The sequence below is a fragment of the Ambystoma mexicanum genome, chromosome 10, assembly GCF_040938575.1.
Source record: "Ambystoma mexicanum isolate Mex_15411 chromosome 10, UKY_AmexF1_1, whole genome shotgun sequence".
In the NCBI taxonomy this organism is placed as follows: domain Eukaryota; kingdom Metazoa; phylum Chordata; class Amphibia; order Caudata; family Ambystomatidae; genus Ambystoma; species Ambystoma mexicanum.
The window spans coordinates 185,340,884-186,494,316 of NC_090932.1; the positions used below are offsets into that span (position 1 = coordinate 185,340,884).

Here is a 1,153,433-nt window from a genome sequence, read left to right on the forward strand (position 1 = left end):
AAGAATCTAAGTTGAGTAAGCTGTTAGAATCACGCCTGTTTTGGATATTTTGCATAGTGAAAACATGATGCGAGTTTGATCCATTGGTGATGTACGACCTTTGTGTTGGTTTTAGATTACCTCCGGCAGGCTGTGTTGGGTGTTGCTCCAAAACAGAAGATTTATTTGTATTATTAGCCTGCCTACTGGTGTCGTTATCATCCATGTCGCCCATATACCTACACAATCGTAGGAAAGATTCACCCAAGATGATAGAGTCCTCCAGATTGTTATGAGTAGAGGTTTGTACACAAGGTACGCCTAGGGCAATCTCAGCTCTATGGTCAGCCATGTGTATGTTGTCAGTCGCGTGCACCATGACAGGAATAGTGGAAATAGCAGTAGGCAGTTCTGGAGCCAAATAAATACAGTCTGTCAGCTGCTTTCTATCATCAGGTAGGTGTATTATGTCCAGAAGCCCTCCAACTGTTGGATTGGGCAAGCCTGAGTTAAGCGGAGTTGATAAATCTGTGGGTGGCAAAGTACTTGTCTGCCCTACAGCAGAAGCATGTTCTGTCAATTTGATTGCAAATGTAATTTTAGATTGCTTTGTTGTGGTGGATTTTTTTGTGGTTGAATGACTTTGAGCAGATAAGGGCAAGCAAGTATCAGCTTTTTTGCATAGTTTTTATTTATATTCCGGTCTTGGATACTAGCAAGGTCTGTGCTCATTAATTGTTTGCTTCTTAAAGCTGCTGCCATAATATCAAAGCAGTAGGGTTGTGACGTAAGAGCACCAAGTCTCCCGATAGCCATTAAGATTTTCAGTAAAATAAAGAAGAATGCAAAGATTTCTGTGTATTTCCAGGTGTTTGCCTAACACATGTGCCCAGCAGAAATGTACCAGAATCTACCAACATTCTTTTAGAGTCTCCTGAAGTCCTTTGAAGCTCCCTTAAGAGCTCCCTGTGGTGTATGACCCTCCCAAGTGTGTTGCCCTTTTAAGGGAATGTGTCCATCCCCTGTGTATTACCCTTTTAACATGGGCCATGACTTTGTCATGGCCCAAGCTAATAAAAGGAGCCCTTACATCTGTGGGACTGGGTCATGAGAGACAAGTGTCATATGGGGGCCTGCTATGGACATCCAGCAGGCCCCAGGGTGCTATGGCTTATCAGCACCGTAGAGGGTTGTCGGGGGACACCCAGTCTTTATTGGGGGAAGGCCGGGCCATACCAATGAACATGCAGACCCTTGCTACCTTGCTGGCTCGAAGGTCCCACAGCATCATGGCCTGCAGGCCTGTGCTCACACGGTGTGGCCTGCAGGCCTAAATGAGAGACGGACCAGTCATTCCTCTTTGGGAGTCTGGTGCCTATTATCATCCAGACGACAGCGCGTCATATGCCAGTAAGTATTTTACTATTTTTGGGCATTTCACGGTCCGCAGTGGATGGTCCCGTGCCGCATTCATTTGGGGTGCAGCGCCACCGCAGAGTACTGCATAATACGCAGCATATTGCTGAGGAGCACGCCAGGCCAGGAGAGTGCTCCGCCCAACACCCTTGTGGAGGCAGAGTCGGAGACTCTCCGCAGCCGCATTCCCACACAGCGTAGAGAGGTGGCCTCTGGCCCCCACCTTTGGGAAGGAGGAGCCGGATCCCCTCCGAATTCAAATCTGTGTCGCATTTGGGACCTGCGACACGGAGAAAGAGGGAGCCGGGCCCGGCGGTGAGAGCCCTGCTCAGATCTTGAGCAAATAAAGGAGACATTAAGCATTGTACAACACGTCGAGGCAAGCATAATAGATCGTTTGCAGATTGACAGTCAGCTGATGTTGAGAAGCACAATCGGCCCCTCTCACAGCCAAAACAGCAGAGGGAATCTCAGACACAGGGCCTCGCCAGAGAGGCACATTGTGAACATACAGCCTAGTACATGCAGTGAAGACAAAGAAGTCCGGTGCAGCCACATAAAAGAAAAAAAAAAAGAAGAAGAATTAATAATATATATATAATATTAAATAATACAAGCATCAAACCAGCAGAGTGGGTGTGCCAGGACACCTTCACAGGTACCAGGCACACAGCATGCTGCAGAGCATGTCGGAGTTCGAATCGAGCGAGGAAGAGCAGCCTCTTGACCTCGCAGCCAGCTTTAAAGAGGTGCTGGGGAATTCGCTGGTCGATGCAGTGGCTCAAGGGGTGAGGGGCTGGAGACGCTGGAGGCGATACTGAATCAGCCCAAAGAGAGCACAAAAGAGACTGTACGCATGCCCACAGAACCCGCAGAGTCAAGGTCTAAGGGGAGTATGAAGGCCCGGAAAGGAAATCCTCTGATGACCCCCAGGGCCCAGCAGAAGGGGCGAAAGAGAAGGCCCCGGAGGTTGCTGACGCCTTCGCAAAGCTTAAGGAAGCCTATTTGCAGCGTCAGGCGGTGCCAAGCCTGGCGAACCCCTCTACAGGGGAAGACAATATCGGAGAAGATGACCCAGGCTCAGAAGAGGAGCTGATCGAGGGAGACCTCGCTTTTCAAGCAGAAGAAGACATAGTTGGAGAATTCTCATTCTATGGCTAATTTCCCTTACCTATAGAGTCCCCCAGCAGCTTTGCTGGATTTGAAGGGTTTGTTTCTTTTTACCTGCTAAGAGTGAGACTCATTTTTCCAATCTTAGGGATTTTTGCTATGTGTGTTCTAGGCTATTTTTGTGTTTAATGCCTATGGGATCGATCTCAACCCCATAGGAACCATCTTTATTCACATGTGTTACACAGCACCCTCAGTGCAGCGACACAGGGGTGTCGTAGTGACCCCCAAACATAGACTCCATACCCTGGGACTGACTACTGTCTCCCAGGGCATGTAAAGTCCCCATTGACTTTACTAGTCAAATCCTATGAACTAAACCAGTACAATTGATCTTACTATGGAGGTACTGGAAGGGGTTAATAGTTTTTCCCCTAGGTTCATTTTTGAGAGGATAACGTACAGTCCCTCTCTCAAAAGTTTCTGGCTGGTGGCAATGGATAGTACCATAAATATTCGACCGCAAATATTTCCCCATGGGATTTTCCCATTGTTCGAGGCTACCACTTTTTCTGACAGCCTCTAACATACCGCTGGTGCATTTTAATATTAACTTTACTCCGGTAGGTTTTATTTGCCAGAACTTTAATATAACTTCTTTCTCGTGTCTTTCTCTAAACTCCTAACCCAGGTCGGGGATCCTTTGTTCGTCCTTTTGGCGGGCATCTGCTGAGAAGCCCACCTTTCGGCACCACTTAGTCTGGGGAGGAGTAGGACCCCTGGACAGGGTTGCCTCAGCAACCCATGTCACACTCTATCCTGATACGCTGGAGGGTCTCCCGTCAAGATGACAACTCCACTGTGTGAGTGACAGCTAGGCTGTATGAATGTGGATCTTTTTGCATAAAAGCAGGGTCCTGAGGACTGGAAGAGCAAGACGTCACCACTGGAACTAAGAAGCCAAAGAGGAGAGAAGCCAAAGACATCTACAATGACTGAACCACCTGTGAAGCCCTGCTGCAGCGTCTCACCACTTTTCTCCACACGACGAGAGAAGATCTTCACCTGCAAGAGCCGCCTTCCCTTGAGCTGGTGTGGCCAACCAGTTTGCCCATCGCCTTCCCGGACCTGCCTTGGTCGAATCTTCCGTAGCCTGTACCCGGAGGCTGGATAGCCAGGCGCCAGTCCACCCGGACCGCGATTTAAAGAAGCGTACCTTTTATTCGTCGGGCAGTACCGCGGCTGGTTTCATCCCTGGGTAGTGCAGTAACTCGAACCTTCTTCCATGACGAGAGCCTCTCTTCCTCTGCTGGATCCCCCGAACTGCAGGAACTACCAGGAACAACCGCCACCGCAGGAGCCACTTCTTTGTTTAAAGGGTCATTGTTCCGCCAGGCCGCCCCTTCTTCGCGGTAGCACTAAAGGTGTTTTAAATCTTTTACCTACCTGTTGGGTTGGCCGCCCCTCTCTCTTAACATTGTCTTGTCAACTTCTGCAACCACCTTTTCAAATTCGCTAACCAAAGACTCAACTGCAGCTACAAGAACATTTTGCTCCTGGGCCTTTGCCCTGTACCACTGACTCTGGCACAGGCCTACTGACTCTGACTACTTTTGTTAGATCTGCCTTCGTTAGATTGATTCTCATCTAGAACTGTGTGGTGCACCTATTTCTTTAAACTACCATTTCCTTCCCACTTTTAAACCTTGTGAAATGCCATTTTGCTCAGTTTTCATTTAAGTATTGCTCATACTGATGCATTGCCTTGCTTAAACTGGTTCACAAACTGATGGAAAGTGTTACTAGGGTGTGCAAGAACCTATTTCTATATACTTTGTGCTTTCCCTCCTTTGGGGGGAATTGTTAGAGGAACCCTTGTGTGTCATTGTCACTGTTCCGTTTTGCTCAGTTTTCACTCTGGTTCACTTGGTCTACAATTTAACTTGGGAGTGTGTATATTTTCCCTTTGACTTAATTTAACTTGCTTGATGACTGTGATACATGTTTTTTATTCGAAGTGTATAAAATAAATATATCTACTTTTTAATACAAAGCTTTGGTCAGTGTTTCCTTGTACCATAGTCTTGTAGACCTATTGTGTAAACCCTGAATACTACTCATCTGCCTCTTGAGATAAGTCTGACTGCTCAGCCACAGCTACCAACTAAATCTTTGTGGTACAGACTGATACCAAAGGGGATTTATTGCTCTCACCTGTAGTCCTAATCTTGTGTAGTGCTCCCTAAGGGAACTGCACAGGATTCTGCCTAACACTAGTTGAGGAAGATTTGGCTAAGCCCAGCGGAGGAAAGAGGGCCTGCAAAGAGAAACACCTCGAAGAGGATCAGGAGGACATGTTCGATCCGGATAGCATCCGGAATCCAAGATCCTCAGACTGGCAGCCATCGCCCAGAGTGGCACAATACATGACAATGAGGTTAAGGAAGGCCCTAGACAAGGAAGTTAGGCAACGATTACGAGCGGAATGCCCTCGTCCAGACCTTCCTGGGAAGGTAGCAGAGACCCCGGAGCTGGACCCTAAAATGCTAACATTTGTATCCAAGGCCAGCAAGGATCCCCGTAAAGGAATTGACAGATCATGGAAGAGCTGTCAGGAGAAAGTGCTAGATTTAGCAGGCCCTCTCGCAAAGATTATGGACCTACCTGAAAGAGCTAGAGACACAGGAAAGGAAGTGGACTCCGACGCCCTAGCAGGATGGGGACAACGAGCTGTCTGTCTCCTGGGGAACGCTAACTGCGCTATTGCCTCAGAGAGAAGGAGAGGTCTCTTGCTCAAGATCGACCCAAAGCTGAGCGACCTCGCTTTGTATGAAGCAGGAGTAGCATAAGGCCTCCTTTTTGGAGAAACTTTTGGGAAAGAGATGGGCCGGTTCGTCGGCACCTACACATCGCTAGAGAAAGCGCAGGCCTCCATTCGGAAAATATTCCCAAACAGGGTTTTTGCCTGGACCGGTCGCTTCAGGGGTAGTGCGGCCGGTCGCAAGCAAGGAGGGAGAAGACCCCCAAATCCCAGAGCACAGTACTGGGAAAACAGACAGCAGGATGCATTCTTCCCAGCCAGGAGCTGTACCCCTAGAGGACGCAGAGGAAGAGGATTTGGCCGCAGACAAGTCTTTACACCAGGTGAGAACGACCAATTACCCTCCGGTGGGAGGGGGAGGACCAGTATGTTCTGGGAAAATTGGTGTGCGCTTTCCAGCTATGGCTGGATTTTAAAAACCGTAAGAGGTCTGCAGCTAGAGTTCAAACAGCCACCAGTGCAGGCACGCAGACCCCACCAGCAGCGCCTAGCGGTCGCAGAGCAAAGATGCCTAGATAACGAGCTATCTCAACTAGAGCAGAATGATGCTTTAGAAAGGTGCCCAGAGAACCCCAGTTTTGTAAGCAAAATGTTTCTAGTTCACAGGAAGGAGAAAGATCAGCCTGTGATAAATCTGAAAGAATTGAACGGTTGGATCGTATACCATCATTTCAAGATGGAAGGCATTCATAAACTCAGAGACTCCTTAAGAGAGGGGGACTGGCTGACGAGGTTAGACCTGAAGGATGCCTACCTGACTATCCCAGTGAAGAAGCGCTACAGAACATTCCTAGCTTTTTGCTGCAAAAAGCAGTTTTGGCAATTCAAGACGGATGCCCTTCGGGCTTGCGTCAGTGCCCTGGGCTTTCACCAAATTGATGTAACCAGGGGAGGCAGCAATACGAGAGAAAGGAATAAGGTTGATCATATATCTAGACCACCTATTGCTTCTGTCGGAAGACCTAGAAGCGCTAGAGTATCAGACGAGATGGGTACAGAACCTACTTCGATCCTTATTTCTAGTGAACGTGGAGAAGTCAGATACCACGCCAGCATAGAGGCTATATTTTCTGAGTTTCATCCTGGACACCAGGAAAGCTACTCTGGAGCTTCCAGCCTGGAAAATACGGGATATCAAGAGGGAGATCAGAGCATGCCTGAGGAAATAGGTGATTTCGCTCAGAGTTTTAGCAAGGATTGTAGGACTACTAGCAGCATATATTCAGTCATATTTCCAGGTCCTTTGCACTATCGAGCATTACAAAGATTGAAAATAAAATACTTGCAACAGGGCTTGAGGTATCACCAGCTGATACCATTGGACTCAGAGTTCATCACGGAACTGGAATGGTGGTTGTAGAATATGGACGCCTGGAATGGGCGTGCCATTTTCGGAGACCGGCCGGACCTGATCATAGAATCAGATGCCAGGCGTCTAGGCTGGTGAACAAGAGGCGGAGAGCTGCAGACAGGAGGTAAGTGGAGTGAAGAAGAGCTTCGGCTTCACATAAACTGCCGAGAGCTTCTAGCGGGGTCTTTCGCAATCAAAGCGTTCACGGGAGACAGGGTGAGGTCATGCGTACTGCTGAAGATGGACAACATCTCAGCAGTCAGATACATCAATCAACCAGGGGGAACAAGATCCAGGATGCTGGCCGAACTGGCGAAGGATTTTTGGCACTTTTGCCTTCAGTCAGGGATGTCAGCAGGGTATCTGCCAGGAGCACTGAATGTAGTGGCCGACTGGAACTCGTGTTACCTCATGGACTCCAGCGATTGGAAGCTGGAACCGACAGTATTTCAAATGCTGGATCGGAGATGGGGTCCAGTTCATATGAATCTATTTGCATCTCGCCTCAATACACAGACAACTGATTACTTCAGCTGGAGGCTAGACCCAAGCGCGCAAGGAACAGACGCGTTCCTACAGGACTGGTCGGGCAGCCTCCATTACGCTTTTCCTCCCTTCATGATGTTGAGCAGAGTTCTAGCGAAATGTTGGAGGGAGAGAGCAGAGCTCATTTTAGTAGCTGCGCTGTGGAAGTCGCAGGTGTGGTTCCCAGTGCTGATGGAGCTTGCAGTGGACCTGCCGAGAGTCCTTCCCGAAGGAGACCAGCTACTCACGGCCCCAGCTGGGTTGTGTTATCCCCTGAGAGTGAAGGTGACACTCCCGCTCATCGTTTGCAGGATATCAGGAGACGCTGGGCGCTGCCAGGCATTTCGATGCAGGCTGCAGAACTCATCGCAGAATCCTGAGCTCCATCCACTAGGAGGAGCTACGACCCGGCTTGGGCCAAATGGACTAGTTGGTGTAAAGGGAGAAGCCTTCATCCCATTTCAGCCCCTGTAGTGGCCATATTGAACTTTCTGGCAGAGCTGATGCAAGACGGGAAAGCCTTCCGTACCATAGGAGTATACAGGTCGGCGATCTCAGCAGGACACGACCAATTGAGGGATCCCCCGCGGGGCAACACCCGGCAGTAGCTAGACTAATAAGAGGAGCAAAGTTTAAACTACCGCCAGAGCCTATGTATAATACATTGTGGGATGTTACAGCAGTGCTGCGACTAGTGGAGAACTGGCCAGCAAACTGATACTTGTCCCTTAAGAAGCTGTCGGGGAAACTAGCTATGCTGCTTTGTCTAGTATCCTGTAAGCATGTGTCAGATGTCAGAGCGCTAGAGATTAATAGGAGAACCTTTGGTCCGAAAGGAGTGACCTTCCACGCTGTGAAGAGGACTAAAACAGGAACCTCATCAGTTCATTACCCATATTTCCCGAATAATATCAATTGGTGCATAGCGAGCTGCATTAAAGAGTATGAGTTTAGGACAGCAGAGAACAGAGCAGCAAGTAATACGCAATTGCTGATAGCACGTAGAAACCCGTTCCACGCAGTGAAAGCAGCTACCATTGCTAAATGGGTCAAAGTAGTGATGCAAGCAGCTGGGATTGACTTGAAGTATGGGACTCACTCCGTAAGAGGGGCCATGGCTTCCAAAGCGCGTATGGCGGGGGCATCATTGCAAGAGATCATTTTAGCGCCAGATTGGGCTAATTAGCGTATTTTTAAAGAGTTTTACTTTAAACCAACGGCGAGTAGAGCTGTTAAAATACTGGGAAAGCTTTGAACAAGCATAATGCTCACATCCAGTCTTGCCATAGAATAAAGATTACCCCTGCTAGCTGCGCAGGGAGTATTAATTCTTTTAAAGACTAGGAGGCGAGCATTAATTTCCCACCGAGCATGTATTGTTGATTATAATGTTTGTTGATAGGATAACAATGCATGGACGCCATCTTCCTTAGGAGAGGAGCAGAAGAATAATTGAGTAAGAAGGCTAGTTGCCAGAACGTGAGCAAGCAGCCGGAACAGTATCGGCACCCAGTTTGAGTGGATGAAGTCTTCACACTGTTGGCGGGACAGAGTTGCGGATCCTAAGTGACAGTTCTGAGCACGTAAAAGAGAGGAGAAGTTCAGGGACAGGATGTGGTCATAGCTGAGCTGGAGTGGTGAAGGACTACATAGACTATGGGAGTTGTAGTTCAAAGGAGGAAAAGTCACTTGGACATTTTCAAAAGATGTTAATTTGTTATAGTTTGTCGAAACTGCTGAAGAGTGGTAATAAAAGAAGTTGAAGCATAATGCTTGCCTCCTAGTCTTTAATAGAATGAATACTCCCTGCGCAGCTAGCAGGGGTAATCTTGATTATTACTGCAATGAGAAAGCATGGAAATAAGGTGAGCAGCGTCCACGGAAAACGTGGACCCCAATAGGACCAATACCCCAATAGGCAGCTGTAGACTATGATCCAAGTTCATGGTTCTTATGGGCTCCAGTCTAGTTTCTCTTCCTTTAACTCTTGGCAGAAGAGCTTATTTCAATATGGTCGTTTTCATGTTCGACTCCGTCAATAGTCCTTCCTTTGTCTTCATAGCCCTTTGCAGTTACATAGGGCAGCTCTCGACACTCGTCCAAACCCTTGTTGCTGTTGTTACGGATGAGCGTCGCTCGAATGGTATTCCTCATTTCACTGATCCAGAGCACGTAGGTATGCTTGAGCGGATCACATCAGCCCACCTCTACACTAGAGACTGCAGTGTTGACGATAATGTCTTTTTATGATTAATTTTTCTTATGATTCCACAGCTATCCCAGACCACAACCCTGTGCGTGCCAGACACAGGTCGTGTGGGGAAAGTTGTCGGACGCTTCTTTGGGTACCTGCAAGGTGTCTTGATTGCAGATCCGACTTACAGATATCGCCCTGAAAGGTACACTCTTTGTGCCTTAACCGGCACCTTGCACTGTAATCATGTTTTTTGCTTATTAAGTAGGCACACCGGCTTTTGTATAGACTTGCATATATTTGTTTAATTGTAGTATCCGCAGGACACAACAGACGTTTCGTGTTCATATGGGGACTTCAGCATCTACTTCACTTGTCAGTGTGCTGTCTTGAGTCAACTTTGGAAATCGTGAATTCTGAAAGGGTGAGTGGCCATGTTTGTAACAGTATTTTTTGCCATGTCCTTTATATAGATATCCCTTCACCGACACAAGCTTTCGCTATGTTCCCCTATTGTACCAAATTCAACAGCTCCAGTAGCGGGTCCGTAAGGAGAATTACTTACATGAGTCCACCAGTACACTGGCACTACACACATGTCTTGGCACCCTTTGTACGTGGACACAGGATATTGGAGCACCCGTTGGTGAGTCCATTACCTGGTTACAACTATGGTAAGCATTGGGGTAGAGTTGTCATGTGTCTATTATTCTTTCCTCTTTGAAGTGATCTTCGATCCAATTATGAAGTTTAGAAAGTGAATCTCGGGGCTCTTGGTAGATCGGTTTAACATGAATGAGTACACATTAGGAGTTTAATAGTTAGATTGCTTCTCTGAACTGGTGTAGTACGGGCCATTTTATCTTGAGCGATAACTCCATCCTGTATTAAAAGGTAGTTTACAGATGAGGCAACAGCATGTTAACATATTAATGGGTCAAACAGGGTACTGGACACATGGTTTCAAATTTGAGGATTTGAAGCTAGGTGAAAAGTCTAACTTGATACAGTCGGCCGCAAATATTTTATCATTTTATCTGGGCTATACAGTAGATCATTGTGATGTGCAGTCCATTTTCTGTGTGTGAGTAACCTAACCATTTTGGGAGAAGTTTAACAGACAGCTCTTTGTTTTGTTTCTTTTCCTTTATGAATGCTATCAACAGTCCTACTATGCTTCTGATGAAGAGGAAAACCTCGAAACGTGTTAAGCCATTAATATTGAACTTCTAGGATGTATTTTCGCCTATTGCTATATTGTGTTTTATTGTGATTAAAATGACCCTTGTTTTATACAAACTGGGTATATTGACTGTTCATTTGAATTGCCATATGAAATCAATGCTTTATTATATCAAATGAAAAAAAGTTGCTTGTTGTGATTTTCTCTTATAAATTGTTAACCACCTTTCTGGTGGATTTAGATACTGTGCAAGGGACGGGAGGATTCCTACTGTGGATCCTTGTCCTTTATTCGTGTGTATAGTGGGGTCTTGTGCCAAGGCCTTAATTCCTCCCTTGCACCTCCAATTTTTTTAAACCAGCCTTGCTGGAACTTTAGATTTTGAATTGTTTAAACAAGCACTTGGTGTGCACCAGATATCCCCCTTTTTGTTCTAAAGGGATAAAAGCACAGTATGGGTCCACAACCTAAAAGGGAAGGAAGCCAGCAATGCAAATAGTCTTTAGGCAGTTCTTCATAAAGTAAACCCTAACTGAGAGGCAGTCCAGTCCCTACGAAGAGAGGAGTTAAGCGCTCAATGTACTTTCAAATGCTGGTGCACGCGATAGTGCAGAAGGGCGAAAACAGGGTCTCTTAAAAGGGCTGTAGCAGCTCAGGAAGGTGGGTAAGGCAATGAAGAACAAGTTCCCACTTTTTTGTGGAGGATCTCCCCAAAAGGGCAGAGCAGGTTCCAGGTGTTGGGAAAGGTTCGATAGCACAGGCTATCTGTGGAAAGGAGATTGGCCCTCAGGGGACACTCATGCGTAAAAATGGATGGATGCGCTAGGGACCACCGGTAAGGGTTGCAGGTACTCATTGACCCCCGGCGCACTCCGGACCCAAAGTCGGCAGTCAAGTCAACTTCGGTTGCAGGTTGAAATGCGGCAGTTGTGCGGCTCTGCGGTTTTCAGTGGCGAAGTTACAGCAATGATTCCTTGGCGAGACAGTGGCGATTTCTCTGCTCCAGGTGGATGAATCAGGCCAGTTTCACTGTAGCAAACTTCAAGGCTCAGGGGGGCACAGCAGCAAGGCACCTGTGACATTTGTCACCATGGGTTGGCGACACGGTAACCGCGTGTACTTCAGTTTGGGCGTTCTCTCTTTATTCCAGACCTGGGAATGCCAAGTGTACGAAATTCGGTGTGAGAATGCCAGGGACAGAGAGCTTGGAATGTACCAAGTTTCAAGGGTCTCCTCAAAACTGCAGCGGTGTCAGAGCAAAGGTCCTGCGCAAGCTGTTCAGCACACTGGTCGCCCCAGGGACACTTCCACGAAGGCTTACTTGCAGGGTTTGATGAAGGTGCCGAGAGTAGTTGGTGCAACTATTCTAATGGGTCGAAGAGTCTTCGCAGACCTTCTAGTTCGATCAGATGCAAAGGGGTCCAGTGGGACGACAGCGGGCTCAGGGTGCAAAACCTTCCAGCGGGTCACCAGCTGTTCCTCGACTCAGCTTCTTAGTTTCAGGATACTTGGATCCTATCCTCGGTTCAGTGTGAACTCAAGAGATCGACCTGGTGTGGGTTTTTAGGGCCTTCTCGTATCCAGAATCTCCTTAGCGCCAAAACAAAGAGGACCCAATGGGAGATCTGCTCACATACAGGCACACCAGACGTGGACCTATCATGGACCATGGTGGTCCCTGTCATTCACAGCACACCAGACTCTCTGGCACCTATGATGTGTATTGGAACTAGACATTTCAACCCACATCTTGGAAGCACCCACACAAGGCATGCAGAAGCCTGCAAAAGCTTGGCGTTTTGTGGGGGAATGCATGCCCAAATAAGGACTGACCTGGGTCGGCTCGACTTGGGGTAGGCAAAGGGGCACGATGGCCAAAGGACAGGGCAAAGAACCTTGTGGCATGGCCATTTTGGAGCCAGGCCACCTTCCTATGCCAAATACAGTAAGCACGGTTTGCATAACAAGAAAGGGTTCAAAATATGCGAAAAGATAAGCTGCCGCCAGCCCTGTCCAAGGCACATCTGCACTTCTCCTGAAAAATCCTTTGAGGGAGTCTAGGGCCTTTGGAAATGAAAGGAAGACCCAAGCACACTCTACTGTAAGGTACATTGTGCACTTGTAACATGTTGCAGAAATGTTGCAACATTGGAAAGGACGTAGGGAAACAAAGTCTCCCAGTATGCGCAAAAGGTCAGTGGAGTGCAGCTGAAGGCTGTGCTTCATTGGCAAAGTCAAACTACGGTGTTTAATCAGCAGCAAAAAGTTGGGGGGGTGCACAACTGGAGGAAAAACTTCACATAAATGGGAATCTTTCCTAACATTGGTCACCCAAGGGCAAGTGCTGAACTGGTTTTACTGGCCTGGAGTGTATGCAGGGGTCACAAATGTTGTAAGTACATGCTCTCTGTGCCAGAAGACTACTTCATATCATCCACCACCTGCACCTCTACAGCCCTTACCAGTTATAGAAATCCCTTTTTCCCGAATAGAAATGGATATCGTGGGACCACTGAAACTTTCTAGACTTGTGAGTAGCTATATCTTGGTAATTTTGGATTATGCAACCTGTTATCCTGAAGCCTTCCATATGCGAGCAAACACCTCGCAAAAGATTTTAAAAAACCTGATACCCTTCTTATCCAGCGTAGGGTTCCCTAAAGAAATCCTGACAGACCAAGGAACAATTTTCATGAGTAAGATAAAGGCAGAGGTAAAGGACATTCTACAGGTAAAAGACCTTACAAACCTTTGTTTACCACCCTCAGATGGATGGTCTTGTTGAGTGTTTCAATAAGACCTTGAAGCATATTTATTTATTTATTTGGATTTGTAAAGCCCCCTTACAGCCCATAGGCATTGAGGCGCTGTTGCATGAGAGTGTCTTAGTTAAAGGAAGATTGCTTGACTCAGGGTTACAGTGAGCATGTAGCCTAACAGTGAGAATTTAGTAGGATACATACATAGGTGGTTACAGGTTTGGAACACCAGACAGTCACAATGAAGGTTACATCCCAGAGAGTAAAAACATGCAGCCCAAATGGAAGCATGGGTTTAGCAAAGGCACCCGTAGTACTTGTTTATACAAACAGCATAGTTTTTATCGATTTCCGGAAAACTATATGTGATTCAATACTTCTAATGTGGGGGAGGGGGAACTAGTGTGTTCCAATGGGTCGTGGCCATGACAGGGAAGCTGGAACCTTCTGCGCAAATTCTCTGGGTCTTGGGAGTGAAGATTCGGTTAGTGTAAGCCGATCTGATGGGTCTTGCTGATATGGGTTTGGCTATATTTTTAGAATGGTAGAGAGGTGCAAGGTTATGGACGCATTTGTGCATCAAGGCAAGAGTTTTAAAGACGATACACTCTTTTATGGGGAGCCAGTGAACCTGTTTCCTGGTCTCAGAGATATGGTACCTCTTGGAAATGCTGGTGGCGGCCCTGAGGGCATTATTTTGGACAGTTTGGAGTTTAGAGATATTTTTGGCGGACGTCCCTACAAAGAGGGCATTGCAATAATCAAACCGAGATCCAATTATTGCTCTTGCAATAGTGAGGCAGTTCTGTTCTGACAGAAAAGGTCTAGCTGCTTTGAGCAATTTAGAATGGTATGCCGATGTAGATGCAATGGCATTGACCTGCCTGCTCATAGAAAGGCTGGAGCCCAAATAGACACCCAAGGTCTTGACAGGCTGAGATACAGGGATCGGCATTTTATCAATCGTGAAAGAGCTGTATTGTTTGTCCAGTTTTCTGAGGGTGGCAGGTGATCCAATTAGCAGAAGGTCGGTTTTCTCACCGTTGAGGCACAACCAGTTTTCTGCCATCCAGGTTTGGATGGTTGAGTATATGGAGTTAAGGGTTTTCATGTCGGTCTCATAATCACCGGTAAGGGGGATGAGGACCTGCGTGTCATCAGCATAATTAGTGTATGTGATGCCCAGAGCATCCAGAATGTTGAACAGTGGCCTCGTAAATAGGTTATAAAGGGTAGGTGAGATGCAGGAGCCCTGTGGGACTTCACATTTTATGTCGCTTGGGTGGGCACAAGCTGAGTCAGAGAAGACTTACATAACCCTTTCCTGGAGAAACAAGGTGATCCAAGCACTGGCCTTCCGGGAGAAGTTGCCAGCGGAAGAGAGATGTTGGCAAAGAGTATTACGATCCACCAAGTCAAAAGCTGTGGACAAATCGAGGAGCAGAAGGAGAGAAGTTTGCCTACATCTCTGAAATCATCCATTCGATTTTTGAGATCTAAAAGTGCTGTCTCGGTACCGCGTCTTGGACGGAAGCCAGACTGCCGGAGGCCGAGAAGGTTGTTTGCCTCAAGGAATTTTTTGACTTGCAGATAAGATGCCTTGTCAAGGAATTTTAATAAAAATGGGATCGTGGTGATGGGTCTGTAGTTCCTTGGGACCGTTGGGTCAAGTGTGGGTTTCTTAAAGAGAGGGCATACCCATGCTTCTGTGAGACCAGTTGGGACATGGCCTGACTGGAAGGCGGCATTGATGAAGGCTGTAAGGAAAGGGGCCAGGGTAGGGGCACAGTCTTTGATGAGTTGAGCCGGGCAGGCATCCCCTTTACAGTAGGAAGGTTTAATGGATTTAAGGAGGGTGATGACTTCTTGTTCGCTCATTTCCTTGAAGGCGAAGGGAGGGGATTCACCAGACGTGCTACTGTGAAGGTTAGATATTTGGTGGCTAAGTGCCTGTTGGTGAGCGAGTATTTTGAGAGTGTTAAGTTTGTCAAGCATAGCAGATTGGATACTATTACACCAGTCTTCGTCCTTGTGGAGAGTCGGGGGGGGGCAGGGTGTTTCCAACTATCTGAAGATAGCCAACATTTCTTTGGTCCCTGATTTGACCTTTGCTATCCTAGTATTAAATGATTGTGGCTTTGGCTTTGATTATGGCAGCTTTGTATTCTTTGGAGATAGTGTTAAAAGCTGACTTGGAGTAGCCATTAGGGTTAGCTTTCCAGTGGGAGAGCGCTGTCCTTTCCCTGGAGCATAGCTCAAGAAGCTCTTGGGAGACCCAAGCATTAGAGTGCTTGGTACGCTTACCTTTCCTTAGGGCGAGTGGGGCGATGGCGTCAACCGCTTGGGTGATGATGGATTTGAAAGCACTAGCAAGAGTTTACGGATCACTATAGCAAGGGGGCCGAAGGGCAGGCACCAAGAGGTAAGGAGTGAGCTTTTCCTTGGTAAGCTGATGAGAGCTTCTGGTGAGTGCCAGAGGGAGTGGAGTCACTTGCTTAGGGGATCCCTTAATAGTAATGAGTTCAAATTGAATGGAGTGATGATCAGACCAAGGAATAGGAGAAATGGCTGTGTCCATGAGAGAGCAGTTGTGGTGGGCAACCCAGTCAAGGATTCAACCTTTAATGTGAGTAGGCTCCAAGATAGCTTGAGTGAACCCTAAGGTAGATAAAGCTTTGTTAAGGGTGGCTACTTGGGAGTCGTTAGGGTCGTTAAGGCCTAGGTTGAGATCTTCCAGGAGAATGGATTTGATGTGTTTTTTCAGGTTATCAGAGAAAGTGTGAATCAGGGCTTCTTGGAAGTCCGAGACTGACCCTGGTGGTCGATAGACAACATGGAGGTCAATGGTACAGTTAGGGGAGGGGTTAACTTTAAGAAGAAGATAGTCACTATTAAAAGCAAGTTCCCCTTCAACCCTTCTGATCAGGCTAATCTCTTTGGCAATAAAAGCTACCCCTCCACCTCTCTGTAGAGGGCTGTCCTGCCTAAAAATAGTGTAGCCTGATGGGATGGTGAGGGCCAGAGCTGGGTCGGACACTTCGTTAAGCCAGGTTTCACTGGTATCAATAGGTCAATGTTGCCACTGATGATGAGGTCATGAACGTCCAGGGCATGGCCTGGGACAGAACAGGCATTGATGAGGGCGCACCTAAGGGGGGCATTAGGTGAGGCCCTGTGGGTGAAGATTCAAGTCGGTGTGGCATTCATGGGAACACGAGGTGGTGAAGGAAGCAGAAGTGTGGTATCCTTTGTTGTGACAGGGACAGGCATGGCAGTCGTGGTGGCAGGTGTTTACATGTGAATATTCAAGGTGGCAGCAGAGGCATAATCAGTTACAGGGAATGTGGTGTTGGCTAGGGGTATGAGGACATGTACATGTACATTCAGTGCTTCAACATCGGCAGTATTTGACACAGGCGATGCAGAATCAGCAATATCTGGCACAGGTGAAGCAGAATTGGCAGTATTTGGCCTAAGCAGTGCAAGGTTATCAACATCTGGCACAAGCGAAGCAGAATTGGCAATATTTGGCCTATGTAGTGCAAAGTTATCAACATCTGGCACAGGCAAAGCGGAATTGGCATTATTTGGCATATATAGTGCAAGATTATAAACATCTGGCACAGGCGAAGCAGCATTGGCAGTATTTGGCATATGTAGTGCAAGCTTATCAACATCTGGCACAGGCAAAGCAGAACTGGTAGTACTTGGCATATGGAATACAGGAATAGCAGTATTTGCCATATGCAATGGAAAATTGTCCATATTTGGCATAGGGAAAGTAGGATTGGCATCCGGTAGTATCAGGGGGGAATACCACGAGGCATTCAAGGCAGATGGAGGCAGATGTGCATACATAATAGTATCAGGAGGGGCACCCAAGCTTACCAGGTTGGAGACGGGCAGAGTCTGTGTTGATAAGTTTGCCGCTGAGGATAACGACTGTAGGCAGGCTTGTGCCATAGTGAATGGTTCAGGAGACAGCACGCCAGGATTGGATAAGGGGGCAATGGAAGCACAACCTCTGGTTGAAGTGTTGGGTACTGGAAAGGGCTCTGGGTGAGTGGAGGGGGGACCTGACAGGGATCCCTGTACCAATGTGACATGGTATGCTGCAGCTTTGGCACTTTTTGAAAATGCCAGGCTACATGCTTTGGCTCATGATGGTTCTTTAGAGGGCATACACACCTGGCCCCTAGTTGCGCGTTCCTTATGTGAAGGGGCAGGTGCTGGGTGACAAAAGGGGCAAAGATGGTGCGCACACAGAGGCACTTACTTTTAACGCCTAATAGGGATGACATTGAAGTGTGCAGGGTAGGGGCAGGGCCCACCCAGACAGCACAGGTTTGGAATCGGGCAGTGCTTCTAATTGCAGCATGACCCTTACCTTAAACAGATGGGTGCACTTCATACGTAGCGGCACACAGCAACGCCAAGCAGCATCGAGCTACAGAGATGGAGATTGGCCTTTTCGCCTGGCCTTCGCTGCTCAGCGTTGCCTGCGGGTGCTCTTCCCCTCCATTTAAAGCAGGAGGGGAGGAGCGGGCAGGGTCGAGGAGCCAATCCAAGCTCATTGGGCATTCTTGATTGTTGATAGATGCCGTAGTAACCACGGCGGCCATCTTAGAGGCTGTTGTGGCCTCGTGGACTGCAGTAGACACCGCAAAGTCCATGGAACACTCCGGTGCTCCTTTTTCCGACGGATCAGTTTAGGAAGTTAGTGAAAGCGGACAGAAAGAACTGGGACACAATGGGCATCATTACGAGGAAGGAGGTAGCAATGCCGCTTTTAGCGGCATGGCTACTCCCAAACCGGGTACCGGGTCCGGGTTCCTGGAATGCGGGAATACCGGGCCATTCTGAATTAGTAGGGCCCGGTATTTCCCCACTCCAGTAACCCAGACCCGGTACATCCCCATTCCCATTTGAGCCCCCATAGGGCTCAATGGGAATGGGCAGGATGCTAACAACAGGCCCGTTATTACCAGCCCGTTGTTAGCATCCTGGTCTGCTAGCGGGTCCCGCTAAGGACGCCTGGTTTTACCAGACGTCCTTAGCAGGACCGGCGAGCAGACCTTGTAATGAGTCGGTAGAGGGTAAACGGCACCGGCAGCTCTACCGGCGCCGTTAACCCTCTACTGCCTTCCTCGTAATGAGGCCCAATGATTCCTTGGGCCCTGTTGACCATCCAGAAAGCACCCCAAGCCTCATAAGAGTTTTCACCATTTGACTTATTGTATGGACGAGACCCAAGAGATGTGTACGATATTTTACGGGAGACCTGGGAGGAAAGAGAAGAAGCTATCCTACCCTTGTCCCAAACCACACAGCGGATTAAACAACACATGCATGCGGTAAGGGGAATAGTCCACTCTCATCTTACCTTACAAACTCAGGAACATCAGAAGGTACAGTATGACAGTAAAGCTGTGACCAGGTCCTTTTCAATTGGGCAAAACGATCTGGTACTTCTGCCAACTTCCGAGCACAAGATGCTATCAAGGTGGTATGGACCATATGATATTATAGAGAAATGGGCCCATATAATTACTGAGTTGCCCAACCAGATAGAAGGACCAAGATACCAATTTATCATATTAATCTCTTGAAACAGAAGAGGGAGGACCCAGTTGAATCCTCCCCGGTAGTAAAGGCTAGACTCCTGGCAGAAGGAACAGATGAATTCAAACTAGTCAATTGACCTTCCAGCAAACCAAAGACGGGGCATCCAGGACCTTTTAGAACAATTTCCTGATGTCTTCAGTTGGGAACCTGGTAGAGTGAAGGAAATGTAGTGCAAGCTTATCAACATCTGGCACAGGCAAAGCAGAATTGGTAGTACTTGGCTTATGGAATACAGGAATAGCAGTATTTGTCATATGCAATGGGAAATTGTCCATATTTGGCATAGGGAAAGTAGGATTGGCATCCGGTAGTACCAGGGGGGAATACCATGAGGCATTCAAGGCAGATGGAAGCAGATGTGCATACATTATGGTATCAGGAGGGGCACCCAAGTTTACCAGGTGGAGACGGGCAGAGTCTGTGTTGATAAGTTTGGTGCTGAGGATGACGACTGTAGGCAGGCTTGTGTCATAGTGAATGGTTCAGGAGACAGCACGCCAGGATTGGATAAGGGGGCAATGGAAGCACAACCTCTGATTGAAGTGTTGGGTACTGGAAAGGGCTCTGGGTGAGAGAAGGGGGCGCCTGACAGGGATCCCTGTACCAATGTCACATGGTATGCTGCAGGTGCGGCACTTTTTGAAAATGCCAGGCTACGAGCTTCAGCTCATGACGGTTCTTTAGCGGGCATGCACACCTTGCCCCTAGTTGTGCGTTCCTCATGTAAAGAGGCAGGTGCTGGGTCACAAATGGGGCGAAGATGGTGCGCGCACAGAGGCACATACTTTTAACGCCTAATAGAGACCACATGGAAGTGTGCAGGGTAGCACCAGGGCCCACCCAGATAGCACAGGTTTGGAATCGGGCAGTGCTTCTAATTGCAGCATGGCCCTTACCTTAAACAGATGGGTGCACTTCATACGTAGCAGCACACGGCAACGTCGAGCAGCAGAGAGCTACAGAGATGGAGATTGGCCTCTTCTCCTGGCCTTCGCTGCTCAGCGTTGCCTGCCGGTGCTTTCCCCTCCATTTAAAGCAGGAGGGGAGGAGCAGGCAGGGAGGAGCCAATCCAAGCTCATTTGGCATTCTTGATTGTTGATAGTTGCCGTAGTAACCACAACGGCCATCTTAGAGGCTGTTGTGGCCTCGTGGACTGCAGTAGACACTGCAAAGTCCATGGAACACTCCGGTGCTCCTTTTTCCAACGGATCCCCTTAGGAAGGTAGTGGAAGCAGACAGAAAGAACTGGGACACAATGGGACTCATTACGAGGAAGGAGGTAGCAATGCCGCTTTTAGGGGCATGGCTACTCCCAAACCGGGTACCAGGTGCAGGTTCCTGGAATGGGGAAATACCGGGCCATTCCGAACTTGGAGGGCCCGGTATTTCCCCACTCCAGTAACCCGGACCCGGTACATCCCCATTCCCATTTGAGCCCCCATAGGGCTCAATGGGAATGGGGAGGATGCTAACAACGGGCCCGTTATTACCGGCCCGTTGTTAGCATCCTGGTCTGCTAGCGGGTCCCGCTAAGGACGCCTGGTTTTACCAGACGTCCTTAGCGGGACCGGCGAGCAGACCTCGTAATGAGTCAGTAGAGGGTTAACAGCGCCGGCAGCTCTACCGGCGCCGTTAACCCTCTACCGCCTTCCTCGTAATGAGGCCCAATGATTCTTTGGGCCCTGTTGGCCATCCAGAAAGCACCCCAAGCCTCATAAGAGTTTTCACCATTTGACTTATTGTATGGACGAGACCCAAGAGATGTGTACGATATTTTACGGGAGACCTGGGAGGAAAGAGAAGAAGCTATCCTACTCTTGTCCCAAACCACACAGCGGATTACACAACACATGCATGCGGTAAGGGGAATAGTCCACTCTCATTTTACCAAAACTCAGGAACATCAGAAGGTACAGTATGACCGTAAAGCTGTGACCAGGTCCTTTTCAATTGGGCAAAAAGTTCTACCAACTTCCGAGCACAAGATGCTATCAAAGTGGCATGGACCATATGAGATTATAGAGAAAACGGGCCCATATAATTACTGAGTTGCCCAACCAGATAGAAGGGCCAAGATACAAATTTATCATATTAATCTCTTGAAACAGAAGAGGGAGGACCCAGTTGAATCCTTCCCGGTAGTAAAGGCTAGACTCCTGGCAGAAGGAATGGATGAATTCAAACTAGTCAATTGACCTTCCAGCAAACCAAAGACGAGGCATCCAGGACCTTTAAGAACAATTTCCTGATGTCTTCAGTTGTGAACCTGGTAGAGTGAAGGGAATGTATCAACACATATGCACTCCCTCAAGGACCACCATTAACCTTAAACCCTATAGAATACCTGAGGCCAGAAAATAAATAGTAATCCAGGAGGTAGAGAAAACGTTAGAGAGCGACAATATCAAGCCCTCCCAGAGTCCATGATACTCGCCAATAGTTCTATTAGAACAACCTGATCAATCATGGAGGTTTTTCAGAGATTACAGGAAGTTGAATGCCATTTCCCAATTCGACAACTACCCAATGCCCTGTGTCGATGATCTCATTGACCAATTGGGCTCTGCAGTATACTTTTCCACTATTGATTTTACTAAGGGATATTGGCAGGTCCCTTTAAATTCCAAGGACAAAGATAAGACAGCTTTCTCAACCACCAGAGAACTATTTCAATGTAACTTTCTGCAATTTGGTCTGCATGGTGCTCCTTCAAACTTTCAACATTTGATGGATCAAATCCTATGCATAAACTCTAGCTTTAGTGGAGCATATCTAGACAAAATTGTCATATATAGTAAGAATTGGGGAGATCACATGTTCCATTTGTATCAAATCATCAAAGCTCTGAGACAAGCCAGTATAACTGCCACCCCAAGAAGTGTTGCCTAGCTCAGTCAGCCATACAATACTTGGGCTTCTTTGTGGGTAATGGATTAGGCCAACCGCAAACAGAAAAAGTTTGGGTAAATCAGGAAATCCCAGTACCCAAAACAAAACGTGACTAGAGGGTTTCTTTGGGACTTGTTGGTTATTACAGAAGGTTTATTCCTAATTATTCTTCCATCACCTCCCGTCTGACTGACAAACTAAAAAATGCCAAACCCAAAAAGTTACAGGGGGTAATTCATAGAAATCGGCGCACAAGTGGTGCACGCGACTGGCGCACAGTGTGCGCGTGCGGCAGTCTGCGCCAGCGGCGTGCGCCAAAAGCCATTTCAGCGCACAGCATATTCATGGATTTCAACATCCATAACCAGCCGTGGCGCAGCGACCCTGCAGCAGCGCCAGTTACGCCCCCAACCCCGCTCCGTGCACCACGAACAGCGCACAAATCCAGTACATGGCGCAAAGGCCAGTGGACCAGCATACAGCCCACCAACCACAAAAACATGTGTAAAACTCCCCGTGCACCCCTCAGAATACACGTACCCCTCTCGCGCTAGAGAAAACGCGTGTAAAACTCCCCGCGCACCCCTCAGAATACACATACCCCTCTTGCGCTAGCGGAATTGCATGTAAAACTCCCTGCGCACCCCTCAGAATAAATGCATGCAGCCCATCCACCCTCCCCATGCCCCACAGGCAGCCCATCCCCCCAGTGCATACCCCACAGGCAGCCCATCACCCCAGTTCATGCCCCACAGGCAGCCCACACCACAGGGGGGACTTTTCCCACGCGATTTCGGTAGTGCGAGCGGGGTACGTGTATTTGTGGGGTACGCAGGGAGTTTCACACGTGATAGGCCCTGTGCGAGAGGGGTAAGTGTATTTGTGGGGTATGCGGGGAGTTTCACACACGATAGGCCCCGTGCGAGCGGGGTACGTGTATTTGTGGGGTACGTGGGAAGTTTAACACGCGATAGGCCCTGTGCAAGCGCGAGTACCTGTATTTCGGGGGTGCGCAGGGAGTTTTGCACGCGATTTCGCTAGCACGAGAGGGGTACGTGTATTCTGAGGGGTGCGCAGGGAGTTTTACATGCGATTTCGCTAGCGCGAGAGGGGTACGTGTATTCTGAGGGGTGCGTGGGGAGTTTTACACATGTTTTCATTAGCGTGAGAGGGGTACGTGTATTCTGAGGGGTTCACGGGGAGTTTTACATGCGATTCACTAGCGCGAGAGGGGTACGTGTATTCTGAGGGGTGCGCAGGGTGTTTTACACGTCATTTCGCTAGCACGAGAGGGGTACTTGTATTCTGAGGGTTGTGCGGGGAGTTTTACATGCGTTTTCGCTAGCACAAGAGGGGTACGTGTATTCTGAGGGGGGCGCGGGGAGTTTTACACGTGATTCTGCTAGCATGAGAGGGGTACGTGTAGTCTGAGGGGTGCGCGGGGAGTTTTACATGCGATTTGGCAGTGTGAGTCCTCCCGGGTGTGCCCCTTCCCCAGGCCCTGCAGGCAGCCCACACCACAGGGGACTACCCTAAACCCCTGGCCATGCCCTGCAGGCAGCCCATCCACCCTGGCCATGTCCCGCAGGCAGCCCATCCACCCTGGGCATGCCACATGGCACCATGCATTTGTGAGCTCCAACACATGTCCCACCCACCATTGACGAGCACCTGCCAGCAGGCCCGACTCATGTCCCCTTGGACCCCAACCCACCCAGCATTGACGGGCACCTGCAGCAGGCCCCGACTCATTTCCCAACAAACAACATGCCCCAACAAAACAGAGCCATGTCCCTAAAGCCAAACCTAATCCCTCTTCCCCCAACCCAAGCATGCAACCATCCACAGAACCCACTCCCAAATTACCCATGCCATGATAGTCTAAATGAACCACCATGCCCATGCAGGAATGCACAACGGAGCCACACAGTGGCAACACATGACAGAGGAAATGTTCAATGAGACATGCACAAAACCAATGACCGAATACAACACCAATTTAGAAGTAATAAAAAATGTATTAAAAACATAATGAACTGAGTTGGAGGAATTGTAAACTGAAAACCAATGTGCAATGACAGATTTTGAAAAAAAATAATTTCAAATCCAATTGAGTCAAAAATAAGAAAAATCATGTCCAATAAAAAAGTGGTCCATTGCCAATGTCCATAATAAAAACATAATCCAAATAAAAAAAACATTGATCCATCGGAACATAGAAAAGGAAAGTATGTACAAGTCTGAAACTATATACAATGGAAGTCCAAATGGTCCATGATCCACAAACAAAAGGAAACCTACCAATATCGCCTATGAATAAAAAACTATATACACGAAGTGGAGCAATGTCCATTAACTCCAAAATAAAAGAAAACCAAAAGAAACCTAAGACCAATGAACTATATACAATGGCGGCGGGCAAGTCCTATGGCTCACCCTGTGATGTTCCGGGCCAGGGCATCATCGAACTCCATGTCAATGTCCCGGAGGTGGGCCTCTTCCCTGTCCCCGAGGTCTCGCAGGGATGCAGTCATGGCCTTTTCCAACTCCCTGCTAGTTGCCTCGAGGCACTCAGCCCGCCTCAATGCCTTGCGCATGGAGTGCTCCGCCCTGACCATAGTGAGCCGTGCCTCCTCCGCCCGCCGCCGCTCCGCATCTATCCGCTGGCTCACGACGGCATCCGGGCTGATGGAATCCACTGGCGCCGTTGTGCACATGCCCTGCCCGATGATGCCGACACATCCTCCATCTGCTGGGGTCCAGTTGCTGGGGTGTCCACCCCTGCTGGACCTCCGAATCCCGACTGTGGCAGGGATGGGATCTCCATCGAGTTGGCTGCGTTGGTCGGGGCAGGTCCACAAGGGGCTCTGGTGGCATCTGGGCCGGAAGATGGCATGGAGAATGACGGGCGCATAGTCTGCACAGAGAAGGAGAAGGCCGCCAGAGTGCCCGACACGTGTAGGAAACCCCCGACCATGGCCCCTCCCAACTGGGCCACGTTGGCACGCAGCTCTTCGTGATGACGTGTGCGGTCCCCCCAGGAAGCATGCACGTCATCACGAATGTCACGCGTGCGCAACGCGACACAAATCAGGACAGTCTCCACACGTTCACGAGTCACCTCGTCCGCAGGTAGAGGAGTGTCAGATGACATGGACCTCCCCCTACCTGTGGACGGGCCTGGGATGGGGCATCCCTGCTGGTGCATGGTGGTGCAGTCACAGTGTCAGGGACAGTGACATGCACAGGCCCCTCCACGGCGACCTGTGCTGCCTCCTGCCCCTGCCCATGGACTGCACCACTTGCACCAGTGGTACCACCCCCACCAGGCCCCATGTGCGGCTCAGTAGCGGCCTCCTCCTCCTCTGTGCACACCACCAACCTGGATGGCTCCACACCGTCTTCCGCCATCGCAAGCCCCTGTGGGGGCTCACCCACCCCTTCTGCTGCAGCCATAGTGGCAGACGCGGCACCAATCCCCTCGCTCCCGGATGATGGTAATTTCTGGGAAGGTGACTGGGCCTTGCGTCGCCAGCCGGTGGAGGCATCCCCGCCGCTTTGCTCCACAGTGCCGTCTCTGCCCTCTTCTTCTCTCGTCGCTGTGTAGAGGGAGACATAGAACACAAGCATCAGGGTACTGTACAATAGTCCCCTAGACAGGAAGCAATAGCACATGATTGGCACTGTCAAACGTCACTTCCATCATGTCCCTCCTCAACACATGGGTCAGTGCAGGCAACACACATGCGGAAACAGGCATGGCGCATGCAATCAACATTTGCATCCATGTCCAAGGAACTGTTGAAACATACAATGGTGGGTTGAAACTCGCATGCATCATGGTTCATACTGATCACATGCACGCACATCACCGTAGTTTCATGCATCTGGCCTCGTACACCCCAGACACAGTGGATACAAGGATGACTAGGCTGCATCAGTGAGTCAACACATTGTCACGGACATGAGTCATGCATCCATGGCGTTTACAAGTCCCACACATGCTACTCAGACACACAGACATGTTCACCATACATGTCCATGACAGCAGCACCCATCTCTCACACCCCACCCATGTCCAAGGACAGAGACAGGCATGCATTCATGTGTGCATTCCGCATGCTGCTCCACATGTTGCATTGTAATACATACACCATCCATGCGGTTCATGCATGACTGGTCTCACATGCAGCACCATCATGTCCCTGCACACACACATCCATACATGGCCCATACACACATAAAGGCAAGTAGCTAGCTACCAGCACACTGCAACATACCCTGTTTCACACAGCAATGCATGGCCACTTACCGCTCGACTCCAGACGAGCCTGCATCCTGAGGATCTGGTGGTGAAGCACTGGGCGAATGCGCTCCAGGACCCTCATCTGCTGGTTGGTAAGGTGGCCCCGGCGCCCCACTGCATCCGCTGCGTCTAAGAGGCGCCGGGCCTTCTTGAGGTTCCTGGACTTGTAGACCTCCCAGCACTTCTGGACGTGTTTGATGTCGCGGGGTGCCACCCCCTCCGCGTTGATGGCACCCACTATGTCTGTCCAGATCCTCCTCCGTCCTTCCTTGTCGGCGCGCAATGGTGTGAAGAGGGCATCATAATGCCCCAGAACTTGCTCCACCAGGATACCAACTTCCTTGTCACTGAAGCTGGTAGCCCTCTGCCTTTCTGGCTGGGGGTCACCAGTGGTCTCTGATGGTGTTTGCCCCGAGATGGCAACCCCCGAGGCAGGTGTGGGTGGGCAACTGGGTCCTGGGGCTGGGCTGTGGAGTGATGGAACACCAGTCGGGAGTCTTCTGTTCCAGCAGGGGTGCTCACAGCAACTGGACCCTTGAAGATGGCAGATGGGCAGGCATCAAATGGCAGGGTACGGTGGAAGCAGGCAGGCAGCAGCAGTTGGCTCGTGGGAGGCTGCTTGGGGCTCTGGGGGGCAGTAAATCGGCTTTCTGGCCAGGAGCATGGTCTTCCTTGTGTTGGTGCGTGGCCAGCTTGATACGGAGTGATTTGGCACGTGAAAAAACTGTGCGTCAGCGTGTAATTCGAGGAAAGGCCCTTAGCGCGTAAGTGCATATGTGACGTGATATGCACAGGCGTTTACCTCAGCACGGGTGCATCCGCACGTGGAAAAATAAACACGTACGAGTGTTAATGCGTGTAATTTGAGGAAAGGGCCTAAGCGCGTAAGTGACATGACGCGCGCAGGCGTTTCCCTCAGCACGGGTTAAAGGTGAGCATGGCCAGCAGTTCGTTGTACGTGCCTTTCGTGGAGACTGACGTGTGTGTTGATAATTCGTGTTGTTTCGCGCCCGATCACAACTTCACAGCGGATCAAGGACGTATCTCTTCTTTTGGCGGGGGTATTGGCTACGCGTGTTTTTCATTATCACGCTAGTCTGACAGTGAGTCACGCAAGCTATTTTTCCCACTGCGGGTGCCCCTGTGTATCGCTTACCCATTTTCGAGGTCATAGTAGCCTGCATGTCCCACGCGTATGTGTTTTTTGTGTCCCTGGGTGCCACTTTTCGCGCTCTGAAACACTTGTGTACGAGCGCGATAGAAATAAAATATCAATCAATCACTGCGTACTGCGGGAGGTTAATTCCACACACGTGGGCTACCGGGGGTTGCGTGCACGGCTTTACGGCAGTTTTGGGGTGCGTGAGCGTTGCGTGACCCGTCACTTTATCACCGGGGTCACGATACAGCCTTGTAGGTGCAGGGGTGCTGTTAACATCTTGTATCCCACCCCCTTCACCCCAATTGCCCAGGACAATTGTTGTGTACACCTCCCATTGGCACTCCTACATCTGTGCCGGCACTACTCCATCTGTGCCATGGCTGGGAAGTCACAAAAGGTGAGGGGAGCCTCAGCTGGGTGTATTCCATGTGGCGGACGTGGCCAGGGAAATGGCCAAGGTGACCAGGGAGTAGGAGGACTCCAGGGTGTCCAGGGTGGCTCCAGAGGGGGAAGAGGCAGGGGTGCGCCACATCGGCACGATGTTGTGCCATGTGTGGCTCCGGGAGATACAGTTCTTGCATCTGGCACTGGCACCCATGTGACCCAACAGTCCGTTTCATCAACTGCCACGGGCCCAAGGGTAGTGGTAGCTGCAGGTGTAGCTGTGGAAACCACCACCCAGGCTCAGGGTCTGCCAGCGCAGGCTCCGTTGGCACTTGAAGAGTCCATGGAAGATTTCCAGGAGGTCAGGAGGAACACCGTAGGTGCATGCAGGGCTGCCTGATCGAGGCACGTGTCCCTGGGGCAGTAATGTCATCTGCTGCCCCGACCAGCCGGGTGTTGGCAAGTACATGGGCAGATGCAGCCGACACTACCCCGGTTGTGAGTCTACCATCCAGAACAGTCCCGGTCAATGACCCTGGCACAGCGGATGTTGCTGCGCAGGGTCCATTCCAGGGCACCCAGCAGCCACTGACGCAAGTCAGGGCTTCCGTCCTTGTTCCACCTGCCACTCCCTCAGTTCAATCCACAGGCACCAGTGCCCATACTGATCAGGGCGGCATTTGCCAGCCAGGGTCCGGACCAGCGTCCAAGAGGAGGAAGGTTGCACCTGCAGTACAGGCTGGGACCTCAGACACAGCTACGGCCTCCAGCACGTCGAGGAAGAAGCCTTTCTGCGTGCAGGAACTGGACTTCCTTGTGGACTAAGTGCAGGAACAGAACCGTGATATGCTAGTGGGGCCAAATTGTCAAACTACGGCTGCCCATCGTAATACCCACTGGAAGTAAGTTGCGGATCATGTGAGTGCATTCGGCCATGAGGTGCGCACGGTTCAAGAGTGCAAAAAGCGTTGGGATGACCTCAAACGCAGCACTAAGGCGAAGCATGCCTCGAATTACAAGATGACTCCGGTGACTGGCAGTGGGCCACCACCTAAGGAGGAAGACCTCACTCCGCACGAGTCAGTCATTGCGGGGTTCAACCACCAGGAATGGTTGAAGGAGTGGGAGAGATGCTGGACTTTGATGCCCCGTTCAGTGGGTGTTGTTGCGTGTTTGTCGAGGCCATGTGTGTTTTGGTTGTATGATGTGTTGTGCTCGACTGCCACTACATGTCATGTGTACATGGTTCTCATGTGCAAGTCATGCAATGCTTCAATGATGCGTGCCTGCTGTGCAGGATAGTGGACATGTAGAGCAGACGGGGACTGTCCTCATCACCACACTTGCACCCTACTCACATGCTAGTCACCCAGCTACCCCTCCGGTCCATGTTCCAGCCTACTGGCCCTTCTGCATGTAGCCTGGGGTGTCTTTCCTCTCAGCACTGCGACTATGTCATTGCATGACTGACGTGCATGTGTCCTCTGCCTGCATGAGGGTACTCCACGTAGGCATGCTCCCTTGCCCCTCCACCCCCCTGCACCCCAATTTCACCATTGCACTGGTGTGCATCATGTTGGCGTACTGCAATGGCCTGTTCAAGACTCCTGTGTACATGCAAACCTCCACCAGCCAACCTGCCAGACACATGCAGTGTGGTACATCCTCTGTCCTTCATGCAGGGTGTCTCACCTGGACTGTGAAGATGCCAGATGCTCCGTAGGGACATGAGTGCCCATTCCTGCTCCATGTGCATTCCATGCATGCCCCTATGTGTCCTTGACTGGGTGATCATTGTAGTACGTGTCCAGGATGACCTACATTTCATGGCATTTGATCATCCATTCCATGCCCACTCTGGCTCAGTCCTGCATCACACACATGTTTAGGGTGTCACAGTCTGTGTGGGGCACAGGCCTCCCCCTGTTTCAGGCCCACTGACTCTGTTCAACTGGTGTAGTGGCTTCTGCACACATGGGTGTACTACTGAGGGTTCATCATGTGTCCTGCTTACTGGCCCATCATCATCTGCTGTGTTGTCAGTTGACTCAGATGATGCAATTGATGCTAGTCAACACTGTCTGCCAATACACAGGTCTCTGGTCATCCTTTCGCTGCCATGCAATGCATCCTTGCATTTTCACTTGGGGGGGGGGTTGCTTGTAGCCATGCAACCCATTGCATGCCTGAACTTGCCCTTGCACTGCCTTCACGTTTATTGATACACACCATGATGTACTTGTTCATGTAGATAGTGGGTAATGTACAAATGTTCTGCACTGCATCATCCCACTTCTGAGCCGTGTTACACCGTTCTACATGCCTACTCACTGATGCTATGTCAAAGTGACCTGGCATGCATGCCAGGTTCTCATTTGTGTGTGAAATGTCTGCTTCATGTGTTGGCTGTCTGTGTGATGTCTATGTGTGTGTGTATTATGTGCTTCTGACATGTGTGCTAATGTTATTTTTTCTCCACTTTTCAGATGATGACGCAATGGAGCCAGAGGATGGTGTTCGTCATGCCAGACACAGGTTTGCTATCACACCAGCAACCCGGCACAAGTGGGGGTCGTGGGGTGGTAGACCACCAGAACCCACATGTGTTACAGACCATCTTGTCTATGGCTGGCAATGAGTCTAGCCCGGATGATCACTCTGACAACTATGTTGAGTTGGATGTGCATCGGGTCCATTCGTCAGGGGTGAGTGATTCTGACGTGGATTCTACTCTGTCCGCGACACCTGCACTGAGGGGCCAGACGGTGGTGGGACCTCCGCCTGTGGTGGATCGGGATGCAGGGTCACCCTCCACACCAGTTGCTGATGTGCCTGCGGCATCACGTCAATGTGGGAATGTAGTCCTGCAGCCATGGGCGGTGCCAACCCAACAAGGACGGTGGGTCCTTGGGCCCCGCAGGTGTTAAGCCCAGCAACGTGGTGGCCACGCGCCACTGGGGTATACTGAGTGGGAGCAAGCCATGGTTGCCAGTTCAGAACACCTGGGGGCAGCAATTGATAACCTCGCTGTGAGCACGGAATGTGTGGCCCAATCCGTGCTCCCCCTGCTAGGCAGGTGGAACTCCAGCAGTGGGCGGAACAGTCCACAGCCCGCTAGCTCAGGCTGGGCATGGCAGCCTCTGACAGGGCACGCCGGGCTGAAATGGTGTCTTTGCGTCAAGCAATTGCTGCTCACGCAGAGGCACACATGGAGGCCATGAGAGTTGACTTTGAATCCCTCAAATCTACTCTGGCTGTGCTCATGATGACCCAGAGGAGGCGGTGAGGAGAGGTTAGAGCTGCTAGAGAGTACCATCTTGGCTGAGCTACGTGCTTGCCGGGAGGTTTACCAGTTGTCCAGCCAGGCCACGCAGGAAGATCTCTGTGTTACATGTGCTACCTTGCAAGAGGAAGCACGCGTATCACGCAAGGTTCTACATGCTGACCTACGTGTCATCGCCGCACAGAACCAGGCTCACCCGTCCCGCAGACTTGCTGCCGCCGAGGGGCAAGCTGCGCCTAGGCATGGTCATGGTACTGTGCCACGTCAACCTTTTCAGCCAGAGGGTGACTCGGACGATGAGCTATCTCCCACACAGGTCGTGCTGTGCAGGCATTGAGCCCATGGAGGTTTTTTTGTCTCAACATCATCGCATGTGGGTGTTGAGGTGCACCCTGTACCTCCCCCCTCCTGGGTGCCTCCCCCCCGGGTCGTATGTGGCCATTTTTGATTTTTCTTTTTAGTTTGGTTAGTTAATATGGCTTTTGATAGTTAGTTTTTTTTTGGATAGTTTAATTAGGTAATATAGTTTTTTTATAGATAGTTTAATTAGTTAATATAGTTTAAAATTGCTTTCATTGTGCATTCATGTGACGCTGTGGTGCTTTGTGGCTTTTGAAAGCATCCACTGTCTGTTCCAGCTGGGCCCTTCAGGCTTGTCTCGTGTATGTGTTTGCAGCATGGGGTCCTGACTCACATAGGCCACTCCTGCTTCCCTTATCCATGGGCTCACAAGGATGATTCGGTGTAACAGCCATTTACACAAGGGCTTTGGACTTTCGTCATATCTGTGGCCTGTCTGCGGCTGTACTACTTGTGTTAACAGCCCTAGTAGGGATTGGGTGGGTTGTACGCACGCCATGTCTCTAATCAATTTGTCTGTAATCAATTTGGGTAAGTACATGATTGATCTCTCCATTAATTGATGTGGATTGTGATGCATGTTCTTTTCTTGCCTGTATATGTGCTTGTTGCACTTCATGCTGTAGACAGTAGCCTGCACCCTTTGCATGTCAAAGTCACACTGATGGTGGGAGGAGTTAGGATGTAGGTTTCTTACATGGCCCAGTGACAACCAGCATGAAGACACACACAGGGCACTTTCCAGCCTTAATGACATCTTTTATGACCTTTCTGCAGGAAAATCAGCCTCCAGACTACCTTTGCAAGCAGACACAGGGCCACGTACTACTGAGACCTGGCCACGTTCAGTGGTGCAGACGTGCGCATGTTCGCACAACGAGAAGCACAGGGCTTGTGCTCAGACGTCCGACAGAAGCAGACGTGTTTCCTGGAGCTCCAAGCAAGGTGAGCAGGAGAAGGGGCCACGCCACAGCCAACCTTCCACCATTCCAATTGCACATACATGCTAAGTAGTGCCAGTGCTGGGGAGCTTGGCCAGGCATTGTACAGCTAAAATGTGTTGAGGGACAAATGGCAAGTAGCTTTACAAGTTGTCAGGGGCACACACAGGGGCCGTTGAACATATCCTGGAGTCCCCCCTGCTCCATTGAAACAGAGTTATTAGCGCAGTAGCGTTCCTAGCGAGAAACTGATACTGCACACAGGGACACCCAGCGAGGCACAGACATGTGTGCAGTGCATGTCATTTGCATGTGTAAATTGCCACGTGCAGTGCCTATTGAGATCCGCGACTGCCCGAACACGACTTGTACTGAAGTTGCACCTCGCTATACGCGTCTAGCAGCTCACCCATGTGTTATTCTTGACGCATTGGTCTTCCATTTCCCGTGCGCCCACGTGTGCCTGTCTTACTGCATTGACAGTGTATGAACCATCACGGGAGCAAGCTAACATATACATACAAAGCAGCAGACAAGAGTGTTTGTTTGGGGAGAAGTCACTTACTTTGGGGCATGAATGGTGTTGTGTGTGTGTGTTTTGAACACACACAGATTAGTAACTCACGCTCTCTTTGCAGCATTGAACTGCTCCTGTTACCGGACCTGAGAGTGCGCAGGCAGGAGGCCAGCACTCACCGCAGAGAAAAATCTCTCTTTGGCTTGCATTTGACTCATTTGGTACAATGTGCATGATGAATATGTTTTCTCTGATTGAGTATGTGTTATTGTCAATAGTTGTATTTTGTAGTTTGCATACTTTCCCTTGCCAATCCAACTCCCCTCTCCTGCCCCTCTTTCCGGTTATCCTGAACTCCAATGCCTGTCCAAACAACAAATCCCTGACCCTCCTTCCACGCCGGGGTCTCAGAGGCCTGTGTAAGTTTGACCTTGCAGGCGCTCAGACCACAGAGGGGGTGGTTGGTTCGTGCCACTCCTGCGCCTGGACACCGGAGCTGTGACACTACACATCAGTTTTTGCATCCTCATTGTATATTATGTTCAGAAAATGGTACCCACCCTGTTGAACCATTGTTGGACTGTGCTACCTTGGTTGTTCTATCATTCTGCTTGGACATGTGCTTTGACATTTTCTGCTACTTCAAGACATCTAATGGAGACTCTTCAAGGCTTTGTTGGTGCCTACAGGCTTTTTCCCTGGTTTGGGGGTTTGGCTCCTTGGAGTTCCCTGTGATTTCGTATTTTTACCAGTCAAGGTGGTCTATGAGGGGGCTGGACCCTAATTACACGCAAGGTGGAACATGGAGACCAAGGGGTGGGGTGATCCTGTAGCCAGGTAGACTAGAAGGAAGAAGGCTACATACCCCAGACACAGTTGTTCAGAAGGTCATGGTGATGTGTACATGAGGGAGGGCCTTTTGTTGTTGGACAGTTGGCTTGGGCTACAGTGTTTGGACACTCTCTGACATTGTAATTGTGGGGTACTATGTACATGATGTGTTCTGCTGGTCAATGCCTGTTCTTGTGTTTACTTTTCAGGTGTCAGGGGATTGTTGTGGTTTGACATACTGGGGTGTACACATGGGCAATGTTCAATGTGATGTGTACAGGACACTGAGGGTCACTTGATTTCACATGCATTTATTGAGTGCATGTCCCTACTGACACACACAGTTGCACAATGCTCCACCACGCATACAACCACCCTTCCATGACCACAGGTGCACACAGATTGCCTTCTCAGGCACACTGTGTCCCTACAGTGCATGATCTATTACCATTTGGGGATCCTGTACATGCGTCAATAGGTTGTTTATGTTGTTTGTCCTTTTCATGTGATGCTCAATGTGTAGCCCCAACACAATGGCTGCTTACTGTGCTGTGTGCTGAGCAGTGTGTTGCAGGAGACACACACAGCACACGGTTTCGGGAGTAGCGATTTTGCCTTTCCCAATGTGCATGTGAACAGGCATTCAGTGTTTTCTTCATGCTACCACTGGTGGACAGCATTTGTGTGTGACTTGGTATGTGTAGGAGGTTGTTGGTCAGTTATTAAATCTGATTCCACGTCAGGCGTCATTGTCTCGGGCCACATTCCATGTATCACAAGTCACTTCGTATCTTATTGGTCATGTGTTGGGCTTTTGCTATTGCAGCCATGTCATGGTGTGGCAGACAAGGGTGATGTGGGTTGGGAGGGTTTGGTTGACATACCAGGGATTGTCATTGGCTGTTTTGCGGGTGGGCGATGCGATACACACCTTGCATGTGTTCCTTTTGGTCACACGGGATTGGTTATGTTTAAGTAGCTAGGGATGCACACAATGTAGCACTTCCATGGCAACATTCTCAGGGTGGTAAGGTTGTGACAGTTGACTGTCTCTTTGTCATCATCGATTGTCACTTGGTATGTGCCAGACATGTGTACATTCCGCAGGGGTGTGAGTTTAGGTGATGAATGTGGCCACAAGCTGAGTCCAGGCTGCCTTGCCATGTGCCCTTTCCCCCCCATGGGCAGCAGCTGTGCATGTGGTTGGGGATGTGGGGGCACCACCATGTCCACCGGTACTTCCCGCCGTGTTGCAACATTGTGCAGGACACATGCTGCCACAATGATCCTGCACACTACTGGGGGTGCATATAGCAGCTGTCCGCCAGAGCGGAAGCGTGACTTGAGCACTCCAAATGTTCGCTCCACTATGCCCCTGGTTGCATTAAGGGCAGCATTGTATCTTACCTGGGGTGGTGTGGTGGGGTTCCGGATTGGCGTCAACATGTGGTTGCTCAGAGGGTAGGCACTGTCCCCTGGGGAGATGATAATGGTTGTGATTATTTGGGTTTGTGTATTTTTCTGTGTGTGACATGCATGCATGTGCACAGGCATTTGTACTCACCTAGGAGCCATGTGTCGCCATGCTTCCCAGTTTCCAGGTCCCGGCTCAGGGCGGACATTCTGTATATGAAACTGTCATGGGTAGACCCAGGGTAGTTTGCATAGACAGAGGTGATGATTCCCTTGGCATCGCATACAACCTGCACATTGATGGAATGCCAGTGCTTGCGGTTTCGATAGATGTGCTCAGTGGTCCTAGGTGGACGTAGGGCCACATGGGTGCAATCTATGGCAACGAGCACTTTGGGGAAGTGTGCCACCCTGTAAAAGTCCTGGATCACGGCCTGCCTTTCTGTGGGTGTTCTAGGCATGTATATGTGCCTGCGGACTCGGGGCACGCAGTCATGATTGCCAACACCTAGTGTAGGCAGCGTGATTGCATGGCCTGTGAGACCCCCCCCCCCACTATGGCAGTTGTCCGCTGAAATGACCCAGTGGCCAAAAAATGCAGGACATTGAGCACCTTCTCCAAGGGGCTCAATGCTTGGGAGCACAGGGTGGGTGATGTAAGGTCATCTTTCCACTCCCTGACCAGGTCTAGGATGATATGAGGTGGAAACCTATACCTGCCATAGACCTGGTCGTCAGGCATCCCAAAAAGGCTGGTCCGGGGCAAAAAAATGCGGGGCCTAGCTATTCTCCTCCTCCTGCGGTGTCCCACGATCAGTGCTGCGACAAATGGGGCATTCATCATAGCTGTATATACGTGTTTGTTGTGTGCCTGCCTTCGTGTGGTGGACGTGTTGACGCCTGTGCGTGTCTTTTAGCGTGCGTGGGTTTCCCGTATTCGATGCCATGAATACGTGTTGTTCGCATGCATGTGGGCGTTCCGTGCATTTCCCTGCAGTACTTCCCCAGTTACGCCTTCTTTTTCTCGCGTTGTTCCCCATTCCGCATGTTACACCCCGTGTCCCGCCCCCTTTTTGGTGTGTGCGCCGATGTTGTGCGCCATCATTGTGAGCGTCGCGCACGGCGTTCGGGATGTTGGAATGACGTGTGCGACTGTGTGCGCCACACAAGGATTTGGCACACATCCCGCAGTAAACACGCGCAGGCCCTCCCATGAATCGCACGCGTGCGCGTGCGCTTGCATGTTCACGCTTGCGCCAGCTTGCGCCAAGATATTCGGCGCACATTTGTTCCATGAATCGGCCCCACAGTGGAGAAAAGAAGAGCAAGCCTATTTTGATACCTTAAAAACAATCCTATGCAGTGAACCGATACTTAAAGTACACAACTTTAGTAAGGGGTTCACACTCCAAACTGCCATACTATCCCAGGTCTGCAACGGAAAAGAACACGCTGTGCTTTACATAAGCAGGAAACTATTTCCCAGGGAGCGTAACTACGCAACAATAGAATTAGAAGCATTAGCCATCAAATAGGCCATAGGGCATCTCAATTACTATTTGACAGGAAGGAAGTTTAGATTAGTGACTGACCATTCACCACTCACACGGTTAAGCCTCCGAAGGGACACTCACCCTACAATAATGCGCTGGTTACTTGACCTTCAGCCATTTTACTGTAGTGTAAAACATTGGAAGGGCAAAAAACAGGGAAACATAGACTTCATATCCCACTTCCCTGCTAATGACAAGGAAACCAGCAGCATTAGGGGAAGGGTATGTGACAAATCGCATGACGTCGTCCCTGCTTCCCGAGGGGGGAGACCATTTCCATGAGGCCAGGGAGGTGAGTCCGCTACTCGATACTCCCAAGGGTGGGGAGGGGGTACTCAGCGGGTGGATCAAATGGGGAGGGATTCCCCCTCTGGGAAGCAGGGAGGACAACAGGAGCCAATGTGGTACAACACACTTTCACCCCCCTTCTTTCCCCACCTTCTTTGCCTTACCCAGATCCTATAGGTTCTTCATGTGTATCTCTGTTATGGCAGTGATATCAGTACTGGGGCCGGGCAGAGTAGGGCTGACTCCACTGAGCTATCCCCTCAAAGAACTGGGACGGGGAAGATCAGAACTAACACTACTGAGTCATCCCCTCAAAGTACTGTGATGAAGAAGATGCACAGAGTACTAACCAACCCCTCTGAAAATCAGAGTGAACGGTCTAGTTATCCAGTCACAAGTAGCTTAAACATTTCTGTCAGTTCCTCCTCAGAGGCACTGCAAGTGGTGGTCCTTGCCCACACCAGGAAGAACTGACACTACAGCTGCCGACCAGGATGAGTGCCGACTTGCTTTGCCAGAGTGTGACATGCCAGGAACGAGCAATTAGAGGTAAGAGGTGCTCCAGCCCCTCAATCACATCAGTAACGCATGGCAGGGTCTCCCTAGCGCTCTCTGATTCCCACCTCAACCTAATCCTTCCTCCACATTCATGCAAGGCTTGTCACCGCTCTGCAAATCCACCTGTACTCCGCAACCTATTGTCTCTTACCCCCTGGGTGACCCACTTTGGCCCGCACTCAGCCGTGTGCTGCATAAGTACAGTATTTTACAGCAACTACCGATTTTGACCTGCTGTGCACTTTTTCATTCTGCCCGTCGAAAGCTGACCGTCCATCACCAACTAATCTAGTTGCTTTTAGACCTGTGTAGCAACACTCGTTGTGTGCTTTACAGTGCCTTGTTCAAAAATCAAAACTAGCTGCGTTTAGACCTATGTAACCATTCCTGTTTTGTGTTTTAGAGTGCCTTGTTCAAATATCTAGCTGCGTTTAGACCTGTGCAGCCATTCTTCTGTTGTGCTTTCCAGTGCCTTAGAGTGCCCCTCATGTGGGTGAGACATTGCCTCTATGCTCTCTGATTATGAGTCACTCACATGAGCAGCCCTTAATGTGTGGCTGCCTAATGAATGCTGCCCCTCACTCCTTGAGGTGTAACTTTGCCCGTCAATGTAATGGTACCTATGTGACTTGTATGCTGCCTGACTTAGACCCCAGTAACTTGAGGTGAGGCTTTGCCAGTCTGTGTAATGGTACCTATGTGAGTTATATGCTTCCTGATGTAGCCCCCTGTAACATGAGGTGAGGATTTTCCAGTCTGTGTAATCGTGCCAGTCCGTGTAATGGTACCTATATGACTTGTATGCTGCCTTAATTAGATCCCTGTAACTTGAGGTGAAGCTTTGCCAGTCTGTGTAATGGTACCTATGTGACTTGTATGCTGCCTGATGTAGCCCCCTGTAACACGAAGTGCGGCTTTGCCAGTCTCTGTAATCCTACCTATGTGACTTGTATGCTGCCTGATGTAGCCCCCTGTAACATGAGGGGAGGCTTTCCCAGTCTGTGTAATCCTACCTATGTGACTTATATGCTGCCTGGCGTAGACCCCTGTAACATGAGGTGAGGCTTTGCCAGTCTCTGTAATCGTACCTATGTGACTTGTATGCTGCCTGATGTAGCCCCCTGTAACACGAAGTGCGGCTTTGCCAGTCTCTGTAATCCTACCTATGTGACTTGTATGCTGCCTGATGTAGCCCCCTGTAACATGAGGGGAGGCTTTGCCAATCTGTGTAATTATATCTATGTGACTTATATGCTGCCTGATGTAGCCCCCTGTAACAGGAGGTGAGGCTTTGCCAGTCTGTGTAATCGTACCTATGTGACATATGCTGCCTGATGTAGCCCCCTGTAACAGGAGGTGAGGCTTTGCCAGTCTGTGTAATCGTACCTATGTGACATATGCTGCCTGACGCAGCCCCCTCTAACTTGAGGTGATGCTTTGCCAGTCTGTGTAATCATATCTATGTGACTTATATGCTGCCTGACGCAGCCCCCTCTAACTTGAAGTGATGGTTTGCCAGTCTGTGTAATCGTATCTATGTGACTTATATGCTGTCTTGCATAGCCCCCTGTAACACGGCGTGAGGCTTTGCCAGTATGTGTAATGATACCTATGTGAAATGGCAAAAAAACCTTCACAACAGTAGGCATAATATACCACACTGGTGCCACAACCACTTCAGATACTGCAAATGTCAAGAAAAGAAGTGGTTGGTTTGAATGTCCGTTACTCTCAAAACAGGTTACCAGCAAACCTAACAAATGCCTACTTAATAATCCTTCAACCCAAATATACCCACTGAACTGTAGCACAATTAAAAGTTAGAATATGCCAGCAGGTATCTAACTGCATCCATAAGTAAATGTATGTATATATAATTATATGCAATGAAAGCTCTCAAACTATCCTGCTTAACAACTTACACAGGTTTTTCCACAGAAAATGAACCAGAGATTCCAGCCTCATCACTATAAGCAACTAAGTAACCATACCAACAATAAACACATACACATTCCATAATCACAATCCTCAATTGTACTACAATCATAAATACCATATACAGTTCAATTATATCATTCCACCATATTACAAACACTGTATACTCCAACTATATTACCTATAATTACTATACACATATTACTACTGTGGTGGTTGTGGCCAGTGGGCAGATTCTTGGGGCCATACGGCCATGGCCCCAAGAATCCGTCCACTGGTCACAATCATCACAATAGAATTAAACCATATAACTCGTACGTACAATAGACCTTTAAATATCAAAACTCGCCCTGAACACCCTGCCATCCAAAATAATGTCCACGGACACCAAAATTGACCGCGGACTCGGCGGCATCTACAAACCCTTTTTTTCACCTAGAAAAACTGCTCCATATCATCTTCATTCCGCTCCGCTACCGTTTCTATGCCCTCTTTCAACCATCAAATACCCTAAAATGTGTTTTCCAAGCCACTCGTTCACAGCGTTGTCCGCTGACTACCACGCTGTCTGCGGAATGTTCAGCACCTGCACCCACTTTTTTCACCTAAAAAACAGCTCCAAATCATCTTTATTCCACCCCCCTCCCACCCTCTCCGGACCCTATTTCGACCACCAAACAACCACAAATATGTTTTCCAGACTTTTTCCCCACCGTACTATCCGCGGACCCCTGTGGCTGTCTGCGGATACAACATGGCAGCTGTTTCAAAAATATGACACACCTCATGCTTTTCACCATCCAATTAGCGGACGCGGCTGATTAGTCCAGGGGAGTGTCCGTGGAACGAATAGGGAAGTGAGTCTGCGGACCGAACCCAGATATCACAATTTTTTTGGGACCTAATTTTTGGGCGTTTAAAAAAAAAACTACTGGACAGATTTAAACACAATTTACAAAAGCACACTTTCAGGACCAAACCTCTGCTCCGACTGCAAATTTCGTGAAAATCCATCCAGTGGTTTGGGCTTTTTGGTGTGAGCAAAATGTTCTTTTCATTGCGCCTATTTGGATTTCCACACATTTTAGGACCCCCTATAACTTTAACCCCCTGCAACATTTCGTGAGGATTCGTCCGGGGGGTCGGGGGGGAGGAGCAAGTTACAACAAGCCACCCAAAAAGTGCTCTTTCTATGAGTTGAACAACTTAACCATAACTACAGGGCCACTACCACAGGGGAGGGAGGGTGTGTGTGTATATATATATATATATGTATCCCCATGTATCCTTAGAAAGAATCTGGCGGAAGAACCCCAATGCTGCCACCCTCTCAGCTTATTAACAAATCTGTATTGGAATTCAAAGCACTCATAGCTTCTGCTAAAGCTACTCACTACAACAAGAGAATTATCAATGCACAGTCCAATGTTGGAGAACTGTTCAAAATCTTGGCAGAATTCCAAGATTATCCAGCTCCTTCAAGCGAAGCTCCTAACAAGAAATCCACAATGGCTTCTTATCCAAAATCACAGCCCATAAGAAAAACATTAAAAACACCCTCAATCGTGAAGATCCTGTGCTATCTGACCACACCGCCTCTACGCCCACCAATAACACAAACAACTTTCCCTTGTTCTCCTTCTGTCACTACTCAGAGGAACAAGTGCTTAAGGTTATGCAAGATCGTAAAACCACCTCATGGCCAGATTACGACTGTCCAACTAATATCTTTAACGAATCAATAGATCTTCTCGTCCCCTGGCTCACCAAGCTGATTAATCTATCCTTTGACGAGTGCACAGTTCCGTCTGCTTTGAAATCAGCATGGATTACCCCAGTAATAAAAAAAGACAGCTTTGATCCATCTAACACACAACTATTGGCCTATCACTAATGTACCTTTATGTTAAAGGTTCTTTATAAGCTCGCCTACATCCAACTTCAAGCACATGTTGAAGAGCACAACATGTTAGGAACACGTCAATCAGGCTATCAGGTACAGCACGGCACAGAGACTGCCATGCTTGACCTTAGGTCCACCCTGGCTAGCATGGCAGATAAAAATCAATCTGCTCTGCTGATGCTCTTAGACCTCTCCACAGCCTTCAATCTTGTTGATCACACTCTTCTTGTGACTAGGCTCGGAGAGGTTGCCAACTGTTCCACCCTAGCGTCAAAATGGATTGCTTCTTTCTTGGGGCCGCGTACAGTGAGGTTTTGTGTTGGGAACAACCACTCTACTCCCATTCCTCAAACATGTGGTGATCCGCGGGGCTCCTGCCTGTCACCGCTTCTTTTTAACATCTATATTCGGCCACTGCTGGACCTATTGAACATCCTGGGTGTACAATACACAAACTACGCTGATGACACCCAGGTTCTCATTCAGCTCTGAGGACAATATAAGAAGGACTTAGCAACCCTTAATAACATCTAATGTGCCATCCTGAACTGGATGGCCTGTAACTCATTAGCTCTAAATAACAAAAAAAACAGAGCTTATGATTGTTGCCACCAAGAAAACTCGGAGCTACTCGAATCCTTGATCGCTGATCATATTACTACAGTTTCTAAAAAAGTAAAAACACTGGGTGTTATTCTACATGATGAACTATCAAGGAAGCCCCATGTATCCAACATTCGATCAGTCTGTGGATTCATTTACAAACGCATACAATACATACAACTCTTTATAACTAACGAAAAATGACGTCTTACTGTCTACAGCACTAATACATTCCAAGCTAGCTTATTGTAATAGCCTGATGACTGTTACCACTGCTATCAACATCCAAGCCCTTCAAGGCACACAGAAGAAGGCTGAGCGCACCATCTTCAAGCTTTCGCCTTGTGCACACATTTCCACTTTTAGAAAAACTTTGCACTGGCTCCTTGTGAGGCAGAGAATATCACACAAAGCCCTCACTCTGGCCCATGAGTGCGTGTCTCTTTCAAGCACAGTATATTTATCAGATTGCATCAAGATCAAAATAAACAACAGAAATCTTCGATCAGCCGCAGCTCCAGCACTTGTCCAGCCAAGATTTAAACTGGCTCGTTTTGGTGGCACCAGTTTTGACATTCAAGCCCCTATTCTTTGGAACTCTCTTCCTACTGCTATATGCCAAATAAAGAACTACCTATCCTTCAAAAAGGCTATCAAGACTCACCTCTTCAACCTCAGTCCTGATGAATAAGCTTCTCTCTGCTCATCTCTCTGCTGGCTTGACTTCTGCGTGTCTGTGTGTCTTGTCTCTGTTTTGTGTGCGCCCTGAGGCCTGCGGGCATGCGGCACAGTATACAAATTAAACTAAATAAAGACAGAGAGACCCGGTAGGGATGGGAATGTAATCAAACCCAAGAATGAAAGGCTTTTTAGGGTGGAATTTAGAAGGCGCTTCAGCAATAAACAGCTTAGAATATTATTAAAAATTGTAAAGCATTACAGCTCACTAGCCCAGCTCAGATTTGTAAAGGTACACGGAAGGCAGGTCCTTCATTGGGGTCTGCAATGCTGTCCCCCATCTTTCTTCGCATTATGGCGGGGTGCGTTATACAGGCTAGGCATGAGATTGTTTTGGTCATCAACAATAGTTATTGCTTTTGTATGGGTATTTGTCAGGCAATCACCATTTGCAAGCTGACTTTACATGCGTGGGTACTTTCGACCCTCACCTTTAATGTTTCTTATTTGTCACATGAACTGTTCGAGGTCTCTTAGTGCAAAAGCAGCGAGTTTATGTCACAAACAAGTATGTGTGTGTTTTCTGTGACAAGATGGTGGAGAGGCTTGTTTTGAGGAACACAAATATCCTCGTAAACGTGGTTGATATTATTTGTGAAAGAATTGCCAGTTGCTCCCATCATTCCTACACAGGAAGGGTTGTTGTACTCAGTGCTGGAGAAGAAGAGAGCTCACTCGTGATTTTAAAGGGTTATTTTTGTAGATTGTTAGCATTACACTGACCCGTCTCTGGATGTTTCTTTTTCTTTAAGTACACAGGTGGGAAGTGTCCTCTTTCTGGGTGATTCCTCTGACTTTTCTTCAGCCTCTTTCAAGCTGTCTCTTCTTCAGGTAACGTCTCATAATTTAGCAGTGCACCATTTTGCCTCTGTGTTCTTAGTTGCAGGTGTGAAATGTTTTTCCTGTTCCAAAAAAATCAATACATAGAGTGAGTCAGTCATTCAATTGCGTAGGGACCAGTTGGATTCCAGTTCAATGGGAGGCGGCGTGAATCGCAGTAATCCACCATTTCACGAAGCAGATCCTGTTTCTAAACACGTCCCATTGAGTGAAAGGTGTAGTGATCAGCCCATACTAGTGAAGACTGTACCGGTGGGATCCCATTGGTTATTAAGAGGATATGCTTTGGAAAACAATGCTACATAATGTGTGTCTTTTTATGTGTGAGGCCACGATTTAATTGTGTACATTGAAGAGTTTTTAATTTAAATCATCTAATAGGTGGTTCACTTTAAAGAATTGGGTCAGTCAATCCATAAATTAAGACCACCTAAAAGATCTTCGTAATCCCACATAAAATGAAGGGATCACTTGGCCAATCAGGCACCTGGTGCAGTGAGTAGAATATCAAGTGCTTCATGTGTTATGTAAATAAAGGCGCCGTGCTAGCTGTAAAACACACTTTATTATTGTAAAATGGAAATGTATCGCACTGTGTAATATGGAATGTATGTTGAAGTTTTTTACAGTATATGTGTATCTCCCACAGTGTTCTAACTGAAAATGTAAGTATTGTTTGTGAGGAGTAAAACATGCAAACAAGACACCATTTTAAAACCTGACTGACATACCCGATTAGCCAGCTCACCAAATGGCCAACATGGATTGTGTCCCAGCAGGCTGACACTTGTACCACCCAGAGATAAACCTACAATAAATATATAAATCAGACTGTTCCCTCCTGATGGAACTCTGGAAGTTGGTGCAGCCCCCTATTGCCTATAAATGATAAACGCCTGTCAATGGTGTGTGTGTGTGTGTTTGTGTGTGGGGGGGGGGGAGGAGGGTTGGGAGAGAAGATTGCTGGCTTGAGAAGTCCCTGTTAGTACTGTGAAGTCTGCCTCAGCTCCAGATCTTGCCCGCCCTGCCCCGCTCGACACAGGCTCTGACTAGCCTGTAGGGCGGGGTGCACAACTGATTTTGACAGAGGGCCGAAAGTACTGTACATGATGGCTATAGTGGGCCGAAAATTAAATGTGGGTGGGGCGGTAGGCGCGGTGGGTCGTGGCGTGGCAGGAGGCTTTTTCAACCACCAATTTTTGTTAAACACATGGAAAAAGAATACATTTTTGAGGTGTAATGATTTTTATTTGTATTTTGAACTTACATTTTGTACTACACATTATGCATTGTTATCATTTATTTCTATTTAGTTATTGCATATCGTCTGTTTAATTAAATTATATATATTTTATTGACCCTTGATTGGACATTCCATTATTTTGGACTGCTGTACTTTGCTGTTTGGGTTGCCCAAGAGGAGTATGGTCTTTGTTGAGTCGGGTTCCCACAAAAAGCAAAAGAAGTACATCTCCTAACTGTGCTTGTTTTAGCTTTAATTTTGGGTTCACTCTTGGAGTGTGACACTAAGCCCATGGCCCCCACCCCCAACCAAACACTATGCCCCATGGCTCCCACCCCCAACCAAACACTATGCCCTATGGCCCCCATCGCTCAAGCAAACACTATGGCCCATGACACCCACCCCTCAAGCAAACACTATGGCCCATGACACCCACCCCTCAAGCAAACACTATGCCCCAAGACACCCACCCCTCAAGCAATTACTATGCCCCATGGCTCCCACCCCCAACCAAACACTATGCCCCATGGCCCCCACCCCCAACCAAAAACTATGTCCCATGGCCCCCACCCCCAACCAAACACTATGCCCCATGGCCCCCACCCCCCATACAAACACTATGCCCCATGGCCCCCACCCTCAAGCAAACACTATGCCCCATGGCCCCCATCCCTCAAGCAAACACTATGCCCCATGACACCCACCCTTCAAGCAAACACTATGCCCCATGGCCCCCAGCCCTCAAGCAAACACTATGGGTCTTATTACGACCTCGGCGGTAGCCATGCCGCTACTGGCGCCATGGCTGCCGCCGAAATCGCATCTGGGTCCGGGTCCTCAGAATGAGGAATTACCGGGCCATTCCGAGTTCGGAAGGCCCGGTAATTCCTCCCTCTAAGGACCCGGTCCCGGTCCTTCCCCATTCCCATTTCAGCCCCCGTAGGGCTGAATGGGAATGGGAGAGGGAGCAAACAACGAGCCATTACGAGTTGGCCCCGTTGTTTGCTCCCTCTTCCCCTTGCATGACCCGGTAAGCATGCCTGGTTTGACCAGGCGTTACTTCCTGGGTCCCGCGAGGGGACCTCGTAATGGGCAGCATGGGGTAAACGGCGCCGGCACCTTTTACGGCGCTGTTTACCCCGTACCGCCAGGGTCGTAATGAGGCCCTATGACCCATGACACCCACCCCTCAAGCAAACACTATGCCCCAAGACACCCACCCCTCAAGCAAACACTATCCCCCAAGACACCCACCCCTCAAGCAAACACTATGCCCCATGACACCCACCCCACAACCAAACACTATGCCCCATGGCCCCCACCCCTCAACCAAACACTATGCCCCATGGCCCCCACCCCTCAACCAAACACCATGGTCCATGCCACCAAGCATGCACCATTCATACATACTCATACAGACCCCTACCCCCCTCCCCTGCATACAAACAAGTATACACCATGCAGAGCCGAACCCCCCACCCCCAACTCAGTACACAAACTTACAAGCATACACCATGCGCCCATACAGATATGAACCCCCACCCCTAACTCAGCACACAAACTCACAAGCATACACCAATGCACTATGCACCCATATAGACCCAAACCTCCACCCCCCAACTCAGCACACAAACTCACAAGCATACACCATGCACCCATACAGACCCAAAACCCCCACCCCCAACTCAGCACACAAACTCACAAGCATACACCCATACAAACCTGAGCCCCTAACTCAGCACACAAACGCACAAGCATACACCATGCACCCATACAGACCCGAACCCCCAACTCAGCACACAAACTAGCAAGTATACACCATGCACCCATACAGACCCGAACACCCCACCCCCAACTCAGCACACAAACTCACAAGCATACACCATGCACCCATACAGACTCGAACCCCACCCCCAACTCAGCACACAAACTCACAAGCATACACCAATACACTATGCACCCATACAGAACCGAACCCCCACCCCCGAACTCAGCACACAAAATCACAAGCATACACCATCCACCCATACAGACCCGAACCCCCAACTCAGCACACAAACTCACAAGCATACACCATGCACCCATACAAACCCGAACCTCCCACCCCCAACTCAGCACACAAACTCACAAGCATACACCAATACACTATGCACCCTTACAGGCACAAACCACCCCAACTCAGCACACAAACTAACAAGTATACACCATGCACACATACAGACCAGAACCCCCACCTCCAACTCACCAAACAAACTCACAAGCATGCACCCATACAGACCCGGACCTCCCAACTCCTGCATCTCAACATACACTGAACGTGCACACAACAACAAACATTCAGGCAGACCCGACCTCCCCCAAGCCCCCAGCATCTCAACATACACTGCACTTGAACACAAACACATTTAGGCAGACCCGACCCACCCCCCGCATCCCAACATACACTGAACTTGCACACAAACACATTCAGGCAGACCCGACACACCCCCCCCCTCCACATCTCAACACACACTGCACTTGCACACAAACACATTCAGGCAGACCTGAAACACACCCCACCCCCGCATCTCAACACACACTGCACTTGCACACAAACACATTTAGGCAGACCCGACACACACCTGCATCTCAACATACAGTGATTTGCACACAAACACATTCAGGCAGACCCGACACACACCCCCCCTCCGCATCTCAACACACACTGCACTTGCACACAAACACATTCAGGCAGACCTGAAACACACCCCACCCCCGCATCTCAACACACACTGCACTTGCACACAAACACATTTAGGCAGACCCGACACACACCTGCATCTCAACATACAGTGATTTGCACACAAACACATTCAGGCAGACTCGACACACACCCCACACCCGCATCTCAACATACAAGCAGCAGAAAGATCCAACACACACACACACACACACACACACAAACAGACGTCCCCCCTCCCAAAAAAAATCTGTACTTACAGGACGACATGCTGGAAGGCAGGCCAGCTGGAATGCTGGCGAGGTCCGGTACCACGGCTGGCGTGGCAAGGCTGAAATGCCTTTCCCGGCATCAAGCCTTACTGGCCACGCCAGCCGTAGTGCTGGCCCTCCATTGGTGCAGCACACACGCAAGACGTGGCTCGTAGGAGCTACGTGGTTCGTGTGCCCTGAGCCAATGAGGGCCAGTGTTTTGTCCGGCCTGCAAGACAACAAAAACTTTTCCTAATGGGGGGCGGCCAATGCTGCTTGCGGGCCACCCTCCATTAGGAAAGTGTTTGTTGCTGGCGGGCCAGACAAAATGGCATGGCGGGCCGCAAATGGCCCGCAGGCCGTATGTTGTGCACCCATGCTGTAGGGCAATGCCAGAACCAAAAATGCAAAACTCTAGTATGGACGACTTTTTTGGTCAAAGTGGGCCACCCCTTTGGCCAATGTGGGCTAGTTGGATGAGCTCCTTCACTATGTGGCTAGTTGCTCTGACCATTGTTGCTGAATAAATATTCTTTAAATTGCACAATTTACATCGCATTCAATCAAAAAACTCCCCCATGGATACTAATCAAACAGTTTGTCACAAACGGACTGAATTGCCATTTGCAACTGTGGGCCACTTTTTCATTCGTGCACGAGACAATTTTATGCCCCAGTCCGACCCTGTCTCTACAACAGGTAAATCAGCTGTGTTCCATGACCTGGCGCTATTCCAGGAGGAAAAGGATTTGTGGTTAGAAGAAGAAACAAATATCCACTGCTCCATGCTGAGAGACGCCATATCCCCAGGGAGTACTGCTACTTCCCTTCTCAGAGACTTAATATCCACTGCTCCATGCCGAGAGGCGCCATATCCTCAGGGAGTACTGCTACCTCCCTTCTCAGAGACTTAATATCCACTGCTCCATGCCGAGAGGCGCCATATCCCCAGGGAGTACTGCTACTTCCCTTTACAGAGACTTAATATTCACTGTTCCATGCGAGAGTCGCCATATACCCAGGGAGTACTGCTACTTCCCTTCTCAGAGACTTAATATTCACTGTTCCATGCCTAGAGGTGCCATATCCCCAACAAGTACTGCTTCTTCACTTGTTAGAGACTTAATATCCACTGCTCCATGCCGAGAGGTGCCATATCCCCAGCGAGTACTGCTACTTCCCTTCTCAGAGACTTAATATCCACTGCTCCATGCCGTGAGGCGCCATATCCCCAGGGACTACTGCTACTTCCCTTCTCAGAGACTTAATATCCACTGCTCCATGCCGTGAGGCGCCATCTCCCCCGGGAGTGCTGCTACTTCCCTTCTCAGAGACTTAATATCCACTGCTCCATGCCGAGAGGTGCCATATCCCCAGGGAGTACTGCTACTTCCCTTCTCAGAGACTTAATATCCACTGCTCCATGCCGTGAGGCGCCATATCCCCAGGGACTACTGCTACTTCCCTTCTCAGAGACTTAATATCCACTGCTCCATGCCGTGAGGCGCCATCTCCCCCGGGAGTACTGCTACTTCCCTTCTCAGAGACTTAATATCCACTGCTCCATGCCGAGAGGCACCATATCCCCAGGGAGTACTGCTACTTCCCTTCTCAGAGACTTAATATCTACTGCTCCATGCCGAGAGGCACCATATCCCCAGGGAGTACTGCTTCTTCACTTGTTAGAGACTTAATATCCACTGCTCCATGCTGAGAGGCGCCATATCCCAAGGAAGTACTGCTTCTTCGCTTGTTAGAGACTTAATATCCACTGCTCCATGCCGAGAGGTGCCATGTCCCCAGGGAGGGAGTACTACTACTTCCCTTCTCAGAGACTTAATATCCACTACTCCATGGCGTGAGGCACCATATCCCCAGAGAGCCCTGCTACTTCCCTTCTCAGAGACTTAATATTCACTGTTCCATGCCGAGAGTCGCCATATCCCCAGGGAGTACTGCTACTTCCCTTCTCAGAGACTTAATATCCACTGCTCCATGCCGTGAGGCGCCATATCCCCAGGGACTACTGCTACTTCCCTTCTCAGAGACTTAATATCCACTGCTCCATGCCGTGAGGCGCCATCTCCCCCGGGAGTACTGCTACTTCCCTTCTCAGAGACTTAATATCCACTGCTCCATGCCGAGAGGTGTCATGTCCCCAGGGAGTACTACTACTTCCCTTCTCAGAGACTTAATATCCACTACTCCATGGCGTGAGGCACCATATCCCCAGAGAGCCCTGCTACTTCCCTTCTCAGAGACTTAATATTCACTGTTCCATGCCGAGAGTCGCCATATCCCCAGGGAGTACTGCTACTTCCCTTCTCAGAGACTTAATATCCACTGCTCCATGCCGAGAGGCGCCATATCCCCAGGGAGTACTGCTACTTCCCTTCTCAGAGACTTAATATCTACTGCTCCATGCCGAGAGGTGCCATATCCCCAGGGAGTACTGCTTCTTCGCTTGTTAGAGACTTAATATCCACTGCTCCATGCCGAGAGGCGCCATATCCCAAGGAAGTACTGCTTCTTCGCTTGTTAGAGACTTAATATCCACTGCTCCATGCCGAGAGGTGCCATGTCCCCAGGGAGTACTACTACTTCCCTTCTCAGAGACTTAATATCCACTACTCCATGGCGTGAGGCACCATATCCCCAGAGAGCCCTGCTACTTCCCTTCTCAGAGACTTAATATTCACTGTTCCATGCCGAGATTCGCCATATCCCCAGGGAGTACTGCTACTTCCCTTCTCAGAGACTTAATATCCACTGCTCCATGCCGTGAGGCGCCATCTCCCACGGGAGTACTGCTACTTCCCTTCTCAGAGACTTAATATCCACTGCTCCATGCCGAGAGGCGCCATATCCCCAGGGAGTACTGCTACTTCCCTTCTCAGAGACTTAATATCTAGTGCTCCATGTCGAGAAGCGCCATATCCCCAGGGAGTACTGCTTCTTCGCTTGTTAGAGACTTAATATCCACTGCTCCATGCCGAGAGGCGCCATATCCCAAGGAAGTACTGCTTCTTCGCTTGTTAGAGACTTAATATCCACTGCTCCATGGCGTGAGGCACCATATCCCCAGAGAGCCCTGCTACTTCCCTTCTCAGAGACTTAATATCCACTGCTCCATGCCGTGAGGCGCCATATCCCCAGGGACTACTGCTACTTCCCTTCTCAGAGACTCAGTTGATAGGTGAGACTGTGCCTGCCATTCCCCCTCGTGCAAACTACTAATATTATTTAAAAAATGGGTGTGCTGAATAATATATTTAGAATTTGGCTGAATACCCAATAGTTCATCAAGTATTTAGCCGAAACCGAATATTTGTTTTATTTAATAAATCATGTTCCAAACTTGAAAAATACACTTTAAAAAAAATGAAAGCATTATTTTCAACGTGTCCCCATGTTGCATTTATTCCTCTTCCTTTTTATTGACATCTCCTTATTTAGAACACACCAGCCAGAAAAGAAAAGCTTAACAAAAAAGTATAAACCATGTCTACAGAAGGTTTCATTTGCATAAACTCAAAAAGTGGCAGATTTCACAAATGCAAAGTGCTAGGTTGCAATGAAGAAAATGGCTACTGCCATTTGCAATTTCTCCTGCAAATTGCATGCATTGCAATCTCTTATGAGTTGCAAGGTAGCTTAGATGGAACGTGAGTCACAAACCTTCCTTACAGAAAGAAATATTATCCTCTACATGCGCAGGAGAACATGCAAAGTCCATATTAAACGATTACCTCACCTCTGGCACCTTTCCAGAAGCCTTTAAAATAGTGCACGTCAAACCGCTTCTAAAAAAGGCATCCCTCGACCCCCTTGACCCTAAGAATTACAGGCCGATCTTCAACACCAGATTTCTCGCGAAACGTATTGACCGGGCTGCATACTCACAGCCCAACTGCTTCATAGAATCCAACAAACTACTCGACCCAGCACAATCAGGTTTCAGACAGCGTGCGCCATGGAACAGAAACCACTCGGATCTCGATCTGGGATGATCTTAAGGTGGCGGCAGACTCTGAGGGTTGCGCAGCGCTGATTCTCCTTGATCTGTCAGCAGTCTTTGACACGTTTTTGAGAAGTGTTTCTTTAGATTTGGACTGCCTCCACAAATGACCAAAGTGGAGGGTAACACATCTGCAACAAGCTTGGTGGTGAAACGTGTGAACACTCCAGAACGCGGTGGTTTGGACAGTGGGCGAGGGCTATTCCTCAGGTTGGAGTTAAGCAACATGAGTACACAGGATTGTGGTATTTCCTATAATTCACAGTGGTGGTGCCATGTTCAGAATGTTAGTGCAAAGGTCACGGCTGCTATGTTAGGGGATCCCTGCTTCAAACTATAGAAGCCTTTTGGAAATTCGTTTTTATGACCATATTGAGCTACACATTTTTCTCAGTATCATATGTATGCAGCAGACAATAGCAATCTCACAAACCACAATCCCCGGGATCTGCTGGAGTAAATACTGGAGAAGAGTGCAGGTGGGAAGTTTACCAACACCCTTACAGGAGATTATACGCAAATTGGTCCTTACAACACTAAGCACCAAAACAAAATGAGGAAGTGCGAAGTACCAACAGGTCCCTTACATCGTGACCTGTCGGGATTGCTGCATGCACGTTTTGTGCACTGAATAGAGTAAAACAGGAGAAATACAAGGTAAGTAGCGTGGGTGGAGGGAGGAGCGGTTTCCTATGGGGGAGCACACACAGGACTGGTGGTCGCGAGAGGTCGTGGTATGTTGGGGTGGCACGAGTGGGGCCTAGAGGATGATGTGGGGGTCCCCCTCTTTTCCCCGCACAAGACGGATGGGTGAGGAGAGCAGGAGAACATATGGACATTGCCAGCGGCACCAAAACGGGACAACAGAAACCGGCTAACGGTAAAAGTTACCTGTGGGCAATTTTCTTTGATCACAAAATGACTGCTCACCTAGCAAAAATTCCAGCCAAAGACAAGCTTTGGTGAAGCTCCATTCGCACCTGAGGAATGGCCATTAGCCAATCAGGTGGCTGGAACAGAGGGCGCAAATATACATTCTCTGCTTACTGTTGCAGCAACCCAAGGCTCTTTTCTCAGGTGGCACTATTTCTTTCTTTTATCTGGGGAGGCAACAGGAAGCCTCTCCCTGTTGCCGCCTCACAACCCCACCCCAAAATCAACCAAACCCATTCACTAAACCTTCCCAACCAACCACTGGAACAGAGCTTTGAGCTGCGTCCTGCACTCCTTTGATTCCAGCCACCGCCATAGAATGGGAAATAGGACTTGGTCCCTTTTCCCAATGGCGGCGGTCATCTTTTTACTGACCTTCCAAGCGGCATTATTCAAAATGCTCTAGTCTTGGGAAAGAGAAAGAAGCCCTTTAAATTGATGTTGATGTTTCAGATTAGGCCTACAGAGGTCCCTCTCATTCTGCGGGTTGTAGGTTGCAGGGGAGGGACTCCTCAAATAATATCTGGGCTGGTTATTGGAAAAAAATATCAACCAGTGTATATTAAAGCACATTGACAAGCAACATGGCTCAAAAATACCAAATGTACAGTGAACTTAGTCATTAAACTGGCCAAAATTGGCTCGCAAAATGGACCCACGCTGTGTTACTGCGTTACTGCGTTAGCCCCCAAAGCATTGCCCTACTGACCAATCCGAGTCTGGCTCTACGAGAACGCTACCCTGCACGGGTATCAGTTGGTCTGCACCTCTAAATTGAATATTAGCATCCAAGAAGTGTGGCGGAAGTGATGCTTCACTGACGAATCACTGGTAAAGCACAATTTAATAGGGGCTTGCGGCTGCAAGGTGCAGCAGTGCTATGGGGGTGTTCAAGGGAGCTGATATGATTCTGCACCCTGGGATCAAAAAAGAAAGGCCCTGAGGAAATCAGGAGGGAAGGTTGAACAAATACTGTCCTTGTATCGCCGCCCTGTTATCTGGAGGGAACACATCAAACCTAGGTTGGCACAGGCCCCGCTATGGACGGTGGCCCTAGGGTTTGGTATTACCCCAATGCTATGCATACTGGAAACTAAGGTTGGCGTCTTGCTCTTTTGCCCGGCATTCAAGAGAGGAAGAGGGCCTCTGTTGCAGCATACTTTTACAAGAACACTGTACATCATCCAAGGATGGTATGACATTGCGAAAAAAAAGGGAAACAGTAATGAAAAGTACTACAAAATTATGAAATTCTGCCAGGAAATGACATACTACAAGGACTGAGGAAATTGTGAGTTGTGGTAAACTGCACGAGCAGAGAAACCTCGCTCTGAACCCAAGAGGGTCAATTGTTATGGCAATTATACTGAGCAGGACTTGCTGGGAAACGTGTTGTGTTGATGGTCAATGTAGGGAACATTATGCAAGTGAAACTGAATACTGGCTATGCATGCTACCAACAGGAAGTACATTCATTAGAATGTCAGCTCTTAAATTAACTCTATGGGCTAACATTTTGAAGACAGGGATTTCAAAAAGGCTTATTTTAAAGTAGGACTACCACACAGGACATAAAATAATGTTTTTAATAGTTTTCATAAGTGATGTGTTTAACCTGAAGGATATCTTCATCATCTGAGGCCTGTTGAATGCTTGTAAGGTGTGTTTTTGTTTATGAAAGAGACATAGTACTTCAACAAGAAACACTTTTGAAAAGGTCAGGTGGCACCGCGAGCACTCCCACTGCTGGGCATTCTGTGTTAGTATTTATTGGGGACAAGGGGCCTCATTACAAGTGTGCCGGTCCGGTAACAATGGTGTGGGTGAGCCTACCGGCACCATTCTTACCGGACCGGCACACTACGAGTCTGCGGGCAGGTGCCATCCCGCCTGCCAGGCTCAGACCTGCCCGCAGAGTTTCACGGAAGCACCGGCACTGTTATTAACGGTGCCGGTGCTACCGTGGTCCCCATTCCCATGGGAATGGGGATTAACATTTGCCGGCACCTGACTTCCCGGAAGCCGGCGGCCATAATCCCCTGGTGATTCTGGCAAGCCAGACGCCGGTAAATATTGCAAGTCCAGCTGCAACCCGCCGGCAGCACCAGCAGGGTTATCGTAATGAGGCCCAAGGTCTCTCCCACAGAAACTGATCCATAAGTTATGCAGTCGAACATCAAGATGCATAGTGACGTAATAACAAGAACCTGGGTGTTAGGGGGGTAAGGTGCATTTAAAGGCACATCACAGTCAAACTTCGAAACACGACAGGTTTACAATCTCTGTAAAATGTGCAATAACAAGAGTGCAGTACCAGATTAACCAGAATGGGTTAAGGGATAATGGGAGTTTATGTTACCACTGTATATTGCGAGCTCTCGAGGACAAGGAGGTGTATTTCAGTGTGATTTTTAATACAACGAAGGCGTGGTCATTATTTTAGGGGTAATGAGTTCCAGTGGTGACGAGCAGTGGGGTAAAAGAGCATATATGTGCTGGGATGGCCGCTGATGGTGGTAACTGACCATAAGCCCCTGCTACCAATCATGGCTGGCTCGTCTTCCAAGCCTCCAGCCCGCATTGAGAGGTGGATGCTGGTGCTTCTCGAATAGGGGGTCTCGTTGGTATATCGGCTGGGCAGCAACGATGCTGGAGACTATCTGTCGAGGCACAAGGACGTGGGCACATCAGTGGTGAGGAGGCAGAGAAAGCAGACAAACATGTGAGGCTGTTATTGTAGGTGGCAACACCTAACTCTGTGCCCATCCAGGAGCTAGAACAGGCGGCGGCTGAGGACGAGTGTTTCATCATTCTAAAGGCAGCCCTTCAGCAAGGGGCGGTAGTGGACACGCTAGCCCAGAGGACCCAGGAGGCAAGATCAACTTTGGAATAACTGTGGAGAGTCAAAGATGAACTGACGTTTGTTGAATCAGGACTTTTACTCCGGTGTGACCGCAAAGTAATACTGATGTGCAAGGTACTTCAAGGAATAACCAAGGCTAAGGCCCAGCTGCGGCAGAAGCTATGGTTCCCGTATCTTGAGAGACGGGTGGAGGAGTTTGTATGTGTGCGGTGCCAGGGGACGGCCCCAGGACAGAAGGAGCCCCTGATCGAGACCATGCCCCGAGGAATGAGGCCCTGGGAGAATATCAATGCTGACTTTGGCTCCACAGGTCGTGACACTCCCTTCCTGGTAGTGGTCGACGAATGGTTGCTGTATCGTGAGGTCGAGTTCATCGACTCCATCTCTTTTGACAAGGTGGCTGTGGCCCTAGAGAAGATCTTTGCCACTCATGGCCTGCCTCAGACCCTGTGTTCCAATAATGGACCGCCATTCCAGTGGGACAGTTTTGCCCAGCTGTACAAGATACATCATCAGAAGATCACACCAGTTTGGCCCTGTGCAAATGGTGAAGCGGAAAGGTTTATTTATGAGAACATTAAACAAAGTATTTAGCATCGCCCATGGCCAAGGACAATGCCTGCAACGGTCTCTGTATCAATTCCTGCATGCGTCCGACGGAGCGGCACCAGCAGAGGTGATGTTTCAGCAATGTCCGAGCTGTCTGATCCCTGAAGTGCGGGAGCAGAACCAGCTGTCATTGACGATGCTCAGGTGGAGCGGGAGAGAGGAGGCTCAGGACAGAGGGCGAGAACATGAGAGGACTACGGCCCCAGCAGCTAGCTCGGGGGGAAGAAGTGCTTGTGAAGAACTGGCATCCTCAAGGCAAGCTGTCATTAACTTACATGCTCGGTCAATGAACGTAGTGGCGGTGCATTGGTCGATGGTAACTGCCTCGGACGGGACTGCCACTGTCACCCACAATGCCAGCTTCTTCAAGAAGGTGGGAGAGACCAGGCCGGAGGCGATTCTACGAAGGAACGATGATGATGTACCGGAGGAGGGCGGTGGCCTGGCCCATTCGCATAGTTTCCCAGGTCGGGGGGACGGATCTGTGAGGCGGGCAGGAAGCATCTGCAGGGGGTCGGGAGGGAGAAGCCTGCCCATCTCAAATACTATGTCTTGGACACCTGAACTGATGGGCCTGGCCCATGGGCGGTAAAGTGACTTGTGGGACTGGGAGGAATGTGATTAAAGGTGTGTTCGTTTTGGGTGCAGTGTAATGTTGTGAAGTGTTTGTAGTTTACCTCTTTTGTTTGATATGAAAAAGGAGGAGTGTGGTGACAGCCTCTTACGCCACGTGTGCCTATAATAAACGCGCCATTCCACAGCTGTGTCAGAGCGACCGTGGAGCCCAGACTGCGAGCACGTCTGTGTGTGTGCTCTGTGACAGGGGGCTTCACGGGGGCCAGTTGGGAAATCTGGCCAAACGCAACAGGGTTTTGCTGTGGTAGGGAGCAAGGAAGGTGAAGGAGCGACGGCAAGAGGCAGTCTTCGGTGGTAGGGCATAGAGATTAAATAGCAAAATGGAGCGAATGGTGAACAATAGTGAGTATTGGGGAAAAGAGGCAACCAGCTGGTGAAAGACCATGTGTACATTTGAAAACTAAGAGAAGATGGGGTTAATAATGATTGTGTTTAGAGAGGCAGCAGCATGGAGGTAGGAGAGAAGTGACAAGAGATCTGTTTACCAAAGGGAATAAATAGCCTTACAGTCTGTCGCCTGAGCCGGGCAGATTTTTCTAATCTAAAGATGAGTTCTGCTGTCCGAGGTCAGAAACTTTCATATCTTTTATGCCATGACAGATAACTTTATCAGGTCCGAGCGTGTAATTTCAGTGTCACTTGAGGTCATTCTGCCTTCTGACTCCTGGGACTGCAAATGGTTTTTGGCCATATAATTCAATGTCTATAACATTGGAACACACTGGAATGTAGATACTGGCAACAAGTTAGTCCCCCTCTGCCAGTTTCCCAGGCTTGTTGCAACAGTCTCAAGTATACATGCGGCTGCTATGGCAATTGTAAATAGCCCATTCCCTGCCGTATCTGGTTTGTCAGATATCTGCTGGGTCATTCTAATGTAGGATCAGCCAGCCATTGATGGAAACAGATGTACCGTCCCTCATGCCTTCACCACATCCCTACAGACAATATGCATGCATCACTGCAGACTATCATGTGGATTGTCCCTGTGAACATGGGATAAATGCATGCGTGATGTGAGCAATGCATCTTGTGTGGATTCAATGCCAGAAAGACCAGGAGAGTGCTCACACCCCAAGAAATCTACAGTGGGAGAAGTTACAGTTACTTGATAATAGAGGCCCCATTGATTAACTCCTGACCACAAAATTACAGCACCGCAACACAGAAGCTCAGGAGGAAGAACAACCTTGCTGAAACCCACAGCATCCTAGATTTTCCACCAGTACTGGAAGCACGCAGGGTGCCCACCTACTCCTGTAACAGAGACCATGTTTTTCTGCCTTCTAGACATTGTGCTGAAAGGAATCCTGCTCTGCCCCCAAAGTCAACTCTTGTGTGTCTCTCCAGACTGTAAGGCCCCTATGACCTACACCACCACCTGCTTTCTCCTGCTCCCATCTTCATTACTTTATCCCAGCTCTTATGGCTGAATGCCTTTGTCCAACTCCCAGACTGTGTCCCCACCACTGACTGCAAGGAAGGCATGGTATCAAACAGTAAGACAGACACAAGGGATCACAGCTCAAGGGTGTTTATTGAACTTCAATTTGGTTTGTAAAGATGGGAGCAAGCTATGACCATCATATAATATTAACGCAGTCCTAGTGGTGTCTTGTTAAAATAAAAGGGCCAAGAAAGGAAATCGACGTGCCCCTGGTCTTTACCTTTTCTCTGCTCCACAGTGAAACAGTAGGGTTGCAGGTCCACACTCCGTTACCAGAACAGCCTGCAAGCACGTTTTAGCTAACACAATATGGCATCATTTTGCTCCGAAGAATGCCTAGGCTTTCCACTAATTATGGCCTTTGGCTTTTTGCCTATCCCCACGGGAAAGGACACTATGGAGCATTTATAGCAGAACTGTCCTCTCTGATACATCGGAGACATTCTTCTACGCCAAAACAGGAAAGAAGGAACCATGATTTGCAGGTAATGGGGTCTTTGGCACTTGTTATGACGCATGTTGTTGCCCATGTGGTATGGGCTTCATGACAATACTCTGTGCAGCCACCACAATAAGCCTTTCATCACTGCCCCTCTGCAATCTAATCTCTTCCCTCATATGCATACACTTATCCACAGGTTGAACACGAACAAAACCTCGCCCGCCCTGTCCTTTGCAGAAACTGTAACAACTGGTTTCTGGCAACCCGTACCAAATCATCTCAACGACTACCACCAGGCTGACTGTGATGTCCCCTATTGTTGATCGGACTTGAATATTGAGATTTAAGCCCTGGTTGATAAGTCTTACGACCAGTGGTTTGAGAAATAATAAATTAACGCTCATGCCTAGTAATTGCAAGCATTCTATGAATTAATCCACTCATACTTCACATTTGCCCTCACTCCCAGGGTCCTCGACTAGGAGCCCTGAAGAAGGCGGCAGTTGCATAATTCACGCCCACCGAAACGTGAAGAACACAGGGAACCACCGCACAGGATAGGTTCCCCACCTTGAGATTTCCAACTATGGAGACCCGACATCACAGAATAAGGATAGTTTAAATAATAGAATCTATCCATTAAACTCATTGCTTCCTCTTTTAGAGAACACAGGGGTACACCTCTGTTGACGTTGCAGGTCTAGGAACCATCGCATGACTCAAGGGTTAGAGTCCTTTCATTGGCTTATCCACATTAGTGGAGAATGATCTGTGGCGAGTGTGAACTTCTTTCCTAGGAAATAGTATCTTAGATGGGTGATGGCCCATTTGATGGCAAGGGCCTCTAATTCTAACACATAGTTGTTTTTTCACGTGGGAAGAGTTTTCGCCCAGTGAATAGGATAGGGTGCTCTAATCCATCACAAACTTGTGACAAAACTGCTCCTAACCCTGTAAGAGAGGCGTCAGTTTCTAACAAAAACTCTTTTGAAAAATCTACTACCTTTAGGCGGGTTCGGGCACAGGGTTTGTTTTAAGTTGTTGTAACATACATCATCCTTGTAGTCCAATGAATCTTCTGGGTTTGGCGTTCTTTAATTTGTCTGTTAACCTAGCTGTTCTGTCTGAGAAATTAGGGATAAACCTACGGTAATAACCAATTAACCCTAAGAAAGCTCTGAGGTCTCTCTTGGTTTTAGGGATGGGGGCATCTAGGACAGCTTTCACTTTTTCTCGTTGAGGCTGGACACTGCCATTCCCTACAAAGAAGCCGAGGCATTTCACGTTCACGGCTGATTGAGCTAGCTTACATTTGGATGGCTTGGCAGTTAAGCCGGCTTCTCTGAGGGCTCTCATAATAGTAAAGAGATGGAAAAGATGGTCTTCCCAAGTTTTACTATAAATGACTATGTCGTCAATATAAGCCCCACAGAAATCGGAGTAGGGCTGTAATATCCTGTCCATAAGCTGTTGGAAAGTGGTGGGGGCCCGTGTAAGCCAAAAGGGAGGACTTTGAACCAGAATAGTCCCAGGGGCATCAAAAAAGCGGTGTTTTCCTTATCTGGTCCATGTACTGGGACCTGCCAGCACTCCTTGGTTAAGTCTAGGGTTGATAGGAAGGTGATATTTCTGAGTTTATCACTCAATTTGTCAATGCGCGGCATGGGATAGGCATCGAAGTCCGAGATGACATTGACCTGTCGGAAGTCTATGCAGAACCTCCATGAATGATCAGGTTTTGTGACCAATACTATAGGGGAGGACCATGGGCTTGAAGAAGGTTCGATAATATTTGCCCTTAGCATTTTGTTCACTTCCTAAACCACTATCTGTCTATGGGTTTACGGGAGTCTACATGCTTTCAAATGGACCACTTTTCCCTTTGGAGTTCTGATATAATGATAAGTGCCTTGCACCCTCCGTGGTTTCGCACAGAATACATTAGGAAATGTCGTGACTAAATCTTTTAAGTTTTCTTGTTGTCGACTAGATAGCTCTTGCAGAAAATCATTCAAAATTATCTATTTCTTCTGGTACCAAACAAAACAGTATCATGGCAGTGGCTGCAGATGGATTTTCTTTCTACTCTTTTAAGAGATTTGCATGGTAGAGGTTGGTCTTTTGTTTCTGGTCAAGTTCAGCTATTTTATAGATAAAGGTCCCTGTTTGCTCTAATATTTCGTATGGCCTATGCCACTTTGAGACACGTTTATTTTCAGAGGTAGGTAAGAGGACTAATACATTTTGTCCTATTGAAAAACATCTTAAGTTTACCTTTTTGTTGTAGGTGGACTTTTGTTGTGCTTGGGATTTTTCCATGTGAGTATAGACTAGATTTTGAACAAGTTTCATATGCTCTCGCAATCTGGGAGCTGTTTGTGAGAGGGTTATTGGTGCCTCTTCTTGTTCTTCCTAGGTCTTCCGGAAGATGTCTAGGACATCTCTTAATTCTCTACCATAAAGTAGTTCAAAAAGAGAGAATCCAGTGGACGACCGAGGGGTCTTCCTTACTGCAAATAGGGCCCAGGGAATCATGCAATCCCAGTCCTTCCCGTCCTTGTCTACCAACTTTCTTAGGATCATTTTAAGTGTTTTGTTAAAACTTTCTATCAGTCCGTCTGTTTGGGGTTGGTAAACTGAGGTTCTTAAGGTGGCAATATGGAGCAATTCTTTGACTTCACCTATGGGTTTGCCCATAAAATTGGATCCCTGATCCATTAGAATTTCCTTGGGAAAACCAACCTTGGAAGAATATGGCAATATATGTTATCAAATCTGTTAGGTTATGTTGTTCCGTATGGGGAATGCCTCTGGGTATCGGGTAGTGTAATCAACTATCACAAGGACATATTTGCTACCCAGTCTAGAGGTTTCCAACGGTCCAAAGATATCCATCCCAATCCGAGAAAAAGGGACTTCTATTACTGGTAAAGGGTTGAGAGGGGCAGGCAAGGGAATATGCATACTGGTTTTCTGACATATTTCACTTGTCTGAATGAAGATCTTTATATCAGCATGGATACCTGGCCAATAAAACTTCCCACTGATGTGCACCTTGGTCTTAGATTGTCCTAAGTGTCCCCCTGTCAAATGAGAATGTGCAATCTTGAGCACGATTTTGGGATGGGTTTTGGGGATTACTGAGTTTTACTTAGGCCTTCTGTGGAGGTTTACTTTCTGTACAGTAATCCTTGTTTTAGGAAGAAAAAAGGACTTCCAGTTTCTAATCCTTCCCTTCAGGAATCACCTGCGAGTGCTGGATCATTTCGCTGGGCGAAGGCTAGGTAGCAAAGGATGGTAGGTTCTTCTTCCATTTTTTTCTCTGTGATAAATGTTTCTTCAGCTTCCACAAAGCCTAAGGTACCTCTTTCCGTTTCTTCTGGTTCACTTTCTATAAAGCAGGGAAATAGAGCACTTTCAAGAATTCCCTGCGTAATTTTGTCCCCACAATGTACTACAAAAGGAATTTTGCCATCATTCTGTAGGAGAACCTTTATGTCTCCCCAGAAGTCAGGATCTAGGATGCCCGCTAGGACATCCAGACTGAACTTCCGGGCCAGGCCAGATTTTGGAGCCAATCTTATATAACACCCACGAGGGGTTATCAAGACTAACTCTGTGGGAATCATTCCTCTTTTCCCTGGAGGGATAGTAGCTTCTCTGCTGCTACAGATTTCAAAGCCTATGGATTCTTTCATGGCGATAGAGGGATCTGAGGCTCTATGACTAAGCTTCTGAAATTTTAGGGTTCCCCCATTTGTCTCAATTGAGTCGCATCCCACTCCTGCTACCATATGTAAGGAAGGCATATTATCAAACAGTAAGACAGACATAAGTGATCACAGTTCAAGGGTGTTTATTGAACTTCAATTGGGTTTGAATAACGCGTGTCTAATCCTAAATCTAAAGATGGGAGCAAGCCAGGAGCATCAAATAATATTAACCCAGTCCTAGTGGTGTCTTGTCAAAATAAAAGGCCCTATACTAAAAAAACCTATTGCCAATTCTTACTTCTAAATACAAATAGTGTGGAAAACAAGCATATGCAAAAGAAAAGTGTTCAAGAAATAATATGTCAGGATATTGAAGCCGTTGGCTTCCCGTCCCCATGTTTTCAGCACGGGACAATGCGACACACTTGAGTTTAGCACAGTGTCTGGCTTCTCTAGCACGAGAGTGCAGTTCAACCATCAACATCATGGCCTTCTGTGCCAAAGTCTCTTTGCCATTCAAAGTCTCTTTTGCAACAAGACAAACATCAAAGTTCCTTTCTTCTTAGGAATCCACATGTTCCAATTCTTGGGTGATTTTCTGTTCACCCTGAGTCCCCCTCTGCTAGGCTCAGACTCACTTTAACACAAAACCTTCTTGGGTAATTTTCACTTCATCCAGAGTCCCCCTCCACTGGGCTCAGACCCACTTTAACACAAAGCTATCAATTGATCTCCCTCTGCCGGGCTCGGACCAACTTTATCTACTTTGCCACAAACTTTCTTTACTGTATCAACATCGAAGACTTTTGATTGTGCGCAGGATTTAGCTTGACCCATTGCAGGACCAGTTTGATAACACATTCTCTACAACTCTTTCACTTTTCAGCTGGATAGCCTACAGAGACCTTCGATTGAGCACACACACTGTGCCGGCCCACTCTGTCCAAGGTATTTGCTCTTGGAGCCAAGGACTGTACCACGGCAGCTGGCTATTCTCCCTGCCTTGATTATTGATGCAGGAGGGCCCCAGATATCTCCGACACAACTTCAGCTTGTTATCCTGGTCTTTTGCTTTCCAATCTCGAGGGCTCCTGAAAGCAATGGTACTTGTTGAAAAGGTCAAGGGAACTTCCCTCCTTGTGATCCCCTTCTGTTTTGCTGCCTTTCTTCTCTCGTTAAACTGCCATCTTGGAACTGCTGTTTCCTCGTGCGTTATGTCTCGCTCTGAGTGTGCTCTCGTGCTCCGTCCTTTTATCTGTTTGGGGAAGTGTAATGGAAGCTAGGTGTGTGTGATGGTCAGTAATTGCATGACCTTGCATGACCATTGTATTGGGACAGGTAAGGTATACGGCTCGGGTGTTAGTCCATTTTCGCTGATATCGGGCTGTCCGTGAGAAAGTGATCATGTTGTAAAAGGGTGGGGTTAGAGTTCTTAAATATCATACTTGGTAAGAAGGGGTAAAGGTGTTCTAGGGAAGGGGATACCACGTTTCACCATCCGGTGTCCCACACCCCAAAGACCCCTCACCCAGGTGAACCTCCTGCACTGGTCCACCCCCAGGAACTGGATCCAAAAGTGATGTCTGTGTCCTGGCCATCTGGATGACAGATCCCCAGGGACCAGTGGGTGAGACACCTTCTGGTTTCTCACACCACCCACCATATCCCATGATCATCTGTAGCCACCAGGACCATGTCAGGGAAAGAACACCAAATCCGGTTCTCTGAAAAAGTGCTCACTGTCCTGATGAAAGGCATCCTGGAGAAGATCCAAGATTTAGGAGGCTGCCCTCATGAAAGTGAACAGTGGCACCGAAATCCCCCACATAGTAGTAGATTAGAACAATGCCATGACGAATCGGAACAATGACATGATGATGAGGACCCACAGCAAGATTTCAGAGTACTGCGCGAAGGAATGGAGGAAAAAGAAGTGAGAGAACGAAGAGAGCGTGATAACGCTGGGCAGGCATGTGGAAAGACACAATGTGGTTGCAGCAAGGGATCATGGTTGTGGTCCCATGGAAGAGTGTCTGGGCAATCTTGTTTGATCAGAGGGAGCACAGAGGGGAAAAGGGGCAGGCAATAAGATCCAGTCAGAAAACCAAGCATTTTCTTTGATGGCAGCTTCTACTTCATTGCTAAGGGTACTATAGTCAGTGGATGGCTGTTCTGATGGACTTCAGATGTGCTCAAGTGTGCCCTTCAAATTAACAGGTTTGCAAAATGTCCACCCTTTCACAGGTGGAAAAGTCTAAGAGTGCCAAGCCATCTGGCAGAAGTGTCAGCACCAAGAACTGGTCATGCATAGGTGAATTCAGGGAACACAAAACAGTAAGAAATGGCAGAGAGAACCAAAACATTTAAAGACCAAAACTGTGTTTGGTTCTTTAGTAAAAGAGGCAGTATAGAAGTACTTTATATCCATAAGCACAGTGATCAGAATGCATCACTATTCTCTGCTATTATAAAATTAAGGAAATGGGGAATAATTCCCCTGATATCTATCCTACATATGAGGTTAAGGGAGGGAGTGTGAAACCACAGAGTATAAGACACCTCACCCAGGCTCTCAGCGCTCGAGGAACACTAAATATTGAGTGAAAAAGCCTTATTGGACAGGGATTAACCGAGGTGAAGAAGTTGAGAAAAATGTAGATTGTTAAAGGCAACTTGTGTCTGTGTAATGAATATTATGAAATAATACCTCAGCAGCGAAGTAAACACAGAAGCCTCTAACTAACAGGTGGGGAGATAAAGGTTTATGGGCCACATTCTGAGTTTAGCATTGCAACAGCCCCCCTCCTCCAGTCCCCCCCGGATGCCCAGCAGTGGTCATGTGACTGTCACGTGACCGCATATAAGGAAGTAAGGTGCTGCACTCCATGCCTGAACCATTTGCCTGCCTTACCCCCTGAGGACACTACATCTCCACGGGTCCTGGACCAGGTGTCTTGTGCTCCGCTTGATAGTCTCTTCAACACCACCACTGCTGCTGCTGCTATTGTTGCAGCCCCTCCCTCCCACATGCACAGCAGCTGTCACGTGACCGCACATAAGTAAGGCGCTACACTCCATGCCTGCACCAACTGCATACCTTACCTCTCCAGGATGCTACATCTCCTCCACTGCTGGGCCTAGACCAGGAGCCTTGTGCTCCGTTTGAAGGCCTCTTCACTGCCGCTGCCATTGATGCAGCCCCACCCAGACACACAGCAGTGGTCACATGACTGTCACGTAACCACACATAAGGAAATGAGGCAAGGGCGTTCTTTCAAAAGGGCGCTGTCCTAACGGCACTATCCTTCCTGTTCGTGACTCTCTACTCCTAAGGGCACCATCCTTCCTGTTCGTGACTATCTACTTGGTCCTGCCACATTTCTCCACCTGTTATGTGCCACCCCCTCTGACCCTGGTGTTTTCCAGCAGCTCACGCCAGGCGCCCTTTTCTGGCAGCGGCTGCCTGCCTGTCAGAGATATGCCCCACAGTTCCAGCTACTGCTGGCTCGTTATTCCACCTTTATATCTGTTTTTCCTTAATGTTGCTGTTTCTCTCATCTTGGCCATGTCTGCATTCATACCACTCCACTGGCAATCTTACTCTTCACTGTGCATCTCCCACTGCTACCGGAATCCTGACAACTTAATTCCTATCACCCGCAATTGCAGCCCTGCGCCTGTCTCCATAAGTCTCCTTAATGCCCATTCTATCTGCAATAAAACTCATTCCATTCTTGACACTTTCCTTCGTTTGAATGTGCACTTTCTTTGTCTGACTGAAACCTGGATTTCCCTTTCCGACACGATTACTTCTGCTTCTTTTACAACAAGTGTTTCTAGTTTCTCTCACTGCCCTCATCAATTTGGGGGGGTTGAACAGGAATATTTCTCAATCTTTTACTGAAGTTCCTTTTTGGGGTTCATTCCCTCAGTTGCCCTCCTTTAAATAGCATTTCTCTCCTTGTCAAACCTTATACTATCTAATTTCTGATCATTTATCGCCCTCTTGGCACCCTCTCAACTTTCTGTTCAGACTGACATATTGCTCTCAGTCTTGTTACCTCTTCCAGCAACTCTATTTCTCCTTGTAGACTTTAATCTTTATCTTACTGTAGAGGAGGAGATAAGTACCCCCACCTCAACGTTCAGCCCCTTTTGCCTGTATGTTGGAAACCAGAGTATGTGACATACACGGAGCAGTTGAAACGACAAAGGCCAAAAGGAATCCTAGAAGCAAGATTCCCATTGAGTAAACCATACCTGCATACAAGGAAATATGAGGGTTGTTTAAATGAGATTCCTGAAGAAGCAGAGCAAATAAACGGCAAGGAAGAATGGTGACGTCACTGACCATCACCAAGTAACCGTCACACAGAGCTGTACTGACGTATCTAGAAGAGATGCAGAGTCCAGAGAATGTAGATATTATATAAGGCATCAAGAAAGTATCAAGAATAAGTGACATTTTGGGATTAAGGTGAAGAAACGTATGCCACAGAAACAGATGAAGACATCAAGCTATGTTACACGTGTACAGATGCAAAAGAAACGCAAGCAGACAAAGTAATCTTGAGGCAAGCTTTATAGTGAATAGATTGCGGCTATATATATATATATATATATATATAGACAAGGATGGATGTTTCCACTACGCATTATAGCAGTGCCAGACAGTAGCAAAAAGGCCTCATTTCTAGTATGTCGCAGTTGAAAAGCAAATTGAATTACAAAGTGAATCTCAGCAGACAAGGCTAGATGAGCCAAACAAGCCAAGGTCTCATCAAACTGGAAAAAACAGACATTGGATACAAATCGTGTGAAAGAAGAGAACTCCTGTTGAGAAGGCATGAACAAAACAAGGAAGACGTCAGAGGTCTATTAAAAAATAGTATTTTAAATACACTAGAAGCTCGATTTCATGGTCTCTAGTCACATGGAAGGATGAAGTTGGACAAACGAGATGGTCACACCTACGCACGAGGGCAGAGCGTGCTTTCACTCCCTGAATTTCTCAGAGCTAAGAACACTCTCAAGGCCAATCTTCAAGGCCTAATTGAGAGTAGACCACTGGGTGGGAAGCAATGGTTAAGGCGACCTCACCAGCAACTGGACGTCCAGCCTGCATACTGCTAGACGTAGGTGGAAAAGTACTGACAGAGTGCCAACCAATTGTAGAGGACCGCGTAATTAGGGATCCTATTGTTGTGTAAACCAATGGGACGTCATGCATTTAGTGACGTTCATAGTGGTCATTTTTAGGAGAAGGCTTAGTTGCCCCATCTGATGTTAAGTAAGACATCACATATTCGCACTTTTTTAGACTAGTATGGATCATATACTTAGATGTTCACTCAGAGCCAATCACCCATACTCATAGGTTTTTGTAGTTTGCCACATAGGATGATGTTAGTAAATGCGTAGGTTAACGTTATTGATGACAAGTTTTGTGTATAAAATCTCTGCTTTTACTAGAATGCATTGAGTAAGAGGATCGAGCAAATTAGTTGATGTTCGTTATGCTCCCTGTTTTAGTAATTGATACTAAAACAGTTTTCCTTTGGCCAACTACCCGAGTCGTTTCAATTATTGATGTATGAATAAAAAAAAATGTGCATCCCCGTCCATCTCCAGGGTAGTTGCTACTCATCTTAAAGGGCTGGGTTATCCAGTTCAATTGGTAGTGGAGAGGATGGTTCAGAGCCATCGACATAAGTAAACTTTAGAGTCCGGGCAATATCGAATGATCTTTGCCATTCGGCTGAAAGAACGTGAAGCTCCCGTAGATAGTGGTTAGTGTAATTTGAAAAAGCTTGCAAGCGCGGTGTGACAGGTCCCTGGTTACCACAGAATCCCCTTCCACGTCTACGAGAAGCTGATCAAACAGAAGGTTGAAGAGGCGGTAAAAGAGGCATACGATCTCAAGAGTCAGAAGACGAAAATGCAAGTGGTGAGTAAAAACTAAGAGAGTTGGCAAAACGTATGGGTGAAAAGTGAGTAACGGAGGGAGGCGGGATAAACGTAACGTGAGTGAGAATAAGAGTGTTATATGTATATAGTAAATAGATCTTGACTTGAGTGTGGCCAAGCAATAGTGGTATCGTGAGAGGCACCACGATAATAGAATACGCCCTGGCCTGCGTTTTAAAGAACGTATAAGATGAAATTTGAACCTAGAGTCCCGTTGCGGATGATGTAGAAGACAGATTTGATTAAAGACGAATCTAAAGAGGTTAATTTAAACTCTGTATGAAGTATTTTAGAGGGCAAGACAGATCTTAGAGGAGACTGGAGAGAATATATGTGACCGGTCGAGTTTGTCCGTTTGTTTTATGTGATTATGAAAATGATGACTCATAAGCGGGAAAACTAATTGATTGTTTTAAATTGAACTTGGTGGTTGTTTTTTTAGCAAGATTAAAGTAAAAAGTGTGATTAAAGGGATTGGAGTCTACGACGAGTGGTGCATGCTCATATTGTGTTATTTTTCTGAAACATACTTTTAAAATATGTGATTAAAGCAAGCGCGTGTCAAACAGGTTAAGAGTAACGAGTTGTGAATGGACGAGATTACTCCACTTGTGCATCTCTGCGAGCAATTGCCGAACCATACACCCAAGCTTAGACATTATAGTGCAGAATGGGTTAAAGGAACCGCAGACAAAATGTTTATGCCATGGCCACAAGGAGGGTCACTATCGAAGGCAGTTCTGCAGCATATGACGACATATCTGCATGCAGCATATGCAGGGAAAAAGCTAGTCAAGCGACTAGCTAGCTTAGAGCTTTGAAAATGTACCAGGAGGAACGAGATGAGCCGCCTCCTGTAGATTGGATACTTAATGTATGCAAAGAGGGGGGTGAGGAGCCATCTGCTCCCTCCTGCCCCAGCTGAAATAGAAGACGAAAATAAGAAAGACAATGGGTTATACCCATTGTGGGAGGTTAAGCCCGCAACAGGATATAGCAACCCGGCATATGAGTCGCCTACGCAAAGCATGAGTCGCCTACGCAAAGCAGTGACTAGGGTCCAGAGAAAAAAAATACTGAGAGAGATGTAATCTCTAATGTCACGAAGGACAAGGAGAGGCGCGATAAAGAGAGAAGTGATCGAGCAAGCACATCTCTAGATATAGGAAGATAAATAAGCACATCTCTAGATATAGGAAGAGAAATAAATAGATGGAAGGGAGAAAGAGACAAAGCTGATGAGTTAGAACTTCGACAGAACGAATGGATGGGTGGCCAGATTTTGCTTAAACTCGATGGTAAAGGAATCGAGGATGTAAGGCAAAGGGAAGATCAAGATGAGCAAGACAAAAAGGATAAAGAAAGAGAGGAACGATTGAAAGACGAAGGAGCAAAAAGGAAGGATAGGCAAAGACGAGAGCAGTTATATCAAGAGGAGCAATTAAGAAAACAAGAGAGCAGAAGAGCAAAGAAAACCTGATAATAGACAAACAGCAATTGATGAGCAGGAAAGGCTAGAACAAGAAGAATAGAAGAGGAGGAACAGAAGTTAAGGGATAAGAGAATACAGAGATGAAAGGATGAGGCGATATGCAGGGCAAACAAGAGAAGGGATATGAAGAAAAAAGAGGAAGACAGGGTAAGATAGGAAGCAGAGAGAATTTGACGATGAGATAGAACGTAAAAGACGGTAGAGAGCACGCGATCTTTATCGCTTGGAGAAGGAAGTAAGATATCCTAAGCCAGTAGTAGCATGGAAGGACATAGAGGAGTTCTTCCCAGAATACGAGTCATTACCAGGCCTGTCTAGAGTAAATCTAGAGGACGAGTATGACTCTAGGAGCATTGGGGAAGCGATAAATAAAGTATACTATGAAATGAAAGCCCAAAAAGAATCAAAGGGAAAGGGAAAAAATGATGTACTTGAGAGCACTCAGTTCTACGACACAGAGGGAGCCTCATGTAGTATGAAGCAGAAGGAGTTGTCTTTAGACTGACTCAGAACAGAGACAAAGGGCCTCATTACGACCCTGGCGGAAGACCATGGTGCTATTAGCACCATGGTCCATGCCGGTAAGTTACCGACTCCGCCATGGAGAAAGGGGGAATTACCACCCCATTACAAGGTTGGCGAGGCGGTAATTCCCCCTTCCTCCATGGCCCTTTCCCATTCCCATTTTTGCCCCACAGGGCTCAATGGGAATGGGGAAGGCGCTAAGTACGGTGCTGCAAATTGCGGCACCGTAATTAGCACCAAGGTCCCTTTGCGGGTCCCTACTTTAACGGCTGGTCTACACCAGCCGTTAAGGTCGGGTCCCGCAAAGGGACCTCGTAATTAGGCGCCAATAGGTTAACGGCGCCGCAACCTTTTACGGCGCTGTTAACCCATTAGCGCCTGGGTCATAATGAGGCCCAAAGAGAAGAGAAGTTGCACGAGTTGGGCACAAGAAATGTCAGACGAAGACAGAGACACCTTCCGTGGGGAAGAGAGAGGGGATGTATGTGGTCCTGAGGGATGTTTTTGAATGGATAAGAAAGTAAGATGATCAGATTTAAACGTACCTATACCTAAAGGGCAACTCCATGGTGAGAGGGGGGAGTCGCCACCTTATGTGAGCAGATTAAGATTGCTGCCAGGAAGGTGATGTGGGAATAGTGCCCCTGCGGTGGAAAGACAAATGATGAGAAATGAGACTGAGTTTGGGGCTTCACAGTTTCCCTTGCTAGAGAAAGGGGGGGCAGACCACAGTATATACCGTGGCCCCAGATAGACAGGGATAATTTAATGTGTAAACCTCAGAGTTTAACTTCTGGCACTGGGAAATGGATAGATGAGTTAGAGAAAATGACGGGAGGAAACATATTGGCTATAGAGGACAGTAAGAGTCTCCTGATCGCCATACTTGGTGAGAGAGCTGATGATGTTTGGCCAAGGGCAGGATATGCTGGTGTTACTACAGTTAACACTGGTCATTATGGAGCACTGTTCAATAACTGTAGAGCGGCAGTCTGGAAAACGCTTAGAGTACTGTATCCAGACACATCCGCTATGGGAGCTATAATGACAAAAAAGATGCAAGACGTGGATGATCTGCTTGTTTATTACATTCAGAATTTTAAGGAGTAGTGGAGCTTGGAGACGCGCGAAGCTTGGGGAAAATCTATACCTGTGTTCTATCATATATTGTGCCAAGGGCTGCCAGATCCTGTACAGACGCAGCTCAGGAGGTTAGTGGAAATGGAAGCCAAAACGTGGTTGGAGATTCAGCTGACTATTGCGCATTATTGTAGACTCTTGCAGGAAACTAATCGCAACAAAGATGATGCTAGGAAAAGCCAAGCAGCAAAATGAGTACAGATGAAATTGTGCAACTATGCCATTGAAGTGTCAATGTTGACTAGTGTAAACGGATCGAATTCACAGCAGACTGCAAATATGCCGCAGGTGAATAACAAAAGGCAGTTTGATCAGGGCAATAATGGATTTGCTCCGTGAGGTAGGGGAGGATTTCGAGGAAGAGGTTTTCAGAATAATCAAGGGAATTGGCAGTATAATCAGGGAAGCTTCCAGAATAAGCAAGGAGGGTTTCAAAATATGCAGAATGAGAGTCAAAATATGCAGGATGGGAAGATTAAGAGACCTCCTACATGTTGCACATGTGGTATGACAGGGCACTTTGCTCTTATGTGTAGAATTTAAGGGTTTGTGCAAAACGGCCAATTTTTAAGAGGGGGGATTTCAAACCTGCCTGCGTATTCACAGCAGAGAGGAGACAGGTTTGCTCAGAATCAAATGATGCAGCAGCAACAAGCACAGAGAGTGCCTGCAAACACAGCAAGAAGCAGTCAATCCTCCACAAGGGCAGTCGCAGCATTCGCCCATGCAGATTCAGCAGAGTACAAGTACAGGACAGCTAATGACTCCTAGAGTAGGGGGTGTCACTGTCGATGGAGGGAATCCTTTTACAGGTAACGGAATGAGGCTGTACCCGCAATAGGACAGCTCACTGGGAGACCTGATGTGTTCAATACTATCCGTGACGCCGAACCCTCACGAGGAACCGAGGGTAGACGTCAGTATAGGAGGCAAATCTTTTTCGTTTTTAGTAGACATGGGTGCAACGCGCTCATATATACAAAGGGAACATTTTCGATGTCTGCCAATACCTTGAATACTTAAGGTTTTACATGAGCTACACGTAGAGTTCCTTTCACTGAAGAATTACCAGTCTCTATAGGAGAGAGTGACATGTTGGTGCCATTGCTATATTCAAGGCAGACACCTGTCAACATATTGGGTCGAGATTTAATGACCAAGTTGAACATGAGAATTTCATTTACTGATGAAGGTATAGTGTGTTCAACACCAGGAATGCATTATTTAAATGTGAATTTATTATTTGCAGGACAAATGGCCATGCGGGCAACGCCTTTAGAACTAGAGGTTTTTCATTATGGAGTATGCATCCTGTTGAAATGGCTACCAGGCCTAGTAGGCAGAACTATGAGAATACCTGATGAATTTTTGTCCAGACCAAAAATACCTATGCTTGAAGAAGAGGGACAAGTTTTTCCCTTACAGCTGCAAGCAGCTATAGTGCCAGGTGAAATGGCTTTGCTTGATGGGAATGATGATGATGTTACTCACCGATATGGAGAGTGCGTAAACAGGCCGGACCTCTATTGCTGGGGAGTTGCTTGAAGGAGCTAGGGTTGGAGCCTCCTACCCAAGCCTCCTCTCTGTGAGGGAATGAGCTCTTTAAACCGATATGACCACTTGCTGAACTGTACAGACAAGGGGACCGATCGATCAAAAAAGCGGGGAGAACCGACCGTCTCAAACCCAGGCTGTAAAGGAAAGGATAACAAGTAAATAATCTGCCAATAATGAAACTGGTTTATTCCCAAGACTATTCCCCTTTAGTAGTACCTGGTTTAATCTCCCCTTAAGCCAAAGGAACCGGAGTAACCTATAAAGTAGAGAGGTCTTAGTATATGGCTAACGTATAATTCTGCAGTATGGAAAAACCAAGAAAAACTATACTTTACCCCTGATGGAAATAGGATTGAAGAAAGAGTCCTGGAAAACAACGAAAGTATAAAATAAAAAATAGGGAGGTTAGTAAGATAGCTATCCCCGAACGGAACGAGGGTCGCACTGGTTTCGGGATGGTGCACCACAGCAAAGCGTTCAGAAGATGCACTTAGGAAGTCGAATTCCACAGAAAAATGGTGTTCCAATTAGAGTCTCTCTTACCGGAGTAGTTACTGTCTCAGAGTCCAGGAAGCAGGCAGGGGTCTGGTACACGAGCGGTCACGAAACAGCAGAATCAGTGTTCAAGAGTTCCGAAAGCAGGCAAGGGGTCTGGTACACGAGCGGTCACGAAACACAGCAGAATCAGTGTCCAAGAGTTCCGAAAGCAGGCAAGGGGTCTGGTACACGGGTGGTCAGAAAACAGTTCAATCGGGGATTCAGAATAAGGAGTCCGTGTGCAGGCAGGGTCGGTACACGGGAAAACAAGGACTTCACAATTCAAGATACCTGGAGGGCACTTCAGAAAGTATGCCGGTTGTAACTTTAAACAGAAGCAGCGTTCTGTATGCCGCGGTGGAATAAATAACAACAAGAGGCGTATTGTTTGAAAATGAGGCTCCCCTCTCAACGCCGAGCACTACAACGTAGCAGGTTATCTGGATGTTGTAGTTCGTCTAGTTATTTGCCATGGCAGCTGCCAGCACGATAGGAAGGGCGCATGCCGGCGCCGTAACCCTTTATGAAGGGCGATCACTTTCCTGTCCCTTATTTTAGTGTTGCCCGAAATTCCCCGATTGTTCTTGCTCGTACGAGAGCAACGAGGCAGGACCCTGGAAACATGGCGCGGCCGAGGGCGAGGTGTAACAGATGAGGGCGGCGATGGTGTGCAGTACTTGCCATCGGGGAAGGTTACAGATTGACTGACGTCACTGATGAGGATCTATTTGGAGATTATCCATCTGATAACAAAGTGATATTTGACATGAGCATTACTTATTCGGTGAGAGCAATCAAATGAGAAGTGCCTCAGAAAATTATGTCAGCACAAAAACGTCCTGAGTATTTTGATAAAGACATGGCCAAAGTGCCAACTTCATTGTGGACCACAGGCCCCTATGACGTAGGCCTGTTAAAGGGGGTTGGAGAAGTAAAGATTAAATTGAAACCAGGAGCAATTTTACCTCAAGCACGACAGTATCCTATGTCTCGAGAGGCAGATGAAGGTATTTTTCAGACAATTTCCACCATGATGGGGGGGATCTTAGTAACGTCAGAGTCACGATGTAATACCGCAGTGTACCCTATCAAAAAATCTAAAGGGGGGTCGTGGAGACTAATTCAAGATTCAAGACCGATAAACCAGATTGTAGAGGCCGAGTTCCCTCTAGTTCCTAATCTTGCTACAATCTTATGTAATATACCTGTTAAAGCACGATATTTCACTGTGATTGATTTGAAAAATTGATTTCTCAGTCCCATTGCACAAACACTCGCAGGATCTGACGTCATTTACTTTCAGACAGACTAAGTTAAAAAGCAAAAGATTACCTGAAGGGTATTGTGAGTCTCCATCAATTTTTAATAAGGTCCTCCAGATGGATTAAGCAATATCGATTTAGAAAGTGTTGTGTTGCAATACGTAGAGGACATTTTAGTCTGCAGCACTTCAGAGGAAGAGTGCAGATGCGATTCTGTTCAGCTGATGATTACACTTGCTAACAAAGGATATAAGGTTGACAAAGAGAAGTTACAGTATTGTCAACAGGAGGTGCTGTACACAGGCCATTTGATTTCACATGAATGAAAGAAGGTCACACACGATAAAACACATGCAGAGATTTCTGGGATTATGTACCTATGTGAGAGAATGGGTCTTTGACTACGGCTCATATATAAGGCCTTTATTGCAGGCTGTAAAGAAGGCACACGCAATGCAGGAAAAATTTGTGTGGTCTAAGGACATTGAAGAAGGGTTTGAAGAATTGAAAAAAGGGAATTTGCACAGCTCCAGTTTTAGGAATTCCTAATTATGCTGAGGAATTCTTTTTGTTTTCACGCACAGACGGCACTGTTATGACAGCAGTCTTTACACAGAGAACCACATTGGGGTACAAGCCCCTTGCATATTACAGTGGGATTTTAGACCCAGTGATGAGAGGTCATTTTCTGTGTGAACAATCTTTGGCTGCCCCTACGTTCGCCATAGAGAAAGCTGCAAGCATAGTGATGGGATGCTCTATGATGTTATTTGTTGAACATGCACTGTTTGCCATTTTAGAGAAACCAAAGGGCACGTTGACTTCTCAAAGGGCTTCTGCCTATGAAGTAATCATATCTAATCCAGCGATCAAAATAGTTCGATGCAGAATAGTGAATCCTGCCATGTTTGTAGCTGAACCACTGGCAGAGGACGAGCATGCACATGACTGTTCTCACTATGAAGAGTTCTATCCCTAGGATAAAAGATAATGCTTTATGGTTCTTCAAGGATTCATCAGAATGATGGACAGAGATACACAGGTGCCGCTGTAGTAAAGCACACGGCCAATGTGGAGTTTCAGAAGATGGGAAGTGATCGACTACCGTCTCATTATTCAGCACAGGCTACAGAGTTAGTGGCTCTGATTGTCACGCTCGAGAATCATGCAGACCAGGAAGTAACAGTGTACAGCGATTCTGCCTATGTGACGTCAACAGTGCACGCAGGGTTAGCATGTTGGAAAAGGAGGGGCTACCTCCGAGCGGATGGCACACCAGTACAGCATGCCGCCTTATTGGATAGGCTTATTAAGGCACTGCAACTCCCAGTAACCATGGCAGTTGTTAAATGTGCAGCACATACTGAAAGGGAAGACTTTATCTCACGCGGAAACCAAGCAGCAGACGATGAAGCAAAACCCGCTGCATGTTCAGAAAATGTTATGTTATTTGATATGCCTGATGTAAATGAGAAAATAGTTGTAATGATGAATGTGTCTGAAGGATATAGTAATTTGACAAAGACACAATTAATAGAGGTCCAGGGGGAAGCACCTCAAGATGAGAAGGATTTGTGGACGCGAAGAGGGTGTTCTTTAAACCCCTCTGAAGCATTGTGGCGACAAGACAGCACTAGTAAACCGGTGATGCCTGTAGCCTTATTAAGAGTGGTGCTGGAACAGCTACACTACCCTGCGCACACAACTAGAGAGAACCTTGCTGCAACTATTGCAGAGGATTGGTTCGTACCAAATTTGTTACAACATCTTGCGTTCTATGTAGTGAACTGCATTGTGTGTCAAAATTCATGGCTGGGCATACACTGCGCACAGTTAGGGGAGTTATTCCGAGACCCATTTGTCCCTTTCAGCATTTGCATATAGACTATGTCGACATGCTGCAAGTACGTAATAGATATAGATACATGATTGTAGTAGTTTGTCCCTTTTCACGATGGATTGAGGCTGCTCCATGTACACACCCAGACTCTACCTGTGCAGCCAAATTCCTAGTCCCAGAAGTGTTTCCTAGATGGGGAGTATGTGAAGTAATGAGGTCAGACAATGGCCCACATTTTGTGAATCAAACATTTGAGCAGATCAGCTTGTTGCTTGGTATAAAGCACACTTTTTTTCAGCCTATCATCCACAAGGAAATGGGATCTGTGAACGGCTCAATGTTTTGCTTAAAGAAAGGATACCCAAGTTGAAGCTTACCTTGAAGAAAGGGTGGTTGCATTGCCTACCACTGGCATTATATGCATTGAGAAACCAACCAGGTTCAGACCACCATCTCACCCCCCATGAGATAGTGACAGGGAGGTGGATGAGGACACCCCTCACGCCTCCATCCAGAGTTAGAAGTGATGCTCAGCCTACATATGAACTTTTAGGAATGGAGCTATGTGATTATCTTATGTGTATGACTTCAAGTATCTCTGTCATTTCAGGTCAGCTATGTACGAAAAGGGTGTGGGGCAGTACAGAACACAGAAGGAGATGCTTCAACAAGTGGCGTTCAAGAATGAGGTCTTCCCAAACTATTCCCCGGAGATGCTGTCCTAATCTGCAATTTTCCAAGGAAGAGGCACGAGCCCACATTTAACTGCCCTTTCATTGTGGAAGCAGTCAGAGTGCAAGGCAGACAAACTTGGACTTTTCTAGTTGACATAAAAATCTATGCTTTAGAGACCCCCTGACCCCTGCATCCTTCAGAAGCAAGCATTGGGTAAGAACCTCAGCAAATGCAGACAAGGTCTATGACGAGGAAGAAGGATGCAGAGGCTGTTGAGTAAAAGAAAATATTTCATTGGACTGTGGCTTAGTTCAGGACACTCTTTCAGCCATTTATAAAAGAGTTAAGGGAAGCTGATTTGAACACTGTGCAGTCATTTCAAGGTTAAGGGAAGATCTTTTGTTCTTAAAGCCATAGGAGTTTGTTAACTTTGGACTGAGGCATGCTTAAGCCTTGATAAGAAGAAAAATATGCCAAGTTGTGGGCTCATTTTCAACAATTGGAAGAGAGTGCAGTACCTTGATTCATTTCTCACTGAGTTCCCGTTTGGATCTGCCCATGGTGATTCCATAACAACGTTTCACAGATTATATTCAAAGTTTTTCTCTTCATATTGCACGCATACCCTGCAATTGTGGGCAGAACTACTACTGTAAGTTTTTCTGCAAGATCCTAAGAATGGTCCAATCGTAAGGAGGGTACTCACTGCAATCATCGAGCAAGTTCTGCAGCTACCAGAGTATAGTGGGGGAAAGGACAAATGCCGCGATCAGCTGATGACGCACACAGATTGGTCAGTTTGGTCTTCTATCGTCTGATTGAAGAATAACTGCATATTGTTGGAAGACACACTGATGTGCGCACATTTCTAAGGGATCCGAGAAATAATGCAGCACTAAACGAAATCTTGAGAGGTATCATATTGCAAGTGAATACCTATTGAGAGGTTGCTGGTGAGACAGAACTTTTGTTTCATGCTGAAAGAAATTCATCATGTCATCTGGTTTAAGACAGATTCGAGGAATCAACTGGGAACTGGTGTATGTTGTTGAATTTACCTAGACTTACTGAAGTCGTTTTCCTTCTTGCTGGAGAGGCATCCACATTTCGTCTGGTTAAAGACTGATTCCAGGAATACATTGAGAGTTTGTTCTTGTTATCCAGTAAGCAGACAGCTGATCAAGGATAAGTTGCCAAGCCAGGATAGCAGCTTCAAGAAGCAGTACATAATGTTGATGTATTAAAGTTACTGTTTCCTTCCTTAGGCAATAAAGATGGGAAGTGTTAGTAGCAACATCAATATGCCAGATGCAGAGAGACGTCCACATTGGCTGCAAAGTCGATGCTGCAAAAGATCCTATCTGTGTATTATTTACACTTGCATTTTGTTCATAATTATACTGCTTTCACTCACAGTACGTACATTGTACTACACTGATGTACATGGAGCTAAGACTCCTGTGAATCTTCCTGAGCAGAAGGAAGGTACAATAGTGGCAACTACTAGGCAGCCAAGACCCTATGTAGTCATTCCTGTTCCAAAGAAAGATGACAAATTGCCTGAAATTGAGATAAATGTCACTAGCAATCATTCACATGTAAGAGGTGTCTTAGAGTCTCTCCTTGGATGCAAGAGACAGGCTTGGAAAGACAGGCATGAGAAATGGTTGATGGAAGGTGAACCTACACAGGTAATGCATGCAATTGCACCTGGTCCTGTGATAAATGACCCAAGGATGATTCCTAAAAGAAAGTCACACATGGAGATTATGCAAGACATTTTCATGCCTAAGAGGTATGCTGAGAGGATGAAACTTTCTGAACTTTCTCCTACTTAAATAGCACATGCAGATTTACCTATAATTGACCCAATTAGGAGTTAGGCTAACACACTTCGTGAAATGATTATGGAAGGTCACATAAGAAGAATGAGGTCTAAAGGAAGCACCAAAGAGGATGACTCCGAACTAAATAATTACCTGGACAGTACAGCTCACTTGGGAAATAAAGTATGGTATCAACATATGAAGGAAGTGGGAAGAAGTACTTCGAAGGAGGAATGATTTGTGTGTGCTCTCCTGCCTTACAGAAGGAGGAGGATCACCAACCTACGCAACACAATGTCCCGAAGAAAGCAACGCCAGACAGCCAAAACTGCTCGCCTGAAAGTGCTACCAGAACCTGACTCCTGGAGGGATAGAGGAGACCACACAGTGAGTCCGGAGAGGACGCTCGCTATCTAAAGAAAGTGTACTGATTCAGGAAAACATTAGCATCATTGAAGTCTGACCGCAGTGAGGGGAGGGGGATGGAACCTTGGGATGGGATTGGGAGATCCTGTGTTGTGCATATCTGGGAATGTCTTAGAGCTCAGCTCTTATCTTCACGGAACGAGAGGGGCAATAGCCAGCTGAGCTCACCCAGGGGGGAAAGGGGAATGAAGTGGGGGACTCTAAGAGGGGACGGGAGGTGTGAAAGGATCCAGGAGTTAGGAATCTATAAGTGGAAGTCCAGGGCTGACACTACAAATTCTGTGGCAAGGGGGGCAGGAAATTCAGGGCTCAACACACATAGGGGGCATTTAAAGAACTACCTCAATAGCTAACATGGAACCGCTGAAACTATTATCCTTGAACGTTAACGGGTTACATTCTCCGGTTAAAAGGAAGAATGTTAATGTTAATCTTAAAGGATATTTGTACCGCGCACTATCACCACCGGAGTGGTCCCCTGGCACTCTGGCGGCTCTGAAAAAGGGAGAGGGGGGTGTGGGTTTGTGGGAATGCGCTGGAAAAGTGCAAGATAGCAGTGATGTGCTGTTGGCAGCCTCAGCCCGCTGGGTCTGTTTGATTGATATTTTATTTCTATTGCGCTCGTACACAAGTGTTTCAGAGCGCGACAAGGCAAGGGAGGGGAACAGGGGAGAATAAAACAGTGATCTTACTAGGCCCAGTGACATTGAGAACGCGCAAGTGCATGGGAGAGGGGGGAGGGGAAAAGTGCAAAGCAGAGGAGAAACAGATAAATAACAATAAATAAATAATAAGCAACAAACAGTGGTAATGCAGCCAGCAATTTGCAAGTGCTAGGTTTAAGGCAGTAGACAGGATAGGTCTGATAATTGCAGGAAGAAAAAGGGGGGGCTGTATGGGTACAGATACAGACCCCAGTGCAAGGGGTGGCCCGGAGGAAGTGCAGGAGGGTGGCAGGATGAGCAGGTAACTGGGCCCAAAGGACAAAGGGTGGCCAGGTGCACGGTGCCAAGAGAAAACAGATCAGCAAGGGAGAGGGGGAGCAAAGGCAGAAGAAAAGAGGAAGGTCTTGAGGTGCTCGGGGTGTTTTACAATCTGTAGTCGTCGTGTGGTGTTGTGCAAGTCTATGTGCGGTTTGTTTTGTTGTTGCAGTGAAGTGAAGTTTGTGTGGTTTGCTGCGTTTAAGACTTGTGGTTGTGTTTGGTTCGAGTTTGAGAGGTGTATGCAGAGGAGTGGAATTGTTAGTGGGTTGGTTATTGGTTCATGATTGCATGCTTGGTCCAGGCTTGGAAGGAGAGTCTTATATCAATCATTGAATTACATTTCTATCTAGATGCGGCGCAAGCTACATTGAGGATTCCATCTAAGTGCGGCATATGCTAACATTTACAATTCTATCTAGATATGGCGCATGCTAAGCTTAGGAATTCCCTCAATGTGTGCTCATGCTAACTTTTGCAATTCTATCTCGATGCAACGCAGGCTAGGTTGAGGATTCCATCTAGGTATGGCATGTTAACATCCACAATTCCATCTAACTGTGGCGCATGTTAGGTTTAAGAGTTCCCTCTATGTGTGCACATGCTAACATTCACAATTCTATCTTGATGTGGAGCATGCTAAGCTTAGGAATTCCCTCTATGTGTGAACATGCTAACATTGGCAATTCTGTCTAGATGCGACGCAGGCTAGGTTGAGGATTCCGACTAAATGTGGCACATGTTAACATTTGCAATTCCATCTGGATGTGGCGCATGCTAACGATTATTAGATCTGTCTAAGGTGACATAGGCTGATCTTGACCGTTCTCTGTGAGTTAGTTAACATTGGCACTAGTTAACATTGGATTTGTGGACCTACCAATGGTATATAAAGCGTTATGTAAATGCCGAGTAGCATAACAAGACTGTTAGTGCGTAGTGCAGTGCAACATTTATAGTCAAGCTAAAAATGTATTTTGGTTGCGGTCACTAATCTCTTTAGTACGCGTGGTGTAATTCTATGGCAGTCAACGTTATGGAGGTGCAATGTAGAGTGGCAAGGGCTTTCTGGAGTAGAGTGATTGCTCTACGCCCCACCCATGCCACACTTACAGTTTTTGTTGGTGTCTGTTGGCTTCATCGGCTTCCCCTGCGGACACCTGCAGACAGACCTTGGAGCTGCCAATGTAGGAGCCGCCCTTAGCCGCAGGGCTGCCGGGCAGGGGGCTGTCCTGGGGTGTTCCTTACGATCTCGCAGGACACCAATCTGGTTGCAGGGGTGGTGCGGGAGGCGGGCACAGGGAGCCATGAAGTTGTGGCTCTGCGAGTGGGAGCAGGCGCCAAGGCGCTTCACGTGCTTTTGAAGCATTGTAAAGAAAAATTAGTATTGGGCTCTGGGGGTCGGGTCTCAGGGACCACTCACCGTGCCTGGGGAATTTTTAAATGACGCGGCAGCAATGCGCTAGCAGGGTCTGTAGGCCTCTGCTATTGGGTTCCATCCGGTCCAATCAGGTCGCAGGGGTGGTGCGGGAGGAGGGCACAGAGAGCCATGAAGTTGTGGCTCTGCGAGGGGGAGCAGGCGCCGAGGCGCTTCACGTGCTTTTGAAGCACTGTAAAGATAAATTTGTATTAGTATTAGAAGGTGGAGAGGTTCCTACGAAAGGAGCAATCACACATAGTGACGCTACAAGAGACCCACATTCAATCACGAGACTCACATAGGATTAAGATTTGGGTATACACTAGAGTCATCCAGGCCACACAAGCCTGCAAAAAAGGGGGGGGTAGCGATTGTTTTGAGAGATGGCTTAGATCTGGCAATTAAGGCAATGCAAAAAGACGACCAGGGAAGGTACCTAGCGGTGGTGCTCGAGGGGACGGGGGAGATTTATATGGTTGCAACAATCTATGCGCCAAATGCTGGCCAAGATGCCTTTATACAAAAATACCTCACCTGTCTGGAAAATTTCACCAGAGGTCGCATGATACTAACAGGGGATTTCAATATGGCTTGGGACCCGTCCATAGACAGGAGCAAGACCTCGTGGGGACCAATGGGTGGACCTTCCGGAGACCTCAAGAGGAAAATATATGACCTGGCCCCAGTAGATCTGTGGAGGGAGACCCAGGGAAACACGGTAGGGTACACATTCTAGTCACACGCACACAGATCCCACTCACGAATAGACTATATATGGGTGTCCAAATCACTGCTAGGCAACACCACAGACCGCGCCCCTGTGACCCAGACTATAAATATTTTCATTTTTAGATAACTTATCCCAAAAACAAAAACAAAAAAACACAAATTGACATTACGTCTACCCATACATTTTCCAGACACTTGACTTGCCTGTGATAAAGCCGCCTGGGAAAAGGTCAACAGGGGGCAACATTTGCCCACATTTGCACTCCCACGAAAATCAAGCACTTTCCCCAAATATTCTCGGACTGGAGTTAAAATGGTAATTAATATATGTCCCGGAATATGAGGGGGGGTGGGCTTTTAGGGGTGCAGGGGAAAAGAATTGCTTACCTGGCGACTTTTTCCTAGGGGACATTTTCACATGGAACAACAAAACATGCGTGCTTCTAAAAGATCCCTGGACTACTTATAATAAGAGTAAAAATATACAACATCGTTTTTTTTTTTACCCCAAAACAGTCAATCTAAAATCACAGATACATTCAATGAAGTGCATGGGGGTTAGGAAATGTTCAAAGCATACATATATTTCATCAACAGGTATCATTCAAGTCGAGGGTGCACAATCCCGTATTTTGATGCCTAACTTTCTGAGACCGAGTTATGTCCTTGGTGAACAGCTTTTTTTTTCCAGACATCAATTTCACCCAGAACAGCCACAGAGTAACATTCTTTGCAGTGGGGGCAATAGTCTCATCTCAGTGACATCAAATGTCATCAACCCTCCCTCTGCACAGGCAATATTATGGGCACACTCCGTCTGCGGCTGCGGCCCAGCGCCGCACAGACTCAAGGTGACTCGGCCCACTGTTGTTCTTGGCTCTTACCCAAAGAGGCCCACGCATGGCAGCACCACTCACTGTCTTTCCAACCAATGTAGGGCTCTTGTTTCCGGTCGCAGGTGCCTGGTGTGCAAAAGTGCAATGAGTGCATTCCCTGCAGGTAGTGGCTTTTAAGGATTCTTACAGTTTGGTAAGGAAAGAATCTCTGGGCGCCCTCTTGTGGTTCACCTAGCACCCGCTCCCTTTGATATATTTTTCTGCTGCCATATAAAAATGATCCAGTGCCCAGGCTTAGGTAAGGGCATCCCTTAAAGGCATGGTCTAGTAAAAATGTTTATTGTCCCAACGGGTCGGCCATGTTTTTTTAAGCCTAAGCGGCTCGATTTTAGAAAACTTTCCTATGGACCTTACCCGAGTTTTCGTCCATTAAACGCACGCGAAAACAAGCACCAGGGAGCCGCCATTTTCTGATAATCCTATCTTTTCCCCGATCGCCCTGGCGGCCCTGCTTTTGCGGCACTAAATCAATTCCCCCGCCCCTGAGCCTGTCATCAGCAGACTCGTACCGCCCATTTCCCAACGCCAAAGCACGTCTCGTGTCAACATTCGCTGCGCTTCAGCTAATGACGTGTCGCCATGGAAATGGCAGGACGCCTCTCTCCTCAATAAGTATAAACAGACCGTTTCACAACACACAGCAGCCGATTTCCGATTCCATTACTCTCTCTGTGTTACTTTGAGTATTCTGTGACTCGTTTCTGTGCTCTGGTCAGCTACCTTCGCCGCTTGTAGCCCGTGTGAACAGATATCAGTACCACCGCTATAAATTATTTTAGTTTGTTTAACACACAATGGCTACAATAATGCCCTACATGTACGAGCCTGAGTATACCGAGGAGGAACTACTGGAAAGGGAAGCACGCGAAAACGATGGGGATTCGGACGGCAGTTGGCAGGACGAATCAACAGATGAAGAGCCTGGGCCTAGTCGAATGGACGGCGTCTCCACCTGGTGCACATGCAATCGGTGCGAGCTAATGCCAACTGAGGACGAGAACTGCTGCTGCAGAGAAAACTCGGGATGCCTGGCCTACATTTCGGAAGGCGAGCCACGACCGCAATGCATCACCGAGCTGCCAGACTTCAGGGCCGCCTGCCTCACACGGGCCGTGTTGAGAATAATGATGGTGCTTATGCACGAACTTCGAGCAACTGTTCGTCCTCGTAATCCGAGTAACGAGTAAGTATACTCTGCTTGTCATGCCACTCCTATTTCATGTTCTTCTACTATATCCAAAATTACATCTACATATCATTGTAACGCATGTAAGTCATTCAATAGTGTGCATTGTCTAGATAGCATTTGTCCGTGTAAAATGCCATTAGTTACAAGAATTGTCATTGACAACAAACGTTTATTAAACTTATCTGGGTCATTTAAAATTAGTTTGTTTCATTCCTTTTCACAGGTGGTACAGGCTGGTGGCCTATCGTTCCTTTACATGGTGGCTTCACGGGAGGCTTGGACACCGCGTTCGAAGAGTGATACCCGCCTGTGCCGTTCGTGCCATTAGAGAAACGTTCCCGAGTGACAGCGGTCAGTACAGGGGATTTTCTCTCGCTGTGCTGCAACCTGACCTGTATAATCTTTAAAGTCTTCTATTTTTGTGTCATGAAAATAAGATACAAAATAAAACACCACATATATTTTAACAACGTTTGTCTCGATTTTTTAAATGAATCAAGTGTGTCTCCATTCAAGGATGGACGTCAGACACCTGTGCAGGGTGGTCACTATCTATCTAAGCTAACATAACATATTCTCGATAATGCATGCACTAAATAACACTTGTTCAAAGTCTTTCAGTAGGTTATGTCTCTATAAAAGTCACACATATATCTATACTAACAATTACCATTGGATTATACAGGCCCTAGGGTCTTGGCCACTATAATACACCGGTTGAAGTGTGGGTCTGTGCTCACAAGAATCTCCGGTATGTGGCATTTGTTATTGATAAGCAACGATATACTATCATTGATATAAAGGCGATATACTGTATATTGATATAAAGGCGGTTTGCGCCGGTGGATGCGCGCTGGCATGGGGGGCTGTGACGGGCGCGAAAGGCCAAGGTGCCAAACTGCATGTACACTTCAAAAGGTGTCCCACGCCAAGGGGCCATCGGTCACATGGCCTCCTCAGACCCCGTGTCTCCAGGCAGGCCTCCCCCGAGGCAGGCCGCCCCCCTAATACCACGACATACATACGTCATTCATTCACAAACACACCCCAGTTTCTAATACTTTAAAAACCACTCGATATGTCTCATGAGAACATCTTTGTGCTTTGCAACTCAACTCTTGAACGTGCTACCTGGGAACCACTGAGATCTATGCTAATCTGCTTGTCGTCGTGCTATCCGTGAACTCTGTGACCGACCGCTTCGAGCATACCCATCAGTGCGCTACCTGTGGCCATCCACCTATTCTCCCGCAACATACTGCTCTGCTTGCTGAACCCAACTGTTTGTTGGTCAAGGTAAGGCCATGTATCCTGGTTATATTTCGCAGATTTTTAAATTTCTATCTATTTTCCAGTAGAGTACAAAATAGTGCTATGTTCATTGGTCTCATTGGTATTCAGTTTCCATTGCTATGCTAGCAATAGATCTATTTATTTTCATCTGTGACTATTGTGATTGAATTGCATCCTTCGGGGGTCCAGTCAATAATGTTAGCATGTTTCCTTCTCGTGCAAGACAGAACATCCAAGGGACGAGTCACATGTTCAGATTTCAGACACATCAATTATACATTTCTGCAATTTATGCAAATACTAAGCAGCACATAATGAACTGGTATAGTTCCTGCGACCAAAACAAACCTTGCATTGATCATTGTATGATTCATTTACTTTTGTATCAAATCTTTACTCTTGAAGATTGTATAATAATGTCGATATTTACTTTTCAGATTCATCAACAATGCCTGCCTGTTCGATTAGCGGTTGCCCTTCGAAGACCCATGCAAAATCTGAAGGAACTACAATGCATGTATTCCCGAAAACTGTTGATCGAATAAGAGAATGGGTCAGACATTGCGGATATCCACTGGATGAGCTGGAAAGTAGAGTCCAACAAGTCTTAGAGGACAAGAGGGGTGATTGATACCGCATCTGCAGCCGGCACTTTTCCTTGGACATGTACACAACTTCTTGGGTAACAAAGAAGAATAAACGGCGAACGACACGGAAATAACCCACAAACGCAATGTATATATATATGGGGAGAGGGAACTGTGCTGTATTGAGCATTTTTCAGATATTCTGTCGGCTTACATGGCTATTTTTAATATTGGCATTTCATTATCAATCATTAATTGACCTTTACAACTTCTTGACTATCCCTTGAATCTGAAGCAAGAACATTCTACATCCTTGACGTGGTCGCAGTTATCAACCACTTCTAGCGCGTATCAGGTAATCTTACTAGGCTAATCCGCTACAGACTTGTTTTATGCATGTCAAGTAATAGTTTTATTCTATCGTGTAATTATTTTACAGAATGTTTGTTTACTGCTTTCCAGTTAATATACACCTTAGTTATCGTTCACTGGTGTTTGTTTTCAGTTATAATTAGTGTTATCCATACTAATGCAAGTACTGTCTTTCAGGGAGATGCTGAAGCGTCCGCCACATCTACAACGTTTCTAGATGTTCCTCACCAGCAGGAGGTATGGATACTGACAGCTCCATCGAGCGTCATCATAACAGCTGGAATTCTTGTCGTTTGATTGTTCTACACAATGTTTCATTCGTGGTTAGCCGTTGATATGTACCTGTGCTGTCGACCCCAGGTGTATTTTATGTTTTCGCAATTGTAATCCTCACTAATGCAAGTACTATGTTTCAGGCAGTTGATGGAGCGTCAACCCCTGCACTTGATGCAGAGCCTGACATTCAAGTATACGAATCGGCGCAACAGCTTTCGGAAGTGCGCACTACATTTGCAACATCCATAGATATTCTTCAGCAGCACGAGGTATGGATAATGACAGCTCCATCATGCGTGATCGTATAACGTGATTCCATTTTCTATACTTTCTTCCCTATTAACGCAAGTGCTGTGTTTCAGGGAGACGACGGAGCTTCCACCACAATCAAAACATCTCATTTAGATGATGCAGATGTAAAGGAATCGTTGAAATAAGTCGATGAAATGTGATCATATTTGGATTTTCCTTGATTCTTTTGGACAATGCATCTTTCGCGGTTATCTCCTTATATGTACCTGTGCGTTCGACCACAAGTGTGTGTTATGTTTCCAATATTGAAAACCATACTAATCCAAGTGCTGTGTTTCAGGGAGACGACGGAGCTTCCACCACAATCACATCTCATTTAGATGATGCAGATGTAAAGGAATCGTTGAAATAAGTCGATGAAATGTGATCATATTTGGATTTTCCTTCATTCTTTTGGACAATGCATCATTTGCGGGTATCTCTTTATATGTACCTGTGCCGTCGACCCCAAGTGTGTGTTGTGTTTCCAATATTGAAAAGCATACTAATGCAAGTACTGTGTTTCAGGGAGATGCAGATGCCTCCTCTCCAATACAACCATTCATGGCAGTCCATGCAGAGCCAGAGGTATGGATACTGACAGTTCCATCGAAATAGATCATCACTGGTCGAATACTTGTCCTTTGATTGTTGCACACAATGTTTAAATCGTATTTGGCTATTGAGATGTACCTGTGTGTTCGTCCTCACGTGTGTTTTATGCTAACAATATTTTGATACATAGTAATGAAAGTACTATGTTTCAGGGAGACGATGGAGCCTCATTCCGTGCTGTCTATGCGGATACAGAAAATATAGTCCTTGCAGCGCAAGAGGAAGGGAGGACATGCGGAAACGAATCGGAGCTACAGCGTGCAGATGTTGAAGGTCGAGTCAAAAAAGTTGCAAAGAAAAAAAAACAAAAAAAGGTTAGTTACAAACAGTTAATAACTTTAAAAAATGTTTTGTGGTGGGGACTATTTTATGTTTTTTTCCAGTCAATTCTACTACACTCCATCTTGTGTTTAAACTGAACATCCCTTTTCCAATCTCTCCTCCAGTTACCCGTGGGCGTCAGAACTATACACACACAGACAGTGAAGCGAATGAGAGATGTGGCTTGCCAGACCATGTACACTATGGAGGAACTATTAATTGAGGCGAGGCATGTTCAGGCTCGAGATGTTCATGTCCAATGGCCAGAACATGAATTAACTGTGTTTGGAGACTACAGCAAAGTTGCATTGGACCATAGCTACAGTGCGACCGGACCACCACAAGAAGATGTTATTGAATGTATTGAAGATAGCTCTGAAGTAGTTGCAGATCAATTTACACAATCTACACCCGCCAAAAAATTGCCACCAAAAAACATGTCGACATTGTTGTGTTCTCCCATCAATGTTGAATTAGCAGATGTTGAAATGAGAGAGAATGAACCAGCCGCAGCATCCATAGACGCAACAATACTTGATAGCAGTGATATTACTTTCCAATGTGTTGAAATCTCCACAACGTCAAAGGCCAAAACAACGTTGACGCAGGATGACAGTATAATGAAAGAGAGCAAATACATTGTATTCGACAGTTGTTTGATGGAAATTATAAGTATGCTGAAATGTATGCGTTCCATTAGAGGGAATGTATGTGGGAAGCCATTGATTAATGTGACTCGTCAAATAAAAGGCAGTAACGTCAAAATAAATGCCGCCTGTAGATTAAATCATAGGTTCTCATGGTCTGCACAACCAATGCTGGGGAAAATGCCAGCAGGCAATCTACTGTGTGCAGCTGCATCACTTTTTAGTGGCTCCAGTTTTAGAAAGTTAGAGGCTTTCTTTCAGTTTGTGGGACTCCATTTCATTTCTAAAGCGCTGTACTACACATACCAACGTGATTATCTGTTTCCGGCCATTAGTGATGCTTGGAAAATTGAACAATTGTCTCTAGCAAGTACATTCGAAGGCAAACGATTCAGGCTAGCCGACGATGGACAGTGCGATAGCCCCAGATTTTCTGCCAAGTACTGCACCTACCACTTTCAGGACATGGATAGTAAGAAAATTGTGAGTTCGGAGGTCGTGCAGGTAACACAATGTACATCCTCAGTGGCCATGGAGAAACTAGGATTTATAAAATCAGTGGAACATCTACAATCGAGGGGGATGCACATCGACCTGATAGCCACGGATAGACACGTTTCAATTGCCAAGACAATGAGAGAGCAGTTCCCACATATTAAACATCAATTTGACGTATGGCATCTTGCTAAATCAATCAATAAGAAAATCTCGGCTGCAGGAAAAAAAAAAGGTTTTGAAAGTATTTTGCAGTGGTCACATTCTATCACCAACCATCTTTGGTGGAGCTCAAAAACTTGTGAGGGGTCAGTGGAAATACTACTTGAAAAATGGCGGTCACTGATGCACCACTGTACCAACGTTCACCGCTGGACGGCAAATGAACATTTCCACCAAGTGAACATGGCCCTTTGTCCCCAGAGGAGGCACGGAAGAAGAAGTGGTTGATTCCATCTTCACCGACACACAAAGCCATTGAGAAGATTGTTTTCGACAAAACTCTATCAAGAGATTTGAGAGGACTGAAAGAATTCTGTCACACAGGAGATTTGGAGGTGTTCCACAATATGTGCCTAAAGTACAGGCCAAAGCGCTTGCATTTTAGCTTTCGGGGCATGAAACATCGCACTCTACTAGCGGTCTTGGCCCAGAACAGCAATGTCGGACGTGAACAATCTAGGACTAGGGGTAAAGTAAGGATGCCTCGCTACACTAAGGTGTTTTCAAAACGAAGTAAGCAATGGGTGATCAAACCAGTCTATGATGAAATGCAGTTCAACTTTGTGAAAGGCCTTATTGTTGCTGTGTTAGAGAAGCACAGATATGGAATTTTGGACGTTTCTGTACAGAGCAGTGATCCATTGCCACCAAACATTGCGACTGTGCCATGCCCACCCGATGCACAGCTGATTGTGAAGTACAAATCCCGGTTTAAATAATTGCAAAACGATTGTCTTTTTGTAAATAAATGTTATTGTACAGTGTACCTGTAAACCTAACCCCTAACTTCACCATCATGGGTGGCGAACAAGCTGGGTGTCATCTTTGAATTCTCTCTATTCACCTCACATATGTGTATGTATATATTTTTCTCATGTCTCATCTCATGTAAATGTAAATGTTGCGCACTGTTAACGGAGGGGAGGCTTGCATATTGCAAATAATAAAACAAACAAACAATAAATCTCACTTTTAACTCAACTCCTGTGGTACTTTATACTTTCCCTGACCTTCCGCCAATAATTAAATGTCTCAATTTGGGCTGCAAAGCTCGCAGACAACGGTGACAAAATTGGGGCACTTAGAACGCGCCAGCCAAGCGGGCCGTGGCATTTGGGAGAGAAGCCAGTTCCCATTTGCACATTGAGGCGCACTACATAGACGGATTCTAAACTTCAAGTTCTCATAGATGCCTATACTACGTGATGTTGCAAATAAAGAATGCGAAGGACAGCGCCCAGATGAGGCCCACAAGTCGCACTGGAAGTATAAGGGTCTATTGTTTTTTGACCTTGAGACAGGGACCATGCCGAAAGAACTACATTTGAAGGGAGTGCGCAATAACGTAAGAGACGATAAGGCAGAAAATTCAGAAACTAGACCGAGTTTCAGTTTTAGGTCAGTATACGAAAAATCATTGTTAAGAGCACGGTCCGTTTTACAGACTGCATTACGAAGAGACACAATGGAAATTTCAAATATAATGTAAGTAAATCTTTACACGCTTTTATACCGGAATGAAGATTTAATGAATGGATGCATGAATAAATGAATGAATGAAGAGATAGGAAAAGCAAGTAAAACTGTTCGTAGTGGGCACATGGGCATGCAGGTCCACTGGTCTCAACGATCTCGCTCCATGGCCCAGCCACTTTTCCTTGCACTACGGGACTGTCTCTGTATCCTTCAGCCCCTTCTCCCGGCATTTACCTTGCACTTGCCACCAGCTGGCCCTATTATTTAATTTGTATTCAACTAACCTTGTACAGCCCATCCCCATGCGCGATCAGAAAGACACCTGGCCTAGTAGGATCGTTGTCTGTCTGCCCTTGTTCCCCACCTGCCTCGTCACACCTAGAAACACTTGAGTATAGGCGCGTTACAAATGCCATATCATATATCATATCATTCCTCACGCATGTAGACTGTCGTTTATCATTGTGTGTTGGACTCGATTTATCTCGTTACTTTTCGCATTTATTTTAGAGACGAACATACTCCATTGAACTACCCTTGCAAGCAAATAGTTTCTGATCGGCCGTAATAAATAAAATGAGTAATATTAATGAAGTTCGGCTAGCGACACTAATTATCATTTTTTTGTTTTCATAACAGGTATTTGATCCCTTTCTGCCACTGCCATCTGTTTGAGACACCGGCGGATGGATTCTTCAGCAGACACCTGCAGCTTCGTGTCAACAACTGGAGCACGATCACCATATTATGGGACGATCGCCAAGGGCCCACATGCCCTTACGCTGTACTAGTGGCTAGAAGCAACATAACAACCTTTAGGCTGGACTAGTGCCTATTTGATGGAACAGCCTTGCGGTTCACCGCTCTTCCAAAGTGATTCTTTTTACGAAAATGAACACCCTGTGTACCATAAAGGAACACTGCGTGACTGAAGATGAAACGGAACAGTTATTGCGGATACAGATAAAAGAAAATAAATGGCTTCCGGAGTTCATATGGCAATTGCTGAATATTCTCTAAACATTTAATGTCAAATAAATGTACTTTACCAAATGTACCGTGTTGCTGTTTCATTGTAAAGTACAGTTTCATATTCCGAATTGTGGCGCGCTGTGTTGTGAGTTGATCTGTGTTGGTTTCCGGGTTCTGTGTGGAGTCGCGCAGAAGACGACTGGGAGCGTTTGCCTACGCAGCACAGTAACGTCACGGGGAGAGGCAGGGAATATGAATGTTTTGATAATGTCAGGCTCAGGGGCGGGGGAATTGATTTAGTGCCGCAAAAGCAGGTCAGCCAGGGCGATCGGGGAAAAGATAGGATTATCAGAAAATGGCGGCTCCCTGGTGCTTGTTTTCGCGTGCGTTTAATGGACGAAAACTCGGGTAAGGTCCATAGGAAAGTTTTCTAAAATCGAGCCACTTAGGCTTAAAAAAACATGGCCGACCCGTTGGGACAATAAAATGTTTTACTAGACCATGCCTTTAAGTCAGGAGGAATGTGTGCTGGATGTAGGAGTAAAAATGTGTTAACACTAAGGTTTCTAGCTGTACACATCGCATGCAATCAACACGCTCTTTCAATGGTGGCGCTGATGGCATTGTAATTGTAATTGGTTATTTATAACGCGCTTTGAACCCAGGGATCGAACCGGTGTTGCTCCGCGTCGTCTTGCTTCTAAGGCGAGCACGTTGCCCCTGAGCTATCCTCCAGAGACCATCCCTGACACACGTATGGGAGTCTCGGGAGGATAGTTTAGGGGCAACGTGCTCACCGTGGAAGCAAGACGACATGAAGCAACACAGGTTCGATCCCCGGTCTGCGCTTACAAACCTCTGGGTATTAAGCATGTTATAAATAACCTATCATATCATATATATCATTCCGCAATGGTTTTAGGGATATGCTATTAGATCCCTGAAACGCTAGAGTAGCTGGTCCTTGGATCAGTGGTGATCCGGCTTGAGACCTTCCACACCAGCGAGGAGGGGAGGAGGAGAGGGGGGGCAAGAGCCTTAGGGATGCTGATACAAAGCTCTAATGGAGTGTGTTATGTCTGAGTGATCTAATTGTGCAGGATGCGATTTGTGGCGGGGAGTGTTTAGCTTGGTGACAATGCAAGGTTGTGAAGTCAAGCAGGTTGATATGCAACAGTGTGGAGGTTGGAAGGTGGTTGTCTATATTGATCATTGATTGGGCTGACGAGTGGTTGGTTGGAAGGGTTTATGTTCGGCATTTGATGGGTGGCTGTGTGTTATTCAGAAGATGGGAAGTAGGTTAAGTGGCTGCGCGGGTTGCCAGGTAGCTATCCCAAGTACCGACAAACCATGCTGATTGCCTGTAAGGGTGACAGGTGCAAGTAAACTGGTGAGAGTGGAGGGGTGAGGCTGTTCAGGTGTACTGTGTTTCCGTTTAAGTGAGGAGGTGCAGTAACACCCTAGTACAGAAATGAGCGTAGAATAATGTATTAGAAGGAATTTAGCAGATTATGCAACACAAGATCGCATAGCATACCAATTGCAATACAGCGTAGCATACCAATCGCGATACAGCAAAGCATATCAATTGCAATACAGCATACCAATTTCGAAACAAGTTGTATCATAACCAGAAGAAGCGAAGCATACCAAACTAAGTTAAAATGTCATAATAGCACAGCGCAGGTGGCATGTGCCAAATAAAAGTGGGTGCCAAGCGGCATGGGAAACCTAAAATGAGAAGAGAAACACTGCCAGCACATATCCTTTCATTGCTTCCTTTCCTCCCCCCCTGTTCATCAGCACCCATTCCTTCACCGCCCATCCCAACACCATCCCTTCCATTAGTATGGACTGCTCCTCCGCAGGCTGGCTGGCTGGCTGGCAAAGTGAGAGGCAGAACTGCAATGGAGAATAACAGCCTAAGATATAAAGTGGCAAACCCATCCTGGCCACTTGTACTTCACTCTGCCCTTGGACAGGCGCCATGTCCCACCTAAAGGAAAACGTTCAGAGGCCCAATGTCTACACTGAGAGGAGAGCACCATCCCTATGGTGCATGCCTGTGCCATTGAAAACTACGGCTTCTAGAAAATATAATGATTTCTTTTGGGGTTTTATGCAGTGCCAACATGACATGCGGACCCTAAGGCTGATGCTGAGCACTTGAGACACTGCTGCATGCTGCATAACATTTAACAAGCTTCCCTGCACCACTAGAGCTAGGCTGTGACCAAAGGCCCTGGAAAGCCACCATGGAAAGGCCTGCCATCCCAAAGAATTCTAGTCTATAGACTGGGAGCTACAGAGGGAACCCAAGAGAGGGTGGGAATCCTTTTAAGTTCCAAAGGAAACTCCCCTGCCTTATACCTGCTCTACCAGCTGCCCTCGTTACCCCGTCACTTCCCTTTAGGGGTTCCATGCCGAGAGGATGGGCTCCCTCTAAAGCCATTGATAGCCTTTTCTGTGAATCGCCTGCACATACCACTCCTTTCCTAGACTCCCCCCCCCTAGACTGCAGGTACACCCTAGTGTTAAAGGGAAACAGCAGAGTTTTTCTTGAAAGTGACCCCCAGTTATTGAGAGCCCAGTTCTTCAAACAAACAGCTGCACAGTTGAGGTGGTTTGGAGTCTGCTGCAAGAAAGACCAGGCCAACTATGCAAGTATTGGCCGGCATTCCCAACAAACCGAAAATGCACTCTTTAGTGGGACCAAGAAATGCCTTTCCTTTTTAGGCAACATTTACAAGTCTACCTGTTAACATTAAGGCCTTTTTTGCCTGAATGTCACTAAAAGAGAACTGCTTAGTTGAGTGTTTGCAGTACATGTCACCTTGCCGCCACTTCGAAGTGCTTATCCGCACTGTAGTGGATGGTGTCAAGGTGGAAGGCTTAATAATGTTTAGTTTCTCCCATTATCTAATCACCCGGTGGGTTAAATTAATCTAATGCAGAACGGGCACAACTGAAGGCAGAACAGGCACAGCTGGTAGTCTTCCACAAATCGGCGTGGGCCCAGTGCCTCAGATGTTGTAGGAGAGGGAGTTCCTGTCTAGCCTGCTAGGAGACAACAGCTATGCTTTCGACTCCTCGCATGCAAAATTGGGAGGATTTCTAAATAGAAACATGACAGTGTCATGCCATGTTTGGTCAAACAATATTTCTGAAGGTACTTGTGAAAAGATGCTTCACATGGGCTCATACATCTAGACTGCAACCTATAAAAGTGCTAGAATTCCTGACAGTTCTTCACAAAGCCCGACGACATCCTAACTGGAAGTCTGGAAGCCACCTGGAGAACTGTGATCGGCTCCCAGGGGATCATGTGACTGACTGGATGTTAGTTTTGCAAGGTTTTCTTGGGCCACATCCTGCTTTGCCAGAGGATCCTGTGCACCAACTGAGGGCCCTGCCTGCAACACGGAGCTCCATGGGCCTACAACACGAAGGACCTGCTGGAAAGTCTGCAGCACTGATCGACTCCCAGAAGGTCATGCGACCCACTGCCTCCCTTATTGAGTCTCCCAGCCAAGGGCCAAAAGCAGTAACGGGTATCCCTGTTTGGGCTTTTTATGGTTAGAAAGGGCCTTGCGCCAGAACCCCTTGCTCAAGCTGAGCTCACCCTTTGCCAGACTCCTGCTTCCAGACATAGGGATCCTTCCACCCATTGAGTATCCATTCACTGATGGGCTTCTGTTACCTGACAGGACCAAGGAATATTACAGTCTTTGGGCTTCTTAACTCTCTCTAGAACTGAACCCTTTCCTCACTTGCCACCTCTTTCATGCACCTTGACTACACTTGATTCCTCCTTGTACTGACTCCTTCCCTTCTCTGGTAGCCTCAACTCGGTCTAACCGGTCACACACTGCATAATCTCCATCTCTCTCCTTCCCTACATGTACCTGCACTCCTCAAACACAACCCCCTCTTTAGCCCAGGATCCCCCAACCTCATCTATCCCCCTCATCCATTGCACATCATCTGCTCCTCTACCCCAACCCCCATCACTCTTCCACTTGGAACGCACAATCCCTCCGAACAAATCTTCCTAAATCACTGACCACTTCCGATTTATCAAACTTAACTTTTACTTCTTGCTATCACAGAAAACCAAATTCCCCTCTTTCTCTGCTACATCAGCAGCTTTCCACACTGGCTCTGTTAACTTCTCTGACTTTCCCAGACCTATTGGGAAGGATGCAGATGTAGGGTTATTCATCAATAAGGCCCTCGGAACTGCCCGCCAACCCTCACTGACATCAGCTCTTCTTCTTTTGAATTTGCCATTAGTTAATCCCTCCCTCCTACACCTCTCACTGTTCTGTCACTCTATCAACCCCTGGTCCTCAACTCCTTCCTTCATCTGAACTTGCTCATTCAGCGACTTCCTACCGACATCCCCATTGTCACACTGGGGGACTTTAACCTTCTCAAGCTCTCTGCAGCCACCCCCCTTGAAGCGACCTCCCCTCCTATCGGACCATTCCATTCACTCCCTGCACGACCAGCCTGCCCACTCTGGTGGGAACTCTATTGACCTCTTTCTCTCTAATTTACTCTTCTCCTCTGACTGCTCTATTGACCCCTCTTCCTCTGATCACTCCACTGTTCACTTCAACATCTCAGTCCCTCAAACCTCTACTCCTCCTCTCTCCTCTTCAATGACTAAGATGACATTTAGGCAGCACTCTCTTGCCCCTTACATTGAAGATGTGAGAACCTCCTTGTTTCACTGTCCCCTATTCATGCCTCTTCCATTGGCCATGCTTGTTCTAGATTAATTCATTATGCACTTATGACTCCCATTGATCAACATTATTCTCCTTCTTGCAGATTTGCACATTCAAGTCCTCAGCCCCGGATCACTTCAGTTTCAGACCCTCATAACAAACATGCACTGAGACCTACAACTCTCTGGCACAAATCACAGATCCCCCACCCTTCTTTTAGTCCACAAAAAGACTTTACTGCTGTCCCCTCGGCAATGGGCTCTGCAAAATCCTCCTACTTTATAAACTTGATTTCCTGCCTTTGCTATCACCCCTGCAAACTTTCATTTGCTCTCCAAACTTTGCTCACACTTGCGAAGCCAATATCCAGCACCTTCTTCCTTTTGGCTATACCTTTTGTCTAAAGGTTGTGACACTCTCACAGCTCTCCCCAACCTTCCTTCCGCCATCTCTCCATTCTACCTCTTCTACTGTCAAAAACGTCTCCCCTACCTCTCCTATCGAATTAGCATCCATCCTTTGCAGCACTAACCCATCTTGTGCTCTTATCGACCCATTTAGTCCACAAATGGTCAAAGACATAGGGCCTCATTACAAGTACTCCGGTCCGAATTAACACTGTCGGTAAAACCATACCGGCACCGTTTCCATGTCCGCCGAATCATGACCCGCGGCCCCAGTAATAGCACCACCCTCAACCGCCACCGCGGAAATAGGGGTCCCATTAAGTCCGTCTGCACGAAACCCCTCCGTTACCGTCAACACGAAACACCGTGAGCATCACAACTAGCGCGGACACGGAAATACCGGCAAAAAATGGCGTAAATACCGTGATCACGGTGGCGGAACCGCCGCCACCGCGAACATGGCGTTATACACTGCCTGCTGAACTGAATCAGGGCACAGGTGCACAAAATCAGCCCAGCTGGACCTAGCAGGCCACTGGGAGCCTACAAAAGGGCCACACCCATCCCAACACAACACAGAACCATGCAGGCAGCAGTTCTAGTAGCACTGGGACTGGGCCTACTCAACCAACAGGCAGCACTGCACATGGTGGCAGTAATGGCGCAGAGGAGGAGGCGTAGGCGGAGGAAGCGCAGGCGGCAACCAGCCAACCCTGCAGCTATGGCAAACCCCATTGCCCAGCCAGCCCGACCCCGCCGCCAGCCAGCAATACCACGCATCAGGGCCTCACCCTGGAACCTCACCCCAGGACAGATCCACACACTATACCGGCTGGACCGTGCAACAATCCTGCACATCACCGCCATGATTGAGGACAACATCAGCAGCCTAATTGACACCCCCACCGCCATCCCCCCTCTTGAAGGTTGTCTCAGTACTGCATTTCCTTGGCACTGGCATCTATCAACACACGGTTGGTGAGCTGCACGGCATATCACAACCCTGTTTCTCCAAAATCCTGGTACAGGTACTGGATGCCCTGTTGCGCCATGTGTCGGAACACATAGTCCTACCCCGCACCCTCCCCGAGGTCATTGCCACGAAGTTGGCCTTCCATGCCATAGCAGGCATGCCAAATTGCATAGGCGCAGTTGACTGCACTCACGTTGAGCTGACAGTACCACGTGCAATTGAGGCGGTGTTCCGCAATAGGAAACAGTATCACTCTTTGAATGTCCAGATGGTTTGTGATGCCATGCAACTGATTACACACTGCTGCACACGTTTCCCAGGCTCATCACATGACTCAATGGTACTGCGGAATTCCACGTTGCCACGGTACATGGAACGCTATGCCGGACAAAGCACATGGCTATTGGGTGAGTACAGCTGACGATGCTACAACCCTGTCGAAGTGGTGTGTGTGTGTGTGTGTGTGTCCAGGCCAATGAGCATTGTGAGTGTGCCGCTGTGACCGCACATGCATCACCCCCCTTCCATCTACCAAATACACAGCGGATGCCAAACATCATGAAGGAAGACATGACAGGGCACCACAATGTGCCCGTGCACACGCTGGCACAGCCAATCCCGTCACTGTCCCATGAACCTTGTGCCACTGCAGACACCCACCCTCAATTGAAACACTGCCTCAAAAGGCACGAGAGGCGTGTAAATGAGACGACGTGTATTTACTACTTCCGTACAGTGGAGTCACTCTGCCATGTGTGGACCGCACTGCACCGTGACATGCACACAATCAAATGTCACCCGCAGGGCACAGTAAACATGCAAGTTAATGTGTAGGCCCATATCCAGTTAGCGACATACATCGTGATGGCCAAAACATATCTCCATACACTGCATGGTACATATGCATGAATGAATGATGATACAAGAACGCACAGCAGCAGATGAGGACATGATGCCACAAACACTGACATGTTCCACCATCTACATCCCATGTAGGTGATGCAGGATATGCACTCACGCCGTGGATGATGACACCTGTACGGAGACCAAGGAACAGGCATGAAGAGGCATACAATAGGGCACATATCCGCACACGTGGAATGATTGAGAGGACATTTGGACTGCTGAAGGCCCGTTTCCGCTGTCTGAGAAGATCTGGCGGATCACTGCTGTACAGCCCAGTGAAGACGGGTAAAATCACGCTCGTATGTGCCATGCTGCACAATATATGCCTGGCAGGAACATCCCAATGCCACCAGACGCAGATGAGGAAGATGGGGATGGGGATGGGGATGGAGATGGGGATGGAGATGGGGATGGGATGACACCGCCTCCCCCTGGGGGCCACATGATGGCCAGAGAGCACGGGATGCCCTGATTCGCATTTACTTTTGAGTCACAGCACATTCACAGAAATGCACGAACATGGTGACGACAATGAATTAATAGTTGCACTGCAAAATAAATGATCAATGTCCACACATGTATGTCTTGATTGGAAATGGTGATGTATTGATGTAATAACAACAGGGAAGGAGGTGCATTGGTTAGGGAAGCTGTACACCCGGGGCCACCCACCACCCAAACGTGCCCACCCCCACCCAGGACCCATTGTTCAAACCCCCAAAACTGCCCACCCCTCTCACACCCTTGTAGTCCACATGTGTCCTGCACTGCCCCACACACATGCCATCACTTCCGTGTGCGCTTCAGTGCCTGTGCAACCTTGCCCGAGGGACCCGTTAGCCTACTCGAGCGCCTCCTTGGACTGGCCGTAGTGGAGCTGGATGGGGTGGTTGTGCTTGATTGGGCAGAATCTGTGATTGAGGGCATCCGTGCCAGATTTGCCTGTTGGCCAACCAACATGGCCTCTACAAGCTTGGAGGTGTGGTCGTTGCCCTCCCGCACATGGCATGCAAGGGTCACTATAGTGCTCGCAAAGCGTCCGATGGACCTCGACAGGCGACGCACCGAGGCGCTGTAGCTCTCCCTCTGCAGCCTGGATTCCTCTAGCTGCCTCTCCACCAGCTGGGTGAGGGTAGCCTGCTGATCCTCCATCCGCTGCATGCGGGCATTCAGTTCGGCCATGGATGGGGTGGGCGACCTCATGGGACTCCCCAGTGATGTGGGGCTGAACTCCAGCTCATGGAAGGAGCCCAGGTCTTCCAATGTGGGCATCTCCCCCTGTGGCCCCGTTTCCGAGTGCTCTTGCGGGGCACTGTTATCACTGCAGGCCGACCCTCTGCAGTGCTGCTGCCTTCGGTGTTGTGTTGGGTGGCCATGGTAGGTTCCCATGGCACCTGTCTAGACTCAGGCAGTGTGGAGACGGTGGGGATGTCGGTGGTGGTGGTGGGCCACACATCTGTAGTGGCTGGTAATGTGGCCAGAGGTGCAGAACTGCCGGCAGGATCCTCTGTGTGGTGGCGGTGGCTTGTGTACTTGCCGGTGCAGATTGGCTGGCCTGTTGTGCAGTATCACTGTCACTTGAAACGGCTGTGGGGACACAAAGGGCATGCAATTAGTGTTGTTGTGGTGGCAGATGGGTGCATCACATGCGTCATTAAGATTGTACATTGAATAGTGTTAGTCACATGCATCTGATTGCTGGTGTATGCATTCTGTGATATTGGTTTCCATACGGATCATGATGGGTCCTTTGGCCCACACATGCACTGCCTGGGGGTCGGGGGGTTGTTAATGGGTCCTTTGGCCCACACATGCACTGCCTGGGGGGGGGGTTGTTAATGGGTCCTTTGGCCCACACATGCACTGCCTGGGGGGGGTTGTTAATGGGTCCTTTGGCCCACACATGCACTGCCTGGGAGGGGGGGGGTTGTTAATGGGTCCTTTGGCACAGTACTCACAACTGCATATTTTCATGTGGCATTCATGTTTGGGCACTTACCGGCATCTGCAGGTGGGTTCACTCCTGCCTCAGCCTCCCCGATCCCATGGATTCCCTCTAGGTGGAGGACGCTGCTACAACGCTCCTCCCATGCTTGCAGCCTCAGTGGGGAAGGAGGTCCTCCGCCTGTCCCACTGCTGCATTGGCAGTGCGTGGAAATGAGGTTGCGTACCCTCAGCCTCAGGTCGTCCCACCGCTTGTGGCAGTCCTTCACACGCCTCGCTGTCACGCCCACAGCGGTGCACTTGTGTGCAGCTTCGGCCCACACCTCCTTCTTCCGCTGCTGTGTGGCACGCCGTTGGTCGGTGCTGAACAGCATCTCCGCATTGTCCACAATGTGCTCCACCAAGACGGTTAGCTCCGCCTCGCTGAAGCGCTGTTTGCGCTGCCTCTGAGCAGGAATCCTGGCAGACATGATGGTGGTCCCTTTTGGCTTCTCAGAGTTAGGATTGTGCTTGTGCTGGCTCTGGATGGCAATGGATTGTGCTTTTATATGATGGCCACCTCTCTGTTTCCTGTTTTGGCGATCATGGTATTTCCGGTTCCGTGTCCGTGGCGGCGGAGGCGGACACGGGTTTTGCGCCACTGGTGGCTGCGTTATTTCCATTTCCGTGGGGTTTTCCGTGACGGCGGTAACAACGTTTCCGAGTCCGTGTGGTGCGCGCGACCGACAGCGTGTAATCGGGCGGTTTTTCCGCAACCTTCCGGACACGGAAACGTTTTTACCACCGTCACGGATTTTGCACGGTCCCGGACTGGCAGGTTGTAATGAGGCCCATAGTCTCAATCTTCTGCCTTATCTCTCCGTCTTCACTGGACTCATCCCTGCCTCCTTAAAATCTGCAACAATCTTATGGGCCGGGAGGATAGCTCAGGGGCGTTGCGTTTGTCTTGGAAGCAAGACAACTCAGAGCTACACAATTTCAAATCCTGGTCCCGCGTTTGGAGACTGGCCTCGGGTATGAAGCATGCTATAAAAGTTCAACTAATGAATCCTACCCCTATTGAAGAAACCCTCTGCTGACCCAAGCGTCCCGGTAACTATTGCAAAGTGTATAGATGTGGCCAGGGCTCTCTAGCAGTCACCCCAATTATCAGCAGAGAACACTTGGGCCCATCAAAGACTCCACACCACAAGAACGGAAGACTCAGCCATGGGGCAAAGTTACTGTCTTTTTAGGAAACAAAAAATGACAGGGATCAGACCAGGAAAACAAGTATCTTTCGGAGCTCTTGTCTTCTAAGCATGTGCCACCCGGTTTTATCCTGTTGTGACATCACAAGTTCAGGTTCCATCCCAGAAACCTATCAGACATTCACATTGGTCATTTTGGGTGAGGTACATATAGGAACTATAAGAGTTATTTCTACTATTATATAGCCATATCAAGTGGCTCCTCATAGGACCACCTCTACTAGTGGCAATCTACAATGTTGCAGGGTTGCAGAGAGACCATTGGCCCTTGCAACAAATTATACCCCCATGTGAAAGGTGAATCTGGATTGGACAGAATCTGTCCTCCTATCCCTGGGACCCCAAAGGGTACCAGACTGAGACTACCTTTTCAAGGCAATGTGAATGAACATGGAGGTGCGAGGTGTTCTCCAATGTTGCCATCTCTGATCACCTAAGCCTGTGAGAGTGCATTCAGTTAGCAGTTCATGGGCAACACTTCTATCTTTCCTCCTCTGGTTCGATGGGAACAACCCTCTTCATCTACCTCGGTTGAATGAGCATCATGAAATTAAGCTGTCCTGCTTGTAATTATGAGGATTTTTGCCTGGTTTTCTGCAGGTGGCTCATTGTCTTGGTGACTGGAACTTTATGTCTCCACTTGTCCTTGGCTGGGTGCCTTGTTTCTGCATGCCTCTGGCTATGGAGATCATGTCAGCCTTTCCATGTCAGCCTTTCCATGACTCCTTTGTCATTCATTTCAGAGACCTATAGCTTCCATATCATTCCTTAAGGCTTATTTTTATTTATTTTTTATTTTTTACATTTATAAAGCGCTCACACAGCCCGCAGGCATCGAGGCGCTGTTTCAGGAATTGTTAGTTTTTCTTAGTTGTGATTTTTCTTTGTCTTAGTTACGTATTTATAACGCGCTTAAACACTCGGAGGTTTCTAAGCGCGGACCCGGGGATCGAACCTGTTGTTGTTTTGTGTCGTCTTGCTTCCAAGACGCGCACGCTGCCGCTGTGCTATCCTCCCGGGACCCGGCTTCTCCATGTTAGTAGCAGTCAAGCATGTGCAAGCTAAATATATGAATACTTTGCATCTTGCAGTTTCGGCTTTGGCAAAGGATGTGAATACAAAGATATGTATGTGTGTTCGTCCTCTACCTACGTGGGTCATAAGCATGTCCTTTTGTCTATATGCAATAAATGAGTGCATGTTTGTGTAACTTCATGAATGGATGGATATATTCTTCATGTGTAAGTGCAACTGTGTCGTGATGTCAGCAGTGATATCATTGATTTCTGTACTTGTAGTCAATACACTCGCTCGATCGATATTGTTTCCAGATCGTTCAAATCACTGATTGGGTATGGTCTGAACGGCTAAGAGAGTAACACTTCTCACACCTGCAATACATCGATGATTGCTGTGATGGACTTAAGAGTGAGACACATCTGTTGCTTCTCTGCCTTCATGTAGAGTTTTGTGGGAGGCATGAGGGTCAGATATGGTCCAGTCTACAACCTTCTCCCCTGGTCTGTCAAATGAGAAATTATATCGTGCCTCCTATTGCAATGCATATATGTATATTGGCCTACGCCAAGCTGCTTGTAAATCCGTTGCGAAAAATCGGCGCTGCAAGGTCCTGACCTTAAAATCAATGTAAGCCGCCATTTTAGGTCAATCCGCCATTTTAGGTTTGCTTTGTAAAGTCACCCTGTGAGTTAAAATGGTGGACGATGTCATTCCGAAATACAACATGGCCGTCTTGACCTCTGTGTGTAATTAATATATAACTTGCCTGCATGCCACTTGTTGAGGTCGTGAACTGAGACCTTGTCCTTGGTTGACTTGTGTGTAAAGGATTACTCGTGCAATGAAACTAATTTGCGAGCATATGTTAAGAACAATGTATTCAAATACTGAACTAAGAACACTTGTTTAACTACATTGTATTAATGTTTGAGAAGACCTGTATGGGAAATCCCAAAACACACAGTTGCCGTGTAGGCTTGTTGACGTATGTATTAAAGGCAAACTAGTTGCATGTGGATATGCGAACTCGGCATGAACCCTAGATCAGTAATGTATTAGAGGAATATTAACCCGAAGCAGGGTTGGACATCGTGTTCGCAAATAGTATAAAAGAGCAATGAATTCTAATGTACAGCGTCTCTCACTGAACACACTGAACCACGCTGGAGTTCGTTGTGTTGCACTGAGGGCCGATAGCTATCTGATTTTGCTTTGTTCTTTGTAACTGATTCAGTATAAAATAAAGATCTTCGTATGTTCCTTTGTAACCCGTGTTCAGTGTATTTCCTTTTGGGGTACTCAGCCTCGATATATTGATTTTGTTTTCACAGGTCCACCTGTCGACCACACTACCTACACCACTCTCTCTGTTCATCTGCTATTTCGGGAGCCAAACCTTTGTTATCCCTCTGAGATGTCCATAGTATTTTGCATGATCATCCAGGCTCCATTTCATGTAACTGCAGTCCCCATCAGGGTTGCACTAAACTCATTTTCCCCAATAATCACAGGTGTTGTATGGGTACTAAAACACTTTTCCTGTTGGAAACAGACAGTTGTGATTTCAGTGCATTCCGTGTTTTTGTTTCCTCATCTTCATTCCCTACATCTATCAGTACTTTCATCCCTAAAGTCTTTTTAGTAGTCTTTCTAGACTGCGCAATGATTATTCTGAAGACACAAAATGTCAGTAACACGAATATCAAAGCTGCTGCCAATATTTTCAGTCATTGGCCATCCATGTTGGTATCCATGAGAATAAGTAAGACAGCTAATCTTCGTCCTTTCCCACAGTTTTAATTTCTGGCTCCATCTTCGTCCTTTCCCACAGTTTTAATTTCTGGCTCCATCTTCGTGTGCAGTTCAGAGAGCCGGGTGATGGCCTCTGTCAGCGTCCCATTGTCTTCATCATTGGCAGGAACTAATGTAAAGCATGAAGACCCTACCTTGGGACAAACACCTCCCTCCAAGGCTCTGAGGAGATCTAGAACGTATCTATTCTGGTGGTCCATTAGCCTAACTGCTCTCAGCTCTTCTGTTGAATCCCTTGATGGTGGAGGTTATTGTCTGCATCCGCTCCCAATGCAGAATCTGGAGCCATTTGGCAATTGTGCTTTCTTGTACCGCTGGAACAATAGATGCAAAGAACATCCCAGGTCTGCTGAACAGCCTGTGCTATGGTGGTATTGCATTCAATGACTTTTCCATATCCGATGAGGCATAGTTACCGCTTTTCACTATGGTCAACCCTACAGATCTCTTCTTTCCATTTTAGGGAACCCTTCGATTTGTATGCCGTTCCGAGACACTAGCAATGCTGCAGTGTTCAGATGTACATGTGAACATATTCCTCCCCAGTTGGATGCCAGATTCAAGTATGCCTTTGACCCGCAGGCCCAATAGTCATCAATGAGCACTGCTGTTCCGACCTTCATGCCTGGTATCTTCTAAATCTGCTTACATCCTTGATTTTCCCCAACCTCTACTTCACCATCATTCTGGAAACATAAAGCTGCTCCCTTGAGCGGTACGATGGCCATGGGCCCTGCTTCATTTTCTACCCATTTGAACAGTTTGGCACTCGCTTCCCATTCCTTGAGCGTTATGTCATTTTCTTGCTGTACCCCTTCCACTGGAACCATTAGGAGAGCATGTGCTTTGCTCCCAACCACCCCTTCTTTCCAACACGTCTGTTGTCTATACTTGTCCATACACCAGCATCTGCTGTCTTTCCCAGCATCCTGGCATTCCTCCTATTTCTCAGAGTCCTGTCTTAAGGCACTTAATTCCTTCTGTTTCACTGTCTGTACTTCCTTCTTACGTGATCCCTCTGTTATATTCTATAGTTTTATTTGTATTCCAGTAATCGTCCAATATTTCCTGAGTCTTTATGTAGTTCTCTTTGTACAGGAACGTCTTCTTGGACATCCACCTTTGTGTGGCACGCTTCACTTGAAATCGCCCTCTTGTGGTGCAGACCGATAAATGCATGAGGCATTGTGCTTTTGCCACTGGGATTGCAGCTGCCACAAACGTTCTGGATGCACTAATGGCATAGGGGATGAGAGAGCAGACATAACAGCTCTCTTTTGTCGTTTGTTTGCCCACTTTGGCCATGTGGCTATACACATTCTGTTTGATATACGGGCCACATCATTTATATATGAATTTACCTTGCTAAAATCTACTTCTGCACTGCGCCTTAATCTCTTGACTTCCTTAGCAGTGCCTATTGCCTGCCCAGATATGGCTTCCGTAACAGCATGGATCGGGGTTACATCATTGAGAGTCAAAGCAGGACAACAAGTGTAAAGAAGTAGAGACAGTAGGAGGCACAACACATTATTACAAATTACATTTCGCATGTTGTTATTCTTAAGTGTTTCTTTGTGTTGGTCCAAAGGTTTGTGCGACTCACCTGAAAAGCCTGAGAAATGCGTTATGTTAGTATGTGTTAAATTAACCTCTATGCCTATAGTATTGGGTGAGTGCTGCGAAGAGCAATCACTCCCACAATTCTCGAATCACCAAGAAGGGTAATGATAGACAGATTTCCACGTGTCAGGTGTGGGCAACATATAACAGAAAAGCATGGAAAAAATAGCCTTGGAGGAATCGTTTGTTCAGTCTCCATCCGTATCACAAACCGGATAATACATTCTTGAAATGAGTTACGTTTATTAAAAAACATACGGCCTGGACAGTCTACTTTCTCAACAATTACTTGGATAAAGTAGTGGTTGTTTGACAAGTCCTTCACTTGCAGCTGGGATATCTTCCTCTCTGTTCTTCGACCTCTCGCCCTGCACCTGCCGTTGGCGAGAAACAAAAGACGCACTAGCCATCAAGGAAGCCACATATTCGCACATTTAATTTCCAAGAACATCAGAGGTTGCGTTTGCATCTGTCAATACCCTAGTAGGAGGAGTCAGGAGTAGTCGCATGCGCTGTCCTGTTACCACCTCATGGGCGTTAAGTGGTGGTTGGATCCAGGCTGACTGCACAATGCAAACAGCGCTAAGGGGAAAGAGCAGAGCCATCCTTTTTTAAAGTGGCTTTTAACTTTGCAATCTTTTCTTGGAGCTGGCTGTTGAGGCACTCGCAAACCCTGTTTACTTAAGGGTGATAAGTCACAGGAGTATATGTGCTGTATCCCCAGTAGGGTTATGATGTGCTCAAAAGTCTCATTCATGAAATGGGGCCCATTGTCTGACTGCAGGAGCTCATATACCCACCCCCCATCGTGGAAATACCTCTCTAACAAGGAGATTTGCTGTCCTGGGGGCATCGGGGCATGAACAGGGACCAGCTTCGATCCATCGGGAGAACAGGCATACAACCACCATCATGTAGCGGTAGCCCTACCACACCTGGATCATATGAACATAGTTGAAGTGGAGATGTTGGAAACGCCCAATTGGGCGGGGTATGGCTACTCTCACTACACGCAAGGCATGTCCTGCAGTAAACCTTACACAGATAACACAGTTTTCCATAAACGCAGCAATAATCTCCACCATATTCGGACAGAACCCATCTTACCCACTGTGAGCAGCAAGTACATGTTTACCCATGTGAGGAGGATAATGCAGTTGTGTGAGTGCAATCTACAATAATGCTGTTGGGAGTACTAGCTTGCCTGTGCTTTCCTGTCGGCACAAAGCAACATCCCCTTCTCACCCATACGTCGTTCTCCTCTGTCAAAGCTCTTCCCTGTAACTCCATTATCTGCGTGGCTGGTGACGTATTGTATCCTTCCTTTAGAATCATATTGCATACACGGATACGTGTGTTTGATGCAGCATTAAAGTCTGTTATTCCTGTAAAATATGCTGCCCACTTTACTTCCGCGTCTGCTGCTTTGGTGCCCCAGGAGATTGCGCCCCCCACCCCTCGTGTGGGCCTGACAATTTACTATTGCTATTTCTGCTGGGAGTTGAAGCACGTCTATGAGTCTGCCCAATAGGGGCATGTACTGCACTGGTGTGCAGTCAGCGCGTCTGAAGCCCTTCCTCTGCCATCGTGACAGCCCAGAATGTACTGTAGAAGTCACGTAAGCCGAATCGGAGTACACTGTAAATTCCTGGACTCTACAAGCTTCTAATATCATTATGAGAGCCACTAATTCTGCTGCTTGCACCGAAATATTTGAAGGCAATCCCGCGCTTGCTATTACTTCTGCTGTACTGTCTGCTTTGAGTCTCACCACTGCCGTCCCTTTATGTCTCTCCCCTGCTGCCTGGTCTATTGTTTAGGACCCATCAATATAAAGCACTTCTCCCCCCTTAAGTGGCTTCTCCCCCACTTTAGGAAGGTCATACTGTTCCATGTATGTAGTACAGTCATGTACATAGTGTCCCTCCTCTACTGGTTCAGCTAGAAATGTCACCGGGTTGACAGTTCTGCACCTCACTACCTTGATTGCTGGATTCAAGATAATTACCTTGTATCCAGAAGCTCTCTGTGTGGTCAACGTACTCTTGGATCTTTCGAGAATTGCAAAGAGGGCGTGCTCCACGTAAAGTGTGGTACCACACCCCATAGTAATACTCGCTGACTTCTCTACCGTGAATGTGGCAGCAGCCAGAGCTTGTTCGCAAGAGTAATGTCCACTCATTACTGGGTCTAAACTTCCACTATAATAAGCCAATGGCTTGAGCTCTGGGGTAGTCTTCTGTGTGAGCACTGCAGTCACCACTACTCCATCGGAGTGTGAGAATAAATAAAATTCATCGTGATAGTCTGGGATCCAGAGTACTGGAGCTTTGCATATTGCTTTCTTCAGCTCCTCAAATACTTCCATCATTTCATGTGTCCACAACAACTTACCATTCCCTTTCTGTGATTCCCTGATCCCGCTCAACAAGGGTCTTGTGTATGTGCTAGTCAAACAGCCAGGCTCTGCAATAATTACAAAGGCCCAAAAACTGCTGAATTTCTCTCACGGTCTTTGGCATCAGTGTTCTGCGGATTGCCACAGACTTTTCTGGAGTCACTTTTCACCCTTCTTGTGATATCAGCTGCCCTATATATAGCACTTCCCTTTGGCAATATTGTAATTTTGCCTTGTCTACCTTGTAACCCTTTTCTGCCAAGACTGCCAGCAAGTATATCGAGTCATTTCGACACTGTTCCTCTGATTTGCTACAAATTAAAATGTTGTCTGTGTATTGTATGTGTAACGCTCACCTGATTCCCGCAGAGGCGCCGGTCTTGACTGGGTGAATGCCGTATCTTCAAAGGTGATGTGTAACACACGGTTGGCTCTTTGGGCTGGACCTCTGTGCACTGTATGTCTGACTCGAAGAGTAAGATGTCTGCAGATAGAAAATATGGGATTAATGAACTGGGGTTATTGGGTGCCTCTCTCCTCTTCCCTTTCTCTTCTCCTGTAGAACCCCAAAGGTTAACGCCCTCACCTTAGGTAAGTAAACGCCGAGCTCTCCATCTGCCTCGGGGCAGGGTGCCGTAACCAGTTCCTTCACTGGATAAGGGTGCAGGCCTCTTTACCTCAGAGGACTGCTGTCCGTCGTTAACTGCACGAACGGTAAGTTCTGGGCGCTTCAAATGTCTTAAAAGTCTTTTGTAATGATATCTCTTGTTTTGCAGAGTTCTGGCGATGGCGGATGGCGGGCTGATGAGAGTTGAGGATCGAACCCGCGTGAGGAATAGAAGCGCCTGGAAGCACATAGGTAAGCGCTTGTAGCCTGCTTCACGATGCGCACTAACTGTCCCTTTTATCTTGCAGGTACAAGTTCGGAGCTTTAGAGAAGCTGAAGGGTGCTGGAATACCCACTGGATTCGGCGTGGGAAGGAGTAATGGCACGTGAGTAATAAAGTTGCCCAATGTCTTTAAACGCACCTTCTTTTGTCTTTCAGATGCGGGATGCAGCGCCAAAGGCCTCCGGAGCGTGCGAAGAGCTGGTAAGCTTTTGTCTTTCAGATGCCGGAATGCAGTGCGAAGACCTCCGGAACATGCGAAGAGTAGGTAAGCCTTTGTCTTTCAGATGCCGGAATGCAGCGCGAGGCGTTGGTGACAGCCGATGGACCAGGTAAGAGATGCGCTGCCACTGAAGACCGTAGTGCTAACCTGTTCTTTCTTTGTCTTTATAGGTGCTGCTGAAGACTGGATTCCAGGATGGTAAGCCTTTGTTTCCTTAGGCCCAGGATCAGAAGCAGAAGACAGGATGAGCGTTCTGCTGCAGAGAATGCAGAATAACACAAAGCAAGATTCATCCATCGGGTGTGGTTTAAATAGCCTCCTGTAGTGCTTAGGTCCCTCCTTCCACAGCCACGCCTAGGTAAGAAAAGAGTTCCTTCTTTCCAGAAGAGTTCCAGTGTTCTGAACCTAGGGAGTGGCTCCTGCCCCACCCAACAGGAAAAGTAGTCCCAAACAGAAGAGGATCCGGGGTTCAACTGGCAGGTAAGTAAGCAGCATGGTCTGCTGCAGGTAAATCCACCCAAGCATTATGAGCCCGGCGCTTCCAGCGCTGGGACTGGGCATCTTTATGAGCCTGGTGCCACTGGCGCCAGGACAGGGTCCAAAAGGTCCCAATTGGGACTGGCTGGCCCTCGGAACCGGGGTTATGGGTCTGCTTCCAAGGGAGTCGGGCAAGTCCTGATCTTTTGGAAGCAGAGATCATGACAGCACCCCCCCTCAAGGCCCCTCCCAAACCGGGCTTCTCCGGGGGTTTGGGTTTGTTAGGAAATGTTCGATGAAATCTTTTGATTAGACGAGGCGCGTGGACATATTCTGCAGGTTCCCAGGATCTTTCTTGGGGACCGTAGCCTTTCCAGTCAATCAGGTAAAATAGTTTAGATTTGGAGATCTTGGAATCCAGGATGCTTTTGACTTCAAACTCGAGTACTCCATCAACTAGAATAGGTTTTGGAGATGTAGTTAGTCGGGTTTGAGGTTGCACGGGTTTTAATAGAGAGACGTGGAAGACCGGATGTATCTTCATGTGAGGGGGCAAGTCCAACTTGACCGCTACTGGATTTACTATGGTAGTGATGGAATAGGGACCAAGGTATCTTGGGTTGAATGTGCGTGGTCCTTTTAGAGGTAGATATTTGGTGGATAACCAGACTTGATCTCCTACTTGATATTGGGGGGCTTCCTTCCGATGTTGGTCTGCTCCTTTCTTGTATTGTTCTTTAGCCCTTTGAAGGTGAGAAACGGCTTCCTTAAAGGCTTGGGTGATTGTAGAATGCAGGTGGTCTACTGCTGGTGTTCCAAGATCTTGGAGTGGATCCAACTCCGAGGTTCGAGGGTGACTACCGTATAAAAGAAAAAACGGGGTCTTACCAGTTCCCGAGTGGACAGAGTTATTGTAGGCATATTCGGCTATCCAAAGGATATCTTTCCAAGTTTTTTCAGTTTGTTGTAGCATGCAGCGCAAATACTGTTCCAGAGTTTGATTGGTCCTCTCGGTTTGTCCGTCGGTTTGAGGGTGGTGGCTGGTCGAAAGTCTCACATCAATTTGAGCCGACCGACAGCAACTTCGCCAAAAATGAGAAATAAATTGACTACCTCGATCCGAAATTAGAACTGAAGGAAAACCGTGCAGTCGGACGATGTTTTCGAGAAATTCTCGGGCCAGAGTCGCTGCTGTTGGTAAGCCTTTGAGTGGAATGAAATGCGCCATCTTGGAGAATAGGTCCACGATTACTAGGATCGTATTGTATCCGGAGCATGGAGGTAGATCGGTGATGAAGTCCATAGAAAGCGTATGCCAAGGGCGAGGCGGGATGTCAATAGGGCGTAAGAGGCCGGCTGGTTTTTCCTTTTGACTCTTGTTTTGGGCGCATACTCCACAGGACATTATAAAGTCTCTGATATCTTTTTTCCAAGACGGCCACCAGAAGTAGCGCTTGATCTTTTCCGAGGTCTTGGTCATACCGGGATGTCCTTCCATTAAAGAATTGTGATAACAAGAGATTACCTTTTTCTGTAAATCTGTGCTGGGCAGGTATAACCGTTCTTGGAAATATAATAGGTTGTCCTTCACCGTAAAGTCCTTTCCCTGCAGATGCCAATTCTGTATGTCTGCTGGAGTTACCAGTAGCCTGGCTTTATCCTTAACTTCCTCTATGGATTGTGTGGCGATTACACCTAGAATTCTTTGTTCGGGAATGATAGGTACAGGTTTAGGATTGATCAAATGTTCTTCCACTCCCATCCGAGAAAGGGCATCAGCTTTGCCGTTTTTTGTACCAGGTCGATAGGTAATTATGAAGTCAAACTCGGCAAAGAATAGTGCCCAACGGAGTTGCCTAGAGGATTGAGCTTTTGCGGTTTTCAAATATTGCAGGTTTCGGTGATCTGTAATCACAGTAACGGAGTGTCGGGCCCCCAGAAGATAATGCCGCCAAGCCTTAAAGGCGGACTTGATAGCTAGAAGTTCCTTATCAGTAATAGTGTAATTGATTTCAGGAGGCGAGAATTTGCGGGACCAAAATGCCACGGGATGCAACTGTTTGGTTACTGGGTCCTTTTGTGATAGAACTGCCCCCATGGCAAGGCTCGAAGCATCAGTTTCAACGATGTAGGGGAGTTCTGGGCGAGGATGTTTTAAGATCGGTGCAGAGATAAATCTAGTCTTCAAATTCTGGAAAGCTTGTTCCGCCTCGGTAGACCATTCAAAACGTTTGTTTTTCTTTAACAAGGCGGTGATGGGCTGGACTATTCGAGAGAATTCGGGGATAAACCTGCGGTAAAAGTTAGCGAAGCCTAACATGCTTTAAACACCTTTTACGGAGGATGGCGATGGCCATTTGAGAATTGCATCGACCTTCTTTGAATCCATACGCACTCCGCTAGGTGATAATATGAATCCCAAGAATTCAACTTCAGTCACGTTGAAAACACATTTTTCCAATTTAGCAAAAAGTTTGTGTTGACGCAATCTCTCGAGGACCATTTTCACGTGTTTCCGATGAAGAATAAAAGAGGATGTCGTCAATGTAAACAACAACACACACATCTATGAGCTCTCTGAGGACATTGTTCATAAAATATTGAAAGGCGGCCGGGGCATTGCAAAGTCCGAAGGGCATGACCTGATATTCAAATAGCCCATACTTGGTGCGGAAGGCCGTCTTCCATTCATCGCCCTCTTTTACTCGTACCAAGTGGTAGGCTCCTCTAAGATCCAGCTTTGTATATATGCATGCTTTTCTGACTTGGTCCAGGAGTTCAGGGATCAAAGGTAACAGATATCTATTCTTAACGGTGATCTGGTTCAGGGCGCGATAATCTATACAAGTTCTAAGGTCCCCTTCTTTTTTTGGAACGAAGAACAAAGCTGAGGAAGCAGGGGACTTGGAAGGACGAATAAACCCATTCGCTAGGTATTGATCCAGGTATTGTCGGAGGTGAAGGTTCTCAGGCTCGGTGAGGGCATACATTCTACTACAAGGAGGAGTAGATCCAGGTATCAGGTCTATCTGGCAGTCATAAGACCTATGAGGAGGTAGAGAGTTAGCCTGATCCTTCCGGAAAACATCTTGGAATTCTAGGTATTCGGGAGGTAACTGGGGAGTCTCCGAAGAAATTGCTGCCAGTGCAACACCAGGTGGAGGGTGACAAGTAGAGACACATTCTGGAAACTGAACCGTTCTTGCTCGCCAATCGATCTGAGGATTGTGTTTCTCTAACCAAGGTATTCCTAGAATAATCTGGAACTGAGGGGCCTTGATCACATCGAACACGATCTTCTCATGGTGTCCATCTTGACTTACTAGCGTCACTTCTTGAGTGGTATGCGTTACTGGTCCGGAGGCTATCTCCGTACCATCCACCGTAGTAATGACGTCCTTTACAGCCTTGGGGCAAAGAGTTAGATTCATCCTCAAAACCATTTCATGATCCACATAATTGCCGATGGCACCGCTGTCGACGTAAGCTTCAATCGCATGTAATCGATCCGGATGGTCAGGGTTAATGAGGACCATAGGTATCACGAAATGCGAGGTCACGGAACTGGTTTTAACGCTCGGCAAGAGGACCTCTATTCTTGTCGGGCGAGGTCGTTTCCCTGCTCAGAGTTTGTGACCTTGGTAACTGCAGCTCCTACTGCCTTCTTGGCTGGTTTCACCGGACAGTCTCGAAGAAAGTGCCCTGAGTTTCCGCAATAGAGGCATAATTGCAACTGTTTTCTCCTTTCCCGCTCCTTTTGTGTTAGTGGTCCTTTCAGGCCCCCTATTTGCATGGGTTCCCCGGAGTCTACTCCTTTGGAAGGAGTTGGTGGTTTGGAAAATACTCGAGCATCAAACTTGGAACGATCGGCCTTCCTGTTCTGCAGTCTGTGATCTATTTGAACGACTAAGTCAATATAGTCCGAACAGTCTTGCGGGGGATTCACTACTTGGGCTAACACATCTTTGAGCTCTCCACGTAGACCTCTATAAAACAGCGTAATCCTTTTGTCCTCAGGCCATCGAGTTTCCACTATCAGTCTGTTGAAAGACGCAATATAAGCCAAAAGGTCTTGATTACCCTGTCGCAATGAAAGGAGCTCATTGTCCAAGGCCTGCCCCTGTGAATGTCTTGCAAACAGTTTTTCCATACTGAGCTGAAAAGCTTGAAAATCATGGAGAACCGGATCATCTTGATTAACTAGAGGGATCGACCAGTCTGCCGCATTGCCACTAAGGTACGAAAGCACGAAAGCTACCTTAGCTTGATCAGTTGGAAAGGCTGCTGGCCGGCATAAGAAGTGCAACCGGCACTGATTAATGAATACTGCAAACCTCTTTGGGTCACCAGAAAATCGTTCGGGCGGAGCCAGAGGTACATTCCCAGGTAGGTTGATCTGCACTGGGTTCGTAGAGGATGTTGAAGAAAGATTTGCCCCTGATGCGGGTAACGGAGTTTGTCCATCTTGTGACTGTAGCAATTGTCTAGCGAGATCGTCTGTTCGCTCCTTGGAAATAATCAGTTCCCTTCTTAGAGCATTCGTTTCCTGACGGGCTGCATGCACTTCTGCTCTTAGTTCCCCAAGTAACTGGGCTAGTTGGTCGGTATCCGAGGTTTCCATAGCGCCTGGGTGGGAGTTTTGCGGTAAGCTTTGTGTTCTGTAACGCTCACCTGATTCCCGCAGAGGGGCCGGTCTTGACTGGGTGAATGCCGTATCTTCAAAGGTGATGTGTAACACACGGTTGGCTCTTTGGGCTGGACCTCTGTGCACTGTATGTCTGACTCGAAGAGTAAGATGTCTGCAGATAGAAAATATGGGATTAATGAACTGGGGTTATTGGGTGCCTCTCTCCTCTTCCCTTTCTCTTCTCCTGTAGAACCCCAAAGGTTAACGCCCTCACCTTAGGTAAGTGAACGCCGAGCTCTCCATCTGCCTCGGGGCAGGGTGCCATAACCAGTTCCTTCACTGGATAAGGGTGCAGGCCTCTTGACCTCAGAGGACTGCTGTCCGTCGTTAACTGCACGAACGGTAAGTTCTGGGCGCTTCAAATGTCTTAAAAGTCTTTTGTAATGATATCTCTTGTTTTGCAGAGTTCCGGCGATGGCGGATGGCGGGCTGATGAGAGTTGAGGATCGAACCCGCGTGAGGAATAGAAGCGCCTGGAAGCACGTAGGTAAGCGCTTGTAGCCTGCTTCACGATGCGCACTAACTGTCCCTTTTATCTTGCAGGTACAAGTTCGGAGCTTTAGAGAAGCTGAAGGGTGCTGGAATACCCACTGGATTCGGCGTGGGAAGGAGTAATGGCACGTGAGTAATAAAGTTGCCCAATGTCTTTAAACGCACCTTCTTTTGTCTTTCAGATGCGGGATGCAGCGCCGAAGGCCTCCGGAGCGTGCGAAGAGCTGGTAAGCTTTTGTCTTTCAGATGCCGGAATGCAGCGCGAGGCGTTGGTGACAGCCGATGGACCAGGTAAGAGATGCGCTGCCACTGAAGACCGTAGTGCTAACCTGTTCTTTCTTTGTCTTTACAGGTGCTGCTGAAGACTGGATTCCAGGATGGTAAGCCTTTGTTTCCATAGGCCCAGGATCAGAAGCAGAAGACACGATGAGCGTTCTGCTGCAGAGAATGCAGAATAACACAAAGCAAGATTCATCCATCGGGTGTGGTTTAAATAGCCTCCTGTAGTGCTTAGGTGTCTCCTTCCACAGCCACGCCTAGGTAAGAAAAGAGTTCCTTCTTTCCAGAAGAGTTCCAGTGTTCTGAACCTAGGGAGTGGCTCCTGCCCCACCCAACAGGAAAAGTAGTCCCAAACAGAAGAGGATCCGGGGTTCAACTGGCAGGTAAGTAAGCAGCATGGTCTGCTGCAGGTAAGTCCACCCAAGCATTATGAGCCCGGCGCTTCCAGCGCTGGGACTGGGCATCTTTATGAGCCTGGTGCCACTGGCGCCAGGACAGGGTCCAAAAGGTCCCAATTGGGACTGGCTGGCCCTCGGAACCGGGGTTATGGGCCTGCTTCCAAGGGAGTCGGGCAAGTCCTGATCTTTTGGAAGCAGAGATCATGACAGTATGACTGTGCTCGCTATCTGTATGTTGCCTAGATCTATCTGAAGGACCCTATTGAAGATGGAAGGTGACTTACAATACTTTTGTGGTAATCTTTTGGCTTCTATATAGAAATTAGATTAAGTCCTGCGACTCTTATAGAAAAGAAGGTGTTCTTCAAATTGATTAACGTAACGTGTGTAGCTTCCGTTGGGATGCTGGCCAGATTTGTCGCTGGATTCGGAACTAATGGAAATTCAGCTTCAACAATTTGGTTAAAAGGGTGCAAATCCTGAATGAACCGCCACAATCCCTGTCGCCTTTTTCACTGAATACACTGCAGTGTTACACTGCGATTCTGAAGGTACCAGAATGCATTGCTTCAATATAGTCTCATAAATGCCCTCATCTGCTTCCCATTATAAGGGATACTGTCTGGCCCTTGGTAAAATAGCCCCTGGTTTAAGCTTCATCTTGACCGCTCATATCCCTTTTAACAGACCCACGTCATAGGGACTATTGGTCCATAAGATACCGGGTACCCGCCCCAAGTCTTCCTTGAGGAATGGTGATGGCGGTTTTCCCAACACAGCCATTCTCTGTGGCCCTTCCCTGTAATGCATTTCCACCGAGTGTGCAAAGCTTATGTCAAACACTGCCTCGCTATCTGATCATCTTGGAATAACTCCTCATCTGTCACGTCAGTCAACCTGTATACTTCCCCCACTGCAATTACAGTCCTCCATGGTCGTCCTGTATAGTCAGTCCCATGCAATACTATTCTCTCGTCTCTCACTATAACTGCTTAAAGTTCTATTGGGATCACTTTTCCTTTTTTTCCATCTACGGAAATCTCTGGTCTGAATAGAAACTCACTGGGTATGCGTAACAGCCTACCCTATACATCCCTGGGAAACAATGCGATTAATACTTCCACCCCATAAGTAAACACTTCAATGTCTACTGGCACCCCCTCTGTACCGTCTGGCCATAATAAGCTTGGATGGGTTTGCTCACATTCATGGAACAAATCTGTGGTGTTGAATACACTATTCCTTTGTTTGTGAACGAAATGGTGATGTTAAGTCAGCTCATCATGTCTCTATTCATATTTAATGGCGTCTATCTGGAATCTAACAGTGGCATGTTCAAGTCATGATCTCCCACAGAAAGTGGTAATTAGTCAGTAAAAGGGACCAAATCCGTGGCACCAAAGAATCCCTGCACATTCATGGCAATGCCCGACATTGGATATCTCCCCTTCCAAATACAGGACCTCGCTCCCGTATCCACGAGAAAGAAAAAAAGTCTGGTCACCTATAGTCCCCCCTAAACGTGGTTCATCAGCCGGAATTGGGTGTAGTTTAGTTTATTAACTTGTATAGCGCACCAAACCTGTAGGTATCTGAGCGCTTTCAATTGAATATACATCAGTTGTTACAAACTGGCAGTAATATTACCAGGACAAATGAACATATACATTGACAGAAAACGTGCTGTGCAAAACCAGGAAGGCAGTTGACTTGTGTTACAGATCAAGTCGCGTATCTTCACTTTGAAAGGGGATTAATATCCAGTTCTATACATTATTCTAAGCAGTTATAGATAGAGTTCTAGGGTGAGACTTTCGGGGCCAGACGCCTAGTGGTACAGATCTAAGCCTAGGTCCTTTTGAAGCATGTAGTTCGAGCATCAGTATAGAGACTGAGGTGCCGTGGAGTCATTAATTACGCTGGGAAAAGAGACAAGATTTTACCTTGTTTCTGAAGGACGTAACAGATAGGATTGAACACATCAGGTTTGTCTGTGGGCTGAGCTATTGTGGATATAATGACATTCCGGACCTTGTGAATGGATTGCATCCTACAACAGTCGCTCCTCCCAGCTTTCGCACAGGAGTTGGCATCATGGAGTCTGCATGCGTCGTGGTTATGATGTTCTGTTGGACTGGTGCCTGCTGAGCTGGTTGTGACAGCTGCATGTGTCCCTGCATCTGTAAAGCATGCATCATGGGCTGGTACTGCTGCGTTTGCATGTCTTGTGTATACATCTGCGCTTGCGTGAGATCTTGAACACAATAGTCAGTCTGCTCTGTCTGGTATGTGGGCTGTTGCTCCATTCCCCCGTTCTGATGCATCCCGTCCCAGTATCTGCACAGTCGCGATATGTGGCCAATTTGTCCGCACCCAAAATTGTGCAGACACCCCCATCAGTCATTTTTGTCCCCCATGAAACCCTCCTGTGTTCTGCTGCATTGGGTGTCCGAACACTCTTCCCTGAGGTCTCCCTCATCGTCCCCTCGGCAACTGATTCATATCCCCTCATCCTACAAAACCTCCCCTTGGCATCTGTGATCGGTTCTGCACATGCTGGGCAACTTCTTTGCTTGTTAAAATCGCCCCTTCCATTGTATACTTAGATCATTTCTTTTGCACTAACTTTGCTGCTTGTTGGCTCTCCTCATGCTTCTTTCTCGCATCCCCTTGCATTAGACTGCAATAGTGCACTATGGTTAGCTGAATTGCTAACCATGGCTTAGCCTCCCATCCACACTAGCTTCTTAAGCTGCTTTTGCACTTGCTCAGGTAACCCCTGACATAATGTGTGATAAAATAACCCCACTGTTTTGCCCCACAGCTCTCTCGTCTCAAGGCATCACTTCTCTTGAATTTGTTGATTATAGAAGTGAGTTTTTGTCCTCACGTATTTTGCGTGCCATGATTGCGCTTATGTCCGAAGTGTCTGGGTATTGCACCCTTAGAGCTTGCCATGTGGCCGCTTGGCAGTTGTTGAATGGCGCACCATTGTGTGCCGTGTTTTGTGCTGTCACTGCGGGATACCCTGCTCTCTTCCATCCAGCGTCTGCTACCTCCCCAAGAATGGCCAAGAGTAGACCCTTCTTGTCCCCTGCCGCTGTCGTCCCTGCTGTCAGTCTTTCGATCTCATAAATCCACTTGCCAGCCCCAGAAGTTAATGAAGGCAGCTTGCATCTTAAATTGTCTTTGCCCATTACTTGCCAGGGGATATAATGAGGTTGCCCCCACCCTTTTCAAATAATGGGAACTGTGTCAGTCTCGCCCTCCGTCCAGTCTCCCCATTCCTTTAGTAGTGGTGAACACCCTTGCCATCTCAGTCCTTTTCTGTCCTGGCAGGGCACTGAGCCTCTGCGCATACAGTTTGTTATCGTCCATGCTCCGCGGCCCATCCTTGGAATGCAGCAGTCACCCTTTGATGTCCTCCTCTTCTCTACCCATATTTTCTTCACCTCCCCATATTATGTCTCTGTCTGGGCTTGCTTCCCTAGACTGCAAAAGTGTCTTCCCTCCTCATCATCCACACTCCCCAGGGAATCCTTGTATGATGCCATGGTCCCTATATTACTGTCACTGTCCCCTTCTCTGTCTTTATCAAAGCTAAGTCTCCTTAATGTTGTTTCTTCCTGCTGCTTTCCCTTTGTTCGGTCTGTAACTCCATGTTCCCTCCTCACCGAGGGTTCCCCAGCACTCCTGTCTGCCCGTGGGGCAGCCGTGCTGCTCCTCTCACTCCTATAGAGTTCGCCTATCTTCCTTCGGTACCGTCCCCATCCTCATCATCCAAACGCGTGGAAGTCCATCTTAACCTCTACCACTTTTGAAGAGCACCTTTCTCTGCTCTCGTCTGTCTCGCTCGCTTCTGCTCTCCTCCTGTTCCATGCGTCAGCGTTATTTAATGAGCCGCTTGACTTCTAATCGTTTCTCTTTATTTGCAAATGCCTTTCCTGCTCTGCTATGTCTTCTAGTTCTGTTTTCTGTTCCTCTCCTTGTGCTTCTATTCGCTCTCCTTTATGCAATGTTTCTTTCCTCCTTTTCTTCCCGTTCCCTTCTATGCACTTTCTCCATGATCTCCACCCATTCTTTAGCTTCCTCCTCTGCGTCTTTACTACTCGATAATTCCTTCCCCACGTGCCCTGTCTCATTTGCTGTTTTCCCATCCAGTTTGAGCAATATCTGTCTGCCTATCCATTCATTCAGTACTAACAATTTGCAGCCTTCACTAAGCCCTGTGTCCCCCCTGCAGTCATTAACCTTCAGCTTCGCTTGCATCTCCCTGCGCTCCTTACATTTGCTGTCACTGTCTCGCGCTACTTTATTTGCTCACTTTGCGCCATCAGGTGCACCTTCGTCACTATACAGTGGAGGTGCGAAAAGTGGGATTGGTGTATCCTGACGCTGCTTTTAATTCCATCATAGGGTAAAATCCCTTGCTTTCTGTTGCTGTGTCCACGTCCGCTGTTTGAGGGGCAGGGGAGCTGAGGGCTGTTCGTCTCCGTGTCCCGTTGGCTCAGCATCCAATGCTGCCATTCTTCGTCCTAAAATATTTTCCATAACGCTAACATGGCCAATCGTTTGCTTAGTTTATTCTCCTCCCCTTATAAGTTGACCGCAAATAAGTGGTCATTTGTTTCCACAAAAAAAAAGCTTCCGTCTTTGGGACATGGCTTTGCCAACTTGCCCTCTGTGTCGCGAGTCCATTCCGTGCTAAACTTGCGTATTTTGTTTGATACTGCAGGAGGGACTTTTATAAATGTTGAAGAGGTGTATCGCTCATTTTCGCCACTTTATGCAACACTTTATCAATAGATACTTGACCACAAGTCGGGATTTCGATAAGTTCAATTTTAATCAATACACTATAACACATCTTTTCTTAGCCGGCTCACCACCATAAACACAAGCAGGCATCCGCGCATTGCCCCTCTGCGGCTCTCCACCCTGAAGGCTCAAATCACAACTCCACTCATGAGCGTCTCGAACTCTGCCCAAATGGCACAACACTGGTTTTCAATCAGAATCTACAACTGCTGTCGGCATTTACAAATCTCAATGAATATTGCCCCGCCTCTTTACAACAAAATAACATTATTGTCCAGCAATACAAATGCACGTTCAAAACTAGCTGATCACGGCATCTGTTGTGATCCGACTTGCGCCTGCTATAAAGTTAGCAATTCGAATATATTGAATGTTGCTTACGTTGCTGCACAACCTTACCTGTGACACCAGAAGTTGACTGTATTCCACTTTAGCATTTATTGCTCTGTTGCTAATACATACAATTATCTAACCTCATCGCCACAAAGAACATGCCTAGGTCTAGCAATTCAATCCTGTGTTCATAAATTGCTGCTACAAAAATGCTCAGTTTACTGCGACTGTTCATAGCCTAGGCGCTATCCCGTGCTTAATTGGTCTTAAAGCAATATGTTTGCTACCATCTTAAACCTAATTGCCCTAGGCACTTTACTAGCATTAGGCCTTCTAGCTCGTGTCACAAGACCATCTACTTCTCCAATACCAGCTCATAACTAACATGGCTATGACTCCGGATACTACGCCTACCTCATCCCATCTTATCAACCTAGCCCATGAACAACTGCTCAGTAACTTGAACCTTCTACAGAAACCACCCTACTCTAATAGGCCATGTAATACAGCCTCCAGGAACATAAGGCTCCATTCTAGACTGGCTAAATTATTTAACCCCCCCTGCTAGGTCCTCGACCAACCTAGGCCCTGAGAGAAAAAGTACACCAAATAGACAATCCACTATTAGAGAAAAGCTTGCCTTTATCTCCTTATTCTCTCTCACCACACACATCCACTCCAACAAAATACCCAAACAGACTACACACCACTGCACCGTACAGGCCACTGGAGAGACTTCAAGCCCCTCACTCCCTCTATTACCAGACAACCATACCTCAGATCTCAAGAGGGCACTAATAAATGCCAGATCTCTGGTTGTGCATGCCACAGAGATTTCTGACCTGATTTTGGCAGAAAATTATTACTTTCTTGCAATCACGGAATCCTGGCTGCACGCTGCAGCAGGCCCTGCCCTCATGCTAGCAGTTCCTGACTACACCATGCTGAGAGCGGATAGACCAGAGGCTCGAGGAGGAGGCATAGCTCTCATTGCTAAATAAAATTTATTTATCCATGAGACTAGCCTCTTCCCCAGACATTCAATCCTGTGAAGTCCTCAAAGCTAAATTACCTACTGCCAACTCTCAGTCACTCACCATTCACCTCATAAACAGACCCCCAGGTCCCATTGGGTCATTTGAGGAGGATATTTCCACCATTCTCTCGGATAAATTAAAAAGCACCTCACAAGTACTAATGCTAGGTGACCTTAACTTAGGTTTTAATGACCTCAAAGATAAATAAGCAACCAGCATTGACAACATCTTGTCAGAAATGGGTCTTACCCAGAGAGTGAATCTTCCTACACATATCAAAGGCAGAACACTCGATTGGGTGGCGGATTATAACCGCAACGCCTCCATTACTACCATAACCCCTCAGGACTGGACAGACCACCACCTCTTGTCATTCACTCTAGCCACAAAAAGGCCTACCTCTAAATATACTCCATCTGCTCCCCCCAGTCTAACAAGGAATAAAAACAACATTACGGCAGATAATACCCTTATCCTTCCTACCCTTAACTCTCTACCGGACAGCCTGGATCCTAACTCGCTAGTCGATGAGTACAACTAAATCATGACAGCAACACTTGATTCCATTGCTCCTCTGAAAATGAGACAAAGCAAACCTAAATCCCACCTCAACTCATGGTTCACCCCAGAGTTAAAAACCTTGCGAATGGAAAAAAGATGCGAAGCTTCTTGGCGACTACTACCATTGGTAGAAAATAGAACCAATCTTAGTAACATATCATCTCATTACAAGAAAGAAATAATCCTGGCTAAACGAGAATCCTATAACAATAGAACTTCACAAGATAATTTGAGCATGAAGGAATTATTCGTAATTTATAAAGAATTAGAAACACCCATCCCAGTGCAAGATACCTGTACCAAGGACAAAACTTGGTGTTCCAATATTCAGCATGCTTTAGCAAATAAAATGACCACCCTTCAGGATAAAATTGCAACCAAAAAAAGCAGCCTTAATTACCATGACCTCTCCTAACAATAGCCCGATGCCCACTTACAACCCGTCAGCCCGCTCAGCTTTTCCAAAATCTCCATTGGTGACGTTGACGTTGAAAAATTCATACTTTCCCTCAAACCCACAAATTGTCAAGGTGCCCAATGTCCGGGCCAACTCATTAAGGATGCGGCGAGGGATCTGGCACCCTTCATATCGAAGCTTATCAATGCTTCATTCACCACGGGCACCATGCCAAGCAACCTCAACGAGTCTTGGGTACTCCCACTCCTTAAAAAACAAGCTCTTGATCCAACCATAGCGACCAATTACCGGCCCATCACTACAGTGCCATTCCTCCTCAAATTTTTAGACAAGGTTGCCTACCGAAAAATTCAGAAGTATCTGGAACTCAACCACCTTCTAGGAGCTTGCCAATCAGGCTTCCGGCCACAACATGGAACGGAAACGGCACTAATTGACCTCAAGGCTCAAATTGATGAGCTCAGGGACAAGGGGAAATCAGCTTTACTTCTCCTCCCCGACCTCTCAGCTGCATTTGACCTTGTCGACCACAAGGTCTTATGCAGCCACCTGCACTCAGCCGCGCATTTCTCCAAGGAGGCCATAGTCTGCATTGAATCATTTTTAAGTAATAGGACTATGAGTCTTCTCAAAGTCAGCAGCCGCTGACCCTACACCTATCACTTGTGGAGTGTCTGAGGGATCTTGTGTCTCACCCACTTTGTACAATATGTTCACCAAGCCCCTTTTCGATGATCTGGACCATCTCGGTATCACCTACACTAATTATGCAGATGATACCCAGATTCTCTTAACACTTACTGGGGATTATGATAAGGATTTGGCCTTGGTGAATAGAGTCTACCTCATCATTCAGGCATGGATGGCTACTCGCGGTCTATGCCTGAATGATGACAAAACTGAGCTCATCATCCTGGGCACCATCCCCAACCTAAAGAAACGAGGTTCCGAATACACTTCCTTTAACATCGACGGCAACTCTATCATAGTTGCCAAAGAGGTAAAAACCTTAGGCTTTTACCTCGACTCCACTCTCACTTTCACCAAATAAGTAAACTCTGTGGCTTCCACTACTGCATATACATGCAAGCTAATCAGTGCGGGCAAACCATTTTTATCTAAGAATAGTTGTATCATCCTTGCCAGAGCTCTCATCCTGTCTATGTTGGACTACTGGAACTCCCTTTACATCGGGGCTAATAAGTACATTACCAGTAGAATTTAAACACTCCAAAACAATGCCCTCAGAGCTGCCCTTGGCATAGCAAGGACAGAGCACATCTCCGAGATTAGGAGACAAAACAACTGGCTTTCTACCTGTGACAAAATCCGGCTGCAAACTGCCTCACTCACCTACAAATGTCTAAACAACGCTGCGCCTTGCTACCTTATTGAGACATTCTCAAGGAAATTCTCGACAAGGCTCACTAGAATAGCTAACACCAACTGCCTTACCATCCCAAGATTTAAACTATCCAAGGTCGGAGGCAGCAGCGTTCCAGTTGAAGCAGCTCAGCTTTGGAATTCCCTGCGTCCACCCTTACGAGCAGACCAATCATATATGATCTTCAGACACAATTTCATCAACTGGCTTAAAGACAATGACCAGTAATACCACTTCATTGTATTACATATTGATCTTAGAATGCTTGTTATCATGCTGCCTGTATAGTGTTTGTTCTTCTTGTATATTGTTCATTATATATATCTGTATTTTCTTGATTTGTATATATGTTATGTGTAAACTAAGTTGTAAGACTTCTTGTATCCTCTGCGCCCTGATACCTCAGGGTCTGGGGGGCAATATAAATAAATAAGCAAAACAATTGGCATACTACCCACTAAGTTGTACCGCGTTCTTGTACATCTCAAGTACAATTAAATAACCTCACATGTGATATCACCAACACTGTAGAGGAAGAATCTTCAATACTCGATCTTTCAATAGATATGTCAGCTTATGAACTACCCCAAACACAAAGATAAACACAACATAACATATACACAGCTGTCAACCTGCCACTCTGCCGTCCAGTCCGATAGGCGTCCCACAGGAAGCAGGCAGGAATTTCCTCCAAAAGGCAGCTCCCGTTGACCTCTTCTCTTTTCAGACATGTGTTTTTAGACATCGATTCCCGCCTGTGGCCACACAGCCCCTCAGACATGCAGCGGGACGAGACGGCCTCTCGCTGAGAAATCCTAGCGACCATCCTGTGCTACCACTTTGTACAGATGTGGCCGGGGTTCTCTCGCAGTCATCCCAATTATCAGCAGAGACCACTGGGACCCATCAAAGACTCCCTGCCATAAGAATAGAAGACTCAGCCATGGGGCAAAGCTACTGTCTTTTAATAGCATTACAAAATTGACAGGGATCACACCAGGAAAACAGTTATCTTCCAGAGCTCTCGTCTTCAAAGTATGTGCCACCCGGTTTTATCCCGGTGTTGCCGTCACAAGTTCAAGTTTCATCCCAGAAACCCATCAGACATTCACATTGGTCAGTTTGGGTGAGCTACATATAGGAGCTATAAGGGTTATTTCTACTGTTGGATAGTCATACCTAGTGCTCTTCATAGGACCACCTCTACTAGTGTCACTCTACAACGTTGCAGGGTCGCAGAGAGACTACTGGTTGCCTGTGCAACAAATTATACCCCCATGTGAAAGGTGAATCTGGATTGGGCAGACTCTGTCCTCCCATCCCTGGGACCCCAGACGGTTACCAGATACCAGACTGAGTGAACTTTTTCAAGGCAATGTGAATGAAAATGGAGGTGCGAAGTGTTCTCTAGGGTTGCCATCTCTGATCGCCTGTGAGAGTGCATTCAGCTAGCAGTTTGTGGGCAACACTTGCATCTTTCCTCTGGTTCAATGGGAACAGCCCTCTTCATCTACCTCGGTTGAATGGGCATTGTCCTGTTTGGCTGGGCCGCGTGCATTGAGAACATTAAATTATGCTGTCCTGCTTGTAATTATGAGGATTTTAGCCTGATTTTCTGCAAGTGGCCCATTGTCTTGGTAACTGGAACTTTCTTGTCCTTGGCTGGGTGCCTTGTTTCTGCACACCTCTGCTATGGAGATCAGGTCAGCCTTCCCATGTACCCAAAACCTGTCTCTCCTTTGTCATTCATTTCAGAGACCTATAGCTTCCATATCATTCCTCATGGTTTCTCCATGTTAGTAGCAGCCAAGCATGTGCAAGCTAAATATATGAATACTTTCCATCTTGAGGTTTTGGCGAAAGATGTGAATATAAAGATATGCATATGTTTCTGTCCTCTACCTACTTGGGTCATAAGCATGTGCTTCGTACCTATATGCAATAAACGAGTGCATGGTTGTGTAACTTCATGAATGAATGGATATGTAATTCATGTCTAAGTGTGGCTACGTCGGGAGGTCAGCAGTGACTTAATTTATTTCTTGCCTTGCAGTCAGTTGACTTGCTCGATCAATGTCATTTTCATATCATCCAAATCATCGATTGGGTATGGCCTGAACAGCTGTCTGAGGGAGTAACACGTCTCACACCTGCAATACATCGATGATTGCGGTGATGGGCCTAAGAGGCACCTCGGTTTCTCTCCCTTCGTGTTGAGTCATGTGGGGGGCATGTGGGTCAGATCTGGCCCCATTTGCAAAGGTTTCACTCCGTCTCCATTATTCAAAGGTCCTTGAGGGATACTGCAATCATGCACGTCTCTAACTTTCTCTTTGTTAACGATGCTCTGATGCGCTCCTCACTCTCCAGGACCATCGGTTTCGCAAATCTACTACTCTTGCCTGGGTCGCCTGCTACATAGGTCTAAATCTCCTGGAACTCAGAAACTTTTGACCCCACCCCTCTCCCTGTCAGCTTCCCCCAACGATCAGTGCTTGGATCTCTGCTCTTCATTCTCTATACCTCTGCCCCTAGGAAGCCTTCTCATCCTTTGGCTTTCATGATTACTGTTTTGCTGAGGACACCCAAACCGTTTTCTCTCCTTCACATTTCAGAACGGATTACCAACTGTCTCGTAGCAATTCGTCACTGCATGGCTCTCTGCTGCCTCATGCTGAATTCTTCAAAAATGTAAGTCCTCTTTCTCCCAGCTTCCAATGCCAACCCTGCCCTTCTCTCTATGACATTCCCGCCTGACCTTCTTGCTCCCTCACCCTAGGCTTTCCACCATGGGCCCACTTTGATAGCAACGTTTGATTGTCATAATGCATTACTACTACTGCCTCTGCTGCTTGTATTAATCTTCTCAACATTCATTAATTTCTTACAAAATACTGTACAAAATAGAGCAAGAGTTGGACACTTAGAAACTGAATCACCCGTGCCAACACCTATTCCAATATTACAGTAAGCTTTAACGGGAAGCCAAGACTGCTGCAGATTACAGTGCATGAGTGAGTTCCAAAGTTTCACACGCGCTGAAAGGCTGTTGCAATCAGCTTAAAACAGCGCTTGATTTCTCCCGCGTTGCCGGTCCATATATGGATCGCGGCTTAGCAGGGCCTTCGGAACACACTTTTATTCCTTTTTGCTAATTATTTCACCTTGCCTAATTATGTAATCAGAATATATCATTATACAAGTATATGGAATCATTCTGAGGAAACCATTGCATTTTGTACGACACTTCTATTGTAATTCCACCCATTTGGATTTTATGGACTAGAAGAAGACCCAGAGGGTCAAAACACGTTAGCTGTGTGTGGCTTTAAGCATTGTTTAGGGGTATTTTTATCCTCATTATGTATTTGTACTAAATAAAACAACAATAAGACAGCGCTGTGAGACAGTGTTATTTTCAATTGTGTTTACTCTACAAAACATCTAATCTCCACCCTTGTGCTCATCAAATTTGACTACTGCACAATCACACTCTATGGCCTTCCTCTCTACTCGCTCCTCCATCTAGAAAAAGTCCTCAACTTCGCTATCTGCGCATTTTACAACCCACCTAGCTCCTCCCACTACTACTACCTACTGACAACAAGCTAGTTGGCTCTCCATGTACAACCACTCCCTTTTGAAATTCCTTCTAGTCTATAAAGCCATCAATGATCTTACTCCTCAGTACTTGTATGATTGTATCTCTGTTTACTGTCACAGATGGCGAGAAAATACTGAGTAGCCAGTAACTTTCACTTTTATCATTGAAGTGTTGTGAATGTACTTTATTGGATGGATGCAGTTTGGAATGTGTGAAATCAGAGTAACTGGTGGAATGGTAGAATGTGTATGTGCGAGTTGGGGAGATGTAGCCTGGTTAATGGGAGCCAGCGGGCCCCTGTCCTCTAACTATCGTGGATTTATGTTGTAATTTACTAAAGGACTTAATGTGGACTTACCTCATGTGTCATGGAAGCATTACAACATTAGTGACGAGATGGCCTTTTCTAGGGGCCAAGAAAACAGACTTTGGCGTGCTGACTAAAAAGGAAAGGAATTGAAGTAAGTTGCAGTGGAGGTGCGGGGGTCAGCCACCCAGGACCCACTGCCCTCCAAAAGAGGTCCCACCACTCGGGGACACCAACAAGAGCAAGGTAAGTGATGGAATGTATCTTTAAGGAGTAATGGCTAAAATGATGCCCAGGAATGCCTGCAAGAGGAGTTAGGCTGTAGGAACTGAACACTGCAGTGGAGTACACAAGAAGGCCTGCAGAACACAAGTAGGCTGTGTATGGGTCGTAGTTGCTGTAAGCAGTGGTGGAAAGAAATGACAGAGAATCAGAGACCCCAATCCAGTTCAGAGAGTACACTGGGTGTGATAAACTGTTATGAAAATGGCACACTCGGGAATAGACTGGAATTATAAATATTGGATGATTTTTGTTTTAGACATGTGTTTATTGATGCTCTTGATACAAAATTACAAATAACAAAACAGGAACACGGTGTTCATATTGTTCACATCCCGGAGCCATCAGCCACATCACCCAACCTCAACCTGTTCTGCCATTCAAATGCTCCTGTACCATAGTCCGGGCGCCTTACAGCAACCATCGTCACCCTGCAGTGTACGCATCTAAAGGTGTAGCCCCAGATGCATTGTTCACTGCGTGTGCATCATGGTCAGGTGTCTCCTTGTCCATCGATACATATGCCCTCAATGGGGCCCATATGTCCAGCGGTCTACTCCTGGTTGGCAATGTTATCGCATACTGCGTTTCTCTCAATTCACACTCGCTCATGCAGTTCAGCCATTGGCGGAATCTGGGAGCCCTCTTCTTCCCCCATGTCTTTGCAATCAGGGTGTGGGATACAAATGAGGCCATGCTCAGCGGCCTTTTGGTGCACCACCTTTCCACTTCAAACATAGCTAATAGACACGCTTCCAGGGGCCTCTGGCAGTTGAGGTATGCCCATGTCACACATAGCAGTATTATCTGACCCCAGAATGGATGTAAATGACTACATTCCCACACCACGTGGATGAAACCGGCGGGTCTCGTGGACATCTGGTACATTGTGCTGTCCTATCTGGATAGTATCTTTGCAGTTGCTGTGGGGTATAATAAATTTGGTGGAGGCATTTAAACTGGGTCAGTCTAAACCTGTTGTTCAGCGATATCCATCGCACCTGCAGGCAAGCCACTCTCCATTGTTGATCTGCAAGGGGCACACCCCAATGCTACCTCCCATTTTCTCTAGCTCGGCAAGTCCCTTCTACTTTTGTTGCGTTTACTATACAGTGTAGAAACTATCTTGGTCTATCTGGGGGGTGCACCCCATATTGCCTTAACAGGAAAGTGATGGCATGCCATGGGTAACTCTGAGATCTTGTACGTAACACTTCCCTGAACCTACAATATAGTAACACGGTGAACGCATTGCATTCCTCTCTCTCTTTCATCTGTTCCCAAGTAAGAAACTGCCCTTCATGTACCCATATCCTTCAGTGTGTGGACCCCAGCCATTCAAAGTTCACACAGAAAATCTTTTCAAAGGTGATCTCAAGTCCATGAACCCTGTATATGTATACAGGCAATCCTCCCCAATCAGGGTGACCACTTTGTCCCACGCCCTAAGTGTGTTGACCATCAGCTGCACCCCAACCCCCCCCTCCGCTGTTGGTCTTGTCCTCCATGATATAGCGCTCAGTTAATCTGGATGTGATGTTGCCCTCTCCAGCCGAATATGTGGTAGTTCTGGCGTGGGAGACAACCACCATACACTGTATTGTAGTGGCCACCAGGTAATATACGTACTGCCCACACTACCCTGACCATTATACGCCTCACACAGGCCCAGAAGCTGGTTAGAGGTGCAATAGGGACTTTATTGAAAATATATTTAAGTTTTGGTACCACACCATCTTTGCCAGTGATATATTGCCCACATGTGACAGTGGCGGGAGAATCCAAGCCTCAAGTGTACTCTCCAAATGTTAAAGTACATTCAGGTAACTATCCCTATACAAAGAACTGCTTGCCAGCGTTACAGTTATGCCTAGGTATCAGATACCCTGGCTACACCAACAAAATGCCTCGCCTATGTTGTCATGGCGCACCGGAGGTGTCGGGGGTAAGACCTCGGATTTGTCCCAGTTTATGTTTAGCCCAGACATCTCTCCGAAGCGCTGGACCTCATGGACTATACAGAGCAGATTTTTCTGGGGATTTTACATTTAGCTAATGAGACCTTCTACAATTGGCATCTAGTCCATAAGGCGGTTCAGGTCCACCATGAATTAGAAATAGTTCATGAAACATTTCCTGATCAAAATCACCAAACATCCCTTTGGAACATGGTCAGTGGTGTGGCTAGTTACCAATATTTGCACATGTGGGGGGTTATCCAATGATTACTTGTTTGGCTGGGCCACACCATTTAATGTGTCATTAATCCTGCAGCTTTGCACTGGGAAATTCCAATAAAGTAGAGCCTGTATTAATTTCCAAAACATAGTTTTTTAACTCCCTTGGTCTTCGATAGTGGCAAGCAATATGGCATACATGACCTTGAATCCTAATAGTGGAATTATAGATTATCTGGTTGACTGGAAGACTAGTCATAGGAGCAGGCATGCTGAAAACAAGCTCCTTGTTTAGTGACTTGGTCTCATGCTTGCCACCTAACCAGTCTGGCGGCAGGGGTATTTCATGCAAGATGGGGATAGTTTAAGGTCAAAGGGTTGCATCACCATGGAAGTGCTGTCCTTTGAGTTCTTGTTGATCCAACTTCTTGGGGCACCCTAAGTCACTCTCGGAGCCAAGGGGTCTCGCTATAACAACAGGCATCTTACACCCAAAGTTTAATTGCCTTTGCTTGCACCCAGAGGGTTCCTGGTAGTGTAAATTATGCAAGTATTGCGCATGTGCTTTTTCAGACTATAGCCCCATCAGCTTCCACCACAGTTGTTAGGCAAGCCCTGTACAAACATTGTCTCAATGGTCCATAACAATGTTGCACCCTCTTGGCTTTGACTCCTTTTGCTTTCTGATGCTCGGTCTGTAAATCTATTGTGTACATTCTCTGACATTTGACACACTGTCTTTTTCTACCTTCTAATTCCTGAATATCAAATGGTTTCAGAACATGTGGGACCTTCCTTACATTAGCTTTCATAACAGTGGCCATAGCTATTGGGTTTTGGCTAGCCTGTGGTTCTCTCTACTCAAACACTCTGGCCCCAATGTCTATTGTCATATGTTGTGGACTTGCAGGCTGGTGGGGACAGCTTCGAAATCACCTGTCATTATTGCTCATTTCCAATTGTAATATTACATGTGGCCCGTGGCACCGCCTCTGGATGTCCTGTAGATAGAGTTATAGACAGAGTGATTTATCTTGCTTTTCCTTTTCGGCCCACAGTGTGACTCACAGTCTTCCTGTTGCAAATTTCAGGTTTTTGGATAGATCAATCTGAATTTCCTTGCTTAACTGAGCAATCCGGGAGAACATTCAGAGGTCTTTCTCCATGGATCAGTGGCTCTTTGTCAAATGTAGGTTCCCTTCTCCCAGTTTGCTTACAGTTATTCATACCTGTAGCTTAGCGTCTTACTAGCTGGAGATGGACAAGCTGCAGGGGAGTGTGCTGGAGCTGGCTGTATTTTCATGCTACATGCAATTTCTTTTGCCTGGAGCTGGGTATATTACCATGGCTTGCCTATAATTGTCCATGTCTAGAGATGGATGTAATGGAAAAGGTTCACTGCTGATGACCAGTTAGGTTCCTCAAGATATTGCAATGAATGTGCCTTAAAGAGCAGGTCTTTTGTGTCTGCATTTACAAACCCTTTAGCAATGGACAAACCGATTCAACCAACCTTCTCAACACAGATAAAATCACGTAGGTTCAGACAAACAGCAATAGGCATTTATTTCGATCGGTGGTGTTGCACTCAAGGGCAAGAATGCAACAAGGGCATGATCTTTATTTAGGGCAGTGCCTTTTTCTGTAGAAACAAACTTAAATAACAATGCTACAGCAGGCAGCATGCCCTCAACTAATGCTTACAGCAGCAGTGTGCCCTAAATCGATGCCCACCGTAGGTGGTGCACTCCACCATGGCAAGATGCGTGTCCACTTCCCAGCCCCCACCATTGCCACAAGATAAGGAGACCTCAACCAAGGCCCACAAAAAGACAATGCACTCTTGTGTAATAGGCTATTTACCAACTAGAAATCTCCTCAGCAGCAAGTATGCCCCACCAATGCTCACAGTAGGCAATATGGCCTTGCCTACTGTCCACAGGAGGAATTGTGCCCAGAACTAGTTTCCATAGAAAGCAATGTGTCCTTAAAATTGTGCACGTTATTACCAGTATTCACAGCAGGTTAACATGCCCTCAGTCAATGTCCACAGCAGCCACATTGCCCTCACTAAGGTCCCCCGCAATGGGCAGTAAAGACTGCTTGTGATCCATAATTAGCCCAAGAAAGAATGTCCCCCATCATTGTGTGAGTTTCCCACAGGAAGATGGAAAAGGAGCCTCAAAGCAGATACAGGGGAAGGGCCTCTCAGGCGAGACACAAAGAGTTCCAAGATGGACATGTGGAGGACCTTTTTAGAATTACCACATGAAAGGTGTTTCCGACTAGGCTAGTCTACAAGTCAGACCATGATTTGTCAGATGAGCTGCACTGCCCCGGAGGCCACCAGTGGGGCGATGGTTCTGTAGCGGATCAGGTGCTGGGATCCCTCTTCCAGGTCGATGGCGTATTCCCTGGAAAGAAGAAAAATCAGTTTGTAGTATAAGCCCTAACACACAGACAGCCGCAGAATTGTGCACAAAAGAAAATGGGATCCACTGATTTAGGGATGGTCTTTCAATCAAAGGTGTGCATTAGTCATTCAACCATCCCTGCCTCCAATCTTAAGTATAACACAGATTTTAAAAAGGGTGTGATTGAACGAGTATGTCTTTGAGTCAGTCAACCTCTGAGGAGTGACATGGTGAATCAGGGCTGTGTTGGCATTTTGGACATGAGGTAGACAGAGTGCAAGCTGTACTCTCAAAGGTTCTCATTTGCTTACTGGCTCCACATCACAGAATCTCTCTCCTCTCCATTTAATCCAGACTTTTTTGGACTTGTTAACAATCTCATAGACCCATGGCCAGGGGCTAAAACACACCCATTTTCATGCAGCTATTTATTGGCATACTCCGAAAATGATGCTGTGTAAGTCACAGTGGGCTCTCAAGCAAAAGAACTCTGGAATAAAGAGTTCAGAAATGAAACAAATGACCATGATAATAGACCTAGTACTCACAGTTTGGTTCCCTGGAATATTGGTAGTTACATCCCTCACCCGCTACAGAAGGCAGATCAGTCACCAAGGAAATGATTAATATACCATGGGTACATTATTCAGGTTCATCTTGAAACCCTACTTTTGCTCCATGAAGTGATTCATGGCACGTTATAATTATGAATAAAATGGCTTACATTTAGACCCATCCTTCTTTAAAGTGTCTCTAGGTATAATGGACTATTGGGTGTATTTTAAATTCCTGCTTTTAACATCGCGTCCCCCAGTGAGCAGGTGAGTCCTCTGGAGCCCCCAGCCCTCTGTTAAATCTTGGGCCTTGCCCATGCTGGCCCCATGCCCCTACGTGCTGCCTTGCAGCTGGGCTCCCTCTCCGTTGCTTCTCCGTCTGTAATGCCGCCTCCCAGCCCTCCCCCACCCGCAATTGGATAGTCCCCTGGACTTAATGGTTCCTCGTAGGGCATCCCTCTGCCCGTTGCAGCCCCTTCGGCTAAGGACCCAAGGCAAAGGGCGGCTTCTACACTGGTGGCTCCAAGACGCATCTGCAGGTGTCCGCAGGAGACCCCAACAAAGCCAGCAGTCAACAGACACGAACAAAAACTGTAAGTGTGGCATGGGTGGGGTGTGGAGCAATCACTCTACACCAGAAAGCTACTGCCACTCTTACTTACCTTTCCATAACCTAGACTTACACCATTCATCCTTAGAGAGATATGTGACCACCAGCCTAAACCTACTCATGGCTGGTCAGCAAATACTGCCTGCATTACAATGTTGACTAGCACCATACCTATAGAGAACTAAGAACTGTAAATGTTAGCATATACCACACTTGGATGTAATTCTTAAGTTTAGCGTGCGCCACATATAGATAGAATTGCAAATGTTAGCATGTGCCACACTTGGTCGGAATCCTCTACCCAGCCTGCATCGCATCTACAGAGAAATGTGATTGTTTGCATATACCTAACTTAGATGGAATTCTTAAGTTTAGTCTGCACAACATCTAGATAGAAATGTGATTCAATGATTGACATGCGATTCACTGAGCCTGGACCAAGTGTACAATCTTGAATCAATAACCAACCCACTAACAATCTCACCCCTCTGCATACACCTCTCAAACTCTAAACAAACACAACCACAACTCTATAGTACAACAAACGGCACAAACTTCACTACACCGCAACAACAAAACAAAACACACATAGACCTGCACAACAGTACACAACGTCTACCGAACGGAAAGCACCCCAAGCCCAGCAAACGGACCCACCGGGCTGAGGTTGCCAACAGCACATCACTGCTCTCTTGCGCTTTTCCAGCTTTTTCCCACTAACTCGCCCCCTTCGTTCCCTTTTTTCAGAGCCACCAGAGCACCAGCAGACCACTCCAGTGGTGATAGTGCGCTGTACAAATATCCTTTAACAGTAACATAGGTCTATTTTAGGATTCTGGCACACTTTTCACATACAAAAATCTAAATAATAAATTGAGTTTTGCACAGTATAAATATAATAAAGTAGAATCTAAAATCCTGAGAAATAGTTCATCCAAGTAAGGTGCATGGATTGTTTGGGATGACAATTAAAATAATCCATATCATCTCTGCTACTTGCTGTATTAAATTAAAAAAATAACCACAAAGCACAGCATTGACATGCATTTGGCATTCCTTTTCAATTTAACAAAATTAAAAGACTGCAGTGCAACTGAGGGATGCAATTATTTCATTCATATTGTGTCACAGGGGTTATAAATCGGTGAGTAACACAAATTAGTGTACCGTTCCGTTTGCCTCTTCTAGCCATTTATATATGGTCGGCTACACAGGGGCTTACACTTTGCTTCTCTATATTGAATTGTAACGCCTAGAGACTCTGTGGTCAGTGATATAACCAATAAATGGTGAAAAGTCCATTGTCCTGATAAATGCAACAAATTGAACGTTTTCAGAAACTGGTTGACATTTTTGGGAATAAGCCAGGTATTGAAATAAAAACGTCGCCCACTGACACTGATTGGTTTGAAAAGAACTTTGTTTTGGGTTAGCATAATACAAAATGAGTAGTCTCTCTTTGAATGTATAGACGCCATAACAACATTCAGTTTTGAATTTTTTTTTTTTTATCTCTAACTTTGTCACATTTATAGTGACCTAGTGTTGGGGGACAGGATTTACTAGCCCTATTAGATAGGCGCTGCACAAAATACTCCAGGGAAAATATTTCACAGAAGGGGCCGCAGAGACCAAGGCAGTAAGGCAGCCAAAACTGCAAGGGTCACATTTATCTATGGGCATTTCTTTAAAACATACATTACTTATTGCACAGAAGCACTTTTAGTGATTTAAAAAGAATCACAAGGTGCATTTATATAGATATTAAGCCATTGGGTTCACCCCCATTTCTACTGCTCTTTTAACGCTATTAGTTCATATAGTAACACTGGTTCCAGCCTTTATTTGTACCCATCACCTTTAATTGAAAAACACACAGCTATCAATGGATGCTTCAGAAATAAAATCTGCACCATCAAAAATAATAACAATTCGATATCCAAATAAATGACAGCAGCAAACAGTTGAAGACCCGACTAAAATCAACACACTTAATGCCAACACTTATTAAAATGAACAGCCGAACATCCTCCATTATTAAATCAGTCTGTACGTCAAAGCAATTCTCAAATTAGTTAGTGTGAAGGGTTGCGATCTGTCAAGGGTGTAAAAGCCCTGGCTTTTTTGATTTGTATTAATAATAAAATGATGCGGCTAATCCATCTCGGAAAGGGTGGTCTGGAAACCAGCCCTCCATCAGTAAACTCCATGCCAAAACACCTCTACACCTATGCCTTGATGTAACAGTAGCCCGAGCTGCAGCCCTTCGTCTCCCATGGGCAAGAGCAGATTCAGAGGGCACAGGTGCCCTATTTGACAGATGCTGGTAACAGCAAAATCACTGCAGTACAGAGGTTGCATTTAAGTCCACACCTCTGTTCCAAGTTGAATATAATTCTAATAAGTGACCCATATAGTGGCAGGATAATCTGAAAATAAAAGCCATAACTATGTAGGTTTGGGGGGTGGGTAGCTCACATTCCAGTGAATGGGACAAAGGGCAAGATGCATGCCTCTATAGACACTCTGGGATGGAAGACAACACCCTAACTTGCCATGCCTGGAGCCCACGGGAAGCCTGGCTTCAAATAGCTAAGTCCATAACAAAGGCCTGCTTCACACTAGTGGCCTGCACACCAGGCAGCCTTTGAAGCTCCGTCGCTGGGAAAAGGGCTGAGTTAGGACAGTCAGGGAACACAGGTGGTCTGGAAGAAGGGTCCTCCAGCTTACTTTTCTATGGGCATTTCTCTCCTTCCTAACCTCCGCCCCCCACTTCCTGTGGAACAAGGCACTCTGGTTATGACATAAGGCAGGGCTGCCCCCATTGGTGGCAGTACCTGACTGATTTGCATATGGATGGACCCCTTTTGCAATGGCGCAGACAGGCTAAAAAACGGTGGTGTGGAAGGTTGCCCAGGACAATGCCAGTGGCTTTGATTTATTCAAAACCTTCCACCCATCACTTTTTTGGTTTCAGTTTGTCCCCCTATGTGAGAAGGAACAAGTTACTTACCTGTAACTGTTGTTCTCCAGCATGGGTCTGGCATGGATTCACATGCTCATGAATATTCCCCATCAGGCTGGGAATCCTCGGTATAGAAAATCAGTATCAGTTTTGTTTCTGATCTGTCTTTCTTAGTAGTAATCAATCACTGGTCTCTGGGTCATACTGCCCCCAGCCAATGACTGCCCTCTCCCTAAGCCCCGCCTCTGGCAGCCATCCTCAGATTTGGTAGCACGTAAAGTGGCAGTATGACCAAGTGAAGAGCCGCAGAGGGGTAGGCAGGAGGGTTCGCATGTGAATCCATGCCAGACCCATGCTGGAGAACAACAGTTAAAGGTAAGTAACGTGTTCCTTCTCCAGCATGGGGTCTGGCATGGATTCACATGCTCATGAATAAGAGAATACATAGCAGTACACACATGCACAACCATGGGAGGTGGCAACAGGCTCAACATTAAGCAATACAACAACTCAACATTAAGCATCTCTTAACTCCTCACCAGGCTCACCTTAAGCGAACAGGTTGCGCAGCACTGCTTGGCCGACCCTGGACTCCTCCCTGGAGTCCCGATCGACGCAGTAGAATCTTGTGAAGGCGTGCGTCGACCTCCACGTCGCAGCCCTGCAGATGTCCAGCAGGGGCACACCAGACAGGAACACCGTGGTAGCAGCGATCGCTCTGGTCGAATGGGCTCTCGGACGGCCAGGCAGCGGTCGGTTTGCCAACCGGTAACATTGCATGATGCAGCCGGAGAGCCATCTGGAAATGGAAGTCTTCGAGAGAGGTCTTCCCTTGATTCACGGTCCCAAAGTTCACAAACAGCTGTGATGTCTTCCGAAAACTCTTTGTGTGGTCCACGTAGAACTTCAGCACTCTAGCTACGTCCAGCGAGTGCAGAGGCCTTTCAGCCGGCGACGAAGGAAACAGGAAGAAAACTGGCAACACCAAGGGTTCGTTGAGGTGGAAGTCCGACAGCACCTTGGGCATGAAGGAGGGGTGCGTCCTCAGCACCACCCTCATGCCGTGAAACGTCAAGTATGGCGGCTTGCAAGATAGGGCCTGGATCTCTCCCACTCGTGCGGAGGTGGAGGCCACGAGAAACGCTGTCTTCCACGACAGAAACTTCAACGGTGCCGAATGCATAGGCTCAAATGAGGGCCCCATGAGCCTGGTCAGCACCATGTTGAGCTCCCACGCCGGGGCAGGGGCGTTCACCGGCGGGAATGATCGGAACAATCCTTTCATAAATTCCTTCACCAGTCGAAGAGACCACAAGGACGCCCGTCCCGTAGTTCTGGTGTATCGTGAGATGCGGCCAGATGTATCTCGATGGAAGCGTGAGCTTATCCAGCCTTGGCCAATGACAGTAGGTACAGCAATACTTGAGGGGCCGTAATCTGCAGAGGGTTAATCTTCTGTGCACAGCACCAGACAGAGAACCTCTTCCATTTATGTCCGTAGCACTTGAGAGTTGAGGACACCCTGGCCTTTGCAAGAACCTCTCTGCAGTCAGCCGGGATGTCGTACCCTCCAAACTCTAGTGCTGCAGGAGCCAGGCCTGCAAGTTCAGCGACTCCGGGTTGTGGTGAAGAATGGCGCCTCCTTCTCTGGAGAGAAGATCTGCGTCCATTGGCAGCTTGACTGGTGTGGACGTTGACAAGCCCAGAAGGTCCGGAAACCAGATCTGTCTCGGCCACGCCGGTGCGACGAGGATTGTCCTGCACCGGGACCTCTTGAGCTGGTTGATGAGCCGGAGCAGCAAAGGCAGCGGAGGGAACGCATAAAGAAGCATCGCCCATGCTCCTCGGCTGGGGGAACCTGTTGGCAAACCTCCGGCACTTGGAATTTGTCGCCGTCGCGAAGAGATCGATTTGGGGTTCGCCCCATCGTCGGAAGAGTCGATCCACTTGATCCTGGCGTAGTTCCCACTCGTGGCACGAGCGCAGCTCTCTGCTGAGTGAGTCGGCGATTGTGTTTTTTATTCCTGCCAGATGAAGAGGCACCAGAAACATCCCTTGGGCGACGGCCCAATGCCACAGATCCAGGGCTTCCTTGGATAGGGCAGGGGATCTGGTTCCGCCCTGCTTCTGGATGTAGAACACCGTGGTGGTGTTGTCGGTGAAGATCCTCACCACCTTGCCCTTGAGGGACGGAAGAAAAGACCTGAGGGCCCAGAACACTGCACGGAGCTCCAAGATGTTGATGTGGAGTGACTTCTCCTCCGGGAGCCAAAGGCCTCTCGCGTGAAGATCTGCGGAGTGCGCTCCCCGACCTTCCAGAGAGGCGTCCGTCGTCACCTGGTGAGCTGGGGTCTGAAAGTCCGTGCCCGCCGACAGATGAGAGTGGGTACCCCACCACCGGATCGCCTGACGGAACGTCTCATTGAGAGGGATCCTGTCCTCGAAGCTGCCCCTCGACTGGACCCGGCGGGCGTCGAGGAACTCTTGTAAGGGGCGCATCCGAAGCCTGCAAAGGCACACCAGATAAATGCAGGAGGACATCATCCCGAGGAGGGACTTCATAGATCTTACCCTGGCCATGTCCGTGGCCAGCAGAGGCTGCACCTTGCCCAGAATAGTCCTGGTCCTTTCCTCCGACGGTGAGGCCAGCCACGCCACTGTGTCGAGCTTGGCTCCCAGAAACAGGGCGACTTGCGACGGAACCAGGTGGGATTTTGGAAAGTTGAGCTCCACGGCGAGCTCCCTTGTCCTTGCCCGGATGAGCCAGTCGTCCAGGTAGGGGTAGACGTGGATCCCCTGTAGGCGCAGCCGTGTCGCCACCGGTGCGAGGCACTTGGTGAACACCCTGGGTGCCGACTTCAATCCGAACGGGAGGGCCTTGAACTGGTAGTGCCGCCCTTGGACCACGAACCTGAGGAACTTTCGGTGTCTTTTTAGATTGGGGATGTGGAAGTACGCATCCTCCAAGTCCAACGACGACAGGAAATCGCCCTCCTGAAAGCTGTCCCAGCACGTGCTGGAGGGTGGCCATCCGGAACTTCTGTGCCTTGATGTACTTGTTCAGTCGTCGCAGGTCCAGGATGGGGCGCCATCCTCCTGTCTTCTTTTTTACAAGGAAGTACCTTGAGTAAACTCCGGAGCCCCGAAGCCTCTTTGGGACGAGCTTGATGGCACCCTTCTTGAGCATCGCCCTTACTTCCAACAGTAGTTGAGGGACGTGATTTTCCTTCCTGGCCACGGGTGGAACGCGAGGGCACTTCTTCTGAAACTCGAGGGCGTCCAGCACCCAACGGTCGGTGGAGATGGACTCCCACACGCTGACGAACCTCAGCAGCCGGCCTCCCACCGGGGTGCTTCGGCGGGGGCCCGACCCCACGGTCGGTTCAATCTTGTTTGGAGGCCCCTTGCCTCCTTGACCTCCCTGTCGACGACGACGGGCACCACCTGACTTGCCGCGTCCCCTGTAAGCTTCCTGGGACGAAGATCTTGCCGCTTGGCGGTACGTGGAGGAGCCACTGCCGGATCCCTTGGAGGCACCTTGTCTGCCTCCGGAGCTCCGAAAGGACGGCCGTTGTTGTTGGAGTACTCCCAGTGCCCGGGCAGTCTCCGTGTCTGTCTTGATGGCCTGAAGGGACTCATCAACCGCCTTCCCAAACAGGTTGTTCCCGTCGAAGGGCATGTCCAAAATCTTGGTTTGTACGTCCTGGCGGAAATCCGTCACCTTGAGCCATCCTTGTCGTCTCAGGCAAACGCCGTTGCCCAACTGACGGAAACCGGTGTCGGCGATGTCCGTTGCCACCGTGATGGCGTGGTCCGAAGCAATCTCACCTTCCTGTAGGATTTCAAGGGCCTCAGCCCTTTTGGCGTCCGGAAGGAAGTCCAACAGAGGGGCGATTTTGAACCACAACTCCCTGTCGTAGCGGGCTACGATAGCCAGGGCGTTGGCCGTCTTGATAGTCGTCGCTGCGGATGAGATGACCTGTCGTCCCATCGTGTCCAGCTTCCTGCCCTCGCCGTCCGGCAGGGAACTTCTCTTCTGGGCAGAGCTGGAAAAGCTTGGATGCCCTGGAAATCATGGCATGAAAGGATCCAATCTCGTCGGGCGGGGACGCCCGAGCAGGGGGCGACGGGGGACATGTCGCGTCGTCGCCTCTGTCGTCACCTGTACCTGTCGTAGCTGTGTCCGTGCCTGTATTATCCCTGTGACCATTGGGTCTGGCTCAGGTACCTCCATCGGGGGGAGGGGCAACCTTGTCCTTATCTCCGAGCATAAGGACTGAATCGCTGACAAAATGGCCGCCTAAGTGTCCTGCGGCGCCGGGAACTACGGGCGCGAGGGCTCTTGAGGAATCTCGTCGGCGACACCGTCGCTCTCGTCGTCGCCCTCGTCGGGATTCCACGACTTCGAAGAGCTCTTCTTCAGAGGTCGTGTCTGTATCCACGATGGCCACCTGCCCCTCCCCCACCTTTTCCAACGAGGACTTCGTGGGGATCTTCTCAATGGGCCTGAAAGACGACTCCCTCCGCGGTGGCAGGGAGTCTCTGGGTCCTGAGGTCGCCTCCACTGGCGTAGCCTCCACAGGCTGAGCCAGGGCTGCTGCGACATCCTCAATCGAGGTCTTAGCAGGGTGAATTAAGGCCATAGTCACCTTCTGTACGCCTGGGGCTTTCACCTTGGGGGGGGGAGGGTCCGAGCCTCGCAACCCCTCTGCCGGAATCTTCGAGATCGACCGGGGCTTCTCCAGAACCAGAAGCTTTGCCGGGTTCTCAGACTTCCTCTTACCCGAGCCAGAGCGTTGGCTCGTGGTTGATGACGCCGGGGAGGATGCGCCCTGCCTGGCAGCCAAAGAGCCCGACCGTTAGGCGCTCCCGGTGCCCGCGGACTCGCAGTGCTTGGCCTTATGTTGGGCCCCCATCGCCGGGGTGCCCTCACAGGACTTAGAAGACCGCCCGGACTTCTTTTTCTTCTTCTCCCTTGACGGGCTCTTCCCTTCCAGCCAGTTGGCGAGACAGAGGTGGCGATCCTTCATGGTCCGCTCCGACATGTTCCCACAAAACGCGCAGTCCTTCTCAGTGTGCGTCTTGTCCTCATGGAGACAGTAGAGGCATAACGAATGCTCGTCCTCCTTGAAAACATTCTGAAGCTGGCATCCAGGGCAGGTCCTGAACAGCTTCCCGGGCGTCGAGCTTCCCTTCTCCTGGGCCATGTCCGGGGTAGGCCTCGGAACTTCTGGAATCCTCCAAAAGCGTAACTCGATGAAATCTTCACTCTTGAGGGCCGTAGAAAACTCTGAAACGGATCCCTGTTGATCGGATGTAGAAACGGTGGAGCTTGAGGCTCTATTTAACCGAAAAATTAGAAAAATCTCCTGAAAAAGTGCAAAAACGCAGCAAAAGCTCGAGAGCTACAGCACGAGGACTCCCAACACTTGAACGTGCGGTAAAAATCTGAGGATGGCTGCCAGAGGCGGGGCTTAGGGAGAGGGCAGTCATTGGCTGGGTGCAGTATGACCCAGAGATCAGTGATTGGTTACTACTAAGAAAGACCGATCAGAAACGAAACTGATACTGATTTTTTTTCTATACCGAGGATTCCCGGCCTGACGACGGGGAATATTCATGAGCATGTGAATCCATGCCAGACCCCATGCTGGAGAAAGGGTATGCCCTGACATGGGTCCCTTGCTCGCTGCGCCATAGGAAACCATAGGAAACCAAGCTGCACCTCACTGAGGAGCCCCAACAAGACACATGTCTGGGGTTGCTTGTGTTTCTGTGCAGAGGGGACCTGGCCTAGCAGTTCGGGCAGGGTTGCTCCCATTGGTGGCAGTACCTGACTGATTTGCATATGGATGGACCCCTTTAGCAATGGCACAGACGGGCTTAAAAAAGGTGGTGTGGAAGGTTGCCCAGAGCAATGCCAGTGGCTTTGATTTATTCAAAACCTTCCACCCATCACTTTTTTGGTTGCACTTGTCACAAGGACAGGGATTGGACCCCTTAAAACAAGCTGTCTTGCCTCCAATGTCATGCAGCATTTTAGGTATAAAACAGGGGATCTCCCACTCAGCATTCTATTAACCTTTGGATCATCCAGACATCATGAATAATTCACTTGGACCTCTTTCGGAAGAGTTCATCTTCCCAAAGCCCTCATCCATAGATGTAAGGCACAGGTAGGCTCTGCTCTGTATCCCCATAGGGCATATTGAGGTGACTCTTGCTGAGGACCAAGACTTATCACTCTGCTTGCAAACCTTCCTAGGCTAGGAAAGTAGGGACTGTGGGTCTCGCAGCATCCTGAGAGCCAGAACAGTCACAATCCCAGTTTTCATCGCATCAAACCAATCAAACCGAATTGGAGTCTTGTTTGCAGCACTTGAACCAAATGGACTCACTGGTGCTGCTTTTGGCACTCTCTTGAACTTAAAACACTGTTTTGCATCCATTGAACCGGCTTGCCGCTGCATCACACCAAGCAGAGCATCTCAACTGTTTGGCTCGAGCAGCCAGTTCACTGCTTTGGAGGACTTCAAAGCCCCGCCTCTTCAAACATTGCATCAGACCATCAGGATCATGGCTTCGAACCGATGGATCTCAACTCCAATTGCTGGAGTATTCAGTCACTCGTTGACCCGAACAAGCGGGTACCAACGTCACAAACCAACTACCTTCAATCAGAGATGGTGAGTCATCCACATTGCATAGCTCTAACACAGCATCCTAACCACACCGATCACCCACTTCAAACTGACTAAACTCCAGCTCACTGCTTGAACCAGTACAACTTACCTTACCCAAACCTGGTACAACCCACATCTATAGGACCTCAAAGTGTGGTTCAACACTGTTGAACTGACTAACATTGGAATTCGGTACTTTCAAGTGACCCTGTCCTCCTGGTCTACATTCTGGGGCCCAAGTGACTGGTTACGTCTCTTTTGGACCTTTTCTCAGCGATGAATATCATTTTAAACACATTGTTGCATTACCAGCATGTTTTCCTCCCAGAAGTATCCAGAGTGCAGGGGTGCAGAGCAAGTGGGAGCTCTTGGGCTCAGGCAGCCTCCGGGAAAAGCAATTTGCACTAACAATAGACTTTCAATGGCACTTCACTCAAATGTAGCCAACGGCAGAATCCAGGAAATGCATACGTTGGCTCTCCTGCCAGAGTACTTAAACATTTCTGTTCTTCATCTTCTGGCTTATTTTGCAGGAGTGGGCTTTTGATAGTTGTATAACTTATTTGTTTAATGACAGTATATATTTTCATAGAACCTTGATGGGACTTTTTTTTATTTTGGAACTGTTGTACTACTGCATTTTGTGTTGCTTATGGCTTCTAGTCATAGAGAATAGCCTTCCCTCGGCCAACATTTTCACAAAAGGTGAAGGAGTTATATCTCTTGTACCAGTTTTACCTTTATGATTGGGATCACTAATCATTTGCAGATGTGCGGGGTCTGAGTAAGTGGTTTAGACACTACTCGCCTTGTACTCCTGCAGAGCAAAAGTCATTTTGTCACAGTCAGAATCTGCAACCTGACGGGCAGATGCATTTTAAATCTCCTGAGAAATATCACAACAGGTTAGTCCAATTACCTGCCAATTTTGCACCATCCAGTAATGCTCAAAATACTAGAAAGTGTTGTTGCTCTGTATAACTTACAGTTGCAAAACTATACCTCTATCAGGCGTCTTCTTCCAAAGCATCAAAACAACAAACACGCAGAAACATCCAAATAACAGAGTGCACATTAAATTTTAAGTATTAAAGAATAAGAGTCAGTTCTGTTTATCCTGTACAATGCCCATGCTTACAGAATAGGAGTTTCCCCAGAATCTGTGCCGCTCCAAAAGGCATAGGATTGTCCAATGGTGAGGCATGATGCAAACCAGTTGAAAAGCATGAAGTGAAGCAGGATCCACTTGCGCCACATCACACCAAATTCACCCTCTTCTAGAAATCCATATTTCATCAATGATTGGAAATCTCTGCATGGAACAAACACAGACCAAGGGCTCCAAAATAAGTGTCAACCCAAGCCTTTATTAAAAATAAAAGCTTGCAAATACGACACCTTTTATCTTTCTATGCGTACCATTTACGCATCAGTTGAGAGCAGAGGTCCCTGCAAAGGGCCGATGACTTGACAGAAAGCAGAACACAGGCTTTGATTCTTATCTGCATGGATGAAACTGCAGGCCACGAAGGAGCGGTTCAGAAATTTTACACTGAGCTGTGTGCTCTGAGCCGGTTAAATCACACAGTGAGATGAGAAATGGGCTCTTTCTGTTAACTGCGTCTGTGTTTTAAGACAGGCTTTTGCATGCATATTTATAGTCCTAGCTTTTCGAATGGTTGCAGTAATAAGATGGAAAACATAGTTACAATTGGGAAGTATCCTTTTACCAAACAAATGGTGCTTTTTCAGTGAATACTTGTTGCATTGCACAGAAGTATTTTTCGGAGTTCCTGTGTTGTGTGCATTTGTTATAAAGTTGCATCAATGTGGTGTGTTAATCACATTTTTCACAAATGTAATAATGTGTTTGAAGTCAGACATTTTTGCTACAGAACTGTTTTTGTTATGTGTATTATGAATTTTCAAGTTCAGTAATGTTCTGTTTGCTTGTCGCATACTATTTACGCTCTTACTGAAGCAAATTATTTTTACTCTTACAATTTAATTTTATTAAAACAGCGTGCAAAATCCTACCCATATTTAAACCTTATCTGGGGCCCGGATTAATATTCAATGTCTGGTTGTAACGTCCATTAAACCTTGACTCTGAGCCAATGTGGTAAAGGTAAATGGTACTATAAACTGTCAGTGGCAGCAGGGCCGTTGCTCAAGGGTGAGCGACTGCCATTACAACAACAAACACAGGTCACAGCCTTTTTCAAATCTTCAAGGCTACACTTAAAACACTCAAAATGTGACTCTCACTCATCCAGTGCAAGCACTATTACAAGACAACAATGAAAGGGTTGCATTTACAAATGAAATAGAATCAGCAAAACCTGTCCCTTTGCCCTGTAGTGGTAATCAAGATAGGCATTTACATTTTTATATAGCGCTTTATGCAGGATTCTCCAACTTCTAAGCACTGTGGTTATTAGCTTGGTCAATAGTAGTTTGCTGATTTCTGAAGGATGCAAGACTAGCTTTGGCCAGCCAACACTTGTCCATGAGACAATGTAGATTTTAGCATTGAGCACTTGTCTCTCTGCGCGATCACATCACAACACTGGCATACCATTAAGCACTCTTAAAGAAGCACAGTTGAGAAGAAGGCAGACCCCCCTCCCCCCATAACAAAAAAAGAGGGATATACCCAAACATTTTTTGTAATGTATCTTATACCATTAAGCACTACTACTTCCAGTAAATGATGGGTTTTCATTAATTCTCCACAGACAATCCTGCGATCAAACCTCAAAAACACAAAATACAGGTCATGTTTGCTCGACTATGAATGTGGCTACGTTTCTTTGTCTTAACATTTAAAATATACACAGAAGAGATCAAATGTGCAGACCTTTGTAGAGGAAAAATGAAAGGCATAGTGAGTGACATATCCTTCAGTAAAATTAATATCCCCCTTAGCAACATGCTTTAGGAAGCAGACCAGCTGTAGAGTGGCTCAGAAATGGTACACAAATCATTTGCTGTTCTAAGGTTGAATTCCTTCTAATTGCGGTTTACTAAATTCCCGCTATGTGGAGGTTTCTGATTTTGTAAGTATAGTTAGCCTTTCCATTGAACTAGTCGCTATCGAAGCTAGATTAGTTCTATGTGAGCAGAGCTTGAATCACTTACTCCCTTGCTGGGCAAGTTCTTTGTGAGGGGAATTATGCACTGCTAAAGCCTATGCTGTTCCAGTTCTATGAGAATGTTGCTTGCCTTTCTGATGCCTTTCTTTTACCTGTTCAGTGTGGTGGTGCTTGCACTGCTCCATCCCATGCAGTTTTTTCCTATAGGTCCATGGCATACCTTTTCTATAGGAGGAGTGTGTGCATTCCTAAAGCCTATTTTGCACCTGTTCTATAGACCCATCCTTATCTGTTCTCTTTGTGGGTATCTTCTACCCTTGCTTAACCTGAACAGATCCACTCCACCTGTTCTACAGGTTCTTGCATTGCTGTTGCCCTGATTCACCTTTTCTGTTTGTGTGAGGGAAGCCTGATAGGCTCCTACTCCAGATGACCTGTTCTGTGTGAGAGAAGTGTTTAAAGGTTTCTGCTACTGTTGAATCTATTATTTGCATGCAGGGGAAGCTCACAGTGTTAGTGCTCAACTGCTCAATTTGTAAGAGGGTGCTTGTTCTACTGCACACTGATTTATCTATTCATTTGAAAGAAACCAGCATTCTGTCGTGATGTGGACCACTTTCGTTGGCAGGTTTTGACATACATTTTATTTTACTCTTGTGGAGGACAAAACAAATATTTGCTCCTTAGAAATCCCATTTACTCTAAAAGTTTAAAATGAGTGAGTAAAATACTCCTACCTCAAAATCGTATCTGGAGCACTGCACACAACAATATGCTGATGATACACTGCTGTCCCTTTATGGTGTCAAAATATCCAATAGCTAAAATCCTTCACTTTAACTCGTGCAGCGGACGATGTGTCCATCTATCTAAATCCCAATCTCAACAAAAGGGTCCTCCTCAATAGCAGCACACTATAACTGGACAGGGGAGCAGGGGGTTTCCCTGCCCCCTAATCACTTGATACTCTGCACCAAATCCATCAGTTTCCATATATATCCATGGCTCACGTTCAAAACTTCCATCAATAAAAAGACGCAAACAGCATGGTATAAACCTAACTTGCACAGCACCTTAAAGCCCTATCTCCCTTTAAACTTCCAAACAATTGTGCAAGACTTCATTGTCCAAGCCACCGACTTAACTTTCAGACTACTCTTACTGGCTCAGATTGTTAACCAGGCATCAGTCCGACTAATTAAAGGGGGCAGAAAGTTTCACCTCATCACCCCTGGCCCCAACAGAATTTCAGAGGCATCCATTTGGAGATGTACTACATTTGCTTCAAAGCATTCACCAAATAGACATGGGATTCACTGTAGGGTAGCTGCTGATCTCAAGTCAATCCTTTGTCACTTGCAGCTACACCCTACCAAGATTTAAGATCCTGAAATGCAACAACGAAAATAGATGACATTTTCCAATGGGCGCTTTTATGCTCAATTGAAAAGGAGCCCCACTTGTCAAAGTAGGCATTCTTAAAGCTCAGGAAAGAAAGTGCTAATAACAATGAGGCTCAGAAAACAGACCACTAAAACTGTACTTACAAGCAGACGATGGGGTAGGTTTAGAAAATTTGACTAAAGGTGACAGTTCTAGCCAACCAATAAGCAGCCAGAGCCAGTTTAACATAGGTATTCATTAGCTAACCAGCATTAAAAGCAGCAGAAGACTGGTTTGATTTCAAGCAATGTATAGACCAGAAATGTTGATGATATGAAACCAAGGCAGACAGCTATTAAATATTGAATGGATTCTCCCATTCTATCAAACCTAGGTGTTTTTCCAAATATATTCTCCAGTGTTCGGAAAAACGGACTCCAATTATGGTGATAAAAGACAGAGCATATTTGTTCAAATGTTCCCAATCGGCACTTCGAATCAGGTGGATTTCTTTTCAGTCATTTCAGCTCTCTATTTGAGGAGTTGATGTGTTCTTATATCCGGAGTATTATCTGGTATGAAAAGTTGTAAACCAGAGTCTCTCGCCCGGGTGTCCGAACTGAAGGGAAGAAGAACAAAGGGGCAATTCCAGTCTGGACCAGGAGAGCCCAGGGACCGAACCCCTGCTCAGACAACTGGTAACCACGCGCTGATGTGCATTTTCTCTCCGTCCCCACAGGCAATATCAAAGCTCCTCCTTTAACGCATGGAGTCTGCAATACAGCAACCTCACCCACATCAGCCTCAAACCCATCAGCATCCCCTCACCGTCCACAACACAGAAGTTGATGCTCGCCAACATCCGCTCAGCTATCACCCATGCAGCAGACTTCACCAACCTCATCACTACACACAACCTTGATGCCATCATCATCACAAGACATGGCTGACACCCACCTCCACCCACATCCTAGATGTCCTTGTCCCAGACAGCTACAGCATCTAACACAGACACTGGCCAAAAAAGACAGGTAGAGGCCTTGCAGTCATCCACAAGACCTCTTGGTCCTGCACCAGACTTGATGTCGGCAACATTGGCTCCTTTGAAGTCCTCTCCTGCCACTTCCTGCTCTCCCCAACGTACACAGTCACCTTACATCTCATCTATAGACCACCCAAACCCAACACCACCTTGGTCACCACCATGACCCTCACGCACGCCAACAACATCTTCATAGGTGTCTTCAACCTCCCAGGCAACAAGGCCACCAAACCGATGAAGGAAGCTCTTCTCAGCCTTCGACACTCACAGGCTCACACAGCAGACGAAAGATCCAACGCATGAGAAAGGTAGCATCCTCGACCCAATCATCCCTGCACTGCTTTCCCTCCACTGCTGACTGGTGCAACCACCTTGGCATGCCTTTCAACATACTGTCCAACATACTGTACACCACCACAGTCAAGCACTCCCAGCATCAACACTGATGTGTATCTGATGACAAACCTTCAGGTCCTTCAAGAACTTCCCAGTGGAAGACTTTACGGAAGACCTTGCCAACCTCCACCTCACTTTGAGCGAAAACCCCTAACGGATCTGCGACTCTACTGGAAGCACTCAACGCCACGCTCTCAGCCTCCATCAACCGACATGTGCCTCTGAAACAACACACCTACAAACCGAAACCATCAGCACCCTGGTACATGCAAGAACTCAACCCCAGCAAGAGTCATCAGGAAACAAGAGAAAACCTGCCACCGCTCCAGGACCACATCCGACCTCGCGCTCAAGGAACTCCAAACAACCCGCCAACAAATCAACAGAGCCAAGGCTTCCTACTATCAGAACACCATAGCAGAAGCCGACAACAAAAGCAGAGTCCTCTTCAAAGCGGTCAAGCACTGCGTCAACCCCCTACCCAATCCTGCCATACCACACTCCATCAAATAATCCACAGCCAGCAACACCTTCATCATCGAAAAATCAGCAAGATTGACCAGCACAGACACCAGCTCTGCATACACAGACCCACCTCACGTCCCTTCTCGTGAAATCTCCACACCCTGGACAACATTCAAGATGCTCTATAAAGGACCTAGTAGAAACCCTGTCTGCTTCGAAGCCACATCAAATACAGACAACATCCTCCCAGCATCCATCCTCAAGACCCTCCCCGCAGAAGCTCTCCTTCCCTACCTGGAGATCATCAACAGCTCCCCAACACAAGGTGCCATCCCATCAACCCTAAAGAAATGACAAATACTCCCTCTACTAAAGAAACCCACTCTGGATCCGGACCTAGGTAACTATCGCCCCATCATCCATCTTTCCTTCCTAGAAAGCATTAAGCGCCCAACTGCAGAAACACATCAGCACCAACGATCTCCTCCAAACCTACCAATCCGGGCTCAGACCCAGATGCAGCAAAGAGACAGCAAGCATACAAGTGGTCAACAACGCCCTCAACATACGATAGCCACTCCCTGGCTCTACTCGACCCCTCAGGCCACTTTCGATACAGTAGACTACCAGGCGCTCACGGACGCCTTACATCAGCGCATGGGGATCAGTGACCTTATCCTACGCTGGTTCAAGCCCTACCTTGCCAATCGGCAGCCTTTTATTCAGATGGACTCCTCTAGATCACCAATGCTATCTGTCACCGGTGGAATCCCGCAGAGTTCCATCCTCTCCCCAGTGATCTGCAATCTATACTTGGAGTCACTGGGAGCCCTCCAAGCCACCCACAAAATCCACATCCACCAATACGCTGATGACACTGTTATACTTCAAGATCAACTCCATCAAGGACATCCATAGGCTCAACATCTGCTTCTCACTGATCCAGTCTTGGATGTCCAGTGCATACTTCAAGCTCAACTCCTCCAAGACAGAATTCCTACTCCTGATCAACAACACTGAACACCCAGACATACAGACCTGACTATAAACCATGAACCTTGAGGGCTTCACACCCAAGCTCACCTCCTTGGTGTCAGCTGTCCCTCCTGCGAAAAGTCAAGTTCTTCCTCCCTCCGAACAGCTTTAGATCCACCATTCAAGCACTAGTCCTATCCCACCTGGATGGGGGCAAAGCCCTCCTCAAAAGTCTCCCGTCTTCCTCCCTTGTGCCCCTGAGAAGTGTCCTACATGCAGCCACACGCCTCATCAAGGGTTTGTGCAGATGCGACCACATCACCCCGGCCCTCATCGACCTTCACTGGCTCCCACTGCACGCACAAATCACCTTAAAGTCTTGCTGCATCATCTATAAGGCAGTTGCCCTCAAGTCAACCAGCTATCTCGCAGAGAAGCTCCCCATCTTACATAGACAGCGCATTACAATAAGTCAGAACATATGAAGACTTGAAATCCGCTGCTCCAAAAAGGAAAAGAGCAGAAAACAAGCCTTCTCCGCCTACGCCCCAAAACTATGGAACCTCCTCCCCATCAGCATCAGACTTTCCCCCACGCTCCAACAATTCAGAAAGGAACTCAAGACCCACCTTTTCTCCTCCTCAACACCTAGGCCATCACTTTGCCCTCCCCGTGCCACCTGACTTGCTAGATGCTGTCCGCGCCTCTCCTCCTCACCACCCTGTAGAGATCTACCCCCTCTGTGTCCTTCTGTATCCTACCACCCGCTGTATATCTGTTCCATGGACTCTGAAAAGCGCTCCGTTATGAATTACTGTTCTATACCTCTAAATCGCTCTGCTGCTTCTTGAAGCTATGTCAGCACTCAATAAATAACATAATATTAGCATTAACTTGCATAACAACTGGAGGCGAGTGCCCATAGCGCCACACTAGTTCCCACCCCATCCTCTGTGTAGAAGTATCCGTTCATTGGGCATTTGTGCCTTAGGTTACGGCTCACTAACCTCTGCTCGTCAGTTTCTGGCTCCACCAAGATGTTCCTCTGTTCTTCCTTCACTCTCAGGAAGACGAATGAATCTAGGTTGGGCTTAGGGACTAGAAGATAAAAAAATGATGGTTAGTCGAATGCATTTATTAACAAAATGAGGCTATGAAGACTCAGAACAAGCCAATTTCAAACAAAAATAAAAAGATGCAGGTGTGGGAAGGGGGGTCTCTATTACCCTGAGACAAGAAAGGGGGGTCTCTATTACCCTGAGACAAGAAATGTGATCCTCCTGTATGGATAATTCTCTCCTACACCTTGCTTGAATTGTGCACATCCTCATTATTGGTGAACTCGGGGGTAAATCTAGCTCAAATTTACGATAAAAGGAGGACTCCAGCAGCCATTATTCAGATTGATGTTGGAGCCAAGACCCCTTCAAAGAGGAGCATCCTGCTGAAGACGTGTGGATCATTGTTGCAGACAACCAGCATTGCCTTCAGCAACCATCTCCCAAAGGCCTTCATTGGCCTTCATTGGTCTTCAACCTTTGGCCTGCTGGGAGCAACCAGTCTCTTACCCCACTATAGGATTCTGATCTTGGAAGTGTCCAGGGACAACCATTTGGTCTGACCAGCTACCCCGCTTGGGCTACCGCTACTCAGGTGGGAAAGGATCCATATTGTAATGTGCTGGTACACCTGAAGAAAATGGCTCGATTTTTGGGAGTAATAGATGGGGGACAAACAGCAACCTCCTGTCTGGAAAATAGTGGTTACCAGCGGCAGAAGTAGGTTCAACTGGGAGATACTTTTTGGGTCACTGATTCTGGGGTTATTATGAACTCCACTGCCAACTGTGCCCAGAACAAGTCTAGACAATTGTTATCACTGAGAGGCATGCCAGCAGGGGCAGTTATTAATGCAGGGGCAGGAGCATAGTACCCTAAATTAAGGAACACAGGGTGGTATTGGTTATGATGGAAATTAGCATTTAAAATATTGTCCAGGCACATGCACAATAGGAACATTACGTACAGCTAGGAGCATGTAGGCTGCGGTTAGCTGCCAGAAAAGGCCAACTAATTGTGAGTAACCGGAGGGCGTTTGCACCTCTACTCCCCTTGGATCCTCTATACAGCTGGTCAGGGAAAGGACATTGCTTTTGGGTCCTGCCCCTCGGGGTGGACAAGTGAGAGGACCACCAGGATGGGGGCTGGGGAGGGGGAGGCAGGGGATATGCTTGGGGATTGGAAGTGGGATGCCCTTAGGTAAGACGGGGTATTCCACACACTCCTTTCAGGCAGTAACCCCTGTCACAGAAGTGGTTATGGGATATTGTTCACCTGTCCCTGAGAAAGACAGGAGATATCACCACCACAGACGTGTTGGAAAGAGGAGAAGGATTGGGGATGAGGTACCTTGGTACAAAACACACTATCCCCCCTTATCCTCGTGACATCAGCATAACCCTCCCTGACCTTTATGGGTCATTATAGAAGAGTTCCCCTTTATTCCCTTCTTGGGATACCCGACAGTATCGAGACGAGGAAGAAGCAACAGAGTATTGGACACCACTTACTCTCACCACTTTGGTACTGGGTCGAAGAAGATGCATGAAGTTCAGGCATGTCCTTTTAATCACAGTCAGGCAGCATTGGATTGATGGAACACACCTGCAGCCCACTGAAGGTCCACAGGTGTATAAAAAGTGTAATGCTGAAGCACATGAGAGTAGCAGCGGAAGAAGAAGCAGCAGAAGGAGGAGAGACTTGGGGATCTTGGGCAGAGATAATTTTAATACCCAGGACCGTGCTGTAGAGTGAGAAGCAGAGACGCCGACAAAGATCCTGGGAGGGCTGCCGGTGGGACTGTGCAGGACAGGGAACCCTCATAAGGGCATGCAGCGGGCACTGTCACGGAGTCGAGGCAGATATGAGCATGCAGGCCGGTGTGTGCTGAACGAAGCACCCAGCAAAAAGGCTTTCCCGTTTGGGGAGAAGCTACCAAGGGGAGCTGCCGGGTCCTGGTAATTGTCGGCGACACTGGAACCGCCTGGGCATTCCAAGGGGCCGCAAATATAGCAGCGGTCTTCAAAAGTAAGAAACATTCACATTTATTGAACACCAAACTGAAGGAACTAAGCAAAACTACATTTATTGAATACCGAACTGAATGAAATAAGCAAAGCTTTATTTATTTAATACTGAACGGAACAAAATAAGCAAATCCCATGGGGATTTGCTTATTTTGTTCCATTCAGTACAGGCTCTTACGACCAGGACTGCACCACTGTAAATGCAATTCACGCAATCATCCAAACTTGGATGGGCCAACAGAGCCTGTGTTTTAATGACGAGAAGACTGAGCTGCTTTGGGTTGGCCCCTCATCCAGTCTCTCGAACCTTGACCCGGGCTTACCGGCTCTTCTCCATAGATGGCCACAATATCCCTGTCTCCACATCAGTATCTACCTTGATGCCTCTCTTAACATGATCCGCCAAATCAACAACATCGCTTCTACAACAGCCTACATGACAAAACTTGTACGATCAAGCAGACCTTTCTTATACACCACCAACCGCCTCTCAGTTGCCTGTGCGCTTTTGTGTTGTCCAAGTTAGACTACTGCAATGCCCTACTTTGTGGGACCTCAGACGAAAGCCTAAACAGGCTCCAGGTCATTCAAAACAATGCCTTCAGAGCCGCCCCGGACTTTAACAAATCTGATCACATCTCAGGGAAAGATTACCATTAAAAATCCTCACGACTGCACACCGCTGCCTCGCAAATAAAGCCCCGATTTACCTCGGCCAGAGGATCAAGAAATATTCGGCAGCGAGACCACTCAGATCTTCCAATAGCCAACAACTACTCACCACCAGATTCAGACGGAAACCAGCAGGTGGCTCAAGCTTCCCCACCATTGTGGCAACCTCTGGACCAATCCCCCCGCCAGATTTACGGTCTAAGGTGGCTTACCAACTTTTAAGAAATAAACTAAAGACCCACTTGTTTTTTAGTGGTTTGAACTGCTCCCACCTATGTAACTGTACCCATGCAACTAGAGCCCAGATGACCGAGGACTTGGTGCGCTGCTATAAAGGCTCAAATAAAATAAATAAAACTGAATGAAAAAAGCAAAGCGGCACATATGGAATAAGGAAGTGAAAGGAAAGGCAAAACTGCTCATTATGAAAGTTGAATTGCATGAAACTGCACAACTGCCAACACTGGATACTAAATTGAATGAAAAAAAACAACTTACTAATATTGAACTATGAACTGAAAGAAAATAGGAAATTAAGTTAGATGAAGAACTCTTGACTGCAGAGTTGAAGTCAATGCTGAGAAACTGTTGGTTGTAGAGCTGCATTTGAGAAACCACATGTTTAGCTGAATATTGAACTACTCAAAGAGAACTTTAAGTTCCTGGTTGCGTGACATGTAATGGGTGGACCGCTTGGGTCAACAACTGCGCCAAGACAATAGAACCCCTATATTCCAACAAGGAAGCTTGCTATTGTGTCAAAAGGCAAAACTACCATTGATGCAAATAAGACTTGGGGAAGGGAACCCCGAGCTGTAAAGAATGGTTGAAACTCAGTTTAAAGACAAAGCTTTGAGATACTACTTTTTTTTTAAACAGTTTTTATTATATTTTTAACAACACAGCAAACTTAACCAACATGTAGGACATTTCCATATACTAGCTTCTTGGTATTGCATCAACATGTTACACATTACAGTCCTCCCCCTTCCCTCCCCATTAACTCGAGCACCCACTTCAATGCCACAAAATACGTTTCTTAGGGTTTGTCTCCTTCACTATTACTAGCCGTATCATCTTCACTTGGTCCAACATTGGAAAGGGTCCCGACATTGTGGCCATCATTTGTCTCCATGCAATCAGGGGTTCCGCTTCCTCCTCCTCCCCCCCTGCTAACTGCTTCGTACCATGCCACCGTCTCTGCCCTTTTCAAGAGGTCATTCCACCACACCTCTAATCTAGGTCTTTGGGCTGCTTTCCAGCTCATAGCAATTCTCTGTTTGGCCAAGATGTAGGCCAAGTCTTTAAATTTACTGATATGCTTTAGGTTACGTGGTCTGGGGAATCCCCCCAGCATGCATGCCCATACTGAATCCACCCTTAACTTGATCCCCTTTTGGGACAGGCGTTGTTTGTGTTACGCTCACCTGGTATCCACGGGGACGCCACCCAGCCCTGGTTGGATGATTTGCACTCTCAAACCCTCTCCCGGACCCTTGGTAAGGCCTCTGGTTAAAGATGGGTCTATAATATAGGAGAGATCAATACCAGATTGTCTTTATGTTTTCCCACCTCCCTTGGCCTCAACATCTTCCTCCCCCTTCGGCCCTCTCCTCACCTTAATATTGTGAAAGGTGGATTCTCTGTCCTGCTCCTCGTGGCAGGGGCGCGTAGATGTGGGTGGCGAGCAGCGACCAAGTTACTTCACTGGCGCAAGCCCCCCAGTGGGAATCCAGGACTGCTACGACTCCGTAGGTTTGCGGCTTTACAGTCTTTATATGCAGTTCTTATGTTCCTCTTAGTTCGAATAATAATGTCTTGCTTCTTTCCTTTTAGGTATGGAAAGGTATTTTGGTGTTGTCATGCAGTTTGAAGATGAGCATGGGCCGGTAGGCAAGCGCGCGGTGTGTGCGATGCTGTCCGGTGAGTAATGTGTGATGCGCGGCGCTGTTTCACCTTTTATATTGCTAACCTGTGTCTTTTCTCTCCTTGCAGGTTGCGATTTTCCACGACGAGCGCCGTAATGTTCCAGCAATGATACTGACCAGGAGAGGACTACCCAGGTAAGAATTGTGTGGCTTTCTTCATTCGGGAGGAAATGTGAGTAAACGCTTACTAATGCTGTCTTTCTTTCTCCTCTTTCCAGGTTATGGTATTCCAGGATGCATGCGGTGCCGGATGATGGAGTTCATACCTTCAGGTGAGTGGAACTGAAGTTGGCGATGGATTAAAGACAGGATACTGTTCCAGGTAAGTTTCCTAGTGTTCCTTCTCTCTCTGCAGGTCCTTGGTTTCAGGTAAACTGGCATCAAAGAACTGGACACAGTGAGTGTTACGCTGCTCACAGCAGAATAACGCAAAGCATGTTCTGCTGTTTGGGTGCGGTTTAAATAGTCTCAGGTAAAGAAGTCCAGGTAAAATAGTCCCAGGCCTGCCACACCCAAAGTAGTCCAGGTAAAGTAGTCCCAGGCCTGCCACACCCAAAAGACTAGACTGTATAGCTTAGTTCCTTGTAACAGCTATATGTGTGCCTCCATATTGGCTGAACCCCCACCCCCTCAACCCCCCCCCTCCAAGTTAAATAGTCCCAAGTAAATAGTCCCATTCTAATGTTGGCCTTCATGATGGTTATGAGGCACCAGGACTGACTCAAAGAGAGTCTTGGATGAGGTTTTAAGGCCTTTGACCTGGCCCTAACTGGAAGGCTGACTTGCCAGTGAGGGCCAGGGGCAAGGGTCATGACAGTTTGACTTCCTCCCAGAATCTTCCCACCTCCGGGCACGCCCAGAACATGAGAATCATCCCGGCATCCACCTCCCCGCACTTGGGGCATTTCTGTGCCACTGTACTCCCAAAGCTTTGAGATACTTCTTTTTGTGACTTTTTCTTTATATTGAACTTGGGGAAGGGAACCCTGAGACGTGCTGCCCTCGAACAATATTGAACTAGAGGAAGGGCATCCTTACATTTATAAAGGTGTGGAAATTTTATTATTTCAAGTCCAAAAGAAGGTAAATTGAACATTGTGGTGAACTTGTTGATATTTGGGGAAAGAAGCTGAAGATTAAGCCAGAGTTGGAGATAGCTCAGAACTTTACATATGGAACACTGTTTAGTTTATGGCTGGCATCCCCATACATTATTTTGTCTTAGCTGTGAGGGCAAGCATAGGTTTTGGACACAGACTGACTTTTCAGTTGAAGATACTAACATAGACTATCATTAGTTTCTCTAGGTAGGGAAATCCCACCTTAGCATAGGGCAAGTTAGACATGTTCTTTAATAAAATACTTTTGGTACACATTGAATATGTTGTCTGTGTCTCCTTCCATGATGCCAACCTCACATAATCCACTGGTAGAAAGCAGTACTGGGTTCCATATATTTGTAAGAGCTCTTTTTTGTTGGTTAGGGAGTAATAGAGCTAGAAAACGCTCTGCTCAACATTTCTGCAGGTTTTGAGATATTTGCTGATTTGACAGTACAGACCCTGTTGTCATTGCAGGAAGAGATGAATCTGGGTCTGCGTACACCTTTCAGAACTGGATGGCTCTAGATTACCCGTTAGAGAAAGGAGGGTTATGCTACTTCATCAATACGACAGGTTTTTACTCGATACGTCAGGAGAAATAAATTACTGATGTGTTCCATATTCAGAAACAGGCAGCGTTATCTCAGGATAGCTCATTGGAGCAGGCAGTATCTCTGGATTCTATAAAATTATGGTTTACCTCCATTTGGCACCGATTGGGCCAACTGATAATAAAGGGGGTATTCATCTTTTTTTTTTATTTACATTTTATTGGTTTTGAAACATAAGGGTGTTATGCACAAGTACATTCGTGTTATAATCACATTATTAGAGCAATATAGTCTTGTGGGTAAACAATAACATTACAAACAACAAACTTAACTTTCCTTTCCATTATACGTTGGAGTGATTTAAATCCCTTACCCCCCTCCCTAACTAAGACGGCCTGGTGAGTTTTTACGGTTCGTTGACAAGAATTTAGACGATGATTGGTGCATGCAGGGACATTTACCTCGAAGGGGTTGCGTATGTTAATGTTGTGCAACAGGCCTTTTCTCCTAGGGATTGCTGAATGGTGTCTGGTCTTCGTTCTGGCGGGTTCGTTTACTCGGATTCTGGGTTTTCGTGTTGGCATGGGATATGTATATTGGCGAAGTAACACCAAGTTTCTTCGTGTCGTGCTGCCTTTCTGTGGAGGGCCGCTGTGATTTTCTCCATCGTGTATATGTTTGTTGCGATGTTGACCCATTCTTTTTTGCCTGGAAGGTGTGGGGAGTTTCTTTTAATGACTAGGCCGGCTCTCCCAGCTAATAACAGTGGGGATGCCAGACCTTTTATCCTGATTAGTTCGCCTTCTTCTTCTTCTAGGCCAAATAAGGTCAGGAGGGGAGAAGGATCCCTCTCAATGCCGTCTACTTGTTTGATCCATCCCAGCACTTTGTTCCAGTATATGCAGACTTTGGGGCAGTCCCACCACATGTGCCAATAATTAGCATCCGTTCCACATTGTCTCCAACATTTTGGGCTGTTGGTCTGGTACATTTTTGATAGCCTGTGAAGATCGTACTGTCATATGTGGAGTAATTTTATGGCGTGTAATTTGTAATGTGCGGCGATTGATATTCGGGATAGTGTTTTGCAAATTGTGTCCCAGGCCTGTTGATCAAATTCTCTGTTGAAATCCTTTTCCCATTTCTCTTTGAGGCGGAGGTTCGGATTTTGGTCTTTACTGATGAAAGCGCTGTACATGCGTGCTTTCAGGCCTTTATTCATGGAGGTTGTGTCGAGGATTTTCTCGAAAGGGGCGAGTTCTCTTCGTGTCTTGGCTTTCCATTCTCGTTTGGATAGGACACCCTTTAAGCGTAAGTAAAGGAAGATCGAGATAGGGTGCAGCTGGAGGGCTTCTTCCAGTTCTGTGATTGCAATGAATTTGTCTTCTCTCCATAGTTGTCCTACCCTTTCAAGTCCTGCATCGAACCAGGTTTGGTACCTAGAGTGTTCTGGGATTTCTTCTCTGATCCCTGGGGCCCAAAGGTGGCTCAGGGGGGATGGCCATGTGGTCACTCCCATCATCCCTTTTCCCTCTTTCCATATTGTCCCCAGTATTGGGTGGTTGCATAGTCTTCATGTGAGTTGTGGTCTGGGGACCCATAACCATTCTGAGAACGTCGCGGGCTTCAGGTTGTTGTCCAGCTGGAACCATTGCAGATCCTTCTTGTCTCTGAGATGGGGATGAGGACTCAACTGGGTGGGCTGCCTGATAATATCTCTCGATATCTGGGAGGCCGAGCCCTCCTTGGTCTTTGGGTAGTATGAGAGTTTTGTAGGGTATTCTGGGTTTCTTCCCTTCCCAAAGGAATTTGGTTATAGCCCTTTTTACTTGTTTGAAGTAGTCTGCTGGAACTGTTATGGGGAGTACTTGGAAGGGATATAGGAAGCGTGGGAGACTAACCATCTTGATGGCATTCAAGCGCCCCATCCAGGAGATCGTAAGGGGTCACCATTTTGCGAGGTCCACTTTGAAGGCGGTGAGGAGTTGGGGGAAGTTAGCCTTGTATATATCGGCTATGTTTCTCTTCAGGTTGATGCCCAGGTATTGAAGGGTCGGGCCTCCGATGGTAAGGCCCAGTTGCTCAAATTCTGCTTTTTGGTTCATGGTGGGTTCACTTAGTGGGAAAAGGATGGATTTAGTTCTATTGATTTTGAAGCCTGACAGTGCACCTTATTGTTCGATAAATTGAATTGCACGAGGGATTGATGTTATCGGGTTTTGTACATGGAGTAGAATATCGTCTGCGTACAAGGCCAGTTTGTATTCTCTTCCGTTCACCTTCAGGCCCTCGACGCCTTCATTTGTTCTAAGTGTTTGTGCCAATGGTTCCAGTGATAGCGCAAATAATATGGCCGATAGAGGGCATCCTTGTATGTGCTGTATAGCTGTCGTTTCCTGAGGCTTTTCCTGTTGGGAGCCTTTTGATTGCGTCTTCTATTTCTTCGCCTGTGATGGGGGCTTCGAGGGCTAGTGCTACATCTCCAGTTAGGCTTGGGATGGTTATCTTGTCCATGTATTCTGGAATTGCTCTCTCGTCCATTGTAGTATCTGAGGTGTACAGTTTCTCGTAAAAGTTAGCAAAGGCTTCGGGAATGGCAGGCGTGGCTCACGTGGGGATCGATCTCGTGGTCTATGGTTGACACCCATCTTTTTTTAAGTTGTCCTCGGAGCCTGGCTGCGAGCAGAGCCTCCGCTTTGTCCCCTTTCTCATAATGTTTCAGGCATTGGAGTTTGCTCACGATTTGGTCTGTTCCAGTTGCTGCAATTCCTCTCTTTTCTCTCTCGGCGGCCTCCTCTATTTTCTTGTCTCTATCAATGCTGGCAGATTGGGCACTGAGGTCCAATTGTGTTATTTCCTTTCTAAGCTTGTTTTCTATTAGTTGGCGCTCTCTTTTCTTTGCTGCTCCTTCTTTGATTAATATGCCTCTCCACGTGGCATCCCTGCCTCCTATACTGTATTTAACAAGATTTCGCCTGTATTATTCTGCTCGAAGTATTGGTCGATGTCCTTCGCAAGGTGTTCTTGGAATATCGGGTCCTTCCAGAGCGTTTCGTTGCAATGTCATTTCGAGCTTCTGTGGGGTAGCGTTGGCCGACTGAGGGTGGCCGTGACCATGTTGTGATCGGTTACCATGTTATCGGGGTTATTTTGTATGTGGACATCGCCTCCGTTAGTTCTGGTGTGAGATATATATATAGTCAATTCTGTTGTATTTTGGATGTGGACATCGCCTCCGTTAGTTCTGGTGTGAGATATATATGCAGTCAATTCTGCTGTCTGTGGCGTGTGGCGCAGAGTAGAATGTGAAGCTTTCCAAATCGTCCATTTTTAGTCGGAATTCCTCCTCTCTTTTCTCAATCTCTAGTATTCTGAGCTCCATTTGCGTTTCGAGGGCGTCTATGGTGGCTTGCTTATTCTCGACTCCTTCTAATCTTTCCTCAATGTTGTCCATTCTCTGTGTTATTTTATCTATTTTGCCGCCCAAGTTGGCGCCCATACTCTATTTCATTCAGGAGGGCTGCTATATCTCCTTTGGTGGCTGCTGCTCCCACCTCAGCGGCTTCCATTTTCTCTTTATCCTTGTACACTGGGGTTGGCTGGGGTGGATTATAGGCGTATCTGGCCAGTCTTCCCTTAATGCTCATGGGGTGTTTGCTGTGGCGGAGGAGGCACACGCCCCTGGTTCGGGGGCCCAACCCTCCGCACTACGGCGTGTCCGGATGGCTATAGAATGATTTCAGGTTATTGGCCAGGTATCAGCGCTACCGTGTGGGCAGAGGCCTGATGTGGGGTGGCTAGGTATCTGCGGTAGACCTTACGCACTGGCATGGTCTGCTTGTGGTCGTGGGTTGCTTTGGTCTTCTGTCGGGGCCTGGGTGGGTGGTGCTTGGCCTTCCTCTCAGGGCTTGGTGTAGTTGTCTATTCTGAGTAGCCTATTTTGCTTGTGGTCAGGAGGTACATTTCGCTATGGTGGTGGGTATCTCTCTGGTTTGCTTCGCTCTGTTGTTCTGCAGTCTTTATTGGGGGCCTCTATGGTTGCGAATGGACACAGACATAGGTGATCCTATCCCTTCTATCAGTTCTCCGCGCAGGGCTTGTGCTTGGCCGCGTTTCTTGGAGAATGGTTAGGTATTGTGCTCAGTTCAGTCGAGTCGATCTATGGCAGCCCAGTTCATGGAAGCATTGGTGGCCGCTTTAGTTCCGCTTCAATTTGGGGCATGCTCGTTTTCCATGTCTCTTTACTTTAAATGTGAGGTGCCAGACTCATTTATGGGGGCGTTCAGGGCTCGCTCCAAGTGGGTGCCTTGTTAGACTTATGGCACTAGGGACCTAGTGCGTGGAGGCAGATGCCTCAGGTCCTCTTCCCCCCTCTGTCTCCCACGGGGCGCCACCTGCGGGGAACCGGCGATGGTGCATAGATTCCTGGGGTTGGTGGACCTCCTGCAGAGGGCACTCTGCTGGGGACCCTCTGGCCTCTGGCAGGGACAGGGTTGTCTGGCGGCGGGGTACTGCGTGCGGGTGGCACGTGGGTGGCGTATCCTCTTGGGGGTTCCACATGCCCCACGTGCAGTGGGTGTTCCCTCACCTCTGATCCTTTGGAGGCTTCCTCCGGTCTGCGGTGACACACGGGCTGAGGTATGCTGCACCGGGCCCCTTTCACGTACTCCGCTCCTCATGTCTTTGCACCACGCTGCCCCCACAGATGGATGGAGCGTGGTGAGGTAGTTGCGGGGGGGGATGCGCTTCGGGCTGCTCGTCCAGGCAGCCGGTGTCTTGGAGGAACCGCCAACGGGCCGTTGCGTTGATTGCTCGGTGTTGGACTTTCACTGCTTGTCGGAGCGTGTGTTTTCGGACGACGATTTTTCAGCTTTTCCTCGTCTGTTTTTGCGCGCGAGACAGGGGCTCAGTTCGTATCGTGGACCTAGGGTGGAGGAGCTCACACAGAGTCAGAACTCATCCGTGCACCCCCTGGTGGCCAGTCTATCGGGGGTATTCATCTTTATAGCAACGTTAGTAGTAATACTTGCAACAATGCTGTGTATAAAATGCATATCTTATATGTTTAAAAATAACAAGCCCATCCCGCACTCAATACTTCTGAATGAGGAAGAAATCATTAAACTATCCCATATTGACATAAATGTTTGTAAATAAAACTAAGGGTTGAATGATGACTCCAAGGTATCATGTTCCAATTCTAAATTACAGCCATCTTATATGGAGTAGTAGACTTCGGTAGCTAAACAGTTAACCTTCTATCAGTGCAAAAGAAATCATCGTTTTATTCACGTGGAAGAGCCCTGCTTGCTGTACATGTGAAACCCTGCTGCCCTTGTAAGATATGCAAATGGAGGACGGAGACAATGATTTACTGTGATTTGCTGTGCAAATGTGGAAGGTGCTGTTGAAAATACATGTTATCTAAGGAATGTGGCTCTGCCTATCCCGAGAAGGAGCACGCAAGAAATCTTTACCATACCAGCTTCTGGGAAGGGATAGAAGAACAGTGCAGTACAGGACAATGTAAACCGGGTACAGAATGGCACCTTTTGACATAACCCATATTGTGATGTATATGTACCTACATGATGTCATCTGTGATGGGCATCTTATGTTAATGGCCAGTTGAATTATCTCTATAACTGCATTTGTATTGACTTTGTGAAGATTCACCAGGTCTCGTCACCTAAAATAAAAAGGTAAGACAAAAGCAGGGAATAACCTATGAGGCTAGGGAGGTGAGGTCGCTACCCAATAGTCCCCCTAGGGGTGGTAATATGTGGGAGGATCTCATAGTGAGGGTGATGAAGGACATCCACCTGGGGAAAAGCCTCCCTAAAAAACCTGCTCAAATGATCACCCTTTTCTCCCACCATTGATAGTGGAACCATGTGTTATTGTAAATGACTGTGACAAATTTAAAACATACTGGGACAAAGAAGATGAGAAGCATATGGACTAACCATATGCAAAGCCAGCAAAGTGCTGTAACGCGTTGGCTCACTGGAGGCATGACGAATGCCAAAGAGACTTTCCAAGATGGTGTTGACATTATGTCAGGGCGTAGTCAGCAATATCAAGTAGAAAGCAAGAACAGACTAAGGAGCATTCATTGTGGAGGCCAGCTGCACACAAGTCCTGCTTTGGCGATTCAAACCTGGAGGACCAGATACACGGTGAAGCTGTTCTTCCAGGCGGAGGCCAGAAAAGCACAAGACGCTGCTACAACGTCCCAGATGTCAGCTGGGAGCTCACTCCCTTGAAGGAAGAAGCAATCGAGGTGGTGGTGCGACTGCAGAAAGGTGGGCTGTGATGTCTGGAAACAGTGCCAAGACCACCAGCTGGATCCTGCCACGCAGGTGTCACAAATAGAGTAAGGAACCCGCGACCCTCGGAAGAACAAAAGCTGTGTCCCAACAGAGAACAAGTTACTGTTTATAGTGTCAGATTAGTTGGTTTCTGACAGAGAACATTTAACTTTGACTGACATTCCGACAGCTCACAAAAGTTTTCCTAGGTTGAGGCAGGGCAAGCCCCTTAGAAGTAGTGACAGATGGGTTTCTTTATTTAATAAATGTGTATAGCCCACAACATGACCCCTTCTTGTCAGTTTCCTTCTTCTACACCCTCACAGCTTGTAATAAGCAAGAAATTGTACCAGTACAGTCCTTGTCGTGGTGCGATTTCTACCAGCCCCTGCGTGCAGCGGGTTCCTGTGGAAGGTGGAGGGGGGCCAGAGGTGTTTATTCCTGGGTCCCACGACCTTTCACAGGTGGTGGGATAGGATTCCAGGACTACATTACTTCAATACTGGGTTATCTTGTTTCTTTTTCCCTAAGGTGTTTGCACCCGCTGGTGTTTATTTTCTGCTTAGCCTCTTGGTCTGGGGCAGCCTCTCATACATGTTGATGTCCGATCGATGAATGGTCTACCACCAACCAAGGGGTGATATACAGTTTGCCTCAAAATGTTCACCCTCCTCACTGGCTCCTACAGAATACTACTATGGTTTAAGTTTTAGAATAATTTCTTTGCTACATACAAACAGAAGAATATCATATGTGCATACTGCGACAAGGAACATTCTGTCCCATCCGCTTCTTATGTGCATCCAGGCAGGGCAACTCTTAGCTCTGACACATGTCGTTGGTTTCGGCACTACAAGATCCGCCCTTGTTTTCCCAGGGGGTATTTTATCATGATTATCTAGCTTAGAAGCATCCTCAACTTACAGGCACTCTTAAACACACCTCAAAGCCATAACACATCCAGATCATGCTAACTGTCCATCAGGCAGCCTTCTTTCTTCTGTTGATCAAATGCACCCTTTTGTTGTATTCCCCTGTATATTATAACTTACGTCCATCTGTCTTCTCCGCTGCCTTCGAATGCTTGCTCTTCCTGCTCATCCTTACCCAGTTTCCTTTTCACCCCAGACCACGGCCTTGCGGTTACCTTAAATAGGGCAACAATTTGCCTCTATTCGCACATGGTGTTCTGCACAGCAGAAAATACTATTAACATGACAGAATACTGGCCATAAAGCCCTTCCTTGCAGCTACCCTTGGCTTTCCTTCGATGGTGGAAGCTAGGTCTATGCATCCTGGCTGGTGTCCCTCTAGATGACCAGGATTGATAGCTGCCCCCTTTCTTTGCAGAAAACCCACTTTTTAGATATTTCTAAAAGTGTCGCTGACAAAAGCACTGCCTATTGCATTGCACCCTTTGCTTCCTATGGGACTACTTTGAAAAACGTAAGTAGCCAACACCTGGTTACTTTCCTTGAACACTATTGAACACTTTTCCTCTAGGGAGTTCTTTGGCATTAAGAAATGAAATGAAATGAAATATTTTATTTATATCGCGCTCATACACAAGTGTTTCAGAGCGTGACCAGGCAGAAAGGGAGGGGAACAAGGGAGATAAAAAAAAAAAAATAGAAAAACACCGATCTTACTAGGCACGGTGACATTTAAGAAAGCGCAAATGCAAGGGAAAGGAAAATGGGGAAAAGTGCAGGGTGGGGGGGGAGTGGAAAGTGCGAAGCAGAGGAGAGAAAAACATAAATAAATATTAAATAGAATAAATAATAAATACGTGCTTTAAACCATGGTAGTGCGGCCAGCAAGTGGCAGGTGATTAGTCAGAAAGGTATATCTGATAAGTGCAGAAGAAACGTGGGAGGAGGACTGTATGGGTACAGATACAGAAACCCTAGTGCAGATGGTGGCCTGGAGGCAGTGCAGGAGGGTGCAGGGTGAGCAGATACCTGGGGCCGAAAGAACAGAGGGTGGCCAGGTGCACAATGCCATGAGAAGAAACAGATCAACAGAGGAGAAGGGGGGCAAAGTCAGAGGCAAAGAGGAAGGTCTTGAGAAGTTTCCGGAACCGAAGATGTTTTTTCTCAAGTTTCAAGGTGGCCGGGAGGCTGTTTTTTTTTTTTTTTAAAAACACTTTATTAAGTTTGCAATGAACAACAACAACTACCAATAAAGTAAACAATGTCTCACAGTAAAGCGTCACAACTTAATTTACAGAATATAAGCATCATACATCTTCAATCTGTCAAAATAGCTTTATCCTGCGAAACATAACAGCAAACTGACAAATATACACAGAACAACACAAGAGACAACACAAGTGGGGCAAAGAGAAAAAATAAATACAAATAAAAATAAAAAAATAAAAATAAAAATAAAAAAAACACCATCACCTCTGCCTTATCCCCCTTTCCTCCTCAGATGACATATCCACCAGATCAGCTCCAATGTCACATTAATCATAAAGAGCCAAAAATGGGCCCCATAACTTTATGTATTCCTCACCTTTATCTTTATTTTCCAATGAAGCCTTATCATACTGTGATAGAATATGCAACTCCGTTAACCACTCCTCGACATTAGGCTTTTTCCTCTTTTTCCAAATTCTGAGAATTAATTTAATTGCTACCATCACTGCCCTATCAATCCAATAAGTACATTTTCTAGAACGCACACATCTATTTTTATGTGACAATAGAACTATATTAGCTGCAGACCTTTGTAAGTTTATTCCATAAATCAGATCAATCCTATCAATGACATCCCACCAATACAATTGCACTCTCGGACATTCCCACAGTAAATGTAACAGGGTGCCTCTACCAATGTCACAGCACCAGCATAAATCACAAGATTGAAGACCCAATTTAAACATCTTAACCGGTGTCCAATATAGCCTTCCAATGATCTTCTGTCGAATCAAACGCAAATCCATGTCTGCTCCCAAATGTAAATTCACCCTCAGTATGTCACTCCAGTCCTCATCAGTAATAACCCTCCCAATATCATGTGACCAACATTCCTTCAGTCCAGTCCATGCTGATTGAATATTTTCACCAATAGGCATAAATTGTATATAAGTCCGTACACAATATTCCTGACCTTCCAATAATTTGCTAAGTTCTGGTTTTCCCCCAACAGAACCCCCAGCCATACCTATCCTTAAATTAATCATGGAAGCTAGAGCCAAGTATCTATTCAATTCTCCCCGATTCAAACCATATCTACACTGTAGATCTTCAAATCCCAACAATTGGCTCCCATCCATCACATCCCCTAGCTTTAGAATTCCCTTATTAATTCAACTAATCCAGTTTAGACATTTATTATTTATTTGCAGAGCTTCATTATACCAAATAGAAGCATCCTGGCTGAAGCCATAGCCCTGCCCATTTTCTCGAAACCATGACCCTATCACCTGTCTAGTTGCCACCACGGGAATTAGCTTCAGTCGTTTATTCGGCAATTTACCCACACTGTAAATATTCCCCAGATCATAAGGTGCACATATACCCCTTTCCATACTCAGCCAAATCGGCTCCTTTTCATTCACTTCCCTAAAATAATATGAACTCTTTTTAAGTAAAAATGCTTTATAATACTTCAGTAAATCTGGATAACCAAATCCCCCTTTCTCCACACTTTGCATCATTATATATTTTGGAACCCGAGGCTTTTTCCCAGCACCCCACAAAAAGGATTGGAATAGTCTATCAACCTTTATCAATTGTTTTTTATAAATCATGAAAGGAATGGATTGCAAAACATATGAGTTTGGGTAAGAGAACCATTTTGATCGCATTAATCTTTGCCCATAAATTCAATTTCAATCTCTCCCATCTCTTTATTAGTAATGATATGCTCGCAGTTACCTGATCCAAATTATATTGTAACAATTTGTTTAAATCCCCAATAATATGTATTCCTAAATACGTCCCCCCCCTAGCGACCACTTACAATTCCATGAGCTTAAAATATTACTATCACATGTTCTAGACAACGGAAAAATCTCAGTTTCATCCCAATTTACTTTATGACCCGAAATGTCACCCACCTCCTTAAACATATCCTTAATTACATCTCCACACACTTCTGGATTCGACAACAAAAGCATCATATCATATCATCCGCATATGATAACATTTTTACTTCCACCCCCCCAATCACAATTCCCTTGATCAATTTACATTGTCTAATATATGCAGCAAGAGGCTCCAGCGCCAAGTAAAACAAAAATGGTGACAACGGGCACCCTTGCCGCGTACCTTTCAACAATGGAAATTAACCCGAAATAACTCTATTGACCAATACCTGAGCTCTAACATCATGATGTATACATTCTATCATTTTCATAAAAACCGGCCCAAATCCCATCCTTTTCAAAGTATAATCCATAAATTTCCAATTAACCCTGTCAAAGGCTTTCTCAGCATCGAAAAAACCAATAATTTTATTTGAGTTCTTACCATGATGTTCACCAATCATATTCAACACAGTCCTAATATTATCATAACCAAATCGACCAGGGATGAAACCCACCTGAGATTCATCAACCAGATCTCCCATACATGACTTTAATCTATTTGCCCATATTTTTGTAAAAATGTTTAAATCTACATTCAGCAATGAAATAGGCCTGTAATTTCCACAATTTCTATGATCTTTATTAGGTTTTGGAATCACTATAATCAATGCCTCTTTCATTGAATCACACATTAGTCCAGACATAAGAAAGTCATTGTAAAGGTCACATAAAATTGGTGCCAATTGAGTGTCATATTTTTTATAAAATTCTGAAACTATCCCATCTGGTCCAGGTGATTTCCCATCATTCATTTGAGATATGGCAGTACATACCTCAGTAACCTCGATAGAGTCAAGTAAGGCTTGTTTTTCTAGAGCTAATCTTGAAACCGAAATCTTTTCAAAGAACATCTCCAAACTATTTGTGTCAGGATTAATATCTTCCCTATATAGTGTCTCATAAAATTTCCTAAAATAATCACAGATATCTCATTTTCTGTACAAAGTATTACCCTCTTTGGTTTGAATAGAAGAAACGCATGTATCAGTTATCACCCCTTTAAGCTTATTAGCTAACAACTTGCCATTTCTGTCCCCAAACTCCCAAAACCGCTGTTTCGAATAAAACATGCCTTTACCTGCCAAGTTCTGTATTCGATTCTTCAGCTCCGCCTCTAACTGTTTCAATTTTGATTTATCACGGCTCAGATCATCACTAGCACAAACCTTTTGCATTTCTTTAACTTCCACTTCCAAATCTCTAATCTCTTCCTGATTTTTCTTTTTTGCATGAGTCGTTCTACTTATCAGCTCCCCCCGTAGTACCGCCTTAAAACAACCCCAGACTGATCTGATACCCGCAGAGTCTTTATTTTCTGCAAAATAATGAGTAATAATAATAATAGTAATAATCTCATCCAAACCCACCGTAACCAAGGGGAGAAGGGGAGTGAATGCAGAAATAAAGGGGAAGGTCTTGAGGTGCTTCCGGAACCAGAGGTGGTTCTCCTCAAGTTTTAGAGTGGCAGGGAGGCTGTTCTAAAGGGAGGCACTAGCCGAAGACAGGGAGCTACCCCCAGCTTGTTTTTTCGCAAAACGACTAACCCTGAGGGAGTTTGAAGTAGAGGAGCAAAGGGCTCGAGAGGGGAGGTATTTACGGAGGGATAGTTGAAGGTATTTTGGACCCAGGCGCCAGAAAGCCTTGTGGACAATGCAGAGGGTTTTAAATTTAATCTTTGCATCCACTGGGAGCCAATGAAGAGATTTCAAGGCTGGAGAGATACACTCCCAGGGCTTGAGGCCAAGGAAAAGTCTTGCAGTCCTGTTCTGGATTAGTTGTAGAGGGCGGAGAGTGGAGGCAGGTAGATTTAGGAAGAGGCTGTTACAGTAATCCAGTCTTGAAAGAACCAGAGCTTGGGAGGCAGTGAGCTTTTGAGGGAAGGAGAGGAAAGGTAGAGTACCTCTAAGGAGGTGGAGTAAAAAGTTAGATTTTTTGGAGACATCAGAGATGTGTGCGGAGAAGGAAAGTGTAGAGTCAAAGATAACCCCAAGGTTCTTAGCCACGCAAGTAGGGGTGGGAGGAGGGCCAAGGGAGGCCGGCCAGAAAGTAAGAGGAAAGGATGGATATGGTGTACCAATAAGGAGGATCTCAGTCTTGTTGGCATTTAGACATAGATCATTGGCGGCACACCAATTTTGAATGGCGATTAGACAATCAGAGATGAGGGAAGGAGAGGAGGCTGAAGGAAGCCTGAAAATGAGTTGGGTGTCATCAGCATTGCACTGGAAAGTTGAGCAGAACATTGAGATGCAGTAAGTGAGAGTTGCCAGGTATTGGTTAAAAAGCCTGGGAGAGAGGATACACCCCTGGGGAATACCACATGTGGAGAGGGAGATAGAAGATAGGAAGGACCCAAGTTGTACCTGGGAGGGTCGATCAGAGAGAAAAGAGGTCAACCAGGCCAGAGCCTGATCAGTGATACCGAAGTTGTCACGAAGACGAATGAGCAGGGTGGTATGGTTGACTGTGTCAAACACAGAGGAGAGGTCAAGTAGGATGAGGACAGAGGGAATGTTAGAATCGAGGTTGCAGAGCAGGTTTTTACGGATGTTCAGGAGAGCAGTTTCCGTACTTCTGGCAGCTCTAAAGCCAGATTGGTGGTCATGGAGGGAGCCAACAGAGTCAGAATGGAGATCAAGCTGAGAGATGGCCAGCTTTTCCAGGAGCTTGCCCAAAAAGGGAGTAATGGAAATTGGGCGGTAGTTTGACGGAAATGACAGATCAGCAGTGGATTTCTTGAGGAGTGGATGCACAAGGGAGTGTTTAGGAGAGGTGGGGAAAGAGTCAGAGGCAAAGGAGAGGTTGCAGAAATCAGCAAGGGCCGGTGCAAGGGTGTCAATGTAGTCCTTAATGGTTTTAGAGGAACAGGGATGGACCTGTTTTGATGAGGTTTTCATAGATCGGACTTGTCTAGATACCTCATCAGGGGAGCAAAGAGGAAAGGAGGAGAAATGGAGATGAGGGGTAGCTGAGGGAGGGTCAGCAGGCTGAGAAGGATAGGGAGCGGAGGAGAGGGTGGACAGGATGTCCTGGGTTTTAGAGATAAAGTGGGAGGCAAGGGCATTGCAAAGATCCTGTGAGGAGAGAGGAGGGGTGGAGACTGCAGCAGGGTTGGCCAGCTCCTTGCAGATTTTGAAAAGTTTGGCCGAGTTGTTAGATGCCGCAGAGACGCGGGCTTGTACGTGGACTCTCTTCTTAGTGTGGACAGCAAGTCAGTATTGCCTTTGGAGCAGGCGGCAGGCCAGTTTGTCAGAGGATGAGCAAGAAGCCCTCAATTTCCTTTCCGCCACCCTACACTTCCGTTTAGTGTAGCTAGGTCAGAGTCATACCAAGAATTGCATTTGGCTTTGGACTTCAAACAGATCCTCATGACGGGGGCAAGAGTATCAAGAGTAGCAGAAATAGAGGAGTAGAGAAGAGAGGGCAGTGTCAGGGTGTGAGTCAGCCTGGGGTGCAGGAGGGGGGGAGAAGGTTGCAGCAAAGGCCTCGACTGACATGCTTCATGGGCCGGATATATGAGAAGGTTGGTGGCAATTCAGGAATGGACTTGGCTTGGGGGGAGGGAATGGAGAGATGAGAGGAGAGGAGGCAGTGATCACTCCAGGAGAGAGGAGTGGTAAAGGGGGTAGAGAGGGGAAGACCGGATGAGATCAAGACATCCAAGTGTGTGGCCAGCCAAGTGAGTCGGGCCAGAAGGAAGAATGGAGAGGGAGAGTGAATCGCAGAGGTCGCGAAACAGTGAAGATGAGGGACAGGTAGAATCAAGATGAATGTTGGTCACCAATGAGGAGAAGTTGAGTGGTGGAGGCCAAGAGGGAAGAGGAGAGGTCAGCCCACTCAGAGAGAAAAGAGGTGATTTGACCAGGGGGTCGGTAGAGAGTAGCAACAGTAAGAGAGTGGCTAGGAGAGAGAGAGAGAGAGAGACAGAGAGCCTGCAGACTAGGCATTCAAACAAGGAGTAAGCTTGAGTGGGAATGAGAGAGGCTGGGATCCACTCAGGGAAGATAAGGGCTACACCCCCTCCAGGCTGATTGGATCTGGGAGTTGAGAGGATCTTGTAGCCTTCGGGGAGGAGAGTGTCAAAACTCGTGATAGAGCTGGCTGTGAACCATGTCTTGGTGAGACCGAGTACATCAAGGTCAAGTTCTTCTAGGAGGTGACAGATGTTAGACGAGTGTTTAACGGCCGAGCGAGAATTTAGAGTGGTGAGATGGAGAAGGTTGCCAGACTTAAAGACCTTCCGGGGAGGGATACAGATCGTAGGTACGCCCTGCTGAGGAGTGGAGGGAGGTTGAGATGGGGCAAAGGTGGAGGAGGGCAAGGTAGCCAGAGGAAGAGAGTAGGGGATAGCTGGAGATGAGAGGAGGTTGATGAGGCGAGGGAACTGCCTATCAAAGAGGAGGAGGTTAGCCTGAGGGCCTTGCACCAGGACAGTGCCATTTAGATAGATGTTAATAAAGACTCTGGAGGAGTCAAAGAGATCCATACGCACTTCCCAGCGGGTGCCACCATTAATGGGAGAGGAGGAGACGGGACAGAGCACAGAGATCATATGAGGGGTCCAGAGATCTTGTGAAGGAACTAAAAAGAGGATGTCAGTGAGGGTTTGTCTGGCAGAGGCGCTGGAATAGGTATCAGCGATGGGGAGACCAGGGTTAGAAACCAAGATATCCTTTTTGAATTTCTTCTTACCAGACTTAGTGAGAAGAGAAGGAAAGTTGATAGAGAAACAGTTGGAATAGATAGGAGAAACAGATAATGCCATGGGCATATAGAGAGAGGGGGCAGTAAGAGAAATATACAAGATAAGAGGTATGGAGCGGTCACTGAGCTAGCAGGAAGCAATGTAGGTGAACAAAACGCACCCAAAAATTGACTTTCCCAAGACACACCCAAATTTGACTTTCCCAAACACGCCCAAATTTGACTTTCCCAAACACGCCCAAATTTGACTTTCCCCAAACACACCCAGATTTGACTTTCCCAGACACACCCAGATATTGAAATACAAGGCATAGCTAAGGCACCAATTGGTAAAAGAACTGAGGTGGGATCATAGGTGAGTGCTCAGATGAGTGCATGAAGGGTAGAGTGAAGGTCTGTGAAGTGAAAAAAAGAAAGGGTAGGCAGAAAGAGGGAAACTAACCAATAGATGGGGAAACGGGACAGTTGTGGAAGTCCAGGTTAATAGTAGAAAAGAGATGGCAAACCCAGGTAGGGTGAGGCTTTTGTATTAGCATCCCGGAAAGCAGACAGGGAAGCTGAAGGGGCCTTAGAAGTGGGACTTTGAACAACAGGCCGGCTCACGCCTCCGATGCCACTGATAGGTAGATCAGAGGTGGCCAATGGACAAGTGACTAGGGTAGGCAAGTTGGGCTGTAATAAAATCAGGCATCCATCTTAGAAGCGGTTCGTGCAAATCAGGAGCGCACACACAGCTACATGCTGGGCAGAAAACACGTGCTTCACACACTCGCTTTCCAAAAGGCAGCTGAATCATACACGTGCTAAATACAAAACATTGCACAGACTTGACATTTTAGTCCCACAAAAATAATGTTCCTTTTTTTTCCTTTCAAATTTGTAAGCAAAATCAGAGGGGCCAGTGGCCGAGAAATGATGGCCACAAAGGCTAGCCAAGAGAATGAGGCGCCAGTGCTGGAATGAGGCAAGAGATTCACAGGAGAACAGCCGTTTTTCAATTAAATCGGTCCTCGCATGGGGCGCGAGGTTTGCAGGCAGTCAGAAATGAAGAGAACAGCTGTTTTCAATTCAATATTGAATATAACAGATATTCGAGTCTAGGTATCTGGTGGTAGCCCTGGGGGATCCACCACATATTACAAAACCGGACCACCATTGCAAAGCTGGTGGCTGTCCCCTGCCCCCAGGCACCCCCCCAGGCCTCCTACCGTAGTCTCTGCCATGTGACCTTATCAATAGCAAAGGGAGTATGTATGGATATATGAAATTTATATCAAGGTTTTATTCAGCGTAAGCCATAAAACCATCACTTACAAACAATTTGCAGTTATACAATTATAATGAATCTTAATTCATCATAAAAAAAGTATTACAAAAGCAGGCAATAACCTAAATATCTCATAAAAGCAGATCACAAGATAAATGCAATTAAATTCTCTGTTTAAGGGAAGCAAGTGCTTTATCAAGTGCAATTATGTACGTGTAATTCATAACCTACATATCAGTCTTAACTTATTCTATGGATTACTGAACCTCTATGTAGAAAGTGAATTTCAGAGGACAAATACACAGTGCAAAATAGGCAAAAAGTGCAATATCGTGTGCAGTTACATCTGTATTTGGGGTTTTTCCTATACGGTACACAGATACCCCGGCTCAAGCTATGGATGTACCACAGACCTTGGCCAAGCGGTGTCTACCCAGCCAGGCATGGTGTATATATTTAACTACCAGGTTCACCACCAGTATTTCAGTTGTGCATTTGCAGCATTCCATCGCGTCTACAATGCTAGCGATGCCTCTTGACCTGATGGTAGGTTTCAGGTATTGCGACCTAAGAGATGGTAATTTGTCGCAGAAAAACAAGAACTGTATAACAGTTTCTTCACCCATTTCACACAGTTGACGTATTTTCATTTTACCTGCCCTCCATGTACTTGTGAATCCTGCGAGCTTAAGAGTGCCCATTCTGAACTCTAAATATAGGGATTTCGCGAGAGCCGTGGTGATGGCATCCAGATACTCCTCGTACCCAAAGTCCCCCTTGGCTTCGATGTAGCATGGCCCCAGGCTTAACCGTTGATAGGTGTGTCCCATGGTTCTCCCAGAATCTTTTAAAATAGCATCTTTGAACCTTGTGTAACGCTCACCTGATTCCCGTAGAGGCGCCGGTCTTGACTGGGCGTAAACGACGGACTTCAGAGGACTGCTGTCCGTCGTTTACTCCACGAACGGTAAGTTTCGAGTAATTCTAATGTCTTTAAAGTCTTTAGTAATGATGTTTCTTGTTTTGCAGGGTTCCGGCGATGGCGGATGACGGGCTGAAGTGAGTTGAAGATGGAGCCCGTGTGATGAATAGAAGCGCCTGGAAGCACGTAAGTAAGCGCTTGTTGCCTGCTTCACGATGCGCTCTAACTGTCTTTTTATTTTGCAGGTACAAGTTCGGAGCGGCTGCAGGGTGCCGAAATACCCACTGGGTTAGATGTGGAAAGGAGTAATGGCCCGTGAGTATTAAAGTTCCCCAATGTCTTTAAACGCACCTTGTTTTGTCTTTCAGATGCGGGATGCAGCGCCGAAGGCCTCCGGAGCGTGTGCGAAGAGTTGGTAAGCTTTTGTCTTTCAGATGCCGGAATGCAGTGTGAAGACCTCCAGAGCGCACGATGAGTAGGTAAGCCTTTGTCTTTCAGATGCCGGAATGCAGCGCGAGGCGTTGGTGACAGCCGATGGACCAGGTAAGTGAAGTGCTGTCACTTAAGACCGTAATGCTAACCTGTTCTTTCTTGTCTTTATAGGTGTTGCTGAAGACTGGATTCAGGATGGTAAGCCTTTTTCCTTAGGCCCAGGATCAGATGCAGAAGACACGATGAGCGTTCTGCTGCAGAGGATGCAGAATAACGCAAAGCAAGATTCATCCATCGGGTGTGGTTTAAATAGCCTCCTGTAGTGCTTAGGTGTCTCCTTCCACAGCCACGCCTAGGTAAGAAAAGAGTTCCTGCTTTCCAGAAGAGTTCCAGTGTTCTGAATCTAGGGAGTGGCTCCTGCCCCACCCAACAGGAAAAGTAGTTCCAAACAGAAGAGGATCAGAGGCTCAACTGGCAGGCAAGTAAGCAGCATGGTCTGCTGCAGGTAAGTCCACCCAAGCATTATGAGCCCGGCGCTTCCAGCGCTGGGACTGGGCATATTTATGAGCCTGGTGCCACTGGCGCCAGGACTGGGTCCAAAAGGTCCCAATTGGGACTGGTTGGCACTCGGAACCTGGGTTATGGATCTGCTTCCAAGGGAGTTGGGAAAACCCTGACCTTTTGGAAGTAGAGATCATGACAGTACCCCCCTCAAGGCCCCTCCCAAACCGGGCTTCTCCGGGGGTTTTGGCTTGTCAGGAAATGTTCGGTGAAATCTTTTGATTAGGCGAGGAGCGTGGACATATTCAGCAGGTTCCCAGGATCTCTCTTGGGGGCTGTAGCCTTTCCAGTCAATTAGGTAAAATAGTTTAGATTTGGAGATCTTGGAGTCCAGAATGCTTTTGACTTCAAACTCGAGTTCTCCATCAACTAGGATAGGTTTTGGAGATTTAGTTAGTCGGGTTTGAGGTTGCACGGGTTTTAATAGAGAGATGTGGAAGACCGGATGTATCTTCATGTGCGGGGGCAAGTCCAACTTGACCGCTACTGGGTTTACTATGGTAGTGATGGAATAGGGACCAAGGTATCTTGGGTTGAATGTGCGTGGCCCTTTTAGAGGTAGATATTTGGTGGATAACCAGACTTGATCCCCTACTTGATATTGAGGGGCTTCCTTCCGATGTTGATCTGCTCCTTTCTTGTATTGTTCTTTAGCCCTTTGAAGGTGAGAAACAGCTTCCTTAAAGGCTTGGGTGATTGTAGAATGCAGGTAGTCTACTGCTGGTGTTTCAAGATCTTGGAGGGGATCCAACTCCGAGGTTCGAGGGTGACTGCCGTACAAAAGAAAAAACGGGGTTTTCCCAGTTCCCGAGTGGACAGAGTTATTGTAGGCATATTCGGCTATCCAAAGGATGTCTTTCCAAGTTTTTTCAGTTTGTTGCAGCATGCAGCGTAAATACTGTTCCAGAGTTTGATTGGTCCTCTCGGTTTGTCCGTCGGTCTGAGGGTGGTGACTGGTCGATAGTCTCACATCAATTTGAGCCGACCGACAGCAACTTCGCCAAAAATGAGAAATAAATTGACTACCTCGATCCGAAATTAGAACCGAAGGAAAACCGTGCAGTCGGACGATGTTTTCGAGAAATTCTCGGGCCAGAGTTGCTGCTGTTGGCAAGCCTTGAGCGGAATGAAATGCGCCATCTTGGAGAATAAGTCCAGGATTACTAGAATCGTATTGTATCCGGAGCATGGAGGTAGATCGGTGATGAAGTCCATAGAAAGCGTATGCCAAGGGCGAGGTGGGATGTCAATAGGGCGTAAGAGGCCTGCTGGTCTTTCCTTTTGACTCTTGTTTTGGGCGCATACTCCACAGGACATTATAAAGTCTCTGATATCTTTTTTCCAAGACGGCCACCAGAAGTAGCGCTTGATCTTTTCTGAGGTCTTGGCCATACCGGGATGTCCTTCCATTAAAGAATCGTGATAACAAGAGATTACTTTTTTCTGTAAATCTGTGCTGGGTAGGTATAATCGTTCTTGGAAATACAATAAGTTGTCCTTTACTGCAAAGTCCTTTCCCTGCAGATGCCAATTCTGTATGTCTGCTGGAGTTACAAGTTGCCTGCTTTATCCTTAACTTCCTCTATGGATTCTGTGGCAATTACACCCAGAATTCTTTGTTCGGGAATGATTGGTACAGGTTTAGGGTTGATCAAGTGTTCTTCCACTCCCATCCGAGAAAGGGCATCAGCTTTACCGTTCTTTGTACCAGGTCGATAGGTAATTATGAAGTCAAACTCGGCAAAGAATAATGCCCAACGGAGTTGTCTAGAGGATTGGGCTTTTGCGGTTTTCAAATATTGCAGGTTTCGGTGATCCGTAATCACAGTAACGGTGTGTCGGGCCCCCAGCAGATAATGCCGCCAAGCCTTAAAGGCAGACTTGATAGCCAGAAGTTCCTTGTCAGTAATCGTGTAATTGATTTCAGGAGGCGAGAATTTGCGGGACCAAAATGCCACGGGATGCAACTGATTGGTTACCGGGTCCTTTTGTGATAGAACTGCCCCCATGGCAAGGCTTGAAGCATCAGTTTCCACGATGTAGGGGAGTTCGGGGCGAGGGTGTTTTAAGATTGGTGCAGAGATAAATTTAGTCTTCAAATCCTGGAAAGCTTGTTCCGCCTCGGTAGACCATTCAAAACGTTTGTTTTTCTTTAACAAGGCAGTGATGGGCTGGACTATTCGAGAGAATTCGGGGATAAACCTGCGGTAAAAGTTAGCGAAGCCTAACATGCTTTGCACACCTTTTACGGAGGATGGTGATGGCCATTTGAGAACTGCATCGACCTTCTTTGAATCCATATGCACTCCGCCAGGTGATATGAATCGCAAGAATTCAACTTCAGTCACGTTGAAAACACATTTTTCCAACTTAGCGAAAAGTTTGTGTTGACGCAATCTTTCGAGGACCATTTTCACGTGTTTCTGATGTTCAGATTCCGATGAAGAATAAACGAGGATGTCGTCAATGTAAACAACAACACACACATCTATGAGCTCTCTGAGGACATCGTTCATAAAATATTGAAAGGCGGCCGGGGCATTGCAAAGTCCGAAGGGCATGACCTGATATTCAAATAGCCCATACTTGGTGCGGAAGGCCGTCTTCCATTCATCGCCCTCTTTTACTCGTACCAAGTGGTAAGCTCCTCTAAGATCCAGCTTTGTATATATGCATGCTTTTCTGACTTGGTCCAGGAGTTCAGGGATCAAAGGTAACGGATATCTATTCTTAACGGTGATCTGGTTCAGGGAGCTATAATCTATACAAGTTCTAAGGTCTCCTTCCTTTTTTGGAACGAAGAACAAAGCTGAAGAAGCAGGGGACTTGGAAGGACGAATAAACCCATTTGCCAGGTATTGATCCAGGTATTGTCGAAGGTGAAGGTTCTCAGGCTCGGTGAGGGCATAAATTCTACTACAAGGAGGAGTAGATCCAGGTATCAGGTCTATCTGGCAGTCATAAGACCTATGAGGAGGTAGAGAGTTAGCCTGATCCTTCCGGAAAACATCTTGGTATTCTAGGTATTCGGGAGGTAACTGGGGAGTCTCTGAAGAAATTGCTGCCAGTGCAACACCAGGTGGAGGGTGACAAGTAGAGACACATTCTGGAAACTGGACCGTTCTTGCTCGCCAATCGATCAGAGGATTGTGTTTCTCTAACCAAGGTATTCCTAGAATAATCTGAAACTGAGGGGCCTTGATCACATCGAACACAATCTTCTCATGGTGTCCATCTTGACTTACTAGCGTCACCTCTTGAGTGGTATGCGTTACTGGCCCGGAGGCTATCTCCGTACCATCCACCGTAGTAATGACGTCCTTTACAGCCTTGTGACAAAGAGTTAGATTCATCCTCAAAACCATTTCATGATCCACATAATTGCCGATGGCACCGCTGTCGACGTAAGCTTCAATTGCATGTAATCGATCCGGATTATCAGGGCTAATGAGGACCATAGGTATCACGAAATGCGAGGTCACGGAACTGGTTTTCACGCTCGGCAAGAGGACCTCTATTCTTGTCGGGCGAGGTCGTTTCCCTGCTCAGAGTTTGTAACTTTGGTAACTGCAGCTCCTACTGCCTTCTTGGCAGGTTTCACCGGACAGTCTCGAAGAAAGTGCCCTGAGTTTCCGCAATAGAGGCATAATTGCAACTGTTTTCTCCTTTCCCGCTCCTTTTGTGTTAGAGGACCTTTCAGACCTCCTATTTGCATGGGTTCCCCGGAGTCTACTCCTTTGGAAGGAGTTGGCGGTTTGGAAAATACTCGAGCATCAAACTTGGAATGATCGGCCTTCCTGTTCTGCAGTCTGTGATCTATTTGAACGACTAAGTCTATATAGTCCGAACAATCTTGTGGGGGATTCACTACTTGGGCTAACACATCTTTGAGCTCTCCACGTAGACCTCTATAAAACAGCGTAATCCTTTTGTCCTCAGGCCATTGAGTTTCCACTATCAGTCTGTTGAAAGACGCAATATAAGCCAAAAGGTCTTGATTACCTTGTCGCAACGAAAGAAGCTCATTGTCCAAGGCCTGCCCCTGTGAATGTCTTGCGAACAGTTTTTCCATACTGAGCTGAAAAGCTTGAAAATCATGGAGGACCGGATCATCTTGATTTACTAGAGGGATCGACCAGTCTGCTGCATTGCCACTAAGGTACGAAAGCACGAAAGCTACTTTAGCTTGATCAGTTGGAAAGGCTGCTGGCCGGCATAAGAAATGCAACCGGCACTGATTGATAAATACTGCAAACCTCTTTGGGTCACCAGAAAATCGTTCGGGCGGAGCCAGAGGTACATTCCCAGGTAGGTTGATCTGCACTGGATTCATAGAGGATGTAGAAGGAAGATTTCCCCCAGATGCGGGTAACGGGGTCTGTCCGGCTTGTGACTGTAGCAATTGTCTAGCGAGATCATCTGTTCGCTCCTTGGAAATAATCAGTTCCCTTCTTAGAGCGTTCGTTTCCTGACGGGCTGCATGCACTTCTGCCCTTAGTTCCCCAAGTAACTGGGCTAGCTGGTCGGTATCCGAGGTTTCCATAGCGCCTGGACGGGAGTTTTGTGGTAGGCTTTGCGTTCTGTAACGCTCACCTGATTCCCGTAGAGGCGCCGGTCTTGACTGGGCGTAAACGACGGACTTCAGAGGACTGCTGTCCGTCGTTTACTGCACGAACGGTAAGTTTCGAGTAATTCTAATGTCTTTAAAGTCTTTAGTAATGATGTTTCTTGTTTTGCAGGGTTCCGGCGATGGCGGATGACGGGCTGAAGTGAGTTGAAGATGGAGCCCGTGTGATGAATAGAAGCGCCTGGAAGCACGTAAGTAAGCGCTTGTTGCCTGCTTCACGATGCGCTCTAACTGTCTTTTTATTTTGCAGGTACAAGTTCGGAGCGGCTGCAGGGTGCCGAAATACCCACTGGGTTAGATGTGGAAAGGAGTAATGGCACGTGAGTATTAAAGTTCCCCAATGTCTTTAAACGCACCTTGTTTTGTCTTTCAGATGCGGGATGCAGCGCCGAAGGCCTCCGGAGCGTGCAAAGAGTTGGTAAGCTTTTGTCTTTCAGATGCCGGAATGCAGTGTGAAGACCTCCGGAGCGCACGATGAGTAGGTAAGCCTTTGTCTTTCAGATGCCGGAATGCAGCGCGAGGCGTTGGTGACAGCCGATGGACCAGGTAAGTGAAGTGCTGTCACTGAAGACCGTAATGCTAACCTGTTCTTTCTTGTCTTTATAGGTGTTGCTGAAGACTGGATTCAGGATGGTAAGCCTTTTTCCTTAGGCCCAGGATCAGATGCAGAAGACACGATGAGCGTTCTGCTGCAGAGGATGCAGAATAACGCAAAGCAAGATTCATCCATCGGGTGTGGTTTAAATAGCCTCCTGTAGTGCTTAGGTGTCTCATTCCACAGCCACGCCTAGGTAAGAAAAGAGTTCCTGCTTTCCAGAAGAGTTCCAGTGTTCTGAATCTAGGGAGTGGCTCCTGCCCCACCCAACAGGAAAAGTAGTTCCAAACAGAAGAGGATCAGAGGCTCAACTGGCAGGCAAGTAAGCAGCATGGTCTGCTGCAGGTAAGTCCACCCAAGCATTATGAGCCCGGCGCTTCCAGCGCTGGGACTGGGCATATTTATGAGCCTGGTGCCACTGGCGCCAGGACTGGGTCCAAAAGGTCCCAATTGGGACTGGTTGGCACTCGGAACCTGGGTTATGGATCTGCTTCCAAGGGAGTTGGGAAAACCCTGACCTTTTGGAAGCAGAGATCATGACACCTTGTCCTTGATGCTTTGACCAGTACATTAGGTTAGGCCCACATTCCCGGCAGCTGGAGCCTCCCGAAGGTTTCCTTTACATGCGAGCGGCTTCTCCTCACCTCCTGTGCCAGTAAATGATTCAAAGCATCCCTATAGCATTCAATGCCCTTTGTTGTCTACAACCTGAGCCAGTACAGGGCTGGTCTGGTTGTGACCTGGTCTGCTATTTGGCACAGGTCTACTTCCAAGTGGATAAAGGCATTGGGTGAGCCCTGGGGTAGCCTCAGCAACCTTTTTCAGACACATGTTCTGCTATCGTAAGTCTGGGAGCTTTAACGTGACCCCATACATCTGACGGTGTAGTGCAGAGGGGATGGCCTGTTTGTTATAAAGCTCAAGGGCAGCGGAACTGCTCCCCCAGCACATCGATTATGAAACACTTTGGCTGCACCACATTTTTTTAAATTAACGCAGGCCTTCGTTAGTTGTGCAGACCATGAGCAGTTGTCTTGGAATCACAGCCCTAAATAATCAAAGCATTCAACCTGCTCAAGCTTACGGCCATTTGGCATCACGTTCAGGATACATTGGTTTACTGATCTCGGTTTAAAGACCATCATTTATTGTTTTGTTCTAGTTCAATAGTTCACATTTCCTCACAAATGATGCCATTACACTCTGAATGCCTATTGGGGATGTTGCCAAAAGGACAGCATTGTCGACAAAGAAGAGTGCGGATACCTCATTACCTATCATTAGCGCATCTAAACATTTAACCACCAGTTTTGAAATAAACATGCAGAACAATAATGTGACAAGACACACCCCTGCCGGACGCCACGGATGACTCCAAAGGAGTTTGTAACTTTCCCGCCTAACCCAAAACGTACTACTGCTTTCATTTTCACAATACAGTCTTTTCATGATTTCAATCAAGAGCTGGGGAATTTCCCTTTTCCTAAGAACACTCCAAATTACATTTCTTATAGCTCCATCAAGGGACGTCTGGAGGCCCACAAAGACTGTATACAGTTTCATTTCCTTCTGTGTTACGTACTTTTGGGTTAGGACAAATAGTCGAAAACACGGATCAATAGTCCTTCTTTATTTCTAGAATCCAGCTTTAAATGTATGTATTGTACCGTGGCTTTCAACCCAGTCCTGGAGATGGCCCAATATTGCCTTACAAATGTTTTCTCCATGCTATCGCGCTGGGCTAGTAATTTGCAGGCTCAACCCTCCTGCCCTTTTTGTAAATCGGGATAACCGCTCTCCGCCAGGATCTGGGGACCGGCCCTGTATTAATCACAGCATTGAAGATTTTCGTCAGGATTGGTGCCCATGCGATCGGCTCATCTTTGAACAAGTCTATGGGGATCTCATCAGGGCCTGCCGCTTTGCCCCCTTTTTGATGTAGTATTGCCTCTAACACAATTCATTTGTAAACAAAAAAGGGGCTACTGGGCCATGATGGTTCTCCCAAGGGCTGTTTCTCACGGTATAACGTCCTTTCATCGTCAGTAATTACAACGCATGGCTTTTAAACGTGTACAGAAATCCGAAAATGCTAAATGAAATTTTTAGGGGGGTGGAAAAGGGCAGATAAGGGGTTGGGGGTAGGGAATAGGTAAAAATAGATGTGAGGGGTTGTGGGGGGGGGGTTCTGAAAAGTGGGATAACCATTTTTCCTCCTGGCTGATAGCACACTGGAGTAACCCCCCTCCCCTTCCCCTTGGACCTACCTGCAATCAACTTCCAAAACATTAGTTCGATGCATCTTGTCTACAGTCGGACCGCTTGCCAGGTTGTCTGATCTTTTGCTTTGCCACTTGGCACTCGTCATCAAACCATGCATTCTGCTTTAGTGCATGGTTTTTCACGGCTTGTTGGCGTTTGTCAAGTGCAAACCTAGCTGGGAAGCAACGGTCGCTGTACAAAGGGGATGCACTAGGGAGTTACTTGTAGGATGCTGGTGAAGCAGAGGAGCTAGGATGGGTAGGGGGAGCTAAACCCTTCCCAGATGGGAGAAATAGTGTTAAGCGAAGCGATCAACATGAGCAAGAGGCTCTTAGTACCTACCTTATGAGCATTGTCATAGCTCAGCTGAGCCCATTTAAGCCATCAGAGGGGATGATCGTTGTTAGAGAGATTTATCCGTTTTATGTTTAATCCCCTCTCCTAGTCAGACCCCCAGCACTTCTTCTGGACGTCTGGGCCCTTCTCTAGTTGTCCTGAATGAGGGAAGCCTTTTTTCCCCTCATTCATTCTTACTTGCTCTAACCATGGGGTCTTTGTTCGTTATGTTTCACCTCATAGTATGGAGTCTTGTTTTCCTCCATATCTCCCAAAGGCATCTGTTTTACACTTTTGCAGCACACAGCACCCTCAGTGCAGTGTTGCTGGGGACCCTTTGGGTTCGCCTTTGTATATTCTTTCATTTTCCCCAAAAACTACTGTTCTTAAGGAAAGAGGGATACTTTGCATCCTTCCTAAAACTTTAACTTATGAGAGATTAGCACACACCACCTTATGTGGCGTGCTAAGGGGATACCTAGTATCCCCCTTCTCTCAGCTCCGGTGACTGTTTGGTCACAGTGACAACTCTAAAGGTATGGCTGGTGGCAGTGGATATGTTCTACCAACGTTTGTGCTATTTTCTACTGCAGGCTTTATCCCCAGGGATCACCTATGCACAAAAGGGTCACCTATGTTCTAACATGGTGCCTTTCTTTTTTCGCCATTTCTTGTGTGGCTGTCCTTTGCGAGCCCTTCTATCGTTATGGAAGGAGGAGGTCTGAACGTTTGTTTTTCCTTTGGCATGAACCCTTTGTGTAGCCCGCCTTGGCTCCAGTGTGTTTGAGTACAGACAGGAAATGTAGGAGGAGCCAGATACTCCCCTGTCCTTTGTCTGCTGATGTGCCTGAATGGAACCAGTTCCTACTGGGGGCTGGCTGCCCTGATTGGACAGCCACCCGCCCCTTTTTGTAAACTGCAGCAAGAGTTTACAGAGGAGTGAATGGGAAATCCAAACAAAAGATGAGATTCCTGAGGCAGAAGGCAAGTCGACCACTGGAACAGAAGATCCAAAGCTGAAGACGAGTAGCGATACCTGCGGACCCATCCAGTAACTGAAGCGACCACTGCTGTGCAGACCCTGTTTTATCAAAGAGGAGCTCCGAAGAGGACGACTCCTTCCCTTGAGCTGGTGAGACCAACCAGCTCCAAGACGAAGCACAGATTGAGCCACTGCCCACTGCCCCCAAGACCCCCCCCCCCGGATCTCCCCCTCATCCCTGAGGTGCTGTGACCTTCCAGGGCTGCAAACCGCTAAGCCCTGTGAGCAAAGGGCTGTATTCAAATCACTGGCTGTTAGGCTGTGGCGAGCGTTTGGAAAAGGAAAGCTTGCCTGGAGAAGTACATTGAAGCACATCGAAGAAAGACCTTGCTCTCACGGAGGTGCGTGTGCCCTTAAGGGGGAGGAGCTATTGTGTCACCTGACCTCTCCCACCTACTTGTGGCCGCCTCCAGCGCCCTTGCGGCGCTAAGCCCTGTGAGCAAAGGGCTGTATTCAAATCACTGGCTGTTAGGCTGTGGCGAGCGTTTGGAAAAGGAAAGCTTGCCTGGAGAAGTACATTGAAGCACATCGAAGAAAGACCTTGCTCTCACGGAGGTGCGTGTGCCCTTAAGGGGGAGGAGCTATTGTGTCACCTGACCTCTCCCACCTACTTGTGGCCGCCTCCAGCGCCCTTGCGGCGCTAAGCCCTGTGAGCAAAGGGCTGTATTAAAATCACTGGCTGTTAGGCTGTGGCGAGCGTTTGGAAAAGGAAAGCTTGCCTGGAGAAGTACATTGAAGCACATCGAAGAAAGACCTTGCTCTCACGGAGGTGCGTGTGCCCTTAAGGGGGAGGAGCTATTGTGTCACCTGACCTCTCCCACCTACTTGTGGCCGCCTCCAGCGCCCTTGCGGCGCTAAGCCCTGTGAGCAAAGGGCTGTATTCAAATCACTGGCTGTTAGGCTGTGGCGAGCGTTTGGAAAAGGAAAGCTTGCCTGGAGAAGTACATTGAAGCACATCGAAGAAAGACCTTGCTCTCACGGAGGTGCGTGTGCCCTTAAGGGGGAGGAGCTATTGTGTCACCTGACCTCTCCCACCTACTTGTGGCCGCCTCCAGCGCCCTTGCGGCGCTAAGCCCTGTGAGCAAAGGGCTGTATTCAAATCACTGGCTGTTAGGCTGTGGCGAGCGTTTGGAAAAGGAAAGCTTGCCTGGAGAAGTACATTGAAGCACATCGAAGAAAGACCTTGCTCTCACGGAGGTGCGTGTGCCCTTAAGGGGGAGGAGCTATTGTGTCACCTGACCTCTCCCACCTACTTGTGGCCGCCTCCAGCGCCCTTGCGGCGCTAAGCCCTGTGAGCAAAGGGCTGTATTCAAATCACTGGCTGTTAGGCTGTGGCGAGCGTTTGGAAAAGGAAAGCTTGCCTGGAGAAGTACATTGAAGCACATCGAAGAAAGACCTTGCTCTCACGGAGGTGCGTGTGCCCTTAAGGGGGAGGAGCTATTGTGTCACCTGACCTCTCCCACCTACTTGTGGCCGCCTCCAGCGCCCTTGCGGCGCTAAGCCCTGTGAGCAAAGGGCTGTATTCAAATCACTGGCTGTTAGGCTGTGGCGAGCGTTTGGAAAAGGAAAGCTTGCCTGGAGAAGTACATTGAAGCACATCGAAGAAAGACCTTGCTCTCACGGAGGTGCGTGTGCCCTTAAGGGGGAGGAGCTATTGTGTCACCTGACCTCTCCCACCTACTTGTGGCCGCCTCCAGCGCCCTTGCGGCGCTAAGCCCTGTGAGCAAAGGGCTGTATTCAAATCACTGGCTGTTAGGCTGTGGCGAGCGTTTGGAAAAGGAAAGCTTGCCTGGAGAAGTACATTGAAGCACATCGAAGAAAGACCTTGCTCTCACGGAGGTGCGTGTGCCCTTAAGGGGGAGGAGCTATTGTGTCACCTGACCTCTCCCACCTACTTGTGGCCGCCTCCAGCGCCCTTGCGGCGCTAAGCCCTGTGAGCAAAGGGCTGTATTCAAATCACTGGCCGTTAGGCTGTGGCGAGCGTTTGGAAAAGGAAAGCTTGCCTGGAGAAGTACATTGAAGCACATCGAAGAAAGACCTTGCTCTCACGGAGGTGCGTGTGCCCTTAAGGGGGAGGAGCTATTGTGTCACCTGACCTCTCCCACCTACTTGTGGCCGCCTCCAGCGCCCTTGCGGCGCTAAGCCCTGTGAGCAAAGGGCTGTATTCAAATCACTGGCTGTTAGGCTGTGGCGAGCGTTTGGAAAAGGAAAGCTTGCCTGGAGAAGTACATTGAAGCACATCGAAGAAAGACCTTGCTCTCACGGAGGTGCGTGTGCCCTTAAGGGGGAGGAGCTATTGTGTCACCTGACCTCTCCCACCTACTTGTGGCCGCCTCCAGCGCCCTTGCGGCGCTAAGCCCTGTGAGCAAAGGGCTGTATTCAAATCACTGGCTGTTAGGCTGTGGCGAGCGTTTGGAAAAGGAAAGCTTGCCTGGAGAAGTACATTGAAGCACATCGAAGAAAGACCTTGCTCTCACGGAGGTGCGTGTGCCCTTAAGGGGGAGGAGCTATTGTGTCACCTGACCTCTCCCACCTACTTGTGGCCGCCTCCAGCGCCCTTGCGGCGCTAAGCCCTGTGAGCAAAGGGCTGTATTCAAATCACTGGCTGTTAGGCTGTTTGGCGAGCTGCGAGCCGCCGGGGATTATGCCTGGGTCAACACTTCCTTCACCGGCCCCATCAGCATCCAGGACACGAGCGCAAAGGAAACGCGAGGCACCCGGAGGGTCGGCGGTATCGAATACTAAGGGGCCGACGAACACAGTAAGTCGTTACTTCTCATGTGTTCCTAGCACAGAGGAGCCAGGATATCACACTGGCACTACTCCTCAAGAACCCACAATCTTATGTACGCAAGTGGTCGTGCTCAATCCATATACGCCACTTAGTACAACGGAGTCACAAACAAGTGAGCACGACATAGTCGAGCTGAGCGGAGCGAGTGCTATTAACTTACCCGACACATGTGCTGATGCAGAAAACGGCCAAACCTCACAAACCGTCGCCTCAAACTATAGAATTCAGGCCAAAATGGGAATCGATGACAGTACCCAAAATAGCTCTGACAGACATCCTGAGTTAACTCCCCTTGTTTCTTCTGAGGAGTTAGCGGCCACACTCACGGTACCGGCGCCCGCTAACATCATTCCAGGCGGAATTTCCGCATTAGGAAGTGGGATACAAACAGTGGCGTCTGTGACCGGTTCAGAACTGATGGTACAGCCAGAAGTGCCGGGTGTGTATAGGCGGTCTACTGAGGGGAGGGATAACGTTGTATCTGTATACCGTGACGGAGATCGCCTTGTGAGCGAGAAAAAGGCAAGCGCGTCGTCGAATAAGGCGCGGAGATCAGATCAACGAGCGATAGGCTCCAGGGGTGAGTGTACCGACTCACAGAAAGTTGGTCTTGATGAAGAGCCAGACGTGGAGATATCTCGTTATGAGACCTTGCCTAATCCCGCCCGGACAGCCGGATTGTGCTGCAGTCACCAAGGAGAAGAGTTGCACGATGAGGTGTTCGCGGCGCAGCCTCTTCTGGAAGACTGCGCGATAACCCAAAGCGCAAGTGAGCCTCCTAGAGTGGGCGTTTGTGCACACGACCCAAACAGGAGAGATTCCCTAGGAATTGCAGACAAAGTACTGGGAAACTTGATAGCACTTAACAAATTACATCGGCAACTGCCGAACAGAGGTTCCATACAACCTTCAAATCAAATGGAAAGACCCTTAGCCAAAAGACCAAACTGCCAGCTGTCAGGTGCAAATGAGGATATATGGCACAAAGTGTGTTATAAGCGCGCAAAATTCGACAGGTGCTGTGAATCCAATGCTAATGCTGATGATCCACCCACACAACTATTATCATCTCAAAAGAGGGTAGTTTCGACTCGACATAATACAAACACAGTACCTGACATACCCATAGCCATATCGGCATCTTCTGGATTAAATGGCACAAGCTTAGATGATTCTCAAGATTCTTCTTTTATGGAACGGCCATTCCCTAAAATACGCCACTGCAAAGTACCGTTAATGACGACCACGAGGGACTATCAAGTCAACGAGTCCTCGCCCATCGAAGACATTCGCCCATCACCGCAAGATTTGCAGGCTATTTTATTGTCATCAACAACAATTGCGTTGGCTCCGTTCATGAAATTATACGAAACTTTGCATGAGGCAACAAGGGATCTAACTACTACGGTGGCTTTAGCTTTGTCTAAGTTAATCCATTTAGAGCAAGTATGTGAGCAGACACAGCACAGTCAACAAGAAGGATTAAAGAGACTTGACTTATCCTTTAACCTCCTAAAGGAGCAAAAGCAAAATGACACCTTGGATAAAAAATTACTGGCTGATGTTGCTAGAGAAGCACTTGCGTTATTTAAATCTGAGGGTTGTTTCGCAACTAGAGAACGCAACCCCAAAGAAGGGGGTTGTTTTAAAACTCCGTTGGTCAAAAGTATCGAAGCAAGTTGTGCTCAAGGTCCGTCTGTGGTCAACTTAGGCAAAGAAGTCCACACGGACAGTGAAAGTTGCACTCTGCTAAAAGTAGCTAACAAGAGTGGAGAACAATCTGCACTGCTGTCTGCTGCATCTGTGCAATCGATGGAAACCTTGAGAGACCCAAACCAGAAACCTCCTGTACATCAAACTGAAAACTCTGATTCTCCTAGTGGTACAGGTTGTGAATTCTCCTTAGACATCTCGTTTAATACCGCCTTTGAACAAGCTCGGAGCACTTTGAATCAAGCGCAAACGGATATTCAGGAGTCAGCTTGTTCAAAGCAGCCTTTGACTGAAAACTCCTCTGCAGAGTCGTCTGCAAAAAACTTGGAAGGGGTTCACACTGCCACCTATCCGTTATTTAACGGAGGGCACCCACCAGTGGTAATGTTACCTCAAGCAAAAAGGTCAAACGGGAACTTGACAACTCAATTAAAAAAAACTAAGAATCAACCGAGCAGAAAACAAAAGTCCTTAAATGGAGCTCGCAAATTCTTGCGAAACATCAATGTGGTTCAAAACGCAGTCAGCTCTCTAAATAAACGCATATGTAGTTCGGCCTTGCAAAATAAGCCTTTACAACAAACATCTGCCTGCCAATCAACTTTCACACTTAACACTGACTCAGTCACTATAGATCAAACGCAAGAGACCTCAATAGAATTGTTGAATATGTCAACTTACGATGATGAGGACTGCATAGACCTTGGAAACGAACCGTTACTTTCTGGGAGTGAGCAACAAATTGCACTGGAGAATCCGATGAGCGTAACCACACAAGCTCGCACAAATGGTCACCAGGCACTCGTAACGGGAACCGTTACAACAAACATAGATCGAAATCAAGAAGAGCTTCCTCATGATATGGGTCGACCAACGATGCCAGGTAGCAGAATTTGCCAGATTGTCAACAAAAACAACCATGCCTTGTCATGTTCACAAGGTTCTGAGAGCCCTCCCTTTCTGACTTTACTAGAAAAGAGGCTGCGGTCTCTGGCAGCAAACCATCAAGAGCTCTTCAGTACATCAGAGGCATCTACATCGATGGTACGTAACCCTGTATATGTGGAAAGAAAAAAATCACACGACCAAAAAGGAGTCGACAGTACACAGCCTTCGACACGAAATATGGGTTGCCTTAGAGACACAAAGGAAGTGCCAAAACATGTGCAATTTAGCAAAAGATCTTCGCCAGGAAAAAATTCCTCGTCTATGCCGACCAATAAAATTATAATTGAGAGCCTTGAAATTACGGATAACTTAATACTGAACCGAGGAAACATCGTTAGATTGCTGCATTCGGTCCCCTCTCTACGATCGATAAGTTCAAACGACCTGAAGATTGTGGAATTTTACGATGAGACCAGAACCGACAAAGTAGTGCTGCATGTGGCGTCCTCTTTAATTGTAGCAACAATCATGGAAGCAAATGCAGCACTATTCTCTTTGGGCTTCGACGTATACGAATGGAATGGATTACAGCAAGTATCACCTAACACAGGTGACGTGGTTAATATGTATAAACCTGTAGCCCGAGTATCCATTCTGAAACCATCATTAGGGAATAGGGTGCTAGAGGACATTGGGAAAAAGAAAACCTGTGGTCTAGGAAATAATAAAAATTCATTGCGTGGTATAAACAATCCACGAGCAGTTGAGAAGGACGTATCGACTCATAAAACGGTTCTGGCGGATCAAAAAGACGAGATAACCATAACAATACACGGAAGCTCACCCCAGATCACCATTAAAGATGTTGGAGTGTAATCCGAGACATCCAGCACAGAAGATCTGGAGTGGGGCTGGCTACCAAAGGCCTTGGCAAACACCTCTCAGCAATAATGCCAGAACCCTACGGCTCGAAATACGTGTAGCATTGTATCTTGGAACACGCGGGGATTTATACATTTATTCAACTCAAACTGGATCAATGAAGGGCAGATAATCTGCCTTCAAGAAACATGGCTAACGGAAGTCCCGATTTCGAATGATTTTGAGGTGGTGATTAATCCCGCCATTAAATCTAGTAAAGGGCGTCCCATGGCGGGGCTGGCCACTATGATCAGAAGATCTTCGGGTTGGAGACTTGTAAGTTCAATGAACCACTCACCCTTCATTCAATCTACCCATTTAGAACGGGCCGGTATAGCAGGCTTGGCGGTGGACTGCTTAATAGTGGTCAACATCTACTGGAATCATAAAAAGGCCGGCGAACAAGTTTTCATGGACGAAACTATGGAGATATTGGACTCTTTGGTGTCAATTTCAGGATGGCCTAACATAATGCTATGTGGAGACCTTAATATTGACCTGCTGAAAACACCGAACTTGAGGTCAAAAACATACTTGAAGCAGGCATGGTTAGAAGAGATGGCCGTTCGTAACTTCCAAATGTTAAATGGTAATACCTGTAACGACATGCCCCCTGCTAATACCTGGCGCCGTGCAGACCAGGCTTCAACGATTGACTATATGTTTGTCTCCGAGCAGTTACACCCGCGTATAGTCTCATTTAAGATCATAAAGAAAAACGCTAGTGACCATGATATGCTGATAGCAGAACTCACCGCACTCGAAAAAATTCCATCTCAGAAGTGGCAATATAACATCCAGGCTACCTCGAACAGAGTGCGTTTATCCCTAAAGAAAGACGAGCTCGAAAAGCTTACAAGCGACTACTGTAAGGCTAGTCAGCAGTTGGAATATGAGCAGCTGCTACAGCAATTTAAACCTAAAAGGGTAGGTCTAAAAAATATGGGCCATGCGCGTGCTCACAGTTTTGACGTGGAGGTACTAAAGCATAAACGTACGCTACGCAGTAACTTAAGACATTCTAAATCCTTGGGTCAACTGGCCCGCATACAAGCAGTTAAGGTTGCAAAACAATCGTATAAGAACTGGTTAAAATCGCACAAACACATGTTACTACAAAAAGACGCCGAAGTCTTGATGAGGACATTACAAAATAAAAATACATCAGCCTTCTGGTCTCTCATTAACAATGTGCACGCGCCCCAAGAAGCAATTCAAACCTGTATGGTGTCAGAGGCTGATTGGACATCGCACTTTAGAAACTTATACATGTCAACTGAACACTCGGAGGTCGGAATTGAGGATTGCTCTAAACCATGGGATCTGGAATTTAGAAAAGAAGATATAATAGAAATCATTCAGAAAGCAAAAAACTCTCGGGCTCCAGGTCCAGACGGGCTTACAAACTTTACGATTAAGCAGTTCCCCGAGATATGGGCAAGCCTGTGCGAGACACTCTTCAATAGAATAGTACAGATTCGGCAATCCCCAAAATCGTGGAAGAGTGCGATCATCGTGCCTATTTTTAAGAAGGGTAACAGATCAGATCCGAAAAATTACAGGCCTGTGGCATTGTTAGACGTGTTAGGGAAAATTTACGCAACTATGTTACAGAAGAAACTATTAGCGTGGTCAATAAGCTCTCTACACGTCGACAAACGTCAATCAGGCTTTGTTAAACAAGTGGGCTGTTCATTAAACCTCCTACTGATAAACATAATCAAAATGGAGGCAATTAAAACGAACACAAAGGTGTACCTAGCCTTTATAGACTTTTCATACGCTTTCGACACCATTGATAGAGCGCTTTTGTGGGAGAAATTGAAGAACTGGGGTTGTCCAGCAGACTTAAGGGCAGCCATTAAGGAACTCCACTCAAAGACTTCCATTCGAGTGAGACTAGACCGTTCGGGTCTGCTATCTGCCCCCATTGACACTAATAGGGGTGTAAAGCAGGGCTGTCCATTAGCAGCAGCCATTTTTGGACTATTCATCTCCGACATTGGCGATTCGATCAATAATGCAAAATCCTTTTCCCCGAAAGTAGCTAACACACATCTAAGTTGGCTGCTTTATGCTGATGACTTGATTGTTTTGGACATGACACCAATTGGCCTGCAAAGGAAATTGAATGCTGTACAACATTATGTCGCGTCCAATAATCTTGTAATTAATATCAAGAAATGTGAAGTACTGGTATTGCAGAACTTGAACGGCGGCGGCGTAGGTAGAAGGAAAAGAATAGCCTGGTCACTGGGGCATGAAAAGTTGCAGGTCGCACAATGTGTCAAATATCTTGGGATGACAATCAGTTCTTCCATCAACGACGGGCCTTGGCTCGCGGAAACTAAAAGGAAGTGCATCCAACTCGCAAACCAAGCCCTGATACTTAACAAGAAGTTTGGCAAATTCTCACTACGTCCAGTCTTGGCCTTTTACCAACAGAAGGTGATACCGGTTGTGTCTTATGGTGCAGAAAATGCGCTGGGATGCCCTTACGAGACCTGGGCCAATCTTGAAATCTGCTTTTGGTCGAGAGTATTAACACTCCCTAGGGGGGTGAAATCATCTTGCATAAGATATGAACTGGCGCTAATATCCCTGCACGCAAGAATTTGTTGGAGCTTGTTGAGCTTGTATCGAAAAACCTGCAGTCGAGCGCAGATACCACAGTTCGAGATTCTTCACAATATCCAACCTGGAAACTCTAAAATTATCCAGATGTGGTTGAAAAGATGTGAGACAATTTTGAAAAAATATGATATAACGGCCGATTTGCTTCACGAGAACCCGGATGCAGCTAAACTAAAGATCTGGCGGACAGACTGGGACGAGACCTGTGCGGAAAGAGCGGCTGCTGGAAGTTCGAGTCATGCGCCATTGGAAGCACGTGCCTTTAACAGCCTTCAGAAGTATGTGTCTCTATTTCCCAACTCTCAGGCACGCAGACTGTTTATGCTGTTTAGGCTAAACATGTTCAAAACGAAGGATCGCCTCCGATCATGGAAGGGCTTTGCCCATTTAAGCCCGGAATGTAGGCTATGTGCTAAAGGTCCTGAATCACTAAAACATCTAGTTTTATTTTGCACCAAATTGAGATCTGAGAGGACCTTACACTTGGGTCCATGGAGCTTAGTCCACCCATCATTGTGTGCGGATGAGTGGTGGAGTTCAATGTATCAAGGAACCGACCTAAAATTAATCCTGCCTCTAACAAGACTGCTGGAAACCATAGAAGCACGTTTATTACCACTGGAGGAAAGCACTTCGGAGAACGGAGCCCGTGGCTGAAGGCCCAAACTTGAAAAGAGAGGAGGAAGCTGTAATGAGGGAAGGAACTTGAATGGGGCAGGGGAAACTTGGTGAAGATGTGTGAACGTTTTTGTGTTTGATTCTTTTTTTTAAAGGTTTGTAAAAACCAATAAAAATATAAAAAAAAAAAAAAAAAAAAAAAAATACCAGGGGACCTCCAACCCATTTGCAGTGCAATATCTTTGCGTGGATGAATCCTCCCAGAACTAACTTTAGTGAGCTACAGTTGGACCTCCAGAGGCACGCTCCCACCCATCCAAGTCCCTTCACCAGAGCTCAGGACTTCAGAACGAGGACAATCGACTGGGTGTTAACTGGGTAGTAACCGTTCACTGTTGGAGCTGATAAGAAGGCGCCAAAACCGCAGACTGGCGTGGGAGACCGAAGAAATACTTGGTGAGGGTCCTTTCTTTCGACTTCTGCTGTGACATCCCATTCAGAGTACTTCCTTTCGTCACCAGACCAAAGAATCAGGAGGCTGGGTCTGTCGCTGCTGCACAGGAAAGAATCCAGCTGCACTTTCTTCAACCACCCTAAGGTACTCTGGGGCTCAAGCTAGAACTAGTCGCTCAATTGTGACTGGAGTGCGATACCAGGTCTTTGGGTGCCCACCCATACCTCCTGCTCAGGTTTGACTGGAGTGCGATACCAGGTCTTTGGGTGCCCACCCATACCTCCTGCTCAGGTTTGACTGGAGTGCGATACCAGGTCTTTGGGTGCCCACCCATACCTCCTGCTCAGGTTTGACTGGAGTGCGATACCAGGTCTTTGGGTGCCCACCCATACCTCCTGCTCAGGTTTGACTGGAGTGCGATACCAGGTCTTTGGGTGCCCACCCATACCTCCTGCTTAGGTTTGACTGGAGTGCGATACCAGGTCTTTGGGTGCCCACCCATACCTCCTGCTCAGGTTTGACTGGAGTGCGATACCAGGTCTTTGGGTGCCCACCCATACCTCCTGCTCAGGTTTGACTGGAGTGCAATACCAGGTCTTTGGGTGCCCACCCATACCTCCTGCTCAGGTTTGACTGGAGTGCGATAGCAGGTCTTTTGGTGCCCACCCATACCTACTGCTCAGGTTTAACAGCTTGTGCTCTTTTAGGGAATCCTTTGCACAGTCCTTAATATCAACTGTGTTATCTTGCTAAAGCATTTTATTTAAGCAACTGAACTTTGCCCTTTCTGCTGATGTATAAGGCTTTTGCTCCCATCCTTCACCGACTTTGATGAACTCTTGACTAGTTGGGGATTAGACTGCTAAAGCATTATAAGCCTTGAAAAGTGTTGCTAAGAATTAAACTACTGCCAATACTGTTGAATGCCCATCCTTTTCCTTCCCACAGGCTTTGTCTGAGTGACTTCGTAAATTAATGAAACTGTCATTTGACTGTAACAAATGCGGGTGCACACCACTACTATTTAAACAGTGGAACTGTCATTTTCTGTGACAATTAAAAGCACAAGCAACTTCAATTGAAGCAGTCACCCTTGAAAAGTATTGTTGATATTTCCTAATGTGTATTGGTTAGTCTAAAATAGTATTTACTTACCTGACTTGTGTATATAAAATAAATGTATATTTTATTATAACTTTGATTGTGTAAGAGTTTATTTGGGCTATTGTATTGACTGGGTTCATTGTACTTGCCTACAGCTCACATCCTCCTCATAAAATAAGTCTGGCTGCTCTGCCATTCTACTAATCCTTTGGGGAGTACAGACGTATACTAAGAGTTGTGGACCTGTATTCCAAGGGACAGTCTTACCTCCAGGTGGACTTTTGGAAACCTCCCCTAACAATCTTCCTGGGCATGCATGGCACGTTTAAAGCAAATGTAACCTGTGGCCTGCCCTGAAAGTCTGGCCAGAGTACCAGAGAAATGTAACAGAAGAAACTATGGGTAGGAAAGCTCCCACACTGCATGCATTCTGCCTACGAAACTATACAATATGGTACTTGAACTTGGCTGCCACTGTTCAAAAGGTCCTAGTTTTTGCAGACAGCCAAACTGAAGAACAGTGCCCTCTCTTATCCCCCCAAGACCATACCTTCTGCCCTATGCTGAGTGACTGGGTAACACCAACATGTAACCACACCACTACTCTCTCCCCCTCCAGACAAAATAAGTAATAGAAGCTTGCTGTTCAAGCCTTGGTCCTCACCAAATTCGATGGAGGCAAAACTCTCCTAGAAGGTATTCCGGCAACTACTGTGGTACCCCTGAGATGTGTCCTACATGCTGCAGAATTATTCAAAGGACTCTGCAAATTTGACCACATCACGCTAACTCTCATCGAACTGCACTAGCATCCAATGCAAGCATGTATCCTCTTCAAATCCTGCTGCATCATCTATAAAGCTGTCGCCCTGAGGTCCCTAAGAGACCTCACTGAAAGATTAAGCATCTCAGGAGGCCCAAGCCTAAGATCCACCAGACGTAAGGATAAGTGCAGACTTAAACTCTGCCAGTGCAGGACGCAAAGAACCATAAGCCTGGCCTTCTCGGTCTACGCCCAGACTTGGGAACCTCATTCCCGTCAACACCAGACTTGCCCCTCTCACTTCTACGTTTCAGGAAAGGGCTCAAGACCCTCCCTCAAGGAATGTCCCTGCCCAACACCTACATCCACACACCCTACACTCCTCACCTAACCCGAGACTGGGTGATCTGTTCCCCACAGTTTCCTTCATTTGTAGCTCCCTTGCTGCTAAACTGTCTGCTGCCCCGTCCACCATTAGCTCCCTGCTCCCTTGTAGCTCTACTTTCCTCACCATGACTTGTAAAGCACTCTGTTGCCTCCCAAAGCTAGGTCTGCGCTCAATAACTACCCTAATAATTTGAATACTAGACGTCATCAGCCAATTATATAATCACAATGGCTGATCAACATCAGGGATGCATTTCTACCTTGACACAGCCGATCTTGAAAATACACACTTTAAAGTGGCTAGCACTTGAGAAAACACTTAGTTAGTCACTCTTCAATCCTTGATATTTCAACCACAGCACACCATTGCATGGTCAGTCAAGTCCCTAGGACTGTACCACACACTAGGCCCATAGCCTTCTTTGAATCAACTTCTTCTGTGTATATTTAGTGACCGAGCTGCTTCTGAAGGTACCTAGGAGGCAACTCTTACACGTTCTACACAACCTTAAATCTCATAGCCCACTCTGTAGCATTCTTAGGTCTCAGTCCCTCTTTATGTACCCCTCACAAGTGCCGAAAAGGTTTAGAACATTCCTCCACTTGCATAACCCTCACCCCACCAAACATCTGTCTTGCAGTTCCGACCCCACCCCCCTCATCATGCCTGCATCTCTCACCAGATTTAAGCATCTCCACTGCCTGCAGATTGGGAGGCATGTGCTTCAGTGCCACATTTTTCAGATGGTTTTCTGTGTTTGCCATGTACCTACAAGAAGGAGACAGTGTTACTTCAGCAAACACAGTTGAATGGGCCTCATCTTTTCTTCATTAGTGTGAATTTCAGTTTTTGATAAACTTCCAGCTTACTCAATATCTATAAAAACAAACATCTCTTCAAATATCAAGGTTTGAAAAAGTCAACACCCAGTAGAGTGGATGCATGCGAGAAAACCATATACTAGGAATAGTGGATGGGCTTGGGAGAACAGAATGCTAAACTGGGAACAAACTAACGTGAAAAGCCTTTGGGTGGCAAAAGCACTAAACACATTACAGGCCGAAGAAAAGAAAAAGTAAACAAAACTAAAACACAGTGCTTGCTCAACAGCGACACACTCTTGGGGGAAAAAATGAGTCACAGCCAGACCCACTGCATGCCAAATGCACAATACTTTCATGAAGCTCTGCACAGGGATAGGAGGACAGCTATAATAGATACTTTTATGTAGCATGTTTTTGAGGTAAGCATAAAGGGCCCTTTGTTAAATTCTCAAAAATCCTGATAAACCATTGGTACAAAGCAGCTGAGAAACCAAGGGCAAAACAGGCACAGACCTTGAATTCAATTATTTCCCTATGTTAAAGGGTGTAGACGCGTATGGGGTCTCTAGTGGAAGCTCACACTTCTTCTAGAGCATTCCTTCTTTCAATATCCTAAGGAACATTGTCCACCCACTAGCAACACCATTGACAGTGAGCATCTAGATAAATCCCCATGTCAAGGTTACGAAATGGGTATGTAAGCGGATACTGGCAACAAAAACTCAATCAAGAATGTGCCATTCTATTGATGAAAAGCATGAATATTATCCCTCTTCTAACCAATTAGGCTAGTTTACTTGGACAGCAGCGCGTTAACAAATATGTGAATAAAAGCATTCATTTGTGATTTTTACAGCACTATTTAAACAAATCACATTTTAATAACCAATATTCTATGCTAAAGACGGTTCCCAGCAAGGGAAGTTTAAATAACCTTAAAAAGACGACATAGTGGCCTTTAGCGAAAAAACACTTAACTCTAAAGCAAGCTTACCCAGGGCTTTTAAAGGAGAATTTAGTTAATGTTTGACGAACCCAGACCCAATCACACGGGCGATACGGGGAACAGCTGGTATCCAAGAATTATTTTTTGTCTACTTGGTGCTTATAGGACAAATTCTGGAATAAACCACCAAATGAGGCACATCCCAAGAGCGTGAAAACACACTTTCTGTGAGGTGCTAGCAACTCACTGAAGACTGTGTACTGGTTGGTTTGAAGTAAGATCTCCCTCTTTACAAAGTAACATGTACCTCCTTGAAGGCCGTTAACTTTGTATTCAACAAGGCATCGCTTTTTTTATACTAGTTCGTTATGTTGCTGGTTACTCAGCTGTCAGACAGTCATACTCTTGCAGCAAGTCAGCATTTCTGGACCGTTTCACATTGATTCATCCCCAGCAGTTTTTTAAAAATATTTTTTCGACAAAGAAATTATTTTTAAAAAAAAACATTTGAAATACATGGGGGGGTTGAGGTAAGGGGTTTCAAGTAGTGGGGAGGGGGTTGGAGTAGGTTTCATAATATTGGGAAGGGGGACCTGGGATCGGGGCCCAAATATAACAAATATAATTCATTGAGGTTTTTTTCTCGAAATAATGTTGAAATACATTATTTTGAAAAACGGTCAATGTAGGGACATAGAACATTTAAGGGCATCCCCAACCCTACCATCCAGGGATAACCAAGGTATTTGTCATGATGGAAAATAAGGATGCTACTTAGAATCACTATATGATGCATTTTTCTTTCATCAATATTGTGATTAGAATCAACCAGTTATGACACTGAGCTGTTGCAATAACCAGACTTAGCCAATCACACTCTGCGACTTCTCCCCTGCACCTTGAAAATCCTGGAGTTGAAAATGTCTTGGAAAGGTCACACCAACTTTGGAATGCACTTACAGGACAGTCATGGAATTTTGTTATTCTAGATTGTGGAACCTTAGGGGTTCCATGGTTGCCCGTTGAGAGGCTGTGTGGAAGAACTGCTTGGAGCCTGTGTGGTCATGTCTGTTATACTTGCACACCACCACACAAGCCAAATGCAACTAGACATTGGGATTTCCTAAATAAGCTTTTGGATTATCTACTTTTTTGTGCTTTTTGACAGTCCTTAAAAAAACACAACTAAGTAAGATTGTGAATGGCACCACAGAGCTGCTTAAAGTTAACTCAGGGAATTTAGTAAGAACTCGTTCAGTTTTTCTAATAAAAAATGCCTAATCAAAGGATTCAAGCTGCCCCTCAATGGCCTCTTCCGGTCCGATGCATACAGATAGCAGGATGTATTTATCATTCGACGTAAAGCATTTAAAAGAATACAAGGTAGAACTTAAGAACAATGCATACTTTCCTCTACAAAACAGAGAACCTGCTCTGCTGCACATCCCCATTTTAACAGTAACAAAACTCTACCGGCAAACTGTACAGAAGAGCTCTGTAAAACATATGGCGGTCCAGAGATCAAGGATCCTTTGCTCGACCTCCCTCCCTGCTCCATCCCCCAGGTCCACCAGTACTTACTCTTTAGCAAACGCAAACTCCTCTGCAGATAGGTCTGAGGGTGCCCCATCAGCCCGGGATTTCTCTTTTTCAAGAACATGTGGGAAGTACTTCTCAATCTGCCAATCAATAGAGGAAATATTAGCAAGCCACATTTTGGCCTAAAAGAACAAGCTACCAGTGTCTGCACAAGGATGGAAAGTATCAGATTAATTATTAGCAAACTTTGCAGAGAGGACTGAACCCGATAAATGCATTTGGTGGTATAAGAAACACTATTTTGTTTGCAGGCTTTCACTCTAGGTTTTTATACTGAAATGTGGTGCATCGGTGGGACTAATCTGAGATTGGGAGAATCTTTTAAAGAAAATGATACAATGTGATGCATTTTAGATTATATTTAGGGTTTCCTATTTTCAGTGTTTGTTTTTCCAGGTTTTTCAAAATGTTTCAAAATCTGTGTTTTGCAGTCTTTACCCATTGTTTGCCTCAAACAAATCACGTAAAACTGTGTTTTCAAGTGTAGGCAAACATTTCTAAATTTGCTGTGTGCATATGCTGCGTAATTCCTTTGATGCATATCAAAAATAAATTGCATATTAACCAGATGTAGTCCTTTTGATCGCTTTGCATTCTTGGACTTGTAGTCCTGAATTTATAATGCTAAAGGAACACTACACATACAAAAATGCAACAAATAAAATAACGAGTTGATGGGCTGCAGCTGCCCGACATGTGGCCAGGTAAGAGCATGAATAATTATTTTCTGTGAACCCCAAACATTCACTACCCAAAGATTTAAAAAAACATGGTGTTCAAGGGAGGATGAGAAGGCGCATGAGGGGTAAAGGCAGGTTTTTCTATATATGCTTTTTCAAGCTGCATGCAGGACAAAGACCTGAGCAACCTTTTTAAAAGGAAACACTTGTGGGGAAACAATCGTCCGATCACACCAATTATAAATCAAGCTCCTGACAAAAATATAAGTTTGCATATTTTCTAAGTGGTTGGTTAAATAGGTTCTAGGACTATATAAAACAAAGATGGATATTTAATTTGATGAGAATTAGAGATTCCAAATCACAGGCATAAATAACCCTGCTATTCTTTCACTGAACTGTACAATCAAATTTCAGATAGGGGAATAGAAGTGACCTTTCCTCTGTCTATTTCCCCCAAAAGAACTTGAATGGACTAGTGTTTTATCTAGGCTCTTTGGAATACAAGAAACCCTTTGATCAAGAAGGCCATTTGAATCTTCTCCGACAAGTCCAACAAATGAATTTCTTCAGTCTTGCAGCTTCAAGAATCCAATAATGAACTCGAAATTGCTACTTTGAAAAAGAAAATACATGGCCCATACCATAAATATATATTAAGGACAACAGGACCATATGGTTTATTTCAGTTGAGATTCTATTCAGTACGAAAATGTTGGCAAGATGGCAGCGCGGTCAGGAAACCCAGTGTAGCAAAGTCAGCGCTGCCATCTAGTGGACACATTCTGACTTTTTCAGATAAACCCCTGAAAGGGAAAACTATTTTCGTGGGGCAGACATCAGATTCAATCAGATTTTACTGAAATCCAAAAAGCCTACTTATATTATACAAAGCTAGCCCACTGCACAGTCTTAGTACCTGGTAATCATTCAAAGTTTACCACACATTTATTTTTAATTCTTAGTCAACCTAATAGCGGTCTAGTTAGCAGATGTTGTTTAGATTTATGCGTTAGGAAAGATCTCTCTTTAGCCAACTTTCCCTCCATATTCTATTGGCCCCCAAACATTTTGCTTTTGTTTTTTAACCTGTCCTGACTTTTTACAGAAGTGAAGCTTCTAACTTCACTACCCTGGCCTTTTGCTCATTTTGTCATGGGGAAAATAATCAGTACTTCAGAACATCAGTACTGTTTCCCTTTTGTTAGGTTACCTTTTTGGTAACTTTTTAACAGTGCTCACAGCATCTTACAAAAGTATCCCCACTGCAATGCATTGTATCACCCTAGTCTTTTGGAGTTTTGGCTACTTGCATATGTGCCTAGAGATGTGCTGGTGGCAGCAGATACATTTTTACAATGTTTGCATTACTGTTGGTGTGCACATTCGCGTTTTCTGCGTATGGCTACTAAACGTGGCTAGTGCCCTAAAATGGGCGTGCCACAAGATTATTTGCTTGTCCTTTGGCCATATTGTTGTTTGCCCTTCTTCCTGGCTTCTCACGTCAGGAAATCCCATATAAGGTCATGCACTTACCCGGGAAAGCTGCTGCTTTGGCAGGCTAGTGATGCCTTGTGTAGGTGTGGCCCAGGAAGTGGGTGGGACTGTCTGGTCCAACTCCATATACATGGTGCCAGAGAGTCTAGGTGTTGGGCACGAGTGAAACCCACAGTGGTCCCCGATTGGACCACTTCTGGCTGTTTGAATAGTAATAATCCTTTCCTCCAGGATTTAGGTTAAGAAAAGGACTCCTGCAGCCCTTTCTTCAGATCAGCATTAGAGCAAAGTATCCTGTGTAGAAGAAGAGCAGCCGACTGAAGATCCATGGACAACTCCTGAGAAGGCCCTGAGCGGTGCTTCAACCCTTGGACTGGTGGGGCCAACCAGTCACAACGCATCCTCAAGGTTCCACCCACCTTGAGCCTTTGGAAGTGCCCCTGGACCACACCTGGTGGACTGACTAGCTCTCCAGTGGGCTACCTTGGTAGAATTGTCGCCAGAAATGCGGTGGTCGCCAGCTCATGCCACAAGTCACCTTCCTGACAAGTTTCAGTTTCCCAACATCAAAAGATCCTGCTTTTGAAGGTCTTCAACCGCAACTGGAGAGACGTCTGGTTTTGTGTCGGTGTGCGGTAGCCGTTGCTGAAACTCGCCTTCCCCTGTCTGGTGAAGTGTCCCGAAGAATAAGAAGAAGAAGAAGAAGAAGAAGAAGAAGAAGGGTTGCACTCAGCACTTGGGACAGCCCGGAAGAATCCTTGCACCAGCAACTCCTGTGATTCTTCTACTGATCCAACAGCAGGAAAACCTACCTCCAGTCGACTTAGCTAATCAGTTGGGGAAATGGGAGTCAGTGAGGGGGTGGGGAGGTAAGTAATTGAATTGCGACACATTCACCTACCCCTGTTCCCTTTAGAATAAACGTTGGTTATCCCACTTAATCGCTTTTAGATTGTCTGATCTAGAAGCTGTTGTGAAAGATAGAAATACTATTTTACATACCTGTAACTTGTTGAATATTTTCTGGAACATTTTTACCACAAGAACTCTTCCTACATCTGTCCCCCTCTCCTAAGAAGAAGCTTTGTTGCTTTTGGGCAGAAGGCCCCATACATCATAGAGATTGGACTTCTCACGTTGGGGCATAATTATTGTGAAATGGGTTTCATTCTACTGCATCACTACTTACCTTCTTTTATTCAAGTTATTGCAAGCATTCCTAAAAGCCGAAAGGTGTTCCTATGTATGTTTGATAATTCAGTATTGTGTGATATTACTACCTGCTTGATTAATTTTTCTAGTGTGTTTTTGGGCCTATAATAAATACTACCTGCTCGATTCATTTTTCGAGTTTTATTTCGGGCCTATAATAGAGTAATGTTATGCTTACTTGTCTAAATTCAATTATGTGTGCTTCACTGTTTTGAACTCATTGTGAACCCCTGACCTCACTTTCTCCAGAGTCTAAGCCTTAGCCACTCCCCATGCATACCTTGATTGGGTTTGGCTATGTCTCACAATTCCCCTGTTCAATATAACTAAGATGGCCTCCTAAAATATGTCGACCAGGCCACATTCTAGAACTGCATCTCAACAGTATGTATTGTCACAAAACTCCACGAAAGTAAGAGTAATATTAATGGGCTCAAAATGGGGACCTTCATGCAGCATGACATTCACTAGAATGTATTTATTGGAGCTTTATAAAGCACCAAACGCGAGCAAACTCGTTTCACAGTGCTCCCAAAGCAAAGGAGGGGCGATCTTTCGAATGCATTAGGAACACTTAAATGCAGGTGGAAAGGGCAAAAGGTGCTATACAGAACACAACAAAACAGAGGATACAGTAGATGTGGTAAGTACATACGAGAGTAAGAACAATAAACAGTAAGAACTTGGAAGTGAAGTAAAGAGAAAGTGCAATCTTTCTCTTTATACATAGCCCAGCCATAAATATTTTGGAGGTCCTGAGAGATCCCCTAAGGCAATAGATTCTTTAAAGAGGTGGGGTTCCGTTTTTTTCCCAGAAATGGAGGTGGCATTTGGGAGGTTGTGCTAGTGGAGGCCCCTGCTAAGTCCAAATGTGCGCCTCCTAGTTTCTTCCTCTTAAAAGAAGGTGTCTCCCCTGTGATTGGTTTACATTGCATGGTTTGTCACCTCCTACTCCCTTCAACATCGCCCCTTGCGTACAATGTACCTGCCAATCCTGCTCCTGCTCCTCCTCCTCCTCCTCCCTTCTCCATCCAAGTCTCTCCCTTATGGCCTATGTCCATCCCTCCCCCTCTCTTTCCTCTACTCCCCTCACCGTCTTCCCCATTCCCATTCTTCACTCTCGCCCCAAAGGCCACTCATGCTGCTCCCCCATCTCATCCCAGTCATTTCAATCTCATCTATCCTACCTGCTTCTCTTAATTACTCCAGCAACTCCCTGCTACACCTGTGTTCCCCTATTAACCTCATACCAGGTCTCCGTAATGCCCAATCCATTTGCAAAAAAAACCTCTCACAAATAATTAGTATTCCCATCACCCACACTCTGCGATGGCTATAATCACCCCCTCCTGCTCACAACCTCAACTATGGATTTCCCCAGGGATCCAGCTGAGCAGAACACTTTGCTGCTTACGCCGCTTGTGCAAAGACTGATCCCATCCCACTCTTATCACTGCCGTCAAAGACCTCTTACTATACTAGCCCCAACAGGCCTCATGAGAGCCAAATCCACCGATTTCTCTAATAATGTTTCCTCTCTGCACCCACACTTAAACTACCCATGACGCCCAGAGGCCATGCTTCCCATCCCACCCAAGAACTCTTATTTCCTAATTTCCCTCCACCGACTTTGCCTGCTACTTATCCACTAAAATCACCAAATAAGATACCTTGTCAACCTTCTATCTCTACCACCCGCCCTTACTCTTCCCTCCTCCCCACACTATCTCACTACTCCCCACCATCTTCACTTAACTTTTACTCAGCCTTTGCTCAGCCAACTCATCTTCCACTCGAACTGACCACTTTGCACCACAAATGGTTAAGGAATTTGTCCCAGTCACCTCCACTCAACACTCCACCTTACTTCACCTCTCTCTACTGGAATCTTCCCAGCTGGTTACACAGCTGTATCTCTCCTACAGTCGTACCTCTCCTAAAGAAACCAAGTGCTGATACCAACAACCCCTACCACTCTGAAATACTCAAGATGGCTGTCTTGAGGTACACTCACTTGCTGACCCCAATCCAATTTGGATTTGTGTCCAAACACTCCACAGAGACTGCGCTCGTCCATGTTACCAGTACTATACCTATGCCTGTTAGTGTAGCCTCTCCTCCACGCTCATCCCTCTAGACCTTGGCTCACTTACTCTGGACCATCCCTCCCACCTAAATCCTTCCCGCCTTGGCTTCAAGGATAGCATCCATAAATGGCGGCTCCTTATACATCTCATGGGACCCCAACACCTCCACCATTACACACCTTCCCATGGGTGTTCAAGGATCAGTCCCTAAACCTACTCCTCTTCACCCTATACTCGACCTACCTATGCAAACTTATTTTCTCGTTTGGCTTTAACCTTCACCTCTTTGCTGACAACACTCAGATAGTATTCTCCTTCCTTTACTTCCCCACGGCAAGATTCGAACACATAGCCAACTGCCTAACCACCATCTGCCACAGGATGGCTCTATGCTATGTGACAAATCTGGTCAACTGTCCCTTTTCCAGAGAGGGGAGCCACCCCCTGTGAGGCTAGGGGTGAGCTCACTACGCAAGACCCTCCCTAGAGGTCTTGGCAAATGGGAACTCACTGAGAGGGACTCCCCTCTTGGGGACAAGGACTCCCAGTCCGGAATACATGGTCTACCTAAATGGGACTTGAAAAAACATTTTTACTCCTGTTTTGATTACACCAACCGGTGCCATACCTTCCATCTCATTGATTTCAGGCAATGTTAAATTTAGTCGGAGCGCCACAATCAAAGAAGGAAAACCCCTTTTGTTCGTGATGACGTACAAAACCCCCCTGAGGAACTGTGAGTGGAGAGAAGACTACTATGCAAGGAGACAAGCGATTCCTATGCAGAGGCGAGCCTCTGGAGAGGAGGCGTCTTGGAGGTTCAGAGCCATGCTGGACCACAGAGCTGGTGATAGCGTGGAGGGCAAGCCCAGCGCTAGCTGGACGCCTGAAGGCTTTCATCCCATCAGACCAAGAAATCTGGGAAGAGGCAGAGATGGGGGAAGCACCAGTTTCTGCTGGTGCCACGACCATAGAGACAGGACATTAGCTGCAGAGACAAGCAGCAACATGGAAGCAAATGCTCCCACAGAGACTACCACTGAGCGGTACTAACACTTTGAAGCAAGGCTAGGAAAGCCAACAAGGTTACAGGAGCCTGAGAAACCAGAGTGGGCAAGCACCCCAGGGTTCAAAACTGAGGGGAGCTGGGAGCAATTTAGCTCCTGATTATAGCCTAGAGGAGCCTGGTTAGCTTAAATCCAGTAGTTACCAGGAGCTGCTTTTGGCTCCCCAAGGAAACTGATGCCAAACAAACAACTATGTGAATGTAACTCTGTACATTTGGGACAATCCAGAAATGCACATTAGGACACATCTATCTGATATTTAAAGCATAATGGGTCATAAATAATGGATTCATTATAAGTTTGCATTTTATGTTGAAGATTGTGCCCAGAAGTGGTAGCTTCTGGGCACTGGTTACTGCTGGATACTCAGGAGCTGCTTTTAGCTCCTGCTTATCCAATTCCTAATTTCGAGCCCTGGCACCCTATGTGAATTACGTTGATTGAGAGAATGCCAGTTTGCCAGAGGGCTGCAGGACTTGGGGGAGTTTGAGAGCCGGGAAATTGTTAGAAAGAGAACTGTTTAAAAAGGAAACCTGGAGAGGTTCTGAAAAAACCTTTCTTTTACCAACGAAGAGGGAACCATAAGGAGGATATTTTCTTTTGACCTTCAAAGCCTACAGGAAAGCTGTGAATTGTTTAATCATATTGACAAACTTCAAATTAACTACATGCCATCCAAGTGATTGGGCCAGGTAGAAGCCTAAGATAAAGGCCATTGCTCCAGCCTCCCTTTTAGTTAAGCTTTCCAAAGTTGTAGGGCCAGATTAGTAGGATAGGATTTTGGACTAAGCACTGTTTTCTTTTGACAAGCACCATTAGGTTTAATTTCTAGGTAGGGAGCTTCACTCAAAGAGATTGCTTGCCCAAAGAGTTTTTGTTTATTTTTAATAAACATCCTTGAAACATGTCAATCACTGGTCCGAGGGCTCCCTCTGGTTCGTCACATGTGGTGTCAGAGTGGGATCTTAACGTCCTGATACAAAGTCAGACCCTCATCTCCAGCATATGAGCAATCCCATTGACTGCATCCCACCTATTGGCGATTTGGGTATAAAACCTTTGTTAGAGACAACTTCTAGGAGGTACTAACATGGAGAAACCAGAACATACTGCCCTCCCACCCCCAAACTCCCTGCTGATTCTGAGGAGGAAGAACTTGAATCTTCTCCCTCAGAAATTTCTTCCAAGGAAACTGTGAGCCCACAAGCAAGAGGTCATCTCTTGAGGCACCCCTAGAAAGGCTGGTTGACAACCAAGCCCGGGCCAAACATCAGGTGTCTCAAATATTTAGGTGTAGGACAACGCCAACGGGTTCACCCTCATGGGGGTCTTACAACTGTACCATGAAGGAGAAGACCCCTGAAAATTCTTTACCAACTTAGAGAGGCTAGCGACACAATTCCATTAGGATGAGGCCCTGAAAATTTGTTATGCGGCCCCTCTATTGAGGAGGGACCTACAGGTCTCATATCAAATGATCAAGCCGCTAGGAAATGCCCCCTTCTCCGAGGTAAAACAGGCCCCATTAGAGTGGGTGGGCCAAACTGAAACATTCTTTAAGCAAAAGTGCCAAAATACCCAGTTGCAACCCAACGAAAGCCCCCTGCAATTAGCCAGAAGAATTCAAAATGTCCTATGACAATGGTTAGGGAAGTAAAGTGTACCGGAGGTATTAGAAGCTACTGCCCTAGAGCAATTTATCCATGCCTTACCTCCATGCCGCCAAAAAGCTATACTCCAGCAGCCCCAACCTTCCCTGGAAACGGCTATACAAATAGCGCAAGCCCACTCAGAGGCGTTTAAGTACTTTATGTGAATCAGAGTGAAATCGTTACAAACACTTTGCATCAAGTTTGGGAAAGTCAACAAGGTTACAGGAGCCTGAGAAACCAGAGTGGGCAAGCATCCTATGTGAATTATATTAATTGAGAGAGCACAAGTTTGCCAGAAGGCCACAAGTCTTCGGGGAGTCCAAGAGCCACATAAATTGTTGTAAACAGAACTGCGTGAAAAGGGAACCTGGAGAGGTTCTGAAAAAGCTCTTGTTTTTCCGAGGAGGAGGGAACTATAAAGAGGATATTTTCTTTTGACCAGCAAAGTCTACAGAAAAGCTGTGAACTGTTTTTATCATACTGACGAACTTGAAACTAACGATAAACTATCCAAGTGATTGGGCCAGGCAGAAGCATAGGTAAGAGGCCATTGTTCCAGCTTCTCTTTTTTGTTACGTTTTCCAAAGTGGTAAGGCCAGATTAGTTGGATAGGATTTTGGACAATTAACTTTTCTTTTGACAAGTACCATTAGTTTATAGGCCGAAACCTCCCTCATAGAGATTAGGCAAGGTCAGAGTTTTCATTCGTTTTTAATAAACATCCTTAAAACATGTCAGTCACCTGTCTAAGTCCTCCTTTGTTTGTGTTCTCCCTTTAACAGTAACCTGAAACTGTAATTTCATCATTCTTACTGCCACCACAGCAAGTCTCCTAAACATTAGAAAATAAAATACTCACTCGCCACGCAATTAAAAGAAAATCTCTATTTTTGTGCTCAGCAAATTGGACCTCTTCTTGCTATTCCCCTCGATTATTGTGCTTCCCTCAACAAAGGCCTCAACTTTGCAACATGTGCCATTTTCAACCCCAATCCTTCCCACCTCTACCCATAGTCATCACATCAGATGGCTCTGCATGCAAAAATGCTTCTTTTAAATTGCTATGATTCATGTATCAATCCATTCATGGTCTTGACCGCTCGCCTGCCCCCCGCACAGGAACAAGGGCACAGAAGTGGTAACAACCCAGGTTCATGGCACCGATCCCCTTCAGGCCATGCTCACACAGATGTCTACAAAATCTGACCTGCCGGATTTGCTGGCCGAAATCCGGAAGGAGATACACAAGAGTACGGCAGAGCCCTCCCATAAAATCCTGGCATTGGACACAAGAGAAGCAGAGCACAGGGTGTCGGATGTGGAGGACCCACTTTGAACAATCTTACGTGGTGGGGGAATGTTCCAACTGTCTGGAGACCCTACAGGCACGCTGCACGGCCCTGTAGGATAAACAGGACGACGGGGAGAATCGCTCGCTCGGGAATAACATCTACATCCGGGGCCTCCCTGCAGCAATAAGGGTTGAGGAATTGCCGACCTTTGTGGCCGACCTCTTCCACTTCATTCTCGAACTGCCGGCAAACAGGACACCGAACTTGATAGAACGCACTACACCAGATCTCGCAACACATCGAATCAGGACAGGCCTGCGGATGTCCTGTCCGTGGTTCACTTTTTCCAACTTAAGGTACACATAATGGCCCCTCTATCACGACCTGTTGCCATATGAAGACACTGAGCCTCATTACAAGACAGCCGGTCTGGAAACAACGGTGGCGGTAAATACGCTGCCACCGTTGTTTCCGGACCGGCTGATTCCGAGTCCTGCAGGCGGGAGGTGTCGCTCCGCCTGCAGGCGGACATGGAAGCACTGGCTCGGTCATAGACGGAACCAGTGTTTCCATGGTCCCCATCCCCATGGAGTCCTGTGGGACTCCATGGAAATGGGGATTTACAGACTTCTGCCTCTAGAATTACCGGGTCACCGGGGTTGTAATGCCCTGGTGATTCCGGCAATCAAGGAGGCGGAATGGTATGACCGGTCCGGCGGCAGCCGGACGGTCTTTCCAGCAGGGCTACCGGCAGACTCGTAATGAGGCCCAATGTCAGATTTCAAAAGATGATGCATTTTGCATTACAGTATATTTCCAGTTAGACCAATAAAATCCATCAATACCCAACATTGTGTGGTCATTTTTAAAACTGGACTAACACAGTGAAAACATTGTTTTCACATTCTTGTAGGAATCAGAATGACAATTGCCATTTGTGAGCTGCCTCACAGAACAATGTTACTTACATTTTTGTTCGTTTTCAGTGATGTCCCAACAATGTTTACTCCAGTGAGTTCCAAACCGCACCGGGGATGCGACTAAATGTATGTTTGGCCATTTGGAGATAACGAAGGCCTACAAAAGTGGAGGATACTCCAAAGGTGTCACCTGGTCTCTCTTGGAAAGTATCCTTGCCCAGACAGTTGTTCTGGCCGTGGGTTGGTGGCAATTAATCTTAAAAGGGTGGTTGTACAGGTTGCAGCCATTTTCTCTGTGGAATTTTCCTTACTGGATGTTCTAGTGGTTTAGAAATATAGCATCTAGGCAATTGTACTCTTGCTCTTGTACCTCTTGCTATGATAACCATGTACCCTAACTTGTACCATTTGAAGTATATCCATGGAGTATATCCATGTGTTCTACACATGCACTGACATTTCCCACGTAGGTTTTGGTCTGACGATCAAAGGGACATGAGTTGGTGCGTCCGAGGTGGAGATATATGTGATTCTCTTGGAAGATGCCCAGGAAAGGTTGTGTCAGGCAACCAGCACTGACTGGCTGCCCGCCAAAATTAGAAATTGGATTGAATTGGATGTTGGGGTCAGAACATAATCTCGCCTCCCTTCCCACGGTTTAGAGATGTAAGCCAAGAATGAGCACAACTGCTCAGATTTGATTCCAAAGCACCCGGAAGGATAACTTGCTGGGAAGCAGCGGCAGAAACTTTGCACCAGCATTACTTGGATCCTGACAACCTTATAGTGAAGCTTTGCCTCTCATGCGGGCAAAAGGAAACTTGCATAAAGCTCCTTCCCCTTGACCCGGCTGGATCACTTAATTTTGACTTCAAGGACTGGCATGCCCTGTGGCTCTTTGTTCAGACTATTACCTGAGACCTATGACAGTATCACCATCATGCATGTTCAACCTGAAGCTGCTGCTGCTACATCTGATCATCTTGTATGAGTAGCCCCTTGTTTAGTTTGGGGCTGTGTGGCAGTATTTGGATGCGATTGATGTCCTCAAATTGCCGGCACCCCAAGTGGAATCCGACCCAATCGAGGAGTTCTCTGAGGCATGTGTGTACATCTTGCTGAAGTGGCATGTGAGCAGAGTACACAAGAGTTGAGGGTAGTTTATGCCAGCCCATTGTGTGTCAGTATGCTTTAGGAGGAGAACCACCTCAATTTTAAATCATAGCCCAGGCGCAGAGCACCATGAGCAGAGTGCACAAGAGGCAAGTGCAGTTGTTGGAAGTTGAAGGATGGGGAGGCTGTGGAGCTACATCTTGAGCGAGAGGTGAGGAGCTTCTCTTCTTTGCCTTACAAAGGCTTTAATGTATCAACTGTGTAGTAAAAACATGAATGCTGTGAGTGAGAATGTGCAAGCAGTCACACTGCCCTCCCCTGCTCAGGATGTGCCTGAGGACAGGCTTAGACTGTCTCTCTCTGAGATTTCCGCCTCAGCCAAAATTGCCAAATCGGTGTAGAAAAGCTATCAGATCGTTTTGATAAAAATGTCTTAATTGATGCCACACTAAATAAATGCACCTTGCCACATACGAGTACGGATGGAATAAAGGAAATCCCTTGCGATACCCCAGAAGTTTGTATTGTTCATGGTGAGCAGGAACTTGAGGCACAGTTTGAATAACAAGGAGAACAACTTGGAGGATCAATGGAGGGCAACCTTATGGCTACCAATCAATCTAATTTCTCACCTTCAAATACACTTGCTTTTAAAAGAATGGCCAAACCCATCCACAGCCTACTCAAGTCAAAGTTTAATGGGTGATGGGGCACCTGGTGATATTACAAACTTCCGTCCTGCCTCCATCTCTCCCCTTCACTTACTTTTAACCTCAATTGTAAATCTATATGAGAACATAAGAGTTGAGGTAAAACAACATTTTCAGAGTTTTATTAGTTAGTATACTGGCAAGTCTAGACCAGCCTTTGGGTGGAAAGCATCTATGATCTTCAGCAAACTGGATGCGAGCAAGTGAGGGATGGCAATGACATAACACTCTGGAGGATAGCTCAGCAGCAACGTGCTCGCCTTGGAAGCAAAATGACACAGAGCAACACAGGTTCGGTCCGCGCTTAGAAACCTCTGCGTATTAAGCGCGTTATAAATAACCAATCATATCATATCAAGAATCCCCCCTCTCCCCTATGCAGGTGAAGGTGAACAATGCACAGGCCAAATAATAAGAGTTGGTACAGTTGAGGAAGAGGGACACTTTGGAGAAACAGTGGACGACACATGCAATTTCATTAATTAATTTTTTATTCCTCGTCTGGCTTCTAATACAAGGACCAAATCTGTCCAGGGTATCAAAAAGAAGAGAAAAAAAAATAATCAATCCAAATAGAACATCTTCACAAAAGCTCCTGAGAACCCTCACACTACAACAAGAATGGGGAAGGCTGAGTGCAATTATTATGCAACTTCAAACAAAAGTGTCTAAGCAAAAGAGCAAAGTGAAAAATAAAAGGCACAATGTCGGGAGCAGACTGAAAATGTAGTCTGTGTAAATGATGAGAACGACTCGTTAAACAATCTTGAAATTATGTATAATTGGTTGATCGAGCTGAAGTCCCTGAATAGAGAAAACAGTGAGACCACGGATGAAAAGATCCCAAGTACCAACAAAAAGCTTCAGACCTTAAATCTATTAAAAGAAGTAAGCAATGGAGACCACCAGGGGCGCAGACAGAATGGCTTTGAGCCTTCGCATCCCTCTCCAGGCACGATACTACTGTTTTTTTCAACCATTTAAAGCAAACTTCATGCCATAAAATTAGCATGTTTCCACTCCGGAATACCTACGGCTCATCTGAGTGCAAGTACAAGAAAAACTGCGACCTACAACGAGTAAAATGCTACATGCAGGTGATCCCGCCTCACAGAGCCGCAGCAGGACTGTAATGGCGGCCAGCAGCTGTGAGGGTTGAAACAGGGAGGCATCCTCCAAACGAACGTTCTGCGCTCTCCCAATAGAGCGAATATCCAGAGACTTGGCAAGCCGGAGCGGCGGCGCCTCGCTGATGCGGACAACACACCGCTTAAGAGCCCAGCTGAAGCGGGGGGCGCACGTGCCGCGGGGAGCCGAAAGCCCCTGCTCTGCTCCTGGGGGTGTGCGTGCTGCACTCCAGTGGCGCACAAAGAAACCCTACCATCAAGCCTCCCCGGCAGCGGTCCACATCACCGCACGGCCCCTCCCTCCTTCTCAAGACCGATCGACCCAGGGACAGCAGGTCATGTTCTTCAGCAGTAGCTCCCCCTGGGGCTCTGTTGTGTGCCTGCGCTTTGTTTGCCTGCCCGTGGGCCCACTCCCCCTGCTAGAGCCACGTTTACGTGGCGGAACGAGCCGCACAACACAGCCAGTGCCCCGGGTGGAGCTCATGAAGTAGAGCTCTTGAAGTAGAGATATCATCATAATCGTTCAGGCGGCTGCAGCGAGGGGCCTCCCAATTTCACCCCCTTGCACTGCAACCACCCCAGATCATCATCAAACAGTGAGACCCCCCCCTCAATCCAACGTCCCCCAGATGGGGTCTAACAACCTGTGGCCCCCAGCACACGCGACAGCCCTCCATGCTCCGCTCCCTCCCATTGTCAATAAACACAAGAAGTACAGCACCCCCAAAGAACTCCATAAACCTTGCACAGCAGGAAGACTAAATGGTATTAGAGAACAACCCAGGGACATGGGCTGCAGCAATTCCTTAGGATCAAAGACCAGTGATCTTGCCGCATCACACAGATTAATGACACCATAGAGGGTCGCAGCAACCAGCGCCACACCACCATGCATCACAGGTTTTGCCTGGGATCACTGTCCAGCCACCCAAACTTGCGACTTTAGCCAGCACACCCCTCAACGCGAGTTCCAGACTTCACCAAGCACGGCTGGGAGAAATCTGTGGGCATAGCCTCACAGTGTGCTATTGGAAGGGGCCAGAAAAGGGGCAGAACATTTTCAGAGGACTAAGGGAGGCAATTGACAAATAGTGCCGGACAGTGGTCCTCCCCACTATGAGGTATTGCAGGAGCTGCACTCCACACCAGCACGAGCAGCTGGAAATTGCGTGACACACCTGGGGACGTCCCGGCGGCGCTTATCACTGTACGCCGTCCCTGAACTTCGCAGCTTTTCATAAAGAACCTGCCCGGACACCAACACTAGTTCTCCCCACACAGGGCGACCCTGGATCCGCGCACCCTGTACAGGCTGGGCTCGTTCAGTCACACACCCGAATCCATGGAACACTAAGAGGTCCAAAGCTCCACACAGATCCTGGGAAATAACTGACAGTGCCACAAAGTCAGACATTCGCTTGCTATTGGGGGACATCCGCTCCATCAAAACCAGCCTAACGGAGACTGTCACAGATCTACAGGCGCGAATGGCCAAGATGGAAGATCGAATGGAAGCCATGGAGCACAACCAGCAATCCACAGACATCCCAACAATGACCTACGAGGCCATACTCCAGGATTTGGAGTAAAAGGAGCGTGATATGCATCTCAAACTCGACGACCTGGAAAACTGGGAGAGGCAGACTAATTGAAGAAAAGCAGGGAGAAACTCCTTCGGGCCTCGAGATCCACTCCCCTCCACCCCCCACTCTGGAGTTTGATAGGATCCACAGAGCGGGTGAACCACCAAAAGGCCTGCGCTCTATCCTGGTGAAGTGCCACTATTACAAACTGAGGCAAGAGATTCTGCAAAAAGCCAGAAACCACAAGCCCATAGACTTCAAAGGTTCGAGCGGCAAACTCTAATCAGGATCTCTCCACCACCACGCTAAATTTGAGGAGGAGTTGTCGCCCCCTGACAACGTGGCTAAAGGAACATGGGAACCGATACCGGATAGAGCTTCGAATTCAACAGAGAAAACTTCAGAATGACCTTTGAGGATGAAGCTAAAAGAGCCCTAGAACACCTGCAAGCAACCACGGTGAGCACAGAAGGGGAAGCATGCAGAAAAATCACAGGTCCGTCACAGAAAGGCTTCCCGATGTCACCCAAGAGGGGGCGAGCTCCAGCAAAGTGGAAATACAAAAGGCTCAACACCCCATGAAAAATGATGTGTTGTTATTTCTTCGCTTCCTGAAATGCCCGCAAGCATTACCCCGGGGATCAGGCCTCCAGCAGTGGGGACACCCCACTGGTGAACAGACCAAGTGAAATGTTTGTCATGAGCAGTTAGACGCCCAAATGGAGCGGTCCTGTACTAATGAAAATGGCGGAAGTTACAGTTACGATAGTTCTCTGTATGTTGTTTTTCACTGTAATGCTTAAGAGGTATTAATCAGTTGACAAGTTTGCCTGGAGAGGGGTCCCTGTATTGTGGGCCTACTGTTTGATTTTTAGGATGTCTACATTACTGGAAAACGCCTGTTAAGGTTTTTTTCACGGAGGAAGGGAGAGGGGGGAGCAACTCATACCAAGGGGAAAGACTACTTTCACTCCGCATATCAGCAATGCCACATTCACTTCATAGCCCACCAGGGGACCAGTCACTGGGCGGTTGTACACTCACCACACGGCCCAGACTGCGTTTTCACAGCAAGAGGAAACAGCATTAGCACACGCCTCAGCATGGCCTCACATGATAAAATAACAATCAGGTCCCTTAATGTTAAGGGCCTAAACTCGCCTCACAAGCGCTCAATGCTAGCACGGTTATTCAAACAATCGAACCTGGATGTATTGTTCATCCAGGAAACCAAATACACCCGGGGGGGGGGACGCAAGATCATAGGTAGGGACATTGGAGACGCAATCTGGGCCCCAGGGTCTGAAAAGAAAGGGGGAGTCGGGATTATCTATAGGAAGTCCATTGGCCTCCAAATACAGCATGTTTACAAACATGACCTGGGTAGATACGTGGCCATCAGGGGCACGCTTTGCTCACGCACGGTCACCTTATGCTCGGCTTATGCCCCACCAGAACCAACTGCAATTTAGGGAGTCCTTGCTTGACTTCTTTGAGGGCTGGAGAGAAGGCACACTGGTTTGTGGAGGAGCCTCAATATGATAGTAGACCCTGCTAGGGATGGGGAATCAATAAGGTTGAACGCTAATATCAGAGGGGGTGCATAGGAAGAAAATCCAGCTGAAAAGGGAAATGGAGTTGAGGGCCGAGATTGCGCAGCATGAGCGCAAACCTCGCACCCAGAAAGCGGGGCGCACCTACTTGTGGCTCATGTCACAACGCTTCGGGAGGAGTTGAAAGATATTTGGCAGAAAAGAGCACTAAAGCAGTTGAGACTGCTGAAACAAATTCTATGTGAGAGGCGACAAAGCCCACACTATGCTGGCTAACCGCTTGCGCAAACAAAGGGCAGACAGAGCAGTATACAAAATCAAAAGCGAGCAAGGCCGACTCCTGAGCAGCCATAGAGACATAACAGATTGTCTCTCTAGATTTTATACTAACCTATATACAGCAGAAAATCAGGGCACACAGTCAGAGATCAAAGAGTATCTGTCGAGCTTACCCCAGCCCCGGATAGCACATGAACACCTAGAAGCCCTCAATGCTCCAATATCGACTGATGAGGTCAAAAACGCCATCTCCCATCTCAAGGCTGGCTTGGCTCCCGGGCAAAACAGTTTCACTCCAGCCTTCTACAAGGCAAATTCCAGTGCCCTCATCCCTCACTTAGCTAAACACTTCAACTCAATACTACAGACCGGGCAGGCCCCTCCGTCGTTCGCAGATTCAAGAATAGTAGTGAAGGGGGCAAAGACGCCTCAGAGTGAGCATTTTATCACCCGATTTCCCTTCTAAATGTGGATGCTTAACTCTAAGCCAGGATCTTAGCCTCCCGGCTGGCTCTGGCTCCCCTCAGCAGGTCCACACAGACCAAATGGGGTACATAAAAGGCAGGCAAGGGGCAGATAATGTTCGGAAAACCCTAGATCTTATAGCACACCCTGACAAAGAAGACGACTGCCCCACTTTGATGTCCATCGATGCCGAAAAGGCTTTCGATCGTGTCGAGTGGCCTTTCTTGAATGCAGTGATGAAATGGGCAGGCTTGGGAGAGGTCTGGGCTAGAGGGGCTAGTGTTCTATACCGCAATGCCTCAGCAAATGTACACGTTAATGGTATCCCCTCTGACTCTTTTCCCCTAACCCGAGGCACACGACAGGGATGCCCCGTCTCCCAGTTATCGTATGCCCTGGTAATCGAGCCTTTTGCACAAAAGGTGCGCGCGAAAACCCAAATCCATGGTATGGTAAGGGGAGGGAAGGAATATAAATTGGCGATCTTCGCGGATGACATCCTGATATACTTCACACACCTTCGGAATCCGTCCCTGCCCTTTTCAAGACCATGCAGGAGTACGAAGACTGTCTGGATTCCGAGCCAATTTAAAGAAAACAATTGTGTTGCCCCTCCACCCGACCACCCCACTACCATCTCAGCTAACAACGAGATGGGGATTCCAAGTGCAAACGGAGGCGATTAGATATCTGGGGGTGAACATCATACCGACCTATTTCAAGCGAATTACCCGCCCCTGTGGAACACTGTTAAATCCGATTTGAACAGATGGTCCATATCATCACTGTCTTGGGCAGCAGAGTTTACAACTATCAAAATGAACCTTCTCCCTAGGTTACTCTTCCTCTTCCAGTCCCTGCCAATCATAGTCCCGGATGCATTCTTGGTAGAAATCAAGTGAACACTACTGTCTTTCTTGTGGGCAGACTCCAAGCCCAGAATTCCATAAAAAGACTCTAAAAAAACAGTGGGTCCCCCTTGAGAATTCCCTCTTAGCTCCAGTCACCCTAGGGGAATGGTTATGGGTTCCACATGCCTCCATGCCCCGTAGAATCCAGGAACACCCAGTCCTGACCGTATTATGGTCTATGTTGCGTCCCTCACAATTCACAAAGGGTATAACGACGTGGCCGTCCCCCCTAAGCTGCATTTAGTCCCCACCAATACGAGATCACCTTAGTCAAGTCCCCCGCTTCCAATCATTATACGAGGAGGGCTTAGTTAGAGCCGGGCAGATGTGGAGGAAGGGAGAGTAACTTCTGAGAGAAGACCTAGAACATACGCTGCATGGCATCTCAATTCCTCCCCTATTGTACTTGCAGGACCCACCTCAGAAAACAACATGACTCCCCAGGTGCATAGCAGGCAATCCACAGAGGGGTGCAGGGATCAACTATCTCCATGCAATACAAAATGCACAATGTACAATTGTTGTTAAAATGGCATTATACGCCTCTAAGGCTCTCCAAAATGTACCCAGAGGTCTCCCCGTTTTGCTGGAGGGGATGTGGTGGGGAGGTGAGCGATTACTGGCACCAATAGTGGAACTGTGTGCATGTTCAGACCTATTGAAGTGAAGCAGTTGACAGGATCTCCAGGACGCTGTCTCCGTTATTGGTATTGTTTGGCATTGAATCGGAAGAGGAAGACATGCACACGTTACTAACGCTTATGCCCCGCAACCTTTTTCTAGCAGCACGGGTATGTCTGACCATCAGGTGGAAGTGTGCCACCCTGCCCTCAAAAAGGGAATGTATCACACAAGCACACCCCATATATAAGAAATGGAAAGCCCCACTGCTGCACTCCGTGATTCACGAAAGCACATAGACCTGATGTGGTTCCCCTTCATTGAACACTATGCGACTTGCCGAGAATCCTTGCTGGCCCCACCGTAGCACGTTTCTCCTTTGAGTTTGGTTTTCGGCTGCAGCGACACTCTTGCCGCCCTGTTAAGCGTATTATACACTCTTCTTTTAGCTGGGGACTATAAGATTGTGACTCGTCCCAGACTTGACCATGTTATCGTGTGGTGAACTTGGGTGAAACGTAAGTTGTGAAAGTGGACTCTTTACTTAACACATTAGGCTTAATTAATCTTCTTGATGAGTTGGGTGGAGGAGGGATGTTAAGGTAGGGGGTGGGGGAATGGGAAGGGAAAGGTAAATGTGAAAATGTATTCTTTTTTCCTTTCGTGGAATCGTTGATGCACACACTGTCTGTAATACCAGATTATTATCGTACTGCATCCAATATGTGTTTTTGCAAAATCAAAAAAAAAAAAAAAAAAAAAAAAAGAAATAAGGAACTTTCCTTCTGGGGTGCACAAGCAAACTAGTGCGAAAGTTGACAAAACTGAACTCTGTTTGCCAGAAAACTCAACATGCGGCCTGGAAGCCAGGATGGGTGGGTAAAACTGCGGAATTCTAAAAATAAGTCTGCCATACCTAGGCTAACGGTTGATTATATTCTACGTGACTGCGATCCAGTGGAATGGTGCGCCAAGCCCCTGCTCAATCGGTCTAATATCTTTGCATAATTTTACGACATCCATAGACCAAGACTCATTACTTCACAGAATATAGCATTGGAGTTTTTGGAAGAGGGACGTGGGTTATCAGGGAGATGTTATTCTCCGAGACCGAATGTTTTAGGGCAATGGGATATGACAATGCACCCTTTCTGGAGCAAGAGTGGCGCCAATCTTTCTCCTGCCTAAACTGGAAAAGGGAAAACAGGTTTTCTAATTGAGGGGAGGCATTTACCATGACATGCGCAGATACAGGGGCGTGGGGGCAAACATGATAGATCCATTATTGTTTGTAATAACGGCCTGGAGAAATACTGTGAATGGTCCCTGCTACCTTAACGAATCCCAAGAAACAGACGAGGCATGATAGGAGTAGCCTTTAACCAAGATTGTAGTTTGAAAGTAATTTCCTGGAACAAGAGAAGACACAGGCAGATTTGTAGAAATGAAAGCCTTTGTGATGCCCTCTGAGAATATCATATCATTTGATTTAAGGAAAGCTGGCTTACGGACCACATCCATGCAGATGGCTTTCAAGTCCTCACCCACGCTGCTCTACAAGGAACCCTGGGTAGTCCATCAGTTGGTCTCCTAATATCAATAAGACACTCTTTAGGCTTGCGAGTGGGTAAGATTCCTTCCAAGACCTCCTGGCAATATAATATGGCCTGGGGGTAGATTGTAATTATCCAGCGATCCTTGCGAATAATCCTGGTAAATACAATATCAAGATTTTTGGGAAAAAACTGGCCAACATTCTAGAAGATTGGACCACGTTCATTTGGCCGGGGATTTCCACTCAGTCTAACAGGAAATCGACTTTGACGAGGGATGTGGATGTGTTAAAGATGTGGTGTAGTGCAGGCATTGTAGCTTGGCAGGGTCGGCGCTGCTGAAAAAAAATGCGATTTGCTGAGGCTTAATAGAAATGTTGAGGGAGATGAAGGGGCGGCAACTTGGCATTGAGGGGCTTCCTCCTCTTGTTTTGATCACATGTGTGTTAGTGTCCGGCAGACAGAATTAAGTGACCATAACACGTTAATGGCTGACAGAAGAGAGAGGCATCAGCTGAAATCGAATAGCCCAACTGTTAATACTGCTCATAATCTTATTTCATGTACAATGATCAATGTTTGTACGTTCAATAGACTTCTAGGTGATGAATTCATGAGGCTTTATGACTTTGAAAAAACTCAGATTTTCTAATCATGAAGGTATTTTTGAAAGAGAAATTAACCAGCATAGACACTTAATGCAACAGCAGGATGCAGAGCTAATGCGATCAGTGGAAAAAACGTGAGGAATGTCTGGTTGCTTATTAATAATATCGGGCATGCCCAGATAGAATTGTAAATGATGACTGTTTCGCAGGAGGCATTTCGATAATTTATATGCACGAAAAATGAATACTTGTATCGATTCATCCCCCGCTCTACTACGAAATTCAGCCCTAAAATTTGACCTTGAAGATATTCTGGTACCAATTAAGGTGGCCTGTAATTCACAGGCTATGGGGCAAATGGGTTATCCAATCAAACTATGACGGAAGACCAGACTGTGGGTTTCAATTCGGTTTAGATTATTTTCCAATATTATCTATCCGAGGAAAACCCCAGAGTCGGGGAAGCTTTCACACATATAGCTATAAAAAGAGGAATTGGCAAGATCCGATTAACTATCGGCCGATTTCCTTGCTAGATGTGGAGAGCAAAATATTCTCTGCACAGATTAGATTCTAAAAGAATTGAAGCTTGGGCTATTCAGATGGGCCGCTTAAGTAGATGTCAAACAGGCTTTCAGAAACAATTTGGCACTACACTAAATGCAACAATTGTGAACATATCACAGGCCACAGTCATTCGACCAAATTCAGCAAACCTTTTTTAGGTTTCAATGATTTGACCAATGCCTCGTGGTAAGCTGGGGCGTAAACTGTCAAATTGGGGACTTTCCCAGGGATTGGTCAGTATTCTGGATAACTTACACATCGACACATGCACCAGAGTACGATTAGACCTACAGGGGAATCTATCAAATAAGATCCCAACGACTAGAGGTCTTACACAGGGGTGCATATTGGCTCTTTATCTATTTAATATTTAGATTTCGGATATGGCAAAGCGATCGATGAGCACTCCTTGTGGTCACCTTGTTTAGGAGATGTCCAACTGAAATGGCTAGCTTATGCCGATAGCATTCTCCTAATGCAATACACAAATCTCGTCCTCCAGAGGATGCCACCAGCAATTAGTGGCTATGCTAATGAAAAGGATCTTATAATAACTAAGGACAAAACTAACATCATCAGTTTTCCAATGCTATGGGGAAAATCGTTTTAGGTGCACTCTGGAGGACACAGCGCTTACAATCACGGAATGCTTCACGTATCTAGGCTTACAAATTTGCAGCAGGAAGACTAAGCCTGTGGTAAAAGCAGCGTTGCAGCTGAAGGTTGAATGCTTTATCCCTAAAAATGAATAAAAGAATTCATAAATATGGGAGGTTCTCAATAAAACCAGAGATTAAATATTATAATATGAAAGTGATTCAGAAATTAATCTATGGTTTAGAAACGATGCAATCATTAAAATGGGACACCATGAATTATTTTGAGGCAAGAATTTGGAGCAAGGTGCTACGTTTACCAAACTGTGTCCCTGCAGTCGTGATTAGTGTTACGTTAGGCCTTTTGTCTTTGACGTGTAGAATGGTGTGGAATGCGTTCTAATGCAAACTTTTATCACCTCCTCCTGAATCAATTTTCTACAATATAAAGCTACATTTATGGCATAAACAAAGTGACTATTTGCTGGGTTGAGTCTCCTTGTGCAATAGGCTACTGGATAAACTAAGTTGCACTCAAAAACATCTTATATAATCGCCAAACCTAGTAAAGCAACGGCTGTGGGTACTGGACTGTATTAGAACATGTTCTGCTATAACAAGTGTGACAAATTTGTGGACGTCATCCCCTTTTCACTAGAGGGAACCCCTTTGCATGAGAACTCAGCCCCTTCCTACAACCCTCAGAAAAACTGCTTCCTTAAGTTCATAACTTGTAGTCACCCTACCATTCCCCTAGAAATTACTGGGATGAGGATGAATAGGAGTTACCCAAGTGAAGATCCCTTTCCCAGTACTGTGACGAGGAAGAATCCCAAAGACTCACAAGGGAATCGTAAGATCAGTATTGTGACCAGAGAGAAGTGTGGAGGCATGAGGATTACCTAGAGGAACCATGCTGAGCAGTCTAGAGTCTGCACAAGTGCTACTGGTCAGAGCCAGTATAAAGGGGAAGACTGACTCAGGAAGTATGATAAAAGCCCACCCTGGAGTAGCAAGGAGCAACAAAGCTGTGCAGAAGCAGAAGAAGCTGTGATCCAGAGGCTCTGTCAGAAGAATGGGGAAGATTTGTACGCTGATGAAGTGCTGAGGATTGGGTGAAGCCTAGTAGAATCCCTTTCCAAAGAACCTGACAGAGAGCCTAACCCTCCCTGGGGGACCCAAGGGAACCACATGCTGCAGAGCTGCCAAGGCAGACCAGAGAGGGAGTGGGGGGGAATGCAGAAGCCCAAAACCGAAGCAGAAAGACCCAGGGACCAACTAAAGACTACAAGAAGAGACCCGTTGGGTACAGGGGTGACCAGGATGGTTGGTAGGGGCAGAAGGGAGCAGCAGTATATTCTGGCCCAGCCAAACAGGGGAAGAAGGGAAACTCAGGAAGCAAAGTAATCTTCTAGAGTCCCTAAAAAAGAAACCATAAGACGACGGGTCTGGGACCCGCACCCAATGAAAACTACCATTGTCAGTCACCTTCATAATCACATTACTAGGCAGGATAGTGAACCAGGTCTGCCACACTATTGTAACGCTCACCTGACTCCCACGGAGACGCTGGTCTAGTCTGGGTTGCTGTGGCCTCTTCGAGCGTGATGCGCAGAACTCGCCACACCGACTGAACAGGACCTTGAAATCTTGCTTGTCTGGCCCGTAGGAATATCCTTCTGCAGATGAGAAAGGGGATTAACAGTCTGCAGAATAGTGTGCTTGCTCCCCCCCTTCCCCCCTTCGTTCTTCTCTAACTTCCTTCGAAATCCCCGGTTGAAGCTCACCTTATGGTTTGAAAGGATGAACTCTCCATCCTGCTTCTGGTGCAGGGGCGCGTGTTTGTCCAGTTACTTCACTGGTTTTCAGAATGGCGCTGGCAAAATCCACTTAGACTTTTCCGAGCGGAACGCCGTAAGTATGAAGATTACAAAAGTTCAAGTGTTGAGCCTCCTTTTCTGTTGCCTTCCTAACCTGTGATCTGTCCTTTATTTCAGGTGCAGAATGAAGGCGATGCGTTGAGGGATTGAATTGCCGATGGTAAACTCAGGTGAGTTAGCGATGGGGGCGATCCCTCTTAATGTCTTTATATTCCTCCAGTAATGTCTTTTTGTCCTTTCCCCATAGGGTCTGGGGTGCGGTACCTGCCAACGAAGCGGCGCCGACCCGAAATGAGGAATGGTCCACCAACAGAAGACCGGTAAGTGTTATGGCGGAAAATTAGACTTTCCTCATATGTTCCTTCTGCTCACCTTTTGTCTCTTCTTCTCTCCCCTAGGCGCAGAGATGTGGCGACCGGTGCAGACAGTCGCGGTGGAGCCAGAAGAACTCCCGAGGACAGGTGAGGGAAGCGCGGCGCTGCAGCGAGCAACGCGGTGCTTTTAAATGAAAGTCTTTTCTCAGGAACGCTGGCGTGAAGGTTCCGGATGCAGGTAAGAAGTTTGATAAAATTCTTGGTTTTCACCTTTCTCTTCTCTTCTTTTCTTACAGGTGTTCCAGGATCGAGGCGGGCGTGGCTGGAGACCAGATGCAGGAGCAGACACTGTGAGCGTTCAGCTTCTTGGATGCAGAACAATGCGAAGCGTGAGCCACTGTCTGGGCGTGGCTTAAATAGCCCCCAAAGTAGTTCCAGGTAAGTATCCTTCCCTGGTCACGCCCGAGTGGCAAAATAGTCCCAATGAAAAAATAGTCCCTTTCAGGTCTCAGGGAGGCCTGAATCTTGCAGCATGGTCTGCATCAGGTAAGTGCACAAAACACCTTCCTTTATGAGCCTGGCGCCAACGGCGCCAGGACAGAGTCCAAAGAGCCCCTATAAGGGGCCGCTGGGCTTTTACCCGGGGGCATGATGCCTGCTCCCGGGGGTGCTGGGCCTGGCCTGGTGCTCCGGGGGTAGGCATCATGACAACTATCACAAGAGGACCTTATGGGGTTGGGACCGGTACCCCATTAACTTGAAAGCAAGGTGAAACGAGGTGAGAGAAGGGAGGCCACAGGAAGGGCACTCCCTGGTGTTGTAAAGAAGAGGCCACGGGAAGGGAAGCATCCTCCCTGGTGTTGTGTGAACTGTGTGAGAGAATTCAAGAGACGGAAGGCACTCTCTTGACATTGGGCCTCATTACGAGTCCAGCGGTTGCCACCAGACTCTTAACACTGTTTCTGCCGCCTTAGATCCAGGTGCCAGCAGGACATTACAAGTCCCAGCGGCCCGGGATATTAGGTGGCGGAAAGTGAAAGTCCCCATTCCCATAGGACTCCATTGGAATGGGGACACAGAAGCACCCGTGACGACTCGGATAAGTGGGGCCGTTGTGCCGAGCGGTTCATATACGACAGGCGCAACAGCCTAGGAAGGCAGACTTGTAGTGTGGCGATACGGAAAGGGTGCTGTTATGGTGCAACCGGCACCCTTATTTACAGACCGCCACACTTGTAAATTCTCTTAGCGTCGACATTCTGAGTTAGAACTTCACTTCCCTTTGAACCAGGGAACTTTGCTACTTTGGAACTTTGTTTTTGTACACATTGTAACTTTGTTTCGGTATGCTTTGGAACTTTTTCTCCCAAATTGCAACTCCAATTATCCTTCTAGATCAGGAAGACCCACATCCTTGCTAGTTTAGTTGATAAGGTAACGGACGGAAATAGGTTTTTGACACAGGACGACTATGTACTTTTTGCAGACATTTTTGTGAATGGATAGCACAGAGGCAACGCACTGGTCTTGGGAGCAAGATCATGCAGAGCAACAGAGGTTCGAAGAACCGAACTCTGGTATAGTATTAGGCGCATTATAAAAAAACAACTAAATAAATAAATCCTGACATAGTCCTTAGTATTTGGTTTGGGGCAGGGAAACCCCTCTTAGAAATAGGACTAAGTAGGTTTTTCCCCTTGCTTTCTTTTGACGAAAAGTTTATGTCAACAAACTTACCACTCCTGTGTCAGTCTCCCATCTTCGTACCCTCAAACAAGGTATAGATTACATTGTGACATAGCCAGTGAACACAAAAAAGCAAGCTGTCTTGCCTCACTATTTAGAAAAATTCCCAGATGCATTTTAAGAACACCGTATGAGAGTTTGTTTGAATTTAATTTTAACTGGTGAAATTGTGTCAATTCACAACAGGTTAGTTTCAGGTTAAGGAAACCCTGGTAACTAATTGTCTGACATTAATCGATATTCATACCCCTTGTTTGGGATGAGTACTATAATATTACCTTCCCTTTAAATTTTGATCTTTTTTTGGTACTGCTGTTCCTCAGGGAAATCAGTTTTACTAACTATAGCTTTTGAGTTACTTGAACTTTTTGGAGCAGTACTTGAACTTTTTGGAGCTTGTATGTATGTATGTTTTGGCTGTCCTTTGATTAACACCCTTTGTAGCGTTTGTTACTTTAAGATTGTGGGTGTGATGAACAGTTATGTTGTACAGCGGTATAATTATGTACTGTTTTAATTGTAAAAAGCTAAATGTAAATGTCTTGTTTGTATTTAATATTACATTTATCCTGCACATGCCACTGCACACAGTGCCTCAAAGCATACTTCAACACAATTTACCAGATCAGCGCCAGTTGGGTGCACCTCACTGACCCCCACCTTACATCTGCTGCAAGTCCCCACATACAGGAAGGGCACATCCAAAGCCCCATACATCCAGCCAACAGATTAAATTGTCTTCTCACTCAAATAAGTTGGTAAAAACGCTGCAGGGCTAACCTCACTCTGTTTTATTTATTGATTTTTGTACTACATTCCAGTGGGAGCTTCTTGGCCCGCTGTTAAAAAAAAAAAAAGAAATGGTGTTTAGGTTGTGGCAACAGGGAACAAAGAGACTGACCAAGTGGTGCCATAGTGATTGCTATAGACGTATTAAATGAAAATTAAACCCAACCATCCTCAACTCGAAGGGGATTTCCCTACCTAAACTAAAGAAACTCAGGTGCTTGTCAGGAAGTCTATGCGAGTCAAGACAAAAAGGCACCGTCCCAGTCACAAATGCTCTTTCCCTGTCGCTACAACAAAACAACATAAAGTCCAACTACTGTTATTAATCCAAGAGAATGACTCCCTTCTCCTGGATGTAAAGCATGCAAACAGCTCTCAGGTTTGTTCAATACAAAAGTTCCATAAATGTTCTGGGTTCCTCATAACCAAACAGAAAATCAAATAATCACATACAGTTCTCGTGGGGCTAGGAGAATGACTCCCTTCTTCGCTGGTTCCCCAATGTACTTCACAGTTCTTAATAAGGTTTGTAGTTCCCTTGGGGAGGTTTTCACAATCTCAGGGTTTTGTACATCTCTGGATCTGCCCCCACTGGGACGATGATTCCGTTCCTGCAGCCCCTCTTGACTTTCCAGTATCAACATTTTGTGGAATTGGCCTGGGAACTGTAAAATGGTTTGTGGTTTTCTCTATTTCTTTATAGTTCACAGTCTCTGAACTTCCCAGCCCCCTCTCAGACTTGTATGCGTTCCCTTTACCGTCTCCCAGGGAACTCTTCACTGGTTTCACCAGAGGTTGCAGGTTCATTCTTTCTACTTCAACTTCTTTCTCTATTAGTCCTCTGTGGCTCGCCTTTCTCACCTCGAGTTGTTGTGGACCGCTTAGCTGTCGAACCCCACGGTCCTGCCGTGGCAGTTTACGCCCCTTCCACAGTCTATCGCCTTTTCCCGATAGTCCCCTATGCGGTTCTGCCATAGGCTACGGTAGGCAGTCTCGGCACCGGTGTATGATCGCCCAGTCCACCCACAACAGGTCGTGCCACCACCTGTTTCTGCAGGTTTATCACACTGGTTCCCAACGGACTCGCAAGACACTTTGAGCCCCCGGCTATTCCTCCTCTCACCCTTGGAGATGAGCCTCGTTGTAATCTCCTGAAGGCCTGGATCAGCTTTCCCGGTTCCAAGGTGGCTTCCTCGTTTGCCTGGGTCTCCTTCTGGTCGTATCACAGAGTCTATCTTGCCAGAACCGCACAGGCCGTTGCTCGATGGGTATGAGGATAATGAAGAACGCAGTCCTCCTTTGCTGTTCAGTTTAAATAGCAGGGACGGCTCCAGTAACATCTGTCCAATTGACAGCGGCCGTTCTAGTCTTCGTACCGCTCAAATTTAGCGTTTTAGAGCGCTTCTTGTACCTATGTAATCAGGATGGTTCGATGTTCACAATAACACATGGTTTTGGGCATGAGTTTAGACCCATAAGGTTTGCTGTGCCTCCCAATTGTGTCCTGAGAGGAGTCCTTCTCCATGAGATCCTACCGCATATTACTATGGGTTAGTGGCCTCACCTCCCTAGCCTCATTAAAAGGGTTCTGCCCTGCAGAGAAGTGACGCCATCTGAAGGATCGTCACAAAGTAGATGGCATTTTCCACACATAGCCAAGGCGCTACAAACTGAACTGAAAGTACGAACATAAATCAAGAAATAAATGTCCGGGGTATTAAACGATGGAACAACAAATACTTGCAGTAATAACATCTAAAGTGATACTGCATAGCTTCATGTGGTATTCAATAGAGAATTCATCATTTCACACAGATGTAAATATAGAAGAATATCAGGGATGGAGACAATAGGTGCAATGCATCAAAGAATGACATTCTCATTATGACAAAATGGTGCCCATGATGGCAAAGTCAGAGAGGAAGATTTAGAGTCCACTAAGAATAGGTCTGTCGCATACCAAAGAAAAATAGTTTATGTGTTGTGAGAAACCTCTGAGTATTCTCCTAGGTACGACCTGGCGTTCCTCTATTCAGGTGGCCGGTGGAGGGCCATAGCTTTTTGATCCCAATCGTGGGGGTGGTCAAGCAAGGGAGGGGGGGTCACCTGGGTAGGGAAGTCTGGGGTAATACGTTCGGGAGACACTGAAGCGAGATGAGGTACCCGAATAAGAAGCGAGATGAGGTACCCGAATAACAGGGGGTGAGGAAGACAACCCTGACCCCTTTATAGGATATTCGGGTCTCCCTCTTGAATAAGCAAGAGAAGTCTAATCATAATAGAATGACAAGGGTGGGGCAATACGGGAAGCAGAAGGACCAGAATCCGATTGGCTATAACATCAACGGGTCCTTCCCCAACTCAAGTCAAAGAACTTCTTATCCATATCAGTTCAACTATTACAAATCACCAGTAAAGAAGGACGAAATGGAGAAAAGGGAATTGCCCTGGACATAAAAATAAAGCGGGGTGTTCCCCCTTCTCCCCAATATCCACCATCGTATTACCCTTTGCCCTGCAAGAACTCTCACTGGTCTTGTCCCATCGCCCCCTACCCATTTCCAACAAACACTGAGATGGGGAAGATGCAACTAAGATCAATGAGGATTACCCATAGGAACAGCATTGGGAAACAAAACAGGGCTACTACTACAACCTACCACTAGGCTGTCCCACTAAGAGTCAGGCAACGACAGGCACTTCATTCCAACTGTGCACACCTGACTCCACTTGACTCTTCCATACACTATAAAAAAGGTGGAGTTCTGCCAGAAGCAGAGAGCGAGCTGGGGGTGCTGACCGGGCCAGAGAAGCCAACGAGCAGAGAGCAGCAGGAGAATGGCGTGCTGAGATGCTGGCCCAGTGTTTGTGAGGGGCTGCAGCGTGGCAAGGGAGCTGTGCCTCCAAGGAGCCGGAGTGAGGCAACCTGCATCCTGCTGGCAACTGTCGGTGAAGTGCTGGTTCCCTTGGGACCTGTCTCGGTCCCAAGAGTGTCTAAGGGTTCCTGACCTCAACCCCGTGCATCCAGAGGGAGACCGCTTGTCAACGCAACGCTGCCCAGTGAGTTTCACGGAAGTCTGCATTGTCCACAAGGCTTTCTGGGGTCTGGGTCCAAAATACCTTTAGCTATCCCTCTGCAAATACCTCCCCTCTCGAGCTCTTCGCTCCTCTACCTCCAACTCCTCAGGGTCAGTCTTTTTTCAAAGAAACGATCTGGCAGTAGATCTCTGTCTTCGGCTGGGGTCTCCCTCTGGAACAGCCTCCCTGCCACTCTAAAACCTGAGGATAACCATCTCCGGTTCCGGAAGCACCTCAAGACTTTCCTCTTTTCTTCTGCCTTTGCTCCCCCTCTCCCCTGCTGATCTGTTCTCTCTTGGCACTGTGCACCTGGCCACCCTCTGTCCTCCGGGCCCAGGTACCTGCTCTCCCAGCCACCCTCCCGCAGTGCCTCTGGGACACCCCTTGCACTGTGGTCTATATCTGTACCCATACAACCACCCCCCTTTTCTTCCTGCACTTATCAGACCTGCCCTGTCTGCTGCCTAAAACCTAGCACTTGCAAATTGCTGGCTGCACTACCACTGTTTGTTGCCTTTATTATTTATTTATTGTTATTTATCTGTTTCTCATCTTCTTAGCACTTTCCACTTCTCCCCAATTGAATGCACTTGCGCGTTCTCAATGTCACTGGGCCTAGTAAGATTGCTGTTTTGTTCTCCTCTGTTCCCCTCCCTTGCCTTGTCGCGCTCTGAAACACTTGTGTATGAGCATGATAGAAATAAAATATCAATATCAAGTCAGAGAGAGAAACTCAGGAGCGTGAGTTTGACTGGAGTGGAGCGGGAGAAAGGAACAGTTTGCAAAGTGGCACGGAACGAAAAGAGAAAGCTAAGAAGTACAGAAAGTGTAAGAAATAAAGAGGGAAAACAGAAAGAAGGAAAAGGCTTTAGCGGCGCTGAAAGAAAGTAAAGCAGAGTAAAGGCATGTGAAGTGTGCAAGAGGCATGAGAAATGAACGGACAGGTGCAAGTGCGCACGATAAAAAAAGGAAGTGTGCGAGAGGCACAATATAAAGACAAGAAACCAAACGGAGGTGCAAGTGTGCACAGTGAAATAAAGGAAACAAAGGAAAGCAAAAAGGGGTGCAGGAAGCAGCCGAAAGTGAAAGGTTGCAAAGAAACAGATGGGTGCAAGTGTGCATGCTGTAAAGAGGAACGTGTGCCAGAGGCACCATATGGAGAAAAGAAAGCAAAGGAAGGTGCAAGGGTGCGCGATAAAGCAAAGGAAACAAAGGAGAGCAAGAAGGGGTGTAGAAAGCAAATGAAGGGGAAAGGTTTAAAAGGAAGAGCAAGAAATAAGGAGAGTGGCTAAAAGTCAGACTGGTCACGCTTGGGGGGGGGGAGCCAATAGCTCAGCAAAAGTCTCTGATGCTACCGCATGTAAGAACCGTACAGCGAAAGCTACATCCTGGCTAGGAGATCTTTGTTTTTTTTAAAGACGGAAGGGGCCTAAGCATGGGGAAGGGAACGCTAAGAGGCCTAACAAGAGTTGTGCAAGAGACATTGTTGAACTGTGTAAAGAGAGGCCTACACTTGGGCAAGGGAACTCAGAGGCCCGACCAGAAATGATCATTATTATTATTTTTTTGTTTGGAACTGGAAGAGTCCGAGCTTGGGGAAGGGAACGCCAAGAGACCCCAGGATATTGTGAACTTTGCTGATTTTCTGCGAGAGCCCTCCATGGAAGGTTCTAAGGGCTCCCCTTTTGTATTGAACTATCTTGGACTGGCAGAACTACACCCATTGGTAAGACTATCTGAAACCAGCTGTGGTTTACATTTGCTTTTCTTTGAACCACTATTTCTGTTCTTTTTAAAGACATTTTCGTAAAGAGTGAGGGCAGGCATAGGTTTAGACACAGACAGGTTATTGTTTTGGACTTTTAGACATCGACGGCCCCTAGAAACATCAGCTAAGGGAATCATCCCTTTAGAGTTAGGGCCAGTTAGGCATTACATCAACCCCAGAACCTTAGTAAATAAAGGTTTTGAAGCCAACATCTTTGAGTCTGTGTTTCTCTTGATACCATGTCTGCCTCACAGTGCACATTATGTATTGTGACAAGGCCAGTGGTTTACCCCTTTCAAGGGGCCGTAGGGAGCCAGACCCCCTACTCCCTTACCCTGTGTCTGGGTGCGGGTGGGCCCCCTCCCAGCCCATCCCTACCTCCTTCAACGACAGCGGTGCAGCAGTGAGGTGCTGTGGCAAGTCAAGGAGGCAGCAGGGGAGAGGCCAGTTCCCCGGAACGCAGAGCAGAGGCTGCACCGCAGCAGGAAGTGGGCTGGCCGTGCAAGCCAGTGCGCAATCTTCTGTTGGAGGTCACAAAATGCGGTAGCCGGCATAACACCGGCCGCCCAAAAGAGGAAGGAGGCGGGGCCCAGGAGAACATTGAAACTGTGCAATAACACTGAAAGGGGCATAGTTCCAGCAGAAGGTCTCTGCTGGATCCTGCATTGAGGAAAACCCCACTAAACCACCAAGAATTTATTGACCTAATTAAAATAGGCCTCCAAAGAGACCATACAAATCCACTAAACCACCAGGGAAGCCTTGACTTAAAGGCTTATATGGGTCACTTCCTAGGTCATGTGAGGAAAGCAGCAGCACCACATAAGAAGGAGGCAGGGCTAACGAGCCCTTTTAGGTCCTCCTGTAGCCATCCCGGTCCAATACCCTTAAGGAAGTAAGTGGTTTGCCAATGCTACCTGATAGTCCTCCTGCAGGAGGGGGGCATAATGCAGGAGCATCTCCTGGGTAGAATCCAACAACACCCCAAACCCAGCCTTCCCAAAGCTTTTGCCACCATTCCATCAACCCCCACCACACCCTTCTTAGTACTTCTATCTGCTAGTCACAGCTCCCCTATTATTTTGACTGAGACGAAGAAGATTAACCACAGCACGAAGATTACCAGACAGGTAACCATTCGGATGACATATGACACAGGAACAATGAAGAGCAATTCCAAGAAGGAAACACAGCAGTATAGACTTCCACAGAGGCGTGGTTTCCCCTATGCCATAATGACCAAAGAAGGACTGCCCATCTGAGAGACACAGTCAACCAGGGTGAGAGACCGGGAAGCCTGAAGGAGACGCAGAGAAGGCCAGGACGGAGCAGATAGCAGTTCGCTCCCAGAGTCAAGAGGATAATGCAACTCCTTTGTCCAAGGGCATCCAGACGGTAACTGGAGGCTGGCAGACGGTGATGCGTCCATGCCATCAGTCCCAGGGCTGGGCAGGAGATCCGCTAGGTGAAGGCCCCAAGTCGCAGAGATGCCACGCAGCATGAAGAATACAAGAAGAACCCCAGGAAGAACCGGCCGCGCATCCTGGGAACAGTCAAGTTAACGGGTAAGGCACAGCGACCGGTAGGGGCTGTAAGGTACAGTCAGCAAAAGCCCTGTACGGATATAATGAGCAGGACTATCCTCCTTGTGTCAGTACTTGGTAGGCAAGGCAGCCATGGGGTCATAAAGAGAAGGGGAGAGAAATAATGGTCAGGGATCCGATCCGTATTTGTGAAGTGCCACAAAGAAATACGAGTCATCTTCCTTGTGGCAGTGCTTGGCAGGGAAGTTAACGAAGTGGGCCAGTTCAAAGAAGAAGAGAAACCAGGGATGGAACGCAGAGCAAGAAAGTTATACTAGTCATCTGCCTCGTGGCAGTACTTGACATAGAAGTGAATTAAGTGGGCTAGTTCAAAGAAGAGGTGAAACCAGGATTGGGTGTTGTAGGTGTGAAGCCTAATGAAAAGAAGACATGGGGAAGGGATTCATTTCACCTGGTTGCAATGAACTGAGAACAAGATACCTTGCTCTCAAGCCCAGGGACTGCAGCTCTCCATCCCTAAAATCATTCCACTGGCTCCCAGTTGCTGCAAGGATCAAGCTCGAGACCATCAGCTTCATCCACAAGGCTTTCTGGGTCCTGGGACCCCTTTACATCCAACGTTCTCTCTCCAAATACCTCCCTGCTAGAGCCCTTCGATCATCTAGCTCAAACTCTCTGCAGATCAGATGCTTTCCAAGCAGAGACTGGGGGTGGATTGATCTCCCCTCCACAGATGCCACCCTCTGAAATGGCCTCCCTGCCCCTCTCAGACTTGAGCCGGATCTCCTTAAGTTACGGAAGCATCTCAAGACCTTCCTTTTCTCTTCTTCCCTCCCCCACCCCTGCTAATATCCCGGTCTTCCTCTTGACTGGCTGCCTGGTTCCTTCAGAGTCTTACATGGCACCAGGCCCCCCTAATCCAGTCTACCCCTACACTTGGTCTCCAATGCCCCCCTCAACCTGCACTTGCCCTTCCAGGCTCCTTTCCCAGGACTAGCATGGCTAGGCCTGCACCCTTGTAATCCTTCTAGCCACTCACCTCGCACTTAGCTCGCGGACCTTCCTTCCCCTGCACTCGCTGCTTCCCCCTGCCTCCGTTTACCTGGCCTCCCCTGGCACTTGCTTTTTCTCACAGGCCCTCCTGTCCTGACCGGCAGTTCCCTCCTCCCTCCCCCTCCTCTCCCTTGCACTTCTCTTTACTGCACTTGCAAGATCCACACAGGATGTTTTTTTCCTCCCGGTTCCCCACTCTTTTCGTGTTGCGCCTCGAAAAACACCTTGTCTATAGGCGCATTATAAAATACCCAATAAATAAATACCAGGAGATAGGAGTCATTCTCCTGGTAATGGCAGTAAAGGTGCAAAAAGACCTGGGGAAGGGAGCCATTCCCCCGGCTATCGAAAGGCGAACATCAGGAGAAGGGAGGTATTCTCCTGGTCCAACAATAAGAGCAAAAGTATCGTTTGGACCTCTACCATCAGGGGAATCGAGCCACTCCCACTGACAATGTATAATACACAAGAAGACTTTTGAATGGTTTCAACAAGCGAGAAACCATAACCCAGGAGAAGGGAGTCATTCTCCTGGGCCCAGAACAATAATGTCTTATTCTTTAGTTTCTAGTGTAAGGGACAGAAGTAAGGTTTTCTTGGCACAGGACGGTGGGCACTTTGTAGTTGACAAACATCCTGACAATCACCTTATCTCTTTAGTGGAGGCAGGGAAACCCCTTCTTCGGAATAGGGATAGATGGGCATTCTTTCTTTCTTGATATTTTATTTTTAGCCCCGAACATGCCATCCTTCTGCACCCTTATAATAGGTTTTACTTCACATTTGATTGAAACACTTGACAACGATGACACAACACCATTTATAATGTACTGTATTACATCAATGACAACATTAGAAGACTGGTGAATGGCTGTGTTGTCAGCACTTTGATATTTTTGAACTGGTCAGCCACACTGGATATCGTCTACTACCCCATTCACTGGGTCAATCTTATAACTCACTTCTTGTGAGGTTCTTTTGGATTATACCAGGGCTCCTTTCTGTCGATCTATAGTAGCCTTGTTGCCAAACTAACATGTTCAACCTGTCGTTTGTTAGTACGACACAGCCTTAACAGTGCAAAAGGAGTGTCTTTGACGTCCCATAACTGCTTCACTGAAGTGGCAGGTAGGTTGGCCAGTAAATTCATTGAAATGAAAATCAGACACATTCTGAGATAATAGCGCTTTGGAATGCAGTGGACAAGCAGCTCTAACTGGTCCTGAAAAAACAGATTAAGAATCTTGGGGTTATTCTAGATCCTGCCTTTTATCCAAATCCTGCATTTGGCAAATGCGCGGCCTCAGGCAGGTTCTGAAATACTTAGCTTTCACTTGCGATGGCAGATAATGCGTCTATAAAGGAGACATGAAGTCAAAAGGTGACCCACTTCACCCCGCACAGCAGGATTTGGGCCCCAGTGTCCGCTCTAAGAATCCAGCTTTCTCATCAATCATCAAGCAACATTCGCTCCAGTATCTCGTGGCTCCTTTGCATTTCAGATTACGACTCTCACGCTGAGGCGAACGCCTTTTCATTTCTTACTCCTAGAAAACCCTTCCTGTAGCACATTAGTTTAATTTGAAACTTACTGCTCTTGCACCATGCAATTAAATAAAACAGTGCTTATCCCAGCAGCTATAATAGCATAGTATCAATGTTATTCTCTCTGTGCACTCAAGGTCAGTGCCAAGAATCATATATGAGGCAGCATTTGCTTTACAAGTTCTATATAAATACAACTGTTGCTGAAAGCACACGCACAGGACATTATCTGTGCGCAATAAGTGTGCAACCTGGAGGTCAGAGGTTCAAATACCAGTAAGACAGCTCAGAGGGCTAATTCACGGGTTGCAGGCTAGGACATAATGCCAGTGAGACAGCCAATGGGGGACAGAAGCACAGTAAGGGGTGTGTCCCCCTGTAAGCCAATATCACAAACCACACCAACATTCCTGACCAACAGACAAAGAATGAACCGCAAAGACTTAAGCACCAATGAAGAAAGCCAAACACCACAATCAATTGGTTCATCATACCAAAATTCTCCGGGAAGGACTGCGCAAAACCTCCTCAAAGTTGAGAGATGCTTTTGCAACATCTCATCCAAAATCACTTTATGTCTCATGATGCGTGTCCAGAACAGGCCATCCAAAGAAGTCACACCTACACCAGAAGAGAAGAAGTGACTAACACACAATCAAAAGAACAAGAGGAGAAGTGAACCACTAAACACCAAGGACTGGCAACATAACCGAATACTAACTCACAAAGGCTTAAGCACCCTCGAAAGTGACATCAACCCTATATGCAACTTACACAACCTCCTCCAAGAAAAATTGGAAGCAACTAAGTTCCACCACTTGCCCCTTGAACCAAAATAAAACACTGGGTCAAATGACAAGAGGAACCAATGGACACTACCTGCACAACGGATAGACAGACCCGGAAAACAAGAAGATTCAATGCAGCCTAGTCAACACCTGCTCAATGTCAAAGTGCAGCACAGAGATACAGGAGCTCCTCAGCCAAGGGGGAATGGACATATTTTCTATCCTCACAGAAACCTGGCTAATGAAGGACTTTAAAGGGTTATATGTGAATATGTCTGCAGGAAATGTAGTCATGTGAAAATGTAGGTAGCAAAAAGTCGTTTTAAAAAAATGTATTCATTCAATACAAGCAATGCAATGTGTGAGTATGTTGCTAGTGAGGTTGCCAAAAAAGCTATTTTTAAATTCACAAAAGTACAAGGATGTAACCCTAAATATGACACAAAACTCTAATGAAACCTCCACAATCACCCTAACTCCATTCCTAAACCTTCCCCCAAGTCCAATTACAACCCTTATATCTCCCTGAACTCTTTCAGAATGCTAACCCTTCAGCGCGCTAAAGCATTTTATTTGCATGTTACTCAATACACATTTTTTTTTAATGAACAGTAAACCCATCCCCAACCCCATCAAAGATCCCCACAAATGACATAGCCCTTGCCCTAACCCAAACCCTTGCTCTAATACCAACCTTAGCCTTACCCTAAAGGCAACCCTACCACTTACCCTAATGTTTACTTTATCCTAACCTCAAGGTTTATCTGAACAATTATCCTACGCCAACATCACCAGCCTCTCCAACCTCCCTATCCCTTTCTTGAACACTTACCCAATCTATTACTCTATTAGCTATATCCTTACAATAAACCCTACTCTAACACCAACCCTAACACTTAATCTACTCTAATGATTAAACAAACCCAAACATCTTTACTCTAAGACTGCACTGAGTGACCTGCAAAGAGAAATGCTGAACATTTTGGACGAAAGTAAGTCAGGGCTGCTGATGCTTTTAGATCTCTCAGCAGCCTTTGACCTTGTGGATCACACAAAATTAATACAAAGATTGAAGGAAATTGGCATTTGCTCCATAAGCACAGTTGAGTGTTGGTTTAGGGCATTCCTTAGTAATGGAATGGCTAAGATTGTTTGGGGAAATACCTCCTCTGAATCAGAGGCTATTCCATGTGGAGTACCACAAGGGGCATGCTTATCTCCCGCTATCTTTACCATTTTCTGCCGTCAGTTATGTGATCTCTTAGATTCTATCGGGCTCCACGTTACCAACTATGCGGACGATACGCAGCTCGTTTCCAAGCAGAGTGGAGATTACGCAAAGGATGATAACTTTGCTGCTTCGACATACGAAATGATATGAATCTGGATGGCAGAAAATGAACTGAACTCCTTGTCTTCAGGTCAGCCCAAGCAAAAGGAAAACTAGGAAACCTCCTAGGCAAATATTTGTATAGATCAACACCCCATAAAAACAGTGAACAAGGTTAAAACACTTGGTGTCATTATTGAGGCTTCGCTTAATGCAGATGCCCAAGTTGTGACTGTAATGAAAAACACTCTGCATTACCTCCGGCTTCTGCGTCTTGTGAAGCCTTAGATCTTGAACACTAACTGCGTTACTTTGGTCAGAGCTCCGATTATGCAGAGGCTTGACTACTGTAATGCCTTCTTATGTGGAGCAAGCAAGTCCTGTATTACAAAGCTACAGACCTTGCAAAATGACGCTGTCAAGGTTATAAAAAATGTCCCAAAACAGGAACATATTTAGGCACACAAGAGAGAACTGCATTGGCTTCCAATAGAGGTTAGAATAAAGTTTAAGATCAACATCATGACGCACAAATGTGTTTGGAAATGCACAATGCATTACCATTCATAATTGTACTAGGGCAACTAGATCTAAGGACTCAATGCGACTGACATGTCCTAGAAGCAGATGAACAAAGCGCGAAGAACGATCGTACCCAGTGAAGGCAGTTTTGGCTTGGAATAAACTAACAAGCCTATGTGGTGAAGAAAATGTAACTACCTTCAAAAAAGCATTAAAGACCCTGCTATTCTATTAGGAATCTCTTTCCTGCTCTGGCCTTTTAAGCCCCTCTGCTTTCTTTTCTCTTTTTCAATCTGTCTCTCATCCGCGCCCTGATGTCTGCGGGCTACGGCGCGTAATAAACAAACAAATAATAAACAAACCCCTATTCTTGCCCTAAACCAGGCAATCACAAGCACACTAAACCCTTCTTAACACTAACAATTACCCTAGCAGCACTACATTCATGGCTATTTTTCAACTTCATTTAAGGACTAATTGTTGTTTGGCAACTTTCACTGCAGAGGCATTTTTACCACAACCTTTTCAAGGACTACATTTATTGCTGGCTACATTTTCACTGTATACCCTTTAAGGTAGTTGCACAGAAATCCCTCCCTAGCAATCTCAAACTTAGAAAGCCTAACCTCGAAGGAAAACACGGCTGCACCATCGGTAAACATCCCAGACTGTGACTCACTATTCCTCCATCTAGCACTGGACGATTAAACCAATATATCCTCATTTACAGACTACACACATACAACCAGACCTTCACAGAGAAAATGGGGGATGCAACCAGCATCGCAGTAGAACATGAGCACCTAACATACTGGGAGACTAACATCTGGTTCGTAGACGAGAATAGAAACTACCAAATCACTAACCTCCCACCTACCCAGCATGCACCAACAACAAATAGTGAATGGGGCAACCCACACAGCCAGACACACATTGCATGCAATTTTCTGCAAAAAGGCCCAAAGTGCACAAAGTCTGGAGCATCCACCTTACAGTAACCTTTGTGATTTATCTCCAGTGAGAGTACACAACAACCACCCACCCACCGAAATCCAGCTTAAATTGAGAAGAGAAATTGCAAATACCGTAACCCGTAGAACTCAACACCATATTAGAAGCCACAAAACCAGCCAACCCTCTCCTGAACACACTTCCAACCAGAAAAAATAATAGAGACATTCCAAAAATGGATTACAGAAGCACTAGACATCGTAGAACCAAAGAAACCTTTCTCCCAGTCCCAGAAGAAAGGGGCTGCAAGATCCTTAACACCCTTCACCTCCAAGCTTTGAAGAAAACAAACTGGAAACGATAACACGCATGGAGGAAACATTACAACCAACAGGACAAAATCAACTCCCATAAGCAAATATGGCTGCATAAATCAGAAATGATGAAGGCAAAGTAGTTGCACAATGATGAATGAATCCGGAAAGCAAATAATCCACAGAAAGAGATGTTCAACAGCATCAATGGGATAGGAAACCTGACATCATGCATTAACGCCCCAACACCCTCTGTGACCTTGCAAACCACTTAAAAAAAAAAGTCATTCATACCCAGAAATAACACAAAAAGTGATGGGTGGACGGTTTGGAATCAATCCGACACTGCTCTATGCAACCTTCCACACCACTGTTTATTAGCCCGTCTGCGCCATTGCAAAAGGGATCCAGCCATATGCAAATCTGTCAGGTACTGCAGGGTTCAAAATTAAGGGGAGCTCGGAGCTATTTAGCACCTGATTGTAGCCCAGAAGAGCCTGGTTAGCTTGCTACCAGGAGCTACTTTTGACTCCCCAGGCCAACTGATGGCGAACAAACACATCTGTATGAATGCAACCCTGCCTTTGGGACAATCTATAAAATACACCTTTGGACACATCTATATGACATTATTTAAAGCGTAAGAGGTCATAAATTATGGATACAATTATACATTTCCATCTTATGTGGAAATTAGATTTGCAGAATGCTCTGTACTAGCTCCTGGTTCTCCTGTGGTAGCTCCTGGTCACTGGTTAATGCTGGATACACAAGAGCTGCTTTTAGCTCCTGCTTATCTAATCTGAATTTCGAGCCCTGTACTGCCACCAATGGCAGAAGCGCAGCCTGAACTGCTAGGCTGCTCTGCACGGAAACACAAGCAACCCAACATGTTTTGGCCTTGTTGGGCCTCATCAGTGAGGCGAAGCTTGGTTCCCTATTGCGCAGCGAGCAAGGGACCCACGTCTGGGCATACCCTCTCTCTCATAAGTAGACAAACTATAACCAAAAAAGTGATGGGTGGAAGTTTTTGAAAATATTTCAACCACTGGCACTGCCCTGGGAAACCTTCCACAACACTTTTAGCCCAACTGCGCCATTGCAAAAGGCGTCCAGCCACTTGGAATCAGTCAGGTACCAACCAACAGTTTGGGCTGGACTGCCTCTTTTGGGGTGGGACCAAGCCTGATTTACATAGGTCTTTCCCCTTTTGTAATGGCTTGGCAGGCGAAGAACGATGGTCTGAAAGGTTGCCCAGAGCAATGCTAGAGGTTAGGATTAATTCAAAGCCTTCCAGCCATCACCTCTTTTGTTTTGCATCAGTCACCCCGAATGGGACGGGTATGCCCAGATGTGGGTCCCGTGCCTGCTGCGTCTAGAGACCCAAGCTACTCCTCACTGCTGAGGTCCAACAAGGCAGAAACCCGTTTGGGGATGCTTGTGGCCATGTGCAGAAGGGATGTGACCAAGCAGTTCGGGCTGGATTGCTCCTTTTGGGGTGGGACCAAGCCTGATTTGCATATGGTCTTTCCCCTTTTGTAATGGCTTGGCAGGTGAAGAACAATGGTCTGGAGGGTTGCCCTGAGCAATGCCAGAGGTTAGGATTAATTCAAAACCTTCCAGCCATCATCCCTTTTGTTTTGCATTAATACCCAACAAGCCATCAGTGCTAGGCCCAAAGACACAAGCAAAAATATCCCCAGGTAAACAGGTACACAAGCAACCAGAAGACGGAACCACCTTGCAGAGATGTCCACAGAGGACTTTACTTAATTAGAGCAGGAAAGCAACAAAGCTGGCTGCCCAGCAGAAGCTTGTCCACCAGACATCTACAAGAACATCCTCAGTGAAGATGCACCTGCACAAAAATTCCGCAAACTTTAACTAGTTGCTGGAATCTGGAACCGTTCCTCAGAGTTTCAAATTTGCCTACATTAAACCTCTTCCCAAAGATCACACAGGAAGCACAGACGACCCCACCAACTATCGGCCAATAACAAACATCTCTTAAACGGCCAAACTAATGGAATCCTACTTGCATGAACAAATCCTGATACACGTGGCAACCAACCACCTACTGGACCAGGCACAAGTCAGTTTCAGGCCTATGAGAGGGACTGAAAGAACACTACTCTTCATCTAGGATGACCTAAAAACGAATACAAAATCCTCCATTACCTCTGCCATGATAGTATTAGAGAATTCATAAGTGTTTGACTCCGTCAACCACGCATCCCTCATCAGTAGAATAGGAGGGCTTGACAACATAGCACTACAATGGAGGAAAACATTCCTGACAGCAAGAACTTGGCTATCCCCATTCAGCGCAACCTTGCACATATTCACATGTGGCGTTTCAAAAGGCTCAACCCTTTCACCACCACCCTCAACATTTACATGGCACAGTGAGGGGTCAAAAATGAGAGATGGACACAAAGTGGTAGTGTTCTCAAAATCAGAGATATTTATTAAAAGAAAAGGGTTGGATAAAGGCCTCTGTATCCCTATACTAAAGAAAGTTTCCCTTTCTAAAACTAAAGATCAGTCTGTCTTGATGACAAAAATATATAACCTTTCCTTGTGTCCTAAACAAGCCTGACCCTCACACTAAAAATGAAAAACTAAGAAGTGTAAGGAAAAAGTGTCTCTGACTTCTATTTAACCAAAATGTTCAAAAGGTGAAACAAATAAATACAACTAAATGGTTTCTCCAAAAGAGATGTCCTTGGATCCAGAGGGTAGTTTGCTTCCCCTGGATTATTTCAGGAAAGATGGCGAAACATTTATTTTCCCAAATAATGTTTCCTTGAGGAGGGCAAAAATGTCTCTACCAAGTAACAGTTTCTCAAAACTAAGAAAAGTGTTTCTTTTATCTAACTGCTTCACAGATGGCAAAGTGTCTCTTTTAATCAACTGCTTCAAGGATGGTAAAGTGCCTATTTTACTCAACTGCTTTATAGATGATTTTCTGGCATATTCCCATACCAGGATTTCTTCAATAGCTTCCTCAAACCCCCTGGTATACCCTCCTGCCAGGTAGCTTTCTCCCAAAAGGCTCACTGGCTGATATATCCCATTTATCAGGTCTTCTTTCAGTGTTCTTTCTTTCCTAATGTAGCATAGTTGTAATCCTTTACTGTCTATACTTCATTGATTCTGGATTGAATTTATCCCAAGCTTCCCCATATGGACCTCTCACTTATGAAGACTTATTCCTCATATGGTCTCGCCTCCCTCTCCCATCTCCTCCTCTCACATTAATGGTGGCATGCGGCGGAAGGTCCTTTTGGCCTTCTTCCGCTCATCCAAGACCATCATTAATGTCTATCTGAATGGCATTCTCTTGGTCCACGGCCCCCAACCCAATCTCCTCCCGCATCTTATCTTCCTTCCTTCTCTTGCTACTCCTAGCAGCACCTCTTCAATCTGCTTCTTCCGACCCTTCTCTGGCCCCTCTACCACTTCCGCTGGGTGTAACTCAAGCCTGTACCTCTCCCTGCAAGTCTTTCAAATGCAGCAACCTGCTCCACGTTGCCACTCAACTCTTGCTCCGCTGTGAAACACTGCTCTAAGATCTGTCAGCTCCTTGAAGAGATTGACCTGGATGTCCTTGCTCTCACTGAGACATGGTTCACGGCCAGCTCAATCACGAGTTTTGAAACTACCTAATGGCTACAAAATCCTGTCCGTGCCCAGAACCAACCGACCAAAGGGAGGGGAGGGGTAGCTCTCATTTTTCCAGTGTTTGTGTGTCTGTCTGTCTCTCTGTCTGTCTGTCTGTCTGTCTGTCTGTCTGTCTGTCTGTCTCTCTCTCTCAACACATTGCTGGACACACATTTGATGTTCTCATCTCCTCAGACATTCCTCTCTCTAACCCTCTCACTACGCCTCTCACTTGGGCAGACCATTTCTTCTTTCCTCTCACCAAACTCTCTCGACCTCCAGGGCTAAACCCACCCCAGCACTGCCACCTAACTTCTCGTTCATTCGGCCCATTAAGCATTTGTCAGTTGATGCCTTCACCTCTACCTTCTCTGCTCCTCCTACACCTGCAGATGACTCACACTGACACATCCCTCTCTAATCTGCATCTTGCCATTTCCACCGCTCTGGACATCGTTGCCCCTGCCATGAGAATCCATCTGATGCCTACCTCCAAGTGCAACTCTTGTTATGACTCCGTCCTCGCCGCCCTGAAACGCAAGTGCAGGGTGGCCGAGAGGAAGTGGAGGGCTTTGTGTGCATCCTCTGACAAACTGGCCTGCCACCTGCTCCAAAGGCAATACAGACTCTCTGTCCGGTCCAAGAAGAGAGTCCATGCGTCTCTGGGGACTCCAACAACACGGCCAAACTCTTTCAAATCTGCAAGGAGCTGGCCAATCCTTCTGCAGTCTCCACCCCTCTTCCTCCCTCCGAGGCTCTCTGTACGGCCCTGGATTTCCACCTCACTACTAAAACTCAGGACATCCTGTCCTCTCTCGTCTCTTCCTCTCCCTTTGTCGCTCTCGGCTCCCCTCTGGCCACCTCTCCCCTCTCCTCCTCTTTCTCTCTGATAACACCTGACAATGTTTCCAGACAAGTCCAATCTATGAAAGTGTCGTCCAAACAGGTGCTCCCCTGCTCCTCTAGAACCATCAAGGACCAGATTGACACCCTTGTTCTAGCCCGGGCCGATTTCTGCAATCACTCCTTCGCCACTGGTTCTTTCCCCTCTATCCACAAGCAGTTCCTCGCACACCCTCTCTTTAAAAAACCTTCTGATGATCCTACCTGTCTGGCTAACTATCGCCTAATCTCATCACTCCTTTCCTGGGCAAACCTCTGGAAAAGCTGGCCATCTCCCAGCTTACTCTCCACACTGAAACTGTTGGGTGTCTCCATGACCACAGTCTGGCTTCAGAGCAGCCGAGGCACGGAAACTGCTCCTATGAACACCCATGAAGATCTGCTCTCCAGTCTCCACACCAGCAACCCTTCTGTCCTCATCCTCCTTGACCTTTCCTCTGCTTTGGACACGGTCCATCACACCATCCTGATCAATCGACTGTAAGAACCTGGGCATCATAGATCAGGCCCTGGAGTGGCTACCTCTTTTCTCCTGGACCGACTCTCCCAGGTCTAACTTGGGTCCTTTCTCTCTGCCACATCTATCTCCACATGTGGTGTTCCCCAGGGCTCTAACCTTTCACCCTGGCTCTTCAATCTCTACGTGGCCGCTTTGGCCCAGCTAATCTCTACCTTCTGTTCTAACTTTCAGTTTTATACGGATGACACGCAGCTCTCCTTCAGGCTCCCTACAGTCTCGTCTCCTTGCTTGCACATTCCTGACGGTCTTTCCCCAATTCAGTACTGTTGCGCCTCCAACGATCTCTGCCTTAATGCCATTAAGACAGAGATCCTTCTCATTGGGTCCCTCTTTCCCTCTCTCACTCTGGGCCACCCCTCCATGGGCCCTCTTCCTTTGGCCTACCTGGGAGGCAAAAAACCTTGGCGTCATCTTCGACTCCACTCTCCCCTCCTTTCCGTATATCACAAACCTTTCCAAGAAGGCCCACTACAAGCTGCACCCCCTCAGAGGTACTCTGCTTTCCTCACTTTCCCGCAGAAGTTAATCGTCTCCAGAGCCCTGGTTCTAACTACTGTAACAGCCTCTTTCACAATCTGCCCTCTCTACTCTCCACCCTCTGCAACTAATCCAGAACAGGACCACAAGACTTATCCTTGGCCTCAAGCCCAGGGACCGTATCTCACCAGCCCTGAAATCCCCCCACTGGCACCCTGTGCAAGGATCAGGTTCAAGACCCTCTGCATCGTCCAAAAGGCCTTCTGGGGCCAGGGCCCACAATACATTCAACACACTCTTCCTAAATACCTTCCTTCTCAAGCACTTCACTCCGCTGCCTCCAACTCTGAGCGTCAGACGCTTCTCCAGGTATAGAGTAGGGGTAGATCACTTTCCTCTGCAGGTGCCATCCTCTGGAATGACCTTCCTGCCCCTCACAAACTTGAGCCGGACCACCTGAAGTTCCAGAAGCAGTTCAAGACCTTCCTTTTCTCCTCTTTCTCTCTCCTCCTCCCATGCTAACCTAGCCGCCTGCTGCTCCGACTGGTTGCTTGGTTACCCTCAGAGTCTGACTGGGTACCGGGCTCCTCTTTGGCCAGTCTCCACCACACTGCCCCCGGGCCTGTGTCACATTAGGGGCTGCAACTGTAACCTCTACCTCTACAGTCCCCTGTCTTCTTGCACTTACCCAGAGCCACGCTGCCCTGGTGCACTTACTCATAACAGTGCTGGCCCGATTGCACTTTCCCCTTACCTCCCCCTTGCACTTCCCCGTCCCCTGCACTTTGCGTTACCGAACTTGCACAATCTGAATGACACAAGGCCAGTAAGATCGTTTGTCTTGTCCTCCCTCCATACCCTCCCTTGTCTTGTTGTGCCTAGAAACACATGTGTGCAGGTGCATTATAAATGACTTATATCATATATAGCATGGCCTATGGAAATGGGTACTGTGGCGAGCCAGAAGAATGAGTCGGACTAGGTTGTGATATTTTTTATTTAAATAAAAAATAAAAACGCCTATCTTGCCCTATTGCTATTAGGGGTATTCCTTCCCAACTTCAGTGGCACACCATTTTGTTCCCCTCATTTGGCAGGTCCCCCATTCCTTTAAATGTCATGTCCCTCTCCCCGTCCCACTCCACCCTCAACCCCCCAAACATTTTCAACAAAGTTACTTTAGCGGTCAAAGTCCAAAAGACTTAATCCCTAGTCCAAATCCGAATAGCTAACTGGCCCTACTACTAAGAAAAAAATAACAAAAAGGAGGCCGGAAAAGAGTCTAAATCCTTGGACTCTGCTTGGCCCAATACTTGGATTCCTTTTTTTTTTTATTACTTTCATCGGTTTTACACAGTAGAGGCCTCAGCTGTTCTGTATGCCAAACGTCTTTACATGTATTCCATATGATTCCCCCTTTCTAGGAAGAAAAGGTTATTTTAAAGTACCTCCACCATTTCCGTCTTGGTCCATGGTAATATCCTCGTTTTTATTATTCAGCACCGGAACCGTCCAGGTTCTCTCCCCCTCTCTCCAGTTCTGCTGGTTATGTTGCAGGTTTCCTGTGCTCCTCACAGTCCTCGGGCTCTACGATAGGCTTATTTTAGAGGGGCGTCTGCCCGTTTGGGTTTTGCTGGCTCCCGTAATCCTTGTGGCTTTGCCAGCCTCGAAAATGAATGTCTCTCAGTTCCTCAGGGAGGCACTCCAAAGCCATCTGGCCCTCCAATAGGCTTGCTTTAGATCAGTCTCTGTGGGGCATCTGCCCACTCGGGTTTATCTGTCTCCCATAACCCTTGTAGCTTTCCTAGCCTCAAATAGTAATGTCTTTTGGTTTCTCAGGGCTTTCCAATGCCCTCTAGCCCTTTGATAGGCTTGCTTTAGATCAGTCTTGGTAGGTTTTTCTGGCTCCCATAACCCTAGTGGCTATCGCAGCCTCTGATACTTCTGTTCGCCCCTTTCAGCAGCATTAGCTCTTCGGGAGTGTTTGCTTCCCTTCCGCTGCCCGTCTCGGCAGCTAACACACTTCGTATGCGGAGATCGGGGATCCGACTTCTCCGCTGTGGTGTGGTCTCAGCATCAGTTAATGCACCCCACGCCCACCACGGCTTCCGTGTGATCATGCCACCAGGCAAGACCGATGCTTTACTGACTCCATCTCTCTCACAATCTTGGCTTCTTGGTCGGTCAGGACACCAGCTTTCCAGTGCCCAGCTAGCGATTCACTCGCTCTCCAGGCTACCGCCAGCTCTGCGCTCTTGCATGGCTGCACCACTCCAGGACGTCCTCGGGTCAGAGACTTGCCTCTGCATATGATTCTCTTTCTCTGCTTCCAAGTTCCTTGTGGTTTCATGCAAGTCACCACAAACAAAAGGGGGGTGCTTCTCTTTGAATGTGGAGTTCAGGTGGGACCCAGCATTACTCAAAGCCAAAGGGATTGAAGAAATGTCACTATTTTGAGAGTCCAAACCAAAAGTAACAGTCTTTCCGATTCCTATGTATGTAGAAAACATGATCTGGACAGGGAGTTCCTTACTGGAATGGGAGTCCTTGTCCCAATGAGGGGAATTACTCCCATTGAGGACCCACTTGCCCAGACCCCGAAGGAGAGTCTTGCTGAGTGGGTTCACCTCCCTAGCCTCAAAGGGGGTGGCTCGCCTCTGGGGAGAAGGGATGAATAGTCCAAATTCGTCACAGTACCAACTGGAAGCCACTTAAGTGGTAAGAAATCACTGAATTCTGATGGTCAACATGCTTACACTGGAGCCTCAAGTTAATGCAGTAGTAAAGAAAGGTTTCTTTCACCTATGTTCTTTCAGACGGATCATGCCCTTTCTCGCTGTTTCACACAGAAACCTCACCAATATCTCACTTGCCAGGTCAATAATAGACTATTCGGTGAAGTAGTCGGGCATGCTAATGCAGATACTATGCTGTTTTGAAATCTATCCTTTTCTTGACTGGTAGCCAGTGTACCAAAACTACATCAGATTCAGAATGCAACAGCAAGAGAGAACATGTCACACCAGCACTAAGATCTCTACACTGGCTACCAATCAAGAAAAGGATAGATTTCAAAATGCTCTGCATTACTAAACAAGCAATTCACGGACAAGGGGCAGAAATCCTGCAAGGAAAAGTCTGCCTCGACAGACCAAATAGAACCCAGAGATCTAGAAATGACATACTCCTTGAACCCAAACGTTAGTCGAAGAAAGAAAAAAAGATCAGCTTTTTTCAACATCTCAATGAAACTCAGTCACTTCCCCAGGAAAAATACACACTATAGAACCACCTAACCTTCAGGAAAGCAGTAAGAAATGGCTCTTTCACATACAGCGCTAACTCTCCAAGCCATAAGCCATTGCCGAAGAGAGGCCAAACATCATTGACCACACACAATGTGTTTTGGTTACTAAACACGCTAGCTGTGCGAAAGTGATTAGCTGTGTGACAGCGATTAGCCATATGCCAAGAGGATCACTCTTTCACCTCTCTAACACAAATGAAAACTCCCCATACTCCTACAAACACACCACAAACAAACCAACTATGCCACACACATACTGCATCTATAACACCACCACCCCCACTGAGACAAAACAGTAGAATTCCATACCTCTTCCAATAACCTACACAATACCAACTTGGCAAATGCATCCTTGCACAACAGGCACCCAAGGCCTCCCATATGGACTCAAGTGCCTGCATAACCACTAAAATATACCACTTAGAAGCAAACCCACACACAGTCACCGTTTTATTTCTCCGAACTGCAACTACAAACACTAGAGCAAAAGCATTCTTGTGCTCTTCCAACAAAACCAACTTATTTATCTTATTTTCAGATGTGCCAGAGTGCTTGGGGACCATGCAAATGGTAGCTGTGCCAGGTACACATCCCAGTAACATAACAAAACATGTTCCAAATAAGCTGCTCAAGAGCCAAATGTCTGCACTGTTTAACTGCTCGGCCCACACATCCACCTCGTTACTTTCTGTGAGAAGGACAAAGATGATGCTACAACGTTTGACAGTCTGAATTGGGTGAAGTTATAGACCTAGTCTTGAGTACCATTTTTCAAACATCTTTTGACAAAAAGTTAATAGGTCTACACTGGTCTGGATAACCATTTGAAGTGCTGAAGGGGTACGTGTTTCAGTGGAAAGGATTCTTACTTCTTGAAAATCACAGTGCAGTTATTTTCCCATACTCCTATGTCATTAAATCTTTACTCAGCATATTCATTTAGAAATAAACAGGAATACTCTTTCCTAAACAATTAAACAATTAATACAGCTGAGTGGTTGGTAACTGAACTTCGCAGTACTTAAGACGCAGTGAACAATGGGACGGGATTCAACGGGTCATCACAGCATACAAAGTATTTGGGTAATTTTATCAGATAAGCAGCCTAATTTTTCAGAGTTGGTAGATCTTTTCGAGTGGTTTGGATAAGTGCAATGCTATATTCCGTTCCCTTTTGGGCTCTTACATTTTGGAAAGAGAATTCCCTTCAATCAATCAACCAACCAATGAGCACTCAAGCACCAATTATTTGGCTCTGAAAGTCCTTATTGTGATCTTAGTGATTATTCAATTTGACCAAAATGCTGGAGTGGCCTGACAAACGGCAATGTGGAGTAGGAATTAATATGTTAAAGGTTCCTCCACCACTTTATCTATGTACACAGGGGGAGAGCAACCTTGAAGAATGTTTTTGAGACTTGCCAGGTTCGAGACCAAGAGGGATTCAGCCCACTTCCACCTTTTAACATGGCGTTACCTCTGCCTTACCTTCATAAGTCGGCTCCGCAGGTAGCTGCTTAGGACGAAGCGCACTCGCTCAATCTCCATCCGATGGATGCTGACTTTTAAATCCCCACTCTTCGCCCTCTTAAGATTCTCCTCCTAAAGAGACAACAAAAATAAAAGTCAGTATGCAATAAGATTAATCACTGCCCCCATAAAAGATGCTGACAATCTGCATCAATATACCACTAAGGTTTATCCAACAACATGGAGGTGTGAAGGTGGGGACGAGGGATACCATCTCTATGTGGAAGATTGGGTTTTATACAATTTCTAGCATAGGGTATTACAGTACAGTTTTGACCTGCCAAGGCGGTGGCCACTTTCTCACTCTGTGTCTTATCTGTGGCAATGACTGAAAAGAAAATGACAGAGCAGATCTGACTATAGCATTAATTTGGCAGCTTTTGGGCAGGGCTCTTCCAGTATATTTTTGTGATCATACAGGTCCTACCCCAAACATGGATCCTCATCCACCCACTGGGCTGTGCCAACCTGATAAATCTAGAACCCACTCAGCTGCAAATAATTTCTCCTTTAAGCAATCCCTAAAGACTTGCCTGCTCCCTTATTCAGTTAGCCATTGTGTTCTTAAATCTGTAGAATTGAGGCAGTTCGGGTCAAGAAATCTTCAGCTGTAGGATAGCTTCAGAAATACAATCCCCAGGAGCACAGGTCTCTAACCTTAGGGGAGAGGGACCTTGAGTGGGGATGGTCGGCCATGATGTGGACAGGCAGACAGCCATTCCCCTTGGGGCACGGACCTGGATACATCATCAGTGTCTGCATGCATGAATACATCAGGATGCTGTACTGCCAATATTTATATCCGAGTCCCCTTCAAGCTTCCTCAGTCTCAGAGGCTACTGAGGAAACAAGGGAGTTTGGTGGTTGCACTCATATGTGGTGGGCACAGGTCCATAGTACCACTACCTCTGACCCCCTTCGGGACACAAAAGGTAGCTGACAGTGAAGCCTACCAGGGTTGAAACCTACCGCAGGCAAGCTCTGGGATTATAATTGGTAGAGACGCCCCAATATAAATTCTTAACCTCTTGTCATTTTCAATATAGGACTGGTAGTGGACCTTTTTGAAATTAATCTGTGATTTAGGGTCTTTATGATCTCAGAGTCAATTAGAGGTGCAATATATTTTGAGCCCACAATCTAGTTTTAACCTTATGCGCACTGCACTTGTTATATAGAGCTGTATGACCTACTCTTGAGCCCATCACCAGAGGCTCCGTCACAATTTTCCATTTGTTTTGACAGTCTTTGTCTGCATCTACTGACAAGAATGTTTGTTCAATATGACTCCCTGGAACAACTACTGATCACGAAGAGTAGGACGATTCTCAAGAGCCGTGGTTTACGTGCACAGGAAATAAAAGGTCAAAAGAAATACTATGGCTCGTAGTAGTTTTGTGTTTTTTTATTTACTCCTAGAGCTAAATAAATAACTTTTGACCAATATATTTAAAAATGCAGAACAAAAATCCCTACATTTCATACAAGTTGTGTAAATATACAATTCATAAAATGTCAGCTTTAAAAACTAATAACAGCTATTAAATACCCATGCAAAGAGATCAAATCACATCAACATCAATGCTAATAAAGTGTGCTTAAAGTGCATTGAGACGCAGGGATTCTCAAGCTCTAAACTGTCTAAAAAGCCCACAATAGACATGACCATTGCAGTGGTACGCCCGGAAAGGCAGGCTTTCCAAACTTCAGTACCCATAAGGTCGTATGGATTTTGACCCACCATGTGTTTCTGAAGAAAGGCCAACCTTTGATCTTCAATAGTTTGAATTTTAGAAACAACCTTCTATAATGTCAGTTAGATTGCCTCAATAAGTAAGGGGCAATACCATCTAGTTTTTTATGTTCCATGTTCAGGAGCTGAAGGAAATTGTAGGAGTGGAATTCTTCAATAGTGCAAGTCCAGTCAAACCTATACAGAATTTTTCACATGTCCAAGATTCTGAATTGAATCCGTCTCTGACATGCTGATTTTAGAGAGGATTTCCAAACAAGAAGACACCAGTTCCTTTAAATAGGACACACACTGTACATTCCTAATTTGGCTCATAATCATAAAATAAGGAGTCTTTCATTGGATCAATAAGCTTTCTATAGAATGATAGAAGTCTCTACTGAGCTCTGCTTTCCAGAGAGCACAAGCCAAGTTCGTATCCGACAACAGAAATGGGTGCAGATTTTTGAATACTCAATGCTTTCTCCATATGAAACCTTCCAAACACTTCAAAGTATTTAACAACGATATAAAAAAGTTTCAATATCATATAAAAGCCTAGATATGAACTTTTTCTCATAAAACTTGATTAGTGGTTTCACAGAGCACTTCCCATATTTGGAGGCGACATGCTTCAGTTAATTCAGCATAGCTACTGCTCGCACTCACCCATTCCTTTACTTTCACAATGTTAGGCACACAAAAAATTGGGAAACCCAAAATAAATGAGGCTTTCAATCTTTTCCAAAGCTTCACCTCCCAACGCCATTTGTACAGAGATTCACGAGTTCTAGCTGTACACTGCATGATCTTAGTTTTTCTGGGAATTGATGGCTAAGGAGTTCAGACATGCAGAACTACTAAAGGCCTCTAGCAAGTACCGATGTCCCCGTTCAGTGCAGTTGAACAGCAAGAAGTCGTGCGTAATTAAGCCACGATAACTTAAGATGGGCCAATTTAGGGAACACATAAGTTGCATTTTTCAATTGCTCCCCAATGTCAGAAGTGTATAAATTAAAAAGGCATGGAGCAAGGATGTATCCTTGTCTTACTCCTCTTTTGACTGGGATCCTACATGACAAGGCACCATCCTGATTTAATCTGACCCGCTGTCAGTACCTTATATTCAGGATACAAAAAAGGTAGCAGGTGCCCCTCTCTTGAATTAACACAGCATGATAAGCTGTTCAGTGGTTTGTAACGACTTTGAGAGTTGGCAGCCATCTGCTTTTTGCTCACTGTACCTTTCACAGATGGGAAATATCCATTTGCATATCAGTCTTTGCCCCGCCCACATAGACAGTCCAGCACCGAAATGCTATGGCAATTCCCTTCTGAACAAGAGTACCAGCAGCAACCCCATACACGTGTTTCAGCCTTGTTGGGTCTCATCAGTGAGGTGGAGCTGTGTCTCTCTGAGCACAGTGAGCAGGGAATCCACGTCTGGTTGCCCCCAGGTAACTTAGGGTGACCAACCCCAAGTTCCTTCCAAAAATTATATTCAGGATACTGTGATCTTCTACGGCAGAGTGCAATTGCAACAGACCGGACCAGAGATAGGCACTCGGAGCATCTTTAGGAATACAGTCCGAGTCACTATCCCCCTTCCGGCTCACCACTGATAGGACAATCGATGTTGAGAGTTTATGGACTTGGTTGGCAGCAGTTTGTCAGGACCCAAGGACGACACATTTTGTATAAGCAGGGTGTACACGAGTGCTCCCTCCTCCCTCTGTTTCCCCCAGCTATGGTACTCACATGAAGTGAGGTGGGCCTAGCAAGGAAAATGATATAGAAGAAAATCGGGGAGTCCAGTGCAGGAATACTCCCTATGAGACCTTTTACGTAAGGCCTACCTAACTGTCCCTAACCCCATGATAACTTACTCGGAATTCGGCAGTTACAGCGTCAATGGTTCAGCAGATCATCAGTCAGTTGATCCGATACCGTGAACAGCCCCGAGTTCCTTTTATACAACACCCGGGAGCATTGTGGATTGCTTCTGGGTGTGTGTGGACGTCAATTTATGTGCATGTGATCCCGGGCCTGAGTCTGTCCCCCAACCGCCATCTTGGTTACAGGCGCCAGGCTCCGGGGTTCCTCCTGCATCGCTGAAGTGGGGAAACCTTTGAATTTGTTTTAGTAGAGGGAAGAGTGCAGCAGGGCTTCCCTTATAAGTGACCGAAAGACACCAGCGCAGGTCTTGCTGGGATGAGTTTGCACCGAGCACCTGGTAAGAGCCTAACGGTAGGTTCCCCAGTAAACCTCCCCCTGGGACCTGGCTTGTGAGGATACTTTAGGTGAAAATCATGGAGAAGATCAGGTGTATGTAATGAGGAGGAGGATTCCCAGGTGCGATCTTCCGGCCCATATCCCTGCCAGTCTAATAAATAGAATAATTTGTTACCTTGCCATCGTGAATCAAGGGTTCCATGTGATATTTTCGCCGCAAAAATATCGCCATACAAAAATGTTGCCATATTTTTGCAGTGAAAATAACACATGGACCCTGCGGGGGACACCCCCGCAAACCCCGCACCTAATATTTTCGACACCAAAAATATCGCCTATGGCCGTTCCAGACAACCATATGTACGGCGATATGTGAAACCTTGTATTCCTCGTCAGTTTCCACGGTTATTGGAGGAGGGCGAGGAAGGCTTCAGTTTGGAGGACCCTTTTGTCGATATGGTTGTAGTAAGGAAACATAAAACACAGGATGTATTTTTAACCTGGCAGGCAATTTTAATCGAATGGCCACCAGATTAATGACTGTCAATAACATAGGGTCCAATGTAACAAGGTCAAAACTTATTAGAAATTCCAGGTAGTTTCAGATTTCTGGTAGAGAGCCACACTTTTTGTCCAGTGACGTAGGAGGGTTCTTTCTGTCTATGACGGTTTGCATACTCTTGGGCTTGAGTTTGACTCCGATGAAGATTGTCTTGGATAGTTTGATATGCAGCTTGGATCTTGTGTATCCAGAGATCGGCCGTGGGTACCAGTGATGCATCGATTGGTATGATTGTTGGATGATGGGCAGAATAAACCGTAAAAAGGGTAACATTCCAGCAGAGCAGTGTATCGTGTTGTTGTAGGCGAATTTTGCTAATGGAAGGTAATTAATCCATTCTTGTTCCCGTTGACTGCAGTAGCAACGGAAATATTGTTCTAGATTCTGATGGAGTCTTTTAGTTTGCCTGTCACTCTGTGGATGATAAGCGGACGATCAATGTAAATCCACTCCCAGGTGTGTATGCAGGGCTTTCCAAAAGTGGGAGATGAACTGTGATCCTCGATCTGATAGGATTGTCTCGGGTACACCATAATGTCTAAAAGATGGTAGAAAAGAATATGCGGGCCAACTCGGCTGCTGAGAATAAGTTCAAAGTGGCCCATTTTGGTGAATCCACCACTGTCCGAATGAGAGTAAACCTGTTGGATTCAGGGAGGTCTGTTATAAAATCCATGCTGATGGAGTGCCAAGGGTAGGGTGGAATGGGGAGAGGTTGTAGTAGCCCCACAGGTCTTTGTCTTAGACTTTTGGCTCTGGTGTAGATGTCACAATCTTGAATGTATTCCTGGAGGTCTTATCCATTGTCTTCCACCAGGCATATCTTTTTACCAAGTCATAGGTTTTCAATTGTCCATAGTGTCCTGCCAAAGGGCTGTCGTGACACCAGGCCAGTATTTTCCGTTGTTAAGGAATCCATCGTTTTTACCATGGTACAGGAGACCATGTATGTCTCGATGTTGGTCATCCTGTAAGAATTGCAGGTTATCGGACTCCTGGTAGGACTCCCGAATTTTGTGTAAAAATTCAGACATGGTTTGTGAAAGCATGCATATCACTTGTTCAGGTAATATAAAGGGTACTCCGGCGTGTATTGGTAAAATTGTGTCTGGAAGACTTCTGGATAAGGCATCCCCCTTTGTATCCTGTGCTCCTAGTTTAAAGGTGATGACCAAATCAAAACGGCTAAAAGAAATGTCCTCAACGGGATTGTCTTTGGTTGGTGCTTTTGGATGTTTTTAGGAAACCCAAGTTCCGGTGGTCAGTAAGGACCGTGATGGGAAATAAGGCTCCTTCTAAATAGTGTCTACATTGCAGGAAGGCTTCTCTGATTGCCAGCAATTCCTTATCGAATATAGTATAGTTTATTTCTGAAGGTGAAAGTTTGCGGGAGTGATAAGCTACTGGATGAAGATCGTTAGTGGGTGCTTGTCTTTGGGATACAATGGCTCTGAGAGCATAGTTGGAAACAATAAAAAGGGGCATCAGCTCTGGGTAGACTTAGTACTGGTGCCTTGATAAATGCCTCTTAACCATGTGAAGGCTTCTTTTGCCTGGGTGTCCCATAGTTATTTTGTGTCTTTTTTAAGCAGAGGTGCGAGAGCTTGGGTTTGATGGGAATAATTCTTGATAAATCGCTGATAATAATTAGCGAATCCAAGGAATCTTTGAAGTTCTTTGATGTTTTTTGGAGCAGTCCAAGTTTGAATGGCTTTGACTTTTTCTTGGTTCATGTCCACTCCATTGGGGGAAAGGACATGACCTAGGAAGATGACGGTGTCTTGGTGGAAGGCACATTTACTTAGTTTGGCATAAAGGTGATGTTTATGTAGTCGCCGGTGTAATTTCAGAACATGTTGTACATGATGTTCATAATCCTTGGAGTACACTAGGATATCGTCCAAGTAAATGACTACAAATGTATCCAAATGTCCTTGAAGATATCATTTACAAAGAACTGGAAGGCAGCAGGCGCATTACAAAGCCCAAAGGGCATCACTAAGTATTCGTAGAGCCCTGTTCGTGTGCGGAATGCAGTTTTCCATTCATCTCCATTGATAAATGAGTACCAAATTGTAGGCACCTCGTAGGTAGAGTTTAGTATAGATGCTGGCCCCTTGTACTTGATCAATAAGCACTGGAATAAGGGGCAGAGGACACCGGCTTTTGATGGTGATGTCATTCCATCTGGCGATAGTCGATGCAGGGCCTTAATTCATCGAAATCTTTTTTTGGTAGGAAGAAGATTGGTGCTCCTGCAGACGAGGTAGAAGGCCTAATTAAACCTTTTGCCAGATTTTCAGTGATGTAGAGGTCGAAGATTTGTGTTTCCTTAGGAGTAAGAGCGTATGTTTTGACAAACAGAATAAAAGCCCCTGGAAGTAGTTCTATCCGAAAGTCATAGATTCTGTGTGGTGGCAGGTCATTTCCTTCCTGGGGGTGGAAAACGTCCTGATATTCTCGGGGGTTGTCATTGTTGCAGAGATTGTAGCTGATGTCGATTTGAGAGGAGAGATCATGATTTCTTCTTCGTTTTGTCTCAAAGATTCGAGGTGGCAATTTTGTGTACAATAAGGAGATTGGATGTTCACTGTTCCTGGACTCCAATCTATGGAAGGGTTATGTCTCGCTAACCAGGGCATACCAAGTATGACTTGAAAGTAGGGGGCTTCTAGGTCATCAAAAGTGATGAATTCACGAGGATACACTCCGCAGGTCATTCTTATAATTCCTGTTTGCTTTGTAATCGTTCCGGAAGTTAAAGCAGATCCATCTATTGAATGTATGGTTTCCACTATTTCTTTGTCCTAGATAGGTAATCCTTGTAATGCAGCATAACTGGTATCTTTAAAGTTTCCTGTTGCTCTGCAGTCTATAAGCGCCAATTTCTATAGGGTCAATTCCGTGGATATACCAGGTAATCCTTATGTATATATGTTGGCCTACAGGTGTAGGAGGAGGGGGGGGGGGGTCGGTCCTTCCCAGAGCCGGGTTTAGGGCTCGCTGGACCCCTCATATTCCCTGCAAGCGCAATCCCTTTCCCAGGTTTTTCGAGCAATTCCAAACTGTATGCCCTGTTGTTCCACAATAGTAACAGAGGTTGTTCTTTCTCCAACAATCGCTTTCTTCAGGGTTTACGGGACCTCAGCTACTTCTGATTTGCATGGGTTCGGAAATATCTTTGTCTTTGGGGGTATTCACTGGGGTTCTACGCAGATCATATATTTTCCGTTCACTTTGACGTTCCCCATGTCTCTGTTCGATTTGGAGGGCTAGTTCCATTAATTCATCAATATTATTGGGAGGTCGGATGTACTAGGTTGATCGAGTCTTTGAGATCTTTTTTTAAGTCTGCTTTAAAAAAAAAAAACAAAAAAAAAAAGGTGGTCTGTACATCGTCTTCCCAAGCAATTTTCAGCAACCAAATATTTGAAACAGGCTATGTAGGATATAAGATCCTGGTTTCCTTGTTTGATCTCTAGGAGCTCATGGCACAGGATTTTCCTCAAGTATTTTCCCAAAAGCTCTGAGGAATGCGTCGTAATCATCTAACATTGGATCTTGATTGTTAATCCACGGATTAGCCCAGGTAAGAGGCGGTCCATCCAGGTTCATTAAAATGAACGTTACCTTGGCCATATCGACCTGGTAGATATGGGGTCTATGTCATGATCACTGCTTCCAAGGAGTCAGGACCAGCCCAACGTCCTTGGAAGCAGGCCCCTAACCCTGATCCTAGGCACCAGCCGGTCCCCGCAGGGACCTTTTGGACCTTGTCCTGGCGCCGGTGGCACCAGACTCATCAGAAGCATCGGTCCCGGCACTGGAAGCGCCGGGCTCATCATTGGTGTGAAGGTGCTTGGGTGGACTTACCTGTGGCAGACCATGCTGCTTACTTACCAGACTCTTAGAAGTCCTTGGTGAACTGGGACTACTTTCTTACCTGGGTGGGGCAGCTCCACTCCCTGGATACAGCACTGGAACTCTTCTGGAAGCAGGAACTCTTTTCTTACCTAGGCGGGGCCGTGGAAGGAGACGCCTCATCACTCCTTGGCTATTTAAACCACACCCGATTGATGAAATGTGCTTCGCGTTATTCTCCATCTGCAGCAGAACGCTCACCGAGTCTGTTCCAGCCTTTCTTCTTTGGATCCTGAACCTGCAAGAATTATACGTACCATTCCTGTACCCGATCAACATCAGCACCTGCAAAAGACCAGAAACAACAGGTTAGCAGAACGAACTTTAACACGCAGTGTTTACTTACCTGATCCATCGGCAGCGGCCGTGTCTCACGCTGCACCTTCGCCTGCAAAGATAAACAGCATTATCATACTTACTGGCACGCTGTGCATTCCGGCTTCTTCACGCTGCATCTTCACCTGCAAAGATAAACAGCATTATCATACTTACTGGCACGCTGTGCATTCCGGCTTCTTCACGCTGCATCTTCACCTGCAAAGATAAACAGCATTATTCTACTTACCGGCACGCTGTGCATTCCGGATTCTTCACGCTGCATCTTCACCTGCAAAGATAAACAGCAGTGTTACACTTACCGGCACGCGGCGAATTCCGGATTTCTTCATTCTGCATCGTCGCCTGCAAAGACAAAGAAAGAGACAGTAAGAGCGCTTGCCATACTTACGCAATTCCAGGCGCTTCACCGCCACGCATAAAAAGACTATAAAGAGTAAAGGTGTCCAGAAACTTACCAGTCGTGCAGACAACGACGGTACCCATCCTCTGAAGTCAAGAGGCCAACGTTTCACCAGTGAAGGAACTGGCAACGGCACCCTGCACTAGACGCAGATGGAGAGCCCAGCATTCACCTATCTAAGGTGAGCACGTTGACCTGGGAGGGGGGCTCAACAGTCAGGCTGAGAGGAGACAGATAGGGACATTCACAACCCAGACCTTTAACCCCCATATTATTTCACCTGCAGAAACCTCACCCTTCGAGTCCGACACACAGTGCGGAGAGGTTCGACCCGAGAAGCCAACCGAATCCTGCACATCACGTTTCGTGTTACAGACACCTTCCTGCCAAGACCCGCGCCTCCGTGGGAATCAGGTGAGCGTTACATCTATTCATGAAGTGTAGTAGGCATTGAGTCATAAATTTCTGGAATCCATCTGGGTTTCCAGTGTATTTAGTGGGCATAGGGGGGGTTGGAGTATGGGCACCTACTCTGATCTTTATGGGTAAAGGGTTGTCTTGATCAACGGGTGAAGAACTAGCCATATAATTATACCAGAAGGAAGCAGGTTTCAAGGTTTTGTGTGCGAGTCTGAACTAGTCCCTGTATCTTTTTTGCAAGGTATGAACGGTTTGTTGTAATGCTGTTACTTGTGTTGCTAAAGCAGTGTTATCAGGGCGATAACCAGCCATTTCGGCTTGTATAGCTTGTATGGCTGTTGCCCTATCTCATCGCTTTTTCCATTGCACTCAGGGGTAGAAGAAGCGAGTTCGGATCAATCTGTCAGTACCTTAGATTTAGGATACTGTGATCTTCTATGGCAGAGTGCAATTGCAACAGACCTGACCAGAGACAGGAACTCAAACTCTTTATGCATACAGTCCAAGTCCCTATCCCCCGTCCGGCCCACCACTGATAGGACAATGGTTGGCAGCGGTTTGTCAGGACCCAAGGAAGACGCATTTAGTATAAGTAGGGTGTACATGAGTGCTCCCTCCTCCCTATGTTTGTTTCCCCCAGGTATGGTACTCACATGAAGTGAGGTGGGCCTAGCATGGAAAATGAAGAGTCCAGTGCAGGAATACTCTCTATGAGACCTTTAACATAAGGCCTACCTAACTGGCCTTAACCCTATGATAACTTACTTGGAATTAGGCAGATACAGCGTCACTGGTTCAGCAGTTTGTTGGTCAGTTGATCTGATGCTGTGAAACACCTTTGATTTCCTTTTATACAACACCCAGGAGCGTTGTAAATTGCTTCCTGTCGTGCTCGGGCGTCATTATGCGCATGTGATCACGGCCCTGACTCTGTCCCCCAACCGCCGCATTGGGTACAGGCGCCAGGCTCCGGGGTTCCTTCCTCCTGCATCGCTGAAGTGGGGAAACCTTCAAATTAGTTTTAGTAGAGGGAGAAGTGTGGGAGGGCTTCTGTTGTAAGCAACCGGAAGACACCCGGCGCAGGTCTTGCTGGGATGCATTTGCGCCAAGTGTCTGGTAAGAGCCTAACACCTACATTGCAGAGTTCTCATGTATACCAATAGGCGACCTTAAAGCAGTTGGAATTCCCAACCCTGCAGCTTCTTCTGAAGAAGTTCTCTGTTCACACTATCAAAAGTAGCAATTAGGTCAATCGTCGCTATGTACATGGAAGTGTATTTTTTGGTGCAAGCGGACGATTGGAGGCACTTCTGTAAAAAGCTGTTTAAAGTTATTCCCATAAACTTTCTGAATCTCTTTGCCACCTCTGGATTCTGCCTGCCTCCATGGCACAGGTCTCCACATGACGCAGCAGCAAGGTGGCAAACTATTGGTATCGATCACGTCTCTGAAAAGCAAGTCAAAATACCCGCCCACAACACCAGGCTCCAACAAAAGACAAAGTTTGGAAGGTCATTTGGTCCAGGGGCCCTAGAAGAGATTATTTTACCCAGGGTTTCTAGAATGATTATTTCATCTATCTCTAACTGCCAATAGTCAGTACACTCAAACCTTGAGATTATTGTTAGGGATGTCAGAGGAGAAAACATTTTCAAAATAAGAAACCCATACGGGTTCAGCCACTGCATTCAATTGCTTGTACACTTGTGGATGTGAAGCGCCATTAATTAAATGCCAAAACGCGAAGGCGTTTTTACTCCAACACCTGCGGCGTATTTTCACTATCCCATTGAAAAAGTTGAACTCTTCTTCCCCTGACCCAATTTCTGTATTTCAACTGTTTTCTTAATAACTTGCACTGCCCCATAAATCTGCCCACCGTACTGGACTTTAATAGCAGTAATTTCTGCTCTGTACTTCTTTTTATTAACGTCCAGTTCATGGTCAAATTTATCTAAGTGGGGTACACCAGTCCCTATAGGCGAGAAGCTACCGGGCCTAAAAACATTCTTTCATCAAACTGATTAAAAGATTCTACTGTTGGGGTATTCACCATCTAGTCCACAGGTGCAGAAATACACCATTCCTCAAAAGCAAAATTGGCCTGGCATACTTTATTCGTGTTCCAAAAAATGCCATTAAAAGTGCCCCCAACCTCACTCAATACCCTGTGTGACGCCCCCTGACTGCTCACCCCAGTGGAAGTTAATTTCAGTGCTTAAAAGAGTTGTGTGAGAAACCAAAGGGCGTCGTCTCACCCGCTAGACCTCAGGGACTTCATCCAGGTGGCTAGGACATGGCCATCGCTTTTGGATCCAGTTCCTGGTGTGAAAAACCTGAAGGTGTCTCGCTGCTAGTTCCCGGAGATCTGTCATCCAGGTGGCCAGGACACAGCGATCGCTATTGGAACCATATCCTGGGGGTAGACCAGTGGGGGAGGATCACCTGGATTAGGGGTCTTCGGGGAGTGGAAGTGGGACACCGAATGGTAAGACGCGGTACCCCCTTCCTTGTAACACCTTTTCCCCCATCCTACTCTGTAGGATATGTAAAAGCTCTACCCCTTACCCCTTTCCGACACAAACACTTTCCCTGACATGTCCCAACACAAGGGTCAGACAGAGTCAGGCAATGGACAATAATCACACACACCTGTGTGCAGACTTCGAGCAAGGCCAAACGCACAAGGAAACAGCTACACCGAACTGGCAGTTTAAACGGAGAAGAAAAGCGGTGAGAGCTGGAAGGACGACGAAGGGGGAGCTGCCCATGCCCTTTTCACCTCAAGCCTGCAAAGCCTCAGAAAAGGGAATTACAAGACCGGGAAATACAGCGGACGTGTGGAGTGACAACTGTCAACGGTGCAGGGGGGCCTATCGCATTGATGATACAGGCAGGGAGGCACGCTGGCTACCGTGGTACCGTCCTCGACTCCAGAAGCAAGCCAAGCCAGCAGACCCGACATAATCGGTGAGTCAGAGGAAGCCGACGGCGAATTGAATCGTATTGAGCCCAAGGTTGCAAGTGGCAACAGTTGAGAATCTCAAGAACTTGAGAACAAAGAACTTGTGTGTGTTTGAACTTTTGGGGGAAGCCCGTAGAATGGCCAGCTGCAGAGAGGTCAGGCGCTGCAGGAGTGCTAATTCAGAGGACTCTCACTGGCCCCTTTAGCGGTTGAAACTACAAGCCCCAGAAGGCCCTACGAAGGGGCGGCGTGAGGTGTCGGAGTGGTCCTACAAGGGTCACGTCAAATCCCTTGTACACTCGAAAGTCTCTGACCCATTGCCAAGGAGGAAGCTAAAGGAAGGGAGTCCCACATCGCGAGAATGTAAAATGAAAAGATTGTGAATATTGAGGAATAAGGCAAGTGTGAACCTGACAGATTAATGCCAAAAGGAAGCCAGGGACAAGGAAACCCCTGCTTTCTGGTGAGTTGAGACAAACCATGAACTATGTTGGGAACTCATGAACTGTGATAAAGATGGCTATGTGAACCAGACGGAGGGATGCCAAAGGGCAAGTCCAGGAGAGTGAATCCTGCATTGTGTTAACGTAAAGTGAACTGTATATTTGGCAAATGTGAACCCGGTTTGAGGGATGCCTATGAGTTGGGGTGAAGAGTAATACACCCATGAACACTGTGAAGACCAGAGTGACCCTGGCCGAGGGTCGTCAGCAGTGGGAAGTTGGAAGCTGCATTTGAAAGGCCATAGTGAACCTGACGGAGGGAGTCCCAAACTGCGAAAGGATCCGAACCCGACCGAGGGAAATCCAAGGGGCGAAGAGCCGACACCCAAGCTACAAGATTACAGAAGTAACTTTTTGTTGTTTGTTATTTTGATCGGTCAGGCCTTCTTAAGCAAGAGACTTTGCAACGAAGAGACTTGAGCCTGGAAGGTTTGTGAGCCTTGTGCTGGAGAGGCCCTGGAGTGTGCTGTGCTCAGAAGTCCCGCCTTGTCCTCGGCTTACAAACGCAGGCAAGGGAGACCCAGCCATACCATTCTGACTTATTTTGTTAACACTTCTTTCTTTTCTGATGAACATAATCCCACACTCTTTTTGTAATTTAGTGGTAAGGATTGGCAATAGTTTTTATTTGTTTGGATAGGCCCTTTTGATTTGACAATACGCCACTAGGACTGCCTTATTATTATTTGATGGTCGTAGCTTGCTCGCATCTTAGATTTAGGTTTAGATTAGGCATTCATCCCACCCATTATAAAGTTCAATAAACACCCTTTAACGGTGATCACTTGTGTCTGTTTTACTGTTGCCACCATGGAGTTCCTTACACTAGCGGCAAAGGTGAACCTACTGGAGCAAAGCAACCGACAGAGGGGTGAGAGAAAAGTGTAGAGAAACCCAGTAGACCCCTGTGGGAGGTTGTTGCCTCCAAAGAGCAGTGAAAAATACGCAGAGAAGGCCAAATCACAGACAAGAAAGCATTGTGTTTCAAGGGCGCCAGAGACCCTCCCAGGTGAACGGCAGGGAGGCAAGGCCAAGCCAGTGGTATTAACCTTGACTTGTCAATTTAAACCGCAAAGACAAGAAAAGAATGCACACAGCCGGTGAGTTGGCGAGTGACATGAAAGGCAGGTGCATGTTAAGAAAGATTGAAGTTGCAACAGTATATCTTACAATTGAAGGGTGCACGCGTGTGGATGAGACGCAAAAGAAGGCAGACTTGTGGTGAACTTTAAATTACCAATAATTGTGAAGCCAGTGATACAGAGTAGCAGAGTGGTCCAGCTAAGGGAAGTAGCCCACTTGAAAGTCTCTGCAAAAGGTGAAAGGTTTTGCTATGAAGCAACAAAGTGAAGGCACTCTAACATACGTAATGGTCAAGATTAACCCCGGCAAAAGGGGAAGCAAAAGAGGATTGTTGAACTTTTGTGCTTATTATACTGAACTACCCCGACCAAGAGACATTGGGGCAAATGACGCAAAAGAGTCTGAGCTGAAGGGAAAGTCGAAGTGGTCCTGCGGAGGTCTATAGTAAAAACCTTGCACATTTGAAAGTCTTCGACATCCGGAAAAGGTTCAAGCTCGACTGAGGGAGACTTGAAATGCGATAAGTTCGGGGAAGGGAACTGCTAAAGAATGTGAATAAAGCTTGGGGAAGGGAACCCCAGCAACAGCTGTGATTGAGGGGTCTGAGCCCGACAGAGGGAGACCTACATGCAATTATTTTTTGTTGAACTGTGAACTTTTTGATGAACTGCGAAAGAACTTTGACGTGGAAGGCCAGGCGGGCCTCGATCCACTTTTTGAACTGCCTTTGATTTGAGAACCTGAGCCATAGTGTGTCATCATGTCTGTGGGGGCCACCTTACCCCATGCTGTCCAACCTGGGGAGGAGAGCGGACTCCGTGATTTTGATCCTTTATGTTACAAGACTGATTTTCCTTTGCATACACATTCCCCATTACACACTTTTTGTATAAGAGATAGGGTAGGCATTAGGTTTTGTTAGCATAGGCCATTTTGATTTGATAAAGATTGACTAGGATTGTGTTTTCGTTATTATTTGATGGTAGAAACTACTCCCATCATAGCTATAGGGCAAAGTAGGAGATTTTACAAACCCCGCAAATCTAATACAAGTTTTAAAATTGTATCTCTGGAGGCCACCAGGGGGTGCGCTGATGGTTGGTGCCTGTTCAGGTCAGGGAGCCCCCACTTATCGCCTCCCCCCACCCCCAAGGTGATCAACCCCCATGCCACGGAAGGACTGAAGACCCCCTGACCTGGTGGGAGAAACAACAGAGCAAATCTGTGCAGTGCTCGCCGAGTACTGCTGTGGAGAAGAGGTGGGCAAAAACAAAACATGCTCCGGTCCGCTTAGGACGTAGAGCGCAGTAACCGTGCAAGGTCGCCCAGACCACGGGGAGGGCCGCAGAGCAGGAGAAATGAGCCGACAGGCTGCAACGAGGTGGGTGAGCACCCTCCCTGCCCTTCTCGGGTTCTCACACTGCCCAGGGCCTCACAACGTTCAGAACCTCTATCAGGGAACTGAGGAAAATACTCAGGACTCCGGATTTCGCCGGGGCCCAACAGGAGTGCGCATCTGGGACCTGAATCGCCACCCACCCCTACTGAGGGTGAAGGACTCAGAGGATCTGTGCCAGGGGGATACACAAAGGACCCGTGGACATTTGCAGGATGCACCGCGCCCAAGGAGGTGGAGGCAGAATCAAGAGGAGTAGCTCCACGGGGCCTGCCCTCACAGGAGGTGCTTGGGACTGAAAAACACAGGGTATGGTGGCAGCGGTGTGCCCTGGCCCGCCGCTCCCGGAATATTGAACTGGTGCAGGGAGGAGGCTCTGTGGCCTAGGAACCCCTCAGCCAGGTGGAAGGCACACACAAGAAGGGGAGGCCCAGGGAGTCTGAGGAGCTTTGGCGACACTGTGAGAAACCTGAGCGTGTCTCACCAGCTAGTCCCCGGGAATCTCTCATCCAGGTGGCCAAGACACGGCCATCGCTATTGGATCCAGTTCCTGGGGGTGGATTAATGTGGGAGGATCACCTGGATGCGGGGGAGGGTCTTTGAGGAGTGGAAGTGGGACACCGAAGAGTGAGACGCGGTATCGCCTTCCTTATGACACCTTCTCCCCATCCTGCCCAGTGTGATACTTGGCACTCTACCCCCACCCCTTTTCCAAAACAAAACTTTTTGCACAACATGAACGATAACTGACTAATACTCGAGCCATTTACCCGACATGTCCCAACACAAGGGTCAGGCACTTGTTGACAACTACACACACCTGACTACCCTTTCCCTTCCCAATGGGGATAAATGGTGGAGCAGAAGAGCATACTCCGAGCAAGGCTGAACGCACAAGGAAGCAGCCATTCTAGGACGGCAGTTCAAACGGAGCAGAAAGGAGACGAGACCCGAGAGGACGTCAACGAGGGAGTTGCCCTTTCCATTTTCAACCCAGATCTGCAAAGCCTCCGATGAAAAACATAAGACCGGGAAATCACAGCTGGCGAATGGTGTGACGGATGTCAGCGGTACATGGAACCCTCCTGCACTGAGAGGCAGGGCGGGGAGCAGCGATCGGCATCGTAGTGCTGTCCTCGACTCCAGTGGCAAAGGAGCCGCCGATGGGTTCAGCTCAGCCAGTAAGTCGAAGAACCTGATAGTGAACCGGACTGTGTTAGGCTCAAGGTTGCAGTGGCAACATTAAGAAGATAATGAGACACAAGGTCTTTTGTGAGCAAACTTGGTACCAGAAGTAGAGTGGTCCGGCGCCACGTGGGCGCTCAGTCAAAAATGTCTAGCGGGTACCCCTCTTATGAACAAAAAGACTGTATTTAACATTGGGAAGAAAAAGTACAACGGACGCCCACCCAATAACTTAGCACCAAACAGATCAAGCCAGAATCTGCCACCATATAAGTGGACACTGAAACTTCACCTCTGATGCCTTACCTATTGCAACCTTTGCAACTGTATATAAAATGTCACCTCTTGCTGCCTTAACCAATGCAACTGTATATAAAGCTTTCGCCTCTTGCTGCCTTACTTAATGCAACTGTCAATATTGAAATGTATTGTATATATCCTCTAACTACCTGCCTGCAATCCTGTGACTGTAACTATGTAACATTAAGTCTAAAGCCTCCTTGTACTGCTTGCGCCCAGTTACCCTTGGGTCTGGTGCGCCATATAAAAATAATAAACAAACAAACATACAAATATCAAGAGGCCATAGAGAAGGCTGGCATAAAGTGTTATGGTGGTCATACAAGGGTCTAGCCAAATCCCTTGTATAATCGAAAGTCATTGATCCATTGCCGAAGTATTGACATTGTGAAGCAGGCGTTTACGTCCGGCTGAGGGAAACGCTGAGCGAACTGTGAATGTGTGAAAACTGCGCTTGCCGTACACAGAGTGACCCAGCAAGAAGAGATCCCCTTCAGAAGTCCCCGTTTGAATTGGCAAGTGCTCTGGTTAGTCTGTGCCCGACTGAGGGAGACAGACGCCTGAGAGAAGGGTCAGAGCCCGGCCGAGGGGGACCTCACTAAACGGAAGGGGTGGTTTAAAAAGACACCAAGATTTGTGAATATTACAAATAAGGAGATTGAGATTGAAGAGAAGTGAATATCATATTGTGAAGAAGCTAAGTGAACAACATTGTGATAACAAGTATGAACCAGACTGAGGGAGGTCCACAGTGAGTGGTTGGTCTGAGCCCGAATGAGGGAGGCCGACGACAGAGAAAGATCGGAGCCCGGCTGAGGGGTTTCAAGGGTTAAGGTTTATCACCACTGGCGTAACAGGGGCCCCCGCAGCCCCCGCGGTGCGGGGGGGCCCCACCAGCACATGGCTGGGAGGGGGCCCCAGTAAAAAAAAAAAAAAAAAAAAATTTCTAAAAAAAAAAAAGTTTCTTTTGAAATTCACTCTGCATTCATAAAGAACATTTCTGTAACAGAAATAATTTCTTTATGAAGGCAGAGTGACTACAAAAAGAAACTTTCTTTTTGAAGTCTGAGGGCCCCCGTACCCCATGACATGGAAGACCCTAGGCTGGAGGCCTCCATGTCATGGGGTTGGGAACCCTATGCCTTCAAAAAGAAATTGTTTGTTTTTGAAGCCACTCAGCCATCATAAAGAAATTATTTTGATTATGGTTCGGTCCTTAACTGAAATAATTTCTTAATGAAGTTATAGGGCCTCATTACGACTCAGGCGGTAAGGGTTTAACGACGGCGTAAACAGCGCCGACCCTTACCGCCTGAGTACGAGGTCCCTTAGCGCCATGGCGGATTTAACACCTGCTTTTAGCAGGTGTTAAAATCCATGGCGCTAAGGGACCATGGAGTTAATTACGCCACCGTAATTTACGGTGGCGTAATTAACGCCTTCGCCACTCCCATTATGCCCTATGGGGCAAAAATGGGAATGGGGAAGGGTAAATGGGGATTGGGGACTTACCGCCCCGCCAAGGTCGGAATGGGGCGGTAAGTCCGCCAACCACCATGGCGTAAACGTAGTTTACGCCATGGTGGTAAAGTCACGGCCCAGGCGGTAACTTACCGCCTGGGTCGTAATGAGGCCCATAGTGACTTAAAAAAGAAACAATGGGGCTCATTCTGACCATGCCGGTCCGGAAACAACGGTGCTGGTAAGCTTACAGGCACTGTTGTTTCCGGACCGGCATATTACACGTCTGCCTGGTGGGGCTGCCGTGCCCGACAGGTCTGACCCTGCCAGGCACAGCAGCCACGGTAGGCAGACCTGTCACGGAAGCACCGGCACCGTTAACAATGGTGCAGGTGCTTCTGTGTCCCCATTTCCGTGGAGTCTGGGGTTTAACGAAATTACCGGCACCTGATTTCCCAGCCGCCGGACTTGAAATAGCACGGTGGCACCGGGAAGTCAGGCCATAGTAATTTTTTATGGGTCTGGCGGCAACCCGCCGGTAGCACCGGCACGGTTACCGCTGGACCCGTAATGAGCCCCAATTTCTTTTTTAAGTAATAGGGCCCCCCCTCAACTCCATGAGGTGTGCGTGTATGAGTCTATGGTGAAAGGGTGCACACTCAAATGTATAGCCGGCTGCCTGTGTGTGTATGGTGAAAGGGTGCACACTTAAATGTATGGATGGCTGTGGGGGTGTGCCTGCATGGTGAAAGGGTGCACACATAAATGTATAGGTGGCTACCTGTGTGAGTGTATGGTGAAAGGGTGCACACTTAAATGTGTGGATGACTGGGTGTGTATAAGGTGAATGGTGTGTGTGCTTGTGTACAGGGGCACAAGAAAACCTTCATTTCGGGGGGGCTAACCCTTCAAATGTTGGGAGAGGCGCTAACTTCACATGCAGTGGGGAGGGGGAAACTTATTTGTGTGGGCGCATCCAAATTATTTAGCATTTTAATGAGACTATTCTAGTGCAGATTCAATGTTACAAGCAGTTAACTCTCTCCTATAAGTCTCCTGTTCCCTCTCTACCCTTCCAATCACTCCCCTGGCATGCAAGTACTAAACCCACATCACGATTTCAATCGCCTAAACAATGTGGAATTTGAATGCAGGTACTAACAGTGAAATGCTTTACGTTGGTAATTGCTGTGTTCTTGTTAACAGCAAAAACCAGGTGCCGTTTAAAATCTGTGTCCTGTTCGGTCTGGCAACTGCTCTAAAGGTTAGCCAAGTTGAGTCAATATAGCCCAAAATGTCAGGGGGGGTAGTGCTGAAGCCCATTCAACTCAATGGTGTTGCGCTACTACTTGTGTTTAATGCCTTGCTTACTCCTAGCCCTATTCTTCCTCGTCCCAGTACTTATATACGAGGCAGTACGTGTGTTTGAGGCACTCTGCCTCATACAAAAGTACTGGGAAGAGGTAGAGGTACATGGAGGTAATGCCTGATTTAGCTACCTGTAATCTTCATCACTCCTAGTCCCGCAGTTCCTCATCCCAGTACTTAACTATGAGGCAAGGAGCCTCATACGAAAGCTCTGGGACAAGGAAGAGGGACGCAGAGGTAATTCTGGGCCAAGGAGCTGATTGTGGAGGTTGGGGTGGTGGGTGGGAGGTAGAGTGGATGTGTGGGGGGGCAGGATTGTGTGATAAATCATAATGGTTGTCCATGTCCAGGCTAAGCAGGCATGATATGTGGTATTAGTGGCTAGAGAGGCATTTTGATTTAGCCAGTCTAGTAATTCCTCAGTTTGGTATGACTTTCTTTTAACTGGACATTTCTGATAAAGTAGTCCTGCTAACTTTAATTACCTGGCTAGATTGGCATTTGGGTGCTGCCAGTCTAGCCATTTCTTACTGCGGCATTGTATATTTTTCTGGGCATCTGTGATAAAATGATATGATGTGATGCAAGTCATTTATAATGCGCCTGTACACAAGTGTACGCAAGGGAGGGATGATAGAGGGAGGACAAGACAAACGATCTCACTAGGCCTTGTGTCATTGTGAGAACGAGAAGTGCAAGGGAAAAGGGAGCAGGGAAGTGCAAGTGAGAGGGGAGGGGAAAACAGGGCAGCAATGCTCTCAGTAAGTGCAGCCAGGGCAGAGCAGCTATTGGTTGTGCAAGGAGAACAATGGACTGCAGGGTTACAGTTACAGCCCCTAAGTGCATGGTAGGCCCGGAGGCAGTGCAAGGGTGACCAATCAAGAAAGAGCCTGGACTCAGAGAGACTCTGAGGGTAGCCAAGCAGCCAGTCAGTACAGCAGACAGGTAGGTCAGGTAGGTCAGCAGGGGGGGAGAGAGAGCGAAAGCAGCAGAGAAGAGGAAAGCTTTTAGCTGCTTCCGAAACTTCAGGTTGTCCGCCTCAAGTTTGAGAGGGGCAGGGAGGCCATTCCAGTTGGAGGCACCAGCAGAGGAGAGAGGTCTACCCCCACTCTCTGCCTGGAGAAATGTCTAAGCCTTAGAGAGTTGGAGGTAGCTGAGTGAAGGGTTAGAGAAAGAAGGTATTTTGGAAGAGAGCATTGGATTTAGTGTTGGCACTGGCCCCGGAAAGCCTTGTGGGCAATGCAAAGGTTCTTGAACTTGATCCTTGCAGCCAGTGGAGAGATTTCAGGGCTGGAGAAATACAATCCCAGGGCTTGAGGCCAAGGCTAAGTCTTGCAGTCCTGTTCTGGATTATTTGCAGATGAAGGAGACTAGAGGAAGACAGATTGAGAAAGTGGCTGTTGCAGTAGTCCAGCTTAGAGACAGTGAGCTTCTGGTGGAGAGTGAGAAAGGGAAGAGTCCCTATGAGGAGGAGCAGCTGGTAGTGGGACTTCTTGGTGATGTCCGAGATGTTAGGAGAGAAAGAGAGTGTGGCGTTGAAGATGACACCAAGGTTTTCTGCCTTGCAGGAAGGCAAAGGAAGAGGGCCCAAGGTGGTCTGCTATAGTGAGAGAGGAAACACAGTGGCAAGGGTCCCAATGAGAAGGATCTCTGTCTTACTGGCATTAAGGCAGAGATTGTTGGAGGCGCACCAATCCTGACTCGTGGATAGACAGTCAGGAATGAGCAAGAGAGGAGAGGAGGATGAGGGGAGCCTGAAGGAAAGCTGAGTCATCTGCACAACACTGAACGTTAGAGCATAAGGTAGAGATCAGGGAGGCCAAAGTGGCCAAGTAGAGGTTGAAAAACCAGCGTGAGAGGATAGAGCCCTGGGGAATGCCACAGGTAGAGAGAGGTGGCGGAGAGAATGGGACCACGATCGACCTGGGAGCGGAGTGGCGGTCCAAGTGGAAGTAGGTCAGTCACTCTAGGGTCTGATCTGTGATGCCCAGGTTCTCACAGAGTCGATTGATCAGGATGGCGATGTTGACCCTGTCGAAAGCAGAGGAAAGATGAAGGATGAGAATAGAAGGAATGCTGGAATCAAGGTTAGAGAGCAGCACAGGTGTTAAGGAGAGCAGTTCTCATGCCTCTGGCAGCTCTGAAGCCAGACTGATGGTCATGGAGACAACCAACAGATTCAGTGTGGAGAGTAAGCTGGGAGATGGCAAGCTTTTCCAAGAGTTTGCTCAGGAAAGGTGGAGATTGAGCGATAGTTTTCCAGCAGGTAGGATCAGCAGACTGCTTCTTGAGGAGTGGGTGCACAAGGGAGTGCTCAAAGGGAGAGGGGAACATTGCAGTGGCGAAAGAGTGATTACAGAAATCGGCCAAGGCTGGAGCGAGGGTGTCAATATGGGCTTTGATGGTTCTGGAGGAGCAGCGGAGCACCTGTTTGGACGACACTTTCATAGATCGGACTTGTCTAGAAACCTTGTCAGGTGTTGTCAGAGAGAAAGAGGAAAAAGGAGGAGGAGAGAAGAGATGGCCAAAATGGGCCGAGAGAGGAAGAGGACATAGAGGACAGGATGTCCTGAGATTTAGCAGAGAAATGAGAGGCCAGAGCTGTACAGAGGGCATGGGAGGGAACAGAAGAGGTATAGACCACAACAGGATTGACCAGTTCCTTGCAGATTTTAAAGAGTTTGGCCATGTTGTTCGAGGCATGGAGACACATGCTTTATTGTGTGCTCTCTTCTTGATGAGTGTTATTGCTTTGACTGGCATTTTGCTGAAAACAGTCTAGGTTTGTCTAAATGTGGCCTGGCATTCTGTACTATAATGTTATTACGTGTTTACACTGGTCTACATTGTGCAGCCAGTTGGAAGCATTAATGTTCCTGTGCACTGTTGGTGACTTGCATGTATTGGATTGTGTTACCCTACAAAACAATTGCAAACACTCTGGCTTTATAGCCAATTTATCTCAGAAAGTGTGCTGTATATTGCATTAAAACACATATTTATATCTTTTTCCTAGTGCAGTGTGCGGCATACCCCTTCAGCAGCACGTTCATGCGTATTGTGCAAGCGTGACAGTCTAGGCCGGCCCAAAGTGTGGCGCAACCCGTGATTTGTTGCCGAGTTGGGGGGCCCCCTCAGCATGGCTCGCAGGGGGGCCCCCACATTTTGTGTTACGCCACTGTTTATCACCCGACGTAAAGATTACCAGAAGGAACTTTTGTTTTGTTGTTTTGGTATATCAGGCCCTCTGAAGCAAGAGACTTCGCTTGAGAAGAGACTCGGGCACAGAAGGCCCAGATATTGGGAAAGGTAACTGTAAGCTCGTGCCAGAGAAGCCCAGGTCTGTGCTGGGCTCAAGAGTCCCGTGCTAAAAAAAGTGGGGAAGGGAGACCCGGGCCATAAATTCCTGACTTTTCATTTTGTGAACACTTTCTTTTCTTGTGAACATTATCCCACACTCTTTTGTAACATAACGGTAACGATTGGCAATAGATTTCTTAGTATAGGCCCTTTTATTTTGACTAGACTTCACTTGGACGGTATTATTTGATTTTCGTAGCTTGCTCCCATCTTAGATTTAGGCTTAGATTATGCGTTTATCTTACCCATTTTACAGTTTAACCCTTGGAGATCACTTGTGTCCGTCTTACTTTGATGCCATGCATTTCTTACAGCACCCAGGAACCTGCTGGGTTCAAGAAGGCTTGCAGGGCCGGAGCAGGAACGGGGAGATGTGGGCCATGTGCCCGCCTCCCCACCTGAACATGCAGCAGTGGGGGCCTGGGTCTGTCTGGCCTTGGTGGCATATCCCAGACGGCAAAGTAGTGGCCTGGGTGTGCGAGAGTCCTCAAGGCCCATGGAGTGAGGATGCGGCTTGTCCACTGTAAAGTGGTACTTGGGGGGGATTGCTCCGGTCAACAAGCTACACAGGCAACCGGAGACGAGTCTCAAGATACGGACACAGAGACTGCCTACCTTCCGGCAGCCCCTTCAGTAAAAGAGGGTAGATGTACCAGTTAACTTCATCAGGATCACTACTCACACTTGAGTGCACAAGCTGAAGATGGAGGTGGCACATGGACGCAAGATCGAAATTAGCCAACTTTCAATATACCCAAAGTGCAAACGGAGGTGGAACAGCCAAACGGGACACCATGTCTTTGGTGGAGGAGGAATCCGCTGCTAGCAAAACGATGATGACGCAATTGGCAAAGAAAAGATTGAGAGGACCCACAGGCCTGTGTGAGGGGCCGAAGACCCCAGGTCACTCCTCGGCCTATTATACACCTATGGTGACAAACTCAAGATCCTGGAAAGTGTGAGGAAAAAGGGCCCGGTATTGTACGGCACGAGGGTTACTGTTTTTCAGGACTTGTCCTCTCCTCTCCTCTCCGACTCTTACCAAAAGAAGGATGTGCTCACCCCTCACCAAGTAGTTGAATGAGAAAGGGGTCAGATACAGGTGGGGGGTTCCCATTCTCCATTGGTTTTGAAATGGATGGGTAAAAATACAGACCTATTACAGAGGAGGACATTCACAGGGTCACCAGGGAGCTCATGGGAGGCGCTGAAACGTATTACAGGCTCCTAGAAGTTCAGGAAGCTGAACACTCCCCCAGGTGAAGGGACCAGACCTAACTCTGGGTCACATCTCTACGGCTGACATTTGAGTGAGGGGGACCAATATTAAAAGGTGCCCACGTTGGGGGGGCGGTCTCAGCTATGGTTCGTTTGAAACCCATTCATGTTTGAATGTTGGGAATGGAGTCTTGTGGGGGATGAGAAATTCTGGGAGTTGTAGTTAATGCATCTTGAGAAACTGTTGCGGGGCGAGGAAGGAGGGCTCTAGAGCAAGTGGATTGGTGAGAAAGCAATCTGACTGAATGGGTGCCGTAGGTGGTTCGGTCTGAACCTGGTGACGTTAACAGGGGAGAGCCGGACGCCTGGGGGGTAGGAGGAAGGGACTTTGGAAGGAGGGATGGAGACCTTGGTATGAGCTTTCTCCCTATTGTCTGCCTTTTATGGCAAGGTGTGCACTGGAATACGTACATAAGACCACGGGATGACCGCTTAAGGGTGGGCACTTTGAATGTGAAAGGATTGAATTCACCTACAAAAAGATCACTGGTCGCAAGGAAATTCCGGAGGTCAGAAGTAGACATCCTGTTCCTCCAGAAGACCAGATTTACTAAGGGGGAAGAAAGAAGGATCCCACAGATTGTTCCAACATATCTCTATCTGGGCATACTATTTGATGGTTCGCGTCATATTGATTCCCATTTAAACATGATCACTCAAAAGCTTAATTCAGCCATCTCGCAGACACGGCTGATTTTGTATAAATATGTCAAATTTTCCATTTGGCCTGCTGTGACATACTGGCGTCAAAAGGTGATTCCAACAATTCTCTATGGATTAGAGACCAAAAACATTATTCCGGCTTCATTTTTGAACAAATTAGAGGCAAAATATTGGAGAAGTGTGCTTCACCTTCCGGTATGTATTCCGGGGCTGTGGCTGCGCCATGAATTGGGTCTTTCCTCATTAGTATCCATTTACAAGTGGCGTCTTTGTGCGCTCTTTCGTAAATGCCTAATGCACTATCAAAATGATACTATTCTAGCATGTTTGGCTGGTTATATGTTAACGTCTCCACATAGGTTTGTTCGTACTTGGTCCTCATGCATATTTGAAGTGTTGGCGAAGGCTGATGTGTCGTTCGAGAGGTTGGTGACCAATCCGGATCAGATTTATGATACAGATTGGATAGAGACTAGAGCCCTATGTCTAACATATAGGGACTTTAAAGCAGATGGTTTTGATTAAAAAAAAAACATGATATTGTGGAACCATACTTGTGCAGAGTGCCTTCTCCTCAGCTCAGATCTGTAATACAGCGTTTACGATTCAATTTGTATCCAACACGGGATATTCTTGTTAGAGGAAATCTCATCGATCCAAAAGACAACCAGTGTAGATTCTGTTACCACTCAGGAAACTTTGAAACACATCATTGTAGAATGTCCAGCTCTTGTAAATCTAAGAGTAACATTTTTCAAAAAGCATTTAACTTATTTTGGTCTAATATCTCCTGAAAATCGATGGCCTACTATTTTGGAGACTAAAATCATGAGTATCCGAATAGCCAGGTTTAATTTTCTCAATGCTTTGAATTTAGGTGCGATCAAAGATATGGAGGTTGATTAGAGAATCAGATGAAATTTGTATGTGTGATGTCCCTGCTTTCGATGCATTTGTTCAATTGTGTTTTAATTGGAGTTTGTTTTCCGAAATCGGTTATGTTATTTACTATTGGTTAATCCAGTGATCCCCAACGTGTAGCTCGGGAGCAACATGTTGCTTGCAGCACCCTAAAATGTTGCTCACCAGTAGCTCTGGGCCATGGAGGGGAGGCCAAGAAGGTGGAGGCACTGCACGAATGAGACTGCAATGGCAATGTAGCCTGTGTCAGGACTGTGCAGGAAAACTAGCCAAACAGACTCCCCTGGAAGACAGACCTGACATGCCATTAGCTTTCGAAGCATCATCAGCATGGTCTAAGGGGTAAAGTGGGATGGGTAGGTTTAAAGTGCACAAAGAGCCTGGATGAGGATGATTGAGACGATTCTTAAGCCATCACAAGAGACAAGCCCCATAACGACCATGCTTGTGCGGTTGTTATGGGGCTAAATAAATATAAATACATATAAGTAACAGTCTATTGTTGCCCCCACACTGGTTGGTCAATGCATTTGTATGGTGCCTCCTGCCATAGGTTGTGGTGTCAAAGTGCTTTGCCTGTCAGTGAAGCAAATGCGGAGTATGATAGAACATTCAGTAATGGTAGGGAGGAGAAGATAAATAGTTGTGATGAGGGTGAGGGATGTGAGCAGGCAATGCAAATAGAGTTACTTAGCAAAGCAGTGATTGAGGCATACATGAGGCCCAGAAATAGGCCATCCCAGTGCAAACCATAGAACTGCTACTCTAATTAGCATTACAAATCCCCCTCAACGAAGCTGCACTTTTTTGGCCAGTCCCACTCTATGGTTGATGCGCTACTAAGTTGCATGACACCAGTAGGGGTGTCACGGTATGGATTTTCGGACGATATGATAACCTTCTTGCCAAGTAACGGTATACCACGGTTATCGCGGTATAGCACACATATTAAAGTAACTTTAAATAATACTTTGACACAGTGTTTTACTTTTCTTAACAGACTTACACCACAAACAAGAAGTCTTTTTTGTATATAAATGTGTTTTACTAGAAGTGACAGAAGTGGGCACTTTGTCTTTTAGGACTGTTAATTGGGAACACCAAACTCCCTTCTCCATTTACTGAGAACACTCTGGCCGCACTGAGTGCATAGCGAACACTGACTACATATCACCAGGGAAAAGAAGCCCTGTGCCCATGCTGGACAAATGTCTGAGCGAGAGTATAGGTAGGCCGGAACTTCATCCCTCCCCCGACCCAAGTCTTTGGGGGCACTGTTAATATTTAAAAGAAAGCTTATAGCATTGTTTAAGTGGTCATTTAGGGTTTCAGCTCCACAACTAGGCTGCTTTTCTTTGTTCGGAAATGCAGAGGACAGGTAACTTCCCTTGATAATCTACACACCACAAAATAAGGCACAGGGTGAGACTGTGTCACTTCAAATGTATATTTGGTGGCAAAATATAAATCGCTCCAAAAGGTGATCAATAATCACAGACCATTTTTACCCTGCTTTCAGCTAGTGGGTGTGGTGGGGCAGTGATACATTTTGAGATTATTATTCAAATTCATTGATAAAACCAGGGACTTCACCCATTGTAGTATGCATTAGAAAATACATTCTACATTATAATCTGTTACAATTTTGTGATCAGGTATGTGCTTGAAAAGGTACAAACTGCACCATCTGAAACTGTGTGTACCCAAAAAACATATGCAGGCTACTTTTTCCAGATGTAGGGAATGGAGCTCCCCAAATAACATGTTGAATTGGGCAATTGTGCATCTTCAACCAGATCCCAAAGCAAAACAGTTGGTAAATGGATAGTTCTTGGTAATCACTCGATCATCTCAAAAGTGGGGCCAGAGAAAGTGTGAATGCGCACAAACATTTTACATTTTTAGTGCATGCTCTGTCACCCCCTCAGCCCCTGTGAAAACTGTGACATACTCTATTTACTAAAATTGTTCTGGAGGGACCTTGTGCAATCGCATACTTCTCTTTTGTGATGATCTGCATGCCATAGAAGTAGGCTGTAGGCTTAACAGCACTTCAGAAATTTCTGAGAAATGCAGACGTTTGTCATTTAAAAGGAACACAACATAGCTCATGATCGCTTATAAAGAAGCCTTTTTCAGTACGATTTGATTTATTTGGTATTTATAATGCACCACTACAGCAAATGGTGTTCCATTTGACTTTTCTGATATATGTAAACTGATGGCATGCAGGTCTGAGTACACCCCCCCCACATACCGTCATGCACATCAAGCCCACTCCAATGTAGACAAGAATGCTAGTTGGGCGACAGACGCAAAGAACTATTGTTAGGTTTGTCACCTATAGGACCATTCTTTTAACCTATATGCAGCACTTTACTCTGCAATGTTCACGTTCCAAACCTTGGCAACAGTACCGACTCACTGTACGGCATTTGCCCATACAAAGCAGCCTGCCACCGGACCACCACTCGACAGACCCTCCAGGATATCGTGGCACAAAAATGCAAATTCTGCGGCAGACAATTGCATTTATTGCCGCATTTTCAATTGCCTGCTGGTGATTATTGAGGGGGTTGCACTGCCTCTACTTCTCAGGGTTGTTGGTGTTGGCTGCACTCACAGCAAGGCTTGGGTGGGAGCAGTGGTGGTGTTGATCTTGTGGCTGGCGCTGCCACTGACGTCCAGGGTAGTGGTGTGGCTGGGGCGTGTGACGCTCCTTAGACCCATAGGTGATGGTGTTGGCTTCACTACCAGCAATGCATCCAGTGGTGGTGTTGGTTGTGGGGCTGGTGCTGCCTCTGTAGAACAAGATGGTAGCGTTAGAGCCAGCACAGAGCGCATGGGTGGAAGTGTTGGTGGGAGTGATGTCTGCTGAGAGAATGATTGGCGAGTGTGGTGCTTCCTCTTAAGGTGATGTTGGTTAGGCCAGTGCTACTGCTGAGGGCATGGTTTGTGGCAGTGGCACCGTCATGGAGGGCATGATTGGGGGTGGTGCAGCGTGTAAGGCCCTGGGCGATAGTGTTGGTTGCACTGGGCCCTGGGTGGTGGGGGTTTTGTTGCCAGTGGTGCTGGTGCAGCCACTGCAGTCCTGAGTGGTGGTGTTGATGGGTCCAGTTCTGACAGTGAGGGCCAGTGTAAAGTGCTAGAGTGAGGGTGTGTGTGATGGTGGCAGACAACAGGTACCTATGTTCAAAGATGTGAGTGAGTGAACATGCATGCTACACACCGGGAACAAGAGTGTGTACAAGTGTTTGAGAGGATGAGTGTGCGTGCAAAGGTGTGAGAGATTGTGAGTGCAATGGGAGTGTGTGTGCATGCTGAGCCAGTGTGAATGCTGAGCCAGTGCGAGAGTGCTCGCTTTTACAAGTGGACACGATGGAAGAGAAACAAGGGAGTCAAAATAAACACGGGCTAGAAAGCAGATGGGCATTCAGATTTGTAACAGGGAGTACAGTGAAAGGTTGAGAAAGTCGAAGGGGGAAGCAAGATGAATATGGGACAGTTGGGAAATAGATACTGGTGATATGGGAATAGAGACTTTGAGCAGGTAAACAGGGTGAAGTGAGGGCTACGGAAATTGCACAGAGGAAAGAACCAATAAATTGCTGGTAATGGGATGGGCAGGCCTGGGGAGGGGGAGCTCACATAGGATGGAGGCAAAAAGGGACAAGGGGGCAGCTCAGTAAGGTGTCGTAATTGGCACATGGGGGGTCATATTGGCAAGGGGGGAGGTGAAGGGAAGAATGTGCGAAATAAATGGGAAAGGGTAGCTGAAAGAAGACCCTGAGTGGGGGAAGGACATCCCGCAGCGGTAGCACTGTCTTTGCAGACGCGGGGTTGACATCGACGGGGCAATCGGTGGTCTATATGGCTGAGGGCCCCTGTCGCCTTGACGGGGGGGCAGTATGGCGGCCACGAATTCCCCTGAGTCCCCTTTCGCGTTGTTGGAATGGCCCATGGCTGAGGCCTGCGCATCCACCCTCTCGTGGATGCGGGCGAGTTCACTGACCTCGGGCATGGTGAGCGGTTTCTTGAGGAGCTGTTTCTTGAGTGCGGGGGAGAGGCATCCCTCGATCACCCTCAGCCGGATAGCTTCCTCTAACGAGAACGCATCAAATTGGCAGTTCGCCCCTTTCACCCGTAGACGTGTGATGAATTCGTCGACGGTCTCTTGCGGGAGTTGGGTGCATTGATTGAACAGGTATCTTTCATAGTCCCGATTGACTTCGATGATAAGCAGTTTGTCCAAAGCGCCGATCAGCTTGGGAAAAGTGTCCTGGTCTGTGGGCGGAATGGCCTTGACGACCGTTTTGATCTCTCCCCCTACCAGGTTAAGGAAAATGTCTCTCATATTGGGGGAGTCCCCGTCGCCGGAACCTCTCACGAAGTGTCGAAAATCGTCCATCCAGTCGGTCCATCTGGGGCCTTTGGTGGCCTGAGGAGTCATAGTGAACGGCGGGGGCAGTCGTAGTTGAATCGACTTCGCCACCCGTGGCAGTTGAGGCGAGCCCTGGCTGGACCCCGGGTTGGAGGTGCTCATGGCGCCTGGGAGAGAAGGCCCACGGGTGCGCGGGCGGGGTCGCTTCCGCGGAGGTTCGACGGAGGAGGGCCGGCAAGGCGGATTCGGCGGAGTGCCGTGTTGCGCGGAGGTGGAGCAGGAGGAGGGGGCTCGCTGGATCGGCCACCACAGGCGGACTGCCGTAGGAGGAGGACTCCGGTGCGCGGGAGAGATCCTCGTCGCCAAATGTTGCCTAGGGATCTAGGCCCAAATGAAGGACGCACACACGGAGAGATAAGAGGAACTTCTTTATTCTTTCACAACCAAACTGGAACTGGCACTCGCAGCGCACGTGCCCCATAACCCCCTTGCCCAGTCAAACTCCGCCTTTCCAACGGAGGGGGCTCACGAGCGTTAACCCCTTGAGTCCCGGGTAACACCTGTGTTCATGTGATAGAAAGGAGTAAGCAGGAGACTGTTAGAAAGAGAGAGGGTATGATTATGCAAAAGGATGAGGTGAGGGTGTGTGGTTGTAGGCTAGGCAGCGGCCGCAAGAGAATGTAAGAGATAGTCAGTGTTCATGTAAGGGTGCAAATGTGTGCATGCAATATTGGTGTGAGAGAAGTGCACGTGACGATGGAAGCGGCACACGGCGTCGGAATAGATCCACTGAGGAAAGGAGGTAGATGGGGGCTCAGATTGGCAACGGGTAGGAACACAGGAAACTGCAGGGTAAAAACGAGAAAGGGTTTTAAAAAGAGGAAGAAAAAAGGAAAGGGTGGCGGATGAACAGTTAAACGATGGCAGGTAAACAAAAAGGGGCGAAAAGAGGGCAGGTGTAGCAGGCAGAGGAATAAACAAATAGAATTTTCCAGCAATATGATTTACAGGCCTGGGAGGGGCTGCTCACCTTTGACCTGTGTCAGCAGAGGTCTGCTGAAAACAGAGTCAAAGCAGATTCAGATTGAATACTTTGTTATTCTCTGAAAGTTGTTGACATTGACGGGTATTTTATTTCCGTAGGCAGCCGTTCATTCGTATTTAGAATGCACTGACAACCTTTACGTTGAAGTGTCAGAGTGTGTAATTTAAGAAATATGGCAGGGGTTTTCCCCATAAACTCACACACTCTGACTTGCTTCATTGGTGTAAATAATTTACCAACGTCTTTTTCAAGGTGACCACATACAAGTTTCAAACCATGGGAATTTTAGGCTGGATTACGTCCGAAATGTTGTAAAAATACCAAAGGCCTTTGTGTGGCCGCTTAACCTTTCAAATAAAAGAATGTGTCCACAGAGCTGCCTTTCAGAGTACATGAAGTAGCACTGAATTTCAAATGAAGCTGGGCAGGCAGATGCTAAACACGGCAAGCAGTTGTTAACCCCTCAATCTCCAGAGAGCCTGGAGGGGAATGTTTGATGTGTACATTTTCGCAGCCATTCACATGTTTAGCAGGAGTAGTGGCAAGCAGCTGATTTTGCGATTTTATTGCAAATCACAAAATCGCTATAAAATTAAGTCTGACTCGAGAGCTTTTGCACTGAAGTGCTTTTACAAAGTTTGCTGCAGGACAGGAGCTAATGTCTTTTGTGGCGTGTTCAAAAGGCCTGGACCAAATTGAAACTTTTATGATCCTGCTAGCAGGGTGGTTGCTATGCAAAGGGCCTGGCTGTCTGTCTCTTTCACTAAGCTACGAAAGAAAAACAAAATGGGGAAAAAAAAACCTTCAACACATACCGGCTCTGAACATGACGATTTGGGATCCTGAGCCCCACTCCTTGGACAACCCTTTCCGCATTGCACATGGGAGGCTTTTTACGCAGAACGTGTTTATTTTTGTATGGAAGATAAAAGCACAGTGCTAGAGGGCCCATGCAATGCATATTTCACTGGATCTTTCAATGCATTTTTCACTGGAGCCTCGTGACTGCAGCTTCGACTTTGACACAGGGTGATCTGTCTTGCTAAGTGGGGGTGCTAGCTTACTGGAAGGTGCGAGGCAGCTGCATGCAATCTAAACAAAATAACAAAGTGGTCAGAACTTTCACTGTCTGTGTGGACAGATCTGTTGCCGTTTAAACAAACAAAACTGTGCTTTGATGCTGAACACACGGTAAACCGGTATGGACAAGGTCAAGGTTATTGTGATTAAACGAGGAGATTCATGGTAATTATACCGGTATACCGGTGTACCGTTACACCCCTAGACACCAGTAGGTGAGCCGCTGGCTGGAAAAGGTACGCAATCTGGTCAGCAACAGTTGAAATCAACCAAGCATTCCAATGGTGCATTTAAGTAGGTTTCAAAGGGGCTATTTAAAGAACGTGCTTAATTCAAATACATTTGCCACTTAATGTCCTAAAGATTTCTTATGGGAGAACTCCAAGCACTATGTAATGTTAAATGTGGCCATGTTTGTGAACAGTTTCACTGGCCTCAAGTCTCTACAAATGTCCTGCTTGCCATTACATTTCATAAACATTCTGTGAAAACACCAATTTAGGGTCAAATTAAGTTAAAGGCCATTGTATATTGCCTGTTCCTGAATTACACTTGGTCTTTATTACTGTTAGTTCCTGCACATTAACAGACTCTTAGCAGTATTAAGTTTCTTTAAGGTATAACTTGTGTTGAAATGGTTTTCCTACCAACAGAACGCTGATGTGTTCCATCGAAGCACAGACGTTGTTCACCGCTCCATTTGATAAACACATGTTGCTCCTTGTCTACAAAAGGTTGGGGACCCCTGGGTTAATCAGTGTTCTTGATCCTCTCCTTTAATTGGGTTCATTTGTTTTATCTGTTCAAACTATTTTTATGTAAAGAATGAATTTTCCTATGTGAGGCAGGATTTTGTGACTTTCATCTGAATTTGTAATTCTTTTTATGTCATTTTTATATTTTTAGTCCTTCTCTCATTCTCTTGTTTTGTGAAATGAATATTCGTTTGATGATAAAATGTTTTGAAAAAGTGGAGCCTCTCAGCTTTAAAAAAAAAGGAAGGATCCCATGTGGGTTAGTTGGCCAGGAATACTGGGGGTTCATGTCCTCTAAGGAATGCGGGGACGGGGCCGGAGGGGGTGTGGGGGGGGGTTATTCTTGTTAGTAAGGCGCTTAAGATGGAACTGATCAAGGTCTGGTCTGATGTGGAGGGCTCTATTGGTCTCGGTCACCATCAGGAAGGTGCGCTTCACATTTGCAATGGTCTACTCCCCAAACCAGGACAGTTGAGATTTCTGAAAGATACACTTGCGTAAATATTGGTAGAAAGATCAGGGCATCTTATCGCAGGAGGTGACTTTAATATATGGGCAGCTATTGAGTTAGACAAGGACTGCATGACAGGGAACAGAACTTGCCAAGACTAGGCTAGGCTATCACGAGTTCCAGGAGTCATAAGAGGGGTATGGGTTGAGAGACACATGGCTCCACTGCCACACACGGGGAAGGGGATATACCTTCCATTCACCCCCACACGGAACCTGCACCAGAATTGATTATATCTATATTTCTAGAGACCCATGGGAAGAAGCACAGGGCTCAGCAATCATTACAATTTCCTGGTCTGACCATGATATGGTGACAGTGGACTTACACTGGATAGGTCTGACCCCCACCCAAAGGTGCGAAATGGAGGTGTAACAAATCCCTGTGGAGGGACCCTGTATTCCACTCTGAGTTGGGCAAGGAAATTCTGGAAATCTTTAAAACAAATCACACAGGGGAGGTAGAGAAAAAAAATTGTGTGGGAAGCAGGGAAGGCTTCTTGATCAGGAAAGGAGCGAGGAAGAAGATGGCGCGGTCACTAGTTGAAAGTAGGCTGAGGGAAGAGATAAAACAATTGGACACATGAGCCATCAGGGAGGCGAGAGGAATGCACACTGGAGGTGAGGGGGAAAAGTGAGGAGCTGCATTTTCTGGAAGAGGGGAAAATAATCCACCACCGGCAATTTCTGAAACAGAAATTTTATGAGAAAGGGGATAAAGCGGATGCACTCTTGGCGGCTAGACTAAAGGGGCGGCTAGACTAAGGGGGCAGCGTGCAGAAAGATAGGTTACAGAAATCGAAGGGTCGGACGGAAAAAGGAACCTTTGGTGGAAGGGATTTCAAAGGACTTTGCAGCCTTCTATGAGAAACTGTACGAGTCAGAGGTGGAACCCGAGGTGGGTGACGGACACGTATCTAGCTGGTATCCAACTGCCCAAACTCTGTCGCAGAGATTAGTGTATTGGAGGCCCCCATAATGGAAGAAGTAATTAAGAATGCAGTGCTGAGATTACCACTGGGAAAAGCCTGGGGTGAGGATGGGTTCTCTGCAGGGTTTTATAAGTCATTTCTCTCCGCCTTACTCCCATTTATGACGGAACTGTTCAATGATATACTTATCAGCCAGGCCCTGGAGTTTTTCGTTAGGGCACTTATCACTGTGATACATAAGGAGGGTAGGGATCCCCGAGCATGTGTAGCCTATCACCCGATCTCCCTCCTTAACATAGATGCTAAAATATATAACCAGGGTGCTAGCGACTAGATTAGAAGGGTACATGCCAAGACTGATCCAGCCGCACCAAGTGGGATTCATTAAGGGTCGATAGGGAGTGGATACAATGAGGAATACCTTACGCCCGATACATGCAGCCCAAGGGATAGTTGGGGACCCATCCCTCATGTCAGTGGACGCCAATAAGGCATTTGATAGGGTGGAGTGGGGGTTTCTCAAGGCAGTGCTCATGAAGTTTGGTATAGGGGAAAAGGCTCCTCTGAGGGATAATGGCAGTCTACTCACCCCCAAAAGCGTGTGTTATGGTTAGTGGTGGATACTCACGTTGGTTCAAACTGGCAAAGGGAACTAGGCAGAATTGCCCCCTCTCCCCGACATTATTGGCACTCTCAATAGAACCTCTCGCCCAGAACATCAGAGTTGACTCAGGTGTGTTGGGATTCACAGTTGAGGGGCGGGGTATGGACTACAAAGTCACACTGTATGCAGACAACATGCTTCTACACATAAGGGAACCCCTGAACTCCATACTGGCAGTGATTCAACTGATCGAGCAGTATGGCTCTATGACGGGGCTAAAAATCAATAGATCCAAATCAGTTATTTTCCCCCTAGACAGAAAAAGGGATGGGGAAATAGGGAGGTTCACATCTCTAGGGGTGCAGGTCAGCCTGGACACACTAAAACACCTGTACATAAATGTCAAAAGGGATATTGGGAACTTATTTGAGGCAAACTCCCTCCCGATGGGCAAAATAAAAACGGACTTGTTAAAATGGCACAAGCTAACAATATCTTGGCTGGGCCGCCTCAAAGCTCTGAAAATGGCGGTCCTCTCGAGGAACCTTTATGCGTTTCAAATGCTCCCCATCCAGATCCCGGACTCATTCTTTGGAGAGATAAAGGGATCCTTCCTGATGTTCCCGTGGCAGGGAGAAAAGGCAAGGATTCCTAGTGCCGTACCGGTACTACCCAAGGAGAAAGGGGGAGTGGGCCTTCTAGACGTGAAGCTCTACTACAAAGCCGCTCAACTTAGAATTCTAATACCCCACCTTTGGTCCCAGAGGGACCTACAGTGGATTGCTTTGGACAACCTACAGATGCACCCTGCCACAGTAGGGGAATGGCTGTGGGTGCCGAGAAGTAAGCTCCCACATAGGATCCGTGAGCACCCTTATAGTGGGGACTATATGGGACATCTGGAGACGAGGGGTGGAAATGAAGGGTGACAGAACATGGACCTCACCCCAGGGGCATCTCTGGGTACCGGGAGTTAGGGATGCAATACCGAACCTCAAAAGATTCCAGAAATGGTTCGAGGCGGGGCTTGAAAGGTTTGGGCAGCTCTTGAGGGAGGGTAATTTTATCACCATAACCGAGCTAGAGGAGGCGCTGTGCATAGGCAAACTTTCGGTATTCTCGTATCTACAGCTAAAAGGGGTCCTAACAGGGACAGGTTTCAAGAAAAAGATACAGAGGGACTCCACCCCCTTCGAATCGCTCCTAGATAAGCGGACCGAAACAAAGGGGCTGATTTCAGCAATGTACGGGCCCTGGTTGGGTCAGGTAGTGGTTCTACTGAGAAATTGAGGGGTCAATGGGAACGAGATGTTGGAGGCAATATAGACACGGCCCTCTGGGATGGACTCTGCAGGGGAGTACCTCAGACATCAATCTCCTGTCAGTACAGACTGCACTCCATTAAGCTACTCCACAGGTGGCAATACGACCCAGTCAGACTTTCAAAACTTTTCCAAAACTCAAGTCCCACATTTAGGAGAGGTTGTGAAGAGGGAGCCGACTACTGACACATGTGATGGGGGTGCCCAACGGTACAAATCTTTTGGGACAAGGTCCTGGGGTGGATTAAAGACCTAGACGGCGTAGCTCGAATCAAATCGCCCATGTTGTTTTGTATGGAGGAGAATGAAGACCATGCCAGACTCCTGAAAATGGCTGCAGCATTACTGTTAGCCGCAAGAGCATGCATAGCCACTAAATGGAAAAGTGTACAACCTCCTAGCAAAAGGGAGTGGACCAATGTCGCTAAAAATGTATTTACTACGGAAAGAATCACAACAGGGCTCCATGGACTGGCAAGCCCCATGGAGATGGAGTGGGGTGAATTCACTGCAAAATATATGGATCCGTAACCACATTCTGCAAGGGTCTAAGCTGGAGGCATGAGTGGGGGTGGGGGGCATCCTGAAGGGATGATCCTGAAGGGATGGAGCTGGGCTAACAAAGGAACAGGGAAGTCATATCAACAGAACTTGAAAGCGAGCTCACCATATAGGGGACCAGTAGTCATAGTGCCTAATTATTTTGTCAATTTGTCAAAAGGTTTTAAGGTGTGTTTTGAGAATAGGAAAAGTTGTACCAAGGTTGGGTTTGGGGCGGACAATTTGAAGACGTTTATTGTGTCAGGTGGGCGCATGGGCTGTTGTCCTATAACCCGTCCACAGATAACTATTGTATCCGATTTAAATCTTCAATAAAATAAAACTTTTTTTATTTTAATCTCTTTTATCAGTGTCATACTTGTGATACCATGCCTCCCTTACAGTTGTCACCCAGGGTTGTTTTAGAGATTAACAGGGGCAAGCATTTTTCCAACAAACCATCATCCATAAATATATATTCTATGGTGGAACTCGCCTTACCATTATGCCACGATTAAGGACTCCTCAGGTCTGTTGGGAGTACGCAATTCAACATACCCATACCCTCCAGATTGACACACCATTTCCATCCGGCTAGACTCCGTTCATTTTTAGGCAGGGGGCACCTCTCCCGAGAATTAACCGGACAATCTTCCAAATATGGGGAGTTCAGGTCTCCTACTAGTACAACGACGCCCCTGGGGCCCAACTCACACCAAACATTAACTCCAGAGACAACAGCCTTTAGCATCACATCCAGAGGACACATCCCCCAATGCCAACATACATTTAGAACTGAAAGATTTTCTACAAAACAATCCATGGTCAATTCTATGTGAACACACAAAAGAACCTTGATCGAGGCATTGGAAAATACAACTTTCTTTCCCATGTTAATTTTTAAGATAAGTAGACCACCCACAGGGCGACCCAGAAACAACGTGGTAGCTAGTTTCGACACAACGACATAATCATCAGAATAAACAAATGACACTATGGTGTCTTATATTCCTCCCCTCTGACCCCCCAGAATTTATGGATGGTTAACAATTTGTAATGACCTCTAGTATTCCAAGAAAGCACAAGGAGGCAACAGGCTTTACTAAAGAGGGTGTTGGTCCAATTGCACCCTTCTTGGTCTGTTTAGAGCACCACATACTATGACCAATCATGCACTGCTTGCCCGATCATTGATTAACTGGTTAATTGGGGTAACAAGACGAACACCTTAATTGTTCACGTTGGCAGATGCAATCAATTAATTTGGACTAAGAGCAAAGAATTAGTCCTAAATTTCAAGTTCCTTTCTATCCAAAGGGGAGGAATATTGAATTATATCAAATCCCACCTGCTGTAAGGAAGGTGCTTCCCATAAACCACTTTAGAGTTTATGTATAATAGAGCTCGATCAGTGCGGTAACAGTCGACAAAATCAACCCTTGTCATATCCTTTCATACAATAAAACTCAAATTCAACAGTGCCAAAAAGGCTCAAAATCGATTTAAGGACACCTCCCGATATTCAGGGAGTAAACATTCAACCAAAAGTCAATGAGGCCCTATCAGAGGAGACAGATGACCAATTTGTGGGCGAGGGAGATTTTCCTCCCCTCTGCCCCTCCACTTTGCCATACCCAAGTCCACAGAAGGGTGTTCAGAGCCCCTAGGGCCTTTCAGAATGCAGGAAGCATCTTTAGAACCAGTCTGGTTTACACCACACATGTTTATTTTTTTTATAATAAATACAAATGTGTTCTTAGCTCACATAATGAACTCTTTACAAAAACATTTAATTACACATCAATTCATCACAATGAAAAAAAAATGGAATGTAGCATATCTAACCAATTAAGTCACTTTCGTCTGCAATTGAGCTTACATCGACGTTCATTTAAATTTCTAAGCTACTAGTAGTAGTAATGCAAAGCATTTCAATAAGCTATTCATTTATTTATTGGATATTTGGGAACACTAAAATGTTGCCCCCAATATTCTGACCCCTCCATAAAATGCTGACCCCCCACTACACCGACTAATGGGGTTGGGGGTTGCGGAGAACAAGTAAAAATAAAAAGAAAAGAAAAAACAAAATAACAATAAAAAAAGGACCCTGCGATGCCAATTCAAACCCTGTTAGTGGGTGAGAACTGACGATGCAAGGTCAGAGGAGAGATGGCGGCACACTTCACGGTGTCCCACTGAGAAGGTAATTGGGTGGGGGGAGGCAGTTATAGGGATGCAGGGCACAGTAATATATGTGATCGCTTCGCCATAATGGGAGTCAGCAATTTAATTATTGACATTATGGGCGGCGCAGTGATAACAGATTCGATATTTGTAAGGTGCCACTACAACAAATGGTGTTTTCAAGACGCCACAAAACAAAATTGGGGTGGGAAACAAAGGAGAAAAATAACAATAACAGTCCTATGAGGCCTTGTGACATTCAGATCATGTAATTGCAGTAACAAGAAGTGCGATTGGGGGCGGGGGTGCCGGTCTGCGCAAAATGCAAAGTACTAGGGAGGGAAGGGAAGTTCAGGGTAAAGAGGAGAGAGTGCAAGTGAAAAGGGGGAGGGTGGAGGAGGTGGGGGAGGGCCACAGGGGCTAGGCGAGTGCTAATGGGAGGCCAGGGGGGCAAGTGCCAGGGATTGCAGAGGGTCAGGGTGCACATAAGTGTGAGGGGGGTGAGCTGGGCGGGGGGCCTGGTGCCCTGGAGAACTCAGAGGGAACCAAGCAGCAAGTCATTGCGGCAGACAGGGGTGTTAGCGAGGGAGAGAGAAGGAAGAAGAGAAAAGGAGGGTCTTGAGGAGGTTCTGGAATTTAAGGGGATCCAGTTTAAGCCCGAGAGGGGCAGGGAGAACGTTCCAGAGGGAGGATCCTGCAGAGGAGAGGATGTACTACCCCCCGCCCCCCCACGCCCCACTCTCTGCTTAGAGAATAGCAGGGAGGTATTTAGGGAGAGAGAGTTGGATGTAGCGGGGTCCCAGGCCCCAGAAAGCCTTGTGGATGGTGCAGAGGGTCTTGGAACTTGATCCTTGCAGCAACCGGGAGCCAGTGGAGAGGTTTTAGGGCTGGAGAGATGCAGTCCCGGGGCTGAAGGCCAAGGATAAGTCTTGCAGTCCTATTCTGGATTAGTTGAAGGGGGTGAAGGGAGGATAAAAGGAATATTGAGGAAGAGGCTGTTTCAGTAGTGTAACCCAGCAAAGACCAGAGGAATGGAGACATGGAGTTTCTGGGGGAAGGTGAGGAAAGGGAGATTGCCTCTGAGAAGGTGCAGCTGATAGTGGGCCTTCTTGGAAAGGTCTGCGATGCGAGGAGAGAGAGGAGTCAAAGATGACACCAAGGTTTTTTGCCTCACAAGAGGGTGAGCGGAGAGGACCCATAGAGTGCAGCCAGAGGGAAGGAGGGAAATCCGGTCCTAATGAGAAGGATCTCAGTCTTACTGGCATTAAGGCAGAGATCATTGGCAGTACACTATGCCTGAATAGTAGTCAGTCAGGGATGAGAGAGGAGGCAGTATAGGGAAGCTTGAAGGAGAGTTGTGCGTCGTCTGCAAAACTATGGAAGTGAGGAGAGACGGAGGAGATGGGGTGGGCCAGAGAGGCAAGGTCGATTTTGAAGAGCCACGGCGAGAGGATAGAGCCTTGAGGGATGACACAGATGGAGAGTGATACGGGAGAGAAAAGGCCCAGTTGAACCTTGGAAGGTCGGTCCGGGAGGAAGGTTAGTCGGAGAGGAAAGAGGCCAACCAGTCCACCGGACCAGTGAGGCCAAGGGAGTCACAGAGCCGATTTGTCAGGGTGGCATGGTTGACCATGTAGAAGGCAGAGGAAAGAGCCAGAAGGATAAGAACGGATGGAGAGCTGGAATTGAGATTTGAGAGCAAGTCTTGTGAGAAACCTGAGGGTGTCTCACCCGCTAGTCCCCAGGGATCTGTCATCTAGGTGGCGAGGACACGGCCATCCCTTTTGGATCTAGTTCCTGTGGGTGGACCAGTGCAGGATGATCACCTGGATGAGGGGTCCTCGGGGAGTGTGGGACACCAGAAGGTGACATGCGGTATCCCCTTCCTAGTAACACCTTTTCCCCATCCTACCAGGTAGGATACCTAGGAACTCAACCCCCCTTTCCCAGCACAAACATGTTCTCACAGACAGTTCACCGTGAACGACAAAAGACTAACACCAGAGCTGTATACCGGACATGTCCCACCACAAGGTTCAGGCAGAGTCAGGCAATTACTGATGATTACACACACCTGACTTCCATCACACTTCCCCACACGGAAAAAAGGCGGAGCATGAAAGCACACGCTGGGTGAGGCAAAACACCATAGGAAGCAGCAGTTCCGAGATGGCAGTTTAATATGAGGAGAAAGACGGCAAGACCAGAAAGAGTTGCAAGGAGGGAATTGGCCTTAGCCTTTTCAAAGGAAGAAAAACGTTACTTTCACAAGCCCTCGAGGATAAATAACATAAGACCGGGAATTAAAGCTGAAGAAAGGGGCATTGAAGGTACCCGGGGCTCTACTGCTTCGATGGCCGAGGCGGGTAGTGTGTTCTGAGCCGTGGTAGTGTCCTTGGCTCAGGCAACAAAGCCGCTCCAGTAAAGTCAGAAAAGGCGTCGAGTCGTGGAGACTGATAGACGGTTTGTGTTATAATCAAGGTTGCAAACTGCAACATTGTACGAAGAAATCTGCAAAGAACAGAGTTTAAGGTGTATGTGATGAGCGATGCAAAGATTATTGAATATCCAAGGTGCAAGTGAACTTTTGAACTGTGAACAAAGTAGATGCCATATACAGAGTGGTCCGGCACCACGTGGTGCTCCTTCGAAGGTCTCTGTAAGGTATCCAACTGAGAGTGAAAAAATGGTGACTGTGAAATCGAAGTGGTCCTGCAACGGGCCAAGCCAAATCCTGTGCACATTCGAATTCGATAGCAAATAAGAATTGTAAGTGGTCCGAGCCTGACTGAGGGAGTCTAATTGTGAAAAGGGGTTCTGAGCCCGGCTGAGGGGGATCCAGGGTGAAGAGTGAATCAAACTCTTGTTTGTTTGTTTGAGACATCAGGCCCTCTGAATCAAGAGACTTTGATAACTTAAGAGACTTGGGCATAGAAGGCCCGGATGCTTGTAATAGAAGTGTCGACCCAAGCCGAAGAAGCCCAAGAATGTGCTATGCTCGAGAGAACTGCCTTGTCCCATGCGGAAAACAAGGGGATGGGAGGCAAACAGCCTGAACATCTGGAATTCTCATTTTGTGAACACTTCTTTCTTTTTCATGAACATTTCCCCACACTATTTGTAAATTAGCGGTAAAGATTGGCAATAGTTTTTTTTAGTATAGGCCCTTTTATTTTGACGAGACTCCACTAGGACTGTATCATTATTTCAATGGTCGTAGCTTGCTCCCATCTTAGATTTAGGTTTAGATAGACGTTTATCACATCCCTGACAAGGTTCAATAAACACCCTTGAACGTGGTCACTTGTGTTCGTCTTACTTTGATTCTATGCCTTCTTACAGACTTCAAAGGTGTTCAGTAGAGCGGTTTTCGTGCCTCTGGCTGCTCTGAAGCCAGACTGGTGGTCGTGAAGACAACCAACAGACTCATTGTGTTGGATCAGTTGGGAGATGACCAGCTTCTCCAGGTGTTTGCCCAGGAAAGGGGTAATGGAGCTATGGTGGTAATTAGCCAGGCAGAAGAAGTAGGCAGAGGCCTTTTTGAGGAGAGGATGCACAAGGGAGTGCTTGAGGGTTAGTAGTAAGGAGCATGTGGCAAAGGAATGATTATAGAAATCAGCCAAGGCTTGCGCAAGGGAGGCAATGTTGTCCTTGATAGTTCTGGAGGAGTAGGGGAGCACATGTTTAGAGGAGACCTTCATAGAGAGGACTGGTCTATAGACCTCATCCAGTGCTATGGGCGAGAAAGAGGAGAGTGGAAGTGAAGGGGAGGGGGGACAAGGGAGGCCTCAGAACTGGGGAGGGAGGAGAGTAGAGTAGAGTAGAGTGAGGACAGGATGTTCTGAGTTTTGGTTAAGAAGTGGGAGGCCAGTGAAGTACAGAGGGCCAGGGATGGCAGGAGAGAAGTGGAGACTGCAGTAGGATTGGCGAGTTCCTTGCAGATTTTAAACAGTTTGCCCGTGTTGTTAGTGGCTCCAGAGATGGAGGCTTGGATATGGGCCCTCTTCTTCGATCGATGGAGTCTTTATTGCCTTTGGAGCATGCAGCAGGCCAGTCTGTCAGAGGATGTGCCCGATACCCGCCACTTCCACTCAGCAACTCTATACTTGCGTTTCTGAGAGGCTAGGTCAGAGTCATACCAGGTGTTGTGCTTGGAAGCAGGCTTAATGCCGATCCTCATGACGGGGTCAAGGATGTCCAAGGTGTCGGTGATAGAGAGGTGAAGATTAGCAAGGGCAGAGTTAGTGTGGGAGGGGGAATGAAAGCAACTGGCACTCGCTTCATCAGTCGAATGACGGAGAAGGAGAATGGCAATGCAGACAAAGGCTTAACTATGGTACCTAAGAGATCCAGGTGAGAGGACAGGAGAGGATGGTCAGACCAGGAGAGAGATGTAGTGAGTGGGTCCGAAATGAGATATCTGCTGAGATGAGAGCATCCAAGGTATGTCCGGCTGAGTGCGTAGGACCAGAGGGATGAATGGTAAAGGAAAGCAAGTCGCAAAGGCTGCGGAAGAGTCCAGTGGCCGAATCAGGAGAGTCAAGGTGAATATTGAAGTCTCAGAGGAGGAGAAGCTTGGAGAAGGAGCCAGAGGTGAGGTCAGACCACTCCGAGAGGGAAAGGGAGATTGGACCAGGGGTTGTGTAGATGTTGGCGAGAGTCAACAAGATGGAGAGACACCAAGCCTGCGGACAAGGTATTTGAAGGAAGAGTATGTCTCAGTGGGAATGATAGTAGCAGGGACACATTCAAGGAAGATCAAGGCCACTACGCCTTGAGACCAGTTAGGCCTGGGCACAGAGGGGATCTTGTAGCCCTTGGGGAGGGGTGTGTCAAAAGCAGTGACAGAGCTGGCAGTGAACCACGTCTCAGTGAGATCGAGAACATCAAGGTCAAAGTCTTCAAGAAGTAGACAGATATCAGAAGAGTGTAACAGCAGAGCGAGAGTTGAGGGTAGCTAGGTGAAGCTGGTTGCCACCTCTGAAGGTCTTCCTAGGAGGGGTACAGGCATGTGGTACATCCGCCGGTAGTGGGGAAGGGGCAAGAGGGGTGGAAGACACAGGAGTGGTAGGAGAAGGAAGTTGATGAGAGATGGAATGCACCTGTTAAGAAGGAGGAGGTTGGGCTGAGAGCCCTGTGCCATGGCAGTGTCATTCTGATAGACATTAATGATGCACCTAGAGGATGAGAAGCATGCCAAGACTACTTCCCATCTGGTGCCACCATTAATGGGTGACAAAGAGAAAGGGGAGAAGACAGAGACCATGTGGGGAGTCTACAGGTCTGGAGAGGATGGCGACAAAGATGATGTCTGTGACAGTCTGCCTGGAAGAAGCATTGACGTGTCAGCGATGGGCAGGCCTGGATTGGAGACCAGGAGATCTTTTCTGAACATTTTCCTTCCAGACTTCGAGAGAGAGGTAGGATAGGTGATAGAGTAGCAGTTAGAATAAATAGGAGGGATGGAGAGCACCATAGAGGGAGAGAGCAGGGAGATGGAAAAGAGGGCTTGGGGGGCAGGGAGGGGAGGAGAGAGAGAGATAGAAAAACTCCAATGCAAGGAGAAACTGCACAATGTACGACAAACTCACTGGGCGGCCTAGCAGCAAGACAGTTGCAGACAAATCAGGTACATGAGACCTCCCAGGTTGACATAAATAGGGAGGGTAGCTTGGTGCGTGAAGAGTCTCCACTTATTAGATTTTTGGGATGCTTCACCTGTCGGTACTCGCCACCACGCCTCAGGAGCCCGTAGTGCACCTGGGGCCTCACTCGACTTTCTCCGACTAATGTGCTCCATGCCCTTCCAATTCTCTTCCAGCGTGCTCTCCTGGGACACTGCACTGGCCCCTCAGTTTGTGTTGGGGGTAGGATCTTGAGAGCCTGGTCAGGCAGCGAGGCTGGCCACCCATGTGACCTAGGTGGATCCAACCCACTATGAACATGTGCCAGACCAATCTCCTCCACCAGCACCCCTAGGCAGTATGACCAACGCGTGAGGATCGGTTGCGCTCTCACCATAAAAATGTCTTTAGCGACCCACTGGATGCCCTGCTGTCACAGGAACCTTGTTGGTGTGGGACCCGGGGTCTCCTCCTACTTGACTTGTTGTGGTGGTGTCTGACTGACTTGTGCTGCTCAGTCACAACACTGGTCCACAAACACACTGCCCAATCTTGCAATTTCCTTATAGTACTAGACCCACAATTCATAAGTACTATTAACTCTTACTGGGTCCGCTGCTGAGCTCAAGCTCAACTGCTGTGTCACTGCGGCGCTGCTTAGCATCCCTGACCCCCACGGGACACTGTGGGATTGGAAGCTCTATGCTGTTTCCCTGCTCTGACTTTACCTCTCACCCAAGGCCCCAATGAACTCTAGGGCCTTTCCTTGAGTGGGCCACTGAGATGCCGATTCCCATTCTCAACCGCAGAAGCCCTGGTTCCCTTCGAGTAGCCTTGCTCCAAAATATACTCGTAATCCAGTTTCAAGATGTACGAGCAGACTCAAACAGGTTTGTCTGGCATGACACAGCCATGAGAGCAAGGTCTCCTTTAACCGACTTGCGACCGGGGTGTACAGCCTCCACATCGAATAACGCAATCCTTACCTCACAGCAGAAAGTTGGGGACCAACATTTTGTTTCCCGTCCAGGGGAGGGGGGCAGTCACTCGTTCATCGCGGTATACCAGCCACCTTCTGTGTTACATGGGCAGAGCGCCCAACAAAAACCACCCTACTTTGCGGGCGGGGGGACCCTGCCACCCACAGCTCTCCTCTTCGTCAACAACCAGTCTTACTTGTAGATTTTGGGTTCAGCAGCCTTGTTACCACACCAGCGTTAGCCGTCAGCAGCAGCGGCTCAGGTGTCAGTCGCAGTCCATCGCTGATGACGGCTTGTCTGTCCGTCGCTGTGGCTGGGCTTCTGCCCAGCATGGCCGTCCTCTCAGTGCCTTGATGAGACACACACAGACCCAGCAGTAGCAGCCCCACCTAAGCCTGTCTCTTCCGCCTGCTTTTAAAAGGCAATATTGTGATATGACAACACAGTTAAACTTGCGGGAAATGTGTTACCCAAAAAGGATTGTGGCAACTTCACGGGAGCTCTGCCGAGTGCAGCCATCTTGGTCTCTTCCTTCGGAAGATCGATTCCTTTGGGACTACCACATTTTGTGAATTGGTGGCCAGTAAACCTACATGTTGCGAGGACAAGGTGTGCAGTAATCAAATTGCGGCCAAAAAGTCGCCTGTAAAAAATAAAAATAAAAAATAAATAAAAAGAAGAGGCAAAAAGTCTGTGGTTTGACCCAGTAAAGGTGTACCTATATACCATTTAATGGGAGCAGGGGTTGCGGGGGTATCCCCTGCATCCATAACATGGATTACGGTGGCAAAACCACTGCCTTTTTGCCACAATTATTTTTGCAAACAGCCATTTTTGCCGCGATTTTCACACATGGAACCGAGGACAAGCCTACCGAAAGAACATCCTTATATGTTCTATATTCCTGGTCGTCTGATATCACACCTTTCACCAATACAACACATGGAACAAAAAAAGGAAGCATCATTCTCAGGCAATTTGTTGAGCCATTGGCCCTAGGTATTCTGTTACCAGGGACAGTTTCCCCATCTTGAAAGCAATGGTTGAGAGGCAAGAGGAAGATTCATACATCCATGTGCACCCGTGCTCTGCACATTGCTAAAAACTGGCCCAGTCTCTAAAGACCATCAGGGTTATACTTTGTGTTCCCTGGTGATGTGCATTACTTCCACTTCTGCCTCAATGATCTTACTACAGGGCTTGCAAGTACCCATTTAATTTTTTTTGTTTGTGTTTGTAATATCACTGAGGGTTTGCGTCAATTCAGGTCCCTTCCCGAATGTTCTGGGAGTTTTTTTTTTTTTACTTTCTGGTTTCTGAAAGCCGCTACAACAGATGGCCGAATAGTTCATGAACGTAAGAACTTTCTTGAATACTGTTTGTAGGAATTCTTTCTCTGGATAATTGGGCCAGCCACCGGGGCACAGTACTTTTTCTTGGCCACTCTCCTTCTTGCAGATTGAGCCCTAGGTATTTGATGGATAGAAGAGTTCTGTGAAATGCCATCATCCACCATAAGTACAGAATGGTCGGAATTCCTACGGTAACTGGGCCTGCGTGTCCATGCCGACTATTTAATTCTCCTCAGGTATTTGAGAAGTCTCTCCTACTGTCAAGAGGCTCATTTAATTCTCCCCTTGCTTAGCTGAGCACCCAAGCCTGTAAAGTTGCCTCTGGACACAGAAGGCTCGGACTGAACTCTCCATACAGTCCCACTGTCACAAGCCACCTCATTATATAAATCTGCATGCCTGGCTTCATGATGAGTTCCTCTGGCATTCATATTATGTGTCAGAAAGTGCTTTCGCTTATTTTCTATTCCGATGTTGTTGAATTTTAACAATATGGACTCCAACAACGTTGACTGTGATTTGACCTCTACTTTACTTTAGTCTCTCGTAAAAGGAAACTAGAATGCTTAGAACTTGATTGACTTCTTGGAGTACCAGATGTAAACTCTTTTCCAACCCTTCCACAACTCTAGAGTCCACATGCTTAGCCCTCACCAACAAGTACTTCCTCAAGCAGCCGGTGTTGAGGCATCGGAGGACAAAAGGCCCCACTCATGAACAGATATTTCTGTAAGGTCGGGAGAACCAAATCATTGATTTTGCCTTTAGTAGTACGTCACCATAATCACTCCACTTGTGTCCATGTGTGGCATGGTGCACCCTCTCAAACTGATTCGTAGTGGAGGGAAAACTCTGTGCATCCCGTTGTTATCACTGGTCCCTGTACTGGTTGAAAATATGCTATCTTTCTGCCACCTTTTTTCGCTAGCCCACTGCCATTTACCGACCCAATAATGTCAGTTTAGTCCTTCGTACAGGGGTAGCGAGAGGTCTGTTACTGACCTCTGGAAGTCCCTTCTCCAGGTGAGGGTGGGAGCGGTAGCTCCTTTGCCAATTAAAGTAGCTCATTATCTGACACTGCGCAGGCCTGATAAATATCTACGCAGCACTGTGGACGAACTTTCGCCCTGCTTCAAAGATCGTACATTCATTACGTGGGGCAAAAAGCGCACAATGTCAGTAAAGCCAACCAGAGGTGAGAAAACACAGTAATAAAGAGGACCATGATATCCGAGATCTCACTCACTGTGTCAGCAAGTCCCAATATAGGCTGCAGCATGGGTGTTCCCTGGTCGGAGCTGGCCGGCTCCCTGCCTCCCTTGCCGAACTGCCAATGCACATGCTGCACACACATCGCGTGCTCCGCGCTGTGTGCGATATTTTATACTGCTTGTTCACCCCACCTCCACAAAGTGAAGGCAACTGTAGAAAGACTGTTTCTGTTCACACTGTCATAATCCAGTATAGAGTACTGCTGCACTGCCAAAGCACACACTGCACACACTGGCTTGTAGTAGTCCAATGGTAGACCTCTTATACCTTCAAAATGCATTTCAATGCAAAGAACTGCCAACAGCCTGCACAGAGCAAAGTTGTTATGACCAAGACAAACAGCACATTATCAACACAAGTAATGCACCCTGTCAACGACTATGAAAAATGCTATAAAAGCGCAGTAAAACATCCCCCACATCTCCAAGTGCTGCACATACAGGAAGCCAGCAGTAGACCTCGAGATACCAGATTGGAGTCTCTCTTCTAGCTAGCGTCCCTTCCAGCTCAGCAGAAGTGCCCTAGCATACATTTTTCTCTGGAAGGTGTTGCAAAGTCTTTCAAGCTTACCATCCATCCAGTGGTCTGCCTTACAGAGATGGAAACACTGGAGACCACACATTCAGAATAAGTAAACAAGTCACAAATTTAGGGGGAAAAAACATTTACAGGCAAACATAAAGACATGAAAACAAAATCGGCTTCCTTCAAAGTGTAAATCATCCCCCCAAAAACAGCAACATCACTCCCTACACCCCATTTTAGTCCAAATATAATATTACCATATGGCTAAGTTGCTCCATGACGCACTCCACAATTTCAGATTTACTCTCCAGCAGCTCTGGAGCAAATTTCTCATTCAACCAGGCCTGGTGAGGGAAAAGGGAGAGAGTATAAGCACTGTTGAGTCACAATGGACCAAACACAGACATCCTCCCCTGAGCAACAGGAAGATATTGTTCAAACATTTTGGGGGGAAAAAGCAGGTAATCACATGCCCAGAAAACTATTCAAGCCTTTGGGGTCTAGTGGAAGGCAAAGTCTCTGGCAGCAGAGAAACACAAGTCTCAGGCAGAAAGGATACTCCAAGGTAAGGGGAACACTATGAGAGCCCCAAAGGAGGACTGGGCACAGGAAATATATCAAAGACCTTGAAAGCAAAGGACTGACGTGAAAGCCCCTGTGGGCAGAGGATTGCCAAAATAACACCATGGAGCAGAGGGAGCAGGTCGGGGGGAGGACAAAAGCAAGATAATGACAAGAGCACTCAGAGGTGTGGAACAAGATATCTCATGGGCTTATAACGAAGTGTCTACAGGGAGAAGGGGAACAGCAAGAGCACACCCTCAAAGATGATGTAAAGCCAAGAGAAGTTGCATCCCAGTGAGCAACTATGGCACTCAACAGTAAGTACACGAATAAAAGTGGCCAAATCAATAGAGCAACCGGCATCTCACAGATCTCAGGTTTCCCCAATCACAAGGTCTCCCACGTGAGCACCAGTGCCTCTTACCTCTTCCAGACGGCGGATTAACTCTACAGGGGTCAGAAGAACCTCATCACTTCCAGCGTCAGAACCCTGATCAAAGAGGTCCAGCTCTTCCGCCATCCTTCTCCTTAAAAATCATGCAGAGCTGAGAAGTACCACACTTCCTGGATGGTTAGAAAGGCTGGTGCAAACCACGCTACCTGGGGAATGAGAGCAAATGTGAATCTGAGGTGCAATATCCTCTCTACCAAGAGAAGGCACTGTCTCGAACACGATCCCACATTTGGAAAACAAAGACTCGACCTTCTCAACCGGAACCCACATTGTGTTGCAATGCTAGGGTGTGGTAACTTGCACTTCCCCTATTTATAAAAAAGCATTGATGTGGGTAATTCTGCCTTAAAGCGAGCCTTGAAAAGCAAGCTCACCGTTATAATGCACAACCCCAAAACGTTAAGTGCACACATGTACCCCTGTGGTCTGACATTCGATTGTCAGCTTGATGGAATTTATGACTCATCAAGAACAGGGCCTGGTGTGTATTCAGTTCATAGATTGGGCTCCTCCAAAGAAAACATGTGGGTTCCCCCAAGAAAAATCGTGCTTCAATTCCCCCTAGAAGGATGATCAACTCCTCCAGGGAACAGGAACACTCCTTGGGAGTTCAGCTGGGAACCAATGCTTCCAAGACAGTCCTGTCATTACTATTGGCATCTCTCGCCAAGGTGCTGATTACTGGAGTCTTTTTGATGCAGGGAGGGGGCAGAATTAGAGTAGCGTAAGAGAGCTTCAGTCCACAAAGGGGTCCCACAAGCTTTGATTTTTAACAGGACCCCAAACTTCCTGTCCCCCTCCTGGCTGCCTGTAAAAAAGGGAAATAAAAGGTTCTGTGGGTATGGTATCACAAAGCAGAAGGCGCGTGTTATAACAGCCAGAGTTAGACCCTGAACAGGCTTGGTGTGAGCCATCTTTTGTGGAATTTTGCCACCATAATAAGTGGAGGGGCACAAAGACCCTTTGTCACCGGATTAATCTTTGGACTCTGAAAGAAGAAGGATTCACCAGGAACTCCAGTGGGAGTACAGTAGGCTCGAACGTCTTCAACCAAAAGAGGTGAAGATAGAGCGCTCCAAGAAAGAGGCACACTCTTCTCCCCAACCATCTCAAGGAAATATTTGAGGTGACTGCTGGCTGGACAGGCCCTAGAGCAGCTGAAACCACTGCTACCCAAGACCATGCTCACTGGAGATGACATAACTCCACAAGTGCTCTTCACTAAGGTTCTAGGTTGGGATGTGCAGATGAAAGGACTTACCTTGCCAATTGCAACCCTGCACTGGGTGTCTCCCAGCAACCCAAAACTAGTCTCCTGTCTGAAGATGCTTTTCAAGCTGCCTCAACCATGCTCAATTCACTTTGGGCCACTACAGGACATGCTGCATTTCCTTTGGTACTACGAGCGCTTAGATTCACCTATCTGCTTTTCGAGCCGTCATAATGATGGTCCAACCCATTAAATCAGACCATCTCAACACTAGCACTGGCTCAACTCCTTTAAAGCAACAGACTCCCTGCATTTCGACCACAGACTTCAGCCAATGGAAAAATCACCTTGTCACAACCAACATAGTCATGGACTCGACCCATCTCAAAAGGAAAACTTGATCCACTGCGAGCCCTCACCATTGGGAAGCGTGGCTTGACGGTCTTTACACCGGCTCGGCTGCAGCAACGTACCCAGACGCTTGGCTCAATGTTGTTGAGCCCCAAAGACAAGCATTACCAGGTATCTGAAGTGGTCCTGTCCTCCTAGCCCTCCTTAAAAGGGCCCTGGTGACTTGTAAGATCCTATCTCAATCCTTTTTTAAAGACATATCCAATACTTTTGCTGCTGAAATCAGTGCCTTCACATCCCTGCCTTCAACAGAGTGTCCCCTTTACTCCAAAGTCTGCATTTTCACATGTTCGTTCATGGGGAGCGTTATAGTGTTTTGACAAATGTATGGGAGGATAGGTCTGTAAGACCCACTCCCCCACATTGCCCACCTACGTGGGGCTTGTGGCTCATCAGTGTCCCCCATGCACCTGGGCCCGGGAGACAGGATGGCTGCTAATCGACACATAAGGCCACACGACTGTACTGTAACATATTATCAAGACACCATTTTGAAAACACCAAGACTCCATTTTAGATTCACTGACCAAAGCCCAAGCAAAATAGTCTGCATGCGAAAGCTGTAGCTTGGCCCCCGCTCACCGTGCACAAGGAGCCATGCACCCCCCATACCCCTGCGCCTCCACCCCATGGCAGATCCGCTGAAGGCCCGTTCTCACGAACAACCAGACACGAACAAGTATCAGAACAAACACTATCGTTTACCTTCCGCAGTACATCACTGCCCTAGAAGTGACCCGACTTGCAGCCCGAGTCTGGAAAATAACAAGAACCATCCCAATCAAACAGGCCTCGACCCTGCATCTAACCCCCAACATTTAAAATATATGGTGTCAATGACCTCCCTCCATGAACCCTGCTCAGATCCCCTAGAGGAAAAGCTAACTGCACATACCAAACCCCAACGGTTCACAGGGTTGCTTGTAAATAATAAAATGGGTATTAGGAAGGGACGAAGTTTATAAACTTATTAAAGCAAGGATGACCCCCGCCCGCTGCAAGACACCATGTGCCCTGAGGGGTTAATGAAAACTCTTAATAGATCCTACCTCGTGCTAACTAATGATTGCTGCTAATGTACAAAGTATAAAGCAGAAGCAAATACATGGAGTACTTGTGTATAATGTAGTGAAACACGTTTTAAAAGTGTGATGACCCTCAAGGATGTTGAGTTAGTTTTTGCTAGAAACAAGAATGTAAACGAACATATTGCTTCCATGCTCCTGAGTACACGACCCAACCTGACGCTGCCTCACGTTTGCTAGTCAACTGTTTGTCCTATGAATTACCAGTATGCGTTCAACTAACGATATGTATCGCATATGCTATTGCCAACCTCCATTGATACGAATGAAGGAATATACAGATTTGTAAACGATAGAAATATGTAATCATCCTAATGTTACTGACTTTAGCATCTGTCCCCTCTTATGGTATATTGTGCAGCTCAGTGAATAGAGAATTGCCTGGAGTTACAAAGCCATCTCCCCCTCCTCCCACCAAGGACCGCCAGGGCTTGCTGGTATTCGAACAGCACAGCCTCACCTCCCCACATTCCTGCTGGACCCGCTTCAAGTATTTACTTCCCCCCATGTCAGAGGCCGCCATGGCAGAGCCAAGTGAATTATGTGCTACCTGGTCCTAAATCCCACTGCCTTTGAGGGGCAGATATGGGCCCTTGCTAATCCAATAGTATGCCAGCTGACCCCCAAGTTAACGGGCCACCGAGACAGTTATTCACCCCTGTACTAACATGTTGTAAACAATCCCTCACCACATCTAACAGAATAGAATGACAAGGCAGCTTACCCCGCGCCCTCTGATAAGACACCTGGATTTATGAGACCTGGTCATTAGGTCAAGAGTAATTGTACACTGATGTATTGGTGAAGCTTCACATTGCATGCTGTCTCTTTTGTCTCCCATTTTATCTAAGATTAACGCATTGAAGGATTTGCAGGACAACTGGAATTGTAAAAACAAATGATGTGTGTGTGTATATGTGGCCACAAGGGCAAAGTGTTAGTGCAGCCTCTAATCATCGACACAGACCGCGTCCGGCCTGGCAGCTCCACCCCGATGAGCCCATCTGACCTGTCCACCCCACTTTGGCACCACGCAGATGTCAACCAATCCTGGAGCAGCTCTTCGATACAGTACCTATAGTTAGTCGACGCCACCCAATCCCTGAGACTATGTACCCCCTATAGCTTATGGGATGCATGACATATTTTTGTAATAAATATGACTGTCTTTGCTATTGTCAGTCAGAGCGCTCTCGGAGCTTGCAGAGTCCTTTGCATGCCCTATATTGGTTTATATAAAAACCCTTTTACATCACCCGCACTTGGTCCTGGTTTCATTCCCTCCTGGGGTGTGTCCTTTATTGCCTCTCACTAAGGGGGTTACTGCCTTATGGGGGACTCTTGCTTTCACTACTTTGATTGCATGAATTCGTTTTAAAAAACCCTATCTTTTAGAGAACTATGGGTGGACATTCTTATACTTTAGTAGCACAGTACTATTGTTGTTCGGTTTGCTTCTGTACAAGCTCACATCCCTCCTGAAGGGCATAGCTTGCCCTTGGCCTGCGTTTCTTAAGAGGCAAAGGAGGTATATCTTTGTGCTGCGTCTGTTTCACCACTATGATTGGGATCACTGCTGGATTAGTAGTAGTGTGTAGCTGAGTAGGCACATTATTCAATGCTCATCCCTGTACTCCAGCAGAGCATTAGTGATTTCATCACACGTCTTTACAAAAAGTGCCTGCCTAGTTTTTGAATTTTGAGGAGTTCCATGTCCCTGTAAAATCCCCAAAGCTTCATGGCTATATCCCTAAATGCACTGGTCCTACAAGGAGACCTAGACTCACCTAACCTTGTGGACTCAGGACACTTTATCCAGTAGGAGATGTACTTCCCAATTGGATGAGCCATAATTTCAACAATGATGCATTGCCCGTTTCCATGTCATCTTTGGCCAAGGGGAGGGGTTTGGGATCATAGACTTAACAGTGACAAAGTGTTATTATTATTTGTATCAATTTTCGAGAGAACAGATTTTACTATTTTGTGAGAGTTTCAAAACAAAGTTTTCTTAAAGACATTTCTAAGGGAGTCTGTTCACTTGTCGAACCCCAGCGGAGGCAGTGGAACTGGATTCATGTCAGTAGTGACGTTCCTAGGGTACATTGGGAAGGTGGGGATAGTGGAATGGTGGATCACTGTGTTATGGTAGTTCTCTTAGTAATTCTGCTACCAATTCAGTTGACAAAGTTGCAGGGCAAAAAGGCAGGGCAGTAATTACTCCACTTTGCTGTAAAATAAACAAGATGACTGTTGAGCAGGCCCCAAATCCCAGATAGGCAGAGGTATCCAGCTCAGTCCAAACAATGATGGATTACACAAAATGCACAGCAAAACACAGCTTTATTCAAATCAAGAAAATGCTGGGACAGCATACACGCATGAAATTCTCACTGCTCTCAACATGTTAATCAAAAACACTTGCTTAAGTATTAAAAACACGTCATTCAAGAACCGCGCTATGGCTCAGTGGGAGGCAGTACTGGGGCATGCATTAACGGACCAAAACTGGGTCGACATATGGTCACAAACCCACTCTTCATCCTCCTTTATTACAAATCGAGAATGTGCGTACAAGCTCCTAATTCGGCGGTACTACCCTCCCCTGCGGTTCAATCATATGAACTGAGCTTCGAGCCCTGCCTGCTGTGCACAACCGGGCGCCTTCTTTCACATGTGGTGGTCATGCCCGAAGGTTACATTTTTATGGACACACTGCCTAACCGCGATTGCAGACATCACTCGGGTGGCGATTCCCCTTGAACCTATTCTCCTGGGCTCTCTGGTCCCAGGATGCTACACCAGATCGGGAAGAAAAGCCAAACTTCTGACCCAATGCCTACTGGCAGCGCAAATTGTGGTGGCCCGGACATGGAAATCCGCTGAAGGACCTCTTATGACGCTGTGGTGGGGAAAAACGTGGGACATTCTGATTGCAGAAAAGATAACTGCGGCCAGAGCGGGACTTCTGCATCGCTTCCAAGATGCCTGTGCTCCATTTCTAGACTATGATAGAAAATTCCCGGCCTTAACCTACAAGCCCCGGAACACCAAGAGATTCCTGGAGGGATTGGAACCCTCCCGGGCAGAAGAAACCAATCCAGAAATGGGAGTGTCAGGCTACTGAGACCCTACCTAAGGGGAGAGCGCCGGAGGGCGGGGAGACAGAAGGATTTAAGAATATGTATACCATGCTATCCGATGTGTAATCGCTCTGCTCCGTTTAAAAAAAAAAAAAACATTTATAAAAAAAAAACACCTCATTAATGATGTCACTACATATTAGGTCACAAAACATATGGGGATAAGTTAGGGGGTTTGGCTACATATAGATTGCATTGGGGTTAAACATTTAATTGGGTTATAAGTATCTGATGGCTGCACCCCTATTTTTGATAAAGATTAAAAATGATAATCTCTATGACAAGTAGTTGGTTGGTAAACTATTTCACGGACGTTGTGACACCAAGGATTTTGATAGGTTGTCTGCTTACTAACCAACATTGGACACTTGAGAGGTCCTCAAGCTATGAGTCAAACTAGAGTGGAGGGAGAGAGGCCCATGGACCTTCTTCCAATAAAAGTTACCATCCCTCATTCTCAGGCCATAAGACTGGGCAATCTCTCCGTACTTGGCCTTGTGCAGCGATTCATGTCTGGGTGTGATTTTAAGGAGAAGTGCAGGTGCATATCTGAGTTTGATTCCAATGAATGGCTAGTGTTTCCCATGTCTAGATCACGTGCAAAGAGACTCTGTATGAAATTGAATTACCTTCCATTTATTAAGGTTTTAGCTAATATTAATGTAGGTGGTGTGTTTTCTTTTGTCGCTGGGGACACCCTTGGGTTATTCTACAAGGAGTCTTTTGGCTTAGTTATACTGGATGTGGCTATCAAAAGCTGTTTGTGCCTTTCTGAAACCTTAATCTAGGAGTATGCTGCTTGTGTCTTGGTAACCGTCATCTAGTGCCTTCTTTCCGCTCTCCCCATCCTCCCTTAATTCTAAATTTGTACCCGTTGCCAGCTAATGTCTGAGCTCTGCACGGATGTGTGTTTTTGTGGATTCAGCCTTTTGAGCTTTTCGTGGAAGCCTTGAGGCCTGCTATTTCTAAGACGTGTTGTGGCTTCAATCTTTAAGAAGATGGCTGTCCAATTATACTCTCATTTACATGTTAGAGAGTTATATTCACGTGTCGTTTATGTTGCATTTACTTTACACATTGCTCATGTTAATGTTCTTCATGTCTTATGGATGCTATTAGTATTCTGCATGTCTGCATACATATACTGTACGTGTTCTTCATGTGGAGTGCATGTTTGCTTCATCTTTAATGCATGCACTTTCATGGTTACAATGTTAGCTTGAATGCTATTGGTCATCTTCAGCTCACATTGTCCCCAAGCCCCGCTGTCCCAGTGGTGGAGAAGGGAGAAAAGGCTGTCTCAGGGAGTAACATCTCTAACCTTTGTGGTATTGGTGCAGGGGAGGGGCAGAAGCTATGGATGACTGTCATCTGCCTCCCAACACCCCCCCTCTGATCGAGTCCTTGACAATACTCATTCTTCTGCTCACACCAAGATAGGGTACTTTGGGTATGCCTGGCAACTCTCGCCCACTGTATTGCCACTTTCTGCTCAAATTTCCAGTGCTACGCTGACGACAACTCATTGTGAGGCTGCCCTCTGCCACCTCCTCTCCCTCTCTCATCTCTGATTGCCTAACTGCCATTCAAGATTGCTGTGCCGCCAATGATCTTTGTCTGAACGCCAGCAAGACGGAGATCCTCCTCATCGGCACACCTTCACCATCCTTTCCCCTCACTCTCTGGCCGTCCTCCCTTGGCCCTCCTCCTACTCCCACCATTGAGGCTAAGAAACCTTGGGGTCATCTTTGACTCCACCCTTTCCTTCTCCGCCCACATCTCGGAGGTCTCTAAAAAGTAAAATTTCTGACTGCACCTCCTCAGAGGTATTCTGCCTTTCCTCTCCTTCCCCCAGAAGTTCATGGTATCCCAAGCTCTGGTTCTCTCAAGCTTGGACTATTGTAACAGCTTCTTTCTAAATCTACCTGACTCTACTCTCTGCCCTCACCAACTAATCCAGAACAGGACTGCGAGACTTGTCCTTGGCCTCAAGCCCTGGGATCGTATCTCTCCAGCCCTGAAATCTCTCCATTGGCTCCCAGTGGATGCAAGGATTAAATTCAAAACCCTCTGCATTGTCCACAAGGCTTTCTGGGGCCTGGGTCCAAAATGCCTTCAGTTATCCCTCCGCAAATACCTCCCCTCTCGAGCTCTTCGCTCCTCTACCTCCAACTCCCTCAGGGTCAGTCGTTTTTCAAAGAAACGAGCTGGGGGTAGATATCTGTCTTCGGCTGGGACCTCCCTCTGGAACAGCCTCCCTGCCACTCTAAAACTTGAGGAGAACCACCTCTGGTTCCGGAAGCACCTCAAGACCTTCCCCCTTACTTCTGCATTCACTCCCCTTCTCCCCTGCTGATCTGTTCTCTCTTGGCATCGTGCACCTGGCCACCCTCTGTCCTCGGGGCCCAGGTACCTGCCACCCTCCTGCACTGCCTCCGGGCCACACCTTGCACTGGGGTCTGTATCTGTACCCATACAGCCCCCTCCGTTTTCTTCCTGCATTTAGCAGACCTACCCAGTCTGCTGCCTTAAACGTAGCACTTGCAACTTGCTGGCTGTCATGATCCATCGATCACGCCCCTTTTGGTCCTCCTGGTTCCTGGCACGTCGGGGGTTACTCGCTGTAGTACACCCAACATGGCCGTATTCGCAGAACGTCCATGCAGCACGTTCCATAAATTAACCACGCCCCCGCGGCTCTGTGCGTCTCAACGCTTTTGTTAGCGGAGGCTAGACGTGCGTCGCGTTGTGCTCCTGGCACTAAGTTGCTGCTCTGATTCCCGGACCCTCTCCTTCTCCTTCCCTTTCCTTGTACCTGTTCTTTCCGCATTCCACGCACACCTCTCCCGTGTGCACTCTTCCTTCCTGGTCTTCCTGGATTTTCCTTGATCCCGGACGAAGAAGCTGAACGAATCCTGGAATCAGACGACAGCCGAGCAGGCTTATACAAGACCCGAACAGCACGGAAGAAAACCCCGGCGAAGGATCCCACAAGGGAACATAAACAGGTGAGAAAACACGAAAACCTGTGACAGATTGAGACGCCACCTGACTGAATTCGACACAGACATGGAAGCGGCCATCCAGGACCTAATGCGTGGTATGTAAGAGCTAAGAGCTGACGACCGAAGTGCAAAATTTAAAGGCAGAGAACGTCGCCTTAAAGCAATTGGTGTTGTCCCGTGAATCCGCTACGAAAGAGTGTAATACTGGGCGGCGTGTTGATAAATATGATGGTTTCGCAAAGAGTCTTTGTGGATTCCGTGACTCATGTTTGGTCCACTTTACTTTCAAGCCTCATTATTTTTCTACGCCCAGGGCTAAGGTGGGCTTTATTATTCCGCATCTTTCCGGCAATGCCTTGACCTGGGCCACCCCACTGGTTAACTCTGGGGATTCTCTCCTGGACGATTACGATGGCTTCATACAGGCCCTTAAAACCATGTTTGACCGCCCAGAGCAGGTCTAAAGTGCCCAGGAACGTCTACTCGACTTTCAACAAGGAACCCAGGATATGCTTACGTATGTCACACGCTTCAAACAGCTGGCTAAAGAGGCGGATTGGTCCCCTGAAGCTTGTTTTACCCTATTTCGAAGAGGGCTAAACGAAGACATCAAGGATGAACTAGCCAGAGTGGCGCGCCTAAGTTCTTATCAGGCCCTAATGGATCTTGCCCTGCAGATTGACTTTCGCATTCAGGAGAGAAAGGCAGAGAAAAAGAAAAGCAAGTCGCCACTCCAGAAGAGACCCATTGGGGTACCCTCAAAACCCAAAGGTATTCCCACTTCAAATAACAAGCCTGAACCTATGCAGCTAGGGGCATTCCATGGACCCATATCCTCCCAAGAATGAATGCGTAGGATCCATACCGGGTTGTGTACGTATTGTGCATCAGACAAACATCTAGTAAGAGAGTACCCAATAGCCCCCCCACGGCGCTCGGGGAAACGCCAGCTCCCGATCCTAAATGGAGCACAGGTTCGGGAGAGAGATGCCTGCTCCACATCAATTCCATCCTTGAACTCTCCTGGACAAAATTCCTTGGTGATTTTACAGGCCTTCTTATCGCCATAAGAAGGAAACGCATCCCATCCTGGCACTGGTGGGCTGTGGAGCTATGGGGATTTTCATAGACCAAGAATGGGTTCTTAAACACCATATTCCTTGCGAATCCCGGACTATCATGCAACCTGTAGAAGCTATTGATGGAAGACCCCTTTCTTCCGGACCCATAACCCTTCAGACCAAGGACGTCGAACTTGCCATAAACCACCATCAAGAAAGGATAAAATTTTACATCATCAAGTCGGGTTCCTTGTTCCTGGGCTCAGAATTTTGTATGTCCCACTGTTTATTGTCAGACCTTACTCCGACTCATCAGAAGGATCTCCTACGAATCACCAAGGTACCATCTCTGTCTCAAACATTATCTGGGTTCTGGAGATATACCAGGAATACTCCGATGTCTTCTCCAGTGTCATTGCCCAGGCGTTACCTCCGCATAGTCCTGAGGACTGTCCTATAGTAACTGACCCGTCCGCTGTAATTCCCTTTGGGAGGATGTTCATCTTATCGAACCTGAAAAGAAAGCCCTTCGAGAATACCTGGATACTAATCTTGCAAATGGCACCATACGACCCTCTAAATCCCCATCAGGGGCCTCACTGTTTTTTGTTCCAAAAAAAGATACCAAGGAACTCAGACCGTGTCTGGACTATTGAAGTTTAAATCAATGCACCCTTAAGGATCGCTATCGGTTACCCTTGATCTCAGACATTCTGGAGGCAGTAAGGGGCGCAGTTGTTTTTACCAAGTTGGATCTCAGGGGTGCCTACCATCTGATTCGCATTAGGGCAGGAGACTAGTGGAAAACGGCCTTTAGAATACCCTTTGGTCATTATGAATACTTGTTCATGCCTTTTGGACTTGCTAATGCCCGGGCAGTCTTCCAACGCTTCATGGATAGGGTGTTCTCAGACATGCTATTCCTTTTTGTGATTGTCTTTCTGGACGATATCCTAATACTTTCGAAGGACATTTCCAAGCACGAAGAACATGTAAAGGCAGTGTTACAACAACTACGCGAAAACAAGCTCCTGGCAAAGCCCGAGAAATGCATCTTCCATGTTTCTACTGTACACTACCTAGGATTTATCCTTAGTCCAGCAGGCATTGGAATGGATCAATCCAAGGTTAAGGTAATATTATCCTGGCCAAGCCCCACCTCTGTGAAACAAATCCAGTATTTCCTGGGCTTAGCTAATTTCTACAGGAAATTCATACCTTCCTTTTCCGAGATAGTCCAACCAATCATTGCTCTAATAAAGAAAGATGTACCCTTCCTTTGGACCACAACTCAAGAGGAAGCCTTTCAACGGTTGAAGACTAAGTTTACACAAGCTCCCATCCTGGCTCAACCTGATGTCAACCGACCATTCATAGTGTAGACAGATGCCTCCAGTTACGCTATTGGAGCCGTCCTCAAACAGCTATTCGGGGATAGGATGAAACACCCCATCGCTTACCTTTCCCGGACGTTAACTCCCAGTGAAACCCATTACTCAGTCTTGGAAAAGGAATTGCTGGCCATTCGTCAAGCCTTCACCGAGTGGCGTCATCTACTCCTCGGAGCGAAGCATCCTGTCCAGGTCCGCACGGACCATCGAAACCTACAAGTACTGCAGGCCTTGGAATGTAGGAATAGCCGTCAAGCTTGCTGGGCCTTCTTCTTTGCCCAGTACCAGTTCCAGATTCATCATGTTCCCGGAAAACAAAATCTAATAGCCGACGCCCTCTCTCGACGTCCAGACACAAAATCTAATAGCCGACGCCCTCTCTCGACGTCCAGACTACGAACCTCTGAGAGATCGGGCATATCCCAAGATGTTTCCCCATACTATATTTGTAGCTCAAGCAAACAATCTCCTGGAAGACATTCGCATGCAAACTCAGACTTCGGAACTCTGGAAGGATCCTTCGAAAAGGACTCTATGGGATCTGAGAACCCAGGACGGATACCTGTTCAAAAATAACAACCTGTTCATTCCCACACAGAAACTACAACAAAAGATAATAAATCTCTGCCATGATACCCCTCACTCCGGTCATCGCAGCATTACCAACACCCTCCGTCTAATACAAAGACAATTCTGGTGGCCCAGAATGAAGGCTGACGTTCAACTGTACGTGCAATCTTGTTCTGTCTGTAATCAAAACAAACATGACAACCAGAAACCAGCAGGACTCTTATTACAGCCTACACCACCAACAAGACCTTGGGAAGTCATCGCTACAGATTTTATTGTAGAATTACCGCCATCCAGAGGGTACACCACTATCATGGTCACCATTGACTTGTTCACTCATATGGCCCATTTTACACCTCTGTATAAGTTACCATCCTCATCAGAGCTTGCTGGAATCTTCCTGGAACACATCTTCCGACTGCACGGACTTCCTTCCAAGATTATATCAGACAGAGGACCACAGTATATCTCTCAATTTTGGAAACACCTCTGCAGGATACTAGGAATCCAACGAGCCCTCTCCTCAGGGTATCATCCCCAAACCAATGGAGTCACAGATCAAGTGAATCAAACCCTTGAACAATACCTTCGTTGTTTTTCTACTAAGGTCCAGGACGATTGGTCGCTTCTGATACCAGTGGCAGAATTCGCCTACAACAAATCGGACCATTCGGCTGTTAAAACCAGCCCTTTCTTTTGCAGCCATGTATTCCACCCTGCAGTACTACCTTGGGTCCTTCCGCATCCTACACCAGTTCCAACAGTCGATTCCTGGATTGAAACACTCATCAATGTACAGAGAGAAGCCAAGGAACTTCTAGAAAGAGCACAGATCCAAACTAATCACTATGCAGATTCGAGGGCCTTCTTACACTATTGGAGATAAAGTATGGCTATCCTCCAAGCTACTGCCCCGACATCTCAGACCGAATAAGTTGGCTCCTCGATATAATGGGCCCTTTCCTATAAAAGAAATCATTAACCCTGTGGCCTTTCGACTTAAACTACCAGACTCCTGGAAGAAAATCCATCCAGTTTTTCACAAATCTCTATTGAAGCCTTACATCCAAACCACCCGGACTAATCTTAGACCCAGTCCTATGGTTGTCAACGACCAACTAGAACATGAAGTGTCTCGAATATGTGACTCCAGATATAGACAAGGACAACTTCAATACCTGGTGGAATGGAAGGGCTATCCACCCAGTAAACGTACCTGGGAACCAGTCTCAAACCTGAACTCCCCCAGATTGCTCAGAAACTTCCATCTAATACATCCAGGCAAACCCGGTGGAACGAGTTTTAGAAGGGGCATGCTGTCATGATCCATCGATCACATCCCTTTTGGTCCTCCTGGTCCCTGGCACGTCGGGGGTTACTCGCTGTAGTACACCCAACATGGCCGTATTCGTAGAACTCGGTCTATCGACCTTTACATCCATGCAGCACGTTCCATAAATTAACCACGGCTCCGCGCGTCTCAACGCTTTTGTTAGCTTAGGCTAGACGTGCGTCACGTTGTGCTCCTGGAACTTAGTTACTGCTGTAATTCCCGGACCCTCTCCTTCTCCTTCCCTTTCCTTGTACCTGTTCTTTCCGTGTTCCACGCACACCTCTCCTGTGTGCACTCTTCCTTCCTGGTCTTCCTGGATTTTCCTTGATCCCGGACGAAGAAGCTGAACGAATCCTGGAATCCGACGACGGCTGAGCGGGCTTATACAAGACCCGAACAGCACAGAAGAAAACCCCGGCGAAGGATCCCGCAAGGCAAAATAAACAGGTGAGAAAACACGAAACCTGTGACACTGGCTGCACTAAAACGGTTTGTTGCCCTTATTTATTTATTGTTATTTATCTGTTTCTCCTCTGCTTTGCACTTTGCACTTCTCCCCCTTCCATGCACTTGCACGTTCTCAATGTCACTGGGCCTAGTAAGATTGCTGTTTTGTTCTCCTCTGTTCCCTTCCCTTGCCGCGCTCTGAAACACTTGTGTACGAGCGCGATAGAAATAAAATATATCATATCATATCCATGTTTTGCTCACCCACTCATGATACCTCCATGTTTCACACGTTTATCTGGACTCCAGGTCATCTAACAACATTCCCCATCAGAATCCCAGTTTACCCAGGGCTCAATGTAATTGTGGGGGTCCAGAGGAACCGTGAATTATGACCCAGGAGGTGCAATAGGACTCTCCATAATTTGCATATGGGGAGTTGGGGGGAGGGAAGTCATCCGTTTGTGTATACACATGCATGTGAGTATCCAAATATATCACTATTTTCATACTCACTGCCTTTTTGGAAGTCTTTATGCATTGGCTTATTGTTATTCTCAGGATACAAAGCTAATAGTACCAGTATGGCCACTAGTATTTTGAATAAATTAGTCAACAAGGTGGGTACCGAAGAGAACAGGTATGAGAACCAGTCATCATCCTCAATGTCTTCCACCATTTTTGTGTGCAATTCTTTCAAGGTGCCTATGGCCACCATGAGGGTCCCATTTTCCTCATCATGGGCAGGTGTGTACGCACAGCAAGACAGCCAATTTATGCACACAAGCCACCTTCCATGGCTGTAATAATGTCATGGATATACCTATTTTGGAGAGTCATGAGCCTGACTGCTCTCAGCTCTTCCCTTATGTCATTAAATCCTTTCACAGTTGCATTTAATTGTCTGCAACCGCTCCCATTTGGTTATTTGCAACCATCTGGGGTTCGTACCTGCCGGTAATCCGGGAGCGCAGAAGGATGTAAAGAACATTGATGTTCTACCAAACAATGTGTTCCTCTGGTATGTCGTCATACGCATTTGCTAATTTTATCGAGAAATAGTGATCTCTTTCTGAGCGTTGCAGGATGAGAGATCTTTTATTTCTTATATGTGTATTCATTCAGGGAAAATCACCAATCTGCCCCTCACTCTGGGGCACTACTAGGGCTGGTGCACTTATTACCACTAGGGAGCAAACAGCACCATGGTTCGGAGGGAGCTGCACGTAAGCTCTTGGACCAGAAGCCCAATACTGATCCATTAAGCCAGCCAAGCCTTCTTATTCCTGGGACATCAAAAATTCATTTGCATATGTTTTCTCCTCCTTTTACCATGCCAGTATTACTGAGGCATAGGGTGGCATATAGGGTGGCATTCTTAACGGGTACTATGTGTAGTGGACCTGCTTCACCTCCTACCCATGTTAGAACTTTAGTGTATTTGGTCCATTCTTTGAGGTACTTCTTATTTACTTTTTGTGCAATCACTTGCAGTTGTTCTACAAGAACCTCTACCTTACAGCCGATCAGCCTTTTGATCCAGTCTTCTGTGGTAAAGACAAGTTCCTTTTATTTGTTACTGGACTCTCTCCCAACAGACAGGAATTTCTTTCTGCCGTTTTACGATGCATTGTGCAAATGGGTGGCTGCCTGTTCTTTTTCCCCCTCGGGCCAGACCATACGCAACATATTACCTCATGTTGCGTTTCAACATCGCTCATCAGGGACACTTCTTTTTATGACATTATCCTCACGTGGAGAATCTGCCTTGGTTACCCAGTGCATGGAGGCACTTTTGCCCTGAAATTGTCCTCTGGTAGTGCATGATGCAAGGCGTATCAGGCAGTGTGCTACATGTGTGGTTACTTCAGTGGCTATAATCACTCTCATCACTCAGCTCATCACCAACGCTAAAGCGACACACTATAACAAAAAAATCATTAACGCCCAATCTAATGTTGGAGAGCGGTTTAAGATTCTGGCAGAATTTAAAGACCAGCCTCCATCATCTAACAACATAAAGGATTCAGAATGGTGCCAAGACATCCATGATGGCGTTCTGTCTAAAATCAATTCCCATAAGGAAAAAATATGTGGCCCAGTCGCTTACCACAAAAACTATAACGCACCCCACCAATGCTCAGAGCAATATATCACAATTTGCCTTCTCTCATTACTCGGAAAAGGATGTGCTCAAAGTGAAACAGCATTTAAAAGCCACCTCTTGCCCCGGAGACGACTTCCCAACCAATATTTTCAAGGAATCGATAGATCTACTGGTCCCTTGGATTACTAAATTAATAAACTTATCTTTTGATGAAGGCACGGTACCGGTTGAAATAAAATCCGCCTGGATAACCCCCTTGTTGAAAAAAGAGAACTTAGATCCCACCAATAAAGCCAATTACAGACCAATAACTAATGTACCCTTCATATTGAAGATTTTGGACAAACTTGCATACATCCATCTTCAGGCCCATGTCAAAGAGCACGACATCTTAGGCACTCGACAGTCAGGCTACAGGGCTCGTCACGGAACAGAAACCGCCATCAAAGTCTACTCTAGCTGGCATAGCGGATAAAAATCAAGCTGCATTGTTGATGCTGCTCGACCTCTCCGCAGCCTTCGATCTTGTTGATCATAGCTTGCTAGTGACAAGGCTCTGAGAGGTCGCGAATTGTTCCAGGTGGCATCCAAATGGATAGCGTCCTTCTTGGGCCCTCGCATGGTAAGGGTCTGTGTGGGTAATAATCACTCCATCCCCATCTCTCAAACCTGTGGTGTTCCACAGGGCTCATGCCCGTCACCTCTGCTTTTCAATTTGTACATACGACCACTACTGGATCTTCTAAATGAATTAGGCGTTCAATATACAAACTACGCGGACGACACTCAGATTGTAATCCAGCTGAGCGGTCACTATGAAAATTATGCTGAAACTATCAATACCATCTATAAAGCCATCCAGGACTGGATGGCCTACAACTCCTTGGCCCTGAATAACAATAAAACAGAGCTCATGATAGTATCCTCTAAGAACACCCGAAACAAGCTAGCCACAGACTATGACAACTTCACTATCGCAGACAATGTCATCATGGCCCAAAGGAAAGCAAAAACATTAGGCATCGTTCTAGATGTTATGTTATGTTAAAGGTACTTCTATAGCGCACCGTCACCAACGGAATTGGTCCCCAGGCGCTCTGGCAGATCTGTAAACAGGAAAGGTGGGTATGGTTAGTCTGGAGGAGATGAGCAGGACAGGTGATGTACTGTTGGCAGCTTCATCTTAGTATACACCGAGTGGTGGGCTTTGGTGCTAGTATCGGATCAGGCAAGACCTTGAGTGCTGTAGGTGATGTTTATGTGTTGTTGATGCGGCGTGGTAAAGTGTGTGCGGATTGCTGGGAGATGGTTGTGTGGCTTTGTGTGGTTTAAGTATGCAGAAGATTGATGGTTGGGTTAGTGGGGTTTGTGTCCTGATTAAGGTACTTTCTGATTCCGTTATAGTTGTATCCCTGTGTGTTGGGTTGATGCTGGTTCCTTATGGGCCGACTCGCTTTGTTGGTGCTGCACTGATCCCTGTGTATCATAGTGAGTATTGTTTGGATTGATGGACCTTTCTTCTGGTGTGGGGCTTAGTTTGGAAGTATCTATGTTCTCTAATTATCTGGTGTCACAATGGTCAGTTGAGGTTCTGGGTCGGAGTGGGGTTGATGTGGTGTTCTGGTGATTCTGTCTTGGTGTGTATTCAGTCATACGCTTCCTCTTGTCAAGACTGTCTTTCCGTTGGTTCATTGGTTTCTGTGGGGTGAGCATCCTTGGGGATGTTGTTAGCTGTAGATTTTGTGTGATGGGGCATTGTGCTTCCCGCTGGGTGGTCGGTGAGTAATGATGAAACATTTGGTTTCTCTCCCACCGGGTTGGGGCTCGTGGTGTAGTGCTTTCTTTCCCTCTGTCTATTGTCCTTAGGTCTGCTGGGAGTCGCTATGGTTTAAGGTCATGATCCTCTTGATGATTTGTCATAGTGTTTCTGTCTTTTTCTTGCTATGTATACAGTCTTTGGTCGTATTGCGGCTGTCTCCCTGTTAGCCGTTTAGTATGATATTTTTCTGAGGGTTTTTCCCCATTGATGGCTTGGTGTGGATCCGGGTCTCTCTCTACGTTTATAGATGTTATAGTAGTCTGCATGTCCATGTGGCTGGTCTTTCTAGTTACAACGCGAAGAGTCAGGTTTTGAGTAGTTTCCTGAATAGTAGGTAGTTTCTTGTGTTACGCATGTACTTTGGAAGGTTGTTCCAGGTTTTCGGGGCTTGGTGAGAGAAGGAAAATCCTCCAAGTTTTCTTTTGTTGTAGGGTTTTGGTTCCAGGCGGATGTCAATGCTTGATCTGAGCGTTCTTATTGGTTTAGAAAGACGCAGTTTGTCTTTCAGGAACTCAGTGCCTTCGTTGTGTTCCACTCTGTGCGTGATGCGCATTGTTTTGAATTTTATCCATTATTTTATTGGTAGCCATATGCAGTATTTTCAGTGCCGGTGTGGTGTGTTCTCTACGGGGTAGTTTCAGAAGCAGTCTGGCTGCCGCATTTTGAATGAGTTGTAGTTTTTTTTAAAAGTCGTTCTGGCATGCCCAAGTAGAGGCTGTTGGCGTAGTCTAGTCGGGACATGACTTGGCCGATGATGGGGGTCGTTTTGTTGCTGAACAATAGGAATGGTAGTATCCTCTTTGCCGCTCGCAGGAGGAAGAAGCTTTTCTTGAGAAGGGAGTTTACTTGTGGCTCTAATGTGAGATTATTGTCCATCAGAACCCCAAGGTTTTTTACAATTGGCGAGGGTGTTGGGGTTGTCCCGAGTTCCCTTGGCCAAGGGATGAAGTGGTTTTCTCCTCCATTTTTTGTGACGATCATTATTTCTGTTTTGCCTGGGTTGATTTTGAGGCAGTTGGAGTTCATCCAGACATATACATCGTGGAGGCAGTTTTCTAATGTTCAGTTTATTTCCGGGTTGTCTTGTATTTTGAAGATTATTTGTGTATCATCGGCGTAGTTGTAGCAGGTGAGGCCGTGGCTCTTGATGATTCTAATATGTAGATACAGGTAGATGTTGAATAGTAGTGGGGAGAAGGAGGATCCTTGTGGTACTCCAAATCTAGCCCGAGAAATTCGGCCTGTGAAGGGTTTCATCCATACGGTTTTCGTTCTGCTTGTTAGGAAGGATTTTGATGACTAACTATCCATGAAGCCCCACGTCTCCAGCATTCGATCTAGCTGTGGACTGATTAATAAGCAAATACACTATATTCGCCCATTCATAACAACTGAAAACTGTGCACTTCTGTCCACCGCGTTGATAAATTCTAGATTAGAATACTGTAACAGTCTACTGTCCAGCACCACCGCTGCCAACATACAATATTTGCAGGTGGCTCAGAATAATGCTGTGCGCACCATCTTTAACTAATCGCGCAGCACTCACATTTCTACCTACAGAAAGAAGCTACATTGGCTTCTGGTAAAACGCAGAACACCACATAGTGTGTGTCCTTAAGCAGTCCCTTATATTTGTCAGAACGCATCAAAGTCAAGACAACCGGCAGGAACCTTCGTTCCTCTACTGCCCAGAATCGCAAAATTTGGAGGTACCACTCTCGATTTCCAGGGTCCCCTCCTTGGAATGTACTTCCACCTGCAATACGCCAGGTTTAAAACTATCCTCTTTTTAAGAGAGCTATAAAGACTAACCTTTTAAACAGAGTAATCTTACGACTTTTCCACACTTCCTCTGCTTCAGTCTTTTAATGTTTGTTTGCCTTGTTTTCGTTTTCTGTGCGCCCTGAGGCCCACGGGCATGTGGCGCGTAACAAGAATTAAAATTAAAAAAATAAAAGTATATAATAAAATAAACAGCGCCCCGAATAGCATTTTGAAGTGGAGGTATTTTACGCCCTATTTTTTTAAAGTTGGGAGTAAAATGATTTTTATGGGAGTAAAAATGTAAATCCATTCCCAATGGGAGCATTTTATAAGCGAGTACAAATGTTTTAACTGGAAAATGCAAATGTTATTCATGCACATTAAAATTTACAAGTTTACCTCAGGCAGCAATAAAAGTCGTTTCTTCCTGTGGTCCGAGCATATCCATGGAGTTCTGTGGGTGAAAACTGGGGCACAAGGTCCTACGTGTTGTTTTCCTATATTTTGTTGGGAGTATTTTTACTCTCATTTTTTGTATTTGGCTATTTTTAGGGAGCAAAAGTGGCTGATACACCAATTATATGTAGGGCTGGCTATAAATATTCTGGAGGCACTCATGTTGTAGAGGATGAGGTAACATACACACAGCTCTCATCAGACGTCTCTCTCCCCACTTTGCTCATGTGTTTATACCACATGTTATTAGAGACATGAGGAATATTATCAAAAATGTTGTCCCATGAAGCACAGATATCAATTACATTTCTTTTGGCCCTTCTACTTGAAGTACTATGTTTGGGATATTTCCTAGGGGTAATTTTATTTGGCATTACTATAAGTACTTTAACAGTATTAACATCATGGAGAACATGGAATGCTGGCCTTGCTTTGCCGTTTTGTGTTGTACTGTGAAACAATATAAAAAATACAAACACAAGAAAGAGGAAAATGCTGCTCCGATCATAATTGCTATAGATTCCGACTTCTGCAGATGTATGGGCCTAAGCATTCACTAGGGCAACAAAGGGGAATCTTTTACTTGACTCAACAGTTGCATGTCATGTCTTGATTTCTATCACACAGAAATAAATGTCCACACTAAAAAGCATCCTTTAAAGAACTGAAGAATGAAAATCTTTTTCTTATACACACAGTGCTCCTCCAAAAATATTTAGTAAGTTAAACTATTCATGTAGTTTCAGACATAGGAGAACCAAGGAAGAAGGCACTTATTTAAAAACTAGTCTTTAGATGTTGCTCGCACCCAGTATTTGGGACAGTACAAAAAAGTCTCTACGTGTATGCTTATTCTCACAGCTGATTAAATCTGGTCACTGATCTTGTCTGGTGCTTTCGCACATCTTCACATTCGAGGTCAGTATTTGCGGACAAGGGGTCTCACCTCAATATAGTTTAACGTCACCAAGATGGATCCATGTTTTTCTGCTTTCAACTTTGACCGCAGATGGAGTGGCAGCTTCCACAATGTAAGGTCCTTGAAAAGGGGCTTGGACCACTTTCGAGCAAAGTTACGGCACAACAGTCTGTCCCAGGGATAAGACAAAAGGGATTTCAATAAATTGTCTGGATCAGATTGTTCATGTGTTTCTTCTGCTTTTTTCAAGTCCCCGTCACGTCTGCACCCATCGAGACATACATTTCGGAGAGTCCATCACAGCTGTCAATTGTACATTTTCTGTCCAAGCACAGTGGCAACATTTTCAGCATCAGTACGAGCCCATGTGAGAAGGGCAGTGGGAGTATGCATTCAGTGTCCTGTCACCAGCTCATGTAGAGTGAGCTGATGGTCTGAGCCTGGCTGATATGCAAGGCAAACAGGGGTAAAGGAAGGCAGTGCAGCAAACTCTTTAGGGGTGGCCTTTATTTTGGCAATATGCTCTTTTAAGAAGCCATTTAAGTGCTCACAAATGCTGTGTGCTTGTGGATGACAGGCGGATGAGAATGTATGCTTTATTCCCAAAAAGATAGCGATTTGCAAATGGTCGGTTGTCAGAACGTAGCACTTCACATACTCCCCACCTTGGAAAAACCTCTTGTATGAGGAACTTCACCGCTGACGTGGCATCTGGGTAGATGCATGGACCAGCTTTGATCCAGTGGGGAAAAAGGGCATATCACTACGATCGTATACTGTTACAAATTTGGAGCATCCATGTAGTCAATATGCAAATGATGAAAGGGTCCAGTACGACAGGGTATTGCTCCTCTCTTCATTCTCAGTGTGTGGCCAGCAGTTAACTTCTGACAGACTAGACAATGAAATGTACAATATGTTCATTCAAATTAGGTGAAACTACTCCTCCGAAATCAGTACAGCAAGACATTCCCTTGTAATGTATGCTTTATAGTGTAGTTGTTCTAGTGCTACTGTAAGCAGCACTAGGGGCATATCAGGCTTCCCGGTGCCGTCGTGCCGCCATATTGCTTCTGTGGAGGACAATGATCACCCCCTTCTCTTCCACAATTCCTGCTCTTCTGGTGGTGCCCATGCCTGCAGCTCTATAATCAGTGCTGTGGGTAGTGCATTAAATCATTCCATCACCATGTTCCGTACGCATGTGTATTTGTTTGGGGCAATTGCAATGCCAGATACTGCTGGGAAATATGCTGCCCTGTTTGCTTCTAAATCAGCTGCCTCATTGCTGCGGAAAATCATGTCTGCACCTCTGGTGTGCGCTGTGCACTTCACTACGGTGACAGACAATGGAATATCAAGTGCGTCTATGAGCCTTTCTAGTAATGGTGTATGTTGTACTGGTGTGCCCTCTGCGCAAAGGAAGCCACTCCTTTTCCAATGTAACAGTCCTGCGTGTACCGCCAAAGTCACCTAGGCGGAGTCGAAATACAACGTTACCGACTCGTCCGCATGCGTTTCAAGCACCAAAATCAAAGCTACCAAATTGGCCGTTTGTGCTGAAAAGAGTGATGGCAATCTTGCACTTGTTACTATTTCAAAGCTTTTGGTAATTCTTCAAAGAGACCAATATTTGGTTGCGTTGCCTTCATATAATATGACATCGGAATGCTGCCAGCCCGAAAAATTACGTGGAACAGTCTATACAAAGGTTACATTGCATGAGGCTGATCTCTCCGAGCCCCTGCAGCGAGACTGAAGGTACTCAGTCTACAAAAGGACCACCCAGGAAAGGGAGAACACTACTTCCTGAGGGCAGCTTCTTATAGAAGAAAGACAGTTTATGCTGCACCTAAATCTAAAAACAGCAGACGACTCGATATCGGCTGTACTAGCCCTGATGAAAGTGGCACAAACACCTGGTCACCATTGAAACCGGTCGGCTTACCTCGATACTGTGTCTGTACAGGAAATGGACTAGGACAAAAAGATCCTGTGCGCAGACTACAGTTTGATCTCGCCATTGAACAAAAGGAAAGATCCAGATTTCTGAACACTCTGCGTTTGAAGTTTAGGAGAAGTGAAGAACACGTCACGCATGAGGACAGAGGAGAATTCATTCAGAACTCCGGTCCATCTATTTTAACTATACCCAATTATACACACCATGGTCTCATGGTATGAATGTGATGGCACCAACCACGGACCTGTGGGTTTTTAAATACCTGCCCTCCTGCCCCTGCCCCTAGAAACCAAATAAAGTTGAAAAAATGTTTCACTTGGAAAACAGTCATATGATATGAAGGCAACAAAACGCAACCAAATATTGGTCTCTTTGAAGAATTACCAAAAAACAAGATCATCTGAATCAAAAAGTGGGACTATCATGACCAAGGGAAGATTCAGGTGTTAGACTACTCTTTAGGTCCAGCACGTGGACAGATCACTATTTCAAAGCTGTCATTCTCTCCTGCCTTCACTACTGTTGTTCCACTGCGTTTCTCTCCAGAGCTCAGATCCATCATCGTCGACCCATCAACAAAGAGAATGATCCTCTCTCTTAGGGCATTTTCCTTGACACGAGGTGACATCATCATAATAATCAGTGTAGGTAGTACAATCATGTACATGGTCAGCCTCCTTTACTTCTGCTATGAATCTGGCTGGGTTAACTACTCGACACCTGACAATTTTGATCGATGGATTTGATATAATCACTTCATGTCCTGTGTCGTCAATGTACTTTTGGGCTTTTCAGCATGACAAAAAGAGCATGTTCAACATATTATTAACTAAACAACCCATATCATGCTGCCCGATTTCTCAATTGCAAAAGCTGCTGCAACCAATGCTTGCTCACATGGGCAATGGCCTCTCATTACTGAATCCAAGATCCCACTGTAAAATGCTAAATGGTAGATATCTCAGAGGTTTTCTGTGCAAGGACAGCAGTCATCACTACTCCATTTGAATGGGAAAAACAAGTCTTCATTGTAATCAGGAATCCCCAAACACTGGAGCTGTGCTAATTGTTAGCTACAACTCATCAAAGGCATCTATCATCTTGCCTGTCCATGATATGTCACGTTTGTCTTTCTGCACTTTTTAGTCCTCTTAGTTGTCCGACTTATGTTCTGTAGTCAAATACCCATGCCCTACAATAATAGCAAAGACCTAGAAATGTCTTTAATTCCTTCACTGTCTCCGGCCTGCGTGTTTTGCTCATTGCTTTTAGCTCATTGCTTTTACTCTTTAGGGTGTCACCTGCCTCCGTTCTTTTGATATTAGTTGGACTATGTATAGGACCTCCCCTGACAATATTTTACTTTCTCTTTGTCCACTTTGTACCCTTTTTCTGCCAATACTTTCATGTTGTACATTTCCTAAATCCATCTGCAATACCCTGTTGAAGACAGAGGGTTATTCACAGTACCCCTGGGGCAAACAGGAATGTTGCAATCGGATTCCACGATAAGTGAACGCTGTTAAACATTGCGAATCTTCATGCAAGGAAATCAAATAGAAGGCTTTTTTTAAAATAGATCACTGTAAAGTATTTGGCTGTAGACTGTATATATTTTCTGAAATGTGAAATCTGGAACAATAGATCAACAATCAATTACATTATTTACTCAAATATAAAAAAAAACATTGTTTTACTTATATTGCATAAAACGTAATGAATAATACAAACAGTAACACAATAGACAATGCAATTATTCATCCATGAATTCAATTAATAAAACATGCACAATCAACCAAGTACACAATCAAACCAAACAGACAATAAAACTGGGTACATAAACAATTTTGACACTAAAGGGAAAGTTGTGAACTTCACAACAATAAAGCCAGAACAAAACTCTAATTGAGAATATGTAAAACTATGTAGCTAGGAGGCAACTGTCACACTCGCCTGTCTCTCTGCAGGAGTGATGGATGAGCCTCCTTTGACCCAGAGTTCCCACTTCCCCTGTTTCGCCCGGAGGGATGCCTGTCAAATACAAGATGTACACTCAGACCGGAATTCACCCGATTCCCCTGGGCCCTTCTCTTCTCTTTACTGTGTGTTGTGATGTCCCCTAAGGGCTTACCTTGATTTTTATTAGGGTGCGCACTCCATCCTGCATTCACAGGCGCGCAATTCACTTGTAGGCTTGATGACAATGTCTGTTGGCTGAGTTCCGATGCCACATGCTGTTATATGCCTTCACAGCGAGGCAAAGTGTTCAATGTGCCAATTTCTTCACTAGTTAGAAAGTCTTTTCCACAAGTGAACGTTGTGCGGAGGATGTTGAGTGTCCAGAATTGTCCGTATTGTCTTTACTTGCCAAGGTAATTTTGGGGTGAGTATCGTTGCATGTAGAAGTGGTAGGTATGTACAGCGTCATTGATTTAAGCGCACCTGATAATGTCTCTCCTTTCCCTTGCAGGTTTGGCTTATGGAGTACTAGCGCCTCAAGTCTGGAGTCAGCCTTACTGGAGAATCAGTGATCTGGTAGGTATGAACAGAGGTTTGGGTAAGTATGCACCGCGTTATTGGAGAGAGCGCAGTGAATAAAGTCCCCTTTCTTTCTTTTGAAGGACCTTGAACGCTCGGACGACTGAACTGGAGGATTCCAGCGTAGCAGAAAGATTCGGTGAGTATGCGCAGCGTTATTGAAGTGCTCGCGCTAATGCAGTTCTCTTTGTGCTTACAGGTGCCGGTGTAGGAGTCCCCTTTTGACCGGAGAAGGCTGCAGCGTGGAGAAATCACGGGGGTTCATCCGGAGCAGGTAAGCAGAAGCAGGATGATCCGGAGCAGGTAAGCAGAAGCAGGTTGATCCGGAGCTGGGCAAATGTGTTGCTGATGCAGCTCACAGTAAGCAACACGAAGCACTGGAAAAATCTTGGGTGTGGCTTATGTAGCCAGCCACACCCAAACACTAGAGAGCTCATGGACAGTAATGCACTTCCTGTTTGGCAACAGGAAGTGGTAACCAGGACGTTATCACAAACACCAGAAATGAAATAAAAGAAGGTGCCTGCTATGGGTTTTTTGTGTGCCTATGCCAGGCCTGCCAGGCCTCCACCCAGCTTGCCCCGACTACATGCCTGGTACCCATGACAGCAACTGAATAGTTACATTTTACTGGGATTAACTTCCTGCTACTCCAAAAAGCACCGAACGGTTTTGACGTTGAAGAATTGATTATGAACTCCTTCATCAGGGGAAATGGTAAACAATCTGGGCTGTCTAATTCACATACAGCCAACCAAACATAGCATGAGGCACCTATAGAGCATTAGGAAACCTTAGTTGGACAGAACCATTGTCCCCAACAAGAAAGACAACTGAACAAACGCTGCACTAATGTCCGTCCACATCAGAGTTGCACCAAGCACGCCCAGTAGCTCCACAACTCTGGGTTCCACTTGAGTTGGTGCTGTTGAACCAATCGTCTATGCAAGCGCACGGCCAGTTGTAACAAAACAAATTTCTGTTTCTACTTGTCATGCCGTTAGCCTCTTGACGTGCTACGATAACGGGAGCCGTCCCGTTATCATAGCATGTCAATAGGCTAATGGCATGACCAGTAGAAACTGAAATACAATAGGCACGGCTCGCTTGCGCACAGCTTACCGACTGCAAAACGTGTTGGGGTTGCTCCTACCACTGCAACCACGGTTTTGTTACAACTGGCCATGCGCTTGCATAGATGATTGGTTCAACAATAAAATACAAACATTGTTTTTTATACTTGAGTAAATAATGTAATCAATTGTTGATCTACTGTCCCAGATTTCACTTTTCAGAAAATATATTTGTTGTTCCCAGAGTCTAGAAGACAGAGACGCCTGCCTTTCAGTTTACCCTGTAGACCGTATATTACATAATATCATGGCTGATATTGGCATCAATGTGCTGCATGGCGATTCTGAAGGCACCAATATCCCCTGTCGCACTAAGGCAGCAATAGTTTAATAGATACCGTTGTCAGCTTCATTAGACATGGGATACTGTTTTACTTGTGGTAAAATGGCTCCCTTCTTCAGTTTAATTTTGCCTGCTCCTAATCCCTTCAAAATCGACCAACATCATTTGGACTGCTGCGCCATAATGAGCATGGTACGTGTGCCAAATGTTCTTGAAGAAAGGATGGTATTTTCCCTCACCCATTACATTCTCTGGGGAATCTCCCTGCAGCGGATATGCAAGGCTGATGCTAAACTCTTTGTCATCAGAGCCCTCCTCTGTAAACAGTTCTTCACCTATTAAGTCAATCTATGTACCGAGTGAAGAGCTATTACTGTGTGCCAATTTACCCCTTTGTCGTTTACTCCATGCAATATTACTGTTTTCTCTTATTATTGCTGCTTCTAGCTCAATTGTAATTATGTGCCCTTCTGCCACCTCCATGGGCACTTCTGGTCTAAACAAAACCACGGCAGGTAACCTCAATTTGTCCTGTATTCTTGGAAGCCATGCTAACAACATGTGCACTCCATAAAGGAATACTTCTGGGTTTAGTGGCACCCCTATTGATACTTTGAGTTATGATCTCTTGTGCATTCATATAACGGATCGCTGGGGTAGAACATATCCCCTTTTCAGCAAACAAGATTGTCCTGTAACTTGCTCATTTAATCTCTTCCCAATAGGTTGGCCGGTGTCTTCTGGGTAAATAACAACAGCATAGCCATATCGTGTTCTCCGATGGTTATGTGTAAGTTATCTGTAAAAGGAACCGTTGTCGTTGCCCAGAAAATCCTTGTGCGTCCATAGCAATACCAGACATTGGGAATTTTCCCTCTCCAACACTGGATCGAGTCGTCCCTGTATCTACTAAGAAGGAAAATGTTTTGTAGCCTATGGTCACCTGAACCCTTGATTGCTAGGAAGGAACACATCAAGTCTTTCTGTGGGCTGTCCTATTGTGGGTACATATTCAGTCCTGTGCCAGTGAAACAATTCCCTCCCACTACTATCACAGCCCCTATTCGAGGTGTAGGTGCCTGCGGCAACAGATTTGTGTTCCATGGTGTCAATGCGTTCTGTTGTATTGGTGCTTGTGTCTGTATTGGTACTAGCTGTGTCCAAGGCTGTATCTCCTCTTGTGGCCCGCTATAGATGGTGGAGGGGGTGCTCTGCCCCTCTTTGGCCAAATGACTGCCAACTTTGGTGTATTCCTCCCCCACTTCTACATACACGTGCAATGTGTCCGATCTTCGCGCATGTCCAACATTGTGGTGGATGTTCTCCAAACCGTGGATGTCCCCCAACCTAGTTGTAGGGCTTGAAATCCAAACCCTCTGCTTCTGGGTGCACCCCCTCTCCCTCAGGGGGTAATCATTGCAATGCCTCTTCCCGCAAAGCTCCGCTTGACCCTGGCTGCATCTGTTATGTTTCCTCCATGTTGCGTTTCCCCCCCCACTATTTGTTAGTTACTCCTTCTACTGTCAATTTGGAATTTTTTGATAATTTCTTTTGGACCAACTTTGCTTCGTCTATCTTCCTGTTCTCAACCTTCTGTCTATCCTTTTTTATTGTAATCTACAATGATGTACAATAGTTAATTGCGTGGGGGCGTGGCTGGAAGCCATGGTCTAGGGCTGCTTCGAGGTGAGCTGCCTGATCCTGAAACATCTGTGAAATTGATATACTGATATATGGACCAGCGAGTATACAAGTCCAGTGGGAAGGTGCGAGGAGCAAATGACCAGCTCTTTAGGCTTGGGTTGAACGCGGAACGCCATGAAACATGGCGCAATATTGAGAGACAAGGCTCCGAAGTGCAAAAGAAAATGGCGATCGGAACAAGAACAAAGAGAAACTGACAAGGCCGGTTCATGTGGGTAGCCAGAATCACCCATAAAGCTTGAATCCGTCCTGCAATTGGTGTGCGACCCCAATGAATAGCCCTGAGGGATGGAGCCAGCAGAGAGGAGGAGCGCTACAGCGAGAGAAATAGCAGGGAAGCACACACCAGCGAAGCGAGTTTCCCTGCGACGTGAGCGGCGGATGCAGCCCCGGAATACAGACCGGAGAGTGGGCGCATCGGAGGAAAGCGCTGAAAGGGGAGGTGAGCCAAAAGCATAAACACGGTAAGGAACAGGGAGCCAGCTGCTCCTGTTTAATACGTCCAACGGACTGCCATTAGCGAGCCGGAGCAAAGTCACCGGGCGCATGACCCTACCCGGTGGCAGTAACTCCATTGGAGCCAGGCGGACCTCCATATGCTGAGGAAGCGCTAAATACTCGCGCGTAGCTTGGCACGAAAACAGTCCAGAGCACGGAGTGAGATTGGTGGAGATCGTGGGGGCAGGAGGGACCTCGAGTCAGGACACACAAGGGTGTGCAGAACGCCCACCAGAATAAACAGAGATGGTGCTGCAAGGGGGAAAACTGACAAACTGACTGGCTCTGAGGAAGCCAACCAGCCTTTATAAGAGGAACCCCTGACTGGGGCTTGGGAACCTCCCCCGGTGGCAGCTGGGGCACCTGCAAGAGCAAGAAACGGTGACGAAGAAACCATTGAGCATCCCCAGCACATAGCAACATTTGCACTGTGTCAGCCAGGAATGACCAATACACTCAAATAGCCCATTTCCTCCCTGCCCGTGTTATATTGTATCCAAAATAGGCCCGCAGATCTAACTGGCTTTTGACATTTGAGTGCTCAAGGCACTGAGTGGCCTCTCCTCATCCCCACTTGACTGTGGCCCTGTCTCTGCCTGCCTGTGCTCTCCAGTCATTTGGATTTACGGGTTGGAGCCCGGGTGAGGGCGGCACCCCTGTCCAGTGTGGCACGCGCCCCTACCAAGCCCTGAGGAGGCATACCCTTCCATCCGAGATTGGACACGGCCATCAACACAGGCGCGGAGCAGAAGGACCTACGAGAGCAGCCTGGTTTATGGATTCAGGACGCTCATAGGGAGAAAGGGTGCACTCCTGAAGCACGGAAGGTGCTACTTCTTGCAGGATTATCTCTGCCCCCTCAGGTTGTAGCAAATAAGAGGGTAAACGGCCTGGATGGCGGCTAGGCTCTGACAAAGCATTAGAATAGCAGGCAAAGGATGGCGAGGGACCCCTAAGAGCGCAGATCTAACTAGAGGGCCTAGATCACTCAAGCCCACAAACAATTAATGGGGTGGCGGCGAAGCCTACGAACTTGAATAATCAGTTGACATAAGCAGGCAGGAAGTTTAAGGACAACTGAAGTCTCACCGTATGCTGTACACAAGCAGGCGCCTCCTACCGGATAGATCTACTTATTCCTGCTGGCATTATCAGAAGGCACAGCCCATAGGAACCTTGACACTCGTGTGCATTGGAAGGTCCGTAGGGGTGCACCCCCAGCTCGCTGCCCTACTAGGGGAGCACCTGAACTTGCCTGCGGTGGACATACCCTGGACACTCCACGTCTTCATCCTTCTTTCCCACCTGACAACGAATCTGGAGGCGGTAGGGACGGCTGCAAAGAGAAAGGCGGGAATAGTGTCAGTTTGCGGTTCTCCCGGAGAGCCGCTACCGGAGACCAAACTGAAAAGGCTGCTACCTGGGAAGCGCTACCTATTGCACCGAATAAGCCGAATGCCTCCCAAGGCCTCAAATGCGAAGGGCAACCAATCAATACTGGACAGCTACACTTCTATCCAGCCGCAAACGGCTACGGATAAAATGGCGACAACATGCGACAAGCCCAAGGAACAAGGAAACGCAGACGCTTTTGGCTATAGTGGAACTGAGGACCGCGCTAAGCTCCAAGATAGATGAGGTCAGTCTATGTGGGCCTGCTGCGCCAGCACGTGAGGAAGCTGGGCGAGAGGACCACAGCGGTAGAGGAGCAACTGAAGGATAACACGGTGCTGACACAGGAACATGACACTCAAATCCGCAACCTGCAACAAAAAGTCAGCCTACTGGAGTGCAGAGCAGAAGATGCAGAAGGGAGAGCTCGACGAAACAACGTCCGCATTGTCGACCTACTAGAGGGGGAGGAGGGTGTGGACCCCACGAGATCCATTGAGAACATGTTCCTGCAGGACATCGGACCGGGAAACCTCTCACAGGGCTTCACAATAGAGGAAGCACAGGGCTCTCACCAGAATACCTCCGCCAGGAGCCCTTCCGCGACCCATAATCGCGAAAGGTTTGAATTACAGAGACAGGGAGAAGATCCCATCCTTATCGAGGCAAGGCGGCACATTACAGAGAGCGTCTGCAAAAGTAGCGGTGTACCCGGATTACACCCTTTAGGTCCAGAAAAGCAGGGCTCAATTTACATTGACCAAAACAAGGCTCCGGAAAGCAGGCTTGAAGTACATGTTAATGTACCCGGCCCGCCTCAAGGTCCTGTACAAAAACCACATCATATTGTTTGAGCACCCCGAAGAGGCTCTGGACTGGATGGACAGGGAAGGGATCAACCCACAGACTGAGGACAGAGCTTCCCATACGAAACACAAAGACACTTTGAGCACAGGTGGACACGACGGAAAGCCCAGACCGCGGTTGATCGTACATGGACTATTAGAGAACAGTACGTGGGTCCGTCTGGAGTGCCACAGTCCAGATATGAAAAAGGAAAGATCGCCCCCTCTGAGGACCTACGGTCATTGCCCTAAGATTGTACCAGTGGCAGGATGTACTCCTCAGTTTCACTCCACAATTTTCAAACAAGGAGAGCTCTCCTACAGCTGCCTTAAACCCACCCAGAGTTCTCTTGTCCTTGCTGTTTTCAGAGCGCTGGTTTTTGCACACCACCGATACGCACAAATCTGGGTTCGATTCCCTGGAGGCAGTTGCTAAGAGCGGATACGCCCGAGTGTGGACAACCAGGCTGGGAGATTGTTGTTAGTTAAAAATGTTGGTGTAGTTAAAAGGGGTAGAGGGTTGCCGGTACTAAGTATTATGTGGATAGTCATTTACACAGAACAAGTGCACTCCCTATGGAGGAGGGTGAACAGTGGGTCGGGAGGGCTTAGGGACGAGCCATATTTGATGAGAGTGCTTGATGGCGGCTAAAGGGATAAAACTGTTGACATGGAATGTAAGGGGCCTGAACAACTTCATGAAACGGAATAGAGTGTACTAGCTATGTTGCAGGAAACCCCTCTCACGGCAGAGAAGCAGGCGCTTTTAGCCAGAAAATGGGGAGGATGGATCATAGGGTTCCACATACTCGGTGTATGTCCGCAGGGTACTGAATTGGATCGCTCGAACTGTGCCTTTGAAAGTAACCAAGTTCAAAACAGATGACGAGGGCAAACTAGTACTTATACCGGGGCTCTTAGAAGTTGATGACACCTGTCTGCTGAACATATACGCACCCAACCACGACAGCGGTTTTCTTCCAAACCCTGCACCCTGGGCTGGGCCTGTTCAGAACGGCAATGTGATATGGGGGGGGGTCAGGTGGGACTTTAACTGTGTTCTGAACCCTTGCATAGACATGTCGAACTCTACAACACTTGAGGCCAGCTTCACCCGTCAGATCCCTATAGACGCTGCTGACGTCATTTGAGATGGTTGATGGTTGACGCTTCATCCGAACACCAGGCATTACTCCAATACCTCCACAGCACACGCCGTCCAAACCAGACTTGAGTTATTTTGTGGGGAATAACTTGGCGGACGGATCACAGACGGCGGAATATAAGAGCACGGTTCTCTCAGACCACATCCCATTGCTACTGCAATGGCAATACAAGTCCCCTGAGGCCCCATCCCAACATGGAAACTGAGAGACAAAGCCCTAACTGATGTCGTTTTCGGAGACTATATTAGAGCGAGGGAAATAGCCTCATGAAAGTAGTGTCTGAACTGCTGGGAATGCCTGGGTAAGCACAGTTACGCAAAATATGTGGAGAGGCAACATGCAGAGGGGGACAAGCCAGGCAGACTTTTGGCATGGCTGTGCAAAGGGGAAGAACAACATATACCCATTTTCTCAATCCTCAAACAGCAAAGCACCATATGTAACATGCAGGAAGGCGTTAATGCCGTTTTCTACACCCCCACAGCAATAGAAGAGGTCCTGAAAGACATTGATCTCCCTAGATTGGGTGAGAAAGCAGTTCACGACCTAGATACACTGATCAGGGCAGATGACCTGATAGACACGATAAGAACGCGACCCACTGGGAGAACACGGGAACAGACGGCCTGCTGAGTGAGTTTTACAAGGAATTTGCCACAGAACTGGCCCTGCACCGCCTGAAGGCACTGGCAGAGGCGCACGACTCTGGCATTCTCTCGCTCAGCCTCAGAGAATCAATATTAATGCCCCTGCTGAAACCCAATAAACTGCCACAGGACTGCAGCTCATATAGACCATTGTGTATGCTCAATCAAGATAGCAAGCTCTTAACAGCAATGTTAGCAAACAGACTAAAAAGGCTAATACACACGCTAGTGCACTGCGACCAAATGGGTTATGTGCCGGGCAGGAACGTGTCCTGGAACCTAAGGCGACTGCACCATATTATGTACAGTACGACCTCCTGAGACATACTGTGCGCTATTGCTGCTCTGGATGCCATAAAAGCACTTGATTCCATTAAATGCGATTGGTTGCACGCCACCTTGCGCAGGCTGGGTTTTGGTCCATACTTTTTGCAGTGGGTAGAAATCGTATATAAAGACCCAGTGGCGAGAATTAGGACGGTAAGGCACTTTTCAAAGTCCTGGGTGCTGGAAAAGGGAACTAGACAGGGCTGCCCATTATCCCCTCTGTTGTACATTTTGGCGATGGAACCGGTGGCAGCATATTTGCAGAGGGAATGCATGACAGTGGGTATACCGGTTCTAGGGACACATCACTTGATCTCTATGTATGCGGATAACACTGTCATATACGTGCAAAACCCGGAGGATAACCTAGAACTTATAATCGAAGCACTGGCGTGCTTCTCCCAGATCTCGGGCATTACAGTTAGTACAGACAAGTCGTCCCTGTTCCCACTGGCCGTGTTGGCTAGAACACAACCCAGCAAACTCCCAGTGCTGGCGCTCAAGTGGAGCACCGCCACGTTTCGGTATTTAGTGGTGTATATATATCACGACACAGCCAGGGAGCATGAGAATAACATGCAAAAAGCTCTAGAGGGGGTCCAGAACTCTATGACATTCTGGACTAAGTTGCCCCCTTCGTTGATGGGTAGAGTGCCATTATTGTAAAAGGTTGTCCTTCTTCGTCTCCTGCACTACTTTATTAACATCCCATATAATATACCTAAAGCCTTCTTTAAGAACTTAGACACATTGTGCAGGGAATTCCTGTGGCATAACGGTAGATGCAGGATAGCATTGGCTTTACTACAAAGACTGTATGAAGAAGGGGGCATTAGGGTGCCCCACTTCGAGCAGTATTACTTAGCGGGGCAACTGCAGTTCATGGTAGGATGGCTTGCGGATGAACCCACTCTAGATACTGGGCTACTCCAACCAGCAGAGCCGTGCGGATGAACCCATTCTAGATACTGGGCTACTCCAACCAGCAGAGCCGTGCATCCTCCTGAAGTAGGCACTGTGGAATAAGCAGCCGCGTGTAAGTGACCACCTTTATCTAGTGACACTGGGCACTCAGTTGTGGGACAGGGCAATGGCATTACTCAAAACGAAAGACCCGTTTTCAGTGCACATTCCCTTGGCCTCGCTAGTCTCAGAGACAACCGAAGCGTGCCAGGGCATCCATACACACAGGGAACCGAAGGGAGTGGTTACGATAGGGGACCTGCGCACAGATTCTACCTTTACACCATTCCAAGAGATAGTGGCCAACACAGGCCTACACCATGGTCAATTTCTACTACATCGTACAGTGAGGAACTTGGTCACACGTAGCCTGCCCATGTATGGGGAATCACTAGAAACACACTCAGTAATAGACTCTCTGTACGATATTGCGGGAGGCACGCAGACAATGTCTAGGTTATATAAACTGCTCCTCATGAGCAAACCTACACCTGAGATGACCATACATGCTAGGCGGGAGGAAGACCTGGGAGCCCCGTTCCAAGACACACAATGGGCGCACATATTGCAATACCATAAGAAGGTACCCAGGAATGCGAGATTACAGCTGATACAATTGTATGCAATGTACTGGGCATACCCAGAGGCAGGCATGCTGTACATGTTCTGGTCCTGTCCCATAATAAAGGCAGTACTGGGAGAGTATAGAGGACAGATTGAAGTGAGGTAACCTTAATATACACCCATTAGTGCCTGCAGCTTGCTTACTAGGCCCGTTTACACGCCCCGGACACTCACATTCAGCTTTTAAAATGAAAGACCTGGTGTTTGTGCTAGAAAAACACAGAATTGCAATGGCATGGATGTCCCCGAAAGGTCCCCACATTGCAGATTGGTGGCGGGCTCTCAAGAAATGGCCATTGGCAGAAACATCTGCATGGAGGCGGCGGCACATGCAAGCCTCTCAGATATCAATGCCGATATAGTGGCATGGAACTCGATTACTCATCACTGTTCACGCCAGCGGCACCAGCAAAAGAGGCTGAGCAAGCACCCTGTGGACCCACACAAACTTACTCTAGTACAATGGGGAGTAGTGAACCGGATACTGTATTAATGGCAACAGGGGGGGAGGGAAAGTTGGGGTTTAATAGTATAGGTTGAATGCTTCTTCCTCCTTTGTGTGATTAAAAGCAACACTGCAAGAAGTAACGTTTGATCCTGAATGAAGCTGTTGCTATTATGTGACTGTGTAACAAGAAAACCAATAAAAGTTGTTTATTTTGAGTTAATTGCATTTCTGGACATGGTTTAATTCCCACAATTTTCTTTAACTGCCTCTGTACTTCTTTAGGAAGGCCCCAACATAAAATGCGATACAAAAAAGTTTTTCTTTTTTTTTAAATTGTAAAATGTTAGATTATTACAAACTTTAATTTACATATACATCACTCCCATTTACATTTACCACCACCATTCCAACATCACCCTCTATACAAATTTGTTCATACAATAGTTATATTTTCATTCCACGCTTCCTTTCTCTCTAGATGCCCTCTCTCCTGAATCTCCTGTATATATGCAGCGGGGTCGTCATCTGATCCCATTTATCACGTCATTCTAGCACTCATATCTGATGTGTTTGGGAATTGTATTCCAAGTGCCTTCCACACATCTGCTCAACAATTATTGAAAGGTGCCCCGTCATGGCATGTATTTTGGGATGTCACCCAGAATATCCTGCATCCTGCTCATTCCAAAATGCTGTCTGACTGTCCGCCCACTATTGCAGCAAACAAGCTTTACATGTCACCCACAGTTTAAGGTCATGCCAGTTCTCTCTTTCCAACTCCTAGATCTACTTTCCTGCTCTTGCTGTATGCGACGGCAACTTGTAAATCTAATTATTTGTATCCACCTGAGGCCACGGTATATACTGTGCTAGTCCCCGACCTTTCTGTAATAAAGGATATTGTGTCAATCCGGTGTTACGTAAGGGTGCTGTTGCGCCCTTCTTTCTTTTTGGTACTTCCGTTAGGTTAGCTTTCTTTTGAGCCAGTAAATCTCGTAGTCGTTTTATGTGTGCAGTCTTCCTCTCCACCCCCCTCAGGCTCATCTCTGGGAGCAACAGATATTTACTAGGTTCTGGCATTATTGCCGGCTCCAAGCTACCCCTCTCCCAACACCCGTGCCCATAGATGGGGCCTGTGTAGCCTACTCTTCCCTGCTCTCCTCATCCTCTTCCAACATTCGGTCATCGCTGTCTTTGTCCTCTCTAGCCTCAAAATCTAGTCTTCCAAGGAGATCTGTCCAATATGTTCCACTCATTACCTCTTCCAATAATGCATCTCTGCTACCCTCCTGCTGATAGATTTTCCAATTTCCTCTTGCACTGTGCCATCCCCTCTGTTCCTAGGTAGACGGTTACTCTTTCTTCTCCTAATATCTTCATCTCCTTTTTCTACACCTGTGTGTTTCCTCATGATCTCATCAACTTCCCTGTGACATCTCTCGAAACATCTCTAAACATCTCTTTTCCCTTTCATCATTTTGTCTCCTTTGCTTTTCTTCCTCCCTTTTGTTTGCTCTCTCATCCCTTTCCTTATCCACCCTCTCTATTGTCCCTCTCCTCCTCCTCTCGTCTTGCTACTTTTCTCTCTTCCACCACTCTCTTCCCATTTCTTTCTCTACCTTCAATTCTCACCATCATCAACATGTTAATCAAAATCAATTGCTTAAGTATTAAAAACACGTCATTAATGACGTCACATGATATCAGTTCACAAAACATACAGGGAATGTGGATAGGTTAGTGGATTTGGCTATATAAATATTTTGTAGGGTATAAACATTTCATTTAGTTACAAATATCTGATGGCTTCACCTGAAACCACCCCTATACTGATAAAGGTTCAAATAAATCATCTCTACGACAAGTAGTTGGCTGGCATACTATTTCATGGGCAGCGTGACACCAATAATTTTGATGGGTTGGTTCCTTACAAACCAACCTTGGACACTTGACAGGTCGTCAAGATAGGAGCCAGACTTGGAGTGGGGGAAGAGAGGTCCATGGACTGCTCTTCTTCCAATTAAAAGTAACCATCCCTCATTCTCAGGTCATAAAACAGGGTAATCCCTTTGTACTTGGCCTTGTGCAGTGATTCGTTTCTATGTGTGATTTTAGGGAGTATCGCAGGTGCCATATCTGTGTTCACTTCTAATGAATGGTCAGTGTTTTCGAGGTCTAGGTCACGTGCGGAGAGACCGTGTATAAATTTGAATAAGATATTTTTTGTAAGGTTTTATGTACGCGTCGTGTTTTCACTTGCCGCCGAGGACACTCGGGTTATTCTTCATGGAGTCTTTTGGCTTGTGGTTATACTGCACCTAGCATCAACGACCGTTTGTGCCTTATTTTAAACTTAATTAATTTAGGAGTATCCTGCTTGCAAATATGAAGAGAGGGAATTGGAGCTTTACTAGCAAAGATATAGTCAATTTTGTTGGGAGCTGCGGGGAGCATATTCTCTTAGTTCTGGGTTACAAAATCGCCAGGCATCTACTAAATTGAGATAATCGGTGAAGTTTAGAAATGTATTGCAAATTTTAGAATCAGCAAATCTAGCTGAGGATTCCTGGTCCAAAGCAAAGTCATATACATGATTACAGGCAACACAAATTAAAAGATGATCATAGTTGTGACAAATTAACTTTAGCTTCAGATCATAGCCCTAAATAGCAACTGCACAGGCTGGACTGAACATGTTAACAATGGGCACTTCATTCAACAACTTTAATAAGTTCACATCACCCTCACAGTCAATAGTTGAAAATATAATTTCTTGTAGACTCGAATGGTTAAGGCAACTTTCTTTTGAGAAGATGGAGAATAGAAAATGGCCCATGCAAAGTTTCTTGAATTTTAAATTCTCATCAAGCTTAAAGTGCATTTCTTTTAATACAAACTAGATCAGGTCTGAAGGTGGATGAACACAAACTAGACCAGGTCTGAATGTGGGCATAAGGTACATCTTGGTGCTCAACATCCCAAATACAAATACTACAAATACACATAAAAGGGAAATCAGACAAGTAAACGTATTAGCCATGAAGAAACTCATATTATATGAATGGAAAATAATCCACTTGCCATACACTCAATTTAGACTTTGTGAATTTGACAAAAGGAGATAGTTTAAATATGCATGCCTGTTGTTCTCAGTCTATCAAGGAAAATAGAATGTAAACTACATTTTACATGGCAGCATAGTCTCCCATGTTGCACTTGCACCAATCTTCAGCAGAGGGATATGTGCCAGCCTGTGGGAGATCAACATGATTCTTAAGGAAACAACCCTCTTTTTGAAGAGCACATCCTTAGAATGCCTTACTCTTACTGTGTCAGTGCTGTGCATGAGAACATGTGGCGCACTGAAAACACAAATCTTTAATTGCAGCTGTCTGGAGTGCCAGTCCTTTCTTTCGGCCCACTGACGATTCACGTCAATGAAGGGCATTTGTGGTCCAACTTTGTTTTGACGTCTGCAGGGACTGCTGACGATAGTGCACACGCTTACTGAGAAATCTCACAGGAAGCATCAGTTTTCCTTACTACCAACATTCTAACAATGTCTTCATTTTTGACGAGGCGCCAAGGAGCGAGGAGCGCCAAGCGGCTAGGATGTTGCCCTGAAACCCCCACTCCAAATCATTCCAGAGTCGCCCGCTATGCAGCTTCAGGTTAAGCAGCACCCAAGACACAGGGGGGACCGCACTGGCCATGCCCCGCATGCCGGATCTTAGGGTCTCCACATAGCAGCAATCCATGAACACCTGCAAGTGACATATAGCCGAGCCACAGTTGCGCATGTTGTAGGGGTACATGTTTTGCTCTGGCTGCTGGCACCATTACGAGTGCGCACTGGGTGTTTTGGCACCAGTCCTTTACGGGAGCAATGGGCACCAGTCCTTTCTGGCCACTGGATCATTAGTCCAAATATGTACAGTGACGTGGGGCCCACGCCTGGTCCACAAAAGCAGAGGGTCATCCCAGGGATAGCGCCAGCACTAAATGTATGTTGCTTCTAAATGCTATGTTGCAAAAGGGGAACATAAACTTGGGCTGACTCCTCTTGTTACAGCCAACAACTAGTACATTACTGTTACTGCAGCTTGCCCACTGTATGCCTGTCTACCAAACATAGTGTACAGCTGAACTGGATATGCTAGGCAGAGGGGACCCCTCTAGGCTCAGAAGCAACATCCTTTCTTCTTCTCAGCCGAAGGTGGCGCGAGTTATGGTTGCTTAGCTTACCATAATTAGCAAATGTCAAGTGTTTTTCGGTTTTACTCTGAACCATAACGTCCCTTTAACGTTTTTTTACTGAATATACATATATACATGGAAGTGAACAAAAACAAAGGGGCTACACATGTGATATCATCAGTGATGTCATCAATGACATTTGTGATGCCACCTTTCATGTCCTGGGTGTTAGTGTTAGCAGTGCACAGTGGTGCGGGCAGGTATGGTTGCTTAGCCTACCATAACTGGCGAATTTTAGGGGTTTTTCGGTTTTACTTTGAACCATAATGGCACGTTTGTAAAGTTTATTTAGTGAATTGCACAGGTTTTTAGTAGTGTAACTTAACCATAAAGCCCCCTTAAAGTTATTTTGAGTGAATTTTACGGGTTTTCAGTAGGTCAATTTAAGTATAACGTCATTTTAATAAAAAATGTTTTTACTGAATGTCACAGATTTTCAGTAGGGCAACGTAACCATAACATCCCTTTAACAAGGTTCTTTTGCCAAACAGTATACACCTTGCGAAGAATGCCACATGACAATATGCTGGCATACAGCACGTGACGTGTCCCAGAATCAGTACACACTGAACAGTAAGATCTATGCCTCGTGGACAGTGTGGAAATAGATTTTATATTGATGTAGGAACGTCCACCTTCAACATTTCCCTTACACAGCGCCATCACGTATTGGTAGGCAGCGATTACCAATGCACTACACATTATATATTTTTAGCAAAATTTCTACTCATCTGAAAATGACATCAGCTAAACCCATCCCTCCTCCCCAAGAAACAGCAGCAGTGCTGTAATGAAGAAGCATGAGAAACAGTGCCGCTACCTTGCAAATAACAAACGCACAAAATGTTTTGCCGTACATCTACCGGCACATATTACCGTTTAAATCAGGGAAAGCGCCACATTTCCGCGGGCACAATCTTTTCCCCCCATTCAATCTAAGGGGAAAAGAGACATTTTGAGAACCCCCCTCCCTTTTAACTCCCCCCCCACCCGGACCAAACATCACCAAACGTTCCGAAGAAATTCAGAGTGTCTGATATACTTTTTTGGCAAAGTTTGGTGAGGATTCGTCCAGGGGGAGCACAGTTATAAGGCACCCAAATACTGCTCTTCCTATGGAAACAGCAACTTCACCATAACTACACAGCCACGAACGTGGCTGTCTAATATGCTGCAGTGGTTGTTGGCAGGGACTAGAGGTTTGGATGTATGTCCATAGATATTTGAATGTATGCATGTACAGTGGCTTATAACTGCACTGCTTATAAGGTCGTTCTTGGGTGCATGGCCTTTAGCCATGCACCCAAGACTGTACACCCTCCCCAGAACCATCTGACCGCTAAGCAATACTACGGGTGTATGCATTGCTGTAATATGATGTGGTGGTTCTGGCCAGGGCCTAGAGTGTTGGGAGTATGGCGTACAGCCTACGGCCTGCAGTCATGCACCCAAAACACTACATCCTGCCCACAACCACTGCACTATATAGAATCCATGTTGCCTTATAACTTTAGTGCTTATAACTTTGTTCTTGGGTGCATGGCCTATGGCCATGCACCCAAGACTCTACGTCCTGGCCACAACCACCACAGCATATCGCACCCATTCTCGCTTTTAACTTCACTACGTATAAATGTGGTCTTGGGTGCATGGCCGAAAGACTCTAGGCCCTCCCCACAACCACCTGATTGATGTTTAATACTACAGGTGTATCTATAGCTGTGATATGCTGCAGTGGTTGTGGCTAGAGTCTTGGGTGTAAGGCCATATAAATGTGAATGCATGGGTGTCCAGTATACCAAACCCCTAGTGGCTTATAACTGCAGTGCTTATAACTGTGCTTTCGGGTGCATGGCCTTCAGCCATGCAGCCAAGACTCTACATACTGTCCACAACTACAGCAGCGTATTGCACCCACAATGCCTTTCTCTACGTACAAATTTGATCTGGTGTACATGGTCTTTGGCCATGCATCCAAGACTCTAGGCCCTCCCCACAAACACCTGATCAATATGCGAGACTACGGGTGCAGGTATAGCTGTGATATGCTGCAGTGGTTGTGGCTAGGGCCTAGCGTCTTGGGACTACGGCCTACGGCCATGCACCCAAGACTCTAGGCCCTGACCACAACCACCGCAGCATATCACACCCATGGCGGTGTATAAATCAGTAGCACACCCATACAAACAAAAATAGTAACTAGAGCATGTACTCAATTGTAATGTTCGCTAACACCACGCGTGTCCTTACAACAGTTTGAAGTTGCCTACGCACAGCACGGACTGAAGTACTATCCTTATGAGACCCCTCATTTTCAGTATTTACAAACATCCCGGACAAGGCAGGCATGGCGAATACATCATTAACACCTGCCACCTAAACAAGTACAGTATTTCACCCATCTCTTACTCTCTGAACCTCCACAAGCACTGTAGGAGACCAAAACAGTTTCCGAAACAGCATTTCGCCTCTGGTGGCGACTGCGCTGTCGTCGGATCCAAGATGTCGGGCACATCCACACGGCTCGCTGCAGCCAATCGGCGAAGACGTTGCGTGTCCGCGGTCATGACGCCACCCCCTGGCGAATCGGTATCTTGTCCGCGTAGCGAACAGGGAAGTGTGACCTTGGAGCGGACATAGATATCACACATTTTTTTGGTCGTTTTAAAAGGAACCTACTGGATGGATTGTCACCAAATTTACAAAAGCAGGCTTTTGGGACCAAGCCCCTGTCGCAAATTTGGTGAAAATCCGTCCAGCTGTTTGACCTGTCGCTGTGCGCAAAGTTTTTCCCCCATTCCGTCTATGGGAAAAAAAGACCTTTTGAAACACCCCCCCATGACCTTTGCCCCCACTGCACCAAACATCACCAAACTTTACAAAGAAATTCAAAATGGCCCATATACTCAAAGTTTAGTGACGAATCGTCCAGGGGGAGCAGAGTCATAGGCCGCCCAAAAAGTGCTCTTCCTATGTAAACAACAACTTAACCATAACTACACAGCCACTACCGTGGCTGTGTAATCTATATATATATATATATATATATATATATATATATATATTTTTTTTAAGTGGGTTGGGGGGTCTTATATATGCACTGGGAAGTGAATTCAAAGTGAACATATCCTAAAGTGACATTTGCAAACTTGGCTCAATTTGTCATTTTCAATTGAAGAAAGTGCACAAGACAAATACGCATTTGCCAAGAGAACAGATTTTCCTCTAACACTCCTGGCTAAGCGGGGACAGCTAGTCCATAATGGGTGAGTGGGCACAGACTAGCCTGAACTCTTAACCATTACGGATGAGCCACGTTAGCCCAGTGGAAACACGTGTTGCAGCTGAGCGAGTGCTCCTGGGCTGGCTTGAACTGTCGAAGGTAAACACCATGTGCAAAGCCGGGGGCGTTTTGCTTCTCCAGCCTTGCATGGCCCACTGGGGATGCAGGCTGGGGAACTGCACACTTGTATGTGCGAGGGGGAGATCCTGTGCCGGCTTGCACATAGAAATGGATTGGGGCGCCATGTCAGAAATTCTCCTGCGCACATTTGCAGGAACCATAGTGTTCTGCGAGCTTCCCGGTTCATGTTCGTGCTGCGCGGCAGCCAGAGGCTTTTGTGGAGGCAGCAGAGTCCGGACCGGGGTGCATGCAGATAGGCATTTTTTTTTAATTAATTTGGGGGGGGGGTGTGAGAGAGAGAGAGAGAGAGGGAGAGAGAGGGAGAGAGAATGTGAGATAAGCAATTGTTTCTTTCTGTTCAACTTCTGCTGTGATTAGTGTTTGTATATGTTCATGGAGCAGGGCGTGCATGCATATTTGTTTTTCTAGCATTTTAGCATACTATTAATAGGATGGAAACCTGGGGACGGTGTTGAGCAGCCAACAAACATGGCTGCTTAGCTATCTAGCGTCGCAGTACAGTGAAATACTTTGCTCCATGGTGGCGCCAACAGATCTCAAATAGCCGTAATACTTAGTACGACACCCGGCGAACTACTGAGGAGTGCTGTGCCGAGAGTGCAAGTGCGGGGGTCCCGGCTCTGCGGTGCACTGTCTGCCTTACTGGGGAGCCTGCCCGCACACAGGCGGACGACGACTGCAGGCGCCCTCGGGGAACAAAGATCCGAGGTGTGGGAGGTGCACTTGGGTGAACAACCGGGCTGCACCAGTTCCAGATGACCTCTCCCTTCCACTGTGGGTCCCCGGGACTCACCAACCATAGCCATCAACACTGCTTTGTCAGCAGGAGAGGGAGGAGGAGCCGCGCCCCGCACTGCCGGAGGCTTGTGGTGCCGTGCAGGAGCTTGGTCTCCAACCCCTACCATAAGAAGTTCACCAGCTCAGACCACCACCGGGCCGGACGGGAGACCCGGGGAGATGCCCTGTACATCCTGTTACCTGCTGCTGGGCCGTTCTTGCCTATATATTGGCGTCGCATCCCGCGGCGCCCCCTGTCCCATCTGGCTGTGGTACCAGCATTACACGCAGCACAGAGGGGATGGGGGGGGCGACGATCAGCTTCCCCAGTTACTGCGAGGCCTCATCCCCATCAGCCTCTCTGCATCGCTAGAGCCAGAGGGGGCTGTGCCGCTTCGGCCACCTGGACCGGACCTCCCTGAGCGCCGAGCCCAGTGCCGGCCCTACACCATATAGAGATCAGCGTCGAAGACAGCTGCTGACTCTGGTGTGGGCCTATGCCAAATCCAGCCGATATCCATCCCGGCTCCAGGGAATTGGTGAAATCCCCCCTAACCCACCACTGTAGGGCCTGGGGGGTTCCCCCTGCACTGGCTTAGTCACCCGCAACCTCCCGAGGACTGGACACACGACCGCGAACTGCACTGGCCTCCATCCGACCTGCTGACGCCACCCATCATCTGGCACTGGAACGTAAGGTGAGCCTTCCCTTCCAACGGCACGGCGAGGTTGCACCTCTTGACTATCTCCACACCAGACATTGCTCAGAGGGGCTCCTGGGACATGGCACATCTCCCCAAAGAGGTGTTGGACAGGTCCCACCTCGGTGCTTATCCTCTGCCCGCCAAGGCTCGTCTTCAGCTCGCCACCAACCCATGAGCAGTACTTACGTTTACTCTATTCTGCCGCCCGCCTGGACAGCAGGTCCCAAGGGGGGCAGGAGGGTGGGGGGGGGGGGAGAACCATTCCTAGGGAAACTGCGCACCAGGGAGCCAGCCCTCTGCAATTTGTCTGTCTGTCAGCAGGGAGCTCTCTGAGATCGACCTCATCCCCCCAAGGCCGGCTCAAATCTACCCCATCCCTGATAAACTAAACTAACAGTGTTGTCTGGCTTTATTAACTTATATAGCGCGCCTAACCCGGGGGTATCTGGGCACTTTTACTTAACAATACAGCAAGGTACAAGGTTCCAGGCATGGTATTACAGAATACAACATAGACAGAAGACATGTGTACAGCATAAAATGTTACAGTGTTACTGTACTCACCAATCAACCACTCGCTGGCGCTGGGTCCTTGGGCCTCCTCCGCTGTACTGACACATGACCAGTGGGGAAGGAGACAATGCACACAGACCCACTGACTACTCCAGAAGTCCCGACTACACATTAGTGAGTCACTACGAGACAACAAGTTGTGCCTATATGCCATAATACGCAAGTGGGGGGGTTCCCCAGTCCACCTAGCCACCCCCCCTTTCTACACATCAGCTGGCAGGTGCACGCCCCTGGCACATTGCCGATCTGCACTGTGACGTTTCCAGGAACCATATACTAGGTGCGCACACAGCCCACACTGGCACTACCAGACGGAAATAAAGGAACTGTATTCTACTAAGAGACGGGGACAAGGTGCGACAGATACCGTACACTTGCGCGCGAGGGACCATTCCTCCGAGTGCACCCACGGGTGATGCACAATACCCAACAGCACCTACTGCGCCAGCCTGGTTGGATCACTCTCCCCAGGTGCTGACCTTTTCCCAGAGAGATTGGGAGCTCACCAGAATCACAACTGGAACCGTAAACCCACTGGAAATCTTGACACCAACGACCGCCAACGGGGCCGCTCGTCCCTGAACCCCGGAAACCTTCATCACATCGCTGCAGGTGCCCACGCACCTACTGACACATCCAACAACACTTCCTCCCCACCCCATCACAAACAGATATGACCAAAGGATCAACTGGTGGGAAGGTGGTGGGAGCAATGGATAGGTTTGCGAAGGCGACCCCACGCAAGGATACTGATCAGCAGAGGCAGCCCACAGCAGAACCATCCACCTCACCCCTGCCCACGCCAACACCCACGCCCCGCCCGACCTCTCAGGCATGATGTGGGGGATGGCAAAGGGCTTTGCCGCTATGCACGAAAAACTCGATGACATCAATGCTAGCGTGGCCTCTATTAAAGCCAAACTGGCCCATGAAGGTGCCAGGATAACCGAGGCAGAGGGGACAATATCCGGGCACTTCATATCCGGATTGTGGGGGTTCCGGAGGATGCCCTGACCGGCAACATCAAGCTAGCCGTCATAAATCTCCTTAGGGAACTACTGGACCAACCAGCCCTCTCCCCGGTTTTTGCTGTCAAAAGGGCACATTGGGTGCTTTCGCCTAAACCAAAACACAGAGAATTTCCTAGGCCTATAATAGCTAAAATGTTAAGCTACGCTCGACAGGGATATGCTGCTCCGTCTGGCCCGGGGAAAAAAAAGAAGACTGGGCTCCCAAACTATACGCCTATTCAAACACTTCTCCATCTCGGTAAAGCTGGAATGCCGCCAGTTCATCGGAGTCAAGAAGTTGCTTCGAGAGAGGGATGTTCAATACGCCATGCTGTTCCCTGCACAGCTAAAACTGCCGTTCCGGGGCAAACTTTGCTTCTTCACTGTGCCCAGTGAAGCAGTGACATTTATTGAAGCGCAGAGCCCGGTCCCCAACCCTGCAGGAGCCCCAGCAGTATGAGCCCTCAAACTTGCTTATATGTGTGTAACCTGGATCCGATCCCATGACGCTTTACATGACGTGCAGATAGTATATCATTTTAAGCCTGCCGCCAAGACACTAGCTACAGTTGAGGGCTGGTTGCCCTGTGTAACGATACATACTGTGCGGCAACAGCGTTCCCAATTGCAGCTGCTTGTGTGATAAGTTGTTGTTGTCCTCTATGCCCGGTTGGTATGAAGGGCAACGTTGGGGAATGAAGGGGATGGGTGCATACACCGCTGGGTTGGGCGAGGCTTTGGGGGGGCGGTGGGAAGTCAGTTCTGGTTCCATTAAGGGACATAAGCACCAGTTGCGGTACATGGGAGGAGAAACCTGATGGAAATTGTTAAAACACTGACGACTTGTTATGTAGAGGCATGGGATACACCCCACAGTGGCACGATCCGTGTGATAGCTCGCGGGTAAAGGCCATTAATCATTGAAGTGGATATGGCACAACAGGTATAGATACTAAGCTGGAATGTCCAGGGCCTTGGGAATTTCACCACATCACGTAAAATAACATCCTATGCGCACAGACAGAAAGCTAATATCTTATTCCTACAAGAAACACATGCTGCAACATAGCCCCCTCATGGGGGGGGCAATAGATATTACACCACATACTCCTCCACATTGAGAGGCGTCATGATAATTATTCATAAATCCCTGAAATTCATTGCAAAGCAGATCCATGTAGACCGAGAAGGGAGATACTTAGTAGTACATTGTATTCTGGAAGGGCTGGACACCATGCTCATAAATACATACTATCCCAACATTGACTCTCTGCAATTTTTTGTTGACCTAAATGGAATTTTTGCTGGTTATTATGGAGTACCACAAATCTGGGGGGCTGGGGGGGGGGGGGTATGAACTTAAACCTTGATCGTACAATGGATAGAACAAAGCCCCCCCCCCCCCACAAACCCAGGCTGCCCGACAATTACTCTTACTTATACAGACACACTATACGGACACACGGTCTCAGGGACGCATGGCGTACTATACACCCTATGTGAGAATATACCTTCTATTCTACAGTGCATGACATGGCTTCTCGAATAGACATCTTCCTAATCTCTGGCTCATTAATGGGGAACGTGCTGGACGCGGAAATCAGACCCCGCACTAGGTCCGACCATTCTCAGATCATATTAACTCTGAAATATAGAGACATGCCTCCGAGGTGCATGTGGCGGTTCAAATCTGACGCACTGCGGCAGTGCTCCAGATAAGTTTTGAGGTGGGAGTATTTTACTCCCCGTTTTTAAACTTTGAGAGTAAATGTGATTTTAAGAGAGTAAAAAATGACTTTTCTCCTTTGCAAGAGAGTAAAATGTATGCGACATCCAGCTGATGCATGCACAAACTGTATGGAAATCATTACCGTGCAGCAGCTTTCTGGATTGTGACAGAATACACCTTTCATTATTTCTCGAAGGTCTGGCCATTTTATCTCTCCTGTATATATTTAAATGTTGAAATCACAGAAACCTAGCCAATTACATAGTAAAGCAAACATGAATTGCAGTGTGTGTTTTGATGTTCGATAGCAGAATTGTCATTTGTTCAATGAGTCCTCATTTTCTGGAGCTATTACTACCGAATGGTATGCCAATGTTATGATACAACAGTGCAGAGATGCAATGACTCCATCCTAAATTCTACATCTAATCTAATGGTCAAATGGTTATTTATATAGCGCTTTTGGCCAAGCGCTGTACATAGGACATATTTATCACAATTATCACCAAACCAAAGTCGGTACTCATTTATCAACCTCGAAAGGATGAAAGGCTGAGTTGCACTTGCCGGTATTCGAGCCTGCAACCTACAGATCACACACAGATTGCAGCAATGAGTGCTCAACCGGCTGAGCTATCTTATTGGCTAACATCCTTCAGAGGTCGGTTAACTGACTATCGACTGAGGTTTAATAATCAAAGTACCTAGATGTTGGACAAACCATTTATGAAGCACTACATGAAGTTAAATACCTATCTGGATTATCACAGGGACAGGTTTTGCCGAGTTTCTATTTCAATTACAAATGTAACTTTCATTGGCTTGTTTTTGAACAGTGCTTGCACTTCCTGGGTAGTCAGGTTTTGGATGTTTTAATTGTAGTCGTGAAGATTTGAGAGGCTAGAACACCTGTGATTGGTGTAATGATAATCACTCACCCTTGAGCAAGGACTCTGCTGCCACTGACCATTTATAGTAATGTACCCCATTTACTGCAAGGTTGAATGGATGTAATCTAGACTGTGCATAGTCATCATTTTACACTTCTAATTACAGTGTAAATTTAATTATCAGTGTAAAAATTATCTGCCTCTGCACGATTACATACACAGCACCAGAACTCTGAAAAATACAATTGTGAAATGCTGGTTTGCTTTCAGTGGAAAAACATAATTTGTTACAAAATATTAGTTCTCAATTGCAACTTAGTTTTCCATCTAATTAATTATACAATCCTAAAAGTCTAGGAAATTATGCACAGTGCTTCTAAAGCTGAATGGAAAGAAACCATTCCTTTTACCACAGTGTGTGTGCAGTTTCTTTTTTTGAAAGGCTTCAGAGAAATACCTTCTGTTTCAGAGGTGGCTTGCAATTACATCCATTTAGATAAAAATCAAAAGAAGCCTCCTAGTTTCTATCAAGTAACCTGACCTTGGCACTGCCCTCTGCTATAAACATGTGCGTAAATGTACCCAGGAAAAGAATAAAGCTGTCGTATTTGCAAAATGTTGATGTGTAAAAAGGCCTAGTACCCACCTTATCTGGAGGCCTGCACTGCGGGATATATAGTATTCCAAGCTGACATAAAAAAATGGCATTGCACCTTCTTTGCCGCAAACACGCCAGACACCACAACCCAGAGCGCCAGATGGCAAGCCTTCAAGGTATATATTCGGGGCATGTCGATATCATGGATGGCTGGGGTGCTCAAGTGCATTAGACGGGACCTTGAGAAATCTGAAAATAAAACAGAATAAAATGGAACAAGAACACTCTCGCACCTCCAACCCTGCACTATTAGTACAAATCCATGGAGAGCTGGATATTTCGCTCGGCTGGCTGCGGCCAAGAGATATGGCGAAGGGGACAGACCGGGGAGGACATTGACAAGCGTGATCCAACTCGAGCAGGGAACATGTAGACTGTATCCAGGATGCACAGGGGAACAGTAAATGGACAGACTCTGAGGTGGTAACAGTATTCTGTGACTTTTATCAAGCATTATACTAGGCCCCATAACCAAAGGGGAAACCTGCTATACAGGCATTGGTCCGGGATATTTCACTACCCATCCTCAGCCCCCAATCCAGGGAAGCACTGGAACTCCCGCTCACCCTAGAAGAGATAATAACCGTTATCTCTAACCTCCCCAAAAACGAGTCTGACGGCTGAATTCGATCAAGAATATGCGGCGACACTGTCCCCGGTCCTCTTACAAGTCTGGGAAGAATCTCTACAACATCACATTCTGCCAGAATCCCTGAGAGAGGCCATAATTACTGTATTGCGCAAACCTGATAAACCCGGTAATCTATGTGGCTCATACAGGCCCTTATCCCTCATTAAAAAGAGACACTAAAATTTAAGCTAGGGCCCCGTCCAATAGGATCCTGACGCTTATGCCGTACCTAGTCCATCATGACCAGGCGTGATTCGTCCCAGGGAGATCTACTGCACTCAACCTTAGATGGTTGTTCAATGTAATGGCCAGATTCGACCCTGAGGCTCAGGCAGTGGGAGTGACAATTGATGTTCAAAAGGCCTTTGATATGGTTGCCTGAGACTTCCTCTTTGAGACCCTAGGGCAGATGGGATTCGGACCCAATATAATACAATGTATTAAACTTTTATACACACAACCACTGGCTAAGCTCTGTGTCAATTCACACACTTCTACCGTATTCCAGCTGGAGAGACTCGCCAAGGCTGCCCTTTCTCACGTATCCTCTTCGCCCTAGCTATCGAGCCAATGGTGGAATATATCAGGGAACACCATGGACATCGCGCTATCCGCTTAACTGAGCCCCCCATCCCCGAGATCATCTCTCTCTATGCCGATGATGTCCTACTTTACATTAGAGATCCCTTACTTAATTTGATACCGATCATCAGAGACACATATAGGGGAAGTCTCTAGCTTCACAATTAATGCCACTAAATCAGAGATATTCCTTCTCACTACGCCAACTCGTACTTTTACACCTTGTAACCAAGTTTCGCATATTCTTGTACATGCTGCGCTCGGATACCCCTGGGTATAACTGCGCATTATAAATAATAAACTAAACTAAACTAAACACCCTTAATTGCCAGGAAACTTCGTCTCTTTGTTGGTCACCTGACCGAATTAAATATTTAGGGGTGGTTGTGTTGAGATCCTGAGATTCTTTACTGCAAGACAACTACTCTATGCTTAGAACGTATGCCGTAACGAAAACAAATAAATGGAAAGTCTTCCCACTTTCCCCAGCCGCCAAGCTGGCACTGACCAAGAGGACACTGCTCCTTAAGATGTTATACACATTCGCCAATGTTCCAATATGGCCAGGGAAGCCCTTCTTTGCCCAAATACATACTTTACACACCCAATTCCTATGGCACTCGGGTGACATCCGTAAAAAGTGGGTAGACATGACGAAAAAGGAGGCTCACAGACACAAATCTAGAATTATACTGGATTGCGCCTGAGGCGCAGTTAGCCACATTCTGGTATCCTATGTCATCGCCCCCACCACATGTTAAACTTGAGACACTAGCTGCTGCAGACTCAGACCTTAAAACACTGATACTAGATCAGCACTACCGAGACGACTGTCCATTCGACCCAGTCGATTGCACACTCAGAGCTTGGCACTCAATATTTGCCCTCTTAGGAACCGATAGACCCTACTATCGATGGCTTCCCCTGTGGAAATTCCCAGAGCTACAACCGACTTGGGACAGGGCGATCCAGATGAAGTGGGAGGACATAGGTTACAGTGCTCTGGTCGATATCTTCCCAGAGGTTATATTTATCACACCAACCACCTGGAAACCCGGCCACGGGAATACAAGCGGGGACCAACTAATATATTACAGATTATGGGCGGCAGTATCAACTAGATTGCCGTCATAGCCAGAGGAACCACCAGAGACCACATCCCTAGAATATATTGCAAACTCAGGGGACTGCAGACACATACTATCGGCACTATACAAGATACTATTCGATAACGCTTAACCTCCCACCTCGAATGCTTGACAGGAATGGTCCCAAGAACTGGGCATCGACCGCACGGATGAGCAATGGACCCGAATGTGTGCCTATACCAAGAAAGTCTCTATAAACTTTAGGTTTAAATTCATGCAGTTTAAGCTCCTAAATAGACTTTATTACACACCTGCCAGACTATCCAAAATGGCCCAGTCATGACCTCACTGTTGCCCCAGATACCAGCATGCCCCGTCCGACCACCTACACATGTTCTGGTCATGCCCACAACTGCGGGCCTACTGGAACCATGTAGCGGATATGATAGCAGAAGTAATAGATGCCCTGTTGAAACAAAGCCCCCTGGGTACACTCTTCGATGTCTGGCCAACAACCCACAGCAAAGCCCCCCGAGCATTCGTGAATACAGCGTGTTTGATCGCTAAGAGGGCCATTTTATTAAAGTGGAAGGACAAACACCCACCCAGTAGGAAACAATGGCTATTGGCGTTGACAAGGGCACAGGAATGCGAGGACTTATACATCTCCACTCTTACCATACGCTCTAGACCATGTGATACACGGGCCGGCTTCAGGTCATATTTATGTGTTCAAACCCAACTGTAAGTGACCTGTGTGGTAACCTGTATGCCACTCGCAATCTGTACTCACTGTTCAAATGTTATACATGTAAAGACTTTCACTGCAACTTTAATGTGTATGTACGCCACCCCAGTGGCTCTGTCGTACCTTGTTGCGAGTATTAAATAAAAGATTTTAAAAAATAAGATGGAAACCTTGGGACGTTTACAGAAGAAATTAAGCTTTTCTTCAGTGAATACATGTTTGCATTACAAAAAAGTACGTTTGAGAGTTCCAGTGTTGTGTGCATTTATCATCAGGATGCACCTATGTCGTGTGTTCATACATATTAATGGCAAACAACTATAAATCTCAAGCAGATTGCCCGAGTTAAAGCTAGATTACACAAATTTAGCAGCACTAATTATACCATTTCAGATGTGTTTGAACACGATTTTAAAGTAGTAATCCTCCCGATGAGCATTAATATGGCAAAACACATGTTGAGGATTTGAGAAGATGTAAATTGAGAGAATTTGAGGAGTAGATAATTGAGGATTTGAATAACTAAAAGATGAGAGAATTTGAAAATGTTATAACTCAGGATCCTAAGTTTTAAAAATCATTATACCAAAATAAGATTTTAAAAAAGGGATTTGAGACTTTGAATGACAAAAAGGTTAAAGAAGATTTATTGAAAAATATCTTTAAACGAATGTATAACATGCCTTGGAACAATAAAAGGATATTTTCATCATATCTGAATGCTCCAAGTGTGCCGTTTTCTACATCTGAGAAACGTAAGATTAATATATTGCGCATCAGTATCCACACAAATTATTTTGAACTGCCATTTTGGGGCAGCCAATATAGCCATTTCATACTGCAGCATGACTTTTTTTACTGTGCATTTATGATAAAAGAATCAAGTTAAGTGTTATTATGTGGCTAGAGTGGCATTTTGGTGCAGCCAGTCTAGCTATTTTGTGGCATAGCATCTATAATAAAGCAAGCATGATAAGCGTTATTATGTGGTTAGAGCTGGGCAACCATCTCCTACCAGGAGAACAAATATATGGCTGTCGGTAAGCATCCAGGTTTCCTTGACGACCACATGAGCCACGGACAGCCACACTGACACAAGGAACGTTGTCCAATCATAGAACAGAGATAAGCTGCATTAATGGGCATGAAACAGCTTGCTGTTGAATTACTTCTGCGCACATATAGTAATACATCTGACAATTCGGATCCACAGGTGTTCGACAAAGATAACCAGCAAACACGCCTAAGAAGCGCAACACACCACGAGGTTCACTGATCGATCCAATACTATGCATCTTCAACGACATGATAGTAAGCAGTCCCCTCACTGAGTCTACACACCATATTTCGAGCACATTAGATGCTACTGCCCAGTATCACATCGACATATGCCCTATTATCTTTTGCCTAGATATCTTTGTCTACTTGGTATATATAAACTGCTATCCCCGTCAGACCGAATCCTGGGAATTACCAGCGCTCACGACTTACTGGGTGGACTCACCAAACTTGGTGAGTAATTTAATCACACAATTATAAAGCAATGTATGACACGCGGCCACAGACCATCTGGTTTAAACATTACATTCCATATATATTTTCTCCATTAGAATCATTGCGGATTCAAGTTCTCAGCTCCATAACAGGGGCCAATATCACATCGAATTCTCCCCGATGTTTGGGCATCCTTTAGGAACACAAGTCAGTTATTGATTACCCATTACATATTGAATATGAACAGTAGAATGTTCCTTGAGACACTAAAAGCCACATTAGTTATTTAAGAAACTTCAACATGTCTTGTACCTGATGAAGGGCTAAGCCTGAAACGTGTTGTACAATAACACTGTACCCCAACATCACTAAACAGTGTCTAAATTAAGTCATATAGAATGACATATATGCATTGATGTTGAAATTGTCAAACATGTCTTCTCTTCTTTTGATTATCTAAAAACGTTATCACTGTCATTTAATGTGTATATTTGTTTCCTTTGAAATTTGATGTATATGTGGTTTACATGTATTGTAAATATATTTTGATGAAGAATTGTGATCAGTTACAAAAACCTTTCATTTAACTCCATGATTAAATCACATATCCGATTGTGCTTTGAGCACCAGACTTTTGGAGATTGAGTTTATTTACTGACTGTGATCAGTTCCGAGTGTGCCCTGTGGTTGGCCCCCATTAGTGGATGCACCTCTACTATGTACTCTATTATTAGTCTTGTAGCCGAGACGTAAACAGGAGCACCTAAATTCCAGAATAAAGTCTATGACAATCTGTTACGAATTGATACACTACACTTTAAGTCAATTCACAAATACCCAGTATTTGCACCTCTACCCTCTCTCTCTCTGTCTTCTGCATTTTGGTGCAGCCAATCTAGCTATTTTTCTGTGACATGTCTTTTTTTACAGGGGGATCTGTGATAAAGCAAGAATGATGTGTTATTACATGGCTAGGCTGGCATTTTGGTGCAGTCAGTTTCAACGTGTTTTCATATTATGGCATGGGACTTTTAATGTCAAAGCCAACCAGAGTATGTTGCTGCATGGTGATACTTACATATATTGGCAGCACATGGACATGATTCCTTATAGTACATTTACTGGCATAATGTGCAAAGGAAACATGAGTATTTTCTTAAACAGGAATACTGGCATATATTGGTGCAGCCAGCATAGAAATATATGGGTGCAGCCAGCATAGAAATGTTTTTATACTGGTCTATATTGTGGGCAAAGGCATCATGAAAATGTGTTGGTAAATGCTCTTGTGCACTGTTGGGGACTCATCTATTGCATTTTTGGGTTGGAGTTACTCTACTAAACCGATTACAGACTGGCTTTTTACACAATATTTCACAGAAAGTAAGCTGTATATTGCACCATTTAAACCCATTAAAAAAATGTTCTCGGGGAGGGATTGCAGGAAGGATAACTCCTCCTCCCACTAAGTCTCCCTTGGTTAGTTTGGGCCCCTATCTACGCTCAGTCGCACTGCCAAATTGTGGGAAATATTTACACCCCTCCAATGAAACGATTCACAAGCCACCACTTAGCCAGGTGAAGTATGCAAGGTGTGCACTGATTATATTTAAGAATCCTTCACAAAACATGCCATGCATGACCGCAATAAAGCACAAAACCCTCGAGGCTGCAAAGGTTGGGCAAACCTGCAAGCAGAGGAGGATGAGAAACAAGGTCCTCGTGGGTAAAGTGATGATTCTTTCAGATGCAAAATTGTGTTCGTTTCTCATTCTAAAGCAATTGTCCTCAACGCGGTGGGTTCACAACGTGTTTTGTCTTTTTAGTGAGGTGGGTGGAGCTATGCAAATTATGCAAATGTGCGTCGGAGCCCATTGTGAAAAGTTGTCTTCTACTTTCATAGCATCATCATATGAGATTCCCACAGCCACACAGAGCTGCTTCCGGTGACGTTAACATAGTTGCCAGCATGACCCATTCCATTCTGTAGGTGCTTATACAGTCATGTATTTTTCTTTGCATTCTGGGACTTGTAGTTCCACTTTTCCCATTATAAAACTCAAACTCCAAGTCCCAGAATGCAAAGAAAAATACATGACTGTATAAGCACCTACAGAATGGAATGGGTCATGTGATGCGTTTATTGCAATAAACAATAATTACATTTTTAATTCGTTGGAAAAAAACACAAAGAGGGTGGGGGAGAAGACTCCGAAAAAAGTGGCTGGTCGCCGTCCAGGCATCCACTCACGTTCTCTCGACTTGTGCCTTGAATCTTGGGTGTGTGGCTGCAAGATAATCTGCGCACACACCCGCTCCGCATTCTGTAGCGCAGTGTACGCGATTTGAATTGCAATTGAAGGGCACCTCAATGAAAAAATCCGTACCGTATCCGTTTGCATACCTTATCTGCTTGCACTTAGCTGGCTCCTCCGTGAGGCTACCTTCGTTTTAGCTATTCCCACCTTTCGTGTCATCAAATCTCCCGCTAGAAGTTGACGTCCCACTTTCAAAGGCGACAGTATGGTGTCGGTCTAGTGCATACTAGAGAAACGGACCCTAACAAAGCGACCTTTTTTTTTTTTTTTGCCTATGCACGTGACTTGTACACGTTACGTGACGTCCCGAATCTGCACCATGTACGGCCTAAGAAGAGAGAACAGAATATAATATATTGCATAACACTGTTTCTCTGATGACTAGACACGGCTTGTTATGAACGTAACATGCAAATCAGGTGACGAGCGTTGTCAGGTCCGTTCTTCGAATAGGAAGTGGAATGCTCCCTATCTAGAAGCGACAGTAGCCGAGGAGGACCAGAAATAATCCCAGACGACAAGCTGTCTCTGCAAAAGCTCTATACCTGGGAGTAGGTTGGAATCATTTACACGATGGATGGCTCGTTCCATCTGATTTCTATTACTCAGGGGCCATTCACGCGCTCTACCTTTGTAACGCAATTACTTACTGTATGCTTCAGTGTTTGTGTGAAAGAGTTGTTGGAGATGCAAATACTTTGGAGGGAAGTGAATTTAGTTTTGGTCCTATAGGTTCTGGCTTTATTTTGGCGGCGGGGTGTTTTGAGTGTGACCAGTGGTGGAAATGGAAAACATTTAAAGGGGGATCCCACAAGGGCCAGGGTGGAGGTGTAGTTTGGTGGAAGGTGCAGTGTTCCGAGGGGTAAGAGTTTCCAGGAGGTGGAGCTGGCAGTTGTCACTGCTCAAAGGAAATGTTCAGAATAATAGTTTAAAAAGAAATTGTGCAATTTCTTTCATGCTGCTTCTTTACCACTCCACACTGTACATCAATTCCACTTTAAATCACTTCTATGGCTGTATTGGGCCCAAAGTACTGTTGGTAATGCAGTGTTTTTTAGTACATTAAGGGGTCCATAGACATGCTCTACAGTAGAAGGCTAGCAGGGTAGCTCAGCAGGTTGACCATTGCTGAGATGTTATATTCAAAACTAGTTGTTAATCGTATGAGTTTTTGCAATTCCATATTAAAAAAAAAAGTGCTATAAAATGTGTTTGGCCAGGGTATGGAGTGCTGTATCTCTTGCTTATATTCAGGGCGGAGCTGGTGGTATTTCTGCCCCTGTAGTGAAAATCAAAAGTTGGCACCCATGAACCCACAGTTTAATTTCTTAATAACTGCCGTCAACACAAAAGAAGCATTGATTTGTGATTAACCAGTTTGACAAGCATATAACATCTTTATAAATATACCTGTGATAAAACACAAAGGAAGGGGCACACACATTAGAGAGTATTTGTTTGGTAGTCAGAATTCTTTTTTAAAAAAAAGAAAATGAGTGAATGCAAGCAGCATTTATAAGTTTGGAAACAAATATTCTTTTATATTAAAGTGTAAAATGCACATTTGGGAAGTGTGCCCAGCATGCAGAAAGCCTGCTTTCAAAACTGATGGCCCCCGCCCCAGTGATATTCATGGACCATTGATTCCTGTGGTGTGCCTTTCAGGCTAGAAGAAAGAAAAGAGGCTGAGGAAATGGAGCCAGGAAACGCGCGAGTGACGGCTGGGCAAAGGAGCACAGAGCAGGCTCCCGTAGTCGCCAGCTTTCTTCTGCAAAACTGGGGGCTCAGTAAAGCCTGGTAAGGGCTCAGGCAGGCTGGGTCCCGAGATCGGGCCAGACCTCTGATGCCACATATCAGACCCGGCAAGAGCCAACTCATTGACCTGCGATGGGTGTGGTTCTATTTGGTGGGGGTGATCTTCTGTGAGACTATCTTTGGGGCTTTCAAGCTCTTGGTGCTCAGTCTCCAGTGCCTGTTTATTGGCACTAGGCAGGCTCATTCGTTAAAGGGCAGTAGTGAGGTGTGGCTTACTTTTTGGGGTTCTGCGGAAGTGGGTCTTTGGAGGAGGGAGTTATCCTTTGGGGAGGAGGACCACATACAATTGGTAATGGTATATTTATCTGAGTGACAGTGAAGCTCTGTGGGAGGGGCGTGTAGCTTCTTGCCCCCCAGATGTTTTGGACTACATAACCCTAAGGCATCATAGTCAACGGTGAGTGGTCATGGGAGCCGCAGTGCTAAACTTCTGTATAGTTGATGGTTGCAGACATGTGCTCTAGGTAATACTGTGGGGAGTGAAGTGTGGTACTGGGGTTATATTGTTTAATCTCTCTGATCTGAGTCACAGTTTCTATATTGGTTATATTGGAATCCTGTGTTTTAAAGGAACCTTCTATCAGACTGTACTAATAAGCGTTGACTTGTGGCACCGGCTTCTACACTGCAGTTTCGATAAGAATGACATTACACTGGGTGTTGGAGGCATATGACAAAAATAGACTCCTCCTTCATTGTATAAGTCCTGCTTGAGCACGAGGGTCAGGACCTTTATTTCTTAGATTGACACAACCGATGGCAGCGCAGGCCAATACATTGTGGCTTCAGACACAAGAACATGCATAGGGCTTTTTCAGTAAGCATATTTGTAGCACATCTGCTATCTTCAATGTGACTTGGTACTGAGTAGAATCCTATGTGGCCAGGCCTGGTGGTCGTCTGTAAGAGAGTTGGTTAACCTGAGTTCTTTATTGATGTTCTGTATGGTGATGGTTTCTTCTGGCAATCTTGAGTATATGGTACTCCCATCACAATGGACTAAAATTAATGGTAATAGGATTGATAGTTTATATTAATCAGGCATTGCCAAATGGATAATCCCACGCTCAATATTAACTTTTCTAATAGATTTATCTATTTGATCTGTTGTATTGCCTAACCAAACAACACAAATATTTCTACCTGAAAAGAAATTATAAATTAGAATTTAAATTAGAATTTTGAAAAATGTATTTTTGTTGAGACTTTGATTATTGCAAATTGTTTTTAATTCATTTGGAAATCCAATAAAAAAATATATCAAAGTTTAAAAAAAAGTAAATTCTATCTTTTATAACCTCAATCTTACTTTCAAAATGATACTTCGTATTCAGTTGATTTTCTGAATACTGTATAAATGTTCAGAATGCAAGCTTCTTCAGGGCACAATATTAATTGTATAGCTCAAAAGTGAATGTTATTCCTAAATTTCATTGCAGCATAATGAAAGATTAACGAATGCAGTATATTAATTCATCCTTGAATCTACATAAACAAATACTAAGTTGTGACTTAGACAATTAATTATAAAAGCATAGACTTTATTGACCTAATAATTATTCTTTCTCCTTTTTTTTCTTTTTTAAAACGTTTATCTTTTTAATATGGTTTATCTGATTGATTTTGAGTTATTGTTTTTGCTACTAATATTATGGATGTACACAATAATATTCCTATATTTAATTGCAGGATAATTCATAAGTCACTTTTGAGATATTGTCCTGCTTTGGTTGGCCAAGCGTACCCTCCCGAGACCCCTCCTCGCCTCCTTCTGTAGAGCTGTCTCTGGTCTCGGAATATTCCTTTCTCCAGGGTTTCTTGACCTTCTTGTCCTTTGTCTTCTTTTCCTTTTTGTCGTGTAAATAAGGTCTGGCTCCCCGGAGGCCTCCCTGACTGGGACCAAGACCCACACCAAAGGGAACCCCAGGGAGCCAACCCCAAACCAGAAAAAAAAGCAGATGGCACCAAAAAACCCTGGTAGTTGAACTTCAGTGGATTGACTGGAGAATGAGTTCCTTGGAAGAAGTAGGTACATGGTCTCCCCTCCAAAAGGATTCCCAACTTGAAGACACACCTTCCTTTGGTTAGAGGTAAGAACAAGTTCCAAGGTTGGCAAAGTAGTATGGGCACCAGCCTGAAACGGGGAGCAGGTAGTGGGCTGGAATCACAGGAGGCTGACAACAGAACCGGGGAGAAAGGAAGAGCAGGAATACAGAAAAGAAAGGTAAGATAAGGCTAACAGAGTGAAACCCCAAGGACGGAAGAGTTGCGCAGCAGCGGGAAAGAAAGAATAGTCAGAAAGGTGTTCCAAAACAGAACCGGGGAGAACTGGAACAGAACCGGGGAGAAGGGAAGAGCAGGAATACAGAAAAGAAAGGTAAGATAAGGCTAACAGAGTGAAACCCCAAGGACGGGAGAGTTGCGCAGCAGCGGGAAAGAAAGAATAGTCAGAAAGGTGTTCCAAAACCGACGTGCCAGAACCGGGAAGGAAGCAAGGTAAGCGGCTGAAACTGGAACAAAAGGGTGAGGTGTACCTGCCACAGTGATTGCAGTAAAGACGGCATCGGAATGCCGGAAGACAAGGAAAGTCGTTCGAAACAAAGTAGAGCTACGAAGGAGAGAACAGACCAGCCGCAAGGGACTGGAAAGCTGATCTTAGGAAGACAGTTTCTGCAGTACGGGAACGAACTGTAGGCACGACAGTAGGCTCCAAGAGATGGATACAACGTGCTGTGCTTATGAAGCGGCACGTTATTATAGTTACATCAGCCATCTTGCGGCAGCCATCTTGAGTGAGGACTAGACCGCGGTTGAAGAGTGCGGTCAGGGAGACACCATTCTGTATCACATGTAACCTTCTGTACTGATGTTTGCATCTGTTCCAAAGTCACCATGGCCGCAGCATGACAAGTATGCCTTTGCCCCCCCCCCATCGATTCCCCCGTCACCAGCTTACTTGGATGCAGTCAATGGAACCGCTGCATGAGTCTAAGAGCATGAATATCATTTCGGGGTTCCCAGGTACGTTCCGACTCGGAATACCCCTTCCAGTGGACCAGATATGGAGTGTACCCCGTCGGTAACAAGAGTCCACAAGCTGGTATACCGCATATTCCTCAGGCTCTGAGGGAGGTGTTACCCTGTAAGTCTGTCTCTTCCTCTGGAAAGGATCTGGAATGTACTCCTTCAAAAGAGATGCGTGAAAAACGGGATGAATTATTCATAAATTCCTGGTTAGACGCAGTCTGTAGGCCACAGGATTGATTCTTGCGGAAACAGAGAATGGTCCTATGAACTTGGGGGCAAACTTCCCAGCATGGATCCACCTGGGAAGGTACTTGGTGGTTAGCCATACACGAGTACCTGTTGTTGATTCGGGATTTGCTCCTCTTTCTGTCCGCCCATCTCTTATACCCCTGGCGACTCTCTTCTAGAGATTGAACAGCACTCTTGTGTGCCTCTTTAAGGCTGCTAAGAAGGCTATCCACCGATGGTTAATTAGTGGATGCAAGGTTAGACCAAGGAAGATGCTGTGGGTGGTAACCATATGTACAAAAGAATGGGCTCATGCGTATGGCTATATGTAAGGTGTTATTATACGAAAATTCTGCCAGAGGGAGTAAGGTGTTCCAATTATCCTGTTCTCTGTTGCAGAAGCATCTCGGATATTGTTTTAGGTTGGCATTGAGGCGCTCTGTTTGGCCATTCGACTGCGGGCGATAGCCCGAGGAGAGAGCCCTTTGAATACCTAGTTGGGTACAGAGTGAGGCCCAGAATTTAGAAGTAAACTGAGTACCTCCTGTATGATACCAGAGTCTCGGGGATACTGTGTAGTATCTAACAATGTCCTGAAGGAAGACTGAAGCGGTTTCTGGAGCAGTTGGTACTCGGGGAGAGAAGACAAATGTGCTAACTTGCTGAACGTATCCACAGTCACCATTATGAACCGATTTTCTTCAGACAGGGGAAGACCCACTATAAAATCGGTGGACATGTGCTCCCAGGGTCTGGAAGGTAGAACTCCCTGTTGCAGCTTGCCTACAGGTCTGCCGGTGGTTGTCTTGCTGGCGGCACATATAGGACATGAGGATACATAACTCTGTACATCCTTGCCCAGATCGGGCCACCGAAAGAGCCTCTTTACCAATTCCATGGTGCTCTTCTGACCTTTATGTCCCGCTAGGGAGAGGTCATGACACCAGGCGATTACCTCAGTCTGTAAAGACTGGGTCAGAACATATAAGGCTGAGTCACGGTACAGGATTCCTTTCTTGCATGTGAGTCTTAAAGCCGTTTCATCAGTGGTCTGTGTTCCGTTCCGGACGGCTTGTAAAAAGGTTGACAAGTGCGCAATTAACTTCTTATCAGGTAGAAGTAGTTTGTTACCCAGACAGACTTCGGCTTCCTGTCCTTGACTCCTTGATAATGCGTCTGCCAGCTTTTTCTCAACCTGCATCCCTGGATCTATCAGGACGTTATACTGGGAAAAGTAGTAGGCCCAGCGGGCACAACGGGAATTGGTACACTCCATCTGTTTCAGAACTTTGAGATTTCTGTGGTCCGTTCTCACCAGAAAAGGATGGATTGCTTCCTGCAGGAGATGCCTCCATTCTTTGCAGGTTTGCTTAATCGCTAGAAGTTCTTTTTCTAGTACTGAGTAATTGCGTTTGTTGCTGGTTAACGTTCTTGAATAGTATGCTATCGGATGTTCTAGGTTGTCTGTACACTTCTGTAGCAAGACTGCTCGTATAGCTCAGTTGGAAGCATCTGTCTCTAATATGAACTGTTGTGACTGATCAGGCTGGATGAGAATCGGAGCAGTGGTAAAGAAGGTCTTTAGATCTGCAAAGGCTTGTTTGGCAGCTGAATTCATGCAAAACTGTACTCCTTTTTTAGTAGGGTTGTGATGGTCAACACCACTTCCGAGAATTGAGGGATGAAGCGTCGTTAGAAATTTGCCAGCCCCAGTAATCTTTGCACTTCCTTGTCGTTCTGGGGTTCTGGCCACTGTAAAATGGCTGCCACCTTTCCTGGATCCATCTGCACTCCTTCCCTGGACAGAATGTACCCCAAATACGACACCGAAGAGGCATCGAATTGGCATTTCTCAGGCTTGGCGTACAGATGGTTAGCTTGAAGTCGGCAGAGCACCTCCTTGACATGTCGATGGTGTTCAGACAAGGAGGAGGAGAACACCAAAATATCATCGAGGTACACAACCACTGACAGGTACAGGAGGTCTGAGAAGATCTTGTCAACAAACTTTTGGAACACTGCAGGTGCGTTCACCAACCCGAAGGGCATTACCATGTATTCATATAAACCCAGCGGTGTGCGGAAGGCGGTCTTCCATTTGTCGCCCTCCTTAATCCGTAGGAGGTGATACGCTCCCCAGAGGTCCAGTTTGGTGAAGACCGAGGCTCCCTGGATGGCTTCCAAAACATCCCGAATCAAAGGCATAGGATAGCGGTCACGTATGATGATGTGGGTGAGACCGCGGTAGTCTATACAGGGTCTCAACACCACTGTTCCCTTCTTTGGTATAAAGAAGAGTGATGCTCCTCCTGGGGGCCTGGACTCTTGGATGAGACCATTCTGCATGTTAGCATCTAAGTATTCTTTGAGCGCCTGTCTTTCGGAAAGTGAGAGGGGGTACATGCCCCCAAATGGAACTGTGGTTTCTGGCAGCAAATCAATAAAACAGTCCCCAGGCCTGTGTGGCAGAAGTCTAGAAACCTTGTCCTCAAAAACCTCTGTGTATTCCTGGTAGTGTATGTGGATCGAGGATATCACAGTATTGGCCATAGGTATCGCCTTTCCCTCTTGTATATCCTATTCAGGTAGCTGCAGGCAGTGTTGATAACAGTAAGAAGAGTCAAAACTCAACATGTTCAATGCCCAATCGATCCGGGAGGTATGCAGTCTGAGCCACGAAATTCCAAGGATTACAGGAAAGTGAGCCGCTCTTATATCAAACACCATGTCTTCCTGGTATTCTCCCATTCTGACCTGGATTGTCTCTGTTTCTAACACAATGGGTCCAGAGGAGAGGGGAGAACCATCCACCCCTTCTACCGGGATGGGTCTTTGTTTGGCCACCAAGGGGATCCCTTGCTCCTTGGTCCAGGTGACATCAAAGAAGTTGCTTGCAGCCCCGCAGTCCAACATGGCAAGAACTTCCAGGGAATGACCTGGGGCTAAGTGTAAGAAAACCTGAAACACCATTCATCTTGCGTCTTTTTCCTTCCTTATTGCTTGGGCTTGGTTGCAGGGATTGCCTCTGCTTACCCCGATATCTCTCCTGTGTAGGATTGGGAGGGAATCTCAGGGCAGTTTCTGAGTATATGTTTAGATGACCCACAATACATACACAGCCCCAATTGACGGCGCCTCTGGCATTTGTCCTTTGTTAGAGGTCCCCGGGTAGTGCCTATCTGCATGGGTTCTAAAGGTGAGTGTGCCTCCTTCAACTGAGGTGGAAGGTCGCTCAAAGGAGGGTGCGTCTGATTCTTTCTCTTCTCCTGTCAGCGTTCAATCAGGCGAAACTCTATCTGAAGAGCCAAAGATACTAGTTCCTGGAAGGTTACTGGATGGCCTACTCGAACCAACTTGTCCTTCAGGTCTTCATGGACTCCCCTCCTGAATAAGGTCTATTGTGCCAAATCTGGCCACCTGGCGTTTGCTGCAAGCTTCTGGAACCAGGCTACGTAAGACTGAACGTCAGAAGAACCCTGCCTGACATCCAACATAGCCCCGTATTTATTTATTTATTTATTTATTTATTTTTTATTGATATAGTTGGAATACAACTTTTCAATATTTCTAGTTTATCAAATACAAAAATATATCAGAATTTCATTCATAACATTAAAAATAAAACAATTCATATATCACGAATAGGCATGATATATAGTAAAAAAAATGCACATCACATACAATTTAGGAAAACATCACCATGATCACTATTTGATTAATTAAAGAAAAAATAGAAAAAATAGATATAGCAAAAGTAGAGAAAGAACAATTGATATGCTGAACTGTACTCGATTTTCACAAGCCCGGTGGAATGACAGCGTGGCTAACATATTTTTACTAAACAATCTGTCAGTATTATTGACATTGTTTCACACATTCTTTGAATCTTCAGTACTATATGTCTCTAAATCAAGTGTTATTAAATAATTTACAATTGCAATTCTATTTTATATAGCCCCGTATGAAGAAAACAGTACTTCTGGGCGGTCAAACCTTGTCTTAAATTGCTGTACAAATTGAGCATAATCATTCAAAGCGGGGTCGTTGCTGGTAACTAGGGGAGTTGCCCAAGCTAAGGCATTTCCCACAGGATTGGAGATTAGGAACCCTACTCTGGCCCTATCTGTCTCATAGGCTCTAGGTCTAAACGTGAAATAAACCTGACAGGCGTCCAGATATTCCTTCAAAGTCCTAGGGCTTTTATCATACTTCCCAAACTGCAGAGGCATATTTATTTATTCATATTTTTAAAGTGCACAACAGCCCAGGGGCATTGTGGCGCTGTTACAGACATGACAATCTTGCTGGTTACAGTGGAAGGCAAGATGGTTACAAGGATATTTGCATTTACAGAGCATTTTGAGAAACATGGGGATTGTGATACAGACATGATGCGATACAGTAACGCTTGAGGTAGGAGGTCAGGTAGTTATGGTGTAGGCGGAAGTAGAGAGTTAGGTAAATAATGTGGTTTTAAGTGATTTGTGAAAAGAAGACAAGGAGGGTTCTCCTCTGAGTGAGTTGGGAAGGGCGTTCCAGAGCTTAGGTGCAATGTGGGGGAAGCCAATGTCACCGGCTTTGGCTCTTCTTATGGTGGATATGCAGAGTTGGTTTGTATGATGGCTTCTTTTGGGACGGTCAGAGGAGTTCTTGAATATGGTTTCTGATAAGTGGGAAGGTGCGGCTACATGGATGCATTTATGAGTAATGGTGAGGATTTTGAAGTTGATTCTTTCCTTTACTGGGAGACAGTGTGCATTTCGTCTCACCTGAGATACATGGTCGAATTTAGGTATGTACAGGGTTGCGCGGCGCGCCTTATTTTGCACTATTTGGAGTTTTTTCAGGTTTTTGGTTGAGGTGCCTGCTACGAGAGCGTTGCAATAGTCGAGTCTCGCTCCTATGGTGGCTCTGGAGAGGCTGTTTTGGGAGGTTAGGAAGGGTTTTATGGCATAAATGAGTTTAGTGGTGAGCGCAGAGGCAGAGGAGATGGCGCATATGAGGTATGTCTCCTCTTCCCTCTTCTCGGGTTGTCACCTGTTGTCTTAATGCAACATTTTCTTAACAAATTGACTGAACCTCAGCAGTTAACCCCTGTATTGCTGCCACCAGCTCATGATATTGCTCCAAGGAGGCCATGTAAGTTGCTAGGCGTGGTTTACTGTCCTGCTTTGGTTGGCCAAGCATACCCTCCCAAGACCTCTGCTCGCTTCCTTCTTCTGTAGAGCTGTCTTTGGTCTCGGAAGATTCCTTTCTCCAGGGTTTCTTGACCTCCTTGACCTTCTTGTCCTTTGTCTTCTTTTCCTTTTTCTCGTGTAAATAAGGTCTGGCTCCCCCAGAGGCCACCTTGACTGTGACGGAGACCCACACCAAAGGGAAGGCCAGGGAGTCGACCCCAAACCAGGGAAAAAGCAGATGGCACCAAAAAACCCTGGTAGTTGAACTTCAGTGGATTGACTGGAATATGAGTTCCTTGGAAGAAGTAGGTACACGGTCTTCCCTCCAAAAGGATTCTGAACTTGAAGACACACCTTCCTTTGGTTAGCAAGAATCTTGGGAAGATGGGTTTCCCTCAGGGAGCGAGGTAAGAACAAGTTCCACGGTTGGCTAAGGAGTATGGGCACCAGCCTGAAACGGGGAGCAGGTAGTGGGCTGGAATAACAGGGGGCTGACAAGAGGTAGCTTTCGGAAAGAAAGCACACTGGAACAGAAACAGAGAAAAAGGAAGAGCAGGAATACAGAAACGGAAGGTAACATAAGGCTAACAGAGTGAAACCACAAGAACGGGAGAGTTGTGCAGCAGCGCGGAAGAAAGAATAGTCAGAAAGGCGTTCCAAAACAGACACGCCGGAACTGGGAAGGAAGCAAGGTAAGTGGCCGAAACCGGAACGAAATGGTAAGGTGTACCTGAAACAGAGATTGCGGTAAAGACTGTTTCGGAACGCCTGAAGACAAGGAAAGTCATATGAAACAAAGTAGAGCTAGGAAGGAGGGAACAGACCAGCTGCAAGGGACTGGAATGCTGAGCTTAGGAAGCCAGTTTCTGCAGTACGGGAACAAACTGTAAACTCAACAGCGGGCTCCAAGAGACGGATAGAACGCGCCATGCTTACGACGCAGCGCGTTGTTATAGTTACATCAGCCCTCTTGCGGTGGCCATCTTGAGTGAGGACTAGGTCGCGGTTGAAGCGTTAGGTCGGGGATACACCATTCTGTATCACATGTAACCTTCTGTACTGATTTTTCCATCTGTTCCAAAGTCTCCATGGCCGCAACATGACAGATATATGATTAATATTCTGGCCCTGAAAAAGCTACAGCAACTACTTCCAGAGGAAGGTGAACATGCTCATTCACAGTCTCAGTATCCGTAGTCCCAATACAGTTTTTCGATTTCTTCCAATTATTCTAAGTCCATTTTTGGTGCACTTTTTATAAAATACCATCTAAGAGTACAGTTTTTTTGACATTTATGTTAATTTTAAGAAACTAGTAGCTGTTAGTCAAAAATGTAGTAAAGGTTGTTAAGGCCAAGTCGGACAGTTTTCCCTTTTCAAGTTTCGTTTCCTGATCCAAGTCCTGATTTCCAGCTAATACTGATCTTCCAGAACAGATGATGCACACATTGTACGTTTCACTTGTGACCTGGAGAAAAACGGTGTCTCCCATCATTGCACCTGTTTTTGTCACCCCTTGTCTCCTTCCTACCATCGCTCTTTGTTGCATCTTACAGGAATTTTTGTAGTCTATTTTTCAGTTGTCTTATTGTCTAGGCACCCCTGCACAAAGGCAGTTCGATGTGCAACTACAGAATGTGGTATTGGGTAGCAAAACCAGTCACATTGTTCCGTGTATAGCTTTATACATGCACAAGGTGATGGCTACATGTTAGTTCAACACCTGTTTCTTATGTCGTTGCTGGGTGCTTCTGCATGTCAAGCAGAATTCTGTCACCCTGGAGTTTAATTGGTTATGGTTTTCTTTACCACTATCCGGTTTATCAATGTATTGATCAGTCTACAAGTGGAATCCTGTCAATGGTTGTACTGGGGTTGTCCTAGTTAGCAGTACTTCGCTAGAACCTCTCGAAGTAGTTTCATCACAGTGGTTGATTTCCGAACACTGCAGCATTAGTCTGATGCATAGCTGGTGAAGTGGTTTGTTATGACAAGAGTGTTCTTCATACCATGGTCAGCGTGAGCAACTGATAGCAAGTACATACAGATCTAACCCATAGGCCTATTACTCCAAATATGATCAATTTCTCCTGAAAAGACAGTGCCCTCCTTTGTTGCCATTTTAATTTGGAGGGAAGTTTCCCGGGTTACTAACCATCCTAACAGCTGATTTAGTACTGAACTGAGAATTCGGTTATGGGTCACTAAGTACGTCACTAATGCTGAGGAAAATAATGACTACTCACGGTTCTGGTGGATTGATGAACACTTTATTTGTAAAGCGGTAGCAGACAAATAACCGACGACAACACAAGACTTTGGCACAAGTGAACCCCCTCCCTACTAGGTCCTGGTTTCTTATACCCACAGGAATACATGAGTTTCAATGGAAGAGGGTGGTCTCAGTTTGGCAAGCTCACACCTTGCAAATTTATTGCTGACTGAGGCAAACCCTTATTGTATACTCTTTCAATGCCAGCTGCACTTTGCAGTGCTTGTTAATGTTATCAGTAAGAGCAGCACAGTGTAATGCATTTTCTTCAAGGTGAATATACTCCCTAAAGCACTCGCCTCGAGGTATGCAAGAGTAATTTTATTATAATGACACCTGCCAGCGAAAGCTGCCTTTCAGTAAAAGGCGAGAGCAGAGAACACTCTTGGCTATGCCAAAAAGGGGTATACCTCTGAAGCATGAACTGTGAAGGCAAGTATTCTTTGGTGGTGTGTGATGCACTGTTCTAAAGGTGACATGCACAGTACATACAGTGTACCATCTTTGCTTCATGCAGGCAAATCATCAAATACAAAAATAACACAAAATTGATTTCATGGTCTCCGGGTGCTCTCATGGTTCTGCAAGGTAAAATAGGGTGAATTGGTTAATGAGGGAGAGAGGGATAGGATACAATGTTTTGGTGCATGTAGAACCAGGAGTAACAAGCGTCTGTTTGTGTGAGATTTGTGGGTGTGCTTTTTTTTTGTGTGTACCGGGGCTGGTTTCCGGATGGGCAGCTTCCAATGTTTGTGTTTGTGTTGGTTGGTGTTGGCAGTTATTGGGTTTGTAACTTGGTTAGAGAGTGAAGTGCGGTTTGATTTGTTTTTAGCCATGTTGTTTGTTAGCCCATCTCGGCGTGTTTGGTAAGAGTGAGGCCTGGAAGAGAAAAGGGAAATGGTTAGTAGGTTTTGGGCGGGCTCTGGCGATGTGCATTTTCAAATTGTATATGCTCAATGGTTAGTGGAAGGCCTTCTCTGTGATGTAGTCATGACCGCTTCTCAGGTCCAGTGCTGAAAACCAGTGAATTGTTGAGGCAAGCCTCCAAATACTTCCTTTAAACAAATAACTTTAAGACAAAGTATAGGGTCACTAAGCAAGTAGGCAGAACCTCTTAAAGGCAATGCAAGGTTATTTCTAAAGTGATTTTGCCAATAAAACCCACATCATTGCCAATCACGCAATAATGGTTTCAGATAAGCTTGGCAAGAATGGCCAACAAAATTATTAGGAATAAGGACCACCAAGTAGAAATTGCAGTATTGACCGCAAAGCAAAATATCAGCTATGATGACACACCAGGCAGGGATTAGCAATAATGCCGTTTAGGCTGTGTTAACAATACTGAGGAGCAGTTTGAGGATTTGCTGTAATAATCAGCTGGCAGGGGATTATCAATATTGATGCATGCAATAATAATAAAGACCACCAGCCGGCACTTGCCATAATGAGCTTATGGAGGATTGGCAATCATTTGAAATCAAGTTCGGCATTTGGCTGGGTTGGATATTTGAACAATTCAACCCCCTCTTTCTTCACAGAAATAGCCCTAGCCTCACAATCAATTCCCACTATCCCTTTAAAAGCCCCACATGTACGTCACTGCATGCTATCCACACACACACACACATACATTTTCCAACCCTCTGCCCGCCTCCTCCTCCCCCTCCCTAAGCAGGTCACCTCATTTTAGCCAATACCAGCCAATACCTAACTCCAAAAAAGTTTAACATCACTTTATAGCTCCCCCTCTTCCCACAGGCACATCCTCAAACAGCCACACACGTGCAATCCCACATCCACACGCTCCATCGGTCCACCTTCAAATCAGTGCAAAAACATCACCACTTTCCATTCATATTGCTCTCTGCTCTGCCTTTTGAACTCCATGCTCAGCAGAAGAGCTGAAATAGCGGGTAAATGGCAGCAAAGTGGAGGAGAATGGGGAAAAAGGAGAGTAAAAGAGGAGCAAAGTTGTGGGATCTTGAGCAAATAATTGTATCTGCCTGTACTTCTGTTTGCTTATCTGCTGATTATGGGAGTGCTTATAAAACAAATTAAGACAAATATATAAAGCAGCTTATTGATACAAACAAACGTCTAAGCGACGTAGTATGGTCTAATTGGTAAACTGCCTACTTTGAAACTAGATAATATGGAATGTATTCCTGCCTTGCGTGACCAAAATTGTTTGATCTTTGGCACTTCGATTTAGTTGTACTCTAGGTGCCTCATCAGCCTTATGTGGGACGGTGTACAATTAAATTAAGCAAAACTATGATGTGTGCTACTTTCATTCTAAAAGAATGGAAAAGAGCGGAAACAGGGTATCTAATGCTTTGTAGTAACATTCGAGCCAGTTGATCCATGTTAATTTCCTGGTTTATCTATTTGACCAAACTGTTTGATACTGGGCAGATAGTGTTATCTCCACGTTTATCGGGTACTGTCAATTTTGAGAGTACTTAGAAAGTAGCTGGAACACCAACATACAGTGGAATGGTACACCATGTTGTTGTAGCAATACCTGACCCTATGTTACTTCTTGCAACCACTATAGCAACATCTATGATTTTACCATTATGATGACGATTTGTAAAGTCTGTGTCTCTTTAACTCTGGAGGTTTCGGTACGTGGGCATTAATGCTCATTATCAATCCCTGTCTATTAATATGCTGCAACATCAAGTTTCCAATCAATATTTAAAACCATATACTAGGCCCATCATCGGAGTCGAAAATCGTTTGCCTTACATACATACATACATACATACATGTAATGCCATTAGGGTGTTAAGGGGTGCCACATCTGCACTCCCCACCCCCATAATTTCAGTGAATGAATGCCGTGGATTCTAATCCCAGTTACACATTTGTCAAAAGTTGCCCAAATATTTGTTCTCCCCATGCTTCAATTCTCTTCTATGACATATGTGGGCATACGTTTGCTATATTTTGCAGAAGCTGTAAGGTCACCTCTGCCAAGTTCGCAGGAAGAAAAATATTGGAGAAAGATGTCCAACACCAGAATTTCAAGCTGGTGTCTTGGTATTACTTCTGAATTCAAAAACGCCTACTCCACGTTAGAATAACTGCAGACTTATATGCAGCGACAAAGAAACTGTGTACAGAAAGTATTCTTAAAGCCACTAAGAATACATTGGTCATGGTTTTCTCTGTTAGAATTAGTTTGTTAGGTTTTGCTGCCTTAAGATTGGAAACGCATCCCTTGACCAAAACATGATTTTTTAAAGTTGGGTTTTCCTTCAATATAAATACAGAACATCCCCTTTCTTCCACATTTTCTTGTTACTACCCAGCACTGCTCGATAATAATGAAATGGGTGCAAGGCCCCACAAGGCCCCACAGGCACAGAGACCATGAAGCACTTTCTGGCTACAGTGAACTGTTAATGTACCAGAGCCCATGCCAGGGGTCCTCTTTCGCGATCTACCCTTTTCCAAATTGCACCAAAACCTGGCTGGCCTATCCCTTACGTGGCAGAAGATCAAGAAGAAATCAACAAGCACCACTCGGAGCTGGCATTGATGTGTGAAAAAATGCCCTCAAGACCATAAGACAGAGGATAATGTACCAAGTGTGCCCTCCATCATTCCTGCATCTAAGTGAACTAGATTGCAGCACTATGACTGGAAGAAATGGCCTCGGCAATGGCGAAGAGAGCCTTTGCCAGGGTTGAAAGGGAAAAGAGTCAGAGCTATGCCGTACTGCCAATCCGAATGGAGGAACCGTGGAGTATTCGGGATAGAGGTTGAGCTGAAGGGGGGCCTATTGATAAGAGAGTTTGAGAACAGAAACAAGTGATTCCTAGAGCAGGGAGAGGGGAGAAGGCTTGAAGACACATGACTACGACTCAAGGGAGAAGATTGAACGAAGACTCTGAGGCAAAGGGGACACAATCAGAGCTAAATCCTGTCAGTGGAAAGACTGGAAAGGACACATTGAAATACATGCTGCATGCTGGCACCCACAGAACGCATTCCTAGAGCATTTTTATCAAAGCCGCAAGCTAATCATTACACTGAGTAAGTATGCACACTGAAATTTGAGGGTGGAGTTTCATGAGCACACAGTAAAACATTAGAGAAAGTAAACCAGCAGACAACTGGTGTATGTTAAAGGCCATCCAGCCCTGAGACAGCCCTGCAACGAGAGACAGAGCAGAGTTATAAAGGTACTAACAGAAACAACCCTTTAATAATGAAACAATTTAACTCTTTTTTTCCGGTCTGTGTTCATGCTTTTTTTTGCCACACTTGCAATAGTCTCCTGGTGTTTGATGATCATTTAGATTTATTTTATTTATTTGTTTGAATTTATAAAGCTGACAAGGCGGCCCTGGGGCATCGTGGCGCTGTTACAGCAGTGCTTACTTAGTTACACAGAAAAAAGTGAGAAGCTCCTGTCTGTGGTTCTTGGTTACATTGAACCTGTTGCCAGACTGATGCGAGATACAATGACAGAAGGCGGCAGTTACAAAGACAAGAGACGGTAAAAAGTGTCGACATACAGGCAATAGGGTTGAGGTATCAGACAGAGCTGGCGGGCAAGAGATCTCAAGGGTGCAGGCTGAGTGACTAGACTACCACATGCAAAACTCCATCCGAGACGCCTGTTCCTCATGTGGGGGTAAAGCGTGCTGGGTGTGCTGGGCAGAGAGTATTGGTGAGCTAGTTGAAGAGTTCAGTTTTGAGCAATTTGCGGAATGCTAGATAGTATATCTCATTTCAAAGGGTTGTGGGGAGAATGTTCCAGTATTTGGGAGCAAGCAACGTGAAACGGGCCCCTCCTGCTTTGGTCCTTTTGAAGGTGGGGATTTTTAGCTGGTTGGAGTAGTGTGTCCTTTTGGGTCTGGAGGAGGTTGCTCTGGTGATCTTTCTGCCAGGTACGGGGGTGGGGGGCTGTGAGGGAGAGGCATTTGCATGTTAAGGACAGAGTCTTGAAGAGTATCCTTTCTTTAACTGGCAGCCAGTGTGCCTTTTGTCTGGCACTGGCAATGTGCTCTCTCTTGGGAATGCTAAGGGCAGGCCTAAGCACATTATTTTGTATGACTTGGAGTCGGTTCAAACTTTTGCAGGAGGTGCCGGCAAATAAGACGTTACAGTAGTCCAATTTGGCTCCAATGGTGGCTCTGTCAATGGAGAGGCAATTTGTCGCGGATAAGTATGGTTTGACCGCCTTTATTAGTTTAGTCTTGAAGGAGGCTGAAGACGCAATGGCGCTGACTTGGGGAGTCATTCAGAGCGTGGAATCAATGTATTCCCCAAGGGTTTTGACTGCTGCTGAGACAAGAATTTGGGAGTTGTCAATGCTGAAGGACTTGTACTATTTGTCAAACTTGTTGAACGTTTCATTGGTGCCTACTAGGAGGAGCTCAGTTTTATCTCCATTGAGGCATAATCCATTGGCTGAAATCCATGCTTGGATGGTGGCGTAGATTTTGCAGAGTGCTTCTGCATCCATTTAATAGGAGCCAGTGAGAGAAGGGAGCACTTGGGTATCATCAGTATAGTTTGTGTATGCTATGCCGAGATTGTCTACATCGTTGAAGAGTGGTAGATTGAAGAGATTGTACAGTTTAGGAGATGTGCATGATGCTTGTGGGACTCTGCAGTGTAAGGTGGTAGGATCAGCGCAAGCCTGTTCCTAGAATACCTTCATGGTAAGGAAGGAGGTAACCCAGGCAATATCTTCCTGGGAGAATTGGGCTGAGTTGATGAGTTGTCTGCAGAGTGTCGCGTGGTCCATCAAGTCAAATGCTGCAGATAGGTCGAGAAGGAGGAGAAGCACAGGCTTTCCTTCTTTTCCCATCATTTATGACCCTCTACTTGCCCGTGCTTTTTCATGCGTAACGTTAGATTTATAATCCTAAGTCCAATTTTCAAATAGCTCACTGAGAATCCCCCGCTGAGAGGGCTGCTGCTCCTCTTCCCGTCTTCATAACCAACAGCATATTCCTAATTTCAGTTTGCCGAGTTGGTGTTCTCGTCCTGTTCCATCTGGGCCCCAGCATGTACCGTGGTAAGTGGGTCTGGCACGGCGTGTCCTTTTTCCTGTCACTGGCACATATCCCCTCCACCTGCGTCATTTGCTAAGGCCTAAACATATCAGTGAGCCACCTCCCTACCAGTGCCCTCGACTGTGATGGTATGTTTTTCAGCTTCTGTTTCTCCAGGTGAGCCGGGACCATCCATTCCATCCACCTCAATGTAGCTTTGATTTGAGCGCATTTGTGTGTGTGTTCTGACCTTAATCTGCATGGAAATATGATTGGGGGCTTGCATGTGTGATGGGCATCTAGTGTTGTGACAATGTGTATTGATAAGTTTGTAGTTTCTGTGCTTGGTGACCATTGATGTTTCATTCCTTCTGCTCTAAAAGAGACTCGATAGAAAACAATGTGCTGTTACTTAAAGCCTCTCTTGTTTCTTTCCATAGTTTGCCTCACCGGCTCACCTCGCCTGGAAGCAATGGCAACCATGGGGCACCTACCTCCAGAGTGGGAGGATGATGAGAGAATGGCCTTTCTCTTCTCAGCATTCAAGCAGAGCCGAGATGTAAACAGCACTGAGTGGGACAGTAAGATTGCCTTCTGGGCCCCGTTGGTAGTCAACAACCTTCGCCAGAGGGGGTCTGTGTCTCTTACCCTGAGGGAGCTGAACGAAGGATTTAAACGCAAGGGCAGTGCCCCCCTGGGGCTGGGCACAGTCCTGGAGGAGATGATAAGGTGAGGTATTGCTTTCTGAATGGACTGGTGTGCTGTCAATGATGTGAACATTCAAGCCATAGTTCTCTCCCCCTTTTCCCTGCACCATATGCAATGTTTTATTTTTTACTTGTACTTATTTGTAATGGCTTTTATGAAAACATTGCTATTTGGTTCCAAGGACTCTGGTGAAATATTTAAGCATAATATTTCCAGATAGTCCTATTTACAATAACCCCTGAAGAATAATGGACTCTGAAAGGTGTGGCTGGGGGGCGGGGGAGAAGGAGTACCTCAAAGAGTAGTGGTCTTTGCCTCTCGAATTAAGCGAAACCTTTTGAACAAACATATTGTGGCCATCTTGTCCATGTTTTTGATTGTGTAAAATATCACAGCTCCATATCACTTACAAAGATTGTGCCAACACAAGACGTTAGAGACCAACTGTAAACAGTTGCTATATACATATTTGTTTTTTTTGTGCTGTGCCAAACACACTGCAGAGGTTGTACCAAATATTCCACAAAATGTTCTATGCAGCACATCTGAATATTTTTTCTTTATGGAGGGTAGGGATGCAGGTACTTCATGAAGTTCATCTGGGCACAGGAGGGTGTTGTTATCGTTAAGTCACAGCAGGGACCGTACATGTATACAAGCACATTCAAACTTGCTTGTGTATTCTCTAACGCCGCACAAAAAATACTGAATTAATCAACACCAAGTCTGGACCAGTGTTTGGGCCATTTCTGCTTTGCTCAAAATCCCGCAAGTGTTTGTCTCTCTTATTTTTTCTATTTTTAAACTCGCAGAAATACGATGTGCATATTATATGGGTCTGAGGAACCAAATTTAAATCTGATCCAGAAAGGTGTTCGATGTATGTAGTGTCAGATGTTGAGTTTGGCCGCCATCTTGGGTCTGCACATGGCAGGGCCCAGTAGGACATGCCTTGAACCCAATGGTTTGTGGCTTTGCTCCGTAAAGAAGATCATTGTCTAACTTTGCCTGTGTAGGTGCAGTTCCATGGTGAGAGTAGTATGTATTAGAAGTATTTTTCTATTCTTGGTGTACAGAGTGTGAAAAAGACCATTCAACATAGTAGTTAATCAGCTTTCCATCAAGTCCACCCAGTGCTCCAGATAGGATTTTGGAGTGAGAGTATTTACCTCCCAATTTTTAGAATTAGTAAATCCAATTTCAAGAGAGTAAAAATTATTTTCCTCCTTTGCAAGAGGGTAAAAGGTGTCTGACAACTATCCAATTTGTGCATAAAATTAAAACTTTATTTGAAAACATAAGTGACAAAACCGCTGTATTTCAAAGTGGTTCTAAATAATTTATTGCACCTGTGGAAAACATTTTCTCCACACAAGAACCTTGTAGATGCATACTGCCCAGCTTCAACTGCATGATACCTGGGCACAAAAGAGTTACTACAGATGCCAGCTAGTTACATCGGGTGATTCATAAATCAAGTCCCTCACTCTACCAGCATCACTCCTCTGCCTCTCAGGCCTACTGTTGCTGCCTGGCACTACCTGCTTGACAGCCACTCCATGTTTTTGCTTCATCTCTCCTTCCCTTTGCTACTTTGTTTCCCCTGTCTCTCACTTTCTGAGCTCAGCCTCTCACCCTTAAGTGTTGCGATGCCACATGTTGCGGTCAGTTTCTCTGTCACTCTGCCTCTCCCATCTCTGCATTCTATTGTTGCTTTTTCCCTCCTATATCTCGCTGTATCGGTTGATATAACTCCTCTTCCACACTCATGTCATTACTCTTGCTATATCTGTTTTTTCATTTTCTCGGTTGTGGTTGCTACTCCTTTTGATTATCTTTCTTGCACTGTCTCTTATGTTATTGGCCTGCCCTTCTCTAGTCTTGCGTTTCTATTTCCATCTCTCCCCACCTGCTGTTGATCTGTGTTTTATTTTACTGTCTCCAAATATCTCTTTTGTTCTGCTTCTATCCCTCACTCCTATTGTGTGTTTGTCCTATTATTAACTCTGTTTCTCTTCTCACTTTATTTGTTGCCCTGTCATGTAGCTCATTGCTCTCTCTTCCAGTTGCACAAATTCCTGTTTGTATTGTCTCGTATGTTGCCTGTCCCTCTGCCCCCACTCTCCGCCACACCTTTGTTCTTCTGTATTGCTTAGGTTCAGAGTTGATCTTCCTGTCCGGTTTTTCTGTTTCTTTTAACATAGCACCAATAAATATCCAAAAACCTAAAAATGCCTTTTCTATTTAAAAATCTAGTGCAACTTTACCATTGGGTGCTCCTTTTTAGATGTGTGCAAATCTTCTTTTGGCCATTAGGCTGGGAATTATAGAGTTAGAGGTTTTTTCTGACCAGATGCAGCACTTGCTTGAATGCAGACGACTTACCAACACTCTATGCCATTACAAGTACAAGAGCCCATATGAGATGTGTGTTCTGAGCCATCTCAGGTATAGCAGCCCTGATGAGGTGTGTGTGTTCTGAGCCATTACAAGTATGGGGATGTGCTTCTTCTGAGCCATTACAAGTATAGCAGCCCAAATGAGATGTCTATTCTGAGCAATCACAGGTATAGCAGCCCTGAAGATCTGTGTATTCTGAGCCATCACAGGTATAGCAGCCCTGAAGAGCTGTGTATTCTGAGCCATCACAGGTATAGCAGCCCAGATGAGGTGTCTGTTCTGAGCCATTACAATCATAGCAGCCCTGATGAGTTGTGTGTTATGAGCCATTACAAGGAGAGCATCCCGGATGAAATGCGTGTGTTCTGAATTCCTGAACATTTAGTAGTCCTTTTTGATAAGTCGAAAGTTAAGTCAACTGTGTTAGAATTGAATGTTACCTGCCTCTTAAATGCATATCTCTGATGCAGACTCATTAACTCATCTATTAACAGGATTTGAACTAACAGGCTACACGATAATCTCTGCAGCAGGGTTATTGACCCAGTGAGCTGCCTTTCCCAACAGGCTTTTGACACTGAAAGGCACATGGGGTTAGGGTACTGGCAGTTCCATGTGAGGCATGCCTGACATACATGGCTTATCAAAAGCTTTAAGCCTTTTTGGACTATCCTCCATTAGTCAGGAGATTCATAATGAGGATTTGAAATGTGCTAGATTTTTGGCAGTGGGACTCCGTAATCAGACATGGGAGAAGCAGAAGTTTTGAAAAGCGCAAGACCGAGTAGAAGGGATTGAAGTATATGACCGCAATACCATCTTCTCACACGGTCGCAGCAGTCAGACACTGTTCTTGCTCTGTACGTTAGCTCGCTGTAGAAAATGGCAACATATGTTTGTGCTTTCTTAACATCAGCTCTGTTAAGAAATTTGGATACTGTCCTAAAACATAGCAGCCCCGCTAAGAAATGTGGGCATGATGCAATCCGACTATCTTGAATAAGAGCGAGTGCAAGCACACTATATGTTTTGAACTAATCTTAGATGACAAAGATTCTAATATTTGGAGCTCCTACGGCTCCCTTGTAGTTAATGGAAATGAAGGGTGCGGGGGAGAAAAAATGACTCTGGTATCGAAAGTCAAAGTAATGAACAAAAATGAATGAAGAACTAAGTAATTTCAATCCGAATGCCAGAAAGTCTTGGATCTTTTTGAAACTAAAATGTGCAAATACCTGAACTCCATGAAATTCACAGACACAAGACGTCACAACTTACGTAACCACCAACAGAAACTACTGAAACAATTTCTTTTTTTAACATTTTTTAATTTTCTATTGTAACATTTAGTTTTTACAAAATTTTTATTACAAAACAAGAATTTCAACATGTTATTTAAAACAAATTACAATTCATCCAAGATTTCACAACTATTGCCCTCTTTGAAAGATGAAAAGAATAAGACATTCTTTCAAATTCACTTAACGGCACTTATGGAGCCTTTGGCCCTCATCAAAGATTCCTAAAATAACTTTCCTGGAGATTGTTCAATATCCATGATCTTTTCTAAAAAGTTGACTGCTGCACAAGTTAGCGCAACATTGTTTCCTGACAATAAACCAAACCACCATTCCTCAATATGATCGCAATCGGGAGAAAATCTTTCCAGAAAACACGTTCGTTGGATTGCTATTTCACTGCATTCAATAATCAAATGTTTTAAGGATTCTATTGACAAGGAACTACATCTACATAGATTGTCCTTTTGTATCTTTGTCATGTTTTATCCACAGCATTTGTTTAGTTTTTTATGCATTTATTCAAAGTCTCAAAAAATTGTTGCGATGTGATCTCAATGGAAATCTTGCAAGGTATTTTGGTAGTTTACCAAGGAGTTACTTGCTACTCCTAAATAGAGAGACGTTGGCATAGAATCACATACTTCGCTGTTCTTAATCCACTGTCTTAATTTTTTTTAGCAACTTGTGGGGTGGCCACTACAGTTTCCCAAGATATGTCGGTCACTACTAGAATCCTTCTAATTTTATTAGCCCACATTAACAGAATTTCAGAATGAGGGTTTTTATCTGTTGATTGAAATACTCTGTATGCTGGTGCGGTCTCAACTAAATACATTTTACGTAGCGCTGCAATTGATTTCCATTGAATGATCCCATATAGAGGCTGTAGGCCTAATTCATGTCTTATTGAAGCTATAGATGTACTAGAAGGCAATCTCAACACACGTCTTCAAAAATACCCCTCTAGTGTTGCCCAGAGACGAAAATCGATGTTCCAGCCTGCTTCTGCCCCATATGTTATCGCTGGAATAACTTTCTGAGTATAGAAAGACCTAATTGGCATACGTGTACATTTGCCATATTCAAAATTCAGCCTTTGACCTTGCATAGTAAGTGTAAACATACAATGTTTCACATCTGCAACCCAATCCCATTCTCTGATGAATTTGTTGATTTGAAATCCCAAGTAACGGATTACTGAAACAGACTCTATCATCTCACCTGCTGCTGACCAATTAAAGGAGTTGACTTTTGTTTGAGATTGAGTTCCAATTGCTATGATCTTCGATTTTCCAGCGTTTATTGCTAGATCGTTTGTTTGTAAATAAGAGACCAATTTATTTATCAACCGTTGTAAGCCGATTTGGGTTAGATCAAACAAGACCATGTCATCAGCATAAAAGGCCCAACTAATTTGATGGCCATTTGATTTCAGTGGAAAACAATATGCTTCGCTTAAGACCCCTGAAATATCTGAAATATACAATTTAAATAAGAACGCTGCCAGGGGGCATCCTTGTTTTACCTCCTTAGATGTTATTACTTCTTTCGTCAGATGGCCACTTTCATTAATGCGCACCCTAATAGATGTTTCATTATGTAGTGCCATCAGAGTATGAAGAAGAGCTGGCGGACAAGACCATGCTGTTAACTTTCCCCAGAGTTTGACTTGATTGATGGTATCAAAAGCCTTGCGCATATCGATGAAGGCTATAAACAGTTTATGAGCCTTCAGGGCTTCTAGTATCAACAAATTTAGTATTAGTAGGTTTACTTCCGTTTCCACTCCTTTGGTGAAGCCTGTTTGGTGACAATCCATCAGACCAGTTTTAGTTGCCCATGATGTTAGTCTACGTTGTAAACAAGTAGCAAAAATCTTTCCTATTGTATCCAAGAGGGCAATAGGGCGATAGTTCTTCGGATCATCCCTATTGCCCTTCTTGAATATAGGGACGATTACTCCTGTTTTCCAGGAAGTCGGAATTTCCTTTGAAATTGATATAAGTGAGAACAGCTATTCTATGAATTTAGCCCACAGCTCTTTTTTTGCCTTCAGCATTATGTTGGTCAAACCATCGGCGCCGGCTACACGTGCATTTTTTAGTTGGTTGTTGAATCATTACAGTAATCTTGTCTTGGGATTCACACACATCCCAAGGCACAATGCAATCTGGCATCCTTGGTTCCGTACAGTTCGGTTCGTCATTGAAGACACCCTTAAAATGTTCCTCCCATATTGATGAGGAAATTCCATTGGCTAGTCTTACCTCTTGGCTGATGCTCCTATTAAGAGTTTTCCAAATGTTTCTGCTTCTGTTTTGGTTGATCAATTTGAGCAGGAGTTTGGCACATTCTTGGTCTTATTAATTTGAATGACTTGAGCCATTTACGATATTTCATCTTGCATTTTTTTATTGCTAGTGAAATGTCAACTCCTGAACTCTTCTTTCTTAACTGCCTGATCTTTTTGTTCCTCCTTTTTTTCTCAAGGCTCACCATGACACTATAGACATATTTTTTTTATTGTGATTGTGACATAGTCTTTGTCATAGGCTTTTGTGTAGAAAATTGAAGAAGTAAAGGTGAATAATTTACTCTTAACGATGATGAAAGCCAGTCTTCTTTTATCCTATGCCTTAGCTTGTTTATTTGAGAATCATTGATTCTTAATCTGTTGAGACCTTGATTTATTTTTACAGGATAGATGTATTTCGTCCTGGACTGCAACCATTCCAGTGACCACATTAATTCCAGTAAATAATGATCACTAATGGATGTTTTGTGGATTTTCAAACTGTTCATTTTTGGCCATAACGATGAAGTTATCCATATATATAGTCTAAGGTTTTATGACTTTGTTCTGTTTGCAAGGTGTAACCAGCAGGAGTATCACCTTTTTATTTGTCCATTCATCATCTCGCAATTTCTGGCTTTCAGTGCCTGTTTCCACAATTCACCTCTTGCGGCAGTTTCTTGTGACTTTATTGAACTTGATTGCGAAGATTCAAACCAAGAGAAATTTAAATCGCCACAGATTATGATTGCGAGATCCACATATAAGATTAAACATGGGTCAATTATCGAAGTCACTGCTTTGATGTAACTGGCTGTTTTTATCATGGCTGGATTCCAATAGGTGTTAATCAGTAATAGATATTTCGTTTGATCTTTATCTGGTATGTTCAAATTCATCAATGTCCCTTGCACAAAAATATTTGGATTATAGATTTGCTTTACTACCCAGCCGTAGGAGTTGTTCACCATTTTTAAAAGCCCAGAAAAAGGTCTTCCTTGTTTATTTTTCCCTGCCTCATTTAACAGTATGGTGTAACCATCTTTTACTGCAGACTCCCGCAGCCAGGTCTCTTGCAAGCAAATCGCAAAATTGTTTGATGGGGATAATGGAAAGTCTTGAAACAAGTGATGGAAACCTCTTGTATTCCATGAGATTAATCCACATGGTTCCTCTCCACGAGGAGGCACTAGTTATGCTCGATTTATTATGTTGATCTCCAACCCTCGTGGAGTTTCGCTCACCTACCCTTTGTCTTGGTTCAGTTGATGACGTTGGAGATTTCAAATTGAATTGACGTCTCTATGCGTCACGACGCAAATCATTTGATGATTTATACTCTTTTTCTTGTGATGACGTCTCATCCAATGGAATCACCTGACCCTTCTCAAGTTGTATGTCAAAACGATAGGACAGAATCTCGTCTTTTGCAGCCAGAAGAGTTTTTTCAACTGCCATTGACCTTATGTGCAAGAATACTTTATCCGCCGAATCTTCTCATATGTATTCAACAATCACTATATCCTCGGAGGTGATTGCACATAACAAGGGTATGTTATGAAGTAACTGCATCACATTTCTTCTGTTAAGGTTGACATCCTTGTCATCCAGAAACAGATTTTCCACTCAAATTTTCCATGCCATAGGATAGTTTTCTTCTTGTCTTCGTAGGCATGATCTTATATATGATGCCTTTTTGATTTTCCCATTGAGCAGACATCATTTTTGGTTTTATGTTTAGAGCCAGTTTCTTGATTGCAGTCATGGCAGACATCGATTGGAGTATTTGGATTGACATCTTTTGAAGACAACGGTTGGGGTATATTGGCTTTTTGTTTGAGGCTAAGTACTTTTGTAGGCAGAAGATCATCGGTACCCATGATAACTTGCAAACTTGACTTCTGTTTATTAGGGGTTCAATTTTCTCCATTTATGGAGCATTTCGAACTCTTGCAGTCTCCTGAGTCAATAGAATAGGTTGAAAATTTGCGTAAATCCGATGAACCATTCTGCACTTCACTTTCGTCTGCTTCCGATTCTAACTGAGCCCGTTTATTTGGATTTCGTTTTTGCGGTTTTACGTCCTCGTTTGTTTTGAGATTTACAACTGTGTGATGTCCTACTTTTTTCTTTTCTTGTTTCCGCTCAAAGAGGACAACTTTTTGTGGCGTTGATAGATTTCTAACAAATTGCTTAATGTCTGCAGAGTTCTTCCTTTGTGCCGGTTTAGTATTCTTACATTTGCCGTTTACTGCTCTTTTGGCAATTTTTGTTTTCATTGTATTTTTTGAAGATAGAGCTTTGGCCGGCCCAGAAAAAATTCAGAAAGTCAGTTGCTTTACATTGCTACGATCTGTGTTTGTAGCAGTCAACTTATTTGACGTGCCTGAGAATCTGGAGAGACCATGGGGACCATGGACCCAGTGGGTATCATAGTTGTTTGTAGAGGTGCCGTCCCCTGGTCTTTTATTTCTGTACTTTGAGGGGCTTGGAGGCCTAATGCAATGTCTTTGAAGTGGTCTGTTAATGAAATCTGAGCAGTGTGTAGTTGGGGTACATTCGAAGCTACAACTAATGAGGTTGAGGTGGGTTGTGGCGTTTGTATCATGTCCAGTTTCATTGAACCCAGATCAACCCCTTTCGATTGTAATAGTTGAGGATCGCATTTCTTGTTTTTCGTTCACTCTTAACCATTTCATACAATCAAGTACTGCGTTCATGAGGGTAGCATTTTCCGGCGTGATCTCTAGATGCTAGATCTCTCAAGCGATAGTGCCATTGTGACGAGATTTCTGCCTCTCTTTCTAGTCTTTTTTGCAAAGCAGCATTAGTTTTTTTAATGGTTCCGAATTTTGTATTTAAATTATTTAGTTGTGCACCTTGATCTTTTAAAGAATCATTTAGGGAATCAAAAAGCTTTACAAAAGGTATAAGTGCTAATGAGGTAGCTGCAAGTACGTTGTTATGAATTGGTATTCCCGCTGCCACCGACAAATTAGCTTTATTATTGCAATCTGGGTCCATCTCTAAAGATGATGTGTGTTGAGGCACTTCTTGAACCTGTGCTGAAGTTGACAAATTAACTACCTTTGGTCGAGATGCGGAATCCATATTAACGATCAATCTCCTGTCGGGATTTCCTATTGTTTTCTCCTCATCACTTAATTCTGGTTTGTCTTGCACAGTCGTTCCTTTCATAATTGGAGTGCCACAATGAGCTGAGTCAATCCGTAAGTGACTATCGGAGGAGTGCAAGGAATAAGCATCACAGTCATTAAGTGGAGCACACTGATTTTTGACAATCGGAAGCGGCCTCAGTAGCGTGTCGGCTGTTTGTACGAGCGAGAGAGGTGTGGCTTGATGGTTCCCAGGACCTCTCTGGGTCCTTTCCTCTAATCTCGAGTGAGTGAGCTCTGGTGAGCGAGGACGCAGGGAGCAGGCAGCTCAGCAGTGTCGAAGCGCTGACCCGGACTGTGTAGACTCCCCAGACCCTGCAGACCATCCAGCAGTTCCCCTCTCACCCCCCGAATCTGGCGCTGGAAAATGCACAGAGGAGTTTCTGGAGGTGACACGGATTTGGAGCCCAAGTCACCTTATGCCAGGAGCTGGAGCCCAAGTTACCTCTTGTCAGTAAGGTCGCCATACTGGCCGCAGCCCACCCTGTAGATTGAGTAGAGTGGGAGGCAGGCAAGGGGTGAGTGCGTGTGTGAATATATCTGTGTGAAGGGGCACTGCAGTCTTTTGCCTCCATCAGCCCTCACGTTTGGTTAAGAGCGAGCGCCCTGTGACTAAATTGACGGTGCATGGTGAGCGGGGGTGTTACTGTCGCTGCTGCCACTTGACTACCACGAAGGTAGCGATTTGTGGTGTTTTAGTGGCGACCCAGCGACATTGTGTGTTCTGTTCTGCTCTGCTGTGCTAGTAGCCAGAAGCTAGGGGGGGGGCAAGCTGTGACTATTTACTTAGTTAATATTGGATACCATCCCAGACACAGTAACTTGCACCCAATACCTAGAATATAGAGCTGAGACACAGTGAGTGCTAGTGCTCAGGAGACTGTGGGGATTTTCTTTTCCCTTTGATCCTGAACCTTGACACTATCGGGAGACTGCAGGGACCTATGCCCTTTGATCCTTAATCTCTGTGAATTTAATTACTACCAGCATACGAAATATTAGATCCTACTCTGTCTGAGACAGGAGTGGCTGGATTACCTTTTACAAAGCCAAATACGAATGTCACCCTCCAAAGAATCTATGCCTTCCAAATATAATTTAAGAAGAAAGAAGTCGGGGCAAGCAATGGTGCCAACCAGAGATGAAGCTAAAGGTAAGAAGAATAGACCCAAGAAGGGTACTCCTGTTGACCAAGGAAGGATTACGTGATATTTCCCTTTGAATCCCCTAGCTGAAATAAATTCCACAATACTGGAGGCACCTTTGGCTCGAGAGACTAACATCTCTACTCTTGGTGGCTCGCTGAATTTCGAAGACATCGACAACAATTCCCTATTGGACCTTTGTCTGAGTATACAGAGAGGCATGACCCCACAGGTAGCGGTGCCAACTGGGAGCATGGCCATTTCGCAGAGGGGGAATCAGCATAAAAAGCATGTCGACCAACCTAATCTGGTGGGGACTAGGGGGAGATTATCTGCCTCGCCTAATCTAATCAATGATACTACCTCTGACACTGATGCGGAGAGAGTAAGCAACAGCTACCCGGGTGCTGCGGAAACAGCTGAGCTGCAAGCATCTGTGGCTGCTTTGCAATTCACATTAAAAATCCTATTACAGATATCTGGGTGTATTTTGGCAAACACTGATGCACTGATCTACGACAACACACAAAGACCGAATACGGCCGAGGAGGCGGAATGCAATCTATCTGAGGCTATTCAGATGGTAAACGAAGCACATCAGCAACAAGCATCGGACTTAAATCTAGTCCTACCGGAACACACAGATATCGTACCCACACGCAGACAATGTAGCATGGCCAAGCGGGCATCCAGGAGGACAAGAGCGAGCAGTCATGGTCCGCCTTTGTTGGAGACAGGGATCCCTGCTATCCGTTCAAAAAAAGCGAAAAAGAGAGCGGCCCGTGCAAAGAAGCGGAATGCATTGGGAAATGGCCTCCTGACAAGCTGGCTGATTGCAGAGGATGATGAAGCCCGTGGGGGGGTTATTGAAATAGAGACATCATTGATTGAGTCTCTACCTGAGGAAGAACATGTTCCTGAAAACATCTCTAAGGCTGCGAGTCCCCTGGGTAGCCCAAATATTAATGCACTCTTCACATCTGAATCTGTTAAGGAGGGTGATGAGGCTTGTGGGAACTGCATTTGTCTTATTAAAAACCTATATCAAACTAGCAAAAGCATATGGCTCTCACGCTCAGAATTTCTGAAGAGAATGTACTCAGTTCCTCAATTAAGAGTACTTCAATCTGATGATTTCCAATTCCTGGAACCATTGTCGCGATCTAATCCTAAAGTATCAGCACTACATTGTACATTTATATCTACTGCGCAATTATTAAGGACATATAAAAAAGAGCTAAGAAAAGTTGACATCGAGATTGATGCGGAACTGAAGTATAATGAACCCAGCTGCTAGGAGTCAGAAATAGTCACAGTTGATCCAATAGATACCTGCCCCAGCTTACCAACTGGAAAGAGGGTGGACCTGACAGATGTACAATCCGTATTTAAGTGGCTGCCGGAGGCTTTTCCTATGGTTACAGCAAGCAAATGAAAGCTATTCTTGGTATCATGGAACTGCCGGGGCTTTTCCCATCTATTAAATCCAATAGGGCCGATGCTGCAGTTAGCTACACACAGCTGCATCTGCCTACAAGAAACATTGGCAATGAACGCCCTATATTTAGATGGGTTTAATGGACATCAGACATTTGCTAAAAGAGGAGAAAGGGGGAGGCCATATGGTGGATTATGGATTGGTGTCTCCAATATCTTTTGCTCTAGGAAGATTGATGTGAGCCAAGATGACCATAGGATTGCTGTTGAAATAGCGCATAAAGGCAAAGGGAGTACAGATAGATTGCTAGTGGTCTTTCTATACAATCCCCCTGGGGCAGGGATGAGAGAGTTATTACAGGAAGCCCTGCATGAGCTTCTGGCTAATTGGTTAAACATCCAAGATAATACTGATGTTTGTGTGGTAGGAGATTTTAACACTCATATGTTAGGGGGGGAACTGAGAACTACCAATCCGAAACTCAATCCACAATGTGTAATGGTACATCATAAAATAGAGGAGGAAGGGTTAGGTGTGGTGCGATTTTGTCAAAACTGGGAACTTGAGATGATCAATGGTCGAAAAAAAAGTGATCATCCAGGTAAACATACTTGGAAAAATGGTCCATTGGCCAGTACATTGGATTACATCTTTGTTTGCCCAAGTATGCTGCTACTCGTCAATGACATGGCTGTGGCTCCAAATAACTGGAGCGACCATGCTACATTGACATGTACATTTGACACCCCTGAAGTCAATATGCAACTGTGCGCAATGGGGGAATTAAAAGTGAATCACGCAGGTATAAGTATCCGGTGGTCTGACAAGAATGTACAACTAGCAGCTGAAGCTATAAACAAAGATTGCTACCCATATTTTGAAGATCTTAATATGATGTCCACAGATGAAGTAGAGGAATGGATACATCAGTTCTCTGATAAACATGCAGCTACCCCAGTAAGAGCCATGATCAGTGAACATGGGAACCCTCCCACATATGATAGATACATTTGAGATGCAAAAAGATCACTGAGGGTAGAATTAAGAAGGGCTAAGAATGCTTCCATGGGATGGGAGTCGTATCTCTCTACTATTAGAGGCTTAAGAATAGATACCGGGCAGATATAAAGGCTAAGAAAAGCCTAGACAGAAACAAAACCTGGCAAAGGTTAGTGCAGACTATCTGCTCAAGGAAAGCAAGTAATATCTGGGCGCTACTGGGTGAAGCTAGGGGTAACAAAACACGGCAGACAGTCAATCCAATTGGTAGCTCAGAATGGAGTAGGTTTCTAGAGAAACGTAACATGACAACCTTGGGTGAGGAAACAACATGGGTAAGTAAAATACCTTCCGAACCCTCTATTGATATCTCATATGAATCTATTCTGACTGAGATCAAATTGTTGAAATCTTCCAGGGCTCCTGGACCTAACGGTTTGGCCAATATAGTAATTAAGAGCAATCCCAATTTCTGGGCAACTCTGCTGAATATCCTGTTCGTAAAAATCTTGAGGGAAGGCAAGGTCCCGCGTTCATGGCAGTCAGCGATTTTAATACCAATATTCAAAAAGGGTGATCGCCTTGACCCCAATAATTATAGATTACTCTCTATGCTCGACGCCACAAGTAAGCTATTTGCCTCATTAATATTGAAAAAGCTTCAGTTATGGGTGGACCGCACTAAAATCTTATGTAAGTTCCAATGCGGTTTTAGGAAAGGCTACTCTACCACTCATAACCTTTTGGTTATGGATATTATGCGCAGTAGGGTGCGACAGTGCGGACAGCCTCCCCTGTACGCACTCTATGTTGATTTCAAAGCAGCATTTGATTCAATCCCCATAGCGAAACTTTGGAGGAACTTGCAAATACTAGGCTGCCCTGAAGACCTTCTATATTATCTTATGTTACTACATCAGAATACCAAGGTAAAATTAAAACTAGACCAGCAAGGACGTATGTCCGAAGAAGTTCTACAGAATAGAGGGGTCAAGCAGGGTTGTGTGACTGCCCCCCTAGTGTACAATCTATATGTACATGACATTCCTCTAACTATAGCCAGGGCGAATAACTGCCTGCCGAGCATTGGTAAAACTCCATGTTCAGTGCTTGCACACGCTGATGACCTGGTAGTATTTGATCACACCATCAATGGACTACGTCGATCAGCAATAGCCCTATGGGAATACTCAGAAAATAATGGTCTTACCATCAATATAGAGAAAACCCACGTGATGATATACACGAACAAAAGAACTACACGGGTCAAGCTCTACATCAATAATGTCGAAATTACATATGTTCCCGTATATAGATATCTCGGAATTGATTTCGAACCCAAAGGTGAATATCTTATATGCAAGCGCAACCGTAGGATAAGAGCAGCTCAAATTACAGCTCTTTTCAAAAGCTTTACAATAAAACAGGGAGTCTTTTCCCTTTGTGGAACCCGACACCTCTATCTCCAAGTATTTACTCCTATGATGGTGTATGGGCTGGAAGCATTAACACAAATGGAGCTGAATTGGTTACAACTAATTGAGGGAAAATACTGGAGGAAGATGCTGGGTCTCCCTACTTGTATTCCAATGGCTCTGCTACGACTTGAGTTTGGATTTATATCTTTAAAAGCACAGGTTTTGAAAAAGAGAGTAGGGCTCTATCTAAAAATGGTGAAGGGAACGGATAATGCTCTATTGACGACAGTCGCTCTGGAAATAAACAAGGAAAGATCTACTTGTCAACTGTCCAATCAAATGGAACAATTGATAAGACACATCTGTTGGTCGCACAGAGCTGGGCCCCTTACGGAGGCAATGCAGGTGGCAATGGGAAGACGGGTTGAGCTATGGGACTGGCTGGAAAATTACGAACATCTCTGTAAGTTAAAAAGATATAATTTTGTACAATCTAGATTATACACATTTAAAAAATCTCAACAATATCTGATGTTATGCCCGTCCCATAGGCTGAGAAGATTTATACTCTTGTTAAGACTAGATCATCTTCCCATTACAATGACTACGGGGATGACATTGAATATACCCAAAGAACAGCAATTCTGTCGCCTCTGTATGAAACAAGAAATACCTGAGATCGCTAGGCATGTCCTCACCAAATGCCAGGTAATGGTGGTTTACATTAAACAACTGCTGGGAAGTATGTACACAATTGCGATACTATAGGGAGACCTGGTTTTGGAATCATTGTGTTAACTCAAAGTATGCGCCTGTTAACAGCATTATATAACATTTGGTTGAAGGTGGAAGCCAGATTGGGTATATCATTATGAAGTTTCCTACGATATATTCAGGCCCGGTTTGTACAGCGTGAATGTGGTAATGAAGAACGAGGTCAAACTTGGAATATTACATCTAGACTAAGAGAGAAATGATTATTATGTAATACTTTATTTGATTTTGCTAAAATGTATTTTATTTTATTTAAAAAATGTATATATTCTGTTTGGTTTTACATGTTTTATATTGTTATGATGAATATGTGTAAAGTTTATCATTTAAACTAAATCACATTAAAGATATTATTATTATTAAGTGGCCATTTGTGTTGAATTGGCGTCTTATTGGCGAATGAGTTGGCAAAACTGTTTATCAATTTATCCTTGATCACTTGATGGCTGTCAAACGCTCGGTCAAGCGTGTCTCTCGACATATTAAATCCAATCCCTGCGATTGGTAGGGAGACGATACACGTTTTGGTATTTTTGTCATCTGAGCAGGCAATGGCTCTCAAATTTGTTGTGAGCTGTCGGACATTTGTGTGTTTCTCGAACCACCCGAAGTGATTGCTTACTGCGACAGCCTGCGTTGTTTTCAGAGTGAACACCCAGCACTACTACATTATGAAACTTAATCATTCATCTCTTCAGACACACGACTCATGCTCAATGTAGTTTCAGTCGTGTGTGAAGATTTATTTTTTGTGGAACTTGTGCCAGGTTTTAATTTCACCTGCAATATATTTTTCCACATGAATGCCAATGTTTTAGATTCTATTTACATGGGTCTGAGTACTTGAGTATTTGGCTGGGCAGCCTCACATTCAGTTTGATGAAATTCATGTGTTTGATATATGACTGAGGATTTCTCTGTCGAAGAACCGGAGGAACAAAGATGAACTTTTGCTGACTTGGTATGTCTGTTGAGATTTGAATTTGTAACAGTTTGGTATCCGTGACATCAAACAGCGATTGAAATGAGGCCATATTCACTTCAATTATGTTGTCAAATGGAGCGTCAGCACCAAGGAAATCGGAAGAGCCGACAGAGCCTTTTTGTAATTGCAGACATTTCTCATTTTATGAACAACAACTGAAACTCCTCTGTAAAGCGGAGGCGATGTTAAAGCTCCAGAAGCCCGACCTATAAAAGGCTCGGTTAATAACGTCTTTATGAGTACTGGCTTTAAATCACTCGTAAGCCCGTTCAGAGACGCTGCAGTTTCTGCCAACAGGGACAGCGCAGGAACACAAGTCAGAGCATTTTGAATGTATTTCAACGGATTATGTTGAAAGACGGCAGCTGTCGCGGAAGTCACAGATACAATCACTTCTTCGCTTACCTGAGTGCAACCCGCATGGGTTTTATCCAAGTCCATCTCAGTCGCCAGTTGTGCCTCAGCGCTCTATTAGGGTTCACTGTTTTAGTCGCGTCAGTGGGCCCATCGTAACACATAGATGTTCACAATCCTTAATTGCGAGCATTCGCTGCTTCGATGCTTTGGGGCGGACTGGGGCAGACTTGGACTCTCCACGGGACACCGCACGGCGCTCCGCACACGTGTACAACTTTTAAGGTGGAGTCTACCGAGCAAGAGTTTTCAGTTAAAGGTACACAGTTCAAAAACTGGAAAAAGCGCCAAACGTCGCAGCAGCTCCTCTCACTGCAATAGTTGGGGCAGACTGGGACTCTCCACGGACTCTGCGCCTACTGAAACAATTATCTGAAGACGGATCAATTGAGAACAAACCAGCGGACAAAGGTGGAGCAACTGTAATAATGGATGCGATAAAATACAAGGAAGGCTGCTTAAAATTGTTGCAGGATCAACACACCTATATAACTCTGGATGAGGATCCAACCAAAGCCATACAACTAACGATTGAAGAAGTAATAAATAAAGCAGAGACAGAAGGCTGTATCACTGATAAAGCCAACGATTTTTTGATCAACAAATTTCCAATCATACCAGTGTTTTATGGCTTACCTAAAATACATAAAAATCTCAATAACTCACCATCCAGACCCATTGTCGCATCTACAGATAGTCTATTTGACCCACTCTCAAGATATTTGGACAAATTATTACAACCCTATATCCAAAATACATCAACGTATCTTAGAGACACAACTCATTTTCTGAACACATTGAACAGTATGGAAGCAATAAAACACGACTGGACTCTATTTACCTTGAATGTACAATCTCTATACACCTCAATACCCAATGAAGAGGGTTTGGAAGCACTGGAATGGCTATTATTAAAACAAGAGTACTTCCCATCTACCAGGGTTTTTGCGATCGAATTGGCCAAAATGATACTATGCAATAACTTCTTCAGATTTCAAGCACAGTATTATTTGCAAACCTCGGGCACATCCATGGGCTCAGCGATGGCACCAGCATATGCCAACTCATTTATGTTTTATTTTGAAACGACTCACATCTTGTACAATCCCACATGGGCACCCAAACTAGCCATGTGGAAAAGATATATAGATGATATTTTTGGAATCTGGAAAGGACCATCATCTGAAATAGAACTATTTCTAAACTACCTAAACAACTGCAACCCGAAAATCAAATTTACCCTAGAAATAGGTAAACCGGATGTGAATTTTCTTGATAAGATAATTCCGAAGAATAATCATCTGCATACCACCATCGTCAGGAAATCCACAGATGTCAATATTAGCCTATACTACCCAAGTCATCATCCACAACATCTCAAAAATAACCTTCCATTAAGCCAACTATGGAGAATCAGACGGATTGTGTCTGAAGAAGAATCTTACTTAAAAGCGGAGGAAGATCAAATCAAACGATTTCAGGAAAGAGGCTTCCCAGATCAGACCCCTATAGTGAGCAGTAATGAAATGTAGAGAAAAGACAAGAATGGAGTTACTACAACCAGGAAATAAGGTGCACAAAGAAGACTTTGCTTTGATCTATTTATCGCAATTCTCACAACAGAGCTCACAAATCAGAAGAATTGTGACTAAAAATTGGAAAATTACAAGACTAGACCCTCAACTAAGTACATTATTTCCAAACCAACCGCTGATGGCATATCAAAGAGGCCGCAACCTGAGACGCGTTGGTGAAAGCGGAAATAATGGACAAATCCAAACAACTGTTTCTTTCTAAACCCAAGAAAGGCACTTTCCTGTGCTTGAATTGCTGCCATTGCAACAATGTTCAGAAGGGAAAACTCATAAGACATCCATACACTAGACAAAAAATAGAACTTCAGAACTATGCAACATGAAACAGTAAATGGGTGATTGATTTATGCCCTAATTTGCCCATGTGGACTATACTATGTAGGGCAAACCATGAGGAGAGTTGAGGACAGGATCTCGGAACATAAATCAAACATTCGAACAAAAAATTAAAAATCGCCAATAGCTAGGCCTTTCCTGAATAAACATCATATCATCTCACAATTAAGGTTTATAATTCTCGAACTGGTTACCAGATCACAACGAGGTGGGAATATGCAACAGATTTTGTCTCGCAGAGAAATGTTTTGGATCCACAGGCCAGAATCCCTTGAACCCCAAGGTATGAATGAAGAATCCTCACTGAATGTTTTTCTGTAAAGGGAGTAGACTACGACACTATGACAATATTATGGTGTCACAACTACAGAATAGAGTGCTGACAATGTAAAAAGCAGAATGATGTACTTAACAGAATTGTACTGCACTTGATGAACTTAGCTATGACGTGTACACATCGATCCTAACATGAAGAGATGAACTATGTACTCTTGAAAACCTGTTTTAAAATGTCCTCCACAATTCTGGCTAAGATCATTATTCATTGTTGTTTAAAATAAAAAACTTGTGAAATCTTTTTTTCCTAAATCTGTTTTTTCTTTTCTCTAAATAATCTGTTCAGTCAATTAAGATAATTTCTCGGCCACAAAAACCTTTGATGTTATCATTTTTGTGGAAATAGACACTAACAGGTCTTCACTGTTTTGAACATCAATGTGGAATTATGGGTACTACGTAACTTAACTCAGTACGGAATACTTGGTCACAGGCACTAGGCATTCTCTCACACACATGGATATTAGAATGCACCACACGGACATTAGCATGCAACACAATGGGTTAGAACCTGTTTCCCATCACAAACTAGAGCTGACCTAATGCATTCATGATAGAACAAGCGGCATAGTCATATTAAGTAACCACCTATACTTCTATTCCCACAACACTTTGCACTGAATATGACAACGTCCCTGCAATGCACACATCGGTGAACATTAGAACAAACATGGTCATTGCTGATTAGAACTTGTACTTTAGAGTTCCTACTTTACAGCAGTGCTGACTTTGTGAGCACACATTTGTTTGTAAAATGAACAGTATCAAGTGCAATATATACTGCACTACATTAGAATAGTCAGTACAACTATTACCAGTACTACAATTCTCATCCATCTTTGCAGTGAATGTGATTACGTTTTGCAATGGATACGCTGTACATAATGGAATGGGTTCCTAGCAACAAAGACTTGAACACCCACAGCCGCGGTGATATAAACTACGCCTCCTTCCCAATCATGAACACCAGAAGGTAAGTAGTTTACATGTAGGTTTATTTCTCTTAGTTGTAAAGTAGAGAAAGCACTGGGACATCCATCTGGTCCAGTATCTTAGATCCAACTAACATCAGTAGAACCCTGCACACCAAACATACATCAACATTCCACCTAGAGTCCCAGTGACATCACCACATCAACACTCCACCTAGAATGTTAGTGACATCACCGTCCTTCACAACACAACACTCAGCCATAATCAATCCCAGCACAGATTATGACACATATGTCCCTCTCTTCAACCAACCCAATACTAATAGCCATAATCGGGCCAAGAACAGATTATGACATATGTCTCCCTCCCTTGCACTGACACATCACAACACCCATGACATCACCCATCATGAGGATGGATGAACACCGCCAATCAATGCTCCGAACTAAATGGCTCATACCATCTCCGAACAGCTCCCAACTGAGCCCTTGTGCTACACCACAATTCTAACCCATAATCTGTAAAATTGACAACACACAGCTGGAACCCAACCACAGGCCCTCCCCAAAGCCTGAAGGCACTCTGCTATGAACCAGCTGAATAACAACAAAGGAGAAAGGAACCCAAAAATAAAACTTATGACCAAACATCATCTGGCTGCCCCTTAACCTAGACACAGGCAGCACCACCCTGCCCCTTAAATGTACCAAACATCTCTTCACTGCCCTTGAATGACCAGACAGCACCTAGCTGCCCTTACCCAAAACATAGATAGCATCTCAAAACCCCTTAAATACAGCAATGGCAACACTAACTACCCCTAACCGGGCGCCAGACAGCACCTAAATAAACCTTAAATCAACAACAGCACCTCGCTGCCCAACCAACAACCAACAGCACCTGACTGTCCTAAAATCAACACACCTTGCCACCCCACCTAACAGCATGTGGACAGCATCTCACTGCCCCTACAACGCTAGACAACACCCCGCAGCCCCTAAAACCACCAGACCGCACCTCACAGTCCCTACAAACACCACCTCACTGCCCCTTCTACACCAGACAGCTCCTCACTGTCCCTAAAACAACCAGACAGCACCTCACTGCCTGATGGACAGCACCTCACTGCCCCCAAAAATGACCCAGACAGCACCTCACTGTCCCAAACACACCAAACAGCACCTCACAGTCCCTTAAAACACCAGACAGCACCTCAATAACCTAAAGCCAACACAACACCTCGCTACCCCACCTACCAGCATATGGACAGCATCCAGACAACACCTCACTATTCCTACAAACACCAGACAGCTCCCAACTGCCCCTACAAACGACCAGACAGCACCTCACTGCCCCTAAAACAACCAAACAGCACCTGACTGTCCCTAAAACACCAGAACACAACCAGACCGCACCTCACAGTCCCTACAAACACCACCTCACTGCCCTAAAACACTCAAAACACACCAGAACACAACCAGACAGCACCTCACTAAACTCTAAAACAACCAGGGCGCACTCGCATATGCCCCTAAAACAACCAAACAACACCTCACTGTCCCTAAATACACCAGAAAACAACCAGACAGCACCACACTGCCCCTAAAAACACCAGACAGCACCTAACTGCCTGATGGACAGCACCTCACTGCCCCCAAAAATGACCCAGGCAGCACTTCACTGTCCCTAAAAACACCAGGCAGCACTTCACTGTCCCTAAAAACACCAGACAGCACCTCACAGTCCCTACAAACAACCAGACAGCACCTCACTGTCCCTAAAAATGGCCCAGACAACACCTCACTACACTGCACCTCTAATAACCACAAACATCACCTCCTGCCCTTAAATCAACAACAGCAAAACACAAGCACCTCACTAAACCTCACTGCCTCACAGCCCCCAACTACCCCTAAAACACTATACAGCATCTCACTGTCCCTGAAAACACTATACAGCATCTCACTGCCCCTAAAATCAACCAGACAGCACCTCCCAGTCCCTGAAAAACGATGGACAGCACCACACTGCCCTTTAAAATAACCAGCACCTAACCACCCTTTAAATTAACCAGGCAGCACCTCATTACCACTTTAAAACACCAGCATCATCCCCACATAACATGGGGACATGCCCCCACAAACAACAACCAACAGAACACACACACAGGACAACATATAAATCCCATGAAAATCATTTTAAATAAAGTCATGGCGCCAAAGTTCTTGCGCCACCCCCAAAATATCCATGAAATGCACAACATAAATGCAAATCCTCTGCGCCACAATCCCTGCGCCAATCCCAGCATGTGCATGAAATGAAAGCAAATAAACGCAAATTAACATGGCGCTAAAGTCCTGCGCCATACCCCCACCCACATGTCCACTTCAACCAACCTGCAAAGAAAACATTAAGTCAAAAACAAACATTACAATTTCTCATCGGCCCTACACCCACGAGTCCATACTGAAAACCCAAGGACATGTCCTAACAGCAGGCCACGTACATATACACAACAACATTATATAAACCATGACAGGCCTTAAACAACTAACATTGACCCAGGACTCAAACCATATATTTACTAACCCAGAGGCCACAACATGAACACCAACAGCATTGACAGCATGACCGGCCTCACCCACCGCCTACCTCATATTACTCTTCATATCCAACGTATCCTTTGTTTTGTGCGCGTCCCCCAGAATCTGGATCCAACTCTCTCCAATGTAGCAGAAAAATATGGCACCTGTATCCGCACTGGACACAAAACTTCCCGACATCAGCTCCACACCGGAGCACACATGAAGTTTCCGTTGAGACCACGAACTGGCGGGACCCGTCCTCACAGCAATCCGCACAGCCTGAGAACCATTTCCATGCCGTCCCAATCTCTCCATTACTCCGCCCATCGGCTCGATCCTCGCGAGCAGTCCACGTGACCAGCCCCTCAACTGCACGACGCTCTCGCAGCACTAGTCGGACTCCAACATCCATGGCAGCGTCGCGTTCCAGCTCTCCATGCTGGAGCGCAGGCCCCCAGCCTAACGACGTCATCAGTCCCTCCTCTGGCACCAAGAAGTGAACATCGACGTCCGCCACTTCCGCAGCTACAATGTCAACTGCAGCAGGCATCCAATCTGCACAAGGTACCTCCCAGAATGCAGCAGCAGCGGGCAAAACGCAGACCGCACCGACACACACACACGGGCCCGTACCTCACTGGCTCGTGTCCAATGTCAATCCTGCATAGCAATAGCGGCCACCACGGCTTCCCGACAGCCAGAGAGGTACTGCTGTCTTTCCCTCTCCCGCTCCGGATTGCCTAACCTCCACCACAGCAACCTCTGCTCACACGACTTCCTCTGCCCGGTTGGACCCCTTAGGTGACAGCCGTGCCTTGTACCCAGATGACGGCTGTACACAGCTGCACCTCACTCCTGGATCACTCGACAACGTGCCCCCTTCCAAACACCTCAGGGCCACTTGTTGGGCACCACCGCTGTTTCTACAACCGCCCGACTTGCAGAATAATCACAGGATCACCGACCTGGACCCTGGATTGAACTTGCACTGCACCTCGCTAGCAGCGGTAGCCTCAGCCACATGACCACTGTACCACAGACTGTTCAGATGTTACCGCAGCCCCCTCAGGAACCCCCGTCAAACTCTGGACCGCCCGACAGAGTGCACAGATCGCCGGCAACTCCAGGCGATGGGCCACTTTAGCCCTGGCGCCACCTGGACCCTGGACCCTCTGGACACTGGGCCACCTCAGCCCGGGCGCCGCCTGGATACTGGACCTTCCAAGCACTGGGCTACCTCCCCTGGCGCCGCCTGAACTCTGGACTTTCCGGGTCCCCGACCTGGACCACTGGATTGGACCCCACTGCACCGCCCGGCCTGCAGCTCCTTGTTGCTGGATGGATGTCACCCTGGAAGGCAACGCTCCTCACCTACTGCCCCTTCCCAGCAGGACCATCCTCGTCGGTAGTGATATAAACTATGCCTCCTTCCCAATCATGAACACCAGAAGATAAGTAGTTTATATGTAGGTTTATTTCTACTTAGTTGTAAAGTAGAGAAAGCACTGGGACATCCATCTGGTCCAGTATCTTCGGTCCAACTGACATCAGTAGAACCCTGCACACCAAACATACATCAACATTCCACCTAGAGTCCCAGTGACATCACCATCCTTCACAACACAACACTCATAGCCATAATCAATCCCACACAGATTATGACACGCGGCTGGCAAGAAATGCTGTACTCGGACGCTGGGGAATCCGAGCGTAAGTGTTCCTTCATCATATCTCGCATTTCAAGATTTACGTTACACAGGACAGACACTGGATGGGTCGAATGCAACACTAAGAGACTGTCACATTTGCTTAACAACAGATAAACAAGAGGAAGGCATCGCCAACCTAATGCAGTTCGAGTGAGAAGATCCATTCTGCATGGAAAGTTAACCAGCTAACACGTGCAAGGTGAGCAAAATGAGGAACCCCTGTTACAGTATCGTGCAACAGGGTAACATTTAGAATATGTAGACCTGTATACTTTACCATTAGAGGAATGGAATAACATGCATATTATATAATAGGCATTGACAGCCATTCACCTGCATTGCAGGTCACGGACTGTTGTTTGAAAGCTGTAACCAACACATACCCAGTCTGGCAATCACTACATGCCGGCACCAGCCCATGTGTACCGGAAAGAACACTAACACTTCCCAGGTAAATTGATATAATGGAACAACCTTACCCACTAAGTGAGGTTATTTAACAATGTATTATTGAACTAATGAAGGGCACCCTAATTCTGTATTATTTATATTAATTGCAGGGCACTGTTTGTTGCCAGAGAATTACCTATGTAACCATCACTCCACATGGTGATCGTATGTTAATGAACAAATAAACGGCAAATCAAAGCACCTGAATGGAAAAGCCTTGGAGACTGTACCACAGATTAAATCATATTATATTTTTTATTGATTTAAATACACAAACTCATAGCTCATGAAGAAGAGAGATTATCTCTCGAAATGCGTTGAGCTCCTAATGTTGAAATTTCTAATTGTGAATCTCCAATTTTGAATTTTCTGTTAAAACTTTTTTTGGATGTTTTCAAAATTGATTGTTGAAGTACTGATGTTCTACACTAAATGGTATACAATACATGTATGAGATTAATACATTTATATGAAATGAAATCATGACTAATTCTCTTTTTCTTAAATGGTAACGTGATTTTAATTTCAGAAACAGCAATTTACAAGTTTATTTAACATTTAATTTACTAAACAAAATTGTGCTACAAATATTTACTGGATGCAATCGCCAGTATCAATAGGTGTGCAGGGGACGGGAGGACTCATACTTCATGAGTTCTTCATTCGTTTTTGTACATGATGCAATCAGCCCTGCTGTGAATTTTTGGCATTGTGCCATTACATGCATACGTTATAGCAGCTCTGTTGATAAATTAGGCTACTTTGCCTGAATATATAGCAGTCCTGTTCAGAGGTACAGGTGCAATATGTGCCACTGAATATATTTACAGCACTGCTTCTACTTGTATCCATTATACCTGCTTGCGATGGGTGGTCAGAAAGGGAGTTAAAGGTCAGCCCACATGCCTATCTATGCAATTGGTGTGCTCATGTGATGAAAAGAAAACAAAGTATGAAATGCCCATGCTGCTGCAACTGTGCAGCATCTATTAAAGCCAATTAAGCAGAAATGCAGCCCTTATTTAAGACAAGTTTCATTTTACACAATACTACCTGTGTCCTAAAGCAAAGTGAAAAGCATGTTCATGATTTAAGATGATTTAACAACACTGTAACATACAAAACGCAGGCAGTTGAACAAAGTGAACAAAACACAAATTCCCTTTTACATTAATCAGAAAGTATTATCTTGATAGAATCATTAACAGAGGAGTGTGTTTAAAAAAAATTAAACAGACTAGGACTCATCCCAGTTGCTTCTTTCAAGAAACTGTGTCGATTACTAAAGTAAAGAGTCAATTTTCAAGCTGATGCTAGCCAGGCTGTCACCAGTGAGCTCCTTGATTTATGGGGGTGCTGCCATAAATAGCCTGTGTAAGTGGTACGCAAGAAAGAATTAAAAGGGCAGTATTGACAAGATTTATGTGCTTAAAAATGCCTGATGCGAACCTTATCTGGAGAGCTGAGTGCACACGACTATCCGAGTGGTAAATGTGGCAGAGCACCAAGGCTAAATTCTGGAGAGGGGACAGAGCGGTTAAATGTACTGTGTAACACTTTATAGCATTAAATGAGGGCACAGACATGCAATATGGCAGCTAAAATGTACCTTTAGCTAACTTCAGGAAATAAAGCATTCCAGAAGTACCAGTGAGTAGCTTGCTAAAATGTGTATTGTTCAATGCCTTGGGCTAGGACCGTGCCAAGGTAGGGACACTGGGAGAGCCAGGGACAGCCAGTGCCTCCAGACACCAATGTGCAACAAGTGAGGTTAGTGTTTCTTAAAGCCAATGTTTACTGTAAAGCGAATACACGTCTGTCATAAGAATCTATGGTAGCAGTGTAAAGACAGTAGGCAAGCAATCCCGGTTTATTGCTGTGCAGTGCAGCTAACCATGCAGGCTCTGTACCTAAATAGTAGCCCAACAGTGGAGCTCAGCTAGGCCCTAGGTTAATCGGAGTCCCCTGGGTCTTTGCTGAATCTTTCTTGATTATCGATCATTTGTGGTGATAGTAGGCCTCTGGTTCTACCTGCTACCAGCTGTCAGTTGTCAATTGCTCCCACCTCCGTCGGGTTGCACAGAGCAAGCAGCAATGCATCTTCTGGAAGCAGAGTGGTCTTGGACACTTGTAACCAAACTGGTTGTGTAGTGTGAGACAGGCATGGTATCAAGAGACGACACAGACAAGTGAAACACAGTTTGAAACCCTTTTATTCTCAATAGTCAGAATGGTGTAACGCCTAACTTGCCCTAACTCTAAGATGAGAATGTTCCCTAACGGAAAGAAAACCAAAGGAAATCTGAGTCTGTCAGTCCAAAACAAAATACTGTCTGTGTCAAAAGCTATGCATGTACTCACTTCTACAGAATAATAGGGTGATTGGGATTTGGCCAACTCAATAGTGTTCAAAGTAAAGTTAACGTGGCAATGGAGCCTTTCTGCAGCTCCCTTCCTCAAGTTTAAGGCACTCTGGGTTATAAAGTTCCACAAGTCTCAGGTTTCACTTGGCCCAATGTTCACTAAGCAAAAAGTTCACTGTACCTTTTCCTGGTAATTTCTTTAGTCTTCTCCAGGTCTCCTTTCAGTGAACCCAGAAGCCCTTTAGATCATGCAGTTCCTTGCTTTCAATTGGGCTCCCCTGGTCGTGGTGCAGTTGTCAGACCGCACGGTCCACCCATTACAGGTCACGCAACCAGGTGCCTTATCCTTAATAGAGTTCTCTTTTCCTTATACTGGGGTCTCTGTGGCCAACCTTGATCAATCTCCCACCTGGTGGCCACCCTGATGCTTTTCCAACACTCTTTGCTTATTCTGGGGTCTCTGCGGCCAGCCTGGATGAATCTCCTGCCTGGTGGCCACCCTGATGCTTATTCTGGGGTCTCTGCGGCCAACCTTAATCAATCTCCCGCCTGGTGGCCACCCAATGCTTTTCCAACACTCTTCTGCTTATTCTGGGGTCTCTGCTGCAAGCCTGGATCAATCTCCCGCCTGGTGGCCACCGCAATGGTTTTCCAACACTCTTTGCTTATTCTGGGGTCTCTGCGGCCAGCCTGGATGAATCTCCTGCCTGGTGGCCACCCTGATGCTTATTCTGGGGTCTCTGCGGCCAGCCTGGATCAATCTCCCGCCTGGTGGCCACCCAATGCTTTTCCAACACACTCTGCTTATTGAGGGGTCCCTGCCGCCAGCCTGGATCAATCTCCCGCCTGGTGGCCACCCGATGCTTTTCCAACACTTTCTGCTTATTCTGGGGTCTCTGCGGCCAGCCTGTAACAATCTCCCACCGTGTGGTAACCCCAATGCTTTTCCAACACACTTTGTTTGTTGTCAACACTTTTCTATCAGTTTTGGGGATTTTACTCCACTACATTTCTCGCACAGCTCCCCCTTTTAGGATCCTTATTTCGCTCACTTTTCGTGTCTGCGCACAGCTCCCCTCTTTGCAGACACTTCCTTTCTTTACACAGTCATTTGAGAATGTGTACTCATACACGCGTCCACTCTGCCACTATGTATCCTTGTAATTCCATTAGTCAATTTCAACGGACGCGTCTCCAGTCTTACGCGTTCAGGCTGCAACACTAATGTAACAAGGGATCAGCACGCCTCTCTGCTTCCTTCTTTGGACTTCTGTTCTTTGCTGGAAACGGGGGGCCTTTGGTCACGCTTCTCCTGGATGCTTCCTCACGCAGCCCCTCAGCATCTCTGTTTCTTCCAGCTGGTCCTGGGCAGCCACGGCTCCTCAGCTCTCCTCCCAACTCGCTCTCTTTGCTGATTGCTAGTGTTCCTTGTATACTCTCCTGAAGTCTTGATAGACTGCAGTTGGGCATGGTTGATTTCAACTGCCTGACCCTGCCTGGCCTTGTTAGTGGGACATGTCCTATAAAGATATTGATGTGCCGCTATCTGCATCTTCTTAGTCCCAGTACCATAGTGGTGTTTCTCATAGGAAATCTGTACTCTTGATTTCCTCTTCTTGGCCACAGTACTTGAGTGATTGGGAAAAAGAAGATCTGGATCCCTTTCTGACAGGTTGCCTGCCCTCAGCTTCCCCGGTTAGCTCTTCATTCCCTTGTTTCTCTGCCTCACTCACTATGTTCTTCCCCCTATGATTAAGCACTGTGTTGCTTCCTGAAGCTCAGTCTGCGCTCAATAAATACCCTAATAATAATAAAGGGACAAGGAGAGGGAGTGTTAACTGTTCATTGTGGACGTTTGAGAGCGATGAAACATGCAGATCCCAGCAGTGTTTTGGCTTTAGGTGTGACCTTGAGCAAGTAGCCGCAGTGTGGCATGATTGTCATCATTCCTCACAGGCAAGAGCCTAACCTCCACTGCAGAAGCAGTCTGAATGCCCTACTGGATTGAGGCAGGTTTTGTGTCAGAGAATAGTGCTCTACCTAGTGGCAGCCTCTACAGAGACGCAGATATTTGCACTTTATGGTAAGAGAACCCTTTACCCCTGAGCATCTTATGGTTTACTCTTAGTGAGCAGAATTGCTGTCATGGTACTATCACCAGAACATCTGGGAACTACCTCCTTATTATCTTTGGATCATTTATGAACATTAAATGTCATCAAATTTCCCTAAACAGTTTTATCACTGTTTGTTTCTTTCTTTATTTGTAGTGCCCGCCAGATCTGAGGGTATCAGGGCGCATGGTACAAGAATATTTTCAACTTAGGGTTACAGAGATACACAAATATAATACAGTTAAGATTTGAATACAACAGCAAGGAATATACATATACTAAGCAGGTTGGAGGACATTACATCTGAAGAGGAGTACAGCAAGATTTAATCTATTACAGTCTATTGTCTATAGTCTATTTACAGTGCAATGAGCGGGCATAGTAGGACAGTAGCTGGTGTATATTTAGTGGTCATTTTCTTTGAACCAGTTGATGATGTTATGTCTGAAAAGGGAAAATGATTGGTCCACCCTCAGGAAGGGAGGCAAAGAATTCCAAAGCTGAGCAGCTTTGACTGGGAAGCTGCTGCCTCCAGCGTTCATCAGTTTGAACCTAGGTACCAGCAAACAGTTTGTATTAGCTGCTCTGGTGGGCCGGTTGGAGGATTTTCTATTAATTCTATCTAAAAGATAGCTGGGTGCAGCGTTGTTTAGGCACTTGTGCGTAAGTGAGGCAGTTTTTAGAAGGATTTTGTCGCTGGTGGAGAGCCAGTTATTCTGTCTCCTTACTTCAGAGATATGCTCTTTCCTAGCTATGCCCAGTGCTGCTCTAAGTTGTTCTGTAGAGTCTGGAGTTATCTGATGATATATTTATTGGCGCCAAGATATAGGGCATTACAATAGTTCAATTTGGACAAGATTAGAGCTTTAGCCAGAGTAGTGCAACTGTTTTTCGATAAGAATGGTTTGCCTGCTCTAATCAGTTTACAAGTATAAGCCGTGGCAGAGGCCATGGAATTAACCTGTTTGGCAAAGGTCAGGCTAGAATCCAGGTAAAAGCCTAAGGTTTTTACCTCTTTAGCGACCTTGATGGTGTTATCATCAATGTTAAAGGAGGTGTATTTGTGACCAAGTTTGTTGAGATTAGGCATAGTACCCAGAATGATGAGTTCAGTTTTATCATCGTTCAGGCATAGACCATGCATGGACTGTCATCCATGCCTGGATGATGAGGTAGATTTTATTTACTAAGGCCAAATCCTTATCATATTCCCCGGTAAGTGGTATGAGAATCTGGGTATCATCTGCATAGTTAGTGTAGGTGATACAGAGATAATCCAGATCATCAAAAAGGGGCTTTGTGAATATATTATACATTGTGGGTGATACACATAAGCCCTGAGGCACTCCACAAGTAATGGGGATGGGGTCTGCTGCTGCTGAAGGCAAGACGACTCTTAGTCCTGTTGTTTAGAAAGGATTGGACCCAGACTATGGTTTTCTGTGAGAAGTGTGCTGCTGAATCAAGGTGGTTGCATAGGACCTGATCAAGAAGGAGGTAGGCTGATTTCCTTTTTGTCTCTCAGCTCGTCGATCTGGGCCTTGAGGTCAGTCGGCGCTGTCTCGGTGCCATGTTGGTGCCTGAATCCTGATGCTGCAATTCCAATAACTGGTTATGCTCCATGTAGTCCTGTATTTGGAGGTAAGCCACCCTATCTAAAATATTTTGTAGAAATGGCACTGTTGTTATAGGCCTATAGTTGGTGGGTATAGCAGGATCTAATGATTGTTTTTTAAGGAGCGGAAGTACCCAGGGCTAAAACAACAAGCATTTACACTTTCAACGTGGTGACTTGTGTCTGGCGTGCTTCCAGAGTGATGGAGCCCATCATGAAACTCCTCTTTGACCTTGACTACCTCTTGCCCAGCAGTCACCCAATTCCCCAAAGCAGAGGGGTTTTGGGGGAAGGCCCACTGCCCCTTCCATTTTTTTTAATGCAAGCATTGTTCTGCTCATGTGCTTGGTCAGTCACTATGGCAAAACATATTTGGTCCGTTTTATGCTCTGTAATGTTGTCTGTGCTGAATTCCTGCCATTGGTGATTGACATAAGAAAAGAGTCAATGACAGTACTGCAGTCAGTGAAGTGTTTCTTGTTATACAGTTTCTAGACTAACAGAAACATTGTAGACTTTAGTTGTTGGTGATGACCATATTTTAATTAAATAGATGGCTTATATTTAATTGGATGGATATATATATATATATATATATATATATATATATATATATATATATATATATATTCTGAGGCTTGTGGAATCTGCTTAGATCACATGCTGTGCATAGGCCGACATCTAGTGGAAGCTGCGGAGTATTACAGTTTGTTTTTCGAAACTCGAAAATGGGCGTCGACACAGGCGTGCCAGTAATACTATCCCTAGTGTGACGTCCACTGTACCCAAGATCCCTCACGCGTCTAGGATCCTCAGATTGTTTTTTTCCGCCATACTGGTCGGAAGCATCTTGCGGAGTTCCCTGGCCTTAGCCATACTTTTGCTAATTATTGAAGTAAAATTATTTATTGACATCCTTCCCCACCCCAACGTCGACCCTCGACGACGGCTGGAGAAGACATCGACCGTCGGCTGCTGCACGACGGATCTGGGCCTCGGAAGGCCGCTGGCCTCGGCCCGGGCCTAGTAGGCCGCTGGCCTCGGCCCTGCAAGTAGGGAGAGTGGGGGGTGGTACATACTCTTCACTCTTAGTATATAGGTACACCTTATATATTTCCTACACTTACCAGCCCGCTGCCTCAAGGTGCGTATGGAGGGTACCCCTTTCCAATTCTGCCCCAAGTGCAACCGCAAATACCCTTGGGTCGACAGGCACGCCACGTGCAATCTCTGCTTGCCGAGGGACCACCCCGAAGCGAACTGCAGAGCGTGTAGTAGGTTTAAGCCTAAGACACTTAAGGACCGTTCGACAAAGCGTTGGGCCCACCACGCCAGGCAGGCAGCCATGGCAGCGGAGGGCGCCTTCAGCGATGGCAGCGACGCCGTACTTTCGGACGGTGAGGGCATTACGGCGTCGAAAGACTGCCGAGCGCAGGTCCACGACCTCAGAAGGTTGTCCGGCTGGGCGGCTATGGGGAAGACCCCCGGCGACGCAAGCGCTACACACCCTACACACACTAAGCACACTAAGTCCAACCGAACCTCGACGACGTCGACTTCTCGGAAAGAGGCACAGATAGAACGGTCCGACTCGGTGTCCTCTGGGCGCTCTCGATCGAGATCGCCGCATGACGCAAGGCAATCATCCACTCTTGCCAAGAGTGCCTCGCTCCCTAGATTAACGGAAGTTCGATCGTCGGAAGACGAAGACGACTTCCACCCCCAGGCCGCGCTCCAGGAGACCGAGGCCGCAGTTAACACCAGCGAGACCCCACGCTCAAAACAAGGTACCTCTCCCGACCCTCGACGCCAGGCGTCGAAAGTCTCTGAGGCCTCCAAGGGGCAGGGAAAACATTTTTCCACGCACGGGGAGGGGGGGAAACAGCGGAAAGCACAGCCTTCCACTCTTGTAAGACCATCCTTCCACCCTAAGCAGGCAGTCAAACTTAAATCTACTGGGACATCAACATCCAGCAAGGCTACCCTTGATAAGTCCTCTAAGTTGCCTACTAAAGCCATACCCTGTTCCAAAGAATGGTCCAGTGAAGACATAGACAGGGTCATGTCAAGGATGTCTTCCTTAGCTGATTTTTATGACAAGAACCCAGAACATTTCCTTTCGTATGACCCTCAAGGGGCCACACCCTCAGGCTCCTCTGATCCTATCCCCCTAAGTAAAAAGGCCCGGTTCGAAAGATCTGAACCCTTCGAGGTGCAGCCTTACTCTACTCCATACTCTACTCCACACCCCAGATACCAAGGACAGCCTTTCCCTGAAGGGGACCAGGAGTTTACAATTATGGAGGAACAAACCGGGACTGAATACTATGCGGATGATGAGGACCTGGAAGAGGTAGAAGATGAGCAGGAAATTTACAGAGTAGATTCCCCGGTAGAAAGCGAAGCCCCAGTTACCGACTCGCCAGTTGATAACCAGCCCCTCCTTAATGAAGTTCTCGCTCGCGCGGCAGAACATTTTCACATCGACACCCACGGTGTACAGGAGGAAAGGGACTTCGCAGAAGAGTTGGTGGGAGAAAGGAGGCCGGTCGCTCAAACCATCCCTATCCTTAAATCCATCCAACGTAGAATAGATCCATCCCTGGTGAATCCAAACCTCACCAGAGCCGTCAACCCCAGAGTCGAAAAACTTTTTCGGGCAGCCCAGTCTGACCCTCTTTATATAAGAGGACAGCGTAAACCAGACTCCCTAGTGGTTACCAACACTCGGAAGAGGGCTGGGACACCCTTATCGTCATCAGAAGCTCCTCCCGACAAGGAGAGCAAAAGACTATACGGGTTTGGCAGGAAGGTAGCCTCAACGTCCGCCTACCAAGCAAGGATTGCAAACTCCACCACCCTATTGGCAAGTTACAACTGCCATCAATGGGAAGAGGTCGCGGCGCTCATAGCCTCTGCTCCTGAACCGTTAAAGGGCCAGTTGGCTCGGATCTCGGCAGAAGGGAGAGCCGTGTCTGGTTGCATATTAAAAGCAACTTTCGACGCCGCGGACAACGCAGGAAGATTGATAGCAGAAGGTACTGTTATCAAGAGACATGCGTGGTTACGGCAGTCGGGGTTCAAAACAGAAACACAGGCTTCATTAATAGACAAGCCGGTGGAACCCGATCTATTGTTTGGGAAAGCGGTCGAAGACGCACTTAAGAATGCCAAGGATGAGTACGAGACTCTCAAATCCCTTGGCCAGCTTACCAACAAACCCCCTAATCAGAGGGGGAACAGTAATTTTCGTCGCCCACGCGGCCAAAATTCACAAAGAGGCAACTATGCCCAAGGACAGGGTACACAATGGAACAACAACCAGCAGTCTACCCAGAGTTACAGCAAGGGTAACAAAAGAGGTCGTGGAAGAGGCAGAGGCAGCCCCAACAAGGGAGGTGGCACGCCTCCACCAAAGCAGTGACGCTCAGTTCAGGGTCCCTTCTCACGCAACCCCAGTAGGGGGACGCATTTCCAACTTCACCCAGGCTTGGGAAGGGATCACCTCAGACAGATGGGTGCTGTCAACAGTGTCCACAGGATATTGTATAGAATTACTGCTGCGTCCCCGGAACCACCCTCCACGACAAAGAGTACACTCCTTAGAACATCAGAAGATCCTTCTCGAGGAGATCGCCATTCTGCTAGAAAAGGACGCGATAGAACTCGTCCCAGGACACCAGGTAAACAAGGGTATCTATTCAACTTACTTCCTTGTGCCAAAGAAAGATTTACAATGCGCCCAGTATTGGACTTACGGCCTGCCAACAAGTATGTCAAGCCCCAAAAATTCCGTATGACCACGCTACAAGAGGTAATCCCCCTCCTAAAAAAGGGGGATTACATGGCAACCTTGGATATGAAAGATGCTTATTTTCATATTTCCATGCTCCCAGCCCACAGAAAATACTTGCGCTTCAAGGTGGACAGTCGCCACTACCAATTCAAGGTACTGCCCTTCGGGATAGCTTCAGCACCAAGGGTGTTCACCAAGGTACTGGCGGTGGCAGCTGCACACCTACGCAGGGAGGCAATCCCAGTGTACCCTTATCTGGACGACTGGCTCATAACGGGGGAAACCCCAGGAAATTGCAGGTCAAACATTCAGAGGACTATCGACCTCCTCCACGAATTAGGCTTCTCGATCAACGAGAAGAAGTCAAGTCTGGTGCCAAGCACCTCAAAACAGTTCCTAGGAGCAATCCTAGATTCTCAAAAAGGGTTGACCTTCCCTTCGGAAGAGAGAATTCGGAATATACTACTGCAAATTCCACATTATCAGTCAGGTCAACGAATAACGGTACGCAAAGCAATGCGGTTACTGGGCATGATGGCGTCTTGCATTTACCTGGTCCCCCACGCGCGTCTGCGCATGCGTCCCATGCAGGAATGGTTGGCGAAACAGTGGTCTCAGGCAAGTGGTCAGTGGGACGATCTAGTGGTCGTTTCGCCAACACTCGTACAGAGCTTACACTGGTGGACAAGAGAGAATCTTGCAAGGGGAAAACCCTTTTACGATCCCGAAGTACAGGCAGTGGTGACGACAGATGCATGCCTGACTGGGTGGGGAGCTCACCATCTCCACCACACAGCTCAGGGTCTCTGGTCTCACTCAGTAGCCAAGAACCACATCAACCTGCTAGAGCTTCTGGCAGTATTCCGAGCGCTTCAGGCGTTCGAGCCCCATCTGCTAAACTTGTCGGTGCAGATCCGGACGGACAGCACGACAGCCATGTTCTATTTGAACAAACAAGGAGGGACTCGTTCGCAAAATCTGTCCAAGCTTGCCCAGAAAATCTGGATATGGGCACTCAAACGGAACATCTTCCTGTCATCACAACATGTTCCAGGGGAGCTCAATTCCCTAGCGGATGCCCTAAGCAGAGACTCCCTCCCAGAGGAACACGAATGGGTCCTTCACAGAGATATCGTAGAAGATCTCTTCTCTCAGTGGGGTTTCCCCACTATAGACCTATTCGCCACAAGCGAAAACAAACAATGCCAGGATTTGCATCCAGGTTCCCCCAGCCAGACTCCCAAGGGAACGCCCTGTGGATGAACTGGTCAGGGATGTTTGCGTACGCTTTTCCACCAACTCCTCTAATCAGGAAGGTGGTGTACAAGATGAACAAGGAATCAATGACGCTCATCCTAGTTGCTCCCATGTGGGCGAGACAACCATGGTTTCCACACCTACGCAGGATGGCGGTGTGCGAGCCCATCAAACTCCCAGCCTGGTACAACCTACTGTCCCAGCAACAAGGTCAAACAGTGCACCAGGAACCCAACTCAATGAACCTGGCAGCATGGCTCCTGAGGTCATAGAGTTGGGCCATCTCAATTTACCACAAAGGTGTATGGACATCCTAAAAGAATCCAGGAAACCAAACACAAGGCACTGTTATTTTAACAAGTGGAAGAGATTCGTTATTTGGTGCCAGAATAAACAAATCAACCCAGTTGATTGCACTCCTTCCAACGTTGTGACATACATGCTCCACCTGCTGGATGCAGGATTGGTTTTTAACTCTCTGAAAGTACACCTGGCAGCCCTCTCGGCTTACACCACATCCCATAACAGGGTGTCGTGGTGGAAAGTACCAGTAGTTAAAGCCTTCATGGAAGGAGTAAAGAGACTTCACCCTCCTATTTCGAACCCACCGCCAGGATGGGACCTTAATGTGGTGCTAGCTAAGCTCATGGGCCCCCCTTTCGAACCCATGCATAAAAGTAGTCTCAAACACCTGACTTATAAAACGGCCTTCTTAGTAGCCATTACCTCTATAAGAAGGGTCAGTGAAATTCAGGCTCTGTCAGTGCAGGATCCTTTCTTTACTATCCACAAGGACAAACTGGTTTTACGCACACACCCTAGGTTCTCACCTAAATTTATATCAAAGTTCCATGTAAACCAGTCCATCGAGCTTCCGGCTTTCTTCCAGAACCCGCAAAGCTCGGCTGAGGTGAAACTACACACCCTAGATGTGCGTAGGGCGGTCCTCTACTATGTAAATAAAACCAGACCGCTAAGAAAAACAGATCAACTGTTTGTCTCCGTAGCTACAGGCAGAGAGGGAGATCGCGTCTCTAAAGGCGCTATCTCGAAGTGGATTATCAACTGTATACAGCTGTGTTACTCTCTTTCTGAAAAAACTCTGCCTTTTACGCCAAGAGCCCACTCTACTAGAGGCATTGGGGCCACTCTGGCTTTCATTGCAAATGTTCCCCTCGACACCATTTGCAAAGCAGCTACTTGGAGCTCTATTCACACTTTTACTCAGCATTACTGCATTGACACTCATTCCAAGACAGATACACAAGTGGGACAAGCGGTTCTAAGACACCTGTTTGCTCATGACCCTTCTCACATCCCACCTCCTTCTTCTGGTACTGCTCGCTAATCTATGCACAGCATGTGATCTAAGCAGATTCCACAAGCCTCAGAAGAGATACATTACTCACCGTAATCGTATTTCTGATGCTTGTATCTGCTTAGATTCACATGCGACCCACCCTTCCTCCCCTCCGAGAGAAGGCGCATGATTGCTTGTAGTCTTACCTTTCTGTCTATCTGCTTGGATTATCTGTACTCACGCTACTCCTCATGCTTCCTCATGTCAGAAAAAATACAATCTGAGGATCCTAGACGCGTGAGGGATCTTGGGTACAGTGGACGTCACACTAGGGATAGTATTACTGGCACGCCTGTGTCGACGCCCATTTTCGAGTTTCGAAAAACAAACTGTAATACTCCGCAGCTTCCACTAGATGTCGGCCTATGCACAGCATGTGAATCTAAGCAGATACAAGCATCAGAAATACGATTACAGTGAGTAATGTATCATATATATATATATATATATATATATATATATATATATATATAGATAAATGAGTTAAATAACAATCACTATCCCAATTTTCCTGGTCATCTATATTAAGCAAAATAACCCCATATCAACATGCGCTCTCCCCAGTTCACCAGGTATCTGAATTCATAGTAACTGGAGGTAGCCATTTTTAAAATGGCTGCCAGAGCTGATTGAGACCAAATCTGTAATGTCTTGCTATCCAAATCAATTCATATTGTCTACATTTGTCATATCTGGTGCTTTTTATTACAAAATGCTCAATTATCGTGGATGTTGTGGCTATGTCACTCCACTATCCCATTATCGACTTTAAGGCAGATTATCTGGTAGGCATGTGATGTTATTTCAGCTACTGTTAAACCTATCAGAGTGGCTACTAAAATTCAATATTCTAAAAACAAACTAAAGCCATTTGTAATTTAACACATATACAAAATCAATCCACTAATGTATTTAGGAAGTCCCTTATCCTGGCCTGAAGCGGTTCAAGGGGAATGTATAGCTTTTGAAGTGAGCTGCACCCAAATGTGTACCACAACCTAGCTCTAGTCGTCTCAAAATCCTAGTGACAGTCAAGAACTAAGCTGACAAAAATGGCATGGCCACTGTTCTATTCAGTTCAAGACCATGAGAAACATGTAAAATGGTATTTTAGTGTAATTCAAGCTCCAAAAATATAGGAACAAGATTACAATTGGAGTCCAGGGTGCATGTTTACCTTGCACTGGAAAGTGTTTTGTAAAGCTTCAGGACCCATCTGTACCCTACGCAGCGCTGTGATCATTGGTTCTCGTAGATCTGTTTGCTGGGATTTCAGTATCAACTGTAAAACCACATTGATTTCACAGTGTACTATACAGAGGGTGAACTAGGCTTTATTAAAGATCACATGACTTATAACAGCTATACCTTGCTTGCAGTGTCATAGTGCATTTTCCCCATTGGGCGCTCAGCTGATGTCCCTGTACTGTGGCTTATTATGTCAACAATTAAAATAAATCACTGGTGTGTCAAAGTCTTCTAGTAAATCTCTTCCAATAAACCAGCCGGTTGCTCTTCTCTATAATCTAAATTGAAGGGTTTGCTAAACCACTAAAATGATCCTTGAACTCCTCCTAGCCTGTTGGTGGTTCTTCCCTGTACATTATAATGGTCTCCTAAAAAAAACACTACTTAACGTTTGGGCAGGATTTAATTGTACGCATGAAAAAGGATTGCTCAGTGGAACTTTAATGGCTAGTCTTTTCCTCGACATACAAATGGATAGAAAGCAAAATTAATATAGTGTAATGTTGAAGAAAAAGCAGCATGTGTTTGAATTATTCAGGGTTCTATGCATTTGCTTATATAAAGATTTGAGTAGCTCATCTGAATTTGCTTTTTATAATGTAACATTGTAAATTTAACAGGCCCGTCCATGCCTTTCTCGTAATATAAATCCCAAATATATTAAAAAGGGCACTTCTAAAATATTTTTTGGCTGAGATTAATATTTCTGTTTCTATGTTGTTAAATGAGTATGTTTGCTGTTCAACAAGTGAACAAAATAGGGCTCACTGCTCAAAGTAAATTTGGCTACCTTCAAAGTAGTGTTCACATCAATGGGTGTTTGTAAATATCATATTTCGAAGCAAGTCTTGGGTGCATGCCCCTGAAAACATCTATGTTACACGCCATTGATATGGGGCTCTTCATATACTATTTTCATATAACTTTGATATGTATGATGGCAGCAGAACTTCCACAAGGTCATCTATGTAGGTAAGGTATTTACAAAGAGTAGAGATAAAACAGTGCTTCATAGTGGAACTAAATCATACATGTGATGATCCTAGTCATTTTCGGGCATGGAGATAGGTGTGAACAGGTACACCTTGTTAGGCCCTCTACAGTTCACATTGTCTCCAGGTTACAGTTGCTGCTTGGTGTTTTATGATTCGGACCTGCGATTCACAAAGTTTAGGAGCAAATTCCCCCGTGTTTTAGGTAATTAGAATATATTACAAAGGGCTCCTGACATATCATTTTCATCGCCAGAAAGGATTTAGGCAGTATAATACAATGATATGGTATAATGCAATGATGGCACATATTTGATTTCATTTATTTAAAATCTCAATGACTTCACACACATAATATACGACCACTGCAATTCCTTCTTCTGGCGTTCTCTACGAAGGCTGTTTGTTCTTATTTTTGTTCCTTGGAGTTGTTGGTCCGGTGTTGAAGGCCAACCGGTAAACCTCACCTAGAAAAGCAGCTTGATACTTACTGGGTTGTTTTGCCTTCCTGGAACTGACTTTCAGGAAGCAAACTTTATGAATTCTTGTTAAGGTGGATTTTCAAAATCAACTCTTCTGCGGTTGGATCTTGGGAGGCCAACCTATTATGTTTCACAGGGCGACACTGAGATCTATCCAAACTCAATCAAGGTAAGGTAGCAGAGCAGCAAGGCTTAGACTCAGAAGGGCTGTGAGAGAGGTCTAGGGCTACAATGAGTCCACACAGAACACCACCACTAATTCTAGTTAGACCGGGAAGTACAAACATATACAATGATTTATTAGGCATTAGGCCTTTTACACCTCTAGGCAAATATTGCCACACACTTACTATAAAACAGATATCTACATTCAATGCATGGGTCGACATTGGTATTCATGGAGCAGGAGTTGAAAGTAGCTCCTGGGTTTCAGGGCTTTTCCTCTGAACAGGATTTAGTCACCTGACCCAGGAGCTACTAAAGTGAAAGGCCATGAATGCCTTCTTACCATAGTGTATGTGTAATGGATGAGATAAAAAAAAACTATCAGCAAAAGCACTTTTTTAAAATTTCTTTTTAGAAACAAAGATCGAACTTATGGAATCATTTAACTTAGAGTGATGCACTCTTGTCAGAATATTCACCCCGGAGTGCTTGTAACTTGATCTTATTTACAAACTGTGACACACACCCACAAATGAATACACCACACACACTCTGCTCCTGACTATCTATTGGTTTCTCTGTCGTTTGCCATATTACTTTACAATTATTTCACATTTACTTCCTGTGTTTTGGGACAATGTCCCTCTATGCTGCTACCTCTCACTTGGTCTTTACCTAATCTGTCTGCCATTATTTCCATCATTGTAACTGCATCTATGTCGATCCATGAACCTCCATTGCTATCTCTTCACCGCCATGGTAGTTTTCATTCTCGTTGCCTCTTCTCTGCTAAACGCTTGTTCTTGTTCTATACTGCTGCAGTTTCTCTTGTTGAATGAAGATCCACGAACTGTATTTGTTTGCCCTTTTGCATAAGAAAAATGCATTGGTGATGCCTGATGTGTCAGCATGGCAGGGGTGGGCCGGAGGACTGATTGGGGATAATTAGGTTTGGTGGGCTTTGGGAGTGGGACCAGCTATTGAAGAAGGCTGTTTTTTAAATGGGAATCTGGACAAAAGGAAAGGGGCATAATCAGCTATCTCATTGGCTCTCATGCCAGAATCTGACAACATTGCTAAGTCTAGGGCCTAACATACGCAAAAATGTAAACTTCACTACATCACAGTAAGTGCCAGTAGCATCACTGCATTGTAAATAACAGATGTTGCTATTATCAAACTAAATGACACTCATTTTGACTGCCGTAGAAAGGAAGGTAGGGACGGCTCTGCTAGAATTCAAACATATGCGTGCAGTTTGCACCAATATCTTTGGAGATTGACATGTGTACCTGGCCTCATGGTATGAACCCACCTTGCAGTAGTACATGTTTGTTTAATGCTGCACAATAATTTACATGCAAAGTAACTGTTGCAGTTGAACAAAGCATAGGCCACTGAAGCTGGTAACAAATCGCTCCCTGGCAACACTACTGTTTTTGCACAATACTTGGTCATTTGTTTTACTTAAGAGCAAGCACACACGTACTGCGTTAAACAAACAATGTTGAGGAAAAGTATTTCGAGCCCACGCTGAGGCACTTTTGCAGAGTGCCCATTAAAATAGCTGCAACACTTTGCATGCAAGGCCATTATGATGGCTCTCAAATGCAGCAGCTTCTAAATAAAATAGCCCTGGTTCCCTTCACTGTAGACACATAAGAATTATTCTGGGACTATATTGCTTGCAACACCTATAAGCCAAAACTATTGCACTGGAGTACAGATGGGGAGAAATGGCATATGTGGAGGGATACACAGCGTGTCGTTTTTGTTTATTTGCCCACCCTTTGACTGCCCATGGCCATGCTAACCCCTATGGCCATTCACACCCAGTGCCTGCCTCTCCCCGCCCAAAACACCTTCTTATGAGAACTCTTTCAGCTTGCTTTTATCAAGCCTTAGCATCAGACGTTGCACTCAAATACCTGCTAGGGTTGTTTCAAAGAAGTCTACTGAGAGTTAATGACATAATTGTAGTTCTACACCCCCTACTTGTGTAATAAGTGTCTTAACCAGGGTCTGCCATCAGCCACTAGATTTACAACACTATGCATGCCCTTCACTGACGTCCTGTTAAAACAAGCATTGGCAAAGCCAACAGTTTTGGCTTGTGTATAATTATCAGGCATTTGCCAGGCACTGCTACTAGATGCTCAGGTTCTCGCACCATTTTGCATTTGCTGTCATCAATAGCCATTTAATACCACTACAGCAGTGCCTGCCAAGTGCCTTTCCCATGCCTACACAAAAGCCCAAACTGTTGGCCAATGCTTGTTTTACATGTCGGCACTCACTGAATTAAGCTAATTCCATTCAAACTTCAATGGATAAATTGGACGTCCCTGTGCTACTTAGGAAATCTAATGAATCTGTTGAAGTTTAAATGGGCCTGTCTCTGTGGAGCACTACAAACATGGAAACAAATGTATCTGTCATTGTACTTCCAGTTGCCTGACAACTTGCAGCTCCTGTTATGCTCTGCCCCCATCTAGTGGTGGTAGCGGGCGATTACTGCATAATCATTTTGAAGCAGGCGTCTTTTACAGCTCCGGCAGCCTTTGGGAGGCCTTAACAGGAGCCAAATCACTCGAACTAGGAGCCATTTAGCGGCCAGCGCCCGGGAATTTCGAACCCTGAGGTAGAAGAAGTAAAGCCTATGTTTCAATAAACAGTGTAACCCAGGTAAGTAATCTTATGCATGCAATTCAGTAAAGGCCCATTAGAATAAACACAGAACAGTTTCCCTAACACTTAGCAAGTCCAGCCCTAAATTGGTTTTGGGCCTTGTGCCCTAAAGTCATCAGTTCCAATGTCCTACTTTTCAGGCAGGTTTACTAAGAGATTGGATGATGCCAGTGGTTATGATGCAAAGTTTAAAAAGGTAAGCAAAGTTCAGGTAAGTAACCTCACTCAATTCCAGACAATAGGATAGGCCTAGGAAGGGGGTCCTTGACCTCTACCAACTAAAGTCCGGAAATAGTGATTTAAGGACAATATTTTACACCCATGTAACCATACGGAGGACGGGGAGGAGAGGAACGGAGGGGCGACCAGTATGTTAACTTAACTTACCCCCATGACTGCGATTTCTTCAGGGACCACTGCTGATGTTCCGGAATCCATTGGGTACAGTGTTCTGTGCTTGGGTTGGTCAAGGAAGGCCCAGGGGCTGTGGGTGCAGAGGTCACTGTAAAGACTGGAGGGGGTATCTGTACTCATGCTCTCTTTATGACAGAGGAGAGGCACAGAGCACCCTAGCCAAGATTCTCTATTTGGTATCTTGGACAAGCAATCAAGGCTTAAGCTCTCAGGAGGTGATGCAGGCTGGTTCTTAGGTACAGTGTAGTCCTCAAGCACCTACAAAGGAATGTCCACACACTAGGTTAGTGAAAACACAGTTCTTTATATAAATAAGGTTTCAATTATATACGCAATCACAATAACACACTTTGTGCTCAGACAATTCTAAACTGGTAAATATATACAGTCGCAATGTGATACCACAATTACTCTTCATTCCATTAAAATGCCCCAACTGCTGACAGTTTCCAAATGGCATACAAATCAATATAACAAGGTTAACCAGCAATAGACTTGCGAGGAAAAGAAGTTGGTTACACAATTGGCAGAATACTGGGCCCGTACACTAGTCGCAGTTCTGTATGAGTATCCCCCACCTGGGCAACCTGTAAATAAAGTATATTGACAAGCCCAGTCCATATATTGTCTATTAGAGTCTTATCTCCTTCTACAACCCAATGTACCTGGTTTAGCAGAGTTAGACTATGGGTCGTCGACCGATCCTTCTTGAGTGACTCCCTTTAAGGCACGAGCCACGGATTGTCGAGATCCCACGAAGAAAAGGCAAACGGCGTTGTCGAGGCAGCAGCTTCGGTCCTTGCGGTGCTCATTCATGATCGGTCGAAAATGTACTACAACGGTGAGGCGTGCGGTGCACCTAGATGGTGATAGTTCGTTGCCGCAAAAAGTCAATGAAGAACTTTGGCACAGCAAGGGCGTCGGGTCATCGGCGTCTGGCATCGGCGGACGGGACTCGACCACGCTGGCTTCCGGATCTTGGGTGGTGTCTTTGAGGTCTTCGGGTGGTGGGAAACCCAACGGTGGATTCTCCTCGGTCCAGCAGGACGAAAGCGGTCGATGGTGATGAGCAAGAGAGTCCTTGATTCAAAGTCTTAGGCAATCGAGCGTTGCGGCTCCGGTCGACAATGATCGTTGTCGACGGTGATGGAATTCAATGTCCGGGCGCTTCGCTTCATGATTCCGCGCCGGTCCCCGGAGGACTGACTTCCAGGGAGCCTTGGCAAAGGTTAGCTGGTGCACAATGATCCCTTGTAGCTCGGGAAGATGTCTCCTAGCCAGGTCCTCTTTTGGATCAGTTTCTTGAAGGCACAGGAGCTTTCAGATTGCGTTGAAGGGAAACAGCGGTTCACTTTCTTCTTCCGGCTTGGCTTCGAGAGTAAGCATCGACTTCAGCTTCTGAACAATTTACATCAGTGAGAGGCTCCCAGATATACTGTTTGGTCTCTCATTCACTTTGCTGGGTCACACTCAGGCAACCAATCACTCAGAAGGGCATTCAGGCAGGCAGCCAATCGGGCTCACAGTGCATTCAGGCCATTCACTTCCCTCCAGACACTCGCAACAAGTAATGTGTATTGGGACAAGTACCCAGCCATTCAGCATTCCACACTGCATTTGTACCAGTTTTGGGCAGGACTGTCTCATTCATTGTGTTTCATACCAGAAACCAGATACCCATAACATGAAGTGCATATTGGTCACACACTCCATTCCCCCAGGTCCCACCCCAAGGGTGTACCCACAACATACAGTCAGTATGGTCTGGCCTGGACTTCCTCACAATACCATATTTGGAACTTCCACCCAACAGCCAGTCAGGGGGAAGGGACAGAGTCAGGACTTCTCAAGACTTCGGGAACCAAGGTAACAGGCGATGGAAAGCAAGAGGCCACAGGGGCCATCTTGTCTCCTATCAGGAATCAACTGATTCCAATGGCAGCGCCTGGGTATCCCAAAATGGAGGATACTCGGAGCACCTGTCAAATCCAGCATGGAGCTGCCACCAGCCCATACCCTGCTCTGTGGGCCACACACAGGTGCCCAAAAACATACACTTGGAGTACAGGGTTGTACATAAGGGTATCCCAAAGGTCTGTTCACCAAACCAAGAGGAAGAGTCACACCGCCAGGAGTCCCACATGAACCTCTGCACAGAAAACAAGACAGAACACATGATAAAAGGAAAAGGATACGGAGGCACTGTCCCTATTATGCATTTCCAGCATCACAGTCTCCTTTGGATGCAGTATTTAGTTTTGATCGGTCACAGTGCTTGAATTTCAGTTCCAGCACCTCCCAGCTGAACATCCAAACGAAGAAAATATGACGTCTGTGGAGCAGGCGACCTCAGAACAGCTCTAGGATGTGAAGAAGACTGATTATTTATTCATTTATCAAGCGCACAAAACCCTCGGGCATCACAGCGCTGTTACAACCGTTACACTCAAAAATTGTGAAAGTCAGGGGCACATGGCTAGGGTGTAGTAACCATGTAGACGTTCAGGTGCTTAGGCAAATAGCTAGGTTTTCAGAGCCTTCCTGAAGGTCCAGTAGGAGGGTTCTTCTCTTAGGTGTGGCAGGAGGGAGTTCAATTGGTTAGCTGCCACTGATGGGAAGCTTGCACCGCCACTTTTACCCTTTTATATTTGGGTGGGATCAGTCTGTGGGTGTATGCCTGTCAGCCTACATCTTCTTCCTAGAGTTAAGCCTGACTGCTCGCCTACTGTACCATTTTGAGAAAGGCTGGGCTTCCCTTTTGGACTGGATGCTCTGACCCACCTTGAGGTTAGTGGTTGTACAGTCTTCACCAGAGCCCTGTGCAAAAACGGACTTAACAAATATATATAGGCACATGCATATCCTTTTAGACAAGTTTAGCTGTGGAGCTCCTTCAAAGTTTCTAATAACAGTGCCACTAAGGGCATCTGTACCAGGGAGTAGGGTGCTGCTCCCTAATTCCGATTTTTCTTGCCAGCATCAAGGCAGCTTGCAATGTAGCATTGTTTTCACCATCGTCTGGGCTTGCGCAGCTAACTGAACAAGGTATATTCTTTGTAAAAATAAGACAAAAGAGAAAAGTCACTCTAGATACAGTTAAGTAAAACCTTGTAAGATTAATGTGTAGACAGAGCAACAATAGTTGTAAAGTTGGTAAAAGTTCTGGGTAGTGTGAGAAAACAGAGGGTGTCACACCCACTAGTCCGTGGGGATCTCTTTCTCTCTCAGGTGGCCAAGGCACAGCCATCACCTTTTGGATCCAAACCCTGGGGGTGGACTAGTGCAGGAAGATCACCTGGTTGAGGGGTCTTCGGGGAGTGGGGTTGAGACAGACGATGGTGAGACGCGGTATTCCCCCTTTTTTGTTCATCTACCCCATCCTATTTGGTAGGCTTTTCCAAAGTCCCAACTTCCCTCCACCACCTTTATTTTTTTGCCCATTTTTCTTTTTGGTTCTCTGGTCTATTTTTAGTGGCCAAAGGAAGTTGAGTATTAATCCTATGAATTGCAACCCTCTTGTACTCTTTGTGAATATATGGTCCAGGGTGATTCTACTGAATCCTACATTAGTTTTAGGGATTTGAATAGGTTGCTGTTAACTGTACTTTAGATTTGGCTTCACCAGGGGTTCAGGCCATTTTACTGCATTAGTCGCCCAATGTACCTTATTATTGGCCATTGGGATACTGATGCATTTGTTTAAGGTCCTTCTCTTGGCCAGTTTGTATTTTAGTGCTTCTTTTGTTTTAGGGAATCCTGAGGTAGGCCTAAAATGGCTGTTCTGCACATGTGGGCTCTTTGTGAGCCTGCATGGCAGCCTCCATATTGGTTTGTGCTGTTTTAGCCCAGTATATGCCCCTGGGCTTTGCCCCTTGCAGTTGGTGGTGGCCTGGCTGAATGCCTGACCCCATTGTTTCTCCCGCCTGGTATATTTTCAAGTCACTTTTTAATCCTCTGTCCAGAAGAAGGAAGTCTTCTTCTGGACCCAGGAGATCATTTATCCTTAGTTGCTTATAGGTTTAAGGGAAGGAAATAGGATTTGACACAACAGTGGAAATGTATTATTTGGGACATTCTGACCATTTCCTTAGTTTATTATTTGAAGCAGGGAAACCCCTCGTAGCATTAAGGATAGGTAGGTTTTTCCTTTTTATTTTGAACCAAATGAAGGATTATAGTAACTACTATGCCACCTTTGTGTCGGCCTCATACTTCAGCATCCTTACACTACCCTTGTGGTACCTAGCCCTCACTGGGCATCCTCTCGCTTCTGCTCTTTCTCTCTTCTTGCTCCACTTGCATAGAATTCTCTTCCCTCGGACATCCAAGAAACAGTCCACAATGATTTGTTCAAAAGCAAACTAAAAGCCTACTTCCTTGCCTCCACGTTACCCTCTTAACCTACTTCTCATCTGCCTTCTAGCTAACATTTTTCCTTCACCACTACCCTGTCCCTCACTTTCTATTGCTTCCACTCAAGCACTCCATCCATCATGGTCACATCCCGAGCACAGCTGGCCATACCGCCTACCTGCACTTAAAAATGTCTAATGTTGGTTGCGCTTAATCTGTATATGCTGTGGTGGATTGGAAGGAGTCGTCGTACATATTAAGGACATTTTGACTGATGTTTAATAAAATGAAAAGAATAAGGCCCATATTTCCCTACTGCTAGAGAGTATCTCTGCATATCTCAATAAACTAAAGGTGCTCGTCGGTTGCCAAGTCCCAAATGAATATTTCAACGGTCGAAACTCACTCTAACTGACCCAACCACTATGCTAACTAACTTAAATGAGACCAAGAGAATGTAGCTCTTCTCCTGGTTGTCCCTTATAGAAATGTCTCTTCTTTATTCCAAGGTTTTCTTAGCAACATATCTTTGAATAGTCTCCTTGAAAAGTTTTTGTAATTCGTTCAGAACATACTTAGATTTTGTTCCCTCTTTTAGGGATAGGTTTTCAACAGTTCTCCTTGATGCACTTCCATATACTCTGGGCTAAACTTGTATGCCTCTCTGAGTCTTGTAATCCAGGCTTTCTTAGTTTGGGCATGCCTTGTTCCCATGTGACCTTTCTCCTCTCCTGCGGTTTTTCACTCTGATGGTATCTCCTCTCATCTTGTTCATAGGATATTCTGGACTTTCTCCACTCTAACTTCTTAAGGATTGGGGCACTTTACACTCTTCCCATGGTATTCATGTCCAGTCTCTAATGACTTTTGTTTCAGGTTTATTTATTATTCTCCTTATCGTATTTTCACACTTCCAGTTAAACAGTTTTATATTCAGTATTTCATTTGTCTCAATGGGATGCGTTCTTCTCTTTTCATAACTGTGCCCTGGCGGCCTCCCGCTTCACCCGTTCTACCAGTTACCTCTTACTGTGCAGGGGAGCGTGGTAGGGCTTAGCACTCACTCAGGCCCTCTCCTTCTGCTTTGGGTTTCGTTCTTCTCAGTGTTGCTGGCTTCATGTTCTCGGCCTTCTCTCTTGTTGCTGCCATGTACAGGTGCATTGCTCAGGGAGGTTCGCACACTCCCCACTGTGATGGCTTTGGAGCAGTACGCCGGGCCAACTGTCCACCACAATGTCGTTGTTGCAACGCCACCACAGGACGTAGGATTCTCTTCTCTGGGCTCGCACCGGCTTCTCCGTTCTTGCAAATGCCAGGCCTCTGGCGTTTCAGACTGGCATCTACTGCTTCCTTGAAAGCCGTGGCTCTCCTCGGCTCAACCTCCTCAAAGGCATAATGATGTCAGGGGACTTCACCTGCCTACGGCACTCTTCCCTCCTTTGCTTCGCCTCTCCAAGGGGCACTGCTGTCAGGGTGCTTCACCTGCTTGCGATATTCTCTCTCTCTCTCTCTCTCTCTCTCTCTCTCTCTCTCTCTCTCTCTCTCTCTCTCTCTCTCCTTTTTCTCTCTCATCTTTTTCTCTCTCTTTCTCTTTTTTCACCCTACTCATCCCAGCTAAATGTACGTCTCTCCTTAAAGAGACTGGTTCCTTTCTTTTTCCAAAATAGTTTGTTTCAGCATTGTTTTCAGAGTATTATTCATCGCAGATCACAGGTAGTCCCATAAACGCTGTTATGGTGGAGGGTCTAGGGAGTTCCTCACAGGAACGGTTGTCTTTGTCCCTGTTACTCACCACTCCGAAATAGGCTGAAGATGCAGAGAAGTGACCTTGGAGATGATGGTGGTACAAGAATCGATATTCAGCCTTCCAACCCAGCTCCCCTGAGTACAAGACTCAGGCTTCCTCAAAGAGGGGCTCTTTTCCACAATGTACCTCTCTGCTGTTTCAGTTGGGACAGACAGAGGTGTCAATTGAATAAAAGAGCGGGGAGAACACACACCGCCAATACCAATGCTGCAAAGGAATGCAAAGATATTAGACAGTGTTGAGGTTAATGCAGGTGATTAGAACAGTTGAATTAAATGGGCAACTACCTAGATAGATATTGTAGTGGAGCTTCCCCGGGGTGGATCTACAAGGAATAACACAAAATGAGTGGAAATGGTCTAATTCAATATCGGTCCCAACTATATATATAGAATTGATAACAACTAACCTGAATAAGGATATATTGAGTAAAGGAATCCAGGAAACAGCTGACGACGACAGGAGAAAATAACAAACAGGAATGTTAGTATAGGGGAAGTAGCCCCGGACGGCACGAGGGTCGCACTAGTGCCGGGTTGGTGCAGTTTCAGCAAAGCGTTTATATGCACTTAAGGACAATCTCACAGGAAAGTCACTCAATGTCCCAGAATCCAACAGAAGACAAAAATCCAAACAAGGCGTGGAGATAAACAGTAGCAGAGATGGGGATAGCCAATTAAGTATGTACCTGAGCACACATGTATCCCGAGTAGCTGTAGAAAAGATCCGGATAGTAGACAGCAATTTGGTTCCGAGTGCAGAAGCGGCAACCAGGAATGAAGTACCGCTAGAGACAAAAGGGAGCCGGATCCAGTAACATTTCGAGTCAAACAACCAGACGAGCACGACAGGAATAAAGGAGGCGACGAGGCAATCCAGTAGTCAGGCAAAGGTCAAAACCAGGAGTTCAGATGAGGAATCGTGTAGGAAGACAAGAAGAGGAAACGGACGAAACCGCGTGTAGCTAGTAACGCTAATTAGCAGCAACGAGCCGCTTAGAAGACGGTGGTTTTATAGTCGTAAGAGGGGCGTGTCTTGCTGTACGTCTTCCGCGTACAAGACGTGTCAGCTGACCCGGAGTCCGTCGAAGTTTGTACAGACGCCATGGTAGCCTGTATCTAGTTCATAGAGGAGCTTGTAAAGAAGTCGTACTCTGCAAGGAGGCCCGCGGGGAAGCCTGAAGTGTAACAGTCCCCAAAGGGGGAGTCTCTCTGAGTGAGGTCTTACTTGGCCAGACTCCTAGTGAGGGTTTTGCGGAGCGGCCTCACCTCCTTAGCCTTAAAGAAAATATGAATACCCTCGATTTGTCACAATGCACATCCTTGTATTTTTTTATTTAATGCATATGGCTACCTTTTGCATACAAATCATCACACCAATTACATAACAATTAAAAACAACAATTAAAATATTTTCACATAAAAACATAATTGTTAAAATCCTCCTCCAACAATTCATATACAACAAATTCAAATTATCATTCACTAGCAGGTACTTTTGCAGATTACATTATTGCGCTTTGGGAGTGTGCACTAATAGCATACCTTGTATACGCTCCCAGACATGCATTGCAGCTGCAGTAATCACAAGCGACTCTGCCACCACAATCATAGACCAAAACTGGTTTGTTACAATGCTGCCAGGCCGTGTACAAAAGCGCTTGCAGCCCTTCATGTAAAGATAAGATAACTTCTTGTATGCCGTCAAAATGTGCCTACTAGTTTCTATATATTTGATACACAAATGACACAATCTTTTTTCTCGTGGTATGTTTCTGCCAAGCACCGGTATGGTCTAATACCGGCAGGATATTTAATCGCAGGTACATAAAAAAGCATCTTAGTGCATAAGAGCATTCCTTAATCAGGTAACTACACGGCTTATGGTATCTAAAACCTTTTTTTACATACTCCTCATAACGCTGCTTGTTCTCTAATATACCAATAGATCTCACACGATCCCCAGTCACTTTTGCTTTAGTTAATATAGATAAATTAATATCTGCTGCCTCTATCAGGGGCAGACCAATATTCTCCACATAGTTTTGTACTGAATCAGCCAGTTCAAGATGAGCTTTATTACACCAACGATAATATGTGTCCTTTGGACATCGCCTATATCGGGGATATGCATTTTGACACTAGCTCAATGTATTTTCAGTAGTAACTTACTACAGGTGAATTTCCTTGTAGTATATAGAGAGGTGTCTAAGGAAGGCATGGTATAAACAGTAGGACAGACACAAGTGACCACAGTTCAAGGGTGTTTATTGAACTTCAATTGGATTTGAAAAATGCCTATCTAATCCTAAATCTAAAGATGGGAGCCAGCTATGACCATCAAATAATAACGCAGTCCTAGTGGTGTCTTGTCAAAATAAAAGGGCCTTTACTAATAAACCTATTGCCAATCCTTACCTCTAAACACAAATAGTGTGGGAAACAATGTTATACAAAAGAGAAGTGTTCAAGAAATGATATGTCAGGATATTCAAGCGATTGGCTTCCTTTCTCCCCCGTTTTCAGCACAGTACAAGACGGCACACTCAAGCTTAGCCTAGTCTCTGGCTTCTCAAGCATGAGAGCGCAGTTCAAAACTTCAACATCATGGCCATCTGTGCCAAAGTCTCTTTGCCATTGAAAGTCTCCTCTTTCAGAGGGCCCGATGCAACTAACAAACAATAAAGTTCCTTTCCTGTTTGTATTTCACAAATACACAGTTTTCTTTGGTGATTTACTATTCACTTCGGATCCTTCTCCGCTGGGCTCAGATCCACTTAAACACAATGTTCTCAGGTTTTTCACATATCCCGTTTCTCTGATGATTCACGGATCAACCCGGATCCCCATCCGCCAGGCTCAGATCTGCTTTTACACAAACTATTTAATCGGTGTCCCTCTGCCGGGCTCGGACCAACTTGATCTACTTTGTTACAAACTTTCTTTACTGTATCAGCATCGATGACTTTCAATTGTGTGCAGGATTTCTCTTGACCCATCGCAGGACCACTTCAATTCGCAATCCTTTGCCTCTCTTTCACTTTTGTCAACTCTCAGTTGGATACCTTACAGAGACCTTCAATTGAGCACCACTCTGTTAAAGGTATCGTATCTTGGTTTCAAAGTTCAACCGCTCATCTCCAGTTCAACTTTACTCGTGTTGGTTATCATACGCGTTTCATACAATGTTCTTTCCAGCGCTCGCCATACAATGTTGCCGCTTGCAACCTTCGCTTCAACACAGACAGTCTTATATCGGTCTCCCCAACTCACCAGCTGTGTTGTTTTCACTAACGCTGCTTTGTTGTTGGAGCCAAGGATAATACCACGGCAGCTCGCGATTCTCCCCGCCTTGATTATCGGCGAGTGGGCCCTGGGTGCCTCTGACACACAATGCAGGATTCCTCACCCTGGTTTCCTGATCTTACTTTCACAAAGCCTTGAGAATAGAAAGCGTAACTGTTCCTTCTCGAAAAGGTCACAGGAGCTTCTTTTGTTTTGCTGTCTTCCTCCTCTTGTTGAACTGCCATCTTGGAACTGCTGTTTCCTCGTGTGCTTTGCCTTGCTCAAAGTGTGCTCTCGTGTTCCACCTTTTATCCGTGTGGGGAAGTGTAATGGAAGTTAGGTGTATGTGATAGTTATTGCCTGACCATTGTATTGGGACACGTCAGGTATACGACTCGGGTGTTAGTCCGTTTTCTCTCATAGCGGGCTGTCTGTGAGAAAGTGTTTGTGTTGTAAAAGGGGGCAGTGGGGTTGAGTTCCTAAATATCCTACCTGGTAGGATGGGGTAAAGATGTCACAGGGAAAGGGCTACTGCGTCTTATCATCCAGTCTCCCACTCCCCGAAGACCCCTCACCCAGGTGATCCTCCCGCACTGGTCCACCCCGAGGAACTGGATCCAAAAGCGATGGCCGGTTTCTGGCCACCTGGATGACAGATCCCCGGGGACGAGTGGATGTAGCACCTTCTGGTTTCTCACAGCTAGTACCTAGTTCCCTTCTCAATGCGGCCACAGGAACGGTCGTAGGTGAACCTAATAGTGACACAAGTATTTTTCCTTCTAGTTTTTCTAACCAGTCCACATGATTTTCAGGAACATTTTCTAACCCATATAGTATGTATGATACAATTGCTTTGGTGTATACTTCCAAAGGTCCCTCTTCTGACTCTCGACCAATCTTCTTGATAAATCCCCTCAATACCTGCCATCATCGCATGGGTTTAACATAGGCTTAGTATTGTGAGGATGTAGGAGCACTATAGAATGGTAGCCCAATGTAAATGAAAATTGTAACCTGCTCCAGCTTTGTATCCTCAATATAGCACCAATACCTAGTGGTATAGTATATCAACCTTTGCTCTGTATATGCCTAACCTTGTTCTTTGCAAGATTGATCTTCAAACGATTTTTGTCCGCAAACTGGACAAGGTTGTCAATGGCTCTTTGAAGACCAAGAGGGGTGCGATCCAGTAAATCCATGTCATCCGCATAAGTGATCCACAGTAACACCACCCTTCCAATACGAGGAGGAAAAGTCTGTGTTGAGTATAATTTCTCCCCCATGTCAGCCATATAGCGTTTAAATAATGGGTGCAAGAACGCACCCCTGTTTCAGACCCCTATTAGTAGACTTCGGGGAGGAGACGTCCCTGTCCTGAGATAGGCAGACCTTAACTGTTGTGTCGGTATACAAGTCCCTGACAAAATATAGCAAGTATTTGTCAATTCCCTTCCTTTCAAGTTCTGACCACAATATATAACGGTCGACACAATCAAATGCTTTTGAATAATCAACAAAACATATGACAAGGTTACCATCAGCCCCATTCAATACATCGACGGCCAGCAAACGAAGGACCCACATAGCCTCTATGGTGGAATAGCCCTTCCTAAATCCAAGCTGTTGTGGTTTTAGCAGATGTTTATCGCTAGTCCATTTATTCAATAGTTGCAACAAAATGATTACAAACACATTACTGCTTGAATCCAGCATAGCTAGTGATATATAGTTGTTGGGGTCTGTGCAGGAGCCACGTTTATGTATCGGAATCTATATTGAGTTGAGCCAACTACTCAGGAGCACTCCTGTTGTGCATATCTTGTTATACATGTCTTGCAGTATTCTAGCCCAAAATTGAGGATTGTGCATCAATACAACATTGGCTAGCCCATACGGCCCTGGGGACCTAGGTGGTTTTAATCTTGCCAGAATGTCAAGTATATCACTTATTTATATATTCAGGACTGGGCTACCCAAATAAGCAAAAGAGGGTTTACCTTTCGCAATACTTTGGTCCCAATAGAGTCCTTTTATATGTGCCTTCCAGGCTTCTTCTGCTATGACGCTGATTTCCTTAGGAGCCATTGCGGCCAGATATGTTCAATATAAGTGCCAGAAATTCCGAGAGTCATTTGTACGCATCAATCTGTAGACCATTTTCCAATTTGCAGATTCTTAATGGCTCTCACCCTCTTGCATAACGGCACTTTTCGATAAGAATCTGATAATCAAAAATTCTACGGTTGCACAGTCGGCTTCCCTGCAATATAAAGGCAGGGTTTAATTGGTGCAGATAATACCCCCAAAACACTTTTGCAGCGGTTTAGTATTTCCTCCAGAGAGCCAGCTATCTGCACATTATACTCATTGGCCCTTTATAAATTAGCCTCCAACCACACAACTCTATTTCTCGGGGTATTAACTGACACCTTGCCAAGATCAACCTTCCTATTCTTCTGCACATTCACACAAAAAGTAGCTTTCATCATTGCATCACTAACAGGAGTAGGTACGATTTCATATTTTAGTGCTTTACGGTGCGCAGTATCCGTGATGTATATACTGTCCAAACATGAAGTACTGCGTCCATTAGTCCACGTAACTACCTCCAATAAGGTTACTTTCTTACTAGGCAGCAATGGGAGTAGGTTGAATTCCAGTAGTTCTTCCGACCACCTCCGACCCCCTTACTATCAATGTGTGTGAATGGTCGAGAGTAAAGTCCATTGGTCATCTGTTATATCGTCACCAGATTAATACATTACGCATTGTTATGTTATAGAAATGTTTAAAGCGCACGGTCACACAGGGGTATCATGGCGCTGGAGAGGAAGGTATATGAGCCACATGACCATCAGTCATCTAGAACAAATGTTTTTTAAGCCTTTCTAAAATCCAATTGATTTGAAATCACCAGCTTTAAGTAAACTCCTCTTAGGGTGCTTTAACTTCCATGTTGAGTTTATCACCCATTTCTAGTAGTGTGGCGGTATGTTTACCATCAGGTGGATCATATACATTTAGTAATAGAGTACTACTATTCCTATCAAGAAAGTTCTTAGCTTTGACTGCCAAAATATTGTCACACGGTGTTCCACTGTTGTACCCAGCTGTCGCATAACCTTGTCTAAGGTCTATGCATAAGCCACCCTTGGGTCTCCCCTTCCAAGCTCTGATTCGTGGTTGAAACAATATTTGGTAGCCATCCATTGAGAAGGTCGACGTCAAACACGTTTCTTGTAATATAAATATGTCAGTTGTGGCAAGAGCAGCAGAGCCGATTGGTTGAGTGGTGAACGATCTAAATTCCCTTGTGTTCAAGGATAGGAGTAGTATAAATCACGAAAGGGGGGCGTATTGCTGTGCCACTGGTTTTGAAGCAAATGGGTTAGTACATATTCGGTAAACTCTTCTTGCCAACCTGCCAATTTGCAGTAAATGCGTTAGTACATGTCGCCTCTATTTCTTTAACAAGAGAAAGAAAACGCCAGAAAAACAAGAAAAGTATGTATATATTAAAATTGTTCTGTATTGAGTTGTACAGAGCAGGTTGGAGTCACTGCTAATTTGTGGTACTCGAACCGAATATACGATAGAAACAATTAACAAAAGATGGTGTAGATAAATACAACAAGCAAAAAATTATATTATTAATAATTAGTTTAGGAATCGGGAGAAAACACACCTATACATTCATGTTCATTAATCACAAAAATGTAATTTTGAATCAAAGAGGTGGAGAAGAGAGGAAGGGGAGATGGTCAGAAAGGAAAGTAGAAAAATTAGCACAGGTATAGGGGTAATAGTGGAAAGAGAAGGACAGAGTAATTCCTGTCCTAACATAATACTAAAGGCAAATCATTAAGCTGAACAATATTTTTACAGCTAAGTTTTTAGAGTATCACTTTTTCAATCCCAAGTTTGGATCTAAAGAAAAGTTCAAAAAGGAAGGCAAACAAAGTAATGGTAGTACATCTCGGGAATAGCTTCGTTTTCCGAGGTCTGGTTTGCCGACGCAGTGGGGGAACCTAGTTTGGAGCGGGATTTCCTGTGCGGGGATATATGAAAAACCTACAGGCCCCTCACAGTTGTTGCGTTTCGGCGGGTAAGGACCATATAAACATAAAAAGTCAAATATTCCACCTTCATCAGGGCAGTAATAACCAATCCTGCAATACATAGAACAAAAGAAAAAGGAAAAATGAATGAATAAATAAATAAAAAGCAAAAAAATGCCAAGATTCTTGATTTCTGTTGGGTTTATCAAGGGTTAAGTATAGATTGTTTCAAATAGAAAGAGGAACAGAGAGAGAGCTCCACAAACAAGTACGATTTAGTGTATTAATTGTCCAATGCTTTCTACTGTGACTGCCTGGGGACCAGTGAAAAAGAATAGAAAAGTACAGGTTTTCTATCCTTACTGCCATGCATCAGTGTTTCATAGTGTGCATCATCCTCCCGGTCGTGCAGCACACTCACATAATTAGTATATGGGCGGGTACCTTTGTCAGCAGAGGAGGAAAAGACGTCCAGGTGTGGACTTCATGGGAAATGTCCCCATCCAGATATGTGCCTCTGTGCGAAGATAGATTACGAGCAAAAATCGTTCGGCATAAACCGGCGTGCACTAAGTATCGTGCTATGGTTTCAAACGGTGTATCAAGGAGGGTGCAGGGCCTAGTGAGAATGGCAGAAAGCTGTATTTAGTGGAAATCATAAATCATGATCCAAAGAAGAGGGAGCCACCAATAGGCCCTGTTACGTATATCATACATACCTATCTGGGTTGGTGTTATCCTTCATAAATAAAACTGGAATGGCATCTTTGGTCGAGAATAGAAGAGAGAAGACCAACGTTGACGTGCACTCAGAAGTGTGGTGCCATGAAGCTGAATTCCAATAGTACTTCCGGCCACCTCCGACCCCCTTACTATCAATGCGCGTGAATGCTGTGAGAGTAAAGTCCATTGGTTATCTGTTATAGCGTCACCAGATTAATACATTACGCATTGTTATGTTATAGAAATGTATAAAGCGCACGGTCACCCAGGGGTATCGTGGCGCTGTAGAGGAAGGTATATGAGCCACATGACCATCAGTCATCTAGAACAAATACGTTTTTTAAGCCTTTCTAAAATCCAGTTGATTTGAAACCACCAACTATAAGTAAACTCCTCTTAGGGTGCTTTAACCTCCATGTTGACAGTTTATTACCCATTTTTAGTAGTGTGGCGGTACGTTTACCATCAGGGGGATCATATACATTTAGTAATAGAGTACTACTATTCCTATCAAGAAAGTTCTTAGCTTTGACTGCCAAACCATTGTCACACAGTGTTCCACTGTTGTACCCAGCTGTCGCATAACCTTGTCTAAGGCCTGTGCATAAGCCACCCTTGGGTCTTCCCTTCCAAGCTCTGATTCCTGGTTGAAACAATATTTGGTAGCCATCCATTGAGAAGGTCGACGTCAAACACGTTTCTTGTAATATAAATATGTTGGTTGTGGCAAGAGCAGCACAGCCGATTGGTTCAGTGGTGAACAATCTAAATTCCCTTGTGTTCCAGGATAGGAGTAGGCCTAGTTTGGGGCTGGCTGGTGGTCAATACCATAACTCTTCGGCTGAGGACACCCCTGGCTTGTTGGACAGAGTTTGCTGTGTTAATTTAAATTGTTGTCTGAGGTGGCCCAACCTCTTTTCTTACCAAGCAGGTTTCCTTACTGCTTTTCCCTCCTTCTTGAGAGGTTCCTCCTTCAATGTGCCTTAATATATTTCCATACAATAGCCCATGGTATACATCTCATCAACAAATTGCATGAGCCTTTCCACCACCATACAACTGTACAACTGACGAACTGGCCTTGGTAACCAGGTAATTCAACCCTTTGAATGTCTTGCGAAGCCAAGACGGACACCTCTTCAATTTGTTGTAACAATATCATCAGGTTTCCTCTATTTAATAATGGGCTATGGCTGGTAGGCTCAATTTCCTCGATGCAAATGCATTGTGGATAATCTGCAGATTCATAATGTTGCTGGTTACAGCCTTGAGTCCGCGCAACTTGACAGTTTTCCTGCAAATCGTGTGTGGGGCGCAGTTGATCCTGAACTATAATTGGCTTGTAAATAGATGCATGAGTCTGCCCATTATCAACCATTGGCTTAAATTTTGACCTTAATGCAACGGTCTCAGTTGTTATCTGGCAGAGGTCACTAGATGTAGTCAATCTACATTGCGTACCCATATCCGATTTTATCTGTTGCGATTTTATCTGTTGTGACTTGAGCTTTATCTCCTTTTTTTGCAGATGAGTTTGTGCATTTCATTACAGGCCCGAGAATCCCAATCTTTTCAGGAAACCATTTATCTAGAGCACCAGTTCATTCCTTAAGCAGTTTATTTTCAATAACGATATTCTGGAAACTAGTTCGCTTAATCTTCATAGGCGTCACATTCTTATTTGTATTTGGAATAGCCGTCAGTGCTGATGCATTTTTGTGTGCTTTCTCATTTACTTTTTTTAATGTTTAACTTGTTGTTTAATTGTATTGCTCTTTCTGCGTTTCTGTGTTGTTTTCAAGTGATTACTTGGTGACGATCTATGGGCTAGAGGAGATTTTATAACTGGCTGTTCCTGCATAGGCCTCCTTTGATTGATATCCACAAATGACAGTGACTGGTCAGGAATAGAAAGAGGAGTGTTTATCATGCTTAGCTCTATTGACGATTCTTCATCCAGCTCTTCTGCAAAATCCACTTCTAGTATTTCTTGCGTTTGTACACTATCCACAACACTATTTGTCAAGATCACGTCCACCAACCTGGCCAAAATCCTCTTTATTGATCTCTGTTCGTTTGCCAATGCGTAGCATAAGCCAAAGATGGCGTCCATTGTGACGGCAATTGTATTCAAGCTTGGACTAAAGGTTGAGTCATTTAGGTATCTTCTTGTGTCAAACCTTTCGAGGTGTCCAAGCTCGAGTCTACCACCATGGGTGAATGTATGTTCACAATGTTTTCAAGATCAGGTGTTCGTGACAGGTTATTGGGGGGAAGAGATACAGAAGTTTCAAAGTTGGGAGCGTTACCTGATAAGGATGCATGTCTTAAGTTTAAACACATATTTAGCAGCAAGGTGCATGTCTTAAGTTTAAACACATATTTAGTAGCAGGGTATCGATGTTAGCCATTGTGTTAGCCATTGTGTTAGGTGAACTCGCTACTGCCTGAGAGCATCCAGATCTTGTGGGAAGAGTTGGAAAGAAGTTTATTATCTTTTCTTGATCCCGTGGCAGACCATCTACTGTCCGTGATGGCCTGGCACAATGCATGCTTTCTGGCTTCTTATTGGGTTTAGGAGCCACAATCAATACTGCAGGGGGCTATCTCCTCTCTCTTCACACAATGTTTGTTCATTGATGTTATTATTCATCCTTTCTGTGGTAATTTCAGCCGCTCCCTGCATAGGGCATGGTTTGGACATGGGCTGGTTTCTTTTGCCAATGGACCTATTGCAACCCCTTTTGGCTATGCAGGGAATATGCACAAGGAAGTGGCAATTTAACAGTTGTCTTCTTACTTCGTAGTCCTTCCCTTTTTGGCATTAATCTTGACATTTCTGGTGCAAGGTCAATATATTATGTGGAGGGAAGGAACATTATATTTACCAGAATAAAGCACCAAACACCCTTCAAGAAGACAAGGAGCAACAGTCCCAGAGGTGCAAGTACCAGCCACCACCACCCAGTCAAAGGTGGCAACCAAACCGTAAGCTGCGGGAACTGTCAGCCAAGGAACCAAGCAGACTAGTTACTCCAAATTTTGATCAATGACCAGTCACTGGCACAATGACCAGTTAATGTGACTTTACCTGTTAGTAGCCTTACCCCTGGTCAAGACTCCAGCAATGATCATTAAAAGTAGGGATGTAACGGTATTACGGTATACCGTTAAAGATACCGTTAACCACTTAATTGAACAATAATAACCGTCACATTGTTTATACCGGTATACCGTTCATACCGTTAAGTGTGCTTTTCAATCTGATTTGGAAAGGCTGCAGTAAGCAAGTGCTGCACAGTCTTGGTCTTGCACTGTTGGATGTGCCGTCTGCCAAGTAGTTTCAGTTTGAGCAGTTTTTAATGCCATTCCATAAACCACACGTGCCTGACACAAAATCAATATGTTAGCAATAGGAAGAATAAATACAGTACCAAGAAGGAAAAGGGTTTACTTTTTAATTAAAGCGCTCACACAGCCTGCGGGCATCAAGGCGGTGTTAAAGAAATTGTTTATTTAGTTGTGCAATTTGCATATTTATAACACGCTTAAACACCCAGAGGTTTCTAAGCGCTGACCCAGGGAAATCGAACCTGTGTTGCTTCGTGTCGTCTTGCTTCCAAGGCACGCACGTTGCCACTGAGCTATCCTCCCGGGACTTTGGGTTGGCGGCTTTGGGGTTTATATATTTATAATGGATGTTTTCTAAACATATGACAATGGGGGATGTCCCTGGTTCCATCATTGAATTTACATATAATAAGTCATATTGCGAAATGTACTCATCTTTGTGGGTATTCCCTGCTGCCATACCAAAGGGTAACATGTCTGTGATTACTGAACACCTTTTGGCCTGGAAGTAAACTAAAGTCTGAGAGAGAGAGACGGAGAAAGCGAGAGAAAGCGAGAGAAGGCGAGAGAAAGCGAGAACAAACATATACTACCATCAAGCTCCATTGATCTGTGGCATGTAGGTTATCAAGATGGCAACATGTTCATCTTCACCAGTAGCCAGTGGGTGAGCTAAAAGCCTTAATAACCACTTAAGAAAAGCTATTCAGTTTGCTTTGCCAGTTGCAGCAGGGCTTCCCCCTCCTCCTCTCCACACGTGTGTTTGGAGGAAGCAAGGGGTGGCATTATAGTGGAAAGTATGTTGAAAAGCCCAATTCTGGCCCTGGGTGCCTGGTTTTGTTTGTGATGATAAATCTGACAATTTATGACCTTTTAGAAAATATTTGTTAAAATTAGTTAACTCCACCTACTATACCGTGATAACCATGATATACCGTCATTTGGCAAGAAGGTTATTGTACCGTCAAAGAACTAATACCGTGACACCCCTAATTAAAAGTAAAACGTGCACAACATCTCTGCCCAAATTTACACCATTAAGGGTTCCTAAATATTGTCCATGGTGAGTATACCAGGTATCCCACACACTGTGGCTTTTTCTCATTAATTTTCGAGGCCTGTGGTATACTCTAATGGCTCTACCTGGGACCCAAACAAAAGATGAAAGATGCCTACTATATTCGCACTAGGAGTGCTCAACTAATTCACTATAAATGTCAATAGTGAACACCAGTGCCCCAATGCCGGAAAAGGCGTGAGCCACTGCAGAAACGAACCGGGGTCAGAAGCAAGGTCCCAGAACACTAAGGTCCCAAACCCCACGACCACAACAGTTAGAGCGTCGGACACGAGCCCGCTGTCTATCCCGCACGCGTTGCCTGATAAAGACGGGTGGTACCTCTTACTCAAGCAGACCAAGTGCAGGATGTAAAGTTTGGCCCCTGCCACCAGAGCAGGTGCCACTATCCACTCTCTGCTCCGCACTGCACTCAACACTCAGCCATGATCAGTCCCTCACAGAGAGCTTCACACCACCTGAACTGCTCCACTACTGAGGAAAGGACTTCAGCAGGTTGCCAGTTGCACACGTCAATCCTCACCTCTCCTCTCTCCACTCAACACTGAGGCAACTTCCGACGTGTATCTGCAACTGTTCACAAATCCACAAATTCCACCCATGTATTGTCTTGTCCCTGGTCACTCTTACATCCCTCAACAACCTAGTCAGAATGTCATGCAAACTCACCCTATTGTAAGAAGTTCACTGCTTCTCGTCAAATCTTATTTATTTTCTATTTTACGTTTTTTTGTGATCAAAAGAGCATTCTCCCTCCCTGTATCAATATTTTTGAATGCACCTAACTGAAGGGAAGGAATTCTGTGGAGGTGGGAGGTGTTATCTTTTCCCCAGCCAAAATAAGTTAGACTGCATCTGTGTTCTGAGAGTTCATATCCATTTGACTGGAGGGTCTCAAATCGGCTAAGATTATCAAATGAGGGTCGCTGAATTTTAAGGTGTGAATAGCATTGCTTCTTGTGGGGTCAGCAATCGCGATGTGTCTTCAGTAATTTAGTATCAAGATTCAGCTTGTGGTCATGCTCACTTTGAATACAGTCTACTACCGTGGTGGCAGCAGTTGCACTGGGTTATTACCAATTTAGTATCCAGAGTTGGCATGTGGTCTTCCTCACTTTGAAGAAGCCCTATTTTTACCAAAATATTTAGTGCCAAATCTGCACCTGTGTACATATAGGACATCAACCCTTTGAAATATTCTCTATAATAGTTGACCACTAGACCAAGATTGTTTTGTTTTTTGGGAAATTCATGCGGCAAAGGTGAGTTAAACTCAAAGCCTGATCCCCAGAGCCTGGCCAAAGTATAATTTTGTGGTTTGTGTTAAAAATAACCACATGCTGCGCGCTCGGCACTTCTGTTCCCCTCTCCCCCTGCCCGCTTCTGCATCCAAGCCCCATCCCGCCTCCCACGAGCCCTGATTGGTTCCTCCTCTCCTTAACCTGAACCCTCCCAGGGCAGCACCACTGCTTGTGCAGCCCCTGCAGCAAAGGGCCTAAAGGCAAAGGGTGGCTCCTACAATGGCGGCTCCAAACTGTCTGCAGGTGTCAGCAGGGGAAGCCAGTGGCCAGCCGTCAACCAGCAGCAACTACCCAGATACGTGTGTCCTGGGTGGGGAGTACAGCAATCACTGTACTCTGGAAGCCCTGCCACTCTACTTACCCTCAAAACATATCAGGCCAGAATGCTAACTCCAACCACCTTAACTTCCAGACAGGATTGTGAATGGTAGCCATTGCCACATTTTAGTTAAATCTTGTGATTATTAACTTGCGTCACATCTAGACAGCATTGTGAATGTTAGCCTGCATCACATCTAGACAGCATTGTGAGTGTTAGCCTGCGTCACATCTAGACGGGATTGTGAATGTTAGCCTGCGTCACATCTAGACGGGATTGTGAATGTTAGCCTGCGTCACATCTAGACCGCATTGTGAATGTTAGCCCGCGTCACATCTAGATGGGATTGTGCATGTTAGCCCGCGTCACATCTAGATGGGATTGTGCATGTTAGCCCGCGTCACATCTAGATGGGATTGTGCATGTTAGCATGCGTCACATCTAGACGGGATTGTGAATGTCAGCCTGCGTCACATCTAGACAGCATGTTATGTTATGTTACTTGGCATTTATATAGCACCTTATGTATCATTGGTATGATCTCAAAGCCCTGGTAGGTTGAACGCCCTCGAGAACCTCAGTTCAAGTCAGTAGAGAGAGAGAGAGAGTCATAAGATGCGTGGGCGCACCAGATATGTGTGCAGCTGGTGTGGCAGTTGCATGATAGTGGCTTCTTAGCGGTAGGTGTGGTGGTGAGGAAGTCAGTTGGATATGTTCAGTCTGGAGGGTGGACACCCAGACAGAGTTCTGGCTGCGTTGGGCCTGAGGATACGCCTAAACTAGCGGCATGTGCTCGGCTAGCTGTGTTTAATTAGGGTGATGATGAGTTTGTGGGTTCGTGTTAGTATGAGAACAGCTATACCGAATGTGTCATAGTATCGCTGTGTTCTAGTTGAGTGATGGTGTATAGGAGAGAGTAAGCATAGTAGTGTGATATGGTGGTTATTAATAAAGCGTTTGAGACCGAGCACTCCATGAGTACCGTCTGTTCTATCCTTTTTATTTACTCCATCCTTTCCATCCATTCTAATTGTTCCATCCACTTCATCAGTTTATCCATTTCATCCGTTACATCTATTCTATCCACAAGTCACTACCATCTACATGATCCACTCATCAGCACACCACTTTCCTACTCCATTTTCACCCGACTAACCCACCCTGCCTTCCTGTTTGTAGATCCACCTGAGCGCCTGGGGACCAATTCCCCCCCCCCCCCTCTGCCCCCATCAACTGGTTTGCAAGACTTGGAAATCTGCCCCAATATAGATCAGAGAAATTAGGGTGGTGAGAGACTTGAATTGGATTTCTGGAATCAACCTCAATCTAGAGGCTCTACACTATTTCCACTTGTCACTTCTCAAGCCTCAGGAAAACGTTTGCACACCAACCTGGAGAACAAAATATGTCCAACTGTTAATACTCAGCACAAATTGTGTACAACTGATGCTGTGGATTAGAATTTAGTGTGCTGTTTTACATATGTTTTAATAATATTGTCCAGTGTTGAGGAATAGATCTGAATGGTTTTTCTTTTGAATATCTTTTTTTTTTCTCCATAATTGTGAAATGTTGTATAGGAATTTCTTGTGATGTTTTGTTTGTATCTTATTGAATGGTCATTAGTGTTTAAGTGGATATATTTAAAAATTGCCACTGAGCAATATAATGAAACCCATGGACCGAAATGCAACATATAATTTTTGGAGGAATTGGCCACTAAGCATATATGCACCAATAAGTCCAACAGGATTTTAAGCCATGTCAAAGCTGCTGACATGTTCATCCTTTTGTAGGATGATATATATGATCTCAATTGAGTCTTTGATTTTGAAGTATCAAGGTTATACACCTATGAATAAACTGGATAGTTTTTAACCTATTAGTGGGTCAAACGGCAAAGAGTTTTACTATGTTAGTAGTGACAAGACACTAGATCGCTAGAGGCTTGAGAAAACCGAGGAAGACGAAACACGTGTTGGCGCTATTCGTGATTAATTTGTCTAGAGTTATTGGTGATCACTTAGGTTATTAGTTACTGATTTTTCCTGAGTCATTTCTGATTAATATGTCCAAAATATTAATTTAATGGTGACAAGGGTTCACTGAAGGGTCTCAAATGTTTGAAGAACATAATGTCAAGAACTACATTGATTAATGCTGATCTACTCTGAGGATAACCTGCTGTTATCTGTGATTAATTTGTCTAGAATTATTTGCAATCAATTGGGGCGTTATTGGTTATTAATTTGTCTAGAGTAATCTGTGATTAATTTGTCATAATTATTTATTTGAGGGTGACAAGGGATCACCAAAGTGTTTCTGATGATAGAAAATCTTCATGTCACAAAAAGCATCTGAGGATAACTTGTCCCAAGGTACAACTAATGCAAAACTGAAATAGCAACCAATGTATTGCACAAGAGGTTTTCAACGATATCATTATAGATGCTTTTTCTTATAATCAAATACAAGAGTTGAGCGCATGATTCTTGGAATTCAGTACCTCAAGTTAACTGGAATGTGTCCCTAGGGTTTGTAGGACACATCCAAGAAATCCTAGTCGTGCTAGATTATTTCCACCCTAGTAACCAGTGGTGCACCAACAAGCATTCAAACCCCTTTGCAGTTATTTTTTTAATTTAAAAAGTTGTAGCACAAAAATATGCCTGGATTATTCAAGATAAAAATGCAATTGTTTTATTTATTTATATAAATCGCTCCAAAACCGAAGGTATCTGGGCACGTTACAGGTAATTTTCAGTTAGGCGTTGCATATAGGATCATGTACAAAGTACAATAGTTACAGGCCATTGTTAAATTATTTACACAAGGAAATAAACAATATAATACATAAGGTATATACAAAATGCAATTTACATAAATACAAATAGTGTATTCATCTGACAAGTCCTAAACGAGGCATATTAGAGACGGTCATGTATCCTTTGCAAGGAGCCAACTTTTGGTACTTTTCCTAAAGCTAAAGAAGGACTGGTCTGCTCTTAACGTTATAGGTAGGGAATTCCAAAGCTGGGCAGCCATGACAGGAAAGCTGCTGCACCCTACTTTTTTCAGTTTAAATCTGGGGACTTTAAGGCAAAAAGAATTTGAGGCCCTCGTGGGGCGTGTCGATGTATTTTTGACAGTTTTCTCCATTAAGTATTTAGGGACTGAATTGGTTAGGCATTTGTGAGTAAGGAAGACGGTTTTTAACTGTATTCTGTCCTTGGCTGAAAGCCAATTATTCTTCCGTCTAGCCTCCGAGTTGTGTTGTCTTCTTGGAATACTTAGCGCCGTTCTAAGTGCATTGTTCTGTAATATTTTAAGTCTTTGACAATATATTTGCTTGCACCTAAGTGCGTTGCAATAGTCAAGTTTCGAGAGAATTAATGCTCTTGCTAAGGTAATGCAACTTTCTGTAGATAAGAAAGGTTTACAGGCATGGGTCCGCTTGCAAGTGTATGCTGTCGCTGAGGCCGTGACGTTAACTTGCTTGCGCAGGTTCAAGGCTGAGTCTAAGTAGAAACCCAAGGTTCTTACCTCCTTTGCCACTTTAATGTCAATAGCGTTGATGTTAAATGAGGGGTAGTGATTGCTGAGTTTATTAAGATTGGCCTAAGCTCCTAGGAGCAAGAGCTCAGTGTTATCATCGTTCAGACACAGGCCGTGAGAGGCCATCCAGGCCTGAATGATAACATAGATTTTGTTGAGAAGTGGGCAGCAGTAGACAGATGCTTACAAAGCATTTTATGATCCACCAAATCAAATGTAGCTGACAGGTCTAATAGGAGTAAGAGGGCGAGTTTCCCATTGTCTTTAAGTTCGTCAATTTGGTTCTTCAGGTCAATCAAGGCCGTTTTGGTGCCATGTTGAGGTCTGAAGCCAGATTGCCGGAGCCCTAGTGGATTGTTAGTATTCAGGTAGGATTGTATCTGGAGGTAGGCTGCTTTGTCGATTATCTTTAATAGAAAAGGGACTGTTGTGATAGGTCTATAGTTAGTCGAGATATAGTTAGTCGAGAAACTTGGGTCCAGGGAGGGTTTCTTTAAGAGTGAAAAATTAGTCATGGGCGCTCCTCTATGAGAACGAACACGGCAAAAATGGCCTATTCTTTGGGAAGGTACCCACAGAGTCTACAGCCACACTTTTTCTCACTGTGCCTTTCACAGCTGGGAAATATCTATTTGCATATCAGTCTTTGTCCCACCCACATGGGCAGTCCAGCACCGAAATGCTATGGCAATTCCCTTCTGAACAAGAGTACCAACAGCAACCCCATACACATGTTTCAGCCTTGTTGGGCATCATCAGTGAGATGGAGCTGTGCCTCTCTGAGCACAGTGAGCAAGGGGTCCATGTCTGGATGACCCTGGGAAACTTAGGGTGACTAGACCTAAGGCCCTTCAAAAAATCTAAAATTAGTCATGGGCACTCCTCTATGAGAACGAATACGAACACGGCAAAAATGGCCTGTTCTTTGGGAAGGTACCCACTCTAGAGTCTGCAGCCAAAAGCAGATGGCTGCGAACTCTCAAAGTGATTAAAAACCACTGAACAGGTTATCATGCCATGTTCTTTCCAGAGAGGGGCGCCTGCTACCTTTTTTGTATTTCTTTAAGAGTGGTAAGACTTAAGCGTCCTTAAGGTTATTAGGGACGGTGCACGTTTGAAACTAAGAGTTAATTAGAGTGGTAATGAAAGGGGCCAAGTCTCTGGCAGCTTCTTTGATTATAGATTCTGGGCAGGTATCTCCCTGGCATCTAGAGGGTTTGAGCGAGGCTATGATGTCTTCCACCTCTTGGTTAGAGACTTGGGCACATTTAAATCGTTGGGGAGGTTTAGAAGAATTAGATTGGGTTCTCTGAAAGGTGTCTAGATAAGGAAGGTTATGTTTTTTTGGCTGGTATTTTATTTTGGAGGAGAGCAATTTTATTGGACAATGCATCTTGAATATTGGTACACCAGGTTTTATCCTTATTACAGGTGTCCGTAGGGGGGATAGGGGATTCCATTTCTCTTAGGATGACAAATAGTTCTCTAGTGCTAGAGCTAACTTTGTTGATCCTATCATTGTAAGTATCGGGTTTAGTTGTAGGATTTCCAATTTATATTCAGCGGTCATTTTCAGTAGGTTATCTCTGTTAGCCACTGTTGGGTGATTTTTCCACAAGGCTTAAACCTTCTTTTTTTCTGCCCGTAGGGCTTTGAGTTTAGGTGTAAACCAAGATTTCAGGTGTGCTCTGGGTTTGCCTTTGCACATTTTAAGTGGTGCAATATTGTCTATAGCTTGGGTGATAGTAGAGTTGTATACATCTACTAACATTGCTGGGTCTGAAGTTGGAGGCAGAGGGTTTAGAAATAGGTAGGCGATAAGGCCTTATCTTGTCCACTGTAATGTTACGTTTATTCCTGGTGAGGAGTGGAGGGGCTAGAAGGTTATTCCTGATGGGCGGTGGGCTATGTTGGATAGTGAAGGTCAGTAGATGATGGTCTGTTCAAGTGTAAGGTTCAATGGGGGTTATTACTGTCTCACAATTGAGGTTGGCTACCCAGTCTAGGGTTCTGCCTTTTGCGTGAGTAGGCTGATTGACCCTTTGCGAGAAACCTAATTCCGAAAGGGAGTTAGTCAGTGCTAGGGCATGCTGATCATTAGGGTCGTTGAGACCGAGATTAAAATCTCCTGGAACTAGAATTTGCGAGGTAGGTTTAGTATTAGCAGAGAGTATATTTGTAATGTCTTCCTCAAAGGAGCCAATTGGGCCAGGAGGTCTATATATCGGGTGCGTAGTTAAGGTACGAGATTTGGTTGGTGAGAGGTAGTTTCACTGTCAACAGTTCGCATGACATGACAGGAGGATGAGTGGATACTCTAAGTCCCGGACTAGACTTGGCAATGCCGCCGCCTCTGGAAGATTCCTTATCTAATCTCAGTATAGTGTAATTATCGGGGATAGCCAATAAGAGGGAAGGACCAGCAGCTGCATGGAGCCACCTCTCTCTTATTGCTAGGAAGTCTAGTTGTTTAGAGGTGATCAGGTCGGCTATGTCTACAGCGTGTGCTACCATGGATCTTGCATTGATCTGAGCACCTTTAATCTACGGGGATCTATTACTTGAGAGGTTAGGGTCAGGGGGAGCGTTCCTCTGACCAACACGGTTTATTTTGACTTTGTTAATCTTAAATGTGGCACTCTTTTTGGGAAGGGATTTTTTGATTAGGCTTGTGAAGCAGGCTCGTAGACAGTCAATATGTTTTATTAAATCTTGAGGCAAGCCTGTCGTTTCTTACCGAGGTAGAACATGGTAGGTTCGGTACAGGTCTAATAGCAAAACGCTGAATCCTTTGGCTAGGAGTTAAGGTACAGTGAGCTCCAACGGAAGGGGAGATACTTTTATTTGGATGATTGTTTCCATACTTTAATTATGGCAGGAATATGGTAGGTCCGATAGTTGTAGGCTGAGTCATTGGATTAAGGGGTGGCAGGAATTTGGTTGGCTTTATCCAATGGGGTAGAGTGGTAGAGGAGGTCATTGTAGGCTGCAGAGTATTCATTAGAGCCCACGGCTTGAGGGGTGAGATCTGGATCTCTGGAGGAAGGATATCTATGGCTAGGGCAGAGGTGCTAACATCAAAGTAGGCTATTAGAAGTCTTACAAAAATGAAGGTGACGGGATACATGGTTCTAACATATAGGGCCAGCTAGGGACGGTAGTAAGACAGTCAGGAAGTATGGACGCGATTGAAGTCAAAAAGGTTGCAGTCTACATCAGAATACTAACGGGCATACACAAAAGGAACACATTTTGAACAAACAGATGTTACTGCACAGACATTCCTAGCAATTTGTCCACGTTATCGATAGACCAATAGGCAATGTGAAGCAATGCATTCGTACATGGCGAAAAGAGCTAGCCTCCTGTCTTGATAAGACTAACATGTTAGGTGACTAAATGGCATTACTGTGTTCATATCCTGTGAGCCCTTTTTAGTGTCATCTTCTAGTATAGAAGGTGAGAGTTGAACACACGATATGGGTTGAAGTACCGCGTAGACTGAGAACCGTTACCTGCGTGGGTAGAGGATGAGTCAATAAGGCATGCTAAGGTGGGCCCAGATCTAGTTACAAAAAGGCTAATTAAGGCAAGGGGCAACCACCAGGCAGTGCCAACTAACCAAGTTAACACACGCTAGTGAATAGGCACTTGAAGAAACAAACAGTCCAATAATTAGGCGTGGCTACAACAGGCACTGCAGGCGTAGCCAGTAAGTGTTGAATTATACAGGTTATTTGTACAACTTGTTATATAATCAATTGTTACGTGTGCCAAGCTAACCAGCGCTACAGACTGCAAGTGTTAGAAATGATTAGCTTGTTTGTAAGTAAACATTGGTATCAGTTTGTGCGGTGTGGCAGTCTCATGGGAGATAGTGTCATTTAATGCCTAAATACTGGCACGTACATACACGGGCTCAGTAGCTTATGGATACATGCGGCTTACCCTCAGTGGAGGTGGAGCTGATCGGAGCAGGCAAGGGCCGCAGACGCAGCGTGTGCAGTACTGGAATAGGTTAAGGCTGCACAGCCATTGCACAGACAGGGCCTTTTTCTTTGGCCTTCTTCGCTTGGCCGGCTTCCGCATGCTGGCGTTGAGGATTGGGCGGCTATGGAAGTTCAGTTGCTAGGCAACTAATAAAAAGCCTCGTTGTGAGGCGGGTAATTGCCGGCCATTTTAGAATTGGGCAGCTTCGAAATTCGCAGGGGAGCGAACAATTCACACTCTGTGCTACTGGAATCATACGAGCAAAAGGTTGTTGAAATTCCCTCACCCACAGTGTGTGCTCACCGCCTCCTAGATGGTAAGAGAAGTAGAAGTTCCAGGTATCAATCACATGGCGAACAACAGGCTGGTGCAGCAGGCCGCTCCTGCTTTCGGCGAGCGGAGGGAGAAAGGGCTCCTGCCCTCTCCACTTCGGGAGGTTATGCGTCTGCTGCAGAGCGCAGACAGGGCCTTTTTCTTTGGCCTTCTTCGCTTGGCCGGCTTCTGCCTGCCGGCGTTGAGGATTGGGCGGCTATGGATGTTCAGTTGCTAGGCAACTAATAAACAGCCTAGTTGTGAGGCGGGATATCGCCGGCCATTTAAGAATCAGGCGGCTTCGAAATTAGCAGGATAGCGTACAATTCACACTCGATGTACTACTGGAATCATACAAGCAAAAGGTTGTTGAAATGCCCTCACCCACGGTGTGTGCTCACTGCCTCCTAGATGGTGAGAGAATTAGGAGGTCCAGGCATCAATCACACGGCGAACAGGCTGGTGAGTAAACAGTTGTGTTACAAATATAGATGGCTTTTGGGTCTCAAATCGAACCATAAAGATGTCTACTTAGAGCAAGGTAGTGAACAAGCAAGAGCTACAGGTCACTGTTTTGTGACTTTGTGATAGAAGTTCAATAAACACACCCAGTTCTAAGCAAAGATGCACATGCACTGATTTTTACAGGACATGCTCTTGTTGTTTCATTCAGTCATCTATCAACAACCACTCTGCTCTCGTGTTTATATACTGTGACATACAAATGCCTGAAGATTAACATTGAATACGGGAGGGTGGTAAAAGCAGTTAAGGAGGCTATCCCATTTCCTGCCCCTTTGTTTGAAAAAGATAGTATTCTTCAATTTGGGCAGTAAGGGATCTCCCGATTGTCATGTCCTCAAACACAGGCGTTAATGCAGTGAACTGCCCGGTCTAAAAGTACAGATGTGCAGTTGCATTACACACTGCTCTGGATAAGGTGCATGCCAGCTGTTCGGCTGTATCAAAAATAGTTTTACTTAATGTTTACCCTGTGGAATGTCCCCATCAGTCGACTTGCTTTTTAACTTGTACAGAAAGCAAACTATCTGAGGATGTAATTCTAATACTCAAGCCTGCAGCTTGAATGCAAACCATTCCCATTCATCCTGTGTATTTGTTGGGAAGGATTTTCTTTTTGGTGCTTTTCCTCCATAGACATCAGCGGGACACACCTTTTTTTGTTGCTGTTTTAAACCTTGTCTGAGTTTTGGAAGCAAGTGAAGCATCTTTATTTCCCTTGCCTTGCTAAGCTCATCTGTTTTGGGGGACTGACCAGTCCCTGTGACTATCAGTGCTGGAGAACTCTGTTCTCCATTGTAACATTTGATTTTTGAAGTGTGATAGGGACACTTTGTTTCCCTCTAACCTTGTCATTTGTAACTTTGTAGTGACTAACTTGATGTCCAAAACGGGCTGGTGGCAGCTGAAACTTTTCTACCATTTTTGTTTTATTGTCTCGTGCACTTTTGCATTTGACCTCTTAATGCCAAATACAGTGCCATATACTCTAGTGCCTGTTCCACAAGATTATTGACTGTCCCTTGGCCATCTTGTTGATTGGCCATTGTTCCTGCTCTGGAAGAACCAGAATGGCCCTAATTGAAAAACCCCTTCCCAAGGACAACTTTTACTTCTTTGGAGAAAGTGGTGGCCTATGTGTATATGGCTGGATGTGGGGGCTGGGACTATATGGTCCCAGTCCACATCCATGCCAAAGTGTGTCAGTTGCTGGGCAGATGTGTGGCCAGAGGCTGTCCTGGAAAGTTTGAATGGTGCAGATCCTTACCATTGGTAGGCTCGGGGGAAACCCCAGCTTGAATCCTTGATAAAGAGGAACCTAGTTCAGCAGATTTTTGTTGGAGCCAAGACACCTACGATGAGGAGCATCTTGCTGAAGACCCGGAGCTCTTAGTTGGAAGCCAGCCAGAAGCACTTTCTTCAACCTTCCTGGCAGAGCCCTGCTTCTTTACTGATCTCCAGAAAGTCTTCATTGGTGCTTCGACCCCATGGACACCCCTGCTTGCGGATCCTGCCTTTAGAAGCCTTCGGAAGTTTCTTGCACACAATCCTGTGGGCTGACCAGCTTCCTCCTGGGCTACGTCGCTGCATCGGTTGATGACACGAATTAAGCCTTGGGACTCTGCAGATCCTTGATTTATGAAACCAGAAGCATTTCCCTTGTTGTAGCTCTCCACACAGCGACAAGGGTTGACTGCTGCCATTTCTTTGTATGAATATATGGTGTATGGGTATGTGACTGAATTCTCTGTGACTGAGCCAATACATGTCTGTGGTGTGCTGGTGTGCACTTGTGTGTTTGTGCTGGGCCAGGTCGCTCATTTTTTGGTTGGGCAATGGAAGGTGGCTTGTTAGGGGTTGAGGGGGGGGGAATAAGTGTAATTAAGTGGCTAGACTGGCATTTTGCTGCGTTCATTCAATTTCTTTGGCCTGGCATTTTATTACTGGTGTCTCTATAATAAAGCAGACATACCTTTTATTACGTGGCTAGACTGGTATTTTGGTGCTTACTGTGTCGTGCCTTTTTCATGCCTTTTTTTAAATGACAATCCAACAGGAATGTTCTCACCAGGGGATGATGCCATATGTTTGCAGAACCAGCGTGGACATGATTTCATATAGTATTACTACTGGTATTATGCCCAGAGCAAACATAAATTCTTTCTTATATGGCAATACTTTAATTATTCTGGTACAGCGAGCATGGAAATGTGTGGGTACAACAAATGTGAAAATGTTAGTATACTGGCATATATTGTGGACAAAGCAATGATGAAAATGTATTGGGAAATGCTCCTGTGCACTCTTGGTGACTTGCATCTATTGGATTTTTTCATCCGTTACCCTACTAAATCAATTACTTGAAGTGTACTGTAAAATGCACTATTTTAACCCGTTCTTCAAAAAAATGTTCACAGGAGATTGCCCTCCCGGCCCCCATCCTCCCCTCTGAATACCACTTTGTTGGCTCGGGTTCCCTTACTACGCTCTGGTTCTCTCGCATATTTGTGAGAAATATGTATCCCCCTGAAATTAAAATAATTCACCAGTCACCACTGTGAGTGGCTATCGCAGATAGCTGCTTGCATCTTGTCCTGCAAGTCCTCCAAGATTGTCGCTGGAGTGGTGGTCCATTCTTAAGTCCAGTAGAACTATCCAGTATCTATAACTGAGACATCGGAGTACGGAACCGCTGATGAGCCGAACACAAAACCTGACACTGAAAGTGACCTCTGCACCTGAGAACCCAGGACTTACTTCAACGGAACCAAGCCTCGAGAAAAGGGGGCCCAGAGATTTCAGGAGCTGGTACGGTCCATGAGTGAATCGAACTACAGGGATAAGTAAACCTAGATGTTTCAACCCCTCTTCCCCCACCTCTATAGGGTTTCCCCAGTGTTAAGTCCTTACCCTACTTTTCCCTTACCTGACTGTGAGCGGTGGAGTTCTGGTCAAGGATCCTTCCTTAGGCTTTCCCTAATTCGGACATGTGACTTTAGGGCACTAGGCCCCCTCTTTTCTGGCTCGGGAAAGGACATTTTAAGGTGTAGTACCTTAGATTCTAAGGTTTTGTGTTGTGTTTCTAATTCCTTTATTTACATCCGGTTAATTCTCTTATAGATCCTGACTTCATTGGTTCTTTGTGTTCACTTGCTTTACTTCTCTACATATCCATAAACTGATCTAACTATATTCTAAAAAGTGAAGTGATGGTGCTCGTAGCAGAGCACAACAGAGTAGATGTGTAACTAATAGTTGCGACTGTTTCAGTCTGTTAATTATTTGATTTTTATTGTTTAAAGCGGGCACCTAGCTCAGGAGCAGCAGAAAAACACTACAGAGTGTGGGTAGCTAACATTTAGGCTGGCATTTTGATGACAGCATTTTGATGGCATTACTCACCTGTGGTTTTTCATTGCTAAGAGTTTTTCTCAGGCCTACATAAATAACTGTTTTTCTAGACATTCTGCCTAACTTGTAGTGTTAAGATGTGCTCTGTGTGTGCTTAAGTGAACCCATCACCACGCTTGCTATGTCTCTAAGCCCTGCTTTTCAGTCACACTACCCAGATAGAGTTTGGCTAGACATGTGTGTCTTTTACCTCTTCACCAGGACAGGGTGCCTCTCAGAATCTGTCCACAGGATGTATTCTGAAAAGCCATCTTAACAGTATGTCATCCTGGCTAACATACACTTTCTTGTGCTCCTGTGGACCCGTTTGCACCACAGACAATCAACAACTTGACCCCCTTCACCTGCTCCTACCTCATCTCTTTTTAACCTAATTGTTGCCTCCTGAATCTTCCCAGTCTGCTACAAAATCGCTGCTGCCATACCCATTCACAAGAAAATCCTGTGCTAATCCCAATAACCCTGATAGTTATGGGCTTGGCCCCACCCTCCTGTACTGCTATAAAAATGATGTTGTGCTTACATGAATTCCGACAGACTCTGTGACCCTGCTCTGTACCCATCCATCAAATATGGGCTGTGCAGCAGGCACACCCTGGAACGTGCAGTCACTGATCTTCAATTTTCTCATCACACCAAACCCTCCTCGATTCTCATCCTCCTTAAGCGTGTTGCGGTCTTCAACACTGTTGATTACCCTTCTCTCCTACTTACCCTCTCTGACATTGACACATGGGACTCTGTCCTTCAGTTGACTGCTTCCTTCCTGTCCTACAGGTCCTCCTCTTACTCATGGATCAATTAGCTCTCCACTCCTACCGTCTTCCAGCACCGGTTTACCATTAGCCCATTCCTCTTAACGCTCTACCTCACCTTTATAGGTATATTTATACCTTCCTTTGGTTTCTCCTACCACCTCATTCCACAACAGTACACAGGTTCCCTTCCATGTCCCATCCTTCACTCCTGAACTACACGGCTGAACTATCCACCTGTATTTCTAACAGTTCCTTTTGACATCTGTCAGTGAATGGCATTTTGGTGCCTAATGCTTTCCTGTTCAAAGATTGAGGTCCTTTACCTCCCAACTTCATGCACCCTGCCCTTTCTCCTCTCCATATCCACTGGCCTCCACATCGAATCCTGCAAGGCTGACAAACATTTAAGTCCTTTTTTTGTAGTGAACTAAAGGTTGAACAATGAATTACCTCTACTGCCGTGGCTTCCATGATAAACATATGCACAATTCACCCGCACTTCAGCCACCTCTCTACGGATTGCCACTCCAGTCCTCCGCTGGCTTGACTACTGCTCTAGATTCCGCGCAAGTCTGCCGCTCTACTCTTTAGCCACTCTTTAAAAAGTACCAAACTTTGCAATCTGCCTGGTTCCTCTCCCACCGCTGAAAAAAACCTTTAGGGAGAATGGCTCTACATGCAGCACCACACCCTCTAAATTTGCCTCCTATTTCTATTCCTTTGCCCTCCTTGCTTCAGTCTGCTGGAAATCCCACCTGATATAAAGAAATCAACATGCTTCTGCCCTTAAAAGATGCGCTCAAAAATCACTTTACTATCCATAAGGGAGCATGCGTAATACTCAACAGCATCATCCCACCCCCATAATCTCCCAACCCTTTCCTTACATGCCAATATGTAAATAATATATATCTTGTTCTCCCCTTGATCAACAATACTGTCTTCACTTGTACAAAGCTGTAAATGATACAATCTATGAGTGATTTATGTCTTCATTGTCCCTATTTCATGATCCAAAGTCTCTCTCACCTACCCTTCGCTATAATGCCACAGCTCTCCCATTGTAAGGCACCCAGAAATTATAATGCTCTAATACCTGTGTGCCCTTATTGTACATTCTTTCTCTTAAAAGCACTATCCTCCTCTCAAATAAATGATTTTACTCTACCTCAGTTCTCTATCATGCCCCTTCTACTACTGAGAGTAAATTGCTAATGTACGAGTCAGAATCAGTGGATGTCGTCCCTTCTCCCCTAGGGCGAGGCTTTTCTCATGGGCCAGGGCGGTGCGTCCACAGTACAACAGTCCCCCTGTGGGTGGTGCACTGGGGGGGGGGATGATCACCTGGGAGAGGAAGCCCCTTATGGGATTAGGGATGACCACGCCCTGAGAACGCGCTACACCTCTGCTATGTTGGACCCTTCCTCCTTCCCTAAGCCAAACTCTCCTTCCCTCTTTCCAACCAGTAGCAATGTCTGTTATTGCAAGGTTAACCAATCAAATATGTTAAACCTGACTAGCGGCCCTAAAAATACAAATTGCTTTCGGATATTGCTCCAATACAAGTACTGTGAAGAAGAAGATGACCAGACTTATGAAGATCACTCCAGAGAACCGGAGTGAACAGTCTCTCATGGCATTTGATTGGTCAAAGGAAATACAAAATAACAGAGGGAATCCAACATCGAGAGAGACATCCTCCAATGAGGAAACCCAAGAGACGCCAACCTGGCGAACAGGGGACTGCAGCAGGAGACGCCGTGCACGATGGCAAACAGGAGCACAAAGTTAGTCCAGGGAGAAGGAGCTACTTCGGGACGCCTGGAGGGTTGTTTGGCCAGCGAAGTCCCGCAACTCACTGGAAATCAGAGGCACAACTTGAGAAGGGAGCACCGACTAGCGGAGTAGCCGCAAATGAGAAGTAGATACCGGGAGGGTGCTTGAGAGGCCTGCAGCATATCCGGCAACTATCCTGTGTCCTGGGCTCTGAAGAGACATATGCCTTAGTGCATCAGCACTCTAAGGTCCCTGGCATCATTTGGCACTAAATCTGACTTTGAAGGGTGCTAAAACTGAGCTTCCCGCCATGTGTCACTGCGAAGCAGCCTGGTGCGGAGTGTGAGTGATCCGAGACAGCTCCGTGGCATAGGGGGGCGGACAGCGGGATCCAGGTGTCGGCTTGGGGTGAGCTGTGCCCCTGGGTACTTACTGCTCTGCTGGCCTCAGTTGCTGCATTGTGCAGAGTCACGGGGGGTGAGTGGCGGCCCAGCGGGCACCTTCTGGGAGGAAGCATACAGCGAAATGGAGAGTGCAGCGGAGCACCGCCCTATATTGCTCTGATATCGGAGACAGGAGCCCCGGAACAAAAGGGGCTGCACTCCGTGCTGTACGGCGTAGACGAGTTGGGCCCATTTCTATAGACTGCGCCTAGTAGCCACAAGCCCTGGGCCCCGTGGAGAGCTGCAATTCGGTGGGTGAATCCAGCCCTCCAGATAAGGTGCATATCTGGCCTTTTTACGCACTGAATTGAATACGGCACCTTTCTTATTTGTATCCATTATGAGGCTGTTCTTGGCACCACCCCCATAAATCATGGAGTTCACTGCTGGCATCCAACTGGATTAAGTCATGATTTGTTTTTTTAACACTTTCCTGTGTTGGTTATTTCATCTAGCAAATACTTTAAAGGGTCTGTAAAATGTAACACTTGGAAATAAATTAGTGTGTGTTTTTCATTTTGTTCAAATGCTTTGATTTTCTGTGATGCAATGTTATTTAAGAATTTTGCATCACTAATGTCATTGCAAATTGCTTTGACACCTTAGGAAGTTTCCTTAGAATTGGCATTCTTATTGAGACTGATTTGGAAAATTGGTACAGTACAATGTAAAAATGTGTTTGAGCAAGATCTGCATTTTTGTGTTGTTTATTGCTGCTGTTTTCATTGGTTTTAATACAGGCCGCTCTACTGAAGAATAATTTTGTCAAATTTACTAGTGATTTGCATCAGCATTTAATTCTATTTTCTCTTTATCTCACAAGCACATCAATTACATTTAATGGCTTGAAGTTTTTGATGCATTTTAGTTTTATGAGAGCCTCTGAGAAAGCACCTGTTTGACGTTTCTCATTACGAAAGGCTTTTGATGTTTAATTAGTAGATATGTTTGGTATTTTTGTAAAATATTGCAAATATTTGCATGTGTCCGTGCATGCATGGATGGTCACATTCACTTGTTAGTCACAGCAGAGCGTGCAAGGAACGGCTGGACATGTGGTCTGAACGTTACTCTTAATGTTAAACCACAGGGTGTCTCACCTGCTAGTCCCTGGGATTCTCTCTCTGTTGGCCAGGGCACGGCCATCACCTTTGGATCCAGACCCTTGGGGTGGACCAATGCGGGAGGATCACCTGGGTTAGGGGTCTTCGGGTGTGGGGGTGATGCAGCTGGTGGCGAGATGCAGTATTCCTCCCTTTCCTGTACCCATGATCCCTCCTATTTCATAGGATTCTGCGATATCCCAACTCCCCCCCTCCCCTCCCCTCCCCTCCCCTCTCCTCCCCTCTTTCCGCACAAACACTGGGTCGAGGAAGAGGGTGGCTGAGAGTAATGATGCTAACTCTTACACATCGCATTGGACATGTGCAACTAATTGGGTCAGGCAAAGTCAAGCACTTAGCCCTAAGTGCATACATCTGATACCAATTGGCTCTCACACGGATAAAAGGCGGAACGTAGAAACACATTCTGAGCAAGGTGGAACACGAGTGAGAGCAGAACATCTGGGGTGAAGGCGAACCTACTGGATAAGAGCAACGGACCGAGGGACGAGAGCCATGGGTGGAGAATCTGAGGAGTTCCCTGCAGGAGGTCATTGCCTCCAAAAGGCCGCGAAAGACACGCGGAGAAGGCCGGGTCCCAAACACGAAAGCTGCATTGTGTTTCAAGGATGCCAGTGACCCTCCCAGGTGAATGGCCGAGTTTGGGAGGTGAGGTCAAGCCTGTGGTACTAACCTTGACTCGAGAATCAAAGCAGCACAGAACAGAAAAGAAACGCACACATCCGGTGAGTTGACAAGCGATGTGAGAGGCCGGTGTGTGATAAAGAAAGATTGAAGTCGCAACATATAGCACCGTTGAAACCTGCACGCGTGTGGATGAGACGCGAAGAAAGGCAGACCTGTGAGTGAACTTTGAAGTAATGATAGCTGGAAAGTCAGCGATACTGAGTAACGAAGTGTTCCAGCGAAAGGAAGTAGCCCAGTCTCAGTGGAAGGTGAGACGTTTGTAGTAATAAAGTGAATGAACTGTAAAAGCGAGGTGATTGAAATTGACCCTGAGAAAAGGGGAGAGTAAAAAGGTGAACCTGGAACTTTGGTACATAACACCGTGAACTACCCAGACCAGGAAGCACTGTGGCAAATGATATAGCAATATGAATTACAAGTTGGAAAGTCGAAGGTCTGAAGAAAAAGCCATGCACATTCGAAGGTATTTGATATCAGGAAGCGGTCCAAGCCAGACAGAGGGAGACCGAAGGTGTACAAAGTTAGGGGACGGGAACCCCTAAAGAAGGTGAACAAAGCTTGGGGAAGGAAACCCCAGCAAGTGTTTTATTTATTTATTATTAATATGTATATAGCCACATTGGCTTTACATATAACCTCATCAAAACAACAATATAAATCTATTGTGAACAGATTACAATCAAGAATGAAATGAATTAGATTCATTAAATAAAATCCACTTGCTTATTCAATTACAAAAGATAAAACTCAATAAAAAAAAAAATCCTCCGATAGTTGTTTAAGAATATGCAAGCAGTATTTATAAAAATTCATCATATGATAAATAATATTAAGAAAATCAACCTGTAAAAGTTTCTCCCATATATCAGCAAGTGTTTTGTTTTTCTGTGAAAGGTCTGAGCCCGATTGAGGGAGACCGATGTGAACTTTTGCTTTAAAGAGGTCTGAGCCTGACGGAGGGGGACCGACGGGGACTGTTTGGTGAACTGTGTTTGAGAATTGGAAAGAAAGACTTTAACGTGGAAGGCCAGGCGGTCCTCAGTCCACGTATTGAACTGCCTTTGTGTTAAGATCCTGGGCCAGAGTGTGTCATTTTGCCTACATGGACAGCCTTACTCTGTGATGTCCAATGTGGGGAGGAGAGCTGACTCAGTCACATTTATTCTTTATATTTGAGCACTGACTTTCCTTTGCATACATATCTCCTTTTCAAATGTTTGTACAAGATATAGGACAGGCATTGGGCTTTTGTTAGTTTAGGCCATTTTGATTTGACAGAGACAACTAGGACTGTTTTATTTATTATTTGATGGTCGATACTACTCCCATTTTAGCTATAGGGCACAGTAGGAATTTTCCAAACTCATTGAAACTTCAATAAAGGTTTTACAAATTGTACCTTTTGTGTCAGTGTCATACTTGTGATACCATGTCTCCCTTACATTTTACTATCCTACCGGCCCGTGCAGGTATAATTCATAGAGATAGGGATGGTGAAAATCTACCAGCAATTTTGTGATCAACTTTTATATAATTTTAATGGTACATTAGCAGTCCTTCCTCCATCAGGACTAGCTATTATGTTTTAAATGGGACAAGGTCAAAACCAACATTGCTGTATATATTTTTAGTCACACTGACTGTACTAGTACTTCTCAACAGATCTGTTATATATTTAGGCACAGTACCATAGCTGCTCAGCGGAGATCCATCTGGGACAATGTGTACGATTCACACCAGGGCTAAAGCACATTTAGTGGCATCATACCCAGATTTCTTAGCAAGACTGCTATGTTTTGGAACAGTACATGCATTTTTCAACAGTGGCATTGTAATGATGCAGTACCAACATGTGTTTGCAGTGTAGCCAAAGCATTGAAGAGAAACAGTCTCTAAGCTCTCCCCTCCATTCTCCTGAGGTGGTAGTACGCACACTGGTGGACAGTGTGAGAAAAATTGCATTGGTGTGATAGGCTTCAAACCATCCTGCGCTTTTCCTAACTTCTGACTCTCCCATGTCTAACTATTGTGTGACACTCCCAAATCTGTAGTAACTATAAATCTCCTGCTTCATCTGTAGGGATAGTTCATTGAAAGAGGCATGGAGCTTGGGACGAGCCAGTTATGTCAGGTAAGCCACGCATGGGACTGCCGATGCCTCAACTCTACAAGCCTTTCAGAGTCAAAAGCCTTTCGGGAAACTTGGTTCAATGGGTTAATAAACCTGCAAAACAGATCAACGTTTCACCTGTGAGTTCCGAAGCTGTCACTAGCTCGGTGAGCTCATGCATCTGCATGCAGTGATATGTGTTAAAGATGGAGATAGACGGTTTGAATTGTAGCAGTACTGACTTAGATTTCCGGAGGGTAAATGTTTGATGGTTCAGAACTCACACATCTCATCAGTGCTGCAATACTTGGCATTCAGTGCAGGTAAAACATGTGCATGGAAACAAGTTTGGCATCTGCTGATAGGCTGGAATTTGCAGATTTAGAGTTTACTAACTTCCAAAAGCAAGTTTTCATACATTTAAAAGGACCGCCCCCTCATTTTCAAACTGAACTATATTTATAGATGGAAATAAATGTTTAACTTGCTATGCCAAATAAAAACAAGAGAGGAAGAGCAATTACGAACCTAGGAGACACAGGACAAAAAAAGGCTCAAGTTGGAGCAGACAGAACAGAGAACGTAATGGAAAAGGAGGGTTAGGCAGAGTTTATGTGAGAGAAAATGGAGGAATTAACACGAACGAGCGGCACTGCATTTACAGCAATGAAGACAGCAAGACAGAGGAGGGAAACAGCAATAATAGTATTCCGAGACAGGATATGCAGAGCGACACAGAGCAAAAGATCACAACAACAAGCATGCAAACACTCAATAGTGAGAGGTAGAGCAACAAAGTGGGAATCAGGAAAACAAAGTAGCAACAGGAAGTGGAGAGCCAAAACATGAGAAAGAGGCCATGAAACGTAGGTAAAGAGGAAGCAACAGTCAGAGGGGAAAGGCATAGTAGTGATGCTTGTAGAGAAATTGACTTTATTTTTGAATACCCAACTAGTTGGTATAGGGTTCTGTAACTATTGTAAATTCTTAAGAGGTCCTGTGTCCTAATGTCATGAAGATGCAGCTGCATAGCACATACCTACATGTTATTGCATGAGAGCATTTTCCACAAGTATAATACATTATTTGAAACCAGATAACATGAAATATGACTATATTATCTCTAGTATTTTCCAAACGTTTAACTTTATGCACACATTTTTATGCACACATTGGAAGAATATCCAACACCTTTTACTCTCTTGCAAAGGTGAAAACTCATTTTTACTCTCTTGAATTTGGATTTACTCTTCAAATCTCAAAATAGGGAGTAAAATACTCCCACCTCAAAATCCTATCTGAAGCACTGGGTGAATCAATGCCTTTAGTGTGAGCTTAAAACTGCAGGGCTTAGCAAAGTTCTCCTTCAATAAGGACATAGGTGTTGCAGCACCCATATCTGTTACTAGCCTCCAAATCGAGAAAAGTGCTGTTGTATGTGAAGAGACATCATGTGGATGGCCTTGCAAGAAGCACACCCGTCGCCCCTGGATGAAGCTAAATTCGCCAAATCCTGAGGTTGTCACAGATATTTCTCCTCCTTTTTACACTACTCAAGGGTTGTCTACATAACAATATGAGGAAAGCTAGGGTTCCGCTATTCCCACCTGGTTAGGGACTCCAAAGGGAGGGTGCTGATCCTCTCGGGGTGGTGTAAGGCCAGGGAATTATGTTTGTGAATTACTATGTCCCCAATATTGATTGTTTTGACACGTTGGAGTTTATTGAGACAAACCTCAGGAAGTATCCAGCTAACATTGTCATTTGGGTGGGAGATTTCAGCGCAGTTTTGAGTTCATTGGACAGGGGCGGGTTGGAACTACCAGACGTTGAATCCTATTGGATTGCTGCGCAAGCATCATTCCTCGCTTATTGGTATGACCTACTGCCTGATAGATCGCATGCCCAGATTGAAAGGGCACTCGCATCGTCTGCACTCTTGAGGGCAGTGATACTGACCTCTCCTCAGTGCATAGGTAAAGCCAAAAACATGGTTGAGATCTCCTTCAAGGCATGGCAGCGCATTGAGGGGGAAGTCGCGACAGGAGGCGCACTCCCCTCCTGCCTGTTACGCATGTCCCTGTGATCCAATTGACTAGTAACTGGTATACATTCAATGTATGGCTAAACTGGGTATCTCTTGTTGGCAAGACATCTTTCACAGGGGACCATTCTTCGTGATTGATGAGTTTAAGAGTAGGGGTTACTTCAGCACTTGATGTGTTCCTATATTTTAGGCTGCAGACTGCGCTGAAGGAGTTTCCCTCTACTGCCCCCATTTTGCATGGAGTGATTAGTGCCGAGGGTGGTGGGAGATTGGTGTCAGGGATGTATGCAAAAATTATAGACACTATAGTGTGCTGGGCAGATGACTCCTGTGAAAAATGGGAGAAGTCCCTGGGTATGCTTATCCTAGATGACAATTGGCGCTATGTCTGTGCCCAGACTAAAAAGGTGGCGCTAAACAGTAGGTTCAAGCTGCTCTACTTCAAATTCTTGCACCTGTATTATTTTACCCCAGGTGATCTGCACAAGTTGTTTTCTGAGACATCTGAGGCATTCCTAAAATGCGGTTTCTCTCCGGCCACATTAATTAGATTATCGTGGCACTGCCCCTGAATTCAAGATTTTGGTCTCAAGTTTTTGATACTATAAGCAAGATTGTAGGAGAAAATATTGCTCCCTCCCCTATGGTTGGTCTGTTGGGCTATATGAAAGAGGTGGCGGGGCATGTCGGGCATCTCCTAGTTCTTCTGCTGGTGCTGGCACGAAGAAGAATTGCCATGGTGTGAGGTAGGAGGCGCCCCCCCACTGCACGATTTGTGGAAAACTGACATTCTATACTACCATGATGTAGAGGTTGAATACTGTGGCACTTTGCATTCCTCTGCGAGGCCAAGGAATATTTGGGGACCTTATGCGACATACCTAATGTCCAGTGCACGTTACACTCCCAATTGCTCAGAGACTTTAGCTAAAGACTAATGTAACTGACACTGCCTGATCTGATATTGCTGTTAGAATTGTATGTCAGATAGTTGTAGAAGAACTGCTGTCCTTTTATTTTATTGCTGTTTGTAGTTATGAAAACTAATAAAAAGAGTGTTTAAAAAGAAGAGGAAAGCCCCGCCAGCCAAGGAGGAAGAATTGACCGACAGAGACACTGCCGACACAAGAGAACACCTGAACCCTGCCCAGAGCCTCAGAGTGGAGCACCGGTGCTGGCAAGATGCGAACCACATAAACGGGTACATGCGCAGACCGAGAGGTGCTAGAGGTCTGGGAGAAGTCTCTGAAGAACTGCAGAGCACAAGATAAGAGAGTCTCTGGCCCCAAGAACACAAGAGAAAGCAAGAAACACTTTTATGCTTGGCAAGAGACATTATTGTGAGTATGAGGCCCGCACCCATACAGCCAGAGAATCGGAGGGTCTAGGACCCTGAGAGAAACAGAGACAGTGCAGAAGGAAACATATGCTTGGCAGGAGAGAAAACCAAGCAGGCAAGAGACATTATTGCAAGTCTGGGCCCACACCCTTATTAGAGCCAGAGAATCTGAGGGTTTGGGACCCTGAGAGAAACAGTGACAGTGCAGAAGGAAACATATGCTTGGCAGGAGAGTAAACCAAGCTATTACGACAGTGCATTAGGAGTCTGGGACCTCCGCCCATATGAGAGCAAGAGAATCAGAGGGTCTGTAATGAGAGAAACAGAAAAGCATATGCTTGGCAGAAGAGTAAACCAGCCTATTGCAACTCAGCATTGTGGGTCTTGGACCCGCACCTGCATGAGAACCAGAGAATAAGAGCGGCTGGGACCCTAAAAGCAAAAGAGACCGATTCAAAGAAAATATACACTTGGTAGGAGAGTACACCAAGCTGGTATAATACAGCATTGCCAGTCTGGGACTCGCACTCATATGAAAATCTAAGAACACAGTAAAGTTAATTTGAGAAGGTACGGGGTCTGAGACTCAAGAAGATAAAAGGAAAATCACATTAGGAGGAAATGAGCTCCTAAGGTAGAACCAGAAGGAATCCCGGGGAAAGGAGCCTACCCCCTGGGCATTGGAATTATACATTGTAGAAAAGGAAAATGTATTTTATTGATTTTGACCACCTAAGACATTGGAAACCTTTCAGTTGGCGAGAACTGGAAAGAGTGTTCTTCCGCATTGGATTTAAGTTATTAGTGTTGGGGTCAGAAACAGGGGTTTTGGACATGACATGACTGACTTTTTGTTTGACATCTTTTTTTTTAAATATAATATTTTATTGATTTTGAGACAACAATAACAAACAAACACACACATTTAGTGTTACTTAACAATCAAATCCACCTATCATTCCGAAGTTGTGTGTCATCACCCCTTCTTGTTATTACGTTAATACTGTCTGTGAGAACATACGTCAATTCACTTCCTCCTATTTCTGCCATATCTTATTTGCTTTCCTAGGACATCCTCTGGCTGCATATACATGATGTTCCATTAACATACATATATCTACATCTGCTATCCATTGTGCATAGAGCGGAGTTACATTGAATCCCCAAAGTCGGGCTATGTTTCGTTTAATAAGCCCTGGGGCTGTGGCGAGAAATGTTTTCTCGTGCCGAGTATCAGTTCCCTCCTCTCCAATAGCCAGTAACATCTCCTTTGGATCCATTGGTATCTCATGCCCAAGGACTTCAGTCTGTTTGTCACAACATTGTTGCCAGTATCTTTGGATCCGGGGACATTTCCAGAGGATGTAGAAGAAAGTGCCTTCTCCTTGGAGACATCGAAGGCAATTGGGGTTGGTGGCTCGGTTCCAGCGGTACAGTGCGATTCGAGGAGAATATACTTTTGTAAGATTTTAAACTGTATTAGTCTGAGCCTCGAGGAAGATTGCAGGTTCTCGCAGATACATTAATGCCACCACCCAGTCCTCGGGTTATATCGGTCCGACATCTGCCTCCTATTTTGATTTAAGCTCAGAGAGCCTCGGGTTGTATCGGTCCGACATCTGCCTCCTATTTTGATTTAAGCTCAGAGTTCTTGTGTAGCGAAATAGGTTATAGCCTTATACATAATGGATGTAATTCTATAGGGTATCTGTTCCGGGACAATGTTCCTTTCTAGTGGCGTACATTCTGGCATATCCGCAATTATAGGGAGATGCGCATGTAGTGTGTGTGTCAGTTGACGATAGTGGTAGTGTTTGGTGGTGGGGAGACCAAATTTAATAGTCGGTTCCTCGAAGCATGTCAGGCTGCCTCCTGTCATTATATCTCTTACCCTCATTATTCCAGCCGATATCCATCCCGGCGATGTCGGTAGTTTGTTTCGCTCGGGTAAATTACTGTTCCTCCATTGAGGTTGGATCGGAGTTACTTTCTTCCCCCAGCCAATGTATGTGTGGGTTTCACGCCATACCAGCGTGATGTGGATTGTCGTTGTGCGCAGGGGGGGGGTTTGTGCAGGGCCTGGTAAAGAATTGTGAGTGGGGGGTTTTCTTGCATCATGTTGATTTCCGCTCTAACATGTGGTAGGTCTCTGTCTCCATGTAGAATATCATTAAACACTGCCATCTGACTTGCCCACTAGTAGGATCAGAAGTGCGGGAGTCCTTACCACCCTCCCAAACGGATCATTGCAGTGTTCGTAATGCGACCAGTCGGTGTCCATCTCCCCATATCATTGTTCTGAGGCCGCTTTCCACTTTTCGGAATTCTGATTCAGGTATATGGAGTGGGGCATTTTGAAGGATGTACAAAAGCACGGTAGCGCCAGCATCTTAAACAGGGCGGCTCTACCCCATAGGGTTAGCGGGAGCAATACCCAGTATCGGTCTTCTGTTTTACATTTTTCTGTGATCGGGTGCAGATATCGGGGCACATACTCAGAGAGGTCTGTTGTTACTTGGATCCCCAGGTAGCAAAAATGTTCTAGTTCTATGCAGTACGGACACTGTCCGGGGATCGCACAACTTGCCCCCTTAACTGGGAAGAGGATGGGTTGCAGCCCACTAAATGCCTTATATTCTTCCAGTAGTTTGGTGACCTCCGGGCAGGAGCGGATTGGGTCGCCCATGTTGGTTTCACTGTTGATTAATGAAATTGGTCTGTATGAGCTGCATAATTCGGGAGGTTTTCCTTACTTTGGTATGACAAAAATATTGGCTTTGCGTAGATCTACGGGTAGGATCCTTTCCTGTTTACAGTGAAGAAACATATTGAGCATGTGGGGGGCAGTTTGATTCCCTCCTCGCTTTTTCCATGTCTCAATCGGAAATCCATTAGGTCCCGGTGTCTTTCCTGATTGTATTTGTGAGATGGCAGTTGCTATCTTTTCCTCTCTGATATCCTTTTCTAAACCGGCATGTTGAGTTGCAGTCAAACACAGGAGTGTGATCTTTTATCTAAGCTGGCTGTATTAAGTGAAACCTTAGGGGATTTGTATAGGGTTTCATAGAGGTTTGCAAAGCCCTCGGCTATGTCACAATCTAATTGTAGTGGCTCAGGTCATGCAGTTTTGAGTTCGCTAACCTGTCGGTGGCCAGCTTCCCTTTTCTCCAGCCAAGCCAACATTTTGCCAGCTTTAGCCCCGGTCTCATACAGTCATGTGCACATTTCAAAGTGTGCCTGTTTGGCATTATCTAGGGTAGTATTGCGGCTGTGTTCCCTAGCTACCAAGAGGGATCGGTGCATCTCGGGTGATCCCCTGGTTATGTGTTCTGTTTCTTGCCTCATTACCTCTTGCTCTGCCTCTGGTACCCTTTTCAGGTGCGCTTTTTATGGGCCGACATCCAGGAGAGGATCTCTCCTCTGAGAACCGGTTTATGTTTCCCATAGTGTTTCTGGGCTATCTACCGTTCCGTTGTTAATTTCAAATTAAGTGGTTGTTTTATCACAAATGTGGTCTGAGTTCTGGGAAGCCAAGGTAGTAGCTATTTATCCGCCAGGATGGAGGGGGGAGCGGTCTATCAGTTTTTAGTTCTATCATAAGGGGTGAATGGTCAGAGATTCCCCAGGGGAGTAGGGTTGCGCTAATTGCCCTGTGGGCGTCCATTGTCGGGAGGAAGAAATAGTCCAGTGTTGAGAGAGAAGCATGGGCTCCAGAATGATACGAGTACTCTCTCTCTGTAGGGTGTAGATCTCGCCATACATCACTTAGGCCTAGTGCCGTAGCAAAGGCAGCTAGTTGTTTGCATTCAGTGGAGTTTCTATTTTTCAAGTGCGTGCGGTCCATTGCCACAGCCATGACGTCGTTGAAGTCTCCGCCCAGAGATCTGACATGTGTGTTGTGAGCAGGGACGTGAGGTCTCTGATTAGTTCCGTCATGAGTGTTGGGGGGGCATATACCGCAAGAATTGTAAGTGACTCGGTCCATAGAGAGCTCTGTAATAGTATATATCTGCCACTGGGGTCTTGTATCACCCTGCAGAGTATAAGCGGGAGTCTTTTGTGTAGTAGGATCAGAACCCCTCTGGAACTCGTGGAGAAGCCTGCATGCAATACTATTCAGTAATTCGAATGTCTAAAGAGAGTGCATGTAGTACCGATTAGGTGTGTTTCTGTGAGGAGGGTGATATCCGGGGAGTGCCTGTTAAGGAATTGTGTGACAAGTCATCGCTTTATCCCTATGCCGAGGCCGTTGACATTCCACGTAAGAAGTTTCAGAGATTTTGCACTATTCCAGGACATTATTGTTTCGGTTTTGTGAGGTGCATCTGTGCTTGGGGCGGTGTGGGGAAAGTGTCTTGTACATGTGTATCGTGGTGTAAATTGGTAGTCGCCTAGACAAGTCTAAATGGTGGATTTGAAAACAAAAACAAACGTCACTAATTTTGCCAACCCCCTCTCTACGCTCCATTCCAACCTGAAGCATCTGTAATGCAAACTTACTGATAGACGAAACTGTCAGCTACCAAACCATCAAACAAAGAACATACGAACTGTGCCGTCAATAACTCTAACGCAGATGGTTCCGGCTCTGCTGGTAACACTCGATTGAGTGGGGGGGGGCTCCATTGGGTCGCACAGCTATGAATCTAATCATGGCTGTTGGTGTTATGCACTTGTCTTGTTTTAGAGGTTTATCCCTCTGTGTGCTCACCTTTGTTGGGCGGATTGTCATTTGTTCTTACCGACTAAGTCATTCGTCTCCGACCTCGGGTGGTGGTGGGTCGGGTTCTTGCTCATGTAGTAGCTGATTTGGTGGGTTTCGGTCGGGTTGATCTTGGGGTCTGTTATGCTTGTTTGTTTTGTCTGGTCGCCAATCCCCTTCGATGTGGTGTTCCGCCCATCTCCATGCATCTTTGGGGTCAGTAAAGTGCATCGTCGTGCCTTTGTGGTAGACTTTGAGTTGTGCCGGGAATAGTAAGCCGTATTTGACATTGAGTGATTGCAAACACCTTTTCAGCTGCTCGAAAGATTGTCTGGCTCGTTGTACTTCTCTGGTGAAGTCTGGGAAAAAAGCAATTTGAGACCCATTGTACGTTATTGTTCTTCTAGCCCTTGCCATTTGCAATAGCGCATCGCAGTCTCTGTAGTTCAACAGTTTGTAAATCACTGTGCGTGATGGTGCGCCACGGGTCGGTCATCTGGTCGGCATGCAGTGGGCTTGTTCGATTAGAAGAAATTGGAGAATGTCTTGGGTGCGAAGATGTCTACTAGCCGTTGTTCCAAGAACAATTCCATGTTCGGTCCCTCCGACTTCTCTGGCAGGCCCAGGATACAGACATTGTCGTACCGTGATCTACCCTCCCCTTCATCCACCAGGTCTTCTATTGTTTTCAGGCGTGTCATTACTCTGGACATTTGTTGGTACATGTTGCGGAGTCCATCTTCCGCCCTCTGAGATGCGATTTTCCGCTTCCCCAGCGCGGGACGCCTCTGCGCTAATGCGTCCATCTTTATTTCCATAGACGCATGTGAATTGGTGATGGCGTTCATAACGTCTTTCAAGGAGATGGAGTCCTCCATTTCTTCCGTGCTATCCGGATGTCCTTGGCTAACTGGGGTAGCCGTCGCAGGCATAGCGTATTGGTCCATTTTGCTTTGGGTAGACGTCTTTGACCATGTTGAGGTGTAAACAGAGGATGGCTGTCGCCCAGTGTTTGCCGATCAGGATGAGAGGTAGGTCGCTGTGGAGGCGGTCTGGTCGTGGTCGTTGGTGCGATGCTGGATTTGGGGGTATTATTCCAAGGCATTTGCGGTAAGCCTTAATGTGCAGGATAGTCAGTAGTTCTGGGAATTCGTTTGTATGGGCTTGTGTGTTCAAAGGCCGATGACTGATTGTATGGGTAGCTAAAGGGCCCGTAGCTTGGCTGCTTCTGTTTCCTCTTCACTCGTGGCGCATCGGACGTGTCTGGGTTTAGCAGGGTTGCTTTGTCCTCCATGGCAGTGTTCAGGCGTGGGTAATCTCGTTGGGTCGCTCACTTCTGATTCGGATAGTGTCTCACGATTGGTTCCCCTTTACTGGTTTCCAGTGTCACGGTAGCCTTCTTTCACTGGAGGGGTCGCCTTGTATTACCAGAGTGTCGTTGCTATGTAGGCATCCAGTTATAATTCAATGTCTTTTCCCTTTGTCATGCCTTAAGACAGTGCCCCGGTCAGTCCTCCTCTGTTGGTGTTTCACCACCGACCCAGCACAGGATCTAATCGATCTGCAAGTCTGTTTCCAAGCCTCAGTCCATCCGATACACCCAGAAGTAGAGTCCTAGGACTTTGCGTGCCGACAGAGGTGTGGTGTGTCCCAGTGTCCGATTCAGCTCGGCCCACTTCGAGTTACGAATTTGTGGAGACTCGTCTCACTCTATTGTAAAGTGTCCTCCAATGTTCTGTTTGTGGGGAGCGAGTGTGCTGGGAGTGGGTCCCCAGGGATCCCCGACCTGTATTATATAAGCATGCGGAAGTTAGTAGTAGTTTGAGTGAGTAGTCTGCAGCCTGTTTTAGCAGTTTCAACATTGGTGTTTTCTGCTGCTTCTCAATGCTGGTGTCTGCTGGGGAGGGTTCCTCCGTTAGTTGCTGCAGGTACACGGGTGATGTTCCCCCACTAGATCACCACGGCGGGTCTGCGTTGTTGAGGCAGCTCCGTTATGGACTTAGTACAGCAATAGTTACGAATCCTTCAGAGATTCTCTTTGTCTCGCAGCCCGGTGTTCCGCAAGGGAGAGTATCTTCTAAGCTGTGCGATGGCGACCGAGCTGGCCTCCTTTCATAGATGGGCTCTTATAGTATTGTCGAGTCTGCCAGCCGCGATTACAGCCGAGGTGAGTTAGGTGCCAGGGTGGCGGGTGGGCAGGGAGAAGGGCAGCAGCAACACTGTTTGTCTAGTGAGGGGTCCTCCGTTTGGGTTTCATCTTTCTTACCGCCAGATAAATCGTATTGCACGGCCGGTCAGACTGCCTGGTGTTAGCTGGGCATGCAGTTCTCAGTGCACGTTGGAGGGGGGGGCACTCCCTGTGCTTTCACGGCTTGCAGTGTAGGTTGGCGAATCACTACGTCAAATCTCCTACCTTTTTGGGTCGGGACACCACTCTGCTTCTATCAGCTCCAGTCTTACTCGGGGTGATCAGGGGCTCTCTAGTTCACAGTGGGGTAGCTTCGGCTTCGGCTTTGGTTATTTCATTTTGGTGGCTGGTTCTTTCAATGTGCCGGGGCTCTGGTGTATGTGCGGTGTTACCCCCCCTAGGTTGGTGTTCATCCAGTAGGTCCTTACAGTGCACAATTACTCTGGGCTGCTCGGTTTCTGGGGAAGAACGTCTCTACCCCAGTTTTACGGAACAGAGTGGGTTCCGCAAGGCTCACTCCACACTGAGACACACCAGATGTTTATTCGCCTGCCAATGTGTTTTGTTCCACCATTCGTCACGGTATCAGGATTATTTCTCAGGATATTTCTGGCGGCCCCGGGAGCTCGCAGGGACTCACATCCACATTGTTCACCAATCATCCACGCCCCTCTTTGTTTGACATCTTGATGTTTTCCATAGATTTCTTTAAGGTAGGGAAACCCCTCTTAGCTTTAGGCACAGAGAGGCTGCTATTCAGCCCTTTTACTGGTTAATAAAAGTTTATAACAAAAACGATTTCACCTTTGTGTCCAAGCCTTACTTCTACACCCTTAAAATATACCTACACAATCACCCAATAGATGGAGGTTCATGTCTCAATCACAATGCACTCTGGAAATGAGCACATTTAATGATAGAACCTGACTGGTTTACAGTGTGTGGAAAGGGAACAAATGCAAATGACAACATCCACTCAACTTTGTAAATAATGGCAAACAAAGGGCTCAATGCGCAGGTATTGAACTTGGATTATGCGTGCATCCTAAAATCGTTTAATGTACTTTTTTTTCTTCATTAAGGAAAATATTCCCACATGATTCAAATTACTTTTTTGCTCTCATGTTTGTAAGCCTATGCTTTGAGTGAGCTGGGTGCCTTTTCAGCAACTTGAGAATCTTTTATTGGTACTATTGCATGTTAATGGAAGCAATGGTTTGCCGAGGTCTCCAATATAGGATCCAAACCGAGATGTCCTCACACTCCTCTGACTGTGGCACTCCTCTAAGATGTAACAACAACATTTCCTGCTGATGTTGAGGAGGTGAAACATTTTCTTTCTGTTTGTTTTGTTATCATGTGCCTCTCTCATTCCAGGCGTGGTGAGCTGCAGAGGGAGACGCAGTTTGTGGCTGGAGTGGACAGTGGCTGGATCTCCTGGGGAGTAGGCCTGCTCCTGGTGAAGCCTCTTAAGTGGACACTTTCAACGGTATTGGGAGGGGGAAAAGTCCCTGCAGATGAACCCTTTGTGGTGCTTGAGCTTGTGAAGGTGAGTGCTGGGAAATTGAGTAGTGTTTTCCCTGTAATATGGCCTACACCATTGCAGTTCTGTATGTGTAACACCTTTTCAGGTTGCCCACCTTTTGAAGCAAGTCTTTCATTTTAAATACAGTACTTCTACTACTAATGTGTTGTGCATACACTTTACTATGGCTCTCAAAAATAAACTGGACAAATTCCACCTTTTCCAAATCTTGACTGGTCACAGAAAGTGCCATCCTGCGCTATCCAAGTACTGAACTATCAGGCTACGTATCCAGAAGTAAATATGTTGGCAGTGATATGTTTTAGGCCCCTATCCTTTATTACTGAACATGTTGAGGGCCATTATGAAAGTACATATCAGAACTGTGTGTGGATCCTGTTCTAGAATGTCACAATGTGCTGCAGGTTAGGATGAAAGCCCATTGGTAAAGCTGTGTATGGGTGCTTAGTACTAGGATTTTAGGAGACCACCCTAATTATAGTGAACAGGGGAGCTCTAAGAGGTTAGCCAAAACCCAATCAAGGTACACGTGGAGAGCAGTCAAGGCTATCCTCAGGAGAGTGTGAGTGGGGCCAGGGGTCCACAATGAGTCCACACAGTGAATCACAAAATAATTCAGTTTAGTCAGGAATGTGTAAAAAAAATACTCACTTAAAACGTCCTAGGCCTAAACACACATTAAAAAATGAAGCAAGCAGGTTATAATATCACACAATGCTCAATAATAAACCTATACACAGTCACCATAGTTTCTTTAAATGCATTAAATTACTTAAATCAATAAAGGAGGGCAGTAAAGTGACTCAGTAAAGATGAAACCAAATCACAAGTGATGTTCCCTAGCTTCATCCGTCCTATCCCTAAGAAGAATGCCCAAAAGCCAAGAGAGACACTGTTCTTCTCCCCAGAATGTTCTTCTCCCCAGAATGTATCTGTAGCAGATACGTTACTTGGTGAATTTTCAAAAGAAGAAATGCAACAAAGTTGCTAGGCAAGTAAAATGTATTCTTATGTTTCAGATGGTACCACCCATGTTCGACTGTCAAAAGGCAATGCAATGGAAGGCTACAAAGAGACTTGTTAGGTCCAGGAGCAGAGTGCAACTCTTGGTGATGGGGGAAATGCAGGATTCACTGACGCAGCACTCTTCAGGACACTTCACAGGATGGGTGAGGCGTGTTCCATTGACGGCCAGTGCACACAGACGACAGCAGGCATCCTCCCAGTCGTGGTTGTAGAATTCCTTCCGGGACAGGATCACTTCAGGCTGAGAGGCTGAAATTCGGCAGGAATGCGACTTAAGCTGGTGACCACCCAAGTTCTGGATTTCAAAACCCGGATTGGCAGTGGTTCTAGCGAGGTACCCCACTGGAGAGCTGGACAGTCCACCGGATGGTCCAGGCACACTTCCAAAGGCTCAGGACGACTGGATCCTCAAAGAACACATCGAGACTGGTTGGTCTCACTAGTCCAGGGGTTGATGTACAGCATAGGGCCTTCGCAGAAGAGGTTGTCCAACAGGGCTTCAATGGGCCAGGCGCAGGAAGGGATGCCGGACCTCTTCAGGAGTATTCTTCAGATCTTCAGTCGGCTGTTTTTCCACAAGGGACTCTTGATTCCAACCCTCATTTCCAGAAATGACTGCAGGAGTCCTCTTCTTATCCAAAATCAAGACTGGAAGCAAGTCCAAGCCCAATAATGTTAAGGATCTGCACAGTTCAAACAACCAGTCTCAATCAGGGACAACTATTGGTTTCACTCATGCCCCACACCCAGACTCTGGCACCACAGATGCGGAGAGGGACCACACTGTCCCACACCCACAAAGGCAGCACTAGCCCATGAAAGCTGCAGCTTTTCCGGGTAAGTGCATGACCGTAAATGGAATTTCCTGACCTGGAAAGTCAGGAAGATGGCCAAACAAAAATATATCCAAAGAGCAAGGAGAAATCTCATGGTGTGGCCATTTTAGGGCAGTAGCAATTCACAGTAAGCGTTAATGTGCACACTAGAAATAACACAAAAACTAGATCTGCTGCCACCAGCTTGTCTTTAGGCACATCTCAAAATAAGCGAAAGTCCTAAGTGTAAACGTCTAGGGTGATACAAAAGTATCCCCATTACATTGTAAGGAGCTCTGTGCAATGTTAAAATGTTACAAAAGGTAAAAGACTGATCAGTTTCTCCATAATGAATGAACTCATCGGCAATGAGATTGATGAAGCTGAAGTCGTATTTGCCCTTGATACGACAATCCTTAATATCAAAGAAAAGCTTGACCTAATAGACAAGCATACTAAAGAGTTTATCAAACTTACTACTGTTAAAAAAAATGGATAAACTCAAGAAAGACATTTCTACTTTTTCTAAGGAATCTGCCTACCCGTATCTGAGTCCCGATTATGCGGGTCCAGGCCTTTGGTATGATCCGTCTCATCCTAATCAGGGTCCGGAGCATTATAGAAAAAGAGTTACCTTTTCAGATAGTTCCTCAGACGGGAGTGGTTCTTTTCCTAACCAAAATACACGCGGCCCAAGAGGTCGCCAATGGAATAGAGGCTAACATAGTGGGAGAAGAGGACGCCAAAATTGGCCTTACCAACAATACATGCAGATGCCCATGTTTGTACCTCAATGCCCTTATCAGGCCTTTCCTCCCTCGAACCCTTTTCCTCCCGCCGAAGTAGGACCTCCGCCTATAGAGAACATGTTTCAGACAAGGAGGAGGTCTTACCAACGTTAACTAACACATCGGCAGTTCACAACATCTCGAAACGGATACTTACCACCAACGAAACTGCAGTACTTGAGAAAGGTTTTTCTTTCATTCCTATGCGCAATCCAAGCCAGATGGACCTTGAATTAGAACTTCGGAGCTTTATTAGAAAAATTCGGCTTAGAGACCATTTTGGCACAAACGGCTGTGATTTAGAAAACAACTATACTCCGTTCAGGCCCAAATCGACTTTTATGCCCACATCAGAGAGGGTCTCTAGTGAAACGATCACTTTTGAACGTGCCGTTCTTCGTGATTTCCATTCCATTTTCTCAGCACAGGCTAATCCCACTTCTAATCGATGTTATAACTTTTCTAAAAAGGAATGGGCCTGCTTGCAAGACCTTAAAAGAGACACTTCTATCATCATTAAACAGGCAGACAAAGGTGGAGGAGTGGTAGTCTGTGACGCAACTTTCTATGATTCAGAAGTACTTAGACAATTGGACAATGGGATCTTCTATCTTAAACTGAAGGGGGACCCTACAGAGACTATACAAGGTGAAATCTTAGCCCTGGTTACACGGGCTAAAGATGCGGATATCCTTGGTACCAAAGAGTTTTATTTCTTACTGGTAAAGGAACACGCATACATCTGTTCTATATCTTGTTAAAAATCCACAAGAATATATTAAATCCTCCAGGTAGACCGATAGTGTCTCTTTGTGGCTCTATCTTAGAACCTTTGGGAAAATACATTGATTATTTTCTCAAACCATTGGCAGCCAGTACACCGACCTATCTGGCCGATACCACCGATGCTATTGTGTCACGCTCACCTGATTCCCACGGGGGCGCTGGCCTGGTTTCGAGTGCTGATGCCTCTTCAACGGTGAAGCGCAGGGCTCTGAAGATGGATAGGACGGGCCCCTCAACTCTGGCTAAAGACGCAGGGGCGCGTTGAACCCAGTTACTTCACTGGATTGAGGTTAGATGGGAGTTCAGGTAAGCTTGATTATACTGTTAAGGCGCTGTAAAAGTTCTGTTGCAAGTTCAAAAGTTCAAGCTTTAAATAATAATGTTCATTGTCTTTTTTCAGATGATGAATGAAGATTCATTTGGAGACTTCTTGCAACAAAGCGCTAATGTTGATGTCTTTTCCCCATAGGGGCCGGGGTTCGGAATGCCGGAGATATGGCGCCGACCCGAAGTGAAACGTGCAGTTCCAGTAAAGATCTGGTAAGTCCTAGATGAGCGCTCAGGTAATGTTTTTGCATTCGCTCATCTAATGTCTTTGTCTTTTTTCCCCATAGGGGCCGGGGTCCAGAAAATGCTTGGAAGCAGCAAGACCCGAAATGAAATGGGAATGACCCAACAGGTAAGTCTTAGAAGGTAACTGAGCTTTTCCTATTCCCTTCCTTCTCTCACCTTGTGTTCTTGTCTTTTTCTCTCTAGGCTCTGGGAAGTGGCTGCGGATCCGGATGATCGCTGCTGAAGATGGAGGCGCCCAAGAAAGGTGAGTGAAATGCAGCGCTGCAGCGATCGGAGCGAAATGCTTTAAAAAATGATGTCTTCCTTTTCAGGATCGTCAGTGAAATGTCTGCGTGATGCAGGTTTAGCAGGTAAGCCTTCTTCCTCCCCAATTCTCTTCTTATTACCCTTAGCAGGTGTCCCAGGATGCTGACAGGCGTGGCTGAAGTCCAGAAGCAGGAGCAGACACGGTGAGCGTCCAGCTGCTAGGCGCAGAACAACGCGAAGCACGTGTGGCTGTTCGGGTGGGGTTTAAATAGCTTTGGAAGAAGTTCCAGGTATGTATCCTTCCACCGATCAGGTTATGTATCCTTCTCCAACCACACCCGGGTGGAAAGTAGTCCCACAGGTAAAGTAGTCCCATTCAGGCCTCAAGAGGGCCTGGATGTAGCAGCATGGTCTGCATCAGGTAAGTGCACACTAAAACACTTGAACACATGTCCAGCTTTATGAGCCTGGCGCCTAAGGCGCCAGGACTGGGGCCCAACATGAGCCTGGCGCCTAAGGCGCCAGGACTGCGTCCAAAGGGCCCCAGCTTGGGCCCGCTGGAACTTCCCTGGGGGGAATGATGCCTGCCTCTGGGGTTGCTGGGTCGGACCTGGCTCCTTGGAGGTAGGCATCATGACAGTTGTCCATTTGGAAAATTTTCCATTTGATCCAGACAAAAATGTGTTCATCACTCTTGATGTCGAATCCCTTTATTCGAATATCCCACAGTCAGAATCATTGCCTATTATTAAATGTTTCTTGGATCTCAGAGATGACCCGCAGTTGGTCCCAAGCGAATTCATTGTGGATCTCCTCCAAATTGCCCTGACCAAGAATTACTTTAGGTTTAAAGAAAGTTTCTACCTACAAGTTAAAGGTACCGCAATGGGTGCTGCATTTGCACCCAATTACGCGACCCTTTTTACGTGGGCTTTTGAGAAGGTCTCTATCTTTGATACCTCTAATCCCTTTTTGCCACCTATTCTTTTTTATAAACGATACATAGATGACATCATAATTGTGTGGGACAAAACGACGGGAGATCATGAAGAATTTCTGACTTGGATTAACTCATTGAATGACCATCTCAAGTTTACCATGTCGGTGGACAGTGCGTCTATTTCTTTCCTGGATCTAATACTCAAACACCAGAATGGTGTTATCATTGTGGACCCTTTCCGTAAGACTACGGATCGAAATACTATCCTCCACTTTGATAGTTTTCACCCGCAGTCTTTAAGGGAAAGTATTCCGTATGGTCAATTTTTGAGGGCAAGGCGGAACTGCACCAACAAGAAAGATTTTGTCCCAATTTAACATCATAGAAAACAGACTTTCCCAGAGAGGTTATCCAGCTCACATTGCGACAGTCCCGTAAAAGGGCGAGATATCAACATCGCAAAGTCCTGTTGACTAAAAATATCCGCACCACCCAGAACCAGTCACGTATAGTCTGTGCCATGACCTACAACACCCACCATGCCAAAATCAAGAAGACTATTGCTAAGCAATGGCATTTACTTCAAATGAACATGCCCGATTTGGAACATCCCATGTATGCATTCAAAAAGGGCAGGAATTTGAAGAGCTGGCTATCTCAGGCAGATAGACTGCAGACCAGCCAGGCACCCAAAACCATCACTGAAATGTGGGTATGGAAAGAGTTACTGGCAACTATCCTTGTGGCAATTGTTGTCAGTGCGGATCTACTACAGTGACCAACACTGTCACCATTAACCGCAGAGTCTGGAAACTGAGGGATCAAACTACGTGTAATTCTAAAAACGTGATTTACGTGATTATGTGTTCATATGATAAATCGTATATAGAAAAAACCTCTAGACCTATTAAACTGAGAATCGCTGAGCACAAGTTTAGAATCAGGACTCGCAATCTTTCTTCTCCCTTAGTTGCTCATTTTGTTGAACACCAACATGACTGTGAAAACTTACGTTGGTGGTGTCTTGAAGGAGTTACGGGACCAGACCATTATGCCATAGCCACGAATTTGTCCCGAAGGGAACAGTGGTGGATATTTAACACCCAAAGCCATATACTGGGCCTGAATGCCCATGAAGAATGGCATGCGCTATTTCAATAGATCCTCTATGTCGTGACGTCTTTTGGACTCGGCTTTATAGGCTTTGGTTATTCCTGGTGCCTTCGATACAGCTTTCAGGCGTTATTAGCCTGTTCCATTCCATTGATAATCATTCTAGGTGTTATGTCTACCTCTATACTGGTAGAGATCTACCACTGCATGGGGTGCATTATAACTTAATTTTTCCTTTATTTTTATTTTTCCTTTGTTGTCTTGACCCCATGGTGTTATTATTTTTGTTGTCCCTTTTAAGATTGGTTTCTCATTTTCTGTTGTGGCATACCATTTTAATGCCCTTCCCCTTGACATATTTAGTCTTTTTGTTGGCTTTAGCTCTTTCTCCGAGCTGTTGGGGCATGCCATGCAGGTGTCTTTGTTTCTATGTGCTTTGGTTTTCCTTGGCTCGCTACCTGGACTATCTGTCTCTGCCTCTTGGCTCGGCCTTGTTCGATTGTAGCGCACAGCTTGTCTCCTTCTGACACGTGTTCTATATTGAACCATGTGGTTAGTCACGGGACTGATCTCTATTGGCTCCTTGGCCTTGCTGCGCGATTACTTGCGTGCTGTCGGGCGGGGGGTATCTTCGGGCGCGCCCAATACGCTTGGGCCGTGGAACGGGTAACGCTGGGCCGCCTGTACACCTTCAGGGAGCGTGGTTACATCCATTCGGCTCCCTTCCATTGCACGGTACGCGGCCCGATATTATACGTGCCTTTCTATGCCAATAGTCGCGTGCACTAGAGACGTTGTAGACGTCAGTCCTGATATGCCCATGGACGTATTTAACCCCGGACAAATGTCAACACAGGAAGTTCGGTTACCGACTTCCTGGTTTGGTGTCTATGGCCTTTGCCGCTGAGGTAAGTAACTTTGAACGGGTAGCTAGGCGGAATCTCTCACGCTTTTGGCTTTGCTCTATTTCTCATTGTTAAACATCTATATAGATTTACCTATATGTTGGGACCTTGTAGTACTGGCTATACAACAGACACACAGATCCTGTTTGGACTGATGTAAGTTCAGTTTTTTCACAAACTTTCAGATTACGCTTCATGACTTGATTCCATATAGCGCAGTGTTGCATTCTATGTATGTGATACTTTGGGACATTACAGATGTCTTACTAGTTTGTTGTACTTTCTATTGCCCCACAGACTTCGCTTATCCTTTAATGACATTTGGAGATTCACCCTTCTGGGGAACCTTTCGACATCCGATTCTGTACATGTAGTTGAGGTCGTTCTGCACATTAAGGAATCATCTGTTGATGGTTCTTGATTGACAGATCTGGGCTTGATCAATGGTGAGCATAATGACAACTATGATGTTGGTTTTTATCCTTCTTCTTTGGGTGCAGGATCTTCCTTTATTTATTTTTATGGATACCACTGCATCACTTATTCGTTTCTTTCACTTTAATTCTCAATTTCTTTCAATTTATCTTTTACATATGGGCAGTCCCATACTTGGGATCCTCTTTTCTATACACATGAATTTTTTTTGTATGTTTATTTCATTAGAGTTAAATTTATCTATTTTTCTACTTCTGGTTTTCTCTTTGGCTGCTTGTATCTTGCTCGAATCTGTTAACCAGAGAAATTTATGACCAATTTGTGGCCTTCTTTCCTCTCATTTTTTACAGATCTAATTCAATTGTGATTTGTTTTGGTGTGGCCGGATCGCCATTTCCTGGACTTTTTTGTCAGGCGTCTGGGCCCACCCCCAAAGGGTCTGAGATCATGGTAATTAGATTTTCTCCCCTACTAGCCACTATACACGCCCCAACCCAGTGTTGGGGACCGGGTCCTTCATCGGGATCCTCAGATCACTTGTTTTTATGGTCATTATGTATGAATGATTGTGCGGCCTATATGAAAGGCTGCTTTGATGTTAGCATTACTATTTTCTCGTTTCTTTTTCTTTATTTCACTGTTTGGAGAATATACATTTTTAGTGTCTCTTTTTAATCTATAACATTTGTGTAGGTAATTTCAAGACACAGATGAATCTTCATGAATGTTTATACAGGAATGCTACGTCCTGACGAAGATGGACATCATCTGTAATCCAGCTAGATGTGTTTTCCATCGAAACTACCTGGTTTAAGGCGCCATGCTCAAGATACTGTTTTACGTATTTGTGGTTTATTTTGCATGTCACCTTAGTAGTCGACGTATAGCATCCCATGTTAGACTAGTATGGGTTTATGAATATCATTTATGTGAAGACCTTTCAGTTTCTTGTTTATTGCAATGTTTAAACTGCTAGATTCAGAACTAACAACTTTTTTTGCTGCCACTATCAGGATTTAATCCATCTTCCAATTCATTTCGAAACCATCCTGACTATATTCGGTTGACTAGGATTTTTTCCACCCGAGGGATTCCCTTCTCTCGAGTAGACTTTATCCTTCGACATTGACTTGGACTTATTTTGGACGATGGTGATTATTACCCAGTTTGTAATTGGGCAGCAAGTTCCCAGCAGATCTATCGTGATATTAGCATTTTTCTTCACATTTTGCACTTTATTCATGTTGTATAACTGTATGTCCTATATTTACACTTACTCTTATATGAGCTCTGATCTATTTAATAATCATTTTAATGTTTCTAATTAAATAAAGAAAAATAAATACATTTTTCAAAAAAACTTGCTTATACATTACATGTAGTGATCTGAGGGGTTGATTGAGGGACCGCCCCTGATACTGGTGGGATTGTGTTGTTTATAGTGGACTTGTTTATATCCACTGGCTTGATTTCTGTGCCTTGTTTCTGGTTGTTTCCCCTCTTGCCAGCGATGTAGGGGGTACCCATCTATTGTATTGCTCTCCATAATGAATGAGCAGAAGGCAGGGGAAGTGAAGCTGAAGGCTTTACTTTCCCGTCATAAAAGTCAGAACAGGTTATAATACAATGCAAAAAGATTAGCGGTCCATAGAAACTATGCCATGAAAGTTCCCAAAAGAGAGATCATTCCTAACGGTCCTCCTTCACCATCTCCTCTTTCACTGGTTTTCTTCTCCCATTCCTTGGTCTTCTCTCCCCTTGTCTTTCACCCTGCCCACTGCATTACCTAATCCTCTTCTTTTCGATCCCCTCCCTGTTACCTCTGCTACCGTGCTCTTATACCACCATCATCTGGGTACCAACCCCTTTACCCATTTTATGGTCTTCTTTAGTTTGAACAAACCCTTCTCTTGATCTCACTCTCCCTTCCCTTGTTCTCCACCCACCCCATGCCCTTTGGCAACAGGTCCTGTTTTCTCTTTCCCTAATCTCCCTAATTTTCCATTAGACCCGCCAAATGTCCTACATCTATGCACACAAAAGCACTTATTGTTTCTAGATGGGCCAGTTCCAGTACTAATCACGACTTGTGTTTCCTGCAGGAGAAAGCTGCTGCTTTATTCCAAAACTATAAAGAGTCTCCGATGTCATCACACGCTGTATCACTTCCAGAGCTGCGCTCGCTTTGTTCTGATGTCTGCAAGGATGAAACCGTCTTTTGTTTGGCGCTAGTCCAACTGCAGAAGGAGAAGAAAGTGATGGTTGTGGACAAGAATGGAGAGAAGGTAAGAGTATACATGTGTGTGAATGTGTATTTTAAATTAAACATTTTAGGACTTTGTATTTCATCATTGTGGTGGCATCCATTGTCACATTTTGGTAATGCATTTTGTCACCTGTTTTGAACACCAGTGGCAGAGACTCATAAGGCTTTCATCTGATATTTCAGGTACCACTGGTTCTAGAACCTGTTGGGGATATTATTCATGTGTCCTCTAAAAAATAAATGAGTGCCGAGTGTTAGCCAGGCGTTTCTAACAAGTTTACTCTGTCTGTCCTGGATATTGTGACAAAGTGGCCAGATGTGACTCTTAGGAGGGAGGTTGGGTTATCATAAAGTACAATTCATCAACTGACAAGCACACAACACAATAAGGAAGGTCCCAGAACATATACTGAATATGCACTCCTAGCTGAAGAATAACATTGGGAAATATACACATATGAAGGTTCTAAGTACTTTAGAAATGGGCAAAAGTATTATAAAGCTGTAAAGGGTATATGAAAGACCCAGAGCACTTTAGAAACCAGTATTCACACAAGTACCAGTACATCTGAACACATTTTCTATAACCACTTAGCGTGTCTCCCTTGGTCATCAGTCTGATCGCCTACCTCCTGCTCCTTACAAATAACATAACCTAGCATTGCTTAGCATGTCACCTCATTCATCTATCACCATGTACTCAACCGTACCAAACATTAAACTACCTAGTAGTTCACTTCTAGATATAAATGACTCACATCTAGAGCTACCTACCAGCTTCACTCGCCCCACTATAGACAGGAATTTAGGACGTGGAGCTAGATTGGCTAAAATCTACGAGCCACTCGCCCGTTCTATGCCCACTGTACAGAGACTTAGACCTACGACTGTCAGCCTAAATACCTTAAAACCTAACTCATCTCAGAACTCCTACCCCAAATGTCCACACAGTCTCCCTAAACAGAGCAATCCAGAAACACCTGACCACCCTCCCACTATAACTACCACAACCACCGTGAGCCCCCAAATCAAGGGAGCCCTGATCAACGCCAGATCGCTAGTAGCTCATGCAACAGAAATTGCTGACCTGATCCTTAAAGAAGACCTTGACCTCCTTGCCATTACGGAGACTTGGCTACATCCGGCAGCAGGCCCCATGCTTATGCTTGCAGTCCCAGATAATTACTCCATCCTGAGACAAGACCGACCCAACTCCAGAGGAGAGGGTGTTGCTATTATCCATAAATGCAGTCTTAACATGAGACTAGCTACCAATATCAATGTCCTATCCTGCGAATTACTCTGTCAAAGTCCCCCTCACTATTGCCCAAACGCTGAACATCCACGTGATTTACCGCCCTCCAGGTCCAATAGCCACATTCGTTGAGGACATTAATACCATTTTATCCAGCAACCTTAAAAGTTCCACTCAAGTACTCACTTTGGGAGACTTCAATATGGGCTTCAATGACCCAGAAGACCAACTTGCCTACACTACGTGCAATAACCTTTCTGAACTAGGATTTACCCAAAGAAGCATGGAACCTACACATGCCAAAGGTAGAATACTCGATTGGGTGGCTGACTACAATTGTCAAGCTAATATTACCGACATTTTACCACTAGCCTGGACTGACCACCATCTGGTATCGTTCACGCTTTCTACCATCCGACCCCCACCCTTGTCGGCCAGCCCGGCTCCACCTACACTCACGAGAAAAAAAAAAGCATCACTGTGGAGAGACTATCCCAAACTTACTCCCCACACTCAACGCACTCCCTGACAACTTGGATCCTGAAACCTTGGTTTAAGAATACAACAAAATTATGTCCACTTCACTGGACCTAATCGCCCCCCTCAAACTCAGACCAAGTAAGCCCAAAAGGCACTTGAACAAATGGTATACGCCATTCCTTAAAAACTTAAAGCAGCAAAAAAGAAATTGCGAGGCCACCTGGAAAAAATCCCCGTCAGTAGCTAATAAACTCAAACTTACCAAACTTCCTGCCCTTTATAAAAAAAATACATTTTCCTGGCAAAACGAACCTCCTTCGACTCCCGTATATCCCGAGCCAAATCAAACATGAAGGAATTATTCTCCATACTTAAAGAAGTAGAAACCCCTATAGCACAACCAGATACTTGTAGTAAAGACAACATCTGGTGCTCTGAAATCCAAAACGCATTAGCTAATAAGATTGCCACCCTACAAAACAAAATCTCCTGTAAAAAAAAAGCCTCATTGAATGACCCCCACCCGTCGAAACTACCTGAGAAGCCTACTTTAAGGGAAACCACTCGCTTCAACTTCTCTAAAGTCACTACACTTGAAGTAGAAAAAATCACCCTGTCATTGAAACCTTCTAACTGCCAGGGAGACTTGTGCCCTGCACAGCTTATTAAAGACGCTGCCCATGACCGCTCACCTTTCATCACAAAGTTAATTAATGCTTCCCTTTTCACTGGTTCTATCCCTTAAAACAATCCTGGGTACTACCATTACTAAAAAAAAACTACACTTCACCCAGCCATGCCTACAAATTATAGACCTATAACGACCGTACCATTCCTTCTAAAAATCTTGGATAAGATCGCGTACGTACAAATTAAGAAATACTTGGAAGAATTTCACCTACTTGGAGAGAGACAATCAAGCTTCCGTCCTCAACATGGGACTGAGACGGCTCTTATTGACCTTAAAACACAGATCGATGAGCTCAGAGTCAATGGCCAAGCTGCCTTACTCCCCCTCCTCGACCTCTCTGCAGCATTCGACCTGGTCGACCACTCTGTCCTATGCACACACCTCCACACATCAGCTCATTTCTCTGTCGAGGCCATTACATGCATCAGATCATTCCTTAACGGCAGAACCATGAGGGTCTTTTCAACTACAGCTGCAGCAGACCCTATACCTTTCACCTGTGGTGTGCCACAAGGTTCTTGTGTCTCCCCTACACTGTACAATATATTTACCAAGCCCCTTTTCGATGATCTGGATCATCTCGGTATCACCTACACTAACTACGCAGATGATACCCAGATCCTCCTTCCGCTTTCTGGAGATTATGGGAAGGATTTGGCCTTGGTGAATAGAGTGTACATCATCATCCAGGCATGGATGGCCACACATGAACTATGCCTGAATGATGATAAAACTGAACTCATCATCCTGGGCACCACAGCTAGCCTAAAGAAACTAGGCCCTGCCTATTCATGCTTCACGATCGATGGCAATAACATCAAGGTGGGACAAGAAGTTAAAACGCTAGGCGTTTACCTGGACTCTAACCTCTCTTCCAACAAACATGTGAACTCCCTAGCCTCTTCCATGGCTTATACGTGTAAATTGATCCGTGCAGCCAAACCCTTTCTTTCTGACAGTAGCTGCTTGACCCTTGCTAGAGCCCTCATACTGTCCCACCTGGACTATTGCATTGCTCTCTATCTTTGGTCATCCAAAGTCACCACTAACAAACTACAAAATCTTCAGAACAACGCTCTCAGGGCGGCACTGGGCATCTGCAGGAGACCATATCACAGCACATAGCCAACAGAGTAACTGGCTCTCTATCAAAGACAAATTTCTCTTAAAAACTGTGTCACTTACTCACAAGTCACTCAACAACGCTGCTCCAATCTACTTAATTGATAGATTTCATAGACAGACCTCCCTGAGACCCACAAGAACAGCCTTTAAAGACTGCCTTTCCGTCCCTGACTTTAAATGCTCCACCATAGGGGGCAATAGCTTCCCAGTGAAAGCGGCTAAACTGTGGAACTCCCTACCTCCTACTCTTAGAATGGACCTACCTTATCAAAACTTTTGATTAAAGATTGTTGCATGGCTGAAAACGTAAGCCCTCAAACATTTCTAGTCATTAAGTCTTTGATATTCTGGCCAACTGTTTATTCTGTACCCACATATGCTTACCTATATACTTGTATATAATCTTATAATTACTATTATTGTGTGTACATACATGTATATATCGTTGTTGTTGTAACTAAGCCTTGCAAATTCATGTAACTGCTGCGCTCTGTTACCTTACGGTATTTTGGCGCATTACAAATAAACAAACAAATAAACAAACAAACAAGTGTGCAGGTTAGTACAATTTTAGTTGCTTTACATGGGTGTAAAAAAGTGTTAAACGGTTGATTATTTCAAAAGTATTGATCAGTTTTACAGTTAAGTAAAATCTTCAAGTACTTATGAGATGTTCAGAGTAAATTGTCCATAGGAATAAGAGTCAATAGCTTATAATGAAAATTCAGATAAGTATTACCAGAGTTTCAGGGAAACAGCAGAATAGGCAATATTCAAGCTGGTGCGGTTGGAAGACACCAGCCGTTGAGTTCCTGACACAAGTTTGACGGCCAGAGGCTGTGACAGGGTTTTTTGTGAGCTCACACAGCCATAGCTTAATCTGAAGTTAAAAGATAGCTGTAGAATGGACAGGGAAACAGTTGGAACATGCGACCAATGGGGAAGAGGGGGAGAAGTCATAAGGAGGAAGATACGGGTATCTATACAAGAGACCCGTGACAGTTTGTGTGTGGGGTGCTTGGGTTAGGGTAGGAGGCATGGAGGTGGACTGAGAGACCATAGGGCGGATGGAAGATGGAGCCGAGATCGAAGAAGTCTGTGGAGCAGTTGGATAGTATTTCAGGTGAGGTATTTGTGTGTGTGAGAGAGTGGTACCTAGTGGAAAGACTGCAGCTGTGATTGTGAGAGTGCCTGAGAGAGTGAATGGCAGTGGGGAACGGGGGAGTGCAAGAGGTAACAGAAGGATAGTGGGAGAGCTTAGAGAGTGAAGGGGACAGAGAGGAAGGAAGAGTGGAAGAGATGGGAAAGAGAGAGAGAAGTGGCAGAGTATATAGAGGGGAGGGAGGAAGGTAGAAAGTAAGTAAGTGGTAACTGGGGGGAGGCATTAGATGAATGTGAGAAGACTGAAGGCACATAGGAGACAGAAGGTGGGAGTAGAGAGAACGGAAGTGTGAGAAAGGGAGTAGGTGAACCAGAAGAAAGAGTCGGACTAGGATGTTCAAAAGGTTTTATTTAAATAAAAAGCAAAACCTCTATGTAGCCCTACTGTTATGATGGTTATTCCATACCTAACAAACTAAACTAAGGGTGCTCGTCAAATGTCCAAATTCATATAGCCCTCTGTCCAAAACCTACTTGTTATTTCGCCCTACCACTTAGAAAAACATAACAAAAAAATAGGCCAGGACAATCGCTTCTCTGGCTTTGCTTGGCCAAACTTCATTTTTCTTCCAAAGAAGGGGTTTTCAGATGTTCAATGTTCAGAATATAATTCCCCAACCTCTCTGCAGGTTTTTCAGAGCTAGTCGTAAGCCTTCACACACATCCAACACTTTCCGTTCTTTAAAGGGAAAAGGGATTTCCATAATGTGATAGCACCATGCTTGCTCTTCTATTTGATAGTGCTCTTGTTTAGAGTTTATGCCATGCAACCCTCCAGGTCCTCTCTGGTCCCGGTCTTTTCCCTTATTATTTGTTTTTCTAGGGCTCCCGAAGCCCTCTGGCACTTTGATGTGCTTACTTCTGCAGGGTCTGGATTGAGCGTCTGCCCGTGTTCAGCATTCAGATTTCTTGTGCTCCCGTAACCTTCTTTGCTTTTCCAACACTGGGACACAGCCGCTCACCCCTATCCTCGTTATTACCTTCTTGGGAGCGTCTGCTACCCTTCTCCTGCCCGGCCTGGCAGTCGACACATTTCTAATACAAAGGTTGGTGATCCAATCCCTCCAGGTTCTTTTTCGAAAGGGGTGGGTCGGTCCTCTTTGACTGTTGGGGTTCACGGGGAATCCAGCATTACCTGAAGCCAAAGAGATTGAAGTAATGTCACAGCTATTTGAATCCCAAACAGAAGTAACATCAGTCCTTTTGATTCCCGTATATGCAGACAATGTATTCTTGATGGGGAGTTCCTCATAGGAATGCGAGTCTTTGTCCCCTAGAGGGAAGTCATCCCCTTGAGGTCCTACTTTCCCAGACCCCAATGGAGGGTCTTGCTGAGCGGGCTCACCTCACTAGCCTCAAAGGGGTTGGCTTCCCTATGGGGAGATAGGACTAATAGTCCAGAATTGTCACATACACCTCCTGTTAATTAAGTCGCTCCCCCTTGGACGGAACAGATGTGGGGAATGTGGCTCAAGAAGTCCACATTGCATTGTTCTTTCCCTTTGCGATGTTCCACCAAAAAACAAAAAGGTTGAAGATCTAAAAACCATCTCATAACCTGGGCATTGGAATCTTTTATTTATTTATATATATATTTTTTAACACTTTTTATTGACATTTCAACAACACAAACAACAACAACCTGCCTGCAAGGCGGGGGCAAGGTTTGTCACGATTTAACATCAAAACACTGTTATGCATCAGTTCTATTAATCAATCTGATTCGGGTTATTTGCTCATCTTGTATGTCCCAATACTTGTTTTCCTCCGAGCCATCCCTCCCCTTGCATTCCCGCTCACCCTCCCCTAACCCCTGTACAATAAGCAAATCCCAACAAGTCTCAACTGTGCACGCTAGTCTCTCAGCCCTCTGTGACCTGAGCTTCAAGTGACTGGTCACCTTATCTCACAAGCAACTTTAATACCAGTGTGGTCCACCCCATAATGTCATCACTAGCTTCGTTTTGCCCCCTTCGCGCCGCTCTATGCCATACCACGGTTTCTGCGTCCACCCACTTTTTCAGTTCTCTCCACCAGGCATCCACCTGGGGCCCTTCCGCTGATTTCCATGCCATGGCAATCAGGCGTTTAGCCAGAACACATATAAGGTCTTTCATTCTGGCCACTGGGGTCTCATTGCACCTTCGCTTGAACAGCCCTAATAAGCTTGCTTCCAGTGGCCAGTCATGCATGCATATTCCTGCCACCTGTTCTCTGTCTATGTTCTGCCAAAACCTAACAATCACCGGGTATGAACAGAACATGTGCAGTATGTCTGCTTCCCATTCGCGCACCTCTGACATTTCTGCTCTCTCTGCGCCCGGGAATAGTGAGATGGCATATGGTGTCGGGTATGCCCTGTGTGTGACTTGCAACTGAATTAGCTTAAATCTGGCATTTCTCCACACCTTCCTAGTGTTTGTCAGTATTCTAGCCCATTCTTCATCGGTGAAGGTGCGCCCTACATCTCTTTCCCACTTGGCCTTTGCTCAGAGCTCTGACTTACTCCATCATTAATTCATAGAGCCTGGAAATAACGTGACCACCTTCTGCCATGTCGTATATTGTGTCCAGCGTGGCGTCTCCAGTGATTCCCGACTTCACTGCCGGCCACCTGTTTGTTGCCAGCCCGATCACCCTGAGGTATCTAATGAACTGCCCCCTCGGAATTCCATGCTGTTGCACTAAGTCTGACAAGCTTCTCAAAGCCCCTTCCTGAATCAGATCTCCCAGCGTGATTATCCCTGTACGGTTCCCAGGGTGCCGGATAACATTTACCTCATCTCTTGTTTTGCCACAGATTGCAGCCAGGGGTATGTTGTCAGAGTACAGGTCTTCTCTCTACCAGCGTCCACATCCTGCGCCGCAGTGCCCGACCCAGCTTCACTAACACAGATGTTTCCCTGAGTTCCCTTGCATCCACCCAGAGCGCTTGTTTAAGTTGTACGGTTTGACCCTGTCTCCCAACAATTTTGTGTCCAGCGATTCGTCATCCGCAAGCCAGTCCTCAATGAACTGTAGCTGTCCTGCTAGGTAATATGCTATGAAGTGTGGCACTATCCTTGCCACCTACCTCATACAGGCTCTGGTAGAATCTTTCGAAGGATGTGTTAATCTCCCCTTGGGCCCTCCATTCCTCGCCACATTCATCTCTAACGGTGTTAATAATTTCCCTGTTCTCTTCTGCTCTACCTAGCCAGGCCAACAACTTGCCAGGTTTGTCCCCACCTTCATGGAGCCTCTCAACATATTTGCTGTAGTCATGCTTGCCCAGCCTTTCCCAGGTCGCTATACACTCTTGACGCAACTCTATGTATTTCCTTTCCCTGTTCCATTGTGGTCCTCCTTCCGCAGTTCCCGCTTCCATCTGCTCCTCCAGTCTTGCTATAGTACTCAATCATTTCATCCGTATCCCACCCGCTATTTTCTGATCGCCTCCCCCCGATTACCACTTTGAACGATTCCCACAAGGTGCGCGCGCTACTGATGCTGCCTTCATTTATTCTGAAGAATTCATCTATCCTCCCTCCCAGGTGGTCCCTGAAATGCTCATCTAGCAGCGCGTCTGCTCTAAGTTGCTATGGGGGTTCTGTGTGCTGTGATCTTCCACACCACAACCAGTGGTGCGTGGTCCGAGAGTACCCTAACTTTGTATTCCGCCGCCACAAATTCACCCAGCACCTGAGAGCCAGTGAGCATATAGTCAATCCCTGTGCATACTCTGTGTGGGCTGGAGTAGAAAGAATACATCCTCCTATCCCTGTGTAGCTGTCTCCACACCACCTGTAATCGCGGCTCTCGCATCAATACCGCCAGCGCCTTAGCAGCAGGTGCCCTCTTCTTGTATTTCCCGTCAGATCTATATAACGTTTGGTCTAGGGTGTAGATAAAGTCCATCCCCCACCCATACCGCTTCTCTATACAGTGCAAGTAGGGGACCTAATGATTTGAAAAAGGTGGTGGCGTCATGTTTGGCCGATTTGTTTATTATACAGATTTCCCTCTGCTCGAATAGCCCGTGTATAACTGTCAGCCGGCTGTCTTTATCGCATTTGCTGTCCAGTAACTTAAAGGGGACCACAGGAGCCACCCATATAAGGGTGCCCCTAGCGTGTGCTGAGTATGTCGCGCCCTTGACAGTCCCCCCCACCCCCATTTCTTCTCTATCTTGGATTGTCTGGCAGCGGTTAGATGCGTCTCCTGCAAGAGTGCAATTTGTACCCCCTTGTTCACCAAAAATTTGCGCACCCTGTTCCTTTTAATGTAGCTGTTAATCCCTCTCTCATTCCAGGAGGCAATCTAAATACAACCCATCTGCCCACTTTAGTATCTTTTCGCAGGGCGTCCCACTAGCCCTTCCATTCTCTTACAGGGCGTGTTCCGTAGCTTCCTCCCACAGTCTGGCCTATCTTGCTTTTCCCTCCCCCCTCCCCTCTCCAGTTCCCATCACAGAAGGGGAGGCCCAGCGTGCAGGTTAACTCAACATAGAACTCTTCCCAACAATCCAAACTTGTGCCCAACAAACCCTCTTGTCCTTCTGTCCACTAGGTGTCTGCTCTCTTAATAGGTCACACCTCTTATCTTCCTCCTTTCACCCCAGCTAGTTGGGCTTGTACCTTCCTCCCCTCCCAAGTTTCCTCTGTGGTGGGGCAGCCTAGCGTGCAATTCAACTTAACATAAAACTCCCCCCAACTTCCCAACATGTCAGACTAGTGCCCAACGGTTCCTAGTCCTTTCAGGATCAGTCGCTTCTCGCGCTGACCAGTATCCCACTCCCTTCTCACCAATTGAATGCACAGTAGCAGAGTTCTTCTTGGTTGCACTCTAACAAGGACCTCCCAGTGTCAGCAGGATGTGCAAAGCTCCCAATGTCTCCTGCTTGCTTCGCTACCCTACCGTCCACCAGTTGTTCCTCAGTTTCTAACAGTTCACAGCAGTCTCTCCTTGCCGCTTGTCAGTGTCTCATATGCTTGCCTCGGTTGATCTTGGAGCTGAGTCCATCCTCCTCTCCAGCCAGTTTCACGGATCTGCTTTTTGTCTTCCCCATAGTGGTGGCACTTGTATCAAGTCCTTCCACGCCTGTGCTTCACAAGTATTGTCAAAAAGGTGTGCCATTGTCTGGTATTTTGAGCTTGGCAGGGAATATCGCATATATTTCATGCCTGCCTGTCTCAGCCATTCCTTAGTGGGACCAAAGGCTGCTCTTTGCTTCTGTACTATTATAGTGTAATCGGGATACACCGCAATCTTGGCCGAGTCCCTCCATTAGCCCTCCTTGCCTTGAGAATGCCAGGATCGCCCCTCTGTCCCTGTAGTTTAGAAGCTTAACGATCAAAGGGCTTGGTGGTGTGCCCGGAGGGGGTCTTCTGGCCAAGGAGCGGTAGGTGCGTTCTACTGTGAAGCCCTGCACCAGGTTTCCTGCGCCAACTTCCTGCAGCAGCATGCTCTCCACGTATACTGTGGAGTCTCTCCCCTCTGTCCCTTCAGGCAGGCTCAATATTCGAATGTTGTTATGCCGGGCTCTCCCTTCTGCGTCCTCGGCCCTGCTCTCCAATGCTGCCACTTTCCTCTTCAATTCTCGGATCTCCGACTGTGTTGCTTCATGCCCTGCTTACTTTCTTCCGCTTGCGCTTCTGCCGATTGTACTCCCTCAGCCAGCCCTCTTACATCCTGTCTCAGGAGGCCGACATCAATTATGACTTTGTCGATCCCCCTCTCCATAGTTGCTTGTAGTGTGGCTATGGCCTTCAGGATCTGGTTCATCTATTTTCCCTTCCGGCTCCGCTGGCACGCCGTTGTGTAGAGGCTCGCCGCTTCCTTCCCCTTTGCGGGTAAAATGCCTCCATCTTGGTCTGTTTGGACATGCCCTTGTACTGCTTATCCAGCATGTGCGTGGCTCGCTCCCTCCCTGTGACCATCTGGGTGCCACTGACAGCTTCTGCAGCAGACACCAGCAGTTCGTAATGGGTAATGTACCGGTCGTACTGTCTACCTGCGTATGGAGGTGTCGAGAGGGTGACCACTGCCGGTGCTGCACCACCTCGTAATCTCTTCTATCACGTTGCAGCTGTCCCCGACTCGGTGTCCGTGCCTTCCGGGCTCAAGCGTTTCGTCAACGTCTCATGGTTATTTCCCACTTCAGCCCTCTCTTCCGTATGCAATGTCATCGCAGTATGACCTCTGGCCTTTGCCACAGTGGTATGTAGTCCCCTCTTTCACTTGGCAGTCCCCCCCGCTGTCTTGCCCCTCGGTGATCACCATTCCTCAGACCTTCGACATAGGGGTCTTATACCGGTTGAGGCACTAGCTGTCTTGCCCGCGCGGCACCTTCTCAGTGTTTCTGCAGTGTGGCCGTCTTATGCTGGGCCCTCCAGGATGGTCGGGGTTCGCCTCTCCTGCAGGGCGCTGCAGTTTTGTCTGCTCGTACGCCCATCAGGGTTTGGCTGCGCAAACAGGGTAGTGTCTGCTTTCCTCTGGGGCCACCCAGGACCCTCTGCTCTTCCTCCTCCCCAGCCTGCGGTTCCAAGGTGGGCGCAGCAGCCAGGTCCTCCGTGCCCAGCCATTTATACTGTTCTAGCTCTTGTGGGTCGTGCACTATGTGTGTACAGTCAGGGTCACTTACCGCAGTAGCCCGTGTGTCTCTGTGCCTAGGTGCGATTGCATGTGGTTTACCTCTTGCTTGAGGTCTGGCCCCCCGGGTTGCCCGCTTAGGCTGCGCTTCTTCTGCTGGTTGCTGCAGTGTTGTCTTTGTGTGCGCCCATTGGGATCAGGCAGTGCAGACCAGGATGGCGTCTGCCCAGGATGGCGTCTGCTTGCTTCCGAGGCCACCCAGGGCTCTCTGTTGTTCCTCCGTTTTAGCCTGCAGCTCTAAGGTGGCGTGCTGTTCTGGCAGGACGCATGCTATTTATGGCCAGTAAGGGGCCACTCACCGCTTCGAGACCGGGCGCCTCTGTGCAATTCTGTGTGGTTCTTCAGGTCTGGCCTCCTAGTTGCTGAGGGTTCTTTATTGTGGGGCCAAGTGTTTTTGCACCCTGCTATTGCTTCCTACATCCTCGTGGCAGCTCCGGATCACAACGCCTTTCTGGTGTTTTGTCCTCTGCCTTCAGCGCCTCGGGGGACTGGGGGAGGCTCCGCTTCTCACCCCCGCTTGTCGCTTACTCCGGCGGCCAGAAATAGGACCGCCCTTACATGTGCCACTCCAGGTCTCTGCTTCTGCTGCACTTGGGACTCCGGCAGGGTTGATCAATCGGCCGCCGCCATCTTGTCAGTTGGCTGCCGGGGAGTTCAAAGCGGCTGTTCCACCTTTTTCTATCACGCCTCTGGGCCCCAACCACTACAGTCAGTCCCAGGCTCTTTCCATCGTGGATGCATGGTGTTATCCGGCTGGAGCATGCATTTATTCTCCTTTTCCGAGGCTAATCGATGTCGGATCCAGCGTGAGCTACAGAGCCCTGCTGTTCACTCCATGGCTCGGCGAGCCACGCCTCTTGGAATGTTTTCTTAGACTCATCCAGGTTGGGGGTGAGTGGTCTGTCATGAGCCGGAATAATCATCTGTTTCATAGTAACGCAGGCTTACAATTGCCTGTTTGATGGCTAGTACTTACAATTCAACTGTTGCATATATTGGTTCTCTAAGGAACAGCTTCCGGCTTGTATACAAAATGGGGTGTTCTCACCATCATGTTCTTGTAACAGCACAGGACCCAACCCAACTTTGGAGGCATCAGTCTGAAGGATGAATTCACAGTTGAAGTCCGGCATTTTCAAGACAGGCTCTTGACACAGTATTTGTTTTAGACCTTTCAAGCTTTGTTGATCTTCTTTTCCCCAGATATACTTTTGTGTATGAGAGTTCTTTGGTTTGTCTGTAAGATTGATGGCCAAGGTGGAATAGTTGTGTATAAAATGTGGGTAATAGCCTGTGAATCCTAGGAAAGCTTGAATGTCTTGTTTATTGTACTGCCTTGACTTTTTCAGTCTGATGTTTAATCAGTCCATATTCAACAAAGTAACCCAGATACTTTACAACTGTCTGGGCCAGATGACATTTCTTCGGTTTGCCTGTCAAACCTGGTCTTCTCAGGGTTCTGACAATCACATATTGATGGTGCAAGTGTTTGCGCCAGGTCTTGCTGTGGATTATTTCATTCAAGTATGCTCCAGACAAAAACTATGGTCATTAGATCTTATCCATTAACCCATTTAATGTAGCAGGAGCTCTGTGTAAACCAAAGGGAAGTACCCTAAATTGGAACAGCCCTTAGAAGGCTGTCTTTTCCCTGTCGAGGGATCTAGGGGTACCTGCCAGTATCGTTTGGTTAGGTCAAGAGTGGAAATCTACTTAGATGACCCCAGTTTCACAGTGAGTTAATTGATTCGTGGCATGGGGTAGTTATCGAACATAACGATTTTCATTTTCCTGAAATCTATACATAATCTCTACGTCTTGTCCGGTTTGGTCTCTAAAACAATGGGGGAAGACCATGGGTTCTCTGAGGGCTCAATCATGTTAGCCTTGACCATTTCATTGAGCTCTGCCAATGATTTTTCTTCTTGCCTCCGGGGTCCGGTAAGGTTTTAAGTTTACTGTCTGCCCACCTGGTGTTCGTATATAATGAAAGAAATGACTCGCTCTACTTGGTTGTTCAGAGAAGAACTCTGTGTCAAGCTGAGATGTTCGTGATGATTGTGTACCTGTTTTCCTTGATGTGGATCTTGTTGAGGCCGCCAGACTGCAGTCTTCTGAACGATGAGTGTGTGACTCGGGGAACCCGCCTCTCCACCACCCAAATGGCACAGGGTGGAGGATGGGCAGACTCCCAGCGCACACGGAAAGCACTCTCCCGATTAACGTGACGATGGGACTGTGCAAGCACAGACAGGAGAGGCTACGATCAGTCTGAAGTGTCGTAACAAGGCGAGGTCCAAGTTGAAGGTCGATGCACCAAGCTGCAGGCTGACTTCGGATAGCTGGTAAGAAGATGGAGCACCAAGCACCAGGCTGAGACAGACTGGAAAAGGGGAACCAGATTGGGAACGAGCTAAAGGTCCCAGGGGAATTAGGGGGGACCCTTGAACCTGCAAGACGCAGGGCAGAACAAGGAACCGAGGTACAGAAATAGGGACCAGAGAGACCCAAAAGACCTAGAGCTAACTGGACCCCTCAAGCAGACAAAAGGGTAAGTAAGCAACAGGGCCCTAAGTGGAACAGGGTACCCAGCAGGACAAGTAGGACAGGATACCCAGGAGGGCTGTAGGCAGGGCAAGTAGGACAGACAGGGCAAGTAGTCCAGGCAGGGCAAGTAGGACAGGCAGGGCAAGTAGGACAGGCAGGGCAAGTAGGACAGGGTACCCAGGCTGGCAGTAGGTAGTAGGCTGGGCAAGTAGTCAGGCAGGGCAAGTAGGTGAGGATTCCCAGACAGGCTGTAGGCAGGGCAGGATAGCGGGAAGCTGGTTTCACAGGAAAACCAGGAGCGAGCAACACGAACGAAGCTTCCGCGTTGAGACGCGATTGGCTTCTGTTGCCGCTTCCTTTTATGGGCCGCCGGCGCCCGCGAGGCCTGAAACGCAAGCCGTTTCACCCCCGAGCGCCGGCGGACCCAAAACGAGGCTTGGAAGGCGAGCCCTTCCCGATGTACACACCTGATCTACGGCGCATGCGCGGGACTGAGACAGTGGTCTCCCGCGCATGCGCCGTAGCCCACCAACAGCGGTTCCTGAAGCTCTCCTCCTGGCGGCTCCCCAGACGCGAAAGCGCGGGTAGAGCCGCCAGGAAGGAGAAGGGAGAGCGATCGCCCTGGACCTCGGTCTCCCCCGAAGTGGCGTGACACTATGTTCCCTCCCAGGAAGACCCGGAGCCGCGGGTTTCCAAGGAAACCGATCATAGAACTTCCGCACCAAGCGGGAGGCATGCACATGCTGATGAGGCTCCCAAGTGCGATCACAAGCTGGATACCCCTTCCAATCCACCAAGAAATGGAGCACCCCCCTAAGATAGCGGGCATCGCAAATCTCTTGTACCTCAAATTCTGGAACCCCTTGGACTATGACAGAGGCAGGGCGAGGACAGGACCGACCATAGGGATCTGCTACATAGGGTTTCAAAAGGGAGACATGAAAAACAGGGTGTACATGCCAAGAGGGAGGTAACTGAAGACGGAAGGCCACAGAGGATAGCCGTTCGGTTATCGTGAATGGACCAAAATACCGGGGGGCCAGTTTAACCGGTAAATTGCGTAAAGGCAGATTTTTGGAGGACAGCCACACCTTATGCCCTACTTGTAAATCTGGTTCCGGACTCCTTTTCCTGTCAGCCTGGGCCTTCATCCGTTCCTTCGCTCTCTTCAGGATATCACATGCCAATTCTTGTTGTCGTTGTATATTGGAGACCAAGGCATCAGCAGATGGTACGGTACTAGTGGGTACAGGATGGAACGGCACCAATTTGGGATGTTGACCAGTAGAACAAAAGAACGGACTGATTCCGATGGAAGCATGAATAGTGTTGTTGTAGGATACTTCAGCGAGATCCAAGCATGCCTTCCAGTTGGACTGAGTGGCGTTGGAAAAACAACGGAGGTACTCCTCCAAGGTCTGATTAGTCCTTTCGGTAAGACCGTTGGTCTGTGGATGATAACCAGAACTCAACGCTCTACGTACACCCAGATGATTACACACCTTGTTCCAAAAGGCAGAAAGGTATTGAGAACCACGATCCGAGATTATCTTTTCTGGAAGACCTTGTAATCGATAGATTTCGTGGAGAAAGACGGAAGCCATCTGAGCAGCCGTAGGGATCTTGTGGAATGGAATGAAGTGGGCATATTTAGTGAAACTGTCGACCACAACCATGATGCAAGTGTACCCGTCAGAGGGAGGTAGTTCAACCACGAAATCAGTGGCGATAGTATGCCACGGGTATGGTGCCAATTCAGTGGGTACCAGTAAACCCAGAGGTCGTCTCCTTGGGACTTTACATTGAACACAGACGGGACAACTCTCGATGAATCCCTTAACCTCGGTTGCCCACCTAGGCCACCAGTATTGTCGAGAAATCAGTTCACATGTTGCTTTCACCCCTCGATGCCCACCAATGGGAGAGCCATGTAACCCATGTAATATGTCTTCACGAACCGAACCCTCGGGAATGTAAAGCCTCTTCCGAAAAAACAGGAGTCCATCATGTTCCGATACGAACTTGCGCCGAAGAAGGACCGGTCTTTCAGGATCCGTCCTGGTGGCGTCAGCGATGGCTTGTAGGTGAGAGGACAAGGTCAATAAGAAATGTTGGGGGGAAAGCAGAGGCTGATCCAAACTAGGCGTTTCTTCCCCTTTCTCCAGGGATCGTGATAGAGCATCCGCTTTCAGGTTAGCTGTTCCCGGAATGTAAGTGACGTGAAATACGAAAGGGGAGAAAAAGAAGGCCCACCTAGCCTGTCGGGGTGTTCGGCATTGCAGGGAGCGTAGATACTGCAAATTGCGATGATCGGTACGTACTTCCACCGAAAAACGGGCTCCGAGTAGATGATGCCTCCATTCCTCGAACGCGGTTTTTATAGCCAACAGTTCTAACTCGATAACGGCATAGTTTCTTTCACTGGGACTTAGCTTGCGCGAGAAGTAGGCCACCGGATGTTCAACTGAGGTTTCTGGATCTTTCTGCAGAAGGACTGCACCCACAGCAAAGTTCGATGCGTCCGCTTCTACGATGAAAGGTAGATCGTCCTGAGGATGGCGCAGAATGGGGGCGACCATAAAGGCCGACTTCAAGGTGTCGAATGCCTGGGAAGCGAGAGAATCCCACCTGAAAGTGATCTTACTGCTGGTCAGACGGGTAAGGGGCGCTGAAATTTGAGAGAACAGTGGTATAAAGCGCCTGTAAAAATTTGCGAATCCCAAAAAGCGTTGCAGAGATTTTATATCATGGGGTTGAGTCCACTCCTGTATGGCTTGTAATTTCTTGGGGTCCATTTCAATCCCATCCTGATTGATCACAAATCCCAAAAACTCAATGCTGGACAAGTGAAAACTGCATTTCTCAGCCTTTGCGAATAGGTGATTGGAAGATAAGCGTTGAAGGACCTCACGAACATGTTCTACATGGTCTTCAATGGATCTGGAAAAAACCAAGATATCGTCCAGATATATCCAGACCGACAAACCAATGAGATCACTAAAGATGTTGTCCATTAATCGTTGAAAAACGGCCGGGGCGTTGCACAGACCGAACGGCATGACTTTATACTCGAAATGGCCAAATGATGTCTTGAAAGCCGTTTTCCATTCGTCCCCGTTCTTGATACGTACCAGATGGTACGCTCCGCGTAAATCCAGTTTAGTGAAGATCCGGGCAGTATGTAAAGTATCCAGGATAGTGCGTATCAAAGGGAGAGGATACCGATCTTTAGCTGTTATTTCGTTGAGTTCACGATAGTCAACACAAGGTCTCAAGGTACCTTCTTTCTTCTTCACAAAAAATAAAGGAAACCCCGCAGGAGACTTAGACGGAACGATGTACCCTTTTCGTAAGCAATCCGATAAGTAATCCCGTAGCACTTGTTTCTCCTCCCGTGTTAAAGCGTATAGTTTCCCATGAGGTACCACGCAGTCAGGTAACAACTCGATTGAGCAATCAAACGGGCGATGCGGTGGTAGGGGTATATCGCCCGGTTCAGAAAACACATGGCCAAACTCGGCGTAGTCCTGAGGAACATGAGAGACAGAACACACACGGACCCCGTTTCCGTTAGGATTCAAGGGGGTCGATGGAGCCCGAGTGGGCGTAGACACACAGCATTTCTGAGTGCAAACAGCAGAGGAAAAGGTCAGAGTGTGCTTTCTCCAATCGATTACCGGGTTATGGTATTGTAGCCAAGGTAATCCCAAAACCACCTTGTAGGTGGGAGACTTTATGACGTCCAAAGCGAGTTCCTCAAGATGGTTGGCGATCCGAAGAGATAGACCCACTGTGGATTGCAGGACAGGGCCAGAGGACAGAGGATTTCCGTCGATGACTTGCACGGACAGAGCAGTGGCTCTGGACAGGAGTGGAATCTGATTCACAGAAGCAAAAGTTTCATCTATATAATTGCCGGAAGCCCCGCTATCCAGCAGAGCAAACACCTCCACACTTCTGCCGGGTAGCTTGATTCGAATCTTCAGAGTCTGTAGTACCGCAGGTTGCATAGGATGTAGAACCGAACAAAACGCGGAAAGGACTGAAGAGAGAGAGGGACCTGTCGCTGCCTTCCCAACACACGACAGGTCCTCTAGTTTTCCGCCTTTTTCTTCTGAGACCGTAGAGGGCATGTACCCAGGAAATGCCCAGCAGCTCCACAATAGAGACATAGACGTAAAGTTCTTCTCCGTCTTCTCTCTTCCTCTGATAAAGGACCCCTCATAGCCCCTAGTTGCATAGGTTCTGGTCCAGATTCAGTAGACCCGAAGGATCCGGCAGGTAAACCGGTTATCCTGGAACTGCCCCTCTCGAACCGACGTCTCTCTGCCTTCCGTTCCGCCAGTCTCTGATCAATACGGAGCACCTGCTCAATTAGTAGTTGAAGAGTCTCGGGTTCGGGTATATGGAGTAACTCGTCCTTAAACTCTTCCCTCAGCCCACGGCGAAACAGTGTCTTTTGTGTGACTTCCGGCCATTGAGAATCGGTTGCCAGCAGACGGAATCGACTGATGTATGTTATTACGTCGACATTCCCCTGTTTTAGATCCATCAACTGGTTCTGCGCAGCGGAGGCCAGGTTGGGGGTCTGAAAGACCTCAAGAAATGCTTTTTCGAAAGCTGCAAAGTCGTTCAGGATTGGGCTATTGGTAACCACAAACGGAGTTGCCCAGGCCAGAGCATTGCCCGTCAAATTACCCAAGATATAACCGATCTTGGCCTTGTCGTTATTGAAATGCGTCGATCTAAAAAGAAAATGGATTCGACAATGATTACAGAATTCTGCTACTCGTCGTGGGTCTCCGTCGAACTTGATAGGCGTTGTGTGTGCCAAAGATCCTTCCACCTGTGAGGTACTTGGAACCCCTTGGGTTATCATTTGGCGTAGGGTCTGGTTCTCCTGGCGTAAGGCGATCATCTCTGCCCTGAGTGCTTGTAACTCATTCCGCACTTCTTGCGAATCTTCCATCTCAAGGTCTGAAGGCAGGCGTCTCAATCTGTCAAGCTGAGATGTTCGTGATGATTGTGTACCTGTTTTCCTTGATGTGGATCTTGTTGAGGCCGCCAGACTGCAGTCCTCTGAACGATGAGTGTGTGACTCGGGGAACCCGCCTCTCCACCACCCAAATGGCACAGGGTGGAGGATGGGCAGACTCCCAGCGCCACGGAAAGCACTCTCCCGATTAACGTGACGATGGGACTGTGCAAGCACAGACAGGAGAGGCTACGATCAGTCTGAAGTGTCGTAACAAGGCGAGGTCCAAGTTGAAGGTCGATGCACCAAGCTGCAGGCTGACTTCGGATAGCTGGTAAGAAGATGGAGCACCAAGCACCAGGCTGAGACAGACTGGAAAAGGGGAACCAGATTGGGAACGAGCTAAAGGTCCCAGGGGAATTAGGGGGGACCCTTGAACCTGCAAGACGCAGGGCAGAACAAGGAACCGAGGTACAGAAATAGGGACCAGAGAGACCCAAAAGACCTAGAGCTAACTGGACCCCTCAAGCAGACAAAAGGGTAAGTAAGCAACAGGGCCCTAAGTGGAACAGGGTACCCAGCAGGACAAGTAGGACAGGATACCCAGGAGGGCTGTAGGCAGGGCAAGTAGGACAGACAGGGCAAGTAGTCCAGGCAGGGCAAGTAAGACAGGCAGGGCAAGTAGTCCAGGCAGGGCAAGTAGGACAGGCAGGGCAAGTAGGACAGGGTACCCAGGCTGGCAGTAGGTAGTAGGCTGGGCAAGTAGTCAGGCAGGGCAAGTAGGTGAGGATTCCCAGACAGGCTGTAGGCAGGGCAGGATAGCGGGAAGCTGGTTTCACAGGAAAACCAGGAGCGAGCAACACGAACGAAGCTTCCGCGTTGAGACGCGATTGGCTTCTGTTGCCGCTTCCTTTTATGGGCCGCCGGCGCCCGCGAGGCCTGAAACGCAAGCCGTTTCACCCCCGAGCGCCGGCGGACCCAAAACGAGGCTTGGAAGGCGAGCCCTTCCCGATGTACACGCCTGATCTACGGCGCATGCGCGGGACTGAGACAGTGGTCTCCCGCGCATGCGCCGTAGCCCACCAACAGCGGTTCCTGAAGCTCTCCTCCTGGCGGCTCCCCAGACGCGAAAGCGCGGGTAGAGCCGCCAGGAAGGAGAAGGGAGAGCGATCGCCCTGGACCTCGGTCTCCCCCGAAGTGGCGTGACACTCTGGGATCTGGTCTAACAAATCATGAAGGTCTTTTTGTTGGGAGAGTGGTAGATGGTTAGGAATTAATTGATTTTCTAGGTCTTGGTCTGTAAGGAGGGTGGCCATGGTCACTGCAGTTTCCTCGACTGGGTCGATTTACCACTCCTTTAACAAGTTTACAGGATATATTTGGGTCGTCTGACATCTATCTGGTTGGGCCACTATATAATTCAGGCGACCTTTTTATTCCAGAATGTCATAGGGGCCATACCATTTAGAATTAATTTTATCCTTTAAGGTGGGAAGGATAACTAAGACTGATTCACCCATGGAGAAAGATCAGGCTGCATCTTTTTATTGTGCACAGCCTTCTGATGTTCTTGGGCTCTGCCTAAATGATGTTTCAGAAATTTCCCTAACAGCAGACGTATGGCTTTTGAGTTTTTGGGAGATGGGCAAGGTAGGCTCTTTTTTTCTTCCCATGTCTCTTTCAGCATGTCAAATACATCTCGGGATTCCCTTCCGTACAATAGTTAGAACAAGGAATATCCTATATAAGCTAGAGGGGGCTTTCTAACTGCTAAGGGAGCCCAGGGAATCATAACATCCCAATTACGCCCACCAGTCTCTACTGACTTGTGTAAGATTTTTTTTAAGGTTTGATTGAACCTTTCCACCAGGTCATCGGTCTGAGGATGATATGCTGATGTACGTAAAGGTTTGATGTGTAATATTTATCCAACGTCCTACATAATCTTGGAAATAAGTGGGGGGTGCCTTAATCCATAACGATTTCCTTGGGGAATCCAACTCGGGAAAGGAAGGGAAGTAGATGTTTTAACATTTGTTGACTGGTGGTGATCCTAAGGGGGAATGCTTTGGGGTACCGAGTAGCATAGTCAATAATGACCAGAATAAATGTGTTCCCCAATTGAAATGTTTCTAACAGGACTACTATGTCCATTGATATGCATTAAAAGGGTTGCTCAGTGATGGGTACAGGTTATAATGGACTGTTGAGATGGATTTATAAACTCTGGCCTGGTGGACAGAGTTTAAGAGGCCACCCTCGTTTTCGTGAACAAGAGAAACCCTGGGAGTTTAGCCAAACCAATCTAGGGCGCATGGAGAGTGGTTAAGGCTAAGTCACGGGAGAGGTGAGTGGGGTCAGGGGTCCACAAAGAGTCCACACAGTGAAATACACGATTACTCTTAGGTAGTAAGTACAACAAATACTCTAAATATAAAACATATATACAGTCACAGGTTAGTCAATGCAGTGCATACAGTGCATGCAGTCGCGTTATGACGCGGCGCCATAACAAAGCTGCATTTACCTCGTTCCTTGGCAACCAACTTAGCGAAGAGCCAGTAATATCTGCCGGCAGGAGGAAGCGCCGGCAACGACGAAGGCCAGGAAAAAGGCCCTGTTTGCTTTGGAACCTCCAATACCACGTGGAGTTGTGCAACATTTTCTGTGGGATCGTGGCTGCCTGCATCCTTGCCCATAGCAGCCATTGTGCCTTCTACTGCTGATGCATTTATGGGTGAGCAGTCTACGAATTTGATAACCCTTGAATGCCTCCAGAGGCTTGCTAGCCTCTCACAGCTCCTTACCAGTGGAGCTGTGTGTCCGATCCACACTTTGTCCACTACCTGACTTTGTTTGCCTGATCAGAAAATTTTGGGCACGATGCGGTGCCATAACGAGGCTGCATTTACCTTGTTGCTTGGCAACCAATTTAGCTAAGAGCCAGTAATAGCCGCCAGCAGACGGAAGCGCCGGCCTCGAAAAAGGCCCTGTTTGCCCATGTTCGACAGGGGGCGCCAATTCTAGTCTAGGTAAGAGGTTTTCCTCTCTGCATTCTCATGCTTGGTTTATTGCGTTCTTGAAGATAAGGTCTATTGTGTTTATTACGTCCACCCTGCGTTTCAATTTAGTTGCTGCTTTTCCCGACCTTCACTCGACTCCCTCCTGCAGCCTTTCTTTTCTATTCATGACACATATGCTCCAGAGGTGATTCAGTTGTGAACTTACACATGCGAGTATCACGCACCGGCATGACCTCACCCTACTTCGCCCAATACCCTCATGTCATTCCCTCTTGCAAGGTACCTCTGAACTAATGTGATGCCACCAGCCGTGAAACTGCCTACTGCCACTTCAACCACGTAAATCGGCCATTGATTAGGACTGTTTAACTTTCTAGCCCTCTGCAGGCCACCCACCAAACCGCTATAACCGGTCGTGTACCGCTAACACATGATGCTGTTAGAATTCTAATTTACAAGTTTCTAAACCCTCTGTATGGTATGATACATATGTATCTTTGATTGTACTGTATGTTTGCAAAGATCCCTTTCTCAGTTATTGCTTCCAGCATTACAAACACAAGACCTCGACGTATCTTCGGTACTGTTATTTGTATTTCTTACAGATTAAGACTCTGTAGCTTGGCCCTCTCACCATAACAGTGTGCTATTTATCGGCTCGAGCTTGCTTGTTGGTTAATATTGTCATGATATTTTATGCATAGCTGATACCCATGCACTTACGCTATCTGAATGACACCAGGCCTAGTAGGATCGTTGTCTGTCTTCCCTTTGTTCCCCCTCCTTGCCTCGTCGCGCCTTGAAACACTTGTGTATAGGCGCGTTACAAATACCATCTCATATCATCATATCATATCATACTACTAGTCTAGCAATCCAGCCTATTGTCATCATTTTTGTTGTTGTTACTATTGCTTGGTATCTTACCTTCAGTCGAGTGAGCCACCTTTGTGCTCTTTCATGGTATGCAATACTTCAATGAGCTTACTGTGTAAATGATCTGCCCCTTCCTAGCATAGATTGAGCCTAGCTGTACATGAACTGCCTAGCCACCTGCAGCCTTTGCACCTAACTTTTGGGCCATACTGTACTGTGTCTCTAACACAACTGCCCTCAACCAGCACTATGAATGCTCTTAATACTGTACTGTTAACATTACTGCCTGCTTTACTAGCTGTTAGCTCACAAGTGTATGTACCAACCTTACACAACAGTAATTACTATAGAACTGCTCTGACTAGTAAGGACATCAAACCCGTTACAACAACTACACCTTTTACACATTGCCACCAGTCTAAAGTTGACTATTTCCCATCAACCATCCAAAACATATGTGTCTTACTACTCTTGAACCATTCGCCAACAGTATGGGTCCCATTCAAGTGCCGTCCACCAGCCTATACATGCTCTACCCCTGTAGTCAATCTAAGCTACCATGCCTACCTTGAGTCAGAAACTCCAAACTGCGGGCTAGCCTATCTAAACTCCATGAACTACCAACTAATGCCTAAATCCAAACAAACCTGACCTTTGGGGATAACAACTTCCAGAACTAAACATCCAATCCACCTTCCTCTCTAGGTATAGTCCTTAAAACGGGCCAGGTTAAATTACCTGTCACAACTAACGACACTAATCACCATCATATTAAAACTTGCCAGGACAAACTGAAGGTTGTATCTAACAACATTGACCCCCCGCACATCAAGGGCGGCTTAATCAACGCACGATCGTTAGTAGCACACCCAACGGAAATAGCGGACCTGATCACAGTAGAGAACCTCAACTTCCTTGCGATAACGGAATCATGGCTTCATGCTGAAGCTGGCTCCACCCTGCTCTTAGCAATACCTGATAACTATGAAATTATAAAAGCAGACAGAGTCGACTCTAGAGGCGGAGGCCTGGCTCTCATTGCAAAATCTGACTTGGCTATGAGAGTAGTCCCCTCTCCTACCAATAGCTCTTGCGAACTACTCACAGCGATATTACCTATTTCCAACTCTGGCACCTTAACAATTTACTTATTATACAGACCACCAGGACATTTTGAGTCATTCAAAAAAGACCTCTCTGTAATGCTATCCGAGAACACCAAACTGACCTCGAAAATTCTCTTACTAGGAGATTTCAACTTGGGACTTAACGATCCTAATGACCATCACGCTCTAACAATCTCTAATGCACTAATAGAACTAGGGTTCACCCAAAGAGTGACCCAGGCCACCCACGACAAAGGTAGAACACTTGACTGGGTAGCGGACTTCAATTGTGTAACATCTATCACGTCAGTAACACCCCAAACCTGGACAGATCACTCCTTGCTCTCATTTACCTCGTCAGCTAATATTTCTAATTCCAAAGTTAATCTAATTGCGCCACCCCTCCCTACTAGGAATAAAAGGAATATTACTGCAGATAAGCTCATTCCACTTATCATACCCTCTCTCAACTTACATCCAAACTCAGCTAGCCCAGATCAACTAGTCACCATGACTAAGCGCTAGATGCCATTGCTCCACTTAAGATGTGGAAAAGCAAACCCAAAGCTCATTTGAACCCCTCACCTAAAAACCCTCAGAATGGAAAAAAAGAAAACTTGAATCTCTGTGGAGCTCTTCACCACTGAAGAAAACAAAACTAACTTGACTAACTTAGCTGCCTTTTACAAAAAGGAAATAATACGTACCAAACAAGCATCTTATGAGAGGATTAGCAAAGCGAGTTCAAGTTCTAGAAACTGTTTACCATTCTAAGGGAAATGGTAGCTCCCATCCCTCAGAAAGACGATTGTCTCAAAGACAAACCATGGTGCACAAGTATCCAGAACGCCCTACAGAATAAAATTGCCCTCCTCCAAAGTAAGATTGCCAATAAAAAAGCCAACCTACTAATCTCAGACAAACCCAGTATAGCCATAACTCCCCCTGGTAAGACCCCTAACCAGTTCTGCTTCTCCCGAGTCTCAATTTATGAACTAGAAAAAATAATCTCTGCACTCAAACCGTCTGGGTGTAAAGGAGACAGCTGCCCGGCACAGATAATCAAAGACGCCGCTAGAGACCTGGCGCCATTTATAACTAAACTAATCAACTCCTCATTCGCCTCTGGCACTGTCCCCTGTAATTTAAAGGAGTCCTGGGTTTTACCCTTCCTGAAAAAACTGTCTCTGGACCCATCAATCCCGACCAACTATAGGCCAATCACGACTGTACATTTTTACTCAATATACTTGTCAAAGTGTCCTATATCCAAATTCGGGAGTACCTAGAGTCGAACCACCTCCTAGGAGCCCGTCAATCAGGTTTTAGACCACGTCACGGTACGGCGACAGCTCTTATTGATTTAAAAACACAGATAGACAAACTGAAGGACAAAGGAAATCCAGCCATGTTATTACTGCTTGACCTATCAGCCGCCTTTGACCCGGTGGATCACCAAGTTCTTTGTAAACACTTGGCTTCGGCGGCGTACTTCTCACAAGACTATCACCTGGATCAAATCCTTCTTGAACAATAGGACTATGAGAGTCTTCTCACCACTAGCAGCTGCTGACCCGATACCTATAACCTGTGGTGTGCCACAAGGTTCGTGTGTCTTCCCGACTATGTATAATATTTTTACAAAGCCTCTGTTGGATAACCTAGACCATCCTGGTGTCACCTACACAAATTATGCACATGACACCCAGATCCTCGTACCTCTCTCACGGGACTATGACAAGGACTTGGCTTTGGTGAATAAAATATACCTGATCATCCAGGCCTAGATGGCCGCACATGGTCTATGCCTAAATGACGATAAAACTGAGCTTCTAATACTCGCCACTACAACTAAACTCAACAAACTGAGCACGAACTACACCACCTTCAAGATCTACGGCAACACTATTAAAGTGGTAAAAGAAGTAAAAAATGTAGGCATTTACCTCGATTCCGCCTTCAAACTCAACAAAGAAGTCAGCGCCATGGCATCCTCCACAGCTTACACTTGTAAGCTTATCAGGGCCTGCAAACCATTCTTGTCCAAAGAAAGCTGCACAATCCTAGCAAGAGCCCTTATCTTATCCAAATTGGATTACTGTAATGCTTTGTACTGGGGGCAGGCAAATACATTGTCAATAAAATCCAAATCCCGCAAAACAATGCTCTCAGAGTGGCTCATGGCATACCGAGGAGAGAAAACATCTCACACCTGAGAAGACAGATCAGATGGCTCTCTGCCAAAGATAGAATTATGTTGAAAACCTTATCACTTACTCATAAATGTCTCAATCAAGCAGCCCCTAGCTACCTATCTCAGAGAATCACTAAAAAATCCACTACACGCCCAACAAGGACAGTCAATTCAGATTGTCTGGTTGTGCCCAGATTCAAGCTAAAAAAAAAGCAGGAGGAAAGTAGCTTCCTTGTCATGGCAGCACAGGCTTGGAACACCCTACCTCCTTGCTTGAGAGCTAACCAACCTTTCTCCATGTTCAGGCGCAACACCATAAAGTGGCTTGTCTCTAATGTCATAAATGGTTAGTTTTTAGCCTCGTACACATGATATCGGACTTATTTGACATGTAGGTCTTACTTAGTAAGGCCTTATCACGACCAAGTAATCTCTCTGCCCGGATTCTTTTGTATAGATCCTCCTTATCTCTGTTTCTCTTTATAATGACTGTACCTTTTGCTGTATCTATTGTATCTTAGCATTTACTGTATTATTGTACCTATTGTAACTAAGCTCAAAGTATTCTTGTAACCTGTGTGAAGGGTGCCCAGATACCTTTGGGTTGGGTGCGCCATATAAATAAATAAACAAACGAAAAACAGAAAAAAAATGTGTACCCCCAATACCTGAAAGGAAAGTTTAAGTTATTGGACAGTTGCATAAACGGTACACTTGAATGGGAGCCCTAACTTTAAAAGTCCAACCCTAAGTTGAATGGGGCCTTGTGCCCAAAAGTTTCAAAGTACCAATAAAGTTGGGGAAAATGTAAGGAAGTGTTCCTGTGGATGTGAAGATTGATCCAGAAGTCTTTCAAATGGATTCACAGGTGAGTAAAGGACTTTCCTAACTTCTGGAGAACCTCTTTCAACAGATGTTTGAAAAGGAATGGATTGGAAATAAATCAAAGTTCTTCACTAACTTTATAATGGGAGGAGATGGGGGCACCAGTAAGTATTGAGACTACTATTATTGCGACTAGTATTGCCCGTACTGTGACTTTTTTGCAAAGGCCTGGCACGTCGAATGGGATCGCTGGAGGTAGGTTTTCTCGCTGTTCTAGTAGAAGATGCCCAGGTGTTGCAGGTGCAAACAAGGTTCTGGCCGGGTCCAGGAGCTGAGTGCAGCCCTTTCCAGTGGAGAAATGCAACAGGCACCAATGCAGGACTCTTCAGCACTCTCTACCACTCTCTACCAGACAGGGGATGGCCGGTTCCAGCGACCAGTCACCTCACACAATGACAGCAGGCGTCTCAGAAGTCATGTACAGAGGAAGCCTTCCAGAACAGGACCCGTCGATGGTGTGATGCTGAAACTTGGCAGGAAAGCGTCTTGTATGACCAGCTGGAGAGCACCGAAGTTCGGGGCCACATTGTGGAACGGCGACGCTTCTAGCACGGTAGCCCAAAATAGAGCTGGTCAGTCCATTGGGTGGTCCAGGGACGCTTCCAAAGGCTCTAGGCCACAGAATCATGAGATATTGAGACTGGTTGATCCCACCACTCCAAAGAGTTAAAGCACCAGCAAGGATCTTCTCAGATCAGGTAGTCCAGCAGGGCTTCACTGGGACAGCAGCAGGAAGGGTCACCAGGCCTCTTGAGGATTTATCCTTGGGTCTTCCATCCTCTGCACAACTACAAGGGATACTTGGCTTCTCTTCTGATCTGCTGGAATAGTTGCAGAACTCCTCTTATCCTAAATTCTGGTGAGTGATCAAACTCAGCCCTCCAATAGCAAGATCTGCACCACTCGTGCATACCAGCAGTGGTCCAATCGGGGACCTCTGTAGGGGGTGACTCATGCATGCACAGTAGACATACTGGAACCAGTTTGTGGATTACTTACTGATCCCAGGCACACATGACCTGCACTAGCCTGTGAAAAACAGCAGCTTTCCCGGACAAGTGCATGACCGTAAAAGGGAATTCCTGACCTGAGAAGGCAGGAAGAGGCCAAAGAGCAACAAATCTCGTGGCACGGCCATGTTAGCACACTAGCCACAGTTAGTAGACAAATGCAGCTAACTAAAGATATAGCAAAAATGGTAAAAATGTAACTGCTGCCACGAGCTTGTCTTTAGGCACGATTAAAAGTAACCAAAAATCCTTTGTGTGAGTCTAGGGTGATACAGAAGTATCCCCATTTCACTGCATTGAAAGATGCTTTTTGTAATATGAAAAAGTTACCCAAATCGTTAACAAAGTCAAAAGACAAAAGGGAAACCTAGTGTCCCAGTACTGACAGTCTGAAGGAATAGTCTGTTTCCTCATAACAAATGAGCAAAAGGCCAGTTGCTGATGGCTTCACTTCACTATACTGTAAAATGTCAGGACAAGGTGAAAAATTAAAGCAAAAAGTTTGGGGGTCCATAGAATATGGAGGGAAAGTTGCCTAAAAGAGAAATCTTTCCTAACATGGAGCATGGGGTACCAGAGTAGTTGGGTTTTTTTGGCAGATGGTACAAGTTGAGATATAGCTCTTTACATCTGCAAATACTTTGGGCCAATAAAACCTGTGGATAACCTGGCTTTGGTCTTTTCCTATTGTGAGAAATGTGAGCGTGTTCTCACAGATAGACCCCAAGGATCTTAAGTTCAGGTGGCCAGTGCACGGCCATCGCCTTTGGAACCATACCCTGGGGGTGGACCAGTGCGGGAGGATCACCTGAGCAGGAGGTCCTTGTGGACTGCAGGAGGAATGCCCTCGAGAGCGACACGTCATTCCCCCCCTTTCCGACACACCCCTACCTGACACCCCCTCAGTATACATGGCATATGCTAAACCCAATTTTCCCATAATTTCCAGAAAACACTGACTTCCAACTCCCTCCCACCCACCCCCACTGCCCTTTTCTATACAAACACTGAGACGAGGAAGCGAGCGATTGGGAGAATGAAGATCACTGAGAAGAGAATCACTCAGACGCAGAAGACAGACTCTTCTCTTTTAACAACAGACTGTCCCCTTAACAGGCAAGGCCAGGCCTCCCTTGACAATCTGTCTCACCTGAGACCTATTAAGCCTCCCCTCACTATAAAAGGCAGAGCACACAAACACACTCTGAGCGAGCTGGGGATGCTGAATGGTGCACAGAAGCCAGAGGGAGAAATCTCGAGCTGGAGAGACCCTGGAAGGCCTTGAGGAAGAAGGACTACCTGATTGCTGGGCCTGTGAGTACAGGGGAGGCTGCAATCTGGAAAGGGAACTGCACCACCAGGGGTAGCTGGGGTTACCTGGCGGTGCCCACACCAGAGCTCCTCCCCTGGGCAAAAACGGCAAGCCCACGCTTTTGAGTGCCAGTTGGCGAGCCCCTGACTTCAACAAAAATCCCCATAATCTCCTGCAGCTCCCAAAATTACCAGAGTGCCAAAAGGGGGAGCAAGCAAAGTGGGAGCAAAATTAGAACAAAGGATTCTGGGACTGGAAGTCCAAAGACATTTTTTTGTGAACGTTAAGAGGGCTCCGAGCCTGGCTGAGGGAGACCTGTGTCTGAACTTTAAGGAGGGGGTCCGAGCCCGATCGAGGGAGACCCCTGGAGAAAAGAAGGAAACTGAATTCTGTTTCAAGGATGCCAGTGACCCTCCCGGGTCAACGGTAGAGATGGGGAGGCGAGGCCAAGCCTGTGGTGTTAACATTGACTCGAGGAAACTGCAGAAACAAGAAGGAAGACTCGCACAGCCAGTGAGTTGGAAAGCGACCTGAGAGACCGGTGTGTGCTAAGAAAGATTGAAGTTTGCAAATATATATCGCAAGTGAAGGCTGCATGCGTGTGGATGAGACGCAAGGAAAGGCAACCTGGGATTGAACTTTAAGATAGAGACAGCTGTGGAATCAGCGATACTGAGTAGTGGAGTGGTCCAGCGAAAAGGAGTAGCCCACTCAAAAGTCTCTGTGAAAGGTGCATTGTTTTAGACGATAGATGGGAATGAACTGTAAACGTGAAAATGAAGAAAGTTACCCCGAGAGAAGGGGAAAGGAAAAGATGAACATTGAATTCTGAGTCTAAGTGGTCCTGCAGTGATCTGTAAAGGAGCCATGCACATTCAAAGTCTTTGACATCCGAAAAACGGTCTAAGCCCGACCTGATGGAGATCCGAAGTGTAAAAAGCTTAGGGAAGGGAGCCTCAGCAAGTGTTGTTGAACTGTGATTGGTTCCCCATCTGCCGGGTTCAGACCTATGTTGAACTTTTGGTTTTGAAGGGGTCTAAGCCCGACAGAGGGGGACCTACACGAGGCCTGAGCCCGACAGAGGGGGATACACGTGAACTTTGTGTTTTGGAAACGGTCCGAGCCCGACTGAGGGAGACAGGTGTGAACCTTTCGTGGAACTATATATTGAAGCTGGAAAGAGAGACTTTAGCGTGAAATGCCAGGCAGGCCTCATCCACGTTAAGAACTGCCTTTAATTTTGAAGAACCTGAGGCAGAGTGTGTCATCCTTTCTACAGGGGCCACTTTTCCCTGTGCTGTCCAACATGGGGAGGAGCGCAGACTCGGCCACATTGATTCTTTATAGTTTTGGACATTACTCCTTTTGCATACACATTTTTTCCCACACACATTTCGTTACATTAGAGTAAGGGCTGGCATTAGGTTTTGTTGGCATAGGCTATCTTTTTTTGACAGACTCCACTAGGACTATGTTATTTATTATTTGATGGTCGAGCATGCTCCCATCCTAGACTTAGGGCAAGATAGGCATTCTTCCAACCTCTTTTTTTCGAGAACAATAAAGTATTTCCAATCGTATCTTTTGTGTCTGTCTTGCTTTTGATACCATGCTTCCCTTACACTATCCACTGGTGGTGCGGCAGTAAGATGGGAATGGGCCAGCTCTAACGCGATTCTCCGGTGACTCCAGAGAATTACTAATTGGTTTCGGGGAAAACCATCTTTTCTGGTGTTCGCTCTTTATAACAACCCTTTGAGGAAGAAAAAGGGCCGGCTTGACTTCGCACATGTTCGTCTGACATTACCCTTCCAAAGGCCTCTGTAAGACCTCGGTCATTCCTTTGGGCAAAGGTATGGTCGGGTAGTGGTGCGATATCCTCCGTTTCCCCTGGGCCTTGCTCCTCTATGGGAAGGTCTTCCTCTCCATACCCCAGTAATCCCCTTTCAATTTGTCTTAGGGTATCCACCTCTGAGGAATTGGAGCAAGGGCTTGTTCTAATATTCATTGTGCTATTGCTTCTCCTTCCTATGCCACGTAGGGTTGAGACCCGTGGGTAAGAATGATTATCTCAACCTCCCCCCGATAATCGGGATCTATTACTCCCACCACGACTTCTAAGACATAACACCAGGCAAGTCCTGACTTTGCAACCAATCGCTTATACGTCCCAAGCATAGGGGAAACACTGAGCTCTGTAGATATCGGGCATCTCTCATTGGGGGGCTATGGAGATTTTGTCTTTGCTATAAAAAATCTTTCCCTGCAGATTGTGGGGTGGCTAATGTGGGAGCTTTTGCCTTAAGGGATAACTTGGTAAACAGAAGGAGTCGCCGGACTAGGACTTAGCATGTTCAAAAGATTTTATTTAAATATAAAGAAAAAACTTATATCTAGCCCTAATGCGATGAGGGTAATTCCCTACCTAACAAACTAAACTAAGGGTGCTTGCCAAATGTCCAAGTTAATATAGTCCTCCGTCCAGAACCTACTTGCTATCTGGCCCTACCATTTGGAAAACCTTAACAAAAATAGGCTAGGAAAATCGCCTCTCCACTACGGCTTTGCTTTGCCAAACTACTTGGGTTTTCTCCCAAAGAAGGGGTTCTTAAATGTTCAAAGTTCAAAATACAGTTCTCCAGCTTTTTTGCAGGTTTTTAAGAGCAAGTCGTAAGTTTTCACAGACATCCAACTCTTTCCGTTCTCTGAAGGGGGAAAAAGGGTTTTCTTAGTGTGATTCCACCATTCTTGCTCTTCTTTTGATAGTTTTCTTGTTTAGAGTTCATGCAATGGAACCCTATTTGTGTTCCATTGTTTGTATTTCTAGGGCTCCCTGAAGTCCTGTTTACCTTGTACTTACTTCAACAGGGCCTTGATTGGGCCTCAACCCATGTCCAGCATTCAGGTTTCTAGGGCTCCCGTAACCCTTTAGGCTTCCCCAGCTTCGGATGCAAATGTCACTTCATTCTCTAGGGCTACCCAAAGTCCTCTGGCCCTCTGATATATTTAATGAAGCATGGCCTCGGTTGGGCATTAGGGTGTCTCGGGCTTCTGTAACCCTTTTGGGTTTTCTAACACTCTGGGACACAGCCGCTTGACCCTCTCCTCATTGTTAACTTCTTGGGAGCGTCCACATCCCTTTTCCTCCCTGATTCAGCAATCGGCACACTTCTAATGCAGAGGTCTGTGATCCAATCCCTCCATGGTGATCTGGTCTCTGCATCCGTTAAATTAGCCCCAGACCCAACACAGCTCCGGTGTGGTTGTGCCAACAGGCGAGATGGTTTCCCTACCGCCTCCGTCACGTTTGCAGTTTTGTTTTTGTTGTAGCTCAGGACGCCAGCCTTCCAGCGTCTTGCTAGCAATCTGCTCGCTCTCCATGCTACCACCAGCTACGCAGTCTAGCGTGAGTCTGCCCGATCAGGATGTCTCCACCACCCGACCCCACGGCCCCGTCAGAGGCTCGACCTATGCATAGTATTCTCTCTCCTCCATTCGAGGTTATTTGTCTTTTTATGTTTGTTACCATTAACAGGAAGGGGTTTGTCATTTGTCGTTTGTCTTTGACTGCTGGGTTCAGGGAGAATCCAGCATTACCTTAAGCCAAAGAGATTGAAGTAATGTCACGGCTATTTGAATCCAAAACTGAAGTAACATCAGTCCCTTTGATTCCGATATGCAGACAATGTATTCTTGATAGGAGTTCCTCATAATCAATCCCACTGAGGTCCCACTTTCCCAAACCCCTAGGGAGGATCTTGCTGAGCGGGCTCACCTCCCTAGCCTCAAAGGGGGTGGCTCCCCTATGGGGAGAAGGGACAAATAGTCCAGATCTGTCATAGAGTTAACTGGAGAAGGGGGTAGAGTAGATGGAGGGAGATTGGAGGAAGACAGGCGGGAGCAGGACAGGAGGATAGAGGTTAAGGTGTGGAAATAGTCAGGGAGGAATACCACAGAGAGTAAGAAAGGGGAATAGGGGAACCGGGAGACATAACATCAGGGAGAGGCGTGAACAGTAGTGAACGTAAGAGTGTCTAAGAGAAAACGGGCACCTTTTATCCATGACTACAGCCATTTGGTGGTTATTAGTGTAGGGTACTCCTTGGTAAGTTGTGGAGGGCATAAGATGGCTAAGGTATCTGCCTTTAGGCCCATCCCTGCATAGAGGATATTGTAGACAATAGGGGTTACCGATGTCTACTGTCTAAGCTGATCTTGGATGTTAGGAAAGCCTGAGGTGGAAGGAGCCCCTTCCGGGACCAGCAAGAAGAACCTTTTAGTCACATTACCTGGCAGCCAAAACGCCTCACGAAAACAACATACAAAACTTGTTAACAAAAACCCTTTAACCATCCTTTGGATTTGTAAGTTTCTTGAGGCCACCTATTGCAAGGCCCAGACGGGTTTGGTTGCAAAGCTGACCCAAAGGATCAGAAACGGATTGCCGTGGTGGCAGCATTTGGAGGCTTTATATTCAAACCAATAGCCAAGGACTTGAGATTGCACCAGTAACTGATTTGAAAGCCAAACACCTCAAGCATGTGGAAAATGTTGCTAAATCCTGAAGAAACAGCCCATGATTCGAGGGTACGGTGGTGAGATGAAATGCTGGGTTTTTGCAAGTCGTGGTTCTGCTTCCTGATATTAGGACTGCACGCACCTGGGGACAGAAGGAAGGTTCCAGCAAATCAGACGAGCTTTGAGAGATGGCCTTCGCAATGGTAGATTATAGGACAGCAGCAAGATAACGCAGTGCTTACCTTTTGGGTCAGTCCAGTGGACAGCAGAACAGAATGCAGCAGGGATCCTCGATGAAAGACCACTGTAGAGGTCCATGCCGGGTGTTGGTTACTGCTGTTCTAAAGGGGCAACTTCTTTGACAATGTCGCTCAATGTCCATCAAATAATGGGGGCATCCTCTCTCTCCAGACGAAGATCAATTGTGCAATGATGGCTATATGTAAGATGATCTATTTGTTTTTGCCAGATCAGAGATGGGGCTGAGCACAGCTTCGCCATAGGATGAAATTAAGTCACAGACAAAGGCTTATAGCAAGAATTCTTCAGTACAGCATCTTCTTCTCCAAATGTGTGAAAGGCGTTCCAGGTAGGTTCTGAGGAAAGATTCTGCATCCCCACGGATATACACCTGCAGAGTGCTCGAACTCACCCCTGTCCTCCAATTCCCATCTATGTGCCTTTTCAAAGTTTTGACAGCTATCCAATCCATTTTGTCCAGTAAGACTACTCTTTCCGGGATGTGGTTTGAGGTTCTGAGAGACCATTGTTCAGTTGGAGCTGGATAACATGCACAAAAATGTGCCTTTGTGGGCTCTGATGAGCCAGCACTCAGAAAAACATCCAAAATGGTTGTTCTTGCGGTAAAACACAAGTACAACCACAAACAATGACTTGGTAACAGGACTTAAAGCATCTTTGTACTACTCCAGGAACTAGCAACACCAGAGGGCTGCAAAGGGTACACTCCTGTGTTGTTAAATAGAAAGTATAAAGCTGCCACCTGCTTGCAACACTACCACACTTTACCACACAGTGCAAATGGTCATAAAGGCCCCTAATAGCAACACCAACAGTCCACATTCATTCTGGCCTCTAGCGCGTAGTATTTGAATAATACAAATGCACACATCACAGACAAAAACAGTGATAGAGTAACCAATTCAAAGGCACAGCCACATGCCTCCTAAACATCCACATACATTCTAGACACGATTAAGATGGCAAATCACTTCTGCGGGAAAATAGTTACAGTCCTCAAAGTTAGATACTGTGTGTATTTGCAGTCGCAGTTAACGGGGTAGCGTGCATGATTTTAAAAATACATCTAAAATCACAGGTAAGTGCTCATAATCTAGTTCTTGGCCTAGGGCTCCCTGAACCCCAGAGTGCAGGAAAGACGTCCATGGGCAGATAAATTACCCCCAAAGTCACTTTTATAGAGAGTTCCATTGTAAGTTGAGTGTTTGCTTGAGGTAAACGGTACAAAACCTGTAGACCAACTGCCTGAATGGTCAAAATGTGGGTAAGTCTCAGTTTTACTAAAGAGGTGGGGATTCAGCGGCAAACAACCCCAGGAAGGACCAGAGCTGACCCAAATGAAGAAACACTGAGGTTGGTTTGAGAACCTCCGGAGAGAATGCAGCACAGCAGGACTGTAAGGAAGGCATGGCATCAACAGTAAAACAGACACAAATGACCACAGTTCAAGGGTGTTTATTGAACTTCAAAAAGGGTATGATAAACGCTGATCTAAACCTAAATCTACAGATGGGAGCAAGCCATGGCCATCAAATAACAATAACACAGTCCTAGTGGTGTCTTGTCAAATAAAAGGGCCTATACTAAAAACCCATTACCAATCCTTACCGCTAAATAAAAATGGTGTGGGGAATAATGTTATGAAAAAGAAAGAAGTGTTCAAAATGATAGGCCAGGTTTTCAGGCAGTTGGCCTCCCTTTCCCATGTTTTCCGCACGGGATAAGGCGGTTCACTTGAGCGTAGCACAGTCTCTGACTTCTTTAGCACAAGGTTACAGTTCACTCATCAGCATCAGGGCTTTCAGGGCGTAAGCCTCCTTGCTTCTCAAGGTCTCTTCACTCAATGGGCCTGTTGCAACCAAATAAACAACACGTTTGTTTTCCTCTTCAGATTTTCACAAGTATTCACATCGGGTGAGGCACTCTCCACCCCGGTTCCCCCTCAGCTGGGCTCAGATCCCTTCAACACAATTGGTCTCCCTCAGCGAGGCTCGGACCAGTGTCAATTTTACATCAAGTATCAAAGACTTTCAATGCGCACAGGGTTTGGCTTGACCCGTTGCAGGACCATTTCAATTTCACAATTCTCTTTCTTTTAACGTTCGCACCCTTTCGTTGGATACCCAACAGCGATTTTCGAATGAGCACCCACGTGATGCCGGACCACTCAGTGTACTGTATTGTATCTGAGCTTCAAAGTTAATTCACTTATCTGCTGTTTTAATAATCTTCATTTTTTTAAAACATCTTTTTATTATTATGTCCACACAAATATTCCATAGCAATATAATACAGAGGTGCGTTGAAAAACCATAAATGAACAATTCATAAACATATAGCCAGTTGTATATCAATAGATAACATCACAATCAAAACCCTCCCCCTGAACATACTAAAACACTTTCAAGTACAATAAAAGTTCAATTACAGAAAATAAAAATACAAATTAGGTTAGGACACGGACACGGACACAAACACATAACACCCCTCAGACAACACTAAACTAAACCATCCAATAAAGAGGACAGAAAAAAACAAAAAGAAGAAGAGAAGAGAAAAAAAAGATTTTTTATTTTTATTAGCCCACGCCACATCAATATCCTCAATTTAAATATTTAACCATAAAAGGCACTGAATGGCCCACAAATTAAAATATACTCTTCTTCCCTTTATTTTGCCCTGAATAAAAGTTTTTCATAATTCGACAAAGTTTGCAAATCAACTAACCAGTCTTCCACTGAAGGCTTTTTTCTAGTTTTCCAGACACAAAGGAGCAGTCTCCTTGCCAGTAACATAGCCTTATCTATCCAATTATTGTATTGCATAGAGCTTTTAAATCTATCCCGGCGTTATAGTAGGATTATATGTTCTGCTTATCTTTGTAAAACAATATTTAAAATCATTTCAACTCTCCTCATTCCAGAAACTCCGAACCCTTGATCAGTACCAAAAGAGGTGTAACAAAGTACCCTCATTCCCACACCCCCAGCATAAATCATCTGTTTGTAATCTCAAGTTATACATCTTAACCAGTGTCCAGTAGACTCTGCCTATAATTTTCTGTCTGATTAGACGTACATTCAAGTCTATTCCTACATTGGCACTCACCCTAAGTGTACCTTTCCAATCTTTATCCGTGAAAACAATATTCAGATCAACTGACCATGCCACAACATGTTTTTGTTCCAATTGCATAAAGTTCATGTATGTACGTACAGTATATTCTTGCCCCATAAGCAGTTGACACAGTACAGGTTTGACCCCCCCCCCCCCAGGGAATCATTAACCATACTCTTCCTGGGGTTAATCAATGAGAGTAATTCAACATTTCTTCTTGCTCTTGTATGTAGCCTGTACTTTCTCTGCATTTCTACAAATGTCAAAAGACGATCCCCATCTACAATATCACCCAGGGTCAAAATACCCTTCTTATCCCAACTCTGCCAGTACAGGAATCTGGTATCATGCTGTAAAACTTCATTATGCCAGAGTGAAGCATCAACACTGAAACCATACTTCTGCTTATTCTCCTCAAACCACCACCATAAAACGTGTCTAGTTGCCACAATTGGTTTTAACTTTAATCTACTATTTGACATTTTCCCCATAGTATAAAGTTTTTCTAAACGATACAGACAGCTAATATCCCTTTCCATGCGGAACCAAAGAGCACCTTTAAAATCTTAATTTTTGTAATAAGACCGCTTGTTAAGTAGAAATGCCTTAAAATACTTACGCAAATCAGGATATCCAAATCCACCCTTCTCAACCTTTTGAATCAATATATATCTCGGAATTCGAGGTCTTTTCCCTAAACCCCATAAAAAACATTGAAAAACTTTATCTTTCTGGTAATCAATAGTGGTATCGATTGAATAATATAACACTTTTGGTAGTAAAATCATCTTAATGGCTTTTATTTTTGCCCATAATGATAGGTTAAATCTTTCCCATCTACCTATAGGATGGGTAAATCCATCCATAAATTTATAAATATTATATTGAATAATTTTCTTTAAATCACCAATAATGTAAAAACCAAGATATCTAACACTATCAGGGGACCATTTACAGTTCCACACCTTCAGAATGTTTTTACTACAATTTTTCAACATCAGGAAAATCTCAGTCTTGTCCCAGTTTACCTTATGACCTGAAAGTTTACCTACTTCCTCAAGCATTTGTTTCAACAGTAATCCACATTTTTATGGGTCTGACAATAAAACTAACATATCATCTGCATAAGATAACATTTTAACTTCCACCTTCCCAACACATAGCCTTCGATTTCCTCAAATTGCCAAATATAGGTAGCCAATGGTTCAAGTGCTAAGTCAAATAGAAATGGTGATAGAGGACATCCTTGTCATGTGCCTTTTAGTTAGTGAAAAAGACTCAGAACTCAAACCATTCACATTCACTCTTGCTGTAACGTCATGATGAATACATTCAATCATTTTCATAAAAATTGGCCCAAAACCCATTCTCAACAAGGTGTACCTTTAAAAACCTCCAGTTAACCTTATCAAACGCTTTTTCTGCATCAAAAAACCCTATGATCCCCTTTGACTCCCTATTGTGATGCATCCCAGTGACATTCAAAACAGTCCTGTTGTCATCATAGCCATACCTTCCTGGGATAAAGCCTACTTTAGATTCATCCACTAGATCTCCCATATTGGTTATAAGACGATTTACCCATATTTTTGTAAATATTTTAAAATCCATGTTAAACAATGAAATTGGTATTTAGTTGCCACATTTTTTGTGATCCTTATCAGGCTTGGGAATAACAATAATTATTGCATCTGTTATCGAACCACATAATAGTCCCTGACCTTAAAAAATCATTAAACAGTACACATAAAATTGGCGATAAGTGATCTACAAACTTTTTATAAAACTCTGAAATTATCCCATCCGGACCCAGTGATTTCCCCTCTTTCAATTGTAATATAGCATTATTCACCTCAGCCACATCTATCATAGATTCAAGAATTAATTTATCATTTCGAAGTTCAGAAAGATTAACTTTATCAAAGAAAGCCTGTAGGTCAGTTTCAGCAGAATGCAGTTCTTCCTTATACAATTGGTCATAAAATTGTCTGAACTTTTCACAAATTTCATTACTTCTATGAAAAGTTTCACCCTCATCATTTTCAATGGACAAAATACACGTATACGTCATTAACCCTTTAAGCTTGTTAGCTAAGAGTCTGCCATTTTTATCTCCAAATTCCCAAAAAAATTCTTTTGTATAAACAAGCTTTTCCCTGCACCTGTCTGCAATTGAATTTTGAAATCCTCTTCCAGTCTATTCAATTTCAAGTTTTTACATTCCGAATCCATCTGCGCACAACTTTTTTGTAGTTCTGAAATCTCCTTCTCCAGTCTTTCAAATGTTTCTTTTTTTTCTTTCTAGCGTGTGAGGTTCTACTAATCATTTCCCCCGCAAAACTGCCTTAAAACAGTCCCATACTATTTTCACTTCCGCCAAACCATTATTTTCTTCAAAATATTCCCCAATTAAATCATTTAGGCCTGTACTAATTAATGAGTCATTAAGGGCATTTGCTTGCATTCTCCACCAGTTATTCTTCTTGCACATATTATTCAAATTGACTTTCGAGTCAATCAACGCATGATCAGAAATACCTCTTGCTCTAATACCTGAACTAAATGTCTGATCAACTAAGGTGTCACTAATTCAAAAAAAATCTATCCGCACGTATGTACCTTGGAGTAAAATGAATATTCTCTACCCCTCTGATGATGAACCCTCCAAATACCAACAAGTGTATATTTAAAAGCAAACTGCTTCAATTCTTCACTGATTTTTCCTCCATTATATCTGCAATCTGATCTCCAGTCCAGTTCAGTATCCATCACTAAGTTGAAGTCCCCACCCAAAATTATAGCTTCCCCCTCCATTTCACCCAAAAGACTATCTAATTTCCTAAGGAAATGTATGTTTGGCGCACATGGAGCATATACTGTTCCAACAGTCAGTTTCCTCCCATTATACAATACATCAATGAGTAGAATACGACCTTCCTGATCCTTCCCTGTTTTTTCTATTTTAATTGACAATCCCATTCAGAACAAAATACTAACTCCCCTAGATTTAGTATCATAATAGTTTGATACCACCCGTGGGTATTTATGACTAGATAGATAATCACCAGTTAGTTCATTCAAATGTGTCTCCTGAATAATACCAAATCCCTCTGCTCCTCCATATCCGTGCCAAAACTTTCTGCCGTTTACACACACATCCAATGCCTTTAACATTCCACGAAACAAAATTGAAAGGCTCCATTTCTCACTATGCAAGTTAACTACTCATTGCACAATTGAAATTTCAACTATAGGTTCATATATACTTCTCTAAATTCCACAGTGAGATAAAGACAGTCAATTCGGAAGTGGGAAAAGGAAGCAGAAAAAAAGCAAAACAAAAGAGAATAGAAGGAGACATAACACATACACACACATGAAACAACAAATAGCGTCAAACATGCATAAATATTTAACAGTTCAAAAGTCCAACAACCATCAGACTTGTAATAAGCAAAATTATATACAATCAAACATCCATCCTGAACTATACTCACCAGACGTCCCAGACCAGCCCAAACGCAATTTAAATTTTAATCTCGTCCCTTACTTTAAAACCATAACATCTCAAATCCACGCCCCTCCACTTATCCATTTACTTTCTTTAACATTCCATGACTTATAACTATAAACTAGGCCTCCCAGCATATAACCACACACTGCAACCTGTATCTCGTAACTGTGTTCTCATCTGCTTTCTCATTTATCAACCAGTGCTCCCCATTCATCCTTAATATCAAACAATTTAATTTCATGTATGTTTCCAGATCTATTATACCCATCCTGAAACCTAATTATCGATCAGTATCTGCAGCCTCCCAAACTCACTCTTCACAGAATACTCTTTATATTAACCCATTGTACTGTAATCTGCTATATCCATTGCACTGTCAGTTGCCCATCATCTGAAATGATCAATCGTGGACAAGACACAAATAAAACCCTGCATAGTCCGAGACATTCGATGGAAGATGCATCTCATACATCCTCTTTACCATAAAGTCCTCGCCACACCCAACAGCATGACATATTGCCTAGCAAAGACCCAAATAGCAAATAATCAATGTGCTAACCTACATAACTTAATAGACTTCCGTAACATATCATCCAGTTTCACAATCAATCTCCAGTGACAGAAGCACACTATGACATCCACCACCAATAGCTGTCAAGCTCAGCAATGAAAAAACTCCATATGTGAGTAATAATGCTTATAAAATAAAAAAGCTATTTAGAGTTGTGGTCAGATTCAGCCAGAGTGCGCCGAGCCAAGAATAAAAATGAGTACTGATAGAATATCTGCTCATTGCATGTGTATAGGTGTAAAAGGTTATGCCAATAATCGCAGTGAATTAAGATTAAATATGAATACACAACAGTACCCACCGTGAATGCCAATCATCTAAGGAGAAAATTAAAATATCCATGCAACATAACAAACTCCTTAGCGTTCTTATTCTCCCTGGTTTCCCATATCCGAGGAGGTAAAAACATCTCCAACTGTCTCTTCCCAGTATGTAATGGATCCATATATATGTAATTAACCTCAAGAAGGAGGAAGGATGTGCAGGGCAGTACTCTTTGAGAAATATATCACCAGTCAGGAAGTTTGTATGAACAACAGTACAGCAGATTCTGCAAGATTATATACATCACGGCCTCGTACATGCTAATCGAGCATATTCTAAAAGTACGTATGTAAAGCAGCAGAACACATGTATTTGCAAGCCTGTTTGAGCACATTGACACAGACTGGTATTGATTTCATGCATTATTTATTTATTTTTTTATTTTTTATTTTTTTTTGGTTTTACAGAAAAAACCTTTACAAAACAGGATCATTATCTAAAATAATCTGATACACAGGAAAAATAGTTACACCAAGTTAAAACATGATGGGGATACAGAAAATGAGCCGGAGCACCAGGGGTGAAAAGAAAGACGGATCACACTTGTCTGTTAAGCTCACTTAAAAGTCCTATGAGTTAATAGTTCACAAGTATGGAGAATTTTTCTAAGACTTGGACTATTGCAGCTGTGAGCATAATTTCATGACAAGTGATCAGTCTATCCCAAAATGAGTCCTTGCTAAACTCTCCTCTCTAGTTACAAATCTCCCCAGCAACAACAGTCTTGTGTCCCAGGTGCCTTCGCACTCCAGTAGCAGATGTTTGAGATATTGTAGATTTGGAGAGTCACAGTTCCTGCAAAGTTTTTTTGCTTTATCACCCTGGTTTCTTCGGGCCAAAATTTCCCCGGTATGCCCTATATTCAGTCTGAGTCTAAGGAAGTTGTTTCTTATCCTTTGCTCAGGAATTTTTTGAAGATACCGTGGGATGGTACCAAGCTTTCTATCTACCTTCAGGAAGTGATTTGGAGGTTTGAGGTGCCTGACTCCATCAATTGTATGGATCCAATCATTCATTTCTAGATGTGTTTTGACTTTCGTAGGGTTTTGAATGAGCGTTTCTGTTGTAAGGTCCAGCCTGAACAAGATACCTCCCACTTTTTCCTCCAAACCACAGAGTTGTTTCGACTTGCTTTTTTAAGGTGTTCATTTGCGTCGAAATAGAGGGTGGTCGCATTTGCTATTATAATATTGCGATAAAGAAACAGGAGTTTACAGTCCGCTCGACAACCCAAGGAAGTCAAACCCAATTTGAATCGCAGACTAAAGAGTGGAGTACACATTGGAAGATTTATGGATGTTTTCCATCCAATATCCAGTTCCTGGAGGAAAGATTTTTTTTAAGGATGTTTGAATATGAGGATCTTGGACTTCAATGGGTTGATTAAGAGTCCATTTAATTTAGCATATTCACTTAATTTGGACAATAGTTGCTGCAACCCAATCGCTGAGCCATCCAACAGAACAAGATCATCCGCATAGGCCAGCCAGTGTAGTCTTCTGCCGTTAATCCTAGGACAGACCAACGATGCAGATGCAAGAAAATCTCCAAGATCTGACAAAAATAAGTTGAAGAATAAAGGTGCACCCAAACACCCTTGCCGTACTCCCTTAAGAACCTGTATTACCTCTGGGAGATTGCCAAGATCATCCAGCCTCACCCTGATGGTAGTGTTCTTATGTAACTCTATTAGCATAGCGAAAAGGGGAGCTGGAATCCCCCAGCTATAGAGCTTCTGCCAAAGTAGGGATCTGTCCACTAGGTCGAATGTTTTGGACAGATCAACCCAGGCCCCATATATCGGCGTACCCTCTTTCTCATTAGATCTTTCGCTGATTAGGTTAAAAAAAAGTCTGTTTAAGCTGGTGGAGAGTTATTTTCTAAAGCCCGTTTGGTGCTGGGAGAGGATCTGCCTGGAGTCCACCCACAACGTGAGTTCTTGCAACAAGAGTCGCATGAAGAGTTTACTATCTATATCCAGGAGGGCAATAGGTCGATAGCTTGCTGGGCTCAACCTATCGCCCCCCCCTTAAAAAACGGGATAACTAGTGCGTTCTTCCATGACGGAGGGAAGACCCTGTTCTTAAGGATTTCTTGAAAGAGATGATATAGCAGCTTCGCCCATAATTTTGGTTGATTTTTTAACACCTGATAGGTGAGTCCATTGGGACTAGCCGCCTTCGACGTAGAGGAAGATGCAATGAGATCCTCAATGTCTTGTTCATTAAATATCAAGGACCAACTAGTATTGGGCGAGTTAAAATCTCTGGAACCCGTTAGTTCAAAGTTTTTAGTCAGAGGGAACTGTTATGGCCAGTCTCAAGTTGGTTTAGCGGCGCACAGAAGTTTCTACAGTTGTTTGCATTGAGGAGATAGAGCATTCTCTCCCCGTCTTCCTGCAATTTTTGATGTTTATGGTTCTTTGACCACTTCCTGTAGGTTTGTTTAACCTTCTTAAGTTTTTGCATAGAACCATCGGGATCCTCAGCTCTATTTTCTCTTATGTAGCAGAGTCTTTGTCGCAGGGTTCTCTTTTTATTGTATGTTTCTTCGTCAAAATGATGGAAATGTGATTATTTGCCTGCTACCTTTACCTCACTTGGATGACAAATGGACCACACAAAGTTCCCAAATTTCTCTGGGTGGAATTCCTCTGACCACGTTGTGGAAGGAACCGCTTCGAGAAGTTCATTCAGTTTATCCCCTCCGTGTTTATATTTAACGACTTTCAATTTGCCCTTTAAACCTCAAGTTCCTGGGAGGTATATTAATTGCAGGGTTTCTGTATTTCAGAGAACAGGAGTTCCAAACATGCGTGATCGCTGCCCCCCTCCCAGTTTAAGGTGAGGCTAGGGCAATGGAGTGTTAGGCCCGAAGAAACAAAAATATAATCTAGGGTGGATTGAAGAGACCCTTGACGCCAGGTTGGTCCTATTTTTTCCACCCCCCATTTTTCTCATATATCATTTCAAAATCCCAGGATGATAGAAAGTCCCGCCACTGTTTGCCCTTCCGCAGTGTGCTCAACCAAGGTTGCCCAATCCTCGCACTCCCTGGGTTGATATGATCTGTGTTAAAGTCCCCTGCTAGAATAATGTGGGCTCCCGCATAGACGATCTTCACCTCCGTGAGTATAGAATAGAGGATTTCTAAGAACTCTTGAAGGTTCATGCTGACTGGGTTGCAGTAGATATTGATAAGCACCAAAGTGGCATAACGGACATCCAGTTCTATCTCTACTTTGCAGGCTTGTATGCCTGCCCCGTTATTGCACAAAGGTGCAATTTCTTTAATACTGGAGTTTTTGAGTGCTATTAGTAATCCTCCTGCTGGTCTCCCTTTTAGCTTTTGCGAGGCCCCGAGATTTAAAACTGTGAAACCCTCAATTTCAATAGGGTTGACGAGCCAAGTCTCCTGGAATAGCAGAATGTCGTTGTATTCCAAAAGGTCCTTTTTTAGTTTTTTTTTTCTTTCAAGAAGCTAGGACCTCTCGTGTTCCAGGAGATTAATCTTAGGCTGTTTTGTCTAAAGTCTATTTTGATCTTCGCCAAGTTTCAGAAAGATTTGTGAAATAATCTCAGGGAGTTTTGTTATGAGGTTCTCATTTAGCTTGAGCCCCGATGCCATACTCCTTGATACCTCTCTTTATGTCCCGGTAGCTCCATCAATATTAATTGCATCCTCCAAGCCCATCCGTTTTATACTGGGGTAGTTTCCCAGCCTGCCTTCCTCTTCTGATTCAAAAACCAGCAGGCCAGCTTTTGACAACTCCTTTTTGTTGTTGAACAGAGCCTGTTGAGCTCTTCTTGACTTTAGACCTATCTCCACAAAAATTGTATCTTTTTATTTTTTTTATTTTCATTTAGTTTATACAAACTTTTGAAAATGAAAGAACAAATTCCATCATAATTACTGCCTAATACCTATTACGATACTACCTATAAAATCTTTAACTTCTCAAACTTCTTGCCATTCATTGGATTCTTATTGCTATATAGTCACGGCTAATCCTTCAGTCTCTTTTTATAGTTTCGCTTGCGACCTGTCGTTGACTTATTGCATCTGGATGAGTAGCAACTCCTGCTATTCTTCATTATTTTTTGTCCATCATTTTTTCCATCTGTTGGAGAAACAGGGCAAGTGCTAGAGACGGTTTTTTATGAGTGCTGCAATGCAGACGTATCCACCATTCTTCGGTACTGTATGTTGCAACCAGATTTCTTTCTTGAATCAAATATTTGGATCGTACGTCTTTGAGCCCAGTGCAATTCAATACCAAGTGTTTCAGAGTTTCGGTATCGGCTTGGCAGAACCGACATCTCACATCTTTACCTGCCCAATTCCTTCTGGTGCTGAGAACCTCTCGTGTTTCATACAGATTCAATCTGAATCTCAGATAATACCTCCTTAGAATTTTACACGGAAACAATTCCATGTATTGGGATGTCTGGTTCACACCCTTTGCCTCGACTGGGCTGTTTGCCATGCATTTATGAGCACTTCTTTTCTCTATTATCTTGATCCAATCATGCTCAAAAAGTTTCTTTTTTTACGGCGTTCGGGTTGTTTATGAACAATTTGGCATCAGCCCTTATCCCTTGCAGGATATTCTTGCAGTTCACTTTCCATTGTTGAAGAATCGGCTGTATCCGCACTGATTCTTGGTCTACCAATAACTCATATTGCGGGCCTGCGGATTCTATTGTCTTGCCATATAGTGAGAGCATGTTCCATGTGATTCTGGCGTTCAGGGTCCCCACTCCTACTTCATACCGGGCACATGCCGTTGGATAATTTACTGGAATTTGTAAGATCTTTTTCCAGATCATGCCCTCACATCGAGACCAAATTTCACATGAACATCCGAACATACTTTCCACTCCAAAGATTAGTGCTGGAACGACCTTACTCTTATAAAAGTTCATCACTGGTTTATACGCTTGCATTTGCTTATTTTTTGTGTCATGGGTTTGTCGCAAAAACTTGAGTTGATGTAAACTCCTAGATATCTGCTGCTCTTCACCGTTTTCAGTTGTTCTTTTCCCAGTGTCCAACGAAATTTGTTTTTTCCAAGGAGGCCCCTTTTAGATTTTGGAGGATCAGTATCTCGGATTTGGCCGTATTTACTTCTAGGCCCATCTTCTCTGTGTAAGCTTTCAGGGCTGATAATTTCCATTGCAGACCTATCGGTGTGAGGTCTAATAACACGATATCGTCTGCATATAGGAGCCAGTTAATTTGAGTACCATTCAAGGTGGGAGGTGTACTTCTTACGCGCTCAAACGCCTTTCCCACTTCGGAAATATAAAAGTTGAACAGCGTTGCACCCAAAGGGCACCCTTGTTTTATCCCTTTTATTCCTCGGGCAGCTGGAATTGCCTTTGAGTGGTGCCCTTGATTGTCTAAACGGATCTTCACTGTAGTTTGGGAGTACAGCTCCTTTATCGCCAGTATAAGACTGATGGGACACCCTCGCTTTTCAGGTTCAGCCAGAGGGTTTCTCGATCCACTCCGTCGAAAGCGTGTGCAAGATCAATTAGTGCTAAGTATACCTTCGGACCTGAGCGGATCGCCTCCATTTTTAATAAATTGATAAGGAGATTCAGGCCGCACCATTTGTCTGATATAGAGCGCTTTACTTGTTTTCATCCAAGCCGACAGCTTCTGTAATAGCAGAGTGGAAAAGATTTTCCCTACCACTTCTAACAGGGCTATCGGCCTGTAATTAGTTGGTTCCGTTTGACATCCTTTTTTGAAAATAGGCACAATAATGCCTTCTTTCCATGTCAATGGTATTTGGGCTTCTTGTGTGATGTTCCTGAATAGCGTCTCGCAGAACTCGGTCCATTCCTCTATATTATCTTTAAGCATCTGGTTAGATAGTCTGTCCTGCCACGCAGCACGCGAGGCGCTACATTTTTTGATGCACTCTTTTATGTCATCCTGCTCAAAAGACAAGTCCCAGGGTTGGATCGTGGGGAACTCAGGCAAACTGGTCGCCATTTTTTTGATCTCTGCCTTTTGCGGATTGTCTGCTTCATTCACCAGTGACCAAAAACCTCTAGAGTTTCTTTGTGCTAGTGTCTTCAACATTATTTCAGCGTCATTTTGCTCTAGCGTTGCTCTGTGAATTTTCACCCAATTTCTGTATTTGTTCTTTAGAGATCTTATTTGTAGCCGCTGATTTGCCTTATTTCCACTTTTAATTTTTACTGCAATTTTTCGTTACGTCTCTTTTTCTTTTAGCAACTTGTTCATCAAATATGAGTTTTTTATATTGAGGCTTTGCTGGGCATTTTGATGTCATTCTATAGATTTCCATAAATTCCCGGTACTCAGTAGGATATTTATTTGGCTCACTGGATTGAGGTTTTATCACGTCAGACAGTGTTTTTATATCTTTTGCTATCATTCTCAAGCGGTTACGTCCTGGTTCCAGTTCGAAGGCTTCGTTTGGCTGTTGTTTTTTCAATTGATCTGTTTGGTTCCAGTTAAGCGTTACTAAGTTGTGATCGCTTTGAGCGGTCTATCGCCTTCAACGCTGTAGTTTCTGCTGCCATGGTTTCAGATAGAAAGAAATAGTCTAGGATTGACATTTGCATTCCTCTCTCCCACGTTTCCACTGGTGGGATGTCTCCCTTTGTGTTCCCATTCAGCATGTTCAGGGACCGGTCATCCATTTCTTCTAGCCATGTTTTTTTCATCTTCACCTCTTTTATCGGGAGGTTCACCTTCGCTGATCTCTTTGCGTCTATTTCTATAAGTTTCTAAATTGAGATCGCCACATTATCACCATATTCGTCTTACCATTGTTTGCCATCACACTGTCCACATCATCTAAATGTTCATCCATTAGATTATCCTGTTTTGCATCCTGATGGTTCAAATAGATATTGAAAATGTGGACTGTTTTTTTCTTTGTTCTCATTTGGGGATTTAACTCCAATTTAGCATATTGTATATTAGGTGACAGGTTTCTCGTTTCTTTAATACCAAATCCACATTTACGGTTGACTAATATGAGCTGACCTGCCTTCGGGCATCCCTTCTTCTGTATTACAGCTGGGTTCATCACGACCTCAAAGCATGGGCATTCAGATAGCCACGTTTCTTGTAAACATAGGATATCGCTTGTTCGTACTACCTCTGCAGAGAGTACTGCTATTTATCTTCAAATACCGGAAATTTCACGTACTCTGTCTTCAGAGTCAAAGAGAAACAATTTTTCCTAAATTCCGATAGTAGGACTGATCTACAGAGTGATTTATGGTCATTTTGTCTCTCAAGTCTGAACCAAGCCTTCGGAATTGTGTAGCTTTCCATCTCAGTTTCCACTTTTCTTGCCAGTGTGTTGTGATGAGTTCCATCTAACTCCTCACTTTCTCCGCCCTGACGGAATGGCTCGAGATTTCTGAATTTCCCCGAGCCATTCCGACAGTCCACTTCACTAAGTGTAGGCCTTAGTGGTGTCTCATCTTGTGTATATGGTGGAGAGAGCGGGATAGTGGTAGATATTGGGAGTACTGGTTTTGCCACTGATTTTAAAAAGATTGTAGCCAATTTAACTTTAATGTTTAAAGTTTCTTGTGGAGACTCCAGGCTGATGTTGTCTGTTTTCCCTTTTTGTACCTTATTTTTGAAAAATATTGGGGCTGTTTTGATGTTTGCTTGGCCCAATGTTTGATTTTGATTATTTAAGGTTGCAATCGGGGAAATTATGGGTTCGGTTTGCATACCAGTATTTAAAGTTTGCAACTTAGGTCCAAGAGGGCCTTCGTTGCATTTTACAGATGCTTTTTTGTCCCCTTTTTTCCCAGAAGCACATTTGCTGGCAATAGATTCAGTGGGGTTTAAGCTCTGAGATGATTCTATAACCGGTGGTGCAGAAGCAGTGATTTCGGGTAATTTCTCTCCAGCTGGTATTGCCAAGTTTTTCAGGAATTGGTTTATTCCTGTCTTTTTTGAGGCTATGTTTTTCTGGTTCTTTGATATTTTTCAGAGTTTTTTCCAACTGCATATGTGAGGTGGTATCCTTAGCACTGGCCCCTTTTTTCCGCTTTTGCCGCTTTCTTCTCCTGGAGTTCTGAGAAACCCCTGAGTTCTGGTTACTTCACTAATCGAGCAGTTATGAGAGTTTTCAGCATTTGTCTTTAGTCGGCTCTCGGAAATCTCTTCTATTTCTTCAATGTCTACATTTGCCAGTCTTCTGAATTCCTCTAGGATTGAGTCTGACAAAGGGGTGTCGTCAAAACAGTCGATCGGCCTCTCTTCACATGAAATCTGGCTCTGAAGTTTAGGGTTTTGGATTTCCAACGGAAGATTTTTTAAGAGCTCTTGTGTTGCGACATTGCTCTTAGCCTCCTCCTTTAATAGAATGTGTATTTGGGCAATGTCCAGCCCTTGTTTAACTCCCTCTATTTGTGTTTCTTTTAGAGTCAGAATCCGAATAGTGTTCATGATGTTATTCAGCGCTATCATTGCTGATTCATTTTTAGAAACTTCATTCGTAAGTTCTAGCAAAAGGCCTGCTTAGGTTTGTACTTCTGTTTTTAGAAGTTCAAACACTGAGACCAGGGAGTTTAGAACAAAACTCAAAGCTGCCAATGTACTTTCATTGGCCGAAGAGGGACCATCTGAGGGGTTAGTTATGAGCCCTTCTTGTTGTTCCGAGAAATGGGCAATCTTGCACTGTTGTCTAGGATAATGTCCGAAGGCAAAAGATTAACCTGGGGAAATTCTGTAGAAGGGGTTCTTTCGACATCCTCTTGATTGTGATCAGAAAGCTGCCAAGTAATGTCAGTTAAATCAGCTAAGTCATCTACGCTCTTGTTCCTTTTCGTAAGGAAATGGTCATTAATTCTGCTCTGGATCTTTTTTGTCATTATTGTGTATTCCAGCCCTCTTTTCCATCCTTTTTGGATAAGTAGTGAGGGAGCAATTCCCTCCATTATTTGCTGCTTATCTGTATGGATGAGGGCATGAGTGATCAACGGGACTGGCTGAGATGGAACTGGGGCAGGAGTATTGGCTGCTAATAACCCTCCCTCACCTCCAGCGCCCAAATATGAACCGTCCTGATCTGCCATGTCTTCCATAAGGGGAGAGCTCCGTAGTGTCATTTAAGGCCTGATCCAGAGAATATAATTGACCAATTAGAGGAATTAGCTTATAGTTGAAGTGATTTAAATTTTAGGCAGTGTTGATGCACTAGGGAATGATCAGCTCCAAAGTTACCCTATTGCCGTGGGACACCACAGCGCAAAACAGCTGCACCACAGTCGGCGCCCTTTACCCCTGTCGGGCTTAACGCCGTAAGGGTGGTAACCTCGGTGCTTTAAGGCTGAGGGAAATCACGTGATAGGTCACGTGTCCGATGGCAGCTACGCCTCCTCCAGGATGCGAGCGGATGCCGGCAAGAGCCCCTGGACAGCTTGCAATGCCGGTTTCACTGGTGCAGAACGTTCGTTTTAAAAAAAGCGATGCCCTTCAATAGTCAGCACTCCTAGGGGTTTTCCTTGGATGCACCCTTGATGTTATGTACATATTAGCATAAACATGCATTCACATGTAGAGCGAACAGCTGGTGAATAGAACCCTTGACAATCAGGACGAGATTTGGGCGTTTGGCACAGCATACAATGATGAATAATGCCTGATACGAGCACGTCATCTTAATTATACTCCGCCCTTCAGGTGCACAAGTACTATTCAAATCATAAGTAACTGTTGTGACAAAAGTGGAAAGATGTGGTCTATAAAAATCAAAATTCCCCGAATCAGTTCCAGACAATGCCGAAGTGGCCAGACGTGCTGACACTCATCTGAATAAGCATACGGGGGCACCACAAATAACAAGTCTGGTTTAAGCCTATATGGCATTCTCAGTGGCAGGCAGAGGTGCATAAAGGGATATCCTCCAGTTACATTACATAGATCAGATGCACAACAGTCAGATGAAATTAGCAAAACCTGTGCTCAGCTGTTGCACATTTTATCATCGATTCAAAAGGCACTCCCAAAGGAATTGGTGATGACTTGCCATTGGTTCAAGCCAGGAAATTGGATTTGTATTAAAAGACATCATGCTAAGAACTGATTGGTGCCCAATGGCAAGGTCTATCAGGTTTGGCACATATGTAACCGCATCATGGGTGTGTGGGATAACCTACAACTAATTCCGTGGGCAGGTAAGTGTACTTCAGGTGAAGTGTCTTCAAGCTGCAAAATACTCCTTTTACTGGATTCCAGATGAGTGGTAAAAAAGGCTCTCTCTAAAGCATTACAGCATCCAAATGGGCCAAGAAGGTGGCTCTTAAATGATTTGACAATCCTGAAAAATGTCTGTCCACGCCTCAGCTTGTAGCCAAGATCAACCCATAAAACCAACCTGACCACTTACTCTATTTTACAGAGCCAGGAACAACGTGCCAAAGGGTGATCCAGTGGATGACAGATGGCCCAATGATAGTCGGAAATGAGAAAATAATGGGTGAACTGCACGAACAGCATGCGTTGTTTAATCACGTTCTAATGAACGACAAAGCAGAGACTGGGATAGCCCTCGGAATCTTCGTATCAGAAGATGAAACTACTACGCAAGTTCAAAGGTGTTATATGGTTGGGCATCTGCTACATAAGGAAATTACCAAGCCAGAAATGTGAATGCTTGAAGAGACAATTATACGTGTGTGGACTGTATGTTAATTCCACACTGCAGCCTAATTAAAAGTGCTTCCTATTATTAGGCTTCATCGTCTATGCACTCCAGTAGCGGTCTACCTTGATCTCTGCAGCCATTCAATGTCCGCGAGTCCGCACACAAACAGGAGCACCGCGATTGTCGTGGAAAATGTAGACTGATGCCACAATTCTCCATCACATATCCGTAAGCCTGTTGGAGACACACGCAGACTCCGTTTATGAAGCTGCTCTGCTCCTGCACAGCCCCATACAGTACCGTCAGTCTCATTACATCTGCATCCTCTTACACGTTACGTTACACTTCCAACACGTACAAACAAGGTGCTTTCCTCAAAATGTTGCTTATGAAGAGCCGGAAGAGAAATCTGTGGATACACAGCTCTGTGAGTTTTCAAGCATTTTTAAAGTTCCAAACAGTTACGCTAGTGGTAAAATGACAATGGCCATCTTAATTCAATGAAACTTATCAATAGAAACAAATATTAAAACCAAAACAATGTTGAACTTCAGAAAAATAAAATCACTTATAATGTAATCCATAATCAATGCAGCGCCAGACCTTCCTTTCTTCTTCATATTAGCAGTTTTGTGATCTGATGAAGTGCCTTCCATCGGATCCACATCTAAATCTGTCAAAAAGGCTTCTGCCAATTTACATTAATTAAATGCATGCAATTGTCCATCAATCACAACTTTAAAAATGGCAGGATAAACCATATAATATTTAAGTCCTTTTTCTCGAGCTTTAATTTACGCCTTATCAAATGCCTTCCTTCTTTCCAGCACATCCTTGCTCAAATCCATGAATATCATAATTTTGTTTCCTCCCCAAGCAAGATCTCTAAGTTCACATGCTTTCTTTAAAATAAGTTCTTTTACAGGGAATCTCAGGAACTTCACTATAATATGTCGTGGTCTCTCGCTCAATGAAGGTTTAGGTCCAAGTGCTCGATGTGCTCTCTCAATTTCCAAATTAACAGCAGAGTCCAGCTTTAATATAGTTGGTAAATTATTTTGCAGAAAGTCCATCATGTTGCCCCTCTCTGCATTTTCTGGAAAGCCAGTCAGGCAGAGATTGTTTCTTCGGGAGACATTTTCCTGTTCTGACAATTTAGAGGGAATCTTGTCATTAATTATTTTTGATTCTCGAATCTGATCCATCAGCTTCAAAGTTCTCTCATCCACAACAGTTAGATGTTGCTCAGCTTAGTCCACCCTTTTAGTCATCGCCTCAAATCTCTCTTCTGACTTGAGAAGGGCCAACGTTATCTCAAACATGTACTGTTTCATTTCACTAAGAAAATCCAAGAGCTTGTCTTCTCTGCATTCTCCTTTGTCTTCCTGTGAAGCACCCTTCTGCCTCTTAGCTGGTTGTGTTGCTTCAGGAGTGCCTGGTACAGACATTTCTAAGTAGGAAGATCAATTGAGGACTAGGACAGGAGCACAACAACTTCTTTATGCAATGTTGCCGCTTGCAACCTTGGTTTCCACAAAGACTGATCTGGTATCAGTCTCCCCAGCTCACCGGCTGTGCTGACTTCACTGGTGCTGCTTTGTTGTAGGAGCCAAGGACAGTACCATGCAGCAAACGCTTCTCCCCACGTTCACCATCGACGCGGAAGAGCCCTGGTACCTTTGACACACAATGCAGGATTCTTCAGCTTTAATTCCAGGTCCTACGTTTCCTGTTTTCGAAGGCTCATGAAACATAGTCTTTCGGTGAAATGGTCAAGGGCACTTCCCTCCTTGCAATCCTCTTCGGTCTTGCCATCTTCCGTCTTGTATTAAACTGCCATCTTAGAACTGCTACTTCCTTGTGTGCTTTGCCTCGCTCAGTGTGCTTTCGTGCTCCGCCTTTTATCTGTGTGGGGAAGTGTGATGGAAGTCAGATGTGTGTAATGATCAGTAATTGCCTGACCCTGCCTGACCATTGTATTGGGACATGTCAGGTATACGGCTCGGGTGTTAGTCCATTTTCGCTCACAGTGAGTTGTACGTGGGAAAGTGTCCGTGTCAGAACTGGGGGGGGGTTGAGCCCCTTTGTATCCTACCCGATAGGATGGGGTAAAGGTATTACAGGGAAGGGGATACTGCATCTCGCCATCCTGTGTCCCATTTCCACTCCCTGAAGACCCCCATCCAGGTGATGCTCTCGCAATGGTCCACCTCCAGGAACTGGATCCAAAATCGATGGCTGTGTCCTGGCCACCTAGATGACAGATCCCTGGGGACTAGCGGGTGAGACACCTTCAGGTTTCTCACAGGACCGTGAGGATGAGTATCTTGAAAAAGTGCCCACTCCAGGACCAAGAGGCAGGCACTCGTAACTAATTTCAAGAAAAAAGGCTTCAGCAACACAATACAACCTGATGACTATAAGGTTTCCTGCCTTTGCAAAACGGCACACCAGTCCCACGGTTAAAACTGAAACTGGGTGTGTGAGCTCCCCTGCATGAACACACAGTCTGTTCAGACCTTCACTTTAAAAGGTAAACCATGCAAAATGGCCTGCACAATATGCAAGGTACAACACAGACCTCCACTACCTGCAGTAAATGGGCAAACCGCATGAAATTGACAGTGGGGGGGGGGCGCGTGTCTGTGTCTGTGTCTGTGTGTGTCTGTGTCTGTGTGTCAGAAGCGAAAGAGAAGGACCCAAAAGTACTTTTTGAAAATATTTTGTGGTTTTCCAACTCTCAGATTGTGAAGTTTGCACGCAGCCTTAAAGAAAATGTTTCTCCTGTGAGTGATGTGGACATGGGCATCTATCAACTGGTGCAGAGCGAGAAGATGCTGTCTCTTAAGGTGGATTCCCTTTCTGGGGAAGCTGAAAGGTAATACATTCCCCTCTTAAACTTGTATTTCGTTATGACCCATTCTAAATTATTCAATGCCTGCTCCTTCTCTTACCTGGTACCTTTCTCCTCCATTTGGTTCTCAATCGCATCCCAACTTGTTCAGTTCTGTAGTACCATACATCTCGTTATTGGTAAACAAGAACTGTACTCAAGGGGCCTGTCAGCATCCTTGTTAACTATGTAACATTTAATGAATGCTACTTTGACACATCGAGAAAGTCACTACAAAAGCAGCCCATTTAGCAAAATGAGGGTGACCGTAGCATTAGGGGGGTGGGCTTTAGTTAACCAACTGAGGCCATGCTCTTTGACTTCTTTCTCGCTAGTCCACCTTACCATGTCTGTTCCCTTGATGGGTTCCACGGGTGTTGTGAAGAAAGCCAGTACTAGACTCTTCTGGAATCCTCTGCATATTCCACTCACTAACATAATCCCTCCATGTGTTGAATTTTCTGCCTTGCATTTAAACGGTCCAGACCGGTGAAGCCCTATTATGTACACAAGGGTCTAAGTAAGACTCTATTGCATAGATTATGTTCGGTACCCCGCATTGCTGTGCATCTTCTCACTCACTACAATACTCTCAAATAAGGTCTCTCTGACCTAGTGACAAAAATGTAAACCAAATCCTTTCCCCTGGATCCTCTTTGCCTCTCCACCTTACTTGGGTCTTTAAGCAGTCATAAAGGCCAAGTCTCCATCTGAACATTGCAGATTATTGTCCATTAATGTTGTGATCACCTCAGGCTGGGACGAGCGGGAATGTGAGACCTGTGAAGAAGGAAGAGGCCAAGAGTAATGGGGATTACCCAACGTTGTCTGTGCATTACCTCTGCAGCTCCTCCCTAGACATATTCATCATGAATGAGGATGTATGCAGTCAAGAGAAAAGACTCTCAGCAATCTTGAGATAAACCAAAAATACACAAGATTGCAATGGATGCCAAACCCATGCCCCTTGATAAAGTGAACATTTAATTTAGGGCAACTGTCTGGATTGCAAAGACGAAGCCACAGTCTGTGCTTCTGTAGACATTTCCACATGGATCTCATAATGTGAAGGTGGGGGGTGGGGGGGGCAGAGCATCATGTGTATTCCTGAAGCCTGTGCCAAGGGAGCTGTCCTCTTGTGGGCTTTCCTTGAACAAATTATGATCCAGAAAGAACATAGGCTTTAGCAATCTTATTCGTCAACTTAAGGTCACAACAGAATGCCTCATACCCGTCCAGTTACCTAACAAATGAAGTGTGATCCTTAATGGTATCATTGATAGTTTGCAACATGGTGCCAGAGCTATTGTGACTGAAGTCATGACAGAAAAATTGTCCGGCTTTTTAGTTGGTGTTTCTTTTGAGGAAGTATAGGAGAACTCGCTAGATCTTCTATTGTGAGGTTGGTAAGGAGTCGAAGGGGGAGGCGCCAGTTTTCCATGTTGTACGGCTTTTTGTTGAAGTTTTTCTGGGATCTTTGGTTGTTCCTTCAGATCATGAAAGTCCAGTTTAGGGTGCTTTGGCAACCCCGCTTTGGTTACTGGTGGATTACTTCCTTTTGGTCTTCCCTCATTGTTCTCCTGTGGCAAATTCGGTTGTGTTCTTTGTTCAGGCTCTTTGATTGGTACTGCAGAGACCCCGGGGGAAGCTTATAGACGAGACCTCCTTTGGGAGTTCCAAATGCTTAGGTGGCGCTGGTGAGGTCAATTCACGGTCTAAGTCGTCCAAAGCTAAGCTGCTTAAAGAGTTGATTTTTGATAGGCAACCGGTTCATCTTCTGATGTATGAGTCGGGCTCAAAGACGGGGTTGGTGTTGCATCCATCAGATTTGATTCAAAAGTAGAAGGTGCCTGAGGAATTGGATCACAACCAAGAAGTTGTCTCAGACTTTTTGGAGTGACTTTCATGGAGCTCGCTTTTTTGTCCCGTTTTCTGAAATATCATAGAGGCATGGGGGTCCGAAAATGCCTCTAATAAGTCTGCGTCCGAGATTTCCCCCAAACAGGTCTTTTTCAAGTTTTTCCGTTTTGGAAAAAAAGTTTTTTTAGGGCATTTTCCAGAGTGAAAGCATCCACGGATGTGTTTTAAAGTTGATTTCTTTAAGGAACTTTGTGTAGTTTTCCCATTTGTTTGTGTAGAAATGGTCTTCCTTTTATTTAGCTGGCCATGATGTGAGGCCTGAGTTTCAGTCTGTTTGTCAAGGTGGTTAGGTCTCGACCGTATTGACTTTGCAGCTTTGCCAGACCTTCCTGACGGATCGTGTCCCTTGTCCAAAGAGTTTTGGTATGGAGAAGGAACTACAAACCCTGGCTTTTTAAAAAGATTGTCGGGGATCGGCGGGGAGAGAGGGGACTTGTTTGGGCTAGATCGTTCGTAGATCATAGCTGTCACTATTCTGAGCTTGCTTGGACCTAATTGTTCGTCTAGAGTTGGAGCACATAGCACATCTTGGGCCCGGGTTAACCCCGCTTCCTTCTCTCCTTCGGAGCCGGTTGTATTGGTTAAAGGAACATTATGGCGCTCTTTCAAAGACTCTGTTGCAATTTCACCCACAATTAGCGTGTCCTTGTCCAGACATTGGAAGGACCCAGCTGGCACCTGTGGCCGCTTGACTGTGGAGGGAGCCCCCCCTCTCCTCAGAGGGGAGGTCCCCCCACGCTGGGCCCTGATGGCGTGGGGACCAGGCACCAGGCCTCTGGAGCCTCCAGGGCTAAGGCGAAAAGCTCCCGATGTGGTCGAAGCATAGCTGGGAAAGTTGGCAGATAAGACGTAGAGGGAAGAGCCTCTGGTCTATCGCCTCCGCTCAATGTTCCCATACAGCACCTTTCTTGTGGATCTTGTGGGATTTCCTCACCAAGTTGGCAGGGTATGGGCTTTTTTAGTTTATAATTTTTTGGCGCACAGTCAAAGAAATTCACTGCATGGAGAGGGTTTTGCATCTTACCGCTGTGGGGTACGTAGAGCTGAAACTGCAGATGCAGGTCGAAAATTTCGAAGTCTGCGCCGCTCCTCCTCCCGGCTTGGTCCATTGCAGTCCTCATGTGTAGAGGGGTCGGAAAGGGTTCTTTGCATTGCCCTTTCTGTCATGGACACTCGCTCGCCCCCCGCCACACGAACACAGGAACACCCTGCTCACTTTGCTCGCTCCGGTGAGAGTGAGGTGTTTTAGGCGTTCTGAAGAATGGGCAGGCACGCCTCTGAATAGTAAACAACAAAAAAATCCTTGCACAGCACAGGTCACAGGAACACTCTGCCCACTCCCTAACACATTATTACAATTTCAATGTAACTCAGCAGGGGCTGAAATTAAGATTGGATAATCAGGAGCTAAAAGCAGCTGCTGGGTATCAGCATTAACTACTGACCAGGAACTACCACTGGGGAACGAGTAGCTACTGCAAATGTAGCTTCCACATAAGATACAAACATATCATTTTGTCAATTATTTATTACCCCTTATGCTTTAAATGCTGTATAGCTGTTTCCTAATGTTTATTTATAGATTGTCCCAAACCCACATAGTTGAATTTGTTCACCATCAGTTGGCCTGCAGAGCCACAAGTAGCTCTTGGTAGCTGTTGATATCCATCTTATGAGGCTGTTATATACTACAAGCAGGAGCTAAATAGCTCCCAACTACCCTCAATTTCGAACCCTGCTGAGAGTTAGATACACACATACAGACATGCATGCATACATACAAGAGCACATCCCATTTGACAGCAAACATGTGAAGGGCCATTTCCTCCAAAGACCTGGGAAGGACACAAAGAAGGAAAGCAATCTGGTGATGTTAAATGTAAAGAACAACATATTTGTGGAAGGCCATCTAGAGGACCCTTGCGCTGGGAACAAGAACAGAAGAATAATCCTGGTGGAGCAAAGTCTGGTACCTCCAACCGTGGTATCCAGAGAACTGTGAGCCAGGGCAGTAAATCTGCATACCTGTTGCTGTCTCCCATAATGGTAACTAGGGCGCAAAGTCCTGACCCTAACTCTCTCTGACCTGGACTCTGGTGTTGGAACCCTGGGGTAAGGATCCTTCCCAAGGCATATCCAAGTGTGTTGAATTGAGTTGAGTACTGGTCTAACTCTTTATAATAGCTGGCAGTGCAAATCTCTGTATAAACTTACATGAAGAAATATGTGCTTTGGAACTGATGACCCTTGGCTTGAAGGAGGCCAGAGAGATTTCAAAACTTAGATTCCAGACTTACTGGAAAGCCCATCATATCACCCAGCCCCGTAACCCCTGTCTGTCACTACCAACACACTGTTCTACACCATCCTGCGGCTGTGGCACCTCCTAGTCCCCTTTTTTACGGCAAGGTGCAACACATTTTTAGGAATCCCCACCCCTCCATCCTTTTTGCTCTGCTTTTTATCATGAAGAATACCCTTCAGGGTTGCAGCATTGCTGATACTAAAGGCAAGCTGCCTCGTCAAAACCTGCTGATTTTTTTTGTGTGGTGGTGGCGGTAGAGGGGAGATTTTCCCTGTAGACTGTGTGAGAAGAGTCTTGGGTTGGAGGGAGACAGCAAGGTAGATCTCTGGGCAAAATAACCAGGGATTCTGGTGCCTGCCCTCCCCAATGCCTGGCTAAAACCTGACAAATGCCTTCTTGCCCTGCCCAAGGTGGGCCCTGCCGTGCCCGGAGGAATTCCCAGCAGGCCACTGAGCATGGCAGAGTGAGCTTTGAGGCATTTCTCAGCCTGTCAACGAGCCTGCTAAACAAGGCAAAATGGGTGACTCTAGCCCCAAATTTCAAGTAGCCCTTTCTCTGAACCGAAGGTTCATTGCCTCCCATCACCCTTATCTGTGCTTATGGTAATTGGCTGGAGTTTACAGACTGCCTAAGCCTGCCCTCTCATCTGCCAACTAACAGGTGCTTGTTTTGCTGCACATGGGATAACATTTATCAATGTGTGAGAGAGAGTGAGAGAGTGAAAGAGGGAGAGGGATTGGCTGGGGCAGTGTGAACTACCAAAATGGGACCTGTATGCAAGCAGCCAGTAGTGGGAGTGCAGAGTTACAGGCTGTTTTGCCTTGACTACATGTAATTAAGTGTGCATGTGTTCTGCTTGTAAAGTATATTAGAGCCCTCAACTGCAGACAGTTGCCCTAGGGGTTGATGGACTATTGTACCCCCCACCCCCTCTTGGACTGTAACTCATGGAGTCCAAAATGTAGTCGAGCTGTCACATAGTCTGACATAGCAGTCATCTCTACACCTCAATACAATGCTCTGCATGATGTCTATGTTTTAAACTAGTAATCTCTTCTAGTAAATGAATAGTCACGGTTAGGTTATATTTTAATTTCTATGCTAAATGTACTGTGAGACTCCCAGCACTTTTTGCTGGATTTGTGGATTCCTTTTTCATGTTCCTGAGTGAGTGGGAACCTTTTTCCCCACTCACCCTTTCTTGTAGTCTTTTTATGGGTGCCATTCGTCTGACCCTCCATAGTTTATTTTTGGATCTATCCTTTCCTATAACATTTTAGCCCTCTACATTTTATTATTACAGCACGTTCTGTGCAGTGCTGCTGGGTGACCCCTTGAGCTTCCCTTTTTAGTTTCTCTTGACTTAACTTGTAGAACTACTGTTTTCAAGGGTAGAGAGGGGTGTTCATCCCCTTTTAATTTTATATAGTGAGACCAGCACACCCCACCTTATGTGGAGTGCTAGGGAGATACATGCTATCCCCTTTCTCACAGTTCCTGTACATTTCTATTACAGTGACAAGCTAACTATTATGGCTGGTGGCAGTGGACATACTTTACTTACTTTTGTGTTAATATTACACACAGGCTGTCAAATCAGCCACGGTAATGTACAGAAGGGTCACCATTCTGCTAGAATGGTGGCTTCTTTCTTTGTTTGCCATTTTCAGTGTGCTTTTCCTTTCTTGTTCCTCCTTCTGTCGTCCTGGGTGGGCGAGGTCCTGGTTGTTCTTTTGTCTTCAGTGGTAACCCTTTGTGTAGTCTGCTGAGACTCGACTGTGTCTGTGAAGGCAGGAAGTGGGGGAGGAGTCTGAAACTCTGTTCACCTTTGTCTTCTAGCATGCTTGAAAGAAACCAGTTCCCACTGGGGGGCTGTTTCTCCTGATTGGACATGCACCTACCCCTTTCTGTAAACTGCTGAGAGAGTTTGCAGAGGTTGTGTGTCAGTTCTTCTATCTCTGGTCTAGATCTTGGAGCTGAAGACAACTCAACCACTGGAACAGAAGATCTGATAAAGAAGAGGAGAAGACTGCTGTAACTACTTCCAACGACCAGAGATGTCTGCTGTGTAACCGCTGCCTGTGCTGATCCCTTCTTTGATGCGGCATATGAGTTCCGAAGATGCGGACTCTGACCCGGAGACTGTTGGGACCCATCAGTCTTGAGACGACCTGCATTTCAAGCTGTTCCATGATGAGCTGTGACCTTCCTGGGATTCCAACCACCCATACCCTGGAACCTCATGCCTAAGTGCTGTGCAACATCTTCTGAAGAACAAGCCCTGCTGATACTTTGGTGGACTCCTGCTAAACCTCCAGAGACACGATTCCATTCCTTGAAGTCCCCTCACCAGACTGCAGGACTGAAATAGCGAGGCAAATCCAATCGGCAACGACCGTCCCTCATCTGGTACCGTGAAAAGGGTGCCAAATCCACAGAGCCGCGAGAAGCACCAAAGAATCCTTTGTTGGAAGCCATATCCGTCGACTGCTGCTGCAAGTTCCCATCCAGTGTCCTTTCTTTTGTCACCACAACCAAAAATCCAGAGACCGGGTCCTGTGCTGCTGCATCGTGAAGCTTTTCTTCACTGCTAAGGTACTGTGTGGTTCAGGGTAGTTCTTACCTAAAGTCTTGTGTTGCTCCTGTGTAGCTGAGTGAGTGATTCTTGTGTTTGGGAGTTTGCCCATACCGTTTGGCCAGGCCTAATGCTGAGACGCATCTAGTGGGCCTTCTACGAAGTCCCTGAACACTTTCTGAAACTCTGACTTTCCTGCATCTGAGCCCTATCCTGATCTGCCTACTTTTGGCTCCTGGACCACAAGTGTCCCTCTTATGCCTCTGAGATCACTCATGCCTTCGAATAGGGAGGGACATTTTAAGTATAAGGCCTCTTACTAGAAAATATAACAAGTTTTGCAAAGTACTTACTTGTAAAGGTGTTAGTGTGTAACTTGGATTCCTGAATCAGAATAAATTACAAAGTGTTACTAAGTTCTTACTTACCTTTTGAGTTGCTTATTGCCACTCTGAAAAGTATTAGAAGTTATTTACTTACCTTTTGAATTGTGTTCCAGTCATCTAGAAAGCAACTTAGTTGGTATTGCTTTATTATTCATGAAACTGAGTAAGTGTAAAAGTTTACCAATAGGGTTTACTTACCTTGAATAGCTTACTGCCGTTCTAAAAAAATCTTATTTTGTCCTACTTTTAAAAAAGAACCTACATTGGACAATGAATTGCTGTCGAACTATCGCTCAATTGCTGGCCTTTATGGCCTGCAAAGATTCTGGAGAAAGTTTTGACTATGCAGCTCCAGAGCTTTCTGCAAAAATATCATATTCTGGATACATTTCAGTCGGGATTCAGACCGGGCCACGGCACTGAGACTGCCCTTGTGTCTGTTTGGGATGACCTGCTGGAAATGTCAGCATGCTTGTCATGCTGGACTTGTCGGCAGCCTTCGACACGGTTGATTACGATATGCTCATCTCAAGACTGTTCTCGGTGGCCCATGTGTCTGATGATGCTATGAAATGGTTTATTTCAATCCAAACTGACCACTTTCAGCAGGTCAAGTTAGGCTTGTGTATGTCTAATCCACTACAAGTTATCTGTGGCGTTCCCCAGGGCTCACTATCTCCACTTTTGTTTAATATCTATATCTGCTTTTAAGTATCTTTGACCAATTAGATCTACACTATCATTCATACGCTGATGACACTCAAATCTACGTCCAGCCAAATCACCCGGTGGAAGCACTAGATCGCGTTTTACCTTGTGCACTGTGAGAAACCTGACCGTGTTCTCCCACCTACTCCCACAGGATCCTCTAGTCAGGTGTCCAGGAAAGGGCCATCGCTTTTGGATCCTGACCCTGGGGGTGGCCAAGTGAGTGAGGATCACCTGAGTGGAGGGTCACAAGGAATTGGGAGGAGAACATCTGAGGGCGAGACATGGTATTCCCCCTTTTCCCATTCTAGCTCAAAACGCTTTCCCACAGCTTGCATGGGGTATTTCCAAACCCATACCATCACTCTCTCACCATTTCCAACAAATACTGGGACGATGAAGAGGCAACTGGGAGTAGTGAAGATTTCCCATAGGGAATGTAAGGAAAACGGCTGTAGAAAGAAGTTAAGTTGTCCCATTGATCGAGTCAGGCAGAGTCGGACATTTACTAATTATCACTCACACCTAACTCCACTTGACTGCTTTTCCAACTATAAAATGTGTGGTTCTGCACAGCGGAATGTGCGAGCTGGGGACGTTGTTTGAACCGGAGACGCCAAGGAGCAGAGAGCAGCAGGATCGGTGGCTCAGAGGAGAACGACATGTCGAGATGCTAACCTAGTGTTTCTGAGGGGCTGCAGCAGGGCCAGGGAGACGTGTCTACAGAGAGCCGTAGTGAAGCATCTTGCAGGCTGATGTTGGCGGTTGGAACATTGCTGGTACCCGTGGGACCTGTGCCGTCCCTAAGGGTGTCTCAGGGGCAGGCGTTGAGACCCTGACCTCAGGTCCGCAAAACCAGGAGAGACCGATTGTCACCACACTGCTGCCCGGGTGAGTCTCGTGGAAACAAGAGAGAGAGAGACTCGGGCGCATGTGACTGACTGAAGCAGAGCGGGCGAAAGGAAACACATAAAGCGGCATGGAGCGGAAAAGAGGAAAGAAGAGAAAACTAGTAAAGAGTGACGAGATTGTGAGAAAGTAAGAGAAAGTCAGAAAGCAGAGTGCGCAAGGGACGCAAAGGAAAAGGACTATATTTAGAGGGTGCGAGTGACCCGAAACAAGGCAGAAGGGTACAAGCAACCCGGCAGAGTGGAAAAGGTGCCAGTGGGTACGGAAAGGTAAAGAAAGTGCAAGTGTGCACAGGAAAGCAAGAAGGAAGGTGCCAGTAGGAATTGAAAGGTAACTGTTAGGAAAGATGTGACGTTTTCCCTCCAGTTGTGTAACCCTTCAACTTTTTGCTTTTGTTTGAAACCATAGTCTGACTTTGCCAGTGAAGCACAGCCTTCTGCTGCACTGCACTGGGCTTTTGCTCACTTTGTTTTGGGGAAACTGACATGCCCTTAAAGACAGTCAATACTGGGAGACTTTGTTTCCCTTAGTCCTTGTCAGTGTTGCAACGTTTCTGCAACATGTTGCAAGTGCACAATGTACCTTACAGTACAGTGCACTTGGGTCTTCTAGTCATTTCCAAAGGCCCTATATACTAAGGATTTTTTAGGAGAAGTGTGGATGTGCCTTGGACAGGGCTGGTGGCAGCTTATCTTTTCACGTAATTTTAACCCTTTCTTGACAGGTAAAACCATGTTTACCCTGTTAGGCACGAATAGGTGGCTTGGCTCCAAAATGGCCATGCCACGAGGTTTTGTCCTGTACGTTGGCCATCTTGCCCCTTCACCTTCCCCAGGTCGAACCGACCCGGGTCAGTCCTTATTAGGGCATGCATTCTCCCACGAAACGCCAAGCTTTGGCAGGCTTCTGTATGCCTTGTGTGTGTGTGCTTCCAGGATGTGGGCTGGACTGTCTGGTTCCAATACACATTCTGGGTGCCAGAGAGTCTGGAGTGCTGTGAATACATGGGACCACCGTGGTCCATGATTGGTCCACGTATGGTGTGTCTGTATGTGAGCAGATCTCCCATTGGGTCCTCTTTGTTTTGGCGCGAAGGAGATTCTGGATAAGAGAAGGCTCCAAACACCCTTACTATTTCGATCTTGTGAGTTCTCACTGAACGAACGATAAGATCCAAGTATCCTGAAACTAAGAAGCGGAGTCGAGGAACGGCTGGTGACCGCTGGAAGGAATGGCACCCTGGGCCCACTGTCATCCCGCTGGACCCCTCTGCATCTGATCGAACTAGAAGGTCTACAAAGACGCTTCAACCCATTGGAATAGTGGGATCAACTATTCTCAGCACCTTCATCAAACCCTGCAAGTAAGCCTTCTCGGAAGTGTCCCTGGGCCAACCAGTGGGCTGACCTGCTTGCGCAGGACCTTTGCCCTGATACCGCCACTGTTTCGAGCAGACCCTCGAAACTTGGTACATAGCCAGCTCTGTGTTCACGGCACTCACGCTGAATTTCGTACACTTGGCATTCCAGGTCTGGAGTAAAGAGAGAGTCTGATACGGAGTGAATGCAGTTACCGTGTTGCCCAGCCGTGGTGAAAAACTCTGCAGGTGCGCTGCTGCTGTGCCTCTCTTGCCCCTGAAGACTGATACAGTGAAACTAGCCTGATACATCCCCCAGGAGCTGAGAAATCGCCACTGTCCAGTTTCGGAATCAACACTGTAACTTCATTGCTGAAAGCCACAGAACTGCAGAAATTGCCGCATTTGAACCTGCAACCGAATTAGACTCAGCTGCCGAAGTTTGGTTCGGAGTGCGCCAGGGGTCGGTGAGTACTTGCAACCCTTACCGGTGACCCCTAGCGCATCCATCTGTTTTACGCACAGGTGGCCCCTTAGGGTCCCCTCTCCTTTATTCAGATAACCTGAGCTATCAAATTATTCCCGACTCTTGGAACCTGCTCTGCCCTTTTGGGGAGACCCTCCTCGAATAGTGGGAATGAATTCTGCATCACCTAACCCACCTTCCTGAGCTGCTACAGACCCTACAAGAGACCCCCATTTCGCCCATCTGCACTTCCGCGTGCGCCAGCATTGCAAGTACATTTGAGCAATAGGCTCCCCTCTTCTTAGGGATTCGACTGCCGTTCAGTTAGGATTGTGATTACTGTAGAATTGCCTAAAAACTCTTTGCACTACCTGCTTCCTTCCCTTTTTTAGGTTTTGGACCCATTTCATTTATTAGCCCTTTAGGCCACTTGGTCTTGTATATATGTATTTTGATAGGATTGCATTGGTTTATTAGTGTTACTGTGATTATTAATGTGTGTTGAACCTCAAAGGCCTTAAATTAAATGTATTAGTATTTTTAATATAACTACACCTGACTGGGAGTGATTTGTAAGTGTCATTTACTCTGTGTGCTCACTGAGGTCTTTCAGTCACCCTCACCCCTCCTGAGACCTAGTCTTGACCACCGCCAACGCACCTTGATTGGTCTGGCTTGTCCAGAAGATTGCCCTGTTTCAAGAAACTAGGCTGGCCTTCTAAACCTCTGCCCACCAGGCCAGAGTTCAGAAATCCACCTTAACAGTAACGAAAGCGCAAGTGTGCACAGGAAAGTAAGAAGAAGGTACCAGTGGGCACAGAAAGGCAAAGAAAGCACAAGTGTGCAGGCGAGGGACAGAAAGGTGCCAGTAGCCACAAAGAGGAGCGTGCAAGTGGGCAGGAGAAGGAAAGAAAGGCGCCAGTGGGCACAAGAAAGAAAGTCAAGAAAAACAGAGGGGAACAAGAAGGGGTTACGAAAGCCCCTGAAGGAAAAGTTAAGATCAGGAAATGAAAGAGCGGGGTTAGTGCTCAGAGTGGTCACGTGTAAAAGGTGCAAATAACATGGCGTTTTCAAAAAACCTCTGATGCCAACCCTTTGAGAGAACTGTATATGAAGAAAAAGGCACATCCTAACAGACTGAACTTGTGTTTTCCTTTTAGCTCAAGAGGGGCCTGTTCTTGGGGAAGGGAACCCTGAGAAGCCCAAGAAGTGTATTTGTGTTCGAACTTGGAAGAGGCCTAAACTTGGTGAAGGGAACCCTAAGAGGCCTATCATTTGAACCACCACTTGCTTTTGAAAGACCTCCTAACACATTTTTGTCAACGAGTGAGGGCAAGCATATGTTTAGACACAGCCAGATTTTTATTTCGGTCTATTAGACTTTGACGGCCCTTAGAAACATCAGTTAAGGAAATCATCCCTTTAGTGTTAGGGCCAGTTAGGCATTACACCAGCCCAAGACCTTTTTAGAAATAAAGGTTTTGAAAACGTATCTTTGAGTCTGTGTCTCTCTTGATACAATGCCTGTCTCACATTTTGTGGTAGAAGTGGGATGCACCTCAATAGATACAGGTTGGGGGATCCTGAAATATGAAAAACTCCGTGATAGAGCCTCCAACCCCACAGTAGCCACTACAGGCTCTGTTGGGTTTTATTTGTGTAGTAGCCGAGCAGAAACTATTGCACCAAAAGAAAGACCTCTTACCCCCACTTATCTTGTCCTTGTACCATCTTCTGGTACTTGCATCCTGTTGGCACCCAAGTCAGGCCTTGCCTGGAAATGTGGTATCTATGTCCTGGCAGGGGTGATTGATCTGGATTTTAGAGGGGACGTGAAGGTGTTACTCCAGAATCCTGGAGACAAGCCCTTTCGGATACAGGCAGGAGATCAGATAGCCCAAGGAATACTAGCGAGGATGATGCTACCCATACTTAAAGAGGAGGCTGAAAAGGAAACTACTGATGGGGGTACACTGGGTTTTGGGGAAGCCCAGAGTCACCCAAGTTCTTCCCAGCCTACTCCCGTTGTTGATGAGCACTCTGACATACTCCCTGATCTGGCCTTTGCTCAGCAAAATGATCCATTACTTACTGAAGCCCTTTTACAAGTTAAATCAAAGGCCGAGGGTCGAAAGGATGGGGGACATTTTTTTTTCTTTCTCAAGAAAGGACCCCTATGTAGAGGGGATGTCACTTCTGAAGGCTTACGAAAGGTACAACTGGTAGTTCCCCAAAGCCACAAGTGTCACGGAGCTCCCCCCCTGCTCACCTGAGACCGATCCTTGCTGGACTCCGTGGGCGGTGTCTTCTTGCGGACAGACCTGGACTTGAATAAGGCTGAGCGAGTCTCTTCCGACTCCAGCGTGCGTTTAAGATTCCGGGATGCAGCAATCCGGGAAACGAAGAAGACGTGTTGATGGCGCACGAGTCCAGGAAGCAAGAGGAAAGGGAAAGGGGCAAGGAATGGAAGTAGAAAAGCTAGGAACCAGGAAAGCAATACAGCGAACTACGGAGCACACGTCTGATCGCTACTTGGCAATAGCATTGAGACGCGCGGAGCTGCGGGGGTCCAGTCTATTAGTAGAATACGTTACGTCCAACGTATAGACCGCGGAAGGCGTGTCACGCTGGACGGCCATGTTGGGAGTGTCAGGGAATGCAAGGCCTGTTGCTATAAGGACGAGGAAGACCAAAAGGGGCGCGTCCTGTGGGTCATGACAGCATGCCTCCTCCGAAAACCTGTTCCTCCAGGTTTGTCTGGGTGTATGAGGTGGTATCTTCTGAGCAGTCGAGGGGTATTCAGATTAGAAAGTGGTTCCCAAGTTCTTTCACTGGGGGGATATCCTTTCCATTCAACCAGGTATTGAAGCTGACCCGATTTATACCTGGAGTCGCATATCCGGGACACTTCATATTCCAGTTGATTGTCCACCACCACAGGAGTGGGTCTGCAGGATTTCCGGTAGGATTGAATGTAAGGTTATAATAAGGAGGTGTGAAAAACTGGGTGAATCTTTTTCCAGGATTCTGGTAGCTTGAGCCGGTATGAGACTGGGTTTATAATCTCCTTGATGGAAAACGGACCATAATACCGGGGGGCCAATTTGTTTGGCCGTAGATGTCGGGGTAATAATTTCGAGGACAACCAGACTTGATCTCCAACTGAATAAGAAGGCCCGGGTCTTCTTTTGGAATCCGCATATCTCTTGGTCTGTGTTCTGGCCTTCTCTAAGTGCTCTTTGGTCTCCTTATGTATGTTGATGAGTGTTTCAATCCAGGAGTCGACAGTAGGTACCGGTGTGGGTTGTGGAAGAACAGAGGGCAGAACTGATGGATGGAATCCTTGGCTGCAATAAAAGGGACTGGTCTTAACTGCTGAATGATCGGAATTGTTATAGGCGAATTCAGCCACGGGTATCCGGAGCGATCAGTCATCCTGAACCTTAGTGGCAAAACATCGAAGATATTGTTCCAGAGTCTGATTAGCACGTTCTGTGGGCCCCGTTGGTTTGAGGGTGATAACCTGATGAAAGAGCGTGTTGGATTCCTAATATTTGACAGAGGTTTTTCCAGAATTGTGAGACGTATTGAGGTCCTCGATCGGAAATTATTCAATGGTGAGCATGATGGTGGTGTACCCTCTGGAAGGCGGTAATTCCACAATGAAGTCTGTAGCAATAATTTCCCATGGCCTTGTTGGCAGTGCGGGTTTATTCTGACTACAGATTGCACAGGCTCGGACGTATAGTTGTACGTCAGTCTTCATTTTAGGCCACCAAAATTGTCTTTGTATGAGGTGGAAGGTGTTGGTGATGCCACGATGTCCGGAGTGAAGGTTATCATGACAGAGGTTTATTATTCTTTGTTGTAATTTTTGTGTAGGAATGAGTAGAGCGTTTTCCTTGAACAAATATCCTTCCTTGACTCTCAGGTTCCATTGATTCTTTTTTGAAATATTCTTCCAGAGTTCAGAGGATTGGGTTTGTACTCAGGTTTCTTCCAGGAGATTGACTGTTTGAGCTACAAAAATCGTGTGGGGAAACATCTTAGGATAGGCCTTATCTTCGGTAGTTTCATAGTCAGGCCGTCGAGATAAGGCGACAGCAATCAAGTTTTGTGATCCAGGAACATGAGTGATGTGGAACTGGTACTGGGCAAAGAAGAAGGCCCAACGAGCCTGACGACTGTTCCGACACTCTAATGACTAGAATTTGAAGATTTCGCTGGTCCGTGCGGACCTGGACTGGATATCTAGCTCCCAGGAGTAGATGTCGCCACTCAGTGAAGGCTTGGCGGATGGCTAAAAGTTCTTTTTCCAGGACGGAGTAGTGTGTCTCACAGGGAGCCAGGGTTCGTGAAAGGTAAGCAATGGGGTGTCCTAGTTTATCCTCAAATTCTTGCTTCAACACCGCTCCAATGGCGTAGTTAGAGGCATCCTTTTCCACAAGGAATGGTCGATCAATGTCGGGTTGGGCCAGAATGGGGGCTTGAGTAAATCTTGTCTTCAAGAGTTGGAATGCCTTATCTTGCGGAATAGACCAGACATAGGGGGTGTCTTTCTTCAGGAGAGCAACAATCGGTTGAACAATCTCAGAGGAGGTGGGTATAAACTTCCGGTAGAAATTGGCAGGCCCCAGGAAGAATTTAACTTGTTTCACGGACGTGGGAGCAGGCCAGGATAATATAGCCTTTACCTTTGAAGGGTCCATGCCAATTCCCTCTGGAGTAAGGATAAATCCTAGGTAATGAACAGAACCAATGTGAAACAGACATTTCTCGGGTTTGGCCAAGAGTTTATGTTCAGAGTCGTTGTAGTACTGCCTTTACATGCTCTTCATGCTTTTGAAGGTCCTTGGAGTAGATCAAAATGTCGTCCAGGTAGACGATGACGAAGAGGAATAGCATGTCAGAGAACACCCTGTCCATAAAACGTTGAAAGACTGCTGGGGCATTAGCTAATCCAAAGGGCATGACCAGATATTCAAAGTGACCAAAGGGTGTACTGAATGCTGTTTTCCATTCGTCTCCTTCCCGGATACGAATCAAATGATAGGCACCCCGGAGGTCCAGTTTCGTGAAAATCACAGCGCCTCTGCATCGCTTCCAGGATATCCGAGATGAAGGGTAAAGGGCACCGGTCCTTTAGGGTGCATTGATTTAATCCACGATAATCGAGGCAGGGTCTGAGTTCCTTAGTGTCCTCCTTAGGAACAAAGAACAATGAAGCTCCAGCTGGAGATTTTGAAGGTCTTATGGTGCCATTCTCAAGTTTGGTATCCAAGTATTCTCGGAGGGCCTTTTTCTCAGGTTCGGAAGGGATGAACATCCTGCCAAAGGGAATCACTGTTGAGGGATCCGTGTCTATGGCGCAGTCTTCAGGCCTATGAGGGGCTAAGGCCTGGACTATGGCAGTTGAGAATACATCAACAAATCCCTGATAGGCCTTAGGAACCTGCACGATATTGGAAACCATGAGAGGTGCTTGATGGTCTATTGGTGATTCTTTGGAAGGGGTCAAGGAGGGATCCAGGATTAGACAGTGAGACATACAAAACTCTGAGCCGAGGAATAGTGATCCTGCTGTCCAATTGATATACGGATTGTGTTTCTGTAACCAGGGCATGCCCAGTACCATGGGGTAATGAGCTGACTTAATAATGTTGAATCGAATCCGCTCTTGGTGGTGGTTAATTGAAAGCTGGATCTCTTTTGTCTGCAGGCTTATGGGCCCCGAAGTGAGGGGTCTTCCATCGATCGCTTCCACCGGCTGCATGATGCTTCGTGTTTCATATGGGATGTGGTGACTAAAAACCCAATCTTGATCAATGAATATTCCCATAGCCCCGCAGTCTACCAAGGCCAAAACCGGATAGGTCTTATTCCCGGAGGTTGATAGGAAGGCCTGTAGTATCACTAGATTGTTTTGTCCAGGAGAGTTCAAGGATGGCATTGATGTGGAGCAAACATCTCTCTCCCGAAGCCCTGATCCATCTAGGATCGGGAGTTGGCGTTTCCCGAACGCAGAGGAGGGGCAAGAGGGCATTCTCTAACCTAGTGTTTGTCTGAGGCACAGTAGATGCACAACCCCGTATTAATCCTTCTCATCCTTTCTTGCGGGGATATGGGTCCACGGAGGCTCCTATCTGCATGGGTTCTGGTTCGGTGACTGGTCCTGGGTTTGTGTCAGATTTGGAGGTACTCTCAAAGGACACCTTCGGAGGGTTTCCTCTAGATTTTTTCTTCTCTGCCTTCCTTTCCTGGATGCGAAAGTCTATTTGCATGGCAAGGTCCATAAGAGCCTGGAATGAGTTCTGTCGGGCCACTCTGGCTAACTCATCTTTAATCTCCTCTCTTAGTCCTCTCCTGAAAAGGGTAAAACTTGCCTCCGGAGACCAATCAGCTTCCTTGACCAATTGCTTGAATCGGGTTACATACGTGAGCACATCCTGGGATCCCTGCTGAAAGTCTAAGAGGCGTTCCTGGGCACTAAAGACCTGCTCTGGGCGATCAAACATGGTCTTTAGGGCCCGTGTGAAACCATCGTAGTCATCTAGGAGAGTGTCGCCGGAGTTATATAGGGGTGTAGCCCAGGTTAAAGCATTTCCGGAAAGGTGAGAGATTATGAAAACTCACCTTAGCCCTGGGAGTGGAAAAGTAATAGGGCTTAAATGTAAAGTGAACCAAACATGAGTCCAGGAATCCACAAAGGGTTTTTGCCGACCCATCGTATTTGTCAACAATGCTGCCCAGTAACGCACTTTCTTTTGCGGCTGAACCACGGGATAGAACTGATTGCTTGAGAGCAGCGTTTTCCGCCTTTGAATTCTGCACCTCGGTGGTTAATTCTTGCATACCTTGCATCAGGTCCTGGACGGCCGCTTCCATGTCGACTTCGAGTGTGGTTGGTAGGCGTCTCAAACTGTCACGGAGTACCCCCCTTCTCACCTGAGACCGATCCTTGCTAGACTCCGTGGGTGGTGTCTTCTTGCAGACAGACCTGGACTTGAATAAGGCGGAGCGAGTCTTTTCCGACTCCTGCGTGCGTTTAAGATTCTGGGATGCAGCAATCCGAGGATCCGGGAAACGAAGAAGACGTGCTGATGGCGCACAAGTCCAGGAAGCAAGAGCAAAGGGAAAGGGGCAAGGAATGGAAGTAGAAAAGCTAGGAACCAGGAAAGCAATACAGCGAACTACGGAGCACACGTCTGATCGCTACTTGGCAATAGCATTGAGATGCGCGGAGCCGCAGGGGTGCGGTCTATTAGTAGAATACGTTACGTCCAACGTATAGACCGCGGAAAGCGTGTCACGCTGGATAGCCATGTTAGGAGTGTCAGGAAATGCAAGGCCCTTTGCGATAAGGACGAGGAAGACCAAAAGGGGCGCGTCCGGTGGGTCACGACAACAAGCAGATAATGCTCGGGATCTCACACTCCCATCTTACAAGGGTATTCCTGGTCAAGCTAAAAGACGCTCACCTGGCCAACAACTTTTACTGGCCAGGAATACACAATGATACCAAACACTTTATTCAAACATGCAGGATTTGTCATTGCACTAGCATCCACTTATTCCATTCAGCCCCCTTGACTCCATTGCCCATTATTGAGGTACCATTTTTGAGAATTGTGATGGACATTGTTGGGCCTCTTGAGAAATCGAAATTGGGTAACAAGTTTGTACTGGTGATACTTGCTTATGCCACACAATACCCTGAGGCATTTCCTCTACACAATAATACCACTCAGCAAATACTTAAACATCTACTTTCTTTTTTCTCTCAGGTGTGTTTTCCTAAAGAGATCCTAACAGATCAAGGTACCACCTTTATGAGTAAAGTCAAGGGGGAGGTCAAGGAATTACTTCATATAACTATACTAAGGACGTCTGTATACCATCCCCAGAGGGACGGGTTAGTTGAACGCTTTAACAAGACCCTCAAGGCCATCCAATAAGGAAAACTGCCCAAGCATCCACTGGTTTCTCATCCTTTGAACTAGAACTACTGTATGGGTGTCAAGCCAGGGATGTATTAGACGTGTTCTGAGAAACGTGAGAAGAAAGGGAGGAGGCTCCAATACTCTTCTCTTAGACAGCCACCCGATTAAAAGAACACATGACTGCTGTCAGGACCTTAGTACAGGATCATCTTGGTAAAGCACAAAGTCATCAAAAGACATCTTATGACAAAAAGGTGGCGCTCAGGTCATTCTCCATAGGGCAGAAGGTCCTTGTGCTTCTCCCCACCCCAAACAACAAACTTGTTTCTAAATGGCATGGGCCATATGAGGTTGTTGAAAGAAGCGGTCCAACCAATTACAAAATCGCCCAACCAGACCGCTGTCAAAAGACGCAGATTTATCATGTGAACTTACTAAAAGAGTGGAAAGAAAACTCCACTGAGACAAATGCCACAGTATTAGCTTGTTTATTACCCAAAGAGGTGAGCAATAACATCATAATTCCCTCTGATCTCCCTGATCCTCCAACAAAAAAACCTCAGGGATATGTTAGAACAGTTCTGCATTGTATTTTGTGAAGAATATGTCAGGGTGATGGGCACTTTCCACCACATCCGCACCCCTGCAGGCAAGGTAGTACATCTCCAACCATACCGACTGCCAGAGGCCTGTAAAGCCGTTGTCCTCCAAGAGGTAGAGCAAATGCTCCAGGCCAATCTAATCGAACCTTCCACCAGCCCTTGGTCCTCACCAATAGTTCTAGTAGAAAAACTGGATAAAAGCTGGAGGTTCTGTATAGACTTCCGCAAGGTAAATAATAGCTCAGCCTTTGCTGCCTACCAAATGCCTTGGATTGATGATCTGATCGATACATTGGGTAGTGCAGTCCATCTGTCCACTCTAGACGTGATTTAGGGTTATTGTAAGTCCCATTACATGGACCCGACAAAGAAAAAAACTCTTTTGCCACCCCAATAGGTTTATATCAGTTTAAAGTACTACCCTTCGGGTTGCATGGTGGCCCTGCGACTTTCCAAAGGTTGATAATAAGGTTCTCCAACTTTATTCAGATTTCTGCAGGGCATACATCGATGGCATAGTTATCCACAGTAAAACCTGGGAGGACCATTTATTTCATCTATATACTGTAGTCTTGAGAAAAGCAGGGTTGACGGCCAACCCTAAGAAATGCAAATTGGCCCAATCTGCCGTCAAGTATTTGTTTTTGTTTTTTTGCAAACAGCATTGTAACACCACAAAAGGAAAAGGTTTGAGCAGTGTTAGTCACCTATACCTACCCAAGTGGGATTTAAGATAATTCCTAGGGTTAATCTGATATTATCGTTGGTTTATACGAAACTTTTCCAACAAAACTGCCCGCCTAACTGACGAGCTACAAAATGCCAAACCTCAAAAACCGAAATGGGATGATGAGGATGAAATTTGACATCAAATCCTCAAGCAGACCTTATGTCAGATCCCCATTTTTAAGGTGGCAAACATTCCATACTCCAAACTGATGCTTCTCTATCCGGACTGGGCGCAGTGTTGTCACAGAGCCATGACGGGCTAGAACATCCCATCCTTTATGCCAGTCGAAAGCTATTCCCTTGAGAGAAAAACTATCACCACCGTATCGATCTCAGGTAGATGCAGGAGCAGCCCTCTACAACGAAAATCGAAGGTAAGCCCTAGTGGGCTTTCCCCACTGAGCTGGGTCCATTGAGGAGAAAACTATTATTTTTTCAAAATGTCACTGGCGGGCGCACATTCACGCCAATAATTGTAGGAACAAAGCGCTATTAACAAACTTTGCAAAACACGCATGTTTGGTGCAACTGGGGAAAGGGGACGACCTTCCCTGTGGCCATTTGACATTCTTTAGGCCATAAACCTCACCCTAAAATATGGCCGACCCCTCCTGTGGCCAAGTTACCACCCACTGCAGTCCAGCTGATCCCACTGTGATTGGCTGCCTCATCCTCTTCTGCCAATCCAAGGCACCGGCAGGCAGAAACCGGCTCATTCACCAAAGGCCCACCTCTAGGCCCTGTCTGTGCCTGTCCGGGGCTGGGAGGGACCCTACCCTTTCACCCCACCATAAACTATGCTGCAGCCTGCTTTGTACATCGTGCTCTCTCATGAACATGGGCTTCAGCACCCTACTAACTGTTGAACCTCCAGAGAGTTCTGGCTGAATTTTTCAGTTGCCTCCTCCACCAGCACCCTGATCTATATCTGTGCCTTTCTCACTTTTGCTTATTTTCATCACCTTCTCTACTCCCTCTCTTCTTTGTGTGCATTGCACAAAACCAAATTTAGCTGCATGTGTTTTACATCCTGCAAAGTGGATAGTGTGCACCACACACTTCTCTTTATGGTGAGTAGGTTCAGTGTTAGTTGAAGGAATAGGTCTATAGGAGAAAGGTTTAAAGTCTTAAGGTGCAGGGGAGAACAAAATGGTCCTGGCACATGGGCTGTCCAAATGTGCAAAGCAAGTAGATAAAGTTTCCACCATGGGGGAACTCCAGTCCCCTGTACACTCTCAATAGCTGGAGACAGCCAAATATTCAATAAGAAAATATCGATTGATTCAATTGTAGTTAAATGTGAATTGAGGTAGTTATCAAGTAAGACAGTTTCAATACATAACAAAGTGATAATACATGATTAATCATATCTCATATACGTTAAAAAACAAACGCTTTTGTTCACGAGGTACTGTGGTTTTCACTAATTCTTCTTTTAATCATATGCCAAACGTGTTTCGAGCAAAGATGCTCTTCATCGGGGGTTCATATAACTGTGACATAGCAAAGAAAAATAATAGACAATGTGTAAGTCTCTTGATTTGTATCAGTCATCTACAGTGTTATTTCATAGTACTCCAAGCTTGATGAATGACCTTAGGGAAACGGTGTTCCAACAAAATCTGGCCTCCAAGCCTCATCAAATGAAAAATATCTCAGGGAGCCCATATGTAGAGCTAAAAAGGAAAATGTGGAAGTGAGGTTGTCAGGATGGCAAAATAGTGTATAATATGTCAATAGCCTGGTTTGACATGAAACTCGTGCCCTATCTCACCTCACAAGGTCGTGTGTGGAGTCAACGCTTGGACTGTCAGAATCCACATATATAAAGAAGCTTTCTATCCTCCTGGGGTCATCCATCTGTGGGTTGGGCCATAAGTGAATGTATGAGTGGAAATGACCACTCATGTATAGTCAAGATAGTGCACGAATTGAAAAAAATATATATTGCCAAAAAGGGACACTTACATGGCGTATGAGGTGGAGCAGCGCAAATAGCCATGCTGAGATTGTAGCTCGCAGTGAATAGAAATGCTTGCAAAAGGTTTCAAACAAGAGCAAACCATCTGCAAAAAGATCAGTTATTAGAACAGGGTTGGCCCTGTGGCTAGCGTAAGACTCATCAAAGGGTAAAGGTGATGTGACTTACCGGCAGCAAGAGTCTAAGAAAAGCGTGCTCTGGTATCATGTCACTGGCGTTCTGTGTCAGGCAGGTAAGCCGCATTGCTAGGATAAGCCGTTGATAGCAACGGGTTACCCGCGTGACGTGTTGATGTCAGCGTGTGCGTTTCACACTCTCCAAACTGCTGGGCAAGTTAGAAGGGAGCTAGAGGAATTTGTTAATGGATACAGATACGGGAAGTGTCCACTGGGCACATTGTAGTTCTGCAGGGAAAATTCGACAAATGGCGAAAAAACTTGTACAGGCTGGACTATGGAAATAATGTAAATAATGAAAAATGAAGGCATATTGTCAATCGCTGTTGACTAGCAATAAATGTGGCTCTTGCATAGGTCTGGATTCTAAGGCTATGATATTAGCAACGTAATGCGTGCTGATGTAAGGGTACTTGAGATTTAATGAGAATGCCTGATTAGGTTAAATTGATCAAGCTTGAAGTCTCACAAGATATCAGACCGCTTCTGATAATATATGTATTTAAAAAGGCATTTGTGGTCAGCTCTATATAATCATTCTAACCCTCTGAAATTGGCTAAGAAATCTGCAAAAAATAAATTTAAAGGAAGATAGTATATATGCACAAAGCACCTATAAAAGGAGATAGAACCTATAGTGATGAAAGAAACCCATAATGTACCACTTTAAAAATGTGGGATGAAGTCTGTCATCTACTAATCCGCTAATTAATACATCCTGTAATGCTGTGTTGCTCCTATATGTGTGGAGCCTATAGGTCTCATTATTTTTTTATAGCCCAAAGTTGTGGAAAGGATCTGTACAAAATAAAAAGAGTCCCAAATTGAATTCTTTGTTCATACCCAGGGGGCTGATGGAATCAAGTTGGTAAATCCAGAAGAGTTCCCTCTATGCAAGTCTCTTTTGTAGGTCTCCCCCCCCCCCTGTACCCCTGGATTTGGGGCGAACCACTTCAAGGATGACACATCTCATTTGTGCAACCGTATGTCTGGCTTCTCTGAAGTGTCGATAAACTGGTGATTTGCTGATCTGCGTCCTGAAGTTGGACTTCTGGTCCCTCCAACGGTCCTTGGCACGTCTGATAGTTTGTCCTACATAATAAATGCCACAAGGGCATTTTAGAGCATTAATCACATTCTTTGTATTGCAGGTAGCGAAGTTGCGTAATTTAATCTTTTTGCCTGTATTCGGGTGGCGTATGTGATTACCTTTCATGATATTCGAACAATGTTGGGAGTTAAGACATGGCAAAGTGCCTGATTTATGTCTGTGTAGTAGTGTCTGTGATGATTTTTTAACTCGTTCTGCTTTGACCAATGAGTCCCTGAAATGCTTTCCTCTTTTTTATGCCATCATCGGCAGTGGTGGAAACAGTTTGTTCAAATAAGGGTCCAATTTAGTGAAACTCCAATTCTTCCTGATGGTTCTCGCCACCTGATGACTCTGTGCTGAGAACTTTAACGTGTGTATCAACCTGTCACTCTCCATTTTAGGATTAGGGCGTAGAAGATCTCTTCTCTGATGGCCTTCGAATCGTGCAAGGGCCTCATCTAGAATGTTTGGTGGATAACCTCTCGTCTTAAAACTATCAGACATCAGTTCATATTCTGTCTGGAGTGTGCTGATGTTGGAAACTATCCTCTTGAGCCTGAGGAATTGGCTATATGGTAGGCTTTCTTTGAGGTGTTTCGGGTGAAAACTGTTGTAATGCAGGGTGGTGATAGATGGTGGTCTGTAGTTCATTGTTGGTCATAGTCACTAGCACATCAAGGAAATGTAAGTGAGGCTCTGCTATTTCCAGAGTAAATTTGATGTTTTCGCTGCATTGGTTTAGATACTCGTAAAATTGTTGAATCTCCTCTTTGCTTCCTGTCCAGATAGCAAAAACATCATCGATATAACGTTTCCAGAACACCAACTTGGGGCTGCAGATCTTGTTGTCAAGAATATGTGTGGTCTCAAAATGGTACATGTAAATGCTTGCATACGTGGGTGCCCCATAGAAGTGCCCGCAATCTGTAAAAAGTATTTGCCTTTGTAGTGGAGGAAGTTATTATCGAGAATTATGTTCATGAACTCTATGGCAAGTACTTTGTGAATCGTCACCTCCTCGTGGTTCAAGAGAAACCATTTGAGGGCTTCAGTGCTCTCTCCATGTGGGATTGAGGTGTATAGACTAGTGACATCCAGTAAAAATATGTTCCAATTGTTCTTTGTGGTATCTTTAAGATTAGGTGGAAGATGATTGTACCAAGGGATGTAGTGCACTGTCCAAGTATGTCGCTAGTGGATTAAACACGCTCTCCGTACTTGCCACTATCAGTCTGCTGAATCTGAAGGTCGTTTGCCATCACTGCCTCTGATGTCACTTGGGGGTGGGGTCAAATTACATCACTTCCTGTGAAGTCGTCAGGGGGGGTCTAGGGTCATGTGATGTCACTTCCTCTACCCCTGGCATTTTGGTGAAATTACGTCCCTGAGTTTTCCCATAACAAATGAGCAAAAGACCAGGGAAGTGAAGCTTCAGGCTTTTCTTCCCTTCATAAAAATAAGGACCGGTTCAAAAACAAAGCAGAAAGATTGGGGGGAGAGGGCATAGAAACTATGGAGGGAAGGTTGCCAAAAAAGAAATCTTTGCCAACAGCTGTCACGCCGCTGCAAGGCCTAAGCACTGGAGAGAAGGCTCTGAATGGGAGCCGTGAGCTAGCACATCAGGACTGGGAAGAGTGTGGCTCCAGCTGCCCATGTCAGCCGGAGCCTGCTCATAATGAACTCACTCAACCACCAGGGACAGTAGAGCAAAGAACCCAAAGAGTGGGCAAGACAGTATGTGGGGGTTAATCCCGCTATGCAAGACCTACTAAATAACCAGGGAATGTATACAAAGAAAAGCCTCCAGGAAGGCCCTACCAATCCCACTAGCCCACAAGGGATTCCTTTTTTATTAAGAATGGAGACCCAAAAGAGGGCCATTATTAACTAGGGCAGTAGTCCCGTGGGGATTTGTTCCCCCTGTGAATGGGAACATTGCGAGCTGCTGGGAGAAGGGGGCAGGGCTTACAAGCCCTTATGAAGCCTTCCCATGACACACACCCTGGAGACAGGCAAGTGATTGGCTAGGGTTAATTGGCCAATCCTAGGACCGCGTGGGATATTTAAAGGTAAGTTTGAGGATGGGTTTGTGTGAGTTGTAGATGGGTGAGGACTGAAGGTGGAGGACGATGTCTGAGAGACCAGAGGAGGAGAGAGCGGACAGAGTGTGGAGGTAATTGGAGCGAGGGGTCTGTGGAGTGTTTGTGCATGGGTGTGAGGAGTGACTGTAGTAGTGATAGAGTAGAAGGATGCTAGTAGTGGTTGTAGGTAGAGGGAGTGGTAGCAGGAGTGGGAGGTAGTCCTAGTAATAAAAGGTAGTGGTAGCCGTGGTAGTTTCTAGAAGTGAGTACAGAAGATGAGGCGAGAGATAGTAGTGGTAGAGGCAGAGTGGTAAAAGTGAGAGAGGCGTAGTGTTAGCAGAGAGGCATAAATAATAGTGAAAACGTTAGTGGAGTAAGGGTAGTGGTAGAGGTGGTGGTAGTAGAAGAGAGGCAGTGGTAGAAAGGAGGTTGAATAGTAGGAAAAAGGAAGGAGCTGTAACATGGGTGGCTGTCGTAAGACTGTAGTTGGTGGTAGTAGGGAGTAGAAAGAGGAGGTGGTGAGAGGCAGAAAAGAAGTTGACATCAAAGGGTGGCGTGCAAGATCAGAGGGATAGTAGCAGCCTACCAGTTAACGTGCATATCTTGCCCTTTTACGCATGTAAATATGGCAAATACAGACCATTTAATTTTGTACTGCGTACCGTGTACGCTTTGATTTATTCATTAAAAAAACATACTTTCCACCACTAGATGGCAATCTAGCATTTCTTTTGTCAGCAGCATAGCCTTCTTATGCATGATGGTGAATTTCCAACTGAAAGACCAAATCTGTGACAGCTAAGCGAGCAACACAATAAAGCACGCACCCTTTTAAAACGTGTTCATACCCATAACGTGTTTGTTGGATAAGTTTTACTCTCTTGCAGAGGAGAAAACTATTTTTTTCTCTCTTGAAATTGCATTCACGCTCTAATTTGAAAAATCATGCGTAAAATACTCCCACCTCAAAATCTTATCTGGAGCACTGGATAGTAGTGTAGTGGGGGAAGATCTTGGGATCTAGTGTAGGAGAGGGTCAGGTGAGACAATGCATGAGTGGCTGAGCAAGTGTATCGGAGTGGAAGGAGGCACCATTCCTAACTCCCTTAGAACACTGAGTGGACCTAGGAGAGGGAAAGTTAGAAGGCCCAGAGGGAGTAAGTTCACTTTTAGACTTGGGGGAAATGACTAGTAGTCTAAAGAAGAACAAATGAAAAAAAGGGGGTGGGTGAGAGAGAGAGAGAGAGAGAGAGAGAGAGAGAGAGAGAGAGAGAGACACACAGGGAGAGAGGGAGAGAGGGAGAGAGGGAGAGAGGGAGAGAGGGGGAGAGGGGGAGAGGGGGAGAGAGGGGGAGAGAGGGGGAGAGAGGGGGAGAGAGAGAGAGAGAGACACCCCCCCTTGGAACGATGAAGGGTCTCGAGTGGTTTTCCATGGCAGACTTTGTCACAGTATCCCTACCACACCTCACTGTGAGGTGAAGAGTGCAGTGAATAATAAATATTGAGCTCTCCTGCACTGATAGCCATAAGGACTGATCAGTGCCTCCAAAACAGATGATCTTAGCAAGGCTAGTGAAGTAAAAAGGCTTCCCTTGTCTTCACAAGTCGAGACGGGTACAAAAAAGGAAAAAGTCTATTGAGGGAAAGCAGTAAAAAGAAAATCTTTCCTAACAGACACCTTCAGCGTCTGAATGTGTTCCAGCTAGTCAGTGGTTCCATGGTCTTGCGAGACTATTCTGTGACCCCAGAATGACCCCTAGGAAATGATAACAACAGACTGCAGAGACGATCACCGTGCTCAGTCGGCAGAAGGGGACCCTCTTGACAGAGTCAAAGAAGCTGGTCCTACAAGGCTCCTTTTCACTCTGTAGAGCATCGACTCTCACAAGCTGAGTCTGCAGACTGTGAAGGCATCATGAAGCAAGAGACAGACAACATATTCAAAGTTCAAACAAAAGATATTTAACTCAAATGTCAGGATGTTGTAAGGTCTAACTTGCCCTATACTAGAGTGGGATTTCCCTTCCTAAATAAACTAAGGATATCTAGAGTCAGTAAGTTCAAGTTAAGCCTGTCTGTGTCCAAAACCTATACTTGCTCTCACAACTAAAGCTAACCAATGTGCAGGGATATCAACAACCAAAGAAACAGTGTTCAAGCAAAGGTTCTGAGCTTCTTCCAGCTCCTGGCTTGCTCTTGGCTCCCTTCCCCAAGTTTAAGACAGTTCTACCAAATGGCCTCCGGGTTCCCTTCCCCAAGTTCAACACAGTTACACACAATGGTTTTGGGGTTTCCTTCTCCAAATTCAACACAGTTTCACACAAAAGGTCTCCGGGTTCCTTTCCCCAAGTTGGCAGCTCTTCTGGCATCAAATTCGCAATCAAATCAACTTGCTTAGTTTGCCTTTTCTTTCTGTCACTTGAACAAACTTAGGCCAAACAGCCTCATCCTCTTGACTTCCCTTGGTTTACTCCAAATAAGGGTTCCTCGGTCTAGGCGCAGTTGTTGGACCACATGGTCCACCCTACACAGGTCGCGCAACCAATAACCCTTGGCATTTTGCAAGTTCATTCTTTCTCATAGGACTTATTTGACAACACAGGTTTCCTTTCTGTATCTGTGGCATAAGTCCACATATGCTTCTAGTTCACTTTAACGGCTTCTGACTCTCACACACTTTCCTTTGTGGTATTTCTCCTGGTTACCACTTTGCTTTCACATTATCAAATAGTGTTTTGCTTTTTGCTTGTTTCACTTGGTTCGCAATTACTGTCTCTTTAAATTCATCTTGTTTACAAATGCACATCGCTTGCGGTTTAATACGTACGATATTCTCATATCTTTTCTACAGTTCAGCATTCAAACCCGATTACGTGCTTGGCATCTTGTTCCGTATTCAATAGTTAATTTTTGGTCTCCAGACCCATTTGTCATGTATTTTCACTTGACCGGCATCTGCCGTTAACCACACCATGCCCCTGGACCGCCCGCTCTTAGGGATCCTTCCCTGTCACTCACCCGTGTGCAGCCGCTTGTGCGGGTGCACTGGTTTTGCTCTTGCGTTCTCGTTTGCTCCTCTCTCACTCTTGGGGAGCTCCAGCGAACAGCACTCGCTTCCTCCAGACTCTCCTGCAGCGGTCAGTGGCGTCAGGGAAGTCTCTGTTCCCCGCTCCCAACTGGGACCCCACACAGCAAAGGGCTCTGCACAGCTTTCGAACCTCTCATGGCTCGCTCTGGACTCGTCATCTTTCTGGCTTCTCTGCAGTAGTCGTGTCCTTTTCGCCAGCCCATATTCTGCCTGCTCCACCTCAGATTGCTGCGCTCTCCTACCCAACTGGATCTCAATGTCGTTCTGAATCTCCTTCTCGTTATTTCCTCTGCTTCTGATTTCTCCTTTTATACACCTTCAACCATTTAACAGGTTGCAGGTATGAGATCTTCGCTCCAATTGCATGGCCATAGTTATTGGGACATGCGTGACCCTGACAACAGTCCTCAGGTCTCATCCTTGTCTCAGTACCAGAGTGGTGAAATGACAAGTTAGTGTGTACTACTCGTAGTCGCCTCTTCCTTGTCCCAGTACTATGATGATGTGAATGTGGGGAAATAAGGGGAAGTGTTTGGTAACAGCCTATAAAGGCGGGGGAGGGTAAAGTTGGTTCTCATCAGAAAAGGGGATACCATGCCTAGCCTACGGATATCGTCCGCCCAATCCCCAAGGACCCTCCCCCCCAGGAGCTGGTTAGTGTACACAGTGGTCCCGGGACACTTCCAAAGCCTCCAAGGATAGGATCCTCAAGCAGGGGTTGGGACTGGTTGTTCCTATAATAATTGGTTATTTATAACACTCTTAATACTGTGAGAAACCTGAAGATGTCTCACTTACTAGTCCCCAGGATCTGTCATCCATGTGGCCAGGACACGGCCATTGCTATTGGATCCAGTTCCTGGTGGTGGACTAGTGAGGGAGGATCACCTGGATGACGGGTCCTCAGGGAGTGGAAGTGGGGCACCAACGGTTGAGCCGCATTACCCCCTTCCCTCTAACACCTTTTCTCCATCCTACCCTGTATGATATTTAAAGGTTCTAGCCCCCCCCCCCCTTTCCGACACGAACACTTTCATACACCATGAAAGACAATGGACTAACATCAGAGCCGTTTAACTGACATGTCCCAACACAAGGTTTAGGCAGAGTCAGGCAATTGACAATAACTACACACACACCTGACGGCCCTTTCCCATCCCCACAGGGATACAAGGTGGAGCACGAGAGCAAACTCCGAGCAAGGCAAAACGCACGAAGAGGCAGCTGTTCCAGAACGGCAGTTTAAAAGGAGGAGAAAGGCGCCAAGACCTGAAAGGGCTACAAGGAAAGAAGTGCCCTTGCCCTTTTCGACCCAGTGATGAGAGATATTTGGGCGAACCCTCTTTTTTGAAGGGGGCTTGACTCAAGAGGGTAGGAATTATAGTAGAAGCAAAAGTGAGTCAAAGCTACCCTAACCAAAAGCGTGACATAGGGCCACCTGGTTTGCAGCGGAGCTAGGTAGCTACTAGCTCAAGAGACAAAACACCTGAAGATGCAGGAATAGCAAAAAAGGGTTTTAATTTACACTAATAGAAAATGAAACATTTTCACAAACTGCGCCGTTGTGCTGAAGATATGCATTATTGGGCACATTATGGTCTGCATATTTGTGAGTTAATAGGCAGAGTGACAGAAATTGATTTCATGTATTACTTTAAATGGTAATACATTTTCGACCCAGTCCTGCAAAGCCTCTGTGAAAGGAAGACCGGGAACTACATCTAGCGAGTGGTGCAACAGATGTCAAGGTTGACCGGGGACCCTCCCACACTGATAACCACGCCAGAGAGAGGTGCTTGCTACTGTGGTACCGTTCTTGACTCCAGAGACAAGAAGCGCCAAGGAGTTCAACACAGCTGGTGAGTCGGAGGGAGAACCGATAGCTGTGTTGAGCAAAGGTTGCAAACGGCAACATGATATGAATTGAAAGAACTTATGAACAAAGAACTTGTGTGTTACTGAACTTTTAAAGCCCAGGGAAAGACCAGCTGCAGAGTGGTCCGGCGCACGTGGGTGCTTATTCAAAAGACTCTGGTTGGAGAGCCCGACGTAAGAATTCAAAGTGGTCATATAAGGGTTGAGTAAAACCCCTTATACAATCGAAAGTCTTTGACCCGTAACCAAGTGAATTGTATAGCTGCCAAACGTGAACCCAGCTGAGGGAGGCCTGCAGCTAAGCAAAGTGAATCCCGCATTTGTGATAAAGCAAAGTGAATTGTGTAGCTGGAAAATGTGAACCCTGCTGAGGGAAGCCTGCAAGGCAGGGTGAAGCATAATAACTGAATATTGTGTTGACCAGGGTGAACCCAGCTGAGGGATGTCAACAGTGATGGGTTGTTTAAAAAGTCATTAAGACTTCTAAATCATTGTGATGAAGCCTGACTAGGGGCTTAAGAGAAAGCCTGACTAGGGGCTGGAAAACCAAGGGAAGTGAATCCTACATGGTGTTAAAACACCCATGAACAAGTGTGAACCTGACAGAGGGATGTCCACAATGAGAGGTTGGTCTGAACCCGACTGAGGGAGCCTGACAATTGAGGTAAGGATCAGAGCCTGGCTGAGGGGGATCCAAGGGTGATGGGTATTCACCCCATGTAAAGATTACCAGAAAGGAACTTTTGTTTTGTTGTTTTGGCGTCTCAAGGCCTCTGAAGCAAGAGGCTTTGCATGAGAGGAGACTTAAAGGAATAGTGCTCTCAAAAATGTTATAGTCACAAGCGTTCGGGCATGTGGTTTTAAGCAAACTGTGATCCATCGTAAAAATATTTCCTATGCACCTTACCTTATTTTCCCTCACGTTTACACATGCAAAATCAATGAGCGGGGCGTGGCCAGCTTGTGCTAATCTTAAACGTTGATCTGTCGCCCTAAGTTCAAGTTCCCTCGCGGCACTAAATCAGATCACCCGCCCCTGAAGCTGACATCACTAGACGTGTACGCCCCATTTCACAACGCGAATGCACATCTTGTGTCAACGTTCTCTGTGCGCCAGCTAATGACGCCTCTTTCCTCAATAAGTATAAACAGACTGCTTCTCATCAGACAACATCGGACTTGCTTTTTCAATCGTTTCACTGTCTTTTTTTTTATATAGCCTGTGACTCGTTTCTGCTCTGTTCAGCTATATTCGTTGCACCGAGCCCCTGCAAACAGATACTTATACTAGCATTACTATTGATTTCAATCATTACTCGCGTTTCATTTAAAAATGTTGTCGTATAATTGCAACAATACTGCCCTACCAGTACGAGCCGGAGTATTCCGAGGCGGAATTAGTTGATGGAGAAAGATGCAGAAACAATGGGGCTTCGGACGACAGTGGGGGAAAACGAATCACTGGATCCTGAGCCTAGTCGCATGGAAGACGTTTCCACCTGGTGTACCTGCAATCCATGCGTGGTCATGCCAACCAAGGAGGATAACTGCTGCTGCAAAGAAAACTCTGGATGCTTGGCCTATGTTACCGAGCTGCATGACTTCAAGGCAGCCTGCCTCACAAGGTCCCGGTTGAGTATTATGATGGTGATTATGCACGCCCTTCGCGCAACAATTCGCCCTCGCAATCCAAGTAACGAGTAAGTGTACTCTAGATGTGATGTCATTTTGACCACTGAGGCCACTAACATTTCATGTTTGTCTCCTATATTGTCATAACTTTGATCTATCATTGCCAAATTAATGTAGTCTGCCAATTGAATACATTTCTCGCGCTTTTGGTAAATCAGAGTGTTCGTCTTCTGTGTCTTTCACGTTCAACTTAGAAACAATATTTCTCTGTGCCCCAAACGTTATGGTGTGTGTTAAAGTGTGTTCACTTTCGTAATGTGTGTACACTTCAAAGCCCAAGTTTATTGATCCATGAAGAAACGTTTGTGCGGGCAACTATGCCATAGAATACAGGGTGCATTTTCAAGTAAGTTTTGTACACTTATCAGGTTCATTTAAATACAGTATGTATGTTTCTCGTCCACAGGTGGTACAGGCTGATGGCCTACCGTTCATTTACATGGTGACTTTATGAGAGGCTTGGATTCTGCATTCGAGTAATATCCGCCTGTGTCATTGGAGCCATTCGTGCCAAATTCCCCAGTGACAGCAGACAGTACAGGGGATTTTCACAGACTGTGCTGCAACCCGAAGTATACCATTTGTAGTACATTTGTTCCATCAACATCAGCAACAAAATAAATAAAATACACATGAGCTTTTATGAATAGTTGTTTCAATTTTTCATTGAATCAAGGACACGCTCACTTGTCTATGATATGATATGGCATTTATAACGCACCTATAAACAAGTGTTTCAAGGCGCGACGAGGCAAGGGAGGGCGAACAGAGGGAAGACGGAGACAACAATCTTACTAGGCCAGGTGACATTAAGATCGTGCAAGTGCAGGGCAGGCGGTGGAGGGAAAAGTGCAGGGGTAAAGGTGTAGGGGCAGTGCAGTACATAGGATAACAATAAAATAAATAAGACAATAAATAAAATAAACAGTAAATAAATAAGAGACAATAAATAAAAGTGCGGCCAGCTGGTGGCAAGTCTGAGTGACATGAAAGAATGGTTGGTGCCCTTTTACGCTCACCTACTCTGCAACAATCCATCCCCCCTCCATTATAACCCACTCCAATAATGGGTGGGAACGGCCAAGGTGCCAAACACCATGTACACTTCAAAGGTGTCTTCTGCACGGGGGCCATTGTTCACATGGCCTCCCCAGACCCAGTGTCTCCAGTCCCCGCCCCTGCAATCCACATAAGTGTGTCTCCCTTCAGCAGTGTTCCGGGCCTTTTCTGCACGCCTCATGCCCATCCATCTCCCCTCCTGTATCAATGGCAGTTTGCACCTTTGGCCGTGCGCTTCCAAGTGGGCTGGCAGGGTGTGAACGGCCAAGGTGCCAAACACCATGTACACTTCAAAGGTATCTTCTGCACAAGGGCCATTGTTCACATCCCCCCCCAGACCCAGTGTCTCCAGGCTCTCCTCTTGAAGACCCTGCCAGAAACATGTCACACGTTCACATACACACACACTTTTCTAATCCTTTATAAACCCCTTGATATTTTGCCAGAGAACATCTCTGAGAACTGGAAGGCAACTCTTTATCGTGCTAACTGTTCTCCTGCTACTAGCTGCCCTGTTTGCTGAATCTAATTGTTTGTTAGTCAAGGTAAGGGCAGGTCACCTATATTCATCTATTTCTGATCTCACATTTTTTATCTATTTCGACCGAATGTACCCAGTAGTGTAATGTTCATTCATCTCAATGTCTCATTGTCTAATATTTCAAGTGTTTGGATCTCAATATATAGCACATTTCATCAATGTCCATTGTAATAGAATGGCATCTTTCTTGGACCATGTCTATAAGCATGTTTCCTTTTGATGCATGAAAGTACATTCAACGGACGAGTAACACGTTACGATTTGCGTTGTATCAATCAATTCTGTATGAAAGTTATCCCAGTGTATATTCGACTACGTTACACAGGTTTTGCTTCTTTGACCAAAACAAACCAAAACAAACATTGCATAGAAAGTTGTGATATAATTCTATCAATTCCATGCTGCATACAGTACAATTTTTGTGTAATTATTTATATTTTTTTATACAGATGTTATAGATTTGTCAAGAATGCCTGCTTGTATGGTTTTCGGTTAGGAGCCATGTGAAAAGTCAGAGCACAGTCCTGCATACATTCCCGAAGGATATTGATTTAATAAGAAGATTGGTTTGATATTGTGGTTGTGCGGTGGACGAGATTGAAAGTAGAGCACAGAATGTCTTGAAGGACGTGAGGGCCAATCGATTCTGCATCTGCAGCCTGGACTTTACAGATGATATGTACGACCAAAAAAGCATTGACCCAGAATTTTTTGTAAATTGCTTCCAAATGCAATTCCAACTCAATTGATGCACACTCTGCGTCAGGTGAGTCCCAGATGATGAATTAGCTGTAGGCGGTGGGGTACTGAAAAGGTAACTTCACGAATGGACTGGTGCTTTCGGTATAAATGTGTCTTACTAAAGTTTGTATATTTACTGTATTGTATTACATTTTAACTATACCACATTTTACTATACATCTGTCCCCGGTTTATGGAGCCTCAAATAAAGTAATTATGACCATAGAAAACAATGCCATAGTACCCTTCAAAAGAACCATAATGTTTTCGTAATTGGTTGCTTGATATGTCAATTTTATTAGGAGAGCATACTGATGGAAGCCCAGACCCTCGCAAGTGACGAAGCCACTTACACGTCCAGTATATCAATGGTGAGCCCTACAGACATGCAGAAGTTCCTATTCTCGACAGTTGGATCTTCCCACATATCTGATGCAAATCTAATTTTCCCTTGTACCACTTTATGACAATGTACTGAAAATGAAGGAGCAAGATTCTGCACACACTTCTTTTCTGGAGTCAACAACAACTTCAAGCGCCTATCGGGTAATTTTATTTCACTTTTCCTTTGCGAGAATGTATTATGCTTGGAATTTCAAATAATATGAAATCATTTATGTATCATGTCGTTGTTTACACTAGATGGCATTTAGGGGTTTCTCTTTATAAGTACCATTATCTGCATCCCATTGTCTCAGCTCTATTTCGCTGTTTTCATCCGTACTAAAACAAGTACTATGTTACAGGGTGATGCTGGTACTTCATTACATCATCCTTTGCAGCTGGTCCAGAGTATGAGGTATGCATACTTACCGTTACCTTGAATGAAAGAAAGTAAATCCTACATAGGATACTATTAGACAGTGACGTGCATATAAACGTGCAGTGTTTCAAACTTTTCTGATTTCAGTTCTAACGTTACACTTCCTCCCTGATGCAGAATACATTGCAAAATGTTTGAGGGCAACATTATAATCAGTATGTTTTGCACAGTGATGACATTTGAAATGTATATTTTGACTAAATGGCGTACACTGTTTGCGAGGTATGTGTCTAAGCACCCTGTGCGATGAAAGATTTTAATTTCCAATACAATTGACTTTCGTTTTTTTATAATAAATATTCTATTCAAGGAATGTACACAAGATGTGGAATTAGAAGAGGAGGCACATGGATCCGAAGTGAAAATAAACTACTATTGGATACAATTGGACATCAAATAGCATTTGTAATTCATTTTTATATTGTAATTTCTTTTATTCAATCAAGTTGGTTCTGTTTGTAGATATTTAAATATGTTTGTTTGTGTGTAAATGAAATGTGCTTGATTTAAACCATATAAAAACATTTTTTTCCAGCTTGCTGGTGCGGTTGTTAAAGAGAAGACCACAGTTTCACAGAAAATCAAGAAAACAAGGGTGAAGAACAAACAATTTCGTTTTCTAGAAGTGTTTTGGGCGGGTGTTTTCTTCATAATGTGTTTTTCTATTTAAAGTGCAATTTGCTGTATGTGTGCTATACATTGAAAATGTTTTTACAACACATCTCCTAGAGGTCCAGAAGGAAAAGAAGTATAAAGACATAGACAACAAATGAAACATCTTTGGTTTCATTTGTTGTCTATCAGATTTCACCATGTAGCAACTACTATTTGGGGCGCAGCGTGGTCCAGTCAATAAGCAAGCTCGTGATGCTTATGCCCAATGGCCTGAAACTGAATTGAATGTGACAGGTGAAGCCAGCAAAGTGTCCTTGGACCATTGCTACCATGTGACAACTCGACAAGATGAAACTGAATATAATGAAGATGCACTGGAATTCCTCGCAGACCACTTGACACAATCTACACCCTCAAAAAAAGTTGCACCCAATAAACATTCGATGTTGACGGTTTCTCCAATTCGTGTGCAAATATCCCAACCTGAACTAACAGAGACTGAAGCTTCAACGCAATTGACCAAGCAACTTGCCAAAGATCTCAACTACAGTTTTCCTAGTTTTGGCGATTTGTCAACTACATTGGAGTCACAAACCACATTGATCACAGACGATTGGCTAATAAAGGATTTATACTGATGCTGAAATGTGTCCATACATTGAGGGGGAAAATATCTGGGGAGCCATTGGTGATTGTCTTGTCAAGGCACTAACCTGAAAATTCAAGCCAGCTGTGTCCACCTCCATAATACATTTTCATGTTCCGCTCAACCGATGCTGGGCAAAGTGCCAGCTGGAAATCTACTATGTTCAGCAGCTTTTATTTTCAGTGGCTCGACTTTTAGTAAGATGTCCAGTTTCTGTCAATTTGTGCGAGTTCAAAACCCAGTACTACAAATATCAATGGGAATTCTTATTCCCCGCTATTAGTCAAGCCTCGACAATTGAACAGATGTCAATTGAAAGCACATTCTCTGGCAAACGGTTCAGGCTAGCTGGCGACAGACAGTGTGACAGGCCTGGATTTTCAGAAAATTAATGCACATACCACTTTCAAGACATGGAAACTAAAAAAAATTGTGAGTTTGGAGATCGTGCAGGTGTCCTAATGTACATCCTCTGTGGCCATGGAGAAACATGGTTTCATCAAATCCCTCGAACATTTTCAATCGCGGGGAATGCAAATAGACCTCATAGCCACTAGCCAAGGTCATGCAAGAGCAGTTTCCAAACATTCATCATTAATTTGATGTATGGCACGTTGCCAAATCAGTCAATAAAAAAATTACAGCTGCTGGTAAAAAAAGTTAGAAAAACATTTTACAGTGGTCTCAGTCTTTTAGCAACCATCTTTGGTGGAGCTCCAAAACTTGTGATGGGTCTGTGGAAATTCTACTTGAAAAATGGCGCTCATTGATGCACCACTGTTCCAACGTTCACTCATGGACAGAAAACCAATATTTTTACGAATGTGCACATGGACCCCATGTCCTGTACATGACATACCCCAAAGTACAGGACCAAAAGGTTGCATTTCAGCATAGACGGTATGCAGGCCCGAACATTGCTAGCTGTACTAGCGCACAACGAGAACCTAGGGAGAGAACAATAGAGAACTGTCGGAAACTTTGGGATGCTTCGTTACACCTTGGCCTTTGCAAAACGAAGCAAACAATGGGTGGCCAAGCCAATACACCAGGAAATGGAATTCGATTTTGTGAAAGATCTCACATTGATTGTGTTGGCCATGCATACTCATGGAATCAATCCTGATTTTGTTCCTATGACACATACAATGCCACAAAATATTGCAAAGGAGCCCTGTCCACCTAAAGCTAAACTTGTTGAACGGTTGACTTCCCGGTATAAATGATTTGCATCAGTGTTCTTAATGTGCTCACTATAACATTTGGGATATGTTCCCCAATGTTTGTACATTGTACATCAACAATCGAATGCTATTAAACTCAAATTTCAATGCTATAAAAAGTATTTAAGTATTTAATTATGCAGAATGAATCCAGTTTTATGATTCATTAAATTATATCTTTTGCATTCCCTTTATTTATAGTACTGGTCCTTGATCGATAAGACACATGTCTGTGGTTACTTGGTGTCTGTAAATACCTCTGCTAGACCCAAACCACATCCACACATGCAGTGCATGGCACTGGCATTGATGGCCTATGGTGGGTAAGATTTTCATAGCAATGATAATTCGACTGACCAAAGTCTACCCCATAACATACAGATCGTCTTGCTTTAGCTGTGTATTATTTTGACAAACACCTTGGCGAGTGTGCACCTTTTTACACACTTACATAGTGTTTTGGTCTTATGATGTGTGTGATTTTTTTTGGGGTTCTGCAGAGCTCGACATAGTTTACCATAGCGTCCAAATTGTCTTTTCAAATGTATCCTCAACATTTTGGCAAGAAGTGCCTGGTGTAGGATGCCATACAGTGTAACTCCGTGTTTTGCCCCCTCCTGCTTTCTCCCCGCGCTTTTACCCTTCCGCTTTCAACTGGACTTGCCCGATCTCAAGGTCTCTCCGTCGCTCTTGGCACACGTGGGTCAGCTGGGCTCATCTACGTGGTGTGAAGGTCAGGGCAAGGGAGCAATGCTTCTATGTAACTAAACTAAACAACAGAAACTGATAATGCATAAATAATGGCACACATATCTTACATGAATAGGGGTACTTCGGTGAAATGAGCTAATAAAGTGCCATTCTAACCTCTACCCTGTGGAATCTATTTGATACCACAATCTCTGTATCCAGGTGCACAACCTAAAGGATTGATCTGCCCTGCTTGGGTCTTCAGGATGTAGGTAGACGTGTGTTGCATTTTGGGAGAATATATTACTACATGGGATTAGGGCTGTGATGTGGGTCCTTGGCTGATCGTGGCACGGGAGGATTAGATGAATATCAGCATGAAAGGAACTACAGGTCTGACCTGGTGGGCTCAGGCCTGGCGGGGTGGAGGTTGTTAGTGCACAGGAATTTCAGTGGATGACTTGTCAGTGTCTCACGTTATCCGCAGAGCACATTCCTATGCGAGAACAGGGCTCACGCAGACATGGCAATGGGGAGGTGATGGTTTGGGCTGGCTGAGCGAGGCGCTGGGGATGGGAAAGCTGTATTTCTACAGAGATGGGTTTTTGGGCCTAGTAGAAAGATGTCATTCGGGCTATTTCAAAATGGTAGCCTAATGCTGGGATAGAAACTGTAGTGCATGTGTTATTTGCGATGGGGTGTGGTGCAGCGGAATGTCGCGGGGGTTAGCTATGCCTCCCCCCCTGGTTATTACACACGTTCTGTTTCGAGAGTGATGAAAGTGGAGGGGGGGCAGGGATCGTCTACTTCCCAACACTAGTAAGATTGTTGTATGTCTTCCCTCTGTTCCCCCTGCATTGCATCATCGCGCCTTGAAGCAATAGTGCATAGGCGTATTTATAAATGCAATATCATATCTTCATATGATATCGTGGTCTGTTTCAGACAGACACACATGGATTCTTAGGTTACACCAGACTTTCAGTGGCTTGTATTATCTGTTTTACTGACTACCAGTGTAACTGTTGTCCAAAAATAACTAAATCACTAGCACTGTTGATGGGTAAAAAAGTATTCATGATTGCGCGGCATTGGTGGATGCCAGCAAACAATTTGTTTATTTTTCTAGCATATTTCAAATTCAACGTTGGCCGGCTGGGCCCATCGCTGCCATGGATTGAAGGTCACTTTGTGTAATGTTGCTTGTGGGGAGTTCACACTGATGCGTCTTGTACGGTATGTTTTAGATTTTGTGGCTTTCCTTCACAAAAACAAAAGCTACCAGTCATACACGCTCTAAATAAACTTCAATTGTTATTCGACTTGGGACAAAAGGGAGGAATCGCTATTGCTTTGAGGACAGAAGGTGTCGAATACTCGCAAAAATGATAACTTTTTTTAAACTGGACATTGTAACATTTACTTTCAATCTATGCAAACTGTTGTTCTGAGCGGACACTCTGCGTTACGCCAAGAGAATGGAACTACCAAATATAATGTAAGTTGAACTATTCAACATTTTTGCGATTCGAAACGCCATTTGGGCTGTATGCATATGGAACAATTCAACGAAATGCGAATATGCCATTTGACGATAAACTGTACACAACAATTTATTCCGTAGATTAAATTTATACCGCCACATATTTAAAAAAGCAATCATCTAACTCGCGGGCTGTTTATAAGTCTACTAATAACTTATATTTGTGTACAGTTTACATGACGAATGAGTAAAGGTTTCATTTTCTGACCAGTATTGCTTGCTTACAATGTTATGGGTTGTTAGTTGGAGCATGTTGTGACGATTATTCATTGACGACCCGCAAACCCAACCTGTATGCAGGCAAGTGATATCATGGCATATCAGTGTGTGCTATCAACGTTGTATTATTGGATGTGCCAGGTGCAGAACATTTTCCAAGGGGACTTGGTTCGCTTGGTGAAATTTTATGTTGCCAGTTCCGTTACATTTTTAAAAAAGGTAGCAGGCGCCCCTCTCTAGAAAGAACATGGCATGATAACCTGTTATGTGTTTTTTTCACACTCCGAGTGTCCGCAGCCATCTCCTTTTGCTCAATGTACCATTCACAGATGGGGAAATATCCATTTGCATATGTCTTTGTCCCGCCCACGTGGGCAGTCCAGCACTGAAATGCTATGGCAATTCCCTTCTGAACAAGAATACCTACAGCAAGAAGAAACTGATGCCGAAGCCTTGCGATTCAGTGTCATATGCGCATCTTCTCCCGCGTGTGTCATGATAAAGTTTTGATGCCCTAACCGAAGGACATTGAAAAATTGGTGGTTAATCGAAATCAGCGGATCATGGTTGTTCTCAGAGTGTTTTTTGTGTTTCAAAAGCACATTATAATTTGCAGAGTATTGATGTTTCGTTTAATAATAGTGTTTTCTATTCCAATTTGGGACACGCTGTGCTCTGGGAGGATGTGTGTGTTGATATTCCGGGTTCAGCGTCAACTGACGTTAAGACGTACGTGATGACTGGGCGCATTTGGCTACGCTGCCCACTAACGTCATGAAAATAGGTGTAGAATATCGCTAGGAATAGTGATGTCAGCTTCAGGGACGGGTGATATGATTTAGTGCCCCAAGGACACTTGAACTTAGTGCGATGCAGCAGCGGATAACATTGGCACAAGATGGCCGCGCCCCGTTAGTTGATTTTGCATGTGTAAAAGTGAGGAAAACTAAAGTAACGTGCATAGGAAATGTTTTTACGATCAATCACAGTTTGCTTAAAATCACATGCCTGAACGCTCGGGACAATATTATTTTTGAGCGCACTATTCCTTTAAGCACAGAAGGTCCTAATACTGAGAAAAGGAACTGTAAGCTCGTGCCGGAGAAGCCTAAGAGTGTGCCGGGCTCAAGATTCCGCCTGTGTGGGGAAGGGAGACCATAACATATTGACTTATCATTTTTCGAACACTTCTTTCTTTTCTTATGAACATTAGCCCACACTATTTTGGAACATAGCAGTAAGGCTTGGCAATAGGTTTCTTAGTATAGGCCCTTTTATTTGACTAGACTCCACTTGGACGGTATTATTATTTGATGCTCGTAGCTTGCTCCCATCTTAGATGTAGGTTTAGATTGGGCATTTTTCTCACCCATTTTACAATTTAATAAACACCCTTGTACTGTGATCACTTGTGTCTGTCTTTACTGTTGCCACCATGAATTCCTTACAATACCTAGAGGTTTCTAAGCACGGGCCTGGGGTTCGAACCTGTGTTGCTCCATGTCGTCTTGCTTCCAAGGCGACCGCGTTGTTCCTGAGCTATCCTCCCGAGACTATCTGTCCAAAGGTTAAGGCACCTACCAGGGTCTTAAGGAGACTGCCTAGAGGAGCAGGGCTTCACCTGGACTTGTGTAGTCCTGCTTTTATGGCCCTGGTTTGGGAGCACAAAATTATAAACTTACTCGAGGCCAGAAATGGACCACTAGAATTACCCTACTATCCTAGACCAGCTTTTCCGGTGAGGCGCTGAGCAACCTGCGATTTAAAGGTGTTAGTACAGATGATGCGCCACAAACCTGGGTTTCAGACATTAAAAAAGGCACAGCACACCGAAGGGGAGGTTTTGTTACCCTTGCAGGCTTTTATATAAACATGTAAACTAATTACCAGTTTTATCCATTTTCTATTCCATCATGCCCCTTTCATGGTCCCACTCAAAGCTCAATATGTAATTTACAAAGTAGTAGATACTATGTGAAACAAACCCTTCACCATATGAACTTTAGGTACATTTCTTTCCACACTTCCCCTGGGCTCCCCTCTCCTCATTTCCCATATTCTCGCTTTGTCCCCATAGTCCTTTCTTTTACATTTCTTTCTTTAACAACATTGGCAGCTTCAGTCTGTCTTTCCTTGCCAGTCTGTTTCCACTTGTCGTTCATTTAACATACCTAATAACTCTATATGGTACAAGTGCTTTCCTGCCTCTTGCTTGTCACTGCCATGCCTCACGTGTTCAAACCCTGCTCTACTGCAGGTGCAGTGACGAATCGCATGTTTTCGTCCCTGCTCCCCTAAGGGGAGCCTGCTCCTGTGAGGCTAGGGAGGTGAGCCTGCTCTGCAAGACCCTTCCTAGTGGTCGAGGCAAGTGGGACCTCACCGCGAGAGACTCCAACTTTGGGTACAAGGATGCCCATTCCTGTGAGGAACTCCCTAAACTACCCACCATAGCCACATACCTGGGACTGGCTGCTATAAAGAGTAGTGTGGCATATTTACATTTGGCTGAAGGAAATGTAAAAAGAAATTGATATGGAAAAAGAAAGGAAGATGTCTCTTTGAGGAGAGGCGTATATTTAACTGGGATGAGTCCGAGCAAGGAGAAGAAGGCAGTGCTATGCGCAGGGGAATTCTCCTTACATCATCACGCCTTGTGGAGGTGGAGTCGAGGCAGGTCACGAAGCCCGCCAGTTTCTACGAGACGCCAAAGGCCAGTGAGAGACGCCAGAGGGCCGGTGTGTACCGCCCTGCACCACACGGCCTGGGGTTTTGTTCTTTCGGCCACCCAGACTGGCCCCCGGGCAGGCCGTTGCGTTTCATGACACTCCGCTGGTCTCGCTCACACACGCAGCTCCAGGCTCGGTGTTACTCCACCCATGCTGCCCCCACTATACCCATGTGGCACGGGGCTTTGACTTGACTTTGTGCTGGGCTGCTGCTCATAAACGCAGCCCAGCCTGACATCTTCTAGTTGCCCTGTGGGGGCCGCTAAATACCACAACCCCCCCATAGAGCATTAATCTACCATTTCTCTTCCTTTCTTCTGCTTTCCTTCCTGTGAGCCTCTTTATCTGTCTTTCTCTCTGTACTCCTTTCAACTGTCACTTTTGAACCATCTTTCTCTTCATTCCCTTTTGGGAGCCTTTATAGTCATATCCATCCTGATTGGCAGGGGAGAGCTGCCTATTTCTGTGAGGACACATGGTATAGTCGGGTAAGTCCGGTTAGTCAAAGTAAAAACACAATCACATTTTGTTCTCATTATTTTCTGTGTTATCCCCCATCTAAACTTCAATAACCCCATTAATTGACAGGGACCCATATGGCCCAGGGGTTACACTTGGCCAGAGGCAATGCTGCTCGTCTGCAATGTACATCCAGGGGTCTTCAACAGGATACTCCACTTTGAAGTGGTCTTTATTCGGATCTAAAGAATAGCTGGAGGAGTGCTTTTGTCCTAAATTCAAGCTTTGGACCCCCTGAGCCCAATAGTGTTATGGATCTGCACCATTTAAAAAGGCTGGGGCTGCCTATGATGGACAGCTTCCTTCACTTATGCCCAGCAGCATACCCACTTTGGACCAGACAGTCCCAGCCCTACATCTGGCCACAAACACATATTGCTGCTTTACCTGGGAAAGCCAAGGTGTTGCCAAGAAAAGGTATTTACTTATATGGAGTTTCCAGATTTGTGAGAGCAGGCAGAAGGCCAAAGGAAAGGCAAAAAACGTGTGGCACAGACATTTTGGAGTATATGGTTCTCAAAATGGCATTATGCAGTAAAATGAAAAAGGGCCCTGTTAAGATGAATTTCCAAAATCTACCCTGGTGGTGGATTTTGGGAGGCCAACCTAGGTAGCAGATCAATGATTTATTCGCTGTTAAAATACACACTAAATAGAAATGGAATACCAACACTTTCCCTTAAAGACAGTTAAGCAATAGTTAGCATCAGCATAAACAAGACTTTCAAATAACTGTATAAAAAAGTGAATGAGGACTGGCCACCAGGGGGCACACGGATTAGTCTTAACTCTGTGTGAGCTCCGTGACTCTGGGTCCCTGAGGTGAATTGAGCCCCCACCTGTGACCCCCCTCCCAAGATTCAAAATTGCTGTGGAGTCGGCGGAAGACTCCCCCACCAAGTTGGCAAAAAACCCAAAAGAAATCTGACCCTGGACACCTGAGAAACGTGCCTCTCAAAGAGACCTCGCGTGCGGCGTCTCCGCAGCCCTTCCATATCCGGCGAAGCCCGCGTGAAAGTTAGAGGAGGTCCCCCGGACCTGCGGAGCAAAGTGAGGCCGAGAATATCTTGCCCACTGTGTGGACACCCTCATCCCCCCAGACCCTCACCGCACCTACCGAGACAGTGGCCAGCCCTACATCATCTACGCACACGCTGGATCCCGAAATACGCTGGTCACAGGAGCAAGGTAGTCGGACGTCCCCCTCCCGCTGACCGCAAGACCACGCTCAACGGGTGATCACCCCACGCCACCGCACGACTCCCAGCACCCTTTCTTGTGGAGTACTCGGCAAAGCGCTACGGCGCCCCTCTCCCACCAAAGGCCGTGTGAGACGCGGGCAGCCCTGATTTACACTGGGCTAACGGCCCGCGCATTTCATGATGCCTATCCCCGGAGCACCAGGCCAGGCCCAGCACCCCCGGGAGCAGGCATCACGCCCCCGGGTAAAAGCCCAGCAGCCCTTTATAGGGGCTCTTTGGACTCTGTCCTGGCGCCGTTGGCGCCAGGCTCATGTTGGACATCAGTCCTGGCGCCATAGGCGCCAGGCTCATAAGGGGAAGTGTTTGGTGCACTTACCTGAAGCAGACCTTGCTGCACACTCACCTGATGCAGACCATGCTGCATGAAGAACCAAGCCAAATGAGGCTTAGGAGGGACTATTTTTCTGAAGGAACTATTTTGTTACTTGGGTGGGGCTGTCGAAGAATACTCACCTGGAACTTCTTCCAAAGCTATTTAAGCCACGCCCGGACAGCCACACGTGCTTCGAGTTGTTCTGCATCCCAGCAGCTGAACACTCACCGTGTCTGCTCCTGCACCTGGACTCCAGCCACACCCGCCTCGAACCTGGAACACCTGTAAGGGAATAAGAGAAGAGAAAGGTGAAAACCAAGAACTTATTCAACCTTCTCACCTGCATCCGGAATCTTCACGCCAGCATTCCTGAAGGAAGACTTCCATTTAAAAGCACTGCGTTGCTCGCTGCAGCGCCGTGCTTCACTCACCTGTTCCCGAGACGTCGCCCGGCTCCATCGCGGCTCTCAGCACCGGTCGCCACATCTATGCACCTAGGGGAGAGAAGAAGAGACAAAAGGTGAGCAAGGGAACACAAGAGGAAAGCTGAATTTTCAGCCAAATTACTTACCGGCTTTTCTTGGTGAACCATTCCACATCTCGGGTCGGCGCCGCATCTTTGGCAGGCATCGCACCCCGGCCCCTATGGGGAAAGGACAAAAGACATTACTGGGGAACTATAAAGACATTTAGAGGGGTCGCCCTCATCACTAACTCACCTGATTTTACCACCGACAATTTAACCCCTCAACGCATCGCCTTTGTTCTGCACCTGAAATAAACGGCAGAAAAAACAACATAAAAGGAGGCTCACACTTGAACTTTTGCATCTTCATACTTACGGCGTATCGCTCAGAAAAGTCAAGTGGATGTGCCAGCGCCATTCTGAAAACCAGTGAAGTAACTGGACGAACGCGCGCCCCTGCACCAGAAGCATGATGGACAGTTCATCATTCCAAACCATAAGAAGGATATTCCTACGGGCCAGACAAGCAGGATTTGGGGGTCCTGTTCAATCGGTGGTCCGAATTCTGTGCATCACGCTTGAAGAGGCCACAGCAACCCAGACCAGACCAGCGCCTCCGTGGGAGCCAGGTGAGCGTTACAGCGCATGGCGAGGAGCGCACGTCCTGAAGACCCAGTCACCCCTTAACACTAGGAAGTAGTGCGAGAAGGGCGAAAAGCACCCGAACAAAGGGGAAAAGGACAGAGTAGAGGGAAGGAAGGCAGGGAAGAAGGGGGGGGGAGTAAAGACCCACACAGCCCTGCGCCTGGCTACACCACAACTAAGGCCCGAAGTGCGCCTGTTAACCAGCCACGAAACCCCCTGAAAACCCCAGCCATAACTAAGGACACCCCAACTCCAGGGGTACTGTACACCTACGCTGGGCTAATCGCCACACTCACCGAATACAGGACACTGAAGCCACCTCCAAGTGGGAACGTGCACCGAATAAACCACCGGACCAAGGGAAAACAGAGGGTCACCCCCCCACGACCCACACACCTGGATAGGTGGATACATTGAGAGCACGTGACAATAGCGGATGCGACTGCCTCACTCCACTGCTGCACTCCCAAACTGCCAAGTGACGCAGGCCAGACACAAGGCCATAACCAACAAAATACACAAGGTCACTGGCCATGAACACTGATTCTCGAACCCCTCAAGACAAAAAAGCTCACTCAAGACCCCCACAGGCCTGAGAACCAACCCCCCACATTCAAAAGAACTGCTGGTGACCCTAATACACAAGTGCACCCTTCACACTTCCTGCCCACTATCAAGAGAAACGGAGACCCTTTACCACATCCCTTAATGGGAACCAAAATGAAGACATCCGTGAATACCGCAATACAGAGGGTTGGGCCCCCTACTCGGGGGCGTGTACCTCCTCTGCCCCAGTCCCCACATTGTCGCCAGACAATACCAACGCTACTTCAGAGGCAACAGAGGCCCCATGAACATAAAAGAAAAACTAGCCACATTTGCCTACACCTCGCTGCCCCTGGAGAACTGCGATCTGAACATGGCAAAGACGACATGGCAAACGAGGCAGCGGCCACCAAAGGGGACATTGCCGCCTTACTGGGTGAAATAAAAAATATGGGCACCAACATTGGCTGCAAAATAGACAAAATTACGCACCGCTTGGACAGCATGGAAGAAAGACTGGAAAGTGTAGAGAATAACCAAGCTTCCATAGACACCCTGGAGGTACAGCTCGATCAACAGATAATGGAGCTGGAACAGCGAGAATAGAACTTCAAACTCAAACTTTTGGAAAATAGGAAAGACGGAACAACCTGAGAATTTTCGGTATCCCAGAATGAGAAGGGGAGACGGAGAGCGGCCTGAGGAATACTCTTCATGACATCATCAAACTTCTAGTTGCTATTGATGAAATTGACGAACCCAAAACAGAGAGGATACACAGAGCCGGAGGTCCCCCAGGTGGGCCAAGATCTGTACTCGCACGATTCCATCGTTTTCAGGACAAGACCAGGATCCTCGAAAGAGCAAGGGGCAGTGACTCGATCACTCTGGGGGGCACCCATATCTCAATATATCAAGATCTATCATCCATGAGGCTGGCACTCCGGCGGATGTGCGGACCCCTAACCAGACACCTGAAGGAAAAGAATATAAGATACAGGTGGGGCTACCCCTTCTCCCTTTCCTTCGAATACGACAGCAGTAAAATTAAGCTAAGCTCGGAAAAAGAAATCAAGGCATGCATCTCCGACCTGCTCGGACCCCGCACTGAAGAAAACGACCGAGAAGGACCAAGAAGAGAGGAAAAAGGATGGCAAATACAAGGCCCCAGGAGGAAACGAGTGAAAGGCTCGAGGAAATATCAAAGAGGTAACACAACTAACGACCCACAGCCATGGTAAGATGACATTTATTCCATTACATATGATACTGACTTGAATGGAGAAAGACATACGGGTTTACAATAAAGTCAGGAAATGGACATGAAGGGGGAGGTTAAATGGGGCTCAATCAAAATTGAGATGTTACATTGACCAAAGGGACGTGAAGTAATGGTCCCATCAGGTGGTTCGATGCATTGCCAGTGTTCTAACCTGGGCGCAATCGAACGCCAGCAACTTGGGAAGGGAGATGGGTGGGGGGATGGGTTGAAAGGAAATGGGCAAAGGTTGTAGTAACATCGGTGATAATTCAAAACACTCTGGACAAGGTGGGGCTCAATGAACAAACAATCTACGGGGCACGGGTCACAAACATCTACCTAACGAGCACTAATAATGGCACCAAATGAAGTGCAGAAGGGAAAGGACTCCCTTAGGATGGGAACACTTAACGTGAAAGGTCTAAACTCGCCTACCAAGAGGTCATTGGTGGCTAGGGAATTTCAAAGATCTCAAATTGATATTCTTCTCCTACATGATACCAAGTTTGCCAAGGGCGACGAACGATGTATTATTGGGAAACGAGGGGGAATGGAGTTTTGGGGCTCTGGCCCACTCAGGAAAGGAGGCGTAGGTATCCTGATTAAAAAGGTGATCAACTTCGAAGTAGGCAAGACGTGGTCCGATGTAAGTGGGCGAGCCCTTTTGATAACTGGGAAAATCGCAAAGGTAAAAGTAACAATTGCGGTGATATATTCCCCTAATACTGGACAGGTCAAATTCCCAGAGAAAACAATTCCCAAAATAATGTTGGAAGCCTCAGGCCATATTATGCTGGGTGGGGACTTTAATCAATGGGCTAACCCAACCAAAGACTGGAAACCAGGTAATCCCGAAACGAGAAACCAGAATAGAGGTGATCACACTGAACTATCCGACATGATGGACATGTACGATCTGAAAGATGTGTGGAGAATCATGCACCCCAATGATAGAGGTTACAATTTTTATTCTAACTTGCACAAAACATTTACCCAAATTGACTACATATACCTTACAAAGGATATCCTTGACACAACATGCTCAGAAATTGTCCCAATAACATGGACGGACCATGATATGGTCCTAGTCGACATAAAATGGGTAGACCTACCTGTCTCGGGAGCGAAATGGAGGTGTAATGAGTCTTTGGAAAGATGCAGTTTTCAGGACAGAAATGGAGACTGAAATCATGGAATACTTTAAACTGAACAATAATGATGAGGTATCCAAACAAACAGTTTGGGAAGCGGGTAAAGCAAGCCACCTGGAGGGGTATCCTAATATGTGAAGGGTCCTCTAAGAAGAGGGAGCGAAAGATCATAGAACATAAACTAAGAACTGAAATATCCCATCTCAAGGGTGATATAAGGAGAAACCCAGGTGTAGATCAGGATAAAATAAACGTAGCGCAGTGCAAAAGGGAGGAATTAAGACTTTTGGAGCAAGAACAAGTAGTGCGCAAGCTTCAATTCCTTAAACAGAAATTTTATGAAAAAGGGGACAAAGCTGACGTGCTACTAGCCGCCAGGCTCAGAGAGCACAGGGCAGAGCGAAAAGTAAAAGAGATAGTTGAAGAAAACTCCCCCACAGCACATACTCCCCACACCATTCCTGAGAGTTTCACCAACTTCTTCGAAACACTATACACCTCAGAAGTAAGCCCCGGTCAATCGAATACAAAACACTACCTATCTTCAATTGACATGGCCAAAATATCATACCTAGAATCTTTTAGACGCCCCAATATCTGAACTTTAGGTCCAAGATGCAATAAAAAGGCTAACCATAGGTAAATCCCCCGGGGAAGATGGCTACACCGCTGACTTTTACAAAACCTTTAGTGCGCAGCTAACACCATTCTTGACAGAATTATTCAACGAGATAATAGAGACAGGGGAAGCCCCGGACTCCTTCATGAGAGCATTGATAACGGTGATCCCCAAGGAAGGGAGAAACCCTAAATACTGTGGATCATGCCGCCCCATCTCCCTACTCAACCTAGATGCTAAAATCTATACCAGGGTATTAGCCGCCAGATTGGAGGCACTGGTGCCTCATCTTATACACAACAACCAGGTTGGATTTATAGTCGGCAGGCAGGGGGCAGACACTATGCGTAAAACACTCCACTTAATCCACACATCACACACCCTATCCGGTGACCCTGTCCTACTGTCGATAGATGCAGAGAAGGCCTTCGACAGAGTAGAGTGGGAATTTCTGAGGGCCCTCCTGCGAAAAGTGGGAATAGGGCCGAAATTTAGAAAAGCATTCCAAGCGGTATACACATCCCCTAAGGCATCAATTTGCGTAAATGGAGAATACTCCAGATGGTTCAAACTGGAACACGGAACCCGACAGGGATGCCCCCTTTCTGCAATCCTCTTTGCGCTCTCCCTAGAACCGCTGGCACAAAACATGAGATCTGACCAATAGAATACAAAGTAGCACTTTACGCAGATGACATACTGCTACACATAACTAACCCCTCGGTATTTGTCCCACGTGCCCTCCATCTACCAGAAGAATATGGCCAACTCTGGGTTCAAAGTGAATAAGACCAAATCGATACTATTTCCCTTACAAGGAACGAAAGAAGAAAATGAAAGTAAATTCCTCCCGTTAGGTCTCAAGATTGAGCACTCCACACTGAAATATATAGGTATACAGATCACCAAAACTCTCATGGATTTATATGAAGTTAATTTCCCTCCCCTTCTCCAGTGTTTCTCAGCCGATCTAAAAAGATGGGACAAGCTTACGATTTCGTGGATAGGACGAGTTAACGCCATTAAGATGGTATGTCTCCCCAGATTCCTCTACCCCTTCCAGATGGTACCGGTTGAGATACCAAATAAGTTTTTCCTAGAAGTCAAAAAAAGCATAGTCCAGTTCCTCTGGCAGGGGAAGCGAGCGAGGATCGCATATAACACTCTAACACTCCCCATAGACAAAGGAGGTGTTGTCTCCCGGACCTACAAAACATACTAGAAAGCTACCCAACTCTGCATCCTCATCCCTCACTTACGCGATCACAAACACCTCCAATGGATTCACATGGACAACCACTACTTCTCACCAGCTACGGTATCAGAATGGCTATGGACCCCACACAATAGGCTCCAACGCAGAATCAAAGGCCACCCAATATTGAGCACCATTTGGAGCATATGGCGGCCATGTAAAAAGATGTACAGAATCACCACTTGGCCATCCCCGCTCAGCCATCTATGGTCTCCCGGCATAAATGATCATATACCTAATGTAGGTAGATTCCAGTCCTGGTACGAAGCAGGCCTGGAGAGGGTGGGGCAACTGCAGAAAAAAGACACTTTCATCCCATTTCCAGAACTAACTGAAGCCCTAGGAATAGGCCCGTTATCCACCTTCCAATACATCCAGATAAAAGGTGTCCTAACAAAATCTGAGTGGACGGAGAGGCTGAAAAGGGATCTCAGCCCGTTCAAAAAGCTCCTAGACTCTAGATCTGAAATGAAAGGCCTGATATCCGCAATGTATAAAGTGCTAATTGAAGCAGGAGACGGGTCCAAGGAAGCAGTCAGAAGCAGATGGGAAAGAGACATAGGAGACGACATAAGCCCCGACCAATGGGAAACAATGTGTAAAGCTGCATCCAAAACATCCATATCCTGCCAATATAAATTGCATGCCATTATGCTGCTACATAGATTGCAATATGACCCACTCAGGCTCTCCAAAATGTTCCAAACAAGCAGCCCCAGATGATAGAGGGAATATGGCGAGGTAGCCGACTACTGGCATATGTGGTGGAGCTGCCCATACATAAAGGTATTTTGGGAGGAAGAGTAGGCTGGATTAAAGAAATAGATGGCATACAGAGAGACGCAGATCCTCACTTAATTCTGTTCGCTCTAGAGAAAAATGAAGATGAATGGATCAGAATCAAAGGACTGGTCCCACAGCTACTGCTAGCGGCCCGTGCCCTACTGGTAATGAAATGGAAATCCAAAACGGTCTCAAGAAAAAAGGAATGGATAAACGTGGCAACCAACATCTACACCATGGAAATGATCACAGCCTCTCTACACAACAAAGCGTCACAATGTGAGGCTCTATGGTCAGACTTTAAAAACGAACACCTCGAAACGATTACAGACTCCGAGCCTGAGGAACCTCCAAAGACCTAATATGAGCCCAAAAAACTTACAGGATGACCTGGTGAGACAACTCAGACCCTGCATTCATGAAAGACCCACAACAGTAGAGCTATGACTTATTTTGCCCACATACAAAATACATGCCTTTAAGATGTTTGCTCAACCAACGGGGGAGGGGGTTGGTTGAGGGACATGTTTTGTTAACTGTTACAACCAAAGAATAGAGATGCATATAACAATGTTTCAAAGTATAAAAAGAACAAAAAATTCTGTTCTTTTCATGTAACCAAGAGCTAGTAATCACGTATTATGTAATGCATTTTTTTTGTTTGAAACTAATAAAACCAAATTAAAAAAAAGTGAATGAAGAGGGAAAACAGTTGATTGAAAACCACCATACAAAGGTCAGCTATCAAATTAGAAGAACATATCACAAGTATGAGCAAACCTAGAAATAAATCCCCAAGTTTCAAAAAGCCCATTACCGAGATGGAATGGGGCCGGTTATAGGTCAAAGGATCGAATGACAAAAGGATCGAATCAAAAGGATCGAAAACAAAAGGTGCGAAACATTTTTATTTATTTTTTTACTTTTTTTGGGGGTGGGGGGGATCCCCACAGCCCCCGTTTTTTTACCTAAACGAAAACCCAAAAAAAATATAATTAAAAAAAAATGTCGAACCTTTTGTTTTCGATCCTATTGACTCACCTTTTGCATTTCGATCCTTTTGCATTAGATCCTTTAACCGGACACCAATGGGGCCTAGTGCATTGAGGTCACCAGTTTCACGAGATATACTGTCCAAGTAGGTTTACTATTGGATTTAGCTACACCAGTGAATGTTCCAAATGTTTAGAAAAATTCATGCAAGTATCTCTCAATCTCACCACACACAAAAAGACCCGGGGGAAGAGCTCCTTGACTAGACCACCCCTAATTTGAGTCAGGCAAGAGACAGATGGGGACAGGACTTTACCGGTACGTAAGCCAATGGAGGAGATAGAGGGTGAAACAGGTGTGTTAACCTACCTCCTGACTCTGATTTTCCCAGAGACCACTTCACAGGTTCTGGATCCTTTGGTGCCATATACCTCTGTGCTTGTTCTGATTGAGGTAGACCCAGGGGTTGCGGGTAGGGTACAGAGGTAGTTTTTGGGATCTGGATTTAGTTTTGGTCTGTCGAGGTACCTGTATTATGGTTCCAGAGACTGGCCAGCTGAACACCCTTGGCACAAAAGGAAGAAGATGTTTGCGGAGCAAACAAAGAAAACTGGATTCAATGGAAGTCACCACGGTCAGGCGGTGCCTGGCAATCTTTGGTTGGCGAACATCAGAGCAGGCCCTGCCCGGCTTCCGTTGGCACTATAAGGCAGACACTGCAGCAGCAAGCCTCTTGTACCACAAGATGAAGATCCTCGGACTGGTGACAACTATAGCAAGGTAGCCCAGGAGAGGGCTGGCGAGTCCATGGGGTGGTCTAGGGACACTTCTGATTGCTCAGCAGGCACAGATCTTCGAGCAAGGGTCTAGACTGGTTATTCTAATTGGTCCAAGGGTCGAAGCACCAACATGGGCCTTCTTGAGATCAGGACAGAAGAGCAGGGTTTAACAAGCAGGGTGGTCAGCTGCAATGGTCATCCTCGGGTCTTCAGTGGCCTGCACTTCTTCATAGTGGTCTTGGCCCCAATGATGATCTGTCGATTGGCTGCAGGAGTTCAGTTCTTTTATCCAGGATTTATAATGGAGTCGCTAACAGATCCACCAATGGTGAGGATCTGTACCATTGAAACTGGCAGGGACCGGTTACTCATGGACAGTCACTGGGGAAACATTCTGCCCAGCTACAGACACTCAAGGACGCAGATGTGGATGGGGACTAGACCGTCCCAGCCCCTGTATCGAGCCACACACAAAGACCGCCACATTTCCTGAGAAGCAGAGGCTTTGCCCGGGAACGGGGTTTCCATTTATGTCAATTCCAGACCCGAGAAGGCAGGAAGAAGGGCAGAGGACACCAGGCTCAAAGGACAAGTGAAAATCTCATGTCATGGCTATTTTAGACTATATAGTACTCTTTATGGCATTACGCAGTAAAATGCAAAAGCGCACAACTGAAAAGTCAAATTGCAATGTATTAATCTTCCCATCGTTTGTGGTGGATAGATTTGCACTAGATTCTATTAGCACGACTGGCATACAGTCACTGGGAATGGTGTGTACAAGAGTTTGTTCCAAGGAGCAGTAGGTCAGAAAAGTTTGCGACAAGTCGCTGTTTGAGCTATTGGCTGCGAGATGGCCTTTAGCAGCTCTTTTGTGCAATTCTTCCTTTAATAGGGTTGTATTTATTTCATGCTTCTTTATTTGATATAAACCAGCTAAGAACCCCTCTTTGTCGTCAAAACACTACAGTTACACCCGATTATGTGAAGAGAAAGATCAGGTCATCATCTTTTACCATAACAGTGCCACAAAGTATTTAAATGTTTTCCTCTTCTACCCGTTTTCTTAGACCCCAACAGTTGGTTCTGAATACTTCACCCTATCATGTAGGAAGTGTTGTCTTATTTTGCAAACCAGTTGTTCCAGATAACATTGTGCCTGGCATTCTAGTGACTTGTCTAGCTAGTACACAGTAATTAGGTCTTCAGAAAAATGTGACTGCTGAACCTTTCTAAAAACAAACAAAGGTGCATCTGTTTTTATGAATGTACCATATTTATAGTTTTCATGGTACATTCTTTGCGTTGATTAAATCAGTCCCACATATTCCCTTTGGGGCTCCACTGTGTTGCTGATCCCCTCATGACTACAAGTCCTCAATCGCTGCATGCACTCTCTACTGGCTGATTGTTAGGTCAGATCATGGTTCTTCCTAGTTGCCCATTTGTTTTTTCAGTGAATTGTTAGTGGTGTACTTTGGCATGCAGTTGCTGACTGTAGGTTTATTTATTTATGTATTGTGCATTTGTTAGGCTCTTATACAGTAAGTCAATTCTGTTTCAAAGTCTTTCAGTATGAGACTTCGACGACAGGCCTAACCCTATACGTATTGCAGGTTCAGAGAAGAAGCAAGATGTGCCTGCAAATCTGGTAAAAAGCAACTTGTGAGTATTCTTTTTTTAATATCATCTGCATTATGTTTTCATTTAAAATACAGAATGCATGCTGTCATGTAGATTGCATACCATGGTCATGCACAGTTTTCTCTACTATTTCAGGCGAAGTTCTATATAGAAACATTTTAGATTTTAATATCCAGGAATATGATTATTACTAAATATATTTACAGCTAAAATACACCTGAGTGTGTTTGAATATTATCTGTTCTTCCATAAACAGTCCCTCAACACTACAGGAGAGTATTTTACTTCATTTGTACAATTAGTTTCATTCATGAAATCATGCCAGCAGACAAGAAATCGGTTCTATGTTTAGAGAATGATTACTCATTATGTGACTATCCAGATGTTTTGGATGTTGGTCCAAAACCTCTCTAGGGCCACATAATGAGACTCCGTGGATTTGAGATCCATTTAGATCATTGAGTCATTTGTAAACCTGTCCCATTTTTGGGAATTGACCCTTTATTTACTATTATCCCGATAACCTGTATATTTCATATGCGGTACATAGATTAATCCAGTCCTTCCTTAATAAAAAATATATTGTTATGTGAGGTTCAGTGGTATATAATCCATTGAATTACCAACAACAATTTCAAAGAATGAAATACTTCCCCTCACTACCTGAAATTTTTAGCATGTTAGTATTATTGCCTTTAGCTCATTGTCTGCTTACTCTTTTTCTAGTCGCCTCTTTAATCCTCTGCTCGTGCCCTGTTTAGTCCTCTCCTCATTTCTTGCTTAGTATTGTCTGTACACTCCTTTCACACATTTCTTTGCCCTCTTCTCCTGTCTTTCTACCCTCTTGTTTGATGGCTTCTCCTCCCTCATCTGTATACCACACTTCCTTTGTCTGTTTCCCCTTTTGTCTTTATATCCCTTCCCCTATTGCATGTGCCCCACTCGCTCACCTTTTTTATTTATTAATTTATGTTTGGTTTTGATATGTAATATGTAGGTGCTTTTCGTACTGGGTTGTGATTTAAGATTTTGGCTTATTTCTTTCCTAGGCGTTGCGGTGTCTTAAGTCCAACAAAAGAATTGACCGGCGAATTAATGAGCTTCACTCCAAACTGGACACTGTTCAGGGAATCCTGGACCGGATTTATAATTCGCAGACTGACCGTATGGTGCGTCTTCCTTTGTACTGCCATTGTGCCCTGCCCCTCGTCAGTAGCCTACGGAATTGATGGGTTTGGTCTACCATTATTTTACAGACCGTCTCAATCAGATTCGTCTGCTCCTGATTTGGCACTACCTTCAAGTAGTCTTCTTCACATGTTGTATGATTCATGATCTTTCCCAGTAACCAGAGCCTTGTCCTCTACTCTATGCAGATAGCAAGAGTTTATGATAGGATTTTACTCTGAGAGATATTTTGCCTGAATCCGTTATAAGACTTCAGAGTAATCTGCACTTTTGGCAGGAGAACCCTGTCCCCCTGAAAGTTTGACAGACTTGACTTGGGTCAGCAATAATAGTAACCGATTTCCTTTTACTAGTATACTTATAAATCACTTTTACTTTTTACACCTTGGCATGTTCTACGGCAGACCTCTCCTTTAAACTTTGGCTTATTTTCTAAGACAACCATGAATTATGTTCATGGATTTGATAAAAGCATTTAGCAATATATGTACAACATTTGTAATTAATTAGTATTTACTTGGCACACGCATGAAATCGGAAAGAAACCTCGTGTGTTTATGTATTTTATTCATACAAATAATACATTCATTCTTCTCTCTTTTGGCAATTATTCTTTCCAATATCCTTCCACCCTTAAAAATCCATGCATTTTTAGCCTTTAATGTCTTTGCTTTACCTCTAGTATTATTTCTAAGTGGCAAATATATTTTTATTTTGTGGTCCTACATGCCAAATAGGTTCTGTTTGAATATATGCTGTTGTGCGCATAGCATTATGCAGTTGTTAATGCTTCTAGGTGCCATCTACTTCCGTAAACGTTTGCCTGTTTGCAATTCCTCAATAGAAACGTAATAATTTCTATCAGACTTGCATGAATAATGGAAAAACCCGTGTGCTAGAAGTAATTTCATAAGTGGACCCATATAATGAAATGGGCATTATGACCTTTTACAAAAAAAAAAAAAGAACATTTCAATATTCAGTTTTTATTTATTGGCAGCAAACATTACATGTTGGCCCCATCTGCTGCCTCTGCCAGTGTGCATGGGTTTCGTTGTCTGTCCTTCAGTACGTGGTCCTCTTTAAACTCCCATCTATTTGGTGGGTATTAATAAAGCTATGCAACAATGCAAAGTGATGTCTGGAAGGTTCTAAATGCATCTGAAACCACTGCCAAAGCACTGGGCAGCCTTCTAGGCCTTTGTGTCTTTGCCATGCCATTATGCAACGCGAAGGAGCATATGCAAATCAGCTCCCCAGGACTCAGAGATGTGTACTAACAGAAAAAGAAAAAGCAGGTCCAGCAGCACACAATACTGGGCTTCTTACATTCGGTGCGGTTGCCAGGATTCAGTCCCCAGGGGCTTGCACCCTCAGGCAGCGACAATTCGGATAGCCAAGGAAAGAAACCAGTGGTCTTCTTTCAAACCTGAAGTAGAAAACACAGCAAGGAATACGTGGGAACCCGCAAATTCTGTTCCCGGCAGCTTAGTGGACAAAAAATGAGGGCAGCACAGCAGCAAATGATACTGGGATGGACACAAGGGCTGGGGCACCCTTTGACATCCTAAGCTGAAGAATTGGCAGGGTGATTGTCTCACCACCCTTCTGTACACCAGCAGCGGCCCTCAGCCAAGTGCAAGATCCTGTAAGAAAATGGCATTATGCAGCAGTAATCAGTCCAGTGTGGAGGGCTCAACCCTGCAGATATGGAGAGTCAGCAGGATACTTCAAGAAGCCTAGATTGGACTTCCAGAGGCAAACAATCCATTCCAGAATATGCCCAAGCCACTGCAATCAGCAAGTTTCACAAAGTGAGGGCTTTAAAAATGGTAGAACTGGCGGGAAGGTCAGAAAAACTTCTTTTGAAGGTCACAAAAACAGAAAATGGCATGGAGCATTTTTTTCTTTAAAGTTACATTGGGCTACCAATGCTGTTTAATGGCTTGCGCCCCTGGTGAAGCCAAAACTAAAGTCTAGCTGCCACCAATCTACTCTCTAAAACCTATGTAGGGTGATGGAAAATGAGGACCCTGAGGGGTATCTCTGGGACTGGTCACCTTAGGGGCGCCACAATACCAGATACCCTAAAAGGGTCGTAATAGCAGGGAACTTCAGTAGAAGTCCTCCTGGCAACCAAAAGGAAGTCAATGATCTAAAAAGCACAAGGGGGAAAAAAGCTGAAAGTTGAGGGGAACTAAAGAGTGGTCCCAGAATTCCCCGAAATAGGAATTCAGATTTAACAAGAGGTTTCTGATATTAATAGATGCTCCCGCTTCTGCCTGATCTGGATGTTCTAGCATAAAAACATCAAATTAAATGACCCAATGTATGTATGCTATACACATTGTATGTGTATGCATTACATAGACACATAACTACTTCAACTCACTGTTGTTTATGTAATGATTTTACAGTATTGAGATAATTTTGAAAAGGCAGTCATGAAAAAGTATCAGCAAACTTTACATTCAGGTTGTAGTTCAAACAAGTTTCCATCGCTGTACCTTGTGTTGAACTCCTCAAAGCAGTGTAACAATAGGTGTCCATAGGTGTTCATTAGAGAGGCTCAGATTATGGTGTGGGGGTAAACACATTGACTCCGTTTATCTCCAGGTCTGGCTGCTGCAACATGCTTCTGCTCCTTGGAGAATCGTATCTTCAGGTGTGGTGGATGTAGTACCACAACCTGCTCCTCTGTGTAGCTAGGCTCTAGGTGTCTTTGCTCTAACACTTAAGACTAGTCCCGGGCGAGGATTTGCTCAAGTTAACATTAGGTTAACACTTTTGTCTGCTCATCGATGAGATGAGGCTCCTGGTATGGTTTCTGTCGCACAACAGCCAACTGCTTTGGAAAGTTTAGCTGTGAATGTGGTTACTGTAACGTTGCTGCATGCTACTCAGGTATTTTGACTCAGGTGGGGTTTGTGTACAAAAGTGGCTTGAGATTCATTGAGGTTTACTCCTCTTCAGTACTTATTCAATCTGCGTTGAGATTACTTTTACTATTCAGCCTCCGTTTCTGGTCCATTGATTTGCATCGGGTCACTTTAGTTTGCTTGTTTTGGACTAATCAAATCTCCTTTTTTTTATACAAGTCTTTGACTAGAAACTCTTACTAGGAGGGACATGGGTCCTTTTAGATGATGCACATTGTAGGGTGCGGAACAAGGTCACTAAACTGTCTTCTCCTTTTCAGGTGATAGATGCGTATCAAGCTGGATTAGGTGCTCTGAAACTAGCCATGAAGGATGTCACTCCAGAGAAAGCAGAAAGCCTAGTGGATCAGATTCAAGAGGTAAGAGATGGGTGCATCACACACAAAATGTGAGAGTCTGGGGTGGTTCATATTTAAGAGTTAAGGTAATGCAGCATATCCTCTCTTGGAGGCTAAACACTATGGTGAATGGGATCGTGAAGGATTCAGAAAGTAGCAGATGAGATACTGGAGCTAAGAGACAGGAGAAGACACCTGTGTCAGGGGAATATGGTTAATCAGATCCCAGAAGTAAGCCACTGAGATGAATGAAGTCTGGGAGGTTTGAGACGGCTCAATTGGATACATTGCCTTAGACAGTGTGGTGGTTCAGAGCTACATGGTGAGAGTGGCAGTTCAGAGGCAGAATATAAGAGTTTCAGGTGGATGAGAACCCAGGCAGAAATGTCTTAAGTCTATGGGTGTTGTGGGTTAGATTGCGGTACTTCCTGGCCGGTTGGGTGGTGCTCACTCTGGTGACCGACTCACTATGAGAAAGAGGTGATGCCTGGTTCCTGCTGGCTCTGAGCAAGGTCAGGGATTTAATGCATATCCCTACAGCTCTTTAACTTTTAGAGAGGCGCAAGGTCTGTGTGTCTGTTGGTGGTGGGAGTCACAGGGTCGCCTCAATGCATTTTCATTGGGGCCCATTCATTTTGTGCTACACCACTGCGCAAGTTCACCTCTTCGTATTGCCTGTAAAATCTCATTTACTGGCTGTTGCTGCTTAGCATTCAGTAAAAATGAATATGGGTCTCTCAACCTTGGCGAGTGTGGGCACAGAACATGGCTCTCTGACGATGTGTACCAATCGTGGGAGCTTAGTGAGAATGAGTACTGATCCTCAGAGCTTGCCATGGGTCATCTGTGATGCCTGGTCCTTGATGGGGATCTTCCAACCACTGTGTTTGGGTTGGCAAAGCATAGATTGCTGCTCCATAGTGAAAGAGGACACAGATTCCCTCAAGGTCTAAGGGTGTGATCTCTGCAGCCCGGGGACAATAAACTGGGATCATTCGAGTGAGTCTAAACACTGATCCTTTGAGCGAGGCGATGAGAGGTGATACCTTGACTTCTCTTTTCCCTTTCAGTTCTGTGATACACAAGATGACATTAACCAGACCCTATCTGGGCTGACAGTCGACAGCTTAGGTAAGTTACTATACTATTTTCTGATGTACTTGATCCAGGGTTACATTTCACAATTGTCCACTGTCCCCACACACCATTAATCTCAGAATCTGTTTGGATTTACACCTTTCATACCTGATATTGTAAGGAGCTTTTGTCCTGGCCTGGCCCTCAGTGGAAACTCTGTTTAGCACTAGCTATTTTTCCACAGGACAGAATCCTCCCCTGATTCATGGGGAGTAGAATACTTCTCTTCTGAGAGAGGATCCTCTAAACATGTTTCATGTGTTAACATTTTCAAATTATAATGACCATTTCATTTTTTGTTGAGCAATTCCATAGAGAAAATAGGACAATGATCCTTGGCATGTTCAGAGGCTGTTGGCTTTCATTTCACAGAATGTCCAGCACCAGTGAAGTCACTTAAGCTCTTTTTTCACCCTATCTGAGTTGGATCAATGAGCAATGCTCATGTTTTAGCTGTTGGATTTTTCACCATTAAATGTTTTTCTTAGTTATTCGATTGATCTTTTTCTGAGGAGAAATTACTTCTTTTCAAATCTGTTTTCCTTTGGTAAGAGTGGTTGTGTATGGAGTCCTTTTGTATCCATGGCTGTTGGCTCCAAATTGAGTGCACAGTTTAATGGAAATGTGTGATATGTATAGACACAAAATATTCTGTTTTCCACCAGAACATGCTATTATTATTGCTATACCCTTATCAAGGCCATCTCTTTTGTTAGGGAGTTTTACTAAAGTCCACCTAAGATAGGACTATAGAAAACTCCTTTTAGTATACAGTGCTCCAATTCTTAACATAGGCCTGAACAACCCAAATAGGTTTCTTAGCTATGGCTGAGCCGCCATGCTTAGTTTAGGAGGGAGAAGAGCTGTAGTAGAGTACAAAGACCTTTTGAGCGCACAGTCAAGAAGACACACATTTGTAGTTATACATTATTTATTAAACAAACTAAGCAATGTTAAGTTCACTTTTCAATTAATGTAAGTAAGAGAAACCTTTATACATATATACAGTTATACATATATACAGTAGGACTTTTGCAGGGTACTCAATTCAAGTGGTAAACCTTAAGTTGGAATGCAGGTAAGTGAAAGAGTTTCTTTAGATTAGCAAAAGTATTCATCAATCAACTAACAATCATGAAATGATCATACTGGTAAGTAAATTAGCTTGTTGCAGACTTCTAAATTAGTTTGAAGCAATTCAAGCTAAGTAAAGCACTTGGCAAATAATACTTTAGAATCACTGGTTCAAGGAAGAATGAATTAAACAAAACCAACACAGAGCAGGTAAGACTTATATTTAAATTCACAGAGGCCTTTCTTTGTTGGGAGAAGCATCAGGGGCTTCAGAGAAGGCTCCTTGTAGGTGTATAGGCATTGGTCCTTGGCAAATGTGTATGGGCAAACTCCCAAACGTGCAAATCAACACTCCAGCAACACAGCAAAGCAACTCTAGGTATGTTCCACTAAGAGTCTACAGTACCTTAGGTGCAAAGAAAAAGATGTAGCACAATGCTTCCACAATGCATCAGCAGCAGCCCTGGTCACCGGATTCTTGGTTAGGCAGACTGAAGTAGAGACACTGGAGGGATCTCGCAGCAGCAGTGGAGTGAAGAGGCCCTGCCACGGATTCTTCTCAGTTTTGTAGTTTTGGCACCCTTTTCAATGCACCAGTGAGGAGCTGTTCAAGCCTGATCGACTGAGCTTGCTCTCTCGGCCGAACCTTCAGATGAGGGAATATCAAGAAGTGGAATCCTTCCTCTGGAAGTCCAGAAGGAGTAGACCAAAGTGTTGGGAGGATTTGTTCATCAGAAGGTGATGCACTGCACACTGGCCACAGATCCCAGGGTATTGGCGGTTTGCAGCCTATGAAGGGCACAGCTTGTCGTGGGGAGAAAGTCATCTGGATCGCAGCTTCCCTGTTGCATGGAAAAAAGGGCTGTAGCATCAGTGACTCGGAGGGCTCCGGCGGTCTCTGGAGATAGCTGTAGACATCCTTCTTCTCTTCGGAATGGATCTTCCAGTGGTCGACTCAGGCTTCAGCATCAAGACCCTCACCTTTACGCAGGAACCTGACCATTCAACATTCATGCTGTCAATTAATCTTGGGGTGGGGGCTGTCCTTTCAGGACAGCCTGCCTCCCATTTTGAACTGGATCTAAGGAGGCACACTGGGGGACAAAGACCTGAGGAGTTTGTGTCCTCCCAGCTTCCTGTCCTCCCAGAAACACTGGTGCCTTCGGGGTGGACTTCACAAAGGGATCCCATCGAAGACAAAATACACAGAAGGACCTCCCCCACCCAGCACTGCAGAAAAAAGACCAAGAAAGAACAAACCATTGTGAGTTGGTGAAAAAAGACGACGGGAACCATTTTGGATCATTGGTGACCCATGTGCCCCTTACCTCGGCTGCGAATGCAGCCTGCATTGTAAGTTTCACAAAATTGGTAGAAAGAGTATCCGCTGCTACCAGCCACTTGGATAGATGTGTTACTGTAACCAAAAAGGTACAGGAAAAGAAAATAAAGAGACACAGTGTCCCCTCAGCACTCCACATAAGGTGGGGAGTTCTGGTTTAACAGGAAAAGTGTAGGTAGGATAAAAAGTATCCTCTTATTCTTGGAAACCGTAGTTCTCACAAGGAACTAAAAATAAACCAAGAGAGGGAAGCTCAAGGAGCTTCCAGTAATACTGCACATAAGGTGCTGTGTGCTACAACAGTAAAGTACAAATGCCATATGTGACGGAGTGGCCCGCCACAAATAACCACGCTGACTCTTCGAATAAAATCCAAGGATGTTTATTGTAATAAGTTGTCAGAATAGCTGTTTTCTAGATTCCTTTTTTGGATCTAAGGGACTGGGGAATAGTTATCTCTAGGGCCGTCACCTTTCTCTCGCTACTTCCCCCGGCCTTTGGCCCCACCTCGCAGCCCCAGACGTCCCTGCTGGGATGTTAGTGACTATTGATCGGTAACCCTTAGCTGTCTCTCTTCTCACTACATTTAATGGTATTCTCCCTAAGTCGTTTGCTATCTGACTCCCTAGGGAACTTCTAACTCTCGCTCTCCTATTGTTGGTTTGTTGCTGGGAAAATCAGGAATGGTGCCTTCGTTCATCCAGCGTCACACTCGCACCTTTCACAGACTCTCACTCCTGACCCTTGTTGATACTAAATGTTTTTATTTATTGTTCTCCTCCCACCACGTGACTGTCCCTCCATCTCACAGTCTGCCTTTCCACCTCCACGCTTCAATCTTACTTCTTTTCCCACTCATGTTCTTAATACGACTGATCTACCTCTTTTCCGTCTTCCCCCTCCTTCCTCTCACCCCACTTCTCTACGCCATACTATTCCTCTAATCTGAACTCCTCTTCAACTCTATACCAGTATCTACGCCTATCCTCAAACTCACTGTCGCTCTTTTGCATACTACCATGACTACTGTTCCCACACTGCTCCTACCACTACCTCTCTCTGTCTCTAGCATACCAAGATAAGGTGTGCTGCTCACCACTCTCATTGTTACCAGACCCCAGGCATAGGGTGCTCTGCTCACCATCCATGCTAGCCCCCGCTCAACCTTCATGGACTCCCAGGGATATGGTGCCCTGCTCACCCTTCTACTACTAACTCTCACTCTAGTCCTATGCTAGTTACTCCCACCACCTACTACTTCTACTCCCAACCACTACTTCCTGCGTCACTACTACTACCCCACTCCACTACTCCTACTCTGCCTCTACTGCTCACACTCCTCTCTAACTCTCTCTCACATAAACGCTCTACAGACCCCCTCCTTAACAATAGCCTCCGCTCTCCAAACGCTCTTGCCTCCACTGGTCTCTCGGGCATCCTCTGCCGCCTTACACACTTACACACACTTCCTTGAATTCCCGAACCCCTCCCAGGATTGGCAACTCCTCTTAACCAATAGCTTACCTGGCTCCAGGGGGTCTGAAAGGGGAGGAGATGGGAGGGCTTAAAAGGGCTAGTAAGCCCCACCCGCTTTCAACATGGACCCTGCTGAGGTCCCAGGACGCTGGACTCCTTGAGGGCTGCAAGCCCTTTAAACTATTATTGTAATCCCTGGTGGCATAGTGGAGAAGGCCTCCATGAGGCCTTTTAAAATAATATTGATTTCATCCCTGGTGGGCTAGGTTGAAAGGCCTCTGTGCGGCCTTTGTTTTCATAAAAATCCTTGTGTGTCTTAGTGGTGGTGTTTCTGCGCGGGCTCCAGCTGTCGGCTGAAGCCACGCTCCTTTGCTGACCGATGTTGTGCTGCTTGGTGGCACCCCGTGGAAGGGATGCTGGCGCTGCTTCTCGTCGGTTGGCATTCTGTACCACTTTGCGGCAGCTCACCGGCGTCTTCTGTTTTCTCCCGAGGCCGGCTGACATTGCTGCAGGTTAGGAGAGGTGGGGCGGGGGCATGCCGGCATCCAGGCATTCGCTTGGGGCGGATGTGGGGGCCCTCCTGCCCACCCCCTTTTGACAGGGCCATACCACTGACCCTGTCACACATAGAACATATGAAGGAAAGTAGACTCCATAAACATAAACCCCAAAAGGGATGCTCAGAGTACAAAACAAGAATGGGTGAGTGAAGAAAAAGATTCCCACTCATGAGAGTCGAATAAAAACAATAGTCCAGCAAAAAGTGCTGGAGAAATCAGCAGGTGAGGAGAATATCACACACAGTGGAAATTCAACCTAACAACCTTGATAAGCTATATGAAGAAAAACACATTTAGCAGAGATTGCTTGCTGATGAAATGCATCAAAAGCGGATGCTGGGGGCGCTGTTGAGCAGCCTAAGAAAATGGCTGCCTAGCCAGTGAGCTCCGTCTCTACCCACTGCAATCTGTTGGACATCGGCGGTATACCGTATACTTCCACTACGAAACCACAGCGATTTTAGTCCCCCTATCATCGTGTGCACCCAAGTGAAATTTGGGCGAAAAACGGTGCTGGGAGAGGGAGTTACGGGCCCTGTGGTGCGACGTCCCCTCCTCGCCAGCCCCGGAGGAGGCGACCTGCGGCCTCCTGTTGCGCCGCCCTCGCTGGCCTGCTGGGCTCCCCGCTCCGAGGCACCCCCGGACGGCGCAAATCCCCCGTGGGGGCCTGACGGTCGGGGCCTGCATACTGTGCTACTCTCGCCCCGCTGCCGTTGCGGGGACGGTTACGGGCCCCGGACACCTGATCGGCTCCGGCTGCCGCGGATTGGGCTCCCGGCCATCGGCGCCCCATCTCCTCCTGGACACTCGCCGACCCCTGCGGTGACAGACCGGGACGCCTCCACCGGCCCTGTGGGGCTCTTTTGCTGCACCTCTTCTCCGTGCGGCGGAGGCCTGGGCGGGCCCTCATCCAGTATACCTCCCACGCGGTGGCTGCGCCGGAGGCTCGGATTGCCTCCCTTGCTGCGGGCTGGGCAGCCCGGCCCCCGTACCCGTGTGTGCTCGCGGCCGCCACATCCGATCCTCGATCTCCAGGCGGGCGACACTCCTGGAGGGCCGCGTTGCTCCGGCGCCGCATTGAAATACGAGGGCGGTGGGGATCCAGCTGCAAGGTGGGTGAACAAACCTGGACTGGGCCTCATTCCCTCTGGACTGGCGGGGCCCCCAAACACTCCCCTGCATTGTGTTGGTGTGCACTCACGAACGCTGGCCCTGCTTCCCCAGCTCGGCCTGTCTAAGGCCTCCCAGCCCTCCAGGGGTCAACACTTTGCCACTACCTTCCATTGGATGCCTCATCGGGGTCTGTAAAATGTGATGTAACATCTGGGGTGCGGATAGATCTGGGACCCCCCATCCAGTCAAACGGCGCTGCACAACGTTTTGACCTGCTCCGCCGGCGGACCCTAGGCACATCTAGTCGGTACCATTTAACTGGCGACTACCTAGCCCTTCCTGGATCACCCCCAACAGTGCCTCCGCCACTAGTGCCCTCACATCCTGGCTACATAATACTGCGCTTACTGCTCTCGTGCGACTTAAGCGCTACAACTGTGGTTTAATCTCCGTCCCATCAGCGACGAGCCATCCTAAAGTAGTCATCGGGCATACCCAGGCGGGAGCTCCCTCCACCGCAATGCCCAGTAAGCCGAGGCCTAACGGTAAACCAGGCGCCATGGACAGATTCGCAAAGTTAGCGCCTAGAGCGGAACACGTAGCGTCCTCTCCGCCACCTGAGGAGGAGGAGGAATGCACCCAGGACCCCCCTCAGGCAGACCTTTCCACAATGATGGAATCCATGGCTAAGAACTTTGCTGCCTTCCATGAAAAGCTCGACAAAATCAACGCAAACGTCGCCTCAATGAGAGCGAAGATCGATCAGCATGGGACCAGAATTGCCAAGACTGAGCAGAGGATCGGGGCTAATGAGGAGAACGTCCACACCCTACAAAACACGGTCTCACAACTTGTCCGCGACATGAAGCAGGTAAAGGCTAAATGTGATGACCTAGAATCGCGGTCCCGGAGGAACAATGTCCGCATTGTGGGGGTGCCCGAATCTGCGCTGAAGGGCCGCATGGAAACTGCGGTCGAACAACTACTCAGAGACCTCCTTGACAACCCGCCACTCTCACCGTTTTTTACTGTGGAAAGGGCACACCGCTCCCTGGCACCTCAACCTAAACCTGGGGATTTCCCTAGACCAATCATTGCAAAACTTCTGAGCTACAAGGACAGGGACCATATCCTCCGATTGGCCAGGGAAAAAGGGGAACTTAGGCTGGATTCACAAGTCATCAGAATCTTTCCGGATTTCTCGGTGGCAGTCCAGACGGAAAGGCGTCAATTCAACGGAGTGAAGAAGCTGCTGAGAGAGCGGAAAATTGAATATGCAATGCTCTTCCCTGCTCGCCTCAAGTTCACCCACCGCAACAAACACTACTTTTTCACTGTCCCGGATGAGGCCGTCAAGTTTGAGGCGCAGATCCCGCCGGCTGACCCTCCTGGGGGGCGAATGGAAGACGACTAATGTCTAGACCTATGATATCCCGTAATGGGTGCTAGGGATGGTGGTGTAGGTACTATGAGCTGCCCTGGTGGGCTCTGACCCCCCCCCCCTCTCTGTCAGATAGCGGGCACCTAGTGGCCCTGCAACACTGCAGTGTAAGCATATTTAAGTGAGGGGAATGTACAGGGAGATCATCTATCTGTAACACCACACACTGAGCCTTGATCCGCAAAACTGTACAGCATTGTGTAAAAGCGGACCTTGGGGATGTAAAACATACTTTTGCGGCTATGTACCAACTGGGTTTGTCCCGTGGAATCTAAGTGCTCCAGTATCCTCTCTCTGAAATTGTTTGCTTGTCAGCTGAAGTCCAGTCAGATATGATGTTATTGTAACTGATATTAGTAAAAGTGGGTAGAACGGCAGCGGCAGCCCCCACTGCGGCTGCAATTCCTTCTGAGTCTAAATGTTTGTGTTTTGGCCCCGGTTGGGCTAGTTTCCCGGTGCCGCCAAGTTGGGGAAGGTGTGCAATGGGTCAAGGTTTGGGTGGGTTTTCACACACTGCTGGTTGGGGCAGGGCGGTGAGGGAGGGGGTGGCAGAAGTTGGGGTAGATTGTATACAAAACGGCAGAGGAGTTGGGACTGGCTCCAAAGGGTGGCAACAGTTTTCTGGTACGGCACACATCATGAGAATCAATGTTAGATGCTTAACCTGGGATGTTCCGTAAACCGGTGATATGGCGGTCAGGATGATGTCCTGGAATGTCCGGGGGCTGACAAATTTCACAAAGACACGAAGGATTGCGGCATATGCACAGAGACATGGGGTTAAGGTCCTCCTACTACAGGAGACGCACGCTCGGAAACATTTATCGTCCACTATAGCACACACCTGGGGTCTCAATAGGTATTACACTCAATATTCCACTCAAGCTAGGGGTGTCCTGACACTTATCCATAAATCTTTAAACTTCACACTCCACACGTCCCACATTGACACAGAAGGCAGATATGTTATTTTACACTGTACCTTGGCTCATGAGGACTGCATACTGGTCAACTTATACGCGCCCAACACTGATTCCCCCGAGTTCTTCGATAATGTGGCCTCCATCCTAATGAGATACCCAGATATCCCTATCATATGGGCGGGAGACATGAACCTGATAATTGATAATACCCTAGACAGAACAACAACCACTCGCAGAACCACGACGCGAGCTGCAGTTCGACTCTGTGCACATATGGACGCCCTTTATCGGCATGATATATGGAGGACCCTCTACCCTCACGAACTGGACTATACATTCTATTCCACTGTACACGATAGTTCCTCACGAATCGATTTGTTTTTGCTTTCTGGAGGGCTGGTGGTCAGGGTCTCGGACGTTAATATCCTGGCACGCACGCTGTCTGACCATTCCCCTGTGCTGCTACAGATCCTGATCGGCAACGTGGGCCCAACACGTCCCGCGTGGCGCTTTAAGTCTGCCGCCCTGGCGTACATTGTATTCAAAGCTGAAATATTAGCGGACGTTACCACATTCTTCGAAAATAACAGTACGTCGGAGACATCGGAGGGGGTCAGGTGGGAGGCATTCAAGGTGTACATCAGGGGGATGTGCATCTCTAAAGAAGCAGGCATCCTGAAGGCCATTAGGCAATCCCTAAACACTTAGGAAACTAAGCTCAAAGCCGTTGAGCAGAAATACCTTGCTACACCGTCCCCAGAGATACTAGCAGAGATCAGATCTGAGTTGGAACAGTTCGAGTCACATGCTATAAGGGAGGTGCAATACCACGCCCGTCCAGTCGCCGCCCGCAGATATGGAGAGGGGGACAGGCCGGGTAGAACACTGGCCAGACTGGTGCGAGCGGAAGGCGGCAGGACCAGGATCAATTGTATTTTAGATGAGAATGGACTGAAACACTGGTCTGACCGCTCCATCCTTGACATATTCGCTACCTTTTATGCCGAGCTATATGGCCCCCGGCCCGGACACTCAGATCAAGATCTAGATGACCTCCTAGAAAGCATCCCTATGACGGTTATCTCCCGGGATACCAGAGAGTGTCTTGAAGCCCTGTTCACACTAGAGGAAATAGTCCAGGTGATATCAGACCTTCCCAAAAACAAGGCCCCTGGCCCGGACGGACTCACCTCTGAGTTTTACCAGGAACATGTGGTAGTTTTAGCACCAGCACTACACGGGGTCTGGACCGAAGCACTTCGGTTACGCATCCTCCCCCCCTCCTTACGGGAAGCCTTAATAACAGTCCTCCCCAAACCGGGTAAACCCCCGGTAGAGTGCGGGTCCTATAGACCACTATCCCTCATTAATACTGACATGAAAGTCTTCGCCAAAATAATTGCAAATTGGTTTCTCCCTTTCATGACCCACATGGTTCATCCGGACCAGAGCGGGTTCATCCCTGGTAGGTCCACGGCACTCAACATCCGTCGTCTATTTAACGTGATGTCCAGGATTGACCCGAGCGCTGATGCGGTGGCTGTAACTATCGATGCCCAAAAGGCCTTCGATATGGTCGCATGGCAATACTTGTGGGCGGTGCTACAGAAGATGGTTGTGGGCCGAAACATGCTCTCCTACATAAAGCTCTTATATACTGATCCGGTAGCCAGGGTCCTTGTAAACTCTGTTCCTTCCCCCCTCTTTAAACTACACCGTGGGACCCGCCAGGGCTGCCCATTCTCCCCCCTCCTTTTTGCACTTGCCATCGAGCCCATGGCAGACCATGTTAGAGGGCGTCACTCCAATAAAGGCATTCGGTTAATTGATGTTCCGGAAGTAATCTCGCTTTACGCAGATGACGTCCTCCTCTACATCAGAAATCCCTCCACATACTTGAACCCGATTATTCGAGACGTCACCAAAATAGGCACTTTCTCTGGGTTTGAGATAAACTACTCAAAGTCTGAAATCTTCCCCCTCACTGAAGCGACACAACAGCCGACATGTGATTACCCCCTGCGCTGGGCTCCAAATGGGGCCAAGTACCTGGGGGTGCAGGTGTCGCTGTCCAAAAAGACCCTACTAAAGGACAATTATGAAGCCGCGGCTCAGCTCATCATTTCCAAGTTCTCCAAGTGGCGACACTTACCACTATCCTTGGCAGCCAAACTATCCTTGATAAAGATGATAGTGGTCCCCAAGCTCCTTTATGTTTTTACGAATGTCCCAATCTGGCCCGGAAAGCAATATTTCAAGGAGCTTCATTCGGAGTGCGCCCAGTTCCTCTGGCACTCTGGGTCGGTCCGCATGAAGTGGCAACACATGACAGCTCCATATGATAAAGGGGGGTTTACGGCACCAGACCTACAACTGTACTGGTACGCGGCCCAGGCCCAGCATGCCTCCCATTGGTATGCACTTCAGAAACCCCCTCCGCATGTAAAACTCGAAAAAATGGCCGGGGAGGGAACTAACATTATGACCCTAATGTTGCACCGCGGGCTCCAAACGGAAGCCCAGGCAGACCCAGTGACTGCCACGATAAGGGCTTGGACTGCTATCTTACACACCAAGCAGAAGCTGCCCCCGTACTATAAGTGGCTCCCCCTGTGGCGGTTTCCGGGACTCGCCCCCACACACGACCGGCACCTCTCACGAGACTGGGAACAACTTGGCTATCGAGGCCTGACGGACCTCTTCCCAGAGGGAAAGTTTATCACCCCCCAAACATGGTGCCCAGAACACACTTAACTCCCTCCTTGAGATGCTTCAGTATTACAGGCTCCGAGCCGCAGTTCGTGCCATGTGGCCCTGTATCCAAACGAACCCCCAGATTCACCTGAACTCCAGTACATAGCGAACTCTACGGGATCCAAGGGGGTGTTATCCAATCTGTACAAAATGCAGCTGGGGAAGAAGGTGTTTGGGTCACTCAAACCCCGTGAGGCGTGGGCTGGGGAGCTCGCAATAGAAATACCTGAGGGACTGTGGAGGAAGATGTATGCACATACACGCACAGTCTCTCTAAGCGCCAGATTCCGCTGCATTCAATTTAAATTCCTCAACAGGCTTTACTACACACCGTCTAGGGTGGCGAAATTTGCTGGCGCCCTGTCCGGTGCATGCCCAAAGTGTAAATCTCCTGAAGCTGACCACATTCACATGTTCTGGACATGCCCTGCAATTCACGCTTTCTGGGTGGCGGAGGCGCTCTCCGAAATAATAGAGACCCCGGTGGATGTGAACCCACTTGCACTACTGTTTGGAGTCTGGGAGGGGGAAAGTGCAAGGAAAATGTCTAAGTTTTTGAATGTTGGAGCCATTGTCGCAAAAAGGTGTATATTGCAAAACTGGAAGAGGCACAGCCCCCCTACCTTCTCGATGTGGCTTAAAGCCCTTACTTGGACTCAATTGTGTGAAGAGGAATACATTGGGTCCTTGTCTCCCACATCACAACCCAAAAATGTGTGGACAGAATTCCGCAGCTATCTGAATAAGAGACGAAGTGGAGCGGACGGCCTCCCCTCCCTAAGCACGCTCCGCCACACCATGTCACTGACTCGTGTCCCTTTTCGCCCAGGCTGGGCTGCTCCAAAAGCTAATTGTTCTCTCCAATGAGGCGGCACCCTGCCGTTATGTGTTGCTGGATGTTGTGCGATATTACCTGATGACTGTAATGTACCCTGTTCTATGCCTGTCTTAACTTTCTGCCAATAAACAAAGTTTAAAAAAAAAAAAAAAAGCGGATGCTAAGCATAGGAGATGTTATTCCCGCAGAGGTGACCTCCATGAACGTTTGCCCACTTTGTATTCCCTCTGAGAGTTCAGCTAAGCCCACTCTCCTCCTCCAAACAGAAACTTTCTGCACGAAGGTCCACAGTCCCAGGGGTTCAGTCAGAATTCTGAGCTCATCGCTGGGTTTGTCTATTGGGACAAGAGCGATGGAAGGCCATCTGTACTGATCCCTTTAATGCGGCAGGGCATGGCTCCATGTTATGAACATGTGCACTATCCAACATTGGGAACACTAAAGATGCCAAGAAAGAATGATTATTTGAGCCCCTCTGACCCAGGCTGACCCAGACACAGATCAAAAGGGTATGGAGGATTTAGAAAGGGAACCAGGGAATTGTCATAACCTCCTCACCAGATTCTTCATTTTCTCTCCCTTTTGGATCTGACCCAGGTACACAATTTTAGTTACTTAACTTTTTCTCTTTTTGTAGTTGGAGAGTCGCTCATTGGTTTTTACTTTCTGCTGTGTTTTGACTCAGCCACTTCAATTTTGTAAATGACCTAGTTCTACACAGGGGGTACCACCTACATGACAAGAGACAAAGTATGTGCCTCCTGATTCGGCTACACTCATTGATGGGTACTCCACCATCTTACTAGTATCAAAATGATGGTGAAAGTCGAAGCACAATAGGGAGGAATAGTGGAAGGATTGATCATCCACTCCTCTGATGGAGTAAAATTATAGTTTTATGGGCTAACTGTTAGCCTAAGCAACCTGGACATGGCTGCATTGTATAAAAGAAAATCAGAAGAATGAATAAATCTGTTCCCACTGAATCAGTGGAAAGGAGCACAGGAACTGATCCTTTTTAGTTATGCGAGTGTCGGAGCTTCACTGTCGTAGTATCATGCATACTTAGTGCCCCTGTATAAAAAGGAGAACTAGACCAATGTAGGGCATATATGAAAACCCGTGTTAAAGTTCCACTCAGAGGCAGCTTTTACTGTCTGGAGAGGGTTTCGTGGAGTGGTTTATCCTGAGCATGACTCTCCATTATGAGTCATTCATGGTGCATTCATATTTCCCCCAAATTAGCACAAATGAGCGTAGCACAAGAGCCCAAACCCAAATAAAGGGGTTTCTCCCACAATACATTTTTTTAAATAATTGGTTGAAATGCTGCATTTTACTGCACACTTTATTGGAAAAATTGGGTTGAAGGCCATACAGTGTGCAATCTGTTATGTAGAGTTACACATTAATAACTCCAGTAGATGGATTTCAGGTCAGCAACAGTGCACAGTAGCATTTCAGAACATTTTCATGATGCCTGTGCCCAAATATATGCTAGCACTGCCACTGTGAAACATTTTCATGATGGTGCCCACCATATATGCCGGCACTGCCACCATAAAGCGCATTCATGGTGGTACTCGTGTCCATTATATATGCCAGCATGAACTTGAAAACACATTTTCCTGCTGCCTGTAAAGTATGTGCCAGTATTACAGCTGTAAAACACTTTCAAGGTGGTGCAAGCAACATATGCAGCCACTGCAAAGCACAGACATGGTGCTGGTGGGGGACACCGTCCCTTTCCAAACTCCCGCACATACTCATTCCCTCTTGCGCTGGCACATGAAAATACCCACATACAAAAGCGCAGTGTCATTCTCTCTTGCAGACACATACACATTGCGCTCATAACAAGCATGCACACACTTTTTTTTAACTTCCCTTTCAACACAGTGATCGTGTCTTCACTAACTCCATTCTGATGCTCCTCTTTGACGCCCGGTATGAAGGCATTTAGCTGGCATTACAGAGGCACCACGTGTGGTGCAAGGGTGCAGAAGGGGCGGGTTAGAGATGGGGGCACCTAAGAGGAGACTTGTGGCAGGACACCCTACAGTACACAAAGGGAGCAATTTGACAAAGCTCTTAGCTGTAGCCTATGAACAGGACCAGTGTGCCGCTGCCCCAGTCAGCTCAGCGACAGCAACGTGCACAGATCCCCTCATCCGCAAGCTCCAGGCTTGTCACCTAGCCTGAAAAGATAGATACATGCACCCGGGGCTGCCACAAGCAGGGCATGCAGTGACTTTTCCATTGTTTTACGGCTCCTGGTAGTGCACGAATTAAGTGGTATGTGACAGTCTCTTGCCTGTATCATGGGGCAGGGGATAGGGTGGGGTCAGGGTGCTCTCCTTTTAGTGTACAGAGCTCCAGCTCTTATTATAGGCCTGAACCACACAAGTATGTTGGTAGCAATGGCTGAGCAGCTACGATTATGTTAGGAGGGAGGTACAAAGAACTTAGAGTATACACGCAGGCCAAAGAAACAATGACACACTAAAAGTTATATCCTTTTTTTTTATATATATACACTAAGGTCAATGTTATTCTTTAAAAAGGTAAGTACTATAACGCGCGCACCACGAAAGCACCGGCAAGCACTGTTTACTGGGCTGAGAGGCTGACTGCATTTCCTCGTACGCCGCTGCAAACCCGCGATTAAGACTGCGAGCAGGAGGAAGTCTTTAAACGCAACACGAGAGTTGCCTGAAGGGAGCGTCACTGGCTCCGCCCCCTGGATCTCCTGTCCACTCCCTACAATTACCCATAGTGCAGCGCACCAGCACGCACACCACGAAAGCACCGGCAAGCACTGTTTACTGGGCTGAGAGGCTGGCTGAGACTGACTGCATTTCCTCGTACGCCGCTGCAAGCCCGCGATTAAGACTGCGAGTAGGAGGAAGTCTTTAAACGCAACACGAGAGTTGCCTGAAGGTGAATGCACGCGAAGCAGGCTATCCTGCGCATGCTCTAGACTTTGTTGGTATCATGGGCTCTCACCTACTGATCTGCATTAAGATATGGAATACTTATACTTACATTTAAACTTCTGTTTCTTACATTTACAGTGAGCGTCACTGGCTCCGCCCCCTGGCTCTCCTGTCCACTCCCTACAATTACCCATAGTGCAGCGCGCGCACCACGAAAGCACCGGCAAGCACTGTTTACTGTTCACTGTGAACAGTACATGGTGTGCGGCATTGGTTATTTATTACTTGTTTGTTATTGAGCGAAATGTCTTGGTAGGTCATCTGTAAACAAATAAGCTACTTTACTGGGGCACTGCGAGGTAAGAATTTTGCCCGAGATGGTGTGTCTTTTGACGCATCTCTAGCTCGGCGAACCCTACTTTTGTTGATTAGAATCGTGACACCCTTTTATATATTATCTAGCAAGACAGACTTGCCTAGACATCTCTTCTATATCGATATGAAATGCAAGAAAATGAAACCTGGTAATATGTTGAAAGACCCTCGAGCCGATTTCTTCACGGCAGTTTGAACCCGGCGGGCTAGCCTAGCGCGTGCAGCAGCACTCCCTCTACCCCCCTCATGTGTGGAGGAGGACGAGTTACTGTTGTGCGCGCAGGCATGCTCAAATCAGCTAAAGTTAAACAATGACCTTGAAAATAATGACTTGCAAGCCAATGAAACTTCGCAATCCCTCTATGCTGAAGACTTGGTAATTCACCCACAGAAAGACATTTTGAAATCTCTCTGGGGTGAAATATCTACAACCCAAATAGAATCTGATCCGGCCAATCAATCACTTGATGACACCCCTACTATTTTTAAAACTGCAAATGTAGATATATTTCTACCGGAAGACAACCCAGATTGTATAGACAAGGGGAATGATGTGATTGCTGATGGGATTGCGACGGAGAATTCCAAAAACACTGATTTATGTACACTGATGGGAATCTTTAATTTTGAGTGAACTAAGAAAACATACCGATTTGCTAATGCAAATAAATACATCAGTACTCCAGGTTCCCTCGAAATTTAATGACCTAATCTATAAGAACTCTAGTAAGATATTAACAGTAATAAATAATGAAAGTAATGACAAGTTAAGAGCAGAAACTATTGACATAAGTAGTACTGTTGATGCAGGAAAGGTTCTCTCTGCAGAGACAATTATGATAGATGATTCGCAGATTGAAGGTGGTGTGTCCAAACCTGATTCAAATGGGAAAATTATCTCAGACACCATAATGGGAAACTTATCCTCTACACTCCCCTCAAGTTTACCGCATAATGTAAAAATAACTAAAAAAGAAAGGAAAAAACAACAAGCGCAACTTAGAAACCAAAATCAAAAGAAAAACTTAGGCAAAACAATGCGGAAGTATCTAAGAGATGTGAACTTTAAAAATATAATTGACGAAGATCGTCAAGACTTGGTTGGTACCAGTGACACAAGTAAAGAGATAGCTAACTGTAGAGCAAATGAAGCATTAGGATCAGAGACTGATACAGTATCAGCAAAATTTGCATTTCAAAATGGATACATCGAAGCGGAAAAATCAATCTTGGATACCATGAAAAAGAAACTAGAAATAGAGGATATGGCTTCACAGCTATCCTCCTTAAAAACTGGTTTAGTTGACATCTTTGAGATCTTTAAAGCGAATGCTGCAGGCATATGTAATGAAAAGAAAAGAAAAACTGTGGAAACAATGCCTAAAGAACAGAATGTAAATAATCCACGTAATAATACTAATCCTAAAACTATTGCGGTAAAACCACCCACTAACCCTGTCCCCACTTTGCAATTGAAACCAATCCAGCTACCCGCCAACATCCTTCGGGATGACGCCGTGCAATCGGTATGGAATGGTAATAATATAAATTCTGACGCCAGCCATTTGTCCGTTGAACAAGGTAGCAAAGTATTTGCTGCCTCAGCCAACGGACATACGTGCGAGACGGAGATGGCTGAAGGCCAGACTTGTGACCTGACCGTTAATGCCGAACATGGTACCAATACTTTGTTCTATAAAGAAGAACTTGGAATACATGGGACTGGTAAAGGTGTGGAGACTGAATGCGTGGCTAAACAAGATGAAATTACAATGATTGTGAAAAAAATATTACAAGATCAACTTAACAATAAGAAATATCCTACCTTTGGCCAAGAAGCACCTAGTGAGGCCGTAATGCAAGCCCAAAATGCATACGAAAATGTTGACTGGATAAATGACAGACAAGAGTTAAAGAAACCAGTCTTAAGTGAGCTACCTAGCTTAATAATGACTACACTGTTCACTGAGGGTAAACAAATCTCATTGAATCGCCCTTACATTCTTTCTCTATTTTCCACTATTCCTTCCTTAACACTGTTTTCATCGCATGATATTGTTCTGGTAGATTTTCTCCACAAACAAAGATTGGACTACGTTCGTTTAGTAATCCCTTCACCACTTGTTAGAGATCTACTGCTGAAAGAAGCCGAGACCCTGCAATCCAAAGGCTTTGATATTTACCCATATTCTTATACTGAGCCAAAACAAGATAAGCACGGGTTAGCAAAGAAACCAGGGACTAATGGTAGCAATGACCACTTTAAAACAAATGTAAATAATATGGAAGGTTTTGGCACTGAAAAACAAGAGTGGAGAGGGTTTACATTGGCACTTAAGGACGCGATCTCGTCACTGCAAGCGCTCGCCAAACCCCTTTAGCATTACTAGCAAAACCTCTATAGCATCCTGGAACTCTAGAGGCCATTCACATTTACTAAACAATATTGGTGTTACAGATATCTTGTCATCTTTTGATCCGATTCTTTTGCAAGAAACATGGGCTACAAGGGATTTTACTTGGGAAGACCATGATATTTGGCAATTACCTGCCAACAAAGGACCCAAAGGGAGGCCCATGGGAGGTTTGTTAATTGCATGTAAACATACTCTTGAGGCAATGAACATAGAGATATGGTCAAACCTGAAATACTTCCTGGCAGTTACATGCACCTTGAAATTTGGAAGTAACCCCATTGGTATATGTATTATAAATATATATTGGAATCCGCTGAAACATAATGATTTACAGCTGACTAAAGAACTAGCCGAAGTAACTGCAAAAATTGATGCCTGGCGTGTTGTGAAAGTCGATGGGCTGGTTATGATGGCTGGCGACTTAAATGCAGACTGCAACATAGACAATACGGAAATTGATTCCTTGATGTGTGGCTTAAGTGCGGCTATTAAGCTCCCTAAAGCTCCGAATGAAAACGCTAAGCTGAGAGGGGCTATTTGGATGGATTTTGCGGAAGTTATGGGGCTAGTGAAACTACCAAACCATGCTTATACTTGGCATGCTAGAGGCTGTACCTCAATACTAGATTACATCTTTGTCTCTAATGGTTTGGACAAATATATATCCAACCTTAAGGTTAAGGAAATGTCTTCTAGCGATCATAATCTCCTGTCGACTTATATAACACACTCCAATGAAATACAACATAATGTTTTTTATAATCCAGGTCTGATTGCCAATTTGAATGGCACTCGCATACGTTGGTCTTACTCCAACACTAAGAGATTTACATCCGTCCTACAAAAAAATCATATGAGTATGACATACGAAGAATGCCGATATCACTTTGCACCATCCTCCTTCTCGAACTATATTAATGAAATTGCCCTCTCTGCATGCTGTGAGAAGAAATTTATGAAACAACCCTGCAACCATGGACATGCCTTGAATATAGATATCTTAAATCGTAAAAAAACAGCTAAGACGAGATATCCGTGGGATCTTCAACACAACATGCATTGGCCTGGAAAGAGAAAAGAAGTTAAGAAGTACTAAGCAGCAATACAAGAATTGGTTAATTGCTAATAGAATAGCCAGAGACCAAACTGATGGTGAAAAAATGCTTGCGACAATTAAAGGTAAAGATATTTCTAACTTTTGGCAGATGATTAATGGGATCCAGCTTACGCAAAAAGAGATACTGCTGACCTCGATCAGCGAACGAAGCTGGAAAGCCCACTTTGTTAAAATGTACGGTGATGACACTGATGACGACACAGCTCATCTGGTAAAGAAATCAAGATGGACACTGGACATTTCTCCTAACAATATTAGTAAAATCATTACCAAATCTAAAAAATCTGCGGCACCAGGACCGAATAACCTATCCAACCAAATTTTAAAAACAAATGCGCAGTTATGGGGGAATATTTTGCACGTGTTGTTCAAAAACATTCTCGCAACTAAGCTTATACCGAATTCATGGAGACTGGCGATTCTGATTCCAATTTATAAACATGGGCCCAGAATCTCACCGGAAAGCTACAGGCCAATTGCGATTTCAGACCCTGAATACAAGATTTTTACCTCCATTATACTTGAAGAACTAGATGTCTGGGTCACTAATAATAAAATAATAGAGGTCAAACAAATAGGATTTAAAAAAAAATGTAGGAACAGACTGTGGAGGTCTAATCTTGAAAGGTTTACAATCAAGAACATCAAAGAAGCTAGGTTATGTTATATTTGTGGCCTCAATGGATCTCTCTAAAGCGTTCGATCTCATCGATAGACATACTTTATGGTCAATTCTGACAGATCTTTTGATTCCCAGACACCTATTAGAGATGATTATTGACTTATATTCTGATACAAAGATCAAGGTCAGATTTAACTCAGCAGGGCGACTTTCTTCGGAAATATCAATTCCTAATGGCCTAAGACAAGGCTGCAAGCTAGCCGCCATACTATTCAACTTATATGTCTCCAAAGCTGCTCAAGCGATTTCGGGTAAGGGTTTAGTTCCACCGAAACTAGGAGAAACTGCAATTGAATGGATAGCATATGCCGACGATTTCTTACTGTTAGATTGCACAAAAATTGGTTTGCAAAAATTGATAAATGCATTTGTGGTATTCACTACTGGTCTACACCTAAAAATTAATGCGGCTAAAACAATTATTATAAGAATGGGAAAACCAAAGAAAAAAACAATCTTCTCTAACCTGGTTTTGTGAGGGGAAAACGACTAAAAAGTCAAATTGCTCTGAAATACTTGGGATACCAATTTACAGCTAATAGTGTGACTGCAATGATTCAAAGGCAGCTAGAAGTGAAAGCGGAAATGATAAGGAGACAGATGTCGAAAATTGATGCCAAATATGGAAGATTCACGGCTTCAACCCTGAAACGCTTTTATACCATTTCTGCTATTCCTAAACTCACATATGGATTAGAATTTTATGAGTTTGAGGGTACAGATTTTATGAAAAAACTAGAAAGAGATATGTGGAAAGGTGTGTTGTTTTTTATCCCTAAATGTGTTCCTATTCATGCAATTAGATATGAATTTGGGCTGCAATCATTACAATCAATTATTGTATGGAGAAAAATGTTGTTGTGGAGGAAATGCTTGATAAATGACTCCTCATCTCTGTACACGATTGCAGCAATAGATCGAACTAATTTTTATTGCTCGAGTTTGAAAACAGTAATTGGAGACACTTTGTTGAATGCAGGTGTCACACTGGAGATATTGATAAGCAATCCTCTAAAAGTGAAATCCATACTCCAATGTAATGACTGGCAAATGACTCTTGATACGGTTCAACAATCCAAAACGGTTAATCAGATACATTCATTTTGGATATTTTACCCTGTTCTGGAGAATTATTTATAGAAATATCCTTCACGGAATTTTAGAAATTCATTCATGAGGTTCCGTTTTGATACCTTGAAAACAAACTACATCTTAAAAAGATGGAATCTCCAATATTGTGAATGGGGCTGGTGTAGACACTGTAAGATAGAAGGTATAGAAGAAACTTTGAAGCATATATTACTGCAGTGTCCAGCTCTTGTAAAGCAAAGGATCCTATACTTTGAACAATTTGTAACACACTTGCATGCTGTCGACACTGAATTGTTATGGTATCAAATCTGGCATAATAGCTCGACTGTTTTAAAATTGAGAATAATGGCATTTCTGAAAAACTTTTGTGATTTATCCTAAATGATCGTAATGAATTTTGTTTCGTCTTCTATCTTTTTAGATTTATAAGAAAAACTGTTTTCCACCTTTCCACAGAAACTATGAAATATAAGAAATTTTTAACACTGTTTAGATTAAGCTCGAACGAATTGTTATCGATCTTGTCTATCTTAATCTCTGTTGTTTCTAGATCTACCTCTTTATACTGTTTTATTCGAATTGTTTTTTTCATTTACTATAATGTCCTTAATGTTTGTACGATTTGTGATTGAAGATAATTGTATGAAATGTTTTTTTTAATCCTTTTCTGATGAACTATTTTGTAAAGGTTTAAACAAACCACAAACAAATAAATAAAGAATAATAACAACAACACACAAAGAGTAACTTAGAAAAACCAATGCAATATTCACAGTAAGTAAACCACTTTTGTAATACTTGTACAATGGCAGTAAGCAATTCAAAGGTAAGTAAAATACTTTTACTTTCAGAATATCTGTTTCAGGTAAGAATTAATTAAACAAGACCAACATAAAGCAGGTAAATACTTGCATTCATTTCACAAAGGCCTAGGCTTTAGTAGTGCATCCCTATCTAGTTATGGGTGTCTCATTTTGTCAGATTGAAGGGCCAAACAAGCAAGGCACAAGCTGTAGAAAGTCTAGCATTCCAGATGAAATCTAGTAACAAGTAAGTAACACTCTTTGATGGAGAAAAGGTTCAGGAACCTCCGGAAAGGCTCCCTGAAGGCACACAGGCATTGGGTCTGCGCGAATATGAATGGGCGAACTCTCAAAAACAAATCGGCAATCCAGCAGCATAGGAGTAGCAAACCAACTCTAGGTAAGTTCTACCGAGAGTCTCACATTACCTTAAACATGAAGAAGAGGATGCAGCACAATGCCCCTGTGATGTGGCACACCCGGTCACTGGATTCTTGGTCAGGCAGACAAAATGGGACACTGGAATGGATCTCGCAGCAGCAGTCGAGTGAAGAGGCTCCAGGCTAAGGATTCTTCATGGTTCTGTGATTTTGGCACCCTTTTCAAAGCACCAGTGAAGAACGGTTACCGCCTGGTCGATTCCTCTCGCTTTCTCTGTCCAGCACTCTGGTAAGAGGACTTCAGGGAGTGGCATCTTGTCTCTGGAGGTCCAGAAGGAGCCCCCCAAAGTTTCAGGAGGCTTCGATCTTCGAAGGCGATGCACTGCACTATGGCCACAGGTCCCAGGATATTGGAGGTTTGCAGATGATGAAGGTTACAGCTCGTCATGGGATTGCTCGAAATGCAGGTCATCCTGAGATTGATTGGTCCCACCAGTCTAAATGAGAGAGTCAGCCTTTTCGAGGCTCTCCTGATGCTTGGATGGAGGGGTCGGACAGCAGCGGTTACTCAGAAGGCATCTCTAGTTGTCTGGAAGTGTCTGCGGGCATCTCTCCTCCTCTTATCCCTCGTCGATTCTTCAATTCCAGTGGTTAGCTTGTCTTCAGACTCAGGATCCATACCTCTTATGCAAGAACCCAGCCAATCAGTAGGCATATGCCATTCATACTGTCGCTGATGGCTGTCCTTTTTAGGACAGCCAGCCTCCCAGTTGGAAGGCACAGCAGAAGGCAAAGACCAGCAGAGTTTCGGAGTCCTCCCCTGTTTCCTGTCTTCACAGACACACTTGCAGCAGGCAGGCTTTCCCATGGAACCCTGCCGAAGACAAAAGTCAAAGAAAGGCCTCCCACACCCTTCACGGCCTTGGAAGGACCAAGAAAATACAAGCCATCTTGAATTGACCAAAAAAAGAACACCTCACCATTTTGGGTCAATTGTGACCCTTTATGCACTACCGCAGCTGTGGGTACATTCTGAGAGTAAACATTGCACAAAAGCGGGTAGGATAAATCCACTGCCGTCAGCCATTCAGATTAGCTTGTCACTGTAACCAAAAAGCTACAGGAGCAGTGAGAAAGGGGATACACTGTACCGCCTCAGCACTCCACATAAGGTGGGATGAGCTGATCTCACAATACAAAAGATCAGAATGATACAAAATATCTCCCTACACTCCAGTAGTCCTGCAAACAGTGCTGTGGGTGAAGGGGATTTTGTATGAAAATTGCAAATCTACCTAACACCTGGTCCATGGATTGCCTTGTGGGCAATGCAGGTTTACTTAAAATGTACGCTCTCCTCTATTGGCATTCAGGGCTATAGCCTCAGTCATGGGGTAATTTTGTTGTTTGATACAGTATTGATGATCATCCCGGATGCAACGTTTTGCATACACTGCAGTCTTTTAAGCAGGTGGGCAGGAATGGCCAAATCTATTCTTTTTGAATAGCCAAGGAGCAACGGAACCAGTGAAGTTGTCACTTGGACCCGACAAGAAAAATTAAGAATAGGACATACTTTTATGGAGAGAACGGGTGTAGAAGTCTTTTTGACCACCTGGGTGATGTGGGGAGGGGGTGAGGGTCATAGCTAAATTAATGTAAAATGGAAAACCTAGGTTCTTAACCTGTAGAACAGGGGAAGGGACATGTTCCTGCTTGAGGGGCCAGTAAGTATACCTCCAGGCGTCCACCTTGGGGACCCACCATCATAATCTCTCTTTTGGTAGAGTTCATCATAAGGGGTTTAGTAGACATCTAAAGGTAGATAAAGCATGCAGAGAGATTGGCCCCATTCTCATTATCTCGTCTAGGATTTCAAATCTGAGTGTCAGCATAGTTGTATATAGTGAACCCAAATGATTTAATCAATCCTAAGAGAGCACAAATATAAATATTTAAAAGGTGGTTTGATCAAAATTGAACATTGAGGGATTCCATATTGCACCAAACAGGGTTGTCATTTAAAAGGAGGTTGTGCTATGGCCTGGTTCGTATTTTGTAACAAGGATTTAAACCAGCTTGGCAATGGACCACCATGTCGCAGTTGTGCCAAGCGATCAGAAAGAGTTTGGTGGCAGACCTTCCCAAAGGCTGTGGATAAGTAGAGAAGCAACATTTATGATACATGTAATAACATTTTCGATGCTGTATACAGACCAGAAGCCAGCCTGATGGGTTGTCTAGAATAACATTCTCTGCTATATAAGTCAGAGTTTGTTGACAAACTCCTTTTTCAAGGAGTGTAGAAAGGCAAGGCAGATTGGAAATGGGCCTAAAGTTTGTGAATTCAAGAGGGACCACATTTAGTTTTGTTAGAAGGGCAGTCGTAGTGGCAAATTAGATCTGACCTAGTTTCATGGAATGATTTAAGATGCTGCAAGCAGTGCCATCAGTCCCCGGACTAGATAGTGATGTCTTAAATATTTTAGGGTGAGAAGAGTCAGATGGAGATCCAGATGACCTATTAAGCAACTAAGCTGGTGCCTCTAAAAGAGAGAATGCATCCAATATAATAAAAGGTCAGGTGTATATTTGTCCTATGTAGTCATGCGCAGTAGAGACTTCCCGCTTTGCGTGTTGTGACTGCTAGAGGGAGCTGTTGCTTAATGAAATATATATAGTGGTCCTACTATGTGAAAGAAAACCTACTGTGTCTTCTGTATCCCATTACCTGTTGTCACCATTAGAGGGAGCTGTTAGTTTAGGATGTATAGTGGTCCTACTGTAATGAAAACCTAAAACATTTTTTTTCTATTAACATGAATTACAAAAAATTACAGCACATAATATATTAACACTATGAAAATATCTTTCTTTAAGCACTGGCCTTTCACACTAGTTAAGTAATAATTGAGTGAGAGTAAAAGAAAAGTTTGAATTCTAATTATGAATACTTTAAATTTGAGAAGGCATAGAGTTTTCCATCTCTGCATACATCTTATTAGTTTCCCCTGTAAAACATTCAAGTTTAACACAAGTAATAGACTTGCCACTGAAGCTTTTAAATTGAGGCAAACGATACCCAGAGACATGTTGCTTAAACTGAAGTAGAAGCAATGCTGTTAATCTTAGAGTTTACCACAAGAGAAGCCGCCCAGCTTATTTCCGGTGGTAACTACTCAAGGTAAGTTCCCTGGTATATGAAAAGTGATTTCAAGGCATTTGTTTTAGCCTAATGTAGTGTTTCCCTAAATACACCTTTGTTGAATCTACCTTTGTCTTTATCTGAGTTAGTCCTACCTGTGTGCTTGGCAATTGTAACTGTGAATTTCATCTGCATCAGGGGTGCCTAGTGAAGCTGAACCTTTTGCACCTTGGTTGATCTACCCTCTCTCTGGGTACTGTCCTTTTGATGCCTTGGTCAGAAGGCTGTGTGTACTCCTTCCCTCCAGGTCCTCTGATATTGCTAACAATGCTTAAACTAAAGGAACTAAAGGAACACAACTCCAAAATGAGCTTGGTGGTTACTTCCCATTGGAATCTGAACCTTCTACATCTTATGGTGGTCCCACACAAGAGGCTGTAGTGAAAACGGCCTTCTCTTTGCTTATCTGCATGGTATCTGACTACTTGCAGTATGGCTACCTGGACCTTCAGCAAGTCTGCATGAACATTCTTAGAACTTTATGCAACAAGGTCATGCCTTGGCCTCCGCCTGTTTCCCTCCGAACTAGCCATGTGGCACCTTTTCCTTACCTCTTGTATGATCTTATACTTCCCCTACCGATTTTGTTTGTTGGATGCCCTGAGCTTTCCTTGCCCCTCTTTCTTGCCCTCATCATTTTGCTCTTTCCCTGATCCCCTCCCCTGTGCTTAACTTGTCCAGGTGTTTCCAAAACCTGTAAAAGATAATCAGTCCATTCTCTTTGATTTGGAGGCACAACAAAGGGATTGTTAACTGATGAGGGGATTACAAACCATATTTTGTTTAATAGCTTCCCTAGAACTGACACATCTCTCACTTCCCCACCCTCTGCCGCCCACATGCTCACCTTTAAAGTCAACAAGGTCTTTGTTGCCTCCAACATGTGCCTCTGTGCCCCATCCCTTGGTTAACTCTCACCTGGACTACAGCAGTGCCATTTACACAGAGCTTCCTAAACAGGATCTTCACACACAATGGAAAGGCATAACTATGTCACCCAATTAATATTTGATCTAAGATGTCAAATTGCTTGTCCTGAATTAGCTCCCAGTCAGACATTATTGCAATATGACTGTACGTCGTTCAGTAGACCTGCGTGAGCTCACTCAGGGATATCATTCCAAGGTTTTCCAGCCCTAGCACAACAACCCAGTCACAATGGTCAGCCATTGTGAACCATACACTCAGCTAAAAGTTATTTGATTTTCGATCTTTTTACGTACCCCTTCCCTTCACATCTAAGACCCAAAGTTCCCTACATAAAGTTTCAGGGAGACCTAAACGCCCATCTCTTCGGCTTCTGACCATGCATTGCATTAGCTTTCTGGGTCCTGACTATATTCACTGATGGCTTCTTTGTATCAGGCATGACCTCACTCATTGATGTATTCTAATCTTCCAGATATGGACAGTGAGGAGTTGGAACGAGAGCTGGACCTCTTACTGCAGGATACCACCACCGGATCTCTGGATCTTCCCGATGTGCCCCAGAAGCCACTGCCTCCCATTGTCAGGCCATTTCCCAGCATTGCCCACACTGAAGGTGAGCTGGAGAAGGAACTGGAAAGCCTTTCTCTGGGGGGTAAGTATCTAGAAAACAGTGGAATGAGGCGGAAGCGTGAAGGGTGGATGAAGTGCAACTGAATGTTATGTTGTATCACCCATTTTCTCCTCTTACTCCTAAATCCATCCCCTTTCCTCCACGCCTATGGGGTGTCAGCCCCAACAGGGACAGGACCAGAGCGTTTTTAGAAAGAACAAATCCAGGGGTCTATTTGTAGTTCCCTTGTGCCCTGGCACAAGGTGTCATCCTAACATCTGACAATGCACAACAGTCCTTTTTCCTGCGGGACACTGATTGGACACTTTTACCACACATACCAGCCGATTTTTTTATGTGTTTCTTGCCCTTTGCCTTTTCCTGCTGTTTTGACAGCGGATCCTGTTTCAGGTTGTGTGGGAGACCAGTCTCAGCATCTGGCTTGCATGTGTTCTGTTTAGTGTGTTCAGGCCATGCCACGCATGGAAGTTGCCTGAGACCTTCAAAAGTCTTGTCTGGAGTCAATGGGGTCCATTAAGAGTTTGGCGATATGGAGGCAGAAAATCCACCAGAATACCTGCAAATGGATTTGCTGATACCAGCACTCGGTCCCTTGTTATGTCTGCCAGATTACGAGTGGTGGTAGACGTGTAAATACCCATTTCATGGCGTCCCATTGGACTCCATTGGGGATTTTGCCGGTATTACAGGCGCCGGTATTACCATTGACTGTAATACTGGTGATGTTTGCCAGTAAGGTGACGGAATGACCCCCCCAACTCTTAGCTGGAGGTCAATCCGCCACCTTACGGGTAAACTCGTAGTTGGCCTGTGCTGCAATGTGCCGGTATATGTTAATACTGCCACATTATCACTGCACCGGTCAATTCGTAATGACCCCCATTGAGAGCCTTGTCTGAGCAAACTGTTAATCTCTGGTACCCCACCTGAGTGACATGTTCCATTGCCTCACTGTCCACAGGAGAAAACCAGGATTCTAGGCAAAGCGCCATCGCATGACTGGGGGCAACCACTAGAATCACTGTGGGGGCTAGTACAGGACATTTGCTGAGAGACTTCCAAGGCATGTTGAGTGATAGAGGTCCGAGTTGAAAACTGGCCCCCCTAAAGTATGTTTTGGGGCTAAGATCGGAGTAAATCTCCTTGAGGGATGCAGCTATGTTACCGTGGCATGCCCCGAGGGTCTGCTGTAAACAAAACATGGAAATCTCCTGATGACGCTTGGAGGTCTATCGACATGGCCCCAATTCACCAAATGCCTGCCTTCTGTACGCTATTGCAATGAAAAAAACTGAATGCACAAATAGTGTGCATTCTGTCTGGTTGAAAATATTGAATACTAAAATACAGAACTAGGGGGCGTGTGAACTAGGAGAGCGGTTTGCGGGGGTCGCGGGGGTGTCCCCTGCATACATTACATGTGTGGCGGCGGACTAACAAAATGCGAAGAAGTGGTGTTTGCAAATTTGTAACTCGATCTGTTGGTTGACGATTTTATAACGTACTTCCTGTACAGCTACACTGTCCAACAATTCACTTATTTGCAAAAATGGGCGTTGATTTATTAAACTTTGTGCTCCAGCACACGTGACATATGCAGTGTTCGAGCCTCAGAACTCACCTTGCGGGCAAACATGAACTAAACTCAAAAGTAAGGGCAGTGCATGTCTTTTAGTACTAAAAATGCTGACGTGTACAAGTTAGAAACCAAATGCTTGTTTCTAGAACTGTTCGACGAGCGTTTAGTATGTTAAAGTGTAGTTTTTCTTGACCAAATACAACAGCGCGTGACCTGGGAGGCTGTCAAAGAGTGAATCACCCAAGCACCTGCCCCTGGAGTGCGCCTCATTACTATTCAGGGTAGGCTATTGCAAAGCGTCTAAGCGTCTGCACTGACCTTGCATCCAGTCTTGCCCTTTATAAATGAGGTGGCATTGTGTGACCTCCCCGCAAGTGAACCGCCTCGCAGACTGTAATTGCACTGCCCATAGGCCTTCCTTATTAAATCGGCACAGTGGTGTGCACTCATGTGCATCAGAGAACTCCTCAACCACTATTCACGTGCTGACGTCTCTGAAGCGTCTTTTATGCTTTGTACCGGAGGAAAGGGGCCATCAAGCCACAGTTCACAGTTCTTGGTCTCAAGATGGCTCTGGGCTCCCTTCAGTGCCTTTGTTGGATCAATCCACTCAATCACAAATACCCCTCAACTACACTGAATGCTGCTGTGCTCTCTGGCACAGGTTCCATTTCGAGGTGAAACATCTGGGGGATTCAAAGGTAAAAATAGAGATTCTTACATTCCCTAATCGTTATGTCAACAATGTTGTATCACATTAAGAACGATTTTTAAGAGAAAAACTGTATGTAGTGTGAAGCACACATCTCACACAATTGTTAGGATAAATGCAGGAAGGGGAGCCAACAACAGAGTGTAATTATCTAACCCTGCTGGAAGAACACCTTGTCCCTACAACGGGGTGCCTATCCCTGGGAAGCATATGGTGCAGCGCCTATCTAATAGGGATATAGTGGGAGAAAAACTGTCCCTCCAATAACCACATGTATGGGTACCCCAACCTACATTGGTACTTGCTTTGAAAGAATGAATAACTGGATCTAAAAACGAGCAACCAAGGAAAAAACGCACAACTCCTATATATCCAGGTGTGACAGAGCTGGGTATTAGATCACTGTCCGTCACAGCTCAAATAGCTTGCATGAGTGCTTAAATGACTGTGGGATTTTCTGTCCATGTGTTATTCACCCATAGACAATTTAGTCAAATCTCATGTGGAGTGGTAGGTTTTGTGGATATCTTAAAAAAAAAAGAAAAAAAAAGGGGGGGCATCAAAATGTGGTATTATGATGCCTACTTAAAATAGGATACTATAAAAAAAACTCACAACTTGTGAGTCAAAAAGTTACTGATAAATGTCTTCTCAGATATCACCCCTTGTTATTGGGGATATCTGAAAGTGGTCATGGGTCCGCCCATGGCCAGTGAGGTCGACCGGTTTCGATGGGATGAAGCGATTACAACCATCTTCTTCAGGACCGTTTCATCAGTTTAGCGGTAAGTCATCTTCCGACAATGCCCAGGTGTGGGGGCACAGGGTGGAATGGCTGCTCCATCTCCTGAGATGCTTGTTTTCAGGGGGCCAGGCCGGCTGTAGAAATAGCCAGTGTTGATATCAATTTTCTGCTTGGACATGTTAGTGCGCAGTACAAATGTCCTTTACCATTATCACCACCGGAGTGGTACCCTGGCGGATCTGAAAAGGAAAGGGGGTGGGGAGACTTAGTAGGACCGAGCGGGAAAAGTGCAAGAGAGCAGTGATGTGCTGTTGGCCGCTTCAGTTCTGTTACCACCCTTCGCTGAGCTTAGGTGTACATTTTCGGTTGGTATACGTCGTGTTCTGTTGTGCAAGGCTATGTGTGGTTTGCTTTGTTGTTGCCGTGTCATAAAGTGCGTGCAGTTTGGTGTGCTGTAGAGGTGTGGTTGTATTTGGTTAGAGTGTGAAGGCACCGACGTTTGCACGTGTCCCAATAACAATAATAATAACATGAATACACCCCGTCGGGGAATAAGTTCAAGAGAGAAGTTGCAAAGACATACGCATCAACGCTGACGATTTTGGTCCACAGCAAATGTGTCCCGCTGTTGGTTGGTGGGGAACATATGGATACGCTGCTGCATAGGAGATGCCAGGTGCCTATTGGCCATTGCTCCCCAGTCGATCTTGGTGCACGTGGGTCAGCTGGGCTCATCGTCACGGTGAAGGTCAGTTCATCATGCAGGCATTACATTTCTAACTAATCTAAGCTAAACAACAGGAACCAACAATTTATGAACACTGGCAGCTACCTGAGCATCACATGAAAGGGGGTCTTATGAAGACAGGGAAAATTATATGGATAGGCCGACCCCCACGTTCAGGTCTTCATTTAGATCATAGTTTCCTGACCCAAGGGTCTCGCTTGAGGGCCTGATCTACTTCCTACTTTCCCTGTTGCCTCATGATACGAACAGACGTTTGTTACTATTGATAAAATATATTGCTGGCCAGGATTAAGTCTATGGTGGGTGTTCTGGAATGGTCAAGGCAAGTGGGGTTAGATGGTTATCGGCATTAAAGGACTTGGGGGAATCAGGATGGGTCGTCTAAGTGGACTCTGGCCTTGCAGGGTTTGGGTCAAAGGGGCATGGGCAGTGTAGTGGATATGGATGGGCATTTGTACTGAGGCCTGTTTCTGTCTCACGTTCTCCGCAGAGCGCATTCTTCCTGAAACAATACTAGGCTCGTGTGGAGCTGGCCTAATGTGTCATGGCTTGGTCCCTCTGTGAGGCAGGCCAGGGGTGCGAGCGCCACAGCCTCACAGAGTGGTATTTTTTGGGCCTAGTAATAGATGACGTCTAGACAAAATACAAAATGGAGTTTTAGTATGAATAGATATGCAAGGTTATTAATCTAATTCTCTATGGTATAAGGCTCCGTACATGTGTCATATGGGGAGCGGTTTTTCTCCTTTCAGTTTACCCACGTATTTTGTGTCTAGGGGGTTGGGATACGGCCATTTCCTTCCCAACAAGTTTGAGAGGTATATGCAGAAGGGCGAGATGTTTAGTGGGTTGGTTAGTGGCATCGCTGTCTAGATGTGATGCATGCTAATCTTCATAATGTTTTCCCGGTCTGGTACCTGCTAGTTTCCAAAATCTTTCTAGATGTGGCGCATTAATGTCTCCACATTTCTGTCTGGCTGTGACGCAAGCTAATGTTCACACTTCTATCTAAATGTGGTGCAGGCAAATATTCAAAAATTCGCTCTAGATGTGATGCAGGCTAATATTCACAAATTGTGTCTAGATGTGATGCAGGCTAATATTCATGTCTGTGCTTACAGCAAAAAGCTTAATGGCTACCATGACTACACCTCATCATTGGTGGCAAGTAAGCCAGAATTTCTATTCTAGGGATTATAGGGCCACTTTTGGAGCTCCTCGACTTTTTGCATTTTTTTTTTTTAAACTTGTTTTTATTGTTTTACAATGCGAACCAGACACAAATCCCCAACTGTTACCCCCAAACATCCCCATCCCTCTCCCCTTCCCACCCCCATCCGGGAGAGATCTCCATTGTTCAGTAGTTCTCGGGGTTGTCTATGATGTGAATATGTCCATAATTCTGATGTTATGTGGGCACTATTGTTCCATGTAATCCGATTGTAGATATTCTACTCCCCCCCCCCCCATTCCTTCATAAAGGAGTCCTGTGTACTCTGGAGATTATGCGTAATCTTTTCCATGGTCATATGTGACCAGACCTTTTGTAGCCAGGAATATATTAGTGGTGGATCTGGCTTCTTCCAGTTCTGCGCAATTGTGGCCCAGGCCGCAATGACAAGGCCCATTAAACTTCTCCTTTGTGCCTTGGTGTACTTTTTGGCTTGTTGCCCTATCAGTCCACAGAGCCAGACTTTCTCCCCTAGTTGATCCGCATCAGGGAATAGCTTCTTCATTTCAGAGATCATTTCCTTCCAGAGCCCTTGACATCCCACCAAATGTGTCTCCAGGTGCCCAGGGCTGTGCAGCCTCCAACAGCGGTTTGGCGTTTGCGGATACATGTTATTAAGCCTCTCTGGCGTGTAATGCCACTGTGTGACTATTTTTATCCACATTTCTCTGGTTTGGCCTGCTCGTGTTAGTTTGGGGATGTCTGCCCATAACCTCTGCCATTGTTGGGTCGTGATGACTTCCCCCAGAGTTCTTTCCCAGTTTTTCATGTAAGCCCATTTTAGTTCCTCTTCCTGCGTGTTTATGAAGTTGTAAAGAGTGGAGACTAGCTTTTTATCTCCTGAATTGGTTAGCAGGTATTTTTCAAAGGTGGTGAAATCCCTAGTTGCCGCCTGGGTTATCTCAGGCGTTGTTAACCAATGTTTGAGCTGCTCATATTTGTACTTGTCCGTACTAGTGAGGTTCCACATGGTCTTGCATTCTGCAAACGATCTTATCTCATTGTCCGGGACCATTTCTCCGATTTTCCTGCAACCTGCCTCTTCCCAGTGCCCAAAAGCGCCGTGTTCCAGAGCAGGTGGAAATTGTGGGTTCCTGCAGATGGGCGTGAAAGGGGCAGTCGCCGTGGTCATATTTCCTTTCCGCATTTGCTCGTCCCATGCTTTCAGTGTGGCTTTCAGGATCCTGCTAATTTGGAGGTTTGGGTGTCCATGTTGCTTGAGCTTCCATAAAAGGTCTTCAAGAGGAGTTCTAGCAACCGCTCTATCCTGGGTCACCCAGATTCTCCACTGATTGTCCCCTAGCCACTCTTTCAGGACCCATAGTTGTGCTGCCTGGTAGTAGTTTCTAAAGTGTGGGAGTGCCAGACCCCCCTCTCTGACGTGGGACGTGAGGACTGCTCTGGCAACGCTTAGGGGTTTCCTGTTCCTTATGAACGATGAGACTGTTTTTGCCAGTGCCTTGAAAAATGTGTTCGGGATTGTTATCGGAAGAGCCTGGAAATAATATAGCAACTGTGGAAGGGTGTTCATTTTCACAGATTGAATTCTACCCCACCAGGAGATATTTAGTGGGCACCACCGTTCCAGGTCTTTTTTTACTTTAGCTAATAGTGGGGGGTAATTCCATTTGTATAGTGAGTCTACTTTGCACGTGAGTGTAATGCCTAGGTATTTGATACCTCCCTCCGCTACTTTCAAGCCCAGTGAACCTGCTTCCCTATCCAGCAGTTCTCTGCTCCCGGCTAAGTGTAGGATTTCTGATTTATTCTTGTTTATTTTGAGACCCGAGATGTCCCCAAATACTTCTAGTATCTGCATGGCGCAAAGCAGAGTAAGCGCTGGTTCCTGGATCGCCAAAAGCATGTCGTCTGCATAGGCAATTACCTTGTGTTGTCTACCTGCTATCTCAATCCCCTTAATTTGATTAGATTCCCTTATTTTGATTAGGAGCGGTTCAAGGAATATTGCGTACAGGAGGGGTGAGAGCGGGCACCCCTGTTTCGTTCCCCTAGTGATCTTCACCCTCTCTGTGACCTCCCCGTTTACTGCTATTCTGATCGATGGTGAAGTATAGTTAGCTTTGACCATGTTTATGTATATATTCCCGAATCCCATGCGTTCCATGGTTTTAAAGAGAATAGACCATTCTACCCGGTCGAAAGCCTTTTCGGCATCCAATGATAGCATTGCTGGGGTGTGGGTTATGTTTATTTTTTCTATTAGGTGTATTAGTCTCCTGAGATTATCATGGGTCTGCCTTCCCGGGATGAATCCTGATTGATCCGGGTTAATTAGGGAGGGGAGTAGCGGGGAAAACCTAGCTGCGAGAATTCTAGTATAGATTTCCGAATCCAAATTTATCTATGCGATGGGTCTATATGAGCCTGGGAGTGAGGGATCTTTCCCTTGCTTGTGAAACACCAGTACCTTTGCCTCGTTCATGGATGGAGTTATGTTCCCACTGTCCTTAAAGGAGTTTAGTAGTCTAGTGAGGATAGGGGTTAGGATGTCTACATATTTTTTATAGAATGACGCTGTGAAGCCGTCCGGGCCGGGTGCTTTGTTGAGTGGGAGATCTTTTATTGCTTTCTTAATCTCAATTTCCTTTATCTGGGTATCTAATGCCGTTTTAGCGGTTTCTGGAATTTCTGGGATGGGGATTGACTGTAGGAATCTATCCTGATCGGCCTCGTCTGGGTGTTCCGTTGCATACAATTTCTCATAGAATACCTTGAATGCCTCCCCAATATCTTTGGTGCACGTTTGCGTTTCTCCTAGTGCGTTTTTGATGTTCCGGATGGTCATGGACTTTTGTTTTGCGGAAAGTTGTCTTGCTAAATATCGATCAGCCTTGTTGGCTTTGCCGTAGTATCTTTGCTTGAGGTATAGGAGGGATCTCTCTGCCTTTTTGTTGCGGAGAAGGTCCAATTGCCCATGCGTGTGTTTCAATGCCCTCTTTCGGTTCCTGGTGGGGCGAATTAAGAGCTCATCTCGGATTTCAGTCAACTGCTTTTCCAGTTCCCGTTCCCATCCCTGCCTTTGCCTGTCCCTCGAGGCTTTCAGAGCTATCATGTGTCCCCTTATGACCGCCTTGAACGCTTCCCACACCGTACCCATGGGGACATCTCCCGTGTCGTTATGGTCGAAGAATTCTAAGACTTTGTCTCGTATGGCCTCTCCCATCACTGGGTCCGAGAGTAGATCCTGAGGGAGCTTCCATCGCCATAAGCCCCCCTAATTCCCCGGGGTCAATAGTTCCAACCAGACTGGTGCGTGGTCAGAGAGCGTTATGGGGCCTAGCTCCATTCCGCTAACTTTACCAAGGATCCCCGCCGATACCCAGAAATAGTCTATTCTAGACATTGTATTATGTACGTGCGAGTAATATGTGTATCCCTTGTTTTGACCTTTTGTGTTCCATCCATGCATCTGAAAGTGCCATACCTTCCATCCTTTTTTTAAGGTGCTCAGATGGAGCACCCTGATGGTGAGGTCCCCTCCCCCCGCTCCTTTCTATCTGGGGGTGCCATGCCATGTTAAAGTCTCCCCCAATTACTAACTCACCTTTCGCAAACCCCTCCAACCGCCCCATTGTATCCCTCATAAAGCCATCCTGTCGCGTATTTGGTGCACATATGGATGCTAACGTTAGTTTGGCATTATGTATTTTAATATTGGCAAATGCAAATCTTCTTTCCTTCCTTATCTGTCTGCCTTGCCCGTCTGTCAGTATTGCTTCCACCCCCTCCCTTTATTGCTATCATCACCCCTGCTCGTTTCCCTGATGCGTTTGATTGCGCTAGTACATCATATCCTCTAAGTCGTATTTTTCCCCTATCCACCGCTCTGATGTGCGTTTCCTGTAGGAGGAGCACATCAGCCTTATCCCTCCGAAGCATAATCTCTATCTTTTTCCTTTTTACTGGGGAGTTCAGACTCCTAACGTTCAAAGTTAATATTCTCATCTTCCCCATTTCAACCGGCCCTCATAGGCTACCCCGGTTTCCAAGGCGCTGTGATCCCAGCTCTCTTCCGGACATTACCCCCCCCCCCACCCCCTCCCAAACTCCCAACTGACCCCCAACCATTGTACAAACTTTGCTCCTGAGGAGGGCCCGGGTACCTATGGTAGCTATGGCGTTACGCCTATCGCTCCTGCCCTCTGTAGCCTCAAGACTAACTTTGCGGGGAGTCCTAAACCCCGCATCTCCCCCCGGTCTTGATGCGAGTCACTCCTGTTTCTAGCCGGGCCTGTGGAGACTATCAAGTTCCAGTCCCTTCATCGGGTACCACTCCAAGTCCCTTGGGCATGCAAAGTACCCTTTCAGATTTCTGCTGATTTGAAGTCTCAATTCCGTTATTGCAAGCTTGTTGTGCCCCCTCCCATTCCGTTTCTTTTTCTGGCGAACCATTTCCCACCCTCTTGGTCTCTTTTGCCGGTCCCCCCTTAACTTTTCGCCCCCACTTGGGATCTCCTCTGCCTGAATGTCCATGACATGTAGCCCCTCTTCCCAAGTGGTCACTCTCCATTGCTTTCCTTCCCACTCAAACAGACCAAATGGGAAAGTCCATTTGTATTTTATTTCTTTAGCGACCAGTTCCTTGATCAACGGGGCCATATTCTTTTCTCTTTTCTCTTTTGGAGTGTTACGGCTGACAGATCTTGATAGAGCTGGATGTCCACTCTGTTCATCCTAATTTGATCCAGCTGCCTCGCTCTCCTTAGAATGAATTGTTTCTGCGGGTACGATGACAGAGCAGCCAGCACATCCCTGGGTCTTTCCCCTGGTGCCCCTTAGCGTTTAGGACCCACTCTTTGGATACGGTCTATTCCCACGCTTTCCGGATCTTCTGCTTCAATTATGTCCCCGAACACTTCCTGCACCGCCTTCTTTAGGTCCTTGTCCTGTACTGATTCTGGGATATTCTTTATGAGAATGTTCGATCTACGGGACCTGTTTTCTAGGTCTTCACACTGAATTTCCAGATTGCAGGTTAATCGGACTAGCCGTTCTTGCGTTTCACTATTCTGTAGTGCTTCGTCCTCTTCATTTTGCTCTATTTTCTCTAGCGTCAGTCCTTTCTTCCAGATTGGCAAGGTCGTGCTTGATGTCTTGGACTGCCTGCCTCATTTCGTTCTTTATTGCGGTGAATTGGTCCTGCACAGTCGAGTTTATCTTGCAATTCCATAAACCAGGAGTGCATATCTTCTTTTGATGGGGGCTGATTGCCAGAGGCGGCGCGGTTGGGGTCCGCAGCAGGCATTAACGAGTCTTCCTGAGATCTAGCTCTGGTGGACACTGGGGTGTCTGACGCCCATAACTGTAAGATACTCGAATCTTGTTTGGATGACTCGGGGTTCTGTTGGCACCCCCCCCCCCCTTTCCCCTGGACATACCCCCTTCGGTGTTGCTGAGACCCCGCTTTGCTCAGTCCGCCGCTTACTTGTGGGGTGGTTACACAGCGCTTTCGGTTGTGATGCCACTGCCAATTGCCCCCAGAGCCCTTTATCAATATCCGTCTTGTGTTCAGCAGATTCGGGTGTGGCTATGTGGGGAATTGGCCCAGACGCAAGCTATTTCTTTCCTCCTGGGGGTGCCCCTGGTGTTACTGTCTCTCCGTTGGATAAATTATTGGGGCTCCAAATTCCCCAACCCCCCCTTCCGTTCCTCGAGTTCCCTTTACTGTCTGTATGTCAATGCTGTATGTTTGGGGGAGGTGGGGTCTTCCCCCCCCCCCCACTGGAACTGGGGGTGCCGAGTCTTCCTCAGATGCTGCACCAAGGGTATGGGCGTCCCCCCCATGCTTGTGGCTCTGTGGGTTCAGACGCCGTCCTGTAGGGAGCTGGTGGGGGCGGGAGGGGGGGGACTTCTCACCTGACAAGCCGCCTTGCAGGCTTCCGCCGCCGGTATCCCCCGCCTCGGGGCCGATGCAAGTATCAGGCACCCGCGCCGCCTCTCTGCCTCCTCCCCGGCGTCCCCCGAGGAGGCCGGGAGCCGTATATTCCGTCTACGCGGGCCTCCCACAGCCTCTTCGCCCTCCGGGTCTCAGCTGTGCTGGGATCCCGCCTCGTACTTTTTGCTTTTTTTTAATCTTTTTTTTTTATTCTTGGTGGCAATTGGGACTTTTCCTGAAGTTCCTCTACCATTACATCTCTTTTGACGTTATCTAAGGTATATGGTAATGGGGCGCCCCTAAGATGTCCATGTTGTGTTTCAGGGCTCTCTTTTCTCTAGGTGACCACAACATAGGCCAAAATGGCTGTTCTGACTAGGCAGGCTCTTTATGAGACCATCATATCAGCCTCATATTGGTCATAACTGGTTTAGACCAACCAGCATAAGTCCCTGGACTACCCCTCTCACTTTATGCCAGGGTAGACAAGACTGAGTTGCAGTACTACTGACCAACTAGTATGTTTAGTCATATGGCTATCACCCCCCCTTGACGGTTTTGCTGTTTTTACCTGGCCATATTGGCTTGGGTTTTTTGCATGTGGATGTACAATCTGGGCCTCCTGAAGTCTCCTGCACTCTCCGGACATAGGCTGGGTCAGGCCCTCCATGGCAGTACTGTTTCTGGGCCGTATTACAGTCACCATCTAACGTTTACCACCAGAATCTTCTGATTGGCTGTGGGTTGTTGCAGAAGTCGAGACGGTGGTTGAAGACTCCACTGTCCACAATATCTTCACTTTGGGATGTCCCTGGGTGCCACCAACCATTGTCTCCATCCTAGGACTGTTTGTGACGTGCTGCTACCTTCATTTGTTCACCCTGCTGCTGGGGACCATTTCCTCATGTTCCATATTCTTCCTGGAGTCTCAGCCATCGGATTTCCTATTCCTGGCTTGAAAGTAGAGATCCTGGGATGAGCCTTTGTTGCTTTCCTATGTTGCTGGGGCCTTAGTTGGCCCATGGTTCAAGTCGTAGAGAACTGAGTCCTGGATGTATGGGAAAGAGCCGTTCACTTGCTGGTTTGTTTCTTGCTGCTGGTGCAATGTTCACCAAAACTATCAGCATGAGTGGGTCCTGGCGTGGGCGAATAATGAAGATACTCTCAGGTATTCCCCTTGCCCATAGGTGGGATACCTGGGAGGCAAGTCTTTACCACAATCCCTACAGACTTCCTTTGGGGGTTTTCTTGTTCTGCTATTTGCATCAACCGCACCAGTGGCATTCCCTAAAGCGGATAGCGCTTTAACCTTCTCCCATGCATTCCAATTGAACTGTGACCTTAGTTAGGACTCTCATAAAATTAACACTGGGGTACCTGCCCCTTGACATTTTTCCTGGATTCTCGAGGGGTTCGTTGAGCTACGCACCACGTTTAGTATTTTTTTATACGTACCTGGGATTTTTAATTGATGTGTAAAGTCTTTATATGCATTTCTTCTATAGGACTGAAAGTGTAATATGTTGACTATTTTTAGTAACTCTATTTTTCCCTTGAAATGTGTGAATCGGGTGACTGTTGCTAAAATATTTAGCACATTTTTTGAAGCATTTGGCTTGGGTTTTCAATAGTTTCCTTCTCTCTATGCCTATAATACGCTATGTGTCCCCGGGCATTAATACTTGTTTAAGTCCCTATAGAGTTCAAATGAATATGGGAAAGTAGTTTAGGTGTAAGGAATTTATTACATATTTTTCCTATGTGCAGGACTGTGTTTCCCTGTTTATCCCATGCCCTACCATATGCGTTAGGTGCAGATCATCCGGTCTAGGGCCTGCACATATCCTAGGGTTGTTTTGTGTTTTTAGGACACAGTATTTTATTATGCAGGCCACTAGGGTACTGACCTGCTTGTTCGGTTTTATGGTTCTCTGATTGTCCTGCCCGCCCCCCTATTTTATGTTGGGTGCTCCCCTCTCGCAGGGGCCCACATATAGGGTTAGGAGAGTCCTTGTGTAAACATTACTGTTTTTTTATAATATGCTTTTTTATAATATGCTGGTATTTTGTTAATAGTGTATTAATACTCAAAGTACTTATCTGATCTGGTAGTTTATTATGTGTGATTTTAAAGTATATATTTTTCAGTATGTCAGTTTATTGTATTTTATGGAATACCTGAGAGTTGAGCTTTGCCACTCTGACCATGTAACCTACACTACGATATGTTACGCCTTTCCTGTCTGTTGTGTCAGCCTTCCCCCTTGAGAATAGTGGATGTTGCATCCTCAACCAGGGTGGTAAAAAAACGGCCTTAACAGTGGCAGTTCGGGTGGCCACTAGAGGGTGCAGAGATGCGGTAGACTTTCTGTGTCGCTCTCTCCCCTTGAGTCACTAAAGGGATCTGATTCCCCCCTCCCCCTGAAAAGTGCATGAAATGCAAAACCGACGACCCCCCCCCCCCCCCAGATAAAGCAGCCCCAAAGCACATTTGACTCAAATCCTGGCCCCCAGACTAACTCTCTAACGTCGAAGAGAAGCCTCAGCGCAGAGACAGTGAGCTGCGCTCGGTAGAGAGGCTCCAGAGAGTGGGCAAGGGAGACCGGGGACACCAGCAAACCAGACGGGCTGAGACCCGGCAGGCCTGCCGCACTGCAGGTGCCCGTAGCCCGGGAGCGGCTGTCATCTGGAGAATCCCTCAAGTGAGTGAAGCTGCCCCGCGAGAGGGATAAGCCCCAAGGCGGGACAGGCTCCGGGTTCCAAGCTGAAGTGCAGGGACTTCTACCCTGATGGCCCTGGGCCAGCCCTGGTGTCGGCCCCCTCGCTCCTCCCCCCCCCCCCCCTCAACTCCTTGGTCCTCAAATTCTGGCCAGAGGGGGTGGTCTGGCCTTGGGGAGCCCCTGCACTGAGGGGAGAGCTGCGAGGAAGGAGAGCTGATCCGCGCCGGGATGTGGAGGCAGGACTGAGGGAGGGAGCTCTGTGATCCTGCTGCCTGCGACCTGGAGGGTAGGAAGCCCACATGCTGTAGTAGCTTATCAAAGATTAAAAACTATCGCCCGCATATACCTGCTAAGTCAGAGGCGGCATAAACAGTCTGAGACATGGGTTCTGACTCCTTCACTGTGTTGGGGGGAGAGCGAGGGGTGTAAGGTACATCGATGATAATTAATAAAGAGAAACAAAGGTACGGGGATGGGATCCCCATTCACCTACTGCTCGAGAGTCCATGATGCCTTCTCTAGAATAGACTATCTCTTGGTGGAAGGGCCCCTACGTAACAAACTGCTGATATCAACCACGGAAGCTGTACTGTGGTCAGACCACGACCTAGTGTTAGTCACCCTAGGGGACTGCTTCAAGAGGGTAGATGGTCCTGTAATGACCTGTTAAAGGGCAAGGAATTTGACCTATCTCAGCTGGGGACGATCAGGGAATTCTTTCAGTTCCAGTATCCCGACTGTCTGGGGGGAGGCGTTTAAGGGAACAATTTGAGACGTCTTAATTGGGATGGGAGCCAAGAGGAAACGGGCGAGAACAGGAGAAGGACATTGGTGGGGGGGGGGGGCTTAATAGAAGCCATACAACCGTGGTGGTAAATTGAAATATCAGATTTTTCCTGGGGACATGGAAAGACTCTGGATATACAAAGTGAAATTAAAAGCCCTTTGCTACACCAAACAGAGCGTAAACTAGCGTTTCTGGAGTGAGCCAGTAAGATATTGGTCTGGAGGCTGAGGGAACAAAAAAATGCTAGAAGGATGGCCGTAACCAGGTCGGGGGATAAAGGTGGACGGAGCGCAGATAGCAGAGGAATTCTGTGCATATTATGAAATCCTATATAAATCCAGAATTGAAGGCGAGAGTTTTCAAATAAATAGCTTCCTGAACTCCCTCCCCATCCCGAGCCTCCCGGGTGATCAAGTGACTGCCATGGAAGCCCCTATCTCTGAGAAAGAAACAACGGACACCATTGGAAGTATGAAGGGAGCCACGGCACCAGGTCAGGACGGTTTCACAATCCGATTCTATAAGATGTTTAGGTCCACCTTAGCCCCTTTTATGGCAAAACTGTTTAACAATGTCTTTGAGTCAGACGAGCTCCCAAGATCCGTACTGTCGGCCCTAGTAGTGGTATTCCCGAAGGAAGGTAAAGACCCTGCCCAATGCCTATCCTACTGGCCAATTTCACTGCTGAACGCTGATGGTAAAGATCTTGGTTAAGGTGCTGGTCAATAGACTCCACCCCCTTATGCCCTCTCTAATTCACTTGGACCAGGTGGGCTTCATCTCTGGCCGGCAAAGCGCGGATAACATAAGAAAAACGATTGACATAATGACCGAGGTGCAACAATGGGGCTTGAGTGCATACCTGGTCTCCATAGACTCAGAGAAAGCCTTTGATCGTGTGTAATGGGGGTATATGGGGAAGGTCATGCAAAAGATGGGCTTTGGTCAGAACTTTAGGCAGTGGATTGCTGCCCTATATAATAGTCTGATAGCTAGAGTTGCAGTAAATGGGGTCATGTCAGCTCCCCAAGGCTGCCCTATCTCACCCCTGTTATATGCATTAACAATGGAACCTCTGGCAATTGCAATTGGGGAAAATCCAGGGATTAGGGGAAATCGACTGTAAGCTTTCTTTGTTCGCCGGCATTTTATGCTACCTAGCAGAAGTGGAGAACTTGAAAGAAAACCCCAACTCGCAGGGGGTACCCCCCTGATCATGCTCAAACCAGAGTAAATACACCCCTCTAGGGAATTAAGGCCATGAGTCTATCTTGCAAGAGATAGCAAATTTTAATCTTTACGGATCATGAGGATTGGGGAAAATGGCAGAGGGCTCTACCATTTCCGACCAGCATTCTGTCTTCCGTGACTGGCTCCCAGTTCCTGAAGACTGGTGCTGGGCCTGGGGCTTGAATACTGTTGACTTGGTTACTGGATACCGGAAAAGCTCCTCCAAAATTGTCCTTCTTGCCATACAAGGGATGCTGCAGTTTTTCCTTCTGGCATGGCTGGGTTCCGTTTGGGACAAGCTACATAACATTATGCTGCATATTCAGGAATACATTGTGCTCTTACTTAGCATCATTTGCTATGTTATAAACATTCATACATAAACGCATCTTCCTGCCATAATCTCAACACTTCATTCAACATAATTATATTTGATCTTGTCCAGTAATTTCTACCAAAAACCCTTATTTTTACATATTGTTGCATTGTGTGCATGAGCACGGACATTCTGCTGTTCTTAGTCTGCATGGGCTTTTGATTGACAGCTGCTCAGTCACTTTGTGCTCTCTGCAAGCCTTAGCCTCAGTGACGCAACACCCCATGAGCTCTGCGATCCATTCTTAGCGCAGGCCACATTCCTTTTTGACTGAGAGCCTGCTTTGAGATTTGATTTTTAAAACTACACAGAATAACATTTACATGTGTTTTCAACTAATGTATTTGCATCTTATATTTTAAATACTACCCATCTCTATTTAGTGACTGGCCATGCCTGTGTGTGATTATTTTTGCATGAAAAAAACTTTCTCAGTGCTATAGTGCTTAGAGAAGTCTTGCCTAATTGTAAAGCGCTTGAGGGGGGCAGGGAGTGCTAACCAAAGCGCTAGCTCCTCCCCAAGAAACTCCCTACCAGAGCTGCTAAAGCAAATTAAAGCTTTTGGTCGATTCTCAGGGCTAAAAGTAAATGTCCCAAAATGAAACATAATGCCAATTGGGGGGGATGACCAGACAACCGAAGTGCTTAGCTGGATCAAAGATACAATTGGTATAGCCCCTGACCTGGATCCCCTGCAAGTCCTCCTAGGGATTCCAGGCAGTGAGAGTAATGAAGATCGCCTTCCCATATTGGATGAGGCTATGCCGAGAGCAGGGAGAGTAGCCGTAGCTCAGAAATGGAAGGATAAGTCTGTACCCTGCAAGGCCGAAAGGATGATCAAGCTCTGGGACATATTCACGTACGAGAAACTGTCAGCATTGGTCAATGACTGTGTGGAATCATTTCATGTGGATTGGGAAATCTTTATCCTGAAATGGGGGAATACAGGTCCGAGACACCGACCCCTAGCAACCTAATCTTGAATGGAGAATAGACTGCTATGATCCAAACTCTCGCCCTAATGACTCACCGTACTGTAGCCTTTGGTGTTCGAGCCCCTATGTTTCCTCGACCAGTAGAATGTATGGCTTTATTTCTGTTTGGGGGGGAAGGTTATAGGGGGGAGGGGAGAGGAAAATTAAATCAAGGAAACGTTAAGATGTTTATGATGTGTATTAAACTGTATGTTTCTTGAAGAAAATGCCAATAAACACTATGTTTTAAAACAAAACTGTGGCAGTGCCCCCCCACACCCCTCCTGCCCAGCATGGTATTGTTCTATGTTCCCTCTAACTCTTCTAGCGTGTCATTGTTTATCAGTCCCTACCCTCTTGCTCCGACCCAGCCTGTGCACGCAAGTCAGGTTATGGATTATATCGACCCATTTCAAACCACACTATTGGCAGAGTCTGATGAGTGCCATGACCATTTCCTGGGCCCAATAGAGTACATGGACATCGTCACACCAGAGGAACGCAAATGGAGGTGGGGATGCTTTCATGTGTCCTTGCTTGCAGAGAAACACCTATTTCGGGCATACCCTGCAGAAAGATGTCTTGACCAGGCAGTGAAAGTGTGGCAGAGACCCCATTCTCCCTGACCTACAAGTAAGTGTGCACCCTAGATATTTCCCTCTTGCATTCGAGGTTGTTTCTCTGGCCTCTCCAATGCATGTAATCTTCTGTGGTGGTGGCAGCCATAACCTGGAGCAAGAGGTCGACCACCTCTTCCGCTTCATCCATGTTTTTTCTGTTCAACGAAGAGAAGGTCTTGGGCGTTCTGTGAGGAACACATGGTGGCAAAAGTAAAGACAGACAAATGATCACAGTTCAATGGTGTTCATAGCAGCAGACCAGTCTATCAATTTTATGCTCTACAACTGCTGCAGTCTAATGTGGAAGCTCTTCTGGCTGCAGTTAACCAGAGGCTCTGGAGCAAGTTATCAATTTTGAGTAGTTCCTTCTAAAAGGGCCTACTATATACATTTTTATAATTCCTCTGCATCACCAAAATGGTATATACCATAGTGTACTCTGTATATCTCTCTGTGGTAACGTTTGTTCAAACTTTGCTCCACACTTGCATCTCATGCACTTCTATCTCATTGGAGCTTGACTCTGTACTTTGTTTTATCTCAATTCAAACAAACGTTTTATTGGGCTTTGATTCTGCACTTTGCCTTCTCTGCATTCAAATAAACTTCTTGTATTTTCTGTATCTATTATCTCAAAACGTTGAAACTGTCGTTGGCACGGATGCCAGTATGCCCCTGGGTGCCCACTTGCTTCGGGTTAAGTCACTGTTTCTCTCCTGCATCTCTGGTCCTGCTTGTGCTTCTGCAGCATTGCTCTGCGGTTCGCTTCCCACTCTGGATGCTGCAGACGTCCTTCCGGCTTCCTTTGCGGCTGCGCGGTCGCACGCCTGCTTCCCTTCATGTCCCGGTCTGTAGAAAGCTGCTTCTTCGAGCTGCTGAGCGTCCAGAAACTCTGTCAGCACCCGGCATCTCCACAGCAGTTCCTGCTCTCACTTTGCGTTTCTCCTGCGGATGCCTCTGCTCCGGCATACCGGTACATGTCTACCGCACTCGAAAGACTTCTCTTTGGAATCAACGTTTACTCCTGTGCCGCTTCTGTCTGTAGAGCGGTTGCCAGTTGTAAATGTCCCACGCACAGGTATTTCTGTAGAACAACTAGTCTGCACATTGAGCTTCAGGCTTCTGTTACCTTGTTCCAACTCCTTTATCCTCCTCGTCTTAGTACTTCAGGGATTACAGGAGTTGGGAGTCCATAGATGTCATCGGATTTATAGCATTTAGGTAGTTTTTCTCTGTAGTTTTACATGAGCGGACATCTTCATACAAAGGTGTATTAGAAGCAAAAAAGGTTCTGTTGGAGCTTTGTGTGTCTAGGTTAAAGATGGAGTTTTGAGCTAAGGAAAAATGAAGAGGTTTCTTTACTTCCTATACAGGGGGAGACAAGCAGCTGACAATAGGCCATTCAGGTCTTAGGTAGAAGAGGGTCCTCCCCATGGAAACGGTCCTGGGCACCAGAAGGTCTTCCTCATGGGAAAGGGGGAGATACCGCGTCTCGTCCAAGTCATGCCATCTTCCTGGTAATTGTCTCCTCCCTTATATACGGCCCTCAATGTTAGGATCAGGTAGCGGCTGCTGTCCCTTGGCCACATGGGAGGAGGTCACCGCCGGGGAATCTGTGATAACTCCATTGGATGCATCACACAGCCCAGGGTTGTCCAATCATGGGTGACCACTGGTCATCACATCCAGAAAGCAACAGACCTCCGGGCACCAGAGGATGTGGACTGTGACCAGACAGTCCCAGTCCCCTCCTTTGGCTCACACAAACACAAAGCCCCCTTGCACGCAAAAGCATCAGCTTTTCCCCAGGAAAGGGGTTCCCATATAAGGCATTTCCTGAGCCGAGAAGGCAGGAAGAAGGCCAAAGAACAATATGGCCAAAGGACAAGTGAAAATCTTGTGGCGTTGCTGTTTTAGGGTGCTTCTGACCTTAGTAGCTATTTGTGGTAAATGCAAAAGTGCACACAAAAAAATAACAAAAACAGTAAAGATCACACAGCTGCCACCTGCCTGTCTTAGGCACATTGTCAAAGTAGCCAAAATCCATAATATAAAAAGTGCTAAGGATACAAAGTATCCGTAATGCACTTCACTGTAAGGTTATGTGTGCAATTGTAAAAATACAAGAATCCATGAAGAGTCTGAGTCTCTCAATACTGACAGTCTTGGGGACTAGTCCGTTTCCCCACAACAATGAGAAAAACAGGCAAGTGAAGTGAAGCAGAGGGCTTTACCTCCAAAAATTCAGGAAAGGGTTCAAAGCAAGCAAAAAGTGTGGGGTTACATAGAAATGTATGGAGGGAAATTGCAAAAAGAAAATCTTTCCTCACACCTGTTTTGCAGTGGTCATTGCATCAAATGCTAATTATCTCTCTTAAGGGTGAATGTATATATCTGTATTATAAGGGTTTTGTGTGATATTTGCCTAATATTTTTATCTGCTTAGTGTATAAACTAAAGGCCTAATAATTAATTACATTTAGAAATACTTGCCTTTCTAACTTTTTTTTGTTGTAAACTTTATTTTATAGATAATCCCACCAGAACAGAGCCGTTACAGATTTAACAGAGTATCACAACAAGTACAACATTTTGGTTTCAGTTAGCATGTTACATAGTATGTGACAGATCAAGGTGTTGACGAGGGTGAGAAGTCATTTTGCGAAAGCATATTACATAGGTAGCTTCTAAACGGAGCCCAGCTGTCTTTGGGGCGGCAAGATGCTGATACAGTTAATACAAATTGTTCTTCATATTCATTAACAATTGTGAGGTCCTTCAGAAAGTCTTCTCTACAGGGTGCATTAGCAGATTTCCAGCACTTTAATATACTGCGTTTTGCGACCACACAAGTAACATTAAATAATCGTCGAGTGGTCTCGGCCACCTTGCCAATGTCCCCAAACAGGTATTTCAAGGGGGATGGGGATGCAGGGATTGATGTGAGTTCCTCAAGGATGTCTGCGACCTCACCCCAAAATCTCGCTACTGAGGGGCACGTCCAGTACATATGGTTGGTGTCTGCGTTCGGTGCATCACATTTCAAACATTTTCCAGTGCAACCCTCCACAAACTTGGTTAATTTAGCGGGGGTGTAGTGTAGCTGGTTAAGTATTTTAAATTGTATTCATCGTAGTCCAGAATTCAGGGATTCAGATCTAGTAAGTTGACAGTATCTAAGCTATTGTCCCTCGCTCAAATTGGTTCCCATGTCCCCTTCCCAGGTCTCCTTTATGGTATTGCAGGAGATTGAGTGTGACTGAACTAGGGTATACAACAAGACCCCTTTCCTCTGCCCCTCGGTTGCTGTTATAGCCCTTGTGCATTCATGAGTAGGATGTTCCATAGGGAATGTTGGCCACTTAGCAGCAAATGCGGCCTTCATAGGTGGTACTGGAATCGTTTAAGTTGCCCACCTCCCACCGTGTCCACAAAATCCTTCAGTTCTACATATGTACACCTGGGGAATATATCCCGCATTTTAAGTTGTTTGGTCGGGTCCCACAACATCTGCAGGGCTTTATCAAACATAGCCGTAATGCTAGGGTAGTCCCACAGTGGGATTTCTGGGCCGTATGGGACTGTTAGTCCAATCCTCTTATATATTTTTGACCATGCATGTACAGTAGTGCTTACCGGATCAAACTTGCAAGAATCTTCTTGACTAGAGCCAAAGATGATCTACCGAACATCGGAGGGGGAGGCAGCGTATTTCTCAATGGGGATATGTGCAGCTGTGTCGTCAGCGTCAAACCAGTGCTTGGCGAATTGCGCCTGAGCCACTAAGTAATATAATTCAAAGTCTGGGGCTGCAATGCCGCAGCTCGAGAATGACTCCACTAGTTTGGCCCACTTCATCCTGGCGGTCTTCCCACCCCACACAAAAAAGGTGGCTAGCGACTGAAGTTTCATGAAGAAAGCTTTACCAGGCCAAATGTGAATGTTACCAAAACAGTACACTAGTTTGGGGAGGGCTCTCATTTTAAGAAGAGCCACTCTGCCATAGAGAGAGATGGGGAGTTTGGTCCACAAATGTAATTTTGTTGTTAATGTCTGTAGGAGTTCTTCATGATTGTCCGTATATAATGTGCGTTTGTCGTTCGATACAAATCCCAAATAGCGCACCTGTGCGGGGGACCACTTGAACCCACTTATGTTGGACAAATCATGTGTGGCTGGTGTTAGTGGAAACAGCTCAGACTTGGAGACTTTGATCCTATATCCGGAGTATTCGGCGAACACATGAATATCTGCCATAATAGGTCCCAAGTTGGTTTTCTGGTTCCGGACATAAAGCATAGTATCATCAGCATAAAGAGATATTAGTGTGGGGGCCCTATCATTCTGATACCCCTATGTGCGTCTTTTTTCCGGACATATTCTGCCATGGGTTCAATCGTAAACCCAAACAAAATGGGGGAGAAAGGACAACCCTATCTGGTACCCCTGCCCAGGGAAAAGAGAGAAGACCTAGTATGGTTAGTGAGGACTCTCGCTCCCGGGTTAGTGTAGAGCATCCGGACACATTTAAGAAAGTACTGTCCCAGGCCGAAACATTTGAGTACTGAGAACGAGTAGGCCCAAGACATTGAAACGAAAGCATTCTCGGCATCCAAAGCCGCATTCGCTGCGTTAGCTTTCGGGTTGATCTGTGCCATTACTCTGAAAAGTTGTCGCAGGTTTAGGGCCGTTGATCGGGTGGGAATAAAGTCTGCCTGGTCAGGGTGGACCAAGGTGGGCATATGTGGTAGTCTGGTCGCAAGGATTTTGACAAAAATGTTGGCGTCCATATTGATCAGGGAGAGGGGTGTATGTGAGGACATGTCATGTGCGGGGCTTCGGGGCTTAAGGAGCACACAGTGATCACAGCTTTGCGGCGCATGGATTCAGGGAGTGTGCCATGCTCCATTCCCTCCCCCACACCTTCAGCAGAATAGGGGCTAGCCTGTCATGGAACTCCCTGTATAGTTCAGCCCCCAAGCCATCTGAGCCAGGAGCCTTGCCGGATGTTAATGCCTTTATAGCGCAAGTGATTTCTTCAAGTGTGATGGGAGAATCTAGTGCAATCTGAGTTTCCGGGGTAAGGACTGGGAGATCAAGCTCCCGCAGGTAGTCCGTTATCTCTTCTATGGATTTGATGTCTTGGTTGGAGTACTGTATGTAAAATTCAACAAATGTGGTATTAATGTCTTCTTCCCGGTTCACCACCACCCCCTGTGTAGTCTGAATGCTGGCAATATGGTTACGGTAGCCCTCCGCTTTAAGCATGTTGGCCAGGAATTTACCTGCCTTGTTACTTTCGCCATATCTGCGGGCTCGGGCAGGGGTCGCCATGTACAGGACCTCTCTATCTGCCAGTTTATTAAATTCGCTCAGTGCTTCGTGGATATCGGAAAGGACTTCTTTACTATGTGTAACGCTATAATCTACTTCAAGCATTGCTAGCTTAGCTTCCGCCGTTACCAATTCTTTCCTGACTATTGTCAACAACCCAGTAGTGCCATAATGATACTTCGCACCCACACCTTCAACGTCTCCCACAAAGTGGAGTGAGTACTCACCGAACCCTCATTTAAATCAAAGAATTCATCTATCTCTGTGTGGAGTGATTTGCATACATGGGGGTCTCTGAGTATGGCGGAGGGCATCCTCCAGCGTCTAGCCCGCGGTGTGACATCTCGCAAGACCAGGATGAGGGATATCGGGGAGTGGTCTGAGAGAGTACGGAGGTGAATCTCGCAAGCAGATGCCGCATCTGAGAGGGACGAGCGAATGAGCCAATAGTTTATATGGGACTCCAAGTCGTGGACAGATGAGTAGTATGTGTACCACCTCTCAAGCGGGTGAAGTGTGCCCCATGTGTCTATCAGGGATGCTTGTGTCATTATCTGTCGTAGGGTGGCCGCAGCCTTTGTAAGCGCACAGGGAGTTACGGAGGATCGGTCAAGTGATGCATCAAGAATCGTGTTGAAGTCTCCCCCCCCCCCCCAAATACTAATGCATCATCTGGTGCGTCAAGCCTACCTAGTACTGTTCGGTAAAATTCTGGATCGTCAATGTTTCGCCCATAGGTGTTAACTATTACCGTTGAACGGCCAGCCACCTCCCCCCATACCAGCACAAATCTGCCTTGGGCATCTATTTTACTGTCTAAGTATCGGAAACCCAATGGCGGGTGAATCAGGGTAAGGACTCCTCTGGATTGGACAGAATACTCTGTGTAATATCGAAGGGGGCCCAGCGTGGGTGAAAATTGGAATTTACATTTCTGAGTGCGTGTGTCTCCTGGAACAATAGTATCTGTGGGCCATGGCTTGTTATATATGCTGGCTTTAACTGGGTTATTGAGCCCCCTTACATTCCAGGAGAGCAATTTGACCGTCAACCCTCTGTCGGCATGTGTTTTACGTGCCATTTATTGCGATACTATTTCTTGTTTGATGATGTGTACCAGTTGATCGGACAGCGCCTGTGGCGACATAACTCTCTGATTTTAAACTTTTAACAACCCCAACATGCCCCAGCCTAGTGCCGAGGGTAAACCGTCTCCATATTCCCCTCCCGCCCCCCCCCCCCCACTCGCACCATCAACCCCAACATGATGATGATACCCTTTCTTCACTTTATGGAACTCTCCGGAGTTGCGTATGTCATGGCTCACAACTGCCACTGCTGGACGCAGCCTCTCTGGCCTATGAAAACAGGTCTAGATCGGTGCCACCCAGACATCATCTTTTCATATTGCAAACATTAAAAGGATATTATGTTCAGGGAAATTAATCGGCCGGGTCTCTCCTGTCAACGCCAGGCTGCGGGAGTCTATTTTGATCCGGTCTTTGTCCCCATGGTGGAAGTGGGATCGTAGCATCTGTTTTCCATGGCTGCTGTAGGATGCTCGAAAAAGTGCGCACGGCTCCATGTTGTATTCACAGCTTCGCTGGAAAAATCAATCCATACAGGACCTGTCGCAGGCAGAGTTGTTTCTTGACTTGGTCGTATGATCTTCTTTGAGCTTGTACTCCCGCAGCAAAGATAAATGGGAATGATGTCGCCTTCATGGCAGAGGGGCCCCATCTCTCTTGCCAGGCGCAGAGCCGTGTCTCTGTCTCTATAGTTCCGTAGTTTAGTGACTATGGTGCTGGGAGGAGCTCTGGGTTTGGGCGCAGGGGCCACTGTGCGGTGGGCCTCTCTACCAAAAAGTGGTCAGAGAAGGCATCAGCGATGAACAGGGTTCTCAAAAGTGTTTCTGGGACGCTCACTATACGGATGTTATTTTGTCGAGACCTGGATTCCAGGTCATCACATTTGCCACGCAGTTTGGTCATCTTACCTTTTAGTAGAGTAATATCACGAGTGTTTTGTCCGATTGAGTCTTCATTGGTGCTGATCCTTGCCTCATCCTCCATTACTCATGCACTTTCCTTGTCAACGCAAGCCTTTAGCGAGCCAATGGTGGCGACAATATCGTCTTAATTTCACGTTGACTGACAAGATTCCACTCTGTACAGTGGCAAGGAGTTGATCATATCTGGAGTTTTCGGAGGATGTCGTCGGGGGGTCAACTGTTGGTGGTGGCATGATGGATGGGGTATGGCTGCTTGTGAAGGAGTCCATAGGTCCAGTCGTCGTCTTCTTGGAGCTGGCTCCCCTTGTCATCGCCGAAAAGATGAAGTATAGATGTCGCTCAGCCTCTGGTGTGGCTGGCGCAAGCAAGTACACACGGCGGGGCCAGGCAATTACAGATGTCGTGTATGTCCATGCAGTAGATCTCAATATATATTCTTACTTTATTGCTGGTTAACCTCAAGGTATTTATGTGATGAGGTGCTCAGAAGGAGATTTATCTTTGTGGCTTCCCTTCCCTGTGGAGGGATGAACCTGCAGGGATAGTTTGTGTTGGGAGCACAGTGTCTGTGTATGGCCACTACCAGGTGCTGGGCCGGAGACACCAAGCCAGCAATCGGAGCGGGATCTGTGGGACACCACTACGCAGCCATAGAGTCCCTCTGTCTCGTCGGGCCCTCGAGGGTCAGGTTATGGGCTGAGGCCCATCCAGTGTGCGAGTTCTCGTGTTTCTCAGGAGCAGTTTGTGCAGTTCCTTGTATAATTATTGCTGTGTTTTCGACGGATATCTCTCAAACTGATTGTATAATGGTGCACTGTGTGAATTGGCTTTGTCCTCCCACGTGGTTATAGCAAATAGGTTATCGTTCGCAGTTCGTGCTATGGACTATCAGACCCTAGCCCTCTTGTTATTGCAGCTGCGTAGTGCGATCAGTGGCTCGCCAAGGCAGTCTCAGCAGCTGTCTAATTGGCTCATATTCAGACTGTCGCTGTACACTCTGATTGCATTGCATCGGTGTCTTCACTGACAGGAGGGGCGTACTTATAACTGCTCACCTGTTTATATTTGTAGTCTGTATTTCAAATGTGATCACCGCAGCTACTTTTTGTTTAATGCAGTATTATTATTTCTCCATTCGTATGGTGAGTTTGCCTGCCTGGATTGTGCAATTCCCTATACAACCGTGCCGTCTATTTCCTTTAGCAACACATCCCTATGCGTGCGTTGGCACGGCTTGCACCATCATCGAGTGTTTGTACCACTAACTCTAAGGAATGGACTGCATCCTCCCACGTACTGCGGTATTGTCTAGTATCCAGGTACTTAGATGTGAGGCAGTGTTCAAACTGTGTTCACTCTTTCTCCACAGGATACAGAAATTACATTGGCAGTGGACTCGCGTAGTAGTTTCGGCTGCGATTCTGCAATGTCAGCTCCTCAGTAGAAATGGCAATGTGCGGTTTCATATGGACGCTTTCCACCAACTGGTGATGTAGTTATACCCTAGTGTACAGTTCTAGGATAGTGTTTTCCCCAAAAGGATGGCATGCGCCGTGATCCGGCCCGCTGGTAGGCAGTGAAGCAGAACCACACACACCGCTCCCAGTGCCAACCGCCGCACATGGAGAGCGATGGACCTGGGCTCGCCGCGCTTTGGCTAATATTTGGGACACCAAGAGGCACCCCTTGGGAACGGTGCCGTGGCCCCTGCAGGTCGCAAATTCTCCAAGCAAAGGCTGTCTATGAGGGTCAGCGTGTACTCCTACCGGTTAGTCGGAGAGAAACTTTGTGTGGCAGGCCAGTCTGGATGAATGGGCGAGATGTTAAGTGTCTGGTCTCCTCCGGGGGCCGCGCTCTGGTGCAGGCTGCGACACCCATGATAGGGTCCAACGAGTGGGTCCTTCACCTCAACCAAGGCAGCTCCCCAGGCAGTCTGGGTGTTAGAAGAACAAAGTTCTATGCCGAGTAGTCGTGCGTCCGCATCTGGGCACGGGGTTCCCACTAGCCCCTCCTCCCCCAGGCCAAGGATCAGGCCGATTTTAGCGCGAAGAGTGCCAGTCCAGTACGGCCAGAGCCCGTAGCAGGGGATCACTCCCTCTCTGCAGGCTGTGCTGTTGGCAGCTGCCAAGCCAGTCGGGGTGAGCACAAGGATCGCACACAGTTGTCCAAGCCAGGGCAGCGCTGCAGCCGACCGTGGCAGCCTGTCTGGCCCCACGCCGCGTGAGAACCCGAGGGTTGCATGCTTGCCCAGCATCCCATCGGGTGATAGGATGGCGGCGTCCATTTGTTGCGGCCGGGTTGGCTTCCCTCTTCCGTGGGGACTTCTTGGTGTGCCTCAACAGTTTTCGAACGGGGAAACAAGTGGAGTGCGTATACACGCAGGAATGTTTGTGATGCAAGGAGAGAAAGGTCCTTACATTTGGGCGCTGGGAAACGGCAGCGTAGGCTCCTCCCCCCATCTGGCCTAGCAGCGTTTTTCAGACTGCGGCGTGGAGTGGAATCTTCATGGAGCACAGCAGCGGCACCTTTTGCCTCGCTCCACCATGGAAGTCGGATAGGACGGATTTCTCTGCCAAATCGCCTCTGATCAGTCTTATTTTCGGTTCGGTTTGTCAGCAGCGCATCCCATGCCTAGTCCAGGCTGAGTTATATTGCTGGGTGACTCCAAAACAGGATGTGTTTGTAAATGGGGATTATCGCCGGAGCGGAGCTCTACAGCTAGGCTGTCATCACGTGTGCACGCAACAGCGCCCCCTTTGCCTGTCTAACTTGAATTGTTGGTGTTGCTCCATGTGGGCTCATTGTAGCCCTAAACCACTCTCAGACCCTTCCTGAGACTAAGTCTTGCTGCTCCACTAGCTCACTTTGATTGGGTTTGAATAACCTCTCAGTGGCCTCCCACCACAGCTGATTTTGGAAATCCATCTCAACAGAGTGCCTCAGTAAGATAAACCTCTGGATGACCAACAGCAGCCTAAAACGAAACCCAAACAAAAGACAAATACTGTTCACCTCACACAACAACAATGAACCGCAGACTGCAATCCCTTTTGCCCGGAAATGGTCATAAGACCTTAAACATCTACAGTAATACAAAACCTGTGTATACTCATGGACTGTGGATGCATACTAAAACCACAGGTCAACGCACCAGTAGGAAAATGCTTCTACCATCTATGCTTTATCAGATGCATCCTTTCATGCCTGCGTTTCCCACACCGGACCCTCACCATAATCTCAATGATACTGTCCAGAGTAGATTACACAAACAGCCTATATCTCAGAAGGCCTGACTACCTCATCAAGAAACTACAGCGCATGCAAAACACTGTGGCAAGACTTCTGGTAAAAATAAACAGGAAGGAACACATCACCCTTGCCTTGGGAGGCTTACACTGGTTACCAGTGAAGAAAAGAATCAAATTCAAGGCACTCTGCATCACTCACAGAGTGCTACATGGGTAGGGAGTGGAATTCCTTCAATCATAAATCACCACCTACCATCCATGAAGGGCACTGAGATCAAGCAGCGACATACATGTAGAATTAAGACATTGTGACAAAAACAAGTATGGAAATACTGATTTCTCTTTTGTTAAGATGGATTTTACGAATCAGTTCTGTGGATGGGTTCTTAGATGTTCTGGTGAAGACAGTGTCCAGCCAAACTATATCTGGATAATGTGACTGATCAGCAAGGCTTAGACGTAGGAAGTGTGAACGTAGTGAAATGTTCAGTTAAGCGCACACAGAGCTCTGTTAATACCAGTTAGGCAGAATGTATAAAAATGCAGCTATTTATTTAGGCCTTAAACAAACTCTTTGCAATTAAATGCAGGTAAGTAACACACTAAAACATTCACTTATGCTATATACACATTCACTTTGGTGTGCTGTGCTACGTGAATTCAGAATACAGTCAGATCAGTTTCAGAATACTTTAGAATTGTAAAGCAAGTGAATAAAAAGAACAAGGAAATAACCATCAGCTGGAGAACTAATATGTTGAAAATAAAGATGTTAGAAAAACCATACAACACATTAGAATGTAAGGTACTTAAACTTTTTTTTTTAAGTTCTTCCCTAGCTAGAAACAATGGATCCCAGTGCGCTAAGAGTCACAGGTCCCAGTTCCTTCTCGTCATAAGGCTATCGGCCTCATTACGACCCTGGCGCTAATGGGTTAACAGCGCCGTAAAAGGCTGCGGTGCCCTTAACCCATTAGCGCCTGATTACGAGGTCCCTTTGCAAGACCCGACCTTAACGGCTGGTCTACACCAGCCGTTAAAGTAGGGACCCGCAAAGGGACCTTGGTGCTAAGTGCGGTACCACAATTTGCGGTACCGTACTTAGCACCTTCCCCATTCCCATTGTGCCCTATGGGGCAAAAATGGGAATGGGGAAGGGCCATGGAGGAAGGGGGAATTACCGCCCCGCCAATCTTGTAATGGGGTGGTAATTCCCCCTTTCTCCATGGCGGAGTCGGTAACTTACCAGCGTGGACCATGGTGTTATTAGCACCATGGTTTTCCGCCTGGGTCGTAATGAGGCCCTATGTCTTTTTAAGAGTCTGAACAAGAGTTAGCAAAGCCAACAGGCAGTTTAGTTTGTAAGTGTCTCAATGTTAGATAACAATTGAAGAAAAGTTCCCATCAGACCCTCTCCCTATACAACCACCTTAGGGGCAGCCCAGGTGAAGATCCTTGACCAGAACTCCACTAATCATGGTCAGGCAAGGGAGAGGTATGGTAAGGATTTTACGCCTGTTAAACCCTATGAAGGTGGAGGCTGAGGGGTATGGACAGGAATGTTTACTCACCCCCTTAACTCTGATTCACTCAGGGACCACCGTAGAAGTTCTGAATTTGCTGTGTCCCCTTATCTTGTGCCTTGGTTCTATTGAGGGAGGTCCAGGGGTCTCTGTCGGTAGAGGTCACTTTCAGCATTGGCTTTTGGGTCTTACTAGTTGGTGGTTCCATGCTCCGATGGACAGCTGCGCACCTCTACTGGACTGAAGAAACAACCACTGCTACAGAGATGATCACCAAGGTATGATACGGGTGGCAATCGGCGATAACCACACAGAAGAAATAGCATCAGTGAACCCTTGTAGGGAAACTGAGAAACTTCACCCTGCAAGGCCTCCCTTCATATTGGAGAGCTGCAGCTGCAGAGGGATGCTTCTTGTTTTGTAAGTAAAGGAGTAAAGGAGTCCCAAGGATCTACTCAGCACAACGATCAATGCAGTGAGATAGCACAGGACAAAGCTAGTCAGCCACAGGATGTATCTGGGACACTTGCAAAGGCTTCCAAAGCAGGATACTCAAGCAGGTGTTGAGACTGGTTGTTCCCACTGATCCAGGGATCGAAGCACTGATGAAGGTCTTTAGCAAAGCAGCCAGGTTTCACCAGTACGGTTGAAGAAGGGAATGCTGGCTGGCTTTCAAATCTGATGTCCGGGTCTTCAGCAGAATGCTTGTTTTCGCAGGGGTCTTGGCTTCAATAACGATCTGTTGAATGGCTGCAGGAGTCTCCCTTTTATCAAGAATTCAAGCTAGAGTTGCACCTGTGGCCACCAGTTCTATGGATCTGCGGCATTGAAACACAGGGGCTGTCCAAGCCTGAACATCATCTGGGCTACACATTTGCCAAGCAACAGATACACTTTGGCATGCATATGGACTAGGAGCAGACAATCCCAGCCCCATCCGGCCATGTGCACAGACAGCCAATTTGCATGGGAAAGCTGGAGCTTTTCCTGGGAAAGGGTTTACCTTGTATGACAAATCTGGCCTTAAGAGTACAGGAAGAAGGCCAAAATACATAATGGCCAAACAGGCAAAAACCTCCTGGCGCTGCCATTTTTGAGCATATGGTATTCTCTTTGGCATTAAGCGGTAAAATGCAAAAGTGCACAAGCTCATACAAATGGTAGAAGAGTATCTGCTGCCACCAGCTGGTCCAGGACACATCATGAAAGTAACTGCATTGTTATGAAAAACAAAGTTACAGGGACACAAAGTCTCCCTGATGCACGTCACTGTAAGACGATGTGTGCAAGGAAAAATGAACGGAGAACATTACTATAGAGAATAGAGTTCCCTGCACGGATAGCCATAGACTATAGAGTGATCAGTGCTACCAAAACAGGTGAGTTGGCAAAACAAGTGAAGTAAAAAGACTTAACTTGCCTCAAAGTCAGAACAGGTTAAAAGAAAATAGCAACATGCTGTGTCCCATTGATGTCCATGGAGGGAGAGCAGCAAAAAGAAAATCTCTCTTTACATCTACCTTCATAGCAAAGCTGTAGCACTCGATCCCAAAAGCGATTCAGAGACCAGAAGAGCATGTGGCATTTCGGAAACTGTTAAAAACCTGGCTTTTCAATACACCAATATAGAGAAGTATCCACAACAGCAGTTCTGGTAGTCACCTATAGCCCTGTAACCGTTTCTTTTAGCTCCAAATGTTAATTTGGTAAAGCTAGAGGGTATTTTATAGCGAATTTTACAAATTTGGTCTGGAGTCCCTGCTCCTGTAATAAGGTATGAGCTGGGACAACTTTCAATTGATGTTCGTGTAATATGGAAGAACTTGGTTCCGTTGGTGAAGATTCACTCAGCTGAGGAGTCCACAATCTGGTGGTAATTAAATCAGCTAATGGATAGGAAATTAAGTACACCTTTTAACAACTGGGTTTCTAAATGTGATTAATAAATGGTACAGTATGGCATAACTCTTGAATTAGTCTGGGATTTCTTGCAAAAAGCTAAAAAAAAAGAAGTTGGGAATCCGACTGGATTAACACCATTCCAGAGGTACTTAAATATCGACTGTATGCAGGAATTTTGTTAGATGTGCAACCTCTTGGTGTCCTCCCCTATTACTTGTATACCTTTCCAAGTGCATATTGGCGCTCTCAATTTTTGCGCCTACGACTAAATCTTTACCCCACTCTTGAGATCTTGGGGGCATGGGAAAAGATGGAACGCAATGTGAGAACATGTAGGTTTTGTCACAGTAAAGGAAATATTGAGACAATTAACCATTTACTGCTGGAATGCCAAGGTTTAACACCACGACGCTTCTTTTACTTTGGACATCTTGTACAGGATTTTAAGATTCTTTTGAGTGTCCTAGCGTGGCAGTATATTTTAACCTCAAGATCAAATGGTTGGAGATGTGCTGCACTGCGTTTTTTAAAGTAACTGATCCCCTGATGGTGTTACAATGTGCTCAGTGATGGGATGATATTCATGTTTTACATCATAAAAATTTCGGTTTTTAAGTATTCATTGTAACGATGCCTGTTGGGGATGAGATTCTGTGCTTGCTGCTAATATTTTGTTTTTATTATTGTATTGTGTGTGTCATGCTGTGAAAAGTTCCTTTGTTGAACTAATTCACTAATACATTTTTATAAAATTAAAAAGTATCCACAACTCTGTGAAATAAACAAACTACATCAGGCTACCACAAGGATACCACCACTACATGGCCTGACAACTCTTTCAATGAACGACACATCGAAACGAACACAATGACCAAAACGCCCTCCAAGGAAAAATGGAATACAAACCAACAACACATAGGAGCATTACCAAAAATGGCCATCTTTCAAAGAACAATTTTTTTTCCCCTCAAGCCACCGTCGCACCACAGGGAATGCGAAATTCCTACAACATGTAACAAATTCTCAGGACAATCCAAAAGCACTGAGTAAATCTAGCCCAGCAGATCTGTCAAAACAATCCAATAGCCTAACAACCTCACTTTTCAAACGCCTCACTGAACACACCAATGAGAAAACACAGCTAAAATAAATACTCTGGACCATCACAACTTAGTCAAAACTCTGCACCTGTTAAAACCATCACATTCGCTGATCACCTTCCTCTTGAAGTCACCCATGTGGAAATATTGAGCTCAGGGAAACGCCACTAACCACCGAGAGAACTCACCTACACAGTCACCAACCGTTGAGCATGACACCTTGTTGTTTCCCGTTAATTACCAAAACAGTCCCTTTCCCTTGTTACTTCTCTTTCAGATCCTGGAGACCATGTCAAATGGCAGAGGTGCATGTAAATCCAAATAACATAACATCTTACAGATAGAAAGGCTAAAACACTTGAATATGGAATGTGAGGAAACCTATTATCTTGGGCTCATAATGTTTGGGAAATGTGTACATGGTCCTTTATCATTTACCTCAAAGGTTTTTTTTTGCCGAAGTTTATTAAATGGAGAACAAACCTTTTTGGTTTGTGCACTGATTAGATGTATTGTTGTTATACACGAATTACTAGGTGAAAAAATATTTAATGAATAATAAACTTATTAATTATATTTTAATAGAATTATATGTATTGGTTTGACATAATGTATTACACTGTTTTTACTGATATTGATTTATTGGTTTTTATTTGAAAGGTATATTATAAACTGTACCACATTAATTTAAAAAAAAGAATGGGTAAAACCTGCCAATAACGGAGCATTAACCATCTTTGCTCCATCCAAAACAGTAAAGAACATATCAATGTGATTTATCTCAAGGGGGTCTTTTGGCCCTTGAAGCTTTTCTTTTTGTGATCAAGAGTAAATCAAGGTGATTGTTACGTGCAATTCAAGATGTGCTAAACCAACAACCATGTTTCACAAAGCAGTGGTTCTGAATTGTTCATCATATTCTCGGTGCAGCTTAGTGTCTGTGGAGCACAAATAGGAACTTCATCAGGAAGTTCTAATTGAAATGTTTAAGATCCGTCTGACCTCAGGTAGAACCCTGTCCCTCAAGAGCAATACAAAATGCTCCAAGTAGTCAGGACGAGGCCACTTGTGAAATAGCCCAGAAAGGGGAATTAAATCATAAGGATTCTCCAGCAGGGACTAGGCCAGTAATTGGGCATCATGTTAGTATCCAGTGCGAGTTACTGGAAAACCCTGGTAAACCAAGACTTATCAGCCAGTGTGCGTTTCAGCCCATTAAGGAGATGGGTCAAGTGTTTGCAGACTCCACAACCGACACTCTGAGAGGTTGTTGTGTGATTCTAATAAATTGGCGTAGTTCTCCATTGTTCCATCTGCAGCCAAATCCGACACAAAGCAGTTATTATTGGAATTTATCCTGGGCTGGGAAAACATACTGTTAAATTTTTACATACTATCTCTTATACACGAGATTCCTGAATTGCAACCTTTGTCTTCCTGAGACATAGACCTGGTGAACTTTTTGGATGATCACTGAACAGACGTTGTGGTTATTACAATGCACTTGCAAATAGCACATGATCTGTTAGTCAACGAAAGGTTAGCGCTGCGACAGATTGGCTGCAATTGATCTCCTTATTACAGTCACCAAAAGTCTGTTATGGGCTGTAGCAAGTTTTTAATCCATGATTACCTGCGGTAGAGCATGAGGATGGAAACTATCCCAATCTGAGAATACTCTGCCCCAATAACATGACCGGTCATAGGACTGTGAAAATTGCAACAATCGAGAGGATGGGATGCAGGGGCACGAAGGACTAGAGCTGGTTGCCCAACATTCTCTCATCTGAGAACCACTTAATTGCAAAATTTTCAGGGGCTGTGGGTTCGTGGACAAAAAGTAGTGATTTCTCAACCATATCATGGAATGTGAGGGGCCATCTTCAACATTTTAATCATTTAGAACTAGGCCATAGTTTACGACAACACTCGGTGGTATTGTTCCAGGAAATGTGGTTACTGCCGAATGTAATAATAGATGGGTATAAAACACTACAGCACCTAGCCAGTACAACAGGGGGTGGACGTCCATCTGGTGGGTTAATTTTAGCAATACATACTAGTCTCTTGGGAGAAGTAATTGCCATTTCTGATAAGTACTATGATATTTTAGCAATCAAATGTAATTTACATAGGGATGCTCATAACAGGATTTTCACGATTTTAGCAAATATTTATTGGAACACGTCTCTTTCGACCTTGGACAGCTTCCTTGGACAATAAAATGAAGTCATTGAGGAAATGGACTGTCAAGGTGATACGTGTGATGTTCTAGTCGGAGGTGATTTTAATTCTGTGTGTAGAGTTTTTGGGCCGCACCCTGATTGTGCCACATTGTTTTGAGAGAAGACAATTACAATTGGGAACAAATGGAAAACCTGGACGGACTCCTAGGGCCTGCAACCACTACATCGAAATGTAAGTGGGGAATTCAGTAGTCTCAATACCTGGTCAAATGGCCATTACTCTTCTTGCATTGATTATGTCTTCTCTACTGATAAATTGTTCTCCGAGTGTATCACCTTTAAAATCTAACCAACTCCCCTTAGCAACCACAGTATTTTAATTGCGACTTTCAGCATATGATTTCTAGTCTAGTTCATAATGTGGCAAACCTGATCAATCTTAACATAAATCAAAGTAAAAATGTGATAATGTGGAATTTGAGGAATATGGAAAATTTCAATATGGAAATGGCCACTTTCTATTCCACGATCGGATGGGAAGATCAATGTCATTTGATACAGGTGGAGTCCTTCGATGCCTTTTTAAGTATTAAAATGCAAGGGTTATCAAGAGTAAGCCCAGGTCTCACGTTTATGATCCTACGCTAGCGTCTAAGAAAACAGAACTGAAAGATAACCTCAAAAAGGTGAAAATATCAGCAGACAGTGACTATATTAAGTTTAAAAATAAGTACCCTGAGACAGAGATATAAACATTGGGTTAAAACTCATAGGCGTATCCTAATGCATCAGGACAGTGTTAAAATGTTAAGAGTCATTTTGAAGTAAGTATGCTGGCAAACTCGATAGTTCTTCGGTGTGAGAAACGCACTATCGTAACCTGTACAAAGCCACCTCTTCAGCGCACCCTGCGCCAGTAAGGCTGAACCTTGGACACTACTTATCGAAGTTAAAAATATAAAGTTCTTGATAGGTTGGGTTTCTATGTCGAGAGCTCCCGGCCGAATGACCTAAGACCTAAGCAACAAAGTCTTTAAACAAGCACTAGACATTTGAGCAAATATGATATATTTTATTTCAAGACATAATAGCTAAACCGAAAACTCCAGATTTGTGGAAATTGAAATTGTCCAATATAATACCAATTTATAAAAAGGGGAATAGGTAGTTTCCCAATAGCTATCGGCCCATTGCATTGCTGGGGGTGGACAGCAAGCTGTTTGCTGCAGTATTATTGAGACAGCTCGAGACATGAGCAATAAAGGCGGGATCTGAACAAATTCCAGACTGGGTTCAGAAAAGGTCATAGTACCTCTCTTAACTGCTTTATAACGCATGTTCTGGCCCACTCAGCAATTCAGAGTTCTGGCCAGCCGTCATTTGTTGCAAGTATAGATCTTACCATGGCGTTCGACCTGATAAACCGCAATATGCTGTGCCAGAAGTTGATAAAAATGGGACCTGCATGAGGGCGTACTGAATATCCTTATTTATATACATTCAGACAGCAAGTTGAAGGTCAGGTTGAGCATGCATGGACACACTAGCACGGACATTGAAAGTAGCAATGGCTTGCACAAGGGGTGCGTGCTGGCCCCCTGCTTGTTCAACATGTACCTGTCCGACTTTGGGGAGGAATTGTCACATGCCGCTTTTGTATCTCCGAAAAATCGGTGAAAACAATGTGTTGGCTGGCGTATGCAGACAATGTCCTTCTTATGGACTATACTCAGCTACGGCTAGAAAGGCTACTCAATTCCTTTTCTGCATATGCAGTTGCAAACAATTTAAGAATGAATGCGGCACAAGAGAAAATCATACTGTTTGGCTATGGTTCCAAATGATGGCAGGACTTTGGAAACCACAAATGTATCTAGGATTCCAATAACGATATCACCCAACAATTTACCTGAAGAAGGGGAAAACTTGTTACAAAACGAATTCAAAAATGAAAGAGAATGAAACTTAAATGTAGAAAATGGGACAAACAAAATAATTTTTTTAGAAACTTGAATGCGAAACCCGCAGATAGGTACCGAGTACCCGAGAAGGACAAAGGAAGGGCTAGTGGTCCTGAAGGAGGTATTAGTCCTAGAAAACTGCATATTCTTAGAGACATTTGAACACAGTGAGCTAAATGGGGAGAGCACCTCGATAGATCAAGGAGTGATCACATATATCAATGTGAAAATAAGTCACTTGGCATACTCCAAAAGCAAATACAAAACTTATGATATCAACGTATGAAGTTTGTTCAATTAAAGCTGGAGAAACCCGGGAAATCACCATTATTTTTTCAGTTAATCATAACAAATGTTTTTTGTGACTGTTGAGAAAAGAAAAATAACTTTGTTCTATATAGATTGCATGGGGGTGCACGGCCAGTAAAGGCAGAAGAAATGTCCTCTCCAGCTCATCAGACGTTAAGACTTTTGTTGAAGAGACTGTGGCCCAGGGGCACACGAGGGGAACCCAGCAAAGAGTTAAGTCGGATATAGACCTTTGTTTGGGGAAAGAAGTCTGCCACCAGAGCAAACCGGGTCTAACTGCTGATCCCTATTGGTATTGTTCCTTTGTTTTCCCTAGTGGTAGGGCCAGTTAGATAAGTGTACATTTGGGTGTATTATTTTGATGAAACATCCCGAGGAGCACCTTAACTTTAAATTTGAAAGGTCCCTTATAGCAATAGGGTCAGGTGTGAAGTTATAATTTTTTTTATTATTACAAAGTTAAATAAACACTGCTATTCAGAAACATTTCTCATTGTCCGAGTTCTCTTTCTGGCTCTCCACAGTGCCTTTTTCCCCCAGCTCTCTTCTACTACACAAGGTATTGGCAATGTTCAGAGCCAATTAGACTTAATCATAGTGATAATTTCCATATGGGCGAATTTTGTTTAACAGACTTGGTCCAAATGTCAGCCGGTCAATCTTTCACTGAGCCTAGCTTCTTGGCATCTGAGAACTTACCTCTCACCCTGTCTCAAGACAATATTTAACCTGGTCTGTCTCAAGACAATGTTTACATCATCAAGGCAGCAATAAGGCCTTCCACTAGAGCTCAATATATTCTTCAAACCCAGTAGTGAAGAGTCATTTGGAGGGGCCCCTCTTCCCCCAACTTGGAACCTGAATACATTTCTTGCTGTTCTGGCTTATAGAATGTTTGGTGTATGTGTTGCAGATGGCCTCAAGAACACATCAGCTCTCAAAGACAGTTGAAGTATTTGTATTTGTTTTATAGTCAAGGGGCTCTCTAAGGACCTCTCTCTCCTCTCTCTCCTCTCTCTCCTCTCTTGCTCTTTCTCTCTCTCTCCCCCACCCCTCTCCTGCACTCTCTCTCTTTTGTCTACAAACTGGTATCCCCCCTCCACCCCCGAACCCAGGGGTCCATCAACCCGGTGATGGTTTCTAGAAATTGATAACCCCTACTATCTAAGATCTGCCTTGTATAACGGTAATGGCTTAAAGACAAAACACCTTAACTGTCGAAGTCTCACTCAGGGAACAGCTTAGATGGACCCTATTCTAAAGGCCCCAAGATGGCTTAAACTGTGGATTTGGGGTACCTTTCAGACACTCAAGCCCCCCCCTTGTTCTTACCCTTACACACCCATCTTTTCCTTTCTCTAGACTTGATGTTGTTCTACCATGTCTCATCCTACTCTCCTCCCTCCTAACCTACCCACCGTACTTTTTTCTCTCTCCTTGAAACGTCCTCTTCTGTCCCTCCGGTGTTCTTGTCTCAACTGCCCACCACCACCCTCTGGTCTTCACCTTACTACACTCTCATCTACTTACACTACAACTCCCCTCCTTTGTGCTGCTACTCCTCTCCTCAGCACTACCACTCCATCTACCACAGTAGTACTCCCTCCTCCGCACTACTACTCCCTAAACTACTTCCACTTCCTGCAACCACACTACTATTACTCCAACCACACCGTCTCTTCCAGTCACCCTCCCTTCACTTTCCGAGACCCCTTTCTATCACTCTCTACTCTCCCAATAATATCCTCACTCACACACCATTCATTCCCACTCACTCCAGTACCAGTCTCTCCCACCAATCAATACCTTATCTTGCACACACCTGTAACAAATCTTCTCCATGCTCCTCTGCTCTGTCCTTCCTCTGCCTGGTCTTAGTTCTCCTGCTCCTCCTTGTACGATTCTCCCGCAATGGCGGCCTCCAAGGTCAGTGTCCCAGTCTGTGTGAGCCTCTCCAGGATGGGAAACACTGGTTCGCTCAGGATTCTGCATTGCGGCTGCCACATAGGTGAGAGTCGCGCACTGACATGGTGTTAGTGCGCCCTGCTCTCTCTGTGAAGGCACATTCATATGCCTCTCGCTGCGTTGGATTTATGGCTAGATTGAGATTATGTAGCCACTGGCTACTCTTGGGCTGATCTTCTATTGCCTCTTGCTCTTTTTTGTTCTATGTTTTCTCTCCCTGGCTGCCTGGTGGTTCTGCTACTGTTAAGGCTGATGGCCTCTTAGTTTCTAGAAGACCAAGAGAAAGCCATCATGCAGAATGGAACTGTGCAGGCATGTGGTGATAGTCAGGGTTACTGTTGGCAATCAACCAAGCACAGGTGATTGGGGTAGGAACTGCACCCCCCCCCACCCCCTTACTCCCACACCCCACCTCTTGGGAAGGCCTGGCTCTGGCATTATTGCTTGTATGCCTCCAATCTCAGGCTGGGAGTGGCCCCTAGCCCCACCTGACATAGACCAGTCTCTGGCCCTGTCCCATATGGCAATAGTTGACCTTTGTTTCATTTCCTGGAATAATTGCCTTCTTGACTTTGTACAGTTAGCAAGCTGCAGGACTTATCAGCATCAGGACCTCACATTGTAACCCTTAAAGATAAGATGGTGTTGCAGACATACCCTTCCTTTCTTCCTAAAGTCCTGTCCGAATTTCATATGAACTAGGACGTTTTTCACTCTACCTTTTTTTCAGAATCCCTCTTGTAAGATGAAAAAACACTGCCTCACTGTGCACAGAACATTGAAACTTCACCTCGTCGGAACACAAACCATCAGGTATTCAGGTTTTCTGACATACTACTTGTGACATGGCAGCTCCCTACTGGCCAAACAAGCTGTCAAAGCTACCATCTCCCGATGGATTGTCCAGTGTATTTTGGAATGCTACTCGGTACAGAAACTCCTTCCTCCTACGGGTCTTTGTGTATCTCTGGTCCATTCTTAAGCAACCTTGGTGTCTTTCTAGAGATATGTTCCTCTTGAAGTGATCATCAAAGCGGCTAGATGGAAATTCGCCTCTGCCTTTTGCAGACAATACTGGTAGGACTCCAGGCCTGACACCAGGTTTGGACAGGCTGTACAGAAACGTCTTCTACCCATGAGGTATTAGCAGTTTGGGAAATCTCCCATTAGTTTGGAGAAGAGGGGGCAGCATGCAGGAGTAATTAGACGTTATTCACCTTAGTGACTGATGCACACCTAGTCCATAATGCCCTCTCTCAGCCCCTGTAACTGTTAACTGCTAAACACTGTCTATGCAAATGGGGGAAAAGAAGATTGGTGCAGCCAGAAGGGCAGCGTCTGATGTGCGAGGACTGCACATGCACCCTCACTTGCCTTTTAATTAAAGTTATTTTTATTTGGAAACATGCTCTATTTCAGGTCCCTTTGGGCCCATAGACCCATGAGTATGAAAGAAACAACTGTGGACTCTTGAGTGCATTAGTCACTACAATGAGTAGATTTTAATTAATTCTCTTCTGCTGAAACTCTCATATTGCTTACTTCTGCACCAGGTCTCAAGCTCCTTGTGCTTGAACATACTCCTTATTCCCTTCCTCATATAACCTCATGTAGAGTTTCCCATCTCTGCAGAGTTTCTCGTTTGCGTGGCGGCTCAGGGTGTTTCCTGTCAGGGGTGCCCTGTTGGGTCGGTCATTTGGAGGGGCTCTTCCACCCCCAACTTGGAATATGACTACATTTCTTGCTGTTCTTGCTTATAGAATGTTTGGTGTATGTGTCGCAGATGGCCTCAAGAACACATCAGCTCTCAAAGACAGTTCAAGGATTTGTATTAGTTTTATAGTCAAGGGGCACTCTAAGGACTGCTCTCCCTCTCTCACCCCTCTCCTTCTTCCCTCCCTCCCTCTCTCTCCCTCTAGCCCCACTCTCTCCTCCTCCTCTCGTTCTCTCTCTCTCCTCCCTCTCTGCCCCTCCCATTTGCCAGATCATGTCCCCCTGTTGGACAGAGTCCCAGGCCTGGGATTCACCTTTTCCTCTCTCGATTGTGTGTTCTCTTTGTGTCCTCTTGCAGAGTCCCCTGAATCTAGGGCTCTTAGCCACTCTTCAGTGCCCCCGTGTCCAGTCACAGAACCACTTTATGGAAAGCCCAACTATGCCTGGCCACTTTAAAGTACCTGGAATGCAATGCAAGGCAGGGAGAGTGTTCATCTATTTACATGCACTGGTACAAGAGTGGGGTTTCCTTAAAACTAGCTGCTGCCTCTCTGATTAAGCATAGCAGATCTCAAAGGGGGTGCTGATGGGAATTGTGACGATTCACAGGATTTCGTCCCTTCTCCCCAGAGGGGAGCCCTTCCCTGTGAGACTAGGGAGGTGAGCCCTCTATGCAACATTCCCACTAGGACTGGCGGAAAGTGAGACCTCACAAGGAGAGAGTACACTCTTGGGGACAAGGACTCCTGTTCCGTCCAGGAACTCCCTATACCCACTTATGAGGAGCTGAAAAGAATATCTGAAGACCCCTCAGGTCACTCTAAACCAGTCTCTATATGTTAATGCAATATCTCTAAGAATCTATCTCCTCAGCTAAAATGTACTGGGAAGAAGAAGAATGTAAGAACCATGCAGAGTATGCACTGGTTGGCAGGCAACTGCACTGGGACGAAGAAGAGCGACATGAGTCCTCAAGTGAAAGAAAGGACTGTGCGTCTACGCTGGGGAGAATCCAGCGTGGTCTAATAAAATCAGAAGGCGGACCAGCAAAGTTTCTCACTGGAGCCCGTGAAGTTCAAACCAGGGCTGAGGAAGTAGCCAGGAGACGCAGACACATCTGGAGCGGAGTGGATGCTGGAAAGCCAAAGAAGCAGACCCGGGGGGAGGGGGAGGGATCGTGGCAGGGGGAGGAGCCGAGCTGTCTACCTGGTAAGAACCTGAAAGCGGCAGCGCAACCCAGAGAGGGTGGACCGTGTGGTACTTGAACGGTGCTGAGACTGTACCAGGAAGGACTCTGCAGAGCCGCTTGAAGAAGAAAGAAGAGAACTACCAAATTGGTTGTACCAGAAACTGGAGCCTGACCCCCCTTGGGAAGAACCAGTGATGCCTACCCGATTCAAAAGAGGTAGCGGGAATGGCGAGAGACCAGAGTAGGAGACATGATGGAAGGAGAGTGAAGATTTCCAAGGGACCGATCATACTCGTCCCAGTACAAGTGAATGTTATAAAGATAGTGACGATTACCAACGGAACAATCGTACTCATCCCAGTGTATGTGCATATTGGAAAGAGAGTAGAGACTGCCAAGGAACCAATCAGACCTGTCCCAGTAAAGAGGAATACGACAAACCAAGAGAAGAAACCCACGAAATCCATCCAGGGTACTTTCAAGAAAATATAGAGACAATGCAAGGTTTAAAGAAGGATCAGGAAACATACATTTCTTTGTGGAGTCATGGAACTGTTTGTGTAGAGAACAAGGCGAAGCCCAGGACGGTTAAAAGCCCCCATGAAGAATTAAAAGAACTTATAAGAACCTTCTCAGAAGCCATCCTAAGGAAAAACTGTTAAGGCTATAGAAGCCTATCCAGAAGAAGGGAGTCATTCACCTGGACCCCTCTTTTCTTTATGTTTTCATGACCAGTGGTAGGGACTGAGTAGGATAGTTTTGGGCATAGGCTGGACTGTTTATTTGGACAACCTCACGGACTACGAGCACCCTAGTTAGTTGTGTGTTAGGTAGGGCACACAGCTTACTGTTGTTATTTGAATAACAAACCTTTAGAAATGCCACCTATTGATCTGTCTCCTTCTTGTGACCTACCACATAATCTAGATACTCCCAGGTTAGCCTTATCCTGGCTGTGAGGGGCTATGGTTAACATGGCAGCAACTATATGAGCGTGGCCTCCTATTCCTGTTCTGGGGCGTCGTCGCCCCCCACCCCTCAACCCCTTCATCCGACCTACCCTAGACCTCTCACTGGCATAGACTGTCATAGACAGCCCACACCAGATGTTTACCTTTCATGTGAAGGACTTTGGCGCTTACTAAACACCTGCCACTGCAGCATCAAGAACGAGGGTGAATCTGAAAACTAATGCGGCCACATTGATCGGGTATAGGAAGGTTCATCCTGAAATGCAGTGAACAGCAGGCTAAGAAAAGTTCACTGCTCTGTTGACAAAAGTCTGAAAGATAATGCCTTGGCTTACTCAGGGAAGATTAAGCAGCCGCGTCTGAACTCAATTGGAATCAACAGGGTAGCTTTTCCAATAAAGGTCTTTTTCCTCCTTGTGACCTGTGTTAGAGCCCTCCCTTTGAGGGTATTGAGCCTCGGAAAGGCCTTTTCATGCTTGGATTTTCCTGGAGCTATCAGCGAGGCAGAAGTCTCCGACTTTTCTTCTTGTAGCAACCATATGTGTCGCTGCAGCTACCTGTGCTGTCCTCTTCCCTGTGCACCAAGCCCAAGGCTGGATTTTTTTGTCTTTTAGGTTCTCTGATGTGTTATATTGCTGTAAATGCTAAATACGTTTTTTTTTTTTTTTTTATTGTGCACCCCACTTTCATGTCCTGCATTTGAAGTAAAACGTAGTCTCTGCTGTGTGCTTAAAGGGCGTGCTCAAATGCATGGCTTGCTTTGAAAGTCGGGTACAGGTGCATGCCATGTCCCACTGCCCGTTGCAATCAGTGGGCTGTGGCACATGTAATTTTAACATATAGAGCTTAACGGGAGTGTGTTTAACGCCTTACCCGCTAGCAGGGATCTTTCTCTGGGTGGCTCAGGAGTCTTTTTAACACCTTACCCATTTGCAGGGATCTTTCTCTGGGTGGCTGGGGAGTCTGTTTAACGCCTCACCCATTTGCAGGGATCTTTCTCTGGGTGGCTGAGGACTCTGTTTAATGCCTTACCCGCTTGCCGGGATCTTTCTCTGGGTGGCTCGGGAGTCTGTTTAATGCCTTACCCGCTTGCAGGGATCTTTCTCTGGGTGACTGAGGAGTCTGTTTAATGCCTTACCCACTTGCGGGGGACCTTTCTCTGGGTGGCTGGGCAGTCTGTTTAATGCCTTACCCGCTTGCCGGGATCTTTCTCTGGGTGGCTGAGGAGTCTGTTTAATGTCTTACCCGCTTGCCGGGATCTTTCTCTGGGTGGCTGGGGAGTCTGTTTAATGTCTTACCCACTTGCCAGGATCTTTTTCTGGGTGGCTGGGGAGTCTGTTTAATGCCTTACCCGCTTGCCGGGATCTTTCTCTGGGTGGCCCGGGAGTGTGTTTAATGCCTTACCCACTTGTGGGGACCTTTCTCTGTGTGTCTTGTTCCCACCATGCTCTCCACGCCCCCTTCAGAGGGCAGCCATCCCTTGTGCATATCACCACTTTATTCTCTCTCACGGCCACCTGTCTGCATGGAGTGCGGGAGGTAGTCCTGCAGGCTCCCTCCAACTTTGGGTTTGCTCACGTATTTTTGTTTTTATCTCTCTACAGATTTGGAGTCGAGAACAAAGGTTTCCCTTTCAAGACCACACGTTCTGGAGCCTGCACAATGATTGTGACCCTTGGCCCTGGACCGGTGGCCGGAGGGACCCTGTATCCAGATCTGATGTCTGGAGTGACCCTGTGCCCTGCTCCAGTGGTTGAAATGACCCTGCACCTTGGCCTTGTGGGTTAAGTGGTTCTGTCTCCTAGTCCAATGGTGCCATTACTCTTGTGTCTAGTCTAAAGACACAAGCGCCCCCTACCGGACTGACCCGTGCCCACGTGAAGTTCCTGAATGCACCCTGTACCCTAGCCCTTTGACAGCAGACATGCTGTGCCCTGTTGCAGGGGCTAGGGACCTCGCCTGTCTTGGATCACTAGCTGGAAGGACTCTGTGCCGTTAACACCACCAAAGGACACTTGCAACATCTGCCATGGTGGAGGAGTCTGTGTCCCGTAAGCAGATAGGACTGAATGGATTGATCGCAAAGATTTTACACTGACGCCTAAAGCTGAATTCATACTGCGGCACTACATGCACACGGGTTGCCCCCACTGGACTGGCCACGTTGATTGCACAATCTTGGCACCCTGCATACTTCTGCTGTTGCGAGGAGTGAGCAAGCATGGTGTTGGATGAAGTAGGGGCCCTTGTCTTGGAGTGTATGTAGATTGGGGGAGATATATATACTCTGCAGATGGTCCATGTCCCTTTTTCTTGTTAACTGTGTCACGTGTCCATTCCCCCACTCCAGAGTCCCAGCGCCCTGCGTTGCCTCTGTCCATTTACACTCCACTAACCTGATGCAGGGAGTTTGTCATCGTCCGTGTCGCCGAGCGCTGGCGGCTTCCACAAGTAGTTGACTTTAAACCCGTGCCTTAGTCTTAACCTTTCATTTGTATGTGCTTCTTATCTCGGGGGGTCTCCTGATTTCACTGGGTGCCCGTGATGCCATTGGGACCCGTGCCACCTCTAGGCAGTGCTAGGGATGTCACTGGCTGCACAGGGGCCTGTTATGGCATCGGCTGTCCTTGCGATGTGGAGTGCCGGCTTCTCTGGCTACATGTAATAGCACAGAATGTCTGAGCCTGCGATTGACGTGGCTCATGTCACTTGCCGCACGCCTGCCTGTTGGTTGTGTCTGGGGGATTACTGCTGCTGTTCAGTGATTTCACGAGGTTACCCGTGTTGCTGTGGAATGTGCTTGTGATGTCCCCGATTTCTCCGGCATAAATGCACAATGATCTTCGACCACCGGACACAATCAAGCAACGCAACTTACATCTTTTAAAATAAATGTTATTGTTCTCATAACCCAACAGGAAATCCTGTTTGTTTTTTAAACAAACACATCACTGAAAAGGTCTGCTTATTTTTTCCACAGCCGTCCATTGGGGCTTGCACCATCTGACGCTCAGCACCCAGAGTCCTTGCTGTGTCCCCGCTCAAAGTGCTTGTGACGCAACGTGCTGTGTGTGCTTCTAATAGGACTTGCTGATGACGTTATCATGTCACTAGATGCCTGCTGCTAGCCGTGCTGGTGATGGCCTTGGGTCCACTCCCGGCAGGATGGTCATGAAGTTACTGCATGTTATTGCCTTCTGCGCAGGGTGCTTGTGACGCAACGTGCTGTGTGTGCTTCTAATAGGACTTGCTGATGACGTTATCATGTCACTAGATGCCTGCTGCTAGCCGTGCTGGTGATGGCCTTGGGTCCACTCCCGGCAGGATGGTCATGAAGTCACTGCATGTTGTTGCCTTCTGCGCAGGGTGCTTGTGACGCAACTGGCTGTGTGTGCTTCTAATAGGACTTGCTGATGACGTTATCATGTCACTAGATGCCTGCTGCTAGCCGTGCTGGTGATGGCCTTGGGTCCACTCCCGGCAGGATGGTCATGAAGTCACTGCATGTTGTTGCCTTCTGCGTAGGGTGCTTGTGACGCAACTGGCTGTGTGTGCTTCTAATAGGACTTGCTGATGACGTTATCATGTCACTAGATGCCTGCTGCTAGCCGTGCTGGTGATGGCCTTGGGTCCACTCCCGGCAGGATGGTCATGAAGTTACTGCATGTTATTGCCTTCTGCGCAGGGTGCTTGTGACGCAACGTGCTGTGTGTGCTTCTAATAGGACTTGCTGATGACGTTATCATGTCACTAGATGCCTGCTGCTAGCCGTGCTGGTGATGGCCTTGGGTCCACTCCCGGCAGGATGGTCATGAAGTCACTGCATGTTGTTGCCTTCTGCGCAGGGTGCTTGTGACGCAACTGGCTGTGTGTGCTTCTAATAGGACTTGCTGATGACGTTATCATGTCACTAGATGCCTGCTGCTAGCCGTGCTGGTGATGGCCTTGGGTCCACTCACGGCAGGATGGTCATGAAGTCACTGCATGTTCTTGCCTTCTGCGCAGGGTGCTCGTGACGCAACTGGCTGTGTGTGCTTCTAATAGGACTTGCTGATGACGTTATCATGTCACTAGATGCCTGCTGCTAGCCGTGCTGGTGATGGCCTTGGGTCCACTCCCGGCAGGATGGTCATGAAGTCACTGCATGTTCTTGCCTTCTGCGCAGGGTGCTCGTGACGCAACTGGATGTGTGTGCTTCTAATAGGACTTGCTGATGACGTTATCATGTCACTAGATGCCTGCTGCTAGCCGTGCTGGTGATGGCCTTGGGTCCACTCCCGGCAGGATGGTCATGAAGTCACTGCATGTTATTGCCTTCTGCGCAGGGTGCTTGTGACGCAACGTGCTGTGTGTGCTTCTAATAGGACTTGCTGATGACGTTATCATGTCACTAGATGCCTGCTGCTAGCCGTGCTGGTGATGGCCTTGGGTCCACTCCCGGCAGGATGGTCATGAAGTTACTGCATGTTATTGCCTTCTGCGCAGGGTGCTTGTGACGCAACTGGCTGTGTGTGCTTCTAATAGGACTTTCTGATGACGTTATCATGTCACTAGATGCCTGCTGCTAGCCGTGCTGGTGATGGCCTTGGGTCCACTCCCGGCAGGATGGTCATGAAGTCACTGCATGTTATTGCCTTCTGCGCAGGGTGCTTGTGACGCAACTGGCTGTGTGTGCTTCTAATAGGACTTGCTGATGACGTTATCATGTCACTAGATGCCTGCTGCTAGCCGTGCTGGTGATGGCCTTGGGTCCACTCCCGGCAGGATGGTCATGAAGTTACTGCATGTTATTGCCTTCTGCGCAGGGTGCTTGTGACGCAACGTGCTGTGTGTGCTTCTAATAGGACTTGCTGATGACGTTATCATGTCACTAGATGCCTGCTGCTAGCCGTGCTGGTGATGGCCTTGGGTCCACTCCCGGCAGGATGGACATGAAGTCACTGCATGTTCTTGCCTTCTGCGCAGGGTGCTTGTGACGCAACTGGCTGTGTGTGCTTCTAATAGGACTTGCTGATGACGTTATCATGTCACTAGATGCCTGCTGCTAGCCGTGCTGGTGATGGCCTTGGGTCCACTCCCGGCAGGATGGTCATGAAGTCACTGCATGTTCTTGCCTTCTGCGCAGGGTGCTCGTGACGCAACTGGATGTGTGTGCTTCTAATAGGACTTGCTGATGACGTTATCATGTCACTAGATGCCTGCTGCTAGCCGTGCTGGTGATGGCCTTGGGTCCACTCCCGGCAGGATGGTCATGAAGTCACTGCATGTTCTTGCCTTCTGCGCAGGGTGCTTGTGACGCAACTTGCTGTGTGTGCTTCTAATAGGACTTGCTGATGACGTTATCATGTCACTAGATGCCTGCTGCTAGCCGTGCTGGTGATGGCCTTGGGTCCACTCCCGGCAGGATGGTCATGAAGTTACTGCATGTTATTGCCTTCTGCGCAGGGTGCTTGTGACGCAACTGGATGTGTGTGCTTCTAATAGGACTTGCTGAGGACGTTAATCATGTCACTAGATGCCTGCTGCTAGCCGTGCTGGTGATGGCCTTGGGTCCACTCCCGGCAGGATGGTCATGAAGTTACTGCATGTTATTGCCTTCTGCGCAGGGTGCTTGTGACGCAACTGGCTGTGTGTGCTTCTAATAGGACTTGCTGATGACGTTATCATGTCACTAGATGCCTGCTGCTAGCCGTGCTGGTGATGGCCTTGGGTCCACTCCCGGCAGGATGGTCATGAAGTTACTGCATGTTATTGCCTTCTGCGCAGGGTGCTTGTGACGCAACGTGCTGTGTGTGCTTCTAATAGGACTTGCTGATGACGTTATCATGTCACTAGATGCCTGCTGCTAGCCGTGCTGGTGATGGCCTTGGGTCCACTCCCGGCAGGATGGTCATGAAGTTACTGCATGTTATTGCCTTCTGCGCAGGGTGCTTGTGACGCAACTGGCTGTGTGTGCTTCTAATAGGACTTGCTGATGACGTTATCATGTCACTAGATGCCTGCTGCTAGCCGTGCTGGTGATGGCCTTGGGTCCACTCCCGGCAGGATGGTCATGAAGTCACTGCATGTTCTTGCCTTCTGCGCAGGGTGCTTGTGACGCAACTTGCTGTGTGTGCTTCTAATAGGACTTGCTGATGACGTTATCATGTCACTAGATGCCTGCTGCTAGCCGTGCTGGTGATGGCCTTGGGTCCACTCCCGGCAGGATGGTCATGAAGTTACTGCATGTTATTGCCTTCTGCGCAGGGTGCTTGTGACGCAACGTGCTGTGTGTGCTTCTAATAGGACTTGCTGATGACGTTATCATGTCACTAGATGCCTGCTGCTAGCCGTGCTGGTGATGGCCTTGGGTCCACTCCCGGCAGGATGGTCATGAAGTTACTGCATGTTATTGCCTTCTGCGCAGGGTGCTTGTGACGCAACTGGCTGTGTGTGCTTCTAATAGGACTTGCTGATGACGTTATCATGTCACTAGATGCCTGCTGCTAGCCGTGCTGGTGATGGCCTTGGGTCCACTCCCGGCAGGATGGTCATGAAGTCACTGCATGTTCTTGCCTTCTGCGCAGGGTGCTTGTGACGCAACTGGCTGTGTGTGCTTCTAATAGGACTTGCTGATGACGTTATCATGTCACTAGATGCCTGCTGCTAGCCGTGCTGGTGATGGCCTTGGGTCCACTCCCGGCAGGATGGTCATGAAGTTATTGCATGTTATTGCCTTCTGCGCAGGGTGCTTGTGACGCAACGTGCTGTGTGTGCTTCTAATAGGACTTGCTGATGACGTTATCATGTCACTAGATGCCTGCTGCTAGCCGTGCTGGTGATGGCCTTGGGTCCACTCCCGGCAGGATGGTCATGAAGTTACTGCATGTTATTGTCTTCTGCGCAGGGTGCTTGTGACGCAACGTGCTGTGTGTGCTTCTAATAGGACTTGCTGATGACGTTATCATGTCACTAGATGCCTGCTGCTAGCCGTGCTGGTGATGGCCTTGGGTCCACTCCCGGCAGGATGGTCATGAAGTCACTGCATGTTATTGCCTTCTGCGCAGGGTGCTTGTGACGCAACTGGCTGTGTGTGCTTCTAATAGGACTTGCTGATGACGTTATCATGTCACTAGATGCCTGCTGCTAGCCGTGCTGGTGATGGCCTTGGGTCCACTCCCGGCAGGATGGTCATGAAGTTACTGCATGTTATTGCCTTCTGCGCAGGGTGCTTGTGACGCAACGTGCTGTGTGTGCTTCTAATAGGACTTGCTGATGACGTTATCATGTCACTAGATGCCTGCTGCTAGCCGTGCTGGTGATGGCCTTGGGTCCACTCCCGGCAGGATGGTCATGAAGTTACTGCATGTTATTGCCTTCTGCGCAGGGTGCTTGTGACGCAACGTGCTGTGTGTGCTTCTAATAGGACTTGCTGATGACGTTATCATGTCACTAGATGCCTGCTGCTAGCCGTGCTGGTGATGGCCTTGGGTCCACTACCGGCAGGATGGTCATGAAGTCACTGCATGTTATTGCCTTCTGCGCAGGGTGCTTCTGACGCAACTGGCTGTGTGTGCTTCTAATAGGACTTGCTGATGACGTTATCATGTCACTAGATGCCTGCTGCTAGCCGTGCTGGTGATGGCCTTGGGTCCACTCCCGGCAGGATGGTCATGAAGTCACTGCATGTTATTGCCTTCTGCGCAGGGTGCTTGTGACGCAACTGGCTGTGTGTGCTTCTAATAGGACTTGCTGATGACGTTATCATGTCACTAGATGCCTGCTGCTAGCCGTGCTGGTGATGGCCTTGGGTCCACTCCCGGCAGGATGGTCATGAAGTTACTGCATGTTATTGCCTTCTGCGCAGGGTGCTTGTGACGCAACTGGCTGTGTGTGCTTCTAATAGGACTTGCTGATGACGTTATCATGTCACTAGATGCCTGCTGCTAGCCGTGCTGGTGATGGCCTTGGGTCCACTCCCGGCAGGATGGTCATGAAGTCACTGCATGTTCTTTCCTTCTGCGCAGGGTGTTTGTGACGCAACTGGCTGTGTGTGCTTCTAATAGGACTTGCTGAGGACGTTAATCATGTCACTAGATGCCTGCTGCTGGCCGTGCTGGTGATGGCCTTGTGTCCACCCCCGGCAGGATGGACATGAAGTCACTGCGTGTTCTTGCCTTCTGCGCAGGGTGCTTGCTGTGACCATTGCAGCATGCTTGCTGGGTCAAAGGGGGCGTGTATCTGCTGCTCACAGTGCTTGTGGTTGTGTGTGTGCACTGCTCATCATACCAGTGTCCGGGGGGTGCCTGTGGTTGTGATGTCCATTGGTGCCTTTGCTTTAAGGTGCTTTTCGGTGTCACTTGGTGCTCCTGCTAATTGCTTAGAGTGATAGGAATGTGTTGGAAGGATTGTGAAGTTCGTGTGGTTAGTAGATAATTGGGACTGTTCCTGACCATGCCTGAAGCTCAGCATGCTTGTAATCTTTATGGGTGCTTGTCTTCCTTTCATGGTGCTTGTGATGCCCCTGGGTGGTCATGCCTGGTGTGCATGGCACTAACGCTGCAACTGAATTATTGGTATATTATATATGTGATTGGGAGTTTAAAATGCAACTTGGTGGTTAGTGCTCGTGTCATCCCAGGGTGTGTATCCATATTTCTCACCATGTCTGTCATTCCTTGCTGCAAGCTGTGATTGTGGCACGAGGGGAGCAGGTGATGTTCATCAAAGCATATAAGATGCTAACACGGATTACCAAAACGCACCAGATGTAGAACAAAATCACACCTAAGAGCAGCACTGCTCCCCAAATGTTACACCAAAGAATAGCACTGTTCACTTATTACACCCCTATAATATCACAGAGTGTCACTGATCAAATCACACAGAGTAGTGTTGCTCACAAATCACTCCAGAGAGTGGTACTGTTCAGAAGAAATCGCACCGGGGAACAGCACCATTTGCAAAATCACAGAAGAGGGGTTTAGCTCACCAAATCGCAGTATAGTACAGCATCAGTAAAGCAACCGCTACAGAGAGTAGTGGCACTCACCAAATGGAATCATAGCAGCACTGCGCACCAAATCACAGCAACGGTCACCCAATGATCGCAGAGGTTGTAGGATGGCACATGGCATAGAGCCTGCCTTCTCTGCCAGTGAGGTAGATTTGACTTGCTCAGTGCCCTTCCTGTAAGCACTCGATCCTGTTACCTTTGCTCCAAGTGTGAGGTGGGTCCAGTGAAGAGCTTGTATTGGGGAACATGTCTCCTGCACAAATAGCTTTCCATCTTGGCCTACAACAATCCCCATCATGCAGTCTCTACTCAGAATACCCAGAGCGCAGTGCATGTAAAGTGAGGAACAGTAAGCTTTCCAGAGCCCCCTAGCATCAGATGCTGTGCGACCACGGCATGGAATCTGCAGACCCTTTCGGGGGGATATACCGTGCATTGCCATGCAGACCGCACATCAATCTGTAAGATGCATGGCAAAATAAGAGCATCTTCTTAACATAGGAACAACAAAAGCACCTGCACGGGCCTCTGGATGTAAGCACAGACAGAAGTGTATCCCTATTAGAGACACACAGAGAACCCCACGTTTTTTTTTATACAAGAAAGTAGTTTGATCTGTCATCTTTTTAGAGTAATCAGTTTTTGTAGAATACTTGAGACTGTGTTCACCCTCCAACCTTGATTTACGATTTTAACCAACTCTGCGGCTCAAATGTATTATCCATCTTTGCAAATAGTTTTTGCACCTATTGTATTAATATATGTTCAGCGCTTTGGCACAAGCGCGCTACAAATACCAGATGCCAACCTCTGTAGTAGCTGAGCAGGACCTTTCAATGGGCAAGTCTTTGATGCATACTAGAGCAGTGTTATGTGCCCCTGGCAGAGTGGGTCTGAGTGCTCCCGAGAGGGGAACCTGAAAGCGTCCCGTCCCTAGAAGTGGAGTTTACAGCTGCTGTGCCCGAGGACTGTTCTGATTCCTGGCGACGCTCGACAGGGGCACCTGGGTCAGGGTGCTGCTGTGCACCAAGAGGGGCGGGGTTAACGTTATCTTTATTGTGCATTTGGCTATGAAACAAACCTTAAGCACATTTACAAAATAAATAACATACAAGTTCATTTCATACTTAAATATAAAACTTCATATAAGTGTAAAAGTATTTCCTCCGGCGTCTAAAATCGAAACAAACTAAACAGTAACATAGCTCGTTAGCAATAACATAGAACGCAGACAGCTGCAAAGTTCATGCATAAAACATGAAGCAAACAGACGAACACCAACACAACTCCCAGCAATGGCAGTCCTTGTTTGCTATTTTCGAAGTTCTTCATGGTGTAAGATTGTTTGATGTCTCTAACCAAATATGGTGAGCTGCTGCTGTAACATCAATTCATGTGGCACCTTCTATAACGCTCCAAAATTGGTCGGTTTCCATGTGTTCAATCTGTTGAACAAAGTTCGAGTAGCCCTTAGCATAGTGGGTTTGAGTGTCAATCAGGCCGTTAATATGTGGCGACCTGTCTCGATCCCATTCCCACAAAGGTGGCATGACCTGTCCTGAGGGGGATTGTTTTTCAGGCCCCGATATAGTCCACAGTAGGAAGGAGATTCAAACGCAAACACATGATGAATCGTCTTTTTTATTACCGATGGACGTGTTTTAGTTCAATACATTTGAGGTGCATTTAAAGATCAAACAGTTAACCCATTTGGAGCAAACTCTTACTGCTACAGTGCTTCTATGGGTAGTACGCATACAGAGTGTTTTTATTTCTTTAGTTTGAGCATTTAATTCAGGTCCAAATATGGAAAACAAATACTCATACAGGTTAAAAAGAGGTGATGATGAGCGAAAAAAGAGGGGTGACGGTGAAAGGAGAATCAGAGCACAAAAGACAAGTTAGGTATTTATGATATGATATTCTATTTATATCGCGCTCGTACACAGTTGTTTCAGAGTGCGACCGAGCAAAGGGAGGGGAGCAAGGGAGAACAAAAACAACGATCTTGCTAGGCCTAGTGACGTTAAGAACGCGCAAGTGCATGGAAAAGGGGGAAAGTGCGTAGAAGGGGGAGAAGTGGAAAGTGCCGAACAGAGGAGAGAAAAGAATCAATAATCAGTGAAATAAATACAGGCAATGAAAAAGTGGTAGTGCAGCTAGCAAGTGGCAAGTGCATGATGATTAGTCGGGTATAACCGATAAGTGCAGAAGAGAAATGGGGGCCTGTATGTGTTCAGATACAGATCCCAGTGCAAGGGGTGGCCTGGAGGCGGTGCAGGAGGGAGGCAGCGTGAACAGGTACCTGGGCCCGAAGGACAGAGGGTAGCCAGGTGCACGGTGCCAAGAGAGAAAACAAATCAGCAGGGGAGAGGAGGGGCAAAGAGGAGGAAGGTCTTGAGGTGCTTCCAGAACCAGAGATGTTTCTCCTCAAGTTTCCAGGTGGAAGGGAGGCTGTTTAAGGGTAGACGCGCCTAGCATTCCATGGAGTTTGGTCAAATTGGGATTAGTAGGCCACCATGATTATAGCATCTGGTGGGGGCGAGGGAATGCGTTTTGATCAAGTTGAAAGAGGAGTCCTTGTGAGTTCATGTAATGTCTTGTGCAGCTTTCGTCTGCTATGGTTCTTGATTCCTGTAGGGTTTTCAAGCTTTTTCAAGTCTGGAGCTAGTTTGTTTAGAAGTGTGCCTGATGTACCCAGAGGCCCGGACCCCAGTCCTCATTTTCTTTGGTAACTTCTGTTGAAGGTTCCCTACGGGGAGGATCTCGGTGTTCTGCTCGTTGGAGTTTGTAAAAGACCTAGAAAGCATTATGGGATAAGCACGCAAATTATACAATTATTAATTTGGTCTATAAGCAGCTGGTTAAGCATTTTGTCAAAGAGGGGAGGGATCAAAGCACTGGGGTTATGTGCATATATATTTCTAACTTGTGTACTTGTGGAAACAAGTTTGATTTATTGGAACACAGCAGAGCTCAAGAAGTCTCTAAGGAGGTTCCGCTGGGTTCCTGCCTCTTTCTAAACTCTCCTGGACAATGAGATTGTCTTCTCTCTTCACTAGGGTTTTCCAGGATTGCGGTGTTCTGAAACCGCCAGAGGTGCTAAGACATAGAAGCTAGAGCATAATAGAGAGAGAGAGAGAGAGAGTTTTTATTTGCACTGAATTGCAAGGGTTTTCTTATACTATCACTTCTTTCGGGCCCATTAGCCATGGCCTTTGGCCCTGACCGATGGTCACAGCCAAACATGTTACAGCAATAAGTTTAAAAGAAAGAGGACCACAGATAATGGCCGGGGGCCGTGTGTACTGACCGAGGCCAATAACCCTCCTAGCTACCTCAGGGTCCACTACCCATTGGTCATTTCCAGGGGCTCACTAGCCACGGCCTTTAGTCATGGCCACTGTACATGTTACACCAATCATTTTAAAAGAGAGAAGCCCTTCGGCATGGCAGTGGCCTATGCCTACTCACAAGTTAATGATCCCATTCGGCCATGCCAACTGTCCATTTTGCCACAAATGTTTGTAGTGCCTTGGCCCGGAAGCCTCGGGGCCCACTAATCACAGCCTTCAGCCGTGCCCACTAGCCATGTTTCTTGAAATTTAAAAACGTAGTGGGCTCAGGATCCGTTGGCCGTGTCCACTGTACATTTTTCTCTAGTTTTTCCCAAAGACCCTTTTCTCCCTACTTAGTAGATGTGTGATCTCTGCATATGTAAAATATTTTTTCCACTTTTTTTTTCCCTTTGATAATTTGCCGGTCATGCAGATTTCCATGGTAGTGCAGCAGTGTGTTGAAACATGTGTCAACGGGGAAAGCCGATTGAAAATGTAAGTCTTCCCCCATCCTCACAGGCACTCGCCATGTGTCCCGCTCCTCTTTACATGGTGCCCCCAGTTTTTTCATTTGCCTTTTAACTCCCTGACACTCTCCCATTAACCCTTATTACTCTTAGTTTCATGTGACGCTGTTTTATTTCCAAGCGCATCTTGCAACGTCACCACTGTGACCTCGCGATTCCCCCAATAAGTCTACCATTTTCTACCTGTAGCTGGCCCCTCCAGCCCAATCCCACCACTTTGCATGCTGTCCTCTTTACCCCTCCTTACCTCTAGCCTGATGTGAGTGCACTCCTTTTCCACCTCCAAATAGCTTCTTGAGCACTTTCGTTTTTGGTTTCCCCCGTGATCTCTCACATCAAGCACAATAATATGTGCAGCTTTTTAGTTCTGAAAAGTCTCTCAGTCCCTGCTGCAAATCCCAATAGGAGATATATCAATGTTTTTGGGGAGCAGGAGCAACCCCTTCCTGAATACTTTTTAAACTACTGGACGGATTTACCCGAAACCAGCAAAAGAAATATCTGCAATGCTTTGTGCCCAAGTTGGTTCTTATTTGGTACAAATGTGTCCAGGAGTTTTCATGCTACGGGGGTGTTCCATCGATGCACTTTTGCTCTATTGGAAAGTAAACAAGACTAGGCTGAAAGCAGTGCTCATTTTCTTTTCTTAATAACTTTATCTTTTGGCATATTGTTGCTGAAATGTCCAGTTTGGGGGTGGCCAGTGACAAATATTTTTGGGGGGAAATGTCATCCATATCCTTTCATTGAGTCAAAAAGTATTAGCAATAGAATTTTGGGACAAGTTTATGTACACAGACTTCACCTGGTCACCGACCACAATCTATAATGTGTCTGGATAGAGGGATAACTCTGTATGTGGAAAGGGACACTACAGAACCTAGAGTCCAATCCCTGAAATAAATCACAAACACTAGTGGTTCTCCAGGTCAGGAATCCCCTCCACACCCCCATCATGGGTGTTGTAGTTATTATGACCCCCGTCAGCCAAGGTGCACATTTTTTAGTTGGTGCTGTTGGCTTTTCAGCTGCCACTAATGGCTGTGCTAGATCCCCGAGCAGTCTATTCTTCAACTTCTCTTTCTTTTCAAGGCCTAGCTCTATCCACCCCTTTGGGTCCAGACTCCCTAGGCCAGCTTTCGCACTGGTCTCTTTTGTACTGCGGCTCACTTGGCTCCCTGACTTCCTGTATTGTTCCTTCCTCATGCATCTGCCTTTTTGCCTTTGCCAATGCAGTTTCTGCCTCTTTTATTCCCAGCACACACTCTGGAACACAATCCTATCACCTTCCAAATCTGGAAGATTACACCTCTTTTTATAGTGATTATTTGGTAGTAATCATCCCAGAGTGCTCTAGTTCGCGTGTCCACTTCCCCATTGGCAGTTTAACTTCCGATAGTTTCTTCCCTAATGTTCCCACCATCTCCTTGTGTGTTTGTCCTATAGTTTCACTTCATAACGTGTGGTGCATGTTTCAGTTAAGGGAATCCGCCCATGCCCTGGCTTGCGTGGTTTGAGATTACTAAAGGCGTGTTCTGCATGTTGGGATCAGACAGCAGTATCGTGGTGAGTTGCTGATCCCGCATTCCAGCTTCCCTGTTCACAAGTTCGTTTGTTTCCCTACTCTGCGTCCTTGCATTGTGGGCGGAGGCTCGATCTGTTTTTTCCATTGCTGCCTCTAGCGTTCCATTTGGCTCCTGTTAACATTCCATGCTGTGGCTTGTGCGCCCAATGTGCTCTTGTTACCAAGTCCCACTCTGCACATCGAACTGTGAATGGTGTCTGCAGTTCCTGTCAAATCACCAGTGCTGGCTTGACCATAATGGGTAATGAGGCGCCGTGCCTCAGCCATTATAGAGGAGCCACTAAGAGAAAAAAAAAGCAGGCAAACCTAGTTTCCCTTTACATTTTGCAGTTCCACCAGTGCACATAACCAGTTGGCTATATAAGACCTAGGGCCTTTTGCTTCGCCAGCCTTGCATGGGCAACTGGCCAAGCGGACACAGGAACTATAGATTCAAATGTCCATTGGGAGTGCTCCACGCACATTGAGGGGGCCTGGGACAGAGGTTCCCAATACATCGGCTCTACCGCACATGTTGGGAACAAGGCAGAGCCTCCCCCTGCTCCCTGGTTCATGTCTGCGTGGTGCAGAGAAGCTGAGGGGGAGGGGGGGGCGGGGCTGGAGAGCAGGTGGTGTCGAGTCCAGAGCTGAAGCAGGTTGGAAAGGAATACTTTTTGTAGGTTTATGAGTGCACGGAAGGGGCTGTGTCTGTATGTGCACACTTTGCAAAAGAGTGCAGTGTGACTAAGAGAGATTTGTATAGGTTGTGCTTCGCGTGTGTGTGTGTGTTTACTGCGAGTAGCATTGGAGAAATCAGAATGGACGTGTTCTTACTGTAGCATGCCATGTTTTACTATCATTATGGGAAAAGCCAACATGATTAATGTTCTCACATAGAATACTGGCATGGTTTAATGCATCCAGTATGGCCATTTTCTAGTATGTCACATTTTACTGGTATTATGGGTAAAAATCACTTGATGAGTTTGTGGGGGAGCAGGTAGTAGGCGACACTACATTGGGGCAGCCAGCATGGAAGATTTCTTGCATGGTATGGAATTATTTTTACTGGCATTACGGATGGTGCCAGATTGATGAGTGGTCTTATATGGGGGTGGAGAGGTTCTACATTGGTGAGCCAGTGAAGACATTTTAGTACAGAGGCATGGAATGTTTTACTGGCATTTTGGGCAAAGCCATCAGGAGTGTGTTTTTATGTAGGAATACTGACGGATATTACCATAGCCAGCCTGTAAATGTTTTTTGTACTCGTAAATATCTTAGCCAAAGGCATCATACAAATGATACTGTGCATCTGTTACTTTGCAGAACCAATTTTAAATGTTGTGCTTTTAACCCACCTTTTCACAGACAGTGTCCTGTAAAATGCACCCTTGTAACCCCTTCTATCAAATATTTTACCCCTTCTATCAAACATTTTATCTAGTGGAAAATTGACCCTGAAACCACTTATTGGACTATGAACCAGGGAACCTCCCCCTGCTCCCTGGTTCATGTCTGCATGGTGAAGAGATGCCGGGGGCCTGGAGAGCATGTGGTGCCGAGTCCAGAGCTGAAGCAGGTTAGAAAGGAATACTTTTTGTACGTTTATGAGTGCACGTGAGGGTTTGTGTCTGTCTGTGCACATTTTGCAAAAGAGTGCAGTGTGACTAAGAGATATTTCTGTACGTTTTGCTTCGTGACTGTGTGTGGGTGTGTGTAGGCTGCGGGTGGCATTGGAGAAATCAGAATGGACGTGTTTTTACTGTAGCATGCCATGTTTTACTATCATTATGGGAAAAGCCAACATGATTAATGTTCTAACATAGAATACTGACATGCATTAGTTCATCCAGTATGGACATTTTCTAGTTTGTTATGCGTTACTGGCATTAAGGACAAAGACCACTTGAGTTTGTGTGAGGGAGCAGGTGGTAGGTGACACTACATTGGGGCAGCCAGCATGGAAGTTTTCAACAGGAGTGTGTTTTTATGTAGGAATACTGACGGATATTACAATAGCCAGCCTCTAAATGTTTGTTGTACTGGTAAATATCTTGGCCCAAAGGCATCATACAAATGATACTGTGCATGTGCTACTTCGCAGAACCAATTTTAAATGGTGTGCTTCTAACCCAGTTTTTCACAGACAAGTTTCCTGTAAAAAGCACCAATGTAACCCCATCTATCAAATATTGTAATCCCTTCTCTCAAACATTTTATCTATTGGAAAATTGCCCCCGAAACCCCTTGTTGGTTCAGGCTCCCTTGCTACGCTGTTACTTCGGGGCATGTCTACACCTTTCCATTCAAAAAATTCAGCAGCCGCCACTGCAGATCACCCACTTGTAGTACATGCAATTTAAATCTTTCCTGGGGAGGATTTTTCTCTTTTTAGGAGTACAGCTGACAACTGAACAGAATGCTGGACCTCCTTTCGTCCCCATGAGGCTTGGCCCGATTGATAGCATGATGGTTCTTCTCTGACCTAGGAAACTGCTTCATCATTGTGGTGCAAAGGGACAACTGTAGGAGCTCTACTGGATCATCAATACACTGTCTTCAGGGACCACATTATATACCTCATGATTGCTCATTCTATGTCCTGCAAGATGTTTTGAACTTCATCTCCCAGGAGTCCTAGCTAGCATAGACAGCAGAGAAGGATCATCCGAGTTGCAGTCCAAAACATCTGGAGAGCCACATAAAGAGTAAGCACAATTTAGCGGTGACTTCTCCAACCCACCAGGGTTCCCCATTTTCTTCACTGTACGTCTCCCGTTGAACAAACTACAGGTGAGGAAAACTTCCTGAAATTTTTGCTGATCTTAGTCAATCAATATTTGAAGTCTCTGCTGATGCAGAAGCCACAAGTTACTATGTGAGCACTGAAACACGTGGGTTGGACGGCTACTGCAGAAGATTCTAAGATGGCACCCACTGGCTCTGCTCCTCAGAAAGATTCATGCTAGCTGGGTGCACATGAATACTGCAGTGTCTTCTTCCTGAGATGTGCCAGAAGAACTGGTGGAAGGGGGAGGGCTGCTACATCTGGTAGGAGGACAGTGTTGAACAGGTGGGTCCCAGACCCTGACCCTCCAATGACGATATCAGCCCACATAAACGTCTAGACCTTACCCCAGGAATTCACCGTTACAGGGGCAGTGGGCTGTCTAGCACTAAAAGGGATCGCTTGAGCCCAGGGAGCTGTTGTTTTTGAATGAAGGCAGCACGCCACAAGGGGGTTTGTCATGGGCAGGTGGATGCAGGACAACTGGGATTTTAGGGAGGTTGCAGTTGCCCCGCAATGCACTTGCCACACGCTGCTCTAATTCATAACTGCTATGCCCCACTGTGGGCTCAGAGTCCTGACTGTGGACTGAGTGGCCAGCTAAAATCCCCTATGTGACTTCGGTGCATGACAGAGCTTCCTTTCTCTACTACCCATTTGATAAGCTCAGGAAATGTCTCTTTTGGGCTACAGCAAACCGAAACAGATTATAGAAGAACCACCAAATGTGCTCCACATTGTCAGTTATTGCCATTAACTTTGTCTTTGCTCTTTTCCAGTCTAGAGATTCTTAGGTTCCTTCTTTGGTTTCAGTTTTCCCATCCAAGCATATCTTTCAAGACCTTGATGTATGTATCTTCGGCAAATATAGTGGACTCCAAACAGTGTCCTTGGTGAGTCTTAGAAATTGCTGATGTGTGCCTCCATTTCCATTTATGAAAACAGAAATGCCAAATAATTTGCACAGATAAAAGAAACAATGAAGATTCGTATTATGATTTCTATTTATTACTAAAATTAAAAGCGTACATTTCAAAGGCCAAATTTCCTTCTCCTGAAACCAGTATTTTATCAACCACCTGAATTAATAAGATCATGACAGGAGGTCAAGTCACCTTCAAAATCTATAAACTGTGCTGCAACGGTTTCCTTGTTTTCCACACTTGCTTTTTTCCAGGTACCTCCACACATTGATTGGGTCATAGGACCTCTGGTTCAATATTCATAATATACCTAACGAAAACTACACACAATGTGAAACCCCACATTCCCTGTTCTCCCATTAAAGATAACTCCAACAATGCTGACTCTAGAGTTTGTAATGAAAGTATTACACTGATTTGATACATCTGGAAATTGAATGAATAAGGAAAGACCTGCAAATGATTAACATAGAATCTCTGAAACTGACGGAAGAATCAGTATTTGGAAGACTACTCAAGGAAGCTGTTGGACTGTGCTACATTCGAACAAGATATATCCATTTAAGCCTTGAAAGATATTGAACAGGAAAACAAAAACTGAAGAGGGAACTAAAGAATTTTCAGACTACCGAAAAAGAGTGAAGACAAAGCAAAATCTTGTGAGGAATTCCTGGAAGAATGGATACCGAAAACTTTGAACCTAAGCTTTCAGGGAGATTTTGAAATTGATTGAGCCTATAGAGTTTCCTCAATCTTAGAAATGCACAATTTCCCTGGCCTATCATCTTTAAATCCTTAAAATACCAACTGTGGCAAATCCAGAGAAATTGTCCCTTCCTCTCTCGGGGGAGCCACCCTCTTTGAGGCTAGAGAGGTGAGCCTCCTCAGCAAAACCGTTCCTAGGGGTTTGGGAAAGTGGGACCTCACTGGGACTAACTCTCCTCTAGCGGACAATGACTCCCATTCCCATAGGGAACTTCCTATAAAGAATGTACTTTCTGCCTATATAGGAGTTAATCGAGAGGACAACACCTCTGCATGTTTGGCACAGGGTAAAGCCGAATCCCCTACCCGTTGGCTCTCCTGTTGTGAAGAACACACCCCTTCTGAGGAGTGGTCGATGAATAAAAGTCCAAAGACCCTGGAATGGAGGAGGAGAATGCTGGAGTCAAGACGACTCCCTGACGTGAGGATGTGTACCAGGGGAGGAGCCACACAGATCTATGGAGCTGGCTGCACTATGGAAGTGAGATGACTCCAGAGGGGGATGCATTATGCCCCTGGAAGAGATGCACAAGACCAGGAAGCTAGGCCTTGCTTACCCGAGGAGACCAGGAGGCAATGTCACGTATTGGACTTAGTGGGCCCAGAACCCATCAAGAGATGCAAAGTTGACCAGAGCACGATACCCTCTGCTCTCAAGCCAAGAGCTAAAGAGGAGCCGTAGCAAGGTAAGGCACGCAGACGGTGAAGACTGACCAACTTCCAATACCGAGGAACTGAGAGCAAAGCAGGGCGCTACAGCCACTAACGTGGCTGACCCTCACTGGTGCAAGGACCGCCATGCCACAAGTATGTGGGTGGTTCAGGTGAATGGCATACAGAGAAGCGAAGAAGCGAGACAAGAGGGGAACAAGACTCTAACCTCAAAAGAGGGTCCCAGAGAACCGAAGAGTGATGTAGAGCGCAAGCAGACAAGAGATGGTGGGAGCCTAAGATGCTAGAACGGCTCATCGGAAGGGTCACAGGGACCAGAGAGAACCAGAGAGAGTCATAAACCCACAACGATCACAAAACACTGTTGAACCCAATATAATAGTGGGTCAGGGGACCCCAATCGACCCTGAAGGGGATGTACCAACAGAGTGACCAGCAATTAACATGGGGATACCAGTAACCCTGTAAACGGGTTGAATTGTGGAAAGAGTGGACAAGTTGGCATATAGTGATCAGGGAAATATCCCGGTTTTGTTCTAACTTCAGGAACTTGATATCAGGACATTCTTTGTGAATCTTTAAGGAACTTTATGATAACACTGACAAGAACTGTTTTGCCTTGAAAGGAACTTTTGGTTAAATTATCAAATCAAAACACAGGAGGGGGTCGGTATGCATGGATTTTGTTGAATGCATAATAACGAACAACATTAATGTCTAAACATTTTTAATGAAAAAATATCGAATTTTACAAATATATATATGTATATATATATATGTATGTATATATGTATGTATATATATATATATATATATATATATATATATATATGGTGGGATGGGAATATAAACAAAGGGAAACAGGGGTTTTAGGGGCCCTCACATTTTTTTTAAAAATACGTTTTTTTTTCATTATGTTTAGACATTAATGTTGTTCGTTATTGTCTATTAGTTTAAATCACATGTAACTGAGGGAGTCTTGGAAAGACTGAGAAGCCTCTATGGAGAACAGAGAGTGCAAGACACTCCATTTTTCTGTTACCTTTTTGATAAGTGGTAGGTTCAATTTAGTGGATAGGTTTGGACCCCGGACTATTTTTGCTTTGGACTGTAGACAAGCACCTTAGTTTAGTTTGCATAGGATGGAAAGCACCCTTTTGGCAATAGGGATAGTAAGGCATTTTTCTTTTAATTTAAATAACACTATGTGTACCAATGTCCTCTGGTGATGAGTCGTCCTTCTCTCTTGCCACACAAAACACACAAGTAATTTCAGAATGTACAAAGATATCTTCACCAATCACCTTGGGGTGCTACAAAATATCAATAACGCAAGACTTGGGAGGAAAATACCCAAAGTCGAGTCATGGTATTCCCCCTTTCCCAATTGTACAACAACCCACTCTCCCTCAGCCTTAATGGGGTATTTCCAATCACACACCCCCACCCCAATAAGTATTGGGACAAAGATAAAGTTATTGGGAGCAATGAGAATTACCTATATAAACAACATAGGGATTCAAAGTGAGGCTTACCATCTAACACCTTTGAATTGTCCCACTAATAGGGTCATGCACTTTACCCGAACTGTGCTCACCTGACTCCAATTAACTCTCACCTGCAGTATAAAAAGGGTGCTTCTGCCAGAATCATTGAGCGAGATGGGGTTTTTGGATGGAACCAGGAGGCCAAGGAGCAGAAGGCTGCAAGAAGTGGAGCACAGAAGGACCAGTGGAGTGTGGGACGCCGAGACGCTGACCCGGTGTGTATGGGGGGCTGCAGCGTGGAGAGGGAGCCGTGTCTCCGGGAAGCCGTAGCGGGATGGAAAGCAGTCGATCGGCCTTGTTTAGGCCAGTGCCCGTTCGCCTGGGACATGTGCGGTTCCCAGGGCTGCCTGAGGGGCAGATGGTGAGACCCTGACCTCGATCCAAACCCATTTGACTGCCTCGCCAGTGCCGTGCTACTGTTGGTGAGTTTCATGAGGCAGAGAAAAACTCAGTAGCGTGCAGGTGGTTGGAGCAGTAGCATTGTGGAAAGAAGAGCCCAGCAAGCGAAAATGGAAAGAAAGCAAAGCGGAATGACAGAAAAGGTGCACTAGAGGCATGGAAATAATGAAAGACAGCAAAGTGCACTGGCAGCGTGGAAACAGCCTAGAGTGGCTGCGAGAGACCTTGAAGTAAGGAAAAGGGTGCAAGCGACGCAAAACCGAGAGAGACAGCAAAGTGACAGTGAGAAGGAAAACAGACAGTCAACGGAGGGTGAAAGCAACCTGAAAGTGAGAAAGAGGGTGCAAGCGACTGTGAGAAACTTTAAGGTATTCTCCCGAACAGGCCTCGAGAATCCTTTATTAAGGTGGCCAGTGAAGGGCTGCCGCTCCCAGATCCCAACCCTGGGGGTGCACGAGCGAGGGATAATCACCTGGATGAGGGAACCTGTGATTATGGTCAGGAAAATGCTCCAGGTGAGGCGTGGTATTACACCGGGGAGGAGGACAAAGTCATTGAGGCCTTTATAGGCTATTCCAAAGTCAGCCCCCTCTCCCACATTCATTCTCTCTTATCAGAATCCAACAACCCCTCCTTGTCTGTGAAACAAAGTAGGATCCAGAACAATGTTATCGAGGGGAATTACATCTCCCAGAGTCCCTACTTTCCGGCTACCTACCTCAGTACCCCCAATCACTCGTCTCCCTGTCTCTCGAATTGTAATTTTTTGAATCCCTGGTCGATTGTAAACAAAACACTATAACACCCACAATGCCTCACTCATTTCACAAACCCTACAAAACCTACCCTTCTGAGTTCACCACAACCCCTTGAACGAGGGAGATAACTTCTTGCGCTCCTTTTTTCCCATCCTGCCCGGCAGGGTACTCAAACTCTAACTTCCCCCTTTTCCGACATGAACACTTTCTCACACCGTGACAGACAACTGTTTAACACCAAAACCGTTCACCTGACATATCCCAACACAAGGTTCAGGCAGAGTCAGGAAATTGACAGTAACCACACACACCTGAGGACCCTTTACTTTTCCACAGGGATAAAAAGTGGAGCACGAAAGCACACTTCGAGCAAGGCAGAACGCATGAGGAGACAGATACACCAAACCGTCAGTACAAAGGGAGAAGAAAAGCAGTGCGATCTGGAAGGACGATGAAGGGGGAATTGCCCTTTCCAACTCAGACCCGCAAAACCTCCAGAAAGAAAAACCTAAGACCAGGATTTGTAGCTGGCATGTGGAACAGAGGTCAATGGTACAAGGGGGCGTCCGGTGTTGATGGTGCAGGCGGAGAGGCAAGCTGGCTACCGTGGTACTATCCTTGACTCCAGAGAACAAAGAAGCCAGCAGGTTCAGCACAGCCAGTGTATCGGAGGAAGCTGATATCAAACAACATTTTGAACACCAGGAGAAAGGACTTGTGTGTATGTTTGAACTATAAAAAAGCCTAGTTGAAGTCCAGGTGAAAAGGGGTCTGGAGCCAGGTGGGCACTCATTTGAAAGGCTCTGACTGGGACCTGTTTTTGAAACTACAACAACCAGAAGGCCCTAGGAAACGGTGGCGAGAGGCGTCAGAGTGGTCCTACAAGGGTCACGTCAAATCCCATGTACAATTGAAAGTCTCTGACCTATTGCTGGAGGAAAGCTAGGGGAAGGGAACCCCGCTTTCCACTATGATTTTGAACTGTGATAATTGGCAAATGTGAACCCGACAGAGGAATGCCCAAAGAGAGCTAGGAGAAGGAAAAACCAGATTTCTGATTAACTGTATGAGCAATATATGAACTGTGTAGAAGAAAGGCCGAAGTGAACCCGATGGCGGGAGACCTGTTTTTCCAAGAAAGGATCCGAGCCCAGCAGAGCAAGATCGCAGGGGTGAAGAGCAATCGGCCAAAGAACTTTTGTTTGTTTGTTACTTACACTCAGCAAACCTTCTAAGGCAAAAGACTTTTGCAGGAAAGAGACTTATCCTTTGAAGGGGTATTGATGTTGTTGAACTGAACTGTGAACCTTGTGCTGTTGAGGCCCAGGAGTGTGCTGTGCTCAAGAGTTCTGCCTTGTCCCGTGCTCCAAATGTGGGGAAGGGAGACCCATCCATACCATCCTGACTTATCATTTTGTGAACACTTCTTTCTTTTCTGGTGAACATTATCCCACACTCTTCTTTTGTAACTAGTAGTAAGGACTGGCAATAGTTTGTTTTTAGTATAGGCCATTTTTATTTGACAAGACACCACTAGGACTGCCTTATTATTATTTGATGGTCGTAGCTTGCTCCCATCTTAGATTTAGGTTTAGATTCAGCGTTTATCTCACCCATTATAAAGTTCAATAAACCCCCTTGAACTGTGTTCACTTGTGTCTGTTCTTACTCTTACCACCATGAGTTTCTTACATGACCGAAAAAGAAATGCAAGAGGCACGTTAAAGAGGAAATGAAGGTGTGAGAGAGCACAGTGATAAAATGCAGGTGTGAGAGAGGAGAGCATGGTGAAAAACTGAAGGTGCAAGAGAGCACAATGAAAAGCAAAGAGAAATGTGCACAACAGGAGAAGGTGTGCAAGAAGCATAGTAAAGTGAAAAAGAACAGAGTGAAACAGGCACAGAAGAGGAAAAGGTGCCAGAGCATAAGGAGATGGGTTAGAGGTCCGAGTGGAGAGGAGCAAAGGACCCATCATTCTCGAAAGTTTCTGATACTACTCAATGAAAGAACTGTACGGTGAAAGGAACATCCTGACAAGAGGAACATTTTGTTTGTTTGAGACCAGAGGGGCCTAGGCTTGGTGAAGGGAACCCTAAGAGGGCCACTAAAGACATTGGGCCTCATTACGAGGTGGGCAGTAAGGGATTACCGGCACCCGTAAGGGCACCAGTGCCGGTAATCCCTTACCGCCCTACTACGAGTTCCCTTTGCGGGTCCTCCCTTAACGCCTGGTTTTTCCAGGCGTTAAGGACGGGACCCGCAAAGGGACTCTGGAGCTAATAATGATACCGCAATTTTCGGTACCGTTATTAGCACCTTCCCCATTCCCATTGAGCCCTATGGGGGCTCAAATGGGAATGGGGAATGGCCCTGGTGAATGGGGAATTACCGGTCCCGCCAACCTTGGAATGGACCGGTAATTGCTCCATTCACCAGGGCGGAGTCGGAACGAGTTTGGAGGCAGCCATGGCGCTATTAGCGCTATGGCTACCTCCAACCTCGTAATGAGGCCCATTGTTGATCATCGTGAAGAGAGGCCTAGACTTGGGGAAGGGAACCCTAAGAGGCCTAACTGGAACTGTGTCTTTATATTTGGAACTGGAAGGATTGGAGCTTCGAAGCTTAGGGAAAGGAACCCCAAGAGACCAAGATACATTGTAAACTCCATTGACTTACTGCAAGAGCCCTACGTGAAAGGTTCCAAGGGCAGCCATTTTGAATTGAACTATTTTGAATTTGCAGAACTACACCTATTGGTAAGAGTACCTGAAATCAGCTGTGGTTTAAATTTCCTTTTTTTGAGTCACCATTTTTTCTTTTAGAAGACCCCCTATCACAATTTGTTTAAGAAAGAAGGCAAGCATAGGTTTACAATCACACATCCTATATACAACTTTGCATAGACATTAAGATTTATGTATAATCTTCAATAAATAGCTCTGCGTGCCTCTGGCTTTACATGACCTGCCCCGTCACATTCAAGATCTGTTTCATCTGTCACATACACACAAATGAGCACCAACGCAATCTTGTTTTTATCATTCATAAACTCAATATTTGTTCAATCTGGCAATCCTTCACACTCGTCACCATCCGGATCTTCCATTATGGGACTTATGTCACCGGGTTGCGCGCTTGCTACTGGACCATTGTGTGGTCTGCAGGTTGTAGGTTCAAATCCTGGAAAGGCCAACTCAACCTTTCATCCTTCTGAAGTCTTTTATTGAGTACTAACTTTGGTTGGGTGATAATTGTATGTAAATGTTCTATGTACAGTGCTTTGGCCAAAGTGCTATATAAATAACAAATCATTGTCATATCTCCATCTAATTTTCAATAACTTCACAATCAATGTTAACACAATTTCCTTAACTTTAGCACATTTCCTATCTCCATCTTGTTTAAAGGTGACCTGCCTTTTAAAGGTAGTTGGTTACTACACCTGATTAATTATTGAGTTAGAATATTTGATACAGCTTATGGCACATAAGCATGGGGCATGGAGCGCCCAGGTTTTTTCTTTCAGCATTGTAACCCCCAACAACCATCAGACAACAATGTATGTGCACACTATTGCCTAAGGCCCAATACGAGTAAATCTATTATAGACCACAACCTTACTTTAGTCTGCTTCTAATGCCTGGTGTTCCTGCTGCACATTGTGATTGCCTTTTACATAAGTTAGTTGCCGAAGAGCTCAGCATGCACCCTACCATAGCCCTGATGCGAAACGCCTATACCCATTTATCGTTTGAGGTGAGGGAGTCTTATTTTTTTGTAAAAGCAATTTCTTCAGTTTGTATTTGCCTCCATATATTTTACGTCTCTTTGCTATCCTCTACAACCTATTCTATAGTTTAGCTATGTCTCTTCTTGTCCTACTCGTTGTCCACACGTATTCACATTAGAATTACAGATAAGCAGTCTTACGATCTAACATGTATGAAAGACGGCAACTGTTCATGGTAAATACCTACTTTCTCACCCGTTAAAATCCTTTCCTCTAAGGTCTCAGCCAAACAATACTCTCCCAATCAGGTTTAATTGCTCTGTGTTAAAGGCACTTAAGGGAGCTAAAATAAAGAAAAATTACAGAATCTTTATGTATCCTAATATTGCTTCCTATAAGAATTCTGGTCATAATCCCTCAATTCCGATCAAACATGCCTGATGTGAGGGGGCAGTAATGTGAGGCAGACAACTGTTTGATGCCATTTTATTCTCAAAAGAAATATAATCAAAATGAAAATATAATAAAAAATGCCTCACTATCGCTACTCTGCCGAGTATTTCCCTGCCTAACCAAAGCTAAGGGGAAAACACTCTAATACAGGATAGGTGGCCCTCACACTTAGCAACAAATGCATAAAGATAATATATGGCAATACAATATGACGTGAACAACATTCACAGTTTCTGAATAACCTTCTGCAGTCCTGGGTGAATTCTCTTCCCCAGGATTCATGGTTAATGTTCAACCAAAGAAAGAAATGTCTCATATCAGTTCTTGATGTTTCAAAGTAAACGTTTGTGGGGGGCGCTGTTGCGCACAGAGGAAGATGGCCGCTTCTGTGTGAGCTCCGGAGTGAACCAGGGCCGAGCTCCAAATATATCCGCACAACGGGTCCGGTTACACCCGGGCGACGCACGGAGGGTGCGGTGGTGACTGGGCTACCCGGAGGTGAAATTCTGGGCCGAACGCCTGCTGCTATCCTGACTTATCGCGGCTCTGGAGAGCGCCCGCGCCTGGGGCCTTTACGCGGCCGCCTTGAAGAGGGGAGGAGCCCGGGAGAAAGCGAGCGCAATCCGCGGCCTGCTCGCGGAGGAACCTTCATTACTGGCCTCTCCCCACCGCGCTGCTTAACCCGGCTGGATACTGTGGCCCTCATCTCGGCCCCTCGGCATCGCCCCACCATCCATCGACTGCTACGGCGGAACACGGGAACCTTGCCTACCTGGCGGGAGCCGACGGCTACACTTCCTAACTGCTAATCGGGCCCCCGACGGCCCTCGCTCCAGAGGCTTGAGGTCTCCTCTACGGCACGGTCTCTTGACCCCCCCCCTCCCGTGGCTTGACAACGCACGACCTGAACATTGGGGGCCCAGAGTTGGTCCGCTGGGGGTTGCCGAGGAGGGACGACACTCGATCACGCGACCCTGCGCACCGGAGGCATCGGGGACGCCTGTCGGCGGGTGTGCTGAGGGTCGTGGTGGCCTGGGGCGATCAGTCCATACAAATAACAGCGGATAATGCCCAAGAGCCTGGGATCCAAGAAGACTAGGGGGGCCATCGACAAGTACACCACAAATATCCAGAAGGAAACCACCTCGCAGATGGAGCCCCCGGCGCCCACCCCAGATCAACAAACGACACCGCAAGCTCAGATGGACCCCCAAGCGGTGTTCCTCGCTATGCAGCAGGGGTTCGGCGCCCTGAACGACAAACTCGACGGGATCACTGCAAATGTGGCATCCATTAAGGCTAAACTGGATAAAACTACGACGCGCATAGCCGAAGCGGAAACCAGAATATCAGGCGCGGAGGAGGCGCTCGAAAACCTGAAAAGCACGGTGTCCACAATGGCGATTGAACTGGGAACTGTTAAATCTAAATGCGAGGACTTGGAGGCGAGATCAAGACGCAACAACATCCGTATTGTAGGGGTGCCTGAAGATGCGACGAAGGGCTCTATGGAGAAAGGAGTTGAGGCCCTCCTCCGCGACCTGCTGGGCGACCCAGGGTGGTCCCCCATGTTCCTAATAGAGCGTGCACACAGATCTATGGCTCCAAAGCCGAAACCCGGTGCGTACCCGAGACCAATAATCGCACGTGTGCTTAACTACAGGGACAGGGACTTGATATTACGTACGGCAAGAGAGAAGCAGGAGCTGAGATGGAAGGCTAGCGTGATACGGATCTTCCCTGACTTTACACTGGCGGTACAACAAGAAAGGAAACAATTCACGGGTGTCAAGAAACTGCTAAGGGAACGACAGGTCCAATATGCAATGCTCTACCCGGCGAGACTGAAGATCCTGTACAAGAACAAAGTCCATTTCTTCACCTTCCCTGAGGAGGCCGCCAACTTTGTGGAGACGCACATCCCTACGGTCGTGGGGAGCGCCGAGGACGCTAATCAAGAATGACTTCCCTGGGGAGGGCCCGGAGAGGTACGGCAATGCATGCCCGCTCCACTTACTTCAACAGTTCTCCCCGGAGGGGGACACTCATTAAGGTGGGAAATCAGTGTCTACGGTTTGTGCTACGTGGGGACTGTCCTTGCCGCCATTAATATGTGTGAGAGTAATGCCGGACCCGATTAAGTGTTTTGTTTTTTTCTAAGTCTGAAAGAGCATCGGCCCTGGGGATCTCCGCAGGCCCCCCAATTGCAGGTGCATATGCTAAAAGTTAGTGGGGGGGAGGGGGTTTCTTTAAGCACAGTAGAAGTTCGGGGTGCTGTGAGGGTGGGGGGAGGTGGGATCGGGACGGAAGTGGGGATGTGTTATTGTTATGGGGAGAAAGTTAAAAGCACGAGGTTACAACATACTTGCACGAATGGGAACTATATGAGACACTCTTCTACAGATTCACAATGCATTCACACTGAACGGGATGGCGGGTAGGAGCTCTGAGAATATCAGAATCATGAGTTGGAATGTTCGGGGCCTGGGTTCCAAGGTTAAGAAAAGGAAAATCATGGCCTACATTAACAGACATGCCCCACAAATCCTATTCTTACAGGAGACACACATTGGCCCGCAACACGGGGAACAACTGGCGCCGAAGTGGGGAACCCATCAATACTTCACAACCTACTCGAATAGGGCCAGGGGAGTAGCAATACTGTTACACAGAACCCTCCGATTTACGTGCAAGGAGGTGAGGTGTGATCCAGGGGGCAGGTATGTCTTGGTACATGGCAATTTGCAAGATAGAGAGGTGGTCCTCCTCAATATCTACGGTCCCAACCTGGATGACCCGGTGTTTTACACCGAACTCTTCGGGTTGCTGGCCCACTATCCAACTGCTCACCTGATTTGCGGGGGGGACTTCAATACCATTTTGAATGTGGACATGGATCGCACCTCAACACAGGTGAGAACTTTGACTAAGGCCGCCCAAGCGATAATGGCTCATATGGCAGACCTGGGGCTAAAAGATGCATGGAGGACATTACACCCATCCGAGAGGGGATACACCTATTACTCCACGGTGCACGACATGCATTCCAGGATAGACATGTGGCTACTAGACAACGTAGTGTTGGCCTGGGTACTCGCAGCACAGATACTGCCCAGGACGTTCTCTGACCACTCACCGATAGTGCTGGACCTCCGAATACCGGGCGAAGCAGTGAATAGACCCCCTTGGAGGTTTAAACCTGCAGCGCTGCGTGACCTGGTCTATAGGAACACGCTGGAACAGCACATACTGGAGTATTTTGCATTTAATGATAATTCTGTGTCTCGCCAGGCGACTTTGTGGCAAGCATTCAAGGTGTGTATTAGAGGCGCCTCTATATCGAGTGAGAGTGGCATCCTCAAAGATATAAGGAATAGGATGCAGCGCCTCGAAACACAAATAGCTGCTACACAGTCACAATATGAGCTTCAACCGACGCCTCAGTTAGCCTTAGACCTAAAAAACGCACTGGACGAATTCAATGAGGCGGCGGATCAAGAGATCCGCTACTTTGACAGACCGGCGGCCGCTCGCCGCTATGGTGAGAGCGAGCGACCGGGGAGGCTGTTGGCCAGAGCGGTAAGGGGGGAGAGGGGTCCGACCGACATTCCATGTATAACAACGGCGGAGGGCACGGTTACTACAGATCAGGGCAGTATACGCTCCACGTTTCATAAATTCTACGAGGAGCTATACTCACCCCAGTCAGACGCCACTGAAGGTGAGATCGAGCAGTATCTATCCCGTATCCCGACGACCCTGCTGGCTGCAAACACGAGAGAAGTGTTGGAAAGCCCGATAACTGAGGCGGAAGTGATAAGGGCCATCGAAGCTCTCCCGAACGGGAAGGCCCCGGGTACAGATGGCCTAAGCGCAGAATTTTATAAAGCATTTAAGCTCCTACTGGCACCCAGGTTACTGGCTATGTGGACCGAGGCCCTGGAGGGAGGGGAGCTCCCAGCGTCCACGAGGGAAGCGGTGATAACACTGTTGCTTAAGACTGGTAAACCCCCAGAGGACTGCGGGTCTTATAGACCTCTATCACTAATTAACACAGATGCCAAATTGTTAGCAAAGATACTGGCCACAAGACTGACACCGTGGATGCCATTCATGGTCCACGAAGATCAGGCCGGATTCATCCCCGGCAGGTCAGCAGCTACTAATATTAGGAAATGCCATGAGGTCCTAACCACGACCCCCCCGGATCAGCAGGCGATAGCAGTGTCGCTGGATATGCGCAAAGCATTCGACACGGTGTCCTGGCCATTCCTGTTTGGGGTATTGCGAAATTACGGATTTGGCCCGAACTTCCTGAGATGGGTAAAGTTACTGTACATGTCCCCACAGGCCAGGATTAGAATTAACGGCACCCTAACAGAGCAGATTGAGCTCCGGGGGGGCACGAGACAAGGTTGCCCGCTCTCGCCATTGCTGTTTGCTCTGATAATTGAACCATTAGCAGACGAACTGAGGGCTCTCGCCGGCATCTGTGGGCTAAAAATAGGGGCAACAATGCACATTATAAACCTGTACGCAGACGACATTCTGCTATATTTGAGAGATCCAGACAGAACACTGGGGAGGGTCCTGGCGGTGGTGGAGAGGTTTGGTGGACTCTCGGGACTCAGACTTAACATTAATAAATCAGAAGTGTTCCCTATCACAGGGGCCACAGAGAAGCCACGGGGCCTGCATGGGCTACAGTGGTGCCCGACGCATGTTCTATATCTGGGAGCATGGATTGCTCGGACTGCTCAGCTATCCCGAGCATTGAACTACAACCTGCTTGTGGACTCGTTGTGCCTGAAACTAAAGCGCTGGGGGGCCCTCCCGGTATCCATGATGGGTAAGATCGCACTGGTGAAAATGATAATCCTTCCTAAGCTATTTTACCTATTTAGCACGGTGCCGGTGTGGCCGGGGCGTGTTTTATTCACTAAAATTGCGGGCGCGTGCTCCTCATTTGTATGGGATGGCCATCCGAGAGTGGGCTGGGGGACACTTACAAACGACTACATGTACGGTGGCTTGATGGCCCCAGACTTTGAACTCTACTACCTGAGCGCGCAGGCACAACATGCGAACCAATGGGCGACGACATTTATCAACCCAGCGGGCCCAGTACCTAACCAACTGGAAAAAGAGGCCACACTAGCACTCCACCAAATTACACGGTCAGGTGTTAAGCATTATAACTCCCTGAGACCTTCTAAAGTGGTGATCACTGCGTGGTCCAGGATTGTTGAAATGTACAATACTGAAAGGATATACCACCCTAGTATGCCGCTCTGGGGTATGCCGCAGACTCCTTTTACGTCAGAGGGAGAGACGGCCCGCCACTGGTCTGCTAAGGGCATAACACAATGGGGGCAGATATTTGTGGACGGGCAGTTCATTCGATGGGAGGATATCAGGGAGGAGGTGGGTAACACACCTACGGCTAGGCGACAATACTCTGGTCTGCGGGCAGCTACACAAAATATATGGCCAACCTTCCCTGATGAACCCCCAGTCAACATGGGACTGGGATACATGTTTATGGGGGGACGCCAAAAAATAACAGCTTCCACACTGTACAAGACCATACTCCACACACGCCCACAAGAGCAACGTCCGGCAAGGGCAAAATGGGAACAGGACCTTGGAGAAGAGGTGGGGGAAGAGGAGTGGTCTCAATACTGTGCACTCGTGAAACAGATATCCTGCAATTCCAAATACAGGCTAATCCACTATAAAATTCTTCAGAGAACACATTACACCCCAGAGAAACTCAAACGCATATACCCAACCATGACAGGGGAATGCCCGAGATGCCATGCGGACAATGCTGGCATTTATCACATGCTTTGGGGGTGCAGTGCACTGAGGGGATACTGGGAAGCTGTATGTCAGACGATAGACGAGATGGCAGACCACCCACTAGAGTGGACCCCACGATTATGCCTGTTGGGGTCAATTGAGAAAATAAGCCCGAGTTGGCGAAAGCTTCTGAATGTAAGTCTGCTCCTCGCCAAAAGGGCGATCCTCCTCAGATGGAAGAGTGCGCACTCCCCTACTAAGGCGGACTGGGAAAGGGACATGGCATGGGCGAACGACATGGAGGAACTGTATATTGATACTGTGCTCCCAGCCTCGCGCCCGAAAAACATTTGGGGCAGGTACAAACAGTATCTCGCCGAGAAAAGCGGACTTGAACAACTTGATGCTGTAATGTGATTCATATTGTAAAATGTAATGTCTATAATTATGATGTCTCTGTAACCAAGTGAAAGTAGTGACCAAGTGCAACAAAAATAAAGGTTTTAAAAAAAAAGTAAACGTTTGTTTACCCTAGTTCCAGCAAATAGCACCAATGGTAATCCCAGCCATGATACATTTTCCACCTCTTCAAGAACACTTGCCACAGTTCAAAAGAAAAGCAACATCTACAACTTTCAGTGATACACAGTTATTGGTTAACAGTTAGTATTTCCTTAATTACACTTTTAGACTTCACAATGGTATATTTGTCAGGATGACTTCTTAGTGCTGCTGCTTCCACTTCAACAACTTGACTTCTATTTGAATCTCTATGAGAACAGTCACTTTTGTCCCACAGTACTCCACTTTGTTTAGACTACAACAATGTTGCATTCACAGACAACCAGATATATCATCACAGCTTCAGTACTTTGGACAACTACCACTACAGTGATTTGTATTTTCCAGAGATGCTTCGACAAGATGTACTTTAAAGTACTTCAACACCTTCAAGTAGGCAAGGCACTCTTTCTCCAAGACTCAATTCTCTTGAAAGATTAAAGAATAACAAGGCTTACTACTGTATAATAGAAATACGCCAGTCACAAGGTCAAAGTTACAACTATATTTTATTTAACAAAACACTGTTTGGTTCTCAACACCCCACAGTGTGTGCAAGCAGACACCATGAGATGAGAGAGTGCTGAACATTCCACAAATGCACATATTTATACAAATTCTTCACAGCCTTGGACACACCGTCCAGCCCCTCTTCATGTAATACATAATCTAGGGTTTGTGACCCAACTACATAACTAATTCAAGATTAAAAATCTTTGCATAGTTTGCTGTTTCCATCAAACAATTCACATGTTTTCCAAATACAAGACACAAAGGTAACATTCCTCATTTTACATGCTTATATTTGACTACCATTTGTTCTTGAGCTTAAAGTCAGTTAGTTCCAAGGAGAGAAAGCAAGGATTTCTGCAGAAGAGCATGTTTACCATTTATTTTACTTTGCTGTTTGAACAGGGAAGGCACTGTTGGGACAGATCGTATTTAAATTACAGATTAGTACAGCTTCTGTTTAGCTCCAAGGTTCTTCAGTGTAGAATAAACAATCCACCTTAGCAGCTTCAACATTTCTATCTATGTTAACATCATAAAGCAGCACAAAGTTCATTTCGAGGGGATTGGGTCCTCCGACGTATTCCATATCTATGACAGTACTCACCACAGCTGTGCTGCTTTGGAAAATCTTCAGCGTCCCGCGTCGAGGACCTCCTCCTACGGCCGACATCACCCAATGTGATAAGTAGGATGCTCGACGCCCGTAGCCTCAGTTCCATTTTTTCTGCGAACGTGTTCGCTTCGTGAATCTCAGTACGCCTCGACTCTTTGGAGTTTCTGTTGTTCATCTTGGTTCTTCAAACCTGTTCGTTTTGTGAAGTTATTCTTCGTGATGATGTCTACCTCGTCTTCAACCCCGCGTCCGGGCTTTAAGAAATGCAGGGACTGTGGGTCCAAGATGTCGGTGACGGACTCGCACGATGCCTGCCTCTGGTGCCTCGGGGAGGCCCATGACATGGATAACTGTGTCGACTGCCAGTTGCTCACGTCCAAATCCTTGCGGGAGCGCAAGAAGAAGTTGTCGGTAGGTAAGGTGTCCAAGCCCCAGAAGTCGAGGTCTGCGGGGCTTTCGACAGATGATTCGAGAGGCGACTCTCTGCGTCATCGTCGGAAGTCCAGTGAGTCTCATTCCAGGAGTCGGTCTCGCCACTCCTCTGCCTATTCGAGGCATTCCCGGAAGCGCCGGCATTGGTCGCCTTCCCGTCCTCTTCCAAGGACTCTGCCCGTCGGCGGGTCGCTTATCCCACCAAGCATGTGACACCAGAGGAAAGGGCTTCCTTCGGGAAGAAAATGTTAGCAATTCTCGAATCGCAGGGCACCGGTCCGTCCGCGTCTCCGAGTGGGGTCGGTTGTGATCGGTCGAGAGACACCGCTCGCATGCCTTCGGGCTCGGGTGGTCGGCATGATTCACGGGAGAGGTCCCGCTCAGACAATGGGAATCATTCTCGTCATGCCCGTTCCAGGTCCTGGTCCTCGATGCGCTCGAGACCACGTGATCCTGTGAAGTCTTCGAGGAAGACATCGATGCCTATGGCGCTGAGGTCATAGACGGACTCTCTCGAGGCTCCGCCTCTGAGGAAGTGGTCGGCGCCCAGGTTGTCGAAGGATACACTCAGGGCTCCGGCTTCGAGGCCTGTGTCGACGCTGTCGATGCTGGCGGCGCTGCGTCTGACGTCGACGCCGATTTCCCTCGACGCCGACACCGGTTCTCTCGACGCCGGCGCCGATTCGCTCGACGCCCTCGACGCCTTTCGAGGCTGTGGTGTCGGAGGTACCCCGTGGCACGGGGTAACCCCCTAGAAAGGCTGTGGCTAAGGTCAAGCTTGGCTTGGTTTCCCAAGTGCAGAGGTGGATGAGGGCTCTGATGATGGCATGGTTCCTGATAGGGTGCCAGATGAGATTCTCTCGGGCCATAGCCAATTTGAGGACCTAAGACAGTCACTGCATGATGCCAGTGGACTGGACACCTCTCCGGAGGTGGAGTTTTGTAGGCCTGAGCCTGGCACTCATGCCGATTCTTCATACCGGCGCCTTATGTCTAGGGTCACCGAGTACTTGGGATGGTCTGCTCCCCCAGGGGAGTTTGTTCAGGATGATCTTACGGACCTCCTCGATCTTGGTCCCCCAACTGACCCGGTACTGCAGTTTCATATGGCCCTACAGAGAAGGGTGGTGGCGGCTTGGACTGCTCCAGAGTCTCCCGGCAGTGGGCAAGTCTTTGTCGCGAAAATACCATTCAGCCAGTAACGACCCCCTGCTACTTGACCAAGCACCCCACTCCGGAGAGTTTGGTGGTGCAGGTGGCTAAGGCCAGGCAAAGCAGGCGTCATATCCTACCATCCCTCCTGATAGGGACGACAAACGTTTTGATGGCTGGGCGAAGAAAGTATTTCCTTCAGGGGGTATGACGCTTCAGGTGGCCAACTCCTTATGTGCCTTGTCTCGTTTCACGCACACTCTGTGGAACTGTGTTGCATTAGCGGCTGAACATATTCCCGAAAGGGACGAATGGGATGGTTTCCTTGCTATGGTCCAGGATGGCAAGGATGCCATGTGTGAGTCCGTTTAGTCGGGTTTCGACATGGCGGATTGCGTCAGCCGGTCCATGGCGTCGAGCACCGTAATACGCAGGTTTGTGTGGTTGCGGAAGTCGGGGTTTGCTCCTGATGTGCAGTCCCGGCTCCTCAACATGCCCTTTGACGGTGAACATCTTTTTGGCAGCAAGGCTGACGAGAGCCTTCAGAGGTTGCAGACCTCCAAAGCTGCAGCAAAGTCGTTGGGCGCTGCAGTTCGACAACCTCCGCCTTTTCGTCCTAGGGGACAGCAATGGAGGGGAGGTTCCTTTCATTATTACTCATCCTTTGGTAAAGTGAGAGGAGCTGTCAGTCAAAGTGGCAACCGTAGGAGTGCCAGAGGTGGAAAACAAGGTACATGAGGTGCCAAGGCCGCTCGGGCAGTTGCCTCTTTGCCCTCAGGCAACGCCGCAGCCTTTACCACTCAGTCATGAGGCCATGTCCCATGGTTCGCCGGTTGGGGAAAGGCTGGCACAGCATCTTGTAGAGTGGCGTGCCATTACTTCAGTTGTGTGGGTTCTGGAGATCATAACCCACGGGAACCTCTCTTTGAATATTCCGGATCTGCTCCTTGCGCAGGAAATTCAAGCCCTGCTGGAGATAGGCACCATAGAACTGGTGCCTGTAGCGGAGAGGAACAAGGGTTGGTATTCCCCTTATTTTTTGATTTCGAAGAAAGACGGGGGATCGAGACCCATCATGGACTTGCGCGGTTTGAACAAACTCCTCAGGAAGGGCAAGTTCAAGATGGTTACTCTCTCACAGGTCCTCCAGGCCCTTCAACTTCAGGACTGGTTGGTGTCTCTCGACCTCGAGGACGCTTACTTCCATGTGCCGATCCATCCCAAGCACAAGAAGTACCTGAGGTTTGCGGTTGGCGACTCGCACTTTGTTTCGGGTCCTGCCGTTCGGATTGACCTCCGCCCCAAGGTTTTTCACCAAGCTCATGGTGGTGGTGGCAGCGCATCTCAGGAAAGGGGGAATTCACGTCTACCCCTACCTGGACGATTGGTTGATCAGGGCGCACTCTCCCGAGCAAGTCCTAGATCATCTGTCGGTCACCTGTCGCTCCCTCCACAAGCTGGGTTTCTCCCTCAACTTAAAGAAGTCCCATTTGACACCAAGTCAGCGGCTCCAGTACATCGGAGCAGTGCTCGACACGTCCCTGGGGCAGTATTTTCCTCCCCAGGTGAGGGCTCATCACATTCAGCAGATGGTGCACAAGTTTCAACTTGCCCAGACTCTCCCAGCGTTCGAGTTCTTGAGACTGCTCGGCCTCATGGCATCCTGCATTCTTCTGGTGCCAGAGGCCAGGTTGCAGATGAGATCTTTGCAATGGGCACTCAAGCTCCAGTGGTCTCAGTCCTCCGGCATAATGTCAGACCCTGTTCAGGTGCCGTCTTCGGTCACCCAGGACCTTCTGTGGTGGGCCGACAAAGGCAATCTGATGAGGGGGGCTCCATTTTGGGTGACGATCGTGACGGACGCATCCCTCACGGGATGGGGAGCTCATGCCAACGAGTTGACAGTCAGCGGTCGTTGGTCTCCGTCGGAGTCCAGACTCCATATCCATCTGTTGGAGCTGGGGGCTGTCAGGCTACCCCTGAAGGCTTTTCTGCCGACTGTGCGAGGAAAGAATGGCCTGATCCTGACGGACAACACGGTGGCCATGAACTACCTCAACAAAAAGGGGGCAGGGTTACTTCCTCTGTGCAGGGAGGCGATGCAGCTCTGGTTCTGGGTAATCCAGCAGGAAGTTTCGATCTCGGCAGTTCATCTGGCAGGAGACGAAAACGAGACGGCGGATGCTCCGAGCAGGCAGAGCGCGATCTCTCACTGGTGGGAGTTGGCTCAGGAGATTCTCCTGGAGATCCTCGCCCTTTGGGGGACCCCTCAAGTGGATCTCTTCGCCTCCAGTGTCAACCGGAAGTGCGAGAGGTTCTGATCGCGGGAATTTCCTCCAAATGGAGCCTTAGGAGACGCATTCGTGGTGGAGTGGTCATTCCCACTGCTGTACGCGTTTTCTCTAGTCCCCGTCATCCCGCAAGTAATGCGGAGGTTACGGAGGTTCGGTTCCCGGATGATCCTCATTGCTCCAGCGTGGGCCCGGAGGACGTGGTACCCGGACCTTCTCGACTTGTCCATCTGCCCTCCACGTCGTCTTCCCTACCGAGACGATCTGCTCTCACGGGAGGGCGGTCAGGTTCTCCATCCAGAGGTCAGATCCCTCAACCTTCACGCTTGGTTTCTGAAAGGTTGAGGTATAAGGATTGGAACCTCCCTGAAGAGGTGATGGAGGTGTTGCTCTCGGCCAGACGGCCCGCAACTAAGTCCCTGTAACGTTGACGTTGGCGTAAGTTCTGCGACTGGTGCAGGGTTCAGAATGTGGATCCTTTTGCCTGTGACATTCCCATGGTTCTGTGTTTTTTGCTTTCTTTGGCCCATAGGGGCCTTCAAGTGGGTACCATTAAAGGTTACCTGGCGGCGCTGTCCATATTTAAGCGCTCGTCTGAAGAGTGTTCCTATTTTAAAATTCCTTTAATTTCGCAGTTTCTGAAAGGGCTCACTAATGTGTTCCCTCCGTCAACTTTCCAGGTGCCCGGTTGGGATTTGAACCTTGTTCCCAAGTTTCTAATGGGTGCTCCCTTTGAGCCTTTGCACCCTTGTCCTTTGAGACTGTTAACTCTTAAAACTGTATTTTTAGTTGCGGTTACTTCCGCTCGCAGAGTGAGTGAGTTACAGGCACTTTCAGTTCAGCCACTCTTCACTGTGTTTCATAAGGACAGGGTTGTCCTTAGAGTTTGTCCTTCCTTTCTTCCGAAGGTGGTGTCGGAATTTCATTTAGGCCAGAAGGTTGTTCTTCCGGCATTCTATCCGCCTCCACATCCTGGTAAGGAAGAATAGAGGCTCCATAGGCTTGATCCTAGGAGAGCATTAAGCTTTTATATTTCATGCATGTCCCGGGTCAGAGTGGACGATTAACTCTTCATTGGTTATGCTGGAAAGCGTTTGGGACAAGCTATGACGAAACAGACTTTGTCTCGCTGGATTATTTTGGCCATCTCGGAGTGTTACCGCATGGCGGATAAGGACCCACCGGCCGGCTTGCGGGCCCATTCTACCAGGGGTATGGCTGCATCTACTGCCCTACAGAGGGGTGTTCCTATTCGTAACATCTGTGATGCAGCCACCTGGGCTTCAGTACATACTTTTGTATGTCACTACTCCCTCGATTCCATCCGAGGACAGGATCTGGCTTTTGGCAAGGCAGTCCTTTACTCCGCAATTTGATTGGGCATTCTAAATTTGGTTTTCTAAATTCTTTTCCCGCCTCCTTGCATTGGTACTGCTTTGAGAGTCTGTCGTAGATATGGAATACGTCGGAGGACCCAATCCCCTCGAAGAACAAGTTAGTCTCTTACCTGATAACGTATTATGTCGAATATATTTTCACACTCTCTGGCTTCCACAGTCTTTGGCACTACAGGTTGTGTCAACTTCAAAATAGTCTTTAAAAACAGCCAGTTTCCATTCCCCGGCTTCACCTGCACCTTTCTGTCAGCTATCAGCCCAAGTAATTACCCACAAGCCTGAGTGCCACTCTTAGCTTAAGGTAATACTTGCACACTTGTATCTCATGCCAATTGAACTGTTATTAACTTCACAGTACAGTTAGATTGATTTGTAACTCTGATAATGGTTGGTTTCACTGTTAATATAGGTAGATTCTTGGCTTGGGCAATGCTTGTTCTCTTCAATAGTATGTACACTTTAACTTCTTATATGTGAAAGGTATGCTGCGTTAAAGTAAAGAATAGAGTTCAGCCTTTCTTTAGGAATCAAAATTAGGCACATACGACCACTCTTTGATGTCGTTTTTCAAGGTGTAAAGATTCTAAAGATTGGTATTGAATTGTAGTCCTGTGTGAAAATGAAGGATATAGTTCAGCCCTCCTTTGGGAATCACAATTAGGCACACGCAAACACTCTCTGATGTAGTTTTTCCAAGTTAAAGCTTTCAACAATGGTATTGTCAATGTTAGGTATTCAGTAATGGTCTTCACAATGTTCGCTCTTCTCAATTAGTGACACGCGACCACTTCTTTAGACACGAACAGTCTTTTAAGGGTTGAACATTGGATTTAAGCAGTGTTTACCTTCCACGCGAGTAAAAGAACTTTCAGATTATACATGAGTGCTACATTTACATTATTCAGGTATTTCAGCTAATAAGTTCTACTCGCTTTAAACCATACACGAGTGAATAAGGAACTGGATACTGATTGCGGCAATGCTTGCACAAGGTGTTAGAATGCTGTGCTTCACTCACTGACTTCTTTAAAACTTGCTCTTCGGGTTGCGCTGCTTCCACGACTTCTGCCATGACTTCTACTGCTTCTCACTTCTTAGGGACTCACACCCTTCCTCTGTGATGGTGTCTCCGAACCTGCCACACTTTTATGGAGCCCCTCGCTCCTGAGACCCATAGCTTGGCAACTGCTCCTCACCTCGGTCTCCAGCACTTTCAGTGTGCAGTAACCATGGCAATCGGGCTCACATGGGAAAAGACCGCTCTCCTGCACTCCTTCCGCTGCACAGCCTCTGCACTTCAGAGTTTGGGGAAACAGGACCCTCTCATCTCTCTGGTTCTCCCACTTCTGCTTAGTTTGCCAGTCGTGTGCCTTCTTCCTTCTGCTACTACTCCTACAGCTTGCATTCCAGTCACAGTTCCAGCTCCTGCCACTCCTTTCAATTGCCTGCACCTGAAGGAGCCTCTTATGCTTCCAAGGTTCTCTCAGGTATGGGCTGTTAGACCTAATTGCCTGACTACTGCAACTTCATTCCTCTTCAGCCCTCTTCCTCGTCCCAGTACTTATGATATTATGGGACTTGTAGTCCCCTTCTAGAAGGTTAGTTCTTTTAACAATTTTCTTACTTTTAAGTGGAGATTTATTTCCCTTCAACTCATTAAAAGATGGACTGTAAGTATTGGTTGTTACATTACAGAGGAAGATATTTGATCTAAAGCATTTTTTCTAGATCCTTTTGCACTATACCTTTGGGAGTAAGGAGGGTATTTATTCTTAAAAGGTCTTTCTGTTAATAAGGCTTGTCCAGATTTAACAGAACTTGTACCCCTGGTCACAGATCTTATATGTGGGTCAAGTACATTATAATGGCAATGTGCCATTACTTGTTTTGGCAACCCAGAAAAGCACTTCCTTTCAAATGACAAATACTGTGTCTCTTCCCACTGGATCTCCTCGCCACCCTCGGCCCTATCTCCTCCCACTTGATCCTCCCACATTACATGACCCCCAAAGGTCAGGATCAGGAAGCATCTAGCTTTCTCTGGCCACCTGGGAGGATACTTTAGGCAATGCTTCAGTGAGGGATCCCTAGGATTCCTTAATTGTAACTAAGGGAATAGACAACCCTATTGAACATAAGAAATTCCCGCACTATTGTGCAAGGCTCAATAGTCCAGCTACTGACATCACCCCCTTCGAGAGACAATAATAGGGGAAACGGAAGCCTTACAATTATGCAATGGCTGGTTGGAAACAAATAAAGTAATGGAGTTCTTAGACTCTTATCCAAAAGGGACAACATGAAAGTATGCTCCTGAGAAGCTGATAAGGCGGGTCGATGGTTATTGGTACAAGTCTTGAATGGCGCTGATAATATGCATATAAAGGACATATATTCACCCTAGATGACCCACATTTCTGGAAACAAATTGAGGAGAAACTAGTTAATCCACCTCCTAGTTCTAACATTTTAATAGGAGATGACTTCAACCCACCTATATACGCTTATCAGGATAGGTAATCCAAAACTAAAATAAAATCCCAAACTGTTATAGATATGTCGACTACTTGGACTAGAGAATATTTGGGGATATAACACCCCACTGGACAAAAGTTCACCTTGTTCTCCTTCTACCAAAATTATTTGCATATTGATTAATTAATGTTCCTCACCAGTGATCACCCAATTGAACTGGCAACCATCACAATGCCGCATTTCATTGGATCAGAACATTCCTTCTCCACCACAGACAATTTGGCAGATTAATGAAAATTTTATAGATTCTGATACAGATGGAACTAAAACCAAGGTCTCTTTACTACTAAACAACTTTAATGGAAAAAGAGCAACAACGAGAATAACCCAGTCAACAGTTTCTGGGACACCATGAAACTCTGCATAAGGGTAGTAGCTATCAATAGCTTAACATGTCTTATGAAAATAAATATTTTAAATGTAAATTAGAGAAATGTGAACAAAGAATTTGAATATGTACATTCCACAATAAAAGATGATGGCTTTTAAAAAGTAAAACATTAAAATGCAATGTTTTCCTTAGCAAAATTGTTTGCAGCAGAAAATTCACATAAATCTGAACTCGTACACTTTAAAGGGACATATTGATCGAGATGGTGAACTTTGAGCTTCCCTGTGTCCTCAACAACATCCTCCTTATACAATCTAAGAAGTATTTCTTATTCGAATTTGAAGTCTGACACCCTGGACACTTCTCTTTTTGGCCCCCCCTTGGAATCCTGGGGAAACTATTATAGTGATGGTACAGGGGCTCTTCCGTGTGTTAATCAAAAACGAGTGAAAATCACTGAATTCTGTCAACCTAAATCCCCCTTTGATTCTTGGGATAATTTGCTGTTTACCACCTCTGCTTCTGTGTCCAACGCTTTTTATGTCGATTTGTCTGACTCGATTAGTTCAGACGAATCCTTCATTTGTATGTGTCAGGAGATGTTTGATGACCCGTTGGCATCTGATTCAGGTACTTCAGCCCCTGACCAGGAATTAGTTGGCTCCAAAATTAATCATCTGAAAAACATTCTCAACATGAATATAATCCTCAAGTGGAATTTGTTAAACCTTTCAGTGTATTTTGAAGACTGAGAAAGGATTCTTTATCTAATGTGAACACTCCTGGCCCTTCTTCTATAGATGCTGTCCACCTGGTTCTTGGATCTATCCTACGATTGTATGAATGATACAGTCTCCCATAATACAGGCCTTTTAAAACTGATTCGTAAAAAGCTGGACATCTAGAGGGCACCATATATGTAGATCGTGTTGTAGTACACCTTCAAGGGCTTTGGTACTGGAAACATCTGCTGAGGAGATTCCTGATAAAGATATGAGTTGCATGCACACGCAGTTCCCTTTAGGTACAACTTGTCTAAGTGTATCTCCAGACTTGTTCCAAACTCAATACAATGAGGTTCAAGTCAGTAGTCCAGGTCCGGAAGAAGGTAATATAAGTTCCCTCAATCTTGTTGGGACACCATTGGTATTATCAATAAAAAAACAGGACCATCAGAAACGTAAAACTAAAAATCTTCTGGATGCCAAGGTTAATAGAAGGAAACCCTCCTGGAAATTCTTACGGTCACCTAATCATGACATAATAGAGTTCAATTCCCAGGGACAGATGTCCATTCCACAAGAGGATCCTCCTATAACATCTGGTATACATGTTCCCAAAGTCAAAAAGTTCAGGAGGAAACCAATTAAAACCTCACGTGCAAAAATAATGGCATTTATGATCCCTCATAAGAAAGCTGATTTAATTATACCAGATAGTTTTCTAGCAGAAAATACTAAGAACATTGTAGCTCATTTATTGGATATTATAAACATATCCCCCCAATCGAGTAGTGTTGACTACTCCAGCTGCTTCATATCAGAAGTTGGAAAAACCTTCTAAATTCGGCTTAACAAAAAGGCGAATTCAAGGCAAGGCTTCTAGTGATAATGTGCAGTTAAATCAAATCAATGAACCAACAGGCTTTGATTCGAACTATAGGTCTTGAAAATCTTATCCAAGTTAACAGTTCTGTCCAATTTAATCGCTCCAAGCTACCTACTATATTTGCTGAGATCCCGGCTGTTCGATCACTCCATTTGGGGGATATTGACCTGGTGTTAATATCCAATTTGGGTGGCAATAAGTTGGTGGCCTAGTTTTACTCGTATCTAATGGCAAAATGGGTGTGGGAACAAGCTGACTCAATCAGATCCATGGGATTTCATGTAATCCATTTAAAAAACCCTACGCAAATGTATTGTTTCCTGGCGAATAATGAAGATCACGGAATTACCAAATGTCGGATTGTGCCTTTGGACAATCTCAATAAGGGTTTACCAGTTACTTCTTTTATAAACTCTTTTTGGAGGGTGCACATTTTAACAATTTAGAGACTGACTGGTTGTGGCTTTTAGAGGTAATATGTAAGAACATCTTGCCCAAGGAGCGATTGCCCAGTCTTTAACAGCTACCCCTTGACATTTGTGTCATGGAACTGTTCTGGTTTTCATAAGCTCTCAGAGTTGGCTAATTACAAGTCTGCTATCTGGGACTACAACATTTACACATTTCAAGTAACAATGTTTACTTTTCCTTTAAATCTAAATGGATTTCAGGTATTTTCCCAGTCTGCGATTAAAGGCAAGCTTGGGAGACCGTGCAGGGGATTGGCAATAGCAATTGATCTGAGAAAAATGGTGTGCTCCTTCCTTATTCATAGTTCCTCTCCAGGAATGTTAGCATTAGGTTTTGAATTTCAAGAAACTAAGCAGGAACGATTAATTATACATTTAATTGGAATCCTCTAAAGATCCAACTCTGTGATTTCCAATGTGCATTCGGCAATGTGATCGAGGCTTGGTTGGGCGATGGCCATGAAGCTAATATTTTGAACGGAGGTGACTTTAATTCTGCCTGTGCTGTTAACATATTAGATCCAACTAAGTTGGAACCAAAGGGAGGTAATCTTTTATCTCTGGCTCGGTGTAGAGCATGGTGTGATTTTTCTTTCAACATTTTGAATTTCTGTCCATTAATCCCAAGTGACCGTGATACTGTTCCCAGTGTTTACACTTGGTCCAGAGGCCAGGTTCATTCATGGATAGATCACATCTTATTCTCTCCTCCGCCTTCTATCCTAATGTTCAGATTTATTAATAAATTGAATGAACATGAGTGAACATCTCCCATTGAAGTTCTCAGTACTAGTTAAAATCCTTAACCTCTTAAGTGCGGAGGACGAGAATGTTTGTTCTATTTGGATAGACATGCATAATAGCTCAGCAGGTAAGGGGTTAATCCTGAAAAGTGCACTTGGTTGGCATTCTTGGAACTCCATAAAAGAAGCTTGGGGGTTAGATGGAATCAATCTTTGTTGAGCAAATTTACAAGTCAGGTGAGGAGTCCTTTCCTATATATATATATATATATATATATATATATATATATATATATATATATATATATATATCCCCCTTAGGTGTGTTTCTGTACTCAGCTGATGCAATTTATCAGTGTTAGGTTGCCCTCTGCTGTCCAGATGGCAAACTGCACTTCTGTGTGCCCTCCATTTCAACAACAGCTATCATTTTAACTAATAGAATGAGCACAGTTCTATGTGGTCACCTTCAGCTTCCACTAACTCAAGCATTTGGAATAATTTCAAGTTATTTCTTTCCAACCCCATGTCACTTCACACTGGGCATGGCAGTTACAATGTCAATATACAGTGAATATCCGGCTCAAAGGTTCAGTCTGTGAGTGAAACGCTTTAGGACGCTGTAGGACGAATGCCTCCTCACGAGCTAAAATTGAAAGTAGGTGCTTTAATTATGCACTGTAATTATGCTACTAGGCAATCTTATGCCATCACTGGGACTCTGTAATGGACACTCTGCAATGGAACAAAGTTGACAATTGCGCGTCTACAAAGACACATCATAGATGCCTGTGTAATCGATGGATTAAACTTAGATACTGTTCTTATACCATGCATACCCCTTATTCCATCTGATACAAATATGCCTTTCAAATTCAAAATAAGACACTTTCCTATACGTTTAGGCTGTTCAATGACCATTAATAAGTCACAGGTGCATACATTTGACAGAATCTGCCCATACCTTCCGAATATCTGTATTCAGTCACGGGCAACTATATGTTGCTTTTTCAAGAGTTTGATCATTCAGCTCATTAAGTGTTGTATCTGAGAATAACAAGATTGTTAATTGTCTTTACGAAGAAATATGAGTGAATAAATAAATAAAAGTGCAATGATATTTAATTAATAACCTTTAAGATAAGCTAGAACAGCGTATGCATACAGCTAGTTGTTAAAAAGGTCTTTGGGCAAAGGTACCTGCTTTTTGCCTAAACAACATGCTCACAAATTTGAAAGCAAAGTAGCTAATGCTAAAGAAATAAAACATGCCCTTGTTAGAAAACTACACGCCCAATGTCTAGAGGAGCATGTTTATAACACCAGCAAAAAATAATTCTTATTTACTATAGAAATTGCGCAAAAAGACAAATTCCATCTCTGTACCAAGTCAGTTAGCAGTATGCCCACTTCAAAGGCCAAGTGTGGAGTTCCCTGTCTTGCCGTGTGGCTCCTCCAGCTAGGTACAGGAGTACCAGCTGGATTATTTTACAGCCACTGTTCGCCCTTCTGAGGAAATGCCACTCAACCCTGACATAATTCCATACAAGGTAAGCCAAGATTGGCTTTTGCCGATTTTGACTCATAATTATGCCAAACAGATGTCTGCACCATTGAATTGCCCCTTTACTATTGACAAAATGAATAAAGAGTGCCGTCTTAAAATGGCCGCTATGCTCGTACATTCCAAGAGCACTGCATCAACCCTGGAGGCCTGCCCACCTTCTGCGCCTCCTGATTGGATGTGCCCTGCATTTCCACATCCAGGCCCTTGGAGCCGGCTGCCGATGCCGGCCCCCATCAAAGGCCCACTTCTAAGGCAAACTGTGGAGGTCCCTGTCTGGCCGTGTCCGGCCGTGGAGAGCAGTCTGAGAGCCACCTGTGTAAGGTACTGTGCTCCCCCAGCCCTGCACACTATGATTAACATCACAATGGCCCTAACTTTACCGATTCACAGTGAAGTCTGCCCTACCCTATTCCTACTGCAGTGCAGGGGAGTTGCTAGGTCTGGAAAAGACCCGGGGCCAAGCTGATGTCGGAACTGTTGGGACTGGGGACTAGCTAGTCTTTTGGCTGTAGCTCCTGAGATTCTATCCAGGGCTACAACCAAAAGATCAGGGGCTATAGCCCCCTTAACCCCCCCCCTAGCAACGCCCCTGCTGCAGTGCAAGTCATTATCAGCTACTGCTTTCCGCCACCTTCCTCGACCGACTACAATGACAATGTCTAATGCTTGGCCCACCCGTCCAATAGCCGCGCTCCCTGTGTGCGCTGATTCTGCCTTTTATGTTGAGTGCACTGCCACTAACAAACCACTACCACCATAACTCTGTCCCCTCAACGTCTTGACCTAGAGATGACAACAGTAGGCACCACACCGCTTCTACTAATGTCTACTCCTGGTACGCCTCCTCACAAGTAAAAGCTAACTGGCAGATGCATGCAAAATCAAGCAAGCTGCCTCTGGACCCCTGAGGTAAACATCTATCCAGGCCTTGCCTAGGGCCCGATAGACAGGGGTACCTGTCTTCCGGGACTATTCAACAAGCTGCACATAATCCTACCAGAAGCTTAGACAATCCCACCCACTGCGTCTACACACCTTGCCTGGATCAAGCCAGACTAGAAAGACTCACTGCATGCACTGCTACTACCCACTGGACACAAGTAACTGACATAGTAACACATTCGACAAACACTACCTGCTCCACTACAGTTAATAGAACTACCACACTACCATGCACACTCCCATCCACACTCCCTTCCACACTAACTACCTCAGTATTAGAGCGGCTTTGGTAAATACTTGGTCTATCCCAACACATCCCCTTGACATAGCTGACCTTATCCAAAGCAGCACTCTGGACCTATTAGCAATATCTGAAACCTAGCTCCAAGCCTCAACTGACCCTGCCTTAACCTTAGTTATCCCACACAGCCACACCATACTCAGGAAAGATAGACTAGACGATAGAGGCGGAGGGGTAGCCATCATTGCCAAAGAGACCATAGGTCTCTGAGAAACTGTCAACACTACCTTCCCGACAGGCGAACTTCTGTCCACTAAACTGAAGCTATCCCATACCTCTACTATAATTGTACGCCTGATTTATCGGCTCAGGGCCCTACCCTCACATTCGAAGAGGACATCCTACACCTGCTCTCCAACATCAAGCCATCCTCTAAGATGCTACTCTTTGGGGACTTTTACCTTGGCCTGTATGATGCCTCAGATGCAAATGATTCCTCCCTAGACAACTCACTGAAGAAGTTAAGCTACCCACAACAAATCGTCAATCCCACCCATGACAAAGGCAGGATTCTCGACTTGCTAGCTGATCTAAACTGCAAGACTGCCATTACCTCCAACAAACCTTGCCCTTGAACTGACCATAACATTATATTCTTCACCATCCCTCTCTCTGCCACACCGCGTACCGCCACCCCTCTCCTACCTTCCATTGCAACAAGAAGCTCATGCAACATTACCAATTCTAGCATCCATCCCTTATTGGAAGAGCTAGTCAACCTCCAACGACCGGTCTGTCTTTGCAGAACTATACAACCGGGTGCTGACTCACGCAATTGTTGCTGAGCTCCTCTCAAACAATGAAAACCTAAACCTGCAGCACACTGTACCTCTTGGTTGACCCCCCAATCTCAAAGCACTTCAGCTGCTCAAACGGGAAGCTGAGTCAAAGTGGAACAAACACCCAACCACTTTGAACAAAGCACCAAGGAGCTTTTCTCCATTCTACGCAAACTCGAATCGCCCCTCCATCTAACTGCACTCAGGACTTTGACTGGTGCACCAACATTCAACAGGCAATGACACAGAAAATTGACACCCTACAGAAAAAGATCCTCACCAAAAAAGTCTAACTTAACATCTTGCTACCCACAATCCCCACACCCAAGGCCCTACCCAGCCCACACCACATTCAGTTCCTTTTTAGCTTCAACCCACTCACTGAAACAGGCGCCCTAGAAATAGTCAAAGGTCTCAAATCATTGTACTGTCAAGGCAACATCTGTCCTGTGACATTCATCAAAGATTGTGCCGGCCCACTGGCCCCATTTATCTGCTCTCTTATCAATGCCTTCTTCTCCTCTTGCACTGTACCTACTAAGTCTTAAGGACGCTTGAGTCCTTCCCCTACAAAAAAAAACCTCTAGATCCAACTATTCTGACAAACTACCGTTTTATAACCACGGTCCCCTTCCTTCTCAAAATACTGGACCGCACAGCCTATCTGCAGATACATGTCTTCTGGTCACGCCAGTCAGGCTTGCGACCTGGCTATGGTACTGAATCTGCCCTGCTAGATATTAAGAACCAACTGGATACTATAAAAAAAAAGATTCTGGTCACTCAGCCCTCCTTCTGCTACTTGACCAATCGGCTGTCTTTGACTTGGTCGATCACCAAATCTTATACCGTCAACTTGCATCTGCAGCCCACTTTCACTGAAGCCCATCAGATGGATTAACTCCTTCCTGTCAGAAAGAACTATGAATGTGTTCTCATCAGAGTCAGCCGTTGCAGGCCTTGTCACGTGCAGTGTCCCGCAAGGATCCTGTGTTTCCCCAACTTTGTAGAATATATTCACAAAACCTCCCTTTGACCTGCTTCACACTGAAGGACTGTCCTACACCAACTATGCCGACGACACACAGATCCTTCTTCACCTCACAGGCAATTACAAAATGGACTTAAAAAACCTTGATTCACTCTACCACATGGGTCTTCCACCACCTATGTCTGAACGACGATAAGACCGATATCCTTCTGATTGGCTCACAACACACTCTTAACAAGCTAGACTCATCAAGTCTTTCATCATTGATGGAAACACCATCCAAGTCTCAAACAATGTCAAAACCTTGGGCGTTTATCTGTACTCCACACTATCCCTCTCACGACAAGGTAACACAATCGCCTCTTCGGCAGCCTACACTTCTAAGCTAATTAATGCATGCAGGCCGTTCCTTAACACCGAAAGCTGCATCACTATTGCTAGGGCTATGATCCAACGCCCTCTACACAGGAACTACTGCCCGTAACCTAAACAAACTACAACTCGTCATAAACAGCAGCATCAGGGCTTGCCTCAACATTCTTAAATGCGACCATATATCTGCTGCTAGAAGGAGCGTCCATTGGCTACCCATCCAAGAGTGCATCATCTTTAAATTACTTACCATCACGCACAAATGCCTTTCTAACTCTGACCCTAAATACTTATCACAAAAATTCACCAAGTCTCAATCCTCAAGACCTACCCGCACTACCTACTCACACCAACTCTCCATATCTTGCTTCAAACGCAACAAAGCTTGGAGTGCAAGCTAGCCCAGTCATATAAGCAAAAAACTAGAACAACCTTCCACTTTCCTTAAGATCTGAACCATCATTCTGGGTGTTCCAGAAACAACTCAAGACATTTCTGTTCTCAGGCCACAATCTCTGAGTACAATTACAAACTTTACACCTAAGCACTTTCTTGAAAAACACTTACCACGTCTGCAATGTATAACCAACTGTATTCATATGTAACCAGCGGCTTGATGCCTTTGGACCTAGTGCACGTAACGAATGTAAAAATAAAATAAATAAGTAGAGCTTTAATAAAGGCAGATGTAGCCAAGTTCTGTAAAATGACCAACTTTGCTTCTAATAAGGGAGGGGTTCAAGAGCTAAATTCAATATATTAAGATGATTGGGTGGTGTACTATGTTAAAACCTATCCAGAGCCAGAAAACAATGTATCCCTTGATTTGCCAGATGATGTCTCGGGGTCATTGACATGGACCTCTTTAAAACCAGAAGTCATGTGTGGCCTAATCCATAAGAGTAAAGGATCCAGGGGCTCGGACCCGGATCAACTGGCCCCTATTATGCTAAAACATGAGCCTGACGTATGGACCAATATTTGATACCATCTTTTTGGAGAAGGTTTGGTTACTTGCATATTGCCATCTACCTGGTGCTTATTTTATAGCATTCCCATTTTCAAAAAAAGGGATTGGTCGAACCCTGACAACTATAGACCAATTGTCCTTTTGAATGCCACCAGTAAGATCTTCACATTACTGATCCTGAAAGAACTTGACATATGCGTGGATAAGGTTAACATATTGGTCCATAAACAAGTGGGCTTCCAGAAACGGGATGGCACCATATTGGCACATGTTTGTGCATCTGTCTCTAATGGCACTCTAGGGACTGTCTATATGGCATGTAGGGGGTTGTCCAGAACCTTTGACAGAGTCATTAGACAGAGGCAGTGGTGCAAATTGATAATGTAGTGGGTACCCCCAGCCCTGTTTACGTTAATCTTATTTTTTTTACCTTAACACCTATGTCCAGGTCAGGATATCGAGGGAAGGGTCCCTATTGAGATTGATTAAACCTTCAGTGGGACTAAGACAAGGTTGTGTTTTGGCCCCACTGCTCTTTAACATCTATATTGCAGTATGGGGGTCTATTAATTCCTTCCCAGTAGGGCTTGGGCGTTTATAATTAAATTAGCTGGCATTGGCCAATGATTTGTTGTTCTTTGGTTTGACCCTCTTTGGCCTGTAACGTAAAGTTACTCGTTTTCTAATCTCTTAGTCAATGGGGGAAAATCAAGGATCACCATATTCTCACGGAAGCGTAAACCCAAAGTTATGGGTTGGGTAGTTGGGAATGCTCACTTATATCTTGACCGCTCCATAAAGTACTTGGACTTTAATATAACAAATAATGAGTCCAGAAGGGCTATTCAAGATTGCTTAAGAGCTAAGTCACATGTTCTGATCGCACAGCTGAAGAGGATACGATTGAGTCTCTGTAGATTCTATCTGATTCGATTTCGCAAGTTTTAACTTGCTCGGATAGTACCTGTTTTAATTTATTGAATGGAGCTTTCTTTGACCGACATGGGTCCATTCCTTAATTGCCTGAAGGGAATCCTCTGGAAGCAAGGTTTGAGTCTCCTCTTAATGATTCATAACTGTGTCATTCAACACTAGTTCGGACTGACCCCTCTGGCAACAAGGGTATTGTGGACAAAAATGTGTTTGTTTGCCAACTTCCTAGCTCCTCCACCTAAGGCCCCATTTGAGGCTCTGAGTATTTTGTTAAAAGGTATAAAACTGTAATTCTTTATCCTCACTGAACCATTTTGGATCAAATATGTTACGGATATTAACTACGCTTGGCCTTGAAGAGACTGTTCTTATTGATAACCCTACTTTGGTTCAATGAAAGCGCCTCAACTATGATTGGCCCAAGACCGTTGACAAATTATGTTCTTATTCGCTCTGAGGAATACAGTCACTACACTAGGGAAAGGACATTACTATCAAGATGCATTACTCTTTCCCTGCAATAAAGTTCAGGATATTTACTTAAAATGTAAACTTCATCAACTCCTGACTTTGGAATATATGGGACCAAGAGTAAAAGAGTTCTAAAATATATTGTTTGTGTAAAAAACCCAGATCGTAGTATCTTTAGAAATGCTATGGATTTTTGTTCTAGTGAAAGATAATATTTTATGGTCTGATTTAATGGTGGGAATATAACTAAAGTGATAGATCTGAAATGGATCTTAATAGAAGTATTTGCTATGTTGGGAATTCAAGTTTAATCATGATCTGTGGATTTTTTAGAGCTTTTTTCTTCTTTCCTTTTCTCCTTTTACGAAAATGCATGATTTTTATATATGTTTTATTGTATTTGATGTAGCCTGATGAAATATGTATATTTTGTTTTACCTAGTGAAAAGGTTTAATTTCTTAAACCAACTCACTATTAGAAAATGAAAAAGCATTCGTACCACCTTTGGCTAACACTGCTGCAGATCAGTTCAAAATAGAGAGTGCTGCGAAGGAAAAAGTAGCATTGGCTAAAAGTGTTCTCAGACATTTTACCCAGTCCATAATGGTGCTGACCCCCATAGTAAAACGTGTGTAATATAACACTGCTACCTGTACACTTTGTGTGCTCCAGCCCAGTATATTTTCTGTTTAGACCACTTTACTCCTGCACCACCATTAGTACAGTGACATTTCAAAGTCTTCATTAGTGAATGCTGTTTGAAAAGCAACTAATTTCCTGTTACCTTGACGTTAGTTACTACGGATCTAAGGATGATATGTCCGTATCCTTCCATGTAAGCGTATCTGTTAGTACATCTTTAAATAATGAAGATTATGACCGGAGTCAAGCTCTAAAAAAAAAAAAAAAAGTGGGGGGACTCCTTAACATACCAATTGAATGTGGCGTCACCAGAAATTAGCATTTCAAGGTGCCCCCTGAAAAAAGAGGGGGAATTCCGACGACCAGTGTGTACCCTCGACTTGAGCCCTGTCTATTTAGTGTCTATCTTGTGCTGTTCCGTTTTCTCTTTCCAGCTCCTTGCCCTCGACCATCCGGTTTAAGGTACTCACTACAATATCCCCCATCCGGTATAAGGTACTCACTACAATATCCCCCATCCGGTTTAAGGTACTCACTACAATATCCCGACTTTGTGAATCGCCGGTCATCAGTGCTGCCTGTGCAGTGCTTCTTGGACTCGTTTCAATCCACCAATACAAAGTAACATACAAAAAAGTACATTTCAAATGTAATACACCCTATTTGCCTTCTAACATGTTTTATAGTCTTAAAATGTTTTCATGTGTCGGTGTATGCTTGATATTGCGAACGATGTACATTTCTTGGCAATGAAAGAAAGTCACGATGTTTGCATAGAGACAGAGCATGAAGTGGCCAGGTGTGGTGGTCGGCACAGGTTTCAGAGGCCTGGTACTTGCAGTTTATAGCCCCAGTCCTCAACCTCGGTAGATATGATTAAACGTGTTTAGCTTTCGCAAGATGAAGCCGGTTCTTTGAAAATGTATTACCTGCAGTATTGTTTGTTTTTCGTTTTCTTTTTTAAAATTGTATTTAAATTCCAAAAATCGCCACTGCGTTGTTAAAACAATTAAGGCAACTCATCAGTGCAACTATTTTGACAATAGTTGTGTAGTTAGCATTTCTCTATAGAGTTGGCCTCAACCATGTTAATGTGAGCATAGGTCCTCGTAAACCAAGAGAGGTATTTTTTCATGGAGTGTTATCTTTTGTGTGCTTCCGTGACAAGGCCAACATTTGAGCCCAAATAAAGGATACTAATTTTATCGACAGCCGAGTGGGACTTGTATGACCATGCGTGGTTCCCGAGCTTAGTGGGCCTAGAGGCCCAAGGTAGACCTCACTGATGAAGCCCAGCAAGGCCGAAACATGTCTGGGGTTACTTGTGATCTTGTGCAGAGGGCATGTGCACTGCCCCTTTAGGGGTGGGGCCAAGCCTGATTTGCATATGGTCATTATACTTTCTGTAATGGTTTGGCAGGTGAAGAACGATGGCCTGGAGGGTTGCTCAGAGCAATGCCAGAGGTAAAGATTCATCCGGAACCCTCCAGCCTTTACGTTGTTTGTATTTCTCATTTTATCCACAGCAAAAGGTTGAAAGGCAGAAAGGAACCTGCTCGAATTTGAACAATCCCATTGAGGTTCCACGCAGATCTCTGGAGATCTACATATATGTGAACCTGGCCTCATGGGATAAACCCTCTTAATTGCCTCACCTTCCCCGGTTGTCAGCATCACCGTCTCTCTGTTTTCTCACCCTTTTGGTGCAGCGCTCTATTGCTTGCTAGCTAAGTTTGAGCAATATAACATACACACATATGAAACGAATGTTTTCTCCTCAGCACAACAATAATGTGAATACACAATGACTGCACCTTTATACATACAGGTTTAGGGGTACCAGGTGCTGCGTGATGTGGGTTTAAAAGCCAAGCCGGGCTGACTATTTAGACCTGCCATGGGACAACTAGAGTCCCTGTCCAAAGGGCTGCACTACTGGCAAGGATTAGACAAAAGCCAGAACAGCTTGTGTGAGGATGCCACATGCTTGTTGGCATTATTTCACTCATGCATGCAGCCGGTTGTTTTGCACAGTGTGCGTAACATGTGCAGTTGCACAACAAGGTTCAACACCTTTTTGTGCTTCAGACAAACACATATGCAGCCTGATTGTCTGGAAGAGAGCTCTATACAAAGGAGCTCTGGCGAGAATTGCAGATTGGGCCCTTTGGCGATGAGGGCGAGCCTTGCCCTTCATGTCATACATACCCTGCCTGCCCGAATGGTTGACCAGTTCGTCTCAGTGTGAACATAACTTTGTACCAACCGGGACAACACAAGCTAACACTTATTGTTACTACAAGTTGCTTTCCTGTATAATTGCTGATGTGTATCATAACCTGTAGATGTGCCTATGGCCTTGCGATCTCGTTAGACTGGCTTCAGACCCTTAACTCCATCCCCTTAAGAGCTGCTTCTGGGGTACATACCAACTATAGGTCAGTGAGGGCCAAGAGCTGTGGCGGGTCTCTGTTCTTTGTGTTCTATGAATGGCTCACAGATGTCCTAGTTTAATATTCACTGTGGCTAATATGTCCTCCATTACTGCCACATCTCAAAAAATAAACCACACTTCCATTACACTGGGATTGATTAGCGTTCCAATTCTGCGTAAAAGTGACAGGATAGCGTGAAAGATTAATTGAGGGAAAGGGGAGTATTCTATAGACGGAAAAGAGGAGTGGGCTGAGAACTGACCCTTGGGGTTAGGGCTGTACCGAATAGCATATTTAGTATTCGGCCGAAGCCAAATATGAAGCCGAATAGTTGCTTATTTAATAAATCATGTTCCAAACTTTAAAAAGCACACTTATTAAAAAAAATAAAGCACAATTTTAAATGCATTATATACTTCATTGTAATGAATGTAGCATCTTTATTAAAAGCATAAAAGCCAGAAATAAAGCAGATTTAACCAAAATGAAGGGACCAAATGTACAGAAGATTGTTGCATATTCAGTGCCAGTTAAAGTAGGAGGCTTCACAAATGCAAAAGGACTGCCTTTGTGAATCAGTTGCATTGAATTCTCTATCCGGATGCAAAGTTGATGTGGCCGAGTTTCGAAACTTCTTTGCAGCTCACATAGAAATGTATAAAATGGTTCATGTCGGCTCATGCAGGACACAAGTCAAGAGGAAATCTGAAATGCGTGAACTCCATCTCACAACTATTCACCCCACCTAAACAAATGCTGCTCACTTTTCACTTATTTTAGCCACTGCTTCTCGCCAATACACAAACATATATGCAACTTATCATTCCTGATAAAATATCAGATAGTGTTAAACTCAGGACTAGAATAGGGGGGACTATGACGTACGCAATGGGAAGTGACATGACACGAACTGAAAGTATCTATACACATTTCTTTCAGTTTGTCTTTTGAAACTGAAAAAAGAGCACATTGCATAAAAAACATTCACCAAAAGAAAAGATTTTCCTGTATTGTTGCAGGCTAAGTATAAAAGATGAGCACCTTTTATGTCTAAGAATCTGTAACAAAACATGTCCTAAAGAGCAGATTACAATATAATATATTTTTCAGCTGTGTGATAGCAATTTGTCTGGTCTAATTCTATTCAGTTTTGCAAACTGAAGTTTATATTTGCCTTTCTGAGTTCATGTTGCATTGTATTGAAATGAGAATGTCAAAGTATTCAGCTGGAGCCAAATAGCTTTTTTTCAGCTGGAATTCGGCTGAATACTTACTCAAAGCCAAAGTTCGGTACACCCCGAATTGGGGTACCCCATACAGAGGGTAGGGCATTCAGTAGTAACAACCAGAAAGATAGGATTTAAACGAGGAGATGAGAGAAACAGAAATGCACAGGGAAGACAAAGAGGAAAGTAGAGAGAGGGGTTCAACAGTGTTGAAGGCTACCAAAGGTTGAGAACAATTAGAATAGAAGAATGTTTGTTGTGGAATGCTGAAAGAAGTGAGTTTGAGATGTTTAAGAGAGCTGTCCTAGTAGAGTGGGCAGGTTGAACGCTTGATTAGAGTGGGAGGAGAAGAAAGTGGAGATACAAGTAGGAAGATAGCTTGGTGTAGACAACATGCTGTAGAAGTTTGGATAAGAAGGCAAGGAGGGAAATAGGACGGAAATTAGAATGAAGAGACGGATTGGGAGAAGGTTTTTTCCGAATGGGAATAATAGTAGCATGCTTAAATGTAGAGGCAAAAGAGGTGCGGAGAGAGAAAGGTTCATAAGAGAAGTTTAGTAAGGAAGAATCTGAGAGTATACAGAAGGAATGAGTCGAGGAGAAGAGGATCAGTGGGGGAGGTGGTAGGATTGGAACGGAATAGAAAGTGGGCAGTGTCAGGATCAGTAAGAGTAGAAAATGAATGAGGAGAAGAGGAGGAGGGAAGGAGGAAGGGAGAGAGATGTGGAGGAGGGAGCAAAGGCAGAACGGAGAGTAGTGGTCTTCGAAGTAAATTAGTCCGCAAGGTCAGAGCCATATAAGGAAGAGGAAAGAGAGGATCAGGTGGGTGTGGAGAAAGTATATTGTTGAGTTGAAAAAGACAGTGCAAGGTGAGATTGTGACTGAGGAAAAGTATTGTTTCTTGGCGGCAAGGAGAAGGGAATCATATAAGGAGTGAAGAGAAGAGTGAATCAAGGTCAGAGGGGGATTGGGTATTTTTGCAACAGCACTCTAACTTCGGAGGTAGGACCGGAGGGATATAAGAGATGGGGTGAGCCATGGCTGAGTGGGTTTATGGGAGGGAGTAAAGGGTCGAGCAGGGTAGAGAGTGTTGAGAGTAGAAGTAAGGCCAGACTGAAGAGAGGTAGTTGCCAAGTCGGCTCGTAGCACAGAACAATGCCCTGAGGGCGGCGCTGAACATCTCCAAAAGCAAGCATATCACCTCAGCCAGAAAAAATGCACACTGGCTCCTGATCCGCGAGCAAATCACCATTAAATCACTCACCATTACCCACAAATGCATCTCAAACACCGCTCCAAAGTACCTCACACAAAAGATCATCAGGGCACAATCAACCTGACCCACCCGGACCATCAACTCCCCACTGTCTAATCCCACCAAGATGCAAACAAAAAAGATCTTGATGGCTGAGCTTCCCAGTGATTGCCTCAAAAAACTGGAATGCCTTAACACATCATCTAAGATCAAAACAATCTTACTGGGTTTTTAGAAAAAACTCAAGACTCTACTATTCTCACAGGAGACAAGGCCGGACTGTTTTGCACTGTAAAAATGTGGTCTCTTTATGTGCCTCCTTTTACGCTTTTATACCCACACACTGCAATGTAACAGCACCTCAATGCCTCCGGGTTGTTGAGCGCTATACAAATTAAATACATAAATAAATAGCTTTGAGAATGACTGGGGAAAGGGCAGAAGGAAAGTAAGAGAGGATAAGAAAGAAGAGATATTAAAGGATTAAGATACCAGCGTAGAAAGGAGGAGGGATTAGAAAGAGGAGGAGGGTGGGAGGGAAGGAAAAGAAGAAAATGATCTGAAGAGCAAGTAGGACATGAAGAAACCTTTTTGTCACAGGGAACAGAGGAGAAAATATGATCTCATAAGGATCCAGAGGTATGAGATGAGGGACAATCCAAGGGAAAAACATGGTAGGAGTCTGAGACAGGGAGAAAGGCAGAAGTAGAGTGAATAGAATCAAGATGTAAATTAAAATCACCATGAATGAATAAAGGAGGGACTGAGGGAAAGGGAAAAAGAGCAGGGCATCCAGATCAGAGATACAACTTGAAAGTGGATCAGGGCCATGGAAACGAATGTAGTCGAAGAGTTGTTTGCGGGAGAAACTCCACCTGTCGGAGGGGTTTTAAGCGCAGTCAGGTTTAGGATTGTCACGCGCTTTAGGCTTTTTCTTTTGTTCAATGTCTCTCTGGCCAAGTCTTTGTAGAATTGTAACGTTCATCTCAGAAGATTCGTTCTTTTTGACTCTGGATGTTCACCAGCATCTTTTTCATTTTGTAAAAAATAATTCTGTTGAGCAGATCTGAAAAACACGTTTCCTTTGCTGAGATTTCAAGAAGATTTTATGCATTTTGCAAAGTATTAGGCCTAAGTCAAGGTAGAATTTCATAAAACAAGTCCTAAGTGGATTTCAAGGTCCTCATCTTGTACATCGACGGGAACCCTCCTCACATTTAAGTTGCTGCCTCAAGGCCTGTTTCCTGACATTGCTTCCAGGCGGTTTATTCAGATAGTGAGCTTAGCTGGCAAAGTCCCAAATCAACGTCTCAATCTCACATCCACCCACTTTTCTGATCTACCTACATCTTTGTTCCATTCAGCAAAAGACATGGGCCTCATTACGAGTATGGCAGTGTGGGAAAAAAGTGACGGTAATGGAATTACCACCACTTTTCCCGCTCTGCCATACGAGTTTGGACCTGTACTTTCTGCGGAAAAATCGGCATTACTGCAGCGGTAATTCCACTGAAATCCCCAATGGAGTCCTATGGACTCCAAATTAATGGGGACTGACACGGTCACCACCACTTGTAATCCAGCAGTAAATTCACTGGACCAAGTAGCAGTAACAGAAATTCCGTTGGGCGGTATTCCGGCGGGCTCGAAAATAATTGGCAGTAACAGAAAACGAGTTTGCTAAGATTTCTGTGAAACACATAATGAGGCCCTTGCTCGTGCCTGTCTTCGAGGATGATTTTTCCTTCTTCAGTTGTGCCAGAATTGCTGCTATGTTCACTTTGGTGGCTGGTGTATCTTCCACGGTGTGGAGGGCCATCCATGTTGCAGAGTTTACCTTTGCCACATCACCTATCGCATTTTCTTGTGCATGTACAAACCCTTTGGTGTTCCCCGACTTAATGCTCTTTTTGTATTGGTGGTGCCATTGCTTGTTGATCAGGAGTGCTGTTTTTTTTATAACAGTCGGTTCAGGAGAATAATAAATAGTAACCGACTCCGCTACATCCCTTTTGTTGTTATTATTATTATTATTATTAGGGTATTTATTGAGCACAGACCTAGCTTCAGGAAGCAATGGAGCACTTTACAATCATATGGTGAAGAATAAGGTTAGAGAGCAGAGAAACAAGGGAGTGGGAGACCCCTACCCCTTGCACTTCTGTGAAAGGTTTACCAGACTCATCTGATCGGTGTTCATTTTGGGCTCTCCAAGGCAGAGTGCAGGCAGTTCCTGTATTGCCTTCCCAATCTCTCCCCCTTAACACAACAAGGCTCACACATATACTTATTTACAACAAGGCCGCAGATTGCCACAGGAGCTGCATTTTATTGCAGTTTATTTTCAATTTACTGGTTGTCATTTTGTTAAATATAAAGCCAATTTTATTTCTCCCAGTGTGGCCCATCCACACTGTGAGTAATTATGAGCTGGTAGCAGTCATTCCACTCTGGCAGCTAAAGTCTTTGATGGCCAAACTTATATATAAGCTTGATATTCGCAAAAGCTTTATTGTTAGGGTGACTTTTGTTTAAAAAAAAAAGAAATTACAAAATAGGAAACGCGTACCAAACCCAGCGTACTTTAGCTATTTGGCGATTCCGTCCTATAACTCTCACAGACATATGTGATGGATATAAAGCACTTTGGTCATTCTTATCTTATCAAAATGCTCTTTAATATGCAAAACAGCCAAAGCCTCATTGGTTTGTTTTATTGGTGCCACTTGACATTATCTTTGGAGTTCTTTCTAATCAACATACACATACACTGTGTTAAGCAATCACTTTTATATTCAAATACACGACATGCATTTTTTAAACCACTACGAAAATTAAGTTTTTCCCTTCAGAGGATTAAAGGTTAAAAATGATGCACCATTTAAAAAATATTACACGCATGCCTATGCTTAAGTCAAGCACAGAGTTCCCACAGGTGGCACTAACATGATATTCAGAAGCAAGCATTAATTTCCCTCCCCAGCACCACATTTCAGACGTCTGTGGCCTCCCAAAATGTGCAACCATGAACTAGATCATAGAGAAGTTAAAATGGCAAAGAGTAAATCTGAATGCGCAAGTGCACCAAGAAACCTATGAAAGGATACCCAAAGTCGTAGAAGGGTGAGAGCAAAAGCTGTGTGCCAAAGGTACACACCGAGTCACAGCTGTAAAGGTGCCCCATAAAGATATCCATACAGCCATGTTTACAGAAGCTGCTCAGTGCTAAGCAGGCAAATGGCGTCCCTGCAGGGTTTATCATGTGTTTTTGCATTCTGCTGCACGCTCAGTACTACCAAGAGAACCAATGACAAGTATATCAAACAATGCATCACTGTGATGTTTATAAGTACTCCTTACTTTCATTATATTTTAAATACTAGGTAGGACTTGTACTGTGAAACAGTACTTCAAACGACAGCAGGACATCTATATCTATTCCCACACATCTCAAAATGGTCCTATGTATTGAACAGTATAAACCAACTCTACGTAGCTAACAAACATTTTAAATTACTTTAAATGCATCTGGATAGACCCATTGCCTAAACTACACCTACAAAGGTAATATTGTGCTGGAACACCCAAGCCTCAGCTCAATTTTACTCTCGGTGTGTTGGGTATTTTGAACAATTGCACAAACAACAATAATGTAAACAGTATGTACCACTTCATTTGTTATAAAAGGTGTCTGCATTGTGCAGTTACGAGGACTGCTGTTGCCAACTGTCTTTACTCTACTGAGGTGTTTATGGCCATGCAGAGTTTACAAATGTCACTTGTGATTTGCCACCTAAGGGCATATCGCCGGTTACAGGTCATTTGGTCGACACAAGTTGGTCGAAAGACAAATGGTCACATTTTTTTTTTGTATTTTCACTTTTTTTTTTTTTTGCTAAAAACCCCTTTTTTTCCTAAACGAAAACCTGAAAAATAGACAGGGTATCTCAACAAAGGTACTCACTTTCTCGCGACCACAAAACTCCGAGAACGATCGGTGGTTTTGGTGAAAATCCGTGTCTCCAGGTTCACCTCCTTCACATACACTTCTACATCCAAGATATTGATCGTAGTTTTGCTTGTAACAGTTGTAAACTTAATCCTCGGGTGCATTTCATTCATCATGCCAAAGAACTCCTGTAACTCTTCTTCCGGTCCTGACCAGATACCGAACACGTCGTCAATATATCTCACAAAAATGGTTAGATGACGTAGCCACCTCGCTGATGTTAAGACGTGTTTTGTTTCCAGGTAATACATGTAGGTGTTCGCATACGCTGGTGCCATTGCGGCTCCCATGCTAGTTCCTGAAACTTGCAGAAAGAACCTGTCTTGGAATCTAAAGAAGTTATTCATTAGAACCAATTTAAGCAGTGTCAACACAAATATCTTGTCACCCTGACAGTTGGTAGAATTTAACAATAACCATTCCACGGCTTCTAGCCCCGCTTCATGTACGATATTAGTGTACAGTGATATCACATCCATAGTAAACAGGATGTCCCTTCCTTCCACGAACACGATCTCTTTGAGTTTTTTCAGGAAGTGAGGGGTGTCTTTGATGTAGGTCGGGGTCTCCTGTATGAGGGGTTGTAGGATCTTGTCCAAGTATTTGGCCAGAGGTTCCAGAATACTGTCAGTTGCCGCTATGATGGGTCTCCCTGGAGGGTCTATAATAATGAGTCTCTTGTGAATCTTGGGTAGGATGTATATCACTGGAGTTATGGGGTGTGTTGTCTCCAAGAATTTGTGTGTTTTTTCTGAAATGACTTCCCTCATTTCGGCCTCCTCCAGAACCTCCTTTATCAGGTTCCTAACTAGTTCAGTTGGATTGAAATCCACTTCGTGATAAGTCTCTCGATCCGCTAGTTGACGTTCAATCTCTTCAATATATTTGATCTTATCCATAAGGACAAGGGCTCCTCCCTTGTCAGCGGGTTTGAAGATAATCTCTCTGTTGTCCAGTAACCTTTTCAAAGTTTGTCGTTCAATCTTCGAGAAGTTGCTTCTTTCTTTAGTTCTAAAGGAAATCTTTTTGAATTGGTCTAACACTGTTCTCTCAAAAACCGTCAGAACGTGGTTGTTGATAGGTGGATTAAAGACGCTCTTAGGTGCAAGTTCCAGAAATTTTGAGGGTTCGCTAGTGTCTTCGTCTTCTGCATGCTCATTGAAGAAGACCTTCAATTTTAATTTCCTCATTAATTTAAAGAAATCAATCCTTTCTCTCAGGAGATTAGTGTTATATTGTGGTACAAACGAGAGACCTTTGTGTAGAACTCTTGATTCCATGCGTGACAACTGCTATGATGAGATATTCACTACTATATCTTTCTCCCGGTTTGTTTCTTCCTCTCTGATTTTTTTCTTCCCTTGTCCTCCTCTACTTGGTCTTTTTCTAAAAAAGGAACAGCCGTCCTTGGAGCGTTGTCCTTAGCTCCTGTGGCTGAGGATGTTGGTCTTCCTATGTCAGAGATTACCTCCAGTTCCGCGCTAGATGCTTCTGACGAGGTGGTGTCTGCGTTTGGAGGCCCTGTTTTCGGGGTGTGTGGTTGAAAAGGTCTAGGAATCTTTTGGCCGTAGTACTCCTGCCAGGTATAAACGATGTTGAGTTTGTAATCCTGGGTATCGCGTCTGAACTTACGTATCTTCTTGGTCTCAAGTTCTTGTTTGTATCTAGCTAGTTTTTCATTAGTTTCATCCAACACTTGTTTAAGCTGGTCTGCAGAAAAGCTTTTACTGAGAGCTACCTTGATGGTATCAATCTCCTCATCAAGGGTTGTCAGACTGTAAGCGAGTTCTTCGATCGTCAGTAGAATAAGATCCAATGAACACTTATTTAGAATTTGTGTCCATTTCTTCACAAAGTTTGGATTTTCCTTACATAGGGTCGGCTCTAGATTCACCCTCAAACCTCTCGGGATTCTTTGTGCTTTGTAATAATGTGCTTATGTAGTTGCGTGTAACTTCAGGTCATTGTCAGTCTGTGCCTGTGTCTCTATTATCATTTTACGGATGCCCTGTAGTTGTCATGACCCTGCCCCTGGCCCTCACTGGCAAGTCAGCCTTCCAGTTAGGGCCAGGCCAAAGGCCTTAAAACCTCATCCAAGAATCTCTTGGAGTCAGTCCTGGTGCCTTTGGCGCCAGGCTCATAACCATCATGAAGACCAACATTAGAATGGGACTATTTACTTGGGACTATTTAACTTGGGAGCGGGGGGGGTTCAGCCAACATGGAGGCACACACATAGCTCAGTTACAAGGAACTGAGCTATGCGGTCTAGTCTTTTGGGTGTGGCAGGCCTGGGACTACTTTACCTGGACTACTTTGGGTGTGGCAGGCCTGTGACTATTTTACCTGGACTACTTTACCTGAGACTATTTAAACCGCACCCAAACAGCAGAACATGCTTTGCGTTATTCTGCTGTGGGCAGCGTAACGCTCACTGTGTCCAGTTCTTTGATGCCAGTTTACCTGAAACCAAGGACCTGCAGAGAGAGAAAGAACACTACGAAACTTACCTGGAACAGTATCCTGTCTTCAATCCATCGCCGACTTCATTTCCACTCACCTAAAGGTACGAACTCCATCATCCAGCACTGCATGCATCCTGGAATACCATAACCTGGAAAGAGGAGAAAAAAAGACAGCATTAGTAAGTATTTACTCACGTTTCCTCCCGAATGAAGAAAGCCACACAATGCTTATCTGGGTAGTCATCTCCTGGTCAGTATCATTGCTGGAACATTATGGCGCTCGGCGAGGAACATCGCAACCTGCAAGGAGAGAAAAGACACAGGTTAGCAATATAAAAGTCGAAACAGCGCCAAGCATCGCGCATTACTCACCGGACAGCATTGCGCACACCGCGCTTTCGCCTACCGGCCCATGCTCATCTTCAAACTGCATGACAACACCAAAATACCTTTCCATACCTAAAAGGAAAGAAGCAAGAGATTATTATTCGAACTAAGAGGAACTTAAGAACTGCATATGAAGACTGTAAAGCAGCAAACCTACAGAGTCGCAGCAGGCCTGGATTCCCACAGGGGGGCTTGCACCAGTGAAGATACTTGGTCGCTGCTCGCCCCCCACATCTACGCGCCCCTGCCACGAGGAGCAGGATGGAGAATCCACCTTTTACAATATTAAGGTGAGGAGAGGGCCCAAAGGGGAGGAAGCAGTTGAGGCCAAGGGAGGTGGGAAAACATAAAGACAATCTGGTATTGAATCCAGCTCTCCTATATTGCAGACCCATCTTTAACCAGAGGCCTTACCAAGGGACCGGGAGAGGGTTCGAGAGTGAAAATCATCCAACCAGGGCTGGGTGGCGTCCCCGTGGATACCTGGTGAGCGTAACAGTAGTCTGTTCACCAATGATGATATGTAATCTGCATCTAAAACTTTGTAGTCTTTGTGCGCCCCCATTGTTAGTGGCAGCAATAACTTCTCCATGCTAGGCATATTTCTTCCAACTAGTACTTTGTAAGGGGAGTACCCAGTGGCTGAGTGTTGTCTGGATCACAGCCCGTGCAGTAAAATTGGAAGGAGTAGGTCACATAGGGATCCTTCTTCATCCATTATCTTAAATAGTTATTTTTTGAGCTCCAGGTTCAATCTCTCCACCATCCTGGCACTTTTGGGGTGATATGGGATGTGATATCTCTGTCAAATTCGTAGTTTTGCACACAATGTTCATGTTAGCTCAGCCAAAAAATGGCCACCATTGTCTGATGTCATCTTTGACAGAACGCCAAACCTTGCTATTATGTCCTGCAGTAAGATGTCCACGGTCGTTTTTGGCGACCAATTTCTTGTTGGGAGTGCCTACGGCCATCTGCTGAATGTATCAAGGATAACCAATATATATCTGTGCCCTTTTGCTGTTCTTGGCAGCGGACCAACATAATCTAGATGGATTTGTTGTCATGCTTCTGTGCTGCGTTGCACGTGTTGGAGTAGGCCCCTCTTCTCCTTTCCTCGCCTGTCTTGCTTCCAGCATGTTACACAGTTGGACACATGTGTTCGCCAATCTTCCAATATCGTTGGCCACGAGGCTATCGCTGTCAGGCATCGGTATCCATTTTCTCCCCTCTCATGAGTCCAGTAACAATGTGCCCAAAGCAGCACATTAATACTATAGGCAGTATTATTACCCATTGTCCGCGTGATTTGTACCACAACGTGTTGTCCTGTCGTTGGATGAAATCACACTCTTGTTTTGAGTTCATGTACTCTATTAGTGTCATGTCCTCTTTCTGTAATTCATTTCCTCTGTTTCTGTTTCTGGCGGGGGTGGTTCTGGCCATTATTCTTCCTCCAGTACTTCCCCTTGTGGGGTTGTTACACCCTCGTCCTCTCTTTCTAGCGGGGCATCTATCTGCATCATAGGTAACGTTCGACATTGGTGTCAGTGTTTCCCATCCCTGCTCCTACATGTATCTGCCTTCTGCCCACTCTTTGCATTCCCTTATTGGTATAACTATCCTTACTGACAACCATGTATCATCTGCCGCATTTAGAATGTATGCCCATCCCTGGATTGTTTTTAGCTTCTCTTCAACATCCACCTTCGCTTCCACTACCCTTGTAATGTCGTCCGGGATCTGCGTGATCCGACCGCGGCTTATTTTACTGTGACTGAAATGTTCGCATGAGAAATGCACACACACAAAATGTTCGTACATTTCCCATGCAAAAATGTAGGGGTTTCCCCCGCAACCCTTGCTCACTATACTGTGTAGTATAATGAGCGGGATGTTGTGGGGGACACCCCCGCAGCCCCTGTTTTTTTTTCTCTTTTTTCCCTGTTCTGTTGGTAGAGCTCAGAGGTGTCACCCACAACCCCCGCTCACTGTAGTGAGTGGGATGTTGCGGGCGATACCCGCCCAATCCCCCAAAGCCTTTTAAAAATGAAAAAATGTCACACTGACCCCACCAAAACGCCTAAACACATACCATGAAAATTTCAAACTTTTGGTAGTTGGAACTTTTCGTGGTGTGTGTTTTAGGTCTTTTGGTGGGGTCGTTAAATTTTTTTTCTGACATTTCGTCCTTTTCCAACATCAGGCAGTAACTGCCATATTGTCACCTTCTCTTCCACGCCCGGGGCCCTCATCAGTGTTTGTGTTAACATGTCTGCAAAGTCAGACGGGCTCTGGTCTTGTAACAAGGTCTACAAATGATTGCAGTTCTATCTTGGAGCTTGTGTCAGTGGCTTTTACTATGCCCTGTGCAAGATTCTTCTTGGGACTGATTCCCTCCTTTGATATTTTGTACTCTAAATACTCCACTTCACTTGCCCTGATCTTGCACTTTTCCTACATCAACCGCACTCCTGCCTCTTGTAATTTTGAAAGTACCTTCCTTAGGACAACATTTTGGGTTTCTGCATCCTCTGCATAGATTAGGATGCCGTCTTGGAAGTATGATACATTTTTGATGTTGGGCAAGAGGGAGTCCATCATTCTCTGAAAAGCCGAACCGGCAGAGGACAACCCGAAAGGCATCCGGGTGAATTGATAAGTGCCAAACAGAGTGAGGAAGGCCATCAGTGCTCTTGAATCTCGGTGGACGCTTATTTGGTGGTATGCATCACTCATGTCTAATTTTGAGAAAAAACGTGGCTTCCTTCATCGTTAGTATTAGTTAGTTTCCCACTGCCGAGCATAAATTATCGGTAATGACTTCCATATTCAAGCTGCACAAGTCGATGCACACTCTGAGGTCGTTAGACAGTTGTTTTGAATAAGTACGACCTGGATTAGCCATTCTGACGACTCCACTGTTTCAATGGTGCCCTCTTTCACCATTTTCATTAATTGGGCCTGTAAAGCTCTTCTTGAAGTTGCTGGCACGGGGCGCACCTTATGCTTAACTGGGACCGCATTCTGTCTCAGATGTATTTTGTGAACATAGTTTTTGATTTTCCCTGGCTTATCCAAAAACAAGCTTGGGAATTTGTCTCTTCAGGCCGATGCTCTTCCTAACCTAATTATGAGTACCTGGTATCGAGCTTAATGAAAAATGTTGCTTAGTCGTCCCACCCCAAAACTGCGGAACCCTCCTCTTAGATAGATGTACACCTTGGTCTTGGTCTGTCTGCCTTTGAATTCAACGACCCCATTGATGTAGACGAATGGTTTCACTGAGGCTCCTCCGAACACAGTTGGCCTGTGCTTAGTAATCCTTACTTCAACTTTGCTATGACCTACCATGTTCTTTTATGTCCGTATGGGCAATATTGTCAAATCTGACCCTGAATCAGCCATCACTCGAGTCTCATTGCCATCCACTTCTATTACACAATGTGATTTTTCTCTTCTCGCAGTGGAGCTGTTCACCATGATGACTGTCAGTCTGTCATCTTCAGCTGACTTATTAGTTACTGTGTCTCTGCCATATTCTATGTATGAGACTTTCTTTCCCCGCCATTTGCAGGCAATGGCAGTGTGGCTAAACCTCTTGCAGTTGGTGCATTCTTTGCTTCTTACGGGACCCTCCCTGTCATTTGCCAAATGGCACGTGCTAGTACACCTATGTCATTTCAATAGTTCCTTCTTCCTGCTCCTCTCTTCTCTAGCCTCTCTGGGCATTTCTCTCTGTCGTTTCTAGTATATAGCATGATCTTCCTTGGATTGCGCGGTTACCACCTATTCTTTGCACCTGCTTGAAGTTTCTTCTTCCACCCTTGTGATCTGGACAGCTTTATCCAACTGCAGCTCTTTTTCTACAATGAATTTATCCTATACTTTTCTGCAATTGGTATGTACCAATAGCACATCATATTCTCTGCATTGTCTCCAAAACCGCACACTGCCTCTGACAGACTTTGTGCTTTCTTTTTTTTTAATTGAATTAGTTGAATTTAATCAACCTTACAATAGTAAAAATTAGTACATCATAAACAATTTCACAGTAAAATTTCAATTAGAAAAGGGAAAATTAAAATAATATCAGAAACATTCCAAATCAAGAACCTTGCATATATATGCTCATAATTCATTCCTGTTACACATTCATGATTCATGACTTGTTGCTAATTGTTTCTGAGCGTGCATTTATGACCTTCATTAACACTTATTTACAATTCATGTTCCTTACATATATATATATATACACACAATTCATAATTCATTCCTGTTGCACATTCATAGTTCATGGCTTGTTGGTGAGTATTTCTGTGCATGCAGTTATAGACTATATTGATACACTTCTTTGTAATAGGTCTGAGAAGACCTAATGTATAACCGTCCTGAGAACGACTATACAATGGGCTCTGGTTTTAGATTGAGACTCAATAAAAAATTTACTGTAGCATATTGAATTATTGGCTTATTACAGCTAAGAATAATAGTCCAACATATATCTTCACTTAAGTTTGCAAAATATAGACAATGTTTCCGTCTTTGAAACATCAGACAAAGACAGTGAGTTATAAGATGCTGGAGAGTCTCAGGGACGCCTTTTGTGGCACAAAAGCGACAAATATTATCGCCTACAGGGATTAGTCGCCATTTCATTAAGACCTCTTGCGTCTGCCAGAGATTAAAGCGTAGACGCGTGATTGCATGTCTATAAGTCGGAGTTGGCGATCTTAAAAGATATGGGGGCAAGATTTAATTTTTTGGGTGGAAATCTATCATGGTCCCCTCCCTTGTATTGTAAGCATTTGTCAAGTGTATCTATCCAGTCTGTCTGGTATAGTTTTGTTTTGGCTTTAGTCGGAAAGGTAACCAAAAGTCCAAGAGTAAAATCAGCCTTGCATGTGATATATTTGATTTCACTCATCCAGTCTGTGACACATTTATCCCTGGTTGAAAACATATAGGAAGTGAGAGATTGCAAAGTGGATTCTGCTGAGGTCGAAAGCAGGCATTTCCTAAATAAAGCACATGATCTCCAGTTATAGATGGCTCGAAGGGAAACCAGGCCCAGCTCATACCTAATCCATGCATTGGGGACACACCCTTGTAGATGCAGGATTTGTTTCCAAAATTTGGCTTCCCATTTATCAAATTCAAGGGCTGTGGTACTTGGTAATGTTTCTAGCCCATATAATATGGCCGGGATTGCCTTCTGGATCCAATAAATCCAGGCTGGCTTGATAGAAAATTTGCCATATTTTGCCATGATTAAACTCGCTTGTGCTATTGCTCTGACAAGCTTTCTCTCAAGCCACTCCAACTGGGTATTAACATTCAAAGTACCCTCAAAACACATGCCCAAATAAATGTAGTGAGGGCCTGTTTGTAATACTACTTGATCAATTGACCATATAAAACGCCTTGACCCTGATTTTTTGGGGCAATAGATAACAATTTGCGTTTTGTTGGTGTTAACTCTGTTGATTCAAATGAATGTAATGTTCGAAAGTTGTTAGAAGATTTTGTAGGCCAATCTGTGTTTTAGCAATTAAAACCAAATCGTCCGCATGCATGAGTGCTTTGATAGTATGTATACCTAGTTTTGGGGAATCAGAGAGAATATCACTAAATTCATCTTGAAGATCATGTATGAAGTAGTTGAAGATGGATGATGCTAACAGACAGCCCTGTTTGAGACCTCTTGCTGTTTTTATTGCTGTGGATAATACTCCATCAAGCGAGAGTCTGACTCGAATAGATGTGTCCGAGTGTAGTGCATATATCAAATTATAAAGCACCTTGGGACAGTGATCTCTGATTAGCTTTATAAACAATAAAACCCTGGAAATCGAATCAAAGGCTGAATGCAAATCTACGAAAGCAAAAAATACCTGTTGTTTCATGGCTGGACATTTGGCTTTAATTGCGTTTAGGCAGACCAAATTAATATTGGTCCCCATTCCCGCAACAAAACCCGATTGACATGGGTCTCGTAGATGGTTTGCCGTAGTCCAACTGTTGAATTCTCGAAGCATTATTTTAGTGAATATCTTCCCCGGGGCATCTAATAATGCAATGGGTCTATAATTTTCGATCGCCTTTCTTAAAGATCGGGATAATGATTGAGGTTTTCCACGATTCTGGTACCCTGCCAGATTGTAATACTAGTTTAAAAATTTGATCTAGTATAACAGACCACTCAGGGGGATTTGATTTCAATGTCATGTTGGAAATGCCATCTGGACCAGCAGCGCGCGAGGAGCTTGCTTGGTGGATCATCGATTTAATGGAGGCTGGAGAGAAGGCTAGATGCCATTCTGTTGAGTCTGAACTGGTGTATTCACATGCAATGAATTCAGAGTTAGCATAGAGTCTAGAAAAGTATTCAACCCAAGTGTGTTCTTTGACAGCAGACAGTTAAGCATCAGTTTTTATTGTGCATGGCAGTAGCCATGTGTTCACTATCGCGTTGAAATATGAGATGTTTCCTCGATTTAATCCAGTTTTTATAGATGCATTTGGCATGCTTTAGGTCATTTTGACAGGTGGTCGATCGCATTGCTATGATAGCTCTTCTTTGTTTGCGGTAGGCCACACGAGCAACCTGAATATCATGACCAAAGATATGCCAATCTTTACCACGAGGATTCAACTGTCTATTGAAAGTGTTTGTAAAAGGAAGTAGTAGCTCAGTGTATTGAAGTGGCAAAGGTAAGCTAGCATTTTCCACTACATACATACCATAAGCTGACAAAGTTCTGGGGGACCAGATAATGCGTGTTTTGGCAGTGTTAACCAGCACTGGTTGCAATCTGCTAGGTCTTTGATGTGCAATAAAGTCACCTCTAATGGTTAGCGATAGAACTTTATGGTCGCTGTTTGCGGACACAAGCAAGGATAGACCTGTCACTGAATGAAAAAGCGCAGAATCAACATAGATGTAATCAAGTGTGCTGCAGCTGTTGTTTCTAAACCAGGTTGTATTTGCTGGTATATCACCAGGGATAGCTCCATTAATCATCACAAAATGTCTTTCTTCCATGTAAGCAATTCATCTACGCACTTTTCTCGGATGACGATTAAATGCCCAACAATCTAGGTTTAAGTCGCCTAGAATCATTGTGTGTGATATGTCGTTAGAAGTATTAATTAAATGCAACATCTTACTTAAAGTGCCATAAAATGCTTCATCAGAGAGACCCATCAGGTTGCAATATAAGTTAACCAAAGCTAACCACCATGTGCCCAATTTACTTTTCACCAATTGCAAATAGGCATTTTCTGCAAACCATTTTTCAATTTCCAAACCCATCTTTAGATGCACAGCCACCAATAAGCCCGATGACGGGCGACCACCTGTTAATAGAGCTGGTAACAAATCCACATCATATCCATCCCAAGTTGGCACAGATGTGAGCCACGTTTCCTGAAGTGCAATGATATGGAATTTAATGCCAAATTCTTTAAAGGATGAATGTAAATGAGAATGTCCTCTAGTATTCCAGCTCGCAAGATGCAAAATGGAAGGAATGGATAGTATTGGTGGTTAACATGACTCTTTCCCTATCTGGGCATCATCTCTAGTATCCAAGTTACATGCACTAACATAGATATTAGGTTTTAAAGACACATTGTAGCTTTTTGGAGGCGCTTGTTCAGGTTCCAAGGCCAATAAGAAGCCCATGTTGAAAAGGGACATTTTCTCTCTCCAAATTACATTGGCAACTACTCCTGAGTGCAACCATAATCTGATGGTGGAGTTGGTAAATTCTGAGATGAATTCAACTTGCGCAATGTCTTTAGAAGAGACATTGGGCAGATTTCTAATATCACTAAAGATGTTCAGCACACTTCTGCGATTGAGGACATACGAAGGAAAGTTACCATCGCTACACTTCAAGATAAAAGAGTGCCCTAAGTGTTTCTGTTGGATGTCCGATTGCGGAGGGCGCTCTTCACCCCCCAGTACATGTGGTTTTGTGTGTGTGTGGTAACTGCACAGGGGGTAAACCTGTATTGAAAGGGTTTTCAGCAATTATGCCACCCTCATTTCCTCGTGCGGGTGGACGCATGCAGTGTTCCCCCTTCCCCATTCTTTCATGATGTAGATGCTCTACATGAATGCCAGCCTCATTAGATACAACCCCATGTTCAAACAGATATGTGTCTACCATTTGTTTAATAGATTCAGCCATATTTTGTGAGTGTTCTCCTTTGGCTGGAATTATATTAGGATTAACAGGAGCCAACAGGGTGGTATTCAATAGTGGAACACTTAGGGATGGCAATGGAGATGTTTTTCCTGATGTCAAGGCGTCTACCAATTGGTTCAAGGGGGAGTGTAAAAGAGGCACTGTCACCGTGGATTTGCTTCTTTCAGAAATCGGTGCTTTAATGTTAGTAGCCAGACCTACTTGCTCAGAAACCGGGCATTAATCCTTATTCAGTGAGTTGATATTTATAGCAGGCACCGTGGGCAGAGGCGGTGGAATGGTGCCTCCGATAGCCTGAAAAAAAGCATTCAACGTTTTTTAGGCCCTCTAATGTTGGGCATATTTTTTGTTTTTTTTTGTCAAAATTCTCAAGCCTTTAGTTTTGGGCTGTCTGGTATTAGGCTTCATACGAGAAGGTTTTTAGATTGCTGGTTAGTTCCCATTTGGGGTCTAGCCTGAGAATTGGATCCATCTATCAATGGGTCAGCCAAATCTGATGAGAGATCAATATATGATAGATCTTCAGTAATGCGAGGTGTAACCCCTGCGGCAGGGCTTTGAGCCGGGCAAATGATGTCTTTGATAAACGGTAAAGAGGTCACAAGGATTTCATTGTGAATAACACAATAACTCTCTGAGTCCTCAATAGCCATACCATTATCATGTGACGGGTTGGTTAGGCAATGATTACCGATCGCCAATTGAGAGCACTTTGTACTTAGTGCTTCAAGAAGCTTGCGATTGGCAGCCAAACCATTAGCAAGATCCTCCAAGATTGCAGTTTGCCTATTAAATTTATGGTCTAGTGTTTCAAAGAGTCTAAATAGACTCTGTACTGACAAATTTATTGCTGCAAACACCAGTTCTAACATGGCAGTATTGCTTGCTGATGGCGCCAGTTGTGTTTTGGCAGAAGAAAATTTATGGGAAGCTCTCGGTGTGGGATGAACAAAGGAGCAAGACACAGACCGTGAGAGAGATATTGAGGAGGACACAGATTCAATCATGCTTTTACATGCTTCTATTTCGTTCATAATGGAAATTGGTGATTCACATTGTGAAGCATATATTCATATAGCAGAGTCATCACATGAGCCTAGACAAAAGGGAATAGGAGTTGATGCTATTGGTGTGTGATTAGTAGGGACAGCTCGGACAGCTTTAACAGAATTCAAAATGGTTTCGTCCGATACATGGTTGTGTATGATTGCATGAACACCTGGGGATCTCTGCTCTTCAACACAAAGAGGAGGTAGCGCAGATGACCCCTTGTTTGGGGAATCATTCAAAAAAAGGATTATTCAGGCTGATGCCTGTTCTGTGGGTATTCTGAGGGGTAAGCATGGGTGCAGCCTGGGTTGTGCAGATCGGCTGTTTTTGAACAACAAGTGGGGCTTCACTTCGTGTATTAATAGACTGTGGCATATCAGTTTTCAGAGTGTACATTTTAAACAACCAGCGCAAGTAGTAGCGCTAAATTTGATCCAGTCTTTGCGAATTATTCACAGTGTGGTTTGACAATTAAAGCAGAATTTATGCTATAACATGTTGCAAAGTTCCCACAAAATGATTACAACAAGGACAATGGAAATAACAGGCTCTGAGCTGTAATACCACGAGGAAGCAAAGAAATAGCGCTTTAACCAACGGCTTACACCGTATTGAGCTAGCAAAAGCTAGTCTGTAACCCAGAGTAAGTTGTGCAATTTAAAACCCTTTTACCAACAATGATCACCCTGTGTAACCACGCTACGACTTTGGAACGATATTAATAGCCTCCGCATCCCGCACTGCGCACCGCGAACAGCAAACAGTACTTGCTTGTACTTGCACAGGTGCGCAGGCTTGCAGGAAGATGAAGGGGCAGGCTGGGGGCGTAACCAACACGTGGGAGGAGTTGGAGCAGTTTGTCCTAGGGAGTAAACCAAAAAGAAAAAAAAAAGGAATAAACACAAAAAATAAAAAAAAATAAAAAACACGTATTTCTAGGCACTAGGTCCAGGAGGCACAGGAGGCAAAAAAGCATGCGGGGCACAGTCTACACAGTCTGGGCACAACGTGCCAACGCAGTCACCTTTTTCCCAAAGCCAGGCAGGGTGGTGTTGCCTTTAAAGACGTCCTCAGGCCGTATATCAGACGAACCTCTAGATTCAATGCAAGTCGAAGGAAAGCTGCACAAAGTCGCCGACCAGCAAACAGTACTTGCTTGTACTTGCACAGGTTCTTTTTGTTGTGATGTTTATTACATAAGTTATGATACACAGTCATGAACCTATGATGTACATAGTTCTGTAACTATGACAGCGTGTTCGTGTATGGTTCCAGAATGTTGATGGAACCATACTCGAAGATGCTCCAACAGATGAAGGTTGCCCTCCCTGGGGGCTCCTCCCAATAAAACTACAAGTTACTTAAATCAAACCTGTAGTGCAATTTAAGGTCATTTATACATCTTAACAGTTTTCTATTGTCAAACTTTATTCTGTGCAGCACAACCCTCCTGATGGTCTCTTTGTATACATCGTCACGGTCATCGTCCACCGGCTCCTATATTTTAGGCCAGCGTACATTCTTTGTCCCTCCATGCCCATGGCATTAAGCAGCATAGCTTTCTTCCTTCCAGGGAGGAAATCCGTACCCCCACAGCTTCCAGGTAAGTTGCAAACAGGGGCTCCCATTGCAGCCAAGAGACCATGGGCCGACCTGGAGACTGTAAAAATGCCATGGGAGACGTTGCACCTTACATCGTGTAGGTAGTAGGGTGGCTCCCTGCTCCTTGCTGCCAATTATTTAGTGGCTTCACAAACGACTCAACAACTTGATTGGTGGTGATGTGTTTTATTATGTCGAACACTCACAAATATATATAGAAGTAGCAGTTGCCTTCACTGCTTCCAAAGTTCGTTTAATGTCTCATTTGACCTGTGCTGGGCTGGCAGGTGAGAGAGGGCCTCGCTGTAAGGAGGAGCGCAGGGAGGCATCGTCTTCCTGCATTCCCAGGCGTCCATCTGCCGCAGTGCCGCTAGTCCTCTCTCTAATGGAGTCTTGCGATACTACGGCCGTGAACGCATCTCGCAAGAGTGCGTCCTTACAGATGCGTTCGCCTATGAGCCCTGTTCCACAAGTCGGCGCAGGGTGACCCAGGAGAAGGTGGCGGGCTGCTCGGGTACACACACCGCTTTGCGAAAATCTTTCCCGAGGTGATTTTCTCAGGGTTTCTGCTCCACAGCACTTTCCCGCACTATGTGTGATGCTACAGGACAATGGCCCTTTCAAACAATAGATGACTTGATGCCTTCAACTAGGAAAGCTTCCCTGAGGTTGTGTCTGGAGGATATAAGGGGTGCCACAGAGGTGACTGGGAGAACATCTTCAGTGGTCTCGTCATACAGCTGGTGGTTTCCATTGGTCTCCAGATTTTCGCAGTCCCCCTTCACGGAGGCTGCTTCACAGTTGGTTCCGTCCTCCCCCTGGGAAGGTTAGGGGCACTAATGTTTTCGCAGTAGAGCAGCTCCAACACTTTCGGAAAATGCAGAAACACAATATGAACAAGCAGAACACTTGCTCTCTACTTTCACTCGAGAAAGATGGCTGCCCTTCAAGCATAATTTGATATTAACATACATTAGAAAGTGCCACGTGAGGGGTTAAATACATTCCTAAAAGTTAACGAATGTATTTGTCAGACTCCTCCCCCATCCCACGACAACACCTACATTTTGGCCGCCTGCCATTCTCAATTGCGATGCTGAATACTTTCTGTGCTGACAGCTGAGTCACACACAGACAACAACAGAACTCGGTGAATGGGCAGGAAATACCTTTGTACTATCACTGTGTTTGCCAGTCCGGAACTGAGCCAATTAGGGTAGACTGGTATCCTGAACGGTGAGAACCACACAGGAGCGGCTTTTGCTTTTGGGTGCTTAACCTCTTAAATGCCAAGGACGAGTATGCTCGTCCTTTTTGCATAGACTTCAATAATAGCCTGGCACTTTACACTGCCACAAAAGAAGACACCTACGCCCATTGCTGGCCCGTGGCAGTGGCAGCAGTACATTAAGTGATATTCTCGTTGCACTTTTCTTAATATTAGACATTTTAATAGGACACATTTTCTTAACAGCTGGAAAAACAAGCCTAGGCAATGCCAACAGTTTGGGCTTTTGCGTAGGCATGGGAAAGGCACGGGAAAGGCACTTGCCAGGCACTCCCAAAGTGCTATTAACTAACTATTGATGAGAGCAGGTGGTACAAAATTGTGTGACCTAATAGCAGTGCCTGGCAAATGCCCAATACTTATACTCCAGGCAGAACTGTTGGCTTTGCCAAAGCTTCTTTTGAACAGGACTTCAGCGCAGTGAGCGAAACGCATAGTGCTTATAAATTGCATGGCTGAAGGCAGACCTGGTCAAGAAATGTTTGTTACACGAGTAGCACGTGTACAACTCCAATTATGTAATTGACTCTTAGAAGACAGCTTTGCAAAAACACAAGCATCCACTTTGAGTGCAAAGTTTGATGGTAAGGCTTAATTAAAACAAGCTCAAAGAGTTCGCATGAGAAGGTGTTTTGGGCGGGTAGGTGAAAGAACTGGGTGGGGGAATGGCCATAGGGATTGGCCTGGCCATGGGCAGTCAATGGGTGGGCAAATAACTAAACAACACCTACAAGCTTCGTGTCCATCCTCACACCATTTCTCCCTAGCAATACTGTAAAGCATTAGTTTCCGCCACCTAACAGCCCAAACTAAAAGTGATGGGACGCTGCATGGACACAAACGCGTTCTCTGCAGAGCATGTATGGTTCCGATCTACATGCACCCAGTGGACTGAGCTATCTATCTGTCCTCAAGAAAACGTGGCCATAAAAATGACAGGTGTGCACGGGCCCAAGTCAAGGGGACACGGAGTCCACCCACTTTTTTCAAAGGGTGACCTCAGCCCCCTGCAGCTCAAATTAGAAACATCGAATTTATAATTTAAAGCCGACCTCGGGGATCAGTTGTCAGGTTTGCAGGCCAGACACCTCACCACTGCACTATATAATTTGATGAAAAATAACAAACAGCGAAAGGTGAAATGTCCCATTTCGGTACTGCAACTTCCAGGGGACACATTTGTATTGGTTCTTGGAGTTTAAAACAGGCACACCTTTTAACGTTTTCAAAAAAACTACTAGAAGAAAATATCCTCTCTTGGTTTTTTGTGTGTGTTGATTTTATGAAAGTCAAATGCCATTCGTCCTGTAAAATTTGGGTGGTTATGCAAAGCCAATTTAATGAAATGTGCATATTTCACCTTGATATGCTAATTTCTGGCGACGTCACATCCCATTGCGTTTGTTCATGAGTCCCCCCCCGACCCCACGTTTAGGACTTGAACTCTGAGTGTACACCTTAATGACCGTAGCTCACGTACAAGCCTTTTAGTTGTATGGACAGTGCTGGTCATTGGGCCGGCTCTCGGCGGATCCGAGATCCGGCACCAGATATGGAGCTGGATCTTGGGATCCAGCCAGAGTCAGCCGCCCAAGCCCGTGAACCTCGCTGGAATACTTAAAAGAAAAGCACCTGCGACGGCAGCATTGCCTTTTATCGCAGCTTTGGCACTGGTGTGTAATGCACAATGCTCGCTACCAGGGGCGCCAAGTACACGGGGGCTCCGGGGCCCGGGCACCCCCCGTCAGAATGAAGTCAGGGCTGAGCACCCCCCGCCCCGGGCCAGAGAGAGGAGACGCAGTATGGATGGCCGTTTGTTCCATCCATACTGTGTCTCTCTCTGGCGGCCCGGGTAAAAAACAATGTTTAAAAATTGAGGGACGGATGCAAAGCAAGAGGCTTTTGTTTTGCCTCTGTCCCTCAATTTCTAAAAATCGTTTTGGGTTGATGTATTTGTACATCTGTGCACCCCTCTTGGCAAGAGGGGTGCAGAGGTACACCCAACCCAAAACGATTTTTAGAAATGGAGACAGGGATGCAAAGCAAGTCTGTCCCTGTATTTGTACATCTGTGCACCCCTCTTTGTAAGAGGGGTGCACAGGTGTAGAGGTACACCCAACCCAAAATGATTTTTAGAAATGGAGGCACAGATGCAAAGCAATTCTGTCCCTCAATTTCTAAAAATCTTTTTGGGTTGTGTGTATTTGTACATCTGTGCACCCCTCTTGGCAAGAGGGGCGCACAGATGTAGAGGTACACCCAACCCAAAACGATTTTTAGAAATGGAGGCACAGATGCAAAGCAAGTCTGTTCCTCAATTTCTAAAAATCTTTTTGGGTTGTGTGTATTTGTACATCTGTGCACCCCTCTTGGCAAGAGGGGCGCACAGATGTAGAGGTACACCCAACCCAAAACGATTTTTAGAAATGGAGGCACAGATGCAAAGCAAGTCTGTCCCTCAATTTCTAAAAATCTTTTTGGGTTGGATGTATTTGTACATCTGTGCACCCCTCTAGGAAACATGGCTTCTATAATTGTAATACTATGCTTTGTTGAAGCAATGCTAGTTCATCTTAGTGGGGCTTCTATACTTTTGATGGGACAACATCAGCACTTCTCAGTTGAGCTGCTACACTCCTATTTACAAGGCCCCAGCACTACTCAGCAGATTTATTTTAATTTGAATTGGTTATTTATAATGCACGTAATACCCAGAGGTTTCTAAGCGCAGACCGAGAGGTCGAACCTGTGTTGGGCGGACCGAGGGATCGAACCCGTGTTGCTCCATGTCGTCTTGCTTTCAATGCGAGCACGTTGCCCCTGAGCTATCCTCCAGAGACTCTGAAGATCTGAAGTACATTTATTGATAGAGAACTAGAACTATTGAGCAAGTCTGATATCATCTTCATCATCATCATCATCAGAATAACTCAACACCGTCGTGGTTATACAAGAGCTAATATATTTAAAGGGATGGAATTACTCAGAATGTAGCAGCACTATTCAATAACCCAAAGTGCATAAGCATAGTTAAAGTGAAAATACTACACTTCTCACTGTTGGGACAGTACTGCCACTTCTCACAGAAGCTTCTACCCCTTTTATGGGGCAGCACTGATCCAGCCTACTGGACAGCTTCACTTTTAATGGCACTTCTCAATAGGACTGCTATACTTCAATAGGAAATGACCAACACTACCCCGCAGAGAATTGCATACTCTTGATGCCACCGAAGCAGCACTTCCACCCACCACAGCTGCTTTATTTGTAATGGCACAGTGCGTGTACTTCTCAGCCACGCTGCTTTACATTTAAACAGACCAAATTGTCATTTCTCAGCAGGACTCCAACACTATACCATTGTGTTCTGTATGTTGAATGCTTCTTCACCACCAATGTGGGTTCATGGCACTCTCCCAGTGTCTAAATAGTAGATCTGGCTACATTCAATTGGCAATAGGCCGGTCCCGAGCTGCCTGCTGTACATAAACTGCCGCTCAGAATGTTGAAAGCCATGATGGGGCAACGGATAGAAGGCTCAAGCCTGTAGGATAGCAGAATCAGCAGGGTCTTAAAACCTGCTCACTCATTCTGGAGTGAGGGCCATGGGGCAAAATGAGCCTGATCCCACATACAGGGGGTTGTTACCCCTTTATCTCTCCTGAATGAAAGAATGAGCTCTCTCAGACACACGTTATCACCCCTGCACACACAATGAATGAATATGGTATGGATCTATAGATCGAGAAAACTGGAGTGAGAATTCAGAGTGTTTTAACAGAAATCTAATTGTCTTTCCAGATGGGAGACGGTCTCCATTAATATACATGGGGTCACTGAGATGACCAAGAGTGAAACTGTACGTTCAGTTGTGAGATTACCAGCAACGGGTATACTATGCTCCGAGGAGTGAGGTGCCCACTCACTATATCACTGTTTAAAGGTGTGAGACCCATCCTGAATGCTTGCCCAAAGAGCCTTGGCCAGAGTTTCACACTGAAGAAGTGAGCATGTGATCCGGGGTCTGCAGCCCACACACACACGTGCATGGGATTTCCATGTACCCACTTGCGAGATTTGCACCAAATTAGTGAGATTGTGCTCCAAGGTAGGAGGCACACGCACAGTCTTTTTTCCTGAGGTTTGACACACTCACAGGATGGGATGGCATTTCGTTCTCCCATCCTAGTTGTGTTGCTCTGTCTTTTGAGGGCTACTACAATCTGGATGATTATAGAGGGGTAGAGTAGGGGCAGTGTTGGCCTACTGGAATGCAACTGGAATGTTTAAACCTCCTTCTTACTTGACTTTAGTATATGCAGTACATGCTAGCCAATGCTTCCCCTGTTCAGCGCCCCCCCCATCCTCCTCGCACCAAGTTGGCGACTACGTGCAAATGCGGTCATATAACTGCCAGTGATGTCACTTCCTATATTTGGGCACCCTCCGGGACATTCATAAATCGGCTCCCCTGCTCGCTACATGTACAACAGAAAGGAATTATTTGTACATGTAGTGAGCATCGTGCATTACACACCAGTGCCAAAGCCGGCGGTAAAATGCAATGCTGCCGTCGCAGGCACTTTTTTTCTTTAAAGTATTCCCACATTGCTGGATGTCCACTATGAGCCCCGCCCCCTCTCGACCACGCCCCCTCGGGCACTGCCTCCCAAACTCCTCCCCCACCCCAACCCTTGTGTTGTGGGATCCCCCACCACATTTTTTCCATTTCCACCATTGTGTGCGGAGTCCTTTTTAATCAGTCCTTTTTAATTCCTGTGTCTTTTCTGACGGCAGGGGGAGGGCTGGGACCACACACAGGGAATCAGTCCTGAATGTACACCAGTGCAGCCCTGGTGCCTTTGATGGAGCCGACCAAGCAGGCGAATGCCCGGTCAAATCAACCCTATACAGATACAAAAAACCCACTCCATCGGTAACCGAACCTCTAAATTCAATTTGTCCATCCTTACCAGTTGGGAGCTTGTCTTGTGACTCAGTGCCTCCAGATTGACAAAACTGTCCCAGGTAAAGGTCTAAAATGTGACTGACTCTCCCTCAGCCCAAGCTGACGCTGCCCCAGCTTGAGCAGTCTTTCAGAAGCACTGCCTTGACATCTGACTAACAACGTCCCAGCGATACAGGCCTTGAGCTGACCAGCCCACCTGTCTTTCAGAGGCTTCAGTCTGACGTGTGTCACATTGCACTGCCTCGCTGTCCAGAGCACTGGCCTAACACAGGACTGATTATCTCAAAGACCAACCAGCGTTTGGGCAGGTCTATGAAGGTTTGCCGCAACACCCCACACTAGGCCCCCGGGCCCTGCATAGTGACATGCCTGATTACCACTTCTGCTTGGTTTACCTTGCGTATTCCTCCAGCCACATGTCCCCCATTGTCATGTCCTCTACCCCACCCCACTCCCCTCCCCTGAAATAACACGCAGATTGTGGGTGGACAGGCCACAGTTGCTTTATTAAGCAGGAAGTAGCTTACAGGTGTTCCGTTTTTGGCAATGCAGCATCAGGATTCTGCTCTGAGCTGAAAACCCTGCACTTCCCAACTGGTGGCAGGCAGCGCCTCGTCCGGAGCTGATGCCCTTACACTTTACTATCAAACACTCCCCATTTTGGTCAACGGCTTTACATTAAAGCCACTTCCACTTGACTACTTTTCCCAGGTGCATGATTGTTAAGCAGCTCTTTTCCCCTGTTGCCCGACCCCTCCCATGCTCCCCTGTTGGCCAGGTGTCATGCGCTCTTCACCTTTTCATTCAACCCAACGCCCTGTTTTCATGTCCCTAACTGATTCCTTGCCCAGAGTTCTGGAACTCTCTCGCCTCCTAACGTGCTTTACCCTCTGCCTCTTACCCGGTCTCTTGGCCTTCTATGCTGTTCCCCGTTGCTTGTGTGACTTACCCTCTTACCTGCCCCCATTTTTGGTTTCCTGTCCTCATTCATTCCTGTTGCACTTGCCCCCTTCCCGTTTCCCCCGGTGATTTCTCCTCTTTCCACTGGGGTTGGATGCTGGCTCCCCCTCCCCCTGATGTATCTACTAACTCCCCAAGTTGCTGCGCCACTTCTACGTACCTTTGGCCCCCCTACTCCTTTCCCCAACAAACTGGATTCCCCTGCGCCCTGTTTCCTTGTTGCCTGCCAGCCCCTTCCGCCTGTTGCCTTGTCCCTGCCATGACACTTCGGCGGCTCACGGCGCCGGAGAGTTCCCCCAGCTGCCTTTTCCTCCAGCTAGGTACCAGATCCACCCCAGTCTGTCTCTTTCTTCCAGTGACCTAGTGATGCCTCGTCCAAAAAGGTGCCCTTTCCGTTTCTTTGACCCCCCCAGGCGTTCTCCTCACCCTGTTACTTGATGCCCCATGCCAACTACCATGTAGTGCCGTTGACATAGTTCAAATCACATCCTGTATGTTCATACCTTTGAAGTTGGCTCGCAGCCGGGTTCCATCGCCCCTTCATTCCCCCCCGTGGCTGTTTCCCACCCCCACCCTACTCCCCTTGCTGGCTATCATAGCGGCATCCACCCACTCCACGCTTAACCTCTTACACGGTACCCAGGTCACTAGACCATTTACCCTTTCCTAGGTCTCTTGACATCTTACACATTCCACCCAGTCTCTTGACCCCTTATACAGTCCCAAAGGTCTCTTCAGACTTGCAATGCCTTATTACTTCTTACATTAGGTCCATGTCTCTTATTTCCTACCCCCATGCCCTTCTCCCTGGTGGTTTGAACCCCTTACTTGGTCCCTTGTTACGCACTCTTTTAGTTCCTTGTTTGCCCCAAGCCGACCACCCTGTGCTAGTGTTTGTACCATACTTTGTGTTACCATGCCCTGAAGTTCATAATCCAATGTATTACCAGTTTGCTCGGTGCACCATACAGTCCTATCTTGTTACTCACTTCAATTTCCTTAACTTTACAATTTACACCTTAACTTTATATTACATTCCAAGTTACTCTCACTTTTCACCTTTCTTTTGCTTTACTTTATTTTTTTATCCCTCCTCCCACCACCCTCCAAATGCCCCCTGGCGCACCAGAGGTTATGCCCCCGCCGCCGTCAAATTGTCTCATGACCTCTTACACATTCCCGCCCCCGCCATGCGTCACTGTTTTTGCAGAGCCACCTACCCTTGAGATGGCGTCCCTTCCAATCCTTTGTTTTTCTTACCATCTGTAGTCCCTCTTCGCCCATTTGTTACTCCATGTTTTCCATTTGTGACATACTTCTAACACTCTGCTCTCAGGGGAAAGTAGGGCAACTAGTTTGTCCTACCTGCTTGCCCCGAGCCAACCACCCCATGTGGCGGCAAACCCTCCTATATTTTACTTGTTTACTCTCCCAGCAGTTCCCTAATCTCGTTGGGAAGCCAACCACTTCCTTCCATCATTTTTTAACATTGACTCTCCTATATTTTGTTCACTATCCCTGTCAACCTCTGCCCTTTCCAGCCCCACTGCCACCCTGCACTGTTCCCTTGCCCTTTCCTTGATACCCCCATTGCCCTCATTTGTTACGCCAGCCAGAGCACCCCTCTCCCCTACAAATGTTTGCCTTGGGGAGAGGGGATCCAGCTTGCGCATCCTAACTTCAACATTGTTCACCGTCCTAGACCTTGCATGTTTCGGCCATTCGCTACTGTACGTTCACTACCTTTACACTTAGCGTTTCACAATCTCTTGCTCCTTCATACAATTCCTTTTTCCTCGCTCTGTTTCTCACATGTTGACATTTCTGAAGCCTGTCATAGTCCTGGGAAGTTCCACCATTTAATGCCAAGCATCCAGGAATCCTCATTGGTGCCCTTTGTCCCCTTTAGTACTATACTGAGTACCCGCCTGTACATTTTGGAGTGCTGACCGTCCTTCAGAATCGAATTCATATGGTTGGTCTAGTTATCTTGATCAACTGATTTTTTACTTTTACTTTCACTTATCACTATGCTTATCACTTTCCTTTTTATATCCCTCCCCCCAGACCCCACATGCCCCGTGGCGCACAAGAGGTTATGCCCCCGCCGCCGCTATACTCCATGACCGTTCAGATCTTTGTGGTTTCTGATAGCTCTTACAGCCTAGATGCCCCATGAATACATCTATTTATTTATTTAAATGACTATAACCTTGAATGTAAACGTACGTGTTACTTGTGTAATACATGCCTATACCAAAAGGGAAGGTGGGTGTATCACATGTGGGGATTTCTAATCACTGTTATAGGCCTGAGATATTTTGCACTTTAATGATCAGCATCCATTGGTGCCCTTTGTCCCCGTCCCACTCTAGTACAATACGTACCAGCCTGTACATCTAGTAATGCTGACCATCACTCAGAATATATTCCATATGGTCAGTCTAGTATTGCCCCTTGCGAAATGCAGAGAGGTGGTACGAACTGAACCATTGCAAAGCTGGGCCATTGTGCGCTCAAAATTATTATTGTCCCAAGGGTTCGGGCATGTGTTTTTAAGCATACGTTGATCGATGGTACAAACATTTCCTATGGACCTTACCGTCGTTTTCCTCTTTTGTACACATGCAAAATCAGGCAGCAGGGCGCGGCCATCTTGTGATAATCTTATCTGTTGCCGCATTGCCCAAGGTGGACTGCCCTGGCGGCACAAAATCATATCCTTCGCTCCTGAGGCTGAGATCACTAGACGCGTACCGCCAATTTTGCAATGCCAATGCACGTCTCGTGTCAACATTCTCTGCGCTTCAACTAATGACGTGTCTCCATGGAAATGGCAGGAAGCCTCTTTCCTCAATAAGTATAAACAGACCGCTTCTCAACAGACAACAGCAGATTTGCTTTTCCATTCCTTTCACTGTCTTTTTTTTTTTAATGTATTCTGTGCCTCGTTTCTGTGCTCTGGTCAGCAACCTTTGTTGCTTGTAGCCCGTGCGAACAGATACTAGTACCATTACTATCAATTGTTTTTGCCCCATAAGGGCAACAATACAGCCCTACCAGTACAAGCCGGAGTATTCGGAGGTGGAATTACTCGAAAGAGAAAGATGCGCAAACGATGGGCTTCGGACGACAGTTGGGAGGACGATTCAACAGATCAAGAGCCTGACCCTAGTCGCATGGATGGCGTTTCCACCTGGTGTACCTGCCATCGGTGCACGCTAATGCCAACCGAGGAGGAGAACTGCTTGTCCTACATATTGGAAGGCGAGACACGGCCGCAATGCGTTACCGAGCTGCCAGACTTCAGGGCAGCCTGCCTCACACGGTCCGTGTTGAGGATTATGATGGTGCTTATGCACGAACTTCGAGCAACAGTTCGCCCCCACAAAGACGCTCATTCCGAGCCCGACACAGGTCCAGTTATAAGGAATTAAGCTGCTTCCACCATGTTGCCCCGGAAATCCGAAATTAACCCCAGCACAGTGATCTAATGAACTAGGCTGCCAATAACAGCGTTCACCGGACTGGAACTTAACCTGTTAACCTTAAGATCCAAGCTACTGCAGGATCCTTACTCTTAACAACCCTGCCAGTACACGGACAGCGGTTGATCAAAATTCTCTAATCCAAGAAAACACCTTGCTAAATTAAGGTATACTTCAATACCTGTTTCGATTAACAGTGTCCTGGCGACAGTTCAGTCCCTTCAGACAACTTGACTCCACTACACAACATCTGTTGGCTATCTTGTTCCGAACCAGAAACACCTATTTTTTTGTGTTCGTACAACTACCCCTGAGTAGTACATGAAAATGCACTACATTTCTGCTACTAACCTACACGAAATGTGTAGTTATTTGTGTGATTTATTTTGCTTCTTAACCACTCCATTTAGGCCTTTTTGTTTCCTGACCTTTTTAGATGTTCGTCTAGTCATTAATTAAAAAGCCTCTTGTGGATGCACAATCCTTTCTCTCTATGATCTTTCTTGGCTAGTATTTGCTAAACTTAGCCTATGCTGCAGTTTGTACGCACCTACAGAGCGTCTATGAGTAGCCTTTGACTCTCTCTCTTCCTTTTGCTTTGACTTGGGAAGCCAGGGCTCTGTCCGAGCGTGCAATTCACAAGATTTCCTCTAGTGTGCGTGGTTTTTGCAGTAGTCTTTTTCTAAAGTCTGCACATTTGCAGCCCACTATGACTTGTGACCTCAGCGCTTCGTCATTTGAGTAGTTGTTGAAGTTGCAGTGTTTCATCTTCACCCTTAGCTGCATGACGAATGCATCCATGGATGCCCCTTTTGTTTGGTCGTGTGGAACACGTGCCTTTCCTAGTCCACGTTGGTGTGTGGAGTGAAATAGTCTGTCAGGGTCGATTTGAGGCTTGCATACGTGTCTGTTGCGTCATTGGGGAGCTCATCCACAATGTCTCTGACATTGTAGCCGATGGACAGCGTGAGGAGGCTGTGCTTCTTTTCTTCATCTACAGGCCCAATCACCTTAATGCACACCTCAAAGTCTCTGACCCGTCTCTTCCAGCGAGGCACTATGCTACTGGATTCTGTTAAGTCGAAATATATGGGTAGCTGCGTGATAAGGCCACCTGCATTCTGGTAGGAAAGGTTGCTGCAGGTGTGAGGGGCACAGTGAGTGTGTCATCCCCTGACATTTACTTGTTTGACTGTGTGCGCTCTCTCCCATGTTATGCTCTATACTGATAACAAGTCCCCACTGTCTAGCAGTATGCTTTATGTGCTCACGAGCACATGGTGTCACTGACCTTGGAGAGGAGTTGTTCCCTGGTGGATGTAGCAGGGGTTCGCCAGAGAGAGCGAGCGAGAAAATACATGTTGAGGGTGGCGCTGTGTGTTTTCATGATGTGTGCGCTCTTCCGTAATGCTGCCCGTTCCTTTCCAGGCCACCTTGTTCAGTATTTCAACACCACGTGCGCTGCGAGTACTGTGAATTTGTTTCCAGACCGGTCTGGTCCTGACTCCACACCCACCGCAGATTATTGTAGGCCTCGGCAGGTCGGGCGCTGTGATGCTTACCGCTCCCTTGCGTGGTATTCAAGCTGTTTCTGGAGCACCCTGTTTTCACTCTTCAGGGACGCCACCTCTGCCGTGTAATGCTGCGCGCGCTCTCTCCAATTGTTCCGTCGAGGTGCGTGGGCGCAGCCTGTGCTCCATGCCCGGAGCCTGTGCTCCATGCCCTGGCGTTGGATGGGGGCGCTCCACGCAGGTCTCCACTGTGCTGGGCTCCTCCCTCGACTTTCACAGAGGCGGGCGGGCCGATGCTCCCGCCCTCTGAATATCTCTGTGCTGTCCTTTTCTCCACTCAAGCCACCGCGAGGAGGGATCAGCAGCACTGTGGGTTCTGAGGCCTCGTCGCCAGTGTAGAATCTGAATCGGGTGCTAATCATAACATGCGCACATGGCCCTGTTCTACGTAAATGCATAGCTCTCAACCATTTATGTCGCAAAAGCGGGTGAAACCACCCGATTTTACTTTTGGCGGGTGAGAGGCCCATTGAAATGAATGGGCGTGCATGAGGTTTGGCGGGTGAGTCCGCTGTTTACAAGGCGGGTGACACCCGCCAAAAGCGTGTGAGCTGGGAGCTATGGTAAATGTGAGACTGAGACGGGGGGATGAATACATACGTCTTTCTTCATCAAACTCCCAACCGTAACTGTCTCTTCCCGCCCCTCCCCTTGCCACAACTCTCTGTCCCTTCCCACGTGACGTGGGAGTTCTCGAGGAGTGATGACGTCACACATGCGTGATTACAGCCCTTCCAGACATCCACCCGACCCTTAAATCACTATATGCGAAGCCTGGAGATTGCTTAGTTCGTCCCTACTACGGCACTGCAACATATCACGGTACGCTCAGCACACTTCTCCTTGCGGCTACTTGGCGGCATCACATTGAAACGGGGCCCTAAACGCGGTCCCCGGCACCTTTGTCTGGATGCCACTGATTTAGGAGAATGCCTAAGGTGACTGGGAGAGCCAACTGGGCGCACATTCACGCCTCGTGCCATTTAATTACAGGCTCCGCAGAAGAAGGGTCGCAAATAATACGAAAAGGTCCTTCTGTCTCAGGAATCTGCAATTCAGCCTGCGCAATTTAAATGAACAAAACAATACAGCGAACGCGCGCTGGCCTGCTATTGCATTAGTTACATGCGTTTACATTACGCCTACTAGAGGTCTAACAATGGTGACATTACATTTCCAATGCACAGCAACATATCACTTTTGGAAAAAAAACACGGTACGGAACCACTTGCTCCACAAGCCGACCTACGTTCTTAGAAGTAAGCTGCACTAACTGATAAAGGCGAAACATACCTCACAGAAAAACACGCGCCACGGAGTCCACTTTAGTACAGATAAACAGTTCTTACATCCTCACGTGGGCCTTCACCACCAACCAGGAAAGCCCAAGCGCAGGCAAGCGGAGGGAGGGTAGTCTACAAAACAAAGGGCCCCACAATCCCACACTACACGTAAACAGGCCTGTTCCTTGCCCCTCCACCACACTCACATCCTGCTCACTTGAAATTCTTTCCACCCAGCCAATTCCGAAAAGAGGGTGTTTGCTTGTGGTGTGGTGCTTATGAGCACTTTTCGGGGGGAGGGGGGGGTACCTTTCTCCTCCCATCCCGCCCTTTTCACACCTTGCGTTTCCCGCCCCACGCCAACTTCCTGATTGCCGGCGTCAGTCTGCCTAGGTGAGGTACCCAAGCTAGTCCCTGATGTGGGGGGTGGGAAGGGGAAGACGTGGACCCAGGGAGGCCTGCTGGGCGATGCGGCCATGGCAGTGTCCTCCCAGCCCCCCCCTTCCTTTGCTCAGCGCGTCCCCGGCTCAATGGCAATTTAGCTGAATTATTTTCTGCCCATTTTGCTTTTTTTTTTAACACAAACAGCCAAAGGGGGAGGGGTGGGTCCAGCACTCACCCTTGCATCCCTTAACCCAACCTAATGTATATCTGTATGTGGTAAAACAAAAATAAAAAAAATGGTCAAAAAAGGCAGCAAAACCGACTTCAGCAAAGTTGACCTTCAGCAAAAGTGAGCTATGCCATCTAGGCAGCGAGCAGCACAGACATGTTTATGTTTTGATACATGGTTGCATTTGCTGGAGGCTTTTACAGAACTACAAGTTAGCATCCTATGCCACATTTACCCGAAGCAGCTTACTCATACATTTCAGCCTCTAAACCACCTCCCACGTTCTTAGAACATTACCAAAACCCCATTCCCTTGACCCGACAGTCACATACCTTCTCCAATTCCTTCTCCTTCTAGCCTTTCAGTCCCCTTTTCGACCTACTAACCAACCTCCCTCTTAACCTGGCCCCAATGTCAGCCACTTGCTTACTTCCTTCAAGAGTTCCCCCACCCCCACGCCCGTGACCATCATTCACCCTTGATCACCTGCACCTAAATGACAGGGGGGACAGCATGCCCACCGTCAGCATATAAGGCAGAAAACTTCTACCTTCTGACTTTAAAACCTATCAAGCAGTACCATTTCAACTGTTAAAAGCCGTTCACATCTGGAGATATTTCTGGCCACCAGAAAAACCCTCCCCATATGTTATTTCTGGACCATTCTGGGCAGATTGCTCGCCACAACTCCCGCAAATACGATAGAGAAACTCAGTTTAACAGAATTTGCTATCCATGTAGCACTGATCTATTGATCTATCTAGCTATAGATCAATCTATCTGTGTTTTTATCTATCGATCTATGTGTGTATCTATCGATGTGTAGTTGTAAAATACCTACAGCGCAATGGCATAAAAAGCCCATTGCTAGCACTTTAGAACTTGCTCAGCATAGTCTATCATCTTGTGACTATTGCTCTCAGCCCTAGAAAAGTCACGTATACTCCATCCAAAAAGTTGGTGTGTATACAATAATCTCACCAAAAGAAAAGGCCTAGAGAGGACGCTGAAGCTATTGTGTTCCCTCTACCGGAAACACCCAAGACAGGAATCTGGTCAAGGGAACGTTTTGAGGACACTGTGAACAAAGTCTCCTCTTTTGTAACATTCATAGAAAAGTACCCAATTAGCCAAAAAACGTAGGCTTACAAATGGGGCAGCCTTTAGCTAAATCCCCAAGGAGTCAGCCTTCTCCAACACATATTACTGTCGACATTACTGAGCAACCTCATCTTGACACTCAAACCTCTCATGACTCTTATCAAGATCAGGGGAGGAAGATCAAGACCTGTGGTTTGATGACCCGGATAACTATGATCAGGAGGACCCTGGCGTCACCATTAGAGACCCTCCTGATGTTACACCCTGGGGTGGTCATGTTTCCCCCATTGAGGATCAGCTTTTATTCAATGACTTCTGGAAAAGGGCTGCTAATCATTTTACTATTAAAACTCAGGAGACAGTGAAGGACACTGAATGTTGTAGATGATATTTTAAATGAGAGAAAAGCCATCAGTCAGGCTATTCCTCTCTTGCAGTCTATAAAAAAGAGAATTGCCACCATCTCTAACTACACCTTCACTTACTCGTGCAGTCAACCCCAGGGTAGCATTTCTTGTTAAGCCATTGCCTTCAGAACCTCCTTAACATTAAACGTCATGTAAAGCCTGATTCCCTAGCTGTCACCACCACTAGTAAAAGGGCAGGTGTGCCACTCTGTATATCTGAAGCACCACCCAATAAAGAGTGCAAAAGATGATATACCCTTGGCAAGAGAGGGACCACCTCTGGTGCATATTTGACTTGCATAGAAAAAAATACTGCTTTGCTTGTGAGTTATAATAATACTCAGTGGGATGAAATACACAAACAACTGGATTCTGTCCCGGAACCAGTTAGGTCCCATCTACTCAAAATCACTACTGAAGGGAAACAAGTAGCCCAGAATATTTTTTAAAACACTCTAGATTCAGCATACACTTCTGGAACAGTGATAGCTGATGGCATCCTGCTCTACTGCCATTCATGGCTTCGGGGTTCAGGGTTCAAACCTGAGATTCAGGCAACCTTAATAAACATGCCTATTGAAGATACTTTCCTCTTTGGCAACGCAGTAGATGACCAGTTAGAGACCACCAAAAAGGAGCATGAAACCCTAAAAACACTAGGGCAAATTTCTAATGAACCCTTTATCCATCGAGGCTCCTTCAATACTCTGCGTTCATTTTGGACCCAGGGTTTCTCAAGGGTCTCACAGACTGGCTTTGGAGCCTCCTTGTCTTTTTGGTACAACCCCCAAAGCAATCCTCCCCTTTTCAAAGCAGCCAATAAAGAGGGTTTAGAAGAGGTAAAGGTTGGGGCAGAGTTGCAACCTCTAGTGGCTCTACTAACCCCTGCAGCAAATGACGCTCCAGTCCAGGTAACCTCCCATGCTTCCCCAGTAAGGGGTCGCATACCACCTTTCACCCACACATGGGAGGGGATAACATCAGATCGCTGAATGCTAACAACTGTGGCCAAAGGTTATTCAGGAGAATTCCTAGAATCACCTCGCCACCATCCTCCTCGATGAAGAAGAATGTCGTTGGAACATCACTTGATTTAACAAGAAGCTTTAACATTACCCCAAAAGGGAGCTACAGAGCTGGTTCCACCTCTGGAAGAAAACCAAAGTATTTAATCAGTGTACTTCCTTGTTCCAAAGAAAAATTGGACATGGGCTCTGCAAACAAGTATGTCAAGCTACAAAAATTCAGGATGCCAACGCCCCACGAAGTGTTTCATCTGTAAAAACGGGGATTACATGGCAACAGTAGACTTGAAAGATACATGCTTTCATATTACAATGTTGCCAGTGCACAGAAAATACCTAAGGTTTAAAGTGGGAGACAAGCACTACCAATTGAAAGTGCTACCATTCGGCATAGCCTCAGCACCTTGAGTGTTTACAAAGTTCCTTGTGGTGGTGGCCGCACACCTATGGAGGCAGTCCATTCCAGTGTACCCTTACCTAGACAACTGGCTTATAACAGGAGACACACCTCAGGTGTGTCAGCAAAATAGGTCAGCCAGCCTATTGCACTTAGAAGACTGGACGCTTAATGTTTTTAAGCCTACTTGCACCAGACTACACCTCAACACCCCTGACATCAGTATGCAGCAAAGACTTAAAACAAAGTTGGGCACGCTGGACACATAGTGAGTCTCTAGTGCCCACGCCATCTCAGGACTCCTCTAAGCAACCATCCACATGCCTGACCTCATGGGTTGCTTTATACCGGAGCCTGGCCAGCCCTGCTAAGCCTCATTTGGCCAAATGCACACACGTATTCTAATCCTACTCCGTGACCTCAAACACTCTGGACTTCGTTCCCTGAGGGCATTCCCACCACAAGCACTGGAGACTATAATAATGGTAAAAGGTGCTATATAAATGACAACTACAATATAATACAATGATACAATGAATGCAGTCTTATCTTCCTATATAATAACTCAACCTCCTTGTTAATTTCCTTGCAGGGTCTATTAGTGTCCCCCAGTTTTCAACCGGCTCTCCATACTCTCTGGGGCAACCTATGCCCAAGCCAGAGCAATATCGCTCAGAGTGCGCTTATGGGCCTTTATTAATCCAACCCTGTTTTCTGGAGGGGATTCAACATTTAAAACCAATAATTTGGGCCTTCCCTTTACGCTTCCAGTTCAAGTCAAATTTCATTTGAACAGCAACAAGGGCTTTGAAAAAAAATGCGAAACAATCAGAGTTGGACAATAACATTTCACAATAAATGAAAATGAAATAAGATATGATCACTATACAACTTCAAATAATCACCAGACTTGGTCACCATTCCATTTGCATGGCCACTATTATTACAAGTTTCGGAACTGCATGGTGAGTGGTATAAATCCCGTTAACCAACATAACACAACTTTCCTACCAGCTCCCTAAGGATTCAACCGGCAAGCAAACCCACACATTCTGAGTTCCCAGTTTTCCATATATACACACACCAGAGATCCACAAACACAAGCTCCCCACTGGCTGTGTGTCGTTGCTTGCTTGCTTTCTTAAGCAGCAGTTTCAGCCATTTATGTCTGTTGGTGTGCATAATTTGGGTACATGAATAGAAAATGTTAAATGGATGCAATCAAAGATGGATCGTTCCAGAGGCAGTCGCACAAATCCTGAGTTTTCCCTGTATGCTTTGTTTGGCACAGCGCTTTCGGCCAGCAGGGTGCAGGTACCTGCGTGCACGGATATTGATATTTGCTTAAATATATTGGCACCCGAAGCACTGAAAAATGCAGTGCTTGCAATGACAGCACAGGTGTTGCAAATTCTTAAAAATCCCACTAGACCTGCAGGACAAGTTCCTTAATTTACATACTCGACCTGAGAGAAATTCACTCATTCCATGGTAACAGGTGACAAAATATTTATGTCTGGTTTCTATAAAACATTGCTTGTCAGCAAGAGCACACTTCATATTCGGTGCAATACTGCCACCCAAAATACTGCCATGCTCAGTGAAATGTTTATTTGCCATTTACTGCAAACAAAGTTTGTTTTCAGGAAATGTCAAAAAAAAGTTTCAAACATCCCCATACTGGCCTGCAAGGTCGAGTACCCTGCAAATGGTACTCGGTCTTCCAAAAATCTCCTCGCCAATGCGCTAGATTTTGCAAGCCCTGCAGTATATGTAAGGCAAACATCAGCTGCTCAGTACCAGGAGCTGTACTGTGAGTGAACACTCCATGCACGAATAGGTTGCTGTGTCCCGCATCTCATGTTTTCGGGGGCCTCTACAAGGACAAGCCTAGGTGCTCTGATACTGGTCATTTTGGACAGGATAAAAGCCTATTGCCATAACAAAGCAAAGGACGGGAGCGATAAACGTGGAGGTGAGATGGGCAATGGAAGAGATGGGGAGAGCGCGTGAGAGAGAGAGAGGCGCAGATGGGGCAAGATAGTTCCGCAAGCTGAACGCTTGTTGCAACCATTTGTTGGTATTCTGCAGTCACAGGTTTCAATCAAATGAATTCAAATGAAGCTTCCATCATTCTGGGGGTCAATAAATTGAGTACCATTACATTGTTATATAAATGTAATTATTTGCAATACCTGTTATTACAGCGCCCAGGAGTCGAGGAATCTGTCAGGAAAGTTTTAGAAAGGAAATTGGAGGATTGGAGGGAAGAAGGAAATAGAGGTGTATCAAAAAATATATTGTGCTTGGGGAGATGAGGTGAGAAAAAAATGGCTTATTGTCACTAAGGGTACTGAACGTCTTCCAAATAGTCCCTTAAAGAGACCGTGGTTTGTCCCTTTCTCTTTTTATAATATGTTACATGTGACACCCTGCAGAAGTGTAAACGCCATAGAAGCCCCACTCAGCTGCCATTTTCCTTTGTGGTAAAGAACACCCCACCACAGAAGGGACGCCTCTCGGCGCAAAGGGTACGGGTGCATTGGAAATTACCAATAGGTTGAGAGGTGGGAGGGACAAGACCGAGAATACATGGTAACCTAGGAAGAGATGAACATATGTGTTACTTGCCCAGTCCCATAACTCAAACACCAGGGGTGTCACTCGTCAAGATGAAGGTGCATTAGGATATGGGTGGGTGGACCTAATCCTACAATAGGAGGTGGTGCTACAGTTCCTTGTCATGCATCGCCAACATGACCCATTCCAATCTGTAGGTGTTTATCCAGTCCGGGTTTTTCTTTACATTCTGGGACCTGTAGTATGAGTTTTATACAAAACTACAAATTCCAGAATGCAAAGAAAAAAACAGGACTGGATAAGCACCTGCAGATTGGAATGGGTTATTTGGGCAACTTTGTGTCAGTGCTATGTGTGGGCCCCTTCCCTGCAATATCAGGGGATGCTGCTGGTCCGGGGAGTGTGTATACACTGAAGCAGCCAGGCTGAAACAGCAGCCGCTAGCGCTATGGAGCTGGTGTATGCCCTGGCAGAACCATGCTGGTCTAATCATTGTAGTAATGTGGCGCTGAATTTCGGGCCCGAGTTGCAGTAGCTCTTAGGATACGACAGCATTAGGCATGTGCTCTCTATAGGTATTAGGCGGCAATATTGTATCATAACATCTCTTCGTGCATCACTTAGAAGTGGGAGGATTCCAGCATTAAGCACTATATAAAAACTCATTGTTATTAATGCAAACATTGACATGAGCACTACTGGGCCAGAGCCAGCGCAATATTTGGGGCGGCTGGATGGCAGTTTTGAAAGTGAGTGCCGCCATTAAACCGATTGCACTGTTGATCAATCCCCCCTTACCCCCCCTTCCTCAGAGCACAAGAGGCTGAAAAGATATCACACCGCCCATTGGATGAATTTCTCAGGCTATTTAGTTAAAGAAAGCGATGATAACTATCGGCCGTGTGGGCCGCCCTCGGGAGCCAGCTAACTCTGGCGCAGAGACGCCGACAGCCGCCTCTCCTTCACAGGCTTTCTCTGCCCTTGGTGCAGCCAGCCCCCTACACAAGTAAGTTTGCCACTCCTCCACTCTCTCTGAAGTTAGCACCTCTCCCAACATTTGAAGGGTTAGCCCCCGCTTACATTTAAGCCTAGGTGCATCCCTGAATGTGCGCACTTGCATTTTGTTAGGCAGAGAGGTAAGGGAAGCCTTTCCCGAAACTGGAGGTGAAAAAATGTTACTGTTAATTCAGAGAAATGTACTCAAACAAATGCAATAGAACTTTAAAGCTGCTGCTTTCAAGAAAGTCTTCCATCATCTTTCTGCATATTGTGCTTTAAAATATACTATTTGATAGTTGGTCCCCACACCAGACCATGGGGAGGTAGAACAGTGGGGGCAGAGTCTCCAAGTTTGCCCTGCTTATTTTCTGAAGTGGCCCCTCCCATCATCACTTAGCCCTCCCCCCCACACCCATCAAATTTAGGTTTCGTTGCGTCCATGATACTGGAGCAGTATGTAATTAAAGTAAACTAAAGAGTGGATGATTTTAATAAAGGGAAATAACTATCCTAGTCAAAGTTTCTGAAAGCAAAAGAATACAAAAATAAATAAAAAAAAACAAAAAAGGGCTTGTTTAAAAAAATGTAATCAAAAAGTAAATTAGAGAAAAGAATTAAAGTTCGTATGCAGAGAATGACCTAGGAAGGCGAAGGTATTAAAGGCCAGTGAGGCCGTGGAATGGCTTCTGGTCGATCTGAAAGTGAAAGATATCAATACGCCGTCGCCCACTGGGCAAAGGGCCACCAATACCTGGACAGTTAATGAAACTGCATTTGCAAAGCCATTGTTATGTACGTCTCAAGTCCCGCAAGCGCTGTGAGGTGGAGGTAGAATAAAGAGCCCGCCCTGCCGGAAGGCAGTGAGTCCCGGCACGAGCCAGCGAGAGCGTGTGATGACTTCCTTCCGCTCTGCGGCCCGGCCTGCTGCAGGCTCTGATCTTCTCTCCCTCCCCAGCTGCACTGGCGGGGAGAGATATAACAGCCATCACCCATGAGTGAAAGGCTGGGCATATCAAGGAGTCCAATACAGGTGAAAATAACATTACTGGCTTCAGCTGCAATGTAATAAGGGCACAGGGGAACATGTGGTGGAATAGGGAGAAAGAGTGCTGGTGTGCCGGGGGTTGGGGAGTGCGTTAACAGTCAGGCGCTCAAAGTGGTCCAAGGAACAAGTTAACACATAGGGAGGAAGGGCTCTGGTCTGGGTTGACAAAAGAGGAGGACATGATGCACAAAGACATTACGGGTTTAAGTGCGAATATGATATTTTATTTATATCGCGCTCATAAACAAGTGTTTCAGAGCGCGACCAAGCGAAGGGAGGGGAACAAGGGAGGACAAAATAAACAACAATCTCACTAGGCCCAGTGACATTAAGAACGCGCAAGTGCATGGAAACGGGAAAAAGGGGGAATGTGCGTGGAAGGGGGAGAAGTGGAAAGTGCAGAACAGAGGAGAGAACAGAATAAATAATAAGTGCAGTAAATAAATAAAGGCAGTGAAAAGTGGTAATGCAGCCAGCAAGTGCATGATTAGTCAGATAGGGTATATCTGATAAGTGCAAAAGAGTGGGGGCTGTATGGGTACAGATACAGACCCCATTGCAAGGGGTGGCCAGGAGGGAGTGCTGGAGCTAGGAAAGGAGAGCAGGTACCTGGGCCCAAAGGACAGAGGGTGTCCAGGTGCACAGCGCCGAGAGAGAAAAGCAGATAGCGTAGGTAGGGTAGAGGGAAAATACCGGAACATTGGATGTGGAAGAAATGGGAAAATGTCCGAACATTACCATATAGAACTGGGAATATAGGCATCACACAATAAGGGGGATAAGATGTATACAGTAGTAGAGATGTAATAACAAAAGGAGAACAAGGACTCTGGTGGGGGAACTCTACGGCGGCAATATCCGCTGTGGAGTCTTGGGGGTTACCGGTTGTATCCAAAGAGAAATGCACTGTCATGACCAAAAGGGTCCAGCAGTCAAGGGGGAGGGGGGCCCTAAGGATTTGGAGTGGCGAGGTGTGGGCCGCCACGGCTAAGAACACCCCAGTATGCGCCATTGTAAGGAGACGCCATGGGTCATTGGAAGTCACTATTGCTCTGCCCTGCAGCGGGAACAAAACTGGTGGAAAGTAGCATGGCAACACAGTCAGTGTGGAAAGGCGGGAACGGTATCTTGCAGTGGGTCGCTGTAGAGACAAAAAGATCTTTGCCCAGCTCGTGTAGGGTAGTTGCTAAGTCGAATATTTGTGCAGGCTCCCACTTATTGCCAAGGTTGTAGTTGGGCATGTGACCCTCTTTAATGAGTCCACGGCAGGAAGTGAGTATTATTACCGTCTCCTTTATTCAGTAACAGCGAGGTGAAATTAAAGCCACTCCCCCTTCCTGCCTAGATGCCTCGCTTCCTGTTCCTCAGTTCCTGCACTAAGGGCTCCCACGCCTATTACCAAGAAGAAAGGACACGACCAGTCCACTGGGCTAAGAAAACTAAACTGTATAAACAGTGCTGTAACTAAAGGCCTGCATGCACAGATCAGCACACACATGTGATGACCTGTGTTATTATTACTGTTATTGTTATATTCATAATCCTTTCTTTAGAAATCACACATTTCTGTTAAGGTAGTGCAAAACACAGTAATTCGAAAGCAATGCTCTACAAAATCATCAATACATGTTCAGTATGAAAAATGAATTAAAAGCTAATACAAAAGCAATACTATATAAAATCATCAATAAATAGACAATATGAAAAATGAAATAAAAGTTAAGAACGAAGACAATAAATGTGCTAATCTGCTTACAAGCACCATAAGGAGGATAGGGCTATTTCCCGGGGTTCGGGCAGCTGCTTCCTGGTTGAAGTCAAGAAGCACCGCTGCCATTTGGCGAGATGGTACAGGAAGCGTAAGCAAGTCCATCTACAAACCTCATGCCCCTCTGCCCAAACCTCTAACGTCTTGGCGCTTGCCAAACAGCCGGGGAGCAGGGAAGGGGTCGTGTAGGGGCCAGCGGGCGCATGTGCTGGGGCTGAAGGATGACTAAACCACCCTGGGCTGGATTCCAGTGGAAAACCCCGTGTTTCCATCACAAGTGTCTCTGCTTCCGGAGAAAGTCAGAACGCCTGACAGCAAACAGGAAAAAGGACACAAGGTGCTCCAAGCGACAAGAACCCGCAGCTCCCAGGAGGATTGTAAGTCTAAGACAGATTCACATAGCTCTCAACCATTTGTCTCGCAAAGGCGGGTGAAATCACCCGATTTTGTTTCTGGCGGGTGAGACGCCCATTGGAATGAATGGGCGTGCAGGAGGCTTGGCGGGTGAGTCAGCCGTTTGCAAGGCGGGTGACACCCACCAAAAGCGGGTGAGTTGAGAGCTATGACAGAATCGAGCATGATGTGTTTGGCTAGTGTTCGAACAAGAGGGTGCATTAGTCACGTGTCAATCTGATGTGCCTGAAAGGTTGGCATGGCACTGAGTCGGCTGCATGTCAGGTTGTCTCTGCAAGGCCTTTCGTGCTCGGCCAGTGATAGTCTGTGTCAAGCTACTGTCTGTCAAGCCGGTGCAGTCACTCATGTCTGACTGCTGCCATGAAAAGATTGGGCAACGTGAGAGTCCTGGTATGGGGCGGAGTCAATCACACGCAAGGGTCGTCACTCGCCAGTGTAGAACAGATAGGGCTGGGCAAGTATCATTTACAAACCGGCCAGTGTATGTAGCGGTGTGTCCTTCCTTGCGTGTGTGTGGCGCTGCGTGTGTATTTTGCCCAGTGCTTTAAGTGGGGTAAGAAACTGAGGGGGGTCCTCATTTGGGGGCGTGGCCTAAGACGTGATGGGCATGGCCTAATTGGTGGGCGGGGCCTAAATGCGACATGGTAAAACTGGTCGGGCCTACATTACTAAGTACATATTGTGTAGCAGATTGCTTGCTACATGGCTTAAAGTATAACAAATCAAAACTCAAGGGGATTATTTATTTATGTGGTTTACTGCACTGAACATAGCTTATCTTATTTGTGAACCAGATTTTATGCTACCCATGCCTGCCACTTATGCTGTGCCCATGCCTTTTTTATAGAACAAAAATTGGCAATAAGGGCACATTGCTAGTGAGTCACATTGCAAAAGAAAACATTGCAAAAGAAAAAGAAAAAAAAAGTTTATTTGCCAGGTGGCATTTTAAAATGCTCATTTGCAACAGTTAAATACACCGCAAACCACTTGTGACAATTAGAATTTTCAGGAATATTGAAAAGTTAGGCAGTGACAAAGGCAGTATTCTAATGCCATAGTGGGATGTTATAGCCCAGGGCCAAGGCCTTATCTGGTGTATTGGCCCACACTCAAGTAACAAGGGTAGGATTTGTCAACACCCGATTGAAGCCCCTCTCCCATTTTGTTATGACATTATAATACAGCAAAGTCCCAACCATGAGTCAAAAACGAAAGGTGCTGTGTACATTGGAATGGATTGTACATTGGAATGGATATTGTGAAAGTGGAATGTCGGCTCATGGACATACAGTAATTAGCACCAGGAGTAAAGATCAGGGTTTTAAGGGCCAGCATTGTGTGAAACAAATCCGGTATGGCATGCCAAATGCAGTAATTAGCACCAGGAATAAAAATCAGGGGAACATAAATGAAAGAAAATGATCATCAAGGGTCAGGAGAATGCTTCATATTTGTGCTAGGCAAAGGAAAACTACCCAACATAATGCCCATGTTGCTTCACACAACCAAGATAGTCCAGAGGACCAAAGACAACTGAATATCAGGGCGCACCAGGCTGGTTCACAGAGCCACCATGAGGATATTGCTGACTTCGGTGCAACAAATGGTGCAATGGGAAAATAAATGGAAGAAAATGCATGCAATCCCATACTTGCCAAACCTATAGATTTAGGCAGTAGGCTACTGCCTTTTAAGTAGTCCTACCGCCTACAGATTTCAGTGACAGATCCTACTGCTTTTTACAGTGGCGGCATGTCATTTTTGTGACTGTAAGGCAGGCTTCAGGACAAAGCATGCAACACATTAGTCTGTCTATACAGTGGACTGGTAGGTGATTACTTTAATTGGACTCTGACCAATCCACTGAACGGACCGCTACTTGACTCTGTCCAGCACTCTTGCCGGGACAACTCTTAGGTGAACCACCAGTGAAAGCAAGTGGCAGAGTGTAACACCATCACACAGCATCTGCTGACAATTTGGTGTTAAGTTACCATTCACAATTATTCCATTTTTACATTTCAACATCTTTCCATGTTGTGCTGTTTGCATGTTTTGTATTTCCCTGTGATGTCATTGTTATGGGAATTATTATTTTTGAAACTTGAAAAATCCTACCCATCTTTTTGGTCACAGAATGTTGGCAAGTATGCGATCCTCCTCGCATGCGAGGGAACAAACAGCAGAATGTTTGGAACAAGGAAAATAAATGATCGAAAATGCGTGCGAGCCTCGCACGCATTTTCTTTCATTTATTTTCCTTGTTCCAAACATTCTGCTGTTTAGGGAACAAACAGCAGAACGTTTGAAACGGAGAAAATAAATGAAAGAAAATGCGTGCGAGGCTCGCACGCATTTTCTTTCATTTATTTTCCTTCCCGGGACTCTAACTTCCTCTGGTAACCCTCCCGAGGGGTAGTTAGTTTCCAAGGTGCTCTTCCGGCAGCACTGCAGCAGGCAGCTGTGACTGGCAGAAGTGTCAGCCAGTCACAGCGTCGCTCAAGCTGTGACTGGCTGGTGTTGGGGGTTTGTCCTTGGCCCCATGCGTGCCCGCAAGCCCCCACCCTGAAAGGACCACACTGCTCACACGTCCTTCCAGTTCGGGCTTCCCGTTGTTCTGCGGCGGCCGGGAACGCCCCGTTTATTTATACAGCACGTGGTGGCGTGCAACGTCACGCCGCCGCGTGCGCGTCCCACACGGGGCAACGCCAAACTCCTCCTTTTTCGGGAGGACACACAACTGCTTTTATTACTAAACACTACAAACCACACAACACAATAACAGCAACATTTTACGCCCACACCCCTTTAATGTCAGCCACCCGGGTCCCCTTTAGTCTGGCATACTGTCCACATGTCCCAGCACATATTTGCTGAGGTAAGCAGGTTTCCCTCGCCCAGCCCTCTGAGGGTACCTCCCGCTTACCTCCGGCACGGGAAGTCCTTCCGCAGCAGTACCCCGGACAGGGGAATGCGGTGTGCCCAAGGGACCTCCAGCGTCCTCCGGCACCTCCGCTACATCCGGGTCCAGTGGTGGTTCAGTTCGTGGATCACCCAGCTTCTTAAAGAAACTGACGTTTCGGGTGACGGCAGATTTTCCATCCGAGGCCGTCACCATGGACCCCTTTACGGCTACCACGTCCAATGGCTCCGGCTCATAGGGGAGCGAGAGCTTCCCATGGGGATGTCGGTTTCGAATGAGCACCTCATCTCCCGGTTCCAGCCGCTGGGGGGCGAAGACCCATTCGCAAGTTCTCCTGGTCAATCCTGACCCGCCTGTCGGCCTCGACCTGCTGGTTGTCAATTACTCCCGGCTCCTTCTCCCGGACCTCGGGCAGTAGGCCCCGGGGACATCGCCTGAACAGAGCCTCCGCCGGGGCTACCCCCATGGAGGCATGTGGGGGTAGTGCGGTACACTCTCAGGAACTGGTAGAGGGCTCGTTGAAGTGGCTGCCCTTGTCCATGGGCAATCCTGAAGGTCTTATTGAGTGTCCGCATCAGTCTTTCAGCGTCACCATTAGCTCGGGGCCACAGTGGGGATATCTTCCTGTGCTGAATCCCGCAGCTCTCCAGGAACTCCGAGAACCGCTCACTTTGGAACGGCGACCCATTGTCCAAGCATAGAGTGATGGGGAAGCCATGGGCCGCGAACACCTTCTCCGCGGCCACGACCACGTGCTCGAAGGCCACCGACTCCACAAACTCCACCTCCGGGTATCGTGAGTACTCATCAACGATTACGAGAAAATGGGTGCCTACGGACGTCGACCCAAAGTCTGCGATGCCCCGGGGGACCCGACCTCCCAGGGCCGGGTCCCCCGGGGCATCGCCTCGATGGCTGGCTCTCGTTGCACGGGAGAAGCTGCCTGGCACCACACACAGGCCGCCACAAAGTCATCCACCCGTCTCTCCAGTTCCGGGAACCAGACCTTTAGTCGCAGCCTCGCCTTGGTCTTGGCGGCGCCCTGATGTGCATGGTGGGCCAACGTGATGACCTCCATTATCTTGGATTGGGGAACCACTATGTGATCACCTCGGAGTAGGAGACCCGATTCCGAGAAGGACAGCTCGTCCTTGACCTTCCACAATTGCTCGAGCCCTGTCCTCGCCTCCTGGGTCCGCCCCGCCAGTGCCTCCAAGATGGATTTCCAGGAGCCGTGCTGCATTGAGTGCTTTAGGATCTGGAAGCACTCATCCTCGGCCGCGGCCGCCTCCAGGTCCGACAGGGGCATCGAATTCGGCGTGGCCCCCTCCACCACCATTCGAACGTGGTCGTCGGCCTCCTCCGCACAGGTGTCGTACTCCTCTCCCCTGCGCACTCCAGGATGCTGGGAGAGGTAGTCTGCTGTGTTATTGGCCCCGGGCCGATACACCAAGGTAACTCCATACTCAAGCAAGGCAAGCATCCACCTCTCAATCCTAGCCGGGGGCTTCGAGGATGACCCAGCCAGAATGGGAAGCAATGGCTTGTGGTCTGTTACCACGGTCACTGGATGCCCCAAGACGTAGAGTCGAAAATGTCTGCAACCCCAGAGGACCACCAGCGCCTCCTGCTCGATCTGGGAGTATCATTGTTCCGTCTCCGAGAGCGCCTTGCTGGCGTATGCCACTGGGCGGACGCTCCCGTCCCGGTCCACCTGAGTCAGTACAGCCCCCAGGCCGAACGGACTGGCATCCACGATGATCTCGGACGCCAGCGCCGGGTCAAGAATGCCATGGTGTCCTCTGCTGTTAAGGCGCTCTTAATGTCCTCAAAAGCCGACTGCTCAAGTGGGCCCCATTGCCAGGTCGACTCCTTTTTCGTCAATGCCCTGAGCGGCTCGGACCTTGACGCGAGATTTTGAATGAAGCGCCCGCAGTATGTCACCATACCAAGGAAGCTCCTCACGTCGGACACCGACTCGGGGGGCTGCACCTTCTTAATGTCCTGAACCTTCCTCGGATCGGGCGACACCCCCCCTCCTTGAACACGAACCCGAAGAATTCGATGGAGGGGCGCAGGAACTCACATTTATCCCTATGAAGGGTGAGGCCCAGTGACTGCATCCTCTCAAAGGTCTTTCCAAGCCTCCTCAGATGGTCCACCTCTGTCCTTGCGAACACCAGAATATCATCGCTGATATTAAGGACACCCTCCAGATCTGCTAGGGCACCCCGTATAATGTTCTGAAATACTTCTGCAGCCGATGACACCCCAAAACTCAACCTCTTGTACCTGTACAGCCCACGGTGGGTGGTAAAAGTTGTTATGTACCGGGACTCGGCGTGGAGGACAACCTGATGATATCCTGCCTGAAGGTCTAGCTTGGAGAAGAAAGGGTCCCTTTGTACTTCAGCGATAATGTCATTGATGGTAGGGGTGAGATGCTGCTCCCACTTAATGGCCTTGTTGGGTAGCCTCATGTCCACACAAATCCGGACAGAGTCAGGTTGTTTAGGTTTTCTAGCCACCACAATGGGGGACACCCAGGGCGTCGGGCCCTCGACCTTTTCGATAATGTCCAGACTCACCAGGTTGTCTAACTCCTTGTCCACCTGCTCCCTGAGATGGAACGGCACCCTGCGGTGCTTCAGGGCGATGGGCTGTACAGAGTCATCAATGTGCAGCCGGACCGGGTCACCGGTCATCTTTCCAATGCCGTTGAAGAGGGCAGCATACTTGTCCAGGAGGTCATTGATGTCTTCCAAGTACACCGAGTACGCAAAACTGACAATTCCGAGAGCCTCGGCAGCAGCACAGTTTAGGAGAGTGTTGTTACTCAAAGGGGTCACATAGAACCGAGCCCTGATCCGGGAGCCCTCATGCTCCACACTTGCCACGAAGGCACCGTCCAGCGGTATTGGTTGTAGTCCTCCAAAAGCGAATATGCGGGCTCTCGGCGTAGCCAGATCCAGGGGCGGGTCAAGGGCGTCATAGTGTCCCCTGGCCATTACATTGACTGACGCCCCCGTGTCCACCAGCACCGGGGCCGGAGAGTGGTTAACCTCCACCACACACCTCGGCTGCCTCCTGCTCTTCCCCTTCAGGACCTCCACACTCAAAACAAAGAAGATGTTCTCTTCCTCTTCCTCATCTGCCTCGTCCACCTGGGCCTTCTCTTCACCTTGCTCCACCTGGGCCACATTTGGTGGTCGGCTCTGGCGCGGAGTCCATGTCCGGGCCGGACCTCTAGGTACCATCACGGGCAGGGCCGCCTTGAACACCCTAGAGAAATGGTCAGGCAGGCCGCACCTGCCACATGTTCTTCCCGCTGCCGGGCACTCCGTCGGGTGGGGAAGGTCATAGCCACACTTCTGGCACGACTCCCCTGATCTTCCTGCTCTGTCCCGGGGTCCTCCGCCCGGCCTTCTCATTCCTCGGCCGCCTCGCTACACAGCACACACTTCCTCTGACTTTATTGAGCGGGACCCCGCCTCCATCTTGCTGGCACGAGCCTCTGCCACCTCATGACATCGGCCCAGTTCCAATATGCGGGGCAGAGTGATGCCCGGCTCTCTCAGGACCTGTCTCCTGAGCTTGCCGGAGGAGCACGCCTGAATCAGCATCGTGCGCATCATGTCCTCCGCGTCCCTCCATGCACAGCCCAGGGAGAGGTGGCGCAGGCGACCATAAAAGGTGTCCAGTGTCTCATCGTCCTTTTGTTTGGCCGACAGCATGACAAATCTTTCATAGTCCACTTTGGCAAGGGGCAGAAAATGCGCAAGGAGCACTGCCTTGGCGGCATCATAGGATTGGTCCACCGGAGTAAGTGACTCAAAAATTTCTTGGACCGCAGGCCCCGCCAAGTACAGCATAGTGGCCACCATGCTGTCGTCGTCTGTCACCTGAGCAGCCCTGAAATACATGTCCAGGCGGCCAACCCATCTCCTCCAGCGGGGCCCCATGCTGGAAGGTGGGCCCGATGCATCAAATTCGGGAATGGGCTGCAGGGCAGCCTGGGCTCGTGCCTGAGCCATGACAGGGAGTCCTTGCTGAGCACCTGGCTGTGCCACCGGCAGCACCTGGGGTGACTTGTCCCTCGCTCACCTGGGACAGCTTCCAGCCACAAAACCACCGGAAGAGAAGAAGACACCCACTGCAGCCAACCTCGTGATGATGAAGGGGACAAAGAAGAAGCCACAGCGTCCTGATGATGAAGGGGACAAAGAAAAATGCTGTGTTTCCACCTTGCCGTGGTCCACAGGGGTGTGGGTGTTCCAAAAATGAAGCTACAATTGTGGAGTGGACTAAACAGGCCCTGCCATGTTAGTCCTTCCCCTAGCTTCCACTCGACGTAGGAGTCCCAAAACTGGATGAAATTTCACAAACCAGGCATGGGCGTGCAGGTTAGTCTGCCTGCAAGCAGAATATCATAAAATTAGACCTGGATCACCTTCACCCTCCAAACCGGAGCCTGATGAAGTTCCACGGCCTCAGAGACAAAATGGCCGCCAGCCGCGTGTACGATCTGCAGCCACGGCGTGAAACGAAACATCCGAACGTTCCGTTTTCAGGGAAAAATTCCGGAATGCCTTCACCGCCAGGCCCGGGCATCCGTTGACACTCATCGCCACTGTTGGGGGTTTGTCCTTGGCCCCATGCGTGCCCGCAAGCCCCCACCCTGAAAGGACCACACTGCTCACACGTCCTTCCAGTTCGGGCTTCCCGGTCGTTCTGCGGCGGCCGGGAACGCCCCGTTTATTTATACAGCATGCGGCGGCGTGCAACGTCACGCCACCGCGTGCGCGTCCCACACGGGGCAGCGCCACAGCTGGCAAGTCTGTCAGTCACAGGCTTGCCTGACTCTGCCATGCCTGACCTCTTGATGGGCGGCCGGCGGGCTCATCTCCCGTCACGTCTGTGGCGGGAGATGCACCCGCCGTGGCTTGGTGGGATCGGGGGGCCCCGGCAGGGCCCCGGCTCAGTCTCACTTTTTGGAGACTGCCGGAGCCCGGCCCTGGCAGGCCCCGGCCCACTTTAAGCACTGATTTTTTTGCCCTCTGTTCAGACACTCAAAGTACTGGCCTGCGTTCATTGGTCAGTTTAAGCATAGAGCATATGGCGGGTCCCATGAGGCACACACTGCACCCCCTGTCAGGTTCGGGCGCAATATGTGGCCAGCGAGCCACGTCCATGCTGGAGCCACGTCCAGGTTGGGAGCAGAACGCTCTGAAAGTGAAGGTTCGGGAACAGTCAGCGGTTGGAGCCATGCGTGTTGTTCCCGAGCTTTCGCCAGTGGGAGACTGCAACAGAGCCACATGGTGGTGTGGCCCGGGGGACACCTAATAATCAGTGGATCCAAGATGTTGGCGACCATTACCCATATTATACTTCGCCAATGATTACTGACACGTTGTGTAAGTGCTGGCAATAAAAAGGCAGTGGGTTTTTATTGTACATTACGTAATATTACACAAAATAATAGTCATAAAAATAACCATATCATATGTAATGTACACTTTTGGGCACAAGGTCCAGGGTTGTGCCCACTGGCCCGTGCCGCCTTGCTCTTTCCACGACGATGTGGGCCCTGTTCGTGGCACTGTGACGCGGGCCCCTTTCGTGGCCCTGTATTTCTTTCCTCTTCCCATTTTCTTCTTCTTTTCTTGGGTGCAGCGCTGATCATTGGGCCGGCTCTCGCCGGATACGAGATCCGGCACCAGATGTGTAGCCGGATCTCGGGAGTCAGCCCCCAAAAAAATAAAAAAAGAGAGAGAGCGCCCGCAACGGCAGGGGCAGAGCAGCTCCTTGCCGAGCCTCGATCTAATCTGCACTGTACTCTGTGCACAGTGCTTGCACAGGGCAGATTAGATCTCTGAGACCCCACCTTGGTGGGCTTGGAGTCTAATCTGCCCCACGATACAAGCGGACTGTGCACACTGCACAGAGCATTTTTGTTAATTTGTGCTCTCCGTTCGGGTGCTTTAATTTTCATTGTGCACCCTGTTATATCCGCCCTGCGTCCCGCTAAGCGGTGACGCATGGCGTCTAAATAAAAGCCCCGCCCCCGTGGAGAGGAGGCAGTTCCGGGGCAGAGCAACCAGCAACGTGTGTGTGTCCATTATTAGCTCCTGGTGGAGCTGCGACACTGAGGCCTACCACCACAGCCTCTCACAGCCAGTCCCCCGGCCGTCGCAGTGCTGGGACAGATTACAACACACCCGTTTCCTTTGTCTCTCTGGTGTTTATTCTTAGTTGGTTATAGTTATTTGTATTAAAAAAAACACCAGAGAGACACACGGAGGCAGCACACATTGCAATCTGACCTCTATAAAATGCAGCACATCAGATACGTTATATATTATGTGATGTGCTGCATTTTTTAGAAGCCAGATTTTAATGTGTGCTGACTCCGAGTAAAAGTGTGGTTTGTGAGTGATGCTATACGCACATTTTATGCGTCTGCATACTGACTGCCAGGGTTGGACTCGGGCATAAAATTGTCTCCGCTCCAATGCAAAAGTGGCCCACATTTGCACATGGCCATTCATTCCTTTTGTGCCAGAATGTTTGATATTGCTGTTTAAACTATTAGTTTGGACGTTTCCTTTGATTGGAGGTCAACTGCCAGCCCCGCCTCCTTGGACAACGCCCCCCCCCCAAACTCCACCCCCACCTCGACCCTTGTGGGATCCCCCACCAACTTTTTTCCATTTCCACCACTGCTTGGGTGGGTAGGTTCTTGGGAAAAGAGAAGTTATCCTCGTAAGCAGTTCACTTGTGGTGCTCCGTACAGAGCACCCAGGTTTGTGCTGTCTGCTGCCCAGGCAGCCCCTTATATCATATCAGATACGGCCCCTAGGCACTGCTTGTGTGTGGGGGCGGCTTTCCCTGCCCCTTAGATCTTTCTTGTTGGTGCAGCATATGTTAATGTGCTTTCGCAACTTGCTGGGGCCCCATCCTGTCCTCCGTCTCTGGGAGGAGGGGGATGCAGACCATGTGTCCAGCAGCATGTGTTCTGCCCCTACCCCTTACGCCCTCCTTGCCCCCCAGGTTACTTGTCCGCACTTTCAAGCTGCGTTGTGCCCTCTCAGCAGCGATGCCTAGAATGGAGGGAGCAGCGACAATCGCTGGAGGGCGCCGAACTAGGTGTCAGAGTACAGGCATGGGGCTGTAACGGGAGCTGTTTGTCTAGCTGAGAGGGGCACCGGGTTGTGTGCATAGGGGCAGGGCTTTAAGTGGGCCGGGGCCTGCCGGGGCTGGGCCCCGGCAGGCTCCGAAATTTCGTTTTGAGGCGGGGCCCTGCCGGGGCCCACTAATCTCCCCTGGCAGCCCCGGACACTACACGAAAAGGCATTTTTTTCTACAGCCTGAAGCTCTCGCTCGTGTGCGAGAGCTTCAGGCTTCAGAAAAAAATGCCTTTCAGCCATAATGGTGGCGCCTCACCTACGAAACATCCCTTTAATCAAGTGATGCATGTGGGCCGGCGCCACCATTATGGAGAAAACGTGAGGCCTGGAAGCAGAGGCCTTGCTTTCTAAATGCTGAAGCTCCCGCGGATTCGCGGGAGTTTCATTATTAAGGAATAGGGCCTCTGCTTCCAGTGGCCTCACCCTTTCAGCCTTAATGGTGACGCTGCCCCTCCCCAGCTGGCGAGGGGCAGCACCACCATTAAGGCTGAATAGGGAGGCGCTGTCCCCTGCCAGGCAAGCCTATAGAATATAAATGCAGAGATCATCACCCTCTCCTCCATAGGGGAGAGGGTGCTAATCTCTACAACAGGCTGCCTGGCAGGGGTGCCAGTAGCCCATTGAGCTGGGGCTCGTCAAGGGGGCGTGGCCTAACGGGTCATCAAGGCCCCCCGCTGTTAGGCCACGCCCCCTCGATGAGCCCCGGCTCGATTTGTAGTGCCACTTAAGGCACTGCATAGGGGGCTTGAGGGAGTTGGTTGGGAGGGGCTGGATATCAAGGGTTCAGGTGCCAGGGAGCGGGACGAGGTGAGGGCGCGTGGGAAGTTGTCGAGGGAGGTATCAGACAGGCAAGGACTAAAACGAGCGGAGAGTAGTGCTGGAATGGCGGGCGAATGCGCGCGGGACGCAGCATGGCAGGCGCCGCCCCTTAGTGGGGGTTGCCGGGCCAGAGACACTCCCCCCCCCGAGTCACCGCCCTCTGGCGGCGCGCGGGGGGGAGGGGGGAACTCACACTCACATGGGGGTGCGGGACGAGGGGGAAGGGGCCGCCCGGAAGTGGCTGGGGGTACCCAGGGAGCAATTCTGGGGGAGGGGGGCAGCCGGGGGCGGGGGAACAGGAAGCCGGGGGGGGGGGAAGACCCTACAAAAGGGCAAGGATCGTCCCTAGAACGATCTCTTCTTCCGGTTTCCTGTTCTCCCTCCACGTCCGCGGACAAGAAGAAGCTTTTCCAGGACGAGAAGAAGTTTGGAAGAAGCTTTTGCCTGAGGTCGTGCTGTCGCCTGCGGTCGTCTGTTCTAGCGGTGGTTGCGGTGGTTGCTTCCCGCGGTTCCTGGGAGGAGTGAGGAGTTCGGGCATCGTTGGCGAAGGTTTTCCAGCCTCGGGGATCGTTTCGGAGACGTGGTGGATTCGCAGGTGAGCGGGTGGGCACTTGGTCGGGTACGGGTTGGGGGGTTGCGGTGGCCAGCGGCGGCCGTGGCTTCCTCGCGAAGGGACTGCGGACACGTGCATCGCTCCGCGAGGTCGGGGGGGGTGGGGGTGTACTTTTATTGAAGCGCGTGCTGTGCAACTGGTGCTGGGAGGCTAGTGGGGAGGAAGCGGAGCGCGTCGGACGGGCGTGGGTCTCCAAGGGAATTTTTTCCCCTTCTCTTTCCATGTGACCTCGTCAAGAGAGCGTTTACGTGGTGATTATCTGAGCAGTTACTGCACCTGGTATACTTGCCTTACATGTCCAACCGTCGTTTTGCAACCTTGAGAATGTACGAATGCCGTCCATTACGGATTTAGCAGCTTTTGGGCTCTGTATTCGTTGACTGATCGGCAGCATTTTAGATAAGCAGGCCATTAGAGGTTGGCTTTGTTGACCTGGAGTGATAGCGCGTGTGGAGCTGGCGCTGGAGGGAGCTGCTGCAAGCTTGCTCTCTCTGTGAAGTAGGGGAAAGGTTACTAGAGTGCAAGACAGCCGGCGCCGGGCGGCTGTGCTCGTCCGCTCATGCGCGCTTGAGTGATTCTGCACAGGGTAGTGTTTTTATTGAATCTGTGACGCATGTGACTACCGTTCGCTCTTGAAGTAGTGCCGGCTTTCTAGTGGGCTCTGGAGGTACAGCCAACTACACTTTAAAGCAAGAGCCTGGTGTGTTGAGAATAACCGGTTGTGGGTAAATGCAGTTGCTTTCCTCATGGGCGGGAACTGACTCGCTCACTGTGAACAGGTCCTTTGTTGGGTGTGCTAATCGTAACCCTGCCGTTTGTCCCGGGTAACCTCTAGAGTGGCGCGCCCAGCACAGGCAGCGGCAGCCGGAGACACCGGAGTATGGGATGCCGATGGGATTTGCGGAGCGTTATGAAAACGGGGGGGTATTCCGAGGTTGGAGGGGAGTTGATGGGCAGCCAGCGGGAGCGTCCATTTTGCCGGGATGCCGTCGGGCCTACGGTTTATCCGGCGTGAAGCGGGAGCTGGGGGCCTGTGTTTTTCATGCTGTTTTCCTGGGGCTAACGTTTCATTGCACAGGTGCGCGGTCATCGCGCCGCTTGCTGCGAGTTTCACCAAAGGGTGGGGTGGCCTCGGGGGCCGGGTTCGGGAGCGTGTTGGGGCCTGCTTTCTCTGCGGTGTTCTTTCTTTGTTGCACCATATGGTGCACGTACGGGCGGGTTCTGTGCCGCTTCGTTTTGCGTGCAGGAGATTTTGTTTGTAGTGTGGAGTGGGTTCACCATGCCAACATGAGTCGGTGGATGCCCCCACTTTTATTGGTAATATTTGACCCCCTGGTGGCTAGTTTTGAGCACGTCGTGTCCTGTAAATGTAGGCTGTGAGGGGGATCACTCGCATCTCTTGCCATCCCTTCCTCGCCATTAGGATGAAGGCCCTGCGCGCACTGGCCTCGATTGTTCTGTGTGAAATGGGAGCTCACACTTCCTACAGGCTGTGTCTGCCGGCAAGAGGCCCTGTAGTTAATGCTGGCTGTAGAAGGGAACTCACGCAGCTTTTACGGGTCCTGCATCTGTGCTACTTGCTTTGGGGGGTGAAGCCTCCGGGGGGGAAGGAATTTGGGGATGAGGGTCTCGAGTAGAGGCTGTGCTAGAGAAGAAGGTGGGACTGTGAGTCAAAGTAGTATGGGACACTAGTACATATGGACATCGCAGGACGATGACTTTTTAGGCAGGGAGAAAGTGGTGGGTCGGCACCGGAGGTCGGGGCCGGCCCGGTGTAAAGTGGTGGGTCGGCACAGGAGGTCGGGGCCGGCCCGGTGTATGTATGAGATGCATTGGGACACTGTCGGTGGTGTCTGTATAGGAATTTCCAGTCGCACGGCGCCAAGGGGCGACCTGCGGTAGATAGAAGGGGACCTTGGGGACGCAGAGAGGGGAGGGGGCGGGCAGAGCTGCATTTGGGTCAATGGACCAAATGGGGTGAAGCCGCACAGCAGAAAGGAGCTTGGATGGCAAGAAGAACGAAAGAAGGGAGGGGACAGAAATGGTTGGGAGGGGGGAGTGGGGGGAGCGAAGGGACGCAGTGAAATGGGGGAAACGGAGAGAAAAATTGGAAGAGAGTTGGAAACTATAACTTGGAGAAAGTGGGAAAGCACAAAGCAAGAGAGAAGGGGTACGCAAGTAGGGCTGGGAGAGGAGTGAGGGGAGCTGGGAGAAAAGTCGGTGGTTTCGCATGGGTTTGGGGTAGTGGGTAGTGGCGTGACTTGACGATTTTTCAAGCATAGGGTACAGTTGCTGGATGACATATGGCTGATGTCTTTCTCTACATCGATTTTGTGGTTGCGGGAGACAGCGCTCACGAGGGGCGGCCTGGCCGTGCCTCTACAGCGGTTTCTCGGTTTCGGGCGACGATGCTCACGAGGGGTACCTTGCCGGGGTGATTCGTGCTGGGGCTAAGTGGGGGGCGATGGTCGGCTACAGAGCCAGGCTAGAGATGTACAGGGGCCGCAGTAGTGCCGGGCAGCATCCGGCAGCGCATGACGGATTCAGTGATTTGCAGGGGAAGGTTTTGTTTTGTTTGTGTGCGTCGTGGGAGAGGTATGATGTCCATCCAGGAGCTCGAGCACATCCCGTTTTGCTGCTGTGTCAATTTTCACTCATATTCTCCCCCGTGGTGGTTCCGTCTCTCCGTCCCCTCTCCGCCCCCCTCATCCCCCCCTCCCCCTCCTTCCCCCTCCTTCCCCCCAGTTCCCGCCCCGCCCTGCCACGCCCTAAATTGCGCTTTCTGCTTATGCTGCAGACAATGCTCACACATGCATTAAATTTCTCCAACATCGGTGCAGGAGGATAAGCTGACAGGGGGGCCTTGTTTTAAGTGGGTCGGGCAAGCCTGAGGATAACAGGGTGAACTCAGGCCAAGCGCACCGGTTGGCGGAGGGTAGTCATTGGGGGGGTGGGAGTGAATTAAAGTTGCATGACCTCATTAATACAAGTGGGCTTCTGTACAAGATGGTGTCTTGTGGGGAGGCGCCAGCGGGGCAGCGTGGGTTGCGTGGATACGAGGGAGGAGGGAGTTAGGGAGGTGGGACAGTTTGAGGTCACCATGTACTATGAGTAGTATCCCACATGTTTCATCATCAATATGTGACACATATCAATTTGTCTCGTAGATCGGCATGTCGTTCCAGGCTAGCACGGCCAATTCGGCGCACGACGTCATCGAATTAGTGCTAGTAGAGGAGGGACTACAAGGGCAGGAAGTCCTGGTCCCATCAGCCACTGGGAGGGGCATGGATGCACAATCATGGGCCGAATTCATGGCCCTTACAGAGGTTACGGGGTGGCAGGCAGCCATGGCCAGGATGGGCGGGCCGGTTATGCACCGGCGCGATGAAAATGCCGGGCACTCATTGGATGGGATTAATGTGGACAATGTACACGCCAGCACGAGTGGAGAGAACCCGAATGGGGGGGAACAAACACTGCCAAATAACGGTCACGAGCCGGGAGCACCGCGGAAAAGAACGGCCAAAACAAGCGGGGGACCACACCACAAAAAGACAAAAAGGGACTTGGAGGAAGAATTGGCGGCATTAAAAGCGCTACTGGGGGCCACCCCTCCAGCCCCCACCGCCCCCCCCCCAAGACCGTGCCACATACACCACATCCACCCACGCCGGCAATCCCGCAACCCATTAAGGCAGCAGTTCCGAAGGACATAGGGGTGCGCACAACGGAAATGCCGGCCCCCCTTAACACGGAAGTAAATGGTGAGTCAGAACTAGTGCGCACCATTACTCGGGTGGTATCAGGCTTACTTGAAAAAGCAGGCAGGAACCCCCCTACCGCAAACAACATTGGCACAACCGCCACAGTGGCGAGCAACGTTTGGAGAGGCGGGTATCCAGTACAAGCCAGCACGGGGGCGACAGGCGGCGTGGCGAGAGACATGGCAACAGGCATACCGGCAACGCCGGGACATGGGGAGGCAGGCGCAGGGCTCCCCGCTAAGTTACCAGCCACAACAGGGGATGACTATTCATCTTGGTTATTGCCGGGAAGGGTGAAGAAACAGATTTGGGATGGAAAGTTTATAGATTTATTGTCTCTGTTGGAACACGAAATGGAGGGGGAGGACACACTACGTGACATCGGGGGGAGGGAGACGGTCAAAGCCAGGAAGAGAGTGAGGCCGGCAAAAACGTTAGCTAACTGGCTGGCAGCTTTTAAAATTTTGGCCCAAACCATACACTTAAAAGATCCTTCGTTAAGCCCAGCACTGATGGGTTACAGGGCTTGCGTGATTCAGGAACATAATATTCTGGGCGGCAACGAATGGTTCCTAAGAGACCAACGTTTTCGCCTCAGGATGGCACATGACCCCTATTTGAAGTGGGTGCACAAATCAGTAGAGGATTGGCTGGGATCTACCAGGGGGACCATGGTACAGGCTGATGGGTCTATAGTATTCACAGGGGGCCGGGGGAACCAGATAGGGATCACAAATGAAGGTTTGATGCTGCCAGGGACGGGATCACCCGTGGGGCCCTCACTTAACAAAGCAGGGCCTGGGGGAGCCGGTAGGGTCGAGTTCACCGGTTGGGCTAGCAACGGTGGGATAACACAAGCTGGGCGGCCAGGGACAGGGGTATTACCATCAGCACCCGCACAAGGGCCGGTTAGGGCTGGGGGCGGTGGATCTCCGGCTCCTCCACTAGGAAGGTCTCAGTTCTATTGCCGATTTTTTAACGAGGGGGGACCCTGCAACTGGGGTCCGAGTTGCAAATTTCGACACGCCTGCTCACTATGCGGGGTACAGGGACATGCAGCACGGAGCTGTCGAGGTCGAACAGCGGCCGAACCAGCAAAACAGGCGCGATGAGGCAGACACGGGGGGAGGAGTGTCATGAGGGCCCAGAGGGGGTATATAAAAGTACGAATCTAGCAGTGTGTAATTTCTTGGAGTCAACAGTATGTAATCCATTAAAAATGTATGTCTTTAAAGGTGACTGTGTGGCTGGTACTTCTCGGAATGCAGGGGCAGGGACATGGACCCCCAAGGGACCGTTCAGACAAGGTGGCCACGGTAATGGAAGGTGGGATGGGGCCGAAGAGGCAGAGGAAGGGAGGGGACGGAGGGATGTATTAGACCACAAAGGGTTCTCACCAGTCAAGGTGGAGAAGCTGTTGGCGTGGTTATCACAATACCCCCTCCCTCAAGGGAGGAACCTATTGGCGGAGGGTTTCACGATGGGTTTCCGCATTCCTTACAAGGGGGCCATTAGGGCGAGGTACGCGGCGAACGCCAAATCAATAAAAGATTGGCCTGCTGTGGTGAAGGAAAAAATATTCAAAGAAATAGAACTAGGAAGGGTGGCAGGACCTTACACGAGGCCCCCGCTAGCAAACCTCATCATATCCCCACTGGGGATCGTACCAAAAAAGGACAAGGGCAAGTTCCGCCTCATACACAACCTATCATACCCAAAAGGGGGGTCGGTGAATGATGGGCTGGATGTGGCAGACTGTTCGGTTTCATATGCATCTTTCGACCAAGCAGTTAGTCTTGCACGGATGGCTGGCAAAGGGGCATTGTTGGCTAAGGTAGACATAGAGGCCGCATTCCGATTACTGCCGGTGCACCCAGACAGTTTTCATTTACTAGGCTTCCAATTCGAAAATCAGGTCTTTGTAGATCTATGCATGCCAATGGGGTGCAGCATTTCGTGTGCATACTTCGAGGCATTCAGCTCATTCCTTGAGTGGGTCCTGGGAAAACTGGAGGGGAGGGGTGGAAAAACACATTACTTAGATGACTTCTTGTTTATAGGAAGCCGCGGCACAAATATTTGCGCCTCGTTACTGGACAAATTCATTACACTGGCGCACGAACTAGGGGTGCCCCTGGCGGACGACAAAACCCAAGGGCCGTGCACCAAACTAACATACCTGGGGATTAAAATAGATACCGAGGAGGGCGCATGCCTCTTGCCCCGAGACAAGATCGAGGAATTCATAGCAGACATTGACGCGGCACTTGCAAGCGAACGAGTCACTGTGAAGAACATACAATCCCTGGTGGGAAAGTTCAATTTTGCTGCAAGGGTTATCCCAGCGGGGAGGGTGTTTGCCAGGCGGTTGGCCAGGGCAACCGGGGGAGCCGAAACAGCATGGCATAAGGTTCGCATGGGGAAGGGCATGAAAGAAGACCTCCGAGTATGGCGCACCTTTTTAAAGGACTTCAATGGGGTATGTATATGGCAGGCACCGTGGACATCGAGCGCCCAGCTACAGCTGTTCACGGATGCCGCGGGGCGGGGGGGGGTTCGGGGCCATATTGGGGAGGGAGTGGTGCAGGGGCGATTGGCCTAAGCAGTGGAGCAGAAGGGGCCTATGCACGAACATAACAGTGTTGGAATTATTCCCGATTGTAGCTGCCCTACACATCTGGGAGAGAGAACTGACCAACAAGCGGTTGGTGATATGGTCAGATAATATGGCCGTTGTACAGGCGATCAATAACAATGCGGCACGATGCCCAGCCACGCTCTCGCTGCTGCGCAACTTAGTACGTAAATGCTTGTATATAAATGCAGCGATATGCGCAAGGCTCATTCAAGGAGTGTCTAACACGGCGGCGGATGCTCTTTCTCGTTCGCAGATGGCACGATTCCGGAAAGCACATCCGCTGGCACGGCACGACATGACACCATTCAACGAGCAGCTGTGGCAACTCGTAAGCTGGAGCAGGGTATGCGACAGTTAGCCACCAGGGCTTTGGCTGGGAGCACTAGGGCACGTTACAGAACGAATTTCACAACGTTCCTAAATTACACCAGACACTTGGGGGAGGTGAGCGGGGAGGAGAAGGTATATGGATTCACACTCAGGGCAAAGGAGGAGGGAAAATCTAGGTCATGGATGGCGGCGCACCTCAGTGCAGTGGCCTTTCATCATCAGCTGGAGGGTACGTCCGACCCAACCAAAGGTTTCTTGGTCAGGTCGGCCCTGAAAGGCTGGGACAGGGATAGGGGTACCTCGCAAACAATACATGAGAGGAGACCCATAGAGTTCAATTTACTAAAGAGGCTAATGAGTGCCTTAGCAGACGTATGCTACTCAGGACACGAGCATACCATGTTCAAGGCCTGTTTTTCCACGGCCTTTTTCGGCGCGTTACGGGTGAGCGAGTTAGTGGCCGCGGCGAGGGGCGATAGGGATTACAAGGCGCTGCTAATCGGGGACATCTCCATCAAGAGCGAGGTACTGCATATAAAGATAAGGCTATCTAAAACTGACCAAGGGGCCAAGGGCTGTTCCCTGGCCTTGGCAAGATTGGGGCAAGACCCATTTTGTCCGGTAAAAAACATGGAAGGGTACCTAGGGATAAGGAGGGAGGGACCAGGGTACTTATTTACCCACGCCAACGGCACACCACTCACGCAGTTTCAGTTCCGGAGGGTACTGGCCAGCACGCTAGAAAGAACAGGGGAGAACCCGGCCCAATATTCTACGCATTCGTTCCGCATAGGCGCGGCAACCACGGCCAGTAGAGAAGGGATGGGGGAGGAGGAGGTCAATAAGCTGGGCCGGTGGGATTCCGACAAATACAAAGTATATGTACGCCTGTAAAACGGGCGGCACGGGAAGGGGTGGGGTAGCTGCGGAACAGGAGGAGGGACACATGGTAATCAGCTGTAATGTTTCCTCCCAGATGCGGCACGGGTGTGGATCGTGGGCCATTCCTTCGTCACTCGGGCGGCGGGAAGAGCACGGACGGCACACAGGGACGGGAACCTGGGATTCCGGCAGACAAAGATACTGTGGCTGGGAAAGGCCGGCCTCCATTGCGACCAGTTGTGGGACACCCTGGAAGCGACTTCGCACATGCACGGTTACCCCGATGTTGTGCTGTTTCATGCGGGGGGTAACGATCTGGTCGCAAAGGGACGCAAAGACTTATCCGCGCGGTTAAGGGCCCGGTGTATGTATGAGATGTATTGGGACACTGTCGGTGGTGTCTGTATAGGAACTTGCCAGGCCCCAAGGGGCGGCCTGCGGTAGATAGAAGGGGACCTGGGGGACGCAAAGAGGGGAGGGGGCGGGCAGAGATGCAATTGGGGTCTATGGAACAAAGTTAAGAGGTGAACTACACGATGGATGGGGGCAAGGGGCAATCAGCGGCAGATGAACACGGGGTAGAGAGAAGATAGACAGGGACGGGGTACCCCGGAGGCGTCCGCTGGACGACGACGGGGAGGAGGGGGGGGGCGACCCTAGGTAACCTCACACGGAGTAGAAGAACCTGTGGTGTGGCGAATTACGGATCGTATGTAAGATAACTCCAAGACTTTATGCAAAATAAAGCTGCTGTGGCATTAACATTTCCAATCGTACAATTGTCTCCGCCTATTATTGCTTGCACGGGGAAGGAAGGTGGAAGGGGGAAGGCCGGCACGGGAGAAAGGGAGGCGGTGGGGGGGGGGGAGAGGGACTGGGGGGGAGGTGCCGGCCTACACGACACCGGGGCGACGGAAGGGAGGGTGGTGTGGTGAGTGAGCTGTGGGGGGGAGGCGAAGGGTGTTAGGCTGCCCCCGCTATGGCGGGCGAATGCGCGCGGGACGCAGCATGGCAGGCGCCGCCCCTTAGTGGGGGTTGCCGGGCCAGAGACACTCCCCCCCCCCCCGAGTCACCGCCCTCTGGCGGCGCGCGGGGGGGGGGGGAACTCACACTCACAGGGGGGGGGGGCGGGACGAGGGGGAAGGGGCCATCCGGAAGTGGCTGGGGGTACCCGGGGAGCAATTGGGGGGGAGGGGGGCAGCCGGGGGCGGGGGAACAGGAAGCCGGGGGGGGGGAAGACCCTACAAAAGGGCAAGGATCGTCCCTAGAACGATCTCTTCTTCCGGTTTCCTGTTCCCCCTCCACGTCCGCGGACAAGAAGAAGCTTTTCCCACCCGCCCTCCCGTTATGAATAAATGCGTTGTAATTATGTTGCTTTCTTTTTCAGGTCGCCCGGCGGAGTTAAAATGCGATCCCTGTAGCAAAGCGCTGTCCGGCCCATAGGGGAAGGCACAGCCAACAGATTAGATCATACGGTGCCCCAGGAGTACTAGACTCAGGGGAGGCCCTGGGAAAAAGGGGAGGGAGATAGGGGTCTTGGAAACCATTCCAAACCCAAAAGAGAGGGCCGGGGGGGGTCAAAAGAACGAAGCTCAAAACACAACTAAGGTATACAAGGGGAAGCCCTCCGGGGGGGGAAGGAATTGGGGAAAGAGGGCCTCAAGTAGAGGCGGTGCTAGAGAAGAAGGTGGGACGGTGAGTCTCAATAGCAGGGGACACTAGGCAGAAGGACATCGCAGGATGATGACCGTTTAGGCAGGGAGAAAGTGGTGGTGGGTCGGCACCGGAGGTCGGGGCCGGCCCGGTGTATGTATGAGATGTATTGGGACACTGTCGGTGGTGTCTGTATAGGAACTTGCCAGGCGCCAAGGGGCGGCCTGCGGTAGATAGAAGGGGACCTGGGGGACGCAAAGAGGGGAGGGGGCGGGCAGAGATGCAATTGGGGTCTATGGAACAAAGTTAAGAGGTGAACTACACGATGGATGGGGGCAAGGGGCAATCAGCGGCAGATGAACAGGGGGTAGAGAGAAGATAGACAGGGACGGGGTACCCCGGAGGCGTCCGCTGGACAACGACGGGAGGAGGGGGGGGCGACCCTAGGTAACCTCACACGGAGTAGAAGAACCTGTGGTGTGGCGAATTACGGATCGTATGTAAGATAACTCCAAGACTTTATGCAAAATAAAGCTGCTGTGGCATTAACATTTCCAATCGTACAATTGTCTCCGCCTATTATTGCTGTCAAGCTGATTGGCCCGAGAGGACCGCGTACCTGTAGTCTTGGTGGTTGGTCTCGCAGAGGTCGCCAGTCTGGAGTCCAGGAACCGATGAGATAGCGGCACGAGGAATCAGCCTCTCCACCACCCAAAAGAGGAACTGGGTGAAGGATGGACCAACCCCCAATGTCACGAAGGCACTCTCCCAGGTAAGCGTGACAAGAGGATGTAGGCTCAGATGGATGGAACCATAGTCCAGGTAGAGCTTGTAGTCAAGACCATGAATCTTCCGAGAACCTCAGTGCAGCGACAGTTGATAGATAGACCAGTGTAGCAGAAAGGTATTCGCAGTAGGCAAAAGGAGCTTGGCTGGTGCAGATGGTTCCAATGGTACACAGGATGAGATTCGGAGACAGGCAAGACAGGAAAGAGTGAGGACAGAACTCCGGAATGGGCTGAGGGAAGATTGACCCAGGGCAGAACCCAGGTAGTAGCTGGAGGCTGGCTGGCCCAGGGCCGGACCCACGTGATGATTGGAGGCAGGCAGGTCCAGGACAGGACCCGGGTAAGGACTGGAGTCAGGCTGGCCCAAGGCAGGCCACAGGTAGGACTGGAGGCAGGCAGGCCCAGGACAGGCCACAGGTAAGGCTGGGGGTAGGCAGGCCCAGGACAGGCCACAGGTAAGGCTGGAGGTAGGCAGGCCCAGGACAGGCCACAGGTAAGGCTGGAGGTAGGCAGGCCCAGGACAGGCCACAGGTAAGGCTGGAGGTAGGCAGGCCCAGGACAGGCCACAGGTAAGGCTGAAGGCAGGCAGGCCTAGGACAGGCCACAGGTAAGGCTGAAGGCAGGCAGGCCCAGGACAGGCCACAGGTAAGGCTGAAGGCAGGCAGGCCTAGGACAGGCCACAGGTAAGGCTGAAGGCAGGCAGGCCCAGGACAGGCCACAGGTAAGGCTGGAGGCAGGCAGGCCCAGGACAGGCCACAGGTAAGGCTGAAGGCAGGCACAACGAGGTGAGCAAGGCGAACCGTGTTGAGACGCGGCCCGCTTTGACTCGCGGCCTCTTTTATGGGCCGCCGGCGCCCGAGAGGCCTGGAACGCAAACCGTTCCGTTTCCGGGCGCCGGCGAACCCAGAGCGAGGCTTGGGAGGCAAGCCCCTACGGCGCATGCGCGGAACCGAGAGTGAGGGCCTCCGCGCATGCGCCGAAGGCCGCCGGCCCCGTAACCCGTCGCTCCCCTCCCGGCGAGTCCCCAGACGCGAACGCGCGGGTAGACTCGCCAGGAGGAAATGGGAGCGGCAGACCCCAGTCTCCCGCGTGACATGACACTATGCCCCCTCCCAGGAAGACCCGGGGCCCCAGATTTCCAGGGAAACCGTACGTAGAACTCACGTATCAGCCGGGGAGCATGCACGTGCTGGTGCGGTTCCCAGGTACGATCACAGGCTGGGTACCCCTTCCAGTCAACCAAATAGTGGAGCACCCCTCTACGGTACCGGGCATCACAGATCTCGTGTACCTCAAACTCAGGGACGCCCTGTACCAAAACAGAGGCCGGACGAGGAGAGGTGCGGCCGTAATCATCGACCACAAAGGGCTTTAACAGGGACACGTGAAAAACGGGATGTACACGCCAGGAAGAGGGTAGGCGAAGACGGAAGGCTACAGAGGACAACCGTTTGGTGATAACAAAGGGACCCAAATATCGAGGGGCCAGTTTGACGGGCAGATTGCGGAGAGGCAGGTTCTTTGAGGACAACCACACCTTGTCGCCCTCCTGGAAATTAGGTTCTGCACTCCTCTTCCTGTCTGCCTGTCTCTTCATCTGATCCTTGGCTTCACTTAAGGTCTTGCGTGCAAGTTCTTGCTGTTCCCGGATGTGTAAGACCAGACCATCAGCAGAGGGAACAGTACTAGATGGAACTGGTTGAAAAGGCATTAACCGAGGATGTAGACCAGTGGAACAGAAAAATGGGCTGACTCCAATGGAAGCATGAACAGTGTTGTTGTAGGATACTTCGGCCAGATCTAACCCACCTTTCCAATTAGACTGTGTGGCATTGGCAAAACAGCGGAGGTACCCCTCCAAAGTCTGATTGGTCCTTTCGGTTAGCCCATTTGTCTGTGGGTGGTAGCCTGAGCTTAGAGCTCGATGTATTCCCAGATGACCACACACCTGTCTCCAAAATGATGAAAGGAACTGGGTACCTCTATCCGATATGATTTTCTCCGGTAGGCCGTGCAACCGGTAGATGTTGTGCAGAAACGCTGAAGCCATTTGAGTAGCTGTAGGGATTTTCTGGAATGGGATGAAATGGGCCAGTTTGGTGAAGCTGTCCACAACCACCATTATACAGGTGTACCCTTCAGATGGAGGCAAATCCACAATGAAATCGGTGGCGATGGTATGCCATGGATAGGGAGCCACTTCGGTGGGCATTAACAAACCCAATGGTCGTCTTCTGGGAACCTTGCACTGGGCACAAATTGGACAGCTGTCGATGTACTTCTGGACCTCGGTCGCCCAACCAGGCCACCAGAACTGTCGGGATATCAACTCTCGAGTGGCTCTGACCCCGCGATGTCCTCCTATGGGTGAATCATGGGATCCATGTAGAATGACCCTTCTAATGGCTCCTCTAGGTATGTAGAGTCTTCTCTGAAAAAACAACAGTCCATCTCGTTCTGAAACCAATTGTCGACTAAGAAGGGACGTTCTTTCTGGATCCGACCGAGTGGCTTCCGCGATGGACTTAAGGTGAGAGGACAAGGCCAGCAGAAAATGGCGAGGAGAAATCAGTGGCAGTTCAGGACAAGGCGTTCCATCTACGTTTTCCAGGGACCTGGAAAGCGCATCCGCCTTTGTATTGGAGGTTCCCGGGATATAAGTAACATGGAACTCAAACGGAGAGAAGAAGAAGGCCCACCGGGCTTGACGAGGAGTCCGACATTGCAGAGAGCGAAGATATTGCAGATTGCGATGGTCTGTCCGCACCTCCACAGAAAAGCGTGCTCCGAGGAGAAAATGTCTCCATTCCTCGAATGCGGTCTTGATGGCCAACAGTTCCCTTTCAATCACCGCGTAGTTTCGTTCGCTGGGACTCAACTTGCGAGAATAATAGGCCACTGGATGTTCTACTAACGTGGTTGGATCTTTCTGAAGAAGGACTGCTCCTACAGCAAAGCTGGAAGCATCGGCCTCCACTATGTAAGGCAACTCTTCCTAGGGATGGCGCAGGATCGGGGCAGCCATAAAGGCCGACTTCAATACGTCGAAAGCCCGGGAAGCCACGAGATCCCATTCGAACGTGATCTTGCTGCTGGTTAGCCTGGTGAGGGGCGCCGAGATCTGTGAGAACTGTGGGATAAAGCGCCTGTAAAAGTTTGCGAATCCCAGAAAGCGTTGGAGTGCCTTGATATCGTGTGGATGTCTCCATTCTTGTATGGCTCGCACCTTCTTGGGATCCATCCCAATGCCTTCTTGATTGATAACAAATCCCAAGAACTCAATGCTGGGTTGGTGAAAGCTACATTTCTCCGCTTTGGCGAACAGGTTATTGACGGACAGCCGATGAAGGACCTCACGAACGTGTTCCACATGCTCGTCTAAGGATTTAGAGAATATCAGTATGTCGTCCAGATAAACCCAAACGGATAATCCTAACAGATCACCAAAGATGTAGTCCATGAATCGTTGAAAAACAGCGGGAGCATTACATAGGCCGAAAGGCATAACCCTGTATTCAAAATGCCCAAAAGATGTCTTGAAAGCTGTCTTCCACTCGTCCCCACTCCTGATGCGCACCAAATGATAAGCTCCGCGGAGGTCCAATTTGGAGAAGATTCGCGCAGTATGCAGGGTTTCAAGGCTACTGCGAATTAAGGGTAAAGGATACCGGTCCTTGGCTGTTATGTCATTCAACTGCCGGTAGTCGACACAGGGTCTCAATGTACCTTCTTTTTTCTTTACAAAAAACAGGGGGAATCCTGCAGGTGATTTTGACGGCACAATGTACCCCTTTTCTAGACTCTCCGACAAATACTCCTGAAGAACTAGCTTCTCGTCACGTGTCAAAGCATATAATTTCCCATGGGGAATAACGTGGTCCGGTAGCAGGTCAATGGAGCAATCAAAAGAACGGTGTGGAGGAAGGGGTATGTTGCCGGGTTCAGAAAACACCTGTTTGAATTCGGAATATTCCTGTGGGACCAGAGACGTGGAACATAGATGAACCCCATTGCTGTCCGTTACTAGAGAAGTCGAGACGGTCCTGGTGGGAACCGGTAGCTTGCATTCTTGGGCACACCTTTCAGATGAAAAGGTCAAGGTCTGGGTTCTCCAGTCTATCAACGGATTGTGGTGTTGCAACCAAGGTAATCCCAAGACCATCTTGTAGTTTGGTGACTTAATAACATCAAAGGCTAGTTCCTCGTAATGATCAGCAATCAGAAGGGCCAGTCCAACTGTGAACTGACTAACGGGTCCAGAAGACAAGGGAGTACCATCAATAAGCTCCACCGACAGGGGCGTGTGTCTGGAAACGAGTGGTATCTTATGTCTGGTGACAAACGTTTCGTCGATGTAATTGCCGGAAGCCCCACAGTCCAGTAGACCGGATACTTCCAGGTTCTTGTCTGGTAGTTTAATTCGGACCTTCAGGGTCTGTAGCACCGCTGGTTGCATGGGCAGACGAATAGAACAAATAACAGAAGGGTCTGAGGAAGGAATGGGACCTGTCGTTGCCCTTCCTGTATACGACAGGTCTCCTAGTTTCCCGACTTCTTCTTCTGCGGACGCAAAGGACACGTACCCAAATAATGTCCAGCTGCTCCACAGTAAAGACACAAACGCAAAGACCTCCTTCGTTTCTTCTCTTCTTCCGTCAAAGGTCCCCTCATGGCTCCTACTTGCATGGGCTCAGGTCCGGACTCGGTCGACCCGAACGAACCAGCGGGTGTGTTGGTTGTCCGGGGACCGCTTCTGTCAAGCCGACGTCTCTCAGCCTTTCGTTCGGCTAGCCTTTGGTCAATACGGAGTACTTGATCAATCAAGAGTTGAAGGCTCTCTGGTTCAGGGATGTGAAGTAACTCATCCTTGTACTCCTCTCTCAGGCCTCGACGAAACAGTGTCTTCTGTGTAATTTCGGGCCACTGGGAGTCGGTAGCCAAAAGTCGGAAACGGCTGATGTAGGTGATGACGTCATTGCTTCCCTGTTTGTAGTCCATCAATTGATTCTGTGCAACGGAGGCCAGGTTCGGCCTCTGAAATACCTCAAGAAAGGCCTTTTCAAAGGCAGCAAAGTCATTCAAAATAGGACTGTTGGTAACCACAAACGGAGTTGCCCAAGCTAATGCGTTCCCAGTTAGGTTCCCCAAGATGTAACCAATCTTGGCCCTATCGTTGTTGAAGTAGGTAGACCGGAAGAGAAAGTGTATCCTGCAGTGGTTACAAAACTCTGCCACCCGTCTAGGGTCTCCGTCGAATTTGATGGGTGTTGTATGAGCCAATGATCCTTCTACTTGAGAGGTACTAGGTGCTCCTTGCGTTATCATTTGTCGTAATGTTTGATTCTCCTGACGCAGGGCGGTCATCTCGGCCCTGAGCGCTAGCAACTCATTCCTCATGTCCTGCGATTCATCCATCTCTGAATCAGGAGGAAGGCGTCTCAATCTGTCAAGCTGATTGGCCCGAGAGGACCGCGTACCTGTAGTCTTGGTGGTTGGTCTCGCAGAGGTCGCCAGTCTGGAGTCCAGGAACCGATGAGATAGCGGCACGAGGAATCAGCCTCTCCACCACCCAAAAGAGGAACTGGGTGAAGGATGGACCAACCCCCAATGTCACGAAGGCACTCTCCCAGGTAAGCGTGACAAGAGGATGTAGGCTCAGATGGATGGAACCATAGTCCAGGTAGAGCTTGTAGTCAAGACCATGAATCTTCCGAGAACCTCAGTGCAGCGACAGTTGATAGATAGACCAGTGTAGCAGAAAGGTATTCGCAGTAGGCAAAAGGAGCTTGGCTGGTGCAGATGGTTCCAATGGTACACAGGATGAGATTCGGAGACAGGCAAGACAGGAAAGAGTGAGGACAGAACTCCGGAATGGGCTGAGGGAAGATTGACCCAGGGCAGAACCCAGGTAGTAGCTGGAGGCTGGCTGGCCCAGGGCCGGACCCAGGTGATGATTGGAGGCAGGCAGGTCCAGGACAGGACCCGGGTAAGGACTGGAGTCAGGCTGGCCCAGGGCAGGCCACAGGTAGGACTGGAGGCAGGCAGGCCCAGGACAGGCCACAGGTAAGGCTGGAGGTAGGCAGGCCCAGGACAGGCCACAGGTAAGGCTGGAGGTAGGCAGGCCCAGGACAGGCCACAGGTAAGGCTGGAGGTAGGCAGGCCCAGGACAGGCCACAGGTAAGGCTGGAGGTAGGCAGGCCCAGGACAGGCCACAGGTAAGGCTGGAGGTAGGCAGGCCCAGGACAGGCCACAGGTAAGGCTGAAGGCAGGCAGGCCTAGGACAGGCCACAGGTAAGGCTGAAGGCAGGCAGGCCCAGGACAGGCCACAGGTAAGGCTGAAGGCAGGCAGGCCTAGGACAGGCCACAGGTAAGGCTGAAGGCAGGCAGGCCCAGGACAGGCCACAGGTAAGGCTGGAGGCAGGCAGGCCCAGGACAGGCCACAGGTAAGGCTGAAGGCAGGCACAACGAGGTGAGCAAGGCGAACCGCGTTGAGACGCGGCCCGCTTTGACTCGCGGCCTCTTTTATGGGCCGCCGGCACCCGAGAGGCCTGGAACGCAAACCGTTCCGTTTCCGGGCGCCGGCGAACCCAGAGCGAGGCTTGGGAGGCAAGCCCCTACGGCGCATGCGCGGAACCGAGAGTGAGGGCCTCCGCGCATGCGCCGAAGGCCGCCGGCCCCGTAACCCGTCGCTCCCCTCCCGGCGAGTCCCCAGACGCGAACGTGCGGGTAGACTCGCCAGGAGGAAATGGGAGCGGCAGACCCCAGTCTCCCGCGTGACATGACAATTGCTTGCACGGGGAAGGAAGGTGGAAGGGGGAAGGCCGGCACGGGAGAAAGGGAGGCGGTGGGGGGGGGGAGAGGGACTGGGGGGGAGGTGCCGGCCTACACGACACCGGGGCGACGGAAGGGAGGGTGGTGTGGTGAGTGAGCTGTGGGGGGGGGCGAAGGGTGTTAGGCTGCCCCCGCTAAGGGGGGTGACGGGGGGACATGTATGCCTTTCTCCCTTGGGTATTTTGGCCGCTGCACAGGCCAGCAAGCTGGTCTGGGGGGAAGAGCACCACTTTCCTTATGTAAAAAGCAAGCAGGGAAGCTTTGGGAGCAAGCAACGGTTGGTGACGTTAGTCACGTTGAGACCATTGTTTGCTCCCTCTCCTTCCCTGCGTGGTGTCATGCCAGTTTGGTGGGGGCTTAGCTGGGTCTCAGGTGGGTAGATCGAGGGGTAGGTTGGCGGGCATATAAAAAATAATAATAATTAAAATAGGAAAGTTGGGAGATCAGAGATTAATTGAATAAAGTAGCGAGGAGGGAGCGGTGGGGCTTCAGGTTCACCTACCTGGTATATGCCCCTCTTCCCCCCACAACAACCAGTCCTCCTCTGGCCCCTCATCCTCCACAACCATTTACCAGTCTTGTTCCGTAAGCCCACTCGGGCTGGGCAGGTCCTCCTCGCGCCAGCCCGGGGCGTCAACCCCGATGCTCCTGTGTCATCTTCTCAGAGGGGCTGTGTGATGGTGGAAATGCATCGGGGGGACAGGGCCTCCGGATCTTTGTCCTTTACTGCTTTTTATCGTGTGTTCTGTCGTGTTTTCCACGCAGGAGGTCATGTAGGACTCCTGGCAGTGCAGCTCTCTCTTTTGGTTTGGTGTACAGACCCATGGGATACCCTTATGGCACTCATGGGTGGGGGTACCTCCCTGTGCCCCTAGTATATGTTTTTGGACACCTGTGGGTGGCCCACAGAGCAGGGTACGGGCTGGTGGCAGCTCTCTGCTGAATGGACTGGTGCCCTGAGCGTCCTCCATTTTGGGATGCCCAGGCCCTGTCATTGGAATCGGTAGATTCCTGGTGGAGGCAAGATGGCCCCCGTGGCCCCTTGTTTGTTTGTTTGTTTATTATTTGTAATGCGCCGGAATACCCTAGGGTAACAAGGCGTAGCAGATACAGGAATTTGCAAAGCTTAGTTGCAGACAATAAAATATATACATGGCATATGCACAATAATAATAAAAGAAAAGCAAGGAGTATATACATATATACATTTAATAATTGTGTGTACAGTATGTCCAAATGACAAGAGGGGGAAGCAGATCATGGCTCAGTATGTTTAGACAACGGCTGCCTTCAGCCAAGACATCATTTTGGAACAAAAATGTTGGTAGGCTAAGTCCATTCTAAGAGTGGGTGGTAGGGAGTTCCACAGTTTAGCCGCTTTCACTGGGAAGCTGTTACCTCCTATGGTAGAGAGTTTGTAGTTAGGGACGCAGAGGCAGTCTCTGTATGCTGTCCCTGTCGGTCTGAAGGATGTCGGTCTGTGAAATCTGTCAATCAGGTAGATTTGCCTTCCATCGCCTGTTACCTTGATCTTCCCGAAGTCCCGGGAAGCCCTGACTCTGTCCCTTCCCGCTGACTGGTTGTTGGGTGGAAGTTCCATATATGGTAATGTGGGGAAGTGTGCAGCAGACTGGCTGGAGCCTTCCCAACAGCCGTATGTTGTGGGTACACTTGTGGGTGGCACATGGATGAATGGAGTGTGTGACAAATCTACACTTATTGTTGTGGATGTCTGGTATCTAGTGTTTGACACAATGATTGAGACAGCCCAGCCCGAAACGGGAATCAATGCAGTATGTAGTGTTGAATGGCGTGGTACTTGTCTGAATCCACATTCTGTGTTGTGAGTGTCTGGATGGAGAAGAATGGCCTGAATGCACTATGTGCCTGATTGGCTGACTGACTGCTGAATGCCCTTCGAAGTGATTGGCTGCCTGAGTGTGACCAAGCGGAATGAATGGGAGATCAACAGTATATCTGGGGACCTCTCACTGGTAGGAATCGTGTTCAGAAGCTGAAGTCCAAACTACGAAGAGTAACTGGAGTGAAACTGAAGCTTGACCTTGAAGCCCTGCTGGAAGAGAAGAATTGCTGTTGCTCTACTTCATCAATCTGAAAGCTGCTGTGTCTCGAAGGACTGACCCAGAGAGGACCTGGTAAGGCGCCCTCTTCCCGAGCTACAAGGGACCATCGTGCACCAGCTGATCTTTGCCAAAGCTCCCTGGTAGACAGACCTACGAAAGGCTGCCGACCGGAGACGGGGACTGCCGCAGAATCCCAAAGAGAAGTGCCCGGACTGTTGTCCGCCACCGCCGATGACCGCCGTCATCGACCGGAGCCGCCGTGCTCCCTTTGCCTAAGGACTTTTGATTCACAGACACGCTTGTCCGCACCGCCGCCCGCCTTATCCCGCCGGAGAAGGCCAGGCCGTCAACGCACTGAGGAGCATCCGCCGGTGGGTTTTCCCACCACCCAAAGACCACAGACGCCGACGACTCGACGCCCTTGCTGGGCCACAGTTCTTCAAACTCTTTGTGGTACAGAGCTATCGACATCGAGGTGCCCCGCACGGCTCTTCCTGGCAGGACGTTTACGCTTCCCCGTCGACGATCACAGCTAGGAAAGAAACTGCCACTTCCCCGCCGTAGTTCACCCTGTTCTTCGCCGGACGTTCGATGACCGGTGACTCCTGCCTTAAAGGGAGGGCACTCAAGAAGGGCCGTTGATTCCCCACCGAGAAACGCTACAACGCCAAGTACTTTGGGGTTGCTGAACTATTGGAAAGACTCTTGTGAACAATATATGGACTGGGCTTGTGATATATCTTTATTCTACAGGTTGCCCAGGCGGGGGGATCTCCACACAGAACTGTGTCTAGGTAACAGGGCCAGTATTCTGCCCATTGTTCTAACCAACTGCTTTCCTCTTATATCGTTGGTTTCCTTTACAAACTGATTTGTGTGACGTTTAACCGTACAGTTGATGCACTTTAAAGAGATCTAATTGTAATTGTGGAACCACGTAGAACAGTGTAGATTTGCCATTATAGATAACCAAGTACAAAGTGAGTTATCGTGATATTGTACATCACCTTGAATATTAATTATATAAAGACTGTGTTTTAACTAATACAGGGTGCAGATATTCCTGTGTGGGTGCGTGGGGACTACACTGTACTTAAGAACCAGTCGGCATCACCACCTGAGAAGCTAAGTCTTGATTGCTCATCCATTGCTACCAACAATGGAGAATCTTGGCTGGGGTCCTCTGTGCCTCTCCTCTACCATATAGAGAGCAGAAGTACTGACCCCCCCCTCCGGTCTTTACACTGGTGGCAGCGGTGGGATGCTTATGGTTTTAAGAATCAGTGTATAACCGTGCCACTTACAAAATATCTACACTTTGTTAAATTGAGGATTAGTTGTGTACAAGATAACTGATATGATATGATATGATATGATATGGCATTTATAACGCGCCTATACACAAGTGTTTCAAGGCACGACGAGGCAAGGGAGGCGAGAACAGTGGAAGACAGACAACGATCCTACTAGGCCAGGTGTCATTCAGATCGCGCAAGTGCGAGGATAGGGAGAAAGGGAAGAGTGCAAGGGGAAGGGAGAGGGGAAAGTGCAGTACAGTACATGTAGGAAGAATAAATATGAATAAATAAAACAGCCTAATGGTGGCAAGTGCAAGGTAAGAGCAGATATAAGTGCAGGTAAGGGCACTGAAGGGATTTCAGAACCAGTCCCCAAGTGCAGGGGGTTTCCAGGGAGGCAGGGCAGGTGAGCAAAAGGCGGGACCTGGCCCCAGGATCAGAAAGGGTGGCCAGGTAACCAGTGCAGAATCGGCAGGGAATTTCAGCAGGGGAGAGAGGCAGAAAAAGCGGAAGCAAAGAGGAAGGTTTTGAGGTGTTCCCGGAACCGGAGATGGTTCTCCTCGAGTTTCAGGGAGGCAGGAAGGCTGTTCTAGAGGGAGGCCCCAGCCGAGGAGAGAGATCGACCACCAACTCGTTGCTTGGAGAAGCGGCTAACCCTGAGGGAGTTGGAGGCAGATGAGCGAAGAGCCCGGGAAGAAAGGTATTTAGGAAGAGAGAGTTGAAGGTAGTGAGGTCCCAGGCCCTAGAAGGCCTTGTGGATAATGCAGAGGGTTTGGAACTTGATCCTTGCAGCCACTGGGAGCCAGTGCAGGGATTTCAGTCCTGGAGAGATACAATCCCTGGGCTTGAGGCCAAGGACAAGTCTCGCAGTCCTGTTTTGGATAAGTTGCAGAGGGCGGAGAGTAGAGGCAGGCAGATTTAGATAGAGGCTGTTGCAGTAGTCCAGCTTAGAGAGAACCAGGGCTCTGGAGACGGTGAGCTTCTGGGGGAAGGAGAGGAGAGGAAGAATACCTCTGAGGAGGTGCAGCTGGTAATGTGATTTCTTAGAGACGTCAGAGATGTGAGAAGAGAAGGAGAGTGTGGAGTTGAAGATGACCCCGAGGTTTTTAGCCTTGCAGGTGGGAGCAGGAAGAGGGCCAAGAGAGGCCGGCCAGAGAGCTGAAGGGAAGGAGGGAGAGGGTGTGCCGATGAGTAGAATCTCGGTCTTACTGGCATTAAGGCAGAGGTCGTTGGCGGCACACCACTCCTGGATAGCAGATAGACAGTCAGAGATGAGGGAAGGAGAGGAGGTGGCCGAGGGTAGCCTGAAAATGAGCTGGGTATCATCCGCATAGCACTGAAAATTGGGGCAGAGGGCAGCAATGCGGTGGGCAAGGAGTGCCAGGTATTGGTTGAACAGCCAAGGAGAGAGGTTAGAGCCCTGGGGGATGCCACAGGTAGAGAAAAAGATATCGGAGAGGAAGGACCCAAGTTGGACCTGGGGGGGTCGGTTGGAGAGGAAAGAAGTCAACCACGCCAGAGCCTGTCCAGTGATACCCAGGTTATCACGGAGACGGTTGAGCAGGATGGCGTGGTTGACGGTGTCAAAGGCAGAAGAGAGATCAAGCAAGATAAGGACACAGGGTATTGGAGTCAAGGTTGGAGAGAAGGTCTTCACGGATGTTCGGGAGAGCAGTTTCCATGCTTCTGGCAGCCCTGAAGCCAGACTGATTGTCATGGAGACAACCAACAGATTCGGTGTGGAGATTTAGATGGGAGATGGCCAGTTTCTCCAGGAGCTTGCCCAGGAAGGGAGTGATGGAGATTGGGCGATAGTTAGCCGGACAGGAGGGGTCAGCAGAGGGTTTCTTAAGAAGACGGTGCACAAGGGAGTGCTTCAGGGGGGATGGGAAGACTCCAGTGGCGAAGGAGTGGTTGCAGAAATCAGCCAGGGCAGGAGCCAGGGAGTCGATGTGGTCCTTGATAGTTTTGGAGGAAGAGGGGTGAACCTGTTTTAACAAGACTTTCATAGATCGGGCTTGTCGAGAAACCTCGTCTGTGGAAAAAAGGGGAAAGGAAGAGAGGGAGGGAGGGAAGGGGGGTGGCAGTCGAAGGGCCAGAGGAAGAGCAGGGGATAGAGGGAGGGAGTTGATAGGCAGAGAGTGAGGGCAGGATGTCCTGAGTTTTGGAAATGAAGTGAGAAGCGAGTGCCATGCAGAGGGCCTGGGAGGGGACAGGAGAGGTGGAGACTGCAGCAGGATTGGCCAGTTCCTTGCAGATTTTAAAGAGTTCAGCCGAGTTGTTAGATGCCGCAGAGATCCGGGCTTGGATATGGGCTCTCTTCTTGGTGAGAGCGGAGAGCCGGTATTGCCGTTGCAGCAGGCGGCAAGCCAGTTTGTCAGAGGATACACATGAAGCACGCCATTTCCTCTCGGCCACCCTGCACTTGCGTTTAAGGGTGACGAGATCGGAGTCATACCAAGAGTTACACTTGGCTTTGGGCTTCAGGCGGACTCTCATGACAGGGGCAAGGATATCCAGAGTATCAGATATAGCAGAGTGGAGCACGGAGATACCTGTGTCAGGGTGGGAGTCAGCCAAAGGGGGAGGAGGGGTGAGAAGGTGGCGGTGAAAGCCTCAACTGACACACGCTTCATGGGTCGGATGACCGCGAAGGTGGGTGGCAGTGATGAAAGTGGCTTGGCCTGAGGGGTAGGGAGGGTGAGGTGGTAAGTTAGGAGAAAGTGATCACTCCAGGAGAGAGGAGTGGAGAGGGGGATAGAGAGGGGAAGGTCAGAGGAGATCAGAGCATCGAGGGAGTGCCCTGCAGAATGGGTAGGGCCAGAGGGGAGAATGGTTAGTGAAAGAGAGACGCAGAGGTCACGAAAGTGTTAAAAGCATTAAAAGCAATGGAATCTATTGCGAATGGTAAATTGACTCGGATGAGTTTAGAGGCTCTCCAGGGTGCTTGTGAAGCCAGGGAGTTAGACTTTGTGGATAAGTCTAGGGCTGAGCTGATAGCTGACCTGGTGGACTACCAGACTGATGGTGAAACTCTTGAAGGGGGGGATGCAACCAATGAGAACTCTGCCCCGGGGGTTGATGCTGAATCTGTTTCTGGGAACGCCACCATTCCTGCTGCCTCTGTTACGACCCCCAGCAATTCCTTGGAACCTGAGTTATTAAGGATGAAATTGGCCTTTGAATATCGAAAGTTGGAAATAGATGCTGAGCTTAAGAAAGAGGAGCTGTCACAGCAAGTGGAACTCAAGAATAGGGATCTTGAACTCCTAGACAAGGACACAGAATGTCAGCGAATCCAGTTAGAGAAAGCTCGAATGGAGACTTCAACTAAACCAGTTGAGAGTGTCAGGTCCCAAGCAACCAAGTTTATGAAAGATTTGGTTTGTGTGTATTCGGAGGGTTCTGATATCCTCCAGTGGATTGAAGCGTTTGAGATGGCTTGTGCAATTCATGATGTAGATAAAAGAGATTGGCTATGTGTTTGTTAAGCAGAGTGCCTCAGACTGGATATGACTGTATTCTGAAACTGAGCGTGGAAGAAAGGGGTCAGTATGAGTGCATGAAGTCTGCTATGATTGCCAAGTTCGGCAAGACACCTACCCAATACCTTAAAAGGTTCAGGGATTTTAAGAAATGAGAGAATGTGTCTTGGGTTGACTGGGTGAGTGTGGCGCACATGAACATGATGGGGTGGATTGATGGTTACAAAGTGAAATGTTTGTTGAATTGTCTCACCTTTTGTTTTTTGAGCATCTTTCGGAAGCCTGTTCACCAGAGCTGCGTCAGTATGTTGCTGACCAGAACATTTTTGGACCCCTTTAAGCTGGCTAGGTTGGCTGACAAGTGGGTCTCCCACCGGGTGTCCCCTAAGGACTCCAGTGGGAAGGAAAAGGACAAAGAAAAGGGGACCTCTCTGAAAGGTCAGGAGTCCCAGAAGCAATCACAGTCCGGTAAACCAAAACCTTCCTCCCCTAAGACCCAAAAACCTAGTGGGCATAAGTCTGTTGTGGGTGGGAGTAAAAGTAGTGGACGTCTGCTGAAAAGCAGGGTCCTAGTGTTTCCAGTCCCGTAGGACATTCCAAATCTATTGGGAGGGTGAGCGCCTTGTTAGTGAGCTCACTAAGCCTGAACCTGGTGCCCTCAAGAGGTTGGTGGTACCCCAGGTTGACAGGCCCTTTCTGCTGCAGTTGGCGCATGAGGTGCCCTTAGCTGGTCATCCTGGTACCAAGAAGACTAAGCAGAGGCTCTCTGCCTATTTCTACTGGCCACGGATGGGAGTAGAAGTGGAGTCCCACTGCAGGACCTGCCCAACTTGTCAGTTGTCTGGCAAGACTGGAGGCAGTGTCATTGCCCCACTGCAACCGTTGCCAGTGGTTGGCACACCGTTTGAGAGGGTGGACATCGACATGGTCCCCTTGACCCTCCTACTTCAGGTGGACATCAGTTCATCCTGGTCTTGGTCGATCATGCCACCAGGTACCCTGAGGCTATACCCCTTCGGACTGTAACTGCCAAGGTGGTTGCCAGGGCTCTCCTGGGCATTTTCACCCATGTTGGATTCCCTAAGGAGGTTGTCTCTGACAGAGGATCCAACTTCATGTCTAGTTACATGAAAACCGTGTGGAAAGAGTGCGGGCTAACCTACAAGTTCTCCACCTCTTACCATCTGCAGACCAACGGTCTGGTTGAGAGATTCAATAAAACTCTCAAGGGCATGCTAGGTGCTTTGGAAGAGCCACTAAGGAGGAAATGGGATCTCCTCCTGCCATGCCTGCTGTTCGCTTACAGAGAGGTACCTCAAGAGGGTGTTGGTTTCAGCCCCTTTGAGTTACTCTTTGGACATCCCGTGACGGGGCCCCTTGCCTTGATCAGAGAAGGTTTGGAGGCCACCCCTCCAGGTCCCGCCAAGCAAGTGTGGGACTATGTGTTAGGCCTCAAACTGAGGATGACACAGATGATGGGTCAGGCGACAGAAATTCTCAAGGCCAGCGAGGAATTTAATAAGTACTGGCATGACCTTAAAGCATCGCAAGTGGATTGGACTCCGGAACAGGAGGTCCTCGTGATGGAGCCTACCAAGCCTCGAGCTTTGGCAGATAAATGGACTGGACCCTTCAGGATAATCTCCAAGATGGGCGAGGTCAATTATCTGGTCGACATGGGAGTCCCTGGGGTAGCCCCTCTAGTATTCCACGTCAACAGGCTCAAGCCTTTCCATAAGTGAGTGGAAGTCTCATGTCTCTTGCTGGCTTCAGAGCAAGAAGAGGATGAGAGTGAGCCCCGCCCTGATTTGCTGCATAGCAACCCTCAGGATGGCTCAGTAGAGGGAGTACATCTCTCTCCAGATCTGACGACAGAGCAGCAGAAGGCCTGCAGGGCTTTGCTCCGGCAGTACGCCTCTCTGTTTTGGCTGACACCAGGCCTTACACCGTGGTGTAGACACGAAATTGACACTGGTGACAGTGTACCTGTTAAAAGCAGGTGCTACTTATGTCAGATACAGTTAAGAACCACATCCAGGCTGAGGTCACCAAGATGTTGGATCTGGGGGTTATTGAACCCTCAACCAGTCCCTGGTCCAGTCCAGTGGTCCTTGTCCCCAAGACAAGTTCCCAGGCAGGTACCAAGGATTGGAGGTTCTGTGTGGACTACTGGGGAGTCAGTGCCGTCATCAAAACTGACGCGCACCCTTTGCCCCGGGCTAATGAGCTCATGGACACCATACGTGCTGCCAAATTTGTGAGCACCTTTGACCTTACCTCAGGCTATTGGCAAATAGCTCTGACGGACCATGCCAAGGAAAAGACGGCATTCTCAACACCTGAGGGGCTCTAGTTTAGGATCATGCCCTTTGGGTTGAAGAATGCCCCTGCCACCTTCCAGAGATTGGTCAATCATGCGCTCAGTGGGCTGGAGGCCTTTTGTGTGGCCTACTTAGACGTCATTGCCGTCTACAGTTCCACCTGGGAAGAGCATTTGACACATCTGGATAAGCTGTTGCAGGCCTTGCAAAGGGCTAACCTCACTATCAAGGCCACCAAGTGCCAGATAGCTCAGGGGAAAGTCACGTATCTTGGTCATGAGGTAGGAGGGGGTCAAATCTAACCTCTCCCCAGTAAAGTACAGGATGTACATGACTGGGAGACTCCCTCTACTCAAACCCAGGTGAGAGCCTTTTTGGGCCTCACTGGGTATTATCGCAATTTCATGGCGGACTATGGAACCATAGATGCACCTCTGACAGCTCTGACTTCACCCAAACAGCCTAGGAAGGTTAATTGAACTGAAAACGGTCAGAGGGCCTTTGATGGCTTGAAAGAAAGTCTGTGTAGGGCACCTGTGTTGTGTGCACCTGATTACAGCAAGCCCTTTATCGTTCAAACTGATACCTGCAACACCGGAATTGGAGCTGTCTTGTCCCAGTTAGATGACAAAGGAAGAGAATATCCAATCATATTCATCAGTAGACAACTCAAGGGTAGAGAACGTAGGTGGGCTACTGTTGAAAAGGAATGTTTTAGCATAGTTTGGAGCCTTAGGCATTTTAGACCCTACCTTACCGGGTCTACCTTCAAGGTCCAAACCGACCATAAGCCCCTGAAGTTGCTTATGCAGATAAAGGGTGAGAACCCGAAGCTGCTCAGGTGGTCAGTTAGCCTGCAAGGGTTAGACTTCACCATAGAGCATAGACCAGGGAAGAGTCACGATAATGCAGATGGCCTTTCCAGAGGTATGTTGACCGTCTGGATGAGGGTGTCTATCTCGTGGGAGATTAGGCACCCTAACCTCAGTCTGGGGGGGGGGCGACTGTGATGCTGGAAAAGCATCGGAGGGAAAGGGCCTCCGTATCCTTGTCCTTTACTGCTTTTTATCGTGTGTTCTGTCATGTTTTCTGCGCAGGAGTTCATGTGGGACTCCTGGTGGTGCAGCTCTCTCTTTTGATTTGGTGTACAGACCCATGGGATACCCTTATGGCACCCATGGGTGGGGGTACAACCCTGTGCCCCTAGTGTATGTTTTTGGACATTTGTGGGTGGCCCACAGAGCAGGGTACGGGCTGGTGACAGCTCCATGCTGAATTGACTGGTGACCTGAGTGTCCTCCATCAATGAAGCAACCATCACGTTCTGTGCCGTTGCACTCGCTGAGTTCATATCAGCTTACATCAGGTCCTTTCCGCATATTGAGATTAATTTTCCTCCTACTACCGTTTGCCAGATTTCAGTACATGGCATATATTTGCTCTCCCCTCTCCTTAGAGTACGTTCGCTGCTATGGATTCATATGAAAACATAGAAGCCTCAGACTACGCTGTTTACGGCATTCTCAGCCACAAACTTTCTCTGCATTCGAGTGCCCGTGGGGGCAGTTGCACGAGTGAGTTTTGCTCCATAACCTTAGTCATGTCAGTATTCTGTAATACTATACACTTACCAGTTGCTTGATATTCGCCAGGTGATATGTATCCTTTCCTTTGCCTTTATACCTACAGATGTGGTTAGGTTTACCTAACACGGTTGAATACATTGGTATTGAATTTTCTTCAATTCAAGGATTGATCCACTTCACGACAAGAGATAGACATTTCCGTCTATCCCTTGTGACTTGTGAGTAATGAGACCTATTTTTTATCACGGTATCATCAGCCTGATGAGTTACCGCCGCCTTAAAATAATTAAAATATATATATAACCAACCCTTCCGTACCACTATTGCTTTCAGTCCCAATGAACATGATTTTATTGTTCATTGACCATTATATAGAATGCACTATCTTTGTGCTACTATTATCACCCATTTAACTAATGCTCGAACAATTGGTGCTCACCGGGTCCCCTTAAAGCACTACAGTTTCCATTAACAGCATGACGCTTGACATCATCATGATTGTCTATTGAATGTATAGCATGTTAGATAACAACTATTTAAACACTCTGCATTGTTGCTAATTAACCACCACTGCTGGGCAATATCTCTTACCATGTGCTTCATAATGTTTGTCATACATAACTATGCAAAACATACTCATGGGATTTACTCTTTCTTTTTTCTTTCTTCTTCTCATATTTGATCTTTTTTGTCAACTGTCTTGAATGTGTCCTAGTGCTATTCGGCTCAAGAAGAAGAGGAAATTACCTCGAAACGCGTCAGCCAAGCACATTTAATTTATGGATGCTTTTCTTTTCTTTGCATTTAATGCCAATTGACTCACAGTCAACTGTAATTATTGAAACATATTTGTTCTGTTTCCCTGAATTAAATGTTTCTACTTTTTCTAAATTGAGACCATCATTGACCATAATTGAACGTGCTCTACATGTGAAATTGTACGTAATTTATTCAATGTTTTTTTGACAACATTATATAGTGTGCAGGGGACGGGAGGGCTCCCAATTTGGATCCTCTTACTCTTCCTACTTTTTGCAACACTGGTCTTGTGCCAAGACCATCTTTTCTCCCCCGCACCTCAAGATTCTAGAAATCTTAAAAATCAACAATTGATAAATGACCTCGAACTATTAGTGTGCAATGATGACCACAAATATTTCTATGACGTTTACGCTTCCCCGTCGACAAGCAACGCTAGGAAAGAAACTGCCACTTCACCGCCGTAGTTCACCCTGTTCCTTGCCAGACGTTCAACGACCCGTGACTCCTGCCTTAAAGGGACGGCACTCAAGAAGGGCCGTTGATTCCCCGCCGAGGAACGCTACAACGCCAGGTACTTTGGGGTTGCTGAACTATTGGAAAGAGTCTTGTGAACAATATATGGACTGGGCTTGTGATATATCTTTATTCTACAGGTTGCCCAGGTGGAGGGATCTCCACACAGAACTGTGTCTAGGTAACAGGGCCAGTATTCTGCCTATTGTTTTAACCAACTGCTTTCCTCTTATATCTATTGTTGGTTTGCTTTACAAACTGATTTGTGTGACATTTAACCATACAGTTGATGCACTTTAAAGAGATCTTATTGTAACAGTGGTACCACGTAGAACTGTATAGATTTGCCATTATAGATAACCAAGTACAAAGTGAGTTATCGTGATATTGTACATCACCTTGACTATTAATTATATAAAGATTGTGTTTTAACTAATACAGGGTTCGAACATTCCTTTTTGGGTGCGTGGGGACTACACTGTACTTAAGAACCAGCCTGCATCACCTCCTGAGAAGCTAGGTCTTGATTGCTCATCCATTGCTACCAACAATAGAGAATCTCGGCTGGGGTCCTCTGTGCCTCTCCTCTACCATATAGAGAGCAGAAGTACAGACCCCCCCTACGGTCTTTACAGGTTGTACCTGAGAAAGTGGCAGCTGAGTTTAGGTTGATTCACCATTTACCCTTGCCAGAGTGCGTGTCTGTGAATGATTGATCCGCAGGACAGCAGGGTGTCCTACGCAAGTGTGGATCAGGCAGTGGGGTTGATGGGGGAAAGGGAGTATGGTGCCTTTAAGGCCAAGTGTGACATTAAGTTCGCGTTTCGGTTGCTGTCGGTGCATTCAGAGGATTTTTGGTTGTTGGGGATCAAATTTACATGGAAAAAACATTACTGATGGGCTGTGTGGTGTCGTATGCATTATTTGAAATTTTAGCTCCTTTTTCCAGTGAGTTTTCACTTACATGTCAGGGATTGGTGGAGTGTTGCACTATCTGGGTGATTTCCTGTTCATCAGTGGGGCAGGAAAAGAAGAGGAGTGCCAGCAAATGCTGGAAGCTTTCCAGGCATTGATACCTGAGTTGGGAGTACTGTTGGCAGAGGATAAAACAGAGGGGCCTGCAATGGTTCTAAATTTTCTAGGTATCGATTTGGATTCAATGGCTATGACCTCACGCTTGCCGGACGACAAGGTGAGCAAGCTGGTGCAGTTGCTAGAGAGGGGGGTGGTGGCGCGTAAGATGACACTGGTGGACATGCAGAGACTGGTGGGGCATCTCAATTTTGCGTGTGGGTTTGGGGCTTCAGGTTGCACTTTTTGTAGGAATATGGCCCGTTCTGTGGCGGGGGCGAGGCACCCACATCACAGGTGGGTACCTCTGGGGCTATCAGGGAAGATTGCAGTATATGGTTGAGATTTCTGGAGAAATGTAATGGTGTGTCTATGTGGCTATGGGGGGACCCGGTCACTTGGGGTGCAGGTTTTGTCTGATGCGTTGGGTGCTGGAGGTTTTGGCATGTACTGAAGGGGTAGATGGTGCGCAGAGAGGTGGCCAGAGCAGTGGAAGAAAGGGGGAAGAAGCATAGCTTTCTTGGAATTTTTCCCATCGCTAGTGGCTTTGGAATTGTGGGACAGAGAGTTGCAGAATAACAAGGTACATTTCAACATTGATAACAAGGCTGTGGTTAACATTGTGAACAGGCAATCTGCCAGGGATCAGAGGTTGTCCAGGATCCTGGGGGAATTTGTGTTGAGGTGCCTGAAATGGAAAGTGGTGTTTAGGGCGACGCACATGCCAGGAAAGGATAACGGCATCGCTGATGCATTATCTTGTTTGCAGTGGCAGAGGTTCCGTTGGTTGGCACAGGAAGCGAAGGTGGAAGGGCACAGGATCCCAGAGGAGCTGGGCGAGTTCGAAGATTGAGAGCACTGCATTTAATGGAAGGTTCACTGGCCCGAACATTGTGGGCAACATACATAAGAGCATGGTTGGAATTTTTGAGAGCGGGAGCACGGATTTGGAAAGGGAGGGGTGCTACGGAGGAGAGAAGGAGGGGGGACGTGATCAATTTTATACTTGATTGTTTGGGGAAAGGTTGGTCCAGAGCAGCGATAGCGGGGAAGCTCGAGGGTATCGCTTTTTATGGCAAGTGGTTTTGGAGCTTTCAGCCTAGCGGGGGGAAATGGCATGTAGAATGTTGGACGGTTGGGTGAGGGAAAAGGGGAATATAAAGGACAGCAGGAGGCCAGTGTCAGCGGGGCTGTTGGGTAGGTTGTGCAAGGTTCTTGAGGGCATACGTTCGATGCCATGGGAAAGAGACATGTTTACAGCATGTTTTATGTGGTTGTTTTTTGGGGCATTTCGGGTGTCAGCGATAGTGTTGAAGGTGGGGGGAAATGGAGGGATGTCTGTCTGTCCGAAGACAGCGTGGATATCAAAATGTGTAAATCAAAGACAGGTCAGTTGGGGAAGGGGCTATGGGTGCATTTGGACAGGGGAAGTAGGGAGTTGTGTCTGGTGAGAGCGGGTTTAGTATGGTGACAGAGGTGTATGGGGAGGGAGAGTTTGGTTTTTCAGCATGAGAATGGGGAAGGGGTGATGGCTGTGCAGGTTATGGGGGTAATGAGGAAGGCTCTGCCAGCTTGGGGGAGAAGGCTGAGGAGTTTGCAACTCATTCTTTCAGGATGGGGGCTGCGCCAGAAGGGAGCAGGCTAGGTTTGTCCGAGGAAGAGGTGAAGATTCTGGGGCGCTGGAGATCAGCATATTATAAAGGGTACATCAGGGATCTGGGTGAGGGGAGCTCTTAGGGAGCGGGGGGCGAGTAGCGGGGGTTTCAGTAGGGAGGCTCATTGTCTTTTTCTTTTTCAGATACAGCTGAAAGGAGCAGTGAGGTGCCTCAGATATGGATATGCGGACACTCAATAGTGAAATGGGCAGAGAAAGCTGCATCAAAAAGGATTTTTGCTACCCAGTTCGGGTGTAGCTATGAGTTGGCTTTGTTGAGATGATCTGGGATGGGCGGGCTCAGGTGAGACCAATTGTTGCCTATGCTGGCAGGTATGGGGGAGCTCCATAGGGTGCCGGCAGCGCTGGTGTTACATGCCGGGGAGAACGATTTGGTTAAGGAAACAGGTGTGGCGCTGTTAAGGAAAATAAAGAGGGACCTCAGTTGGTTGAGGGAGATTTGGCCAGTGGTTGTTTTGTTTTGGACTGAGTTGATGCCAAGGAGGGTATGGAGGAGAGCTGTGAAGGAGGGGCAGTGGAGGGGACAAGGAAGAAGATTAACAGGAAGAGGTTGACATTTTGCAGGGCTTGGAGGGTGCAGACGGTTGCGTATCCGGACATCAAGTATGAGGATTTCGATTTATTTAGGGAGGATGGAGTTCATTTGTCAGTTATGGGAAATCAGTACTATCTGTTGGACTTGAGGTTAGCGGTGGAAGGTGTCATAAAGGGGTGGAGGTAAAAAAAGGGAAGGGGGCAGAAAGAACACCTCACAGGAAGGTTTTCCCTGTGCCGGGGACATGGCCCTTTGGAGGATGGTTGGGGGTAGCAAAAAGGGGTAGTAGTGTGGTAAAGGAGGGTGGCACTGTTTGCACGGACAGGCTACCCCAGCGGGTACAAAAAGGGGGAAGAGGTATGGCGTGGAGAAGGAGTGGCGTGGCCTCTGGGAGAAGATGGGAATGAAGATTGAGCGGAATTGAGGGGCAGGGTGCGGTGGGGGAGGGAATAAGGAGCAGGAATTGATTCATTGTTTATTGAATTAATTGTTTTGGTGATTGTTATTGATCTGTAGTCTGTAAGTCCAAGGAGCCAGGTTAGCGTTTATTTGTAAGCTGTGGGCTGTCACATTAATGCAACCTTTTCCACTAAAAGTGAGTCTGGGTTTTTGTGCAGTTTAGCCCAAAGGGGAGCCACGGGGGTATACGTATGCATTTTGCCTGGGGTCTTTTGGGTGCTGCACAGACCACTGAGCTGGCCTGAGGGGGGGAGAGCACCCCTTTCCTGGATCTAAAAGTGGACAGGGAAGGTTCGGGAGCAAGCAAGGTTTGGTGGTGTTAGTTGCATACCCCCCTCCCACCCTTTAAGTTTGATTTCTCTTGCACAGGTGCCAGGGGGGTGAGGGGGTTCGTTTTTTTTGGGTATGGGGAGGGTAGTGAGGGATAAGAGGGTGACCTGTAAAAGGGGGGGTGGCATTGGTGTGACAGGCAGGGGCATCAGTGTGTTCTTTGCGATGTTAAATGGTTAACCTTGTTGCTGATGTGGCAGGTCAGCCGGGCTGTGTGGCCAAGAGTAGGACGAAAAGAGATTGGTGTTGAGGGGAGCATGGTGTGGGAGGTCTATAAGGGGTGGGGGTTGCCGGGGACACAGCATTTTGAGGATGGTTGGGGGAAGCAAAACGGGGTAGTAGCGTGGTATAGGAGGGCAGTAGCGCGGTATAGGAGGGCAGTAGCGCTGTTTGCATGGACAGGTTAGCCGGGGGTACAAAAAGGGCAAAGAGGTATGGAAGAAGGAGCGGCGTGACCTCTGGGAGAAGATGGGGAGAAAAGGGGAATTAAAGTTGAGAGGAATTGAGGGGGAAGGGAGGGACTAAGGGGCAGGAATTGATTAATTGTTTATTTAATTAATTGTTTTGGTGATTGTTATTGATCTGTAGTCTTTAAGGCCAAGGAGCCAGGTTAGCGTTTATTTGTAAGCTGTGGCCTGTCACATTAAAGTGACCTTTTCCACTACAAGCAATCTGGGTTGACATGCTGACAACTGCGGCTGCAATGCGGAACATGAAGCTTTGGAATGTACAAAAGCTGATAGGGCACTTACATTTTGTGTGCAAGCAGATAGGTCCAGGAAGCACATTCTGCACGAATATTGCACGGCCCATGTCAGTAGCCAAGGTGCAGCACTGCCGAGTGAGGTTGACGAGAGCACTAAAGGAAGATTTTACGGTCTGGTTGGACTTCTTAGAAGGGTACAATGGAGTGCAGATGTGGCTCCCGGCCCGACCCACACTAATGGGAGGTGCAAATATTTTCTGACGCGTCAGGAGCCGGCGGCTTCAGTTTGCATTGGGATGGTGCACAGAGAAATAACCTGGTAGAAGGCTGAAGAGGGCAGCATTGCGTTCTTGGAGTTTTTTCCTTTGGTGGTGACCCTGAAGCTAGGTGATGAGGTTCATTTTAATATGGACAATGAAGGTGTGGTGGAGGTGGTGAACAGGCAATCGGCAAGGAATGAGAGGGGGTGGCAGCTCTTGTGAGTTTTTGTAATGATGTATTTAGTCAATAACATTATCTTAAGAGAAAGGTATGTTCCAGGGAAGGATAACCATATTGCTGATGCCTTGTCTTGTTTCCAGAGGTTCTGTGGATTGGCACTATTGGCGGATCAGGAGGGTTTGCGGATTTGAGAAGGTGTATGGCAGCTGCGAGACTGAGACTGCTGGAATTGGGGGAGAAGTTGCCGTCAACAAGTTAATTGCCAGCATATCAGAGAGCTTGGTTGGAGTTCGTAATAGGGTGAGTGAGGAGGTGGACAGGTAGGGAGAATGCAGGAGAGATGACATGGTAGAGTGCATGCTTAGGATGATGGATATGAATATTTTGAGGGGAATAACTGCAGTACGTTGGCTGGTATATCCTGTTACAGTAATTGGTTCTGGGGTTTTGAGCAGCGTAGGGGGGAGAAGGGTGGGCTTTAGAGAGGAGGCAGAGGGGCTGAAGGAGAAAAGCAGTGTCAGCTGAGTTGCTTGCAAGGCCTCTGGGGGTTTTGGAGAAAGGTTGTTGGTCGGTATGGAAGGCAGTGATGTTTAGGTCATGTTTCATGTGGATGTCTTTTGGGGCTTTCATGATGTCAGAGTTGGATTTAGAAAAGAGGAGTGGGGGTTTGTTCTGGGAAGGCGAAGCTCACTGATGCAGGGTTAGACATCTTAGTCTTCAGACATAAACTTGGTGGCGTAGGGACCGAATGAGCTTTTTTCAAGGAGTGTATGAAGGGAAGTGATCAAGGAGGGAGCTGTCACCAGAACAAGAAAGTAAATGAACAGGGAGATGAGAGCGTTTTGTAAGTTTTGGGGGCTGCAGGTGGTGCGGCACCCAGACATAACATAATTCGTTCAGGGAGGACGGTGTACATCTGTCCATGATTGGGAATGTGTGCTATATCCTAGATTTGGGGCTGGAGGTGGATGGGGCAGTGAAAAGATTAAAGGATCCAGGTGGTGGCGAGGCAGAAATAACACTTCTGGGGTGGATTATTCTGGGTCCAGGGGGCTCTGCCAGTAAACTGAATGGTGGAGTTAAGAATCAAGGTTATAATGTTGTTACGGAGAGTGCTTAGTTATATTCTGACAGACAGGCTAGCCCGGGGGTAGGCTGCACCTCGCCAGCGAGCCACTTTGGGGGGAGGCAGAGTGCCCACAGAGAGGAGAGCAGCAAAGTTTCGGGAACCGTCAGTGGTTGGAGGGGTGCGTGTTGCCCACCTCACAGGGTTAGATTGCAGTGGAGGGGTGACTTGTAGCAGTGGTTGCATAAAGGGTTGGGCAGTTAAAAGGGTAACCAGTGGTTTTTGTGTGACCGGTCTAAGTAGTGGGTTTTTGTTCCTTATTTTATTGCAGCGGTTTTGTTGCTAGCATGGCATGTCAGCTTGGTTTCAAAATTGGAGGGTTTTTTAGGAATCGGGGTATGGTGTTATCGGGTTGTTGAAGAGTTGCTGATGGGCTTCCGTAAATCAGTGTCTCAGCCAGTTAACTAAATGACTGCATTAAGCTTTGGGGTTCATATATTGTTAAGGAGCATGGTTAGGGCTGTTTGAATAGACAGGCTAGTAATGGTTACAAGAATGGGAGGAACTGGTGAAAGGAGGAGGCAGCGGGTCAGTGTGAGGATAGTGGAAACGTTGTACAAATGTTGATGTTGGGGTGTAGAAGGGGAGGCAATGGTTTAGAGAGGAAGTAAGAAGTGGCAGGATGGGTGGATGGCTATCAATGTTAAATTATTTGGTTAGAGGAATGTAGGAAAGCCCCTCAACGCTCACACCAGAAAAAATACAACCTGTTAGGGAAAAAGGGCCAAGACACCTTTTGCAAGGATAACAAGTATTTTATTCCTAAAAAAGGAGTGCATCAGCAAAAGGCTCTGCTGCTGCTGCTGCTGAACGTTCTGCTAAAATCTGCATGAGCAGCACATAAAGAAGGTACATTGTGTCATAAGTGACATCATCACATGCAGTAGAATCCCGTGCGACTGGTTGGTGAGACCCTATACATAGGCTGCCTGCTCCATTGTTGAGGTCTATTTGATTGAAAGAAAATGGACCTTTTTACAATTGACCACATTTATGTTGTTCTTTCTTTTATTCAAAAATGCAGGGGGAGACCCGCCGCCTCCTCCACTTACCCCCACCATAACCTATTCTCTTACCCCACCCCACATCTATGTTTAATTTAAATTGACCGAAATTCATAAAGAATTAGAACCAAAAAATGCGGTAGATTCTGAAAAGGTAAATTCGGGCCGCGATCAAGTATGCTAATACCTGCTCCATAGGGGATGCCAGGCCATTGGTCCCAGCCCCTTATGTCCATGTTCTTCCACGTGGGTGATGCTGCATTCATCATCAGTCATGAGGCGGCAGCTAATTGGCAATTATATACAGGATAAACAATACATCTCTAAGTAACAGTGCTCCTGGTACAGGCAGACAGGGGCCCAGGGGGAGCAGCCGAGTTCATACTAACTCACCAGCTTCCCTCTATGCCAGACAGGCCCGCCTCACTCCAAGGTCTTCCATCCTCGTTCTGGGTTACAATGTTATCTCTCCCTGCACCCTGCAGCACAAATCACATGACCCAGAAGTGAAGGCACAAAAGCCCTTCTTGCTGATCTTTCTTGATCGATCAGAGGTTTGAGAAACCAGAGGGTGTCTCACGTTCTAGTCCCCAGGGATCGCTCTCTTAGGTGGCCAGGGCACGCCATTGCCTTTGGATTCAGACCCTGGGGGTGGACCAGTGAGGGAGGATCACCTGGGTGAGGGGTCTTGCGGGAGCTGGGGTGAGGCAACTGATGGTGAGAGACGGTAGTCCCCCCTTTCCCGTACCCATTCCCTATCCTATTTTATAGGATCTTCCAACGTCCCACCCCTACGCCCCATTTCTATACAAACACTGGGCCAAGGAAGAGGGCAACTGAGAGTAAAGAGGCTAACACTTACATCTTACATATCTCGTTGGACATGTGCTGCTAATCAGGTCGGGCAAAGTCAGGCACTTGACTTTAATCACATACATCTGATACGCATTAGCCTTCCCCACATGGATAAAAGGCGGAACATAGAGACACACTCTGAGCAAGGTGGAACACGAGAAGGAGCAGATCTTCAGGGTCGAAGGCGAACCTACTGGAGCAGGATGACTGATTGAGGGATTAGAACAAAGGGTAGGGAAACCCTGACGGTCACTACAGAAGGCTGTTGCTTCCGGGAAATGTGAGGGAGACACAGAGAAGGTCAAACCGCAGACAAAAAGAAACCTGCATTGTGTTTCAAGGATGCCAGTGACCCTCCCGGGTGAACGACCGAGTTGGGGAGGCGAGGCCAAGCCTGCGGTATAAACCTTGACTCGTGAACCAAAGCCGCACAGACAAGAAAGGAACGCACACAACAAGTGAGTTAGTGAAAGACAGTAAAGGCTGGTTTGTGTCAAGTTAAGATTGAATCTGCAACAGTGTATCTCACAAGTGAAGGTTGCGCACCTGATGATGAGACATGAAAGAATACTAACCAGTGATGAACTTTTAAGTGGCTGGTAACTGTGAAGTCAGTGATACAGAGCAGCAGAGTGGTTCGGCGAAAGGAAGTAGCCCACTCGAAAGTCTCTGCGAAATGTAAAATGTTTTGTTATAAAGCAGCAAAGTGAACAAACTTTGAAATTCGTAATGGTCAAGATTAACCCTGGCAAAAGGGGAAGTGAAAAGGAGAATGCTTGAAGAGAAAGATTTCTTTGAACAGTTTGTGCTTACGATATTGAACTACCAAGACCAAGAGACACTCGGGCAAATAACATAAGAGTGTGAGCTGAAGAGAAAGTCGAAGTTCTCCTGTGGAGGTCTATAGTAAAAGTCTTGCACATTCGAAAGTCTTCGACATCAGTAAAAGGTCAGAGCCTGACTGAGGTAGACCGGAAGTGTGATAGGTTAGGGGAAGGGAGCCCCTAAAGAATGTGCATTAAGCTTGGGAAGGGAACCTCTGCAAGTGCTGTGATTGCGAGTTCAGGGCCTGGCTGAGGGAGACCTTCATGAACTGTTGAAAGCTTTGAAAGCTCCAAGCCCGACGGAGGAAGACCTACGTGAACATTTTGTTGAACTGTGAGAGAACATTTGGAATGCTGATATAAGTGAATTTAATGTGGAAGGCCAGGTGGGCCTGGATCCACGTTTTGAACTACCTTTGTTATGAGAACCTGAGCCAGAGTGTGTCACACTGTCTATGGGGGCTGCCTTTCTCCATGCTGTCCTACTTCGGGAGGAAAGCTGACTAAGCCACTTTGATCCTTTGTTATACACACTGCTTTTCCTTTGCATACATATTCCCACGTACACACTGTTTTTATGAGAGATAGGGCAGGCATTAGGTTTTGTTAGTATAGGCCATTGTGTTTTCTTTATTATTTGATGGGTAGAGACTACTCCCGTCATAGCTATAGGTCAAAATAGAAGTTTCTCCAAACCCCAAGAATCTAATAAAGGTTTTGAAAACTTGTAACTTTTGTGTCAGTTTCATGCTTGTGATAGCATGCCTCCCTTACAGGGGTCAAACAGGTTTATGATCAGTGGTTTGGGCCTGGTGGTACCTTGGAATTCGGAGGTCTTAAGGTTAGGGCACTTGGGTGCTATAACGTAGATTTGGGACTGCTGGGGGTCACAGGCTTGTGTCCTCTTTCTCAAGGGATTGTAGTACACAAAGACGTTCAACCCTACTCCTGTGGCCTTGTAGAGTACATTCCTCCCAGAACACGAAGGCTGGAAACTTTTGAGACAATTAAGGGTTTATGGATCTGTGATGCTCTGGCCTTTGTCAACAGGGTCCGGGTAATGACCTATTCCTTTCCTCATGTTCGCGGCCTAGACCTGCGATGCTGGCTGTTGTGCCGCGTTAGCGACTTGTGTTGCAATATGACTGCTAATATCTAAGATAGTGTTTATTCCCACATGTGGACTACGTGTACAAAGTATGCAATGATATGATTGTGTAAAGGACTTTAAGAGTAGGGTGTGGGACTATCGTCCCCCTTCCCAACATTCCCCCTTATGTTAATTCTTCATTAACAAACTCTACAGTAAACCCACCCTTATTTGTCCTCTGCCAGTGTTCCTCCTCCAACCTCTCAGCTTCTGAGTAAGGTGGTGATCCCTGCTTTGGAACCCATGCTCTATATACATGACACAGACTCTGACCAGATTGGGGATACTTCACAAGGGTGCAAGTCATATATATATATATATCCCACATCACCTGTTAAATCAACCCAATGTTCTGTGTAATGCTCAGGGTCAGGTGGGGGCATAGTGATAGTGCCAGGGCGTGTGGGGTGCAAGCGCTGCTCTATCGCAACCATGTGTGGTTTGTTTGGGTCATCTGTTTGGGAAGCACTGTCTTTTGTATCGCAAGGTGTATTCGATACCCAAATTGAAACCATCATCATGGCACTGTTAGGTACTGCATTGGCACAACATCAGAGTGCCAGCTGGCAGGTGTGGAAAAGTACCATCACAAACACTATCACTGGTACCAGTAGTTTCACGATCGCCCCCATCTAGGATGGTGCTCAGGAGAAAAGGTTGTCAAACCAATCATCCTTTTGTATGCCAGCTTCAATTTGCATGTGCGATCTGAGTGTGTGCAGTGCTCCTTCTATTTGTGTTAGGGAGCCGTTCTCTGTGTCGTTGTTACTCACCACCACCGTTCAGGCGGGGGCGTTGAATAGAAGACCTCGAGTGGATAGACCAGGATAAAGGAAGACCTCTGTTGGACCACTGCTCGCCAGCCAGAGTTTCGAGCAACCTCTCCTCCACCTAACGTATACTCAAAACCCGGCCTCCTCAACCTGAGGGAGCTCTTCTTTGCAATATACCTCTCTGTTGTTTATGAATAGGCAAACAGAGGTGTTGATTACATAAAACAGCGGGGCATATCCACACCGTCGCACCAATGCTGTAATGAAATACAAACAGGTTAGCGCAAGGCGAGCAAAAAACAAACACAAACTATGACCACAACGTTTTAATTAATTAATACGTGGTACTGTGGCCTTTAGGTCTATGGTGGATGAGCCTATGACAAAACCCAAAACAAAATAGTATAAGCACTCTGAACCCAAATAATGATGTAAGGTGATGATGAACTAATGACTAGAAAGGCTTACCCCCTCTAGTGTGCTGAAGCAGTGAATAGACCTAGAATAAGGTGAACAACGGAAGGATAAAATAATAAATGGGAAGGTTAGCATAGGAAACTCACCAGGCGGAACGAGGGCCGCACTAGGGTCAGGTTGGTGCACCGATGAAGCAAAGCGTTCAGTGGGGCACTTGGTGAATCAATGTTCATAAAGTTGACCAGAGGTAGGTTTGAACTTGGGTAAGTGTTTATGTAGAGTAAATAGTTGTGGAGATGGCCAGGGATGATACGGGATTGTTTTTATGATTAGGAGAGCACACCAGTTTTGTTGTAAATATAAGCACCTGTACGTGTCTTACCAGGCCTGGAGCTCTCCCCGTAGCTGGATGTCTGGGAATGGCAACAAGTGGTGGAATCGAATGTTAAGTGGTGAGATGCCTGGTATCCGCAGCAAGCCACTCAGGAAGTAGAGTCGCTTGAAACCGCGTAGCGAGAGACATGCGAACAAGGCAACTTGATGCGAGGCACAAATAACGTTAAACAATGGAGTCTAATAAGAGGTCCGGTTCGTCAACGATCGATCTGAAAGGTAGAAAGGGAGAAGGCAAAGAAAGGTCGTAATGGAAAATCTGAGGTCTGAAATTAGCTGTACAAAGTTCTGAGTAACGCTGTAATTAGAAGCAGCGCTGTGGTGGATTAGCTTACTTTTGCGCTAACGCCGAAGAGCAGTGTCTGTGTACCAGCGTTGCGGGTGAGGCCAGCTGACTAGCCACATGAGTACCGTTCTGCTCTTGCGCTGCGGTTCTCGTAATACGGATGCGTCTCCTAGGCAACTTCCAGCGAAACCAAACGGGCAGCCAAGCGCTGGTAAAGGTAGTGACGTCGTTTGACCCGTGGTATGCCTATATTGTGAAGAGCGGGGAGTCTCAGAGAAGTGCAGAGACCCAGGTTTAACAGTTGTTTGGGGGTATGAATGTGCAGCAAGAATCAACAATTAAGCGGCAAACCCCTGCTTCCATCGCCGTGAGCAGGTCGAGCACATATCAGTTCTGGAGGGTCATCAGTCTTATTGCAAGTATCTCGACCTTGATTGCATTGAGGCCTTGTTCAGTCTCATTCGCCAGGTGTATGACCTCCCAATGCACAATTTGTGGCCACTTGGCGTTTGCGGCTGGCTGAACCCCCCAGGCAGTAGTAGAGATGCGAAAAAGGTTTCTTCTTTGCTAAACAGTCCATATTAATTTTGTATTTCTTTGAGCAGTTGAGAGGAGTCTTAAGACAGGTAATTTGATCTTCTTTTCCTGCGCAGCTTCTGGTTCTTTTCTCTTCCCGGTAAGATACAGTAGATGGGGGGCTGCAACAGTCTTCTGGTAGGCCCCCCCCTATTGTTGGACCTGGGGTTGGGGCAAGCAAGCTCTTCAATCCCACTGCAAGGTGGTCTTTAGGGATCATGAGAAGCGTGGAGTGCAACATGGACAGTGAGAAGTAGCCCCTCCATGATGGCGGGGAGGTGCAAGAATGCCTGCTGTCCACACACCCAGTATTAGTCCATTACTGCAGCACCGCCTTTTTTGAGGTTTGGGATATTGCATCTTTGGTTGGCCCCTACGAAAACAGATCCTTCATTTCAATCCATATCAACTTTGCGATATGTTCGTTCCAGAATGGCGCACATGCTGTATTCCCTCGGGCCACCACTTCCACTCCGAACCCCAGTAGCCATCCTGCCATGCAGCTCATTGATGATTCTTGCTACTTGCTTGTCACATACTTTACTCCTTGCAATTTCCGGTATGGCATCAGCAAACACTGAATGCTTTTAGGATTTCTAGTGCATTGCAGCTGGTAGGGTCCATAAATTCTTGTCGCGCACACAGCGCCTATATGGTGTTTCGTAGCCTACACAGTGCCAGATGAACCAGGCATTGAGCCTCTAAAATTGGTATTTCTAGAGATAATAATACCATGGGTGCTCCGGACACGTGTGGTATCAATGAACACACATAACACCTACCATTCACCCTCCTCCTCCTTAGCTCATGTCTGCATACCAACTATTTGAGAGTTCTGGATGGTGCACGTCTTCTATTGTATGTAAACAAACTTGCCTCTTTTTACGTGCTGGGACTTTGTTATATACATTATCAAAAAAGCTGGTAGAACCAAAACGTATATTGATAAAAGCATTAGATTCATCGGTGCTATTAACAGTCTTAATACTTTTTACTTGCTCATTGATATGGGGGTCTGTGGCCAAAGGGTTGGATGTTAGAAAAAATATGGACTCACTTAGGTCTGTACTCTCTGTGAAATGTACATACTGAATAGATCCATTAGCAGTAGCATTTATTTGTATACTCCCCCTTATATGCTCTCCCAATATAAAAGTGCATCCCAGATAGATACTTGATCCAAAACATAGACATGGCAAACAACCCAGCAATATAATGCATAACACATAAATATGAAAAGGAGAACATTGACAATATTAGAACCAGTTGTATCCATTGCCAAAATACCTGAAAAGGAATGTGTTTTTAAAGAGAGAGCGAGAGAGAGAGAGAGAGGGGGAGAGAAAGAGAGGGGGGAGAGAGAGAGAGGGTGGGGAGAGAGAGAGAGAGAGAGAGAGAGAGAGAAAAAAAAAATAAAAGTATGGGAGAGTGGGAGAGTGCACTCCCTGTGCAATTGTAATGCACAGCAGTTTTGAGTGGGGCTTGTGTGGGGATATTGGAGTATATTTCCTCACTCGTTAAAAGAAAAGGGGGCACATAGGCAGCGCTTGAGGGGGCGCTCTGGGTGCTATGGGTGAGGGCACTTTACTTGTTCAGTGTGGTCTCTGGATCTTAGGGTTCTTTGCGGACATCAGACAAGTGCACCCAATACCGCAGCTCCTTAACTTTGACAGCATGGCGAGTGGCATATATGACCTGAAAAGGACTGTTATATCTGTGCTCATCCACCGGTGCACAACATTCTTAATATATATCCAGTTGCCGGGGAACAATTGCAGAGGGGGTGAAGTTGCTGGCGTGTCCGTTCCAGCGCCGGCTGCCTCCTCAGTCCGGGGAGTTGCAAACTGTTGGGAGACACATTTTATGGCCTTCCTTAGTGCAGACAAATTGTTGCTAAACTTCTCCCTCAAGATGGACGCTGCTCTGTGAGCGTCTGACGCTTGTCTAACAGGAAAGAGTGGTGTGTGCATGTGGCGCCCTGTTACCACCTTGTGGGGTCCCAAGTGGTGGTCCCTGCAGGGCTGTGTGGACGAACTGAATAACGCAATTGGAAAATAGTGCACCCAATTTTTCTTCAATGTGGTGTACAGCTTGCTTTTCAATAGGTCGTTGATCCGTTCTGCGACCCCATTGGCCTGGGGGTGGTAAAGGGTGCACATCCAATGCTTGATGCCCAGTAATGTCAAAACCTCTTTAAAAATGTAATTGAAGAAATGCATGCTATTATCTGATCTTGATCGCACACGCCCCATCAAGGAAAAACCTCCTGCACTAAAAATGTTGCAGCACATTTAGGATTTGGGTGTGCACAAGGTCCCGCCTTCACCCATCGTGAGACTGGACACATGACCGCAATGAGGTAACGAGATCCATTGCATCTTTCACCCATGCCCACATAAACAATATGTAGTTTGTGGAACAGCCCAGTAGGGGCGGGGCAAGGTGCATCTGATAGTTGTCAATGTAAGCCCTGTATTATAACTTTAACACATAGTGCAACGCACAGTCATTTTAGTTAAGTTCTCCTATAGGTTGGGGACAAACCAGTCTTCCTGTATATCTGCTGCAATGTACTGCTTGGAAACGTGTGATCGACGGTGTAACTGGTCGAATGCAACCAGTAATAACTCATATGGCGTAATCGCTTTCCCCGAAATGTCTAGCCTCCACAACAGATCGGTCAGGGACTGTTTATACCTCCTTTTCACCCAAAGGTCTTTCTCTTCTTGTCGTACTCGTCCCTGTACCTCAGCCAGCTGTGCAATTGGTAAGGCATTGTACGGTGCTGGCAACTGTTCAGTGTCCGGTGTCAACACAGGATACTCTGAAACCTGTGGCACTGGGAGATATACTGCTGTTTTCGCTGCTGCATACCTGGCAGTGCTCCAGAGTGATACCTCAAATGTGTTATTACTGTGGGCGGTGCGCTTTACGACTGCCACTACAGATGGTTGGGATAGTGCTTGAATGAGCCTATCTAATAATGTGGCATGCTGAACCAGAGATCCATCAGCTCTCCTGAATCCTCTCCTTTTCCACCGTGCAAGGCCTGCATGTACTGTAGTGGTGGCATATGCTGAGTCGAAATAGATGGTCATGTGGCACCCCTGGGATACTTGTAATGCTTCAATAAGCGCTAGGAGTCCAGCACCTTAGGCCAAAAAATGCATTGGTAATCTCTTCTGCACTAGTATTTCATACTCCCCATCCACCCGGTGAACCACTGCTGCACCAGTATGCCGAAAGCCTGTGTCCAGGTCAATTGTAGCTGAACCATCAACAAAGAGAACCCCTCCCCTCAAGCGATTTATCATGGGCCTTTGGAACATCATCTTCTTCTCCCTCAAAAGTCACACAGTCATGGCTAGCCAAGTCTTTGTCAGAATACATTTCTGTCAAAAAGGTTGCAGGGTTGATGGTTTTGTGAATGTTTGGGCTTGATGGAATAACCTTGAATGCAGATGATCGCTGCATGGTTAGTGTGGATTTAGAGCATTCTAAAATAGCAAAAACTGCATGTTCAACATACAATGTTACAAAGCACCCATAACAATGGTGAAGCTCTTCTCATTGGCAAATGCTGCAGCAGCACGTGCGTGTTCACATGCAAATGGCCCTTCATTACTGAGTCTAACATGCCACTGTAATAGGCCAATGGCTTGTGACCCATGGAGCTCTTCTGTCAGCACTACAGTCATTAGTTGCCTGTTGAAGTGGAAAAATAAATAGAACTCTTGCATGTAGTCTGGGGTTGCTAACACTGGTACTGTGGATATGACTTCCTTGAGGTCATTGAAATTTGTGAGCATGTCCTCTGTCCTTACTATTTTGCTGTCACCTTTATGAGCTTCCTTGAGGCCCTGTAAAAGAGGCCTGATGTATGCTGCATAGTAAAGTATCCATGCCCTACAGTAATTGCATAGTCCCAAGAACATTTGCATCACCTTCACTGTTTTGGGCTGCAGGGTGGGGCACACAGAGACAGCGTGATCATGGATTATTCTTTTGCCATTTACAGAGATCAATTGACCCAAATAGAGTACCTCCTGGAGGCAGAACTGTTATTTTGCCTTATCCATATTGTATCCCTGGCGGGCCAAGAGCTGTAGGAGTGTTGAGTCCTTCCTGCACTGGTGCTCCCTGACATTGCAAATCAGTAAAATATTCAACATATTGAATTATGGTGCTAGGCACCTGAATATTGCCTAGATCAGCATGCAGTATCCTGTTAAAAAGGCTGGGGGATTCACTGTGCCCTTGAGGCAGTCCTGTGTGTTCAACGTGCATTCCCCCATGCGTAAACACAGTGAGGTATTGTAAGTCGGCGTGCAAAGGAACAGAAAAGAAGATATTCTTAAGGTCTAGAACAGTAAAGTGGGTCGCCTCTTTAGGGATGTTACAAAGTGCTGTTGCAGGGTTCGGGACCACTGGAGATTCTGCCTGTACAATGTCATAAAGAGGGCGCACATCCTGAATCATTCGCCAGCTTCCGCCCTTTTCCCTCTTTATCAGGTATATGGCCATGTTGCATGGGGAGGTAGATGGTACAATTATCCCCTGATTTAATAGGGCAATGATACTGTCCCATATCGCCTCCTCTGCCTCCCTTGATAAAGGAGGCTGCCTTACCTGGGGCCACACTGTGCCTAGCTTGAGTGTTATCCGAACCGGGGCCACTCCTTGTAAGAGTCCCACATCATTGGCATTTGTTGTCCAGAGTCTTTCAGATACCTGCTCTGTCTGTCTCAGTGAAGGCTGGCAGGTCTACGAGGGCCGTCAAAGGACACTGCACTTTTCGATACTGGACCATAATGTCAGAAGGGATAGAAATTGCTAGCACAATCCACCACCATCTTTTTTCAAAAAAAATGTAAAATGTGTTTGCATTTTTAAAGCACTCACACAGCCCAGGGGCATCGAGGGGCTGTTACAGGAATATGTCTTAGTTGCATATTTATAACGTGCTTAATACCCAGAGGTTTCTAATCAAGTACCCGGGGATCGAACCTGTGTTGCCCCGTGTCGTCTTGTTTCCAAGGTGAGCATGTTGCCGCTGAGCTATCCTCCTGGGACCATCTGGTCGATACTCAAACAAATCTGTATCAGTCACTTCTGTAAGAAGCATTGTAGGGTCAATATAGAACAATGTGCGCCACTCACACCCTTCCGAGTTGGTCCCAATTGCAACAATCCTCTTAGCTGACACCACCAGACCCTGTAAATCCAGGGACACTATTGTTCCTGCCACCAATTCAGGGGTTACCACAGGATGGAAAATTAAGTCAGATTGCACTCATCAACAGGCCTTACCAATTTGAGGCACTGCCTCAAGCAGCACTGTTATGCCTCTCCTCCCCTTCCATGTATTATTACCATTGCTCTTATGGCACGCATGCCCGGGGTGGCACACACTATTCCTTTGTCTGTGAAGGAGAAGGTCATATTCAATTTGCTTAACAGGTGTTGTCCCAACAAATCTATCAGGGAACTCTCAGAATACAACAGGGGTGCACGTATCAACTTTCTTCTATTTTGATATCCACTTCTTTTGTGTAGTGAACCGTGGATACTGCCCCATAGAAGCCCTGCATGTCAAGAGTTTCACCTGATGGTGGCAAGTTTCCCTCTCTGATGCATGATTTAGTGGCACCTGTGTCCACCATGAAGATGAATTGTTTGTTACCTGTCTTAGTGCCCACCAAGGTTTCCTCATCAGGGTGGACAGGACTGGGCATGCAAGAGTTCTCTGTGGGCTGTCCTAGTCAGCATATGTGTTGGTGCCAGGGAACGTAAAAGGGTTGTTCCCCACTACACTCACTCCCCAGTGGATTACGACAGTGCTGTTTGGCACTGCATCGCTTTTTGACAAGTTACTTCCATACTTGGTGTTCTGTTGGGGCATTAGTGGTTCTGTCATCTGAGGGTGCTGCCCTTGCGCACCTGGGGGTCATGGTGGTAGTTGAGTGTAGGCCTGATGTGTCTCATAGGGAATGGAGGTTGGCCTCGGGAGCTGCACCTGTGATTGGCGCTGGGGCGGTGAGCAATAGTTGCTATATGGGTTGCTTCCCGCACCCTCCCTGCTCCTACACTCCCTTTGCGAAATGCCCCCATTTCCCACAGCTCCAACATTGTGAGGGTCCCATACCTCCTCCCTAAGGTCCCATACCCCCAAATTCCCCTCTTCCCCCTCTGAACCCGCCCATCCCGCGGTGCTGTTCTCCTTGTTGTCACTTCGGGTAGTGGTACCGAGGCCCACCTCCCCACTGTCCTTGTCCTCCTCCTGGCCAAAACACTGCTATTCTCACATCTGGAGGTGCTGACATCTGCTCTGCCACCTCTGTTTGTGCATTAGATGATACCACCCCTTTGACTATTTTAGCTAACTTTTTCTGTACTAGTTTCGCTTCCTCAGCCTGTAGCCTTTGAGCTGTTTCCTTTTTTCCTTCCTTTATCCATTTACAATGGTGCATGATTATTGTTTAAATCTCAGCCCACCCTTTTGCTTCAATACCCACTTTTGTTGTCAAGTGGCTTCTGAATTTTCTTGGGTAAACCCCTATTAATAACAAAATAAAAAAGAGGAACTGACTGGTCCAACTAGTCCCCTGTCTCCGACCACCACATCTCCTGAGCCTCAATAATGTACTGTGCAAGGTCTTTGTTGTCCCCCATGGTATACTGCATGCAGTGGCGTAACACAAAATGTGGGTGCCACCCTGCAAGCCCTGCTGATGTGGAACCCCCCAACACCACTGGACCCCCCCACTGGGCATGGGCTGCATGGGGCCCACAGCACTGCACAGGCCAGTGACTGCATGACATACTTCAGATCCGGCTTGTTGGTGTACTTTCGCCACCGCGCGTCCCACACCAGTGCCATAATATTGTTAAAGGGCACACCATTGTGTGCATCATCGTCTAACTTTACTCCCGGATACCCTGCTTTGACCCATACATCTCCAGCTTGGTCCCAAACAATCAAGACAAACAGGCTTTTCATATCCCCACAGCCAAGGGAATCCCTGCTGTCTGTTTTTCAAAGGCATAGATCCACTTACCAGCCCCAGCAGTAAGGGGCAGGAGCAGCTTCATCAAATTATTCTTATCCATTTGCACCCACAGCACATAGTGCGTTCTGCCTAGGCCTTTATGAAATGACTGCATCTGGGTACCTGTACTCCTCCTTTCTTTTCGTCCAACACTTCCATTTTTCCTTTCTACTGCCACCCGATCAAACCTATTCCTTAACCGTGGCCCCCACAAACTTTCCACCCACGGCATAGCCTCCGGCTCCTGCTGCGCATCCCCTTCATCATCCTCATTCTTATCCACAGTATCCCATTTGTCTTCCCTCAGCTCTCGGTCTGCGTCCCTGTTGGACCTCACTGTTCCGTATCCCGTACTTCCCGTTCGCCCATCACCAGCCCCCTCCTTCTCAATGTGGACATCCTTTATGGCCGTACTATATAACCTAAACAAAATGTTTTCCCACCCTCCAGTTATCCAACCCACCCCCTTCTTTACTCCTCCCCCTGTATTGCCCTTAATCGAGCCAATTCCACCCGCGTAGCCTCCATTGCCTCTTCTAACTCCTTCTGAACCTTACTATCCTGGGGCGGTATAGCACTCAGTGTTGATCTGTAGGGAGGTGGGGCAGTAGCTGGGGTTGGCACATATGTTGGGTTTGTATGCACTATGGCTGGGCGAGTGGTGAGTGGGTAAAGTCCTGTATGTGGGAGCGCAGCTTCATTCTTATGTGTTGTCATGGACATTGCATCTAGGGAGACCGCTTCAGTATTTTGTATCCCACCACCATCAGGGTCCTTCACATCCTCAATCATCTTCCACAGATCTAATATCTCCTTTCGCTTCTGAAGTTGTTTACCTTTGTATTTAACAGCTAAAACGTGCTCATATGCTCTAATATCCCTCTATTGTGGGTGCCCTGCTCTGCCCAGGAGCGGGGCATCCCCCTTGTGTCTCTACCACCCATTGTTTGTGATACTTCTCTATCTTGTCTTTGTACACTGGTAATGTACTACACATACATTCCAATGGCGTCCTCCCTCCTATCTTTGCAATGTACGCGCTCAAAACCCCCAAACTATACAAATATGCGCTGTATACACTTTTATCACCAAAGTCACTACTAGGCCACTGTCCTCGTCTCCCCGTCGCCCACTGTCAACACTTCCTCTCCACACATGCACTTGTGGGCTACATTGACCCACTGAACAGGATTTCTCCATAACCAAGCTGCGCATCTGCAGTCAATAGCAAAATGGCTGCGCTGGCTCCAGTAAGCACCATTGCACCAAAACTGAGTTTGGCAGCAACATAAAGATGGCTGCACCATCTTGCCAAGCACACATGGGCAGGAGGGGACAAGGGGGCACACTGAGGGAGCTTGCCAGTGTGTTCTTACATTTGCAAAAGAAATAGAGTGAAAAAAGCAGCGCTGCTTTGCTGCCAGCCCAAAGTCCCCATTCAAAAGAGGGTATTTTACCTTAAAATGATGCTGCTCTGACGCTATTTTATCTGTTCTTCCTCAAACTACTGTTAGTAATAAGGCCCTGTCATGCCCATTCATATCCCCATTGTGCTTCAGCAAAACCAAGCATGACTCCTGAATGACAGGCTCTGTCAAACCAAATCTGAGAAAAATCAACAAAGAAACTTAATTTTCCGCCTCACAGGAAAAAGCTTCACTTTTAAGTTACAAAGTGTCAAGGATGAGTAATTCACAGGAACTCCAGCTCTGGGCTACGTCAGTTTCAGTGCATAGGGGGTTCAAATAAACTACTGACTAAAAGAAAATAGCTATAGCTGCAAAACAGTGTGGGAATCCAGAGGGAAAGTCAAAAACCGAATTTGAAGACAAAGTGCTAGCAGCTTGCACAACATGTGCAAAAATGGGCTTTGCAGACTAAAGGGGAAAAATGCTTGTTTGAGAGTACTAGGTTGAACAAAAACTTCTTCTTGCCTAACAATGTGAAAGGGGGTTGTACTGTGAAAATAAAATGTATGAAATGGTTCTATTCAGCAGATTTAATTCCAATTCAGAACAAAAATAAATACAAGTAAATTAAACTCCAGTGGCTGCATGGGGGGAGGAATCAGCCCAAGACAGGTTTCTGCTGAGAGTATGGCAGAAACAAAAGGGGCCCTCTCAGTAAATACTATCTGAATCTGGTCTGAGCTGAACCCTTTAACAATGGAACTTCCAGGACACGGACTTGCGAAGTGGAAAAGGGGCAATAAACCTTCAATCAAGATGGGAAAATCCCATCCTCCCTCTGCGGGAAGTGACAGTTGGTGGCAGCTGAAAAGAAAAAAATGGGCCAGTGTAGGACAAAGGACTCCCATTTGTTTCAAAAGACTATTTTATTAAGAAACTTTGAAGACGGTTATCTTTGCAACAGGACTTTGCAAAAATGTAAAAATGTACAGGCCGATTTATGGAATTAATGTGCGCCAAAAATCTCAGCGCAAGCGTGCGAAAGCATGCGAATAGCAGCACAAGTGCGAAAATCGCAGTGCAAACTACGAAAGCCGCGCACATCGATTCATGGAAGTCCGTGTGCGTGTAAATACTGGGATGTGCGCTAAAATACGGTGTGCGCTACGCGCACAGCGAAAGCGCACATAGCGTGGTGCACACAACAAAAGTAGGTGTAACACGGGGCGTAAAACGCGGAATGGGGAACAACGCATGAAAATGTGGGCGTTATGGGGGAAGTACAGGACGCAAATGCGCAGAACGCCCACACGCGCGCCTACAACACGTATTCATGGAATCGAACAGGGGAAATGCGTGCGCCAAAAAAGACGCGCTAATCCGGAAACACATACGCCAGCAGGAAGCAGGCGTACGCGGACCCGCGCAGCATTAAAGTGCACGCAAACAACAAACAAGCTCACACGCTACGATGAATATACCGTTCCTCACAGCAGTGGTCGTGGGACACCGCAGGAGGAGGAGGATAGTCAGGGCCAGAATTTTTACACCCAGGACCAGCCTTTTTGGGATGCCTGATGACCAGGTGTATGGGAGGTACAGGTTTCCACCTCACATTATAATCGACCTGGTGAGTGAGTGGGAGGATGACCTCACATCACCCACCCTGTGCTCCCAAGCACTGAGCCCCTTGGAAAAGGTGCTCAATGAACTGCACTTCTTGGCCACTGGTTCATTTCAGTGGACTAGTGCCATAGTGGGGGGGGGTGTCACAGGCCACGCAGTCACGCTGCCTACACCAGGTGTTGGCCATCATGACTGCACGCCCATCAGTCCGCAGGCACATATACCTGCCCAGAACACCTGCAGAAAGGCAGGCTGCCGTCCAGGATTTTTACGGGGTGGCACACTTCCCCAAAGTGCTATGTGCCATTGGTTTCACCCATGTGGCTCTACGTCCTCCCAGGGCAACTGAGCACATCTATAGAAACCGCAAGCACTGGCATTCCATCAGCGTGCAGGTAGTATGTGATGCCAAGGGAATCATCACCTCAGTATATACCAACTATCCAGGGTCCACCCATGACAGTTTCATTTACAGAATGTCAACCCTAAACCGGGACCTAGAAGATGGGCGGCATGGTGATACATGGCTGCTTGGTGAGTATAAATGCCTCTGCACATGCATGCATGTCACATACTGAGTAATGTCACAACCCCACTAATGATACCCATCATCACCTCCCCAGGGGACAGTGCCTACCATCTGAGCACCCACATGATGACGCCAATTCGGAACCTTACCACATCACCCGAGGTAAGATACAACACAGCCCATATTGCAACCCGGCCATTATGACTGCACGCCCATCAGTCCGCAGGCACATATACCTGCCCGGAACACCTGCAGAAAGGCAGGCTGCCGTCCAGGATTTTTACGGGGTGGCACACTTCCCCAAAGTGCTAGGTGCCATTGGTTTCACCCATGTGGCTCTACGTCCTCCCAGGGCAACTGAGCACATCTATAGAAACCGCAAGCACTGGCATTCCATCAGCGTGCAGGTAGTATCTGATGCCAAGGGAATCATCACCTCAGTATATACCAACTATCCAGGGTCCACCCATGACAGTTTCATTTACAGAATGTCAACCCTAAACCGGGACCTAGAAGCTGGGCGGCATGGTGATACATGGCTGCTTGGTGAGTATAAATGCCTCTGCACATGCATGCATGTCACATACTGAGTAATGTCACAACCCCACTAATGATACCCATCATCACCTCCCCAGGGGACAGTGCCTACCATCTGAGCACCCACATGATGACGCCAATTCGGAACCCTACCACACCACCCGAGGTAAGATACAACACAGCCCATATTGCAACCCGGGGCATAGTGGAGCGCACATTCGGAGTGCTCAAGTCACGCTTTCGCTCCCTTGACCGCTCTGGTGGGCAGCTGCTATACGCGCCCCCAGTAGTGTGCAGGATCATAGTGGCAGCATGTGTCCTGCACAACGTTGCAACCCGCCGGGGCCTGCCGGTGGACATGGTGGTGCCCCCACATCCCCAACCAAATGCACGGCCGCTGCGCATGGGAGGGGAAAGGGCACATGGTGAGGCAGCCCGTACTCAGCTGGTGGCTAATTACTTCACCTAAAATCGCACCCCTGTGGAGTGCACACAGCCTTGGTACATACCAGCTGACAATCAATGATGATGACATAAGGGACAGTCAACTGTCACAACCATACCAGCCTGAGATTGGTCACCTGGAAGTGTTACATTGTGTGCATCCCTACCTACCCAAAGACAACCAATGCTGTGTCACAAAAAGACACACATTTATGCTGAATGAATGACTACCCCCTTGCAAAATATAACATGAAAACAGCGTCATGTCACCCAACCCCTCCCCATCTCTGCTACCCAACACACCATGGCATGTCATGCAATGTGAAAGCAAACAAAGGAATGCACAACACATGACACAAGTGTCACAAAGTGCACTGTCCCAAATGGAAACAGGCCACAGACAATATGCTCCCAGTAATCAATAACAAACAGCACACATTACCAAATACTTACCAGCAACACAATACAGCAACACAGGATGAAACATTGCCAAAATATGACAGTACCAAATGAAAGTAGTGCAAGTTTTACAACCTGAATCAGCCAGCACATACACCCCTTCCAACTGCAGAGTGTTGACGTCAGGCAAATGTGTCAGTGTACTGCATACAACATGAACTGCATCCGCAAAGGAGACGGCCTTGTGAAGACATGAAGGAGGTACCTGTGAATAAGGAGGAAGACATGGATGCACAAGCACATATCAATACACCATGCAGTGTTCAATACAACAACAATAATCCCCACTAGCGATGTTCACACAGTTTTGACTACAGACTGCCCACACAGCTCATGGGAGCCCAATGTCACTGTGTAAGTCACTGTCACTTGGTCACACCCTTTGCAAGCCCATGGAAAGGGAAGCAGGAGGGGTGTGTGTGTCAGGAACCCAAGCATCTAACCCAAAAACAGGACAAGCCCGCATGTGCCCAGCTGGAATACACAGTGTATGCCCACGGGAGCCACACAAGGCAACACACTGCAAAAAATAAATGTAAAAAATTAAAAATGGCCATGTGGGGGCCAGGGGGGGAGGCCACCCAGGAGGTTCGAGGACAGGGTGCACAACAACACCCACCTGCGTGGATGTTGCGAGAAAAAAAAATACCTCCATGGGCTCATGGCCTGCACGGCTACGCTATTGTGGGAGAACTGCTGTCGCTCTCTTCACCCTCTGCTTCTGCATCAGGAGGTGATGCTGGTGCTATGGGGGGCAGCCCACGCAAAGCCCTGGTATGGTCCTCCATGGCAGCAAGCATGCGGGTGTTGAAGGTCTGATTCTGGAGGATGATAGTGCGGAGATCCCCATGCAACACCTCACGGGTTGCCTGCATTTCTGCACGCATGGCCTCGCGTGATGCCCGGATCTCCTCCCGGGTTGCCTGCAGCTCAGCTGAGAGCGAACGTGTGAGCTGCTCCAGCTGCTGTTCGGACTTTAAATTTCGGGAAGCATCAAGTTCACTTAGAGTCTGCCTGAGGAACTGGAGTTCTAACAACAGGGCTTCCCTGTGGCCCTGTGACTCCACAGAAATGGCTTCCCGCAGAGTCTCCAGTGCCGCCCGTCGGTCCCTGTTGGATGCCAACATGTCTTCCCTGTGTGATTGGCAAATGGAGCCTGTTGCCTGCTGTTGTTGCTCCATCTGCCTTTCAGGGGGGAGAATGGAAGTGGCCACCATCTCCATTGCCTGAGCCATCATTTCAACTGATGCTCCCTGTTGTGCTGCAATACCGTACATGGAGTTTTCCCATACAGTATTGCCTGGTGGCGCACGGCCACCGCGTCGGCAGCACCACACCTGTTTGGGGCAAGGCGATATGCACCTTGCTGTGCCGGCACTGCCTGAGGCTGCAGGACTGCATTCCCCCTCTGATCTGCTGGCCCAGGAACAGGATCAGATGTTGTGCAGTGTGACCCTGCATCCATAACCGCCAAAGGCAGAGTTACCAACACTGACATCCCCATAGAGGGTTCTACCCCTGATGCAGGTGGGTTGGACAGAACAGAATCCCTGCCAGAAACACTCACCTGCGACAGCACATTAGTCTCATCATCCGATTCAGCACCTAAATCATAGAGGTCTGGGTAGGTGCAACCAGAGACACCCCTGGACAGTATGGTCTGCAATAAGATTGGGTTTTCACCCACCACCACACCACGTCCTCCACTGGTGCCCAGTCATGCCTGATATTCCTCCTGGGTCTGCACCATCTCCTCCACCTCTACAGCACCAAGTGCGTCATCACCTGCAAAAACATGAAAGACAACTAATGGAAACAGGCATGAGCACCATAGCACAAACATAGGCCCTACAAGCCAGAGATCCAGAAGATGATTTACACATGTCCCACATGACAATAACCCTGGCATTCATGCACTTTCAATGAGTTGGAAGGGGAGGCAAAAAGCAGACACTGAGGACACCAAGATGGAAAAGCAACACATTTGCTGCATGCTGGGTAGCACTGGCATCACACATTAGCCTGGGAGTGGCATGTCCAATACACATACATGACACATGCCAACACACAGATGGCATGTAGCCTAGCCATGGTACATTTGACAAGTACATCCATATGTCAGTGAATGAGTACTGTCACCCATCCATGTGAGATGGACATGATGAGATGAAAAATGCTAAATAGTGTGACAAAATACGCATGTGCCACACACTGCTACACATCCAGTGTACAATAATACAGTGATTGCAGGCAGATATACACATCAATGGTTGGTCACTTCAACATGACAGGAAACAACTATCATGTTCCACATTCAAACAGGCCCCAAAAATTAATGTGAGCAGGCCAATACTGAATCAACTTGAATGGTCTAATCATTCACATAACAAGGTAACAAATGTGGGCCAATGTGGGGTGTAATCAATGACAGAAGCATGTCACATATGTGGCATTAGGGCTGAAAAATGCGTTGCAAAAATGGGAGAATTGAAACAATCAGCCTGAATGAACACTGAAAAATTCAGAACAATGTTGTTGCAAGATGACAGTTCAAGGGCAACTGCAGTAATGTGGCGCCAATTGGCTACTGTGGGCAGAAGGGATACTGTCATACCCAAATCCAAGGCCGCTGAATGTTTTGGAGGAAGCACATGGGTGACCCATACCCCTCAGAAGTACACACCCGCACCTGGCACTCCATCACAACCCGTCACCCAAACAACATACACATGGATTACACACACATGCATGGGCACTCACCAGACAATGCGTCGTAATCTGGCAGGTCTCCCATGCCTTGGATCTGTTCCTCTGTGACGAAGGTTCCAGCAACAGACTCATGTTCAGTGAGTTGGTTGTCCTCTGGTGGAGACCCACCGCCAGTCACCAGAGTAGAGGCATGATTTGAGGCTAGCTTGTTCTTTGCTCTGCGTTTCAGGTCATTCCACCGCTTGTAGCAATCATCAGCTGTGCGCCTCACAAATCCAAGGGCACTAATGTGGTCCGCGATGGTCTGCCAGTGTGCACTACGTTGACCAGGTGTGGTCTTGCACCCTGCAGTCACCACCATTTTGCGGCTATGTGCCGACACATAGGCCACAAGTGCATCAAGTTCGGCATCATTAAAGCTAGGCTTCCTAGACGTGCGGGAGTGTGTAGCCGTGTCTGGGGTCTCAGCCTGTAGTCCAGAGCACCCTTCTTCTTTTTCAAAGGTGGTGCGAATCCTGAGTGGCGTACGCCGCTCTGGTCAGTAGGGGCAGAAGCGCAGGTGGACTGGGTACTAGAAGTGTGCAAAGGCACAATGACCATAGGTCTTGGAGCAGGCATTGGCTGCAGAGTGATGTTGGCAGGGCCAACGTCGGTTTGATGGACCTGGACCGACACTGTCCCAGCTGGGAGACTCAGAGCTGGGGTGGATAGAGCTGCAGCTGCCCCTGCAGCCTCCCCACCCTGCCTACTTGGGGCAGCAGATGACATTGCTGCCCCAGATCCACGTAGCCTGGTGACAGCAACTTGCACCACCACACGTGGCTTAGACTTGCTGATCTGGAAGTCAGCCTGTGCCGGTTCAGGTGCCAAAATGGGCCGGTCCAGCAAGGGCTGAGCTGGGATGGTGTCAGTTACGTTTCCCAGAACCATGGCGGGGGCATGGGTGTCCCTGATTGGTCCTCCACACACGGGGGTCTAGGGGCACCCTGCAAATCCTGGCTACGTCCCCTACCGCGCCCACCACGCCCACCTTTTGGAGGTCGGCCACCTTTGCCTCCCTTACTGCTTGGTCGCCTCCCAACCATGGCACTGATGTTGTTGTGTGTATGGGAGTTGCAGTAAACAATTGTCCTGGGCAATTGGGGTAAAAGGGGTAGGGTACTAGATGGAATTCGTACCCTAGTGCTCTGGCAAGGCTGTATGTGACCCCTGGGGGAAGATGATGGGTCACGCAAACGCACAGGCACCCCAAAAACAAAAGCACACGTGCACGCAACCCCTGGTAGACCACGTGCGTGGAAAAATAAACCCGCACTACGCTGTGGCACCCAGAAACACAAAAATAAGCGTACGTGTGTTACACGCAGCCTACAATGACCACTGAAGGGGTACGCGACACACAGGGGCAACCACAGTTGGGAAATAAGTGCGCGACTCACTGTCTGCCGTGAAAAGGACACGTGTAGGCAACACCCCCGCCAAAAGAAGAAAAGAACGCAGTCTGAGGAAACAGGGAGTACGAACTGGAAACGTTGTGAAGTAATCGCATGTGAACCGACAAGAAGTACAAGATACACCCGCTCGCTCTCCACAAAAAGCACGTACAAGGAAATAGCGTGATACTCGTACCTTTTAAGCCAGCCCACACGTGAAACGTCACTTATGCACTAAGGCCCTTTCCTACAATAGCACGGTGACGTACAGTTTTCTCACGTGCTGATTCACTATGCACCCGTGTTGTGGGCAACGCCTGAGCGCGTAACATCACTGACGCGCTTACGTGCTAAGGGCCTTTCCTCGGATTACACGCTGACGTGAAATTTTTTCACGTGCCAAATCACTCCGTATCAAGCTGGCCACGCGAATACACACGGAAGACCACGCTCCTGCCCAAAAAGCCATTTTCGTGCCCCCAAGAGCCCCGAGCACACTCCCACCAGCCATCTGCTGCTGTCTGCTTGCTGCCCACGTGCCCTGCTATTTGGTGCCTGCACGTCAGCCATCTGCAGGGGTCCAGTTGCTGTGTCCACCCCTGCTGGAACAGCGGACTCCCGACTGGGATAACATCGCTCCACAGCCCAGCCCCAGGACCCAGTTGCCCACCCATGCCTGCCCCGGGGGTCGCCATGTCGGGGCAAACACCATCTGAGACCACTAGCGACCCCCAGTCAGAGAGGCAGAGGGCCACCAGGTTCAGTGAGAAGGAAGTTGGTGTCCTGGTGGAGCATGTCGTGGGGCATTATGATGCCCTCTTCGGAACATCACGCGCCAACAAGGAAGGATGGTTGAGGATCTGGGAGGACGCAGTGGTTGCCATCAACGCGGAGGAGGTGGCAACCCGTGTCATCAAGCACGTCAAGAAGCGCTGGGAGGACCTGAGGTCCAGGACCCTCTACAAGGCCCGGCGCCTCGCGGAGGGGGGCCGGGGCAGCATGAGTGACATCCAGATGAGGGTCCTGGAACACGTAGAACCAGCGCTCCACGCCCAGATCCTTCAGAGGCAGACCCATCTGGAGTTGAGCGGTAAGTGGGAAAGCATTGATGTGTGAGACAGGGCATGTTGCAGTGTGCTGGTAGTCTGATACTTGCCTGTATGTGTGACATAGGCCATGTATGGATGTGTGTGTGCAGGGACATCATGGTCATGCATGTCAGATCAGTAATGTGTGAACCACATGGATGGTGCATGTGTTCCAATGCAACATGGGGAGCTGTATGCGGAATGCACACATGAATGCATGCCAGTTTCTGTTCTTGGACATGGAGGGGGGGTGAGGGATGGGTGCTGCTGTCATGTACATGTATGGTGCACATGTGTGTGTGTGTGTCTGAGAAGTGTGTGTGTATGTGTGACTTTTAAACACCATGGTGGTAGGTCACACAAGTTGGTGGCAGATCACTCTTTTCGGCAGGGGCCTCTCTCTGGAACAGCCTTCCTGAAAACTCCCTGAAACTCGAGGAGAACCACCTCCGGTTCCAGAAACACCTCAAAACCTTCCTCTTTGCTTCTGCTTTCTCTCCTCCCCGCCCTTGCTGAACTCCTAACTGAAATTACACTGGTTACCTGGCTGCCCCTCTGATCTCTGGGCCAGGCCCTGTCAACTGCCCACCTGCACTGCCTCCCTGGCAACCCCTGCACTTGGGGACTGTTTCTGTATCCCTTCAGTCCCCTTTCCAGCACTTGTCCGCACTTCCTGCACTTGCCTGTTTTATTTTATGTGTTTTATTTATCTTATTTTTTCCACTTCACATGTACTGCACTTCCCCCTCTGCCTCCCCCCACCCTTGCACTCTTCCTGTCCCCCCTTCCCATGCACTTGCATGATCTGAATCACACCTGGCCTAGTAAGATCGTTATCTGTCCTCTCTTTGTTCCCCCCCTTGCCTCGTTGCGCCTTGAAACACTTGTGTATTGGCGCGTTATTAATGCCATATGATATCATATCATGACACATGTCCGTGATGATGTGTAGATTCACTCATGCAGTGCGGTCACCATTGTATCCACTGTGTCTATCCACTGTGTCTGTGCTGTACAGGCCATGATGCATGACCCTCCGGTGATGTGTGTGCATGGGACCAGTGTGAGCCATGATGCATGTGAGTTTGAAGGACAACATTTTGGTTAACAGAGGCCCTTGTACATGGATGCTGATGTTGATTGTAGGCGCCAGGACTGTTTCTGCATGTGTGTTGCGTGCATTTACCCATGTGTTGTGGAGGCACAGGATGGAAGTGACATTTGACAGTGCCACTCATGTGTTATTGCTTCCTGTCTAGGGGAATATTGTACTGTACCCTGATGCTTGTGTTCTATGTCTCCCTCTACGCAGCGTCAAGTGAAGAAGAGGGCGGAGACAGCACTTTGGAGCCAAGTGGCGGGCATGCCTCCACCGGGCGGCGACGCAAGGCCCAGCCACCCTCCCAGGAATTGCCAACATCTGGGAGCGAGGGGGCTGGTGCTGCGTCTGCCACTACGGCTGTAGCGGAAGGGCCGGGTGAGCCCCCACAGGGGCTTGCAATGGCGGACGACGGTGTAGAGACATCCAGGTTGGTGATCTCCACAGAGGAGGAGGAGCCCGCTACTGAGCCGCACATGGGGCCTGGTGGGGGTAGTACCACTGGTGCAAGTGGTGCAGTCCAGGGCCAGGGTCAGGAGGCAGCACAAGTCACCACAGAGGGGCCTGTGCATGTTGCTGTCCTTGACCCTGTGACTGCACCACCATGCACCAGCAGGGATACCCCATCCCAGGCCCGTCCGCAGGTGGGGGGAGTGCCACATCATCTGCCTCTCCACTACCTGCGGACGAGGGGTCCCACGACCGTATGGGCTCCGTCCTGGTTGGTGTCGTGTTGCGCACACGTGACATTCGTGATGACGTGCGTGCTTCCTGGGCGGAGCACGCACGCCATCACGAACAGCAGCGTCTGTTAAAGATGGCGTCACTAGGGCGCAGCGTACCTGTTCGTCTGGAAGTCGGCTTAGTAGACGATGCCAGAATGCCAGAAGTTCTGTGGTGATGTGAGAGTGACACAAGGAACCAGCCCAACTCCCGTCCAAATGGATACTGGACTGGAGGTGAACCAGCTCCCGATGCCACAGGTTAGCTCACCCCTGATTAATGTGGCATCAGGACAGTGCAAGCACTGACAGGGGGAGCCTGATAGTCTTTGGCTAGAAGTTCTCTGCAGACAACTGGAGCAAGAAGAGTTGCGAGTCGAATCCAGGAGCAGGAATCCAGGAGGCAGCAGAATGCAAGGGAAGGCGGGAAGGCAAGGGAACCAAGGAGGACCAAGAACCCAGAGGAAGAACAGAGAACAACTGAGAAGGGGGAAACCACCCCAGCAGGAAGGGAGCAAGGAGAAGGGAACCAGGGAGACCCCCTACCCGGGCAAGGAAGGGCAGGTCTATACAGAAGGGACTGGAAAGACCAGGCAGGACAGAGCGGAACTCAGGTCAAGGCAGGAGCAAAACAACGATCCGGTCAGACCACATTGAGACGCGGTTTGATCAAACCGCCGGGCTCCTTAAGTAGGGCCTCCCACACCCGGGAGGCTTGGAACGCAAGCCGTGCTGTTTCCCAGGTGCTGGGAGGCCCAAAGCGAGGCTTGGGCTGCAAACCGGCCGGGAGCCGAGAGCATCGTGTACCGCGCATGCGCGGAAAGCGGGAAGGGGTCGGCCGCGCATGCGCGGAACGGCACGCCCCGGGAACCCGGAAGAGCGCGGGAACCGGAGCGGCCGACCGCGTACGCGCGAGACCAAGCGTCCCGAAGATCCAGGAGCAACCGGTACCCAGGACCGCCCCGTACCCCCCAGGCAAAAGCGGGGGTAAACCCTCCAAGGCGTGGCACGCCGCATTAGGTAAGTGGGCTGGAACAAGCCCGGGTTGGGCGGAGTGACAGCGTCGCGACGTGGCACTGTTGGGAGGGGCCCTGGTCGGTTGGTTCCTACATGTGTCGCGCACTCTGGCGGACCTCTCCTCCTCTGTGGAGACTATGCGCCAGTCGTTCTCCCTGCCATCTTCTGGCCCAGATTCCCCCAGGGCCCCCTGTGGACCTGGTCTGACCAACACAGCCAGCTTGGTGGAGATCCCATTCCTGCCACAGTCGGGAGTCGGCGGTCCAGCAGGGGTGGACACCCCAAAAAGTGGAGTCCAGCAGATGGAGGATGTGCAGGCATCGGACAGGGCACATGGACAGCAGCAACAGCAGCAGGCTCTAGGTGGGAGCAATGATGGCTCGGGCACATCGACATCAGAGGGGCAGGCATCGGCCAGAGGGCAGGAGAACCCTGGAATGGGTGTGTCTTCCATGTGGCTGCGGTTGGGCCAGCGCATAGATGCGGAGCGGCGGCGGGTGGAAGAGGCGCGGCTCACCATGGTCAGGGCGGAGTTCTCCATGCGTCGGGCGTTGAGGCAGCCAGAGTGCCTCGAGGCAACTCGCAGGGAGTTGGAACAGGCCATGAGTGCATCCCTGCGAGACCTCGGGGCCAGGGCAGAGGCCCGCCTCCGGGACGTCGACATGGAGCTCGATGATGCCCTGGCCCGGGACATCACAGAGAGAGCCGCAGGACTTGCCCGCCGCCATTGTATATAGTTAGATAGTGTTAGGTTTCCTTTGTTCTTCTTTTAATTTGGAGTTAATGGACATTGCTCCACTGCGTGCGCATATAGTTTTTTCTTCCTAGGACTTTTTTGTAGGTTTCCTTTTGTTTGTGGATCATGGACCATTTGGACTTACATTGTATATAGTTGCAGACTTGTACATACTTTCTTTTTCTATATTCCCATGCATCAATGTTTTTTTTTAAATTTGGATTATGTTTTTATTATGGACATTGGCAATGGACCACTTTTTTATTCTACGTGATTTTTCTTTTTTTTTTTAACTTCATTGGATTTACAATAATTTTTTTCGACTTCGGTCATTGTGTATTGATTTTCAGTTCACTATTCCTCAAAGTCAGTTCTTTATGTTTTTAATACATTTTTTATTTCTTCAGAATTGGTGTTGTGTTCTGTAATTGGTTTTGTGCATGTCTCATTGAACATTTCCTCAGTCACGTGTTGCCACTGTGTGGCTACGTTGTGCATTCCTGCATGGGCATGGTGGTTCATTTCATCTATCATGGCATAGGTAATTTGGGAGTGGGTTCTGTGGATGGTTGCATGCTTGGATTGGGGGCAAGGGGGATTAGGGTTGGCTTTCGGGACATGGGTCTGTTTTGTTAGGACATGTGGTTTGTTGGGACATAGGTCAGGGCCCGAGGCTCACTGCTGGGGGGTGGGGGTGCTGGGGGACATGAGTCGGGGCCTGAGGCTCACTGCTGGGGTGTGGGGGTGCTGGGGGACATGTGTCGGGGCCTGAGGCTCACTGCTGGGGGGTGGGAGTGCTGGGGGACATGAGTCGGGGCCTGCTGGCAGGTGCCCATCACTGCTGGGGGGGTGGGGGTGGGGATGCTGGGGGACATGATTCGGGGCCTGCTGGCAGGTACCCATCACTGCTGGGGGGTGGGGGTGCTGGGTGACATGGGTTGGTGATCACTAGTGGAAGGTGACATGTGGGCTGGCTGGGGGGCATGCCCATGGTGGATGGGCTGCGTGCGGGACATGACCAGGGGTGCAGGGTAGTCCCCTGTGGTGTGGGTTGCCTGCAAGGGCCGTGGAGGGGGTAGAGGGCACACCTGGGAGGACCCACACTGCCAATTCACGTGTGGGACTCCCCGTGCACCCCACTGGATACACGTACCCGCTCTGACAGCGAAATCGCGTGTGATACTTCCAGCGTACCCCGGAAATAGACGTACCCTGCTCGCACAGGGCCGATCGCGTGTGAAACTTCCCGCGCACCCTAGTAATACACGTACCCTGCTCACACAGGGCTGATCGCGTGTGAAACTTCCCGCGCACCCCAGTAATACACGTACCCCGCTCGCACAGGGCCGATCGCGTGTGAAACTTCCCGCGCACCCCAGTAATACACGTACCCCGCTCGCACAGGGCCGATCGCGTGTGAAACTTCCCGTGCACCCCAGTAATACACGTACCCTGCTTGCACAGGGCGATCGTGTGTGAGACTTCCCACGCACCCCAGTAATACACGTACCCCGCTAGCACAGGGCCGATCGCGTGTGAAACTTCCCGCGCACCCCAGTAATACACGTACCCTGCTTGCACAGGGCCGATCGTGTGTGAAACTTCCCGCGCACCCCAGTAATACACGTACCCCACTCGCACAGGGCCGATCGCATGTGAAACTTCCCACGCACCCCCGAAATACACGTACCCCGCTCGCACAGGGCCGATCACGTGTGAAACTTTCCACGCACCCCCGAAATACACGTACCCCGCTCGCACAGGCCCAATCGCGTGTGAAACTTCAAGCGAACCCCCGTAATACACGTACCCCGCTCGCACATGGCCAATCGCGTGTGAAACTTTGCGTGCACCCCAGTAATACACGTACCCCACTCGCACAGGGCCAATAGCGTGTGAAACTTCCCACGCACCCCAGTAATACACGTACCCCGCTCGCACAGGGCCGATAGCGTGTGAAACTTCCCGCGCATCCCCCAAATACACGTACCCCGCTCGCACAGGGCCGATCGCGTGTGAAACTTCCCGCGCACCCCCGAAATACATGTACCCCGCTCGCACAGGGCCGATTGCATGTGAAACTTCCCACGCACCCCCGAAATACACGTACCCCGCTCGCACAGGACCAATCGCGTGTGAAACTTCAAGCAAACCCCCGAAATACACATACCCCACTCGCACAGGCCCAATCGCATGTGAAACTTTGCACGCACCCCAGTAATACACGTACCCCGCTCGCACAGGGCCAATCGCGTGTGAAACTTCCCGCGCACCCCCGAAATTCACATACACTGCTGGGGTACGTGTATTCGGAGGGGTGCGCGGGTCGTTTTACAGGCGTTTTCGTGGTTGGGGGCCTGTGCACCATGTACGGGATTTGTGCGCTGTACATGGCGCACGGGGAGGGGTTGGGGCCATAACTGGCGCTGCATCAGGGTCGCTGCGCCACTCTGCACCACGGCTGGTAATGGATGTTGAAATCCATGAATACGATGTGAGCGGAAATGGATTTTGGCGCATGCGGCTGGCGCAGACTGTCACACGCGCACACCGTGCGCCAGCCGCGTGTGCCACTTGTGCACTGAATTCTATGAATTACCCCCTTAGTTGTTTAAATATGATTTTTGTGGCTTTCAAACAAGAGGTCTTGGCTGTCAATAGCATACATGGGACACGAAAGCCAGAAGAATGTGAATCATGGGGAAAGGACTCATGATGGAATGTTAAAAATTAACAGAAATAGGCCTCATGATAGTATGTACGCACGTTTAAAGTCCCTGAATTTTAGGCCGAACATTTCACACTGAAAATTACCAAAGATGGTTAAATGTACAAAACACTGTCTCGCAGATTGCAGGGTTGGACTGCAATGGTCTGCACAAAATATGTAAACTGTTTATGTAATTTGCTAAGAGACTTCCACTGTATAAATGTACCATTTGTGGCAAAATCGGATTTTAGCCAAAGTAACTATGGGAGGGTTTTGAACATTGTAAAACTCGCATTATAAATCTGACATCCTGCCCTTGAAAATCCAACCAGCTGAGAGCGAGGCGGGCCCTAGCACCCTGACCAATCCAGTGGGTCAGAGGTGTGTTTAGCTAAGCCTGCCCAGCCATATACTTCAATGATGTCACTATGCATTATAAATAAGAGTCCATGACAGGACTCCAGACACTCACTCTTCCTGAAGTTCCCAACCCAAAAACTGCACTCCAAATCAGAGTATTTCACCCATTTTTATTAAAAACCGTTTGGGTAATTTAAAGCATGAATTGAGTAAATTGCAAGTTTTCCAACGTGTCGTTTGGCTGCAGCATGCTTTAAACTTCGCACTCATTTTCGAATTGTATGTTCTTGGTGGTCCATTGCCTTGTGATTGCTGGTGTTTAGATATTACTGCCTTTGTGAGAAATCATATTTACCTCAAAGTTTTAAGCCGCACATTAATGATTTATTTGCCATTTCCGAGTGCCATTTCATGCCATTGCATAGGGTCTAAAATGTTCACCTCTTATTTTGTGAGGGAAGGTTAGATTTGGATTCTGTTTTCTGCCTCTTATCCCTGAATACCTGCAGCCCAATATTAAAAATTGTCTGATTTCTGTTGAATTTAAAAATAAATAAATATTGCAATTTCACCAACCGGCCTGGTTCATGGTCAATTGTGACCCGGGGTATTTTAAAAAGGGGGTGTGATACGAGTTGTGTACCATCTCAAATTGAATCTGTATAAAATAAAGAGAAAGGCATCTCAGTTGTGCACTACATACTAGGCTGAGACGAAGGTGTGTGTCGCCTGATTGAAATCCTTAAAAAACTCACACACCCTCTCACACCTCACACTCTAAAACAAGCTATCAACACCGGCCCACCACTGGCCTCCATCTGTTGCACAAAAAATCATAATAGACTAAAATAACAAGCTAAAATAACAACCACTACTTTAACCGACCCCACTAATTATACAGAGCTCCTATTTTTTATCTCATCACAATGCAAATGGCACCATCATCTTCCCAAACTCGGGAAGGCTCCCACACTTCTATTTTTCCTCCATATAATCCTCTTAAGAACAAAAAAGGACAATAAGAAATTAAATCTTGTCACATGGCCATACCACACTTCTCCTTCACTCATACACACTGCACTCCCCCAAACACCATACCCCTCATTGTTATCCCTCACAAGGGGTGTACTCACATCTGCATGTTCACCCGAGCTCCACTGTCATGGGGTCCCAATAACATCCTGCACTCTCACAGGAGCCCTGCAGCGCTCGAAAGAGCGGAATGAGCAGACAGGAATTCTGTGAAAACGGCTCCTGCCCACCTTTGTAGGTTGCACACTTGGGCGGTCGCTGCAGGTGGGTTTGGCCCCTTCAGAAAAGTGGCCTGGAATCCTCTGTTGTCGCAGGGCTTGATGGGATCATGTCGGGGTCACCAATGTAGGAAAGCCCCTCAATGCTCTCACCAGAAAAAATACAACCCGCTAGGGGAAAAAGGCCCAAGACACCTCTTGCAAGGGTAACAATTATTTTATTCCTAAAGAAATAGGAGGGCGTCACCAAGAGCTCTCCTGCTGCTGAACGTTCTGCCAAAATCTGCATGAGCAGCACATTAAGAAGGTGCATCGTGTCATCAGTGACAATATCACATACAGTACAATCCCACCAGCTGGTTGGTGAGAGCCTATACATAGGCTGCCTGCTCCATAGGGGATGCCAGGTCATTGGCCCCTCCTGTCCATCTTCATCCAAGTGGGTGATGCTGCATTCGTCATCAGTCATGAGGCGGCAGCTAATTGGCAATTATGTACAGGATAAACAATACATCTCTATCTATTTAACAGTGCACTTGGTACAGGCAGACAGAGGCCCAGAGGGAGCAACCAAGGTCATACTAACTCACCAGCTTCACTCGATCCCAGACAGGCTGGCCCAACTCCAAGGTCTTCCACCCTCGTTCTGGGCTACAATTTTATCTCTCCCTGCACCTTGCAGCACAAGCCCTGCTTTCTGATCTCTCTTGATCGATCAGGGGTCTAACAGGTTTATGATCAGTGTCTGGGCCTGGCTGGTACCTTGGAATTCTGAGGTATTAAGGCTACAGCATTTGGGTGCTATAACTTGGATTTGTGACTGTTGGGGGTCAAAGGCCCGTGCCCTGTTTCTCATGTGATTGTATTACACAAAGACGCTCAACCCTCCTCCTGTGGCCTTGCAGGGCATATTCCTCCCAGAGCACGAAGGCTGGAAACTTTTGAGACAATGAAGGGTTTATGGATCTCTGTGGCTCTGGCCTTCCTCATCAGTGTCCGGGATACAACCTATTCTTTTCCTCATGTTCACGGCCTAGACCTGTGATGCTGGCTGCTGCGCTGCGTTTGCGCCTTGTATTGCATTATGGCTGCTAATATCTAAGATGGTGTTTATTCCTGCATGCGCACTACGCCTGCGAAGCAAGCAATAATACGATTGTGTAAAGGACTTTAACAGCACCCCACTGGTCGCCTATATTATATTTCACTGCCTTTGTCTTATTCTGAACCGCTTGAGGGTGTGGGAAGATCGTCCCCCTTCCCAACCGGAGCCAGGTTAGCAAATGTTTTTAAGCTTGCCTATCACATTAAAGCGATCTTTTCCACTTAACGCAAGTGATTTTGAGCAGCTTAGCACCAGGTGCAGAGTCAGCCACATGTCAGGGTCGCCTGTGTAAAACAGGTATGGCTGGGTAAGTGTCCTTTAAAAACCTAGCCGGTCTCTTAAGTGTCTGCATATGTATGTGTGTGTGTGGGGGTTGGGAGGGAGAGGTGCTGGGTGGCATGCATGTGTATATTGCCATCTGTTCAGGCACTCATGGTACTGGCCTGCCCTCATTGCTCAGATTAGGTAAACATGGTACATTACAGGCATGTCCTAAGAATTCTATGGTGTTATTTTGGTGCGTGTGTGTGCACTGTAAGGAAGGCATGGTATCAAACAGTAAGACAGACACAAGTGATCACAGTTCAAGGGTGTTCATTGAACTTCAATTGGGTTTGAAAAACGCCTATCTAAATCTAAAGATGGGAGACGATAATAATACCGCAGTCCTTGTCGAGGCTGTCAAAATAAAAGGGCATATACTAATAAACCTATTGGCAATCCTTACTTCTAAATACAAATAGTGTGGGAAACAATGTTATGGAGAAGAAAAGTGTTCAAGAAATGATATGTCAGGATATTCAAGCCGTTGGCTTCCCTTCCCCACGTTTTCAGCACGGGACAAGGCAGCACACTCAAGCTTAGCACACTCTCTGGCTTCTCTAGCAAAAGGATGCAGTTCAAAACTTCAAAATCAGGGCCTTCTCTGCCAAAGTGTCTCTACCATTCAAAGTCTCTTATTTCAGAGGGCTTGATGCAACACGACAAACATTAAAGTTCCTTTCTTCTTAGGATTTCACATATACAACTTCTCGGGTGATTTACTTTTCATCCCGGGTTCCCCTCCGTCGTGCTCAGACCCACTTTAACACATAACCTTCAATTGGTCCCCCTGCACCGGCCTCGGACCAAATTTCTCTACTTCATCAAAAATTAAAGACTCTCGACTGCGTAGGGTTTTGCTTGACCCATCGCAGGACCACTTCAATTCACAATTACTCATTCTCTTCGTGATATCACCTTTTTCTCAATTTCACTTTTGCCACTTCTCAGCTGGATACATTACGGAGACCTTCGATTGGGCACCCATGCAGTGCTGGACCACTCTGTCAAAGGTATTGTATCTTGTTTTTAAAATTCAGTCACTCATCAGCAATTCAATTTTACTCTTCTTATCACACACGTTTTAACAATGTTTGTTTCGTGCTGCTTGCAACCTTGGCTTCAACACAGACCAGTCTTGTATCGGGCTCCCCAACTCACCGGCTGTGTTGATTTCACTGATGTTGCTTTGTTTTTGGAGCCAAGGGCGGTATCATGGTGGCTGGTGATTCTCCTCGCCTTGATAATTGACACGGGAGGGCCCCGGGTATCTCCAACACACAATACAGGATTCTTCAGTCTTGCTCCCTGGACTTGGACTTTCTCTTCTCGAGGTCTCTGGAAAGTAAGGGTTCCTTGTCAAAAAGTTCAAGGGAACTTCCCTCATTACAATCCCCTTCTGTTTTGCCATCTTTCACCTCTCATTCAGCTGCCATCTCTAAAATTCTCTTTCCTCGTGTGCTTTGCCTCGCTCAGAGTGTGCTTTCATGCTCTGCCTTTTTATCCATGTGGGGAAGCTTAATGGAAGTCAGGTGTGTGCGTGATGGTCAGTAATTGCCTGGCCTCGCCTGACCATTGTATTTGGACACGTCAGGTATACTGCTCGGGTGTTAGTCTGTTTTCTCTCATAGCGGGCTGTCCGTGAGAACGTTTTTGTGTTTTTAAATGGGGAGGGTAGAGTTCCTAAATATCCTTCCTGGTTGGAAGGGGTAAAGGGGTTACAGGAAAGGGAATACTGTGTCTCACCATCCAATGTCCCACTCCCGAAGACCCCTCACCCAGGTGATCCTCCAGCACTGGTCCACCCACAGGAACTGGATCCAAAAGTGATGGCCGTGTCCTGGCCACGTTGATGACAGATCCCCAGGGACTAGTGGGTGAGACACCTTCTGCTTTCTCACAGCACGCTCATGACTCAGCACATGGAGGATTCAGCCAAGCAACAACAAGAAACCGAAAGACAAATATGGGAAATACATCTAGGTGCTCTGGTGGGGAGAAGTTTCTAAAATGGGTTGTCAATGGCTCACTTTGAAAGACGTCAGTTAACCCTTTCCAGGACACCAGGGATGTTGGAGCACACCCTTCTCCACTCAAAGAGAGTACTTCAGACCAAATTTGGAGAGTATTAAGATTGTGGCTTGCATTTGAAAATATGCACCTGCTGGTTCAGTCTGAAAATGAAAACCCAAATATCAATTCAGGTGATACTTTGTCATCGAACCTCCTTTATCTTGAGAAAGCAAGGCCTTTTCACGTCATATAGACCAGGCGTGAACGCTTTGAATGTAAACTTTTAGTAGTGTCCTGAATATGTTGCTGACTATCATCTGACATTGATGAGCATCCTGCAGCCCCTCCAGATCTTTTGGTCTACAGCTCCCCTCAGTCGTACCCAGCATACTCAATGGTGAGGGATTATGGTAGTTGTAGTCAAAAGTAATTTTAAGCGTACACCACATAGCACAAATACATATATATTTTTTAAATATTATTTTATTGTGCTTTACAGTTCCTAAACTGAACTTTTCGCACATCTCATAAAAATATACTTCACAACAAATTAATTCCATGGTTCACTCCAACAATTTAAAAATTCTTCATACATTTCATTCAATGTTTCAATATGATACAAAATTAAATACCTAAAATGACATTCAAATTATCTAAAAACCTAAATAAAAATGAAATTTCATAGGTATATAAATCCTAATCCACAGATCATCCTCGTAAAGATCAATAAAAGGAGCAATTTTCTAATTTCTAATCAATGTCAGAGCTGGACACTTAAAGGAATGGTTCGCCCAAAATGTTTTATTGCCCTGAAAGATGGGCAATAATCAAACAAATATACTCACACTTTTTTTTTGTTAAGTTCCTATGTAAAATTTTGAGCAATTCAAGCTCAAAAATTGGAAAAGCAAGCACATGGGCGCATCCATTTTGTGAAACGGATGCTCGCCTGTGCTGGCTTTTGCGGCACTAATGAAGGAAAAGCCAGCCAGCTGTAGTAAACAAAAGCTACCACTGGGTGGCTTTTCCTTCATTGGTGCCGGGACTCGGATGACGCGGACCAGAGACTACAGGCAGAAAAGCTGCAGCTGAATCTCGGTAAGTGCTATTTATTTATTTTTTTAAATAAGCACTAGCTGCGTTTTTTTAACTTAGAAATAAAACTGCAGCTTTAAAAACGTTGTATTTATGTTTGTGGTAGCTTTTGAAGCTACCGCAAAAATAAATACAACATCATTGTGTTTGAAAACGCTGCGGTTTTTCTTTCTAAGTTTCTCAGGCTCTTCTGAGCCTGAGAAACTTAGAAAGAAAAACTGCAGCGTTTTCAAACACAACCGCGTTGTGTTCTGCCTAAATCTGCTTTCCCATTTGGGGCTCTCGGGCTCCCCACGGGGAGCCCGAGAGCCCCAAATGGGAAAGCAGATTTAGGCAGAAACACTGCAGCATTTAGCATTGCAGAAAACAACCGCGTAGTGTTTCTGCCTAAATCTGCTTTCCCATTTGGGGCTCTCAGGCTCCCCCCTTACATTGGTGCCACTTAAGGTGTCAAAGGGCCCACCTTCCAGAACTTCAAAACCCAGGGACATAAAAGCTTCATACTCTACTAATATAGCGTTCCTTACTATATGCAAATGAAGGTGTACGCTGACTACGTCAAGGCAATCCTCATACACAAACTGCACCATTTGAATGTCCCCTGAGCTGACCAATTGAAGGGATGGATTTTCAGTTAGTAGTCAGAGAATGTAATTTCTATTTTAAGGGACCCTTTTGGAACTTTCGAAGAGATGGCTCAGATAAATGCAATTCTTTGGCCCACTTCCTTCGGTTGCCTGATTAAAATCTCTCTTAACCTTCCCCAGAATCCTTATCACCTCCTTAACATGCCCCGGGATTTGAATGTCCTCTGGTGGATTTATACATTTAGCCAAACCTGACCTTTTTTCTCCAATGGCACAAAATAAGGGTTAGATCTTTTGCAGGCCCCCTTGCACTGCTTTTACTACTCCTTTTTACCAACCGATTTACTAAAAAGTGGGAAGAGTTTCTGAGTCTTAAGAGCTTTTGAACACACCCAACCTTTGTCTTCACAGCGGGCTGTGAGCTTGAAATTACGCCACTAAGTACTTGCCATGATGTGTCACTCAGCATAAAAACCTTACCAGGCCCTGATAATGTTATACAGCCCAAATTATCTTGCGCCATTATTGACCCTTTAAGCAACTTTCCTCCAACAATTTGTCCTCTATAGAGTAGAGCGAAATGTTACTTACGTCAAAAGATGGGCCCCCCTCCACTAATGGAATTCAAATCTTACTTCCTAGAACTTGGCCCTTTGATGTATCAACATTAGATGTCTTTTTCACCAATTTGCTGAAACCCCTCGCTTTCCGTATCCTTTAAGCTCTTATCCATGGCCTTATTCAATATGGGAACCCCCTAACTGGGGCTTGGGCCTTGTCCAGTTGCAGACGCAGATTATTTCAACATTTCTGCGAGCCCCTGTTTTTCTGTTTTGGTGGCATCTTACAATTAGTTGACTTCTTTTTAGTCTGCCCATTAGCCTGGACACTTCTGGCTCTTCCCTTTGAAGATACCGCCTCAATATGGCTACTACTTAACTTACCCTCCAAAGCACCAGGACAGACACAGGTGGAAGGAGTACCTCAGTAAACCTCTTCTCCTGCCCCTCTCGACCACCCGGGCTCTTACCCAGGTCTGAGCCACCTCCCTCCAACACTTGTGGTGTAGGGGGTGCTCATTTATTTTTTACCGAGATCCTTTGGTTTAAAATTGGTGCTGTAACAAAACCCTCCAAAAAGTACACCTTCCCACATCGCTCCTTCAAGATCGCCTCAAGGTGCTGCGGTGGAAGTCATTTCGCCCCAGATACATATGGAATTGATCACAGAAATAGCACATGTAACTGTCTATTAGCACATGTATTTGATATGATTTGCACCATCCAGTCTGAGCTGTGGTGTGTGTGTCCGTAAAGAAGAGCCTGCCCACAAGGTAAAAGTCATGCTATGCCAGACCCACTTCCATTACAGTGCCTTCTAACGCTGATTTGCCATTAGCAATACTTTTACCTTTCAGTGTTAATGCAGCATTAAAGTAAGGTGTTTTGAATGGCTTATCATTGTCCAAACTGGATCATATTTTTTATGTGTACACATAACCTGCACTCAAAATGTAACCCAGGGACAGAGCACGTGCTAACCTTTCCTTTCTTTCCATTTTAATTTATATTCTCTTCTTTGCATCTGTATCTTCTCTCCCTTTTTTTCATTCATTCCCCAGTCTCTATCAAGTTTTTACTTTCTTTCTTTGTATCCGTTATCTCTCTCGCCCCTTTTTGTCTCCTTTATTTCTTTCTGTTCACCTCGATACTGCCATTGCCACTTTCATTCTCTGCCCCACTCTTTCCTCTTCCCTTCTTTCAAAGGAGAAAGAAAGAAACAAAGAAAGAGAGAAGGAAAGAAAGAAAGAAAGAAAGAAAGAAAGAAAGAAAGAAAGAAAGAAAGAAAGAAAGAAAGAAAGAAAGAAAGAAAGAAAGAAAGAAAGAAAGACTGGAGCAGTTCCTGGGCCCAGTGCTAAGCCTGCAGTGTAATGCCTGCCTCTCCTCTGCCATCTGCAACACAGACTTGCAGTGACTGTTGATGGGCAGTGGTGGAAATAGTTTTTTTTTTATTGTGGGATTCCCCCAATGACGGGGGAGAAGGCGTGGATGGGGGGTTATTCTCACTCTCACCGCCTGCCAAACATTTGCCTCTCAGACTAACCCAAGGGAGGGGCGTTTTCTACAATGTTACTCGCAAAGTATAAAAGGTGCACGCCTTTAATACCTAAAATGCTGTACTTCAATATTTCCTGCATTGTGCAATATTACCAAGAGATTTCACAGAGATACTAATCAGACGCTCAATTGGTCTTGTGAGAATGTGAAGAAATGGCTACTGTCTCACAGGAGTACAAGGATGAGTAGTGGCTGAACCGCCTACTCAGCCCTCACACTACTACAGACTAACCGTGATCCCAATCATAAAATGAAGCAGGCACGGTCCAGGGATACGTGTGAGTTGCCTGATTGGTATTCTTGAGCGTGTCCTGCAGGGTGTGCTGCTCTCTCCTACAACAGTGCCCACTGTCCTGGACTGGGAAAACAGAAGAAGAGTTGCAGACCCTTCACAGTTGCTCTCGATACTAAAGAATAGATGAGATTATATTCTCTCTGTTAAGGAGTCGGAAACTTGTTTTTTTAGCGGTGTAATAAGTGTATTTATTTGTGTAGCCGACACGTGTTTCGACCCTCAGGGGTCCTTTTCAAGGCTACACATTGACATTGATTGCATTCCAATATTCAGTGAATCACCCAATAGCGTGTTGTGCCCAATTGTGATTGAGTGTAAAAGGTTTGCATGTTGCATTGCAAGTTGAGTGATTGGCAAATCAAACCAATACATATAAGATAATTAGGGTAGCCATTGAGGAATGTACATTCATTGTTGTTACAAATTATGTTCGTCATTGCAATATTTAATTCGGGCGCGGCATAGAGAGGGAGAGGAAGGGAAGAGGGAGAGGAAGGAGGCAGGTAGAATCTGAAAGCATCGCCTCCATGGATGGGAGCACACGGATGGTGAATAAAGGGCATGGAAGATCAGTCTCACCGGTTTTAGTGGCTTGGATTGGTGCAAGTCCTAGGTTGAGTTCGGGGGAGAAGCCCCATTTACTGGTTCCGTTTGGAATCCACAGAGTGAGCTAAATGAAGGCCTGAGGAATGGGAAGGAAGGAAGAATGAACATAAGCCCATGGGTAGAGGATGCCATCTGTAAGAGTGGTCGCATGTATTTGGAATGATATATTCGGACAGTGGTACCCAGGGTCTGTGGTCACAGGGGTGAGGAGGAGTGACAGCAGAGCCCTGTGTGGAGGCAAGGTGAGGCGTGCCCCTGTGTCTGTGCAATATATCAAGGTGAGTGCAGGGGGTGATGGACCATGTGGAGTGTGTGGCATCAAGGGTGCCCCATCAACAAAGCAGGGGGCCTCAAAGGTAAGTAAGCAGGGTCTGAGGCGGGGATAGTAAGATAGCAGGCCTGGGTGCCTCCAAATAAATGCAACGAGGGGCGTGGTGGCTAACGGCAAGTCACCGCCGCAAGGGACTTATTAGAATTATCGAAGAACCATCTTAATAAGAGTGGCCTGTGAGCAGCAAGATGCCCAGAATGAGGAGGCCCAGTGATGCAGTGATGAAACCTCCGCCGGGGTGCCAGAGGCCAGTATGAAAGGGCACATGCCCGTGGGGCCCCGCGTGCGAGGGCGATGAGGTGGGCAAGTGCTGCTCAAGATGCTCAAATCTACCTCTCTAAGCATAACACGCGGCGTGCACATGTGTTGGAATGGTGCCACAGTGAGTGATAATATCCTAGAGACAGGTGCGGTGGGCAAGTGGGAATGGAAAAGCACCCGCTGCGTGTTAAGCTTGAGTGCTGGTGTACGTGCCGCTCAGGTGAGCGGGGCAGAAATGGAAACAATCGGGACCGTGCATAACCAGTGGAGCCAAGAAACCGCGACTGCTCCCCAAAGTTGAGGTGAGCCAATGATGACGGGAAAGGGTTGGCAATAAAAGGCCGTGGATTTTATTGCGCATACATAATTGTAAAAACATATTTTGTAAAGTTTCTTTATCAAAATTGTACATAACAAAAGAAACAATGTTCACTTTTGGGCACGAGGTCCAGGGGCGTGTACCTGGACCGTGCCGCCCTCTTTTCTTTGTTCCCATGACGTAGTGGGCTGCGTACGTTGCCCTGTTTTCCTCTTCTCCCTCGCTTCTTATTTTCGGGGTGGGTGGTATATGGGAAAAGAAAGTCTTCTGCGTGCGCAGAATGACTCTGGTGCTCCGTCCGGGGTACCAAGAACGGATTTACTCCTACTTGTTGCCCCCTTTTATCCCCCTGGACTTGCCCCAGGCATGGGCTGTGCGTGTGGGGGGCTTTGTTGCCCCCCAGTCGGCTGGCACCGATGGTACTTCGCGTCTTGTTGTGCCTTTTTGTTTCCCTCCCTGCCCTTCCTGCTTTGGGGCGAGGCACTTAGGAGGTGCCTTTGCACCTTGGTGTGCTGGGCCTTAGGTCATGCATAAATGCTAACTAATGGAGGCGGGGGCAGGGGACCCAGTGATTTGTGGCCTCCTGATCCTTTGGCTGCCTACATAAGGCAGCCTGCATTTTGTCCCTCGGTCCCCCTTATCCCCCAGATTATTCTCCCGCGCTTTCTAGCGGCAGGGGTGCCCCCTTCCGCAGCGCTGGCCATATGGGTTGTCGGCAGTATTTGTAGAAAACCGCCTCGCTTGGGCATAATGTGCGAAGTGCGCGAGGTTTGCAAGTCAGACAGTGGTGGATAATGATACAAGATATGGGTGTAGAACATACAGTGGGAATACAACATGTACCTGCTGTGTGTCCTAAAGGGAAAATCAAACCGCCCGGCTCTACCCGTGGATGAGTGTGCCGGCGTGCCAGCCCGGTGGTGGCACGCTCTTTTTAAAGCTGTACCCATGCTCATCCCCATTTTTATAAAACAACACCCCCTTTCCTTGTTTTCAACATTAATTTAAAACACCCCTTATTGCCAAAATCAAGGAGTCCATAAACAATTACAACACCCTGATGCTTGAACATTTCTTGCCTGCACAAGACAACCAGACATTTCTGTGTATGGTCCTACTTGTCTTCACATCACAGACTTGTTTCACACAAATATCTTCTAAATAACATGTGCAAGTGTGCATGCATTGCACTGTTCCAGGCTTATGTGATGCAGGCATTTGCTGTGGAGAATGCACAGAATGAGGGGCCTTGCAATGCGGGTGGCCCCTTCCCAGGAAGCTGTGACTTGCCAGGGAAAAGAGCCATTAGCACTCTGCATTTCACACTTGTGTCTGCCCCAGCCCAACATTGAAAGATAAGACATCAAAGAAACAGACTTGGGGAATGACATGGGGACTGAGAAGCCCAGATGGGGATGTTACCATCACAGTACTTCAAATACCTGGTTAGTGCCAACCTGCAGTATGCAATACAATAAACCCTTTTGTTAGGTTTTCAAGGAGGCAGACCTCCATGTTTACGCTTCAAAAAAAGCACCCTTTTCGAAATTTTTGGGGACGCGGTTGTGTACCAGAGAGCAGTTTAAGTGCCACCACCGGGCGTGCCGATAGGTAGGCAAGGCGGAATTTAGGTTCTATGTGCTGGAGGACAAAGCCCTTACCTGATAGGGCTCAAGTCAGAGATTCCGGGCGGCCGCACTGAGTTCAGTGATGACCACCATGTTGGAGGTCCCTATATATGGAGGCCTCAACTGCCCATGTGACCTGTGTGAGCCACGATGGGGCGTGTTCTATGCAGGGTTGTTGATAAAAATGCCTGTGCAAACGAAATGACCAAAAAACTGTTTTTGAAAAGGTTAGGTTATATAATACCAGGCGAGTGGGAAAACAATAAACTGATCTTCCATATGTAGGTTGGTAAGTATGGTTACATGTGATTTTAGCGAATCACAAAAAGAGTGATTTTCTAACAAACCCAAAATGTCTATTAAAAAAATTTAAAAAAAGAAATTATTTTCATTGTTTTTGTAGGCCCCCACCACAAACCCGTTTTTTAAAAATTAATACTTTACTTTACCCTCACCCCCAAAACTACTGTTCCCATTCACAACCACATTTATATAGGTTTTTCAAATACATTTTTTTATAGACGTTTTGGGTTAGTTATAAAATCAATTTGTTATTTTAAATTCGACAAAATCACTGCATACCGTAAGTATGTATCCAAGTGCATGCAGTTGGGAATGCCGTGGTAAATTGCATATGGTCTCAGCCCTGAGTGGGATGAGGATGGACAGAGCCCAACAATAATTGTGGGGTTGGGGGGGGGTTAATATGGTTATTAGGTAGTGAGATCCTTGTGCAAAAGCAGGGTAATATAATGGTAAAATACTGTATGATCAAGAGGGGATGGAGCACTAGTTTAGTGTGTAATAAAAGAATGCCTGTGTCTGATGGTTGCATGGACGGAAGCATGAAGGGGAAGTGGGGTCCAAGGGTACCACGGAGGTCGGTAAACCACTGGAGGGACCACAGGTCGTGGAGTCTAATCCGCCCTGCAGATTAACGGTAGGAGGTGCTTTCTATGTCTATCTCAGGAATGGCAATGGAGCCTGTGTTGTTTAGGCGTAATAGCTGCTGTAGTGCTATCTAACACATGGAGGCGGAGAATCTAGCTCGGAGGGCCAAACAAAGTCCAAACTTGGATGGGAGGGATCCAAGGGGGGTGGAATGTGTGAGGGAAGGCAATGAGCCTAAAAGCACAATGTTAAATTGGAGGCATGTGAGAACACAGTGTGTCAGGTCCGAGATTTGATCTAGTGGTGGTAGGGGTAGCCATTGCACGGGGGTATTTGGTAGGGCCCCCTGTTGTTGTACATGTGATTGGTACTTCAATACATACAGAGAATCACAATTATACAGTAGATACATGGTGAGAGTTAGAAAAATACATTAAATTCATGGTCTTTGTTCAATCCAGCGGTCACAGGTTTGTGCTTGCAGATCAATATTGCTTCCTGTTGTCGAAGGTGTAGTTCCCTGTCACCACCTCAGGATATACCTACCTTTGCCTTTTGTGGGAACGTGGGCCATGGGCAGACTGCACTCTTAAGGGGGCGGGGGGGATCGTGATGTCGTGGTCACAGTAGCAACCAAAACATCAATAGTGCAACAGTCCAAATCAGAGGAATGTCCAGTCATGGTTCTATAAAAATATATATACTTTAACGAAACACACGAATATGCAATAAAAACTGTACTAGAAAAGCAGTAACAAAAACACACCTCTGTGGAAAGAACACATAATATGCTGAATGCAGATGATGCAAACACTCCGGGTAATGTAGCTGGGGTGAAAGGCAAGAAACTGCAAACAATGCACCAAAAACGACATGTCTTGATATAAGAGTTGCCAAACGGTGGCTTATCAGTCACTAGCATTCCAAAAGCGGTCTGGGGTCTCAACAGTACTTTTATCAGATCTTGGGCAGTTCGACAGCATCGAGGCAGGTTTCTGCATACTGTCTTTGCTGGTCTAACCAGGTTTGGATGCCTTGTGGTTCGAAGGCGACGTTCGAGCATTGCAGTTCAGAGGGTTCAACAGGGTCTGTTCGAATTTCGAGCCTGTTCTAGAAGTTCCGCTGGGTCCATTCGGCGAGTGATGCTCTGCTTCCAGTGGTTCAAGTCGAGGTCTGGGGTGGTTCAAAGCTGTTATCCTGATGGTGTGTAGCGAGGTTCAAAAAGGTACAGGTACAAAATTGTCCACAGTGGTGAGCCGGTTGTTCGAGCTGAACTGGTGACATCCTCGGCTGGTACGCAGCAGTGTCAAGCCTGTTTGATGAATGCAGCACCATTGAATTGAAGAAAAATAATTAAAAGCAGCACCATTGGTCCTGGTGGTTCAAAAGCATTCAGACGCGGTCAACTCATTCATAAAGATTTTACCAGATGTAGTGTTTGTTGCGTCACTCTTCGCTTACCACTCAAATAGATTTCGACAGATGGACTGTCACTACACGCAGTGACCTGAGGTATCCACATACCTTTTTTTAATTAAACATTACACAGTCTATCACTACTTCTTGTCCCATTTGACTGTAATTATTAACTCGACTCCAGTAGTAGCATATCACATTAGACTTTATTTGTATGTGTTTCCCTATGTCAACAAGTGTTTCAACCAATGTGGTCCTCTTCAAGACAGGGGTAATTCTACATGCATACATTTATTCATTATATATTATCATAAAAATGATGTGTCACATTAATAATAATCCAAGAAATAAATAAACTAACACGAACCATCAGTTTTGTTACCCATCACAACACTGAATAGTATCATACAATAGTCAAAAACAAAAAAGGTAGGGCTGGTAAGGGGAGGATTGGTAGGGTAGGAGAGAGAAACATAAAAAAATATAAAAATAATAAAGAATACATAAGTTTCCATTAGCATTTTTTTACTTCTTAATGTCAGTGTTCACCACATTTGTGCTGGTGTTGTAAGCAAGCTGAAGAGTCCTTGACCACCCACTTGTCAATGTCAACATAGTGATTGATCTATTTTAATTTCCATCTATAATTCAGGTGATTTACCCAATCTAAAGTGTGATTAAATCTGGTTCTGTGTTTATGACATGCTTATCATTGAACTAGTAGCAATACCCATCACCTATATAATTGTCATTAATTATGTTACATGCTCACTGTCGTAGATTACCATTGTCTGACTAACTACTTCCTCATTAACGTGCGAGATAATTCAAATTCATTCACGAAGATGGTTTGAAGCTGGAGGATACAGGAATCAGCTGCTTTGCGTCTTCTGGTGCTGTGAGTCCCAATCCAGAGGCTCAGGGAAAAGAGTAGTCTTTTTACTCTTCATTCGCACCCAGGGGATGCTATCTAACCCCTGCGGGAGTCCCGTGCTTCCAGTGAGGAGCCTTTGTACCAGTGCAGCTGGCAGAGAGTGCAGGCCTTGGTCCAACAGTAGTCAACCCCAATATTTCCTGGGTATGGTTAGGGGACAGAGCTTGCCTTTGCCTTGGAATACCTAAATCACAATTGGAGGACTTTGGAAAGGGCTGCTCTTCCAACATGGTCCAAAATCATCTTTTTTTCTTTGTCGGTCCAAAAGGAATCAAGGAAGAATGGAGGACCCTTTACTTATAAAGGCAAAAGGCCACCCAGAATTATGTAAACCCAGGCCTGCTTCAAGGGGTCCAATCCCTGTTAAGATAACAAGTGACCTTTGCCTTCTTGCATCATACAAGTTATGTGCTCTGCAGGCAGTGTAGGAGACAGGAAGGAAAGAGAAGTCCCACAGAAAACCAAGATGGAGGAATCTGTACTCCAGCCCTTCTGCTCTGTCTGACTGTCCTAGCCCCTCACCCTTTCTAAGCCTGCAGCTTCAAAGGCCTTTGCTACGCAACAACCTGGTGTGAGGCTGGCTCTTTGTTTGCGGGTGTGCTTTTGTGAAGGTTGGGTCACAGGAGAGCTCCTGACGGGAGCTTTCTGGGCTGGAGAAGTGTTACCCAACCTCGCAAGAGATCAAAGGAGGCACAGTATTCCTGACCATTTTTATGATGGCTGAGACGAGACAGGCAGTCTGACTACAGTCCACATAGCATGTCCATGGGTGGCCTTTATTATTATTATGGTTTTGGATCAGAGGTGCTGATTTAAAGGCAACCTCTGTATGCAGTGACTTTGCTGTTGTAACAGCTGTCAAACAGGGCACTTGCGACCTTTGAACCCGCTCTGTGCCACTGAAGAGCAGGAGCTGCAGATCAGGGATAATGATGCAGCAGGGCATAGGTGTAAACTATAATTTCAGCATGGAACTTTCTGAAAGGTGGGTCTGTCAAGCAGGTCACCCTTTCTGAGATGGATTACTCGCATCATTTCTATTATCAATAAAGATTCAAAAATCCCGGGAATCTACACCCTTGCCAGATGGCAATCCTTCACAGGGCCCGCGTATCACCCTGATCCTACCAAACCTGGTTCAAATCCAGGCTTTGGGAATAAATGAAGGATGCAAATGTATTTCACCAGACCCGGGGAAACATTGTTTTTAGCATATGGAGAAGTCTGGCTCAGCGCCAGCACTGGGGATGGGTGTGTGTGTGTGTGTGTCTGTGTGTGTCTTCTGTGCCCCTGTGTGTAAACAGTGGGAAATAAACTTCACAAATCTACATCTGTTCAAGATTAGATCAGTGAAGCATGATTGTTATGTGATATGACGTAAGGGTTGTACCCATTGTAATTTACCATCCCATCAGCTCAAAAGAAAAATTGCCCTGTAGCCATTGCACAATGGGCTTTGGGGTGGAGCTGCTCCCATTAGGCAGAGGCCATCGCTCATTCTGTCATGCAGAGCTCTTCATTTCTGTAAAGCTTTGCATGGCAGAATGATTGGCTACTGTCCCTAAGCACATAGCCCCTCCAGACCCTCATTTGGGGGTCTGTCACAAGTGGAGCACTAAGAATACTATTGAGGGCATTTCCCTGGACACTCTTCTCATGTTTTCTATTGGCTGGGCTTGAGGTGTGACTCGGAAAGGGAAATGTCAATCAACTTCCTTCACTTCCTGCAGCTGCGTGGGCTCAAGAATAGGGGTGGAGCATAGGGAAAGGTAGTGTCACCACTCTTCCAAATTAGGTATTTTGTTTTAGGAAACTGTGCTTGTATGTTTCTTTGGAATGTGCGAATATGAACGTGTGTGGGAGTAGATGTGCCTCTGTATGCATGGAGTGTAGTTGTGATTGGCTCAGTGAAACAGGGGGAGGTGACCAGTACCTCTGATGGGCAAGTGATAATTGAAGGTGTTTGAATGGTGCCTGCACCCTTGTCAATGTCATTACTATAATTGCGTGACAATACTGGAATTGTTGGGCAAAGATATCACAAATGTTCTTATAGTGGCAATCGTAGCATCATTGGACAAAGACAACATTGGTGTTTTCATCTAGTGACAGTCCTGCCATTATTGTGCAAAGGTAACAAGAGTGTGTACGCAATGTCATAATACTGGCATTAATGGGTCAAGGTAACACAAGTGAGTACTTACAGTGGCAGTCCTGGCATATATTGGCACACCCGGAATAAAAACAACATCTTTTAATGCCAATAATGGCATTATTGCAAAATCCAACACAAGTGTGTATGTACAGTGGCTGTACTGCCATTAATGGGCAGTGCCAAATAGATGTGTACTTACAGAGACATTACTTAGACAAGTTTGCATAGCCAGCATGAGAATGTGTTATTAGAGTGGCAATATTGGCATTATTTGGCAGCGCCTACAATGTCATGTGGGCTGACTGGGGTAATGTGCTGGCATGACCACGAGGAGCGCCCAATTCTGTCACCCTCCAGTTCCTTGTTATTCTTGAAATTGGGGAACTAGCACAGCAAAGCTGGCTTGACTCACACTGTTCTTGCTTGTTGAGTTACCAAGACTGGCTGACAGAGTCTGAGACAATAGGTGCTGGTGCTCACAAATAGGTCCCAGGGTGCAACACTGGCAAACAACCTGACAAATTAAGAAATGGTCACGGCTCAAGTCAAGAAGCAGCAGTGGCCTTGGGTGAGACGGTATAGGAAACGTGAAGCTTACTGTTGAACGCTTCTGAACCTTCAAGCCGATATTGATTTATTACCTGCTCCTCTGTCTAACCTCTTGATGCGTTGGCACTTACCCACATAACCACAGTGAGGGGGAAGCAGGACCTATGTGTGTGCAAAAGGATGGCATAACAAACATGGGCTTGAATATAGTGGAAAACCTTATATTTCCATCTCAAGATGCTCAGCGTCTGCTGATTTTTCTTAGGCTCTCTGACTCTCCAAACAGGAAAAGGGGCACAAGGTGCTCCAAGAGACACAACATCACAGCTCCCCGGGAGGATCGTATCTGTAAATGCTGGTTAGTCTAGGGCCAAATCAAGCCTGTGTTAGGTTAGTGCCTTTGAAACCGAGGGTGCATTAGTTACACATCAATCTGATGTGCCTGAAAGGCAGTCAGGCTGGCATGGGGAAGAGTCAGTTGCAAGTCACGTTACTGTCTCTAAAAGGCCTTTTGTGCTGGGACTGTGATAGCCGTATGTCAAGCTATTGTCTCTGAAAGGCTTGTGTGGCACTCCAGTCTTATGAGATCAGCGAGCCGGCCGAGATCTAGTGTGACAATGGTGGCATGAGAGCGAGAGGCACTGGGGTACGGCAGAAGGAGAAATGCAAGCTCCATAATGGACGGTTCCACCGCAGGGTGGTCCTCATTACCTGAAAAAAATAATGATCATATAGATATAATGCTTCGTAAATAGTTTACTGCCAATATGAGATTAAGGTTTAATAAGCCCGGTAAACAGCAATGAAGGTGTAGGTCTGTTATTGGGGAAACACTGTTCACAACATAATTGGCGACGATGATGGGATCATTACATCTGCAATGGTGATATCAGATGGTATGATGCAAGGAGCTATGCCACCCCAGCCATTTCTACAGAGACCAGGTAGGCCAGTGATTCCTTGGCTGAAATGGCAACCTTTATTCACTAGATATGTGGATGCTTTGGGAGGTGCAGGATATACCTCAGGTAGGAGGAAGTCCTTGTTGTTAAACACCGTGAGTGTGGAAGGACAAAGGATATGTGCTGGATTAAAAGCAGAGCCTGTGGGTCATGAGGAAGATGATGACGTAAAGAAGCCATTAGGAGGACCATGAAGCGGTTCTCCAACAAAGAGAGCACAGTCCTACACAGGGCAAGGTTTTACACCAGGAAACAAGATGATAATACAGTCAATAGATGATTATGTCACTGGGTTGCGATAGATGGCAGCACTATATGACTTTGGGAACAACACAGAAAACATGATACACGACTTGAACACAGTAAACATCGACAGTAGGAAGATTCAGGACAAGTACATAATGGAGAAGGAGTTAGAGCTAGAAAAAGCAATCCAAATAGTCAGAAGAGACAACATTGAGGTGCCAGGAAGCTTGCATGGGCCTGAAGGGCATGCTCTCCAGAACCAGAGAGGTAGAGAAATTAATAGATCAGAAAATGATGCCAGAGAAAAGAGACACAAAACGAGAGAGCCAATGAAGCGTAACAGGTGTGGCAGTAGATTAGGCTAATATTAAAATGTGCCCAGCCAGAAGCAAATAAGGTGTCAACCGCAACAAGAAAGGACATTTTGTGACAGTGTGCCAATAGGGAATAAGTAACGATGGTAAGGTTCAAGGGGGAACTAGCAGAGTAAGAATCATCAGAAGATGACCAACCCATGGTCCTGATGGTGGATCATGGGAGGAGAGAAAAGCCCATTGTATCATAAAGATAGATGGAAAAGAAACAAAGGCAATGGCTTACTCTGTGTCATGCTACCTATGCACACATACAGAGAGATGATGGGGAGTCAGAACATGGAAATATGGTAGAAACACCAACCCAAGGTGATTGGAGGAGCCCGTGCAAAATTGTTGAGATACACAAGAGGGTTTGTGGAATTGAAAGGTCAAGAGACACGGACAATGGTGTACCGCTCAGACAAGGTACCAACTGTGCTAGGCTGGGACAATCAGGCAAAGTTCAATATACAATTAGACACCAGTGTATCAGACCAAGTACTGTCCATCAGATCAGTGTCCAGGAAGGAGTTCCCACAGCTGCTCACGGTAGAAGGAGGCTGAATAAAGTACTATGTGCATATAATATACCTGCAACAAGAAGCTATTCCCATCCAACACAAGGTCCGACCAGTGCCAGCGATGGCAAGGGTGTTGTTGCAAGAACAGCTACAGAAGATGATGAGAGAAGGCACAATAGAACAGTGGATTCCTCAGAATGGCTGAGCCCATTAGTACTCATCAAAAAACCACAGTCAATGGCCTTAAGAATGTGCATAGACCGCTGCAGCCTAAACCAGGAAGGAGTCATGGATAGTTATCTGCTCCCAAGCATGAATGTACTCATTTTAATGATGCAGCAAAATACTTCTTGAAACTGGACATGAGGGACGCATATCACTGGATAATCTTAAAGGAATGGTTCAGTCAACATGTTTTATTGTCCCTACAGGTCGGCCATGTGTTTTTAAGCCTAAGTCGCACGATTTTAGAAATATTTCCTATGGACCTTACCCGAGTTTTCGTCCATTAAACACACGCGAAAACAGGCACCAGGGCGCTGCCATTTTGTGATAATCTTATAACTTGCCGCATCGCCCTGGCTGACATGCTTTTGCGGCACTAAATCATATCCCCCACCCCTGAGCCTGTCATCAGCAGACGTGTACCGCCCATTTCACAACGCCAAAGCACGTCTTGTGTCAACAATCGCTGCGCTTGAGCTAATGACGTGTCGCCATGGAAATGGCAGGAAGCCTCTTTATTCAATAAGTATAAACAGACCGTTTCACAACACACAGCAGCAGAGTTTCGATTCCATTCCTCTCTCTGTGTTACTTTGAGTAGTCTGTGACTTGTTTCTGTGCTCGGGTCAGCTACCTTTGCCGCTTGTAGCCCGTGTGAACACCTGTACCATCGCTATAAATTATTTTAGTTTGTTTACCACACAATGGCTACAATAATGCCCTACATGTACGAGCCCGAGTATACCGAGGAGGAACTATTGGAAATGGAAACACGCGAAAACGATGGGGCTTCGGACGGCAGTTGGCAGGACAAATCAACGGATGAAGACACTGGACCTAGTCGCATGGACGGTGTTTCCACCTGGTGCACATGCAATCGGTGCGAGCTAATGCCAACCGAGGAGGAGAACTGCTGCTGCTGTGAAAACTCAGGATGCATGGCCTACATCTCGGAAGGCGAGCCACGACCGCAATGCATCACCGAGCTGCCAGACTTCAGGGCAGCCTGCCTCACACGGTCCGTGTTGAGGATAATGATGGTGCTTATGCACGAACTTCGCGCAAGTGTTCGTCCTTGTAATCCGAGTAATGAGTAAGTATACTCTGCTTGTGATGCCACTCCTATTTCATGGTCTTCTACTATATACAAAATTACATATACATATCATGTTAACGCATGAAAGTCGTTCAATAGTGTGCAGTCTCTAGATAGCATTTGTCCAAGCAGAATGCCATTAGTTACAAACATTGTCATTGACAACAAACGTTTAATAAACTTATCTTATTCATTTAAAAACAGTTTATATCATTCTTTTTCTCAGGTGGTACCAGCTGGAGGCCTATCGTTCTTTTACATGGTGGCTTCACGGGAGGCTTGGACACCGCGTTCGAAGAGTAATACCCGCCTGTCCCTTTCGTGTCATAAGAGAAACTTTCCCGAGTGACAGCAGTCAGTACAGGGGATTTTCCCTCGCTGTGCTGCAACCTGACCTGTACAATGTGTAAAGTCTTGTATTTTTGTGCCATCAAAATGAGATACAAAATAAAACACCACATATATTTCAACAACGGTTGTTTTGATTTTTTTAAATGAATGAAGTGTGTCTCCATTCAAGGATGGACGTCAGACATCTGTGCTCCGAATGGGTGAAGGTCAGGTCGCTGTGAGACGGGGTGGTCACTATCTAAGCTAACATAATATATTCTCAATAATGCATGCACTAAATAACACTTGTTCAAAGTCTTTCAGTAGGTTATGTCTCTATAAAAGTCACACATATATCTATACTATCAATTAACACACTGGTTGAAGTGTGGGTCTGTACTCACAAAAATCTCCGGTATGTGTCATTTGTTATTGATAGGCAACGATATACTGTGGTAAGGGTCTAATGTTAGTTGGGGATCTGCTAGGTGGGCATCATGGCGTGGTCAGTGGTCTGGCACATGAAGAGAATACCTTGCATGGACACAGGGTCAGAATGGCAGTAAGCTTCCACGGGCGAGGGTGCGTGGGCAAGGACACGTTTGTGGAGATGAACAAGCTATGTGCTTTGTTCAGGCTGGTTCACATGCAGGACAGTGATCTCAGAGGAAGATTGATGTGTTACATTTATTAGCTGTTGTAAATACCTCTGGAGTTTTCCAGTCAGAGTGGGAACGAGGGTGGGGGCCATGTGCTCTGCGCGCTGTACTATCGCAGTGAGGCCTAGTCATCAAGATGGAGTCGAAAGGAGGTACAAAAATGGATGCCCCGTGTCCTGCTCAGTGGTCCCATCTACGCGAATGTCAACCAAAGTTAACATCACATAAGGGCAAGGGGCGAACCCACTACTGGAGGCACTTGGTCCGAGTTTCTACTGAGAAGTAAAGGATGAGAGGGGCCTGATGGCCCCTCGCTCCCACACACTTGCCTGCATGCCCACCGGCCCATTCATCTACCCCCCTCCCCTATCAAAGGCATTTCGCACCCGTGGATGAGCACTGCCATGGTGTGCTGTCAGGGGCGATAACGGCCAAGGTGCCAAACACCATGTACACTTCAAAAGGTATCCCACGCCAAAGGGGCAATCGCTCACATGGCCTCCTCAGACCCTGTGTCTCCAGGCAGGCCTCCCCTGAGGCAGGCCGCCCCCCTGCAATCCACATAAGTGTATCTCCATTCAGCAGTCTTCCTGTGCCTTGTCTGCACGCCCACCGGCCCATCCATCCACTCCCCCCTCCCCTATCAAAGGCATTTCGCACCCGTGGATGAGTGCTGCCATGGTGTGCTGTCAGGTGCGATAACGGCCAAGGTGCCAAACACCATGTACACTTCAAAAGGTATCCCACGCCAAAGGGCCAATCGCTCACATGGCCTCCTCAGACCCCGTGTCTCCAGGCAGGCCTCCCCTGAGGCAGGCCGCCCCCCTGCAATCCACATAAGTGTGTCTCCATTCAGCAGTCTTCCTGTGCCTTGTCTGCAGGCCCACCGGCCCATTCATCCACCCCCCCCCCTCCCCTATCAAAGGCATTTCGCACCCGTGGATGAGCTCTGCCATGGTGTGCTGTCAGGGGCGATAATGGCCAAGGTGCCAAACACCATGTACACTTCAAAAGGTATCCCACGCCAAAGGGGCATTTGCTCACATGGCCTCCTCAGACCCCATGTCTCCAGGCAGGCCTCCCCTGTGGCAGGCCGCCCCCCTGCAATCCACATAAGTGTGTCTCCATTCAGCAGTCTTCCTGTGCCTTGTCTGCACGTCCACCGGCCCATCCATCCACCCCCCCTCCCCTATAAAAGGCATTTCGCACCCGTGGATGAGCGCTGCCATGGTGTGCTGTCAGGGGCGATAACGGCCAAGGTGCCAAACACCATGTACACTTCAAAAGGTATCCCACGCCAAAGGGGCAATCACTCACATGGCCTCCTCAGACCCCATGTCTCCAGGCAGGCCTCCCCTGAGGCAGGCCGCCCCCCTGCAAACCACATAATACCACAACATACACACGTCATTCATTCACAAACACACCCCTGTTTCTAATACTTTATAAACCACTTGATATGTGTAACGCTCACCTGATTCCCGCAGAGGCGCCGGTCTTGACTGGGTGAATACCGTATCTTCAAAGGTGATGTGTAACACACGGTTGGCTCTTTGGGCTGGACCTCTGTGCACTGTATGTCTGACTCGAAGAGTAAGATGCCTGCAGATAGAAAATATGAGATTAATGAACTGGGGTTATTGGGTGCCTCTCTCCTCTTCCCTTTCTCTTCTCCTGTAGAACCCCAAAGGTTAACGCCCTCACCTTAGGTAAGTGAACGCCGAGCTCTCCATCTGCCTCGGGGCAGGGTGCCGTAACCAGTTTCTTCACTGGATAAGGGTGCAGGCCTCTTGACCTTAGAGGACTGCTGTCCGTCATTAACTGCACGAACGGTAAATTCTGGGCACTTCAAATGTCTTAAAAGTCTTTTGTAATGATATCTCTTGTTTTGCAGGGTTCCGGCGATGGCGGATGGCGGGCTGATTAGAGTTGAGGATCGAACCCGCGTGAGGAATAGAAGCGCCTGGAAGCACATAAGTAAGCGCTTGTAGCCTGCTTCACGATGCGCACTAACTGTTCCTTTTATCTTGCAGGTACAAGTTTGGAGCTTTAGAGAAGCTGAAGGGTGCTGGAATACCCACTGGATTCAGCGTGGGAAGGAGTAAGGGCACGTGAGTAATAAGGTTGCCCAATGTCTTTAAACGCACCTTCTTTTGTCTTTCAGATGCGGGATGCAGCGCCGAAGGCCTCCGGAGCGTGCGAAGAGCTGGTAAGCTTTTGTCTTTTAGATGCCGGAATGCAGTGCGAAGACCTCCGGAGCATGCAAAGAGTAGGTAAGCCTTTGTCTTTCAGATGCCGGAATGCAGCGCGAGGCGTTGGTGACAGCCGATGGACCAGGTAAGAGATGCGCTGCCACTGAAGACCGTAGTGCTAACCTGTTCTTTCTTTGTCTTTACAGGTGCTGCTGAAGACTGGATTCCAGGATGGTAAGCCTTTGTTCCATTAGGCCCAGGATCAGAAGCAGAAGACACGATGAGCGTTCTGCTGCAGAGAATGCAGAATAACGCAAAGCAAGATTCATCCATCGGGTGTGGTTTAAATAGCCTCCTGTAGTGCTTAGGTATCTCCTTCCACAGCCTCGCCTAGGTAAGAAAAGAGTTCCTGCTTTCCAGAAGAGTTCCAGTGTTCTGAACCTAGGGAGTGGCTCCTGCCCCACCCAACAGGAAAAGTAGTCCCAAACAGAAGAGGATCAGGGGCTCAACTGGCAGGTAAGTAAGCAGCATGGTCTGCTGCAGGTAAGTCCACCCAAGCATTATGAGCCCGGCGCTTCCAGCGCTGGGACTGGGCATCTTTATGAGCCTGGTGCCACTGGTGCCAGGACAGGGTCCAAAAGGTCCCAATTGGGACTGGCTGGCACTCGGAACCGGGGTTATGGGTCTGCTTCCAAGGGAGTCGGGCAAGTCCTGATCTTTTGGAAGCAGAGATCATGACAGCACCCCCCCTCAAGGCCCCTCCCAAACCGGGCTTCTCCGGGGGTTTGGGCTTGTTAGGAAATGTTCGATGAAATCTTTTGATTAGACGAGGGGCGTGGACATATTCTGCAGGTTCCCAGGATCTTTCTTGGGGACCGTAGCCTTTCCAGTCAATCAGGTAAAATAGTTTAGATTTGGAGATCTTGGAATCCAGGATGTTTTTGACTTCAAACTCGAGTTCTCCATCAATTAGAATAGGTTTTGGAGATTTAGTTAGTCGGGTTTGAGGTTGCACGGGTTTTAATAGAGAGATGTGGAAGACCGGATGTATCTTCATGTGAGGGGGCAAGTCCAACTTGACCGCTACTGGATTTACTATGGTAGTGATGGAATAGGGACCAAGGTATCTTGGGTTGAATGTGCGTGGTCCTTTTAGAGGTAGATATTTGGTGGATAACCAGACTTGATCTCCTACTTGATATTGGGGGGCTTCCTTCCGATGTTGGTCTGCTCCTTTCTTGTATTGTTCTTTAGCCCTTTGAAGGTGAGAAACGGCTTCCTTAAAGGCTTGGGTGATTGTAGAATGCAGGTGGTCTACTGCTGGTGTTCCAAGATCTTGGAGTGGATCCAACTCCGAGGTTCGAGGGTGACTACCGTATAAAAGAAAAAACGGGGTCTTCCCAGTTCCCGAGTGGACAGAGTTATTGTAGGCATATTCGGCTATCCAAAGGATATCTTTCCAAGTTTTTTCAGTTTGTTGTAGCATGCAGCGCAAATACTGTTCCAGAGTTTGATTGGTCCTCTCAGTTTGTCCGTCGGTTTGAGGGTGGTGGCTGGTCGAAAGTCTCACATCAATTTGAGCCGACCGACAGCAACTTCGCCAAAAATGAGAAATAAATTGACTACCTCGATCCGAAATGAGAACCGAAGGAAAACCGTGCAGTCAGACGATGTTTTCGAGGAATTCTCGGGCCAGAGTTGTTGCTGTTGGTAAGCCTTTGAGTGGAATGAAATGCGCCATCTTGGAGAATAGGTCCACGATTACTAGGATCGTATTGTATCCGGAGCATGGAGGTAGATCGGTGATGAAGTCCATAGAAAGCGTATGCCAAGGGCGAGGTGGGATGTCAATAGGGCGTAAGAGGCCGGCTGGTTTTTCTTTTGACTCTTGTTTTGGGCGCATACTCCACAGGACATTATAAAGTCTCTGATATCTTTTTTCGAAGACGGCCACCAGAAGGAGCGCTTGATCTTTTCCGAGGTCTTGGTCATAGCGGGATGTCCTTCCATTAAAGAATCGTGATAACAAGAGATTACCTTTTTCTGTAAATCTGTGCTGGGCAGGTATAACCGTTCTTGGAAATATAATAGGTTGTCCTTCACCGTAAAGTCCTTTCCCTGCAGATGCCAATTCTGTATGTCTGCTGGAGTTACCAGTAGCCTGGCTTTATCCTTAACTTCCTCTATAGATTGTGTGGCGATTACACCTAGAATTCTTTGTTCGGGAATGATAGGTACAGGTTTAGGATTGATCAAATGTTCTTCCACTCCCATCCGAGAAAGGGCATCAGCTTTACCGTTTTTTTACCAGGTCGATAGGTAATTATGAAGTCAAACTCGGCAAAGAATAGTGCCCAACGGAGTTGCCTAGAGGATTGAGCTTTTGCGGTTTTCAAATATTGCAGGTTTCGGTGATCTGTAATCACAGTAACGGTGTGTCTGGCCCCCAGAAGATAATGCCGCCAAGCCTTAAAGGCGGACTTGATAGCTAGAAGTTCCTTATCAGTAATAGTGTAATTGATTTCAGGAGGCGTGAATTTGCGGGACCAAAATGCCACGGGATGCAACTGATTGGTTACTGGGTCCTTTTGTGATAGAACTGCCCCCATGGCAAGGCTCGAAGCATCAGTTTCAACGATGTAGGGGAGTTCTGGGCGAGGATGTTTTAAGATCGGTGCAGAGATAAATCTAGTCTTCAAATTATGGAAAGCTTGTTCCGCCTCGGTAGACCATTCAAAACGTTTGTTTTTCTTTAACAAGGCGGTGATGGGCTGGACTATTCGAGAGAATTCGGGGATAAACCTGCGGTAAAAGTTAGCGAAGCCTAACATGCTTTGAACACCTTTTACGGAGCATGGCGATGGCCATTTGAGAATTGCATCGACCTTCTTTGAATCCATACGCACTCCGCTAGGTGATAATATCAATCCCAAGAATTCAACTTCAGTCACGTTGAAAACACATTTTTCCAACTTAGCGAAAAGTTTGTGTTGACGCAATCTCTCGAGGACCATTTTCACGTGTTTCCGATGTTCAGTTTCCGATGAAGAATACACGAGGATGTCGTCAATGTAAACAACAACACACACATCTATGAGCTCTCTGAGGACATCGTTCATAAAATATTGAAAGGCGGCCGGGGCATTGCAAAGTCCGAAGGGCATGACCTGATATTCAAATAGCCCATACTTGTTGCGGAAGGCCGTCTTCCATTCATCGCCCTCTTTTACTCGTACCAAGTGGTAGGCTCCTCTAAGATCCAGCTTTGTATATATGCATGCTTTTCTGACTTGGTCCAGGAGTTCAGGGATCAAAGGTAACGGATATCTATTCTTAACGGTGATCTGGTTCAGGGCGCGATAATCTATACAAGTTCTAAGGTCCCCTTCTTTTTTTGGAACGAAGAACAAAGCTGAGGAAGCAGGGGACTTGGAAGGACGAATAAACCCATTCGCTAGGTATTGATCCAGGTATTGTCGGAGGTGAAGATTCTCAGGCTCGGTGAGGGCATAAATTCTACTACAAGGAGGAGTAGATCCAGGTATCAGGTCTATCTGGCAGTCATAAGACCTATGAGGAGGTAGAGAGTTAGCCTGATCCTTCCGGAAAACATCTTGGAATTCTAGGTATTCAGGAGGTAACTAGGGAGCCTCCGAGGAAATTGCTGCCAGTGCAACACCAGGTCGAGGGTGACAAGTAGAGACACATTCTGGAAACTGAACCGTTCTTGCTTGCCAATCGATCTGAGGATTGTGCTTCTCTAACCAAGGAATTCCTAGAATAATCTGCAACTGAGGGGCCTTGATCACATCGAACACGATCTTCTCATGGTGTCCATCTTGACTTACTAGCGTCACTTCTTGGGTGGTATGCGTTACTGGTCCGGAGGCTATCTCCGTACCATCCACCGTAGTAATGACGTCCTTTACAGCCTTTGGACAAAGAGTCAGATTCATCCTCAAAACCATTTCATGATCCACATAATTGCCGATGGCACCGCTGTCGACGTAAGCTTCAATCGCATGTAATCGATCCGGATGTTCAGGGCTAATGAGGACCATAGGTATCACGAAATGCGAGGTCACGGAACTGGTTTTAACGTTCGGCAAGAGGACCTCTATTCTTGTCGGGCGAGGTTGTTTCCCTGCTCAGAGTTTGTGACCCTGGTAACTGCAGCTCCTACTGCCTTCTTGGCTGGTTTCACCGGACAGTCTCGAAGAAAGTGCCCCGAGTTTCCGTAATAGAGGCATAATTGCAGCTGTTTTCTCCTTTCCCGCTCCTTTTGTGTTAGTGGTCCTTTCAGGCCCCCTATTTGCATGGGTTCCCCGGAGTCTACTCCTTTGGTAGGAGTTGGTGGTTTGGAAAATACTCGAGCATCAAACTTGGAACGATCGGCCTTCCTGTTCTGCAGTCTGTGGTCAATTTGAACGACTAAGTCTATATAGTCCGAACAATCTTGCGGGGGATTCACTACTTGGGCTAACACATCTTTGAGCTCTCCACGTAGACCTCTATAAAACAGCGTAATCCTTTTGTCCTCAGGCCATCGAGTTTCCACTATCAGTCTGTTGAAAGACGCAATATAAGCCAAAAGGTCTTGATTACCCTGTCGCAATGAGAGGAGCTCATTGTCCAAGGCCTGCCCCTGTGAATGTCTTGCAAACAGTTTTTCCATACTGAGCTGAAAAGCTTGAAAATCATGGAGAACCGGATCATCTTGATTAACTAGAGGGATCGACCAGTCTGCCGCATTGCCACTAAGGTACGAAAGCACGAAAGCTACCTTAGCTTGATCAGTTGGAAAGGCTGCTGGCCGGCATCAGAAGTGCAACCGGCACTGATTAATAAATACTGCAAACCTCTTTGGGTCACCAGAAAATCGTTCGGGCGGAGCCAGAGGTACATTCCCAGGTAGGTTGATCTGCACTGGGTTCGTAGAGGATGTTGAAGGAAGATTTGCCCCTGATGTGGGTAACGGAGTTTGTCCGGCTTGTGACTGTAGCAATTGTCTAGCGAGATCGTCTGTTCGCTCCTTGGAAATAATCAGTTCCCTTCTTAGTGCATTCGTTTCCTGACGGGCTGCATGCACTTCTGCTCTTAGTTCCCCAAGTAACTGGGCTAGCTGGTCGGTATCCGAGGTTTCCATAGCGCCTGGGTGGGAGTTTTGCGGTGGGCTTTGCGTTCTGTAACGCTCACCTGATTCCTGCAGAGGCGCCGGTCTTGACTGGGTGAATACCGTATCTTCAAAGGTGATGTGTAACACACGGTTGGCTCTTTGGGCTGGACCTCTGTGCACTGTATGTCTGACTCGAAGAGTAAGATGTCTGCAGATAGAAAATATGGGATTAATGAACTGGGGTTATTGGGTGCCTCTCTCCTCTTCCCTTTCTCTTCTCCTGTAGAACCCCAAAGGTTAACGCCCTCACCTTAGGTAAGTGAACGCCGAGCTCTCCATCTGCCTCGGGGCAGGGTGCCGTAACCAGTTTCTTCACTGGATAAGGGTGCAGGCCTCTTGACCTCAGAGGACTGCTGTCCGTCGTTAACTGCACGAACGGTAAGTTCTGGGCACTTCAAATGTCTTAAAAGTCTTTTGTAATGATATCTCTTGTTTTGCCGGGTTCCGGCGATGGCGGATGGCTGGCTGATGAGAGTTGAGGATCGAACCCGCGTGAGGAATAGAAGCGCCTGGAAGCACGTAAGTAAGCGCTTGTAGCCTGCTTCACGATGCGCACTAACTGTCCCTTTTATCTTGCAGGTACAAGTTCGGAGCTTTAGAGAAGCTGAAGGGTGCTGGAATACCCACTGGATTCGGCGTGGGAAGGAGTAAGGGCACGTGAGTAATAAGGTTGCCCAATATCTTTAAACGCACCTTCTTTTGTCTTTCAGATGCGGGATGCAGCGCCGAAGGCCTCCGGAGCGTGCGCAGAGCTGGTAAGCTTTTGTCTTTCAGATGCCGGAATGCAGTGCGAAGACCTCCGGAGCATGCGAAGAGTAGGTAAGCCTTTGTCTTTCAGATGCCGGAATGCAGCGCGAGGCGTTGGTGACAGCCGATGGACCAGGTAAGAGATGCGCTGCCACTGAAGACCGTAGTGCTAAGCTGTTCTTTCTTTGTCTTTACAGGTGCTGCTGAAGACTGAATTCCAGGATGGTAAGCCTTTGTTCCATTAGGCCCAGGATCAGAAGCAGAAGACACGATGAGCGTTCTGCTGCAGAGAATGCAGAATAACGCAAAGCAAGATTCATCCATCGGGTGTGGTTTAAATAGCCTCCTGTAGTGCTTAGGTGTCTCCTTCCACAGCCTCGCCTAGAAAAGAGTTCCTGCTTTCCAGAAGAGTTCCAGTATTCTGAACCTAGGGAGTGGCTCCTGCCCCACCCAACAGGAAAAGTAGTCCCAAACAGAAGAGGATCAGGGGCTCAACTGGCAGGTAAGTAAGCAGCATGGTCTGCTGCAGGTAAGTCCACCCAAGCATTATGAGCCCGGCGCTTCCAGCGCTGGGACTGGGCATCTTTATGAGCCTGGTGCCACTGGCACCAGGACAGGGTCCAAAAGGTCCCAATTGGGACTGGCTGGCACTCGGAACCGGGGTAATGGGTCTGCTTCCAAGGGAGTCGGGCAAGTCCTGATCTTTTGGAAGCAGAGATCATGACAATATGTCTCATGAGAACATCTTTGTGCTTTGCAAGTCAACTCCTGAACGTTCTACCTGAGAAGCACTGAGATCTATGCTAATCTGCTTGTCGTCATGCCATCTGTGACCGCTTCGAGCAGATTTGTCAGTGTGCTACCTGTGGCCATCTACCTGTTCTCCTGCAACATTCTGCTCGGCCTGCTGAATCCAACTGTTTGTTGGTCAAGGTAAGGCCATGTATCCTAGTCATATTTCGGTCATTTTTAAATTTCTATCTATTTGCGATTAGAGTACCCAATAGTGCTATGTTCATTTGGCTCATTGCTATTGACTTGAGTTTCAATTTTTATGCTATCGATAGTTCTATTTATTTTCATCTGTGTCAATTGTCATCGAATTGCATCCTTCGGGGGTCCAGTCTATAATGTAAGCATGTTTCCTTCTCGTGCAAGACAGAACATCCAAGGGCCGAGTCACATGTTCAGAGTTTAGTCACATCATTTACCAATTTCTGCAATTTATGCAAACACTAAGCCGCACATGATGAACTGGTATAGTTCCGGCGAGTAAAACAATCTTTGCATTGAACATTGTATGGTTCATTTACTTTTGTATCACATTTTTATTCATCAAGATTGTTTAATAATGTCGATATTTACTTTTCAGAATTTTCAACAATGCCTGCCTGTTCGATTAGCGGTTGCCCTTCGAAGACCCATGATAAATCTGAAGACACTACAATGCATGTATTCCTGAAAACTGTTGATCGAATAAGAGAATGGGTCAGACATTGCGGATATCCACTGCATGAGCTGGAAAGTAGAGTCCAACAAGTCTTTGAGGACAAGAGGGGTGATTGATACCGCATCTGCAGCCGGCACTTTCCTTCGAACATGTACGCCACATCTTGGGTAACAAAGAACAATAAACGGCGAACGACATGAAAATTGCTCGCAAACGCTATTCATCCACATTCCGCCACTGGTGAGTCAAGTGTCAGTTTTTAGCTTTAGGCCTTGCGGTAGTGTGTAGGTAGCCAAAAAGATTCATTGATATTTTAGGTGTTGTTTCCAAATTGTAATACTTTTGACATTGATATGAGTGTATAGCTTTTTGAATAATGACATTTATCAATATATTATTTTTAGATTTCATAACCCACAAATGAAATCTATATATGGGCACAGGGAACTGTGCTATATTGCGCATTTTCAAATGCATTACTCAAGTATTCTGTCTCCTTACATGGCAATTTTAAATATTGGCATTTCATTATCAAACAATAATTTACCTTTACAACTGCTTGACTATCCCTTGAATCTGAAGCAAGAACATTCTACTTCCGTGACGTGCTCGCAGTTATCAACCACTTCTAGCGCGTATCAGGTAATCTTACTTGGCTATTCCGCTACAGACTTGTTTTATGATATGATATTATATGGCATTAGTAACGCACCTATACACAAGTGTTTCAAGGCGCGAAGAGGCAGGGGGGCGGAACAAGGAGAGAACAGACAACGATCCTACTAGGCCAGGTGTCATTCAGATCGCTCAAGTGCAAGGGTAGGGGGACTGGGAAAAGTGCAAGGGGAAGGGGAAGTGCAGTACATGGTTAGTAGAATACAAGATAAGTAATAGGGCTAGCTGATGGCAAGTGCAAGGAGAGTGAAGTACATGGTTAGTAGAATACAAGATAAATAATAGGGCCAGCTGGTAGCAAGTGCAAGGTAAGTGCCGGGAGAAGGGGCTGTAGGATACAGAGACAGTCCCGTAGTGCAGGTAGGCAGTGCAGGGAAGAGTGGCAGGGCCAAGGACCAAGATCGGTGAGTGGCCAGTTGCAGATTCAGTGCAGGTTCAGTGATTTTAGCAGGGGAGAGAGGGAGAGAAAGCGGAGGCAAAGAGGAAGGTTTTGAGGTGCTCCCGGAACCGGAGATGGTTCTCCTCAAGTTTCGGGGAGGCAGGAAGGCTGTTCCAGAGGGAGGCCCCTGCTGCGGAGAGAGATCTACCCCCAGCTCGTTGCTTGGAGAAGCGGCTGACCCTGAGGTAGTTGGAGGTGGATGAGCGAAGAGCTCGAGAAGGAAGATATTTAGGAAGAGAGAGTTGAAGGTATTTTGGCCCAAGGCCCCAGAAGGCCTTGCGGACAATGCAGAAGGTTTTGAACTTAATCCTCGCGGCCACTGGGAGCCAGTGTAGTGATTTCAGTCCTGGAGAGATACGGTCCCTGTGCTTGAGGCCAAGGACAAGTCTTGCAGTCCTGTTCTGGATGAGTTGCAAAGGGCGGAGAGTAGAGGCAGGAAGATTTAGATAGAGGCTGTTACATTAGTCCAGCTTCGAGAGAACCAGGGCTCTGGAGACAGTGAGCTTCTGGGGGAAGGAGAGGAAAGGAAGGATACCTCTGAGGAGGTGTAGCTGGTAGTGTGACTTCTTAGAGACGTCAGATATGTGAGGAGAGAAAGAGAGTGTGAAGTCGAAGATGACCCCGAGGTTTTTTGCCTTGCAGGTAGGAGCAGGAAGAGGGCCAAGGGAGGCCGGCCAGAGAGCTGCAGGGAAGGAGGGAGTGGGTGTGCCGATAAGTAGAATCTCAGTCTTACTGGCATTAAGGCAGAGGTTGTTGGTGGCACACCATTCCTGGATAGCAGAAAGACAGTCGGAGATGAGGGAAGAGGAGGCCGAGGGTAGCCTGAAAATGAGCTGGGGATCATCCGCATAGCACTGAAAGTTGGGACAGAGAGTGGCGATGTGGTGAGCAAGAAGTGCCAGGTACTGGTTGAACAGCCAGGGGGAGAGGTTAGATCCCTGGGGGACACCACAGGTAGAGAAAAAGATGTCAGAGAGGAAGGAACCCAGTTGGACCTGGGTGGGTCGATTGGAGAGGAAGGAGGTCAGCCACGCCAGAGCCTGACAAGTGATACCCAGGTTATCACGGAGACGGTTGAGCAGGATGGTGTGGTTGACAGTGTCAAAGGCAGAAGAGAGGTCGAGCAAAATGAGAACACAAGGGGTGTTAGAGTCAAGGTTTGAGAGCAGGTCCTCACAGATGTTCAGGAGAGCAGTTTCCGTGCTTCTGGCAGCTCTGAAGCCAGACTGATGGTCATGAAGACTACCAACAGATTCAGTATGGGGATTAAGCTGGGAGATGACCAGTTTCTCCAGGAGCTTGCCCAGGAAGGGAGTGATAGAGATTGGGCGATAGTTAGCTGGGCAGGAGGGGTCGGAAGAGGGTTTCTTAAGACGGGGGTGCACAAGGGAGTGCTTGAGGGGGGATGGGAAGACTCCAGAGGCGATGGAGTGATTGCAGAAGTCAGCCAGGGCATGTCAAGTAATAGTTTTTATGTATTGTGTGATTATTTTACCAATTGTTTGGTTAGTGCTTTCCAATTGATATACACCTTGGTTGTCATCCCCTGGTGTTTGTTTTCAGTTATAATTAGTGTTATCCATACTAATGCAAGTGCTGTCTTTCAGGGAGATGCTGAAGCGTCCACCACATTGACAACAGCCCTAGATATTCTTCAGCAGCACGAGGTATGGATACTGACAGCCCCATCGATCATGATCATCAGGACTGGAGCACTTGTCGTTTGTTCTACACCATGTTTCATTCATAGTTAGCCATTGATATGTACCTGTGCGGTCGACCCCAAGTGTGTGTTATGTTTTCAATATTGTAATCCTTACTAATGCAAATACTATGTTTCAGGCAGTTGTTGAAGCGTCAACCCTTGACACAGAGCCTGACATTCAAGTAATTCCAGGGGAAGTGGAAGCGGGACCATGCGGATACGAATCGGCGCAACAGCTTTCGGAAGTGCGCACTACATTTACAACATCCCTAGATATTCTTCAGCAGCACGAGGTATGGATACTGACAGCTCCATTGAGCGTGATCATATAATGTGATTCCATTTGCTATCCTTTCTTCCCTATTAACGCAAGTACTGTGTTTCAGGGAGACGATGGAGCTTCCACTACAATCACAACATCCCATTTAGATGATGCAGATATAAAGAAATCAGAGAAATAAGTTGATTAAATCGGATCATATTTAAATATTCCTGTATTCTTTTAGACAAAGCATCATTTGTGGTTATCTCTTTAGATGTACCTGCGCCGTCGACCCCAAGTGTGTGTTATGTTTCCAATATTGAAAACCATATTAATGCAAGTACTGTGTTTCAGGGAGTTGCTGATGCCTCTTCTCCAATACAATCATTCATGGCAGTCCATGCAGAGCCAGAGGTATGGATACTGACAGTTCCATCGAACTAGGTCATCAGAGCTCGAATACTTGTCGTTTGATTGTTCTACACAATGTTTAAATCGTGTTTAGCTATTGAGATGTACCTGTGTGTTCGTCCTCACGTGTGTTTTATGCTAACAATATTGTGATACATAGTAATGAAAGTACTGTGTTTCAGGGAGTTGATGGAGCCTCAATCCGTGCTGTCTATGCGGATACAGAAAATATAGTCGTTGCAGCGCAACAGGAAGGGAAGAGATGCGGAAACGAATTGGAGCTACAGCGTGCAGATGTTGAAGGTCGAGTCAAAAAAGTTGCAAAGAAAAGAAACAAAATAAGGTTAGTTACAATCAGTTCATAACTTTAGAACATTTGTTGTGCTGGGGACTATTTTATGTTTTTTTCCAGTCAATTGTACTATACTTTATCTTGTGTTTAACCTGAACATCCCTTTTCCAATCTGTCCTCTAGTTACCCGTGGGTGTACGAACTATACATACACAGACAGTGAAGCGAATGAGAGATGTTGCTTGCCAGACCATTTACACTATGTAGGAACTATTAATTCAGACGCCGCGTGTTGAGACTAGAGATGCTCATGTCCAATGGCCAGAACATGAAATGAATGTGTCCGGAGAATCCAGTAAAGTTGTAAAGGACCATTGCTACAGTGCGACTGCAACACCACAAGAAGATGATACTGAATGTATTGAAGATAGCTCTGAAGTAGTTGCAGATCAATTCACACAATTTACACCCGCCAAAAAATTGCCACCAAAAAAGCTGTCGACATTGTTTTGTTCTCCCATCAATGTTGAAGTAACAGATGTTGAAATGACAGAGAATGAACCAGCAGCAGCATTCACCGACGCATCAGAACCTGATATCGGCGATATTTCTTTCAATGCTGCTAATATGTCCTCAACGATGCAGTCCGAAACAAGTGTGATGCCGGATGAAAGTCTAATGAAAGAGGGCAAATACATAGTATTCAACAGTTGTTTGATGGATATTATAAGTATGCTGAAATGTGGGCATTCCGTCAGAGGGAAAGTATGTCAGAAGCCGTTGATTCATGTGACTTGTCAAAAACAAGGCAGTAACGTCACAATACATGCCGCCTGTAGATTAAATCGTACGTTCTCATGGTCTGCACAACCAATGCTGGGGAAACTGCCAGCAGGCAATCTACTGTGTGCAGCTGCATCATTTTTTAGTGGCTCCAGTTTTAGAAAGTTAAAGTCTTTCTTTCAGGTTGTGGGACTTCATTTCATTTCTAAAACGCAGTTCTACAGATACCAACGTGATTATCTATTTCCGGCCATTAGTGATGCTTGGAAAATTGAACAATTGTCTCTAGCAAGTACATTCAAAGGCAAACGATTCAGGCTAGCCGGTGATGGACCGTGCAACAGCCCTGGATTTTCTGCCAAGTACTGCACCTACCACTTTCAGGACATGGATAGTAAGAAAATTGTGAGTTCGGTGGTCGTGCAGGTGTCCCAATGTAAATCCTCAGTGGCCATGGAGAAACTAGGATTTATAAAATCAGTGGAATATCTAAAATCGAGGGGAATGCACATCGACCTCATAGCCACGGACAGACACGTTTCAATTGCCAAGACAGTGAGAGAGCAGTTCCCACATATTAAACATCAATTTGATGTATGGAATCTTGCTAAATCAATCAATAAGAAAATCTCGGCTGCAGGGAAAAAAAAGGTTTGGAAAGTATTTCACAGTCGTCCCAGTCTATCAGCAGAAAAAACAAAGAAGTTCCCTAGCCGGGAACGTACGTCCCCTGCACACTATCCTTTGTCTGGAAAACCAGACCAACAATTTAGAAGTGTTCACACATGACGTTCAATCAATATAAATATATCAAGTAATAGAATATTCTTGAAAGAAAATTTCTCAAACAGACTGTTTTAGGTCACAAGAAACCATCTTGAGAATGCTCACCTAACACTCAATGCCGACAAGTGTGAGCTCAGCAAGTCGACGCTAAAGTTTTTCAGACACATATTTTCAAGTAACAGCCCACAACCGGACCCGGAAAAAAAGGTGCAAGCATTAGTGGAGGCGCCCCCCCACCTTGCAGCACGATTATTCCTAGGAATATTCCTAGGCGAGTTACTGTATGCAATACATTCAGGACTTTGCGTCAGTGAGCATGCGAAAGGGGCAAGAATTTTACTGGTTCAATGAGTGCAAGGAAGCCTTCCAAGAGATCAAGAAATGCATTGCTTCTGCATCCTGCATGGCGTATTACGACCCAGACCTCAACACAGAATTGACTGTTGACGCCAGCCCTGTCGGGTTAGGGGCAATCCTAGCCCAAACAAAGCCATGAGCTTCGCCTGATTCACTGAGGTGCATAGTAGCGTATGCAAGCCGCAGGCTTTCAGCAACCGAATGTACGTACTCCCAACCAGAGAAGGAGAGCCTAGCAGTTGTGTGGGCTTGTGCACACTACCATCTGTTCCTAAATGGATGCCCTTTCACCATCATCACTGACCATCAGGCCCTCACCACAATATATGGCAAACCAACGGCCAAGATGCCACTACGCATTGCAAGGTGGGGACTCAGGTTGCAAGAATACTCATTCAAGACCATACACCTCCCAGGGAAAGACAAAAACATGGCAGACTTCTTATCCAGATACCCACTGCCAGCTCATGATGAGCGTCAGTCCATCAAAGCAAAGCACTACATAAACTACCTGATAAGCAATGCACTCCCCAAATCCATCACGAGAGCTCAACTGATAGAAGCCTTGAAGAAAGACTACTTACTCCAGAAAATACAAGAAGGCCTGAGGTCAGACCAGTGGTATGTCAAAACCAACCATGGACAACCTCTGTCTTCAACCGAAGAGAGACGCTTCCACACCTTTAGACTCATCAGACACACATTGTCTATGTCTCTCGAAGGACTCTTGCTGAAAGAAAACAGAATTGTCATCCCTGCAAGCCTGCAGGAGCAAGTGCTTGCACTCGCCCACTCTAAGCATAGAGAAATTGTCTCAACTCACAACCAAAGTGTGGTTTCCCCAGATGGATGAAAGAGTAGAACTGCTGCTAGGCAAATGCTTTGCTTGCAAGGCAGTCGCCCCACGCACCTTTCCGGAGCCTCTCAAGATGTCATTGATGGCGATGCAAGTATGGGACGAAGTTGCCATTGACATGTTCAGGCCGTTGGCCAACGGGAAGTAGGTACTTGTGATCATTGACGAAATGTCCAGATTCCCGGAGGTGCACCTCATTCCCTCCACCAGCGCACAAGCAATGATACCAGCTTTAGATAAAACTTTAGCAGACTATGGGATTCCGTCCATAGTAAAATCGGACCATGGTCCCCCATTTAGCAGACATGACTTTGCCATGTTCGCGGAACATCTTGGGTTCCAACATCGCAAAATCACACCAATGTGTGGCCATAGGCCAATGGGACGGTGGAAAGGTTCATGGGAAACCTGAAACGCACCCTCCAGGTCTGCTCGATCACCAAAGGATCATTTATGCAGGCAATATGCACTTTGTTAAGGGACTACAGGAATACCCCACACAGCTCAACAGGTCCCTTGGTGCTAATGTTTGGGAGAGTAGTGAAAACCACACTGCCACACAATCCAAATGCTTCTCTCCCCACCACGTATGCTGACACAACAAGGACAAAGGACAAGGAGAGCAAAGCAAGGATGAAGGAGTATGCCGACATGCGGAGAAAAGCAAAACCCATCCACTTCCAGATAGGAGACCAGGTGCTGGTAAAACAGACCCAAGATGCCAAAGACGTCCCTGCTTTTAAGCCCAAACCAATGACTGTGACACACATACAAGGGTCCATGATACCCGCAGCCAGTCCTAAGGGCACAGTCACACGGAACTCGTCATTCTTTCGAACTTTTGAAGGAGACAAAGGTCAGGAGAACAGGACATGGACGCTGATGAGAGTGCCAGTGACTACACTGCAAACGACATTCCACCTGTACGCAGCCCTTCTCGAAGAGTGGTGCGCAAACCCATAATGCGTTGTAGTTTACCGCCAATCCGAGATTACGGTTTATTAAACCCAGTAAAGAGCCAGAACGTGTCATTCTTTTATTCGGGAAACACAAACAGCGTCTTCTCAACCTGGAGCAGAGTCAGTCATGCCTGAGCCCTGCCTTTCAGCAGATTGGGCAAGTGAGAGTTCGGTTGGGCAATGGCAGTCACTTGTCAGGGTTGAGTAAGTGCCATTTATGAACCTGCTCGTGGATTTAGTTGGTGTGCCAGTGCTTTTATCTGCATATGTGTGGGGGGAGGGGCGAGTGTGTGTGTTTTGCTGTTTGTTCAGACACTAAGGGTAAACGGCACGTAGGCATTTCCCGCCGTTTCTCTGTTGTTATTTTGCGTGACTCAGCACAGGGATGATTCAGCCTAGTAGCCAAGAAAGCGAAGGAGAGAAAACATGGGGAATACATCTGGGTGTGCTCTGGTGGGCAGGCGGCTGTCAAATCGGTTGTTAATTGTTCACTTTGAAAGACTTCCTTTAACCCATTGCATGACACGTGTTTGTGTATATTAGCGGTATGTAAGGCTGGAGGGATACCGGAGCACAACTTTCTCCGCTAGAAGAGTGTACTTCAGGGAAAGTGTGACGCATATTGATGCTGGTTGTGTGTGACAATATACACGTTGTGGAAAATAATCCCGGTTTTTAAAATGAAAACACAAACAACAGTTCCGGTAATACTTTGTCATAGCTCAGCATCTTTCCATCATATGAACCGAGGTTGAACATTTCGGCTGCAACGTTTTAGTAGTGTCCTGGTGAATATGTTGCCGCCTGTGTAAGTGATAGCAACTTGTGGCCCCGGCAGGTGTTTTGGCCTACAGCTCCCATGATAAGCCCTAGCCAGCATACTTAGTGGCAAGGGACCAAGCATACGTGCCCCATTCTACTCGTGAGATGTTACACCAGGCTTGGATTTCATGTTGCATTCTGGGATTTACAGCCCCGGATTTCCCCATTTAACTACAGGACTACAAGTTCCAGAATTCAAAGTTAAAACCAGAATTCAAAGTTAAAACAATGACTGCACTAACATCTCCGACTGGAATGGGGAATTTTGGCATGTATGGATGGAGAGGGGTCGTAGGGTAAATCAATGATAAGGGCACACCGCCGAATTAAAAAATATTAAAGAATATAGAAAGATATACGTTGGAAGACAAAAAGGATTTGACAAAATGTAAATTCAAAACCAATTGAAATGTACAGGAATGTAGTTATTTTGAAAAAAGAGCACACATATCTATGTTCTGAAATTGCATTGTAATAATTGAGGTGAGGTGATTCTCCCCAATATACATATGGGATTAATCACATAAACGGCACACGTAACTGTGGGCATCGTTACAAGTTTGATGGTATTTTTTGGTGGTAAAGCCATGAAATGCTGCCAAACGGAATTACAGTTACTGCCATTTTGTCCCGCGGATTTACTCGGGATTACAATTGGTGGTGGGCAGTGTAAGCCCCCATTTTTTGGAGTCCATATGACTCATGGGGATTTAACGTGTAATTACTGCCAGCTGTTATTACGCCGGCGGTAATTCTGTTGATTTTACCATTTTTTTGGCAGAAAGGTGGAATCCTCCGCCTTACCGCCAAAGTTGTAGTACAGCGGTGCGGTAATGCTGCATTACCACTGTTTGTTCCCAGACCGCCATACTCCTAAAGAGGCCCTGCGTATTTAGCACGTGTTTTTCTGTGATTAGCACCATTCCATCTGAGGTGACGTGTGTGCCCGTAAAGAAGAGGCTGCCCACAAGGTAAAAGTCATGCCATACAAGACCCGCTTACATTGCAGTACATTGTAATGCTGATTTCCCCCTAGCAGCTCTTTTACTTTGGTGCAAAGGTGGCATCCATTGCAATTTACCACCAGCCCAAAAGAAAAGCTCCAGTGTGGCCAGTGTCTAATGGGCGGTGGTGTGCAGCATATCTCACTAGGCAGAGGCTGTCACTCGATCTGTTATGCAGAGCACTCCATTTCAGGAGCTTTGTGCATGCCAGAATAATTGCCCATTATCTGTAAGGACATAGACAGCCAGTAGATGGAGCAAGGGAGCACGGTCCACAGAAAGCTATTAAAGCCATTTCTTTGGGCGGTGTGCTCATATTTTTCTTTGAGCTCTGCAGAGGTGGAAGTCAGGAAAGGAAATGTCAACCAAACGCCCTCCCTCCACCCTGCTGCTGCGTGGGCCCAAGAATAGGAGCAGAAGCCTAGGGACAAGGAGCGGCACCAATCTGCAAAATGACGTATTGAAACAAAAAAGAAAAAACTGCTTTCATGCGAGTGTTGGGTCACAATGTGTAAATACGGGTGGGAGGGAGCACGTGTGAATGTGAGTGTGTCTATATGTGAGTGAGTATGCCTTGCTTGCATGGAGTGTAAGTCTCTTAGGGTAGGCAGGGCAGGGGTAAGTGGTTGGTGCTATCGAGGGGCTATTGTGCAATTGAGGCGGGGACGAGGGTGTGGGGCGGGGTAGAAGGTGCTTGTGCTACGTGCTATTCCCAACTCATGTAACAAAACTTGCATTTTTTGGTAAAGGTATCACAAATGTTCTTACAATGTCAGTACAGTCATCATTGGGCAACGGCAACATGAGTTTGCACATACAATGACATTACTGTAGTTAAAGTGCAAAAGGTAACATGAGCATACATGTACAGTGGCGGTGATGGCATTTTTGTGCAAAACCACCAAGCGTGTGAACTTACACTGGCAGTACTTGTATTATTAGACAAAACGACACAAGTTGTTGGTGCTATCGAGGGGCTATTGTGCAATTGAGGCGGGGACGAGGGTGTGGGGCGGGGTAGAAGGTACCTGTGCTACAGTGCTATTCCCAACTCATGTAACAAAACTTGCATTTTTTGGTAAAGGTATCACAAATGTTCTTACAATGTCAGTACAGTCATCATTGGGCAACGGCAACATGAGTTTGCACATACAATGACATTACTGTAGTTAAAGTGCAAAAGGTAACATGAGCATACATGTACAGTGGCAGTGATGGCATTATTGTGCAAAACCACCAAGCGTGTGAACTTACACTGGCAGTACTTGTATTATTAGACAAAACGACACAAGTGGTTACATGTGGTAATAATTCTGGTATATATTGGCACATCAGAATGAAAACATCTTCTTAGAGTGCCATTATTGGCAAGATAGGGCAAAGCAAACACAAGTTTTTACTTACAGTGGCAGTACTGCCATTATTGGGCAAAGTCAAAACAGGTGTGTACTTACAGTGGTAGTAATGCCATATATTGGCACAGCAAGCATGAACATGTCTTCTTAGAGTGGCAATATTGGCATTATTGGGCAAAGCCAAAACACGTGCATTGTGACAAGGCAGTAATCTACCCTTGTCAAGAGAGGATGGAAACCCCTCTGAGCCGGGGCTGGGAGGCCTTACCAGTGAGAAATCCAGAGACAGTCCTACCCTTGAGGTGCACTGTGGCAGTTTAGAGGGCCCCAGACCATCATGGTGCCAGCATGTTTTTATGAAGTCCAATGTTATCTCCAGCATGGCTGTTCCAGCGTTTTCCAGATACTTCTCAGAGTCTTTCTCTTAATTTCAGGGCTCCTTCAACTGCGTCAGAAGTAAAAGAAAACCTGCCACGATATGAGAAACCATACACTGCACCTGATTGCCACGGAAATCTGTTGTACACAGAGGGAGTGAGGCTCCAATCAGAGGAGAAGCAGAAGCGCTGCCACTGAAGCACACTGGTGACACCAGCCTGATAAGGAGAAGAGCGCGTAAAGCTGTGTGTCCCTAAGTGGCAGCCCAATATTTATTTATTTATGTATTTATTTTATTTGGATTTATAAAGCGCCCAGCGGCCCAGAGGCATCATAGCACTGTTACAGTATATTCACTTAGATACAGCCAGCCTGAGACAGAAAACTTCACAGACAGACTTACAGGTTCAGATACAAAGTTACAACAGGTGAAGAGTTCCACGGTTACAGAAAACAGTATTAGACATTCAGGGTTAGTCTAGTTGAAAAGCTTTGTTTTCAGCGCCTTTCTGAATGCCGTGAGGCACTAGACCTTATGAAGCTGCCAAACAGTGCAGACAAGCACGTGCAACAACGCAAAGCCCCCCTGGACAACCGGGGAGAAAAAGGGAAGAAGTACCCCTTTTCCCTTAAGTGACTTACTGGGAGACCGCATGAATCAGCGTTCCCGGAACACAAACTTGAACCCTGGTCTCTCTGGGCTGCCATCTTTGGTGCACGGTGAGCCTGCGTGGAAAAAGTGGTTGGGCCTTTGCCCACTATACATGCTTTCTCACATTAGACAGTGGTGGCTGATGAATTTTTTTACTGGAAGGGCATAAATGTATGTGCCGAATATGTGTGAGCGACCAAGTGCCGCAAAGGGCCAAACAATGGAGGGCCTGGACGGGGATCTCCCTCAGAGAAACATTTTAAAATGATGGATTAAAATTGTGCATTTCACAGCGCTTTTAGTGAAAAATTGGTAAAAAGTTTGCAATTGGTTTTGTGTGGTTGCCGATAGGAAAAACCAATAGATATAATTCATCAACAGTACATAGGACCATTTTCCTAAACATATTTTTTTATGAAGCCTTTGGCCGCAAAACATGCTTGTATATCAAACATGTTCATGCTGGCTGTGCCAAAACATGTCTATGCAGGCTGCACCAATATATGCCAGTATTACCATAAAAGGTCTCCCAGCCAATAAAACATGCCATGCCACAGAAAGAAAGTACCATTCTGGTTAAACCAACATACGCCATTATACTATATATAATCACACCTCTGTTTGCTTTTACCGTTGATGCCAAATGCAAAAATGCCATAACACACAAAAAAATATATGGCCAGACTGTAGCAACCAATGTAAGCCAGTCTAGCAATGTTAAAACACTCATGTTTGCTTTACCCTTGATACCAAGTAAAATGTAAATCAGATCATGCCACATCAAGAAAGTATATGGAGACTAACACCACTAATGTAGGCCAGTCTAGCTACATAACAACACGTATAACAATAATAACACTTTTAATGTTTGCTTTACCCTTGATGATAAGTAAAAAATGTCATACCACATCAAAAAAGAATATGCAGACTGGCACTAGTAGTTACTGTGCATCAACGGTAAAGCAAACATAATAAGTGTTATTATCTGGCTAAACTGGCCTACATCAACTGTTGCCAGTCTAGCCATGTAAAAGCACTAATCACAATTGCTTTACAATTGAGCATAGTACATCAACAGTAAAGAAAGGATGTTAGTGTTATTACATGGCTAGACTTGCTAAATTGAATGTAGACCAGTCTAGCCACGTAATAACACTCATCAGGTTTGCTTTACTCTCGATGCAAAGTACTCAAGGGCAAATCGAACATAATAAGTGCTATTACATGGCTAGACTGGCCTACATTGAGTGTAGGCCTATTTATCCACGTAATTACAGTATCTTTACTATGCATCATGGGATAAGCTAAAAAGTATGCCATGCCCTTCGCAGCCCCCTAAATTTATCAGCAGGGGGCTGCTAAATTTAGGGGAGGTGCTGGCACACACATACTCACATACAACACTTTCACCCACACATTCACACAACATTCAAACAACTCCTTGCATGCACGCATACATAAAACCAAACACCAACATGCGCACATACATAAGCTCACATTACATTAAAAAAAGTAAAATAGTAAAAGGTGACCATGTGCGCTATATCCTACAATTATAAATCAATTGTATACAAGACAGTAGCAATGTTCCTAAGTTATTGGCAAGACATTTCTCTTTAATTGATTGCTGCCCACACGTGTTTCGACCTTTACTGTCAGGTCTTCTTCAGGGCTACAATCATATGCAACAGAATCAAATAATGTAATTCATAAAACACAAAGGTTTTTACACCAGAATTTGTTACATATTATACATTAGCACCATAATAGGAAAAGAAATCCGTATGTCGCGTTACATCCATAATAGTTAAAGCACAAGGATCAAACACGATTCACAGCATAGTTTTCAAAGGAAGGGAGAAAAGCTCATATTAGTACCCATAGCACATAAAATAATATCATATTTACACTTTTTAAATGCCCAAAAGGCAAAACAGCACATTCCCACCACCAAGTCCATGTGTCCACCACCAAAATAATGGCCATTGTGGGAATTAACTAGCAAACAAAGGCTCAACCAAATTTCTCATTACTGTTATTTTGGAGTGAATGGCGTATACTAACACCAGTTATAAAGCATGAATATCCTGCATATTCTTTGACATCTATGCTATTCCCTGTGCCTAAAAGGATAAGTAAATATTCATGGACCTACTCCTCATATGGTCCAAAAAACTAGAAATGTTAAGTTATATGAAAAGGAATTTTTAGTAGTCTCATACCAATCTCACATATATGTACCGTCTGTCTCGAATATAACTCTACTGCAACGTGCTTGCAAAGACACATCTAGCTTTATCAATATATCTGTGAAAAATAAAAGAAAGCACACAAACACTGGTATCCTCAACTCCATGCAAGCGTTAGAAACCCCACCACGAAAAGTGCACATGCGGGACGGAGGTCCTTACCTTCCTAAATAATCTTGATTGTCAAACCCGAATTAGATTTCAATGAAAGGCCTCCTCTTTACTCTATTTCTGATAATTGATAATCCCACCCTAATGTTAGGCACACCAATGTAATGGCCTAAAGAAAAATTGCAACATAGCAATGTGTAACGTTAATACTAATCAAATTCAGAATTCAAGGGTAAACCACCACCAAACCACTAATCAGTGTACAGGACATGGCTCTTACCTACTGTTAGAAAATTGCTACTAAGTCACACGTTCAAAAACAAGTCATTATGTTGCCAGAGAATTTCAACCTGGAAAAGGGCCAAAAGTGCACATAGGTGTGCCTGCAACCCTCAAATCCCAAAAGGAGGGAATCATTATTATTATCATTATCTTTATTGTTTTGGTTTGTTTAAAACCTTTACAATTTTAGAAGAACATCAAATATTTTCCAAAACTTTACAATAACATTACAAAATTCGCAAATATATATCGATAAAATTATTAAAACACACCCATTCCTAGATAGTGTAACATATAATTCATACATCAATCTTAATTATCTTAAAATTAGGGCCCATGTGGATACATTTACGTGCAAAATAGCATTTACATCATTCTCAGCTATAGAGATCTTTTCTTGGCATATCTCCATTTTAAATCAATCAAGCAGAACTGACATTGTTATCTTGTTTTAGGTCTGAGGCAGGGTACAGTGTTTCATCAGAGGTTCAGCCTATTTGATCATTCTAAAGTACATATGGTATACAGGAATGTATGTACTTTCAATTTTAAGGCAATTGTATTTCTGTGTAACATTTCCTTTCACAATTTGTCTCTATCAACATCAGATGTATCTAGTACAAATTTTGAGAAACAATCGGTTCTTTCTCGAGCTAATTTAGGGCAGACCAAGAGTAGATGCAGTAGAGTTTCTTTTTCGTCTGTTATGTTACAGAATCTACAACCAACCTTCTGCATGTTTAAGCCACGAATAGTCAAAATTTAATTGGTACTCAGGACATTAAATCTAAATCTCATGATTCTATTCCTAAATTTCCTTGATGGATATTTTGCAATATATTTTTCAGGAGTCGGGAACCATTTCCAGAATGAGACTATCTGGGAGTATAGCCCTGAGTAAGCAGAATAGCGTTGTTTTCTAGCCAATCGTACGCTTTTATTGTTTCCTTAACTTTCCCATAACAGGGTCTCCACTGTTAAGCCCACATTCATCAGTATGGTTTCACATGCCGAAGTTAGATCAGAAATAAAGTTTCCCTTCTCTGCTATTCTCAGGTAGCAATATATTGAATCATTATCTGCAGTCAAACATTTTCTATACAGTGCTAGTTTCTTTAGGTGCATCGTACATGCAAGGGATGTTAAACCTAATTCGTATCTAATCATTTCGAATGGGATACATTTCGGTATAAAGAATAAAATTTTGCGCCAAATTGAAGCTTCTACAATTTTCAGAAAAGGTACCATTGATTCAGATATAAATTCCATACCATAAGTTAAATTAGGAATACTCTTGAGTCTGTAGAATTGAATGCAAGGAGATAAGGTAAATTTACCAAATCTTCTCTCTATGCCTAACATTTGGTTCGTAATTTTCTTTGCTTTCATTATTAAATTATTTTTCAGGATCACATTAGAGTTAAGACTATGCACTGTGTAGCCCAAGAATTTTAGTACCAATTGACTCTTGATCTGGACACTCCCACAGTTCCAAAATGAAAATGCAGGAGTCAACTTTTTACAACCCCCTTGAAAGATGATCGTCTTTTTGGGGTTGATTTTTAGTTTTCTTTCTTCAATAAACAACCGGAAATCATTGATCAATCTTTGCAGGCCTATTTTCGATCCGTCCATTAATAGGAAATCGTCTGCATAAGCTATCCATCTAATAGTACACCCTCTAAACTTTATACCAATCAGCCCACTAGAGTTTAGTTTTTTTCCTGCTTCCGCGACATACAAGTTAAAGAGAGTCGCTGCCAATCTACATCCCTGTTTTAAGCCATTGGCTGTTGTGATCTCATTAGACAGTAGTCCTTTATTATTTAGCCTCACTCGCATGACAGTATCTGAATATAGATGAATGATTACATTTAGTAAATTACTATCTATACCCAGAGATCATAGCGTTTTCCATAGAGTTGGGCGATCTACCAAATCGAACGACGAGGTCGGGTCCATTGAGGCTATGTATAACTGTTCTAAGTTTTTACCTTTGACCAAGCTCATTAAGTTATGCATTAGGAGACCACCCGCATCGGTGCCAATATGTTTTCTAAATCCTATTTGTCTAAGGTCCAAGATCTCTTTCTCGTCTATCCATGTTGTCAATTTCTCCAGTACTATGGCAGCAAATATCTTGGACTCAACATTTAGGAAAGTAATGGGTCTGTAACTTTTCATATTCATCCTGTCCCCTTGTTTAAATATCAGGATCACATATGCCATTTTCCATGATTGTGGAATTTGTTTCTTCTTACAGATGTCACTAAAGAGTATATACAATAGTTTCGACCATATGTGAGGATGGCTTTTCAGGGTTAAAAAGGATAACTGGTTTGGTCCTGGTGTGGAGGTTGATTTAGCTTTCTTGATATATCTTAGTATATTTGCTTCCTTAATATTCAGGGACCACTTTTCTACTTCATCATTTGACGGCATCCACAATTGTGTTGGATTTTTATATAGATTGTTAAAGTGTTCCTTCCATGTTTGAGAGTCAATGGGATTGGCTTGAACAATATGCTGTGCTGTTTGCAAGCTATTTATTATGGACCAAAATTTTTGTGGATTGGCAGCGCTCATCGCTTTCAACATCGACTCTCCATCTCTTTGGGCAATCTGAGCCTTGATACTTATTTGCCAGTTTTTATATTTCTGTCTAATTAATCTGGTTTGGTAATTACGTACCATAACATCGCCTGACTCTTTTTTTAGCTTTCGAATAGTTTTCCTCATGGTCGATTTTTTTATTTTAACAGCCTGACTAAATGTATGTTTTGGCAGTTTGCTCTCCTCTAGATTAGTACCGTTGAAGGCTTTACTGCGTTCTAGTGTGTTAGCTAGATAGGATGAAAACCGATTTACTGAATAGGTTGCACATTTTATATCATATGTTGATATTTCAAAGTCTTGGGATAGTATGCTATTAAATTCCCCCAATTTAGATTTGGACTATTTTACACATTTACCATCATTTCTAACTTCTATCTGTGTTGAAAAGTAAGGCGCTTCTACAGGCTTCCTTTCCCAAGGTAGAGCTAAGCTAAGCATTACATGATCACTGTTTTCTGAGGGAATTATCTCTAGATTATTACAACTCCATATGTCCTGTGTGGTAATGAAGATGTAATCTAAAATTGCACTCTTGCCTCTAGCACGCCACGTAGGATTCGCATTAAAAACTTGCGTCAAGTTCCTGCTTTCCCAGAACTCTAGCCATAGTCTTCCTCTATTTATTTTATCTGATCTATTCTGTATAAGCATTCTATTCCGTAGCAGATCCTCTTTAGATTGATTGCAATCTGCGTTTAAGTCTCCAGCTATAATGATGGAGCCTGTTGGATGATCGTCTAACCAGTTCTCAAAAGTGTCATTGAGGCCTACAAATAATTCCTCGAGCTGTTCATTGTTCATACTGCATGAATTGCAGTAAATGTTGCATATCATGATATGTTTTAAAGAGACATTATTCAGCAATACAAAACTCGCTACTATAGAACACTCCATGATGAATACACTGTGTTCCAGCACAATATTATCTTCTATTCGGTATGCTAGTGCTAAACCGCCACTAGGTCTTCCTAAAGGACCCTGTATTGCAGGAAGACATATAGTTTTGTACCCATCCATATATATCATACACATTGCCCACGTTTCTTGTAACAGAATAAAATCAAAGTCTTTTAGCTTTACACAATCAAAATCGTCCTTTAGCAGCTGTTTGTGACCTCTAGAGTTCCAGGTAACTAGCTGATAATGCTTTACATTGTTAAATAGGTTTCTGTGTAGATTTCAGTTGTTCTATAGACTCTCTGAGCGAGTTGGCTAGCAATCACCATTCCTCCATATCTTTTAAACATGCCTTTGCCTCAGATACAACAGAGAGCCCATCACCGTCAGCAGACCGTATACCAATATTTTTTCCAACATTTCCATCTCTTGTTTTTTGTGTATTATTTTCCACTTTTTTTTAATCATTATTGGAGAATGGTATAATATCAAATCCCTTTTTTTGCAGAGAACCTACTTCTTTTAGGATCAGATTTCTGACCAAAGGTGAGTTGATCACTAGAAGGACACAGCCATACCGATAATTGTGTATGAAGTCAACTAATTGTATATCTGAAGTGGTTATCAAACTTAACTCGGGAATATCGCCAAATAGGTTTAGGATATATGGTCTGTTTAAGGCTCTGGGTCCTCCCTCCTCGAAAACATAATACATTGTGAGGCTTGGCTCATTAGGGAAAGCTGGCGCTCTAAGATAACTAACATATATCGTTGTTGACAAATTCATAGTAGTCATGGTCTGCAGCTCTAACATTCATGTTTTGTTCTTGCCCTCCATCTACAGTTTTCCATGCTGTATTGGTTGATTGTTGTGAGCTAGAGTTGGAGCCTAAGTGTGCCCCCGTAAGCTTAGGCTTTTACTCTGGTTTTTGTGACATCCCAGCTATTTTGTCGGATAGCATTTTGTCTATTAGTTTACTCAATGCTTGTTCTGAGACACCCTTATTCTCTCTTCATTTAATGTTTGTGATACATTCCCATCTTTGCAGATCTCAGCGCCCGAGGGATTTTTTTCCATACACTCGTTATTACCCATGTGAGGCTTGTTTGCCAACTTTCCCTCTATGTTACTAGGTTCTGCTTTTTGCTGCATCTCTTCGGCATATGATATCGATTGATCATTATCATTAGTAGGAGTGTTGGTATACACAGGGCCCGCAGAGACTGGGGTGTTACCTCTAGATATCATCTCTGGATTTTTAAAGATGTCAAAGATGTCGGCAACCCCTCTTTCCAGCATTCTTAAGTTTGTGTCTATTCTATCAGACACCTCTTTGTGTTTTAAAGCGTCTATCAGTTTTATAGGACCTTCTGTGTAGTCTTTCATGGTAGCATTAGGGACATGCTTTACAATTTTCCCTTTCTTTTTCCCTATAGGGACTGGTATCGTATTTGTTTCTTTTTGATTAGTTTCCTTGACTGTCAGGTAATCCTCCAAGTCTTCACGCAAATCCACATCACGCATGAACTTGCGGGAAGACATTTTCAAACTCCCATTCTTGTTTGCATTTTTTTTCGGATACCTTTTTTGTCTTTCCTTTTAGGGGGTGTAAGTGCCTCTTCAGTAATACAGCTAGTAGTTGTTGCATTCTCTGTCCTGCTCGTCCCCTGGGTGGATGTTAAATCCACTATAATATCTGACTCTTTATCTTTCGATATTGCATACTTGTTTGCAGGCTCGCTGTTAACAGCGATCTTATTGGCCGCCTGAATCTCAGACACCTCATTGAAAAATACAGACTCTGGATGCTTTTCCTCTTGGTTGACTTTCTTTTTTGACCCATCCAGCCATTCAGCCATAATCATTCTACAGAAATCAGGAAGAGCGGTAATAGCCATTACTATTTCATTTAACATTATCGAATGATTTTTTAATTCTATGAGCATCAGGCTGTTTATATTTTTGTATGGCACTCCTAATTCCTGTTTATGAATGTTAACTTTGCTACCCTGGAGTGCTCCTTCTTCCTCAATCGGTTCGAGGTGCTGGAACAAACCTAATAAGGTTATTTCACCTGTCCCAAAAATAAGGGGAGTATTGGGATACAGTAAGCTCGAGTTCAGTGCACAATTATCATCTGTTTGTTCCAATTGTTTTAAGCCTTCAGTATATAGGCATTGTGAGGTGTTTGTCAATTCCTCATTATTTCCATTTTCTATCTCACTAGCTTCAGTGGGCGGAATTTGGGCACATTCTACATTACCTTCGTCTGTGTCAGACGAGAGCGCAATTAGGGCTTCTTCCGCTATCGCCATGCTGGCTCTCCTAGTCATGATTGTTCTTAATGTGTTTAAATTTTGCTTTGGTTTGTTTGAATTTGTGGCCATTTTATTCTTATAGATTAAATGCCTCTGAATAATTTATTGCAGCCCATATAGATTACTGTTCTTTTTCACTCTCCAGCAGCTTGCATTAATTTCGCTGAACGCCTGCAGGTGTTGGCTATAGTTGCACGTACTATCAAGTATTTCCCACACTTACAGTTCGTTCTTTTTATCACTTTCCATTTCATCAAAATTAGAGACTGCTGTATCAGGGTAGCGCCTCCCTTCCTCCCCCCGTTCGTGTTAACACCCACTTTCACCACTGCTGAGATGCCAACGGCGCACTATCATCGTATGCAGCCTCTCCCTCCGCGTGTTCTTATTTCCACGGAAAATCACAAATCGGCCTTTCTCGGCTCACCATTGCAATCCAGCTTATCAACACAATCGCAACCCTCTCACCTTTCGTGCGTGCTGCGACACTACTTCACAGCTTCGTAATCCAGAAAACTCTTTACAATTGAAACCTTCTAATTGCATGTCTCGTCACCCTCGTGAGACGCGTTTGTCCAACAAGTCTTTCGTACATGGCAGTTGACTCTGTTATTATTGGAGACGAAGTTTCCAGCCTTAAATCAATATAACGCCTCTTAAGCCTCACATGCCAAACAGGCGAAACAGGCTACTTGAGAGGATACTTGCTGAGGCGCGCGCGCTGATGGCGCGCGGCCTCGCAATATGTAGACTCCTCCTCAAGAAGTGGGCGGGGCCTGCATACAATATAAGAAATTGTGCTTTAGTATAATTCATTTGACTTGTAATTGTAAGGGCACTATATTATAGCGTATCTTAACTTTAGTCACCAGGTAAATGAGGTTGAAAGTCCTCCTTTCCTTCTTTTCGTGCGGCAGGATTCGGCAGGATTCCAGCTGATCTTCAGTTCACAAGCGTAGCCAGGCGAAACAGGCTACTTGAGAGGCTACTTGCTGAGGCGCACGCGCTGATGGCGCGCGACCTCGCAATATGTAGACTCTTCCTCAAAAAGTGGGCGTGGCCAGCTAAATGAGGTTGAAAGTCCTTCTTTCCTTCTTTTCGTACGGCAGGATTCGGCAGGATTCCAGCTGATCTTCAGTTCACAAGCATAGCCAGGCGAAACAGGCTACTTGAGAGGCTACTTGAATCAATAAAAGCATCCTAATGTTATAAAGAAATGTTATTTATAATTAAAGAGAGTCTGTGGGAACTCTCTTCTCTCAATGGGGGCACTAGCGACGATTCGTGGCACAAATGGGCGCCATTTTACACCCCACCTTATTTATTTACAAAATTAGCGTCATGAAGTCACGCTGCACGTGACAACATTACGCTACAGTGTTTCACACCTAGTACTGAAACAAGTCAATTGCTCACCAGACAAACAATTTATCTCATGTGATAAAGGCAAATGTCACCATAATAGTAAATCTTTGTGTAAAGATAAAACGTCAATATGTGTGAAATTATATAAACTAAGAGCTACACAACTTCCTATACTCTCAGTATTTTCAACACACACAAATGATAAACAGTGCCCACGCCAATGTAAATATATTCCAAACGCGCAAACTTATTGTTAATTCGTACACCTTACATTGATGGCGAAAGAACAAGCAGGTTATATTGAGATTTTTTTTTTAGAATTTGTACAGCGCATAAGGCCGCTCATCTTTCACATAATTTCGCCACTAACCACAGTCTAACTGTTGTTGCATCATCTAACTCCATTAACTTGCCAAATCCTCCTCAGTTGCACCCAATATAATGAAAGCTAAGGCCTTGTGTTTTAATGAAGATTACTCCTGCTAACTGCGCAGGGAGTATTAATTCTATTAAAGACTAGGAGACGAGCATTATGCTGCATCTTCATTTATGTCTACTCTTCATCAGTTCAACAAAAACACATATACAACTTTTGAAAAGTGTTCAACAAACTTTTCTCATTTTTAAAACTACAAAATCCATGAGTCTCTGTAGTCCATGCCCTCTCAGCCAGTCACACCCACGTCCTGTGCTTGGACTCCTCCTCTGCTTTTACTTGCTCTGAACTTCTTATAACTTCCTTAACTTCCATAACGTCCATAACTGATCCCCGCTAACGATGCAAAGATTTCTTTAAATTGACAACTCCACTGCCGGCGAAACTCCGGCCTCTGTATCACTCTGTTACTGTTCTGTCTTCAGTTATTCTTCTGATCTTCTCCTAAGAGACAATACAATAGGAGATTTTAGGGTGGAGTCTACGTAGTGTACCTAGTAATATAACACAATGCAATATTATAGACTGTACACTGTTCGGGTGGGAATTTAATGCTCACCTCCTAGTCTTTAATAGAATTAATACTCCCTGAGCAGTTAGCAGGGGTAATCTTCATTATATGACAAGACTGGAGGCGAGCATTATGCTTGTTCAAAGCTTCCCCAGCACTGTCCCAGCTAACCTCTCAGCTGGCTTGAAATAAAACTCTTTAAATGTGCGATCACTTGACCAGTCAGCCGCTAGCATAATCTCACTTAATGGTACACCCGCTCTTGCAGCAGTCAAAGCCATTGCTCTTCTCACGGAATGCACTCCATACATGTCCACATTCACACCTGCTGCTTGCATATTCTCTTTGACCCATCTCGCGATGGTAGCTGACGTAACTGCATGATAGGGCTTCCTGCGCGCTATTAGAAGCTGAGTAGTACCTACTGCTCTATACTCCGCAGTCCTACTCTCATATTCCTTAATGCATCGTGCTACACACCATTTTGCATTGCTCGGAAAGTACGGGTAATGGACTGTAGTAGTCCCTGTCTTGGTTCTTCTTACTATAGAAAAAGTCACACCGTCTGGCCCAAAAGACCTTCTGTTAGTCTCTAGCGCTCTGACGTCAGATACTCGTTTACAGGAGATTAAACACAACAACATAGCTAGCTTCCCTGATAACTGTTTAAGGAAAAGGTACTTATCTGCCGGCCAACCTGATAATAATCGTAGTACTGCCGACACATCCCTTGTGGTATTATACCTGGGCTCTGGGGGAACTCTGAATCTCGCCCCTCTAATGAGCCTCACTACTGCGGGATGCTCTCCTGCAGGGACGCCTTCTATGGGCAAGTGCCCTGTTGATATTGCTGACCTGTACATTCCTATCGTATGGAAAGCTCTCCCGTTCTGTAGTAAGTTTGCTAGGAAATTCAGTATCTTCACTCTCAGAGGATGATATGACCCAGCTGGGTCCGTGAGCAGTTGTTCTCCCACGGGGAGGACTCTGGGTATGTCTGTCACCAGTTCCATTAACATTGGAAACCACACCTGTGACTTCCATAAAGGCACTACTAGCACCAACTCCACTTTCTCCCTCCGACATTTCGCTAGAACTCTGCTCAACATCACGAAAGGGGGAAAAGCGTAGTGTGGACCTCCTGTCCACTCTTGCGGGAAGGCATTGGTTCCCTGCGCTCCCAGGTCCAGTCTCCAACTGTAGTAGAGGCTCATCTGGGCATTGAGCCGGGACGCAAAAAGGTCTATCTGAAATGGTCCCTACTTCATGTTCAGCTTCTGAAACACTGCTGGGTCCAGTCTCCAATCGCTGGAGTCCGTCAGGTACCGGGAGTTCCAATCTGCTATAACGTTCAGTGTACCTGGCAGATATTCTGCCGTCACTGACGTCTCTGATCGTAGGCAGAAGTGCCACAAGTCCTTCGCTAGTTCCGCTAGCATCTTGGACCTCGTACCGCCTAGGTGATTGATGTAACGCACTGCTGATATGTTGTCCATCTTCAGCAGAACACAAGATTTTACTCTTCCTCTTGTGAAAACTTTGATCGCGAACAATCCTGCTAGTAGCTCTAAGCAGTTTATCTGGAGGCGAAGCTCCTCTTCGCTCCAGTTGCCTCCGGTCTGTAGACACCCACATCTTGCCTCCCAGCCTTTCCGGCTGGTGTCTGATTCTATTATCAGATCTGGCTTGTCTCCAAATATGGCTCGCCCATTCCAAGCATCCATACTCTTTAACCACCACTCTAGTTCTGTGATGGAATCTTGATCTAGGGATACTTGCGGATGGTACTTTAGTCGCTGTTGAAGATGCTTTATCTTCAACCTCTGCAGAGCTCTGTAGTGCAGGGGGCCTGGAAATATGGCCTGAATAGATGCTGCTAAACGCCCTACTATCCTCGCTATCGTTCTGAGGCAGACTTGCTGTTTTTCTAAACACACTCTGATTTCTCTCTTGATGTCTTTTATCTTGCAAGCTGGGAGCTCTAATGTTGCTTTCTTGGTATCGAGAACAAACCCCAGGAAGTCTAATCTCTGTGCTGGTGTGGTATCTGACTTCTCTGTATTCACTAGGAATCCCAGAGATGCCAGATGATCCTGTACCCATCTCGTCTGGTATACTAGTACTATACTAGTACTTCCTGATCTTCTGCTAGGAGTAAGAAGTCGTCCAGGTAGATGATCAGCCTGACGCCCTTCTCTCTGATTGCCGCTGCCACGGGCTTCATCAGCTTCGTGAATGCCCAAGGAGCTGAAGCAAGTCTGAATGGCATTGTTCTGAATTGCCCGAATTGTTTCTGCCAGCGAAAAGCCAGAAATGGCCTGTACTCCTCGAGTACTGGAACTGTAAGGTAAGCATCCTTCAGATCCAAACGCATTAACCAGTCCCCCTCTCTCAGGGAGTCTCTGAGCTGATGTATGCCCTCCATCTTGAAGTGCCGATATATGATCCAACCGTTCAGCTCTTTGAGATTTAAAACTGGATGCACTTTCTCTTTCCTGTGAACCAGGAACATGTTGCTGACGAACTTCGGGGATGCGTTGCATTTCTCTATCGCCTGTTTGTGAACAAGCTGCTCTATCTCGCTGTCTAGGCAAGCTTGCTCTGCTTGTGCTAACCTCTGACACTGCGGTCTGCTTAGTTGGACTGGGGCTTCTATAAAATCTAGGCGCAGACCTTTGACGGTCTGCAATATCCAGGAATCGCTTGAAAGCTTGCGCCAATTCTCTAAAAACATGCGTGTCCTCCCCCCTACGGGAGGATATAGATTCGCTCTCACCTGGGGTAAATCCTTGCCCTCGTCCTGATCCTCTGGACCTTCGGCACCCCGGGAATCTCCCTCTGGACGGGAAGAATGTGTCTTGACTCTTGTTCTCCTAGTATTTCGCCCTGGGGTTTTGAGGTCATCTCCCTCCTTGGCCGCGACCGGCTGCACGACCCCTGAAGCGGCCGGTCCCTCTAAAAACTCTACTCAGGAATATTTGGTAGATCGATGCTTGTGCTTTTTCTAGCGAAGCGTATGTTCCCACAAATCGTCCCACCTCTTTCCCAAATGTCTCTCTAAACAGGAGGCCTTGGGCTCCCTCTCCTGCGTCATATAATGACAGATCACTCGGTTTCGAATCTATTTTGAGCAATAAACCCTTCCGTCTTTCTGATGCGATGGCACAATTCGCATTCCCTAGGAGGAAAACTGCTCTCTGAGCCCATACAGCCAGGGCTTCCGGGTCAACCTCTTCTCCTGTGTCCCTTGCCCTCTCTGCGAGGTCCATAATCTTGGCGAGAGGTCCCACTAAATCTAATACTTTTTCCTGGCAGCTTTTCCAGGATCTATCAATATCCTTGCGGGGATCTTTGCTCGTCTTTGACACGAAGGTCAGCATCTTTGGATCGAGTTCGAGGCTTCCGCAACTTTCCCTGTGAGGTCTGGTCGCGGGCACTCTGCTCGTAGGCGCTGCCTCACTTCCTTGTCTAGTGGCTTTCGCAGTCTTGCTGCCATATATTGAGCTACTCGGGGGGACGGTTGCCACTCGGTGGACCTCGGATTGCGGATGCTGTCCGGGTCGAACATATCGTCTTGCTCTAGGAGATGCTTCTCCTTTCTTGCTCTCTTACCCCCGCTGGGTCTTGCCCAGTCCTCCTCCTCGTCCTCCTCCTCTTCTTGAGAGGCCTGGTCCTCTATTAGCTCTTCTTCCGAGCCAGGGTCTTCTCCAATGTTTTCTTCCCCTGGAGAAGGGGTCATGAGGTTTGACACTGCCTGCCTTTGTAAATAAGCTTCTTTCAGCTTTGCGAAAGTGTCATGCACCTCCGAGGCCTTTTCCACTACCTCATCTCTTGAGCCCCGGGGTCGTCAGAGGCTTTCCTCTTGAGGCCTATCTTGCTCCCCTTATGACCCTCTTTCAAAGGTTCTGGGGGCGTGCGCTTAGGTTCTTTGGTGCTAAAATTAGGCTGCGAAAGCATAGCTTCCAATGTCTCCAGCCTCTCCTGGAGGGGTCTAACCCCTTCTGCCACTGCATCAATGAGGGAGCTTCCCAGCACTTATTTAAAACTGGCAGCGAGGTCCTGCGACTGCTCCTCCTCGCTCCAATCAAATTCGGACATCTTCTGGTGTGCTGTGTGCCCAAAATACCTGAGTCAGGTGTCTTAGCACGGCCACTGCTCCTTCTTGATGAATCTGGGTAAAGAAACCTCTCTTTTTTTTCCCAGTGGCTGCACCTTAGTATTTTATTTTGCCTTCTGGCTCATGCGAATATCTTCGCTTTCAGTGCGCCAATCTCCTGCTTAATAGCAGTGTCAACAATCTCCAGTCCTCTGCTGTCTAATGCACTGGAGCTTCGTGAGCTGTTGAGCTTGAGTGTGCCTTTAAACACACGGCGCGCGATCGTACGACCGCTGAACTCTTAATCTGTAATGATGGTCTTTAACTTTGATAACTCGTGCGAGTCATATGCCGCTGTGGACTAACGCTGGCGAATGTCGCACTAATGGGCGCGCGGTGTCGCTTGAAGCGTGGTCCTGCGTGCCCTAGCCCCTCCCTCCTACAGGTGGGGACTAGTGGCTTGGAGCGTCGTGCTCTGTGCTCTGCTCATGATAGCTCCGCCCACCCGCGGGTGGGGGCTGCCGGCGTGAGCCTAGGAACGCTGCGATCCTCACGAGTGCCGGCTCCTCCTCCTCCAAGGGTGGAGGCCGGCCCTGCGAGTACTGTTGCGTCCGTTCAGATACTGCCTGTGAGGCTGACTAAAACCCCTGAGAAATTGTACATAACAAAAAAACAATGTACACTTTTGGGCACGAGGTCCAGGGGCGTGTACCTGGACCGTGCCGCCCTCTTTTCTTTGTTCCCATGACGTAGTAGGCTGCATACGTTGCCCTGTTATCCTCTTCTCCCTCGCTTCTTATTTTCGGGGTGGGTGGTATATGGGAAAAGAAAGTCTTCTGCGTGCGCAGAATGACTCTGGTTCTCCGTCCGGAGTACCAAGAACGGATTTACTCCTACTTGTTTCCCCCTTTTATCCCCCTGGACTTGCCCCAGGCATGGGCTGTGCATGTGGGGGGCTTTGTTGCCCCCCCAGCCGGCTGGCACCGATGGTACTTCGCGTCTTGTTGTGCCTTTTTGTTTCCCTCCCTGCCCTTCCTGCTTTGGGGCGAGGCACTTAGGAGGTGCCTTTGCACCTTGGTGTGCTGGGCCTTAGGTCATGCATAAATGCTAACTAATGGAGGCGGGGGCAGGGGACCCAGTGATTTGTGGCCTCCTGATCCTTTGGCTGCCTACATAAGGCAGCCTGCATTTTGTCCCTCGGTCCCCCTTATCCCCCAGATTATTCTCCCGCGCTTTCTAGCGGCAGGGGTACCCCCTTCCGCAGCGCTGGCCATATGGGTTGTCGGCAGTATTTGTAGAAAACCGCCTCGCTTGGGCATAATGTGCGAAGTGCGCGAGGTTTGCAAGTCAGACAGTGGTGGATAATGATACAAGATATGGGTGTAGAACATACAGTGGGAATACAACATGTACCTGCTGCGTGTCTTGTATGAGTGTTGTTAAACTAAAGGGAAAATCAAACCGCCCGGCTCTACCCGTGGATGAGTGTGCCGGCGTGCCAGCCCGGTGGTGGCACGCTCTTTTTAAAGCTGTACCCATGCTCATCCCCATTTTTATAAAACAACACCCCTTTCCTTGTTTTCAACATTAATTTAAAACACCCCTTATTGCCAAAATCAAGGAGTCCATAAACAATTACAACACCCTGATGCTTGAACATTTCTTGCCTGCACAAGACAACCAGACATTTCTGTGTATGGTCCTACTTGTCTTCACATCACAGACTTGTTTCACACAAATATCTTCTAAATAACATGTGCAAGTGTGCATGCATTGCACTGTTCCAGGCTTATGTAATGCAGGCATTTGCTGTGGAGAATGCACAGAATGAGGGGCCTTGCAATGCGGGTGGCCCCTTCCCAGGAAGCTGTGACTTGCCAGGGAAAAGAGCCATTAGCACTCTGCATTTCACACTTGTGTCTGCCCCAGCCCAATATTGAAAGATAAGACATCAAAGAAACAGACTTGGGGAATGACATGGGGACTGAGAAGCCCAGATGGGGATGTTACCATCACAGTACTTCAAATACCTGGTTAGTGCCAACCTGCAGTATGTAATACAATAAACCCTTTTGTTAGGTTTTCAAGGAGGCAGACCTCCATGTTTACGCTTCAAAAAAAGCACCCTTTTCTACATTTTTGGGGACGCGGTTGTGTACCAGAGAGCAGTTTAAGTGCCACCACCGGGCGTGCCGAAAGGTAGGCAAGGCGGAATTTAGGATCTATGCGCTGGAGGTCAAAGCCCTTACCTGATAGGGCTCAAGTCAGAGATTCCGGGCGGCCGCACTGAGTTCAGTGATGGCCACCATGTTGGAGGTCCCTATATATGGAGGCCTCAACTGCCCATGTGACCTGTGTGAGCCACGAGGGGGCGTGTTCTATGCAGGGTTGTTGATAAAAATGCCTGTGCAAACGAAATGACCAAAAAACTGTTTTTAAAAAGGTTAGGTTATGTAATACCAGGCGAGTGGGAAAACAATAAACTGATCTTCCATATGTAGGTTGGTAAGTATGGTTACATGTGATTGTAGCGAATCACAAAACGAGTGATTTTCTAACAAAGCCAAAATGTCTATTAAAAAAAATTTAAAAAAGAAATTATTTTCATTGTTTTTGTAGGCCCCCACCACAAACCCGTTTTTTTTTTATTAATACTTTACTTTACCCTCACCCCCAAAACTACTGTTCCCATTCACAACCACATATATATAGGTTTTTCAAATACATTTTTTTATAGACGTTTTGGGTTAGTTATAAAATCAATTTGTTATTTTAAATTCGACAAAATCACTGCATACCGTAAGTATGTATCCAAGTGCATGCAGTTGGGAATGCCGTGGTAAATTGCATATGGTCTCAGCCCTGAGTGGGATGAGGATGGACAGAGCCCAACAATAATTGTGGGGTTGGGGGGGTGGGTTAATATGGTTATTTGGTAGTGAGATCCTTGTGCAAAAGCAGGGTAATATAATGGTAAAATACTGTATGATCAAGAGGGGATGGAGCACTAGTTTAGTGTGTAATAAAAGAATGCCTGCGTCTGATGGTTCAGGGACGGAAGCATGAAGGGGAAGTGGGGTCCAAGGGTACCACGGAGGTCGGTAAACCACTGGAGGGACCACAGGTCGTGGAGTCTAATCCACCCTGCAGATTAACGGTAGGAGGTGCTTTCTATGTCTATCTCAGGAATGGCAATGGAGCCTGTGTTGTTTAGGCGTAATAGCTGCTGTAGTGCTATCTAACACATGGAGGCGGAGAATCTAGCTGGAAGGGCCAAACAAAGTCCAAACCTGGATGGGAGGGATCCAAGGGGGGTGGAATGTGTGAGGGAAGGCAATGAGCCTAAAAGGACAATGTTAAATTGGAGGCATGTGAGAACACAGTGTGTCAGGTCCGAGATTTGATCTAGTGGTGGTAGGGGTAGCCATTGCACGGGGGTATTTGGTAGGGCCCCCTGTTGTTGTACATGTGATTGGTACTTCAATACATACAGAGAATCACAATTATACAGTAGATACATGGTGAGAGTTAGAAAAATACATTAAATTCATGGTCTTTGTTCAATCCAGCGGTCACAGGTTTGTGCTTGCAGATCAATATTGCTTCCTGTTGTCGAAGGTGTAGTTCCCTGTCACCACCTCAGGATATACCTACCTTTGCCTTTTGTGGGAACGTGGGCCATGGGCAGACTGCACTCTTAAGGGGGCGGGGGGGACCGTGATGTCGTGGTCACAGTAGCAACCAAAACATCAATAGTGCAAGAGTCCAAATCAAAGGAATGTCCAGTCATGGTTCTATAAAAATATATATACTTTAACGAAACACACGAATATGCAATAAAAACTGTACTAGAAAAGCAGTAACAAAAACACACCTCTGTGGAAAGAACACATAATATGCTGAATGCAGATGATGCAAACACTCCGGGTAATGTAGCTGGGGTGAAAGGCAAGAAACTGCAAACAGTGCACCAAAAACGACATGTCTTGATATAAGAGTTGCCAAACGGTGGCTTATCAGTCACTAGCATTCCAAAAGCGGTCTGGGGTCTCAACAGTACTTTTATCAGATCTTGGGCAGTTCGACAGCATCGAGGCAGGTTTCTGCATACTGTCTTTGCTGGTCTAACAAGGTTTGGATGCCTTGTGGTTCGAAGGCGACGTTCGAGCGTTGCAGTTCAGAGGGTTCAACAGGGTCTGTTCGAATTTCGAGCCTGTTCTAGAAGTTCCGCTGGGTCCAGTCGGCGAGTGATGCTCTGCTTCCAGTGGTTCAAGTCGAGGTCTGGGGTGGTTCAAAGCTATTATCCTGATGGTGTGTAGCGAGGTTCAAAAAGGTACAGGTACAAAATTGTCCACAGTGGTGAGCCGGTTGTTTGAGCTGAACTGGTGACATCCTCGGCTGGTACGAAGCAGTGTCAAGCCTGTTTGATGAATGCAGCACCATTGAATTGAAGAAAAATAATTTAAAGCAGCACCATTAGTCCTGGTGGTTCAAAAGCATTCAGACGCGGTCAACTCATTCACAAAGATTTTACCAGATGTAGTGTTTGTTGCGTCACTCTTCGCTTACCACTCAAATAGATTTCGACAGATGGACTGTCGCTACACGCAGTGACCTGAGGTATCCACATACCTTTTTTTAATTAAACATTACACAGTCTATCACTACTTCTTGTCCCATTTGACTGTAATTATTAACTCGACTCCAGTAATAGCATATCACATTAGACTTTATTTGTATGTGTTGCTCTATGTCAACAAGTGTTTCAACCAATGTGGTCCTCTTCAAGACAGGGGTAATTCTACATGCATACATTTATTCATTATATATTATCATAAAAATGATGTGTCACATTAATAATAATCCAAGAAATAAATAAACTAACACGAACCATCAGTTTTGTTACCCATCACAACACTGAATAGTATCATACAATAGTCAAAAACAAAAAAGGTAGGGCTGGTAAGGGGAGGATTGGTAGGGTAGGAGAGAGAAAAATAAAAAAATATAAAAATAATAAAGAATACATAAGTTTCCATTAGCATTTTTTTACTTCTTAATGTCAGTGTTCACCACATTTGTGCTGGTGTTGTAAGCAAGCTGAAGAGTCCTTGACCACCCACTTGTCAATGTCAACATAGTGATTGATCTATTTTAATTTCCATCTATAATTCAGGTGATTTACCCAATCTAAAGTGTGATTAAATCTGGTTCTGTGTTTATGACATGCTTATCATTGAACTAGTAGCAATACCCATCACCTATATAATTGTCATTAATTATGTTACATGCTCAGTGTCGTAGATTACCATTGTCTGACTAACTACTTCCTCATTAACGTGCGAGATAATTCAAATTCATTCACGAAGATGGTTTGAAGCTGGAGGATACAGGAATCAGCTGCTTTGCGTCTTCTGGTGCTGTGAGTCCCAATCCAGAGGCTCAGGGAAAAGAGTAGTCTTTTTACTCTTCATTCGCACCCAGGGGATGCTATCTAACCCCTACGGGAGTCCCGTGCTTCCAGTGAGGAGCCTTTGTACCAGTGCAGCTGGCAGAGAGTGCAGGCCTTGGTCCAACAGTAGTCAACCCCAATATTTCCTGGGTATGGTTAGGGGACAGAGCTTGCCTTTGCCTTGGAATACCTACATCACAATTGGAGGACTTTGGAAAGGGCTGCTCTTCCAACATGGTCCAAAATCATCTTTTTTTCTTTGTAGGTCCAAAAGGAATCAAGGAAGAATGGAGGACACTTTACTTATAAAGGCAAAAGGCCACCCAGAATTATGTAAAGCCAGGCCTGCTTGAAGGGGTCCAATCCCTGTTAAGATAACAAGTGACCTTTGCCTTCTTGCATCATACAAGTTATGTGCTCTGCAGGCAGTGTAGGAGACAGGAAGGAAAGAGAAGTCCCACAGAAAACCAAGATGGAGGAATCTGTACTCCAGCCCTTCTGCTCTGTCTGACTGTCCTAGCCCCTCACCCTTTCTAAGCCTGCAGCTTCAAAGGCCTTTGCTACGCAACAACCTGGTGTGAGGCTGGCTCTTTGTTTGCGGGTGTGCTTCTGTGAAGGTTGGGTCACAGGAGAGCTCCTGACGGGAGCTTTCTGGGCTGGAGAAGTGTTACCCAACCTCGCAAGAGATCAAAGGAGGCACAGTATTCCTGACCATTTTTATGATGGCTGAGACGAGACAGGCAGTCTGACTACAGTCCACATAGCATGTCCATGGGTGGCCTTTATTATTATTATGGTTTTGGATCAAAGGTGCTGATTTAAAGGCAACCTCTGTATGCAGTGACTTTGCTGTTGTAGCAGCTGTCAAACAGGGCACTTGCGACCTTTGAACCCGCTCTGTGCCACTGAAGAGCAGGAGCTGCAGATCAGGGATAATGATGCAGCAGGGCATAGGCGTAAACTATAATTTCAGCATGGAACTTTGTGAAAGGTGGGTCTGTCAAGCAGGTCACCCTTTCTGAGATGGATTACTCGCATCATTTCTATTATCAATAAAGATTAAAAAATCCCGGGAATCTACACCCTTGCCAGATGGCAATCCTTCACAGGGCCCGCGTCTCACCCTGATCCTACCAAACCTGGTTCAAATCCAGGCTTTGGGAATAAATGAAGGATGCAAATGTATTTCACCAGACCTGGGGAAACATTGTTTTTAGCATATGGAGAAGTCTGGCTCAGCGCCAGCACTGGGGATGGGTGTGTGTGTGTGTGTGTGTCTGTGTGTGTCTTCTGTGCCCCTGTGTGTAAACAGTGGGAAATAAACTTCACAAATCTACATCTGTTCAAGATTAGATCAGTGAAGCATGATTGTTATGTGATATGACGTAAGGGTTGTACCCATTGTAATTTACCATCCCATCAGCTCAAAAGAAAAATTGCCCTGTAGCCATTGCACAATGGGCTTTGGGGTGGAGCTACTCCCATTAGGCAGAGGCCATCGCTCATTGTGTCATGCAGAGCTCTTCATTTCTGTAAAGCTTTGCATGGCAGAATGATTGGCTACTGTCTCTAAGCACATAGCCCCTCCAGACCCTCATTTGGGGGTCTGTCACATGTGGAGCACTAAGAATACTATTGAGGGCCTTTCCCTGGACACTCTTCTCATGTTTTCTATTGGCTGGGCTTGAGGTGTGACTCGGAAAGGGAAATGTCAATCAACTTCCTTCACTTCCTGCAGCTGCGTGGGCTCAAGAATAGGGGTGGAGCATAGGGAAAGGTAGTGTCACCACTCTTCCAAATTAGGTATTTTGTTTTAGGAAACTGTGCTTGTATGTGTCTTTGGAATGTGCGAATATGAACGTGTGTGGGAGTAGATGTGCCTCTGTATGCATGGAGTGTAGTTGTGATTGGCTCAGTGAAACAGGGGGAGGTGACCAGTACCTCTGATGGGCAAGTGATAATTGAAGGTGTTTGAATGGTGCCTGCACCCTTGTCAATGTCATTACTATAATTGCGTGACAATACTGGAATTGTTGGGCAAAGATATCACACATGTTCTTATAGTGGCAAAGACAACATTGGTGTTTTCATCTAGTGACAGTCCTGCCATTATTGTGCAAAGGTAACAAGAGTGTGTACGCAATGTCATAATCCTGGCATTAATGGGTCAAGGTAACACAAGTGAGTACTTACAGTGGCAGTCCTGGCATATATTGGCACACCGGAATAAAAATAACATCTTTTAATGCCAATAATGGCATTATTGCAAAATCCAACACAAGTGTGTATGTACAGTGGCTGTACTGCCATTAATGGGCAGTGCCAAATAGATGTGTACTTACAGAGACATTACTTAGACAAGTTCGCATAGCCAGCATGAGAATATGTTATTAGAGTGGCAATATTGGCATTATTTGGCAGCGCCTACAATGTCATGTGGGCTGACTGGGGTAATGTGCTGGCATGACCACCAGGAGCGCCCAATTCTGTCACCCTCCAGTTCCTTGTTATTCTTGAAATTGGGGAACTAGCACAGCAAAGCTGGCTTGGCGCACACTGTTGTTGCTTGTTGAGTTACCAAGACTGACTGACAGAGTCTGAGACGATAGGTGCTGGTGCTCACAAATAGGTCCGAGGGTGCAGCACTGGCAAACAACCTGACAAATAAAGAAATGGTCATGGCTCAAGTCAAGAATCAGCAGTGGCCTTGGGTGAGACGGTATAGGAAACGTGAAGCTTACTGTTGAACGCTTCTGAACCTTCAAGCCAATATTTATTTATTACCTGCTCCTCTGTCTAACCTCTTGATGCGTTGGCACTTACCCACATACCCACAGTGAGGGGGAAGCAGGACCTATGTGTGTGCAAAAGGATGGCATAACAAACATGGGCTTGAATATAGTGGAAACCCTTATATTTCCATCTCAAGAAGCTCAGCGTCTGCTGATTTTTCTTAGGCTCTCTGATTCTCCAAACAGGAAAAGGGGCACAAGGTGCTCCAAGAGACACAACATCACAGCTCCCCGGGAGGATCGTATCTGTAAATGCTGGTTAGTCTAGGGCCAAATCAAGCCTGTGTTAGGTTAGTGCCTTTGAAACCGAGGGTGCATTAGTTACACATCAATCTGATGTGCCTGAAAGGCAGTCAGGCTGGCATGGGGAAGAGTCAGTTGCAAGTCACGTTACTGTCTCTAAAAGGCCTTTTGTGCTGGGACTGTGATAGCCGTATGTCAAGCTATTGTCTCTGAAAGGCTTGTGTGGCACTCCAGTCTTATGAGATCAGCGAGCCGGCCGAGATCTAGTGTGACAATGGTGGCATGAGAGCGAGAGGCACTGGGGTACGGCAGAAGGAGAAATGCAAGCTCTATAATGGACGGTTCCACCGCGGGGTGCTCCTCATTACCTGAAAAAAATAATGATCATATAGATATAATGCTTCGTAAATAGTTTACTGCCAATATGAGATTAAGGTTTAATAAGCCCGGTAAACAGCAATGAAGGTGTAGGTCTGTTATTGGGGAAACACTGTTCACAACATAATTGGCGACGTTGATGGGATCATTACATCTGCAATGGTGATATCAGATGGTATGATGCAAGGAGCTATGCCACCCCAGCCATTTCTACAGAGACCAGGTAGGCCAGTGATTCCTTGGCTGAAATGGCAACCTTTATTCACTAGATATGTGGATGCTTTGGGAGGTGCAGGATATACCCCAGGTAGGAGGAAGTCCTTGTTGTTAAACACCATGAGTGTGGAAGGACAGAGGATATGTGCTGGATTAAAAGCAGAGCCTGTGGGTGATGAGGAAGATGATGACGTAAAGAAGCCATTAGGAGGACCATGAAGCGGTTCTCCAACAAAGAGAGCACAGTCCTACACAGGGCAAGGTTTTACACCAGAAAACAAGATGATAATACAGTCAATAGATGATTATGTCACTGGGTTGCGATAGATGGCAGCACTGTATGACTTTGGGAACAACACAGAAAACATGATACACGACTTGAACACAGTAAGCATCGACAGTAGGAAGATTCAGGACAAGTACATAATGGAGAAGGAGTTAGAGCTAGAAAAAGCAATCCAAATAGTCAGAAGGGACAACATTGAGGTGCCAGGAAGCTTGCATGGGCCTGAAGGGCATGCTCTCCAGAACCAGAGAGGTAGAGAAATTAATAGATCAGAAAATGATGCCCGAGAAAAGAGACACAAAACGAGAGAGCCAATGAAGCGTAACAGGTGTGGCAGCAGATTAGGCTAATATTAAAATGTGCCCAGCCAGAAGCAAATAAGGTGTCAACCGCAACAAGAAAGGACATTTTGTGACAGTGTGCCAATAGGGAATAAGTAACGATGGTAAGGTTCAAGGGGGAACTAGCAGAGTAAGAATCATCAGAAGATGACCAACCCATGGTCCTGATGGTGGATCATGGGAGGAGAGAAAAGCCCATTGTATCATAAAGATAGATGGAAAAGAAACAAAGGTAATGGCTTACTCTGTGTCATGCTACCTATGCACACATACAAAGAGATGATGGGGAGTCAGAACATGGAAATATGGTAGAAACACCAACCCAAGGTGATTGGAGGAGCCCGTGCAAAATTGTTGAGATACAAAAGAGGGTTTGTGGAATTGAAAGGTCAAGAGACACGGACAATGGTGTACTGCTCAGACAAGGTACCAACTGTGCTAGGCTGGGACAATCAGGCAAAGTTAAATATACAATTAGACACCAGTGTATCAGACCAAGTACTGTCCATCAGATCAGTGTCCAGGAAGGAGTTCCCACAGCTGTTCACGGTAGAAGGAGGCTGAATAAAGTACTATGTGCACATAATATACCTGCAACAAGAAGCTATTCCCATCCAACACAAGGTCCGACCAGTGCCAGCGATGGCAAGGGTGTTGTTGCAAGAACAGCTACAGAAGATGATGAGAGAAGGCACAATAGAACAGTGGATTCCTCAGAATGGCTGAGCCCATTAGTACCCATCAAAAAACCACAGTCAATGGCCTTAAGAATGTGCATAGACCGCTGCAGCCTAAACCAGGAAGGAGCCATGGATAGTTATCTGCTCCCAAGCATGAATGTACTCATTTTAATGATGCAGCAAAATACTTCTTGAAACTGGACATGAGGGACGCATATCACTGGATAAGCTTAAGGGAATGGTTCGGTCAAAATTTTTTATTGTCCCTACAGGTCGGCCATGTGTTTTTAAGCCTAAGTCGCATGATTTTAGAAAAATGTCCTATGGACCTTACCCGAGTTTTCGTCCATTAAACACACGCGAAAACAGGCACCAGGGCGCTGCCATTTTGTGATAATCTTATAACTTGCTGCATCGCCCTGGCTGACCTGCTTTTGCGGCACTAAATCATATCCCCCGCCCCTGAGCCTGTCATCAGCAGACGTGTACCGCCCATTGCACAACGCCAAAGCACGTCTCGTGTCAACAATCGCTGCGCTTGAGCTAATGACGTGTCGCCATGGAAATGGCAGGAAGCCTCTTTACTCAATAAGTATAAACAGACCGTTTCACAACACACAGCAGCAAATTTTCGATTCCATTCCTCTCTCTGTGTTACTTTGAGTAGTCTGTGACTTGTTTCTGTGCTCGGGTCAGCTACCTTTGCCGCTTGTAGCCCGTGTGAACACCTGTACCATCGCTATAAATTATTTTAGTTTGTTTACCACACAATGGCTACAATAATGCCCTACATGTACGAGCCCGAGTATACCGAGGAGGAACTACTGGAAACGGAAACACGCGAAAACGATGGGGCTTCGGACGGCAGTTGGCAGGACAAATCAACGGATGAAGACACTGGACCTAGTCGCATGAACGGTGTTTCCACCTGGTGCACATGCAATCGATGCAAGCTAATGCCAACCGAGGAGGAGAACTGCTGCTGCTGTGAAAACTCGGGATGCGTGGCCTACATCTCGGAAGGCGAGCCACGACCGCAATGCATCACCGAGCTGCCAGACTTCAGGGCAGCCTGCATCACACGGTCCGTGTTGAGGATAATGATGGTGCTTATGCACGAACTTCGCGCAACTGTTCGTCCTCGTAATCAGAGTAACGAGTAAGTATACTCTGCTTGTGATGCCACTCCTATTTCATGGTCTTCTACTATATCCAAAATTACATATACATATCATGTTAACGCATGAAAGTCGTTCAATAGTGTGCAGTCTCTAGATAGCATTTGTCCAAGCAGAATGCCATTCGTTACAAAAATTGTCATTGACAACAAACGTTTAATAAACTTATCTTATTCATTTAAAAACAGTTTATATCATTCTTTTTCTCAGGTGGTACCAGCTTGTGGCCTATCGTTCTTTTACATGGTGGCTTCACGGGAGGCTTGGACACCGCGTTCGAAGAGTAATACCCGCCTGTCCCGTTCGTGTCATAAGAGAAACTTTCCCGAGGGACAGCAGTCAGTACAGGGGATTTTCCCTCGCTGTGCTGCAACCTGACCTGTACAATGTGTAAAGTCTTGTATTTTTGTGCCATCAAAATAAGATACAAAATAAAACACCACATATATTTCAACAACAGTTGTTTTGATTGTGTCTCCATTCAAGGATGGACGTCAGACATCTGTGCTCCGAATGGGTGAAGGTCAGGTCGCTGTGAGACGGGGTGGTCACTATCTAAGCTAACATAATATATTCTCAATAATGCATGCACTAAATAACACTTGTTCAAAGTCTTTCAGTAGGTTATGTCTCTATAAAAGTCACACATATATCTATACTATCAATTAACACACTGGTTGAAGTGTGGGTCTGTACTCACAAAAATCTCCGGTATGTGTCATTTGTTATTGATAGGCAATGATATACTGTGGTAGGGGTCTAATGTTAGTTGGGGATCTGCTAGGTGGGCATCATGGCGTGGTCAGTGGTCTGGCACATGAAGAGAATACCTTGCATGGACACAGGGTCAGAATGGCAGTAAGCTTCCACTGGCGAGGGTGCGTGGGCAAGGACACGTTTGTGGAGATGAACGAGCTATGTGCTTTGTTCAGGCTGGTTCACATGCAGGACAGTGATCTCAGAGGAAGATTGATGTGTTACATTTATTAGCTGTTGTAAATACCTCTGGAGTTTTCCAGTCAGAGTGGGAACGAGGGTGGGGGCCATGTGCTCTGCGCGCTGTACTATCGCAGTGAGGCCTAGTCATCAAGATGGAGTCGAAAGGAGGTACAAAAATGGATGCCCCGTGTCCTGCTCAGTGGTCCCATCTACGCGAATGTCAACCAAAGTTAACATCACATAAGGGCAAGGGGCGAACCCACTACTGGAGGCACTTGGTCCGAGTTTCTACTGAGAAGTAAAGGATGAGAGGGGCCTGATGGCCCCTCGCTCCCACACACTTGCCTGCATGCCCACCGGCCCATTCATCCACCCCCCATCCCCTATCAAAGGCATAAGTGTATCTCCATTCAGCAGTCTTCTTGTGCCTTGTCTGCACGCCCACCGGCCCATCCATCCACTCCCCCCTCCCCTATCAAAGGCATTTCGCACCCGTGGATGAGCGCTGCCATGGTGTGCTGTCAGGTGCGATAACGGCCAAGGTGCCAAACACCATTTACACTTCAAAAGGTATCCCACGCCAAAGGGCCAATCGCTCACATGGCCTCCTCAGACCCTGTGTCTCCAGGCAGGCCTCCCCTGAGGCAGGCCGCCCCCCTGCAATCCACATAAGTGTGTCTCCATTCAGCAGTCTTCCTGTGCCTTGTCTGCAGGCCCACCGGCCCATTCATCCACCCCCCCCTCCCCTATCAAAGGCATTCGCACCCGTGGATGAGCGCTGCCATGGTATGCTGTGAGGGGCGATAACGGCCAAGGTGCCAAACACCATGTACACTTCAAAGGTATCCCACGCCAAAGGGGCAATCACTCACATGGCCTCCTCAGACCCCGTGTCTCCAGGCAGGCCTCCCCTGAGGCAGGCCGCCCCCCTGCAAACCACATAATACCACGACATACACACGTCATTCATTCACAAACACACCCCTGTTTTTAATACTTTATAAACCACTTGATATGTCTCATGAGAACATCTTTGTGCTTTGCAAGTCAACTCCAGAACGTTCTACCTGAGAAGCACTGAGATCTATGCTAATCTGCTCGTCGTCATGCCATCTGCGACCGCTTCGAGCAAATTCGTCAGTGTGCTACCGGTGGCCATCTACCTGTTCTCCTGCAACATTCTGCTCGGCCTGCTGAATCCAACTGTTTGTTGGTCAAGGTAAGGCCATGTATCCTAGTCATATTTCGGTCATTTTTAAATTTCTATCTATTTGCGATTAGAGTACCCAATAGTGCTATGTTCATTTGGCTCATTGCTATTGACTTGAGTTTCAATTTTTATGCTATCGATAGATCTATTTATTTTCATCTGTGTCAATTGTCATCGAATTGCATCCTTCGGGGGTCCAGTCTATAATGTAAGCATGTTTCCTTCTCGTGCAAGACAGAACATCCAAGGGACGAGTCACATGTTCAGAGTTTAGTCACATCATTTACAAATTTCTGCAATTTATGCAAACACTAAGCCGCACATGATGAACTGGTATAGTTCCGGCGAGTAAAACAAACTTTGCATTGAACATTGTATGGTTCATTTACTTTTGTATCACATTTTTATTCATCAAGATTGTTTAATAATGTCGATATTTACTTTTCAGAATTTTCAACAATGCCTGCCTGTTCGATTAGCGGTTGCCCTTCGAAGACCCATGCTAAATCTGAAGACACTACAATGCATGTATTCCTGAAAACTGTTGATCGAATAAGAGAATGGGTCAGACATTGCGGATATCCACTGGATGAGCTGGAAAGTAGAGTCCAACAAGTCTTTGAGGACAAGAGGGGTGATCGATACCGCATCTGCAGCCGGCACTTTCCCTCGAACATGTACGCCACATCTTGGGTAACAAAGAACAATAAACGGCGAACGACACGAAAATTGCTCGCAAACGCTATTCATCCACATTCCGCCACTTGTGAGTCAAGTGTCCGTTTTTAGCTTTAGGCCTTGCGGTAGTGTGTAGGTAGCCAAATGGATTCATTGATATTTTAGGTGTTGTTTCCAATTTGTAATACTTTTGACATTGATATGAGTGTATAGCTTTTTGAATAATGACATTTATCAATATATTATTTTTAGATTTCATAACCCACAAATGAAATCTATATATGGGCACAGGGAACTGTGCTATATTGCGCATTTTCAAATGCATTACTCAAGTATTCTGTCTCCTTACATGGCAATTTTAAATATTGGCATTTCATTATCAAACAATAATTTACCTTCACAACTGCTTGACTATCCCTTGAATCTGAAGCAAGAACATTCTACTTCCGTGACGTGCTCGCAGTTATCAACCACTTCTAGTGCGTATCAGGTAATCTTACTTGGCTATTCCGCTACAGACTTGTTTTATGATATGATATGATATGGCATTACTAACGCGCCTATACACAAGTGTTTCAAGGCGCGACGAGGCAGGGGGGGCGGAACAAGGGGAGAACAGACAACAATCTTACTAGGCCAGGTGTCATTCAGATCGCACAAGTGCAAGGGTAGGGTGACTGGGAAAAGTGCAAGGGGAAGGGGAGAGGGGAAGTGCAGTACATGGTTAGTAGGAATACAAGATAAGTAATAGGGCCAGCTGGTGGCAAGTGCAAGGAGAGTGCAGTACATGGTTAGTAGAATACAAGATAAATAATAGGGCCAGCTGGTAGCAAGGTCATGGTAAGTGCGGGGAGAAGAGGCTGTAGGATACAGAGACAGTCCTGTAGTGCAGGTAGCCAGTGCACGGAAGAGTGGCAGGGCCAAGGACCAAGATCGGTGAGTGGCCAGTTGCAGATTCAGTGCAGGTTCAGTGATTTTAGCAGGGGAGAGAGGGAGAGAAAGCGGAGGCAAAGAGGAAGGTTTTGAGGTGCTCCCGGAACCGGAGATGGTTCTCCTCAAGTTTCGGGGAGGCAGGAAGGCTGTTCCAGAGGGAGGCCCCTGCTGCGGAGAGAGATCTACCCCCAGCTCGTTGCTTGGAGAAGCGGCTGACCCTGAGGTAGTTGGAGGTGGATGAGCGAAGAGCTCGAGAAGGAAGATATTTAGGAAGAGAGAGTTGAAGGTATTTTGGCCCAAGGCCCCAGAAGGCCTTGTGGACAATGCAGAGGGTTTTGAACTTAATCCTCGTGGTCACTGGGAGCCAGTGTAGTGATTTCAGTCCTGGAGAGATACGGTCCCTGGGCTTGAGGCCAAGGACAAGTCTTGCAGTCCTGTTCTGGATGAGTTGCAAAGGGCGGAGAGTAGAGGCAGGAAGATTTAGATAGAGGCTGTTACATTAGTCCAGCTTCGAGAGAACCAGGGCTCTGGAGACAGTGAGCTTCAAGGGGGAAGGAGAGGAAAGGAAGGATACCTCTGAGGAGATGTAGCTGGTAGTGTGACTTCTTAGACACGTCAGATATGTGAGGAGAGAAAGAGAGTGTGAAGTCGAAGATGACCCCGAGGTTTTTTGCCTTGCAGGTAGGAGCAGGAAGAGGGCCAAGGGAGGCCGGCCAGAGGGCTGCAGGGAAGGAGGGAGTGGATGTGCCGATAAGTAGAATCTCAGTCTTACTGGCATTAAGGCAGAGGTTGTTGGCGGCACACCATTCCTGGATAGCAGAAAGACAGTCGGAGATGAGGGAAGGGGAAGAGGAGGCCGAGGGTAGCCTGAAAATGAGCTGGGGATCATCCGCATAGCACTGAAAGTTGGGACAGAGAGCGGCGATATGGTGAGCAAGAAGTGCCAGGTACTGGTTGAACAGCCAGGGGGAGAGGTTAGATCCCTGGGGGACACCACATGTAGAGAAAAAGATGTCAGAGAGGAAGGTACCCAGTTGGACCTGGGTGGGTCGATTGGAGAGGAAGGAGGTCAGCCACGCCAGAGCCTGACAAGTGATACCCAGGTTATCACGGAGACGGTTGAGCAGGATGGTGTGGTTGACAGTGTCAAAGGCAGAAGAGAGGTCGAGCAAAATGAGAACACAAGGGATGTTAGAGTCAAGGTTTGAGAGCAGGTCCTCACAGATGTTCAGGAGAGCAGTTTCCGTGCTTCTGGCAGCTCTGAAGCCAGACTGATGGTCATGAAGACTACCAACAGATTCAGCATGGGGATTAAGCTGGGAGATGACCAGTTTCTCCAGGAGCTTGCCCAGGAAGGGAGTGATAGAGATTGGGCGATAGTTAGCTGGGCAGGAGGGGTCGGAAGAGGGTTTCTTAAGAAGGGGGTGCACAAGGGAGTGCTTGAGGGGGGATGGGAAGACTCCATAGGCGAAGGAGTGATTGCAGAAGTCAGCCAGGGCATGTCAAGTAATAGTTTTTATGTATTGTGTGATTATTTTACCAATTGTTTGGTTAGTGCTTTCCAATTGATATACACCTTGGTTGTCATCCCCTGGTGTTTGTTTTCAGTTATAATTAGTGTTATCCATACTAATGCAAGTACTGTCTTTCAGGGAGATGCTGAAGCGTCCACCACATTGACAACAGCCCTAGATATTCTTCAGCAGCACGAGGTATGGATACTGACAGCTCCATCGACCATGATCATCAGGACTGGAACACTTGTCGTTTGTTCTACACCATGTTTCATTCATGGTTAGCCATTGATATGTACCTGTGCGGTCGACCCCAAGTGTGTGTTATGTTTTCAATATTGTAATCCTTACTAATGCAAATACTATGTTTCAGGCAGTTGTTGAAGCGTCAACCCCTGCACTTGATGCAGAGCCTGACATTCAAGTAATTCCAGGGGAAGTGGAAGCGGGACCATGCGGATATGAATCGGCGCAACAGCTTTCGGAAGTGCGCACTACATTTACAACATCCCTAGATATTCTTCAGCAGCACGAGGTATGGATACTGACAGCTCCATTGAGCGTGATCATATAATGTGATTCCATTTGCTATCCTTTCTTCCCTATTAACGCAAGTACTGTGTTTCAGGGAGACGATGGAGCTTCCACTACAATCACAACATCCCATTTAGATGATGCAGATATAAAGAAATCGGAGAAATAAGTCGATTAAATCGGATCATATTTAAATATTCCTGGATTCTTTTAGACAAAGCATCATTTGTGGTTAACTCTTTATATGTACCTGTGCCGTCGACCCCAAGTGTGTGTTATGTTTCCAATATTGAAAACCATACTAATGCAAGTACACTCAATGCCTCCTCTCCAATACAATCATTCATGGCAGTCCATGCAGAGCCAGAGGTATGGATACTGACAGTTCCATCAAACTAGGTCATCAGAGCTCGAATACTTGTCGTTTGATTGTTCTACACACTGTTTAAATCGTGTTTAGCTATTGAGATGTACCTGTGTGTTCGTCCTCATGTGTGTTTTATGCTAACAATATTGTGATACATAGTAATGAATGTGCTGTGTTTCAGGGAGTTGATGGAGCCTCAATCCGTGCTGTCTATGCGGATACAGAAAATATAGTCGTTGCAGCGCAACAGGAAGGGAAGAGATGCGGAAACGAATCGGAGCTACAGCGTGCAGATGTTGAAGGTCGAGTCAAAAAAGTTTCAAAGAAAAGAAACAAAAATAAGGTTAGTTACAATCAGTTCATAACTTTAGAACATTTTTTGTGCTGGGGACTATTTTATGTTTTTTTCCAGTCAATTGTACTATACTTTATCTTGTGTTTAACCTGAACATCCCTTTTCCAATCTGTCCTCTAGTTACCCGTGGGTGTACGAACTATACATACACAGACAGTGAAGCGAATGAGAGATGTTGCTTGCCAGACCATTTACACTATGTAGGAACTATTAATTCAGACGCCGCGTGTTGAGACTAGAGATGCTCATGTCCAATGGCCAGAACATGAAATGAATGTGTCCGGAGAATCCAGTAAAGTTTTAAAGGACCATTGCTACAGTGCGACTGCAACACCATAAGAAGATGATACTGAATGTATTGAAGATAGCTCTGAAGTGGTCGCAGATCAATTCACACAATTTAAACCCGCCAAAAAATTGCCACCAAAAAAGCTGTCAACATTGTTTTGTTCTCCCATCAATGTTGAAGTAACAGATGTTGAAATGACAGAGAATGAACCAGCAGCAGCATTCACCGACGCATCAGAACCTGATATCGGCGATATTTCTTTCAATGCTGCTAATATGTCCTCAACGATGCAGTCCGAAACAAGTGTGATGCCGGATGACAGTCTAATGAAAGAGGGCAAATACATAGTATTCAACAGTTGTTTGATGGATATTATAAGTATGCTGAAATGTGGGCATTCCGTCAGAGGGAAAGTATGTCAGAAGCCGTTGATTCATGTGACTCGTCAAAAACAAGGCAGTAACGTCACAATACATGCCGCCTGTAGATTAAATCGTACGTTCTCATGGTCTGCACAACCGATGCTGGGGAAACTGCCAGCAGGCAATCTACTGTGTGCAGCTGCATCACTTTTTAGTGGCTCCAGTTTTAGAAAGTTAAAGTCTTTCTTTCAGGTTGTGGGACTCCATTTCATTTCTAAAACGCAGTACTACAGATACCAACGTGATTATCTATTTCCGGCCATTAGTGATGCTTGGAAAATTGAACAATTGTCTCTAGCAAGTACATTCAAAGGCAAACGATTCAGGCTAGCCGGTGATGGACCGTGCAACAGCCCTGGATTTTCTGCCAAGTACTGCACCTACCACTTTCAGGACATGGATAGTAAGAAAATTGGGAGTTCGGTGGTCGTGCAGGTGTCCCAATGTAAATCCTCAGTGGCCATGGAGAAACTAGGATTTATAAAATCAGTGGAATATCTAAAATCGAGGGGAATGCACATCGACCTCATAGCCACGGACAGACACGTTTCAATTGCCAAGACAGTGAGAGAGCAGTTCCCACATATTAAACATCAATTTGATGTATGGAATCTTGCTAAATCAATCAATAAGAAAATCTCGGCTGCAGGGAAAAAAAAAGGTTTGGAAAGTATTTCACAGTGGTCCCAGTCTAACAGCAGAAAAAACAAAGAAGTTCCCTAGCCGGGAACGTACGTCCCCTGCACACTATCCTTTGTCTGGAAAACCAGACCAACAATTTAGAAGTGTTCACACATGACGTTCAATCAATATAAATATATCAAGTAATAGAATATTCTTGAAAGAAAATTTCTCAAACAGACTGTTTTAGGTCACAAGAAACCATCTTGAGAATGCTCACCTAACACTCAATGCCGACAAGTGTGAGCTCAGCAAGTCGACGCTAAAGTTTTTCAGACACATATTTTCAAGTAACAGCCCACAACCGGACCCGGAAAAAAAGGTGCAAGCATTAGTGGAGGCGCCCCCCCACCTTGCAGTACGATTATTCCTAGGAATATTCCTAGGTGAGTTACTGTATGCAATACATTCAGGACTTTGCGACAGTGAGCATGCGAAAGGGGCAAGAATTTTACTGGTTCAATGAGTGCAAGGAAGCCTTCCAAGAGATCAAGAAATGCATTGCTTCTGCATCCTGCATGGCGTATTACGACCCAGACCTCAACACAGAATTGACTGTTGACGCCAGCCCTGTCGGGTTAGGGGCAATCCTAGCCCAAACAAAGCCAGGAGCTTCGCCTGATTCACTGAGGTGCATAGTAGCGTATGCAAGCCGCAGGCTTTCAGCAACCGAATGTGCGTACTCCCAACCAGAGAAGGAGAGCCTAGCAGTTGTGTGGGCTTGTGCACACTACCATCTGTTCCTAAATGGATGCCCTTTCACCATCATCACTGACCATCAGGCCCTCACCACAATATATGGCAAACCAACGGCCAAGATGCCACTACGCATTGCAAGGTGGGGACTCGGGTTGCAAGAATACTCATTCAAGACCATACACCTCCCAGGGAAAGACAAAAACATGGCAGACCTCTTATCCAGATACCCACTGCCAGCTCATGATGAGCGTCAGTCCATCAAAGCAAAGCACTACATAAACTACCTGATAAGCAATGCTCTCCCTAAATCCATCACGAGAGCTCAACTGATAGAAGCCTTGAAGAAAGACTACTTGAATTGTCATCCCTGCAAGCCTGCAGGAGCAAGTGCTTGCACTCGCCCACTCTAAGCATAGAGAAATTGTCTCAACAAAACGACAACTCACAACCAAAGTGTGGTTCCCCCAGATGGATGAAAGAGTAGAACGGCTGCTAGGCAAATGCTTTGCTTGCAAGGCAGTCGCCCCACGCACCTTTCCGGAGCCTCTCAAGATGTCATTGATGCAGATGCAAGTATGGGACGAAGTTGCCATTGACATGTTCAGGCCGTTGGCCAACGGCAAGTAGGTACTTGTGATCATTGACGAAATGTCCACATTCCCGGAGGTGCACCTCTTTCACTCCACCAGCGCACAAGCAATGATACCAGCTTTAGATAAAACTTTAGCAGACTATGGGATTCCGTCCATAGTAAAATCGGACCATGGTCCCCCATTTAGCAGACATGACTTTGCCATGTTCGCGGAACATCTTGGGTTCCAACATCGCAAAATCACACCAATGTGTGGCCATAGGCCAATGGGACGGTGGAAAGGTTCATGGGAAACCTGAAACGCACCCTCCAGGTCTGCTCGATCACCAAAGGATCATTTATGCAGGCAATATGCACTTTGTTAAGGGACTACAGGAATACCCCACACAGCTCAACAGGTCCCTTGGTGCTAATGTTTGGGAGAGTAGTGAAAACCACACTGCCACACAATCCAAATGCTTCTCTCCCCACCACGTATGCTGACACAACAAGGACAAAGGACAAGGAGAGCAAAGCAAGGATGAAGGAGTATGCCGACATGCGGAGAAAAGCAAAACCCATCCACTAGGAGACCAGGCGCTGGTAAAACAGACCCAAGATGCCAAAGACGTCCCTGCTTTTGAGCCCAAACCAATGACTGTGACACACATACAAGGGTCCATGGTACCCGCAGCCAGTCCTAAGGGCACAGTCACACGGAACTCGTCATTCTTTCGAACCTTTGAAGGAGACAAAGGTCAGGAAAGCAGCAGCCCCACTAGAGGAGAGCACTCCTCTGATTTGGACTCTGAATACAGAGAACAGGACATGGACGCTGATGAGAGTGCCAGTGACTACACTGCAAACGACATCCCACCTGTACGCAGCCCTTCTCAAAGAGTGGTGCGCAAACCCATAATGCGTTGTAGTTTACCGCCAATACGGGATTACGGTTTATTAAACCCAGTAAAGAGCCACGAAAGTGTCATTGGTTTATTCGGGAAACACAACAGCGTCTTCTCAACCTGGAGCAGAGTCAGTCATGCCTGAGCCCTGCCTTTCAGCAGATTGGGCAAGTGAGAGTTCGGTTGGGCAATGGCAGTCACTTGTCAGGGTTGAGTAAGTGCCATTTATGAACCTGCTCGTGGATTTAGTTGGTGTGCCAGTGCTTTTATCTGCATATGTGTGGGGGGAGGGGCGAGTGTGTGTGTTTTGCTGTTTGTTCAGACACTAAGGGTAAACGGCACGTAGGCATTTCCCGCCGTTTCTCTGTTGTTATTTTGCGTGACTCAGCACAGGGATGATTCAGCCTAGTAGCCAAGAAAGCGAAGGAGAGAAAACATGGGGAATACATCTGGGTGTGCTCTGGTGGGCAGGCGGCTGTCAAATCGGTTGTTAATGGTTCACTTTGAAAGACTTCCTTTAACCCATTGACACGTGTGTGTATATATTAGCGGTATGTAAGGCTGGAGGGATACCGGAGCACAACTTTCTCCGCTAGAAGAGTGTACTTCAGGGAAAGTGTGACGCATATTGATGCTGGTTGTGTGTGACAGTATACATGTTGTGGAAAATAATCCCAGTTTTTAAAATGAAAACACAAACAACAGTTCCGGTAATACTTTGTCATAGCTCAGCATCTTTCCATCATATGAACCGAGGTTGAACATTTCGGCTGCAACGTTTTAGTAGTGTCCTGGTGAATATGTTGCCGCCTGTGTAAGTGATAGCAACTTGTGGCCCCGGCAGGTGTTTTGGCCTACAGCTCCCATGATAAGCTCTAGCCAGCATACTTAGTGGCAAGGGACCAAGCATACGTGCCCCATTCTACTCGTGAGATGTTACACCAGGCTTGGATTTCATGTTGCATTCTGGGATTTACAGCCCCGGATTTCCCCATTTAACTACAGGACTACAAGTTCCAGAATTCAAAGTTAAAACCAGAATTCAAAGTTAAAACAATGACTGCACTAACATCTCCGACTGGAATGGGGAATTTTGGCATGTATGGATGGAGAGGGGTCGTAGGGTAAATCAATGATAAGGGCACACCGCCGAATTAAAAAATATTAAAGAATATAGAAAGATATACGTTGGAAGACAAAAAGGATTTGACAAAATGTAAATTCAAAACCAATTGAAATGTACAGGAATGTAGTTATTTTGAAAAAAGAGCACACATATCTGTGTTCTGAAATTGCATTGTAATAATTGAGGTGAGGTGATTCTCCCCAATATACATATGGGATTAATCACATAAACGGCACAAGTAACTGTGGGCATCGTGACAAGTTTGATGGTATTTTTTGGTGGTAAAGCCATGAAATGCTGCCAAACGGAATTACAGTTACCGCCATTTGGTCCCGCGGATTTACTCTGGATTACAATTGGTGGTGGGCAGTGTAAGCCCCCATTTTTTGGAGTCCATATGACTCATGGGATTTAACGTGTAATTACTGCCAGCGGTTATTACGCCGGCGGTAATTCTGTTGATTTTACCATTTTTTTGGCAGAAAGGTGGAATCCTCCGCCTTACCGCCACAGTTGTAGTACGGCGGTGCGGTAATGCTGCATTACCACTGTTTGTTCCCAGAACGCCATACTCCTAAAGAGGCCCTGCGTATTTAGCACGTGTTTTTCTGTGATTAGCACCATTCCATCTGAGGCGACGTGTGTGCCCGTAAAGAAGAGGCTGCCCACAAGGTAAAAGTCATGCCATACAAGACCCGCTTACATTGCAGTACATTGTAATGCTGATTTCCCCCTAGCAGCTCTTTTACTTTGGTGTGAAGGTGGCATCCATTGCAATTTACCACCAGCCCAAAAGAAAAGCTCCAGTGTGGCCAGTGTCTAATGGGCGGTGGTGTGCAGCATATCTCACTAGGCAGAGGCTGTCACTCATTCTGTTATGCAGAGCACTCCATTTCAGGAGCTTTGTGCATGCCAGAATAATTGCCCATTATCTGTAAGGACATCGATAGCCAGTAGATGGAGCAAGGGAGCACGGTCCACAGACAGCTATTAAAGCCATTTCTTTGGGCAGTGTGCTCATATTTTTCTTTGAGCTCTGCAGAGGTGGAACTCAGGAAAGGAAATGTCAACCAAACGCCCTCCCTCCACCCTGCTGCAGCGTGGGCCCAAGAAAAGGAGCAGAAGCCTAGGGACAAGGAGCGGCACCAATCTGCAAAATGACGTATTGAAACAAAAAAGAAAAAACTGCTTTCATGCGAGTGTTGGGTCACAATGTGTAAATACGGGTGGGAGGGAGCACGTGTGAATGTGAGTGTGTCTATATGTGAGTGAGTATGCCTTGCTTGCATGGAGTGTAAGTCACTTACGGTAGGCAAGGCAGGGGTAAGTGGTTGGTGCTATCGAGGGGCTATTGTGCAATTGAGGCGGGGACGAGGGTGTGGGGCGGGGTAGAAGGTGCTTGTGCTACGTGCTATTCCCAACTCATGTAACAAAACTTGCATTTTTGGTAAAGGTATCACAAATGTTCTTACAATGTCAGTACAGTCATCATTGGGCAACGGCAACATGAGTTTGCACATACAATGACATTACTGTAGTTAAAGTGCAAAAGGTAACATGAGCATACATGTACAGTGGCGGTGATGGCATTATTGTGCAAAACCACCAAGCGTGTGAACTTACACTGGCAGTAGTTGTATTATTAGACAAAACGACACAAGTGGTTACATGTGGTAATAATTCTGGTATATATTGGCACATCAGAATGAAAACATCTTCTTAGAGTGCCATTATTGGCAAGATAGGGCAAAGCAAACACAAGTTTGTACTTACAGTGGCAGTACTGCCATTATTGGGCAAAGTCAAAACAGGTGTGTACTTACAGTGGTAGTAATGCCATATATTGGCACAGCAAGCATGAACATGTCTTCTTAGAGTGGCAATATTGGCATTATTGGGCAAAGCCAAAACACGTGCATTGTGACAAGGCAGTAATCTACCCTTGTCAAGAGAGGATGGAAACCCCTCTGAGCCGGGGCTGGGAGGCCTTACCAGTGAGAAATCCAGAGACAGTCCTACCCTTGAGGTGCACTGTGGCAGTTTAGAGGGCCCCAGACCATCATGGTGCCAGCATGTTTTTATGAAGTCCAATGTTATCTCCAGCATGGCTGTTCCAGCGTTTTCCAGAGACTTCTCAGAGTCTTTCTCTTAATTTCAGGGCTCCTTCAACTGCGTCAGAAGTAAAAGAAAACCTGCCACCATATGAGAAACCATACACTGCACCTGATTGCCACGGAAATCTGTTGTACACAGAGGGAGTGGGGCTCCAATCAGAGGAGAAGCAGAAGCGCTGCCACTGAAGCACACTGGTGACACCAGCCTGATAAGGAGAAGAGCGCGTAAAGCTGTGTGTCCCTAAGTGGCAGCCCAATATTTATTTATTTATGTATTTATTGTATTTGGATTTATAAAGCGCCCAGCGGCCCAGAGGCATCATAGCACTGTTACAGTATATTCACTTAGATACAGCCAGCCTGAGACAGAAAACTTCACAGACAGACTTACAGGTTCAGATACAAAGTTACAACAGGTGAAGAGTTCCACGGTTACAGAGAAACAGTATTAGACATTCAGGGTTAGTCTAGTTGAAAAGCTTTGTTTTTAGCGCCTTTCTGAATGCCGTGAGGCACTAGACCTTATGAAGCTGCCAAACAGTGCAGACAAGCACGTGCAACAACGCAAAGCCCCCCTGGACAACTGGGGAGAAAAAGGGAAGAAGTACCCCTTCTCCCTTAAGTGATTTACTGGGAGACCGCATGAATCAGCGTTCCCGGAACACAAACTTGAACCCTGGTCTCTCTGGGCTGCCATCTTTGGTGCACGGTGAGCCTGCGTGGAAAAAGTGGTTGGGCCTTTGCCCACTATACATGCTTTCTTACATTAGACAGTGGTGGCTGATGAATTTTTTTACTGGAAGGGCATAAATGTATGTGCCGAATATGTGTGAGCGACCAAGCGCCGCAAAGGGCCAAACAATGGAGGGCCTGGACGGGGATCTCCCTCAGAGAAACATTTTAAAATGATGGATTAAAATTGTGCATTTCACAGCGCTTTTAGTGAAAAATTGGTAAAAAGTTTGCAATTGGTTTTGTGTGGTTGCCGATAGGAAAAACCAATAGATATAATTCATCAACAGTACATAGGACCATTTTCCTAAACATATTTTTTTATGAAGCCTTTGGCCGCAAAACATGCTAGTATATCAAACATGTTCATGCTGGCTGTGCCAAAACATGTCTATGCAGGCTGCACCAATATATGCCAGTATTACCATAAACGGTCTCCCAGCCAATAAAACATGCCATGCCACAGAAAGAAAGTACCATTCTGGTTAAACCAACATACGCCATTATACTATATAATCACACCTCTGTTTGCTTTTACCGTTGATGCCAAATGCAAAAATGCCATAACACACAAAAAAATATATGGCCAGACTGTAGCAACCAATGTAAGCCAGTCTAGCAATGTTAAAACACTCATGTTTGCTTTACCCTTGATACCAAGTAAAATGTAAATCAGATCATGCCACATCAAGAAAGTATATGGAGACTAACACCACTAATGTAGGCCAGTCTAGCCACATAACAACACGAATAACAATAATAACACGTTTAATGTTTGCTTTACCCTTGATGATAAGTAAAAAATGTCATACCACATTAAAAAAGAATATGCAGACTGGCACTAGTAGTTACTGTGCATCAACGGTAAAGCAAACATAATAAGTGTTATTATCTGGCTAAACTGGCCTACATCAACTGTTGCCAGTCTAGCCATGTAAAAGCACTAATCACAATTGCTTTACAATTGAGCATAGTACATCAACAGTAAAGAAAGGATGTTAGTGTTATTACATGGCTAGACTTGCTAAATTGAATGTAGACCAGTCTAGCCACGTAATAACACTCATCAGGTTTGCTTTACTATCGATGCAAAGTACTCAAGGGCAAATCGAACATAATAAGTGATATTACATGGCTAGACTGGCCTACATTGAGTGTAGGCCTATTTATCCACGTAATTACAGTATCTTTACTATGCATCATGGGATAAGCTAAAAAGTATGCCATGCCCTTCGCAGCCCCCTAAATTTATCAGCAGGGGGCTGCTAAATTTAGGGGAGGTGCTGGCACACACATACTCACATACAACACTTTCACCCACACATTCACACAACATTCAAACAACTCCTTGCATGCACGCATACATAAAACCAACACACACTTGCCTGCATGCCCACCGGCCCATTCATCCACCCCCCATCCCCTATCAAAGGCATAAGTGTATCTCCATTCAGCAGTCTTCTTGTGCCTTGTCTGCACGCCCACCGGCCCATCCATCCACTCCCCCCTCCCCTATCAAAGGCATTTCGCACCCGTGGATGAGCGCTGCCATGGTGTGCTGTCAGGTGCGATAACGGCCAAGGTGCCAAACACCATTTACACTTCAAAAGGTATCCCACGCCAAAGGGCCAATCGCTCACATGGCCTCCTCAGACCCTGTGTCTCCAGGCAGGCCTCCCCTGAGGCAGGCCGCCCCCCTGCAATCCACATAAGTGTGTCTCCATTCAGCAGTCTTCCTGTGCCTTGTCTGCAGGCCCACCGGCCCATTCATCCACCCCCCCCTCCCCTATCAAAGGCATTCGCACCCGTGGATGAGCGCTGCCATGGTATGCTGTGAGGGGCGATAACGGCCAAGGTGCCAAACACCATGTACACTTCAAAGGTATCCCACGCCAAAGGGGCAATCACTCACATGGCCTCCTCAGACCCCGTGTCTCCAGGCAGGCCTCCCCTGAGGCAGGCCGCCCCCCTGCAAACCACATAATACCACGACATACACACGTCATTCATTCACAAACACACCCCTGTTTTTAATACTTTATAAACCACTTGATATGTCTCATGAGAACATCTTTGTGCTTTGCAAGTCAACTCCAGAACGTTCTACCTGAGAAGCACTGAGATCTATGCTAATCTGCTCGTCGTCATGCCATCTGCGACCGCTTCGAGCAAATTCGTCAGTGTGCTACCTGTGGCCATCTACCTGTTCTCCTGCAACATTCTGCTCGGCCTGCTGAATCCAACTGTTTGTTGGTCAAGGTAAGGCCATGTATCCTAGTCATATTTCGGTCATTTTTAAATTTCTATCTATTTGCGATTAGAGTACCCAATAGTGCTATGTTCATTTGGCTCATTGCTATTGACTTGAGTTTCAATTTTTATGCTATCGATAGATCTATTTATTTTCATCTGTGTCAATTGTCATCGAATTGCATCCTTCGGGGGTCCAGTCTATAATGTAAGCATGTTTCCTTCTCGTGCAAGACAGAACATCCAAGGGACGAGTCACATGTTCAGAGTTTAGTCACATCATTTACAAATTTCTGCAATTTATGCAAACACTAAGCCGCACATGATGAACTGGTATAGTTCCGGCGAGTAAAACAAACTTTGCATTGAACATTGTATGGTTCATTTACTTTTGTATCACATTTTTATTCATCAAGATTGTTTAATAATGTCGATATTTACTTTTCAGAATTTTCAACAATGCCTGCCTGTTCGATTAGCGGTTGCCCTTCGAAGACCCATGCTAAATCTGAAGACACTACAATGCATGTATTCCTGAAAACTGTTGATCGAATAAGAGAATGGGTCAGACATTGCGGATATCCACTGGATGAGCTGGAAAGTAGAGTCCAACAAGTCTTTGAGGACAAGAGGGGTGATCGATACCGCATCTGCAGCCGGCACTTTCCCTCGAACATGTACGCCACATCTTGGGTAACAAAGAACAATAAACGGCGAACGACACGAAAATTGCTCGCAAACGCTATTCATCCACATTCCGCCACTTGTGAGTCAAGTGTCCGTTTTTAGCTTTAGGCCTTGCGGTAGTGTGTAGGTAGCCAAATGGATTCATTGATATTTTAGGTGTTGTTTCCAATTTGTAATACTTTTGACATTGATATGAGTGTATAGCTTTTTGAATAATGACATTTATCAATATATTATTTTTAGATTTCATAACCCACAAATGAAATCTATATATGGGCACAGGGAACTGTGCTATATTGCGCATTTTCAAATGCATTACTCAAGTATTCTGTCTCCTTACATGGCAATTTTAAATATTGGCATTTCATTATCAAACAATAATTTACCTTCACAACTGCTTGACTATCCCTTGAATCTGAAGCAAGAACATTCTACTTCCGTGACGTGCTCGCAGTTATCAACCACTTCTAGTGCGTATCAGGTAATCTTACTTGGCTATTCCGCTACAGACTTGTTTTATGATATGATATGATATGGCATTACTAACGCGCCTATACACAAGTGTTTCAAGGCGCGACGAGGCAGGGGGGGCGGAACAAGGGGAGAACAGACAACAATCTTACTAGGCCAGGTGTCATTCAGATCGCACAAGTGCAAGGGTAGGGTGACTGGGAAAAGTGCAAGGGGAAGGGGAGAGGGGAAGTGCAGTACATGGTTAGTAGGAATACAAGATAAGTAATAGGGCCAGCTGGTGGCAAGTGCAAGGAGAGTGCAGTACATGGTTAGTAGAATACAAGATAAATAATAGGGCCAGCTGGTAGCAAGGTCATGGTAAGTGCGGGGAGAAGAGGCTGTAGGATACAGAGACAGTCCTGTAGTGCAGGTAGCCAGTGCACGGAAGAGTGGCAGGGCCAAGGACCAAGATCGGTGAGTGGCCAGTTGCAGATTCAGTGCAGGTTCAGTGATTTTAGCAGGGGAGAGAGGGAGAGAAAGCGGAGGCAAAGAGGAAGGTTTTGAGGTGCTCCCGGAACCGGAGATGGTTCTCCTCAAGTTTCGGGGAGGCAGGAAGGCTGTTCCAGAGGGAGGCCCCTGCTGCGGAGAGAGATCTACCCCCAGCTCGTTGCTTGGAGAAGCGGCTGACCCTGAGGTAGTTGGAGGTGGATGAGCGAAGAGCTCGAGAAGGAAGATATTTAGGAAGAGAGAGTTGAAGGTATTTTGGCCCAAGGCCCCAGAAGGCCTTGTGGACAATGGAGAGGGTTTTGAACTTAATCCTCGTGGTCACTGGGAGCCAGTGTAGTGATTTCAGTCCTGGAGAGATACGGTCCCTGGGCTTGAGGCCAAGGACAAGTCTTGCAGTCCTGTTCTGGATGAGTTGCAAAGGGCGGAGAGTAGAGGCAGGAAGATTTAGATAGAGGCTGTTACATTAGTCCAGCTTCGAGAGAACCAGGGCTCTGGAGACAGTGAGCTTCAAGGGGGAAGGAGAGGAAAGGAAGGATACCTCTGAGGAGATGTAGCTGGTAGTGTGACTTCTTAGACACGTCAGATATGTGAGGAGAGAAAGAGAGTGTGAAGTCGAAGATGACCCCGAGGTTTTTTGCCTTGCAGGTAGGAGCAGGAAGAGGGCCAAGGGAGGCCGGCCAGAGAGCTGCAGGGAAGGAGGGAGTGGATGTGCCGATAAGTAGAATCTCAGTCTTACTGGCATTAAGGCAGAGGTTGTTGGCGGCACACCATTCCTGGATAGCAGAAAGACAGTCGGAGATGAGGGAAGGGGAAGAGGAGGCCGAGGGTAGCCTGAAAATGAGCTGGGGATCATCCGCATAGCACTGAAAGTTGGGACAGAGAGCGGCGATATGGTGAGCAAGAAGTGCCAGGTACTGGTTGAACAGCCAGGGGGAGAGGTTAGATCCCTGGGGGACACCACATGTAGAGAAAAAGATGTCAGAGAGGAAGGTACCCAGTTGGACCTGGGTGGGTCGATTGGAGAGGAAGGAGGTCAGCCACGCCAGAGCCTGACAAGTGATACCCAGGTTATCACGGAGACGGTTGAGCAGGATGGTGTGGTTGACAGTGTCAAAGGCAGAAGAGAGGTTGAGCAAAATGAGAACACAAGGGATGTTAGAGTCAAGGTTTGAGAGCAGGTCCTCACAGATGTTCAGGAGAGCAGTTTCCGTGCTTCTGGCAGCTCTGAAGCCAGACTGATGGTCATGAAGACTACCAATAGATTCAGCATGGGGATTAAGCTGGGAGATGACCAGTTTCTCCAGGAGCTTGCCCAGGAAGGGAGTGATAGAGATTGGGCGATAGTTAGCTGGGCAGGAGGGGTCGGAAGAGGGTTTCTTAAGAAGGGGGTGCACAAGGGAGTGCTTGAGGGGGGATGGGAAGACTCCATAGGCGAAGGAGTGATTGCAGAAGTCAGCCAGGGCATGTCAAGTAATAGTTTTTATGTATTGTGTGATTATTTTACCAATTGTTTGGTTAGTGCTTTCCAATTGATATACACCTTGGTTGTCATCCCCTGGTGTTTGTTTTCAGTTATAATTAGTGTTATCCATACTAATGCAAGTACTGTCTTTCAGGGAGATGCTGAAGCGTCCACCACATTGACAACAGCCCTAGATATTCTTCAGCAGCACGAGGTATGGATACTGACAGCTCCATCGACCATGATCATCAGGACTGGAACACTTGTCGTTTGTTCTACACCATGTTTCATTCATGGTTAGCCATTGATATGTACCTGTGCGGTCGACCCCAAGTGTGTGTTATGTTTTCAATATTGTAATCCTTACTAATGCAAATACTATGTTTCAGGCAGTTGTTGAAGCGTCAACCCCTACACTTGATGCAGAGCCTGACATTCAAGTAATTCCAGGGGAAGTGGAAGCGGGACCATGCGGATATGAATCGGCGCAACAGCTTTCGGAAGTGCGCACTACATTTACAACATCCCTAGATATTCTTCAGCAGCACGAGGTATGGATACTGACAGCTCCATTGAGCGTGATCATATAATGTGATTCCATTTGCTATCCTTTCTTCCCTATTAACGCAAGTACTGTGTTTCAGGGAGACGATGGAGCTTCCACTACAATCACAACATCCCATTTAGATGATGCAGATATAAAGAAATCGGAGAAATAAGTCGATTAAATCGGATCATATTTAAATATTCCTGGATTCTTTTAGACAAAGCATCATTTGTGGTTAACTCTTTATATGTACCTGTGCCGTCGACCCCAAGTGTGTGTTATGTTTCCAATATTGAAAACCATACTAATGCAAGTACACTCAATGCCTCCTCTCCAATACAATCATTCATGGCAGTCCATGCAGAGCCAGAGGTATGGATACTGACAGTTCCATCAAACTAGGTCATCAGAGCTCGAATACTTGTCGTTTGATTGTTCTACACACTGTTTAAATCGTGTTTAGCTATTGAGATGTACCTGTGTGTTCGTCCTCATGTGTGTTTTATGCTAACAATATTGTGATACATAGTAATGAATGTACTGTGTTTCAGGGAGTTGATGGAGCCTCAATCCGTGCTGTCTATGCGGATACAGAAAATATAGTCGTTGCAGCGCAACAGGAAGGGAAGAGATGCGGAAACGAATCGGAGCTACAGCGTGCAGATGTTGAAGGTCGAGTCAAAAAAGTTTCAAAGAAAAGAAACAAAAATAAGGTTAGTTACAATCAGTTCATAACTTTAGAACATTTTTTGTGCTGGGGACTATTTTATGTTTTTTTCCAGTCAATTGTACTATACTTTATCTTGTGTTTAACCTGAACATCCCTTTTCCAATCTGTCCTCTAGTTACCCGTGGGTGTACGAACTATACATACACAGACAGTGAAGCGAATGAGAGATGTTGCTTGCCAGACCATTTACACTATGTAGGAACTATTAATTCAGACGCCGCGTGTTGAGACTAGAGATGCTCATGTCCAATGGCCAGAACATGAAATGAATGTGTCCGGAGAATCCAGTAAAGTTTTAAAGGACCATTGCTACAGTGCGACTGCAACACCACAAGAAGATGATACTGAATGTATTGAAGATAGCTCTGAAGTAGTCGCAGATCAATTCACACAATTTACACCCGCCAAAAAATTGCCACCAAAAAAGCTGTCAACATTGTTTTGTTCTCCCATCAATGTTGAAGTAACAGATGTTGAAATGACAGAGAATGAACCAGCAGCAGCATTCACCGACGCATCAGAACCTGATATCGGCGATATTTCTTTCAATGCTGCTAATATGTCCTCAACGATGCAGTCCGAAACAAGTGTGATGCCGGATGACAGTCTAATGAAAGAGGGCAAATACATAGTATTCAACAGTTGTTTGATGGATATTATAAGTATGCTGAAATGTGGGCATTCCGTCAGAGGGAAAGTATGTCAGAAGCCGTTGATTCATGTGACTCGTCAAAAACAAGGCAGTAACGTCACAATACATGCCGCCTGTAGATTAAATCGTACGTTCTCATGGTCTGCACAACCGATGCTGGGGAAACTGCCAGCAGGCAATCTACTGTGTGCAGCTGCATCACTTTTTAGTGGCTCCAGTTTTAGAAAGTTAAAGTCTTTCTTTCAGGTTGTGGGACTCCATTTCATTTCTAAAACGCAGTACTACAGATACCAACGTGATTATCTATTTCCGGCCATTAGTGATGCTTGGAAAATTGAACAATTGTCTCTAGCAAGTACATTCAAAGGCAAACGATTCAGGCTAGCCGGTGATGGACCGTGCAACAGCCCTGGATTTTCTGCCAAGTACTGCACCTACCACTTTCAGGACATGGATAGTAAGAAAATTGGGAGTTCGGTGGTCGTGCAGGTGTCCCAATGTAAATCCTCAGTGGCCATGGAGAAACTAGGATTTATAAAATCAGTGGAATATCTAAAATCGAGGGGAATGCACATCGACCTCATAGCCACGGACAGACACGTTTCAATTGCCAAGACAGTGAGAGAGCAGTTCCCACATATTAAACATCAATTTGATGTATGGAATCTTGCTAAATCAATCAATAAGAAAATCTCGGCTGCAGGGAAAAAAAAAGGTTTGGAAAGTATTTCACAGTGGTCCCAGTCTAACAGCAGAAAAAACAAAGAAGTTCCCTAGCCGGGAACGTACGTCCCCTGCACACTATCCTTTGTCTGGAAAACCAGACCAACAATTTAGAAGTGTTCACACATGACGTTCAATCAATATAAATATATCAAGTAATAGAATATTCTTGAAAGAAAATTTCTCAAACAGACTGTTTTAGGTCACAAGAAACCATCTTGAGAATGCTCACCTAACACTCAATGCCGACAAGTGTGAGCTCAGCAAGTCGACGCTAAAGTTTTTCAGACACATATTTTCAAGTAACAGCCCACAACCGGACCCGGAAAAAAAGGTGCAAGCATTAGTGGAGGCGCCCCCCCACCTTGCAGTACGATTATTCCTAGGAATATTCCTAGGTGAGTTACTGTATGCAATACATTCAGGACTTTGCGACAGTGAGCATGCAAAAGGGGCAAGAATTTTACTGGTTCAATGAGTGCAAGGAAGCCTTCCAAGAGATCAAGAAATGCATTGCTTCTGCATCCTGCATGGCGTATTACGACCCAGACCTCAACACAGAATTGACTGTTGACGCCAGCCCTGTCGGGTTAGGGGCAATCCTAGCCCAAACAAAGCCAGGAGCTTCGCCTGATTCACTGAGGTGCATAGTAGCGTATGCAAGCCGCAGGCTTTCAGCAACCGAATGTGCGTACTCCCAACCAGAGAAGGAGAGCCTAGCAGTTGTGTGGGCTTGTGCACACTACCATCTGTTCCTAAATGGATGCCCTTTCACCATCATCACTGACCATCAGGCCCTCACCACAATATATGGCAAACCAACGGCCAAGATGCCACTACGCATTGCAAGGTGGGGACTCGGGTTGCAAGAATACTCATTCAAGACCATACACCTCCCAGGGAAAGACAAAAACATGGCAGACCTCTTATCCAGATACCCACTGCCAGCTCATGATGAGCGTCAGTCCATCAAAGCAAAGCACTACATAAACTACCTGATAAGCAATGCACTCCCTAAATCCATCACGAGAGCTCAACTGATAGAAGCCTTGAAGAAAGACTACTTGAATTGTCATCCCTGCAAGCCTGCAGGAGCAAGTGCTTGCACTCGCCCACTCTAAGCATAGAGAAATTGTCTCAACAAAACGACAACTCACAACCAAAGTGTGGTTCCCCCAGATGGATGAAAGAGTAGAACGGCTGCTAGGCAAATGCTTTGCTTGCAAGGCAGTCGCCCCACGCACCTTTCCGGAGCCTCTCAAGATGTCATTGATGGCGATGCAAGTATGGGACGAAGTTGCCATTGACATGTTCAGGCCGTTGGCCAACGGCAAGTAGGTACTTGTGATCATTGACGAAATGTCCACATTCCCGGAGGTGCACCTCATTCACTCCACCAGCGCACAAGCAATGATACCAGCTTTAGATAAAACTTTAGCAGACTATGGGATTCCGTCCATAGTAAAATCGGACCATGGTCCCCCATTTAGCAGACATGACTTTGCCATGTTCGCGGAACATCTTGGGTTCCAACATCGCAAAATCACACCAATGTGTGGCCATAGGCCAATGGGACGGTGGAAAGGTTCATGGGAAACCTGAAACGCACCCTCCAGGTCTGCTCGATCACCAAAGGATCATTTATGCAGGCAATATGCACTTTGTTAAGGGACTACAGGAATACCCCACACAGCTCAACAGGTCCCTTGGTGCTAATGTTTGGGAGAGTAGTGAAAACCACACTGCCACACAATCCAAATGCTTCTCTCCCCACCACGTATGCTGACACAACAAGGACAAAGGACAAGGAGAGCAAAGCAAGGATGAAGGAGTATGCCGACATGCGGAGAAAAGCAAAACCCATCCACTAGGAGACCAGGCGCTGGTAAAACAGACCCAAGATGCCAAAGACGTCCCTGCTTTTGAGCCCAAACCAATGACTGTGACACACATACAAGGGTCCATGGTACCCGCAGCCAGTCCTAAGGGCACAGTCACACGGAACTCGTCATTCTTTCGAACCTTTGAAGGAGACAAAGGTCAGGAAAGCAGCAGCCCCACTAGAGGAGAGCACTCCTCTGATTTGGACTCTGAATACAGAGAACAGGACATGGACGCTGATGAGAGTGCCAGTGACTACACTGCAAACGACATCCCACCTGTACGCAGCCCTTCTCGAAGAGTGGTGCGCAAACCCATAATGCGTTGTAGTTTACCGCCAATACGGGATTACGGTTTATTAAACCCAGTAAAGAGCCACGAAAGTGTCATTGGTTTATTCGGGAAACACAACAGCGTCTTCTCAACCTGGAGCAGAGTCAGTCATGCCTGAGCCCTGCCTTTCAGCAGATTGGGCAAGTGAGAGTTCGGTTGGGCAATGGCAGTCACTTGTCAGGGTTGAGTAAGTGCCATTTATGAACCTGCTCGTGGATTTAGTTGGTGTGCCAGTGCTTTTATCTGCATATGTGTGGGGGGAGGGGCGAGTGTGTGTGTTTTGCTGTTTGTTCAGACACTAAGGGTAAACGGCACGTAGGCATTTCCCGCCGTTTCTCTGTTGTTATTTTGCGTGACTCAGCACAGGGATGATTCAGCCTAGTAGCCAAGAAAGCGAAGGAGAGAAAACATGGGGAATACATCTGGGTGTGCTCTGGTGGGCAGGCGGCTGTCAAATCGGTTGTTAATGGTTCACTTTGAAAGACTTCCTTTAACCCATTGACACGTGTGTGTATATATTAGCGGTATGTAAGGCTGGAGGGATACCGGAGCACAACTTTCTCCGCTAGAAGAGTGTACTTCAGGGAAAGTGTGACGCATATTGATGCTGGTTGTGTGTGACAGTATACATGTTGTGGAAAATAATCCCAGTTTTTAAAATGAAAACACAAACAACAGTTCCGGTAATACTTTGTCATAGCTCAGCATCTTTCCATCATATGAACCGAGGTTGAACATTTCGGCTGCAACGTTTTAGTAGTGTCCTGGTGAATATGTTGCCGCCTGTGTAAGTGATAGCAACTTGTGGCCCCGGCAGGTGTTTTGGCCTACAGCTCCCATGATAAGCTCTAGCCAGCATACTTAGTGGCAAGGGACCAAGCATACGTGCCCCATTCTACTCGTGAGATGTTACACCAGGCTTGGATTTCATGTTGCATTCTGGGATTTACAGCCCCGGATTTCCCCATTTAACTACAGGACTACAAGTTCCAGAATTCAAAGTTAAAACCAGAATTCAAAGTTAAAACAATGACTGCACTAACATCTCCGACTGGAATGGGGAATTTTGGCATGTATGGATGGAGAGGGGTCGTAGGGTAAATCAATGATAAGGGCACACCGCCGAATTAAAAAATATTAAAGAATATAGAAAGATATACGTTGGAAGACAAAAAGGATTTGACAAAATGTAAATTCAAAACCAATTGAAATGTACAGGAATGTAGTTATTTTGAAAAAAGAGCACACATATCTGTGTTCTGAAATTGCATTGTAATAATTGAGGTGAGGTGATTCTCCCCAATATACATATGGGATTAATCACATAAACGGCACAAGTAACTGTGGGCATCGTTACAAGTTTGATGGTATTTTTTGGTGGTAAAGCCATGAAATGCTGCCAAACGGAATTACAGTTACCGCCATTTGGTCCCGCGGATTTACTCTGGATTACAATTGGTGGTGGGCAGTGTAAGCCCCCATTTTTTGGAGTCCATATGACTCATGGGATTTAACGTGTAATTACTGCCAGCGGTTATTACGCCGGCGGTAATTCTGTTGATTTTACCATTTTTTTGGCAGAAAGGTGGAATCCTCCGCCTTACCGCCACAGTTGTAGTACGGCGGTGCGGTAATGCTGCATTACCACTGTTTGTTCCCAGACCGCCATACTCCTAAAGAGGCCCTGCGTATTTAGCACGTGTTTTTCTGTGATTAGCACCATTCCATCTGAGGTGACGTGTGTGCCCGTAAAGAAGAGGCTGCCCACAAGGTAAAAGTCATGCCATACAAGACCCGCTTACATTGCAGTACATTGTAATGCTGATTTCCCCCTAGCAGCTCTTTTACTTTGGTGTGAAGGTGGCATCCATTGCAATTTACCACCAGCCCAAAAGAAAAGCTCCAGTGTGGCCAGTGTCTAATGGGCGGTGGTGTGCAGCATATCTCACTAGGCAGAGGCTGTCACTCATTCTGTTATGCAGAGCACTCCATTTCAGGAGCTTTGTGCATGCCAGAATAATTGCCCATTATCTGTAAGGACATCGATAGCCAGTAGATGGAGCAAGGGAGCACGGTCCACAGACAGCTATTAAAGCCATTTCTTTGGGCAGTGTGCTCATATTTTTCTTTGAGCTCTGCAGAGGTGGAACTCAGGAAAGGAAATGTCAACCAAACGCCCTCCCTCCACCCTGCTGCAGCGTGGGCCCAAGAAAAGGAGCAGAAGCCTAGGGACAAGGAGCGGCACCAATCTGCAAAATGACGTATTGAAACAAAAAAGAAAAAACTGCTTTCATGCGAGTGTTGGGTCACAATGTGTAAATACGGGTGGGAGGGAGCACGTGTGAATGTGAGTGTGTCTATATGTGAGTGAGTATGCCTTGCTTGCATGGAGTGTAAGTCACTTACGGTAGGCAAGGCAGGGGTAAGTGGTTGGTGCTATCGAGGGGCTATTGTGCAATTGAGGCGGGGACGAGGGTGTGGGGCGGGGTAGAAGGTGCTTGTGCTACGTGCTATTCCCAACTCATGTAACAAAACTTGCATTTTTGGTAAAGGTATCACAAATGTTCTTACAATGTCAGTACAGTCATCATTGGGCAACGGCAACATGAGTTTGCACATACAATGACATTACTGTAGTTAAAGTGCAAAAGGTAACATGAGCATACATGTACAGTGGCGGTGATGGCATTATTGTGCAAAACCACCAAGCGTGTGAACTTACACTGGCAGTAGTTGTATTATTAGACAAAACGACACAAGTGGTTACATGTGGTAATAATTCTGGTATATATTGGCACATCAGAATGAAAACATCTTCTTAGAGTGCCATTATTGGCAAGATAGGGCAAAGCAAACACAAGTTTGTACTTACAGTGGCAGTACTGCCATTATTGGGCAAAGTCAAAACAGGTGTGTACTTACAGTGGTAGTAATGCCATATATTGGCACAGCAAGCATGAACATGTCTTCTTAGAGTGGCAATATTGGCATTATTGGGCAAAGCCAAAACACGTGCATTGTGACAAGGCAGTAATCTACCCTTGTCAAGAGAGGATGGAAACCCCTCTGAGCCGGGGCTGGGAGGCCTTACCAGTGAGAAATCCAGAGACAGTCCTACCCTTGAGGTGCACTGTGGCAGTTTAGAGGGCCCCAGACCATCATGGTGCCAGCATGTTTTTATGAAGTCCAATGTTATCTCCAGCATGGCTGTTCCAGCGTTTTCCAGAGACTTCTCAGAGTCTTTCTCTTAATTTCAGGGCTCCTTCAACTGCGTCAGAAGTAAAAGAAAACCTGCCACCATATGAGAAACCATACACTGCACCTGATTGCCACGGAAATCTGTTGTACACAGAGGGAGTGGGGCTCCAATCAGAGGAGAAGCAGAAGCGCTGCCACTGAAGCACACTGGTGACACCAGCCTGATAAGGAGAAGAGCGCGTAAAGCTGTGTGTCCCTAAGTGGCAGCCCAATATTTATTTATTTATGTATTTATTTTATTTGGATTTATAAAGCGCCCAGCGGCCCAGAGGCATCATAGCACTGTTACAGTATATTCACTTAGATACAGCCAGCCTGAGACAGAAAACTTCACAGACAGACTTACAGGTTCAGATACAAAGTTACAACAGGTGAAGAGTTCCACGGTTACAGAAAACAGTATTAGACATTCAGGGTTAGTCTAGTTGAAAAGCTTTGTTTTCAGCGCCTTTCTGAATGCCGTGAGGCACTAGACCTTATGAAGCTGCCAAACAGTGCAGACAAGCACGTGCAACAACGCAAAGCCCCCCTGGACAACTGGGGAGAAAAAGGGAAGAAGTACCCCTTCTCCCTTAAGTGATTTACTGGGAGACCGCATGAATCAGCGTTCCCGGAACACAAACTTGAACCCTGGTCTCTCTGGGCTGCCATCTTTGGTGCACGGTGAGCCTGCGTGGAAAAAGTGGTTGGGCCTTTGCCCACTATACATGCTTTCTTACATTAGACAGTGGTGGCTGATGAATTTTTTTACTGGAAGGGCATAAATGTATGTGCCGAATATGTGTGAGCGACCAAGCGCCGCAAAGGGCCAAACAATGGAGGGCCTGGACGGGGATCTCCCTCAGAGAAACATTTTAAAATGATGGATTAAAATTGTGCATTTCACAGCGCTTTTAGTGAAAAATTGGTAAAAAGTTTGCAATTGGTTTTGTGTGGTTGCCGATAGGAAAAACCAATAGATATAATTCATCAACAGTACATAGGACCATTTTCCTAAACATATTTTTTTATGAAGCCTTTGGCCGCAAAACATGCTAGTATATCAAACATGTTCATGCTGGCTGTGCCAAAACATGTCTATGCAGGCTGCACCAATATATGCCAGTATTACCATAAAAGGTCTCCCAGCCAATAAAACATGCCATGCCACAGAAAGAAAGTACCATTCTGGTTAAACCAACATACGCCATTATACTATATAATCACACCTCTGTTTGCTTTTACCGTTGATGCCAAATGCAAAAATGCCATAACACACAAAAAAATATATGGCCAGACTGTAGCAACCAATGTAAGCCAGTCTAGCAATGTTAAAACACTCATGTTTGCTTTACCCTTGATACCAAGTAAAATGTAAATCAGATCATGCCACATCAAGAAAGTATATGGAGACTAACACCACTAATGTAGGCCAGTCTAGCCACATAACAACACGAATAACAATAATAACACGTTTAATGTTTGCTTTACCCTTGATGATAAGTAAAAAATGTCATACCACATTAAAAAAGAATATGCAGACTGGCACTAGTAGTTACTGTGCATCAACGGTAAAGCAAACATAATAAGTGTTATTATCTGGCTAAACTGGCCTACATCAACTGTTGCCAGTCTAGCCATGTAAAAGCACTAATCACAATTGCTTTACAATTGAGCATAGTACATCAACAGTAAAGAAAGGATGTTAGTGTTATTACATGGCTAGACTTGCTAAATTGAATGTAGACCAGTCTAGCCACGTAATAACACTCATCAGGTTTGCTTTACTATCGATGCAAAGTACTCAAGGGCAAATCGAACATAATAAGTGATATTACATGGCTAGACTGGCCTACATTGAGTGTAGGCCTATTTATCCACGTAATTACAGTATCTTTACTATGCATCATGGGATAAGCTAAAAAGTATGCCATGCCCTTCGCAGCCCCCTAAATTTATCAGCAGGGGGCTGCTAAATTTAGGGGAGGTGCTGGCACACACATACTCACATACAACACTTTCACCCACACATTCACACAACATTCAAACAACTCCTTGCATGCACGCATACATAAAACCAAACACCAACATGCGCACATACATAAGCTCACATTACATTAAAAAAAGTAAAATAGTAAAAGGTGACCATGTGCGCTATATCCTACAATTATAAATCAATTGTATACAAGACAGTAGCAATGTTCCTAAGTTATAGGCAAGACATTTCTCTTTAATTGATTGCTGCCCACACGTGTTTCGACCTTTACTGTCAGGTCTTCTTCAGGGCTACAATCATATGCAACAGAATCAAATAATGTAATTCATAAAACACATAGGTTTTTACACCAGAATTTGTTACATATTATACATTAGCACCATAATAGAAAAAGAAATCTGTATGTCCCGTTACATCCATAATAGTTAAAGCACAAGGATCAAACACGATTCACAGCATAGTTTTCAAAGGAAGGGAGAAAAGCTCATATTAGTACCCATAGCACATAAAATAATATCATATTTACACTTTTTAAATGCCCAAAAGGCAAAACAGCACATTCCCACCACCAAGTCCATGTGTCCACCACCAAAATAATGGCCATTGTGGGAATTAACTAGCAAACAAAGGCTCAACCAAATTTCTCATTACTGTTATTTTGGAGGGAATGGCGTATACTAACACCAGTTATAAAGCATGAATATCCTGCATATTCTTTGACATCTATGCTATTCCCTGTGCCTAAAAGGATAAGTAAATATTCATGGACCTACTCCTCATATGGTCCAAAAAACTAGAAATGTTAAGTTATATGAAAAGGAATTTTTAGTAGTCTCATACCAATCTCACATATATGTACCGTCTGTCTCGAATATAACTCTACTGCAACGTGCTTGCAAAGACACATCTAGCTTTATCAATATATCTGTGAAAAATAAAAGAAAGCACACAAACACTGGTATCCTCAACTCCATGCAAGCGTTAGAAACCCCACCACGAAAAGTGCACATGCGGGACGGAGGTCCTTACCTTCCTAAATAATCTTGATTGTTAAACCCGAATTAGATTTCAATGAAAGGCCTCCTCTTTCCTCTATTTCTGATAATTGATAATCCCACCCTAATGTTAGGCACACCAATGTAATGGCCTAAAGAAAAATTGCAACATAGCAATGTGTAAAGTTACTACTAATCAAATTCAGAATTCAAGGGTAAACCACCACCAAACCACTAATCAGTGCACAGGACATGGCTCTTACCTACTGTTAGAAAATTGCTCCTAAGTCACACGTTCAAAAACAAGTCATTATGTTGCCAGAGAATTTCAACCTGGAAAAGGGCCAAACGTGCACATAAGTGTGCCTGCAACCCTCAAATCCCCAAAGGAGGGAATCAGTATTAATATTATTACCTTTATTGTTTTGGTTTGTTTAAAACCTTAACAATTTTAGAAGAACATCAAATATTTTCCAAAACTTTACAATAACATTGCAAAATTCGCAAATATATATCGATAAAATTATTAAAACACACCCATTCCTAGATAGTGTAACATATAATTCATACATCAATCTTAATTATCTTAAAATTAGGGCCCATGTGGATACATTTACGTGCAAAATAGCATTTACATCATTCTCAGCTATAGAGACCTTTTCTTGGCATATCTCCATTTTAAATCAATCAAGCAGAACTGACATTGTTATCTTGTTTTAGGTATGAGGCAGGGTACAGTGTTTCATCAGAGGTTCAGCCTATTTGATCATTCTAAAGCACATATGGTATACAGGAATGTATGTACTTTCAATTTTAAGGCAGTTGTATTTCCGTGTAACATTTCCTTCCACAATTTGTCTCTATCAACATTAGATGTATCTAGTACAAATTTTGAGAAACAATCGGTTCTTTCTCGAGCTAATTTAGGGCAGACCAAGAGTAGATGCAGCAGAGTTTCTTTTTCGTCTGTTATGTTACAGAATCTACAACCAACCTTCTGCATGTTTAAGCCACGAATTGTCAAAATTTAATTGGTACTCAGGACATTAAATCTAAATCTCATGATTCTATTCCTAAATTTCCTTGATGGATATTTTGCAATATATTTTTCAGGAGTCGGGAACCATTTCCAGAATGAGACTATCTGGGAGTATAGCCCTGAGTAAGCAGAATAGCGTTGTTTTCTAGCCAATCGTACGCTTTTATTGTTTCCTTAACTTTCCCATAACAGGGTCTCCACTGTTAAACCCACATTCATCAGTATGGTTTCACATGCCGAAGTTAGATCAGAAATAAAGTTTCCCTTCTCTGCTATTCTCAGGTAGCAATATATTGAATCATTATCTGAAGTCAAACATTTTCTATACAGTGCTAGTTTCTTTAGGTGCATCGTACATGCAAGGGATGTTAAACCTAATTCGTATCTAATCATTTCGAATGGGATACATTTCGGTATAAAGAATAAAATTTTGCGCCAAATTGAAGCTTCTACAATTTTCAGAAAAGGTACCATTGATTCAGATATAAATTCCATACCATAAGTTAAATTAGGAATACTCTTGAGTCTGTAGAATTGAATGCAAGGAGATAAGGTAAATTTACCAAATCTTCTCTCTATGCCTAACATTTGGTTCGTAATTTTCTTTGCTTTCATTATTAAATTATTTTTCAGGATCACATTAGAGTTAAGACTATGCACTGTGTAGCCCAAGAATTTTAGTACCAATTGACTCTTGATCTGGACACTCCCACAGTTCCAAAATGAAAATGCAGGAGTCAACTTTTTACAACCCCCTTGAAAGATGATCGTCTTTTTGGGGTTGATTTTTAGTTTTCTTTCTTCAATAAACAACCCGAAATCATTGATCAATCTTTGCAGGCCTATTTTCGATCCGTCCATTAATAGGAAATCGTCTGCATAAGCTATCCATCTAATAGTACACCCTCTAAACTTTATACCAATCAGCCCACTAGAGTTTAGTTTTTTTCCTGCTTCCGCGACATACAAGTTAAAGAGAGTCGCTGCCAATCTACATCCCTGTTTTAAGCCATTGGCTGTTGTGATCTCATTAGACAGTAGTCCTTTATTATTTAGCCTCACTCGCATGACAGTATCTGAATATAGATGAATGATTACATTTAGTAAATTACTATCTATACCCAGAGATCATAGCGTTTTCCATAGAGTTGGGCGATCTACCAAATCGAACGACGAGGTCGGGTCCATTGAGGCTATGTATAACTGTTCTAAGTTTTTACCTTTGACCAAGCTCATTAAGTTATGCATTAGGAGACCACCCGCATCGGTGCCAATATGTTTTCTAAATCCTATTTGTCTAAGGTCCAAGATCTCTTTCTCGTCTATCCATGTTGTCAATTTCTCCAGTACTATGGCAGCAAATATCTTGGACTCAACATTTAGGAGAGTAATGGGTCTGTAATTTTTCGTATTCATCCTGTCCCCTTGTTTAAATATCAGGATCACATATGCCATTTTCCATGATTGTGGAATTTGTTTCTTCTTACAGATGTCACTAAAGAGTATATACAATAGTTTCGACCATATGTGAGGATGGCTTTTCAGGGTTAAAAAGGATAACTGGTTCGGTCCTGGTGTGGAGGTTGATTTAGCTTTCTTGATATATCTTAGTATATTTGCTTACTTAATATTCAGGGACCACTTTTCTACTTCATCATTTGACGGCATCCACAATTGTGTTGGATTTTTATATAGATTTTTAAAGTGTTCCTTCCATGTTTGAGAGTCAATGGGATTGGCTTGAACAATATGCTGTGCTGTTTGCAAGCTATTTATTATGGACCAAAATTTTTGTGGATTGGCAGCGCTCATCGCTTTCAACATCGACTCTCCATCTCTTTGGGCAATCTGAGCCTTGATACTTATTTGCCAGTTTTTATATTTCTGTCTAATTAATCTGGTTTGGTAATTACGTACCATAACATCGCCTGACTCTTTCTTTAGCTTTCGAATAGTTTTCCTCATGGTCGATTTTTTTATTTTAACAGCCTGACTAAATGTATGTTTTGGCAGTTTGCTCTCCTCTAGATTAGTACCGTTGAAGGCTTTGCTGCGTTCTAGTGTGTTAGCTAGATAGGATGAAAACCGATTTACTGAATAGGTTGCACATTTTATATCATATGTTGATATTTCAAAGTCTTGGGATAGTATGCTATTAAATTCCCCCAATTTAGATTTGGACTATTTTACACATTTACCATCATTTCTAACTTCTATCTGTGTTGAAAAGTAAGGCGCTTCTACAGGCTTCCTTTCCCAAGGTAGAGCTAAGCTAAGCATTACATGATCACTGTTTTCTGAGGGAATTATCTCTAGATTATTACAACTCCACGTGTCCTGTGTGGTAATGAAGATGTAATCTAAAATTGCACTCTTGCCTCTAGCACGCCACGTAGGATTCGCATTAAAAACTTGCGTCAAGTTCCTGCTTTCGCAGAACTCTAGCCATAGTCTTCCTCTATTTATTTTATCTGATCTATTCTGTATAAGCATTCTATTCCGTAGCAGATCCTCTTTAGATTGATTGCAATCTGCGTTTAAGTCTCCGGCTATAATGATGGAGCCTGTTGGATGATCGTCTAACCAGTTCTCAAAAGTGACATTGAGGCCTACAAATAATTCCTCGAGCTGTTCATTGTTCATACTGCATGAATTGCAGTAAATGTTGCATATCATGATATGTTTTAAAGAGACATTATTCAGCAATACAAAACTTGCTACTATAGAACACTCCATGATGAAAACACTGTGTTCCAGCACAATATTATCTTCTATTCGGTATGCTAGTGCTAAACCGCCACTAGGTCTTCCTAAAGGACCCTGTATTGCAGGAAGACATATAGTTTTGTACCCATCCATATATATCATACACGTTGCCCACGTTTCTTGTAACAGAATAAAATCAAAGTCTTTTAGCTTTACACAATCAAAATCGTCCTTTAGCAGCTGTTTGTGACCTCTAGAGTTCCAGGTAACTAGCTGATAATGGTTTACATTGTTAAATAGGTTTCTGTGTAGATTCAGTTGTTCTATAGACTCTCTGAGCGAGTTGGCTAGCAATCGCCATTCCTCCATATCTTTTAAATATGCCTTTGCCTCAGATACAACAGAGAGCCCATCACCGTCAGCAGACCGTATACCACTATTTTTTCCAACATTTCCATCTCTTGTTTTTTGTGTATTATTTTCCACTTTTTTTTATCATTATTGGAGAATGGTATAATATCAAATCCCTTTTTTTGCAGAGAACCTACTTCTTTTAGGATCAGATTTCTGACCAAAGGTGAGTTGATCACTAGAAGGACACAGTCATACCGATAATTGTGTATGAAGTCAACTAATTATATATCTGAAGTGGTTATCAAACTTAACTCGGGAATATCGCCAAATAGGTTTAGGATATATGGTCTGTTTAAGGCTCTGGGTCCTCCCTCCTCGAAAACATAATACATTGTGAGGCTTGGCTCATTAGGGAAAGCTGGCGCTCTAAGATAACATATATTGTTGTTGACAAATTCATAGTAGTCATGGTCTGCAGCTCTAACATTCATGTTTTGTTCTTGCCCTCCATCTACAGTTTTCCATGCTGTATTGGTTGATTGTTGTGAGCTAGAGTTGGAGCCTAAGTGTGCCCCCGTAAGCTTAGGCTTTTCCTCTGGTTTTTGTGACATCCCAGCTATTTTGTCTATTAGTTTACTCAATGCTTGTTCTGAGACACCCTTATTCTCTCTTCATTTAATGTTTGTGATACATTCCCATCTATGCAGATCTCAGCGCCCGAGGGATTTTTTTCCATACACTCGTTATTACCCATGTGAGGCTTGTTTGCCAACTTTCTCTCTATGTTACTAGGTTCTGCTTTTTGCTGCATCTCTTCGGCATATGATATCGATTGATCATTATCATTAGTAGGAGTGTTGGTATACACAGGGCCCGCAGAGACTGGGGTGTTACCTCTAGATATCATCTCTGGATTTTTAAAGATGTCAAAGATGTCGGCAACCCCTCTTTCCAGCATTCTTAAGTTTGTGTCTATTCTATTAGACACCTCTTTGTGTTTTAAAGCGTCTATCAGTTTTATAGGACCTTCCGTGTAGTCTTTCATGGTAGCATTAGGGACATGCTTTACAATTTTCCCTTTCTTTTTCCCTATAGGGACTGGTATCGTATTTGTTTCTTTTTGATTAGTTTCTTTGACTGTCAGGTAATCCTCCAAGTCTTCACGCAAATCCACATCACGCATGAACTTGCGGGAGGACATTTTCAAACTCCCATTCTTGTTTGCATTTTTTTTCGGATACCTTTTTTTTCTTTCCCTTTAGGGGGTATAAGTGCCTCTTCAGTAATACAGCTAGTAGTTGTTGCATTCTCTGTCCTGCTCGTCCCCTGGGTGGATGTTAAATCCACTATAGTATCTGACTCTTTATCTTTCGATATTGCATACTTGTTTGCAGGCTCGCTGTTAACAGCGATCTTATTGGCCGCCTGAATCTCAGACACCTCATTGAAAAATACAGACTCTGGATGCTTTTCCTCTTGGTTGACTTTCTTTTTTGACCCATCCAGCCATTCAGCCATAATCATTCTACATAAATCAGGAAGAGCGGTAATAGCCATTACTATTTCATTTAACATTCTCGAATGATTTTTTAATTCTATGAGCATCAGGCTGTTTATATTTTTGTATGGCACTCCTAATTCCTGTTTATGAATGTTAACTTTGCTACCCTGGAGTGCTCCTTCTTCCTCAATTGGTTCGAGGTGCTGGGACAAACCTAATAAGTTTATTTCACCTGTCCCAAAAATAAGGGGAGTATTGGGATACAGTAAGCTCGAGTTCAGTGCACAATTATCATCTGTTTGTTCCAATTGTTTTAAGCCTTCAGTATATAGGCATTGTAAGGTGTTTGTTAATTCCTCATTATTTCCATTTTCTATCTCACTAGCTTCAGTGGGCGGAATTTGGGCACATTCTACATTATCTTCGTCTGTGTCAGACGAGAGCGCAATTAGGGCTTCTTCCGCTATCGCCATGCTGGCTCTCCTAGTCATGATTGTTCTTAATGTGTTTAAATTTTGCTTTGTTTTGTTTGAATTTGTGGCCATTATATTCTTATAGATTAAATGCCTCTGAATAATTTATTGCAGCCCTTATAGATTACTGTTCTTTTTCACTCTCCAGCAGCTTGCATTAATTTCGCTGAACGCCTGCAGGTGTTGGCTATAGTTGCACGTACTATCAAGTATTTCCCACACTTACAGTTCGTTCTTTTTATCACTTTCCATTTCATCAAAATTAGAGACTGCTGTATCAGGGTAGCGCCTCCCTTCCTCCCCCCGTTCGTGTTAACACCCACTTTCACCACTGCTGAGATGCCAACGGCACTATCATCGTATGCAGCCTCTCCCTCCGCGTGTTCTTATTTCCACGGAAAATCACAAATCAGCCTTTCTCGGCTCACCATTGCAATCCAGCTTATCAACACAATCGCAACCCTCTCACCTTTCGTACGTGCTGCGACGCTACTTCACAGCTTCGTAATCCAGAAAACTCTTTACAATTGAAACCTTCTAATTGCATGTCTCGTCACCCTCGTGAGACGCGTTTGTCCAACAAGTCTTTCGTACATGGCAGTTGACTCTGTTATTATTGGAGACGAAGTTTCCAGCCTTAAATCAATATAACGCCTATTAAGCCTCACATGCCAAACAGGCGAAACAGGCTACTTGAGAGGCTACTTGCTGAGGCGCGCGCGCTGATGGCGCGCGGCCTCGCAATATGTAGACTCCTCCTCAAAAAGTGGGCGGGGCCTGCATACAATATAACAAATTGTGCTTTAGTATAATTCAGTTGACTTGTAATTGTAAGGGCACTATATTATAGCGTATCTTAACTTTAGTCACCAGCTAAATGAGGTTGAAAGTCCTTCTTTCCTTCTTTTCGTACGGCAGGATTCGACAGGATTCCAGCTGATCTTCAGTTCACAAGCGTAGCCAGGCGAAACAGGCTACTTGAGAGGCTACTTGCTGAGGCACGCGCGCTGATGGCGCGCGGCCTCGCAATATGTAGACTCCTCCTCAAAAAGTGGGCGGGGCCTGCATACAATATAACAAATTGTGCTTTAGTATAATTCAGTTGACTTGTAATTGTAAGGGCACTATATTATAGCGTATCTTAACTTTAGTCACCAGCTAAATGAGGTTGAAAGTCCTTCTTTCCTTCTTTTCGTACGGCAGGATTCGTCAGGATTCCAGCTGATCTTCAGTTCACAAGCGTAGCCAGGCGAAACAGGCTACTTGAGAGGCTACTTGCTGAGGCGCACGCGCTGATGGCGCGCGCCCTCGCAATATGTAGACTCCTCCTCAAAAAGTGGGCGTGGCCAGCTAAATGAGGTTGAAAGTCCTTCTTTCCTTCTTTTCGTACGACAGGATTCGGCAGGATTCCAGCTGATCTTCAGTTCACAAGCATAGCCAGGCGAAACAGGCTACTTGAGAGGCTACTTGAATCATTAAAAGCATCCTAATGTTATAAAGAAATGTTATTTATAATTAAAGAGAGTCTGTGGGAACTCTCTTCTCTCAATGGGGGCACTAGCGACGATTCGTGGCACAAATGGGCGCCATTTTACACCCCACCTTATTTATTTACAAAATTAGCGTCATGAAGTCACGCTGCACGTGACAACATTACGCTACAGTGTTTCGCACCTAGTACTGAAACAAGCCAATTGCTCACCAGACAAACAATTTATCTCATGTGATAAAGGCAAATGTCACCATAATAGTAAATCTTTGTGTAAAGATAAAACGTCAATATGTGTGAAATTATATAAACTAAGAGCTACACAACTTCCTATACTCTCAGTATTTTCAACACACACAAATGATAAACAGCGCCCACGCCAATGTAAATATATTCCAAACGCGCAAACTTATTGTTAATTCGTACACCTTACATTGATGGCGAAGGAACAAGCAGGTTATATTGAGATTTTTTTTTAGAATTTGTATGAGCGCATAAGGCCGCTCATCTTTCACATAATTTCGCCACTAACAACAGTCTAACTGTTGTTGCATCATCTAACTCCATTAACTTGCCAAATCCTCCTCAGTTGCACCCAATATGATGAAAGCTAAGGCCTTGTGTTTTAATGAAGATTACTCCTGCTAACTGCGCAGGAAGTATTAATTCTATTAAAGACTAGGAGGCGAGCATTATGCTGCATCTTCATTTATGTCTACTCTTCAGCAGTTCAACAAAAACACATATACAACTTTTGAAAAGTGTTCAACAAACTTTTCTCATTTTTAAAACTACAAAATCCATGAGTCTCTGTAGTCCATGCCCTCTCAGCCAGTCACACCCACTTCCTGTGCTTGGAATCCTCCTCTGCTTTTACTTGCTCTGAACTTCTTATAACTTCCTTAACTTCCATTCCGTCCATAACTGATCCCCGCTAACGATGCAAAGATTTCTTTAAGTTGACAACTCCACTGCCGGCGAAACTCCGGCCTCTGTATCACTCTGTTACTGTTATGTCTTCAGTTATTCTTCTGATCTTCTCCTAAGAGACAATACAATAGGAGATTTTAGGGTGGAGTCTATGTAGTGTACCTAGTAATATAACACAATGCAATATTATAGACTGTACACTGTTCGGGTGGGAATTTAATGCTCACCTCCTAGTCTTTAATAGAATTAATACTCCCTGAGCAGTTAGCAGGGGTAATCTTCATTCTATGACAAGACTGGAGGCGAGCATTATGCTTGTTCAAAGCTTCCCCAGCACTGTCCCAGCTAACCTCTCAGCTGGCTTGAAATAAAACTCTTTAAATGTGCGATCACTTGACCAGTCAGCCGCTAGCATAATCTCACTTAATGGTACACCCGCTCTTGCAGCAGTCAAAGCCATTGCTCTTCTCACGGAATGCGCTCCATACATGTCCACATTCACACCTGCTGCTTGCATAATCTCTTTGACCCATCTCGCGATGGTAGCTGATGTAACTGCATGATAGGGCTTCCTGCGCGCTATTAGAAGCTGAGTAGTACCTACTGCTCTATACTCCGCAGTCCTACTCTCATATTCCTTAATGCATCGTGCTACACACCATTTTGCATTGCTCGGAAAGTACGGGTAATGGACTGTAGTAGTCCCTGTCTTGGTTCTTCTTACTATAGAAAAAGTCACATCGTCTGGCCCAAAAGACCTTCTGTTAGTCTCTAGCGCTCTGACGTCAGATACTCGTTTACAGGAGATTAAACACAACAACATAGCTAGCTTCCCTGATAACTGTTTCAGGGAAAGGTACTTATCTGCCGGCCAACCTGATAATAATCGTAGTACTGCCGACACATCCCATGTGGTATTATACCTGGGCTCTGGGGGAACTCTGAATCTCGCCCCTCTAATGAGCCTCACTACTGCGGGATGCTCTCCTGCAGGGACGCCTTCTATGGGCAAGTGCCCTGTTGATATTGCTGACCTGTACACTCCTATCGTATGGAAAGCTCTCCTGTTCTGTAGTAAGTTTGCTAGGAAATTCAGTATCTCTACCACAGGTGCTGAAACGGGATGAACACCTCTGTTCTTGCACCAGCTTGTCCATTTTGCCCAAGCTGCGTCATAGCTCCTCCTAGTGGATGGAGCCCAGGATTCCGCAATGAGCTGTGCAGCCTACGCCGAAATTCCTGGCAGTGCCCAACATCTCGTGATATCCTGCACACGGCTAACGGGAGTGTCCCTCTTACTCTCAGAGGATATGACATGACCCAGCTGGGTCCGTGAGCAGTTGTTCTCCCGCGGGGAGGACTCTGGGTATGTCTGTCACCAGTTCCATTAACATTGGAAACCACACCTGTGACTTCCATAAAGGCACTACTAGCACCAACTCCGCTTTCTCCCTCTGACATTTCGCTAGAACTCTGCTCAACATCACGAAAGGGGGAAAAGCGTAGTGTGGACCTCCTGTCCACTCTTGCAGGAAGGCATTGGTTCCCTGCACTCCCGGGTCCAGTCTCCAACTGTAGTAGAGGCACATCTGGGCATTGAGCCGGGACGCAAAAAGGTCTATCTGAAATGGTCCCTACTTCATGTTCAGCTTCTGAAACACTGCTGGATCCAGTCTCCAATTGCTGGAGTCCGTCAGGTACCGGGAGTTCCAATCTGCTATAACGTTCAGTGTGCCTGGCAGATATTCTGCCGTCAATGACGTCTCTGATCGTAGGCAGAAGTGCCACAAGTCCTTCGCTAGTTCCGCTAGCATCTTGGACCTCGTACCGCCTAGGTGATTGATGTAACGCACTGCTGATATGTTGTCCATCTTCAGCAGAACACAAGACTTTACTCTTCCTCTTGTGAAAACTTTGATCGCGAACAATCCTGCTAGTAGCTCTAAGCAGTTTATGTGGAGGCGAAGCTCCTCTTCGCTCCACTTGCCTCCGGTCTGTAGACACCCACATCTTGCCCCCCAGCCTTTCCGGCTGGTGTCTGATTATATTATTAGATCTGGCTTGTCTCCAAATATGGCTCGCCCATTCCAAGCATCCATACTCTTTAACCACCACTCTAGTTCTGTGATGGAATCTTGATCTAGGGGTACTTGCGGATGGTACTTTAGTCGTTGTTGAAGATGCTTTATCTTCAACCTCTGCAGAGCTCTGTAGTGCAGGGGGCCTGGAAATATGGCCTGAATAGATGCTGCTAAACGCCCTACTATTCTCGCTATCGTTCTGAGGCAGACTTGCTGTTTTTCTAAACACACTCTGATTTCTCTCTTGATGTCTTTTAGGAGTAAGAGGTCGTCCAGGTAGATGATCAGCCTGACGCCCTTCTCTCTGATTGCCGCTGCCACTGGCTTCATCAGCCTCGTGAATGCCCAAGGAGCTGAAGCAAGTCCGAATGGCATTGTTCTGAATTGCCAGAATTGTTTCTGCCAGCGAAAAGGCAGAAATGGCCTGTACTCCTCGAGTAATGGAACTGTAAGGTAAGCATCCTTCAGATCCAAACGCATTAACCAGTCCCCCTCTCTCAGGGAGTCTCTGAGCTGATGTATGCCCTCCATCTTGAAGTGCCGATATATGATCCAACCGTTCAGCTCTTTGAGATTTATAACTGGATGCACTTTCTCTTTCCTGTGAACCAGTTGCTGACGAACTTCGGGGCTGCGTCGCATTTCTCTATCGCCTGTTTTTGAACAAACTGCTCTATCTCGCTGTCTAGGCAAGCTTGCTCTGCTTGTGCTAACCTCTGACACTGCGGTCTGCTTAGCTGGACTGGGGCTTCTATAAAATCTAGGCGCAGACCTTTGACGGTCTGCAATATCCAGGAATAGCTTGAAAGCTTGTGCCAATTCTCTAAAAACATGCGTGTCCTCCCCCCTACGGGAGGATATAGAGTCGCTCTCACCTGGGGTAAATCCTTGCCCTCGTCCTGATCCTCTGGACCTTCGGCCCCTCGGGAATCTCCCTCTGGACGGGAAGAATGTGTCTTGACTCTTGTTCTCCTAGTATTGCGCCCTGCGGTTTTGAGGTCATCTCCCTCCTTGGCCGCGACCGGCTGCACGACCCCTGAAGCGGCCGGTCCCTCTAAAAACTCTACTCGGGAATATTTGGCGGATCGATGCTTGTGCTTTTTCTAGCAAAGCGTATGTTCCGACAAATCGTCCCATCTCTTTCCCAAATGTCTCTCCAAACAGGAGGCCTTGGGCTCCCTCTCCTGCGTCATATAATGACAGATCACTCGGTTTCAAATCTATTTTGAGCAATAAACCCTTCCTTCTTTCTGATGCGATGGCACAATTCGCATTCCCTAGGAGGCAAACTGCTCTCTGAGCCCATCCAGCCAGGGCTTCCGGGTCAACCTCTTCTCCTGTGTCCCTTGCCCTCTCTGCGAGGTCCATAATCTTGGCGAGAGGTCCCACTAAATCTAATACTTTTTCCTGGCAGCTTTTCCAGGATCTATCAATACCCTTGCGGGGATCTTTGCTCGTCTTTGACACGAAGGTCAGCATCTTTGGATCGAGTTCGGGGCTTCCGCAACTTTCCCTGTGAGGTCTGGTCGCGGGCACTCTGCTCGTAGGCGCTGCCTCACTTCCTTGTCTAGTGGCTTTCGCAGTCTTGCTGCCATATATTGAGCTACTCGGGGGGACGGTTGCCACTCGGTGGACCTCGGATTGCGGATGCTGTCCGGTTCGAACATATCGTCTTGCTCTAGGAGATGCTTCTCCTTTCTTGCTCTCTTACCCCCGCTGGGTCTTGCCCAGTCCTCCTCCTCGGCCTCCTCCTCTTCTTGAGAGGCCTGGTCCTCTATTAGCTCTTCTTCCGAGCCAGGGTCTTCTCCAATGTTTTCTTCCCCTGGAGAAGGGGTCATGAGGTTTGACACTGCCTGCCTTTGTAAATAAGCTTCTTTCAGCTTTGCGAAAGCGTCATGCACCTCCGAGGCCTTTTCCACTACCTCATCTCTTGAGCCCCGGGGGTCGTCAGAGGCTTTCCTCTTGAGGCCTATCTTGCTCCCCTTATGACCCTCTTTCAAGGGTTCTGTGGGCGTGCGCTTAGGTTCTTTGGTGCTAAAATTAGGCTGCGAAAGCATAGCTTCCAATGTCTCCAGCCTCTCCTGGAGGGGTCTAACCCCTTCTGCCACTGCATCAATGAGGGAGCTTCCCAGTACTTATTTAAAACTGGCAGCAAGGTCCTGCGACTTCTCCTCCTCGCTCCAATCAAATTCGGACATCTTCTGGTGTGCTGTGTGCCCAAAATACCTGAGTCAGGTGTCTTAGCACGGCCACTGCTCCTTCTTGATGAATCTGGGTAAAGAAACCTCTCTTTTTTTTTTTTTTCAGTGGCTGCACCTTAGTATTTTATTCTGCCTTCTGGCTCATGCGAATATCTTCGCTTTCAGTGTGCCAATCTCCTGCTTAATAGCAGTGTCAACAATCTCCAGTCCTCTGCTGTCTAAAGCACTGGAGCTTCGTGAGCTGTTGAGCTTGAGTGTGCCTTTAAACACACGGCGCGCGATCGTACGACCGCTGAACTCTTAATCTGTAATGATGGTCTTTAACTTTGATAACTCGTGCGAGTCATATGCCGCTGTGGACTAACGCTGGCGAACGTCGCACTAATGGGCGCGCGGTGTCGCTTGAAGCATGGTCCTGCGTGCCCTAGCCCCTCCCTCCCACAGGTGGGGACTAGTGGCTTGGAGCGTCGTGCTCTGTGCTCTGCTCATGATAGCTCCGCCCACCCGCGGGTGGGGGCTGCCGGCGTGAGCCTAGGAACGCTGCGATCCTCACGAGTGCCGGCTCCTCCTCCTCCAAGGGTGGAGGCCGGCCCTGCGAGTACTGTCGCGTCCGTTCAGATACTGCCTGTGAGGCTGACTAAAACCCCTGAGGTGTCGGTCATACGACACAGGGCCGTCAGCCTCGCGGAGGAGTTTCTGCCCGAGCAGGCAAAACTTTCCAATAGATTACATGTGAAATTTCGCACCGACCTCCGACGAAAATGCCTAATCTTATACGCGCACGTGGGTCCGTAATAACATTCATATATGACATATATATACTTCTATAAACAAATCCTCCTCTCTCATAAACGAATGTGCTAACACTCTAAAAGGTTTATGCACTTTCTAACAAAAATCTTCTTACTCATACTCAGGCAGTTCGCTCTGCCATACGGAGAGAGGAGAAATGGTACTTATCTGCTTGAAGAGCAGTAAAAGAAGAGGAGGAGTCGAAGCACAGGAAGTGGGTTGTGGCTGGCCGAGAGGGCATGGACTACAGAGACTCATGGATTTTGTAGTTTTAAGAGAAAAGTTTTATATGTGTTTTTGTTGAACTGCTGAAGAGTAGAAATAAATGAAGATGAAGCATAATGCCCGCCTCCAGTCTTGTCATAGAATGCCCAATTCACTTTGTTACATGCACCGAAGAACTATTTATTTTTTTAAATGAACATTCTGCAATGGTTTAGCCTTCCCTAGGCTATTGATTACCAAAACTGCACAAAGTGGTTGTGATCAAAGTACCTTGCCTGTATGTTCAAAACCAATTACTTACTAGACAAGCACAGTCTTGTTGGTGGACCCATGGGCAGCCAAACCTATCACAACCAATACGTTCAACTCTGTATCCAAAAGATATTTCTATCATCATGCTGCCATTATAACGCCATGCTCCCCTTTAGCGTAATGGCCCTCACATTCTTCATTCAAATCACCCAGTAGTACATCGTCTGGTTATTGAAACATCTGGAACTAAGGAAAACTACTATCATCAGCATTCGATTGTTGGCATAGACAATTTTACCATACAAAAACAGCATCCATACGCAAATCAAGTCATCAGACCTTGTCTCATACAAGAGACCCCATTTAGAAATGAGCTTGTCTCATGATCTGTGTTCAGACCCATGATCACAGTTCTGTATTTGCAGATTGCCCTGGATTCTCCCCTCCTGAGAGCCAGTTCTCTGACACCTCCTTTGAGGTTTTTAGGTATTGTTAATAATCCAGTAAATCTGATATCTGCCTCGTGGTCCATTTGATGGCACTCCTGCCAATGAAGAGACAAAAGGGAGTTTTGGGTCATCTTTGTTCAACGTGTTTAAATGCTCGCCAATCCGAATCCCTAGCGAATCCTCGGATGTTAATCTTAATGGATTTGCATTCTTTGATGAATTCACACATTTTGCACATTCCACACTTGAAAAACCCAGTGATACCCTTGGATAGCCAAGTTCAGCCAACACCCGAGAAGAATTGAACATGACAAGTTTTATTAACTGTAGGACCAAATGTGTTGTTTACTCTATTATGTGTCCATGAAGACTTCAGTATTTTGGCAGCACGATTCGTGAGTTGAGGATTTGGAGTGGCGAGCATTTAAACACATTGAACCAAGATGACCCAAAACACCATAGCAGGAGGGAGGAAGGAATGGCAGACTGTGGAGGCAAATTGTGGAGCAGGTGAGCCATAGGCTATGGAATGAAAGTGGTACTGCAGTGTGAGTGTGCATGTTTGTGTGGCGAGTATTTGAATACGGGAGTGTAAGGAGTGATTGTGAAGCGAATGACTACTGAGTGCAAGGAGGGTGTCTGTATTGAGCAGTAGTGTGGTGGAGGAAGTAGGAGTGTGTAGGTGGGAGTAATTGTTGTAGAAGTAGGAATAACATCAAAGGGTGGAGGCGAGACCAGGGCTTTAAGTGGGCCGGGGCCTGCCGGGGCTGGGCCCCGGCATGCTCTGAAATTTCGTTTTGAGGCGGGGCCCTCCAGGGGGCCCACTAATCTCCCCTGGCAGGCCCGGCCACTACTCGAAAAAATCTTTTTTTTCCAAAGCCTGAAGCTCTCGCTCGTGTGCGAGAGCTTCAGGCTTCAGAATAAAATGCCTTTCAGCCATAATGGTGGCGCCGCACCTATGAGGCATCCCTTTAAGCAAGAGGTGCCCATGGGCCGGCGCCACCATTATGGAGAAAACATGAGACTGCTGGAAGCAGAGGCCTTGCTTTCTAAATACTGAAGCTCCCGCAGATTTGCGGGAGTTTCAATCTTTAGGACAAAAGCCTCTGCTTCCAGCGGCCTCACCCTTTCAGCCTCAATGGTGACGCTGCTCCTCCCCAGCTAGCGAGGGGCAGCGCCACCATCAAGGCTGAATAGGCGAGACGCTATCCCCTGCCAGGCAAGCCTATAGAAAATAAATGCAGAGATCAGCACCCTCTCCCCTGTGGTGCGAGGGTGCTGATCTCTGCAAAAGGCTGCGTGGCAGGGGTGCCAGTAGCCCATTGAGCCGAGGCTCGTCAGGGGGAGTGGCCTAACGGGCCAGCGGGACCCCACCATTAAGCCACGCCCCCTTGATGAGCCCCGGCTCATTGTGTAGTGCCACTTAAGGCACCGGGCGAGACAGAAGGAGTGAAACATAAGAGAGACAGAAGAATAGTGGGAGGAGTATGGTGGAGTAGAAAAGAAGAAGTGAGAGTGTGCATGTAGAAAAGGCCTGAATTAAACAGCGTAATTGCAAGGCAGCGTCCCACCTTCCATTAGAACACTAATATCTGTATAGTGTGGGGAGAGTGAGGAAGTCACTGAGGAAGTGTAGTTAGAAAAAGGATTCAGCCTTTAGGTCCTCACCACTAGAAGAAGACAGTATAAGACAGTGGGAATCAGTCTTCTGTATTTGCTAACCTGGGTCCAGGGACGCCTGGGGTATGGTGGAGGTTTAACAATAGAGGAGAGAGAGAGGAATGGCCTTAGTACACACAGATCCTTTAATGCACACCTTTCAAGAGCCTCTAAGCCTGGGAGTGATCGTTGAGCCACCAGGGACAGTATACTTACAGTGGAAGCACTGGCATATATTGCCACTGCCAGGATGAAAATGTGTTGCTCAAGTGGCAATTGGCATTATTGGATAAAGCCTACACACACATGTATAGTAACAGAGGCAGTACTGGCAGAGCCAGCACAAAAACATCTTCTTGAAGTGGCAATACTGACATTATCAGGCAAAGCCAACATGTGTGTGTACTTACAGTGGCAGTACTGGCATTATTGGCTGACACCAACACACGTGTGCAATTACAGTGGCAATACTAGTATATGTTTGCACAGCCAATGTCAACATGTCTTACTAGAGTGGCAATATGGGCATTATTGGTCTTACAGTGGTACTACTGGCATTACTGCACAAACGCCACAGAAGTGTATACTTACAGTGGCTATTGGAATAGCCAGCAAGAACACTTATTCTTAGAGTGGCAACATTGTTATTTTTGGGTAAAGCCAACACAAATGTGTTTGCATAGTGGCAATGCTGGCATATATCGGCAGAGTGAGCATGAACATCTCCTCGGGACTTTAAGTGGGCAAGGCTCCCAAGGCAGAGTCCCAACAATCCACAAAAAACACTCCTGAACCCAGGCTATAATGTCACTCCCTCCAGTCCCTAACTAATCAGCAGCTGCCCCATCTATGAGGCTCTAATTCCTTCCCTCGTAGGCAGTCCACACTCCCGTCACATTGCCCCACAACTTAAGGTTCGGGAGACTCCTCAGCCTCCTCTCCCAGGGCACTGCTAAGTTTGCCTTGTTTTTGGGGTTGGGCTGGCTTGTCAGGAGAACAACCTGATCGATTTCTAAATTTATAAATCGATTTCCAGAGTGAGACTCACAGCACCTGAGAGCCAAAACAGCCAGAATTCCTGCCACTTCATCGTCAAACATCTGCAAACCATGATTAAAGCCCGTCTGACACTGTTCGAACCAACACAACCCACTAGGAGCTGCCTTTGAAAATCGCCGACCTTGAAACCACTGTCCCGCACGTTTGAACCAGTTCGCCGTTGCACCTCGACTGCTGAAGAGCATCGTTGCTTCAGCTCGAGCAAAGAAGCATTGCTGTACCTACGCTGCCCGAACCCCATTCAAAATGCCAGCTAGTTCCATAGGCAATCCAGCCAACGGTCAAACCCACCCTTGTGTTCTTCCTGAACCATGACCTTCGAGCACAGCATTGAACTGTCTCGCCTTGTGGATCAGTTCATCAGCCCATTCTCCATCAAACCTCACCCGTCAAACCGAACCCCAATACGACATTTGCTTGCATTCTGGACTACCATGACTTCCACAGTTGAACCTGAATTATCCCACCAGTGCAACGCTAAGAAGCATGTTTCACTGTTGTCAAATCACCAAGACTGACCCTACTGTCCATTTCTGGGTCCTAGAGACTGGCTAGGGCACTTGAATTACTTTTGCATCTGAGAACATATCATTTATTAAGAACATTGTGGTTTTATTGGCTTTTCTCCCCCGTCTCATTACTCAGAGTGCTTCATGTTGCTATCTTTGCATGTTCTGTACTCTTTATGGAAGGGTGGGTTTTTGTAGCATTTTCGATTTAGTTATTATTGCATCTGGTGTGTTTAATTAAAATATATATATTTTTATAGACCCTTGATTGGACATTCCTTTATTTTGAAATGTTGTACTTTGCTGTTTGGGTTGCTACTGTTTCACATTCACACACCCCTAAAAGTATAGCCTTCCATCGGCCCATGTTGCCACAAATGGCAAAGGATGTATATCTCCTGACGGTGCCTGTTTTTCCTTTATGATTGAGTTTACTGTTGTTTTATTGATGTGTGAGGGCTGAGTAGGCAGTTTAGCCTCTACTCATCCTTGTACTCCTGCAGGGTGGAAGTCAATTCATCACATTGATGGCAGCAGTTGGAGACAGACTGCCTACTACTTAGTCAACCAAAATAAAAGCGTGCAATTAATGGTAGATTCACTGCCAGGGCATTTTTTTATTACTTCAATAGAACTCAACATGAGCTCTGGACCCACCTTGTCAGTAGGTGAGCTGCAGGTGCTTTGCCAAGTAAGTGGGCTCCCCTGTTGCAATAAGGTTAAAAAAACTGAAGTGTTGAGAAGCCTCCATGCTTTTGAGAAAGAACGCTGGGGCGATGGAGGATTTCCATGGGGCCAGTAGCAGTACTGAGCCCCCAGCTTACGTACCCATTTCTTGGGGGGGAGAGGGTGGAAGGCGATTGGGGGGGAGTGACAGTGATGGTGCTTTCAACCATTCCACAGAGAGAGCAGGTAGAGTAGTCTCTCAGAGGTCAGGTGCCACACTTCTCTAAGGTTAATGGTTTCTGTTAGCTCCAGGGTAAGCCACCCTGGGACATTTTTGATTGGATCAAGGTACTCGAACTTGCCTTCCGCCTCCAGGATATGGAATAAGAGCTGTTGGGTGTAACCCTTATGAGCGTCTACCGACAGCTGGAACTGATGTGATTATTCAGTTGACTCCCGAAGGAAAAAGCCAATTTCTAAGAAAATGAAAGCCCCCGTCCTAAGGAAGTTCTTCAAGATCCCTGAGCACTATCTCGGGAGCTCTGGAGAGCGCAAAAAGGAGGAAAAACAAACCTGTGAGGCATTTGCACATCAGTCCTTAAAGTATCTGAGTGGATGTATGACAGATAACAAAGTTGACACTTTTTAATTTAGTTGCATGCAAGAATATCCTTAACACTGTCAAATGGGGTTACAACAGCATTTAGCAGAGAAGAGAATACCAGACGCTACAGAGCTTGTGAAAGCTGCTGACAGGTATGTGAGCACTCAAATCCAGAAACAGGCTTAGGCTAATATATGGAAATCAGACAGCAAGGCATCTGATAATAACCAACATAAGTAGGGAAAAGGCAGAGGTTCTGACTCGTCTTCCAATAAAAGTCCCCAAAAACATGAGGGGGAAATCCCAGTCCCACAGTTGGTCAACCCCAAAAAAAGAAGAATTAAGGCACCTCTAACACTGAGTCACCTGCACCCTCAACACCCGTAGGTTGTTTTCTGTGTGGGGAGATGACAGATGTATAGGGAGTCCAGCCTGCAAAGGGAGAGCCAAGTAGACGATTGTGACTTTTGGACTCCCGGAAGAGGAGTCATTGGTCAGTATGGGCATCTTAGCAGATGAAGTCCCACTAGGCCAGGAAGTGGTCAAACGTTCCCTAACTCTGAGTGGGAATGATAGCGGGTCCATTGAGGGTCTGCAGTTCCTGCCAATGCTCGGCTATTTGTGGACCATGTGTCCATAAATCGGAACAGTCTCTGTGCACTCTGTCCAGTCTTGCCTACACACTAACAAGACAGAAGGGGCATGCCAGGCCCCCTTAAATCCACTACCTGTGGTCTTGTGAGAGGAAATACAACTTCTCTCAGGTGGGATTATCCCAAGATGTCATACCTGATAGGGGACCCCAAATCATATCTGTTGCTGTGCACACACCACAGGAAAGGCAGCAGGCTTCTGTCTTCCCTTCAATGCTGGAAAGGTAGCTGATCAGGACCTCAGTTCTAGGACTCCCAGATCATGGGCAAGGAAGTAAAAGTCAAACAGGTGCCTGTATAACTGAAAGTGGAATAGACTCAGTGCAACTGAGCTCAGAAGTCGCTGATCACCCATTACCCACCTTCACAGGTGGCAGATGAGGTCAGAGAAAGATTGGGCTATATTTGAGAAGACTCCAAATCTTGCGCATTGATCCATCTCTCTACCGAGGTTTTAAATTGACATGCAGTGTAAGTCTGGATAACAACATGCTATTCCAGATGGCAACCAGGCGTGTTCTCACCTTGAGGATGAGCCAGCCAGACCCTTACAAGGACTGAAGGGCGAGCCCCAACCTTTTTGGCTGAGTGTAGAAGCCCTGGGTATTTTTATTTGTATTAATAAATAAAATGATGCAGGTAATTCCTTCTCAGAAAGGGCAATATGCCAATCATATCACCCTTTTCTAACATCCATCTGCAGTACCTGCTCTCCAGTGACACAGAGCAGGTTCAACAGTCACAACCATCATGACAGCTGCAGTGACAGCCAAGTCTATGCAGAGCAGAGGATGCATTTAAGACATGCCCCCCTGTTCCCAAAACTTAAAAACTATGACAGTTGCTATCTTGGTGACAGTTGCACACTTTAAATATAAGCCATTGTTTAATGTTTGGTGGCTAGTATCTCTCATAATTATCCAAGCCACATCAATCTGACATCTTACATGTGTCAACACTGTGAGCCCAGCTCATCTGTGGAAGGGTTATGTGTATTCTGGTCAGACAGCCTGGTCCTGCCAAGTGACAGGTGTGCGTGCCAGTCTCCCCTATGTCTGGAGGCTCAACAACAAGGACTACTCTTGCCCCTGAGACCTTGGAGTGAGACTTACAACACCTGAGTGCCAGCACAGCCAGGATTCCTGCAAGTTTGTCATCAAAACTCTGCGAACCGTGATCCAAGCCCTTCTGACCTTGTTTGAACCAGCATGACACTCATGTAGCTGCCTTTGGCAATCGCTGAACTTCGAACGTCTGTCCTACACATACAAACCAGTTCGACACTGAACAATACTAGCTAAATCACATCTTTGCTTTGGCTTAAACTAAGAAGCATCGCTGCATCTGCCCCGCTCAAACCGCTGTTCGAACGGCCAGCATTTTCCTTGCCGATCCAGTCACCCCTTGAACCAACCCAGGTGTTCTTCCCGAGCCATGGCCCTCCAGCACAGCATTGAATGGACTTGCCTTGCGCATCCTGACACCAGCCGATCCGCAATCGAACTTCGACCGTTGAACCGAACCTGGTGATCTCCACGCTCTGCATTCTTCAAGTATCACTTCAAACCGCAGCAACCTTCCATTTCACCCGACTCAAAATTTGCTTGCCATCTGGACTGCTGCAGTCGAACCCGAATCGAACTGCCTGCACAGCGCTAAAAAGCCTGGTATGCTGTTGTTGGACCACCAAACTACAGCAAAGATATTATTGCCTAATAACTGCCACCCTGGTCCATTTCTGGACCCTAGAAACTGGCTAGGTCACTTTAATCCATTTTGCATCCAAGAACATATCCTTTTCGAAGAAGTGGTTTTTATTGCGTTTCTCCCCCTGTCTCATTACTTAGAGAGCTGCATCTTGCTAACTTTTGCGTATTCTGTCTTCTTTCTACAGGGGTGGGTTTTTGCAAAGTTTTCTGTTTAGTTATTATTGTGTATGGGGTGTTTAATTAAAGTATATATATTTTTATAGAACCTTGATTGGGCATTCCTTTATTTTGAAATATTTGACTTTGCTGTTTGGTTTGCTACTGTTTCAAATTCACAACCCTCTTCAGAGTATAGCTTTCCTTCAGCACACATTACTACAAAAGGCGAAGGACGTATATCTCTTAACTGTGCCTGTTTTAACTTTATGATATTGAGTTCACTCTTGTTTTGTAGAAGTGTGAGGGCTGAGTATATGGTTCTTCCTCTACTCATCCTTGTACTCCTGCGAGCCAGAAGTCAATTTGTCAAATGCAGACCATTCCAAAGTCCTCTGACATAGACATGAAGGCAGAAGGCATCCAAGACAGAGGAGAGTCCTGGTCCCCAACCGTCCCCAGGGAACATTGGGAGTGAATCGCTGTTGAACAAGGCCTGCCACTCTGCCAGCTCCATTTGAACCAGGCTCCGCACTGGTGGTGAAGGACCCCCTATAGGTGCCAGGGAAACTCCATGGACCGGGATTGCTTAGGACTCACCTTGCCCTGGAACCACAGGATTGGGACTTGCAGTGACCAGAAAACCCAAGAGCAGCTCGAACCCTGTTCCCACAGCCTTGAATTGCTTTAAAACTGTGTTCAACACCCTTCGAACCGACATAGGACCTGCAGGGCTGCTTTTGGGACTTCATGACTTTGAACTGCTCTCCTGCATGTTCAAACCGGCTTGACGCTGGATCGCACCAGCAGCGCTCATAGCTTCCTTGACTCGAAATCGGCTTACTGCCGCAGAATCCTTTGAATTGACGCTACTTCAAGCACTGCATCGGACCATCATGACCTCACCTCAATCTGACTTGAACACCGGTTTGAGCCGCTGTAAGCCATCATGTTATGCACCGTCTAGACTTTGTGGTTACATCATCTTGAACTGTCTCAATCACCGATACAAACATGTTGGACCCTTTGAACTGAATTGCATCGGATGTTGACTCAAACAACATCGACCCCCCTCTCAATGCCGACTCTCCACTTGAATCAACGCAACTCGCTGCATCTCAAAACCTGGTACGACCACAAGGAAAGCACAGATGTCAAACTACCCAAGAACAAGGTACTAAGAGGGCCTTTCAATCTGGTCCACTTTCTGGGACCATACTAACTTGTAAGACCACTTTTCAATACTTTTCCTAAAAGAAATGTCCTTTGTACAGTGACATTTCTGAATCTGCTTGCCTGATCACCAAGACTCAAGTACCCTGATTGCTATTCTATTCCAGTTCTACATCTTCTGTGTTCATTTCACAGGGGTTTTATCTCGATAGTGTTTAGTGTTTAAGCTAGTAGCTTTTTATTGTATAATTAAAGTATATATATATTTTTATAGTGCCTTGATTGGACATTCATTTAAATTGGAGTCTTTGTGTTATTGCTGTTTGAGTACCTAAAGGAAGTATACCTGTCATGCTGTGTCTGTTTTACCTCTTTGTTTAGGATCACTTCTGGTTTAGTAGTAGTGTGGGGCTGAGTAGGCAGCTTAGCCACTACTCATCCCTGTACTACGTGTGAGGAGTCAGTAATGAAACCCAGACACAAGTTAGCCATGATTTTGGTTAAAGACTTTTATTGAAAATAAAAGGGTTAGGAAAAGGCCTCTCTGACCCTGTGTCAAGGGTGGCGTCCCGCCAGTGTTGCGTACCTGATTTGGCACAGTGATCCGTTGTGATGAAGTGTTGTCAGATGAGTTGCCACTGTGATGCGGGAAATCGGCTTGGCAAAACTCTAGGAATATGATAGTTAGTGTTGCCAACCCAACTCCCCACACCATGTGGTTACCTCCCCTGTATTTACGTGGTGTAGGGACAGTGCGAGCACTGAGAGGGGAGGCACAGCAAGAGTAGCAAGTCTGATAGCTCGATACTTCAAGGCACAGTCCACAGCGGGGATATCCGTGGCCAGGAGAAAAGGAAGACCACCAGCCAGGCAAGTAATCAGGCAAGGAAAGGCAGGAGCAGGGAGAGTCTGACAAGCTGACAAGCAGGAGGAAGGCAAGCAAAGGAGTGCATGCAAGAGAAGGCAAGCAAAGGTAGGCAGGCAGGAAAACCAAGGAGAGGGCTGGGCAGGACAAAAACAACAGGCCAGCAAAAAAACAAAGGGAACAGCAGCAACCTAGTTGTCTGCTGGAGCACAATAAGACACACCTTGTTGCTGTGACTGAGGGCTTAAATAAGCCTGCGGCATGAAAGAGAGGCTTCCCTGTGTCTGGTTGGCAGATTCTGCCAACCAGCACCATTGCCGCCACAGTGCGCATGCGCAAAATGCGGGCCCCTGCGCATGCGCAGTACGGTGGACATGGCGGCACGCGTAGAAGTGTGGCCCCTGGCACCAGGACGGGGGAGTCTATGACAGAAAGACCAGCGCCAACGCAGATACAGGCCCCAGGAGACAGGGCTCCTACAGGTTAGTGGGGACAATATGTGTGGCTTGGGCAGGAGGTGAAGGGTTGCTGCAGCACACGTGTGGCATGGGTGCATGACACCCTGCTCTAAGAGGAATTTTCCTACCTAAACCAAAACTAATGATCTGTCTGTGTCAGGATGTCCAAAATAAAACTGTCAATTGTCCAAAGTTTTATTCTGATCCTCACACTATAAACTAAATTCTAAGGTGAAAATGTAAATTTTTTCAACCTTGGGAGGCACAGAAAAGTGTTCATAAAGGAAGAATAAATGGCTCCAACACAAAGGTTCTTCATGGATAAAGGTCCTTGCTCCAGAGGGTGTTTCCCTTCCCACGGATTCCTCTGTCCTCTCTAATGTTTCACAAGCAACAGTTCCTTGTGTCTTTCTTGACCCACAATAACATTGATACACAAAAGTGTTTGGCTTTGTAATTCTGTCTCTTTCAGGATTCCTGGTATACTTTTATGCCAGGTTTTTGGCTCCTTCCCGTCTGGTCCACACACTACTTATCTTAGTCTTAATAGTTCTTCACAGGACTTCTTGTATCCACTCATTTGCAATTGCCTGGTATACTCTCCTGCCAGGGCTTCTTGTAGTCACACACTTGTTATTGCCTGGTATACTCTCCTGTCAGGTCTTATGTTCATACAGAGCCTCTGCCCCCTTCCAAAGTTGCACACCTACTTTGCTGGATAATGTATCTTCCTGATATATTATTCTCTTTGGGTTTCCGATATACTTGTACTGCATACATTCACATATTTGCAAGGGTCCATTTTGTAATTCAATTCTTCTTTTTATAGTAAGTGCTTTTGCTTTTTCTCTCTCTGTTTCTTTGGTTATAATTATTTGCATTTGGCGCGGTCGCCGATGCGCACCGGTGTCCCCGCTGGATGGACTCACTGGCTCTTGTTCGTGTTCCTGGATTCTCCCACAGTCAGCCAGTGAAGGTGCTCCGCCTGCTTCTTTATTGCAACCGTTTTCTCTTCACTAACACGTCCCTCACGGCTTCCACTTGACATGTCTGCTTTGCTGCAGGCTCTGGTAATTGAAGCACTGCTTTCTGTCACTTGTAAATGCCCAGGAGTTTCTCACCAGCTCCTGGCGTTGCCGCAGCGTGTCCTGCTCGTGCAGCTGCTGGTTGTTTCTTGGTTTGTGCTCCGCCTTTTTTCTAGAACACCATTTAGAGCTTTTTGGATTATCGAGCCACACAGAGAGGTGCAGATGTCTCTTGCCAACCGCCAATGACAACTCTCTTTTTCTGCTCTTTAAATTTCCCGGGCACAAGTGTATGAGGGCAGCAACTAGAGCGCTTACTGGGCTTGTGGCCTTTTCGACTCTGCATTGCTCAACCCCTCTTCCTAGTCCCAGTATTTTGGTAATACTGGGAAAAGAAGTACATTTTTGATGATTGGTTTAAAAAACCTGGAGAAGCATTTTCAATGGTTTATAATAGCAATCAGACCTGGATGATTGGTAGCTGTAACTGGAGAAGATGGTTTCATGAGTTTTACAAGGCAGACGAAAGTTGGAAGGTTGGACTATAGGTCTGGGGAAAAGGTTTTCCCTATTCTTCTTGGGAGGAGGAGTAGAGGTATGGCAATAGGACATAGTAAGGTTTTCTTCAAGGAAAAATGGGAGATAACCTGTCTCATCCGATGAAGCCATGACATCGACCCAGAGGCCGTCTACCCCCATGTGATCCTCCCTCATATAGCCACCCCCAGGGTCAGGATCAGGTAGCAGCTGCCGTCCCCCGGCCACATAAGGGGAGGTCACGACGGGAAATAAGTGATGACTCCATCAGACTCATCACATACTGCAGAGTAGTAGTTATTTCATCACCAGTGCCAATGGTGGGTGATAATAAAAGGGAGGGGTGTATAACATTGCATGTTGTGAAATAATGACACATACAGAAGACCTCATATTGCATCTTATTTCTCTGTGGATGTAGGTTAAACAACCCTAATGAGATTTGTTCAGGCCTACATACCTTTATAGGCTGCTGATGTAATTTTCCATTCCCCTCTCAGGACAATAGCTCAGGTGCAAGCTGCTAGCTTTGGAATCATGATGACGCAGAGCAACACAGGTTTGATCTACAGCCTATGTTCCGAGCCTCCTGATTGGCTCCCCTGGTACTAATGTCTTTTATGGGTTTGGAGGGTGGGGAGAAAAGAATTCCACAAAGATTTGTTCCATTTTCCTGTCACTTGTAATTATCTTAACAAAAGAAATGAAGTTTCTGCGACTACTAATGTTACCATAAACGTTGATGTTGTGCAGTGAATTACACATTCATGTAATTAGCCAATAATTAATTAAATTATAACTCTGAGACTGGCTCTGCTTCCATATCCCTTTATTCTCATTCCCTCTCTGCCAACCGTTTCCCGGCCCGCCCCTTCCCTCACCACCCTTCCATTCTCCCTCGCTGAGTTCCATTCCTTTCTGCAAGGCCCTGTTCTATATTCTGTTCAGCCACAACAACCCCCCATTACTTAGCACAAAAGTTCATCCGATCCGATACACTTCTACAATAGATTCACATTCTTCATATGTTCTATGAGACGTGAGGGTTTGCAGATAATTCTCTGAGGGCGACCAGTTGTCCCAAGAGACTCTTCACTAGACGGTCGAAATGGGAGCCTTCAGGTGACATGGCACTAATATGATATGATATGATATGGCATTTATAACACGCTTATAGACAAGTGTTTCAAGGCGCAACGAGGCAAGTGGGGGGGACAATGGGAGGACAAACAATGATCCTACTAGGCCAGGTGTCATTCAGATCGCGCAAGTGCATGGGAAGGGGGGAAAAGGAAAAGTGCACAGGGGGAAGGGAGAGGGGAAGTGCAATACATGGGAAGTGGAATAAATATGACACATAAACAGCCAGCTAGTGGCAAGTGCAAGGAAGTGCAGACGTAAATGCTAGTAGGTGGGACTGAAGGGATACAGAAAAACGGTCCCCAAGTGCAGGGTTGCCAGGGAGGCAGTGCACGTGGGTAATTGACGGGGCCTGGGCCAGAGATCAAAAAGGGTGGCCAGGTAGCCAGTGCAATTTCGGTCAGGAATTCAGCAAGGGAGAGGAGGAGAGAAAGCAGAAGCAAAGAGGAAGGTTTTGAGGTGTTGCCGGAACCAGAGATGGTTCTCTGTAACGCTCACCTGACTCCCACGGAGGCGCTGGCCTGGTTCGCGCTGCTGTGACCTCTTCTAAGGTGATGCGCAGGGTTCAGAAGACAGACTGGACCGGGCCCCCAAATCTGGCTTGTCTGGCTCGCAGAAGTATCCTTCTGTAGGCGAAAATAGGGGATTAACTGTCTGCGGGGTAATGCAATCGGCCTCCCACCTTCCCCTCTCACCCTCCTCGAAACCCTTCTGTGATTCCTCGTAGCGTCTCACCTTAGGGTCTGGAAGGACGAGCTCTCCATCCTGCTTCTGATGCAGGGGCGCGTTGGTATCCAGTTACTTCACTGGATTTTCGGATTGGTGAGAACCAAACTTGCTTGGCTTCCAGGTAAGTTTTTTTGATAAGAGGTTCCCCTTGTGTCCATGCATTAATGTACTAATGCTAGTGTCTTTTTCCCCATAGGGGCCGGGGTACGGAATGCCGGGGAACAGGCACCGACCCGAGATGAGAGGTGAAATCCTTGTAGAAATCAGGTAAGTCTTTAATGAGCTTTTTTTGGTAATGTCTTTTCATTCGCTCATTAACGCTGATGTCTCTTTTTCCCCTTAGGGGCCGGGGTCCGGAAATGCCAGGATGCGGTGCGGACCCGAAATGAAGAGGGAATGAATCAACAGGTAAGTCTTACCATGGAGATTTAGCTTTCCTTATTCCCTTCTCTCTCTCACCTTTTGTTCTGGTCTTTTTCTCCCTAGGCGCTGGGGCGTGACTGCGAATCCGGATGATCGCTGCTGAACATGGAGGCGCCCTGTAAAGGTGAGTGGAATGCGGCGCTGCAGCGATCGACCCAATGAGCTTTTTAATAAAAGTCTTCCTTTTCAGGATTGTCGGCGAGATGTCTCCAGGATGCGGATTTAGCAGGTAAGGACCTTTCCTTCTTCTGTTCTCTTCTTCTCTTCCTTTTCAGGTGATTCAGGATGCTGGCAGGCGTGGCAGAAGTCAGGATGCAGGAGCAGACACGGTGAGCGTCCAGCTGCTAGATGCAGAACAACGCGAAGCACGTGTGGCTGTTCGGGTGGGGTTTAAATAGCCTTGGAAGAAGTTCCAGGTATGTATCCTTCCTCCAATCAGGTATGTATCCTTCCCCGACCACGCCCGGATGGTAAATTAGTCCCACAGGTAAAGTAGTTCCTTTCAGGCCTCAAGGACGCCGGGATCCTGCAGCATGGTCTGCATCAGGTAAGTGCACCCAAGCACTCCCATAATGAGCCTGGTGCCTATGGCGCCAGGACTGATGTCTTTTATGAGCCTGGCGCCATAGGCGCCAGGACACTGTCCAAAGGGCCCCTATATGGGGTTTCTGTGTCCTTCCTTGGGGACTGGATGTCCGCTTTCGGGGACGCAGGGCTTGAACCGGCTCCCCGGGAGCGGGCATCATGACAGCACTCCCCCCCAAGGCCCCTCCAAAGGTTGTTCCCTCCGGGGGTTTTGGTTTGTTTGGGAAGAGTCGGTGGAATTTCCTGACTAATCGAGGTGCATGCACATGGTCGATGGGGACCTCTCCTGAGGTCCGTACCCCTTCCAATCAATTAGGTAGAACAGTTTTGACCTAAACATTTTTGAGTCTAAAATGTTCTTCACTTCGAATTCGGGCTCCCCATCTATTAGAATAGGTTCTGGAGGTTTGAGTAGTCGGGTTCCGGGTACCACTGGTTTCAGAAGTGACACATGAAAAACAGGGTGAATTTGCATACTAGCTGGTAAATCAAGTTTAACAGCCACTGGGTTAATTATTGCCCTAATAGAATAAGATCCCAGATATTTTGGGTTAAAAGTTCGAGGCCCTTTGAGTGGTAAATGTCTGGTAGCTAATCACCATTGATCGCCAATCTGATACGGGGGTGCTTCACTCCGATGTAGATCAGCATTCTCCTTGTATTTTCTCTTGGCTTGTTGTAAATGCGTAGTTGCCTCTTTGAAGGGTTGGGTAATTGTAGAATGCAGATGTTCTACTGCAGGCATTCCGAGGTTCTGAGGTGAGTCAAGGTTTGAGGTTCGAGGGTGATGCCCAAACAAAGTATAAAAAGGACTGTGGCCAGTTCCTGAGTGTACCGAATTATTATATGCGTATTCGGCTATCCAAAGAATGTCTTTCCAGTTGCTTTCAGATTGCTGTAACATACACCGTAAGTACTGTTCAAGGATCTGATTTGTCCTCTCGGTCTGACCATCGGTCTGGGGGTGGTGACTGGTCAATAATCTTACGTCGATCTGCGCCATTTGACAACATTTGCGCCAGAAGTGGGAAATGAATTGGCTTCCCCGGTCAGAGATTAGTATAGATGGGAATCCATGTAGCCGAACAATATTTTCGAGGAATTCTTTGGCTAGGACAGAAGCTGAAGGTAAACCTTTCAAAGGAATAAAGTGGGCCATTTTGGAAAACAAATCCACAATTACCAGAATAGTATTGTACCCCGAACAAGGAGGCAGGTCCGTAATAAAATCCATTGATAGGGTGTGCCAGGGTGCTGGTGGTATGTCTAGAGATTGAAGGAGACCGGCTGGTCTTTTCTTTTGACTTTTATTTTGGGCGCAAACACCACAGGACATCACAAAAGATTTAACATCTTTTCCCCAAGAGGGCCACCAAAATTGTCGTTTCACCTTTTCCTCTATCTTGGCAATACCGGGGTGTCCCTCTATTAATGTATCATGATAACCGGAAATAACTAGTTCGTGTAATTCCTTATGTGGCAGGAATAAGCGTCCTTGGAAATAAGGTAAACCATTATCTATGGTAAAGTCTGATCCCTTTTGTATCCATTCCTGTAAGGTTGTAGGGTCCAGGAGTTTTTTCACTCTGGCTTGACTGTCTTCAAGCGTCTGTAACGAAGTCATGCCTAGAATCCTCTGTTCGGGAATTATTGGTACTGGTTCTGAGTTTGTATCAGATCCTCCCATTCCAATTCGGGATAAGGCGTCTGCTTTGCCATTCTTGCAGCCAGGTCGATAGGTAATCACGAAATCAAATTCAGCGAAAAACAAAGCCCATCGGAGCTGCCGTGATGACTGAGCCTTGGCGGTTTTCAAATACTGTAAATTCCGGTGATCAGTGATCACTGTGATGGTATGTCGAGCACCAAGCAGATAATGCCGCCAGGCTTTAAAAGCGGACTTAATGGCTAACAGTTCTTTGTCCGTGATTGCATAATTAACCTCGGGTGCCGAGAATTTTCTGGACCAAAATGCTACGGGATGCAGTTGGTTGGTTTCGGGATCTCTTTAGGACAGGACAGCTCCCATGGCTAGGCTGGATGCGTCAGTCTCGACGACATAAGGGAGACCTGGACACGGGTGTTTCAATATAGGTGCGGAGGTAAATTTAGCTTTTAAATCCTGAAAGGCCTGCTCGGCTTCTTCAGACCATTCAAAACGTTTATTTTTCCTCAAGAGTGCAGTAATGGGTTGTACCACGCGTGAAAATTCCGGGATAAACCTGCGATAGAAATTGGCAAGGCCGAGCATGCTTTGAACCCCTTTTACAGAGCTAGGTGATGGCCATTTGAGGATGGCATCCACTTTTCTTGAGTCCAATCGGACTCCTTTGGGTGTCAGGATAAAACCTAGAAACTCGACTTCTGTGGTATGGAAAACACATTTCTCCAATTTAGCAAATAGTTTGTGTTGGCACAGTTTTTCAAGTACTGCCCTGACGTGTTTTCTGTGATCAGATTCCGAAGAGGAGTACACCAGAATGTCATCGATATATATGACAACACAAACATCGATCAGTTCCCGAAGGACATCATTCATGAAGTATTGGAAGGCAGCCGGCGCGTTATACAATCCGAAAAGCATCACCTGGTACTCGAATAATCCGTATTTAGTACGGAAGGCAGTTTTCCATTCGTCGCCTTCTTTAACTCGTACCAGATGATAAGCCCCCCGGAGATCTAACTTGGTGTATATGCAAGCGTCCTTCACCTGGTCAAGGAGTTCAGGGATCAGAGGATAACGGTTTTTAACCGTTATCTGGTTCAATGTGCAGTAATCGATACAAGTTCTAAGGTCGCCTTCTTTTTTGGGCACGAAGAACAAAGCCGAGGATGCCGGGAACTTTGACGGGCGAATAAAACCATTAGCTAGGTATTGATCCAAATATTGTCTCAAATGCAGATTCTCAGGTTCGGTAAGGGCATAAATCCTGCTACAAGGGGGTTGTGCACCGGGCACCAGATCGATTTGGCAATCGTACGATCTGTGAGGAGGTAACGTGTTGGCCTGTTCCTTTTGGAAGACGTCCTGAAAGTCTTGGTATTCCGGAGGTAGTTGCATGGAGGCAGAGGTTACAGATGCTAGATTAATCTTCAGGTTTTCTGGGTAGCAGGTTTGTGTACAATCCGGGAAGGTTATTCTCTTAGCTCGCCAATCAATTCGAGGATTATGTGTCTCTAACCAAGGGATTCCAAGAATAACCTGAAACTGTGGAGCCTTGATTACATCAAACACAACACCCTCCCGATGGCCGTCGGGACCAATAAGAGTCACCTCAGTAGTGGAATGTGTTACCGGTCCAGAGGCAATTTCAGTTCCATCGACTGTGGTGATGACATCTTTGCTGGTTTTAGGACGGAGAGGGAGGTTAATCCTAGAGACCAATTCACGATCCACATAGTTTCCAATAGCCCCACTATCGATGTATGCCTTTATTGCATGCAACCGCTTAGGCTGTTCAGGATCTACGAGAACCATTGGCACAATGAAATGCGAGGTCTGAGAGTTAGTTTTCAAGCTCGGCAAGCGGACCCCTACACTTGTCGGGCAGAGTCGTTTCCCGAAACAGAGTCTTCATGGTTTTTATCAGCGGCTCCTACCGCCTTTCGGGGCGGTTTTGCCGGGCAATCTCGTAGAAAGTGTCCAGAATTCCCACAATAAAGACATAATTTTAACTGCCGCCTCCTTTCACGTTCCTTTTGAGTTAAGGGTCCTTTAACCCCTCCAATTTGCATAGGCTCAGAGACATGAACTCCCTTGGGATTAGCATGGGTCTTGACCAACACCAGGGTCTCAAACCTGGACCGATCTGCTTTTCTGTTTTGAAGTCTGTAATCCAATTGGACCACCAAGTCTATGTACTCAGTGCATTCTTGGGGCGGATTTACAACTTGGGCCAAGACATCTTTAAGTTCTCCGCGTAGGCCTCGATAAAACAACGTAACTCTTTTATCCTCTGGCCATCCCGTTTCCACAATTAGTCTATTAAAGGTTGCAATATAGGATAGGAGGTCCTGATTGCCCTGTCGCAGGAATAGAAGTTCGCCATCCAGAGCCTGCCCCTGAGAGTGTCGAGCAAATAACCTTTCCATGCTTGCTTGAAACCTTTGAAAATCACGGAGAATCGGGTCATCTTGAGTAACCAGTGGAACTGACCAATCGGCAGCGCAGCCGCTGAGATATGACAATACAAAGGCTACCTTGGTCTGATCATTAGGGAAGGCCCCAGGTCTGCATAGGAAGTGCAAACGACACTGATTCATGAATACGGCGAATCGTTTGGGGTCCCCAGCAAAGCGTTCGGGTGGGGCCAGCTGCATGTTTCCAGGTAGATTAATCTGCACAGGGTTACTGGAAACCACAGGAGCGGGGTTCCCTCTGGAACCGGGTAGAGGAGTTTGCCCAGCTTGACCTTGCAAAAGCTGTATGGCCAGGTCATCAATTCTTTCCTTTGATATTATTAATTCCCTCCTGAGGGCATTAGTCTCTTGACGAGCGGCATGTACTTCGGCCCGTAATTCCCCCAGTAATTGGGCCAACTGATCAGTCTCAGAACTTTCCATAGCGCCTGGGTAGGAATTTGTAGGAAGGCTTTGCGTTCTGTAACGCTCACCTGACTCCCACGGAGGCGCTGGCCTGGTTCGCGCTGCTGTGACCTCTTCTAAGGTGATGCGCAGGGTTCGGAAGACGGACTGGACCAGGCCCCCAAATCTGGCTTGTCTGGCTCGCAGAAGTATGCTTCTGTAGGCGAAAATAGGGGATTAACTGTCTGCAGGGTAATGCAATCGGCCTCCCACCTTCCCCTCTCACCCTCCTCGAAACCCTTCTGTGATTCCTCGTAGCGTCTCACCTTAGGGTCTGGAAGGACAAGCTCTCCATCCTGCTTCTGATGCAGGGGCGCGTTGGTATCCAGTTACTTCACTGGATTTTCGGATTGGTGAGAACCAAACTTGCTTGGCTTCCAGGTAAGTTTTTTTGATAAGAGGTTCCCCTTGTGTCCATGCATTAATGTACTAATGCTAGTGTCTTTTTCCCCATAGGGGCCGGGGTACGGAATGCCGGGGAACAGGCACCGACCCGAGATGAGAGGTGAAATCCTTGTAGAAATCAGGTAAGTCTTTAATGAGCTTTTTTTGGTAATGTCTTTTCATTCACTCATTAACGCTGATGTCTCTTTTTCCCCTTAGGGGCCGGGGTCCGGAAATGCCAGGATGCGGCGCGGACCCGAAATGAAGAGGGAATGAATCAACAGGTAAGTCTTAACATGGAGATTTAGCTTTCCTTATTCCCTTCTCTCTCTCACCTTTTGTTCTGGTCTTTTTCTCCCTAGGCACTGGGGCGTGACTGTGAATCCGGATGATCGCTGCTGAACATGGAGGCGCCCTGTAAAGGTGAGTGGAATGCGGCGCTGCAGCGATCGACGCGATGAGCTTTTTAATAAAAGTCTTCCTTTTCAGGATTGTCGGCGAGATGTCTCCGGGATGCGGATTTAGCAGGTAAGGACCTTTCCTTCTTCTGTTCTCTTCTTCTCTTCCTTTACAGGTGATCCAGGATGCTGGCAGGCGTGGCAGAAGTCAGGATGCAGGAGCAGACACGGTGAGCGTCCAGCTGCTAGATGCAGAACAACGCGAAGCACGTGTGGCTGTTCGGGTGGGGTTTAAATAGCCTTGGAAGAAGTTCCAGGTATGTATCTTTCCTCCAATCAGGTATGTATCCTTCCCCGACCACGCCCGGATGGTAAATTAGTCCCACAGGTAAAGTATTTCCTTTCAGGCCTCAAGGAGCCGATCCTGCAGCATGGTCTCCATCAGGTAAGTGCACCCAAGCACTCCCATAATTAGCCTGGCGCCTATGGCGCCAGGACTGATGTCTTTTATGAGCCTGGCGCCATAGGCGCCAGGACACTGTCCAAAGGGCCCCTATATGGGGTTGCTGGGTCCTTCCTTGGGGACTGGATGTCCGCTTTCGGGGATGCAGGGCTTGAACCGGCTCCCCGGGAGCGGGCATCATGACATTCTCCTCAAGTTTCAGGGAGGCAGGAAGGCTGTTCCAGAGAGAGGCCCCTGCTGAAGAGAGTGATCTGCCACCAACTCGTTGATGGGTTCTTCATCTTCTTCTCCCTCATGTGATTCTTCCTCTTGATCATCTTGATGCATTCCTATTTATTCCATCATCATCCCCCATGGGCGTAATCATGGGTCCTTTGACTGCTGTGACTACCAGAGGCTCTGGCTTGTATCTGGTATCCATCTTCCTGTGTTGCCTCTGTTGAAATAACAGTCTCGCCCACTGGTATTTGGTGTTCTTCAGCTCTCCTCTTGTGATCTGTCCATTCTTTAGCTTTCTTTCTTTTCTCATTCTCCCTTTCTCTAATCCCTTCATCCTCCACAGGAGTATAATCCTTTAGTTGTGGAAGCCGGGTTCTCGGCTTAGATTGTATCATCAGAACAAAAGGAGTGCGCCCAGTCGCTTCATGTGGGGTATTTCGATAACATTTTAACATTTGCGGGATTGCTTGTGGCATGGACATGAGATCTGTAGCAGCCTTCTGACGTGTTCGCTTTCTTGTGGCCATGAAGAGCTCCACCATGCCATTGGCCACAAAGGTGTAATCTTTTGATGACACAAACCCAAATGTGCTGCAAACCTCTTGAACTCCTGTCCCTGGAAAGGTTGGCCATTGTCTGTTCTCACTACATTAGGGACACCCCATTACCCCATTCACTGAATAACTCATCTATTACTGTCACCACATGGTGGAATGCTGTAGACAAAACATGTTTGACCATGGGAAATCGAGAATATTCATCTATAGCTATCAGCAGATGTCCTCCTTCTTCTAATGGCCCATTAAAGTCTATTGACACTCTCTGCCAGGGCCCATCAGGCATCGGAACTATCTGTAGTGGGCATGGAGGCCTGTTTGATGCGGTCACTTGACAAGCCATGCAGTGTTTCAGGGCATCTTCTAATATTGTATCCATGTGTGGAAACCCCACCTGATTCCTTCAAATTTTCTTTGTGTTTGCTTTCCTCAGGCTCTTTGGATCCACCAGTCGATTTCCTGTGAGTAAGATCCCTTGATCTCTTGTGGCCAATTCGTTTTGTACCCTTGCCAACCTCTGCAAGTCTCTCCTATCCACCTCCCCATTCTCAAAACGTTCCATGGCCAGGCATCGCCGGCTGTTAGTATTGGTAAGTTGAATGGCCGCTTGGATGGTGGGATCAGCCTTACTTCTTTCTGAAAACAGTTCTTTTGTGATAGCTGGAGGAAGGGCATTGAGGGCTAAGTATGCAATGTATGCCTCTGCCTCCAGTTGCATCGCATCCTCAGGCGTCCCCCCAAGGTGTCGAGAGAGATAGTCTACAGGATTAGCCTCCTTCCCCGGCTTGTGAACTATGTAGTAATCATACTCCTGTAGATGAATACCCCATCACTCTATGCGAGGAGGCATTTTAATCTTGGGATTTCCAAAGAGAGACAGAAGAGCCTGGTAGTCTGTAACGAGGACAAATGTTCTTCCAAAGACAAAGTGATGACATTTTTCACACGCCCAGACTGCAGCGAGACTCTCCCGTTCAGCCTGTGAATATGCCTGCTCAATAACAGTCAAAGCTCTGCTGGCATACGCTACAATGTGCCTGTCAAACTTCCCTTTTGGATCTGTTGGGGCTAGGATGGCTCCCAGGCCAACCGGACTGGCATCGACTGTAACCTCCATATCCCAATCAGGGTTAAAGTATGCGAGTTGACGGTTGTTGGTTAGTTGACTCTTGATCGCATCAAACGCTGTTTGACAGGTTTCATCCCATGTGAACATAGAGTCCTTCCTGAGGAGCTGTCTGAGTGGATTGGTCAGCACTGCGTAGTTTGGCAGATAACGGGCCATTCCCAAGAAGGATCACAGTTCTGTCACATCTTGTGGTGTCTTCAAATTCATGATGGCATTGACCTTATCCGGATCTGCCCTTAACCCTTTGTCAGAAAATATGTGTCCAAAGAAACATAGACTGTACTTATTGACAGCGCACTTTGGGCCATTAAGAGTGAGACTATTGCCTTGGAGAATGGTGCAGACTTGTTGCAGTGCTTTATCATGTTGATCCTGGGTAATGCCAAATATCAGGATATCATCACTATAATAGAAAGCATTCGTGATGATGAGCCGTCTTATTGTCTCCTGAAATATTTCAGCTGCCGATGATATGCCAAAGTTAAGACTTTTATACCGGAAAAGACCCTCATGTGTAGCGAATGTAGTGATGGGTCTGGATGCAGGATCAATCACTAATTGATGATATCCTTGATTCAAATCCAATTTTCAGAATTGAATGGCTTGGTTAAGTCTGACTATCATGTCTTCAATGTTAGGCCCAGGATGTCTTTCCCTGGATTGCAGTGTTAGTGATTCTCATATCCACACAGAGACGAAGGCGCCCATCCGACTTAGGCACTACCACCAGAGGAGATACCCACGGGGTAGGACCATCAACTTGTTCAATGATGTCATTTTCAAGTAATTGTTGTAACTCATGGGATACTCTTGCTTGTAGATGAAACCCTATTCGCCAGGGATGTTGTGGAGCATGGCGTACAGTGGGGTCAATGTGTAGATGTATGACCGTGTCCTTTAACATGCCGACACCTTGAAACAGCTTCGTAAATGCATCTTTCAGTTCATCAATATCTACTTCCCTTTGTGACAGGGCCTGTAGATTGTGACTTTGTGGAGGAAGTCTTTGTATTGTTTCTGATTGTTCATAATGAATATCAGTGAGCTGTAGTTCAGTCGCCGTTTTGCAGCGAAGGAGGCATCTCCCTACTGTTGGGCTGTTTATAACGTGCATGGTAACAGGAATGCATTGTCCTCTATGGACTAGGTCACACCAGAATTGTCCTTTGGATTCTAGAGGCCAGGCCGCACCCCACTGAAAGATCTGGGCTTGTGATGGTTGGAAAGGGTATGTGCTTGCTATGGTTTCGTAGGTCTTCTCATTCATCACATTCACAGTGTCTCCTGTGTCTATGAGAAATGGTGTATGTTGTCCCCCTATGTGCACTGTTGAGCAGCACTATCATCAGAAGTGTCATAAATGAGTCAGACGTATTCTCTACTGTACCTATCATACTCATAGTATTGTTCCGTATTTAAGTGGTCTTCTTCAACTGGGGGATTTTCATAAGGATCTTCGAGGGGTGTCTCTCTCCTTGGTCCTTGGTGTTTCCCTTGGTATGATTGTGAGTTAGGCTCACATTTTGGAATCCCACGTTCAGCTGCCTCGATTTGCATGTTTTCTACCGCTCTGATAAATCCTGGCTGTGCTTGGTATGCTTTTGCATTACTATTAGGCCGTATGTTGTCTCTCTCTTCGTATGGCCCTACATTACAGGGTCTCGGTATGTCGTATCTTCTATTTGGTAATGATTGCAGATTGGGCCTGTACACTGGTAGAAAGGGAGCTCTCTCTACACATGATCTGGAAATTATTTTCTGGGCCACACTGCATGCACATCTGACCAAAAGCTGGACACAGGCCTTTATATGGAAATTCAAATCTGCATCAATAACACTGCCTCTCTGGCAGATTTCTGTGATTACCATTTCATGTATCTTGACAGGGTGGTATGTTTGAGTATCGCGGTGCCCTTGCATGTTGGGTCCCATTGCAGCTATGGTATCCAGTTTCTTTGAGTTTTGAATATTAGCTGCTTGTGTATTAACTCTCTCATATATTCTTGCTAACTCCAGGATATCTTTCAGAGTGAGAGGCTTTTTGAGGAGGTGTTTCCGAAATTGGGACGATATGCACCCTTGAATCACTCTCAGTCTGATTGTTTCATCGTCATCAAAGTTTGCAAATTCACAGTATGTTGTCTTTCTTTGTAATCATAGAACAAATTGTGCAATGGTTTCATGTGGAGCCTCCTTACATTGGGTAAATGTGTAGCATTCGTAATCCCGATTGGGAGGGACTACCAGTTGTCCACTAATGGCAGCAGTTAAAAGTTGATATGTTGCTCTTTCTTGAGTTGGGATATTCTTAATGACACTTTTCACCTCTTTCCTACTACATTTATGAAGATGTCCAGCTTGTTTGGGGCATCTTGGTTCCCTACTGCTCTCAAAAACTCCTCAAATTCATCTATCCATTCTTGCCATGTCTGCCCTTGATCTTCCTTTGGTTCAAGGGTAAATGAATTAGGACTGCGTATGGCTGGGTTTGTAGGCGTCCCCACTGCATTTTGGGCTGGCGCTGCATCTCCACTCGCACTACTAAGAGACATGGTGAGTTCACTCTCCTTTCTTGGATCTGTGTATATTTTGCTGCTTTACAACCGTGGTTTATAAAGGTCAATAGTTGCCTTTGGGTATTGTTTTAGAATTGGGGCACGCCGTTTAGTTTATAAATATTTTATTATTCTACACGCTTTATTTAATGCTTTGATGTATGCAGTCCTGCTTATGTGTGCTTATAAGCTTTATTATTAACTATTCAACTGCACGTTGTTTCTTTTTTTCTTTCTTTTTTTTAGCTACAAAGCTGCTTAGCAGGACTGTTGTGTCCATGCAGCCTTTAATCAACTTGAATTAGCTTTGGTGAATCTGCGCCGTGTTGATACGTTGGGAACACATGCCTCTCCCGGCGTGTGCAGTTCTGTATGGGCGAAAGGCCTGCGCAGTGCTCCTTATCGTCTATATAGTTGCTTCTCTCTCTTACACGGCAGCGCCTCGATCGCGACCTCCTTCTTAGGTTGTTTTGTCCTTCACTATTCACCTTCCTCACCTTGGCTACCGTCAGCCATCTCCACAGACTGTGCTTGCTCGACCTACTCTGCTGGTCGTTAATTCTTCTTTGGCCACCTCCTCAAGCCACTACTAGTCCACTGGCTTCCTCCGTCGCCCAAAGCACCTGCACGTTGCTTATGAAGGGGCCAGCGTTTCTCCCTTCATTTTTCAGGACAGCAGCGTTGGTCGTTGACTCGTCGCCAGTTGTTGTGCAGTGAATTACACATTCGTGTAATTAGCCAAAAATGAATTAAACGATAACGCTGAGACTGGCTCTGCATCCATTTCCCTTTATTCTCATTCCCTCTCTGCCAACTGTTTCCCTGCCACGCCCCTTCCCTCACCACCCTGCCATTCTCCCTCGCTCCATTCCATTCCTTTCTGCGAGGCCCCGTTCTGTATTCTGCTCAGCCACAACAGTTGATATGGGGGTAGGGAGAGGGTGAATGATGCTCTATGGAACCGGGTGCACTAAAAACTGCTACTGATGTGCCTCCGCATCTAGAGTGTCCTGCGAAACCATTTGGGGTGTGTTCGTGCTGGTAGAGAGATTCCCAGACCCCCCCTTGTTTTACATAAATTAACTTTGAGTCTCACCCTAAGTTAAAAGGGCAATCCAGACGTGGACCCCTTGCTCACTGTTCTTAGAGAGGCAAAGCTTCACCTCACTGATGATGCTCAACAAGGCTGAAACACATGTATGGGGTTGCTGTTGGTACTCTTGTTCAGAGGAGAATTGCCTAGTATTTCGGTGCTGGACTGCCCCTGGGCAGGACAAAGACTGATATGCAGGGACATTTCTTCTCTGTGAAAGGGACAGTGAGCTAAAGACTTGGTAGAGTCTCTCCCAGGGGTTACTCACCCAAGAACAGGTCATTGTGCTGTGTTCAGTGCTGGTAGAGAGATTCCCAGACCCCATGCCCCCTGTTTTGCATTTTGTAAAGTTGGCCACCCTACATGAAAAATCAAAGGGGGGGAAAACACACCAACATGAACATTTAAAGGAGACAAAGAAATCAGAGTTCGGGAGGATATCTCGCGCTCACACCAACTGAATAGATACAAAAAAAAGTTCCTCAAGTTACATAACATTTGTTAGTTTAATTTGATTTTCAAAGTGAAGAACAGCCGACACGTGTTTCGACCTTTGGTCGTTATCAAGGCTGTACAGATTATAACATTCGTTCATTACACCATGAAGAAGAAAGAGAAAATTCAAAAAACCATACCATAGGTGCCAACATTTCAGATCAGGATATGGGAAAATTCATGCCATATGCGAAATAAAAAACAAAAATTCAAAGGAAAATAAACAGAAAACAATAGTTTAGTTCTTCTACAAAGAGTTAATAAGTAAATAAGTAAATATATTAATTCTATGTGTTTAACATAGTATCCAATTACCAACTAATTATACAATAATATACAATCCCAATGTATTAGTTGCACAAATTACTGGTTATCACCCTGTGACGCCATTCCAACATGACCAGAGGATATACGAATATTCCAAAAACATCATCGAACAATAAAGTTGCAACTCACCCTCTCTATGTCAATAGGTTATATCTTCTATCCCTGTGTTGTGGATCCTTTAGGTTAAAATTAAATAGTATGAGTTACATGAGCGTCTAATCCCATATTGTAACAAAGTAAAAATAAATAACATAATGTTCACCAACCTGAAAATGTATGTTCCTAACATGTCATGGTCTTAACATTCCAAATTTATATCCAAAAATGGCTTCCACCTAGAAAAAAAATTTGTAAAAAATTTTTTAAAATTTTTTTAAATTTTTGTTGGTAACTATGCTTCATAAGGTTGACTATAAGCCCCCTAATTAATCATTTCCATATTTAAACAAATTCATGGGTCACTACATCCCTCATGTGTTATCATTTCAAATGCATCATTGAACAAAATAGTATTGTGTTGTGTTTAGTTCCCGTCTGCACATCATGAGTTACTGAGAGAAACTCCCTTAATTTAAAGGAGACAGCTCTACCATTAACAGTATACGTTTACATGGGATGCCAGCAGCCATCCTTATGTCAGCACTAAAGGAAAAGACAGACTATTACCTTTAGGAACACATGATAGTGGAAGCTATGGGCCTCATTGCGAGTTCGGCCGTGCAGTAGGAAAGTGGCAGTAATTCCGTTACTGTCATATTTTCTGGCGGTAACATGTTTACTGCCATTTTTACTGCACCATTGAATTCCAAATTTGTAGGTAAAGTGGAGAGTCCACCTCCAGCAAAATGTTTGCAGTAAATCCTCCACTTTACCTCTACATATCGGCAGATTAACCACTTGGTTTTACCGCCTGTAGTTAATCTGCCACAATTCCTCATGGAGACGGACTTACCACTAATTTACCATCAAACTCATCATTACCGTCAAAACGATAAAGTGGCACAATTGCACAACAGAAATGTAACCGGCAATGCGGGAATCATGGCACTGGCCGTCAAACTCTGTCAGTCCCAGTCTTTCCACACGCCACCACAACTCCTCCCCAGTGTGACTGTGATAGTACAAGCTGTCGCCACCCACATGGACTCTTCACTTCAGGCATGTGGGCTGGGATGGGCGAGACTGGGACACGAAAGGCAAGCAGATCGCACCTGCACTTGAACATCTTGGTGAAAGCCACAGGCACAAGTTGGCCACTTCACTGCCCACTTTAAGTGTCTTTGCTTCCTTCCTTCCTTTGGATCACTTCTAGGCACTTCCAGTTTCACCAGACAGGGCATTGTGGGATAACAGAATTTGCCCAGGATCTTACACTTTCCTTAAAGTGTGAAGCTGTTACCTTGCAGAACCAATTGTAAAATATATGGCTTTTTACCCCATGCTTCACAGAATCTGTACTGTAAAATTGAGCTTATACTCACCACTCAGGAGAGATTTTGATGATCTTAGTCCCACAATCCACATGCGGCCATAGTGCGTGGCGCACTTCACAGTAACGGGGGGAGGGGTGAAACACAATCTGCATTGACCCTCCTTATTTGGAAATTGGGCCACAGGCTCCCACATGGAATCACTAAGGTGTTATATTTTGAAATGCTGAACTGTAATATTGAATTCATAATTGGGCACTGAATATTTACTTTAAACGAAACGACTTCTGTTCTTATACATACGTTTGTCATGTTCTTACACAGAGTTTTGGTTTCCATTCAATGTAGTGTCATGAGTCCAAATATTTTGATATCAATTGTTTTGCAGCAAGTGTATTACTTGCATGTCACTTAGTATGTATGAGTATACTAAATAGTCATGTAGAAAATTCGGCTATAATGGGCATTTGTAACAATCAACTGTGCATGACCAAACTGGATATTATAACTGAAACTCCATAATCACACGGGACTGATTATGAGTTTACCGGTCCGGATATAAGGTGCCGGTAACAACATGTACCGGCACCTTTCCAGACCGACAAACTCCGGTTCCATGTAATAATGTCCCCACAAAAATATCGCCATGCAAAAATATCACCGAAAAATGGCCGTTTTTTGTGGGGACATTATTGCATGGAACATGCGGGGGAAACCCCTGCAACCCCAAACCCTATTTTTTTTTTGTGGCTGCCCCTATCCCCATATATATGGTTATCCATATAATATCGCCACAACCTTTTCCCGGCGATATTATGTACGGCGACCATATATATGGGGATAATATTATCTGATACCCAAACTCCAAGTATGCCGGTAGGGCTATGATCTACTGGCATGCCTGACCTGTTGGCAGTTGACCCCCCTACCAGCAGACAATTGCTGCAATCACCGGCACCAACATTAGCAGTGCCTGTGATTGTGGCATCCCCTTCCCATGGAGTCCTGTGCCATCTGTAATATCCTGGTAATACTGGGATACGGGGGAATTGTTATGAGCCCCATAGTGTGTAAGTGCTTCTGTAGCAAGCCATAAGGGATTTATAACAACAACTGCATGATATACAAGACCATGGGCCTCATTCCGAGTAAGGCGGTAACCCTGCCGGTGCTACCAGCAAGCTGCTGCTGGACTCAGAATGATTTACCAGCGCCTGGCCTCCCGGTGCCACCGGCTCATTCCGAGTCCAGTGGCCGGGGAATGTCAGACGCCAGTAAATTGTTAATCCCCATTCCTGTGGAATCCCACAGGTTTCCATTGGAATGGGTACACAGAAGCACCGGGACTGTTGTTAATGGTGCCGGTGCTTCGGTGACGGGTCTGCCTACGGTGGCCGCTGTGCCCTCCAGGGTAAGACCTGTCAGGCACAGCAGCTCCGGCAGGCAGACTTGTAGTTTGCCGGTCTGGAAACAAGGGTGCCGGTGAGCTTACGGCCACCCTTGTTTCCGGACCGGCAAACTTGTAATGAGGCCCACATGTGTTGGAGTGCATTTACTGCCTAATAATGATCATTTAAAGAACGTCGAGACAAATGTGCTGTTCCAATCCCCACACCAGTTTACCAGCCATCCCCATGCAACAAGGGCAATAACATGTATGTGGACATGATCGTTATAAATGATGTAAGGAAGATCTAGTTGTATGAAGGCCACATTCCTTTTTCCGGCCGATAACATGTGTGCAAGTTTCATGCCTTACCATTCACCTCGAGGACAAATGAGGCAGCTGCTCAACTCTCATGCCTTACCATTCACCTCCAGGACAAATGAAGCAGCTGCTCAACTCTCACGCCTTGCCATTCACCTCCAGGACAAATGAAGCAGCTGCTCAACTCTCACGCCTTGCCATTCACCTCCAGGACAAATGAAGCAGCTGCTCAACTCTCACGCCTTACCATTCACCTCCAGAACAAATGAAGCAGCTGCTCAACTCTCACGCCTTACCATTCACCTCCAGGACAAATGAAGCAGCTGCTCAACTCTCATGCCTTTCCATTCACCTCCAGGACAAATGAAGCAGCTGCTCAACTCGTGTTTGTCTGCAAGTGCCGTGCTTACTAGCAGAGCGTAAGATCTCCCATGACCAAAGGATGCCCCAAGTTGCAAAATGCAGAAATGCCACACTAATATACTGAGGCAGTCTTAGGGGGTGGTTGTTTCAGCACAGACAAATGATCATTCATTACATCACATTTGAACGCTTTCAGCATTTCACACCCCATACAAATTCACCATAAAGCCTTTAATTTCTTCTTTAGCTTCCCTTGTGTCTTGCCAACCCGACGGGGCAACACACTCTCCAGCACGAGAGAAATGGAGACTCGGAGAGAAAGAGGGAAGAAAATACGAAGACACATGAAACGGTAGTAAAGAGGGAGAAATGGAGCGGGAGACTGAAGGGCAGGCTGAGGGTCTGAGAGAATATGATTGAGAGACTCGAGATTGCGATTAGATTAAGACTTGCAAAAAAAAGGTAGCAGGCGCCCCTCTCTCGAAAGAACTGTTCAGTGGTTATTAACCACATTGAGAGTTTGCAGCCATTGCTTTTTGCTGCTGTACCTTTCACAGATGGTAAATATCCATTTGCATATCAGTCTTTGTCCCGCCCACAAGGGCAGTCCAGCACCGAAATGCTATGGCAATTCCTCTCTGAACAAGAGTACCATCAGCAACCCCATACACATGTTTCAGCCTTGTTGGGCATCATCAGTGAGGTGAAGCTGAGCCTCTCTAAGCACAGTGAGCAGGGAGTCCACGTCTGGTTGCCCCCAGGTAACCTAGGGTGACCAACCCCAAGTTCCTTTCAAAAATACAAAGAAAAGGTAGCAGGCGCCCCTCTCTCGAAAGAACAAGGCATGATAACCTGTTCAGTGGTGATTAACCACATTGAGAGTTCACAGCCATTGCTTTTTGATCACTGTACCTTTCACAGATGTGAAATATCCATTTGCATATCAGTCTTTGTCGCGCCCACAAGGGCAGTCCAGCACCGAAATGCTATGGCAATTCCTCTCTGAACAAGAGTACCATCAGCAACCCCATACACGTGTTTCAGCCTTGTTGGGCATCATCAGTGAGGTGAAGCTGAGCCTCTCTAAGCACAGTGAGCTGGGAGTCCACGTCTGGTTGCCCCCAGGTAACCTAGGGTGACCAACCCCAAGTTCCTTTCAAAAATACAAAAAAAAAAAAAAAAAAGGCAGCAGGCGCCCCTCTCTCGAAAGAACAAGGCATGATAACCTGTTCAGTTGTTATTAACCACATTGAGAGTTTGCAGCCATTGCTTAGATTAATGGCATGGTCTAGTAAAAATAATTATTTAAAAAATAGATAGGCAACATAAAAAATACTAGCATTCTCTTTTTTAAAACTTCCTATGTAAAATTTTGAGCTATTCAAGCTCAAAATTCGCAAAAGCAAGCACATGGGCGCATCCATTTTGTGAAATGGATGCCCTCCTGTGCTGGCTTTTGCTTTTGCGGCACTAATGAAGGAAAAGCCAGCCAGCTGTAGTAAACAAAAGCTACCGCTGGGTGGCTTTCCCTTCATTAGTGCTGTACGCGGAGGACGTGGACCGGAGACCAGAGCAGGAAAGCTGCAGCTGAATCTCGGTAAGTGCTATTTATTTAAAAAAAAAAATAAGCACTAGCTGCGGTTTTTTTTCTAAGTTTTCCGGGCTGGAGGAGCCCGGAAAACTTAGAAATAAAACCGCAGCTTTAAAAACGTTGTATTTATGTTTGCGGTCGCTTTTGAAGCGACCGCAAACATAAATACAACGTTATTGTGTTGGAAAACGCTGCGGTTTTTCTTTCCAAGTTTCTCAGGCTCCTCCGGCTCGGAAACTCGGAAAGAAAAACCGCAGTGTTTTCCAACACAACCGTGTTGTGTTTCTGCCTGAATCTGCTTTCCCATTTGGGGCGCTCGGGCTCCCCACGGGGAGCCCGAGCGCCCCAAATGGGAAAGCAGATTTAGGCAGAAACAACGCAGCATTTAGCATTTCCCATTTGGGGCTCTCCGAGAGCCCCAAATGGGAAATGAGCTGTAGGCAGAAACACTACGCGGCATGTAAACACAACCGCGTTGTGTTTCTGCCTGCTGTGGCTTTCACTTTGGGTCTCAGGTGCTCCTCTGGGAGCACCGGAGACCCAAAGTGATAGCCACAGCAGGCAGAAACACAACGCGATTGTGTTGGAAAACGCTGTGGTTTTTCTTTCCAAGTTTCTCAGGCTCCTCCGCCGGAGGAGCCTGAGAAACTTGGAAAGAAAAACCGCAGCATTTTCCAACACAATAACGTTGTATTTATGTTTGCGGTCGCTTCAAAAGCGACCGCAAATATAAATACAACGTTTTTAAATCTGCGGTTTTATTTCTAGGTTTTCCTGGCTCCTCCAGCCCGGAAAACTTAGAAAAAAAAACGCAGCTAGTGCTTATTTAAAAAAATAAATAAATAGCACTTACCAAGATTCAGCTGCAGCTTTCCTGCTCTGGACTCCGGTCCCCGTCCTCCGCGTACAGCACTAATGAAGGGAAAGCCACCCAGCGGTAGCTTTTGTTTACTACAGCTGGCTGGCTTTTCCTTCATTAGTGCCGCAAAAGCAAAAGCCAGCACAGGAGGGCATCCATTTCACAAAATGGATGCACCCATGTGCTTGCTTTTGCAAATTTTGAGCTTGAATAGCTCAAAATTTTACATAGGAAGTTTTAAAAAAGAGAATGCTAGTATTTTTTTTTTATGTTGCGTATCTATTTTTTTAAATAAATTTTTTTACTAGACCATGCCATTAAGACTTGGTATAGAATGAGAGCCTGCATCTCTGACAAGCGGATGTGGGCTAGGACTGGGGCAGGACATTAGGATGAGATACTAGAGACTAGGATGAAGGATTTGGGCTAGGACTGGGGCAGGAGATTAGGATGATATACTAGAGACTAGGATGATGGATTTGGGCTAGGACTGGGGCAGGAGATTAGGGTGAGATACTAGAGACTAGGATGAAGGATTTGGGCTAGGACTGGGGCAGGAGATTAGGATGAGATACTACAGACTAGGATGATGGATTTGGGCTAGGACTGGGGCAGGAGATTAGGATGAGATACTAGAGACTACGATGAAATAGTAGGGCTAGCGACTAGAACGCCAGACCAGGACAAAAGACTTCCCTATCACCATTGCAGCTCTGGAATGCACGTATGTGACATTGATGGCCCTCACAGCATTGGGACTTGTGTTCAGAAACAGGAAGCAACACTATGCCCTCTGCTGTGCCCACTTCTCAGTCTCCACCTATGATGTTGTGGTCCTGTGAAACAGTGCGCTGCCAGCATATATGATAACGAAGAGGGCAACGGACCCGGATCCTGGGTAAGTACAATCACCATCAAATAACAATTACAGGCTTGTCAAGTGCAAATGGTAGCAATGAGGTGTGGTGGGAGCAAACACCGATTTGATATCAATGTAATGCATGCACTGTCACAGCCCAGTTAATGAAGGACCTGCCCTCTGACACAACACATAAGAAGCACTACCCCACCGGTCAAGGCCCTACAGGACAACGGCAGAGTTTGACAGAAATGCATGATCTCAAATGTACTAAGACATTTACTAGGTCTGAACTTCAGATACCACAATGCATAGGGATATCATACCTACACAGGACACAGCATACTCCCCCTTTGCGCAATGACAGACCAACACTGACAGGCAGTGATAGCATGAATGCTGCAACCCGTGAATGTCATTTCCCAGCTGTGGGAGCACTATCACAAAGTGTACAAGATGACCAGAAATTTTATGAGATCGCATGCACGAGTGCCCGGCACTGACTATCCACAGACAACGTGTTCATTGGCAGTCCAATTAGAGTGCATGACTTTTACAGCTAATGGGGCAGTGATGTGTGGGATTCCCCAAGTGCCATTAACCATTACCCCTTGCGCCCTGAGGCATTATTTAATGTATGGATGGATTTCAAATGTGCCGTAAGTACAGTAGCTGACACACTGGCCATTATGGCATGACGAATTCTTACACTTACTCATAGTTCTGTAACCAACACCTATCTCCATTGCCTTTGCAGGTGACTCTGTCTATCCCCGGCTCCTGTGGCTGATTACACCTGTCTGGAACGCAAGCGCAGCACAGGAGGAGGGCTACAATAACGCAAATATAAGGACCGGTCTCTGCACAGAGCATGCCTTTTGGCTGCTGTAGAGACGGTTCTGATTTCTCAGAAAGGAGGCACACTCATGTACAAAGCAGACAAGGCGGGCACATGTTTCGTCTGTATGTGCCATGCTGCACAACAAGTGCATTAGGAGAAATGTCATCTTGCCCCCGGATGTCGATATACCTCCCTCATCTCCAACACCCTTGCCCTCTCACCTGCCTCATACCCAACACCCCTGCCCTCCTTCCTCCCTCATCCCCAACAGCAATGGCCTCCCACCTCTCTTGCACCTGGCATGAGTGTTACATGTAGTCCAGTGTCATTTGCATGACCTTTTTGGCATAGCAGCTTGCTCAACCTGCGTACGTGCCTCATTTCGTTGTGACCGACAATGGGGTCTGAGAGACAGTGAGCCTTCTGTGGGGATGACAGAAGTAGAAGTTTCCGACTCTTGGCCCCAGATGTGCTTCAAGGTGAGGAGCAGGGTACTTTGCATGGTCCCGGCACCAGCAGAGATTGCCTCCATGATGCTGATAAGTGGCAACACTGGTTACCCCTGGACCTTGCCATATAGAAGTATGATCCTTGCATGTCATCCATGATTTGCCTGCAGGTCTTGCAGTTGCTGCTCTGTAATATTCTCTATGTTCTGCTGCCGCTGCTCTGTATTATTGGGCACCCTTCTTATTGAGGGTGTTCTGTGGTGCATTCCCAGGTGTCTAATAGGGCTGGGGGATCTCCCCCGGGTACCTGGCCCCCTGAACACCTGCATCAGCTGTCCCTGTTGATGGGGGCTTTGGATCAATGGAAGAGGTCAGATGGGGGAGTCAGGTGCCCCAGGAGAGTGGTTGCCAGTATCACCCCATGGGTGGCTGGAGTGGAATGGGAGTGGCCACCGGTCTCCACAGTGTTCTTCGGGCTGGTGGTATCGGCAGCAGTATCAATCATTAAGCTGCCTGGAGGTGGTGCACCATTGGCTGCAATGCCAGTGGTGGTGGGGCTGTCAGTGGCCACAACTGCTGGGATGTAGCGAGTGTGGTTGCTGTGTGCAACTGGCATGCTGGTAATGGCACCACATGCTTTTTTGCAGGGTTCTTCTGCCGGGCGTGTCATGGCTGCAGGGTGCAGAGGTGGAGGCAGAGGTGCTTGCGGTTGTTGTTGGTCCCTCGGTGCTCCCAGCAGCATGTCCCATTGGCCCTGATGTTCTCGGCCCAGTTTCATCTCCATAGGTGGGCTGTGTACCTGTTGGGTGATGAATGATATGCAGCCAGTCATCTTACTAACTGGCACCTGGCATAGAAAGACATTTTCTAAAGTATGCTGACCAAGGTTAATGGTGTTAGGGTGGGTTCAAATGCAAGAGGCTGTCTACCCCACCATTGGTAGATATGGCCCCTGAGGTGCACAACCCTTGCAGGACGTGGGGCTGAAATGTGTGTTTCATGGTGTTTAGTGTGAGGCCCAACTTGTGGATTGCTCCGTGGCTTCAGCATGGGACAGGAACAGGGTATCTTGTCAGGTGCCACACATAGCACTTGCAAGGTTGGAATAGGGCAAAGAGGCATGGGGACTTGGCCAGACATGTATGCAGGCCCTCATTATTAGATGTTTTGCTCACATGACATTTGCATGTGTCAGGCCAGTTATTGGCGATGGTGTTTTCTATGTTGGTCGACTGTTATTTGGGTGTTTATGGGATGCATGTGGGCAGGAGGCGTTTAAGTGGAGTGCCAGGGGCTGCCCTATAGGCGCATCTCCAGATTGCATGAGATCACATGTCAATACATGAAATGGTCTGTATGTATTTTCACAGTCATGTAAACATGGTGTCCCACCATGGATAGAACATGTTGTTGCCCTGGCATTAGTCCCATTGCCTTTTAGCAGGCTATTGGCCTGGACATTGTGGCCATGTGAATGCTCAGCCAGGCACATTTCTAGGATAGGGAGTCAGATCATGCATTCACATTAGAGAGGTCACATTCATACTCAACAGCCTCAGAGTGATTGACTGCTCCAACGTCCACTCTTCTAATTCCCTCAATGCCTGCCATGTGGAATACACTGTTGGCCTTTTCCTCCCATGGCGTAAGGGTGAATGGCTCCATTGTGCCACCTCCTGTGGCAGCTGTCTCCCTCTGGTGGATAGAGAGTAGGCTGTGTATCCTTGCCTTCAGGTAATTTCACTACTTCCTGAAACCATTGTTGCGGAGTACAGTGCCAACCACCACAACTTTCTCCATTATATCGGTCTAAATTGCATTTCTCCTCTGTACAGAGACTTTTTCTCCCTTGTGCCCAAAATAACTCCTCCTTTTAGCATCAAGGCTGGTCTTAAACTGACTGAAATTCACACTGAACCAAATCTAATAGCCTATATACATTACAGATACTGCGCCCTTGCGCAGAACAAAAATCCAGACACCGACTAAAGGTAGAGCAGGTGGTGGGAGTGTCCCCTTCTCCCTTTAGTTGGTGTTTTGGGGATTGCAGGGGTGTCCCCTGCTTCCATTAGATGGTAGCGGGGGACATTGAAGAAAAAAAGTTAGAAAAAGAAAAAAAGACCCTCCAGCGCCAGTTCTGACCCACGTTAGTGGGAGAGAATGGACACCGCAGGGATAGAGGAGGGACGGCAGCACACACAGAAGTGTGCCGCCGAAAAGTTAAGTGGATGGGGGGGCAGGTAGGGGGAGTTGTGGGGACACAGTGATCTATGCGAGGACTACGCTGCGCCGTAATGGGAGTTGGTATTTTGAAAGTCGTCATTATGGTCGGCACAGTGATCACATATGGCCACATCACAAGTCTGGCGGTAAACCGGCACAATTACAGTTGGGCGCAAATAGCGTTACCGCTGGGTCGTGCGGCGCAATCAGTTCTTGTAAGTCTATCAAAGGTTCCTCCAAAGAAATCAGTTCTTATAAATCTAGCTGCTCACTTCAAAAGAACTTTTACTTTGAACTGAAAGCTGCTTTTACTTACCCGGCATTGCGAGCAGACTTAAGGCTCTTGCTGGCATCACTACATCACCGCGCTTCCTGGAGGAGGCGTGGCCATATTTGACACGTGTTCTGATCACGTGATCCTGGGCTCCTTCAAAAAACAGAGGCTACCACCCTTGCGGCGTTAAGCCCGACAGGGGTAAAGGCCTTGGGGCTTTTAAGCGGCTGTTTGGCGCTGGTGGCGCGTAAATTGGGGAGACTGCGGAGGAATTACCTCTTTCATCCCATCAGAGCGCCTACTTACCCTGTGGAGTCGCGCACAGTCTTAGTCTGTGTCTATTCACGGTTAACACTGCTCGGCAGCAAGTCCAGTCTGCCCAGACCGACCTCTGATCGATCCTTGAGCGTGCCCGCGTTGCTGCTTGTCAGCGCAGACAATGGAACTGCCTCAAGGCGACTCTGTGGCATTACAACCTGGCGTCAGAGCGCATACTAGAAATCGTCTACTACAGCTGCGGAGGTAGCACTCCAAACCAGGAAAAGCCAAGGTAAGCGAAATATGCATTAATGTTGATGCATCACTGCCGCAAGGAGAAACCTCGCCCGTAAACGTTAACACAAATGCAAAAGCAAATGCTAATGCTTCCGTAACCCTGGAGACAGTCACCTTGCTTCCGGTCGGGTCTGTTGAGCGGCCCTGTACCGCTACTGCAACCCCACTCGACGAGCCTGTGTCTGGCAAGCTTATTACAGACTCCTTAGAGATCGCAGTCATGGCGGAGGCCGTCGATACTACCCACCAACTTAATATAAATACCTTGTCCCAATCATCCTTGAAGCCGACTTCTGAACAAAGCCTAATCTCTGAATTTCCACTAACGAAAGACTCCGTACACTTAACGTGTCAAGAAGCAAAACACTCCCAACTAACTTCAGATGATTTTTCGAGGAATAGCGTGCAGCTGCCTCTACCTACTGTATATTTAGATGGATCGGAAACATTTTCGTTTGACATAACGGATGCCGACCTGCTGGCAATGCGGTCGCCGTCCATCGGAACGCTGAACTTACTTGCATTACAAACAAGTTCCAATCATCCTCTTACAGTGGCAACAAAAAATGTTGTGCAACAAGGTGACACCAACACACAGGAAAGATCGAAAACTTCTAAATTAATTGATACAACGCTCGACACATATGATGCCAAATCACAGTCGAGTGCTGCAGAATCAAAATCACTGCCCTCCTCATACAATAATGCCGGAAAATTAGGCGCCAGCGTGCAAGATCAAATGACGCCTTCAGCATCAGATAAAAAGGAGAATGAAGTGTCCATCCAAAGGCCTCCTTTGACATCTAACGTATGCACTCCAACAAACGATGGCGTTGCCACACGCGAAGCACGACTGACTGCCCGCCTAAAAGCGGACTTTAACCTTATGCGCGAACATCTAAATGACATCTTCATCAACAAACATGATAAGGGAGGAATATCTGCCCAAAAAGCGAGCATGCAGCTAAAAGTAATAAACCATTCATCAGTTAAAGCTGCTACTTCGCATGATCCTGCTACTACAGTAAGTGTGTTCAACCTTGATTTGCTTGAAGATTCTCAGCAAATTAGTCCCTGCAAGCCGAGAACGGAAAAGGACAATCCTGATGAAACCGAACCAGGCCATGTTGAACATAATCCGTCAGAAAGAAGATCTTCTCAGGCAAGTGTAAGTTCTTCAGTGGACAACCCCACCACCATGAAAGGGAACATCTCCATTGCAGCAGGGATCCAGATCCATAATAATGTCCTAGCAGGAACATCAATTGCTTTAATGCCGTTTATGAAACTATATGAGGCATTAAATGACACAGTGCGAGATCAAAATTCAATGTTGTCACTGATGAATCACAAATTGACCTCAATAGAAAAATGCAACGAACACTTAAGCAGTCGCCTAGATTCGGAAGCTGCAGCCACATACCAATGGCATTCCCGTATAAATGAAATAACAAAAAGAGAGGCCCATGAAAAAGTAGACCTTGCCGAAGCTCTAGTGGAATGCACAAAGTGGATCAGGCACAATGTTGCTGTACAGCCGCGAGGACTCACGACGACAGAGCTTTGCACTTGCAACCAACATAACTCTGACTTGGCCACGACAACACCGCACAATCCTCGACTTCACCATCTTTTGTTACCATTCAATGCAATAGAGTTAAAAGCAGCTGAAGATGAGTTCAATGGTACGAAAAACAATAGTGCGATCAATAAAAATAAGGAACATGCGATTGCCCTGATTTCTGAGGCAACAACGTCAACTGAAGTAAGAACAAGAGTGAGTTCCTCTCCACACACTGACGTCCAAACTAATACAGCGGCAAACAACAAGGTATCTTTTGAACAATCCAGCACATTGTCTAAGGACGAGAAGTCAAGGCCACAGACTGCTCCTTTAAATAGAGAAACAGCAACTGAGAAAGAAATCTCCTTTGACATATTTTCTGGCACAGCAAAATCAATAAAAACAAAAGAGTCTGTAGCGATGTTAAAGTCTAAACAAGTGAAAATTGTAAAAACATCGAAGAAGGGCCCGGCATCAAAACGCCCGCGAACGAACGATGCTAAAAATGTATAAGAAACTTGTCCACGCCTCCGCGCATCGAAGTAAAAAAAACAATATCAGCGTCCAAAACAGCCGGAACAGCAAATCACTAATAAAATAAATTAGATGATGATGCAGGCAACTTGAGGAAGGCTACAAAACACGGTCGAGATGATATTAGCCCATCTGTTGACCTGTCTACAAATGACTCAATCAACCTGTGTGACCTATCCACATATTCAGTTGATGAAGATGAAGAACCAGATGTCGAATCGCATGAAATGGCTGACTTGACAATGAAATCTGTTGATTGCACAAAACAATCCCCTACTGATAAGTCTGTGCTGAACGTACGCTACCCGTTAGGACCAACTAGATTACGGACATTGCGACGCGAAAAAGAACAACTTGTCCCTAATAAAGACAGGTCAGATTCACGAAGCGGATGCCAAGGAGCGCCCAAAAAGTCTGTCCTGACACTCAACCCTAAATTCACGAACGCACAAATGAAAAATCGTAAGAATCAAAACAACCAAGTTAGACCGGCGCAGCATGTTTCAGGGAAAGGAAGTCGGTGCAAACTTGAACTTGAAAATATCTTGGAGGATAAAAACGAAGTAAATTTGAACAGAGCTAATGTCATGAGACTGCTGCACAATGTACCTGCACTACGAAATATTCGATCAGATGACATTGGAATAGTGGAATACAAAACCGAGTCAAGATCTGATTGGGTAATCTTGCACATGAGGTCTAAGACCGTAGCAAGACCATTATTAGATGCAAAAGACAACTTGTTGTTCTTTGGTTTCAATTTAACAGTCTCAGAAGAAGACCAGCCTTCTCGTGACCTGACAAATGGAGACTGTCTTATTTCAACGTCCAACAATGCTAAAAGAGAAATGTTGAGGAAACAACTCATACAACAGTCAACGTTCCCAAATGAAACAAATAGCCAAAGGAGAAATGCATAGGATGATGCAGGGTCAGGATGCATGTCCCAACTACTGACATCATGGAATACACGAGGCTTCGCACATTTGTTCCGAGAAGGAAAATCACAGGACATACTAAGTATGTTTATCTGTCTCCAGGAGACTTGGCTCCGGAAGACCCCTTCATGCGACGACTACACAACTTACTTAAATGCTGCCGGTAAAAACCAAACCGGACGTCCCTTCTCTGGCCTACTGTCAATGATAAAAAACTCCTCAGGCTGGGAAGTGATTAGAATTCAAAATCCTAACCTATTCGTACAGGCTATTACTCTGCAATCATCAGCTTATGATCTGCTGGGAAATCTACACAAACAACACCTTCCTCTAATAAACACTTATTGGAACCCTGCGATGATTTCAGATGCAGAATATCTGGCGTCTGTAACTGTGCAAATAGACAGTAGTTATGCCTTATTCGACGAGCCATTTATCTTGATCTGCGGTGACTTAAATTATACCTGGTTCGACAAAACTAAAGAATGTTGCTCAAATGTCACATACCAAATTCCTACGGAAGTTTCTGATCGTGGCACTAAGTGGGCGTACGAATTAACAACACGCAATTGCTCAATGCTAAATGAATGTACCAGAGGCGATATTCCTGCAGCTGCAACGTGGCACCGGGGAGATGTAAAGAAAACAATAGATTATATCTGGGTCTCTGAAAGTTTACATGTCCTTATTTCAGATCTACATGTAAAAAAATCTACAACAAGTGACCACGACGCACTCATTTTATCATGGCTGACCCCGCACAATACAAGCAATTCAAGCTACACCGTGCAACTAGATATTAATAACACTCATAATCGTCTGCGGATAAATAGTAAACAGATCGATAAACTGACAATGGAATTAATTCACTCATGTTCCCTCAGGGTACATATAGAATATGTGGCTCTATTAAAACAGTACACCAACACAAACAAGAGCACGCCCAGAGATTATATCCATCCGTTTAGCCCGGAGTTACATGAATAAAAAAAATCATTACTGAAAGATTTGAAAATACTAAGGAAAGCTGGCGGCAACAATCTAAAGCTACTAATAACAAAGAGGCGTCAACGCTATCGAAATTTACTTAAATCTTTCAACATCATACGTGGCCAAGAACAAGCTGAATTAATGCTCCGCTTACTGATCCAAAAAGATAGCTCAAATATATGGAAAATAATAAATAATGGCCACTTAAATCAAACCAACACCCTAGCGAATGGAGTGAACGCAGCCACTTGGGTGAAACACTACAATGTGGTATTCAACAACGACCACGCCGACCCTCTTCCAAATTCTACACCAGAAGAGTGCAAATGGGACGTCATCGAATCCTCTGCTGAAATCGAAAAGGCAATTCAAAAACTAAAGTCTTCTCGTGCTGCAGGCCCCGACGGGATCTCCAATAATATGCTAAAAGCAAATAAAGAAAATTGGGCACAATTTATTAAAGCTTTATTCATTCAAATTGCCCAAAAATCAAAGATCCCTGATTCATGGACTAATGCGATTGTCGTTCCGGTATTTAAAAGAGGTAACCGTGACGACCCAGCAAATTATCGGCCCATTGCGTTGCTAGATACTATGGGCAAGATATTTGCCACTTTCCTGCAAAGAAAAATCTCGCAATGGGCAGAAAACAAGATGATCCATGATGTGAGACAAACTGGATTTACACAAGGAGTTGGCGTGGAACTCAATTTGTTACTATTGAATCTGGTCAAATTAGATGAAATAAAACACAAAAAAAGATTGTTTTTGGCATTCATCGACCTAAAACAAGCCTTTGATAGCATCAATCGGAAGTTCTTGTGGCAGAAATTGAAGAACTGGGGCTGCCCAAATGAGTTACTATCCCCGCTGATCGCACTCCACGCTAATACTAGCATTCATGAGAATATAAAAACTACAAGAGGTGTAAAACAGGGTTGCCCTCTTGCAGCCCTGCTGTTTAAAATCTGTTTAAACTCTTCATAGCCGACTTACCTGATGCACTTGCACAAACACAGCGTTTTCCTCCAAAAATAAATGGAACTCATGTAAGCCATGTAATCTATGCAGATGACATTGTGCTGCTTGACAGCACGGAAATAGGCTTACAAAGATTATTGTCAGCCTTACAGATCTATCTAATGGCAAACCACCTAACTATAAATGTGAAAAAATCGCAAGTGATGGCTTTAGGACTTAAAACCAAATCGAAAAAAGCGATTTTCAATTGGAAACTAGATAATGAGTCATTGACCAAAACTGACGCGATTCGATATTTGGGGGTTTCCTTTAATACCTCGATCAGAGAATGGAGTTGGACTAATGATGTCCAATGTCGTATGTGAATGTTTGCTTTGCAAGGACGAAAACTGCATACAAACTATGGAAAATTTTCCCTCTAACCATTAATGACCTTCTACCTCCAAAAAGTGACCCCGGCGGTATGCTTTGGCAGCGAATCACGGTGGAATATCAGTGCAAGTTTTTGGGCCCAATTAGAAGGTTGTTTTTGGCGCAAGGCTCTCCATCTTCCACAATGTGTCTCAATGGTGGCACTGAAGCACAAATTGGGTCTTGTATCTCTACACACTACTGTACTGTGGAAATATTTAGCACTTCTAAGGAAAATACGAATATCTCCAGTTTCAAAAGCCTATCGCATTCTAGCAAACAAAAATCACGATACAACTGCCTCACTGATGATAGTTGGGAGGAGAAATTACTAGCCATTCTGAATGAGGCTGACATAAAAATGTCCTTGGTCATAAAGATACCACAACTGGCAAAAGAAAAATTCAAACAATGGAAGTGGATCATAGATGCTGAACAACGCACTGCATTAGCTTCGGCTTTATATTTAGGCTTGAGCTTGCAAAACATTGATGAATTGCCAAAGTATCTGACCGAATTTCCTTCTAATTACCATCGGAATCAGTTTTTAAGATTACATCTCAATCTCTACAATGCACCTAGAACGCTATGCACCGATAAATGGTAACATGGTTGAATGCTGGAGCCATTTGATTATGGGGACTAATGTACAGCTAACCTGCGGTGTGATTAACTTTATGGATACGATATTACCACCATCATCGAAAACATAGGAAACATCGAAAACATTTTGGGGCTATGCCACCAATGGCATAGCCCCAAAATCTGCGAAAAAATAACCCAAGTCTGTACAAACCACAGATGTGAAATGTCGAAGGACTTGGGCTTTGGGGAATTGGAATGGAAATGACAAAAAGTTTGTTTTCTTTTACAAAACTAAAAGTCAAATAAAAAATATCAAAAATTCCTCAAAGATTCCCAAGGTTGAAAGTGGTCTCAAGTTCCAGAAAAAAACAAAATACCCATTTTCCTTATGTGGAGGGGGATTTCCCTGATCCCCTTGCACCAACTTTGTTGATTTTTCTACACTTCAACCAACTTCCTGGCACTCTTTTGCTCCCCTGGTATGTTCTTTTCACTCTGCTTATTTTGCCTCTGTGGCTCATCTGGGTTCCCCTGAACCCATATCCCTCTTAGCTCGCTAGGATCTTTGTGACCATTTTCTACTTTTGGTTTTCTCAATTTTCTTGGGTCTCTATGACCTTTGGATGGGAGTATTTTCCTTATGTTCTTTGGGTCCCTCTGACCCTTTTTGTGGGCTTATGCTGCTTGGGTTCTCGGGTTCCTGCAACCCTAGGGTAGTCCTTACCTGCTCTCCACTTGTAATCTCCTTCTCCATTCAACAGCCGTTCCCCTTCATTCTTGCTTTCGTATTGAGAATGTTGTTCATTACAAGTTGTCAAGCAGGAATAAAGTCATGTATTACCTGTAGCCAAACACATAGAGTTCTGGTTCTCTTTTCTTTACTCCCATATAAGCATATAAGCAGAGAGTACATTGGGTACAGGGAGTTCCCCATTTCCTTAAGCCCTAAAGGGGAGTCACTCCCAGAGAGGTCCTGCTTGCACCAGCCACTAGGGAAGGTTTTGCAGAGCGGGCTCACCTCCCTAGCCTCAAAGGGAGTTCCTCCCCCTTGGGAGTAGGGACAAATTCCCCATATGTCACAGCAGTCATCCAGTCTTGGATGGAGCCAAGGTGTTTCTAGATTTGTGAAATGTCTAGAGTAAAACTATTACTGAGTTTCATCTGCGTATTGCTGAAATTAGATATTGGAGTCTTAGATAAGCGACCTGAATAGTTCGATCACTGGGGAGAGTATTGATCCCTGTGGGACTCTGCAGCTGTCCGGATGACAGCTGAATCTGAAGTTCTCATCAGGACTTCTTGCAATTTGTCTGAGAGGTAAGAGGCGAACCAGTTTAGGAGGTGAACCAGTTGAGGACTGTTCTTGTCAACCCCATTCTATCTGTGAGTATGCTTCTAAGAGTGGAGTGGCAGACTGAATCAAATGATGCAGCATGGTCAAGAAGTATGAAGAGGCAGGTGCCACCGTTACACATACATTTGCTGGGCATCATATAAAATCTGAATAATGGCTACTTCTGTGATGGTGTTTTTAAATCCAGATGGATAATCCGGGAAGTGGCCAAATGAGTTAGTCCAATGGTGGATTTGGTTGGTAGCTGCCTTCTCAATGATTTTACCAATGTATTTGTATTTTCTATTTTATTGATATTTATAAAGCACTTTCGCCACAGCGCTGTAAATATCAACAACACATGCAACAATAATAAGAAATTGTGGAGGGACAAATAATCAGGTTGAGGGGAGTTTAGGGGGAGTACATAGAGGTGAGTAGGTGGGCTTTTAAACAGGATCGGAAGACATGGAAAGAGAGGAACAAATGTCAGGGAGAAAGGAGTGCTAGAGCTTTGGGGCAAGAAGGGAAAATGAGTGGATTCGAGAGGCAGCACAAAGAGGTTTGGGAGAAGCAAGTAGATGAAGATATTGAGAATGAAGAGATCGAGAGGATGAATATGGTGAGATGAGGGCAGCAAGAAGGAGGGTCGAGACTGGTAATATTTAAAAACGGTACAAAGGAAATAAAAAAGAAGACGAGAGTCGTAAGGGAGACAGAGAGGTTAGTGGATTTAGAGGGAACTGAGAAAAGGAGACAACTGGCAGAGTTGAAAACAGCAAATAGCGGTAAGATGTGAGAGAGGTAAACTAATGAAGAGAGACGAGCATAGTCTAAGTGAGAAAAGATTGAAGAAGTGGTAAGAAACTTAGCTATATGGAAGGACAAGAAAGGGTGAAACGGTGCAAGTGACAGGTGCTGGCAATTAAGGAGATGTAAGCTGAAAAGGAACGAGAAGAGTCAAAGATGACATGAGGATTGTGTGCCAAGGAAGAAAAGGGTAGAGGAGAGAGTGGAAAGAAGAGCCAAGGAGGAGGGAGAGATGGGGAAGGAGAAGATGGCTGGAAGAAGAGGATCTCTGTTTTAGAGGTATTGAGGTGGAGAAAGCAGGCCTGCATCCAAGATTGGAGGGCAGAGAGACAGGATGAAATGGAAAAATTAAGGAAGTCAGAAAAGGAAGTGAAAGAAAAGAATCTGGGAGTCGCCAGCATGAAAATGGGATGAGAGTTTGAAGGATACAATGTTATGTTATAGTGCATTTGTATAGCGCCTTATGTACCATTGGTATGATCTCAAAACACTGTGGGTTGAACGCCCACGGGGACCATGGTCCGTATCAGTTGAGAGAGTAATGTACTCTATAGTGCTTGGGTGCACATGGTGTGTGTGTAGCCGGTGTGGACTGCGTGGGTTGGCTGCGTTCTAGCACTAATTGTAGTGCAGTGGATGTGAGAGGTCAGTGTTATGTGCTCAGCATGGAGGGTGTTCTCCGATTGCGCATGCTGGCTGCCATGGGGCATGTGCAGACGATTATGTGTGCTGCTAGGCCGATTTCTTTGTGGAGTATAGCTGCGTTCTACCAGGATGTTGAGTCGTTATATGAGCAATGTAGGTATGTGTGTAGCTAGGCCGAATTGATCGAGGAGTGTAGCTGCATTCTCTTGTTTGTTGGTGTAAAGTGGAGGGTGAGCATAATGGTAGGAATGATTGTGTGTGTTTACCGGTGGGTGGCATTGTATATTCAATCGATACGATGCTTAGTGCATCGGGTAGTCTGCACTGGGGGTTCGTGAAAATGGATTTCATCAGGAACTGGCTTTGTGGAGTCCATTTCCGGTTCCTTTGTAGACATTTTTGGCTGGTTTGGAGGGCGATTGGTGGGTTATATAAGATTTCTTGATAGCGATTGGCCAATCGTAGTTGTTTATTTCATGCCAGTACAGGGTTGATTAGTTCATGTTCCTGCGTAGAGGTCATCTCCAATTGATACTATAGTAACCGCAATGCTTTGTAGGCTGAGTTCGGTGCGTGTAACTGCAAAGGTAGGAAATGTATTAGTCTCCTGGCCGATTTCCGTGTCATGGCTGCTCTGCTTTCGGGGTGAGAGAGTTCATTTATTGGTTAGCGGTATTTCATGGCTTACATGTTATGTTTTGGGTTAGTGCTTGATCTTGTTCACAATGGACTATGGTCATTGCGGGTTGGTTTATGGCCTTTTAGTGAATCATTCATGGATTTAGAAAGGGCCATGTTTTTACTGCTTTACGGAAGACCATGTAGTTCTGCGTGTGACGAATGTGGCACGGTAGGGAATTCCATAGGGTTGGTGGCAACGTTGAGAAGGCTGTCCCTCCCAGTCTAGCTGAGTTGGAGGCTTGATCCTGAGTAGGAGGGCCGTGCTTGACCTCAGGGTACGCGATGGGCGGTAGCATATAATCTTCTCTTAGAGGTATGATGGGCCAGACTTGTTTACTGCTTGGTGTGTGATGCATAGGAATTTGAAAGTGGCACTTTGACTAATGGGAAGCCAGTAGAGGGTGTGGAGAGCTGGTGAGATGTAGTCTCTTTGTCGCAGAGCAAGCAGGAGGTTAGCGGCTGCATTTTGTACTCTTTGGAGTTTGTTAAATTGGCATAAGGGAGCGCCTAGGTACATGGAATTTGCATAGTCTAGTCTGGGCATGACAATTGGCATATAGAGGTCAATCTGTTGGGGAAAGAGAGATATGGGAAGATGCGTCTGAGGAGGTAGTGACAGGATTTGGATACGTTATTGATCTGGTGGGACAAGGTTAGGCCCGAGTCCAGTACGCATCCAAGGTTTTTGACTGTGCTGGTGGTTGAGGGGGGAGTGCCGAGGGAGGGTGGCCATGGGAGTGGTTGAGGGAGTAGAGCAGTGTTGCCACATACCATGATTTCAGTTTTCCCCGGTTTGAGAAGGAGGTGGTTTCTAGTCATCCATTGGTCAATAATATCACTAAGGCAAGCTGCTAGGGGAATGGCCAGAGCTTCTTTTGGGGATTCTCAGGATAATTTCGGTGTTGTCTGCGTAGTTGTTGCACGTGAGGTTGAGACAGAGAACAGCAGTAGATTATGTATAGAGAATAGCAGGCGACCAAGTACAGAGCCTTGCGGGACTCCATAAAGGAGAGAACAGGGAAAAGACTTGTTGCCTTCCCAGGATTGTGAATACGTTTGATTGGAGAGGAATGAGTGAAACTGGTGAATAACAGAGTCAGAGAAACCAAATGCCATAAGAGCTGAGAGCACGTTGGAGTCATTTACAGTGTCAAAGTCAGTGGAGAGGTCTAAGAGGATAAGAATAGATGAAGATGTATTATGTCGATCAGCAAGGAGGGAGTTTGTGACATGGAGAACAGCAGTTCCCGTTGAGTGTACAGGGCGGAAGATGGATTGGGTTAGAGGAAGGAAGGAGTGTAATTTCAGATAAGACAAAATGTGGGAGTGGACAGCTCTTTTGAGAAGTTTAGAAAGGAAGGGAAATGGGAATGGAAGGCTCATGATCGGCAGGTAGTTTGTAAGGTTGTCTGGGTTTAGAGTGTTATTTTGAGTAGTATAGACGGATTCATGCTGTTTGTAAGGTGCTGGGGAGATGTCCTGATTGAGAAAAGCATTGAATATTTAGAGGCGATGGATAAAGGTGGATCCTGAGAACTTTTTCATGATGGCGGAGGGAAGGAAGTCGCCACTGTACAAGGTTTCAGTGCCAACAGAGTATTAGTGAGGTCCATGTGGGTGAGGGGTGTAAAGGTTGACCAGGGTAGTGGGATGCGAAGTGGGATCACGAGCAAGGGGGGTACTGATTTTGTCAAATTGATATGTTGTCATTTTATCTATCTTGGTAAATTTCCTGTGGGCAGCTAGTTGGAGCAGTATTTGACTGCCACAAAGTGGTCTCTACGCCTATTATCAGCTGCCACAATAGTTGTGGAGTAATATGCAGCTTTAGTTTCAGTGATAACTGCCCTGCCAGCACTGTTTAATGCCATTATGGTAAGGAAGTCCTTTTCCTTATGCGTTTTGCACCAGCATTTTTCTCATGTTCAAATATGTATCGATTGTCAGTCATTTTTGGTGTATGTAGTGGGTGGAGGGTATAATCCTGGCGTGACATTGCCTCGTGGGGCATATATGTCTACCAGTCCCTTTATGGTCTGATTGAAGATTGACAATGAGGCGTTGACTTTCGGTGGGCTGGCTAGCTTCGCAAAACTATGTTCTAGTGCTTGCAAGGGGAGGTTCTTAAGGGAGTGGTGAGAAAACATAATGGGCTTCTGCAGTTATATATTAAAGCAATAAATCGCAATGGGCGGGGGCATTGCCGGGTGATGTCAAGTTACATGCCACAGCGAAGCGAAGACATTAACGTGAGCCCTGGGGCATTGCTAGAACCGGTAATGTCTCCTGCCCATAGGGGTTTATTGCTATTAGCATCCTGGCGAGCTTACCGTGGTACTTATAGTTTTGTTTTTAAGTTGAGGAATGGCAGGGTTGCCGTTTCTCAACTTTAAAACAAAAATACAAACCAAGGTAGCCGCCATGGTTAAGGGAGAAGGGAAAAGGTGGAAATTGGGGTTTGGGGAAGGGGGCGTAGGAGTACTTACCTGCTGCCTAGCAGGGAAAAGGAGGGCCTCTCGCTGCTTAGGGGGCTGGGAAAGCATGATTTATCATGAGGTAAAGCCTGCATTTCGAGCTCCCTGATTGGTTGGGGGTTCCATGTGTTAATATCCCCACAAACATATCACCTACAAAAATATCACCATATTTTTGGGGTGATATTAAGGCATGAAACCTGCGGGGGAAACCCCTGCAAACCCTGCATTAGTTTTAAAGGAGCGGGGACAACCCTGCAACACCCGCTCCCAAAACCCCCAAAAATTATCCCCCCAAAAAATATCACCATGGCCGTTCCAGACGACCATATATACGGCGATATTTTTGGTGGGGATAATATGTAGCGATACCTGGTCGGGAGGCCCCTTAACTCTCTTCCGAGGTGCTAATAGTCAGTAGGGTAAGCATACATTGCATAGGGGTGGCAGTGTGGTCTGTCCAGTCAAGTGGGATAGGGTTGAGGGATTTTTCCCGGGGAGACCCATAGAATACGAATTACAGTATGTTTTCCCTGATGTGGGTGAGGCTGTTATTTTCTGTTCATGGTTCCATGAGGTAATACCGAGCCTGCCTGGTGATATTGATGGCTTTGGTTCACGGCTTGTTGAAATCACCAAGGAAGATGTTTGAGTGTCCAATTGATGTTGATGGGACGAGATCAATGATCTCAGCCAGGAGTGACCCACACCTGTGAGATGGGGAATATATGAAATGGGAAGTGGCAGTCTGTGTGTGTAATAGTGGGAAGTAGCAAGTGAGAAGCTCCATGGGTTTCAATAGTACCTACTTGAGCACATTGCAAGCCCAGTTGGATATGTGGATTACTCTAACGTATCACGTACCTTGCCAGGTTGCTGAATGCAGTACCTGGTTGGGATGAGGATGCCAAAGGCGTGGATGGAGGTGGGCAGAGGCATGTTTCAGTGATCGGGATGGCATTGAGCTTTTGTGTGGAAATGAGGTCAGCAATGTCAGCAGTGTGATGAATAGCTGAATATGCATTGGTTTACGTCAGGCTTAGAGAGGTCAGCAGTGGTGGGGTGGGGTAGCGGTGAGAATGATGGGCATGTACGGCCAAGAATTTGCAGAGCAGGGATTCTGTGAATGTATAATCTTCAGATGCTTGCTTGGTGTTGCTGTGTTAGGGCGTGGTGCTGGCGATGATAACCCCAGACCGATGCTGATTGGCCAGACAGGGTAGGTGAGGACAGGATTCCTTCGTCTCATTGGGCAGGTTTTTACCCTCGAAGTCTGTAGCTCATAGGATAAAAAGCAGCACTTGTTATCCTGATTTATGATGCTCCGTAGACTCTTTACCTAGCCTGTCATGGGTTTTTGGGGGCTTGTCAAAGAAAGAATCTCATTGGTGGTCGCATCAAGCAGGATCTCTTCCCACCAAAAAGCATACCTCAGGGCTGTGGTCCTCAGCTGTCAGCCACAAGAAGGCATGGTCTTGCGCCATGTTGTGCAAAAACAAAAATAGCAAAGTGGCACAACAAAACTGTCAAATACCACAGAGAGTGCAGGTGGTACTTCCTCAGGAGTCGTAAACTAACACTCCAAATCTCAGCACAGTTCCTCTAAAAATTAAACCCTTTGTTGTCCACACTGCACACCAGTTGGGCATCTATTGTGAGGGTGCTCTATTGAGATCCCAAGGATGGTGAGGAAACTGTGGCAAGTGATATGGTGTATATGCTCCGCCTGGAAGTGCGGGGACTGCGTAAGCAACTTGTGTCATGGGAAAAAGGCACAAGACAGATTGTAAAATTCATAGAGCATTCCTGAGTTCTTTGGGTGAATTAGGGGGTCCAGCAGGATTCTGTACCAGTCGGGGCAATGCACATGAACTTCCCGAAAGGAAGATGTCTCTACCTGCAGTCGTTTACCAGTTTGAGCAAGTGTTTTTCCTCTTTTTTTCAGGGACTATGGTGTTTGAGGAGGTCAATGTATCTAAAGAACAGTTACACCACTAGCTACCCAACTTCCCCACACAGGGCTCGTCGAATGAATACTCCTTAGAGTGATAATCACTTACACTCGGCTGTATCGATCAAATCAATCAGGTATCAAAAAACACATCTTTTAATTGGTATACACGTACTTTAAAAAGACCATATGTAAAACAAACATATAAATGGTCTGACTAAAACGAAAAAGACATAAGCGTTTTTTTGAAGAATACATCAGAAGAAAAAGACAAAGAAAACATCACATAAGTCACATAGAGATGATTGTAACAACTTTCGTTTCTCAGATAAATCTGCATCTGACTGTATTCAAACAAATGTGATGTTAGTACCATTGGTGAAATTGGTCAACATCAGGGACGTCATTTAGGGATCGCCAGGGGTCGCAACTGCGACCTCTGAGGTATCCCTTGCTACCCCTGTGGTCTCCCTTGCTACCCCTAAAATAAAAACAAAAAAAGTGTCTTTTTAAATGCAGGGTCCTGGGCTGTGGCCAGTGTCATGTGACTCTTTGCTCTTGGAGTGGCTGGCTTTCTTGTTCAGGCCTTTTAAAAAATAAAATGTTTTAAAAAGAACAGGGGTGTCACAAGTCTAACACTTTCAGCAGTGACCCTAAATAAGAAAGAATTGGAATACCAAATCATTTGTCTTTCTGGAATTCTATACAATAATTGCTAGACTCATTAAAGGTTTATTTCAGGCACACTTTAGGGGGTGAGTCACTAATTTAAACTGTTCTTAAACCTCAACTCAGCCTTTCATCCTTCTGAGGTCGATAAATGAGTACCAACACATGCTGGGTGATATTGTATGTATACTTTTTCTATATAAAGCGCTTAAGCGTAAGTGCTATTTAATAACACATCAATAACAGCGCCAGATATAGGTACAGCACTTGTGCACTGCTGACCATTTTCAGGCATCCACTGTTTTGTGTGACAATTTCTGGAACCCTGATCACTGTAAGGGGCACCATAAAAATCGGCATAGGGTGACCACCATTGGCTCCACCTCAATTTCCACTTTTCCAAACCAAATGATGTTGTCTACACTATCCCAAGATAGCCGGTAGGCTTCGACATTTGCTTATACAAGAAACAGGGAAGCACTAAGCTTTTATCCATTCAAAATAGCGGACACGCGGAAATATATGCACGCGCCAAGGTAGCGACAATATCACTTTAACGTGATGTGCCACTGAGACATGAAGCTCACCCCATCCAAAATGGCGACTACACGTACATGTACGCATGCATCAGCGCCGAGCAAATATAAACATAACATCAATCCAAGATGTCGGCTAGACACGTATAGAACCGCAACGCCAGGTACTTGTGGCAGCTGAATAAAACGCCCTGGTGAGAATGAAACCTAAGCAGACCCTGTAAAACACCACCGCACGGATACCAGTAAGTGAAGGGTGCGGTTCTAGGCGAGATTTGGACATCACTAATATTAGCGAACCGCTAACTTCATCACGCGTGTATACATTTTTTGTAGGATTCTCCTTGACACCAGGAGGATATACAAATTGACATACTGGAGCTTTGACCCTGCGGCTATACCTGGCGAAGTACCCATAGTGAGGACCGCTTTTCCGGATCTTATTGACTACAAACTGATCCAGTAAGTGACATGGTAGTGATGGATCACTTTAACCACGTTTCTATTTGACTAAGACTTTGATATGGCACCCCCCTTTGTTTTTCTTTTTGTCCAATTGCAGACAAGACGGTGAAACTGTATGGGCGACACAGCGCGATCCTTGCCTTTTTAAAAAACACTATATGGTGACATTGCACCAAGAAGAAGCAAATGATACTTCAGCCTAATGAAAGGTACACCTGCCAGTTAATATGTGGGTAATATATATACTAAGCTTCATATGAGCGACGAAAACAAGGAGAGATTAAATATAGATCTCTCTACGTTTTGTTGTCTTTCAGTTGTGGATTCATCCAGATGCATAAACTCGATGCAGAATAACTTTTGATTTGACTCCCACAGGCGAAAGAAGCTACAAAAGTAGCAGGTTAGTGGGGTGCTTACTCCTTTTGCTGTTTGCTAGAATAATTATTGTCACGATCATAAGACGGGTATTCTTGTCCTTAAACTTGGTTTTTATTGTCTTATTTTTAGGTAGAAATGGCAGTGCACATGGCCCAGTGCAGACAGCCAAATTGCTCTTATGATTAAAGATGATAGCGTCCTGAAGAAGGGGGTCGGGTCGATTACACATTCAACATCAGGATTTAATTGGTTTATGTGTTCCTCCACTCCCAGAAACACGATTGAGTGTATACGTGCCATGATAAATAGATATGAATTCATGTTGACCAAATTTCACCAATGGTACTAACATCACATTTGTTTGAATACAGTTAGATATAGATTTATCTGAGAAACGAAAGTTGTTACAATCATCTCTATGTGACTTATATGGTGTTTTCTTTGTCTTTTTCTTCTGATGTTTTCTTCTAAAAAACGCTTGTCTTTTTCGTTTTAGTCAGACCATTTATGTGTTTGTTTTACATATGATATTTCTGTACTTGTATACAAATATGTGTTTTTTGATCCTTGATTGATTTTGATCGATACAGCCGAGTGTAAGTGATTATCACTCTAGGGAGTATTCATCCCACAACCCCTGCGTGGGCAAGTTGGGTAGCTAGTGGTGTAACTGTTCTTTGTATACATCTACCTGCAGTCGGTTGTGTATCAAAGCTTAGGATCGTCCTTATCACAAATGCAAAACTATATGCAAACACATCGAAATAATGACATGTACACAAAGGCAGGTTTAGTAAATAAAGGACACAGCACAGTAATTGTGTTTCAAAACCTATTTTAAAGAGTATTCACTGGAATTGGGATTCAAAGCCTTTTTTAGAGAACACTAATAGCATGTTCTGATTATTATAAACATTCGGGTGCACATTAGTCATGCACCCAAGCTTTCCTAACTGTTAACTGCCAATAAAATGAGGAAGCGGTCTTAGACGGAACTGAACACTTATATAAAGCAGGAACAGGTTTGTGCAAAGACACTCAATAAATATCCATTGCTAGCAGATATAAATGCAGAATAATTAACATATCTAGTCGATTAGACCATGGCCCTCATTACGAGTTCTGCAGTAAGTGGTAAAAGTAGCAGTAACAAATTACCACCACTTTTAAGAATCTGCCGAATTAAGTAGTCCCACAAATGAGTACAAATTCCACTGCCGGAATTAGTGCCGAAAAACAGTAAAATGAACCCAACGATAATTCTGCTGGCTAAATTACCGCCAGCATCAAAAATGGTAATTCTGCCATATTACAAGTTGAAATACCACCAAAATACCACTGAAAATGGGCAGTAACTCGACCAAAAACACAGTGCTGTTACCTCCACCCAAAAGGAGGAAGTAAATGCAAACGGACGAATAAAATGGAGCCACATGTGCACCCAGTGGACTCAGAAAGAAACTCTAAGTGCCACATCTTCCCCAAACACACTTCCCAACACCCTGCTGCCATTAGCAGTTGTGAACCTGGACATCCAGCGCCTCCTGCTCTACATCGAGCTGCAAAGGCAGGAGCAGCAGAACAACAGACCACATTCAGTAGAAAGGCAGAGGGGATGCCATGCAAGGTGAGAACCCATTCCCCAGGTCAGGCCACCACCCTGGGCACTTACTGATGGCGAGCTCATTACACTATACACCTCAACAAGGAGACCATTGCTGAGCTACTCACCCCGATACAGGATGACATCCAAAGCAGGATTCTAAACTATGTGTAGATGTTCCTCTACATCGTAGACACCTGGAGAATAATCATAATGTAGACTGCAAAAGACTGTATTGTATGAACTTTGAGACGAGTGATTGGAGACTAAAGGATGAGCTGTTATGCATTTTTATAGTTAAGTATTGTATGACATTTCTAACATTCTTGGGCATCTGTGAAAGCAGGAGGATTACAGTTAGGGTGGGTGCTTCATAATGGACTTGTAATGTTCATTTAATTGATTTGCACTTTGCACTTTGTATTTCCATACATGCCTCTGCCCAACACTTTTTCCTACATGCTGAACCAATGTGAATATAAGCTTTTCAATTATGTGTATTTTATTACATAGATATGGTGATATTGTGATGTTTATATAATAATAAAATATGCTCGTTTTGCAGAACTTCGCTGTCCAGATTATTTTATTACTGTCTACGCCCTTTTAGCCAAAGAAATTGTTTGAAATATTTGATCCGTGAGACACTGTAATATAATGGAATGTATACTTCTATAGCGCCAAAAGCCCGCAGGCATCAGGGCGCTGTAACACAGAAACACACACATTTGTAATGGGGCCTCACTAGATCTGCTAGAGGAGCTATCATTTAGAATGAAAACTACTTGAAAAGATGGGTTTTCAGAAGTTTCCGAAATTGAAGATGATTCTCTTGTGTTCTCAAAGCCACAGGGAGGGAGTGCGCTGCCCGCACTACAAAGGATTTGCCCATGGCTGATTTGAGCTTGTATTTATGTTCCACTAGTATGTTTTTTACTGCTAAGCGCAGCTGTCTCTTCGGTGTATAAAGTACAATGCTTTTCTTTAGGTAGTTGGGAGCTTTCCCGAAGAGGCATTTGTGCACTAGGGTAAGGGATTTGAACTTAATCCTATCTGCGGCTCTGAGCCAGTGGAGCGAGGTGTTTTACAATCCTTACGGCATCATTCTGAATAACTTGGCAAGTGTGCAGGTCTTTAGAACTTCCACCAATTAGAAGGGCATTGCCGTAATCTAGCCTGGATACACAACAACCCTGGCGATGGTGGCCATGTTATTATCACTTAGGAAGGGTCTAATAGCCCTCATGAGCCGCAGATAATAGGCCATATTCTTTCGTAAGAAATTAGCCTGCGATTCAGAACTGACAGAGGAGTTCATCATCATGCCGAGCGTCTTAACTTGGTTGGATACTGTTATGATGGCCTCCTTGATCTGAAATGTTTTGTATTCCCCGCCCAGTTTGTCTAAAAGCCGGCTGGATCCGGATAGTATAAGTTCTGTCTTTGAATCGTTAAGACACAACCAATTGGATTGCATCCATTCATCGATTTTATTGTATATTAAACCAATCTTGGCTCTGTCTTCCCTATGTATTCCCTCTAGCTCTATTATGAGCTGGTTATCATCTGCATAGTTGGTAAAAAAAGACTACAAATTCTGTCAATATATCACACTGTGCACGCATATACAAATTAAAGAGCATGGGTGAGAGACTAGCGCCCTGCGGCACACCAAAGAGTATTTGGGTGGGATCTGAAAAACAATCTCTCCAATGAACTCTAGCTTGACGGTTGGTAAGAAAGGATACAAGCCACTTTAAAGCCAGATCCGAGCAGCCCACATTATCTCGTAGGGCTTTGACCAGCAGTTCATGGTCTACCAGATCAAATGCCGCACTGAGATCCAGTAACATCAAGATCCCGATTTTCCCCTTATCCATAAGACCTAGCATATGGTTCTGGAGGTCCAACATGGCCGTTTCCTTGCTGTGGGAAGCTCTGAAACAAGATTGTTGATGGTGTGAGGAATCGTATGTTTCTACGTGATCCTGCAACTGCTGGGTGGCTATTTTATCTAACATTTTCAATATGAAGTTGGAGTTTGTTATGGGCCGGAGGTTCCCTGGATCCTTCGGGTCCAACCCAAATTTCTTCACTAAGGACGTAATGGTGACCTGCTTGATTTCCTCAGGAACAATACCTTCTTTGAAGGAGGTGTTAAAGATTTTTAGGAGTATAGGGGCGAATTGCTCTTTGTATTGAAGAATAATATCAGGTGGTAAAACATTTTCTGCACAGGATGTGGGCTTCATATGATCAAGCACCACCAATAACTCTGTTTCAGTTATGGATGTGAATGTGAAGGTCTCCTGACTGTGATTTATATTGCTCTCCTTAGAACTGTCATCCCTTTTTTGTTTGTTTCTGGCAGAAATTATGTTTTGCCTAGCTTTAGCTATTTTGGCGATAAATGCCGTTTGCACAGTGTTGCAATCTTCTTTGGAGGGTGATAGTGATAGAGTAAGAATTTGCGGTTTCTCTACACTCTTTAATATTTCAAAGGGTTTGCTGGTCTTATTATCAGCTAACTCAATTTCCGCGTTGAAATAGTTAGCTTTGGCTAGTCTAATTTTATCTTTATACTTCTTGTTAACTGTTTTCCATCTCTCTTTATTTTCCGTAGTTTTGTCTGAGAGCCACTTCCTCTCAAGGGCTCGTTTTTCAATTTTAATAGCATCTATGTACGAATTGTACCATTTCTTGTGATTGCTATTTTTCCTAACTAACTTAGTTTTGAGAGGTGCGATTTCCTCTACCAGGTTTTGTACTTGTGCATTATATATCTTAAGCATTGCCTCTCAACTATCATGTTCCTGAAAGGAAGCATGTATTGTGTCTAGACATGGCTGGATACGGTCTAATGTCAACTTTTTGAAATTCCTGCTGGTAACTTTGGTATGAGGATTATAATTAGTCTGAGATGCCTGGTGTTCGATGTTTAGAGTGACTAAATAATGGTCGCTCCATATGCATGGCTCTGTCTTGCAGTTTTGATATTTCAAATTATTAGCTATGACCCAGTCCAATGGATTCCCTTGTGGTGTGGCGGGTGCCTCATTTACGACCCTGAAATCTAAGTTAGTTAATGCTTTCTCCAATGAAGTAGCTTCCTTGTCCTTTTGTTCCCATGCCAGTAATTGAAGTCACCCACCACCAGGTTGGATGCATTGGTGGATTTCAATTTGACTAGTTGAGAGCATAATTCGTTGGAGAAATCTGAGCTCAATGACGGAGGTCTATATATAACTATTAAATTGAGACAGTTAATTGCGCTCGCAGTCTCCATCCGAAGCAGGATTAACATCAGATCTGCTACACCAAGGCTCAAGCTGGAGTCAGTGCTGCACTTCCTCACCACAGGCACCTTCCAGCACACACTGCGGGCATGCTACATGGAATGTCGCAGCCCAGGAGTTCCATCGTGCTTGGCCAGGTCCTGTATGCGCACATGCGGTATGCATCTCAGCACATCTTTCTGCCCACACCCTGGCACCAATAAATGCCACAAAGGCACGATTCTATGCAGCTGCCCACTTCACCAACATTGTCGAAGCTCTGAACTGCAAGCATGTGGCCTTGGTTAACCCTCAAGCATCGGATGAGGTCTACAGAAACAGGAAACGGCACCATTCCCTGAATGTGTATGTGACCTGTGTTGCCAACCTCACTGTAGCACACTGATGCAACTACTTCCCAGGTCCCACCCATGATGCCATGGTCCTGCGGAGGAGGGCTCTGCCTGCCTTCTTGGACATCCACAGAAGGCAACAGACCTGAACCCTAAGCAAGGGCAAGCACCATCACACATCACATACATGCATCACAAGTGAACATGGTTCAGAAAGGGGAAGGGGAGAAGAAACACATATCATTGGTAATTTAGTGAATGCCCCGTCACAACCATGGGCATGAAGGACCTGCCCTCTGCCACAACACATAACAAGCACCACCCCACAGGACAAAACCCTGCACGACAAAGCTGTAGCATGAGAGTAAAGCATCATCCAAAATGAATTGAGATATCCACTAAGAGGGAACTGCAGGTACCACAATGCTTAGGTAAACCATACCTACACAGGCAACAGCACAGTTTACCAGTGCACAACTACAGCTCAACACTGACAGGCAGTGATGGTATGTACACTGCAAACCGTGTATGTAATTTCCTAAAAGTAAGAATGCTGACACAAGTGCACAGGGCACAGGCTTGAGAGCCCAGCACAGGACGTCCACAACATGTACATTGCAAATCCTGTTACAGTGTATGACATTACGTCTGGTGGTTCAGAGAAGTGTGAAAGTGGGATTCCTCAAGTGACATTGCCTCGCCCCCCCTTTCCTACATGAGACACCAAACAATGCATTGATAGACATACTATCGTAACGTGCTTTATGTGTCAAGCAGTCTTTTGAATGAACCAAAAGAAATTGTACATCTATGAAATAGCACAGTGCAATGCGGCAGGGCTCAGGTACGAATCCCAGCATAGGACAATTTTAAAAAGTACATTTGTTTGTGGTTATCCTGTGCTGGGGATTCGAACCCGTCTGCAACAAGCCAGTGTTGGATTGCACTGTGCTATTTCATTTGTGCTCCATTGTTTTTGTCTCATTCAATAGACTGCTTGACACATAAAGCCGTGTCAAGCAGTCTATTGAATGAAGCAAAAGAAATGGAGCAAAAATGAAATAGCACAGTGCATTGCACACTATGGCTTGGCAGCAGCAGTGGTCGAAGTGAGCGGGTGCGGTCGGGAGCGGTGCTCCTCTACTTTTTTCAATTAAGCTTTACTGTTCCTATACTTTTATTTTAAACAGAAACCGCTCCGGAATGGTTTCGTTGTAAAATAAAAGTGTAGGAAGAGGTTAAAACGTGCACTTTCAGTGCGCTTCACTGAACGTTCCTTTGAACAGCAGGAATCTTTGATTGGGGGTATGTATTGTGTGTGGGAGGTGGCGCAGTGATGGGGTTTGTGCCGAGTGGGTGCAGGCCAGTAGGGAACATAGCTCCACTACTTCTTTTCGTACACTTCCACCACTGGGCAGCAGGAAAAGGTAAACTGACAACTTTTCTTTTTTTATTGTCCCATGCTGGGGACACTTCAGGCCACGCGCATCATTTAGGCCATACACCCTTGATTTCTCACCCCACTTAAAGCACTGCTCCACGCTTACCTTGATTGGGTTTGGCTACCCTCTTAGAGCTCCCCTGTTCACTATAACTAGGGTGGCCTCCTAAAATCTGTCCACCGAGCTATAGATCCTAGAAATCCATCTTAACACCTACAAATCCTGAAGACTTCTGCTGATGTATTCATAGCGTGGTTGATGCGCTTGTGAAGTCCGGACCTTTTCTTTTGTCGGATGGAGACATGCCAGCTTGTGGATATGTTTCCTAAAGCTTATTGTTATGATGCCAGGTGCTTTGTGTGAGCAAAATAATCCGCTCGTGGACGGGGACAGCATAAGTATTGTTGCCTGATGATTGTGTCTGTGAGATGTGTTGTCCTGTAGCGTTAGGTTTGAGTGGTTGTTTTGGGTATTTCCTGCAGGGTTCTGCAACCTTTGGCTCTCCACATATTTTGGACTTCAACTCCCATTAGCCCTACCAAGCTTTGTCAATGGTGAGGGGAGATGGTAATTGTAGTTTCTGCCCCTGCCGTTAGGTGTTTGTATGTGTGCAGAGAGCAAGATATAATATTTTACTCTTATGACTTGCTTGAAAGCTGTGTCATGGAATGCCTGTGATGCCATATGGATGGGTGAATATAGAATATTGGTGTTACATTTTGGTGTGAGAACTTGAGTGAATGTTCTATGTTTGTCAGTTGGTTTAAGAGCTAGCAGGTATTGACGGACCTGTGGGTGTCCCCTCTTGTTATCATATATACAGCGCTGGCCATTGGGCTGGATTTTCACGGATCCATGATCCAGCAAAGAATGTCTCCTGTGGTCTCCGATCCGGGAAGACTATTTGTGCCCATTAACGTAACTTGTCTACTTTTGTTCCAGTCACAGGGGCCCTCATTAGGACCCTGGCGCTAAGTGTTTACCGGCGCCGTAAAAGGCTGTGGCGCCGTTAAACACTTAACGCCTAATTACAAGGTCCCTTTGCGGGACCCGACCTGAACGGCTGGTCTAGACCACCCGTTAAAGTAGAGACCCACAAAGGGACCTTGGTGCTAAGTACGGTACCGCACTTTGCGGTACCGTACTTAGCGCCTTCCCCAGTCCCATTGAGCTCTATGGGGCAAAAATGGGAATGGGGAAGGGCCAATGTTCAATGGGGAATTACCGCCCCGCCAACCTTGGAATGGGGTGGTAATTCCCCGTTGAACATTGGCGGACTCGTTACGATACCGGCACCAACCATGCTGCTAATAGCGCCATGGTTTAGCGCCAGTATCGTAATGAGGGCCAGGGATTCAAAATGGATCAGCATAACCAAAGTCAAGTACCTTAACCACTAGACTACAACAACTATTGGTTAGCAGATTTGAGAATTTTCCTTTCCGGATTGTACACTGCAGAAAATATTCGAGAACAGCTATGTACATGTGTGATTAAGCACCCTTTGTGTGTGACAAAAGCGTTGCTTTTTTTCTCCAATGGTTTTTGGACCTTGACCACATTAAACATGTTTTTACTTGACTCAATTCAGCAGTTTTATTTCGTGCTTTTCTTTTGCCGCGCTCTGAGTGCGACCCTGCACCGCTTGCTGCTTTTCTGGGAGTTTTGACATACATTTAAAAGATATGCACCTTTTCTAATTTGCTTACCTTACGGGAAACTCATCCTTTCTTTAATAGTGTGTTAATTAATCTCCTGAAATGTAAATATGTATGGGCGGTGCTGAGAAAAATCTTGTGAGTTCCTCTTCACCTTAACCTACAACCCCTGCGCTTGCTCCTAATTGCCCTGCCCATCCTCCCCTTGCCAGAAATGGCTGGTGGGATCTCAGAGTTAATAATTTCCATTTCCAGCACTAAAGGGCAGGTGTTTGCATAAGGCTGCCTGGCGTGCCAACCTCTAGGGGACGCCGAGAGGATCACATGCTTTCGCATCTTTTTACTTTTTTTAAAGTAGTACGCAGTATTGTTATCAATGTTAAAAAAAAAAGTGCTACTCGAATTTGAAATCAGACTCCGTCTGAGAGCACTGTCTGACTCACTGCATGATGGGCAGGGAACTCATTTGGGGGATGCTCCGTTGCGTTGCCTGACTTGCCCTTTGCGACCATTACCATATTGAAAAATACAGACGTAAAAACGGAAGCTGTGAGCTTCTGTTTTTGCGTCCATTTTTTTCAATATAGGTATCGGCTTCCTGCCTGCGCCGCTGCTACGGGTGCCACTGGGTTTCTGCTTTCCAGAAATCTGGAACTTTTCAGTGGTTACTTAGCAACCACAACAAGTTACAGGTCTTGAAAGCACGGGGCAAGGGTCTTGGGGGGGTGGTTCTAAATGACATTGAGTGTTTTTTTTCTCCTTCGGTTCATATACATGGAAACACCTTGCCAAACATGAAAGCAGCTTTTCCAGCCGTAGCACACCCATAGTGCACCCTAACTCGTCTGCCAGTGCTTACGGTTTCTTTTAAAAGCTGGTAGAGAACATCCATCCAGTTTTTTCTCCCATGGTACTTATTGCAGAAGTAGCCTCTGCTCGCAGTCAGCAGAGGCGGCAGAAACAAGCCACCTTCGATCTCTGCCGACTGCCTTGCCTTTCACCAGACTGGCGTTTCCTTCGAGTTGGTGCCCCCCGAAGTGGAGGCGAGGTCCTTCCCATGCTGGCCCGGGCTGTGTGGCAAGCTGCAAGGTTCCTGCTCAGGTATGCCATAGCAACAGGGCATTGAGCGGTGCAATTGCAACCTGTGACAACACACCCAGCATAGTGACTCCAAGCAGATGAGTGCTTGAGATGGCCACGACAAGCAAAGCAATACTGATAAGAAAACAACTTGTGCAAATGAAAGGTCTTGGCAGACATTACAGACCCCAAGGTGATGCAGTTGTCCTGTCTGCCATTGCGAGGAAACTGCTAAGAACGCTGTAAACACTTCATGTTTAACCGTAGGCGGTATAAAATGCATGCCACCTATGTGCAAAATTGATTCGCAGTGTTTTTCCAGGCTGGTGTGGCCTAGACTGAATGGCCGAACCGCCCTTGCAATTACTTTGTTTAATCAGCCCCTAATAAAGGCAAGTTGTTTGATAAGTCTGGATCCCTTCACAGAATTATCAAGACCATCTACGCGCTTACAGCTTCTGAATGGAATCTAAATAGACTTCACATGCGGAGCCTGGACACGTGGTCGCAGCGGCTTTTTTGTAAAAGTACTGAATGCTGTGGAGAGGAAAGAGGAACTGTTTCACTGAAGCCTCTGGCAGAGGACCTCACGTAGATGTTAGACCTGGCAGTTGCAGCTGCAGCACAGCCTGTGCAGTGAAGCCACAGCCCAGGAACTTGCAACACAGATAGGATGCATGTCCCGTTCACCATGCATTTGATGTTTAGTTCAGAAAAGAAATAAATTGGCTTTTATATGTGTTTTTAAACAGTTGAGAAAATCTGTGCGCAGCACCATGGTACCTAAAACATTCCCTTTCAGTTATTTTCATGGCCTCTGTGAAAACTCAGATCACAATATAAACCAGTATTGGCTGTTTTTTCTGTCACTGCCAAGTGCTTTTTGACATGCCCCCATAATGCCTGGCACAATCACCATACATTAAGCAGGGACGGTGTCGGGCCCTTTTAAACTTTTTCAAGTGAAAGGTGCCTTGAGCCTCACAGAAGTCCCCCAGCAACTGACACCCCCCATGTTGCCAGTCACCAGTCTTGTAACATGGCAATATATGTATTTCTCTATTTCCGTTCTAGGGCTTAAAATGTGCGCTTTGCAGCGCTCTCATTACAAGCTGCATTTTCTCCTCTCACAGGATATACAGATGTGTTATCACCTCATTAGTTTAGTTAGTTTTAGTTTCTTTATTTATACCGCGCGCCGAACCATGAGGTAACTGGGTGCCGGAGGCTTAGAGCATGTTGCAGCAAATTATGGACATACAAAAAAAAGATAACAGTAAGTGCATATGACCGGGTCACATAGTGGTCAAGTGGCAGACACAGGAAGAAAATACATTGTTTAGTAAGTCAGACAGTGGGGGCATTCTTGTTGGCGAGCCAGGACTTTGTTTTTGCTCTGAACGTCCAGAAGGATGGTTCAGCTCTAAGGTTCATGGGTATAGCGTTCCACAGCTCGGCAGCTAGTACTGGGAAGCTGGAGCCGCCTGCTTTTTTTAGAGAGAATTTAGGGATGGATAAGCAATGAGAATACGGCGTTCTGGTTGGTCTGGCTGATGTGCGTTTGTTGAACTTGTATGCCAGATACTTGGGGGCATCATTAGAGAGGCATTTGTGGACGATAACAAGAGATCTTAGGGTGATTCTGTCTCGAACAGGGAGCTAGTGGGCATCTTGCCTGAAGCTGGATATGTGTGAGTACCGCGGGGTACTAAAGGCCGCTCTGAGGGCATTGTTCTGAAGCACTTGTAGTTTGTTCAGATTGCGCTCTGTGGTGCCAAGGAAGAGAGTATTGCAGTAGTCGATTTTTGAGAGCACTAGCACTCTGGCTAGAGTAATGCAGCTGGCAGGTGAGAGAAAGGCTTTGCAAGCATTGATGAGCTTGTTAGTGTAGGCCGTGGAGGAGGCTGTGGCGTTCACTTGTTTTCTGAGCGAGAGAGTGGAGTCCAAGTAGACCCCTAGAGTTTTTATTTCTTTGGCCACTGTGATTAGGTTACCATCTATGTTGATAGAGGCATAATAGGGGTCTAGTTTGTTTAGCCAAGGTTGGGAGCAGACAAGAAGGAACTCAGTTTTCTCGTCGTTAAGGCATAAGCCATGTTCTGCCATCCAGGCTTGGGTCTCCAGGTAGAAGTTGTCAATCCGTACGGAGTCCTCTTTATAACAGTCTGCTAGGGATATGAGAACCTGGGTATCGTCAGCATAATTTGTGTATGTGACACCCAAGTTGTCCAGGCGGTCGAACAATAGCTTTGTGAAGATATTGTATAAGGTCGGCGAGACACACAAACCTTGTGGGACGCCACAGAGGATGGGGTGGGCTGAGGCCCCAGGTGAAAAGACCTGTGTGGTTCGGTCCGCTAGGAAGGATTAGACACAGGTGGTCGCCTGGCTGGAGAATGCAGCTGAGGCCATCAGATGTTCCATGAGGATCTGGTGGTCTACGAGGTCAAAGGCTGCTGAGAGGTCAAGCAGCAGGAGAATGGCTAGATTTCCCTTGTCCTTTGCCTCGTCCATCTGAATTTTTAGGTCCAGAAGGGCTGTCGCTGTTCCATGCCTTGGCCTAAAACCAGATTGTCTCAAGCCCAGGAGGTTGTTCTCTTCCAGGTGCTTCTGAATTTGCAGATACGCCACTCTGTCTAAGATCTTCAGGATATAGGGGACAGTGCTGATGGGCCTGAAAATAGTGCAGATGTTGGGTTCTAAATTTGTTTTTTTAGAAGGGGCATGACCCAGGCCTCCTTGAGGCTACTAGGGATTGAGCTTGTTTTGAAAGAGGCGTTGATTAGGGCTGTAATGAAAGGAGCCAAATCATTGGGGCCTTCCTGAATGATGGCAGCTGGGCAGGAGTCCCCTTGGCATCTGGAGGGTTTGAGGCCTTTTATGATGCTTTCCACTTCTTTCGTTGAGACAGGGGCGAAAGAGAAGGGAGGACAAGTTGGAGTTTTAGTATTGGGAGGTGGTGGAGGGTTTGCTCTTATGCCTAGGCTAGACTGTTTCTGTTCGATTTTAGATTGTAGCCTGGCAATTTTGTCTGCCAAGGCGTTTTGGATTCTCTAGCACCAGTCTGCATCTTTCACGCAGGTTTCTGAAGGTGGTGAGGGAGACTCTAGTTCCCTTAGGATAGTGAAGAGCTCTTTTGTTCTTTATTTGGCATTGTCAATTCTGTTGTCGTAGTTCTCTTTTTTGGCCCTGATGATAGAGGTTTTATAGATGGTGGATGCTGCCGTGAATAACATTCTGTTGGCCGGGTTAGAGGCTTTTCTCCAGGCAGCTTCCGCCATGCGTTTGGCATTCCGCAGGGTTTTAAGCTCAGGAGTGAACCATTTGTTCAAGTGGGCTGGTGTAGCTTTGATAAGTTTGATAGGAGCGATGGTGTCTATGGCTGATTCAAGACTTTTATTGTAGAAGTCAGCAAGTTTATCCACATCTAAGTTGGTGTAGTTTGCAGAAGCCAGGATGTTGTGGATTAGAGGGCAAAGGCTTTGCAAAGTGATGTTGCGGATATTCCTAGAGAGGGTTTGCGGGATGATAGCCGGTGCAGTATTCGGCAGCACTTTCCCTTGGATGGAGAAGGAGATGACATGGTGGTCTGACCAGGCAATTGGTTCATTTTTAAGGATGGCGGTAGAGCAGTTGTGGTCTGCCAGCCAGTCCAGGGTTCTGCCTTTGTGTGTGTTGGGGCTGAGAACCTGTGTTTTAACCCTAGTTGGGAGATAGTATTTTCCAGGGAAAGCGCATTGGCATCGTTCTGGTCGCCAATGCCTAAATTTAGATCCCCAAGTAGAATAATTTGAGATCCTGGTTTAGTATTTGTGGTCAGGAGGTCGGATATCTCTTCCTCGAAGGATCTCTTCCTCATTGCCTTCTAACACTGATTCCTCCACATCAGCCACTTGCGGACAATGGAGGGTATAGAGCTCTTCAATGGGCATTTTGTGTTTAAGCTCCCTGGCGGCAAAATTACTTTTTGAACACATGCGGCTCATTGCAAGCATGGCGGAGTGGTAAAAAATTGGTGGTAACAGAATTGCTACCACTTTTCCCACACCACCATACTACGAGTATGGCCCTGGAGTGGGGGATTTACCTGCTGTAGGTAAATCCTCCTACTTTTTGCTAAAGAAAAGACAAAATCATTGGAATTACTGTGGCGGTAATTCCGCCAAAAATACCCCATATAGTCCAATGGACTCTAAAAAAAAAATAGGGATTAACTCTGCCACTTGTAATCCGGCTGTAATTTCACCGGACCAAGTGGCTGTAACGGTAAATCCGTTGGGCCGTATTCCGGCAGATTTACTGCTGGAATGCCACCCAACTCGTAACGAGGCCCATAATCCAGGTAGCATTCTAATACAGTCTAGTATCTAAAGTATGCATTTTCTATTCAGGGGCGCCACCAAGGGGTGGCCAGGGGGGGCCATGGCCACCCTTATAAAAATGCTGGCCCCCCCATCGGCCACCCCGCGAAAAAGCAAGCAAAAAAGACTTTTTTTTGTTTTGCACTGAACTTGCCATGTTCAATAACATGCCCAGTTCAGTGTAGGGTTGTAACAGAAATGAAATGCCGTTATAAATGTCATTCTCATCATAGCCGCTATCTTGTTTGCAATGGCAGTATATCGAATGAAGTTGTGCACGTGTGCAGTGCACATTGGAATGCGTGCAGGGCTGTAGCAGTTGATTCTGTTTTGCAGTCTCCGCGAGCCTGAGCCTGGGACTGGAGGCAGAGTTTGCCCAGGGCTGCTTAGATGTCCCCGACGAACAGAAGGTCGGAAAAAGAGTTACAGGTGTCGGCAACGCAGTGCTCCGTGTAGGGCTCCACACATAAATAAAACCTCTAATTTAATGAAAGCATCCCAGCCAGCCTGGGCCATCATGGCCCAGTGCAGACTTCTGAGTGCAGAAGATTATTACAGAAGATCTTTCTGTGACAAAGAACAGAAAGCTGATGACAGGAGGCAGTTGTCGGCTCAGTTGATGGGGCTAATTACATTCGAAGTGCTGTGTTGCACCGGCCTTGTCTGGTGCCCTGTTTGGATGCAGCACAGCACAGAAAGAAAGGTATGTGTTTTTTGTTATTGTTTTTTTTACCCGACCAAGTTAGAAGCTAATTTATTTATATGGAGCATCCCATGGGCAGCTGCAGCCTGCAAGAGTGCCTGGGTGCCTCTCCCAACGTTTTGTCCTACTGAAAAAAATGCTGGTGTTGAGTATTCTTTCAGTAGAACAAAACGTGGGCTTGCCTTGCAGCAGTCCTCTCCAGTCCACTGAGGTCACCGTGACTGCCCGGAGGACTTAAGCAAGTGCAATTGGAAAATTAGCTGATCTGATCTTATCGCTACAGATCCAATCAATACGCCGCTCGTTTTCCGATTTGCACAATGCAGATCAGATGCACCCATGCAATTGCTTGCGAGGCCACTGGACCATCATGACGAAGGGATGGGAGTCACAGGGATGGAGAGGCGCTCAGCTGCAAGGAAGACAAGCCTCACGTTTCATTTCATTGAAAGCATAACATTAAAGTAAAGGTTGTGTTGATGTCCTTAAAACCATACATAACATGCTGGAGGTTTGTGACGAATCTCCAAATCTAAGTGAGTTTACTACACAACTTTTTTTATTGTGCATCTTAAAGCGCTGAAAATAAAGTGGGTAAATAGATAGTTTGCCTTTTGCATCTTAAGTTTTCCATTCAGGATGCGGAAAATAAAGTTACTCTGATATTTTTTCTCAACTTGCTGATGTAAGGATTTACATGTTGTAATGATGCTTTATTATGCAATTTGTGTATTTTGCAAGTAGACTCATTAAGACAGTATTATTGTAGGCCTCGACTCCCAAAACTTTATTATTTTTTCCAAGTAAAGAGTGGAAGAAGGTGTTTGTGCGGAAATTAGAGAGTTGCCGAAAATCCCTGCTTCGCTGTTTAGCATGAGCGTGTGATCCTGGGCAAATAATGCAAGCTCACCCTGACTTCAACTGCAAAATGTGAGTGCTTATCAGTGACTATGTGTCGCCCTTACAATAGGGCGGTTTTAATAAGTGTAGGGACAAATCAGTGTACCCTGGTGGTGCTCCTCTGCTAGTGGCTCCAATACTGTCACAAATCATTGCATGCTTGCTGTACTGGCCCTCCCCCAGTCTCCAATCACTTGATTTGACAGTCTGACAGTCTCACGAGCCAGTCAGTGCACCAGAGTTTCTAGCAAAGCGGACTAACTGTGGTGAACCAACATTACATTTTCTCCCCTGCTGCTCCTAGCCACTGAAGTTGCTTGTGCCGTCCAGAGTACTGCCCCACCCTCTGCAATGTCCTGTTATGCTATGATATTGAGTCTTTCATTGCACACCATCTGCCATTTTCACACATTCTAGGAGCTTCAGAATCTGCAAGTAATAGGGTAGGGGCCTAATGCAGTAGCAGAGGGATCAGGCCAAGATTGCTTTGTTACAACATTGATGTTTGCAGATCTTAAAATGTATGTCTCTGTATGGTGAAAGTTTTAGACATTTTGTCAGCTGTGTGGAGCACTGGTTATGTGCGTTTCAGGTAGGTAAGGTACTTGTTTGTATGAGTGACAGAAAATTGAAGCGTTTTGCTTCTTGTTTTTGCCACCAACTCACCAGATAGTCAAAGACCAAAGAAGGGATGGACCAAAGGTTCACCTGCAAGAGAGCCAAGGACCAGAGGAGAGTTCACCAGAGCAGCCAAGGACCAGAGGGGCAACTGACCAGAGAGGTTCACTTTTACCTTAGTTTTACTTCATTCTTTTTAGTACAATTAGAAAGGACAGGACCTGTGAGGAGGGACACTTGAGGGTGTTTTGTTTACCAGCCCACTGACTTGCCATGGCCATGCTAATTCCTATGGCCAATCCCACCCATTACCTGAAGAGTAAGAATATTCTTAAGAAAGTCTAACTTTTGAACTGCCTGTGTTTTTTTTTATGCACACTGGCAGGTGGTGACTTTACCTCGGTTGTGTTCTCAGTGAAACAGAAAATATTAAAGGAAAGATGTGTTGCTCCAACTTACAAGGAACATTCTAAAACTAAATTGGGGATAGCAGAAGAGCTGCCATTTCAGAAACTGAAAATAATCCTTTTGGTAGACCCTCATCTTACCATCAACCTGACTTCCCTAAGATTCTTTTGTGGGGACAAATGCGTAAAATGTACCACTGGGTGAATTCCCATCGTAAATGCAGTCCAACGGCAAGATACATCTTGTATGCTATTCCTACATAAATCAAGCCCTGCTGCATGCATCATATTCAATAGATATGTTGGCAATTAACAACTTGTGAGTGAGGATTTAGAGGATTCTTTGGTTATGATATGATATTTTATTTGTATCGCGCTCATACACAAGTGTATCAGAGCGTGACTTGGCAAGGGAGGGGAACAAGGGAAGACAAGACAACAATCCTACTAGGGCCCAGTGACATTGAGAAGTGCAGGGGGAAAGTGCAAGGAAGAGGGGAAATGTGGAAAGTGCAGAGCAAGGGGTACAACAATACAAAAGGTAGTGCAGGCAGCAAGTGCAGGTTATGAGCGCAGACAAGGGGTGTCTGGTAAGTGCAGGTAAGGGGACTGTAGGGTAACAGATACAGACCCAAGTGCAGGTGTTGCAAGGGGCAGTGCGGGTGAGTGGCTGGGTGGACATGGACCTTGGCCCGAAATCAGTGCAAAAACCTGGTGCATTGTGCCAAAGCAGACAGATCAGCAGGGGAGAGGGGGCATGAAGGTAGAAGCAAAGAGGAAGGTCTTGAGGTGCTTCCAGAACCGGAGATGGTTCTCCTCAAGTTTCAGAGTTGCAGGGGGAGGCTCCTGCTGAGGAAAGAGATATGCCACCAACTTGTTGCATGGAGAAGTGTCAGACCCTCTGGGAGGTGGAGGAGTGAAGAGCTCGAGTGGGAAGGTTTTTAGAGAGGGAAAGTTGAAGGTATTTTGCACCCATGCCCCAGAAATTCAGTTATGTGTTTGTTTTGGTGTGCCACCCATAGATTTCCTGTGGCCTCATCAGGCCACCCCTATAAAAAATGTCTGGGGGCGCCAATTCTATTGCATTTGTATTTCCAATATTTGTATTTCTTTATCGAGTGCCCTGTTTACAACATTCTTAACAAACAGTTTTTGTTGTCATTTTTGGGAGAGGAGGGCGCCAACGATGCTTCGTGGCTAGAGTGCTATTTGGTGTAAGGCCCTGCAGCATATATAAATGCAACTTGAACTGAACCTATGAACCTCCTTGAATTATGTGGCTCATTAGTGCCCTGGCACTGTCTTCCTTCGAAATCGTAACTTTGGTTACCACAGTTTCAAACCTGTGGTGTGCAGGTTTACGTTACGCAGCACCAATCTCACGCAGCATTTTAGGCATGAACGTAGCCACTTAGATGGCAGATTTATTTTCCTATGAAAACAATAGCCTGCTGAGGTAATTTCAGCATTCATTTACAGTAGTTGTTGCAGTGAACATACTGGCGGGGGGCGGGGGGGGAGTGATTTTGTTTTCAATAAACATCTCCCGTTACCGGCCGTCCTATGACCTACACCGCTCAGTTCGGTAAACACTGCATAATCGAGTGATTCACTGACGGGTGAAGGTCAAGATCATTTCCCGCACGCTCTTTTCCTCTCTGGCGGTAGCTGTTTTACGAGAGTCACGCCCCGTGTGTGGCAGCCTGGAGTCTGCTCTTGACGATAAGCGGTAGCCAAACCCACCTTGCATCTTCTGAGTGACGCAGTCCAGGCAGCCCCGCGGACCGGCCTCGGGGCCTGATGGTGAGGTGCGAAACTCCGAAGAAGAAAAGGGGACTGCAGAGGAAAGAGACTGCAGGGAGGTGCCAAGGACAGGAATACATTTTACTGGAGGTCTTGCATCAACCTTAGGTTACCATTTCCATCTGACTGAGACCTCCTTCACGCCCCACAAAAAACTTTTTTTTTTTTAATGTTTTATTTATTATTTGCTATGTTTATTATATTTGATTTAATTTTTAGACCGTGTGCTCATTCTTATGAGTTTAAACGACAATTGTACCCGAGGACATATTTGTCAGTAACTAACTGATAGTTGAGGAAACAGACCTTAACTTTAATTTTAGTCTTAGCTGTATAAAAATAATATGTGTATTGAATTTGCAAATAAGTTACATGATGCAGTGAGCAAAACCTGGTCTGAACTGCTTGGATTACTTACCGGTAATGTTCGTTACTCCTAGTCCTACTCTTCCTCGTCCCAATACTAACCTTTGCGGTAATTCCCACAGAAACCCCTTTTTACTTTCTATTCTTTTTCACTTTAGCCCCGCTTCCCACTCCAGCCATAAGACCCCGCCTCCCCAAGCAATAACAGTTACTATTCGACAACGTGGAAGGCTGAGGTGGGAAAGCCTGGCTGTGACGAGTATGAGTAGGATTAGGAGTAATGAAGATTACCCATAGCTCTCAACTCACACGCTTTTGGCTGGTGTCACCCGCCTTGTAAAGAGTGGACTCACCCGCCAAGCCTCCTGCAGGCCCATTCATTTCAATGGGCCTCTCACCCGCCAAAAACAAAATCGGGTGTTTTCACCCGCTTTTGCGACTCAAATGGTTGAGAGCTATCGATTACCTCCTCATCCCAGTACTAATCTTCGAGGCCTGGCATCTCCATAGAGAATGGGCCCCCCAGAACAAAACCCCACTGCTCAGACAGAGCAAGGCAAACCAACCAACAGCAAACAACAGAGGCCACAGCAAAAGGCAGTTGTGTCCACAAACAGAGCTCAGAAGCACAAACTCAAGACCCCCAGGACCAAAGGCAGACACCAGACAGGGCACAGAGCACAAGCCCAGTGGAGCCCGCCAGAGAAGAAGAAGGAACCACACGAAGAAGCACTGCGAGAGAGAGCACCAAGCACACACATCCAAGGCGGCCACACCAGGAAGGCACAGAGAACCTCTGCAGGCGAGGGAGAGGCAAAAGGCCCAGCACAGAAAAATCCAGAAACCAGTAAGACCAAGAAGGCCACCCCCGGAGCACCCAGACCACTGCGGGGGAACACCCATGGAAAAGGTCCGCCACACAGACAACCATATCCCGGCAGAGACAAGCCAATGAGACCAAAAAATGAGAAACCATCCAGGTCCCCAACCGCAAGGCAGGGGACCCAGAGGCCAGGAGCAGGAGCACCACAACCCGGAAACACAGCTTACCATAGCAGGGAAGAAAAACTGCAACAGGATCGACCACCATGAACCAGCAAGCCAGCAGCAGGGTGACAAACAAGCGGAGAGGGCCTCCAAGGTAGACCCCCGCAGGAGAACGGGAAGACAGAGCAGCCACCAAGGGCACCTGAAGGGACAGACACAACCGTAATGCGCTGCAAAGGACTACAAAGCCCTCTATCCAAAACCGCAGAAGGAGAGCATTAAGGGCAGCAGAGCAGGCCGCACCAGGGGACAAGAGGGGTGCTGCATCAGCTGGAAAGCCCCGACAGGAGGCAAGGAACAGAAGGAGGCCCAGGCAGACCCGCACCGCGGGCGAAAGGGAGCAGGATCCAACCCGCAGCAGACCAGAACTTGGCCCCAAGAACGGAAGGCTGTGCGACCGCCCAAGGCGGAACCCAGATCAGAGGAGGAGGAAGGCCAAACCGCAGAAAAGAGCATGCGCCCCACATGGAGAACAAGAGCCGCATCCAAAGTGGCCCGCAGGTACCAGTCGACCAAACGAGGAACCTGGACCCCTCACAGGAATGGAGCTGTCACGACTGGCCCCATCACTACAGAGAAGAGATGAGGAACAGACATCAGGCTGAAGGGCAGAGCACGGAGCAGGAAGCAGTATTCACCTACTGCAACCAGAGAACGAGGACCCAGGCCACACACCCCAGGGGGACCCTCCGGCAGACCCACACGACCAGTGGCAGTGGGAGAGCCCATAGTCTGGCCAACCACACAACAGAACCTTGGCGAGTGGAGTCCAGACCGTTCCCAAAGGGAACGGAGGGGACGGAAGCCGAACCGGCAGCCCCAGGACACCAGAGAAGCACTCCAACCCCACACCAAGAGACAGCCAACTGGGTCTAGACCAGGGGCGGAAGGGCAGACATGCCAGACTGGAGATCTGGGGTGCAGTAGAAGATAACCTCTCCAACAGCCCCACACACCCAGCAGCCCAGGAATCACTGCCCTAAGGGATGGACCAATAGCAAGCAGATCACAAGGAGACCAACAAAGCCATTGAGACAGGCCGGCGGCTGCCTGCCAACCCAGAGGGGCAGGAGACCAAACCCTACAAACCCTGGGCGCACAGACACAGCCGCACCAGGGACACTGAGAAGGTTAGAACCCGACAGAAGTGTAGGGAGCAACAGCTGCAGAAGCAGGCCACCCCGGGCTATCATCCTCCCATGCCCGAGTAGCTCCGCTGCTGAGGTAGAGCAGCACCCGACCGGGGCGTGCCCCCACAACCACCACCCCAGCTTTGCTGGCAAAGAAGGGAGGGTCCAGGAACCAGCCCAACCTTAACAGGGGCCCTAAGTTCAGCAGGGACTCCACCAACCCCCAGAGTAGATGTCGCCATGGAGGAACAACCCCCTGCCCAGCAGGGGTCAGTCGGTGCCACAGCCGTGAGGAACGGCCCAACCCCAGGCTATGCCACGGAGGAGGACAAAGAAGGACAGAAGCCCCTGCCGAAGGCAGGAACAATACAAAACTTTTGTGGCTTGGGGAGGTGGGCTCTTATGCCTGGTGCGGGAGGCAGGATAAAGGGAAAAAGAATAGAAAGTAAAAAGGGGTTCCTGTGGCGGTGTGACACCTCAAAGATTAGTACTGGGATCAGATTACTTACTGGTAATCTTCATTACTTCTCGTCGTATTCTTCCTTGTCCCAGACCTTACATTTGAAAGGCTCTGCCTCCCGGAACCTTTCTTCAAGCTTTTTCTTCTGTTGGCTCTGCCCCTCCTTGGAAGGCTTAACCTCCCCTTGACCCATGATAACTCAGTTAATATTTTTAGCCAAGTCATAGGATGGAGGGAGAAGAAGGATGCCCATATTGGGACGAGGAAGAGTAGGACTAAGAGTAATGGAGAATACTGGTACTTAACCTATTATTGCCTCCACGCCCTCCTTCATCATCCCAATACTTACCTTGAAGATGTACCAAAGCCAAGTCGATGGGGAAGAGGCCTATGACAAACAAAAAAACACTCAGACACATAGTAGCATGCATAGCCACCCCATCACCAAACTGTGCTTCAGATCATAGTGAAATCAGATTCAGGGTGCCCCAAATTGACACATTCCTACCCCAAATGTTGTTGAGCAGGGCCCACCCACATTTAGTTGGTAGTGTTTAATTACTGTGTTAGGACTGCCCCATGATTCAGCCCTACAAATGTCTTGCAGAGACACACCCTTTACATTGGCCCAAGAGGTGGCCAACTCCTTGTGGTTCTCCCCTGAACAGGACCCCTGGGATATTGATCGGATTGCTCATATGCAACCAGGATCAGTGTTCTAATCAATCTACTAGTGCTAGGTGTCACCAGCCCCAAAGGTAACCAGTAAATTGTCAGTCTTCCGAATGTGTTTTGTGCGGTCAAGATATTCTAACACTGCTCTTTTGACATCCAGACAGTGCCAAGCCTCTTCTTCAGGTGAGTGAAGCTGCGGAAAGAAGGCCAGCAAAGCTATCTCCTATGACATGTGAAATCAGGAGGAAACTTTGGGGAAAAAAGGCTGGGTCACAATGCAAACTGAGATCTTCATTGCATACCTTCAAAAAAGAGGTGTTCTGCAAAGAAGAGCCTCAGTTTCACTTACTCTCCTGGCTGAGGTGACTGCAACCAAAAAGATGGTCTTCCTGGTCAAACATTTCAAATCGGACGTGATGTGGGGGCGGGGGAGGGGGGAGAGGGATTGTTGCACTTCAGAAATGTTTTGCACTGGGGTGGTGTTGTCTCTGGTGGATGGGGTAGAGGGAAGGGGGTTAATGCAGAGGTATTTACCTGTATGACAAGTGTTAATGTTAATGTTAAAGGATATTTATACCACGCACTATCACCACCGGAGTGGTCCCCTGGCGCTCTGGTGGTTCTGAAAGAGGAAGGGAGGGTGAGTTAGTGGGAGGAAGCTGGAAAAGTGCAAGAAAGCAGTGATGTGCTGTTGGCGGCCTTAGCCCGATGGGTCCGTTGGCTGGGCCTGGGGTGTTTTCGGCCGGTAGTCGTTGTGTATTGTGCTAGTTTATGTGTGTTTTTTTTTGTTTTGTTGTTGCAGTGTAGTGAAGTTTGTGCAGTTTGTTGTGCTGTAGATTTGTGGTTGTGTTTGGTTTGGAGCTTGAGAGGTGTATGCAGAGGGGGGAAATTGTTAGTGGAATTGGTTAGTTGGCATCTCTATCCTGAATTGGCATGTTGGGCTAGCGTAATCTCACCAGATGGGATGGTGGCGCCCCGCACCTCTGTCGCGAACTGGGCCCGTCCGCTATTCAATGTCCTATTCATATCTCGCTCCCACCTCCACCAGCCTCCCTCACAACCCCATCGGTCCTCCCTACCCACTTAAGTGGGCAGTGCACCTGCCAGCGTCCACAGTTCAGTTGGATGGGGTGATTGGTAATATCCCAATTAATTCACAACAGTGTGGTACCTAGTAGCAACTAAGGGGCAAGTGAAGATGTTGGCTGGGAATGGCTGGGGTAGTTAACTCCATCTCTATGGGTGTCGCCTGTGTTCCATTCTACCCGATGTCACCCGCCCAGGTGCCATGGGTGATTCTCAGTCGGCTTTGGAGCTTGTCAGTTTCCTTTCCGGTTTAGTCATTCTTTTTACTTTCTGTTTCGGTTTTCCGTTTTAGTCTGTGGTGTTGAAGAGCCAGGTATTTAGCAATTTTCTGAATTTTAAGTTTCTGAAATATTATTAAAAAGAAGTTTAAAAAAAATAACATTTCAAATCAATGCCCCATAAGGGCTCAAAGGAAGCCTTCTGTAACATGTCGAGAACCAATGACAAATACCAAATAGGGTTACTAGATAATTCCACTGTTTTTGATACTGCAGTGCTCTTAAGGAGTCTTGACACCAAAACCTCACTCCCTGGGGCATGGGACCAATGCTCTCTAAATGCCCAAATGGCTGCCCATTGTGTTCTTAAGGAGGACACAGCTAGGCCCTACAAAGCCCCTTCATGGAGGAATTGTAAAATCTCAGGAATCCAACACTCAAGGACTGGCAGGTTCTTTCTGCCACACCAAACTCCAAAGTTGGCCAAGTGGCAATTATAATACCTAAGGGTATAAGACCAACGAGTCTTCTGGACTACTGCTGCCACCTGAAATGACATAGACTCTGTAATCCCCTCCTCTCAACTTCCAACCCCCTCCGCCCCATTGAATTGGATGAAAGTAGGACAGGGCCACCACCTCCTATAGTGGGGACAGCCACCTAGGAAAAACCCCTGGAGATTCTGTTTTGAGATCGACAAACACCGGGATCCAACCCCTCTTGGGCCAGTAAGGAACCACCAATATCACCATGACTAGGATCTCCCTTATCTTCCTGATCACCTGCAGGGTTAGAGAAATAGGGGGGAGGGAGGGCATAGACCAGAGTCTTGGGCCAGGCCATGAGCAAGGAATCCACTCTCGAGGCACGCAGTTGGTGAGCAGGTGCAAGTTGATCTAAGTCACCTGGCCTAAGCACCACCCATCTTCCTAGACCTGCCTCTTCTTACCTGTTCTTAACTCTTAGATCAACGGCGTTTCTCGCCCGGGCGTCTGAAGCAAAGGGAAGACGAATAAGGGGCAATTCCTTTTTGGACCAGGAAGACCCATGGCACGAACCCCTGCTCAGACAGCCGGTAAGTATGCACCAACATATGTTTTCTCCCTCTATCCCCACCATCATCAGGCAACACCAATGTCAACTTCTCCGGTGCTGGGGTGAGAACAGGTGCTCCGTGGCACAGTAAGTTGTGCATTTGTAAAGGTTTTATTCTCTCACTGCAGCGCGTAAATGCCTGCTCCCCCTCCCTTTGTCCCAGTTGCTTCCTTGTTTGTTGGCCCTCCCTCCCACAGCGCTGCCATTGGTTGGTGGAGCCCTTTATATTGGCCACCCAACGCACCCCCTGCTGTGGCAACTCCCTCAGCCAAGGACCAGAAGCTAAGGGCAGCTCCAGTGGTGTCAGCCGGTGTCCGCCGTGGTAGCACGTAGCCTGCAGCCGTCGACCTGCTGCAACTGATCAGGTAAGTCGAATCTGCGTGTGTTGTATTGTGCTGTGCTCTAAAACGTAACTCCCCCCCCCTTTTTGGAAAGTCGAATCTGGGTGTGTTGTATTGTGCTGTGCTCAAAAACCTAGCCTTTTCCCATTCTAGGAAAGTCGAATCTGGGTGGGTTGTATTGTGCGGTGCTCAAAAACATGCCTTTTCCCCTTCTGGGAAAGTCGAATCTGGGTGTTCACAACCTCTACAGCAAAGCCCTTCAGGACAAGGATGCAGTGTTGAGCAACGCAGGTGTTTGGCGGCGATGGGATAGCGGCGCAGATTGTGAGCGCGTCCAACCTCACCCTCCTGTCTGCGTCTGCAAGATAAGAATGTTCGGCGAGTGTTAGCTTTGCTTCACTCCACGCAGCCCCCCTGACCTTGCACCCCTCCCCCTCTTGCATACACATTGCTCCCCCTGCAACCGAACCGCCACACGCTTGCGTCTCCCCTCTTCATGCGCTCCCTTCAACTCAGGCCACGTGCGCTCCCTTGTTTCCCTCGCCACGTGCGCTCCCTGCAGTCATAGGTCCTCTCATCCTGTTCACGTGCGTGCACTCCCTCACAACTTGGCCGGGTGTGCTCCCTTGCTTCTCTAGCTGTGTGCACTCCCTCGCATCATAGGTCCCTGCATCCTGTTCTATCCCCCCTCCTACATTTCCCTTCCTTCCTCTCGCATTTCAGCCCTTCGATCTTCAATCTATTGTGTACTATTCTGACACTGTCTTGTGCGCCACTGTTTTTCTGGCATTACACTGCATTACTTTACATTGCCTGCATTCTTCTTCTAGGTTCTTGTTGTGTTCTGTGCCTTGTTGTCTGTATTGACTTTGTGTTTGCTCTCTACGGTTCTTGATATTGTGTTGCTATCCACCGTTTGGGGCATCACATTGCAATTGCCTGCATTCTTCACTTCTAGGTTTCCTGCTGACCTCTGTGTTTTGCTTTTGGCCCTGTATTGCATCTGCATTCTTTACTTCTAGGTTCCCTGTTGTGCTTTGTGCTTTGCCTTGGTTCTGTACTACATCTGCAATCTTTACTTCCAGGTTCACTGTTGTGCTTTGTGCTTTGCCTTGGTTCTGTACTACATCTTAGTTGTAGGTCTGTTGTGCTTCTTCATTGGTGTTCCCCTTCCTTTCGTGTCCCCCCTGTGCCTCCCTCCTGTCTGCCCCCAGATGCGCAACCTCCCTTCCTCCCTCCCCTGGCTGGGCTCTCCCATCCCTATCCCCCTCTTTCCTCACTGCACCCCCTTTGGCGCTCTCTGTCTCACCTATTGTTCTAACTGCTTTTCTATCAACTCTCCTACCCCTCTCACTAAATCTGGCAGGAAGAAGCTCAAAATGGACATGCTGATCTCCAACCCAGGCCTCCCTATCGCCGATACCTAGACCAGTCTTTACTCCATACAGACCCTTACCGACATACTCATTGTCGTTCCCTCTCCAGTCCTTTGGACCCCCCATATGGTCTCTGTTCTCTCTCCTTTTTCCTCTTTTCCCATTAATGGTGGCTCCCGGTGGGAGGCCCTCCTGGCCCCCTTCTACTCCTCTAAGACCATCATTAATGTCTACTCAAATAGCACCGCCTTGGTCCAGGGTCCTCATGCCAATCTCCTCTGCTTTGATAGATGCTTCCTGCACCTTATCAACTTCCTTTCCTCTCCTGCTATCCCTTCTTACCCTTCTCTGGCTCTTCTGCCACTTCCTTCCTCTGCCACCTCTTCAGCACCCAATGCTGCTTCTCTGGCCACCCTGTTGCCTCCCTCCTCCGCCACCCCTCTGACACTCTCTACTCCCTCTCTGACTACCCCGCCTTCTCTTCCTTCCTCCCCTGCCCATCCTCATGCACCTCCAACACTTCCGCAGGGTGTACCTCTGGCCTGTACCCATCCCTGGAAGTCCTTCAAATGTGTCAACCTGCTCCACGTCGCTACTCTCAACTCTTGTTCAGCTGTCAAACACTCCTGATATCTGACATTTCCTGGAAGAGCTTGATTTGGATGTACTCGGTCTCATCGAGTTTCGACACTCCTTCCTTATGGCTAAAAGATCCTCTGCGAACCCAGAACTAACCGTCCTGGTGGGGGTGTAGCCTTGATTTTCCCAGAGTGGATCCCTGCTTCTATCATTCCAATGCAGCACTACTCCTCCTTTGAATGCCTGGTCTGCAGGCTCTCTATCTTTCCTGGCCTCGCTCTCACTGTGGGCACTATCTACAGGCCGCCCGGCCAGGTCGCCCTCTTCCTCTATGAGTGGGCTGACCTCTCCCCCTTGCTCCTCCCACTCAAATAGAAACTGATGCCACAGTGTAGCAAAAACATTAGGTCATGAGATGCATGATTATTTAACAAATATGACTGCTAGTATTTCTTTTATTTGCCAACAGATCAAAAATCGGAGGGAAGGGTCAAAGAAGATTCAAGAAGACAACCAAACCGTTGATCCTATTGACTTGCTAAAGCAACCTAGTTTGTATCCATGGGACCAAGTGCTTGCGAAAAGCTTGGAATGAACCCCATTTTGAGGAACTGCACCTAGTAAAGGGGGTCACTTCTGCTGCTGTGAAACTCAACGTAAGAAGAGCCTGGCTGCACTTGAATGATATAAAACTCTACAAAGGAGAGACCCTGGCCCATCCTGCACCCGCTGACAGTGAAGCAAGAGAAGAAATAGCACGATGATGACAAGATCAACTACCCAGGGCCAAAACAAAGACTCAATGAAATAAAGACAATTCGAACTTTCAGCTATTCCCAAGTTTGAAGGGAAATAAACTTTGCAGCAGTTCCAGCACAATTCCAGTTAGGCTAAGGAAACAATGCGTGGGAGATAAAACACAGAGCTCGCAAATGACAATATATGTTGCCTATAATAACGGTGCACACATTTCTGTATGTTGTTTTTACTTACATTCTTCAGTCTTACCCAGCTGTGATGAGACAACACGTTGATATTGTCATTTTCTTTGGCAATCCTAAAAACAGTTTTATCATTTTCAGGATCATTATTGCGATCATTTTACAATTCCTATTATAAAAAGTGTGGTTTATAAAAGTGATAAAAAATTACACTTTGAATTAAAAGAATGGGAATTTTCCAAGTTATAAGACACACACTGCAAGCAAGAAGATCCATAAGTTTATTTGGAATACTTTGAGTAACCTCATTCTGTACAATGATTTATCATTTCGTCCTTATTATGGCATTTCATCAAATAATGATTAATAATGCAGATGGAGTGTTGAGCAATGAGACATCAATTTTTATCCCCAAACAAAAGTGATATTTTCCCTAATACTTACAAACAAATTATCCGACTTGAGGGGGAAGCTGGGGAAGATCATGAAGGTATAAATACATACCTTGACAATTCAGCCCATTTAAAGAATAACGTGTTATTGGCACATGAAGGAGGTGGGTAGGAGAACGTCAGATGAGAGCTGCTATGTGTGTTCTCTCATCCCTTATGCCATGAACACATCAGAACATTTATTGCAGGAGAAATACCTGTACATGATGCAAAGTGCCTTAGCCATCTATAAGCATGCACAATAACCTGATGACCTAGGGCCCTTCAAGACGAGGTAGCAATACTTTGAGATGAATGGGGATGCAGAAGTTACTCAAACATCAATAATCAAACCGACTCAGGAAGTTGGCAAAGTGAGTCTTTTTTATTTGCAATTGTCTGAAACAGGGAGTTACAACGGACATCAATGGACGTTTGCTCGATTTCTCTCAGCGCATATCATGAAAAACACAACTTTTATAGTCAAAACCCGTCATAAGTGACGTCACACTACATGGCAAACTACAAAAACCTACTTGGGGATGTGATAGGATTACAGGGAACATCTAAGTATACATTCCATAGTGACGGGGGAAGTGATTGGGTTTCTACTGTCAAGTGGGAAACTAAGCCCATCCCAAGTGCAAATCATCTTTCGTCAATATTCGACACTTCATTGGTTATGCAAACTATACGGCTCTTTGATACGTGGCCCCCTACCATTGGTTTGGCACCTCTGTACCCCTCTGGAATATTCCACATGCTAGCAGCACGCAGGCTACCACTCCAGGTGCAGGGAAAGTCAGCGTGATCATGCCTTCCCTCCCAATTAGCCCAACATCTATCATTACTCTTGCAGTCTGCCAGTCAATTAGGCTTTGAACTTGGCCTTGTAGAAGCTCTCTGTGCCTGAAAAATAAAGGGAGTATCTTCTTGGTTTCGGTGTAGCTCAACCCAATGTCTATTTTGATCTGACCATGTGACTGGGAGACCACATTTTCAAGCCTTTTTCAGAATTTAATTCTATTAAATGATGAACTCTTGACGCCTTCAGTGTTTTTCCATTCCACCTCAAATAGAAGTTTGTTTCTTTCTCACGTTTGGTGTAACTACTGGATGGACAACCAGGCTCACGGTGGCCTCGTCTTCTCGGTGCTGGACCAGCCAAGCCTTTCTTGAATTTCTCCTCCGCCATCAGTAATTTTCAAACTGGAAAACTCTTTCCAATCATAGGGTTTAAGCCTTGCTTAAAGTGCATTGTGGAATATCCAGCTTCTGTACATTCCTATTTATTATACATTGGCGCATCGCCGCAAACTATTCACTACTTAGCCAGTATTAAGATTATTTTGTCTACTTGCATTACTGCGTCTGTAAACGTGTAAACTGATTTACATGTTCTTCAGCGTTTCTGTAGCATGAGCATCTTCATCTTGAGCCCGAAATGTTGCTCATCTTTACCATCTCCTCTTCAGAGCTTATGGGACGTCTATGTTCTTTTGCCTCATGCATCATTTCAGGGTGCATCATCATCTGCTCTGTATGACGTCACCAGTCTTCTCTTTCACTCATTTCTACACTTCTTCCGGGACTCTGTCCAAAGGCCATAATTTCTTCGTGAATGCATATTATGTTTTCTCAATGGATACCTTGTTTCCAGGATTTTCTGTGGTACAGGCATCCTCACTGGCACTGCACTTGTTGCAATTTTCAGTTCCCAACATATGGGCAGCATTGGGGCGGAGCTTTTGATGGGGGTACTTGCCTCCTCCTCTACACTCCCCCCTCTGGGCGATTTATCAACCACTCTCTCATCACTCTTCACATCAAGACAACCTTGTCTGAAGAAATGCTTCTTTGGTACCCATATCGTTATGACTCCTTTGAGGCCTCCTGCTGATTTCACATGCTCATCAACACTCCAGGTCATAAACATGCATTGTCCATTAGGACTGCAGTAGATCCATCTCCCCATATACTTCTTGTGGTTCTTAGGGAACAGGAACTTCGTTCCCTCACGTGCATGAATACTGGTTTTTACGTAGTCTCTGATTTCTTCATTTGTGAGCTCCTTAGGTTCCAACCCCGATTCAACCATAATCTTCATTCTTACTGCCTTTTTTGCAGTCTTCTTGCATTGTGCGATTATTATCCTGATCACACAGAATCCAAACATGATCATCACCAGCAGGGCTCCAAGTAACTTGAAAATGTTTGCCATCCATTGTGGAACCCATGTGAAAATTGACCCATCACCAATGTCTTCCACTTTGTCTTCCTTCTTGACGTGTAGGTTTGTCAGCAACGTTATGGCCTCTGTCAAGGTACCATTCTCATCATCATTAGAAGGTATGAGTGTGCAACATGATTCTCTGATTTTGGCACAAACACCTCCATCCATATCTGTGATCATATCCAAGACAGATCTGTTCTGAAGAGTCATCAGTCTTATGGCTCTCAGCTCCTCTTTGATAGCATTGAATCCTTTTATAGTGGTGTTGATCGTCTGCACAAGCTCCCATCTGGTTATTTGTAACCATTTAGTATTTGCATCCGTCTGGATCCTGGGCATGAAGATTATCAGGAATATTGATGAAGTGTTACTAAACAATCTGTGTTTATATGGGATGGTATCAACGGCTTCTATCGACTTGGCTGAGAAATAATTCTCCCTCTTCTTCCGATTCAGGAGCTCAACAGATCTCTTCTTCCTCAGGTGAGCATCTGCTTTGGGAAATTCGCCAACGTTCAAGTCATTATTCAGGATCACCAATGCTGGAACATGAACAATCACTATAGAACCTAGTCCTCCCCAATCTCTGGGCAGCTTCATGTAAGCTCTGGATCCACAAGCCCAGTAGTGATCGATTATCACTGATGTTCCATCCTTCATTCCTGGTACATCAAAGATTCAACCACATTGCTGATTTTCTTCAACTTTTCTCGTTCCATTGTTTCTGAAGCATAGTTCTGCACTAGCCAAAGGCACTATCTGCAATGGACCTCCTCTATCTTCGACCCATGTCAGAAGTTTTGCAATCTTTGGCCATAGAGGTTTGCACAGTCGTTCCGCGTTTTCTACAGCTGCTTTGTGGGATCCCTGTGTTGCATGTGCTTTGCATATAACCACACCTTCCTCCCATCTGTCCGGAGAAAGCACTGTTCCCCAGATCTGCATCCAACCTCTTTCTTTGCATCTTCAAAGCTCTTCATCCTTTTTCCTTGACAATTGAGTCTTCTATTGATTTCCCATTTAATTCCTCCTCCCTTCATGCCGGGCTGTTCATATCTTATCACATGATTTCTGGTGTGTGCTCTTGCTCTTGTCTTTATATCTTACACATAATCATCTTCATCCGGCGCAGACCATTCTGTCACCCATATCAAAGATGATGTTCGGCCCTAAAATTGACCTTTTGTAAGATAGAGAGCAAGGTGAGTAAGGCAATGAGCTGTTTGAACATCTATTTCAATAGCTATGAATATCTTAGACTTTCCCATAGCATAGGGCAGGAGTGCACATACATAGCAATCCTCCTTAGAAGTACTCTTTACTAGTTCTTTCATGTGCTGATACCACATGTTATTCACCAAATGCACTGTACTGTCCAAATAATCATTCAATTCATAATCATCCTCTCTTGTACATCTCTCTGGTCTCTGTTTCATTCTTGCCATTCTCCCTGTAATGTCCATAAAGCAAATCAAAAAGGGATCTCCCTCTAAAGGGAAGCTTTGGGTCTTTTGTCACAAGTATAGGTACCTTTGCATGAGCTACTGGAGTAGGGACAATTACTTAAGGACTTGGCTGTCTCACAATGTCTTGCTCTGCCAAGGTAACTGGAGTGGGAAGAAACAAAGGGACCACTGCTTTCTTTGGATCAATGAAATACACCAAGTGAGTTAGCAGAATCAGAAAAACAATGATAAATGTAGAGCAGGCATACATTATACATCAATACATGAGGCTTCACCATCGACACCTAGCCACTCGTCGTTTACTCTGCTCACCTTCAGGACCTGCAATATGCTCTATGGAAAACTTGTTTGCCTGTGATTACTTTTTAAGGAAGGAAAAACCTATTTTATTCAGGCAAACTCATCAAATGCTCCGGTAATTGTCAAATCTGTTCAACGATTTCCACAACTTACTGGCTGATTGCTGGACGGTTTATAGGATCTCGCATTAACACAAAAGTGTTGGTGTCTTGCCAAACAAGGTAAGGATGAACTTGAAGCAAATAGTAAAAGATCATAGCAAGTAGTTTGTGGGCATCATCATTTGACAGGACCATCTGTACCTCCAGTAAGATGCTGAGGTAATAGTCTAATCTTCTTCATTATTGCTGCTAGTAAGCATCTAATAGCCGGGCCATTCTTAGGATCCTGGAGAAAAGTATGTATGTTAGTGCTCCTCCCAACAAGAGCAGGGTAAATTCTGAGTATAAATATGAAGACAGCAAGAAGTAGTCTGTGTACATCAGCATCCGACAGAACCATAGGTGCCTCCAAAAAGAAATTCAGTGAAAAACAAATCCGGGAACTGCACCCTCTTCCAGTCGTCAAACATAAAGCCCAGATCTGGCATGTTTTATTTTCATTTTGCACTCCACAGTCCAATGTCGGCAAAGCTTCTGCAGCTCAAGAGCAAATAGCTTTTTCACTCCTTGCTTAGCAGCTACAAAGAGTGTCTCAGGGGAGCCACAGTCCAAATGTACCCGTTTATCTTACTACTAGACAGTCTCTGCGTCCTTTTTCCTCATCATCGATCTAGTCTGCACGTGCTGAACTTCTTCTCCTTGACCTTCTTCTGAATATGTTGGGGATGATGCAGCCTCTCCAGTGTAGACTTTCACATCACCTTGGTGTATCCAAGCTCATCGCCCTAGGACTTTAACTGCTGATGGATTAATGTCCTCCACGACGAAAGGGCAGTTGAAACGGAGGTCGTGCAACTTTCGTGTAAAGTTTCTGATGAGTACTTGATCGCCAGGAAAAAGTGTAGGTACAGGTAATTCTTTAATTGTGGTTGCTGTATGGGCTTCATCTGTGTTCTGAGACCGACCCCCCCGTCCGCTTGACTTGATCTGAAATTACAGAGATATTAGTTGTTATACATGTTAAGTACGCGCGTAGCTCATCACCTAACAATTCTTCAGTTGTCTGGGCATCACTCCTAGTCCTCGATGGAGGAGTTAGAGGTGTTCTCATTTGCCTCCCTGTGACTAACTCGGTGGGTGTGAGGTGGTGGTCGGAGCCGGGCCGATTTCTTAATGCATATAATGCAAGGGGCAAACAGTGCAGCCCCCCTTCTTCAGTATTAGTTTTAACTTGGCTATTCTTTCTTTGAGCAGACTGTTGAATCTCTCACATATTCTGTTCGCTTGCAGGTGATAAGCAGAAGAAAACCTGTGTTTTATACCTAGCAATAAGCTAATTTGCTCGAACACCTCATTTACAAAATGGGGGCCATTATCTGATCTTAGCACCTCATATATTCCTCATCAAGAAAATACTTCTCAGACTAAAAACTTTGCAGCGCAAGTGGCGTCAGGGTGTGTGCATGGACCAGCCTCGATCCACCTAGAGAAGAGGCATATACCTGTATCCATTACAGACCTGCAGCAGGTCAACATAGTCAATATGTAAATGTTGAAAAGGACCATTTGGTCGAGGAATTACTCCTCTGACTGTTCACAGTGTGTGCCCAGCAGTAAACCTTTGACATACGATGCAATTTACTACATAAAAAGCTATTTGTTCTAACAGGTTTGGTACAAACCAGTCCTCTGCAATGGTTGCTGCCAGGCTCTCCCTAGTGACATGCGCAGGGTAGTGCAGCTGTTCTAGCGCCACCCTTAAAACAAGGCTACAGGTATCACTGGTTTACCAGTGCTGTCTTGTCACCACAGTGCTTCGGAAGGGGATTAAGAACACCCCCTCCGTGTGCACAAGTCTTTCTCTTACTGTCGGGCTTCACCCTGAATTTTCTTTAGCTGTGTTTGGGATAAATTATTAAAACTCTCATCCACAATCATCATCACAACCACATCAGGCGTATCAAAACTCATTATGTCAGGTGAATATGCAATCCTTTTTGCCTCCTCATCCGCATCTTCATTTCGTGTGAAATGAAGTCTGTTCTCTTAGTGTGCACTGCGCACTTGACTATTGCGATGGTTACTGGGAGCTGTAGTGCTTTAATAAGCCTGTCCAATAAAGCAGCGTGTTGCACCGGAGTGCTGTCTGCTCGGAGGTAGCCCCTGCTTTTCCAATGTGCTAGCCCTGCGTGCACGGTCATAGGCGGAGTCACTATACACTTACTTTCTGGTCTGTGTGTTTTTCGAGCGGGACATTCAGCACCACTAATTCGGCAGCCTGTACTGAAAAGTGAGACGGTAGTTTTGCACTTGCCATTACTTCAAATTCCCCATTAGTCTTGTGCTTCACTACAGAGGCACCTGAATGCATTTTTCCATCATTTTGAACTATACTTGATGAATCATCAATAAAGAGAATCTCCCCTGCTGTGAGAGCATTTTCTTTCACTCTCGGGATGTCGTCATAGAATTCCTCATAATTCGAGCAATCATGCACTTGTTCATCCTCTGCCAGTGGTTCAGCTACAAACGTGGCTGGGTTCACCATTTTACTCCGGACTATTTTGATCGCCGGATTCCATATGACCACCTCATAAGCAGAAGCCATTTGAGACGTCAGTGTACCCTTAGGTTTCTCCAAAACAGCAAACAAAGCATGCTTGACAAATAACGTCATGGAACACCCCATTACTATGCTGGCAGACTTCTCAATAGCGATTGCAGTGGCTGCCAACGATTGTTCGTAAGGGAATTGACCCCTCATTACTGGGTCCAAAATCCCACTGTAATATGCTATGGGTTTGTACCCTAATGTAGTTCTCTACGTGAGTACTGCTGTCATGATTGTTGCATTCGTGTGCGAAAATAAAAAGAACTCTTCTGAATAATTGGGAATCCCCAAAACTGGCACTGTGCATATTGCCTTTTTTAGCTCATCAAACCCCTCCTCCATTTCCTCAGTCCATTCAATGTTTTCCTGATTCACCTTTGCCTTTTTCAGGGTTGCAACAAGGGCCTTGTATATGAACTATAATCAAATACCCATGCTCTGACATAATTACACCGTCCTAAAAACGGTTGCATTTGCTTTATCGTGTGCAGTTTTGCTGTTTTCAAAATTGCCTCAGCTCTTTCAGGTGTAACCTTCTTTCCTTCATGTGAGATTAACTGACTTACATTCAACACCTCTTCCTGGCAATATGTCAATTTCTCTTTTCCCACTTTATATTCTTTCTCTGCTAAAATAATCATTAGCTGAATCGAGTCTCGTCTGCACTCTTCTTCTGATGTGCAGCAGGCCAAAATGTCATCTACGTATTGCAGCACGACACTTGGCAAATCAATATTGTTTAGGTTCATCTGCAGGACCCTATTGAAAATCAATGGTTACTCACAGTACCCCTGGGGTAACCTTGTGCTTTTCAACTTAGTCTGACAGAACGTAAATGACATCAGATCTTGAGAGTTCTTATGTAACGGATTGAGAAAAACACATTTTTCAAGTCAATCACCTGAAATATTGCACCTCAACCGGGATACTACATAGGCTCATCGCCAGATTTGGAACTAGAAGAAATTATTCCTCTACAATCTGGTTAATCGCCCTCATGTCCTGAATTAAACGCCACAACCTCCCCTTAGATTTTTTGATAGGGTGCACTGCGGTATTGCATGGTGACTCTGACGTCACTAAAATGCCTTGATCCATCATGGTGGATATAGTCTTGAAAATACCCTCATCTGCCTCTCAAGACATGGGATACTGCCTTGCTCGAGGTAAGATTGCTCATGGTTTCAGCTTAATCTTAACTTCTCCCACCCCCTTCAAAAGGCCTATGTCATAGGGACCCGTAGTCCATAAAGAAGTTGGCACCTTCTCCATATCCTCATAAAAAAATGCAGGGCGCTGCCGCACTATCATCATCTTCTGTGGGATCTCTTGTCTCTCTGTCCTGATCCAGTACATAATGCTCATTTCAAACACTACTTCGTCATCTGATGGGTCGTCTCTAAACATGTCCTCGTCAGTGGCGTTAGTCAATCTGTAACCTTCCTCGAAAGCAATCACTGTTCTCCATGGCCTGCCATCATCGTCAAATCCTTCGAGCGTGGCAAACTCCCCTCGCACTACAACTGCCTGTAACTCTAAGGGAAAAACCTGTCCCCCCTCTTCGTTCATGGGTATCTGTGGCCTGAACAGAAATTCATCAGGTATTCTCATAGTCTTACCCACTAAACCGGTTAGCCACGTAAACACAAAGCGTACCCCATAATGAAAGACCTCTGGCTTTAATGGCGCTCCTCGCATGGCTATTTGTCCTGTAAATGCTATGATAAATTCACCGACGTTTAATTAATGTATTCCTGGCGTTGAACACACTATGCCTTCATCAGTGAAGGAGATCGTCATATTTAGCTTTGTCAATAGATCTCTGCCCAGTATATTAACTGGTGTCTGTTTTGAATACAACAATGGAACAGACATGTCACATTCTCCTATAGAGACTTGCAATTTCTCAGTAAAAGGAACTGTACTTGTAGCTTCTGAGAAACATTGAGCATTCATGGCATTACCCGATAATGAAAATGTTCCCTCTCGTACATGAGCGAGTTGCCCCAGTGTCTAGTAAAAAAGAAAAGGATTTGCCTCCTATCGTGATGTCAACCCTTGGTTCCACTTGAGGATTAGGCGTCACAGATAGTACTGAATTCATTGAGTCAAACAGTGGGCTGTCCTATTGTGGGTACATACTTATTCCCGTATCTGTAAAAGGATTCCCACCCTCGATAGTGACACCCCCTACTCGAGGAGTCAATAACTGTCCCGTGTTTGCACTCTGCTGTATCTGAATGGGTGCGTGCTGTGACTGCCCTTGCAGCAGATTCAATGGTGCTTGCTGTGGTTGCAAAACCTGCAGTATTCTTGGTGCTTGTGATTGATACACTGTCTGATCTTGGGCGAACCCGTCCCTGCTTTGTGGGCTATATGCTGGAGGATAAGCTGTCCCCCCTCTTCAGAATTGCCCATTTTGTACATACCCTTGGCTGCCACATGTTCGCACGATGTGCCCTGTCATTCCATATGTGCAACATACAGGAGGGAATCTTCCAACTTGCCCATCCTTCATGCCTTGATTACCGCCTTGGTCATTCTGAAAACTTCCTTGATTACTCTGAAAGTTTCCTGATTATTCTGAAAGCCTCCTCTTCCGCGGAAGCCTCCCCTGCCACTCGGCATAAATCTGTTACCTCCTTGCTCCGACTGTCATTGGTTACTTACCTGCGACATACCTGTTGCCTGTTGTGATCCTGGCCCTTCTCCACTAGTCAGCATCGCCCCTTCTATAGCATACTTCAACAGTTTTTTCTGTACTAACATAGCTTCGCCGAGCATCCTAGCATCCTCTTTCTTTCGATTTTTCTCTTGCAACAATCGGCAATGGTGTGCAATGGTCAGCTGTATTTCTAACCATGGTTTTGCCTCCATGCCCACCAGCTTCTTGAGCTGTCTCTGCACTTGGTCTGGCAACACCTGACATAGTATATGATAGAATACAGGTGTAGACTTTCCCCACGGCTCGCGAGTTCCCAAAGACCACTGCTTTTGAATGTAAGCAAGCAGATCTTCCCCTTCCTGCATTTTGCATGCCATTATAGCACCCATATCTGACGTATCAGGATATTGTACTCTAAGCGCTTTCCAGACTGCCGCTCTACAATTATTAAATGGCGCGCCATTGTGCGCTGTGTTCTGTGCTGTGACACTTGCATACCCTACTCTTGTCCAAATGTCATCAGCCCTCTCCCCAAGTATAGCTGCTAGAAAACCCTTATCGTCCCCTATGTCTAACGTGTTTCCTCCTGTCATATTTTCTAATTCATAGATCCATTTTCCGGTGCCCAAAGTCAAACTCGAGAGCTTACACCTTAAGTTATCCTTGTCCATCTGGGGCCACTGGATGTACTGCGGTCTGGCCCCTCCTTTTTCTAACAAGAGAAACTGCAAAATCCCAAAATCGCAATCGGCTTCCCTTGTCTGCCTATCCATAGTAGAGACAATGGTTCCCGACCGCCTTCTTCATGGTAATGACAGTAGTCTGCTCACATATGGTGGCAAGTCCCCCCTCACACTATGGGATCGCCCTTAAGGCCGATCTGGCTGTGCCACAAGCTCTGGCGTCCTCGATTTAGGTAGGTCCAGATCCGACCATCTAACCTCTTTGTCTGAAACATCCCTCGGAACCGCATGCACCAGCTCCCCCCCCCACGGAATGTTTCCCTGTCTTTGTCTGACATGTCTTGTCCCCAACTCGTGTGGCTATCCTCCTTCTTGTAATGCAATTACCCATTGTTCTCGTGCCTTTCAAACCAATAGTGGCTATATATATCAGGATCCCCCTTGAGATTTAAAATGATGACCATTCCTGGTCCACAAAACAATCAGGAGATCTCCATAACATGCCCTGTCTATTTTGAATTATACCTCTCACCGTTGGTTACTTGCTAGAATGTACTTTGGTCTATAAATGCATAGTGTCTGTACTAGTTTTAAATGAATGAGTTCCTCCTGATATAATGGATACACTACTTGTGTAATTCACAATACATGATTTACTAGTTTGTTGCAGATATATCTACCAATACTTTTTTGATTTCTCTGCTTTATTTATGTTTATACCATGTTCAACAACAGTTCCACAAAGGCTTCTGAAGAAAAGGATTGACCTTGAAACGCGTCAGCCTATCACAGTTGAATTTTTGTTATATATCATGATATAGACGATGTAATGCTTTTTTTATTGCTTCTGCTTCAATTATTGTTTATGAATAAATGGGAGATAGTCCTCCCCACATTTTTACATCATTACTATCACATCTTTTTGTTCCAATCAAGAATATTAGAATTTAACAAATCATTTTACAAACAATGTGTTAAATCACTGAAAAATTAACTTGAAAAATGTATGCCTTTGTCGCGTATCCCCAGAGTGTGCAGGGGATGGGAGGACTCCAATCTTGGGTCCACTTTTTTGTTCTTGTATACTATAGGGTTCCTGTGCCAAAACCCTCATTTCCTCCCCTGCACCTCCTAAGTTACGAATAACAACACCCTCCTGGTGTTATTCTTAAACACATTTCCTTGAAACATTCCCTACTCTGGTGTGCACCGACTTTTCTCCTTCTTTCGTATCCTCCTTCTTGTCTCTGTTTAGAGTCAGCCCGGGCCAAAGACAAAGCTCTATGTTCGAAACTAAACGAGCTTCCCTCCTTACCTTGTGACTGGGAAATCTCAAATCGATCATCTTTCTCTTTATTTGTCAATTCACCTTTTGTCCTCATCTCTCGATAAACTGTGTCAATTTTATCTCCTATATCTCCTATCTCAAAATCCTCCTCTAGGTTTATCTTGGAGGGGCCTGGCATCGGTTCTTGTGATGGGAAGAACTCTATGTCCTCCCATGCTACTACTGGATTTGGTTCCATTAGCTCTTTCTCAATGCGACCAATGTTGTGTGCTCTCTGTTTTCTCTTTCGTTCTTACTCCTCATCAAATGCCCTTCGGTTGTTTGCTTCGTTTCTAACCCTCTCTTCCTCATGTCTCTTAGCTTCTATCCTCTCATTTGCCCTACACACCTCTTCTTCTTTGCATTCTTTTCTCTCGAAATTTCTGTTCTTCCTCTTCTTCTTTCTTCTTTTCTAGCCTGTCTCGTTCTTCCATTGCTCTCTACCTGTTATCATATATTCTTTGCTCTTCAGCTCTTTCTTCCTCTTTTAACTGCTCTTCCTGATACAGTTGTTCTCGCCTTAGTCTACTCTTCTTTTTAGCCTTGTCTTCTTTCAATCATTTCCCTCGCTCCCTATCTTTTTGATCTTGCTTGTCTTGATCTTCCTCTTGCCGTTCTTCCTCAATGCTTTTTCCATCAAGTTTGAGCAATATCTGACCTCCCATTCATTCGTTCTGTATGAGCGTTATCTCGTCAGCTTTGTCTTTTTATCCTTTCCATCTCTTTATTTCTCATTCTATATCTAGAGTCAAGTGTGGTCGTTCACTTCTTTCTTTGTCCCGTGGGACTTTAGAGATCACATCCCTTTCTGGAGGTTTTTATAGACTTTCGTCACTACTTTACGCAGGCGGCTCATGCGTCAGATTACTATATTCTGCCGCTGCCTTGAGCTCTCTTAATGGATACAATCCTTCGACTTTCATACTATTGCCATCTACTTCAGGCGCGCTAGAGGGAGTAGAAGGCTTGACAACCCCCTCTTTACATTGGTTAAGCATCCAGTCTTCAGGAAGCGGGTCCTCCTGGTACATCTTCCAAAGCTCTAGGCTAGCTAACCTTGTTTTCTAACTTCTTTCCCATGTATGCTGCGTGCAGGTATGTGGTCATGTGTTGCAAAACTGTTTTTGCCAGTGATCCCCCTTGTGGCCATGGCATGAACATTTTATCTGCCATGCTCTTAACCCATTCTGCACTACATTCTTTAAGCTTGGGTGCGTGTTTTGGCAGTTGTTTGCACAGGTGCATGAGCGGAGTAACATCCTCCATCATGACTAGTCATACTCGACTGTCAAAACTTAGCGTTATTTTACACAAAAAATACTTTTCAGAAAAATAATACAATATGAGCATGCACCAATCGATGCAGCTCCAAGCCTTTATGTCTCACTTTACTTCAGTCTACCTGTTGTTGCTCTTCGACATTTCATCATTTCTTTATCACATATAATACATACAATATACAGACAGACAGGCAGACTGGCCAGCCCACATGTACTTCTGCCAACGTTCCTTGTGGCTACTCTCACCCCTAATAATGACTCTGATCGGAGTGTGAATTGTTTTCTTTAACAGATCTATCTGTTTGTCTCCTGTATAACCATTTGGAGTTTAGAACAACTAGACGTCCTTGATGTAAGATTCTGGGCTTATCTTATGGATCGTTCCTCATCCGCAACCAAATACTACTCAACGCTCTTCGTCATTAACTCAAATATCCAACCACCCTCCGTTACTCTTTCCCCATTATCACTTTGCCCATTCAATATGCAGTTATGTTTTCCCAGATCTCTCAATCTACTCACCATTCGCTTTTCAGCTTCTTACCCTCGGGATCGTCTCCTCCTCAACCGGCCACCTTAGCCTTCGGTGCGCTCAGCTGCCTGTAGAAACCGGGAGGGGAATTCCGTGAAAGAGTGACCCGTCCCACCTGCTCTGTTTTCTTGCAAGATTTTGTTGGGGCAGCTATCCACAGGAAGCCTTGCGCTCCTCCAGCTAAATGGCGGAGGACATCCGATATATCTGAGACCCCTAAAAGCCTACTGTGTTGATGGACCTCGAACCATCCCCTCTCTCTGCTACCGCATGAACCCAGTGACCTAGGGCCCTTAAATACAAGGTAGCAATACTTTGAGATGAATGGGGATGCATAATCAAACCGACTCAGGAAGTTGGCAAAGTTAGTCTGTTTTATTTGCAATTGTTTAAAACGGAGAGTTACAACCGACTTCGATGGACGTTCGCTCGATTTCTCTAAGCGCATATCATAAAAAACACAACTGTTACAGTCAAAACTCATCATAAGTGACATCACACTACGAGGCACACTACAAAAACCTACTTGGGGATGTGATAGGATTATAGGGAACATCAAAGTATGCGTTCCATACTGACGGGGGAAGTGATTGGGTTTCTACTGTCAGGTGGGCAACTAAGCCCATCCCAAGTGCAAATCATCTTTCGTGTCACTCTAATACTTGACAAATCATTGGTTATACAAACTATAGGGCTCTTTGATACGTGGCCCCCTACCATTGGTTTGGCACCTTTGTATATTCCACACGCTAGCAGCGTGGCACCTCTGGAATATTCCACACGCTAGCAGCATGCAGGCGACCACTCCAGTTGCAAGGAAGGTCGGCGTGATCATGCCTCCCCTCCTGATTAGCCCAACATCTATCATCACTGTGGCAGTCTGCCAATCAATTAGGCTTTGAACGTGCCCTTGTAGAAGCTCTCTGTGCCTGAGAAATAAAGGGAGTATCGTCTTGGTTTTGGTGTAGCTCGACCGAATGTCTATTTTCATCTGACCATGTGACTGGGAGAACACATTTTCAAGCCTTTTGCAGCATTTCATTCTATTAAATGATGAACTCTTGATGCCTTCAGTGTTTTTCCATTCCACCTCAAACAGAAGTTTGTTTCTTTCTCACGTTCGTTGTAACTGCTGGATGGACAACCAGGCTCACGGTGGCATTGCCTTCTTGGTGCTGGGCCCGCCAAGCCTTTCTTGAATTTCTCCTCCGCCATCAGTAATATTCCAACTGCACCACACTGAAAACTCTTTCCAGTCACAGGGTTTCAGCCTTGCTTAACGTGCATTGTGGAATATCCAGATTCTATACATTCCTATGTATTATACATTGGCGCATCGCCGCAAACTATTCACTTCGTAGCCAGCCTTAAGATTACTTTGTCGACTTACGTTACTGCATCTGTACAAGTGTAAACTGATTTGCATGTTCTTCTGTGTTTCTGTAACATGACATCTTCATCTCGAGCCCAAAATGTTGCTCATCTTTACCATCTCCTCTTCAGAGTTTATGGAACGTCTATATTCTTTTGCCTCGCTCATCTTTTCAGGGTGCGTCATCATCTGCTTCACATGACGTCACGAGTTTTCTCTTTCACTCATTTTTTTTTTTTTTAAACATTTATTTTTGATCGACACACCAGAGAAAAGCACATTACAACATATTCTTTCATGACACTTTGTGCAGCTCATTGATCATCTCCTCCCCCATCATCAACCCCCTTCCCGTCCCCCCTTAGTTAACGTCCAAATCTTGCTCTTTGGTCCGTTGTATCATCTCCGTGCTCCTTGCTGTTAGAGCGTTTGCTACCGCTCGTGGCTTAAAAGTTAGTGCTGGATAGCTCTGGTCATAGTCTATTACAGGGGACCAGATGTTCGTGAAGCGGTGAAGGAGGCCTCTGTTTGCCGCAGTGATCTTTTCTGCGACAAAGATGTCCCAAAGTTTCAGCCACCATAGGATCAGCAGGGGTCCCTCCGGTGATTTCCAGGTTCGTGCCACTGTGATTTTAGCGGCCAGGAGGAGGTGAGTGAGGAGGGTGGCACTTCTACCCGACCTTGGGTATATGCCTGGAAGCGGGGCTCCTAGTAGGATTGATTCTGGCTCCAAGGGCAGCTTTATCCCAGTTATGTCTGCTATGGTGGCAATGCATTGGGCCAGAAGTTTGCAACCACTGGGCAGGACCACCACATATGGATGAACGATCCCTGTAGGCCGCATCGACGCCAGCATCGAGGGTCCAAGGCTGGGTTGATATGGTATAGTCTAAGTGGCGGGTAGTACCATCTTAGAAATAGTTTATGGGCACACTCCCGATTAGTGATGCAGAAGGAGGAGGCCCGCGTGCGAGACCAAATGTCTGACCAAACCTGGTCTTCTATTGGGTGTCCTAGGTCTGTTTCCCATTGGTTCATGTAGGTTGCTCTAGCGACCAGGAGATTCGTCTGCAACAGCTTGTACATCGCTGAGATGCGCCCTCGGTGTGGGGGGTCTGCGATTGTCAGCTCACTAGGGTCTAGATCTCGGGTCGCTGCCTCGCGCGTTGTTGGATGGGAACACCAATGCCTCAGTTGCACGTATGTGAATCTGTCTGTTTCCGCCAGGTCAAAGGTGTTTTTGCATTGTTCAAAGATGAGTGATTGATTCCTCTCAAAGAGCTGGCTTAGGGAGCTGAGGCCGCCGGCGATCCAGTTCTTAAAGTTCACTAGGTGGGTTCCTGGGGAGAACGCTGGGCTATGAAATACCGGGGAAGCTGGGCCTAGGCCTCTAGGGATTCCCTTCTGTTTACGAGTCCATTCCCAAGCTTTTACAGTCTGCCTAGTGGAAGAGAGGATGTTCGGCCACGTTCTTCGGAGGACGGGGGAAAGGTGCAGGAGGAAGCGGAGAGGGAGGGGTAAGCGGGATTGTTCAATCTCAACCCATCTAGGTCTGTTCGAGGTTATCGTCCAGCCCACAGTGTGAGCCAGCTGGGCTGCGATCTGGTATTTCTGGAGGTCTGGGACTCCTAGGCCTCCCAAGTTCGGATTGCTCAGCATTGTCTTGAGCGGGATCCTTGACTTTCTACCTTTCCAGATGAAGAGTAGTACCTTCCTTTGGAGGCGCAAGGCCCAATAGTGGGGACCGGGGGATCAAAACTGGAATGGCCGAATAGGTGTAAAGCAGGCGTGGGAGGAGGTTCATTTTACATGCCGCTATGCGGCCCAGTAGTGAGATCTCCTGCGAGAGCCAGCGAGTGAGGTCCTCCTCCAAGGTCTTGAACAGTGGTTGAAAGTTCGCTTGGTAGGTATCCTCCGGTCGGGCTGTGATCTGTACTCCTAGGTAGGGGATGGACTTTTCGCTGAGCTGGATCGGGGAGAGGGCTCTGAAAGAATCCTTATCTTCCTGCTCCAGTCTCACCCCCAGGGCCGATGATTTTGCGAAGTATATCGCGAATCCTGAAACTTTACCAAAGCGATGAATTTCTGCCAGGGAGGACCTCAGCGATTGGGTGGTGTCCGATATGGTTAATAACACATCATCCGCATATAGTGCTACTTTATGTTGTGTGGGGCCTACTTGGAGGCCTTTGATTCTGGGATTCAGTCGGATCCTTTGGGCCAGTGGCTCCATAACCAGGGCGAAGAACAGGGGAGACAAGGGGCATCCTTGTCTGATGCCGCATGATAAGGGGATCGGGTTAGATAGGAAGCTGTTAACACGGAGCAAGGTCTTCGGTGATTGGTAGTTCGCTAAGACGAGTTTCTGAAATGTGGGTCCAAAGTGAAAGGACTCTAGGGTGAATCGGAGGAATGACCAATCTACTTTGTCAAAGGCTTTAGTCGCATCTAAAGCTAGCACAGCCAATTTACGTGCATCTCGTTGAGTGACTTCGACCAGGTTTAGGACCCTGCGGACGTTGTCTGCAGCGGATCTATTCAGTACGAATCATGTCTGGTCTGGGTCGATGATGTCCGGGTGCACTCTCGCTAATCAGTTGGCCAAGACCTTTGAGTAAATGTTAGCGTCCAGGTTTAGTAGTGAGATAGGTCTATACGCTGTGATGTCTCTGGGGTCTTTTCCCAGTTTCAGGGCGAGAACCGTGATCGATTCCTGCATGGACGAGGTGATGGACCCCGAGGTAGTGAAAGAATTAAAGAGCGATGTGAGGGGGGTCACCAGCTGCGAGCGAAAGACTTTGTAAAAGCGGGTCGAGAATCTGTCTGGACCCGGGGTCCTTGGTTTGAGACTTTTGATGACTTTGTCGACCTCTTGGCTCGTGATCGGGGTCTCCAGCTCGTCTCGCACCGTAGGGGCGATCCGGGGAAGCGCTGCGTCTCGGAGGTACGAGAGCTGCTCTTCGGGTGATCTCGGGGAGGTTGTCATCGTGTCTGTGAGGTGAGTGACTGCGATGTGTTGCTTGTCTCCCTCTGCGAACTGGACTCTGCCCTGGGAATCGCGGAGGCCTAGGATAGAATTTCTCTTTCTAGTCTTTGCCAGTTTTTCCACCAGAAATTTGTTTTCCTTGTTCCCTTTAGCGTAGTAGCTAAGTATCTGAGCCGTGTCCTCAGCGTAATGTGCTTCTAGCTTCTTTCGAGCTATCTGCAGGGCTCGATGGGTTCTGGGCGTCCAGTTTTTCGCTTTACATACAGCTTCTGCTCTCTCCACACCCTCCTGTAAGATCTGGCGAGTCTGGCGCTTCTTTTTGTGATAGGCCGCTCCTTGGGAGATTAGGACCCCTCTCACAACCGATTTCATTGCGTCCCACGTGTTGGCCGGTGAAGTGTCCTCGCTCTTATTTTCTTTGAAGTAGTCTTTGATGGCCTTCGCTACCACATCCCTTAATGACATGTCATTAAAGATCGGGTCGTATAGGGACCACTTGCGTTTTGGGAGCGGATCAGGGTCATGGGCTCTCAATGTTAGCATAACCGGGGCATGATCCGATAAAATTCTGGAACCTATGGTCACCTCGTCGGTGTAAGCCAGGATTTGGGGGGAAGCCAGTAGCAGGTCGATGCGAGAGTAAGTTCTGTGTACATAAGAATAGAATGAGTAGTCGCGGGTCTCTGGGTGTAAGACTCTCCATGTGTCCACCACATCCGAGGAGCGGAAAAGTTGAAGCAGAGCTGTTGCCACACTGAAGTCTTTACGAGCAGGGGGGTGAGATTTATCTTTGATTGGGTCAGTGGCTCCGTTGAAGTCTCCCCCTATTATCGTTTGACCCTCCAGGAATGGTCGGAAGGCATCTTCCAGCGCTGAGTAAAACTCTTCCTGTTTATCATTCGGGGTGTAGATCGAAATAAGGGAGTATAGCTGGCCGTAGATCCGGCATTTAATTGCCACAAAGCGGCCATCTGGGCAAAGCAAAGTGTCTAAAATTTGTGGTCGAAGTGTCTTAGCGATAAGTAAAGCTGCTCCACCTTTTTTGGTGCCGTTCGATGCCAGGAATTGTAACGGGAATTGTCTGTCGCGGAGCCTAGTGAAATCTGCTGGAATCAGGTGAGTTTCTTGAAGGAATACCACTGAGGCCTCTTCTTTCTGTAGACGCCGTAGCATAGATTTCCTCTTCTGCGGCCCGTTTAAGCCTCTGACGTTGAGGGTTAGGAATTTCACTTTCAGGTGTGGTTGAGGATCATCGTGGGCTTTCCTCGACGGCTGGGGTAGGCTCTGTGGGGGAGAGTCATGAGTTTCAGGCATCATCCAAGAGCTTGGTGGCAATACGGTTCTCTGGTGGTCTTGTTTTATGACCTCTCCAACGGGAGGGCAAACTGAAACGGGAGGGTGAACATGGATGTGTGTGGGGGGCTGGGGTTTTCTGTAGGGCCTTCTCCACGGCCAACAGGGCCAAAACTGTTTTCCCCGCCAACAGGGCCGGGGTAGAACCATTGGACTTGGTTCGCCTCCAAGGGTGAGTTGGTGACATACTCCTCGGAGTGGGGTGTGGGCCGCTTGGGGCCGGCAGCATAGTTATGTTCCGCTTAAGTTTTGGGATAGGCTAGATCACGATAGAGGGGTATGACTGGATCATCGTATCTTCCGGCGTCTCTGTGCTTTAGACCAGGATGGTTGTTGCTGTCTTTGGGGTGATTGGTCCGGTTCTTCTGGCGGGAGATGAGGACTGGAGGAGAGCGAGGCCTCCGGGGAGTTTGGATGCAAGATGGATTTTGCGTCCTCAAGATGGCTGATTTTGCACAGGGTTCCCTGGTATGTGAATTGGAGAGTGGAAGGGAACAGCCATCGGTAGCGGATCTGCTGGCTTTGGAGGAACAGGGTCAAGGGCTTGAGGGCTCTTCTTTTCTGAAGGGTCTTCAGGGAGAGATCCTGGAATATCTGAAGTGGGGTACCCATGAATGAGAGCTCGTCCTTGGTGCGGCTTATCGCCGAGATGGCCTCTTTGGTGGCGTAGAAATGGACTCTAGTGATTACATCTGGGGGGCCATCTGAGTCTACTCCTCGCCTCGGGCGCAATCTGTGGGTTCGGTCCAGGACGAGTTGAGCTTTGTCCGTGAGCGGGAGAAGGGCCTGGAAAAAATTGCTTATATATTCTGGTAGTTCTTTGTCTTGGACAGACGACGGGACCCCTCGGATGCGCAGGTTATTCCGTCGTGCCCTATTCTCCAGGTCCTCCTGCTTAAATTCGAGCACTTCGCTTCTAGTCTGGAGCGCTTGAATCTCGCGTCGCATTTCTATTAGCGTTGCGTCATGGCTCTGGGTTAAGTCCTCGACTTCTCCTAGCCTCTGTTCGGCTTCTGTGAGTCGTTGGTCTGTCTGTTCTAGACGTGTGGTGAGCTCGGTCATGCAGGATCTAAACTCAGCTTTGATGTCCCGCATGAAGGCCACGATGTCGTCTTTGGGGGCTAGCTTAGCTTGTTCTTCCGGGGCCTTCTGTGGGGTGAGCCTAGGGGGAAGGTCCGGCTTCTTTGCCTTATTCGGTGCTAGGAGCATTGTGGAAATGTCCGAGGACTTGGGTGTTTTGGCGGGCTTCGACATCTTGCCAGTACAATGACCCTGGGGTTCCTTTCCGGATGGGTCGCAAAGGGTAGGGGACTGCCCGCCGGGGACCTGCTGTTTCAGGCTCTACACTGGGCTGAGATCCGGGATATCAGGGTGACGGTGGGCAGGGGCCCCCTAGGAATTGCTAGGTGGCTGGGCCAGCGGAGGATCGAGGTTCAGGTTTCTATGGCCGCGTGTCCGGGTTCCTCTGTAGTAGCTGGAATGGTGTTGGGGGAGGGGAAGCCGGAGTTCAGCTACTTATCAGGGACTCAGGTGATTCGCCCCCGTTGGGCCGAGTTTACAGCAAGGCCTCAGGGCCCTCAATTAGTGAGCGCCTCGGGGGGCCGAGCGCTTCGCTTACTCCGCAGGGCCGATGCTTATAGGGGATGGGCTCACCTCTCTTTTGTCGCCGCTCTCAGATGTCGCAGTTCCTCCAGTCCTTGGTTCGGATCTGGCTCCGACGCTGCTCGCTGGTCAGCCACAGAGAGGGGAGCCCTTCGTTTTCACGGCTCAGTCCGCGTCAGTACCCTGGAAATCTTCGCCAGTGACGGGGCGAGGAATCTCTCCTCACGGCTCCACCTCCTCAGCAGGTCCCGTCCGCCATCTTGAAAACGTCGCTGCCGGACTGCGAGCGCGGGGGAATTCGATCCATTTCAGTGCTTAATCGGGGAATAACGGAGCCTTACCGCACATCGGCGAGTGCCCCAGCATATCAGCTTGCCATAGCTCCATCGGTCGATTCGATCCGTTCACTAGGGGTTGATTAAATGCTGAATGCCGCGGGTCTCGGGCGGAGGCCCTCGGGAAGCAGCCGCATCGCTGGCGCTCCAAGCCACGTCCCCCTCTTTCACTCATTTTTACACTTCTACCAGGACTCTGTCCAAAAGGCCATTATTTCTCTGTGAATGCATATAAGATTTTCTCAATGGATACCTTGTTTCCAGGATTTTCTGCGGTACAGGCATCCTCACCGGTACTGCACATGTTGCAATTTCAGGTTCCCAACATAAGGGCAGCATGGAGGTGGAGCTTTTGATGGGGGTACTTGACTCCTCCTCTACAACGACAAGAGGACAATTTGAAGGAAGATGGGCAGCCCCAATATGGAGGTCGAGCAAGACATTCCCATATGAAGATGAATACATAAAGACGCAGACAATGGAAAAAGACCCAGACTGGAAATGCAGAATGCTCATGTACTCACTCAGTGGTATGACTGGAGACCAGATAAGGATTGTTGAACAGAATAGACCGGGTTGTGCAGACGCATGAGAAACGCCAGGATTGCCAGGATGCTGGGAGAGACCTCTGCTATTAGTATATGGATGAGTAGCAACCAGCACAGGATGGAAAGATGGAATGCTAGCATGCAGTCCACACTTCTTGACAGAACCAGTACAGATAGTGCAAATAGTGAATGATGGATGCCTGAAAGAATGGGCTAAGTATTCGAAACTATTAACATGGGTTGAGAATGAAGCAGGACCTGTATCCATATTGCCTACGGAGAATACAATAAAGGTCTGACCAATGTTGGAGAAAACAAAGAATGTAAGCAAATAATTGATGTACCAGGAATGAATGGAGGAACTGCTGTGCTAGTGGACCACTATTGGGCAAGAAGACATCACTTAACCTCATTCAATTGAAGAGAGAGAACTATTTCTCAGCAAAACCAATAGAAGCCTATCATGACATTCCAGCTGAGCATACAATGTTCAATAGAACAGCAGCAATATTTATAGCCATATTCATGCCAGGAATTCAGACTGCAGTGAATGCCAAGTGGTTGCAGATAACCAGGTGGAAGCTGTTACAAACAATAAACACAACAATGAAAGGATTTAATGCGATTAGAGAAGAATTGAGATCCATCAGACTCATGAACCTCCAGAACAGATATGTCTTGGACTTTATTACAGCAATGGAAGGTGGCGTGTGCGCTATGATCAATCCTTCTTGCTGTACGTACAAACCTGCCCATGACAAAAAAATGGCACCCTGACAGAGGCAATAACTATGCTGTCAAATCTGCATACGAAAACGGAGGAAGAAGTAGATGAGACCGAAGATGATGACCGGTTCTCGTACCTGTTCTTGTGGGTTTCAATATGGCTAGCGAAAGCCTTCAGGCTGCTTGGAGCAATACTAGTGCTATTATTGCTGGGATTCTGTCTTGTAAGAATAATCATAGGACAACCCGAGAAGAAAGCTATTGGGATGAAGATAATGATCAAAGTGAATGCTGTGACTGATGAGCACACATAAACTGAATGTACCACCCATGAGCACCGAAAGGAAGTACTCTGGCATCCCTGGAACAATGTTTTATTACCCCAAGGATCATAAGGACTATGTGGGACATTGGTTATTCTGTCAACCGACTGGGGGGTTTTGCCATATGACTTGCAGTGTGGATAAGCACATCAAAAATGCAGGTGACCTGAGGGGGGTGACGAAGATATGGATCCTGAAGAGACCACAGTGTGATGAAAAGCTGGAGAAACTTGAGGAGGTGGTTGAGGACTTGACCAGAGGGGGGAATGTAGAGCGGTAGATGTACACATCATCTATAGTGCCCGCCCCCTCACCTCTGTCATATTCAAAGAACTAGAAGACACTGTTTGGGACACCAGATATCATACGAATACCGCATTGAGGGTATGAAAATGTTATGCACTAAGACAACCGTATCAAATGTACCCTCGCACTGATGAGGTAGAAGGATGTCTGCATACTGCATTGAACATAGAAGAGATATAAGTGAAATCTGACAAGTGTAAAGTGATGTCATAAAGAGAAGATACAAGGACACACTGAAACGATATGCAAATACTTAAAGAATAAAGATGTGCCTGAAGTAACAAATTAACATTTATGCAAATACGAAGAAGTCATACACAATGAGAAAATAAGTGAGAAGAAATAAAGTAGATGTACATACACAGACACCCAAGGAGACATATAGAAGCTTTCTGCAGCAGAAAATATAACATGGGTGAAACAGCCATGATGAAAAGATGGACATCAGTTTTGTATAATTGTAAGTAAGAAACCTGAAGGTGAGAGACCAAAAGCTGCAGAGACAGGCGCTGGAAAACAGCTTTGTGGAAAGAACAAAGAATATCTTTTTGGCTTGGGATCAAGTGTTCAAGAGGAGAGGAATTCGCTGACGAGCCCATTGGTCAGCACTCTCCCTCTAGAACTTGTATGACAAGATAGCTGCACCATGTGAGGACAGGGGGTGCAGGATTCACTTACTCCGACACGACTCAATAACGAGGACTCAGTAGTTTGGCAAAGGGAAGTCCGTTTAATGATATATACATCAAACAGGGAAACAAATGGGAATCAGCTGTAGTGCGATCACCGGTTTCACTCCGACTTCTACGAATTTTGGTAGAACAGCAATTCGTATAGGCTAACATCGTCATCTCTGACGTCTAATTTGGGTATGGCCTCGGAACTGTAGCCTCTTATCAGGAAAGGTTATGGCATCCTTGGGATCTGGATGACATCAGGCGGTGCTACCTCTTCGCGCCTGGCTGGTCACGTGTTGGTTCACCGTGAATCTGCTTCAGTTTCTAGCCTTTTGTGCATTTAATTCTGTGTCATCCTAGCCACCTGTATGGGCCTCTCTTATCTTGACCTTCACGGACAGCCTGGTATGCTCTGCAGTTGGAGTCATGTGACCTCATGCTCTCCCCCCCTTCTCTGGTTGACATTGATTTGATTTCCTAAGCATGAGCAGCTCTCAGCTGAGTTTTGATTCCGCTCCTTCTTCTGCCTTTGGCTGGGTTTCAAAACTTAGCCTGTCAGGCCTCTGGCTGCCTGGGTACCTTTCTGCTTTTATAAAATGGAGTCGCACTTGTATAATGTGCCTTAATGAGGTAGTTATATGGTTGGTGCTCGCCGCTCTATCTTCTACTAAGCATTGCAGGCAGTTCCGATTTCTTAGCATCTTGCATTTCAAGCCTATTTACACACGCTGAACAGGACGGTTGTTTCCATCTTGTCTCGTAGCACCTTTTCCTTACGTTTTAACATTGTCTCTTCTCTGCGTACATTCCATTCAATTTCGTAGTAATTCGCACTGGCGTGTTATCTTCGATAGCTGCTCTTGTTTATTCTCAGATCTGTTTAGGCCCCTGTGTCATTTCCACTGGCCTTCCATTAGGGCTTTTGGGGTCTCCTTGTGGACCGTGTGTAGATACTCCTCATTTTGTATCAGAGGCTGGTATGGCTGTCTAATAGGGTACTGTGCTGCCCAGGGTTGTCTGATTAGGGGTGCTTCAACCGGTATGGATCTTCTGATGTATACTGGGCAGAGTCCTAGTGCAGCTCTTTGTAGGTTCATTTGATCTTCATATGTCACATGCCTTTGCAAGTTCCTGCCTGTTAGCTCGAAATGGGGGGCAGGGGTGCAGGTCATGTCTGGAACCTCCTTTGCACTCCCCCCTCTGGTCGGTTCATCGACCAATTCTGCTTCATTCTTCTCCTCTATTTCTTTTGCTTCTTCAGTGTTTTGTTCATCATCTACAGGATTGGTACATGAAGGCGTGAACATGTGCGTCTTTGGAGTCCATATTTTTATCAAGCCTTTCAAACCTCCTGCTGTTTTGACGTGTTCATCTTTGTTCCAGGTCATAAACTGGCACTGTCCGTTTGGACTGCAGTAGATCCACTTTCCTTCATACCTTCTTTGCTTTTTAGGATATGTGAACTTCGTTCCTTCTGGTGCAAATTCTCTGGCCTTCACAAAGTCCATGATTTCTTCATCTGTCAGGTCTCTTGGCTTCCAGCCTGGCTCGACATCGACCATCATTTTCATCCCAATGGCTTTCTTTGCAGTTTTCTGGCATTGTGTGATGATTATCTTGATAACGCAGAATCCTAGCAGTACCATGGCTAGTAGGGCTCGCAGGAACTTGAATATATCAGCCATCCATTGCGGGACCCATGAGAATAGGTTCCCAAACCAGCTGTCATCGTCCACCTCATCCGTTTCATCGGTCATCTGGTTTTTTAGAGTTGTCAACATGCTTATGGCCTCTGTTAGGGTTCCGTTTTCTTCATCGTGTGACGGTACAAATGTGCAACATGATTCTCCGATTTTTGCACAAACACCTCCATCCATCGCAGTGATCATGGCAAGCACATATCTGTTTTGGAGGGTCATCAGTCTGATTGCTCTCAGTTCTTTGATTGCGTTGAATCCTTTTATAGTGGTATTGATGGTCTGCAATAACTCCCATCTGGTTATCTGTAACCATTTAGCATTCACACCAACTTGGATGTGGGGCAGGAGTGACGTTGTGAATACTGTTGAGGTGAGGCTGAACAGCCTATGTTCGTACGGAATTGCATGGAATGCCTCTTCTGATTTGGGAGAAAAGTAATTTTCCCTCTTCATCCTGGATACCAGTTCCATAGACCTTCTTCTTCTTAGATGAGCATATGGTTTCGGGAAACTGTCAAACTTTAGGTCATTTTTTGGGATCACTAGTGCGGGAACGTGGACGTTCACTAGTGTGCATATGCCTCCCCAGTTTTTTGGCAGCCTTATGTATGCCTTGGATCCACATGCCCAGTAATGGTCCATAATAACTGCGGTTCCTTGGGTCATTCCCAGAGCTTCAAAGATTCGTCCGCAGTTTTGATTCTCTCCCATCCTCCTTGTGCCATTGTTTCTGAAGCATAGTTTTGGGCTCTCCAGTGGCCCTATCTGCAGGGGTCCCCCTCTATCTTCGACCCATGTTAGTAATTTTACTAGCTTTGGCCACAGAGGTTTGCATAACCTCTTTGAATTCTCTATTGCTTCCTTGCAGGCTCCAAGGACCATCCACGCTCGGCAGATTACTACTCCATCTTCCCATCCATCTGGGGAGACCACTGACCCCCAGATCTGCATTTGGCCTCTGTTCTTCCAGATTTGAGCCTCTTCTGCATTCTTCCCTTGAACGTTCAGTCTCGGGTTAACTTCCTATTTTATCCCTGATCCTTTGACGCCAGGGTTCTCGTACCTGATCACATGATTTCTGGTGTGTGCTCGGTTTCTTGTTTTAATGTCCTGGAAGTAGCCATCTTCATCTGGGTAATCCTTTTTTTTGGCCCATATCAACGAGGCGTCTCTTTCCATAAATTGTCACCTGGTGTTGCACATTGCTACATGTGACATACAGTGTGCTGTAGGGACATCAATTTCTACAGCCACGAAGATCTTGGATTTTCCCACGCTGTATGGTAGTAGAGCACAGACGAAGCATTCTCCTTCTGACTGCCTTCGTCCTACTTCCTTCATGTGCTGGTACCATATGTTGTTTCCGAGATGGGCTGTGCTGTCCAGCTAGTCATTAAGTTCATTGTTATCCTCATGAGGGCTTCTCTTGATTCTCAGCGTTCTCCTGTAATTTTCTATTACTACGTTTCTGAATGCGTCGGTGCTGCTTTTCCACTTCGGGTATCTCGGTGGAGCAGGCTGCCTTGACTGTATCTCTGTGGTAGGGGACGGATTTGTGCTTCCCTTCCTTCCCTTTTGCAGTCTGCCATAAACTTCCCGTAACCACCATTGGTTCATCAACCTCCCAAAGTGTGTCTGTGTTGTAGGCTTGCGGCTTGCTTCTTGCGTTGGAGCAGGTGTGCTTGCAGTTATAGTTTCTATAGTTCTGTTTTTCAGCTCCTTGTGTAGTTTCTTTGCTTGGACTATAAATGGGAACAAATACTCTATTAGCATGTGTGTCTTCTTTGTAAGTTCTTTCGTGGCCACCTCTGTTTTTTTGAGGGATTTTGCTATTTCCTCCTTCTTTGGCATTTCATTTAACTTTTCTTGGTTATCTCCACTATTCTCTGGATTCGGATGTTCGGTAGGCAGTTTCTCCTTCTCTGCTGTCTTCGTTGGAGGCCTTGTAGCCATTGACACTTGCCCTTGTTTGTGTGCATTCTGTGTGTGGGTGTGTGCCGTGGCCAGTGCTACATTATCATTCATTCTGTGCTGACCCTGTCTCCAGCTTTTCTCTCCATTCATCACCTCACGTGTATACGTATCGCTATTAATTAAATTCAAATTTAAGTCATTCGCTCCATCATTAGCTTTTCTTGGAACTGGAATCACTATATAGGGTCTGGGTGCTCTTGTAGGCGCCTGACGTTCGTTATCCAGTGGGTGTACTGATAGGGGGACACTTTGTGCACCAATAAAGAAAGCAGTTCTGATTGCTAATGACAGAAAGACAATAATGATCACCAAACATATACACATGATAGATTTGTAAGACATCTGGCAGCATTTTCTCCCAGGAAAGTGGGGGTGCCTGTCTGCTGTGGGTAAAATCGAGTTACTGTTCTGTGCCCCCATTTCGAATGAGTTCATAGTCAGTTATTTATTCCTTCTTTTGCTCTGGTCACGTTGCTGTAAAGTTCAGTAATTACTAAAGTGATGCGTGCTAATCAAATGTCCCTCCTCACGAGTGACGATAATAGTCTCTGGATATGCAGTACAGTTCTTGTGCTAGACTATGGAGAAGGGTTAGACTACCATTTTAGCACATCACATTCATCCTGCATTTCTATAGTAATCCCCGTCCCAGGGCACCACTCCAATTTGCCTCGGCCTTGAGGACATGCAGGAATCTGTTCACTGTGAAAGGCTGAGAAGATGGAACTACTAAAAATCGCACAAAAATAAAATGTCGTAAAAATAAAAACCAAAATACAATTGAACATATGAAAAAATAGGCAAAAATAAAAACGAAGAAAAAGGAAAATAGGATGGTGAAGTTCTTGGGTCTGTTCCTTTCTCTTGGTCTCTCTGTGACAAGTTGAAGAACAGTGTCTCTTTTCTCTATCTGCTCCACAGTGAAACGATGACGACAAAAATTCTATTTTGGATTTCCTCATCCTAAGGCTCTCCTCAGCAGTGGATGTCCATAGTTGCTTCTTAGTTGCGCTGCAATAGCCCTCAGGAGCCTGTTTAGTTGAGCGTTTTCTGCTGGATCACTGAGAAAAGTGGGCACATCAATGTGGTTGGGTCTGCCCACTAGTTATGGAAAGTTTTCAATGAGGTGAAAGAAAACACAATATGCGTATTGGCTGTCTTCTGGTGTTAATGACATTTGCTCTGATTCTCTAGCCTCTGGATCACAGGCCTTTCTTGCAACGTGAACAGTCTTGCCCTTTCCTTGATCTGTCTCTCTGCGAACAGTCTCACTGGAAACTCCTTAGGAATTCTCACTGGAAATTGGACAGCTCCACTTGGAGCATGATACCATGGAGAAAGGTCCTCAATGTAGGAAGTTGACTGGATCTCTTAGGAAGGTGACAACGTCAACATCAGCAGGCCTTCCCACCATTTCTGGATAGTCCGTGACTAATCTGAGCATAACATTGTGTGCAAGCTGTGTATCTGCGGGAGACAGAGACATCTGCCTTGTTTTGCTGGGTCCCGATCGCAAGCCCTTCTTTTGACGTGAACAAGTTTTACACTTTCCTGCTGCGTGGGTTGCAACCAAGTAATTTAATTTGTACCATACTTGGTTGAGAAATTGATTGTTTCTTGGATCTCTGATAAAGGTTAGTGTATCTGTGGTTCTCCCGACAAGTCCTTGGAACTCCTCTATGATTTGGAAAAATATGGTATAGGTCAGTTCATAGATGATCACTTGAGGTGGGAGCATTTGTGCCCTTTTCACTGTATTTAGGCAGCTCAGTGAAGGCTTCTGTGATGACAGTCAGCAGTTGCCAGATTACCTTCTTGTTATCTGGATCTTGAATGAATTCTGTGACACTTGTTTCTCTTCCTATGAGTGACGGATATGATAGCATCACCAATTGAAAGTACGTGAGCACATCCCACTTGAGGCTTCTGTTGGGGAGTACCATTAGGTATGTAAAGAAAGTCTTGATACTGGTTGCTTCAGGATACTGTGTTACGCTCTCAGAGAATATTTTATTGGCAGTTTATCAGAGTCTTGATTCCTTGTACTACTTGGGCGTGACGTGATTTAAAACGTTCATTTTACCACTGTTGTTGTGGCTTTGGATGTGCTTCTCTTTACCCTGCAACTAGGATGCACAGATTGTCCGTTTTTTTCCTTTATCTCTTTCTCTGGTTTTCAGGAAATGTCTTGTTTTAAAAGCCACCATTCTCCCAGCGTTCTTTTGCCTTTATTTTGCTGCTCATGCGTCCTTCTTCCTCGTCATGGATCTTGTCTGCACGTGCTGAGGTTCCTCTCCTTTGTCTGTAGATTCTTCGGAGTTAGGTGCAGCAGGAGGGCTCTCTCCTATAAAAGGTTTAATGTCATTTAGGAAGATCCAGGCTCTCCTGCCCTTGAGCTTGACAGCGGACGGGGTGCAGTTCGCTACGATCAAAGGGCCATTAAACCTTGGCTCGTCCCACCTTTTTCTGGTAAAGTTTCTTATGAAGATGCTGTCTCCAGGGAAGACGAGGGTCACACAGAGGCTGTGAGCTGCGCCTGCATCAGCACTATCTGTTGTGGTCTGTGCTGTACTGTCCCCTTTCCTCCGTCGCTGCAGCTGGCCTGAAATGACATGGGTGCTGGATGTCAAACAATCCAGATAGGCTTTCATCTCTTCTCCTAGTAACTCCCTAGTTGGCTGGGCATCACAACTAGCTCTGTCTCGGGGGATAAGAGGGATCCTCATCCTTCTACCAGTAACTATTTCGTGCGGCGTGAGATGATGGTCGGAGCCTGGCTGGTTCCGAAGAGCATACAATGCCAGTGGTAGGCAGTGCAACCATCCCTTCCTTAATGTGAGCTTCAACTTGGCTATCCTTTCCTTAAACAAGCCATTGATTCGTTCACATATCCCATTCCCCTCAGGATGATACGCCGACGAGAACTTGTGCTTTATACCAAGCAACAAGCTAATCTGTTCGAAAACTGGGTTTACAAAATGAGCCCCATGATCTGATCTCATTACCTCGCACACCCCCCATCTAGGGAACACTTCCCTCACCAGGAACTTTGCAGCACAGCTTGCATCGGGGTGTGTACAGGGACCTGCTTCTACCCATCTTGAAAAGGGACACACCAGCACAATTAAATACCTGTACCCATTACACACCTGGATCATCGACATAATCGATATGCAGGTGCTGGAAAGGTCCATTTGGTTTGGGGATGATTCCTCTCACTACTTTTAATGTGTGCCCAGAGGTGAATTGCTGGCAGATAATGCAGTTTACCATAAAAAATGCAACATGCTCTGCTAAATTCGGTGTGAACCAGTCTTCTGCGAGCGTTGCAGCAAGATTTTCCTTTCACATGTGTATGGGGTAGTGAAGCTGTTCTAACGCTACCTTTAGAAGGGTGACAGGCATTACTGGTTTACCAGTGCTGTCTTGCCTCCACAGTCCGTCAGAGGGGTTTAAAGAACACCCTTGACGATTCCACAAGTTCTTCTCCTCCTGAGGTGCTGAGGTGCCTCCCCTTGGAGCTCCATTAGCTGAGTCTGCCCCATGTTGCTATAGGCCCCTGGAGTAGCTCGTGCTACCATCATTCTTTCATGGGTACGTGCCACCTCCACGTCCATGATTGTTTCATTCTTGGATGCCATGCGCTTGGCTTCCGTGTCCGCTTCATGGTTTCCACGTGACACGAAATCTGTCCCTTTGGTATGATTGGCTCATTTCACGACCGCTATGCCCACTGGGAGCTGTAGTGCTTTAATCAGCCTGTCCAATAAGGCTGCGTGTTGCACTGGCGTGCTTTCTGCTTGGAGGTAGCCCCTCCTTTTCCAGCACGCTAGTCCTGCATGAACTGTGGACGTCACATAGGCGGAGTCACTGTAAACCGTTACTTCCTGGTCTGCATGATTCTCAATGGTGAGTATCAATGACAATAGTTCTGCAGCTTGTGCTGGATAGTGAGATGGTATTCGTGCACTAACGCGTACTTGAAACTCTCCATTCGCTATGTGTCTTACCACGGCCATGCCTGTATACCTTTGTCCATCTTCTTGGTCAATTCTCGAAGACCCATCAATAAAGACGATCTCTCCACTTGCCAGGGCATTTTCCTTTACCCTGGGGATCTCATCATAGAATTCCTCGTAGTTTGCACAGTGCACAGTCGTGCACAGGTTCTCCCTGAGTGACTGGCTCAGCTATGAACGTAGCAGGGTTCACAGTTTTACATCGCACTATTTTGATCGATGGATTAGAGATGATCACCTCATAGGCGGATGCTCTTTGAGATGTCAGTGTGCCTTTTGGCTTTTCCAGTATGGCGAACAGCGAGTGCTCAACATACAGGGTCATGGAGCAACCCATCACAATGGATGACGCCTTCTCGATGGCGAACGCGGCAGCAGCTAGATTTTATCATGCAATATAATTGGTTAGGAAAGGTAACTTAAGTATAGGTGCCATATCTGTATAGAGAAATAAAGTATGTGGATTGGATAACTCTTATCGGGTGGGCGTCTACGCCCATCGCTCTACAACACACGTGATTGACATCACTATGAGTATGACGTCTCATTGGTTACAGTGTCTATAGGACCCTAGATTACATGGTCCATTGTGATTGGGCAAGTTACACCCCTAAACATAAATCTCCACTTTAATTAGCAGCATGCAGAATAGACACTCAGGTGCCTAGTGCCCCAAGATTCACCCTTCGTCCTTTCCATCAATCAGTGTTTTAGGGCTATGTGTCAATTAGTTGGCTGAGTATGGCTTCGGAAATGTAGCCTCTTATCAGGAAAAGTTATGGCATCCTCGGGTTCTGGATGACATCAGGCAGTGGTACCTCTTCGCGCCTGGCTGGTCACGTGTTGGTTCACTGTGAATCTGCTTCAGTTTCTAGCCTTTTGTGCATTTAATTCTGTGTCATCCTAGCCACCTGCATGGGCCTCTCTTATCTTGACCTTCACGGACAGGCTGGTATGCTCTGCAGTTGGCAGTTGGAGTCTCGTGAGCTCATGCTCTCCTCCCCTTCTCTGGTTGACCTTGATTTCCTAAGCATGAGCCGATCTCTGCTGAGTTTCGATTCCGCTCCTTCTCCTGCCTTTGGCTGGGTTTTGAAACTTAGCCTGTCAGGTCTCTGGCCACCAGGGTACCTTTCTGCTTTTACAAAAGGGAGTTGCACTTGTATAATGTGCCTTATTGAGGTAGTTATATGGTTGGCGCTCCCCGCTCTATCTTCTACTAAGCATTGCAGGCAGTACCGATTTCTTAGCATCTTGCGTTTCAAGCCTATTTACACACGCTGAACAGGACGGTTGCTTCCATCTTGTCTCGTAGCACCTTTTCCTTAGGTTTTAACATTGTCTCTTCTCTGCGTACATTCCATTCAAATTCGTAGTAACTCGCACTGGCGTGTTATCTTCGATAGCTGCTCTTGTTTATTCTCTGATCTGTTTAGGCCCCTGTGTCATTTCCACTGGCCTTCCATTAAGGCTTTTGGGGTCTCTTCGTGGACCGTGTGTAGGTACTCCTCATTTCGTATCAGAGGCTGGTATCGGTGCTTCAACCGGTATGGATCTTCTGATGTATACTGGGCAGAGTCCTAGTGCAGCTCTTTGTAGGTTCATTTGCTCTTCATACGTCACGTGCCTTGGCGAGTTCCTTCCTGGTAGCTCGAAATGGGGGGCAGGGGTGCAGGTCATGTCTGGAACCTCCTTTACACAAGGATGCCACATTAAGAGGTAATTGCAAGTCACAAGAGGAGTCAAAGATTATAAGCTACATACGCACAATACATTTCTCTTAGATTAAGTAAAGGAGCGAACCTTTGCAAGTGCCAAGTATTGAACAATCAAAGATGCAGCAAGCATATGCAAGACGGAGCAACCAAGTCTCCAGCTTCCAAGAGGAGTAATATCACCCATTATAATTGAATCAAATAGCACTAAATAAAAAGTCAGAATGGACAAAATCATGGTCTCCTTATACATGGTTCAAGTCTGAAAAACAAGGCCTATTCATTAAGCTCCAGATGAAGATAGCAATGTACCTTCAGTCCCTTAAACGTCCTGAGGAAGAGAACAGTCAGCAAGGTAAAGTACAAAGAAGAAGCCTTGGCTTAGGGACTAACTGATGAGAGATAGTAGGCTAATTGGCCAAGTGGGCAGTGGTCTGATGTTGTTGCCTGCACCTGGGTTTTATTTCTGCTTACGTGCTGCTAACGAGCCGAATGTCCGAGGTTGGGAAAGAATGGCAACCATTCATGAGGGCCTATGTAGCAATGCACCATACATTGTTGCATAAGCCAATCAGTTGCTGTTATTCTACTAATAATCTGTGTTATATGTAGTTAGAGGTAGTTCAAGTGGTGCCTACCAGATAAGGGGCAACCAATTGTGTTACTAACACCTAAACACTCCTTTATGGATGTTAACTCATTGGTGACCCATTTAAAATAAGTCACCAATGAAGCCATAGAGAGGCTTGCCCCAGAAAAAATGAAACTAGTTAAACCTGAAACAAAAAAGAATGCCTGGTTCAATGAAACTGTTCTTAAATCTAGGTCGGTTAAAAGGTCATCTGAAAGCGAGTGAGTTAAATGCCAGACCCCGAAACACTTGCAAATTATAAAGCTGCGGTCATTAACTACAAGAAAGTGACCATTGTAGAAAAAGCCACATATTTTAACACTAGAAATAACAGCGCTAAATCAAGATCCAGTGAACTTTTCAAAATTCTAAAAGAAGTTGAGGGAAAAAGCGCTGCTACTGTTGACATTGAACATAACTCCTCTTCGTTCCAATCTATCCAAGAAGAGTTTCCTAATAAAATCATGGGCCATAATATAAACATTCAGATGAAACTAACTGCCATGCTGCAGATGGATCCTGCCCCTGACTATCCCACCAGGAATATAATGACTGAGAACTTCAAAGTCAAACAATGTTCTGAGACTGAGATCATCGACATAGTCGCTGGACTCAAACCGACACCTTGTAAAGGCGACATATGTCCAGCCAGTATTATTAAGGAATCCATGACACGTTTGAGTCCATGGAATACTAGGATGTATAATCTATCCTTCCTAGATGGCGTTGTACCATCTTCCTTAAGGAGGTTTGGGTAACTCCCCTCCTTAAGAAATGTTTGCTTGATCCAGTGCTAGCAAAAAATGATCATCCCATAACAAATGTCCCCTTTTTACTGAAGATTTTGGATAAGTGGCATATCTCAGTTGCAGGATTTCCTGGAGAAAAATGATATCTTGGGTACCTACCAGTCTGGTTTCTGAGCGCGACATGGAACTGAGACAGCTATGCCAGATCTCAAGTCTACCCTTGCTAGTATCGTGGACAAAGGCCACCCAGCTCTGCTGATGCTTCTGGATCTGTCAACGGCTTTCGACCTGGTTGACCATTCTATACTAGTCGACAGGTTGATGAGCTTGGTCGGCTGTACCCAGAGGACGGCAGACTGGGTGGCATCGTTTCTCGGTCCACGAGCATCAAGAGTAGCCATGGAGGGGGATCAATCCCCTCACGATATTCTTAATGCCGGAGTACCTCAGGGTTCTTGTATTTCACTGGCACTGTTTCATATGTATATAGGACCACTACTGGACTTGCTTTATCACCTGGGTCTCCGCTATTCAAACTATGCTGATGACACCAAGGTGATCTTTAAACTTTCGGGGGAATCACAAATTGGACTCTGAGAGAATTAATGAAGTTTATTTGGCTATCCAATGCTGGATGATCATACATTCACTTGCCCTTAATGATAGCAAGACTGAACTTCTTATTGTAGCAACCAATCACAGGTTAAATCAACTTGATGCTTTGTATAAGAACTTCTCCAGTCAGATTCCTGTGTCCACTAGCTTAAAAACACTATGGGCCTCATTACGACCCAGGCGGTAAGTTACCGCCTGGGCCGTGACTTTACCACCATGGCGTAAACTACGTTTACGCCATGGTGGTTGGCGGACTTACCGCCCCATTCCGACCTTGGCGGGGCGGTAAGTCCCCAATCCCCATTTACCCTTCCCCATTCCCATTTTTGCCCCATAGGGCATAATGGGAGTGGGGAAGGCGTTAATTACGTCACCGTAAATTACGGTGGCGTAATTAACTCCATGGTCCCTTAGCGCCATGGATTTTAACACCTGCTAAAAGCAGGTGTTAAAAGCACCATGGCGCTAGGGGACCTCGTAATTGGCGGTAAGGGGTCGGCGCAACTAACGCTGGCGTAAACCCCTTACCGCCAGGGTCGTAATGAGGCCCTATGTGTCAATGTTGATGCAGAGCTTAGTATGAAAGATCATGTATCCCATATTAGGACTTCCTGTGGTTACATAATTAAACTCCTTAACCAAATCAGACCCTATATTTCTGATGAGAATAGATCCACCGTAGCATCGGCACTTATTAACTCGAGACTCGATTATTGTAATAGTCTCTTGGCAGGGACCTCAAAGTGAACTATTCAGTCGCTGCAGATGTAGTGCCGCTCGCTCCGTTTTCAGTTTGCGGAAACATGATCACGTTTCTGAGGCCAGAAAAATGTTACATTGGTTGCCTGTACTGTGCAGGATTCCTCACAAGATTCTAACACTGGCTCACAAATGCTGGTCATCTACTGCCCCTCCTTATCGTATGAAAAAACCTGCACATGTCCTGCGATCAGGAGATTTGCAAAAACTCAAACAGTCATGTTTCAAATTGTCTAAATTTGGTGGATGCAACTTTTCAGTGCAGGCATCCAGGGAATGGAATGCCCTCCCAAACAAAATATGTTCTATCTATTCCTTGCTTTGCTTTAAAAAAGCAGTAAAAACACACGTTTTTTGGCTAGTCCTGGCTATGCATCACTCTCCTGCTCCTGTACTTTTGTATCTTGTGCGTTATTTGTATGCGCCTTGAGGCCTATGGGCATTTGGCGCGTTAGAAGTATTAAATGAATAAATAAGTATATATGTTCCCCTAACCAATCTCTCCTTTCGATAGGTTTTTACTATTCCCACGTAGGATGATGTCATAGCTGACGTACATTGAGGTATAAAGCTTTTGTGTAATTGAAATGTATTTGAGAGTGAGTGAGCTGCAATCTGCTCACCAGGTTTCTCTACTTTATTGAGCTGATAATAAAGCAGTATTTTGCCATATTCTATGAGTCTGGCCATTTATTTGGGTCTGAGATCACTTATTGGTAATTCCATCTGTCACTTGGAACGCTCCAGGTGCTATTGCACAGAAGGAGTGTATTTAAAATGGCTAGTATCTTTTAGAGTATAATACATACCTAGAATGAATGTGGAAATGAATGCTTGTGTGAAGTGAAGTAGCAAGAGTCGTATAGACAGAGAAAAGCTTGTTTTGCTGACTAATTGTTTATGAGAATATAACACTGTAGTGATTTCCTTGGCATTGTTTGTTTGTTTGTTTGTTTATTTATTTACATGGCGCTCCCAACCCTGAGGTATCAGGGCGCATTGCATTTGTTCGTGGTTACAGATACGTAGTTCATGCCAAGACATATGGCAAAGTACAAGTTGTAAGGTCATACATAGTCAAATACATGGTTGGGAACAGTAACATAAGGCAAAGTACATAAAGGTTAATTAACAGTTCTGGCGATAGGACAATTATTTACAGGCAATTTACAGTCGGGCATGATAATATCTCCGAGAGCGTGTGTATTCCTAGGGAACCGGTTAGCGATCCTGAGAGAGGAGCCAGCTTTTGGTTTTTTTTCTGAAGCTGAAGAAGGAAGGATCTGATCTTAAGGTCGTAGGCAGGGAGTTCCAAAGCTGAGCAGCCAGGACAGGAAAGCCGCTGCCCCCTACTTTCTTAAATTTATATCTTTGGACCTTAAGGCAGTGTAGTTGCGCAGTTCTAGTAGGGCGTGCAGATGTGTTTTAGTGAACTTGTCAACTAGGTAGTTGGGGGCACAATTAGTCAAGCATTTGTGGATAATGGTTAAGGCTTTGAACTGTATTCTATCCTTGACTGAGAGCCAATTGGAGTTATGTCTGGTCTAAGAGATATGTTGCATTCTAGGAATGCTTAGTGCAGTTCTGAGAGCGTTGTTTTGTAATGTTTGGAGTTTATTGATATTGCGTTTACTTGACCCGAGATAGAGTGCATTGCAATAGTCTAGTTTCAAGAGAATAAGAGCTCTGACTAGAGTAATGCAGCTGGTTGTGGAAAGGAAAGGTTTACAAGCGTGCATTAGCTTGCAGGTGTAGGCTGTGATCGAGGTGGTGGCATTAATTTGTCTTTCTAAATTCAAGCTAGGTAGAAGCCCAGTGTTTTAACCTCCTTGGCCACTTTTATAGTGATACCATATATGTTGAAGGATTGTAATTGGTTGCTTAGTTTGGTTAGTCTAGTTGGAGCTCCTATGAGGAAGCGCTCAGTTTTTTTTGTCGTTTAAGCAGAGGCCATGTGTGGCCATCGATGCTTGTATAATGTGGTAGATTTTATTCACCAGGGTGGTATCAGTGTCATAATAGCCTGTCATGGGTATGAGGGTCTGGGTGTCATCTGTGTAATTAGTGTAGGTGACACCCAGGTCGTCTAAATCTTCAAAAAGAGGCTTTGTGAAAATATTGTACATGGTAGGCGATACACATGAGCCTTGTGGTACTCCACAGGCTAGTGGAATTGGCTCTTCTGAAGCTGAGGTGGAGAAGACTCTCATGGAGCGATTGTCTAAAAATGATTGAATCCATGTTGTTGCTTCCCGTGAGAAGTGGCCGGCTGTGGACAGATGCTTGCAGAGGACTTTATGGTCCACTAAATCAAAAGTGGCTGAGAGTTCTAACAGAAGTAGGAGTGGCAATTTTCCTTTGTCCCTTAGCTCATCTATCTGTTTTTTCAAGTCGATAAGAACAGTCTCCATTCCGCGTTAGGGTCTAAAAGAAATTTTGTTGGATAGCGCTGTCTGAATATTGGTACACCATGCTTTGTCCTTGGTGCATGACTCAGATGGAGGGGTGGGGGATTCCAGTTCTATTAGAATGACGAAGAGTACTCTAGTATTGGAGCTGGCTTTGTTAATCCTGTCCTGCGGATGAGGGTGGAGGGCGGATGAGGGTGGAGAGCAGATGAGTGTGGAGAGCGGATGAGTGTGGAGAGTGGATGAGTGTGTAGAGCGGTTGAGTGTGGAGAGCGGTTGAGTGTGGAGAGCGGATGAGTGTGGAGAGCGGATGAGTGTGGAGAGCGTTTGAGTGTGGAGAGCGGATGAGTGTGGAGCAACGGTCGAGTACATAGAGCGGACAAGTACGTGGAGCGGACGTGTTCGTGGAGCGGACGTATGTGTGGAGCGGGTGAGTAGGTGGAGCGGATGATTGTGCGGAAAAGGTGAGTCTGTGGTGCAGATGAGTGTGTGGACCGGATGAGTGTGTGGAGCGGACGAGTGTGTGGCACGGATGAATGTGTGAAGCGGATGAATGTGTGGTGCGGTTGAGAGTGTGGAACAGACGTGTGTGTGGAGCAGACGAGAGAGTGGAGCAGACGAGAGAGTGGAGCGGGCGAATGTGTGGAGCGGACGAATGTGTGGAGTGGACGAATGTGTGGAGCTGACGAGTGTATGTGGAGCGGACGAGTGTGTGGAACGGATGAGTGTGTATGGAGCGAATGAGTGTATGTGGAATGAAGTAATGTATATGGAGCGGATGAAGGTATGTGGTGCTGATGAGTGTGTGGAGCGGATGAGTGTACGGAGCAGATGAGTGTGTGGAGCGGATGAACGCATGGAGCGGATGGATCTGTAGAGCGGATGAGTATGCTGAACGGAGGAGTATGCTGAATGGATGAGTATGTAGAGCAGATGAACAGTATGTTGAGCGGATTAGTGTGTAAACCGGATGAGTGTGTAGATCAGATGAGCGTACTGAGCAGATGAGCGTACAGAAAGGATATGTATACAGAGCGGATGGGTATACAGAGCGGACAAGTGCGCAGGGTAGACTCGAGAACATGCGCGAGAAGGACAGGAGTGCACGCATGTGGATCACATGAGAGCATGCGTGGGGCACACTGGAGAATGAAGGATAGACTAGAGCACGCAAGGTGAACCAGAGTGCGTGAGTATGTCGAGCAGACATGAATGTTGTAGGTCAATCTTGAACGCCTGAAATGAACAAAAATGCATAGAACGGACCTGTCCGCACGGAATTGCGTGACGTACATAATATGCTTTGGAATGCAGGGAAGATTTGAAAGAGCATACATCATACCACACCTCACGCTTACTCTCTCCTTTACACCACCACTCAACTAGAACACAGAGATACTATGACACCATTCGGTATAACTGTTCTCATATCAACATCTCCCGCTCACTCCACATCACTCTAAGTAAACATTGCTGGTTTCACACCCCACAGCCAGGCGTTCTCCTCAGGCCTAACGCAGCCACACTCGGTCTGGATAATTCTGGCCAGAGCTAACACATACTCCTGATCTCTCAACCACCACACCTACCGCTAAGAAGCAGCTACCACATGAATTCCAGACCAGCTGCACACATACCTGGTGCGCACTCGCACTTTTTGGACTCTCTCTACTCTATCTTTTGCCCAGAACTTCGGTTCCCAGGGAGTTCAACCTACCAGCACCTTCAGACCATACCAATGGTATATAAGGCGCTATATAAATGCAAAATAACATAACATAACATAACATTGAAGATGTCACTTTTTGCTTGTAGGATTTCTGATTTGTATTTGGTTGCAATTTTGGTAAAGTTGGCCTTATTTAGCTCTGTAGGGTTCTTTTTACAGAGGGAATTGGCGTTCCTTTTTTCTAGCCGTAAGGCTTTGAGGGTAGGGGAAAACCAGGAGTTAAGGCGAGCTTGAGGTTTACCTTAGCACATTTTTAGTGGTGCAATGTTGTCAATTGCTTCATTAATGGCAGCGTTGTACAGGTCTACTAGCGCAGTTGTGTCTAGATTAGCAGAAGCAAAATGCGTGATAGGGTGGAGTAATGGCTTTCCCTTGTTATGTTTCTTTTGTTTCTGGTAAGTAGTGGTGGAGCCATGAGAGGCGTCCTGATAGGTTGTGGGCAATCTTTAATGGTAAAATACATTTGTGATGATCGGTCCAGGTGCACATTTCGTTGCCTGATAAGGTGATCGCACAGTTTAGGTCATCTACCCAGTCTAAAGTTCTACCTTTAGCATGTGTGGGTGTGTTGACCCTTTGAGTAAAGCCTTGTTCCGTAAGTATTCTTGCAGATAAGTTCAGTACTAGACTTTTTTCTGCCTCTGTCTTGTTTCCGGACCTTCTCTTTGTTTTCCTCTTCCCCCGCCTGGTTCTCTGGGTTTCTTTTGGCCTCTTTCTAAAAAAGAAGAGTATGGAGTCTTGTTTCTTGGAGTGCCCAAACCTTGTGTGGGGTTTTTGTTTCTTGTTTCTGGTTCCTCCTCTCCCCGTGTTGGTCCTTCTCTTGGATTACCTTCTGATCCGGAGCTGGATGTTTCACTGGTGTTTCCAGGTCTGGTCTTTGGTCTAGGTTTACCTGCTAGTGGCCCATATTCCATATTTGTCCATCCAGGTGTATACCTCTCCTTTCAAATAGTCTTATGTATCCCTACGAAATTTCCTCACCTTCTTTGCCTCCAATTCTGATTTATAATCTGCCAATTTTTTATTGATATCTTCCAGAATCGTTTGTACCTCTTCTTGATTCAGTGTTTTCACCAATTCTCTCTCAATCTCCTCTATTTCAATATGTAATGCACTTAGATTGTTTGCCAGTTCTTGTCTTGTCAACAGTATTAGATCTAGGGAGCATTTATTTAAAATGGCCTCCCATTTCCTCACAAATTCCTTACTTTCCTTACAAAGCGTAGGGCGTAGTTGAATGCGTAAACCACGTGGTATCCTTTGGTTTTTATGGTATCTGCCCAGTGTGACGGCATGTAACTTCCGGTTTATTTCTTTCCTAATTAAATACTCTAGTTGTTTGATCTTTCTTGCTGGATCTTCTGTGGTTGATGAGTTTGTACTGAAGGATGAATTGGTGATTAAACCTAGAATTTTATTCGCCTCTTCGGTCAAGAAACCAAGAGTCTCTGCCTTATTGCTTGTGAGGGCTTCACGCGTATTGAAACACACACAGCATCACCATGATGTTCAACACGATGATTGCATACCGCTTCTCCCGCAGAGATATCTACCCCGTATACTTGAATTTGAAGGAACACGAGACACATATTCTCGCCAGTTATAGCTAAGGTAATTACTAAACATGACGCTAGTTACTGAATCTTGTACACATTATAATGCAAATATGGGTTTGAGTATTCTAATTAGGGCACTCTGTCGCTTTCTGTTTTCTCCTTACCTGTTCATCGGTATGCAACAATGTAGATTACCCCTGCTAGCTGCGCAGGGAGTATTAATTCTATTAAAGACTAGGAGGCGAGCATTATGCTTCATCTTCACTTTATTCTACTCTTCACAGCAGTTCAACAAACACAATAAAACTCTTGAAAAGTGTCCAACAACAAAACTTTTCTCTTAACACACTACAAAGTCCATGAGCCTCTGCAGTCCAAGCTCCTTCAGTCAGCCACAACCCACTTCCTGTGCATGGGCTCCTCCTCTGCTTTTACTTGCTCTGAATGTCCATATAACTTCCATAACTGTTCCTCGCTAACGACGCAAAGCCTTCATTAACTTAATAACTCAACTGCCGAAAAACTCGGCCTTCTAGATTCCTTTGTCTTCAGTTACTCTTCTGGTCTTCCCCTAAGAATCAAAACAAATAGAAAATCTTTAGGGTGGTGTCTACGTGTTGTATTTACTATCATAAGAGCAATACAAATGTAAATCGACAGTACAATACTCGGGTGGGAATTTAATGCTCGCCTCCTAGTCTTTAATAGAATTAATACTCCCTGCGCAGCTAGCAGGGGTAATCTACATTCTATGACAAGACTGGAGGCGAGCATTATGCTTGTTCAAAGCTCCCCAACACCGTAACTGCTACATGCTCTGTTGGTTTAAAATAAAACTCTTTAAACGTGCGTTCACACGACCAGTCTGCTGCTAACATTATTTCCCTTAAAGATACACCGGCCCTTATGGCTCTCGAGGCCATTGCCCCTCTCACAGAATGAGCTCAATACATGCTCACATTCACTCCTGCAGCCTGCATAATCTCTTTGACCCATCTCGCGATAGTTGCAGTAGTTACTGCGTGAAAAGGCTTCCTACGAGCTATCAGAAGCTGCGTGGTACCTACTGCTCTATATTCCGCCGTCCTGCTCTCGTATTCCTTAATGCAACGTGCAACGCACCATTTCGCATTACTCGGAAAATAGGGATAATGTACCGAGGTGGTCCCTGTCTTAGTTCTCTTCACTATCGAGAAAGTCACTCCCTCCGGCCCGAACGACCTCCTGGACACCTCCAACGCTCTCACGTCCGACACTCGTTTGCAGGATACCAAGCACAATAGCATAGCTAGCTTGCCTGATAGCTGCTTGAGTGAGAGATACCTATCTGATGGCCAATCCGCTAGTAATCGTAGCACTACCGCTACGTCCCACGTTGAGCTATATCTGGGCTCCGGTGGCACTTTAAACTTTGCTCCTCTAATGAGCCTTACTACTGCAGGGTGTTCTCCTGCCGGCGCTCCTTCAATCGGCAAATGGCCTGCTGAAATGGCCGATCTGTATACCCCTATAGTATGGAAGGCTCTTCCGTCCTGCAACAAATGCGCTAAGAAGTTCAAAATTTCTACGACAGGCGCTGAAATGGGATGAACACCTCTGTTCTTACACCAGCTGAACCACCTAGCCCACGCTGCATCATAGCTCCTCCTAGTGGATGGCGCCCAGGATTCAGCGATAAGCTCCGCAGCTTGCTTCGAAATTCCTGGCAGCGCCCAGCGTCTCCTGATATTCTGCACGCGACTAACGGGAGTGTCCCTCTCACTCTCAGAGGATGAGATGACCCAACTGGGTCCGTGAGTAGTCGCTCTCCTTCTGGTAGGATCCTGGGTATGTCCGTCACTAACTCCATGAGAGTCGGGAACCATACCTGGGACTTCCACCCGGGCACAACTATCACGAGCTCCGCCTTCTCCCTCCGACATTTCACTAGAACTCTGTTCAGCATTACAAAGGGAGGGAAAGCGTAGTGTGGGCCTCCGGACCACTCCTGCAGGAAGGCATCTGTTCCTTGTGCTCCTGGGTCTAACCTCCAGCTGAAGTAATTCCCTGTCTGAGCGTTGAGCCGGAAGGCAAATAGGTCTATGTGCACCGGGCCCCATCTCGCGTTCAATTCTCGAAAGACTACTGGATCTAGCCTCCAGTCGCTGGAGTCCGTCAGATACCGCGAGTTCCAGTCCGCCACCGAATTCAGGGCGCCTGGTAGATATTCTGCTGTCACTGACGTCTTCGATTCTAGGCAGAAGTGCCACAAATCCTTTGCTAGCTCCGCTAACATCTTGGACCTTGTCCCCCCTAGGTGGTTGATATATCGTACAGCCGATATGTTGTCCATCTTCAACAGGACACAAGATTTTACTCTGTCTCTCGTGAATGCCTTGATCGCAAACGAACCCGCTAGGAGCTCCAGACAATTTATATGAAGGCGAAGTTCCTCTTCGCTCCACTTGCCTCCGGTCTGTAAAGACCCACATCTGGCTCCCCAGCCCTTCCGGCTGGCATCTGATTCTAAGATCAGATCCGGTCTGTCTCCGAATATGGCTCGCCCATTCCAGGCGTCCATATTCCTCAACCACCATTCTAGTTCCGTAATGGATTCCGGATCTAGGGGTACCGACTGATGATACTTCAACCCCTGCTGGAGGTGTCTGATCTTCAACCTCTGCAGCGCTCTGTAATGCAACGGGCCCGGAAATATGGCTTGGATAGATGCTGCCAACAACCCCACTATCCGCGCCAAAGTCCTGAGTGATACCTGCTGCTTCTCTAAGCATGCCCTGATCTCCCTCTTGATATCTTTTATCTTTCGAGGTGGCAGTTCTAGCGTCGCTTTCCTGGTATCTAGCACAAACCCCAGGAAATCTAACCTTTGTGCTGGCGTGGTGTCGGACTTCTCTGTATTCACCAGAAACCCTAGTGATCCCAGAAGGTCCTGCACCCACTGTGTCTGATAAACCAGCACCGCCCGATCCTCTGCTAAGAGTAAGAGATCGTCCAGGTAAATGATCATCCTTACTCCCTTCTCTCTGATTGCTGCCGCTACCGGCTTCATCAGCTTCGTGAAAGCCCAAGGAGCTGATGCAAGACTGAATGGCATCGTCTTGAATTGCCAGAACTGCCCCTGCCAGTGAAAAGCTAGGAATGATCTGTACTCCTTGAGAACTGGGATTGTCAGGTATGCGTCCTTCAAGTCGAGACGCGTCAACCAGTCTCCCTCTCTCAGGGAGTCCCTTAGCTGATGGATACCCTCCATCTTGAAATGTCGGTATACAATCCATCCGTTGAGCTCTTTGAGATTTATAACTGGTCGCACCTTCTCCTTCCTGCGGACCAGGAACATGTTGCTCACAAACCTTGGGGCTGACTCGCACTTCTCTATCGCTCGCTTGCGCACTAATTGCGCTAACTCGCTGTCTAAGCATGCTTGCTCTGCTTGCCCCAGCTTCTGCCTCTGGGGTCTGCTGAACTGTACTGGGTTTTCTACAAAATCTACAAGCAAACCTCTGACGGTCTGCAATACCCAGGAATCGCTTGAAAGCGTGCGCCAATTTTCCAAAAACATGCGCGTCCTCCCCCCTACGGGAGGATACTCCTTCGCTCTCACCTGGTGTAAAACCTTGGCCTCGCCCTGATCCTCTGGATCTGCGTCCTCTCGGGAACCTCCCTCTGGACGGGAAAAAGGTGTCTTGGCCCTTGTTTTCCCAGTACTGGGCTCTGGATGTTTGGGATCTTCTTCCCCCTTGGCCGCGACCGGCTGCTCGACCCCTGAAGCGGCCGGTCCCGCCAAAAACTCTACTCGGGAAGATCCTGCGGATCGATGCCTGAGCCTTCTCTAATGACGCATACGTTCCGACAAAGCCCCCCATCTCCTTCCCAAATGTCTCTCCAAACAGGAGGCCCTGAGCTCCTTCTCCCGCTTCATATGAAGCCAAATCACTAAGCTTAGAGTCTATCTTCAGAAGGAGACCTCTTCTCCGCTCTGACGCAATGGCGCAGTTAGCGTTCCCAAGAAGGCAGACTGCCCTCTGGGCCCAGCCGGCGAGAGCCTCGGGGTCCACCTCTTCCCCGGTATCCTTTGTGCTCTCTGCGAGGTCCATAATCTTCGCCAGCGGACCGGCCAGGTCCAGAACTTTTTCCTGGCAGCTTCTCCAGGATCTATCGATGCCCTTGCGAGGGTCCTTGACTGATTTCGAAACAAAGGTCAACATCTTTGGGTCGAGTTCGGGGGCCTCAGCTACCTTTCCTGGAAGGTCCGGACGTGGACACTCAGCCCGAAGGCGCTGTCTTACTTCTTTATCTAGCGCCTTGCGCAATCTCGCTGCCATATATTGCGTCACCAGGGGACATGGCTGCCATTCGGAGGACCTTGGGTTGCGGATACTGTCTGGGTCGAACATATCGTCCTGGGGTCCAGGAGATGTTTCTCTTTTCGTACCTTCTTACCCCCGCTCGGGACGGCCCAGTCGTCTTCTGTGACTTCCTCGTCTCCCTGCGAGGTCCGATCCTCTACCAGCTCTTCTTCCGAGCCTGCGTCTTCTCCAGCGTTTTCTTCCCCTGGAGATGGGGTCAAGAGGTGTGGCACTGTTTGACGCTGCATATAAGCCTCCTTCAACTTCGCAAACGCGTCAACCACCTCTGGGGCCTTGTCTTCTGCCCCTTCCAAAGAGCCCCGGGGGTCGTCAGAGAATTTTCTCTTAAGGGCTGTCTTACTCCCCTTACTCCCCTCTTCTGAGGGTTCTGTGGGCGTGCTCTTCCAGGTCTTGGTGCTTGTACTGGGTTGGGATAGCAACGCTTCCAACGTCTCCAGTCTCTTCTGCAGGGGCCTGATCCCTTCCGCCACTGCATCTACCAGGGAGGTACCCAGCACTTTCTTAAAGCTGGCAGCGAGGTCCTCATTCTGTTCCTCCTCGCTCCACTCGAACTCCGACATTATGCTGTTGTGCTCTGTGCCCAAAATACCTGCCACAGGTGTCTTAGCACGCCCCTGCTCCCTTAGATGCACTGCTATAGAATATTCTTTTTTTTTTTTTCTTTTTTGTGGCTGCACCGACCTCCTTTGCCTTCTGGCCAGCTGCGAGACACCTCGCTTCAATGCGCTGTCTTTCCTGCTGCACAGCAGCCTCCGGTGTACAGGGCTTCTCACTGCCCCTCTCCTCCAGCTGATCTCACTCAGCTGTTGTTCTGAAGCGCTGCGACCGAGGGATCGCTTAATGTTTTACAGCTAAAGCTGTGATCTCTCCCTCTCGAAGCCTTTCCCTCAATACTGCCGCTTCGAAGCGACGATCGGCTTCCGCGCGAGGCAGAACTCGCGATTGGCTCCTCCCACCCGCGGGTGGGGGCTCGCTCGCGGGAGCGCTATTCGCTCGGCCTCCCGAGCGTAGCTCCGCCCACCCGTGGGTGGGGGCTCTCGCTGCGATCGGCGTGTCCCGCGCTCGCGTGTCCTGGCTCCTCCCCCCCGAAGGAGGGGGCCGTTGCCCGAGCAGCAATGAGCTCGCTGCGATGCTCGCGAGGCCGGCCGCACCCCCGATGTGCCGGTAACTCGACACGGGGTCGCAGCCTCGCGAGCCTACTCAACTGCGTCCCCTCGGGAACGCTACTCACCTGTAGGACCTTACGACGAGGTCGCCGTACACTAACTCCAAACTCCTACAGTGCCTGACGTGCAGCCCGCGCGTACTCTCTGAACACTGCCTATAGAGGCAGAAACTCTGGTGACAACCTCCGCTCGCCTATTAGCGCACAACCCTGTACTGGTAAAGCTATTAGCTGTCCAAATAACCACTCTCTCCAGTCAATCCCCACAGACACACGGAGAGGAAAAATATGGTACTTATCTGCTTGAAGAGCAGTAAAAGAAGAGGAGGAGCCCATGCGCAGGAAGTGGGTTGTGGCTGAAGGAGCTTGGACTGCAGAGGCTCATGGACTTTGTAGTGTGTTAAGAGAAAAGTTTTGTTGTTGGACACTTTTCAAGAGTTTTATTGTGTTTGTTGAACTGCTGTGAAGAGTAGAATAAAGTGAAGATGAAGCATAATGCTCGCCTCCAGTCTTGTCATCTCTTGTGACACGCTCAAATGGGGGTATGTAAATACTTATAATTAATTACATGAATGGAATGTTTGTTTGAACCAATGTTATTTTGAACTAACGTAGCCCTGACGATGGTGCTTTGCACCGAAATGCATTGGCCAAAGAGTTTGTACTGTTAACTGAGGATTTGTTGATTCTCTTGGGATAATTGTGTGATTAAAACACAAATCTTTTAATCTTTTCAAATTTTCGAATGATCATATTTTGAACATTTGATCATTGAAGCAAGTAAACTATAAAGAATACAATTGACTATTGAAGCAAATATATTACAAACAAAAGCTTTAAAATCTTGGAACTTGAGTACGAATGAACTGAGCTCCTTTTGAGGAGCAACGAGGAGCACCAGCTTTTACAGGTTGGACTCCACTCTGTTTGTCTTTTGATGCTATGTTTTTGTTATAGCCCTGGTGTCATTTGGGCTATTCCTAACCTGGTAGCTCAATATATGAGAAGCAAAATATTGTAAACGCAACAAACACACCACTTGATCTAAATATTGAACTTATAGTGGTGCCCACCTCTCTGCCGTTTTTTTCCATTGTTTCTTTTTCCATCCATCAACATAAGAAGGGTGCAAATGCTCCTCGAGCTGAAGGAATTTTGACTCTGCGACAGGCCCATCTGTGCATTACAGAAACCTTTATTTTACAAAGGGTCTTCTGTTTTGTTGTTTAAACACCTCAATCGATACAAAGAAACATCATTTTGATATGAAAGATAAAAATGTTCTTACTAAACACTATTACATAAACTGATTAATTCTTTGTATTGTTACAATGAATGACACAATCCACATTACTTTCTTATCCCCCAATTATTTTCGATGGGGTGATTACCTGATTTGACCATCCTTTCTCAAAGTAGCCAGCGTATGTTGTGCCAGCAGACGCACTATGCCCTTGCAGCCACCCTCCAGGATAAGCCGACAAAGCATTAATCACAGGCCCTTCAAATTTCTTTTGTTGAAATCACTCTACAACACTAGTATGCAGCTATCTAGTGCCCATATTCCTAACTCAGTGTTATTAATAACTATGAGTCTGCAGGCAGGAGAACCTAGGTGCTCCATTGGTAAGCACCAGTTACACATGCCACGTTCCTTCAAGCGACCATGCCGAAATCACAATCCACCACTTATCTACAGTATCCAGTTCTTGAAGACTGAGTTGTTCCAAGTTTGTCTGGGAAGGCAGAGGATAAAACACCACGAGAGATCCTCAGACATACTCCAATCACAGCCATTACCTGTTGTCACTAATTTCTGTGGTGAGCTGCGGCATTAGAACTGTGTGTTAAAGATCTTTACTTGATAGTGCCTGCGCTTTGTAATCATCCTTGAGCACTCTGCTTTAATCTTACATCCTAGAAAAGGTGGTTGTCCCTTAAGGTAATGGAAATTTCTGTTCTTAGACAGAAAAAGGGAAGAGCTCATGCTGTAGGCACAGTGCTTTCGGATTTAGTCACACTAGAATTGTCCTGAGTTAGTTAACACTGTTTATTTAATTTAGCCACACTAAAATTGTAACCCGCTGCTTTTGAATTTAGCCACTCTAGAACTGTACTGATTTGGCACCCACTACTTTGAATTGTACCACACTAGAACTGCAAACCGCTGCTTTTGAATTTAACCACAACAGAACTGTACTGATTTGGCATTTGCTCCTTTTGTAATTGGCCACACTAGAATTGTACTGAGTTAACTAACGCTGCTTTTGAATTTATCCACACCAGAACTGTACTGATTTGGCGTCTGCTGTTTTTGAAGCTAACCACATTAGTACTGTACTAACTTGGTTACTGGTGCTTTGAATTTAGCCACAATAGAACTGTAGCAACTTGGTCCCCGCTGCTTTTGAATGTAGCCACACTAGAATGGTACAGGTTTAGTTAACACTGCTTTTGAATCTTGCAACACTACAATCTGTACTAACTTGGTTTCCTGCTGCTTTGAATTTAACCACACTAGAACTATACTGATTTGCCATCTGCTGCTTTTTAATTTAGCCACACTAGAAATGCACTGATGGTAACCCCCCTTGTTTTTCACGTCAATTTTTGCAGAAAAATATTTACCAACAAATGTTTGCCAAAACAACATGAAAAATATGGGGGTGGGGAAGAGGGCATGTAAGGGGTCGGGTGGTGTGGTTTCTAGAGATAAATAATAGGGGAGGGGAGATTGGGGGCCCCCAAACAAATACAAAAGAATTGATGATTTTTTTCACCAAAGTTTTTTGGCAAAAAGTGCAGCAAAACAAATGGTCAAAGAATGAACATAAAACTGCACTGATTTAGTTAACACTGCTTTTGAATTTAGCCACATTAGAACTGTACTGATTTGGCATCCGCTTCTTTTGAATGTAGCCACACTTAAGTTTGTACTGATCTAGTTAATGCTGTTTTTGAATTTACTCACATTATAACCATATTGATTTGGCGTCCCATTCTCTTGAACTTAGCCACACTAGAACTGTACTGATTTGGCACCCACTGGTTTTGACTTAAGCTACATTAGAATTGTACTGATTTATTTGTTTAGATTTAGTTTAGACCGGCCACTCTGCAAACCATACACCAGGACCAAAGCAAACATGGGACAATCAGAATAAAGAAACGACAATAAAACTATTCAACACCGAGAAGTCACCTGAAACCAACTAACCACCCCCTTCTCTTCTCCACACCCTCACACCTCCCACATACTGCACACACCCAGAGGGCTAGTGAAACAACCCACCAAATAACTTGCAAACCACACACTCTCTCTAATCATACTAAAAAAAAACCACTACCTGCAAACAACTCAGACACTGGATGCCACCCTTACGGACACAACAAGCCCAGTGCACATAACAAAGCACACCCAGAAAGCTCACACGCACTGACGCCAGCTCCTCCTGGTTCTGCACGCATCAACAGATGAGCACAAATTCTATCCTATCCCTCTCTCCCTCAGTAACCAACCCTGCCCACTTTTCCTACAGAGCCGCCACGCAAGCATCTGGAGATCATGCAATTGGCAGCCATGCGTGGCATAAATCAACATAACATAACATGACACTTTCATCTAAATGATTTACTGGAACATTGCACTTCAGGTTTAATTTGGGAAAGCTGTTTTTTCCCGTTCTTTTAATATTGCCTATAGGGGTTTGATAAAGAGTCTAATATTGACAATTCACACTGTGGCCTACATGTAAAAATAAACTCACCCATCAGTTGCCATGTCAACCAATCGCCCTTACTAAAGGTATGGGAACGTACGGACCAGGATACACAATGACTCACCCTAGGCTGTCGTGATTTGCCTGTGAGGTTCTCTGAGCCACTGGCTTTGCTACCAACGTCACTCAAGGCTTGATTGATGCTTCACTCGCTAAAGCCGAGGGAGCCAAATAATTCATTGGTAGAGTTGAGCCAGACCAAGCCAGAGGGTCTGGCTTGGCTCCAACAGTCAAACACAAGCAGAGTCAGCAAAAGACCTATGACACTTGGTGTCTTGCTCCCCCACATCACAATCCAGCCTTGGTGTCCCGTTCCCCACCCCCACAACACACACAAAGTCCAGATCTGCCACCCCACCTCCCTACGTTCACGTGGTCAGGAAACTGACATTCACATTAAGCATTCAAATATTAGTTTGACCCCCAAGAACAGAAAGACCTAGAGACAAAACAAGTTGGGATACACCTTATTTAGCACAAAATGTGTGTATAAAAATGCCCATTAATGAATATTCTATGTTTGTGCACTACATTGAGGGCAGGCGAGCAGCATATTGCTCCCAGATTTCAAAGGGGAATTTAGCTGCATTTAAAATGTGCTCTTGTAGTACTCACCAAATGTGAGTTGTACTTGCATTTAGTGTGATTTACAATGGCATTCACACATTTGCATGGCTCACTTATAAGGTCGGGCATCTGCCAGGCTTTTGGTGTGGCAATCAGTTAGGGAAAAAGGTACACAAAACTCAAACAAAAGCTATGCCAGGCAGATGAGCTCAGCAAGTTAAAAGTTTGTTTTAGATGATGGTGTTTTTATCAGAAACATGTTTTTTTCTTTCGGGGAAGGCAGGTCCTGTCCTGTATTTTAGCCAGGCACTGGATCCGAATTTAAGTCACGCTAATACCAGCGGTTTGGCCCGAGCCGTGCCAAGCCTCACCTTGTGCTACAAGTTGAAGGTCCCAGGGAGCCATCTGCTTGGGCTTTACCTCGGATGTCTTTTAAAGAATGTTCTCATAGATTAAATTGTATTGTATAGAGCAGGGGTCTCCAACCATATGTTGCAAGAGCTACTTGTGTTAATGGCCAGTACACGGGAGCTACTGGCGAGAGCTACTGGAGCAGTCATGTCCATGGAGTATGAGAATTTGTACCAAGATTTTTTTGGATTGTTTATTTACTCTTTATATAAAAATGAATAACATATGCATTTATCAATCATTTCAAAAACATCTTAATTTCATTATTTGTTTTAGTAGCTGTCCAGCATATCAGAATGTGGGAAAGCAATCGGGACATTCACTGTGAAGCCGCCACTGCATGCTATCCACTCGTGCTGAGTGATCTGGTGTGTAGTTTGAAACATCAACAGCACCCAGATACTGTCAGATGGGATCAAAGTTTTGATTTGAGGTAGTTCCTCTGAAAAAGGCAGATTTACGGAGATAGACAATCACATTGGCGGATAGTGCAGATTCTGTCCTTGCCATGGTATTTGCACCTAACTGCACACCTGACATGCTAGACATAATTTCAGGACAGTTTTTAAAATCTCTTACAACAGACTCTGCCATGGGAGTCATTGCGCCCTTCACAATTGCACCATCTGCAAAAGTACATTTGTTTTTCATCAAATAATTAGCACCTTTGAAGGATGCCTCTGTAACAGCATTTACAGTGTTTAGTTTACCTAATGTTTAGGATCGCAGACAGCTTCCTTTGGGAAAATTATTGGAAACCTTATTTTCATAATTTGGGTGTATCATTGCAAAATGCCTATCAACGTTACTCTTTCTCCCCCACTCTAATTTTGGCACTGTAGATTAAAGATGACCATTTTCCTTTTACGCTGGAAGAAATAAAAATGGGTTCCCACTCTGGGTGGGAAAGGTACATCATTTGCCTTTTGTCGGATGGTGCGTCTCCATCTAGGATTTCAACAAGGATAGCAAAGAGCTTCTGGAATGCATCAGCCAAGCTACCAGTAGCTCACGATCTACTGCTTAGAGACCCTGGGCATAAAGACTGGTCAAGAAAAAGATTTTGGTAATGCACTTATCAGAACAAATGCAATTATGATTGTATGAATTGATCCCTAAAGAGTGTGCTGACTTGAAGAGTAAATGTAGCCCTACATGAGACTACCCAGGGTTGCTCTGCTCCACAGGCTCACACTTAAGTAGGGCACCGTCCCCTCTTCCTCCAACTTTCCTAAAGGGGACTGACACACCACCTCTAAAAATAGGGGGCAGGGGACTCTGCCCATCACCCTGTACCACCGACTTGTGCTTTAGGGCAAAGTGCTCCTCATGCGGTATCAATCAATGCCATTTCACTACTTTGTGGATGGCAGGAGAGGGATAACGGGGTCTGAAAGGAAGCCCTGGTGGGACAGCGCTCTCCCAGAGCTATGCTTCCACTGCTTTACATTCTGCAGAGCCAGAGCCATTGTGCTACTGTTAGTTGAGTGCAGGGACAGCCAGATCGGAAAGTTCTTCTGATAGAGTGCTTGGAAATAGACAGGAAAAATGCAATACTTAACTCACTGTCTAGTTATCAGGTGAGGTATAGGCTCTCTGGCTGGTGGGGAATGGAGCCGCTGGGAATTCAGAGAATACACCAGTAGCTACTTCATGTCAGAAAGCCCCTAGAGCAGGGGTTTACAACCTGCGGCTCCCCAGATGTTTTGGACTACAACTCCCATGATCCCTCACCATTGGCTTGGTCTAATGGAGTGGTAGTTCATCTGACGAGCCAAATGTTGCAGACCTCTGCCCTAGAGGAAGGAGTAGAAGCAACAACATAGAACCTATAGTAAATGGGAGCAAAGCTGACTAGAAGGCACAAACTAGGGTTCTGCTGCGCACAAATGCCATCCTGTGTACTAGCACACGATTCTCTCTCGTCCTCCTACGCGCACCGACTGGGCCCTCTGCTACGCCTGTTCAAAGATCCTTATGAATATGGGATGGAGAACCCATGTCAACACGATGAGACAGCGTCCTAGCCCCAATGCCCTAATCATCCATTCAGAGCCTTCCCTAGATGCATGCTATTTTATAGATGTTTTATACTGCGCCTAATACAGTACCTGAGTTTGGTTTCTAAGCGTGGATCCGGGATTCCAACCTCTGTTGCTCTGCGTGGTCTTGCTTCCAAGACCACGTGTTGCCCCTGTGCTATCCTCTGTTCACGAAGATATGATTTGGTCCTGATTTAGATAACCGCACATTATTTAAAACTGGTTTACCATTTGAGGCTATACAGGATGCTACACCACCTGTAATGTTTATTTAACCTCAATATTTAACCTCAATATCACCATTGATTGCACAGGTAGCCATCCGTATAGGTAGCAAACAGCTTAGCAGCCTAAGCAACATAATTAACCCGCATTTGCATCTTAAAGTGCCACTTTGGCCACAACAGATGCCAGCCAATGGGCATATATTATCTCATTGTCCATGATACATGGCTTTTGAAGAACTGTGCACAATGTATTGACTAACATACTCCTATATGCAAGGACGCTCTCAACAGAGTGCACCTTATGATTTCTTCCACAGGTGGTTCACAGTGCAACTATCTCTGCATCCTGCCACATTCACCTCAATCTTTACCTTGAACCTGAGTCACAAGTGTGAGCTGTGAGTATTCCGTTTCTAGATGTGTGAATGCTCCACAATTTCAAAACATTTCCAATAAGATGAATACACAATGTACACTACTGGTACTAGTAGTGATACTGTTCTCACAGGATCAGTCTGAATGTGTCTACATACCAATAAGAGGTGCGACTGTTCCATTCTGACACTTGAATTTTTGGACACGTTGTTAGAGCAGCTAATGAAAATACAGCCACTCTTTAGAAGCAGATAATTCTTGCAACCTATTTAGAAGACAGTCCTGAAGAAGGTGGAAATAGTAAAATAGCCAACCGAAACCGGTCGACATATGCGTGGAGACAGCAAGAAGGGTCCTGCTGCATTTCACATTACAACCACAGGGAGACTTAGAAACCATCATGTCTATGCCCCTGGTTTAGTCTTCATAGAATGTTTTTAGCTCTTTAGTCAGAGTATAATTTGTAATAAGAAAATATTCACCCTGAGAACTAGCCAATAAAGAAACCTTTGCCAAAATACTGTTAGAGAATTATCCTTATCTTGCATTTTTAACAATTCATAGGAGTATGGTTTTATGCTGGCCTCCCTGTCTATGCTACAACTACGTATAAAGAAACTACTACCTGGGCCAACAGACAATGAATCAGAACCAAGTCGAGAGATCAAAGAGTTAAAAAACAAGTAATTGAGGCTTCCCTTTCCTTACTCTATCCACTATTAGATAGGCAGCACACCAGCACTGACTAGGGATAGGGTGTTAGACAGGTAGGGATAGATAGAACTTTCTCTAAACCCTTTTTCTCTGTCCTAAATCGTCTCTCTGATTCATGTCAAGACTTGCGAAGTACTCTACTTCTTAAAACTAATTTAGAAAAATACTTGTGTCCTCTAGATATATGGCAAGATGCAATTAGCGTCTTCTGCTCTCTCTACCTCCTGAGACAACTCAGATCACTCACAAGGATTATATATGCTCAGATGAGCTAATATGTTCTCAGGGAGGGTTGCCCCTTTCCATCTTCGCGTTACAAAATATTGCTTGGGCATAACCCTTATCAACCACTGTAAAGCAACTCTACCCCTCTCTTGTTTACCAGGAACTAGAGAAAGCAAATCCGATGAATATAGCAAAAAGAACACAATGGGGTGAGGAAACAGAACAACAAGGAATACTTAATCCGCACTGTGCCCAAGCAATATAATGAACCATTGGGACGAATCCCTAGCTCCAGTTATAGGTAGGCTGCTGGAATTGGTAGTGTCTCTTCATTCTTTGGGTGCAATTGAATACACCCTGATCTACATGCTGAGATGAGAGGTTTCAGTACATCTGCTCCTAGTATATATTGTTCTGTGGATGCAGTTGGGACTCCCGTTGTCCCTGCAATTGACGCGAAATAAAAGAGGCACTAGCCATCCAGGAAGCAGTGTACTCGTACATTTCCTCACCCAATACATCAGAAATGTTTTCTGCATCTTTCAAAGCCCTAGTGGGAGGTGCCAGAGGGAGTCTCATGTACCGTCCTGTCATCACCTCATTTGAGGTTAAATGGTGGCCGGACCCTGGTTTATTGTACAATGCAAATAAGTTTAATGGAAGACAGTGCAGCCAGCTCTTGTTAAGGGTCTTTTTAATTTTGGTGATCACTTCTTTGAGCAGTCGGTTGAGGCGCTCACACACCCCATTTGCTTAGGGGTGATAGGCACAAGAGAATGTGTGTTATATTCCCAACAAGGTTGTGATGTGGTGGAACATCTCATTGGCAAAGTGAGGACCATTTTCAGATCACAGGACCTCTCACACACCCCATTGTGGGAAGATTTCTCAAACCAGGAATTTCGCCGCTCTAATGGCATCAGGATGGGAACAGGGACCAGCTTCGATCGATCGAGGAAATGGGCACACAACCACTATCATGTAGCGGTAGCCCTGGCACACTTGGAGCATGTCAACATAGTCGACATGCAGGTGCTGTAATGGACCCATTGGGCGAGGTATGGCTCCTCTCACTACCCTTAGTGTATGACCTGCTGTAAATTGTTTACAAACTAGACAATTAGTCATGAATTCTGTCACATGTTCTGCCAAATGAGGACAGAACCAATCTTCTCCAATATGAGCCGCAAGCACCTCCTTCCCCATATGGGAAGGATGGTGTAACTGTGTCAGTGTAGTGTGCAATAATGAGAATGTCATTACTACTTTTCCTGTGTTGTTTTGTCGCCATAAGGCGTCTGTCAGAAACACTGTGCATCCCCTCCTTATCCACAATTCCTTTTCCTCCTTTGGTGCAGCTCCCGGCAATTCCATAATCTGTGTCACTGATAATGTGCTATATATATCCTTCTTTTAATATCATTGCTTACACATAGTTGCGCGCTGGGGACGAAGCATCCATTTCTAAAATGTCCCCAAGTTAGGCGGTGCCTTTTGCTCTGGGTCCACTGCCTCATTGCGTCTAGAGATGGGGTCCTCCCCCTTCGTGTGGGCTTGGCACTGCACCAACTGCCATGTGCAGTGGGTAGTGTAGTGCCTCTATCAGTCTGCCCAATAGTAGTGTGTGCTGCACCGGTGACCCATCAGCACGCCTGAAACCCCTCCTCAGCCAGCGTGACAGCCCAGAATGCACTGTGGATGTGACGTAGGCTGAATCTGAATACACTGTTACTTCCTTGTCTTTGCTGTGCTCCAGTGCCAATATCAAAGCTACCAATTCTGCTGCTTGTGCTGAAATATTTGACTGTACAGGTGTGCTTATCACCCCCTCGCTCATGCCATTCTCTTTTAATCTCACTACTGCTGTCCCAGTATGTCTCTCCCCAGTCGTTTGGTCAATCATTGACGACCCATCAATATAAAGCACGTCTCCCCCCTCAAGTGCGGTCTCCTGTACTTTTGGGGTGTCGCTGTATTGTTCTATGTTGGCCGTGCAGTCGTGCACATAATCGCCCTCCTCTATGGGTTCGGCAATGAAAGTTGCCGGGTTAACCAGTTGGCATCTCACTATCTTGAGAGCTGGGTTTGATAGTAACACCTCGATCCCTGAAGCTCACTGTGTTGTAAATGTACTTTTGGGTCTTTCCAGTATTGCGAAGAGAGCATGCGCCACAAAAAGAATGGTGCTGCATCCCATGGTAATACTCGCTGATTTGTCTACTACGAATGCGGCAGCAGCCAGTGCCTGTTTGCATGCTTAGTGTCCCCCTCATAACTGGGTCTAACTTACCACTGTAATATGCTAGAGGTTTGTGCCCCACGCTTGTCTTTTGTGCCAGTACTGCAGTCATAACCACTCCATTGGAGTGCAAGAATAAGAAGAATGTGTCTTGATAGTCTGGGATCCCTAACACTGGAGCTGTGCATATTGATTCTTTGAGCTCGTCAAATGCTTCAGTCATTTATTTTGTCCTTTGCAATGTACTGTCCCCTCTTTGTGCTTCCTTCAGTGCACTCAATAAGGGCCTAGTGTAAATGCTGTAGTCAAATACCCATGCTCTGCAATAATTATATAGTCCTAGAAACTGCTGCATTTGTCTTATGGTTGTGGGCTTTGCTGTCTTGCGTATCACATCTGCTCTTTCTGGTGTCACTTTTCACCTGTCTTCTACCTTGTACCCCTTTTCTGCTAGTACAGTCAACATATGCACAGAATCATCAGTACACTGTGTCTCTGTCTTGCTGCAAAGCAATGTCGTCTACGTACTGTATAACAACGATCTCTAACTGTACATTTCCTAAATCCATTTGAAGGACGCTGTTGGATATGGAAGGTGATTTGCAGTACCCTTGAGGAAGTCTAGTATGTTTTTCCACTTCTTATTTCTATATAGAAACAAAGTTAAGTTTTGTGAGTCTGGGTGTAGTGGTATAGAGAAGAAAGCATTCTCTTAAATCTATGACTGTGAAGTGGGTATCTTCCGAGGGGAATGCTACACAATACTGTCACTGGATACGGAACTAAAGGAAATTCTGCTTCGACAATATGGTTCAGAGGGCGCAGGTCCTGCATAAAACACCAAGACCCCCTTGCCTTTTTGACAGGGGACACCGCTGTGTTGCACTGTGATTCTGATGGTATTATGATGCCTTGCTTCACTAGTGCTGCAATTGTCTCATAAATACCCTCAACAGGGGATATTGCTTAGCTCATGGTAAAATGGCTCCTGGCTTCAGTTTGATTTTCACTGTCCCTATCCCTTTCAGAAGCCCCCCATCATAGGGACTTGTGGTCCATAGGATGCTGAGGGTCTTTGCCAAGTCTTCTTCGAGAAATGTTGGCTGTGCTTGTAGCATCATTGCCATTCTCTGTGGCACCTCTCTGTAATGTATTTTCACCCAGTATGTGATGCTAATTTCAAAAGCAACCTTGTGATCTGATCTATTGTCTTTGAACAGTTCTTCATCTGCAACGGTAGTCAATCTGTACCCTTCGGCCATTCGCCCTGCATCATCTGTCTTATGTACTGCTATCCAGTTGTCCTCCACTATTACTGCCTCTAATTCTAGTGGTACCATCATCCCTTCCTTCTCGTCTAATGGTAGTTCTGGCCTGAGCATGTACTCATTTGGAAGGTGCCACATTTTTCCCTGAATGCCTGGGAGCCATGCTATTATTATTTCAGTCCCATATCAAAATAGTTCCTCATCTGCTGGCACTCCCCTCTGTACCTTGCATCCACAATAAGCTTGAATAATTTCCCTCATATTTAGAAGGTGTATCCCAAGTGCGGAACACACTATCCCCTTGTCAGTGAATGAGATGGTCATGTTTAGTTTGTTCATGATGTCAGTCCCCATTATGTTTATCTGTGTCTGTCAGAAATACAGTACGTAGAGCAAGGTCGTGATCACCAATAGAAAATGCAATATTGTCTGTAAATGAAACCAATTCCGTCACCCCAGAAAATCCCTGAGTATTCATGTTGTCACCTGACATTCTTTACTTTACCTCCGGGACGCAGGATCTAGTCACTCCTGTGTCCACAAGACAGGGGACCGTTTTTCACCTATTGTCACCCCTATGCATGGTTCCTCCGCCGGGTTGAGTTTAATCGATAGGATGCAACACATTAGGTCTGTCTGTGGGTTGTCCTATTGCGGGGTATAATGACATTCCGTTTCCTGCAAATAGGTTGTCTCACACCACGGTAGCCCCCCCAACTTTCGTATGGGAGTCTGTGCCATGGAGTCCGTGCGTGCCAGTGTCCCATCGTTTTGCTGTGCCGTGTATGATGGCTGTGTGTTATTCTGTGTCTGTGGTGCCTGGGATGTCTGCAGGTAATGCTACACTGGCGCCCGCATTTGTGGTGTCTGTGTCATGGGCTGGTGTGTCTGCGGGTATGCGTTCAGTGCCTGTCCTTGTTGTTGTGTCTGGTCCTGGATATAACACTCATTCTGTCCCTCTGGATATGTTGGCTGGTATTGCATTCCCCCATTCTGTGGCATCCCCCCTCTGCTTCTACATACCCTAGAGATATGTCCTATCTGTCCATCCACCCAGCACTGGGGTGGTTCTCTTATTTGCCTCTAATATCGTCCAGAGAACCCTCTGGGCCCTGCTGCAATTGTTGCCCATACCCGCGATACCCTCACGAAAATCCCCCTCTGCTTTGTTGCATTTGATGCCCATACCTGCATCCCCTTGGTAGCCCCCCTCTTCCTCAGAACTCATGCTGCGCATCCCCACCCCATGAACCCTTCTCGCATGGGCGACGGTGCATATTGTGTCTGTGGTGTGCTCTGTCCTCCTATGCTTGTTAACACTGCCCCTTCCATGGCATATTTAGAGAGTTTCTTCTGCACTAACTTCGCCTCCTCCTGCTTTCTTTCCTTGCTCTTTTTCCTCATGCTTTCTTGCATTAACCTGCAATAAGTTACTATTGTACGTTGAATTTCGGACCACGGTTTTGCCTCCATCCCCGCCAGCTTCTTTAGTTGCCTTTGCACCTGCTCTGGCAACCCTTGACATAGTATATGATAAAATAATGCCACTGTTTTGTACCACGGTTCTTGTGTTTCAAGTCTCCATAACTCTTGAATAGGCTGAATATATTGTAGGGGTCTTTGTCTTCTCCCATTCTGCGTGTCATAATTGCACTTATATCTGATGTGTCTGGGTACTGCACCCGTAGAGCTTGCCCTATGGCTGATTGGCAGTTATCAAATGGTGAACCATTGTGTGCCGTGTTCTGGGTGGTTACTCCTGGATACCCAGACCTTTCACATACCTCATCTGCAGCGCCTCCGTGGGTTGCCACTAATAAACCTTTTATGTCCCCTACTGCTAACTTCCACCCTGCTGTCATCCTCCCCATTTTGTATATCCATTTCCCTGCACCTGCGGTCAACGAGGGCAGCCTACACCTCAAATGTTCCTTGTCGATATGTTTCCATGGTATGAATTGAGGTCGCCCCCCCTCCCTTTTCCAGTAAGGGGAACTGTGTCAACCCAATCTCTCCATCCAATCTCCCTGTTAACTCACTCTCCCCATCCAATCTCCCAGTGTCTTTGGTGGCAGTGAATGCCCTTCCCTTCTCCCCTCCTTCATGCTGGAAGGTCCCTAAACCTCTGTGTGCATAGAGTTACATTGTCCATGCTGCGCGATGTGACCCTGGATCATCGTGGTCTCTCATTCTTGTTGCCTCGCAATCCCCCTGTGTCCCTGTCTGCTCCCCATGTTGAACTTCGATCGGTGTGCTTTCCTTTTGATGGACGAACAGGTTGCCCTACTCCCTCGTCCTCACTGCCTACCAAGTAATTGTCAGACTCGGTGTCTCCCAAGTCACTGTGTACATCATCCTGAAAGCTTACTCTCCTCAGTTTCGCACCTCCCTGTGGTTCCCATTCTATGTGAATTAAGTTAAGGCAGTCCCCTCTCACAGAGGACCCAGTATTGGGTTTGTCTGGCAGCGTAGCTGCCTTATCACATTTCCTACCACAATATCGCCCCATTGGCTCTTCTCCACCTTTGTTGTCGTCAGAATTTGCTATTCCCAATCGCAGTCTTATGTCTCTCACTGCGCGTTCCTCCTCCTCCTTGCATCTGCACTCTCTTATGAGCCGTTCTATTTCTAACTTCCTCCTCTCCCTCTTTGTCAAAACCTGCTTTTCCTTCTCTTCTTCTGCCCTTTCCTCGCTATCTCCTCAAGCTCTCTATTCCTCCTCATCTCTTGCTGCTCCTGCTCTTTCTCTTCTGCCTTTTGCTTTGCTTTTCGCACTCTCTCGCGTTCTTCCTTTTCCTGTTTTTCTTGTCTCTCCACCTCTTCCATTATCTCTGCCCACTCTCATGCTTCACTGTTCTCTTTGCAACCAACTACTTCCTTACTCGCCCTTCCTGTTTCTCCTGTTGTCTTCCCATCTAATTTCATGAGTATTTGTCCTCCTAACCACTCGTTTGATACTATATTCGCCAGCCACTCTCGTCTTTGCTCTGTTCTTAGGTCACATCCCTTTGTACTTGTCTGCATTTTTCTGCGCACTCCTTTTCCACCTCCGGCACTCGTTTCTCCCGTTCCTGCTGGTGCGACCCCTTTCTGCCCCTCCTCCTTGGTGTATTGTGGCAGTGCGAATATTGGATTAGTGTACCCCTGCGCTGCTCTTAATCCTCATGTAAGGTATTATCCCTGGGCTCCTGCTGTACCCCCTTTGTTCCCATGTTCAGGAGGAGGTGGGGGTGAGGACTTTTCGCCTGGGGTCTCCTGTTGTCTCAGCATCCATTGATGCCGCGTCACATCCCCTCCATCATCCTGGAACGTCTTCCAGAGCTCGAATATTGCCATACGATTGCTCAACTTTATAAACCTCTTGTTTGTGTGTGTAACGGTTGCTGCACATATTTGGAGGAGCTCCCACCCTTTGGCCATGGCTTAGACAATTTACCCTCTGTGCTTTGTGTCCATTCCACGCTATATTTACAAATCTTGTCCTTACATCGCAGAAGGGCCTGGCATATATGCTGTAGGGGCGTGTCCCCCGCACCTTTGCCACAATACATTGATTTTTAATACTTACTTAATACTCAAGTCGAGGTTTTCAACACTTCGCTGTTATTCAGACACAAAAATACAGTTTATCTTATTTTTCTTCAATTTCACTCATACCAGTTGTTTTCGCAACAGCACAAGCCTCTCTGGCTCTCGATCAACTTCTCAGGCGTACTCGCGCACCGCCCTTCTTCAACAATCTGCCTCCTCAGGCACACCCACCAATCTCACGCATGTGCCTTCCACGCACCCCTACAGAACAGCCCACTCTGTCAATTTTTGATTGTCAAAACCGAATTCTGCACCTCCTTGTGCTCACCTAGTCCTATACACAGACCTCACTGGTGATGTCACCTCTACAATCAGTAAGTAAATGACAAAAACCACTAAGAGAGCTTACAGCAATATTGTCCCATTACACAGGCATTTTCACCAACCCAACCAACAAATACCCACGGCCGTCGTCCTGCTTCCTAACAGGGGATATCACGTACTCAATCTGAACCTACAGCATCGCCTTGTAGATAAAACGCCTCCGCGAGACTTAACCAGAAGAACACCTTCCGCTGTTTGAGCTAGCCTCCATCGCTAAGTCCTATGCACAGGGATACCATCATCCATGATCCAAGCTAAAACCCCCAATCCACAGGAAATCCAATATTTACATAACTTCTGTCATCCATACACTTAAGTCAATAGTTTAGGCTAACTGCCTGAACCTTTTCCCTCAAGATCAAATGTTCCCTAACCGCGAAAAAATGACATCTACCTCCACTCCTTTCTCTACTATACTTCAAAATACTTCACTAACATTTAACAATGCTCATCACCACCCTACACCCAACATTTCTTTACCATCCCCTCAATTGCCATGTGATTGAGTCAATACTTGCACTCTGTGATCCACTGACTCTGCTAGCCACTGGCTGACCCCAAAACTGCCACCCCGCTCTTCTGGTCTGCTGGGCTCCCCACAGACCGCAGGCAGGATATTTTCCAAGATGGCTCCTGATGGACTCTGCACAGGGTGCACCACCATGTGACTCGTGCTCCATGGGGAGCCTCACAGTCCTCCAGGCACTGCAACGGAAGAGGCGACTCTATGCCGAACGGGTGTAGTGAACCATCCCTCTGCTACCAATTTGTATAGGTGTACCAGAGGACCAGGGTTCATGCTACACAATCACCATTCAGCAGAGTAGCAAGGTCTGAACAAACCCCCCCGGTAAAAGACAGAGGACTCAGCCAAGAGCAAGTTAGAACTGCACTTTATTTTCCATAACAGACAGGGATCATACAGGAAACAAGAAATCTCCAGCAATCACAGCTCCTGAGCCAGTGTCAGGAATTTTTGTTGGTACATGTCATCACAAGTTGGGGCTCTTCCCTAAAAAACCTAAGAGTTTACACTATTGGGTGGCAGTGCCTATACACAGCACCTATAGAGGTTAGCTCACTGGCCCTTGCATGTCAGGTGGCTTTGCCTGAGCCAAAACTATCTATTACATTGTTGCAGGGTCGCAGAATTACCATTGGCCCTTGCCCTTTGTCATCCAGCCCTGGATTTGTGTTTGCTGGTTGGCTGTAGCGGTTCTCCTCAGGCCTGGGACCTACCTCTGTTATCAGCGCTCTGTGTACCTTCTCAAGGCGATGAGAAATGTGGGATGTTCTAACCCACTAGTCTATGCCCTGCAACATTACTGTGTGATGTTTGCATCAAAACAATAAAATGGCCGCCAAAAAGATCTTTGTGCTAAAAATCTTTGAAAAGGCGCAGGAGAACCTGGAAAATACACCGCCAATCCATTTTTGCCTATGTCAGTGGTAACACAAGAGACCACTGCCAAAAACGATCACTTGGCTGCCCACAAAGTAAAATGGAACTACTTGAAAAAGCAGTGCTGCATTACAAGGGAAACACAGAACTGCTTTAAAAATCAGTTTTTCCTTGGCAATTAAATTTGCAAAATAATGATTCTCAAACAGCACAAAAGATCTAACATCCTTGTTGGCTGTTAAACATTACTTGATTTAAAGAATTCACCTAAGCACAATATCAGCAGGAGCACATTTTATCAGAAGAAAATCCACATTCAAAGGTCCCTGCATGAAAAAAAGATGTCAGAAATGGGTGCAGTACCGCCGCTCACCTGCGTCAGAAGCTGGTGATTTACTTAACCTGTCAGTTTAAACTTGTACATTAAATTAAAATATGGAAAAGAAGAGACTTCCTATCAAAACCAATATAGGTTGTACAATTCAATTTCTATGTTTGAAAAAGGCAGGAATTAAGAGACTTGTGGCTATATTTGTTAAAAATGTAATTTGTATTTTAGGACAAGACTATTTTAAACATTGTGTTAAAAGTGGGTTACAGCCAGCCACACTGGGCTTCGAAGACATTCCACAGCTTCTTCCAAACAAAGGAATCTTCCCCCCTGCTCTCTGCTGAGGAACTGGCAGGGAGGTGTGAAAGGAGGGGGGCAGAGGACTTTGGCCTGTTGCTCTGACAGGAGACAAAAGACTCCCTTGACTGAAAGAAAATGCAAATTTGGGGTGTCAACAGAAACCAGATGCTGGCAGGAAGAGGCTCAGATTGCTTCTGGCCCAGCCAAACCTTGGAGGCGGAGCTAGACTGAAATGTGTATCTGGAACTGAAGAAAATATACTTTTGAGAAAAAGACTCATAATAAACTGTGCCAAACTGGTAAAAATCTGGAATTTATAGATTGTTAAAATGAAAATGTGGCTCACAAGTAGAAACTACTCTGGAATTTGTGCGATGTTCAGAGACTGAACCACTGAAATGTTGATATTGTAGCAATTGTAATAATGTTAGGAATATGAACATTTACAGGAGTATGCCCAGGTGTTATGCGCATATGTGTGGGGACATTTTTTTTATAGATCTGACACTGGGTAACCAACTAAAAGCGCGAAAAACTGTCATTTGTGAACCAAAACTCTTAAGAAGATGGGACTTTGACGGAGATGTGCTTTATTAAATATGTGATGTGAATATTTATTATTATCAAGTTGGTGATATTGTAAATATGTTTTAGATGAAATATATAATTTCTTTGTAGAAACAAAGGGGGGGATTTTTCCCTGGACCATAAACAGAGCATCACCATGACACATCATGGCACTCTGGTTTCCTTCTCAAATCAGGAGAGAGGGAATACTTTGACCTATCAGTTTCCTAGAGGGTGTGCTTAGTATCATCAGCCTACCCACCCCTTTGGGAAATACATAAATAGGGACTGTTGAGGACCTAGAGGGACACACACATTCACCCATCAATTGATTTACTGACGAAGCGCTCTGCAGGAAGAATCCAGAATAAGACTCCAGAACCCAGATCAAGACTCCAGAACTCTGAAAGCAGAAGGCCCAATCCTAAAGCGGAACCCTTCTCAGCTAGCCTTTAAAATCTTGAAACCTGATTTTAACCCCAAAACTTCCAAGGGGCACAACAATTTCAACAGCTGGGCTGTGCTGTTTTTCTGCTTCTTGCCAAGAACTCTTGCTAGAACCGAGAGATCCAAACCAGTAGAGCAGAGCTGTAACCCAGAAGCAACCCGTCAGATCCAGAACCAGAGGCCGTGCAGTGACCAGAGGCCGTGCTGAGTGCAGAACAGGGTGCCTGAATCCTGTCCAGTGGGCGAGCAGATCCCAGTCCAAACCTTTGACCAGATCTTTGATGGGCCTATTCCTATCCCAAGCCATAGTTGTGAGTATTTAGCATAGAATTGTCCATAGCCAATGTCTTAGCCTTAAGTAATCCTATCCAACCCATTCAAACATAACCAGAACTGCATTGTAGAATATCTTTTGTCTTTTCTGCATCTTTCCCTCATCCATATAGTCCTTTGTTCATTGTAGTGATAAATCATCTTTGCGCTAATATAGTTGCTGAAGAAAGGCAAGTGTCGCAGCGGGCAAAGATCAGACAGAGGCGCCTCTGGACTGGTGGTTGTACCGTTGGTATCTTGCATCTTCATAGCCTCCTCGTGTAAAGCCAATCCTTGTTTGTAATCTTCAAAAGCGCATATCTTTCATTTGAAATCTTGACTCTTTTTGAGAAAAATCGACCTTCACTAAAACCTCTGTAACTTTTGAACCGTACATGCTAGAAACAAAACAAATTGAAGCTAACATCCTCACCTTTCAAACAAATCTAAAACCATATTCCAACTCCTTATAGTTTTTCTGTAATCGCATTTCTCGCGCGCTGAAAAGTTTGCAGCGAATCCGCATTTGGCTCAATTTCACCACATGTAAAATAGCTATTTCTTGCATTCAAACTCTGAATTCAGTTTCCTATCTATCAGTCATTCAATCATCATTGCTAGTGTTTACCTGAAGCTATCCAAAGCAGCTACCACTAGTCTTGAATCCAATTTCGAAAATTAAATTAATTTCTAGCATTTTTCCCATTCATTTAAAGCCAGATTCAAAAGAAATTGACCTGTTTGAAATCAGTCCTGTTTCTCTCTAAACTTGCTGGGGGAATTGGGATTGAACTGCATTTGTTAAGAGTGTTTGTTCCTGAAACCTGTTTTCTCTCCTTCCATCTCTATCTTGCATATTAGGGGGATTGAGTAGTATCAGGGGAAAAGAGTGATTACATTGCATTTGATTGAATTCATATCGAGTTTTATTTCTGTGCTGTATTCTTTCCTATTATTGCATTTCATTGCACCCACACAAAGTTTATTCTATGCTACATTATTCTTCTCAACCATACTCCTATTGATTAAAGAGATTGTGACTGTAATATCATCCATTGCTGATCTTGTATAAATATTAATAAATGTGATATTTAGATATTGTTCATATTCATAAAAGTATGATATGTATATATTGTTTAAATCCATCAAATAAACCTTTTAACTTTGCAAAACAACATACTTCTTGGTTCAGTGAGACCGGGAGGATTCAAAGAGAGGGGCATGATATAAGCGTACATCGTTCAGAAATAAAAGAACTTTAGGCATAAAAATACATAAATAAGGGTTCCAGCTGGGCATCATACGCTAGGCATTGACTTAGGTGGAGTGCTGGGTTGAAACAACTTACAGAAAGACTATGTGTCCCCATTGTTGCCACTTTTATAACCACCTCGCCTTAGAGAGTGCCTGCAGGTTGCAATGTTGTAAAACAACACATGTATCAGTTCTTGTCTGCTTCGCTGGAAACTGCCCCTCTTCCCACCGCAGGTAAACGGCTATTGTTCGGGTCGGCTGGATCACTTGGGTGAAGACTTCAAAATTGAGCTCTTCTGTCTGCAATTAGTGAGTATTTATTCTGCTATTTCACAGGTGGCTACCTGTCCCTGGAGCCAGGAATGTTCTGCTCATCTCTGACCTTGGCTGTGAACACCAGCCCTGGACGGTGTGTTGCAAAATCTGTTTCCTTCGTCCCTTATTCCGAGGCCTGTGGCTTCATGTAAGTCTACTATAGTTATGCTTTGATTTCTATGCCTCCATGTTGTGTTATTTTCCTTATGGGTTAGTGGTACTTAGTTCTTCCAGATTTCTTATACAACCCTGTAGTTCCATATGGTTAGCTCCAATAAGCGGCTGCAAGGTTGCTCTTCATCTCTTGCTTTCTTGCATTTCTGCCTTTTGCTAATGAAAAAGAAAGGCTTCTGACAGTATGCATATGTATATGTCCTCTATCTAAAGAACTGTGTAAGCATGTTCTTTGTATGTGCATGTGTGTGTCTGTGTAACTTTGTACAGGGATGTGAGCTTGTTTTTTGGCTAATGTTACTATGTTGTGGTGTCTCTAATGACGTCAGCACAGCCGGGTGTTTATCATTAGTCAACCAGGTCCAGTGTTGAAGCACCTGTATCCATGAAGACGTCAGCTGGATAAGGTTTGAATGGTTGTCTGAGAAAATATATGTTCACATATGTAGAAGTCACTGGCCCTCCTGGGGGGCTGTCCAAACAGTGACTGGCATCTTGCATTTCTGGCTCTTCAGGGTGTCATGCTTACAGGGGACCAGAGGGCCATTCCAGGGACCCTATCTTCACTGGCAAGAAAAGATAAAAGATCAGTGTTTAGGTTTGATTCAAAAATACTAAGAAATGTGGCAGAGGACGAAGTAGGAGGGGAAGAGGGTTCTAATGTTTAGGAGCTTGAAAAACAAATTAACGGAAACGAGAAGAGGCACAGGGGGATTTGTGGACAGTTAAGAGAAATACATTCTGTGATCTGAGAGAGTGAGAAGGAACATAGAATGAGACTAATGAAGAAAGATAAGGGAGAGCCAAACCATGGGCACATTTGAAGAAAATTGAAAGGAAGTGGTAAAGAAGACGTGATTCAAAAGGAAGCAGTGAAATAGAAAGTAAGGAAGATGTAATAGAATACTTAGCAGGTAAAGCAAAAAGGAGACGAATCGTGAAGTTATAAACAGACCGGAGGAGATGTGAGGCAGAGAGTCCAAGCAACAGAGATGAGCAGTAATCGATGTGAGAAAAGGCAAGAGAAAAAAGAAGTTTTGGAGCTAGGGGTGAGCATAACAGATGTTGAAAAGTGCATAACGGCAAGATCGAGAAATAGAAGAGATGTGAAGTGAGAACGAAAGAGAAGGATCAAAAGTAACACCCAAGTTACATGTGGATGATGTGGATGGTGTAAAAGGAAGAGAAGATGGAGGAAAACAGAGAGATGGGGGAGGGAAAATAGGGGGAATAGTTGAAGCAGGAAAGAATAGAACCTCAGTTTTAGGAGGGTTAAGGTGGCTAAAATGAGAAGACATCCAGTTTGAACAGCAGAGATACAGTTTGAAACAGTAGAGTGCAAAACGGAGTCAAAGGAAGAAAAGAAGAAAAAGATCTGAGAGTCATTTACATACAGATGAAAATAAAAATTGAATGAAGAGATAAGATAAAGAGGAGCAGTCTAAAGAGAGAAAAGAAGAGCACCAAGTACATAGCCTTGGCGAAATTCATATAAGAGAGCAGATGAAGGAGAAGAGTGTCCGGCCCAAGTTACAGAGTAGGACCGTTGAGAAAGATAGGAGCAGAACCATTCAATAACAGAGTCCGAAATGCCCAAGGTGGAAAGAGAAGATATATAGAAGAGAGTGATCAACAGTATCAAATGCTGCAGACAAGTCAAGAAGAATAACAATAAAGGAGAGCTTAGAGTGATGAGCAGACAGGAGAGAGTTAGAGACATGTAAAAGAGCAGTCTCTGTAGAGTGAAAGGGACGGGAGCCAGATTGAAGAGGAGGAAGAAGGGAGTGAGAGTTTAGATGCCGGGTTACCTGAGCATGGGCTGCCGGCTCCAGAATTTTAGATAGAAACATGAGAAGTGATATAGGCCAAAAGTTGGCAGGAATAGATGAGTCAAAAGTAGTTTTGTTTAGAATAGGGAGAATAAGTGCATACTTGAAAGTGCCTTAACCTCTCTTGTCCGAACATTTCCCCCCCAAAAAAAGGTATAATTTTGAAAACATGCATTATTATATCTATACTCAGTTGCTCATGCAAATTTCTTTATATTTCATTTGACCATTTCTCGGAATGACTTGGTATGTATTGTACCAAGTAGTTGTGGTGGTGAGAACATCAAAGGTGGAGGGATAGGGCGCAGTACCTTGCAGAGTCAAGATTGAATGTAAATATTGAGATTCTATTTTTTCCTGCAACATAAGTGATTTGGAACAGAAAAGTATGAATAATAATAGCCATCAAGCTAACCACTCATGTATACTTCACATGGCACCTGGGTGGCATAGGTCTTGATGGTCTATTATCACTGAAACAATGTTCTCAGAGCCCTCAGAAAATTACCCCATGCAAGGAATGTGGCAGGAAATTCGAATAGTTCTTTTTTTAAAACTTTTATAATTAGCTTTATTCTGAGAAATTCTATAAAAGCATCACAAATACAACCATAATATAACACATCGACACATTTCAGACCATAAATATATACAGACAAGCAATCCATAACCTGTAAGTCAACATAAAGCTAAAAGCATCTCCAACGAAATTTACGTAGTCCATAACCACATAATTGATACTTCAATTCTTATCAACTTTACTTTTTAAACACTTCACTTTAAAACATGTCAGTTGTAACAAGTACACAATACCATACACAAGGAATTACTGATCAGGCAGAGCTTGTGATATGTAAGCAATATGTGTGAACCTAAGCTTCCTTGCCGATACTAAATATGAAGCAACTGCTATGGTTGCATCTGATTCTGTGGAATCTCAAACAAAATTCTAAGGCATCTATTTTTGTAACAACTGTATACTTCTTAAACAATGGAACAAGTCATTGCCTTCTGAAATAGGCAAATGTGAGACACCAAAGTAAAAAGTGCCTTGTGTCTTCAGTAAGACTTTGGCACAATGGTCAAGATGTTGTAACATACTTCTTTTTGTAAGATTGTATAATTGTGTTCCACCTCTGGCCTCCCTGCATGATGGATAGGCGAATGGGTGAGTCATTCCAAGCACATTCTGTAATTACAGTATTGCACCAATTGCATTATGTAATGTGTCAGTTTTCACCTGGACAGCAATGGTTTCATCTAGATGAGCCAGGACAGGTGCACAGGTAAACCTGTTCTTCAACATTCCAGAGGCGTCTTGTGCAATCTGATCTCAGGTAAGCAGGATGCCTTTCTTGATGAAACACTTAAGCGGTGCTGCCCAATCCTCTAAGTAAAGAAGATAAGAAGTCCCAGGAATAGTTGTACGTCTTTCAAGTACATGGGTACTGGATATTGAAATGTACATGGGGTCCTCCGGAACTCATAATAAATAATTACCACAGGAGTCCAAAAAGGAGCGCACAACAGGCAAGAAGTAACATTGTTTATTACAACTGGTGAGCACAAATCAAAGAGAACAGTGGACCAGAACTGATTGATGAGAGCTGACAAACTGGCACACAGCGAACATAATTTTTACACACGAAATACAATGTTCATAATGTTAGAAACTGTTGCACTTGAAGCTTTGTGTTTTTGCAGTTCTCACGAACACTACTGGTTAAGATACGTCATTCCCTCATAGCTAAACATAAGTTGATCAAATATGATTGGAGCAAACATATCTGCCCCCACGTAGTTCATTTCCTTCCTATGTGGCGCCACATTGCTTTCCCACTCCTCCTGCAAACAGTTTGCAATTAGTAAAAAAATTGTGCTGACCTCCAGTCCTTTATTAGCCTGCCGTTGGTCAGCACCACAGCGGATGGAACACGAGACACATGGAACTAGTGGAAAGAGAGACATTCAGATGGCACCTGCAAGCTAGCGACCTTCATAAACATTGTAATGCACTCTGTGAGGGCTGGTTACTTCCCAGGGATGTCAGAACTTACCGTCTGATTGGTTTTTTTGAGGCACGTGGCTCCAGACCACCTCCCCGTTCCTATGCCCCTCTAGCTAAAGGGCAATTAAGACAGTCGTGGTGTTGTGTGTATGAATCGGGCCAACTTCCCCAGCTCCCATTAGCAACCGTGAGACTGGATCGCCGGCCTTGATCACGTCACCGAGTGCTGTCTCAGAGAGTCTGGTCTGCTGTAGACGAGCAGCGTGGGTTCAGCTTCCCCTTCTCTTGGCTGCAGTGCACAGGACATGTGTATGATGCAGGCCTTCAGGACAAAGCCTAACCTGGAGTCCTCCGTAGTGTGCATTTACCTGTGGCTACCCTACCCTCATGCTGGTACCTACGAGTGCCCTAATGTCATTGTTATAAACAAGGGATCCCTCTCCAGATGGAATGCAGGGAGATAGAGAGAGTGAGTGAGCGAGTGTAAGAGTGAGAGAGAGAGAGAGAGAGAGAGAGAGAGAGAGAGAGAGAGAGGGAGAGAGCGAAAGAGAGAGATAGAGCAATAGAGAGAGAATGATAACTACAGCTACCAGAGTTCCCTTGATTTCCCTCCCATAGGAGGTGTTTCTGCCTGCCCCATGTATTCCCTCAGTTGGTATGTGCACCTCACTGGCGCTGAATCAGCACCTTCTTTACATTCCCCCCTTCGATTGATCTTTTGACCCTCTTTCCTATAATTTCCTAACATTGTTCCTTGGGCATCCATAACCTAGTTATCCTGCTCATGTCTCCTCCTTCCTCTTTGTATCCTTCGAGTGTGTCTCCAATTATACAATTCTGCCTGGCTGAGTAGTAGGCTACCCAAAAAGCATCATAATCTTCTACATTTGGTGGGGGCGCTATGAAAACCACATGCACTCCATCCTCCACTTCACCCATTTCGGGATGTTGTTCTTTTAGTTCATTACATTCCTCGTCAATTTTATTAGCTAGCTGATGTTATATATTGTGCTTTTCTTTTGTGGAGCTGGACGATGATCCACTGGCTGACGCAGATCACAACAAGCATCACGACCAGCACTGGGACAATTATTTTGAACACAGTGGCCAGCCATCCCGGCACCCAGGCAAATAGTGACCCAAGCCAATTGTTCAGTGTGGTGTCATGCGTTTCTTTCACCATTTTTCAATGCAGGTTGTGTATCTCCTTGACAGCTTCTGTGAGTGTTACATTCAGGGCATCGTTAGGAGGAATTGCGCTACAGGAGCAACTTCTTATCTTGTGGCAAATGTCGCCTTCCATTGCAGTCATGAGGTCTAAAATAAATCAATTTTGCAGGGTCATTAGGCGCAGCGCAAAGAGCTCTTGTTGCACCACGTTCAGTCCCTTTTCAGTCACGTTATCCAACTGGAGCATCTCAAACCGCGTGATCTGAATCCATTTAGCGTTGGTGGCAGTTTGCACCACAGGAAGCAAAAGGGATGCGAAGAATACAGATGCTTTACTGAAAAGTCGTAAATGCTGAAAGATAAGTTCAAGATTTGTGTTGATTCATCTGAAATGTAATTGCTTTCTCCTTTTCTCCTTATTATTGGCTTAGGCAGGTCTTCTTCCTCCATTCCTTCCCTTATTCTTCTCTCTCAGGATCGAATGTTCGTTGAAAGGCAGCAAGTCAGTGCATGGCGTGACCAAGGCAGGGCTATGTAGGGTCACAGGTGAGCAAATACCTTCCCAGTCTGGTGCCAACTGGGCATATGCTCGGGACCCGCATGCCCAACAGATATTCATTACCACCGCCGTCCCTTTCTGCAACACTGAGATGCTCATCGTTCTGTGGCAACCAGTGTTAACCCCAGCGCAATCGTCCCTGTCGCTCTAAAACACAAAGGATGCAGTGCGAGTGGTTTTATATCTACTGGGTGGTGTTTTTAATCTATTCATGTCAACGCATGCACATTACCATCCCATATCCCTTTGAATTCACTATTTACTCTCCTTACCACTCCTTCATGATATCCCACCAGCCCCTATACCCGGCACTGCATCACCCCGTTTGACCATTTTCTGTGATACACGGACCCCCTATTTGAATCAGGGGTCTGGTGTGGCACCACAGCATATCATGCCCCGTTGAATTTTTGCACTTTATTCTATTGTGGGTAGTAGCCAACTGTTTTCCCATCTGAGCCCCCTCGCTATGATATTCCAGTATTATATGCTTAGTAGCTTCTCGCTGAGTCATGCTCTCAAGCTGAATGCAGTTATCTGTATAAACTTCTTGCCCCTCATCTATCCATTGCACTTCCACTATCTGCCCCTGAAACAGTCCTCTAGTTCTACACAGAGATAAGCACATCAGGCATCCCCCCTCGTTTGCTGTTACCACTTGGGCCAGGAATTTTTGCGGCATCCCAACGTTGTGTGGGATTAGGGAGCATGCATAGCAACTGCCGTTGATGCTCCCTCACTCCACCCTCTTCATCTCACTATACCAAATATTTTCAGATGCCGTGTTCACTCCCTCCCCAATGGGCTCATATAACATTTCAAACGTAGGTATGCTTCTCTTGATGCGTGGCTCCCCAGTACCGTCAGTTTAGGTATCATTATTTGCTTTATATCGCAAAATGACATCCAAAGAAAAGAGAAAAGACAGAAAACAAAGAGACAAAACAATCCTACCGCTATTATTTTCTTATTCAACTTTCTTATTCAACTTATTTCTCTTCCCATTCCCCCCACTGTTCTCTTGCTCACTATCTTCTTCACCTGCAGGCCTTTGATACATTCATATAGCCAAAATGAATGTCAGTTCTTCTGTTGTGCTGTTGTTGACCTTGCAGACATCTGTGATGTGAGTCCTTCCCTTTATTTCCACCGCTGTGGGCGTTGGATATATGATCTCAAATGGGCCAGAAAACCAAGTGTCTTTCCACTTCCACACAACGTTACATATCAGTACCTTGTCGCCAGGATAAAGAAGCTGTGCTTGTGGAAACTCCTCTTCCTTGTTATCATTTGTCTGTCCCTCAACGTTGGTCGGCCAACATGTCGACTGTTGGACCTGGCTGGAAATGTTTTTAGTCACAGTGGTCATTTCAGTTAGGTAATCTTTCATTTCCTCCCCTATAATCTCTGCTGTAGGTTTAGCATCTCAACTTGAGCATTCAGGAGGGAAAGGCGCTTGCATCCACGTACCAATTACAATATCGTGCGGAATTAAGTGATGATCTACACCGGGTGAGTTGCGAAGGGCAAACAAGAGCCAATGGGAGACAATAAAACCTATTTTGGCACAATGACGATGTTAGATTCGCTAGGTGTGCTTTAAGCAAGCCATTTAGTTTCTCAACAATACCGTTTGCTTGCAGTCGGTACACTGTGAAAAGTTTATGTTTTATCCGCAGGAGGCATTTTACCTACACAAATAGGTCCTTAGCAAGATGTTGGCCATAATCCAACCTTATTTTATCACAAACACCCCACCTTGGAAACACCTCCCTCACCAAAAACCTGGCAGACGACTTTGTGTTGTTTTTTGCACAGGCCCGCCTCAAGCCAACATGAAAATGGACAGACACCCATAAGCATGTACCTATAAGAGGTACATCTCTCTTGCATATCAATATAGTAGATATGCAAGTGCTGGAAGGGCCCTTCTGGTCACAGTATCATTCCCTTGATAGTTTTTAGAGTATGACCAGACAGAATTTGTTGACATGTTACACAATTCCCCATGAATTCTTTCACCCTCTCATGCAAATTTGGCATGTACCATCCTTCACTTATTTCAGCTACTATATTTTCTTTAGATATATGATCTGGGAAGTGCAACTGTTCTAGTGCTACATTTAACAATGTTTAGGGCACTACAGGATTCCCTGTGCTATTCTGTCTCAAGAACAGGTCAGTTGGTGAACGTGAGCACCCACGCTGTACCAATAAGCTTTTCTCTTCTTTTGGGGGCTCTTCTTGCAGCTCTATTATTTGGACAATTGGTGTTGTGTTAAAACCATCTGTCCTCTCTTCCTCTTGACCCATCCTCCTTTCTGCTGCCATAGGTTGGGCTCTTTCTTTTGACCCTGGGTACCACCTATTGCTTACTTCTCGTTAATAGGCTGCTTCTTTTGCTGCTCTGTCAGCCATTTCGTTACCTATTGATATTCAGTCTTGTTTTCCTGTATGGGTGGTACATTCTATCATGGCCACCTCCACTGGCACTTTCAGTGCCTCAATCAATTACCCAAGCAGCTCTGCATGTTGCACTGGGGACCCATCACTTATCCTGAACCCCTTTCTTTTCCACTGTGTCAATCCCAAATGTATTGTTGATGTTACATTGTCTGAATCAGAGAATATGTTAGCTGCATGTGCTTCCATCATATTTAGCACACTAATCATGGCTACCAATTCTGCTGCCTGTGCCAAATAATGTGATGGTAACCACTGTTGAGACGCTATTGGATACTCCCCATTCTTGTAACATACTACCGCTGCTCCAGTGTTTCTCCCTCCAGTATCAGGGTCTATGCTTGATGACCTGTCAATATAAACCATGTCTGCCCCTTTTATTTCTTCTTCTTTTACCTGAATGTTCCCTTCCATTCTGTCCATGTGCACTGCACAGTCGTGTATGTAATCCCCTTTCTCTGCAGGTTCTGCTGTGTAGGTATCTGGGTTCACTACACAACATCTCACCAGCTCAATGGCTGGGTTTGTCGGTATGACCTCATAACCTGATGCCCTCTGTGTTGTTAGTGTGCTTTTTGATTTTTCCAGAATGGCAAATAGCGAGTGCTCCACGTACAGTACGACGGGACACCCCATGGTGATTGTCACTGCCTTTTCTACTGAAAACGCTGCAGCCGCAAGGCCTTGTTCACAGGGAAGTGGCCCTGCATCACTGGGTCTAGAATACCACTGTAATATGCCAATGGCATTTGTCCCTGTGGCTTCTTTTGTGTGAGGACCGCCGTCATCACTGAGCCACCTGAGTCTGAGAACAGGTAGAATTTCTCTCTTTAGTTAGGGGTGGTCAGAACTGGTGCGTGGGACAGGGCTTCTTTAAGGTTTGTGAAACTCTCATTCATTTTAGATGTCCATTTTAGTTCCCTCTTCTCCTTTTGTGCATCCTTAAGGGCTTGCAATAAGGGTTCTCGAATGGGGAGTAATCAAACACCCATGCCCTGCAGTAGTTGCATAGCCCCAGGAACTTCTGAATTTCTTTCACTGTGTGTGGGCGTGCTGTGGAGTGAACTGCCTGTACCCTCTCTGGTGTTATCCAGTGCCCTTCAATGGATAATATATGTCCCAGGTACACAACCTCTTCCTGGTAATATTGCAATTTTGCTTTGTCCACCTTGTTTGCCAGCAGTGTTAAAAGGTGCACTGAATCTGCCCGAAACACTTCCTCCATCTCACTGTATATCAGCAAATCGTCAACATAGTGGATCACTGTGCTTGGCCTTTGTAAATTGCTCAGGTCCATTTGGATCACTCTGTTGAAGTTGCTAGGTGACTCACATTATCCCTGCGGCAACCTAGCGTGTTCGAATCTAGTTCCACAATACGTAAATGCTGTCAGGTATCTTGAATCTGGGTGCAATGGAACAGAAAAGAAGGCATTCTTCAAGTCAATGCCCATGAAGAACTTCACCTTTGTCGGGATGTAGCACAATGTGGTTGTAGGTCAAAGGATCGAAAAAAAGGGTCGAATGACAAAAGGGTCGAGTCAATTCGACCGAAAAAAAGGATCGAATTTATTTATTTATTTTTTGGGGGGGTTCCCCCACCAATCCCCCTATTTTGGGGGTAAAAACACCCTTTTAAAGCTACACTAGAGCAAAAAATACATATATATTTTTTAAAAAAATCGATCCTTTGGTTTTCGGTCGAATGCACTGGGCCCTTTTGCATTCAACCCTTTTGCTTTCGACCCTTTAACTGTACACCGCACAATATTGTATCAGGGTTCGGTACCAAGGGAAATTCTGCCTCAACCACATCGTTTAGAGGGCGTAAATCCTGTGTGAATCTCCATGACCCACCCTTAGATTTCTTTATTGGGTATATAACCATGTTGCATGGGGATGAGGATGTCTGTATGATGCCCTGCTGCCATAATGCATGTAGAATCAAGTATATCCCCTCATCTGCTTCTCTGGACAAAGGGTATTGTTTTGCACGGGGCAATAGTGCCCCTTCCTTTATGTCAGGAATAAGGGCCTGTGGTGCAGGAGGAAGCAGGTACGGTATATCTAAAACACTACAATTCCCAGCAGGCATGGGGGAATGTGTAGGTCTTTGGGCCTGTCGGTACTCAGCTGCCGGCACTTTGCAATTAGGGATTGGCCTCTTAACGGCCGTCCGCCCATGCTCATGTGCTGTTGATTAATGTTGGAGAGCATGGGCGGTGGCGGCGGCAGGAGCGAAGCAGCAACGCTGGAGGTGTAATCGGGCAGCGGGAAGGAGTCACGCCGAATTTCCAGGGGTGCGGCGGTGCAGGCTCCTTAATCTGCTCCAGAGCTACAGGTCCGGGTCAGCCGCAGTAGGCTCCCGGACCATCAGTTAAGTGTTTCATTGTTTTGTTTGTTTGGCCGGGTTTTCGGCAGTGATATGGAGTAAATCAGAAGCTTCAAGCCTTTATGTCCGGACGTAATAAGGAAAACGTTCGGACCATAAGTTAAGTGAAGTCTCATAAATCATTGGTTTTGGGCAAGATAAACGCCAGTCTGGTTGCAGGCACATTGTTTCCTCACTTCTTAATACCAGGGAAATAACAACTCTACTAATCCGCATTTCCAGTTATTCATTTCTCTATGTGCAGTGTATTATGTTAATCCATGTTTGTGAGGCATGTGTATGTCTCAATGTTCTCTGTTCACGATCAGTGTATTGTGGCTTTAAGTCATCCTACTAATCCGCATTTCCAGTTATTAGCTTTTCCACATGGAGAAAAGCGCCCTTCTATGTGCATTGTGTTGTGTTAATCCATGTTTGCTCACGATTTGTGTAGTGTGGTGTTACGTCATGACTGCTAACATACAGGAGGTCATGTATAATGAGTTATGTATGGTATGAAGGTTATGCTATGTTTTACTAATTACTGAAGATAGAGTCAGGTCAGGTTGCAGGAGTATTAAGCTATCTAGTCAGGAATTGTAGGGGTCTTTTGTCGTTTATGTCTTGTTGTCTTCCCTTCCTTCCCTTTATTTGTCCATCCCCTTTCCCTAACTCCTTCTTGTCCCCATTGGCTGCCACGTGGCTATCTGTAATTCGAACATCCAGGCGCCCGTGCCAACCACGGTGGGAGGGGTCGATCCATTCGGCTTCTGTGGTTCGGGAGAGGGGATTGAAATCCTCCTCCCTTAATTTCAGTTGTGACACTTTAGTTTTGTCTTCAGCACCCCCACTTCCTTCAATACGCCTACATCATGGGGGGCCCTTAGTCCATAATTTATTGGCACTTTCTTGAGATCTACCCCTGTGTGTTTGTTCCTTTTTTTCACTAACTACATTAGGATTGGTACCAACTTTTCCATTACTTGAGCTGTACAGGGTATCTGTAGCTGGAATACCATCTCTCCCTCCTCCTCCTCATTGGAGAACAACAGTTTGTCTGATTCTCCTGTTATTGTTAGTGTTGGATCGATGAACAGCACCGTGCTCCAGTCTGGTTCCCTTCATATCGTCCTTCTGGCAACATGGTCTGACCAGAAATTCTGATGCTAGCTGGAACACCTTCCTTGTATTCCCGGTACACAACCCAGTAGGATCTCAACCCTGTGTAGGAACATGCTTGGGTACAGGGACCGGGCTCGTAGGGTGCTCTAAGCGTGTGCCACCAAAAGGAGTGCAGTCACAAATGTGTAGTAGATGCCTGGCGTTGTGTACACCAACCCTTTCTCCGTGAATGAGATTATTGCTTTTAGCTTGCTGAGCAAATCTCCGACTAGTATATTGATAGGAGTGGCTTTGGAATACAGTAGTCGTGCTACGATGTGTTGCGTCCCTATAGTTCGTGGTAAATCTTTTGTTGCTGGAACCGTGACCACCGTCCCAGAGAAGCCCTGAGTAGCCATCACCTTGTTTGATAACGGGCATCCCCCCACCCAATGCAGGATTTGGTTGCTCCTATGTCTATATATGGATCTCGGGAGGATAGCTCAGGGGCAACGTGCACGCCTTGGAAGCAAGACGACGTGAAGCACCACAGGTTTGATCCCCGGGTCCGCACTTAGAAACCCCTGGGTATTAAGCGCGTTTATAAATAACCTATCATATCAAAGGAGAATTCTCTTGGTCTTAATTTCACTGCTACCTCAGGTTACTCTTCGGGCCGTCAGTTACTCCTAGGACTGGACACAGTCTGGATTTCTGTGGGCCTCCCTACTGTTGCATGTTACCCAATGAGAAAGGGAAAGAATTGCCTTGCACAACGCTGACTCTGGTATAGTGGGGTACCACGTTCTGTCCTAACACCACTGCACTTCCTGACGCTACTGCTGGAGGATGTATCATAGTTGGAGTTGCTATCAAACCATCCGCTGTCCCCCCTTGTGTCTCTGTTTCCTCCTTGCTGCACAGACATCTGTCACTGCTGTGGCTGGGCTGGGAGCTGATGCATCTGCTGCTACTGTGACTGTACTGTGCCGAACCCCTTTTGGTGTGCCACTTTTATCACTTGTGCCTGCGCTTGCTGCATGAAAGGGCAGGTGCGCACAAGATGTCCCATATTCTGGCATATATAAAACAGTCTGAAGACCCCATAACCTGTGACTCTGTATCCTCCTCTTCCTTGTTGCTGGTACCCTCTCCCCAGGGGAAAAAATCCCCCATGCGTATAATTCTCCTGTTGTGTGATTCCCCGTTGTGGCATATATTGTGGCTGCATGTAACTCCCTTGCTGCGGCATGTTCCCTGCAGGAAACCCTCCCTGTGGGGCGGCGTTAGAATTGAAATGAGTCTCTCCCACCCCCCTAGGCACTTTAGAGTGAGGTGAATCCAATAGGTAGCCATGTGATATACCAGGGAGAGAAGGTCATGCTAAGACACCCAGCACAAACATAATATTGGGGAAATAACTGACACATAAGCGTAGGGCGTATATATATATATATACTGAGACATCATTTTGTAGTCATGGAAGAGACAGGGAGACCTACACAGCTGCGCGGTAAAACATAGGCCTGGGGAAGAGACTAGAGCAGACTCGAACATGGAGGAAAGAAGCACTGCTAAATCCCACAGAACCCTGCCACTGTTTTTTAAACTGTTGCAATTACTTGTAATCCCAGAGAAAGAATGCGCCCTGCAAGACCACGAGACAGCGCCCAGCTCCTCGCAGCACATTCATCACAGCTAGGCCAACTGCAGGCCCCCCAACCCTCACCAACCATCCAAGAGTAATGGCACCTATCAATGACCAGACCCAACAACCGCTATAATCCACAATATTGAATGACCCCAGCCCACCAGCGTTAAAACCAATGGTCATAAAAGATCTGAACATGCATGACCATTTCACTTCTTCTCATTAATACACCCTTTGTAGTACGAGGTACAGGGAGGGATACATCATAGATCAAAATGAGGGTGGAAGCCTTGGGTGCGAGGGGTGCGATATAGACAGAGCACAGAATGTGTAGATCAGCATGATTGTGTTTCTCCTCTCCTCTTGGTGCCAGTCCCTGATCCTCCCAGGTGCATGCCCAAATGATGTAGTAGTAGCATTTGTGTACAATAGTAGCCTTTGAACATCAACATGCGAATAGCCTGACCTTCAATCCCTGGAGAGATGAGCCCAGCTGACCCATGTGGGAAAAGACAGATGGCAGAGACGGGAACCAAGCGTAGCCTGCCGGTTTATAGTCATAAAACCGAAAAATAAAATCCCGAAAAAAAAAATCTCGAAATGAAAAGGTCGAAAAAAAAAAAGTCGATTTTTTTTAAGGACGTTTTTTGTTCGAAATGGGGGGGTTCCCCCCCCCCCAACCCCTCTTTTTTTCATTTTTTTTTATTTTACCCCTTTTTTTTACTTACCTGACCCCAAAAAAGCATATAATTAAATAAATAAAAAATTCGACTTTTTTTTTTTTCGATATTTTTTTTTCGAGATTATTGTATTTCGAGATTTTTTTTTCGGTCTTTTGACTGACCACCAGCCTGCCATCCCATATGAAGCAGGACCATGTGTACGGTCTCACCAATCAGCTGTGCAGGTTTAGACCCTATGTAATGAAGTCATTAGTGACGCTGTGGACTCTTATAATGTATTGTTCATGATAATTTAGGCAGAACGCTCTCGAGCAGCAGAGTCCTCTGCTGACACCCTTGCATTTTGTACAATTAAACCTTCTTATCCCTGCAAGCAATCTCTTGGCCTTTTTCCCTAGCGGGTTGTATTATTTCTGGCGTGAGTGTAAAGGGACTTGCATTCATTTGGTCACCCCAACGTAATCCCAGCACTCCCACACCTGCAGTGGTATCCAGGCAACCTCTCCGGAAGGGCCGCTCCCATCTACAGCGAGCAGCCCCACAAATCATACTCCCCAGTCGCCCTGCAGGAGCCATCTTTGCAGAATCCTACCTGCTGTTTGGTGCGGGTGTGGCCTCAAGGAGAGGTGCAGGTCGGTGTTGGAACCCTGTGAACGGAGGAGTTTGGGTGAACACGTGCATCTGAGTATAGCTGCTCATGTGAGTATAGCCAGCCAGGGATAACAAAGTGGGGTTCAATGTATGGAGAAGTGAGAACAGTGTGAACACGCAACAACTGAAATTGGGAGTGTGGGATGCCTGTGGATTGTGTTGGTTTTTTTCTTGGTTTTATACATTTTTAAGGATAATAAGGAAAAGGAAAACGGAAGAGAGGGAACCTCTGCGAGTGAGGGGCAAGGTGGCGCTACAATCATTGTTTAAACAATAGGCAAAAAGAGGAAATACATAGGAGCTCCTTATAATTAGAGTGCTTGGGAATAGTAGTGGTTGTTGTTTTAGTCGTTCTTTTCATTTATTTTATTAGTGTATTTTATGGTGTAGGGAGGAGGCCCACGAGGGACATGTGCGGATTGTGCGTGGGCATGTGAGGAGAGTGTGGTGTGTGTATGAACAAAAAGCTCTAATGTGGAAAAGAGGGGTGGGGGGATTGAACTGGAGGTTTTTTGACAACATTAATTTGTATTGTTGACGGCACTGAACTGCATTTTGTGGAGGAACTATTGTATAACTGTGGCACAGCAGCACAGGCATAGCCCGACTACCAGACACACGGGAGACGCGACTATGGGGGGATGGACACCCATAGAACACATGTGCACAGTACAACAGCCGTTGTACTGTGAGAAGATTGAGAAGTATCACAACCAGGGGTGACCGAAACTAGGGGAGAGGGCATGCCCCGCTCCTGGCCAGATCAGGGCTCTTTTGACAGAAGCGTGTTGAAACACATGTCTACCTTCTTGACAGCGAACTCTAAGGGGCGACCATTGCAGAATAGATGGGAAGTATTGAACTTCTGGAAAATGTTCGAGGATACAGAGGATCACAATGGAGAAGGAGTGACACATGACGGTAGTAAAGATAAAGGCCCGGGAGAAAACGGAAAGAAGCTGGTGGGGAAAAAGGGAATATATCCCTAGCAACCCACCCTGCAGAGGGATACACAAACCCAACATATGTATCAGCAGGCACAAATGTAGCCACATCAGCCACAGCACCACCTCCACCTTATGTTTCCCCTCCGGAGGTCAATATGCCCACTGGGGCAAGAGACCTAGAAGTAGCACTGGCATCGACACAAACAGAGTCATCCAAATTATGGGTGGCATGTGAAGTAACAAAGACAGATACACCAGTGCAACCCACGGGGGAGGAGTGGATATCAGGAGACTTCTTATTTAGAATAGACAACGCACCCATAAGAACCATCCACGCAGAGCATGACGGAGAGACAAACAGCTTGAGTTACCAGAATGTAGGGTCGCGGAGGGGAGATGAAGAAGAGTGGAGTGAATTCAATGAGGTTGAGGACAATGAGGAGGGAGACGCAGAACAGGCACCTCAATGCACCCAGAGGGTGGAAGGTTTGTGTGATGGAAGATTGAGGGAGAGGTTCAGCTGGATAGGAGTAGCGAGGAAAAAGGGAAGTGCAACTAAGGGTGGAAAAAGCAAGATGAGAATGCATATGCCCCTAATACACAAGTGGGCAGGGAGGCTGCAATATGTAACGTGGGCACAGATGGACAGGAATAACCTCCTTAAGGCACTCCCAGCACTCACGGCTTGTTCAGGGAAATGGATATATGCTTTTGAAAAGAACACAGCGGGGCAATAGGAGACATTAAAAACCTAATGATGGCCGCAGTTGGGGACCAAGCTGCAGATGTGTGGGTGAAGGCGGGATACCCGGGAGTAACACTGAATAATGACACCCATGATGGAGCCTCGTTCAATAAGAGTAGAGCCAAGGTATGGGATGTGCTGCGGCGAGCGTTCCCAGGCACTCTAGATTTACAGTCCATCATGCAATGTACAATGGGGATGATGAAGACACCACACAATGGGTCTCATTGCGACCCTGGCGGTAGCCGTGCCCTTGTTAAGGGCACGGCTACCACCGGTAATGATTTTTTTCCAGAGCCCAGAAAAGGGCAATAACCGGGTCATGCCGACATTGGCGGACCCAGTAATTGCCCTTTTTTGGGCTCTGGTAAAAGTGAATCCCCATTCCCATTGGGGAGGATGCTAACAACAGGCCCGTTAATGACGGGCTTGTTGTGAGCATCCTGGTCTGCTAGCGGGTCCCCCTAAGGATGCCTGGTTTTACCAGACGTCCTCAGGGGGACCCGCTGCAGACTTTGTAATAGGGCGGGCCAGAATGTAGGGTGCCGGTCCCTTATCGGCACTGTACATTCCGTGGCCGCCTGGGTCGTAATGAAGCCCATTGCATTCTTAGGGTCCAAGAGATATGGAGGGCAGAAATGGGCAACACCTGGACCCAGTCAACCCCCCCTATTTCTATTTTATAGTGAAGCAGGGCCTACCCAAGGAAGTGCAGAAAGCGCTGAATAAAATAACAGGAATCGAAGTGAAAGTGTGGCACGAAATTCAAAGCATTATAGTTCACCAATGTAGGAGAATAAAAGAGCGCAAGAAAGAAATGATTCCGAGGCGACAGGCAGATGAAGCCAAACCAGTACAAAATAAGCTAGCCAAAGTAGCCGTGGTGGCGTCTGGCCCAACGCTGGCACAGATGGAAGAGGGAAGGTATGCCCCTAATGCCACGAGTGCCAGAATAGCCACTGTGTGGGCTGAAGGAGGGCAAAGACAGTGAGGCGGAAACCCGCAATTCGCTGGTCCACAGTGGCAAGGAGGACAGCAACAAGGATGAGGTGGGTTTTGAGGATCGAGAGGAGGTGGGTTTGGGGGGATGGGACCCAGAGGAGGAGGAACGGGCAGTGTTGGACATGCAGGAAGTGGGGAAATGTTTTGAGAGAATGTCGGAGTTGATAGGGTATGGGGTATAACTACAGTCAACAAAATTACTGCCCCCACCACAAGGGACCTCCCAGGGACCTCCCTTCAGGATGTCCTCAATACTATATGAGATCCATCAAGCCTACACACAACTGCCCCCACAGATACCCGCCCCTCAACTGCAGCACCCGCAACAGGCAGTACAGCATTATCAACCCTGCCCCAACATACAGCAAGTGGGGAACATGAATGCCTTCGACGGCACGCCCAATGGCACAGTGGCCCTGTTTCAAGGCGCTACAATGGTAGGGAGAAACCCTTTTTCGTTCCCTGGGACAGACACATGCCCTATCTAGGACAGCCCACAGAGAGCACTTGCATGTCCAGTCCTGTCAATGACCCTAAACCCAGAAGAGGAACCCTTGGTGGGGGCAGAGATAGGGAACAAACAATTAATCTTTATGGTGGACTCAGGAGCCGAGAAGTCGTGCATTAGCGAAGGTGACTTCCTGTTATCAGACAAAACTCTCGACATGCAAGGATTCTCTGAGGCTGTTTCAACAGTTCCTTACACAAAAGATTTAAATGTAAAGGCAGGGGGGAAGGTTGTAAGAACCCCCCTCTTGTGTTCTGAGAGCTCTCCTGTCAACTTGCTCTGCAGGGATCTGCTTAGCAAGCAGAACATGACAATCTCATTCACAGACAACGTGATTATCTGCGCAACAACTGGCATGTGCTTGATGGGGGCAATGCTCATGATACATTCTATGGCACATGACGTCCCTGTCAACTCCAATATCTGACATGTTCATTTACGGCATTACAGTGCTCGCACAAGCCGTGCCCCAGATTACCAAAACTTGCTGGCTAGTACCAAGTGATTTCATTTTTCGGCCTGTGGTGTCCCCAGAGCTAGGGGCAGGCACTATACTATCCCTAGATCTGGAGGGGCTGCTGGTGTCTGCCAAAAGAATTGTGGTCCTGGATACAGATACTCAGGGATACCAGTGGCGCACAGTGTTATGCATTGATCCCACTGTACCCGTCAAGGAGTTGACAGATGCAGAACTTTTTGAGGACAATAACGATGACAGGGAAATAATACTCAAAATATGCATCCCCTGTGAGATCATGGTAAATACCGAAGGCTCCAGAGTCCCCTCATTACTGTTTTTACACCACCCCCATTCAGTCCAGGAGATTTACAACAGGTCCCCACACAACCAACCCACACAATGTAGGGATGCTAAAAGAAGTGACCCCAATAAGACTCACATCAAAGGGCAGAGCAGTGTTACCCCGGGTGAAGCAATACCCATTATCCAGGGATGCGGAAGAGGGGACCAGAGACACGATACACGCCTTACTACACCAAGGGATCATAGCACCCTCTACCTCACCATGCAATACAGCCATTTACCCTATTAAAAATGTGACAGAGGGCAGTTGGAGGATGATCCAAGATCTCTGCCCCCTCAATGACATAGTGCAGAAAGAATGTCCACTTGTTCCAAACCCAGCCTCCATTTTGTGCAGTATCCCTAAGGAAGCGACCCATTTCATGGTGGTCGATTTAAAGAATGCCTTCTTTTTGGTACCCCTGTAACCAGACTCATGGCAGAAAGCGCTATGAATATACTTTTCTGCCCCAAGGGTACTACGATAGTCCCAGCATATTTAACAGGATACTGCACGAGGACTTAGGTAATATCCAGGTACCCAGCACAGTAATTTAGTACGTAGATGACTTATTGGTGTGAAGTGATAGTGAACAGAACTGTCGCAGAGACTCCATTGCCCTATTGCAACTGTTATCCCGTAAGGGATATAAGGTTGACAAGGCCAAGCTCCAATACTATCAGTATGAAGTACTCTATCCAACTAATTTCTGCAGACGGCAAAATAATTATCCCTGACAGGGCAGTGACAGTGCGCGCCGTGCCCAGACCAGTTCCAGTAAAAGACATGCAGAAATGATTGGGGTTATGTAAATATTGTAGGCCTTGGATTCTGGATTATGTAGCATACACGAGACAACTCTTACTGGGACTCAAGGAAGCACAAAAAGAAAGCAGTAAAATAGAGTGGACCACAACCATGATTCAGAGTTTCAATGATCTAAAAGAAGCCATTTCGACAGCCCCCGTTCTTGCCACCCCAGACTCCGTGCAGGAGATCTACATATTTTCACACTCAAATTTAGTATTTAGTATTTAGTATCTATTAAATATTATATATTTCGCTTCATGCCAAAGCACTTTACAAAACGACAACAGAGAATACAACAATCATTACATAACAACATATGAATCAAGTACCAGAAAACAGTATATGGAACAATTTATATGAGTGATATGGTTAAACATGAGTGGTGAAGGACCACAGAGAGAGAAGCAGTAGGAAGGTGTAGATAATGGAGAAAGAGAGAAAAGAGAGAGGCAGTAAAAGGTGTTAGGGTGGTGATTGGAGGAGATAGGATTTTAGAGAAGTGCAGAAGGCAGAATAGGAAGAAATAGAGCAGATGGGGAGAGGGAGGTGGTTCCAGTGGAAAGGAGCAAGTAGTTGGAAGGAGCGGAAGCGGGATGGTGCACAGGGTGGAGAAAGAGGAGTGAGTAGGAAAAGATTGGCAGAGCGGAGTGGGCGTGAAGGAGTATAGAAAGTCAGGAGGATGGAAACGTAAGGTGGAGCAAGACCCTAGAGTGATTTGAAGACGAGACAGAGGAAATTGAATTTGAGCTGGGAGTGAAAGGAGGGCCAACCTAAAGAGTAGAGAGAAGAGGAGATGGAGTCATGAGGTGAGAGAAGGCAGAGAGAGCGGATGGCAGAGTGGTAGATGGATTTAAGGGGGGGTTAGGTGAGTGGAGGGGAGTACAAAGAAGAGAGTGGAGCAGTAGAAAAGTTTAGAGAAGATGAGGGAGTTGATAAAGAGTTTAGTAGCATGGAAGGTAAGGAAGGTTCAAATTTTACAGATGTTATATAGGTGAAAGCAGCAGGATCTGGCAGTGAGAGAGAGAGAGAGAGAGAGAGAGAGAGAGAGAGAGAGAGAGAGAGATTAGAGTCAATGTGAAGACCAAGATTATGGCCATGGGGAGATAAGGGGAGTTGGGAAGAGGAAAAGAGAATGGATGGAGGAGGGAGGGTGGAGGAAGTGTGTTAGCAGGAAAGGACTTCAGTTTTGTCCATATTTAGGGTAAGAAAGTGAGAGGACATCCAGGATTTAATAGCAGAGAGGCAAGAAGAGAGCTTAAGATGGATGTCAGAGGTGAAGTAAGAGAAGGAGAGGAAGAGCTGGGTATCATCTGCGTAGAAATGGTGTGAAACACCAAAGGAGGAGATGATAAGAGCTAAGAAAGAAGTATAGAGTGAGAAGAGAAAGGGGCAAGGACGGAACCTTGGGGGACGCCATGGTTGAGAGGATAGATAGGGGAGGTGGTACCACCCCAGGATACTGCAAAGATGCGGTTGGAAAGATAGGAGGAGAACCAGTTGAGGACAGAGTCTTTGAGGCCAAAGGATGAGAGAGAATTAAGGAGAAGTGGGTGATCGACAGTATCAAAGGCAACAGAGAGGTCGAGGAGGATGAGAATGGAGGAGTGCTTAGAGTAGCGGGCAGAAAGGAGAGAGTTGAGAGCTGTTTCAGTGGAGTGGTGAGGGTGGAGACCAGATTGGGTAGGGGAGAAGAGAAAGGTTAGAGACGAAGGAAGAGAGTTGAGAATAGACAATGCATTCAAGAAGTTTAGAAAGGAAGAGTAAGAGGGAAATGGGGTGATAGTTGGTGGCAAGGCAGGGATTAGCTGAAGGTTTTTTTGAGAATACGGATGATAGTCGCATGCTTGAAAGAAGGTGGAAAGGTAGATGTAGCTAGACAAGTGTTGAAGAAACGGTAAAATAGGGTATAAGGAGGGGGTAGATTTTAGGAATAAGGGAGGTAGGAATGGGGTCAGAGGGGGAAGCGGTAGGATGAGTTTTAGATGAGAGGAGGGAAACTTCAGATTGAGTAACAGGAGTGAAGGAGGACAAGGTAGAGGGCGGGGGGAGGGAGGAGGTGATGGGGAGAGTAAGAAGGGGAGGAGAGGATGTCTTGGAGAATATTGAGGACTTTGTTAGAGAAGAAGTTAGCAAGATCAGTGGCAGAGAGAGGAGAGGCAATGGAATGATCAGTGGTAGGGGGAGAGAGAAGAGAAGTTACACTATGGTGAGGGTGAGAGGATTGAGAGTGGAGAAGGTCAGAGAAGTAGGTTAGTTTAGCAGAGTTAAGGCAGGAGTCACAGAGGGTATGATAGCAGTAGTATGTAGATTGGTTGGAAGGGGTTTTTGAGCCAGTGTTGTTCAAGGCGCCTGAGAAGGCGACGCATGGAGGAAAGGTGAGCAGAGAGCCATGGTTGGGCAGGTTTGCAAGAATGGCAGAACGAGGAGACAGGGTAAAGAAGATCAAGAGTAGAAGTGAGGGAAGAGATTAAGGTGGAAGAAGCCTTGCTGGCCGAGAGAGAGAAGTGGGAGAGAGAGGGGACGGAAGAGGAGCAGGAGGCGAGGAAAAGAGAAGGGTCAGAGTTGCGCAGGTCACGTCGGGAAAAGGATGTGGAGGATAGGGGGAGGGAGGAGAAGAGGCAGGGGGAGTGAGGGAAAGGGAAAGTAAGGAGTGGTCAGATAGATAGTTAGGTAGGGCAGACATAGAAGAAGCAGTGAATGAAGAGGTAAAGATGTGGTTGAGAGTGGAGCCAGATAGGTGAGTAGGCGGGGAAAGGAGAGGAGTAAGAAAGTAGGAGTCTAGAATGAATAGGAGAGGAGAATTGGGAGGATTGGAGGAGAGATAGAGATTGAAGTTGCCTAGTACGATTAGTGGGGTGGGACTGGGGGTGATGAGGCTGAGGTGGTAGTCAATGTCCTCATAGAAAGAAGCTAGGGGGCCAGGGGGGCAGTAAATAATGAGGAAAGATATGGCATGCAGAGAATTCAAGATTTTATACATGAATTAAAAAGAGGGAAGGACTGGAAGAGGAGTGGAACAAGGAGAGGAGATAAAGTTAGGGTGAAAAAGAAGGCCTAAGCCACCACGTCGACCTGAGGATCGAGGGACATGGGCGAAAGAGGATGAGGAAGAGGTGAGAGGTGCAGGAACATAAGTGTTGTGTGGGGATCCAAGTTTCGTTGATACAGAGAAAGTGGAGGTTGAGGCGCAAGAATAAGTCAAGGACAGTAGTGGTTTTATTGCAGATTGAGCTAGTGTTCCAGAGGGTGACGTCGATGGAATTGGAAGTATTAGAAATGTGTGGGTAGATGAGGTTGCGACTGTCTGATTGAGGTGTTAGTGTGCGGAGCAGGGTAGGGGTGGGGGGGTGAAGGAACGTTGAAAGAAGAGACGGTCATGATGACAAGGCAGAGAGTTCTGAGGGGGGGCAGAGGAGCGAGGGGTGGGTAGAGGAAAGGGATGGGACGGATGGGAGGTACAATGCATAACAAAGAGCACTAGCCAACAATGAGGCGGCCTGTAAGTCAAGTCAGGAAGCCGAGGCACCACGAGACTAGGGGGCAGCAGTAGTTGAGGTAAGCAGGGGGCAGCTAGTAAGTCTGGTCAGGAGGTTGAAGGCACAGCAGGGGCCACTGTTGTGAGTGTGATCTAGGAAAGAGGGTTGGGGGGAGCAGTGGATGAGATAAGCAGGAGGTGTACTGCGAGTCAGGTTGGGAGCAAGATGGGGCTGGGGAGGAGCAGTGGGTGAGGTAAGTAGGGGGCAGGCCAAGTTGTGGGCTAAGAGAAGCAAAGGAGGGAGATAACAATGGGTGAGCAAAGTTTGGGAAGGTAGGACCGCTGAGTTGATGGGTGCGGTGCATTTAATGCAGTCCATGTTGCTGGCAACGAAAAGAGGAGGAGGTAGGTGGCTGCAGGCGAGTAGAGTCCGGGATGGAAGGGTGAGCCAGTGATCGTTAGGAAGGGTTGTAGTGATGAACAGTCACACCGTGCCTCTGATGAGATCGTTAACAGTAGGCCAGAAGGTATCGCTTTAGGTACAGGCCATGTCATGGGCCAAGAGAGGCAAGGGAGGGAGGTAGCAGTGGGTGAGCAGAGTACAGGAAGGCAGGGCCACTGTGATGATTGGTGCAGCGCACCCAGAGCAATTCACGTTGCCGGTGAGGAAAGAGGAGGAAGCAGGAAGCTGTAGGCAAGCATGTATAGGAAGGCAGGGCCACTGAGATGATGGGTGCAGCGCACCCGGTGCAGTCCACGTTGCTGGTGAGGAAAGAGGAGGAGGCAGGAAGCTGTAGGCAAGCAAGTACAGGAAGGCAGGGCCACTGAGATGATGGGTGCAGCGCACCCGGTGCAGTCCACATTGCTGGTGAGGAAAGAGGAGGAGGCAGGAAGCAGTAGGCAAGCAGAACCCGAGATGGCAGGGCGAGCAAATTGTCATCAGGAGGAGTCGCGGTGAGGAGCTGTCTTGCGCCTCTGAGGAGACCGGCAAAAGAGGGCACAGTGAAGTGTTCACAGTAGGCCAGATGGAGGCGGCGAACCATTGCAGTGGAGTAGAGTCCGGGACTGAGGGGTGAAACAGAGACTGCCAGGAGGAGCCATAGTGTAGGAATGGGTAAGTGGCAACAGGACCCAAGCACACTCAGGCACGGAAAGCAGGTAAAGCCGGTTGGAAGGACAATGCTCCCGGGCAGCAGTGGGGCGCGAAGTAAAGTCCACCAGTCAAATTAGTTGCAGGGATTGCAGGAAGAACCAGCAGCATCTCTCCAGGGCCGCCACGTTGAGCAGGAAGGAGAAGGCGAGCTGTTGCAGACGAGTCAAGACAAGGGCTGTGGGCCAGAGACCACCAGGAGGAGCCGTAACATAAGTAAGGGTTGGTGGAAACAGGACCCAAATGCTCTAAGGCAAGGAGAGCCGACAAGGCTGGCCGGGTGGAGGATGCAGTTGGGCAACAGAGGTGTCGACCGCAGGCTGGACTTGTGGCTGCCTGGAAGAGCAGCTACGTGGAAGCGGCCGGGTCGAGCATGGCACAAGGAAGCATACCCAAACAGAGCTGCAGCAGCGAATGCAGGAAGAGCTGGTGGCGGTGAGGCGGGACAAGGGCCACGGGGCCAGAGACCACCAGGAGGAGCTGTAATGTCAATAAGGGTCGGTGGAAACCATACCCAACCGCTCTCAGGTAAGGAGTACCGACAAGGCTGGCTGGGTGGAGGATGCAGTAGGGCAGCAGAGGTATCATCCGCAGGGTGGACCCATGGCTGCCAGGAAGAGCAGCTATGTGGAAGCGGCCAGGTGGGAGCAGGGCGCAAGGCAGTGTACCCAGACAGAGCTGCAGCAATGAATGCAGGAAGAGCTGGTGGCGGTCAGGCGGTGCAGCTGCGCCAAGATGGGTCGATGGAATGAGGACCCAGTCGCTGGTAACACACTTAAGAACAGAGCAGAAGAGAACAGAAACCCACCTGCTCAGACGCAAGGAACAGATGCAGACGTCTGGCAGGAGGTCACCAATGGTCGGAGGGAGCAGGCTCTGGACTTCAAAGGGAGTGGTGGGAGTCATCAGCGCGGGACTCCAGCTGATGGTCGGAGGGAGCAGGCTCCAGATTCCAGGTGAGTGGTGGGAGCTGTCAGGATTGACTCATGGAAGTGACACGGAGGTCGCCATGTTGCCACCTAGGAGGCGGGAAGGAAGCGTAGTTGGTAAGAGGCGTTCTGGTCAAATGAGGTTGCGGTTTTTAGAAAGAAGATGGTCCAGAGATGCACGATGCCTTTAAAAACAGAATCGTACATATCTGGGGTAGAAATTGTTGATTATATTGCTCACAAGTTGCTTGATTCAGCCTGAGAAAGGGAGACGCCGGATCAGGCGTCCGATGCTTATGCGCCTCCTGCTGATGTGTGGTACACTTATGACACTTATAACAACGGTACTAACACAAAAGAGCACAATGGGCCACAAGCCACTGGTCTACTACAGCTGCACACTGGACTCAGTAATGCAGGGACAATTGACATGTGAACAAGACCTCGCGGCAGTTGCCTTTGCAATTGAGAAGTGCTCCACAATTGTGATGGGGTGCTCAGTGACATTGTACGTAGAACACTCAGTATTTGCTATCATAGAACGATCCAAGTCCACTCTCACCACCCAGCGGGCATCAGCGTATGAGATTATCCTCTCAAGCCCACATATCCATGTTGTAAGATATAAGACAGTGAACCTTGCCACGTTCCTAACAGAACTGTGCACAGACAAAGACTTACAGCAACATGACTGTGCCACGTATGAGGGCGAGGAGGATGATATCCAGAAAGCCAAAGTCAGCTCTTGGGAGGAGGGGGAGGTACTTTTCGTTGATGGTTCAGCGACAATAGACCAGGATACAGGGTAGAGACATGCTGGGGCAGCAGTGGTGCGCTTAGAAGCAGGGGAGTATGAGACACTAGTAATAAAAAAATTACCCATGCATTACTCAACACAAGTGGCAGAACTCATAGCACTCATTGAAGCGCATCAGGCGTTAAAGGGGTGTTATGACACCATTTATTCAGACTCTGCATACGTCACCACACCAGTGCACACAGGTCTTTCACAATGGAAAAGGAGGAGCTTCAGACAGGTGGACGGATCAGCAGTGCAACATGCAGCATTACTTAATACCCTGATTTCCGCCCAGGCAGAGCCATCTGTGGTAGTGGTCGTCAAATGGGCAGCTCACACAAATAACACAGACAAAATCTTGTTGGGAAACGCAGCCACCAAAGCAGCAGCAAAGGGAGCAGCATATCTCCAGGTGCCCACACCTGCTGAGTATGTCATTGCAGCTGTCACCACGAGGCCAGTCACAAACCTAAACACAGCATTGCCCATAGTGCAGATAATAGAGCTTCAGTGTAGGGCACTGCAGGAGGCACGAGAGATTTGGCTCAAGTGTGGGTGCGTGTAATCACCAACTGACCTCTTGTGGAGGCAGCAATGCCCTAGGAAAGGAGTTATGCCTGTGGAACTACTGCACACCACCTTTGAGCAGTTGCACCACCTCTCTCACAGCTCCAAACAACACATTGCAGTAGATATACAGGAAGATTGGTCTATATAAAATCTCCAAGAACACCTCTCAACGATGGTCGTGCAATGCCCCACACTTCAAGTGTTCAGTACTGGAATGACACTCCATACTTTGCGAGGCACTCTGCCTCGCCCCATCGAGCCGTTCCGCGAGCTCCATATTGATTATGCGGGCATGGGCGAGAGATGTAACAGAGCTTGGTGTGTCCGTTCTTGCAGTGGGTTGAGGCCGGCCCTGGTGCCCACACAGACGCCAAGTGTGCAGAAAATTTCCTTGTACGTGAGGTATTACCCAATAGGGGGTGTGGGGGTGTTTTGAGATCAGACAACAGCACTCACTTTTTTAAGGAACTCTAAGGAAATCACAGTGCTGTTAGGCATTAATCATCGCATGTGTTCCATTTATCACCCCCAAGCGAATGGTGTTGTGGAATGAATCAATAGCCTTCTCAAAAGTAGGCTTTCTAAATTGTGTGTAACTGAGTACACTGCCTGCCCCTGTCCATGTTCAATTTGTGCACTAACCCAAGTAAGGACCATCACCTCTCACCATATGAGATAGTGACAGGCAGACGCATGCAAACGTCCCTCTCCCCTGGTAGGCGGGCATCAGATGACTATAGAGTTGCAACAATTCTGGGAGAGGAGTTCATGGAATATTTGATAAACCTAACATGTGTGATCAAAAGCATCTCACGACAAATGCACCACCTCACCCAGATGACGCCCAAAACACTACTGTTCCACTGGCTGACACAGAACCTGCCCAACCAATGTTGCCTGGGGAGGTGGTGTATGTCAGAGGTTTTGTGCGCAAGTGGAACAACCCCAGATTCCACTGGCCCTACGAAGTAATGTTTTCCACCCCTATCGCAGTAAAGGTGAAAGTGCTTCGATATTGTATACACCTCTCGGACTTTCGCAGGGCCCCACCAAATTCCACACTAGTACCCTAAAACTAAAGCAACCAGTCTACCTAACCTTAATTAGCTTAATGATGACAATATAAGTGCATGTATAAAAGAAAGCCAAACATGCAATGCTGCTAGAAGCATAAACTCTGTAAATTAAAACAAAACTCTGCTTCTTCCCTTCTCCTTTCCACGCCTTCCCCTTTACCCCTTCCCTGATCCCCTCCCCTTGCCCAACCATCCCTCTTTCATACCCGTTCTTGTTTACATTATAGGAGAAAAGAATAGCGATAGAAATGTTATTAGTTCTACTAGAATGTATTTGTACCAGTGCTGCCTGGATTTCACAGCTGTTTTTTACACCTTTCTTCTGTTACTGTTGGGAATATATTAGGGGTCGTCTTTTATCTGGGCAATCCATCTAAAAGAGGTAGGGAGGGGGGAACCTGAACCAAAGCACACCTCTTAATCTAACTGAACCATTAAACACAACTGTATATATGTATAATACGTCCCAAGCAAGTAACACAAGTACCCGTATGACTGTATGCACGCGTAAAATGTTTGAAATACTACTTCCAACTATTAAAAACCTCTTTTGTAGCACAAATAGTAGTGATAGCACCACGGTTAGCAGGAACAGATTACCAAGGAGATATATATTGCGACATGACAGACTGAAAAGACAAGCACGTAGGCTCAAATATGATGCATACCATGGCCTAGGCCTGGATGCGATTGAAAATATTCATCATCCTAAGCACACGAATAATTGGTACTCTGACATGAGTGCAGTGGGGAGACGAACAACCAATAGTCATTGCTACATGTGCTCATTAATACTGCACCCATCGGGGCCCCCCAATGTTCTAGTACCACAATGAGTACGGATTCTAGAGGCACAATGCCTGATTCATCTTGTGCTATGTAGGCTCAAAGGCACTTTCCAGGCATGCAATGTGCATCTACAAATTGTTGACCCAGATGCCCAGAAATGTAAAGCCAGTACTACAAACACCAACTGTCTAAAGCAACCATATTTGTGATCGAAGAAGCAAAATATGTTAACAAGAAGTGGCAAGAAACGACATCCTTTGCCGAGCCGAAGGCCTCCTGCGGTTTCAAGAAAAAACTGTGGCCGTCGTTCAACAAACGTTCACACAAACATGGACAGAGCATGTCATGGAACTGACATGGATTGTAGCAATGAAGAAGCGGTAAAAGTGCACCAAAATAAGAACTATGAGTTGTGCTTTTTCAGCGAAGGAACTGTCTTTGTCGGCTTACATGAATGATGCAATAGAACAGTGTTGTTTCCAAATCTAAAGAGGAGAACACCAACATTGATGGACAACTATTGGGTTTGAGGCGGCGTGGCTACGAGGGTCATGTAGAAGGACGCGATCTGGAGGAGCTCCCGAGATCCGGAAATGATCCTGGCGAAATAGTGCATAACAACGTGCCTATGATTGCTGAAAACACACATGTCGGTATGTGAACGGATTGACTGCGCTTGGTGAACTTTTGGAAGGCGTGGGAGGAATGGCGTGGAGTTTTGTGTGAAAAAGCTAAGGAGCGCCGGAGACGGAAGACAAAACAAAATTGCCGATCAACGACCGGAACAAAGGAAGGAGCAGGCCGCACGGTGGTCGGGCGACAGGTGCGGACTGTGTGCGTATTTGTAACTTGTGCGGTACGCAGGTCCCCTATGTTGGGATACTAACGCCAATCGGCCTGTATTTCTAGAGTGTTCTACTACTGGCGTAGGCCTTTGGGCATGTGATAGAGGGCTGAGGCCGCGCTACGACGCATCGAAGTAGCGAGACACTGTGCATGGAAAGCTTGGCGTGAGAAGCTCACAGAGTTTGTGGACTCTGTGTGCCCTTCCACTCCGTGGAGCTGCCGGAGTAGCTTATTCGGCTACATGGGAAAGCATGACCCATGGTAGCGGACAGGTCTCGCCTGGGGGTGGCTCGTGAGTGGCCCCCTGGAACGTGCCCAGCTGCTGCAGAATCATGTCTAATAGAACCGTGAGACCGAAAGCAAAGCAGCCCATGTTGGACGACTTCGCCAAGACGTCCCCTGGTCCGGAAAGTTCCAAGAGCAAGGATAAGTCGCCTGCAGGCGGCATGCCTGTGACGGGCACTAACCAGGAGGTCCTGGCTGCGATTGCGGACCTGAAGGCGACCTGGGAGGCTAAACTTGAACTGGCCGTTACTGAGCTGAAAATGGCATTGGACCTTAAGGTTGTGAGATGCAGGAAGAGGTGAATTTACTTCGACAGGACGTCAGGTCTCTGGCGGAGGGCACTGAGACCCTCGAGAAAGAGGTTAGCCCGAACACCGCGGATTGTGCCTCCCACAAGGCCGAATCGCATGCCCTGGTGCAGAGAGTGGGCAACTTGGAGAACAGGGCGGAGGAGGCAGAAGGACGCGCCCGACAGGATAACATTCAAATCATGGGCCTGCCAGAAGGATCAGAGGGCCATGATCCAACAGAGTTCATCGAATCTTTGCTGTTGCAGGAGATACCCGGAGGAGCTTTATCTCAGGGATTCGCGGTGGAACGTGCGCATAGAGCTCTGACAAGGAAGCCGCTGCCGGGAAACCCACCTCGGCCAGTAATTGCCAAAATCCTTAATTACCGGGATCGGGAGAGGATACTAGAACACTTCTGCAAGGGTTGAATGATTAAACGAGGGGCGGCAAACATAACGGCCTACCTGGACTATACCCTGATTGTGCAGCGTAGCCGTATGAACTTTGGAACGGTAAAGCGGAGATTGAGAGAGGCGGGCCATAAATACATGTTGCTGTATCCGGTCAAATTGAAAGTTTTTCATAAACACAGGACTTTGTTTTTTGAGACTCCGGAGGATGCCATGGGATGGCTCGACGCGCAGGAATGCCCCCAGGAACCTGACGTTCGGACGGGAAGAGGAGATGGAGGAGATAAGTAGTGCATGAGGAGGGCGCCACAAGATGGCGCGGAATAGGACTCTGGGACTTGATTATAGTCAGTTGAGCGGTCTTAGGCAGAGAAGGCCAGACCGCTAAACAACATGTTATGAGCACTGTGACTATTGCTGTTTTTAGGGAAGCCTTGCAGAGCGGATCTCTTTACCCCACTTAGTAACCTTAGTTAAGTGGCCATTATGGCGACTTCACCCTACTGAGCTCTGGGCATTGGTTGGTGCTTGCAGGGCTAGATGTGGGGGTGCCTGAGTTCCATGGATGGAGCTGGGCAGCAGTTAGGGAGTGTGGTGTTGTGGAAAGGATGGGTGGAGGGTGGGGACGGAAGTGGGGAGTTTGGGGTGTACATAGTTATGGGGAGTTCGAGTTTGTACATGAGGCTACAAGAAAGAGCTAGAGGGTTGTATCTGTATCGCATGGGCAGGTGGGATTGGCTACACGGAAGGGGGAGGATACTTATGAACTATGGGGGATCTTAAGATCGTAACGTGGAATATCAGAGGACTCAACAGTTACTTAAAGAGGAACAAGGTCATGATGTATTTGAAAAGACAGAAGATTGATATTGCACTGTTGCAGGAGACGCATTTGATGCAGGAAAAGTTGGAGCTGGTGGGGAAGAAGTGGAGAGGTATTGTAGTGGGTTCTCCGTATTCTGCCTACGCTAGGGAAGTGTTGGTCTGGGTGGCACCGCACGTTCCGCTCCAACTTACACAGGAGCTGGTGGATACAGAGGGGAGGATGGTTATATTGAAGGCACTGGTGGAGAATAAAGAGGTGTGCATTGTAAATAGGTATGCCCCCAATCAAACCATGGCGGCATATTTTAGGACTCTGTGTACCATCCTGGGTACGTGTGTGGGTGAGGCGGTTATTTGGGGAGGGGATTTTAATTGTGTGCTGAACCCCAGAGTAGACAGATCTGATGATAAGATTGATAGGCCCACCCCAGCAGCCAGGGCGATGCAGACGCTGCTCGACGACTTCGGGCTGGCAGATGTTTGGAGACTGAAACATCCTAATGGGGAGCAGTATTCGCATTACTCAGCCCCGCAACAACTGCATACGAGACTTGATTATTTTTTTACCACGCCAGATGTGGTGGTAGAGACCACCCAAATAGAATACAAAGCGAGGGTCCTGTCGGACCACTCGCCTCTGGTCCTGGGGTGGCAGTACTGCCGCCCCAGGGCGCGGATACCGACGTGGCGCCTCCGGGCTGAGGCACTCAAGGATCCGGTCTTCAGAGAGGATATCAGAGACGAGATTATACATTATTACAAAGAGAACACTGGCAGTCTTGGACTCGGCGGGCACGCTCTGGGAAGCCTTTAAGGTGGTGTTGCGGGGTGCTGCCATCACTAAATCAAAAGGCCTGCAGGGTGGGGTCCTGACGGAGCTAGGGGGAGCTGAAGATGAACTGGAAAGGGAACTCAATAGTGGAGGGGGGGGATGCAGAGCTAGGTACTTAAACTACAGCAGCGATGTGCAGAACTTTGGGAAAGGCTCTGCAACCTTAACTATAGGAAGTATGTTGAGAGGCAGCATGCAGGTGGGGATAAAACGGGCCGCTTCTTAGCGTGGCTATACAAGTGTGAAACCCTTATGCCCCCGATTAGGACGATAACCAGAGCGGATGGAGAGGTAGCGGACACCCAAGAAGGAGTCAATGAGGCATTCTTGGATTATTACAGGGCACTATATGAGGACAAAGGGGGGGGCAGCCGAGACGAGATAAGGGAAACTCTAAGAGATATTGGATTACCTAAGATTAGTGCCGAAGAAAGAGAAGAGCTGGATGTACCGATTACTTTGGAGGAATTGGATGAGGTGGTGAGGCAGCTGCCCACCAGTAAGACCCCGGGAGTGGACGGACTTCCTAGCAAATTTTATAAAGCATATAGAGAGGAGGTACTCCCCCCCATGCTAGAAATGCTTAATGAATCGTTTGAGGTGGGCAGGTTGCCAGAATCGCTTAGAGAAGCGATCATAATACTGCTCCCTAAGCCCCCAACAAACCAGGGCATAGCTGTGGCTCCTACAGGCCCTTGTCAATGCTGAATCAGGACGCAAGATATTGATGGCGGTCCTGGCTAATAGATTGCAGAGAGTTATTAGTAAATTGATACATCCGGACCAAACAGGTTATATCCCAAACAGGAATATAACCCACAACCATAGGCGACTCCACCAGGTGGTCGAATGGGGGAGCAAGAACGAGGGTGAAATGGCGGTTGTGTCCTTAGATGCAGTCAAAGCTTTCGATTCAGTCAGGTGATCGTGGTTGCTGGAGGCCCTGAGGGAATACGGGATGGGGCCGGGCTACATTAGGTGGGCGAAGTTGCTGTACAGTGAGCCGCTAGCTAGGGTTCGTACAGGAGCGGTGATATCCGAGAGGTGGCAACTTAGCAGAGGCACCAGACAAGGGTGCCCCTGGCCCCCAATGTTATATATTCTGGTCCTGGAGCCCCTGGCAGTGTACCTTCAGCAACAATATGACATGATAGGCATCGAGGTAGGGGGTGAGAAACACCTAATATGGCATGCAGAGAATTCAAGATTTTATACATGAATTAAAAAGAGGGAAGGACTGGAAGAGGAGTGGAACAAGGAGAGGAGATAAAGTTAGGGTGAAAAAGAAGGCCTAAGCCACCTCCTCGACCTGAGGATCGAGGGACATGGGCGAAAGAGGATGAGGAAGAGGTGAGAGGTGCAGGAACATAAGTGTTGTGAGGGGATCCAAGTTTCGTTGATACAGAGAAAGTGGAGGTTGAGGCGCAAGAATAAGTCAAGGACAGTAGTGGTTTTATTGCAGATTGAGCTAGTGTTCCAGAGGGTGACGTCGATGGAATTGGAAGTATTAGAAATGTGTGGGTAGATGAGGTTGCGACTGTCTGATTGAGGTGTTAGTGTGCGGAGCAGGGTAGGGGTGGGGGGGTGAAGGAACGTTGAAAGAAGAGACGGTCATGATGACAAGGCAGAGAGTTCAGAGGGGTGGCAGAGGAGCGAGGGGTGGGTAGGGGAAAGGGATGGGACGGATGGGAGGTACAATGCATAACAAAGAGCACTAGCCAACAATGAGGCGGCCTGTAAGTCAAGTCAGGAAGCCGAGGCACCACGATACTAGGGGGCAGCAGTAGTTGAGGTAAGCAGGGGGCAGCTAGTAAGTCTGGTCAGGAGGTTGAAGGCACAGCAGGGGCCACTGTTGTGAGTGTGATCTAGGAAAGAGGGTTGGGGGGAGCAGTGGATGAGATAAGCAGGAGGTGTACTGCGAGTCAGGTTGGGAGCAAGATGGGGCTGGGGGGGAGCAGTGGGTGAGGTAAGTAGGGGGCAGGCCAAGTTGTGGGCTAAGAGAAGCAAAGGAGGGAGGTAACAATGGGTGAGCAAAGTTTGGGAAGGTAGGACCGCTGAGTTGATGGGTGCGGTGCATTTAATGCAGTCCATGTTGCTGGCAACGAAAAGAGGAGGAGGTAGGTGGCTGCAGGCGAGTAGAGTCCGGGATGGAAGGGTGAGCCAGTGATCGTTAGGAAGGGTTGTAGTGATGAACAGTCACACCGTGCCTCTGATGAGATCGTTAACAGTAGGCCAGAAGGTATCGCTTTAGGTACAGGCCATGTCATGGGCCAAGAGAGGCAAGGGAGGGAGGTAGCAGTGGGTGAGCAGAGTACAGGAAGGCAGGGCCACTGTGATGATTGGTGCAGCGCACCCAGAGCAGTTCACGTTGCCGGTGAGGAAAGAGGAGGAAGCAGGAAGCTGTAGGCAAGCATGTATAGGAAGGCAGGGCCACTGAGATGATGGGTGCAGCGCACCCGGTGCAGTCCACGTTGCTGGTGAGGAAAGAGGAGGAGGCAGGAAGCTGTAGGCAAGCAAGTACAGGAAGGCAGGGCCACTGAGATGATGGGTGCAGCGCACCCGGTGCAGTCCACATTGCTGGTGAGGAAAGAGGAGGAGGCAGGAAGCAGTAGGCAAGCAGAACCCGAGATGGCAGGGCGAGCAAATTGTCATCAGGAGGAGTCGCGGTGAGGAGCTGTCTTGTGCCTCTGAGGAGACCGGCAAAAGAGGGCACAGTGGAGTGTTCACAGTAGGCCAGATGGAAGCGGCGAACCGTTGCAGTGGAGTAGAGTCCGGGACTCAGGGGTGAAACAGAGACTGCCAGGAGGAGCCATAGTGCAGGAATGGGTAAGTGGCAACAGGACCCAAGCACACTCAGGCACGGAAAGCAGGTAAAGCCGGTTGGAAGGACAATGCTCCCGGGCAGCAGTGGGGCGCGAAGTAAAGTCCACCAGTCAAATTAGTTGCAGGGATTGCAGGAAGAACCAGCAGCATCTCTCCAGGGCCGCCACGTTGAGCAGGAAGGAGAAGGCGAGCTGTTGCAGACGAGTCAAGACAAGGGCTGCGGGCCAGAGACCACCAGGAGGAGCCGTAACATAAGTAAGGGTTGGTGGAAACAGGACCCAAATGCTCTAAGGCAAGGAGAGCCGACAAGGCTGGCCGGGTGGAGGATGCAGTTGGGCAACAGAGGTGTCGACCGTAGGCTGGACCTGTGGCTGCCAGGAAGAGCAGCTACGTGGAAGCGGCCGGGTCGAGCATGGCACAAGGAAGCATACCCAAACAGAGCTGCAGCAGCGAATGCAGGAAGAGCTGGTGGCGGTGAGGCGGGACAAGGGCCACGGGGCCAGAGACCACCAGGAGGAGCTGTAATGTCAATAAGGGTCGGTGGAAACCATACCCAACCGCTCTCAGGTAAGGAGTACCGACAAGGCTGGCTGGGTGGAGGATGCAGTAGGGCAGCAGAGGTATCATCCGCAGGGTGGACCCATGGCTGCCAGGAAGAGCAGCTATGTGGAAGCGGCCAGGTGGGAGCAGGGCGCAAGGCAGTGTACCCAGACAGAGCTGCAGCAATGAATGCAGGAAGAGCTGGTGGCGGTCAGGCGGTGCAGCTGCGCCAAGATGGGTCGATGGAATGAGGACCCAGTCGCTGGTAACACACTTAAGAACAGAGCAGAAGAGAACAGAAACCCACCTGCTCAGACGCAAGGAACAGATGCAGACGTCTGGCAGGAGGTCACCAATGGTCGGAGGGAGCAGGCTCTGGACTTCAAAGGGAGTGGTGGGAGTCATCAGCGCGGGACTCCAGCTGATGGTCGGAGGGAGCAGGCTCCAGATTCCAGGTGAGTGGTGGGAGCTGTCAGGATTGACTCATGGAAGTGACACGGAGGTCGCCATGTTGCCACCTAGGAGGCGGGAAGGAAGCGTAGTTGGTAAGAGGCGTTCTGGTCAAATGAGGTTGCGGTTTTTAGAAAGAAGATGGTCCAGAGATGCACGATGCCTTTAAAAACAGAATCGTACAGATCTGGGGTAGAAATTGTTGATTATATTGCTCACAAGTTGCTTGATTCAGCCTGAGAAAGGGAGACGCCGGATCAGGCGTCCGATGCTTATGCGCCTCCTGCTGATGTGTGGTACACTTATGACACTTATAACAGCGGTACTAACACAAAAGAGCACAATGGGCCACAAGCCACTGGTCTACTACAGCTGCACACTGGACTCAGTAATGCAGGGACAATTGACATGTGAACAAGACCTCGCTGCAGTTGCCTTTGCAATTGAGAAGTGCTCCACAATTGTGATGGGGTGCTCAGTGACATTGTACGTAGAACACTCAGTATTTGCTATCATAGAACGATCCAAGTCCACTCTCACCACCCAGCGGGCATCAGCGTATGAGATTATCCTCTCAAGCCCACATATCCATGTTGTAAGATATAAGACAGTGAACCTTGCCACGTTCCTAACAGAACTGTGCACAGACAAAGACTTACAGCAACATGACTGTGCCACGTATGAGGGCGAGGAGGATGATATCCAGAAAGCCAAAGTCAGCTCTTGGGAGGAGGGGGAGGTACTTTTCGTTGATGGTTCAGCAACAATAGACCAGAATACAGGGTAGAGACATGCTGGGGCAGCAGTGGTGCGCTTAGAAGCAGGGGAGTATGAGACACTAGTAATAAAAAAATTACCCATGCATTACTCAACACAAGTGGCAGAACTCATAGCACTCATTGAAGCGCTTCAGGCGTTAAAGGGGTGTTATGACACCATTTATTCAGACACTGCATACGTCACCACACCAGTGCACACAGGTCTTTCACAATGGAAAAGGAGGGGCTTCAGACAGGTGGACGTATCAGCAGTGCAACATGCAGCATTACTTAATACCCTGATTTCCGCCCAGGCAGAGCCATCTGTGGTAGTGGTCGTCAAATGGGAAGCCCACACAAATAACACAGACAAAATCTTGTTGGGAAACGCAGCCACCAAAGCAGCAGCAAAGGGAGCAGCATATCTCCAGGTGCCCACACCTGCTGAGTATGTCATTGCAGCTGTCACCACGAGGCCAGTCACAAACCTAAACACAGCATTGCCCATAGTGCAGATAATAGAGCTTCAGTGTAGGGCACTGCAGGAAGCACGAGAGATTTGGCTCAAGTGTGGGTGCGTGTAATCACCAACTGACCTCTTGTGGAGGCAGCAATGCCCTAGGAAAGGAGTTATGCCTGTGGAACTACTGCACACCTCCTTTGAGCAGTTGCACCACCTCTCTCACAGCTCCAAACAACACATTGCAGTAGATATACAGGAAGATTGGTCTATATAAAATCTCCAAGAACACCTCTCAACGATGGTCGTGCAATGCCCCACACTTCAAGTGTTCAGTACTGGAATGACACTCCATACTTTGCGAGGCACTCTGCCTCGCCCCATCGAGCCGTTCCGCGAGCTCCATATTGATTATGCGGGCATGGGCGAGAGATGTAACAGAGCTTGGTGTGTCCGTTCTTGCAGTGGGTTGAGGCCGGCCCTGGTGCCCACACAGACGCCAAGTGTGCAGAAAATTTCCTTGTACGTGAGGTATTACCCAATAGGGGGTGTGGGGGTGTTTTGAGATCAGACAACAGCACTCACTTTTTTAAGGAACTCTAAGGAAATCACAGTGCTGTTAGGCATTAATCATCGCATGTGTTCCATTTATCACCCCCAAGCGAATGGTGTTGTGGAATGAATCAATAGCCTTCTCAAAAGTAGGCTTTCTAAATTGTGTGTAACTGAGTACACTGCCTGCCCCTGTCCATGTTCAATTTGTGCACTAACCCAAGTAAGGACCATCACCTCTCACCATATGAGATAGTGACAGGCAGACGCATGCAAACGTCCCTCTTCCCTGGTAGGCGGGCATCAGATGACCATAGAGTTGCAACAATTCTGGGAGAGGAGTTCATGGAATATTTGATAAACCTAACATGTGTGATCAAAAGCATCTCACGACAAATGCACCACCTCACCCAGATGACGCCCAAAACACTACTGTTCCACTGGCTGACACAGAACCTGCCCAACCAATGTTGCCAGGGGAGGTGGTGTATGTCAGAGGTTTTGTGCGCAAGTGGAACAACCCCAGATTCCACTGGCCCTACGAAGTAATGTTTTCCACCCCTATCGCAGTAAAGGTGAAAGTGCTTCGATATTGTATACACCTCTCGGACTTTCGCAGGGCCCCACCAAATTCCACACTAGTACCCTAAAACTAACGCAACCAGTCTACCTAACCTTAATTAGCTTAATGATGACAATATAAGTGCATGTATAAAAGAAAGCCAAACATGCATTGCTGCTAGAAGCATAAACTCTGTAAATTAAAACAAAACTCTCCTTCTTCCCTTCTCCTTTCCACGCCTTCCCCTTTACCCCTTCCCTGATCCCCTCCCCTTGCCCAACCATCCCTCTTTCATACCCGTTCTTGTTTACATTATAGGAGAAAAGAATAGCGATAGAAATGTTATTAGTTCTACTAGAATGTATTTGTACCAGTGCTGCCTGGATTTCACAGCTGTTTTTTACACCTTTCTTCTGTTACTGTTGGGAATATATTGGGGGTCGTCTTTTATCTGGGCAATCCATCTAAAAGAGGTAGGGAGGGGGGAACCTGAACCAAAGCACACCTCTTAATCTAACTGAACCATTAAACACAACTGTATATATGTATAATACGTCCCAAGCAAGTAACACAAGTACCAGTATGACTGTATGCACGCGTAAAATGTTTGAAATACTACTTCCAACTATTAAAAACCTCTTTTGTAGCACAAATAGTAGTGATAGCACCACGGTTAGCAGGAACAGATTACCAAGGAGATATATATTGCGACATGACAGACTGAAAAGACAAGCACGTAGGCTCAAATATGATGCATACCATGGCCTAGGCCTGGATGCGGTTGAAAATATTCATCATCCTAAGCACACGAATAATTGGTACTCTGACATGAATGCAGTGGGGAGACGAACAACCAATAGTCGTTGCTACATGTGCTCATTAATACTGCACCCATCGGGGCCCCCCAATCTTCTAGTACCACAATGAGTACTGATTCTAGAGGCACAATGCCGAGTTCATCTTGTGCTATGTAGGTTCAAAGGCACTTTCCAGGCATGCAATGTGCATCTACAAATTGTTGACCCAGATGCCCAGAAATGTAAAGCCAGTACTACAAACACCAACTGTCTAAAGCAACCATATTTGTGATCGAAGAAGCAAAATATGTTAACAAGAAGTGGCAAGAAACGACATCCCTTGCCGAGCCGAAGGCCTCCTGCGGTTTCAAGAAAAAACTGTGGCCGTCGTTCAACAAACGTTCACACAAACATGGACAGAGCATGTCATGGAACTGACATGGATTGCAGCAATGAAGAAGCGGTAAAAGTGCACCAAAATAAGAACTATGAGTTGTGCTTTTTCAGCGAAGGAACTGTCTTTGTCGGCTTACATGAATGATGCAATAGAACAGTGTTGTTTCCAAATCTAAAGAGGAGAACACCAACATTGATGGACAACTATTGGGTTTGAGGCGGCGTGGCTACGAGGGCCATGTAGAAGGACGCGATCTGGAGGAGCTCCCGAGATCCGGAAATGATCCTGGCGAAATAGTGCATAACAACGTGCCTATGATTGCTGAAAACACACATGTCGGTATGTGAACGGACTGACTGCGCTTGGTGAACTTTTGGAAGGCGTGGGAGGAATGGCGTGGAGTTTTGTGTGAAAAAGATAAGGAGCGCCGGAGACGGAAGACAAAACAAAATTGCCGATCAACGACCGGAACAAAGGAAGGAGCAGGCCGCACGGTGGTCGGGCGACAGGTGCGGACTGTGTGCGTATTTGTAACTTGTGCGGTACGCAGGTCCCCTATGTTGGGATACTAACGCGAATCGGCCTGTATTTCTAGAGTGTTCTACTACTGGCGTAGGCCTTTGGGCATGTGATAGAGGGCTGAGGCCACGCTACGACGCATCGAAGTAGCGAGACACTGTGCATGGAAAGCTTGGCGTGAGAAGCTCACAGAGTTTGTGGACTCTGTGTGCCCCTCCACTCCGTGGAGCTGCCGGAGTAGCTTATTCGGCTACATGGGAAAGCATGACCCATGGTAGCGGACAGGTCTCGCCTGGGGGTGGCTCGTGAGTGGCCCCCTGGAACGTGCCCAGCTGCTGCAGAATCATGTCTAATAGAACCGTGAGACCGAAAGCAAAGCAGCCCATGTTGGACGACTTCGCCAAGACGTCCCCTGGTCCGGAAAGTTCCAAAAGCAAGGATAAGTCGCCTGTAGGCGGCATGCCTGTGACGGGCACTAACCAGGAGGTCCTGGCTGCGATTGCGGACCTGAAGGCGACCTGGGAGGCTAAACTTGAACTGGCCGTTACTGAGCTGAAAATGGCATTGGACCTCAAGTTTGTGAGATGCAGGAAGAGGTGAATTTACTTCGACAGGACGTCAGGTCTCTGGCGGAGGGCACTGAGACCCTCGAAAAAGAGGTTAGCCCGAACACCGCGGATTGTGCCTCCCACAAGGCCGAATCGCATGCCCTGGTGCAGAGAGTGGGCAGCTTGGAGAACAGGGCGGAGGAGGCAGAAGGACGCGCCCGACAGAATAACATTCAAATCGTGGGCCTGCCAGAAGGATCAGAGGGCCACGATCCAACAGAGTTCATCGAATCTTTGCTGTTGCAGGAGATACCCGGAGGAGCTTTATCTCAGGGATTCGCGGTGGAACGTGCGCATAGAGCTCTGACAAGGAAGCCGCTGCCGGGAAACCCACCTCGGCCAGTAATTGCCAAAATCCTTAATTACCGGGATCGGGAGAGGATACTAGAACACTTCCGCAAGGGTTGAACGATTGAACGAGGGGCGGCAAACATAACGGCCTACCCGGACTATACCCTGATTGTACAGCGTAGCCGTATGAACTTTGGAACGGTAAAGCGGAGATTGAGAGAGGCGGGCCATAAATACATGTTGCTGTATCCGGTGAAATTGAAAGTTTTTCATAAACACAGGACTTTGTTTTTTGAGACTCCGGAGGATGCCATGGGATGGCTCGACGCGCAGGAATGCCCCCAGGAACCTGACGTTCGGACGGCAAGAGGAGATGGAGGAGATAAGTAGTGCATGAGGAGGGCGCCACAAGATGGCGCGGAATAGGACTCTGGGACTTGATTATAGTCAGTTGAGCGGTCTTAGGCAGAGAAGGCCAGACCGCTAAACAATATGTTATGAGCACTGTGACTATTGCTGTTTTTAGGGAAGCCTTGCAGAGCGGATCTCTTTACCCCACTTAGTAACCTTAGTTAAGTGGCCATTATGGCGACTTCACCCTACTGAGCTCTGGGCATTGGTTGGTGCTTGCAGGGCTAGATGTGGGGGTGCCTGAGTTCCATGGATGGAGCTGGGCAGCAGTTAGGGAGTGTGGTTTTGTGGAAGGGATGGGTGGAGGGTGGGGAGGGAAGTGGGGAGTTTTGGGTGTACATAGTTATGGGGAGTTCGAGTTTGTACATGAGGCTACAAGAAAGAGGGTTGTATCTGTATCGCATGGGCAGGTGGGATTGGCTACACGGAAGGGGGAGGATACTTATGAGCTATGGGGGATCTTAAGATCGTAACGTGGAATATCAGAGGACTCAACAGTTACTTAAAGAGGAACAAGGTCATGATGTATTTGAAAAGACAGAAGATTGATATTGCACTGTTGCAGGAGACGCATTTGATGCAGGAAAAGTTGGAGCTGGTGGGGAAGAAGTGGAGAGGTATTGTAGTGGGTTCTCCGTATTCTGCCTACGCTAGGGGAGTGTTGGTCTGGGAGGCACCGCACGTTCCGCTCCAACTTACACAGGAGCTGGTGGATACAGAGGGGAGGATGGTTATATTGAAGGCACTGGTGGAGAATAAAGAGGTGTGCATTGTAAATAGGTATGCCCCCAATCAAACCACGGCGGCATATTTTAGGACTCTGTGTACCATCCTGGATACGTGTGTGGGTGAGGCGGTTATTTGGGGAGGGGATTTTAATTGTGTGCTGAACCCCAGAGTAGACAGATCTGATGATAAGATTGATAGGCCCACCCCAGCAGCCAGGGCGTTGCAGACGCTGCTCGACGACTTCGGGCTGGCAGATGTTTGGAGACTGAAACATCCTAATGGGGAGCAGTATTCGCATTACTCAGCCCCGCAACAACTGCATACGAGACTTGATTATTTTTTTACCACGCCAGATGTGGTGGTAGAGACCACCCAAATAGAATACAAAGCGAGGGTCCTGTCGGACCACTCGCCTCTGGTCCTGGGGTGGCAGTACTGCCGCCCCAGGGCGCGGATACCGACGGGGCGCCTCCGGGCTGAGGCACTCAAGGATCCGGTCTTCAGAGAGGATATCAGAGACGAGATTATACATTATTACAAAGAGAACACTGGCAGTCTTGGACTCGGCGGGCACGCTCTGGGAAGCCTTTAAGGTGGTGTTGCGGGGTGCTGCCATCGCTAAATCAAAAGGCCTGCAGCGGAGTTAGGGGGACCTGAAGATGAACTGGAAAGGGAACTCAATAGTGGAGGGGGGGATGCAGAGCTAGGTACTTAAACTACAGCAGCGATGTGCAGAACTTTGGGAAAGGCTCTGCAACCTTAACTATAAGAAGTATGTTGAGAGGCAGCATGCAGGTGGGGATAAAACGGGCCGCTTCTTAGCGTGGCTATACAAGTGTGAAACCCTTATGCCCCCGATTAGGACGATAACCAGAGAGGATGGAGAGGTAGCGGACACCCAAGAAGGAGTCAATGAGGCATTCTTGGATTATTACAGGGCACTATATGAGGACAAAGGGGGGGGGGCAGCCGAGACGAGATAAGGGAAACTCTAAGAGATATTGGATTACCTAAGATTAGTGCCGAAGAAAGAGAAGAGCTGGATGTACCGATTACTTTGGAGGAATTGGATGAGGTGGTGAGGCAGCTGCCCACCAGTAGGACCCCGGGAGCGGACGGACTTCCTAGCAAATTTTATAAAGCATATAGAGAGGACGTACTCCCCCCCATGCTAGAAATGCTTAATGAATCGTTTGAGGTGGGCCGGTTGCCGGAATCGCTTAGAGAAGGGATCATAATACTGCTCCCTAAGCCCAACAAACCAGGGCATAGCTGTGGCTCCTACAGGCCCTTGTCAATGCTGAATCAGGACGCAAGATATTGACGGCGGTCCTGGCTAATAGATTGCAGAGAGTTATTAGTAAATTGATACATCCGGACCAAACAGGTTATGTCCCCAACAGGAATATAACCCACAACCATAGGCGACTCCACCAGGTGGTCGAATGGGGGAGCAAGAACGAGGGTGAAATGGCGGTTGTGTCCTTAGATGCAGTCAAAGCTTTCGATTCAGTCAGGTGATCGTGGTTGCTGGAGGCCCTGAGGGAATACGGGATGGGGCCGGGCTACATTAGGTGGGCGAAGTTGCTGTACAGTGAGCAGCTAGCTAGGGTTCGTACAGGAGCGGTGATATCCGAGAGGTGGCAACTTAGCAGAGGCACCAGACAAGGGTGCCCCTGGCCCCCGATGTTATATATTCTGGTCCTGGAGCCCCTGGCAGTGTACCTTCGGCAACAATATGACATGATAGGCATCGAGGTAGGGGGTGAGAAACACCTAATATCCCTGTATGCTGACGATTTGCTATTATATTTGAAATATCCGGAGGAAAATCTTCAGTATATTCTGGAGGTAATGGAAAGGTATGCGGAACTGTCTGGCATACCAGTGAACCCCCAAAAATCGAGCATATTCCCATTGGGTAGCTACAGTGGAACCCTTCCGGAGCGGTTGCCAGTGTTGCCGATACCATGGGCGGTTGGTTTCTTCCGCTACCTCGGAATAGATGTGTATCATACGGTAGAGGAGGAACATTTGCGTAACACCGAGGTGGCTGTGGGAAAAATCCGTATAAGCATGAAGTTTTGGGAGAAGTTGCAGCTGGCAATGATGGGACGGGGGCGATGCTTAAAATGGTGGTCCTGCCTAGGCTTTTACATTTTTTCAGCAATATTCCATATATGATACCTAAGAAGTTTTTTGCCAAGCTGAATAGTATGTGCAGAGACTTCCTATGGCATGGCACCCGGAATAGAGTGGCGCTATGGAAGTTGCAGAATTTCCATGAGAGGGGGGGTATTAAGCTGCCTAATTTTGAGGCCTATTATGTAGCTGGTCAGTTGCAATATGTGGTCAAATGGCTCTCTGATGAGGCAACCCCCGAATTTAGGCTGTTTGGACAGGACTGCACTCCGTTTTACCTGAAGGAAATTATTTGGTTGCCTAGTTCAGAAATGAGGGAGCGCCCGGTAATGATGTTGCTGGGGTGGAAGATGTGGCGTAGAGCATGTCGAATGATGGGGACCCGTACCCGTGTTCACCGCAGGTGCCGTTGGTTGCTTTGGCAGGGGAAGATAAGCAGCTAAGGATGATAATCAGGACCTACTGGGAGTCGGTCGGGCTGGTTACTTTGGGGGACGTTTGGCAAGAGGGGACCATTAGGGATTTTGAAGGACTAGGGGAAGAGACGGGCTTGCATAGGGGCCAGTATGTCTCGTACCTAAGGCTGGTGCAGAATATTCCTACAATCTGGCCTGAGACTGTATTGGCGGAGACCCAGACGCCACTATGGGGACAATATATGACATATCAGAAGGGGGGCATGAGATCTCTAGATTGTATGAGATGGTGATGACCCGGGTTGGGAAGGAGTTGACGCATTTGAGGTTGGATTGGGAAACAGAGGTGGGAGCACAGATGGAGGATGGGATGTGGGAGCGTGCTATGGGATACCACAAGAAGGTGTCAAGAAATGCTAGATTACAACAAATACAGTTGTATATAACGCACAGAGCTTATATGACCCCGATGAGAATATCTAAGTTCGGAAATGCGGGACGACAAGCGTGCCCAAAATGCGACAAGGAAAATGCTGATATGACACACATGTTTTGGTCTTGCCCAGTCATTTAGAGTTTCTGGGGAGAAGTGGCGCAAAAACTAGCGGACAAAGGGGTCACGCTCATTATAGGTACGGCCTGGGCCTGCCTGTTGGGAGGGTTTCCCAGACCACGGAAACTTAAACATGTTGGGAAATTGAAGGTCTTGGCATATGTGCTCGCAAAACGGAGGATTGCCATGGGATGGAAGCAGTGTCATAAGCCACGGGTGGAGGTATGGTGGCGGGAATTGCAGAAATGGGCAGAGGCTGAAACGGTGGTATGGCAGGAGGCATGTAGCATGAGTGGGGAAGAAGAAGTGGGTACCCTGATGGCATGGAGAGTATTAATAGCAGGACTGTTTGGAACAATAACGAATTCTGCATACTCAGAAGGAGGTGATACCCTGCCACACATAGCAGATACGGAAAGTGAAGGACAAACAAGCTCTTGAGGGGGGAGGGATTGGGGGAGCAGTGGTCTTGACTAATTGATGTTCATGTGATTATTGCAAAAAGCGCTGCCAGTTTGGTTTGTATTGTTTGTTTGTTTTGAAAATTAATAAAAACCGTTTAAAAAAAAAAACTGGGTTTGAGGCCAACACACGTTCCTTCACCTCCCACCATCTTGGAGGGGCGATTGTTCACTAGCTAGGCTACACTCAGCCCTATTAGTAGTCCCAGAAGAACATCTGAAAGGGGGGCCACTGCCTGATGAAGCACCAACAGTGCCCCCATTGATCACAGAACAAAACAAACTGCCATCACCAGACTTTCGCATTCTCCTGGGGAAAGAGCCGTGTGGCCAGCTGCAGGGAAAAAAAGAGAACGTCTAACTATCTATCCAAAGACTCAATGAAATTGCTTGAAGAGATTGGCTGGTACGATAGCACAGTGAGCAGAGCGCTTGCTTTGACATCTGTGCAGAGCCTGATGATGCAGGTTTGAATCCCGGCAGGGCCAAACTCAGCCTTTCATCCTTCCAAGGTCGATAAATGAGCACCACACACCATGGGTAATAATAAGCAGCGCTCAGATACCTTAGGGTTTGTAGCGCTATATAAATGCTAAATTATTATTATTATACCTGAAGAATACAGATTATTCACCTCAGCAGAGACATTTTTTGCATCCTTATTGCTACCCGGTGTACAAGCACGAGTTAATGTAAAATGGCTCCAAATTGTGCACTGGGAACTGGTTGAGTTGGCTAACGACACCGAGCAGGAGTTCAGCGTCATAAGGGTCGAGCTGAGCGCCCTAAGGCTGATGATGATGCAGAACCGCTGCGTTCTAGGTATGCTGACAGCGTTGGAAGGTAGTGTGTGCAAAAAGATAGGGAGTTCATGTTGCGCATTCATACCTTCCGAAGATGCTGAGAATGGGACTCTGTCGCACCTCATTGCTGCAGTGCATGATCTATGGGCCAGAATGAAAAAAGAGGCTGGTGTCCAAGAGGAGCACTGGTTCACAATGGCTTTTAGTTGGGCTCCACCATGGCTAGGAGTACTGGTGTAGATGATGGGGCCCATCATCGTGATCATCGTGGTCATCTTCTGCATGTGCCAGTTGGGTCTACGGTGTTGTGCCAAAGCAGTGCCTAATAGCGTAATGATGATGGTCTCTATTGACGTTCCAAAAGTACCTCATAACACAAAGGAGATAGAAGTACAAACTGACCACCCCATTCCCCACATGGTACCTATCCCCTACGGAGATGATGTTGATCGACTGTACCACACGACCATTGTCCCTCCCCCAGGCCCCAAAAATTATAAGGAAGTATGGGTAGATTGGGTAGGGGACGGGTCTGCATCTACATGACATGTACTCCTGAAGAGTATGCGTGAGCAGGAAAAAGCTTATGAAATGTGTGTAGGGCATGGATGACAATAAAGGGAACACCCCCATATGAAGCTGCAGTAAGAAGGGAGAACGAGTACAAATATGGGGGAGAATTTGTTACTGTAGAAGTAATGTAAGTGGGGGATGTTGGGATGGAAATGA

General features: G+C 46.4%; 2 protein-coding genes across 4 annotated transcripts; one reads left to right on the forward strand and one right to left on the reverse strand.

Annotated features, from left to right (window-relative positions):
• Positions 1-133,340: 133,340 nt before the first annotated feature.
• GINS4 (GINS complex subunit 4) lies at positions 133,341-359,311 on the reverse strand. Its single transcript, XM_069617686.1, has 8 exons — positions 359,077-359,311; positions 302,823-302,998; positions 302,092-302,178; positions 252,595-252,708; positions 202,504-202,601; positions 199,832-199,920; positions 153,389-153,479; positions 133,341-134,213 (listed from the first exon to the last, which is right to left on the reverse strand). Exons 2-8 carry the CDS (start codon positions 302,916-302,918, stop codon positions 134,117-134,119), a joined length of 672 nt encoding a protein of 223 aa, XP_069473787.1. The 5' UTR covers positions 302,919-302,998; positions 359,077-359,311; the 3' UTR covers positions 133,341-134,116.
• A 38-nt stretch (positions 359,312-359,349) lies between these two features.
• Positions 359,350-669,408, forward strand: CHMP7 (charged multivesicular body protein 7). Of its 3 annotated transcripts, none has more exons than XM_069617684.1 (11): positions 359,350-359,541; positions 377,970-378,258; positions 471,634-471,805; positions 481,532-481,714; positions 536,672-536,805; positions 591,738-591,786; positions 592,815-592,934; positions 596,153-596,251; positions 597,301-597,361; positions 623,298-623,477; positions 668,091-669,408. In XM_069617684.1, exons 2-11 carry the CDS (start codon positions 378,002-378,004, stop codon positions 668,150-668,152), a joined length of 1,317 nt encoding a protein of 438 aa, XP_069473785.1. In that variant the 5' UTR covers positions 359,350-359,541; positions 377,970-378,001; the 3' UTR covers positions 668,153-669,408. The 3 variants fall into 3 exon arrangements, with proteins under 3 accessions (XP_069473785.1, XP_069473786.1, XP_069473784.1); XM_069617685.1 differs by having other exon boundaries at positions 359,404-359,541; positions 623,298-623,438; positions 668,091-668,284; XM_069617683.1 differs by having other exon boundaries at positions 359,434-359,545.
• Positions 669,409-1,153,433: the final 484,025 nt, after the last annotated feature.

Excerpts from the sequence above, each read along its gene's own strand:
- GINS4 (XM_069617686.1), bottom strand. The coding sequence starts at position 302,918 with ATGGCGGAAGAGCTGGACCTCTTTGATCAGGGTTCTGACGCTGGAAGT. Across the intron at positions 252,709-302,091 it reads TGGAGCAACTTAGCCATATG|GAGGAGAATCTTAAGAGGGC; the intron begins GTAATATTATAT and ends TTGTCTCTTTAG. Across the intron at positions 134,214-153,388 it reads CCAGAAACTGACGAGCAGAG|GGAATACGCCATCGACCTGG; the intron begins GTTAGTGAGCCG and ends TCTTCTTTCCAG.
- CHMP7 (XM_069617684.1), top strand. The coding sequence starts at position 378,002 with ATGGCAACCATGGGGCACCTACCTCCAGAGTGGGAGGATGATGAGAGA. Across the intron at positions 481,715-536,671 it reads TGGACAAGAATGGAGAGAAG|ATTGTGAAGTTTGCACGCAG; the intron begins GTAAGAGTATAC and ends TCCAACTCTCAG. Across the intron at positions 596,252-597,300 it reads TAGTGGATCAGATTCAAGAG|TTCTGTGATACACAAGATGA; the intron begins GTAAGAGATGGG and ends TTTCCCTTTCAG.